The following is a 1,132,374-nucleotide window of genomic DNA, read 5'->3' on the forward strand; positions in this document are numbered from 1 at the left end:
CTGTTTTTTGAAGTTCATATTAGAATTATACAGTATTCTGCTCTCTATTAACTGCTTTTATTTTTGCTCCACATTGACTGCTTTCATTCTATATTGCATTTCAAGATCCATGTCTGTTGTTGCATTTGGTGTGAATTGTGCACATTCTTTGCTGCAGAATGTTCCATTGTTTGCATACACAGCTAATCCATTCCATGGCAGGTGGATATTTGGATTGATTTTAATGTTTTGCCATTACAAATGACACTGTTCTGAACATTCATGTACATATTTTCTTGGTGTTCATGTGCTTGAGTTTCTGTTGAGTTATTGTTTAGTGTTATCTCGTTGTGGTTTTAACTTGCATCTCCTGATTACAAATTAATTGAGCACCTTTACTTACAGTTATTGGTTAATTCCTCTTTTGTGTAGTGCCAACTCAAACCTTTTGCCCATTATTCTATTGTGTTGTTAGAAAATATATATTTTTATACTTTTAATATGAATCTCGTCAGTTCTGTGTGTTGCAGATATCTTTTCCATTCTCTATGACTTGCCTTTCACTGTCTTAATAGTGTCTTTTGATAAAGTATCTAAATTTTAATGTACTCAAATTTACCACTTTTTTATGATTATTAATTTTTGTGCAGTGTCTCAACACATGAAGATATTGTCCTATATTAACTTCTAGAAGTTATAGAATTGTTTTGCCTTTTACACTTGGTTCTACAATTACCTGGAATTGTTTTTTGGTTGCTAGGTGAGGTAGGCTTTAAGTTTCTTCTTTTGTTCTTGGGGATACTTTCTTGTCCCAGTCCCACTCAAGCTGTTTTTTCCTCCACTTCTCTGCCATACCACCTGTGTTATAAATTAAATGTCTGTTTCTATGGGTCTGTTTCTGAGCTTTCTATTCTGTGTGCCTTTGCAACAATAACTCACTGCCTTGTTTATTATCACCTTGTTTTTCTAAGAGACTGTTTTGGCAATTCCTGATTTTTTGCATTTCTATATAAATTTCAAGGTCAGCATGTGAAGTTCAAAGACAAAAGCAGCAAACTATTAGAGAGTTTCCATTTTTCTTAAGGTGAAGAGGACTGGAAAGAGTATCATACCCACCCTTACAACAAGAAAAAGCTATATGGTCTACAAAAGTATAACTTTTTAAAAACTGATCAGAGAACCTAAGTTACAGTGCAGCTAAGTAGCCAGAAACGTAAGGAAAGAAAGACTCCCTCCGGAGAGAGACAGCATGCAAGCATTTCCTCACCTTTGGCAGAACACAGAAGAAATTGGTGTCAGGCTCCCTACAAATCAGGTAAGAAAAATTCAGTGAGTTTTATAAACAAATTTTCAAAAGCTGATTGTGGGGCAACAGAGGAATCTAGAACCCCTGATGATGCTCATAGAAGGGGAATTTGCACCCACTCATAGGCCTTTCTTTATGGGCGGAAGAGAATAACTGAGCATGGGGCAGGGGACTGGAAAAAGCCTTCCTCAGTGGTAGGGCTTGGAAGAGGGAGAGCAGCTGCCTCTGTGACAAAAACACAAAGTCCTGCCTGACCCTCTTTCTCTGCAAGATGAATACCATAAGTCAGCAGGAAGGATAGCAAAACTTGTCCTCAGATGATGACTGGGAAAGAGAAAATAGAAAAACCTGCAACTCCTAAGGGAGGAACAGGAAGCCATCCTGGCCCTAGGCCATTAAAGATATCCTATCCTGGGAGAGGTGAGGGGTGGGACCACTGAGAAAGCCCAGTCACCTTGCTGGAACACAGGGCTTGCCTAAGGCTGAGGCTGGACCAGGACAACAGAACCCTCTACCCCACAGCAAGCTAGCATGCCCTCCAACCAACAGCAGTCTGCTGCTGGAGGAGGGAGCAAGAATATGAATAGAGAAGGTCAAAAGCTAAAGGTGGAATGGGAACTAAGAAAAATATCTTTTGGCCACCCATCCTTCAACTTAAGCATAAGGTAAGACTGGAGGGATTTGAAGCCAGTGTTGCATGAAGGTAACTGTAATCACAATAAAATCTAAACAAGATCAACTCCTGATCAATTTGACTCAATCCTGCACGTTAAGGTGCTAGAAAAAGTAGCAGCATACCCATATTTAGCCATAAATGCTATGGCTACTACCCAACTCACCATAACCAGTATTTAGTTTAAAAGTTATAGGACATAAAAAGCAAGAAAAATCAACCCCTTATCAAGAGACAAGGCATCAAACGAAGCAGATACTGCTACTGTCAGATAAGAAATTTAACATGGCTACAAGTAATATGTTAAGGACCTAATGGAGAAGGTGAACAACATGCTTCATCAGATGAGGAACTTCACAGAGAGACAGAAACTGTAAGGACAAGTAAAATAGAAATGCTAGATTTTTTATTTTTTTTTTAAAAAGAGAAAGATGAAGAATGCCTTTGTGCTCATCAGTATACTTGACGCAGATGAAGCATGAAGCATGGTGAGCATGAAGACAGGTAAACCAGAACTACCCACATTGAAGCAAAAGAAAGTGAAGAATTTAACACACACACAAATGGGCATCTCATAAGGAGAAGAGAGAGACCACTGGGAGAAGCAAAATATTTTAAAAAAATAACTGCTAAGAAGTCTCTAAATAAAACAAAAGATATTAAACCAGGGAATTCACAAAGCTCAGAAAGCCTCAGCAGGGTTTTAAAAACCTAGATATATCATAATAAAACCAATGGAAAAACAAAAATGAGAAAATCTTGAAGGCAGTAAGTGGGGGGAAATCACATTAAATACAGACAACAGAAAGAATATGACTTAAGTACAGAACTACTGTATGACTTACAGACCTGCTATGTGTAAGTCATAAGACATTCAAAGAACTAACACATATATTCCTCAAACTATTCAAAAAAATCTAAGAGGAAGGAATACTTCCAAGTTCTTTTTATGAAGCTAACATTATCTGAATTCCAAAACCAGATAAAGACAATACAAAGAAAGAGAATTACAGGCCAATATCCTTGATAAACATAGATGCTAAAATTCTTAAAAACTAGTAAATCGGATCTAGCAATATAATAAAAAGATCATACACCATGACCACGTGATATTTATTCCAGGGATACAATATTCACAAATCTATAAATGTGATACATCACATACACAAATTGAAAGACAAAAATCACATGATCATATCAATAGAAGCAGAAAAAGCATTCAACAAAATGAGTTTCTGATAAAAACTCTTAGCAAAGTGGCAATAGAGGGCTCATACCTCAACATAATAAAGACCATATATGACAAACCTATAGCCAACACTATACTCAATGGGTAAACACTAAAACCATTTCCCCTGAGAACAAACAAGACAGGGATGTCTGCTTTCACCACTTGTATTCAACATAGTAGTGGAAAGTCTTGGCTACAGCAATCACAAGAAGAAAATATAAAAGGCATTCAAATCGCAAAGGATGTAGTAAAACAGTCATTATTCATGGATGAGATATTGTATGTAGAAAACCTTAAAGATTCCACCCAAAAATGACTAGATTTAATAAATGAATTTAGCAATGTAGCAGGATACATAATTAACACTCAGAAATTGCTTGCATTTTTATACACTAATGTATAAAATAATGAATTCCCAGAAAGAGAAACTAAAAATACAATCTTACCACTGAAACAAAAAAAAATTAAGATACTTGGGAATAAACTTAGCCAAGAATGCATAAGACCTATACTCAGAAAACTGCAGGGCGTTGAAAAAAATAGAAGATATAAACAAGTGGAAAAATATAACATGTTAATGGATTGGTAGAATTAACATAATTAGAATGTCCATACTATCCAAAGTAATCTATAGATGAAATGAAATCCCTATTAAAATACCAATGGCTTATAGCACAGAGCTAGAACAAGTACTCCAAAAATATATATGGGACCAAAAAAGACCTTGAATAGCCACGGCAATCTTGAGAAAGAAGAAAAAAGTTGGAGTGATCACAATACTAGATATCAAATTATACTAAAAAGGTACTATAATCAAAATAGCCTGCTACTGGCATAAGAAAAAGCATATAGATCAATGGAACAGAACAGAGAACCCAGAAATTGACCCAAGCCATTATGCTCAATATTTGACAAAGGAGGCAAGAGCATACAGTGGAGTCAAGACAGTCTATTCAATAAATAGTGTTGGGAAAATTGGACAGGCACATGCAAAAAATTGAAACTAGACCAACAACTTACACTATACACAAGAATAAGCTCAAAATGGATAAAAGACTTAAATGTAAGATGTAACCATAACAATCCTAGAAGAAACCATAGGCAGCAAATTCTCAGTTATCTCTCATAGCAATATGTTTTCCAATACATCTTCTAGGGCAAGGGGAACAAAGGAGAAAATAAACAAATGTGACTACATCAAAATAAAAAGTTCTGCACAGCAAAAGAAACCATCAACAAAATGTAAAGGGAGCTCACTGTATGGGAGAACATATTTGCCAATGATACATCTGATAAGGAATTAATTTCTAAAATATATGTATAAGGAACTCACACAACTTAACAAAAGACAAACAATCCAGTTAAAAATTGGGCAAAGGACCTCAATAGACACTTCTCCAAAGTGGACATACAGCAGAAGGCCAATAGACATATTTAAAAAATGGTCAAGCCCAGCTCTGTCGGCTCAGTGAATTGAGCATTGTTCCATGGACCAGGAGGTCCCAGGTTCAATTCCCAGTCAGGGCACATGCCCTGGTTGCAGGCTTGATCCCCAGTCGGGGGCGTGCAGGAGGCAGCCAATCAATGATTCTCATCATTGATGTTTCTATATCTCTCTCCCTCTCCCTTTCTGAAATCAATAAAAGAATATATTTTTTAAATACTCAATTTGCAGCAGAAAGATGCAAATTAAAACGACAATGAGGTATCACCTCACTCCTTTCAGAATGGCTACCAACAAATCAACAGATGACAAGTGCTGGCGAGGATGTGGAATAAAGGGAACCCTAGTACACTGCTGGTGGGAATGCAGACTGGCGCAGCCACTGTGGGAAACAGTATGGAGTTTCTTCAAAAAATTAAATATGAAACTGCCATTTGATCTAGTGGTCCCACTTCTAGGATTATATCCTAAGAAATGCGAAACACTAATCAGAAAGAATATATGCACCCTTATGTTCATAGCAACACAATTTACAATAACTAAAAACTGGAAACAGCTCAAGTGCCCATCAGTAGATGAGTGGATTAAAAAGCTGTGGTATACTCACACCATGGAATACTATGCAACAGTAAAAAGGGATCTCTCTTACTCTTCAAGACAGCATGGAGGGACATGGAGAGTATTATGCTAAACAAAATAAGCTAGTCAGAGAAAGACACGTATCACATGATCTCACTCATGTGAAATTTAAAGAACAAAATAAATTGATGAACAAAATAGATCCAGAGACATAGAAGTATGGAACAGATTGATGAATCACAGAGGGAAAGCAGAGGTGGGTGGATGGGTGGAAAGAGATTAACTAAAGAACTTGTATGCATATATGCATAACCCATGGACACAGACAATAGTGTGGTGAAGGTCTGGGCTGGGGGGACAGGGTGGTCTAGAAAGGATCAATGGGAACAAAAGGGTACATTGTATTACTTTCAACAATAAAAATAAATTTTTTAAAAGTAAAAGAGACACACAATGTAAAGATTAATCAAAAGAAAGGTAGAGGGCTGCGGTATTAAGCACAATAGACTTCAGAACAAGGAACACTAACTATCAAAACTCACTCAAGAAGAAATAGATAACCTGAATAGTAATAAATCACTTAAGAAATGTAATTTGTAGTTAAGAATCAACAAAGTAAACTCCAGCCCCAGGTGCCATCATGTTGAATTCTAGCCAATATTTAAGGAAGAAATAATGCCAGTTCTGCACAAACTTTTCAAAAAAATAAAAGAGGGAGGAGCACTTACTAACTCATTTTTTAAAGCCAGAATTACCCAAATACTCAAACAGAACAAAGGCAGTACAAGAAGACTACATACCCACATTTCTTATGAGAGCAGATATAAAAACCCTTGACATTTATTGAATTATCCTGGGAATGCAAGTTTGGTTCAAATTTTGAAAATCAGAAAACAGACTGAAGAAGGACAAACTAAGAAAGAAAAACCATTGGTTTATCTTAATAGATGTGGGAAAATATGACAAAATTCAACACGATAAAAATTCTTAGCAAACTAAGAATAAAACAAACATTTTAACCTGGTATAAAGCATCTGCAAAAAACTACAGCTAACATCATAACTAATGGTGAAAGACTGATTGTTTTCCTCCTAAAATTGGGAACAAGGAAGTTTGTCCAAGCTCACCACCTTTATTCAATATCATACTGGAGGTCTTGGTGCAATAGAAAAAGAGAGATGCATACAGATTAGAAAGGAGGAAATAAAACTGTCTCTATTCACATGCAACAGGATTGTTTATGGAGAAAATCCCCCAAAATATATTTTTTAAAGTAACTAGAACTAATAAGTGAACTTAGTAGAGTTGCAGTATGCAAGTCATACAAAAATGAACTTCATTCCGATATGCGAGCATTGAATGATTGAAAATTGAAATGCAAATAATATAATTTCTAACAAAAACATGGAATCTATAATAATAAAAGGGTAATATGCTAATTAGACTGGATGTCCTTTGCAATGTCATTCCGGATGTCCTTCTGGAAGAAGCTGTGGCTGGAGGGAAGCCTGGGTCCTGGGTGCCTGCCGGCGGCCGGAGCAAAGCCCGGGTCCCGGGTGTCAGAGGGAAGCCGGTGCTGGCAGCCAGGGGAAGGAAGGCCTGCTCTTGCATGAATTTTGTGCATCGGACCTCTAGTATCTATACTAATAAAAAGGCATGCTAATTAGACCAGATAGACCAGACGTCTTCTGGACATCATTCCAGACTTCTTTCCTGACAAAGCCAGGGCCCGGGTGGTGCTGCCTGGGTCCCGGGTGCCTGTGGCTGGCCCAGGCAAAGCCAGCCCCGGTCCTGAACACACACACACACACACACACACACACACACACACACCACATATACTCACAGGCATACTTTTGTTTTCAGTTGTTTTCTCCATGTTGGCTTCAATCTTTTCTGTGGGCTGATGTACTATGGTAGTCCCCAGGAAGGAAATAAGCCTGTTCTTTAAACCCCAGCCACTAGTGAGAGGAATTGAATTTGAAAGCCTGGGTCCTAGGTGAGGGGGCTGAGGCAGAGGTGGTTAGGGGCAATCAAGCAGGCAGGCAGAGGTGGTTAGGGGCAATCAGGCAGGCAAGCAAGTGGTTAGGGGCGATCAGGCAGGCAGGCAGGTGAGCTGTTAGGAGCCAGTGGTCCCGGATTGTGAGAGGAATGTCTGACTGCCAGTTAGGCCTGCAGGATCAGGCTTAAACTGGCAGTCGGACATCCCCCGAGGGGTTCCGGATTGCAAAAGGGTGCAGGCAGGGCTGAGGGACCCCCCCCCAATGTGCACAAATTTCATGCACGGGGCCTCTAGTCCTATACAATTAAAGGCTAATATGCAAATAGACCAAATGTCAGAACAACCGAACAACTGGTCATTATGATGTGTGCTGACCACAAGGGGGTGTGCGCAGAACATAGCGGGCGTTGGCCACTGTGGGATGATGGAGCGGGTGAGCAGGGGTGCCAGACCAAGGGGGGGCACCAGTCGCTGTCATCAGGGTGAGCCTCTGGTGGTTACTGAAAATGCTTTGCTCCCATGCGCTGTGGTCCTGCCCAACTCTCATACCCATTGCTGGCGCCGTCAGCAGGTGCAAGTGGCGGCTGCTGGCCTTGATCGACCCTTGGGATTTCTCTACCTCCCTCTTCTCCAGAGGGGCGATCAGGCCGGCAACCGCTGCTCGCACCTGCTGCCAGTGCCAGCCCCGCTCACACCTGCAGCCAGTGCTGGAACCACCACTTTTACCCGGTGCCAGTTCCGATCGCTCAGCACTGTCAGTGGGTGCGAGCAGCGACTGCTGGCCCTGATCGCTCCTGAGGGCTTCTGCACCCCCCCCTGCTCCTGAGGGTCGATTGGGCCAGCAATGGACCCGCTGACAGTGCTGGCCCCGCTTGCACCGCTGCTGGTGCCAGCCCCAATTGCTCCGCTCCATCAGTGGGTGCAAGCAGGGCTGGTGCTGTCAGTGCATGGGAGTGGTGGCGGCGGGAGCAGGGCTGCTGGCAGACGGGAGATAGGGGGCCACAACAGGAGGGGCCAGCACGGTGGTATAGAGGATGGGCCAAGACCCATCGTTCTGCCCACCGCAGTCTTGCGGCCCACAGTTCCTTTCAAGGTGCACAAATTCGTGCACTGGGCCCCTAGTTTAAATATAAATCTAAGAAGATATGCATAAAATCTGTTATGCTGACAAATACAAAACACTAATGAAAAAAATAAAAACTTATACACATGGTGAGAGATACCACGTTCATGGTTTGGAAGACTCGGTATTGTTAAGATATCTGATCTCCCCAAATTAATCTATATCCAATGCAGTCTTGCTAGTTGTTGAAATTGACTACTTGATTCTAAAAATTTATATGGAAATAAAGAGGGTTTAGAATAGCCTAAACAGTTTTGGGGGAAAAAAGATTAAAGTCGAAAGACTTACACTACCTGATTTTAAGACATTATTAAGCTACAGCAATTCAGATAGACATATAGATCCATAGAGCAATAGAGTTCAGAAATAGACATATATGGTAACTTGACTTCAACAACAGTGTAAAAGAATTTCAATGAGGAATAGATTATTTTTTTTAGCAAGTGTACTTGCAGAATTAGATATCTTCTTGCAAAGAAATGAACCTCTCCTTATATCTTACAGGTCTATAAAAATTAAATCAAATGGATCATATGTATAAATGGAAAATCCAAAATTATAAAATTTCAGAAGGAAAACTTAAGATAAAATCATCATTATCTTGAGTTAGGCAAAGATTTCTTAAGTAGGGCACAGAAAAATCACTAAAAAAATATAAAAGATGAAGATAAATTGTACGTAATCAAAATTAAAACAGCTGTTGGGAAAACAGTTAATAATATTAAAAGACAATTAACAGACTGGAGAAAACATTTATAAAACATATCTGATAAAGAATTTGTACCTAAACAATATAAAAGAAATTTACAATCGTTTAATAAGACAAAAACAAAACAAAACAAAACAAAAAAACACCACAATTTAAAAATGAGCCCTGATCAGTTTGGCTCAGTGGATAGAGCATCGGCCTGGGAACTGAAGGGTCCCGGGTTCGATTCCAGTCAAGGGCATGTACCTTGGTTGCCGGCACATCCCCAGTAGCGGGTGTGCAGGAGGCAGCTGATCGATGTTTCTCATCGATGTTTCTGACTCTCTATCCCTCTCCCTTCCTCTCTGTAAAAAATCAATAAAATATATTAAAAAAAATAGATAAATAAAAATGAGCAAAAGATGTTACTAGAGATTTTAAGGAAGAGATACAATTAAAAAATAGCAAGAAAAATGTTAATCTTTAGTCATTAGGGAAATGCAGAAAAACAAAAACAAAAACCCCACAATGAGATACCACTATACAACCACAGAAAGAGCTACAATTAAAGAGACTGACCACACCAAGTGTTGAAGATGTGGAGCCACTGGAACTCTTGTACACTGTTGGTGGGAATATAAAATAGTGCATTTACATTTGGGAGACAGTCTGGCACATTCTAAAAAAGTTAAAGATGCACTCACCATACAGTCAACTCTGTTCCTAGACAGTATGTACCTACGAGAAACAAAACATATCCACATGGAGACTTATGTACAAATATTTCTAGCAGCTTTGTTTATAAAACCTAAAGGCTGGAAACAACTCAAATATCCACTAAAAGGTAAATGGATATGTTATATCTACACAATAGAATACTTCTTAGCAATAAAATGGAATGAATTGACACAAAAATATGTATAAATTTTATAATAATGCTGAATGAAAGAGACAGACAAAATAAGGTGTAACCTATATAACTATTAATATACAATTCTATAAAATGCTTATTTAACTATTTGACACAGTAGATCAGTGGTTGCCTGGAGATGGGTTTTGGAAGAGAAAGGATATGGAAAACGGGACGGATTTAAAGGAAATGAAACTTTTGGAAGTGATAGAAATGTGCATTTACTTGGTTATGGTGAAACTTTCACAGGTATATACATAGATCACATCTCATTAAATTATATACTTTAAATATATGTTTATTGTGCATCAGTGTGTGTGTGTGTGTGTGTGTGTGTATGTATATATATATATATAGTGCAAATTGTCCCTGCGGGAGTTTGACCAGGAGACTGGGAGTTCGATCGCTCGCTATGACATGCACGGACCACCAGGTGGCGGTGTGGAGCGAAGGAAGGTCCCGGTCAGCAGCCAGGGAAGGAAGGCCCTGGCCAGCAGCTGGAAGGCCCCAATTGGCCCTGATAGCTGGCCAGGCTTAGGTACCCTACCTGTGCACGAATTTCATGCACTGGGCCACTAGTACTTCAATAAAGTTATGTAAAAAGAATAATGCATTAATGAATTGCTTTACAATATTAGATTATATTTTTCAGAATAATCCAATATCAAAAAGCAATTTTTATATGACAATCCTTTTTAATGTCTGGAATGTTGCAGTTTCCATATATGGCTGTTTTCAAATCCCTTTTTCAAAGCCTCCTTTATTTTTTATTTATTTATATTTTTAATGTAAATTATTTATTGTTTAAAATATTACATATGTCTCCTTTTTAACCCATTGACCTCTCCCCAGCTGCTCCCACTCCCCAGCACTGCCCTCACCCCCCTACTGCCTGTGTCCATTGATTATGCTTATATGCATGCATACTAGTCCTTTGGTTGATCTCTTACCATCTCCTTTCCCACCCTCTCCTGCCTTCCCTCTGAGATTTGATGGTCTTTTCAATGCTTCTGTGTCTCAGGATCTATTTTTGTTCATCAGTTTACGTTGTTGATTATATTCCACAGATGAGTGAGATCATGCGATATTTATCTTTCTCTGAATGGCTTATTTTGCTTAGTATAATGCTCTCCAGGTCCATCCATGCTATTGTGGATGGTAACAGTTCTTTCTTTTTTACAGCAGCATAGGATTCCATTGTGTAGATGTTCCACAGTTTTTTAATCCACTCATCTGCTGATGGGCACTTAGGCTATTTCTAAATCTTAGCTATTATAAATCATGTTTCTACGAACATAGGGGTGTATGTATCCTTTCTGATTGGTGTTTCTGATTTCTTGGGATATATTCCTAGAAGTGGGATTACTGAATCAAATGGAAGTTCCATTTTTAGTTTTTTGAGGAAACTCCATACTGTTCTCCACAGTGGCTGCACCAGTCTGCATTCCCACCAGCAGTGCACGAGGGTTCCTTTTTCTCCACATCTCCACCAGCACTTATCGTTTGTTGATTTGTTGATGATAGCCATTCTGACAGGTGTGAGATGGTACTCATTGTCATTTTGATTTGCATCTCTTGGATGATTAGTGACTTTGAGCATGTTTTCATATATCTCCTGGCCTTCTGTATGTTCACTTTCAAAAAGTGTCTATTGAGGTCCTTTGCCCACTTTTCAATTTGATGGTTTATCTTCCTTTGGTTAAGTAGTATGAGTTCCTTGTAAATGTTAGAGATTACACCCTTATCAGAGATAACATTGGCAAATATGTTCTCCCATGCAGTGGGCTCTCTCGTTGTTTTCTTGCTGGTTTCTTGTGCAGAAGCTTTTTATTTTGATGTATTCCCATTTGTTTATTTTCTCCTTAGTTTCCATTGTCCAAGGAGCTGTATTGGTAAAGATATTGCTACAACATATGTCTGATATTTTGGTACCTATGGATTCTTCTAAGATTTTTATTGTTTCCCGTCTTATGTTTAAGTCCTTTATCCATTTTGAGTTTATTTTTGTGTATGGTGTAAGTTGGTGACCTAATTTTATTTTTCTGCATTTATCTGTCCAATTTTCCCAACACCATTTATTGAAGAGACTGTCTTGACTCCATTGTATGCTCTTGCCTCCTTTGTCAAATATTAATTGAACATAATGCCTTGGGTCAATTTCTGGGTTCTCTTCATTTATTTATTTTTTAAACTAAAGATACCTATTGAACAACTAGATGATCATTCTCTCTTTCTCATGCTATTTAGAGTGACTACTAATATTTGGAGTTCAGGTTGAAACTTGAAAGATAATCAATTCAGTTATTTGCTTTCTTTTCTTCTGCCACATCCTGTTGTGTGATCTGAAGCAGCAAATTGTTTTCACATTTAAAACTATATATAAATAATTTGGCTTAAAGTTTCCATAAGGTATAATGACAACAGAACTTGGTCATAGATCACTTTCATAATCAGAAACCCTTATTTAAATAATATTTAAATGCAATCTTCAGTTTAAAGTATATCAGTGCTTTGAAAGCCTTGTTGAACTCTATAATTGGATGCCCTATATAAATATTAATCTGTCATATTTTCAACTTATTAATTAAAAATAAGATGACTTTTATTCTTAGGAACATCAGATTTGTAACAACAGATAACTAGGTTAAAACATTAAGGATGTTTAATACAAAAGGATATCCTTTAGTTTAAAAAAAGTTGTGTGTTGAAATTTTTTCATGCTCTTTATTATTTTTAACTAGAGGCCCAGTGCACAAAATTTGTGCACTGAGGGAGGAGGGTGTCCCTCAGCCCAGCCTGCCCCCGCTCCAATCTGGGACCCCTTGGGGGATGTCTGACTGTGGGATCGGACCTAAACTGGAAGTCAGAGATCCCTCTCATAAACTGGAACTTCTGGCTCCCAACCAGTCACCTGCCTGCCTGCCTGATTTCCCCCTAACCACTCCCCTGCCAGCCTAATCAACATCTAACTGCTCCCCTGCCAGCCAATTGCCCCAAACTGCCCTCCACTGCTGGCCCGATTGCCCCCAACTGCCCTACCTGCTGGCCCGATTGCCCCCAACTGCCCTACCTGCTGGCCCAATTGCCCCCAACTGCCCTCCCTGCCAGATTGATTGCCCCCAACTTCCCTCCCCTTCTGGCCCAATCGCCCCTAACTGCCCTCCCCTGCCGGCCTGGTTGTCCCTAACTGCCCTCCCCTGCAGGCCTGGTTGCCCACAACTGCCCTTCCTTACTGGCATGGTCGCCCCTAACTGCCCTCCCCTGCCAGCCTGGTTGCTCCTAACTGCCCTCCCCTGCCAGCCTGGTCCTCCCACCCCAACTGCCCTCCCCTGCTGGCCATCTTGTGGCCACATAGGGGCAGCCATCTTGTGTCCACATGGCAGTGGCCATCTTGTTACCACGTGGCGGTGGCCATCTTGTGCTACAGTCAATTTGCAATTACGCCTTTATTATATAGGATATTTTATAGATATTTCAAAGTTCTATAATTTTAGTTTTTGTTTCAGCTCATACTCTACTCGAGGCCTGGTGCACAAAATTTGTGCACTGGAGGGGGGGTCCCTCAGCCCAGATTGCGAGAGGGCACAGGCCAGGCCGAGGGACCTCACCGGTGCGTGATCAGGGCCAGGGAGGGACTCAAGAGGTTGGCCAGCCAGGGAGAGACCACAGGAAGGCTCCAGGGAGTGTCTGCCCCATATTGCCATGAACCAGGACGTCATGGTTTGATTCCCAGTCCTGATAGGCCAGGCCCCAGCAGCAAGCTAACCTGGTTGGAGCATCTGCCCCCTGGTGGTCAGTGCACGTCATAGCGAGTGGTTGAGTGGCCTTAGCATATCATTAGCATATTATGCTTTGATTGGTTAAATGGCCTACTGGACGACCAGATACTTAGCATATTAGGCTTTTATTATATAGGATGCCTTTGGTAATTATTGTACTGCAGATTGGGGCCTGTATAATAAACATCAATTGTGTTTTACAAATTGAATAATCAAGCAATAATGATTTTTTGTTATTTTAATAGAGACAGAAAATAAAAACAATAAATTATCTTCAACTATAGCTGTTGCAAGCATTAAAAAACATTTTGAAGATTATGGGTGTTACAGCTGTTGAACTGTTGTTTAAACATTATTTCTCACACTGTGCCTAATAGATTTAATTATGGTTCACACATTTATTTCTTTATCCTCTCTTCAGATGGAAAACTATATAAATACATTGTGAGCCACCAATGAGAACATATTATTAGGCTTTCTCTGCTGAGAAAGGTATATTGAAATTTTCGGCTCAGCTGGCATGGCTCAGTGATTGAGCATTCACCCATGAACCATGAGGTCATGGTTTGATTCCCAGTAAGGGCACATGCCTCGGTTGTGGGCTCGATCCCCAGTGTGGGACGTGCCAGAGGCAGCCAATCAGTGATTCTCTCTCATCATTGATGTTTCTCTCTCTCTCTCTCTCTCTCTCTCTCTCTCTCTCTCTCTCTCTCTCTCTCTCTCCTCTCTCCCTCTCCCTCTCCCTCTCTCCCTCCCTCCTCCCTCCCTCCCCCTTCCTCTCTGAAATCAATAAAAATATCTTTGAAAAAATATTTTCTAATTTATATTGTAAAAGTCTCTTGTAAATAAATTCCATTAAGAACTGGCTTTCTTTTGTAGTTCATTAGTCGTAGTTCCTCACTTAGATCAAGTAAATAGAAGGCCAGCACATCCAAGCCAAAAGGCCATACTATGACTGGACCCAAAAGTTGGCAATAGTGATTAGTCTAAAGTCCATTTAGCGTGAATTTTATATTTGTTCAAAAATATTTCTTCAACTCTTTTCCAGCCCATATTTGCCCCCACGGAGCTCATATTTAAATTGAGGACACCAATCGCAAAGTAAATTTTAACACTAATAACAACCAAATTCTGACTTTAAGTACATCAGTAGTTTTAGGGAAGTGGATTAGAGACAGATCTGGAATCAGTTTGAGGAATAGGTGGTTGAAAAGAATGAAATAATATGAGCAAAGAAATATGGGGGCATAAGCGGGCTGAATATGGCTTATATGGAGGAGCTATCAGAAAATTACCCTACTTCCAGGTGTATTTTCATATTTGAGAGTAATAGATAGATAACAGGATAATAGAATGGAAAAAAACTGATCAGATTACAGAGCCTTGAATGACATGAAATGTAATTTGATCATGGTATAGCAGGCAGGCAGTGATAAGATTTTTAAAAATTCTTTTAAAATGTATGGTACATGCCTTCCAGACAAAATTTTAAAGGTACAAAAAGGCATTCCCTGAAAAATAATTCTCCCTTTTAATAGAGTCTAACAAACTGATTTAAAAATTTATATGAAGAGCAAAGATCTAATAATGACTGAAAAACTGAAGAAGAAATACAAACCAGGAGGAGAGAGATGAAGGCAACTTGCAGATATCAAGACTTTCTATAAATTTATAGTAATTAAGACAGTTTAGTGTTCATACAATGATAGAAGATGGACAAAATAGAGAGCCTAGAAATAGTCTGTGCGTAATTGAACACTTGATTTATGACAAAAATGGGTATTGCTGGTCAGTGGGGAGATAGGCTGGGACATTTGGTTCTCTGCATGAAAAAAAAAAAAAATACAGATCCCTGCCTCATGCCATATAAAAAAATCAATTTTAAAGGTCAAATTATAGCCTGGTGTGGCTCACGATTGAGCATCGACCCATGAACCTAGAGGTCACCATTTCAATTCCTGGTCAGGCCACATGCCTGGGTTGCCAGCTCTATCCCTAGTAGGGGGCATGCAGGAGGCAGCTGAACCATGTTTCTCTCATCGATGTTTCTATTTCTCTATCTCTCTCCCTCCCCCTCTCTCTAAAATCAATAAAACATTAAAAAGATAATAATAAAGGTAAAGGTAAAATTATAAAATCTTGAAGGCACTAACCATAAAAGAAAAGATTGATATAGTTACATTAATATTAAGAATGTTTCTTTAAAAGACATCATATAGAAATTGAGGAGATAAACCATAAACTGAGAGAACATATCATAGTACCTATAACTAATTATTCTGAATAATTCAAGAACTCCTACAGATCAATAAGGAAAAAGAAACACACAGATAACTTAATTGGAAACTAAGCAATAGAAACAAAACAGGCATTTCGCAGAAGAGGAAACATGAATGGCCAATAAACATAAGGGGAGAAGCTCAATCCCAGAAGTAAATGAAAATGCAAATCAAAACCAATGAGCTGCCATTTACACTCACTAGATTGTAAAAATTCAGAAGTCTTACAAACCAAGTGTTGGAAGCAATGTGTCTGAGACATTGCTGGTAAAATGCTTAACAACCACTTGGGAGAACACACCCTTATACTATTGCAGTCACGTAACTCACCAGTCTCTTCTGAGTATTTTCTAGAGGACGTCTTGCCCATGTTCACCACAAGACATAAAAGAATGTGCATAGCAGCAAGTAATCCTAATGCCTGGCAACAGAAGAATGGACAAATTCAATGTAGTAGAGTCATACAGGAGAATATTATGCAGCAGGGACAATGAGTGAACTACAGCTACTTAAAAAAAAGGGGGTGAATCTTAGGAGCATCATGTATGAAAATGGCAAGTTACGGAAGACTATTTATAGTACAGAGCCATTTCAGCAATGCCATTGTGAAGACTGTTTATAGAAATACCATTTTAGAAATATCAAAAACAAGCAAAGCCACTGAATCTATGATTAGCTATATAAACATGATAAATTTGTTAAAAACCTATGGGAATAATAAACATTAAAGTCAGGTAAGAGTTACTTCTAGGGTAAGAGATAGGGATAAAGCAGGAAAGGGACAAAAAGGTAAATACAGTGTTGGTAAACTAGTTTGTTTTTTTAAGTTGGGAGGGTGAGGGTCATGGGCATTATTCTGTTTCTTAACTCACTTGTACATATTCTTTTGTGTATATGAAATATAATCTTAATTCAGAGAAATATAACTTCATTTGGAGAAAAAAAGTATTTTCTACTCCTCACTCAACCCCCTCATTTCCCTTCCACAGAGGCTTGTTAAATAAATTGTGGAACATCCACACAGTGAATATTATACAGCTATTAAATGAGAATAAAGCAGCTCCATCTGTTTTCGAATGGACTGATCACTGGATTGCTAAAAGAAAAAGTGGGTGTGGAATGCTACAATTTACATGAAAACACATGCACACACACACATACACACATACACACACATGGGTGTGTGCTAGCTATCTCAGTAAGGTTACTGCTGGCTCTTATAAGTTCTTGACTCTAGAAGTGATTTATGGAAGCCATATTTTTAAAACATTGATCCAGCTGTATGTAGGAAATGGGGTGCTGGCAGTGTTGGGGTGGGGGTGCAAGGCGGGGGGCATTCAAAATCGGAAAACAGGGAGACCAGCTGGAAAACCACTACAGGAATGCAGCCATGAGGGAACCAGGCTAGAGAAGAGTGATGGAAGAGCATAAGGGAGGGAAATATATATTTTGACACTGTAAATGATTAAACAGTTCATTCTGTTTAGTTACTGTTGCCCATACCCAATAGTCTTAAAAATTCATGTACAACTACATTTTTAATCTACTAAATGTAATTGATTTTATTATCCTACTTATGACCTGTTAAATTCAAGATATGGTCGTGAAATGTCACAACACAGATAAATGGTCTTCAAAAGGTTTTGTGGAATCTCCTTTTTTAAAAAGTTTTGATAAGTTGCCTCCCATACGCACCCTGATGGGGGATGGGAGTGGGGGAATCAAACCCACAAACTAGATATGTGCCCAGGAATCGAACCTACAACCTTTTGGTGTATGGGATGATGCTCCAACCAACTGACCCACATGACCAGGGTGGAACCTAATTTTGCATTCAGGCCACAAAGGGAGAAATCTCTACAAAATCTGAAATTCTTCCTGATTTACTCTATATTAACTAATTTTTGCCTTTCACCCTGAGAAGAACTTAATCGGTCTTTGGTGGGATTATAAAAGTATTTGCCTACTGATATGCCCTATGTAGCAATGTCAAAATACCCTCCTCATTGCATATTCTAAGAAAAAGTACTTTTAAGGCAGAAAATAAATATTATAGGACTTATTATCAATAAAATGTAATGAAAATGTTATAAACTTTTTTCTATCAATTAATTATATGAATTTTTGTATATTTATAGTATTGTATCCACAGTTATGAATTATTGATTTTACTTAAATTGTTCCATCAATTATTGGCATGCCCGTATTTTTTACTAATTTTTGGTAGAATCTGCTGTCAAGCCTATCTAATAATGAGGTAATATGCTAGTTGACCCTCACGCTGTCACAAAGATGGTGGCGCCAATAGCCAATAAGGAGGGACTATGCTAATTGACTGCCACGCCCTCAAAGATGGCAGTGCCCACAGCCACAAGATGGCTGGCAGGGGAGGACAGTTGTGGCGACCAGGCCAGCAGGGGAGGACAGTTGGGGGTGACCAGGCCTGCATGGGGAGGGCAGTTAGGAGCGACCAGGCTGGCAGGGGAGGGCAGTTAGGGACTACCGGGTCGGCAGGGGAGTGGTTAGGGGGTGATCAGGCTGGCTGGCAGGCAGGCAGGCTAGCGGTTGGGAGCCAGCAGTCCTGGATTGTGAGAGGGATGTATGACTGCCGGTTTAAACTGGCAGTCATACATCCCCCAAGCATTCCCAGATTGGAGAGGGTGCAGGCTGGGCTGAGGGACACCCCCCCATGCACGAAATTCATGCACCAGGCCTCTAATATATATATATATATATATATATATATAGCTAGCGAGGGGCCATCACATCCGAAACAACCGAATGGACGACTGAACAGGCTGAGTGGGGTGACAAGGCTGGCAGGGGGGTTAGTGAAGGACAACCAAATGACTGAGCAGCAGGCTGCATGGGGTGACCAGGCCAGCAGGGTGGTTAGTGAGGAATGACCAAATGACCGAACAGCAGGCTGTGTGGGGCAACCAGGCCAGCAGGGGGGGGTGGGCAGTGAGGGGCGACTGGGTCAGCAGGGGGGGGCAGTGAGGGGTGACCAGGCTGGCGGGGGGGGCAGTTGGGGGCGATCAGACCAGCAGGGGGGGCAGTAAAGGGTGACCAGGCTGGTGGGGGGAAGGGAAGTTAGGGACAACCATGCTGGTGGTGGGGGCAGTTAGGGGCGACTAGGCTGGCGGAGGGGGGGGGCAGTTATGGGCAACTAGGTTGGCAGGGGCATCAGTTGGGAGAAATCAGGCTGGCAGGGGGGGCAGTTAGGGGCGATCAGGTCAGCAGGCATGTGAGCAGTTAGGAGCCAGTGATCCTGGATTGTGAGAGGGATGTCCCAGATTGGAGAGGGTGCAGGCTGGGCTGAGGGGATGCTCCCACCCCCCACCCCCCACCCCCCGGCACAAATTTCGTGCACTTGGCCTCTAGTCCTATATAATATAAGCCTAATATGCTAAGTGTCCAGTCGTCTGGTCATCTGGTCATCCGGTCAACTAATCAAAGCATACTATGCTAGTGATATGCTAAGGCCACTCAACCGCTCGCTATGATGTGTGCTGACCACCAGGGGGCAGACGCTCAGACTAGTAGGTTAGCTTGCTCTGGGGTCCGGCTGATTGGGACTGAGTGAGATGGACCGGACACACCCTGGAGCCCTTCCATGGTCCCTCCCCAGCTGGTCAACCTCCCGCATCCCTCCCAGGCCCTGATCATGCACCAGTGGGGTCCCTCGGCCTGGCCTACCCCCTCTTGCAATCCAAGACTCCTCAGGGGATGTCAGAGAGCCAGTTTCGGCTCAATCCCGCAGGCCTGGCCGAGGGACCCCACTGGTGCATGAATTTGTACACTGGGCCTCTAGTCTAAAATAAAACAGTTCTATCCACTTTTTCTTCTTGTCTTCTCCCATGCCTTCTTTCTTCCACACTTCTTGCCATCATTACTCTTCTTGCAGTTGCTCTTTTTGCCAAGATGAGGCCAGGAGCTAGCTGTATGCAGACATATCGATTGTAGTGCTGTGCGTGTGACTCTCTGCTGTCCTATTTTCCTAAACTTGGGTTGGAGTCATCACTCCCACCGGTACAAATCAATTACCTCTTGTTGAAGGACCTGAGTCTTTGAACATCTGTTGTCCTTTACGTAATTTATAGGACTCAGAAGAAATCCACTTGATGTTTTTCATCTCATACCACAGGGATTTTCTAAAACTTGTGTTATTTCCTGTGGCCCAAAGATTGTTTCATTTTCCTGCAAAGGGAAGAGAAAAGGGATCTCAATGCTTCCTGTGATTGCACAAAGCTTATTTTAGGAACAAAAATCTGTGCTCTTTTCCCCCTTTTACTCCCTATTTTCCTTGCTGAAGGACTTATTAGTATAGGATGATGTTTACTTCTTTGCACCAAGGAAATGTTTCTTTTACTGATTAGAAAATGTTAAATATTCTGTGACCCTGTTCAAATTCCAGGCTTCATGTGTTTTGTGGAGAGAAAAAGAAGTTACTCTGAATCTGTCTCCTTACTCTTACTGGCTCTCTGACATTGCTTGAAACAGTTGAGATTAATTAAGATCCCTCTACACTCACCTATTTTTATGAATTGCTTACATGAAATCATCAATGAACAAAAAAACTCAAAACCTTTTGTTACTTTGTCTTTTTATGGTGAGGAGAGACAGTTTTTACTGTGTTGAATTAGCAAGTAATTGTTCTCTGTTGAGTCAGGGGGATTTCCTATCTTTTTTTGGGAGGAATTTTTATATAAACAAGCTTTTTGTATCTATCTAAGGCTCCAGTTAATTACATTTTACAACAAATATAAAAAATAAACATTTATAATAACTACTTCCTATTAGCAAAGACTAGGACACAGGAGCTATCTAGTCAAGAGGCTTTAGGAATTGAAGTATTTCAAGGATAGAAAACTATGCCCTCTAAGCGTTTAGACTGGACCTGTGTAATCCACTTTCGTTTGTGAATGCTGTTTAGAATGCGTTACTGTCCTGAGCTTTACAAACAGTATGCATGTGACTTGCTTGCACATGTTCTAAGAGTGTATCTTCCAAATGCAGAATAGGTGCTGCCACTTCAGTTTTGGTTTTACTTCACAGCTTTGTTCAGAAAAATTTTGTTGCAAACTAGTTTTCTTAACAATTCATAGCAACTCTATTATGTTATTACATTTGATCAATACATGAAGGAGTAATCAATTCCCGTGTAAATAAAGCATTGGTCACCATCTCCAAAATTGGTTTGAGGAAAGGGTTGATTTTCTGGTGATATGAGAGACCAAACGATGGCAATCATCTCCTTTTGTGTAGTCACTTTATCTGTGCTGGAAAGTACCTTACCAACACGAATTTCTTTCCCTATATTTTTTCATATATTGCTAAGCCTAAAGTGTGCATTTTCTCAGGTGAAAGAAACACGTTTGGGAGGGTCAATAACTTTGCCTAGGTAAGACTGTCAAAAGAAAATACAGTCACCGCCAGGTGTCCTTGGGGGATCGGTTCTAGGATTCCCGCAGATACCAAGGTTCACAGGTGCTCCTTACAGAAGCTAGTGTAGAACAATGCATACAGTTGGCCTTCTGCATCTACGGATTCCTAACTCTGGATCAAAAACAGTATTTTATTTTTTCAAAATTTATCTTTATTGTTGGAAGTAATACATATATCCCTCTTTTCCCCCATTGACCCCTTCTAGCCCAGCCCCACCCCCTGCCCCAGGCCTTCACCACATTATTGTCTGTGTTCATGGGTTATGCATATATGCATACTAGTTCTTTGGTTTATCTCTTCCCATCCTCCCACCCCCCATCTCCACCCCCTTGCACCTTTCCACCTCCCAACTTCTGACCCCTGACCCCCCCCTTCTCTCTGAGATTCATTTGTCTGTTCCATGTTTCTCAGTCTGTGGATCTGTTTTGTTCATCAGTTTATTTTGTTCAGTGGATTCCACATATGAGTGAGATTATGTAATAGTTGTCTTTCTCTGTCTGGCTTATTTCGCTTAGCATAATACTATTTTCCATCTCAGATGTGAAATCTGTAGATATGTAGGCCCAACTATATACCCAAAGAAACTCGGGAATCATGCTAAGCTTTTATTAACTGGAACAGTCCATAGTATTAAGTGGACGACTGATGTGGGTAAGATTCTATTCACATTGCCCTACATCATCCATCAGAATTTCCTTGCTTTACTCTCTGGAGTCCTTGATAAGAATTTGAAGGGAAATTTGAATCAAATAACTGTACCAAATACATTAGAATAAATGTAAGTGGCATTTTTATTGGATTAAGTATTAATCAAGAATATAATTTTGACTCATTTCTTTTATTCATTTAGTATTACCCTTCTCTGAAAGGTTTATTTTATAGCTTTAAAGAAATATTTGCTTTCTCCCAACTCCATTGCTCTGTGTGTGTTTTTAAAAATAGTGATTGGAGGAAGCACTCAAGAGAGGTCGGCATCTGGAGGAATAAGGAGTTGCCACCGTGGAGGTAGTGGAGAGGAAGTGTGAGTGCCTGGGCCATCTGGTCACCGGGAAAAAGCTGTGTTTTCGATTTCACAGAGAATGAGGACAAGTTTATTAAGGAAGGAGAGCATTTCATGTCAGGAGGCAAGGAATCATGCTACATTTCTGCCACTAAGCCCCAGCCAGCTGACCATTGGTGTCTGCATTACTGGGGGGAACTTGGAGACAGTGTTTGGGAAAATGAGTGAACAAGCAAGGGTAGACCCTTGGAAGGGAGTTACTCTGGTCTCCTAACGTCTCTCCCCACCCCATACAATCTTGATGGAGGAAGAAAGTGAGCCCAAGGGGTGACTTTTTCTCAGACCAAGGAACGAAAGCAGAGCCTCTGGTTCCTTAAAGGTCACTGCCAGAGCCTGTGATCCAGGTATCAGTTGGAAAGCCACACATCAAACAAAATTGATTAACATCCATCCACTCTTCTAATTATTGAGCTACCTCATGCTCTAAAAGTTAAATAAAGCTCATGTTTTATTTACCGCTTTTTAAATAAAGCACTAAGTTCAAGAGAGGCTGTAGGGGGAAAATCAAGAATAGGAAAAGAAATCAATGCAAAAAGCTTATATCTGCACTAAACACTAAAATTGGATATCTGGCCGAGAGAAGGCAATGGACAAGGGTATGCAAAAAAAAAAAGCTTTAAGGTAAATCCACTTGTTGCCACGGGCTGCAGGCTCATTGTCATCTTTGCAAGTAATTAATAGAGTTCTCTATGCGACCTGAATTAAATCTAGGCTCACATCCTGGGCTGTGGTTTACACTGAGCAGCCTACGACTTTTATAGGATTTGCAGAACCTGCTGTTCCACAGAGAAGTGCAGTTTGTTTCAATCAAGGCACAGCTGATCACCGAGTATGGGAGGCCATTTTCCTGACCCTCTAAGAGACTGTTGCCCCAGATGACCTTTGGTTTATTAGAAGTGCTTGTCGAGGTGAGGAGTCTTTTCTTTTCAGTTTCATTTGAAGCTGCCAGTATGGAGAGAGGGATCGGGGAGAAGCGGATTGTCCTTCCAAGAAGGGCAAGGAGAATGGAATGTGCAAAGGCTTGGAGGCCAAGAGTTGAGTCAGCTTCCAGACCATAGCCAGAAAAGTCAGTGTGGCTGGTGCTGGGCTGTGCTGAGGCTGCGCAGGGATGATAAGAAACCATTGGAGAATGTTAGCGGGCAGCCCTCCCTGTCTACTGCCACTCCGGCTCCCAGTCTTCTCTCTCTGCCGCAAGCCCCATGCTCAGGCTGCAGTGTGCATGCGGACAGCCACCAGCACCTGAACTTCAACGCCTTTTTCAGTTTCCACATTCTCAGCCTCCGCCCCGCTGGCCTCGTTCTCATTCAGACCTACCGTACACCTGAAATGTGAAACTCCTCACTCTGAATGGAGCACGTGACCATCCTTCCTGTTTTCACATGCTGCTGCCCTCCCTGAACTTGCTTCTCAGGACTTCTGATGCCTTGATGTCCCTTCACCTAGTGCTTCCCCTTTCCAGACTTACCTGTAGGAGTGTGTGTGGGAGTGTGTGTGTGTGTGTGTGTGTGTGTGTGTGTGTGTGTGTGTAAAGAGAGATGGGGAGAGAGAGAGATTGGCAGAATTCCTTCTCACACAGGGCAGGTCAGTCTTTTGTTCTAGTCAGACCTTCAGCTGATTGGATGGGGCACATTCATATTTGGAGGGCAATCTGCTTTACCGAATGTCACTGATTTAGTGTGACTCTCATCCAAAACACCCTCACAGAAACATCCAGAACAACATTTGACCAATGTCACTCTAGGCACTGCAGGCCAACCAAGTTGACAAATAAAATTAACAGTCACACCTTTCTCTCATAAGCAACTTAGATTTACACAGCAAATGGTTTTGTTTGCTTCTGCCTCACTCCCTTCCGTTGTTGTGTGACCACTATGCCTGCTTTGCTAAAGCCAAGCTTGTATCACTCCTACAGTCTGTTCCTCTCCTCCTCAAACTGCTTAGGAACACTGAAAACCACACACTCAAGTGGAGACCAAATGTGTGGCCTCCAGCCTCAACAGGGCCCTCCAGGCTGCTGGCACTACAGGTGTGTCCCTGGTCAACCCCCCACCCCCACTCCCTGTTCTCACAAAGGCTATGCCAGACCTCAACACATCCCAGGCGCTCTCTCTCTCTCTCTCTCTCTCTCTCTCTCTCTCTCTCTCTCTCGACAATTTACCTATTTGTACATAGTAAAAATCATAAGCGTTGACCATGAACCACCTCAACTTGTTGCTTTTCCTTCCAGTCCAAACCATTTTTAAATTGAAATTAATAGGGTTACATTGATTAATAAAATGATATAGGTTTCAAGTGTACAATTGTATAATATATCATCTGTATATTGTATTGTTCACCACCCCAAGTCAAGTCTCCTTTCATCATCATTTATGCCCCTATACTCTCCTATACCTCCTCCCATCCCCTTCCTCTCTGGTAATCATCATGCTGTGTTCTATGTCTATGAGTTGTGTTTTGTTTTTGTTTTTTTTTTTTTTGCTTAATTCCTTCACCTTTACACCCAGCCCCCCAAAGCCTCTCACCTCTGACAGCTGTCAGTCTGTTTTATCTATGAGTCTGTTGCTATTTTGTTTGTTAGTTTATTTTGTTCATTAGATTCCACATATGAGTGAAATCATATACTTATCTTTCTCTGACTGGCTTATTTTACTTAGTATAATGCTCTCCAGTTCCATCCATACTTACTGCAAACAGTAAGATTTCCTTCTTTTTTATAATCAAGTAGTATTCCATTGTGTAAATGCACCACAGCATTTTTCCCCCTTTATTGAATAAGATATTACAAATGTGTCCTTATCCCCCCAATACCACAGCTTTTTTTTTTTTTTATCTACTCATCTACTAATGGGCACTTGGGCTGTTTTCAGATCTTGGCTATTGTAAATAGTGCTGCAGTGAACATAGAGGTGAATATATTCTTTCAGGTTACTGTTTTGGATTTCTTTGGATAAATTGCCAGAAGTGGAATTACTGCATCATAAGGCAGTTCCACTTTTAATTTTTTGGGGGTGGGGGGCCGGAGGGGGCCGTAACTCCATACTGCTTTCCGCAGTGGCTGCACTAGTCTGCATTCCCACTAACATTGCATGATGGTTCCCTTTTCTCCACATGCTCCCCTGAACTTCTTGTTTGTTGATTTGTTGAAGGTAGCCAGTCTGACAGGTGTGAGGTGTTATCTCGTTGTGGTTTTAATTTGCATGTCTCTGATGATTAATGACATTGAGCATTTTTTCATATGTCTATCGGTTATCTGTACGTGCTCTGCCGAGAAGTGTCTATTCAGGTCCTTTGTCCCTTTTTTATTTGATTGTTTTTGTGTGTGTTGAGTTTTATAAGTTCTTTAAAATTTTGGATATTCACCCATTATCAGATATATCATTGGCGAACATACTCTCTCATTCAGTGGATTGTTTTTCATTTTGTTGATGGTTTCTTTTGCTGTGCAAAACTTTTTAGCTTAATATGGTCCCATTTGTTTATTTTTCTTTTGTTTCCCTCGCCAGAGACGATCTATCAGAAAAAATATTGCTACAAGGAATGTTCGAGATTTCCTGCTATGTTTTCTTCTAGGATTTTTATGGTTTTGAGTCATATTTTGTAAGTAATCCATTTTGAGTTTATTCTTGTGTGTGGTGTAAGAAGATGGTCTAGTTTCATTTTTTTTTTTTTGCATGTATCTGTCCAATTTTCCCAATGCCATTTATTGAATAGACTATCTTTACCCCATTGTATGATTTTACCTCCTTTGTCAAATATTAATTAACCATAAAAGTGTGGGATTATTTCTGGGCTATCTATTCTGTCCCCATTGATCTATATGTCTGTTTTATATGCTAGTACCTTGCTGTTTACTATGGCCTTGTAGTATATTTTGATATCAGTGATTCTTTCAATTTTGTTCTTCTTTCTCAAGATTGCTGTGGCTATTTAGGGTCTTCTTTGGTTCCATATAAATTTTTGGAATATTTGTTCTAGTTCTGTGAAATGCACCATTGGTTCTTGATAGGAATTGCATTGAATTTGTAGATTGCTTTGGGTAGTATGGGCATTTTAATGATGCTAATTCTTCCTATCTATGAACATGGCATATGTTTCACTTATTCGTCTGTCTGAACCATTTGAATGATGTTGGCTTGCCCACATAAAAGAATATTGGGAACAGATAAAGAGCCCAACAGGCATTTACACTTTGTCTTCAGAATTCATTCAGAGCAACTCTGTCTCTTCTCAGTGCTGAATTTCCTGGTGCCTTGATTCCTTACCCCATTTTCCCATGCTCTACTTTCCATTTTCCACCTTGTCTCTTTAACCAGTTTGAACTCAACATGCTGGCTTTGACCTTCACACTCCTCAAGATCACATGTTCTGGTAGCTACCCTGCTCAGGGGGTGGTAGTGGCAGGGGAGGCCTACATTTAATTCCTGTACCTGTGGCTCAGCTAGATAACATGGCTGTTCAGAACTGCAGAGTCCTAAGACTTTGGTGACTCCACATCTAATGTGACACTCTATAGTTTTTACTACTATTCTCTCAGCAGCCAGCAAATGCTTGTAACAGTTACAAATCTCCACGGGGATCTCCTGACACCCTTCGACATACTGGCTTATTGAGAATCTGTACAAAATATATTTCAATAAGTTCTGATCTCTGTGGAGTAGGAGATGCAGTTTGGATTTCCCCCAGACCACATGTTCCAGGCCAAAAATGGTTAACCTACTCTTAGAAGGACAGAAGTCATCACCTCCTACCTCCTGACTTCACCTGCCCCCTTCATCAGAGTCCATTCCATCTTTCAGCTTGCCTCTCTGGCTAAATGCCAACTTGTAACTCCTACATCTGACCCAACAACTCAGGGTGATGTACCCAAGTAGGATTTAGACATGGCAGGACATGATGTCTGGAGGTGGGAGGGCAGATGGCACCAGGCATGGAGAGATGGCAATAGGAAGAGAAGCAGGGTGCTCTAGAAGAGAGGGGATAAGCGTCATGGGCATGCTAAGTCTCAGCTGCCTGTGGAGCGTGCGTAAGCACTGTGACCCTTTGAGGGGTTTGTGTTCGGCCTCAGTCGCACAGCCTGATGCGTTTCCTCTTCTCCAGGCCGTGTGATTTCACTCTTCATTTTATAGAGTACTAAAGCAAAGGGAACCGTGTGATCGGTCACCTAACTGCAGTCATTTATCAATAAGGGATTTATTATGTGTGACTGGAAAGGCCCTGTTACAGCAGGAACACCTTACTCACCTCAGAGATAGGCCCTAGTGCATGTTAGCATCAGCAACCTATCAGTCTCTGTACTGTAACCTCTCACCATCGCTGCCTAACTGGTGATGGTCTTAAGTTCATCCCAAGCAAAGAGACTCAGACATTAGTGAGCTAATAGTGAGGAGAATACACCTTTAACATTACCAACTGCCAGTTTTATTGTTTGGTTTCTTAACTTCTACAAAACTATTTAATACTAGAGGCCTGGTGCATGAAATTCGTGCACTGGGGTGGGGGCATCCCTCAGCCCGGCCTGTACCCTCTTGTAGTCCAGGAGCCCTCAGGGGATGTCTGACTGATGGCTTTGGCCCGCTCCCCATGGAGGCAGGAGAGGCTCCCACTACTGCTGCTGCGCTCACCAACCATGAGCCCAGCTTCTGGCTGAACAGTGCTCCCCCTATGGGAGCACACTGACCACCAAGGGGCAGCTCCTGCGTTGAGCATCTGTCCCCTGGTGGTCAGTGCGTGTCATAGTGACCGGTTGTTCTGCTGTTGCACCAAAACCAGCTCTCCAACATCCCCCAAGGAGTTCCAGATTGCAAGAGGGCGCAGGCCAGGCCGAGAGACCCCACCGGCTCACAATCAGGGCCAGGGAGGGATGCAGAAGATTGGCCAGCTGGGGAGGGACTGTGAGAAGGCTGAAGGGTGTGTCCAGCCTGTCTCGCTCAGTCCCGATCGACCGGACCCCAGCAGCAAGTTAACCTAGTGGTCAGAACGTCTGCCCCCTGGTAGTCAGTGCATGTCATAGTAAGCAGTTGAGCGGCCTTAGCATATCATTAGCTTTGATTAGTTGAATGGCTGACCAGATGACTGGACACTTAGCATATTAGGCTTTTATTATATAGGATGGTTTCTCAAAAAGACTTCTGTCTGTTTATTCATCAGTTAATCTATGCATGTAATATAATTGCTCCTTCACATGCTAGCCAGCAAGGATAGGGGGAGAGGACAGCTCTTAACTGCACTACAGGCATCTGGGAGGGTGTGGAATTGTCAGCTACCATTTGCAACATTGCAGCATAAGAAGAAGGCACGGGAGAAAGCGTGTGCTAAGTCTATCTCTAGACTGAGAACCTGGCTCATTTCCCACACAACGTCCTACTCTTAAAAGGCTATGTCATGAATTCATGATGGCAAATGCCAGGTGTGTGTGTGTCACATGCACACACACTTGAATGCTGAGTCTTTGAAACAAGCCTTGCAGACCGCCGTGCCCTCAGAGTGATAATGTCAGGACGACTCTGTGTCCAGCCTGGAGTGCAGAAAGGAGTGTGGGCTGCAGATGGAGCTGAGAGTCATTGCATGTTGGTGGAGGTGGAAGCAGTTTCTTCTTTCTTATGTAGCTTTTGCATTCTTCAGCTCCTAGATTCCCTAACTTCAGCATTGGAAATTATTTTCTCCTTCACTGCACAAAGATTCAGCAGGCATGTGACTAAGGGTTTCTGTGATTTCCCCCCCCCCCATTATCTCACAGTTGTGAACACCACAGCTATGAGGTATAAATAATCTTTACAGTGGAAAAATAGAGAGAGAACATTGTGAAATTTTAAACGAGGAACAGTTTAAAGTATTTTCATTAATTTCAGAAATATTAAAGGGTGAAGAGAGGTCCTCTAAATGTCTTACAATAATTAAATCCTTGAAGAGTTTTCAGTCACCAAAAAAGAGTCAATAGAATGCATAAAATAATGGACATTGTCATCATTTTAAATTTCTAAAGTACATCTAAAGGTGACAGAATTACAGAGAACTAAAGGAATGAATGAATGAATGAGTCAGTAAGTTCTCCTTGGGAGAGTTAAGCTCTTTGGGAATCCCTTGTCTTCCTCTACTTACTTACAAGTTAATGGATGGTGTTCCTTTAGTGCCTGAGGGTCTCCCGTTACTCCTAGGCCCAAAGTTAAAAAATGATAGGTCCAACATTCCTATTAATTCATAAGTTAACTGCCTTTTTTTTCATCAAGTACCACCAAGGAATTGCTCTCAGTCACCCAGTTTTCCTTTTGTTTTTTTCTAAGGCACAGAACTGCTCCACGTGATACATGCTGTTCATTCATTCTCTGTCACATCTCCAAGAGAGGTGGTTGTCCCTGGGCAGGAGACCAAACTTTCAAGGTTGGTGGCAATAGATCTTACATGAAGAAACCAAGCATGTTTTGCAAAGAATATTGATGAAATCATTTGTTTTTACTGAGCGCCATTTACATTGATAGATGGCTAAATATAAGAAACAAATTAATATGGATGATCCTGGCATTATTGCCTCTGACACTTTTTTTTATTACTTTAATATTTTCTATAGTCTGTAGGTGTGGGTGGGTGCCAAACTGCATTTAATTTTTCTATGCCTCCAGTTGCTGGTTTTATGTACTAATTCTTAAAGGAAAAGATATTTTTCTAGCTGAAGATGTGGTGCTTCAATTTGATAATATGACTGCTGCTTTCTGAATACAATAAACTTCAATTAATGAGAATATGTTTAATCAGATATGCAGATTAACTGAAATACAGAATTATTGAATCTTCCTAAAACAGATTTTTATACTTTCCTTCCTTAATAAATTATATTCAGTATATTTATCTTCCTTTAATTAATCTGGATTTTATTGTGCTTTAGGATATAAACAATCATATATGCTTCTACTACATATGTGTGCATATATAGAGGGAGAATGTAATATCCCTCTTTTTCCAGGATCTAGCCTCAGAATTGCATTTTTTTAAAAAAACTAAAATCCTTTCTGTTTGTTTTCTTGCAGTTGCCTCTTTAACCAAAGGGCTAATTGAGTACTGCCCCAAATTCAGTTTCATTAGGAATTTAGTTAGTTGAGGTTTTAAAATCACCGTTAATCCTTTTTTCCAATTTCAATTGGAAGTCATACATTTTAATGGATATGTTTACGTTGCTGACTAAGCCAAGCAAATGAATGTCCCCTGAGTTTCAGAAAGCAAACATTTAAAAACAAAATCCTAACTTACCTTAGTTGTGAATTTATCTGCTGGTTGAATGCTATAATCATCTCAAACCTTTCTTCTAACTATTCCTTCATTATTCAGACAATGAATATTTATCAAGTGTCTACAATCTGTCAGGCAGGGTGTGAGATGCTAGAGAACACATTGATAACAAACCACATACAAGGATAGTGGGCCATCAGACAGGGATTCTCTCTTCAGCATCACTGGCTGATAGAATTATGGCTAGCTTGTGAGTTCATTGTTCTCAGTCAATAAAAAAGCAAAATTTTAGCAGCCTTCCTGAGAAATTCTAGCTCTCTGCCTATGAAAGTTTACAAGAGGCTTCAATAAGTGATGGTATTAAATTGTGGTTCTCAAACTCTGGTATGCTTGAAATTATTGAAAGGCTTGTTAGAACACAAATTGATGAGTCCTACACCAGAGGTTCTGGTTGGGTAAATTGGGGTTGGAGACTAGAGGGGAGAGGGGCATCTCTTTTTTCTTTTTTTTCTTTATTGATTAAGTTATTACATATGTGTCCTTATTGCCCCATTGGAGAGGGGCATTTCTAAGAAGTCTCAGGTGACCCAGATGTTGCTGATTTGGGAACTACACTTTGAGAACCAGTGGTCTAAAGTATTTTATTTCTTAAATAGAGGCCTGGTGCACAAAATTCATACATGGGTATGGTCCCTAGGCCTGGCCTGCAATCAGGGCCATCTTCCCCAGCTGGCCTCAGCCAGCCCTGCCCCCCGCCACCACCCACCCCCGGTTCCCCATTCACCATCAGGTGATCGGTGCTTGACAGCCAGGGGAAGGGACCAAGAGGTGGTCAGTGTGCCTCATAGTGGCTGGTCCAGCGGTCGTTCTGGTCGCTCTGCCATTAGGGTCAATTTGCATATTACCCTTTTATTATATAGGATAACCCGACTTTTCATGATGATGATGTTAATAATGATGAGAGTAGCTCAAACCAGTGAGCTCTTGTGGATGTCAGGTATTTTTCGCTTTAAGCCATCCTTACATTCCAGCTTCACAACAACTTAATGAAATAGTTGTGATTACTGTCCTCATTCTACAGGTGAGGAAATAAACATATGGAGGTGTTCATTAATTTGTCTAATATTACAGAGCAAATGACAATGGCCAGGATTTGAACTTCAATCTTTCTGACCATGTCTGTGTTCCGCTGCCATGCTCTTCTGCCTCCCTGGATGGTGATGGAACAGTGCAACCCAAGCTCCCAGGAGACGCCCACAGGCGGTGGAACCTGCCTCCACATGGACCTGCACGAGGGGGTTCTGAATGGATGGTACTTCAGGCTCGGGGGGGGGGGGGGGGCAGCAGAACTTCCTTTAGTAATTAGTAATCTATTCTAACGGCCAATAAGCTTTTGATGACAGGAAACTTACTTTTTAATCAGATAAATGTCGCCATTTTATAGATGTTTTAAAGCCATTAACTCGTCAAGAATTTGATAACTGCAGCACAGTGCACCCAGTTGAATAGGCCGCAGCTCTAGATCAGCGAATTTCAACCGGCACATCACAAGAATTTTTAAAACATGCAATACCTGGGATAGCAAGAGGAATCTATTAAATTATCCAAGGTGCCACTGGACCCTGGGACTCCCTGGATGTGAATCTGGTCACCAGAAAGATCCCACTTTCTGACCATGATTCAGGGCTCCTGCTGCCTATGCATTCTAATAGTTTCCTTATCTAATTTCTCATTTCCTTTTGTTGTAATTACTTATTTAATGCTCTGTCTCCCTGGAGATTTTAGAAAGGCACCATCCAATAGAAATACAATTCAAGGCTCAAAAGCCAACCTCTTTTATAACTTAAAAATTTCTCATAGCCATGTTAACAAGAGCAAGTAAAAACAGATGACAATTTTAAACAGCACTTTATTTAACTCAACACCTATATATCTAAAAGGCTAATATGCGAAGTGTCCCCTCAGGAGTTTGATCACTCGCTATGACTTGTGCTGACCACCGGGGGCGGCATGGAATGAAGGAAGGCCCCGGCCGGCAGCCAGCAGCTGGCAGCTGCTAGGGACCCTATCCATGCACAAATTTCGTGCACTGGGCCTCTAGTATTATGATAAAAAATAAAATAAAACATGCAATACCTGAGTATTTCACCAGGGGCACTGACCTCTTTTCCCTTGGATTGTAAAAAAAAAAAAAAAAAAAAAGACAACAGCCAACACAGCAGCAGCTGTCTGATATGAATGAATCAAAAATATATCTACTTTTTCTTTGTCAGTTCAGCAAAATATATAATATTTTTTGGTGTGTCACAGAAGTGTAGTAACTAGTTTATGTGTGCCATGAGATAAGAAAGGCAGAAAATCGCTGCTCCAGATGAAATGAGATTTGATTGTGAGGAACAAGGTCTGCCACTGCTTCTAGAAGGTCATGCCTCTCCTTCCCAATCCTTTCTATTTACAACTGTTTCAAAAGGCGTCTACAAAATTAGTTTGAGCTTCCCTGACCTACCTGAGCTAAAGTACTTTTTAGATATCGCCTGCCATAGGAATAGTAGTCATTCAGTATATTAATTAACAGTTCTCTCAGAAGGATCCACCAATCATGGTGGAAGATGCATGCAAGATGAGGAGAATCAAATAATGTGCTGGGGTTCATCAGCGTCCTGGGAAGGGCCACCCGGCTTCCTAGTTAGATGACATTGTCCATTGGGGAATTGCCCTCCTCTCCTGACCTAGCACCTGCTCTCTCCCTCCCACAGGGCCTGGAGAACCCTTTCAGGTGGGCTGTTATTATAGTAATACTAGAGGCCCAGCACACGAAATCGTGCGAGACCCGGACCTGCTGCGTGGGTGGGACCTCAGACCTGCCCTACATGAGCCGTGAGACCCCAGACCTGCCCTGCACGAACCGCGGGACCCCAGACCCACCCTGTGCGAGCCACAGGCCCCGCCTCCGCCTCTGCCACACAAGCCACAGGCCCCGCCTCCACCGCACGGGCCCCACCAGTCCTGTACGAGCCCCGCCAGCCCCACGTGAGCCCCGCCAACCCCACACGAGCCCCGCCTTGCCACACGAGCCCTGAGTCCTGGCCCGCGAGAGGTGCTCCATGCACCTTCTGGTGACCTGTTGTTTGGTTGTGACGCTGTGACGGCCTTTTATGATATAGACTAGAGGCCCGGTGCATGAAATTTGTGCTGCGGGGGGGTGGCCCTCAGCCCGACCTGCACCCTTTCCAATCCGGGATCCCTCTCACAATCCGAAGCCCCTGGCTCCTAACCGATCACCGGCCTGCCTGCCTTATCCCCCTAACTGCTCCCCTGCTGGCCTGATGGCCCTAACCGCTCTCCCTGCTGGCCTGATCCGCCTAACTGCCTATCTGCTCTCTCTTCCTTTCCACACCGTTTGGACCCCCGGCACAGGTGTGCTAAAAGCTCTCCACCACGGCCCTGCCCCCGTCCTGATTGGTTGTCACGTTACAGTGTCCTGGCCAATTTACATATTCCTCTATTATTAGTATAGATAATATTATTAGAAAATAAAGCACACAAATAGAAACAACACAAACAATTGTATGACTCAATTAATTATTCTGAGTTGAATAATCTTGAAATCACATCCAAGTCAAAAAACAGAACTTTCTTACCCATTGGGATGGTTGATTTTTGTGCCAGTATGACTGGGCTAAGAGATTCCCAGATATTTCTGGGTGTGACTGTGTGGATGCTTCAGAAGAGATAAGCATGTGGATCAGTAGACTGAGTAAAGATCACCCTGATCGTGGTGGGTAAGCAGCATCCAATCCCTTGGAACTGAATAGCACAAAAGGTGGAGGAAGGGCAACCCTGGTCTCTGCTTGAGCTGACATGTTATCTTCTCCTCTGACATCAGTGCTCCTGTTTCTCAGAGTTTTTTTGTTTGTTTTGTTTTGTTTTTAATCTTCACCCGAGGATATTTTTCCATTGATTTTCAGAGAGAGTGGAAGAAAGAGGGAAAGACAGAGAGAAACATCTACGTGATAGAAACACATGGAATGGTTGCCTGCTGCACTCACCCAGACCAGGCCTCAGGTCGGAGAGGAGCCTGCAATCGAGGTATGTGCCCTTGATCGGAATCGAACCCAGGACCCTTTGGTCTGGAGGCCAGTGCTCTATCCACTGAGCCAAGCCTGTTTCTCAGGCTTTTGGACTCAGGACTTGCACCACCGTCCCCTGGTTCCCGGCCTTCGAACTTGGACTGAACTACACCACCGGCTTTCATGGGTCTCCAACTTGCAGATGGCAGATCATGGGGCTTCTCTGCCCCCACAGTCACATGAGCCAGTTCCTGTGGTAAATCTCCTTCTGTGTGATCTGTGGTACCCTGTTGGCTGCCTCTCTGGAGAACCCTGGCCAATACACCCGTCCAGAAGTCCCACCTTCCCCACAAAGTGACCAGATCCTACTTGATCATGATCACTTTGCAGCACTTCACAGTGTTCCCTGCATGTGCACATCCCTAGCACGCTCATTAGTCTTGCTCATTTTTTAAATTTGATATGTCTTTGAGTCTCTTTTCACTTACAGATTCCCTCAACATCCCTTTATTTTTCTTAAAATGTATGTGGAAGAATCCAGGCCATTTGACCTTTAGAGTTTCCCCAAGTCTGGATTTACTGATTGTCGTCTCTTGATGCAGTACAACACATTCCCCTGTGCTCTATATTTTCTGAAAATTGGCAACTGGATACACACTGAGTCAGATTCATGTTTACTCCTTTTGGCAAGATTCTAGGTGGTGTTTGGCAAGATCATAGGAGGCACATATCTGCTTGTCTCTCTTTTTTATGATAGGAGCAGCTTTGATGCTTAATGTCTACATCTATTAACTCATTTAGAGTTGCAAGCTGATGCTATTCTAATTCTGTTATTACTTTTTATTTATTAGTTGGAATAAATTGATCAAGATACTTCATTTACTACTTATTCATCAGTGGTATAATTCACACAGGGAAAGAAGGATAAATGTCTGATTCTTTCCTTTTATTTACTAATCCTAATGAATTACTTCTCTGTCATACTTCAAAGGTGACCAATTCCTTTCATAAAAAGATCATAGAACTCAGGGATTGGAGACATGGAAGCATAGAACAGAGTGCGGAATCTTGGAGGGAAGAAGAGGGAGGGGTGGGAAGACCTGGGCAGAGGGTGAGGACAGACTGGAGCGGGGGGGGAGGGGGAGGTAAAAAAAAAAAAAGGGGACATATGTAATACTTTCAACAATAAAGATTTTTTTAAAAAAGAACTCAGGGATTTATAGGTTTAAATATGTTGCATTTATTATCATTACTAAAACTCTAACTATCATATCTTTGGCCAGTGGGAGCCTCTTCAAAGTGACTCCTAAGTCCCTTTGACATGAACTACGCAGTCTTCAACAGTGTTCTTGCTTGCTGGTATGACAAGGTGTTCCAGGCTTATCTTGTACACTGCATGTGCCATACCTGGAATCTACCATTTCTCTAATAAGCCCCTGATCCTTTTAGTGAGAAGTTATGTTTTAAAAGCATATCTGGTGCTGGGGCTGCGCCTTGCTACTGGATCAGTCTTTGTTTCTAGGTCTTTTCAGTGAACAGATCTAGGAAAGATGCATGTGTGTACAAACATACTAGTACATACATACTTGCATCTGTTTTGCATCTGCTCTTTCTCCACTTTTTAGTAGCTGTACGTTGTCTACATTGTTTCTTAGCCCTTCATTCCACAGTAAAGTATATATTTAATGTCCACCACCAACATTATGACAATGTTGCCCTAGTCATCTTGGTCGTCCAAAGCTCATTCCACAACAAAGGTCCTTGGGAATAGTATTTCTTGAGTACTTGCATTTGATAAGTTTGTCTTTGTACTTGAACATGAGTTTCACTGGATATTAAATCCTTGGTTCATACTTGCTGTGAATTTCTTAAATATGCAAGGTGTGGACAAAAACAGGTTGGTCTAATTTTCTTTTCCTTATAATTCACATGTTCTCTTTCTGGGTGTCCAAATAATTCCTCCTTCTTGTGCCTTCCATTCCTTTCTGAATATGGCCTCACATTGGTCATTCTGGGTTGATATTCTCAGGTACATACTGTTTTTCAATATGTAGTCTCAAATATATGTCTTTCTATTTTAGAAAGTTTTCCTTGAGTTATAGTTTTTAGTATTTGTTCTATTCACTCACTTTGGTTTTTCTTGTATGAAGGCTCTTCAATACATTTGAGCTCCTTTGCAGAACTTTAATATCCCTCATTTTCTCTTGAATTCTTTCTATATTTCTCTGTGGTTTTTAAGATGGATCTCCTTTGCATGTGTTATTTCTCTGAGAACATGTTGTATATATTTGCTCTTATATTACTTCTAGTTCACTCTTCATTTCTAAAATGATTTGTTCTTTATGCATAAGTTGCATGAGTTCTGTCACCTCACTTCTGAGTTTTTCTAATTTTGACTTTCTTAAGTCACCTATCATTTTTTAAATTATTGTTTAATATTATTTTTCCATCTCTTAAACTCTTTTTATTATAGTTTACATTCAATATTATTTTGTACTAGAGGCCCGGTGCATAAAAATTGTGCACCAGGGGCAAGGGGGAGGTCCCTCGGCCTGGCCTGCACCCTCTCGCAATCCGCGACCCCTTGGGGGATGTCTGATTGCCGAGAGGGATTGGGCCTAAACCAGCAGTCAGACATCCCTCTTGCAATCCGGGACCGTTGGCTCCTAACTGCTTGCCTGCTTGCCTGCTTGCCTGCCTGCCTGATTGCCCCTAAATGACTCTGCCTCAGCCCCTGCTGTCATGGCTTCATAGAAGCTCATCCAGAAGGACATCCGTAAGGTCATTCAACTGTCTGGTCTAATTAGCATATTATTCTTTTATTATTATAGACTAGTTTCAGGTGTACAGTACAGTGGTCCAACAATTATACACTTCACAAAGTGCCGCCGCCCCCTGATATTTCCAGTACCCACTTGGCACCATACATAGTTATTACAATATTATTCGCTATATTTCCTATGCTGTACTTTACATTCATATGTCTATTTTATAACTATCAATTTGTACTTCTTAACCCCTTCACATGTTTCACCCAGCTCCCCAACTCTCCTCCTCTCTGGCACCATCAGTTTGTTCTCTGTGTCTATGAATCAGTTTAACTTTATTTGTGTTTTTATTTGTTCTTTGGATTCCACATATAAGTAAAATCATATGGTATTCGTCTTTCTCTGTCTGGCTTATTTCACATAGCACAATAACCTCTAGGCCCATCCATGCTATTGCAAACGGTAAGATTTTATTCTTTTTATGGCTGAGTAATATTCCATTGTGTAAATGTACCACAGCTTTTTTTTTTTTTTTTACCCAGTTGTCTATTGATGGGTGCGCCCACTTCCATATCTTGGCTATTGTGTATAATGCTGTAATGAACATACTGGTGCATATATTCTTTTGCTTTAGTGTTTTGTGTTTCTTCAGATTATACCCAGAAGTGGAATTTCTGGATTATAAGGCCTCTATACTGCTTTCTATAGTGGCTTCACTAATTTGCATTCCCACCAACAATGTACAAGTTTTCCTTTTGCTCCACATCCTTGCTAACACTTGTTATTTTATTTATTCTTATAGGTGTGAGGTAGTACCTCATTGTGGTTTTAACTTGCATTTCTCTGATGATTAGTGACTTCAAGCATCTTTTCATATGTCTACTGACAATCTGTGTGTCCTCTTGGGATAAGTGTCTATTCAGGTCCTTTGCCCATTTTTTAAAAATATATTTTTTTTATTGATTTCAGAGAGGAAGGGAGAGGGGGAGAGAGAGAGAAACATCAATGATGAGAGAGAATCATTGATCATCTGACTCCTGAATGCCCCTTGCTGGGGATCAAGCCTGCAACCTGGGCATGTGCTCTGACCGGGAATGGAACCCTTACCTCCGGATTCATAGGTCGATGCTCAACCACTGAGCCATCCCGGCTGGGCTGCCCATTTTTTTAATTGGATTGCTTTGGTTTTGGTGTTGAGTTGTATTAGTTCTTTATAAATTTTGGGTATTAACACCTTTTCAAATGTATCATTGATGAATATCTTTTCCCATTCAGTAGGTGGTCTTTTCATTTTGTTGATGCTTTCTATTGTTGTGCAAAAACATTTTAGTTTTATGTAGTCCCATTGGTTTGTTTGTTTATGTTTTCCTTGCCCAAGAAGATATATCAGAAAAAACATTGCTATGAAAAATATCCAAAATTTTACTGCCTATGTTAAGTCTTTAATCCATTTTGAGTTTATTCTTGTAAATGTTGTAAGAAGGTGGTCTAGTTTCTTTCTTTTCTTTTTTCTTTTTTTTTTTTTTGCATCTATCTGTCCAATTTTCCCAATACCATTTATTGAATAGACTGTCTTTACCCCAATGTATGGTCTTGCCTTCTTTGTCAAATATTAATGACCAAATAGCCATGGGTTTATTTCTGGGCTCTCTATTGTGTTCTGTTGATCTATATGCTTATTTTTATGCCAGTACCATGCTGCTTGACTACTATGGCCTTGTAGTATCAACACTAATAAAAGAGAAAAATGGTAATTGGCGTACGAGCTACCCTTTTCATTGGCTAATCAGGGCTATATGCAAATTAACTGCCAACTGAGATGGCAGTTAACTGCCAACAAGATGGCGGTTAATTTGCGTATGTAGGCACAATGCAGGGAGGCCAAAGGGAAAGCAGGAAGAAGCCCCCTGCCACTGACAGTGATCGGAAACCCAGGGGGGAGCCATGATCTGAGAATCAGACGCCTTTTCCACCCTGGCCAGTGATAGCAGGAAGTAGGGGTGGAGCCAGTGATGGGAGCTGGGCACGGTCGAAGCTGGCAGTCCCAGGAGCTAGGGGTCCCTTGCCTGGGCCTAAAGCGAAGCCCACGATCGTGGGGCCGCTGCAGCTGCGGGTCCCCGCTGCCTGGGCCAGACGCCTCAGCCAGAGGCGTCAGGCCTGGGCAAGGGGCCGATCCTGCGATTGGAGGGTGATGGGGGTCAACGCCTGAGGGCTCCCAGTATGTGAGAGGGGGCAGGCTGGGCTGAGGGACACTCCCCCCACACACACACCCAGTGCACGGGGATCAGCAGAGCCGCGAGGCCTCCCGGCACCGGCATCAGTGTGACAGGGGGCAGTGCCCAAACCCCCTGAACCCCCTGATCGCCCTGCGGCTCTGTGTGCGACAGGGGGCGGGGCCACAACCTCCCTATCCGCCCTGCTCTGTTCAGGACAGGGGAAGGCGCCCCAACCCCCTGATCAGCCCTGCTCTGTGCCTGATAGGGGGGAGCTGCCCAACCCCCTGATCGCTCTGCGGCTGTGTGTGTGACAGGGTGCGGTGCCCCAACCCCCTGATCGACCCTGCTCTGTGTGTGACAGGGTGTGGTGCCCCAACCCCCTCCCCCCCCCCCCGCCCCCCCCAACGGGTCCTGCTCTGTGTGTGACGGGGTAGAGCCATAACCTCCCATTCGGCCCTGCCCTGAGTGTGAGAGTGGCGGCGCCCCAACCCCTCTGATGGGCTCTGCTCTGTGAGTGACAGGGGCCAGCGCCCCAACCCCCTGATTGGCCCTGCTCTGTGCGTGACAGGGGGTTGCGCCGCAACCACCCCATCGACCCTGCCTTGAGTATGACAGGGGGCGGTGCCCCAACCCCCCAATCGGCCCTACCCTGAGCGTGACTGAGCGTGGCATCACAACCTCCTGATCCTCCCTGCTCTGTGCATGACATGGGGCGGTGCCCCAACTCCCCAAATGGCCCTGCTCTGAGCCCGACCAGGGGCTGCACCTAGGGATTGGGCCTGCCCTCTGCCACCCGGCAGCAGGCCTAAGCCAGCAGGTCGTTATCTCCCGAAGAGTCCCAGACTGGGAGAGGGCACAGGCCGGGCTGAGGGACCCCCCCTCCCTTCCCGAGTGCACAAATTTTTGTGCACCGGGCCTCTAGTAGTTTGATATCAGGAAGCTTGATGCCTCCAACTTTGTTCTTCTTTCTCAAAGTTGCTGTGGCTATTCAGGGTCTTTTTTGGTTCCATATCAATTTTTGGAATATTTGTTCTAGTTCTGTGAAATATGCCATTGATAGTTTGATAGTCATTGCATTGAATCTATAAATTACTTTGCACAGTATGGACATTTTAATGTTAGTTCTTCCTATCCATGAGACAGTATATGCTTCTATTTATTTATATCTTTTTAAATTTCTTTCTTCAGTATCTTATAATTCTCTGAGTACATGTCTTTTACTTCCTTGGTTAAATTTATTTCTAGGTATTTATTTTGATACAATTGTAAATGGGATTGTTTTATTAGTTTCCATTTCTGATACTTCATTATCAGTGTATAAAAATGCAACTGATTTCTAAATATTTATTGTGTATACTGCTATTTTGCCAAATTCATTTACTAGTTTTTTGGTAGAATCTTTAGGGTTCTCTGTGTATGGCATCAGATTATCTGCAAATAATGACAATTTTACTTCTTCATTTTCATTTTGGATGCCTTGTATTTCTTCTTATCTGATGGCTGTGGCCAGGATTTCTGGTATTCTGTTGAATTAGAGTGGTAAAAGTAGACATTCCTGTCTTGTTCTTGATCTTAAGGAAAAACACTTTTAGTTTTTCCCTACTGAGTAGGATAGTAGGATGTGAGCTGTGGGTTTGTCCTACATGGCCTTTATTATGTTGAGGTATGTTCCTTCTATTCCCATTTTGCTGAGAGTTTTTATCATAAATGGGTATTGGATTTTGTCAAATACTCTTTTCTACCTCTACTGATTTGATTATATAATTTTTTTCTTTCATTTTGTTTATGTGATGTATCACAGTAATCAATTTGGGGGTACTATATAAACGTTGCATCCCTGGAATAAATCCCACTTGATCATAGTGTATGATCTTTTTAATGTATTGCTAGATCCAGTTTGCTAATATTTTGTTGGGGATTTTTGCATCTGTGTTTATCAATGATATTGGCCTATCATTTTCTTTCTTTGTATCTTATTTTGGAATTAGGATAATGCTGGCCTCATAAAATGAGCTTGGAAGTCTTTGTTCTTCTTGAATTTTTTTGAATAGTTTGAGAAGTATAGGTGTTAGTTCTTCTTTGAATGTTTGGTTACATTCACTGTGAAGCCTACTAGTCCAGGACTTTTGTTTGTTGGATGTTTGGTTTTTTGTGTGTATTTTTTTTATTACTGCTTTTATTTTTTTAGTTATAATTAATCTGTTCAGATTTTCTGTTTCTTCTTGATTCAGATTTAGAAGATTATGTTTCTAGGAATTTATCCATTTCTTTCACATTGTCCAATTATGTTGGCATTTAATTGTTCATAATGTTTTCTTATAATCCTTTGTATTTCTGTGTCAGTTTTTACTTTTCTTTTATTTCTGACTGTATTTATTCTGTGGTGTTAGTTGTTACTTCTCTTTCATTTTCGATTTTTTTTATTTATTTTTTTCTTGATGAGTCTGATTAAAGATTTATCAATCTTATTTATCTTTTCAAAGAATCAGCTCTTGATTACATTGATCTTTTGTAATGTTTTTCAGATTCTATTTCATTTATTTATGCTCTGATTTTTATTATTTTCTTCCATCTAATTACTTTGGACTTTGTTGTTCTTCTTTATTTTTCCTGTAGGTATCAGGTTAGATTGTTTATTTGAGATATTTCTTGTTTTTTGAGATAGGCCTGTAATGCTATGACTTTCCCTCTTAGGACTGTTTCACTGTGCCCCATAGAATTTGGATAGCTGTGTTTTCATTTTTATTTGTCTCAAGGTGTCTTTTGAGTTCTTCTTTGATCTTATTCTTTTTTTTTATTGCTTAAAGTATTACAAAGAGTATTACATATGTCTCCTTTATTTTTCCCCCCGCCCTTGACAATCCCCTGGCCTCCCTTACTCCCCCCCCCCCCCGCCCGTGTCTTATGTCCATTGGTTATGCTTATATGCATGCATACAAGTCCTTTGGTTGATCTCTTACCCACCCCCCTCCTGCCCTCCGACCCTCCCCGGCCTTCCTGCTGTAGTTTGACAGTATGTTCGAGGCAGCTCTGCCTCTGTATTTGATCTTATTCTTAACCCATTCATTGTTTAGTAACATATTATTTAGCCTCCATGTGTTTGCATGTTTTGCAGGGTTGTTGGTTTTGTTTGTTTGTTTTTGTAATTGATTTCTAGTTTCATACCATTGTGGTTGGAATAGATGCTTTATATGATTTCAATCTTCTTAAGTTTATTGAGACTTGTTTTGTGCCCTAACCTGTGGTCTCTCCTAGAAAATGTTCCATGTGCACTTGCAAAGAATTTATATTTTGCTGCTTTGGAGGGAAATGCTCTGAAAATATCAATTAAATTCATGTGGTCTAAGGCTTCTCTTTCCTTATTGATTTTTTGTCTGGGAGATCTATCCATTGGTGTCAATGCTGTATTAAAATCGCTACTATGACTGTATTACTGTCTATCTCTTACTTTATGTCCATCGAGATTTGCTTTATACATTTAGATGCAACTATGTTGGGTGCATATATGTTTACAAGAGTTACTTCTGCTTGTTGGATTGATCCCATTATCACTAGATAATGTCCTTCTTTGTCTCTTATTGTAGTTTATGCTTTATAGTCTAATTTTGTCTGATGTAAATATTGCTACCGTAGCTTTGTTTTTGTTTCCATTTGCATGAAATATCTTTTTCTATCCTTTTCAATCTTTTTGTGTCTTTCATTCTGAGGTAAGTCTCTTATAGATGGCATATATATGTGTCTTGTTTTCTTATTTTTCAGCTACCTTATGCCTTTTGATTGGAGTATTAATCCATTTATAATTAAAATGATAATTGATAGGTATATATTTCTTGTCATTTTATTTATAATTATGTATCCCCCTTTTTTCTTTCTTCTTAAAGAAATTCCTTTAACATTTCTTGTAATACTAGTTTGGTGATAATAAACTCCTTTAGCTTTTTCTTGTCTGTTAAGCTCTTTATTTCTCCCCAGTTTTAAATGATAGCCTTGCTGGATAGAGTAGTCTTGGTTATAGATCCTTGCTGCTCATCATTTTGAATATTTTGTGCCAGTCTCTTCTGGTCTGAAATGTTTCTATTAAAAAACTAGCTGAATTCTATGGGAATTCCCTTGTAGATAACTATCTTTCTCTTGCTGCTTTTAAGTTTCTTTGTTTGTCTTTAACCTTTGGCATTTTAATTATGATGTGTCTTGGTGTGGGCCTCCTTTAGTTTATCTTGTTTGGGATTCTCTGTGCTTCCTAGATTTGTGTGCTTTTTTTTTTTTTCTTCACTAGGTTAGGGAAGTTTTCAGTCATTATTTCTTCAAATAGGTTCTCAATCCCTTGTTCTCTTCTCCTTCTGGTAGCCCTATGATGGGGTGTTGTTACGCTTCATGTTGTCCCAGAGGCTCCTTATGCTATCATCAATTTTTTAAAATATTTTTTTTTCTTGCTGTTCTGATTGGGTATTTTCTTCTACCTGTCTTCTAAATTGCTGATTCAGTCCTCTGCTTCATCTAATCTGCTGTTAATTGCTTTTAATGGTAGTCTTCCTTTCAGATATTGTACTCTTCATTTCTGACTGGTTCTTTTTTCTATGCATATTTTATTCTTACTATCTCTTTATTTTAGTTCTCACTATATTTATCCATTCTTCCCCTAAGTTCCTCAAGCATCATTATAACCATTGTTTTGAACTCTGTATCTAGCACATTGCTTGCCTCCATTTTATTTAGTTCTTCTTCTGGAGAATTCTCCTGCTCTTTCATTTGGTTCATGTCTCCCCAATTTGGCTGCCTCTCCATATTTGTTTCTGTGTATTAAGTAGATCTGTTATGTTTCCCAATCTTGGTATGGTGTCCTTATGTAGTAGGTGTCCTGTGGTGCAGTCTCCTTGATCACTTGTGCTGGGTGCTCCTTATGTGGGTTATGTGAGCCCTCCTATTGTAGTTGAGTCTATGTTGCTGTTGGCCCATTCATGGGTGGGGTGGACCTTCAGGCTGTCTTACTATGAGGGCTGACTGGACCACAGTGCACGAGCTTCTGTGTGGGGGCTGACACCTGAAATGGAATTTGCCCCAGCAAGGTCTGGTGCTTACCCACACCTTCCTTTGGGTGTGTACTTGTGGAGCTAATCAGGTTGTGCTCTGATGTGGTCTGAATCTCACTACTGGGTTTGTTCTGTGGGCTCTTGGAAGGGATCCAGTGAGACCAATGTCAGGCACTGTCTGTGACTGGGCCTGAGCTATCTATTTGGAGCTACAAAGTAACTCACAGTTTTTGGCTGCCTCTGCTGGTCCTGGGTGTGTGTGGGAGGGGCCAAGCTGTACACCAAGGCCAGCTTCCACCAGCACTGAGGCTGGGGGCAGGTTAGTGACAGGCCCAAGGCTCCCTGAGATCTGCCTTCACCTGCTGGCTGCCTGTGAGCCTCTGGTAGTATGCAGATTGTGTAAGGTAGCTTCTCAGTGACTCACCAGGTAGGGTCGAGTTGTGTTCACCAGGTTGATACCATTCAAACTCGGCACCAGTGGTCGTCTCAGGCTACTCAGCTAAAGTGTCAGTGTACAGCAGAGCCGGCCACCGCCCACCAGACACCTGCAGACCTTTGTGGTGGGGGAGGGGTCTCAGGGAATCGTCAGGGGGAGGCCAGCAGAGTTCAGCAATCTAAAGCAGACCAAGATTTGGCCATGTTGAGTGAAGGCTGTGCACAGGAATCGTGCTGCTGGTGTATGAGGGAAACATGGCCCTTGTCTTAGAACCACACAACTCGGTTTCTGCCACCCCCTGAGTCTGCCTGGACCTTTTTGAAAGCCTTCCAAAAAGGTCTGCATCATGGGCCCAGGCTGAAAGCAGCAAGCTGACTCCTCTGTAGGGCTAGAGCTCAGCAGAGCAGGGCAACAGGAAGTTGGGAGGATGGGGCTAGAGGATCTTCCATGGGCAACACTGGTTGGGCATGAGGGGGGTGGGGGGTAATGGTCTTCTTCCTTGAGTCATATAACTCAGTTTTTCCCTGTTTGGCTGATATCCCGAGTCTTTCCAGAAATTCTGTACTGTGGGCCCAGATTGGCAGCAGCCAGAAGACTCCTCCACAGGGTATGAGCTTGGCAGGGCAGGGTCATAGGGAGTCCAGGGGTGAGGTTAGTGCAGTCCCTTTGGCCAGTGGTTCTCAACCTTCTGGCCCTTTAAATACAGTTCCTCATGTTGTGACCCAACCATAAAATTATTTTCATTGCTACTTCATACCGTAATGTTGCTACTGTTATGAATCGTACTGTAAATATCTGATATGCAGGATGGTCTTAGGCGACCCCTGTGAAAGGGTCGTTCAATCTCCAAAGGGGTAGCGACCCACAGGTTGAGAACCGCTGCCTTAGGCTAATGTTATATGGAGGGGAGTGCTTGACCCAGGAAAGATGGAGTCTCTGTGTGGTGTGAGTGAGAGACTCAGCACAGGGAACTTGGCAGCTGTTTCTTTAGCCTTCTCCATGAAGCCACACAATCCTCTGACCACCTTCGCTCCACCGGAGCCCAGGGTGGGTAAGTGGCTGGGAACGAAATGTTATGTGCTGGCTCTTTAAGAGGGCATCTGGGTTTCTAGCAGACTCCTGTCTGTCCCTGGCAGATAGAATTCCTGCTGATTTTCACAGCTAGATGTTATGTGAGTTCCTCTTCCCGGCTCTGGTGCTCCAGGCTGGGACACCTGACATGGGGTTGAGACCCACACTTCTCAGAGGGGAGCCTTTGCAGCTGAGATATCCCTCCAGATTTTCACGTGGGTGTGGGGCCATCCCTTTCTGGGTCTTTGCCCTTCCTACTAGTCTCAATGTGCTTCTCCCACAAATCTTTGGTTATAAGACTTCTGTTCAGCTAGTCTTCAGTTGGTTAATTGTTCTGCATTTAGTAGTAATTCCGGTTTGGTCCTGGGAGGAGGTGAGTGTAACTTTCACTTGCTCCACTGCCATTTTGGATCCTCCCACTGTCTTCGTAATGTCTTCTATCTCATTTTGAAGTATTAGGTTACAGCTTTGCTCAGTATTGTGGCCATGTCTTTCTGGCATGCCTTCTTTGCTTGTTGGATGTGATTCAGTTCCTGGTTTTATTTTTAATGATAACTTTGTATGGTATCTCTCTTGATATTTTTCTATCGTTCATTTTTGTGAAATTAGTTTTTCTGAACTTTAGAGTGAGGTGGGGGTTCAGTAAAGCATTTCTTACTTCATAGAGTCCCTCTTTCAATGTAGTTAGTATTCAAATATATAGCAGCTTTCTTTCTCAGCTTTCTTGGCTGTACTTCCATCCCTCCCCCTACCCTCCCCACCCCCTTGGTTTGAGCTTTCCCTTTCCTTTGTGTCTATTGTCCCTATTCTGCTCAGTTTTGATTGCACTCCCAGCAGCTTCTCCCCAGTGCAGGCCTCGTCATAGAAGGGAGCCTTGACTTCACAGGGCCCCTCAGTCCCTCTTACTGCAGGCCCCTTGCACCCACTTCCCATGGACAAGGGCAAACCCTCCAGTTTCAGTTGCTGTTCTCAAATTGGTCCCCATATTTTCCAGTGAGACCTGTCAACTGTATTGTGGTTTTTATGTTCTCAGGCCATAAGTCAGAAACCCCATTGCTTCCTCTTCTTCCTCCTGCACAGATGGACTACCATCCAGGTTTTGTGAGTGTTAGTTTGTCTCCACCCATTTATATTGTGGGATTCATCTGGTTTTGTTATAAATGTTTTTCATTGGTTTTTGGTTTCAGTATCTTGTCCTATTTTTATGTGTTGATTTGGAGAGATTGAAAACTATGCTTGCCAAATCGTCTTCCCAGGAGAGCCTAGCCAGTAGGCGCTCTTAACAACTGTTCCCCCAGTTTCCTTCTCACTTAGAGCAGGTAAAAACTATTTTAGCCTTCCTGGAGAAAACACTTAAAAGTGATTTTTTGATGGAGAACTCTCTCTTCTCTCAGCCTGTTCAAGCCCCTCTACCCTCCCCTACTCCCCCAGGCAGGTTCTTAGCAAAATGGAGGGAGAACAGGTTTGCTTTAGGGCAGCGGTTCTCAACCTGGGGGTCGAACGACCCTTTCACAGGGGTCGCCTCACACCATCAGAAAACACATATATAATTACATACTGTTTTTGTGATGAATCACTATGCTTTAATTATGTTCAATTTGTAACAATGAAAATACATCCTGCATATCAGATATTTACATGACAATTCATAACAGTAGCAAAATTACAGTTATGAAGTAGCAACGAAAATAATTTTATGGTTGGGGGTCATCACAACATGAGGAACTGTATTAAAGGGAAGCGGCATTAGGAAGATTGAGAACCACTGCTTTAGAGCGTAACAGTGTGTCCGGATGCTTAGAACATTTTTCCGGTCTTGCTCTCCATAGGACTAAACCAAAGGTGAGTGAGAGCAGAATGTTTCAGAGATGAAAGCTGTTTCCGTTCCAACTGAAACTTCAGTGACTCGCTCTTAGCAGGAGGAACTCATTTAAAATACAGTTGTTCTGGGGCTGACATTACACTTCCAGCTGGAGGCAGGCACCAACCACCCGGGGAAACCAGCACCGGGACCTGAAAAGCATTTGTAATGTTTGTATCCGCGTGGTGAAATGGGAGAGGGCTGGGGCTTTAGCCCCATTCTAAAGACCAGGTCTGTGAATGCAGACATGCGGCCACCCACGGCGGCTTTCCTCTCCATGCGTTCTGCTGGAGGAAGGCGGTCGTAGGGCCGACGCCAGCACTCCTTCGCTCCTGCCTGGCAGGCCTGTGCCCTCCCTGGGTCAGGGAAGGGCTGCCAACTTGCCAGGCTCTCCAGCTCTTCTGTGCAGGTGCGGGGCCCCCTTGGAAATCCGAGCACTGTCCTGCTCGGGGCCCTCACTGACAGCTCAGCCTCCTTCTGAGCTTCAGACCAGGCTGAAGGCCCCTTGGATTGGCATTTTTTTTTTTATTAGCTGGGAGCCTGCAATCAGCCCTTCTGCTGCATGCCAGCTTCTCAGTGTTTGGCCTGAAAGTATCTCTTGGTGACCTTTATTTGCATTGGCCTGCAGAAAATCGTGTTTCCTTAGCAAGGAGGAGGTGGGAGGAGGCGAAGGGCATATGTGAAGCCTAAGTATTAACTGTGAGGACTTAAGTATAGGATGTGCAGCCAGCTCCGGCAACCTCAGTTCCGCTGCCCTTTACAGAGGGGACAATGACTGTATCATTAACCACCCTGGCCGAGCACCACTGCAGAGCACTTACAAGTTCAAACATTTGAAAGATTAAACTTCCACTGTCCTTCAGAAGTACCTAAAACAGGAGGCTACACCAGGTAAGAACAGAAGGGGGGAAACTTTGCCCTATGGGAGCCTGCAGATGAGTTTTCTTTAGACTTCAGAGAGTTAAATATATATATTTTTTAATTCTTTGAATGTTGCCAACATTGAACTATTAGGAGACTTCTTGTTATCTGTTTTGTTTTGTTTTGCTTTAAGGTCAATTTCTGGCTTCTCTTAAGAAATCAGAGACCTGGCAGCAACTGGCTGGAGCTGAGCGGCAGCTGCACCTCATGCATGGGCCTAGGTGCTCCTCGTTGCCTACTCCCCTCTCTCCTCTACCATCATGTTTACTCTTTCTCTTAGATCAGTGTACAAGCCTAATGCACATAAACCTTCTTAAAAGTCGAACTTTTCTTCACTCCACTTCCTTTTCTTGACTCCACTTCCCAAATCTTTCTTCTCACAAGCTTCTCAAAAAGGCCACTCATGCTCGCAATCTCCATGTCTCGGCTCCCCTTCTCTCTGATGTGCTCTGCACAGGCCCCTTGGGCCGCACCACAACACAGCAAGGTCACCAGTGACCCCATTTCTCATATTTCCCCCAAGTTGACCTCTGAGTCCCTGTGAGTCCCTCCTCCCCTCCTCCCTACGCTCACCCTTTGACACCTGCCCTCTAGGTTCCACACTCTGAAGCTTTCCTTCCTGTCTGGCCTCTCAGCTAGGAGATAATTTAGGTCTCTGCCATTGTTCCTAATTTCTGCTCTCAGCTCTTTTGTGATTGCCTTTGGTCTCATGGCTTTAAAAAGCACCCATGTGCTCAGTCTCAAGTGTGTATCCCCACCTCAGGCCTTACTGAACTGCAGTCGTAGATGTAGCTGCCTACCTGAAGTCGCCTCTTGCTGTCTGCAAGACCTTATATCTACACATCCACACTGAGCTCCTGGTCCTTACCTCTCCTCCAGCCATCTTCTATGTATCTCTCCATGTTCACTCTCCACGTCCCCTCTTCTCTCCTGTCCTGTGCCCTGCGAGAGTGACTAGTCTGGGCTGTTTCATTTCTGGCTTCTGGTTGGGTTCTACCAATGCAGATCTACCCAAGAGTGCTAGTAAGGTCAGGGTGTTTATTCCTCGGGCTCCTTTGTTGCAGGGCCACACAGGGCTGGCTGCATCCCTCTATCAAGGTGAGTCAATACAGACATCTCCAGTTGATTCTGTCCCTCGAAGCCTCGGACTGGTCACTGCCCACTATTTACTAGGCTTGGGGAATCCCTCTATCACTGTAGTTTCCTTATGTCCTGCCCACACCTTTGTAAACAGTCCTTTCGTTAAACTCTCCATGAATTATCCTAACATGGATATGCCACATGCTTCCTGCTGTGACTTGGGTTTTACTTTATATCTCTGTCCTTTTTGTATGAAGAGGGTGTTTTTGAGAGTGACCATCGTTTGTGTGAAGACAGAAAGACAGATGCACGTCCATTGTTTCGATGTTGCACTTTGACGGACGCCTTAGGGGAAAGCAGAGCCACAGCGTCATTCCAATAAATATCTGTGCCCAGACCTTCACCCAAGAGCATAGATAATTTGGGAGTAAATGTGAATGAGATAAGAGTGTTTGCTTTAGATAATGACTCTGCTGCATGAGGCAAGCCGCTCACAGACTCGTGTGGTCCACTCCACTGTGGAAACATAAAATTGTGATTCATAGAAACCTCCCCAAAAGGCCACAAGATGTATTTCTACTCATTTCCAACCATTTGCCAAGAAACATGTAGTGGAGAAATATTGCATCTCCTTAATCTGAAGAGCAGGCATTGATTTAGCTGCCAGAGACAGAGGAAGCTAGAATCATTATTAATTTATCCACAGACACTGACTCAAGCCATTCAATAAACAGGGCGTTTGATGCAAGGATTATGTTTCATTGATGCCATTGTTTACTCTTGTTAATGCTACCTATATGCTCAGAAAAAACACACCCTCAATTAAGCAAGATCCTAGCTTGTTAATGCTTCACATTCTTTGTACATCTGATTGAATATAAAAGGAAGAAACATAGTAGTTCTTCTACTGGTAACGATTCGGACAACAGAAGAGACTTCCCTTGATGTGGAATTGTGAGCTAGACAGAGCTTTTATTTCTACTCTCACTTTCATTTCCCGTCTCTTTCCCCTCTCAGAACTCCTTTTACCTCTAACATCTAGGACTTAGATACAGCTCTGTTTTTCTTTCTGCAAGTAAAACAATCTGATAAAGATATTAACATGAAGCCTTTAGAGAAAATATTATGGACTTTTCCAAGGGCATTTTTGTTTTTAAAACGGCAAGAAAAAAAATAGCAAAGATAAAACAGAAATCAAGATGAAATAAGTATCAGTAATATATCATTTGGGGGTCAAAATTATTTTTAAGGGCCCAGATAAAGGAAAAGAAAACCAGGAAGGACAAATAGAGAGACAAAGATTTATGTACAAGAAGGTTTATTCTAAAATTATTTATTCTGGTAGAAGCAACAAAGATATACTACAATAAAGGAATGGTGAGGTAAGGTATAATATAGCCATACAATAGTTAAATAAGTTGTTTTATTCCCATAAGCACCCATCAAACATCATCAATTGCCAAATAATATTTGAACACATAGGAAATCATTCAACATAAAACGTTAGGTGCAAAAAGAAACTATATATTTAGTGTTATTCTCATTTTAATTATATATATGTATGTATATCACATATATACACATCTATATTAATAGATATGATTGGGAGGGTATATCTCATTTTAATTATATACTAGAGGCCCAGTGCACGAAATTTGTGCACTGCGGGGGTGTCCCTCAACCTGGCCTGTGCCCTCTCGCAGTCTGGGACCCCTCGCTCCTTACTGCCTGCCTGCTCGCTGCTCCTTACCTCTCAGCTCGCTGCTCCATAGCACTGCCTTGGAGACGGGAGAGGCTCCCACCATCACCACTGCACTTGCCAGCTGTGAGCCCGGCTTCTGGCTGAGCAGCGCTCTCCCTATGGGAACCCACTGACCACCAGGGGGCAGCTCCTGCGTTGAGCATCTGCCTCCTGGTGGTCAGTGCTCATCATAGTGACCGGTCATTCTGTAACGATTGCTTAGGCTTTTATTATATAGCTATGTATATGTATCACATGTATACACATCTATATTAATACATAAAATTATCTCTACAGAGAGAATCAATGTTAGCAGTGATTATTTCTGGATGGTAGGATTATAGATGATCAGTATTTGGTTCTTTATAAGTTCTGTATTTTATTGATTTTTTTCCTGCAATAAACATGTTAATTTTATAATTAAAATCAAAAAATTACTTTTTCAAAGAGAGTACATTAATTTATAGAAAGAAATGATAGAATTTCAGACAGCAAGGAATGGACATTTTAATATGTGAGAGAGCCTCCTATTATATCATATACCACAGACAACAGTAATTAACATTAAGTTTCATAGAATGATAATAAGGAATCTTTATTGTATACTTACCATTATGCATTAACATACTTTATTTTTAATTATTATTATGTTTTATTATTATTATTATTATTATGTTTTGTTTAATGCTCACTTAAGAATTTTTTTTCCGCCGAAACCGGTTTGGCTCAGTGGATAGAGCGTTGGCCTGCGGACTGAAAGGTCCCAGGTTCAATTCCGGTCAAGGGCATGTACCTGGGTTGCGGGCACATCCCCAGTAGGAGATGTGCAAGAGGCAGCTGATTGATGTTTCTAACTCTCTATCTCTCTCCCTTCCTCTCTGTAAAAAATCAATAAAATATATTAAAAAAAAAAGAATTTTTTTCCCATTGATTTTTAGAGTGAGCAAGAGGGAGGAAGGGAAGGAGGGAGAGAGAGAGAAAAAAAAGATTGATGTGAGAGAGACACATCAATTGGTTACCTCCCACACAGGCCATGACAGGGGCTGGGGATTGAATCTGCAACCCAGGTACAAGCTCTTGACCAGGAATCAAACCTCAACCCTTCAGTGCACAGACCAACACTCTAACCAGGAAGCCACACCAGCCAGGGTGCATTAACATACTTTATATTTGTTCTTTCTCTTTTAATCCTTTTAACAGCCCTTTGAAGGTAGGTACTAGAATTATTCTAAAGAGGCAAGTGAGGGTAGAGAAGTTAAGTACATTGGTTAGGGTAAAACAAGCTGCTATAACACAGACCTGAAATCTCATAGGATTATCAAAAAAGAAGATGATGCTTTAATCATGTAAAGTATTTTTCTTAATCATTGGCAGCACCAGAGTGATGTGGCATTGAGTTTCCACTCCATGCATGAACGGAGGCCCTGCTGTATTCAACACATGGCTTCCTAGGTGTCCCTGGATATTGACGTCAGACCAGCAGCAGGGATGATGGAGATAATGGGGGACTGTGCATTTTTGAGGGCCAGAATTCCCACCCACATCTCAGTGGCTCAATCATGTCATTGCTAACTGCAGGGAGACTAGGAAATAGAGTTCCAGCAGGAAAGGGAACTGAGCTTAGAGAATGGCTCTCTAATTTCTGCCCTGTGAGATAGTTTACTAGAGATCACACACCAAATACGTGGAAGAGCAGGATCTAAATAGTCAATGGTATTCCAAAGCTGACATTTTAACCACAGCGCTAGACCTTCCACTACAGAGGTAAAAAAAAAGTTTAAAAACTGACTCCCTTAGGTGTTGGCTTATAAAGCAGCCATCACTGTCTTTGGAGATGAGATAGATAACCTTTTGTTCTTACTTTTACTTTGTTTTTTAAAAGTTAGATTTAAAATGGAAGGAGAAGCTAAGATATGGCCAAGGCTAAAATACCCAAGAGTGGGCCAGACACCTACTAATTATAGATAGGGTGAGCTGAGATAGGCAAAGAAATGCTTTCAGTGGCAGTAAGGTGGATTTTAATAGTCTGTAATGCAAGACCAGCATGTTTTTTATAAACTGATGACAAAGGAAAAGAAAAATTGCTTAGCACATACTCTATCAAGAATAGTGTTTAAATGAGAAAGAGCAGAACAACATAATTAAGAGGAAATTGGAACTGAGATGCAAAACAACGACCAGTGCGCAGGTCATTGTTCTAGAACATGAATGCTAGAATCACTGTATCATGAAGGTGCACACATTCGCCTTCCATTACTCCAAGGATCCAACCAAAATGAAAGGATAGACGGGGACAGGGGAGAAAACGGGCCCAGGCTTCACAGAAGATTGAGAGACTTCCAAGTTTCTGGCAGGTAGAAAGAGGCTGCAAGGGAGCTGACAGCTGAGAGGCAGGGAAAGGTGACAGCCTCGCACCAGCAGCAGGGACAAGGGAGCCATCTGGGCTTTGGGTGGGGCTTTGGGTTGAGAGTCAGCAGGTCACGTGTGAACAGTGGGACTAAAAATGCAAGAGGATGTGGGAGAGGGGCAGGAGGCATACACATTGCAGATCTATCCATAGAAGTATCTATCAATGTAAAAATCATAATGTATCTGAAGCAAGGTAGAATGTGGAAGAGAGTGGGAAAGGGGAGAGTCAAGTTAGGATGTCAATTTTTATGTAAAATGAATAAGGGTTGAATACTATTTAATGGTGCAATGGTGATTGATAGAAAAACTAAAAAAAACCTCCAACATTTAAATAAAGCATTGAAAAGAGAGTAGAGCTGTGCTCTCAACAGTCAATATTTCCTGCCAAGATTATAGCAGTTCCCTCCTGATGGAGTTCCCCACTGTACTCTCCAGTTGTGCCAATCTATTCTTCACAGTTCTGCAGAGAGCTCTTTTCAGCACACAAATCTGCTTATATTATTTTTTTGCTTACAATTGCCAAATAACTCCTATGAATAAAACTCCAATTGCTTAGCCTGCCTCAAGGCTCTCGGGAACGTGCCCCTGCCTGCCCTTTCTTCACCTCCCAGCATTCCCCTTTGCAAGTCCTAGGCTCTTCTCCGAACACTTCATTCTCTCCCCTCCTTTCTGGCTCTGCTTGGAGTGTCTTTTCCTGGCTCTCTATTTGACTGAATTTTATTCACCTTTTAAGATTTATCCAAGCATTATCTTTAGCCGGGGTTAGATATCTCTCTGATTTGGTTAGGAATTAGTTGCAGCTCAAAATCTATTCAGCTAGCTTTTTAAAAGGCAGGCGGAGGAGGAACAGGTGCTCATACACTATTCGAAGGGCTACAGAGCAGGCCGAGTGTCAAGAGTGACTCCTGATTAACAGTGCAGACCTGGCCCCCAAGGGATTGCTGCCTCTGCTATGGTCAGGAAGCCAGAAAATAAGGGAGGTGCCGCCACAATTCTTAGCTCTGGGTTTACACTGCCTCTGCCAAGGTCCATGTCAGCACGGTGCCCAGGAAGTCGGGGGCTGACACAGGCACTGCTGCCACTGAAAGCTCAAAACAGCCTCCACAGCCGAGCTTGTCAGCATAAACAATGGCAGCAGTAACCAGTGGCCTTTAAGTACCTCAGGTATTTGCACCCAGGTTCCAAGTCTTCCAGTCTCCGCTTCTGTTTGGCAGAGGCGAGTTTCATGGGAAATGGAACTGCACAGGAACTGGGAAATGTAGTCCTTAGCTTTCCAGTCCCTAATGTGCAGAAAGGCATGCCAGAAGGAGGAGGGGATAAGAGTTGAGGAGCCGGCGGGTGTATCTGCCCCTCACGCCTTCATGCTCTCATACCATCATGGAAACTGTTCTGTAGTAACACTTAACTCTCATGTTCTACTTAATTGCCTAATTACTCATCTGTCTCATCTGAATACTGTCACCTTCTCAAAGGCAAAAACAGTTTCTTATTGACTTCTAAATTGTGCCTGGCACATAGTAGGGTTTCAGCAGATGCTTGTTGAATGAATGAATGAATGAATGAATGAACAAGAAATGTTAGCATCATCTTAGAATTCTCCTTTAATCCACAAGCCAGCAGTCCCTATTAATTCTCTGTCCTTCCAACAAGCTCTCATTATCTCACCTATTGTAGCAACCTCATGATGAATTTCTATCACTTTGTTCCATTCTGTGGTTTAAACTCTAAATCACCACTTAACTTTCTAAAATATAGATCTTCTCATATCCAGCCTAAAAGCTTCCATTGGCTTTTCCTTTAGGAAAAGGACACATTCCTGAGCATAGCATTCCAAGTCTTCCTCCCTCTGTCCACAGCCTAGTCTCTAGCGACAATCACAGCCCACTCTCCCTCACTATCAGTTGGCTAATTACCCCTCTGCAGCCCAAACGCCGAGTTCCCTTGCCATTGCTCTAGCTGCACAATCATGTCTACCCTTTACCATTAGCTCAGGTGCCACTTATATTAGGGAGTTTTCCCATTACCTCTCCCCCAACACTCCACACCTGACCAGCAAACAACATTCATCCCTCTCAGAAGTTTGAGGTGTTCACACGGTGTTGCTCAGGGCCCTGGAGCCCCCCAGGCGTGTTTCTAGGGCCTCCGAAAGCAAGAGAGGGAGGCTGAGCAGGGGAGGCTCTGAGCCCCGTTCTCTTGTGAGCCAGAACAGCTCTGCTCAGTCTGATTCGTGTATTATACTTCATGTAGACTATTGAGAAAAAGTTTACATTTGCTATGGGAAAAGAAAAAAAATAATCTTAGAAGGCAGTTGCTAAAGGACTTTGTACTGTGAGTACAGCAGTCATCCGAATGAATGAAGTTTAATTACATATGCGTCTGGTACGGCGTCCTGCTCATTTTTAATCCCTTTGTTTAACCTGGTAGAAGCAGCCAATAAACACTTGCTGAAGAGATAAGGCTTGAAGAAGACATTGGGGTAGACGTCAGCATCATGCAGAGAAGAGGGGAGAGGCTTCTTCTGCTTGACAAAAAGTGAGAACCAGAGGGAATGTTCCAGAGATGGGTGTTTTGGATCCCTATGAACAATTGTCCATTTGACCTAAGCAGTAAGGTCTACCTTGCAAAAGCCTCTGACAGTGGAATTGTCTGCCACGAGTGACACACAAGTGATCTCAGTGTGGGCTGGCCATCCCACTGAAAGGCTCACATCATCTTCTTTTATAATTACAAGTCCCCACTGAGATCCCAGATGGCTTGGTAGCTGGATTTTTCGAGACTGTAATATCAGCAGTATTTTTTTTTTAGTTGGAAATTAATTGGCTTCATGTTTTGTATTATGGGATCGGTTGCTGTCTGTTTCCGACTAAGGCCACTTTAGAAAGGCAGTCCGGGACTGAAGGGGTGTCAGATGGGGGAGCCAACGCTGTTACCCAAGCAATGCTGTTGGCATCTTCTGGTCACAGATTTACTGGGCAGCACATTTAGAGGAAAATTTATAGCCTCTGCTCCTTGGTAGTAAGTGGGCATTCACTTGGCTGAGGTGGTGGATTGTGGGGGATTCTGTAATGGTCTCTATGGGTGGTCAGCAGCCACTTGTCAGCAGCATTGGAAGTCAAGAGTTTACTTTGCTGGCTATTTCACATTATACGTTTATTGCCGTTTGATTGAGTTTCCCCACTTGTAGGTTGGGTAATGGTACATTTTATTCCCAGAACAACTAACTTTTTACTGGAAGACAAGAAGATTAGTTATTATTTCCAGGCCTTAGGATCTTTTGTGTGGTGTGTTTGGGAACATATTGGCAAGCAAAACTAGCAATGACCCCAGGACTGCCAGGGTTCTCGGGGAATTTTGACACCGTATACTTAGAAACATTGAAATAATTTGTTTGCTCGCTTAACTGAACCAAATACCTATCTTTCCAGAAATGTTTTATAAGATGGAAAAGTACTAAATGTAGCCTGATAGTTCTATTTTATTGATATTATTCTAATTAATTCTTGGAGTCCTGGCTAATATCTTCAGGGAAGAATGCTTAGCACAATTAATTAATTTTACTTCTTTTTACCTTTCTATTTCCAGAAATGGTTGTTTAATTAAAGGCTCATGGCATACTATTTTTCTTTAATAGGGAGAAATGTTTAATTTCATAAATTTTATATATCACATAAGGAAACAAACTCAACAAATAAACTTCGAAGAACATAATTTCATATCAAGACATATCCTCCTTGATCGCTTAGCCTTGTGAACAGAAGACTAAACAAAGTATAATTTGTGAATTATATTATAGATAAGAACTGACTTTGACATTCATATTAAATAAAGGGCTGGCCTACAGCACTGAACAACTTTTGATCACGGAATGCTTTTTCTATAGCAAAATCTGCCCTTTATCCCTTAGTCTCTTGTACATATATATGCACATTCCATGTTTGCTTCCTAATTCTGTTACCCTGTTTCCTCTGTTGGTAGTGGGGCAAAGGGGAAATAACAGTATTTAGAATGCTAGCTCCTGGGATGGGTATTCTTTCGCATCTAACCATCGTTCTGTGGCTAATGACTCCCTTTGAAATTCTGGAAGAATCATTAGGTGTCTCATTTTTTTAAAACCTGATGTTACATTAGCAGGATAGTTTAGTTATTCAGCATTTGCAACATGAATAAGAAAGGAATTTATGTAATTGTCCATGGCTTAAACTAACAGGATTAAAAACCCAGATAGTTTGTGTTACATGCATATGGCCCATTTTCAAGACTAATTACTTGAGATATGCAAATGGTGTCACCACCACAGAAGCAGCAGAAGGAAATATAAAAATATGTGATATAATTATATTTCAGAGAAGGAATAACCAATTATATTACACAGGCTCAGCTCTAAAAGAATCAAGAAACTTCTTGTGTGTGGCTAAGGATCAAACAGTGCTTTATTTTATGGGTTTGAACAAATAACTTCAGAAACCAAAGTCCAGGATTAAAAGGGCTGTCAGAAGAGATGCAAAATGCTTAGCACAGACACAATCTTTGATGCAAATGTCACAGTTCTAAAAATCGCCTGATAGTGCTGGACAGCCTTTGAAATTTGGTTCTCATGTTGAGCTTGTCAATTCTGCCAGAGGCTTTTCTGAATTCACTTGGGGAGGGGGGTCAGGGAATGTAAAATTTGCTGCTCATTCATTATACGTACAAGGCAACATCTGTTCCCTGCTCATTTTTCATCTGCCTTTCTGCCTTCAGAGTATGTTAAATAACCATAGAAATGAACTTTGTGATTATGATTTGCTAACCCAAAAGTGAAAACAGATAGATAGGCACATCACCTGGGCTAATGTTCAGCTGAAATGCACCAGCTGTTAAAATACTAAACCCTTTTGTGTTGGTTGGTCAATGGCTACCATCCTGACTCCCAGTGCTATCTGCCCTGGCTGTCCAGCTACCCGTTCCTGGGACTCTAGACTTTTCTATAGCCAGCAACTAAAGAGTCAATGCCTGACTCAGCAGGCCCCCAGGACCTGCTGGGGCAGTATATTACGTATTTTGAACAACAACTCTACATATCACCTAACTCTCTGGACAGCAGATTTCCAATAAAAGACTGGGATGTTTCTGCCCCTCCATAGTGAGCAGTACAGTAGTCGTCCCCCGCCCCCCCACCCCCCAACCTTAACTGCAGAGAATACATCCCAAGACCCCAGTGGATGCCTGCAACTGTGGATAGGATTGAACCCTATATATTCTGTTTTCTCCTGTACGTACATACCTACAATAAAGTTTAATTTGAAAGTAATTTCATGGATTAAAAAATTCGTTCTTACCATAGATTTTAGCAACCTCAGCATATGATTTTTTTTTCTTATTAAGTCAAGAACTTTCACCTTTTCACTTAAAGGAAGCACTTTCTGGCTTCTCTTTGTTATATCTGAATTGCCAGCATCACTACTCTTGTGCTTTGGTGCCATTATTAAGTAAAATAAGGGTCACTTAAACCTAAGCACTGTGATACCGCCACCATCAACCTGATAACTGAGATGGCTATTTAGTGACTAACGGGTGGGTAGTGTACCCAATATGGATACACCGGACAGAGGGATGATTCACGTTCCGGGCACAGGGAGGGGGGCGCAGGGTGCAAGGTTTCTGCATGATATTCAGAATGGTGTGAAATTTAAAACTTATGAATTGTTTATTTCTCAAGTTTTACATTTAATATTTCAAACTACGGTTGAGCACAGGTCACTGAAATCGCAGAAAGCAAAACTGTGGGTAAGGGAAGACTGTTGTATAACATTATCCAGTCAGGGTCCTAGCGGGAAAGAGATGGCACACCTAAATTACGATAACCTGTTGAGAGCCCATTATTTATAAGGCAACTATTTACAAAGATGTGGGTATGAAAGGGGGTGGGTGGGCAATCACAGGGTTAGTGTAGTAACCCAGGGCTAACAGTGGCAAAACTGCCCTCATCGTGGGCCCTGGTGGGTGGAGGAGTGGCCATGATCTAGAGAAGGCTGCCTTGAAAGGAGTGGCCTTACGTCAAGCACATAGTGGGTATGAAGCAGGGATTCTGATAGCCACAGACAACTCAAAATGGGGCCCACGTCCTATGAGTTTCCCATTAGCAAAACCCAGGGTGAACCCAGGAAACTCAGCCAATTGACAAGGTCTGTAAGTTGTGCCTCCTGGGGCAGTGCTCAGAGTGGAGTGGATGGAGAGTGGGGTGAAGGGAAGACAGCCAGCCCACCATCTAATTGTCATCCTTCTATGGAATTTTTCAAAATAGTTCATATCCCACATGAAGTGCTCTTCACAAGGAGAACATGTGAAAGATTTAGCTTGTTTCTTTAAGTTTATTACATTACATTAGGAAATGTACCTCTTTCTGCTTTTTTGACTAATTTCATTCTCCGTGTTTTGATTAGTACTGTATCAAAGCCACAGCTCTCAAATGGATTTTTCACAATCAATCAGGTTTACATTTCAGCAGTAGAATGATTTAAAAAAAAATAGGTGTGCAATTGTTCAGCAAAGCTTCCTGAAAATAAGTGATAGAAACTCCAACATATGTAATTATTCCTGAGGCAGGGCAGTATAATTGTTTATGCTCAGTATGATTCACAATTCAGTAGCATCCTTGTGATGTCTATAAGTGTGAAAATACAGCTCTCTTAGCAACTCAGGAGGTTAAAAAAACCCAAAAAACTATCTATCTCAAGGAGGTCACAGTTATCTCTGACCAAACTGACTCATGTTATCTTCCCATGTAAGAACAGATGCTTATTACCTACAGATTGGAAGATGAAAAGATAGATTACAGGACGAAGCGGAATGGCTCTTTTTGGCCTTTGTTCCTTTCCAGCTCCACCTCTGAAAAGTTGAGCCTACAGTGGCCTTGGTCAGAGTTGGAGTTGTGCTGCCTTCTCCTTGCCTCTGGGTTCCCACAGTTTTCTGTGGCCACATCCACCCCTCGGCAGCTTCAGACTTTGAGGGAACATCGAGATGTCGGAGCATTTGCATGGTTAGCCAACAGTGGGAGAAATGATTTTCAAGATGTGGATAGAAGAAATCTGATCACTCTGATGTAATCAACTTGGGAGTGTTGCCACTACCTACTCTATGAGGGACCCTGGCCACATTAGGATGCCTGAACCAGTTAGTCCCAGGAGTATCATCCTTATCCCCACCGCTGGTGACAGGGAAGAGCTGAGTAATGGATACAACTAGGCAAATTGCTTAGGATGGGGATCATATTTGCCTTCGGAGACTTTTGTAAGGACTCCTCAGCACGGTGGCCGCCTGCCCTGGCTGAGGGACCACTTTCTTTTAGCCAAGGTCCTGGATGACCATGTTTGCTCCTTTGTCAACCATAGCTTTTGTACACGTGATGATGTCAGCCCTCCTTGGCACTGAACTACGGAAATTATAACATCCTCACCTCCTAAGGATATAATCTAATGCAAAGATATACAAACAGCTTTGTGTTTGCAGAAGTGTTCCATCCAAACAGAGAGGAGAGGAAATGAGTTTTTAAATCATTTGAACATTGAGTTGTTGTTTTTTTCTTTTAATTATATGCCTTAAGTGAGTAGCAAGAAACCTGGATAGTGGAAAAATAACAGGTAGTTCCAAGTTTAAAATTTATTAAGGGCATACTGATTGCTGTTCAGGTGTTGAAGCAATAGTAGAATAGGATGTCTACATTGGCCTCATGAAGCCCATGATAAGGATTTGGGAGCACAAGGGGTAGAGAGCAGGGAGTGTTTAGCTGCTGGTGGGAAGGTAGAAACGGGGAAGGTTTCGGAGAAGAGGTGGCACCTGAGCTAGATTCTGAAGGATAAATTCCAAGCAGAGGAAACAACCTAGGCAAAGGCATGGGGTGTGAAAAACAGCCTGGGAGGTCTGGAGGGGGAGCAGAGACTTGTGGAGGGTCTGGTGCTAGGAGCTTGGGCTTCACCCAGTAAGCAGTGAGGAGCCATGGCAGGGCCTTAGTCCCTGCGTGGACATGGTCAGACGGGCATTTTAGAACCATCAGCCTCATGTGGGTACGAGGAATGAACTAAATATTCCTGTCCCAAACATTTGTATTGGACCTTAGCACTTATTAAGTGGCTTTCCAACTTGCTTTAAATTAACAATGAAATTAATGAGATATAAGTCAGAGTCCTACCAAGAGACAGAAACCAACCACGCCAACTGAAACTAATACAAAATAATATTGAATGTAAACTGTAATTGAAAAATAATATTTAAAATGAAGAATTAAGGCTAAAAGAAAGAGAAAGAAACCAACCACATCAGTTATTTTAATAGAGTGTAACTGAAAAGACAGAGCACACTAAGGTGGCATGCTGGTAGTAACTGAAGGAGGCAGCACCCGCCTGAGGACTAGAGGAACAAGGAAGAGGTCAGAATTACTGAAACAAACGTTTTGGGGAGGTGGCGTGGGTGGTGAACATCGGAAGAACAGCAAGCTAGAATCAACTGCTGCGACTGTGCTGTACTGCCGCTGCCAGGGCAAAGACGTGAGGCCGGGGAGGCGCCGATAAATAGGAAGCGAACAGAAAGCACAGGAAAGACAGGCCCCTCTCCCTTCTCCAGCCTGGCTGTCTCCATCCAGCTAACCCCTTCCTGGCAGAGCCTACGAGGAGCAGGAGGCCACAGGGTCCCAGCCCAGAACCACCAGGCAGAGCCTTTCAAGCTTAGTAACTAGCACCTTCGCCCTTCCCACCGTGGGCCAATGGATGGAAAGAAATGGGGCAGACATCCTAGGAGCTAGAAATTTCCTAAAACATTAGCAGGTTATCGATAACCTTTTAGGTGTAATTACCAGTGGGTGCTATTAGCTGTCTTTGTGGCCTCTAATTCACTTTTTTTTTTTTTTTAGTGGCTTGGGACTTACTGCTTTTCCTCTGACACTCCCCCACCCCCACCCCTGGTCTGTTATCCTGCAGACCATGGAACTTTAGGGGAAAGCCATGAATGGGTCCAAAGGTGGGCAGTGCCATTTCGGGCCTACAGCTTCATGGCTATCTTCTTAGTCACCTTGGGTTATCTGAGGTGCATATGTCATTGATAGTAGTCACTTCCCCGAAAGTGCTTTGCTTAGTAGGCATTTGTACTTGTTTGTAGAATTGAGTCAGGAGTCTTGGTCATGTGGATGAAGCATTTGATTATGTACTGCTGGTGTTTGTCTCCAATTGATTTCAATGTGTACGTTGTGCCTCACCACCAGATGACAGTCTTCTTGAGGGCAGATCTGTGTGGTAGGAGAGCATGGATTTGGAGTCAACAGTTTAGTTTCAAATCCCAGCTCTGACACTGAATAAGTTAAGTAAATCTTTCTAAACCTTTGTTGCCTGCAAAACAGAGGCTAATATCTATTTTTTATTTTTTACCAGGTTGTCATAATGAAATGAAATGAAACAACACAGAATCTGGTACTTAATAGGTGCTTAATAAGTTACTTTCCTTTATCTGCTATCTCTTTTAACATATCTCATTATGTTAGAAACACAATAAACAAAAAAGAAAAAAGGGGCACAGTAACACGGGTGACCTGACATATCAAAATAGAGAAGCCATGGAATCCTTTTAGGAGGGAAATCAAAATGTCCTCATATAATTTCCCTCCTCCCCACTTGTCTGGAACATTGGGCACAACAATAACTGTTTTAAAAATACATAATGGCTGGAAGTTATTTCTGAAGAGGAAGGTCGTCTTCAATGTGTGTAGGCAAGAGCGGCCGGATACTGTGTCCGAACAATAGCTATGCATCGTGTCCTTTTCAAAGCTGGCCCTGGCAAGCTAGTATTCCGGTGTCGTTCCCACACAAACAAATCTCAGGCAGAATTTCCATGACCTGGTGGATTGGTGTAAACAACTCACTGCAAGAGCTTTTCCCATCTATCCCCATGTCATTCATTTAAACACCCAGTGCTTTCCGTGGAGTCTTGTAAGCACAGCTTAAGAATTAATGACTTTTTAAAAAACAAACGCTCATCGGCCCCTCCTCTCAGGATTGTGTTTTATTGCTGAGCACATATGGTAAACAGCTCAGTTCCTTCCACCAGAGCTGTGGATGGGAGATTCACAAGTCCTTTAAAGGCACCAAAGCATTAGCAGGCTGGCTGAGGCCTGCGGGCTGCCAGGGGTCCTGCCTCCTGGGCCAAAGGATAATGATAGGCTTTTTATTGTTAAGTAGTAGTTAGCACTTGATGGCACTTAATATTTGCAGTGACCTTTACAGCTATTGTTGTTGGTTATTCCTCCCAGTGGCTCTTTGAGTTATGACAGACCTATTTTTACTCAAGTCCACCAACTCCCTCCCCTTCCACTACAGTCCCCAAAGCAGTGGGTTTGTCTGTTCATGGTTCTGACATTCATTTAGATGTAAGCTTCATTTGTTCATGAGCAGTGACCTCAGTAATAAAGAATATTTTCAAGTAAAAATAATATTAAATACATTGCATTTAATATACTCAGTGTGAGTTAGATCATGTCACTTTTCTGCTTTAAACCCCACAGTAGTTCCCCACCTCACTCAGTGTGAAAGCCAAAGCTTTTACAATGGTCTGCAAGACCTGCCACCCTCCCTCACTGTTGGAACCTCACCTCCTAATCCTCAGCCTCTCTCTACCCTTGCGCCGGCCACACCTGCCTCCTTGCAGCTTCTCCAACACAGAGGGTTTTGTCCCAGGCCTTTGGATTGAATGTCTGCTCTGCCTGAAATGTCTTTTCTCCACATACCAACATGGCTAACTCACTCATTTCCTTCAAGTCTTTACTTAAATGTCACCTTCTCCAAAATATCTGCCCTGTTCGCTGAATTTAAAACCGCAACTGTGATCAAATCCTTAAAGCCTTCTAATGGACCACATAATTTACCTTTTATTTTCTCCCCCTTCTCCCCCCATGAGACTATAAAATCCACAAAGGTAAGCATCTTTTTCACTGCTAGATACCAAGTGCCTAGAACAATGCACATAGAAGGCATGTAATAATATTGCCGAGTGATCAACTACTCTGAAGGTCACTACCACGAAATTCGACCTACAGACTTAGGATGTGTCTTGAGATGTAGCTTATCTTTATATTCCTTAGCAATAGTTCCTATGCCCACTTACAACAAACAATTCATTTTGATAGCAACTCCATAAAGATAAATGAAACACAGATTCTTAAGTTTGCAAAGAAGCATAAAATCTAAGGGTTGCAGCACAGGAAAGGACCTTACAGGTTTTCTAACCAAAACCACCTATTCTGATCCCATCAACAGCATTGCCACGTTGCATCCATCACCTTTTCCATCTTCACAGGGAGGGAGAGTGGGTGCTCAGAGGGTGGTAACTACTCCTGTTATGACCTGGTGTGGTTTGAAGTCCCCTCCCTATTCTGATTTTTCTCCTCTAGTTCATTTAGGTCTTAGGATTGCAATGCCCAGAAAAGTGCATGGTACACCAGGTGGGTTTGACTAAAGCAGAGTGGAAGGGGACAGTCACCTCCCACAGGGAGGGAGGTCCCTCCTAGAAGATCTCTAAATGCTCTCCTGTTACCTGCAGTCAATCCTGTCTTAGTCATTTACGCTGCCTGTAGATATTGAAATTACTGTCAGTCAAATCCTCAACACCTCTTTACTTAGCCTGTTCCTGATCCACCTCACTTGGCCTGTCCTTGTATAATTGATTTCCTCTTTTTCAAAAATGTCCTTTTCTTTTATTTCTGGTTTCTTAAGTGCCACATGTTTGTTGTGGAATCTTTGACAAATGCAGAATTTCACAAAGAAGGAAATTAAAGTCACAATGAATAGCATGATCTAGAAATAGGGATTATTAATATCTAAATCTAGATATCTTTCCAAAATATATGTGTTACTTTTTTATAAAATTAGGATCACACTATTCAAAATATATTCTGAGTCTGCTATTTCTCACCATTTTCTCCCTGCCTAAGCCACCATCATTTCTTTTTTAAAACGCTGCAAAATTATTAATACCCAAAATTGGTTTCCCTATTTCTATTCTAACTCTCCACAGTCTATTCCCCAGTGTGATCTTTTACAATCATAACCGTCCTGTTCACAACTGTCCAATGGCTTCCCAAATCACATGACATAAAACGCGATGCTTCCGCTGGCTGGCAGGGCCGGCGCGCTGAGGCCTCTCCAGCCTCACTCCCTCCTCCTCTCCCCGTTGTGTGTCATGCTCCGGCCTCCTCTGCTTCCTCCAGTCCAAGTCCTTTCCTGCTTTGGGGCCTTGGCTCTTCCCAGCATTTCAGTCCACTGGTCAATACCATCCCTCAGAGACCACCTTCCCCAAGGAGTACCTCTGTCTGCATCACCCCCGCTCCCTACTCTGATTCATATTCTTCATTGCCTTAATTATTCTTCTATAACATGGTTTTGATGGCTGTAATATTCCATCATAGCTATACACTATCAATCCCCTACGGTTTGACTTTTAGGTTGTTTTCCTTATTGGGTATTATAATGTATAGCAAATAATTTATTTTTATAGCTTTCATTGTGTAAGATTCTACCATTTTAGCTTGATAGAGGTGGTGGGGATCCTGATAGCTTCTGCAATCAGTACTGTTCTGAATGTTTTTGTACATACTAATTTAATGTACCTCATCCAGTGAGGTAGATACATGTTTTTGTGGCTTATTGGTAGGTATACAGTTTTTAAATTTTATTTTTAATTACAGTCTACCTTCAGTATTAATTTGTATTAGTTTCAGGTGTACAGCACAGTGGTTAGATAATCATAGCTTTACAAAGTGTTCCCCCCGATACATCAGGTGCTGACCTGGCACCATACACAGTTATTACAGTATTATCGACATATTCCCTATGCTGTACTTTACATCCGGTGACTATTTTTAACTGTCAATTTGTACTTCTTAATCCTTTCTCCTTTTTCACCCCATCCCTCAAACACCCTCCCATCTGGCAACCATTAGTCTGTTCTCTGTGTCTATGAGTACTTTTAAATTTTTTGTTTGTTTTTTCTTCTTTAGATTCCATATATAAGTGAAATCATTTGGTATCAGTCTTTCTCTGACTTATTTTACTTAGTATAATACCCTCTAGGTCCATCCATGCTGTCACAAATGATAAGATTTCATTCTTCTTTTGACGGAGTAACATTCCATTGTATAAATGTGGTACTTTTTTATCCATTCCTCTACTGATGGGCACTTGCTTTGCTTCCATATCTTGGCTATTGTAAATAATGCTACAATGAACATAGGGGTGGATTTATTCTTTTGCATTAGTGTTTTGGGTTTCTTCAGCGGTATTCCCAGAAGTGGAATCACTAGGTCATAAGGCAGTTTCATTATAAATTTTTTGAGGACTCTCCATTCTCTTTTCCACAGTGGCTGCACCAATCTGCATTCCCACCAATAGTGCACAAGGGTTCCCTTTTCTCCAAATCCTCACCAACACTTGCTTTTTGTTGAATTATTAATGATAGTCATTATAACAGGTGTGAGGTAATATCTCATGATTTTAATTTGTATTTCTCTGATGATTAGTGATCTTGAGCATATTTTCATATCTATTGGCCATCTGTATGTTCTCTTAGGAGAAATGTCTTTTCAGGTGCTCTGCCCATTTTTTAATTGGATTATTTGTTATTTTGGTGTTGAGTTGTATGAGTTCTTTATAAATTTTGGATATTAATCCCTTATCAGATGTATCATTGGCAGATATGTTCTCCCATTCAGTGAGTTGTCTCTTTATTTTGTTGATGGTTTCCTTTGTTGTGCAAAAACTTTTTAGTTTGATGTAGTCCCATGTGTTTGTTTTTCCCTTGCCTGAGGAGATATATCAGAAAAAAATATTGCTATGAGAAATGTCCAAGGTTTTATTGCCTCTTTTCTTCTAGGAGTTTTATGGTTCCAACTCTTACATTTAAGTCTTTAACCCATTTTGAGTTGATTCCTGTAAAGGGTGTAAGAGATGGTCTAGTTTCAGTTTTTCTAATACCATTTATTAAATAGATGGTCTTTACCCCATTGTATGTTCTTGCCTTCTTTGTCAAATATTAATGACCATATAGGTGTGGGTTTATTCCTGGGATCGCTATTCTGTTCCATTGATCTATGTGTCTGTTTTTATTCTAGTACCGTGCTGTTTTGATTACTATAGCCTAGTAGTATAGGTAGGTATCAGGTAACATGATACCTCCAACTTTGTTCTTCTTTGTCAAGGTTGCTGTGACTACTTGGGGTCTTTTGTGGTTCCATATAAATTTTTTGGAATTTTTATTTTAGTTCTGTGAAATATGCTATTGGTAGATTGATAGTAATTGCATTGAATCTGTAGATTGCTTTGTGTAGTATGGACATTTTAATGATGTTAATTCTTCTTATCCATGATCATGATATATGCTTCCATTTATTTGTATCTTCTTCAGTTTCTTTCTTCAGTGTCATATAATTTTCCAAGTGCAGGCCTTTTATCAACTCAGTTAAATTTATTCCTAGGTGTGTGTTTTTATGCAATTGTAAATGGGATTGTCTTCTCACTATCCCTTTCTGATAGTTCCCTGTTGGTGTATAAAAACACAACTAATTTCTGAATATTTTGTATCTTGCTACTGTACTGAATTTATTCCTCAGTTCTAGCAGTGTTTTGGTGGAATCTTTAGGGTTTTCTATTTACAGTATCATGTCATCTGCAAATAATGACAGTTTTACTTCTTTAATTTCAATTAGGATGCCCTTTATTTCTTTTTCTTGTCTGATTGCTGTGGCTAGGACTTCCAATACTGTGTTGAATAAGAGTGGTGAAAGTGGACATCCCAATCTTGTTCCTGATCTTAAGGGACACACTTTCAGTTTTTCTCATTGTGTATAATGTTAGCTTTGGGTTTGTCATATCTGACCTTTATTATGTTAAGGTATGCTCCCTCTAATCCCACTTTGCTGAGAGTTTTTGTCATAAGTGGACACTAGATTTTTTCTAATGCTTTTTCTACATCTATTGATCATATGATTTTTATCCTTCATTTTGTCTATGTGGTGTATCATGTTAATTGATCTGTGGATATTGTACCAACCTTGGATCACTGGAATAAATCTCACTTGATCATGGCTTATGATCTTTCTAATGTATTGCTAATATTTTGTTGAAGATTTTTGCATATTTGTTCATCAGGGATATAGGCCTATAATTTTCTTTCTTTGTAGTGTAATTATCTGGTTTTAGAATTAGGATAATGCTGCCACATTAAATGAGCTTGGAAGTCTGTGGTTCTCTTGAAACTTTTGGAATGGTTTGAGAAGGATAGGTGTTAGTTCATCTTTGAATGTTTGCTGAAATTCACCCATGAAGCCATTTGGTCCAGGACTTTTGTTTGTCAAGATTTATTTTCTTACTGCTTTGATTTTGTTAGTATAAATTGGTCTGTTCAGATCTTCTGTTTCTTCTTGATTTAGTTTTGGAAAATTCTATGTTTATAGAAATTTATTAATAATTCCAAGTTGTCCAATTTGTTGGTATATAGTTTTTTGTAATATTTAAAATAATACTTTGTATTTCTTTGGTATTAGTTGTTACTTCTCCTCTTTCTTTCTGATTTTATTTATCTGGGTCCTCTCTCTTCTTTTCTTGATTAATCTGTTTAAAAGTTTATCAATAGTGATTATTTTTTCAAAGAAACAGCTCTTGATTTCATTGATCTTTAGTATTATTTTTTATACTAGAGGCCCAGTGCACGGATTCGCATGCAGTGTGTGTGGGGGTGGGGGGGGGGTGGGGGGGGTGATGAACTCCTTTAGCTTTCTCTTGTTTGGGAAGTTTTTTATGTCTCCTTCAATTTTAAATTATACCTTGCTAGGTAGAATAGTCTTGGTTGTAGGTCATTGCTTTTCATCACTTTGAATATTTCATGCCAATCTCTTCTGGCCTGAAATGTTTCTGTTGAGAAATCAGCTGACAATTTTATGGCAATTCCCTTGTAGGTAACTATCTGTCTTTTTATTGCTGCTTTTAAGATTCTCTCTTTGTCTTTAACCTTTGCCATTTTAATTATGATGTGTTTTGGTATGGGCCTCTTTGGATTCATCGTGTTTGGGACTCTGTATGTCCTGGACTTGTGTGTCTTTTTCCTTCACCAGGTTAGGGAATTTTTTAGTGATTATTTCTTCAAATAGGCTCTCAATCTCTTGCTCTCTTTCTTATCCTTCTGGTACCCCTATGATGTGAATGTTGTCACACTTCATGTTGTCCCAGAGGCTCCTTATACTACCCTAACTTAAATTTTTTTCTACTCTTATGGGGTGTTTTCTGCTACATGGTCTTCTAAATTGCTGATTAGATCCTCTGTTTCATCTAATCTGATGTTGGTTTCTTCTAGTGTATTCTTCTTCATTTTTGATGTTGTAGTCTGCATATCTGACTGATTCTTTTTTATGATTTTTATGTTCTTTTAATGCTTGCTATCTTTTTGTTGAAGTTCTCACTAAGTTCCTTGAGCATGCTTATAACAATTGTTTTCAGCTCTATTTTTTGTTTTTACAAACAAAAAGTAAATGGTATTTTGCTTTTCTCTATTTTATTTAGTTGTTTTTCTGGAGGTTGGGGGGGTGGTTCTGTTCTCTTATTTATGGCATGTTTCTTTGACTCTCAGTTTGGCTACCTCTCTGTATTTGTTTCTGAATATTAAGTAGATCTGCTATGTTTCTAGGTCTTGGTATGATGGCTTGGTAGGTGTCTTGAGGGGCTCAACGGCACAGTCTCCCTGATCTCCTGAGTTAGGTGCTCCATAAATGTCCATTGTGTGAGTTATGTGATCCCTCCTGTTGTAGTTGAGTCTTGGTTGCTATTGGCCCATCTGTGGGTGGAGTTGACCCTCAGGCCTGCTGACTATGAGGACTGATCATGAACACAGTGTACGAGCTGCTGTGCAAGGGCTCACCCATGAAGTGGAATTCACTCTAGCAGGGTCAGATACCTGCTGATATCTCCCTTTGGGTGTGCTGCTTGTAGAGGTAATTGGGTTGTGTTCTGATGTGGTCTGAAGCCTACCATCAGGTGTTTTGGTTCTGTTGCCTCTTGAGAGGGACCCTGGTTCAGGCCAATGTCAGGCATTGCCTGTGACTGGGCCTGAGCTACCTGTTTGGAGCTACAAAGTGCCCACAGGTTTTGGCTGCCTCTGCTAGTTTTGGGTGTGTGAGGGAGGGGCCAAGCTGCACACGAAGGCCAGGTTCCACCAGCACCTAGCCCAGGTGCAGGTCAGCAAAAGGCCCAAGGCACTCTGAGGTCTGCCTCCACTTGCCCACTACTTGTTAGGCTCAGCCACTGAAAGAGCCTCTGGTGGTACACAAGCTGCATGAGGTAGGTTCTCAGTGAGTCATGAGTAGGGGTGAGTGGTGTTCACTAGATTGATATAAATTCAAACTTGGCACCAATGCTGGGGCTGATGCCAGTCAGTAAAAGTCTCAGGTTACACCAAGGCCAACCACCACTTAACAGGTGCCTGCATATCTTCATGGTGAGGTGGGGTTTTGAGTTGCCAGTGGGAGAGTGGGAGGCTAGCAGAGTTCATTGGGACCAAACAGACTGAAATTTGCCTGTGTGAAGGGGGTGGCTCTGCATAGGACCGGTTATACCAGGAGGATGTGTGAGGGATAAAATGGCCCTTGTGCTAGAACCACAAAACTCAGTCTCTCTCAGATTCTGCCCAGACTTCCTAGAGAGCCTTCTAAGAGAGTTTCACTAGGGGGCCAGGCTGGCTGCAGGGCAGGAGCTCAGCAGAATGGGACCAGTGGATTCCCTGGGTGGGTGGGTGGCGGTGCAGGTTAGTGGTGCAGGATGGAAGGGAATAGACCGTGCCCCGGAGGCCCACAACTCAGTCTCTGCCACCCCATGTCTGCCCAGACCTCTTCTTGCTCCCTCCAGGAAAATCTATACCACAGAGCCAAACAGCTGACTCCTTGGCTCAGCAGGGTGGCGCAGCAGGAAGTCAGGAGGGTGGGGCTATTGCATTCCCCCCAGGCTGATCCCATATGGAGAAGAGTGTTTGACTCAGGAAAGACGGCTTTTGTGAGTGGCGTGGGAGAGGGACTCAGCACAGGGACCCTGGCAGCTGTCTCTTCAAGTCTCCCTGGAACCACACAACCCAGACTTTCTTCCCATGACTCCAGTTGGCTTTGAGCCGCCATCCCTCCCCTGGAGCCCAGGATGAGTGGCTGCAAATGAGATTTTGTGTGTGGCCCTTTAAAAGATTCTTGTCTCTCCCTGGTGGACAGAATCCCCACTGATTTTCATAGCTAGATGTTATGTGGGCTTCTCTTCCCAGCTCTGCTGGGAGCCCGGCCTGGGATTGAGACCCCACACTCCTCAGGGGGCAACCTTTGCAGCTGAGTAATCCCTCCAGATTCTCAAGTGGGTGTGGGGCCAGCCCTTTTTGTGTCCCTGCCCTTCTTACGAGTCTTGATGTGGTTTCTTCTGTAAATATTTGGTTATAAGACTTCCGTTATAAGTCTCCCGTTGGTTATTCAAGCTGATTGTTCTATATTTTAGATGTAATTCTAGTTTGGTCATGGAAGGAAGGAAGTGTAACTTCTATCTACCATCTTGGGTCCTGGTAGATACAATTATTATCCCCATTTCTAGATTGGGAAATTGAGTCAAAGAGCATAAATAACTTTAAAATCACACAACTAAAAAGAGGTGGAACTTGGATCCAGACACAGGCTCTCTGCTTCCACAGCAGAGCTCTCAACCCTCCTTCACCCCACCAGTGGCCTCCAGGTCTTTCTCCCAGCAGATGTCAGCAAACTTCCTTTGTTCTGTCAACACCCCTGTCCGTGTAGAGAGGCACTGAAGACTGAGGGCACCGAAGGCATTGGGATCCCTCCACAGACCGATGCTAACCTGTTCTCCAGTCCTCTTTGGGGTTGTAGTTGAACCACTCTGAGTGTTCCTAATTGTACAGTCTTGGAGCCTGTATTTTTCTACCTGGTTCACAAAGAGATTGTGCAGCCTTGTTTCTTACTATTTCCTAACTCTCTAATATCTGTGCAACAAGTTTACCATCTGAAGAATGCAGTGAGAGAGATGAGGTTGGTCTGACCAGCATTCATTTTTCTGGCTCAACACAGTCTTCTAATCTGGGCTAGGATTTTGCTAAAGTCTCTGTTACTAAAATTGAGACATTTGTCCCTCTGCAAGTCTCTGGACGTTCTACCATGCTTCATAAACTCATATGTTATCAGAGTGCCACGCTTCCAGATGTTATCATCATGAATTCGTGTCCTTTAGCGTCCTAGGGCTACTCATTTTGCCGTCCGTGTTGCAGCGAATATTTGGGTGCATGGATAGACAGTGCTGAGATATAATTCATCAGAGCCTCGAGACAAATGCAGCAGCCAGGTGCTCTCCTCCTATCTCTTCACTATCTCAGACTTTAATTTCCTCTTGGCCCTGTTTTTGTTCTCCTTTCTGGCCCACAGATCCTTCTTCTTGATAGAGCAGATGGAAACAAACCAGATGAGTAATTCTGTTTCACTGTGTCATCTCTGAATTAACTGTGTCATCTGCCCGAGCATAGGCCAACCCTCCTCTTGTTCTTTCCTTGTTCTGAACATACTCCAGTGACTCCTATTGTTGTTCTATGTGTGCATTAACCCCAAGCCCAGCCTTCCACTTCCCTGACTGGATTCCTTCACTTATGTCATTCCTTTGTATCTGCTCTTGGCTACAGATTCCTCCCTCCTGCCTTTGTAAGTGTCCTTGTCATATGTGAGCTCACTGGAGACATAGGGATTTCTGTGGATAACAGCCTCTCTTCTTCCTCTCCAGAGTTAGTGTGAGTAGGTAGTCAGAAGTATATTATGTGGAGTCTCTGGTTTTTCTAGAATCTATTTTTATGCTTAGACTGGACCATAATCTAATTAGACTAATTCATCTAATCTAGATGAGAGCCTCCCACCATAGGATCAAAGAGCATCTAGCCTAGTGCCTTACACATAGGAGGCCTGCAGTAATGGTGACAACAACAGTCCATTTTTATTGAGTGTTTACCATGATGGAGGCACTGTGCTAGGGGCTTTTCATACATTATCTCCTTTAATTATCACAGTCAATGTATAAGGTAGGTCCTGTTCTTCATGATTATAGTGAGCAAGTTGAGATACAGGGAGGTGACGTTTGCACAGCTGTGAGGGCAGAGCCAGGGGCCCAACCCAGCCTGTCCAGATTCCGGAGTGTGCACTTTAACCTCCACGTGCTGCTGCCCTCAGAGTTTGTTTAAGACCATGAATCACACCTTCTTTTCCCTGGACTTGTAGAGCTCTATTTTCCCACAGTCCCAGGAACACAAACTGCTATATTCCCTTCTCCAGCTCTTACAAATCATATGATGACAAGGTCCTTTTTCTCTCCAAGAGCCAGTCACCTCCACTCTGTCATCCATCTAATTCTCCGTCATTGGCCAAAAATAGCTCCAAGCAGCAGCTCTCTTCACTGCATTCTTGTCCTTCTGTGACGTGGGATGGTCAGCAGAGCAAGGCTTAAGGGAAATAGCTGATCTGCTTCTGGCAGAGTGTGACTCCTATCAGACCCCTGATGGTTCTTCTATCACCCCTGAGCCTGCAGAGAGCAGGCCTGATGATGGGGTGACAGGTGCGCCCAGTCAGGTGGGCCTGCGGGGAGCTGGCCCTCTGTCTCGTCCCCTCATCACTGAGATTTTCATACTCTGGGAATATTACTTTGACAGTTTTTCTCCAACTATGATTTATATGCCACCTACTGTCAAAAAGAATGTGAAATAATTTATAATAAAACATGTCTAAAACAGGACAGTTAAAACACATTTTAAAGAGAGAGACAGTCCATGAAAATACTCACTAGTACTTCCTCATCTCAGCAAGCCTCAGGGTAAAGCAGCAGAGGAGCAATTGCATGGGTTAAACCTAAATTCGGAGTAGCTAGTCTGCCCATGGGTCATACCCAGAGTAATTCATCATTGTCATCAGCAAAGAACCATAATAAATTTGTCTTTAAACTTTAATACCTAATTCACACGTTACACACACAGAACTCACACTATCCATTTGTCTTTCTGCTATTATTTTTAAGCACAGAATTGGTATAAGTCACAGTGGAACCTTTCAAAATTACCACATTTGCTTCAAGGGAAGCTGATTCTATGGCCTAGCTGCTGAACATGATCTCCAGTAGGGAAAGGCTGATAAGGAATGAATGAATGAGTGTGCACATGGTCCCATAACACCAGTGAATCAGGCCCACACTGGCTGTGCCACAGACAGTTCATTTATTAAGACAAGGTGTGTCTGCTAGCAGCACATCCCATTCTGACGGAGGCTGGCACTGGGGGAGTTCCGAGTCAGACTGATAGCCAGCAACATGACTCAGGACATCATAGGGCAGGGCAAGGAGCACAGTGACTTTGTTAACCCCGTCCAGACAGGCACCTACAACCACCTTGGTAGTTTCACATACGACTATGTCCATTCTACAGCCAGATGGGAAAACAGAGGAGAAACTTTGTCAGTGCAGGGTGGGCTTGTGAATGTCTATGCCATCAGAGGTGTCACAGCACTGAAAGTGGCCAAGTGAATCAGAACAGAGGACTCTGGTGGGCATTTTCCTGGTTCCCTACAATTCTAAAGGGACATTTCTATAGTTCACCGAGTGGAATCAGAGTGCTAAGGCAACCTGGAAACTAATTACTGGCCAGGTTTAGTTTAAAACAAACAGGTGCGCACAGTGAAATGTCAGGCAAGAGATCTCACTAAAACTCTCTTAGTTCTTTCTGTTTCCCTGATGTGTCGTATTTAGGTAGATCTAAGTATGTAGGTATTTATGGGACAAGTAGTAGTTATTTGTTGTGGGCAGTAGAGTCCTGTCTTCATGGTAGATCCATTTACTCCCAGCTCACATGGCTTTAGCGGATCTCCAGCATAAACAGAAGGTACAGCAGTGACAGCTGGCACCCGGGTTCACCTCCGTCTGTGCAGTTACCGTGTATAGGGAGCTACGAACTCAGGGAACGAATCACAACTTAAACCAGGTAGGAGGACCCAGAGCAGGGCTTTGTGGCTTTGGGAGTAGAACATAGTCACACATCTTAATAGACAGCACGAACCAAACTGTAGTAACGTGGAATTTTTAGAGCTCTGCAGAACTTTAGATGTTGTCCAGTCTAAAAATAAATAAATAAAAATAAAAAAGCCCTTATTTTACAGAGCTGGAACCAGACACAGGTTAAATATTAAATTCCTCATCTACGTCACAAAACTAGTTAGTAACAGAAATGGGATAAAGTCCTTATCTCTCGCTGCAAATCCAGGTTTTTTTCGGCCACTGTGGGTTCAGGCTTGGAAAGTTATACTCCAAAGCTAATCTACTCACAAAAACAGCATCTGTAATTCAGTTGCGCTGTTGCTGAATAAAGTTTTCTCATTCCTTAGTTTTGGTCTGAGCAGCTAGGATTCCTACTGGTGTGGGAAACAGAGTCAGGCAAGTAGAGCCTTCTTTTCCATTAAAAAAAATAGAACTGCTTATTAACCACAACAAATGGGAAAGAAATGGGAAGAAGAAACAAATGCTTATTAGGTACCAACTCTGTGGCAGGCACCGTGCTGGCGGGCACTTCACAGCAGCCCCTGAGGCAGGTCTGGCCATCCCTCACGGTGCCAGAGAACAGCTCCAGGATTTGTTCTGTTCCACAGCGTGTGACTGCCACTATTCTACACTGCCTCCCTTAGCATAATTAATAGGTGTTAATATGGCTAAACTAAGTTTATACTGAGGTGTAAAGACACATATATTCTATCTTATTTGTTAACTTTTCTCAATCCATCACCTTTAAAGCAGCACTAGTTCCATCTCCAGGCTAAAATTCACCATCATTAAAGCTCATTTTGAACCTCATTTGGCCAGGAATTTGCCCAGAGTTATGTAACTCTGGGACAGCTTTGCACCAAGAGCGTGGCAGGAAGCTTTCACTTACCGTGTAAGAGAGGAGATTCGCCATCTGCATGAGTCCTCTTCTGCTTAGCACGTCTGGCTTCTTCCTCAGCAGAGACGTGGACCCCCTCTGTGAGTTATTTTCGGTACCATGTCCTGCTCTCATGGTCAGGAATCTGAATACTTAGGTCTGCTGGATATTATTTTGTCTTTCATAAACAGATAAGAGAAAGGCCACAGCGATATACAATGCATCGGTCTAGCGCACTTACATTCTGTCTGTGGAGTTCCCTTTTCTAGGAAGCTAACATTTACTGAGTACTGGTGTCCCAGGCACCAAACTAAGCCTTTTCTCTGGATGGTCCCCCTATAAGCTCAGAGTAACCTTATGTCGCACCTACCTGTTTCACGAGGTGTAAACTCCTTAGGAAGGTTAAACAGCTCAGTCAGGTTCATACAGCCATCAGGAAGCAGGGCCAAACTTCAAACCCAGGCTGTGTGTGCAAGCCCCTGAGCTTTCAAACCCCTGGGCATGCTGCCTCCTGACTCTTTGTTTTTTGTGCATTTCTCTGGTAAGAAGTTTTCCCTCCACCTGACCATTTTTTCCCATAGTTCTTGCTCTTGGAACAGATGATTTCCAAGGTCCCTTCAAATATTGAAATTCCATGACTAATTAAAGTTATAATTTATGCAGTTTGATTAATTTACACTAATGCCTGAATTCATTTGTGACATTAATTCTTTTACTGAAGGTTCCAACAGCTTTTAGTTTACTTATAGATCTCTTAATGCTATAGAAATCATGCTGCTTTCCCCAGAATTTTTAAAATGTAAGGTTTAAAAACTCATCTCAAAAAATTTTACCATGTGCACAACATATCAATTTTCCATATGGGCCAAAATAGTCATTCTAAGCTCCTGTTCTCTTGATTGCCTTTCCCTAGTCTCACAGACACAGTGCTAATTGCTTGCAGCTTCAGGTCCTTTTTAACATGAGGTAACAATTTGAGCGTCTTGCGTTTGACTGCTGCGTTTGTTAGACATGCCAGGCCTGGAACTGGCGTTGGCTCTTCAGGATGCCGTATCCACAGAGAGATCAACTCATCTGAACTTGGGGAAGCTTCTGGAAGAACCTCCCATTGTGCTCCTCTCAGACTTGGTATGACCAGCCGTGTGACAGATCGTTTCCACAACCCTGGCAGCCCGGGCACTGGCCCTTTGGACCAGGTCAGGCACAGAGTCCTGCCAGCGAGCTGTGCGTGTAGAAGAATGGTTCTGGGAGGGGTGTTTATTCACAGACCTCTCCAGTGTCTGAGTGGCTCTTTGCAGCTGAAAACAGACTCCACTGGGGATACATCTGAAGTTCGTTCTGACTGGGTTGAGAGACAAAGAAGACCAAAAAGAAAGGAAATGACAGGATTCTGTAATCTCTGTCCTTAGAGAGCCATGGGCATAACTTTGGAGACTATCTGGACCTTCTTTTGCTCACACCTATTTGTAGTTCTGGGCATTGGAGTCGGGCAAGCCTGGGTTCCAACCGAGCTGCGCTATTAATGGCTCTGTGGTGATGAGAACATCACTTGACCATCCAAACCTCAGTTTCCTCCTCCGTAAATTGGGGTAACAGTACCTCCCTCCTGGTGTGTTTGAGGACATGAGGCACTGCTGCTGAAGCTCCGGGCTGTCTGTGCTCTACCGTGGCTACAGGTGCTGTTTTGACTCCCTCCTTCCCCTCCCGAATCAATACAGGACCCACTCCTCTAGAAGAATAAGGTTCGTGCAAACTAGCATTTTAGGAGCCTTACACAGCTGTGTGCCATGCAGTGCATGTGTGTTTGATGAGTTTTCGGTAAATCTAATTTTAAAATCAGATTTTAAATATACTTTGGGAGAGACAGAAAGGTGTCCCACATCAGGTTGCTTTATAAAGACTACAATACTTTTCTGATTTATTTTAATTTTGGCCTTTTAGAAATTGTATTTTCACAGAATTGGACCTCCCACCCATGACTCCCTAGAGCAGTGGTTCTCAACCTTCCTAATGCCGCGACCCTTTAATACACTTCCTCATGTTGTGGTGACCCCCAACCATAAAATCATTTTCGTTGCTACTTCATAACTGTAATTTTGCTACTGTTATGAATCGTAATGTAAATTTCTGATATGCAGCATGTATTTTCATTGTTACAAATTGAACATAATTAAAGCACAGTGTTTAATCACAAAAACAATATGTAATTATATATGTGTTTTCCGATGGTCTTAGGCAACCCCTGTGAAAGGGTCGTTCGACCCCCAAAGGGGTCGCGACCCACAGGTTGAGAACCGCTGTCCTAGAGGCACAAGAGCAAGGAGCCAACAGCTTGGCTCCTGAGACGCTCGGCCACTCCCCCTGGTGTTTCTAGAGGCTGCTCCTTCGCTGCGGCTGGCGGGTGCTTGCTGCCCTTCCCTGTGACGAGCAGAAGCAGGCCCAGGGCCTAAGCTGGCAAAGACTTACCTAGAATGTTGAAGTTGGAGAGTCAAGATGGGGAGGACAGGGGAGGGGAAGGGGCTGTCTTCCAGGGAGCTGCCTGAGGCCACCTTGCGGGGAGGGTGGTCCTTGCCTCGCCCCAGAAATCATTCCCAGTAAGCCCAGGGGAAGCAGTGGAATTATGCCTGACACGAAGTCAGTGATGCATCTAACCGTCTTTATTACCAGCGTTATTATCATAGTGCTTGTTGCAAGACAGGTTTGACTTGGTTTGTCTTTCCGAAAGGGTCTTCCATCTTCTAGAACTGAGGGGTGGATTTTGGTACCAGCGTTAAACAGCCATCGAAGGAGCAATTTGACAACCTTGGGATTCATTCCACAAGTCATCTCAGACCTTCCGTGTCCTCCTTAATCTCCTAAACAGCCAGGACCAGCTGAATTCTTGCTTGGCTGTTTGTTTACCGGAACTATTGCTGTGTCCTGAGCCCTGCATAGTGGTGAGCACCTTGTGTATTCATCGGATGGGCGGACGGAAATGGGATGCAGCCAGACTACTAAATCCACACTATCCTGCATTTAGGCCTCAGAAATCTGATTCCAAGAATGTGCATCTTGCACTGCAATCTAGATCTCCAGGGGAAAGTTGTGGACAGAATAACCCAGATCCAGGTCTGGGTCATTTAAAGCCTGGGCAAAGTGGGGCAGAAAGAGCCCGGGATATACAGGTCTGAATCCTGGCTGGGAGATGCAGGGTCCACACTCCAAGTGGCTGGTTTACCGCCCTGGTGCCACGGGGCTGTGGGCAGCCCACATGCTCGTTTCCCCCTCTTCTCCTCCTCCTCCTCTTACTGTTCTTCCCCCCCCTCCTCATATTTTCCTTAGCGGGGAGAAACTCAGGAACCTATGGACCCAGGAGATGGGTAATGAGACAGTAAGACCAAGGAATCAGACCTGCTCTGATTGGGACACCGTGAAATGGAAGGGCCCGCCCTGGACTTTGAACACCAGCCCTCCCCTGCCTCTGCCTGGATGTGGCCCTTCTGCCCCGGAAGTCTTGTTCCTCCGAAGAGAGGACAGTGTGAGGCCTGGGGTTGTATCTCCAGGAAGCAGGAAGCCATGGACTCAGACAGAGCCAGTGCTGTTCCTCCCTGCCTCACGCCCGACTCCGCCCCTCTGCCCTGTGTGCCCAGGCTGCCTGCGCGGCTTGGACCAGACCTTGCCAGGGGTTCCTGAGGCTTGCAGCTGGTGGCCCCTCCGGCCAGTATGTCTCTGAACTCGCCTCCCAGGGGAGAAAGCATATGCTCCTCATGGAGGTGCCCACTACGCAATGTGGAATTGCTTTCCCTTCTTGCCAAAGCGTAATGTCACAGGAAGTCCTGAGCCCTCAGCCCAGTCTAGCCTCCAGGACAGAAGAATGTGTGCAGGTGCTGCCCAGAGAAGGGCTTCCCCAGCCCCTTCCCCAACAACTGTGCCTTAAACTAGAGAACTACCGTAGGCAAAAGAAGGGTGTCTTGTGATTGTCATCGCCCTTCCTGCTGCCGGCAGCCAAGTCTGCCTGTGGACAGGGGACACCAGAGGCCAAGAGGGTGGTGACACAGGCACAGATGTGTGTGTGATGTGGGGGGCGGGGCTGATTCTGCTCGTGGGCACCTGCAGAGCCCCAACGTCCTGCCTGTGTACCTGGACCCACCGCAGGCTGCTGCAAGGCTTCCAATGCTGGCCAGCCCCACGGCCTGACCATGCACAGCTGTCCGGTCACGCTTAGGACCTCTTCCCAGGGGTCCTCTTGGGCACAGCCGAGGAGGGTCTTCCATCCAGGAATCTCACACTCACCAAAAGCTTCAAATTTGGATGTTATCTCCAAAGGATAAGACTCAAAGGAGGAAATGATCATCAGCTTTAAACTTCTGCCAGACTTTGGTACCAGGTCCATGAATTTAAAAAATAAATTATGTTATTTTTAAAATGATATTGTCTTAAGTGTGTGTTTTAAATTTTACCCATGTTACAAGTCTTAATTTATTAAATGTAAATTTATAAAATATATCACAATTTTTGAAAGCCTATTCAAACATTTCTTTGTTTTAACATACCTTCAGCCTCAGAGAATGGAGGTGTCCCAGGCCTCTCTTTACCTCCAAGTAGCCCATTGGCTACGCCCCTCTTGGAGGGCTGTGGGAAAAACTGTTCCCTTTCCACATTGTCATTTCAACCCAGAAAATCTAAGCTGCAACTTAATTAATTACAGCCACTCACCTATAATGAAAGAGGCCTTTTGGTGTAGGCATGCACATTTCAACCTCTTTCTCTATTGCAGTGGTTCTCAACCTTGGCTGCACATTAGAATCACCTGGGAATCTAATGGTGGGCCTCATCCTCTGGAAATCAGGATTTTAAAAAGATTCCCAGGCGATTCTAATGTGCAGCCAAGGTTGAGAACCACTGCTCTAGTGTAAGCACTCTTTCTCACACCACAATAAGGCTGCCTTACTTACTTACTTACTTACTTACTTACTTACTTACTTACTTACTTACTTACTTACTGGGCCTGCCCAGCTCTGGGGGAAATGGCTGGCAGATTTTCTTGAGGCCTTTACCCTTAGACAATGGGGCTCAACCATGGAATCAAGGGGTGGAGGGTGGGGTGGTGGGGGAGTGGGGTAAAAAATTGATGCCTGGATCCTACCCCAGATATTCTGATTTACTTGACATGGAGTGTGATCTGGGTATTGGGAGTTCTACAAGCTCCCCTAGTGATTTAATATGTAGCAGTTTCAGCAACAGTGGCCTAGGACAGCGGCTGGCAAACACTAGCCTTCGTCAGAATAACAGAGGGCGGGCTTGTTAAAACTCTGATTGCTGGGCCCCATCCCCACAGTTTCTGAACCAAAGTCTCTGGATGGTGCTCCATAATTAACATTTCTAACAAGCCCCCAGGTGATGCGATGCTGCTGGCCCTGGAACCACTGGCTAAAATAAAGCCAGGGGATACTCTGGTTTCTCTTCAGATCGCATAAATCTTTCGCCTTTTACTAAAATAAAGCCAGGGAGATGGGCTGGGGAGGAAAATGTGAGTGAATGCACAAAGATCCAGCTGTTTCTTATTCTCAAACTCTACTGATGGCTTCAGAGGCACTGACACCCCTAAGTCCCAGAGTCTGGGTCACCATAGCTGATGCTGTGCAGAAATCCCAAATGCAGTTGAGCTGGGTCCAGGCAGCTGGGGCCTCGGTTGGTTGGATAAGGCACGGACCCAAAACAGAGTCTGCGGGTCTAGATCAGCTCCGTCCAGTGAGAATACAATGCAAGCCACAAATGTGAATAAAAATGCAATTTCATATTTCCTAGCCACATTTAAAAAACTAGAAATAGTAATATTGATTTTAACTATACCTATCAACAATTCCAAAATCTTATAACATGTTATCAACATTTTAGAAAAGAAGAAATTTCCAAATAGTGTTTTAAAAATTGTGAATAGAGACTTAAAAATTTTAACCAAATATGGATCATACTATACTTACTGCTCTGCCATTTACATTTTTTATTGTGGGAAATATTCATACCATAAAATTGTCCGTTTTAACCATTTCTAGCTGTACAGTTTAGCAGCATTAAGTACATTCACATTGCTATGCAGCCGTCACCATCATCCATCTCCAGATCATTATCTTCCCAAATGGAAACATCACACCCATTAAACAACAACTCCCCATTGCCCCTACCCCCACCTCTAGCAACCACCATTCTACTTTCTATCTTTATGCATTCCTCATATAAGTGGAATCATACAGCATTTGTCCTTTTCTGACGGGCTTATTTCACTTAGCATATCTTCACGGTTCACCTCTGTTAATAGGACGTGCCAAAATTTCCTTCCATTTTAAAGCTGAATAATATGCCATTATATATATAGACCACATTTGGTTTATCCATTCATCTTGGGTTTCTACCCCCTTTTGGCTTTGTCTGCTATGTTCTTTTAAATAATATATGGTGGACATTTTTCCATGTGAGCTATAGAGCTGTTTTATCCTTCTTAGTGGCTGCCTAATACTCCATTGTATAGATGCGCCCCCTCTGTAACCACACACCAGCTAGTGGGGCTTTGAACCCAGTTCTTTGTGGTTCCAAAGGCTGAACGCTTTTCACCGTCCCAAGAGTCACAAGGGATATGTACAGTTTGAGCCACCACATGGCCAGCAGGGTGTTAGGCAAGTATAGAATAATGTGATACAATTTGATTGGGTCCTGAGAGGATTCTGATCAACGAAGTGATGAGAGTGGTGGCAGATGTAGCCTTGATTGACGAGTCCCCACTCTGTGCCCTCCCATGACACAGTTATTGCCAGTGCTCAGTTACTGCTGACCCAGGCCCCTCTCAGGGTGGCTCTGGATTAACAAATAGTAGCATCGTTAGGCCAGAAGGGACCTTAGAATTCATCTGGCCCAACCCTTTGCTGCAGGAGAAGAGGAAACGGAAGCCTGTGAGATGGGCCTGCCGCATGAGCGTTTCCTCTGCCTCCGCCCCAGGTGTGGCTGCACTGAGCCAGGTGGGAAGATGCTCCCCACTGTCCCATCCCTATTTCATTGACTCAGAGCCACTCTGTTGTTGCTGGAAACTCATTTTCCCAAGGGCATCATTTATTGTTTATTTCTCCTGTATGCATGTTTCTTCCAGCAGCCTGCATGGCCTTATTACAAGATATTTATGATCACTTCTACTTCCTTCTCTTCCTTCCAAGAATGGAAAGTCAACCTGGGTGTCACTAAGAGGATATTCCCGGAAGAAGATTGCAGGTGACAGTGGATTTGTCACCCAACTTACTTTCTTTTACTCCACAATTGAAATTTCTTCCACGGGGCTCGAGGCCCTGTGTTATTGGACTGTCTGTACTCAGGGAGGCCTTTTACCGACTTGCCAAGTTTTTATTCCATTGTCTTGCTGTCATTGGCTGATCTGATCTCTACCCTGATTAATTAGTTCCAAATCCCTTCATATTGATCTAATAAAATTGGCTTGTTTAATTCATGTCGGGAAATTCTGAGGATGTTTCATTTAGACTCTGATGAGGGGCATGGTTTTTAACGTCTCCCTTGGGAGCGAGGTTGTCCTCCCTGCAGTCTTCTGAATTCCTAGAACAAATGCTGAGACCATGGCAGGGTCCTCCTCTGCCAGGCCTGGATGCTCTCACACAAACAGTCTGCCTGCCCACGGGGCAGTTTGTTATGTCCTCTCATCGAAGGCGGCGGAGACTGCTGTCTTTCCACCTCTGGAGTTTGTCTTGTTGGTTCTGAGCATCCAAACCTATCGCGTCAGGGTGGGGCCTGCTCACCATCCATTCCTGCCACTGGGGCCAGGACGGAGCCCGGCACAGGCTGCCTGATTTATAAATGCCTTCTGTTTCCCTGTGACCCCCGAGGGAGAGGTCAGAGCAAAAGTCCCAGAGTCAAATGCTTTCTGTTCTGTCAGAAAGAGAAATGGACGGGCAGATACAAGTGGCCTTCATGGGGAGAAGGGAATTCAGCAAAGCCAACCCCCCTTCGGGATGCAGGGCTGACTCACGGCGCTCAGTGAGATGCCTTTTGGGGTGTGGTTACTCGGTGGCTGGACTTAAAATTCTAACAGTTACTTTTCCAATCAGCAACAGCCAGGATGCAGGGAGCTTGTTTATTTAACACGATCAGACCACCACATCCAACTAATCCCTCCTGGCATACCTCCCCTAAGATAGCTTTCATAAAAATGTGTCAACATGCCCTTGGAACCTCTTAGAATTCCCTTAACGCCCCCGGCAACGCCTGCCCCTCGCCTGGGCTCTCCAGGCAGTGGCCACGGCGCCCCTCGGTGGGTGGGAGGGTTCTCGTACATCTCCATCAGGCCCCGCAAGAGCCACAGCCAGAATGAGCTACCCCAGGAGGCGGCCTCCCGGCGAGGTGGGGCCCAGGAGCTGCTGTGCAGGCTGCCGCATTTGGCTGACTCGTTTGTCTTCATTAATGTTGCTCGTGGCTGAGGCTTTGTCACATATATGATTATGTGAGATGCGATGCTTCTGAACGTGTAAACAGAGCTCCAGACTCTAGAGCAGTGGTTCTCAACCTTCCTAATGCCGCGACCCTTTAATACAGTTCCTCATGTTGTGGTGACCCCCAACCATAAAATTATTTTCGTTGCTACCTCATAACTGTAATGTTGCTACTGTTATGAATCCTAATGTAAATATCTGATATGCAGGATGTATTTTCATTGTTACAAATTGAACGTAATTAAAGTATAGTGATTAATCACAAAAACAATATGTAATTATATATTCAATATGTGTTTTCCGATGGTCTTATGTGACCCCTGTGAAAGGGGTTGCGACCCACAGGTTGAGAACCGCTGCTCTGGAGTCTAGAGCAGCGGTTCTCAACCTTCTGGCCCTTTAAACACAGTTCCTCATGTTCTGGTGACCCCCAACCATAAAATTATTTTCGTTGCTACTTCATAACTGTAATGTTGCTACTGTTATGAATCATAATGTAAATCTCTGATATGCAGGATGGTCTTAGGCGACCCCTGTGAAAGGGTCGTTCGACCACCAAAGGGATCGCGACCCACAGGTTGAGAACCACTGGTCTAGCGGGAGGCTGCAGGCAGCAGCCCAGAGAGGAGCTTTCCTGCTTTGGGACAGCATCTGCTTCCCGTCCCCCCAGGCCTTCCATGTCAGGATGTGGTCCTTGGGATGATCAGGGTTAGGAATGTGGTGGCCTGGTCCTCGGCTCCTGGGGCTCGCCTCTGCCCACGTCACCTCGCTGCGTCTGCCCTGCCCTTTCTCCCTCCCCTCAGCTCCACATTCACCAGCTTAACCACCTTCGTGTCTCTTAACTTGATCCCTCCCCCTCTCCTCCTCCAGGGTCCTCTCTTCGTCTGAGGCCACCATCCTCTCGTGGCTGGATTCCTGCAACAGCCTCTTACGCACACTCCCTACCTCCGGTCTGGTCTCCCTCTAATTCCTCCCCTACCCTGCTGATGTTTTAATCTTTCTGAAAAGCATGCCAATTTGGGCCACTCCCCTTCTGCTTCAGATGGCCTACAGCCCTCAGGACGAGGCCCGAGAACTCTCCCAGGCCTCAGCTCGAGTATGTGCTCATCCCCTTACCTCCACCCCTGCCTTCTCCCCTCTTGGGGGTTATACTTTGTCACAGGGTCCCGGAACAGTTCCGCCTTGTGCCTAACATCGTGGGGTTTTTAGGTCAAGCAACTTTGAAATTGTGAACTCCTTCTGCTATTTCTCAGATTAACACAGGAGAACATGAAGACCTGGGCCAAATAAAATGTGTAATCACTGCTTTACTGAGCGTGATCCTTCTCCAGGGACCGACGTGGCTCTTCTGGGCTGTTATACTCAGGCCACTTTAGATGCAAGAAAGAGAACCATCAGGCTACCAGAGGAGGAGAGCGGGATTTATTAAAGGATATGCATGAGGGAACCCAGAAAAGTGGCTTCAGCAAGGGCAGAAACAGGACAGCTCTAGGGCCCAGCCAGTACCAATCTACCTCTCTCTCTCTCTCTCTCTCTCTCTCTCTCTCTCTCTCTCTCTCTCAGCTTCATCGGCTCTGCCTCTCCCCCTTCTCCGCACTTTCTCTCGACGAGCTTCCTCTGCTTCACCGCCATGTACACAACCCAAAACGGCCGCCACAGACCAGGGTCTCCATGGGCTGCCCACTCAGCATCCGGCACCCACTACAGCTTCCCACGGCCTGCGAGGACCTGCTGGTCCTGCCTCGTCTCTGAGCCAGGCTGCCGTGGTCCTGGGTCCTGGCAAGTCTGGGGTTGGCTGTCCTTGCCCAGAACTCTTTCCCTCATTCTTCCCCATGGCTTTGACCCTCGGGGGTGGGGCTGGGGTTACTGCCTTCTCTGTCAGGGGCTGGGAATGGAGGCAGCTTATCAACGGGAGGCTGTATTATTAGTTTATTAAGTTAACTGTCTAGTAACAAAGTACCATAACAAAGTAACAAAGGAGGCTGTGTTAGTAATAAAGAACCATAAACTGGGTGACTAAAACAACAGGAAGGTACTGTCTCGCCGTTCTGGAGGCTAGGAGTCTGAAACCCAGGTATTGGAAGGATTCGTCCCTTCTCCTCAGAAGGAACTGAGGGAAGGAGCTGTCCGTGCCTTCTCCTAGCGTCTGCCGCCTCCAGCACTTTCTGGGCTTGTCGGTGGCTTTCTCCCTGTGTCTTCAGACCACCTTCCTGCTGTAGGTGTCTGTCTCTGTGTCTGAGTTTCCTTTTTCATAAGGGCACTAGGTGTATTGGATTAGGGCCCACCCTACTGACCTCATCTTAACTTGATCAGGTCACATTCACAGGTCCTTGGGGTTAGAACTTGAACATCTTTGGAGGGAACACAATTCCACCCACAATAGGCTAGGGGGAGAGTCAGCAGGCCTAGGTATGGCTCCTCTCTGGGGCCTCCTCAGGAGCATCCTAGAGAGTGGAGTAGAGACGTTAGGCTCAAATTCAAGGTCCCACTAGACCAGTGGTTCTCAACCTTGGCTTCACCTTAGAATCACCTGGGAATCTTTTTAAAATCTTGATTTCTGAGCCTCATCCTTGGGAAATTCTGTTTCTTTGTTATGGGGTGGGGCCATAATATTAGTAACAAAGAAACAGAATTTCCAGAGGATGATGCCCAGAAATCAGGATTTTAAAAAGATTCCCAGGTGCCCTAACCGGTTTGGCTCGGTGGATAGAGCCTCGGCCTGCAGACTGAAAGGTCCCAGGTTCGATTCTGGTCAAGGGCATGTACCTGGGTTGCGGGCACACCCCCAGTAGGAGGTGTGCAGGAGGCAGCTGATCGATGTTTCTCTCTCATCAATGTTTCTAACTCTCTATCCCTCTCCCTTCTTCTCTGTAAAAAAAAATCAATAAAATTTATAAAAAAAAAAAAAAAAAAAAAAAAGATTCCCAGGTGATTCTAAGGTGCAGCCAAGGTTGAGAACCACTGCACTAGACAGAAAGAACCTTATCAACTCCAATTAAACACATATAATGCCCCACTGCTTCCCTGTCAGGAATGTAGCCTTTTGGTTTTATAAATCCTACTAGAGGCCCGGTGCACAAAAATTTGTGCACTCGGGGGGATGGGATCCCTCAGCCCGGCCTGTGCCCTCTCGCAGTCTGAGACCCCTTGGGGGATGACCACCTGCTGGGTGAGGCCGGCTCCCTGGGGGATTGGGCCTAAGCTGGCAGACATCCTGGGAGGGCAGCCCGGGAGCCCTCGGGGGATGTCCACTTGCCAGCAGGGAGCAGGCCTAAGCTGCAATTGGACATCCTTAGCGCTGCTGAGCAGGCGGGAGAGGCTCCCACCACCACCGCTGTACTGGCAGCCGTCAGCCTGGCTTGTGGCTGAGCAGAGCTCCCGCTATGGGAGCGCATTGACCACCATGGGGCAGCTCCTGCATTGAGCGTCTGCCCCCTGGTGGTCAGTGTGTGTCATAGTGACCAGTCATTCCCAGTCGTTCCGCTGTTAGGGTCAATTTGCATAGTACCCTTTTGTTATATAGGATAGAGGCCTAGTGCATGGGTGGGAGCCAGCTGGTTTGCCCTGAAGGGTGTCCCGGATCAGGGTGGGGGTCCTGCTGGGGTGCCTGGCCAGCCTGGGTGAGAGGGTGAGGGGGTGAGGGCCATTTTCAGGCTGGCCACACCCCCTTCAGGGAGGGGGGTCCTGCTGGAGTGCCTGGCCAGCTTGGGTGAGTGGCCGATGGCTGTTTGCAGGCTGGCCACAGCCCCTTCAGGATGGGGGTCCTTGCTGGGGTGGCTGGCCAGCCTGGGTGAGGGGCTGATAGCCATTTTCAGGCTGGCCATACCCTCCAGCGGGGACCCTCACCCCATGAGGGTGTGGCCAGTCTGGGTGAGGGGCTGATAGCTGTTTGCAGGCTGGCCACAGCCCTCCAGCGGGGACCCTCATCCCATGAGGGTGTGGCCAGCCTGGTGAGGGGCTGACGGCTGTTTGCAGGCTGGCCACGGCCCCCAGCCACCCAAGCTCCCAGTGGAGGCTGGCTGGAAGCAGGTATCTGGAATTTATTTATCTTCTATAATTGAAACTTTGTTGCCTTGAGCGGAGGCCACAGCCTGCCAGGGCAGGTGGGAAGCTTGGCTTCCTCCATTGCTGGGGCAACCAAGCCTCCTGCTTGCTCCAGCTCCATGGCTGCCCCCCACTATCTTGGTTGGGCTAATTTGCATATAGTCGCTCTGATTGGCTGGTTGGCTTGGCTTGGTGTGTAGCAGAGGTGTGGTCAATTTGCATGTTTCTCTTTTATTAGATTAGATAGGGAAAGATTATTTATAACATGGATAGGTCCATGGCTCTGCTATAGTAACTGTCAATGTGGTCAATAACAATTACAAAGTAACGCTAATGATACACCACGTGTGGTGCATTAGAATTGTCAAACGTTTCATAAACATTATTTTATTCCAGGAGTCCTCAAACTTTTTAACAGGGGGCCAGTTCACTGTCCCTCAGACCGTTGGAGGGCCAGACTATAGTTTAAAAAAAAACTATGAACAAATTCCTATGCACACTGCACATATCTTATTTTGAAGTAAAAAAACAAAACGGGAACAAATCAGTATTTGTATTTGCATGTGGCCTGCGGGCCGTAGTTTGAGGACCCCTGCTATTTGATCCTCACAATAACTATGTGAAGTAGGAAAAGCAGATTTTGTTTTATTTTATTATTTGTATTGAGAAATAACTGACATAGAACATTATATTAGTTTTAGGTACACAACATAATGATTTGATAATTGTATATATGGCAAAATGATCACCACAGTAAGTCTAGATAACATTGGTCACCAGAGTTAGTTACAAATTTTTTTTGTTGTAATGAGAATTGTTAAGATCTCTCTTAGCAACTTTCAAATATCCAGTATAGTGAGTGCTATTAACTATAATCACCATGCTGTACATTATATCCCCATGACTTACCCATGTTATGGCTGCAAGTTTGTACCTTTTGACCAGCTTTGTCTATTTCACCCAACCCCCACCTCTGGCAACCACCAATCTGTTATCTAAGAGCTTTTTTTTTTTGTTTTTTTTTTGTTTGTTTAGATTCCACATATAAATGAGATCATACAGTATTTCTCTTTATCTGTCTGACTTATTTCACAGCATGCCCTCAGGGTCCAATCATGTTGTCACAAATGGCAAGATTTCATTCTTTTTTATGGATAAATAATAATCTGTATGCACATATATATACACACATGAAGGATAAATAGAATCCATTTCATCGCTAGACACTTAGATTGCTTCCATGTCTTGGCTATTGTAAATAAGGCTGCAGTGAGCATGGGATGCATATGTCTTTTCGAGTTACTGTTTTTATTTTCTTTGGGTAAATACCAAGAAGTGAAATTGCTGAATCATATGGCAGCTCTGTTTTTAATTTTTTGAGGGAACTTCATACTGTTTTCCTTAGTGGCTGCACCAATTTACATTCCCACCAACCGTGAACAGGGATCCATTTTCTTCACATCCTCGCCACACTTGTTAATTTTTGTCTTTCTAACAGGTATGAGGCGGTATCTCATTGTGATTTCAATTTGGATTTCTCTGATGATTAGTGACATTGAGCATTTTTTCAGGGACCTGTGGAGATTTTTGTAATAGTATCTCTTTGTGCCTCAGTTTTCTCATCTGTGAAATGAAGATTGCAATAGTCACTCAAAGTATTGTCGCAGGGTTAGATGCACTAATAACCTGAGAGCTCTGGTTACCCTGCGAGCGTGATATAATGGATGCTACTTTCATTACTGCCACTCACATTCATAGCACAGAGGGAGGACGGAAATGCAGAGGTTAAGAATCTCAGCCAAGCTCTCAAACTCGCCATAAAACTGGGCTGGGCCTCGTAGCTCAGAGAAAAGAGGATTACAGAGGTATCTCTGTGAACCCAGAAAGGTGATGCCTCCCACTCCCGCCCCCGCATCCTGTCCCATCCTGGAGTTGCTTTGCTGGAGGGTCTTATAATGCCATTTCTTTAAACGGGGTTTTCACTTATTTCCTGTCAAAGCTATTTTGTCATTGCAAAAATTAGGAAAGTATAAAGAAAATAAATTTTAGGATAAAATAACATGCAACTCTTTAGTTATGCCTATCATATCCAAAGGGCACACTTTGGATATGATAGGCATACTTCTTTACCAAAAAGGGGAAAAGTTACACACCTTGTGTGCATGCCCCCATTTCTACTGTTCTCTCTCTCGTTATTAGAAGACATGTGTGATCTGGGAGGTGGTACAAAATGTGTCTTTACGTTTCCCATCAAGCCTCTTTTCAGTTTACATGTCAAGCCCTTCTCCCATCTCCCGCCCACATCTCCTGCCCTGCCCCCTATTGGAGACGGGTTCTACCCCCCCACCACCACCCCCCACTTCTCTGCAGACTCTTGGCTCCATTTAAGGATGTCTTAGGTGGAGATCCCAGAGGCTGCTGCCAAGATGCCAGATCATGTGAAAGTGATTTACTAGGAGGCCTTCCCAGGAACAATTGGTGGGGGGCGGGGAAGTGGGGTCAGGAAGGGAGGTGCAGGAAGGTATCCAGCAAAGTCCCACAGAGTTGCTCTTGGAGAAGAGGAGGTCATACCTCAGAGTAGTCTCCATTAGGAAGGGTTGGGCATGGAGCTGGATAGCTTACCTCCCTGCAATCAACAGTCCTCGGTTGATAAGGCCCACCCCTACCTTCCCCCCTAAAATGCAAATCCCCAGTCACTTCCAACAACATATGTGCAGGCCTGAAGGTGGGCCTTCTCGAGAGAAGCAGGTGCTGGCTGTTGGGAACGAGGCACCCTGAAGCTGGTGTGTGGGAAGGAGAGCTCTTGGGGGAAGGAGCTGCTCCGTCCGGGTGTGATGGAGCCTGCGGTTCGGCTCCTGACTCCACGGCATGAAGTGCGGAGCTGCATGGAGAGGGTGAGGGAGCTTAAGACCCTTCAGAGTGGAGAGGCACAAAACAAACACACATTTCAGTTGCTCACGTGCACAGTCTCTTTAGGCGAAAGGTTGATGTTTTATGCTACACAGGGTTTGGCTTTTTGTTTTACTAAAGTCAGAGAAGTGAAAGAAATGATAAGAGTGAAGGTGGGGAGAAACCAAGATGGCGGCATAGGTTAACGCCGGAGATTGCTGCCCTCGAACAACCACTTCAGAGATATAACTAAAGGACAGAACAGACAGCATCCAGAACCACAGGAAGGCTGGCTGAGTGGAAATTCTACAACTAGGAGGAAAGAGAATATCATACCCAGACTCAGAGGAGGCGCAGTGCTGAAGTGAAATACTCAGGTGCGGAGTGCGCGTGCACGGAGCGGGCTGGCGGCGGAGGGCGCGGTGGTTGTTGTTTTCAATCTGGAGGGAGTTTCAGACTCTGAGCTCCAGATCCGGGCGAGTCTCTAGGGACCCAGACTCAAACGGGAGAAGCGGGACTGTCTGGCTTCGGTCAGAACTCGAAGGCAGCTTTCTCTCCGAGATTTGCAGCGGTTGCTGGGACTCTGTGAGGCAGAGCCCCTAGGGACGGAACTGAGAGCAGCCATAACTGCTCACTCCTGCCCGCCCTGTAGATCCCTGGGGACCCGCCCTGCCCAAGCCCTGTGCAGAACCATTTGCCGGATAGCCTCAGGCAAAGGCTAGATTAGCACCGCCCTAGAGATCCAGCACAGAAGCTCTCCCACTGCAGACACAGCGGACTCTCATAGCCAGTTAGCCCGGAGGTCAAATCACCCCCGGTATTGCCGACATCAATCAAGGCTTAAAGGCAACAAGACTGCGCACAAAGACCACTAGGGGGTGTACCAAGAAAGCATAAAAAAATGCGGAGACAAAGAAACAGGACAAAACTGTCAATGGAGGATATTGAGTTCAGAACCACACTTTTAAGGTCTCTTAAGAACTGTCTAGAAGCCGCCGATAAATGTAGTGAGATCCTCAAGAAATCTAATGAGACCCTCGATGTTGTGATAAAGAACCAACTAGAAATTAAGCATACACTGACTGAAATAAAGAATATTATACAGATACCCAACAGCAGACCAGAGGAGCGCAAGAATCAAGTCAAAGATTCGAAATGCGAAGAAGCAAAAAACACCCAACTGGAAAAGCAAAATGAAAAAAGAATCCGAAAAAACGAAGATAGTGTAAGGAGCCTCTGGGACAGCTTCAAGCGCACCAACATCAGAATTATAGGGGTGCCAGAAGATGAGAGAGAGCAAGATATTGAAAACCTATTTGAAGAAACAATGACAGAAAACTTCCCCCACCTGGTGAAAGAAATAGACTTACAGGTCTAGGAAGCGCAGAGAACCCCAAACAAAAGGAATCCAAAGAGGACCACACCAAGACACATCACAATTAAAATGCCAAGAGCAAAAGACAAAGAGAGAATCTTAAAAGCAGCAAGAGAAAGAAACCCAGTTACCTACAAGGGAATACCCATACGACTGTCAGCTGATTTCTCAACAGAAACTTTGCAGGCCAGAAGGGAATGGCAAGAAATATTCAAAGTGATGAATACCAAGAACCTACAACCAAGATTACTTTATCCAGCAAAGCTATCATTCAGAAAGGAAGGTCAGATAAAGAGCTTCACAGATAAGGAAAAGCTAAAGAAGTTCATCACCACCAAACCAGCATTATATGAAATGCTGAAAGGTATCCTTTAAGAAGAGGAAGAAGAAAAAGGTAAAGATAAAAATTATGAACAACAAATATGCATCTATCAACAAGTGAATCTAAGAATCAAGTGAATAAATAATCTGGTGATCATAATAGAATCAGGGACATAGAAAGGGAATGGACTGACTATTCTTGGGGGGGAAAGGGGTGTGGGAGATGCAAAAAGAGACTGGACAATAATCGTGCACCTATGGATGAGGACAGTGGGTGGGGAGTGAGGGCGGAGGGTGGGGTGGGAGCTGGGAGGATGGGGGGGGAAAAAAAAGAGGAACAAATGTAATAATCTGAACAATAAAGATTCAATTAAAAAAAAAAAAGAGTGAAGGTGGGAGAAAATCCCACTCATCCACAAATATAAACACATTTTAGTTCCATCTTACTGATTTTTAAATGAAACTAATGATTGATGAGACTAATTTTTTTATGCCAATTAAACCGTGTTTTAGGTCCCGGGCCTGGGGTCTCTGCTCTCCTTGGAAGGGTCCTGATTCAGTGTCAGGTGCCTCCACCTCCTAAGGCTCTCACCCCATATCTTTCTCCTCCTTCTTCTTCTCCTCTTCCTCGTCCTCCTCACTTTCTTCTCCTCCTCTTCTTCCCCCTCCTTCTCCCCTTCCTTTCCCCCCTCCTTCTCCTTCCTTCTTCCTTCCCCTTCTCCTTCTCCTTCTCCTTCTCCTTCTCCTTCTCCTTCTCCTTCTCCTTCTTCCCTCTTCCCTCTTCCCTCTTCAGTCCAAAATTGGCCTTGATTTCTTTATTTCCATCTCCTTTTTAATATATATATATATATATATATATATATATATATATATATATACATATATATATATATATATATATATATATATATATATATATATATATAATTGATTTCAGAGACGGAGAGAGAGAGAGAGAGAAACATCAATGATGAGAGACAATCATTGATCTGCTGCCTCCTTGCACCCCCCACACTGGGGATCGAGCCCGCAACCTGGACATGTGCCCTGACTGGGAATCGAATCATGACCTCCTGGTTCATAGGTATATGCTCAACCACTGAGCCATGCCAGCCAGGCCATCTCCTTTTTACTTCTTTGAAAGCCATGGGTAGGAGAGAGATGCTGAGAGAGATGCATGGAACACCCAGTCTGTATCCTTATGGGGTGCAGGATTTTATTTGAGGTGAGAAGAGACTTGGTGAGTTAATCCGCAATGGCAGAAAGAAAAAATTACAGGAGGCAGGCAACAGGGAGGTACAGAAAGAGCATGCTGTCTGGGCTCTGCATATCAGGGGATGGTTTCAGAAAAGGCATATTCTTCCCAAGCGGGGAAAATGGGTTTCTGGCGGACAGGAGACAGAGCGGTGGAAGAAGTGCTTGATGAGGGGAAGCTGCTGGTAGTTGGCACCTGTGGCAGGGAACTGGGCCACACACCTTTCGTGCCTCTTGGCATAAAGGCAAGGTACTTCCTAATGGAGACTGATGAAGTCGGAACTCGAGAGATAATGAACTGAAACAGGATTCTCCTCTGAATTGAAAGTGAGGGCTGGCGATAATGAATGTAGTTGTCTCTGTTGAGCCTAAAAGCTCCACTCTGTACGGAACTTTGTGAAATGAGGCCTTCCTTGTAGAACAACAGCTTATGAAGAGCAGGATCTGTGTTTAAATTGCTGTTAAACTGAGCTAAGCCAAGTCAAGCAAGAGCCTTCCAACTCAACAGATTAATCCTGCAAGCCAGGTGCTCGGGAATCTCTGAGATTCTCGTCTATCAGCAACCTCTGAGGGGAAAAACAAACACAGAAAAACAAGTGCAAAGCTCCTTCTGCCACATAGGCTACCGAATCTCAAGGGCAACCTGCATCTATTGTCCAAGGTTGTTTCTCTGAATGCAGGGAAGTCCTCAGGTCAGAAGCTTGGGCTATTATGGAGTGAACAAAAGAAGACAGGAGCCTCAGGCACAGGCACTTTTGAAATCTAGAGAGATGTTTTTCTGGGATGGGGAATATCAACAAGATATCATAGGCTTTGGGGTACATTAAAAGAAGGGACTGAGGAATGTTTGTGCTATAACAAGGTCAGATAACAAATCTACTGATCCTGAATTCCCAATATAATTCCCAGCACCACCAGGCATTTCTACTGTGCTGAGTAGGAAAAGTGGGGTCTGAATTGGAGAAATTTGCTCTTAAGGTAGGACACTTTATTGATTTTCAAATTGATATTCATGAATAGTGTTATTCAATTTGTGCATTGACATTCACTAAATTTTAACTCATGCCCTTCATGACTGCCAATAGTATGTATGGTCTGATGGAAATGTGTAAGTTGAATTTTTTTAAAACAATCATAATTTTGATGATTTAAGGCAATGATAGCACCATATATCTATAAATCACTTCCATGGCTTACACAGCATTTTAGGATACCAATTTTCACACCTCTTTGTCAAGAGGTGTCATCTTTATTTGCCAGAAAAGGGAATTAAGACTAGTGAGAATCAAGAGATGCACTAAACCTTCTACTGCTTCCTAGCTTATGTTTAGAAGTCAGTTCTACCTGAAAATCTTATAGGTTTTTTTTTTTTTAATTCTGTACTCATTAATTAAATTACTTCCCTCATAGAGTAAATGCTTATTCTTCTAGGTTAATTTTTCTGCCTTATACATATTATAAGATGTCAACAAATATGTATTTTTATTTATCAAATTATTGTAAGGTGGGGTATACCTATAGTGGGCTTACACTGTCAACTAAGACTGAAATAAGTATTATTATCCCCATATCGTGGGTAAGAAAATGAAAGAACAATGAGGTTAATTGAATTTTCTAAAGTCTTGCTAGTATCATTGCTCACTATTCCAAGCCCCTTGATTGGCCCATAAAACAGCCTTATATTTTTGTTTCTCGCTTAGATAGTCTGGTCATTTGCAATACCCATAAGAACACTTCCAGTAGAAGCTAACTGTGAGTTCACACAAGTCCCAAGGGTAGATAGATCCATACATCCGTGCTTCTGGCATAACAATTTTTAGAAAAAAGAATACAAAATTAGTGAAGGACTCTGAGGGTTAAGCTTCATTAGCTCACTGGTACCAATTCCTGGCAGGATTGCGCCAGATGTGCTCTTCCAGACTCCCCACCCCCACTCCACATCCCAGAGTCACACTATCCCCACGGACGGAATGAATGCATTTTTGTCTCCTTTCATCAGTGAGAGGTGGGGTGAAGCCAACTGGACAATGACATTGAGAGCAGCTGACCACTTGAAATGTATTTTAGTCTCTAAGACCAGATACATTACTTTCTCAGGAACCAAAACAATTTAAAGATATGATGGAAGAACAAGTCTTAACAATTTTTGAACAAGTTACCAAGGAATGAATATTACAGATGAGAGGGACAAATTGTTACCTCACATTTTTGAGGTGGACTCTGGAAACTAGAGACTGGTAATATTAACATTAACCACTGGCAAATTTCTAGAATGGGTTATCTGACAAATAGTTTGTTAAAATGTATAAAGGGGAGACATGATTACCAGGTTCTAACCTGAATTCACTAAAAATAAGTCATTTCCATTTATAAAATTGAAATATTAAACCCAAAGATCAGGGGAATACATTTGGGTTTTTGAAAGGTATTTGACAGATTCCTTTTAAAAAATTATTTGTTTGTTTGTTTATGTATTTTAAATTGTTGACAGTATCACAAATATCCCCCATTCCTCCCCTTTTCACCCCTCTCCATCCAGCCCCTGCCCTACCCCAGGCCTTCACCACACTATTGTCTGTATCCATGGGGCATGCATATATATGTATATAAGTTCTTTGGTTAATTTCTTCCTGACTCCCCCACCCTCTCCCCTTTGAAATCTGTCAACCTGTCCAATATATCCATGCCTCAGGACCTATTTTGTTCATCTGTTTATTTTTTTTCAGTAGATGCCACATATAAGTGAGATCATGTGATACTTGTCTTTCTCTTACTGGCTTATTTCCATACTGTCACAAAGGCTAAGAGATCCTTCTTTTTTACAGCTGCATAGTATTCCTTCATTAAATCTTTTCAGACAAGTTGGAGAAATGTGGATTGGACTATGGAATAGTTAAATAGGTTGGTTTGGTTGACTGATAGAGTGAGATGATTTGGTGCTGAAGTGAAAAGTTAGTATTGCCCATTTCTTTTCAGCTCTTGTTTGTCAGGGACAATGGAGATACAAAGATGAATAAGATAGGACTCCTGCCTTCAAGAGTTCAGGGGCGGGGGGGCGGGGGAACAATATATAAACAACTAGCTATGATCATTATAATGGGGGCTGCACCAGATGTATGCAAGGGAAATGAGACTGAAGTAGAACCCCTGGGGTGAGGGATGGGAGATCTTTTTTAAAAATATATATTTGTATTGATTTCGGAGAGGAAGGGAGAGGGAAGAGAGAGATAGAAACATCAATGATGAGAGAGAATCATTGATCGGCTGCCTCCTGCACGCCCCCCACCGGGGACTGAGATGCAACCCAGGCATGTGCCCTTGATTGGAATTGAACCTGAGATCCCTCAGTCCGCAGGCCAATGCTCTATCCACTGAGCCAAACCAGTTAAGGTGGGGTGAGAGGTCTTTATAGCAATTAGTTATGTCCAACTGTTACACAGACTGTCTTATAAAGTAGTGAGGATTTCAAGTAGAAACAAGATGGCCATTGGGTAGGACAGTGGTTCTCAACCTTCTGGCCCTTTAAATACAGTTCCTCATGTTGTGACCCAACCATAAAATTATTTTCGTTGCTACTTCATAACTGTAATGTTGCTACTGTTATGAATTGTAATGTAAATATCTGATATGCAGGATGGTCTTAGGCGACCCCTGTGAAAGGGTCGTTCGACTGCCAAAAGGGTCGCAACCCACAGGTTGAGAACCGCTGGGGTAGGACATTGAACCAAATGACTTTCAGGTTCCCTTCAAGAATTAAGGCCCTGAGTTTGCTTATGGTTGAATCACAACAGCTGGTCTCAGCGCAGCCAACCCTGCCAGACTGGGGGCGGGAGGATGACAGAAATGCTGAGGTGGGTAACAGAGGCAGCTTGGAAACCACACTAGGAGTGAAGGAAGGGGACCAAAGTGTGTTAGCTGTTCAGATTATTGGGATCCTGGGTAAGGGGATGTATTAGGTTATTTAAAAATTACAGCTAGCCATGGCTGGTGTGGCTCCATTAGTTGGGTGTCATCACTGTGCACCTAGGGGTTGCCAGTTTGGTTCCCAGTCAGGGCATCTACCCCGGTTGCGGGCTCAATCCCCAGTGGGGGGCATGCCAGGCGGTTGGTCGGCAGATGGATGCTTTGCTCTGGCATCATTGTTTCTCTCTCTCTCTCCCTCTCCCTTCCTCTCTAAAAATCAATGAAAATATATATATATGTATATATATTTTTTTTAATGACAAGCTAACGGGTCTAGGAATTATAGGAACCTTGTGGTCTCGCAAATGAAAGTAAGCAAAACAGGTGGGAGAACCTCTGTTCAGAGAGATTGTATTTATGTCTAAAGAGAGCTAAACACCTCCATAGTCTCCTCACTTCAAAGCTGTTTCATGCCATTGAAAAGACTGATTCTGCTTTTCTAAAGAACAATGTGGATTATTTATTAACATTTATAAGAAATATTTCTATAATCCTACCTCAGCATTTGAAACCAACCTGGCTGGATAAGGCATATCTAAAGTCTGAAAATCCTAATACTGTCAGCCTTCTTTCTTGTGCGGAGCATGGTTTAAAGTGAAATATTGAGTCATTGGGTCATTTAAGTACCTGGAAACAATTCACAACAGACTGGGAAGAATTTATTACAGAAACACATCACAGTCCCCAGCACAGGAACCCACAGCTCACTGTGCACAATTGGCAGCAGGGGAGTTCCATCGCAGCCTGTCGCTGGCGAGTGTCCTGGCCTAAATCTACATTCTGACTGGGAATCGCCTCCCTAACCCCAAGTCACCGTAACAAGATAACCACACATCCTCAAAATTCTTTATAAATGGTTCTCCCTAGGGGCTCACCCTTTCTCAGATAGACACCCTCCTCCGAGGACAAAAACGGGCATGTGGTGTGAGTGAGCCCTTTCACCAGGCCGGCTCCTAATTGCACACAGCCCTTCTCCAGTGAGCTCAGCGTCAAAGACCAGCAAGGCAATGAACTCGTGTTGCAGGGCTCCGGATAATGCCGGTCATTTAATGAGGTTGAATGTCACAGCCAGGGCCTTCCTGTTTCCAAACCAGTCAAAAGAACTGTGGGGCCTTGAGTGTGTTTCACAGCCTTTTGCCATCCCCTGGAAGACAAAGAAGAGTTGATGTCTGTGCCCTGAATACTGAGCATGAGATGCTGAGGTCGGCTCTTACCCTGCACAGCAACGGAAGGCTGGGGTACTCAGACACGTAGGGGGAGAGCTGTTTGCTAGACAGCACCAGGCCTCTGTGCACACAGGCCCACCCACAGGTAGGGCGGTCTCAATGGGACTGGAAGGATCTCCCATCATAAAATGTTATCTATTCTCCTGCATGAACACACAGTCATCGTGCTTGAATTTAACCATCCATTTTTGTGCCCTGGCGTTTCATGTTTTATTTGTAAAACCACTTGTGTTCTTTAAAAAGGAATGAAACAGTATTAAACAAATAATCCAGGAGTAGCATAATAAAATGCCAGTACATCCAGACTGTGACTCTGGTCTGAGAAATGGGTGATGTTTAAATCTTGCCTTCTTTCTATTCAAGCAACTACCCTGCTATTTTGACCATGTGAAAATCCAGCTGGGATGGACCTTAGTCCTCTGGCTCTCTGTAATAGAAAGGGACTACAGATTTGTACACAGGCAGTCTCTTCATTTTAACCATAATAGGCTGGCAGTCAGATTATTCCCATGCTGCAGTTGAAAAGAAATGCTATAAGTAGCAATGGAGTGCATGGAACCAATGGACTAGAGCAGTGGTCGGCAAACTGTGGCCCGGCAAACTGTGGCTCGCGAGCCACATGCGGCTCTTTGACCCCTTGAGTGTGGCTCTTCCACAAAATACCGACTTCTGCGCATGGGCCACGAAGTTTCAATCGCACTGTACGTGTGCACCCACACGTGGTATTTTGTGGAAGAGCCACATTCAAGGGGCCAAAGAGCCGCATGTGGCTCATGAGTCACAGTTTGCCGACCACTGGACTAGAGTACTCTATGAGAGTCCTAACCCATCCCTCTCTCCTCCCTCTTCCTCCTACCATCCATTTGCAAGCAACACTGTGCCAAACACTGCAGGCACTGAGAATGAAAATCTACAGAGGTGCTACAAAAATTGTATCCTCATGCTTCTACACAGACCACGTCTAGAAAGTACACAAGACTTACATATACTTGGCTAAGAATACATAGATGGCTAATTAATGGATAGATCAATAGGTAATTACATAATGACTTAATAACTATGTATAGCATGGAGGTCCTTTAAGTAAACAGGGAAAACCAGGGTGATATTCTTAGAAATGATCAAGCTACACTAAATCTCTTTCAGTTCTTTTAAAGTACTCGTCTCTATTCTCCCTAGCATCCTTAACCAGCTCACTCAAGGTCTTATTTTCAGAAACATCAACCCTGGGAATTCTGTTATAATCTCTCAAGGTTAGGCTAGCTGCCCTCCTTCGGTACCCCCATAGCATGCTCTTTGTTCCCTATCTGAGCGTCATCGTGCCAGTCTCTGTTGTAATTGCTTGTTTAACTGTCTGTCTTTTCCACTGGTCTATAAATTCCCTGAGGACTCCGCCTGTCTTTTTCACAGTTTGAGCTTCAGCACAGATCATCACACATAGTAGGTACTCAGTACTCAATAGGCATTTGTTGAATGAATGAATGACCTCACTGTAACTCGAGATCACCCTGGACTTTGTAGAAGTAACAAGTAGAAATTGTGACCCTCTTATTGTGAACACCACGCTCTGTCCTCGTTCTCTTGAGGCCACTGAAGGATGCAAGCGGTGGCCCTGCTCTCAAACTTCTTACACAGTAGCTGGACAAATGAGACAGTCAGAAACGCACAAGGGCCATGTTGAGCCACTGGTGTCAGCTGAAATTCAGAGGAACCAGAGATCATGGGGGCCTGAGTAACCCCGCAAGACAAGGGTACAAGAGACTGTGACTGGGCTTGAAGGAGGGGTAGAATTTTATTCGGCACAGAGGGTGGGGAGGGCACTACAGAGGGAGGATAAGAAATGGAGATGGGATGAGTCTGGCATAGACAGAGAACAAGGAAGAACCTAGTGCGAATGAAAAAAGTCCAGATTCCCCATGAGCCATATAAGTTGGAGCTGGATCATGGAGGATTTGGAAAGCCAGCAGAGAAGTCTCGGCTTCAGACACTGCATCACAGGATATCAGCATAAACTGGGAGGAAAGAATTTTATGACGAGAAAGTCATCCTATCTAATAATAAACAAACATGGTAATTGACTGTACCTTCGCTATGCCTCCCATTGGCTAATCAGTACGATATGCAAATTAACTGCCAACAAAGATGGCGGCTAATTTGCATACTGCAGGCAGGGCAGGACAGTGCCATCTCACCTGCCCTGCCACCATCCGGGCCTGCTATCTGCGACCCGGAGCAGCGGGCGTCCATGTGCGACCCAACCCGGGGTGGCCGGGCGGTGCAGCAGCGATCGGCCGGCCCGCCCGGGCATCCCATGTGCAACCCGACACAGGGAGGTGCCCCAACCCCCAGATCGGCCCTGCCATGTGCGAGACCTGGGGAGGCGGGGCAGGCACCTAGGGATCAGCCTGCCATCTGCTACCTGGGGAGTGGGCCTCAGCCAGCAGGTGGTTATCTCCCGAAGGGGTCCCAGACTGTGAGAGTGCACAAGTGGGGCTGAGAGATACCCTCCCCCGCCAGTGCACAAATTTTTGTGCACCGGGCCTCTAGTTTAGGAAGAAAGTCTTAACGATCATGGCAAGGTAGACCCAAGGGGAGAGAGCTGTGCTGAGAAGGCCACATGGTAGCCACTGCAGTTATCCAAGATTGAAATGACCAAGTCTGGGCTGGGGTGATGGTTGAATGAAGAGAGAAACAGGAAAACGTCTGGAGAAAGAAATGGCAGGCTGGCCTCAGCTAGAGATGCCTGATGCTCTATAAAGACCTGAGGAGTCTGATTCCTCTGAAAGTACTGTCGCTGCTCTCTGGGAACCAGTGGCCAGGGACTGGATGGTAGATGAGAAGGGAGGAGATGGCTTTGTAGTTTTCACACTGTCCCGACTCCCCTCGTGTGGGTTTCAGGCCAACCTCCCCTTCCTTAGCGCTCTTCTCCTGTGCGTCTTTTGCTCATTCCCCCAAGGAAAACTTTTCCTCTCCGCACCAGCATCACCGTTTCATATTCCAGGGGCTGGGGTGGGGTTAAGGGTGGTTACCTCCTGCTGCTTTGCAGCACTTTGAGTCCCTCCAGGGCAAAGCACACAGACTGTGCTGAGGGCTCAGCTGGGGGCGGGCTGCACTGCTGGTTGCTGGGGAAGAATTCTTTGTTAAATGTATGCCAGCCTTTGCTGCCTTCTCTGAGGCCTCACGGTCCTGCTTTCATACTTTTCCTCCAGCGGCTCTTCATCATGGTCACCGTCATGTGAACGTGCTACTTTAAAAGAAAAGGTGCTGCTTTTCCAGAATGTCCTGGGAGGGGGGTGGGGGGGGGAAGAGAGCGAGGCACCACGCCCCCTAAGCTCCTGGTCGGGATAACTGGGGGCCTTGTTGCCATGCGTTGTCATTTTGGTGTCATTTCCAGGCAGCATCCTGCTGCCCCAGTTCAGCTTTTCATCATCAGTTTGGGGTTGTTTGCTCGGCCTCCTCTGTTGCTGCGGCAGCTGTACTTTGGATCTGACTCCTGGCAAGCTGTGAGTGTTGCAGAGGCTGTGGGCTTGGCTGAGGGTGCTGCAGAGGCTGACCCAGAGGACAGCAGCCTGGGCCCTGAGGAAGGGCAGGAGGTCGGGAAGGGGTCTGAGACACGCTGTGCTTCTTGAGCCAGGAGAGGGGTCATCAGCACCGGCTTAGGTGCCCTTTGGAGCATTCCCGGTGCTGGGGCCACCATCATGGTTGGGCTCCCACTTCATCTCTCCTTAATTTCAACTCCCCCCTCAGACTTTCGTGTGTTGTTGCCTCCCAACAAAATGATTATAGTTCTCTGCAAATTGTTCTTCATTTGAAATGAGCCCAAAAGCACTCCCGAGGGTGGGGCACAGCTTCCTGCTTCGATTTTGGAGCAAGAGCCCTGGGCTCCCCAGAGTCCACTCAGCCTGCCAAGTTGCTGGGTGCCTTCTTCCCACCACCCCTGCACCCCAACTGAGCCTGTGGGCCAGCTAGACAGCAGAGAGATGGAGAAGAAGAAAGAACTTTGGCCTGGACATCTGGACCCCTGGGTAGGGGTCCAGCCTTGTCTCTAACACTGACTTTTCTCATGTTGCCTACCTTTCAAAGACAAAACCACCAGTCTCTATCTTTGCCGAAGGAGATGGATTTAGCCTTATTGCTCTTGTATTAAGTGTTAAGCTATTTACATACACAGTTAATCATTAGGACAGCCCTTCAAAAGCAATTTCAGAAGCAAGGTGAAGGTGGGGGAGTGGGGGAGGAGAGATTAACTGGGGCATTATATGCATACTAGAGGCTCAGCGCACAAAATTTGTGCACTGGGGGGGGGGGGGCTCAACCTGGCCTGTGCCCTCTCACAATCTGGGCCCCCTCGGGGGATGTCTGCCTGCCAGCTTAGGCCCGATCCCATCTAAGCCAGCAGTCAGACATCCCTCTCCCAATCCAGGATCCCTCACTCCTTACTGCCCACCTACTTGCTCCTTACCGCTCGACTTGCTGCTCTTAGCGCTGCCGTGGAGGCAGGAGAGGCTCCTGCCACCGCTGCTGCGCTCACCAGCCATGAGCCCGGCTTCTGTGGGAGCACACTGACCACTGGGGGGCAGCTCCCACATTGAGTGTCTGCCCCCTGGTGGTCAGTGCGCATCATAGTAGCCAGTCTTTCTGGTTGTTCCGCCATAACAGTTGCTTAGGCTTTTATTATATAAACTAGAGGCCTGGTGCATGAAAATTTGTGCACTGGGGTGGGGGGTCCCTTAGCCTGGGCTGCACCCTCTCACAGTTCAGGACCCCTCAGGGGATGTCCACCTGCCAGCTTAGGCCCGCTCCCTGGAGGATTGGGCCTAAGCTGGCAGTCAGACATCTCTCTGGCATCCCGGGAGCCCTTGGGGGATGTCTAACTGTGGCATAAGCCGCAATCGGACATCCTTAGTGCTGCCGAGGAGGTGGGAGAGGCTCCTGACACCACCGCTGTGCTCGCAGCCGTCAGCCTGGCTTGTGGCTAAGCAGAGCTCCCCCTATGGGAGCACACTGACAATCAAGAGGCAGTTCCTGCATTGAGTGTCTGCCCCGTGGTGATCAGTGCACATCATAGCAACTGGTCATTCCCAGTTGTTCCGCTGTTAGGGTCAATTTGCATATTACCTTTTTATTATATAGGATATGCATAGCCCCTAGACACAGTGTAATTACAGGGTGGGTGCAGGGAGGAGAGGGTCAGTGGGAAAAACAACAACAGCAACAACAACAAAAACACAAAGGGGGCATCTGTAATACTTTCAACAATAAAGCTAAATTTTTAAAAAATAAGTGAATAGTTGTATCCTAAATGTATGGTTGCTCAGAGAGTGAGAATAAGTTCCTACCGCTGCCTGGCTAGGAAGTGCTGAGGTCTTCCTAGCTTCTCTTATTCCACTTGCCTCTGAGAAAGGGTAGACTAGACCATACACTGACTTTTCTGATCCATAATCAAACCTGCATATTAGAAGGATATTGTTGACATCAAAAAAATTGTTACTTATTGAGTCCCTTCACTGTAAGGCAAGAAAATACTTCTAGCTTCTCAGAGAAAAAAAATGCCATAGAAAACTCAAATTCAGTACAAAGTGGCTCTGTCGGCCGGATGAATCAGTGCTGTTCGGTGGGAAGAGTGGTCCTGAACGAGAAGAGCCTGAAGGCTGACCCGGCTGTCTCACTGTGCGCCAGAGACCTGGTCACACAGCCTGTCTGGGTTTCAGGTTCTCCACCTCTGCCCTGCATAGCTATGCTATGAAGATTAGGTGCAAGCATTTCAGGTTGACAAAGAAACTGCTGTCGAACAAAGGCTATACTCCAAGTAATTTTCTGTCTTCACCTCCTGGGAAGGCAGGAAAAGAGAGGGTTGCTGGAATTCAGAAAGGACTCTTTCAGTTCTGCAACAACTCCTTCCTTTCTTGTCCTGTCACCCCCAATGCAGGGGCAGATGCGGTTCACTCCATCTAATTGTGTAATACCAGCATTTTTCATATGGGCAGGGGATTTGGGGGTACAGGCAGCTGTAGCTGAGGCAAATCTCCTGGGCAGACTTGATTGTTCACTGAGCCTGGTGCAGAATTAATTCTGTTTCACTCCTCCAGTGAGCTGACTGCTCCTCTAGACTCAGGCTTTGGGGTAACAGACTTTGCCAGGTCACCTGACTCCTCAGCTTAGCTCCTGGGGCCTCTTGCAAAACAGAACTCTTTCCTGTCTTTGTCTCAGGCCCAGCCCCAGGGCATTCCTGGAGTCAGGCTGAGGCTGTTCTGCACACACCCAATAACCTGCATAGAAGACCTGAGCCAGACCACGGCTCTCAACGCGCATCAGGGCTCTCCCAGGTCTCCTTCTCATCTCCCTCACATGACCTCACTGTCTTCCATGGCCCTGCCCTTTGTATGCTCTAGCTCAGCCATGACGAACGGCTTATATTACCTTATGAACACCAACCATGCAGTCATGACTGCATGAAATAAAGTGTTGACAAGGATTCTACAGTTAAGCCTCAGTTTGGTGGGAAAGACCAGCCTCGACGTGGTCAGCTGTGTCTGCCAGGGGCATGGGAGGACGAAGGTCAGGATGCATGTGGGTTTTTGCTGCCTCTGCAGCAGCAGCAGAACTTCTTTCCCTGGCCTCGCATCCAGCTGTTTGTGTGTTTTTAAAAATCTTCATTCAGCTCACATATCTTCCCATTGGATATGTAGCACCGTTTTCCCCTGATAAGAGAAGCATATTTAAAAGCACGCATTTACATTTTATCATCACTGCCATCTACAATGCAGTAATTTTTGGAGGAAGGGTACTTTTTTTTGCCACTAAATTCTGTTGAAAATCTTACTACTATTACTTGCCATCCTATCTCTTTGGGAAGTTAGGGGGGAAAATGAGAACATACCTATTTTGAGGCAGGTGCTAGACATTTATTCAGTCTCTAATTAAGTCTTTATTTAGCGGTTATTATGTGCCAGACACCGCTAGGCACTGGGATACAAAAATAAACGTGGCATGGGCTCTCCCTGCAAGAAGCTTACATTCTAGCCTGGAAAAGCCACACGTTAGCAACCAAGTACAGACATAGCATGACGCCCCACCGCTGCCCCTAAGGGACACTGCCATGGTGTTCTCACCAGCTTTCATTTTTTTAAAGAGGCCAAGCTGTTGAAGGACTAACCTCCTCCACAGGGTTACCCATCAGTGGCTCTCAGTTGCAATGTTAAAGATCTGCGGTGCCTTTAAAATGCTCTTAGGCAGAAACTGCTGCGCGGGGCGAATAAATCGGACGGAGGTAGCAGCTACTTGGCAAAGTGCTCAGAACCACCCTGTTCGCCCTGTTCGGTCTCCACAGATTCCTGTGTTCAGTACTTGGCGCCCGTCCTGGCTCCCGAACCAACTCCGCCCTGGGCTTCAGACCCTCAGGCTCTGCCCCAATCCCAGTGCACCCTCAGGCCCCTGGGCTGCAGATTTGGGGCTTCACCCTAAAACAGCACTTGGAGCTTCCTCATGGGAATTCCAAGGCTTATACCACTTGCCTTTTCAGACCAAGCCTGACTTCCCATCAGCGGCCTGGCATGCCCCAAGTTCCATTAGAGTCCTTGCACCAGAATGGGTCGCCCATGTGGTTGCTAAATGGAGCTGGAGCATGGGGAAATGCCTGAATTACTCTGGCGACATCCAGGTATTTCACATTTGCTCTTACTGTGATTCTGGGCTGAATTTCAGTGCTCATCAACATGTTTGGCAAGACAGAGGCTCAGCCTTGGCCTGGAGAAGGCTGAAGCCATCTGTTCTTTTAAGTGATAGAAAGGATAAAACTGGATTGGCTCAAACCAGGATAAGTAAAGGAAGGCTTCTGAAGAGCATGACCTGCATGGAAATTTTGCTTTGTGCGCTTATGCAGAGACCTATAAAATTGTTGAATGCAGTGGTCAGAAATCTATGGTCAGATACAGAAAGTAATTTAGTCAGTGGTTGTCAGGGGCTGAGGGATGGGGGATGGGGAGTGATTGCTAATGGGTACAGAGTTTTGCGGGGAGACGATGAAAATGTTCTAAAATTAGGTAATGGTGATAATTGCACAAATCCATGAATATCCTAAAATTCACTATATTGCATACTTTAAAAGGGTAAATTTTGGGGTATGTGAACTATATCTCAATAAAGCTATCATTTAAAAAAATAAATATATGATCTATAGCAAAAAGCAAAAGCAAAAACAAACAAACAAACAAAACACACACACACACACAAAACCCAGCCTGGTATACATTTAACTCGGTCAGCATCTGCTCTGCACAGGCTTTGTCTGAGATATGAGAGGCACTGAGAAATGAGACAGACAAGGAGCTTGTAGCGCCAAGTAACCTGTATATGCAACTGAAACGTGTCCTTGCCCACACGTAGGGCTCACCTGGAATGTTTGTTGGCCTAGATACTCACCCAGCCACCGTGCTCACCTTTGGACTCCCTACCAGGGGAAGACTGCCTCTCTTGGCAACCTTGAAGCCATCTCATCTCCAGGGAGTGTTTCACTGAGGAGCTGCTTATCTCATTCGTTGGTTAGTAATCACAGGAGCAGAATACGTTGCAATGAATCTTTCTCTTTCCCTTTGCTTGTGGGAGTCATCCAGGCCTTTCTCTGAGGTCCATAGTCAGAGGTGTGGTGATGAAAACGCAAAGACAAGCCCTTCTCCTGAGTGGGCAACACTCCTGCAAGGTGGAATTGCCTGGTGGTTTCAAGCTCTGCATGGGCCATAGCACCCAATTTCCATCCTCACCCTGAAGGGCTAAGTCCATGGGAGGGCAGTTGTGTCCTGGAGACAAGTGAGGCCCTTCCCTCCAGCTCGTCTCTGAGACTATCTGCCTTGCCAGGGTCGGTATGTTATGTGGGAGAACTTGTGCTTAGCCATGGTATCCAACCACCCCTCCATTTATGACCCAGTTAGCAGAGCTTGGAAGCGATCTCCCTCTCCTCCACAGGCACCATTTTCCAGTTTCCAGAAATCCCTAACATCTGGCCCTCAATTTTTCCTCCAAACCACAGTAAGGCCGGGCCCTGACTGACCCTACTAACCCCACGGGCCAATACCCCCCTCTCTCCTGTGGAACAAAACCAACTGTAACCAGATGAGAATTTCTATGTGTGTCAGATGGGCTCCCACGCAAGAGAACAAAGGGACAGTGTTGGGAGGATGTCATACAGCATGGAGACAGGTGGGAGTTCACAGCGTGGGAGCCCAACTGGCTATACACCGAGCCTAGGTTCCTGCTCTGAAACACGTGTGCATCCCGGGGGAAAGGCAAGCACAGCCCTACTGGTGTATTTGCAAACTCCAGGAGCAGTGAGGAGGGGGCCGGTGTGAGGGCAGAGGGCTCAGGGCATCAAGAAACCAGACACTTTTCATTTGGAGGCTGTCCGGGGAGCTGGGTGGGGGGGGGAGGGTGCCTTCCATAAAGACTTCGGCGAGGTGGGGAAGCTTGCTGGGCAGAGGCGATAGAAGCAAGACAGTTCATTTTTATTTTTGATGAAGTGAAACTTCAGCTTTAAAAAAGGTGTTGCAGCCGGAGCCCATCTCACAGATATACACAGAAAGGCACTGTTGGCTATTGCCCTCTACTCTCAGGAATGGTGCCAAAATCGCAAGTGGCAGTTTGAAGGTCATAAACAGGTCCTGTCCAGCTGTCTCACAGGAGGAGCAAACCGGCGAGCAGGAGGGGAAGAGTTTAAAATAACAAGGGGTCTCTTTAAATAGAGCCATAAAACCGGGTAGCAAACCTAGTCCAAGGGTTAAAAGCAAGCTTTTCCTCCAAAGTTTCTATGGCAACTAGATAAAATCGACAGCCAGAGTGCAGTTAATGAAATATTTCTTCTAGACCAACAAGTAGCAGTAAGTAATGAAGGCTGACTTTGTGCAAGGATCCAGCACAGGTTACATTTTCAGCTGCTGCTGCTTTTCTCCTGGCAAGAATTGGGCATGGAGTTTGGGGAGACTCCATTTACCCTGTTTTTCTCCTTCTCGCAGCAGGGCCTAGAAAGCTGGGGCAGAAACGCTGGTGTTGATCCAAATCACTTAGGATGGAGAGAAACCATCTCCCTCCCTCTTTCCCCGCCCCCACCAACAGTTTGGAATCATTTGACACACACTTACAGTGTTAATTTGGATATTTGGGATAAATGCTCATGACTAATTTTATCTGTATACAAAGAATAAACACAATCTGGTGAGGTTAGTTGGAAGCTGCTTGAGTTGTGCCTGACTAAGACGCGATGGGAATGCTTGAACTTGGAGGCTTTGAAATGATAGCTTCATCTGGTTCATTCCTGGCCGTGGGACTTAGGGCAAATTATTTAACCATCTGTGTCTCCGTTTCCCATAAAATGGGCATGAAGGCAGTACACATCCAAAACTTGTTTAAGGATTAAAATATGTACATGTGCCTAGCAGTGCCTGGTCTAGCGTAGGTATCCAATAACTGCTTATTAAATCTGATTAGATTTATTCGTCTACAAATCACTTTAGGGTTCCAGGGAAGTTCCACTATGTTTCTCGCCAAGATTGAATTCCAAATCCTTTCTGTTAAGGTGGCTTCCTGGAGAACAATTTTAAAAATATGAGATTATTCTAAATGTGAAACAGAATAATAAAAGTAGCTAACACTTATTGACACATTTTGTTGCGGGCATTGTTTAAAGCACTTTCTGTGTGCTGGTATTTGCTACCGTAGCCACTTGTATTCATGAGCTCTTTGGAGAATGGCAGGAGTGGGTGGGGAAAGAGGCTGGCGTGATTCCACAGAAAGGTTTATCTTATCCACTTGACTATTAAAATTCTGCTTTGCTGAGGTCACCCTTTGGTGAGCATTCACATGGGACACAAATATCTTCCCGTTCTTTGCTCATTCAGAGACGTCTGTTCACATGCCTCCTCCTCAGACTTCCTTGTCCTCAATTTTCCATTCATGTTATTTCCAAGTTCATGCCCATCCGGCCCAACCATTGGCCATAGCACGTGAATCACAATAGAGTCAGACCTCTGACCATTTTTCCTTCCAAGCAAAATGAACAACAAGGTGCACCGCTTGACCTTCTCTGCCTGCTAGGATTTCCCTTCACCACTGTCCTTCAGGGATAGCCCAGAAAGGGGCTGTAGTGTTGCAAATATCCACTTTGGGGTGGGGGATGGGGAGTGATTGCTAATGGGTACCAGCTATAAACCAGGCACAAGTCTTCTCTTTCTCAGTCAGCTTATTGTAGAAAACTGCCGATGAGGCCATAGGTGTGGGCTTGGAGAAAAAGGCCTGGGACCGTGGACATTTGGGCCACTTCTTCCTGTAGCTTACTCGTGCCTTCAGGGCCTACTTGAGCCCAGTGTTGTATAAACCACTTGCATTTGGTAGTGGAGTGCTCCTGTGCATGTCTGACTTTATGGCTCGGTGGGTCAAAAGACAACCAGTTTATGATGGGAAACTCAGAACAATCACATATGGACTGGTGGCTCATAGGAAAACCAGTGTGATGTCTTCTGAAAGAGAAAGGTGATCAAGGACTTTGTTGACTAAACTATGGCATTAGGGCCAGAGAGTTCATATACCCCTTAAGTAAGACAGTGAGGAGTGAGGGTACATTGCTGGCCTCACCTGCTGAAAATAAACTGCTTCTGGTGGTCTTGACTGATGGTCTTTGAAGGAAATGCATATATAATATGCATATATAATATAATAGCTACATATCAGGTACCGGTGAAGTGTTTATTTGCTCAAAACAGTGAAACTACATCTGGAACAGCAGCTGCAATTGGATTCAGCACACAATTACATTTACAATAATAAACTGTCATTCTCTAAGATCCATTTGATTCTTGCACAGGCAAGTTGAATGGAGATGTGAAGGAAATCGCCTCCCCTGCATCCTTTAAGTCCTTGATGGTGGTAATATGTCTTTTTTAAATGTTTAAGAGAACTCACTGTAACAACTACTTGGGTCTCGAGTTTTCTTTGTGGGGAAGTTTTTAATTACAACTTCAATTTCTTTATAGACATAAAGATAGTCAGATTTTTCTCTTCTTGTTTTTGTTTTGGCAATTTGAGTTTTTCAAGGAATTTTTCTAGTACTTCTGAATTGTGAAATTTATTAGCATCAATGTCATAATATTGTCTTATCATCCTTTTTTTAATATATTTTATTGATTTTTTACAGAGAGGAAGGGAGAGAGATAGAGAGTTAGAAACATCGATGAGAGAGAAACATCGATCAGCTGCCTCCTGCACATGTCCTACTGGGGATATGCCCGCAACCCAGGTACATGCCCTTGACCGGAATCGAACCTGGGACCTTTCAGTCCGCAGGCCGACGCTCTATCCACTGAGCCAAACCGGTTTCGGCTGTCTTATCATCCTTTTAATGTCTGTAGTATATCTACAGTGACATACTTGATGTGAGTTATTTGCATTTTCTTTCTTGATCAATTATGGTAAAGTATTACAAACTTTATTAACCTTTTCTAAGAACCAAATTTGGTTTTATTAATTTTCTCTGTTGTTTCTTTATTTTCTATTTTTTCCTGCTATCTTTCTTGTCTCAAATTATTTGGGTTTACTTTAATCATTTTTATTTTCTACTATAATAATATAAAGTTATAAATTTTCTCCTAATCACTGCTTTAGCTGCATCACAAATTTGATATGTTGTATATCACTATCATAGGTTTAAAATATTTTCTAATTTTTCTTGTGATTTCTTTTTTGACCTATGAGTTCTTTAAGATTGTGCTGTTTCATTTCAAAATATTTGGGAATTTTCCAGATATTATTATTTTGTAGTTGTTTAATTTAATTGCAGTCATATTATGTTCTGTAAGATTTCAACCTTTTGAATGTGTTGAGACTTACTTTATGGTCTTTCATAGTGAACATTCCTTGTGCTCTTAAAGAAAATGTGTATTTTCAGGTGTTGAGTGTAGTGTTTTCTAAATGGCAATTGAGTCAAGTTAGTTGATAGTTTTGTTTAAATCTTCCTTATCCATTCTGATTATTTTGTTCTAATTGTATCAATTACTGAGAGAAAGGTGATAAAATCTTCAATTATAATTATCTATTTCTCCCTTTAGTGCTGCCAGTTGTCGGAAGCTCTATGATTAGTGAGTATACATTTAGAAATTTTATGTCCTTCTGATGAATTGACATTTTTTTCTCCTTAAGAAATATCTCTTTTTATCTGTGGTAATAGTCATTACTTTGTCTTATATTAATAAACCACCAAAGTTGTCTTATGTTACTATTGATATGGTATATCTTTTTCGATCCATTCACTTTGTTATATCTGTCTTTACATTTCAATTAGATCTCAATACTTATTTGCATTTCACTTTTCAATCTCTTGCTTTTAATTGGAATATGTAATTCATTTACATGTCATATAATTATTAGTTTAAGTCTATCATATTATTTTTCTCTTGTTGACTCATCTATTTCTTGTTCCTCCTTTTCTGACTTCTTTTGGATGAATGGAATACTTTTTAGTATGTTCGACCACATGATTGTTTCATAGATCACTGAGGTTTATTCACTTAAAAATTTTATTTTTAAATTATAGTTTACATTAAATATAAAATAATATTAGTTTCCGGTGTACAGCATAGCAGTTAGGCAATCATATACTTTACAAAATGATCCTCCCAATATTTCAAGTACACACCTAGTACCATATATAGTTATTGTTTTTTCATTTTAAAAATCTCTCTTATCTCCATATTAGATAATTTCTATTTAAATCTCTTCAAGTTCACTATCCTTTAATCTGCAGTCTCTCTAACCTGTTGCTAAATCCATTCAGTAAAATTTTCATTTCATATATTTTACTTTTCAGTTTTAGATTTTTATTTTATTCTTTTCTATATTTCCATTATTTCTCTGTGGATATTTCCCATCTGTGCACTCATTTTGACCACCTTTTACTTCAAGTCCTTATTGTATCTGTTGTACCTTCTTTAAAGATCCCCCGGATCTTTGGGGATGCTGTTTCTATCTTTTTTTCTTTGTTTCTTTAGTTTGGGTCAAAATTTTCTTTTACTGGCATGCCTAATAAATTTTTATTGTAGCCTGGACATTCTGGATGATACATTATAGAGACTCTGGATTGTGTGTTGAGTGTTGAGTTTCAAGAGTGTTATTGTGTTCTTGTGGGCATTTAAATCACTGGTAGATCCTTTTTAGTTCTATCAGGCTCAGTTTTGTTCTTTGTTACTGCAGGACTATTTTGGTTTTGAGTTTAGTCCCGGGTGTACTCCTTACTCTTTGATGTGGTTCTTACTTTACTTCCGAAAGAGGGACTGTATTCCTATAGCGCCATTTTTCTCGTATCTCAGCTGAATTCTAGAGCAGACCTCCAATGTGTGCAGGGCTGCACGCTCTCTGGCATTATCACTGGTTTCCTCATTCAGCTCTCAGCCCTGCTGGAATCAGCCTCTACTAGGCCTCATGGAGTCTTGCCTGGGAAGTGCAGCCTCGCCCTTGCCAAGGACCCATGGCGAATCCCCACACAGACTTTTGGAACTTTCCATCTGTACAGGCTCTTCTCTAGCATCTGGTCTCACAAAGTCCAACTATTTTAGCAGCCTGAACGTAATCTTTGCCTCATCTGCGTACTCTGCTTTGGCTCTGCCTTCCTATGTCATAATGTAGGAATGTACCCGTGGCAGAAAAACTGGGGCAATTGTGGGACTTATCTCACTCTTCCCTTCTCTTAAGAATTACAGTCCTATGCTTCCTGTTCTTTGCCTCCTATATTGTTCATTGTTATAGTTTATTTAAGTAGAAAGACAAGCCAGGTATCAGCTACTCTGTCATTGTGGGACACTGAAGTCTCTGAATATATCCTCTTAAAAATTTTCGAAATATATAAAGAACAAATGTTTGTATATGATGCCTGGCAATGAGAAGCCCAAGCTCCTATAAAGAAAAATATGGCTATTTAATGAATGTTTAAAAGGTATTTCAATAAAAAATGTAATAGCATTAATTCACTCATCAAATAGCTAAAAAGTGTTTATGTTTTGTACTTGGTGTATACCAAAGAAGGATAACATCAGTTCAACCAGTATTTTTGATATTCCATGCACAAGAGGCAGAAGGAAAATTATGCAGAGCCCAATGTCAAGAAGCTTTTATTATACCAGGATATATAAGTCACACATACGAAGCAAGTTAAATATGAAGGCAAGGCAGAATACAATTACATGCTAAGACTGGTTGGAACAAATAGGTGAGACGAACCTGAATTAACTTCCCCTTCTAGCTGCAGGGGCACTTCTGCATCACATATGATTCCTTCCCCACACCTAAGTTACAGGAGGTGGACCAGAGTTGAACACCTAACCCAAAGAGTACCAATCCATAGCCGAGCTTCGCCATGAGATTTCCCTTTGAGAATTTAAATTAAGAGATTCAGAGACTGCAGTCCGATGGTAATGGATGCTTGGTGAGTATGGTCATAGGGAGTTGGCAGCGGAGTGAGCACTAGGGCCAGCCAAGGTAATGGCCGAGTTGTGGATTTGGAGGAGCAAGAACCATGGCTGAGCAGTCTGCGAAGAGACTAGAATAGATGCAAGAGAGAGAAATAGAAATATTCCAAGGCGGAGAGAAAAATATATTTCTGCTTGACAGTTTTCCAGCTATTGTATATATAATGTATGTAATAGTCCACTGTATCTTTTTATTAACTCCTTTTTTACTTGAGATGGGTTTAGCGGTTATTATTTTTCCCCTTATAATGACATGTACTCTAACTAGGACCATGGTTTAGATGAAAAGTGCTGTAGATGTCCAGCCAAGATAGAGATTACTCTGGGGTATAGCAGTCAAAGAAGGCTCCATGGAGAGGAGGAAACTTAGGGTTCTTCTCAAAGGACAAACTATATCTGAATGAAGTAGAGTAATGGTAACCTTCACATGCCTCACAATTTCCCTTTGTAGTTCATACTACACAATCTTTAAAAATGAATCACTAGATTAAGCATTGCTTTGTGTTTTTATCAGTCATGATGGTTGTTCTTCTATTTGCTTTCTATGTCAATTGATGAACCGTCTAGTTTTTTGTGAAGTCTCAAGGTTTCAATCCCCTGTGTTTAGTCTCCTTTAGTTTTAAATGCTCTACTCCAGGCAAAGAACTACAGGTAAAATTTACAGAGTTGCTATTTAAACTCCATGGAATTATTTTCATTTTCACTCCATCCTGGACTTTTCTTATGTGTTTATTTTGAGCCTCTAAGATGTAAAATCATTTAGGTGAGCACTAGCACTAAGTGAGAATCAGAACACTAGATTTTACTTCCAGCTTAACTAGTTCCCTGCGGCCTCCCAGCACCTTGCCTTATCTGTGTGAATGAGTATTGAAGGTCTTAGTCCTTGTTTCATATCAAAGTATCATTAAAGAGATTAATGAGATCATGTTCATAAGAAGATTTAATATCTTCATTGTGGCAAAACATCGGAAATTGAAAATCCACCCAGCTATTGTTGCCATCATAATTATAGTAAGCAATAGAGAATCTAACGAAAGAAATGGTTGTCTACTTTTTCTGTAATAAGAGGATTGGGAAGTGAAAAGGAGGGGGTAGTTAGCATCCAACTATCTCTTGGAGGTAGGTGGAGATAAGAAGAGTCTTAGAAGGAGTGATTTCCTAGTCCTTTATGCTGCACCACCACAGCCTTCTCACTGTCCCCTTCAAGAAAGTGCCAATGAAAACAACTCTGTGCTTAACGAATGCTTTTCTATTTGTTGGGATAAATGGTGACATTTGGTGTAACGGTAGTGCAGGCCAGGTTGAATAATTGCTTTGCTGTGAAGGGATCCCAGAGTAGAAGGCAGAGCTGAAAGCAACATGAGACAGAAACAGTATTAAAGTTGCAATGTCCAATGAAATGAGAGCCCCATTTTGCATGTTTTGGGGGGTTCATGTTACTGTGTAGGCAACATTCTGACATGCACTGGTAGAAATATCAAGCAAGACTGCATGAGGGATAATGTTCCCCGCAGAGAGAAAAAACTAAGGGCCAGAAGGCAATCAGCTATCATAAAAGTAATTAATTGTTTTACTTTTTAATGGTCTGGCAAAATTGCCTTTGAAAAAATGAATCATACAAATGGGACCATGATGTCAGACACATTGTCCATTGAGACTTAAGAGACTAGTTCCTGCTATAAATTATGATAATGAGTTAGTTTTTAAAATGTTTTATGAGGTTGAAAAGTGCAATGTCAATTTTTTTCCCCCACTCTCTCATTGCTTTGAATGCCTTTCAGAATACGGAGGGTAACATTTCCTTTCGAAAATTCCTTCCAAATTTACTGGCCATTGCTTTCCCAACCAGGTCATTCTCCAGGATGGTTTTAGTGCATGATTTTTTATGACTCAGCTTAAAATGAACAAGACCCCATTGTTGGCTTCCTTGTTTTTTCACCAGAATTATTGACAAGATCTGCATAACTCTTGGAAAAGGTCTGTTGTCTAACCAAGCTACTATGGAAACCTGATCCAGGCCATTTAGAAGCCTAATGCTTTTTCCTCTTGAGTTTGTGAAAAATTCTGAGGCTGGTCAAACTTCGCTCAGAAAATATTCACCAGGGCAGAAGGGTACAGCTTGTTCACTACACTTTGCTTTTCATCTTAAATTAGCTTTGCAAATAAACCACTGGGCCAGGGTGAGGGCAGGCGGCACTGCCTGAGGGGTCATTGTAAAATACATGATTTCTCTTATTTTACTCCTTATATTCTGAGTGGGCAGGAGTAGAGAGAAGAAAGGGGTTGACTTATTATTATTTTTTTAAACATATGCACAAATTGGTAGTTGGGGGGAAAAAATCCTAGATGCCTGTTCTACATCAGTAAATAGCTCCATATTCAAGAGAGTTAAAACTTCACACTTCTAGGCCCTAAAGAGGAGCCCAGAAATGTAGTCTATACTCTGCTGTTCCATGAGAATTTTCCTCCTACCCCTTTCCTTTCGATATCATTGAGCAGTGAAAGACTATTTGGGGAAGGTGAGGCTAGAGTCCATGCGTCACTCTGGGAGCCAACACCAGGAGTGCCCCAGCTGTGGCTGGTCGAGGACTTTCCTCAAAAAATTCCTCTGGCCATTTCCTTTCCTTGTCCATTGCTAAGTATCATGAGGCCTTCTAAGGGTAGAGAGAGGCTTCACTGCCAGTATCTTTAGGTATAAATCTCATCTCTGTGAAACGAGCCTTGCAAAATTTATAATGTGGTTATTCATCATTTATGATTCATATATACTTACACTTTACAATGACTCTGACCACAGTCATCTCGCCTGGAATATGGGCCAGAGGAACAGAGGCTTGGGGACGTTTCCTGTGAACATCGACAAGATTCCTCACTGCGTGGCACCTGCGGACTGGGGGCCGATGAGTAACAGTCTTCTTGGGATTTGATTCGCAGGATGTGCCCTTGGTGTGCTGGGCAGCATACGGAACCCGGGGAGATCGTAGCCTTTTCATATTCTCCTTTCATCCTCCTCAGAGGTGATGATATAATCACACCATTCTCTGGAGTAATTGGGATAACTCAATACACAGACTCTGCCCCCAGTTCTTGCCAGTATTTCAAACTCTTCTCCTGGTAGATCTTTTTCAGCTGGAAAATCTGTGCTATTGAGCTTATGTTTTCCCCCACCCCTTTGCTCAGGTTATGCAGATCTTGTCAATACAAAACAAAGCAAGGGAAGGCAGAAAGCAGAAGAGTGAACAGTCTAGTGCTGGATTATCCATCCCCAGTGAGTTCATTCCTGGCCCAGGGTACAGCTGAAGTTCAAGTGGGTTTGGCTTCCTCAGATTGCACTGGGGAGAGAGCAGTTTTTCCCCATTTCCTTTATAGAATAAAGATACTGGCACAAAAGACATCAAGGAGGTAGTCAGATTCCTGGCACATTCAATTAGAGGTAGATTCTGAGACCAGGGAAAAGACTGTGGGATTATAAAATATTCAATTATTAATTGGTTTATTCAACAAATTTTATTGAGTACATACTCTGGGCCAGGCACTGTTCTAGATGCTTGGAATACATCACTGAACAAAAAAGACAAAAATTCCTGCCCTCAAGGAGCTTACATTCTAGTGGAAATAAAATCAATAGAAATAGAATAAGTTAACAATACTAGTAAAGGTAAGGGGGATTGGGAATGATGAAAGGGTACAGTTGTGATTTTAAACAGTATTAGTTAACCACAGAGGCCAGGATAGATCTTACTGAGAATTGAAACTTGAGGGGAGAGTGAAGGTGAGGGAGTTTACCGTGGGGAAGTCTGGAGGAAGAGCATCCAGGTGAAAGGGAGAAGCTGGATGAAGGCCCTTAGGTAGGAGCATGTGAGGACAAGAAAAGGCCCCGTAGCTAGAGCAGAATGAGCAAGGGAGAGAGGGACAGGAGAGGAGGTCAAAGGTAATGGGGTGGGACAGAGCTAGAGAGTCACAGGCCTTTGTAAGGACTTGGGCTTTTAGTCTGTATGAGATGGGCAGCCACTAGTTTAAGCAGAGGAGTGGCATGATCCGACCATTTAAAAAGATTGCTCTGGCTGCTCTACTAAGAACAGACTGTAGGAGGATGAAGGATGAAGCAGAGAGACCAGTTAGGAGGTAACCGTTGCAATAATCAAGGTGAGAGACGACGGTGGCTCAGCCCAGAGCAGTGGGAATGGCGGAGGGAGGAGAGGGAGAGAAAGGGAGGGTGCTAGATATATGTTAAAGGTAAAGGCAAAAAGATTTCCTAATGGCTAGGTGAACTAGGTAAATGAGCGATCGAGTGAATGAGTGAATGGCCTATAGTTCCGGGAGTAGGTACTATGACAAACCTGAGTAAAAGAAAAAATCTCAGTGCCCGGAAGAGCCACCCTGTGACCTGGTTGGCCCTCAGGGAGCAGGAGCAGCCGTAGAAACAGCAACAACTCAAGTGTGGGCTGGCTCTGCTTGGTCCTGCCCCTCCCGAACTTCTGGTTTGTCGTTTTCATTTCTCTCATTGGCTACACAGCCCCAGACACCATCAGGGAGAAACTCCAAAATAATATTAAATTTACACTCCTCAGTTTATTCATGTATTTAGCACTGGATTTCTTCCAGTCACGGTGCCAGATGCTGAGGATAAGAGACTAGCCTTCCGCTCTACACCTCATTGTATATCTATAAACTTGAAGTCACTTGAAATGGCTTCATAAATGGGGTGAAGGTCTAAATAGCATTAACACGTACCAGAAACAATACACCTTGGAATATTTCTCTAAATCACTTCCATTTTTTTTAATAAAATGCTACTTTTAAAATAAAAAAATTTTAGAGAGGAAGGTGGGGGTAGAGAGAGAAAAAAACATCAATGTGAGAGTGAAACATTGATTGGTTGCCTCCCGCACACACCCAACCAGGGATTGAACCATGACCTTTCGGTCTATAGCAGCGGTTCTCAACCTGTGGGTCGCGACCCCTTTGGGGGTCAAACGACCCTTTCACAGGGGTCGCCTAAGACTATCGGAAAACACATATATAATTACATATTGTTTTTGTGATTAATCACTATGCTTTAATTATGTTCAATTTGTAACCATGAAATTGGGGGTCACCACAACATGAGGACCTGTATTAAAGGGTCGCGGCATTAGGAAGGTTGAGAACCACTGGTCTACAGGATGACACTCCAACCAACTGAACCACACTGGCCAGGGCTTAACTGATGGTCTTAAACTAGGAATTTTCCGTACACAATGTTTCATGTAGATTTCAATCCTCTAATAACCGAGATTTAAAGCTGAGGAAGCTGAGGCCCACAGGGGCTGTTACTTGTTGAGGTCCATTGAGCGGTGGTGGCTGGCCCCAGGTGGGCCAAATGCATTGATAGGCTTCAATAAGGCTCGCTCCCCACCAGCATGGCGGCCTGCTTTCAGTAGAATGCTGAGGACAATGGTCTTCCAGGAGCATCACCAGGGTCCATGCTGGGTCTCAGGCCACTTAGCTTAGGGTTCTTGAGAAAAACCTTGAGACCAGAAAGGAAAACAATGCCTGGGCTTCAGATGAAAGTGAAAGAGGACATGTGAGGGATTAATTACATAGCTTTCAAGCGCCTTTGCTTCCAGCATCTGAGCCAAACAAAATAATTACCTTTGCCAGCCCCTTCACTTTGAATTTAGCCATTTCAGTATACTCTCTCCCAAGCTCAAGCAGTCCTCCTAACTGGTAAGAGAAGCAACCCTCCGGATAGAGCGCTTCTGATCAGTTGTGTGTGAGAGCTTCTCCGCCAGGGAATGGTGCAGCACCCGCCACACCAGCTGCTCTTGTCAGATTCCTCCTAATTCTGCCCATGAGGCCCAAGTCAAAAAAAAATACTTATGTGACTTTTGGGGCCACATTAACCATAAGTCTCTACACTAATACATGCCATAATTTTTAAGGTTTTTTGGGTAAAACTCATTGATTAAAAATTTCAAACAAATAAAAAGGTGCAATGAATCTCCTACTGCCTTTAAAGGGAACTGTAAGCGATAAAAGAGCATTCTTGGAGAAGGAGGAAGATAGTGCTTGGGAGGCCAATAGCCTGGTCCTTTTGGAGGTTGACCCTTGATTGACTTCCGTTGAATGGGGAGCAGATCACATGATGCCTGCATTACATCATAAGTGAGCAGACCTGAGGAGGGCACTGGCTCACCCAGTCAAGAAGCTAGAGACTTAGGTACTATTGTCCTGGCTTGAAAAGACTTTAAAACTTTGTGGGTAAAGAGAGATTGAGACAGCTGAAGGAGGTGCAGCAGTAAACTCCAGGCTGGAGCTGTCACATGGCACGATACAAACTGAAGTTACGTGGAAACCACAAATCAAGGAGAGGAGAAGAGGTGAAGTGTGGCAATGATGCAGTGCTGGAGTCAAGCTCCTCCCAGCCCTGCCATTGATCTCCTGGCGGCTCTCTCCAGTTCTCGCCTACCAACATTCCTATTCTTGGATTTTTGTAAGATTCCTTCTAATTAAGGTAAATCTCCTTTACGTGCGATTTCTTGAATGGGCATCTGTTTTTATCAACCAGAGGAAGGATAACTAAAACACACATTCCTTCATTGGCTCATTCATTCAAGCAATATTTATTTTCAAGCTCTGGGGATTCAGCAATAAACAAGACAAAACCTCTGGTCTTATGGGGCTCACATTCTAATGGGAGGATGAAGACGCTAGACAAATAATCAAGTGAATATATACTATATCAGGTGCGGGTAGGCACAATGGGACAATGTGAGATATGGAGGTGGGAAGAAGAAATGACAGAAGTCCTCACTGACATTTGAGTAGAGACCTTAGGAGATGGGAGAGCTAGTCCCACAAATACATGGGGAAACATTCCAGGCTGAGGGTAAAGGGAGGCACACACTTGGTGTGTCTGGCCATCAGCCAGGGAACCTGTGTGGCTGGGCTCAGCGAGTGAGGGTGAAAGCTGCAGAAGGTGAGTCAGAGAGGCTGCAAGAGGTTTCCATTATTATTATTCATTCAGTATCTGTATTGAACTCTACTATGTGCCAGGTCTCTTGAAAGTCCTGGAATCAGGAATCAGGATACAAGTGTCTTTTGTCTTTAAAGACTTCAAATTTCACTCAGCCATCTGACACCAAAATAACCTGCAGTTTGTATTTTCCACACTCAGAAAATGAAGCCAATGTCGTGGGAGAGGGGAAGCGATTGAGTAATTTGCTTAGGACCGGTATATCACATGGAAAAAGACACAGAGTTGCAGGATTGAAACTAGACTTTAAAGTTTTGCTTATCTACTTTGGCCCCTGCCTCTCTGAGGGAGTTCCCTCAAGTTGTCCCAGAACTTCAGCCCTCTCTCCTGTGCTTTGAGGAGATCCAAATGAGGAATTTCATAGCTCCCTTTGGAAATGCCTTCTCTAAATCCAACCACTGAACTTGTGCAATTCTGCATGAAAACATAAAGGCTTTCCCTAAAGTGTGCTGCTACTACCAAAAATGTCACCAGGTGACCCAATTCCTTCATTCAAATGCTATTTTTAGTGACTGTCAGATGAAGGAAGAGTATCATTATGAAGCAGAGAACAAATCTCCCGTATATGCCTCCTCTTTTCATCTGCACCACCCATGGAGGACAAGAGCGGCACTTGGCCAGTCTCTCTCTCTCAAGAAGATGAAATCTGACTAGATCCCAAAATAGTCATGCTTCAGCCAAGAGATGAATCTGCCTTTTCTCTTCCAGGGAAAATCAAAACTGTCCCCAAATTAAGTTCCTAAAAGCATAATTACTTTGCTAAGTAATGGACTTGAATGTAATTTATCTTTCAGAGACAGAAATAACATTAATAACTATAATTTGGATACAAATGCTCCTCAGATTTACAATCAATTTAAGAGATTGTATTTGTTTCTGTGTCTTCTATGAAAAGTCTGAATGCTGACCCATGATCCCTTCAAGAAAACGCAAGAAAATGAAGTATTATCAAATCTCCCACTCTGCTCTCTTGATTGACAAATCACTGGTCACCCTTGCCTCTGCTGTTCTGCTGTTATTGGCTGTGTGTGTGTGTGTGTGTGTGTGTGTGTGTGTGTGTGTGTAGGATTTGGAGAATCTACATTAGAAATCTGCCTTCTGTGTGTCCCAGTGATTTTTCACTTTCTAGTCTTTCATTCTTACATGCCAAGAAAGGCAAAATGAAAGTTTGCTCAATTGTCAGAAACACAGATTCCTGACATCTGCTTGCTAGGGTACAAAAAAATGAAATTGCTCAGGAGAACACTTAGGATTTGATGAGGGCAGCTGGTTTCTTGGGATGAAGTGCAGTGCTAATGCAACCAGGACACAGGTTCAATCCCTTATGGACCACTTAGAGGTGCACACAGATGAAACCTGGCTTCATAGTCAGTTTTCCACCACTTGAACCTCCACCAGTTGTCCTTTCAGTGTTCAATCTTGGCCACATCTAGGAAGCCACATGAAATGAGTATGGCTCCATGAAAATTACTACAGAGGAAATGGCTCAGAAGGCTGGCCCTGCCAATGGGAAATACCCTCCATATGACATAAGGACTGACAGTATACTGCCAACATTTTCTGCTTATTTAATATAAAGAACTCAACATCTGTACATGGATATTTATTTTTGCAGTATTATTAGCTTCTTTATATACCCAGTAGAGCCTAATTGTTAAGATCTTGAGCTCCAGAGTCAATTTTTAATATAAAATCCTCCTATATCTCTTACTAGCTGTGTTATCTTGTACAAATTAATGAACCTCTGTAAGCCTCAACTTCTTACCTGTTAAATGGAAGTTTAATGGTACCCAGCTCACTATTATGAGGATTCTATGAGATGATGCATATATAGTGCTTGGCATAATATCCCCCATAATAAGCATTCAATCACCGATAGCTGTTGTTATCCAGTATTAATTGCTTCTACAGATAATAATAATGCCTGCTGTATCAGGTTGTTGCAAGCATTAAATGATATAATCCCAGGTACAGAGCTTAGCACAGTGACTAACTCATAGTAAGGGTTCAATAAATGTTAGCCATGATAACAGTATAATTATGACAATAACTAGAGAGGTGAAATAACTATCCCAAATTTGTACAGTTGGCTAGTGGATGAGTGGGGAATAGAAATTGAGTATAATGACAATTCTATACTATGTCTTTATGTTAAAGTATGATATAAGAACTGATAATGAAAATTATCTTCCTGAATCTTAATTTCTTTCACTCGGCACCGGCAGACTTCTTAACATCTGAAAAGGTTACTTTGGAGAATTGAGGTGTTTCTAGAACCACTTATCAAGCAAAAGTCTGTTTTTTGTCCCATCCTTCACATCATAAATTAATCACCTTTTCAATTTTCAATAAATTCATTGGTCATTTTTTATAGAGAGAGTTTATCATTTCTGGAAAGCTATTGAGTACCAAAGCAGTAGAGAACAACAGAGCCAAATTGAAATAGATTCAAAATGACAAATTCCTGTATATTACAGAACTCCAGGATCACTTACAAATAGGAGAGATTGCAGATTATAAATATGCCTGTATGAAATCCTCAGATGCCAAGGGTCTGTCCTCCCCATTCATTTCTCAGGATATGGGTTTTAAAAATATCTTTGGGGAATTTGGAGGAAAGCCTGAAATAATTTCAAAGAACATTAACCTTAAACTGTTTCTTGGTATGCAAGTTTTCTAGAAGTTTAAATGTAATCAAATTCATTTTTTAAAGTTTAAATAAAGAGATATGATAAAGCACAACTATTATTATAGTCAGTGCTAGAGAGTTATTGTTTTAAACTCACTAATGCATCATTGTAGTTGAGTTGTTGGAGATGGGAGAAGCACATTTCTTCAGTGATGTTAAAAGATTGTTTTTCTTTAACAAATGTCATTTGGAGTTTTAGATTTCATCATAATTTCTTATACTTAATTAATTATTACTTTGGATTCACAAGAATTAATTATTACTTTGAATTTAGGACAACAAGCATTTTTCAAAGGCCATTCTACTTATACTAAGTTGGGTCTTATAGAGAGTAATAATAGAATTCATAGGTGCTCATTCCTGGCCTACATGTCCCTGAAATATTATGGGAATAAATATATTTCTCATTTTGTTGCTTCTTTTTCTCTTCTCAGCAGAATCTTTTTATCATATTTCATGATAATGAAAATTATTCAAGGTATTATATAGAATGAGAGAAGAGAATAATGGGAAGGGTTGAAAGAAAACACAAGATGAGCAATATTAGATACCAATGAAGTAGGTACCTGATGGTCATTTCTTATCAGGATTAGATGTCAGCGGAGGCCAAAATGAAACCCATCCTTTTTGTACAGAGTGAACTCCACATCATCCGAACTTTCCTGGAGTTAGGGTAGAGGAGGAAGGAGGGGGTGGCACCCCTGACTCTTGATTCCTGCTTCCAGTGAGATAGTTTATAGATCAACTGGTCACCCCAGGTGTGCAGTCTAGTTTCCTTGGTACTTTCCCACATGTGAAACTCAATGCCTTACACTGCTTACCACAAAGCAGGTAAAGCAACCGTAAATCCTCACTTGAGACCTTTGTGTGTAGAGCAGACTTTATATAAATATGTGGAGATGGAGGATTTTGTAAACCTGAAACATAACTTAAAACTAAATTTAAGGTCCTGGAGGATCGGGGCGCCTGCGCAGTCCCACTTCCTTAGGCAGCGACCATGGCGGGACAAGAGGATCCTGTGCAGCGGGAAATTCACCAGGACTGGGCGAACCGGGAGTACATTGAAATCATCACCAGCAGCATCAAGAAAATCGCGGACTTTCTCAACTCGTTCGTTTTCTCTTCAGGGCTGGAGGGCCACCTGAACCCGAGAATGCACAGATTATAAAGCAGTGATAACATCCTAGCACTAAAGAGAGGAAACCAAGATGGCGGCATAGGTAAACACCGGAAATTGCTGCCTCGCACAACCACTTCAAAAATACAACTAAAAGACAAAACGGACATCATCCAGAACCACAGGAAGGCTGGCTGAGTGGAAATTCTACAACTAGAAGGAAAGAGAAAAGCACACTGAGACTCAGAGGAGGTGTGGAAGTGCAGAGGTACAGAGGCACACATGGAAAGGGCTGGCAACTGAGGACAAGGTTGTCTTTTTCAATCAGGAGGGAGTCTCAAGCTCCCAACTGCTCTGAACTCCAGTTCAGGGCAAGTCTCTGGGGACCCAGACTCATACGGGGAGAAACTGGACTGTCTGGCATCGGTCGGAACTGGAGGGCAGCTTTCTCTCAGAGGTGCTTGCAGCGATTACTGGGACACTGAGACTCGGGACCTCTTAGGGTAGGACTGAGGATCAGCCATAGTTGTTTGCTCCGCCCTGTTGATTCCCTGAGACCCCGCCCCACCCATGCTGTGCACAGAGGCTTTTGCATATGAAAGGCCTGGCCCTTTGCAATCTGAAAATTACCTAACAAACTGCAGCTGGGCCAGACATACCCAGAACTTCCAAAAGAAGGCCCAAGGCCCCACAGCAGCTTGCATTGCTTCACAGCTGGGCCTCATCTGGGCACCTTCAAACCCCAAACAAAGAAGAGGAATCTGCAGATCTCTCCATAGCTCCTGCTGGGTAGCCTCAGGCAGAGGCTAAATTAGCACCTCCTTGCAGATCCAAGAGCCAGTGTTCCCAGTGGTCAGAATGGGACCATCCAGATTACAACTCCTCAGATCCATAAGGGACACACTCAGGGGGCAGACTCAGTGATCACCAAAGCCCCACTGAAGCAAGTCTTGCCCCAGAAGGGTGTCTCCAGCACAGAAGTTCTCCCACTGTAGACACAGCTGATTCTCACAGACAATTGGCCTGGAGGTCAATTCCTCCCAATGATACCTACAACAGTCAAGGCTTAACTACAATAAGACTGTGCACAAAGCCCACAAAGAGGTGCGCCAAGAGTGTCCACCTTAGGTAATTGGGGAGGCTGAGCTACTGGGCCCTATAGGACACCTAGCACAGAAAACCACTCTATCAACACAGGGAAGCATAAAAAAATGTGGAGACAAAGAAACAAGTCACAAATGACAGAAATGGGGGAAAGCAAACTACTGGGTATAGAGTTCAAGACCATGGTTATAAGGTTTTTCGAGAATTTTCTAGAAACCGCCAATAAATTTAGTGAGACCCTCAAGAATATGAAAAAGGACCAACTAGAAATTAAGCATACACTGATTGAAATAAAGAATATTATACAGAGATCCAACAGCAGACTAGAGGATCGCAAGAATCAAGTCAAAGATTTGAAATACGAAGAAGCAAAAAACACTCAACCGGAAAAACAAAAAGAAAAAAGAATCCAAAAATATGAAGATAGTGTAAGGAGCCTCTGGGACAACTTCAAGTGTACCAACATCCGAATTATGGGGGTGCCAGAAGAAGAGAGAGAGCAAGATATTGAAAACCTATTTGAAGAAATAATGACAGAAAACTTCCCCTACCTGGTAAAAGAAATAGACTTAAAAGTTCAGGAAGTGCAGAGAACCCCAAACAAAAGGAATCCAAAGAGGACCACACCAAGACACATCATAATTAAAATGCCAAGAGCAAAAGACAAAGAGAGAATCTTAAAAGCAGCAAGAGAAAAAAACGGTCAGTTACCTACAAGGGAGTACCCATATGACTGTCAGCTGATTTCTCAACAGAAACTATGCAGGCCAGAGGGAGTGGCAAGAAATATTCAAAGTGATGAATAGCAAGAACCTACAACCAACATTACTTTATCCAGCAAAGCTATCATGTAGAATTAAAGGTCAGATAAGAGCTTCACAGATAATAAAAAGCTAAAGGAGTTCATCACCACCAAACCAGTATTATATGAAATGCTGAAAGGTATCCTTTAAGAAGAGGAAGAAGAAGAAAAAGGTAAAGATACAAATTATGAACAACAAATACACATCTACCAACAAGTGAATCTAAAAATCAAGTGAATTAATAATCTGATGAACAGAATAAACTGATGAATATAATAGAATCAGGGGCATAGAAAGGGAGTGGACTGACTATTCTCAGGTTGGGGGGAAAGGGTGTGGGGGGTGCGGAAAGAGACTGGACAAAAATTGTACACCTATGGATGAGGACAGTGAGTTGGGGGATAGGGTAAGGGGTGAGGGTGGGGTGGGAACCGGGTGGAGGGGAGCTAGTAGGGGGGGGGCGGAAAGAGGAACAACTGTAATAATCTGAACAATAAAGATTTAATTTTAAAAAAATCTAAATTTAATATGCCCCCAGCTAAATACTTCTGCTCCTGCCTCCTGAGATATTGTTCAGCCCTCATACTCACCCCTTTCTCTCTACTCTTAAGGGCTAATTTCTTCCATTTTCTTATGCATATCCATTCATTTTCCTTTGCGCTGCCTTGTTCTTCCAGATGCTGGATTTAGTCTATATAAATATGTTTTTTATTTTTTCTCACTGGTACTTATTGAGCACCTACTATGTGCTCACCACTGACCTAGGCACTAGGTATTCAAAGAGAGTAAAAAAGATACATTTCCTATCCTCATGGAACTTAGAAGTCAGTTCTCTTGACAGAAGTAATTCTGGCAGCAACAGTTACGCTAGTAATTCTTTTTAAACCTCATATATTATAAATCGGCACCTGAACTTCCTAGTTCATCATGGCATCTGAAATTCTGTCATGATGATAATAATTTTCAAATGTGTTAAACCCTCCCAAAAATATGGCATTGGGCTATTCATGTCCCAAGTAAGTTTCTGGACTTTAAATCCACACGGGAGAACCAGAGATAGTTAAGATGCTGAGCAATTCCAGAGCAGATTGTTATGAACCTTCCCTGGAGGCCTGGGCACAGGCATAGCTGACCTCAGGGCCATCATGGAGAAAGACCCTGTCATCGCTGCCTGGCCTTCTTCTTTGGAAAAAGTATCAGAGAAGCACCCGGCACGTTCCTAGGAGTGTGGGTCAAAATAAACAGTGCACTGTGAACACATGAAAACAGCACTCTTTAAACATGTTCAGACCTCAAATTAGAGATCCCCAGGACACACAAGAGTGGAACAAGCGCGAGGGGCCAGGAGTTTGAATTAGCACAAAGGGAGCCCTTTCTCTTCTCTTACAAGTGCTGTGCAGGTGCAGGAGAAAAGCATTCAATTGGGGACAGCCAGAGACATGCAAAATAAGAGTCTAAGCCAGGAGACTCTGGTACTTGGGACTGGAAAGAAGGCCAGCAGTCAATGGGCAAATTGTGCTGGCTTCTTATCAGGCCTCGCACGCTAAATAGTGCAGGACTTGTCCAATATGCAGATGGGGAAGGAGCAGATTCCTGTTTTCTACTAATGGCCTCGTAACTACTGTCAAGTGAGAAGCAACAGCAACAGGCAGACAGTGGAGATTTATTTAGAACAAGAGGGTTGGAAGGGCTCATTTCAGTCCAGACATCATGCAACTAGCCCATACAGCAGCGTGTCGGGCGCAGCCTTGTCCAACAGAACCCCAGCGCTGGCCAGCCTCGGGACTCTGATGTGGCAGGTAGACTTTATCAGATGCAGCAGGATGTGCTTCCCAAACGTTCCTGCCCAGTTACCCTACCTGCAGGAGTGAGGAATGCGACCGGCCACCCTCCACCCTCCACCCCCCACCCCTGCCCCAGCAAGCCTGCCATTGGAAGACTACTCGCAGAAGTTGGAAAAGTTGGTTTGTGCTCTCCTCTTTTATGTCAAAAATATAGTAGAGTATTAATACTTTACTCCACAATATATTGTGTGTGTTTTTAATATAAAATTATTTAAGTTATTAGTTAAATTGTTTTGTATGTCCCAACCCCCAAATCTTTGGGGGGAAATGCATATTGCAGGAAGATGGACATGTTTATCCCTTGACTACCAGGCCCAGGCACATGGCTACGTTTTCCCTGGGTGGGGAAGGTGTTCTGGTTTGGGAAATAGAGCATAGTGGGAATGAGTGGTGATGCCAAAAGAAGTGTTGCATATGTTGGAGAGGCTGCGGTTGTTTAATGAGACATCATTTCGGCTCTGCCACCACCACCCCTGTCCCTCCTTTCCATCCTGTGCCCTCGTTTGGCTTCCACTTCCTGCCAATTCTCAGTCATTTAGAATGATAAACAACCACAGAGCCACCTCCTAATAGATTGGAAAGCTGTACATTATTTAAACCCACTTGTCTCGGTCTTTCACAGAATCAACACAGCCCCTGTTCTCTCTGTGTAGACCTATAAGGGATTTCCTGAAACAGATGATCAAAAGTGTTTGAGCATTAACTTCTTCCTCTTTCACTTTGGAGTGGAAATAACAGGCAAAAAAGAAGATGTGTAACGTACATCTTTCCTAAAATAGGATAGAAACTGGGAAGAAAGTGAAATAAAAGAACCAAAATTCTAATCCCTTCCCAACTTCATAATATGACCACCTTGGCACACATATTCCACATGAGAGAGATACGGGAGACTCCATTACATCAAAAAAGACAGGTCTCTAGAGTAAAACAGAATGTGGAGACAAGTATCCAGGGAAAATTCTAGCCTGCTCTGAAATTAACCTGGATGATTCACATACAAGTGGGATTTTGCCTGCATGGCCCAGATAATTCCATAATGTCCCATAGCAACTGAGAGTTAACCCAAATGAAGAATGTGAATACAGCTGTTTGAGACATACCATTGCCAGAAGAATAATTGGCCAATTCCTTGGAAAACTTGGTTGCAGAAGAAAAGAATCATGTATGTGTTTCTCAATCCATTACTCTTCTCCTCTCTCCTTGGGAATGTCACTTGAGCTACTCAGCAAAATCTGGGAGGCATTCCACCCAGAGACCAAGGATATATTTTCATGTGGGAAATGTCCTGGGGAGAATCACAGCACCTGCCAAAGCTGAGGGGAAAGAGCTACTCTTTAACCTAGAGGTTTGCCTGCCCCTGAGTGCTGGGAGACTTGCTCTTCTGTAATGCCGGTGGTCTTAATCCAGCATCTAGAAGGGTTCAGGAATCTGGAGAAGCGCTGTGTGTAAATTAATCAAGAGTCCAGAGATGAAACATAATTTTGGAAGGCATTTGGGGAGTCAGAGAATACTTAGCTAAAGGAACTAAGTTCTTCTCATCTCAGGTTGTCCTAAGGCAAGGTAGATATACACATCAAAGGGTAGGGTTAGGTACAGAATCCATTATCAGATTGGGGAAAACTGCCTATGGCTGTTTAGGTGTTTGGCCAGTAGGAGGCAATAACATGTAGATTGAAATGCCCTCAGCTGTCTGGCAGTAAGCAATCATTTTATGCATCCTTTTCAGGTTTGGGGAAATGCCCTCAGCCATCTCCGGATGACTGAGCCCTGCTGACACGCTGGAATTGGCTTTCAGCACTTCTAAATGAAGCAAGAGATCTCACGGTGCAGGGTGGGATTACTTCAATCCAAAATGCAGACCAACAAGGGCAGATGAATGCTGTCATGGACAGCTGGCTTGCCAAAATCCATTTTAAAAAAAAAAATGAGAACTGGGTAATCAAACTTGAAATCGCTTCTGAAACTCCAGCCTTAAAACCAAGGGAAGAGAGATCACACCCTGTGTTTTGGCAGTTGCCAATGGGACGTGTGTTATCGGGAGCTGGGGTATAAAGGAGGCTGAGTAGAACCTCCTAACACTTAACATGGTAAAGGTAGCTTTACCAGCACTCACCCAAAATGTAGCCAGACAGCTATCAACTTTCCCTTTTCATCTTTTCTTCTTGAACACCAAGCCTTTACTCTCAGAGACAATTGCCATGGTACCAAAGTTGAGATTCTATTGACCTAATTTGACCTTATTCCCAGTAAAGCTCTGGGCTGAAAACCTAGGGCTGTGGGTCAAGATGGCAAGAGACATTGTGAGAGCAGCACTGTTCTGAGTGTGTGTGCAAAAGGCGTGCCAGTGCAGCAGGCCAGTGAGTTGAAACTGCCACTGGCTGCACCAGGGAGAGGACTGGGCTGCCTGCTCCCTCTCCTTGCACAGTTCCAGCTTGCATCCTCTCAGATGGAGCTAGGGCAAACATGTTAAACTCAAAGGCTAACACGGGCCAAATAAATGAGGCATGTGGCCCGTGGGCCGCGAGTTTGACATGCTTGGGCTAGGGCATGGTGCTAATGAAAGAGTCTGCCTGCGCACCTGGACGCTTTTGCAGCCGCCAGCCCAGCTTCCACAGGGAGTAATCTGATGAACAAATTCCCACTGGTTTGTTAATGATTCAGTGTGAGGTTTGTTGCTCTCTCCCAGGAGACAAGGGCAAGGCATCTCTAATGATGGAATTTCACAGATGTTGTTGAGCCTGGGAGGGAGTGTTGGCTGAGAATAAGGCCTTTTCATCTCCTCTCGGTCCCACCACCTTCTTCTGACAGCTTTCATGAGGAGGTCTGCCCACTCAGCTCCACAACCTCTGCTCTGAAGTGGGGTTGGCCATCTGTTTCCCTGACCCCGGAGGAAGCCAGTCTTGCCCGGTGTGATTCTGTCCAGCAGGGGGAAGGAAAGTAGTGCCTTTTCTGGAGCCACTCACCTGTCCTGGGAGACTAGGGTGTCTATGCAAAGGTAAACAGTTACGTAAGGAAAGATAGACTTACTTTAGTCCTGGATCTGGCTGTGTGGGGCCTGCAGTGCCACGTGGGGTGTTAAAAATTAATGTGAGGATTAATGCCATCTCTTCCCTGTTTGTTCTTCTGAGTCATGCTCCAGTTTAAGCAGCAAGGAAGACAGTGACCTTTCTCTTCATGCTAACTTAAAGAGCAGCTGATGCCAATGGAAATTTTTGCAGACACTGATAACCTGCAGGGGAAAGGCACATGTCAGTTTCTCCCCTCATGTAAAAAGAGGTGATCATTCTTGTCCCATAGGAATCTTCTAAAAATGTGTGGAAGATGATGTGGTTAATCTTTGGGTGATATCTGGGCTAAATGCTAAAGAAATGTGCAGTTAATTCCCAATCTGAATTGTTTTATTGTGTGTCCCTTCCCCAGGGCAGGTCCATGATGCTGTGTACTAGGGTGTGTTAGGAAAGGGCAGCAAGACTGGGTCTCGTGATCTATTTAGTTACTTTTTCAAAAGCCTTCCTTGGGGAGAGATGGCTAATGAATGACATAAGAGTAAGGACTATGAAGGAATGTCCTGTACAGAAGACAGGCACTCATTAATCTCTGTTGAGGCTGGAGAAAGAGGGAAAAAGAAATCTGTACTAAAGCAAAAGAGATACAGTTAGGAAGAACTTGCTGATAAAGAGCATTTTAAGGTGCTGAAAAGGGCAAGTAAAACCATAACCTTGGCTTTGGCCAATATAGAAAGCAATGACATGAGCCAAATTTCCTACAAGGAAAGAGTCTATATTATCTGAATTAGTTAGGTTTGCTTTCTGGTATGAACAGGCTTAATTTCCCCAAAACCAACACTCTAACCTGTGCTGGCAATTTTAGGGTCTCTTCCTAGAAAAACTGCTTTTGGAAACTGGAGCCTTTGTCATCACTGTAACAGTGAACTTACTGACCATTCAAGGAAGACAATAGATTTTTTTTTTTTAACTTGGGAGGGGTCCTTCCTTCCTTCTTTCCTTCTGTCTTTCCGTCTTTATTTCATCCTCTTCCTCCCTTTCTTCCCTTCTTCCTTCCTTTGTTTTTTCTTCTAAGCCATGCTCATTGCACCTTCCAGAGCCATGGTTCAAAAAATTAGATTGCTTCTTGAAATTCATATATATAAAAGCCTAAGTGACCTACTGGCTGGTAGCTATGACACCCACTGACGACCAGGGGGCAGACACTCAAGCAGGAGCCAAAACCACAGGCATGGAAACATGGAACGGACTGATAAGTCTCAGAGAGAAGGGGGGAGGGGAGAGGGTGGGGAGAGATCAGCCAAAGATCGTATATGCATACTAGTACCTGATGCACAGATTCATGCACCAGTGGGGGCCCTCGGCCTGGCCTGTGGGGATCAGGATGAAACCAGCTCTCTGACATCCCCTGAGGGGTCCTGGATTACAAAAGGGCACAGGCCAGGTCGAGGGACCCCACCAGTGCATGAATCCGTGCACTGGGCCTCTAGTCTATAATTAAAAAGCTTGGCTGAACATCACTCCTGGGAGGTCCAGGAAAGCCAGAACAGAAGTTCAGATTTATTTGTTCAACAAATATTTATTGAGTAGCTACTAGTACTATGTGTCATTCTCCAGAGTTGAAAACTATTGACAATCTCTAAACTGAGAGATAGTCTTGCACATCTGACCTATAGGCTTAATTGAAGATTAGAGAATGGACTAAAAGACCTTGTGCTAGTCCCAAACCCTGTGTTCATACTCAGTGATTATTGCTACCAAAAAAAAAAAAAAAGTGTAGCCAGAAATATTTTACAAATGTTGCAAACATCCCAGTGGCCTTACTGGTTTGCCTGGGAATGTCACTAGGATTGTGTGTGGTAATTAGTTTCCTGTTTTCCAGCCAAACACCCCTTCAGCATGGCAGGCAGGCTCTGTTAGATTCTTTCTGAGCAACCAGTTTCTAGATCCTTGTAATCAATCGTTCGTATAGGCAAACTTTTCCCAATAATGAGCTCATCATCCTATCAGGTGAAAATACAGCAGCAAATTAATATTTGGAGATGAAAATAAGTTACTGTTTTCTGAATAATAAGCCCTGAGTCCCAGTTAGAGCTGAATACACAGTGCAAGCCCAAAATTTAATTTTTTTCATGAGAACTGACAGACTTTACTTCAAACCAACTGTACTTCATTAAAACTCTGATAAGAGTCTGCAGAGTAACTCAGAAATATTGCAGCTGTGGGCTCTCAGAGGGAAGGAAAGAATCCTCATATTGTTCAAGTATGACACAATGAGTTTGTAATGGAGTCACTCCATCCCAGATATATTCGGATTCAATGCATTAATTCTCCTCGCCGGCCACCGGGTTCACTTAGTGGTGAAAGGGAGGCAGCGACCAATTCTCCTACTTTCTTTAGACTGTACGGGAATTGAGCAGCCCAAGTTGGGGGTTGGGGAAGATGCATAAGAAGGATAAATACCCTCTGAATAAGAGTCTTGTATCAGGACCAACAACAGTTTGGGCAGGTCGTGTCCAAAGGTGGGGGTAGTGACCAACCTTTGTGATTGTGTTAGTGGCCCTGCCTCTGGCCTAGGGAGTGAGGGCCACCCTGCGAGCACCTCCTGCAGGAAGCCTTCTCTGATTCCTCACACTAATTTAGTGACATCTCTGCTCCCAGGTATCTTGTGTGCACTCCCTTATAGTTCTCATCACCTTCTACTGAATTGTCTACTTTTTCACAGCTTCGCACCATGGACTTTAAAGAAAGGTCATTTGGCTCCGTCACTAATTAGCTGTGTGACCTTGGGCAAGTTCATAACCTCTCTGAGATATTAGAGATAATAATGCTTACGAGGGTTGATGTGGAGATTGACATAGTTAATGATGATCACTATCACTATCAATAATATCATCTTTCTCCCTTGATCCGAAGTTTCTCATATACAGGGTTTATATATACTAAGAGCTCAGCAGATAGGATGCTCTCAATAAAAATCTGTTCAATGAATTTCAAAAGAGTAGCTTCCAGCATCTAGTAAGAGGCTAGATGTGCCTCTCATGGGATGGTAATTTAGCCTGGAGAAAGGTCCCTGATAAAAGAGCCCAGCATAATGGGTGTAGAGAATGGAGCTGTGGGAAACTGTACCATTGTCCATCAGCCCTGCCTTTCATGGGCCTTCAGGAGCAGTGGGGGTTCTCAGGCTCCCCAGGCTGTCCACACCGGGCCTGTGTGTGGTGAGCACTCATATGGGGTTTGCTCTTAGTGAGAGTTATTAGAAACTAAAGAGCACTTCCGAGGGAGGAGTGCTCTGTAGGAAGCCAGATTAGTGTGCATCTGAGATGTAAGGGTGTGGCCATGTCTAAGGGGAAGAATATGGACTCAAGCTCCTTTGCAGCACTTTGAGTGCAGGAAACCATTGTTGTTGGTGAGAGAGGGAAAGGGAGAGAGAGGGAGGGAGGGAGAGAGAGAGAGAGAGAGAGAGAGAGAGAGAGAGAGAGAGAGAGATCCGAGGGAGAATAGAGAAAATCATGGCACTTCTAACCAAATAGTTTCCACAATATTGCCTTTCTTGAAATTAGCATAGCTAGTGAAATGAAGATGTGGCTACTGATGTGGAAATATTTCAGACAGCAGTATTTCCACCAGTTCCTCAGAAACATCATTTGAGAAAGAGAATGCCTAAAACCTGGTGATATAAATACTGCTTTCGGCAGCCTTTTGTCAAGGAATGAGACTGGCTCAGCCCTGGCACGGTGGACTTCAGAATTACAGTGGGGGACAGTCGTGTGACATGGTGGGAAAAATACAGCTAAGGAGGCATTCTCATTCGTGAGCAGGGACTAGAGGGGGAGTTAGGAATCTGGGCCCTAGTCCAGGATCTGCTACCAACTAATGCTTGACCTTGGGCAAGTACTTCATTTCCTCAGGCCTCAGTTTTTATATCTGGATCACCTCCGGCTCTAACATTGTAACTGTTTAAAGCACAGGAGTGTATATAAATGAAATAGGAAATAAGACATAGCTATACTCTTTACCTTTCCCTGCATTGCTCCATGTTTATTAATGTCTGGACAAATGTTCAAATGGGTTATAGCTTAATTCTCTTTTTGAAAAGTTTCCTCAATAAAAAATCGCTGTATCATAAAAAATATAGATCCCCAGCTTATGACATTTAATTCAAGTCATCATTTCTACACTGCATTCTTTCATCCACTTACTTAGTGAGCACCTTTGGCACCTGTGTGCCCAGTGCTGTCCAAGGGAGGAGAACAGCAAGACCGCTACGCTTAAGAAGCCACCACAAATGACAGGCCAATGAGACGCCGGCATAGAAAGAACCCTGGACTCTGTCTGAGGCTCTGCCCCGCACGTCCACTGTGAAGTGCACATTCACATGCCCATTTCAGCTCAAGGCAGCTCGTCCCGGGTGTGTCTACCTGCAGCATCACAGAAAATGCTTTCTTCAATACTGTGTCATCCACATTTGTATTGGCTAACCTGACTCATGGCTGGCATAACATTTTATTTCCTTTGTCCAAGGAATAATGCAAACGTAAAGGGCAAGTTCCCACCCGAAGTCTGAAAAGGCAGAGTCTGGCGTCCTGATACCTTCACAGGGGATGATGGGCATCCCCTTGTGTCGGGGTCACCCGCTGAGTTCCATCTCCTGAGCAGGGGTGACGTGGGCGATGACTACAGCCTGGGCACGGAGTGTGTCCACTGCACGTTTTCCTGTGAACACCGCTCTGGGTCCTGAAGCCGCCATCAGGCTTCCTGGTCTCTGCGTGGTGCAGACTTGAGGGCACCAAAACCGAACGAGGACCTGATCGTCAGGGTGAGTGCACGTCCAGGGCTTATAAACATTCAACAGGGGTTTTTAAAAAATGGCTTCCAACTCAAACCTTCAAATCACTAACCTGATTCTGTGTGTGTGCGCGCGCGTGTGTGTGTGTGTGTGTGTGTGTGTGTGTGTGTGTGAGAGAGAGAGAGAGAGAGAGAGAGAGAGAGAGAGATGTTTTCTCTATTCTCCTTTCCTAAGGATTAGGGCGCCCTGCGGTTGGCCCCAGCTGAGGGTCAGATATGATTGGTGGAGACATTTGGCAAATAGCACCCCCAGCATCAGTTGTCCTGGTTTACAAGAGTCCTCAGACACCTCCTGGACTGAGTCCTCTAGAAAACTGGGTAGGGATTTAGAGAAGAGAGATGAATCAAATACTAAATTGCAAGAGCTGTGCAGGCCCCAGGAGAAAATTTTTCCTTAGGGGAAGAAAAATTCTGGCACAGCGATCTGGGCTTGGCAGTAGGACTTCAGGTTCAAAAGGAGTAATGACTCTTGGTTCAGCACAGAGGCTGTGATTTGGAGGCACCCTGGCCCAATTATCCTGGTGCTGTACGCTTGCCTAGAGAGAAGAATAAATACAACTGGAAAAGCAGAGCCACCAAACTCTGCAGTAGCATGGAGCCTAAGCAACTCTACTGCAGGTGAGGCCTCTCCCCAACAAAGCATAACACAAGGAAGAACACCCTTTCCTTTCTGTGTGGCAGGGTGCTGGGTGGCCAGGCACTTGGCAAGGCTCTGCCTCCGGAGCAGGGGTGGGCAAACTTTTTGACTCGAGGGCCACAATGGGGTCTTAAACTGGACCTGAGGGCCGGAACAAAAGCATGGATGGAGTGTTTGTGTGAACTAATATAAATTCAAAGTAAACATCATTACATAAAAGGGTATGGTCCTTTTTTTTTTAGTTTTATTCATTTCAAACGGGCAGGATCCGGCCCGAGGGCCGTAGTTTGCCCACGGCTGCTCTGGAGCATCGCATCAGCCCGGCAGAGCTGTCAGCCTGCGGGGCAGAGGCCGGCGGTGTTGGGGAAAGGACGCACACAGAGACCTCATCTGGGTGAGCATGGGCCCAGAAGGAGTCTCAAACAGCAATACCTCCAGGGCGAAGGGCTGTGGGGAGAGTAAAGCAGATGGGGTCCTGTGGACCAGTAAGGCTCCGAATTAGGAGCAACATTGCCTCGTTGATTCCCATTGCCTGGGGACAGCTGGGTCACATTTCTTTGGAAATGTGCTTTTGAGAGGTGTTTCAAACACTTATGTTCTACTCCAGTTCCTCGGCCTCACCTGTCTTGTGCCGGTGGCTGCGGCAGTCACCAGCTCTGCATGGGGTCCAGAGGACTTCACGCAGGTGCCGCCTGGCACTGTCTAGCCTCATAACCGCACTGCAAGCCTTTCACCTTCCTCCTGGCGCTTTCCTGTTGACACAAAGTCATGTGACCCCCACCAGGTATCCATGCATGAGCAACAACCTGGAAATGCAACAGAGCTAACAATCCCGTGGTTTAATCTTTGACCAGTGGGAAGCAGGGCTCAAAATATGGGCCCCTCGTACCAAGGCTGCTCTGACTACGGGCACTGCCAGAAGCAGAGACTAATATTGATTCCTTGACACGACACCATCCTTTAGTGAGACCAGCCAGCCACTTCATGGCAGGGCAGTTACATTGGTTCTTTCTACCCTGGCGGGCAGCAATTCATCTCTACTGGAATTGAAACCTGCTGTGCATATGGGTTTGTTTTCCCTTCCCATGGTGCCTCCACTAGGCCTTTCAGAATACCTGATACAGGCTGTGGTAACCCTTGCAACATTTCATAAGACCCAGAGATCCAATTTACCACAAAGGCACAAGAGGTGTGCCAGCAGGCACATAGCTCCAGGGTCCACCCTGCGCCCGCCATCCAGAAGCAGCCAGTCTGACAGAATGGCGCACTGGGCTGTTAAAGGGCTAGCTAGGTTTCCACCCTGGGGGGAAATACGCTGCAGAGTTGGAGCACTTTCTCCCAAGTATGCGAATATGCGGTATATGTGTGCAAAGCAGCCAACAGAGGGTGTTATGTCCCCAGTAGGAGAGCTGTTGGGAAGGAGGCATGGCCCCCCTCAGGATCACTCTTAGCAGCTTTCTGCAGTCAAATGCTCTACCACTGAGCAATACCCCCGCGTTAGCAGCTTTCTTATGGCGTTTCCCATCCCCACAAACAGGATTTTTCAGGCTTTGAGGCCCTGATGTTCAGAGGTCACAGAAAGGTTTCCACTGAACCGGAAATTGCAGCTACCACCTGAGTCACTCTGGGCTCCTCACGCTGATGGATCAACAAGCAAAGAAAGAGTTACTGTGCTGGATACCACGAGGAGCCGTGGTGGCTCTGCACAGTGTGAGCAGGGAAGGGTCCGTCTGAAAGCCACAGGATTCGTGAGGAGGTACTTGGGTGCATCCATAGAAAATGGGTAATTATAGAACTCACAAACCAAAGGCAAAGTAAGAAAGACCTCAGACCCTTTGGGATGTAGATGTTGCCCTCCACCACCGGGCAAGCAGTGCAGATGAGAAGGAAAGTGCTGGCCAATGTGATAGAAATTTAAATGGGTGGTGGAGGGAGGGGTTGGTGAATGTCAGTTATGGCCTTGGGACCAGCTGCAACTGTGGACCTGCATCTTATTTCACTAACAATCTTGCCTTAGATCTTTATGGAAATTTCCACTGCCATCACCTTGAGGAAGACTCTGTGACTGGTTAGACTCAGACCTCCTCCTTCAGAGAAAAGTGAGGGCATCTTGTTCTGAGAAAATTAGAGGCTCCCGAGTAGACTAAGTGAGACAGGCACAAGCAGGCTGCTGGATGCAAGGGGTGGGCCATGTTAGACTGTTCTCACCCACCACTTCAGACCTCTCGGCTTCCCTTGTCTCTTGTTCCAGCTGTCACTGCAGCAAGCAGCTTCACAAAGACACACCTGACAGCGCTTTGCCTCATACCCATGCTGTGTGCTGCTCGCCTGTTACTCTGAGAATTCTTTAATAAACAGAAATTTACAGCAACCCTAACACATGTACATCCTGAGTGTGCAGGAGAATTAATCTGTAGAGTGAAACTTTGGCCAATAGAATGTGGGAGCAGGGGATAAATCCTTCCACTTTCCTCCCCAAGACGGGCATTTCTGAGACATGGTTCACATGGGCTCATGGAAGATGCTTCTGTGATATCACACAATCAGTTATGCTCAGTGGTGGCAGCTCAGTACACTTCCTTGTATCGGTTGTACCTTCTTTCCTGTCTCACTTCCCTTGTCCTTCATTCTGGATCCTTGGTGTACCCTCCCCTCTTTAAATAGTACCATATGAACCCTTGTCTCAGGCTCTGTACTCTAAGGAACTCAGGCTAAGAAAAGGGGTATCTCTGAAGACAGAAAAATAGATAAATGGGAAAAAAAATGAAAAATTCCCCTCCACAGAGGAAAGATAAATCAAAGTTTAAGCCTAATCACAGGTGAACAGCCCATGGTACAAAGTGTCCTCTATGGAGATAAGATTTGGGCTTGAGTACTGGGTATCAAGTAGCAAGAACTATGGAAGAGTAGTTCATAGCCTTTTAAATTGCCACAGGACCCGGCGGGGGGGGGGGGGGGGGGGAGAGAGGGCTGCAGGAGACATATGTAATACTCGTTGTAATACTTTAAGCAATAAAAAAAATTGCCACAGGACAGCTCCATTAGAGTTTCAGAAAATTTTATCTACAATTCAAGAGCAGCAAACACTAGTATCAAGATTTGGGTTGGCCCAGGGTAACCTGGTAAGAAGGTGAAGGTAATCTTTAATGCCTTTCCACATAACCTTTCTGTATTTTGTACTCCCCACCCCACCCCCCAAGACATCCAGTACTTAAATCCTCTCTTCCTTCCCTTTTATCCCCACCTTTTTAGCTACACATTATTTGAAAGTGGTCACTTAAGGTTTGCAATTGAGTGTTAATGACTGATTGACTTTAATCTGCTAGTCCTCCAAGAATCCCAGGAGGCTTTTGTAGACTAACCCCTAACTCAACAACCATGCTTCGAGTGGAATTTCTGCCATCAACCGTTGACTGGGAGAGATAGATTTAAGGGTTTTTATTTAAAAATCACATACCCAAGTCTTACATTTCACTTATGTCTAGGACTTAGTCCAAGCTATTTTCTTTCCGTGTCTTTTCAGGAAATGATCTTTAACTATGAGAAGAAAGGGCAAGAAAAAACAGTCACCGGTAGGGGGGTGAGGGCATGTGCTGGTGGAGGGTGGGAGTGGCCGGGGAGAGGTCAATGGGGGGGAAAAGGAGACATACGTAATACTTTAAACAATAAGGAATTTAAATAAATTTTTAAAAAGAAAGAAAAAACAACAATACCTGACTCAGTTTTCCCTCCACCACATTATTATAAAATTTTCAACAATAGTTGAAAGTCCAAATAATTTTACATGAACACCCTTTTACCTACCATCTAGCTTTTTTACTTAATAGTTTACTATACTTTCCTTATCACATAGCTACATATCTCTCCATCCCTCTAGCTACCCAGTAATCCATCTTATTTTTTGATGCATTTCAAAGTAAATTGCAGGTTTCACTACTCTTCCCCCTAAATACTTCCCCGGCTTGATTTTCCTCTCAGATAGTCTGCATGTCAAGACAAGCAAAAATAAAAAATTCAGCAACTGCTGCTTAAAAAATCATTCATTACTTTGGGAATTAAGGCAAAGTTAAACACAAGGATGGAATGAATTTAGTTCCTCCTTCTATTGTCTAGAATGTCAAGGAGATGACTAAAGTTATGAATATTTGCTTCCTGAAAACTAAAGTCCTGACTTGTCATCTTCATAGTAAGAAAGAGCCATCAAACATATTGGTTCTTATGTAGCCACATGTTATAGTAAAACCAGCTCTCAGCTGTTTATTTTAAATACTCAAGTCATTTCGCAGGGCTTTCATGTATATGGGTAAAAGTCTTTGAAGCTATAAATCTTACCTCGAACTAAGTACAAAGTTTGCATCAGACCAACATAAGCTGTCTGATTGCATTCCTGACTCAGAGAAATTGCCCCATCTCCATCCTTTCTAAATTCATATCTCCCTGGCACAGCGCCAGCCACTGGGCTTGTGGCTTCTCCACCAAATGGCCTTGACGATTTCAGCCCCAGGGCTCTCTCATGCCCACCCAACACAGCTCTGTTCACTCTCACACAGTTGAGCACTGAACTGTTTAATTATTTTGTATAAAACAGTGCTGTCACCCTTCTGGAGTCCTTGGAAGGTAAGCCTGTCTTCTGAGTCTTCTACCTTCAGTGGTAGGTACACACCTACAGCTCTACAGATCTTAAACCCTCCACATATATATTTCCTTATTTAAATTTAATGTATAGTAGAAGACTGGTAAATTTGCTCCCCACAAAACTGGCTCTGGCTGCTTTTAAAGTGCTTCTCCCAGGACATGTGATGGCGGCAGTTCCTGTCAGCCAGGGTGCTTCCCAACAAGTCCGCAGGCCTGATCATGAGCAGGGACTTAGAGACAGGGCTTTGCTGTATCAGAGCAGAATTCAGAAACGCTCTGCTTTTCTTGGGTAAAAGAGACCCAGGGCTTTTCTTTCCAATACCCGTTTGCACTGACCTGTTTTCCTAGCTTCTCAGTGAAAGGATTTAGGACTCAGGAAGCCTGGGGTGGGGGACAGGGAATGGCTTGCTTAGCTGGAGAGGGGGCTTAAGCAAGTCTGACACTGAGGGCTACAAAAGCCACGAAGGAGCTTCCATCGCTGTTTCTGGTGGTTCTACAAAGCTAGGTCCTTGTCCGACCCTGGATCATCCCACAGCGAAGTGCTTAGGTGTAGGTGGTAGGTCGGTTATATACACTGAGTCAAACTACTAGTATTCCCTCAGGTGAACAATTCTGGCAGTTAGCAGGACATAGCAGGACATAACCCTAATTACCTAAATTGTTTGTGTCGGCTTCCAGAGGGTTCACTCTTTTCTGAGAATGTCGTTCATGGCTGTGTGCTGATCCTCATATGTGACATCTTGTGGGTGTTTAGCTAAATAATAAATAGACTGATATGCTGTAAAAATGAGGACAGATTCAAGCAATAGATGAATGTGCCTTTCTTTCTTCTAAATTTCCCCAGAGAAACTTCCTTCACATTCTGAATTTTAAAAGAAATCATAAAGAATAATAAAGAATAATAAAGAAATCATCTACAAATGAACCGGAAATATTGAAAACAATTTCATTGAGGTCTGATGATAGGTGACAACAGATGGGTCTCCTGGCCTGTTCCTGACCTGAGCTGGATTTAATTCCAGAACCCTGGTGGGCTACAAACTGACCCTCTCTTCATTAGCCTTATTTTTACTGTGATTTTGTAGTGGTTTCCGTGAAGAACAGACAGGAAGGAATCCTCAGGGGCTTATCATCAAAGTTGGATATAGAAGCAGAGATATAAGGCACCCAGCAAGGAGCCAATTGTCTAGAGATAAGTGAGTCCCAGAGCTTCCAGTTTTGTATTTCTTCCTTCCTCCCTAGTTCTGCAAGATCACTGCCTTCAGTATTCCTCAGAACTGCCTTCCCAGGCGTGCTCTGGGAAACAAAAAAGCATGGAGAACAAATTTAAGTGCGCTTGGGCCTCTTTACAGTGATCTTGGCAATTCGTGCCATCTGACATTCAGGGGCCACTCAGTTCTCCCCTCTACATCCATGCAATGGCCTTGGATTCCCATCAGAGCTCACATACTTTGACGCCTGAAGATTGGAGAGACCCCTGCAGCCACCTCAGACACAGCCTGTGGGCTGCCACGTTGGAACCCCTGTGGCTTATTAAAATGTTTGGATGTAGCCCTAACCGGTTTGGCTCAGTGGATAGAGTGTCAGCCTGTGGACTGAAAGGTCCCAGGTTCGATTCCAGTCAAAGGCATGTACTTTAGTTGCTGTCATATCCCCAGTTGGGGGTGTGCAGGAGTCAGCTGATCGATGTTTCTAACTCTCTATCCCAGTCCCTTCCTCTCTGTGAATAATCAATAAAATATATTTTTTAAAAAAATGTTTGTATGCAGTGCCAGCATGGCCACAAAATGGTAGCATAACTCCAGGCATCATGGCCTCACCAAACCATTTCTAAAGGCAATGAGCAGAAATGCTCATCATGTGCCTTCCATCTTTTATTAATTACTAGAGGCCCAGTGCATGAAATTTGTGCACTGGGTGGGGCAGGGAGGAGTGTCCCTCAGCCCAGCCTGCACCCTCTCCAATCTGGGACCCTTCGGGGGATGTCTGACTGCCCACAGGGATCTGGCCTAAACCAGCAGTCGGACATCCCTCTCACAATCTGGGACTGCTGGCTCCCAACTGCTCGCCTGCCTGCCTGCCTGATTGCCCCCTAACCATTCCCCTGCCAGCCTAATCGCCCCCAACTGCCCTCCCCTGTCAGCCTGGTCCCCCCCAACTGTCCTCCCTCCCTTGCAGGCCTGGTCACCCCCAACTGTCCTCCTCTGCTGGCCTGATTGCCCACAACTGCCCTCCCCTGCCGGCCATCTTGTGGTGGCCATCTTGTGATGACATGGGCATGGCCATCTTGTGACCACATGGGACAGCCATCTTGTGCGAGGGTGTGATGGTCAATTTGCATATCACCTCTTTCTTATATAGGATAATCATCACTAACATATTTTGAGCATTTACTCTATGTCAGGAGTATCATTAGCACTTCATATGTGATAACTCAATTCTACAGCAGCACAGAGAGTGTAATTAACTTTATCAGGGTCATAGACAAGCAATGGCAGAGCTCACTCCGACTCCGGCAGTTTGTCTCCAGAGCCCTTACAGCACCAAACCAGTTCTCAGCCAGGGCAGAAGGGATTTCCTGGAAGCCCCTCAGCAGACTTTCTTCCCCTCACGCTTCACTGTTTAGACCTGGGTCACATGACCACCCTGGCTGTATGGAGGCTAGGAATACAAGTATCTGCCTATTTCAGCCTTTAGGAAGATGGGGGCTGTGAAGGTCAGCTGAGTAGCCAACCAACTGTGTCTGTCACAGGTACCAAAGAAACACTGGCCTTTGTCACAGGGGAACGATCCTGGTGCACTAAGGGCTTGGGTGAGAGTTGGAGGTCACGGGGCCACTGAGGGGAAAAAACAAGCTTCCACTCAAGACCAACCAGAAATAGCAAAAACAAAGCCAGCATCCTGACAGTCTTATCTTTCAACTCATCACTGGAGTGACGGGGCCTACGCAGGTCTTATTAAATTATTCATCCTGATGGAATGGGGAGGAAATCAGATGCAACAGGTGCGGTTCTTCCTGCTTGCGGAATGGCTTTAAAACAAGCGTTCAGCTACTGGTCTCCTCGGCGAAAGCAGCAGCAGAACAAATCAACCATATTTTAAGCTAATTACCAAAATACTACAATGTCTGTCGAATGGGGACATGTTGTTCTAGTGTTGGTGGTCACAGAGTGGGAGTCTGGGAAGGAAAGGAGAGTATTACATAGCAATTTGCTTTACATAGTCTCCAAAAGAGCGTCTCAGACGCAAGACAAAGTCACATTCCAAGCGTTCTTGTAAACTTGAGTAGAATCTCATTTTAATAAGCTTAAAGAGACGTCCACATTGCTACATTATATCCAAACCCCATTTAATTTGAAGCCTATTGCTATGACATACTAAAATATACTGCATTGGCCCTAACCGGTTTGGCTCAGTGGATAGAGCGTCGGCCTGCAGACTGAAAGGTCCCAGGTTCGATTCCGGTCAAGGGCATGTACCTGGGTTGCGGGCACATCCCCAGTAGGGGAGTGCTGGAGGCAGATGATTGATGTTTCTCTCTCATCCATGTTTCTGGCTCTCTGTCCCTCTCCCTTCCTCTAGGTAAAAAAATCAATAAAATATATTTAAAATAAATAAAATATACTGCATTGTTCCCTGGGTTTAAAATTCACTTGCACAAAGCAAATGTTAGGTGTGCAATTCATTTGTAAATGCCTTGGGGGGAGGGGGGACGAGGTCATGCCAAAGGATGGGCTTGTCTTGTGCCAAAGGATTAGAGCCAGAGAAGGTAAGGGCGCTACATCCTTCTGCAGGGACTGTAGCTGAATACAACACAATATCTTAATGAAACATGACATGTTTTTCAAATGTTAGCTACTTGTGTTTTGCAGTTTTATAAATTGCGTGATTGTTGGGTTTGCCCTTTTTTTTTGTCAGGAGTTCATTGTATTAATACTAACAGCTATGGGATACTGTAAAATGAGCGGGGATGTGAGTTGCCATTATCTATTCAGAAAATAATTAAAGGTTTGCTAAAAACAGTCTGTAACTGGCAGATGCTGAGCACTCACAGAGCAAACTACCAGATCTGCTGTTCTGTCTCCCTGGCCTTGGAGAGAGCTGTCATCTGCACTGTCCCTAATCTTTCTGGAGCTTCAGTGTTCACATCTGCAAAATAGAGAACGGGACTCCGTGGTCTCCAGAGGGTTGATGTTTTAAAGGTCTATGATTCTACACACCTTGGGTCAGGATTTTAACAGACTCCCCACATTATAAATGTCAGTAAATCCCAATGCCATGCTTATCCATAGGCCCCTAAGAATATTTAACAAAGTCGACAAAACACTGTATGAAAAGGAAATACCTTTATTCAAAAAATGGCTGATTAAAAAGGTAAATATTTCTAAATGCATTGCATGATTTTTTCTGCTAAACTGTTTCCTGTATCCACAGTGACAAATAATGTTAATATGTGAAGCTTTCTCAAGGCATGGAAATAGCCTTGTTCAGTTGGATGTTAAAATGGCATTCTCCCTACATTATGCTTTATGAATAGAAGGTTAATGAAATTGTGCATGTTTCAGTTTTCACTCTGCACGTTATTTTGTAATAAGGATGAGACTTTAATTTGGTGTCTTATTAAATTAAATGCATTTCAAAGGAGGGCAACTTTACTCCACTATCTGTCTTATGGTCACAAGCAAGGGGGTATGCTAAATGCCTTCTCTTATTGATTCTTTTTCAGGAATCTCTTGTTTTCAATGAATGTGATATAAGCCCACATTTTTCACACAAAAGAAAAAATACTGGATTTCTTTAAATGGGAAATCTTTAAACTGAGGCAGGAGCTTCCTTTTGGATTCCTATGGTTTGCTCTCATCTTATTTAAAAAGAATGAGACTTTAAGATTAATTGTTAAGTCAGCAGTTCTCATCTGAAGCGTTATTGGCATTGGGTGGGACAACATTCAGTTTGCATAACTGTGCTTTGCAAGGTGTTTGGCATTCCAGGGTCTCACTCACTAAATACCAGAAGCACCTTCTCATTGTGACAACCATCCCAGCCCCGCACACATTTCCAAATGCCAACCTTCCTGAAAGGGTCCAAAGCAGAAGTGTGCCCCTGCAGAAAGGAGGTCTGGTAATAACAGATTTGTTTTCAAAGAGGGTCTGTGTCCACATGTGGAGAAATGTGGCTTTAATCACTCCAGCCCATGTCTCAAGTTAATATCCCTTGGTGACGCCACTGCTCCCCAATGATGGACAATTATATGAAGAGAAAATGTTTGAGAATTGAATGACATTCAAAAATCATACGCTTTCCCCCGGTCTTACATAAGAATTGAAGTTTCATCATGCAGCTTTATAGGAAGTGTCTTATTTCTCTTTCATATTCTATAACATAACCCTTGAGAAGTAAAGGTCCTGCTCAATAAGAAGCATACACAGGAGAATGAGTGGATTTCATGGCTATGTTCCAGACTCCTCTGGATGTTGGGTGCTGAGTGAGAGAGATGCTCTCTTGGGCCCGGGGGTGTACAAAATATATAGACATATTCTCTGCTTCTGAGGCTCATGGTTGTGCCTGGGGGACGGACTCTTGGATAAGCGGGATATAAAATAATCACCACCACCACAGAGGTATGTTTCCATGCTATGGGATTCAGCTGCAGGGAGAGCTGAACTCACCCGGACGAAGGGGAGTGATGGCGGGAAGCAGAGGCTGGCCCATCCAGGGAAAGCATCAGAGAGAAGGTATCAAGTGAGTCGGACCCTGGAGGATAAGTAGGTGTTCGGCAGTGATGGTGGGTTAATGAATGGAATTCTTAGTAGAGAAGAACGTGTGCAGAAGTGTGAGAGAGGACGGAGAAAATCTAGGGTGGGAGGGCATCGCTGGGAGAGCGGCGCACGGGGAGGGCAGAAGGCGAGTTGGGGGTGGCAGCACCTAGAGGTCCTTCCGCGCTGGACTAAGAAGTTGGAATTCACCTTCTAAGTAGAAAGGAAGCAACTTGGGTTTTTAATCAGGAAAGTAAAATAATCACATTTATATGGGGACAAGAACTCTGATGGCAATATGGAATATGGGTGAATGGAGACAAACTTCAACCAGGGATATTAAGAGAATTGATTTTAAAACTTCCCTTTTGCCCTGGCCAGTGTGCTCAGTGGTTAGAGTGTTGGGTTGCAGGTTCAATCTCCGGTCCCAATTGCGGTGGGTTGCAGGAGACAACCAATCAATGCATCTCTTTCACATCGATGTTTTGTGTGTTTTTTTCCTCTCCTCCTCCCTCACTTCCACTCTCTCTCTCTCTCTCTCTCTAAAAAAAAAAAAAAAAAAAAAAAAAAAAAAAAAAAAAAAAAAAAATCAATGACAAAAAAAATACTCAGGTGAGGATTAACCAAAACAAAACTTCTAAGCACTCATTCATAAGATTTGAAAACCAAGTTAATTCATAGCAAATTAAAGGCAGATAATAAATTTGGGGGTTTTCACCAGGGAAAATGTTAATGATCTGCCCTGTTCCTGATATTCTGAGTGGCGGCTCCAACCACTGTTCCTCTCTACACAAGGAAACATGAAGCATTCTCTTACACTGTTACCACATCTGTATGTTATATTCCCGCTGCCATAAGCACAGTTGATTGAGTCAACCTTTCTGAAAACAGTTATCGACAGCCTGACGTCTGGCCAGGGACAGGTGCCCTTTATTAGATAAAGGCTACCTACCAGTAATATCCTCTCAGGGTGTCTGAGCACAAGGTACAGGCAGAGAAGTGCAGAAACACAATGGCAAAGAAGCCAAGATAGATGCACAGAGAAATGCTCACAGAAGCTCGAGTAAAAAGAAACCAGGGATGCTGAGAAGATCAGAGAGGCCAGTCAGAAGCAGCAGAAAAGAGAGATGCTAAGCCAGTGAGAGTCTCAGTCCTGCGGGCGGGGCAGCCTGCATCCCTCCTGAGCTTCCAGGACTATTGTCCCCCAGTGACAGCCCTTCTCATCATCTGTGCAAGGGGGAAGCCATGTTTTAATCTTCTAGGGGAAGACTAATTTTTGCCGGTAAAATATGAGCTTTGGTTTTGAGTGTCACCTGTGGACAGAGTGCCTTCGGCTACCAGTAAATGCATATGATGTGAACAAGGCTCCGGAGAATAACAGAGCCACAGCGTGGAAGAGCCCATGTCCCTGAACCCTAACATGGGAGAAAACTGTTGAACTGGAATACCTGTATTGTACTATTACATGAGCAGGAAATAAACGGAAATTTTGGGTCTATTTGTTTTCACACAAATAGTCTAATACAGCTGTGCTGCCTCTCTTTCCTGCGTTGGTGACTGAAAGCAGAACAGTAAGCTTAAAGCTTGGACCTCTGGTGCCCGGTAGGTTGCCCAACATGCTAAAGGATTGCGGTAACTGTCTCAGATTGCACTGTTTTCCCACACCGAGAGTATCTCCCTCTTTTTATTCAGCCTAACAGAAAAACCAGAAGGTGTCATAAACACAAGAGTATGTTTATAAACACATTGTTCTTATGCCTTTTAAAAATCCATGAACACTCGGGAGGGAAAATAAACAACAGCGCTCTGAGCCTAGTAGCGCCTCTCATTTGTTAGAGGCCTCCATTCTAGTCCAACATATTTAGATGTCACTTCTTATTTTACACCTCCACCTGCCAAATCGCAGCCACCTTTGGTGTGAAATCTGGCACCTGTTTAATGGGTGCACAAGAGATGACACAGCTGTTTTCAATAATAAGCAAAAGAGTAACACACCTGGGAAAAGGCAGCGAGCCTGGAAAGGGGAGTGCCTCGGAATCCTGCGAGTTTGCCTACACTGTGACCTAGTTGTGGACCATGACTGATGTGGGCAACTGGGATCAATCCCACAGGGACCCCTAAGGGAGACATACAGGATGCACCTCAGAGTTATCTGCCTGAGGGATAGAAGGGGAACGTGTTCACTCATGATCAACCATCCTCTATTGGTCAAGAGTTGCCTGTAGGATGTTGAGACGCCTGCACTTCCAGGTTGCACTTCCTGAGGGCCGGTTCCAGCAGGTATACCATGTTCTGTGTCAAAGAGGACACCTCGGGGAAGAGAGGACATAAGGAGGGGCACCAGCAGTGTCTGATACAGACCTCAGTGCTAGAAATTCAGGTGGGATTTAAATGCAACACCTTCTGAAGCTGAAGCACAATGTCGCTGCCCACCTGCCACGGGTCACCTGGCCTGGGGGAAGGAGTGTAGGCCTTGAGTGTTGGAGCATTGCCTCTAGTCCTAGAATAGCTGCTGCTGGCTCCTTGAGGTAGGCAGACCATTTACTATCTGGACCTCGGTTTCCTTAGCTCTAAAATAGGGATACTGGACAAGTCCCTTCTTTCCCAAATGATATTTAATTAAATCTTTATTGTTCAGATTATTACATTTGTTCCTCTTTTTCCCCCCCCATAACTCCCCTCCTCCCAGTTCCCTCCCCACCCTCCGCCCTCACTCCCCACCCACTGTCCTCTTCCATAGGTGCACGATTTTTGTCCAGTCTCTTCCCGCATCTCCCACACCCCTTTCCCCCCAAGAATAGTCAGTCCATTCCCTTTCTATGTCCCTGATTTTATTATAATCACCAGTTCATTCTGTTAATCAGATTATTTATTCACTTGATTATTAGATTCACTTGTTGATAGATGCATATTTGTTGTTCATAATTTGTATCTTTACCTTTTTCTTCCTCTTCCTCTTCTTAAAGGATACCTTTCAGCATTTCATATAATCCTGGTTTGGTGGTGATGAACTCCTTTAGCTTTTCCTTATCTGTGAAGCTCTTTATCTGACCTTCAATTCTGAATGATAGCTTTGCTGGATAAAGTAATCTTGGTTGTAGGTTCTTGGTATTCATCACTTTGGATATTTCTTGCCACTCCCTTCTGGCCTGCAAAGTTTCTGTTGAGAAATCAGCTGACAGTCATATGGGTATTCTCTTGTAGGTAACTGAGTTTCTTTCTCTTGCTATTTTTAAGATTCTCTCTTTGTCTTTTGCTCTTGGCATTTTAATTATGATGTGTCTTGGTGTGGTCCTCTTTGGATTCCTTTTGTTTGGGGTTCTCCACACTTCTTGGACCTGTAAGTCCATTTCTTTCACCAGGTGGGGGAAGTTTTCTGTCATTATTTCTTCAAAGAGGTTTTCAATATCTTGCTCTCTCTCATCTTCTGGCACCCCTATAATTCTGATGTTGGTGCGCTTGAAGCTGTCCCAGAGGCTCCTTACACTATCCTCGCATTTTTGGATTCTTTTTTCATTCTGCCTCTCCGGTTGGGTGTTTTTTGCTTCCTCGCATTTCAAACCATTGACTTGATTCTTGCGCTCCTCTGGTCTGCTGTCGGGAGTCTGTATAATATTCGTTGTTTCAGTCCGTGTATGCTTAATTTCTAGTTGGTTCCCCAACATAACATCGAGGGTCTCATTAGTTTTCTTGTAGATCTCATTAAGTTTATCGGCGGCTTCTAAACAGTTCTTGAGAGACCTTAAAAGTGTGGTTCTGAACTCTATATCTTCCATTGACAATTTTGTCCTGTTTCTTTGTCTCTGCATTTTGTTATGCTTTCTTGGTGCACCCCCTAGTGGTCTTTGTTCGCAGTCTTGTAGTTAAGCCTTGATTGTTGAAGCTAATACCAGGGAGGGTTTGACCTCCAGGCCAAGTGGCTATGAGAATCAGCTGTGTCTGCAGTGAGAGAACTTCTGTCCTCTAGGGAGGTGCTAATCTCGCCTTTGCCTGAGGCTGTCTGGCAAATGCCTCTGTGTAGGGCTTGGGTGGGGTGGGATGCACAGGATCAACAAGGTGGGCCAGAGAGAGCAGTTATGGCAGCTCTCAGTCCTGTCCCCAGGGGCTCTGCCTCTCTGAGTCCCAGCAACCGCTGCACACCTCGGAGAGAAAGCTGCACTCGCTCTGACCGAAGCCAGACAGTCCCGCTTCTCCCGTTTGAGTCTGGGTCCCTAAAGACTCGCCCGGATCTGGAGCTCAGAGTCTGCAACTCCCTCCCGATTGAAAACGCCAACCGCGCCCTCCACCGCCAGCCCGCTCGGCACACTCCGCACCTCAGAATTTGACTTCAGCACTGCGCCTCCTCTGAGTGTCCGTATGCGTTTCTCTTTCCTCCTAGTTGTAGGACTTCCACTCAGCCAGTGTTCCTGTGGTTCTCGGTGATGTCCGTTCCGTCTTTTAGTTTCACTTTTGAAGTAGTTGTTCAAGGCAGCAAACTCCGGCGTTAGCCTATGCCGCCATCTTGGTTCTCCCCAAATGATATTTAAATATACAGGCATATTACATAATATTAATTAAGAGGTGTAGCTGGGAATAAAGGTTTTGTGGCCAAATAAGATTGGCAACGGGAGCAAAGTTATCTAACTTTCTTCACGGAAGGATATCTCAGTCTTTATAATGTATGTTATACAAGATTTTTTATTTGAGAAACAGCTCACAGGACTAGGTTTTTATGCTAATATATATTGAGCCCTTACCATTTACCAGGCATCATGCCAAGAACTTCTCATATATTATTTCAGTCAGTCATTCAGTCATTTTTTTTTCAAAAAAGTGTTTGTTGAGCACTTGCTATGTGTACCACATTGTCCGTGCCTCTGGGGATACCTCCATGAACAGGACAAAGTCCCTGATTTTCCCTTGGGGGTGAGGTAGAGAGAAGACAGACAGACAATAAACAGGTAAACAAACACATGAACAAAAAAAATGGCACGTATGATCTCATCTTAGTCTCACAACCAGTGAAACCGAGACTATTTTTGCCATGCCCATCTTTCAAATAATGAGATTGAGGATTAGAGAGGGTAACATTTAAAATGATACAGGTGACAAATATGATTTAAAAATAAAATGATAGAGGTAGAAATGCCAGAGCTAAGACTCTTTCTGTATTAAAGTCTACTTTTAAAATGTTGTTGACATCAGGTCCACAGAATTGGATTAATCAATATCTTAGGTCAATTACATACCTTGACATTGATCCATGTTCAGCTCATGTCCATAACCTCTATGGTCCCAACCACCCTGCTCTATTATCTCCTCCACCATCCTGAACGTCCATGCTTTGCAAAATACCAGCTTGAGAAACAATATACCACATAGTCTGGAGGAGGGATCTTCCAGCCCTAATGTCACAAGCAATAGCAAAAAAATTTGCTCATTCACAAAGGAGAGATTTGGAACTAAAGTGATTTAGAAGTAACAGAATTACAAAGTATTGCATAAAGTCCTGTGAGTTATGCCTCTCAACAATTCTGAATAGACTTACATTATTCTCTTCTTTTCATAATAATTAAATATTTTTCTCTATAAAAAGTAAATGATGTTTGTGGAAGCTCTTGCAACTTTAATAATCTAAGGAGTAACTTGTCATTGGTAAGCTGATTTTAAAAGCATATAGTTTATCTTGACTTCTTCCTTTGAAGGAAATTTAAAATCCTGGGCCCAATTTTAATGATCCTTTGGTCTGTGATATCAGTATCAGAAATAATAAAGTAGAAGAAGGAGAATTATACTTTCTGTGTATGTTCTATTGAAATGGTTAGGATTGTTGAATATTAGAAACAATAAAATATCCTTTGAAGGTTTGAACTATTTGTATGTACATAGCACTCTCTTAAATGCTTTGCTATTTTTACCACTGAAAGATTCCTCTTAATACTCAACCTAGATCTAATCTGACTTTAAAACTTCCCAGCCAAAAGGAACTTGAGAGAATGATCTATAACAATAAAAGCATAATATGCTAGTTAGACCAGATGTCCTTCCGGAAGAAACCAGGGCTTCGAGGGAAGCCCGGGTCTGGGTGCTGGAGGGACGCTGGTGCCGGCAGCTGAGAGAAGGAAGGCCTACTCTTGCACAGATCTTTTTTGTGCATCAGGTCTCTAGTAGTTTATATAAAATCCCCATGGTAGTTGGAAACCTCTCTCTCTCTCTCTCTCTCTCTCTCTCTCTCTCTCTCTCTCTCTCTCTCCCTCTCTCACACACACACACACAAACACACACTCACACACACTATTCTGTTTAAATAACTAATTTATTAGATTTGAAAAATGGGGGGGGGGGATGAAACATTGTTCTTCCTGGATGTTTTTACAGTAAAAGGTCATAAAATAATACAAGGTAATCTTAGAAATATGGGACCCCAATCATCTGAGGCCATTAGAACCACATCCCAACTAGTGTTCAATCTAGGAAAGAATATCAGGAAATTGTAGCAGAATAGTCCCTTCAAATAATGAGATTGAGGATTAGAGAGGGTAACATTTGGATGTAGCAGCATAGTCCCTTCTACCTCCAGTAACTAGGGAAAGGAATAGGAAGTGAAAAGGGACAAAAGAGTCAACATGTTGATCATTCATCATAGACCATGTGTTTGTTAGTTTGTTTTAATGTATCATTTTAGTTAATAGGGTTGAGGCAGGAATAATCTTTGATTTCTGACTGAGACCCAAGTAAAAGTGATTTAGAATGTAATGTGTTGGAGTCTGTACAGGGAGAATGTTGAATGCCCCAACGCTTTTATAACTTGCTACTAACCCCTAAGGCAAGCCACAAAACTAGTCCTTTGCTTCTCTACAAGAAAATATGGTCCCCTGTAAGGAACCTTTTTTGAATAACCAAGGTTTCATCAACTGTGGAGTAACTATTCAATAATCAAGTAGATGATCAAAGGAAATTCATCCCCTGTTCTAAACAGGTCATAACGGAAAACTAATTGCCAATGTTTGCAAAAAAACAAAGGTAAAGTGTTTGAAGAGTGAGACAAAAAAACACACAAACACATTATAAAGCAAAGGCCATCTCATTTGGTCTTTGAAATTACTGCTTCGGGATTCCTGTGACCTGGTTAAGAGGAAGTGAATGTTGAAGCTATAATTCCCATCGTGCACAAGGAGGAGACCGTTTGATACCTCTATGAGAATTCTTGAATAATCGTGCAAAATCAGAAAGAAAAGGAAAAGCCCTTGCAAAGAAAGCATTTGCCATCCTACTAGAATAAAACCAGAATTAGAACTGCTTTCTAGCAATTACTGGGATAGTAACGGTTTGGTGTTCTGATTTAGAGGTGATTCAGTCCAACTAGGCCCCATATGTTTTTGTTCTTTCTAAATCATTGTCATCAAGCTTAGTCCTCCCCAGGGTCCGAACCCTCCTTCTAGTCTGAGACATCCTACTTTTTCATCAGGATGACACAAACAGAATACCTTCCACTCAGGAGTCCAAACATGGTCATTAATAGGAACTATAAGTGATGGGTACAGGCGGCTAATTTTGTTTTCATTGATTCATGACACAGATATTGAGTAATTTCCATGTCTCTACTAGGCCTTAGAAACACCAAAGTGAATGACACCTTGTCTTTGTAGAGCTTTCAATTCAAAGTGATAGATAAATGGGAACACAGAAGATCATGACCTGGGAACACAGATGAGAGATGCTTAAGAAGACTTTGGAGGTGGAGAACCAAGATGGTGGCATAAGGTATAAACCTGTACGTGCTGCCCCCCACAACAACATTAAAACTACAACTATAAGACAAAGCAGCTATCATCCAGAACCATGGGAAAGCTGGCCGAGTGGAAGTTCTACAACTAGAAGGAAATAAAAAAGCGAATTGAGACCGGGTAGGAGGTGCAGAGGCGCCAAGAACAGAGGTACGGGGGCACGCGCGAGGCGTCTGCACCTGGGTGCACGGTTTTTTTCAGTCAGAAGGGGATACAAGCTCTCAAATGCACTGAACTCATTTACAGCGAGACTCTGGGGTCCCAGACTCCTACGGAGAAAAACTGTACTGTCTTTCAGCGGGTCGGAAAGCGAGGGTGGCTTTCTCGAAAAGCTGCTCGCAGGGATCATTGTTGCTGTGGTGGCGTGGGACTCGGGGACACAGAGGGACTCGGGGACGCAGAGACAACTGACGACAGCCATTGCTGTTTGCTCTGCCCTGGTGATTCTCTGAGACCCTGCCCCACTCAAATTACATCCCCACCCAAGCTGTGCCCAGTAGCACAAAGGAATAACTTGCACTTTTGCAGCCTAAGCTAACAAACTGCAGCTGGGTCAGAGAGCTCCAAAACTTCCAAACCTCAAACAAAGAGGAGAAATCTGCTGATATTGCTGTAGCTCCTGCTGGGTGGATTCACACAGTGGTTGACTTGGAGATCCAGGAGCCAGGGTACCCCTGGCCAGATACCAGATTTCAACTACTCACATCCATAAGGGACACACTCAAGAAGCAGACTCAGTGAGCACCAAAGCCCCACTGAAGCAAGTCCTGCCCCATAAGTGTGTCTCCAGCACAGCAGTTCTTCCACTGTAGACACAGTGGGTCCTCGCAGTCAGCCAAAAATGCAGAGACAAAGAAACATGTCACAAATGAAAGAAATGGAGGAAAGCAAACTAATGGAGGACATAGAGTTCAAAACCACAGTTATAAGGCTACTCAAGAATCTTCCACGAACCTCCAAGGAACTAAGTGAGATCTTCAAGGATCTTAATGAAAATGCCAAAAAAATAGAAAAGGACCAGTCAGAAATTAAACATACACTGACTGAAATTAAAAATAATATACAGAGATCCAACAGCAGACTAGAGGATCCCAAGAATCAAGTCAAAGATTTGAAATATGAAGAAGCAAAAAACACCCATCCGGAAAAGCAAAACGAAAAAAGAATCCAAAAATATGAAGATAGTGTAAGGAGCCTCTGGGACAACTTCAAACATACCAACATCCGAATTATAGAGGTGCCAGAAGAAGAGAGAGAGAGCAAGATACTTAAAGCCTATTAGAAGAAATCATGACAGAAAACTTCCCCTACCTGGTGAAAGAAATAGACTTACAAGTCCATAAAGTGCAGAAAACCCCAAATAAGAGGAATCCAAAGAGGACCACACCAAGACACATCATAATTAAAATGCCAAGGGCTAAAGACAAAGAGAGAATCTTAAAAGCAGCAAGAGAAAAACAGTTAGTTACCTACAAGGGAGTACCCATATGACTGTCAGCTGATTTCTCATCAGAAACCATGCAGGCCAGAAGGGAATGGCAAGAAATATTCAAAGTGATGAATAGCAAGAACCTACAACCAAGATTACTCTACCCAGCAAAGCTATCATGTAGAATTGAAGGTCAGATAAAGAGCTTCACAGACAAGAAAAAGCTAAAGGAGTTCATCACCACCAAACCAGGATTATATGAAATGCTGAAGGATATTCTTTAAGAAGAGGAAGGAGAAGGTAAAGATAAAAATTATGAACAACAAAGTGACAACAAATGAATATCAACAAGTGAATCTAAAAATTAAGTCAGAAAAACTGGTGAATATAATAGAATCAGGGGCATAGAAAGGGAGTGGACTGACAATTCTTGGGGGGAAGGTGGTGTGGAGGGTACAGGAAGATACTGGACAAAAATCTTACACCTATGGATGAGGACAGTGGCAGGGGGTAAGGGCATGGGGTGGGGTGGGAACCAGGTGGAGGGGAGCCATAGGGGGAGAAAAGAGGAACATCTGTAATAATCTGAACAATAAAGATTTATTAATTTAAAAAAAGAAGACTTTGGAAAGTCAGTGAATCTTTTCTAGTTTCCAAAACACAATGACTTTGAGTAAAAATTTGTTTATGTATGCTGTTCTTTTTCTGTCTAAGTACTTCTAGAAACCTAAAATATTTTTCCTCTGAATGCTGCCACCCTGTGCTGTGGTAGGTTGAATGATTCTGGCCCCGAAGACCTGTTGAGGGCCTATTAAGGAATGAATGTTTGTTTCCCCCTAAAATTCATATGTTGAAACCATACCCCAGGCTGTGATGGTATTAGGAAGTGGGGTCCTTGAAAGATTATTTGAATTAGGTGATGTCATAAAAATGGAGCCTTCATGAATGAGATTAGTGCCCTTATCAGAGAGAGATTGTTTCTCCTCTCTCTACTCTCTGCCACATGAGGATACCATGAGAAATCAGAAGTCTGCAGCCAGAAAATGACCATGCCTGCACCCTGATCTTGGACTTCCAGCTTCCAGAATTGTGAGAAATACGGTTCTGTTGTTTATAAGGCACCGAGTGTATGGTATTTTGTTATAGTTGTCCAAGCTAAGATATGGCCCCTTGACTACCTTCACTTAGTCTTATTGGTCTTACTATCTTATTATTCTTAGTCTTACTGGTTCCATGCTGTCTGAATTCTTGTCCAGGCTTGGTACAAAGGCAGTGTTGGGCACAGATCCAGTAGAGAAGCTGGCCTTCATCATTGTCTTTAATCAAAGCACAATGTCAGCTTTGTCTCTTTTATTATGCAGATAGCCTGCACTAATCAAATTTAACATTTATGTCCTATTCATTTTCTATAGCTATCATTCCTTTGCTACTTTATTACTTATTTTTTCAGAAGAAATAGTGTTTATCCAAAGTGGCAGGAGTAGAGGTGGAGAAGAAACTGATTGCAAAAGATTTATTTAAGCAAAGATTTGCATAGAATCAATTAATATAATTTCAACAAAAAAATGTGTCTATTATGTACCAAGTATAGGCAACTTAAATGAAAGAATGAATAGATGAGTGAATGGATGGAAAAACAGTCAGTCAAGGCGGTACCTCTGTCCTCTAGAATCTCATAAAAGGAAAACAGTTTACACACCTAGTGGAATATGGGCCATAACCGCAGCTGCCATGTTGTCTAAACCAAGACTGCCAAGTACTGGCATGTTTATGTGGATATTTGAAACTGAGATTGCCAGAGAGCTAGTATTTAAGTTCATTCTACCTATAACACAAGACTAAATAAAATCTTAAAAGAACAAATTAATTCTGACCAGGAAAATAGGGATGTCAACATAAAGGAGTTAATATGTGGGTTGGCTGTGAAGGGCGAGCGGGATTATTCCATCAATCAAACTAGAAGAGAAAAGCCTTGAGACAGAACCCTGTCAGCAAGGGTGCAGACCAAGTAAGCCTGTGATCGGTGGGGCTGGCGGGTTGGGGTTCTGCCCTAAGGTGCTGAGAGAGGACGCTCAAGAGAAGGATTAGGGCTGATGGCGAAGGAGTTTTTGCCCTGTTGAGAATAGGAAGCCATCGATGAAGTGGCGCTTTAAACCCAAAATGGGAAGGAGGGTAAAGAAGTCTGACCACACATGTTGAGCTCCAGAAGGCCAAAAACTATGTCTTCCAGTTCAACTCAATCCCACACGTAACCATAGAGCTTAAAGGGAGGTTAGACGAAATCTCCTGTCCGGCCCAACAGCCCTCATCTCCAGACGGGAAACTTAATGTCTTAAATGGCTCACAGAACTACTCAAGTGCCTCATGTCCTACTTACTAGGAGTGATAAAACCAAATTCCCGCTTTGCTTCCAACTATCTCTGGGTTTAGGCAAATGACTTAACTTTCCTTCTCAGTCAGTTTCCTCATCCATAAAATTGATGGTCATGGAGATGATTCAGTGATAATGTATGTAACATGCCTGATAGGTAGGAAGGACTCAATTAATATTAATAAAAATTATTACCAACAACAAAAATAATAATTACAATATTATCAAAGTTCTCTGATTCTGCTCGATGCATATATATATATATATATATATATATATATATATATATATGCCAATCCTGGCTGATCATCTGAATCACCTGGGGTGTTTTAGACAGTTGTACATATCCTGGCCTACCCCAATGAATATGAATCTTGAGGTGGATGGGGAATCTGAACTTTTGAAAAGCTCCCTAGAGGTTCCTGACAATAAGAACTAAAATTAGAAGCAACTTTCCGTACTTACTGCGGTTCAAGCTTTACACTCCTAGTCTAAGAACTTGGAATCATTTTCCATGGTTCAGTCCTTTATATGTAGGTGTAGGAGTTGGGGCTGGGAGAAGGGTATTGCACATAATGCTGGGATCCCAGGAGGTTAGAAACATCTGTGCTCAAAAGAGAGGAGGGGTTGGATGGCAATATTGGAAATGGGATATTCATCACTGGTGGAAATGATTAATTATGCCCAGTTTTGCACATACATTTTCATGCCTTTTAATATAACATATGCAAATACATCTTTAATAGCATGACTTGTTTGCCAATGTTGAATGCTAAGTGTAAATAATTTCTATTTTTTGTAGTGTTTAGGAAACTTCAATATGGCACTTGCTGGCAGACAGTTGCTGTCTCCTGGAGTTAGCAACATATTAAGTAATCATTACAGAAACATTTTTTCACTTACTACTAACAAAAGAAGTCTAGACAACAATTTGTGGTTGTCTATAGAAACAAAGGATAGGTAAAGCAGGAATAATTTAAATTTATAGAAAAAAATTTAAATATGGCCTATAGTTTCCATTTGGCCTTACTAAGTTTCTGCTAATACAGAGCAAATTGAACCATTAGAAGTTTCACCCTTTCTTTTAGGATTCTAGTTACTTTTTCTGGTGATGTCACCAACAGGCAACATAAGATGGACAATAGAATACATAAGAGAGAGAAAATAATTAGGAGCTCTGGTAGTCAGTACCTTGAAACATTAATCACTGAATAACCACCTGTTGACAGTGATTATTTAATCTTCCTGTCTTCCTCCCTCCCCTAAGCCCCCATGCCATTGTTCTCAATCTGTATAAAAATCATAGTAACTCCTACTTGACCTGCAGATCCATGTGGCCCCACTTCCAGAGTTTTTTATACAGTATATCTAGGGATAGGCCTAGGAATCTGCACTCATAACAATATCCTCCCTCCCCCATCAATCCGTGATTCTGATATGGGTGGTCCTCAGGACATACATTGAAAAACACTGGCCTGGATAATGCAGAGCCTTGAAACTCAGTGTAGTTCCTGAGCCAGTAGCATCAACATCACCTGGAAGTATACTAGAAATGCAGAATCACACCCAGGCCGATGTTCTCAGTGGTTAGCACCCGAACACAGGAGGGTCATGGGTTCGATTCTCAATCAAGGGCATGCACCTGGGTTGCAGGTTCGATCCCTGGACCCAGTCAGGCTTATGCGGCAGGCAACCAATTGATGTTTCTCTCTCACATCTCTCTCTCTCTCTCTCTCTCCCTCTCCCCTCCCTCCCTCCCTCCCTTCCACTCTCTCTAAAAATTCAATGGAAAAAATATCCTCTGGTGAAGATTAAAAAAAAAGGAGAAGAAAGAAATGCAGAATCTCAGTACCAACACCAGGCCTACTCAATCAGAATCTGTGTTTTCACAAATCCCTAGGTGATTCATAGACACATTCAAGTTTAAAAAGCATCTTCCCTCTTTACCTGAATGAACCTATTTGTTTTCCCCACAGCTTTCCCCTCCTAACTTACCTGGGATTGGTGGGTTCTCAGGGTGGGTCCCCAGATCTACTGAGTCAGAAACTCTGGGGGGCGGTCACAGCAGAGTGTGTTCTAACAAGCTCTCCAGGCAGGCGATTCTGATGTAAGCTAACGTTGGAGAACCACTGGCATAGTTGATGTTATTGGCCTGCATTTGAAAATGAGGTTCACCAGAACACCCAGTATCTTTTGTTGTGTGTAACTGATATAGCACAGATCACACATGCTCTTGCTTTGTGTAGTCAATCCCCAGCATCGGTCAATCCTACATTCTCTCCTACCTCCTGTTTAACTAGTGAAGAGGATGCTCTGACTAATGCAGGTGTCAGAGGCAATCATCTCCTGCGGTAATTAATGAAATGCCAGGATTTGAGAGCAACCTGGGCAGCCGTGCTGTGGTTCAGACAGTTGAGTTTCAAATGAAAAATAACTTCCTAATCCAAGTACCTTGGAGGTTACAAATTAGTGTTCTCCATTTTCTGGCGACTGACCTGACTGGAACAGCCTGAGTGAAAATATCAAGGTTAGATAATGCTCAAGAGAGCCCCTGAATGTGAACTGTGCTAGAAAGGTCAGGGGAAATATGACTGTTCCACTGAGCAAGTCAATTTAAGCTGAATATATCCACCTTTGTTTCAGTCTTGTTTAAACTTTTCAATGGATCATTATACTCGCTGCCTAACCTAATACCAACCAGCTCTAAATGAGAGGGTTTGTTTCCCTCTGGGCCCCTCTCTATAGCATCTGTCTTGGGCTCTCTCTGTTCCTCTTTCTTCCCCTGTGTCTTCCTCTCAGCGTATCTCTTCATCACAGTCCATGTTCTTATGTCTCTGACTCTTCCTACCTTCTATCCCACCTCTTTAATGAACAGACTTAGCATATCTCCCAGGTTGGGGAGGGGGGTGGATTGGTACTATTGCTTACTTTTTCTGATATTGGAGAGTTGCATGTTATCCTGATATCTCTGTTTCTCACTCTTCTTTTTCTTCTTCCTTCTTTCTTTTTTTCTTGTAATTTGCAAGTGTTGGGCACACAGTGCAATATACAGATCTTGTAACACAGAAGCCCACACCTGAAACCTATATATTCATATTGACTAATGTCATCCCAATAAATTTAATAAAAATAATAATAATTTGCAAGTGTTTGCCATAGATTATAATCGTGCTATTTCTCAATGGGATTGGAGTACTAGTTTATCAAAATGTCAGGGGGGAAAAAAGTCAAGCAAATTTGCTGCAATAAGGAGAGGCTGTAAATTTACTGTCACTTAAGAATTCCTCTCAAATTCACAGTACAAGCCCAACAGAGAACATTTCTTAATAATTGTGACTGAATGAGTGTGAGGTTAACCCAGTGTGTGTGCACTTTGATCTTGTGCCTTGTTAAATTTCTCAGTTTTAATCATGGGAGCCATTATTTATGCCATGATTCCAGGAGCTATGCTATCAGAGAATGCCTGAAATGTAAAATCAGGTTCATTTGCTAATTTCATTTGTTGAAAGTCACATCTTTCCCCCTTTTATTCTTTTGAATGTTAATGATCACGTTTCCTAGAATAAGACTTTCTTCTTCAAGCTTTAATTATAGTTTGGGTGAAATACTGAACCATTTTAACATTGAAAATATTTGGCAAATAAGCCTGATAAGAGGAATCTTATGAAAGTTCTCATTGAGTCTTGGGTATAAGCACAGAGATGAAGCATGTGGAGAAAGACCTTTATCTCTCTGGAATTTTAAGTCTTTCTGCAATACACAAAACAGTGGATTCACACAGAAGGGAAAAAAATGATTTCCTCAAATCTAATTATCAAAAAGCAATTCATCTTGCTTGAGCATTTCAATCAACGCATCCCTGAAGCCACTTTCTCAATCTGCCTTCCTGTCTGATGTATGGATTTGTGGGTGTGTGTTATCATTTGAAAAAACCTCTTAGCATATGGTGGAAAAAATTGCTGTTTTGCTAATTTTATATTTTACTTCTTAATGACCTACTTCTCTGCAGCAGCTTTAGTGGAATGGTTTAAGCTCAATTTGACTTTTTGAGAGTCCTTTACTATGTGGCAGTGACTCAGCTGGGATGGAGCCAAGATGTTGACGTGATTGGGCTGGGGGTTTGCATCAGCCTCCGCTTTTGCTGCTTTGGCAGAGAGTTTACAAACTGTAGGCACTCGGAATCTAAGTGGCATCATTAGTGGGTGTAAAATGCCCTGAGGGCCTGGGAGTGATTTAAAACTCCAGGATTCAATGAGGAGAGTAGGATAGGGGCTCAGGTGTCTGAGGAAATGGAATCCAGTAGTAGCGCTGAAATGTGACCCTGGGTAAATCACTTGACCTTAATTCTTTACCTACCTTAAAATAAAGTGAATATATGAATTCTCCTTTTATTGAAATGCTGTGAATTGTCAGGGCAGTATTTGCAAAGCACAAGGAAATCTTCTCATTGTAAGATAATTATTTAGATAATGTTTTGCAAAAGATTACTTAACACAAGCAGCTTCAATGTAAGATTTGTGAAAATTGCATGTCATAGCGGACATCAGCTCCTAACTGAAGGGGTCATTGGTAGAATAATTATTTCATTTCCCTAAAAAGGAAAAGACAGTTCGAGCTCTTTGGAAATTTGGTCTTTTGAAACTACAGTTGCAATTGTACACATAATTTAATCAATCAGTGTTTTGTTGCCTAGCTCAAATTATCATGTTTATATTAGTATTTCCGTCTCTTGGTGAATCAATAAAGCAAAACATAAGTACTTAACTGAGTTGGTCTTATGTAATCATTGTACCATGCACTCCTAAGTTTCTAGAACCTTAGCTATTGTCCTTGCCGCCCCCCGACCCCCCCACCCCAACCCCCTCCAACCCCCCCCCCCCCCCCGCCAAAAAAAAGGTTTATATTTTACACCAGCACTCTTCAACAGAGCTCTCTATGGTGATGGAAATGCTCGGTATTGGTCTTATCCAATATAGCTGATATCAGCCACTTAAGGCTATTGAACACTTGAAATGTGGTTAGTATAACTGAGGGACTAAAATTTTTAAATTCATTTAATTTTAATGAATTTAAATTTAAATACTCACATAAAGCTAATGACTACCTTATTGAATGTCCACTTTAATTGAAGACAAAATTAATGCCCATAAAAAGCATAAATGACCATCCACAAGGAGCTATATAAAGAAATGTTGTCTTGGACAGAGGGGAACTTGAACTGAGTCTGGTAGGCTAGGGTAAAACAGAAAGTGGAATAAAGAACAGTGAATGTTCTGGGCTGAGAGAATAAGAAACCAATGACCTAAAGACAAGAAGATCCCAGTGTGATACCTGAAAAGGTAGCAGGCCGCCTTGATGGGAGCTGAAGGTTCCTGCTAGAGCTGAAGGGGAAATAAGATGAGTGTAGGGGAGAGGGGTAGGTGTACCAGGCACTTCACATTTATAATATAATTTAATCCTCACAACCAACCAATAAATAGTTACTGCTATTGTCCTTATCTTATGCTCAGGAAAGTAATTTCCCTCAAGGTCACAAGCTAGAAGCTTTAGAACCCAGGCTGCTTTTCTCGAGATGCTATGCTCCTTAACCACCTCCCTTCATCACAGTGATTGAGAATTTGAACTCTGTAGTCATTGCTCTTCTGAGTCTTCTGAGCTTATGACTATGGGCATCTATAAATTGAGGACAGAAAAGGTATATCATTTAAGGATTATATAAGATAATCCTTTGGAGCACCTAGCAGTGCCTGGCACCTAATAAAGGCTCAAAAAATCTTTGCCTAATCTCATTAGACCAGAAGTAGACTCGGAAGGCAGACAAGAACTTAGGGCTTGCTTGAGTAGGTACTAGGCAACTACTGCAGCTTCTTAAAGTGAGGATCGGCATGTTGAAACTCTCATAAAGAACAAAGGACAGAAAGGAAGGACTACTGGACTCACAGAGGCCTCCAAGAGGCAGCTGCAGCCTTACCTAGGTCTGGAGGCTCACATTCAACAGATGAAAGAAACAAAATTGAGATATATTGATTGGGGATAATTTTTAAATTTCAGAAAAAGACAAAGAAGAAAATTAAAATTACCCATGATAGCATATCTAAGAAATAATTACCATCAGTATTTTGTTACATATCCTTTTTATGTTTGTATTTGTATGTGTTAATTCATGTTTTAAGCTTACCATATTTAACTACAGTAAAATTCACACTGTTGGTGTACTGCTCTAGAGTTTTATTTTTAATATGTATATAGTGGTATATAAAGGTGGTTTTAATTTGAATTTCCCTAATGAATAATGTTGTTGAGTATCTTTAGTTGTGTTTTTTAAAATCTTTAAATAGAGGACATTTATTTCTTCTTTTCTGATCTCTATGCCCCCCTTTTTTTTTCTTGCCTTATTGCATTAGCCAGGACCTTCAGTATGATGTTGAATAGGAGTGATGAGAACATATCTTGCTCCTTTCTTAGTGAATTCTTTCACTGCTGGCTTTGATGTTAGTCTTTGTTTTATTGTAGATGCCCATTATTAGGTTAAAGAATGTCCCTTCATTTCCTAACTTGCTAAAAGTATCATGAATAGATATAGAATTTTTTGAAATGCTTTTGCGTGAATATTGAGATAACCATATGATTACCAGGACCTGGGGAGTCTAAAATCTCTGATGTACAGTAGTAACCTTAAAATATAACAGATCTCTGATGTTTGTAAAGAAATTTTTTTTCTTCCCTTAAAAAATATTTGAAAGGGGACATCTGTAATACTTCCAACAATAAAGATAAATTTAAAAAACTGTTGTGTAGATAGATATAGATGTAGATATATGCATATATATGGGTTCAAAGAGAGAGTATCAACAAACTTTTGATAAATTTTATTCTGAACCATTTTTTAAATTTATTTTGAGATGTTTCATCCCTGGACAAGTAAGTTTTTTCATTAAAAAAATAGAAAGAAATGTGAGTGTTTTCTTCTCTAGAAAAATATTTTCAAGACTGATATGCTATAGACAACCATTTTAGGCTTATTTTTAGAATTTTAAGAATCTGCTGTTTTCTAAGTTTTCTTTTAGAAAATGCAATCTAGTTACTTTTCACATCCTTATAATTAAAATGGCATTGCTTTATTTTTTGTGTGAGAAAGAACTTGAGATAATGGCAAATCTTGCCAAGGCCCTCAAGGATACTAAACATGAACTTTTGGAGGAATAAGGTTTGTTTTAGTGTCTCTTATTCCCAGTCTAGGGTTAAGAAGGGTCTTGGTGTCTCAAAATGTTTGCACGAGAGGATGAACTTCAATGTTTGCATCGTCTCCCCTGTTTTATACTCTCCTCGCATAGACCACAGCTTAGAGTTTTAGAGAAAAGGCGCTTTCGGCAAGTGCAAAGTGGTATTGTCATGTTGCTACTGGAGCTGTCTGTGAGAGCCAAGAAAATAGGACAGGATGAAAAGGAAGTAAAATAAGTCATAGTGAAACCTCCTCTCTCAGAGGAAGGAAAGCAAACATTGAAATATTGCTTTTTCCTGGCTGCTTATTAAAGGGAAAATTTGCCTACTGTGCTGGAAGAGTCTCTTATTCATCGCTCTGTTGATGTGAATGAAGCATCCAGCTTGTTTGTTTTTGTGTGCACTGCCCATTCTGTGTCTTAAGAGGAACTCTGCTGACAGTGAGTATTGAACAGATTCAGCATTTCTTTGATTAGAAAAGATGTCAATTTGTTTTAATCATTCAATAATTTATATTAGACCAATTCCCCAAAACAGTTCAGCTTAAACATGTTTGCTGCAAGGTCCATTCAGATTTCTGAAATGTGTATGGATTCATTATTTTTATGAGAGTGAAAAATCTTGTTTTATTTTTAATATGGATTAGTTTATTTGAGATAATATGCTATTTGGATCTTTTGTGGAACTTACATAATTTTGTCACTTTCAGAAAGAAAAGTGTATAGGGTATTGTAAATTAACATAAAAACCTTGAGTTTATAGGTATAGAATTGTAGTGTCACATCATGCAATTAAATACCACACATTCTATTTTCATAAGTTCAAGGTCATTGGTCTAAATTACAATGATATAATTTCTGTTATGATTGTTGGTGATTGGTATAATTTGACTAATTATTGCCTAAACAATGGAAGTTGGCTGGGACTCAAACTGAAACCAATGCTTTTTTATATGAGAAGAGCAAGGAGACTGAATGCGTTTTCTTTTGTCATTCATTATGATGGGCTGCAAGTGATCATAAATATTGCACTGAGAGGTATAGGAAGCTTTCTTTTCCAGGATCATCTTTCTAGAACAGAATAAAAGGCAACTCTCCAGAGAAAAATAAATGATCATGTTTAGTGAAACATCACATTGGCTGGCTAATTGGAAGGACAGTGGAAAAATCCCACAGGAAATGGTCAGGAGCCTGTGACTTTTATAGTCAATACTCTTCTTAGACAGAGCAAACGTTCCTTTTAATGACATAAAAATCCATCTAAATTGAAGTAACATCTGCCCAACCTCTTATCTGACCACAGGGTCAAGAAAAACCATTGCCAGATAAGGAAACAATTAAATGTTTTGTGAAATATAGGAGGAACTTGTGTGTAAACAATAAGAGAGTGGAAGTTTCATGCCTATGTTAAGTCCCCATGAGCATGTATTAAAACTGATTTTCTCTTGTTTAAAAAACAACAACGATGAATGCTACCTTTTTAAAAGACACTTGTACTTTAAGGCAATTTAATATATTACATCATTTACTAAGACCTTCTTGGCCTTTTCATCTTTTCTAGTAATTTCTTGGTCTATTTTAACCGCAAGCTTTGAATAAATGGATGAAAAGAGAACTTGGTCATTGTCCGTTTCCAAAGGCATAGAGATCAATGTGAGTGCAGATAACCAACCCCACAATGCAGAACAGAAAGGTTAGGGAAGAAAATAGTGTGCACTGTTTAGCTGTGCATCCTAATATGTTAGGAATTGCACAGGGCTCTTGGCATTCCTTTGTATCTCTACTAAGGCTGAGGACCCCACTGGTCCCTAGAGGTAAGGGGTGAGCTGTAAGAGTTCACTTCTGAGGAGGTGCTCCTGGGACATCCCAGGCTCAGAGGTGGCAGCAAGCTTCTTTCAAGAGCCTCAAGGCAGTGATATTTTCCAGCCAAAGCAACAAGAGTGAGAATTCAATCTGTCTTACAGTCACTTCCACAAATTCTAGGTAAAGTTGCCCCATCATTCCCAAGCCCTTGCAAGAAGCTTTATTTAAAAGTGTTCACGGAAACCATAGATCCAGGGCCCTAAATGTTATATCCTTGATGCCCAAGAAGATTTTATAGAAAAGACCAACAGATTGTATAATATGAATATTTGATGCTTCTCACCTTAGAGATTGTCTCACTTCCTTGGCAGTTAATGACAGGTAGGCAGAGACAAGCTGACTGTTGTAGAGCTGGACTTTATGGAAACAAAAGAGCCCTTCTCAAAGGTGGTGTATCATACTGTTTACACATGTCAGATCTGGAACCCTGCTGCCTGGTTAAATTCTGATTCTTCCATTACCAACTATGAATCCTTAAGCAAGTTGCTTAACTTCTTTAGATCTCAGTTTCCACATTTGTGAAATGAAATATATAATTATACCTAACTCAAAGGATTATTGTGGGGTTTAACCAAGATCACTCATACCAAGTACTTGATAATTTTTTAGTTGTCATTATTATTAATTCACTTCATCTACTTTGATATTCCTTTTTTCTGGCCTTTTAGACGCCAGGATTATTCAGAATTATTATTGAGAATTATTTTGCCTATCCAAATTCTGAATGCCTAAACAATAATTCTAGAAAAACTTCTCTTAGCTACTAAATAGACACATTTCCAACAAAGCCTACCTCTCTGTGTTCTCCTCAGCATTGATAGGATATCCTTAGACCATAATTATACCCAAAGTTATTTAAATGGCCCCAGAGCCTCAAAGAAATTAGGTAAATGTAAAATTTGCAGGACAAATTGTGTTCCAATGATTTCTGAAAGTCCTAATGATAGATGTTCCTAGCCCGTGGGCCGCACTCTTCTCATTGGTCTTGGTAGAGCAAGCTCTGTAGTTCCATCAGCCCCTTCCAGTCTCACAGAACTGTTTTTCATTTTAGAAGGTGCAGTAAAATGGGAAAGGAGAAGGTGCTTGAGCACCTACATAGCCTGGTGCCCATCTGGTCTTCGAAAGCTCACCAGTGGTTTGGTTCTGAAGTTCATATTTTGGGTTAATGTATGAATTAGAAGTTATTGGCTAGAATTTTTTAAGCAAGAAAAAAAAGTTACTTTGATTTTTTAGGTCATAGCACTTATGAATGTTATTAAAGATTAGTGTGGAATATAAAAAATTGTTTTCCTCAGAATTCTTGACCTAAAAAAGTAACCTTTTCATTTTAACTTCGGAGCCTACCTTGCAATACAAGTAAATACTGTAGCGATATTATACTCCTGAGCTGCAGCGGAAAACATTTTATCTTTCTTGGATGCTGCAAAATCATAAACTGAAGAAGTCAAAGTCAATTTATGAGCTCTCCAAGATCTTGCTAAGGAAATAGCTAGAAAATACATAGAAAAATATATTTATTTTATGAAACATGCAAAATAATTTCAGAGCACCTCCCTAAGTGAGTCTATTACTATGTTATACAGACTATGTAAGATTATGAATGCATTGAGTTTACTTAATATGATCCTTTTGGGAACATGGTTTAATTGAAAGCTTTGAAGATAAAACTAGCATCGATTGAGTTGAAAAGTTTCTTTTTAAATAAAAGCTGTTAAATTATATTACAAAATGCTGGAGAAAATAATACACACTATCTAAATGTGAAATTAATGTCTCCCTCAACATGGCTCTTAGTGCATCTCAACTTAGTTCTTAATTGTTTCTTTTGTTTCTGATGATTCAGATTTCCCACATCATAATATATCTTTATTTGTCTCTTCCTGTAACCAAATTTCACTAGACTAGGCTGTTTGCACGAGCAAATTAGTGCCTTCCAGGAAGGTGTTAATAAGTCACAGAGCAAAAAGGAATATTTCAAGGGAGGTAAATATACACACAATTTTCTGAAAGTGCAGCAAGTTTGCTTTATTATTTTCCTCATTGAGCTAGAACTATAGCTTTTACCTGTGGTCTTCCTTCTCATTTGTAACTTGCGACTTCATTTGTGTGATTCATTTCACTTGTTAAACTTGCCTCCACTGACACTATCCATTCAATAAGCCGTACTTTAGGCATTTTAAAACAAGATATAAATCAGCAATTCTCAACCTGTGTTTTCAGTTTCCAAGGGTGTGTTGATATAAATCAAAGGCTATCTTTAGTTCTTTAAAAACAAACTGAAAGTAGCTTTGAACTTCAAGATGCTATGGAAAATTAGAATGAATGATTGTGTAACAACATGCTTTCTAAGATTTGAAATACTATATACTTGAAGAATGCTTAGTATAGATGTAACTACCTGGTTGAAGAAATTGGTTGCTAAGCAAACAACTGAATTGAATTGTTTTAAAAATATAACTTAAGTTATATCTGCTTTCATCTTTGGATTCTCATTCCCTTCCCCCAATTCATGGCATTTGGAGGCACTGTGTTAACAAGATACAATTTATGAAGATAGACTCTGCTTCTTACATTTAACCATTGAAATGTTTGGGCTGTATATATCTCATTATCATTCTAAAAAGTGGCTTTCTTTAAAAAAGAAATAAAATCATAGATGTGTGATTTTGTAAACTCTTCATTTTACAAATGAGGAAACAAAGGCCCGCAACATTTAAACAAATTGTTTGAGTTTACCCAACTGATTAGTGGCCTCTCCCCGCCAGTATTTTATTCTATTTTTTCTCCTGCTATACCAGATTGCTATCTTATTGGCATAGCTCCATATACAGTATCTCAGAATAAAGCAGGTGACAAAATAAGGGAATAGTAAATTGAGAATTGGCAATTTGGGTTTAGGTCTACAACATTGTTTTTGAAAGTGTGGTGTGAAGATCACCTATATTACTTACCCAGATGCCTGTTTAAAATGTAGATTCCTGGACCCTACCCCAGACCTACCGAATCTCAATCATCTAGGGGTGGAAGCCAGGAATATGCAATTTAAACAACCTCTGTAGGTAATTTTTCTGTACAATAAGGTTTGTATTCTAGAGGCCAATGATATCCTACATGTTTCACTATGTTATTTAATACGTTTTAAATTACATAATAACATACTATATTCCCATTTGAAAAATGTGTAGTGCTTTGCAGTGGATTCTAAGAAGTGGTGCAGAGGAGACCTGTGGTGAAAGGGCAGGGCACTAAGTTTGGGTTCCAATTCAGGCTCTACCACTTTGCTATGAGGATCTGGGCAAGTTACTTAACTCTCCCAGACTCCAGTTTTTCTCCTTTAAAGAAAAATAATGCTGCCCTTGCAGGATTGCTGAGAGGTAATGGATATAAAATACCTGGCAGGCACTGGGCCTAGCATAGTAGAGGCACGCAACTATTCATTACTGTCATTACTTAAGCTAATATAACTATTATGTTCCATATCTTTTCTCTTACCTTTTGAAATAGAAATACACTGAATTCTGTATTATTTCAGACCTAGCTCCCATTTTGTGGAGTATTTCTGTCTTTTGCTCCTTCTTCTCTCCTCTGTGGCTTCCAGCCTACCTCTTGGCTATTTCACTATTCATTAGTCACCTCCTGCAGGAGGAAAGAGAAAATAAGAAATCAACTCAAAACATCTATTTTCCTTATCCCTTATTACTTTCAGTAAAAGATATGGTTTGAGGGAAAGAGGCTGAATCACTGGCCAAAATAGCATTTTTGTTTCCAGTTTTCTGAGAATTTAGGTAGTTTTTTTAGGTAGTTTCTGCTTCTGCTCTTATAATGGTTAAGTGGCAATCCTCTACTTACATGCTCACATTGGAATCAGTGATTTTAATCAACATTGCATGATGAAAGGATACTTCTAAATGCATCATTTTGAATCTTGTTTCCTTCCTTACTTTTTAGGGAAATTGAGAAGATTTGGTTTAAGAAAACTCATTAAGATCCTACAGAGAAGGAGCCCGATTATGAAGTAGGTCAAATTCCGTCACCCCAGTCACGCCCTGGAGGCATTGCTGACGTGCTTTTCTAGCTTGGCAGAGGTGGGCTGTGTGTGGATGGATTCCTGGATTGCACAGCTCCTGGGTAGGTACAGGTTTGGACTTAATGAGATCAGGAGTCTTGATTTTCATGTACCAGTAAAATACCCTCAGTTTTTTCAGATCTTCAGATTTTTCCTCATGAAAAGCTCCCAGGTACTTGGTGTTTGGGGTCTGCTGCTTGGGACAGAGAGCCACAGCCTCAGCTGCAAGAACTGTGAGACTCGAGAGGTGGTACAACCCAAAGCATCATACAAAAGTGAGTGCAGCAACAGGGAAAATTTTTCTTAACCTGCTGGTGTGTAGTCAGACTCTGGCAGGAGGGCAGGGGTGTGGGTGGGAGTGGAGGGCAGTAGCTATACGAAGGCCTGGTCTTTTCTTCTCCTCACTCTTCACCTATTGCCAGTCCTGAGTCCTGGCAGGGTGTCTGATACAGGCCCTCAGGTGGACTGATGGTCTGGTTGAGATATGTGACATGACCAGTCCACTAGAATGGCATCTCTTGAGGGTAGGTATTATTGTCTACTTTATTCATTGCTCTAACCCCAGCACCTAGAACGAGGTCTGGCATAGAGTACATACTCAATAAATATTTGTTGAATAAATGGATGAATTAATCATCAGGGTTTATAAATGCTTGTTGAAGAAAAAGAAGAAGGAGGGGGGAGGGAAGAGAATGAAAGAGGAAAATATGAGATGATGCTTAGCATGGTTGAGTCAATGTGATTATCTGAAAATGCCCTTTTTGGGTAAAAGGAGATATTTCTTTGGCCAAAGGCATAGATAATTTCTGCTACTGCTAGACCCTTCAAAGAGTTTTAGGGTCTATCTCTGTGAGTACTAATTACAGTGACTGGTTGGATGGAAAAATAATGATTATGGTGAATAACAACAGTAGCAGCACTTACACTATGTGGATTATCTTTACCAATCCATTTGTAAAACTTAATGAATGATAATACAAGTATAATTGTAATTTACCACAGTGATGTAAAATTTGATATAATATAGTCTCACTGCCATTGAGTCACTGGAATGCAATGTTATAAACAAGTCCTGAGGGAAGCAGGCTCGCCTGGTTTCTCTAAAAAGACAATGTGTGTGCGTGTTTGTGCTTGTGTGTGTGAGTGTGTCCATCTAAATGCACAAAGCCTACCCAAAATCATTTTAGTAATAACCTTGATGCCGGCAGTTGGGTTACTAAGTAAAGCTAAGTGTGATTTTTAGCTTAATACCACATCCTTTTCTTCAGATCATAGTTTTCTGGGAAGTTTCCAAAACCACAAATGCAAATGACATGTGCATCTCTAGAAATTTCCCTTTTAGGAGAATGGCAGTATGCCAACAAAGGTGAAGCATAGAGCATACTTTTAAAAAAGAGCCCCTAATTAGGCCTGTATTTTATAGATCTGCTTTTTTTACCCTTATTTTGTCCTCTCTTTTTGCTTCTTTAACACTTTGGCTCTTGTAGACACTTCATTTAAATTCAATGAAGACAAACTGGAATGAGTGGAACTATTAACTGTAGTGTCCTTGAGTGTGTCCTCTGTGAAAGGCCATGGGCTTTGAAGGAAGACATACTTGGGAGGTTTGGGTTCCAGTGATCATCTATATGAACTTTCTTACTGCAAAAGAGAGAAAGAAATAATCTCTAAGGGTTGTTGTGAAAATAATATATATAAAATGAATAATGTATGTAAATAATACATAATGGATAATATATATAATGGATAATATATATAAAAATGCTTAGCACAATAACATGGCATGTATAAGGTGTGTTATGCTTTCTTTGTCTTTCTTCTTTACTTTCACACAGAACACTTCACTTCTGACACTTCTCATCAGCAAATGTGTAGATTTCCTCCCCCCGCCCTCCCTCGCCCCCCCCCCCCCCCCCCCAGCAACAAGCAATTCTCTGTGACATTAGCTGAGTGTTCTACAATTTAACTCATCTGTGGTACCATCTACTTGAAGATAGTGTCAGATACCACAGGCTAAGGGCTCAGGCCCAAAGGACAGCTCCCATCCCTCTTTAGATGCCATCACCAGTAGCAGGTCTCCAGGGAATTCCCAACTACTGTCTGACTTGGCCACAAATCAGAGGTTCCCAGTACCCACTCCTTGGGCTTGATTGCTTTGCTAGAGCAGCGCACAGAACTCACATTTGACCAGTTTATTAAAGGATATGGTAAGGAATGCAGATGAACAGCTAGATGAAGAGATAAGTAAGGTGAGGTCTGGGAGTCCCAAGTGCAGGGCTCTGTCCCCAGGGAGTTGGAGGGTGTCACCTCCTAGTATGGATGTATTTGCCTTCCTGGAAGCTCTCCAAACCCCTAACTATTGGAATTTTATGGAGGCCTTATCGCATAAGCATGATCAGTTATTAACTCCATTTCTAGCCCCTCTCTCCTCTCTAGAAAAGTGGAGTGGGGGTAGGGCTGAAAATACTAAGCTTCTAATCAAGGAGTCATCTGGGAACCCACGGAGTCACCTTTTTAGAATGAAAAATGCTCCTAGTGCTCTTATCACTTAGACATTTATAAGGGTTTTAGGACCCCTGTGTCAGGGACTGGGGACAGGGGTCAAATACTTTTCTTATTATAAATCACATTATCACATAGAGCCTCAGGACAGTCCCTTCGTTCTCTCACAGACTGTTGCAGTTAGAGGTAGAATTGTTCTCCAGCCCACTTTCTGAATTGCCACAAGCATTATCCTACACACACACACACACACACACACACACACACACACACCATCTTTTATTCTACTCCTTTTTTTGTTTTCTGCTGCCCACAGGATAAAAACTAAGCTCCTTGTTGAAGCATGCAAACCTCCCTCATCTAGCTTTAGGTCTGTTGACTCATTTCTTGCTGATCCTGAACTGTTTCTTCAACCTTGACATGCCCTTTTACACTTCTGTGCCTTTGCATATGGTTTTGTTTTTTTCCAGCCTCCAGTGCCCTTCCACTCCTCTCCACCCAGTGTCCATCCACTATTTCTTCTTTCAAGGTGAAGCTCAGTGCTGTCTCCTCTGTAAAGCATCTCCAGACTGCCTGAAACCAAGGCAGTCACTTACACCCTTTACGCCTTTCTGGCTCCCACAGCTCTTTGTTTGTATCTCTATTATAGCTGGCTCATGTAGTAATTAAAATTCAAACACACCTAGTAATGCCACTTTCTGGATGTCTAACCGTGGGCAAGTACTTAACCTCGATTAGCCTTGTCTTCATTTGCTAAATGGAGACAATATTAGAACCTATCTGAGAATTATTTAGGTATTAAATGAGATAATTCATGTAAAACATATAATACAACACCTAGAACATGGTCTCTGTGGGTCTATCTTTGCTAGACTATGAGCTACTTCGTTTTTGTATCCCCAATACCTAGCACAAAGCCTGGAACACGGGAGGTTTTTAATATATGTTTGTTGGAAGAAAAGGAGGAAGCAAGCAAGCTACCTTTCATCTATAGTAACAAAGAAAACAGAAAATGTTAAACTGTATTTATGAGGAAGGCTCATTAACTGTCCTTTCACACTTTAGTTAACACTCTTGGATCTTCAGCTATAAAAATGTCTGCTCCTCTCCTCCCCCCAGAAAAGCTGACAAGAAATAATATGTAAAAATTACACAGCCCTGAGTCCTCTAGGTACTTCTTAGCTACAGAAACTGAACCAACGCTGTCCCCCAAAAAAGGGAAGAAAACTATCTCCTATATTAAGAATGCATATAAACTATGAAATGAAAGACATTTGGTAAAACGGAGATCAGATAACACATTAAATAGCATTTCTAGAGTCCTCTATTTTCTGCATATGGTGTCAATACTTTTGTTTTCAGGAAAGTTCACTTGCCCAATTATCTGTTCTTTTCTCTTCTCGTTAATCCTATATAATAATCCTATATAATAAAGAGGTAATATGCAAATTGACCATCACTCCAACACACAAGATGGCCATCCCCATGTGGACACAAGATGGCCAGCAGGGGAGGGCAGTTGGGGGTGACCAGGCCTGCAGGGGAGAGCAGTTAGGGGCAATTGGGCCAGCAGGGGAGCAGTTAGGCGTTGACCAGGCCAGCAAGGGAATGGTTGGGGGGTGATCAGGCTGGCAGACAGAAGCGGTTAGGGGCAATCAGGCAGGCAGGCAGGGGACGGTTGGGAGCCAACAGTTCTGGATTGTGAGAGGAATGTCCAACTGCTTGTTTAGGCGTTTAGACCCTGTGGGATCAGACCTAAACAGGCAGTTGGACATCCCTCAAGGGGTCACAGATTGGAGAGGGTGCAGGCTGGGCTGAGGGACACACCCCCTCCCATGCACAAATTTTATGCACCGAGCCTCTAGTTGTTAATGACACTGATACTGTTGTCTTCTTATACTTAAAATTCAAAACCAAATTTTTAAAGACAAACACTGTGTTTCACTATAATGAACTATAGCAGCCCATTTCTTTCTGTCTAAAAATGAGCTTTGGCAGTAGGTAGCAAAATTTGGAGGTTCTAGTTCAGGAGCAGTTATTGGCAAGTCAATTAATCCAGCCAACTTTATAATTTTACCACCTCAATAGTACTGCTGATTAGTTCTTAGATGCTTTGAAAATTTTAAGCATTATTTATTTATTTTTTTGCAATTCAAGTTTCTCAGTTGCAAAAAGAGGGTAAAAATACCTAACATTTATATTTAATCTTAGGTATGAAGATCAAATGTGAATGTTCAATGAGTAATGTATATAAAACATCTAACATAGTGCTTTTCATGTAATAGGTACCCAATAAATATTATTTTCTTTCTCATCAGGATTTTGTTTATGACACCATGTTTTAGTCAGATGAACATGTTTACATATGGGTCTACCTCACTGTACTGAAAGCTCATCCAAGGCAGGAATTCTCTCATACTCATCTTTGGATTCCTAACGATCAGTAAACTGCTTGACACAAAACATGTGTTTAATACATAGTTATGGAAGGCAGGAAGAAAGGATGGGAGAGAAAAAAGAAAAAAGAAAGGAAGGAGAAAGGGAAAGACAAAGGGAACGAAATACTAGGTAAAGTTGAGTACCATAGGACAAAAATCTATATAATTACTCCAGTTATTGCATTTTAAATATTTCTTTTACACGTTAATTCTAATAATTATAGGAAATGACTAATATTATAAAATATAGTTGAATACTCCTGCATACTTTTGAAATGAAAACAGAAACAACCCTGACATATGTCTCCTTTTGTTTTATGCCAATATTCATAAACAAGCATTACTGAATGAATATTGCTTGTCAAAAGTGTAACTAATGTGAGATGGGGCTATGATTTTGATGGCATGTGTTATTTATGCCTCAAAATGAGAAGAGGATCACTATGTTTTCAGGCTCTTACGTGGCACTTGGAAAACTCTGTAGTCTGCAATCTACTCATTCTGTGCCCTAGTCAAGGTGACCTATCACAGGGAAAAAGCATATGTTTCATGCTTTTTTAATGACATGCTTGACACATAATACAAAATGACATAATCTGTAGAGTATAAAGTTGGAGTGCATACCAATCAGGCATGTTATACTCTTTGGTTGCATGATTCACTGTTTGAAAATACCTTATCTGATATCAAGAAAAGAACAAGAAGCTGCTACCAATATAGGATTTTTTTTTCAGTCTTCTCAAATAGACTTCCAGTACCCCTCTAACACATGCTATGGCCCTAACTTTCTTTTATCTTGGCTCTTTGTTGCTGTTACTATTCTCTTCTCTTAGTTAACAGTTGATGAATACTGTTTTTTTAATTTTTTAAAACATTTAATCATAAAAATGTAAACAATATGAAATCATAACAAGTAAGAAATTAATCTTTGACATATCCTTACCTACTTTTCTTGCTCTCCATCCACTTTCTTCCATGAGTATGTATCCTTCCAAACCTTTCTCATCTATTAAATGTATAGATAAATGTACAGATACATATATTTTCTAGATAAGTAGGATCCAGTTATGTATATTTTATTAAGCAACATGCTTTTATTTTTTCACTTAATATGTCTTGGAGATATTTTTATGTTTGTAAATATAAATTAATCTTATTCTTTCTAATGGTTGCCTAGTATTCCATACTATGGTTCTAACATAATTGATTTATCCATTCCTCTTTTAATCAGGATAAATTTTTTTTCCTTTTCATACAATATTATAAATAGTACAGCAATGGACATTCTTGTCTATTCACCTTTCCACAGGATAGAATCCTAGAAGTGGAATTTCTGTGTTAATGGGCACACAGTTTTTGAATGCCACAGTCTCTTGCAATATTTAGTAATCATTGCTATTTGGTTATCCTTCCCCATTTTACACAAGGTTGGCTTCTACTCTGGCTTAACTGATTCTTTGAATACATTGAGATGTCAGCATAAAGAAGCTTTAACGTCTTTTTTAATTTTTTATTTATGATTTTTAGAGAGAGAAACATTGATTCGTTATTCCCCTTACTTATGCATTCATTTGTTGATTCTCATATATGCCCTGACTGGGAATCAAACCCAGAATCTTGGCGTATCCTGGTGATGCTCTAACCAACGGAGCTACCTGGCCAGGGCTATAGAAGCTGTAGGTTCTCAAACAGAAAGGGGAAATGAAAGATTGTGCTACTTATCTTAATGTAATCAGAAAATTTTAATGATGTTGTAATATTTTATTTTCACCATAAGATTCATTTTAAAGTTGAATTCAGTTTAAGTTTTATATTTCTTTTATCTTGTACCACATCCAAGGGACGTTTAACTACTGGTATTTAAATGGGTAATCACTTAAAAATTATTCTACAGCCCTGCCCAGTGTGGCTCAGTAGATAGATCATCAGTCGCACACTGAAGGGTCTCAGGTTCCATTCCTGGTCAAGGGCACATACCTGGGTTGCAGGTTCCATCCCAGGCCCCCATTAAGACATGTGCAGGAGGCAACCACTCAATATGTCTTTCTCACATAGATGTTTCTCTCTTTGTGTCTCTCCTTCCTTCCTTTCCACTCCCTAAAAATCAATGGAAAAAATATCCTTGGGTGAGGATTAACAAAAATAAACATAAAATTAAAACAAATTGTCCTACAGAATGAATCTTAGGGGGGTTAGCAAATATGGAATGAAGTGCTTCTCAGTAGATTAGACAATTGCAATCCAGTTCTATTGAAGCCCTACAAAATGATTGCTGAGAAATTGAATGTACGTTCTTTGGGTTTTGGGGGTGAGGGGTTGGGGAAGACAGATGCTTTCATTATTTCCTTTGTATCACTGAAAGGGAAACATCTAAGAATCCTGAATTTTTAAGTGTTAAAAATGAGAGATGTAAGGTACAACTATATGGGTCATGCTTTGAGCTATCTTTTCTAAAAAGATCATAAAGATTTCTAAGAATGAGATATATCACAGCCGCTCAAATGGGAAGTTATAAATAATGTTCAAGGTGGACTGAGGAGCTAGGACCATACAGTTTGGGGAGACTCTCAGATGATGGTTTTTATGGGTTGTTTGGCCATGCCTCCTGGACTCCCTCCTGTATTTTCTCCCAGTACCTCCCCCACCTATCCTGACTGCTTTGGTCGCAAAGAAAGGTAATCTTCTTATCACTTTACTACGAAACTTGTGCCATGGCTTCAAACAAAAATAAAAAATTTTTAAAGTAGAAGAGTCCTTGGAGATCATTGACTCCTTTCTCTTGCCCTGAAGCAATAAAACTGTGAGCTGCATTCTAGTGTAATCACAGGTCATCTGTCTTTCCAAATGGCTTCTACCAAGTTTCTGTCATCTTTTTTTTTTTTAATTAAAAAATGTTTATGACTAAGGAAAACACAATATCAAATCAAACTCCTCCCTCTCCCTGCACATGTGCCCATTCCTTGGCCCTTCCCTACTCTCTTCACTATTGTAGCTCCTTCTCCTTTTTCAGACTCCGGTTGGTCATCAACTCCTTGGTGATGGAAGCCTTCCCTGGTACACCCCCACTTCCAATGAAGAGCATTCTAGCATGCTTATCTATAACTTAAATATTGTTCTCCTGTCTCTCCCATTAAACAGGGAAGATAGGGGATCTGCCTTTATCTTCATATCTCCAGCACCAAGTGCAATATCTAGTACTCAGTCTTTGTATAGGAGAGATAACTACTTACTTTAAAAAGTGACTACTGTATGATTTGGTGTTTGTTAATATGCCAGAAGGCATCATGACACCAAAAGACATTAAGTCCACCCATTATTTGGTAATTTACTTGATTCTTAGCACATGGAAGTGATTAAAGAAGTGTGTTGTAGAGACCTTGGATCAATTGGATTGGACCAAACTGATTTATAAAAATGTGGATTTCTCAAGGGCATTTGTACCAAGAAACATTCCCACATTTGTGTGGGGTTGTATTTAGGTTTGATTGCCTTCTTCTTCTTCTTTTTCAGATGAGGGCAAAAATGATAAGACCTTTATCAGGACAAAATATGATATGAAAACTACTTAATAGTTGCATCTGGGAAATGGTTAAATGTGTGTGCTTTTGTAAAAGTGATTAAACTAAAACAGGATTAGCAAAAATTTAGGGTTCAAGATTAGCATAGAAATTAATTTCTAAACAAGCAGGTTGTCTTGTTTCATTTAATTGCTCCCTGTGTGATTATGTAAAGCTGAAATTAATTTCTGAACTTTTTTAAAGCATTAAAACTATAGTAGTGTTTCTCAAGTTTTTTTTTTAATGTTTTCTTTTTTTCCTATTGATTTCTAGAGATAGTAAAAGGTGAGAGGAGGAGGGTAGAGAGAGAAACATCGACGTAAGAGAGACACATCAATTGATTGCCCCATGTGCCCCAACTGGGAATCAAACCTGTGACCCTTTGGTCTATAGGCCAATGCTCTAACTACTGAGCAAACCAACCAAGGCTCAAGTTTTTATTTTTGTCTTTGTCTAAATTCCCATTTTTTGTCCTCCCATCATGCAGTGCCCAGCCAAGGGCCTATTTATACCCTTGTATATTTCTGACTAGTTGCTTTTGACCCTACTTATCTCATGCAGCACTTTCCAGATTGTATGTGAACCATTCCTTAATCAGAATATTTTTTTAAAAAAGATCTTTACCCCACCAAGAAATCCTGGGAAAGCTTCATCAAGAGACTGCTCAGCAGCCTTGCATTTGCAAGTGCTTAATCAGGGTGCAAAGCTTGCTCCAGCTTGCAGTCAGTTTCCATGAATGCAACTATATCCACACAGATGAGTGACTATGAAGGAGGGCAACTCCTTCTAGGGGCCTGCAATGTGGCTCATCATCCTAATTCCCTCAGGGCTGAGAAGTATAAAAAGAAGGAAAAGTTGAGTTGAGAAAAGTCACAATGCCATAATCCCTGGTTCTATAAAAGTTTTTGGGTTTAATATTTTTATCATTTGGGCTTTAACTTTTCCTTTCCATTGCCAGCTAAATCCCTGCACTTTCATCATTCTTACCTTGACATGACTGCTTAGATTTTTACTCAATATAATTTTTATACCTAGGTGAAATGTAAATATACTAAACCCTTGTTAAACTAGTACCGGTTTATTCTGGACGACAATTCCATTGCTCCAAATTAATAGCTACCCTTCTTCTAAGTACCTTAAATGCTTAATAGCTCTTTAAACATTGGCTATCCCAAGTTTCTTGGAGTAGAACTCTATTTCTAGACTCCCAGTAGTTTAAAACAAAACAAAAATGTTTTCCTGTGACTAGGCTTTAAAATAATGGTACTGTTAATGAAAGTTATTCCTATGGTACTTAAAATACCCACTGAGAGTTCAAAATGATTAAAAAGAAGAAGAAGAAGAAGAAGAAGAAGAAGAAGAAGAAGAAGAAGAAGAAGAAGAAGAAGAAGAAGAAGAAGAGGAGGAGGAGATGTGTGCATGGTGTTTAAGTATTATATAAATGTATTTGTGTAAAAAGTCATATTAGCTTTGTATATAAACTTACTTTTTAAAAATAGTCAAAATATGCCTGGCTAGCGTGGCTCAGTGATTGAGGCTTGACCTAGGAACAAGGAAGTCACGGTGCAATTTCCGGTTGGGCACATGCCTGGGTTGCGGGTTCAACCCCCAGTGTGGGGGATGCAGGAGATAGCTGATTAATGATTCTCTCTCATCATTGATGTTGCTATCTCTCTATCCCTCTTCCTTCCTCTCTGAAATCAATAAAAATATATTTTTTAAAAATTAAAATGTGGCCTTGGCTGGTGTGGCTCAGTTGATGGGCGGAGTCCTGTGCACCAAAGATTGTTGGTTCAATTGCCGGTCAGGGTACATGCCTAGGTTGGGCTTGATCTCTGGTAGGAGGCATGCAGGAGGCAGCCAATCTATGTTTCATTCTCACATTGATGTTTCTCTCTCTCTCATAATTAATTAATTAATTAAAATGCAACTTGATATTTTTAATTAAAAAGTTTTGGGTTTAATAATAATTTATTGAAACTTACTAAGAACAGCACTTCTTAGAATTCCACTAACTCAATCCCTCTCAAAATTTTCCTGCAAATGCTATTTACATAAGCAATAATAATATTAATATTAAATATTTTAAGGTATAGTTCAACTTCAGCATTTAAAAATACACACAAACTCTGGTACAGCAGCATTATAATCTTTTAATCAATTGCAATCAAAATACTGAGTTAATAGTCTTCAATAATTAGGACAGTGATAATTTTAGAGAAGAAAGTCACCTACAGTGATTATTTCAATAACTTACTCATTACTATGAAGAGAGCATAAACAAATTCTTTTAGCATTCTTTGCAGAAATGATCTCCTAATGACAGCTCCATTTTAAACTATTTAATTAACTGACTTTGTGATTCCTTGGACAGACTTCACTGTTTCAATCTATAATATAAGGACAAGTATGTTAAAACCTAATTTTTAAGATCTAAAGGAAATATTAAATATAAAATAGTATTTAATAATAAGCATGCTAGATATTTATATTGGATTAACTAAACATAATTGTATAAAAATATTGATAAATTTTTATAAGACCAACTTCCCTACCATGAAAAACATATTAATATTGCCACATATTGATATTTACAACCACATGTGACATTTAAATCCAATTTTGTATGGTTGCTAAATAAGGACCTAATACAATCAAAGGAGTTTTAGAGCTCAAAGGATTCTTAAAGAGCAGCTAGTCCAACTACCTTATTTCATAGATGAGAAAATTAAGATTCATAAAAGAGAAGACATTTGCTCATGTGTTCAAACAGCTACTGCAGACCCAGATCTCCTCAACTCAGGTTGGTCATTACTTCCCTTAGAGGGCTGACTTTTGTTGGGACCTTTGAATATGCATGCCAAATGTTGTCTGGAAATTTAACATATAGTGTCTCACAGGTACAATTTTCAAATGTACGGAAATGCTACAGGGATTAACAAAATGCACACATTTTTAAATGACAAGAAAATTTATGTAGTTTTTTTGGTTGTCATTTTGTATTTTTCTCATCAATAGACTCACAAAATACTATCACATGGAAACCACTGAAATTTTTTGAGTGAATAGGAAAACTTTGGGAACCATGACACAATATTTCTTCTTCTAACTATTAATTAAAATTCGGAATGATTTAAAATGCCACAAATATTAAAGGGATAATGATTTTTATTAGTTACTTTATTATTATTATTATTATTATTATTCATAGTAGTAGTAGTAGTAGTAGTAGTAGTAGTAGTAGTAGTAGTACTAGTAGTAGCTGTTGGAATAGAGGACCAGGACTCCTGGCGCAAAGATGAGCGGGCTCCGACAAGTAATCCAGTGAGACAAAACAAGACGATAATAACTCTGGTATGTACCCCGTGCCACTGGAGCATTATTTACTCTGTGCTCTCATACCAAGTGAAAGGTAATCTTCTTGTTTTATAGGAGTGTTAAGACACACAGAACATCTTATTTTAATGGCATTTTTTACTTGACAAGAGTAGTATCATAAGAATATGATACTGGTCCTTTATCTTGACTTACCTAGTGGCACTCCTGACTCTGGTTTTTAAATCTCACTAGAGAAGCTGCAAAACCTTACAGTTATCTTATTTTTAAAATCAGCACTGTCAGGTATTCCTTCTTTTTTAACCTTATGGTAGTATCAGCTCATTTCCTTTTGTTCATTTGTCACTGCATCCTTTATATGCTTTAAAATAGTTTTTCTTTTCTCAAGTAAAAGAATCCAAGTTACTTCCGCGCTCATGGAGCATATTTCCCACAAGTTAGTGCACTCAGAAGTATTTGTATTAAATTGTGGTCCGTGAGTAGACCATGTGCAGCACATCACTGGAACAAAACACTCTGCCATGAGTCTGCACAAAGGAAGGGTTCAAGAAAACATTCCAAGGCTCTCCCAGATGAAATGAGGACCTGGAACACAACCCTTATTACAATTCAACAAACCAACTGCTCATTCACAGAATGTTCTCAAAGACTTTCTCAGCTATTATATTCTGTGGATCCCATGCTCGCCTTGATGTACACACCTCATCCGCATTAAGTTTAATGAGTTTTACCCACACATCAAAAGAGGCTGACCCACATATGTGGGGAGCTTCCATATGCTGTCTTTCTCAGGAAACAAGATGCCACAGGAGTAATCTTACATTGGGAATATAGCCAAGGTCTTCCTTAACACCTTTCCATAGCAGAATCTATTCGTTTCTCTTTGCATTTGCAGTGCTTCAAATCCAAATAAACTTTTCCCTTGAAAGAAAAACTAAGATCTTTAGGCTAAAAGTTTGGCAACCCAGAGAAACTTAGTTTTTGTTTAAACAATTGAGAAATAACACACATAGCTGAATTGTAACTATTACTTATATTGTACTAATACATGCACCAAATATATATATATAATCATTTTAATTCTCATCCAAGGATATGTTTTTATTGGAGAGAGAGAGAGAGAGAGAGAGAGAGAGAGGAGCATTGATTGATTGCCTCCTAATTGCGCCTCCTATATGCACCCAACCTGGGATCAAACCTGCAACCTAGGTATGCACTCTGACTGGGATAAGGGAGGACGCTCCAATCAACTGAGCAACTTGGCCGGGGCCCAAATATTGATATTTTTAATTATCGGATTTTTCTAAATTTGTTTAAAAGTGTTTATGTTTTGCATTTAACTATATTATGATTATTATTTTTCCATACTATTATTACTGTTCCTGCTGCTACTAATAATCCACCAATAGGACTTACTGAGCAAGAATTCTGTGTTTGCTTGTCTAAAGCACTTCCCTTTATCACTTTTCTTGGAATGTCCTGCTATTGGAGGAAATAGAAACAGTATATGAAAAAGGGATGGCTTTTATGAAATGGAATTTGTGGAATGCCCTTATTTTGGATGAGTTGCAGACTTCCAAATTCCTCAGAAACCCAAATGAAAACAGTTATGTGCCAGTTAAAACAAGACTTCACTCAGTCTTGGAATGGCCTCTATGTCATTTGGTGGTATGGCACTGCAAAAAAAACAAAGCCACAATACTACAAATATGACAAGACAGGAGGAAAATGAGTTGATTCAAAGTGCCTCCAATATTCAGAATATGAATCTGAAAATACCCTAATCACAAAATTACTTTGAACAAGTTAGTTGGTTAGTTTGATTAAGAAAAAATGATTGTCCATTTAAGTTTGTCATTTCAGACGATTTTATCTATCTCTCTATTTGGTTTACCATGTTTGAAATTAGAAATTGTAAATGATGAAGCTCTTATAGAATAATAGAAATTAAAAGACTTATTTTTTCTTTATTACAAGATGTAATCTATGGGCTTACTTTTCAGTTAAGATTCAATCTCAGGACATGAAAATGAGATAACTTCAGGCATGATCTATGTCTTTCATATTTATATTTCTGATTTGAGCACAGCCTTTGGCACATAGAGGGTACAAATTGATAATTGTTGAATGAGAGAGTATATCAAAATGGTATTCCAAAGAGATGATCTATCTCAGTTTCAAAGCTCTTGTTCATTATATTCTGTCAGTCAGTGTAATTTTAAGGAATGTTGTGAATGAGAAGGTATGACTACTATGTGCAGCATTGAGAAATATCCTCTTTTTTAAACTGTAAGAAAATGTATATGAGAAAGTATATAAGATGAATATGTAAGAAAGTATATATGATAAAAAAAAATTTCAGAAATGTTTTTAAAAAGAAAATTACCCAGGATAGTCACTGTTAATATTTTACATATTTCCTTCCAGGCTATTTAAATATTCATATTTTTTATATCTGAACAAATTTGGGATCATATATATCAAACTCCAAATATTTTTCATATATAAAATAATCCAGAGTAAACAAAAAATATTACTCTATAACCAGCTTACACTTACTATATAACTCTTTAACAATAAGAGCTCTCAACAAAATTAATCTAGAACCTAAAACTGAATATGATTTGGATCAAGGTAATAGGACTCAAGAGATTTCCTAGGTCTCCAGGTTGTCAGCATTTCTAAAGTGTTTCCACTTTGTATGAAGACTTTACCATTTTCAAATGAGGACATTTCATCCTAGCAATGCCTCAGAGTGTTTGTCTTTATGTCTTAGGGGGTTTGATAGGGAAGCATTCCCTCTACTTCAGGTATACATAGTGGCATCTGATCTGGAAAACACCTTTGCAAATACCTATTGTGAGGATTTACCTAAAAATATGTATCTGAATGGTGGGTTGCGGCAGCTGATTACAGCAAGTTAATGATGAGATGATTGGGGAAGATAAAGCGTTTTACTCTCAGGTAAATTTAAAAAATTGTTAGCAGCCAGTCCTAATTCAAAGCAAACATACAGAGCACTGTCAAAGCCAGAGGTCTTTTATTAGAATTAGGATGGCACTTGGAATGCATACCACAGTAACATGAACCCGCAGGCCGCACTGTGGATGTACACAGCGTAAATCAGAACTGAGTATACAAATTGCAATAGCCTCTTTACTTTCTAACCCCTAAATCGGTGTGGCACATGATTTCTTTGGGGCCAAGTAGTTGCCTAGCACTGCAAAATATTAAAAGGCATGGCAGTGTTTCCAGGTATAAAATGAAAAGATCACTTTGAAGTGCTCTAAAATTGTTAAAAGAGTTAACTCACTCTCAAAAATATGAATTAAATGAAAATTAATCAGGGACCAAGAAAGTTAGTTGTAGCCTGGTCGGTGTGGCTCAGTGGTTGAGCGTCGACCTATGAACAAGTAGGTCACAGGAACATGCCCGGGTTGGCTTGATCCCCAGGCAATCAATGATTCTCTCTCATGATTGATCTTTTTATTTCTCACTCCCTCACCCTTCCTCTTTTAAATCAATAAAAATATATATTTTTTTAAAAAAAACAAGCAAACAAAAACCCCAAAGATTAGTTGTAGTTACTTTTGATTGAAATGCCTCAAAAGTCCTGCTCAGAGCTCATGTTATTGAGATAGAGATCCCGATTGCCCTGGATCAGGGAGCACATTGCTCACTATTTAATCATCCTTCACCCAGATGTTCTGATAGAATGAGTATATTATTTCTAACAACAAAAATCAAATAGAAAACTGGCATGAAGCTATTCTGTTTGAAAAAGAGGAAATAGGGAAAGAAAGTCTACATAATGACTTTGCATTGCCAATTAAGTAAACTGCCTGTAAGAATGCCCTAGAAAAGGAAGTATTTCACTTCAGACCCATAGAATGGCTATAATAAAAAAAGATAGACAATAACAAATATTGGCTAGGTTGTGGAGAAACTAGAATCCTCATACATTGCTGATGGGAATGTAAATGGTACAACCACTCTGGAAAATGTTTGGCATTTCTTATAACATTAAACATAAATTTACTGTATGATCTCTCAATTTTACCTAAAGGCATCTATCCAAAAGAAATGGAAACATATATTCATGCAAAAATGTATTTGTTTATAGCACTATTATCCATAATAGCCCAAAAGTGGAAAAAACCTAAATGTCAACTAACTGGTGAATAGATGAAATGTGGTTTATCCATACAATAAAATACTACTCAGTAATGTAAAGGGGAAAATTATTGTGCATGCTAAAATACGGGTGAACCTCAAAAATTTTATGATGAGAAAAAGAAGCCAGATGCACAGACCACATATTGTATGATTCTATTTATATTAATGTTCAGAATAGGCAAATCCTTAGAGATAGAAAGATAGACTGAGGCTGCAGATGGAAAAATGACTGACTAAGTGGGTACAAGGCAGATAAAGACATGGGTGATACCATGAGCAGCCTGAATGGACCACTGAATAGGATTGTGGGAACCCTGGATTGGTTACTTGGATGCTCTGGATTGTACCGTTAGGGATGGGGCTAGGGAAGGGGGCGGTGATGAGTAAATTGTGGAAGTATAAAGCACTGAGGGTTTAGAAACTACAAGGCAACCTTTTGGCAAAGAAACTTCAGAGCAGCTAACCTTATAACAAGGATGGGGCAGGCTTGTTCTGGAAAATCTGGAGGTCCAAACCTAATGAAATAGATTTTAGGGATGGGTTTTGGAGAAATACAAATTAACCTGGTTTCATTGGAATAAAGTGTCTTTCTCCACTCCCACTTGGGGAATGGGGGGAGGATGAAGTAAGGGTCCCAAACAAAATCAACAGGGAAGAGAGTAACAACTTTGTCCTGGGTGTGATGGTATGTATCAGTAGGTGTTAAATTGTGAACCAGGAAAGAGTGAAGCCTGGTCTATGGGCTAACTCTGTAAAATAATTTCAAACCAAATAATGTCAGAGTAACAAAGGAATCATTTTTGTGGATGTGGAAATGTCAGCTCAGAGAGATCCAAAGATTTCTGAAGCTCATACACTAAGCAGAACCTGAGACACAAATTCAGGTCCCTGGAGTCCCAGTTTGGTGGTCTTTCTACCTCAGACTAATTTGTGCCCCAGCATTCCTTTGCACTGTAGTAAGACCATTTCTATCTTTTCTTTAAACTGGTAATTGATTGTACTGTGCTAAGGAAGATACAGTGGAGGAGGAGCACTACAAGACAAATGCCCCAACTTAGAAAAGCAACCCTTAGTTCCCTGGGGTGATGGGAGACATTTAATCATAAACCTTATGGTACAAGAGGAAATACCAGGCCATGTGGAAACATCAGCTCAGGTTTATCAGTATTAAAGAAACTATTTATTGTCTATATTGGGACACTTTTTAAAAGAATCTTAGTGTAGAAAAGTTTAAAAATAGAATCTGTGCCATGAGACCATCAGGAATATAGGTAATATTATAGGTAAAATTATATCATTTAAAATAGTCATTAAATATAATAAAATGTTCTTTGCTTGATTCATTTTGGTCTGTAAGAACTTTAAAAAAAATCAAAGACAATACAAGGTAGCAGTAATATGTTTGCCTGGACCACTTCATTCCATTACATCAGAGGTTGCTGCAGACAGAACCAAGGTGGCCTGTAAAAGGCCCAAGATATAATTAAGAGAAAAAGAAAAGAACAAGAAAAATCAAAAAGAAAAAAGAGAAGAAAAGGAAAAAATAAAAGAGAAAATAAAGGGATATATGTAGCAGACAGTTCAACTGCTTCAAGACAGTTTGCCTCATCCTGCTTTATACAATCTCTCTCAATTTTCAACACCTATAATCCAAATTTTATTGCACAATAAATATATTCACTGCAAAAAAAATTTAAAAAGCCAAAAGAAAATAAACATTTGCTATAATCCCACCATCTAGATTAAATCTTGGTAAACATGTAGGCCATTAATATTGTCATCTTGATTTTAAAATATTTTCTTTTATTTTTAAAAAATATATCTTTATTTATTTCAGAGGGAGAGAGATAGAAACATCAGTGATGAGAGGGAATCATTGATTGATTGCCTCTTGCACACCCAACACCGGGGATTGAGCCTGCAACCCAGGTATATGCCCTGACCAGGAATCGAACTGTGACCTCCTGGTTCATAGGCTGATGCTCAACCACTGAGCTGGCCACGCTAAAACATTTTCTTTCCACAAAAATGGAATCATATACCTTTTATTGCTTTGTAGCCTGATTTTTTTTTCACGTAAAATATTATGGGCATTTTTCTACCTCAATAAATGTATACTTTTAAAATATTTTAAATATTGTTTCCATTCAATTTTATAAGAATTTTATTTAAAGGACACATGTAGCTCTTTATGATTTTCTGCTATTTTACTTATACTCTGTTATCATACTTGTAAAATCTCAGAATTCTTAATGTAAATATTTTTTTTGGGGGGGGGCAATAAAAAACAGTTATTCAATGTCTATTCCTATGGGAACCAAAGCTAGAAATAAAAAAGTATGTGTTATAGCTTGAAGAGAGATGAGAAGCCTATTTGGGAAAAGATGAGTATTATTATTTCTCACTATGTAGTAAATGTGTTGAAAGAAGCTATGCATCCATCAGAAAAATGACATTGTTATTTGAAAGCTTTTTGAAGACAATGCAGAAGCATGATGTGGCAATTCAAACATTTACCACCTACTGCAGCTTATAGTAATAGTGAAAAATGACAAAGCCTTCATTGTGAAGTGATTAGACACCTTATTATTGATTTCAGAAATTCTTATGCTGCACCAGTTCTTTAAAATGTTCCCTGATGTTTTGGATCCACAGTTTTTTGTTGCTAGTGATTCACATTTACCTACTAAAGAGATGTTATGTAGAAAAGTGTGGATTGTACTTGGGGAAGAACATCTAACTCAACTTTCACGGGCTAATTCAGCAATTTTTTTAAAATATATTTTATTGATTTTTCACAGAGAGGAAGGGAGAGAGATAGAAGGTTAGAAACATCGATGAGAGAGAAACATCGATCAGCCGCCTCCTGCACATCTCCCACTGGGGATGTGCCTGCAACCCAAGTACATGCCCCTGACCAGAATCAAATCCAGGACCCTTGAGTCCGCAGGCTGACGCTCTATCCACTGAGCCAAACCGGTTTCTGCTCAGCAATTTTTTTAAAAAATATGTTTTTATTGACTTTAGAAAGAGAGGAAGGGAGAGGGAGAGAGAGAAACATCTATGCAAGAGAGAAACATTGATTGGCTGCCTCCTGCACGGACCCAGACTGAGGATCAAACCCAAAACTGGGTATGTGCCCTGACCAGGAATCAAATTGGTGACCTTTTGGTGAACGGGATGATGCTCAACCAACTGAGCCACACCAGCCAATGCTCAGCAATTTCTTTAAATGATTTGTATTTTCCAAAGTGAGTATCTCAGCTGGTACTTAAAATATATTCAAAAACCTTCTGTTATCAATAAATCCACAGAAATCCATAAAACTTAGTTTTTCATATTAGTTTATTATCAAACATTTATTGAGCTTTCTACTAATAACATTCTAGTTATTGTGTAGGGCCAAACATTAATTTGTGATACCTATCTAAAGGGGCTCACAATCCAAATTTGACCTGAAAAGGGGAGGAATAAGAGATATTCACAACAATTATGTTCTGTGGTTAAGTAGTCAAACAATACACGTTCCTGCTTCCCATTGTAATGATTTACAAACGACACTGGTAACAATCTCAGAGAATTCAGTTAGCAACCTTTGCAATTATTTTTTAGCTTTATGGGGTTAACCTTATTGGGGTTGATTAAATTCAAGCTGCGATCTTTCATAAAAACTCAATGGAGGGTCCAGATGGCCCAACAATACCTCCTTTTGTGAAAGGAAATAACTTGAAGATTTTTGTCTAATTAAACTATTTGAGCTGGTGGGACCTGAATGAATTGTTATTCCTTTAAACGCACTGTGCATTACAAATAATCTTTATAAAATACTAATTATTCAAAAAATAGAGTTCTGCTTTCACGGTTTCAGTTATGCCCTAGCACCAGAGGGGCACGAACATGACATTTTGAAGTTAGTCTCTGATACCATCTTTGGGATTTCAGTCTGGAAATACAGTTCTGGAAAATCAACAGAACAAGGCCCTGTGGAACAAAATGCCAGAAATTTAACTCTTGTCAAAATATTTTCTACAATAACAGCCAAGACATAATTAGCACCTTTTCTTCATGCTGGAAATATCATTGGTAGCCATAAAACCAATTTGGAGAAAATCTTTCAGCACAACTCAGCTACTATGGTTATTAGTGTATCATTATTTGCATACTAGTGAGAATGACATATCTTACCCTGCCTTCTCTCGTCCTGATAGTCCTAACTGTAAGAGATAGGGAGAAAGACAGAGGTCTAGGCAGGTGAAATGGGGTGGGATGGGGTAGAAATTAGTTGTGAAAGTCAATGAATGGGAAATTAGACAATCTTTCAGTGCTTTGGTTATTGCCTTCATTATTTTCCAACTTTGTGTATTTTGTCTGTAATCAAGGTGATATTCTGAAGTAGTTTGTTCCCACAAAGTATGTTTTGTATCAGACAGACAAAACGTAATGGTCAATTTTGTCATGAATGGAAAGTCTCTTTATTTGGCTTTTTATATGTTCTTGGTTGAGGCTATAAAATTCAAAGCAGTTATGATCAAAAATTTCCAGCAGGGGGTGTAGTTGCTTCTGTAGGGTAAATTCTTTTGAGGCTAAATCATGTCAAACATCTGCATCTTGTTGTGTTAACACTGATGGTTCAAAGCTGGAATTTTGATAACATTGTTTTATGGCTTTCATCTCTTTTGATCCTAAAATGGCCATGGATATTAATACTTTAATATAATGTGTTAAAGAACTAGAAATGTGTGAATATTTAAATTAAAAATCTAAAATGTCTGACTAAAATCCTATTCTACCAATTTTTTTCAAAGCAAATGAAGAACAAAGCTTCAAGTGATTTTACTTATCCACTATAGTAGAACAAGTGTTTAAATTTTTTATTTTAGGTAAGATGAATAGTTGATCTAAGAGGGCTGGTAATATTTACTCTATCTCTCCCGTGTGTGTGTGTGTGTGTGTGTGTGTGTGTGTGTGTGTGTTTAGACTAAATTATTTGTCTCAAAATTTCTCCTTTTGGATGGTAGGGAGGGTGTTTAAAGCTATTTCTTTGAAGGCATGGCTTCTATCAATTTTAAAAGATGCCACTTTATCCTTTCATTTTTGTTTTATTTTCTGTTCTTTATTTTCTTTTATTTGTAGACTAGAGGCCCGATGCAAGAAATTCATGCAAGAGTAGGCCTTTGCAGCCCCCTTGTTTGGCCATTCGGTCGACTTGCATATTACACTTTTATTATTATAGATATCTGACCATTTTCAACCATTGAACTTTGGCCCCAATTTCCATTCTCAGATTTTTATTTGTATTGAAAACTATGCTTCATTTTTTTTGAGAAGACCAAGTCTCATAAAAACAATAAAAATTTGTTAGCTTATTTGTACTGGTAAGCAGGTTTAGACTAACAGTATTAATAAGGGAAAAAGTCCTAAAGTTTCGGGTTCCTTGAATCAAAATGAATGATGTAGGCTGACTAAAAATAATGAGTTATGAAAATTATTGCTCAAAAACCATGGCTTTTTTTTTTTTTCTTTTTACAGTTTCTGGTGTCTTAATGAAGAGAAAATGATTTCAAGTCTTTTTTCACCTCTACTATCATGTGCTGATTCTTGGTATCATGTTTGTTTTAGAGAAATATTAATGTATAAAGAAGGTGTAATTTTCACTTTCTTTATATGTTGTTTCCTTTAAAAAGCCCTGACTTATTTGACTTTGCTTTAGGTCAATACATGTCCATGGTTATGAAATTTCTGATCTAGGAAATAATTTTTAAAACATTGTAGGGCAGATAGGCTAGAGTACCTAACATTTCAGAATCAAAGTTACGAGTTTGAATTGGCTTCTTGTATTTTCAAGGACTTTTAGTACAAAGGTCAAGAAATGCATTTAAATGCATGAACTTTCCAATCCATACAAGCAGTATGAGAATTAGTCCTGCCCTTTGAAGTCTCCACTCTCTCTCCCCAATTTCCTCCTCTCTTCTTTTTCTCCTTTCCTCCCCTCGACCTTTACTTTCATTGCAAGTTTTCTTTACCGTCCTCTTCCCTGCCTCTGGCTTGTAATGGAAAGAAGTGCCTGCAGACCTTACTGAACCTATTAGGTACCATTCAGATGCAAGGCAGTGGCTGGAGTACGGAATCTTTGGCATGCCTTTCCGAAATTAGAGAGTAAGAGATGCCGAGAAACTAAACACCTCTCTCCTGCTCTGGTCTATTACGTTTACCTTTAGAGAAATACGGAGAGAAGAGCAGGGTGGGGAACAAACGGACAGAACTTCTGCTGGAATTACGTGACAGATTTACCAACAAATCACTTTCTAACAGATTTTAACCAAAGGCAGTTTTGTTTTCCTTTACTCAAAGACGGTAAAGGGACGTGGTTGGCAGCAGCTGCATCTTTATAACACTAAAAAGAAATCTTGGCTAACTTCACAGTACCTTATGTAACACACGAAATGAAGAATAACCTGAATGTAAAGGACTTTTTAAATGTTTACCGAGGAACTGTTTTCAGTGTAGGAAACGAATCCTTCCTCACAGAGACAATTCCAGCCCGAATTACTTTTTCTTTTAGACTGAATAACGCATCGGCGTAGATTGGTTCTTTTGCTTATTCTTTTATCTGCTGGCAACTGTCTTAAGACCTCTAAATAAAACAGATTCTGATGACCTTGGGGGAAATCACAAGCCTCGGTTTCAATGGTAAAAGGAAAGGCATTTTCCTGCTGTCCTTTCTTTCTCCACCACTCAATGCCAATGCCCAGATGAGAAATACACCGAAAGCCCAGGGTAACCCCCAAACTTGTGAAATCTGAAATATATATATTGAATCTGTGTAAGGCAGTGTAACAAGATCCAGGTTGGGCTGGTGGTGCGAACCCGGGTCTTCGGGGCGACCCCGAAGCCCACCCCAGCCTGGCACTGCGCTCCGTTTCCAGGCTAAACCGAGGGCCCGGGCGCCGGGGACAGGCTTCCCGGCTCCGGGGAGTTTGCTTCTGGGCGAGGACGCCGCCGGGTCCGGGCGGGGAGGTCCGCGGCTGGCGAGCGATCCCCGGGCGGAAAGCCGGCCGCAATCGCAGCAGCGTCCTTGCGAGCGAGTCCCTGCGAAGGAGCGGGGCGCAGGTTTTCCTCCCTCCAACTCTGTGAGGCTCAGAGCCCGAAGGGGGAGGGGGTCTCCAGGACCATTCGGCGCCCCGGCGATGTCTCGCAGCGGCGGGCACAGAGGCGGGCTCCCGGGCAGCCCTGGGCCGGCCCCGGCTCGGCCAGAAGCCGGGACGGAAGGACAGGGAGAGAGCAGGGCAGGCCGGAGACACCCGCGCTCCGGGCCGCACAGCCCGCCGCTGGGAAAGCGTGGAGGATGGGACCGGGGAGGAGCGGAATCCGGAGAAATCGGGAAAAACACTCACGCCAGTGGGTACAAGGGAAAAGGTGAGCAGGAATGGAGTAGGAGAGGGAACCAATGGCTGCGAGGGAACCAATGGAGGGGGGAGGGGGAGGGGCGGAAGCCAATGAGGGAGCCGGGCCGCGAGCGAGGACGCGGCCCCGCGCCCGCTCCCGCCCGCCCGGGCTCCGGAGCTCGCGCCTTTCCCGGCTCCCGGGAGACGAGGGGCGGGGCGGGGCCGGCCCAGCGTGCGGCCGGGGAGGCGTTGCGAGGTGAGGGCGGCGGGGGTGGGGATTTGGGGGGGGAGGGGTTGGGGGCGGGGCGGGGGGGGAGGGGTTGGGGGCGGGGCGGGGGGGGAGAGGGCAGCGCGGGTGCGCGCGCGCGCCCCATCGAGGCCGCGCCGCCGCTCCGCCCCCGCCGGGTGTGTGGCTCCGCGCGCGCGTGCGTTCCGGCGGTGCGCGCCGGGGAGATGCTGAGGTAAAGTTCGGGAGAGAGGGAGAGCGATCCGTCAGCGTGAGGGAGCCCGAGTGGCCGCCATTACTGAGCCCCGCGCGGCGGCCGGCGCCGGGGAAGGGGGGAGGGACGGGGCTGCCGCCGGTGGCGGGGAGGGAGGGAGGGTGGGCGACCCGGCCGCGGGAGCCGTAGGGCGCCAGGTTTCGGGGCGTGTGTGTTGGGGGAGCGCCGGGGAGGTGGCCGGAGGGACGCGGCGCTCGGTGAGCGCGCCGGCGAAGAGAGGCGAGCCGAGAGTGGAGGAGGAGGAGGCGGCGGCGGCGGAGCGCTCCCCAGGAATGTCGCTGCCGCCGCCACCGCCGGGGCCGCTGCGGTTGCGGAGACGGAGGAGACCGACGCTGTTAGGTAGGACCTCGCTACCCCCGCCCCCGCCCCTCCGGGCCTGCCCGCTCGCCCCCTCCCCGCCTGGGACCCCGCCGCCGCCGGCTGTAACCAGTTCAAGGGGCTGGGGCCCCGCGGCCGCGGAGGGAACCGGGCACCGCGCTCCGTCCTCGCAGGCGGCGCGGGAGGGGGACGGTCGGCGTGAAGGGCAGCGAGGCCGGGGGAAGGGGCGCTTTCTCCACAGGTGACGGGCCGGGGTCGGCGGAGGCCTGGCGGTGGCCCGGGCCGCGCCGTCCCCGCCAGCCGTGCCCCGGCCTCGGAGGGCGCGCGGGGGGAAAGGAAGGTTGCGGCGTCCGTGGGCCGGGTGGCCGCGAACGAGTTCCACCTGGAAGCCAGCGGGGGGAGCGGGAGTGGACGCAGATTTCCGCGGAAACACGATCTCCGCGGCAAACTTCAGCGCCTTCCCGGAGACTCGGCCCTTTCACTTTTCCCGGCCCTCGCCGCTCCGTCCGGGGTCCCCTCCACCCGCTTCCCTGCTGCTGCGGGAACTCGGGGCGCGGCGTTTCGCGAAGTTGCACCGCGCAGCCCAAAAACACCGAATCCTGTCGTGGTAGACTCGCCGGTGTGAGGCTTTGATGCTGAGTTTTCGCCCGAAAGAAGCATCTTGAGAATCTCCCCGTTTTCCACTAAAGAAAAGTCTCGGGGTGGGGGTGGGGCGCCGCGCGGGAGCGCGCGCGCACTTACCCACCGAGAAACACTCCCTCCCGCGCCCCCTCCCTCCCTCCCTCCCTCCCTCCGCGCTATTAGAGGTGCGAGCGAGGTGGAGGCTCGGCTCCGGTGCAGCTGGAGCTGCAAGGTGCTCGGGAAGTCTAGGCGAACCACCAGGACGTTTAGCAGAAAATTCGAGAGAAAAGTTGTAAGGGGAGACGGTTATAGCTGTGCCGTCTGACAGACCCAGTGTGGGCCCGTGCTTGATATATGGGGATTTCAGTGTTTTAAAACTAGACCGAAATAGGCGTGCAGATGGTGTGTACGCGCGTTTTAAGTTTAAATTCCCACCGGTAATTGGCTTTTCCCCTTTGTCAGGGATCGTAGCATGAAAAGAATGTCCAGCTGCGAAACGGTGAAATATATACTTGGGTGTATTTACTGATCTTTGCTTACGCTGCTTCCCACAGGTGTTGGGGGCAGGGGGGTGCCTGCTCCACTTAAGTCCAAAACCGATGTTCATTTGGACAGGATGAATAGTAGAGGGTGTGTATTGGCATCGAGGATCTCATTCAGCACAGGGAATATTTCTCTAGGTACCCACTTAAAATGGTTGTTTTAACAAAAATTTGATCTAGATGCAACTATTCGGGAAAACATTTGGATAAGTAAGATATTAGTAAAATGTGTTTGGAGATGTTTCACTGTCAGTTCCAATGTATTTGACTTTAATATGTTAAAACTGTGCTATTTTTAATGTACATACTGACCATATAGGTAAACTAGCTAGACAGTTTCTAGATTAAGGTTTTTGCTTTCATTTTAGATTGCTTTCTCATTTACAGTTTTTTTTCTCTACCTATTCTTTGTAATTGACCCACGTTTCTTGTATCTATAGTACATCAAAGGAAGAGAGGGTAAGTGTAGATGGCCAAAAACTTACATAGGCCTTGGAGTATGCATAGCTAAACATGAGTTATGCCTATGCATGTAACTCAAGAAATAGCACTATTGATCTGTTTGACTTAAGGCAGAAATTAGAATGACACAGATGACACTAGGTAACAATCAATTTGTCATGTGTAAGCTACATTTTTTTAACCCACCTCAGCAGGTCTTATTTTGTCATTCTTTGTACATTATAAGAGCATTGTCACAGAATTATAATTCTTTTATCAGATTTTTAGCACCCCTTCTCCCATTTAAATTATTCTGGCAATTTAAAAAATGTATTGCAAAACTACTATCTTAATTGTGTCACATGGTACTTATCCTAAATGTTTTCCCCAGCCCCTTTGTCCCCCTTCCCCATTTCTGTTTGAAAGGCAGATTTAGTACCCTTACTCTTCTGGAGAAAATAAATTATTTTGACCTGCAAGAATTTTTAAGGAATAACATATTGTATTTGCATTCCTATTTTGGAATTGAAGTTGTGGAACAGGTTACAATAATAGCTTTGTAACTCACTTTTTTTAATTGAAGAAAAAATTATGTCTCATGAAGACCATACTAAATTTACTCTTTCACCATTAGCAGGACTTAAAGTGTTGCCTTTGGTATTCACTTCTTAAATATGAAATGGCATAATAGAGATTTTCTTGGTAGCTACAGAATAAGTTTTAATTGTCACGATTTCAGTTTTCATAGATACTATTTTAAGTCATCTGTTTGGGCTGTAATATCCATGGTTTTTTTCTTTATACACCAAGCAATTATGCAGATACTATAATTGACTGAAGAAGCATTGTGTAGTGTTCTGTTTCACTAATGTCTATTTTCCTAAAAGATGCATGTGAATACATCTAAAGTACACCAGGGGGATTTAGTTTTAAGAGAACTGGGCAGAAACTTTGGTAAAGTAATCCATCATTTGGCGATCTGGGTAATCACACTGTTTAAGTGAAGGTTGTTGTATATAATTTTATCAAGCCAGGAAAAGCCATATTCGAAATTAAGGAAAGTAGTTATAATGGTAAGAATTTTAAAAAATTTTTGTTGTTGTTAATTCTCACCCAAGGATATCTTTCCCTTGATTTTTAGAGAGTGGAAGGAGAGAGGAGGGGGAGAGAGAGAAACATTGATGTGAGAGAGACATCTTCACATTGCTTGGTAGCCTCCTGCATGTACCCCGACTTGCCCTTGACAGGGAATCAAACCTGAGACTCGTAGGTTGAGGGCTGACACTCTTAACCACTGAGCCAAACCAGCTAGGGCTATAATGGTAAGAATTTTAAATTCAACTTTCATTGGTTTTCTGACTGTTCATTGGACCCCTTAGGGATTTTTCCTGGGTGTCTTGAGACTTTCTCTAACAACCCACCCTCCCAGACAAAAGCAGCTTCTATTTTTGTCTGTTAAATGTATGTAATTAAATATAAGATCTCCTTTGAAAAATGAAATCATCTTCATTAAAAAATTTGAAAGCCTCTGATTTGTTATTCATTAATTCAGACTACCTTTATCTAGCACTTACTCTGTGCCTGGCCTTTATAAATTAGAGATGGCTAGCTCAGACTTTAGTTGAAGTGGTAGTTAACTATAATTATAGGAGTAAATAGTTACAAGTACTAAGAGATGCAGAAGAGAATGGAATTTGAATGTTTTAACTGTGGAAGTTTGAATGTACGAGAGACAATCAACAAGGTTGGTCTTCTTTCATTGTATTTTGAAAGTTGACTGTCCACAATACCTACAGCCAAAATAGGCTGTTAATGTTTTGCTCCTTAAATATCACTGGTATGTATCACATGGTTAGATACTTAAGCTTTTTATTATGAAGAATTAGCGGTAAAAAGTGAATTTTCATATTTCTAGTTTCATATTAGATTTAGCCTAGTTTATTATACCCCTGACCAATATTTTAGTAAGAAGCTGGGCACTGTGATACAAGGAAATATTAACTATCACTACCTTAAAAGAGCTTATAGCTTTGTTGGGGAGTTAGACAATTTAGGAATAGTTAGATGCCAGTTCAAGGCAGAGTAAAAAACCATATTTAAGGCAGTACATACTGATTTAAAAATGGTGTTAAGGTATTTAGATAAAGGAGGAAGTTTATTAACTTTATTTCATTTGGAAGTTTCGTAGGATTGGGATAAGTGAGAGAAAAAAGACATGTAAGTAGGTTAGAGACACTGGCCCAGAAACACAGGGAAGTGCAGGATAGATTGGCAGATGAGGCAAAAATATAAGGTTAAAATGTAAGAGCATCACTTTGTGCCTTTATGAGTCAAATTGAGAGATTTGGGGGAAAGTATTAACACAAGGTTAATAGAAGGCATGATCAAGAAATAAATAATGCTTGCATTACTATAGCCACTTTGCTATATTTAGCATTGTTAAATAGCCTAGGAAAAACTACTTTGGCTTATATAGTGTAGTTCATTGTTTTCCTGTTGATCCAAAATTTTATGTTTATTTTTATACTTTTTCAGAGCCAAGATAATACCTTAGTTTACTTATTTATTTTTTATTTTGGTTGACTAGAGACTAGAGGAAAATTAACATTCCAATGATCTGGGGAATTAAAAAGTCCAACTGTTCTTTATTAACTAAGTGTATAACCCTTTGGATGTTTCTTTTGAGTATTAAATCAAATGGTCTCTTAAATAATTTTCTAAAGTTTATGAGCTTCATTTCATTTCTGTATTTTCGTTTGTCTTTAGACATACTGTTAGCTGAAAGTCAAGTGATACCACCATTTATTGCTAAAACCAATGAGTTTTTCATAAAGAAACACTGACTTATTTGTCTTTATTTCTTACATCTAGCAGCTAATCACCAAACTCTCTTTGTCTTGGTTTGCTCGTTTCAGTTAGTTATGTGATAGTTCAGGAGCTTAAAAGTTTTCAGTATTGGTCCATCTCTTGTGTTTTGTGCCCCACCAAATCTAATTTTGCGTTCCACTTCCAATCTTTAAAATGTCTTCTTATTGCTTATTACAAGGTCTATCTAATTCCTTTTTGCTTTGAAGACCCTTCATAGCCAGATCTTCAGAAATTAAAAAACAAACAAACAACACTCTTATTTTTCAAAATGGCAGTTGTGCTCTACTACTCTACCCTAATCACACACCTGGAATGACTTCTGTTTTAAATCCAAATTTTAAAGTATTGTGTATGGCTTTCTTTGCACTATGACTGCAGGTTAGAATAGTTGTAACACACTGTATGGAACACAAAACCTAAAATATTTACTGTCTGGTTGTTAGTCTATACCCCTTCCTGAGATTCTTACTTGACCTCTTAATGTTTCCATCATTAAAAAAATTGTTAAACCTTACCTAATGTAGTTTGTATAATGAAAATAATGGTTTCCCTCCTCTACAGCATTGCAGTACTGAATATCAGATTACATCTTTTCCCCTACTTCTCAGTCCTCCAAAGTAAGGAGAAAGGACTCAGACCCTGGAAGGGAGGTGAGCATATTCATAGCACTGGCTTAGTGGGCTTCTCTATACATACCTTTGTACCCTCAAAACCTCTGACATGAAGCTAAGCAGATAGTGGCTAAGCCCAGTAAATACCTAATGAGTTGTTTACATAGGTTGATAAAAATGAAATGACCTTTGGTTCTTCTGTTTTCACCACAGAATATGGAAATGGTCTAGGAAGAGTTTAGAACAGTGGTTCTCAACCTTGGCTGCACATTAGAATCACCTGGGAATCTTTTTAAAATCCTGATTTCTGGGCCTCATCCTCCGGAAATTCTGTCTCTTTGTTATTAATGTTGTGGCCCCACCCCATAACAAAGAAACAATTTCCGGAGGATGAGGCCCAGAAATCAGAATTTTAAAAAGATTCCTAGGTGATTCTAATGTGCAGCCAAGGTTGAGAACCACTGTGTTAGAAGAAAGTGTTGATTAAATAATAGGGAAGGCAGTTAATGTGTTTGTGAATGGTTTAGGAGGTCATTGGTTTTAAAATATTTTATTAAGGGAAACTTTTCATGTAGTAAATACTTGACATGTCAAAAGATAAAAATGGCCAAAACCGGTTTGGCTCAGTGGATAGATCGTCTGCCTGCGGACTGAAAGGTACCAGGTTCGATTCCGGTCAAGGGCGTGTACCTGGGTTGCGGGCACATCCCCAGTGGGAGATGTGCAGGAGGCAGCTGATCGATGTTTCTCTCTCATCGATGTTTCTAACTCTCTCTCTCTCTCCCTTCCTCTCTGTAAAAAATCAATAAAATATATTAAAAAAAAAAAAGATAAAAATGGTTAAAAGCAGAATTATCTTTGGTGAGTAGGGCTTGTGGAGCTTCCAGAGGACTGCCTATTTGGAACTTCCTATTTGGAAATACTTCCATTGAGCTTCAGGCTTACTATTTATAAACCCATAATTTGTGTTAATGAGTAGCCTATAGTTCTTGGGGGGAAAAAATCTATACTTTTTATAAGAATATTCTGTGGTAAATTTTATAGGCCCATAGCAGTATGTGATTTTTTTTTTTAATTGTGACTATAAATGTGACTTCAAGATTGCCTGGTGGTTTAGGATCTAAGTCTGGAGATTGATTCATTTAATCATCAAATATTTGCGCACTTGCTGTGTGTCAGGCACTGTTCTGGGTGCTAGGAATATGGTTAAAAAACACAACAAACAAAATCTTCCTCCTAACAGTTTAATCCTAAATCCTACCAAGATATGCTTCCAAGTTATTTAGTTACTACATAAATGGGTGAAATTTTTAATAGATTTTCTTTTCAATTCATCTGATTGTAATCTTGTCTAAAGACTAATTCATAGGAATGATGACTTTTTTAGTATTCCTTTCAACCTTAAGATTGTGTGCTTATATGCTTTGAGTCAAGGATATATTACAGAATCTGATTGACTCCTACAGGTATTGCATTGTTTAATTACTTAGCTATCTTATATATGTTAAAATGTTGTTTTTTTCATTTTCTTTTCTAATTTTTCACTGTCAATGAACATTAAGAAAAATAACAGTATAGTGGTATTATACCATATTCATTTTTCAGTACCAGTTGACATTTTTATTCTTAAACTATTCTAGATAAGTTTACCTGAGATTGTGGGACATATGGGTTTGAGTCTTCTCTTTTGAGTATCTGTTTATATAAGGGATATTTTATTTATTTGACTTAAAGAAGATGGAGTGTGTAATTAAAAATTTCTGTGTAATTAGGTCATGAAAATGTAATTTCCTATAATAAAATGTGATTTTAAAAATGTTTGTGGAAAATAAAAATTAGATGGTTGTTCTGGCTGAATACATTGTTACAGATCATAGTCTTCATTCTAGTGGTCTAATTTTTGACTAAACTTTTGGAACCTTAAAATATGTGTATATTCCCTCCACAAATACCTTTAGAAAACCTTTTAGATTGATAAATTACAGCACTTCTTTTGTAAACATACTTTACTTTTTTGTTTGCCAAAGACTTAAAGAACATTTTTTTTTTTAATATTTATTAGGACTCATGCATTTATTGAGTAGTTGCTATGTGAGAGACACTGTCCTAGGCTCTTGGGATATATTGATGAAATAAAGATGTGTGCCTTTATGGATCTTTATTAAACCTGAAGTGGGGTGGGGAAAGGGACAGAGTTTATGAGAAGTAATAAAGAGGTAAGTTGTATAGTATGTTAGGAGATAAGGAGTTAAGCAAGGGGGATTTTGGTGGAGAGTATTGGGAAAAGTAAGTGCAACAGCAGGAACATGCTTAACATGTCAAAGAAGAGTTCAGTGTTTCTTATTGTGACTGGAGCAAAATGAGAGTGGGGCAAATAGAATGAGCGTAGGTCAGAGAGAAAGAGGGTTGGAGAAGGCAGTTGAAAGGACGTGTTTCACTTTTAGGAGCCACTGGAGAGTTTGAGCAGAAGAATGAGAGGCTTTGACATATGGCTGCTCTGATAATGAATAAACTAGGAAAGTGGGTGGGCAGAAACCAGGTAAATTTGTTTAGAAGCCTTGGAATCTAGGACCAGAGATGATGGTCAGAGTAATAGCAGTTAAACGTAGTGAAAAGTGATAGATTCTGGCTATATTTTGGAGAGCCAATAGGAAATTCCTGATACTATGATAACTTCAACATTAAAAATATTTTATGAAATCATACTGTTTATTAATGAATGCAACAGTTTTGTGGAAAGGTACAAACAAAATTTTAGTTTAAACCAAAATTACTAAGAATATTTTTTTTCAGTTCCCTAGATTCCTTGTAGAACTTAAAATTTTTTTTTTATTTTATTTTTTTTTTTTTTTTGCAGAAAGCAACTTCATCTTATTAAAACTCCATTAAAAGAGGCATGTTATGTTTGAATGGCTTAGTAAAAATATCTTGGAAAACTAAGTTTTAGAGGTAGCTTCATTTCAGCAGACAATTGTAGGACAGTTTTACTTAAATTTCTTATTGTCTTAATTTCTGTAAGGATAGTTAATCTTTTCCTTGAAATAAGATTATCTAAAGGCAAAATGAGAAACTGCATTGCAAAATATTAAAAGCTTAATAACTGTTCTAATGCTTAAAGTAAAGATTGGTCATCAAGAGACTGCTACTTTTGTCTTGGTTTCTTCAAGAGTAAAAATAAGCAATGATGCTAGAAGTTACAAGAAAATGAGAACAAGTTATGTTAAAGTTACATTAAATGTAGAAGGATATGAATAGATCGACATAAATATTACTATTAGATATATTTGAAAGGAATTTTCAAAATAAACATCCAGCATGTAGACATTGGCCATTAGTTTATTAGTGGAGAGCACAAAAAACAATGGATTCTTTCTTAAGCACAGAAGAAAAACTACCTTGGCTCGTCAGTGGAGGGCAATTTTGACTTGGATGTTGAAGGCCAGGGGATAATTCATGTATTTATAATTCAGGTGTTTGAAATTAAATACCCTTATAACCTATTAGAGCCAACCTCATGAAAGCTTTCTTTCTCTCATGAGGTGGTAATAACATAACATACTCACCTAAACAAATGGCAAAATATTCTTGAGGGCAGGGTGATGGCAATTTTTTTTCTAGTCGAGGGTTTTTCAAACATTTTTTAAAACCTGAAAACACTTTTTTAAACTAAAGCTTCTGAGTTAAGTAAACCTGTAAACCAGATTTAAAAAAAGCAAAAAAAAAAAAAAAAAAAAAAAAAAAAAAGCACTACTCTGTTGAGAGATTTGAAAAGAGAACAACTCTATTTGCCCAGTATCATTATTTCCTCCCTCTAGGTGAAAGAATTTTTCTACCACAATTTGAAAATCACTATATGGTGATAGATGACATAAGCTTTGAAGCTAACTTCATAGCAGGTAGCCTGCCCAATAGCATTGTTAGAAAGAAGGACATAGATGTTACTTGCTGTATCTATTTGGTAGTTTGTTGTGAATTTGCTATGAAAACCATAAATGTCACACAAGCCTAACATTTCTAATTTAAACTGTACTATTCATGATTCAGAGACTACTACTATCAAATTAATTGCAGTGTGTTAAAGCTTCAGTATTAAAATTTATCCTCAATATATAGAGTTTTATTTCTCTATTATATAAAAAACCTTCCAGTTTTCAGTAATCAATGACAGGGTGATGACTTCATGACTCCACTTATCTTCATTTAATTTTAAGGCCCTTTTATTTCTGAGTATTTAAAAATACATTTTGTGATAGTGTTTTGTTTCTGCCCTCATACTCTGTAACTTGAGATACTAAAGTATCTCAGTATTTTGAGAATTATTTTATAGGAGAGCAGAAATGAAGTTTAATGGGTTTGGATAAACATGAGAAATATTAATAAAGGTATGACTGGCAAGGATTTGATTTATAGTTGAAAATTTGATTTATAGTTGAAAATGTCCATATGACATTGCATTCTTAACTTCTCTGTTAATAACTTTATCTCAAACTGTGGAAGGCAGGGGACTGTCTGAATTGCTCTTCATTTTCAGAATAGATATTTGTTTAATAAAGGACTTATGTAGTTCTAGTGTTTGTACTATTTAACATAAAAATTTGAAGTAATCACTAGATGTTTTCTTTTGATGTACATTTTAAAGTATGTTGTCTGCATTTTTTTGTTCTAAATAAGGAAAAACACACCTCATATCCTACCTTTTTATTTTTTCCCCCTTGATTGATTGTTAGCTATAGAATCACAAACTAATTTTCCTTTTTATCATAGGTTAAGATTTTTAAACGATTTTTTAAAAATATATTTTATTGATTTTTTTACAGAGAGGAAGGAGAGAGAGTTAGAAACATTGATGGGAGAGAAACAATGATCAGCCGCCTCCTGCACATCGCCTACTGGGGATGTGCCCACAACCCAGGTACATGCCCTTGACCGGAATCGAACCTGGGACCTTTCAGTCCGCAGGCTGATGCTCTATCCACTGAGCCAAACCGGTTTCAGCGAAATTTTTAAACAATTTTAACTAAAACCAAAAAACAAGTTAATGGGATTGGATGGTTCTGTCCTAATCTCTTTTACTTACAGTTATTGTGTAATCTGCTGCCAGATAAATATTTCTAAGTCACAAGTCTAATCACATCATTTTTATAAATCTTCAACAGTCTCTCAGGTTCTAAGAATCAAATTAGGAAACCGAACTAATATTTAGTAAGCACCATTTGTTTGCTAGGCACTTAATATTTGAGAAAAATTTTTTTCTTAAATTTATATAGATAATGTGGCCCCATTTTATAGATGGGGGAGCCATGTCTCAAGAGGGTTAGGGCTTAACTGTTATAAACTAGGAAGTAATAGTCCTACTAGAAATCAGTTCTACTTGTTGTTTCCTACTTCTTTTGTTACTCCTTCAACATAGTCATATTTTTTTTTTTTTTACAAAAGTGAACCTAATAAACATTTTGTTTGAATATCACATGGCTGATGCTTTTAAAATTAATATTTAGTTGAGGCTAATAGGATAAACTTTTAAACACAAGAATAAGACTGACATTTTATTTTTAAATATTTTGCCTGAAATGTTAGTCAAAAATTTAAATTATAAGGACAGTTTCTCTTTACCATTAGTTGCTAGCATAGCAAATAGTATAATCTGAATAGATGTTTACTTGAAATTGAGGTCATTGGAGAAGCCAGCTACTGGGAGCCAGGTGGTAGTTTTTTCCTTACCTTAATTTTTTTCTTCATCTTCTTTATATTCTTTAGTTTACTAGGGTTATTCTGTATGTTAGTGGGCATAACTGAATATTTTCCCTATCTTGTAAAATTCTGATGTGGTGGAAATGATATATTGCTTTTATTTTTAAATATATTTCTACCGATTTCAGAGAGGAAGGGAGAGAAATACAGAAACATTAGTGATGAGAGAGAATCATTGATTGGCTGCCTATTGCACGCCCCACACTGGGGCTTGAGCCTGCACACCCGGCATATGGCCTGACAGGGAATCGAACTGTGACCTCCTGATCCATAGGTCAATGCTCAATCACTGAACCATGCTGGCCAGTCTATATTGCCTTTTTTTTCTTTTTTAATAAATTTTTATTGATTTCAGAGAGGAAAGGGGGCGGGAAGAGAGAGAGAGAAACATCAGTGATGAGAGAGAATCATTGATTGGCTGCCTCCTGCACACCCCACACCGGGCATCGAGCCTGAAACCTGGGCATGTTCCCTGACCGGGAATCGAACTGTGACCTCCAGGTTCATAGGTCGAAGCTCAACCATTGAGCCACGCCTGGCCTGTATTGCTTTTAATTCAATCTCAAAAGAATGTGAAGAATCTCCAAATAAAATTTATAAGAGACTGATTGATTGCTTCCACATAAGTAACCTAAGTTAAATTCCATGGAATTTTTCAAAGTTATTTAATGTTGCTGTATATAAGATACTTCTTTTTATGTTTTTATTGATTTCAGAAGGGAAGGGAGAACATCAGTGATGAGAGAGAATCATTGATCAGCTGCCTCCTGCACACCTCCTACTGGGGATCCAGCCAGCAACCTGGGCATGTGCCCCTGACCGGAATCTAACCCAGGATCCTTCAGTCCACAGGCCGACGCTCTATCCACTGAGCCAAACCAGCTAGTGCTATATTTCTAAAAGATTGTCTTGAATATATAATCTTAAAATTCTTTAGCTTGATGCTGCTCAAAATGTGGTGCACTTCGTAACTCCTCTGAGAGGAAATATATGCAGAAATCAAGAACATTTTGAAACAATTTGACAATTTTATGTCTCTTGAATCTAATAAGAAATTGGGGCTTAGACTTTAAAAAATTTTTATTTTACAAAAGTGGGCTTGTAGATATGGAATAAAAATTAGTTCTTCACCTTAGATAATTTGAGAAACATGTATCTAGTTAAATAATGTTATTATTTGCACTAATTGTCCATTTATTTCCATTTCCCCTTTTACGTATTTGAATATCTTAATTGTCTTTGGGCATAATATTTTATAGATTTCACAGTGTGCTAAAACTTAAATTTTTTTCATTCTAAAATCTTACTAATAAATTCATATGAAATTTCATTTTAAGGAACAAGATTAGAAAGCAGGTTGTTTGTAAAGTTTGTGAGGGAGTTTTTAAAGCAGCTAGTATAATTTATTTATCACAAAACATAGCCTCCAGTCATAGAAGGCAGGAAAATTGAGGGGAAGGGAAAGGACTGGTTGTTTCCTTAAACTCATAGAAAAGAGTAGAGACAGAATGATCATTTGGTTAATAAGGGCTTATTTAAAAATTTGTGAGATAATAAATTTTGTATTAGTTTAAATGTTAGTTGTTAGAATTGCCTTAAATTTTGAAGTCATTTCACATTTATAACAATAAATCATAGACATTTTATGGTGATATTTTTAAAATACATGTAACATTGTTAACTTGTGTGGTGCTTTGTTCTGAATATTTTTAATATGTATATAATTTAATGTATAATTCACGATTAAGATTTGTTCTTTTTCTCCTCTTTCTAGGCAGATGATCCATTTGATGATCTTGAAGACCTTTGCACAAAAATGAGGGAAATACAAAGAACCAAATATAGTTCTGAAATTCAGGATCTATATTTTGAGATGATTTTTTATTTTCGGAATGAGAAGTATATCTGGTTATCTTTATGAATGTAGAGACATGAGAAGAGAGTTATGATGGCAAAAAACAAAGAGCCGCGCCCCCCATCCTATACTATCAGTGTAGTTGGACTCTCTGGGACTGAAAAAGACAAAGGTAACTGTGGAGTTGGAAAGTCTTGTTTGTGCAATAGATTTGTACGCTCAAAAGCAGATGAATATTATCCAGAGCATACTTCTGTGCTCAGCACCATTGACTTTGGAGGACGAGTAGTAAATAATGATCACTTTTTGTATTGGGGTGACATAACACTAAATGGTGAAGATGGAGTAGAATGCAAAATTCATGTCATTGAACAAACAGAATTCATTGATGACCAGACTTTCTTGCCTCATCGGAGTACAAATTTACAACCGTATATAAAACGTGCAGCTGCTTCTAAATTGCAGTCAGCAGAAAAACTAATGTACATTTGCACTGATCAACTAGGCTTGGAGCAAGACTTTGAACAGAAGCAAATGCCTGAAGGGAAGCTCAATGTAGATGGATTTTTATTGTGCATCGATGTAAGTCAGGGATGTAATAGAAAGTTTGATGATCAACTTAAATTTGTGAATAACCTTTTTGTCCAACTATCAAAATCAAAAAAACCTGTAATAATAGCAGCAACTAAATGTGATGAATGCGTGGATCACTATCTTAGAGAAGTTCAGGCATTTGCTTCAAACAAAAAGAACCTTCTTGTAGTGGAAACATCAGCACGATTGAATGTCAACATTGAAACATGTTTCACTGCACTGGTACAAATGTTGGATAAAACTCGTGGCAAACCTAAAATTATTCCCTATCTGGATGCTTTTAAAACACAGAGACAACTTGTTGTCACAGCAACAGATAAGTTTGAAAAACTTGTGCAGACTGTGAGAGATTATCATGCAACTTGGAAAACTGTTAGTAATAAATTAAAAAATCATCCTGATTATGAAGAATACATCAATTTAGAGGGAACAAAAAAGGCCCGAAATACTTTCTCAAAACATATAGAACAACTTAAACAGGAACATATAAGAAAAAGGAGAGAAGAATATATAAATACCTTACCAAGAGCTTTTAACACTCTTTTGCCAAATCTAGAAGAGATTGAACATTTGAATTGGTCAGAAGCTTTGAAGTTAATGGAAAAGAGAGCAGATTTTCAGTTATGTTTTGTGGTGCTAGAAAAAACACCTTGGGATGAAACTGACCATATAGACAAAATTAATGATAGGCGAATCCCATTTGACCTCCTGAGCACTTTAGAAGCTGAAAAAGTCTATCAGAACCATGTACAACATCTAATATCAGAGAAAAGGAGGGTAGAAATGAAGGAAAAATTCAAAAAGACTTTGGAAAAAATTCAGTTTATTTCACCTGGACAGCCATGGGAGGAAGTCATGTGCTTTGTTATGGAGGATGAAGCCTTCAAGTATATTACAGAGGCTGACAGCAAAGAGGTGTATAGTAGGCATCAGCGAGAAATAGTTGAAAAAGCCAAAGAAGAGTTTCAGGAAATGCTTTTTGAGCATTCGGAACTTTTTTATGATTTAGATCTTAATGCAACACCTAGTTCAGATAAAATGAGTGAAATTCATACAGTTTTGAGTGAAGAACCTAGATACAAAGCTTTACAGAAACTTGCACCTGATAGGGAGTCTCTTCTACTTAAGCATATAGGTTTTGTTTATCATCCTACTAAAGAAACATGTCTTAGTGGCCAAAATTGTATGGACATTAAAGTAGAGCAGTTACTTGCCAGTAGTCTTTTGCAGTTAGATCATGGTCGCTTAAGATTGTATCATGATAGTACCAATATAGATAAAGTTAACCTTTTTATTTTAGGGAAGGATGGCCTTGCCCAAGAACTAGCAAATGAGATAAGGATGCAATCCACTGATGATGAGTATGCCTTAGATGGAAAAATTTATGAACTTGATCTTCGACCAGTTGATGCCAATTCGCCTTACTTTTTAAGTCAGTTATGGACTGCCGCCTTTAAACCACATGGGTGCTTCTGTGTATTTAATTCCATCGAGTCACTGAATTTTATTGGGGAATTTATTGGAAAAATAAGAACTGAAGCTTCTCAGATCAGAAAAGATAAATATATGGCTAATCTTCCATTTACGTTAATTCTGGCTAATCAGAAAGATTCTATTAGTAAGAATCTACCAATTCTTAGGCATCAAGGGCAACAGTTGGCAAACAAGTTACAATGTCCTTTTGTAGATGTACCTGTGGGTGCATATCCTCGGAAGTTTAATGAAACCCAAATAAAACAAGCTCTAAGAGGAGTATTAGAATCAATTAAACACAATTTAGATGTGGTGAGCCCAGTACCCACCAATAAGGATGTATCCGAAGCTGACTTGAGAATTGTCATGTGTGCCATGTGTGGTGATCCATTTAGTGTGGATCTTATTCTTTCACCCTTCCTTGATTCTCATTCTTGCAGCGCTGCTCAAGCTGGACAGAATAATTCCCTAATGCTTGATAAAATCATTGGTGAAAAAAGGAGGCGAATACAGATCACAATATTATCATATCATTCCTCAATTGGAGTAAGGAAAGATGAACTTGTTCATGGATATATATTAGTTTATTCTGCCAAACGGAAAGCATCAATGGGAATGCTTCGAGCATTTCTATCAGAAGTTCAGGACACCATTCCTGTACAACTGGTGGCAGTTACTGACAGCCAAGCAGATTTTTTTGAAAATGAGGCCATCAAGGAGTTAATGACTGAAGGAGAACACATTGCAACTGAGATCACTGCTAAATTTACAGCATTGTATTCTTTATCTCAGTATCATCGGCAAACTGAGGTCTTTACTCTGTTTTTCAGTGATGTCCTAGAGAAAAAAAATATGATAGAAAATTCCTATTTATCTGATAATACAAGAGAATCAACCCATCAAAGTGAGGATGTTTTTCTACCATCTCCCAGAGATTTTCCCTATAACTACCCTGATTCAGATGATGATACAGAAGCACCGCCTCCTTATAGTCCAATTGGGGATGATGTACAGTTGCTTCCAACACCTAGTGACCGTTCCAGATATAGATTAGATTTGGAAGGAAATGAATATCCTATTCATAGCACCCCCAACTGTCATGACCATGAACGCAACCATAAAGTGCCTCCACCTATTAAACCTAAACCAGTTGTACCTAAGACTAATGTGAAAAAACTGGATCCAAACCTCTTAAAAACAATAGAAGCTGGTATTGGTAAAAATCCAAGAAAACAGACTTCCCGGGTGCCTTTGGCACATCCTGAAGATATGGATCCTTCAGATAACTATGCGGAACCCATTGATACAATTTTCAAACAGAAGGGCTGTTCTGATGAGATATATGTTGTCCCAGATGATAGCCAGAATCGTATTAAAATTCGGAATTCATTTGTAAATAACACCCAAGGAGATGAAGAAAATGGATTTTCTGATAGAACCTCAAAAAGTCATGGGGAACGAAGGCCTTCAAAATACAAATATAAATCTAAAACCCTGTTTAGTAAAGCCAAATCATACTATCGACGCACACATTCAGATGCAAGTGATGATGAGGCTTTCACTACTTCTAAAACAAAAAGAAAAGGAAGACATCGTGGAAGTGAAGAAGATCCACTTCTTTCTCCTGTTGAAACTTGGAAAGGTGGTATTGATAATCCTGCAATCACTTCAGACCAGGAATTAGATGATAAGAAAATGAAGAAGAAAATCCACAAAGTAAAAGAAGATAAAAAGGTAAATTTAATTTATCACCACTAATGTTTATAAAGATGCTTGTTTTTACCTTTAACACAAATTTTTTTTTATTGGTTTAATGGATTTGACATCAGTGAGAACGTAAGCTACCTTATGTCATTCAATACATAAAATGACCAGCTTTTTAAAATTTTCAGAATATTTTGTGAGGGCAATATTTTTTTTTAGTGATTGCATTCAATTTCACTTATTTGTGCTTTATCTTCTTTGGATAATTTTATTTCATATTCAGCATGGAAATTCTGGGTGAATATATTCTCTATAAAAACCCAGATATAAAGTGACTTTGTGTTTTGTTTTGTTTTTCTGTTTTGTAAGCATCCCATTTGTCTGGTTTTTCCTTCTGAGCTATCAGTTTTCCAGTATTAATTTGATATACCTATCTCACTCAAGCATATTAACAGTACAGTAAAACTAATTTGTAGTCTTTTAAATTTATTAACTTTTCAGGCAACTTTTTTGTGGGTAGTGGTATACTGCCTATAGACTTGCAGAAAGATTTCTTAAATATGAATTGTAGAATTCTGTTCAAATAGCAAGTTTTTGTCTATTATATTTTAAACTAGAGGCCCGGTGCACAAAAATTTGTGCACTCGGAGGGGTCCCTCAGCCCGGCCTGTGCCCTCTCGCAGTCTGGGACCCCTCAGGGGATGACCACCTGCTGGCTTAGGCCCACTCCCTGGGGAATTGGGCCTAAGCTGGCAGTCAGACATCCCTCTGCAGCCCGGGAGCCCTCAGGAGATGTCCACTTGCCAGCAGGGAGCAGGCCTAAGCTGTAGTCGGACATCCTTAGCGCTGCTGAGGAGTCGGGAGAGGCTCCCACCACCACTGCTGTACTGGCAGCCGTCAGCCTGGCTTGTGGCTGAGCCGAGCTCCCCCTGTGGGAGTGCACTGACCACCAGGGGGCAGCTCCTGCATTGAGCGTCTGGCCCCTGGTGGTCAGTGTGTGTCATAGTGACCAGTCATTCCCAGTTGTTCTGCTGTTAGGGTCAGTTTGCATATTACCCTTTTATTGTATAGGATAGAGGCCTGGTGTATGGGTGAGGGCCGGCTGGTTTGCCCTGAAGGGTGTCCCGGATCAGGGTGGGGGTCCAGCTCGGGTGAGGGGCTGATGGGTGTTTGCAGGCTCGTCACACCCCCTCCAGGGTGGGGGTCCTGCTTGGGGTGCCTGGCCAGCCTGGGTGAGGGGCTGATGGCTGTTTTCAGGCTGGCCACACCCCCTTTAGGATGGGGGGTCCCCACTGGGGTGCCTGGCCAGTCTGGGTGAGGGGCTGAAGGCCATTTTCAGGCTGGCCAAGCCCCCCCCCCCACCCCCCACCCCCAGTGATGCAAGCTCCCAGCCTCTCCTTTTTTTCTTTTTCCTTTTTATTCTGGGATTTATTTACCTTCTATAATTGAAACTTTATAGCCTGGAATGGAGCTCAGAACCGGCCAGGGTGGGCGGGAGGGAAGCTTGGCTTTCTCCATCACCAGGGGCAACCCAAGGATCCAGCTCCATGGCCACGGCCAGCTGAAAGCAGGTTTCGGGGGTTTATTTATCTTCTATAATTGAAACTTTCTTGCTTTGAGTGGAGCTCAGAGCCAGCTGCGGCAGGCGGGAAGCTTGGCTTCCTCCATCATTGGGGCAACCAAGCCTCCTGCTTGCTCAAGCTCCATGGCTGCCGGCCGCCATCTTGGTTGGGTTAATTTGCATATAGTTGCTCTGATTGGCTGGTGGGCGTCGCTTGTGGTGTAGCGAAGGTACAGTCAATTTGCATGTTTGTCTTTTATTAGTGTAGATAGTTACTAATTTATCTGATGGTATTAAGTTTATTAGAAACCTAAATATGTATACTATTAAAGTTGTATTTAATAATTTCTATTTTTATTAGATTTTTCACAGTAGTATTTAAGCACCGTTATTTCTAATGCTATTTGACATGAGTGTTCATAAACTTTTATTCAAGGTTTTTATGGTTTTCAGATAGTATTCAATAGGTTTTTATACTGCATATTGGTAATTTCTTCATCCAGTAAATCCATAGTCTTAATATTTAATTTACTGCAGCCAACTACTATTTATTAATCCCAATTAAAGATAACAGATATTTTGAGTAACCTTATTCTAGATCAGTGGTTCTCAACCTTCCTAATGCCGCGACCCTTTAATACAGTTCCTCATGTTGTGGTGACCCCAACCATAAAATTATTTTCATTACTACTTCATAACTGTAATTTTGCTACTGTTATGAATTGTAAATATTTGATATGCAGGATGTATTTTCATTGTTACAAATTGGAGATAATTAAAGCATAGTGATTAATCACAAAAACAATATGTAATTATATATGTGTTTTCTGATGGTCTTAGGCGACCCCTGTGAAAGGGTCGTTGGACCCCCAGGTTGAGAACCACTGTTCTAGATAGATTACCTATATATAGTAATTGCTTCCCTATAGTTGGTAACCTCCATTTTATTTTCTAAGTTTAAGCTGCAATATTTTAAAATTTATTATTGTTTTTCAGATTAGACATGTAAACAGTAAGGCTCATCTAGATCTATAACAGACTCAACTCACAACACACTACTAACTAAATACCTCTGGCATCTTTTCACAGTCACCCTATTATCACTAGTCCTCACTACATATTTTATCACTGCCAAAAGACTTCAGTATTTTCCTTTTAATTTACTTGTTATTAAAACTACTGAATGCTTATTAACAAAAATAAGCATACACAGTCTTTCCATTTCAAATTGTTTATATTTTTGTGTTATTTTTCCTTTTATTTTTATTTTTTTAAATCCTCACCTCAGGATATTTTTTTCCATTGAAATTTTTTGTTTGAGAGCGAAGTGGGAGAGAGAGAGAAACATTAATGTGAGAGAGACACCTTGATTGTTTGCCTCCTGCACTCACCCTGTCTGGGGCTGGGGATCGAACCCTCAACCCTTTTTTCTGCAGTCTTATTTATACTCTAACCACCAAGCAAACCAGCCAGGGCTATTTTACTATTTTTTATCACAAGTCTGCTTAATTGTTTTACTAACTTTTTATTATTTTAATATTCTTTTTTATTCATTCCACACTTTATTTTTACTTAAAAATTTTAATGTTGACATTATTGCTGGTGTTCCCCTTTTTCCCTGGAATCCTTTGCCCACCTCCACTCACCTCCTTCTCCCCCTTCCTTGGCCTTCACCAAACTATTGTTTGTGCCCATAGGGTATGCATATATGTTCTTTAGCTAATCCCTTCACCTTTGTCCAGGTACCCCCACTTCTCACTCCTCAGGTACTGGCCAGTCTGTTCTGTGTATCCATTGCCTCTAGTTCCATTTTGTTTATCAGTTTCTTTTGTTTATTAGATTCCACATATGAGAATATATATATATGGTATTTGTCTTTCTTTAACTGGCTTATTTCACTTAGCATAATACTCTCCAGATCCATCCATGCTATTGCAAAGGGTAAAAGTTCCTCTTTTTTTACAGTGGCATAATATTCCATTGTGAAAATATACCATAGCTTTTTTATCCATTTACCTGCTGATGGGCACTTGGGCTGTTTCCAGATCTTGGATATTTGTAAACTAGAGGCCCGATGCATGGATTCGTGCACTGGTGGGGTCCCTCAGCCTGACCTACACCCTCTCACAGTTTGGGACCCCTTGGGGGATGTCAGAGAGCCTGTTTAGGCCTGATCCCTGCAGGCCAGGCAGAGGGACCCCACTGGTTCATGAATCCATGCACCAGGCCTCTAGTATGCATATAAGATTTTTGGTAATCTCTTCCCGCCCTCCCCGCTTCCCCCTTCCCTCTGAGATTCATCAGTCTGTTCCATGTTTCCATGCCTGTGGTTTCTGCTCCTGCATTGAGCGTCTGCCCCCTGGTGGTCAGTGCGCATCATAGCTTCTGGATGTTCGGCCAGTCGGCCGGTCACTTAGGCTTTTATATATATAGACTAGGAGACCAGCATGCAAATTCGCGTGGTGCCTCCCACCCTCGAGTTGCCTCGGGCTGGTCCTGCCTTCTCCCGCCTCCCTGCTTCCCTGCTCCTGCCTCCCCACTTCCACCCCGTCTCCCGCTTCCCTGCTCCTGCCCCCCCCTCTTCGGCCTGTCTCTCATCTCCAGAGCGATGCCCGAGGCACGTGCAGGCAGCCTCCTGATGATAGAAGCTAATAAAGAGTTAATATGCTAATGGTCCGGTCGTGACACATTGTGGCATCCTGGCTGATGTGCATATTACCTCTTTATGTGTATAGATAATGCTGCTGTGAACAAAGGGGTACATACATTGTTTCGAGATTCTTAGGATGTATTCCCAGAAATGGGATCGTTGGGTCAAAGGCAGTTCCATTTTAAATTTTTTGAGGAAACTCCATACTGTTTTTCACAGTGGCTGTTTCGGTCTGCATTCCCACCAATAATGCACAAGGGTTCTCTTCTCCATATCCTCCCCAGCACTTGTTGTTTGTTGTTTTATTGTTAGTATCCATTCTAACAGGTATGAGGTGATACCTCATTGTAGTTTTTATTTGCATCTCTCTGATGATTAGTGACCTTGAACATTTTTTCAGATGTCTATTGGCCATCCGTATGTCGTCTTTGGAGAAGTGTCTATTCAGGTCCTTTGCCCATTTTTTATTTATTTATTTATTTTTTTAAAATATATTTTATTGATTTTTTACAGAGAGGAAGGGAGAGAGACAGAGAGTCAGAAACATCGATGAGAGAGAAACATCGACCAGCCGCCTCCTGCAAATCCCCCACCGGGGATGTGCCCGCGACCCAGGCACATGCCCTTGACCGGAATCGAACCTGCGACCTTTCAGTCCGCAGGCCGATACTCTACCCACCGAGCCAAACCGGTTTCGGCCCATTTTTTAATTGGATTGTTTGTCTTCCTGGTATTCAGTTGTATTTTAAGTTGTGTTTCATGACTTAAATACTAAAATTTTATCCTTTTTTAGTTCTGTCTTGTGTATGGTGTAAGTTGGTGGTCTAGTTTCATTTTTTTTTTTTTTTTGCATGTGCCTGTCCTATTTTCCCAATACCACTTATTGAAGAGGCTATCTTTACTCCATTGTATGCTCTTGCCTCCTTTATCAAATATTAATTGGCCATAGAGGGATGGGTTAATTTCTGGGATCTCTGTTGTGTTCCATTTGTCTATATACCTGTTCTTATGCTAGTAGCAGGCTGTTTTAAAAGGGGTTTGTAGTATAGTTTGATATCCTGTATTGTGATACTTTCAACTTTGTTGTTCTTTCTTCAAGATTGCTGAAGCTATTTGGGGTCAATTTTTGGTTCCATGTAAATTTTTGGAATATTTTTTCTAGTTCTGTGAAATATGCCATTGGTGTTTTAATAGGAATTGCTTTGAATCTACAGATTGCTTTAGGTAGTATGGACATTTTAATGATATTAATTCTTCCAAACCATGAACAACGGTATATGCTTCCATTTATTTGTATCTTCCTTAATTTCTTCCTTTAATATCATGTAGTTCTCCAAGTTACAGGTTTTATCTCCTTTGTTAAGTTTGTTCCTAGGTACCTTATTTGTTGTTGTTGGCAGTAGTAAATGGGATTGTTTCCTTAGTTTCTGTTTCTGGTAGTTCATTATTAGTTTGTAAAAACGCCATTGATTTCTGGTTGTTAATTTTATATCCTGCAACTTTGCTGAATTCATTTATTACATCTACTAGTTTCTCGGTGGTCTTTAGGGTTTTCTGTATACAATATGTCATCTGCAAACAATGACAGTTATATTTCCTCCTTCCCAATTTGGATGCTTTTTATTTCTTCTTGTCTGATTGCTATGGCTATAACTTCCAGTACTAGGTGGAATAAGAGTGGTGAAAGCGGACATCCCTGTCTTGTTCCTGATCTTAAGGAAAACACTTTTAGTTTTTGCTCATTGAATATGTTGTTGGCTGTAGGTTTTTCATATATGGCCTTTGTTATGTTGAGGTATGATCCCTCTATTCCCACTTTGCTGAGGGTTTATCATAAATGGATGCTGAATTTCATTGAATGCTTTTTCTGCATCAGTTGCTAAGATCATGTGATTTTTATCTTTCATTTTGTTTATGTGATTAATGTCACATTTTTTGATTTGCGAATATTGTACCATCCTTGCATCCCAGGAATAAATCCCACTTGATCATAGTGTATGATTTTTAAAAATTTGTTGCTTGATCCAATTTGCTAATAATCTGTTGAGGATTTTAGCATCTAGGTTCATTACGGATATTGGCCTATAATTTTTTCTTTCTTGAGTCTTTTTCTGATTTTGGTGTTAGGATAATGTTGGCCTCATAATAAGGGTTTGGAAGTCTCCCCTCCTATTGAATTTATATTTTGAGGAGGATGGGTGTTAGTTCTTTGAATGTTTGGTAAAATTTGCCTGTGAAGCCTTCTGGTCCAGGACTTTTGTTTGCTTGGAAGTATTTTTTATTATTTCTTCAATTTCATTAATTGTTATTGATGTATTCAGGTATCCTGCTTCTTCTTGATTCCATTTTGGAAGATTATCTTTTTCTAGGAATTTTTCCATTTTGCCCAGATTGTTTACTTTGTTAGCATAATGGTTTCTAATATTTTCTTACAATCATTTGTATTTCTATGATGTCTGTTGTTATCACTCTTCTTTCATTTCTGGTTATACTTATTTAGGTCTGCTCTCTTTATTTCTTGATGTGTCTGGTTAAAGGTTCATCAATCTTGTTTTTCTTTTCAAAGAAGAACCAACTTTTGATTTCATTGATCTTTTGTATTTGTTTCTTTGTTGTTATTGTTTTTTGTTTTTATTTCTGCTCTAATCTTATTATTTCCTTCCATTTACTTACTCTGGCCTTTTCCTGCTGTTCTATTTTCAATTCTTTTAGGTATTGAGTTAGATTATTTACTAGAGATCTTTTTTGCCTTTTGAGGTAGGCCTGTAATGCTATGAACTTCCCTCTCAGTACTGTTTTGGCTTTGTCCCATAGATTTTGGGTGGTTGTGTATTCATGTTTGTTTGTTTCCAAGTAATCTTTTATTTCTTCTTTGATCTAATTGGTAATTCATTCCTTGTATAATAACATGCTATTTAGCCTCCATGTGTTTGAATATTTTTTTGAGTTTTTTATCATGGTTGATTTCTGATTTCATGTCATTGTGGTCAGAGAAGATGTTTGATATGATTTTAATCTTCTTAAATTTTTATTGAGACTTTTTTTGTGTCCTAACATGTGGGCTGTTTTTGAGAATGTTCCGCTTGCACTTGATAATGCATATTTTGCTTCTTTGGGATGAAATGTTCTATAGATATCAATCAAATCCATCTGACCTAGTGTGTTGTTTAAGATCGCTGTTTCCTTGTTGATATTTTGTCTGGAAGGTTTATTCATTAATGACATTGAGGTATTAAAGTCCCCTACTATGACTGTTTTGCTGTTGATTTCTCCCTTAAAGTCCCCCCCCCAAAATTTTTTAATACCGTATATAAGGTGCTCCTATATTGGATGCATATATAAATGTATACACACACTTTGAATACTTAAAGGCAGTATTTATTAAAAGGCATCTCATTTTCAAAATTGAGCTGTCAGCTTTTTTTACATGGAATATTTTTTCCATCCCTTCACTTTCAGACTGTGTGTATCTTTCTTCTGAGATGGGTCTCTTGTAGACAGCATGTATTGGGTTGTGTTTTCTTATCCATTCGACTACCCTATGTCTTTTGATTGGAGCATTTAATCCATTTACATTTAAGGTTATTATTGATAGGTACTTACTTATTGTCATTTTTAAAATGCTATGTTCCTCTCTTTCTTTTTCTTAAAGCAATTCTTGTAACATTTCATGCAATGCTGGTTTGGTGATAATGGAACTCCTTTTGTCTTCTTTTGTCTGGGAGGCTCTTTACTTCACATTTAATTTTAAATGATAGCCTTGCTGGATAGAGCAGTTTTGGTTGCAGATTCTTGCTTTTCATTACTTTCAGTACTTGAGGCCAATGCCTCTGGCCTGAGTGTTTCTGTTGAGATCAGCTAGAGCCTTATGGGAACTCCCTTGTAAGTATCTGGCTGTTTCTCTCCTTCGGCCTTTAAGATTCTCTTATTTTTAATCTTGGCCTTTTTAATTATAATGTGCCTTGGTGTGAATCTCTTTGTATTTATCTTGTTTGGAACTCTCTATGCTTCCTGAATTATGCTAGTCAGCACCTAATTTAAAACTTATGAATGGTTTATTTCTGGAGTTTTCCATTTTATATTTCTGGACCAAGATTTATGAAGGTAATTGAAACTGAGGAGGGGGGGAAGTACTATATTATTTAACCTACAATCTATGTTCTTTTTATCTTCTTTCCAGTATAACTAATTTTTATTTAGCTGGAATCAGTGTACACACATATTTTTTTACTTAGTCATATTTTTCCATATTGCTCCTTAGTCTTTCAAATTATACTTTTTGCTATTATATAGTTTTCTATTTAGAAAATTGTACCAAAGCTAAATAAGTTGGCTTCCAAGTTTTAAATTTTGCTTTTATTGCAGTGGCTAGTTAATTTGCTTTTGGATTATTTCTTTGGGATAAATGTACAAAAGGCTTTAATATTTCAGTGGCTTGATATTACTATAGCTCTTTCAGTGTTAATTTCTTAACTCTGAGCATTGTGAGGGAAAGGAATGTGTGCCAAATACTCTGAAATTTTAGCATGGTCCCTAATTTCAGTTAGTTTATTAATGATAATGTTCCTTGAATTGAATTAAATCTCTTCACATCTGATTTGCCCTACCTAATTATTTAACTATATTTTATTGATTCCAAAATACTTTTCTTTTTTTAACTTTTAAAATCTGTTAAATCTGCATGTGTCTAACAATTGATGGCATGTCATAATTTAAGTAACACAAGGTTGTTTTGGTGTTTTCTTTTTTAGAAGTACATCGAATCATGGTGCTGTTTTTAGTCATTGGCACCTTAAGTTCATTTATTGTAGTAATTTGTCTTTAATTTTTATTCTTAGCCACAGATACAAATGGGAATTAATATCAGACCTAGATTCTTTCTCCACACTTGCAAATGGTTCATATATTTGATTCAGTGCTTTATATAATATATCCCTTTTCATTCGGTATCAGCCAGTGTTTTTCCTTACTTGTATTGAAATGATGAGTTAGCTTTGAGTTCTACTTATAATCTGTTTTCTGTTGATTTTACTCACAGTAATCTTGGCTCTCTTAACTTTTAGAGCTGTTATAGAATTTCCTTGCACTTTTATTTTTATTTTATGTTAATCCTCACCCAAAATTATTTTTCCATTGACTTTTAGGGAGAGGGAGAGAGAGAGGGAAAGACAGAGAAACATCAGTGTGAGAGAAACACATTGGTTGGTTGCCTCCTGCATGAGCCCTGACCAGGGCCTGGGCCAGGGAGGAGCCTGTAACCAAGATATGTGTCCTTGACCAGAATCGAACCCAGGACCCTTCAGTCCACAGGCCGATGCTCTATCCACTGAGACAAACAGGCTAGGGCTCCTTACACTTTTATAATAACTCTATGGGCCTAGTGCACAAATTCATGCACCTTGAAAGGAACTGTGGGTTGTGAGGCTGTGGTAGGCACAGGGGTGGGTCTCAGCCCATCCTCCGTGCCCCCCAGTTTCCTGTCTGCCAGCAGCCCCGCTCCCATGTGCTGACAGCGCTGGTCCCACTTATACCTGCTGACGGCACGGAGCAGTTGGGACCGGCACCAGCAGCGGGTGCTAGCAGGGCCAGCGCTGGCAGTGGGTGTGAGTGGGGCCAGCGCCAGCAGCAGGTGTGAGCACCGGGCAGGACTGCGGCATGCGGGAGCAAAGAATTTTCAGTATCCACCAGAGGCTCACCCTGATGACGATGACTGGCACCCCACCTTGGTCTGGTGCCCCTGCTCACCTGCTCCACCATCCTGCCACAGCCGACGCCGCCATGTTCCACGCACACCCCCTCATGATCAACACACGTCATAGCAACTGGTTGTTCGGTTGTTCCAGTTGTTTTGCTGTTCAGTCTATGTGCACGTTAGTCTTATATTATATAGGATTGTTTTAATTTTTAGATTCATGTGTTATGATATTGGAACTCCTAAGAAAATTGGAGAAATTATATTTTAGAAACTTTTAGATCTATAGGTAATTTTAAAAATCTGGTGTCACTTTAATGTTTTCTGGACCTATGGTCTTAAAAAGATAAACATACCGGTATATTACAAAGCAACTTCATAGACACATTTTTGTGCCATGGTTATATTTTAGGGCTTTGTATTTATATATGCACAGTGAAATGCCTTGTATCTCTCTATGGCTAACAATTATTCATGATATATATTTTAAAGCATTACAGAAAGGCTAGAACACTTTAGTGCAGCTTAGTTTGCCTAAAAATTATTTTCGTAGTATAAGTTGGACTTGAGTAATTAAAGATGTTTTATGTTTCAGTTCAATAAGCATTCACTAAAAACATGCTTAAATCTGTAAAAAAGCTGTTGATGGGTATAAAAAGTTAAAAGAGCTTAAATGTTAGTTTGAGAGACAATACCCTGTGGTTGGGACAGGGTTAGGAAGTACTACTAGAACAATTTTAGGAAGCATAATATAATAGTTAAGAGCACATGTTCTAGAGCCAGATTTTGGGAACTTACTAGTTGTGCAAGTTTGTAACTTTTTTGTACTTTCATCTAGAAAAACCAAGACAATCCTACTTAGAGCTGTTATGAGAAGTAAGTTCATATTGATTTAGTGTATTTGGTACATGGTATATATGTTAAGTAAAAAAGTATGTATACGATTTGGTGGTAGTATTGTTGAAATATAAGTATTAATGGAATACAGAGTGAGAAAACCATAGAGTGGTTAGTTTCACAAAATTGGAGTTTCACAAAATTTCAAGAAGTGTGTCAATTGCCTTTTAAGAAGGAGAAAATATATTTTAGATGGGAAAAATCACTTGTACAGGGCATAAAATTATGACTAAGCAAGGTGAGATATGATAGGTCACCATCCTAAGGCAAGGTATGGTGAAATAGCATTGCATTTATGAGTCTGCTAAACTGAAGAGCTAGATTAAATCCAAAAGCAGTATAGTAAAACAGGTCCTGAACAGTAAGGGAAGTTGGGTTGGACTTCAGGTTGCAAGGTGGGAAGAGATTGTCAAAGGCTGGTTTACTCATTCAGTTTTAAAGTGATAGGGATACAGAGACCAAATGAGAAATCAGTAAAGCTAGAAGTTGATTCTTTAAGAAGACTAGAAAAAACAGACAAATGTCTGGCAAGACTGATCAGAAAAAGAAAAGAAAAGGCATACATAAACATTGAGAATGAAAAGGAGAACATAATTACAGATAGGTCAGATTAAAAAGATAATACTATCAACAATTTTATGTCAACAAATTTGAAAGTTTAAAAAACAAACTTGTAGAAAAACATAATTTACCTTGATTAGAAAGCTTTGAATAATCCTGTAACTATTAAGTAAATTGTGAAGCATTAGTTAAATTTTGTCATAAGAACACCAGGCCCAGATAATTTTACAGGAGAATTTTCAAGGAACAAATCATTTCAGTGTTCTACAAACTGTTTTAGAAAATAGAATGCAGAAAATACATTCCTTAATTTATTCTCTGAAGTCATCTATCCTTCTAGAACAGAAATGGATGGTATTAGAAAGGAAAACGATAGTTCCATTTTAATTATGAGTATACATGCAATAATCATAATTTATGGGTCCATAGACTATTAACTGCAATTTTGATGTCCAGTAACCTGAAAATCAAAAGTTTTTTCAGAAATTGGCAGCACAACCTGATTTGACCTGTTCTTGTTGGCAAAACCCGATTTGAACTAATGTGAGACTACTTAAAATCATTGTTTATCTTGTTTAGATTGAATATCCATACAGTTCACTGCAGAACTAACTATTCATGTATTTGAGTAGGGTACTGATCCTCAATTTGCTGAGGTTGTTATATAAGATATTTTTTGTACTGTACATGCTGGCTAACAACTAGAAATTTCTGAATTCTAAAACATATCTTGACCCAAGGGTTTTAGATAAGGGATTTTGAACATATAATAGCAAAAACATCTAACAGTATTTAAAAAGGCACTTGACAAAATTTAAATTCATGTGAAAGCTGTTATGAACAGATGAGAACTTTCTTAACTTCAGATAAGGTATCTACAAATTCACAAACAAGTGAAATCCACAATAAATGTCATCGTAAATGAGGAAATGGATTCCCCTTTCAATCAGGAACAATACAAAATACACTGTCACCGCTTCTGTTCAGTATTATATCTAGATCTTAGTCAAAGCAGTAAGAAAAAAAAAGTTAAAAGTATGAGTATCGGATGGAGGAAACAAAAATGGTCATATTGGCTGATATGATTGTGTAAAAGCCATAAAGGATCTACAGATAAATTATTAGTATTGGTAAAAGAGTTAACAAAATAGCCCGGCTGGTGTGCCTAAGCTAGTTGAGCATCATTCCATGCACCAACAGGTCACTAGTTCGATTCCTGGTAAGGGCACGTGCCCAGGTTGCTGGCTCAATCCCCACTAGAAGGCAGCTGATCGATGTTTCTCTCTCCTTGATGTTCCCATTTCTCTCCCTCTCCCTTACTCTCTCTGAAATCAATAAAAACATATATTATAAGAAAAGTTAACAAAATATCTCCATATAAGACCCGTAATCAAAAGTTGGTTATATTGCTATGCATCAGCAGTAAGCAACTTGATACCATTTACAAAAGCAAGGCAAATTATCAAGTGCCTGGGAGTAATTACAACATCATGTTCCTCCGTGGAAAAGAATAAAACTTAAAAAATAAATAAATAAAAACAAGAAAAAATAAAATAAAAAAAGAAAAGTATAAAACTTTATTGAAAGACATTAATGAAGACATACCGATTGGCAGCCGCTGGTTTAAAGTATCAAGGGTTTTCAAGAAATTTCACTCACTGATTGTAATCCATATATGGAAGAGCAAAGAACCTAGAATAGCCAGGAGACTTATGAATAAGAAAGCCAGAGATGGTATGGTAATGAAGTGTGTATGCTTATTCTATCAGATAAAAAATTTAGTATTTAAGAGAATCTGGGATAGGCACTGACCAAAAAAATAGAGAGCTGCCAAACTACAGACCTCTGGCTTGAAGCTATCCTTCCACATGGTGGCCACATGAGGCCATTGAACACTTGAAATGTGGCTGGTATGAATTGAGATGTGCTGGTCTAGAGGATGAGAAAAGTCTTCCCTGGGAAGTGTCATTTTAAGTTAGATCTGATAGGGGACTAGTTGGGTGGCTGGAAGAATATATAATGCTGAATAAATAGAATGTTTTTGTGGTAAGAGGGAACATGATACGTGTTCTTAAAGGAGGTCACTGCAGCTGGTCATTGATCTAAGGCAGTGTTGGCATACTTTCTGTAAAGAGCCAAATAATAAATATTTTAGGCTTTGAGGGTAATACAGCCTTTATAACTAGTAAACTCTGCTGTTGCAGTATAAATGTGCCATAAAAAATATGTAAATGGGTGAATTATGGCTATTTTCAAATACAGGCAGCAGGCTGGATTGAGCCCCCAGGCCATAGTTTTGCTGACCCATGATCTATGGGAGAGAATAGAACAAGGAAAGACTTGAAGGAGTGGGGAGTAGACTGGGACCTTTTAAGCAATATTAGGAATTTTTGTTATTTAGCCTAAGAGTAATTTGAAATTAGACAGTGAGTGGATTTGAGATCACATGGTTTTAGTGTGGAGAATGGGTTGAGTAAGATGGAAAACCAGATGGCATATTATAATACTCTAAATCAGGGGTCCTCAAACTACGGCCCGCGGGCCACATGCAAATACAAATATTGTATTTATTCCCGTTTTGTTTTTTTACTTCAAAATAAGATATGTGCAGTGTGCATAGGAATTTGTTCATAGTTTTTTTTTTAAACTATAGTCCGGCCCTCCAACGGTCTGAGGGACAGTGAGCTGGCCCCCTGTTTAAAAAGTTTGAGTACCCCTGCTCTAAATGAACCGTGATAAAAACTTTGAGTAGTTGGAATGGGGAAGGAGAATGGTGGCAATGAATAGAATCGATTTGAGATACTTAAAATCCGTAAGATTTGGTGATGTTTTGTATATATGGGGGAAGGGTGGTGATGATGAACAAAATAGGAAATATAGCTCATTGATTTCTAGCTTGTGCAACTTCATCAGTTGATGTTGTTCTTCCTGTAGAACATTGGAATTTACCTGGTTTGGAGTTGGGGTGTGGAAATTGTAATTTTGGTTTTAGAGTTCAAGTAGAGATGTCAATTGGGCAATTATGAGTTCTCAGAGGAGAGGTCTGAGTTAGAGATACATATTTAGGAGACAGTGAAGTAGTGGTGGCAATAGGTAAAATGACCCTAGGGAGTAAATACAAAGCAGTGCCTATCAGAGCCTTGAGGAACTGCCAATGTTGAATGGCCAGATAGGAGAGATGATTCTTAAGAAAGATAGGTAGAGAATAACAGAATAAACCAGTTACCCTTTCTTAGCTGGTTCCTTCACCTGTAAAATAGGAATAACAGATTGTCCCAGACTTATAATGGTTCAACTTGTGGTTGTTTTTTTTTACTTTATGAAACCGTACACATTCAGTGGAAACTATACTTTGAATTTTGATCATTTCCCAGGATAGCAATAAGCAGTACAGTATTCTCTTATGATGCTGGGCAGGGGCAGTGAGCCACTACTCCCATTCAGGCATGCCATCATAAGGTTGATACTCTGCAGTGTACTATACTTCCAGCATGTTATAGATACTGTGTTCTGAGCATGTTTAAGGTAGGCTGGGCTAAACTATGATGTTCAGTAGATTATTGCATGATATTTTCAACTCATGATAGGCTTATTTGGACATACCTCATAAGTTGAGGAGCATCTGTGTAATACTTCTCTTAGAATTGTGCTAGAAATTGGAACTATGTGTTTCAAGTGCCTGGCATACAGCAGTGCTCAGTAAATACTATTATGGTGTGCATCAAGCCTGAAATATTCCAGTATACTCTGTATTTCAGAACAGCCCTTTGTCCTATTAGCTGGATTCGTTTCCAGACTTGTTTTTAAATTGAATAATCCTATGTATGATTTCTGATCCTGAGTTTATGCACTTGTCAGTTTCTTAGCATTTTTTTTTCTCCTCTAAGAAAAAAGTTCATTATGTTTACCTTCATTCTTAGATTCTAAGATAGGAGCCATAGTCTAGGAATCTTTTCACAGATGTAGGAAATCATAACTTTTGGGCATTAGTGACATCTAAGGAAGGCTCAGAGATCTATTTCTTTTAAACTGAGCTTAGTTGTCAGCTTTATGCTTGATTGTCTTTGATTCTATACCCCCAAATGAGTTTAGTTTTAATTATGGGAAGAAGCCCTCTAAGACATTTCTTTAAAAAATATATTTGTATTGATTTCAGAGAGGAAGGGAGAGGGAAAGACAGTTAGAAACATTGGTGATGAGAGAAAATCATAGATGGGCTGCCTCCTGCACACCCCCCACTAGGATTCTAAATCTAGCCCGTAATCCAGGCATGTGCCCTCACTCGGAATCAACCCATGAGCTCCTGGTTCATAGGTTGACACTCAACCACTGAGCCATCCCATCTGGCTTTTTTTGTTTTAAGAGTTGTTTTTTGTTTGTTTTTATTGATCTTCTTAGTGAGGAAAGAGGAGAGAGAGACACACACACACACACAGACAGACACACATTTATGTGAGAGTGAAACATCCATCAGCTGAGAGAGAGAGAGAGAGAGAGAGAGAGAGAGAGAGAGAGAGAGAGAGAGAGAGAGAGAGAGAGAGAAAAGAGAAACAAACATTTATGTGAGAGTGAAACATCCATCAGCTGTCTCCTGCACAGACACACCCTAACAGGGATTGAGCCCACAACCTGGTCATGTGCCCTGACTAGTAATCAAACCCACAACCCTTCGTTCAGTGCCTTGGATGACGCCCAACTGAGCCACACCGGCTAGAGCTTACTGTTCCCTTCTCACTAAACTCCACTATTGGATAGTGTCTTAGATTCTGCTGCTTTAGCCATTGTAATAGCGTTTGGAGAATGTTTGGTGAAGAACACCAAAATAGGTATGTTTTCTTTAAAAAACTGGATAGATATCAACATGTGTGAAGCTGCGACTGGCATGGCTAGGGTTCAAGGTCTGTAGAAGGGGCTGACGCACAAATGGATATACTAGACAAATATAAATTTAGAAGGCATGGGGGGAGCCAGGCGGATTCCCCAAATGGACCCATTAGCTTTTTATTTACTAGAATACACATTTCCCCTTTAGCAAAGCAAACAGACATATCAGTGGTAAGGTTTGGTAAACAATAAAGGATTATCATGTTAGGGCAGTGGTCGGCAAACTGCGGCTCACCAGCCACATGCGGCTCTTTGGCCCCGTGGGTGTGGCTCTTCCACAAAATACCAACTTCTGCGCATGGGCCACGAAGTTTCAATCGCACTGTTCCGTGCACGCCCGCACGTGGTATTTTGTGGAAGAGCCACACACTAGGGGCCAAAGAGCTACATCAGCCGCAGTTTGCCGACCACTGGGTTAGGGGATTGCCTTCAGCCATTCACCCAGCAGCAGAGTAATACACTGCTGATTTTCAGCCCTGCTGAATATCGAAGTCAATTAGCCTTCTAAGGACTTCTTCATTTATATGTTAACTACCGCTAGTCTTTGCCTCCAGGAAACATGTATATATTGAGTCACAGATATTAATTTACTTAATGTTAGTAAATAGTGAATTGATACCAGATTTTCTTTTTTTACTTATTTTTGGGGAATTACCTTGGTTAGATTCTTTTGGCAGTTGATATAGGATTTCCATTATAATCCATTATTACCTGCAGACATTTCCTTCAGGGGTTGTGGGAGAGTGAGGGTTACTTTTTGTAAAGGAAGTATGTTCAGAGGAATGAGAAAGCTGCTTTCCCAGACCCCTCAACTAGCATCTTTTGCCTTGAGTTGGGTCCTGTATCCATCCATTCCTAACCAGTAAATTCTGACCAGAGGAATAGAATTACCCTATTGACTGTAGGCCCAAGCATTTATTCCTAGGGCTCTGTGTGAACTTGGCTTTCCCCCAAATTGGGATTAATTTTCTAAAGGATGAAAATCGCAGTATCTACTACAAGCAAGGTATATATATCTTGTTCATAATTGATAGCCATAGCCTAGCACAGTATATTGTATTGTAATCAGTTGAAGTCAGTATATGGTTTTGTGTTTGTAGTTGTAATAAGAGTGGTTTTTGTATTTGTTTTAGTAATTAGAATTTATTTTGATTCAAGGAAACTCAATTCGTCAAACATCTTACTGAATGCCCACTATATCGAATCACTGTCTGAAGCTAAGGTTACAGGGATGACTTAGTTATTTATGCATTCTGCTCTCAAGAAATTCAGTCTAGTAAAATTGATTTTACTGAAAATTAAACATTTTTTTATATTTTTATTAAAGTTAGCTAAACTTCTAGTTCTTTCACATCTCTCATCTCATTTGGAAAGCATTTAGTGAGGTGTTTTTAAAGTAACCATTTCCATTGCTTTTTTACTGGCTAATTGGCTAAACTGGTCTACCTCTGATTGAATAGTTCTGTGTTGTTTCCAAAATTTCTCATCAACTTAAAGTTGATTTCTTCAGTAGCATTTCTAGTGCTGGATACATCAATTTATAGTATTATATAAGTATGGATATATAATGTGAGTATTTCTGCCCATATTTTGCTATTTGCTATGTCTTCTGTGCTGTCCGTTTGACATGATTTATTACTTTTCAAATTCAGATTGAAATGTAAGTAGGTGGTCAGTTTTTAAGTACATTTCTGATTCATGTGTTCCATTGAGACTTAATATAAATGATTGTGTTAGTGGTATGCTTGTTTTTACTAATTTAAAAGCAAATGTAGATTTTTTAAGTGTGACTTTCTATTCAAACTTAATTTTTTTCTTAGCTTTCATAGCATTGAATGTTTGGCAAAAACGGCATGGCGCAAATTATTGAAATTACTCTTATTTCTACAATATATTAATTATAATTCTTAGAATATTTTCACATATCAAGGAGGCATATACTCCTATAACATAGAGCAGCAATTTTCAACTGGTGTGCCACAAGAATTTTTAAAACATGCAGTGCCTGACTAGTTAGTTAGGGGCACTGACCCTCCTCCCTTAGATCAAGCATGTCAAATTCACAGCCCATGGGCCACATGTGGCTCACAACGAATATTTTTGTGGCCCAGGCAATATAACAGTATGTAAAAAGCTTTTTAATAAAAATTTTGTAACTTAATTTTTACAATATTCTGTTAGACATAAGTATTAATAGCGAACTATAACGTTCACTAATGACTAATTACTATAATCGTATTGCATTCATTTTCCTTATGTGCCTTAAGCACAGGCGCACCATCAGTGAATATTTTAGCAGCTGATTGCCATGTCATTAGTTTTGGACTGACTTGTTTGGTGTACGTACCAGGAAATACTTCGCTTTCGGAGAACAAGAACAATAGGTTTATTTGCATTACGCTTATTAATTTATGCAGTTACTCGGTGTCTGGTAAGTTAATGTTTCAGAAAAATATTAATTTTTATTAAAACATTCTATTGTTTTATGTTAATGATTACTCATTTATTTCAGCCTTTTGTATTCAGCATGTCTCTATCAAAATAAAATAAATTTTTCTATGAAAATTGAAGCTTTTGTTTTTTTTTTGCGACCCATATAAACTTAAACCTTGTTTATTTGGCCTGTGTTAGCCTTTGAGTTTGACATGCTTGCCTTAGATTGTCAAAAAAGTGACAGCCAACAAACAATAGCTATCTGATGTGAATAAATAAAAATTAATGGCTTTTCTTTGTCAGATTAGCAAAGAATATATTTTTTGGTGTGCTGCAGAATTTTAGTAATATAATTTTATATCAATGGACAATTTTTATTGCAAGACTTATAGGAAAGTGTATAGGGTTGTCAATTTTATGTGCTACAATATTTGGTATAGTACATATTTTCCCACTCAATCCAAGAAGATTTATTTTTATAAGTTGGTAATAATTAAAATAAGTTTTATAGTTAGCTTTATGATTTCTAGCTCTGTAATGTTTTCTTTTCATTTCAGCTAATATTGTGAAAGAGTCCTCAAGTAAATAGGGCTTAATCTATGAATGTATAAAGAGAAACTACAGTAGAAGGAGAATTGCTTTTTAAAGCAGTAATTTTTAATATTTCCATTTTTTTTTAAATAAATTTTTATTGATTTCAGAGAGGAAGGGAGACGGAGAGAGAGATAGAAATATCAGTGATGAGAGAGAATCATTGATTGGCTGCCTCCTGCACGCCCCCTTCTGGAGGTTGAGCCCGTAACCTGTGCTCTTGATCGGAATTGAACCTGGGAACCCTTCAGTCTGCAGGCCGATGCTCTATCCACTGAACTAAACCAGAGAGGGCATATTTCCAATTCTTAAAGCAAAACAAAAGGGTATGACCAAAGTGGTCTTGTGATTTATCTAACTTTGTTCAAATATTAAGTATACTTTGCATACTTTGTATAGAGTGTTTGTTTTGATCTTTTTTGAAATTGTTCTTAGCCTTTAAAAATCTCAGCACAGGTTTCGGTATTTTCCCTGGAAAAATGCATGTGCACAAATTTTTATTGGCATTTTAAGGGTTTCATATATTTGCTAAAGCTGTGGACTCCAACATAAGAAGAACCTCTGTTGATGTTAGAGAGAAGGAAGACACACTGAAATTTTTCTTCATTCTTCACTGATGCTCTGATTGCCAGCCATTAGAGTAACAGAAAGTACCTAAAAGATAAGTTGGGAAGCAAAGGGAGAAACAATAGTTTTTAAGAGTGAAATGCTGGGTATAACATAAAACTTACTTTAATTTGAATACACTTTTAAAATATATATTTAGGAATGTTGGGAAGAATTCCACCCATTATTCACTTGAATAGCTAGGTGTTTTGCTAGGTGATTCCAGGTGCACTTTTTGTTTGTAGAGTTGTTAATGGCAGTAATAAAATACCTACCAGATGGTATGTGTTGAAATGCTTAATAGGAACATGCTGTCTTAGAGATGAGTTAATGCTAGAACTAGTTCGTGTGTTAGTATATACTAGTTTGTGTGTTAGTATATACATTTATTTAGCCACAGTTATTTCCTCTTCACTTTTTTCACCTAGTGTTAGCTTAAAGCAAGCATGTCAAACTCTAAGGCTAACATAGACCAAATAAACAAGGTTTAAGTTTATGAGGGCCACAAAAAAAAAACACAAAAGCTTCAATTTTCATAGAAACGTCGGTTTATTTTGATAGAGACATGCTGAATACAAAAGGCTGAAATAAATGAGTAATCGTTAACATAAAACAACAGAACGTTTTAATAAAAAATATTTTTTCTTGAACATTAACTTACCAGACACTGAATAACTGCACAAATTAATAATCATAACTCCAATAAACCTATTTTTCTTGTTCTCTGAAAGCAAAATATTTCCTGTTGCGCACACCAAACAAGTCAGTTCAAGACTAATGATGTAGCAATGGGCTTCTAAAATATTTGCTCCTAGTATTAGTGGAGAGAAATGGTGAGCCTGTGCGTAAGGCACGTAAGGGAAATGAATGCAACACGGTTATAGTAATCAGTCATTAATGAACGTTGTAGTTCGTTATTAATAATCTACATATATATAAAAGCCTAAGTGACCAGGCAACCGTTCGACCGTCCGGTAGCTGTGATGCGCACTGACCACCAGGGGGGCAGATGCTCAACGCAGGAGCAGAAACCACAGGCATGGAATCATAGAACAGATGGATGAATCTGGGGGGAGGGGGGGGCGCGGAGAGTAACCAAAGATCTTTTTTTAAAAAATTTATTTTTTTATTATTAGTTAAGGTATTACAAATGTGTCCTCATCCCCCCCAACCCCCCCCCCCCAAAGATCTTATATGCATACTAGTGGCCTGATGCACGGTGGGGTCCCTCAGCCTGGCCTTTGGGGATCGGGTCGAAACCAGACCAGTGCACGGAAACGGGCTCTCCCACATCCCCTGAAGAGTCCCGGATTGCAAGAGGGCACAGACCAGGCCAAGGGACCCCACTGGTGCCCTGCACCCGTCCTCTAGTTATGTATAATAGGATATTGTAAAAATTTAGTTACGAAATTTTTATTAGCACGTTTCTTACATGCGTTATATTGGCTGGGCCACAAGTTCGACATGCTTGGCTTAAAGGGTGTGAAAGAGCCTTCACAACCACCCTGATTTTCAAAGTGTGTTTGGATTTCCATCTAGCACCTACAGCTTTTATAGGCTTTTTAAAAAGGGATTAGCTAGCCTGGCCTATTTGTTCAGTGTTTACAGTGTTGTCCTGTGGACCAAAGGGCTCCAGGTTCAATTCCCGGTCAATGGTATGTACCTTGGTTGCAAGTTCCCCAGCCCCAGTAAGGGCAGGAAGCCACCAAACAATGTGTTTCTCTCACATGTATATTTCTCTCTTCCCCCCTCCTCCTTCTCTTTCACCCTCTCTAGAAATCAATGGAAAAAATATCCTCCTATGAGGATTAAAAAGGTGGGGGGAGTTTAAGTAAACCTTTATGGAGCCCTGGTTCCCACTAAATGCCTCTTTCTTATACTAGCGTGTTATGCTGTAGTGTAATAACTTTTTCCTCCCACCTAAAGTAATTGCTATATTGTAGTTTTATCGTTTTATACTTTAAATAGAGGCCCGGTGCATGAATTCGTGTATGGGTGGGGTCCCTTGGGGTGGCCTTCAGGGGTCGGGCCCCAGCTCGCGCCCCCAGCCTCACAGCCCCGCAGCCCCGCCTGGCACCCCACCTTGGCCTGGCGCTGCTGCTTCACCTGCTCCACTATCCTGCCTGTGGGGAGATCAATCAGGGCTGGCCTGGGAACTGGGTGGTGTGTCTCCCCCCCCCCCCCCAACCCCCCACCGCTGCTGCTGGTAACCATATGTGGGGCAATTGGGCCCCCTTTCGCACCCGCCTTGGTCTGGTGCCATCCACTCACCTGCTCTGCTATCCTGCCGTGGTCCCACTCTTGTCGGGGCCCACAGCACCTCCTGTGCTGCCAGTGCCGTGTCACCAACGCCTGCCATGTTTTGCGCCACCCCCTGGTGGTCAGCGCATGTCATAGTGAGCGGTCGAACAACTGCCTGAGGGGACAGTTTGCACGTTAGGCTTTTATTATATAGGACTAGAGGCCCGGAGCACAAAAATTTGTGCACTCGGGGGGAGAGGGGGGGGTCCCTCAGCCTGGCCTGTGCCCTCTCGCAGTCTGGGACCCCTCGGGAGATAACGCCCTGCTGGCTTAGGCCTGCTCCCGGGTGGCAGAGGGCAGGCCTAATCCCTAGGTGCAGCCCCTGGTCGGGTTCAGAGCAGGGCCAATTGGGGGGTTGAGGCACAGCCCCCTGTCATGCACAGAGGAGGGCGGATTGGGAGGTTGCGATGCCACCCTCAGTCACGCTCAGGGTAGGGCCAGTTCGGGGGTTGGGGCGCCGCCCTCTATCACCCACAGAGCAGGGCCGATCAGGGGGTTCGGGCGCCGCCACTCTCACACTCAGGGCAGGGCCGATGGGGATGTTATGGCTCTACCCTGTCACACACAGAGCAGGGCCCGTCGGGGGGGGGGGGGGGTGGTGGTTGGGGCGCCGCATCCCGTCACACACAGAGCAGGGCCCGTGGGGTGGGGGGTTGGGGCGCCCCACCCTGTCACACACAGAGACGCAGGGTGATCAGGGGGTTGGGAAGCTCCCCCCTATCAGGCACAGAGCAGGACCGACCAGGGGGTTGGGGAGCTCCCCCCTATCAGGCACAGAGCAGGGCTGATCAGGGGGTTGGGGCGCTTTCCCCTGTCACGAACAGAGCAGGGCTGATAGGGAGGTTGTGGCCCCACCTCCTGTCACACACAGAGCCTCAGGGCGATCAGGGGGTTTGGGCGCTGCCCCCTGTCACGCTGATCCCAGTGCCTGGAGGCCTCGAGGCTCCGCTGATCCCGGTGCTGGGAGGCATATTACCCTTTTACTATATAGAATAGAGGCCTGGTGCACGGGTGGGGGCTGGCTGGTTTGCCCTGAAGGGTGTCCTGGATCAGGGTGGGGGTCCCCACTGGGGTGCCTGGCCAGCCTGGATGAGGGGATGATGGCTGTTTGCAGCTGGTCACACACCCTTCAGGTGAGGGTCCCCACTGGGGTGCCTGGCCAGCCTGGATGAGGGGATGATGGCTGTTTGCAGCTGGTCACACACCCTTCAGGTGGGGGTCCCCACTGGGGTTCCTGGCCAGTCTGGGTGAGGGGCTGAGAGCTGTTTTCAAGCTGGTGGGTGACGGAAGCTCCCAACTGCTCCTTTTTTTCTTTTTTTTTTAAATTCTGGGCCAGCTTTAGCTCTGGCTCCAGCTCTGAGGCCTCTGCTGCTGAAAGAAGGTATCTGGTTTGTTTTAGGTTCTAAAATCGAAACTCTGTATCAACTCCAGGTCTGAGATCCCAGGTTGCTGAAAGCTGGTTTCTGGGGTTTTGTTTAGCTTCTATATTTGTTACAATGTTTCTTAAACTGCAGGCTCAGAGGCCAGCAAGGCAGGCGGGGAACGTTGGAGTCCTCCGTCACTGAAGCAAGCAAGCCTCATGTTAGTTTCAAGCTGCCTGGCTGCCGGCCGCCATCTTGGCTGGCAGTTAATTTGCATATCACCCTGATTAGCCAATGGGAAGGGTAGCGGTCGTACGCCAATTACCATGTTTCTCTTTTATTAGATAGGATGTTTTGTTTTTCTTACTATATTGTAAGCTTTTGGGAGGCAGTTATGATTATCATTCATCTTCGTGTACCCTACAGTAGTGTTTCTCAATCTTGAGTTCAGTATTGATCTATTTTTAAAGTTAAAATTTTGAGTTTTCCAAAATATGTCTGTGGCCATCTCCCAAACTTGAGTTTTTGGTCAGTCTTGTTTTTATTAGCCTAGACGAGCTGTTGGCAAACTACGGCCCGCAGGCCGGATCCGGCCCGTTTGAAACGAATAAAACTAAAAAAAAAAAGACCGTACCCTTTTATGTAATGATGTTTACTTTGAATTTATATTAGTTCACACAAACACTCCATCCATGCTTTTGTTCCGGCCCTCCGGTCCAGTTTAAGAACCCATTGTGGCCCTCGAGTCAAAAAGTTTGCCCACCCCTGGCCTAGACAGTGGCTGGCAAACTGCGGCTCACAAGCCACGTGCAGCTCTTTGGTCCCTTGAGTGTGGCTCTTCCACAAAATACCACGTGTGGGCACGCACGTACAGTGCAATTGAAACTTCGTGGCCCATGTGCATGCAGAAGTCGGTATTTTGTGGAAGAGCCACACTCAAGGGGCCAAAGAGCTGCATGTGGTTCACAAGCTGCAGTTTGCCGACCACTGGCCTAGCATAATTGTTCTCAACTAGGTCAGTTTTGCCCTCCAGGGATCATCTGGCAATGTCTGGAGACAATTTTGGCTATTACAACTGGGATGGGGAATTGCTACTGTATTTATTGGGTAGAGTCAAGCAATGCTGCTAAACCTCCTGCAATAAGTGATGCTCCACAACAAAAGACTATACAATCCAAAGTGTCAATAATCCTATCTAATAAAAGAGAAACATGGTAATTGGCGTACGACCGCTACCCTTCCCATTGGCTAATCAGGGCGATATGCAAATTAACTGCCAGCCAAGATGGCGGCCGGCAGCCAGGCAGCTTGAAACTTAACATGAGGCTTGCTTGCTTCAGTGACGGAGGAAACCAACATTCCCCGCCTGCCTTGCTGGCATCTGAGCCTGCAGTTTGAAACATTGTAACAAATATGGAAGCTAAACAAAACCCCAGAAACCTACTTTCAGCAAGCCAGGATCTCAAAGCTGGAGTTACACATTGTTTCGATTATAGAACCGAAACAAACCAGATACCTGCTTTCAGCAGCGGAGGCCTAAGAGCTGGAGCCTCAGAACTAAAGCTGGCCCAGAATAAAAAAAAAGAAAAGAAAAGAAAAAAGGAGCGGTTGGGAGCTTCCGTCACCCACCAGCCTGAAAACAGCCCTCAGCCCCTCACCCAGACTGGCCAGGAACCCCAGTGGGGACCCCCACCTGAAGGGTGTGTGACCAGCTGCAAACAGCCATCATCCCCTCATTCAGGCTGGCCAGGCACCCCAGTGGGGACCCCCACCCTGATCCAGGACACCCTTCAGGGCAAACCAGCCAGCCCCCACCCATGCACCAGGCCTCTATTCTATATAGTAAAAGGGTAATATGCCTCCCAGCACCGGGATCAGCGGAGCCGCGAGGCCTCCAGGCACTGGGATCAGCGTGACAGGAGGCGGGGCCACAACCTCCTTATCCGCCCTACTCTGTGTGTGACAGGGTAGAGCCATAACCTCCCCATCGGCCCTGCCCTGAGTGTGAGAGTGGCGGTGCCCCACCCCCCTGATCCGCCCTGCTCTGTGTGTGACGGGGTGGTGCCTCAACTCCCCTATCGGCCCTACTCTGTGACAGGGGGGAGCTCCCCAGCCCCCTGATGGGCCCTGCTTTGTGCGTGACAGGGTAAGGAGCCCCAATCCCCCTGATGGGCCCTGCTCTGTGTGTGACAGGGGGCAGCGCCCCAACCCCCCAATTGGCCCTACCCTGAGCGTGACTGAGGGTGGCATCGCAACCTTCCAATCCCCCCTGCTCTGTGCATGACAGGGGGCGGCGCCCCAACTCCCCAATCGGCCCTGCTCTGAGCCCGACCAGGGGCTGCACCTAGGGATTGGGCCTGCCCTCTGCCACCCGGGAACAGGCCTAAGCCAGCAGGGCGTTATCTCCCGAGGGGTCCCAGACTGCAAGAGGGCACAGACCAGGTTGAGGGACCCCCCCCCCCCGAGTGCACAAATTTTTGTGCACCGGGCCTCTAGTAATATATATAAGAATGTGGTCTGTAAGGAAATTCCTGTGAGATTCTAGAAGTCATTCATACAAATGATGTTTGTACCTGCTCATTAGGAAAGGCAGGTTTTTCCTCATAGGTGGTAGATTTTACTTCCCTATCTTCATCATGATTGGGTAAAATTTATTTTGAAGAAGGAGCTACTGTGGGACAAAGCCACATGCTATTGCTATGTGTCCCACTTCGCTCATCTTTATTCTGCTGTAAAATATGTTTTCATTTCCTTGTCACAGTCTTACTTGAGATTGCCATAACTTCTTATTTAGATGATTGTAATGACCTTTCTTAAAAAATCATTTAAATTTGAGATAATTGCAGGTTAACATACCATTGTAAGGTAATGCAGAGATCCCATGCATCCTTTGCCCAGTTTCCCACAAAAATAACATCTTCTAAAAGTATAGAGTAATATTACAACAAGGGTGTTGATATTAATGTGATCCACAGATCTTATTTAGATTTCCCCAGTTTTACTTATACTCATTTGTGTGTTTGTATTTCATTCTATGCAATTTTCACATGTGGATTTCTGTATCTGTCACTAACATATCTTTCCTGTTGTCCTTTTATAACCATACCTTCCCTTCTAATTCCCCTCCATACATAACCCATCCCTAGCAATCCAACCACTGATTGCCAGTTCCAGGATGTTATATAAATGGGATCATAGAGCATGTAGCTTTCTGGGACTGATTTTTTTTTTTTTTTACAGATAGGAAGGGAGAGGTATAGTTAGAAATATTGATGAGAGAGAAACATAGGTCAGCTGCCTCCTGCACACCTCCTACTGGAAAAGTGCCTGCAACCAAGGTACATGCCCTTGACCAGAATCGAACCTGGGACCTTTTAGTCCACAGGCTGACGCTCTATCCACTGAGCCAAACCAGTCAGGGCTGGGACTGATTTTTAAAAAATTCAGTATAATTCCCTTGAGATTCAGATAAGTTGTTGCATAAATCAATAGTTTGTCTCTTTTTATTGCTGAGTAATATTCCATGTATGTATATAGCACAGCTTTTTAACCTGTTGTAGGACATCTGTATTATTTCTAGCTTTGGGCTATTATGAATAAAATTGCTATGAACAATCAAGTACAGATTTTTATATAAATATAAATTTTCATTTCTCCGGGATAAATCCCCACGAGTGCAGTTTCTGGGTCGTATGGTAATTTTATATTTATTTTTACAAGAAACTTTTCTAGAGTGGGTGTACTATTTTAAATTCCCACCAGCAATGTATAATGGATACTGTTTCTCCATATTCTCACCAGCATTGTGGGTTCAGTAACTTTTTTTTTATTAAATTTTTAAGGAGAGGGAGAGACACATGACATGAGAGAGAACTGGCTGCCTCCTGCACACCCCCTACCGGGGATCAAGTCCACAACCCAGGCATGAGCTCTAACCAGGAATCAAACCAGCAACCTTTCAGTGCACAGGATGACACCCAACCTACCAAGCTACAGTGGATGTTGCTTCTCGGCGATACTGTTAATAAACATGCCTAATCTCTCTCCCTGCAAAATAAATGTATGCAGCCTCTATATAAAATTCAGATTCTTTACTTAGGCACGAAAACTATTTGCAGTGTGGCCCTTGCCTACCTTCATTATTAATTCCTATACATACTTTTTAGTTCCAGGTGTGTTGAAATAGTAGCTATCTCTTGTAATGATTAGATTATACATATAATATTACCAAATACCTGATACACAGGGTGGGGCAAAAGTAGGTTTACAGTTGTTTGTATGGAAAAATAATACAATAATTAATAAATAATAATACCAGAATAAACTCTGTGTTTTGAGTATTCACAACACTGTAAACCTACTTTTACTCCACTGTGTATACCAAGCAATAAAAAAATGGCAGTTTCTAGTAATTTCTGAGAGCTTATGTTGGCATATGGTATGTTTAGAAGAGTGAATGAACTATAGGTAGACTAGATTCTTTCTAAATCCTGAAATGTCCCCAACCTCATCTCTACCTTTATAAGTTCTATCTTTTAAAGTCTGGGTTTAAGCCTATGTCTGATTATTTTGACACATAATCATACACTGTTTTGTACGTGTTACTAATTAAATGACGGATAGTGAGGTGTTTTTTCTTCATAATTATCTGTTTGGTGAGGGCATTTAACTGTACTCCCATTCATTTTATTTTTTAATCCTCACCTGAGGATATACATATTTTTTTTAAGTTCTTTATTGTTTAATGTATTACACAAGTCTCCTTTTTCCCCCATTGACCTCTCCCTGACTGACCCCAATCCCCAGCACTTGCCCTCACTCCTCCTCTCCCTGCCACCCATCTGTGTCCATTGGTTATGCTCATATGCATGCATAAAAGTCCTTTTGTTGACCTTTTACCCCTCTTCCCTCCACCCCCCCCCCCACCCCGCCTTCCCTCATAGGTTGGACAGTCTAATCCAGGGGTGGGCAAACTTTTTGACTCGAGGGCCACAATGGGTTCTTAAACTGGACCGGAGGGCTGGAACAAAAGCATGGATGGAGTATTTGTGTGAACTAATATAAATTCAAAGTAAACATCATTACATAAAAGGGTACGGTCTTTTTTTTCTTTTTTTTTTTTTTTAGTTTAATTCATTTCAAACGGGCCGGATTAGTTTGCCCACTGCTGGTCTAATCAATGCTTCTATGGCTCTGGTTCTGTTTTTGTTCATCAGTTTATGTTCATTATATTTCACAAATGAGTGAGATCATGTGATATTTATCTATCTGACTGGTTTATTTCGCTTAGCATAATGCTCTCCAGTTCCATCCATGCTGTTGCAAATGGTAAGAATTACTTCTTTTTTTACAGCAGTATAGTATTCCATTGTGTAGATATACCACAGTTTTCTAATCCACTCATCTGCTGATGGGCACTTAGGCTGTTTCCAAATCTTAACTATTGTAAATTGTGCTGTTATGAACATAGGAGTGCATATATCCTTTCTGATTGGTGTTTCTGATTTCTTGGGATATATTCCTAGAAGTGGGATTACTGAGTCAAATGGGAGCAGCTAGTAGTTTGCAGGCTAGAAAGTACCTTAGTGCTCCTGAGAGAGGACTCAGTCAATGTATTCCTCTCTCAGCTTTGAAATTATAGTCTGTTCATTTCTACTACCTTCCACATTGTACTCTTTTGGTGGTGGTGGAAATGGAAGGGTCATTTAAGGAGTAAGGGTCCACATACTATATTGATTTGGTGGGTTAGTTCTAGAGCCAGAGCAAACATGCCAATGCTTTGATGACAACATTCCAGACATGTAATTATATTACATGTAATCTGTATCACCAAAGAGTGATAGTATATGAGGATTTAGAAGTGGGATTTTATGAGCTCTGGAGGTTTGCTAGGTGGAGCAACCTGAAATTGAAAGTTAGAAAGGACTTAGTTCATTTTCCCAAGATATCCAGAGACTTAGAAGAATACATTGGGAGATACATCCAAAGGAGAGACTCTTCCAGAAAGAATTGGAAATTAAGATGAGAATTGTTGCTTTAGGCCAGTAATGGCGAACCTTTTGAGCTCGGCGTGTCAGCATTTTGAAAAACCCTAACTTAATTCTGGTGCCGTGTCACATATAGAAATTTTTTGATATTTGCAACCATAGTAAAACAAAGATTTATATTTTTGATATGTATTATATATATATATATATATATATATTTATATGCCATTTAACAAAGAAAAATCAACCAAAAAAATGAGTTCACGTGTCACCTCTGACACGCATGTCATAGGTTCACCATCACTGCTCTAGGCATTGAAAGTGTTACCTGTGCTCCCTCCCCCACCCACCCACACTTTTCTGATTAGAAATTATGTGGGGGGTTTTTTTGGTTTTTCTGTTTTGTTTTTTATTATAGAAATATCAGTTTAATCTTTTACTGTAAGAATATGAACGTTTTAAGAGGATCTTTGCTATTATTTATACAAACAGTATAATTAATTGATAAAGGTCTCTGGGTTTCTTTTAACTTCATGGTCTCAAATGTTGCTGTGGAGGATTCACATCCTGAGATGCATATTGGGGGTCCTCTGGGTTAAGTGACTAGTAGCAGTAATCAAAGCCGAATGCCACAACCTTCTCCTGGGTGTCGCCAAAGCCATCTGGTCGACTGTCCACCTTTAAATTCCTAATTGTTGCCACTTTGCCATCAATTTCCACAATAATTCTTCCTCCTCCTTTGGTCTCCCTCTTGCTGAGGGACCGCACCCTCACGGCCACCAGCACGTTTGCCATCCTTCGGCCTCCGCCCAAGTCTGGCAAGCCGGCCCAGCTGCAGCATCACCAACCCCAGCCCCAAACTTAGCCGCAGCCCCGGCCCAGCCCCTCCACCCCACGCGCCCCCTGGGGTGGGCCGGCCTGGGGCAAGAAATTATATGTTTTTATCCTGTTCATAAATCAGTAATGATGTTTTTGACAAATATGAATAGGTTGGTTATTTATACCAGAAAAAATAAAAATTTGTAGATAAAATTAGACTAAAAAGCAATAATGACTGTCATAAAGGTGCTCTAATATGTATAAGTTACTGAAAACTTCCTCTTCTTTCTATATTTTAGAGATTCTCAATTGGGAGTGCATAATAGAATCATCTGTGGAGATGGTTACTATACCCTGCTCCAAAAAGACTGACTCAATTTCCTCAGTGGTGGAATTCCAGACAATACTTCCTTAAGTTTTTGAGATGTTCTCTCCCTGGGTTAAAACCTACTTTCTCCCAATGCTAGATTGAAGTTAAAACTCTGTAACTTCCTTAATTTTTTGTATTGTGAAAATGCCTTGTTTATTGTGCAAATTATCTTTAAAAAATAGAATCAGACCCTGACTCTATTTCTTGGCTCAGTTGGTTGAACATCATCCTATGCACAAAGGTTGCTTGGGGCACATGCCTAGGTGGTGGGTTCAATCCCCAGTAAGGCGTGTGCAGGAGGCAGCTGATCATGTTTTTCTCCCTCTCCCTTCCTCTCTAAAATCAGTCAAAACATATTTTAAAAATATAAAGAAACTAGAGGCCTGTTGCATGAAAAGATTCACGCAATAGGCCTGGGTCCCGGGTGCCGGAGGAAAACCGATGCCGCTCCGGCCGGAGCCACCTTCAAAGCCCTCGCTGCTCCGGCTGGAGCCGCCTTCAAGCGAGAGCCGCCTTCAGTCTTCTCGCCTACATATGCAAATTTACCGCCATCTTTGTTGGCGGTTAATTTGCATATCGCTCTGATTAGCTAGTGATGGGCGTAGCAAAGGTATGGTCAATTTGGTGGATCTTTGTCTGTTATTAGATAGGATAGCCCTGCTAGTGTGGCTTAGTGGTTGAGCATTGACCTATGAACCAGGAGGTTGTGGTTCGATTTTTGGTTGGGGCAAATGGGAAAAGAAGGGGGGAAAAATTTATGGAGTTACATAGGCTCACTGTATAATTGGTAATTAAAGTTACATTCTTACAAATACAGCCATGCCCGAAACCTCACATGACATGTAAAGACCAAATAAAATTAACAGACCACCCCTAAACTGAATTGAGCATTGCTTAATCCTAGTTTCTCCTTTGTGTTGGCATTGAAAAATGATTTTTTCTAATCTCCCTACCTATCCAGTTTTCCATTATTTTCAAAGGAAAATTTTTTTTCCTACTCACCTATTTTTTCTGTTTACTTTTATCTCACCATTGCTTAAGTTGCTGCTTTTAGCAGAATTTATTTAATGAGTACCATTTTGATGGGCATGGTTGGATGTGGCTTTAATTTATTCATTTATTTTTCACTGCTTTTATTTTGTTGTTGTTAATCCTCGCCTGAGGATATTTCCATGGATTGTTAGAAAGAGTGGAAGGGACAGGGAGAAACACAGAAACATGGATGTGAGAGAATCACATCAATTGGTTGCCTCCCACACGTGTTCCCACCAGCCTTGACCTGAATCGAAGCCGGGACCCTTCAAATATCTGAGGGCTGAAGCTCTCTATCCACTGAGCCAAACTGGCTAGGGCTGGATGTGGCTTTTAAATATTTCTTTTGATACAAAATGTGTATTTACATTGCTTAATACTAATGTTATTCTAAAGGAAATCTTAATAGTTTTAACTTGAATATGTTTTCTTACAGCAGAAGAAGAAAACTAAGAACTTCAATCCACCAACACGTAGAAATTGGGAAAGTAATTACTTTGGGATGCCCCTCCAGGATCTGGTCACAGCTGAGAAGCCCATACCACTGTTTGTTGAAAAATGTGTGGAATTCATTGAAGATACAGGTAGGATATAAATATCATTGAAAGAGGGTTTTTTTTGTTTTGTTTTATTTATTTATTTTTTTAAAATCTTTAAATTCTTTATTAGTTAAGGACTTACAAATGTGTCCTCATTCCCCCCATCATTGAAAGAGGTTTGATTTAAATTTTCACTTTTGCTGCACCAACAGTTTTTTAAAATGCTCATGATTCATTAAAGCTAAGTTTTGAAAGAGGTATATAGTTCTCATTATTAGGATTGTCTTGAGTATTAACTCTAGATATAACCATCTGACATCTGAAAGAAGTTTTGTTATTGGCCAGTAATGTTTTTGTTGGACTTCTCTTTAATAAATGGCTAAGTCAAATGCTAAAATGTTAATAAACTCACCTTATTCTGGAATTTAGAATAACTTGATTGTTAAATCGTGCTATTTATTCATAGGTAGTTATGATTTAAATCTATAATTTGAAAGTTTTTAATATTTTAAAGTAACACTTGATTTTTCTTATTTTACACATGAATTATTCCGTTAAAAATTAATAATAATTAAGAATGTTTGATCAGTGTTCTGCTCTCACATTGATGTTTATCTCTCTCTCTCTCCCTTTTCCTTCTCTCTTTAAAAATCAATTTAAAAAGTCCTAAACAAAAAACCCCCACAAAACTGGATACCCATATTCTATCTAAAAAAAATCAAGCTTACTGGCCAGTGTGGCTCGCAGGTTGTCTGTACACAGAAAAGTGATGGGTTCAGTTCCTGGTCAGGGCACATACCCAGGTTGTGGATTTGATACCCAGTTGCTAGTCAATGTTTTTCTCTCACATCAATGTTCATTTTGCTCTTCCTCTCTCTCTAAAACATATGAAAACACATTCTTGGGTGAGGATAAAAATATAGAGTCTTGGTCAAGTCATATAGCCTTACTGATTTTCTTGTTGACTTTTTTAATTACTTAAATAGTATTACTGAAATCTGAAGTCATGATTGTAAATTTGTTCCTCCTTTAAATTCTGTTAAGTTTTGCTTCATGTGTTTCGAAATTGTTTTAGTTGCACATGCATTTATGATTATGTCTTCTTTATGAACTGACCTATTTTTATGAAGCATTCTCTTTATGCTTTGTAATATTCTTTGTTCTGGAGTCTACTTTGTCTAATATTAAAATAGTCAATGGTATTTTCTTTTTAGTAGTATTTATTGGTATATCTTTTCTATCCTTCTACTTTCAACCTTTCTGTATCTTTATATTTAATGTAGTTTCTTGTAAACAACTAGAAGCCCTGTGCACAAAAATGTGTGCACTGGTGGGGGTCCCTCAGCCCAACCTGTGCCCTCTCACAGTCTGGGACCCCTCGGGAGATAACCACCTGCTGGCTTAGGCCCGCTCCCCTGGTGGCAGATGGCATGCCCAATCCGCGGTGTCTGCCCCGTCTCCCCAGGTCGCAGATGGCAGGCCTGGAGCCCACGCTGGGGCGGGCGGCGGCTCGGGATTGCACTGAGGTCCCTGTGGATGTTCAGGCTCCGAAAGCGTAGGTTTTCTTTCTTGGTTTTGTTTTCACTTCTTGAAATTGAAATGTGTTAAAAAAAAAATTTTTTTTTTTCTACACCTTTTTGGGTCCCAGGGACCCCACCATGCACCAGCTGTCCTTTCCCAGCTTGGTGCTCCTCCGAGCTTTTCACGGAGGGGCAACCTTTTAGGTTGTGGGGTGCGTTGAGAGAAGCCTGGCTTTCTGAAAGTGAGTGATTTGGGGATTTGTGGTCTGGCTGAGGAGCTCCAGGGCCCACTTAGAACAGTGGGGGCAGCTACAGTGAGTGACCAAAGAAACCAGAGAAAAGTTAGGAGACAATAAATGGTTAGATTTCTAATTCCGCACGTTGCGTGAGCGAGTTGCATGTGTGTCCACTGCCCCTCACACTGCCGGCCCTGCGCCCCAGGAGCCCAACTTGGCTGAAAAGAATAGCTCAAGCACCCAGTGAGGCCTTAAAGCCTGGGGTGCTTGCTTGTGTTGTCCGAGCCTAAGCTCGCGGCACTGGAGCGCCCCCAGGAGACGGGACCCCGGCGCGGCTGTCTCCTTCCCACAAACCTGCTGCCGGGTGCCCCGCTGTCCTCCTCCACTTTTCGTCCGGACTTGCCGCTCACTCCTGGTCTCTGTTCGCCTCTGGCTGATGTGGGGGGCCGTGTTTCTTCCTGAGGAGCCGTCCTGGTCCTGGCCCTGGCCCTGGGCCTCCACTTCCTCAGACCCACCCCCACCCCCGCGCGGCCCCCCTCACAGCTGAGTCTCCCGCCCTCCCCTGTGCTCACAGCTTTCCTGACGCTCCTTTTTGCTTCCAGAGCCACCGGTCTTGCTGTGTCCCTCACCCTTTTGCTCTTCCGTGGAGATGCCCGACCTTTCTTTCCTTTGGGTACTTCCGGGGCTTTCTTCAGGTTTCCTTTCTGAGCTGTTTTTCTGATTTTGGACCTGGGAGCCAGGCCTCCTGTACCCGCAAGCTGCTGCGCTTCCTCTAAAATCATTTCTCCCTTAGGCCCCAGCCCCTCAAACCGCCCTGGAAAGCACTGGTTGCTTCCTGTGCCCGTGTGCTTCCTGCTCCCGGCATTTCAGGTAAATGGAGTCAGACAGCCGGGCCTTTGCACCGGCTGCTTCCCTCAGCTCCGTGTTCGTCCTCGCCGCCCGCAGCGTGTCAGCCCTGTGCTCCTCTTGGCTGTCACCCACTCCCGGTGGGGACATAGTTCTGGGGTCGACACCTATTTTCTTCTTTGTTGTTTGTTTTAAAATAACTTCTCTAATGTATTGGTGCCTAGTTCCAATAAGCATAAGCCTAATGCTCAAGTAGGCAGGTTCGGGTCTCCTGGCTGTTCACCTGGGGCTCGCAGCTCCGGTGTCACTTCTGAGGAGCTGCCTGCGCTGGGGCTCCTACCCCCATGGGGGGGGCCGGGACTGCCAGCCTCTCCCTGTCATGGGGTGGGTGGCTGCTCAGGATCACGCTGCCGCCCACCCCGCCCCGCCCACAGCAGGCCTGGATCTTGCGCTGGGGTGGGTGGCCACTCGGGATCACGCTGCCGCCAGCCCTGCCCCCCACATGGCAGGCCAGGATCTCGGCTGGGGCGGCCAGCGGCTGGGGGTTGCACTGCCTCCAGCCCCAGGCGGTCCTGCAGCGGGATCTGCTTGCAGTATGCAAATTAGCCTCCATCTTTGTTGGTGGTTAATTTGTATATCGCCCTGATTAGCCAATGGGAAGCGTAGCAAAGGTGCAGTCAATTACCCTTTTTGTCTTTTATTAGATAGGATACTTAATTGGTCTGACAAACAACTTGTTTTTATTGGAGTGTTTATTATGTCATTCATTAGTTTTTAATGTAGTTATCAGTATAATTGATTTTAAATCTCCCGTCTTGTTTTTTTCTATTTGTCCCATGTGTTCATTCCCTTTTTCTTTTTTTCCTGCCTTCTTTTGGATTAATTGAATATCTTTAATTCTATTTTAACTCCAATATCAGATTATTATTATCTATCTCAGATTTTTAGTGCCACTCTTAAGGGTTTTTTGTTTTTGTTTTTTTTTAAATATGTTTTTATTGATTTTTTACAGAGAGGAACGGAGAGAGATAAGAGAGTTAGAAACATCGATGAGAGAGAAACATCGATCAGCTGCCTCCTGCACACCTCCCACTGGGGATGTGCCCGCAACCCAGGTATATGCCCTTGACCAGAATCGAACCTGGGACCTTTCAGTCCGCAGGCCGACGCTCTATCCACTGAGCCAAACTGGTTTCGGCATACTCTTAAGTTTTGAAATATATTCAGTCACAGTTCATCTACACTAATCTAATAAAAGAGAAACATGCAAATTGGTGTCACTCTGCTACACCCAGCAGCCAATCAGAGCTACTATGCAGATTAACCCAACAAAGATGGTGGTTGATTTGCATACGCAGGCACGGCTCGAAGACTAAAGGCTCCGGCCGGAGTGAAGACTGATGAGGCTTGGCTCCTCTGCTGTGGCTGCCACAGAGAAGCCAAGTCTCACTGCAGCCGTACCAAAGGCTTAGGTCCCGGGTGCCAGAGGAAAATTGGTGCCCGCGGCCAGGGGAAGGAAGGCCTATTGCGTGAATCTTCATGCAACGGGCTTCTAGTCTTCAAATAATATGACATTACCATAATGTGTAGTTTAAGAACATTGTAACAGTATATTTAACCCTCCTATCTCGTTTTATTGTTATACATTTTAATTAATTCTACAACGTTTTAAACATCACAGTACATGCATGTTTATAATTTTTGCTTTAAATAGCTAATTATCCTCATTTTTGAAAGATAGTTTCTTAGGTTATAAGTCTTTGTAACAACTTTATTGAACATAATTCACATACTCTACAATTCATCTGTTTAGCAGAGTTGGGGAACGCCCGGCCCTTGGGCCATATAAGGCCCAAGAAATCCTTTGGTCTGGCCCTGCCAAGGCATTAGGGGTGGGTTAATTAAATGTTTGACTAAAGATAGCAGGCTAATTTTTAAGTTGATAATTTTTGTAAGGCCTACTGATGATGTTATAAATATCCAAATGGAAGAAAACGGTTCCCCAGCCCTGACTTAAAGTGTACAGTCCAGTGGTGTATTCACAGTTATGTAGCCATCAGCACAATCAATTTTAGAACATTTTTATCATCCCAAAAAGAAACCCCATACCCATTAAGTAATCACTCTCTATTCCTCACACCCACCAATCCACCCTTAACTTTCTGACTCTATAGATTTACCTGTTCTGATCTTTTGTGACTGCCTTCTTTCAGTTAACATGTTTTCAAGGTTCATCCGTATTATAGCATCTATCAGTATTTCATTTTTATTGCTAACAATTTTTTCATTAATGGACATTTGGGGTTGTTTCCATTTTCTGGCTATTGATAATAGTGCTGCTGTGAATAGTCCTATACAAGTTTTTGAATGGATGTGTTTTTTACTTCTCTTGAGTAAATCATATGGTAACTCTTTATTTAACCTTTTGAGGAGGACCAGTCTGTCTTACAAAGTGGCTGCATTATTTACATTCCCACCAACAGTATTCAAGATGTCCAGTTTCTTCATATCTTCACTTAAACTTATTTTCCTCTTTTTAGATTATAGCCATTCTGAGCAGGTGTGAAGTGGGATCTCATATCATTTTGATTTGCATTTCCCCTGATGACAAATGATACGAGCATATTTTCAGGTGCTTATTAGCTATTGTATATTTTCTTTGGAGAAATACCTATTCAGATCCTTCACCTATTTTTAAATTGAGCTGTTTGTCTTCCTGTTTAGTTTGCAAAATTTTTCCCATCTGTGGATTGTCTTTCAAAATTCCTTGATGGTATTGTTTCAAGCACAAAAGTTGTAAATTTTGACACTCAGTTAATTTTTAAAAAATTTTGACACTGTGCATGATAACATATCTAAGAAGGTTTGCCACTGATTCGTGCACCAGTGGGGTCCCTCGGCCTGGCCTACGGGGATTAGGCCGAAATGGGCTCTCCAATATCCCCTGAGGGATCCCGGATTGAGAGAGGGTGCAGGCCAGGCTGGGGAGGGACCGCAGGAGGGCTCCAGGGTGTGTCCGGCCCATCTCGCCCAGCCCCGATCTGCCGGCCCCCAGCAGCAAGCTAACCTACCCTCTGGAGTATCTGTCCCCTGGTGGTCAGTGCACGTCATAGCGACTGGTCTAAGGGTCAGACACTTGGCATATTAGGTTTTTATTATATAGGATATTCTTCTAAGTTTTATGTTAGCTTTTATGATGAGATCTATTTATCCATTTTGAGTTAATTTTTTATAGGTGGTTCAGGGAAGGTTTTCAGCTTGATTCTTTTGCATGTAGGTATACATTGTCCAAGTACCTTATTTAATTTTAATTCCCTTGGCATTCTTTTTGAAAATCGGTTGACCATGATCATGAATGCGTCTGGACTTACATTTAATTGATCTGTATGCCTATCCATTTATGCTGGTAGCACTCTATAGCATTACTGTAGCTTTGTAGTAAGTTTTGAAATCAAGAAGTATTGAGTCTTCCAACTTTATTCTTCTGGGAATATAGTTCTATGCTGATGAATTTTTAAAACTGTGTGTTTTTTCCATTCAGCTTTGTAAAGACTCTTGTCTTCTGCGTGATATCTAACAAGTAGTCTGCTTGTTAGTCTTATTTGTGATTCTGTATGTGATATGTTCTCCTTTCTCCCTCAATTCCCAGCTACTCTTAATATTATTCTCTTTGGTTTTCAGCAATTTTAGTTAAAAAATAACAATGCATGCTATTCAAAACAAACAAACAAACAAAAAACTTCTGCTTGAGGTTTCTGGAGTTTCTTAGATCTCTTGGTTTATAATTTTCAAATTTGGATTCTTCACTGTTCTTTTTCCCATACCTCTGCTTCTGGACTTCAATTACATGTGTTTTAGACATCTTGAAATTGTCCCACGCTCACTGAGGCTGTGTTCATTGTGTTTATTTTTTTTCTATTTCTTTTTTTTTAATCCTCACCCAAAGATATGTTTACTGATTTGTGAGAGAGAGACAGAGAGAGAGATCGAGATTTATTGCCTCTTATATGCATCCCAACCAGGAATCAAAGCTGCAACCTTTTTGGTGTACGGGACAATGCTCCAACCAACTGAGCCACCCAGCCAGGGCTCATTGGTCATTTTGATTAAGCTATATATCTATTCGTATATGTTGTAGTTCACTGACTTTTTTTTTTTTTGGTTCAAATTTAGATGTTTCATTTAAGTTTCTTTTTATGTGTTTCATTTTTCTACCCATTGTGTTGATATTTTCCTTTACATCTTTGAGTATACTAAAACAATTTATAATAGCTGTTTTAAGATCCTGTGTTACTAATTCTGTCATATTTCATTTCTGGGTCTGTTTCAAGTATTGGGTTTGTTTTGTCATGTGTTAAATATTATGTGAAGCAATTTGATCCTTTCTAGGCTTGCTAGCTTTTCAGGGGGTGGATCCAGAGCAACTTTTAGTCTAATATTTATTTAGACCTACAATGTGGCATGAAGACTTGACCCAATGTGCTCTGCATATTAAAAAATCTTTTGAGAATAGAACTTGAACTATTCTTAATCCCTGGCCTAAAGAAGTTTTCTTTCGTACATGTGCAGTATTCAACCAAATGCTCTGGGGACTTTTCTGAACATCTCTGAGGTTCTTTCTCCATATATCTCTTCCTCTTTTTTAGTACTGTACCCTTCAAATTCTAGTCTTATTATTTCTGAACTCCTTTTTACATCTTCTCAACTCTGATAGACCATTCTACCTCTGGTGGGATTCTACCTCTCTGCACTACTATCAAAAAATTGTCTCCAGACATTAATTTGGGACATTCAGACAGTTTAACTTATTTAATTCTTTTTCCTCACTGATCACAGTTTTGAGCTGCCTATTGTCTGAAAGCTGTTTCATACAATTTTCTAGGTTTTAGTTTTTTTCTATAGTAGGGCAATTGCCATAGCAGCAGTTAATCCTTAATGATAGAGTCAGATCTATAGCAGTTTTTATAATAGGTATTATATAATAAGTTGTGTTAAGTTATTCCTGTTGGGAAATAGCCCTGGAAATATTATTATAAATTCAAAGTAGGCAAAAGGGGTAGTGCAGAGGAGAGAGACTGAAAAGCATAAGAACAAAAGGCTTCTCTCAAGAATTAGGATGATAAACCTGATAGATAGGGGTTAAAAGAGGACTCAAAAATGCCTCTCAGATTGCTATATTAGGGTGAACAGTCTGGTCCAAATTAATTGACAGGATTCAATGTTGAAGTTATCTATCTCACTAGACCTCAGCTCGATGTTGGACCTGCTCCTAGCGCCTGGTCTGTTGAGTCAGCCTCCACATTGGACCGAAAAGGGTTAAGATGCACCAGTTGCTATAACATGCACTGACCACCAGAGGGCAGAAGCTCCGACCAGTAGGTTAGCTTGCTGCTGGGGTCCAGCTGATTGGGACTGAGTGAGAAGGGCCAGACATGCCCTGGAGCCCTCCTGTGGTCCCTCCCCAGCTGGCCAATCTCCCGCATCCCTCCACAGCCCCAATCGTGCACCAGTGCAGTCCCTTGGCCTGGCCTGAGCCCTCTCTCAATCCGGGACCCGTCAGGGGATATCGGAGAGCCGGTTTTGATCCAATCCTGCAGGCCAGGCCAAGGGACCCCACTGGTGCATGAATTTGTGCACTGGGCCTCTGATTTTTAATAAGAAAGAAGCATGTTATCAGCTTTGAATATATACAGGTCAGGTGACTTAAAATGATGCTTTTTTTACATTTTATTGAGGCATAATCATCTATACTAATAATAGCCTAGGGCAGTGGTCAGCAAACTCATTAGTCAACAGAGCCAAATATCAACAGTACAACAATTGAAATTTATTTTGAGAGCCAAATTTTTTAAACTTAAACTATATAGGTAGGTACATTGTTATGAATTTAATTAGGGTACTCCTAAGGCTAAGGAAGAGCCACACTGAAGGGGCCAAAGAGCCGCATGTGGCTCGCGAGCCGCAGTTTGCCGACCACTGGTCTAGGGCATCATGACCTAAATGACCAGACGGACAACCAAAAGAGAGAGGCAGGGCCTGATCAGCAGCCACCTTGGCTGCTGGCGAGGCCTGGCGGTGGGGGAGCGGGGGGGCCTGATCCACAGCTGCTGCGGAGGCTGTTAATCAGGCCCTCAGATAGGTCTGGAAAGAGAGACAGCTGTCAGCGGGCCATTCTGGATTTCCCAGAAGAGCCCATGGCTGCCTAGGAGGTGGAGCTTTTGACGCTGACTGGCATAGAAACTGACCGATCAAAAACAAATCTGGGTGAACTGCAAGGAGCCAATGGCTGCCTAGGAGGTGGAGCTTTTGACGCTGACTGGCATAGAAACCGACCAAGCAGAACCTAATCTGGGTGAACTGTGAAGGCAGAACCTAAGCTGGGGGCTGAGGAGGGGTTTTAAGGGCAACAGCTGTTTGGTGTAAGGTGTAAGAAAGTGGTTCAATTTTTTAATAACTGGTTTGGCAGTATAGTGCATATGGCTGGCTATCAGTCCAGATATAGGGATTATGTATTTTTGTCTGCAAAGTGCATCTCCTCCTGCTGAAAAAGGCTCCCCCTACCCCATTTAAGCAATTCTATCCTATATAATCTATCTATACTAATAAAAGGGAAATATGCTAATTAGACCGGGTCAACCGGCCATCTTCTGGATGTCCGACTTCCTTCTGGACAAAGCCATGGTGGTGGAGGCCGAGGCAGAGGCAGTTAGGGGCATTTAGGCCAGCAGGAGAGGGCAGTTGGGGGCAACCATGCCGGCAGGGGAAAACAGGGGCGACCAGGCCAGCAGGTGGGGGGCCATTGGGGGTGATCAAGCTGGCAGGGGAGGGCAGTTAGGAGCGATCAGGCCAGCAGGGGAGAGCAGTTAGGGGCGACCAGGCCAGTGGGGCAGTTGTGGGCGACCTTCGGGGGGGGGGGGGTAGTTAGGAGCAACCAGGCTAGCAGGGGAAAGCAGTTGGGGGCGATAAGGCTGGCAGGGAGAGCAGTTGGGGGTGATCAGGCTGGCAGGGGAGCAGTTAGCGGCAATCAGGCAGGCAGGCAAGTGAGCGGTTAGGTCCCAGATTGCGAGAGGGATGTCCGACTGCCGGTTTAGGCCCGATCCCTGAGGGGTCCCCTATTGGAGAGGGTGCAGGCTGGGCTGAGGGAACCCCTGCCATGCGTGAATTTTGTGCAGCGGGCCTCTAGTGTGTGTGTGTGTATGTATATGTATATGTATGTATGTATGTGTATGTATGTATATATATATATATATATATATATATATATATATATATATATATATATATATATATAATGCCAGCAACCAGAACGCCATAACAACCAGAATGACCGGTTGCTATGATGCCCACTGTGGCCAGAGAACCAGCCCATCCGCGGGTGGGACTGGCTGGCCAACCTCCCACAGCCCCTCCCCCCACCAGCTCTGCTCCCAGTCACCCCCCTCCACACTCTGATCAGGGGCAGGGCCAGCCAGCCAACCACCCATGGCCCCTCCCCCAGGCCACTAGCCCCCCGATCGGACCCCCCCCCCACCCCATTCTGGGACGGGGCCAGCCGGCCCACAGCCCCTCCCCACAGCCGCCCTGCCCCCAATTGGCTCCCCTACCCCAATCGCCCACAATCCCTTCTCCCAGTCGGCCTGGCCCTGATTGGGCCCCAATTGGGGCAGTCAGCCAGCCAACCTCCTGCCGTCTCCTTCTCCCGACAGGCCCATCCCCAATCTGCCCTGATTAGGTCCAGGGCAGCTGGACCTTACCTATGCACGAATTCATGCACTGGGTTTCTAGTATGACATAAAAGTAACTATTTTAAAATATACAACAGTTAACTGGTGTGTAGTGCATGTACAGTATTGTACAACTACCACATCTAATTCCAGAGATTTTCATCACCCCAAATAAAACTCTGTACCCATTGTGCAGTTACTCTTCTCTAGTCCCCTCTTGCCCTAGTCTCTTCTACCCACCAACCTGCTTTATGTTTCTATGGTTTTACTTATTCTAGATATTTCATATAAATGGAATCATACCATATGTGACCTTTTGTCTGGCTTCTGTCATTTCACATGTTTTTGAGATTCATTTATCTTGTAGCATGTGTCATGGTGTGGACATATACCACTTGTTATGTATTCATTATCAGTGGGTAGACATTTAGTTTGTTTCCACCTTTTGGCTATTGTGAAAAATGCTGCTATGAAGTTCATGTACAAATATTTGAGTACCTGTTGTTGTTTTTTTCTTTATTGATTAAGGTATTACACATGTGATCTTATCCCTCCATTGTCCTCCTACCCCCCTGCTCGTGCCCTCACCTTCCCTAGTGTCTGTCCATTGGTTATGCTTATATGCATGCATACAAGTCCTTTGGTTGATCTCTCCCCCTCCCCCACCACCCTCCCCTGCCTTCCCTCTGAGGTTTGATGGTCTGATCAATGCTTCTCTGTCTCTGGATCTGTTTTTGTTCATCAGTTTACCTGGAGAGCATTATGCTGAGCTAAATAAATCAGTTTGAGTACTTGTTTTCAATTCTTTTAGGTACATAACCTAGGAGTGGAATGGTGGGTCACATAGTAACTCTATGTTTAACTTGTTGAGGCACTGTCAAATTGTTTCCTACAGTGGATGCACCATTTTACATTTCTATCAGCAATGTACAAGAATTCATATTTGTCCACATTCTTTTTTTTTTTTTGTCCACATTCTTGCCAACACTTGTTATATTCTGTGTGATTGTGTGATTTAATTTTAGCCATCCTATCTCTTTTGATAGAGATTATTGGTAATATTGCCATCTTAACAGTATTAAGCCTTCCAGTTCATGACCACTGGAGGCCTTTCCATTTATTTAGGTATACTTTAGTTTTTCTCATTACTGTTTTATAGTTCTCATTGTACAAGTCTTGCATCTCCTTGGTTAAGTTTTCCCTAGGTATTTAGTATTCTTTTGAATTATGTTGTAAACAGAAATTTTTTCTTTTTTTTAGGTTTTTTATTATTAATTAAATTTATTGAGGTGACATTGGTTAATATGACCATATACGGTTCAGGTGTGGGTTTCCATGTCAGAAGATCTGTAAATTGCACTGTGTGCCCACCACTCAAAGTCAAATCTCCTGTTACCATATAAATTTTTTTTCTTAATTTCATTTTTGCAATTTTTGTTGCTGGCGTATAGAACTAATTTTTGTGTTAAGATCTTTTAGCCTGCAACTTGGTTAAAAGTTTTTAAAGCTCTATTTTGTGTGTGTGTGTGTGTGTGTGTGTGTGTGTGTGTGTGTGTGTATTCTTTGGGATTTAAGGTCATGTCCTCTATGAAGAGAGATAGTATTACTTCTTCCTTTTATTTCTTTTTCTTGCCTAATTGCTCTAACACTTTTGCAATTTTTACTGCAGCAATAGCTATAGTAAAAGCAGGCATTCTTAGCTTAGTCTTTTCAGGGGTCCTCAAACTACGGCCCGCAGGCCACATGCAAATGCAAATATTGTATTTGTTCCCATTTTGTTTTTTTACTTCAAAATAAGATATGTGCAGTGTGCATAGGAATTTGTTCATAGTTTTTTTTTTAAACTATAGTCCGGCCCTCCAACGGTCTGAGGGACAGTGAACTGGCCCCCTGTTTAAAAAGTTTGAGGACCCCTGATCTTTATTTTAGAGGAAAGCTTTGATTCTTTCACCATATAATGTTACCTATGAGTTTTTCATAGATATTCTTTAGTATGTTGAAGAAATTCCCTTCTGTATTAGTTTCCTGGGGCTGCCATAACAAAGTCCCACAAACTGAGAAGCTTAAACCAACCAAAATTTATTCACTTACAGTCTGGAGGCTAGAAGTGTGAAATCAAGGTGCCAGCTGAGTCACCCTTTCTTGGAGACTGGTAGAATCCTTCCTTGCCTCTTCCTTGCTTCTGTCAGCTGTGATACTCCAATCTCTGCCTCTTAGGCTCTGCTCTTCCTGTGTGTCTCTGTCTTTTAAGTATACCAGTCATTGAGTTAAGAACTCACCTTACACCTGTATGACGTCATCTTAGCTTAACTAATTATATCGAAGTGGCCCTGTTTCCAAAATAAGTCAACTTCTAGTTTGTTGAGTATTTTTTATTATGAAGGGGTGTTGGATTCTGTTAAATGATTTTTCTGTGTCAACTGAAATGATAATGTGATTTTTTTTTCTTTCATTCTGTAATGTGTTACATTGATTTTTTTTTTTCTTATGTTGAACCACCCTTGCATTCCTGGGATAAATCCCACTTGATCATGGTGTATAATTCTATTAATATGCTATTGGATTCAGTTTGTTAGTATTTTGTTGAAGATTTTTGCATCTGCATTCATATGGGATATAGGTCTATAGTTTTCTTTTGGTGTCTTTCTTTTGGGCCATAGTATCAGGGTAATACCTCATAGAAAGAGTTTGGAAGCGTTTCTTCCTTTAGAGTAGTATTTTAATGAGAGTTTTCTCTGGTTCTAAAAGTGTGCTAACTTCAGAATCCATTTAGGTATTGCTATGTTAGAGACTTTCTAAATTTTTTTCTTCATTTTATACTTTTTCAATTTTGGGCTTTTTGTCACTGTATCTCCTGCTGACAATATTATTTTTGCTTTTCCAACTTGTAACTTCTAATCTGCTGCAATTCAGGAAAACATGGCAGAATTCCCTTAAGTTGTGCATTTGATTAGATTAAATGGAATCTGGAAAAAAACGGGAAGTGGTGCTCCTATAAATGAAATAATAATTTAGTGCAAGGGCTTTGTGACATCTTTTTGGCTACTTTTTAACCTTTTTATTTCTCTTAAATCCCCCCCCCCCCACACACACACACACACTGTTATGTTAGATTAGGTGATCAGATGACCAAGTTCCAGATACGTGAGGAATTTTTTTTTCACCTGTTTTCCACAATTTATATTTGCATGTAAATATAGTTAATCTGGAATGCCCCCACTATTGCAAATGAATTATAAAGAAATATAGACTGTCTCTAAAGCTTTCAGGTTATATTTCTTATAAAACTGAGTTAGGGAAAATGCCAATGAGGTTTTTAAATATAGGTCTAAAAATTGTGTGTTGCTCCAACACCAATGATGATGAAATAATTGAGGTGAGCTGAATGAATGAATCTTGGTGTTATTACTAAAGTAAATATATGTTTTTAAAGAAATAAAGCCTGTTCATCTAAACTTTATCACTTCCACTTGATGTTTTGAAGAATTGGCTATATTTCTAAATCCATTTTTATGTTCACTCCTTTGCATACCTCTTCAACCCTTACCATGCTTTTCATTTGGCAAAACTTCAACTTTGGTTAAACTAACTCCCTGCCTACTCTGTGGTTGAACCAAAAAGTGGATCATGGCTGTAGAAAAACAAAAACTGTGTATTTCACTTTAAATATATGACCACAAATCTGAAATAATCATCCCATAATTCCCTAGTCAATTTATTTTCTTGCTTTTATAAAGGATTATTTCTTTTTTAAAATAACCTTTTTTTTTCTCTTAAATTTGGAAAAAGTTTTGAACTTTCAGAAATGTTGTAAGAACAATATGGTTATGCATCCATATATAATTTTCACCTAGATTCACTAGTTATTTACTTGTTGCCACATTTCTTCAACTTTTTTTTCTCAGTTTGGGAGTAAATTATAGATAACATGACACTTCACTTCTAAATCTTTTAGCTTATATTACCCAAGAGCAAGGACATTTTCTCCACATCACAATGTAAATATCACCTTCAGGAAATTTAACTTTGATAAAATTGCATTATCTAATACTAGAGGCCCGGTGCACAAAATTCGTGCATGGGTAGGGTCCCTAGGCCTGGCTGGCGATCAGGACTTATCTATAGGGCAACCGGTGGGATGGTCAGGGGCCCCTGCTGGCACCTACCTTGGCTGGCCTGGGGCCTGTGGGCCTGTGGGCTGGGGGCAGCTCCTGCATTGAGCATCTGCCTTCTGGTGGTCAGTGTGCATCATAGCGACCAGTCGTTCCACCTGTTGTTCCACTGTTCAGTCAATTTGCATGTTAGGCTTTTATTATATAAGATTCTGTGTATATTCAAATTCCCTCCATTGTCCCAATAATAATCTCTTCTTAAAACTTTCATTTTTTTTCAGTTTAGGATCCAGTCAAGGATCATTAATTATGTTACTTGTTATGTCTCTCTGGTTTTCTTTAATTTAGAATAGTTTCCTAACTTTTTGTTTGTGTTTTCATGATATATCTTTAGAAGATTTTAAGCCCCTTTTCCCCCCCCCTGAACATTTCTAAATTTATTGTCTAATTCCTAGTCAGACGCTAGTAAAACATTTTTCTCTGGAATCCTACATAGGACAGGACTAATGTATCCTTCTTATTACATCATAGGATGTATTAGGAGACAAATGATGTCATTTCCTAAAGGACTTTTTATGTTGCTTTTGAAATTCTGGGCTTTTAATAACCTTAACAGTGTCATTCAGATATGTGCTAAAAGTTGATATCATTGACATCTGAATGTAATGATTCAATTATGACCTGTTTATTCTTGATCTAACAATGAGGAATTATATATTAGCCCTTAAAGCATTGTTTAGATAGTGCCTATGTCTGGCAAAAATTCCATAAAGTTTTCTGGTATATTAATAATACCTTTTATGGTTTCTGGAAGCTTTTTGAAGTATGTTTTTATTTGTTAGCAAGAACATTGTCTTCTTTTTCAATATTTGTTGTTGTTGATAGTATTACAGATATAGCTCCCACTTTACTCCCCATTACCCCCCTCTTTCTAGCCCCTATCCCCCCCCCCACACACACACCCCCAGGTCAAAACATTGCCTTCTTGAAGTTGCTGGTCATTGGGCTTTAGCTTAAAAACTTTTTTTTTTTACACCACAGCCTTTAGATCATAATCTCCGTAAGAGTAGACACCCCTTGCTTCTAAAACAGTATTATTAAATTCTTACTTAATACATTTTTTAAAAAGGTGCTCCAAATTTTTTTTGAGAACCATGGGTCTTTGTTCTTGTGATATTAGTTATACATTAGTAATATTTAAGTCTTTATAATCCAAACTAGAATTAACATTTTTTTCTTACAAATACAAAGAATGCGTGATCATTGATTGCTAAAGATGAGAAAATAACAGCATTTATGCTACAGTAAGAGTTTTCAAATTTTATATACCAACTGGATAATTTGGATTATGCTGAGCCACTAAGTTGTAATATAAGTATATGGATTTTGTATTATAATAATGGATGATGAAAGTGATATACAGCATGCAAGATTCTCTATGGTTATGACAAGGAAACAAAAACTATTCTTAAGTAAAAGCTGTCTTAAATGCTTTGTTTCTTAAATTAAATTAAAACCTGTTATATTGTAATTTTTGTGGTTGGCAACCAGATGATGTATGCCAAAAAATGAATGTTGTGCAAGACTGAAGAAACACTTTGCCTTTTTTTATTTCTTGGGTGAAATAGTTACTTTCATAATATAATAATCATCTTTTACTGCATGTTTACTATAAATAAGAATATTATTTATTCATTTAATTTTTAGATCTCTATGGCGTGTATGTGGGAGTTACCATTTCCATTTTTTAGAGGAAGAAACTGAGACCCAGAGAAATTAAGTAACTTGTGTGAGATCACACAATTATAATTTTGCTTAGACTCCACTTACCATTACTACTTACACTTGATTTTTTTATAACCAAGGTTGTTGTTTCTCTTTTAGGAAAGGGAGCTATATCATATAGCAGGAAACACACACACACACACACACACAGATATAGGTCCATTAAGGAAAAGAACGAAAAATCCCCTGAGATTTCTTGAACAAAAGATAAGTTTTCTTTTTCCATATATTTATACCACATACAATACACATATAGCTTTTTCAAAAGGGGAACATTAACATGGTCTTTGAAATATTTTTAATACATGAATATCTTCATTTCATAAGATAAGATACTTACCTTTGGAATTACTTTTTATGATTTATCTATTATATTGTAACATACTGGTAATCATAATTTTTTAGTAGTCTCATAGTTCTGAACCTAAGTCATCTATATATGCTTATATTTTTATTTCCTAGGAGAAATAGTGTCTACAACTGGAAATTGCCATACCCAACCCCAATGATAGAAAGCATGCACCGAGAGAAAACCACTCATTATAAAACAAATGGGGAGGCATTTAAAAAATACATTTCTTGCCCAGTTGTAGTAGCTCAGTGGTTGAGCGTCCACCTATCCACCCGGAGGTCACGGTTTGATACTCGGTCAGGGTATATGCCCGAGTTGTGGGCTTGATCCCCAGTGTGGGGTGTACAGAGGAGGTAGCCGATCAGTGGTTGTCTCTCATTATTGATGTTTCTATCTCTCTTTTTCCTTCCTCTCTGAAATCAATAAAAATATATTAAAATATACTAGAGTCCTGGTGCACGAAATTTGTGCACAGGGGGTGGTGTCCCTCAGCCCTGCCTGCACCCTCTTGCAATCCGGGACCCCTCAGGGGATAACCGGAAGTCGGACATCCCTCTCACAATCTGGGACTGCTGGCTCTTAACCGCTTGCCTGCCTGATCGCCCTTAATTGCCTATGCCTGATTGCCCCTAACAACTCTGCCTGATGCCCCTAACTGCTCACCTGCCTACCTGATCGCCCTTAACCATTTTGCCTAATCGCCCCTAACTGCTTGCCTGCCTGCCTGATTCCCCTAACCGCCTATGCCTTGGCCCCTGCTGCTGCGGGTTCGTCTGGAAGGACGTCCTGAATGACATCTGGAAGGTTATTCAGTTGTCTGGTCTAATTAGCGTATTACAGTGGGGCCTTGGCTTAGGAGTTTAATTCGTTTCGTGACGGAGCTCGTAACTCAAATTACTCGTATGTCAAATCTTAAAGTGAACGAGTGAGACACATGATGCTGGGCTGATGTTGTGGCGTTCACTGTGACGTTCACTGCGCCAACTAGCGGTGGGGTATCTGAAGCTGGCTCGTAACCCGAATTTTAGCTCACAACTCAAAGCAAAAAATCGGCTGAGAGATGGCTCATATCTCGAAAACGTGTTAGTCGGGACACTCGTAAGTCAAGGCCCCACTGTATGCTTTTATTATAGACTAGAGGCCCGGTGCACAAAAATTTGTGCACTGGGGGAGGGGGTGGGGTCCCTCAGCCCGGCCTGTGCCCACTCACAGTCTGGGACCCCTCGGGGGATGACCATCTGCTGGCTGAGGCCTGCTCCCCAGTGGATTGGACCTAAGCTGGCAATCAGACATTCCTCTGGCAGCCCAGCAGCCCTCGGGGGATGTCTACTTGCCAGCGGGGAGCAGACCTAAGCCGCAGTCGGACATCCTTAGCGCTGCTGAGGAGGCAGGAGAGGCTCCCACCACCACCGCTGTACTGGCTTGTGGCTGAGCAGAGTTCCCCATGTGAGAGCGCAATGACCACCAGAGGGCAGCTCCTGCATTGAGCATCTACCCCCTGGTGGTCAGTGTGTGTCATAGTGACCAGTCATTCCCAGTCTTTCTGCTGTTAGGGTCAGTTTGCATATTACCCTTTTGCTATATAGGATAGAGGCCTGGTGCACGGGTGAGGCCGGCTGGTTTGTCCTGGATGGTGTCCCAGATCAGGGTGGGGGTCCCGCTTGGGTTCCTGGCCAGCCTGGGTGAGGGGCTGATGGCTGTTTTCAGGCTGCCTGCACCCCTTTTAAGGGTGGGGGTCCCCACTCGGGTGCCTGGCCAGCCTGGATGAGGGGCTGAGGGCTGTTTTCAGGCTGCCTGCACCTCCTTCAAGGTGGGGGTCCCCACTCGGGTGCCTGGCCAGCCTGGATGAGGGGCTGAGGGCTGTTTTCAGGCTGCCCGCACCCCCTTCAGGTTGGGGGTCCCCACTCCTGGCTGCCTGAAGCCCACCCTGGGAAAGTTCCCGCCCTGCTCCCAGCGGCCTGGCGCCCCTCTCCTGGCTGCATACTGAATTACTAACATCTTGAGGATGTAGCTCTGTCTTATCCTGCTTCAACTTCAGTGCCTGGCCTGGTGCCAGGGACCTGAGAGGGTTTGCTGAGTGAGTGAATGAATGAGCGAGTGAATGAGTGAATGAATGAGCAAGTAAGTGAATGAGCAAGCAGCTACCGGACGGGATAGTTCACATTCCGCTCTGGGCTGCCTGACACAAACCCCGGGCAGTTCCCGCCCTTCTCCCAATGGCCCCACTCCCCTCTCCCAGCTGCATAGTTCGCGCAGGGCAAAAGCGGCCTGGGTGTGCGTGTTGGTAGATCGGTGCATTAGCACCCGCCAGCCTCGGATCCCCAGGGAGGACCACTTGTGGGCGTGGCCGGTGGCAGATTGGTGCATTAGCACCCGCCAACCCGGGATCCCCGCAGGAGGGCCGTTGTGGGCGTGGCCGGTGGCAGATCGGTGCATTAGCACCCACCAACCCGGGATCTCCGCGGGAGGGCCGTTTGTGGGCGTGGCTGGTGGCAGATTGCTGTGGTCACACCCACCAGCCCTGGGTCGGGTCCCATGCGTGCCGTCTGCTGTCCGGGTCACAGATAGCAGGCCCGGATGGCAGCGGGGCAGGCGGGATGGTGCTGTCCCGCCCTGCCTGCAGTATGCAAATTAGCCGCCATCTTGGTTGGCAGTTAATTTGCATATCGTCCTGATTAGCCAATGGGAAGCATATTGGAGGTACGGTTAATTACCCTATTTGTCTTTCATTAGATAGGATTTTTTTTTTGCATCTATTGATATGATTGTGTGATTTTTCTTTTTTAGTCTAATGATGTGATGGATTACAGTAATTGATTTCCACATATTAAACCAGCCCTGCATACATGGGATGAGTCTTACTTGATCATAGTGTATAGTTCCTTTTATGCCTTTTTGATTCAATCTGCTAATACCTTGAGCATTTTTCCATCTATGTTCATGAGAGATGCAGGTCTATAGTTTTTCAGTAATATCTTTCTCAAGACTTAGAGCTTTTGTTTTTAGCATGTGAAAAATCTCATTTCATCCAGTTTGAGATTTGTGAACATGTTCTACATCAACCTTTTTTTTAAGACTCTAAATAGCTGACTTACTAAACTGTATAAACTATGTTATATCACCTAGCCAGTTTGCTCAGTGGATAGAGTATTGGCCTATGGACTGAAGGGTCCCAGGTTCATTTCTGGTCAGGATCAAGTGCAGGAGGCAACCAATTGATGTGTTTCTCTCACATTGACATTTTTCTCTGTCTTTCCCTCTCTGTACCACTCTCTCTAAAAATTAGTGGGAAAATATCCTCGGATGAGGATTAAAAAATATAATAAACTATGTTATATCAAGGACAATATATTGCCTTCTATCACACATGCAAATTCTAATATGTAGCACATAGGCATTTTATTAAGAAACATACCTTGTTTCAAATCAAAACACATCGTAATAATCTCCATCTGTTCATATATCTTTTGCACCAAGTGCACCTTTAATTAATTTCAGCATGTTAGAGCCATCTCATTTAGTGTTGACTTCATTCATGCATACTTTTTTTTTTTTAATGCTAGAGGCCCAGTGCATGAAATTTGTGCACTCAGGGGGAGGGGTCCCAAACCAGGCCTGCACCCTCTTGCAGTCTGGGAGCCCTCAGGGACTATCCAATTGCCATGAGCCCAGCTTCTGGCTGAGCGGCACTCACCCTGTGGGAGCACATTGACCACCAGGGGGCAGCTCCTGCATTGATCGTCTGCCCCCTGGTGGCCAGTGCGTGTCATAGCAACTGGTCGTTCCACCATTCAGTTGATTTGCATATTAGCCTTTTATTATGTAGACTAGGGGCCCAGTGCACGAAATTCGTGCACTGTGTGTGTGTGTGGGGGGAGTGTCCCTCAGCCCAGCCTGCCCCCTCTCACATACTGGGAGCCCTCAGGCGTTGACCCCCATCACCCTCCAATCGCAGGATCGGCCCCTTGCCCAGGCCTCATGCCTCGGCCAGAGGCGTAGACCCCCATCACCCTCCGATGATTGCCTGATCGGCCCATTGTCCAGGCCTGACGCCTCCACCAGAGGTGTCAGGCTTGGACAGGGGACCCCCATCTCCCTCCGATCACTGACTCTGGGCCCCGCTCAAGCCTGAGGCCTCTGGCCCAGGAATCATGCCTGGGCAGGCGACCCCCATCTCCCTCTGATCGCTTGCTCCACCCCCCGCCCAAGCCTGACACCTCTGACCCAGGCCTGATGCCTCGGCCAGAGGAGTTGACCCTCATCACCCTCCGATCACCAATCACCGGATCAGCCCCTTGACCAGGCCTGAGGCCTCTGGCAGAGGTGTCAGGCCTGGGCAGGGGACCCCCAGCTCCCCGCGGTTGCAGGCTCCGCCCCTGCCCAGGCCTAACGCCTCTGGCCTAAGCGTCCGGCCCGGGCAGCGGGGACCCACAGCTGCAGCGGCCCCGCGATCGTGGGCTCCGCTTTAGGCCCAGGCAAGGGACCCCTAGCTCCCGGGACTGCCAGCTTCGACCGTGCCCAGCTCCCATCGCTGGCTCCACCCCTACTTCCTGCTATCACTGGCCAGGGCGGCAAAGGCGCCTGATTCTCCGATCATGGCTGGGGGGCAGGGCAAAGGCGGCCCCAGGGCCGCCTTTGCCCTGCCCCCCAGCTCTTAGCTCCCCCCTGGGTTTCCGATCACTGTCAGTGGCAGGGGGCTTCTTCCTGCTTTCCCTTTGGCCTCCCTGCATTGTGCCTACATATGCAAATTAACCGCCATCTTGTTGGCAGTTAACTGCCATCCCAGTTGGCAGTTAATTTGCATATAGCCCTGATTAGCCAATGAAAAGGGTAGCTCGTACGCCAATTACCATTTTTCTCTTTTATTAGATAGGATATTAGCCTTTTATTATGTAGTATATTTTTATTGAATTCAGAGAGGAAGGGAGAGGTGCAGAGAGATAGAAACATCATTGAGAGAGAATCACTGATGGCTGCCTCCTGCACACTACCTATTGGAGATCAAGTCAGCAACTCAGGCATGTGCTCTGACCGGGATTCAAACCGTGATCTCCTGGTTCCAGAGGTCGATCCTCAACCATGGAGCAACACCAGCTATGAGAATGACTCCCAGTTTTTTTTTTACCACACCCCAATGTTTTCTTATATTTCTGACTGCCTATTGAATATTTGGATGTCTTATCTTGGGCTTAAGATTAAAATTTGATTCATCTTCCCCCAAGCCACTTCATTTTCTTGATTTTTTTCCCTAATAATGCCAGTGTCCTTATTCCAGTTATGTGAGCAAAGGTATTTCATTAATATGACTTTTCTTTTATCCATTGTGCTCATATACCATTAATTGATAAGTTTTGCCCTTTCTTAGCAATATTTTTTCTCTAACATCTGTTTTTCAGTGTCATTACCATATTAGGATCTATTAATATCACATTTCTCCTGTTGCTGCTTTTGATATAGTTGTCTTTCTACTCCCAGATGTCTCTCATACTTAAAAATAATTGAGTGCTTAGGGGAAAAAGTAAATCAAAATTTCATAGTGTAAAAATTAAGGCTTTTTGAATCTAAATTATTTTGGTTGCAAGAAATAAAATGCAAAAAAATAAATACTTAATTGGAATCAAGGGTATCTTATCAAAACCAAGAGCATCTAATACCAGGGGACTAGCACCCAAGTGTATTGTCATCTCTGTTTTTCTTTGTTGTTCTACTCATCTGTTCACAGAACCTAGATTTTTATGTCTCAGTTTTAACCATATCCTGAGCTTAACCAGATGATTTTGACTCCCAATTCCAAATTTCCAGAGAGAATTTAGTTCATCATTTAACATTACAAATAAATAATCAAATTATTTAATTTTTTGATAACTAGTTAATGTGAGATGTTTTGGTGTGTTTAAATGCATATTGTATTATACAGTTTCTTGAAATACGGTTTTTATCTTACTACCACCTCCAGTGGTCCTTAAATTTATATCAAGCAATAAGAATGCACATTTAATTTTGTAGCAGCTAACCTGAATAAGCTTATATAATACCAGTGCTTGATATCTTATTTCCCACTTGTGCTTTTACCTTTTTTGTTGGGATAAAAATCATATAATATATAGTTAATCATTTGTAAGTGTAAAATTCAGTGGCATTTAGTACATTCACAATGTTGTGTAATCATCACCTCTTTTTAGTACTAACATATTTTATCACTCCAAAAAGAAATCATGTACTCATTAAGCACTCACTCCTCATTCACCTTTCCTACACCCTCTGGCAACCACCAGTGTGTTTCCGGGGTCTACAGATTTGCCTGTTCTGATTATTTCATATAAGTGAAATTAAATATGACCTTTTATGTCTAGTTCTTTCATTATCAGCACTTCATTCCTCTTTTTGAGTAATCCATTTTATGAATGTACCACATTTTTATTTATTTATTCATCCATTGGTGGATATTTGGCTTATTTACACCTTTTGTTTGGCTGTTGTGATGTAAATAGTGCTTCTATGAACATTCATGTATATGTATTTCTTTGAGTACCTGTTATGAGTTCTATAACTTATATGCCTAGAAGAATGTTTAACTTTTTGAGGAAGAGGCTATACCACTTTAGATTTCTACCAGCAATGTGTGAGAATTATTTCTCCACAGCCTCACCAACACTTGTTTTCCTTTTTAAAAAAATGTATTATTATAGTCATCATTAGTGAGAGTAGAGTGAAATACCTCATTGTAGTTTTTGCTTGCATTTCCCTAATGACTAATGACTTTGAGCATCTTGTATATTTTTGGAGAAATGTCTTCTCAAGTCTTTTGACTATTTTACATTGGGTTGTTTGTCTTTTTCATGTTTGGTTTTTTGTTGTTGTTGTTTTTTTTTTATTGCTTACAGTATTACAAAGGGTATTACCTATGTGTCCCTTTTTTTCCCCCGCCCTTGACAGTCCCCTGGCCTCCCCCACCCCCCAGTGTCTTATGTCCATTGGTTATGCTTATATGCATGCATACAAGTCCTTCGGTTGATCTCTTACCCCCCCTCCCTCCTGTCCCCCAACTGCCGGGAGCCAGTCCATGCTTGCTGTTTCAAGGGACCTGGCATATATGGCATACTGTTCTTAATATGTTTGCTCACCTTCTTGGCACTATGTGTTTTAACCAAGGTCACCTCTCCGAGAAAGGTTGTTTCCCCAGGTAGGGATTTTCCCCTGAAGTTAGGGAGGGAATAAAACCCCTTAAGTGAGTGCCAGGCGGGTAATTAATCACTTTAACTACGAACAATCGTGCTTAAGCTACATAATCCTTACTCCCTGGAATAGAGATAAGAAACGCCCTAACCTTTGTAATAGAGATTGATAGGATTGAATCAACTGGTATAAATAACAGATGTAACAAGACAGGAAGACAGAACTTAGGCACAGAACCTACACAGAACGTTCTCTAGAGACAGAAGAACTTCACTGGAGAGAACATGGCAAAAGATCCTAGACAGAAACTGGCCTCAGAACCTAGAGACAGAACCTAGCAAGAGAACATGGCAAAAGATCCAGGACTGAACCTGACTACAGAAATTGGCAAGAGAACCTGACTAGAACCTGGATAGAACCTGGCTGGAGAACCTAGCGAGGGAACCTGGCTGGAGAACCTGGACAGAACCTGGCTGGAGATCCAGACCAGAACCTCTCTGGAGATCCAGACCAGAACTTGGCTGGAGATCCTGGCTAGGCTGCTGATCAACTGAACGCTGTCTCCGTGTCATTCCTTCTTCGCCGACTCCATCTACGCCTTTGGGAACCCCTGGACCTGCTGGGGTTGGACCCCGGCACCCAACCCTCCCCGGCCTTCCCGCTGCAGTTTGACAATCTGTTTGAGGCTGCTCTGCCTCTGTATCTATTATTGTTCGAAAGTTTATAATGGTCTCTATTATCCATGAATGAGTGAGATCATGTGGTATTTTTCCTTCATTGACTGGCTTATTTCACTTAGCATAATGCTCTCCAGTTCCATCCATGCATGTTTGGTTTTGAGAGTTCATTATATATTCTGGATACTAGACTTTTATCAGATAAATTATTTGCAAATATTTTCTTACATTTTATAGGTTTTCTTTTTTTATAATGTTCTTTAATGTGCTAAAGTTTTAAATTTTGGTGAAATCCAGTTTACTTTTTATTTTCCTCACTTATTGGTGCCATATCTAAGAATCCATTGCCAAACCCAAGGTCATGAAAATTTTACTCCAGTGTTTGTTTCCTTCTAAGAGTTAGATCAACAATTTAGGGATAGTTATACTTCATTCCTTTACATTTTGGATATTTATACTTCATTCCTTGTAGAGCATGTTACATTTCTAGCTAGAACTTCAGTACAGTGTTTATCTAGAAATGACAAAAGCAAGCATTTTTTTGTGGTGGTTCTGTTTTTCTATTTTCTATTTTTTTTATATTCATTTTAATTTTTTCCTTTGTTCTGCTAGCTTTGAGTTTAGTTTGCTCTTTTTTTTTCTATTTCCTTAAGAAATAACCTAACCTTCAAGTTGAAATTTTCTTCTATTTTAATGTATACATTTACAGCTACAGATTTCCTTCTAATCACTGTTTTTGCTGAATTCCTTAGATTTTTGTATTTCTTTTTTATCTCAAAGTAATTGTTGATTTTACTTGTAGTTTCCCCTTTAATGGTCCAAGGGCTATTTTAAGAATACGTTGTTTAGCAACAGCCAGTTTGTGCGGACCAAAGGTTCAAGTCCATCAAGGCCGTTTACCTTGGTTGCAGGCTTCTCCCTTGCCCAGGTCCTGGTTGGGGCTCCTGCCGCAGGCATCCAATCTCCCATATCGATGTTTCTCTTTGTCTTTCCCTGTCTCTTCCACTCTCCCTAAAAATCAATGGAAAAATGTCCTTAGGTCAGGATTGACCAAAAAAAAAAAAAATTTGTTTAATTTCAACATATTTGTGAATTTTCTTTTTTTTACCTACTTCTAGTTTCATTTTTTGTGTGTGTGTGGTCAAAACATATTGGTATCGTTTTAAAACCTTTATATTTATTATTGTGTTGTGATCTAACATCTAGTCTGTCCTGGAGAATATTCCATGTATATTTGAGAGGTATGCATAGTGTGTTGTTACTGAGTAGGAGTGCAATGTTTATTTGGTTTAGTTGGTTTACTATATTAAGTTTTCTATTGGTGATCTTCTGTTTAATTGTTCTATTCATTATTGAAAGTACAGTATTAAAGTCTCTAACTTTTATAGTTGAACTATTTCTCCCTTCAATTTTGTCAATTTTTGCTTCACATATTTTAGGACTCACACTATTATCAATGTTTTATGTCCTTGAGTGTCTCCTATAACAATTCTTGTCATAGTTTATCTTTTCTGAAATTAGGGTAGCCACCCAGTTATTTGGTTATTATTTGCATTGAATGTATTTTCCCATTCTTTTACATTCAACATATTTGTTTCATTGGTTCATAGTGTCTTGTAGAGTTCATATACTTGGGTTATTTTGTTGTTTAATCCATTTTAAAAGTAATTTCTGAGAACTTAATTCTACCATTGTCCTATTTGTTTTATGTGTTAGAACTGCTATCTTTTGTGATTTTTTTTTCTAATGTGCCCTTCTGATCCCCTTCTTGTTTCTTTTCTATATATTTTAAAATTATTTTCGTAGTCATTATCCTGGGAATTACTATTAACATCTTCATTTTATAGCAATCGGATTTTAATTAAAAACAACTTTGCTTCAATAGTATATAAACTCTGCTTCTTTACAACTGTCTCCTACCGCTTTGTATTGCTATAGTCACAAATTGCATTTTTATACATATACCTATAACATAGATGTATAATTATTTTATGCATTTCTTTTAAGTCATATAGGAACAACAGATGTTACAAATCAAAAATAGAGTACTTATATACTTACCTATGTAACAACTTTTATCTTTGTTATTTAGCTTTTGTGTGTCTTCAGGTTACTGTGTGATGCACTTTCATTTCAACCTGGAGGACCCCCATTAGCATTCCTTGTAGAGCATGTCCACTAGTGATGAACGCCTTCAACTTTTATTTAAGAATATCTTAATTTTTCCTTCATTTTTGAATGATAGTTTTGCCAGATACATAATTCATGGTTGATAGTTCTTACCCACCCACCCCCCCCCCCCTCTTTTTCTGAAGAGAATTTTTATTGTGGATTCCTAGGATGTGATGACTCACTTTCTCCCTTTCCCTCTCCCTCTCTCCCTCTCTCTCTCTTCAGTGTAGCTCTCTTTTGAGTTCATTCTGCTTGGAGTTTCAGCTTCTTAATGTGTAGATTTGTGGATTTCTTTGCAATATTTAGGTTGTTTTTCAGCCATTATTTCTTCACATATTTTCCTTTTTATCTAGGAAAGCCTTTGTATTTATATGTTGGTATGCTTGATGGTGTCCCAGAAATCTCTTTGGCGCTTTTCATTTTTCTTCATTATTTTCTGGTTTTGCTCACTGACTGGATAATCTCAGTTAAACAATCTTTAAGTTCACTGATTGTTTCTTCAGCCTGCAAATCTGCTGTTAAATCTCTCTAGTGAATTTTTTATTTTGGTTATTATACTTTTCAGATCTATAATTTCTTTTATTTCTATACTTTCTGTGTACTTATTGATAATTGTTATTTAACTTACCCTTCTTGTCCATGTTTTTCTTTAATTGTGCATTTTAAAACTGTTGATTTAGAGTCTTTAGTAAGTACAGTAACTGTTTCCTCATGGACAGTTTGTATTAATTTTTTTTTTGTCTTTGAATGTACCATCCTGTTTTGTTTCTTTCCATGCCTTTTAATTTTTTGTTGAAAATAACAGGTTTTAGCTCTAGCCAGTTTAGCTCAGTGGATAGAGCATTGGCCCACAGAGTGAAGGGTTCCAGGTTCGTTCTGGTCAAGGGAACATACCGTGGTTGCAGGCTTGATCCTCAGCCCCTGTTAGGGCGCATGCGGGAGGCAACCAGTCAATGTGTCTCTCTTATATCGATGTTTCTCTCTTTGTGTCTCTCCCCCTCCCTTCTACTCTCTCTAAAAAATCAATGGAAAAATATCCTTGGGTGAGGATAAATAATTAAATAAAAATAAGTGTAAGGGGAAAAAAAAGAAAATAATAGGTCTTACATATTATAATATAGCATATCTGAAAATCAGATTGTTCCCCATCACCAGGGTTTGCTGTTGCTGTTTATTGGCTATGTTTGCTTGTTCTATGACTTTTCTAAATGATATATATATAAATTTTAAATATATTCTTATTTCAGAGCAGAATGGAGAGAGAGAGATAGAAACATCTATGATGACAGAGAATCATTTGATCGGCTGCCTACTGCATGCCCCCTACTGGGGATTGAGCCTGCAAACCGGGCATGTGCCCTGATGGGAATTGAAGCGGTGACCTCTTGGTTCATGGGTTGACAGGCAACGTCTGCGCCACACTAGACAGGCCAAGACAACAATTCTTTGACAATAAGATCTGTATTGCCCCCTCTGATACTTGCAGCCTGCACCCAGAGTTGCTAGTCTAAGGTGTGGTGGGACGGTAGGTGGGCAATTTAAAGCTTCTTTCTTCACCAAACCTTGTCCTGATAGTTGTGACTTCGTTTTTTTTGTTTTGTTTTGTTACTAGATTCTAGAGTTCTGCAAAAGTTGATTCTGACACTTTTTGATAGCTAATTTGTGGCTTTTATGAAGGAACCAAACCGTGAAATTGCCATTTCCATTTCTTTTGCTGATGCCATTCCCCATGGACATATTTAATTTATGGACTATCTACATACCTTACTTCTTTGCCCTTTTTATTTTATGACATAATTATTTCAACCTGAAGGTATAGAGAAACAAAGGTGAAACCCTTGAATTGTATATGTTAGCAACTCAAAAGAACTCAGGACCATTTTAGAACTTTAGCTATCAAGAATTCTGTGTGGTGCAATGGTTAGTTACCTACTAAAGGAAAAAAAGATGGTGATACATGGTTAAAAGTTACCATTTTAAATTTCTAAATTTTTATTTTTAATTCTGGAATGTTGGGATAGATTTCTAATGCCTTTGTTGTTTGTAGGCCCTGAATAGAATCTTTGGGATTTAAGTGATTGAAGTCTAAGTAAAAGTTGGATAATTTACATTTAGGTAATTGAGTTAATGTTTTTGTTAAATTTTTTCACATCATTCAATTATTAGTGAATAGAAGGCAAGATTTTTGGCATAGATTAAGGACCTTATAATTTTCACTTAGCAAATAATACTAAAAGCTTATCACTATGTCAGGATTTCCTAGCCTCAGTACTGTTGACATTTGGGGCTATTTAATTGTATTAGCAGGGCAGTCCTTGATCTGATCTAAGTGTATTGCATTTAGTGATCATGTGTTTTCCAACACCTTTAATTTGGAAGAGTTTCTCAACTTCTCTTTCTTGACATTGAGACTGTCATCATACTTTCAGCTGTAAGTTTTAGTCTCCGTTAATGATTTTTTTTTAAATCTCTACTACTTTCCCTCTGTTTATTGGTTGGCATTTTACTGTATAGATGAACTTTTCTTTCTACCTCAATTTGAGTTTGTCCCATGTTTCCTTATTATTGGATTGGAATTACGCATTTTTGTTACAAATACTGCCAGTGATATTCTATTCTTAGACATGCGTCATATTTACTGAGATAGGATGTCAGTTTGTCTTAATATAGGTGATATTAATTTCACCAAATGATCATGTCTGCCATATTTCTTTATTGGAGTTAAACTATGGATTTAATAATTTACTGTTTATTTATATGGTATGGTCTCATGTGTTCTAATTATACTCAGTGGGTTACACATATCCTTTTAAGATCTGTCCCCAGAATTCTTTAAGTACTTCTTTACTATCTGTCACAAGATGTACCAGGCTTGGCTTATACTTTCCCGATCCAGCCTTGGAATCAACCTTTTCTTCAAAGAGCTCTGACTTGGGATATTATGCTATGAGTATTTGGATCGTATTTAAATATTCTATTTTAGCCCTGACCAGTTTGGCTCAGTGGCTAGAGCATCGGCTGTAGGCTGAAGGAGTCCCAGGTTCAATTCCGGTCAAGGGCATGTACCTTGGTTGCGGGCACATCCCCAGTAGGGGGTGTGCAGGAGGCAGCTGATCGATGTTTCTCTCTCATCGATGTTTCTAACTCTCTTTCCCTCTCCCTTCCTCTCTGTAAAAAATCAATAAAATATATTTTAAATATTCTAGTTTAGCTGGCCTCTTCTGGCCCTGCATCGTCAGGGAAGAAAGGCTGCCTTGCTACTGCAAAGTGGGGTAGAAGTCCAGACTCAGCTTGGTCTCTGCTAACCTCTGTTGACACTATACAGTGAGGAGGACCCCCTTAACTTGAAGGAGGGTGGAAATTTAGGCTATCTTCTCAGCCCCTTCTGACACTCGAGGGGTGTTAGGAAGCACCTTAGTTAATGTTCGGTAGAGGTGGAATTCTAATTTCCTTACTTAGTCACCAGTGATATATGTGAGGAGTGATGGGATCAGGGCACTTGACTGGAGTTAGGATGATTAAAATAAAAAAATATTTGTTTTTAATTCCTATGCTGTACCTTTTCTAATTTGTTCACCAGAGAGAGCAGGCTTTTGTTGCTGTTGGTTTTCTGTGTGTTGTTTTGTTTTTATTTTTTGCCTGTGCTCATTGGAGTTTCTGGGTTGCAGGTTCCTCTATTGCCAGGTCCAGGATATATAAGAGGCAAAAATAAAACCCAGGGAACTCATTGTCATGTTGTTCTTCAAGATCCAGGGTCATTAGCCAGCACACCTTCATCTTTCCACCATTCAGAGGCTTTTGATATTTGTTTTTTATATATTGGATTCAGGGGTTGTGTTTAGTGGAAGGAATAGGGAGAAATGTGTCTTTTCATTTGTGTGGAATTGGATATCCTAAATAGTTTAAAATAAAAGGAAGTCTATTAACAACTTTAAGTGAAATACTCAAAAAATACTTATTCTTTAAAATATCTTTGTAAGTAGCTAAGATGTACATAAGGTTATGTATATCTCTTTATTTTTTTAGGGTTATGTACTGAAGGACTCTACCGTGTTAGTGGGAACAAAACTGATCAAGACAATATTCAAAAGCAGTTTGATCAAGGTAAGATAATAATTACATAAAATAAAATTGTTTCCTTTTCCTTATTAAAATGTCATGGTGGGAAGATTGATTTTCAGATGAAAACCTTCTAAGGACATAGATGTTGAAGGGAAAGAACTTTGAAGTGGAATTAGAAATATCTATATATATAAAAGGCTAATATGCTAAGTGTCCGTCTGGGTAATGATGTCACATAGCAACGCCACCCAGCTTCCTCTCCCTAGCGACGAGCCTCCTTGCATTTTCTTCAGCCCAGGAACACGACTTGCTTGATAGCCAGGTGGAACCATTTTACACTTCAACCAAATGTCTGTGAAGCGTTTTCCTGTGCCTCAATTCATTTGATCCTCACAGAAGTCCTGTAGTAGGTAGATAGGAGACTCAGTGGAATCCTATTTTCTTTCCATTAGCTGGAAAACAGAGATTTAGAAAGCTTAGAAACTTGACAAGACTGAGAAGAAATGAGAAGTGGTGGACCTTGAAAATGACTTCAGGCCTGACCAGCATGCTCAGTGGTTATGCATCAATCTATGAACTAGGAGGTCACAGTTCAGTTTGATCCTGGTCAGGGCACATGCCTGGATTGTGGGCTCAATCCCAAGTGAGGGGTGTGCAGGAGGCAGCCAATAGATGATTCTCTCTCATCATTGATGTTTCTCTCTCGTTCTCTCTCCCTCTCCCTTCCTCTCTGAAATCAATACAAATATTTTTTTTAAAAAAAAGAAAACGACTTCAGGTTTTTTCACTGTGCAGAAGATAGTCAAACACTGCTACAGTTAAATATTTTACCCTTTGTTCTCCCTGCATGATCTATAATAATAATCTGCTTCGTATTGATATTTACTGCTGTGTTGCTGACAATTACCTGAAAAAGCAATTGAAGTGCTTCACTGGGCTGGAAAAAGTTTAGCTAAATCAGAAAGCCCTAATTAAGCAAGTTTATTCTGTATATATATATGTAAAAGGCTAAGTTGACTCACGTATGCGCGATACGAATAAAGACAGTCCTCAGGTTACGTTGGACTCAATGTACGTCATTTCATGGTTACGTCACCATATCCCATTTATTTATAAAAAAAAAAGTTCCGTCATTTCGATGTATGTACATATGTGCTTTATGTTTTTTATTTATTTACCACAAGTAAAGGTCAGGAATTATCTTTCTTTTAATTTTTTTTTACTGTTTCACTTTATTACTGCTGTGTATGTGCTCCATGTGAGTGACGTAGGTGCTTATGTATGTGGGTTCCAACTTATGGCGAAAATCATGTATGTCACACCGTAGGAACGGATCTCCGACATAACCTGAGGACCTACTATAAAGCTCTCTGGCACCAGTTGCACATGTGTGTGTGTTTCCATCTGTCATTGTCGATTGTGAATTTGGTTGGCACTTCTATTATAGAGAAAGGGCAAATAGCGACATTAAAATATTTCGTCTAATTAATTTCCTTTCAGTGTGCACGAATTCATGCACCAGGCCACTAGTTTAATAGAAGAGACCACAGAGGCAAGAAACAGGAGAGCTATAAATCTATCACCAAAATTGGAAAAATAGTAAATTGATTTATGACACATTGGCATCTTTGTATATCACAGATAGTACTTACTTAAAAATGCAATCTAAAAAAATTTTCCTTGATATCGGGCCAACTAATTATTAGTAATAAAAACAGAGCTGAGAGAACTTGTTTGAAGAACCTAGCTAGAGAACCTGGCGAGAGGACCTGGCTGGAGAACCTAGCGAGAGAACATGGCTAGAGAACCTGGACAGAACCTGGCTGGAGACCCTGACTAGATAACCTGGCTAGGCTGCTGATCAACTGAATGCTGCCTCCGTGTCATTCCTTCTTCACCGACTCCGTCCACACCTTTGGGGAACCCCTGGACCTGTTGAGGCTGGACCCCAACAAGAAATCATAGGCACCAGTATCTCAGACATCTCTCATAGTAATATGTTTACCGATACATCTCCTAGGGCAGTGGTTCTCAACCTTGGCTGCACATTGGAATCACCTGGGAATCTTTTTAAAATCCTGATTTCTGGGCCTCATCCTCCGGAAATCTGTTTCTCTGTTATTCGGTGGGGCCATAACATTAGTAACAAGGAGGCAGAGTTTCCGGAGAATGAGGCCCAGAAATCAGGATTTTATTTTTTTTTAATATATTTTATTGATTTTTTACAGAGAAGAAGGGAGAGGGATAGAGAGTCAGAAACATCGATGAGAGAGAAACATGATGAGAGAGAAACATCGATCAGCTACCTCAGGCAACCAAGATACATGCCGTTGACCGGAATCGAACCTGTGACCCTTGAGTCTGCAGGCTGATGCTCTATCCACTGAACAAAACTGGTTAGGGCAGAAATCAGGATTTTAAAAGGATTCCCAGGTGATTCTGATGTGCAGTCAAGGTTGAGAACCACTGTCCTAGGGCAAAGGAAACTAAGGAGAAAATAAACCAATGGGACTACATCAAAATAAAAAGCTTCTGCACAGCAAAAGAAAATGAAAAGGGACCCAACTATATGGGAGAACAGATTTGGCAATGATATATCTGATAAAGGGTTAATATTCAAAATATATAAGGAACTCCTACAACTTAACAACCTGACTGGGAGTTGCACCTGGGACTTGGGAGCACACTTGGAAATGTGGCCCATCCTCCCCATCTGGGAGCTGCCTATTATCATGGAAAGATTAAGAACCTTGTTTCAGAAAACAGAGCCGCCAGCCCTTTGAAGACCCCCCCCCCCAGCCTTTGCACACCCGCAGGCCTAAGCAGATCTGCAGCCTGCATTACCTATAAACTGCCCATTTGGCATGCCCTTTTGCTTACTTCCCCTTGTAATCTTTGTCGTGCTACCCAATACAAGCAGTTGGCTTGGGGGAGGGGGGGGGGAGCGTAGAGCAGATTTTTGTGGGTGACCTGCTGCTCTCCCGTACTGCCAGCAGTAGTGGAATAAACGCTCATATATGATTCAAAAAAAAACAACAGCTGAATTCTCTACTCATATTAAAGTAAATTCCATATGAGATCAAAGGTTTAAATGTAAAAAAATGAAAACTTTACTAGGAAGAAAAATGAGTAAAAGTTTCATGCTATATTTTTAAAAGTTATAGTCTTGGAGTAGAGAAAGGACTAAACTTGATATCAAATCGGGAAAATATGAGCAAGATGATGAACTGGACTACCTAAAAATGTAAAAATTCTGTATGAGACAGTGGATTAAACGTAAAATTAGGAGACACTATAAATTTGGGGAAGATATGGAATATCTGTGTTAAGATTAAGGAATTCATATCAGAAGAAAGTAGTCAATATATATATGAAAATGGGCTGCTTCTATAAGTTACATAGAAATAAAAATTAAAACAACAAGATTGTATTTGTTTGTTTTATTGTCAGAGTGAAAAAGATTGTTGGTAAAGTGTAGACAAGCCAGAATTTTGTATACTGTTCGTTGCAGGTGCCTTTTGAATATCTATTAAAATTCAGGTATCTTTGCTAGAGAAAGTCAGCTTGTAAATACTTGTTAGCAATAATCTTTGTGTAGACATAGCACTACTTAACAAGGACATACATTGCAGCCTTTTTGTAATTTTTTTAAAAAGGAAGGGGAACCTTGGCTGGTATGGTTCAGTTGGTTTGGCAGCGTCCTGTGCATCGAAAGTTTGCCAATTCAATTCACCGTCAGGACACATTGCCTGGGTTGTGGGCTGGATACCTGGTCAGGGGGTATGTGGGAGGCAGCTGATGATTTGTTCTCATATCAATGTTTCTTTCTCTCTCTTCCTTTCTTTCTAAAAGTCAATTTAAAAAATATTTTTAAAAATTCTGTGCCTGTTTAACTACATGCACCCATTGATATAAGAATGTCAACTAAAAAAAGAAAAAGAATGCCACCTAAATTTAAAAAAAATAAAATAAAATGAAGGGGAACTTCCCATGTGTTTACATGTTTATAAGTAAAATACTAGATATCCATATAAAATCATATTTATGTGTGTTGAAATGGTAAAATTCCTGTTATTGAGTGGTATGTGTTTGCCTTGTTTTGAAAGAGTATTGTGGATAGTATGTTATTTCATTGTTAAAGAACATTTTGTTAGAAAATCTGTTTAACCTTTATAATATTGGTAGAGTTTTGCTTCCAATAATAAAGGAAGGATAGCCCTAGCTGGTTTGGCTCAGTGGATAGAGCGTCGGCCTGCAGACTGAAGGGTCCCAGGTTCAATTCCGGTCAAGGGCATGTACCTTGGTTACGGGCACATCCCCAGTAGTTGGTATGCAGAAGGCAGCTGATCAATATTTCTCTCTCATCAATGTTTCTAACTCTCTATCCCTCTCCCTTCCTCTCTGTAAAAAATCAATAAACTATATTAAAAAATAAATAAATAAAATGAAGGGTAGTAGTCAATACCAGGACCTCTTGAATTAGACTTCCTGGTTTTGTTTTCTGGTTCTTTCACTTAACTGTCTTAGTGCCCTAGGGAAGTTAATCTTTCTATATCGCAACTTTTTCATATCTAGTATGGGAATGATAAGAATAATTATGAGGAATAATGAGATGGTGCATATGAAGAGTTCGTTGTGCCAGGCGCCGTATTAAATGTTTGCTGGGTAGCTGTTATTGCAAGGAATATAACCTTAAGGAAATAATCTTTAGTACTTATCATAGCATCTTTATGTTTTTAAATGAAATAAATTGAAATGTTCAGTGATAGAATATTATGTAAATTATTAAAACTGGGGAATATTGTGTAGCCATTAAAATTATTTATGTTGGGCAAAATATTAATGATTAGTGATTATTCATTAAGGATCTGTGTGAGTCCTTAGTACTATTCTTGCAAATTATCTGCAAGTTTGAAATTACAATTAAATGTTACCCAGATCCCAAAACAGTTTTGGAAAGTTGCTTGTGAAATTTTAATAACTTTGGACAGTGCATTAAAGATGAAATCAGTTAGGAAATACACATCTGTTTTGTTTTTGTCTTGTCTTTTGAATTATTAATGATCAGAAAGGGGCTGAAAAGAAACATTAAAATATAAACAGTGATTGTCTCTGTGTGATGGAATAATTTTTTTCCTTTTTGTGGTCTATATTTGTATATTTTCTATCATAAGTATTCATTATATTTCAATAACCTTATGATACATTTAGTACGTTCCATTCTTGTGTTGTGGTGGGGTTTTTTTTAATATATTTTTATTTCAGAGAGGAAGGGAGAGGGAGGGAGAGTTAGAAACATTAATGATCAGAGAGAATCATTGATTGGCTGCCTCCTACACACCCCCACTGGGGATTGAGCCCGCAACCCGGGCATGTGCCCCTGACCAGAATCGAACCCAGGACCCTTCAGTCTGTAGGCCGACACTCTATCCACTGAGTCAAACAGGCTAGGGCCAGTCTTGTTTTTTTTTAAGTCAGAATTCCACTGTGTTTAAATGTAAAATTTTATATAAAAACTAGAGGCCCAGTGCACAAATTCATGCATGGGTGGAGTCCGGCTGGCCTGCCTAGATGGGGGCCAATCGGGCCAGGCCAAGGGGCTGCCCCCCCCCCCCAATCAGGCCGGTTGGCTGACCAGGTGTATGTCATAGCAACCGGTTGTTCAGGTTGTTTGGGCGTTCCAGTCACTTGGCTTTTTTATATATACTAAGGGCCCAGTGCATGAATTTGTGCACCTTGAAAAGAACTGTGGGCTGCAAGACTGCTGTAGGCACTGGGCTTGGTCTCAGCCCATCCTCCACACCCCCACCCGGTCCCTTTCACCGCAGCCCCTGGTCACCTGTCTGTCGGCCGATGCCGCTCCCATGCGCTGAGAGCAATTGGGGCTGACACCATTAGCGCGTGCAAGTGGCAGCTGCTGACCTGATTGCCTCTCAGGAGCAGGGGAAGGTGGAGAAGCCCTCAGAGGCAATTGGGGCCTGCAGCGGGTGCAAGCGCTGTGCTGGACCGTGGTGTACAGGAGCAAAGAATTTTCAGTAACCACCGGAGGCTCGCCCCGATGACAGCGACCTGCATCCTGCCTTGGTCTAGCGCCCCCGCTCACCTGCTCCACCAACCCGCCATGGCCAACACCCGCCATGTTCCGCACTCACCCCTGATGGTCAGCGCACATCATAGCAACCGGTTGTTCCAGTTGTTCAGCCATTTGGTCTATTTGCATATTAGCCTTTTATTATATAGGATAAAGTTTTAAGTATTATTGAAAAGGTGTAAATTTGAATTTGTATTCATAATTTCTGTTGTTTTTATGTTCCCTTATGGTCTCTTTTAAATAGCTTATATAAACAAAATATTTTAAATGTAGATACTAGTAAAAGCTAATGTTCTTTAGTATACTAATAAATCTTGCTTGATTCTGTTCCCTTATCCTTATAGTTTATCTATGTTAACACAATGAAGGAGAGATGAATCAGCTTGTAAAGAAAGGTGGCAAATGAGAATGCTTAAGTACTTCTATAATAACTTAAATTTATTACATAAATTATAAATTAATATTTTAATTTTTGTCTTCTAGATCATAATATCAGCCTAGTATCAATGGAAGTAACAGTAAATGCTGTAGCTGGAGCTCTTAAAGCTTTCTTTGCAGATCTGCCAGATCCTTTAATTCCATATTCTCTTCATCCAGAGTTATTGGAAGCAGCAAGTAAGTACAAGCCTCCTCTTTCTTTCTTTTCTTTCTTTTCTTTCCTTTTCTTTCTGAGGGATGATGGGTTTTTGTATATTGATTGCTATGTGTTTAAATCAGCCATGCACTGGAATGTGTAACTAATATAGATAAAACATCAAGATCCCTGGAGTTGGTCCCCAGAAATATTTAGGTTTTGTTAGTCTACCAGGTGACTGGATGCTCCTAGAAGTTTGAAGTTCATTGTACTAGAACTTTGAGAGTTACGTTTTTAATTCAAACTCACAGGCATTGTAGGAAAATTAAATAAACTTTTCAATTGAATGTATGTATAATGTACTTCAGTAAAACATTAACTGGTACACATGTGTATTTAAATTTTTTTTAAGTCAAATTAACTTTGGCCTCATGTCTAAAGTCATTTTATTTAAAAGAAGGCAGGAAGAAAGAATACTTATTCAGTATTTATTCCTGCTTTGGCATCATTCATCCTGCTATTTCTATTAAACAAATATTCATTTGTTGCCTGAAAAAATGACATTGAAGATCTATTCAAGTATTGGGTAACTTAGTGCTTACTCCACATTTTCTCCTCAAAATAATGAGTGTTTTAAGTATTTTTATTTCCTTTTGTTTACAAATGTTAAGGCTCTTTAAAGTGAAACTACTTTCTTATAATTTTGATTATGTTAAAGTTCTTGGTTAAAAAAAACTTTTCATTAAAAATCACTATAAAAAACACAATATATGGTATAGTTGCCTTACACAGACTTTCATATGTAAATTGGAAAATGGTTCGCTTGATAGCTTACATTTTCTCAATAAACAGCAGCCTCAGAATTTTCCTACTTAGGAAATTTTTGACTACTGATTTAGAAGTAATCTGTGGCAAATCAGATTGTTAGTACTTGGTTACACTACCTATTTGTGAGTTGGTATGCAGATTGGTCTCCAGAAGAACCCGTTGTTACTTTTTGGAAGAATCAAATGAATGAGGAAGAGCAGTAAAGCACTCCCTTATCTCTTACTTCCTGCAGAACCACATTTCTATTATCCTGTTTCATAATTTGCATAAATTTGGAGAGTAACTGAGCTAAATGTTTGTGCTGCTTGTGAAGAAAGATTTTCAGTAAGCAAAGTAGATTATAAATAAGTATAGGGTGATGCTTTTAAATCAGGTATTGGCAAACTATGACCTACAGGCCAAATTCAGCTTGCCATCAAATTTTTATAGGTGCTTGCAAGCTGAGAATGGTTAAACAAAATGAAAAGGAAAAGGAATTTGGTGACATTTAAGAGCCTAATGGCTTCATAAGTAATTAATTGATTCTAAATTAATATAAATTGCTGTACTCTTTCCCATTTTACCATCTTGAGTCAACTTTGCTCTATAGTGATTAGCTTTACTTGCAAAAAGGCTAATGCAATAGGTGATAATGTGTTTTTAGCAGTTTCTTGAGAACATTTTCTTTGTTTTTGTTTACCTATCCTAAAATGATTCAAACACATTCCTTAATGTTTCTTTACAATAAGCATAGTAGGAAGCTTTATCAGATATTTTTAAATGTATGAGTTTCACACAAATTCCTTACTGCTTTAACTTTACAGAAATCCCAGATAAAACAGAACGTCTTCATGCATTGAAAGAAATTGTTAAGAAGTTTCATCCTGTAAACTATGATGTATTCAGATATGTAATAACACATCTAAACAGGTATTTTTGTTTGTTTGTTTTTTTGCAAATAAAGTGCAGAACAAATTTCAAACATGTAACTATAAATTGGTAATTTTAAAGTAGAAAAAGAGACACCAACTTATTTAAGCCTACAGTTCAATTTTAGTTTCTAAATTATTTTTTATGGATTATTAAAATAGATTTTTCATCAACTTGTTTAAAGAAAGGTGTATGACTCTTAATACATGTAATGATTATTTAAATAGAAAGTGTGGTAAGGTACTTGTACTTTATTGTCACTTTTATTCTTTGGCAGTTCTCTTTTGTAGAATCTTAGAATTTTAAGTATAAAATGATAGATAATTAACCAAATCAACCTATTTGAAGTCGGAAAAATTGAGGTTTAAAGAAGGAAATATCACATAATTAATAAATGACACATGACCAGAATCCAAGTCTTTTAAGAGTCCATTTGCTTTCTCTGTCACATTGTGTTGCTTTTTTGTATTAAGCTTGTTTTGTTGGAATATTTGACACAATGAAGTTTTATCAGAAACTTGAATTCATGTTACTTATGACTAGTACTTAAAATGCAGGACATTAATCCTATTATTAACAACCCTAAATATACTAAACTTCAAGCTTATACTTTTGTTGAAAGATACTCCTCCCAATGCCATACATTAAGTGAAAAGACAGTATTATATAACAGCTTAAATCTCAGACTGTGGAATCAAGCAGGCTTGGTTTTGAAACATACCTAGTTCTATGACCTTATGCAAATTACCCTCACTAAGTCGTGATTTTTCTCACCTATGAGAAGAATGAGATTCACAAAGTTGTGGTACTGAATAGAATTATCTACATTTGTATTAATTTTTTTAATAATCTACTCATAATATTTTCTACTAACATTTTTATGAACTGAAGTTTGTTTTTTTTAGCTAATAATGTCAATGCTCAAACCAGGTCAATTTCAGCCTCTACCTCTTAGAAGAGAATATTAACCAATGTTTAAGTTATTGCTATCATTATAGAATAAAATTATAATAGCATTTCTAGTATCTATTCTCTGAAATCTCCTTCCCTGAGAAAATACCAGTATACACAGTATTGCAGTATAATTAGTGGAATTTCCTTTTTTGAAAATTACCATACAAGCCCTAATCGGTTTGGCTCAGTGAATAGAGCGTCGGCCTGCAGACTCAAGGGTCCCAGGTTCGATTCCGGTCAAGAGCATGTACGTTGGCTGCGGGCACATCCCCAGTAGGGGGCGTGCAGGAGACAGCTGATTGATGTTTCTCGCTCATCGATGTTTCTAACTCTCTATCCCTCTCCCTTCCTCTCTGTAAAAAATCAATAAAATATATTTTTTTAAAAATTACCATACAAGTGGTTTGTGGTAAAACAGATGTGCACAGGGTACTATGGGGTACTATAACGAATATAGGGATGGTTTGTGACCATATTATTGTCTGGCCTGATGGAAGTGCTGAAATAAGAATTGTACTTCATTAAAGAGTATAGGGAAAAGGGCCAGAGGGAAGAGCATGTTCATAGAATGACAGTGCTAGTCCACCACCAGTCTTATTTTACACACTTACTGTGTTTGGCTCTAGTGATATAACTACACAGACGGAAGTGTACGTGGTTTGTTGAGGAACAGCAAAGAGGCCTATGTGATTTAAGCAGAGTGAAGGAAGGACAGAGTAAGATAAGGTAAAAAAGGGAAGAAGGACAGTGGCAGATTATATAGGGCAGTAATACAACTAACTAGCTTTAGTCCTCACAATGTTTTAGTGACAAAATAAGAAGGATGCTTCATGTATGTATGTCACTAGGCACACTGTGGAGTTCAACTGACATTTATTGGGAGGAGGGACCAAACTTTCTCAATGAAAATGGCATTGCATGTTGTTATTTTGAAAGGTTATGGGATGAACAAAAATAGATCCAGAGACAGAAGCATCAAACAGTCCATCAAACCTCAGGGAGAAGGCGGGAGAGGGGGCAGGGGCGGGCTAAAAAATCAACCAAAGGACTTGTATGCATGCATATAAGCATAACTAATGGACACGGACACTAGGGGGGTGAGGGCATGTGCTAGGGGGTGGGGTGGCCAGGAGAGGTCAATGGGGGGAAAAGGAGACATATGTAATACTATATGTAATACTTTAAACAATAAAGAATTTTTTTAAAAAAGAAAGGTTATGGGGAGCCACTGGAGAGTAGAACAGAGAAATAACATCAGACTTAAATTTTTTTTTTAATCTTCACCCAAGGATATGTTTAGAGAGAGAAAGGGAGAGAGAGAAACATCCATCCGTTGCCCTCCATACACGATCCAACTAGGAATCGAGCCTGCAACCTAGGTATGTGCACTGGCACACAGGATTACGCTCCAACCAACTGAGCCACCTGGCTAGGGTCCAGACGACTTTAAAAGGAATACTCACCTAGATTATAATGGCTGCTGTTTGTGCCCAGGCGGCCAGATACTCTCATAAGTGCTATGGATGGTGTAGCAGTGAATAAAGCAGTCACCTATTTCATGGAACTTATATTCTGGTATAAGAAAGAAATCCTATATAATAAAAGGCTAATATGCAAATTGTCCCCTCAGGAGTTCGATTGCTCACTATGACGTGCGCTGACCACCAGGGGGGCAGCGCGGAACATGGCAGGGGACCAGCGGGCAGCGGCGGGGCGCTGAGGGAGCAAAGAAAGGAGGAGGCAGGGAGGCCGGGAGCCTCATCAGCCCTGATAGCCAGGCCTAGGGACCCTACCTGTGCACAAATTTCGTGCACCGGGCCTCTAGTAATAAATAAATATACAATGGATGATTGACAAATTACAAAAATTAATCCATGAGGTGATTTGATTATATTCTCTCACCCTCAATATTAGTGAGTTATTACTTGAAGTCAGTTGTTTTCTCCTAATTATTTTTCCTTTTTGTTCCTTTCCACTGCTTTAGTTTAGGTTATCATTTCTCGTTTAGGGAACTCATTTCTTTGTAATTGAACTCTCTCCCAAGTAAATGCCACTGTTTTAAACCAAAAAGTATCAATTTTTGGCTGTCCTTATAACATCTTAACATCACTTCAGTCTTTCTCAAAACACAGTCTTCAAAGCAGCAGCACTACCTGGGAACTTGTTAGGAATACAAATGATCAGGCCCCACCTCATGCATAGCCTTCACTTCCTGTTTCAACCAGCCCTCCAGAAGGTACCCATACACACAGTTTTTACTAAATTACTCTTTCTACCATTATAAGGATCATCACCCTGGACTCAACTCAAACATTACCTCTTCAAGGAAGCCTTCCTTGGCCACCCTCATCTCTGATTTGATACCTTTTCTTTCTACTTTTTTTTTTAAAAAAATGTTTTTATTAATTTTTGAGAAAGAGGAAGAGAGAGAAACTTGGATCATCAGCTACCTCCTCCATGCCCCCCACTGGGGATTGAGCTCCAACTCAGGCATATGCCCTGACCTGGAATCAAACTGACGATCATTTGATGCATGGGACAATACTCAACCAACTAAGCCACACCAGCCAGGGCTCTGTACTTTTTGATTCACAATTATACCTGATGCCTGTACTCTTATGTTTTTCAACTTTATAGATATTTTCAGAATCTACAATTGCCTGCTGCATAAAAACACCTGACTGAGCCCACTATATTTATTCTGAATATTGTAGTTCAGTATCTTAACAAAGAGCAATAACTTTTACCACAGCACACATGTTTTTCGGGCACATATTTACCTTAGATGAGCAACTCCTATGTTGGGGGTTTCCTTTGGTTTTAACTTTTTTTTGTCGTGTAAATTTAAGTATAACATTTTCCTACTACCTTGCATACTGGATTATTTTGGGTTTTTAAATATATTTTATTGATTTTACATAAAGAGTTAGAAACATCGATCAGCTGCCTCCTCCACACCCCTGACCGGAATCGAACCCGGGACCCCTCAGTCTGCAGGCTGATGCTCTTTCCACTGAGCCAAACAAGTTAGGGCTGGATTGTTTCTTTATGTGTAAAATGAGAGGGTTGGATAAATACCCACGATTCCATCTCAGTTTAATAATTTTGAGTTACAATTCAGGATTTGCTTCATATTTCTTATTTGTTATAGATGATGGTAGAAGTGCTTGTCTACATAGTCAAAGAACTGAATGCAAATTAATAATGTTTATTTATACTTTTATATTAATACTAGAGGCCCAGTGCCCGAATTTGTGCACAGGTGGGGTCCCTCGGCCTGGCTGGCAATCGAGGCCGATCAGGGCTGTCTCACCCAGTCTTGATTGAGGCCAATGGTGGCCAGCCCACTGGGGAGGGACCATAGGATGGCTCCAGGGTGTGTCCAGCCCTCTCACCTAGTCCTGATGGGCTGGGGCCCCAGCAGCAAGCTAACCTATGGGTCAGAGTGTCTCCCTCTGGTGGTCAGTGCATGTCATGGCAACTGATCGAGCGGTTGGCCAACCAGCTGATCAGTTGGACACTTAGCATATTACGCTTTTATTATATAGGATGTGTTAATTTTAAGGTGGAATATGTTTCTATGAACAGTACTAGCTTTAAAATTAAGTTTGTAGCAATGTACAAGATATTTAATGATTGAAAATACTGATTTTTTTTTAATTACTGGAAACTAATTTTTTTTAGAAGTTGAAAATCTAGGTTGGAAGATAATTTCTCCAAAGTTCAAAGTTTTATTTTTCAAGGTTCAAAGAGATGGCATATTATGGTTTGTCCTTTCATCTCACAATAGTCAGGAAATTTGGATATGCATTTTCTATTTCTGTTGCTAGAAACTCATTGAAATTTGTCACCTGTCCTTACCCCGAGAAAAAGTTTTTTCACATAAATAAGGTGGCTTCTATAAGTAAATTATAAAACCCTAAGCCACAACATTTTTAAAAGGCTATCTTTGATTCCTTTTTAAGGAATGGATTTTACTAGTGTCTCCTGTTATAAAAATGTAGTTGAACATAGAATGCACAAAAAATTATTTTAAATGTCAAGTTAAGAGGTAAAACTAGCCCTGACTGGTTTGGCTCAGTGGATAGAGCATCAGCCTGCGGACTGAAAGGTCCCACGTTCAATTCCGGTCAAGGGCATGTACCTTGGTTGCGGGTACATCCCCAGTGTTGGGTGTGCAGGAGGCAGCTGATCAATGTTTCTCTCTCATCGATGTTTCTAACTCTCTATCCCTCTCCCTTTCTCTCTGTAAAAAATCAATAAAATATATTGTTTTTAAAAGGTAAAACTAAATATCTGACATCAATTCCAGATCCAGGATTTTTTTGTCATGAATTTTAATTGGTTTTCTAATTGTTTTTTCCTATTATAATTTCAGGGTTAGTCAACAAAATAAAATCAACCTAATGACAGCAGACAACTTATCCATCTGTTTTTGGCCAACCTTGATGAGACCTGATTTTGAAAAACGAGAATTTCTGTCTACCACTAAGATCCATCAGTCTGTTGTAGAAACATTCATTCAACAGTGTCAGTTTTTCTTTTACAATGGAGAAATTGTAGAAATTGTGAATACTGTTGCTCCTCCACCACCTTCAAATCCAGGACAGTTGGTTGAACCAATGGTACCGCTTCAGTTACCACCACCACTGCAACCTCAGCTAATACAACCACAGTTACAGACTGATCCTCTTGGAATTATATGAGTAGGAAGTGATTGCAGACAGCCTGAAAATGGACAGAAAGCAAACCTAGACATGCATGTTTCAGGGTTCAGTAGTATACTTCATGTTTCTTACAGATTCAAAATGATGAGACATTTTCTCTTTGAACTATATGGTATTCTTTATTCATTTACATTACAAATTTAAGACCATGTGCTAAGCATGACTGGAGAGGTTTAATTTTTATAAACAAAAATAGCTATAAAATACAAAAACTGCTGTTGCATGCAACCTCATTGCAATCAGTGTATCATTCCTGTGGCATTTTCTGTCACATTATATTGTGAATAAAATTTTTCTATAGAAATTAAATGATTTAAAAGCTCACATATATGAAACATTTAATGCTTTTCAGCCTACTTTATGGCTGGTTTTGTTATTTGATGTGCTAATTTGGGCAACCTAATTTACTTTACATTTTAGCAGTCAGTATAGATAATTAAAAGCCCAGTTAAGTATTTTTTAATTTCAGGCTACTTATGCCATGCTTGGGATGTTGTTTGAAAGAAAGAAGAATACACTTAACATTTTTCTGCACCTTCATCTTTACTGCTAAGTAAACCTGTGGATGATACGATGAGGGGTAAAATGAGCATATTTCTTGTACACACATACCAAGGACACACTTGTGGCTAAAGTGAGTTGATAACGTGCAAAGGATAGTTGTCACCAACTCATTTCTTTATGGTACATATAAAATAAACATCTTGTATACTGTTAATTCTATAAACAGATGCATGTTTAAAAGATCTATGATGGTCTTGTAATCTTAATCTAATATATTTTAGATATTTTAATTTTTTCCCTCTTGGGAAATACATTTAGTATAGTGTAGAAAATACTTCATGACATTTTCATATAAGGTTATATAACTTTTCATACATAAACATGAAATTTGTTGTAGAAAATTCATTAAACCAAACATTTTAATCTAGGACTTCAATTTAATCTGTTTCTTGAATCTATTTTTATGTGGCCCTTAAAAACATCCAAAAATCCATTGCTAATATAGCAATAAAAATACTTTGGGTACTGACAGCCTCTTTGAAGTGTGTATATGTATAATTGCAACCTTGTATTCATATTATTTTCTGAGGTATGTTGTACTAAAACCTAAAGTGTCTTTTGCACCATTTTTTAACCATTTTTTTTCCTTTAATGTTGGTACCAGATTTGCTATAAGTGACTGCTGCTTCTGGGGTTAAATATTTTGTTAGTGAAGATACACCAGAACACTAATTATGGATAAAATTTTTAGCATAGGTGGCATAGGTAAATTTTGTTAGGCTTTATTCAAAATTTGTTCATTATCATACCATGCCATTTTTTTTTCTGGAAAGGAAGAAATCGTTTGTTTTTCATTGTTTTATATACTAAAGAGAAAATTCTTTGGTCCATGCTGTAATCTTTATTCATACTACAATTTTAAGGTTGTCTTATGTGTATTATAGTAAACAGACAGTTTTGAGATTCCAGGCTCCTAAGAGTTTGATTTGCTCCATTTTTTCCTAAAATAAATATTGTCTTTCCCAACTGTTATGTCCTAGGTATGTACTTCTAATTTCAACTTCAGAATCGATGTCGACATGAACCAGGCTGCTGTTAAAGTACATGTATATTATAAATTATTTGTGTTATACTCTTACATGTTATTATCTTTTCTAAGAAAACAAAGTCCCTATTATTCCTATTGCAGAGCACACAGGAAATAAGAAAGTACAGTAATTTTTAAAAAGAAAAATCCGGTAAATGTAGTATTCTTAACTTGTTATATATTACTTATACCTGTTGTCTATATAGCTTTAATTTATAGCTGTCAGTTTAACATTGGCATGTTTGGCAAAGAAAAGTAAACTTTAAGAGTTTTATAAACTGTTTCTAGGTTGCTAAAAAATTTATTTTTCTACTATATATGGTATAGACAAAGCTCAAAACTATGTACAGGAAAAAAGCCTGACCATTTCTTTGGAAGTAGGCTGAACAGAGAATTTTCAGAACTGTTTGTGTCTTCAGTTCACTTTCTCATAACTTGGCTGTTGTTAATATGTGAATCCCAGTTTATTTAAGCTATTCTCTTTTATACTGTGTTAATTTAACTTTCATGTTTATTTAGAATCATCTTTGTTATTAAAACTATCATTTATCATTTTCTACATTAACTACCTTATACCTTCCCTAAAACTTATCTCCACTTTTCTATGCATACTCTAATTGATTTGAAAATCTTCAGGGTGAGTCATTTGAAAGTATACATTTGGTTCAACCAATCAGAAGATTACAGTTAATTGAAAATTAAAGTACAGTTTAAACCTCAGTCTGTTACACTGAATTGATTGTGTTTGTTTTACCAAGGGTTTAGAAAATGTTTTTAAATATTAGAAAAATAATTTTAAGAACAGAATAATATAATTAAACTTTTTTCTGGTAAGTTACTGGAAGGTTTCATCATTTAGGAACATATATATGAGACTTTTTAAAGGATGGAAAGACTATTAGTCTCATAATTATGGGTAAACATTAAGGCATTTTACAATTTTAAATAAAATTCCATCTACACCCATGTTGCCATTGTTTCATTTAAGCTTGTAGTTATTACAATATTGTACTTAATAGTATCTATATTAGTAATAGTGGTACTCTTTCCAATTTTCAGATTTATTGGAAGTCAAATGCTGTTCAACAAACAATTAGAGTATATAATTAAATTTAGAACAAAATTTCAGGCACAAAATATTTCTATTTGAAATGGAATTTGCTAGTAGTGCTTCTCCCTCCCCCCTCCCAACATTTGCAATGTAAAAACTGTAGGTAATAGCAGTCTAACCTGAATAGCAGCTTTTATTTTCCATACTGTTTGTAAATAATGTAGACATTTTATTTGAGGTACTGGAATTTAATTTCTAATATTTCTTAGATATAAATGAAAGGAGAAAATTAGAATAACAACTTAGGCCTTAGCTTTACATGGTGATTTTTAGGTTTTTTTTATACAGTAATTGTGATGCTTTTTGTCAACAATATAAATATATATGTATATAATTTCTAAAAAGTCAAAAGTGCTTTGTTTTCTGTTTATAATTAATATCATTTTGTGCTTTACCCACAGGATGCTTTAGTATCAGTGAAGCTTCTGTATAAAGAATGCTGTGAATAAAATATTAAGAAGCTGTGTGATTTTAAGCTCTAGTTGCTTCTGATTTTACCAGTTCCCATTGGTAAAATCAACTAATTTTTTGTGAATAAAATAGGAAAAAATAAATTGATGTCAATATGATGCAAGTTTTATTAGGAAAGTGTAGTACTGAGCTTTTACTCTGTACCATGAGAGGAGTTTAAAAATTCATTCTGGATATATACATACAGGTGAAAATTCATTTTTATAAAGTATTCAGGTAAACAAAATTACACAGATTTCTAAGACTCAGAATAAAATTGCTTTCACCGTATTTTTTGTATTCATAAGGATCATTTAAAGTAATCCCTTCAATGATTTATGAATATTAAGCTAAATTTCATGAATGTATGTTAGATTCTATGGATCTAGTGAGGTCTCTTTGACTTGGGTCTTTTTGTGTGTGCTTGTCTTGAATTTAATCATTTTAACCAAATACCTTAATTCTTAGGTTGAACAATTTCTGACTTGTTTCAATACTTATGGGACATGTTTAATTTTTTATTGTATTTAAACTGAAGTTCTCGGTAGCCTTTTCAATTTACCAATCTCTGAAAATAAAATTTTCTAAGATTTAATAAGGGAAGGAACTACTCATAAAAATTAATTTGTTATGGTAAGTAACATCTGTGAGTAGTTGTGAAGACTGTAAGCATTATTAGTTCATACCCAATATTGTTACTGGATAATGATATTGGATATGAGATATTGATATGATCTTATAATGTGATAATGGATTATTAATTTTGATCCAAGTACCATGATTCAGTTATTACCACATTTAATATAAAATTATAAGCCTTGGAATTGCTGCAGTGCTGGCAGTGCTGGTTTTTGTCATTGTTACCATAGTAAGGAATACTAAGTCTTGCAGTGTATGAACTCTGAGTCATTGTCAAGGAATTTGTATTTAGAAACAGCTTGCTTATTCCCACAGTGGAGATTTTCTATCAGTTTTATTTGTCTTAAGTGGTAAAAATTATTATGAACAAATTAATACTCCTAATAGTTTGCCCAATTTTTAGTTAAGAATTTCTTTGTAGCCCTGACCGGTTTGGCTCAGTGGATAGAGCGTCAGCCTGCGGACTGAAAGGTCCAAGGTTCAATTCCAGTCAAGGGCATGTACCTTGTTTGCGGGCACATCCCCAGTAGGGGGTGTGCAGGAGGCAGCCTATCGATGTTTCTCTCTCATCAATGTTTCTAACTATCCCTCTCCCTTCCTCTCTGTAAAAAATCAATAAAATATATTTTTAAAAAAAAGAATTTCTTTGTATTATAGCCTATTTTTTCACATTTCTATTTTGCCTTGTCCTTTTTTTTTCCCCCTCAGAAAAGAAGGGAGAAGGAGAGACATCAATGATGAGAGAGTGCCAGAAGCCGGTCCATCCTTGCTGCTTGACACAGTCGCTGCAGGGAAGAAACATCTGCACAGCATATGTTTCAAGGGACCTGGTGTATATGGCATACTGTTCTTAATATGTTTGCTCCCCTTCTTAGCACTATGTGTTCTAACCAGGGTTACCTCCCCGAGAAAGGTTGTTTCCCCAGGTGGGATTTTTCCCTGGAGTTAGGGATTAATAGGACTAAGGAAGGGAATAAATCAGTAAAACCCCTTAACTAAGTGCCAGGTGGGTAGTTAATCACTTTAACTACAATCACCCTTAAGCTACATAATCTTTACTTAGGATAATCTTCAGTTACTTCCTTGTAGCTTAATAGAACAATAGAGTAATCTTGGAATGGAGATAAGAAACGCACTAACCTTTGGAACAGAATGGATAGGATTAAAATCAACTGGTACAAATATAGATGTAACAGGACAATAAAGACAAACTGGCTATGATGATCAACTGAACACTGCCTCCTTGTCATTCTTCGCCGACTCCGTCCACACCTTTGGGAACCTCTGGACCTTCTGGGGTAGGACCCCCGACAAGAGAGAATCATTGATCGGCTGTCTCCACCCTGTGGATTGAGCCTGCAACCCTGGCATGTGCTCTTGACTGGGTTTGAACCTGTGACCCTTCAGTCTACAAGCAGATGCTCTATCTACTGAGCCAAACCAGCTAGGGCTGTCTGTCTTCCTTCCTTCCTTCCTTCCTTCCTTCCTTCCTTCCTTCCTTCCTTCCTTCCTTCCTTCCTTCCTTCCTTCCTTCCTCCCTCCCTCCCTCCCTCCCTCCCTCCCTCCCTCCCTCCCTATTTTACAAGATGTTTATTAAAACTGGGGAAGTGAAACAGGAAAGGGCTGGGAACATCAGCCTAGTAGACTGTGCTGTTTTGGCTCACTAAGAAGCCTGAGTACAGGGATCCTGGGGTACAGGTTCAGGGAGTTTGCCTGGGATGAACTGCCAATGCCCATAGGTGCCCTGGTTGCAAGCCTTGTGGGGTCTTAACAGAGTTTAGGAGATGCCTGCCTTTGAGGAAAGATGGGGAGGAGGGTGGTGCAGGCATGCTCGTGGGAGGGAGAGTATATCTGCATTAATTCTTAACTCCAGTATAAGTGATGTAGGTTTAGCAATTAACCTATTTAATCACCACTTTACTAATTCAAATTAGTTTTTATTTTGTATTTGTGTTCACATTTTCTTGTGACCTTGACCTTAACCAGTTTTAGATTTGGAGCTCTTAGTTTCCCTTTTCTCTAAATTCTTTGTATTTCATTTTATTCAAATGTCTTTGTAGGTGCTCAATGACACCAACGTATATTTAACATCCTAAAATGATAAGTAAAATTTGAAGCAATGTACGTTATCCTCACTGTTACTATTTTTGTGGGACTTGGTTTATTTTAAATGTGTCAAAAAGATTTTTTTTTTTTTTAAATCTAGCTATCCGAGGGAATGTAGTATTTAGATACCCCCTAGCCGAACCAGTTTTGCTCAGTGGATAGAGCGTCGGCCTGCAAACTGAAGGGTCCCAGGTTCGATTCCGGTCAAGGGCATGTACCTTCGTTGTGGGCACATCCCCAGTAGATACCCCCTAGATTTACTTCTTGGAAATTTCATTTCCAGGTTTTTCATCTTTGTTGGCACTTGGTATATATAGAGAAAACATTACCAGCAATGTACTTTTCAAATAAAAACTAAAATCAATCCAATTCTTTAATTACAAAATAGTTGACTGATCCCTGGCTTAGGGTGTTAGTAAAAAATTAAATCTTATAAGTTTTATCCATTTGGAATAATTTATGAAAGATTAAGTCAAAATAAGATATGTAAGAAATCTTACAAAGGATGATGATAGTTGTTCGCTATTTTTACCATCTTTTTCCCCAAAGGTAATGAGTAAATGCATAGAGCTATGTAGAATAGCTGATAGTTTTAAAATACAAGAAATTAATAAAACATTCAGAAGATAGGACTGGGATATATCAGAATGGAATTGCTTTCCATCTTAATTTGTGTTCTTAAGAATCATTTAAAGTAGTGTGGGGTTTTTTTTGAGGGCCTTGATTACATCTCCGCACAGAGGTTAATCATGATCACTATAGGTAATAGATCAATAAATTGTGACAGATTAATGAAGTAATGTTTCTAAACTAATCCAGAAATATCAAAATCAAGTCCATAATGGATCTAGAAGAATGGAACCGATCATTATTTAATGGATGGTCTCTTCAAAGTGTAGGTTTCTGCTTTTGAAATCTTTTTGGCTATTTTGAGACTATATTTAAGTGCTATATGAGGCAAATCCTAACTGATTCAGATTTAAGTTTAAACAAGTTCCTTCAGCTAAGAATAACCTTAGAAGTTTTGATGTGTAGGCTTTTGAGTGTTTTTCTGTTTAAAGCAGTGGTGTCCAAACATCAGAATCACTTGTGGGAAAGATCAAGCTATCCAGAAGGCACCCAACTACAATATATAAATCTCTGAGGTGCAAGAACAAGATAATTTATTTCCAGTTACATGCTTAATAAATTGTATCTGGGGAGGACATGAGTTTTTGAGAGAAATAGCTTGTATGGTAAGGGCAATCAATTTTAAACTCATATCAATATGTAGTCTTGATAGTTACTAAGCAATTTTATAATAAACTAGAGGTCCACTGCACGATTTTGTGCACCTGTGGGGTCCCTCAGCCTGGCCTGCAGGATCGGGCCGAAACCAGTTCTCCAACATCCCCCGAGGAGTCCCAGATTAGGAAAGGGCACAGGCCAGGCCAAGGAACCCCATTGGTGCATGATTTGGGCCAGGGAGGGACACGGGGGGTTAGCCAGCTGGGGAGGGCTGCAGGGCATGTCCGGCCCTTATCGCTCAGGCCCAACCTGCCGGACCCCAGTAGCAAGCTAACCTACCAGTTAGAGCGTCTGCCCCCTGGTGGTCAATGCACATTATAGCAAGCGGTTGAGTGGCCTGTGCATATCAGCATATTACGCTGTGATTGAATGGATGACTGGACACTTAACATACAATGCTTTTATTATATAGGACTAGAAGCCCCGTGCATGAAATTCATGCATGGGTGGAGTTCCTAGGCCTGGCCGGTGATCAAGGCTGATCAGGGCTGGGCCAGAAAGGAGGCAACGGTCGCTGGACTGGCTGTGGAAGAAATGGACACCAGACTGACACCACCATCATTGGCACTCTGCCACCGTGCGGTTCCTTGCCTCCCCCCTCCTCCTCCCATTGCCACTGCGCTGCCACCGCAGCAGGCCAATTGGGGCCTGCAGGCCAGGGGAAGGGACAGCATGAGAGGTTGGCTGCCGGCCCCTAGGAGGGAGCCAGCCCTTGGCCCCCAGGAAAAGGGTCGCATCTACCACCACCCACCCTGTTCCCTGTCCCAGCCTGAGGGTCAGCAGTGAGACCACAGGAGGTTGACCAGCGGGAGGGAGGGACCGTGGAAGGTTGGCCAACCAGGGGAGGTTGGCTGTGGAAGCACACTGACCACCAGGGGGCAGCCCCTGCATTGAGCGTCTGCCCCCTGGTGGTCAGTGTGCATCATAGCAACCGGTTGTTTCCTTCAGTTAGGTTTTTATATAGAGAGATTGTAGTATACTTAAAAACTAAGTTTTCATAGCAGAGAACTAGGGCATATTAGTAAGGAAGTTTGGGGTTTTTTTGTTTTTAATCCTCACCCGAGGATATTTTTCCATTGGTTTTAGAGAGAGGGAAAGACAAAGAAACAATGTGAGAGGAACATATTGGTTGGTTGCCTCCTGGGCCGGGGAGGAGCCTGCAACCCAGGTAAGTGCCCATGGCCAGAATCGAACCCAAGACCCTTTGGTCCACAGGCTGACACTCTATTCACTGAGCCAAACCAGCTAAGGCAGTAAGGAATTTTTTAATGTTATTTCCTAAGAAGCTCAACTGTTTAAAATTCTCTCTCCCCCTTACTGATTAAAAGGGTTCTACCAAAGAAGTAGAAAGAGAGGAGGGGGAAATAGTGATAAAAGAAATAGGGCAAGGAATTGGAGGAGGAGAGTAATTTGCATGGCAAAATGTTTTTAGCATCCTATCTAATATTAGACAAACATGGTAATTGACCATACCTTCGCTACTCCTCCCATTGGCTAATCAGTGAGATAAGCACATTAACCGCCAACAAAGATCCTATCTAATAATAGACACATGGTAATTGACCATACCTTCGCTATGCCTCCCATTGGCTAATTGGTGAGTTATGCAAATTAATGGCCAACAAAGATGGCGGCTAATTTGCATACGGCAGGCAGGGCAGGACAGCGCGAGCCGCCATTCAGGCCCCCATCGGCAACCCCAGAAGCCACCTGCCTGCCGCCCGTAATCGGATCCGGTCCTGGCCCACAGGCCGGCCCCAGAAGCCCCAGAAGCCACCTGATATGGCAGTAACTCTATCAGTAAGCACTCTGAAAGTCGGTGGCATAAATGCACCAATTAAAAGACAGATTATGAGGGTGAATCAAAAACAAAACCCACTTTAAATATAAAGACACATATAGATTAAAAGTAAATGAATTAAGCTGCAGCCTGTTTTGCTCAGTGGATAGAGCATTAGCCCATGGACTGAAGGGTCCCAGGTTCGATTCCAGTCAAGGGCATGTACCTCAGTTGCTGGCTTGATCCCCAGTCCCTATCAGAGCATGTGAAGGAGGCAACCAATCAATGTGTCTCTCCCTCTCCCTTCACTCTCTCTAAAATGCAATGGAAAAATATCCTTGGGTGATGATTAACATAAACAAAGTAAATGGATTAAGTAACATTAAAGAGATTATAAGAAAAATATATTCCAAATTTTGTTAGTTGTATAATGGTTATGTTTAAATTATTAACACGTAAGAAATTGGGTGATGGGTACATATAATATGCTGTAGTATTTCCTAGTTTTTTTACATGTATGAGATTATTTCAAATTAAAAAATTAAAAATTAATAAAATATTAATTGAAATGTATCTGCATTACATGAAAAATCTAATTGCTTCTAGCATAATTTATTAAATTGTGCTAAAATTTACAAGGGTTCAATTAAAAAATATCTTAATTCTTTTTTTTTTAATTAAATCTTTATTGTTCAGATTATTACATTTGTTCCTTTTTTTTTCCCCCCCCCATAACTCCCCTCCTCCCAGTTCCCGCCCCACCCTCCGCCCTCACTCCCCACCCACTGTCCTCATCCATAGGTGCACGATTTTTATCCAGTCTCTTCCCACATCTCCCACACCCCTTTCCCCCCCAAGAATAGTCAGTCCATTCCCTTTCTATGTCCCTGATTCTATTATAATCAACAGTTCATTCTGTTCATCAGATTATGTATTCACTTGATTCTTAGATTCACTTGTTGATAGATGCATATTTGTTGTTCATAATTTGTATCTTTACCTTTTTCTTCCTCTTCCTCTTCTTAAAGGATACCTTTCAGCATTTCATATAATCCTGGTTTGGTGGTGATGAACTCCTTTAGCTTTTCCTTATCTGTGAAGCTCTTTATCTGACCTTCAATTCTGAATGATAGCTTTGCTGGATAAAGTAATCTTGGTTGTAGGTTCTTGGTATTCATCACTTTGAATATTTCTTGCCACTCCCTTCTGGCCTGCAAAGTTTCTGTTGAGAAATCAGCTGACAGTCGTATGGGTATTCCCTTGTAGGTAACTGAGTTTCTTTCTCTTGCTGTTTTTAAGATTCTCTCTTTATCTTTTGCTCTTGGCATTTTAATTATGATGTGTCTTGGTGTGGTCCTCTTTGGATTCCTTTTGTTTGGGGTTCTCCGCGCTTCTTGGACCTGTAAGTCCATTTCTTTCACCAGGTGGGGGAAGTTTTCTGTCATTATTTCTTCAAATAGGTTTTCAATATCTTGCTCTCTCTCATCTTCTGGCACCCCTATAATTCTGATGTTGGTACGCTTGAAGCTGTCCCAGAGGCTCCTTACACTATCCTCGCATTTTTGGATTCTTTTTTCATTTTGCTTTTCCGGTTGGATGTTTTTTGCTTCCTCGCATTTCAAATCATTGACTTGATTCTTGCGCTCCTCTGGTCTGCTGTCGGGCGTCTGTATAATATTCGTTATTTCAGTCTGTGTGTGCTTAATTTCTAGTTGGTTCCCCAATATAAGATCGAGGGTCTTATTAGTTTTCGTGTAGATCTCATTAAGTTTATCGGCAGCTTCTAAACAGTTCTTGAGAGACCTTAAAAGTGTGGTTCTGAACTCTATATCTTCCATTGACAATTTTGTTCTGTTTCTTTGTCTCCGCATTTTCTTATGCTTCCTTGGTGCACCCCCTAGTGGTCTTTGTTCGCAGTCTTATAGATAAATCTTGATTGTTGTAGCTAATTCCAGGGAGGGTTTGACCTCCAGGCCAAGTGGCTATGAGAATCAGCTGTGTCAGCAGTGAGAGAACTTCTGTCCTCTAGGGAGGTGCTAATCTAGCCTTTGCCTGAGGCTATCCGGCAAATGCCTTTGCCTGAGGCTATCCGGCAAATGCCTCTGTGCAGGGCTTGGGCGGGGCAGGTCGCACAGGATCAACAGGGTGGGCCGGAGAGAGCAGTTATGGCGGCTCTCAGTCCTGTCCCCAGGGGCTCTGCCTCTCTGAGTCCCAGCACCCGCTGCAAAGCTCGGAGAGAAAGCTGCACTCGCTCTGACCGAAGCCAGACAGTCCCGCTTCTCCCGTTTGAGTCTGGGTCCCTAAAAACTCGCCTGTATCTGGAGCTCAGAGTCTGCGACTCCCTCCCGATTGAAAACAACAACCGCGCCCTCCGCCGCCAGCCCGCTCCGCGCACTCCGCACCTCAGAATTTGACTTCAGCACTGCGCCTCCTCTGAGTGTCCGTATGCGTTTCTCCTTCCTCCCAGTTGTAGGACTTCCACTCAGCCAGCGCTCCTGTGGCTCTGGGTGATGTCCCTTCCGTTTTTTGGTTTCACTTTTGAAGTAGTTGTTCAAAGCAGCAAACTCCGGCGTTAACCTATGCCGCCATCTTGGTTCTCTCCAAAAAATATCTTAATTCTAAATAATATAATACAAAATATATAATAGTGCAGTTATAAGCACTTATCTGAAAATAAAAATTTAAAGAAGTGAATTTAAAGAAGGGGTTAGCCAAAGAAAATATATGCATAACCCATGGACACAGACAACAGTATGGTGATGGCCAGAGAGAAGTGGGGGGTAAGAGGTGGGTAGAGGGCGCAAAAGGAAGAAATAGGGACATCCTATATAATCCTATCTAATAAAAGAGAAAAATGGTAATTGGCGTACAACGATACCCTTTTCATTGGCTAATCAGGGCTATATGCAAATTAACTGCCAACTATGATTGGCAGTTAACTGCCAACTATGATTGGTAGTTAACTGCCAACTAAGATTGGCAGTTAACTGCCAACAAGATGGCGGTTAATTTGCATATGTAGGCACAATGCAGGGAGGCGAAAGGGAAAGCAGGAAGAAGCCCCCTGCCACTGACAGTGATCAGAAACCCAGGGGGGAGCTAAGAGCTGGGGGGCAGGGCAAAGGCGGCCCAAGGGCCGCCTTTGCCCTGCCCCCCAGCCATGATCAGAGAATCAGGCGCCTTTGCCGCCCTGGCCAGTGATAGCAGGAAGTAGGGGTGGAGCCAGCGATGGGAGCTGGGCACGGTCGAAGCTGGCAGTCCCGGGAGCTAGGGGTCCCTTGCCTGGGCCTAAAGCGGAGCCCACGATCGCGGGGCCGCTGCAGCTGCGGGTCCCCGCTGCCTGGGCCGGACGCCTAGGCCAGAGGCATCCTGCAGGGGCAGGGGCGGAGCCCGTGTGATCGCGGCGCCCCCCGCTGCCACTGCAGGTCCCCGCTGCCGGGGCCAGACGCCTAGGCCAGAGGCATTAGGCCTGGGCAAGGGCGGAGCCTGCAACCGCGGGGAGCTGGGGGTCCCCTGCCCAGGCCTGACACCTCTGCCAGAGGCCTCAGGCCTGGTCAAGGGGCCGATCCGGTGATTGATGATCGGAGGGTGATGAGGGTCAACTCCTCTGGCCGAGGCATCAGGCCTGGGCAAGGGGCCGATCCTGCGATTGGAGGGTGATGGGGGTCAACGCCTGAGGGCTCCCAGTATGTGAGAGGGGGCAGGCTGGGCTGAGGGACACTCCCCTCCCCACACACACCCAGTGCACGAATTTCGTGCACCGGGCCCCTAGTAATAATAATAAAAGGCTAATAGGCAAATTGACTGAACAGCAGAATGACCGGTTGCTATGATGCGCACTGGCCACCAGGGGGCAGACACTCAATGCAGGAGCTGCCCCCTGGTGGTCAGTGCACTTCCATATGGGGAGTGCCACTCAGCCAGAAGCTGGCTCATGGCTGGCCATCGCAGAGGTGGTGGCAAGAGCCTCTCCCACCTCCGTGGCAGCTTTAAGAATGTCCAACTAACAGTTTAGGCCCGATCCCTTGGGGGCCTAAGCCTTTAGTGGGACATCCCTTGAGGGCTCCCTGGCTGCCAGAAGGATGTCTGACTGCAAGCTTAGGCCTGATCCCCCAGGGAGTGGGCCTAAGTCAACAGGTGGACATCCCCCAAGGCGTCCTGGACTGCAATGGGTGCAGGCCAGGTTGAGGGGCACCCCCTGAGTGCACAAATTTTTGTGCACCGAGCCTCTAGTTCTAATATAATTGTGCATCCTGAATTTTCCAGTTACCATTTTTATTTTTTTCTGCACTTTAATATTTGCTTTAAAAACATTATAGAGGTTCAGTTTTCCTATGAAATGTAGGTCACACCATGTAACTATAGAAAAGCAGTATAACTTTCAAAAGCTGTATTTTTAAAGGCATCAATATGATGTGGAAATAAAGTCTAAAATAGATTCGGTCTCACAGAGGGTAGAACTATTCAAAGGTTAGTGGAAGATCAGAAACCTTTTTCTCCCTCCAATTTCCTTTGCAGAATCTCAGCTCGATTTGGGGAATCTGGATTTGGTCCAGGCAGAGAACCATGTTAAGGGAAAGAAATCAACCTTTGTTTTTAATGATTAGGGTCAGAGTGATACATTTGGAGTTTCGAAAGTCTGAAAGAATAACCAGTCTCTGTCAAGATATTTGTCAAATGTTGAAGCTTCGTGAAGCTGAAAAACTAAGCTGAACATTTCTGAGAGGCAGAGCTGAATCCCTTGTAGTCTTTCATACCTGAGGAGACAAAAGCCCAGGTTAACTGGAAATTTTCTAGGTCCATACCCTAGGAACAGGGGGGCTGAATTGGGCTAAATCTTACCAAAATCTTAACAGATTGCACCAGAAACCAAGATTAGTGAATTGGAAAACAAGATTATCAATAGGTAATAATAATAAGAGGATAGGTTCAAAATGTCTTCACATGTATTTGGAGTCTTGGAGAAGAGAGAGAGAGAATGGGGCAGGAACAATGAGACTATGGCTAACAACTTTCCAAAATGGAAAGAAACTACACGTAGGTACCCATGGGGAAAATGCTGGAAAAGACAGGAGAAAAGACACAATACCTTCAGTTGAGCACCAATAAGACTGAATTGATACCTTAATAGAAATTATCAAGAACAGAAGTCAATGATGGAGTGACACCCTCAAAGTTCTGAGGGGACAGTGCGGGGAGATATCAATGAAAGGTCTTGGTGGGATAAAGACGGTCCAGACAAAAGATACTTCAACACAGGAGGCCTTCAGTAACTGCACACTAAGGAAAGCGGAAGAGGTCCTCAATTTACTGTTGTCACTGAGAGTTCCAATAGTTTCATTCCTGAGGGAATCTGAGCATTAAATCATTTTAGTTCCCTCTAAAACCCACCAGGTTTGGAGTTTTGGGTATCAGGTAAAAACACCAAGTAGACCCTTTGAGATCCTTGAGGCTAGCCTGCCTCTTTCAGAAGCTCTGAAATTTCAAGACAGCCCAACCATAGGCTACTATGGAAAGTGGAGTTGAGAACATAATGGCTAAGGTGGATAAAGTAGGAAAGACTTTGCTTACCAGTCAGTATTCAAGTCCCTGTGAAGAATTCATGAACAGGCCTTCGTTCAGAAAGACACATTTGGATATCAGAAAATTCATACTGGAGAGAATATAGTAACTGGAAAATTCAAGTAACACTTCAGTGAATGTCTCCAAACAGTCAGGAGAGAAATCTTACACATGCATTAAATATGGGAAGGCATTCATGAAAAGATCACTTATCTCCGTACACTGTAGCGCTCACACTGGAGAGGGGCCTATAGATGTATTGAATTTGAGAAGCCTTTCACCTGTAAGTCAGTTTTGATTGAAGTTCAGAAGGTTCACACTGGCAAGAAGTCATTTGAATGCAGTGCTGCTCATGGGAAAACCTTCACCCACAAGTCACAACTCAGTACCCCAGAATTTCATACTGGAGAGGCCATCAACCACAAGTCAGATGTGCTTCTTGAATGGCAGCCAGCCTCCAAGATGGCCCCCACTGTATTGGCTCATGGTATTCCCACTTTTGCATGGTATCCTACTTCATTTTCACCTCACCAAGACTGATCTTCTGTGATGAATAGCAAATTGCAGAAGTGATGGTGTGTTAGGTCCAAGATCTGATTATAAAAGACTGGTTTTCCTTCTTGGGCATCCACTATATCTATGATCTCTCTTTCTGAGGGAAGGAAATTGTCATATTGTTAGTGGCCCTATGGAAAGTCTCACATGGTGAGGAACTGAGGTCTGGTTAACAACTAGAGAAACTAAGGTCTACCAATAATTTGAATGAGCATGGAAGCTGATTCTCCTTCCCCTACTGACGGTTTGAATGATATATCATCGGAGAACCTGAGCAGACCTACCTTCCTAGCTAAGGCATTCCAAGATTCCTTTCCTTCAGAAATGTGATGAGTGTTGTTTTGAACTGCTGAGTTTGGGGGTATTTTATGCAGCAATAGATAACTAGTACAATTGTACATCAAAGTTCATATTGGGGAGGTAGCTACTTTGTGAATGTGATGATTGTACATTTCCTTCACTTCCAAATCACAACTCCCAAGTGTATCAGAAAATTCACAGTGAAACTGAAACCATACATATGTACTGAGTGGGAAAACACTTAAGTGCTAGGTTAAATCTCCATATACATATCAGAAAACTCTATTTAGTGAAAAACTAAAATAAGAGTGGATCTTCATGGATAAACCTGTTTTAAATGTATATCAGAGAACTTATACTAGAGAGAAACCTTATGAATGTACTGACTGTGTAATTACTTTAGGAAAGACCACAGCAGCAGCAGCAGTTTCAAAAAGGAGAAAAGCTCTGTGTATGTATGTGTAGGAAAGCCCTTGGAATATAACCAGAGTAGTCATACTTGGGTCACCATTAATACACTGACTGTGCGAAAAGCCTTTGAATCAGTTCCCAGTATATATCAGAGAATTCATGAAGAAAATCTGTTTCTTCAAAGTGAGAAAGCTGCTCACAGAATCATGAAATTGCACATTACAGACTTTATATAGCCATGAAAATATATGAATATACATAAATAAAACACTATCAGAACCCTCATTCCTTCTGTACCTTCAATAGTCTATGTCTATGAGCTCAGAGCTAAAACTTAAAAAAAAGTTTAAAAAATGTTTCTAAGAATTTAAAAGTAGTTTCAGATAATCTTCAGATAATCTTGTTGCAATTTCAGCAATATTAGATTATATATTTATTGCTGATTTCAATTATACTGTTACTCTAATGTCATGTTGAAATAATAATACAGCTTTACAGAGTCATCAGGTATTCAAGGATTGCTCACTGGCAGAGTGTTAAATATGAGGCCTGATTTTACTAAACTACAGATTTTATACTCTTTTTCCCATTTAATGGGTGCTGTGTCCTGATTTCAAAAATGTTAACTTTGGGAGAAACCAAGATGGCGACATAGGTAAACACCTGAAATTGCTGCCTCGCACCATCACTTCAAAAATACAACTAAAGACAAAACAGACATCATCCAGAACCACAGGAAGGCTGGCTGAGTGGAAAGTCTACAACCAGAAGGAAAGAGAAAAGCACACTGAGACTGAGGAGGTGCGGAAGTAAAGTGCAGAGATACGGAGGTGCTTGCGGAAAGGGCTGGCAACGGAGGACACCGGCAACGGAGGACGCCGGTGTCTTTTTCAATCGGGAGTGAGTCTCAAGCTCCCGATGGCTCTGAACTCCAGTGCCGGGCGAGTCTCTGGGGGCCCAGACTCATACGGGGAGAAACTGGACTGTCTGGCAGCGGGCAGAACTCGAGGGCAGCTTTCTCTCAGAGGTGCTTGCAGTGATTACTGGGACACTGAGATGCGGGGCCTCTTAGAATAGGACTGAGGGTCAACCATAGCTGTTTGCTCTGCCCTGTTGGTTCCCTGAGACCCCCCTCCACCCAAGCTGCTAGCAGTGGCTTTTGCATATGAATGGGCTGGCCCTTTGAGATCTAAAATTACCTAAAAAACTGCAGCTGGGTTAGAGAGACACAGAACATCCAAAAGAAGGCTCAAGGCCCCACAGCAGCTTGTATTGCTTCAGAGCTGGGCCTCATCTGGGCACCTCCAAACCCCAAAAAGGAAGAGGAATCTGCAGATCTCTCTGTAGCTCCTGCTGGCTAGCCTCAGGCAGAGGCTAAATTAGTACCTCCTTAGAGATCCAAGAACTGGTGTACCCAGTGGTCAGAGTGGGACCATCCAGATTACAACTCCTCAGATCCATAAGGGACACACTCAGGGGGCAGACTCAGTGAGCACCAAAGCCCCACTGAAGCAAGTCTTGCCCCATAAGGGTGTCTTCAGCACAAAAGTTCTCCCACTGCAGACACAGCTGATTCTCACAGCCAATTGGCCGGGAGGTCAATTCCTCCCATTAATACCAACAACAATCAAGGCTTAATTACAACAAGACTGTGCACAAAGCCCACAAAGGGGTGCACCAAGAGTGTCCACCTCAGATAATTGGGGAGGCTGAGCCACTGGGCCTTATAGGACACCTAGCACAGAAAGCCACTCTATCAACACAGGGAAGCAGCCAAAATGCGGAGACAAAGAAACAGATCACAAATGACAGAAATGGAGGAAAGCAAACGACTAGATATAGAGTTTAAAACCACAGTTATAAGGTTTTTCAAGAATTTTCTAGAAACCGCCGATAAATTTAGTGAGACCCTCGAGGATATGAAAAAGGACCAACTAGAAATTAAACATACATTGACTGAAATAAGGAATAATATACGGAGATCCAACAGCAGACGAGAGGATCCCAAGAATCAAGTCAAAGGTTTGAAATACGAAGAAGCAAAAAATACCCAACCGGAAAAGCAAAAAGAAAAAAGAATCCAAAAATATCAAGATAGCGTAAGGAGCCTCTGGGACAACTTCAAGCGCACCAACATCTGAATTATAGAGGTGCCAGAAGAAGAGAGAGAGAGCAAGATATTGAAAACCTATTTGAAGAAATAATGACAGAAAACTTTCCCTACCTGGTGAAAGAAATAAACTTACAAGTCCAGGAAGCGCAGAGAACCCCAAACAAAAGGAATCCAAAGAGGACCACACCAAGACACATCATATTAAAATGCCAAGAGCAAAAGACAAAGAGAGAATCTTAAAAGCAGCAAGAGAAAAACAGTTAGTTACCTACAAGGGAATACCCATACGACTGTCCGCTGATTTCTCAACAGAAAGTATGCAGGCCAGAAGGGAGTAGCAAGAAATATTCAAAGTGATGAATAGCAAGAACCTACAACCAACATTACTTTATCTAGCAAAGCAATCATTCAGAATTGAAGGTCAGATAAAGAGCTTCACAGATAAGAAAAAGCTAAAGGAGTTCATCACCACCAATCCAGTATTATATGAAATGCTGAAAGGTATCCTTTAAGAAGAGGAAGAAGAAGAAAAAGGGAAAGATACAAATTATGAATAACAATTACATATCTATCAACAAGTGAATCTGAAAATCAAGTGAATAAAAAATATGATGAACAGAGTAAACTGGTGAATATAATAGAATCAGGGGGATAGAAAGGGAGTGGACTGACAATTCTCAGGAGGGAAAGGAGTGTGGGGGGTGTGGGAAGAGACTGGACAAAAATTGTACACCTATGGATGAGGACAGTTGGGGGGAGGATAAGGGCAGAGGGTGGGGTGGGAACTGGGTGGAGGGGAGCTATGGGGGGAAAAAAGAGGGGGGGAAAAAGAAGAACAACTGTAATAATCTGAACAATAAAGATTTATTAAAAAAATAAAAAAAATGTTAAGTTTGAAAAAATTTATGTTCAAGTACTTATGTAAACAAAGGTTCAGTTTTTTCAGAACCTACTTACATGAATTGGTAGTCCTCTCTGCATTAGTCAAAACACAGAAGCAGATTAACTATAGAACTGAACTTGAGGCTACATCTTTCAAATATCAAACCCAACAAAGGACCTGGCTGGTGGGCATGGCTCAGTCGTTGAGTGTTGACCTATGAAGCAGGTCATGGTTAGATTCCTGGGTTGCAGGCTTGATTCCTAGTAGGGGGCAGAGGCAGCCGATCAATGATTCTCTCTCTTCATCATTGATCTCTCTCTCTCTCTCTCTCTCTCTCTCTCTCTCTCTCTCTCTCTCCCTCTCTCTCTCTTCCTCTGAAATCAATGGAAAACAAAAACAAAAAATAAATGGTGATTTAGTTTTAGCCAAACACATCATGAACTGCAATAAATTATGTGATGTTAATTTGAAATGTATTGAAAATGTAGTTCGTTTGCAACACAAATCAATAGAACACAAAGCTAATGTAGTTAACTTGTTTTTAGTTTATAACAGCTATAAGAATAAGTTTATACACAGTTTTATGTTTATACATATTTAAGTAACAACATAATAGAAGCCATTATAGGACTACTGGAGGTCGAGAGAATTTATTGTTTTAAAAGGAGTCACAAATGAATTACCTGTGAGAAATTCTGCTGTAGCTCTTTAACAGCACAATGTGCAGTGCGCCAATGGCTCTGAAAGTGTGCTTTTCTGCTATCCTGCTGTACATATCTGATAATTTAGAGGCATCAGAAAGGTCCCATACCTCCGCCTCCCGCCAAGGATTTGATCTGTCATCGACCTTTTTGTTTTCCCTTTTTTCTGTATGTGGTCAACATTTTCTGGTTTTCAGGATATAAAGAGTTTAAACGTGGTCATCCAGGAGTGCAGCTTGACAAGGGGTAGAGGAATCAAGTTCCTGACCCTGGAGCTCTGACATCCTTCCAACGATCTAGACTCCTCTAACCTTGTACCCTTTTATAAACGGTTTGGTTGTAACGTTCCTAAAGGAAACATGAAAGGTCTTTTTATATATATTTCTTCAAATCATAAAATTGAACATCAATTTTACTACTTCTTCATAGCTTTGAAGTCAGTAATGGCTTACTAGAACAACAGGCCATTAGAAGAAATACATCAAAGCAGACTGTAATTTGACAATTTACTCAATAGATATTGACATTTTTGCAGAATTTTTTATTTTGGGTGGGGGAGAATACAGTGTTTTTATTACCTTTTCAAAGTTTCGAAAGAGAATTAAAACCATAAACAGGTTTAGCAATAAGTCCCGCAGATTTTCTGTTCCTTTTCTATTTTTGTCTCTGCAATACCAGAAACTCATATAGTTTCACACTATTTTCTTTTTGTACATCATAAAATTGTGTACAAATTTAAAAATTCAAAATTGTCTTTCGCAGGTTTTTATTTCAAAATATTGTGTCAGTTTTGGAGAGAGGTAGGACGACCAAATGAAGGAGAAAAAAAGCAAAACTCCACTTATTCTATAAATATACTGTATTCCTTACTAAGGTGCCAGCATAACGCAGGCAAACCTATGCTTTCCACTTTACTTCCCATACATGGAGCGGGGCAACCACCTCAATACTTGACCCTCATTTCTTTCACCTTTGGGCCTCATCTCGCAACGTGCAAGGCTGTTACTTGAGCAATATGGTTTTTGCAATAAAATCAGAATCGTGAGCACTAACTGCGGTATTTCCTTCAAGTCGGTCGGTTCTGCATGTGTATCTAACAGGGCTAGGGGCAGAGCGCGGGAAGTATACGAACTACAAGAGCGACTCCCCAGTTCCACCCTAACCGTGTAATTCCTCGAATCCACCTCTCAGGCCAAATATGTGGGCTTCAGTGTGCTTGCTCTTCAGAGTTCCGGCCGGTCGGGAACCTGGCTTCTAGGTCTCCCAGAAGACACACCTGGAGAGGCGTGGCCATCCTTCCGGGCTCTCCCATCCCCCGGCCGGGCCGGGCTGACTGGCCTGAGGCCCGAGACACCGGAGCGAAAGTTCGCCGAGCCCGCGGAACCCAGCGAGTGCGCCGACCGTCCAGAACTGAGCGGGCGAGGACTTGGGAGGAAGTTCACGGAGGGCTGGACGCCGGGCTCCTTTCAACAATGCCTTTTGCAATCGGCACAAGGTCCCTGTGCCACGGGTGAAATATCCATCGCACCTTCCATTTTTCACTGAGAGGACCCGTGCTCCACCCCGACGCCTAGCTACCCAGCAGGCAGGCCGCCTGCTCCAGGCTGGACGCTGGGGCCGCCTCGATCACGCCAACTCGGGTGCCTACTCGCCCCGGACCTCGGGAGCACCGCGCGCAGAGCCGTGGGCGGTGCCCGCCGCTGCCCGCCTGCTCCGCCCACCCAGCGCCACGGCCTGACGACTCTCAGCCCCGCCTCGCGCTCATTACCCAAGATGCCCCGGGCGCTCATTTGCATGTCCCGCGCGACAGGTGAACCCCGCGGCTCAGTCGCAGCCTAGCTGTCACCGCGACCAACACGCGAGCCTCGGGAGGGGTCCCGTGGCATCAAGTTCCCCTCACCGTTCCGAGGTCACCGCCAAAGGACGCGACCCAGTCACCGTAACCTGTAAGGAGTGAGCGCGCTCCGCCTTAAATACCTGGCGGACGGGGGTGCTGTCGTGCTCGCTTCGGCAGCACATATACTAAAATTGGAACGATACAGAGAAGATTAGCATGGCCCCTGCGCAAGGATGACACGCAAATTCGTGAAGCGTTCCATATTTTGCACCCGGTCGCTCTGCAGGACTGCGGGGATTTGGGCTTTGGAGACCTGCTCCGGGCCTGCGCCCAGGCCTTCCAGGACTTCCACCTAATCTTTTCCTCTTTGAGGGGCTAGCATTCCTTAACCGCCTTCTGCCATCTTCAGCCACCAAGATACATTTTAATTACCAAATGATCCTGGTACTTGCTTCTGAGTCCTTGTTTGGGCAGTGAACTTTCTGATCAAATTTTCCATCACAGAATCCGTCCGTTTTAGGCAAACCGGCATTTCTGAGAGCTCCTTTAAAGGCCAGTGAAAACAGGCCCACAAAACCGGTCTTAGAAATACTTGAGAAAGCAGATCCAAATGGGCTTGCTGCTTCCAGCCAGTTTCCAATTGTCCTGAAACACTAGGGTCCAGGGGCACCGGCCAGCATTGCTCTCACCCGCTGTAACCACCCTTTGACAGCAGCCTCAGCCTTTGCACAGCCCGCAGTCTGAGACAGGGCGTAGGATTCAGGCCTTAACGCGGCTGAACAATGTCAAACTAGACACAACAAATGAGCACTGATGTTGCTTGCTTCTTTTAGTAAGGATTCATTTTTTTAGCAATAATTTAGTAACTCAATAATTCAGAAATGATTTGATAAGAAATCACCGAACAACTTAGGTGAATTCTTACATTCTAGAGGACAACTACCAACCTACCTGGGCCTCTGGAGTTTGTGTTGTGGAGGGAGACAAACCATAAATAAATAGACTTCATAAAGTCTGAGGTTTATGAAGGAAACGCAAGTTAACATATCCGCACAAATACCCCACTGCGAACACTTTAGCATAGCTCTCATTTCAGAGAGTGCCTTACACGGATATCTTTTTTGCGCAAAAGTAACGATTTCTTTGAGTGCCAGATGATGATTGTGCTTTGACTCATATCTTTTCCCAGCCCAGCAGAGCGGGGTGCAAAATATGGAACGCTTCACGAATTTGCGTGTCATCCTTGCGCAGGGGCCATGCTAATCTTCTCTGTATCGTTCCAATTTTAGTATATGTGCTGCCGAAGCGAGCACGACAGCACCCCCGTCCGCCAGGTATTTAAGGCGGAGCGCGCTCACTCCTTACAGGTTACGGTGACTGGGTCGCGTCCTTTGGCGGTGACCTCGGAACGGTGAGGGGAACTTGATGCCACGGGACCCCTCCCGAGGCTCGCGTGTTGGTCGCGGTGACAGCTAGGCTGCGACTGAGCCGCGGGGTTCACCTGTCGCGCGGGACATGCAAATGAGCGCCCGGGGCATCTTGGGTAATGAGCGCGAGGCGGGGCTGAGAGTCGTCAGGCCGTGGCGCTGGGTGGGCGGAGCAGGCGGGCAGCGGCGGGCACCGCCCACGGCTCTGCGCGCGGTGCTCCCGAGGTCCGGGGCGAGTAGGCACCCGAGTTGGCGTGATCGAGGCGGCCCCAGCGTCCAGCCTGGAGCAGGCGGCCTGCCTGCTGGGTAGCTAGGCGTCGGGGTGGAGCACGGGTCCTCTCAGTGAAAAATGGAAGGTGCGATGGATATTTCACCCGTGGCACAGGGACCTTGTGCCGATTGCAAAAGGCATTGTTGAAAGGAGCCCGGCGTCCAGCCCTCCGTGAACTTCCTCCCAAGTCCTCGCCCGCTCAGTTCTGGACGGTCGGCGCACTCGCTGGGTTCCGCGGGCTCGGCGAACTTTCGCTCCGGTGTCTCGGGCCTGAGGCCAGTCAGCCCGGCCCGGCCGGGGGATGGGAGAGCCCGGAAGGATGGCCACGCCTCTCCAGGTGTGTCTTCTGGGAGACCTAGAAGCCAGGTTCCCGACCGGCCGGAACTCTGAAGAGCAAGCACACTGAAGCCCACATATTTGGCCTGAGAGGTGGATTCGAGGAATTACACGGTTAGGGTGGAACTGGGGAGTCGCTCTTGTAGTCCGTATACTTCCCGCGCTCTGCCCCTAGCCCTGTTAGATACACATGCAGAACCGACCGACTTGAAGGAAATACCGCAGTTAGTGCTCACGATTCTGATTTTATTGCAAAAACCATATTGCTCAAGTAACAGCCTTGCACGTTGCGAGATGAGGCCCAAAGGTGAAAGAAATGAGGGTCAAGTATTGAGGTGGTTGCCCCGCTCCATGTATGGGAAGTAAAGTGGAAAGCATAGGTTTGCCTGCGTTATGCTGGCACCTTAGTAAGGAATACAGTATATTTATAGAATAAGTGGAGTTTTGCTTTTTTTCTCCTTCATTTGGTCGTCCTACCTCTCTCCAAAACTGACACAATAGTTTGAAATAAAAACCTGCGAAAGACAATTTTGAATTTTTAAATTTGTACACAATTTTATGATGTACAAAAAGAAAATAGTGTGAAACTATATGAGTTTCTGGTATTGCAGAGACAAAAATAGAAAAGGAACAGAAAATCTGCGGGACTTATTGCTAAACCTGTTTATGGTTTTAATTCTCTTTCGAAACTTTGAAAAGGTAATAAAAACACTGTATTCTCCCCCACCCAAAATAAAAAATTCTGCAAAAATGTCAATATCTATTGAGTAAATTGTCAAATTACAGTCTGCTTTGATGTATTTCTTCTAATGGCCTGTTGTTCTAATAAGCCATTACTGACTTCAAAGCTATGAAGAAGTAGTAAAATTGATGTTCAATTTTATGATTTGAAGAAATATATATAAAAAGACCTTTCATGTTTCCTTTAGGAACGTTACAACCAAACAGTTTATAAAAGGGTACAAGGTTAGAGGAGTCTAGATCGTTGGAAGGATGTCAGAGCTCCAGGGTCAGGAACTTGATTCCTCTACCCCTTGTCAAGCTGCACTCCTGGATGACCACGTTTAAACTCTTTATATCCTGAAAACCAGAAAATGTTGACCACATACAGAAAAAAGGGAAAACAAAAAGGTCGATGACAGATCAAATCCTTGGCGGGAGGCGGAGGTATGGGACCTTTCTGATGCCTCTAAATTATCAGATATGTACAGCAGGATAGCAGAAAAGCACACTTTCAGAGCCATTGGCTCACTGAACATTGTGCTGTTAAAGAGCTACAGCAGAATTTCTCACAGGTAATTCATTTGTGACTCCTTTTAAAACAGTAAATTCTCTCGACCTCCAGTAGTCCTATAATGGCTTCTATTATGTTGTTACTTAAGTATGTATAAACATAAAACCGTGTATAAACTTATTCTTATAGCTGTTATAAACTAAAAACAAATTAACTACATTAGCTTTGTGTTCTATTGATTTGTGTTGCAAAAGAACTACATTTTCAATACAATTCAAATTAACATCACATAATTTATTGCAGTTCATGATGTGTTTGGCTAAAACTAGGTTAACTTGCTACTGGGGTTCGGCAAGTTGGGCCTGAGCAATACTGGCTGGACATGCCCTGCAGCCCTCCTGCTGTCCCTCCCCAGCTGGCTAACCCCCCATGTCCCTCCCTGGCCCCAATCATGCACCAATGGGGTTCCTTGGCCTGGCCTGTGCCCTTTCCTAATCTGGGACTCCTCGGGGGATGTTGGAGAACTGGTTTCGGCCCGATCCTGCAGGCCAGGCTGAGGGAACCCACAGGTGCACAAAATCGTGCAGTGGATCTCTAGTTTATTATAAAATTGCTTAGTAACTATCAAGACTACATATTGATATGAGTTTAAAATTGATTGCCCTTACCATACAAGCTATTTCTCTCAAAAACTCATGTCCTCCCCAGATACAATTTATAAGCATGTAACTGGAAATAAATATCTTATTCTTGCACCTCAGAGATTTATATATTGTAGTTGGGTGCCTTCTGGATAGCTTGATCTTTCCCACAAGTGATTCTGATGTTTGGAAACCACTGCTTTAAACAGAAAAACACTCAAAATCCTACACATCAAAACTTCTAAGGTTATTCTTAGCTGAAGGAACTTGTTTAAACTTAAATCTGAATCAGTTAGGATTTGCCTCATATAGCACTTAAATATAGTCTCAAAATAGCCAAAAAGATTTCAAAAGCAGAAACCTACACTTTGAAGAGACCATCCATTAAATAATGATCGGTTCCATTCTTCTAGATCCATTATGGACTTGATTTTGATATTTCTGGATTAGTTTAGAAACATTACTTCATTAATCTGTCACAATTTATTGATCTATTACCTATAGTGATCATGATTAACCTCTGTGCGGAGATGTAATCAAGGCCCTCAAAAAAAACCCCACACTACTTTAAATGATCCTTAAGAACACAAATTAAGATGGAAAGCAATTCCATTCTGATATATCCCAGTCCTATCTTCTGAATGTTTTATTAATTTTTTGTATTTTAAAACTATCAACTATTTTACATAGCTCTATGCATTTACTCATTACCTTTGGGGAAAAAGATGGTAAAAATAGAGAACAACTATCAACACCTTTGTAAGATTTTTTACATATCTTATTTTGACTTAATCTATCATAAATTATTCCAAATGGATAAAACTTATAAGATTTAATTTTACTAACACCCTAAGCCAGGGATCAGTCAACTATTTTGTAATTAAAGAATTGGATTGATTTTAGTTTTTATTTGAAAAGTACATTGCTGGTAATGTTTTCTCTATATATACCAAGTGCCAACAAAGATGAAAAATCTGGAAATGAAATTTCCAAGAAGTAAATCTAGGGGGTATCTAAATACTACATTCTCTCGGGTAGCTAGATTTTTTTTTAAAAAAAATCTTTGACATTTAAAATAAACCAAGTCCAACAAAAATAGTAACAGTGAGGATAACGTGCATTGCTTCAAATTTTACTTATTATTTTAGGATGTTAAATATACGTTGGTGTCATTGAACACCTACAAAGACATTTGAATAAAATGAAATACAAAGAATTTAGAGAAAAGGGAAACTAAGAGCTCCAAATCTGAAAATGGTTAAGATATTTAAAAAACTGTCAAGTACCTAAAAATACTAAAGAATTAGGACAAAATATTCATTTCAAGGTCACAAGAAAATGATGTGAACACAAATACAAAATTAAAACTAATTTGAATAAATTAGTAAAGTGGTGATTAAATAGGTTAATTGCTAAACCTACATCACTTATACTGGAATAAGAATTAATGCAGATATACTCTCCCTCCCACGAGCATGCCTGCACCACCCTTCTCCCCATCTTTCCTCAAAGGCAGGCATCTCCTAAACTCTGTTAAGTTCCCACAAGGCTTGCAACCAGGGCAGCTATGGGCATTGGCAGTTCATCCCAGGCAAACTCCCTAAACCTGTACCCCAGGATCCCTGTACTCAGACTTCTTAGTGAGCCAAAACAGCACAGTCTACTAGGCTCATGTTCCCAGCCCTTTCCTGTTTCACTTCCCCAGTTTTAATAAACATCGTCTAAAATTAAAAAAAAAAAAGAATTAAAAAAGAAGAAACGAAAGAAAAAGACATCCCTAGCTGGTTTGGCTCAGTAGATAGAGCGTCTGCCTGTAGACTGAAGGGTCACAGGTTCGAACCCAGTCAAGGGCACATGTCAGGGTTGCAGGCTCGATCCCCAGGGTGGAGACAGCGGATCAATAATTCTCTCTCATCATTGATGTTTCTCTCTCTCTCTCTCTCTCTCTCTCTCTCTCGTCTTTTAGGGAAAAAAAAAAAAGGACAAAGCAAAACAGAAATATGAAAAAACTAGAGGCCCGGTGCACAAAAATTTGTGCACTCGGGGAGGGAAGGGGGGGGTCCCTCAGCCCGGCCTGTGCCCTCTCCCAGTCTGGGACCCCTTGGGAGATAAAGACCTGCTGGCTTAGACCTGCTGCTGGGTGGCAGAGGGCAGGCCCAATCCCTAGGTGCAGCCCCTGGTCGGGCTCAGAGCAGGGCCATTTGGGGAGTTGGGGCACTGCCCCATGTCATGCACAGAGCAGGGAGGATCAGGAGGTTGCAATGCCACCCTCAGTCATGCTCAGGGTAGGGCCGATTGGGGGGTTGGGGCAACGCCCCCTGTCACACTCAAGGCAGGGTTGATGGGGAGGTTGCGGCGCAACCCCCTGTCACACACAGAGCAGGGCCAATCAGGGGGTTGGGGCGCTGGCCCCTGTCACTCACAGAGCAGAGCCCATCAGAGGGGTTGGGGCGCCGCCACTCTCACACTCAGGGCAGGGCCGAAGGGGAGGTTATGGCTCTACCCCGTCACACACAGAGCAGGACCCGTTGGGGGGGGCGGGGGGGGGTTGGGGCACCACACCCTGTCACACACAGAGCAGGGCCGATCAGGGGTTTGGGGCACTGCACCCTGTCACACACAGAGCCGCAGAGCGATCAGGGGGTTGGGGAGCTCCCCCCTATCAGGCACAGAGCAGGGCTGATCAGGGGGTTGGGGCGCCTTCCCCTGTCCCGAACAGAGCAGGGCGGATAGGGAGGTTGTGGCCCCGCCCCCTGTCGCACACAGAGCCGCAGGGCGATCAGGGGGTTCAGGGGGTTTGGGCACTGCCCCCTGTCACACTGATGCCGGTGCCGGGAGGCCTCGCGGCTCCGCTGATCCCTGTGCACTGGGTGTGTGTGTGGGGGGAGTGTCCCTCAGCCCAGCCTGCCCCCTCTCACATACTGGGAGCCCTCAGGCGTTGACCCCCATCACCCTCCAATCGCAGGATCGGCCCCTTGCCCAGGCCTGATGCCTCTGGCCTAGGCATTCGGCCCGGGCAGCAGGGACCCGCAGCTGCAGCGGCCCCACGATCGTGGGCTTCGCTTTAGGCCCAGGCAAGGGACCCCTAGCTCCTGGGACTGCCAGCTTCGACCGTGCCCAGCTCACATCACTGGCTCCACCTCTACTTCCTGCTATCACTGGCCAGGGCGGAAAAGGCACCTGATTCTCTGATCATGGCTGGGGGGCAGGGCAAAGGCAGCCCCGGGGCCGCCTTTGTCCTGCCCCCCAGCTCTTAGCTCCCCCCTGGGTTTCCGATCACTGTCAGTGGCAGGGGGCTTCTTCCTGCTTTCCCTTTGGCCTCCCTGCATTGTGCCTACATATGCAAATTAACCGCCATCTTGTTGGCAGTTAACTGCCATCTCAGTTGGCAGTTAATTTGCATATAGCCCTGATTAGCCAATGAAAAGGGTAGCTCGTACGCCAATTACCATTTTTCTCTTTTATTAGTGTTGATAGGCTATAATACAAAGAAATTCTTAACTAAAAATTGGGCAAACTATTAGGAGAGCCATTATTAATTTGTTCATAATAATTTTTACCACTTAAGACAAATAAAACTGATAGAAAATCTCCACTGTGGGAATAAATAAGCTGTTTCTAAATACAAATTCCTTGACAACTACTCCAAGTTCATACACTGCAAGACTTAGTATTCCTTAACTGTGGTAACAATGACAAGAACCAGCACTGCCAGCAATGGCAGCACTGCAGTAATTCCAAGGCTTATAATTTTATATTAAATGTGGTAATAACTGAATCATGGTACTTGGATCAAAATTAATAATCCATTATCAATTATAAGATCATATCAATATCTCATATCCAGGGGAGAACCAAGATGGCGGCATAGGTTAACGCCGGAGTTTGCTGCTTTGAACAACTACTTCAAAAGTGAAACCAAAAAACGAAAGGGACATCACCCAGAACCACAGGAACGCTGGCTGAGTGGAAGTCCTACAACTAGGAGGAAAGAGAAACGCACACGGACACTCAGAGGAGGCGCAGTGCTGAAGTCAAATTCTGAGGTGCGGAGTGCGCGGAGTGCGCGGAGCGGGCTGGCGGCGGAGGGCGCGGTTGTTGTTTTCAATCGGGAGGGAGTCGCAGACTCTGAGCACCAGATCCGGGCGAGTCTTTAGGGACCCAGACTCAAACGGGAGAAGCGGGACTGTCTGGCTTCGGTCAGAGCGAGTGCAGCTTTCTCTCCGAGCTTTGCAGCGGGTGCTGGGACTCAGAGAGGCAGAGCCCCTGGGGACAGGACTGAGAGCCGCCATAACTGCTCTCTCCGGCCCACCCTGTTGATCCTGTGCGACCCGCCCCGCCCAAGCCCTGCACAGAGGCATTTGCCGGATAGCCTCAGGCAAAGGCTAGATTAGCACCTCCCTAGAGGACAGAAGTTCTCTCACTGCTGACACAGCTGATTCTCATAGCCACTTGGCCTGGAGGTCAAACCCTCCCTGGAATTAGCTACAACAATCAAGATTTAACTATAAGACTGCGAACAAAGACCACTAGGGGGTGCACCAAGGAAGCATAACAAAATGCGGAGACAAAGAAACAGGACAAAATTGTCAAAGGAAGATATAGAGTTCAGAACCACACTTTTAAGGTCTCTCAAGAACTGTTTAGAAGCTGCCGATAAACTTAATGAGATCTACACGAAAACTAATAAGACCCTTGATCTTATATTGGGGAACCAACTAGAAACTAAGCATACACGGACTGAAATAACGAATATTATACAGACGCCCGACAGCAGACCAGAGGAGCGCAAGAATCAAGTCAATGATTTGAAATGCGAGGAAGCAAAAAACATCCAACCGGAAAAGCAAAATGAAAAAAGAATCCAAAAATGCGAGGATAGTGTAAGGAGCCTCTGGGACAGCTTCAAGCGTACCAACATCCGAATTATAGGGGTGCCAGAAGATGAGAGAGAGCAAGATATTGAAAACCTATTTGAAGAAATAATGACAGAAAACTTCCCCCACCTGGTGAAAGAAATGGACTTACAGGTCCAAGAAGCGCGGAGAACCCCAAACAAAAGGAATCCAAAGAGGACCACACCAAGACACATCATAATTAAAATGCCAAGAGCAAAAGATAAAGAGAGAATCTTAAAAACAGCAAGAGAAAGAAACTCAGTTACCTACAAGGGAATACCCATACGACTGTCAGCTGATTTCTCAACAGAAACTTTGCAGGCCAGAAGGGAGTGGCAAGAAATATTCAAAGTGATGAATAGCAAGAACCTACAACCAAGATTACTTTATCCAGCAAAGCTATCATTCAGAATTGAAGGTCAGATAAAGAGCTTCACAGATAAGGAAAAGCTAAAGGAGTTCATCACCACCAAACCAGGATTATATGAAATGCTGAAAGGTATCCTTTAAGAAGAGGAAGAGGAAGAAAAAGGTAAAGATACAAATTATGAACAACAAATATGCATCTATCAACAAGTGAATCTAAGAATCAAGTGAATAAATAATCTGATGAACAGAATGAACTGTTGATTATAATAGAATCAGGGACATAGAAAGGGAATGGACTGACTATTCTTGGGGGGGGAAAGGGGTGTGGGAGATGTGGGAAGAGACTGGACAAAAATCGTGCACCTATGGATGAGGACAGTGGGTGGGGAGTGAGGGCGGAGGGTGGGGCGGGAACTGGGAGGAGGGGAGTTATGGGGGGGGGAAAAAAAGAGGAACAAATGTAATAATGTGAACAATAAAGATTTAATTTAAAAAAAATCAAAAAAAAATCAACTGGTATAAATACAGATGTAACAAGACAATAAAAGACAGAACTTGGCTGGAGAACCTGGACACAGAACCTGGCTATGATGATCACCTGAAAAAAAAAAAAAAAAATCTCATATCCAATATCATTATCCAGTAACAATTTTGGGTATGAACTAATAATGCTTACAGTCTTCACAACTACTCACAGATGGTACTTACCATAAGAAATTAATTTTTATGAGTAGTTCCTTCCCTTATTAAATCTTAGAAAATTTTATTTTCAGAGATTGGTAAATTGAAAAGGCTACCGAGAACTTCAGTTTATTTATTTATTTATTTTTTTTTTTCAAGCAAAAATATTTATTTATTTATTTATTTATTTTTTTTCACATTTTTTTTTATTTTTTTTTTTATTGCTTAAAGTATTACAAAGGGTATTACATATGTATCCATTTTATCCCCCCGCCCTAGACAGTCCCCTAGCCTCCCCTATCACCCAGTGTCTTATGTCCATTGGTTATGCTTATATGCATGCATACAAGTCCTTTAGTTGATCTCTTACCCCCCTACCTCCTGCCCCCCAACCCTCCCCGACCTTCCCGCTGCAGTTTGACAATCTGTTTGAGGCAGCTCTGCCTCTGTATCTATTATTGTTCAAGAGAACTTCAGTTTAAATACAATAAAAAATTAAACATGTCCCATAAGTATTGAAACAAGTCAGAAATTGTTCAACCTAAGAATTAAGGTATTTGGTTAAAATGGTTAAATTCAAGACAAGCACACACAAAAAGACCCAAGTTCCACCAGAGCAGGGTGCAAAATATGGAACGCTTCACGAATTTGCGTGTCATCCTTGCGCAGGGGCCATGCTAATCTTCTCTGTATCGTTCCAATTTTAGTATATGTGCTGCCGAAGCGAGCACGACAGAGCCCCCGTCCGCCAGTTATTTAAGGCGGAGCGCGCTCACTCCTTACAGGTTACGGTGACTGGGTCGCGTCCTTTGGCGGTGACCTCGGAACGGTGAGGGGCACTTGATGCCACGGGACCCCTCCCGAGGCTCGCGTGTTGGTCGCGGTGATAGCTTGGCTGCGATTGAGCCGCGGGGTTCACCTGTCGCGCGGGACATGCAAATGAGCGCCCGGGGCATCTTGGGTAATGAGCGCGAGGCGGGGCTGAGAGTCGTCAGGCCGTGGCGCTGGTCCGCGGAGCAGGCCGGCCTCTGCGCGCGGGGCGCTTTCGAGGGCCCATGGAGCGTGAGAGGCTCGGTCCTGGCGGCGTCCGCGGTGCGGGAGGGCTGGGCCAGGACAACGCAGTACTTCCAAAGCAAGTTGTTTCCCACTTAAATGTCCTCTGATGAGTATAAAAAAGAAGTAATTACTCAGCCATTATCACACCTTGAAAAGTTAAGGTAATTCCTGAATATCACCTAATATTCACTGTACGTTCAAATTTCTTTGTTTCAAAGATGGCTTTTATTGTTGGTTTGCCAAGGATCCAAGCGCAGTCCCGTTTACCGCATTGTATGTGGTTACGTCGTCCTTTAGGTCTCTCTTTCTCCGACGGCACCCTCCCCATCTCTTTTCCTGCCCTAGGGGGGAAACGGAATATTTGCCTCGTGTGGCGTCACAGATCTTGCATTTTGGAGCGTCACAATTCTTGCATTTGGAGCGTCACAATTCTTGCATTTGTGGTTACAGATCTTGCATTTGGAGCGTCACAATTCTTGCATTTGGAGCGTCACAATTCTTGCATTTGGAGCGTCACAATTCTTGCATTTGTGGTTACAGATCTTGCATTTGGAGCGTCACAATTCTTGCATTTGGAGCGTCACAATTCTTGCATTTGGAGCGTCACAATTCTTGCATTTGTGGTTACAGATCTTGCATTTGGAGCGTCACAATTCTTGCATTTGGAGCGTCACAGTTCTTGCATTTGGCCCGTTTCTTACTGATAATGTCTATCTCTCTATCTTACCTGTTCCGTGGGAAGTCATAGGTCTAAGTGCCCAGCGAGAGCCTGGGTGAGTGTTGTCGGCCTGCGGTTCATTGCTGGGGCGCGTCCCAGCGTGACGCTGGCGATGTCCGGCTGAACCGGGGGGATCAGGGGAGGTCCCCCGCTTGACCCCTCCGTTACAAAGCTTCTCATCAGTGTTTCACTTAATGAGTTTAGAATGCAAGGATGGACGGTGCAGGTAGAGCTGGTTGACTTTTAACGCTTGGCTCCTGCGCTTTAACGATGCAAACTAGAGGCACCTGGTGTCCGAGTTCTGTGTCCGGAGGAAGAAAACCAAGAAAACAAAACCAGGAAAAGAAATGAGGGAAGAGTGCTGATGCGGTTTGAGTCTCTGGAGCATTCGTTCCAGTCCACAGTTTGGTCGCAGGAGCTAACATCTGTCTCCTTCCTGTAAGAGGTTCTTATGCAGCCACTGCATGTTGGCCCTGAGTGCTGGCTCTCCACCACCCCTCTCACGGGGGCTACCCTTCAGCTGCATTTATTTGTGTCGAATCAAATTGGGTAAGAAGTAGCTCCACCTGCCCTCATCTCCGAATGTAGGCTGGTGTTTCTTTTCCGGGTATTTTCTGAATGTTGTCTTGCTGGGCCAGCCATGTATTGAAAGCCCCATCTAGGACAATGTGCTAGAGACATTAAAATTTAACATCTTGGATTTCCTTATTCTGTTCTCTTCTTGCTATTGCACAGTCGTCTTTTCCTCCTGTTTCTTCTTCTCCCAGTCTGCACATCCCCCCATGTACGTGGCATACTTCACTAACTGAGCACATCTACCCAGCTCACTTTATGCCTCTGCCACTAAGCTCATGCCTTCCCACCGCACATTTGCATCATTAAAACACTATTGACTTCTGCTAACCTCAACAATATTTAGGATTACATACTTGCACTTTGACAAAAACAATTCTTGGTCTTATCACTGCTTAGTTATATGTAAATCTCCAGTCATTTTTTAGAGGGCGATAGTGTATGAATCCATTTGGAAGTCATGTGCAAAAGTTATGTTAGTTGGCTTTTCAATTAATCTTTTGTATTCTGAGTTAAGATTGGACTCAAATGAGAAGAGTCTTAATAGGCAATGTTAACAATTGACTGTAGGTGAGATTGATTTAAAGGATTTTTCTTAGCTTATCTGATTTTTTAACAAAATTTTTTTTTAATATTCTGGAACATTTGGACTCTATTACCAATAAATGTTGTCATAATAATTCCAACTATTTACATTGGCAGTGGAATAATACAGTTATCTGTTTTTTCTTAGTAGTATAAAAAACTGTGGTGCATCTTACAATCAGTGACATTTTAGATCCAAAGAGGTTGTAGTACCTCATTTTTCAGAGAAGGGAACTGAGGCGAAGTGTAGGTAATTTTCCAGGGCAGGGCTGGCACGGGTCCTACCATCTTTGGGGACCAAATGCATTGCTCGTTACACTGTACCTTGTAGTATTACTAGGTCATACTGTTTGCACTATGTTACAAGGAAAAGAAGGAGACGTCAAGCCTGCCATTTTACAACATTTCTGAGTTCTCATTGGACTGCAGCAACAGAAGAGCACGCACTGAGAAGTGGAAAGTCTACCTTACTATTATTATTATTGTTATTTTTAATTCACATAAAGGGAACATTCAGTGATATGACTCAAGTGAAACAGGCAAAAGCCACAAGTCATTTCCTCTTCAGGAATTTTGCTCTAATTAAAAAGAAGAAGAAACAACCCACATTTCCACATCCTCTCGAACAGGGAACAGATGAGTCACTAGAACCACAGCATCAATGACCCAGCTTTACCTGGCATGAAAGTGGTGAACTCCAGCTGGGGAACAGAGGTTACAACTGGGCTTCAGGTTGTAATCTCCTGGGAAGCTTTTAACAGTACCAGTGTCCAGGCCCACCCAGAATGAACGTTCTGACATAATTGTTTTTCTGTCTTTCTCTGCTGTGAGCTCAGTCTTCATAAATCTGCTTCAGGATTGTCAACAGCCTTCCTTCTTCCCTCTTGGCCCCTGTTTTTTCCCATGGGACACGCTGTCCATTAGATGAAGCTGATCTAAATTCCCCATGAGGCTCCTTCCTTTGCTGTTCCCTTCCTTTTAATAAATTTTATTGATTTTTTACAGAGAGGAAGGGAGAGAGAGTTAGAAACACCGACATCGATGAGAGAGAAACATGGATCAGCTGCCTCCTGCATACTCCCTACTGGGTATGTGCCCCCAACCAAGGCACATGCCCTTGACTGGAATCGAACCTGGGACCCTTGAGTCCCCATGCCGAGGCTCTATCCACTGAGCCAAACCAGTTAGGGCTATTCCTTTCCTTTTATAGCCAGAACCCCTTCCCTCACGTTGCACCCATTGACTCCCCAGGACTTCTAAATGTCCCACATAGAAACAACTCCAAAGATCTTACAAAACTCACCAGTGCTGGGTTTTACTTCTTCAAGCCCTGCTAGGTAACCTTATAAACTAAAATGTGCTAGAGCACTATTTTCTAAATTTGCGTAGTTGATTTCCCTCTATCACTGTGGAAGAAGTTAGTTTTGCTTCCATTTACACATTCATTTCAACATTCCTTTACTTCATATAAGTTTGTGATTTTCGATTTCTCCTTGGAGCTGATTACAACATCTACCTTGCCCCTTCATTGATTCAAACAGTCAGTAATATCTTTAAAACATGCGTGTTTTTTGTCTGTATGAGAGAGACATGATTTTTAATTTTGTAGTTGTCTTTTAATAGTTTGGGAGTTCACCTAAGAAAACCAGGTATACTTTTTACCGGAGAGGTGCAGCTCATTGGCTGCATCAAGCCCAGACACATCTGTTTTGGGCTCAAAATGACAATAGAGCTTTGCTGACTATCTGCTTTACTAATTTTAATATTGTTCCCTATTTATTTTGTGGTTTGTCTTTGTTTTGTTCACAGCAATAGTCATTGCCCACTGTTGGTAGCAATAACTGGATATATGGTATTAAGGTGTGACCATTTGATGAGCTCTGTGAATGGATTAATGATTTGTAGAGATCTAGTCTTCCATGAGAGACAACAGAGAAACTAGTTTGTTTGTCTTGCTTGTTTGCCTATTCATCTATTTTGGTTCAAATCAATTAAGAATATCATGTACCACTAAGAAGGAGAACAGCTCTTTTGATATCTGAACCAGTAAATTTTTTATACTTCTCTGTTTGACTGATGACTGGAATTTTAGAATTGAAGCTATAAATTCCATGTCTATATGTATGTAATTCAGAACGTGTTTACCTCTCATTTTATGAATGTGTAATGATTTCCTAAATCCAGATGGCATTAAGAAATTAGATTGTAAAACCTACTAAATTAAAGGAGCCCTGTTCTATTTTATGAGATATCTAAGTGCTTATCCTATATAATAAAAGCCTAATATGCAAATTGTTTGACCAGGAGTTTGACCTGGGAGTTCGACCGCTTGCTACTATGTGCACTGACCACCAGGGGGCGACGCAGAACACAGCAGGTGTCAGCAACGTTGCGCTGGCAGTGGGCAGCAGTGGAGGCGCTGCTGGCCCTGATGGGCCCCAACAAGAGCAGGACCAAGGCGGGATGGTGGAGCAGGTGAGTGGGCGGTGCCAGGCCAAGGTGGGTGTGAGCAGGGGCCTGATCAACCCACGAATCACCCCGCAGATGGCGACCAGCACTGAGGGATCCGGGCGGGGGGGCTTGGCCCCCATCGATCACCCTGCAGATCACGAAGGGTGGCCAGCAAGTCCTGATCACCCGATTGGGGCTGGGCCCCAGGCTGGGATAGGGAACTGGGGGTGGGTGACAGCGACCAACCTCCCGTGACGCCTGGGCAGGGGGCTGCAACCTCTCACCAGCTACCTGGGGGTGGGATGATGGGGACGGAGGTGTGGTGAGACTGCAGGGTGTCCGCCAAGCTTGCTCTCACCCCCTGCTACCCTCCCCCGGGATGTCAGGGCTCACGCACTGGGGAAGCCCCTGCGCTCAGGTTCTGGGCAACCGCGAGGAGCCTGCCCTGCAGCTGCTGGGACCTCAGGGGCCGGTTGGGCTCCCCGTGGATTTGTGTAGGAGCAGCTGGTCTGCGAGGCCAGCTGGGAGAGAGTGCGCTGCCTGCCTGGCTTCCATGCGGTGCCTCTGGGCAGCCCAGAGGCTTACACTGTGCCCTGGGTCATGTCGTCTAGCTGTGCTCACTGCATCTCTGCATGGGGACTCGGCCACCATGACTCAGGCAGAGGGGACCTGGGGGCCCAGGTGCCCAGGCCCAGAGGTCAGCTGGGACCTGCCCTTGCACGCCAGACGCTTGTGCTTTGATTGCCGGCCAGGCCTAGGGACTGCATCTGTGCACACATTTTGTGCACCGGGCCTCTAGCATAAATATAACATTTCTATAATTCTCAGAAAATGAAGAATTGGAACTTCGAAGATATAAAATGTGCTAGATTTAAAAAGCATTTAAAAAGAAACCAGCCCAGAAACATTTTAAGAATTTAAGTTCACATAATTTAGACAAATCTTTGGCAAACTAGACTCATTTCATTATTTGGTTTAATGAAAACAGCTCTGACTTCTCTGAATTACCAATGTTATATAGAAAACAAGTGTACATTTTTACTATACTTGTGTATGTTTTTCTAAACTTATACAGTTTTACTGATCAAATAAGCTAGCATCACTTCTACTTAATGCTTGCTTATGACATATTTACATTTGTCTTTAATCAAATTGCATCCTTATTCTGATGAAATTTATTTCCTTAGTAATTATGTTCTGTAGTATGTCTTGTATTTGTCTTAAAGTAGGTTAATTAATGTAAAAAAATCATTGGATACCTAGATCATTTCTAAGTAAGATCTAATACTAAAATATTAATTATTAAGTACACTGTTGACTTTGTATACCTTTGCTTCTTCTGTATACTGTAGAAAGACTATATCTTTAGGTCTGGTTAATGAGCATGTACATTTTCACCATTTGGAGAAGTTGTATATGGGATATTAGCAACTGTAGAAAGTTGTGCTATATGAATGTCTGCATTCTTATTTATCTACCCCTGCCCCCGTTTTCTCTGAAAAATAAAAGTTACTTTGGTTAAAAGTTGTAATTATTATAAATGATTGAGACTAGATTGAGAAGCATTAGTTTTAGAGACGTAACTGTGTATATACTTTTTTTTTTTTTCCAGGTAAGAGATTAGTTTTGTCCTAAAGCAGCAGCATGAAGTTTTTCATAATAATACCTTATTTTTTTTTTTAATCTTCCTTGTCTCTGTAATTAGTTCTCCTCTTTCATTCCTGATGTTGGTAATTTGTGTTTCTTTTATTTTCTTGAACTCTCTGACTAGAATTTGATCAATTTTATTCTATTTTGCAAAAAAAAACCCCAAAACAGTTTTGGTTTCCTTTTCCCCCCCTATTGTTTGTTTATTCCTATGTCATTGATTTATTATTTCCTTCCTTCTATTTACTTTAGTGTAATTTGTTCTTCTTTCTCTAGTATCTTGTAGTGTAAATCTAGATTATTAATTTTAGAGCTTTTTTCTTAAATTTTAATGAGTTTTTTTTTAAATATATTTTATTGATTTTCCACAGAGAGGAAGGGAGAGAGACAGAGAGCTAGAAACATAGATGAGAGAGAAACATCAATCAGCTGCCTCCCGCACATCTCCTACTGGGGATGTGCCCGCAACCCAGGTACATGCCCTTGACCGGAATAGAACCTGGGACCCTTCAGTCCGCAGGCCGAGGCTCTATCCACTGAGCCAAACCGGTTTCGGCTTTAATGGTGTTTTTTTTTTATCTTTAAATTCTTTATTAGTTAAAGGAATTACAAATGTGTCCTCATTCCCCCCCATTAACCCCTATTCTCCCCCCAACTCATGCTCTCATTTTAATGAGTTTTAATAATAGTAATACTCTGAACATTATATATATATTTTTTTAAAATATATTTTATTGATTTTTTTACAGAGAGGAAGGGAGAGAGATAGAGAGTTAGAAACATCGATGAGAGAGAAACATCGATCAGCTGCCTCCTGCATATCTCCCACTGGGGATGTGCCTGCAACCAACGTACATGCCCTTGACCGGAATCGAACCTGGGACCTTTCAGTCCGCAGGCCGACGCTCTATCCACTGAGCCAAACCGGTTTCAGCTGAACATTATATTTTAATTTAGTAACTTTTCATTGTCCAGAAGTATTAATATATTTTAGTCAGAGGGAAGATAATTCAGGTTTTAAAAACACTCTGTTTATAATAATATTCTCACAATTTTATCCTGTTGGCATGCAAAATTATTCTATATTAAAGGGGAAAAGAAGAGGTTACAAATATAATTATATTCCTTATGCCCAGATCAATTTTTAAAAATTTATTTTCTTGTATATTTATTTGTTTTTACTAAACATATCAAATTCATAAAGTTTTACTCTTTTTCTGAGTTCTTGCTGGTGGTTCCATTTAGTGAATTTGACTTATTGAGTACCATGCCTATATGCTCCATTTAACATCAAATTCAACTTCCTCTGACTTTTTGTGTAACCCCAGATGACATCAAAATGATAATCAAATAATTTAACTAATACATATATTATAAATTAATTCTGTTTACCATGTTAATGAAGAGCTAATGAAGAGGACTTGATGAGTACTCTACAGTGTCAAGCATTTGATTAAGAAGACCAGTTGGTATACAGTCTGATTAGAGGATTTTAAGATAAATATCATTCTACACAGGCTTATCACAATGCCTGGACATCTCCCATTAAACATGTATTATTTATTTCCATTTAGAAATAGTTAGATTTATTATATACTGGTTAATATACTCACATACATTCCTGCAAATTAGTCACGGGAGTCGAGTAATAGGACACCCCAGTAAGCTCTGTTCAGGGTCAGGGACACCTCACAAAAGGTAGCAGACTACTTAAGCAGCTGTACCTATGGAGGCTATGAAGATTGCTAGCCCCCACCTGATACTTTGTCTTGGCTAGAAGGCACTGTGGTTCATATTCCAGCTTCCTTTTCTGGATTCTGGCATGCGACCCTACTTTCTGGAGAGAGAGAGAGAGAGAGAGAGAGAGAGGGAGAGAGAGAGAGAGAGAGAGAGAGAGAGAGAGAGAGAGAGAGAGAGAGAAATTTGTGATGGGACCTGGAATATATATATATTCCACATATATTTTGTGTGCCACCTATGTGTGTGAAATTGGGTGGATGTGTGCGGATGAGTTTAAATGCAAAAATGTAAACAAAATACCAGAAGTACAAAGGTGGACTTTTGCTAGCACAGCTCAGGAACCAAATCACTCCTTTTTTTTTTTTTTTGATCCTCACCCGAGGATATTTTTTCCATTGATTTTTTAAGAGAGAGTGGGAGAGAGAGAGAGAGAGAGAGAGAGAGAGAGAGAGAGAGATTGGTTGCCTCCCACTCATGCCCAAACTAGGGCTGGGGATCAAACCTGCAACTGAGGTACATGCCCTTGCAGGAATCGAACCCATGATCTTTCTGTCTGCAGGCTGACACTCAAACCACGGAGCGAACCAGCCAGGGCACAAAACAAATCACTCTTAAAGTCTGCCTTAAGAAAATAATTTAAACTGGCTAGTGTAGAAGATTTTGCTTGGCTCTTTGCACTATTGACAAAAACCAAAACTACTGTTTTTATTCCCTACCCATCTGTCCCATCGGATGGGTTGTACATACAGTTATACAATGTTTTCTCCTTCTAAACCTGCAGGAACAATGTTCATGCTAACTATACTCTAGTTGATATCTAATTTCATTCCACTGTGGTCTGAGAAGATGCTTGATATGATTTCAATCTTCTTGAACTTGTAGAGACTTGTTTTGTGTCCTAACATGTGGTCTATCTTTGTGAATGATCCATGTGCACTTGAGTAGAATGTATATTCTGCTGCATTGGGGTGAAATCTATTATAATAAAAGCATAATATGCAAACCGACCAAATGGCTAAACAGTGGGCCAGAGCCAGGGCTGTAGCCACAGAGGCTGCGAGGGCCTTGGCTGCAAAGGCCTACTCTTGCATGAATTTTGTACATTGGGCCTCTAGTGTTCTATAAATGTCAATTAAATCCATCTGATCCAGTGTGTCCTTTAGAGTCTCTGTTTCCTTGTTAAGTTTTTGTCTGGAAGATCTATCCAGTGAAGTCAGAAGGGTGTTAAATACTATTACTGTATTGTTGTCGATCTCTCTGTTAAAGTCCTCTAGAAGTTTTTTTTATAATATATTTAGGTGCTTCTATATTGGGTGCATATATGTTTATCAGGTTTATATCCTCTTGTTGAATTGATTCCTTTAGTATTATGTAGTGACCTTTGTTGTCTCTTGTGATGGCCTTTATTTTAAAGCCTATTTTGTCAGATGTAAGTATTGCTACCCCAGATTTTTTTTTTGTAAATATATATTTTATTGATTTTTTTATAGACAGGAAGGGAGAGGGATAGAGAGCTAGAAACATCGATGAGAGAGAAGCATCGATCAGCTGCTTCCTGCACACCTCCTACTGAGGATGTGCCTGCAACCAAGGTACATGCCCTGACTGGAATTGAACCTGGGACCCTTCAGTCCGCAGGCCGACACTCTATCCACTGAGCCAAACTGGCAAGGGCCTGGGTTTTTTTTCTTTTCCATTTGCATGGAAAATTTTTTCCAACTCTCCACTCTTATCCTGTGTGTGTCTTTTGTTTTGAGGTGGGTTTCTTGAAGACAGCATATAGTTGGGTCGTTCAGCTACCGTATGCCTTTTGATTGGAGCATTTAATCCATTCACATTTAGGATTATTATTGAGAGGTACTTATTTATAGCCATTTTAATTCTGTATGCCTAGGTTTCTCTCTGTTTCTTCTTCTTCTCATTACCCCAATCCCTTTAGCATTTCTTGTAATGCTGACTTGGTGGTGATGTACTCCTTTAGCCTTTTTTTGGGGGGAGGGGAGGGCGGGTCTGGGAAGCTCTTTATTTGACCATGTATTTTGAATGATAGCCTTGCTGGATATAGTAATTTTGCTCTCAGATCTTTGCTTTCCATTACCTTGAATACTTCCTGCCATTCCCTTCTGGCCTGTAGAGTTTCTGATGAGAAATCAGGTGTCAGCCTTATGGGAACTCCTTTGTAGGTAATAGCTTTCTTTTCTCTTGCTGCCTTTAAGATTCTCTCTTTGTCTTTAATTTTTGGTATTTTAATTCTGATGTGTCTGGGCCTGTTTGGGTTCTTCTTGTTTGGGGTTCTCTGTGTCTCCTTCACTTGTGTGATGTTTTCCTTTACCAGGTTAGGGAAGTTTTCTGCCATTATTTCTTCAAACACCTTCTCTATGCCTTTCTCCCTTTCTGCCTCTTCTGGCACACCTGCTATTCTAACATTGTTACGTTTCACATTGTCCCACAGCTCCCTTAAGCTGTCCTCCTGTTTTTTAATTGTTTTTTCTTTTTGGTTCTCTGATTGAGTGATATTTTCAATCCTGTTTTCTAATTCACTAATTTGATCCTCAGCTTCCCCTAATCTGCTATGTATTCCTTCCAATGTTTCCTTTGTTTGTGTTATATTATTCTTTATCTCAGACTGTTCTTTTTTTCATAGTTACTGTATCTTTTTTCATGCTGTTGAGCATTTTTATCATCATTATTCTGAACTCTGATTTAGATAAATTTATTATCTCTGCTAATGGAGAATTATTTAGTTCTTTCATTTGGGGATGGTTTCTTTGTCTTCTCATTTTGGCTTTCTGTTTGGGTTTGTGACTATGTGTTAGGTAGATCCTCTACACCTCTCAATTTCTAGTGCAGGACAGTGTTAAAGGCTGTTTCTGACTAATTAGATCAGGCATAGATTCAAAGCTTCCAGAAACCACCTCTGCCTACAGACTGATAGGATTCTGACTTGAATTGCCCCCAGGCAATCATCTTCAGGTGTGGCAAGAGTTTTTTCAACAGAGTGGGGCAGTTGCTTCTGCGTGGGGGCTAATTGTTATTTTCAATCTCTTAAGTGGCCTCAGGGCAAGGTGTTTTCCAATAGGGTGTGTCAGCTGTCTTCCCCCAGTCTCTATGTGGTCTCCACTTTGGGTCCTCGGGTATCAGGGTTCTCTCCTGTGAATTTTCCATTGATTATTCAGAGCTTTCTTTTTTTTTTTTCTAATAGGAGCATATAAAGCCATAAATTTGCCTCTAGGTAATTTTAGCTACCCCACAAATTTTAATGTCCTATATTTATATTTAGTTAAAAATATTTACTTTCCTTTTTATTTGTCACATGGATTATTTAGGTGCTTACACTATTTAGTTTCCAAATATTTGGAGAATTTTCTAGGTATATTTGTATTCTTTCTAATTTAATTACCTTGTGGTATGATTTCAATTATTTTATTTTAAAATTTATTTTAATTTTATCTTTATTGTTGGAAAGTATTACAGATGTCCCCTTCCCCCACCATTCACTGACCCCCCCCCTTCACCTTGCACCCGCACCCTGATTTCAATTATTTTAAATTTATTGAGACTTATTTTATAGCCAGATGTGGTGTGGCTAGTGAATGTTCCATGTGTACAGAAAAAGAATGTGCATTTGTTGGCTGGAATGTTCTATAAATGTTAATTGGTCAAGTTAGTTGATAATGTTGTTCAAATCATGTATATCCTTGCTGAATTTTTGTACTTCTTTAATCCATTTGTGAGAGATGATTGTTGAAATCTCTACCTGTAATTATGGAGTTCTATTTGGCCTCTCAGTTCCAAGTTTATGCTTTATGTAATTGATGCTCTGTTGTTAGATACATACACATTTAGGATTGTTATGAATTGACCCCATTATCATTATGAAATGTTTTTCAACTCTCACAACTACTAAATTAATCAAATGGACTTTGGATGATTTACAAAATTATTTAAAATAGAAACACACCTTGTGTTTTGCCAAAGCCACATCCTTTAGTCCCGCTTCACTTTTTTTCCTATAGCAACTATCTCCACCACATAATTTTTTGTTTGTTTGTTTGAATAAAACTTACACAGAATAAGACTTCCTCTGTTTTTTCACTGCTATATCCCAACTACCTGTCACAAAGTCTGACCTCAGTAAATACTTCCTGAATGAACTAATGTATAACAATGCTGCAAGAATTGTAAGACCATACTATTTCCATTACTTTCCCCCATTTATACCGTGGTAAGATGGCCTCTGCTTACACTGGGGCTGTTCTAGAAATAACTTCTACATCTCAATGTGCTTTCATGTAGCCCGTTAGCACAACTAGTGCTACAGTGTTGCCACGGCTTCTCAGGTTCTCAAGAAGATATTAGTAAGATAATGAGATTATTTATTGGTTGAGTTTAGAGAGGAAGGAGGTGGGGAGAGAGAGAGAATCCTTTGTTTTAACTTGCTCTTTGTATTTCAGCCACTTCTATTCTAGCTAGGATTTAGTACTGAATCATTCCAGAAAGTGAGTTTGAGTGACAGTCACTAACACCCTGGCCCCTCACCATGGCCCCTATAATTTGAATTGCACGCCTTCAGGAAACCTTTCAGGCCCTCGTATAAAATGGACTCTTTGGGCCAGCCTCACTGCTTCTAGGGATGGCTCTATATATTTCTGGACTGTAAGGTAAGTAGGAGTTAGGTTCTTATACCAAGGCTCAGACCCAGTTTCATAAAGTGTTCATATTTAACATCTCCTTATCCACACTGCAGTTTCACTTCCTCCACCAACTCTCTTCATTCACATAGCTGAAGGTGTTTGTTTTCCCAGGAAATTTAACTGCAAGTTCACCAGAAAAACTGAGGCTATCCTATTGAAATATTGTATAATGTATACTGCAAGTAAAACATTTATCAATCAAATCTTCCTCTCAGATTTATTTCTGAAGGGAGAAAACATCTTTTTTAAAAAAATTAATCATGTGTTTTGGGTGTCCTGGGTAGATCCCTAGGGTCTTATGGTCAGAATTCAAATCCCAGCTCCACCTCTTGGACAATCCACACCCTCTTGTGAAATAGGGATAATATTAATAACTAGAGGCCCGGTGCATGAAACTTGTGTACTGGGGGGGGGGGGGGTTGGTGTCTCTCAGCCTGGCTTGTGCCCTCTTGCAGTCTGGGAGCCCCACGATCGATTGCCCTAAGGAGGTAGGCCCTGCCCACCTGGCTGGGGCTCCACGATTGATTGCCCCACAGAGGGAGGCCCTGCCCACTCGCCACAGCGCCCCCGGCCGGATAGCCTGGACCTCCCTCTTTGGGGCAATCGATTACGGAGCCCCCCGATCGATCACCCTGCCAGCCGGTGGCCTATGTGTATCATAGCATGGTTGTCCGGACAGTCATTCTGCTGTTTGGCCGTTCGGTTGATTTGCATATTTGCATATTACGCTTTTTTATTATAGATGTCTTCCCTGCTCGCTTTTGCGGGTTGACAGAAGGATCTATGAGAAATGCTTGGGAAAGTACCTTGTGCATTGCAGAGCTCTGCAGGTGTGTAGGTAGCTGTTGCCATGAGACACTTTTTAGCTTTAAGTTTTGCAGCGATTGAATATTTTTACTCATTAATTCAAGAAGAGCATTTGGGTTTTTGCATCAGAGGCCTTCACTACATCCTGAAGAGCATCTGCCTATGACTCTTAAATTGGGAAGAATACAACTCAGTATCCATTGGCTGTTACCTTGGAAACTAGGAGCATTTAAAAACACTGGAAAGGAAATAATGTAACTGGGAGGAAAAGCACACTTAGGGCCAATCACCTTCCCTGTCCTTCCCCCTCCCCCAAAGGCTTAAATATCAGGCACCTACCTGTTTAAATATTTCCTAGTCATTTCCCCCCTGAAATCCCAAAGATATGTACATTAGGGTCATCCTTATTAAATACACGATAAAAAGGAGAGAGATAAGATCTGTTGTCACTTTGGGGAAGTTAAGACTTACAAGTCATACTACTTGTATCTACAGTGGGGCCTTGACTTGCGAGTTTAATTCGTTCTGAGACCGAGCTCGTTAAGGAGCTCGTTAACTCAAATTACTCTGTCAACTCAATGCAAAAAAATCCGCTGAGATATAGCTGGTATCTCAAAAAACTCGTTAGTCAGGACACTCGTAAGTCAAGGCCCCATTGTACTTTGTACCCACTATTGGCCTATTGGTTTTGTCTAGGATGCTTCAGCAGCCATTAAGAGTCCCAATGTAATTATCCAGGACTTCAGAGGGTTAAAAACAGAAAAAAAAGAAAAATCCAAGCAACCAATAGTATTTTCACCAGAAACTTCCTCATCCTTGTTATAATATATAATTCTGGTTCATGCTAAGCTCACAAACTACATTTTTTTCTGTATCCTACGTTGACTCCTCTTTGTCTATGATCCATAACTGTTGAACGACCCCCCAACCCCCACCATCCTCTTGCCTGTCCCCCCCAATACCCTCTCACCTGCCCCACTCCCACCCCCACCCCACAGCCTTAGTGCTTGGATCCTGCTTTCCTCTTCAGTAACTTTGGGTAAATTCTACCACTTGGGGTTTGTTCTTCGAGTGTGCACATCTTACCTCTTTGGTTCAGTGGAGAACACACTTCAATGTGCTCAGTACTTACCTCCCCTGAACTCATTTAATCCAGATTCCCGGGATTGTGATTTTGTGATTTAGTGGTTTCGGAGAGGGAATTTTGATACATTGACTACATTATTATTAATCCCTTTCCACAAGCAAGGGCTAGAGAGGAAACCAAATGGATGGATGGACTGATTGGCTGAGGACTTACATTCTTCTATTTTATCAGAGTTAAACTATCAGGTGGTTTTCTTATATTACATTGGGATTCTTTTATTCAATGAACTTTGACCTTGAACTTTTACTTACTTATTTTTTGACCTTGAACTTTTAGAGGGAGTACCTTTTAATTTGTTTATTGGTAAAATTTTTCTAAAGACGGACAGCCAAAATTTAAAGTCAATATAAAAAAAATATTTCCTGTCCATGCTGGTGTTTCTCAGTAGTTAGAACGTCAACCTGTGCACTGAAGGGTCATGAGTTCAATTCCTGGTCAAGGGCACATACCTGGGCTGCAGGTGCATCCCTGGCCCCAGTTGGGGTGCATTCAGGAGGCAACCAATCAATCTCTCTCTCTTTCTCTTTCTCCTCCCTCCCTTCTACTTTCTCTAAAAAAATCAATGGAAAAAAGATCCTCTGGTGAGGATTAGCAACAACAACAAAAATATCTCCTGTCCTGAGCAGTTGTATACTTAGTTAAACTGAATCTACTAAGACAAAGCGCAGACATGTTTTGAAAATTAAGAAACTATTATCCAGAAATTCAGGAAAGATAGCTGATAACAATCATAGCAGCTCTTTTGTTCTTATTCCAGTTCTTCGATGTCTTTGGTAGCTAAGGAGATGTTCTTGTTGGAAATGGCTTAAGTACTTGGTAAATTAACATGTTTCTTTTCAGAGCACTTATCATTGAGGTTGACCACTGTCTACCACTTTGAGAAAGACAATTCTCAGCCTCTTTTCACCACAGCATAACCCCTCTAAGGGGTACCCTCTTTCTGACAATAACAGAGGTGTACTAAATTGGTTCTCGAAGGATTTCTCCCTTTTCTCCTCTCTGGGTAAGATGGGCAGTGTATGTGTTATTTGAAAAAGTTCCTGAGGTGGTTCTGAAATGCCCAGCCATTTTCCACTGGGAGTCATAGCTTTCATATCTCCTAATTTGCTCCTTTTAAAATAGAATTAAAATTTATTGCTTTGATTTATCAGGTCCTGAAAGATTTGTGATAAAATGTACCTTTGTATTTTTAGTTCTGCAAAAGTTTTCATTGTAATTCTATTAGTTATCTGTCGATATTCTTTCTCTTTCCCTCTCTTTGCACTCATCCTTCTTTGATGGTGGTCTCTACCTCGATCCCCCAGGAACCCTGTTTGGAACTAGGTATTACATGGGTGGTGGGAGAGTCCTATCCTGGGTGCTATGGAGTAGGTCACTGGCCTGGTCTCTGCATTCATTCCTGGGCGGCCTTGCTCAGGTCCTCCTTCAGGTCAGCTTGACTTCAGACTGTGCCGGTGTCCTTCTCTCTCCCTAGATTTGCGGCCTCCCAGAAGGCTGAACCTCAGGCAGCAGCTGCAGTAGTTGTCCCCTCTTGGGTAGGGTGGGCGGGGGACACTGGTCCAGCCCTGATTTCTCACAGTGAGCCTGGCTCAGGGCACCTGCCATGTGTGAGCATCCCGAGTCACCATGAACCCCTAAGAGCTGAAATCAATTGGGTACAAGGAGGTCATTATTTGGCTTTAGAGCTCACCTTTAAATATCTCCTTTTTATATTTTGTCTATTACTTTATGTTTAGAGCAGTGGTTAGAGGGGTGTGGCCCAATCCTCTTTTATTAGGAACCAATCCCCCTATTCCTTGTGATTCCTTCATTGGTGACCATACTGCTCAGCCAATTTTTCACACTTCCAATCACTGTTGGATCCCCAGATGCACTCAGAGCAAGAGAGCATGAATTGTTCTTGATGATTTTCCTCAGAGACAGATAGTGGTGTGAGCCTGATGACAGGAGTGGGTTGGATTTCAGTAAGCTGTGTCAAGTGAGGTTAGGACATGGCTGGCTTGAGTGTGAGTCCTGACATCACGTTCCCTCTACCTTTGCTCCTCCTATCGCTTCTGTCCTCGGCTAGTCTGGCGCAGACTGATGCCCCAGCACACAGCAGAGGGTGAGAATGTTGCCTTTGGTTTGGGCTGATCCAGATGTGACGCCTGCTGTCATTTCTGACACTCTTCCTTGAGCCTAATTATTTCCAGCCTCTGGACTGTGGAAGGGGCAGCTCTGCGTGGCTGTGAGTTGCGCACTGTTCCTGAGGGCAGGAAGCAGCGGGGACAGAAATCATGCCAGTGTTCCGCCCACGCTGTGTATCCACAGGGCTGTGTGAGGGCCCAGAGTGAGGCCCTTCTACACACAAAGATGTGAGTTAGACTGTGGTGGCCAGACAAGGATGCCTCTTTCTAGGTTTCTCATCACCTATAAACCCCTCTTTTCTTTTTTTTTAAGCATAAAACTTTTATTTTTTTAGTTCATTTTTGGAGAGAGAGGAGGAAGAGGGGAGAGAGAGAGAGAAAAAGAGAGAGAAACATCGATCGGTTGCCTCCTGCATGAACCCCAACCAGGGGTCGAACCCACAGCCTGTGTATGCGCCTTGGCTGGAAATCGAACCCACCACCTTTTGGTGTACCAGATGACCCTCCAACCAACTGAGCCACACCCGTCAGGGTTACACCCCCTTTTAGTCACCCTTATAGACAGAGTGCTGCTGAACTCCCTATTGGGAATGCTTGCCTACTTGGGGGTGGTGAAGGCAGGGTCAGGGCCGGCTGCCAGGTGGTTGTGCCACCCAACGAGCTGCTGGGAGAAGCTCTGGAGACTGGGCTTCTTCCTTCCCCATTTCAGTGTAGAGCTGGCAGACAGGGCTCCAACTTACCCTTTTATCCGGCTTAGACCTCAAACATTTTCTGCAACTAGTGATACCCTCAAATTGCCAAGTAGCCAGAGCAGTTCTGGGTCTTTATTCCTTCCAGAGACCAACTTTCTGTGTACAGTGACACCTTGGGCCTGGATTGATTCCTGCCTCATCTCCCAGCGGGATAGCAATTTCTGGCCATAAAACCATTAAAAATTGGCCACAGGGAAGCAGTTGCTGGAAATCTAGCCCTTAGTACACAGGAAAGTCATGGTAAATATCACCTTTCAGTGCTGCCAAGATACTCAATATAAAGTAATATCATAGCCTGACTTCTCTAGGGACCCGTTTGCACCAGTGCCCAAGACAGCATAGAAACATGTGGTGTCCAGACCAAACGCATGCTTCCTTTGTTGTTGTTGTTTGACTGGTTTTCAGCAGCCTTGATACTTTTTATATACCCAGAACTCGCCAGGATTCCTTCAGGGAGATTTAGGAGATGAACAGAAAGAAAGATAAGCTCATTGGTAATAGGAAAAGCAATACTTATAAAAAAGACAGAGGATGCTAGAGAAAGAAAATCAAGGAAAAGAGACTGGGAACAAATCCAATCTGAGGGTTTCACGTTGTGGTTGGTAGAAAATTGTTGGAAGTCTCATTCTCAAGCATGTCATGTGCCAGCCACTGTACCTGAACCCAATTAGTAGTGACAAGGAAATGAGACTCAGGGACAATGAGGAATCTGTGTCACATACAGCCAGGTGTAGGAATGGGGGAGTCAGCCTAACCTAATATTTAGATTATGGAGGCTTTTTTTAAATTGTCTAAAGTTTTACATATGTCTCATTTTTCCTCATTGACAACCCACTCTCCAGCCATTCCCACCCCTGAGTGCAAGCCCCCACTGCCCCAGTGTCTGTGTCCATTGGTTATGCTAATATGCATGCATACAAGTCCTCTGGTTGACCTCTAACCCCCCTTCCCCTCCCCCGCTCCGCCTCACCACCACCTCCCGTGCCATTTGTATCTGGTATTGTGATCCCGCCAACTTTGTTCTTTTTAGGATATGGAGGCTTTTGATGAACTTATCTTCTAGGAAGCATTTTACTAGGCCAGACAGAGTTTACCAGTGCAGGGGGTGGGAGGGCAGCATTGATGTTTGGAGCAGGAACTTTCTTCCTCATGTGGGAAGCTACTTTCAGTTAGGCAGTGAACGCATTTAGAAGTCTATATATGCCTTCCGTGGTTACTGTAAAGAAAATGTCAACCATGGGCCCTGGGACACAATAGGGCAGTGGTAGATAAAATTCCTAGAGAATTGAATGGCCATGGAATTATCAAATTACCTGTAAAACAGTATGTCAGGTGGCTGTTAACATTCAGATCAAAGAAATCAAAAGTAGAATTTTGAATGTCGTTGGTCCCATGGAGGAGATGTAGGTATCACCCATAAGAACTAGGGAGCAGAGAGTGTGTTCTTATGATTGCAGCCTTCAGGGAGCAGGAAGGGAAGTTTGTAGGTGGATTATAGAGTCTGTAATGGGGATGGAACTTGAGACGCACCAGAAAAACTGGTTTCCATGAATGTGGCCATTTGGGATGCTGAGAAGCCAGAGTCCAGGAGAGCTTTCCCACATTCTGCTCATGGTTTATTCCATGTCTGTTTCACTTTTCTGTCTACTGCCCATCTGTTCCTTCTCCTCTGCCCCCACCATTTAACACTTACAGTCATCCTTTCCAACCTTCTCACAGTGCTCTGTTATGAAGACAATAGGTTTCTGTAACATGCTAGGCTTTGTGTACTTCATATGCATCATCTCATGTCATGGTCCCACAGTTCCAGCAAGTAGTTACGAGGGAACTTTCAGGAAATCTCCAAATGAGGTTTAAGATCCCTGGGCCTGACTATGTAAAGGTGTTTTCATCTCATAGGAACAGAAAGTACTAGTGAATTGTGATCGCTGCTTTTTTTTTTTTCTTTAAGATTTGTTTTTTTCCTTTAATTTATTGATTTTTAGAGAGAGAGGAAGAGAAAGGGAGAGAGAAACATGATGTGCGATGCCGGGAGCCGGTCCATCCTTGCTGTTTCAAGGGACCTGGCATATATGGCATACTGTTCTTAATATGTTTGCTCACCTTCTTGGCACTATGTGTTTTAACCAAGGTTACCTCTCTGAGAAAGGTTGTTTCCCCAGGTAGGGATTTTCCCCTGAAGTTAGGGAGGGAATAAAACCCCTTAACTAAGTGCCAGGAGGGTAATTAATCACTTTAACTACAAACAATCATGCTTAAGCTACATAATCTTTACTCCCTGGAATGGAGATAAGAAACGCCCTAACCTTTGGAATAGAGATTGATAGGATTGGAATCAACTGGTATAAATACAGATGTAACAAGACAACAGGATACAGAACCTAGACACAGAACCTAGAGACAGAACATGGCAAAAGATCCTGGACAGAAACTGGCAACAGAACCTAAAGACAGAACCTAGCGAGAGAACCTGGCTGAAGATCCTAGAGACAGAACCTGGCTATAGAACCTGGCTAAAACATGGCAAGAGAACCTGACTAGAACCTGGTGACTGAACCTGGCTGGAGAACCTGGACAGAACCTGGCTGGAGAACTGGCTACAGAACCTGGCTGGAGACCCTGACAAGAGGACCCAGCTATGATGATCACCTGAACGCTGCCTCTGTGTCATTCCTTCTTCGCCGACTCCGTCCACACCTTTTGGGACCCCTGGACCTGCTGGGGCTGGACCCCAGCAGTGCGATCATGTCCATTGGCTGCCTCCTTCACCCCCACCTCCCCAACCAGGCGCAACCCAGGCATGTGCCCTGACCAGTAATTAAACCAGCAACATTTTAGTGCATGGGACGATGCCCAAGCAACTGAGCCACACCGGCCAGTGTGTGACCACTATTTTTAAACCAGACTAACAAGGGTTGCTACAAGAAGATCCTGCAAAATCTTCTCTAATGAAGGGAAAATGAATAATACATGCTTTGCTTAGGCTCTTTTTAATAATCAAACATGTCTGGGAGTCGGGTTTGAATTAGTGAGTGTCAATATTTAGTCAGGGAATGTTGAAATGTTGGTACCTTTCTGGGGGCGGGGGGGGGGGGCGGGGGGGGGCGGGGAATGAAAAAACATACCTTTCCAAGGAGGAGTAGGGGTTGAAATTGTATTGTTGTGACCACTGAACATACACTGGTTCAGGAGGGACATGGGAGGCTGAGCAATTGCTTTCTCGGTGGTGGGCCTGAGCGGGCTAATTTGTAGCAAACTTGGTTATTCTCACCCTGTTCTCCACTAGAGTAGATGGACCTTTTGATCTGAGATGTTTTGCTCTGCTCAGAGAGCTCATAGCTAAAGCATAGCTGGGCACTGTGAACAGAGGCAGTTTTCTTTAACAGAAGCCACCCTGATGAAGTTATGTCAGCAGAATGTCTGACTGAGGGAAAAATGGGGGCAGTGAGGGAGCATAGAGACCCAGAGGCTTCTGTTAGTCTTTAGAAGCTAACTAGTGGGATGTGGGAGTAGGAGATGGAGTGAGCATTTGGTGCCCTTCACATGGGGCTGATGGGAGAAAGAAATTCTCCCTGCCACAATCATCAAGTCATAGATTCATAGAGCTTGAGTGATGGGTAGGGTAGGGCAGGGCTTAAGCAAACATGCCTCTCATTGTGCAAATAAGAGACTGGCCCCCAAGAGATTTATACAAGGCCACACATTAAGGAACTGCTAGAATGAGATTCCAATCCATGTCTTCAGACTTTAGCTTTATTTACAACACACTACATGGCATATAAATTATATTTTGAGGTTTCTAATTTAGTCCTGTACTTGATATGGCCAAATAAGTCTCTTGTTTCCTTTTATGAAGACAGAGACTACAGATTTGCAATTATTTCCTTATTAACAACAATGCCAGAAGCTCATAAGAATTTTACATAGCAGATAATAAACTCCTACTCATAGTCTGAGAGAAAGATGGAAAAATTTTACATTAAAAACGTCAAAATCCCAAACACATTCATGGATCCAATTCTTACTAACATTCCTTTTCCCTTCTACTTCTTTTTATTTTTGTGATGGTTTGGGGCTACCTGGAGTGAATGATAATTTATCTTGCACAAAATAGAATTTGTTCTTGCATCCTGCTGGTGAAAATGCTGAGCTAAATAAATGGAAATAGATATATAAGTCCCAGGAATAAATTGGCCTCCTTGCTTAGAAATCAAGCATATACTTCAGTTCTTTCTTTCTGGTAGGTAAGAAAAATCCACAGGGCTAAAAAATCCATCTCCTTCCCCATATGTAGGACCTCACTCAAGCTCTGTTCGTTTATAGCATGATGGGGTTTGCTTGCTTCCTTTCCTTCTCTTCATTATCACTCATTCTTGGGAGGAGTCTTTCGCAAGACAGAAAAAAAAGAGGGACTTTGTCAGCATAAGAGTATATTGAAGTTGTGCGATGAAAGGTGGTCAATATTAGCAAGGAAAAGTGTTAAAAGTGATGTCCCTCCTAGGCTCTGAAGGACTTAAAATAATCAGACTCACAGGACACGGAGAAGCTGATTCACAGTCCCCTCCCCAGGGGTAGAGTCAGGACCCTGAGGGAAAGACAGGGATGGAAGAAATAACAAAGACATGGAGGAAGAGATAAAAAGGGAGATCAGAGAGAAAAGGGCCTCACAAAGTTTGCCAAAAACAGGCTCTGTGAGGACTGAGGAGTTACCTGATGGAAAAAGTAAAGGGCCCCGTGTATATTTGAGATCATCTAAACAGTGAGACCATTTATTTTGGTGATAGACTATATACCTAAGGAAAAATAGAATTTGCTGTCCAAACTGGTACCTCTCTTTAAGTGAAAGGCGGCATTACTGAATATACTGATACAATAGATACAAACTGGTATCGTCAGGCAAATCTGGACATATGGTCACAGACTAGCTGTACCCCTTCTAGATCTCACAGACATAACTAAGCAGTTAGAGTTACATTCATTCAAAGCATAGTTATTGAGCACCGATGTACCTGGCATTGTGCTTGCTCCTAAACATTCAAAGCTGAGCTCTTCTGTTCTGTACCAGATGAGCGTCCTTTCTATGGCTGAGGCTTTCATGGCATAAAAGAGCAAGGCAAAACCTTCACAGGCCAGTTCAAAAGTTACGCTGCTGCTTAGCAGGGCTTGTGTATATGGCGGCTTCCACCTGCTCTACCTGCACAGTGGTGGCTGCATAGCCAAAAGCATGCTGAGTCAGAGTGGTGTGATTTAGTTCTGCCTCTGACCTGCATATGCTGATTTTAATCAAATGAACACCTAATCCTGTAGTGAATCTTATTAAGCCCTTTGCCCATCCACAGTCCATCTGTTACATGTCTCATTCTCTATCCTCCAAATAGAATAAGCTTTGCTTTTTCTCAGACTCTTTTTTTCTTTTTTCTTTTTGTGTTTGATGTCTTTCAGAAATAGGCCTGGCGTCAAGAAATACAGTCCAGCTGGAGTGGGTGCCACTGAGAGTTCTCAGTGTCCTGAGTTACCTTCTCTAACGCTCCACTTCTCTTATCAGCAAAGCCTCCACTTTTGATGGCGTTTAGTGCCGTGTGCGGTGGGGCTCTGCAGTTGGTTTTACAGACTTTCCTGCTAGGACTGCAATTACTGGCTCCCGAGAGTGTACAAGACCCTTGGGGCTCACAGTTATGGCGTCTTCTGCTAGAATCAGTATGTCTGTGTCCCAGCCCCGCTGCGGAGCCCAAATACCTTCTGGTGGGTGGATCATAATTTTGCTTCAGTGGGCCTTCCTACTCCTTTTGATCCGTTTGATTATTTTATTATCTTACGACCAAATCATTCATACACATCAAAACCAACTCAACCTGAAAAGAGGCCTCAGGGTCTCTATCCCAGAATAGCAAAAGGGCACAGACAAATCTTCCCGAGCAGTGTATTTCTGTTTATTGGAGTTTCTCTCCTGGCAGGTACGATAGGCTTTACTCTGGAGGAATGGAAAAAATGTAAAAGGTGTGGGTGGTATGGCAAGTTCCAAATTTGGTTCTCTTTCAGCAAGCACAACCCCAGTCACCTGGGCTCTGCCCCTCTTTTGTATTATTTACTTCATGCCTGTGTCAGTTTCCTCCATTTTTAAGGTCCTGTGAGGGGAGGTTTCTTGTGTTTCTCATCTTTCAAACCCTCCCTTACCCTACCCTACTCCACCCCAGTGTTAAATCTATTGTTTTCCACAGAGAAGGTAATTGATACACGGTTTTCAAACTCATAAATCTTTTTTTTTCATTTTTTAAAATTGTATTTATTGGGGTGACACTGGTTAACAAAATTAAATAGGTTTTGGCCTAGAAATAAGTGATTTGCTTATTTGCTACTTCCTGTACATGGAAAGACTCACGGAAAGGTTCTTAGATGGAATGCAGGCATTAATGTTCTTTGAATAATAAGGCCATGCCAAAGATGTGGAAAATATGAAAGTCACTCTGTGTGCAGTCCTATGGGGAGGTTTTGCTACCTCAGATGCAGAATCTTCAAGTCCCTAGCAATGCAGGTGAAATGTAGGGTTCATGCCACGTTCGATCTTTTGATTCTTCTCTTATTGCTGTTGCTGTCTGACATACCAACATATTTTGCCATAGATGGAAGAAAAGGTGTCTTTCACCTAAGAACACTAACTAACCCAAGGCCCAGGGCCTGCCTTAAAAGGAGCACCTGGAATTCTTGGTTCGCTCCCAAACCAAGTAGGCTAGCTAGTATGTGCCCCACCGGAACTAGCCAGGAATCAGTCCAGCCTTAAAAAAATAACTGCAAAGGGAATAAGACATTGGGCAAGTGACCACTTGATTCTCTACATTCTATTCCTATTTATTTAGTGTTTCAACTCAGCTGTAGCATACATGCACGCTCCCATATTTGACCCTTTCATGTTGCTTCTCTCTATTAATAGTCATTTGGCTTCTGGTTAGCCAGAGATGATTATGCTTCATTACCACCTCTGGTTAACACTCTAGTTGCCAGGAATTCTATTTGTGTTGTATTTGAGAACAATCCGAATTTCTGCCTCACTGAGTGCAGCAGTGTGTGTGTGTGTGTGTGTGTGTGTGTGTGTGTGTGTGTGTGTGTGTATTGGCCCTATGAACAGATGATGGAAGTTCAAGGCATTAGGAAACTTCCCATGAATTTTCAAGTAGAAAATAAAAATGCAAAATATAGTAATTTTCTTTGTTTAGAAACTAGACCCCCTCAGGGCTGGGAAGTGAGAAACCTGAGATACTATCTCCTGTCTTCTCTATGCCCAGAGGGGGATGCTTTTCTGCAATTCTTGTAACACTACACCCTTTAGTCATCTACCTACCAAGAAGAAGGAAAACTATCACCAAGACCATGTCTTTGTCATCAAACAACATTCCTAATCCAGCGAAGACATACAGGGTGTCCCAAAATTCACGCAAGAAGTAATTTTGATAGAAAACACAGGTTTATAATTAAAAATTGTAAATTTTTTATTGATTCATAAAGTATACAGTATAGGGTTATGTATGGAATAGCATGTCGGGTAAATGGCCTCCGCGGCTTTGCTGGCACATATGCACTCTTTAGTTATTGCCTGAGCAGCCGCATTTTCGAAGAAGAATGGTCCGATGATGCCTCCAGCCCCAAATCCGCACCAAACAGTGACACGTTGTGGATGCATTTGTTTCTCAGCAATCACTTGTGGATTTTCTGAACCCCAAATGCAACAATTTTGTCGATTAACCAAGCCATCAAGATGAAGATGAGCCTCATTGAAATTCAGCCACATTTACGCAAAACGGTCATGGAAAATTTCAACAAAAGAGTGCGTATGTGCCAGCAAAGACGTGGAGGCAATTTACCCGCTATGCTTTTCCATACATAACCCTATACTGTATATTTTATGAATCAATACAAAATTTATAATTTTTTTAAAAAATTATGTTTTATTGATTTTTTACAGAGAGGAAGGGAGAGAGATAGAGAGTCAGAAACATCGATGAGAGAGAAACATCGATCAGCTGCCTCCTGCACATCTCCCACTGGGGATAGGCCTGCAACCCAGGTACATGCCCTTGACAGGAATCGAACCTGGGACCTTTCAGTCCGCAGGCCGACGCTCTATCCACTGAGCCAAACCGGTTTCAGCCAAAATTTACAATTTTTAATTATAAACCTGTGTTTTCTATCAAAATTACTTCTTGCGTGAATTTTGGGACACCCTTTAGAAGATAGTCTTTTGGTTCTAGATAGGCCTTCTTTGCCAAGCTCCATCATTTTGCTATGTGTGTGAACAGGCTATTAAATTCTTTAGGATGGCTCTTCCTTCTACCCTTTTCCTCAGTTCCACTATTTTAAACTTAAAGATTCTACCCAGCACTGACTGATGCAACACTACACACAGTTACTAAATGCGGGGCTTTTGGCTCCTGGGAATCCTTGGGGATCAATACCAATTGGAATGCCTTAAGCAATAGCTGAGAAAGCCAATAGAAACTTAAAGTTTTCTAATCTAGGCATAAATAGCCAGTTGGGGCTTCGTTGAAATCTATAATTTGGGAGAAAATATGTGGGCCCTGGACTGGTAGAGAAGGCAGTGAAATATTCTGGTAAAAGTGAACATAGGCAAAGCCAGTTGTGTCAGGGACAGATAGTTTCTTAGTTTGGCTAGAACGTAAGTTTCATGAAAGGAACTTGAATTTTTATACACAGAATTAAGAGAAGCAATGAAATTGCAAATTTAATAAACATGGATATGTCTTTTTAGGTGTCAGTTCAACTGCTAAAGTGGTGCCCTTGGTGGGTACTCAATAAACATTCAATGAATTGGATTGAAAGGTCTGATTTGGGAGTTTTTTTGAGTCCCTTTTCTCTCTGCAGTTCTATGATTCTAAGAAGGCCAGGAGGCAAGAGAGAAAGTAGCAGGCTTGAAAATCTGAAAAGGATTTAGTATGGCTGGACCACGAAATGCAAAGGAATTCTGATGAGAGATGAGGCTGGAGAATATGTGGAGGCCAAGTTATACAGGGACTCTTCAGTGGGTTAAGACATTAAAAGCAGAGGAACTAGAGAAGGACTTTTAGCGAGGGTTATGACAAACTTAGATATACATGTTAGAAAGATCATTGGGTGCAACATAAAGAATAGATTGGAAGAGCTCAAGTAGGGACAGGAGAACCAGTTGGGAGACATCTCACAGTTGAGAAATGATGATTTTTACCCGAACTAGGCTAATGGCAGTGAGAGTGGAGAAAAGTGAATGGATTATAGAGAAGGAATTTACAGTCCTTGACATTGATTGGATGTGAGGGAACTTGGTTGAATTGGAGCAGAGTGGAGGATGACTCCCAGGTCTCTAATTTGGGCAATGATAAAAGGTGGTGCCATTGACAAAATAGAGAACAGAAAGAGATATGGGTTATGCAGTGGTTCTCAACCTATGGGTCGCGACCCCTTTGGGGGTCGAATGACCCTTTCATAGGGGTCTCCTAAGACCATCAGAAAACACATATATGATTACATATTTTTTTGTGATTAATCACTATGCTTTAATTATGTTTAATTTGTAACAATGAAAATACATCCTGCATAGCAGATATTTACATTATGATTCATAGCAGTAGCAAAATTACAGTTATGAAGTAGCAACGAAAATAATTTTATGGTTGGGGGTCACCACAACATGAGGAACTGTATTAAAGGGTCGCGGCATCAGGAAGGTTGAGAACCACTGGGTTATGGGGAAGTGGTAGAGAGAGAAGATGATGAATTAAATTTTCTACATGTTGAGTTTGAGGAGCTTGTGTGGTTGGCAACTGGATTAGTGGGTCTGGAGTTCTGAAGAGAGATATCAGTTAAAGTACCGATTTGGGACTATATGATGTAGACATGGGAGTAGATGAGTTTTTGCAGGAAATACTAACATTTAAGGGCTTGGAAGAGGGAGAGGGGAGCATAATGAAACCTAACCATGAGTGGTTAGAAAGGTAGAAGGCAAACAGAGAAGTGTGCATAAGGGAATAGAGAATTTAAGGAACAAGGGAATGGTCCAACCTCCTCATATTTAAGTCATCCAATTTCTAGGTTGCCAAATATTTCAAATTACCTTTGGTTAATAAATCCTAGATTAGGAAAAAAAAGGCATATCCAACCACTACTCTGTGAACGATATGACCCAAGGTCATTGGTCTATTTTATTGAAACATATCTAGGTTCTGCTCCCTCTGAGGATTTTACCTAGTGCTAAATAGAATGAGAAGAAATCCTATTTATACATTGTACATCTACAGTTAAAGTAGCCAGCAGGGAAATTGACCTATAAATACTCTGACCACATTAAGGTAAGTACATTTTAAAAAAATGTATGTCTTTTGGCTGTGGTCTAATGTGATGATTGGTGGAAATGGAACTGAATAGTGACAGGAAATATTAATGGGAAGTAATACAGTATTTGGCCTTAGAAAGAGCAATGCTTTATATCTGTCCCCAGAGGGACAATTTGATGAGTAATGATCTTGATATACATTTTAACATTCCGACAATGATGTGATAGTGCTGCTTTTATCTTTGGACACCAGGTTCTCCATTGCTGGGTATTGGTCTACTACTTCAGGTCTGTTTAGAGGGCCACCTAAGGGTACAATGGCACAACACCTGTATTTCTGTTCTAGGACGTGGGTGCTGTAAGAGGCATGCTGTAAGAGGCCGTAAGTGGGTGCTATAACACCAGGGCCTGCTTTCCCTGCCGAGGAAAGAGAGTAAACTCAAGGTCTCAAGAAGGCATACTTTCCCCAAACTTCCAACTCCCCAGGGTGTTGATTAAAAGCTGATGATTTACAATTAGATGCCCCTCTACTCCAGTCCCCTCCTGACAACAATAAAATCTGAGTCAAGCTTGAACCTTGCTAAGAAAACAGATTTGCTCTTTTTAGTCTTAGCAACACTGGAATCTAAAGACAGACTCTGTGGGAAGGCAGATCCCTAGTTACCTCCTCCCAAGCTGTTGCAGGAATTTGAGACCTCTGCTTGCCAAAGCACTTTTATGAGGCTCAGATTTTTATTTATTTATTTTTTGGTGGGGTGAGGGGATGCCTTCAGTGACTCACTTTCCTCTCCTCTTGGGCATCAGTATTTTCCTCTTAACAGACGGGTCTGGGTCAGGGGACCCTTAAAGTCCCCAGGCCTAGCCTGTGTCACCACAAGCTGGCCTTTCCAGCAGAGAGCTTGTCCTCAGCCGGGCCCTTCCCTGGTGAGAGGACTGCTCTCTATTTGGACAAGACAAGTCACGATATGTCAGTGTGCAGAGAGGGAGCTTGTTTGGAGTGGGAGCTCCACAGGAGAAACTTCTAAGCTGAAATGCTCATACCCCTCTGGAGGGTGGGAGGAAGACAAAGAGCCCTGCTGCTCTAAGAGGTCTAGAAATCAGAAAGATTAGATCCTGCCTGGCGCTGCCTGTGTTTTGCTGGTTCTTTGGCCTCCTCACTTTGTGTTCACTTGTGTAAAGAGAGAGACCCCTTGTTTAGAGAAAGGGTGTCAGAGCCAGACAAACCTGGCTCTGTTCCTCCTGCACCTCATTTTCTTTATCTGTTGAATGAGGATGCCTGTAGGCCTGTGAGGACTAAATGAGATTACACATATAAAACAGCAGTGCAGAGTTGGCATGGGGGTTTATCTTCCTCCATACCCAGTTTTTATCTTTACTTTTACCTTTGTTCACATATTTCCCCTACCTAGACCATTCTCTCCACCTCTCTACATTCAGCCAACTTTCAGGACTCAATGAGGTCCTCCTGCCTGTCCCAATGCAGGAGTCTTCCTGCTGCCCAAGCATGCATTACCTGGCTTCATAGTATAGTAACTTTTCTTCCCTCCCTCCCTCCCTCCCTCCCTCCCTCCCTCCCTCCCTCCCTCCCTCCCTCCCTCCCTCCCTCCCTTTCTCTCTTTCTGTCTTTTTTCAAATATATGTTTATTGATTTCAGAGAGGAAGGGAAAGGAAGAGAGAGATAGAGACATCAATGATAAGAGAATATCATTGATCAGCTGTCTCCTGCATCCCCCACATTGGGGATCAAGACTGTAACCGGGCATGTGCCCTGACTTGCAATCAAATCACGACCTCCTGGTTCATAAGTTGACGTTCAACCACTAAGCCATGCTGGCCAGGCTGCTTTTTTTTCTTAAATATTGTTTTGTTAATTTTGCTTATCTAGAGTGCTGCTCTCTAAGGGAAGGAATCCATCAAATACTGGTATTTTCCTATAATACCTAGGAAGATGTTAGGTACATAGAGGGGACCTAAACAATATTTGAATGAATGAGTACAGAAAAAACTAAGTGAGGGAGAATTGGGAGCAGTGTGTGCAGTGGTTTAGGCCTGGATGATAGAACTAGCTTTCCTGAGTTGGAATCCTGGTATTATCAAATGAGCTATGCTACTTTAAGAGTTGTTGAATCTCTGTCCCCCAGTTTTCTCATCTGCATGATGGCAGTGGTAAAAATAATGTCTCTCTTTTAGGGTTGTTGTGAAGATTAAATAAGTTAGATTTGAAGAGTGTTTAGATTGGTGCCTGACACGTGGTGCTGTATAAGAGCCCACCATTATTATTTTAAAGAATATGAGTTTAGGATAGACACACGTGAATTAAAGCCTGCTCTACTGCTTAATAATTATGTGACTTTATACAGAAGTTATTTAACTTCTCTGTGCTCCAATTTTCTTATCTGTAAAATAGGGATTATATGACTGTACTAGAGGCCCAGTGCACAAATCTGTGCATGGGTGGGGTCCCAGCCTGCCCCCATAGGGGCCAGGCCATCTGGGGGAGGGGCCGCAGGAGGTTGGGGGAGGCCGATTGGGGCCTGATCAGGTTGGTTGGCTGCTGCAGGGTGCATCATAGCAACCAGTCATTCCTGTCGTTCTGGTCGTTCCGTCGTTCTGGTCACTTGGCTTTTATATATATAGATTATAAATTGTCTTGATGACCAATTTGAGATTAGCGCCTAGAACACAGTGTGTGCTTAATGAATGGTGGCTATTAGAAGCCTGCTTCAGTAATCCAGAAGCAAAAATTTTAGGTGACTGCATGAAGAACCACTGTGGTGACCCTAGTCCTGTTTAGGAAACTGAAAACCCAGGGCTTGCTCTGACTAGGAAGGGTTGAGAAAAGAGTCAAAACAGGGCTTGTGGGTACATTGCAGGAAGGGACAGGGAATTTACTTTGTGCTGGTTGCTAAGCTGTATCACCAAAATCCTGACCAAATTAGGTCATTAAAAATATATTTGGAAGGAGTTAGAAACTTTTGCCTGTGTGAAATTCCAACACAGGTCCATGCATGTCACCTTACTGCATATCTTTGATTATGTAAGGTGTTTCATGGTGATGCTGTAGGTGTGGGTTAGTGGAGATGTGCCATCTTCTGCTGGCCAAGCGGGTCTATGATTCTTGTGTTTTCTGAGAAATTGACATTTGCTAGTTCAGAGCTCATGTATATGAGGGGTGCTACTTGGCCTCTTCTTAAGCCAAGTTGGGGCTCAGCTAGTTCTAATTTCTATTGTTCAGTCTATTGATTCTTACTCCCCAGGTCTGATTTGGTGCTCAGTGATGTGGGGGTCTGTGTCCCTTTAACCTCTGTCAGCACGAGGGGCTGACTACTCTCTACTGCTCAGGGCAGAGGGGATCTGAATGGCAAGGAGATGTGAGAGGGGGTGGAAAGCAAAGGAGAGGCATGCACTGATTTCTTCTTCCCCAGGTGACTTTGTTATGTTCGTACCACAGGACCAGGGATTTGGATCTCTCTTTCACTATCAACCGGATCTGAGTTTAGAGTTTTCATGATGTAAGCTTCTCACATTCCTTTCTTTGCTCTGTCTTTCTACTGCATCTTTATTTGAACTTAATGCTAAATTCTGTAATACAGTAAATTCTTTGGCGAGAGATATAAAACATAGAAGTGTATAGATTACAGATTTGCTACATATTTGCTATCTCACCTCACCATCTCGTCAACATCTTGTGGCTTCACTGTTAGCAGTGCCAACAATTGGTTTCAAATATCAAGATAAAAGTACCCACTTCCCACTTTCCCCTCATTATCTCAAAGATTTTTTTTTTTTATGAATATAGTCTTATTTCCACTATATTCAGCTGGGAGGTCTCTTGATTAACGTTATTTTGCAGCATGAAATTCAGATATGGGGAAGTTCAAAGAAGGCAGTTAGTGATGTTCAGAGGGGGGGCCTGGAAACACCAGTCAGTGGTACTCAAACCTGGCTGTATACCTGAGGAGTTTCAACAGTATGATGCCTAGATCCCACCCAATTCAATTAAAAATGACAGTCCATTGGAGTGGTGTCAAGGCAAGGATATTTTAATCTTTTCAGGTGAAAATACTGGGTAAACATGGTTGATATCACTGCTGACTTTACTAAGGAGGCAAGACTTCATTTTCACTGTTTGGATTAGGAAATCACAGGAATGACTGTAAAAAATATTTTAAAAATGTAGCTCATAATGTTTAATCAAAGCTTGTTACTGCTATTACTTTTCAAACCAGTTGCTATTGCATTTTACATGTGAAGGTTTTGGATAGTAACAGGTCCAAGGCTTTATCTTTTTGTTTTTCATTTTAAAGACTGACACTTCAGGGTGTTAGGACTAGGAAGGCTCACTCACTATCAATACCTTAAATCATGAAATATTGGTGTTACCTACCTGTGTATTGTCTTTGGCATAATACCATGTGACCTTAGTGATTTCCAACGAGGTTGAGCAGAGTGCCTCTGGGGAGGTGGGGGGGAGCTTTTCAGAGTTGCATTTTCTTTTCTTTTCTTTTTTTTTTTTTAAAATATGGGAACGCTTCACGAATTTGAGTGTCATCCTTGCGCAGGGACCATGCTAATATTCTCTGTATCGTTCCAATTTTAGTATATGTGCTGCCGAAGCGAGCACCAGAGTTGCATTTTCAAACTACACCCCACATCACATCCTCCAATGTCCTCTTTCTGATCAGCTCCCTTGGGGCCCCAATTAAGTCATGCCGCTGTAGTCAGTCAGCCTTGGTAACTGATGGGAGTGTATCTTTTAGGTATGTGAGGGCAGAAATTAGGTTAACAACCACTTTCAAAAAGTTTACCCAGCACTCTATTAAGTATGGTATATGTGGAAATGTCAAGCTAGTTGTTGCAACAAAGCTGGGACTGGAAATTCCTTGCATTTTATCTGAAAGTTTGATGTACTATAATTGAGATTCTGTCCCTTTTATTGATGGGAGTTAGAGCAAAATGGAAACCATTCTGTGTAAAATGTCCCCTCACATGGCACCTCCGGCTGGCTGAGTCCCTCTTGAACCATTTGGAATTCTTCAAGTTTCTAGCTTGGCTGGGTGGCTTTTGAAGCCGAAGAGAATCCTAATCATTAGCATTAGTGAGTTGCTGCTCATTAGCATTTGTGTGGAGTACCCGGATCACACTGACAAAGGGCCTGACACCCGAGCTTGTGGTGGGGCGGAGGGCCAGCGGCATTGTTTCTACTTGGATTAATACCAGTGTTATTTCCCTTGGTGCAGATCCATTCTTCTGGGTGTGGGAATGTTAAATGTTCATACTGTTAAGTGAGCGTTTCATTCAGAGAACTTTTTAAAAAATACACATTTTTCTCAATTTATCTTTAAAAAGCCCACAAACCCAACAAAATCCTTTCTTTGTCATGACTTGTTTAGAAATTTGAAAAGGCCTTCTGCTGCATGAGAGCTTTTCCTGAGTTCAGGTCCACCAGTCATTCAAGGAAAGAGTTAACAGAGGCCTGGGAGGCCTCTCTGGCAGCCTGCAAGCTTTGTGCAGTCCAGGCTGGAGGCTGAGAGAGGCTGATATTCATTTGTTTGTGTATGAAGCTTTCATTCCCAAAGTCTTAGACATCACATACCAGGAAAGATGATTATGAAAAGCAGGGTCTAACTCAAGTGTTTCCCGGCTGTTCTGGTTGCTTTTGATTCATCTAGTTTTGCCCAACAGTGTTTGCCACTTGGTTGTCTAAACAGAATTTTTCTTTTCCGGTGGTGAGTGGAGATTAATTATCATGTCCAGCAGTCGTCATAAGTACTATTATGTAAGCCTGTGGACCTAAAAGAGTCTTACAATAGGAGTTCACCAGCCCTCCCTTTTTATTGCATCGTGTGTAAGCTTCACCTTGGAATTGTGCAGCTCGATGAGATGAGGTGTGATGGTCTTTGATTCTGAGAATCGGCAGAGGCCAGCGAGAAAAGTCTTCCAGGGCCCTGAAAGCTACCACTTCCCTTTTCTCTGTGTCACTAAACTCCTTGGGTCTCGATATAACAACAGCACCCCCTAGTGTGTAAGAAGGCGAGGATGGGCTCCTCGCGGTCTCAGTACGGAGAGGTGTTCTGTCTTCCCAGAATGAGGTGTGGGAAATGCCCAGGCTGGCATTTATTGAACAGTGCAGCTGAATGTAAATGCACAACAGCAGCCTGTCTTCTAGGTTTTGACACCCGAGAAAGGAAAATAGAGATAGCAAGAAGATAGATAGGGTTTTAGATTATTTTGCAAAGATGTGAAAGCTGAGGAGAGCCACAGGAAGGAGTCAGGAGGTCACTGGGGAAAGGGGTTGTTCCTATGAATAATTTGCCATTCTTCCAAATAATTTAAAGCTTGGGCATTCACTTGGAGAGGAAGATGGGCAGGGCTTGGCCACAGGGCCTTCCATTGTTGACTGAGACTGGGCCAGCAAAGCTTTTTCTTAAAGAGATAAAAGAGAAATTTCAAACACTCCACGCAGTGGCTTACAGGCTACTAAAATAAATGATTGATAGGTATTACCTAAAAACAGACGATTGATTAAAGGAACTCGACTTTACTACAGCAGGGAGCAAAAAGAGGGGAGAGATGGACTATAAAGAGAAGGGAAGAGGGATACTTCCTTCATTTTGTTCATCTAACAGATATTTATTGTTGAACTGTGATCAGTGCCAGCTTCAAAAAGCTGGGATATAGAGGTGAATAAAACAGAGACCCTGCTCTCATGGGGCTTACGTTCTTTATAGTTGCCAAGGGCAGGTCACCACAGCTCAGTCCTCCACGTTTATGTTTTCGAAGAGTAGTTTATTTATAGGCAGAATGTGATTTGAGGACATGGAAAGTACCCACTGCTCAAAATTGTGTCTGCTCCAACCAGTCTTTTCTGAAATTTCTAAACCCAAACCCCTTGTTCATTAAAGATCCATTTTCTGAGAGAAGTAATAATGAAGTCAGGTACTTTGGCCCCACACTTATCGTCTGGTGAAAATGAACAGTCTGACAAGACCTAGAGCAGTGGTTCTCAACCTGTGGGTCGCGACCCCTTTGGCGGTCGAATGACCCTTTCACAGGGGTCGCCTAAGACCATCCTTTATATCAGATATTTACATTACGATTCATAACAGTAGCAACATTACAGTTATGAAGTAGCAACGAAAATAATTTTATGGTCACAACATGAGGAACTGTATTTAAAGGGCCAGAAGGTTGAGAACCACTGACCTAGAGGGATGAGGATACTAGGGGTAGAGTCATAACTCTGGCACTGTCAGGTTGTGGCCACGGAGAGTTTATTTTTCAGAACCCAGGTTTCCTCATCTGTAGAAGAAGCTGTATTAAATCCTCTGTCAGTCCCTTTCTTGCTCTAACATTCTATGTTGTATGGCAGATAGCATCCAGGAAAGCACAGAACATGAGGCATCCTTGGAGGCACTGGATAATTGTTTGGGGGTCGGGTCAGGACCAGATTAACAAAAAAAGAAAAAGAGGGGAGCCTGGAGAAGGAGCATGATTTGACAATAAAATTTGGGTTACTGAAAAAATGTTTCTAGGGCATTTATTCCTGGATCCCATTTATGAGTGGAAATTGCCTAGAAGGGAGGGTGTTCATGTGGATATGGTTGTTGCAGATTTCTTGGGAAGCCCAATTACTTATACTTTTGCAGGTCAAACGAGTCTTGAAAATTGTCTGTAAAATTCATGACCATAGATTTGATCTGTGAGCTGCAGCTGCAGCTGCTGCTGAAAAGGGCTTTGTGGTGTGGACTTTGTTGTTGTGTGGAGTGTTTTCCCTTTAACTTTCCTGTTCAAGATAAAAACGGAGCACCGCATGCCAATATTCTTTGAATCCTAGAAAGCACATGACCTACTTACTTACTTACTATTGTGCCTGAAATATTCAATCAGAGTATGTTTTGGAAAATACTTTTTCAGCTTGAAACATGATTTTTCCTTTGTGAAAACACACTCCAGTAGAGAGGCACCTGATTGGTTTTCTTGGTTGTTCTTCTGATCCACTCTGTAACGTTGGGTATTATGTGACTTCTCTCCTTGGAAAGAGGCAAGTAAAATCCATGAGCTTCTTTAGAAAGGGCAATCCATGATTATACCTTTCAATGTGCATGTGATGAAGATTAATGAAAGCTTTGATTTGGTTTAGAAATCGAAAAAAAATGCATGAGTTATTTGCTAGGGTCTCTAACAGCTAGAAGATGTTGATTCTGTTCTTTGCAGTTTATTGTTCAGGATTTCTTTACTTTGTGGTCCTCTTTGCAAAGAATTTCATCCTCTCCATGAAGACCAAAGTACTGTGTAAACAGGACTCGAGGATGGAATGTGGGTGGCGATTTTTATTTGCAAAATTTATTTTTACACATGGCTGACTTTTAAAGAAAGAACACAAAGGACCAAAAGAGAAGCAGAAACCTTGGGTGACTTTGGAGTTTTCAATGTGTGTGTTCTGCCATCTGCTGGAAAAGGATCACCAAGCTTGGAAAGCTGACCGGCTGCGTGGAGGAGTGTGTACTCCTGGCCCCACCGTCCCTCTTGCCAAGCTGGGCAGAGTACCGCAAAGCTCATAAAATGTCATGATGCACTTGGTTTTCTGTCGGATCACCTTAATTTACTACTAGAGTTATCCCACAGGAAATTACCCAATTTACTCAGTCTGCTAAGCTCAGGGCTAGCCACCTCAGGCCCAGGTTGCTTTGAGAGCCTGCATCACATCCTCTGGTCTCATTCCTGAACCCAGTATGTTGACAGGAATTGCCTTGAAGTACTTTTCACTGGTTTAAAGTGGAACAAACAAAAACACATTAAATCCAAAGTAGGAGGCAGGGTGGCTGCCTTTGTTGTGATGTCAGTTTAAGAGGGCCAACTGACCTATTCAGGAAAGGAATGCCCTTCTTTTCTGAGGTTATAATCTTCCTACTTTTTGGCGTTAAACTGCCCTTTTACAAAATGATGTTACTAGGTGAGAGTTATCACTTTAAGCATATATTCACTTAGCAAAAGGAAAAATTCGCAACTGTCAGTTTCCTAATTCTTTAAAAATATTTTCTTGTCTGTGAAATTCCAAAATCTGGGCAGAAGTGGTTTTCTACTCTCTGAGGTTCCACCTTTCTCTTCATATGACAGCGTGAGTGGAAAAGTGGGGCCAACATCCTCAATTGTAACTTCCACATTTTCCCTGGCAAATTCTCTGTGGATATTTCTTGCTGTGACCCACATAGAAACACAAAGATAATAGTGTGGTAGAATAAGGACAATAACTCTTCACTAACTGGGTCGCTGCTTTATAGATGAATTTTGGTTTGTAGTAAATGCTTGGCCTGGTTTCACACCCCTGTGGATCGTTTTCTTCCTGTGGAGTCTGATGGAATGTGACCTTCCTTGGCTGCATGTGCATGTGGCCCTCCCATGGGGAAGCCTTAGATTTTTGGCAGTCAGAGCCTCAAGGCAACTGGGACAGGATATGGAGGTCTAGCCTCCCTGTTTCTTCTTTAAATTTTCTCAGAGGCATACAGTTCTACTGAAAGATTTTAAAATGGGACTATAACATTATTTCTAGTAACTGAAATAATGACATTGACTTCTTTATTTATGATTATAATTACTGAAGAGTATGATCCCTCTCATGTTTAAAAGTCTAATTCAAATAAAATTATAAAGATTAAAGAAAAATAAAAGTGGAGCTACTCTGATTGAGGCAGGTTTGACACCTGGGTCTATGGAATGTGAGTTGAAAATTGCTAATGTAGAAAAACTAAATTAAAATTGATTTTGGGAAGCTATTTTGTTAAGAGGGCAGATAGTTGAGATATGAGTAGGTGGAGGCTGGGAAAATAAGTTTGTAACTGAAGCCAGAACACATGGTCTCTTCATTGGAAATAGATGTTCCCAGAGAATAAACATTTTTTTTGTATATTTATCTGTTGGTAACAACTGCTTCTGAACTGAACAAGGACAGTCAGGATTGCAGGGTATGAGTTTCATATGGACACACACAGAGGCTTGTGACCTAAAGGTCATGTGAAGAAAGTGGAAAAATCCTCCCCAGTTACATTTTCATCGGCTAGATTATTAGAAATATATCCAATAAGTGATTTCATAAAACTTTTGAAATTTGGCTGGAAACCCTGGCAGATCTGAATCATCTGGTAAATATTTAGGAGTTTGTGTATATTATTTTCAAGGAAAGGCAAAACTGTAGAAAAAAATTTTCAACAAAAACAAAACATTGCAGGATTGTTAGCCTTTGAATCAGAATTTTGGTAAAAGAATGATCCACCCCTGGGGTGGGGGTGGAGGGGCGGTGGGAAGAACTATTATTTTACATAGAATTAGGTCAATTTTAAATTGTCTTTCATTGCAGGTGACTGGATCAAAGTTTGCTATGATTTGCTAATTAACTCAGCAAAGTCTGGACATATGGTAGCAGCTTCATTTTTCATCACCTGGTAGTTTTAAAAAAAATTTTCTTGCTTGAAAGAGTTTGAGATTTCACTCTTACCTGCATCTTGAAACTTTAGTGTGTAACTCAATGGCAATTGAAATGTGAATTCTCCTATGTCTTAGGAGAATTGTAAAGCAGAAAGGAGGAGTTCGGAAATAATACTCCCAAGAGTGAGCCATCAAAAGTCAAGGCCATGTCGTGGTTTCCTCAGGTCATAGCCTTCTATTAATGACGGTCTTATATTTCTTTCCCAATTAGCTTCACATCTGTCATCTCATTTGTCTTTCAAATATCCATTAAGGTAAATGGGTATAGTAATTATGCACCTATTATACAGCTTGGGAAACAGTCACAGGTGAAGAATTACTTTCCTGTCTCTCTTTACTCAATTCATTGTTCTATCTAATAAAGAGGGAATATGCTAATTGACTGCCCCACCCTCAAAGATGGCGGCGCCCACAGCCACAAGATGGCCGGCAGGGGAGGGCAGTTGTGGGCGACCAGGCTGGCAGGGGAGGGCAGTTGGGGTGACCGGGCTGGCAGGGGAGGGCGGAGGGTAGTTGGGGGCGATTGGGCTGGCAGGGGAGCAGTTAGGCGTTGACCAGGCTGGTAGGGGAGTGGTTAGAGGGTGATTAGGCTGGCAGGCAGAAGTGGTTAGGGGCAATCAGGCAGGCAGGCAGGCGAGCTGTTAGGAGCCAGCAGTCCCGGATTGTGAGAGGGATGTCCCACTGCCGGTTTAGGCCTGATCCCTGTGGGTGGTCAGACATCCCCCGAAGGGTCCCAGATTGGAGAGGGTGCAGGCTGGGCTGAGGGACACCCCCCTCCAGTGCACGAATTTCGTGCACTGGGCCTCTAGTTGGTCATAAAGATAACACAGATGTCAACTAGTACTTCTATATGCCAAGCACTTTACATGCATTATCTCATATTTTTGTGTGTGTGTGTGTGAGTAGGTATATTCCCACTTTTTTTCAGATTAGGAAACAGTAGTTTATAGAGATTTAAAAAACTTGCCAGAATTTACACAGCTAGTAAGTGGTAGAACTGGGAACTGAACCAACTGTGATTTCATGACCCATGTTTGAAACCATTACACCATACTGCCTCTTCAGTATTATGCTACAGAGAAAGCGACTTCCACAGGCCAGTTGAACCCAGCTATCTATTACTGGGCTCCCAGCCCAGTTACCCTCCTCCATGTCCAGCATCCAGAGAAGCAGAGAGTTGATTTAGACCTCCCGGGAAAGGGTTCTGGAGAGACAACAGGGTCCTGCTCTCTAGCTTAGCGTCAGATGTCACATGTAAGACTCCCTCCAAGATGTTTTAAACAGCATGACAGAGACATAGCAAGTAAATATACACTCTACAAAAGGCTCAGTAAACAGTAGCTCAGTAATTTCCCAAGGCTTAAGCAGCCAAGCAGGAAACCTCAAACTGGGCATGCTCACTCAGAGTGTAGGCAGGAAACATATTACAGGTTTTATTCCATCCCGGCCTCTTCCCTTGTCTGTTGACTTGGGCAGAGTCCCAACTTTTCCTTGCAAAAGATCAAAAGTAAGACTTCTTGGCTGCTCACATCATATCATCACAGAGGTTTGGCCATCTCTCAGAAAAGATAGGCTGCGTTGCACTAAACTTTCCTCCATTGGCATTCCAGGAAACTCAGACTCCACAGAAAGACCTTAAAACCAAGTGTCTCCTTCATGCCATAGTATAATTTTGACTGAAAAACTGAATGTACCTGATATCAAGTAAATAGCAACTCTGGGGATACTGTCTGGACTCCCCAGTCTTTAATCCATTTAGCTTTAGAAACCCAACCCTTCTCTTTCAGACCCTAGGCCTGTACAAATGAAATTCTATTTGGGTATAAAGTTTATTCTAAAGAGAGGATGCTTATTGGACTGCCACTGCGTTTGAATCCTAATAGCTGTCTTTGTTAGTTGGTTGATTATGCATTTTCTAGAGGGAATAATTTTGTAGAACTCATATTCTGGACCATGTTTTGTATAAATTTCACTTTAAGGGAAGGTGCCTTAAATGCCTAATTTCTAACCTGTCATTCATTACAGCAAAAATGCATTATGTTAAATTTCTGGTCTCAGGTATTCTTACAATATGGTTTCCTCTTCTGCTTTCAAAGAGGGAGGCAGTGCCACATCTGGCAAATGGGAGAGTGTTAAATAGATAAACTGTGACTCACCAACCAACTCAGCCCTGGCCCCAGGCAGCAGGTGGTTCTTCCGATCTCTTACTAAACTGGGACTTTTACTAGAAATAGCCCTTGAGGAAGGTGGTTGAAGTAATTTGTCAGTTTTGTAAGCAGCATACACATGAACCAGAGGATAATCCTTTCGTGCCTCAATCATTTTATAAAATAATGGTGGAAGCAGATGTACAGGGGACCCCAAACCTGCAATTTCTGCAGTGCACGCACTGTCTAGTCATGAGTCCTAAAAGTATTGTTGGCGATGTCTTGCCTATGTCTTAAATTCCAAACTGAAGAGAATGAGGAACTCTGCATTTAGTTACATATGACTTCAGAGAAAGCTGTGTCCCTTGGAAGAGTGCACCTCCTTTGGGGAACAGGACCTCTCACTCTGAGGAGACAAGAGTAATAGGGATAGGAGACACAAACCACCCCCATGGGTCATCGGGGGCCACTCCTTCCTCCTCTTGGTTCGCAGATGCATGAATTCTTCCTATGGGAGCATAGCACCTATAGGTTCAATACCTAGCAGATGGCATCCTAGCTGGTATTGCTTCTTAGCTGGTATTTCAGTTGTACCTTCAATAGGACATTCCAGTGCTCTATCAGGCCAGTGGCTTCTGGATGGTGTAGCATATGACATGAGTCATGTCCATTGTGAAGTGGGTTTCCTGAACACATGCTGTGTTTTGTGGGATTCCATGTCTGTGGAATAGGCACACTGTTATCCCTGCATAGTGATGCTGCTTGAGGCTCTGCAGAGAGCAAAGGCAAACCCACACTCCGAATAAGTGTCTACTCCTATGATCATGAATCATTGGCCCTTGAAGGTGTATAGTGTCAACTTGCCACCAAGTGTTTATGTTTCCTCAAGGAATAGTGCCATATAGGATGCTCAACATGGATCTCTGAGTTTGGAAATTCAGAGATGGCAGTAGGTAGATTGGCCTTGGTGAGTGAGAATCATGCTCTTGGGTCCAGGTACAGCCTTCATCTCTGCTACTGTGCCCATCTTGTTAGTTCAGGGTGGTTGATGACAAACACTGACTCATGTCAACTGACCAAATCATTTTGGGTGTTTAATTGTTCAAAGTCTGTTCCATGGTGGATGCTTTTTGATGGGCATTAACATGTGATACAAAAATCTTCATACTTCATGGTTACAACGATATGTCCATTTACATGGATCTTTTTGTCTCTGATCTTCTGATGTCTTTTCCTTTTAGGTCTCTTGACCAGCCCGCTGCCCCTCTAACCTTGCTAGTCTTTGGAGCAATTTTGTTCTCTTGGTTTCTCTGCTGCCATCTGGCCTCTATTGCTTTGGGGCCCCATCAAGCCAAGATTTGTGATTGACTTTCCTACCATAGTCTCTGGCCTACAAAGGAAAGCCACCACTGAAGTTTTTGTAAAGAAGCTGGTTCCCCTCACACTAGCAAACTCCTGACGGCCTTGGTAAATGAGGTGTCCTCTCGCCTCTCCTATGAAATATATCCCTCTGTGGGCCAAATGTGACACAGCAGTGGCCCACTGCCTCTTGCACATTCCCCAGGCAGGAAGACACCCCAGAGGCCTCCCTCCCACCTGCAGGAGTGGTGCTGCTTCCGTCCAGTATACCAACTTCCCTTAGCCTCTCTCCCTTCTTCTGCCTCTTGTTGTGGCAACTCAAACATTTTCCTTTTCCTTAGCATGTTTTCTCCAGGCTTCTAGATGCCACCCTAAAAGTTTGCTCCTGGCCCAGGGGTCCCTGCCAAGGTGTTACATTCCATGTCCCAAGAGAATGCCCCCCAAGTAAATTTATTCTTGCTTGTATCCTCCCACCATGATCAAGCACCCCCCAAATCCAGCCACTGAGGTCTGCCTGTGGGCTCGCGGGACATGCTAATTCTTACAGCTCCTTTGGGGTGTAATCTTTTTCCTCTTGCGTTAGCCCTAGCATGTCACCACAGATTATGCTGGACTTTATAATTATTATTTTGGCATCCAGGGGACAAGGTGGGGTCAGTACTGAAGGTGGCATGTGCTTACTGTGGCACAAAGGCCTCTGTAGTGTCTTCCTGCCTAGGGGTAGGGGATGTGTTAGCTCCTGACAAGGAGTGGTGGGCCACTTCTGCAGGCTCTGAGGTTTTAAGGGAGTCTGTAGAGCAGAAATTCTCAGGAGCTTTAACGCAGATGCTCCCATATTGGCCCTAGGTTTTTCCAATGAGGAGTTTTGCATAATAGACCTGCCTTGGCAAAGCATTTAAATGGTTCTGGAGCTTTGCAACTATTCAGCTCTGGGTTTGCTCCTCACTTGTGTCTACTCTCCTACTATGGAGGATAACTGCCTCTTTGTAAACTACCAAAGATTTGTGATTGTTATACTTAGTCTTTAAGTGTTTACTATCCCCCTGCAGGGCAATGCAAGTTAGTAATAACCAACGGACTCAACTATCCTTTTATACATTGTTCCCCCCTTATCTTTCAAATGCCCAAATCTTACTGGCAAGGGCATTCCCCTCCAATGGGATGTGTTCCCACTTCACTGACTAGTAAAATCTTCATCAACTGGCCCACCACCTGGTGCAAGGACTATTCATGCCCCACAAATCACTTGGGATGTGCTCTTTTGGCCAGATGAGGATGGATAGTCCAGCCCCCAAATTCTATCTTACTGCCTGCTTTCTCAGCCCACCCTGCTACTGATAGTGTCAGTTCATGTTCTCTGGATATAGATGCCAAGATAGAGTTAGAAGTGCAAGGGATTTATAAGAGGAGACACCTGTGAAGGGTAAAGCGTAGTGAGAGCAGGAGTAGAAATACCTTTGTATGGCCCTGTCAATCTGAAACCTGTGAAAGGAGAGGGGAAAATGGAGGAAAGGGTAGGCAGAGCCAGAGACTCAATGCAGCTCTGAGAAAAAAATCTTAGCAGCCAGATAAAGAACCAGACCAGATTGCCCTGAAAGGCATGCTACCCTGGCGGGAACAGCCCTGCTCTAATACAGCTGCTGTGTAGTCACTGGCTGAGAATGGCTGTGAGTTTGACATGCTTGGTAGGGAGTCTGTGGCCTTGATCTGAATGTTGCCTCAAAGCCTCTAGGTGAGTCTGCTGGAGACTGGCAGCTAATTATGCTGTAGAACAACAGAGAAATTTGAATGATGCACCTCCATCCCCATTTCCCTGTCTGTAGTCTTCCCTATTTTGTCTGACCTCATTTTTCCTTGCTCACCCTGCTCTAGCTGCCTGCCTTTAGTCTCCAAGCAGTCCAGGCTCTCTCCCACATAAGGGCCTTTGTAAAGAGGATTCCTTTGACTGCTTCTTCCCCAAATACCCACATGGCTCATTCTCTCACTTCTCAGATGTCATCTTCTTAAGAAAGCTCATCCTGACCACCCTGCTTAAAATCAAGGTCACTCACCTCTGCACCCCTGATCCTCTTTAACCTGCTCTATTTTGTCCTTTTCCCATAACACTTATTACCTAGCATAAGATATAGATTATTATAGTTATTTATTATCTTTCTCCTTCCACTAGAATATACTAGTAAGGCTATGAGGGAAAGGAATTTTTGTTTTATTCTGCTGTTTCCCAAGAAATATAGCAGTGCCTGGTTTCCAGAAGATGCTTAATATTTGCTGGGCAAAGGAATGGGCTTTACAGGATAAGAAACAGAATAGAACATTAAACTCTGAAGCCTGGTAACATAATGAATCCCTCCATAGTTTATAGCTGGTCTGACTCTTGTACCCAGAACTAACCACTCTTCACTCATCTGTGATATATCAAAAGCATCCTGTGTCAGGTACAGGATCAAAGGAATCAGGTTTGGTTTGTGCCTTCAAGGACTCAGAGTCCTATAGCTGGAGGCAGGTAAATGTATGCCACAGATGATCTTTTTGTCATCCTGTTCTGTTTTTGTGGTTTCTAAATATAGAAAGCAAGGGGTTCCTGGAGATGATGATAAGGCCAGGTAGGTTTATCTTGCGTTGTTTAATTCAAGCAGGCTTTCTTTGATGGGAAGTTGAACCCTATTTCAGGTATCACACATAGAATTAAAATTGCCTCTTCCCTGCCTTGTATCTAACCAAACAGTGTATATTTCACATAAAAATATGTCATTATCTGGAATACTAGAGGCCCGGTGCACAAAAATTTGTGCACTCAGGGGGGTCCCTCAGCCTGGCCTATGCCCTCTTGCAGTCTGGGACCTCTCGGAGGATGTCCACCTGCTGGCTTAGGCCTGCTCCCTGGGGGATAAGGCCCAAGCTGGCAGTCAGCCATCCCTCTGGCAGCCCAGAAGCCCTTGGGGGATGTCTACTTGCCAGCGGGGAGCAGGCCTAAGCTGCAGTTGGACATCCTTAGTGCTGCTGAGGAGGCGGGAGAGGCTCCCACCACCACCACTGTGCTGGAAGCTGTCAGCCTGGCTTGTGGTGAGCAGAGCTCCCCCGATGGGAGCACACTGACCACCAGGGGGCAGCTCCTGCATTGAGCATCTGCCCCCTGGTGGTCGTTGTGTGTCATAGTGACCAGTCATTCCCAGTCGTTCTGCTGTTAGGGTCAGTTTGCATATTATCCTTTAATTATATAGGATAGAGGCCTGGTGCATGGGTGGAGGCCAGCTGGTTTGCCCTGAAGGGTGTCCTGGATCAGGGTGGGAGTCCCACTAGGGTGCCTGGCCAGCCTGGGTGAGGGGCTGATGGGTGTTTGCAGGCTGGTCACACCCCTTCAGGGTGGGGGTCCCCACTGGGGTGCCTGGCCAGCCTGGGTGAGGGGCTGATGGCTGTTTTCAGGCTGGTCAAGCCTCCCCCACTCCCCCCCCAGTAGGGACCCTCACCCCATGGAAGTTTGGCCAGCCTGGGTGAGGGGCCGATGGCTGTTTTCAGGCTGGCCAAGCCCCCCGGTGACGGAAGCTCCCAGCCTCTCCTTTTTTCTTTTCTTTTTTATTCTGGGATTTATTTACCTTCTATAATTGAAACTTTGTAGCCTGGAGTGGAGCTCAGAGCCAGCCAGGGCGGGCAGGAGGGAAGCCTCCTGCTCGCTCCAGCTCTTTGGCCACGGCCAGCTGAAAGCAGGTACTTGGGGTTTATTTACCTTCTATAATTGAAACTTTGTTGCTTTGAGTGGAGCTCAGAGCCACAGTGGCAAGCGGGAAGCCTGGCTACCTCATCATTGGTGCAACCAAGCCTCCTGCTTGCTCCAGCTCTGTGGCTGCCGGCCGCCATCTTGGTTGGGTTAATTTGCATATAATTGCTCTGATTGGCTGGTGGGCGTGGCTTAAGGAGTAGCAAAGGTATGGTCAATTTGCATGTTTGTCTTTTATTAGTGTAAACTAGCGGCCCGGTGCACAAAAATTTGTGCACTCAGGGGTGGGGGTCCCTCAGCACGGCCTGTGCCCTCTTACAGTCTGGGACCCCTCGGGGGATGACCACCTGCTGGCTTAGGCCTGCTCCCCGAGGGATTGAGCCTAAGATGTCAATCAGACATCCCTCTGGCAGCTTGGCAGCCCTCGGGGGATGTCCACTTGCCAGCGGGGAGCAGGCCTAAGCTGCAGTCGGACATTCTTAGCACTGCAGGAGAGGCTCCCACCACATTAGGAGGCAGGAGAGGCTCCCACCACCACCGCTGTACTGGCAGCCATCAGCCTGGCTTGTGGCTGAGCAGAGCTCCCCCTGTGGGAGTGCACTGACCACCAGTGGGCAGCTCCTGTATTGAGCGTCTGCCCCCTGGTGGTCAGTGTGTGTCATACTGACCAGTCATTCCCAGTCTTTCTGCTGTTAGGGTCAGTTTGCATATTACCCTTTTACTATATAGGATAGAGGCCTGGTGCACAGGTGGGGGCCGGCTGGTTTGCCCTGAAGGGTATCCCAGATCAGGTTGGGGGTCCCGCTGGGGTGCCTGGCCAGCCTGGGTGATGGGCTTATGGCTGTTTGCAGCTGGTCACACCCTCTTCAGGGTGGGGGTCCCCACTGGGGTGCCTGGCCAGTCTGGGTGATTGGCTGAGGGCCATTTCCAGGCTGGCCAGCGACTGAAGCTCCCAGCCTCTCCTTTTTTTCTTTTTTTTTATTCTGAGATTTATTTACCTTCTATAATTGAAACATTGTTGCTGTCACTGGTGCTCCCAGCTCTGAGGCCGCGGCCGGCTGAAAGCAGGTATCTGGGGTTTGTTTAGCTTCTATAATTGAAACATTGTTCCTTTTGGGCTCAGAGCCGGGCCGCAGCAGGCCAGGAACCTTGGCTTCCTCCATCACTGGAGCAAGCAAGCCTCATGTTCAATTCAGCTGCCTGGCTGCCGGCCGCCATCTTTGTTGGCAGTTAATTTGCATATCGCCCTGATTAGCCAATGGGAAGCGTAGCGGAGGTACGGTTAATTACCCTTTTTTGTCTTTTATTAGATAGGATAATGATTAACCTATTTAAAAATGCAGGGACATTTCTGTTAATGAATCATTATGGTCATTATGCAAGTTTCTGACTAAGCTGAATGACCTCCAGGCCAGTTTCATGAAAACTTGTAAATAGAAAGTACTGCTGGCTATGTTATGCAGAAAGGAAATTTTAAACGGAATTCGGCTGAGGTTGGTGAACATAATGAAAGATAATAAATTAGGTAGAAACATAGTTATAGTCTTTGGTAGGAAATAGGTATTTATAGTCCTATTCAAGATTTCAATTATCTGAAATTTCTTTTCATGATCTGTCAAAAGACAACACATTTAAAAAGTGGATCTATGTCTGAGAAGCTTTGCATTTTGTTTAGTTTATTTTGATTTAGTTGATTCTTTTTAAAAAGATTTTTATCGACTTTATTGCATTTTCATTGTTTAATAAAATTATATAGGTTTCAAGTGTATAATTCCATAATACATCACCTATATATTTTATTGTGTGTCCCCAACCCACATTCTAGTCTCCTTCTGTTACCATTTATCCCCCATGTACCTCTTCTACTTCCTCCCACTCCCCTTTCCCTTCTGCAATCACCATACCGATTTGTGTCTATGAGTTTTGTTTTGTTTTTTTTGCTTAATTACTTTACCTATTTCACCCAGCCACCTTTCCCCACAACATCTGTCTGATTATTCTCTATATCTATGAGTCTGTTTCTTTTGGTTGTGTTTTTGTTCAATAGATTTCACATATAAGTGAAATCATATGGTATTTGTCTTTCTCTGACTAGATTATTTCACTTAACATAATACCCTCTAGAACAGGGGTGGGCAAACTTTTTGACTCAAGGGCCACAATGGGTTCTTAAACTGGAGCGGAGGGCCGGAACAAAAGCATGGATGGAGTGTTTGTGTGAACTAATATAAATTCAAAGTAAACATCATTACATAAAAGGGTACGGTCTTTTTTTTTTTTTAGTTTTATTCATTTCAAATGGGCCGGATCCGGCCCGTGGGCCGTAGTTTGCCCACAGCTGCTCTAGAATCTAGAGATCCATCCATCCTGTTGAAAAAGGTAAGATTTCCTTTTTTTTTTTTTTTACAGCTGAATAGTATTCCATTATGTAAATGTACCATAGCTTTTATATCCGCTCATCTAGTGATGGGCACCTGGGCTGTTCTAAATCCTGGCTATTGTAAATAGTGCTGCAATGAACAAAGGGGTGCATGTATTATTTTAAATTATTGTTTTGAATTTCTTTGGATATATTCCCAGAAGTGGAATCATTGGGTAATCAGTTCCATTTTTAATTTTTTGAGGTAACTCCATATTGTTTTCCACAGTGGCTGCACCAATCTGCATTCCTACCAACAGTGCAGGAGGATTCCCTTTTCTCCATATCCTTCCTAACATTTGTTGTTTGTTGATTTATTGTATTTATTTATTTTTTGAAATATATTTTTATTGATTTCAGAGCGGAAGGGAGAGGGAGAGAGAGATAGAAACATCAATGATGAGAGAGAATTATTGATCGGCTGCCTCCTGCATGCCCCACACTAGGGATGCAACCTGGGCATGTGCCCTGATGGGGAATTGAACCATGACCTTCTGGTTCATAGATCAACCACTGAGCCAAGCTGGCAAGGCCTGTTTGTTGATTTATTAATGCTAATCATCCTGACAGTTGTGAGATGATTGTGGTTTTAATTTGCATCTCTCTGATGATTAGTGACTTCAGACATCTTTTTATATGTCTACTGGCCATCTTTATGTCCTCTTTGGAGAGGTGTCTATTCAGGTCCTTTGCCCATTTTTTAATTGAATTGTTTGTGTTTACTTTTGGTGTTGAGTTCTTTATAAGTTTGAATATTAATCCCTTATTAGATGTATCATTGGCAAATATGTTCTCCCATTCTGTGGGTTGTCTTTTCATTTTGTTGATGGTTTCATTTGCTGTGTAAATATTTTTTAGTTTAATGTAGTCCCATTTTTAAATTTTTTTCTTTTGTTTCCCTTGACCAAGGAGATATATCAGAAAAAAATATTGCTATGAGAAATGTTTGAGATTTTACTGCCTATGTTTTCTTCCAGGATTTTTATGGTTCTACATCTTCCATTTAAGCCTTTAATCCATTTGAGTTTATTTTTGTGTATGGTGTAATAAGGTAGTCTAATTTCTTTTTTTTGCATGTATTTATTCAATAAATGGTGCTGAAAAAATTGAACAGACTGTCTTTACCCCATTGTATGTTCTTGCCTGTTTTGTCAAATATTAATTGACCATAAAGGCATGAGTTTATTTTTGGGCTCTCTATTCTGTTCCATTGGTCTATATGTCTGTTTGTATGCCAGAATTATGGTGTTTTGATTACTATGGCCTTGTAGTATAGTTTGATATTAGATAGTGATACATCTACTTTGTTCTTCTTTCTCAAGATGGTTGAGGTTATTTGGGGTCTTTTGTGGTCCTATATAAATTTTTAAAAAATATATTTTATTGATTTTTTACAGAGAGGAAGGGAGAGGGATAAAGAGTTAGAAACATTGATGAGAGAGAAACATCAATCAGCTACCTCCTGCACACCCCCCACCAGGGATGTGCCCACAACCAAGATACATGTCCTTGACCGGAATTGAATCCGGGATCCTTCAGTCTGCAGGCCGACGCTCTACCCACTGAGCAACACCGGTCAGGGCTACTTTCTTCTTTAATGTGATATTCATTGGTGTTCTTTCCCTCTCTTCTTCAAGATTATTTCTTAGAATGTTTTCTTCATATATAAGACATTTCCGTCTCTTATCATTTTTTGTTATTTCTATACTTAGTTTCTATTTTATAACTAGCTTTATAAAAGCCCTAAAAGCTCATTTAAACATTTCTTTGATTAAATCAAGTTATTCTCAGATTATTTCCCTACTCCCTTGCCCCTTCTTTCTTTTCTTCTTTGGCTTTCTCTTCTGAGACATCATCCCATTTTCATGTTCCTTTCTTCTTTCTGAAATACAGTTAACCTACATTTTTTGAAATATTTGGTTTCATTGATTTTTTGTATTTGAGAAATCCTTCAATAGATTTCAAAGAGTTGTCCAGTTCAAATTATATTTCTAAGAAAGATATTCTTTACTATGAAAACTTTTTTCTTTCACTTTTCTGGATGTTTCCTTTCTTCCAGTTCCCTTTTGTTCTCCTTTCACTTTTTTATCTTCTTCAGAAGACACAACAACTTCCTCTTTCTGCATTATCTTTGGTTTATTGGTAGAATGATTCCAAGACAAAATGTCAGAGATCTTTCCTTTTATTCTAGAAAGATGCTCCCAACATCTCTTCTTCTCTCCGCATCGGTAGGTTCATTTTCATAAATTCTATTTTCTAGTTTTTCTTTAAGAGTATGTAAACAGTGATTTCCAAAGTTTGCCAGTTTTTTGGGGGGGTGAGGGTGGGGGGTAGGGAGCACCAGATGACTTACTCTATCTTCTTATATTAGACAGGCTTACTTATTTAAGTGCCATATTCAAAATGCCAAAAGCAGGTGGTTTGGGGTTGTTTACTTGTGTTTCATTAATTTATCTGAATTGGATAACTTACCTTCTTTCAGTTAAACTCAATCTGTTAGGCTTCCCCAAATGTTTAATTAAAAATTTCTCTCCAGATCCTGTTCCAACTTTAAGCACACCAAGGCATTACAATGATGTTTTTGGAATTCTCTTGTTTAGCCAAGTTGAGGATGCAGTGGTGTCTCCTTTTCACGAAAGGCTAGTCCAGTCTCAGACACTTCAGTTTCAACTTTTTAATACAAATTTTTTCAAAACGCAAATGCTAACTCCCTTCCTCCTTCTTTTTGTTGATTAAATTCAGGAGTTGTTTGCTCATTTTGATACAATTTGTTTGACAAACCAGTTATTGGGAATAAAAGTTTTTATCCAACATGATTCTTAGGTATCAAAATATAACTGCCCTATTTTCTCATGCTCTTTACCTTTATTTTAAAATCTTCATCCAAAGACATGCTTAGAGAGAGAAAGGGAGAGAGAAAAACATCAATTGGCTGCACCTACCAACCGGGAATGGAACCTGCAACCCAGGTATGTGCCCTGACCAGGACTCAAATAGGCAACCTTTTTGGTGCACAGGATGACGCTCAACCAACTGAGCCACTCCAGCCAGTCTACCTTTTATTTCTTAATAGAATTTATCCTTAATTCTGCTTTTTATTCTTGAAAAAATGCACTCATCTTACTGGTTTTTTCGAAGTGTAAAACAATTTTTCCTCATTTCAAAAGAATCCTCTCTCCTCATTTTGAGCAAAAAAGGTTCATGGAAAATGATTTCTCTGATAAAAGTCAATAGCACAATGAGATATTATTTCATACCCCTGGGATGGCTGGAATAAAAGACAGATAATAGCAGGTGTTGATGAAGCTCTGGAGAAATTGTAATTTTACACTCTGCTGGTAGGAATGTAAAATGGCGTAGCTACTTAGAAAAACAGTTTATTAGTTCCTCAGAAGTTTAAATGCAGAGTTAGCATACGATCCAGCAATTCAACACCTAGGCATGTACCCAGGAGAAGTGAAAACATATGTCCACATAGGTGTGCATAGCAGCACTATTTATACCAAAAGGTAGAATCAGCCCCAATGCCTATCAACTGATGAGCAGGTAAATAAAATATGGTATACTGATAAGTGGAATATTATTTGGCTATGAAAAAGTGTGAAGTACTGATATGCAGCAACATGGATGAATCTTGAAAAAATTATGCTAACTGAAAGAAACCAGACACAAAAGAACACATTGGTTATGATTCTATTTATGTTAAATTGGTAAATCCAGAATACATGAAGCAAATTAGTGATTGCTTAGGGCTGGGCTGGTGGTAGGGGGCTGCACCAGGATGGGTAATAACTTCTAATGGGAATAGGGCTTATTTTGGGGGTGATTAAAGTGTCCTAAAACTGTGGTGATAGTTGTACATATTTGAATATGCTAAAAACCATTGATTTATATATTTTAGATGGGTTAATTATAGGTATGTGAATTATATCTTAGTAAAGCTTTTTAAAAATGAAATAAAAATAATTTTTAAAATACATTTACTTTCCAATGACTGTTTGAAATGTTTATTTCCTCATGAAATGTTTATTTATGAGCAATGTTCTTGTATCTTCTTGATGTAAATTTTTTCCCTTTACCTCTGAAGTCAGGCTCATTCCTCTGATTAATAATTGCATCTTGTTCCGATAGACTATGTTCTGCTTCCTTTAAGTTCCAAAATACATCCAGATTGTGCTGCTTCTTTATGAGGGATAAGGCTAAGCCTTTACCTTTTTGAAACAGTAAACATTGTAAGTTTAGGGGGCATAAATTTTATAGTGCTTGGTTAAATTTATGATTTTGAGCTACGTATTTCAAATATATGTAAAATTATATGTTTAATGAAGCCCTGTTTACCTATTACCCAGCTTTAATAATTACCAGCTCATGTGCTATCTTGTTTCATCTAGACTCTACCTACTTTCTTTCCTGTCCCCCAACAGTTTTATGAAGCAAATCTTAGATCAGTGATGGCAAACCTTTTGAGCTCGGCATGTCAGCATTTTAAAAAACCCTAACTTAACTCTGGTGCCGTGTCACATATAGAAATTTTTTGATATTTGCAACCATAGTAAAACAAAGACTTATATTTTTGATGTTTATTTCATATATTTAAATGCCATTTAACAAAGAAAAATCAACCAAAAAAATGTGTTCGTGTGTCACCTCTGACACACGTGTCATAAGTTCGCCATCAATGTCTTAGATATTCCTTTCATCTGTAAAGATTTCCATATTAAAAGATAAGCTTTATATTTTGTAAAAATAACCACACCATGATCATACCTAAAAATTAATGTTACAATAATCTACACTAATAAAAGACAAACATGCAAATTGATCATACCTTCGCTATGCCGTAAGCCACGCCCACCAGCCAATCAGAGCGACTATATGCAAATTAACCCAACCAAGATGACGGCCGGCAGCCACGGAGCTGGAGCAGAGAGGAGGCTTGGTTGCCCCAATGATGGAGGAAGCCAAACTTCCTGCCTGCCGTGGCGGGCTCTGAGCTCCACTCAAAGCAACAAAGTTTCAATTGTAGAAGGTAAATAAACCCCATATACCTGCTTTCAGCCAGCTGTGGCCATGGAGCTGGAGTGAGCAGGAGGCCCGTCCTGGCTGGCTCTGAGCTCCACTCCAGGCTACAAAGTTTCAATTATAGAAGGTAAATAAATCCCAGAATAAAAAAGAAAAAGAAAAAAAGGAGAGGCTGGGAACTTCCATCACCGGGGGGGCTTCGCCAGCCTGAAAACGGCCCTCAGCCCCTCACCCTGACTGGCCAGGCACCCCAGTGGGGATTCCCCACCCTAAAGGGGGTGTGGCCAGCCTGAAAACAGCCATCAGCCCCTCACCCAGGCTGGCCAAACCTCCATGGGGTGAGGGTCCCCACGGGGGCGGGGGGGCTTGACCAACCTGCAAACAGACATCAGCCTCTCACCCAGGCTGACCAGGCACCCCAGTGGGGACCCCCACCCTGAAGGGGTGTGACCAGCCTGCAAACAGCCATCAGCCCCTCACCCAGGCTGGCCAGGCACCCAAGCTGGACCCCCACCCTGATCCGGGACACCCTTCAGGGCAAACCAGTCGGCCCCCACCCGTGCATCAGGCCTCTATCCTATATAATAAAAGGGTAATATGCAAATTGACCCTAATAGCAGAATGACTGGGAATGACTGGTCACTAGGACACACACTGACCACCAGGGGCCAGACGCTCAATGCAGGAGCTGCCCCCTGGTGGTCAGTGTGCTCCCACAGGGGGAGCTCTGCTCAGCCACAAGCCAGGCTGATGGCTGCCAGTACAGCAGTGGTGGTGGGAGCCTCTCCCGCCTCCTCAGCAGCACTAAGGATGTCTGACTGCAGCTTAGGCCTGCTCCCCGCTGGCAAGTGGACATCCCTCGAGGACTTCCAGGCTGCCAGAGGGATGTGTGACCGCCAGCTTAGGCCCAATCACCCGGGGAGCGGGCCTAAGCCAGCAGTTGGTCATCCCCTGAAGGGTCCCAGACTGGGAGAGGGCACAGGCCAGGCTGAGGACCCCCCCCCCCCGCCAGTGCACAAATTTTTGTGCGCCGGGCCTCTAGTTCAGGGGTCCTCAAACTTTTTAAACCAGGGCCAGTTCACTGTCCCTCAGACCGTTGAAGGGCCGGACTATAGTTAAAAAAAAACTATGAACAAATGCCTATGCACACTGCACATATCTTATTTTGAAGTAAAAAAAACAAAACGGGAACAAATACAATATTTGTATTTGCATGTGGCCCGTGGGCCGTAGTTTGAGGACCCCTGCTCTAGTTAAACAATAAAACTGACAGTAGTATTAAATATTATCTAATATCTAAATTTCATGCATTTTGGGTCCAGCCAGGTGGCTCAGTTGGTTGGAGCATTGTTCTGTACACCAAAACGTTTAGTGGTTCAATTGTTGGTCAGAGCACTTACCTAGGGTGTGGGTTTGATCACTGATTGGGGTGTCTACAGGAGGCAGCCCATCAATGTTTCTCACATCAATGTTTCTCTTTCTCCCTCTCTCTCACAAATAAACATACCCTCAGGGGAGTATTAAAAATAAATAAATAAATACATTTTGTCCATTTCCTTGATGATTGATTATAATAGCACTTTGTTAGGGTGCAAGTAAGGTTTAATCATTGAGACTGCATTTCTTATCTTTTAATCTGTGGTTTCACTTCCTTTTCTTTTCTCCCCCTTTAAATCTATTTTTTGCTTTTGAAATAATTAGGAGGTTTCCACACAGTCTGTATTTTGCTGATTGCCTCTTCATGGTGTTGATGAATATGCTTCTCTGCACCCTGTTTTTCCTATAAATTAGTGGTTAAATTTAGTGGTTGATCAGATTAAATACTTCATAGGTTGTTGTGTTGGGTGCTCTACCCAGAGGTACATAAATGTCTGGTATTCTCCTTTTCGGGGATGTTAGCAACCACTGGTGACTATTTTCTAGATCCATTAATTCACAAGGCATTCCAAAGTGTGGCATTCTGTTTTTAATTTTTCTTTATTAGCTGGAATACTGTCATCTTACAGAAAGCCTTCCCCTCAACAACCATTAAGGTTCTCTGAGGTCCAGTTCATAAAGGAAAGGCAAGAAAGGTGCCTGCTTCTTTCTCTTCATTGGTCAGCTTTAAAAACATGAAGTTATTTAAACACATGAGACATATTCTAATAGATTGCAAGTATTATCCTTATTGGTGCCTAAATTTTTCCATATTTCGCCAGCAGGAACATTCAAGTTGGTTCCTGGGTCCTCTAGATTCAACTCTAGTAGTGTTTGATGACTTCTTTACTTTAATGTAACCAGTTGTTATGGGCTCATCTTTTTTTTTATACTCACCCAAAAAGATGTATTTATTGATTTTTTTTGAGGGAGAGGGAGGGAGGGAGAACAAGAGAGAGAGAGAAAGAGAGAGAGAGAGAGAGAGAGAGAGAGAGAGAGAGAGAGAGAGATCATTGTGAAAGAGAAACATCGATTGGTTGCCTCCTATAAGTGCCCTGACCAGAATCAAACCCGCAACCCTTTTTGGTGTATGGGGCCATGCTCCAACCAATTGAGCCACCCAGTCAGGGTAGGGATCGTCTTTTACATTTCCTGCTCCACACCTGAATTTGTCATCATTCCAAGAAGCCCTGAGATTTTGTTTGTTTGTTTTCTGAGACTACTATGTGGATGCTATGGCTGCTTATTGTTTCTGGTTTGGTCATTATTTCTAGGTATTTTCAGTGGACAGGTATAGGAAATATTTTTTTAAGTTAAATTATGAATTCATACTTTTAATTCAAAAATAGGACTTTAACTTAATTTAATTGATCTTACATCCATGTCTCCTTCTTCTATATCAAAATCTCTGTTCTTAACATCAGTATAACTCATTTTCTTTATCCCACACTACACATAGTAGTCCAAGAGGAGCATTACTAATGCTACTCTCAACAATGAAAAGTTTAAAAGTGTTTGCATTGCTTTTTATAATAAGGGTATATACCCAATAGAATGGCCAGACTCATTATTATGCGTTGAAGTTTCTGGTGGGTTATACTACCAATTGGACATATATTTAGTTTCTTAGATTAAAAAAACCCTTTAAAAATTAAGGTATAATTTACATACTGTAAAATTCATCCCTTTAAATGTATAGTTCTTTTGGTTTTGACAAAAGCATAAAATCATGTACTCTGCACTAAAACCAAGATCTGGAACAGTTCCATCCCCCCCAAAATTGCCCAAACCCCTTCGTAGTCAACTCCCACTCTAGTTCCTAGCAGTCACAATCTGTTTTCTGTCATTGTAGTTTTGCTTTTATCCAGAATGTCACATAAATGGAATCATTCAATATATAGGTTTTTTAGTATGGACTCAGCATAAAAGGATTGCTTTTTAAAATTTAATTTTGTTAAATAATGATATAAAATATTTATGATTTCACAGTCAAATCAACAAAGGTTTATGCAAAAAATGTAGCTTGTATTCTTGTCCTTTCTACTTTATTCCCTTCCTCCCTGTATAGATAGCCATTTTCTATATTTTGATATTTATCTTTATATATCTGTCTGACTACCAATTGCATATCTCCCTCTCCCTTCTTAAACAGTTAACATACACACTTTTCTCGGGTGGTACATTTTACTTTAAATTACTTTCAAGGACTCAGCATTAAAAAGGCTTAAGGATACTAACATATTTGACTAATCTCTAGTATTAAATAGAAATTTTGGGTTTGATAAAAAGAATAAATACATCACCATCTTTCCTTTATTATTCCCAAATGTTGTTGAGTCATTGCTGGACATGAGTCCCCTGCTGTGGACGTGGGCATTGGTGATGCCTGTGCTGCAGTTTAGAATTGGCTAGGATTTCTTGAGTCCTCAGTGTCAAAGTGTACCTAGTGCAAGCTAATGCTACAAAGAATAGCAATTATTGAGTATCTACCTGTGCCAGACACATGCAAGATAGGGGTGAAAAGGCTGGGACAAGTCAAATACTTTCTCTGATCTCGCAATTGTACAGTTCCCTCAGAAAAGGGTGAGGAATGTTTGCCATATGTAAAAGATGGGAGAAGCTGAGATTTCCTATTTTCTGGTGTGGCAGCCAGATCCTGCCATAGGAGTAGCCATATTAGGTAGCACTTCTCTTAAGGCCCCCCCTTGACTTTAGAATATCTCCCTCCTATGTCTGATTTGGGGACTGAAGTTTCCATTTCTGCCAAAGTCATTCTTTGGTCTATCATCTTCATAAACACTTGTTTAAATGTACCTAGAAGTAGCAGCTCATTAATATATTAGATCTTGTTTCATTTTTATCCAAGGCATTTAATAGGTTTCTAGAAGATGGAAGGGCCCAGAGGAATATTAATAAGGAAGGTATGGGGAGGACAGCAGGGTCAGATTGTAGCTATAATGAAACTCAGGTAGCTGTCGTACAGAATGACAGATAATTCAAATGATCTCCATAGGCTGGGAAGATGGGCCTAGTTTCAACAGGATAAAATACTACATGGATAAAGATAACATTTAGAATTCTTCATCAAAGAGCTAAACACACACACCTGGCCCAGGAGTTGGAGACGCTGAAAGAAGATCCAAGTGAAAGTACAACAGGTTGCAGGCCCAGCTGCTGCCTCATGACAATGAGATGAGCCAGCAGAGACAAGTAGCAACCTGTGTGAGTTACAAATTGCTGCTTCATCATTTTTGCTTATCAAACCTCCCACAGGAATCTTTCTTATAGCCAGCCCTCATCTGAAATATACAAGATAGGGAATTCTGGGAAATACAGTTTAACTTAGACACATTAAAAAGCAACCACAGGTGTGTATTCTTTTAAAATAATTTATTGTTGAAAGTATTACATATGTCCCCCTTTTCCCCCATTGTCCTCTCCTAGCCTGCCCCATACCCCAGCCTAGGCCTTCACTCCACTATTGTCTGTGTCCAATGGTTATGCTTATATGCACACACGTTCTTTGATTGACCTCTTACCTGCTTACATGCACACATGTTCTTTGATTGACCTCTTACCTGCTTATATGCACACATGTTCTTTGGTTGATCCTCCCCTGCCTTCCCTCAGAGGTTTGACAGTCTATGTCTTTGGATCTATTTTAGTTCATCAGTGTATGTTGATTATATTCCACAAAGAGTGAGATCATGTGATATTTATCTTTCTCTGACTGGCTTATGTCACTTATCATGATGCTCTCCAGATCTATCCATACTACTGCAAATGGTAAGAGTTCTTTCTCTTTTATAGCAGCATAGTTTTCCATGGTGTAGATGTACTACTGTTTTTTAATCCAGTCATCTGCTGATGGGCACTCAGGCTGTTTCCAAATCTTTTTTTTAAAAAAATAAATCTTTATTGTTCAGATTATTACAGTTGTTTCCCCCCCCCAATAGCTCCCCTCCATCCAGTTCCCACCCCACCCTCTGCCCTTACCCCCCCCCCCCCCCCCACACACACACTGTCCTCATCTGTAGGTGTACGATTTTTGTCGCCGGGTTAAAGGTCATACACATGGAAACTGTAGCTATTTCCATCCACAACGTATCTCTATGCTCGGAAAGGTCTCTCACAACTTGTTCACGCTCTACTCAGAAAGGGTGCAGAGCCACGTTACAGTTTTTTAAAATAATGAATCCTCTTATGTTTAAAATGAGGATTTCACTACCAAAACTGAGGAGAAAGCAACACTACAGCTGCTCTTGCCACTCTTGCCCTTCAGGTGATAGTTGTGCGTAGGGCTGTGAGCTGGTTCGCGGGCCTTCGACGAAGCCATTTGGGCGGCTCGCGCGGTTCTGCCGGCTTCCCAGGGGCCGTTGTAGCCTCACAGGGGCTGTCGCAGCCTCACGCAGCCTCACGCAGCCTCACAGGGGCTGTCGCAGCCTTGCAGGGGCGATCGCAGCCTCACGCAGCCTCACAGGGGGCGTTGGAGCCTCGCAGGGGGTGTCGCAGTCTGGCAGGGGCCATGGCAGCCTCACGCAGCCTCACATGGGGCGTTGCAGCCTCGCAGGGGATATTGCAGCCTCACGCAGCCTCACAGGGGGCGCCACATCCCACGTTGGCGGTGAAGGTGTGAGACAGAAGCTCCTCTCGCTGTCTCTCCTGCTGCTCCCTTGCGTATAGCCGATGCTGGAAGTTTCTGAGAGCAGTCTGCAGGTGCTGGACATCATACTTTAACTGGTCAACATGAAGTTTGGCATTCTGTCTTTTGTTGGGAGGTTCCTTGCTGGACAAAATCTCCAGGCGTTCTAGCTGGCTGAATATCTGGTATGCTTGCTTGGATTTAGTTTTCTACTAAGTGCACAGACTGCTTGTCTGCCGTCTCCCGGCGTCCCATGTGAGACTGGATCTGGTGGATCTGCTTGTGCGTTTGCTGGTACAGCGGTTCCATGTCGCTGGCCCAGCTGGGTCCGGCTCCGGCTTCCTCCAAACCTGAGTCTGCTTCTTGAGTGTGTCCCTTATGGATGCGAGGAGTTGAAATCTGCAGTTTGTTGGGTTAGGCTGCAAAAGCGCAGGTGGTTCCTTTTGTGCCACTGGCACAGCTTGGGTGGGAATGTAAATTGAGTAGGGCGGGGTCTCAGAGAATCACCAGGGTGGAGCAAACAGCAATGGTTGTTGTCAGCATCTCTGCGACTCCTCCCCTCTCCACGACTCCGCTTCCCCGAGTGCCGCGTCCCTGCAGCAACAATGATCCCTGTGAGCAGCTCCGGGAGAAAGCCACCCTCACTCTCCGACCCGCTGCAAGACAGTCCAGCCTCTCCCTGTAGGAGTCTGGGACCTCAGAATCCCGCCCCAAACAGACTCAGTGGGTTTGAGAGCTTATATCCCCTTCCGATTGAAAAAAACCATGCATCCAGTTGCAGCCTGCCTGGCACGTGCCTCCGTACCTCTGTTCTTGGCACCTCAGCACCTCCTACTCAGTCTCAATGTGTTTCTTTCTTTCCTTCCAGTTGTAGAACTTCCACTGGGCCATCTTTCTCGTGGTTCTGGATGATAGCTGCTTTGTCTTATAGTTGGTAGTTTTAATGTTGTTGGAGGCAGCACGCACAGGTCTATACCGTATGCCACCACCTTGGTTCCCCCAAATCTTAGTTATTGTAAATTGTGCTGCTATGAACATAGGGGTGCATATATTCTTTCTAATTGGTGTTTTTGATTTGTTGGGATATATTCCTAGAAGTGGGATCACTGCGTCAAATGGGAGTTCCATTTTTAATTTTTTTGAGGAAACTCCATATGGTTTTCCACAGTGTTTGCACCAGTCTGTATTCCCACCAGCAGTGCAAGAGAGTTCCTTTTTATCCGCATTCTTACAGCACTTGTCTTTTGTTGATTTGATGATGATAGCCATTCTGACAGGTGTGAGATGGTACCTCATTGTCGTTTTGATTTGCATCTCTCAGATGTTTAGTGACTTTGAGCATGTTTTCATGTCTCTTGGCTTTCTGTATGTCTTCTTTTGAAAAGTGTCTATGTAGGACCTTTGCCCATTTTTTTGATTGGATTGTTTATCTTCCTTTTGTTAAATTGTATGAGTTCCCTGTAAATTTTGGCGATTAAACCCTTATCGGGGATAACATTGGCAAATACGTTCTCCCATGCAGTGGGCTTTCTTGTTATTTTGTTGATGGTTTCTTTTGCTGTGCAGAAGCTTTTTATTTTGATGTAGTCCCATTTGTTTATTTTCTCCTAAGTTTCCTTTGTCCTAGGAGACATATCAGTAAACATGTTGCTACGAAATATATCTGATATTTTGCTGCCTATGGATTCTTCTAAGATTTTTATGGTTTCCCATCTTTTGTTTCAGTCTTTTATCCATTTTGAGTTTATTTTTATGTATGGTGTAAATTGGTGGTCTAGTTTCATTTTTTTGCATGTATCTGTCCAATTTTCCAAACACCATTTGTTGAAGAGACTGTCTTGACTTCATGATATGCTCTTGCCTCCTAGTCAAATATTAATTGAGAGTAGGGCTTGGGTTGATTTCTGGGTTCTCTGTTCTGTTCCATTGGTCTATATGTCTGTTGTCATATAGCTTGATATCTGGTATTGGGACCCCCCCCCAACTTTGTTCTTCTTTCTCAGGATTGCTGTGGCTATTTGGGTTCTTTTTTTATTCCATATATTTAGAGAGTTTGTTCTAGGTCTGTGAACTATGCCATTGGTATTTTAACGGGGATTGTGTTGAATCTATAGATTGCCTTGGGTAGTATGGACATTTTAATGATGTTGATTCTACCAATCCATGAACACGATATATTCTTTCACTTGTTTATATCTTCCTCTATCTCTTTTTTCAACGTCCTGTAGTTCTCCAAGAACAGGTCTTTTATCTCCTTAGTTAAGTTTATTCCTAGGTATCTTAAGTTTTTTTGTTCCAATGGTAAATGGGATTTTTTTTAGTTTCTCTTTCTGTGAGTTCATTATCTATATATATAAAAGGCATGCAAAGTGTCCCCTTGGGAGTTTGACCAGCAGACCTGGGAATTCAATCGCTCGCTATGATGTGCACTGACCACCAAGGGGAGGTGTGGAATGAAGGAAGGCCCTGGTCGACAGTCTGAAGGCCCCAATTGGCCCTGATCACTGGCCAGGCCTAGGGACCTTACTCGTGCACCAATTTCATGCACCGGGCCTCTAGTTGGTGTATAAAAATGCCATAGATTTCTGGATATTGATTTTGTATCCTGCTACTCTGCCGAATTCATTTATTAAATCTAGTAGTTTTTTGATGGAGTCTTTAGGGTTTTCTATGTGCAATATCATGTCATCTGCAAATAATGAGTTTTACTTCTTCTTTTCCAATTTGGATGCCTTTTATTTCTTCTTCTTGTCTGATCGCTATGGCTAACACTTCCAGTACTATGTTGAACAGGAGTGTTGAAAGTGGGCATCACTGTCTTGTTCTCATTCTTAGGGGAAATGGTTTTAGTATTTACCCATTGAGTATTGTTGTGGCTGTAGGTTTGTAATATATGGCTTTTATTATGTTGATGTATGATCCTTCTGTTCCTACTTTGCTGAGAGTTTTTATCAAAAAATGGTGCTGGATTTTGTTGAATGCTTTTTCTACATCTAGTGATATGATCATGTGGTTTTATCTTTTAATTTGTTTATGTGATGTATTACATTTTTTGATTTGTGAAAATTGTACCAACCTTATATCCCTGGAATAAATCCCACTTGGCCATGGTGTTTTATCTTTTTAATATATTGCCGGGTCTGATTTGCTGATATTTTATTGAGGATTTTAGCATCTGTGTTCATCAGGGATATTAGCCTGTAATTCTCATTCTTTGTAGTGTCTTTATCTGGTTTTGGGGTTAGGGTAATGCTGGCTTCATATAAGGAACTTGGAAGTGTTCCTTCGTCTTGAATTTTTTTGAGTAGTCTGAGGAGGGTAGGTTTTAGTTCTTTAAATGTTTGGTAAAAATCCCTTTTGAAGCCATCCGGACCAGGGCTTTTGTTTGCTGGAAGTTTTTTTGATGACTACTTCAGTTTCATCAGTAGTTATTGGCCTATTCAGGTTTTCTGATTCTTCCTGATTGAGTTTTAGAAGATTGTATTTTTCTAGGAATATGTTCATTTCGTCTAGGTTGTCCAGTTTGTTGGAATATAGTTGTTCGTAGTATTTTTTTTTTTTTTTTACAATCCTTTGTATTTCTGTGGGGTCGGTTGTTACTTCACTTCATTTCTGATTTTGTTAACTTGGGTCCTCTCTCTTTGCTTCTTGGTGAGCCTGGTTAGAGGTTCATCAATCTTGTTTATCCTTTCAAAGAACCAGCTCTTGGTTTTGTTGATCTTTTGTATTGTGTTTTTTTTTTTAATTTATTTATCTCTATGTCATTTATTTCCACTCTGATCTTTATTATTTTCTTCCTTCTACTTACTCTGGGCTTTTCTTGTTGCCCTCTTTCTAGTTCGTTAAGTTGTATGGTTAGATAACTTATTACCAGTTTTCCTTGTTTTTTTGAGGTAGGCCTATAGTGCTATGAACTTCCCTCTTAAGACTGCTTTCACTGTGTCCTATAGATTTTGGATTGTTGTGTTTTCATTGTCATTTGTTTCCAGGATATTTCTGATTTCTTCTTTGATCTCTTTTGTAACCCAATCATTGTTTAATAGCATGCTGTTTAGCCTCCAAGTGTTTGTTTGTTTTTATTGTAGTTGATTTCTAATTTTATGCCAATGTGATCTGAGAAGATACTTGATATGATTTCAATCTTGAATTTGTGGAGAATTAGTTTGTGTCCTAATATGTGGTCTACCTTCAAAAATGTCCCATGTACATTTGAGAAAAATGTATATTCTGTGGCTTTGGGGTGAAATGTTCTGGAGATGTCAATTGGTTCCATCTGATCTAGTGAGTCATTTAGGATTGTTGTTTCTATGTTGATTTTTTTGTCTAGAAAATTTGTCCAGTGATGTAAATGGGCTATTAAAGTCCCCTACTATGATAGTATTGCTGTCAATCTCTCCCTTGATATCTTCCAGAAGTTTTTTTTTTAATGTATTTGGGTGCTCCTATATTGGGTGTATATATTTTTACCAGCATTATAGCCTCTTATTATATTGATCCCTTTAGTATTATGAAGTGACCTTCCTTATCTCTTGTTATAGCCTTTATTTTGAGGTCTATTTTGTTAGATATAACTATTGTTACCCCAGCTTTTTTTTTTTTTTCTTTTTCATTTGCCTGAAAATTTTTTCCCATCCCTTTACTTTCAGTCTGTGTGAGTCGTTTGTTCTGAGGTGGGTCTCTTGTAGACAGCATATATATGGGTCATGCTTTCTTATCCATTCAGCCACCCTATGTCTTTTGATTAGAGCATTTAATCCATTTATGTTTAAGGTTATTATTGACTAGGGGCCCGGTGCACGAAATTCGTGCACTGGGTGTGTGTGTGTGTGTGTGTGTGTGTGGGGGGGGGGGAGTGTCCCTCAGCCCAGCCTACCCCCTCTCACATACTGGGAGCCCTCAGGCGTTGACCCCATCACCCTCCAATCGCAGGATCGGCCCCTTGCTCAGGCCTGACGTCTCTGGCCTAGGCGTCCGGCCCGGGCAGCGGGGACCTGCAGTGGCAGTGGGGGGCGCCGCGATCGTGCGGGCTCCGCCCCTGCCCCTGCAGGACGCCTCTGGCTGAGGCGTCCCGCCCGGGCAGCGGGGACCCGCAGCTGCAGCGGCCCCACGATCGTGGGCTTCGCTTTAGGCCCAGGCAATGGACCCCTAGCTCCTGGGACTGCCAGCTTCGACTGTGCCCAGCTCCCATTGCTGGCTCCACCCCTACTTCCTGCTATCACTGGCCAGGGCAGAAAAGGCACCTGATTCTCCGATCATGGCTGGGGGGCAGGGCAAAGGCAGCCCCAGGGCCGCCTTTGCCCTGCCCCCCAGCTCTTAGCTCCCCCCTGGGTTTCCAATCACTGTCAGTGGCAGGGGGCTTCTTCCTGCTTTCCCTTTCGCCTCCCTGCATTGTGCCTACATATGCAAATTAACCGCCATCTTGTTGGCAGTTAACTGCCAATCTTAGTTGGCAGTTAACTGCCAATCTTAGTTGGCAGTTAATTTGCATATAGCCCTGATTAGCCAATGGAAAGGGTAGCTCGTATGCCAATTACCATTTTTCTCTTTTATTAGTGTTGATAGGTACTTGTTTGTTGCCATTTTTATCCTTTATATATGTGTTTCTCCTTCTTTTTATATTCCTATTTCTTACACCAGTCCCTTTAGGATTTCTTGTATTGCTGGTTTGGTGGTAATAAATGCCCTTAGCCTATTTTTGTCTGTGAAGCTACTGATTTCACCTTCAATTTTGAATGATAGCCTTGCTGGATAGAGTATTCTTGGATTCAGTCCCTTGCTTTTCATTACTTTGTATATTTAATTCCATTCCCTTCTGGCCTGATGTGATTCTATTGAGAAATCATTTTATAGACTAATGGATCTCTTGTAGGTAACTTTTTGTTACCTACAGCTCTTGTAGCTTTTAAGATTCTTTCTTTTTTGTTAATGTTTGCCATTGTATTTATTATGTTTCTTGGTGTGGTCTTTTTGGGTTCATTTTGTTTGGGACTCTCTGTGCTTGTGTGACCCCCAAGTCAGGGAAGTCTTCTGTCATTATTTCTTTTTTTTTCTTTTTCTTTTTTATTGCTTAAAGTATTACAAAGGGTATTACATATGTGTCCATTTTTCCCCCCGCCCTAGACAGTCCCCTAGCCTCCCCTATCCCCCGGTGTCTTATGTCCATTGGTTATGCTTATATGCATGCATACAAGTCCTTTGGTTGATCTCTTACCCCCCTACCTCCTGCACCCACCCTCCCCAGCCTTCCCGCTTCTGTCATTATTTCTTCAAATAGGTTTTCCATTTCTTGCTCAGCTTACACTCCTTCTAGCACCTCTATAATGGAGATGTTGCTTTGTTCCTTGTTGCCCCAAAGCTCCCTTAAACTCTCCTACTGTTTTTTTTTTTAAATTTTTTTCCAATTGCTATTCATATTGGGTGTTTTTTCTACCCTGTCTTCTAACTCACTGATTTGGTCCTCAGCTTGTTCTAGTCTACTGTTAAAACCTTCCATTGTGTTCTGTATTGAAGCAATGCCATTCTTCATTTCCTCTTGATTCTTACACATGTTGGTGAATTTCTCATCCAGATGTTTGAGCATCCTTATCACCAATACTCTGAATTCTTACTCTGACAAATTGCTTGCCTCCATTTCATATAGTTCCCTTTCTGACGATGCCTCCTTTTCTTTCCTTTGGGGATTGTTTCTTTGTCTCTCCATTTTTGCTGTCCCTTTGTATTTGTTTCTATGTAATGTGAGTTGCTGTCACTTTTTGGCCCTGGACAACCTGCTTGAGTTCGAATAAGTTGAAGCCCCTAGTGGTTCAATGGTCTGGGACTCCTTAGGCCAGAGGCTGGGTATGTCTTTGAGTCTCACGCCTTTATTGTCTCTGCTCTGAGTTGTAGTTTCTTCCTCCATGCATCTGGTCCCTCAATTGCCTGTTGTAGGTGCTGGAGTTGATGGGGGCACATGCACACTTCCTCTGGGGTGCAACTCCCTGTGAGGTCCCAGAGCTCTCTGGCATGCAATTCACTGTGCGGCCCTAGCACTCACAACAGGGTGGTGCCCTAGGACCCTCTGGCTTGCCCCGTCAACCTGGTCCTGGGGGCTGGGTGGGGTGCCGGGCTTGGTGTCCCTGGCTCACAGTTGGTGCGGTCCGGGGATCTGGGCAGTGAGGGGTACAGGGTCCCTCTGGCTTGCACTCACAGCCAGGGTCTGGGAGTGCAGGGTCTGGGAAGCTGGGTGGGTAGATGCAGAGTGGGAGGTCTCTCTGGCCTGCGGTCACTGTAGACATCTTGGAGCTGGTGGCAAGGTGGGCTGCCACTCACTGCAGGGGCACGGCAGTGGTGCCTTGCGAGTTATGGCTGGCGAGTAGCTCACTGCTCAGGTTCGAGGTGGCGTTTGAGAGCAGTCCGGGTGTTGGTAGGTGGCGTCTGAGAGCAGTCCGGGTGTTGGTAGGTGGCATCTGAGAGCAGTCTGGGTGTTGGTAGGTGGTGTCTGAGAGCAGTCCGGGTGTTGGTAGGTGGCGTCTGAGAGCAGTCCGGGTGTTGGTAGGTGGCGTCTGAGAGCAGTCCGGGTGTTGGTAGGTGGCGTCTGAGAGCAGTCCGGGTGTTGGTAGGTGGCGTCTGAGAGCAGTCCGGGTGTTGGTAGGTGGCGTCTGAGAGCAGTCCGGGTGTTGGTAGGTGGCGTCTGAGAGCAGTCCGGGTGTTGGTAGGTGGCGTCTGAGAGCAGTCCGGGTGTTGGTAGGTGGCGTCTGAGAGCAGTCCGGGTGTTGGTAGGTGGCGTCTGAGAGCAGTCCGGGTGTTGGTAGGTGGCGTCTGAGAGCAGTCCGGGTGTTGGTAGGTGGCGTCTGAGAGCAGTCCGGGTGTTGGTAGGTGGCGTCTGAGAGCAGTCCGGGTGTTGGTAGGTGGCGTCTGAGAGCAGTCCGGGTGTTGGTAGGTGGCGTCTGAGAGCAGTCCGGGTGTTGGTAGGTGGCGTCTGAGAGCAGTCCGGGTGTTGGTAGGTGGTGTCTGAGAGCAGTCCGGGTGTTGGTAGGTGGCGTCTGAGAGCAGTCTGGGTGTTAGTAGGTGGCGTCTGAGAGCAGTCCGGGTGTTGGTAGGTGGCGTCTGAGAGCAGTCCGGGTGTTGGTAGGTGGCGTCTGAGAGCAGTCTGGGTGTTAGTAGGTGGCGTCTGAGAGCAGTCTGGGTGTTGGTGTGGCTGTGCTCCTGGACTCTACTGCTACCCTTTCAAGATGGTGTGGGCTCCGCGCAGGATGCCTGCCCAGCCTGGGCGTGCCTGTGGCTTCAGGACCAAGACCTCTACTATCAGGAAAGCAGACAGTTAAGGAGAGTTCACTTAGTGAGTTTCTAGATATTATTCATCAGCCAAATGTTCTAAAATTTGTTAGAAAGCTGTGACACCACAGGAGATGCCTATACTTCCCTGTGGTTCTGAGTAGTGCATTGTGTCCTTGTTGTGTCCTTGTTTTCCCACTTCCTGTTCTTTTTCCTCTTCCTCCTTCCAGTGCTCAGAGCTCTGATGCCCCAGTCCCTCTAGGACTAAGAAAGCTCTTAATGTAAGACCTTACTATCTTCACTCTGAACTAGAACTGTCTTTTTAAAAGAGAGAAGAAAGGGCAATGTAGTATTTAATCTAAGGGAATTAAAGGTAATGCCTAGACCAGTGATGGCAAACTTATGTCAGAGGTGACACGTGAACTCATTTTTTTGGTTGATTTTTCCTTGGCATTTAAATATATAAAATAAATATCAAAAATATAAGTCTTTGTTTTACTATGGTTGCAAATATCAAAAAATTTCTATATGTGACATGGCACCAGAGTTAGGTTAGGGTTTTTCAAAATGCTGACACGCCGAGCTCAAAAGGTTCGCCATCACTGGCCTAGACCAAAAACAGCAACAAAACCCAATCAACCAACTAACCAAATCTCAAAAGCCTTTGTGGTAAGTAACTATTTGTTTAGGTTCTAAGTCCGATAAATTCTGGATTTTGGAGAAACCAAAAGATCAAAGTAAGCATGAAGACTGAGCCAGCCAAGAAATAAGCATTGTCATTGGGATAGCCCAGATGGTAGTCTTGAAAAGGGTCCTAACATTTGGGCAAATACAAAGATACTATTCAACCTCATCACCACCAAATACTCTTTGTTAAGCAATCCTTTGTTTTGTCTTTACTGAAGGATTGCTTGGAATGATGAATAGATAGAAACAATGTTACCACTGGTGAAACCACCTGAGGAATAAACAAAATAAATCCTGTTGTTCTCTGTAAATTATGAAAAGACCTAGGGAGAGAAGAAGCAATTGTATTGCCTGGATACTATACTTGTTGGTGATAATTGCGCTAATAGTGTTGCCAGGCCTGCTTCTAAAGTCCAGAAATGCCTATCAAAGCATCACCATAATAGATAAGCTCTGAAGTAGATGAATTAGCAGTCTGTGACCTGTGTCTCTAAGCCCATCTCATTCAATCATTGAACAAATAATTAGTGAATGCCTACTATATGATAGGCACTGTGCTACTCTCTAAACTCTTATTTAAAAAAATAAATCAATAAAGCCTTAGATTTAGAAGAGAATTGATACCCTCTCTTTCTAGGAATGTCTTCCAGGGACATCAAGTGCTTTATGTTCAAAGGCAGCACCCTCCAACAATGGTCATCCTCTGAGTGATCAAAAGCTCTTCCACATGTTGTGATGAAACTTGATTCCTTTGTTTCTACCGTGGATTCTAATCTGTCCCATTAAAACACATCTCATTCCTACTTACACACAACAGCCTCATAAGGTTTGCTGGTGTTACTACCTTTCAAGTCCCCTCCATGGTGAACATCCTCTTGGCTGTTCCTGCAGTATCACATGAGCAGTCCAGTTGCAAGTGTACCTCTTCAACATGATGTCCAGAACTGGACACAGCAATCTATTAAGTGCAGAGTTTAGTAGGAGTGTTACACTGGGAAGTTAATGTGGTCTACATTTGCTTTAATTTGAACATACTGAGTTTGGGTAAACTAGGACTCCAGGGTGGAGCAAGATCTCTCCTACCCTCTTCTCCTACCATTGATTTCTTGAATTCAGTATATCAGCATTATTGTCAGAAAGGGCTACATTATTTTCTTATTGCTGCTGAAACAAATTAGTATAAATTTTGTGACTTAAAACAACACACATTTATTACCTTATAGTTCTAGAGGTCAGATGTCCCACGTGAATCTCCCTTGACTGAAATCAAGATGTCAGCAGATGTATTCCCTTCTGGAGGCTCCAGGGAGAATCCATTTCCCTGGATTACTAGCAGCTATCGGCTGCCCACATTTCTTGGCTGGTGCCCCCATTCCTCCCTCTTCAAAGCCAGCAACATTGCATCTCTCTGTGCCCTTTCTTCCGTAACTACATCGCCCTCTGATGTACCTCTTCTGCCTCACTCTTTCATTTTTAAGGACTCTACATTGGGCCCATCTGGATAAACCAGGTTACTCTCTCTAAGATCAGCTGATTAGCAATCTTAACTCCTCTGCAAACTTAATTCCCCCGCACCATGTAACCTAACATTTGTACAGGTTGTGAGGGTCAGTATGTGGACATCTTTGGGGGTCATTATTCTGCCTATCATAGGGCCACAGCAGCTCCAGATACCATCTCCTCATGCAACAACTTCTAAAGGCTGGGAAGGGGACCACATCTGCTTCCTTGCTCCCAGCACACTTCCCTAATCATCTTACTGGCTAAAATCATGTCATATGCCCATTCCCAACCCGATCACTGGGGAGGAAAATAAATGACCATGATTGGCTTAGTCTAACCATAATGTATTTTCTAAGGGTGAGGAAGGCACAGCCTTCCAGGAGGCAAGTAGGCCTCTGACACCTGGATTAAATTGAGTTTCTGGTAGCAAGAAAGACATGGAAAATTGCTTTTGGAAATACTTTATTCCATAATGTCACCATGAAAATGGCTTCTAGTTATGACCTAATAACTTAAAGGAGAGAGGTATTTTAAAATTACTTTTGCCTTTTCCCTTTCTGTGTTGAAGAGAGCAAAGAGATTTGGTATACCTAGAGAAAAGAAAGAAAAATATCAATACATTTTTGTTGTTGTTAATCTTCACCTGAAGATATTTTTTCCATTGATTTTTAGATACAGTGGAAGGGAGGGGGAGAGACAGAGAAACATTGATATGAGAGAGACATACCACACATGCGATCAGGGACAGGCATTGAGCCTGCAACCAGGTACATGCCCTTGACCAGAATCCAAACCCAGGACCCTCCAGTCCGCAGGCCGACTCTCTGTCCACTGAGCCAAACCTGCCAGGGCTCAATACATTTTAAGTATATGGGTGTTGTATCAGTCAGGGCTCAATTAGAGAAATATATATATATTTATATATTAGAGAAATATATTTATATATTAGAGAAATATATTTATATATTAGAGAAATATATTTATATATTATATATCTATATATATTATATATATCTATATCTATCTATCTATCTATCTATCTATCTATCTATCTATCTATCTATCTATCTATCTATATATACACACACACACACACACACACACACACAAATCCTACAATTATATAAGGTCACATTCCTGTAACAGATCCCTTCGTGTGTGTGTGTGTGTGTGTGTGTGTGTGCATTTACATGCACATATACAATATATATTAAGAGATTTGTTTCAGGGATGTGACCTTACTAATTGTGGGAGCTGGTCCAGCCGTCTCTGGAAGGCTGCCTTCACATCTGCTGCTGGAGCTGCGGCCACAGCAGGCAGGGAAGGGAAGAAGGCTATGAATTGCGAAGCACAGGAGAGCAAGAATCAGCTGGCACCACGGCACAAGCAAGACCCCACAGGACGGGCTGAACATGTGGGAATTTTTGTTGCCTCTGGCCTTTCTTTAAAGTTGATTGAGTCTTATTTGGATTCCAGTATTTAATCTACTCAGGATGTATTGCTATTCCTGGCTTTTCTTCCCTGCATTAGAGCTTTTTTTCCATTTAGGAACCCTGGCAAATTTAAATATTAGAATTGACAATGTGCATTGGCCTGTAACTTAAGGGCTTCATTTTCTGGCAGCAGAATAGGGAAAAGGGTTAGTTTAACAATTTATATCAGGTGTTAGGTTAGGTGGCCCCTTTATTCACCTTTATTTTCCTGTGCTATCTAAGGCTTGTGAGTGAAACTAGACCACCACCTTACATCACACAAGAATAAACTCAAAATGGATAAAAGACTCAAATGTAAGTTGTGAAACTATAAAAATTCTAGAAGAAACCATAGGCAGCAAAATCTCAGACATCTCTTGTGGGAATATATTTACAGATACATCTCCTAGGGCAGTGGTCGGCAAACTGCGACTTGCTAACCACATGCAGCTCTTTGGCCCCTTGAGTGTGGCCACGAAGTTACAATCGCACTGTATGTGCGTGCCCGCACGTGGTATTTTGTGGAAGAGCCACATTCAAGGTGTCGCAGTTTGCTGACCACTGTCCTAGGGCAAGGGAAACAAAGAAAATAAACAAATGGGACTACATCAAAATAAAATACTTCTGCACAGCAAAAGAAACAGTCAACAAAATGAAAAGGGAACCCACTTTATGGGAGAACATATTTGCCAATGATACATCTGATAAGGGGTTAATATTAAAAATATATAAAGAACTCATATACCTTTAAAGGAAGACAAACAATCTAATTAAAAATGGGCAAAGGACCTAAATAGACACTTCTCCAAAGTGGACATACAGATGGCCAAGAGACATATGAAAAAATGTTCAAAGTCACTGATCATTAGAGAGATGCAAATAAAAACTACAATGAGGTATCACCTCATACCTGTCAGAATGGCTACCATCAACAGATCAACAAATGACAAGTGCTGGCAAGGTTGTGACAAAAAGGGACCCTAGTGCACTGCTGATGGGAATGCAGACTGGTGCAGCCATTATGAAAAACAGTATGGAGTTTCCTCAATTAAAAATGGAACTCCCATTTGGCCCAGTGATCCCTCTTCTAGGAATATATCCTAAGAAATCCAAAACACCAATCAGAAAGAATATATGCACCCTTATGTTCATAGCAGCACAATTTACAATAGCTAAGGTATAGAAATAGCCCAAGTGTCCATCAGTATATGAGTGGATAAAAAGAGCTGTGGTACATTTATGTCATGGAATACTATGCAGCAGTGAAAAAGGAGGATCTCGTACCCTTTGCGACTGCATGGAGGGACCTGGAGAGCATTATGCTAAGCGAATTAACCAGTCAGAGAAAGTTAAGTATCACATGATCTCACTCATATGTGGAATATAAAGAACAAAATAAACTGATGAATAAAATAGATCCAGAGACATGGAACAGATGTTGAATCTCAGAGAGAAGGTGGGGATGGTTGGGTGGGCAGGACGAGATTAACCAAAGAATTTATATGCATATATACTAACCCAGGGGTGGGCAAACTTTTTGACTCAAGGGCCACAATGGGCTCTTAAACTGGACCGGAGGGCCGGAACAAAAGCATGGATGGAGTGTTTGTGTGAACTAATATAAATTCAAAGTAAACATCATTACATAAAAGGGTACGGTCTTTTTTTTTTTTTTAGTTTTATTCATTTCAAATGGGCCGGATCCCGCCCGCGGGCCATAGTTTGCCCACGGCTGTACTAACCCAAGCACACACACTTGTCTGTTAGGGAGAGGGATTATCTAGTCTATCTCCATGTTAAAAATAATAACTCTACATGAAAAAGGCATGGTAGTAAAACAGTGTTTTATCCTTTTTTTTTTTTTAAAAAAGGGAATTATTTATAAGGTGTATGCTTATATATATAAACTATAGTATTATATGCTAATATTGATATCTATTGGTGGCATTCAACATACCCTTTTCTTTATTCATCTCCATATTAAACTTGACTATGGCAACAAACCATGATTATCAGCATCCTCATATAATTCATTTTTAAATTTTTGTATTTTATCTTTTTTATTATTGAAAGTAATACAGATGTACCCTTCCCCCCATTGACACCTTCTAGCCCACCCCTGCTTCTCTCATATAATTCTATATCAACTCCAAGAAGTTACTTAACTCTTTGCATCATATTTCTAACTTGAAAATGAACAAAGGAACTGACTACCAAATCATTTTATTCAAAACCAGACTATCCATTTTTTGAAGTTTTCTTTACCTTTCCTTCTCTTTGGATTTTTGTACTATTATTTTCAATTCACACTGAGCTTTAATACAATTAGTAGCCATTACTGTCGAACCACGCTTTACAAATTTTAACTTGTGAATAGAAGTAAATATTTAAGGCCACATGAATTCATATTGCTATTTCCCAAATGTGTCCATAAAACATATTACCTTATAATGCTTCCCTCTTATTCAAACACCAGCTAGCACTTTTTATGGCCCATGAACACTGAAACAGTGTGGGTGAGAATGGACAAGCCCATTTCTTCTTTCATGTTACACTTGGCTCCAGTGATGTCAAAAGCTGCCGTGCCAATCTCTACTAGTCACACACGCTAATTTGGGATTGGATCCAGGCTACGGTGTATTGGGGAGTAGAGCTCAACAGTCACTTAGGAAAGTAAAGATACAGACCTGCCCCATTGCTTATGGAGTGAGGAAAGTTGGGTAGGCAAAAAGTGCTGAGTTTTGTGGAAGTTGCAGAATTGTGGCTCAAGAAGCGACAATTTGAGGCTAGCTTCTTTGGTTTATCCTCTTCATATATCATTTGCAAAGATGGAGGCACTGCGGACACCCGCCCAGGTCCAGTGCCTAGGGCAGGGGGCATCTAGCATCTGCATCAGAGACGTGTTTGTCAGGCTGGGGACCCTCCTCCTTCCTACCCCTTCATGTCACACGGACTGGGCGCTGGATATTAGCTTCTTTCCTTATAGATCCTGTTCCATTTCTAGCTTCCAAGCAACCCAGGACTGAATATAGAAACGTGGAGAGGCAGAATTTTTACGTTAAAAGAAGTTAACATCTTGCAACTGTGAATAATTTCCAGGATCATAAATTGAATGTAATTGTGCAAATAATTTGTTTATTCATGGCTTTGTCTATTTTGGATGGATTCTTTGCTTATTATGGTCATGCCAACTATTTCTATAGCCACATGCCTAGATTTTCTAAGCAGGGACTTCTCTGGTGGGCCAAATAATTCAAATAACTTACCCTAAATTTGTTTTGGAAGCATATTTATAATGAACAAGACATAAAAAAGGATTAAAATTGGAAATGCCTATTAAAATAGAATCTTTTTATATTCTCTTTGTATACATTCTAATATAAACATATATCCTTTTATCTAGGAATCCCTTTCTCAGGAATTTATTCTACTAAAAACTCTGAAGAGTATGCAGTGATACTAGTCTGTAAAAGACTGGTTAAATAAAAACTTAAATGGAACACTATTCAGCTGTTAAAGTGAATGAGATTGATGTATAAGTAATTACAATAACTGGAAAAAGCAATTAGCAAAAGAGTATATTATGATCAAATTTTTGTCTTAAATATCTACATAAATGTAAATAACACACTCAGGCACCTTTGTATGCCTATAAAACAAGCTCAACAAAAATACTGAATTATTATCTCTGGGAAGGTAGGTCTATGAGACACATTTTCTATTATGTGTTTCAAAATGTTTCAATTTTTAATAATTACCACATGTCCCTTTTCAAATAAAAAACATACTTTAAAAGTACCCTATTTCTTTCTTCTTTGCTCCTTCAAAACAAGTCAGGAGGCCCAATCAGGGGAAGTACTGTGTCTGAGACCCTGAGGGATCTGATGAATTAAGCCTTGGACATCCCTGTTCAGTATATTTTATCTAAAACGTCTTACCCTGACCAAACCATCTGGCCAAATTAAAAATGGAAAATTCATAGAAGGAGAGGCCTCCCTGCACACCCCATGGGAGCCATTCTTCCCTGGCTCCCTCTGGATTCTTCCAGCTCATTAGCTAAGAAGCAGTTAGAGGAAATGTCTCCGGCCACAGCTGCTGCCTTCTCAAGTATAGCTCTGATCTGGTCAGCAAAGCCCCTGATGGAAAGCAGCAGGCTCTGAGCGGCCTGCCAGCCCAGCCCGCTGTCTGCCTCCAAAGCAGGTCTGCTGGCTGGGCCCACCCTCCCTCAGTCTTCCTCCTCCTCCCTCTCCAAGCCAAGTGCTATGCAAACATGGGGATTGAGGGGCGTTATCCTTCAGGGCGGATATTCCAGGAGTGAGGCATATCTCAGCCCTGAGGGTTTAGAAATGACCAGAGCCAATGGCCTTTCGGTGAGAAACACCATGTCCCCCCTGGCAGTTGTACTCTATGCTCCAGTGGTGTTTCGGTTTATGAAAGAGAACTGCTCTTTGCCGCTCTTCCCTGTGACTCTGAGGTTCCCTTTGTGAGGATGCCCTGCCCATGAGAAGCACAAAGAGGGACACAAGACTGAGAACAAGGATCTTATCAGTTTGCCCATGGCAGGGCAGGATGAGTTGCACAGCAATTAATCACATAAGGAATCCCTGGATGGGGTGTGGTATGGTGGTAGCCCACCTGGCCGTGGAAGTGGAGGAGAAATTGGGAGAGTCCAGCAAGAAGATAGGAAGTTCTGCTAAAAGGGGCCTTTTCTGCTCCTTAACTCCAGAACTGTGCTCCCACAACCATGTTTCATCACAGTGAAAAAAATCACAGTTGGAACCAAGATGGCGGCATAGGGAGTAGACCTGTGCGTGCTGCCTCCCACAACATCATTGAAACTACCAACTATAAGACAAACAACCACCATTCAGAACCATGGGAAGTTGGCCCAGTGGGAGCTCTACAACTGAAAGGAGAGAAAGAAGTGCAGTGAGACTGAGTAGGAGCTACAGAGGCGCCAAAAACAGAGGTACACAGTCACGCGCCAGGCGGGCTGCAACTGGATGCGTGGTTTTTTTTCATTCGGAAGCGGTTACAAACCCTCGAATCCTCTGGGCATGCTCGAGGTGGATCTCTGAGGCCCCAGACCCCACAGGGAGAGGCGGCACAGCCCTGCAGCGGTCAGAAAGCGAGAAAGCGAGGGAGGCTATGGCGCGCAGCTGCTCGCCGGCACTGGGGGATGCGAAGTCCTGGTGTCCCGGAGAGGCGAGGAGCCGCCGCCACTGCTATTTGCCCCGCCATGGGGACTCCCTGAGACCCCGCCCTACTCAATTTACATCCCCATCCAGGCTGTGCCAGGGGCACAAGAGGAGACGCCTGCGCTTTTACAAACTCTCGAATCCACTGAGCTGATTTGGGCGGGATCATGAGGCACCAGACCCTACGGGGAGAGGTGGCATGGCCTGGCAGCCGTCAGAAAGCAAGGGAGGCTCTGGTGCACAGCTGCTCACTGGCATGGGGACACGAAGCCCCAGGGTCACCGAGAGGCGAGGGGCCGTGGAGACGCTGCCATTGCTATTTGCTCCGCCCTGGCGACTCCCTGAGACCCAGTCCTAATCAATTTACATCCCCATCCAAGCTGTGCCAGGGGCACAAAAAGACCCACCTGCGCTTTTGCAGCCTAACCCAACAAATTGCAGACTTCAACTCCTCGCACCCATGGGAGACACACTCAAGAAGCAGACCCAGGAGAACCAAGATGGCGGCGTAAGGAAGAGACCTGTGCGTGCTGCCTCCCACAACAACATCGAAACTACCAACTATAGGACAAACAGCTATCATACGGAACCATGGGAAAGCTGGCCCAGTGGAGGCTCTACAACTGGAAGGAAAGAAAGAAGAGCATTGAGACTGAGTAGGATGTGCAGAGGCACCAAGTACAGAGCCCAACCCAGCAGGCTGCAGATTTTGGCTCCTCGCATCCGGGAGAGACACACTCGGGGGGCAGAGTCGGGTTTGGGGCAGGCCGGGGCCGGGCCTGGCTGGGCCGGCGATGTGGAACCGCTGTACCAGCAGGTGCACAAGCATGCCCACCGGTTCCAGTCTCGCGTGGGACGCTGGGGGACAGCAGATGGGCAGTCTGTGCACTTGGTGGAGGGTGAAGTCTGAGCAGGCGTGCTGGATGTTCAGCCACCAGGAATGCCTGGAGATTCTGTCTGGTGGGGAGCCGCCCGGCAGGGGACAGAGTGCCAAACTTCGTGTTTCCCCGGTGAGGCTGGGACAGCCCCGGTGAGGTCAGGATGGCCCCGGTGAGGTTGAAACGGCCCCGGTGAGGCAGGGACGACCCCGGTGAGGTTGAAACGGCCCCGGTGAGGTCGGGACGGCCTTGGTGAGGTTGAAACGGCCCCGGTGAGGTCGGGACGGCCTTGGTGAGGTTGAAACGGTCCTGGTGAGGCAGGGACGACCCCGGTGAGGTTGAAACGGCCCCGGTGAGGTCGGGACAGGCCCAGTGATGCCAAGAGGGCCCCGGTGAGGATGGGACGGCCCCGGTGAGGTTGAAACAGCCCCGGTGAGGACGAGATGGCCCCGATGAGGTTGGGACAGCTCCACTGAGGGTGGGATAGACAATGGGGACCAGTGTAGACTGATGAACAGGGGTAGATGCAGAGGCAGAGCAGCATTGAACAGACTGTCAAACTACAGTGGGAAGCCTGGGGAGGGTTTGGGGCAGGGGGCTTAAGAGATCAACCGAAGGACTTATATGCATGCATAGAAGAATAACCAATGGACACAAGACACTAGGGGGTAGGGGCCGGGGGAATGTCAAGGGGGGGTGGGGAAAGGAGACATATGTAATTCTCTTTGTAATACTTCAAGAAATAAAAATTATTTTAAAAAAAATCACAGTTTACTTTGGTCATTTCCCGATCACTACACTAGAGTTTCTATAGCCCTTTCTCCCCCCCCACTCATTCTGCTGATCCTATATAATAAAAGGCTAATATGCAAATTGTCCCCACGGGCGGGGGTTCGACCGACCAGGAGTTAGATGTGCGCTGACCACCAGGGGGTGGCGTGGGACATGGCAGGCATTGGCAATGCGGTGCTGTCAGTGGGCAGCAGTGGAGGTGCTGCCAGCCCTGATGGGCCCGGAAGAGAGTGGGACCGTGGCAGGATGGTGGAGTGGGTAAGCGGGTGGCGCCAGGCCAAGGTGGGTGTGAAGGGAGGCCCCGGCAGGCAGCCAGCAACCACCAGGGACCCTACCTGTGCATGAATTTTGTGCACTGGGCCTCTAGTATGATTATATTGACATCAAAACAGATGGCACAGGCAAAACCAAACTAGTTCTGTGAAGATAGCCCCTTTCTCCATTCAAGGCCTAATCATTCAACTTTACTTATATCCTAGTAAACTTTTTGCTTTCATTATTTAATAAGAAATAAATATTGCATATCTTGATTACTTAGATAATTTTAGTGCTTTTATTGTGTCATTGTAAGCTGAAGTAATCTTTATTTTTTTGTTAATCCTCACCTGAGGATATTTTTTTTCCTTTGGCTTTTAGAGAGAATGGAAGGGAGGGGGGAAGAGAGAGAAACATCTATGTGATAGAGACACATCGATTGGTTGCCTCCTGCACACAGGGATCCGACCTGCAACACAAGTATTTGACTGGAATAGAACCCACAACCCTTTGGTGCTCAGGCAGATGCTCTAACCACTGAGCACTGGTCAGGGCAAAATGGAGTGTTTTTCAAAACATCTGTGTATAGATAATTCAAGTAGGACAGCCTCTATATTTAGGTAGATATAAAATATACTAAATAACAAAAATCTGAGATTATAGAGATACATTACACTGAAGAAATTAATCTCAGGTGTCTTTTTCTTCTTTCTTTCAAATCAAGGAATTTGCTGCTTGCGATACAGCCCACTTGAACTCACTAATATCTGCATTTTTTTCCTTCTGAGAACAAACCTAGGTCTCATTTTTCAGCCTCTCTTGCTGCTCTGTGTGGCCTTGCCTGAGTTTTGTCAGTGGAGTATGAGTGAACGTGACGTGCTCCTCTGCTGGACCTGACTCATAACAATCTCCTGTGGGGAAATCCCACCCTATTTCTCGGTTGAATGGAGAAATTCAAAGACTTGAAAGAGATCAGAGTTATAAGGAGGAGGAACCCGAGTGCTGAATAATTTTGTGGAGCAGAGCCCATCTAATGATCCTCATTGGACTGTGATCTGAACAAGAAGTAAACTTTTAATGTTCTAAGCTACTGAGATTTGGGGGTTCTTAGCTACAGCAGTGAGTCCTAATTTAAAAGAGCGATTTTTTAAAATATATTTTTTATTGATTAAGATATTACATATGTGTCCTTATCCCCACGTTACACCCTACCACCCCCACCCCCGCTCATGCCCTCCCCCCTCCCCCCCTGTTGTCCGTGTCCATTGGCTAGGCCTATATGCTTGCATATAAGTCCTTTGGTTGATCTTTACCCCTTATCCCCACCCTCCCCTACCTTCCCTCCAAGGCCCAACAGTCCAATCAATGCCTCTCCGTCTCTGGATCAGTCCTTGTTCATCAGTTTATGTTGTTCATTATATTCGACAAATGAGTGAGATCATGTGGTGTTTATCCTTCTCTGACTGGCTTATTTCACTTAGCATAATGCTTTCCAGTTCCATCCATGCTGTGGTAAATGGTAAGAGTTCCTTTTTCTTCTTCCTCTTCTTAAAGAATACCTTTCAGCATTTCATATAATGCTGGTTTGGTGGTGATGAACTCCTTTAGCTTTTTCTTATCCATGAAGCTCTTTATCTAACCTTCTATTCTGAATGATAGCTTTGCTGGATAAAGTAATCTTGGTTGTAGGTTCTTGCTGTTCATCACTTTGAATATTTCTTGACACTCTCTTCTGGCCTGCATGGTTTCTGTTGAGAAATCAGCTGACAGTCGTATGGGTACTCCCTTGTAGGTAACTGACTGTCTTTCTCTTGCTGCTTTTAAGATTCTCTCTTTGTCTTTTGCTCTTGGCATTTTAATTATGATGTGTCTTGGTGTGGTCCTCTTTGGATTCCTTTTGTTTGGGGTTCTCTGCGCTTCCTGGACTTGTAAGTCTATTTCTTTCACCAGGTGGGGGAAGTTTTCTGTCATTATTTCTTCAAATAGGTTTTCAATATCTTGCCCTCTCTCTTCTTCTGGTACCCCTATAATTCTGCTGTTGGTACGCTTGAAGTTGTCCCAGAGGCTCCTTACACTATCTTCATATTTTTGGATTCTTTTTTCTTTTTTCTTTTTCGGTTGTGTATTTTTTGCTTCTTCGTATTTCAAACCTTTGACTTGATTCTTGGGATCCTCTTGTCTGCTGTTGGATCTCTGTATATTATTCTTTATTTCAGTCAGTGTATGTTTAATTTCTAGTTGGTCTTTTTTCATATCCTCCAGGGTCTCAATAAATTTATCGGCGGTTTCCATAAAATTCTTGAAAAACCTTATAAACGTGGTCTTGAACTCTATATCCAGTCGTTTGCTTTCCTCCATTTCTGTCATTTGTGACCTGTTTCTTTGTCTCCGCATTTTTTATGCTTCCCTGTGTTGATAGAGTGGCTTTCTGTGCTAGGTGTCCTATAGGGCCCAGTGGCTCAGCCTCCCCAGTAACCTGAGGTGGACACTCTTGGTGCACCTCCTTGTGGGCTTTGTGCACAGTGTTGTTGTAGTTATGCCTTGATTGTTGTAGGATCACTGGGAGGAATTGACCTTCAGGCCAATTGGCAGTGAGAATCAGCTGTGTCTGCAGTGGGAGAACGTCTGTGCTGAAGACACCCTTCTGGGGCAAGACTTGCTTCAGTGGGGCTTTGGTGCTCACTGAGTTTGCCCCCTGAGTGTGTCCCTTATGGATCTGAGGAGTTGTAATCTGGATGGTCCCACTCTGACCACTGGGTACACTGGCTCTTGGATCTAAGGAGGTGCTAATTTAGCCTCTGCCTGAGGTTACCCAGCAGGAGATAAGAAGAGAATTACAGATTCCCCTTCCTTTTTTGGAGTTTGGAGGTGCCCAGATGAGGCCCAGCTGTGAAGCAATGCAAGCTGATGTGGGGCCTTGGGCCTTCTCTTGGAAGTTCTGGGTCTGTCTGGCCCAGCTGCAATTTGTTAGGTAATTTTCAGGTTGCAAAGGGCCAGGGTATTCATATGCAAAAGCCTCTGCTGCAGCCTGGGTGGGGCGGGGTCTCAGGGAATCAAAGGGCGGAGCAAGGAACTATGGTGGATTCTCAGCCCTGCCCTAAGGGGCCGCGCGCGTCTCAGTGTCCTGATAATTTAATTGCTGCAAGCACCTCTGAGGGAAAGCCACCCTCAAGTTCTGAGTTCTGCCTGCTGCCAGACAGTCCAGTTTCTCCCTGTATGAGTCCTGGGTCCCCAGAGACTTCCCGGCACCAGGAGTTCAGAGCAGTCGGGAGCTTATGACTCCCTCCTGATTCAAAAAGACAGCCTCATCCTCAGGTGCCTGCCCCTTTCTGCGCTCGCTCGAGCCTCCGTACCTCTGCACTTTACTTCCGCAGCTCCTCTGAGTCTACGTGTGCTTTTCTTTTTCCTTCTAGTTGTAGAATTTCCACTCAGCCAGCCTTCCTGTAGTTCTGGATGATGTCCGTTTTGTCTTTTCGTTGTATTTTTGAAGTTGTTGTGGGAGGCAGCAATTTCTGGTTTTTACCTATGCCGCCATCTTGGTTTCTCTAAAAGAGCGATTTTAAATTGGAGTTCAGAAGTGCTTTCTTTCTATTTTAACTAATTTTATTGATAGGATATACTGTAAAAATATTGATATACTATATGTTAGATCTTTATTCAGAGGAGGAGCTAGTTCATGACATCAATAACTCTCTAAGGCAAATTTGTGTTTTTCTTTTTTTTTTTTTAAAATATAATTTTATTGATTTTAGAGAAGAAGGGAGAGTGAGAGAGAGAGAGAAACATCAATGATGAGAGAGAATAATTGATTGGCTGCCTCCTGTGTGCCTCCTAATGGGGATTGAGTCTGCAACCTGGGCACATGCCCTGACCTGGAATTAAACCATGATCTCCTGGTTCATAGGTCGAAACTCAGCTACATTGGCCGGGTTTGTGTTTTTTTTAATAGCAATATTCTGTGGAATACTTATGGGCAAGCTGTCAGAGGCTATTTACACTAGAGTGTTGTTATTATCAAGGACAAAAAAATTTGACTTTCTATGTAATAAGACTAAACACGAAATATCCAGTTTCTTTAATTGCAACATAATGGTCAGGGGTAAAAGGGCATTATCATTAGAACATTTCTAAGATGCCTTCCAGATAAAATGTTCTGATCCTCTGAGTATGCTTATAACCAAAACTGACTGACTAAATTTTATTGGGAGAGAGAGGAGAGAGAGAGAGAGAGAGAGAGAGAGAGAGAGAGAGAGAGAGAGAGAGAGAGAGAGAGAGAGAGAAGAAATTGAATAGATTTGTGCAAGCTCACACAGTAACAGAAAATAAGATCTCACAAGTATAGAAGCCATGGAACTCAGAGGAGCTCATGGAAAGTCTCTTTAGTTGCCATCAGAATGACTCAGCTCCACTATGTTCCATCCGTTCCTTGATTTCCCAACATTTCATTTCTTAGGGGAGAGGGTCAGACGTAGATTGTTTACATGCCTATCTTTTGGCCATGATAGGGTGTCCAGGCTGAGAGACCCAGGAGTACTACAAGGAGGGTGAAAGAAGAACTCCCCAAAAGAAAGGCGGAATTCTCAAACAAGAAACACAAAAGGGGGTGGCAGAAAAAACAGAAGCAAAATTAGATGGCTGTCACCTTCTTTTCTTCATGTGTTTTATGATGTGTCCTTTTTCTTGTCTAATAAATATCTGAAAAGATGATGCCAGGTCAATACATAGAACTTTTATAACTAAAGGCATCATTTATAACTAAGTGATTGAATGACCAATCATTAGACTAATAGTAAGCATTCTCACCAAAAGCTTAAAATATTTTACTATGTTTACTTTCTTATAATATGAATGAGATTCCTGGGTAAACATTCCAAAGAGGTAAGGTACAATCATTGTAAACATGTGGCATTGTAGGTAATTGCAGTTTTTAATACTGTGCTTTAAATTAGCAACATTAACAGGTTTAGCTGGGAAAAACCTTCAGATTGATAGCAATTTTTAAAGTAATTACTTTATTTTAGTAAGAAGCAATGTTTGGGCTTATTAGCATCTGAGGTCAAAAGGATAGTGTGCAAATCATTTGAAGCCTGTTTATTGATCCTTGAGTCACTGGGTTCTTAATCCACAGTATCACCAGCTCCTTGTCTGGGTTGCATGTACCCTGTGAAATACAGTTACATTCACTTTTTAAAACTCTAATTTTTAAATATATTTTTATTGATTTCAGAGAGGAAGGGAGAGGGAGAGAGAGATAGAAACATCAACGATGAGAGTCACTGATCAGCTGCCTCCTGCATGTCCCCTACTGGGGATCGAGCCCGCAACCCAGGCATGTAACTTTGACTAGAATTGAACCCGGGACCTTTCAGTCCACAGGCCGATGCTCTATCCACTGAGCCAAACCGGCTAGGGCTATTTTGAAATAACTTTAGACTTATGGAACTATGAGTTGCAAAGATAGTACAGAGAGTTCCCATATACTCCTACACCTAGCTTCCTCTAATGTTAACATCCTATGTATCCATAGTTACCGTCATTTTTTAGTGGTTGAACATGAACAGTCTTTAGACCTGAGAGAGACAGATTGATGCATTGGAAAACATGGGGTTTTGGATTCTGACAAATTTGGATTAGGTAACATATCATACTACCTATAAAAATTGTCAAATTACTTCTTGGTAGAAATGGTGTACTCTCTCTCTTCCAGGGTCCTTGTGGGCATTATACATTCCATAAAAATGGAATCATCTGGTAAAGTTTTGACACACGATAAATGGTTAATAAATATTCATTTTTTCCTTCCCCCTCCTTCTCTCACCACTCTCTTAGTGCCTCCTCTATCCCTTCCTCTCCTTTCTCTCTTCAAGTTATTGGATAATGCCACTTTGATTCTGAATTTTGGTTTCTGCTTTTGTGTCTGTCCCCAGCCAGATTGCCTTCTAAGCCCTTCAGTTCTGGCATTTTCTGATGTTGAAGGAAGAGATGACCTTTTGGACCTTAGTAATGTCCAGCCTCTTGCTGAATTAGCCTTAATATTTACCAACCTGAATTTGAAGAGCAGAGTGTTCCCACATCAATAGCAAGAACTTGGAAAAATTCTGAGGAAGAAAATGAAACCAACTGTAGACTGTAGAATGAGTGGTGTGTGCGTGTGTGTAGGGCAGTAACCAGACAAGGATATAAACCCTGAAAAACAACTCAAATCCCTCTGTACTTTAACACTGGGAAGGATTCCTAGTACATGAAGTTCAAGACCCCAGATCCAAATAATCCATTTTGGCCAAGTGGGACTCAAATCCTTGATGGGCTAATCTACTCTCGTCATTTACTCTGATAAATGTCCACAGGGAAGGGAAACAATACAATACTGGCACTGTTTCACCTCTCAGCAAAAATCTGCTTAAAACCAGATGCCTGGTAGCCATATGACAGACGCTCCACCCTGAGGAGGGGTCCCCTGAGGGACCCAGGAGAGGCACTGGTGATTATGCTGCGTGCTTGCTTCTGAGCCTAATGGGCAGGCTGGGAGGGAAGAGATGGAGTCCTGAACATCTTGGACGTGACACCCTCTGGGCCGTAAGTGCTCCAAATAGAATCTTGCCTCAGCTCAGCAGCTGTCCCATGGCAGCAGCCCTTTTTGCCATATGGGGGAGCCATATTTGTCATTGAATTGGGATCTGCAGACTAGTAGAAACCCCATCATCCGTGTGAGAGTGGGGGTCAGAGGCCTAATGTGAGAGTGAAGAGGCACTGTCAATCTCTAATTGCCTCTAAAAAAATTTAATGCAAGGACTCTTATTCTGGTCTCCAAGCTACCTTAGGAGAGGGGAGGGAGTGTTAGTTTGTCACCGTGAGGAAGTATAATAAGGGAAAAACAGTAATCAGGGTTGGGCTGGCCAGGAGTTCCACCAAGAGGAAATGCTTGCCCGTGGTGGGGCTGGGTTTGTTAGGAAGTGCAGCGAGGGCCATTGGGAGGGTCACAGAGTGAAAACATGCCCACTGGGGAAGAAAGTGTGAGCCACCCGTGAGGAAAGCGGCATTTCCCTAACAGCTGCACACCCAGGTCTGTAGCAAGGCAGGAAGCATGGGGCTGAGCCTGGCCGTGCCCTTGCCTGTGGTGGCTGTGGCTGGCTCCCAGGACCAGAGGGCGCCTTCTTTTCCGGAGCGATACGGGAAAGGTGGGCAAAGGGATGATCAGGGACCTGGTTTATTATGGTTAAAGATGGAGTCATTAGCATGAACATATATTAGATATCTGAGGTTTGCAGAGGTGGCAGAAATAGAATCAGTGTTAGGAATATTCAAGTTTGTGAAAATAAGATATGTAGTCTTTTATTTTAGAATAGAAACACTAATGTGTCATATCAGTACAACTACAGGGTATCCCCCCAGAATGTATACAAGCTTTAATAACTGGTAGTTCAATTTTGAAAATGAAATGTATTTTAATAAACACTGACTTGAAAATTATTCAGTTTTTTGGGGGGGCTCTCTATATATGGCCCAGCAGAAAAATGGTTGAGAAACAAAAAACCTGATTTATAGTCTAAATTCTTTGGCTGATTTGCCTCAGTTAAATTTTTATGTATTTTTTTATTCCTTTAGGATATATTCCTAACAGAGGAATTGCTGGGTCAACGGGGTGACTTTTTGGTTTTGTTTTGTTTTGTTAATCCTCACCCGAGGATATTTTTCCATTGATATTTAGAGAGAATGGAAGGGAGGGAGAGAGACAGAGAAAGAGAAACATCCATGTGAGAGAGACACATCAACGAGCTGCCTCTTGCATGTGCCCTGACCGGGGCCAGGGGTCAAGCCTGCAACTGAGGTACGTGCCCTTGACTGGAATTGAACCCGAGACCCCTCAGTCTGCGGGCCAACGCTCTATCTACGGAGCCAAACCGGCTAGGGTGCCTCAGTTTCTTTATATACTCAGGGGAATGATAATAATAGCTGACACCTCATTATGATCAGCCATGGGCCAGGCACTTTCTTTGTATAGGTAATATTATCATTCTCTTCATTTTATAATGAAGGAGCTGAATTGCTGAATGTCATACAGCTGGTATATGAACATTTGTCTCCGGGTCCCAGGTCACCTGATCCAGAGCATACATATTCAACTCCCACCACACTATCAACCATATTTACCTCGAAGGGTGTGGCAAAGATAAAATTAGGTAACAGAAAGGGAGAGACTAGTTTTGAAATGGCTGCTAGAATAAAAGCCTACCTTTTGAAGCCTAATAAAGGTGGATTTGAACCCTACAGTGATAACCTGTTTAACTAAGCTATAAATTATTTTATCTTATAATTTTTGGTTTTGTCATTTTAAATGGGAATTGTAATGCCTATTTTTCTGGTTTTTGGAAGATTAGAAATTGTATTATATGCTCCTGTTTATTAATCTGCTCAGGCTGCCATAGCAAAATACCATAGACTAGGTGGCTTAACCAACAGAAATGTATTTTCTCACAGTCCTGGAGTCCAGAAGTCGAAGATCAATGTTCTGGTGAGAACTCTCTTCCTGGTTTGCAGTTTTCTTCTTGTTGTGTCGGGGTCGGGTGGGGGGAGATAGGGGAGAGCTCCGATGTCTTTCGTCTTTTATAAGGACACTAGTACCATCAGATTAGGACCCACTCTATGGCCTCACTTAACCTTTGTTACCTCTTTATGGCCCAAACAGTGTCTTATTGGGGATTAGGGCTTTGACATGTGAATTTTGGCAGACACCATTCAGTCTCCAGCATCCAATGACCATAGGGGTGTGATTGGGTGCTAGAGATTTGTGATGGAGAACCAAAGGGAAGAGCCATAGCCACTTAATCTTGGGCTGCAGGGCAGTGTGAAAAGAGTCAAAACTTGCCCTCTGCCTTCAGGGGCTGTGCTGCTTGTCTATATAATCCTGCCTCATTTCAGCCCCCGAGGTTCCCCTTCCTTGGTTTTGAGAAGCTGTGATACTGACAAGGTGAGGCAGGAAAGGGAGACAGCTGAAATCTGTTATTGCATCAATAACTCGGCGCTTCAAGCCCAGGGATTCCCCCATCTATCTCCTGTTGGGCATTTTGCCTTCCTGCCGTAGGAAACAGATGCAGGGAGGACAGGTTGTAAGCTGGAGCCCTGAATCATAAGGGCCAAGGGAGCTCTCCCAGGACCTTCAGTGCTGGCAGAATGACTGTGGAGACCTGCCAGAGAAACCCCAGCAGTCCTTGCAGAGAGGCTTCAGTTAGGGAGACCCACTGCTCCTGTGTCCCAGCCTGCTTCAGCCCAGAAGGGAGTGAGGACAGGGCAACCAAGCCCCGTGTCCATTAGGATTCTCTAGATTGCAAGGGCCAGAAAACCCAACGTAAAGTACCTTAGGTAAGATTGGAATGTGTTGGTTCACATGAAGTCCCCAGGCATGCTGAGCTTCCAGTGTGGATTGGTCTAATGCTCACGTATTATCACTGGGATCGCTGTCTAAGCTGGCTTCATCTAGGTTTCAGCGTTACAGGCCTGCTTGGTGTCTTCATATCATCGCACTGCCAATTCCAGAGGAAGACTAAATATGTTTCCTTGGCTCTGGCCGGTTTACGTGCCATTCTGAAACTGATCAGTGTCGCCACAAGGATGGGATATGTTATCTTACAGCCAACTGGGTTTCCCCTGTAGCTGGGGTTGGAGTCAATTCCACGGAAACCACGTGACTAGAGAATAGCGGAAGGTGGTTTCCCAAAGGAAATTTTGCATCTTCTTTTCCAAAGTAAACTTTGGATCTCTCTAAAAGTCTTGGAAGTAGCTATTGGACAGAAGCAATATGTATTTATAATAGAGCATTTCTGACATGGTCCCCAAAACAAATCTCCAGTCAATGTCACTGGGATGACCCTGAAAATTGTAACAAGGCGTCACTTTCTTTTTGTACTCTGTTGTAGCAACTTTATGTTTTTCTATGCTGAAGTATAAGACTATAGTCGCCTCATACTATCTCTCATTTATAGCTGAGATTTCCCCCACGGTCTTATAATTTGTGCCCATCCATTAAAAAAATACTTATTGAGCATTACTACATGCGAAGGGATGCTAGATGCTGGGGATGTTGTAGTCTCGTCTCCTCATCAAGCTGCCATTCTTGTGCTTGTCCATGATGCCGCATGACTCAGAAACCTCTGATCTCCTTCAGGCTATGGCTGCCTCCATTACCACCCTGGCTTTGCCCTGGTTTCTTATTATGCTGTGCCACACAGAGAGTAAGAGCTCCCTTTAATGCTGCCCAGCATGGCAGAGGCTGTATGTGCTCTCATATATGCAGGATAGTACTCGTCACAATTTTCATGAATTATCTATATATTTATTGGCTTAATATCTTTCTCTTTAGACTATTCATATAGGTAGCGACTATATCTATCTTATTTGTTATTGTTTTCCCTTGCGTAGCACAGTGTCTGGAGCATACTAGGCATTAAAATTGTTTTTAAATGATATCTCAATGTATGTATTATGATATGTGTTCTTTTGTGACAGGTATACTTATGCATATTCTAGATTTAATTTCATTTTGTGTGTATAATCCTTTTCAAAAGACTTCCAGGAAGCAATAATATTTTGTATTATGGTAGAATGTTTTTGTAATAAGTACATTGATAGGATGTTTACTCCAGCAGCAAAATTAGTAAATTTAAAAGTAAAATGATGTCACTGAGAGGGAAAGATTGGTGTTATGTGCAAAAATTCATTCTCACCCATGTTTTTAAGTTTATGTATGTGTGTACATATACACATATTTATGACGGGTGGTTTGGGAGTTTTTGATTGTATGTCTTTAGCTGGCCAAGGAGAATGGGAGGAAGAATTAAGTCTCTGAGATTGATAAACTCAGGTAAAGAAACATTTACTGGGCAATGTGCGGAACAGTGTTTGTTACACAACCTATCCTGCTTTGGAAGACTAGTCTTTTCCCTGAGGAAGCTTGAAGCCCTGGTCAGGTAGCTCAGTTTGTTAGAGCATTATCCCGATATGCCAAGGTTGTAGCTTAGATCTCTAAACAGGGCACATATAAGAAACAACCAATGAGTACATAAATAAGTGGAAGAACAAATCAGTATTTCTCTCTCCCTCCCCTTTCCTCTCTCTCAAATCAATAAATTTAAAAAAGCTTAAAGATATTTTCATAACAGACATGCATTCAGTTAATCTATACAAATAAAAGGATAATATGCTAATTAGACTGGACATCTTCCGGACATCCTTCCAGATGTCCTTCTGGACAAAGCCACGATGGTGGGGAGGCAGTTAGGGGCGATCAGGCCAGCAGGGGAGAGCAGTTAGGGCAGTTAGGGGGATCAGGGTGTCAGGCAGAGGCAGTTAGGGGCGATCAGGCAGGCAGGGTTCTCGGATTGGAGAGAGTGCAGGCCACCCCCACTGTGCATGAATTTCGTGCACCAGACGAAATTTATATTCCTCTAGTGGAATATAAAGCAGGCCAATGTAAAGACTCAGGTAGAGTTAAAATAAAACATGCTTATAACAGATTGCAGGATTTTAGCTCTCCCATTTGTTTCATGGCATCCTAGCAACTAAAGATTACTTCACTAATGGTATGTAACTCTGTGCTTTATATAGAACTGACTTTTAAGAATGTATTTATTACATTGGATTAATTACTAAAATATCTTTGTACCCATAAACAAATCTTTTATTATAGCTTCTTTGACTTTGTTATAGTAAACTTTTTAATGTATTATTTATTGAAGGAATTTTACATAAGAAAATAAGATATAATTTGTTTATAAATGAGGGTTAGTGCCAAAACCGGTTTGGCTCAGTGAATAGAGTGTCGGCCTGCGGACTGAAAGGTCCCAGGTTCGATTCCGGTCGAGGGCATGTACCTTGGTTGCGGGCACATCCCCAGTAGGAGATGTGCAGGAGGCAGCTGATCAAAGTTATTCTCTCATCGATGTTTCTAACTCTCTATCTCTCTCCCTTCCTGTCTGTAAAAAATCAATAAAATATATTAAAAAAAATGAGGGTTAGTTATTTTATTAATAATTTTTCTCTAATAAGGGGAGGGGTCTAATTTAAATGATGGTGTGAATTGAAAATGCTATTAGTTATAAGACTCAGTTGTAAATAATTTAAAAACAGACATCCTGACCACTACTCCCTCTATCTCCGATGACACATAGAAGGTATTTGCTTACTTACTTGCTTTATCATTTTTGGTCAAAGGGAGGTATAAATATTTACACATATAAGCCTTAGTTAAATCTTATAACATTTAAAACTCTGGGGTGATAAGAAGAAAGCTGCTAGGAAATTTGACTGGAATGGAACCAATGTTACTTAAAAAGAAAGAATTTAAGAGGGGTTTATTAAAGAATTACTTATGCCTAGGAGTGTGCTAAAGATTAGAGGGAAATCAAAAGTAGCACAAGACATAGTTAGTACCCTAAAGCATTATCTACTTGAGTAGAAAAGATTAAGACCTATGAAAAAGAAATACTAAAACAGTATGCTCAATTAATATTTGACAAAGGAAGCAAGAGCATACAATGGAGTCAAGACAGTCTCTTCAATAAATGGTGTTGGGAAAATTGGTCAGATACATACAAAACAATGAAACTAGACCACCAACTTACATCATACATAAAAATAAACTCAAAATGGTTAAAAGACTTAAACATAAGATGGGAAACCATAAAAATCTTAGAAGAATTCATAGGTAGCAAAATATTAGACATATATCATAGCAATATCTTTACTGATACAACTCCTAGGGCAATGGAAACCAAGGAGAAAAAAAACAAATGGGACTACATCAAAATAAAAAGCTTCTGCACAGCAAAAGAAACCATCAACAAAACAACAAGAAAGCCCACTGCATGGGAGAACATATTTGCCAATGTTATTTTTGATAAGGGTTTAATCTCCAAAATTTACAGGGAACTCATACAACTTAACAAAAGGAAGATAAATAATCCAATAAAAAATGGGCAAAGGACCTAAATAGACACTTTCGAAAGAGGACATACAGAAGGCCAAGAGACATATGAAAACATGTTCAAAGTCACTAATCATCTGAGAGATGCAAATCAAAATGACAATGAGGTACCATCTCACACCTGTCAGAATGGCTATCATCAACAAATCAACAAACGACAAGTGCTGGCGAGAATGTGGAGAAAAAGGAACCCTCCTGCACTGCTGGTGGGAATGCAGACTGGTGCAGCCACTGTGGAGAACAGTATGGCGTTTCCTCAAAAAGTTAAAAATGGAACTCCTATTTGACCCAGTAATCCCACTTCTAGGAATATATCTCAACAAATCAGAAACATCAATCAGAAAGGATATATGCACCCCTATGTTCATAGCAGCACAATTTACAATAGCTAAGATTTGGAAACAGCCTAAGTGCCCATCAGCAGATGAATGGATTAAAAAAGAGTGGTACATCTACACAATGGAATACTATCCTGCTGTAAAAAAAAAAGGAACTTTTACCATTTGCAATAGCATGGATGGGCCTGGAGAGCATTTTGCTAAGCAAAATAAACCAGTTGGAGAAAGATAAATATCACATGATCTCACTCATTTGTGGAATATAATGAACAGCATAAACTGATGAACAAAAATAGACCCAGAGACACAGAAACACTGAACAGACTGTCAAACCTCAAAGGGAAGGCAGGGGAGGGGGGTGGGTAAGAGATCAACCAAAAAACTGGTATGCATGCATATTAGCATAACCAATGGACATGGACACTGGGGTGGCGGGGGCTTGTCCTGGGAGGTGGGAGTGGCTGGATAGAGGTTGATGGGAGAAAAAGGATACATATGTAATACTTTAAACAAACAAACAAAAAAATTCACCTGGAAGAATAAATAAGTGAAAATTCACACACACACACACACACACACACACACACACACACACACACACTACTAAAACAGAAAAGCCACAGAAATACTAGTGTGGAGCTTAAACAGCTCATAACCCCTGCTTCCTATATTGGTCCTGAGTGTTTTCCTCTCCTATATAAGGCAGCACAACTGTGCTTCCACCAACATGTTGAAGTCACTTGGGTGCGTGTCAAATGTTTGTGTTTGGAGTTAAATCTAAGTGAAGCAGCAAAAAGAAATTAATTCTATGAAATCAGTCAAGAGGAAAACCTCAAATTCAGAAGGATGGCAGGAAAATTGCTGAACTGGTTGGGGCCAGTTTCTGTGGAAAAATCACCCTAATGTCTGTTTCAGGCTCCAAATCTAGATTGTCATTCAAGATATAATCCACCCTCCCTGGTCTTTTTGAGGCTTTTGGTCTTTGCTGATGTGAATTTTGTCTGTGAAAGGACAAAGGATTAGGTCTCAGGCTGATTAGGGGATAAGGTCATTGTCATAAATCCAGGAATGTCCAGGAAAAATGATGGATAATGCCTTGCCTCTTCTTTGTGAGGAGGGTTTGCTAGTTCTGGCTTTTTGAGGGATCTCATTGCTGAGGATCATGAACTTCCAGAACCCAAGCTTTCCTTTTCCCTTCCTAGGAAGTTGCATACTATTGGTGACAACTTACACATTACCCAATTTCTCTGATGGCTTTGTGGATCACTTAAGTCTCTGTTTGCTGTGATGGAAATTCCAAAACACACAGGCTTAAAAAAAGGGACTTTTTGGCTCTTATAACCGTTAGAACCAGAGTAGAGTTGATTTTTGGCTCAAGCAGTGTCACCAGAACTCAGTTTCCTGTCTCTCAACACAGCTCTGCTTTCCTCCTTATTGGCTTTATTCTTAGATAGGTTCTTCACTCAATAATGCAAAATGGTATGAACAACTATATGCCAACAAACTGGACAACCTTGGCAAAATGGAAAAATTCCTGGGAAAGGGGTGTGGGGGGTACGGGAAGAGACTGGACAAAGATCATATACCTATGGATGAGGACAGTGGTGGTGGGGGGTGAGGGCAGAGGGTGGGATGGGAACCGAGTGGAGGGGAGCTATGGGGGAAAAAGAGGAACAACTGTAATAATCTGAACAATAAAGATTTTAAAAAAAAATTCCTAGAAACACAATCTTCCAAAAATCAATCAGGAAGAATCAGAAAACCTGAGTAGGCCAGTAACAACTGATGAAATTGAAGCAGTAATTAAAAAACTCCCAGCAAACAAAAGTCCTGGATCGGATGGGTGTACAGGTGAATTTCACCAAACATTCAAAGGAGAAATAATACCTATGCTCCTCGAACTATTCCAAAAAAATTTAAGAGGAAGGAACACTTCCAGGTTCTTTTTATGAAGCCAGTATTATCCTAATTCCAAAACTAGATAAAGACATTAAAAAGAAAGAGAAATACAGGCCAATATCCCTGATGAACACAGATGCCAAAATCCTCAATAAAATATTAGCAAATCGGATCCAGCAATTTATTAAAAAAGACCATACACTATGATCAAGTGGGATTTATTTGGGGGATGCAAGGCTGGTACAATATTCACAAATCAATAAATGTGACACATCACATAAATTAAAAGATAAAAACCATATGATCATATCACTAGAGGCAGAAAAAGCATTTGAAAAAAATCTAGCACAATTTTTTGATAAAAACTCTCAAAGTGGGAATAGAGGGATCATACCTCAACATAATAAAGGCCATATATGACAAACCTATAGCCAATATCATACTCAATGGGGAAAAACTAAAAGTGTTTTTTGTTTTTTTTTTAAGAACAGGAACAAGACAACGATGCCCACTTTCACTACTCTTATTCAACATAGTATTAGAAGTCCTAGCTACAGCAATCAGACAAGAAGAAGAGTGAAAGGGCATTAAAATTGGAAAGGAGGAAGTAAAACTGTCATTCTCAGATGACATGACATTGTACATAGAAAACCCTAAAAACTTCACCAGCAAACTACTAGACTTAATAAATGAATTTGGCAAGGTAGCAGGATACTAAAATCAACATCCAGAAATCAATGGCATTTTTATATACCAACTAGAGGCCCAGTGCATGACATTCATGCACTGGGTGAAAGGGTGTCCCTCAACCCAGCCTGCGCCCTCTTGCAATCTGGGACCCCTTGGACGATGTCTGCCTGCTGGCAATCAGACATCCCTCTCACAGTTCGGGGCTCTCGCAGTCCAGGACTCCTTGCTCCTTACCACCTACCTGCAGCCGCTGCTGTGCTCACTAGCCATGAGCCCGGCTTCTGACTGAGAAGCACTCTCCCTGTGGGAGCACACTGACCACCGGGGGCAGCTCCTACATTGAGTGTCTGCCCCCCGGTGATCAGTGTGCATCATAGCAACCGGTCATTCTGCCATTTGGTTGATTTGCATATCAGGCTTTTATTATATAGGATAATGAGCTCTCAGAAAGAGATACTAAAAAAGCAATCCTATTTACCATTACAACAGTAACAACAACAAAAGATACCTAGAAATAAACTTAACCAAGGAGGTAAAAGACCTATACTTAGAAATCTATTGGACATTGAATAAAGAAATAGAGGAATACACAAACAAATAGAAGTGTATACCATGTTCATGGATTGGTAGAATTAACATGATTAAAATGTCTATACTACCAAAAGCAATCTATAGATTCAACACAATCCCTATTAAAATGCCAATGGGATACTTCACAGAGCTAGAAAATAAACTCCAAAAATTTATATGGAACCATAAAAGACCCTGAATAGCTACAGCAATCTTGAGAAAGAAGAACAAAGTAGGAGAGATCATAATTTATACTACAAAGCCATTATAACCAAAACAACCTGGTACTGGCACACGAACAGGCATATAGACCAATGGATCAGAACAGAGACCCCAGAAATTGACCCACACCATTATGGTCAATTAATATTTGACAAAGGAGGCAAGAACATACAAAGGAATAAAGACAGTCTCTTCAACAAATTGTGCTGAGAAAATTGGACAGACACATGCAAAATGATGAAACTAGACCACCAATTTATACCATACACAAGAAAAAACTCAAGATGGATAAAAGACTTAAATGTAAGGCATGAAACCATAAAAATCTTACAGGAGAACATAGTAAAATCTCAGACATCTCACGTAGCAATATATTTACAGATAGATCTCCTCGGGCAAAAGAAACTAAGGAGAAAATAAACAAATGGGACTACATCAAAATAAAATGCTTCTGCACAGCCAAAGAAACCACCATCAAAAAGAAAAGGGAACCTACTGTATTGGAGAACGTATTTGCCAATGATACATTTGATAGGGGGCTAATATCCAAAATATATAAAGTACTCTTGCAATTCAAAAAACGAAGACAAATGATCCAATTAAAAAATGAGCAGAAGACCTGAATAGGCATTTCTCCAAAGAGGACATACAAATGGCCAAGAGACACATGAAAAAAATGCTCAAAGTCACTAAGCATCAGAGAAATGCAAATTAAAACCACAATGAGATATCACCTCACACCTGTCAGAATGGCTATTATAAAAAAGTCAACAAACAACAAGTACTGGCAAGGATGTGGAGAAAAGGCAACACTAGTTGACTGCTGGTGGGAATGCAGACTGGTGCAGCCATTATGGAAAACAGTATGGAGTTTCCTCAAAAAATTAAAAATGGAATTTCCATTTGACCCAGTGATCCCACTTCTGGAAATATATCCTAAAACCCCCAAAACACCAATCAGAAAGAATATATGCACCCCTATGTTCATAGTAGCATTATTTACAATAGCTAAGATTTGGAAATAGCCCAAGAGCCCATCAGTAGACGAGTGGATATAAAAACCTGTGAGACATTTATACTATGAATACTATGCAGCTAAAAAATGAGGAATCTTTTATCCTTTGGGACAGCCTGGAGGAACCTGGAAAATATAATGCTAAGTTAAATAAGCCAATCTGAGAAAGAAAAATATCACATGATCTCACTTATTTGTAGAATCTAACAAACAAAATGAATTGACCAACAAAATAAAACCTGAAGCATGGAGGCATGGAACAGACTGACATACCTCAATGTGGGAATGAGAAGAGATAAAACAAAAAACTTATACACTTACTAGAGGCCTAGTGCACGAATTTGTGCACAGGTGGGGTCCCATGGCCTGGCCGGTGATTGGGGCCGAGGGGAGGGCCCGCAGGAGGTTGTCTGGCGGGGGGGGGGGGGGGGGGGGCAGGACCACGGGAGTTTGGCTGGCCAGGGGGAGGGACCATGGGAGGTTGGCTGTGGGAGCGCACTGACCACCAGGAGGCAGCTCCTGTGTTGAGCATCTGCCCCCTGGTGGTCAGTGCGTGTCATAGCAACCAGTCGACTGGTCGGCCAGTCATTTGGTTGCTTAGACTTTTATATATATAGCTATGCATAGTCCATGGACATGGGCAATAGAGTAGTGAAGACCTGGGGGGGGGGTGGGTAGATAGAGGAAGGGGGGGAAAGGAGGAAAATGGGAGATATCTGTAATACTATAAAAAAAGAATGCAAAATGGGTGAGCAGGTTCAGATTTGACATTCTTTTACATTTGAAATCAGGAGGCAACACTGATTTCCATGAAAATGTCTCATTGCATCTTATTGGCTTTAGTGGGACCCCATACCCATTTCTGAACTAATTTCTGTAGGTCAGAGGAATGTAACAAGCTGATTGGCTTAAAACTGAGCCATATGTTTTATTCCTTTAGTTGGAGTCTCACCCAAAGCATATATGTTAGACTGTAGAAGGCCAATAACAACTGATGAAATTGTCTGAGAGAGAATAATAAATCCACACATCAGGTAACACCAATAATAATTGAGGCTATATATCATTATTATGGCTGCAAGTTCTATTCTGGTCGCCAATGATTAATAATTTTTAGGCAATAATTTCCACTTTGTATGGTTAGCTAAAGAAAGTGTAAGGGATGCTGAGCATTCAACAACAATAAGAGCCACAAATGTCCACTTTAGTTTGGTGTCCAAATAGTTTTGGCTTCCAAATATTCTCAGAAAGTATATAAAGTGTACCAATTTAAGCAGCATTCACAGTATGTAGTCATATAGGCATGTGGTTGAAATTTTTGAATACTTTGTAAACAAAGGTCAATTCTGAAGTCAGAATTGGGCATTGTTGGTAGAGGATTAACTAAAGCCTTTCTCCTTCTGCATGAGAGTCTGTCCTTTGGTTAACCTTGTAGATCTGTCCCCCTGGAAACCTGAAAATAATAAAATGTCAACAATGCAAGGCAACATTGCATAGGGTAAAACTTACCATTGGCTAATAAAAATGGCTACCTGGAAGTCGAGGAATTTTTCTGGTCTGGCCTTGACTCAGCTCTCCAAGAGGAGCTGTTTGCCCATTCTGCCCATGGGCCTGGCTCTAGGGGACCCCATAGAGATCTATCCATTTTATTCTCTGGGCACATCTGAAGTGGGTGATGAGGGGTAAGCCTTGTTGTTCTGGATTGAGATAACTATAAATCTTAAGAAGAAGCCATAATTTGGGCTTCTCTGAGTGCAGTCACTATTGTAACAGGGCATATCTTTTGTGGGGACTCTGGAAGCTATGCCTATGAAATTGTTACAAGATATTGGCTCCGTATGGAACAATGCTTTTAAGACTGTGCTCTTGAACTTGCTTAATGTGTTCTCATTGCTTTTGAGCTGTCACGTAGGGGGCAGATAGAGTAGCTCCTGGACACTGTGGATTGCTGCGGGACTGCTGCACAAGGTAGAGCTTGCTGTTGCCCTGCTGGCAGATGCTTTGAGCAGATGAGTGCCAAATGTTGGCTGTGACAGTCTAGTGTGTCTGAATGTTCAGCTGAGATTAAGAGGGCCCACTGGTGGTGTTGCAGACACATATGTAAAATGCAGCCTGAAACAAGGCTCAGATTCCTGATCTCATGAAGTGGCAGAGACTGGATAATTGTGCATTACACCTGTTGTTTTTTTCTTCCTCGGAACAAAGCTAGACTTCATTTCCCAGCCCCTTGAAATATTGGTGGCCATTTGACTGAGTTCTAACTGTGGGAAGTGGGTGGAAGTAGAGTACTTCTCAATCTGGCCCATAAAAACCTTCCCCTTGCCTTCTCTAATTGTTCAATGAATGCCAGCGACTCTAGGGCTCTAGAGCAGCGGTTCTCAACCTGTGGGTCGCGACCCCTTTGGCGGTTGAACGACCCTTTCACAGGGGTCACCTAAGACCATCCTGCATATCAGAGATTTACATTACGATTCATAACAGTAGCAACATTACAGTTATGAAGTAGCAACGAAAATAATTTTATGGTTGAGTCACAACATGAGGAACTGTATTTAAAGGGCCAGAAGGTTGAGAACCACTGCTCTAGAGGAAGATGAAACCTCAAGATAGAGTCCCTGAATGACCACATATAAGGTCACTTGCACTTGGGAACATCATTTAGACTTCTAGTGGACAGAAATACATAATTATAGTATTTAGTCAGGATAATTTGGAGGCTTACCTGTGAAATCAGCTAGTATTTCTCCAACAGTTGTTAACTAACAACAAACATTATTTAGACTTAGACATTTTCACATGGTATGCTAAGGGATGCAAGCCTGCCACATTTCCAGAAATGGCTTTCAGATTTTAAACTCCTAAAATATAAATGCAAGATCATATATATATATATATATATATATATATATATATATATATATACACACACACACACACACACACACACACATATATATACCACAAGCTGTTGATTTGGAAACAAAACTCATTTGCTGCTGAAATGTTAAGGATTTGGGTCACAACTCCTAATTGTAATTGGGAAAACATAATAACATCACCAAATTTCTGCCTTGCCAGTTCAGGATGCAGAGAAAGATTGGAGGCAGACTGGGTTGTACTGGCAATGTACACTTTTTCCTCTCTTCTAGCCTCCAGGCTGCATCAGGAGCTGGGGGAGGGGGAGAGGAGGGAGTGGTTCTAATACATTATTGTTTGCAGTCATGTTTCCCATACTGTTAGTCTACAGCCAATGGAACATTAGTCCATGAAAGAAAGGATTTTGTGATTAAAGAAATTAGGAAAGTACTGTATACTATATTTTACCCATGGGAGAGTCTCAATGCATATCAACATATCAGTCACTGAAAAAGTCTGTAATAAGGGAACCTATTTGTAAAATCGTCAGTTTATAACAAATAGTAATCCTATCTAATAAGGAGGGAATGTGCTAGTTGACTGCCCTGCCCTCAGAGATGGCGTCGCCCACAGCCACAAGGTGGCCGGCAGGGGAGCAGTTAGGCGTCGATCAGGCTGGCAGGCAAGTGGTTAGAGGGTGATCAGGCTGGCAGGCAGAAGCGCTTAGGGGCAATCAGGCAGGCAGGCAGGTGAGCAGTTGGAAGCCAGCAGTCCCGGATTGTGAGAGGGATGTCCGACTGCCGGTTTAGGCCTGATCCCACAGGGGTCCCAGATTGGAGAGGGTGCAGGCTGGGCTGAGGGACCCCCCCCCCACCCCCCCAGTGCATGAATTTTGTGTGCCGGGCCTCTAGTAAATAATATTATAAATTTATTGTATTATTATATTTTATTAAATATATTTTATAAATTATTACTATAATTTATAAATAGATAATTATCTGTAATAAACTACCCCAACATCTCAGCAGCTTAATACAGTACAGGTTTATTTTTCACTCATTGCAGTGTTCTGTGGTTCAGTGAGTAGTTGGGAGAGAATAGCTGTGCCTCATGTGGTCATTTAGGAACCCAGGCTCCATTCACAGCATGGGGCCATTATCTTCCAGGGCTTGAGTTCTCCACTAGATATATTTTTTTAAATTAATTCTCACCCGAGGATATGATTTTTAAAATTGACTTTTAAAGAGAGAGGAAGTAAAGAGAGAGGAAGGAGGAGAGAGAGAGAGAGAGAGAGAGAGAGAGAGAGAGATGAAAGACATTGATCAGTGGCCTCCCATATGTGCCCTGACCAGGGATCAAACCTTTTGGTGTACGGGGTGATACTCCAACCAACTGAGCCACCCAGCCAGGGCTCCATTAGATTTTTAAAAAAATATATATTTTATTGATTTTTTTTTTTACAGAGAGGAAGGGAGAGGGATAGAGAGTTAGAAACGTCGATGAGAGAGAAACATCAATCAGCTGCCTCCTGCACACTCCCTACTGGGGATGTGCCTGCAACCAAGGTACATGCCCTTGACCGGAATCGAACCTGGGACCTTGAGTCCACAGGCTGACACCCTATCCACTGAGCCAAACCGGTTAGGGCTCCATTAGATTTTTTTCATCCAACTAGCAGGGGAGGAAATATGGAGAAAGCACACATGTTCCTAACAACTTTTGGGGGTGTCACTATCCACTTTCAGTCACATTCCATTGGTGAGAACCGGTCCCAAGGTCCACTGAGAGATAAGGACACAGGGAATGTGCCTAGGAGAAAAAGGAGAACATGGATATTGGTGAGCAATCCCAGTAGCTGTCACAAGTTTCCTGCTGTCCCCCAAAGATCTTTTTGCTCCCTTCCCCCTTACAGCATACATATTCCTATGCCAGGGGAGCTTCTCGAAGTCCCATGTCAGCTCCACATTCAGCTGAAAGGCCAGGATTTGTTGGTGATGCAGAGTGGTCTCCATCAGAGGCCAAATGGGAGATGCAAGGGCTCTGAACCCCAGCGATTTTCTGAAGTCCTACTACAGGCATTTCCCGTTGGTTCAGTTCCAGACCACTGCAATAAAATGATTTTTTACATCATTTGTAAAACACATAACATCTGTGAAGCGCAATAAAGCAAGGTATACCTGCAGTCATTGAGGTCTGAATCTCTCTGCCTCAGTTCATTCATCTGCACGCGATTCTGCACATGATCCAGGAGAAACGTATTTGTTCATTGTTGCCATGGCCCTGGCCAGCGGTTCTCAATCTGTAGGTCGCGACCCCTTTTGGGGTCGAACGACCCTTTCACAGGGGTCGCCTAAATACATCCTGCATATCAGATATTTACATTATGATTCATAACAGTAGCAAAATTACAGTTATGAAGTAGCAACGAAAATAATTTTATGGTTGGAAGTCACCACAACGTGAGGAACTGTATTAAAGGGTCGCGGCATTAAGAAGGTTGAGAACCACTGGCCCTGGCCCTGGCCCTGTGCTCTGAGAAGATCGAGAAGATCCCCTGTTCATTCCCTGAACATATCTGAAGTGAGGGGCGAGGAGTAAGGCCTCCTTGGTAGCTGTGCAGACTTTGCAAGCCACTTCCTAACCATCTTATTTCAGAGTCCAGAATCTGGCTGGAGCTACAGGTGAGAGCTAAAGAACCTCCACTGATTGGGGTGAGTGGGTTACTAAGAACAATATTACAAGGTTTGACATTTCTATGATGTACTGGTTTTAAAATGCTTTTATATACATTATTGTATGCTCAAAACAACCTCATGAGGTAGGGATGTGAGGACAGGAAGGACAGTGAGAAAGACCACTGCAAAGTCCGCAGTGCATTACGATAGGCCCATTCACAAGGCAAGACAACACTTCATGACTTGCTTCTACTTTATGGGTCTCCTTTTTCACCCAATCTGGGCCATTCAGGCAGTTCAGGTTGTTAGAAGTCTGACCAGGCCTCACATTTGTTGAGTCATCCATCTCTTCCTACCAAATGACTTGCTTCGGCAAAGGAGGCTGAGAAGATTCCTCTCATTCGGAGAAGCCAAATCAAGTCTGGAACACCTGGTCCCACCCTGCTCTCTCCTCTCTACAGAACCATGGAACTTCAGCTCTGAAAAGGCTGATGATATTGTTCTGGACCCATGACTTTCACTCCATCGTCTCTAGAGGCTGAGTGTTCGTCAGAGGTGCCTTCAGGGTGGATAAGGTAGGGGTTGGGGTTGAGAAGGATTCATTATTCTTCGCTCATGGGTTCTTCTCCCCCCTCAATCAGGGCAGAACAAAAAGCCATTGAAAACCATGGCTAATAACTAAATCCATCATCTCTGCAGATGAAAAGCTGGAGGCGCAGAGAGGTTAATTGATTGGCTGGATGTCACACAGGTGCTCACCGGAGGAACTGGCATTAACACGTGGGTTTTCTGAATCCCAAACAAATGCTTTTTGCACTGGAGTGGCTCTTTGTTACTTCCCTGGGTGTGGCATGTGGTCTAAGATAGAGGGCAGGAGTCTGGGTCTGACCATGACTGAAAGCATGGGTGACTTGGGCAGGAAGCTTCACTTCTTGCTCTTGGTCCCCCAATTCCTCTTTAAGTGAAGCAGGAACAATCCTGGCTTCTCATCCAGGGCAGAGCTGCTCTGTGCGTGGCTGATGGTGCACCCTGCTAGGATCTTGGCACCTCTCATGCATTTTATCAGCCCCTATTTGACAGAGGCACTGCCTGAGTTCCTTCTGCCATTCCATTCCCCACCCCCCATGCAGTTGGCGACCAGAACAGTGCCATTTAAAAATCTCCAGTAGGAGGGAACAGCATAATCATCTCATTAGACTTTTGGCTTTTAGAATGTCATCCTTACCCAGATGTGAAGATGGAGTGGATGGAGGTCAGCTTGATTCTGTCTGTCCATGTTCTGAGAGTATTAAATATGCAAAAGATGGTTGATCTGTCCATGTCTCCTTTCCCCCTAGTTCTCACCACTTAAAATTTGTTTTTGCTCAGAACTGAAAAGGCGTGATTGCTTTAGATTTGCTTTTCTTTTACCAACTGGAGAAATATCTCACTGTGTCCTGTTTAAATGTGGCTTTTCACACAGTTCCAGCTTTTGTGGGGGAAGGGGCATGAGTAATTTCCTCCTGGGTGTCTTATTGCCCCAAAGAGAGGAAAACAGAGCCCCAATGTTTGGAATGTCAGTGATCTAGGAAGTTTCTAGCAGGTCTGCCGCTTGTTCTAACCATGAGGTTTGGTCCCAGAAAAGACACATCCATTTAGGCTGTAGTGGGAAGGGTTCTGCTGGCCAAGGAAAGGGGCCCTACAAGTTAAGGGTGGTGTGCTATATACCCCTGGATTCTAAACTCCTTTCACATGCCTATTTGATGCTAAGGGAGTGCTGGGGCTATTCTGCATGAGAAGGTCCTGTGGATTGGTGTCTAATTTACTTTACTATTAGAATCACTTTCTCAGCTGTTTATATTCTATTTTTAATTCTTTTACTTTTCTTTTGCTCCCTGCTGTGTGTGTGTATGGTTGTCTTTGGCAAATGAGCAAAAATTCTTTTGATAACTTCTAAAAAGGTATTGTAATGTTGTCCAGAGAAGAAAAAGTAATCAAATTGCCTAAGAGAGAAACACTGTCTATCTGAGTTTATATTTGCTCAGTACTAAATCTGTATTTCCCCTTATATTTTCTAAATGTATTACAACAAAGTAGGAGGTAATTTTTATTTTTTCCAAAGTGCCTTCAGGGAAATCCATTTTAAATCTATGGGTTTTAGTCCAATGAGGGATCCTCTTCCTTTGGTCTAAATTTTGCATATCGTCTGTTTCTTACAGGGCTTCCGTATTGTCTCAGGCGCCACTGGAAATGCAGCAAGGATTCCTGGCACATCCCAGTTGCCATAGCAACAGCAGCCTTTCCCATAATGAGCTGCATCATCTGAACTGATGTCACAGCATCATGCAGCAGGTCAAACAAGGCATCTCCTAGTATTGCAACCTACAGATGTGCTGTAAACATCAAAAGAAGACGGTGGGAGCAGGAGATGGTGAGCATTAAGTGTGTGGGCATTAATTGCATGGCTGTTTTGTTGGTTAGTCTGTGTCTGCTAAGGCGGAGATGGGGGGGATGTTGTCTGCTTAAAATGGACTAGGGAAAGGAGAGCTGTTTTGCCTAAATCTGTTTTTCAAGCTGCTGGGTTAATAAGACAAAGGCTGTAAGACTCCTAAAGGAATCAAAATACATAAAATTATTCTTGCTTCATCCCTGCCTGTTATTTTTAGTGTTCTGATGGAATTTTTAATAAATATATGATAATTTGGGGCAAAACCCCAAATAGGCTCTAAAATGAGCAGCTCATGGTCTTTCAATATTGTAAAGGTATATATTTCTTTTTTATGGGGCAGAGCTAATTGGTCCCCTATTTGCTCTTGTGATTTATGAAATATTTAGTGATTTGCAGTATGAAATTCCATATTTACCTCGGTTTGGTTTCAGTTTCTTCATGGCAAGGAATGACTGCTGAATAAGCATTTGACATAACCCTGCTGTGAAAGGGGAGCTCTCGCATGTTCAAGAGAGAATTTTATTAAAAACATGAGGACCCCAAACAAATAAAATTACTAGAGCCTTTTGATTGATCTGCTGATCCTTCAGCTCATGTCCTTCATAGTTAGTGGGAGGACTGCCACGATGTTTTCCATCAGTAGCTGGTCTCTAAAATAGCTGGAATTGTTTGCAGGCTGACTTGTTACAAGTCTCCTCTCTGCGGCAGTTGCAACGAAGGGTAACCCTGAGGAGAGCCCCTGGAAGTGGCCGTGGCGCTACTCTTGTTTAACTTTATCCAGAATCTGGTAAGATGCAAAAACAGCAGGCTCCTCAGCGATTGTGGTGAATACAGATCTCCGGCTCCGTTATATCCTCAACTCAATTCTCAAACTCCAGATAAGCATGCCTCGTCTTCATTTCAACTCCTCGCTCTCTCTCTTTGGGCATCTTCATTGTATTCTTTCCCCCCTAAAAAACGTGGTCTGACAGTGTCAGATAAGGAGCAGTCTGTTGCCTTTTGTTTTGGGAAATGAAATTGATTTCCCTGGTGCAGCTGATTGCTACGAAGGGAGAGAAAGGAGGAGGCACATGTCAGTTCAATTGATCAATATGTCCACTTGGAATCAGGGAGTGGTCTTTTGGCTCAGTGCTGTGAGTTGATAGTTTTTATTTGAAAAGTCTCACAGGAAAGAATAGCAACCCTGAGTTCCTCCTCTTTTAGGCTGCTTGCTGAGCCTGAAAGAGATGTATCATAGGAAGCAGGAAGGGCAATAACTCTAGCCAGCTTGGAGTGATAAAAAATATATATTTTATTTATTTATTAATTTTGCCTAGAGTCAAGTGTATTGGTCCCATTAGGCACTAGCTGGAATGAAAGAGCTCAGATTTTAATTAGTTTGTTTATACCCATCACACACATGCTACTCTCGGTCCTTTAAGCTTATGTGGCTGACATGCAGCTGCTGGGATGGGAGAGGTCAGATCAGCCTGGCTTTATGGCAAGCACTTAGGAGCATGGATTGTTCACTGCCTGCTTTTTTTGTCATGTAATGTGAACAGAAAGCTCTGCTGGGACTGCTGGGTGTGAACACAGCTAAGGCAGAAGCTCTAAGGTGACAGGGAGGAGTGCTAGATGGTGATGGGGGAAGGGAAAGTGTGTTTGGTGACTGGATTATGAGTCTGGAGAGAATCACTCAGTGCCCATTAAAATTAGTTTAAAGTATTACTTCCAAGGAAAAGCAGTGGAGAAAGACTTGTTTGGGAACATGGATTGCTAGGAGTAAACATGACCAAAAGCAGCATTTTAATGAGGTTTTTATTTGCTTAATTTTTATTTCTTTTGTCTAACAGTGCTCTCAGCTGCTTCATCATGGGTGATTTGTACAATTACTGGAAGTCTCAAAGCCAGATTCCTTAAGGGCAGTGTTAGAAAAAGTGGAGTCATGCTTTGAGAGTAGAGAAGGCGCTGGTGGGTGTGGGCTGCCGCAGTTATCTGTGGAATATGCTTCTAACTCAGAGGCGCCTGCAATCTCCCCCTGCCCCAGCAAATGCTGAAAAGGCAGTTACCGTTCCCCAACTTTATGCTTTTTGTGTTCTTTTTGCTCCCGGAGAACAAAGCCCTGGTAATCGGAGCTGTCATCTTGGTGTTAGTTTCTTCGCAGAGAGCCACAGCCTTGCTGCTCTTTGATTAGCTGGTGTGTCTTAATTACTGGCTTAGGCTATTTCAGTTGCCTTAGTTTTATTTTTAATGTATCCCCAAGGGGTGGATGGGACAAGTGGGTATGGGGGAAGGGAGAGATTGCTGTATGGCTGCATTGAGTGGCGTTTCACCGGAACTTCCTAGAATTTAAAGAATTTTGTTTCACACTGATGAGTGAAAGGTCAGCATGACCATATTGACTATGTGGCCACAATTAAGATGATGGAAACCTCACAAGGAGCTAACCACCTCCTTGCTTTTGGTCATGACTTTTTAGTTTTACTTTTTTTTTTTTTTTTACTGAATTATACAGTTACAGAGAAGTTACTTCTTTATAGTTAACTAGGCCATGGTGGGAATCTAAAAATAATAATTATAAGAACCACAGCTTTCCTTTATTCATTTCTTATTATGTATCAGACACTGGACTAAGCATTGCATGTATCTTATCTAATTCTTAAATGGCATCATGAGGTAGAGAGTTAACCATGTTACTTTATAGGATTAGGTACTATTATTCACATTTCTTAGCCAGGTTAACAGAGTTGGCTAAGGGCACATAGTTAAACATTTATTGGTCCAGGATTTCAAACCAATGTGATTTGACTAGGGCATCCTCATGCTTACCCAGTCATCTTGGTTTTATAACATCTTAAGTGTGTACACTATGCAGATCAATCATCTTTACTCTACCACACTCACCCCACTCCTTCTCAGTCTAATTGGAAAATCAGATTTCACATGTAGAATGAAATCCCATTTACAACAGTAAGATCAGTTTTACTGCAGGGATGAGCTTGACTCTTGGTCATATCCTAATTTGATCCCAGAGATTTAAATAACGCAGAATTGATGCTCAGATTTTTTGCCACTACCCTTGCTTGACATATTTTTCTAGCAGAACTTGCATATGGGAAAAGCTACACAAATGAGCGTGGGCATAATAGAGTTGCACTAAAAGCAGGTCTTACCTGAGTCAGTAATGATTCAAATTTGTTTCACCTGTCTACCTGTTTTATCAACTTCAGGCGTCATGACATTTGCATTCCTTGGCAACACTAGGCAAGGACAGAAGAGAAAACTTATCTCACAGCCAGGAAGGTGTACTCTGAACCCACCTCTTGGGTCAAGAAGATAAGAGAGTTATTTTGCTGAGTGTATCAGTGGCTAAATCCAGACGCTGCCTATCTCTGACAAAATACAAGAATGACAGTCTTGTGTAACATCCTGGAAGCCTTGTGTTTAAGCAGAGCTGATACCGTCATCTGTGCATCATCTTGCCCATCCCCAGCTACCCACGCCCAGCATCATTATTGGGCTCTAAGGGGTGTTCTTTGTTTGACTGTGGGGCTAATGCACGCACTGATGGCATATTGATATTGATTCCAGTGTGGTGAATACTTAGAAATAGTATTCCACAGAGCTCAGTCGCCTTTTCTAGGTTCTGGGAAGAAGTTCACCTTTGTCCTAGCCTGCTCCAAGGAGGCCCCAGCTCTTGTCTGCATGAGCTACAGGAATGAGAAGCTGATCAGAAAGCAACAGAGTTATGAAGTGCAGTGACTATGGGAATTAGGTTCCAATTAGGGAGTAAAAAAGCAAGTGGACGTTAAGGAAGTTGGTTGTCCTGCTACATGTCTCATTTCCTTCTCTTTCCAACCCTAGAATTAGTGAATAATAACTTGTTTTGATCCTATAGATTCAATTCAGTTCCTGAAGTATTTATTACTATGTTCCAGGAGTAACAGCGAATAAGGCTGATGTAAATCTCTTCCCCCACCACATTCTAGAGGGGGAGACAAAAATAAACAGCTATATTTGTAGTGGAATAATTTATTCTCTCTGATACTGTAATATTATTTCTATTTACTTCTATGTGCTAATAAATAAACCCATTATCTCTGCACATATCTCTGCAGATGCATATATGGCCCATATATCCTGGTAAAATCACAGCATTAACTAATAGTTTTTTTTAAAAAAAAATGTTTTTATTGATTTTTTTAAAGTGAGAGGAAGGGAGAGGATAGAAAAATAGAAACATCCATGAGAGAGAAACATCATCGATCAGTTGCCTCTTGCACGCCCCCTACTGGGCATTGAGCCTGCAAACCAAGCATGCAACCTAACTAGGAATTGAACTGTGACCTCCTGGTTCCTGGATGGATGCTCAACTGCTGAGCCACACCAGCTGGGCCAGCTTTGTGTTTTTTTCCTGATTGTGTTTGGATTAGAATATTTCTGGGTGTGGACAAAGCCAATATGGCATTAGCATTTTGTTGGCATAAGCTATCCTAAACACTATAACTGTAATCAACTGTAAAAAAGTACATGTCTATTTCAGTTGACATAAGTAAATATGAAAGTTTGTGACAGATTAGTTAAAGAGATATTTTTTATTTTTATAAAAGATATTTCTCAGCTTTAAAAACTGTTTGTCCAGGTGGTTGTTACAGAATAGTCATAGAGGTATAACGTACAGCATAGGGAATATAGTCAATAATATTGTAATAACTATGCATGGCATTGAATGAGTGCAGGATTTATATGGGTGATCACTATAATCACTGGAGTGTATACCTGGAGCCAATATAATGATGTATGTCAACTGTAATTGGAAATAAAAATGATTAAAACAAAACAAAACAGCAAAACAAAAAAACTATTTGTCCAGACAGCCCTATAAAACTAAAGTTCTAGCCAGCATGCCAGTGAGGGTATGTGCCACATTGGGGTAAGTGTACCAGTCACCTCCCGCCATGAGCAGCCTGTCCATTCACCCTGGTGTGCCTTACAAATATCACTTTAAATGGGAAGCATTTCTCTACATTATCATATTAACGAATGTATTGAAAACTATCATTGTACTTTCATGAAACTTTTCAGGTGCTCATTCACTCGTGTACAGGGTATGTTTGACTTGTGACAGTCACTTACAGATTGACTATTCCTCTTTTATGGCAATTGCACACACCCAACTCTATAAATGGGATGTGGGTGGGAAGGCTTTTCAGGGGAATATAACTTTTCATAGGACAATATGCTACAGACTTTTTAGGTATTTTGAATTAATAAGGTAGATTTCTTCCCCTGGTTGGTTTTAAGACTTGCAGTGGACAAATGAGAGACTTCGTTTCCTTTGTGAGCCACCCGCCATGTTTTATTCTGTTCTTCCGAACTCATGCTCCAAACTCCTCCCGTCATCTTGCAGCTGCTTTGAGTCACAGGGGAAATGAGGAGGGAATGTGGAACCTCTAGAACAGGCTCATGAGCTGAACCTGGCCTGCAGCTTGTTTTGTGTGGCTCCTGGACAGGCTTCTTAGGGCCCTGTGCGTAGCAGGATGCACACTTGGTTTAATGCTTCTTGAAATTCTTAATAATTTTTGAGCCCGGAATTCTGCATTTTCATTTTACACTGGATCCATGTAGCTAGTCCCATATGATACTTTTGATATAAAAATAAATGACACAAACAAATCTGAGTTTTAGGCTTATCCTTAAGATTAGATGATGTGGCTCACTTGGCAAGACTTGACTGCCTTAAATGGAGCAGTATTCTCCCAATCTTAGTGGTCTCCACAACCTCATTCATTTATCCCACTGCTGCTGCTTGGGTCCTGGAACAATTCTAATAGAAATTGTGGCGCTTAAAAAACTAAAGGACCATTGTCAAAACAATCCAGAGCAAAGGCCCCGTGCCTGGTAATTTAGAGGCACCCATGGCAATCAGCGCCACGCACAGTAATTCAATGGCACTTCTTTTATAGGCAGTGGGGGACATACTACATTACACTTGAAGATATTTGGTAAGTCAGGCTTATTTGTCACCACCATTGCTTTCAGGGGAGAAATTAAATCTTCTTTGCAAAGCAAGCTAATTAACCATCCTGATGGTTCATTGTTTATATTATTTCTCCTGCCCTTTGTTTTACTACTTGATTACTTTTATCACCTTCTTTGTTTAACTCTCATTTAAATTACACAACATTTTTATGCAGGCTGGCTGGGTATTTTTGCCTTTTTAGTATTATCCTTTTATTTTATTCCCTTTCCTGGAGCCTGGGGGCCTATAATTGGAGGTTATAATATTACAGGAGGAGTTCACATTTTTTTTTAATTAAAAAGGGAATTACAGTCAATATTTATAATGAACCCTCTCCAGTAGGGCAGTTCTAGCCATGCTGATGTTGGTAAGTCCAGATCTGCCGTTACTGCTTATACTAATGAGAAGCTGGAGACAGACTCCTGGACCTTATAGTAGTGAAGCATTCTCACCCATCATGTCACAATGAGAAGTGGCTATATTAATTTACAGATGTGCAGAAAATTGTTAGAGAATTAATATGAATGACTGCACTTGCCATACAGGAAAAAGGACATTTTTAAAAATATATATATTTTTATTGATTTCAGAGATGGAAGGGAGAGGGAGAGAGAGAGATAGAAACATCAATGATGAAAGAGAATCATTGACCAGCCACCTCCTGCATGCCCCCCACTGGGGACCGGGCTCACAACCCAGGCATGTGTTCTTGACCGGAATTGAACCCAGGATGCTTCAGTTCACAGGGCAATGCTCTATCCACTGAGCCAAACCAGCCAGGGCAAAAGGACATTTTTTGGGGGGGCGGGGAGGGGTTGAATGTAAACAAGGACCTAAAAAAACTAAAAGGGTCTCTTGTTATCTCTTAGAAGGCAGGTGGAATAGAACTCACAGGGTACTCTGTACCCTGAAATAATCCTAATGGCCACCATATTCACCATTGTATAAGCTGTAGAACCAGCTGTTTCAGATAACTACACCAGTAGTCAACAGTCAACAAATGTGTGAAATGTCTACCATGTCCAAGATCATGTGCTGAAGGAACATACACTTTCAAATTAGGATGACCAAAGAAAGGTATGCACATGTATGTTACTTGGACAGCTTGTCACAGATTTAACACCAGGTTGCTTGGGATCCACTGTGGAAGGACCTGATTAGCTTTTCCCTTGTTCTGCAGGCATCGAGGTGGAGCTCCAGGCACATTCAGGGCTACCCTCTCGTCTTCTGTTATTTTCATTCAGTTGCTTGATTTAAATGTTTTTTTTCTTTAATAACTCATTACTTTTTCTGGCCCACTCAAAATTATTGCCCTCTCCCACCTCAGCTTTTTCAATTCATAGTGCTCATTGCTTCTACCCCACCAGTCTCCATCACTGTCACCTGGGATAGCTCTGAACCCAGCATCACCCTTCCCATCAGCAGTCCCCCTGGCCTCCTTCTCTCCTGCCACTGTTAATTCCCATTACATCAGCATAAACATAGCCCATCCAAAACCAAATAACTGCAGCTTGTAAGTAATCGGTTCACATTTAGCTTTTAATAGTTAATTCAAATTTTACACTGTATTTAAACTGTTTGTTGTTTTTGTGTGAATTAAAAGGGACTGACTCTTTAAAACTCAAATTTGCCACTCTTGTAAGTAGTCTGTGTGGAACATCAACTAGAAATAACTAAAACAGCAGCCTTATTGCTAGGAGACTATATGTAGACATGAAAATAGGTGTGCAAATGTAGTTTTATAATAATTTGTCCTTTTGTGTTATTACATTGCATTTTCAATTAAAAATAAATAAAAATGAGGGGAAGGGGTGTTGGAAAGTGGGCAGCACGCAAGGTACCCGAGAGATGCACATTTCTTCAGCTTTGGCTAGGAGTGGCATGCAGCTTCTAGAACACTATCAGGAAATACCTGTCTCAGAAAAGCAGCTGCGTGAAGAGAAAGAACAGTTCTGGAAATAAAGGTAAAAATAAAAACAACCACAAAAGCAGGCATGATTGCTTAGAGAACTAATCATCAAAGTGGTGAATTAAGGTATTATTGTTTTCACTAATTTAGTAATAAATAATTTGTAACATGATTTTCAAACATTTGAATTTTGACTAACCAAACTGAAAAGGTGTTTAGGTTTAGGGCATCAGGAGAGGGAGTGAGTAAGAAGGGAAACATGGCCATTGCTCTCCCGGGACCACCTCTCTTGCCACTAATCTCCTGCAGAGAGAATATCAGTCAATAAACATATATATGTGTAAATTGCTGGATTTTTGGATTCAAAAATCTAAAATAGAAACTTATGATTTGGGGCAAGCTATTGTAAAAAACAAAACAAAACAACAAAACAACAACACTTCAGGTTTGGTAATGTGACCTTTCCATCGCCATTTGAGGTTCTACAGTATCTTTGAAAAGGATCATTTGTTTTTATTTCCAGCTGGTAGACAGTGCTCATTTTGCTCACCTTTATAGACAATTAACCTAATAATATAAACCAGAGCAAAGAACAAAAAGAAAAACCCTCTAAGAAGTTAAAAATAATATGGAGAAATATGTCTCTTCTTCAGCTGGCTATGTTGCCTTTTCCTTGGTCCTCTGCCTCTTAGCCCAGTAGGTGGGTTTTGGAGTTAGGTGCATTTACCTTTGAATCTTTGCTCTAACAGAAAATTATTAGATTGGTGACCTTGAGTTTCTTAAAGTGTCATTTTCCCCATGTATAAAATGGGGAAAATATTCATTTTACAGGATGAAATGAAGTATTTTTACATAAAGTTATTTGCACAAAGGTAGTATTTGATAAATACAAGTTATCATTTCACTACTCAGAAGTAGTGAGATAAAATTATTACTCCCCCCCAAAGAAATGTAATTTTTCCTCAACTCCAATCCCAAAACCAAGAAAATAATTTTTAGAGCTTTTGTTAATGGCAAGAAAACCCCTTTAATAAATTTTAAATGCTTATGCTGTGTTAGTCACATATATTATATTACTTAATTTCATTTCCTTGCTTAATTTTTCTCCATAACACTTATAACCATCTGCAAACTACACAATTCACTTATGTATTGTTTGTCACCCTGAAGTATAAAGCATGTTACATGAAGGCAGAGATTTTAGTCTATTTTATTCATTGATGTTTCCTTAGCTCTTAGAATAGTGCCAGGCACATGGTAGGTGCTCATAGATATTTGTTCCAAGAGTGAATGAATTCACATAGCCCTGTGAGGAAGGAAGCATGATTGCATTCCATATGTAGAAAATGAATTCTCTTTTGCAGTGATGCTTTCCAAGATTCTAAACACCCTTGAATGATTCTTGCTATTTCATATAGCATGCCCAGAAACTCTTGTGGCTGATGGTTAAAGCATCATGCACCGCCCAATTTTTCTACATTCTTCCACTGAAAGTAGGGATGTTGCCTCGGCAGTTCTGATGGGCTCCTCTTCTCTACGAGGTTTCTATGACCTGGGGTTTCACAGGTCATTTGAAAAATACATTGGTTCTTCTAGCTGTCTCTTTCTTTGCATTTCTTTGGTGTAGTTGAGTCTCCTTCAGGAACAATTATTTATTCTCCTTTAAATCATGAATCTTAGCTGTAAATCTCAGATTGATTGATGAATTGGTGGATTTTTGAAAGAATCGTCAAGAAAAGCACCAGATAGGGAGAATGATATGTTATAACAGTCAACCATTCTTGCTATTAAAATGCTCTAATGAGAAATAAAGCAAAGCACAGGCACACACAATACAGTTGTTTGGCCAGAAGAACATACAGCCTCACAAGTGAAGGAAATAATTAAGAAAGCTGATCTAAAAGTAGGATGCAGTCAAAATGGTTTGATTTTCAAGAAAAAATTTCATACCTGCTCACTGAGAAATACTCAATTCAAAAGCAAGACGTATTTTAAATGTCATACTTTTGAACTATTTTTCAGTGAGCAGGTGTGAGATATTTTTCCTTGAAATTCAAACCATTTTGACAGTATCCTATTTTTAGAATGCCTTCCTCTTTAAAAGGGTATAACAATATCCAACAATTTCTCATGGCAGGCCCTTACACCCAATATCCAAAAGCAATTAGAAAAACATCCTGGGAGAAGGCAGTGTTCTGGTTATACCATAATAATAACAGGCTGAATAAAAAAAGTAATGCTGTTAAAATTAAAAACTCATAGTGTTTTTACTTTATGGTTATGAAACATACTTAATACATTTACTTTGAGCAACTTCATCATACTACAAGATAAAAATTATGCCTCATGAAAATTTTCTTACACCTGCAATGCATCCCATGGCTGTTATAATACACAAGGACATTATTGTGTTTAAATAGCATGTTATTCTGATATTTTAAAGAACTCTGAACTGGAAGTAAGGAACCTGAATTTTAGTATCTGCTGTCATGATCTTCCTGAACTTTAATTTCTTTCACAATAAAACAAGAAGGTTAAATTGAAATGATTTTTTGTTTCCTTTTAGCTCTAGTATTTTGTGGCTCACTTATAAGGATCTCTGTATTTCTCTGAACTCTCTGACTGGAGTACAGCCTTATCTTCAATCCCATCCTTCAGGGTAGAGACTGGGTGTCATCCTCAGCCTTCTAGTCCATCTCTCCCCTCACCCAAGTCCTGCTGAGCCACCAAGTCCTGTAGAGTTTCTAACTCTCTGGGATTTGGTGAAAATGTGCTTAGAATCACCCCAAATAATTTTTTGTTGTGTAATATAGATCCAGGGCATGCTCTTCACCTCCGGGCTTCCCCTTTTCTAAACCATAGACCTGATATTATTAGAGATTTTCTCACGGCAGGCCCTTACATCCTCACGACCTTTCTAGCTGTGCTCTGAACCTTTTCGAGCTCTGTTCAAGCCTGTGTCCAGGGCAACGTCAGGTATCCAGTGTGGCTGGTGTACTGTGGTGAGGAGGGGAGAAAATGCGGGGTGAGCACTGAACTGGGGGCTGTAACGAACAAGAGATGTGTTATCCTAGATGAAAAGAGTTTGTTATTTTTTTCACTTTGAAGTAAAAGTTTATCTGATCAGAGGGTTCCAAAGTTGCTATATAAAGTTACTACATCCTGACTCAAGAGGATTACATACTGCTGATTTCAGCACCAGAATGTATTTCTTTTTTGTAGGCATGATTCTCATTTGTCTTTTGAATTAATTCCAATGGACAGGAGCCAGTTTTAACTCTGTGGCCCACAACAGTGGCATTGTTCACAGTAATGTTCACAAGAGAGCAACGCAGCAGCCTTTTTTTCTCCTTGAAGGAGTAAGACGACGGGTTCCCATGAAGAAGGCAGGTGGTATGTTTTTGAGCTGGGCTTGGGGTCCACTAGATCTTCTGAGTTCAAATCCCAGTCGCACACCAGCTCTATGCCTAGGGAAAGCTGCCTCACCTTTCTGGGCGCTGCTTTTCTTCACCGTACCTGCCCTGCTAAGCGTTGTGTAGTTTAGACACAATGTGTGTAAAGCACCTAGCACAGCTCCTGGGATACAGGAAATGAATTCTCAGGAGTGGTCAGTGGAGGCTGGGGCTATTCATCATGTAAAAGGAGGACTACCTGGGGCCAGCTTCACTGCCTGGCCTTGTTGTAGGAGAATTTCTGTTCCACTCCCAGACCTGTGGGATTTCAGTGGTCACTTTAGTTTGTACCAGCATCTTGTCCAACAATGTGATTGTTCCCTAAATTGGACAGGAACAGTCACATCACACGATCAACATCTATACTAATAAAAGCCTAGGTGGTCCTTGTGCCCTCGCGTGTGATGTTGTCACAAGATGGTCACAACAAAGATGGCCACCACAAGATAGGTGCGTGCATGGAGGTGATCAGGCCGGCAGGGGAGGGCAGTTGGGGGCGATCAGGCTAGCAGGGGAGGGCAGTTGGGGGTGATTGGGCCGGCAGGGGAGCGGTTAGGGGGTGATCAGGCTGGCAGGCAGAAGCGGTTAGGGGCAATCAGGCAGGCAGGCAGGCGAATGGTTAGGAGCCAGCGGTCCCGGATTGTGAGAGGGATGTCCGACTGCCGGTTTAGGCCTGATCCATCCCCTGAGGGGTCCCAGATTGGAGATGGTTCAGGCCGGGCTGAGGGACCCCCCCCCACACACACACACAAATTTTGTGCACCGGGCCTCTAGTTTATATATAATATTTTATCTTTCTTAAGCTTCTTTTCTAATTTGGGGAAAAGTTTCCATAGAAAATTATTTTGAGCTCAGTGAATAATAACTTACTGTCAAAACTCATAATCTTGTAAAGGGGAATTCCACATTTTAAAATGTGCATTTACTTCTTTAAACAGATTTAATTCACATGATGTGATGAACACCCAGGAATTAAAATGCTCTATACAGTTAACTTCATATTTTCCCCACAGGTGTTGAATATGTAAGCAGACACAGGGGTTATGCATCCATGCTCAGGGGACAAAATTGTCTAGAGGGGTTTTCCCAGTACAGGTAAAGTTTTGCCTTGGAAATGATTATGTGATTTAGCAATGAAAGGTTACTATTCCTTACTCTGTCAGCTGTGGTGTAGTCTGGTGCCTCTCAGCTTGAATCGCCTTCCTCACTGAGCTCCAGACATGTCTAAGCACATCTACTGAACATCTGCCCTGTGTCTGTGATGAGTTGATGGTCTGCCCCATCAATGGCACCAGAATCAGAAGACATTTCTGGAGAGAACTCATCCTAAGAGAGGCGGAGTGATTCTGAGCCCAGTATGCTGTGGATCACAAGGAGGCATTCTCTCTTGGTCATTCCCTGGAGTCAGGACCGAGTCCTATAAAAGGAAGGGGCCAGTGGACTGTACATGTGAGCTCCTCCACTAAGGAATCTGTACCTCATTTGAGCACAAGAGCACTGCTTTAGCAGCCTTCAGCAGAGTGTATTGTACAAGAGGGAGAAAGGCATGTTTCCCTCTATCCACAGGTGTGGTAATCAGAGGTTTCCAAATTCCTTTTTTTTAAAATGTTTTTACTGATATTTAGAGAGGAAGAGAAAAGGATAAAGAGATAGAAACATTGATGAGATGAAAGAGAAACATCATTGATTGGTTGCCTCCTGCATGCCCCCTACTTGGGATCGAGCCTGTAATCCGGGCATGTGCCCTGACCAGAATCAAACCAGTGACCTTTTGGTTCCTGGGTCGACACTGGTCAGGACCAAATTCTCCTGATTGGTATCCTAATCTGTTAAAAAATGTCTAAATTCTCTCTTGTATTAATATATTATATATTTTATTAAACATACACAAAAGTAAAAATTAAAAAGGATAAAACAAAAATTAAACAGAAACTCAAATATTTACCTCACACTCTCCAGGGTTTGCCTGACATCTCCCATGGAGTGAGTCCCAACCCTGCAGACCACTGCTCTAGAGCATGAGTGGGAGGTGCCTGCTGGTAGCAGGAAATAGCAGCTCTTCCTGGCAAATGCTGTAGTGAGTGTGGGCAGCTCTTCCTGCCTACACTGTCATGAGTGTGTGCACACATGAGACCCATGCTGAAACTTCATGAAATTCTACCGAGGGCCCTCTTTTAGGTAGCTGACTTTGGTGAGGTAGGTAATAGAGGAGAAAAGGTTAAGAAACAGAAAACTATAATATATTACCAATAATGTCACTTCATTTGTACTTCCAGAGTGGTGAGCCCTGAGAAAACTTGGGTAATACAAATAAAAAAATATTTCTGAGATAGTATGTTTGTACTGGACTCTAGAGTTTACCATTGGCTCTTGTGTGTAACCCCTTAACAACTCTATAGGGTATAAAAATTGAGAATTCCTCTAAGCCAATTTCTTTTTTTTTTTTAAATATATTTTATTGATTTTTTACAGAGAGGAAGGGAGAGAGATAGACAGTTAGAAACATCGATGAGAGAGAAACGTCGATCAGCTGCCTCCTGCACATCCCCTACCAGGGATGTGTCCGCAACCCAGGTACATGCCCTTGACCGGAATCGAACCTGGGACCTTTCAGTCCGCAGGCCGACGCTCTATCCACTGAGCCAAACCGGTTCCGACCTCTAAGCCAATTTCATCACACCCAGTTCTCAGGTTCTTTTTGATGTCATACTAGCCACCCAGGAAGTTTGAGATGATGACATTTCTGTCATCCACAAGCTGCTCTTCCACAAACTGATTATCAAGTTGTAATAAAAGCAAGCCTCAGACCAACATTTACCATACATTGAGATATTTATTAGACTAACATTCATTAGTAAAGTTGGCACAACATATTTCATACAATCTGTAGGTTTGATAGAGGCTCAGCTCTATTTCATTTTAGGTGCTCCAACTATATATTGAGTAAAAGTTTTGCTGGAGGTAGGATTCCGCATCATTTAGTAAGCATTATGCAATTAGGAATTCTTCTACGTCAGTGATCGCAGACCAGGACATAGTAGGGATCAAGCTTTAGATATCATTACTAAGGAGTACATCTCCTCTGAGGATTCTTATCCTTTCTTCTTGAAAGTGTTTCTATAATTTTTTTTAGCTAACTCACATGCTGTGAATACCTTTAATATCTCCAAGGAAAATCCATTCCTAACTTTAAGCTTGCTAAGTGGTATGGTAAAGCAATGGTTATTGATAAAGTAAGAGTGAGGACATCTCATTTCTGATATAATACTGGCTGGCACGTACCTCCCCACCCCCACTGGACTGTATATCACTTTAGCTGACTATGTCTAGAAATGGAGTTTAAATTAATTGTAATACATATCACAGATTAAAGTATTTTAAAGTAAATTACAGATCTTGCAATATTGCATTACCATTTTATGTTAAAATTTATGATCTGTGATTTGCAAAGTGTATTAGTTGGTGAGGAATGAATAAAATATGAACCTAGGCATAAATGACTCTCAATCCCATGCTTCCTTTGTAAAACCAATGCACCTGGTTATATGAACTTCTGGTCCTGGCCTCCAGGTTTGAATCCCTCTGCCCATTGACCACCTTTTAATAAAGTCTAAAGTTTAGTTAATAAGAATATTTCGATGTTATAAAGTAAAGAATCTGCTTATTCTGCTGACTTGGGCCCTCCTGTACCTCTTCCTGAGGAGAGGAAAGACAGTCCCCATCAGAATTATGAGACTTTTCTTAAATACTCAAAAGGTGGCTTTGATTACTTTGTTCCTTATAACTTTTTTTCCTTAAGGAAATTGGGATTGTATTCCAGGGCCTGGGGGATATTTTTGTAAAGCCACATGACCCCTGAAGGGCCATCAGTAAAGGCCAGGGACTGTTCTGGACAGTGAGATAGAGATGAAGGTCTATGCAGGTGAAGGATCTAGAGGAGAGAGCTGGGTGGGATCATGCTGGGAGCAAAAGCAAAAAAGTTCAAGGTGGGCTAGACCAGAAATATGTTATACAGGTGCCAGGAGATTTTAGAAGTTGCAGCCCATAGTAGGGATCAACTGGCTTTGCCCAGATGAATGCAGGACTGGGACAAAGGAAGAATAACCAAAAATAAAATCAGTACATTATGAAACACCAAGAGCAAAATGCAGTTATTCAAAAACAAATACAAACCCAGAGTGTTTGGTAAGAAGAATGTGGATACTGAGAAATGCAGAAGAGTTTTGTCAGATTGGGGAACTTCTCTCCCTGTCATCTCTTAGCATTCCTCCTGTAGTGCTTTTTATTTTTTAATTCATCACTCGAGGATATGTTTTTATTGAGAGAGAGAGAGAGATGAGAGCTACATCAATCAGTTGCCTTCTGTAACTTGGGTATGTGCCCTGACCAGGAATTGAAATCATGACCTTTCAGTGCTGGTGCTCCAACCCACTGACAGCACTGCCCAGGGCCTCCTGCAGCACTTTTACCCTGTACCCTCAACAGTGCTCCTCACCCAACATCTCTGTAGGGCTCAAGTAATGCCCTGAAAGGTGTGAATGGCCCTATACCTCGTACTCATTCCTGTTCTGGTGTCCTGAGCCTATCCATTGGTCCCAGGGTCCTTTTTAGAACCACCCAGCACACATCTCTAATTCTCATGCCCAGAGGATTCCTGGTGGTCACTCTAACTGGCGAGAGTACTTGAGGAAGAGGACCCCTTTAAGTCACTTACTAGGACCCTTGCTATTGGTTATCTGATTCATAAAATGGACTCTCTAGTATCTTATCTAATAAAAGGGTAATATGCAAATTAACCATCACTCTGTCACAAAGATGGCAGCACCCATAGCCACAAGATGGATTGGTATCCACATTCTTCTTACCAATCCTCTCAGCACTGCCAGAGTCCCCCAGTCCGGGGGGGAGGGGTGGGCGGCCACTGAGAGTGGGCAGCATGAGCAGCCTGATGGAATGCTTGCTTCATTGCTGCGGCAACAAGGCAAGCATTCCACCCCAGCTGTAGAGGGCCTCTGGGCACTGGGCACGGAGTGGCTGGGTGCTGGGGGAAGGCTTGCATCATTGAGGCAAGCATTCCGTGCCCGGCTGCGGAGGGCCTCTGGCCAGGTGGGGCATGGAATGCTTGTGTCGTTGCAGGCCGGGCTGAGGGATCCCCCCAAACCCCCGTGCATGAATTTCGTGCACCAGGCCTCTGGTTACTCAGTAAGAACCATGGCATTGAAGTTTGACAGAACAGGAATTGTTTGAAGGGACTTTTACAGATCTATTGGACAATTGCCATTCCCATACTGATGACATTGCAGTATTTCAAAACAACAGCTATTTTAGGCAGAAATTCAAAACTGCACTTTATAGATCCAAAGTGACTTTGGTATATGAGATTATTTTTAAATGCCCTTCAAATATTTCATTTAAACTTAAAAAATTGAAAATCAAGGGACATCTTTTCCCACAGAAGTGCTTTGATTTTATGTTTTTTTGTAGATGCTAAGAAAGGAGAAAAAGTATTTAGTGGCTGGAGAATACAGAATGCTGGGTCAGAGGTGGAAGAACAATTATTTATTGGCCTTATATGGTTCTGAGCCTCAGAAATATAGAAAGATTCATGGGCCTATTAGGGCTGGATATAATGACTAAGAATTTTGGTTTAGGATTTAGAAGTTCCAAATTTACTAAAAATATGCATAATACTAACAATGACAACAACAGTAATGGCTTTCTTCCATTTATTGAGTGCTTACTATATGTCAGGCTCTATGTTAAGAAGTGCTTCACACACACTAATTAAATCTTAAACAATTGTATTCAAAAGTAGTTGAAGGGACACACTCAATGTTCTGATCTTGGTTTCTGAACAGTATTCTTCAATAAAAAGAATAAGGACTCTTTGGAGAAATGGCTAGTTGTAGGACTAGGGTAGGGAAAAATTTAGATGAGTATGAGCATCAGTATAGTGTGAAAAATTAAGGAAACAAAAAGGTGGGGCATGACGAGTGACACAGGAGCCAAGCAGAAAGAGCTCATAATGCCAAATTGGAAACAATTTGAGCAATTAATAAATATACATGAGTGCATATTAATATAAATAAATGATTGAATATATAAACGGGGGAGAGGAGACAAATCTTTTTTATAGAAGAATTCCAAAAAATGCATATAAATACTACTTTCTCTAGGAGTAAGAGCTTAACCCACCTCTCCGTCCCCTGGAGTGTGGGTTACACATAGTGACTTACTTCCAAGGAACAGAGTATGGAAAGGGAAAAATAACAAACTTACAGTGGAGCAATCTGGCAAATACCTACTACTTTAGCCAAGTGATGATGGTTAGCATCATCAGTGATATCATGCTGATATGTACCCCTGATGTGATATGATGATATCATCTCTATAGCGTTCTTTCCAAAAAACAATCCCATTCTATTCATGAGGAAATATCAGACAAACCCAGATTCGGGAACATTTTACGGAATGGCTGGCCTGTCTTTCTCAAGACTGTCAAGGTCATGAGAAACAAGGAAAGCCCAAGAAACTGTTACAGACCAGAGACCAAGGAGACATGACAGCTAAATGCAATATGGTGCTCTAGACTGGGCTCTGGAACAAAAGGGGACATTAATGGAAGAACTGGATTTTAATTAATAGTGATGTACCAAGTTCAGCTTTATAGATGTTAACAATGGAGGAAATAGGGTGGGGGTGTCACGGGAACTCTCTGTACTGTCTTTGCAACTTTTCTGTAAATCTAAAATTATTCCAAAATAAAAAGTTTATTAAAACAGATATATGAATAAATAAATACACAAATAAATAAATAAAATAGTTGAAAGTTAAAAAAGAAGTATCGCCCTAACTGATTTGGCTCAGTGGATAGAGCGTCGGCCTGAGGACTGAAGGGTCCCGGGTTTGATTCCGGTCAAGGGCATGTACCTTGGTTGTGGGCACATCCTCAGTGGGAGATGTGCAGGAGGCAGCTGATGTTTCTCTCTCATCGATGTTTCTAATGCTCTATCCCTCTCCCTTCCTCTCTGTAAAAAATCAATAAAATATATTTTAAAAAAAAAAGATGAGAAGGAAACATGAAGTAATGACCTTTAAAACAATAATAAAAAAGAAGTATCACAGGCTTACTTTAAAAAAAACAGAGTATTGTAGAAAAGGAAAAATAAAAATTCCCCTTTTCTCTGAGTAGGAACTTCAAGCCCATCCCATCCAATCCCAGAGGTAAATATAATTTAACATTTGGTATAAATTTTCTCAGATATTTGCTATGATCTATATGTACATACTTTAAAAATGTAACTAGAATCTTGCTTATTTTTTTGTCCTATGACTTCTTTTTTTCTCTACTAAACACTAAACTATGGACTTGGTTTCAAGACAGAATGTAATAATTTTTCAGGTGATTTTTAAATGTCAGAGAGTATTGCTTTCACAGAGAACTATCAAGTCTACTTAATTTTTAAGCCTTTTAGAAATACTTTTTACAGGTATTTCTTAGGCATTTCAAATTTTTGTCATATTATTCAAGAGGCCTGTTGCATGAAATTCATGCACTCAGGGGGTCCCTCAGCCTGGCCTGCACCTTGTTGCAGTCCAGGAGCCCTCAGGGAATGTCTGGTTGATGGGCCTAAGTCAGCAGTCGGACATCCTTAGCGCTGCTGTGGAGGCAGGAGAGGCTCCCGCCACCACAACTACACTTGCCAGCCGTGAGCCTGGCTTCTGGTTGAGTGGTGCTCCCCATGTGGGAGTGCACTGACCACTAGGGGGCAGATCCTGTGTTGAGCGTTTGCCCCCTGGTGGTCAGTGCATGTCATAGCGACTGGTTGTTCTGCTGTTTGGTCAATTTGCATATTAACCTCTTATTATATAGGATTTTTACCTGCTGTGCTCTAAAAATAGTATTTGGTAATCATGGCTTTAAATTTTTTTTCTTTTAGAAAGAGAGAGGAAGGGTGGAGAAAGAGAAAAAGAGAGAGAGAGATAGAGGTTGATTTGTTGTACCACTTATTTGTGCATTCATTGGTTGATTCTTGTGTGTGCCTTGATTGGTTATCAAACCCACAACCTTGGCATATTAGGATGACACTCTAACCAACTGAACTATCTAGCCAGGGATATAATCATGGAATTTTAAGAAACAAAGATTAAGAAAATAAAGTTACTAATCATTAAAAAATATAGAAGTAGAAAAGGTGTTGCTAGTTGATTACATTTAGGTCATAACTTTGTAGATAGATGCTAATTGAAGTTGTTATTGATAGAAATTTTTCCTGACACTAAGATAAGACTAGTAACCTCTGATTATCTGAGTTCAGACCCAGAAAAATTACTAATATGAATAAGATTTTCTTTATATTCACCCCTCCTGTAACACAGCAGAGCTGGGACTTGAGCGTAGGCCTGTCTTAAGTATTATGCTGCACTGCCTTTTATTCCCACTGGGTAGCCCTAAAGTAGAAGTCATAGAACAATATGGCGGAGAGCACTTATTCCTCTGCAGTATCAGGGACTGTGTGTGTGTGTCTTCAGCGTGCTCCTCAGATCATTTCTCCTATCACCGCCAGTCCTCTCCCATTCCCAGTCACATTGTGACAGTCTTTCAGTGGTCAGCCTCACTGTATCATCCCCAACCTCCCATTTCTCAATCAATGTGTGAAAACAGTGGAGCAAATGATAGAAATCTCACCCATATCCTACCTCCCTGATACAAATCTGTAAGTTGTTACTCCCTCTTTTCCTACTTTCTCTGAGTTTTAAAGAAAGAGGCAAAATCTTGTTAAAAGAATCGAGTTTGGTGTCAAGAACAAATGTATCTGTTCCCCCACTCTGCCATTTTGGCTGTGTGACCTAGGGCAATTACTCAAAACTTTCTAATACTCAATTTTCCATTTTGTGAAATGGACATAACTATAATAACTACTTGGTATTATCCTATATAATAAAGAGGTAATATGCAAATTAACCCTCACACCCTCACAAGATGGCTGCCTACGACCAGGCTGGCAGGGGGGTTAGTGAAGGATGACCAAATGACTGAACAAGCAGGCTGCGTGGGGCAACCAGGCCAGTAGGGGGGGCATGAGGGGTGACCAGGCCAGCAGGGGGGGGGCAGTTGGGGGTGACCAGACTGGCAGGCAGGTGAGCGATTAGGAGCCAGCGGTCCAGGATTGTGAGAGGGATGTCCAACTGCCAGGATCAGGCCTAAACCAGCAGTTGGACATCCCCCGAGGGGTCCCGGATTGAAGAGGATGCAAGCTGGGCTGAGGGGACCGCCTTCCCCCCCCAGCATGAATTTCATGCGCCGGGCCTCTAGTTAGAAGATAATGCAGGTGAAGTCTGTGCATGGTGTCTCATACAATAAGTGCCTCGCATGGCAAGTGGCATCAGTAACTTCTTTCTGTTAAGATTAAATTTCTCCTATTGCTCTGGCTAGTTCCTCTACCCATAAATATGCTCAAATAATCCAAAACCCTCCCTAGATCCCACCTTTATTCCTACTGTTGTTCCATTTCTCTTTTCTCACAGTCAAGCTTCTAAACAGAGTAGATCCCCTGCTTTAATTTATGTCAGCTGTTAACCTAAAGCAATCTGGATTCCAAGCCCCTTACTTGGAAACTGCTCTCGCTCAGGTTGCCAGTAAGACTCCCTGAGGTGGACATCTGCTTTTGCTTGCCTCACATCCTTCCCCCACTGGTACCAGTGTGCCATCTTGGGAGCTGCCTCTGGATGTTGGGTTAAGTGTCAGGTCAGGTGCCCCGCTCCCTCCCAGCCCAAGGGGTGGACACCAGACTACAAGACAGACCAAGTAGACAAGCAATTAAGGGCAATGATGGATGGTGGCATTTCCTTCCCGCTACCCTGATCGCCCTGGGCACTCTCTTTTCCTGTGTTTTCTGTGGATGAATCTTCAGTTTTTCCTTGGAGTCAGTGACCTGCTCCGTTTTGTTTTTTTTGCTTACATTAGATAGTTGACTCTATTGCTTAGCACAACAACAAAAAATCACCAGGTGACGCAAATTCTCTGAAGCTTCTTCCATGCCTCCCCTCCTTTTTTAATCCTTGAACCTAGCATATGTCTCTAGTAAAGTTCATTTTACTTTGCTAGTTCAGAATATATGAATTACAATCATGTTTTCATATATTACCCTTTTCCACTAAAATTCTTGAGGAAAAGGACCATATTTTATTCATTTCCAGCTCCTAGCATGGTAGGTAGGAGCTCTTGCCCTATAGTTATTGTTCCCAACAAATATTTGTTGACATATTCAGTGTTATTAAAAATCACTATTATGTTATTCATACAGAGAGTAGTTTTGGTTTTTTTTTTGGGGGGGGGGGAGATGAAAGCAAATGAATTAGTCTCTTTCTTTATAAATTTAGGTCAAAATTTTAACCTCATGGTGCAACATAATTGGACCTCTCCAATGGAGAAACTAGGTCAAGGAACTATTCTAGTGCAGGGAAAACACAATTGTAGACATTTTAAAATCTGGTATGAGTTGCTGTACTTAAAAGCTCAGCCAGATATGTCTGTTTTAAGGTACTGTTTTAACGAGGTATTATTTTGTCTAAAATTATTTTTCCCCATATTTATAAATGTTTATCTGAGTTGAGGTTAGATTTACTGCAAGTGGTAATTTAGAGAAATAGACGAAAAGTCATGATTGTTTGTGGGCTCTTACTGTGGACTGATGTTTAAGAATTCAGTGGCAGAATTATGGAGTGGAAAGCATTCTTACAACATGCAATAACAACATGGCTGCCGCTAGCCCATAGGACCCTTCACATAAATTAGCAACAGGCATCCCTCCTCAAAACACTTTACATCCACCTTTAGGATATTGTCATCATAGACTGTTTTGTTAGAACAGTGTGCTTTCCTGACATCTGGAAAGCCACACTAAGTATGTAAACCTGTGATATCTATGATGTGAAGTCCAGAAAGAGAGCCCTTGTGTAAGGTACAGCTTGCACTGTGACATGTATGGCTGCCTTTGCTATGGGATTGTATTTAATGCTCTCTCCTTGTATGTGGTTTTGCTATCAATTACTTGCTGTTTAAAAGAGGGTGAATGGGGGACAGGGACAGGCTAGAAGGGGCCAGTAGGCGGGGAAAAGGGGACATATGTAATACTTTCAACAATAAAGGTTTAATTAAAAATGTGCTCTATAAAAAAATAAAAGAGGGTGAAAGTTTGCAGAGGAAACATAAAACTGTCGGCTGCACTTTACTGAACGGGAGAAGAAGCTAACTTTGGGTACATCCAAGTGACTCTCAGGCCACATCCAGACCATTGTCTCCCACACAATTGAGACAGGGGACCAAAAAGCACTGTCTAGGCTGTTGCTTACCTACCTTAAGAAGTACAGCTTTCAAGGGTTCTGAAACACTTGCAGTAGCTCTGACTCCAAAAAGATACCCCTTCATTTCCAAACTTCTCATTCTAGAACTCCGGGACAGATTTCCAAGTACAGATTTCAGGTTTATTGTAAAACACCAAAAGTTGAGGTTGGCATATGATCTTTGCCAGTTCTTAAACTTTGTTGGTCCAGAATTTGGAATCTCTATTCCTTCTGCCCCTCCTCCCCCTCCTCCTCCCCCTCCTCCCCCTACTCTTTCTCCTTCTCCTCCTCCTCCTCCTCCTCTTCCTCTTCTTCATCCTCCTCCTCCTCTTCCTCCTCCTTCTTCTTAAAAAACATTTTTAAAATGAATTTTGAGAGAGAGAGAGAGAGAGAGAGAGAGAGAGAGAGAGAGAGAGAGAGAAAAAAAAAAAAAAAAACTAACTTGATGTGAGAGTGGAACAGTGGCTGCCTGCCTCCTACATGCCCTCTACTGCGGATCAAGCCTGCAACCTGGGCATATGCCCTGACCAGGAATGGAACCAGCCACCGTTCAGATGCACGGGGACGACACTCAACCAACTGAGCCACACTGGCCAGGGCTGGATTCCTTGTTCTTGTGCAAATCCTGTGGTTTATGCTCAACATAAGAAACCAGGAAACTCTTTGTTCCCCAAATAAAAAGAAATCATTGCTTATTTTCTCATAAAGAATGAAATTTTGGAGCTAATACATTTGGATATACCTTGTTCCTCTTGTTTTCCCCTCTGGGTTTGGTGTCTAACCTGTGTGTTGGGTGAAGGGCCATGTATGCAGTGAGCCACAGCAATTTACTCTAGGTGTATTCTGGTTTTTAACCTCTCAACAGGAGCATCATAGCAAGAGAGCCATGATCCTAATAAAGCTGGTCTATGTCTGTAATATTCTGAGGGTGGGTATAGGTTGTAGGTGGGCTTACTTTGGAGCTGGGGTGGTGGGTGGGGATAGTGCAAAGCGAGAAAAGTTGTGGTATGTGGGCCAGATAGGAAGATGTCTGGATCAGTACAAGAAGCCCTCTGATAAGGATCAATGGTCACACAGGCTCTATTTTCCATGGTGACCAGGAGTGGTAGAGATGTGAATTGTCACAGGACTAATTGGCCTCAGAGCTCTAATATAAAGTTGCATCAGAGCAGACACCTGCTGAGACCCCAGGTGCATATGAGGCCTGGAGAAACAGCAGCTGGCAGGCTGGTCTCCAAGCTCGGGTTGGCTCAGGGACTGGTCTTGGATGGATGGGGGCTTCCTTCCATGACAATAGCTCAGCTGACACTCATTGGATGGCAGATCCCGGGTGGGATTAAAGAGCCCTTGCTTCAGTAGAGCTGCCAAAAAGAGAGACACAGAAAAACCGAAGGTAAAGCGGATGAACAGTGCGCTGCAGCAGAGTTTCTGAACAGACAAAATCCGGAGGGAGCAGCACAAGGAGCCATTCACCCTCTTTTTTTTTTTTTTTTTTTTAAAATATATTTTATTGATTTTTTACAGAGAGGAAGGGAAAGAGACAGAGAGCCAGAAACATCGATGAGAGAGAAACATCGATCAGCCGCCTCCTGCACACCTCCCACTGGGGATATGCCCGCAACCCAGGCACATGCCCCTGACCGGAACCGAACCTGGGACCCTTCAGTCTGCAGGCCAACGCTCTATCCACTGAGCCAAACCGGTTTCGGCCATTCACCCTCTTGAAAGGGGGCTTTCTCCAAGGTGGTCTCTAAATATGAACATTTGTTCCTGATTTTTCAAGGAAATAAGCTCATTTTAGAAAAATGAAGTACATTATACATATAAGAAGCAGAAAAAGAAAAGAAATACTTTTTAAAGCTATTTATTTTGAAACAGTTTTAGACTTATGAGTTGCAAAGATAACAGTGAATGTCCCCATATATCCCCTTTTTAACCAGCTTTCTCCCATGTTATCATCTGAAATAACCATGATGTATTTATCAACATTAACCCCTAGAGTGCCGGGGAGCGCGATCAAGCTCCTCCTGACTTTCGCCAGTTTATGACAATTTCTTTGTTGTTCCTTGCTTTTCATAACTTTGATACCTTTGAAGACTAGTCAGGTATTTTTTCAAATATCCCTCAACTTGAGTATGTCTGGTATTTTCTCCTGCATAAACTGAGATTATGGATTTTGTGGAGAATACCATATAAGTGATATGCCCTTTTCATCACATCATATCAGAGGGCTCGTGATATCCACACACTGATTGCTGGTGAGTTTAACAGTAATCACATGGTTAAGGTAGAGCTGCCAGTGAAGCTACCATTTTTCCCTTCGCATGCTCTATTTCTGAATCCATACACACTCAGAAGGGGACTGAGCTTTACCTGTTGGAGGGAAGTCTGTTAAAGAATCTGTGTACATATGGTAAAAGCACCCTAGTCATTAGCAAATTTGAGGGAGGTATTCTGAGGCTCTGCAAATATCCTATTTCTCCTGAACATACACAGTATCCCAAAATTATATACACACTTTAACAGCTGATAGCTCAATTTTGAAAATGAAACGTATTTTAATAAACACTGCCTTTATAACTATTCGAAGTGTGCATATAGATTTTTTTTGGGATATCCTATATTTGTCACTGGTTATGGCATTCATCAATGGATCTTTCCTGTAGCAATTATTACTGTAGTGTTGTAATGCGACTTTCTATTTTCCTCATTCCTCTACATTTATTTATTTATTAAATTTACCCTTAATGTTGAAAGTATTGCAGATGTTTCCCTATGCTTATTTATTACATTGCTCAAGTTGCTTCACCTTTGGCTATTGAATATATATTTTGAGAAGCTGGGGAAGGTCATCATAGGCTGAGAACACCGTGTGAGCAATGAACTGGTCGAGGAGGAGTTTGGTGGGATCAGGGAATTGAGGTTGGGCTCTATCGTAAATGTTAGAGGATGAAAGGAATAGGGGTGGCAAACACCAGCCAGGAGGCCAGTGAGGCCAGCACTGGAAAGGAGGCAACAAACATCCCAATTGGCAGCTGTTTCAAAGCGCAGTAGCTAATGAATCACTGGACCGTTTAAAGGGATACCATCTAGAGTTTTGTTTTGGATTCTGCTGAGTGAAGCGTGATGTCGGGGACTAATTAGGGTTTTCTTCATTGCCTCTGAAATCTTTCTCCTTCCTGCAGGAGATATTTCCAACTGCAGTTGCAATAAAGATTGGATTTTTATTGGTTTATATTAAGCTCAATCTCAACAGAGACCAGAACTCACTTAGACTACAGGAAAATTAGTTTGATTTCTGTTTGTTCATTTATTATCCGTTGATTGCTGTTTCCCAGTCATTAAGGTCAGTAGGGTGCTGCTGTGCTTCAGTGTTTAAAGAAGGCTCACTTCCGGTTGTGTAGTCAGTAGGGGGCTCCGCTGACAGCCGGCTGCAGGAACTTGGGCAAGTCTTTTCTCTTTTCTGAACTTCTCTTTCTTGAGCACTGAAAAGGAAAGAATTTGCCTATCTCATAGGTCTGTTGTGAAAAATGAGTAAGATGATTGAGTTTTAAAAATCACCTAGTACAGAGCTTGGCCCATTGTAGGTACTCAATACTTAGGAGAATCAGATTGGAACCAAGAGTGTCTTTGAGGGAAGACTACTCCCTTGACTTTAAGAAACTATTGACATAAGATGAGCACTCACCAGCTTCTGTGGCCAGGCATGCTTATTGCCATGCAATTTGCACTCACCATTTCCTCCTTTCTCAGGGGAGAGGTGTCTTAGTCCTATCTGCTGTTAGCCACCCCTCTCCCCTTCTTGGGGCCCTTGCCCACTGTGGTCTATTGGACAGCTACTCTCTACTCTCTGTATCTTCAAATCTTTGTCTTCATTGACCCTTCCCCTTCTGATATAAATACCCTCAAAATCTCTCCCATTAAAATAACCAAACATATAAATAAACCCACCCACATCAAACAGCCATCCATTGGCCCATCTTCCCCCATTCCACTCTTCCTTGTTCGTCCCCTTCCATGAAGAGCCACCGCTGCTCAGGCCTCATGCCATCGCTCCCCATCCATATGTAGTGAACTGATGCCTAATCAACAGACTACATTTTTTTTTTTAACTTGGTAAAAGTTCTCCTTCACTTAGGACTCAACACTTGAACTAAACTTGATTCCAGGAATCCCCAGAGTTAATTCTTTGTGGGGCGGTTCCTTCTGGGGTCAAAGTCCCCTCTGGTTGGATTGTCAGACTGTGAGCTGATAGCTTATCTCCTGTACCACCCAGTGGCCAGAAGTGACCGTGAGTAGGAAGAGGGGATGACTGAGATCCTAGGCAGATACTTTCTGACTTCAGTCCAAGGTCTTCAGAAAACTACTGTGAGAGCAAGACCATCCGTCCTGAAAATCAAGCCCTCTAAATTTTAGAATGTTGACTTTAACTGGCATTGCATGTTTTATCTCTTGCTGTGTTTCCTTTCTAAGTAGAATGTGAAATCTTTCTCTCTTTAATTTGTATTAGAAAGTGCTGTGTGTGTGTGTGTGTGTGTGTGTGCGTGCTGGGGAATAGCAATGGAAAGTGGTTGTGTTCATTAAAAGTGTAATAAGAATTTCCATTTATGTTTAGTCTGTTTAGTCAAAATGCTATGAAAATTGTGGTGTTCACATCTCAAATTTGTCCTCTAGGAGAAAGAAAGGTTTGTGCAAGGTCCTAGTGCAACTCAGAGGAGACTGGGGGAAAGAAGTTCCAAGAAACCCACCAGGGTACTTTACGAACCATCCTGACCTCCCTCTTCATGAAACTCTAGAATAGGTTCTTGAAAGGAGCTGTATCATAGCCACACATGCAGGCGGTATACCATTTCCTATGGTGGGTTGCTTCACCTAAAACTGAATTACCAAGAAGATCTTTTGGAAGCCTTCCTGGGAACAGCTGAGACAGGCTCTTTTGAATGAGTCCCAGCCACTTCCTTACACCTGTAGCCAGTAATTTAGTTCCTGCTCCACTAAGTCCACAAAACAATAGGGCCTCCAAAATATAGATCAGTGCCATCAGTTTGTCACCCGCAGTCTCATATCAGAGCCCAATATGACATGTACTTCTACACCAGTGACTAGAAGGGTGGGTTAAGCATATGAAGTGGTCAGAAGTGATTATGCTCCTGGAATGAAGTGGTTGAAGAGTCCGTTTCCTTGCTTGTTTGTTTTTCAAAATTATTAATTGCTCAGGAGCTAAGATTATGAACATAAATGTTATTAGATATCATTTATTATGAAAAAAATCAGATCTTTCTCTTCATCTTGAATTAAAGCGAAGAGATAGTTTTCTCTGTTTTCATTAAAAGTTGACTACCATTTCCCATATGTATTTTTAAATTTTTATTGTATTTTAAAACAGGAATGGCATATCATCAACCCTATTTTTATGATTTTAATTTTGTCCTCAGTGACTGTATCACCTTTAGGATCCTATTTATTAAACCTTATTTCTTGTGCTACTTGATTAAGACTAATTTTCTTCACAGGAATGTGAAATGGGGATAGGGATGAATTCCCAGCTAGGTCAGTGAGGTATGTGTAGGTGCAGTTTTTGTACTTCCCGTCTAATCTGACCAAGCTGCTCAACTACTTCAATCTCTACTACTTTTCTTTGCTACTTATTACTAAAAATAATCTAGTCCAACCTTACATTCCCACCAACTCACCATTAGGCCTACCATGAATGCCTCTGGAGACAGGAAACTCAATGCTTTATAGACAACACATTTATTTTCAGGTAGCTTTGACTACTAAAAAGTCCAAACCTGTTGCCCTCAATTTCCTTCCATTGATCCCACCAAGACCATATGAAACATGTTTAATCTTCTTCTAGAAATTTTAAGGCAGTTCTCATGTTCTTTATTTCTTCCTTCCTTCCCTGCCACCCTTCTTTTCTCTCTTTTCTAAGCTAAACTATTTCAGTTTCTGTTTTGTAGTCCGTTAACCCTCCTGATTGCTTTTCTCTGAGAAGGTTGGGCTGTTTTCATTAACATATAGAACTCAGGATTAAACATAATCCATTTCAGAGTAAGGCAGACTGTCATACCATTTCTTCTTTATGTTGTACCTTTAAGATCATATGAGTTTATTTTCATTTATTCAACAGTAATTTATTAATTGCCTACCACGATAGACATTGTAGTAGGTATCTGGGTGCTAGGAATATGTAAAAGTGCTATTAGAGAGCAAACAAACCAGGAGAGGGAAATGGAGAGGGGAGGATGCATATAGTTAACTGGAAAGTACAATGAACATTAGCCTAGGAGAAGCACAGTGGTGTAGGCATAAATAAATAGTGGGGGGACATTTCCTAACTGGAGGGTAGGGGAAGACCTTCCAGAGGAGATGACTTTAAAGCTGGCCCCTAAAGGAATTACGAAATTAGGGAAATAAGAGAGTTAGAGGTTCAGGGAGGAGGAGAATGTATCAAGCAGGAGGAAGAACATATGCAAAGGCCTAGAGGAGAGAAAGGAGCTGAGCATAGCACAGTCTGACTGAGGATTGGGCTGTGAAGAAGAGAAGGCAGAGCTGAAGTAGGAATTGTGGGCAGTGCCCAAACTGTGGGCCCCTTAAAAGCTAATCATTCGAAACATGTTTGAACACCCATTAATGTGCCAGGTGCCATTTCGGGATCTGGGGTTATGGCAGTTAACAAAACAGACCCCCCCAAAAAATCCAAAGCAGAAAACATTCTGCCCTCATGATATTTATAATTTAGTGGATATTCAGAAATAAAAAAAGCCTTGTCAAAGAAGTTTGGGCTTTGCTCTAAGGGCAGGAGAAAGCCACCGAAGAGTTCCGTGGGGGAGTGATGTGGTTAGAATCGTGCTGTTTAAAGTTAGGCATATAATTCCACCCACAAGGGGAAACTTTTGAGAATGAAAGTAATTATTAATAAAAATTACTACTATGAATTATTAATCATCATCATCAGCTTGGCACAATAGGCATAGACTTGGCAATGCAGCAAAGATGGGCACCCTTTTAAACTGTGGAAAAAAGACTGAATGGAAGCAAGACTGGAGGAAGAGACTGGCCATTGAAGAAACCCAGGGGAAAGATAGCCATCTGGGACAAGATGTGCAGTGAAGGGGAAGGAAGTGGATGGGCGTGAGAATCACTTCTAGGGAGAGACCTATTGGGACAGTGAATGCAGCGTAGCACAAAGACCTTCTTCCAGACTGGTAGGGAGCCAATAATCAGTAACAGTTAGATAAGGTCGTTAGCTCTGTTATTTATTTCCTGTTGTCCTATCTTGTCCACATCATGGTTGATTTAGTAAAAAATTTTGATGCGATTTAGGTAGATACTAGTATACACATCTATTACATTTTCTGAACTGTTTGTCCAGAATCTGTTTAAAAACAGAGAAGTAGGGGGGAGGTTAGCCTGACAGGACTTATGCAGAGTGAACATCCTTTTGATCCTGATATTGTTGCTTCCTTTCCTTTCAGGTGTTGTCTTATGGTTAGTGCACTATATTAGTCAGGGTTCTCCAGAGAAACAGAACCAACAGGGTATATAAATACAGTTGACCATTGAATAATATGGGGGTGAAGCATAATGATTTTTGACTCCCCTAAAACTTCAGTTGTCCCTTGGTATTCACATGGGGGATTGGCTCCAGGACTCCCTGCAGAAACAAAATCCATGGATGCTCAGATTCATTTAAAAAAAAAAAAGGTATAAAACAATGCTATACAATTGAACTTTCATGGATTCCCAGCCACGGGTTGAAAATTTTTTTTTGATCAGCAGTTGGTTGAATTTACAGATGCAAAACCCAGAAATACAGAGAACTGCTGTATATTTATTGAAAACAAATCTGCATGTAAGCAGACCTGTGCTGTTCAAACCCATGTTGTTCAAGGGCCAACTGTGTATTTGAGGAGGTTTATTATAGGAATTGGCTCATGCAGTTATGGAAGCCAGGAAGTCCCACAATCTGTTGTCTGCAAGCTGGAGGACCAGGAAACTGGTGGTATAGTGCAGTCCAAGTCTGAAGGCCTGAGAATCAGGGAGCCAAAGGTTTAAGTGCCAATTTGAGTCCAAATGTCCTTGATCCAGGAGCACTGATGTCCATTCGTGGGAGATGAATGTCCTGCTCGAGTAGAGAGAGTGAATTTGCCCTTTCTCCACTTTTTTGTTCTATTCAGACTCTCCATGGACTGGATTATGCCCTCCCACATTGGGGAGGGTGATCTTTACTCTGTCCGCTAATTTAAACGCTGATATCTTCCAGAGACACCCTCGCAGATACACTGAGAAATAATTTTTTCTCAGCTATTTGGGCATCCCTTAGGCCAGTCAAGTTGACACATAAAATTAACCATCACATGCACAATATATTTACTAGTATTATATTGAATTAAAGAATCTTCCCCAGCAGGTGAGGGAGAGAACTATCCACTTTAAACACTGAGTTTATCCCTTAAGTGGTTGACCTTTTCCAATAATGTAAATAACAAATCTCACTGTTCTCAATGCTTTTCTTCTTTTTCTTTAAGTGTGTACATTCCCTGTAAAGGGGTGGGCAAACTTTTTGACTCGAGGGCCACAATGGGTTCTTAAACTGGACCGGAGGGCCGGAACAAAAGCATGGATGGAGTGTTTGTGTGAACTAATAAAAATTCAAAGTAAACATCATTACATAAAAGGGTACGGTCTTTTTTTTTTTTTTTTTAGTTTTATTCATTTCCAACGGGCCGGCGTAGTTTGCCCACGGCTGCTCTAAATCATAATCCCCTAGAGCAGCTTACCACGGGCCGTACATGCCCATTATTTGTAAGCCAGCTTGTTGTGTTGCACTTTGGCCACAGAGTGTATGATGCATGGCATTTTCAGGACAGGGTCAGAGGTTCTGAAACATCTGCCATCTGTCAGGAGGAGGCCTAGTAAGATGAAAACACTGTGGACAAATGAGCACAAATCAGAAACCACAGTTGGAAAAGCGACTTGGTGCCGGCCCCCAGGGGAGGAGAATCACCTTCACACAGAAGGGAGAGGACTCCTTGGTCCCTGGCCACCATCATTCTGAATCTCATAGAGAAGATACTATCAATCTGTTATTCTAGGTTCTTCTGAGGGAGGCTTATAAAAATTGTTGTTGAACATGCTAGATATGCTTAATTATTTAAATGCTTAATTACCAGAAGTGCACTCAAATAACGACTGTTTGGTTCCTGCGGACTAGAACTGTTCCCGATGCAGGGCCATTAGCAGAGTTCTGCTGTGTTTCTGATTGCACAGTCCTGAGGCTTAGCCATACATCCATTACTTATTGATCAAGGAGGAACACAGTGGCTCAGTCAGTGCTGGAGAAATGGAAGAAGGACCGAGTAACCTGCATAAAATAAATCTTTTACTTCACTGCTAAATGATGGGGAGAAGAGAAGACAGCTCCTTAAAGCTAAAATAGATTTATACAAGCTGTATAAAAGTAAACAAATGAGTAAGCAGGTAAGGATCTGTTTGGGGTTTATATTTTCTAGGTTTACTGGCAAGTAGAGATGGGCAGGTTTGGGTTCTGGAGGGACCTGCCTCGTCGTTCTTTGTGTAATCTATCCATAATTGGGCCCTCCTTCCTTGTGTAAGAGGAAGAGGAGTGACTCATGATGACTCCTGGTTTTAGTTTCAGTTGGTTCCTGAAGGTGCAAAACTGAGTCAACAAATCATCTTATTTAAACTCACTCTGGTTGATATCTTTATATCTTTAAAGGGAAGCAATTTTGTAATTTAAGCAATAATACTGAGAATTCAAAGATTATCTATTAAACCATGGAAAGAGGACTCTAGCAACATGAAAATTAACTGTTAAATGCTGATCTTGTTTTCTCTGACCTAAAAGATGTCATAATTAAGACAGATGAACCATATCCTCTATCTCTCCTCCCTCCCTCCCTCCCTCCCTCCCTCCCTCCCTCCCTCCCTCCCTCCCTCCCTTCCTTCCTTCCTTCCTTCCTTCCTTCCTTCCTTCCTTCCTTCCTTCCTTCCTTCCTTCCTTCCTTCCTTCCTTCCTTCAAGTTTACTGAGTACCTACTTTACTCCTGGTATTGTACTATGTTCTGTGAATATAGACTTCCCCTATCCCTTATAGAAGAGATGAACAATCAAATTGCCATACCAAAGGACACAAGTACATCTGAGGAGGCCAACATACTGAGGGAATGGCTAGTAGGTTGGGAGTAAGGAAAGGCTTGTCATGCAAATCAAAATGATAACCACTTTGTAAATGCTGTTTATTAATTTAACAATTTACGTTTACTTTTATGGGCCCTTTGTAGAGTTTTGTGCTGTAGAAGATTTCTGAATCACCATCAGAGATTTTTGTAAAGAAAACAAAACCATTAGCAGGCAGAGGAGGGGATGTATTAGTTTAATGAACCTTGGACTGATGCAAATTTATTGTATCAAATGTAGTGTTTGTAATTGGATAAGAAATACTAGTCATCCAAATCAAATGCCATCGCAAAGAACCCAGAAACAGTCACGTTTTTTTTTTACTAGAGAAAACTTCTTTACAATAAATAAAAACACATTTTTGACTTTTGGACACTGGAGACAAAGTAGAGAGAATGGCAAGACTTAGATTTTGGAACCAAGCATTGACTAACTAACTGACAAGAATTTTTCTGAATATGGTATGAGCAGGGATTAGGAACTCCAAAAGCAAGATTTTGGTAGTTTTGGAGGATGCTTCTCATGAGAACACACATGATTAGAAGGAAGTGAAGTGAGAGGTGGAAGTGTTACTGCTAATTGTTACCTATGAAGTTTTAGGGAAAGATGGGAAGGTTAGATGTAAACTTTGATAAAAATTTCTAGGGACATTTTAGTGTTTCAGAGTCTAATGGTTCTTCTTCTTTATAATATAAAATTTCATTTTAAAACTTACTTTTTAATAAAAAGTCATTTTTAGCCCTTCCAGAAATAGACCAAGTGCCAGCTAGTCTTAAATGAGTTTCTTCTCTTTTATATGTTGATGTAAAAGTCTTTTAGGGGAAAAAAACCCTTACTACATAATTACAGAAAACAAACTTGAAATGCGTGCAACCCATTTGGATTAACACATAACAGCTGTACATCCTGATGTCACAGTTATCCCTGGTTAAAGATGAGGGTAATGGAAAAACTCCTCATGAGGAACAGAGGACAGGCAGATTGCTATAGAGTGAAGTAAAAGGGAGACCAACTTACAACTTTGTACAAGAAATAGCCCACTTAGTCTGGTGTTCAGTTTAATTCACAGACAAGATTTGAGGGCCTAGAATGTGTCGGGACTGTGCTGGATATTTTGTATGCAGAGATTGAGAGACATAGTTCATCAAGGAGCTCCTAGTGCAACTGGGAAAAACACATACATAAGCACCAACTATAGCTCAACAATAACTGATATATCAATCAGTTAATTTTGTCCAGGAAATCGTCTCAGAGGAGATGCTACTATTAAGAACAATTAGATAAGTGCCAGATAGGGAAATAATGGAAGGGTCTTCTAAGCAAAGAGAAAGGATGACAAAGCCTGAACAATAGAAGAGTATATAAGACATTACTAGGGGATGTTGACTCATTCCATTTGGCTAACATAGGGTGCAAATTGGGAGGAGCTAATGGGAGTCTGGAGTGGTAGATTGAAGCCAAATTGCGAAAGACTCACCTAAGATGTTTGGATGCTATTCTCTAGATAACGAGGAGCCTTCATAGTCCTCCCTCCACCAACATTTTATTATGAACAGTTTTTAAACATATAGCAAAGCTGAAAGAATTCTCCAATGAGCACTTGTGTAGCTGTCATTGAGATAGTACTGTTAACATTTTACTATACTTGTTTAATCACCTGTCTATCCATTTATTAATCCCTTTATACTCTATCAATCCATGTTTATGCATTTCAAAACAAATTACAGATTTCAGTACATGTCTCTCTAAATACTTCACCATGAATATCATTAATCAGAGTTCACTGTTTAAGATATTTTATATAAAACTAGAAGCCTAGTCACAAAATTCGTGCACTGGTAGGGTCTTTAGCAGCTGCCAGCTGCTGGGCGGGCACTCCCTCCCTTCGCCTGGGGCCTCCCACCCTTCCCCCCAGCCAGCCCCACCCACTGGTTGAACTCCTGGATGACCTCCTGGTTGAGGGGACAATTTGCATACTATACTTTTATTATATAGGATTAAAATCTTTATAGGTTATAAAGTATGAGAATAAGATTATCAATTTTATTTATTTAGTTATTTTTTAATTTCAGAGAGGAAGGGAGAGGAAGAGAGAGAAACATCAATAATAAGAGGGAATCATTGATTGGCTGCCTCCTGCACACCTCCCACTGGAGATGGAGCCTGCAACCTAGGCATGTGCCCTGACTGGGAATTGAACCATGATCTTCTGGTTCATAGATCGATGTTCAACCACTGAGCCACGCTGTTCAGGCAATGATTAATTTTATATTTAGGAAATATGATAGTGTGGAGGATCAGTTGGGAGAGGAAAACAAATTAGAAACCAGTTTCTTCAGTCTAAATGAGAGAGGTAAGAATGTGATGAGAGCTTGTGGTAGGAATGGAGAGGTACCAATTAATTCAAGAGATAATCCAGAAGTGGACTTAATGGATCAGTTCACCAATGTAGGGAGGGAAAAGTAGTGGAGGGCATAGGCAGGGTTAGGGAAGTATAAAAAGTGAAAAATTGATTTTCAAGCCTGGACAACTGGGTGTTTGATGATGGTAAATGGAATACAGGGGCTAAAAGAGGTTTGGAAGTAGAACGGAAGATATAGTAAATACAATTAAGGGCATGTTGAGCTCAAGGTAGTTGTAGGACATTTCAGATGGTATGTTCAGGTGGTATTTGGAGCTGTTCTCAGGAGTTATGGAGGAATATCAGAGCTTGGATTGTAGATATGGGATGCTGGTAAGTTGAAGCCATCTCTCAAGGAGAACATTTAGGAAAAAGGGGGTCAAAGGGAAAACTCTGGGGAAAGCCAATATTTAAGGAACAAGAAGAAAATGCTGACATAATAAAGGAGATAGAGAAGAACAGTTGGAAGGCTAAAAAGGAAACCAACCGATAGATAGATAGATAGATGGATAGATAGATAGATATTATGTGTTTGCTAGGTATCATAAGTGGTTTATATTCATGGACTTGTTGAGCCAACTCTATTTTATTGATAAGGAAATAAGGAAACTCAGGGACAGAAAAATCATGTATTGGCCGAAGGTTTTGTAGTTAGTAAGTGGCAGAACCAGTTTTTAGATTGAAGTTATTCAGATTTACTTTATCATGGTGGCCGAGGAAAAAGGGGATTTCCAGGAAAGAGTAGTCAGCAGGTTATAGTCCTTCCATGATTTAACCCTAACCTACCTTTCCAGCGTTGTCTTCTAATTACTTGGTATTGGTCAATTTGAAGTGCTCCAAGTCTTTACATAAGCTCAAACTCTATTAAGAGTGTTTTGTGGGTCACTAGTTACATGAGATGTGCTGTGAAAAAAAGTGTGCTGCAGTCAAGTAAGTTTGAGAAATGCTTCCAACTCTCTTTTCCTTGGAAACTTGCAAGTTAAATGTGTATGCCCATCAAAGGTATTGGGAAACCCTGCAGTAAAGAACCTATTCTAACTCTGTCTACCAAGTGTTCACTAAACTAATTTAAACTTATTTGACCTTGGGACACATCTCTTTTCCCTCATAGAAAATAAACTTCTCTCAAAACGAGGGTTCTGAACACTCCAAGTGAAACATGACTTTATTTTTCCTCAGGTGGTTTTAAGTGAGACAGATATGGCTTTATCTGCCTCTCACTCTTCATGGCTGTAGAATACATTCTTCTGTGATATTGTTATTTGTGCTACGTACCATTGCTCCTGTGCTCCAGGAGAATGGATCATGTCTATTTCATTTGGTGTCTTACATAGGCCTAGCACAGTGCCTCTCATATACATAATATTTCATCAGAGTCTATTTGTGGGTAAATAAAATGCACAAACACAGAGGAAATGAGTGCTTTTCCTCTCAAATAAGTGTTCTCTATTAAAAGGGCTTATCTAGTTAAAAATGTGAATAAAAATTTAGACCCAAACCAGGCTTTTATTTGATAATAAGGATAACCTATGTTTTCAGGTGTTTTTCCCCCCCATTTGAACTGTTTGTTTTTGGGTTCAGCTGAAGAGTAAACTGAGGAAGAAAATTAACATTTTGGTAATTTCTGTCCTAACTGCATATAGGATATACTGTAAAGTCTTGGAAACATCACTTTTATTGAGCAGTGTCTGGTATCAACACTAATAAAAGAGAAAAATGGTAATTGGTGTACGAGCTACCCTTTTCATTGGCTAATCAGGGCTATATGCAAATTAACTGCCAACTAAGATTGGCAGTTAACTGCCAACTAAGATTGGCAGTTAACTGCCAACTAAGATTGGCAGTTAACTGCCAACAAGATGGCGGTTAATTTGCATATGTAGGCACAATGCAGGGAGGCGAAAGGGAAAGCAGGAAGAAGCCCCCTGCCACTGACAGTGATCGGAAACCCAGGGGGGAGCTAAGAGCTGGGGGGCAGGGCAAAGGCGGCCCTGGGGCCGCCTTTGCCCTGCCCCCCAGCCATGATGGGAGAATCAGGTGCCTTTTCCACCCTGGCCAGTGATAGCAGGAAGTAGGGGTGGAGCCAGCGATGGGAGCTGGGCACGGTCGAAGCTGGCAGTCTCAGGAGCTAGGGGTCCCTTGCCTGGGCCTAAAGCAAAGCCCATGATCGCGGGGCCGCTGCAGCTGCGGGTCCCCGCTGCCCGGGCCGGACGCCTAGGCCAGAGGCGTCAGGCCTGGGCAAGGGGCCGATCCTGCGATTGGAGGGTGATGGGGGTCAACGCCTGAGGGCTCCCAGTATGTGAGAGGGTCAGGCTGGGCTGAGGGACACTCCCCCCCCCCCCCCCCCCACACACACCCAGTAAGTCAGACTTGATTTTTTTTTTTTGCCAAATCAGTTCATGTCTATAGCTTTTGAATGTTTCTTACTGGTTTGATGCAATTATTTCTCATGTTCATTCTGACTTACTGTTGTCAGTAGTCCCTTTGGTTTTATTATTTCATTTGTGAATCCTTATGTGTAATTTAATCAAATGTAATGCTGTGTCTGATCTTTCAATCCTTTAAACTGTATAACACATTCAACTATGTCATCCTCTGTTTTCCCTCTGGGGTTAGGCGAGATGTTTCTCTGACTCCACATTCTTTTCTGCTTCATGTGACTCTTAACTCCCACATATGGATAAGTCATATAGAAGTGTGTGTGTGTGTGTGTGTGTGTGTGTGTATAGCCAGTGTGAGTCATGCTGAGGAAGACAGGCTAGTCCTAAGTACCACAGTCACAGGAGCTGGGAGATCCCCAGGAAAGCCCTGAGTATTTGGGCAAAAGGGCTGTTTTCCTCCTACACAGTAACCGCACCTGCAGTTCAGCTTTTATTTGTTATCTGGATGTCCCACCTCTAGAGCAGAACACCAGAACCCTTGCGAGTTTAGAGAGCTTTATAGGAGTTTTATTAGCTCACAATATTATTTAATCATAATTATTGTTTTAGAAAGAGTGTTTTTTTTTTATGAAAAAGGAGAATCCTACTTGGGATATATATATATATATATATTTATTTATTTATTTTCATTTTCAGAGTCTCTTCAATGCCATGAAGAGTGAGCTATTCGAATTTGCATATGTTATGTGGTAATTGTACATTGATAATTCATTCAGAGAGGCAACAATCACAGTGGCCACTTCTACTGAAAGTTCCAGACTTATATTAAACTGGAGGCACAGTGCACGAAATTCGTGCACTGGTAGGGTCCCTAGCGGCTGCCAGCTACCGCCTGGGCACTCCCTCCTTTCCCCTGGCTGCCTACTCCCCCACCTGCTGCCACTGGTTACAGTCTGCAGGGCCCAATCGCCCTGTTGATTGCCCCACTGCCGCCGCCTAGCTCCCAGGCACTGAGGGAGCCAGGCAGTGGCCCTGCCCCCTGGTGCCACCACTGGTCGCCCTGCAATTGGATAGGCTGGGCGATCAGCCCCCTGCCCGGTGACCAGTGGCTCGCACCTGCCTTGGCCTGGCGCTGCCCGCTCACCTGCTCCACCATCCCGTTTCAATCCTGTTCTCATCGGGGCCCATTGGGGCCTGCAGTGCCTCCACTGCTGCCCACTGCCAGTGACGTGTCACTAACACCTGCCATGTTCTGTGCCACACCCTGGTGGTTAGTGTACATCATAGCAAGTGGTCGAACTCCCGGTCGAGGGGACAATTTGCATATTAGGCTTTTGTTATATAGGATGATTTGCGGTTTGGGAGAGGAAGAAAGTCCTGAGCATCAGATCTGGCTGTGTAAAATAAAAGAACATTATACTATCATATACTATCAAGAATAATTTTGGTGGGCTCTCCCTCTGTGGGTCAGGCCTGCACCTTTCCCTCCCCCCTGGCCTTCCCTCCAGGCCTATTCCCTTTACCTTTCTCTCTCCAGAGCTCCAAGGGCCCTTCTGCCTCTGTAACTTGTTTCCTGAGTCTGCGCAGCCCCTCCCTGCTGGCTCACTTCTACTTCTGTAACTTTCTAAATAAACTTTCTCTTATAATTTGAAAAAAAGAGTAATTCTTATAGTTTTTCCATAGTGACATTATAGCATGCAATTAAAATGGCAATATTCTGTATGGTGTGACAAAATTGTATTGTTATGGCCACTACATAAATAAGGAGAAAAGTAACATTTAGTACCAATGTAATAATACTGAAATATCTTAAGCATTTTATATATATACTAGAAGCCCGTTGCACGAAGATTTGTGCAATAGGCCTTCCTTCCCCTGGCTGCTGGCACCGGTTTTCCTCCAGCACCCGGGACCCAGACCTTTGGTCTGGCCACAGCAGAGAAGCCAAGCCCCTTCAGTCTTCAGTCTTCAGTCTTCAGTCTTCAGTCTTCAGTCTTCACTGTCGCTGGAGCCTTCAGTCTTGGGTCCCGCGCCTGTGTATGCAAATTAACTGCCATCTTTGTTGAGTTAATTTGCATAGTCACTCTGATTGGCTGGTGGGTGTAGTGGAGTGACACCAATTTGCATATTTCTCTTTTATTAATGTAGATATTTTTAGTATGAACAACTATTATGATGTCATCAAAATGGAAAGTGTTGCAAAGGGAAGAAAACACACTTTTGGCTGAGTACACAGGGAATGCTGATGGTATTCATTAAGCATGAAATAATAAGAGGAACAAAATTTCCATCCGTCCCCTCCCCTACGAAATATCTTCTGTGTTTTTAGCATTCCCTTTGAAGTCAATATATGATCTTTGCTTTAATCCATTTTTAAAGTGTCCTTTGAAGTCATGGGAGCTTGTGCCTGGAAAAGAGGAAAGTGGTTGGAGATTGGGTGCCTGCTAGGGAAGAGGGACCAGCCTAATCATCACCAGAAAATAGCATTTATTGATTATCCTCATGTGCATGGTCTATTAGGCTTCACATCAAAGTGACTTTCAAATTGGTCTCATTCATTTCCTAGTATTATAAAGCTATTAAAATGACCCAAACTGGTTACTTCTTTTTAGGACACTGTTTTCATGTCAAATGACTAGAAAAAAATGAATATTTATAAATGGAAATAATTCTTTTATCTTGACCCCAATTCTCAGAAATGCTATGTTTTACCTAAGTGAATTTTCCAGATAACTGAAACTAATAATTATCTAATAAAGTAATTTCTTCTAGGGCAATTGAAGGGTATAGCATTATTTTCTCATAAATTACTTCAAACTGCTTAGATCTTTAAAAATTTTTTATTAAATACTTTGTAGAAAGGTAGCAAGTAAATTATTTCTCATTCTTCCTGCCTCTTCCTAGCCTGCTGCCAGTTGTCCTCTGTGATTGTTGAGCTCTTATTTTATACTGTTGCCTAAAGAGGAGTGGGAAGCCCTGAGGTAGCTTTATGCCTTTCCCCGTAGGGTAGGGTATAAAGACTGTCCTTTCTCTCATTTCCTTTTCCTCTTCTCTCATCTTGTCCTATTTCTCACTTCCTGTTCCTTCTCTCCTTGGATGACCCATGTCTTTTCCTTTTCACTGTGGTTCACTCCCACGATGTCAGCCCCTCCTATGAGCAGAGGGGTCTCCATTATGTCTGGCTCATGGATTTTGGTTGCAGGCTTGAGCTCTGCATCTCTGATCGATCTTGACCTGGATGGTTCTCAGGGTCTCACACTCAACACTTCAGTGCTGAGCTTAGCAGCTCCTGCCAAAATCTTTATTTTAATCTACGAGTGGCATCATCTTCTATCTAGCCTGAAAATCTGTGAATTGCCCTTGATAGCACTTCCTCCTATCTTTCTACCTCTAATCATTTAACAAATCCTGTCATGTTCACATGGGAAATCCATGATATGCCCATCTCTTCATCCCTCCCTGTCCTGGTCTGATCTGATCCTGGATCACATCTTGCTGATGACCACAGCTATCTCCTCTCTGATCACTTCCTTGTACAGACTTGTCTTCACACGGTTGCTCATTTTCTTCCTAAAATTTGATGCTAACCATGTCATTCTCAGACTGATTGCTTCAGTTGAGCCTCTAAAGCAATTTATAATTTCCAGAACTTCTCTATGCCATAAACCCATTGCTCCCACTTCTAAAAAAGCTGCTTAATTCACTTGGCAAATGTCAGTGTAGCTTTCAAACTTGATGGAATGATTTCTTTGAAGCCTTCCCCAGTGCCCTTAGGCGGTCACCTGCTCCTTCCGGGCTCCCGCCCTCTGTTCTTTCCTCACTTGCAGTACGTGGTGAGGTGATCTGAGATGAGCTGTTCTTTGTATGTCTCCTGGAGAGTGCAGTTAATAGTCTATTTTTCTCTTAATCTCCATTCCATTGCCTACCTCACATCCGCTACAAATCAATAAAGTTTGATGAATTAATTAATGGAGATCTTGAGAGGTATTTTTCACTTACATTTGGGCTTGAAGTTGTATTTTATGTTATTAAAGATTGTGGCTTAGTCCTGACCAGTTTGTCTCAGTGGATAGTGTTGGCCTGCAGGCTGAAGGGTCCTGGGTTTGATACTGGTCAAGGGCACATGCCCGGGATGTGGGCTTCATCCCCAGTGTGAGGCATGCAGGAGGCAGCCGATCAATTATTCTCTCTCATCATTGATGTTTCTCTCTCTCCCTCTCCCTTCCTCTCTGATATAAATAGATATATTAAAAAAAGATGGTGGCTCAGACACTAAAATAATAAAATATTTCCATAGATTCTCCCTTCAAGAGGCATATAGAAAAGGTATAATATTTTTTATCTTTTTAAGGGAAAACAGTGCCCACACACTGAGCGTGGCCCAGCAGGGGGACAGAACGTTTTGCTCCTTAGCTCTGCCACAAACCCTTGCACCACCTTCAGAATCATCTGCTGTTAGCATCCTGATCAAACGAGAAGAGTAACACCTATCATAAAGCCACTTTGATTTGAGTACAGAGGCCATCATCTGCTTCCAAGCTTCTACTTCTCAAGATTTCTGAGAGGATTTCAGCTAAGAGCCTCTTACAAAGAGTTTTTTCCTTTAGTGTTTTAGCAGGGCCTATACACCAAACATACAAATCCCTAACGTCTTATTTTTAAAAATGATAATACTGTTAGAGAAACACACAGCCAAAGCACTGATCTATGATAAGAATGCAAGCCTTTAAAAAAAAAGAAATGTAGAAAGTATCAATAAGATCCCATTATTTATGAAGAGGTTTTAATTTCAGTGATGTTTCTGGGCCATAGAAAAAAACAGAAAATGAACTGCTTAGAGCATTTAAAAATTGAGTAAGAGCATCTCACTTTATTCAACAAATAGATGAAAGATGCTTCAGCTTCATTGTTTGGGAAATTAAAGTAGAGAAAGAAAATACAAGACAGATCTGGAGGCAGAGCAGTGGGACAAGTAGGAGGCAGAGCGAAGTTTGTGTTAGAGGGAAGGCTGGGAGGGGAGAGCAAGCCCAGGAGAAGAGGAAGTTATTCCCTTAGTTCCTCCCACTGCTCCAGAACCTTCTCTTTGAGGTCTGTGCTTCATTGTCCCTCCCTCCTTTCTAACTTACCTAATCTGGCCCCAAACCATCCTTCAGTGGCATGTCTACCTTACGCACTTCAGGTTCATCCCTTGGTGTCCAATGGTCTCTCTCCTCAGCCTCTGCCCCTAGACCTTCATCTGCCTAGGGTCCCACTCGCTATGGATCTCATCTCCTCCTCTCATTTCCGAGATGAATGGAATTTCTGTCTGCTCATCCCCAGTTCAGTGCATGTCTAACTTACCTTTGGTGTATTATTGAACCCTCTGAGGCTCAGTATTCCTATCTGTGAAAAGAGAATGAGTCGTACATACCTCACAAGACTGAGTCAACTGGCAGGTCCTCAGCAAACGTTCCTCCTTCTGCTGTTTTCTGCTGTTCCTATTGCCTCACTTTCGCTCTGTTGATACCATGTTCTCTATCTCTCTCACCAGCTAAGCCAGCGGCTGGGAATTTGCCTCTGGAATTCTGCCTGGAGTTTGCCCTGTGTGTCTGAGAGTAGGGTTTCCCAGAAGGTTCTGAAGTGAGGACACCTTGAACCAGCTTCAGAGTCAGACATCACAGTTCATGTCCTGGTCCACCATGTACTGACTGTGGGAGCTTTGAGCAGATTCTGTAAGCTGTTGTTGACTCAGTTTCCTCATCTATAATTTGGGTATAATATTTATTTCTACTTAAAGTGTTAATGCAGTGTGTAGCACATTGTAAGTGCTCAATAAATGTTATAGGTACCTGAATTTAGAAAATTTGCTAAGTGTCTTATGACCAATGGAACTATGTTCTCAGTGCCCCAGTATCATTATCTCTCAGAAAGAAAGTTTGTCAGGATTCAGGAGCCAGTTACAGGGGTGTTTCCAGAGCAGGCCCTTGATAGAAACTTGCTGGGTTCCCTGCCTGTGGTGGGAGGGGAGTGTGGAAGGGTGCACCACGTTTATTTTATGTGGAAAGGAAGCTGTGCCAACAGGGAAGGATGCAGTGACTTGGATGTGGTTGTCTGGGACAGGAGAGGTAGGGTAGCTGAGCTAAGGAGAGGGGACCAACAGTGGGTGCTGCTGCCATCACCTGACCATTTTTTGGTATCTGCATTGGCCTCTCAAATTCAACTCAGAAGTTCCATAATAATACTAGAGCCCTACAACCCCTGCTTAAAATAAAAAATCACACAAGAAAATATGCTTTAGAAAGATCATGGTCCACAGATTTAGGATTCCCAAGGAGTCTGGTACGTATGTGTTATAACATGAGAGAGACAAAGGTCCCAAACTGGAACCATGGGGGAGTCGAGTATGGCCTCTGGTCTTGCATTTCCATGGGGTAAGATGGACCATCCTTTCCTAGTCGACTGAAACATGTGTGTTTCTTACTTTGGGTTCTATCATTTAGTTAGAGAAGCAGTTCCTGACCTGTAGATACAGCTTTATTTATTTTTAGAGAATATTAAAGGCTCTATATTTGCCATTCTTAGAAAGTAAAGGAAAAAGGCCCTGGTCTCTGAAAAATTGTGGGGTGAAACAGATTGTACATGTAAAAAATGAAGTGTCTGCTAAATAGCATCATTCATTACAGAGTAGATCCTGGTGCAAGTCAGGCCACCTTGGTTTCCTTTCCAGGGGCCGTGGTTACCACAAGTTAGGAGTTGACTTCAGGAATTAATAACTACTTTCAAGGATCAGCAAAATATTTAAGTGTGAAAAGAAAAAGAAAGAAAAGAAAAAAAAAGAAATGTCTTAAAGCAACTTGAAAAGAATATCTATTACTTAATTGTTTGTCAAAAATAGTATTATTTTACATCTGGCCATAGAAATAGATCTTTTAAAAAGGAAACAAGATAGGTCTGTGTATGTATATACATAAAGGCACTATGTCATTTCTTACTCTAGTCAGAAAAGGCAGATGAATTATCTTTCAAGGGTTTGTATTATTTTCTGGAATGACTATGGTTTCTGAAACCTGTAATTTATCACATATGCTGCAGCTGAGACAGAATATCTGAATTTGGCTAGTCCCAGGAAGTCCAGTGTGCTTGCCTGTTGACAGTGAAGTTACATCTGTGTTATGTACAGGGTGGGACAAAAGTAGGTTTACAGCTGTGAGTATGCTAAACAGAGTATATTCTTGTATTATTATTTATTAAATATTGTATTATTTTCCATACAAACAACTGTAAACCTACTTTTGCCCCACCCTGTAGTTATATGATGAAGTTATATCATGTGACATTTAACGCATGCAAATTCACCAGGGTATCATTTGGAGAAAAATTGATAGATTGTGAGTCATTCTCCTTGCTGATTCACTCAGTAAGCCTAGGCCTTCCCTGAGAGCTCCCTTAGGATGGGAGATTGTCTTTGCTTTGCTCCTCAGTCATCTCAGCTCCCTCAGGCTTTCCAGAGTGGAGCATCTTCCTGAGCTGAGGGTGGTTCTGGTGTTTACACGTAGCTCTGAGCACAAGCAAACTTGTTTTCTCTTGTTTAACTGAAGAAAGAGTCATCAATACAAAAAACCATAGTATTACAGAGGAGCCAAGTATCAATTTCCAATGTGGTGCTTTCCTAGTGTATTTTCAAGGTTGATTTTCAAAAGGAACATCTTTGGCCATATGTGCTTCCGAGATAATTTATGCCCTGGTGAAATGTACCTCCTCACTTCACCGTTAGTTGCCTCTCTTATATGACATTTCATTCTCCCTCCCTGGATTCATGTTCTCTTCCTTTGTCATTGTGCATACACGGGACCAGGGGTAGACTATAGAAGTGCTGGTTCATGACCAGTAAGCAGCCACAAGTAGTGGGGTGCTCAGTGCTGAGATTAGGAACAACTGATTAGGAGTTACCACCCTGAAAAATAAAGGCTTGGGTTTGGGGAAACACTGTGAAGGAGTAAAATCCCTTAACTTGTAAAGCCAGGTTCTAGCCCAAGAGGAATCTGGTCATTGTGTTTCTGTCTTGTTAGAACAATGGGAGGAGGGCTTTCTTTCTAGACGAGGTTAATTCTCACAATGACAGGGCAATAGGTAGAGTATGCTGCGTATAGATTCTGTTTTGCATTGCCCTATTCTGCAGAGTTTTCAGGATGTTTTTAATACCACCTGACAAATTCTCATGGGGGAGTGTGAGGTAAAACTGGGAAATTCTAGGATTGTCACCTCATGTTTTGTTACTGTTGCTTAGTGATGTTGGGGAAGAGAGAAGCTACAGGAAGTCTTAGAATCAGAATTTTGGCGATGGAGGGGACCTCAAAACTACTTCCTGAGGTGTAGGGGGGTAAAATGATTTAAGGTCAAATATGTGGCAGAGCTAGGAGCAGAACTTCAGTTTCCGGGCCTCAGGCTGGTGTTCCTTAGGCTGTTTCAATGTCTCTGATGAACTGGTTTAATAGGAACTGGTTTGGCCTGTTTTGTGGTAGTACAGCTCCACCCTTCAGTGAGCTCCCAGAAAAGGGGAGAACAAAGTCCACGTTATTCTTACTTGTTTTGGTTTTAGGGGTATGATTGTTACTGGCAAAGTTCCAAGTATGCCTAAACTCTGAAAATGTTTCATGTTTGTATGTGCTGGGAGTGGGGAGGGATTAGAATGGAGTGGGTTGGGATGGGTGAAGGGTTATAGGAGATAATGAAAGCCACAATTGCAAAAATTGATTCCACTTATGATAATAGATGCTTATAGAATTGATGGGTGTTTTATGAATATTCCTTGCTTTGATCTGTTTGGCATTAAGCAGATCTGCAAGGAGTACATTTAAAATGAGAAAAAGTTTTAGACTACTTTCTTGGTATTTCACCTGTCATGGTGCCTGTGATGGGTCTTGCTTTGACTTCACCTTCAATAAGAAGCTTTCTTTAGCCCTGGCCCATGTAGCTCAGTTGGTTGAGTGTCATCCTATGCATCAAAAGGGTTTCTGGCTTGATCCCCAATAGGGGGCATACAGGAGGCAGCAGATCAATGTTTCTTTCTCTTTCTCAAGACACCCTGAAAAGAAGGGTGGGCCTAAGAAACCAAAAGGTACTTTTTTTAAGGGGCAGCTGGCAAGTGTCCACATAGCGCTGATGGGAGTAATTTGATGGGGATGGGGATAGCTCTTAACTCATTTCTGGGTGAGCTAAATCAACATAAATTAGTACTCATGCACAAATGACTGTCATGAGTCGTAAACCCAAATGCAGCTCAGCAAGTTTACTAACTTTCTGATTGTCAGCTAGGCTGCCTTATGCTGTCTGAGAGTGAGCAGAGAGGGGCGGGAAGGAGAGGCAGAAAGAAGGATAAGCAGACTGGTATGGGGGCGCAGAAGAAGGGCAAGGGGATGGGAGGTAAGAGACTGGGAAAGAGAGAGGGAGAGAATCTCTTTTTGAAGGTCGGAAAAAGACACAGAAGGAGGCTTCACCTTCTGTTGGACTGTGTTAATCTGTGATTTGGAAATTGGTCCCGTTTATCAACAGTGTCCCCGAAAATGAGGATGATATGCATGCTAGACTTTCAGATATACCATAGGAGGAATTTGGCTCTATTCCAGAATGTCATTAAAGAGCAGAAAGTATCTCTGAATTCTGGCATGAGAGTTGGAAAAGATCTCAATTTAGCTTTTCATTTCCCAGAATAAGTGTTGCTGACTTTGCCAGAGATCACCAGCTGGTCAGAGGCAGAGCAGGGACTAGACACAATTCTGAGTTGTAGTCTGTGGGCTTTCTATTGCACCCCGGACACATATGCCAGAGAACTGACAATATCTGACAGACTCCAGGAGGAAAAAAAGAATTGGTTGGAATTGAGTTTGAGGCAAATGCAGGAGAGGCAGATCTGATCTGCAGGAAGAATAAGGCAGAGGTAAAGATTTCGAGTGAGGGGGCCTCCTCCGTTAGCCTGTGATGGAGCAGGGTGGGGTCTTCCTGGAAGAGGAACCTGGTGATAAGTGATGCTGTCTTCTGCAGGGAATAGACCTGTAGGCTAGCCTTTAGCTTGTGGTGACCAAAGGAATGATAAGTGTACATGGCTGATATACTTCATATCTTGACTCATTGACTAAGAGGAGAGAGAGGACTGGAGAGCACAAGGCATCTTGATGAGGCTGGTTGAGAAGGAGCTACAGGGAAAGGAAATGTTAGAGGTGCCTAAGATTTGTTATTTATGTTGACTCTCAAGTCTTATCTAGTGTTGGTTCTTTGCCTGCCACCTGTATATAGGTAAGTAGATTTTTGGGCAAATATGTTTTAGGGCAGAAGCTCCCACACAAAGATCTTACTGGGAGTACTGTCATTGATTGAAATCAACAAAAGTGTGATTTAAAAAGTAAAATTCAACCATGTTTCAGTCCTGAGAACGACCCAGGTAAATATTTGGGGAACTTCCTTCCTGGTATCTGTCTATGTCTATTTACATGTTTATACACACACTTATTTTTATGCAAATGTGATCACACTATTATACATCTTGTTTTATAGTATTCTTTATTTAAATTTTAAGTCACTGTTATTAAATCCAAGACTCAAAGAAGCAGATGACAACTTAACCCTCCCTCCAACTTAAGCTTTAGTTTTATTTTTTAAAGTCAATTTTATTAATGCATAATTTATATAAATATAATATATTGATTTTACTTTTATTTTCTTTTTTATATACTATGATACTGGAATAGTTCTAGGGAATTAGCAGGTAACAACTCTCCATCCTCAACCCTGGATTAAATTAAATCCAGTGTTTTATAAGTTTTGTGTTTTTATAGGCTATGCTTTCAGTCAATATTAAGAGGAAACAAAAAATTATGGATCCATAAGCATCCATGCTTGGTTTCCATATTATGGAAGGGCCAGTCTAGTGCTAATACTTTCATCTCTTTATAGCTGGTATTCTTTCTCTATTCCTAAATTTTTAATGGTTAGCCTCATTTTCCCAGAATATCAGAGGCTTTGAATGACATCTGTTTCACTGCTTCAAAGCTAAGGTCACTTGAAGTTTAGATCAGAATTCTTAGCACTTGGTGACAGTGCAATAGTATGTGGGTAGGGCTTGAATGAAGAGCCACTATAATTCAGTTTCTCTCCCTTCATCCTATTCTACACCAGATGACATTCATCCTTTAGGTCAGGCCTGATCATACCACTACACAAATATTTTCCCTGGTTTCCCAATGTCTACTGAATAGAGTGTATATACCCCAAGGGGCATGCAAACTTCCATTTGTTGTGGAAAGAAAATGTCAGAACCTCTATGCCTAGTTATTATTTTTCTAAATAAGGAGAAAACAAAGCTTTATTAGTATTCTATGTATAGATTGACACAGATTCCCTTACTCAGTTTTTATGTTGGAAAAATCCCTCATCACATGCATTATGTTCAGATTAAGCTGAAGGAAGAAAGGGAATTCCACTATGGGGCAAGGTTGGCAATGGAGCTTTGAATTATCTTTTCTCATTGCAACTTACTGCTATTTACATGGCCACATGGATTGTATTTATGGGTTATATTATTATATGCTTTTTATTATTAAGTATTTCATTTCTTCAACCCTCCTCCCCCTGCCTCTGACAGCCACCAGTCTGTTCTCTGTATCTATGAACTTTTTTTTTTTTTGCTATTGTTAGATTCCACATATAAGAGAGATCATATGGTATTCGTCTTTGCCTGACTTACTTCACTTAGCATATGCCCTTGAGGTCCATCCATGTTGTAGCAAATGGAAAATTCCATTATTTTTTGGCTGAATAATAATATTCCTGTGTGTGTGTGTGTGTGTGTGTGTGTGTGTGTGTGTGTGTGTACGCCACAATTTTTTAATCTGTTCATCCACTGACAGACATTTAGGTTGTTTTCCTATTTTGACTATTGAAAATAATGCTGTGATGAACATGGGGGTGCATATATCTTTTTTCCATTTAATTTATCTTTATTGTTGAAAATATTACAGATGTCCCCTCTTTTCCCCCCAATGACCCCCTTCCTCCCCACTCTCTTCCCCTCCTCAGGCCTTCACTCCACTATTATCTGTGTTCATCGGCACAAAATAGATCCAGAGACATGGAAGATTATATGCATATATCTTTTTGAGTTAGTGTTTTTGTTTTCTTTGGATAAACATCTGAAATACCCTTATTTTAAATGTACAATTCAATGAGTTTTGACAAACATAAAGAGTTGGATGGACCTAGAAGTTATTATGCTAAGTGAAATAATTCAGACAGAGAAAGACAAACACCATATGATTTCACTTATATGTGAACTCTTAACACATTGAAGGCAGATAATGAGCATTCTCGTGTTTTCATATTACACAGTGTTTTACATAAATGGTAAAGACATGCCTTAAAATTAAATACCCATTGCATTTTGAAGTTATTTATTACATTCTTATAAGCTAATATCTTTTAAAAGTATGATGCTCATTCAATAGAAACTTATCTGGCCACTGGGTAAAGCTAGCAATAAAACTACTGGTGCGCAATGTGTTAAAAACAAAGTAAACAAATTAAATAGAAACAGACTCATAGAAATAGAGAACAGACTGATTAAAGGGAGGGGGTTTAAGGGGCTGAGTGAAAAAGGTGAAGGAATTAAAAATAACAAATTGGTAGTTACAGAATAGTCACAGAGATGTGGATTATAGTATAGGGAAGATAGCCAATCCATATATATAAAAGCCTAAGCGACCATTATAGCAGAACAACCGGAACGACTGGTCGCTATGATGTGCACTGAGTAGGCAGGCAGGCAAATGGTTAGGAGCGAGCAGGCAGGCAAGGCAGGTGAGCAGTTAGGGGTGAGCAGGCAGGCAGGCGAGTGGTTAGGGGCAAGTGATCCAGATTGGGAGAGGGATTCCCGCATTGCGAGAGGGATGCCTGACTGCCGGATGTCCAACTGCAGGGATCGGACCTAAACCAGCAGTTGGACATCCCCCGAGGGGTCCTGAATTGTGAGAGGGCACAGGCTGGCTGAGGGACCCCCCGCCCCCCGCCCCTGCACCACATGTACAAATTTCATGCACCGGGCCTCTAGTAATATCATAATGACTATATGGGGTCAGGTGGGTGCTTGAAATATAAAGGGGACCACTCTGTACATGATTGGCTAACACTATGCTATACATCTGAAACTAATACAGAATAATATTGAATGTAAACTATAATTGAAAAATAAGAAAATAAATCCTAAAGTTTATCTTTAAAAAAAGAGACTCATGCAATTAAATAAAACAAATGACCCAATAAAATGGGCACAAGATTTGAATAGATAGCTTGCAATAGAAGATATTTTTCCATTTGGTTCCATCAATTTTTGCTTCTTGTACTTTGAAACTCTATTGAATGAGTTTGAAACTTGATAGGATTGTTATATCCTCTTGATGAATTGACCTCTATATCATTATCATATGTCCCTTTTGCTCCTTGGTATTATTCCTTGTTTTGAAGTCTACTTTGATTTTGAAATAGAATTTCTAGATTTCTTATGGTATATCTTTGTTTTCCATTTTTTTACTTTTAAACTATTTATCTCCATATTTAAACTGAGTTTTTTACATATAGCATGTAGTTGGGTCTTGTTTTATAATTCCAGACTTTTAAATTGAAATATTTAGTTCAAAATATATTTAATATAATTATTAATGTGTTTGAATTTAAACCTACTAGCTTCCTGTTTGCTTTCTATTTGTTCTATCTAGTCTTTGTTACCTTTTTCCTACTTTTCTGCCTTCTTCTGGGTGGGGTATTTATTTTAGTATTATTATTTAGTACTAGAGGCCCGATGCATGAAATTTGTGCAAGGGACTCAGCCCTCGCAGCTGTGGTGGCTTGCCTTGGCCCTTGCAGCCCAGACTTTGTCTGAAAGGTTGTCCGGGAGGACGTCCAGAAGGTCGTTCGGCTGTCCAGTCTAATTAGCATATTACGCTTTTATTATTATATTTTATTTAGTAGTGAATGTTTATTATTTTGTTATCTATATTTTTATACTGCTTTATTGATATAAAGTTTGCAATATGCAGCTTTATCATCACAGTTTATCTTCAAATAATATTTTATTACTTTATGTATAATGTAAGAATCCAACAACCTTTAATTTCTCCCCTCCTGGCCTTTGTGCTATTATTGTCATATATTTATTTCCATATATACTGTGAATCCCACAATACATTGTTATTAATTTGATTTAAATAGTTATGTCTTAAAGACATTTTAAATAAGAAAATGTTTTATATGTAGTTATATATTCACATAATTGCCATTTTTAATGCTCTTCATTTCTTTGTGTAGTTCTAGATTTCTATTGTGTTATTTACCTTTCCATAAAGAACTTCCTTTAACATTCTTTATAGTACAAGGTTGCTGGTGATAGATTTTTTCAGCTATTTTTTTTTTTTGTCTAAGAAAAAATTTATTTTTGAAAGATATTTTCATTGGTGATAGAGTTTTAGATTGACAGTGTTTTTCTTTTAGCACACTACAATTGTTATGTAGTTGTCTTTTGCCTTGCATAGTTTCTGACAGGAAGCCTAAGATCATTTTTTATTTGTTTCTCGTTACATAAAGTGTCTATCTTTCCTCTGATTGCTTTTAAGATTATTCTTAACACAGATTTTGAGCAATTTGATTATAGTGTACCTTTGTGTGATTTTCTTTGTGTTTATCCTTCTTGGAGTTCATTAAATAGCTGGGATTTGTGGGTATGTATTTTCCACAAGAGAGAACATTTTCTGTCACATTTTCGATAGGATACCAGCCATTGTGAATTTTACACTGTGTGTGCTGGATTTTGTTGTATTTTTTTTTTTAAAAAGAGAGTTGAATATCTTGTAGCAAAAGGTAGATATCTTGCAAACTATTTGAACATGTTAGAGTTTTATTCATAAACTATTATAGAACAGCTTTTACTCTAAAAAGAATTTAGTCCTACTACTTGGGTCTGACTATTCTGGAGTCTCTACTGAATACCCTATATATTCAAGGAAGTTTCTCTACTCTAACTAGTAGGAGTTAGGATTCCCAGTTTTGTATGAGCTTTGGGAATTGTTCAGCTTACATCTCTCTTTAATTGCTATTTCCTAGGAAGTTTTGTGGCCTTGAAATATTTCATTTTGTGTATGCACAGATTGTATTCAGCCAAAAACTCAAGGAGGCTAAGCTACTACTTATATTTCTTTAGCTTTTCCTCTGTCTAGCTTCCTCCTCTCTGCAATTCTGCCCTATCAATTTAAGCTTCCATACCTTCTTCAAACTCCAATTTCTCTCTCCTTAATTCATCAAGACTACTAGCTCTCTTTGCATCCCTTGCCCTGCGGTATCTACCATAGGACTGATCTCATTTCCCTCGCTTTTTCCAGGAGTCAGAGTTATGTTGCTGTCTGTGGTTCACTGGCTAAAACCCAGGGCTGAGGCTAGGGTGAGGAGAGGTACAAGAGTACAAAATTTAAGAAGGCTGAACTCAGTCTCAGGGTCATGCAAGTGCAGATCAGCCTTAAAAAAGGAGTGCATTCTTAACTTTTATACCCTAAGCACCTTTCTTGCTTGCCTCACCCTAGTCCCAGCCCTGATGAAAATAGTTGTTTTATATATTTTATCCATATTCTTGTTTATGGTGTGAGGAAAATTCTGGACTTTGCTAATCACCCTCATTGCCCAAAGTGCAAGTCCCCTGTTATCTGCATGTTTAACTCAACAATATGTTATAGACATCATTCTAAATCAGAGAATTTAGCTATTCACCACGTTTTAAAATGATTGCCCCATATTCACTTGTGTGGATTGATCTGAGAAATTATTGAATGTAAAACTCATTTCTTAAAAAGTCTCCTCATTCTCAGATGTGACATTAATGTATCACTGAAAATAAAATATGTGAGCATATATTAAAAATTTCATTTAGAAATATGCTTTGCATTGAATATATTAATTAAGATGCAAAAATAGATGGCTTTTCTGTATGCTTCTTGATTTGTTACCTGGATGTGTTTGTTAATCTGGAAGAGTGGCCTGGAAATTAAACCTGTCACTGTGGCAGTGTTCGGCATTACATTCTAAAGCTTGAGATACCCTTTATAATGAAGCAAAACCAGAGTTTTAAAAGACTGGCAAAATAAAAAAATTACTATTTTTAGGATTTTATTCAGCTATTTTTCCTCATTAAATAATTTTAGGACAGAGATAAAAATGAAATAAAATTAATAAGGTTAAGGTCTATTTATGATTTAAAGCAAATATAAATGGAGAATAGACTGTCTGACATATATTGTCTTCTTTTTAGTTTACCTACAAACTAGGTATCCAAAAAGCTTACTGGTTTAATAACATTTTATACTACCTAAATATTATTCTCTTTTAACTATCATTTAGAACTTAAAAATTTTTTTTTATTGATTTCAGAGAGGAAGGGAGAGGGAGAGAGAGATAGAAACATCAATGATGAGAAAGAATCATTGATCAGCTGTCTCCTGCATGCCCCACACTGGGGATCGAGCCACCAATTGAGGCATATGCCCTGATCAGGAATCGAACCATGATCTACTGGTTCATAGATTGACGCTCAACCCCTGAGCCACGCCAACTCTGTCATTTGGAACTTTTATGGTGCCTTTTTAAAAAAAATATATATTTTATTGATTTTTTACAGAGAGGAAGGGAGAGGGATAGAGAGCTAGAAACATCTATCAGCTACCTCCTGTACACCTCCTGCTGGGGATGTGTCCGAAACCAAGGTACATGCCCTTGACCAGAATCGAACCTGGGACCCTTCAGTCCGCAGGCCAACACTCTATCCACTGAGCCAAACCGGCTAGGGCTATGGTGCCTTTTTCATTTCTGAACCTGATATATAAATTCTGTCATTTTATTATTAGACTAGAGGCCCGGTGCACAAAAATTTGTGCACTCGGGGGGGAGGGGGGTCCCTCAGCCCGGCCTGTGCCCTCTCGCAGTCTGGGACCCCTCGGGAGATAATGACCTGCTGGCTTAGGCCTGCTCCCGGATTGCAGAGGGCAGGCCCAATCCCTAGGTGCAGCCCCTGGTCGGGCTCAGAGCAGGGCCGATTGGGGAGTTGGGGCACTGCCCCCTGTCATACACAGAGCAGGGCGATTGGGAGGTTGTGATTCCACCCTCAGTCATGCTCAGGGTAGGGCCGATTGGGGGGTTGGGGCACCATCCCCTGTCACACTCAAGGCAGGGTCGATGGGGAGGTTGCGGCGCCACCCCCTATCATGCACAGGACAGGACCAATCGGGGTTGGGGCATTTCCCCTTGTCACTCACAGAGCAGGGCCCATCAGGGGGGTTGGGGCTCTGTACCCTGTCACGCACAGAGCAGGGCCAATCGGGGTTGGGGCGCAGCCCCCTGTCACGCACAGAGCAGGGCCCATCAGGGGGTTGGGGTGCCGCCCTCTATCACCCACAGAGCAGGGCCGATCAGGGGGTTGGGGTGCTGCCACTCTCACACTCAGGGCAGGGCCAATGGGGAGGTTATGGCTCTACCCCGTCACACACAGAGCAGGGCCCGTGGGGGGGGGGTGGTTGGGGCGCCGCACCTGTCACACACAGAGCAGGGCCGATCAGGGGGTTGGGGCGCCGCACCGTCACACACAGAGCCGCAGGGCGATCAGGGGGTTTGGGCGCTGCCCCCTGTCATGCTGATCCCGGTGCCGGGAGGCCTCGCGGCTCCGCTGATCCCGGTGCTGGGAGGCATATTACCCTTTTACTATATAGGGTAGAGGCCTGGTGCATGGGTGGGTGCCGGCTGGTTTGCCCTGAAGGGTGTCCTGGATCAGGGTGGGGGTCCCCACTGGGGTGCCTGGCCAGCCTGGGTGAGGGGATGATGACTGTTTGCAGCTGGTCACACCCCCTTCAGGGTGGGGATCCCCACTGGGGTGCCTGGCCAGTCTGGGTGAGGAGCTGAGGGCTGTTTTCAGGCTGGGGGTGACTGAAGCTCCCAACTGCTCCTTTTTTTCTTTTTTTTAATTTTATTCTGGGCCAGCTTTAGCTTTGAGGCTTGGCTCCAGCTCTTAGGCCTTCTCTGCTGAAAGTAGGTTTCTGGCCTTTGTTTACAATATTGAGATCCTGCTGGCTGAAGCCCAGCAGGTTTCTGGGGTTTTGTTTAGCTTCTATGTTTGTTACATAGTTGCTTGCAGCTCAGAGGCCTGCAGCGGCAGGCGGGGAAGTTGGAGTCCTCTGTCACTGAAGCAAGCAAGCCTCATGTTAGTTTCAAGCTGCCTGGCTGCCGGCTGCCATCTTGGCTGGCAGTTAATTTGCATATTGCCCTGATTAGCCAATGGGAAGGGTAGCGGTCGTACTCCTATTACCATGTTTCTCTTTTATTAGATAGGATGTTAGGTAAAAGCAATAAAAATACCAGAAGGATATACAGGAAAATGATAAAACATTGATTTGTATAAGTGATAGGATTTGCGGTAGTATTTCTCTATCCCCCCATTTTAACCATTGTTTTTAAATGTAGTTATCACACTTTTAGACTAGAAAAGTGCTTTTCTATATTAAAAATTCAACATATTAACAAAATATAAGCAAATAAAATCTAACAATGTCTGAAAGAACTATACACCATGACCAAATGGGATTTATCCCAGGTATGCAAGGCTGGTTCAGCATTAGTAGATCAATTAATGTAATCCATCATATCTACAGGCTAAAGAAGAAAAATCACACGATCATATTAGATGCAAAAAAGTATTTGGCAAAATTCAACACTCATTCACACACACACACACACACACACACACACACACACACCTCTTAGAAAACTAGGGATAGGAACTTCCTCAATTTGATAAAGAACATCTGCAAAAAAATCTATATCTGCAACATACTTATGGTGATGAACTGGAAGCTTTCCTGCTAAGACCAGGAAGAAAACAATGATGTCTTCTCTCATGACTCCTTTTCAACATTGTACTAAAAGTCCTAGCTAATGAGTAAGACAAGAATAGGATATAAGAGATATGCTGCCCTGGCTGGTTGGCTCAGTTGGTTGGAGCATCATCCTGTACACCAAAAAGGTGGTGGGTTTGATCCCTATTCAGGGTGCATACGGGAAGCAATCTCTCTCTCTCTCTCTCTCTCTCTCCCTCTTCATCCCCCTTTCTCTCTAAAATCATAAACATATTCCCTGGTAGGGATTAAAAAAGATATATGCTAATTCGGAAGAAAGAAATAAAACTGTCTTTGTTTATGATGACACGATTGTCTATGTAGAAAATCTGAAATCATTGGATTTAATAAGTGGTTATAGCAAGGTTGTAGAATACAAGGTTATTTAAGAGTCAATAATTTTCCTATAAATTAGTAATGAACAAGTGGAATTTGAAATTAAAAACATGGTACTGTTTACGTTAAGCATCACAAATATAAAATACTTGCTTACATAACAAAATATGTGTATGATCTATAGGGGAAAAAAGCACAAAACACTGATGAAAGAAACCAAAGAAGAATTCAATAAATGGAGAGGTATTCCATGTTCATAGATAGGAAGACCCAATATTGTCAAGATGACAGTTCTTCTAAACTTGATCTATAGATTCAACATAATCCCAAACAAAATCCCAGCAAGTTATTTTGTAGATATTGACAAACTGATTCTAAAGTTCAAACAATATCAAAGGAGAAACGCAAAGTTAGAGGACTGACACTATGCTAGTTCAAGAGTTATTTTAACGCTTCAGTAATCAAGACAGTGTGGTAATTGGTGAAAGAATAGACAAATAGGATCAGTGGAGTGAAATAAAAATAGACACACACAAATGTAGTTAACTGATCTTTGACAAAGGAGCAAATATAATACAGCAGAGCAAAAATAATCTCTTCAACAAGTAGTACTGAAAAAACTGGACATCCACTTGCAAAAAATATGAATTTAGACATAGACCTTACACTCTTCATGAAAATTAACTCAAAATGGATAATAGATCTAAATGTAAAATTCAAAACTATAAAACTCCCAGAAAATGATATAGGAGAACATGTAGATGATCTTGGATATAGTGATGAATTTTTAGATACAACACAAAAGATGCAACAACAGTTCATGAAAGAGGGAATTGGTAAGCTGAATTTTATTAAAATTAAAAACATTTGTTCTGCAGAAGACATTGCCAACAGAATAAGATAAGCCACAGACTAGGAGAAATATTTGCAAAACACATATCTGATAAAGGACTTATATCCAAAATGTACAAAGAACTCTTAAAACTCAGCAATAAGAAAATGAACCACCCAATTAAAAAATGGACAAAATACTTAGTGACAGATGGCAAATAAGCATATGAAAAGATGCCCAAATCATATGTAACTATGGAATTACAAAAAACAACAATGAGGTATCGCTATACATATATTAGAATGGCCAAAATCCCGAATACTGACAACACTAAATGCTGGCAAGGATGTAGAGCAACAGAAACACTCATTCATTGGTGGTGGGAATGCAAAGAGGTACAGCACTTTGGGAGATAGTTTGGAAGTTTGTTATAAAACTAAATTTACTCCTAACATATGATCCAGCAAATTGCACTCCTTAGTGTTTACTCAAGTAAGCTGAGAACTTATGTCCATACAAAAACCTGCACATGAATGAATATAACAACTCTATTCATAACTGCCAAAGCTTGGAAGCAACAGAGATGTGCTTCAGTAGGTGAATGGATAAATAAACTGATACATCCAGATGTACCAAAAAGAAATGAGCTATCAAACCATGAAAAGCCATGAGGAAACTTAAATTACAAAGTGAAAGAAGTCAATCTGAAAAGACTCATACTGTATGATTTCATATATATGACATTCTGGACAAGACAAAACTATGGAGACAGTAAAGGGATCAGTGGTTATCAAGGGTTAGGAGTGGGAGAGGGATACATCAGTGGAGCACAGGGGATTTTTAGGGCAGTGAAACTATATGATAGATACTATAATGATGGATACATGTCATTATACAGTTGTCAAAGCCCAAAGAATGTACACCATCAAAAGTGAACCCTAATGTAAATTATGGATGTTGGGTGATAATGTGGCAATGTAGATTCATTGATTGTAGTAAATGTGCCACTCTGATGCAAGATTTTGATAGTGGGGAGATTGTGCACATGTGGGGGCAGGGAGTACACAGGAAATCTCTATACCTTTAGCTCTATAAAACTATGAACCTAAAAGCTCTAAAATAAAGTCTATTAAAAATCAATGCAACACTGCATATTTAATATTGTAAGGCCAAGTTAAGAGTCTTTGATTAGTTTTTCTAGAAAGCAGAGCCCAAGGCAAGAATTCAGATGCTTTGCTTGAAGATGCAAATCTAAATGGTAAGGATTTAGAATAAAAGGGAAATGAAGCAAGGAAAAATACCAAGATATGTGTTGTAAAGCATTATTGTATTTGCTAGCACTTAACAATGAGAAACAGTTCACTCAGTAGGCAGGTGTCCTTGAAGACCCCTCTGAAAGAGTTGCAAAAAAGGTCCCCACCTTCAGGTATTCCACAGAATCAGAAAGTGGAGGAGCAACCCAGTGCCAGTAGGACACTAACCAAGAGAAAGTAAAAGGGAGGTGGTTAAGGGAAAGGAAGACATGCAGATTTTGTGTTCCAGTGCATCAGGAAAGAAAGAGTGAGGCAAATGTAGGAAGACATGGCAGTAGCATCAAAAGTCAGAAAGGGCCCGACCAGTCTGGCTCAGAGGTTGAATATCGACCTATGAACCGGGAGGTCATGGTTCAATTCACGGTCAGAGCACATGCTCGGGTTGTAGGCTCGATCCCCAGAAGGGGATGTGCAGGAGGCAGCCAGTCATTGATGTTTCTCTCTCTCTCTCTCTCTCTCTCTCTCTCTCTCTCTCTCTCTCTCTCTCCTTCTCCCTCTCTGAAATCAATTTAAAAAGGAAAAGTCAGGAAGGGCACTAGCCGACTGTGTTAAGATCCTGAATCTGCCCTAATGGGTTTGGCTTAGTGGATAGAGTGTAGTCCTGCGGTCAAGGGCATGTACCTTGGTTGCGGGCACATCCCCAGTGGGAGGTATGCAGGAGGCAGCTGATCGATGTTTCTCTCTCATTGATGTTTCTAACTCTCTATCCCTCTCCTTTCCTCTCTGTAAAAAATCAAATATATATATATATATCTATATATATATATATATAGATATATATATATATATCCTGAATCCATGATAGAACAAGGACATTAATTTTAGAGTTAGAGCTGGGTCGAAATGCATGTTCTATAATGTAGTAGGTGTCATCCTGGGGGAAGTTAAATCACCTTTCTAAGCCATATTTTCCCCAACTCTGAAAATGAAATGAAATATCACTTCCATAGTGTGGTTTTGAGAAATAAATGTATTAACTTAATGAAATTCTTGGCGCTCAATGTACATTTCTTTCCTCTATTCTAATTCTGTTATCTTATTTTAATTTCGTAAAAGCCTATCATGCCAGTTCTTCCAAATTGGGACATTCGAGAGGGAAAGACTCATTGTTGTCCCCTAACTTTATTGGGAAATGAGCCAATAAATTTAAATTCCCCATAGCATCATCTGTACTCAGCATGGCTAGAAGGGGAAATTTCTTCATTTTTGCCATTTTATAGAATTAAAAAAGACCAACGTGTCTTATTTTGAAAAACAGGTCATTCATTCTCAGATTGCAGACAGTCCTTGGGTTACTTTGGACTCGATGTACGTTGTTTCGTGGTTACGTCATCATCTCCCATTTAGTTATAAAAAAAAAGTCCCGTCATTTCGACGTATGTACATATGTGCTTTATATTTTTTATTATTTATTTACCACAAGTAAAGGTCCGGAATTGTTATCTTTCTTTAATTTTTTTTTTTTACTGTTTCACTTCATTACTGCTGTGTATGTGCTCCATGTGAGTGATGTAGGTGCTTATGTAGGTGGGTTCCAACACAGATCTCCGACATAACCCAAGGACCTACTGTACTTTCTTTAGGTCCACTTTCACAATCTCTGATGATATTTTTGCCTTTTATCAAAAAGGTGACTTCATTAGCTACAGGTAAGGCCATGAGTAACAGACTGGCTGAGTATGACTCAGTGCTATAGCATTTGGTGTTTTACTGCCCTTGGAAAGTGCAACTTTGGTTTTATCATCACTGAAGATACTTTTCCTTATCAATTGAGCATGAGGTTCAGGATTGTCAAAGACAGATAACTTTACTAGGTAGCCATTTCCAACTGCTGTGGAGTCTTTTTTTTAAAATTTTTTTAATTGAATCTTTATTGTTCAGATTATTACATTTGTTCCTCTTTTTTTCCCCCCCCCCATCCTCCCAGCTCCCACCCCACCCTCCGCCCTCACTCCCCACCCATTGTCCTCATCCATAGGTGCACGATTATTGTCCAGTCTCTTTTCGCATCTCCCACACCCCTTTCCCCCCCAAGAATAGTCAGTCCATTCCCTTTCTATGTCCCTGATTCTATTATGATCACCAGATTATTTATTCACTTGATTCTTAGATTCACTTGTTGATAGATGCATGTTTGTTGTTCATAATTTGTATCTTTACCTTTTTCTTCTTCTTCCTCTTCTTAAAGGATACCTTTCAGCATTTCATATAATGCTGGTTTGGTGGTGATGAACTCCTTTAGCTTTTCCTTATCTGTGAAGCTCTTTATCTGACCTTCCGTTCTGAATGATAGCTTTGCTGGATAAAGTAATCTTGGTTGTAGGTTCTTGGTATTCATCACTTTCAATATTTCTTGCCATTCCCTTCTGGCCTGCAAAGTTTCTGTTGAGAAATCAGCTGACAGTCATATGGGTATTCCCTTGTAGGTAACTGGGTTTCTTTCTCTTGCTGCTTTTAAGATTCTCTCTTTGTCTTTTGCTCTTGGCATTTTAATTATGATGTGTCTTGGTGTGGTCCTCTTTGGATTCCTTTTGTTTGGGGTTCTCTGCGCTTCCTGGACCTGTAGGCCTATTTCTTTCACCAGGTGGGGGAAGTTTTCTGTCATTATTTCTTCAAACAGGTTTTCAATATCTTGCTCTCTCTCATCTTCTGGCACCCCTATAATTCTGATGTTGGTGCGCTTGAAGCTGTCCCAGAGGCTCCTTACACTATCTTCGTATTTTCAGATTCTTTTTTCATTTTGGTTTTCCGGTTGGGTGTTTTTTGCTTCTTCGCATTTCGAATCTTTGATTTGATTCTTGTGCTCCTCTGGTCTGCTGTTGGGTGTCTGTATAATATTCTTTATTTCAGTCAGTGTATGCTTAATTTCTAGTTGGTTCTTTATCACAACATCGAGGGTCTCATTAGATTTCTTGAGGATCTCACTACATTTATCGGCAGCTTCTAGACAGTTCTTAAGAGACCTTAAAAGTGTGGTTCTGAACTCAATATCCTCCATTGACAGTTTTGTCCTGTTTCTTTGTCTCCGCATTTTTTATGCTTTCTTGGTACACCCCCAAGTGGTCTTTGTGCGCAGTCTTGTTGCCTTTAAGCCTTGATTGATGTCGGCAATACCGGGGGTGATTTGACCTCCAGGCTAACTGGCTATGAGAGTCAGCTGTGTCTGCAGTGGGAGAGCTTCTGTGCTGGATCTCTAGGGTGGTGCTAATCTAGCGTTTGCCTGAGGCTATCTGGCAAATGGTTCTGTGCCGGGCTTGGGCGGGGCAGGTCCCCGGGGATCTACAGGGCGGGCGGAGCGAGCAGTTATGGCTGCTCTCAGTTCCTTCCCCAGGGGCTCTGCCTCTCAGAGTCCCAGCAATGGCTGCAAACCTCGGAGAGAAAGCTGCCTTCGAGTTCCAACCGAAGCCAGACAGTCCCACTTCTCCCGTTTGAATCTGGGTCCCCAGAGACTCGCCTGGATCTGGAGCTGAGAGTCTGAAACTCCCTCCCGATTGAAAACAACAACCACGCCCTCCGCCGCCAGCCCGCTCCGCGCGCGCACTCTGCACCTCAGTATTTCACTTCAGCACTGCGCCTCCTCTGAGTCTGGGTATGATATTCTCTTTCCTCCTAGTTGTAGAATTTCCACTCAGCCAGCCTTCCTGTGGTTCTGGATGCTGTCTGTTCTGTCCTTTAGTTATATCTCTGAAGTGGTTGTTAGAGGGCAGCAATCTCCGGCGTTAACCTATGCCGCCATCTTGGTTTCTCCTGTGGAGTCTTATTAATGCATAAAATCTGTTTTCATTTATCCTTGATTTATATTTGCATTATATAGTATTTCTTTTTTTGTTATTGATAATAGTTTTTCTTTTTTTATTACAGTTTCTAGTCAATATTATTTTGTATTAGTTTCAGGTGTGTAGCATAGTGATTAGACAATCATATACTTTACAAAGTATTCCCCCCAATATTGCCGGTACCCTCATGGCACAATATGTAGTTATTACAAAGCTAGAGGCCTGGTGCATGAATTCATGCACAGGCAGGGTCCAGCAGGCCACCCTAAGGGAGGCTGACTGGAGCCAGGCCCGAGAGGGGGAGGGGACGTGGGAGGTTGTGGGGGGAGGTGATTGGGGCCCTAATTGGGCTGGTTGGCCGCCGCAGTGCACATCATAGCTACCATTCATTCCAGTTGTTTTGTCATTCTGGTCGCTTGGGTTATATATACTAGTATATAGATTTCTCTATGCTATATTTTATATCTCTGTGACTATTTTGTAGCTACCAATTTGTATCTCTTAATCTCTTCACCTTTTCACCAAGCCCCTGACACCCTCCCCTCTGGCAAATCTGGCAACCATAGTCTTTTCTTTGTGTCTATTAGTCGGTTTTATTTGTTTTTCTTCTTCTTTAGATTCCCATTTATTTAGAAATCATATGTATTTTTCTTTTTCTGACTTATTTCACATAGCATAACACCCTCTAGGTTCATCCATGCTATTGCAAATGGTAAGATTTCATTCTTTTTTATGGCTGAGTAGTATTCCATTGTGTAAATGTACCACAGCTTTATTTTTTAAATCCTCACTTGAGGACATTTTTCCCATTGCTTTTCAGAGAGAGTAGAAGGGAAGGAGGGTGGGAGGGTGGGGAAGAAGGGGGTGGGGGGAGAGACATCGATGTGAGAGAGATACATTGACTGGTTGCCTCCCGCACATGCTTCGACCTGGGGCAAGGAGTGAACCCGTAACAGAGGTACATGCCCTTGATCGGGAATTGAACCTGTGACCCTTCAGTGCACAGGCCGACACTCTAACCACTGAGAAACAGGCCAGGGATATACCACAGTTTTTTTTATCAACTGTCTATTGATGATCACTTGTTTTGCTTCCAGATCTTGTAAATAACACTGCAGTGAACATAGGGGTGTATATATGTTCTTTGAATTAGTGTCTTAATTTTCAATGGTTAGCTATTTTCTTTCCTTCACTTTTTTTTTATGTGTTGCTCAGTATTTTGGTACTCATTTTATTATTCCTGTCTTTTCATTTTCATTTTGGAGATGGAAGACTTTTAAATAGGAAAATGGCATCTGGAGAATATTGAGCCTATGTTCTGAACAGAGATAGTATCACCCTACTCTCCAGAGGGTAGAAATTGGTTCTTGAAGGATTAAAAAAAAATCCTACTCTTAATATAGAGTGCACAGATATACATATAGTAGTTGTATAGTATATCTGTGGTAGTAAAATTTTATGAGGGGTGATTACAAAAAAAAGAATCTAAAATAGCATCTGAAGGGTGTGGTGTGATAATGAAAAAAAGTTGAGAAACATTGTTGGTTCTTGTGGCTATTTTTCATTGTTTTCCAGTGACAATCTATATATATATATAAAAGCTTAATCCACCTGAACGCTGAAACAACCAGAAAGACCAGTTGCTATGATGCGCACTGACCACCTGGGGGCAGATGCTTAATGCAGGAACTTCCCTCTGGTGGTCAGAGTGCTCCCACAGCCAACCTCCCACAGCTGGCCAACCTCCCCTGGTCCTTCCCCATGGCTGGCCAACCTCCCACAGTCCCCCCTCACCCCCCCAGGCCGGCAGTCCCTGGCCAGCAGTTGGAAGGCCCCGATCATCCCTGATTGCCCCACCCATGCATGAATTTCATGCACCGAGCCTCTAGTTTAATTATATATTAACAGGATCAGAGTCGGGGTCCATTGAGTGGTTGGAGTAAAGTTTGGAGTTTATAATTATGCATTGTTTTACACTCTACCACAAATGAATGCTTTCTCCTTTTAGCTTATTTCTTGAGTCCATAATATGTCATTAGTTTAAAAACAGAACAAAACATAAAAACCAGAACCATTGGTTAAGTAATATCAGTAACAAACACACATTTTCTAGTGTCCTTAACTATTCTCTCGTACAGTACTCTCTCTTTTGAATTTCCAGGGCACTTTTTACACCACTTTCCTGGCAGATATCTTGGCTTTATAATCTTTTCCTTAGTTCTCCTTTATAGTAGTTCTTATTTTTCCAGCTGCAGAGAGTTCTAATCTATAGTTACTGGCATTCAGAAGGTGCACAATAAATATTTATTAATACTTTATTAATTTATCAGATAGTTAAAATATAGTTTCAAAAAGAGATACCGGAAATGATAAAGTTAATTTAAAGTCTATATGGATTTTTTTCTAGATGAGATACTTTATTGCAGATGAGTGAGGAGCTGTTTTATGCAATAAAAGGAGGCACCCTGCCAGGTTTAGGCATAATTATTTGTGCAATGGGTATTTTAAGAGACATTTTCCTCTAGGAAATATTAGTTCAATTACTCTAGAATTTGAACGAGCTGTCATATCATTTTCCTCCATTCTTCTGAAGAAAATGTCATCCTCACAACAAAAGACAAAGATGAACTATAATATCTATGAGCTGATATAGAGTGGTTTCTCTGACATAATAAGAGAAAAAGGCAAGGTGTAAATGACTATCTGTAATATTATACCTTTCATATAAGAAAGACAAGCAAATGGTAAAATATTTATTTATGAAAAAGAAATACTGTTTGGATAAACCAGAAACAAATGAGATGGTTACATAGAGAGGGTGGGAGGGAAAAAGATGTGTGTGGTTGGGGAGAGAATGAAAATGAAATAGAAGAAATAAAGGGGAGTGACTCTTCTCTGAATATGCCTTTTTGTATAGTTCTGTCTTTTGGAACCATGTTAATGTTTCACTTACTCAAAAAAACAAAAAACATCCAAAATAGGATACCAATAGTAACAACTGAACCTATCTATTACACATGAATAACATAAACCAGATGAAGGAATGGGCCTGACTGGTCATCCCATCCTTCCTGCCAGTAATTGGGTCAGGAATGAATTTGTGCTGCAACTTGGACGATGATAAGAGAGTAAAGATGTGCTAGATATTTCTGTGAAAATTTTCCCTCACTCTTTTGGGAGATTTCCCAGAAGTGAGCCCTCTTTCTTCCACTAGAGGCCTTTGTGTGCTGATGTGAGGCTGAACTTCTGTTGCCATCTCACCAGCAGCCTGAGGGTGAAGTTACCCTTCATCTGAGGGCAGAATTAATAGGATTATTGAGAATCCCAGCCAGGGCGGGTGGGTTAGGTCAACCATGGAACTTACGCTTATGCTAGTTTTCCAGTCACATGAGCCAATACGTTTTCTCATTGTTTCAGCTAGTTTGATAAGTGTCTGCTGTGACTTGCAGCCCAAAGTGTCATGACTCATTAACAAAACAACAAAATCTTCTTTAGTTTTGAATAGGTGGAAAGTGGAAACAATACAAGATCGTTGGCAGGTAGGAGAGCTTTACAAAAGCGGATTTTAAGGCCAGTGCTTCTCAAACTTGAGCATCTATATTATAAAAGGCCTGTGGCCCTAATGTCGTAATGACCAAAGACTGGCGTGGGTGGGCGGGGCACCGGCGGGTGGTCGAGGGGTGCGGAGGGTGGGTGAGGCCGCATGATTTTGCATGCTGGGCTTCTAGTATATTATAATGGCCTGAAGAAATTGTTAAAACACAAATTGCTGAGCCTGAGTCCCAGATCTTCTGATTGTATAGCCTTGGGAGAGTCTGAAAATTTGCTTTTCTAGCAAGTTCCACAATGATTCTGATGCTGCTGGTCCAGGGACTACCTCTGGAAAACCACTACCTTCGACTTACAGCTATTCTGCCTTTTCTGCCAGGCTGGCCAAGGGTGTGGGGCAGGGCCATGGTGCCAAGAAAGGCTGTTCCTGAAGGAGCCATCAAGCACCTCAAAGCAGGTGGGGCAGGTAAACGACATAATAGAACAAGGTAGCAAAACCAAATAGGTAATTACAAAATAGTCACAGGGATGCAAAGTACAGCAGAGGGAATACAGTCAATAACATTGTAATAACTCTGTATGGGGCCAGGTGGGTACTGGAAATATCAGGGGGACCACTTTGTAAAGCATATGATTATCTAACCACTATGCTGCACACCTGAAACTAATACAAAATAATATTGAATGTAAACTATAATTGAAAACACACACAATTTTGTTCTTAAATGGACCATATACTTGATGACGAGAGCATTTATGACTTGAAATCTTTGTTCCTCTTAGGACTGAACACACATCTCTAAGCACACTATAGGCACTCAATAATACCTGGTTAATTTACTGGAAGGATAAAGTTATTTGCCAACTTTTTTGTCGTTAGATGTTTTAAGATAAGGGTGGGTACAATACAAGGAAGGCTAAAACTGACTCAGGATGACGATTATGTACTTAAGAGCTCACCTAGTTGCAAAGAAACGTCGGCAACTTGTCCTTTAGGGAAATGGCAGCACTAAAGTTTCCTCTTTGAATCCTTTGGCTTCTGAATAGGAAAGCTAATCACCCCTCACTTTCTACTTTTCATGCCAACCACAGAGTAAATCTCTGATACTGCTGTACTAATTTGGCAATGTTGCTTTTGCCTTTAAGTATTTACTCCCTCTATAGACACATGAACTCCAAATCCTATCTAATAAAAGAGTAATATGCAAATTAGCCATCACTCTGCAACAAAGATGGTGGCAGCCACAGCCAATAAGGAAGGAATATGCAAACTGACTGTCACTCCTTGACAAAGATGGCAGCGGCTGGGCCAGGACGCTTACGTGTCACCATGGCGACAACGCAGGTGCTCTGCCCCAACCTGCCCAAGGAGGGCCTCTGGGCCTGCTTCATCGCCACTGCCACCGGGGCTGGAGGAGCAGAGACACAAACCTTCAAGGGGCCCAGCACCCAGCAGCCCCAAGTCCCACGGCCGTGGTGGCACTGGGGCCACTGGGGCCGCAGCGGAGATACAAACCCGTAGGAAACCTGCGGAAAGGGAGATAAACTATCATAACTTTATCTCCCTTTCCACAAGATGAGAAAACTGACCCTGATTTATTTAGTGATATGGCCCACACCTTTCTACAAGCACAGGGTATGTTATGACCACTCCCAGGAAGGTCTATCAGAATACTGTCTCCAGGGAATAAGGCTACTATGGCAAGTCATCTAAGAGAGGAAACAAGCTTTTGTTGGGTTTATTCTGAAGGTCAGAGAACAGGCCACCCCAACAGATGCCATGTTGTTATGTTGATGATCTTGAGCTGCAGATGCTTGAAAAACAGCAAATGCAAGGAGAGGATTTCACTGAAGTCTCCTGATCTGCTTAAAATCGAACCCCCCGCCCCCCCAAAGAGCTTAAATGTCATAGGTCCCCTCAATGGGAAAAGTGTCATCAGCCAGCGAAGACTCACTCCTATCACAAGACAGGAGACTAGAAGTTGACATCACACCCAAACTTTGTTACAAACTATCTCCCCCCCAACCCCCATTCATCTTTCCTAAAAATCATTTACTCTCCTCTAAGAGGCCTACATCTCCCATCCCCTCTCCCTAGGAAGAAGGTATTTAAATCTGGATTCTAAGCCACCTTGGGGAGTTATTCATTTTTCCCTGGGATCTCCCACATATACACGAGGTACACATGTTAATGAACTTTGGTTTTTCCTCTTGGTAATCTGTCTTTCATTACAAGGGCCTCCGCTAAGAACTCAGAAGGGTAGAGGAAAACTATTTTTCCTCCTCCATAATTCTATCTCAGGAAATCAAGTCCTGAGCTGAACAGTGAAGTTGGCTCAAGTGCCAAGCAGTCCTGGCTGAGGGGAGGGAAGCTTCTAGGGGGAAATCAATGATATTGGCATCAAAGTAGGACAGAGGGCACACGCATGGTTGCTGGTGGGAGTTTAAAGTGGTTCAACATTTTTGGAGGATGATTTGGCAAAATCGATAGAAATGTTCAAGGTACATCCAAGAGTCTTCTTCTAGGAATCTCATCTGCTGAGATAAAGCACGAGTGCATAAGCCCTGGTCAGAACCCTGGATTCTACTGCGGGCTCTCCTTCCATGATAGGAAAACCTGCTAACAACCTGCATTTTCAGGACAAGGTGACGTCTATACCAGTGGTCGGCAAACTGTGGCTCAGCAAACTGCGGCTTGTGAGCCACATGTGGCTCTTTGGCCCCTGAGTGTGGCTCTTCCACAAAATATCACGTGCAGGCGTGCACATACAGTGTGATTGAAACTTCATGGCCCGTGAGCAGAAGTCGGTATGTTGTGGAAGAGCCACACTCAAGGGGCCAAAGAGCCACATGTGGCTCGTGAGCCACAGTTTGCTGACCACTGGTCTATACTAATAAAAGGCTAATATGCTAATTAGACTAAACATCTTCTGGGTGACCTTCCGGACATCCTTCCAGACAAAACCATGGTGGCGGGGCTGAGGCAGAGGTGGTTAGAGGAGATCAGGCAGGCAGGGGAGAGCAGTTAGGAGGATTAGGCCAGCAGGGGAGAGCAGTTAGGGCAGCGGTTCTCAACCTGTGGGTCGCGACCCCTTTGGGGGTTGAATGACCCTTTTACAGGGGTTGCCTAAGACCATCAGAAAACACATATATAATACATATTGTTTTGTGATTAATCACTATGCTTTAATTATGTTCAATTTGTAACAATGAAATTGGGGTCACCACAATGTGAGGAACTGTATTAAAGGGTCACGGCATTAGGAAGGTTGAGAACCACTGAGTTAGGGGGATCAGGCCAGTAGGCAGGTGAGCAGTTAGGAGCCAGCAGTCCCGAGGGGTCCCGGATTGCAGAGGGTGCAGGCTGGGCTGAGGGACCCCCTCCTCCCGTGCATGAATTTCGTGCACCGGGCCTCTAGTTTATACTAAAGGAGACCTTTGTGTTATGGGTAGATAAACTCTCACTCTCTAAGACAGGGGTCCTCTCCTCAAACTTTTTAAACAGGGGGCCAGTTCACTGTCCCTCAGACCGTTGGAGGGCCGGACTATAGTTTTTAAAAAAACTATGAACAGATTCCTATGCACACTGCACATATCTTATTTTGAAGTAAAAAAACAAAACGGGAACAAATACAATATTTGTATTTGCATGTGGCCCGTGGGCCGTAGTTTGAGGACCCCTGCTCTAAGAGAAAACCACCTTCTTGCCTGTATGTAGCTTTCATTCAGACAAATGACAACTATTTCATAAGGAAGGAAGATAATTGCTGTTTGTACCAGGGTCGGAAGTGCTTCCACACTTTCTTCCCAAGCAGCAAATGGTGGTTCCAAATGCAGAGAGGCTCTGTCTCTGATCTGTGATGGAAGGAAGTTGGCAGCTGGCAGATGTAAGGACTTCCCCTGGCATGGAGTCACGGCTTCCTCCAAACTTCTGTTTAAACCAGGTGTTTGTTCACCCTGAGGCAGGGTCAGGCAAGGGCTTCTTGGCGTTAAGTCACGCTTTGCATTTCTTTTGGTGTCAGGTTTGGCCAAGTGATTCACCCAGGCTGGAAACACAGCGAGGAGCCTGAAGGAGCAGCCTTTCTCTTAACCAAGAAGGATTATTCAGAAACAACAAATTCGACACAATCCCTGTGCTTTTCAGCCATCCACATGATGTATTCAGGCTCTGCTAGCTTTAGCCAGCAGAAGAGGCGGGGCAGTCTCTGTCAATAAGTAAATTTATGATGATTACTAAACTGTAGGCCTTCACAGCGGCTTTTCTCCAACATGAGAATTGCATTTTTGTTTTAAAGATTGTTTTAATTGATTGTTTTAGAGAGAGAGAAACATGGGCCGGCTGCCTCCGGCACATCCCATGCCTGGGATGGAGCCTGTAACAGAGGCATGTGCCCTGACTGGTAATCAAACTGGCAACATTTTTGTTCATGGGGTGACTCCCAACTAATTTAGCCACACCGGTCAGGATGAGAATTCAATTTTTATTTGGTGAAAAATGATGACACTCTGCACCTTGCATTTTTCCTTTTATATTTCTACCAGTTATTAGAAATAAATCTTCAAGGAAACACTCTTCACTTAGGGAGTCAGAGCAAAAAAGCTATAAGTATGATAAACAAGACGTAGATAATCAGAGGTTTGAGTTTAATGTGGTAAGTTCTGAACTGTTGGCCTTTATTGTGAAATACTGTAAAATATAAATATTTAGCTGAAAGGTGAAACTTGATAAAGAGGTTCTGCAGAGCAAGACATTTCACAAAACTTTTCATGAAATGTTCCCCCCATAAAATACCCAAAATACCATCACCAGTCAGTTAACCTGTCCAGGTTTCACTGTGTTACAGCAGGGGAGAGGGGCAAATCTCTCCATGTCGGGGTAGGGGTGGACATTGGATACCATTGAAAGCAGGGCATTTGGGGATTCCCTGCTTAGACACACAAATTACAAAATGCTTTATGGAGCAATTATATTAATCTTGCATTTCCCTAGCTTCTCTGACAACTTTTGTTCCAGCCCAGGCTGATTTCTCATGGAGGTCATACATTTCTTGTTGAGAAAGATAGAAGTTTAAATGTTCCCTTCTGTATGTCTTTTAAAAATCTGCATGGTTTTTAAATAGTATTTTGTTTCTTTCTCATATTTTAAATTCCTTTATTTAAATTTTAAAAAATAATATAAAGCCGGCTTTCCTGATAATTCTGTTGGGTAGAATTCATATTTGTCATGTGTGCTGACTTTGGCCATGATGAGACATGTTCTTCAGGATTTGTTATTTATCTGTGAGAAGCCTGTGTTGAGTTGAGGATGCATCTTTACAAAGAGGCTTTCTGTTTTCTTCAGCCAGGGCCTCAGGGGCAGTGACAATCTGGGAACCAACTTTTATGTTAATTTCTGTTTGGAATTTACCTGCCCTTGCAGGTAGTATAAATCCATATCTCAAATCCACACAAGGCAAGCCTGTGGTTACACTTTATCAGGGGAGATACTTTTTTCCTTAGAGTTCTGCCTTAGATAGAGAAGGTTCCTTGTTGCCTTCCTCTGTATGTAGAATTTTTTTCTAGTTCACCTGTGATCACAGAGTGTAGCCTTTCTAGGATCCTGCCTGGCTCAACAAAAAAATCTCAGTTCTGTTGCCCTAGTGTGTGGCTCCCCTATATGTCATTTACATACAAGCCCCTTTGTTATTCAGAATGGCAATAACCACCAGACTGTCAGAAACTTGAGTAGCAGTTTTTCAGATTTCTCTGTGTTTTCGGTCTATAGGGGTTTCTCTGCCATCCCTGAAAGGAAAAGAAGTCTCCGTGTATTTCTGGGCTATCTCTTGAAATCTGGCTAACTCCAGACTCTACGAAGCCATTGAGAACCCTCAGGGAGGTCTCAGAACCTGGAATTCCTTAGAATTCCAGAACCCAAGACAGACTGTGGACTTGAGGCTATTTTTCTGGTTAGTTTCCATTTAAATGTGAATACCAAGGAGTGTAGAGCCTCCACAGAATATAGAGGTATGGGCGAAGGCAGACTATGCCCTTTAGCTCTGGCATAATAGAATGAAAACGAGATTTAGAATCAGAACATCTAAGTTCAAACCTTGACTTTGCTATGTAAAATTGGGTGTGTTAACTTAAATAGTCTGAGCTTCCATTTCCTCATCTGTAAAATGGAGACAGTAACACCTGCCAGAGTTGCTATGAAAAGTTAAAGGGTACAGTGAAGTTAAAAAAAAAAAAGTTGGAACAGAGCAAGCATTCAAAAATACTAGTGAATATAACTCCTGGTCACCTTAATAGTTGTGTTCTGCCTCAATTGCTGATTCCTTGACCAGTGTCCTGGTCACTGTGGTTGCAAATCCAACACCCATTCCACTCAGGTCTAAACCAGTGGTTCACAAACTTAAGTGCATCCAAATCACCTGGAATTCTTGTTAAAACACAAGTTACTATGAACATAGGGGTGCCAAATTCTTTCTGATTAGTGTTTCAGGATTATTAGGATACTAGAGGCCCAATGCCTGAAATTTGTGCAAGCGTAGGCCCTTGCAGCCCCAGCTACCTTGTGGCCCCGCGGCCCCGCTCCCCACCCACTGGTCGTTCTGGAAGGTTGTTCTGGAAGGTCATTCTGGAAGGTGGTTCCACCAGCTGGTCTAATTATCATATTAGCTCTTTATTACCAGTATATAGGATATTCCTAGAAATGGGATCACTGGATCAAAAGGCAGTTCCATTTTTAACTTTTTGAGGAAACTCCATACTGTTTTCCATAGTGGCGGCACCAGTCTGCATTCCCACCAGCAGTGCACGAGGGTACCCTTTTCTCCACATTCTCGCCAGCACTTGTCAATCGTTGATTTGTTGATAGTGGCCATTCTGGCAGGTGTGAGGTGCTAAACACATTGTTGTTTTAATTTGCATATCTCTGATGATCAATGACTTTGATCATTTTTTTTTTTTTTCATATGTCTCTTGGCCATCTGTATGTCCTCTTTAGAGAAGTGTCTATTTAGGTCCTTTGCTCATTTTTAAATTGGTTTTTAACAGTCCAAGTGCCTATCAGTAGATGAGTAGATAAAAAAGATCTGGTAGCCCTAGCCTGTTTGGCTCAGTTGATAGAGAGTCAGCCTGCGGACCAAAGGGTCCCGGGTTTGATTCTGGTCAAGGGCACGTACCTCAGTTGCAGGTTTCTTCCCGGTCCGGGCCCTGGTCAAGGCTCATGCAGGAGGCAATCAATCAATGTGCTTCTCTCACATCGATGTTTCTCTCTCTTTCCCTCTCTCTTCTACTCTCTCTAAAAATCAATGGAAAAATATTCTTGGGTGAGGATTAAAAAAAAAAAAGAAGAAAATAATTTAAAAAAACACCTTTGGTACATTTACACAATAGAATACTACACAGATGTAGAAAAGAAGAATCTCTCACCCTTTGAGACAGCATGGAGGATCTGGAGAATATTTTGCTAAGCAAAATAAGCCAGTCAGAGAATGACAAGTATCACATCATCTCACTTTTATGTGGAATCTAATTAATAAAATAAGCTGATAAACAAAATAGATCCAGAGATATCAAAGCATGGAACAGACTAACAGATCTCAGAGGGAAAGGGGGAGGGTGAGCAGGAGGAGATAAACCAAAGAACTTAAATACATAGCCCATGGATATAGACAATTGTGTGGTGAAGGCCTGGGGAACAGACCGGAAAGGAGTGGAAGGGGTCAGTGGGGGGAAAGGTACATCTATAATACTTTCAACAATAAAGATAAAAATAAATAAATAAACAAACAAATTCTGGAGATTCTGGTCAGTAAGTCTGGAACTGGTCCCAGTAGTCTGCATTGTCCCCCAAGTACTGCTGATAATCTAGGGGCCACACTTTGACAAGCACTTATGATAATCCTATTCTTCCCATTGGTGATTGATTTAGGAAGGGGCATGTGATCTGAATCTGCCAGAAGAGATGGAAGAAGAAGTCTGCTGAGAGCTTCCAAGAAAGGTTACCTCAGTCCTGAGAAAGAAACAGGAAAAACTGGTCCTGTTTTTCTTCTGGACATGGTGTCAGGACATGATGCCTTAGAACTGTCATAGGCATCTTGCCTTCATCCTGAGGGTGAAGCTGGTCTAAGGTAGAGTGCGTGACTATGTACTACCCTATTTAATTATGTGAGCTATTGTGTAAGCAAAAAATTAATACAAATTTTAAATACAGTTTGAGTCAGAGTTGTCTGGTTTACAGCCTTAAATATTCTAAGTGATGAAGCCATTGTATTGATATGTTAAATCTTATTCTCTGCAACCCTAAGCTATAGAGTGGGAAAGAAGTTGAGTTCATTTAAAATTGTGCTTTCATGTCTTTTTTTAAACTAGTCATTTTCTTTGATACTTTCTTCTCCATTTACCACCCCCACTCCCACATCTCACCCAGTCCTCTGGGGATATGCTATAACTCTATAACTCTGTCAACATTGAAAGGAGGTAACTGCTCCAAACCTGCATCTCATTTACACATGTGGGGCTGTAGGATGCATTTCTGGTTGAATGCATGATTACAGTTTTACTGGATGTCTTCTTGCTCTTATGTTCTGTTTCTATGCATTATTATTTTCTTGCAACCTTAGCTAATTAGTAACTTAATCTGTCTCCTTTCAGACTTTAATTTCAAATTCTAGAATTTCCCAATCAAGTCAACATTAATTCTACCATAATTTCAAATGTACCCAGGCCTTCTGTGTTGAATTTTTGCTGAAAAGAACTGCAGCAACAATTTAGGCTGCATGATGCAAATTCCTGAATCCCAAATCATGACTCGGATTGCTAAATAAATAAATAAGTCAGTCAGTCAATAAATAAGGAGCTCTCTAGGGAGCTGAGCCAGCTCAGCACCTCCACATGGAGTCTGAGGAAGCGGGCAGTGATCCCCTCTCCCCCTTTCTTTTAATCTTAGTTTGGACAGCTTCTTTATTCAAAACATCAAGGACTGTTGACAGTTGAATAAAAAGAGTAGAGGCTCATGGGATTGCTAATGAGATACACAGTGACCTTGGAATCAAGATAAATTTCTGTCTGTTGGCTCCCCGGACCATGGGGAAATGAGTTAAGAGCCTCAAGCCAATTTCTACTGACAGGTATTCTTATCATGGTTAGCAGTGCGGCACATGTTCTCCTTGGCTTCTGAGAGGGAAGGCCACGGGCCTCCAGTTGTGTGCTGTCCTCCTATCAGGGAGCTGGGATGAAGTGAGCAGATTGGTACTGATGTAGCATGAAGCACACTATCTGGTAGGAAAATACAGATCTTAGTAATTACAGTGGGGCCTTGACTTACGAGTTTAATTCGTTCTGAGACCGAGCTTGTTAAGGACCTCATTAACTCAAATTACTCTATCAACTCAATGCAAAAAAATCAGCCGAGAGACAGCTGGTATCTCAAAAAACTCGTTAGTCGGGACACTCGTAAGTCAAGGCCCCACTGTATAGCTAACATTTATCACAAAATTAAAATTTTCAGCGCAAAAATTCAGGCAAGTACTAAAATGAAGATTTTTTTCTGTCTTACATGGAAATATATAATAGATAAGACAACATAGTAGGTTTAAAGCTTTACAGTCATAACTCAGGTGTACAGAAATGATTCTTTATATTTCTATTACTGAACTTAGCTCAAGCCTCTATTTGCTTAGTGGGCTGAGAAGTGTTACTCTTACCATAACATGAAGAATTCTATTATTTCCTGATATTAAATGCATTTTCTCACTCCCTCTCCAGTCCTAATCATTTTTCTAGACCAGGTCATATTCTAAGTCTTCTTTTGAAGTCTTGCCTGATAATTCAAGCTAGAAGTCCTCTGAGTCCCTGGAGATGTTAATGACCCTTATCTTATCCTGTCTTATTTTGCAAACTTGACAATGCAGCTCTTGGAAGGCAGGACTATAGAATATCTTTTCTTATACTCTCCATACAGGATTCAACACAGTATGCTTTTGCATGTAGTAGTCACTCAATAAATAGTAGTTCATGGGTTGATTCTTTTTTTAAATAAAGTATACAGCACTGTAGACTCAGAAATAATCTACGAAGAGAGATTTCACTCATAGGGCCTAAGAATGGGCATCAGGGCTTTTGCAAACTCCCTGAAATTGAATGCAAAGTAAACATTTTATGGGGAGAAGGACCATAGCTGTCAACAAATTCACAAAGGAGCTCTTGATTACTTCCTAAATGGTAAGAATTACTGAACAAATTTATTCATTTTCTTTTCTTCCTGACAAAACTAGGTCATAACACCATGTCCATGCTCTCTCAAATGGGTTGGTAGTGAGAGTTCTCTTGGGATGCCTCAGTTCCAATTTTTAAGTTGTTTCTAAAAGAGACACTGAGATTACAGGGAATTCATGTACAGTGCTAAGCTGATTGTATTTTTTAATTACACACTATTCAAAGGACTGTGTCTCCAAGTTCCAACAGAGATGGTGTATCTTGGTGATTAGAGATGTGTGCTCGAAGCCAGATGACCTGCACTTTAATCACAGTTCTGTCACTTACTAGTGTTAACCTAAAAATAAAAATCCAAAATGAGAGGCAACAAACATTTTTTTGAGATAAAAAATAATTGTAATCCTGGGTTTAGATTCAGGCACAAAACCAAATTATGGGGTTAAGGCAAGGAATTTTATGAGAAAGGGAAGGGAAATCATTTCATGAATAGAAGAAAGGAATTTATATTAGTGTTAACCAGTTACCTTTAAGCTATACATGGCTAGTTACTGATTCTAAAGACTGTCCATAATCATCAGTTCAGGTGGTCAGGATTTCTGCTTTCTGTTAGCTTTATCAACAACTATTTTTATGAAAAGGTTGGTTTGGTCTAGTCCAGTGGTCGGCAAACTCATTAGTCAACAGAGCCAAATATCAACAGTACAAGATTGAAATTTCTTTTGAGAGCCAAATTTTTTAAACTTAAACTATATAGGTAGGTACATTGTTATTAACTTAATTAGGGTACTCCTAAGGTTTAGGAAGAGCCACACTCAAGGGGCCAAAGAGCCACATGTGGCTCGTGAACCGCAGTTTGCCAACCACGGGCTAGTCCAAAGGTTATTTTGCCTAGTTCAAACATTACAAAGTTCCAAGGGGTAAGACGTGCAAGGCAGTTCCTCTGGAACGGCTGGTCTAGCTCTGTTTTGAAATGGCTCCACTAATGTCAGCTTTTCACACTAGCTGTCTGATGTTCAACAAATTACTCAAAATCTCTGAATCTATTTCTTCATCTGTAAGTGGGAATAGTAATAGCGATTAATTCCTGGGATTTCTCAGAGGGTTAAATGAGTTAATGCATGTAAAGCACTTAAAATAGTGCCACGCAAACATTAATTAGAAGAAGAGTCAAGATGGTGGTGTAGGTAAGTGCAGTACTTGCCTTCTCACACAACCACATTAAAATTACAACTAAACTATCATTCAGAACTGCCTGAAGTCTGGCTGAATGGAAGTCCTACAATTAGAGAATTAAAGAAGAAGCCACATTGAGACTGGTAGGAGGGCAGAAGTGCAGAATAGGCTGGTCTGACACCCACGTATGGCATTTTTTTTTTTTTAATCAGGAGGGACATATTGGCTACAAAGGTCCCCTATGAGGAACAAGGAGTCCCAGGCCCACACCAGACCCCTTAGCCCAGGGATCCAGTGACAGGAAGAGAAGTCCCTGTAACTTTGGGCTATAAAAACCAGCAGGGATTGTAGCTGAGTGACATGGAGGGTTGCTGGAGTCCCAGGAACATGGACTTACTCAGAATTACTCCCTCACTGAGCTCCAGCACTGGGGCAGCAGCTTGAAAGGATCCAGAGACATATGATGGGGAAGTAAATTGTCTGGCAGCTTTCTCCTAGACAAAAGTGCTGGAAGAGGTCATTGTTCCTATGCTGAGACTTTCCCACCACAGTGCTGATAGGCAGTTGCCATATTTGAGTCTCCATCAACCTGGCTCACACTGTTTGCTCTTCCCTGGTGATTCCCTGAAGTCCTGCCACATCCAAACTGCAGCAGCTCTTCCATATGAATGTCCTGTTCTGGCTCAGGCTTCAGATTTTCCTAAAATCTCTCAAACATGAAGCAGTTGGCCTCAGCATGCCCCATACCTCTCAATAAGTGGCCCCAGGCTCAGCAGCCTGCCAAGGTTCACAGATTGGCCTCTCCTGGGCACATCCAAGCCCAACACAAGTAGCAGCCATCTGCAGATTGCTGTGTAGCTTGTGCTTGGTGGTCCTAGGCAGGTCACAAGCAGTAACTGCATTCACACCTCCCAGGAGGCCCCAGAACCAGTGTACCTGGTGGTCAGCTTCAGAACACACCAGATTACAACCTTACCAAATCCATGAGTGACACACTGAAGAGGCAGACTTGGTGAGCAACAAAGCCCCACTGAAGTAAGTCCTGCTCCAGAGGTTGTCTCCTGCATAGCAGTTCTTCTGCTGTGGTCACAGATTGTTTGCACAGTCAATTGGCCTGGGGTTCAATCCCTCCCAGTGACGCCAACAGCAATCAAGGCTCAACTACAATAGGATAATGTACACAATCCACACAGGGCTGTACCTAGAGTGCCAGGGGAGGCTGAGCCACTGGGTCCTACAGGACACCTACTACACAAGGCCACTTTACCAATTCCAGCAGACATAGCAGCTCTATCTAATACATAGAAACAAACAAAGTAAAACAGACAAAAAACCATGTTGCAAATGAAAGAACAGAAGACATCTCCAGAAAAAGAACTAAATAAAATGTAAACTAGAAAGCAGGAAGAGAGTCTAAGGGAGCTTTGGGACAAGATGAAATGAAGTAACATGTGGATAATAAGGTGCCAGAAGGACAAGAAAAGGAGCAAGAATTAGAAAACCTATTTGAAGAAATAATGACAGAAAACTTCCCTGATTTGGGGAAGAAAAAGTCACACAATCACAGAGAGTCCCAAACAATATGAACTCAAAAGACCCACATCATAATTACAGAGGCAAACATTAACAACAAAGAGAGAATCTTAAAGGCTGCAAGAGAGAGACAGAGAGTTACTTACAAAAGATCTCCCATCATTATCAAATGATTTCTCAACAGAAATACATTAGGCCAGAAGGGAATGGAATGAAGTATACAAAGTGAGGCAAAGCAAGGGACTGGAGCCAAGAATACTCTATCATTGAAATGCAAACTACCAGATAGAGTTCAAAACAATGGTTATGAGGACGCTCAAGGAACTTAATGAGAACTTCAAGGAACTTAGTGAGAACTTCAAGGAACCTAGTGAGAACATAAAAAGGACCAGTCAGCAATAAAGGATACACTAATTGAAATGAAGAATAATTTACAGGAAATCAACAATAGAGTAGAAGATGTCAAGAATCAAATCAGTAGTTTGGATTAGGAGGAAGCAAAACACACCCAACCAGAACAGCAAAAAAATCCAAAAATATGATAGTGTAAGGATTCTCTGGACAACTTCACATGTACCAACATTTGCATCATGGGGTTGCTGGAAGAAGAGAGGGAGCAAGAAATTGAAACCTATTTAAAAAATAATGACAGAAACTTCCCCTACCTGGTGAAGTAAATAGACTTACAAATCCAGGAAGCACAGAGAGTCCCAAACATGACCCAAAGAGGCCCACACCAAGACACATCATATTTAAAATGCCAAAGGTTAAAAACAAAGAGAGAATCTTAAAAGCAGCAAGAGAAAAGCAGTTATCTGCAAGGGAGCTCCCATATGACTGTCAGCTAATTTACCAACAGAAATTTTACAGGCCAGAAGGAAGTGGCAAGAAATATTCCAAGTGATGAAAAGCAAGAACCTATACCCAAGATTACTCTATCCATCAAAGCTGTCATTTAGAATTGAAGATCAGATAAAGAGCTTCACAGACAAGAAAAAGCTAAAGGAGTTCACCACCACCAAAGCTATATTACATGAAACGTTAAAGGGTATTCTTTAAGAAGAAGAAAAAAAAGATAAAAATACGAACAATAAAATGGTAATAAATACATATCTATCAAAAATTGAATCTAAAATTCAAAATAAATGAATAAGAAATCTAATGAACAAAATAAACTGATGAATAAAATAGAACCAAAGGCATGAAACATGGAACAGACTGATGAATCTCACAGGGAGGGGGGAGAGAGAGATTAACCAGAGAACTTATATGCATATATGCATTACCCATGGACACAGACAGTAGTGTGGTCACGGCCTGAGTCAGGGAAGGATCTGGGTGGAGGGGAGCAATGGGGAGAAAAAAAGGGGGACATCTGTAATACTCTCAACAATAAACATTTAAAAATAAGATAATGCTTCGCACATATCATAAGCACAATATGTTAGCTATTATTATTGTTTTTGTTGTTAAACTCTACCTCTTATTTTCACTAATACAGATTAGTCACAGTAAGTGCATCCTCAGTGGCCCTTTTCACCATCATATTCTTTCCTGGGTAATCACATTAAGGTCAGATCAGAGTGATTAATTGATTAGCAGAAATTATGCAGTTTTACTCTTTATTAGATACTAGAGGCCTAGTGTATGGATTCATGCACTGGTGGGGGTCCCTCGGCCTGGTCTGTGCCCTCCCGCAATTTGGGACCTTTTGGGGAGTGTTGGATAGCTGGTTTTGGCCCAATCCCCACAGACCTGATCCAAACAGGAGGGAACCCGATACCTGCAGGCCCAATGCAGACCAGAGGGAACTCGATCTTGTGCATTGAGCATCTGTCCCCTAGTGGTCAGTGCGCATCATAGCAACCAGTCGTTCAGTTGTTAGGTTGCTTAGGCTTTTATATATATAGATAATTCTGTGTTATTGCTTGAGTTTACTTGGTACTCTGAGGTAAAGTTCTCACACTATGGGACTATTTCAATCATTTTACAAGGGCAGAGAATCAAGATATTTTGAATTTCAATGAATGTGTCTTTTGTTCCTAGAAAATATTTTTTTGAAAAGTATTAACAAAAATATTCTTTATTCTAAGAAAAAACTTAGTAGATTATTTTTAGTAGTTGCTGTTAACTTAGAAGGATGAAATGAATTGCAGAGGATGTGCACAGATTAAAACCAGTACCACCTTGAATTAATTCTTTCCATTAGCTTTACGATTAGCCCTTTTAAAATGATGAAAATCTTTGATTAATCTCAGAATGTATAAATTTAATTTGCAGAGATTATATGACCAGTGAGTATTTAGTTCCCACTTTTGAGATAAGAAGAAAAATAATGAAGGGTTTTTTGGTGGAGGGAAGGATTGTGCCAAATGAGGCAATTTGTCCACTATTACATTTATGAGGTGACTGGCAAACATTGAGAAGGCTGATAATGTATTGAGACTGTGCTGCAGAGATTCCTCAGCTAAGTGCACATTCCCCCTGAATACTGAATCTGCAATTACAATTAATACCAACTACTCCATTCCTAGGAGCCTAAGAATCCATGGAATTAGAATATATATTTAAGGTAGAGAAAATTTTCCATTTGAGTCTAGGATAATGAAGAGTTGTGATAGAAATTGGGGTTACAAGGAAGTAAGAATACATATTAGTCAATGTCTTAGCAGAAAATAGTTGATACATAAAAATTGGGTAATTTTCAGAGAGTTTAAATAAAGCTAAATTTATAAAGGTGCTGGCAGAGTATAGAGAAATGACAAGGATAGTGCAATATTCTTAGTCTCCTAAGGGAAAGGATGGTGCCTGACCATCCCTGGGTCTGAACTAGTGAGAGGAGCTACCAATAATCATAAACCAGGAACAGAGAGAAGTGAGAGGATGTTGAGAATCAGCTCTGTGGAGACGGTCTCTGCTAGGAACTCTGAACACTGGCTAAAGTCACAGGATGGTGGGAATGTAAACTGCTACAGCCATTGTGGAAAACAGTATATAGATTCCTAAAAAAAAACACCCGCATAAAACAAAAAATAGAATTACCATATGATCTGGCAATCCCATTTTGTGTATATATCCAAAGGAGCTCACATCACTATCCTGTAGAGATATCTGCACCCCCATGTTCATTGCATTAGTCACAATAGCAAAGATATGGAAACAATCTAAATGTCTGCCTACAGATGAAAGGATAAAAAAATGTAGTATATCAGAATGGAATATCATGTAATGGAATATTATTCAGCCATAAGAAAGGAAATCTTGTCATTTGTGATAACATGCATGATCCTGGAGGACATTATGCTAAGTGAAATAAGCCAGACAAAGGCAAATATTATTTGATATCATTTATATGTAAATAGCTAAAAAACCTAAGTCAGAAAAAGAGAGCAGAACAGTTTCCAAGGGCAGAGAGGTGGGGGAAATTGGGAGATATTAGTCAGAGGGTACAAAGTTTCAGCTGTGCAAGATGAATACATTTTTAAGATCTAATGGACGGCATGGTGACTATAGTTATTAATACCATATTATGTACTCAAAAGTTGGTAAGAGAATAGATCTTAAGTGTTCTCACCACACACACAAACAAAAGGAAAATATATGTGATAGATAGATTAATTGGCTGACTGGAAGAATCATTTCACAATGTATATCTAAATGAAAACATCAGGTCCTGATGTGCACCTTAAATATATACAATGTTTATTCATGCACCTTACATATATACATGCTTATTTCTGTGCCTTAACACATTGTTTGCGGGTAGTTTTTATCGCGCGCTAACAGGTGGTGCGGGCCATTTTTGCAGTTGAATAGATTGATTACTGTTATACCTGGAAGTACATACATAATTCACCATTGTATGTGTTAGAGACCCAAATTTTATCCTTTGGAATTCGTATATCTGCATGTTAGCATCCCTTTAGAGCAATAAAAAAGTATAAAAATAAACTTATTTATACGTTACCCGCATTCTACTGCTAGTCTATAAAAAACGTATTAATACGTGTCCCACACTCTACTACCAGTCAACGTAAAACGTATAAATACATTTCCCGCATACAATGTGTTAAATATATAGAATGAGAGTTCCAGTGCATGAATTCGTGCATGGGTGGGGTCCCTCTGGGTGGCCTGCGGGGATCGGCCCGAAACCTGCAGTCCAACATTGCCTGCAGTTCCTACCTGCCGCTCCTGCTCACCTCGGCCCCACTGCTTGTGCCACGGGCTTGCACCCAATTAGTTCCCATCGGGTGAGTCTCATGCTGCTCCAGCAGTGTTCGCCAGCTGTGAGCCCTGTGTCTGACGCCCTCCCGAGGGGAGTGGCCTTCGAGATTGGGCCAAAACTGGCTCTCCGATATCCCCCTAGGGGTCCTGGATTGCAAGAGGGCGCAGGCCAGGCCGAAGGACCCCACCAGTGCATGATCAGGTCTGTGGAGGGACCTCGGGAGGGCTCCAGGGTGTGTCTAGTCCATCTCGCTCAGTCCCAATTGGCTGGACCCCAGCATCAAGCTAACCTACCAGTCGGAGCATCTACCCCTTGGTGGTCAGTGCACGTCATAACGACCAGTGGTTCTGCTGTTTGGTTGATTTGCATATTAGCCTTTTATTATATAGGGTAATGAAATATTTGAAAGAGAAAATAAGAAAACAATGCCATTTGCAATTGCATCAAAAAGAATAAAATACTTGGAATAAACTGAACCAAGGAAGTAAAAGACCTGTACTTGGAAAACTATAACACATTGAGGAAAGAAATTGAAGAAGGCACAAATAAAGGGGTCATATTCTGTGCTCATTAGTAAGAACAATTAACATCATTAAAATGTTGATATTATCTACAGATTCAATGCAAACTCTATTAAAATACCAATGGAATTGTTTTTACAGAACTAGAATAAATAACCCTAAAATATTTATGGAACCACAAAAGACCCTGAATAGCAAAAGCAATTTTGAGAAGGAAGAACAAAGTTGGAGGTATCACACTACCTTATATCAAACTATACTACAAGGTGATAGTAATCAAAATACCATGGTATTGATATAAAAAAAAGACACAGATTAATGGAATAGAATAAAGAGCCAAAAAATAAACCCAAACCTATTTGGTCAATTAATCTATGACAAAAGAGGTAAAGATAGTCTAATCAATAAACTGGAATGATGCATGCAGATAAAATGGAATTAGACCACTTTCTTACACCATATATAAAATAAAATCATAATGAATTACAGATTTAAATGTGAGACCTGATATAATAAAGCTCCAAGAAGAAAATATAGGTAGTAAACTCTTTGACATTGCTCAGGTAAGGGAAACAAAAGAAAAAATAAACAAATGGGACTACATCAAACTCAAAGTGTTGGCACAGCAAAAAGAACCATCAACAAAACAGAAAGACAATCCACTGAATGAGAGAACATATTCACTAATGATACATCAATAAGGGGTTAATATCCAAAATATACAAGGAACTCATACAACTCAACACCAAAGGAAACAAACAATGCAATTAAAAATGGGTAAAGAACCTGAATAGACACTTCTCCAAAGAGGATACACAGATGGCCAATAGACTTATGAAAAGATGCTCAACAACTCTAATCATCAGAGAAATGTAATTAAAACCACAATGAGTTATCAACTCACACCTGTCAGATGGCTATCTATACTAATAAAAGAGAAACATGCAAATTGGTGTCACTCCGCTATGCCCACCAGCCAATCAGGATGAGTATGCAAATTAACCCAACAAAAATGGCGGTTAATATTTGCATATGCAGGCAAGGAGTGAAGACTGAAGACAGCCTACAGTGGTTCTCAACCTTACTAATGCCGTGACCCTTTAATACAGTTCCTCATGTTATGGTGACCCCCAATTTCATTGTTACAAATTGAACATAATTAAAGCATAGTGATTAATCACAGAAACAATATGTAATTATGTATGTGTTTTCCGGTGGTCTTAGGCGACACCTGTGAAAGGGTCGTTTGACCTCCAAAGGGGTTGCGACCCACTGGTTGAGAACCACTGGCCTAGAAGGAAGCCAAGCACTGCAGAAGGGAGTGAAGTAGCGGAGAAGGAAGGGAGCTGAGGCAGCGGACACAGGAGCGGAGCCAAGGCAGCGGAGACAGGAGGGAGCGAGGCAGTGGAGAAGGGAGTGTAGCCTGCTGAAGTGGGCTTTGCTACCTTCTCTGCTTCGCTCCGGCCACAGGAAGCCCTATTCTTGCAGGAATAGGCCCAAGGAAGCCCTATTCTTGCAGAAATCTTCCTGTAACAGGCCTCTAGTGAATAAATAATGAATCAATAAACAAGTGTTGGCAAGGATGTGGAAGAGAAGTCTGCATTATTGGGATTATAAATTGACACAGCCACTATGGAAACCAGTATGGAGGTTCCTAAAAAAAAAATAAAAATAGTACTACCATATGACCCAGCAATTCTAATTCTGTGTATTTATCTGAAGAAATCCAAAACACTAATTTGAAAAAATATATGCACCCTCTCTCCCCTCCCCCATGTTCATTGCAGTGATATTTACAATAGCTGAGATCTGGAGGCAACCTAAGTATCCATCGATAGATGAATAGATAAGGAAGTGATACATGTATACAGTGGCATATTACTCAGCCATGAAAAAGAATGAAGTCTTCCCACAACAGCATGATGAGCCTAGAGGAAATTATGCTAAGTGAAATAAGTCAGACAGAGAATGACAAATACCGTATTATTTTACTTTTATGTGGAATCTAAAACAAAATAAATGAACAAACAAAATAGAAACAAACTCATAGATACAGAGAACAAATTAATGGTTGCCAGATGAGAGGGGGATGGGTGAAAACGGTGAAGGATTAAGAAGCATAAATTGCCAGTTGTAAAGAGTCATGGGGGTATAAAGTACAGCATAGGGAACATAGTTAATGATATTGTGATAACTGTGTATGGTGTCAGACGGATACTAGACGGGTGATCACTTCATAAAATATATGAATGTCTAATCACTATGTTGTACACCTGAAACTAATATAAGATTGCATATCAAGTGTAATTGAAAAATAAATCAATGTACCCCCTCCAAAAAAAACAACAACTCAACAATGATGCATTAATAAAAAGTGCATTTAAATGCACAGACATGGCATGAAATTTGCACAAAATTTCTTGATTGGGCAACCCAAGTTAATGCATCAGTAATCTTCAATGTGATAAAATTTGGTATGTGTCCATTAAAAAAAATGCTCCCTAGAGCTTTCAGGAAATGCCATCTGGGATCATTTTGTAGCATCCTATACACATATTCTCCTCCTCTGGAGTCCACACCCCTCACCTAGGTGTTTCCTGTTTATCTGCCTTCCACTTCTATAAGTTCCCAGGACATGCTGCTTCCTTTTGTCCTCTTGGCCTTCTCACCCCCTTCTTGGCTCCATCTGTTTTTTTTTTCTTTTGTCTTCACTGGACTAGACATACATTTCTTCTGGGAACTTTTACTCATCTATGGAAAAAGTTGTTAAAGGCTTTATGTCAGATGTTCAGTTGCTTGGTAACTCAAAGAATGTACTGCCAGGTTTATGTTCAGAGAATTAGACAAAATATCCAGTCCCCATTGTTTTCAGTCCTGGATAGTATCAGTTCCCCAGCTCAACTATGTCTGAGGAGATGCCCACACAGGAGAGAGAGGAGGCTTGGCCTCCACAGAGCATCGAGGGTGGGGCAGAGGCTGCCCACCTCGCCAGGCCTGAGGAGGCACCTGGGGACACTGACTTGCTCAGAGGTGCAGGCACTTTTTCAGAGCAACATTAACTGAGTAATCACTGCATGTTGGTGAAATGGTTGGAAGTTTCTCTATTTCTTCCTTTGTTCTACCTTATGATCTCTCTCTCATTCTCACTTCTTTTCCTAATAGGTTTCAGGAAACCCATTGTCTTGGACTCAGACTCTAAAACATGGTGCCAGGTAACCTCAGAGCAATGGCATAGAACTCACTCTTGTTAAGCACCACAAACACACAAGAACCAACCAAACGAGATCTCTTCAGATTCTGGGTTGGAAGATACCAACCTGGAGGAAACAAGGCTTCCATATTGATGGCAGGATGAGTCTGGGTAAAATATTTGGTTTTAATGCCTGTTAGAAGCTGGAGCTCCAGAAACACCCCAAGGTCCTGCAAAGAGTTCCTTGCTGGACTGCAGATGGCATGTACTGCCTGGTGACGTACAGAAAAGTGCCATGAAAGTAGGCTCCCTCCGGGCAGTGTCAGATCCTCTCTTACCTGCCCAACTCGTCAGCCTTGTAACTCCCCCAACCTGTAACACAGGGGAGATGGAAAAGCTTCTAAGAGCAGAGGAGCTGCCACAGCATGAATAAAAATTAGTGTTTGGAACACCAAGCTGGGGGTGGAAAGGATTCGGGGACCAGGATCTTCTTCAAGACTATCTGTCTGGGAGCCAGGATTATTTAAGTGGAAATGAACAGGGAAGGAGAGGAAAAGAACAAAGGTCTATTGAAGGGCATAATAAACATTTTAAAGGGTCTTCAATTGTTGCATTATCTGGTAAAATTAGTCCTTGAATAATTTGCAAATTCAACTTTGAAATGATTGACTTGAATCGGGCTAGAATCTTAAAAACGATTACAATAAAGGAAAAGATACCAATATTTATATTAAAATGTATTCAGTGTTCAGAGTAACAGACAGGATTTTTTTTTGGTGATGGTTTTAGCTGTCAGGAGTGCAGTTGATTTTCACTTGGATGGATGAGGACTCTTTTTTCTGAAGATAATAATGAAAACTCAGGTATCTGTTGCAGGGTTTTCCTTAAGAATACAAGTAAATTGCATGTGACTTGATTTTAGCCTCTTTTCATAATCAGGACTATTAATTATACTCTGTTGTAGTTTTAAATTATCTCCTAGTGGGTATAAGTAAGAGAGGAAGATGGTCTTTGTGCCTCTACTCTCCTGGCCTTGGAGTAGAAATGAGGATCGCTGCTGGGTGGGCGGATATTGGTGAAGGGTGAGGCTCATATCCATGGAGAGGGTGATGCTGGTGACAGACTGCATGTGTGGGATGATTAGTTGATGTAGCCAATTAAGATCAGTTCATAAACCGATCTTGTACAAAGATTTTCTTTCCTTTTGAAAATGCTAACTGCCTAATGTGTTTGAACGGAGTTGGGTGCAGGTGGGAGGGATTTTGGTGGCACGGATGCCTTGTCAGTTGTCCCCGGAAGCTTATTCTGCTTCCTCATTTCCTAATGGTGCTAAGCCTTAGGCCTGTTTGGGGGCTGCTAAATGACATGGTTGAGGGAGGGCCCCAGAACTCTTGAACTGAAACTGATAGATTTGAAAGAAAAAAATTTTTTTCTTTATAGGCTAGCGGGGGTGGGCAAACTTTTTGACTCGAGGGCCATAATGGGTTCTTAAACTGGACCGGAGGGCCGGAACAAAAGCATGGATGGAGTGTTTGTGTGAACTAATATAAATTCAAAGTAAACATCATTACATAAAAGGGTACGGTCTTTTTTTTTTTTTTTTTTTTTTTAGTTTTATTCATTTCAAACGGGCCGGATCCGGCCCGCGGGCCGTAGTTTGCCCACGGCTGGGCTAGAGTCTAGCGCCCATGGTCGGCAAACGGTGACTTTCGAGCCACATGTGGCTCTTTGGCCCCTTGAGTGTGGCTCTTCCTAAGCCTTAGGAGTACCCTAATTAAGTTAATAACAATGTACCTACCTATATAGTTTAAGTTTAAAAAATTTGGCTCTCAAAAGAAATTTCAATCATTGTACTGTTGATATTTGGCTCTGTTGACTAATGAGTTTGCCGACCACTGGACTAGACCAATGGATAAAAGTTATAAAAGCAGATTTGGCTAGCTTTCTACTTGATTCACAACAGATCCATTTTATTTAAAAAAAATAGCAGCCCTTTATCCTTGAACATGTTATGGGATCATGCTTGCAGCGGTGATTTCTTCCTGGGATGGGCAGTTGACAGATGGCTCTTGAGATTCCTTTATACTCCGAAATTGTGTGGTTCCCATAAAAGGGTTTTTCTTATTTGCAAAATGTACTTCACATGTTGATACAGCATTAGCAAAGGTTTTCTTCCTACTCTAATTTGAAACTGACATTAAAACTAGTAAACAGAGTGAAAGGTGATAAAATTTCACATGTTCAAACTGTAGATGCTCATCTCTTAAAAGCCAAAACCTCAGAGATAGCCTCAGGAGCATCCACCTGGCTTACCTATTTCTCTTGATCATGTTTGATGAGATTTTTTAAAAGATGATGATGATACATCTTCCTTGAGTGAAAAACAGCAAACTATTTAGAACTTTATAAAGAAAGCCCAAATTTATTTCAAATAGGTAGACAATGTTAATAGTTTTAAAAAAATATTTGTAATTCTTTTGGAATTTTTAAGCTTTAGATGGTGTTTTTAGGAAGTTTTTTTAAGTTTAGATTTTATAAAGTATAAAATAATTTTAAATGAGAAGAACTAAACCATATATGATTTGTAAATGATTAATTCAAGCATAACTTGAAAGTGTATCTATATTCACCCTCGTTTTAAAAAATTGATTTATTGTTTTTTTTAGAGAGGAGAAAGAGGGAGGGCGAGAAGGAGAAAAAAGGAGGAAGGGAGAGAGAGAGAGAGAGAGAGAGAGAGAGAGAGAGAGAGATGAGTTTGTTGTTACACGTATTTACGTATTCATTAGTTGATTTTTACATGTCCCCTGACCGGGGATCGAATCTGCAACCTTGGTGTATCAAGAATATGCTTTAACCAACTAAGCTACCCAGCCAGGGTGTCACCCATAGATTTCAATTAATATCCAAGATGTTGATTTGAAGCTCTGAGTATGTGGGAGAGGCATGTCAACTGTGATTTTCACCAGGAGTGATTTTTTGCTCCCAAGGGACATTTGACAATACCTAAAGACATTTCTGATTGTCATGACGGGAAAGGTGGGAGGACTACTGGCATTTGGAGGGTAAAAACCACAAATGCTGCCAAATACCCTGTAATGCACGGGGCAGATCCTCACAACGAATGATCTGGCCTAAGACGTCAATAGTGTCAAGGTTGAGACCTCCTGCTGTAGAGTGATATGGGCAGTTTTCTGATGGAATATCCCCCCCAACAGTATCTTTAGGTCTTTCCTTTAGGTCTGATCAGATTCTAACCTCCTGACTAGAGGGTTAAAGTTATGCTGATAACATTTTTTTTTTTTTTTATCTAAGTGGAAGAAGAGATGAAATCTAAACATTCGATAGTTATATTTGACCTAGTTTCCCAGTTTAGGGTAAAGCGCCCTTGCCTTCAATTGTGTTTGGTATTTTCTAGTCCAGAGACTCTCCATTTCTCTCTCTAGAGAGGCAAACTCCCAGAAGGGGAATCTGGGCTTCTAGAAGCTTTGTACATGGACTTTCAGGCAATTATCCTATTTTTAGGCCTGCCTCACCCCACTTCCAGGGGCATTTGGGGTGCTCCATACTTAAACTGAGTTAGTCCGTAGTTTTCCCACTGCCAGGTTTAGCTTTCTCAGATCTGCTAAATCAGTTATTTTTTGCCCATTTGTATTTGTATTTTGGTTTCCCAAATTCTCTTGCCATTATTATCTCTCTTACTCTGTGTTTTTTTTATTTATTTATAATTTTTAGTGATATTTATGTGGGATTTTGAGAGGGAGCAGAGGCTAATGAGGGCATTTGATTTTCTATCTTCACCAGAAATATAAAATAAATTTTGCTTCTCCAGTGTGTTTTTGTAATAATGGTTGCTCCATTTGCCTGCTAATATCAGGAAATGGCTTTTCTTTTAATTGTTAAGGGGATGGATTTATTGGGAATCTTGTTTTTTGTGAGATAAGGCCCAGATTGAGTGTTACCTCCAAGGTTTCCATTGTTACTAAAAACAAAAAAAAAATAAAACATTTCCCAGTATTGCTTTTAACCTCTCTGTATTTTTTTTTCTTTAACTATTTCATAGCCACTTATTTAAAAGTAGCATACAATTGTCTACCAGCTTATCCATATAAGCCTTATTTCCTCACTAATTGAATCATTCATGTATTCACACTCTCACTCATTCCCTGACTCATTAACATATTCAATACATGTTAATCCATGCTATGCATAAGGGTCTGTGTGAGACTTATAGGATATGAATTTGTCACATAATTCCTGCTTTTAAATAGTTTGCAATCTTTTTTGAACCTTTTGGAAGTAAATTAAATTGCATGACATATATCCATGATAATGTGACATACATATCATAATCTGCATATCTATAGTTAATCCTCACCCAAGGATATTTGTTCCATTGATTTTTAGAGAAAGTGGGAAGGATGGAGGGAGGGAGAGAGAGAGAAAGAGAGAGGGGGGGGAGGGAGAGAGAGAGAGAGAGAGGGAGAGAGAGAGAGAGATGCTATAGCCAAAGGAAAATTACTGCTTACTTCCCTTTGTGGCTGTATTGAATCCTTAGGCGGTGAAGCTAAAAACTCATTGCTAAAGACCACAAAAGAGCTTCTAGTGGTCATGCTCTTCAAGTCACCAGGAAATGATTTCTCTAAAATGAATCAGCATATGCCAATGTGTCCATATGCACAGTAGATCTTCAGTGATACATGGCAGGGATGAAGGTGTCAGCAACCTGCCTTGGTCTAGTCTTATATTTCTTAAGAAATACAAATGCCTTTGGTTAAAGGAAAAAGATGGTAGGAAGGACTGAGGGTAGGTGCAGACAATGCACTTTTGTGTATCTTAATCTTACACTTGGAGATTTTCATTGTAAACAAGGCAATCAATCCTACACTTGCCATTCTGTATACATTGTCTCTAGATTTCTACTGTGAAGGCTATCCAGGTCCTTATGAGTGAACTGCTTTGAATTGTCTGTCTGTCGTTTTAATAGCTTGTCCTGATCACCCAAAGCTAATATATAAGAACTAAAGGCCCAGTGCACGAAAACTCGTGCACTGGGGGGGGTGTCCCTCATCCAGGAGCCCTCAGGAGATGTCCCACTGATGGCTTAGGCCTGCTCCCCACAGTCTGGCCTCCCTCTGTGGGAGGCGACCAGGTCAGCTGATCAGGGGACGCCGCCACCCTCATCGCCCCTCTGCTGCTGGTCACTGCCACCTCTGTCCCCCCCCCCCCCCCCATCACCGTCCCCTTCCTCTGGCCGCTGGCATGTGCCTTGGCTGGCCTGGTGCCTCCTGCTTGCTGGCCTCGTCCCCCGCTGACTGGTTGTTCCACCATTCGATCGATTTGCATATTACGCTTTCATTATGCAGGATAGTATTGAACACGTAAGGGATAGTCATAAGGACTAAAGCAAAAGTTTTTAGGACAAGCCATTCTTAATACATCTATGGGATAGGGGAACCTCACAATTAGTGAACCGCAAATTTCTCCATTGCTTTCTACTCCAACTTATCCCCAAAATAATAACTCAGAGTGAAGGTCCCTGCCAGAATGCTTTCCATTGAATTCACCACAGCTTTTAGCACAATGTCTCCATGAGAGAAGAAGCACCTCAGGCATTTCTTCACTGACTGATGGATGAATCCAAGCTGCAAGGAACATTGTTGGATTTCTAGGTCTCCATGGAAGAAGGATGAACCCAATGTAGAGACCTAAATTGACAGGTCTATGCAGAACATCAAAGGGAAAACCTAGACATTGAGCACCAACAATGCCAGTGTCAGAAATTAGTCAGAGATTTGGGTAGCCAATATCTAGAAGACTAGATGAAGGGTCCCAGTCTGAAACTAAGAAAATCTTGAAAGGGGCCCTTGTGAGGAAGCAGTTGTTTAGAATTTCGTCCCAATACGCCAAGATTGTGGGTTTGCTCTCTGATTAGGGCACACACAAGAAGCAACCAATGTATGCCTAAATTAGTGGAACAACAAATTGATCTCTCTCTCTCTTTCTCTCCCTCTCTCTCTCTCCCCCCCTCTCTCCCTTCTTCTTTCTCTCAAATCAATAAATTTAAAAAAGGAAAATATTGAAAGGGTCATAAGCTTATCAAAAGCAGAATGAGAAAAACAGATTTAAAATTAAAAGTTAGTCCTAACCAGTTTGGCTCAGTGGATAGAGCGTCGGCCTGCGGACTCAAGGGTCCCAGGTTCGGTTCCTGTCAAGGGCATGTACCTTGGTTGCGGGCACATTCCCAGTGGGGAGTGTGCAGGAGGCAGCTGATCAGTGTTTCTCTCTCATCAGTGTTTCTAACTCTCTATCCCTCTCCCTTCCTCTCTGTAAAAATTCAATAAAATATATTAAAAAAATAAATTTAAAATAAAAGGTAAATTAAAGTGGGAAAATAGGCATGACTTGCAGTCTTTTCTCCTTTTAATGCTGGTAGATTGAGGTTGGGTGGCCTGGGCACTGCTGAAGTCAAAGAGCCAGGAGGCAGGGTAGGAAAGGCTTCTTGCTTTGGGCTATGTGAGGTCTGGAATCCACACTCCTTTTATATACAAAGAATACCTGGAGTTTTCTAGAGCAGTGTTCCCCAAAGTGTCTCAGGGAGCACTAGTTCTGTTACTGCAGAAAAATATTTGGAAAATGTTGGATTAAATAAAATTAAAAATTTCTTTCTGAAGACTCCTAGGGGGCAATGTGCGTTGTGTGTAAGGACGTCATAGGACCAGCATGTTGTGGGCCACATTTTGGGAAATGATGCTCTGGCTACTATCTATGCTCATGTAGAATCTCCATATCTTCTGCTATGAACATTTTGTTCTGCTGGCTGACACAGATCACCTTGTGAAGTTTTTCAGCTGAATGAATACACTGATATATTTTATCAATATTCTCTAGGCATAGTTCATTAAGATGACACAAAGCGATGAGAAAAAATTTGAAGTTCTTTCACTTTATAGACAAGTTACAAGGAGAGAGTGACCACAGTGAAATTTTGGGGCTGTTCAGATCTCTGTTTAGTTTTGCCCTAGGGAGCAAATGATCTCAAATAGTTCACCAGACTAATCCATTCACTGAGTTAAACTCATCTTTGTTCAGATAACTAAAATTGGATGTATGTTTAGTTTGAAGTAGAAGTAAATACTTTATTTCTTTTTAAACCCCTTAGCCCAGTTCAGTTTTAAATAGAATTGATCCAATTACAATCTAATAATGAGATTTTTATCTTTAAATATTTCATGGACACAGAAATAAGTGGTGATAAGTAAGAGACAACAAAAAGAAGGGGTTACGGGTGAGGAAGACCCTCTTTAGCTATTGGATGTCATCCTGCATGTGATGCCTATGCATTTCCCAAGGTTATTAGTGTAGTGATTTCTGTGTGAACTGTGTGTACCCCACTGTGTGTACCCCAGAGCCTTAACTAAACAAATGCTCAGTAGGTATTTAATAATTGCCTTTGTTATTTTAAGACTTTTGATTACTTTTTGAATAATAAAAATATTGTTTAATTCAAGTGACTGCTTCATATTCTGAACCCAAGATGCTATTTTAAAATGTTCTTTCCTCATGAAGATAGATAGTTTAAATGTTCTTTCCTCATAAAGATATTTTCTTGTCTGCGTCCCTTGAGATCCTGAGAGAGACTCATACTAGGCATTAGCCCAGTGGTTCTCAACCGTGGCTGCACATTAGAATCACCTGGGAATCCTTTTAAAATCCCGATTTCTGGGCCTCATCCTCCGGAAATTCTGTTTCTTTGTTACTAATGTTGTGGTCCCACCCCATAACAAAGGAACAGAATTTCCAGAGGATGAGGCCCAGAAATGAAGATTTTAAAAAGATTCCCATGTGATTCTAATGTGCAGCCACGGTTGAGAACCACTGCATTAACCCCTTGCCAGCCACAGTCCATGAGCAGGCCAGTTGGCACAGGGGGTAGGCAGGAGAAACTCTCACTGCATCCCTGGAGTCCCTGAAAGGACTGTATGTGTGGCTCCAGCTTCTTCACAGCCACCGCCTGTCAGCCTGCCAGCAGTTCTGAGGGTCCAGGGTCCCAGTGGGAGACACTCCCATGTGTGTGCTGGGGGATCTTGAAAGGGCTCTGAACCCGTCCCCTCATACCCTCAGTCGGCCAGCAGGTCTGCTGGCACAGAGACCAAGCGGCAGACTCTCTTGTCTGTACCCCTGAAGATCCCCAAAGGGCGCTTTAGTTGGCTCTAGCTCCTCTAGTCGCAGTCAGGGGCCCGTCCAGCCTGCTCAGGCACCTGGCAGGAGACATGCTTATCCATGGCCCCAGGGCCAGGTGGCAGACTTCAGTCTTGGTTGTGGAGCCTGAAATAGCCATGTTCCAGGGCCAGACCTTCCCACCCAGGAACCCATCCAGTAATCAGGGTCCCAGGGTCCTGGTGGGAGCTACACCTGCTGCACGTCTGGTAATAGGCCCACTGTCTGAGGACACAACTGTAGACCCTGAAGTGGATACTTGTTCCAGCACCACTTTACTGAACAAGGTACTTGAGGCAGCCTTATCCACGTAGTGACATCCACATGAGGCCTTGGTAACAAGACTGCCAACCACCGATCTCACTGCATCCCCTGCCGCAGCCTCATAATCAGCTCCAATCCAGCACAACCATGGTTCTGGAGGTCATCCTATCAACCAAGGAATAGAGAGGAGGTTTTTACTTGAAATGACTGGAGGAGGTGTTTGCTCCTACAAATGCACAGACAAAAGTGCAAGGCTGCATGGATCATGAAGAATCAGGCAAATGTGACAATACTAAGGAAACTAATATAGCTCCAGGAACCAGTCTCATAGAAGTAGAGATCTATAATTTGCCTGACAAAGAATTCAAAATAATCTTCATAAAGACAGTGAATGAAGTGCAAGCAAACACAGACAACTAAACAAAATCAGGAAAACAAGGCATGAACAAAATGAGTTTAATAAAGAAATAGAAATCATAAGAACCAATCAGAAATATGCCTTAAAGGCAAAACTGTCCTTCAGAAATGAAGGAGATAAAGATATTCCCAGACAAACAAAAGCTAAGGTAGTTCATTACCACTAGCCCTGCCTTACAAGAAATTCCAGAAAGTCCTTCAAGTTCAAATGAAAGAACACTAACTGCATGAAAACAAAACTCACTGGTAAAGGTAAATATATAGCCAAATTTAGAATCCTAATAATGTGATGGTGGTGTGTAAATCACTTTTATTTTTAGTATAAAAGCTGAAAGAATAATATTAAAAATAACTATTGCTACAATAATTTGATAATGGATGCACAATATAAAAAAGATAAAGTGTGACATCAATAGCATAAAATGTGGCGAGAAGAGGAAAACATGGAGTTTTTTAAAATGATGTTGAAATTAAGTTATTATCAGCTTAAAATAGACTTCTGAACCTTGTAAACATCTATAAAATGTTTTATTAAGCCTCATAGTAACCACAATAAAAAAACTTTTAGTAGTTACACTGAAAATATAAATCATGAAGAAAGACAATAAGAGCCCTAATGGGTTTGGCTCAGTGGATAGAGCGTCAGCCTGCGGACTGAAGGGTCCCAGGATTGATTCTGGTCAAGGGCATGTACCTTGGTTGTGGGCACATCCCTAGTTGGAGGAGGCAGGAGGCAGTTGATTGATGTTTCTCTCTCATCAATGTTTCTAACTCTCTATCCCTCTCCCTTCCTATCTGTAAAAAAATAAATAAATCAATAAAATATATTTTTTAAAAAAGAAAGACAATAAGAGAGGAAGAAGGCAACAAAGGAACTAAAATAACAGTCAAAAAACAACAAAATAGCAATAGCAAGTCTTTACATACCAGTAATTACTTTAAACATAAATAGATTAAATTCTCTGATCAAAAGATGCAAAGTAGCTAACTGGATTAAAAACACAAGATCTAACAATATGCTACATGTAAGAGGCCCATTTTAGCTTTAAGGACACATATAGGTGGAAAGTGAAGGGATGAAAAAAGATACTCCATGCAAATGGTAACCAAAAGAGAGCAGGAGTAATATATTCCTCTTCCTTATAAATCTGTCTTCTTTTAAAGTTTCATGTTATTTCACACATTTTGGTGGAAGCAGAGAAAAAAATCATATTCTCTCAGCTATTTGTGTTTTATATTATGTTAAAAAATGAAATAAAACAAAACTCTCTCCTTATAAACTCTAGCTTAATTAAAGGTCATTCAGAATGCACTTACTCTAAAAACTGAGTCAGCTGTACATGAATGCAATATTCTGGATTGTTCATTTTCAGGCACAGGAAGTAACATTTCTTGTTGAGGAAACTCATTCAAAGGTCCTTCCAAATTAATGTTTGAATCAGACAGTACTGTTAACAATGATGATGGATCAGGGCAAAGGGCACAATGGATAGAAGCTCTGAAAGCAGAATTTGTCTGAGATTCATTGTATTTGGCTGCAATGACTAAGTAAGACCAAAATAGTTATGTCATATGATTGTGAAGCATTAATTGAAAAATTATAAATGGGTGACTTTTAGAGCCTGTTGGAGAAGAACCAATTGTGTCTGAGTGTCACATCAATTGCAACTATTGCTAACAAAGCAAGATATAAAAATTAAAAAGCTTTCAAAGATCTGACGGACTTTTGGATGACAGCCACTCTTGGATAATGTTCATATGCTTGGATGATGACCACAGCTTGGTTAGTGGTAAGTGATAAGACCAAATGTCTAGGGAGTTTCAACTTAGGCTTTCGTACTCTATGGCAGAGGGGAGAGTGTATGGACTGGCCTGTTATAGTGGTCAGTATCTTTTGTCCTTTATACTTCTGTGACTTAAAGGGGCCCCTAAATTTTTTTAAATCTGTTTTTCCATCTTTGCTGAAAGGAAAATCTGGCAAAACATTTTGTAATATTTAATCTAATTTTTTAAAGGTTTATTTTAAAGGCTTTTATGTCATTAACTCTGACTCAGCAGTTTCTATTATTGCTGTTTATTTCATTAAGCAAGATAATAAATAATTTATTGAGAAAAAGACAAAAATTCAATGACGATGAAGATGAAGTTATGCTAAGATGATTTATGCCTTATGCTTTTATTGTCTACCAGCATACACAGAACAAAATATTTATGGGCTTGTACTATCTACCTACTTTTCACTAGAAAAAATATATTTTATTTTTCTTTGAAGGTTCATGATATTTAACTTTTATTCTAGGAATTACTTTTTAAAACACCAATTCATGTCAGAACAAGTCATACTTTATCAGACACTTGCCTTCAACTTAGATGGCTGACTAGGCAGAAGTGCTTGAACAGTATTTAATAAACTTGACGCATTTTAGCAAAATTGTTGTGAAATATTTGAAACAAATAGATTCTACCATGCTGAAATTATTTCTTTAAAAAGCAGACATAATACCAGATCTTCAATTATTTTTTCTGTAATAAACAACATTCAGAGGGAGGATCTCTGATCACATCAGACCTTTGATAGTTAAGAGCCTTTGCTGTCTCCCATGAGTATTTGCAATCTCATATCAGAATCTACTAAAGAAAATCCCTTTTACATGTCTGGGATGTTGGGCTGACTAGGAAATAATAGTGAGTAGGAAATAATGCTTTTGAAAATCCTGGTCTTTATGAGAGTGTATCCCCCATAAAATGCCTGCTGTTTATGTGAGAACAGCAGTGTGCTAGTTATTTGATGTGTTCTCATGTTGCAGCATCAAAAGCAAAATCGGCTGTAAGGTTAGTTGAAAGATTTGGCTTAAGTTCATGATTTGTTTCAGCCTGACTTCGTTGTCTTCAAAAATAAAAGTTATTCAATCCAGAGTATATCTATTTGTGGGATAAATAATGAAATAGCCTGACCTTCAACTTGATCACTTAATCACCTCTGGCTTTCTTAATGAGATCAGATTTAGTTCATAGGAAGCAGTTCTTTCTTAAAGGGATTATTTGAGTGAAACAAACATTGAATTAAGTAACAGTGAACATTTTATATTAAAAAATGTGTTTTAGGAAGATTGTAGGTACATTTTTTGAACTTAACATTTTACCCAAGTGTACCCACTCAGTTTTCTGCAATACTTTACCAAAACAAATAAAAATAATCATTTTCATTAAGTTTGAGAACTAATGTACCTTATGTTCCTATTTCTTATTTTGAGATATTCAGTGTACCTGAGAGTATTAAAGCCCTGTCCTAAAATTAAGAAGCTCTTTCATTTTTAATATAGTCAATTTTAATTTTTGTTTGTACACAAAATATTAAGAATCAAGTAGTTCTGAAGTTTAGAAACCAGCAGTCCCCACACCCTCTTCTTTTACATTTCCTATTCTTTAGAGGCAACTAAATTTCATCTTTTAGGTGATTCTTTTGGTAACTACCTTCATTTTGAAACAATACAATATATGCTTCTACCTTCAACTCAAAGATAATTTTTTTCTTAATATGATCAAACTCAGGGGCTACTTCCTCAGTATTTTTTCTCTTATCTTTATTTATTGACTTCTCATTATGAAAGATGAGTATTTAGCTTGTTTCCCCACCACATTTCTCTCTTACACACACACACAATCCCCTTCCCCCAAATCCTCCTGTAAAATCTCTCTCACACTATCTCTCACAAGGGTCCATTGTGTACACATGTGCACATGCACACAATCCCTCACCCCATTCTTCCTGTAAAAGTATGTGAGATTTGGATTATATCAACATTTATCATTTATTATTAAGAATAAGTAACTGCAATTTTAGCTAAATCACATTTTTTTTCTGTTCTATTTTTGTAAAACTTTGTATTTTTTCCTGGAGCTTACAATTATTATTTGCTCAGTTTTCTATGTATTTATCTCTAACTTAACTCCCTAATTCTCCACCAGTTGAATAAAACACTTCTAGGTAGATATGTTTATTCACATCAGGTTTTCTCTCTCAAAGTTGTCTGACACAGTTTTTATGAGAGCCTTGTGACCTGTTCCAATTTGGACTGAATGCTTTCCTTACTTGGTACACAGTTTCCACCCCGAATTTTCGCATTTATTTATTGTTGAAAATATTACGTATGTCTCCTTTTTCTTCCATTGACCTCTCCCTGCTGCTACCCCCCTTGCCCCCCAGCACATGTCCCCACCCCCCTACTGTCTGTGTCCTGTGGTTATGCTTATATGCATGCATACAAGTCCTTTTGTTGATCACTTACCGCCCCCCTCACTTCCCACCCTCCCCTGCCTTTTGTATGAGGCTAGCCGCTAGACAGTCTGTTTGATGCTTCTATGTCTCTGGATCTATTTTAGTTCATCAGTTTATGTTCATTATATTCCACAAATGAGTGAGATCATGTGATATTTATCTTTCTCCTACTGGCATATTTTGCTTAGCATAATGCTTTCCAGTCCATCCATGCTGTTGCAAATGGTAAGAGTTCTTTCTTTTTTAAGCAGCATAGTATTCCACTGTGTAGATGTACCAGTTTTCTAATCCACTCATCTGCTGATGGGCACTTAGACTGTTTCCAAATCTTAGCTATTGTAAATTGTGCTGCTATGAACATAGGGGTGCATATATTCTTTCTGATGGGTGTTTCTGAGTTCTTGCGATATATTCCTAGAAGTGGGATTACTGGGTCAAATGGTCAAGTTCCATTTTTAGTTTTTTTAGGAAACTCCATACTGTTCTCCACAGTGGCTGCACCAGTCTGCATTCCCACCAGCAGTGCACGAGGGTTCCTTTTTCTCCACATCCTCGACAGCACTTGTTTGTTGATTTGTTGATGATAGCTTTTCTGATGGGTGTGAGATGGTACCTAATTGTTGTTTTGAGTTGCATCTCTCAGATGATTAGTGACTTTGAGCATGTTTTCATATGTCTCTTGCCCTTCTGTATGTCCTCTTTCGAAAAGTGTCTATTTAGGTCCTTTGCCCATTTTTTGATTGGATTGTTTATCTTTCTTTTGTTAAGCTGTATGAGCTCCCTATAAATTTTGGAGATTAAACCCTTATCAGATGTAACATTGGCAAGTATGTTTTCTCATACAGTGGGTTCTCTTGTTGTTTTGTTGATGGTTTCTTTTGCGTTGCAAATGTTTTTTATTTTGATATAGTCCCATTTGTTCATTTTCTCCTTAGTTTCCATTGTCCTAGGAGATGTATTGTTAAACATATTGCTAAGAGATACTTCTGATATTTTGCTGCCTATGGATTCTTCTAAGATTTTTATGGTTTCCTGGTTTATATTTAAATCCTTTATACATTTTGAGTTTATTTTTCTGTATGATATAAGTTGGTGCTCTAATTTATTTTTTTGTACGTATCTGTCCAATTTTCCCAACACCATTTATTGAAGAGACTGTCTTGACTCCATTGTATGCTCTTGCCTCCGTTGTCAAATATTAATTGAGTATAATGTCTTGGGTCGATTTCTGGGTTCTCTGTGCTGTTCCATTGGTCTATATGTCTGTTCTTGTGCCAGTACCAGGTAGTTTTGAGAACAGTGGCTTTGTAATATAGGTTGATATCTGGTATTGTGATCCCTCTAACTTTGTTCTCCTTTCTCAGGATTGCTGCGGCTATTTTGGGATCTTTTTTTAATCCCATATGAATTTTTGGAGAGTTTGTTCTAGGTCTGTGAAATATGCCGTTGGTATTTTAATGGGGATTGCATTGAATCTATAGATTGCTTTGGATAGTATGGACATTTTAACAACGAACATAATATATTCTTCCACTTGTTTATATCTTTCGCTATCTCTTTTTAAAATATCCTGTAGTTTTCTGAGTACAGTCTTTTGCCTCCTTAGTTAAATTTATTCCTATGTATCTTAATTTTTTTGTTGCAATGGTAAATGGGGTTGTTTTTTAAATTTCTCTTTCTGTGAGTTCATTATTGGTGTATAAAAACAACCTAGACTTCTGGGTGTTAATTTTGTACCCTGCTACATTGCCAAATTCATTTATTATATCTAGTAGTTTTTTAATGATTTTCTATGTGCAATATCATATCATCTGGAAATAATGACAGTTTCACTGTTTCTTTTCCAATTTGGATACTTTTTATTTCTTCTTATTGTCTGATTGCTATGGCTAGCACTTCCAATACTATGTCGAATAGGAGTGGTGAAAGTGAGCATCCCTGCCTTGTTTCTGTTCTTATGGGAAATGGTTTTAGTATTTTCCCATTGAGTATGATGTTGGGTATAGGTTTTTCATACAAGACTTTTATTACGTTGAGGTATGACCCCTCTATTCCCATGCTGCTGAGAGTTTTTATCAAAAAAGGGTGGTGGATTTTGTCAAATAATTTTTCTGCATCAATTGATATGATCATGTGGTTTTTGTCTTTCAGTTTGTTTATGTGATGTATCCAGTTAATTGATTTGTGGATATTGTATCATCCTTGCACCCCCAGAATAAATCCCACTTGGTCATGTTATATGATCTTTTTGATGTACTGCTGAATGAGATTTGCTGAGATTTTGTTGAGGATTTTAGCATCTATGTCAGAGGGATATTGGCCTGTAATTCTCTTTCATTGTGTTGTCTTTACCTGGTTTTGGTATTAGGGTGATGCTGGCTTCATAGAATGAGCTGGGAAGTGTTCCTTCCTCTTGGATTTTTTGGGATAGTCTGAGGGGGGTCGGTGTTAGTTCTTCTTTGGATGTTTGGTAAAACTCCCCTGTGAAGCCGTTCAGACCAGGGCTTTTGTTTGCTGGAAGTTTTCTTTTTTTTAAATACTGCTTCAGTTTAATTGGTAGCTATTGGCCTATTCAGATTTTCTGATTCTTCCTGATTGAGTTTTGGAAAATTGTATTTTTCTAGGGATATGTCCATTTCATCGCGGTTGTCCAGTTTGTTGGAGTAGAGTTGTTCATAGTATTTTTGAATTACTTCACCTTTTTCATTTCTGATTTTGTTTACTTGGGTCCTCTTTCTTTGTTTCATGGTGAGCCTGGCTAGAGGCTCATCAATCTTGTTAATCCTTTCAAAGATCTAGCTCTTGGTTCTATTGATCTTTTATAAATTTTTTTTTTTATCTCTATGTCATTTATTTCCACTCTGATCTTTATTTTTTCCTTCCTTACTCTGGGCGAGTTTCCCCTTTTTTTTATCACCCGGGGGTGTTAGGTCTTCTGCTTTCTACATACCATGTCTCTTTTTCTTCTTCTCTCTCTCAATATCTCTTTCTCTTTTTTTGGGAGAGTATCTAGAGAGATTCTGGTATCTCATGAAAAAGTGTGTGTGATTTTTCTTTTTGTGAGCTTAAATATCTGAAAATACCTTTATTCTGTCCTAACATTTGATTATCCTATATAATAAAAGGGTAATATGCAAATTGATCAAATAGCAGAATGACCAGTCACTATGACGCACACTGACCACCAGGGGGCAGGTGTTCAACGCAGGAGCTGCCCCCTGGTGGTCAGTGTGTTCTCACTGGGGGAGTGCCGCTCAGCCACGGGCTGATGGCTGGCGAGCACTCTCCTGCCTCTGTGGCAGTGCTAAGGATGGGAGCGGGCCTAAGCCGCAGTTGGACATTCCCTGAGGGCTCCCAGACTGCGAGAGGGCACAGGCTGGGTTGAGGGCCACCCCCCCCCCCCCAGTGCATGAATGTTGTGCACCAGGCCTCTAGTAATTCTATATTATTCTTGGTTTACAATTCTATGCTAGGTTTCTTTTTCCTTCCTAAAGGATACAATTGTTTTCTAGCCTCCAGTGTTGCCATTTTGGAAAAAGACACTCCCCTGTGTCTCCTTTGCTCTCAATACTACACCTCTGGCACTTCAGATCGCCAAGTGAGTGGTAGTTTTCCCCACAACTCTCTGATAGTGGATGGTTGTCCTATAATTTAACTCAATTCTGACACTATCCACCTGAAGACAGTGTCAAATCCCCCAGTGTAAGTGCTTAGTCACACAAGACTGTTTCCCTCCCTCATTTTACTTCAGATGCCAATGGCCAGTCCACGTGGTTACCCGTGGGTCTGATTGACTGGCTGCAAATTGGACCCTCCTCAGGTTCCCACGACCCCTCCTCAGCTTGGATTAACTTGCAGAACCACTCATAGAAGGCAGAAAAACAGTTTACTCACTAGACCACCACTTATTACAAAGAATATTAGGGTACAAATGAACATCCATCTGAAGAGATACATCTGGTGAGGCCTGGAAGGGTCCTGAGCACAGGACTTCCATCCCCATGGAGTTTGGGGTGTACCACCTCCCAGCATGTGGATGCATTTTTGTTCACCAGCCAGGAGGCTCTCTGAACCCTGTGCTTTGAGTTTTTATGGAGGCTTTATTACATAGGCATGATTGATTAGATCATTGGCCACTGGCAATTGATTGAACCTCCAGCCTTTCTCTTCTCCAGAGGTTGGGGGTCTCTCACTCTCTCATTTATGTGAGTTTCCCACACATATGTGTGTATTAAATTTGTGTTAATAGCATTGACAAAAGCAACAACTGCATCTATTATGTTTTAGAGTTTTACAGATCCGTTTCTTCTCAAGAGGCTGCCTAATGCTCAAAGGTGATTGTTAGCAAGTTGGGGTGGGGGTGAGAAATAGGAACACTCATTAGTGTTCACTGAGTCCAGGTCCACATACTCATGACCATGGGCACTGTTCGCAGCTGACTGGCTGATGCAGCCAAATGAATCTGAGTGACAGGAACTGGCTGCTGTAATGAGGGAAAGAAAACACAGGCGGTATGACGACTTGCTGAGTCAACCTGGGGGTCCCTGCCACAGGAGAAGGACCTGAATAATTGGGGTGGTGGGTTGGGGGCACGGGGGTAGGTGGAGGGTTTAAACAAGGAAGATGATTGATGAGGTGTGTTATGGCTGACAGAAGACTCTGTGCTCTGGGCATGAAATTAGTGGTGATTGAGGGGGACCTGGGAGAGAGTCCTGGGCTCTGTGTGATTAGGAGGATGTGGTCAGCACCCACCTGGGGGCACAGTGCACACAAAAGACATTAAAGGGGGAAAGGGAGAGAAATGAGAGAAAGGTAACATCAGTGATATCACTGAAAAGATCTTTTAAATTGTAGAAATGTCTGGGCCCCCGTGTTCACTATTTTCATGCTGTCTCCTCTCACTTAGAGCTTAAAGTCCTTCTCACTGATATCCACTTGCATGCTGTGGGAGGATTAGAAAGTGAGACTGATCTGGGGTTTCCTCAGGGATCTCACTAGCCCGTGTTACTACAGCTGAGTTCTAGAGGGTGTGGGGTGGGGAGAAGACGAGGGCCAGGGAGAAGGAGGAAACAGACTGTGTTTGTGCAAATGTCTTTAGGAGCATCTTACAAAAGCCACTCTCCTTTTTACCCCCTAAGTACAAATTTAACTTAATATCTGGCAGGAGGTCTTTGGCCCTCTTCTTTAAGAGCTTAACATTTCCTAACTCTCAGCCTTACAAGAGACCAGGAAGGTAGGTATACAGTGAAACATAAAATTAGGTGATGAGTTAGGGCCTCATTCATCTAGGTAAACCAGGACATTTAATTAAGTGATTTACTGAATGTGTTTTTGTGTTATCTTCGCAGAACCCGATTCTAGACTCCTGGAATCAGATATAGGATGCATGTCTCAAGCTCATTTCTTTTTCCTTATTGCAGTCAACATGAGCACTAACCTCAGACAAAAATAAAAACATTCCAGTGTAACTCGTTTTTTCTTTCAAAATTCAGTGTCTCTATGAATAGCTTCTGTGAAGTATGATTGCGAGCATAGGAAAGCAAAAATGAAGAGGGAGAAAAATGGAGACTTAGCGATGCCTAACAGTTCTCTCCACCTCGGTTTTACAGCATGTGCTTTAGAGAAAGCAGGTTTGTTCATTTTGGCTAGAATTGTGCTTTCATTTCTCACTTGCTTTCGAAGAAGTAAGCAGAGCACGGAAAGACTACATGTAGGCTTGGGTTTGATTTGCTTAATGATAAGACTGCCTCTCAAACTATACACACGATGATGCTCTTGCTTGACAAGAACGATTTCTTCTTAAGAAAAGAGAGAGAGCTTGAAGCTGTTTAACGCAGATTGGCTTTGTCAGCTGGCTATGTTAATATAGCACTATTAATTTATATCCAGAGTTACTTATCCTGTGTTAGGATTGTTCAGTTTTGGGGGTATACAGTCTTGATTCTTCTAAACCAGCGGTTCTCAACCTGTGGGTCGCGACCCCTTTGGGGGTCGAACGACCCTTTCACAGGGGTCACCTAAGACCATCGGAAAACATATATAATTACATATTGTTTTTGTGATTAATCACTGTGCTTTAATTATGTTCAATTTGTAACAATGAAAATATATCCTGCATATCAGATATTTACATTACAATTCATAACAGTAGCAACATTACAGTTATGAAGTAGCAACGAAAATAATTTTATGGTTGGGAGTCACCACAACATGAGGAACTGCATTAAAGGGTCGCGACATTAGGAAGGCTGAGAACCACTGTTCTAAACAGTGACTGGATGTGCTCCGTCCACCCATTCTTTTCCGTAGTGATCCTTGTTTTGGCAACTGTCTCCTTTTCCTCGGCTCACTTATCACTGCTTGTTCACAAAAGCCTGCCTGTAACTGCACAGGCCTGGAGCTTATACATTCGCTTCCAAAAAGGGACAGCGTAGCAGCCCTCTCTTTGTAAGCGATTTAGGCCGCTGAGGGTGTTTGAGGCTGCAGACCTACAGACCTGCGCTGGGCTCTAGCTTGTTTGGCCACCAGAGGAGAACCCGAGGGGGGAGAGAAGGAGGAGGAGCCAGGCGTTTAATCCTGAAGGACTTTTAGGGACAAAAGCGTTTACAGTGAGTACAGTCGGCAGATTCCCGGCTTTCCTGTTCTTTTATTTAAGAGAGAAAACCACAAGAGAAGGGAGAAAGGGTGGGCAGCTCTGATGGCAGTGTAGCTGCAGTTTCTGCCTGCTAGTTTGGTAGAGGAACATTCTCCTGATTTAAACGTGTTGTGTTCAAATAGAATGTATTCAGCTAATGTCAGGTTTCGACTCACCACCTGTGGACTGTCAGGGAGCTAGCAGAACCAGTCCTTGTTAGGAAGCAATCCATGGTATGTTTCTTCTGTTTCTATAAGATAATAGAGTGTGATTGGAAAACCTTTTCCATAGAGTAAAACAAAATAATACTCTTTAAAACCTTTACTGCTTTCAGCTTTTACACTTTAAATGTTGAATCTTCTTTGGATTTGTGGAAATGAAAGAATCTGATCTATGTTATTTTTAACAGTAGCTGGGATAAAGGTGGTATTATCTCTAATGCTGGAAAGGTGGCCACAGATAAACATTTGATGAGGGGGGCAGAGGTCACGGGTGCTGGTTGATCTGTCCTCTCACGGCTCTGGAGTCAGAGTTGTAACTGGATGGGTACCTGTAAGCACCGAATCAGTGCTTTCATTTGCACCTTCAGGAGTTGTCTACTGACCTTTTCTTCTTTTTTAATTTCTCTGTGACTAGCAAGGAATCTTATTGCAAGATGCCTGGTAAAGGAAGAATACAAAATATATAGTACTTAGAAGAACACATAGACTTGTGCTGAATTTCCTACTATTTATTTGCATTCAATTGGGAGAATTAATTTGATAGGAAAGCAAGCTTGAATAGTTGTGAGAAGGGCAGGGAAAATATACACAAAGATATTACTGTAAGTCTTCAAAATGTGAAACAGTTTTCCTTTAAATTATAAACTTTACCTTTTAAATCAGATGTGACTTTGTAAAAATCAGAAATAAAGTTTGTTTACCTGAGGGTGGTCATTTAAATGTGAACTACTAGAAATAATAATTAAATGTTTATAGTAATTATTTTCCATGAAAATTGGTAGCTAATCAAATTTATGCCACTTCCCATGTTTGCTATGCTATTATGACACATATGATATTTCTTTTTCAGTGGCAAAGTTATATGTTATGGAAAGTAAATAGACAGAAGTTAAAATAAAACTTGAGTAAAGTGCTTTAGTTCTCTGGGTTAAGGAGATTTTCTTGTTTACAGTTTGATGAGTTAAATATAGAAACATCACATTCAGGTTGAAATTTTTTAATGCAGAAAAATTTTGTTTTGGCAGCTTGAATGTAAGGTTTATTTGTCATTTACTCATTTGTGATGCACACAGCTATGGTTTTATTTAACATTATTTTTATTGTTATCTATATAACCACATATGTTTGTGTTGTCAGTCTTAAATTGTAAGCTCTCAGAGGGGATAATCTCCCATATTTGCTCCTCCGGAAAGAATTAGCAACACATAATGTGTAAATAATGATTTACAAAATGTGTTTGCACGGTGATAATTTCTTTCTTCCCATTAAGTAGGACAATTCTATTGGTGCTGTTTGTGTGCTTTGGTAAAATGGAAGGCCATTGCTAGTAGCTACACAGCTCTCAGTACAGGCAGGATACTTCTAGTAGTTTTGTTATTTCTGGATAAATAGGTAATCACAGATTTTTAGTGACAGATGGGATCTTACAGATCATGGAGGCCAAGTTTGTCATTTTACAAACAAGGAAACAGGGACCCAGAAATGTGGAGCGTCTTACCCTAAATCGCACAAACTGCACTGTGCTTGCTTGGTGCACAGCCTGATGGTATTTATAGAAATGTATGTTGGGACATAAATTGCACTGAGCCAATTCTTTGGCATGTTCTTTAGTTTACAGTATGATGTATATTCCAGAGAAGGCACAGCCTTGATTTAGGAGTTTCAGAGAAAACACAGTGAGCAGGCATCATTTATCAGCAACGCAGGGCTCTTGGGCAGGCGTCTAGGGGCGAGTGGGTGTGGGTGCAACTTAAAGAGTTCATTGTACACCGCCCTGCCATTTAGTTTTCTCGTTTGGATGTGTCTGGTTTCTTGGAAAAGGGAACCACTGTGACACCAGTGTCCCCGCTACTTACCCCCAGTTCTGTGACCTTGCACTAGAAACCGTTATTAACCTTCGTGTATCAGGTTCCTTCTCTGGGATTGTGATTCTAAGCAGATCCCCCAGAGGGCAGGAATTGATTAAAAATTAAAAATTGCTTTTGGGAATCAGAATCTGTCTTAGGCTAGGGTATAGCTTTTTAAGAAGTAGTGTGGTAGCTTATTCTTCCTGAAGTTTTATCCCTCCCAGTGAAATTTTGATATCTTCTAATTAAAAATAGTCAGGTATGGTAGTATTGTTATTTTAGAAAGGCATTTAAAAAGGTAGGGTGTAGGTTCTTCCTCTTATACTCAGGCAGAGGAAGCTGTTGAATTGAAGCCTAAAAGGCAGGTACCATTCTCAAAGGCAGGTACCAAAGCGATAAACCTACTTTATGACGTAATATTTTACTTTTAGCAAATAACTTTGCTTTCAAAATTTTATCTGTAAACCCCCTTATCATTTAACTTAAAAATGTGATGCTCAGTAAGTTGGGTAGGGGCAGCATGGTGTAGCATTGGAATGTTTCGGAAACACGTCATAGGAATAACTTATTTTTTATTTTAAAAATATTTTTTATTGATTTTAGAGAGAGAAACATCAATGTGAGAGAGAAACATCAATTGGATGCCTCCTGCATACCCCAATGATCAAACCTGCAACCCAGGCCTGTGCCCTGACTGGGAATCGAACCAGCATCCTTCTGGTGCACAGGACGATGATCAACCAACTCAGCCACACTGGCCAGGGCAGGAGTAACTTATTTTTAAGACTTTTGTTAATTCAACAAGTCTTTTAATTACCTGTGCCCATTCCTGTATGGAAAGTTACATGTTCCTAGTCAAATTGGGATCTTTCTTTACCTCCTTCCCCCATTTTTGTAGGTAAAATATTTTATAAAGAGTGTTTATTGATTTTTAAATCGAGAGGAAGGGAGAGTGGGGAGAGAGTAAAAGTGAGAGAGGGAGAAAGAGAGAGAGAGAGAGAAACATCGATGTGAGAAAAACATTTATCCGCTTACCCAGGAACGAGTCTGCAACCTGGGCATGTGCCCTCACCCAGAATTGAACTGGCAACCCCTTCATGCCCAGGACAATGCCCAACCAACTGAGCCACACCAGCCAGAGCTGTTAAAGAATTTTTTGTTGATGCTAAGTGAATATTCAGAATCTAAAGACATATGGGCTACTTTCTGATAATCACATTTAATTTTATATTTCATCTTTAGATGAAAGGAGCTATAAAGTGACTTGAATGTGTAGAACAAGAAAAAGTCTTTTAAAAGGATATGAAACCCATTGCCTTGGGTAAAAGAAGCTCCTAAAATTAAAAATAATGTCTATTTAAGATGTTTAGTGTACAAAGCCAAAAAGTTATTTTATAATACACTAGTAATTTATCTTTTACATAGCTAGATAATTTATCTTATCAACTTTATCTTAAAAAGTAACCTTACCTTATTATGACCTACACTTATATCATTTTTCATGTATTTGATTAACATTTTAATGTTATGTGTTTAAGAGCAATTTATTACTCTTGAAATTCCAGAGCCTCAAAATTTCAGCATGACCAAATACTAATTTCATTTAGGTTGAGAGTTAATTAATTCTAGATATATTCTATATAGGCCATGATTTATACTTTTCAGGAAAGTAAAGGTTTGGAATTACTACATGATATCTATTTATCTAACAAATCATAGAAAGGAACAGCCTTCCCTGAATTCAGCACACTGTTTTCACCAGCTCAAACATGTTCCCTTTCTTGTTATCCCATGTATTGAGTATATTGGTTTCAGTAATCAAAATGATGCTTGGATGCTTGTAGAAAAGCCCCACACACTCGTGTGGCTTAAACAAGACAGAAGTTTGTCTTTCTCACAATAAAAAAAGTCCAGGGCAGCAGTCCAGTAGTTGCTCGTTATTGTGTGGGATCCATGTTCCTACCACTTTGCTCTACCATCCTCTGTCTGACATACTCAGGGGCATCTTCTGGTCTGAGACGGCAACTGGAAGTCCACGTTACAGGCTAGGAGAAGGGGGAAAGCAGAAGGGCAAAAAGGGGGCCCCTCATAATTGAATCAACTCTCTTTAAGCAGCTTTCCCAGACTTTCTACACAGGAGTAGTACTTACATCTCATTGGTCAGAACTTAGCCACTTGGCCACACCTAGCTATGATGGAGATAGGGAATGCACTTTTAAATTCTTGGCAGGAATAGGCACAGCTGAAAATCAGGATGTTGTTACTAAGGAGTGAGGAGAGAATCGATGTTGGGGTAGGCAATACTACATGGTTTTGTGTTCCTATTACATGCTGGGTCTTGGGGCTACTATGTAGAAACTTAAAACACCTCTTTCTGTTTTTGCTACGAGCTATGGTTTCTTAATTTAGAAATCTGGCTTAATTTAGAAATCCTGTTTCTTCTGTGAAGTATCATTTCTTTATTTGGCAATCTTGTCTGACTCTTGCTTTCTTCTTTCCTCTTGCCTTTCAGCTGTTTTGGAAAGAAGTAAGGCTTAGACTTCTCCATGTTAACCATGAGTGTGACACTTTCCCCCCTGAGGTCACAGGACCTGAATCCCATGGCTACTGACGCTTCACCCATGGCCATCAACTTGACACCCACCGTGGAGCAGGGTGAGGGAGAAGAGGCGGTGAAGGATATGGATTCTGACCAGCAGTATGAAAAGCCGCCCCCATTGCATACAGGGGCCGACTGGAAGATTGTCCTTCACTTACCTGAAATTGAGACCTGGCTCCGGATGACCTCCGAGAGAGTCCGGGACCTAACCCACTCAGTCCAGCAGGATTCAGACAGCAAGCATGTGGATGTGCATCTAGTTCAACTAAAGGTAAGGAAGGTTTCTGGGCTCAGGTCCATTCCAGACGGAAGACTGAAAAGGCTGTGGCACGTAGAGCCTGAGTTCTGTCATTCTCAGTGAGAAAAGTCTCAGAAAGAAACTAGAATAACCGGTGTGGAAACATTATCTTTGTAGATGAACATGGACAGAACTCTCTCCTGATTTTACTTCATGGGCTGAGTGTCTAGAATAAAACTGACCTTAGGGGATAATGCAGAAAAGTGGGGAGAATAAAGTATCAAAAAAGTTTTAATAAATAGACTCTCATAGGTAAAACCTCAAACTGAGCTGTGGCTGTGTGTATGTATGTGTCTGTGATTATCTCCTGTAGCATGGATGCTACCGCTATGGCACACAGTGGGTCCTGGTGCAATAGGGAAGGGCATTGCTCTCTTTTTGGAATGAGTCATTTCATCCAGGCACAGTTCATCGTGTAGGGCAAGAGTTCCTTTTTAACAACTAATCTAAAGTTCAGACACTGAAAAATGTCTGGGGTGTTTAGAGGCCTTAACAAGCCTGACTGTTGATAATAATGAAATGAAGGTGCTAGTAAAGAGTGCTATAATAGAGATTTTGACCTAGGGACCCCAAAATACAGTGACTCTTGCCCTGCCATAGCCATTCCTCTATTCCAGGTTCCTGAGAAAAATGCATGTTCAGGTCAATGACTAGCAAAGCAAGGCAGGTTTATAACTAATCAGGGCAATGGACCCAAACCCCAGTGTACATTTCTAGTCAGTTACATGAGGTCTTAAGGAGAATTCTTTTACCTAAGACAGTTAATCCTAAATAATTTTGAAATCAAAGACCAGCTGGCCAGCATGGCTCAGTGGTTGAGCCTTGACCTATGAACGAGGGGGCCACAGTTCAGTTCCCAGTCAGGGCACATGCCTGGGTTGTGGGCTCGATCCCCAGTGTGGGGCATGCAGGAGGCAGCGGATCAGAGATTATCTCTCATCATTGATGTTTCTACCTCTCTTTCCCTCTCCTTTCCTCTCTGAAATCAATAAAAATATATTTAAAAGAGAAATCCGAAGACCAAACAGATTCTTGACTCTTAACACTCAAATGTCTTATGCAGCCATCAGGGTGAGAGGAAAGATGCGCAGTTAAGAGAAAAGCAAGCAGAGCTGGCTCTGCTTTCTCAGGCTGGTTCAGGGGATTCGGGACCCCGCTGCCACAGGAATGAGTGTCCAAGAGAGGAAAGGAGGGGCTGAGGAGAAAGAGAAAACAAAAAAGCCCGAATGCCAAGCTGACTGGGCTCTCACCGGTTCTTGAAAAAGAGACAGCACTAAAGGGTAACAGAAATGGCTAGGAACCAGCTTCAGTGGAATGCAGGCCTGGCTGGTTTCCCGCTCTGGCAGCAGGGAAGAATGTGTCTCAGCCCCGGAACACAGCTCCTTTAGTTAAAGGGGCAGCTCTGCGGCAACGTGGGGTGGAGTGAAATGGAGGTCAGGGGCTCCACTTCACCCCTCTCCTCTGTTTCCTCTAATGCTACCCTTCCATGTAGCTCCCATAAGTAAATACAGGGTTGGGTTTTTAAGAAAAGTTGACTGTTGCTCTCCAAAGTCTTTCAGATTTACACAGAAAAAGTGGTAAATGATAAAGGAGAATGGGGAGAAAATGGAAATCTCTTTAAAAGACTCCACTAAAGATGCTGTTAAGGGCTCCTAGAAACATTAATGTGTCGCTCTACTTCATTTAATTACTTCAATAACACTGAAGTGAAGATGAAAACTTTTATTCCAAGTAGGAATGTAAAGTCTTTGTAAAATCAACCAAGGTTATGTTCAGTGTTTGAGAAATCACCTCTAAGGTGATTTGCTTATCTTTCCACATTGGAATTACCTATCATCTTCCTGCCTCAGTAGAAAGCATCTTACACCTGCCTCTATCCAGCTCTGTCCCACAGTATACCTGTCTCCTCTGCTGAGAAAAAAGCCCAGCAATGTAGGAGGTCAAGACAACAATCGCATAGTGGTAGTTAATCAATGACTTAAAGGGATGAATTGAAATCATTTAATGTTAATTTAATTCTAGAGTTTCTATTAATACTTTTTTATGTTTATTTCATCAAGTGATTTTTACAACCATCATTCTCTTATAATGTTCTCAAATATTCTGTAATGATAGAGTACAAAGTCATCAACTCTGGTCACTGAGTTGTGGCCACCTCTAAACTAGGCTTTAGTTTTGGCCTTCTAATCTGCTTAACGTTTCCCCTTTATTTGTGTGATATTTCCTTATTCAACCAAATAAGCACTGCGATGCATTTTTAAAAAAACGTATTTTTATTGATTTCAGAGAGGAAGGGAGAGGGAGAGACAGAGAGAAACATGGATGAGAAAGAAAAATGATTGATCAGCTGCCTCATGCATGCCCCCTACTGGGGATTGAGCAGCAACCTGGGCATGTGCCCTGAAGGGGAATCAAATTGTGACTTCCTGGCTCATAGGCAAAGCAGAGGGGCAGGCCCAACTTGGCTCCTTCTGCCTTCGTGAATTACTCAATTTACTAATCCTATATAATAATCCATATAATAAAGAGGTAATATGCAAATTGACCATCACACCCTTGCACAAGATGGCCACCCCCATGTGGTCACAAGATGGCCACCACAAGATGGCCAGCAGGGGAGGGCAGTTGGGGACGACCAGGCCAGCAGGGGAGGGCAGTTAGGGGTGACCAGGCCAGCAGGGGAAGGCAGTTGGGGGCAATCGAGCTGGCAGGGGAGCAGTTAGGCATCGATCAGGCTGGCAGGGGAGTGGTTAGGGGGTGATCAGGCTGGCAGGCAGAAGCAGTTAGGGGCAATCAGGCAGGCAGGCAGGCAGACGAGCGGTTGGGAGCCAGCAGTCCTGGCTTGTGAGGGATGTCCAACTGCCGGTTTAGGCCCGATACCTGTGGGCAGTCAGACATCCCCTGAAGGGTCCCAGATTGGAGAGGGTGCAGGCTGGGCTGAGGGACAGCCCCCCCTCCCAGTGCACGAATTTTGTGCACCTGGCCTTTGGTTTACAATAAAAAACAACTGTCACAGGGATGGAAATATCATGATTTTAAGGGTCCATTTAGGTGCAGATAATTTCTGAATGTGTAGATTCACTCTGGTATTTTCCCATGAGCCCCACCCAACTGCCTAATTGATATTTCTGCTTATGTCTCTAGTGAGCATCTCAAACCTGATATGCCCATCAACAAGCTCTTAATCTCCCCTCCCCATGCCTCCCCCCTCCCCCAGTCTTCCCAATTTCAGTAAAAGTTACCACTCTTTGCATGATTCCCACCGCACCCCCCCCCCCCATGTATATGTATATGTCTATTAACAAGTTCTGGGTATCCATCTCCAAAACGTGCCCTGAAGCCATTCCTTCTCCCCAGCACTACTGCTGCTGCTCCTGCCTTCTCTTCTGAGAAACCCGTCTCCCCCCAGAAAGGTCACTGCTGCTCGGGCTTCTTCTGGAGCCCCTCTGCTACCCTGCGTTCATTCTCCACACAGTAGCCCATGGATCTATTAAAGATGTAAATCAGGTCATGTTAGGCCCTTGCTTCCTATTAGCTTACAATAAAACAAAAATCTCATTCTGTGGCTCTGCCTCTGCCAGCTTCTCTAGCCATGTTTCCTGTTACTTTCCAATTATTCATAAAGCTCCAGGCATATTAGAAATTCCAAAGAAATGTTAGGCTTCTTCTTGCCTCATAGCTTTTCCTGTTCCCTCTGCCTAGACACTCTCTTCCTCTGTCTTTGCCTGGCAGATTCTGGATCCTCATCAAACAGTCAGCCAGAGGTGCAGACAAGTTCTAACATGTAGAGACACAAGCCTCGGAGAAGTTTAGGAGGAAGGTGGGGCCTTTGCTGTGTTTGGTGAAGAGCAAGAACAAAAAAACCCTACCTCTACCTAATTTGTCTACATTCCTCACACGCCCTTTCACATTGCTTGCTCTAAATCATTATAGTCTTCTCTACCATTGTGTTGATGTATAACGTTAAAAAAATTACTTGAAAAATGCTGTTAAAAAGACCCCCAAAGTTCAACTGAGTAAATTTAAAGATCTATTTGCCTTTATTCAATAATTCATGAATCAAGCAGCATCCCATCGAAAAAGGGTCTAACCAAGTGGATTACCTCACTAGTGCTGATCAGGAAATTCCAGACTGACTGACTAAGATTACATTCCTGAGAAGCTACAACTGCAGTTAGGTTAGGTCTCAGTTTGGTGACATGGGACTTAGCACAAATGACTCCATTTGGGCCAGTTGTATCTTTTTTGTTGAACAATGCTTTTGGAAAATGCTTAGAGTAGAGTCAGCCTCTGGTTTTATATTAAACTAGAGGTCCGGTGCACAAAAATTTGTGCACTCAGGGAGGGGGGGGTCCCCCAGCCCGGCCTGTGTCCTCTCACAGTCTGGGACCCCTCGGGGGATGTCCACCTGCTGGCTTAGGCCCGCTCCACGGGAGGATTGGGCCTAAGCTGGCAGTCAGACATCCCTCTGGAAGCCTGGGAGCCCTTAGGGGATGTCCACTTGCCAGAGGGGAGCAGGCCTAAGCTGCAGTTGTACATCCTTAGCGCTGCTGATGAGACGGGAGGGGCTCCTGCCACCACTGCTGTACTGGCAGACATCAGCCTGGCTTGTGGCTGAGCAGAGCTCCCCTTGTGGGAGCACACTGACCACCAGGGGGCAGCTCCTGCATTGAGCATCTGGCCCCTGGTGGTCAGTGTCTGTCATAGTGACCAGTCATTCCCAGTCGTTCAGCTGTCAGGGCCAATTTGCATATTATCCTTTTATTATATAGGACTAGGGGCCCGGTGCACGAAATTCGTGCACTGGGTGTGTGTGTGTGGGGGGTGTCCCTCAGCCCAGCCTGCCCCCTCTCACATACTGGGAGCCCTCAGGCGTTGACCCCCATCACCCTCCAATTGCAGGATCGGCCCCTTGCCCAGGCCTGACGCCTCTGACAGAGGTGTCAGGCCTGGGCAGGGGACCCTCATTTCCCCCCATCACTGGTTCTGCCCCCAGCCCAGTCCTGATGCCTCTGGCCCAGGCATCAGGCCTGGGCAGGGGACCCCCAGACCCCTCCGATTGCTGGCTCTGCCCCTTGCCCAGGCCTGATGCCTCAGCCAGAGGCGTAGACCCCCATCACCCTCTGATCACCTGATCGGCCCCTTGCCCAGGCCTGACGCCTCCACCAGAGGTGTCAGGCTTGGACAGGGGACCCCCATCTCCCCCTGATCACTGGCTCTGGCCCCTGCCCAGGCCTGAGCCCTCTGGCCCAGGAATCATGCCTGGGCAGGGGACCCCCATCTCCCTCTGATCGCTTGCTCCACCCCCCGCCCAAGCCTGACGCCTCTGACCCAGGCTTCAGGCCTGGGCAAGGGGACCATCATATCCCCCCAATCCCCGGCTCAGCCCCCCGCCCAGGCCTGATGCCTCGGCCAGAGGAGTTGACCCTCATCACCCTCCGATCACCAATCACCGGATCGGCCCCTTGACCAGGCCTGAGGCCTCCGGCAGAGGTGTCAGGCCTGAGCAGGGGACCCCCAGCTCCCCGTGGTTGCAGGCTCTGCCCCTGCCCAGGCCTAACGCCTCTGGCTGAGGCGTCCAGCTCGGGCAGCGGGGACCCACAGCTGCAGCGGCCCCGCAATCGTGGGCTCCGCTTTAGGCCCAGGCAAGGGACCCCTAGCTCCTGGGACTGCCAGCTTCGACCGTGTCCAGCTCCCATCGCTGGCTCCACCCCTACTTCCTGCTATCACTGGCCAGGGCGGCAAAGGCGCCTGATTCTCTGATCATGGCTGGGGGGCAGGGCAAAGGCGGCCCCAGGGCCGCCTTTGCCCTGCCCCCTAGCTCTTAGCTCCCCCCTGGGTTTCGGATCACTGTCAGTGGCAGGGGGCTTCTTCCTGCTTTCCCTTTCGCCTCCCTGCATTGTGCCTACATATGCAAAGTAACCGCCATCTTGTTGGCAGTTAACTGCCAATCATAGTTGGCAGTTAATTTGCATATAGCCCTGATTAGCCAATGAAAAGGGTATCGTCGTACGCCAATTACCATTTTTCTCTTTTATTAGTGTAGATAGAGGCCTTGTGCATGGGTGGGGACCAGCTGGTTTGCCCTGAAGGGTGTCCTGGATCAGGGTGGGGGTCCCACTGGGGTGCCTGGCCAGCTTGGGTATGGGGCTGAGGGCTGTTTTCAGGCTGGCCACACCCCCTCCAGGATGGGGGTCCCCACTGGGGTGCCTGGCCAGCCTGGGTGAGGGGCTGATGGCTGTTTGCAGGCTGGCTACACCCCCTCCAGGATGGGGGTCCCCACTGGGGTGCCTGGCCAGCCTGAGTGAGGGGCTGATGGCTGTTTGCAGGCTGGCCACGCCCCCCAGCAACCCAAGCTCCTAGCCTCTCCTTTTTTTCTTTTTTTCTTTTTTCAACGCCTCCTTGAGCGGAGGCCAAGGCGGGCTGGAAGCAGGTATCTGGGTTTTATTTATCTTCTATAATTGAAACTTTGTAGCCTTGAGCAGAGCCCAGATCCAAAGGCAACCCAGGCTCCTAGCCCCTCCTTGAGTGGAGGCCACAGCCGGCTGGAAGCAAGTATCTGGGATTTATTTATCTTCTATAATTGAAACTTTGTAGCCTTGAGCGGAGCCCAAGGCTGGCCAGGGCAGGCTGGAAGCTTGGCTTCCTCCATTGCCAGGGGCAACCCAAGCAAGCCTCCTGCTCACTCCAGCTCCATGGCCGCTGCCATCTTAGTTGGGTTAATTTGCATAGTTGCTCCTGATTGGCTGGTGGGCGTGTAGCGGAGTGGCAGAGTGATAGTTAATTTACATCTTTCTCTTTTATTAGTGTAGATGTTTTATATCTCAATGTAGCTATTCCTGATACCTCTTCTTAAAACATGCATCCCCCTTTCATGCAATTATCTAGCCCATTTTTCAGCTTATTTTGTATGACGGTTCGTATCACTAGCTGCAGTTCTCTTGCTTGCTTATCTGTGTTAGCCCCAAGGACCTCAAATGTTTAATTCTCCACTGTATCTCTGTTGCTTAGGACAAGGACCTTACTTGGTGTGGGCTCAGTTCACCTGTTGGATAGACGAGTACAAGTTTGTATGGTCAGTGCCTTCTCTCCCATATACAGGCTTGCACCTGATGTCACATGGGGAAGGCTGCTTGGTGCGGACTGAATTAGGACAAAGGCATTGGATGAATTAAAACCCAAGTGCTTGGGAGCATTACTGTCCATCTGGGAGTGTCTGTTTCAGAAGTCTTGGAGAGCTTGCCTGGGGAGTCTGCCTGGGAGAATCTGTTCTTCTTTCTGTAGGTGGCTGTGCCTGGTTCTTCTCCCCGCTCTCCCCATTTCTGTGTGACTCCTTCTTTAGCAAGGGTTGCAGTCAGTAAGTGTACTCTTAGGTCTTCTAGACCTGGAGCCACTCTTTGTCTTTAAAGGTAACTTTATCTTCTTGGTCATTGTGCTGATCTTAACATTTATTTATCAGAGACTGCTCTTATCAGCCTTATTTCCAGGTTCTTAGGGGAAGTTTTATTGTAACCCCCAGGATGAACTACAAACCACTATTATAATATTCCCATGTTAGGGGAGGAGCGGAGTGATTGTTCTAGAGAGTGAATAAAAACATCTAACCTTAAGATTAAAATGTGGGAACAATGCAATATATTATACTATGTCATTTTTTCCATTTTTTAAAACTGAAAATGTAATCCACATACTTTGCTTATGCTTCCAGATATTCTTTAGTAAGAAGTACGAGAAGCCAGCTGAGCCATTTTAGAAACTCTGCCTCTCCTCCTCCCTGTCCTCCTTCGGATTCAGACACTGTGCTGGGCGGGAAGGTCAGACCAGGACCCTTAAAAGATTAACTGAGACTTCTGATCTGGATGAATGTATTTAGGTTTTAAATAAGCAAATTAGGCACCTTGGCTTACTGATTAAAGGTCTTCTTGGAGAAAATATTATCTGTATCCTAGAAACATGATAGCAAGAAAGAGGCGATGTGTAGGCTAGTTGCATAAGCGAAATGATGTGGCTGGCTGGCAAAGAGAAGTGAGTTAGCTGGAATCAGCTCCCCAAACAATCTCCTTTAGATACATTTTATTCTCAGCCGCCTCCAGGTGAAATTTGTGTCGGTTCTTTGATTTTGGCCTGATTCTCAAAATTAGAACCCAGTGGCTCACATGGGGTCTGGATGGTTTGCTGGAAAAAGGCTTGAATTCTCTCCACAGCTGGGGTTGGCACTTCAGAGGTGCCTGCCGGACTGAAGATGGTGGAAGTCTTGGGATGATGGAGCTCTTAGGAGAGGATTCACCCTCACCTTGCGGCGAGGAGTCTGCCCCTGCTCAGGAGGGAGGAGAGGGCGTGGTGGTTTGTGGTACAGTGTTCCCAGCCCTGGAGCCCATCCTGAGCAGCGTGGGAATGCAGTGAGGGGAGAGGGCTGTGGGTGTGACTGGGAGGACCTGTCTCAGCTGACTCTCCACTGAGCTTCTCCCCTCCCCTTGTTCAGCGGGTGTAGGGAAGTGTACTCTGCTCCCACTGTCGCAGTGTTATAGCTGAGCTCTGCCTGAGGCGGCAGAGATGCTACCGAAGCGACAGCCATGGAGCCCAGCGTCTGCTGGCTGTGACAGTGCACAAGTCAGGGCTGATTCTTGGGCACATCTACAATGCCCTAGGAATCTCAGAAATTCTTGATAAGGGGAATTCTTAGTGGAACTAGACTCCTAACATCAGTAGTTTGGGGAGTGGAGAATTCTGAGCCTGAAACATTCAGTATCTACTATTTTTGAGTGGTTTCTTAGCTTAGCATCTTAAGCTAAGTAAGCACCAGTTTAAGTTTGAAGACAAAATATCTTTGTTTGGGGGGAAGTACGTAAATATTTTTCTTTCTACCCTTTAGACAATATTCATTGTGTAAAATTTATGCCTTTCTTTGAGTCAAGGCCAGAATACAGAATAGTTAGATAGTTACTGCTTTAGACCACTCTCAACTTTCCTCAACATTTTTGATATGTACTTAAACTTTGGAAAATATTATGGAAGTAAATGTAGCCTGGTGCATCATTGCTTTTTGTTTATTTCATCACAAGTAGGAATGCAAGGGTTTTGAAGAGGGGATATGAATGAAATCTGGGGTCCTTTTGAGTAGAGGTATTAATAGCTACCCTAAACTGGGGAGAGAACTTTATTTTTTCTGTCTCTTCATTATTTGCTGCTACTTTGTCTAGTCTCCCCCTTCAAAATTTTACATCTCAAAAGAGGGAAAACGCGATATAATTAAAGTGAAATGGCACTGATGTGTGAATTACTAGTATCCCAACATGGAAGTGGGTAGAGCAAGAGATGAACAACTTTAATGAAGAAATGTTAACAAATAACTGATTTCTAGATATGGTATGCATATAGCGACAGTTGTGGTACTAAAATCTCCTGGGAAGCTTTAAAAAACCCATTTCCCAGGCCATGTGCCAGACTAGCTACAACAGAATCTGGGCTTGGACCTAAAGCATCAGGACTTTTAAAGGCTCCTCACGTGATTCCAATGCAGTTAGAGCTGACAACCCCGGGTGGAGATGTTTTTGAGCAGGGGGCGTTTGGATACATCTTGCTTGTTCCATGTATTCTCCCTTATCTCCAAAAAGACAGTCATGGATTTCTTTATTTAGGAGTAAAGACTCCTCCATGATTCTGAACTCTTCAGTTTCTCAAGTGACTCATAAAGTCAGTAAAAACAATGGGAGGGAGGGAGGTAAGTCCATGCCAGTCACTAGATCATACATTTTAATGTACTACCTTATGTTGTTCTCTTAAAATTTTTTATACACAAAAGAAAAACCAAATCCAGATAGAGTAAATGTTTCTGTCTCACTTAATTCTCACAACGTTTTGAATTGGAAATTATTTGACAGAGGGGTCCAGGCACAGGGCTGCCTCCCTGTAGTGGTTGTATATGAATAGCCCCTCTTGAGGTTGTGCAGTGCACCACCTGCACAGCTCTCTAAGGCCGCCTGCCCAGGCGGGGAGAGAGCCTGAGAGAGAGTGCTTTGAGTATGAAAGACAGAGGGCCTCTTTCCCTGGAGCCCAGGAATGATGAATGACATTATCACTGAGCTTAGTGGAGACGTTTTGAAGGACCATAAATACTTTGAATGCCTCAGAGGAGTCTGGGCTTGATCCAGTGATCATAAAGACATCTGCAAACAAAGAAACACATGGTAAAAACCCGTGTCTGGGGATGAGTTTGCAGGCATGTGCACGTGACCTGGGAAAGGGAGGGAGTGAGACAGTAATGAGGATGGATGGTCAATAAATGGAATGGAGTGTCTGGGCTTTGGTGGTGGATGTGGGAAGAAAGGAAAAGCCCATCAGACCAAGGAACTGATGCAACCCCAGAGAGGCAGCAGGGAAGTCGGAGCCCACTGGTTGGTTCTCTGTGGCTTCATTTGCTGTCATCAGGCTCAAGCTGACCTGATATGTCTATTGTCACTCGGTGTGAGGACTGAGGGCTATAGTTTTTCTTTTTTATTAATGTGAATAGAATAAAAAGGAACAGAATAGAAATTGCTGCTGTGCTCATTTTAGCAGCGTGGCTTTTCCGTGTAAGCTGCTTCTGTTGTTCTGTGACCCCATAATGCACAAATTTTCCTCATTATTCGAATGAGGCAAATACGCCAAACGCATCACTAAATGGAAAAGGAACGTGTGAGATGAACATGGGAAGTGATCTGCTCCTTTCCCGAAGAAGAGGGAAGGGGGGAGGGTCCGCTGGAGAATCGGTTCACATGGAGGGACACTGGCCTTCGGAGGCAAATTAGGAAGAAAGTCTTCAGTGTTTCTTGCAGTTTTCCCTCTTTCCAGAAACCTAATTTCTATCAAAAGACCCGATAAAGTAATTCAGAAAATAGTTGTAACAATGGCTGTAGCTCAAACTTTGCCTCTGCGGGGAATTAATGTTATCACACCGATCATCTCTGTATTTGAGGGAGTCATGCATTAGTAAGAAGGTGGGGAGAGCCCTAGCCAGTTTGGCTCAGTGGATAGAACGTCAGCCTGCGGGCTGAAGGGTCCCAGGTTCGATTCTGGCCAAGGGCACATGCCTGGGTTGCGGGTTCAATCCCCAGTAGGGGTTGTGCAGGAGGCAGCCAATCAATGATTCTCTCTCATCATTGATGTTTCTATCTCTCTCTCCTTCTCCCTTCCTCTCTGAAATCATTAAAGAAATATATTTTCAAAAAAGTTTCAAAAAAAAAAGATGGGGAGAGAGTCCTGCAAATACCTGTATAGAAAGCTGCCTCCTTTATGCATAGGTATATGTCTCATCCTGGAAATCTCTGTAATTGTGGGAGTCAGACATTAGTAACAAGATGGGGAGTAAATCCTTCAAATAACCACATAAAAAGATACTTCCTTTATGTGTAGGTCTATGCCCCATCCTGGAAATAACTAGGAGTGAAATGTTGTTTTAAAAAACATTTTAACTCAGTGTTTACCTCCTGTAGCTTCCAGCTGCCCGCCCAGATAAAGTCTAAATGCCTGGGCACAGCCTGCAATTACCTTCACAATCTGGACCCAGCTGGCTTATTGTTTCTCCTGACATTTCCTTTCCTGTACCTCTAAATAGTAGGTCCTTTCAGAAATCCATTTCTTGGAACATAGTTTCCCTCTCCCTGGGAAATCACCTCACTCCTTACCCCAAACTTCTCTCTCAGAAAATTGCTACGCATCCCTGAATCATAGCAAAAAATGTCACCTACCTGGTGAAACCATCTTTAAGACCAATCTGATTGATCCTTCTATGGGTTCACCCCTTACTGTAGCATGGTGGTGGAAACAGCGTCCAATCTGAGTTATTATTTCTCTAGCTATAATGAGGAATCTTGTTGTTGTTTTTTCTATCCCATAACTGTGTATCTCTATTGATACATTTGTATGATTTCAAAATCAGGACAGAAGAAAACAATCAGCATACAAAACATCTCCTCTGATTATTTTGTTGGACAGATACAAGCCTCTATACCTAGACCTGTGAATAATTAGCAGGCCTTCCCTAGGTGATGTTAGTTCCCACCCCTCTGCTGGAATCTGAGGGCGTGCGTTTTTTCACTTTGTTCGACCTTTGGCAAGACATCCTGGATACTTTGCACTTTAGAGATATGACTTGGGCGGATCCTCACCTCAAAACTCTGCAGTTTCAAAAATAATGCACTAATGAACATTCAGAGGTAAATCATATTGATAATGAAAACTTGATGTCATTAAAGAATTGTTATTGCAAGGAGATATATTCACAGATGATGAAGTATTTTAATTTACTTATTTGAGTTTTTATGTACTATATTTTATAGATAAATGTAGGATTCGTATAAGAGGATATATAGATAACTCATTATTGTTGCAAAAACTATTTATTAAACACCCATGTGGGACTTGATGATTTGCTGGGTTCTATTTAAATGTATTGTTAACTCTAGTAGTTCTCCCTAGAGTTTATATATATTTTTGGATTCTGGTCTTGTACATTGAGTAATGAGCTCGATAAATCAAAATTAATCTAAACTCTGCATGGATTAGTACAGTAGCTGCATTATTTTTTGTGCTTATGATGATATACTTTCCATTTTTTATCTTTTCTGTTTATGATCTATATGTAACTCTTCTTAATTAGTTATAAACCTGAGGTATCTGTTTTTAAAATATTTCTTTTTAAACTTTCATAAATAAAGTTTTAGATGTGTAAAAATATATTATGTTAGAAAAATGGTAAATTTTCTTAGGTTTTAAAAATTGTTGGGATTAGCGTTCCCTATAATCTATCAGCAATTATTTTTTCTGTCACAGGATCATAAATAAGAATAAATATTTCATGACTGTTTAATGTGGTTATCCTAAAATTCAGTACATCCTTTACAATGCAGCTCCATAAATGTGTTGCAGGTTTCCAGAACAAATTTATTAGAGCTCACGGCACAAGGCGTTCTAAAGAATATGCACTTATTTAATAGAATGTTATGGTCTCTGCTTTTATCTTAAAAAGAAAATGTAGTATATTGTATTCCTTATAAAAATTAGGTTCTTTTGTTTATTTTACTTTGGTCTTTTATTGATATTTTTGTATACTTATTAGTCAAAGATAATGAACAAAAGTCTTATTCCAAATTGAAGCTATTTAAGATGATGATGTTTTTCTTCCATTATGACCCCAGCTAGACATTACAGCACAAATCCTAGACTCACTACTCTTCTCGTCCACATCTAACTTAACGCTATTAACCAAGGCTCAGCACACAGCTCGCTCCTCTCTCTGCTGCAGAGCCGTCCTGGATGCTCCTCCCCACACTCTGAGATAGCACCCACTCTCCTGACCCATAATTTAGCACCAGTGTTTGCTATCTTGCATTCTTCTTTGCTTTTTCATATGTTGTTTTCTTAATTCCTCAAAGAAGTCTAAAAGCTTTTTAAGGGAAATTTTTCCCACTTCTTTTTTTACAAAACATTTTTGGTCAGCTGATTGACTGAATCCTCACATTGCCATTTTAAACTTTTCCTTCTGCTCTAAGTGGCATTAGCATGCCAGGGAAACCATAACTTCCCAAGGATATTTCAGTGAAATAATAAAATGTACTTACAAGCATTTTTAAAATTAATATAATTGTTCACAGAAGTTTGGTGTTAGGGCTTGGCCAAAACAAGCAGAATTTTGCTGGAATTAACTCAGAGCGAAATTTGACATTTTCCTAATAAGAATGAGGTGATGAGTAACCTTAATGAAGTTGCTTTTAAGACAACAGACTCCAGTTAATATAACAAAAAGTTTGGGCCAAATGAAATCTCTAAGTTCTATGAACTTTTTAAAATCACTTAAATTCTTCTAAATTGTTAGTGTAACACATATTTATGTTTGAGAGAAGTGGAATTATGAATCCAACTCCATCTTGGACTACTTGGCGGCTTAATATCAATTTACATCCATTCTCTGCCCGAGTGAGAGCTGGTATGGAAATGTGCTTGCCCATGACATTCTAACAGCTTCTCTGGTAGGAGTCTTGATTTCAAAGGTTAAAACAGGTACACCAATATATTTAAGTAAGTCATAAATCCATCCATGCACACTGCCTTTTCTGTGGTAGGAGAGCACAGGGGAGGAATCAGAAATGAAATACACTCACATTTTGATTAATGATGCTTGGGACCGAAGGCCCTCTTGCAAGGGAGGAAAAAACATCTATAAATCAGGCAAAGCTGAGCTTTTTCTCTGTAGTTGGTTAACAACAGTACCTCAGTGGCAGCTTCTCTTTGTTCTTAACTGCTTGGATTGGGACCAAAATCCGGTGTCCAAGTTCTGTCATTAACCTTATGATGTGGCAACACCTCCCTTTTCTGGGTCTCAGCTTTCTCATTTGTAAAATGAGGGACCTACAGGTCCAGCCCTAACATTTTGTGAATTTAACCAGGCACACCCTAAGCAAACTGTAAATTCTGCCAAGTGGGTGGCTCTTTCTGCATCTGGATGAGGACCTTTCCTTCCTCTTAAAGCTCAAGTCTGTACTCTGCTAATAATAATACTAACCAGCTACCTAGTATTTCTGCTAGCTTTCCTCTGAGTGGTTCGCATGCATTATCCCAGTTAATCTATACCTAGACATCTGTTGAGGGACTTGAGTCACGGAGAGGTTAATTGACTTGATTATGGACACATAGCTAGAAAGCGGTGGAGCTAGGAGAAAAACTAGGTCTTTCTAATCCTCAAGTCTGTGCTAACCTTTTTTAGATTATACATTTCTTTGAGAATATGATGAAAACTGTAAACCATCTTCTCAAGGTATACACATACCCATGATATTTTGCATACTGTTTCAAGAGATCCTTTGAAACCCATTCTCTGAGATTCCAAGTTAACTCTTGTAGTATACCCTATATTATACTGCTTTTTCAGGTTTGTTTTTTTGCTGATTTCAAAATGGGAAAATCCTAAGAGAGAGAGAGAGAGAGAGAGAGAGAGAGAGAGAGAGAGAGAGAGAGAGAGATTGGAAATGCATACCTTATTCCACAGTCTTATGTTTAGTAGAAAATAGTTACCTGGATTCTAGTTTGTGTTTGGTTTCTTCACATTCATGAATGTCCGAGGTTTTGGGGAGCTTCCCAGTCCCAGGTAGATGGTGGGATTGCAGGAGAGATCTTCGCCTTGAAAAATTAACTTTCCAGTCTGCTCTTTAATACCTGAATTTCTCTCTGCTCCACAAGGGTTTTCTTTCTATAATTAGAGATAAAGCATTACAGAAACACGTCATTGGGAGAAGTAATGCATGGGCTTACATTCCCATCAAGAATCCCAGAGGCTTTCTTACAAAAGGGTTTCTGATGGAAGAGAGGGCTCTGGGCCCATGAAAGGTAGAGGGAAGGGAAAGGCTTCAGAAAGAGGCCCTGCCCATAAACCCCAGTGTTTTACCTCAAGGCTGAGGAATGCTGATCTAATTCAAGCAGAAGAAACTAGATTCTAAAACAGCACGTTGGTCATAACTGCTAAAACACTTAAAGGTATTCTTAAAACTGACTCCTAGAGTTTATAGGGCATATGGGAATGTCCCAGTCCCTTTATTTTTTTAAAAGAAGTATTGACAATCATTTATAAATTAGAACATAAAATCCTTTAACAGATTTGGGCAAAAACTAGTCTTGTAACGTAGGAGTGGTTTGCTTATTCATCTTTGACAAACAAAAAGAACATGGCATTATTTACATGAGGTACAAATAAAATCCATTGTAAGTGAGATTGGATATTACATGAGGAAAGAAAAAGTAAAAAGCATGTGAGTACAGGAGTACCAGCTATTGAACTTATCTTCATTATTGAAAAGTTCTTTTAAAGAAAATAATATTCCTGCAACAAAGCATAGATAATCCTTTAGAATTAAAAAAAAAAGATTGACAACTTGTTTTAAAGGGTTGATAATACTACAATTTCATGGAAATCATGCTTTTAACCTGGTAATGAAAAATGTTTATTGGTGAAGAATCTCTCTCCTCTTGGCCAATGAAAATAAATAACCTGACCAATATTTGGCGAGCACGTTCACTATGGAATGCATTGTAAAGAAAGGGAAGCTGCATTTTCAAAAGTTGCGTTTTCAATCACCTCTTTTTTGATGGTGGCTCATTTAGTGCCTCAGATTTCAGAAGCACGTTGGGAATAATGAAAGATTGATGCTTCATTAGTATCAGCCAGCGTATAATGCTGGCATGGGAGTTCTTCAAATCAGTGACAGTCAGTTGTCATCCTGTTCCTCTGCCTCCTCCTCTCCCCCCCCCCCCCCCCCACATTCCTGCTGGCCCAGTGCCAGCAGTGAGGCAAAGTGGAAAGCCCCCAGGATGTGAAGACAGCCGGCCTGGTTCTGATCCTGTCTCTTACTAGAAGTTAGACACCAAGCAAAATGCAGTAATTTCTACAAGTCTTACTCTCCTTAGCTGAAATATTTACATCTAAAGGCTGTTGCAAAAATAAAGTCAGATCATTCTTTATAAAAACTCTAAATCTCTCAGGTGCTACATAAATGTTTGTAGTTCTGCTTTTGATTATAAGTTCTCAGTCCACACACTGCGTGCTACTTTTGTGACTATGGCAGAGTGAGTTGCCAAGTGTGTGTATGTATATGTGTTAGATTTGTGGCAACTGTATATACTGCCAATCATAATACACTCTTCTATGATTTGCTTTTGGCCATTAAAACACAATAAAATATAGCCTTAATTGACGAGGCCTGCAAGGAGTAGGATATTTTTACTTAAAAGAATGGAATAAACAAATTTGATTTTATATCATGCAAAAAATATTCTACTGTGTGTTACTATACTTTCTCCCCATTTCAAGTGCTTGGCATTGAACATACCTAAATCTTTCTTGGATTAAGGGTACTGCAGCTGTTGACATCATCACTTAAAACGTTTTCACAAAATAGAGCAATGTAGATTTAGATGTCCTAAGAGAATTATGTTCAAGTTTCCTCTTTCTTAAATACCCTTTTTTGGGATTTGTTTTTCTCCTAAAAAGTGGAGTAAGGGGAGGATCCAGTTAATTGATGATCTTGGTTAATTATAGTTTTACGGTGAAGAGCGCTCCAGTTTGGGCCAGTTCTGTCTTTAAGAAGGCCTCTTTAGATCCCAAATATAGAAACAAGTCTTTTATATGAATTTGTTTATTATATCTTGTTTAAAATAGCAAAATATTAAGAAGAACACAAATGGGAAAGTGGCTTCATTATTATATTTCATCTGTCTAATAATCTGGTAGTGGAAAAAGTTACTTGACTTGGGGAAAATGTTTTTTTTAGATTTGCAAATAGATTGGAGTTTGGAAATACCTGTGAACCAAAATCCCTTCTGCTTTGTGCAGGTCTAAAAGTCAAATTAGCCTTTTGCTAATTTGCCTGATTCCCTAAGCCTAAATTTTATACTGGCTGTATATAAGAAAATAAGATATTTTGTAGCTTCAGTGTATGTTGATATAATCAAAACTTTTAAGTAGAAAATATGAGCTTCCTAATCTCTTACAAATCCATTCAGTGAGCTGAGTAACTTATCCTTTCAAAAAATCTGGCCCTGCTTTCAATACTCCAGCTTCTATTTTCTGCTTCCTTCCATTTATCAGTTTCTTTCTGGTCGATTCTGCGGAACTAGCACAAAGGATATAGCTTTCTTGGCATAAAGCTATTTATTTGCTAGTGTGTAAACCAGCATTTAGGAAACTTGTGAAATTAGCATGATCATGCCCAGGTAAGGAAACCAGGCTGTAGGCATAGCAGCTCCTTAGAGAAACCTATTTTTGACTAATTTATTCCTGTATCTTCTGGTTGTCTCCTAAGCACAAGAGGGTTGATTTTCTGTTGTGTTGATATTTAAACAAAACATTCAATACTTTTTATGATGACAGAGTAACACACGGACATAAAATAAATATTGATGTCTATTGTGTTGTCCAATATGGTACCCACTGGCCACATATAGATATTTATGGATTAAGTTAATTAAAATTAAATAAAACTAAAAAAGTTCAGTTCCTTAGTTTCACTAGTCACATTTTAAGTGTAGTTAGTGGCAACTGTATTTGACAGCACAGAAGAACACTTCTATAACTGCAGAAGATTGTTGTTTTAGCCTGTACATCCTCCACCCCTCTTCTTATATCTATATTTCCAGTAAATTAACTATAGTTCTGAGTAATCCACCACCTGAATGTGCCTTAATTTATTTGCCTAGTCAGTCTGCTAATGATGGACATATAGGTTGCTTCTATTTTTTTTTTTCTATTATAAAAAGTACGAATCCATGCACTGGTAGGGTCCCTCTACCTGGCCTGCGGGAATTGGGCTGAAACCATCTCTCTGATATCCCCCAAGGGGTCCTGGATTGCGAGAGGGTGCAGGCCAGGCCGAGGGACCCCACCAGTGCACAAATCCATGCACCAGGCCTCTAGTATGCATATGAGATCTTTGGTTAATCTCTTCCTGCCTTCCCCTGTTTCCCTCTGAGATTCATCAGTCTGTTCCATGTTTCCATGCCTGTGGTTTCCACTCTTGCATTGAGCATCTGCCCCCTGGTGGTCATTGCGTGTCATAGCTATCAGATGGTTGGCTGGTCGGCTGGTCACTTAGGCTTTTATATATATACTAGAGGCCCGGTGCACAAAAATTTGTGCACTCGGGGGGAAGGGGGGGGTCCCTCAGCCCGGCCTGTGCCCTCTCACAGTCTGGGACCCCTCAGGAGATAACGCCCTGCTGGCTTAGGCCTGCTCCCGGGTGGCAGAGGGCAGGCCCAATCCCTAGGTGCAGCCCCTGGTCGGGCTCAGAGCAGGGCTGATTGGGGAGTTGGGGCGCCACCCCCTGTCATGCACAGAGCAGGGCAGATCGGGAGGTTGTGATGCCACCCTCAGTCACGCTCAGGGTAGGGCCGATTGGGGGGTTGGGGCACCGCCCCCTGTCACACTCAAGGCAGGGTCGATGGGGAGGTTGTGGCGCCACCCCCTATCACACACAGAGCAGGGCCAATCCGGGGGTTGGGGCGCTGCCCCCTGTCACACACAGAGCAGGGCCCATCAGGGGGGTGGGAGCTCTGTACCCTGTCACGCACAGAGCAAGGCCAATAAGGGGGTTGGGGCACTGCCCCCTGTCACGCACAGAGCAGGGCCAATCCGGGGGTTGGGGCGCTGCCCCCTGTCACACACAGAGCAGGGCCCATCAGGGGGGTGGGGGCTCTGTACCCTGTCACGCACAGAGCAAGGCCAAAAAGGGGGTTGGGGCGCTGCCCCCTGTCATGCACAGAGCAGGGCCCATCAAGGGGGTTGGGGCTCCATACCCTGTCACGCACACAGCAGGGCCCATCAGGGGGTTGGGGAGATCCCCCCTGTCACGCACAGAGCAGGGCCCATCAGGGGGGTTGGGGAGCTCCCCCCTGTCACTCACAGAGTAGGGCCAATAGGGGAGTTGGGGCACTGCTCCCTGTCACACACAGAGCAGGGCGGATCAGGGGGTTGGGGCGCCGCCCTTTATCACCCACAGAGCAGGGCCGATCAGGGGGTTGGGGCGCCGCCACTGTCACACTCAGGGCAGGGCCGATGGGGAGGTTATGGCTCTAAACTGTCACACACAGAGCAGGGCCCGTGGGGGGAGGGGGGGTTGGGGTGCCACACCCTGTCACACACAGAGCTGGGCCGATTGAGGTTGGGGCGTCGCACCCTGTCACACACAGAGCAGCAGGGTGATCAGGGGGTTAGGGAGCTCCCCCGTATCAGGCACAGAGCAGGGCTTATCAGGAGGTTGGGGCGCCTTCCCCTGTCACGAACAGAGCAGGGTGGATAGGGAGGTTGTGGCCCCGCCCCCTGTCACACATAGAGCCGCAGGGCGATCAGGGGGTTTGGGCGCTGCCCCCTGTCACACTGATCCCGGTGCCGGGAGGCCTCTTGGCTCCGCTGATCCCGGTGCTGGGAGGCATATTACCCTTTTACTATATAGGATAGAGGCCTGGTGCACGGGTGGGGGCCAGCTGGTTTGCCCTGAAGGGTGTCCTGGATCAGGGTGGGGGTGCCCACTGGGGTGCCTGGCCAGCCTGGGTGAGGGGATGATGGCTGTTTGCAGCTGGTCACACCCCCTTCAGGGTGGGGGTCCCCACTGGGGTGCCTGGCCAGTCTGGATGAGGGGCTGAGGGATGAAGCTCCCAACTGCTCCTTTTTTTCTTTTTTTTTTTATTCTGGGCCAGCTTTAGCTCTGAGGCTTGGCTCCAGCTCTGAGGCCTCTGCTGCTGAAAGCAGGTATCTGGTTTGTTTGGGTTCTATAATCGAAACAATGTATAACTCCAGCTCTGAGATCCCGGCTCGCTGAAAGCTGGTTCTGGGGTTTTGTTTAGCTTCTATATTTGTTACAATGTTTCAAACTGCAAGCTCAGAGGCCGGCAAGGCAGGCGGGGAACGTTGGTTTCCTCCGTCACTGAAGCAAGCAAGCCTCATGTTCGCTTCAAGCTGCCTGGCTGCCGGCCGCCATCTTGGCTCGCAGTTAATTTGCATATCGCCCTGATTAGCCAATGGGAAGGGTAGCGGTCGTATGCTAATTACCATGTTTCTCTTTTATTAGATAGGATAGATGGTTATTATTACCTTTGAGCATATATATATATTTTTGTTCTTGTCTAAATTATTTAATATTGGAATTGTTTGGTCCAAGGCTATGTATGTCTTACATTTTGGTACATATTTCAGAGCTGCCTTCCAGATACTGTGTCAATAACATTTCCTTGGTTGATTGTGAAAGGGCATTCATATCTGGAGCCTCTTTAATTCTCATTTAATTTTTCTATTCAATATAGTAATAATAATACTACTTACCTTATTGAGTAGTTATTAGAAATTAAGTAATAGCTGTGAATACTTTAAACAAATAAAAGGAAAGTTGCTGCTGTCATGTGTGATATTCATATTAAACTACCTGTTGGTTGTAAGGATAGATGTCAGAGACCGTTAATCCTCTGTGATTTAGTTTAACACCCAAAATAAGGAATAATGGTGGTGGTAGTTGTGAAAAGAACATGACTTTGAAGATTTCATCATGGGAAAGGAACCCCTGGCTTCAGAAACATCATTTATTGTTGTAGGTATAAATAAACCAATATAAAGATAGGATTTTTTATACAAGGACATTTAGAGAAGTGGGATAATTTTGTTTTAAAATTAGAATGGAGTGAAACCTGAGAGCTCATCCAGCCCCACCCTTACTCTACAAATGAGAAAGCAGAGGGCCAGAGAAGTTAAACGAGTTCTCAGATGCACATACCTAACAGGGCTGGACCCCAGCCTTCTGATCGCCATCCAGCATCCTTTCCTCTACATCCCACAGCTCTAAGCGATACAATCAGGATGTGGCAGGATCTGTGCTGTCCCTCAGGTAGAGTTCAAGCCAGTGTCGCAATTCGGTTTGATAACTAGTATTTATCTAGAAGTTTATTCTTGAAATAAATGGTTGTATAGGCTAGCTGAGCCATTTGAAAAGCAAGATGTCAAATGCTTATTAGCTGTTTGAACTTCCTCTAGTGATAATAGAATTTTTCAAACTGACTCTTTAAGCCAAATTAAAAATCACATTTGTTTTTCATGCATGGCATCCAAATTAGACGGTATTCCTTAGAAATGAATTGTTTGTTGAAGCTCTCAGTTTCTGTCTTTAGCTCATTTCTGAAACTTGAACTTGATACCCTAATTTACTGTTTGACTTTACGTAAGAAACCAACCTTTTCTTCAAGTTTTCCAGGACAGCTTCAAGTTTTCCAGAAGATTGTAATCAGCCTGCAAAACCAACCTGGTGGCCACTTCTTCCCTGTTCCGTCTGAACATGCCTTCAAAGCGCTTTCTCTCTGTATCTGTGCCGTCGCCTCCCTCAAGATCTCTCTTTTTACTGGCATTTTTGAGTGTTTAATAGCTGCTGGCAATAAGTAACTTAGGGAAATTATGGTTGATGGCCCTCCTCCTATTGGCATCTGGGTGTTCTAAGAAACTATAAGAACTCTTAACGTTAGAAAGGACAGACCCCTTTCCACAGAGTCATGTGCTAGATTGCAGCACAATGAAAATGCTTGTCCTGCAGGAACCAAAGCCCCACAAGATTTCTAGCAAAACACAGCTTCTTGCGTGGCCATGCCAGATCCCTGTTACAGGGCTCTCCAACATGGCAACACCTGATCTTGCACCGGCTGATACAAAGCAGTAGAGAGTGAGGTGACAATGTAAGGACCAGTGGTTTGTTGGAGCAGACCAATAGGGAGATAAATTATAGTGAAAACTTAATTTTTACATGAGATGAAAAGATGTGGGTATTATACATTTTTAGGTGTTTAAAGAATTATTTTTTATTTCACATTTCTCTTTTGCTATATATGTAGTTTAAAAAATGCATATAATTATACATTTTGAACAGATAGGTTTATTTTTCCCAACATTAATGCTTCCTTATGTTGACTCATTTTCTTTTTTTTATTCATTTAAAAATGAGTTTGTATGTATTTATTGAATATATAACAATTGAGTAGTGTGTTTTTCTTGAACATGTAGCAATTGAATGTTGGGGATATGAGAATTATCCATTGGAATAACGTCTCCGTGTATTTGCCAAGTTGTTATGAAGCATGGTTTACTCAAAAATCCCAAGAAGTTCTTCCTTGAAAATAAATTTGCTTGCCTTTCCCTTTTTATTGAAGCAAAATTGTTTTTTTCCAAAACTTGCCTTTGTGATGGTGATGCTAGCGGGGAAATGGTGAGCCTGATAGTCCCTACCCCCTTATCTCCTTCAGAGCAACTGGTCTGTTTTTATCAGTGCTGTCTTATTTTTTAATATATAACATTTGTAACTGCCTGAAACCTACTTTGGAAATACATGAAGGAAGTATAAATCCCAAATAAATGACTGACTATCCATCTGCTTAGATAAAATGAGGTGGTGTGGGAAGATGATTGATTGGTCAATGTTGTGGAGTGGCCACTTCAATGACAGTGAGGGACAATAAAGGGATTTTGTTGTAATCTTTACCTCATTTATTTTAAGGGCTAAAGTCGGTCCTTCGTTTTGTTTGTTTGTGTAGTATGGTATTGCTTCTGCTTTTTTAGTGGTGGAGAAGCAGATGTAGAAAAGAACAGATATACATACATTTCAAATATAAAAGTGACTAAGAATTAACATTTCAAGATGTGATAAATGCCAGAGAATATTTTATTAAAAAGTATGTACAGTAATAGTGCTAAGGCTGAAAGGATATGGAAATTGGTCTAAACATTATCACAATACCTTATATGAAAAGGAACATTCATCATAGTTTCATTTTAATGCTGAGCAGTCTTTGACTGTCATACAGTGCCATTGTATTTAATGTAGTAAATCTTTCCAAATGAAGAAAAGAGTAGAAATATTGTCTTTACTTCATAGAAATGAAGATCAATTTTGACTTCAAAAAGAACAAAAAGTAGAGATAAAATTTCTTTTTACAAACCCAAAATACAGAGTTAAAAGCTATAATACTATGTAAATAAATCACCAAATACAATTGTTTTCAGAAGTAAACATGCAAGATTTTTTTTTATTATAATATAACAAAAATATGTAGCTGATACCAAGCCTTATAAAAATAACTATGCTTTCAAATTGAAAAAAAACCCACAATTTTGGTGAATGTGAAATCTAAATGAATGAAACTTAGGTTATGGTTTTATAATGGTTTGTCAAATGGTTGGGTCAAAATATCTGTTTCAAAATAGGTACCTTAAATTATCATGTATCTGTGGGTGGCAGGCAGGGCTGGTCATTACCGGAGTCAGAGAACTGGATCATTTCCATGGGCCTCAAATACAACTCTAGTAGACTTGGTACTTCTTTAGGGCTAATAATTATGTGCATTTTAATCAAAGAAAGATATTATCTTACCCAAGAGGAGGGAAAAATACATATTAAGAGATATAATTTAATATGAAAAAAAAATCAATGGTCTTCAACTTATGATATCCAAAAAAATGATAGTCTTCAAACTACTTTGGAAATTTCAAAAAGCCTAATAGAAAATATTTATCTATGATATGTTTTCACAGACTGACATTTTTTATTGCCTTCTGTCTGAAATTCTATCAAGCCCATGAGGTAACTAACAGCTATTATCTCATATTGGTTAGGGAACTCTGAGAAGCAGTTGTGTTGTCATTGAGTAAATGGGAAAATAGAAAAATAATCATTTCCAAATAAATTTAGCTTGTTCAACAGCACAGTCTTTCAAAACATGGGGCTTATAGTAAGAAAGGGTTGGATATAGTGAGAGAGCTAACAAAAGAGGTTTCTTGGAGAAGGCAAGGTTGAAGAACCACTGAATTAATACACTGAATAGGGCTTTATCACCTACTAATAGAGCCTGAGGAAATTCAATATAAAAAAGGGATGTTTTGATCCAGTGGGGAGGGGAAGGGCCTGAAGTCTCCCTGGGAATGGGCGTGTTTAGCAATATCAGGTGAGGTCATGATGATTTTATCAGTGTCACAGTTTGGCCTTCAAATGACCCTGGAGTCATTTGACCCTGGCGGCTCAAAATTAGAAACTTGCCTTGGCTGAGAGTTCTGTAATACAGCAAGTATGGTAAGAGGACCTGCTCCCCCTCCTTCTCAGCACTGGGTGGGGCAGGCAAAACTCTGAAATCCCAAGCTTCTTGTTAATCTAGGATTAACTTTAGGGCTTTAACACAGAGCTAGACCAGAGAAGCCAAACAGAAAGACACTTGTGTTGTGACTACATGAAAATGTGTCCTTGTGTGCTGCTGGGGCTGACATCCTGATAACATTCAGGCGCCAGTGAAGCTGCACAGATGGGGCCCAGTCTCTGGACCACATGCTTCTCATCTATGGCATAAGCATGACATTTGTGAATTATTCCTGTTGGCATTTATCTCTGTTCACAGGCCATAAACCTTACTTCTACAATTGAGACCCAAGTTATGCCAAAATAGAAAATTTAAACATTTCTGCTCACTTGCCTGAAAGCTCCCTCCCCCAATTTGGAAGACTGACTTGGTCCTCATTTTAGCAACTCACAATAATTTGCTGTGCTATTCAGGGATTCCATCAGTTTTGCTACAGATATTCACATCTTATTCAATCTGCTTACTTGATAGCAAGTTATTGTGAATGAAAAGTTTTGGCAAATACATGTAAGTAAAAGAAAGAAAGTTAACTGTTCAAGATGGCAAGTCTTTTAGTACACTAAGGCTGTTAGTAGTTAAAGGTATATCAGATTTACTTTTATTTTCTAAAAGGAATTCAAAGCAGAGAAAAATCTATTTAGAAAACATGATTCTTCAGGTTAGGATAATGAATCTTTATTCCAATTATGTACATCTTTATATGTGATCTGATAACTAGGACCTTAGAGTTATAATATTTCTCTACTGTTAACTTGAAGCTTTTAAATTTCAGTTGTATAAGTTTCTTCATCAGTTAAGTAAGGATTAATATTGACTTCATAAAATTCATGGAAAGTAATAATGTTACCTGCTTCCCCCAGATATTAGAAGCTGTATACTTATGCTACTGATGCTATACTTAGTTTTGCATTCGTTTCTTAGGAAGTTTTCCCATATTATATGTAATTGAAAATGCCCTTAAAAGGGTTATTAGTAACCATAATAAAAATAAAGAAAATGAGCAAATAAAAAGTTAATCACCATACAAAATTACCATAAAAAAAGTATAAGGAGCAGAATAACATCTTTACAGACAATGAAAACATGCCAGAAAGATATTAAACATATTTCTAAATGAGCCCAAAGCAATGAAGAAAATGATAGAAATTCTGAAATAAAAACACGAATCAGAATTAGAAAAACTCACAAGCATGATGATTGAAGAGAAGGAAGATTTTAAGAGAGGTGAAAAACTCAGGAAAGAATTGGAAATAAAAGGAAAAATAATGTCAGGAATGAAGACTTTAAAAAAAATCTTTATTGTTGAGATTATTGCAGATATCTCCCCCCCCCCCCCCCCCACACACACACATAGCTTCCCACTACCTGGTTCCCACTCCACTCCAGGCCCTTGACACCCTATTGTCTGTGACCACAGGTACTGCATACATGCATATAAGATCTTTGTCTACTAGGAATCCCTTCCCACACCCCCCCCCACAGCTCCTTCCCTCTGAGAATCGTCAGACTGTTCCATTTCCATGCCCCTGATTCTATTCCATTCATCAGTTTGATCTGTTCATCAGATTTTTTATTCATTTGATTTTTAGATTCACGTGTTGATAGATATGTATCTGTTGTCACTTTGTTTGTAATTTTTTATCTTTACCTTTTTCTTCCTTTTCTTAGAGAATACCCTTCAGCATTTCATATAATACTGGTTTGGTGGTGATGAACTCCTTTAGCTTTTTCTTGTCTGTGAAGCTCTTTATCTGACCTTCAATTCTAAGTGAGAGCTTTGCTGGATAAAGAAATCTTGGTTGTAGGTTCTTGCTATTCATCACTTTGAATATTTCTTGCCACTCCCCTTCTGGCCTGCAAAGTTTCTGTTGAGAAATCAGCTGACTGTCGTATCGGTACTCCCTTGTAGGTAACTAACTGTTTTTTTTCTTGCTGCTTTTAAGATTCTCTCTTTGTCTTTAGCCCTTGGCATTTTAATTATAATGTGCCTTGGTGTGGTCCTCTTTGGATTCCTTTTGTTTGGGGTTCTCTGCGCTTCCTGGACCTGTAAGTCTATTTCTTTCACAAGGCAGGGGAAGTTTTCTGTCATTTCTTCTTCAAATAGGTTTTCAACATCTTGCTCTCTCTCTTCTTCTGGCACCCCCATAATTCGGATGTTGGTATGCTTGAAGTTGAAACCAGAGCAGTTGTTCTCAACCTTGGCTGCACATTAGAATCACCTGGGAATCTTTTTAAAATCCTGATTTCTGGGCCTCATCCTCCGGAAATTCTGTTTCTTTGTTACTAATGTTGTGGCTCCACTCCATAACAAAGAAGGTTGAGAACTGGTATCTAGTAGTTTGCTTTCTTCCATTTCTTTCATTTGTGACATGTTTCTTTGTCCGCATTTTGGCTGCGTCCATGTGTTTGTTTCTATGTATTTGGTAGCTGCTAAGCCTCCTTGAGTTGATAGAGTGGCCTTATGTAGTAGGTGTTCTATAGGGACCAGTGGCCCAGCCTTCCCAATCACCTGAGGTGGACACTCTTGGTGCACCCCTTTGTGGGCTGTGTGCATAGTCTTGTTGTAGTTGAGCCTTGATTGCTGTTGGTATCACTGGGAGGATTTGACCTCCAGGCCAATTGGCTGTGACTACAATGGGAGAGCTGCTGTGCAGGAGACACCCGTATAGAGTAGGACTTGCTTCAGTGGGGCTTTGGTGCTTACTGAGTCTGCCCCTTGACTGTGTCACTTATGGATGTGAAGAGTTGTAATCTGGTATGGTCTGACACTGACCACTGGGTACACTGGCTCTTGGATCTCCAAGGAGGTGCAAAGTCAGCCACTGCCTGCAGCCACCCCACAGGAGCTACAGAGAGATCTTAAGATTCCTTCTCTTTGTATCAGGTTTGGAAGTGCCCAGATGAGACCCAGCTCTGAAGCAAGGCAGGCTGGTGTTGGTGCCAGCTTTGGGCCTTTTATTGATAGCTTTGGGGCTCCCTGACCCAGCTGCAGCTTGTTTGACAGGTTTTAGGCTGAGAAAGGACAGGGCATTCATATACAAAAGCCTCTGTGCATAGCTTGGGTGGGGTTGTAAATTGGTTGAGGCGGGGTCTCAGGGAATCTCCATGGCAGAGGGAACAGAAATGTCTGCCAGTCAGCCCTACACTGGGGAGGTCCTAGCACAGGAACAATGACTGCTGTGAGCACCTCCATCTGGAAGAAAGCCTCCCCCGAGTTCCTGCCCTGATACCAGACAGTCCAGTTTCTCCCCCTATTTGTCTGGGACCCCCAGAGCAGTGGTTCTCAACCTTCTGGCCCTTTAAATACAGTTCTTCATGTTGTGATCCAACCATAAAATTATTTTTGTTGCTACTTCATAACTGTAATGTTGCTACTGTTATGAATCGTAATGTAAATATCTGATATGCAGGATGGTCTTAGGCAACCCCTGTGAAAGGGTCGTTTGACCGCCAAAGGGGTCGCGACCCACAGGTTGAGAACCGCTGGCCCAGAGCCTCGCCCAACACTAGGCTCAGAGTAAGCAGGAGCTTGTACATTCAGTTCATAGTGCTGGCCTTTAAGAGGAGCAACTGGGTCTCTAGCAGCCTGTGTGCCACTCAGCTTTAATCTGCACTGGTTTTTACAGTCTGTAGTTCTTACGGCCTATAGGGACTTATTTCCCCAGCTCTGGAACCCTGGGCAGGGGGGTCTTGTGTGGGGCTGGGACTCCTTGCTCCTCCAGGCAGCCTCCAAAGAGGCGATCTCCTTCCCAATTAAAAAATCGGTACACCTGGGTGCCAGACCAGCCCGTTCTGCGCCTCCACACCTCCTGCTAGTCTCAATGCACTTTATTCTTTACCTCTCTAGTTGTAGTACTTTCACTCAGTCAGCTTTCCCATGGTTCTAGATGATAGTTGTTCTGTTTTAGTTGTAATTTTGATGTGGTTGTGGGAGGCAGCAAGTACAGGAGTTTACCTATGCTGCTATCTTGGTTTCTCTCCTCAGGAATGAAGGCTTTAAGGAAGGGAAACCAAGGCAAATAAACATAACAGCTAATACCTTAAGAAATATAAAATGTGAAAAAGAGGAATCATTCATAATAGCCCTCAAATGAAAACAGCCAAATATCCATTAACTGGTGAATAGATAAAGAAATTTTCATTTATCCCGAAATTAACACTGCTTACCAATAAAAAGACTGAACTAATTGTACATGCATCAACATGAATAAATCCCAAAAACATTATGCTACATGAAATGTCAGACACAAAAAGTGCTATATGCTTTGTGATTCCATTTAAATTATATTCTTGAAAAGGAAAATATAGGATCAGTTAATGGATCATTGATTTGTTAGAGGCTGAGAGTATATGTATGTGGGGAAGGGGCAGGCAATTAACTGCAAAGAGTCATGAGAAAACTTTTTGGGTTAATGGAAATGTTCTTTATCTTGGTTACACTCCTGCCTCCATTTGCCAAAGCTTACCAAACTGTATACTTTAAAAGAATTAATTTTATTGTTTGTAAATTATACTTCAGTAAAAATAAAGAAGTAAAAAAATAAAATAAAAGGGATTTAAGAAAAGTAGATGCAAGTAGATTTCGAAGAAGATTAAACATCTATATATATAAAAGGCTAATATGCACAGTGTCCCCTCAGGAGTTTGACCATGAGACCAGGAGTTCAATTGCTCGCTATGACATGCGCTGACCTCCAGGGGGTGGCATGGAACATGGCAGGCGACCAGCAGTGGCAGCGGGGCACTGAGGGAGCTAGGGAAGGAGGAGGTGGGGATGCGGGGAACCTGATTGGCCCTGATCACTGGCCAGGCCTAGGGACCCTACACATGCAGGAATTTTGTGCACTGGGCCTCTAGCATATACATAATAGGAATCCCCAAGAAAGAAAACTAAAACAGTGGAATACAATCAATATTAACATCCATACTTCATGAGAACTATCTTGAAATAAATTTTTAAATGTTTTAAAATTATATATTGGAAAGGAATTATAAATATGAGGCAAAGAAAATCTACCAAGAAAACTAAAAACGATTAAACTATAAAAAGAAGAAAAAATATTCTATAGTCATCTAGGCTAAACAACCAAATCATTAATAAGAGAAAGAATATGAGCTTGTCACTAGATTTCTGTCAGCTGATTAAAAGTATTTATTTTTGCCAGAACAAACGGGAGTAACATATTTAAGAAACTTGAGGAAAGAAAATGGGAGTTAAGGATTTTGCCAAATAGTACTTCAAGTGTAAAGTTCACAGGCAAACTTGCAAGAAATCTGGGAATGTTGTGTCCTGAGCTGTTGCTAAGGAATGCCTGAATATGTGTTAGGTAGAATGACTGGAGACATGTCTAGGAAGGACTGCTGGCAGTGATTTCATTGGCTGATAAAAACCACACAAAGAAAGACAACCATATGCAACTCTTTTTTTTTTTAATATATTTTATTGATTTTTTACAGAGAGGAAGGGAGAGAAATAGAGAGTTAGAAACATCGATGAGAGAGAAACATCGATCAGCTGCCTCCTGCACATCTCCCACTGGGGATGTGCCCGCAACCCAGGTACATGCCCTTGACCGGAATCGAACCCGGGACCTTTCAGTCTGCAGGCCGACGCTCTATCCACTGAGCCAAACCGGTTTCAACCATATGCAACTCTTGACAAAACTGTACAAGACAGTTATGAACTAGTCTTGACAAAAAAAAAAAGAAAGAAAGAAAAGAAAGAAAGGAAAAAGTAAACAGAAACCTGAATACAATCAAGCCTTTAGATCAGTTTCCAGGAAACATAGGGGAATGGGGTATGTTAAGTAATACCACCGGGTTGCAATCAGCAAAACCCAGTCTGTGTGAAATGTGAAACTACAGGATAGGCCATCTTACTTCTTCAACAAAATTTCCAAGACAGAGAGGGAGAGAGAAAGAAAGCCTAAAGATCAATGGTTTTCAACCTTCTGGCCCTTTAAATACAGTTCCTCATGTTGTGACACAACCATAAAATTATTTTCGTTGCTACTTCATAACTGTAATGTTGCTACTGTTATGAATTGTAATGTAAATATCTGATATGCAGGATGGTCTTAGGCGACCCCTGTGAAAGGGTCGCTCGACCGCCAAAGGGGTCGCGACCCACAGGTTGAGAACCACTGCTATAGATTAATAGGGATCTAAGAATCAAATGAACTAACCAGTATATGGACCTTGTTGAGGAACTGACACTGATTTATTTAATAATACTAAGGAATTAATTTTTGAAGGGTTATAATAATGGTATTATGGCTGTTTAAAAAGAGGAGTCCGTGTCCTTCAGTAATACATACTGAAATATTTAAATTAAATGACAGTATGTCTAGGATTTGCTTCAAAATAATTTGAAGTTGGTGGGAATGGATGGGACCATAGATGAAGCAGGACTGGTCAAGATGGATAACTGCTACTGCTGGGTGATAGGGGTTCACTATCCTGTCCTCGCTGATTTTGTTTTCTAGGAAATTTACATAAAAGATTTAAAAATAGAATGACTGACTTTATTGATTTTTAAAAAATATATCTTTATTGATTTCAGAGAGAAAGGGAGAGGGAAAGAGAGATAGAAACATCAATGATGAGAGAGAATTATTGATTGGCTGCCTCCTGCACGTCCCCTACTGGGGATCAAGCCTGCAACCCAGGCATGTGCCCTTGACCAGAATCAAACCTGGGACCCTTCAGTCGCAGGCTGACGCTCTATTCACTGAGCCAAACCAGTTAGGGCGAATGACTGACTTTTTATATAATATTTTTCACTAACCTGAAGTGAGACCATTATTCTCCAGGACCTGAGAGGTGATCATTTGCCCTAAGACATGTGAGTAGCGTTTAAATTACACATCCAATCCTGGTCCTCTGAGGCTATCTGGCCAAGGACTGTCTAAGCCTTGCTGTCTTAAAAGCAGAGGTGGCTCTTTTCTTTGGTTGTTTGGGTAAGTCTTCCTAGCGGTCTGACCTTCGGTGCTGACTGTGATTCCTGCAGCAGCACACACTTCTCACTCTTCAATGACAAGCTCATAGTTTGTTCCTCCCGCCTACCTTTCAGGAATGACCTCTTTGTGCCAGGCTCAACTTTCTCTTTCTCTTTCTTTCTCACTACATGTTAACTCTTCCCTGTTTTATTTGCTTTTAATTTCTATTTTCTCCTCCCTTCTGCCCCCTTCTGTGGTCTCCTTTTCCCCCTAGTCTTTCTCCATCTATCAAGTGACTTTTCAACTGGTTATGGCCCTTCTGTTCCCAGCTATGCTGTAGATATTCCTTCTTCCTCATTCTCGCCCTGATGACCACCTCTCTTTCAAAGACTTGGCTTCAGGTGAGTTTGAGAAACAGAACCAGCAAAGAGAGCTCTCATGAGGCAGCTCACATGGAAAGGAACCCAAATAATAGTAATCCGAATCTAGGAAGGCTTGTGATTTTTTTAGTTAAACATTGGTATGAGAGGAACCCTGGCACCTTGAACAAAATAGGTATTCCATTAATATTTACGAATGATATCAATGAACAGGAAATGAAACGATGTACTCAGAAGAGCTCATTTCATAACAAAAATATTTCTTTCTCTATGCCTTTTGAAGTGTTGGAGTCAGTTTTCATTCCTATAAGCCTTGCTTTCTATACCCAGGAAATGAATATACCATAGACATGTGAGATAAGGCCTTGCTCTTTCATGGAGTGCAGTCGGCCCACCTGGTCAGTGTAGCACAGAAACACTAGATTGGGAGTTTCTTGATGGCAGGACCTTGTTGATTCAAGTTTAAACCTCTGTGCTTAGGCACTGTGTAATTTTGGGCTATTGCAGCATGTCGTCTCTCTTGCTCAGATCAAATGTTAGGGTCTCTGCTAGGTCACACACCTCTGCTACTACTACTTAAGGCAAACTGCAAAGCAGGACTTTTGTTCCGGGAGTATTTTGTTGTCTTCCCACCTCCCACCTTTGTCTCTCTCTGCTCTCTTCCAAGTACTCTACACCCTCATGTTTTCCCCTGACGAAAGCGCCCCCATCACACAACCTCTAAAGACTTGCCAATCCCCAAATGTCCTGCATTCTAATTGGATTGGCTTCCTTTGCACTAACAATCCTACACCACCTTTACCAACATTGTTATTTCTAAGTTACTGATCTAAGATGGAGCATTTGTTTAAAGTGAGTCTTTATAAAATATGAATAATAGGCAGGCTTTGTCCAAATTAATTTCTGGTTAGTGGAATGTGTAAAGAGATTGTCCTAAATTCTATAATGGGACTCCCTATTGGAAGAGGTATTAATTAGGCATCCCACTAGAAAGTATGTTGATCCCTCCTCTGCTTTGTCACTCCTCCCTGACTCATGGAGCTTACTGTGAGGCTGACCTAGCTTTGGGGAAGTACTTTGCTCTCCTGCCACGAGCCCATGTGCCAGGAAATAATTTCTAGGCTTTGTCTGGTAAAGTTCATCAACTTGCTTTGAAGGAGTCTTATAGGAAGAATCCAGGAAATCAATAGAGGGTTTTGTGTTGCCCTTAAGCATCTCCAAGGGAAGAGATTTTCACCACCTCCTTGGTATGCCCGTGTATCACAGACTTTATGACCATTACGATTCTGCGGTGTAATTTGAAGAGAATTAAAAAATGCAGATGCACACAAATGTTCATGCATTAAAGAAAATGTTATGTGACTTTAAACTGTCAGATTTCTATAGTGTTTTCTGGAAGTAGAAAACTTTTAAGACAGATCCAGTCATATTTAAACCCAAGATAAGTTTTGATATTGACCTGTAAGGAAGTAGGCGAGATTTAGTGATAAATTAGATCATAAGAATTGATCCCTAACAAGGGAAGGCATTTGCTGTACATTTACTGTTTACTTGTTTTGTAGCACCACCTAGTGTTGATAGAGAAATGAGTTCTCCACAGCTTTCCTAGCTTTCTTACCTCCCAACTGAGAGATACCTAAAGTATACTGGTACTCTTGGCCTGTCAGCCAAAACAGTGCTGCTCAAAAATGTTTCTAAGTTATAAAATTCAGATAAATGAAGTATTATGCCTTCAATTAGGTAATGATTAGAATGTACGTATTTATTGACATGCATATATGATATTTTAAAAAATGTATTTTTACTGATTTTAGAGAGGAAGGGAGAGGGAGAGAGAGATGGAAACAACAATGATGAGAGAGAATCATTGATTGGCTGCCTCCTGCATGCCCCATCCTGGGGATCGAGCCCACAACTTGGGCATATGCCCTTGCTGGGAATTGAACCCTGGACCCTTTTGTCTGCAGGCCGATGCTCTGTCTACTGAGCCAAACCAGCTAGGGCCATATATGACATATTTTATCGTTTTTAGGTCTAATGTCTTTTTATTTCCTAAAAAAAAAAAAAAAAACAACCTGTAGGGGCTGGGAAATTACTGATGATTTTTAACTTAAGTTGCTCTTTCAACAAATAAATCTTTAAATGGTGAAACATCAATTCCTCTGCTGCTACCATATTAGGTCCATGGTTATTACTTTTGCTCCAACTCCCTTCCTGCCACTCCTGACAGAGAACATCAGCTGGGGTATTGACTTTTAGAAGTTCACTATCAGCAGTGATGGCGAACCTTTTGAGCTCGGCGTGTCAGCATTTTGAAAAACCCTAACTTAATTCTGGTGCCGCGTCACATATAGAAATTTTTTGATATTTGCAACCATAGTAAAACAAAGACTTATATTTTTGATATTTATTTTATATATTTAAATGCCATTTAACAAAGAAAAATCAACCAAAAAAAATGAGTTCGCGTGTCACCTCTGACACGCGTGTCATAGGTTCGCCATCACTGATCTAAAGTATGGCCCAAGGACTGGAAGCTTAGGCAACACCTGGAAACCTATTAGGAATGCAGAATGTCTGCCCCTCCCCCACATCTACTGAATCAGAGCCTGAACTTTAGTAAGATCCCCAGGTGCCTGAAATGCCCATTAAAATTTGATAAGCTCTGTTTTAGAGACTTATTCTCACCCCTCCCCTACCAAAGACTGAACATCAATCAAACCAAGACTAAAGACTAATTATAATTTTGGATTTTCATTTTATTCTTGGAAAACGTTACATAAATTTTGTCTAACTCCTGACTTATTTTATATAAATTGTATCGCTGCTACTGTTAGGACTTACATCAGCAAACAAAGAAGTCACAGTCCTTTTCTACTGGGTCTGTCAGCTTCATCTCTTGGGAGACATAGTCAGAGAGCCAATTAAAGATGCTGAGAGGAGAGTCCCCAACTCTGAAGTTTTAGAGCATGCAGACGCTAACAAAATATTTAGGTTTGCTGTGATAAACTCAGTTTGAACAGAGTGTAGAAATTGAGGCCTAACTAATTCCTGACAATTGAGATAGGAAGGAACACTTAGAAACTGTATTATTATTATAGTTGGAAATTTTAAAGATTGAATTTTTTAAAGCCTTAATTTTATCTCCTTCTTCTATGTATACATCTAGTAAGTTTAATATAAGAATAAGAGCAGTTACTGCCTTTTGTTTTTTGGTTAATCTACATTGGCTCCTAAGTTTTAACAAATTAATATCATTCACAAATACATTTCCTAAAACATTTTAACCTACATAATGACCTCAAACATCTTAGACGAATAATAGGATAAACGTAAAAGGTGTTCTTTCTACGCACTTAGATAAATTAGAAAATGTAATAAACCAAACTCATAAGTATGATAAACTAGATGTTTTAACATTAAAAGTAATACAGTTCTTTTATTTAAAAAGAACCATAGCTTATATCAATTAAGCACTTCAAATTAAAACTTGAAGGCACTATTATATTTCAGATTCTTTAGAACATCTCAAAAGTTAAGTAATTAACACAGATTATCTGCACAATTACAAAACTGACTGCTAAATTCAGAACAAAGTACCATGGCTTAGATTACAGTTTTTTACTTATTTCTGCGTTTGCCGAGTGTTTCATAGTCTCATATACAACTAAAGGAAGCAGAAGTTATTTGATCCATGACCAGTGTTTCAGTCCCTTGGGGGGCAGGTATATAGTAAAAGGTACTGTGGACCAGAATGCCAGACCTGGGCAGTATTTCCAAAAATGATTACCAGGCGGAACCTTCTTATATATGTTTTTAAGTCTTCCCTGCCAATGGGCAGTCCCAGTCCATGGCTTTCATGTGGGACTTAGCTACACAACCCAATGCCTCTCTTGTCCCCTGGGTGTATTCTACATTTATTCCGTTTTAATTGGAAACTCTCTTAATGTTCTCTCCCTCAATTTGGGTAGATGGAATTCTGTACCCTCCACCAGGGCTGCATCTTAATTAGCATTAATGGAAACCTATAGCCCCATCCAGGATATAAACGGTCTTTGTAGTTTATTACCTGTTTCATCTGCCTCCATTTTATTGTCATTCCATTGACACTGCCTTTTACCTGGAGTTTGGCCATGAATGAAACTGTGCATGGTGTTACCAGACACCCCCCCCTCCCCAGTAAGCAGAGATATTGCAGTGTGTAAAGCATTGTGGGTTATGACTTTTGTGCTGGCACAATTATTGTGAGTAAATCCAGAACAATAGTCTCTATGAGACTTCTTGCAGACTTCAATATATGGAAGCCGAGTAGCTTGTTATTTAAAAGAAACTAGAAGTTTGAGGGTGCACTTGTCATAGATTGGGTTCCTAGGCAGCAGATGCTGAGGTTCTGAGATTTGCATGCTAGAGGCTTATTGGGACGAGCCATTGGGAACACACCTGTGAGAAGTGAGTGATGTCAAATCAAGTAGGAGGAGGAATTGAATTCCAGTGCAGCTGCCATAGAGGTCTCAGTCATTCCTACAGGGAGCTCCATGGAGTTGTGCTCCTCCCCCTCTTCCCCCCCCCCCGCCCCCCTGCAATTGAGCGGGCATTGGATATGGAAAGCCCCCAGGGAAGGCTGTGACCGTGGGTGAGGCAGCTGAGGGCAATTCCCAGAGAGGGTCTCCGATGAGAAAGTTGCCAATACTCCTGCCAGCTTGGGGGCTGAGGAGTGGGTGGGTGGAGGGGGGGTGGTGGTGGTAAGGACATAAGTGTGTCAATCAGAAGTGGTAGGGAGTATAAATGCTTCCCATAGCATTCACTAGTGTTTTCTCTCTTGGCCTGGAGAAGATCGTGGCCTTTAGCCATGGGACTTAATCTAGGAGAGGCGATGTAACAGCAGACTGATCCCCTTAATGCAAATGAAAATGCCTCCCTTTGCTGAGAGGCGTTGCAGAGAATGCATGAAGACATGGCAGTGATGTTGGCAGGGAGATGGCAATGAGGTTCTCCAACCAACTGTCTCCTGCAGCTGTGAAAAGACACACAGCCTGGCTGCCAACTGTTGGGCTCATTGTGCTCTGGCTGAATTTAGTTCCCTCTTATGTCAACTTGGAATTCTATGTGGAAGAAGATCGGTCTGGTCTGCCACCACCTCCATCTCTTAGCAACTGAGAGAGATTGAAACAACAGCTGGGTAATTTGATATTGGGAATTTAAAGGTTGTGAAAATAGAATATAATAGCTGTTTGTATTAAAGAAAAATCAAAGAGAAAAAGATGTAACTCTAATGCTTAGAACTGTGTAGAATGCTACATGGGTTACAAAGAGTAAAAATCTGATTTAAACTGGGTGGACTCTTCCTCTCTCAGAACGATTCAAGTTGAATCCAGAAGCACTCCCAAACACATACATTTGCCTAAATATAAATTCCTGTGGAATGGTTAAACTGCAGTGTGAAAATAATTTCTGTATTCTGCATTTATTTTCTCTAAGATTGACCTACTGCTTTCTTACCACAGTTTTGAAACAATAATTCTCATATAACATAGGTGAACGTTTAGCATATGGTTTATTTTGCTTTGGGTGTGCCATAGGGAAGGGGACCAGAGTTGGAGATCGGAGAAAATGAGGGGTTGTCCTCAGAGACAGTGATACGCTGGAAGCCTGCTTCCTAGGCTGCCCGCACTGTCCCCTGGGTGCACGTCCAACTGGTAATAATGGAATTGCATGTTGGAAACTAGAAAAGGAAAAGCCAAGTGGAATTGTTGATAACAAGTTGTTTTCCCTCTTCCCTGGAACCAGCGAAGAGGCTATCTGGTTTGCAAATGAGAAAATCCAGAAAACAAGAGTGTTTGCTTTCAGAATGAATCAAATGTCATACTCTAATGAACATTCCAAAGCAGAAAGAGAAAAGGCAAGAAAGAGGGAACGGGGAAGAAGAGCTTTAAATGTTTTATTAGTGGGGCAGGCTGCCTGCTGCTTGCATTCCTGTAGACTCATAATCTAAGCATTTTGCAATTGTGTAGTAAACCTGCCTAGACAAAGTTCGTTTGAAGGGATATGGATTACAGGGAGGGGACTAAAAATCTAGAGTTTTACATGGTAGGTGACTGCCTGGTCTTGTTTCTCAGAAGAACTTTTCATCCACCATGCATGCAGCCTTTGTCCCAGCACAGTGGGCCATTGTTTTCTTTGCTTGGTTAGTGGCTCACTTCTTGCCACTTCTCATACTGTTGGCTCACGGGTCTACTACTACTGTCAACATGAGCATCCCTTCCTTTTACCATCAATGCTAAGAGAATGCCAAACCTTCCAATTCCTCAACCAACGCTTTTATGACACACTGAAGTGGTGAAGGAAAAATTGATTGAGAACTATAATTCTTCTTATCCATCCACTTCCTTACCTCCCAACTCCCATAAGACCACATCCATCCAATTTTCAACAAATGAAACGGAACCATATGAAATTGCTTTCATGGCAGTTAAATATAAGGTAATTTCACATGGTTCAACTTCTACACATACAAACAAGTTCTCTGATAAAAACAAAATAAAACTGAGTGACAAAGGGGACAATCTTTAGAATTCTCTAAGGAAAGGAAAAAATACTTCAAGTAAACAGACTGACAAACTTATTTGTAACCAAACTAAATTCCAGATGGCTGGCTTATAGTTCATAGGCAGAAAAAAAATTGCATCTTGCAGGAAACTAGCATTTCTCCCTAAGGAGATGAGGATTTAAGTTCCCTTTATGGGACACGTTTCCAGTTCACTTGGTCTTGCATTTATCTTGCAAATTCTTTTTGATGTTTTCACTTCATTCATTTTCCAACATTTGTTCTGATTACAGAACTCTGTATTACATTTGTATAAATTTGTTGATGTTTTCTTTGCTTTGAAAGATAGAAAGTGTATAAACTCCTTTTAGATGAAAACTACCTTTCCACTCATTTGGGAAAGAAAAGTGCATTTGTTCACTTCCATAGCTCTAGAACATTTGTTCTCAATTTTTATACTTTTATTTGAGAAACAGGAAGTATATTTGCTTAAACTTACTCTCTGGAAATGAATCCAGAGTTACAGTCTGATGAACATTATACAGTGGAATGGAATGGTTTATGGATATATAATAATCATAGTGAATGTGAATTCAACACTTACGATATGTCAGGTACTATCACATACTATGCGCATACTATCACATTTAATTCTTATCCTATGACGTGGGTCTGGTCCTAACTCACTTAGCAAGAGAGCACAAAGGTTAAGTTTCTCTCCCAAGGAATCCGAGTTGCAAGGTGCAGTGCTAAGACTGACATGCAGGCTCCCGCCAGGCCTGCTCTCTCCATTCACTGTGACATTTTGCCTTCATGCTGACTGCAGCTAATTCAGACATCTCCCAATTCAGTATTTTTAGTGATGATTTTAGTTATTTTGAAGGTGACATTTGGGCAAGGTGTCTTGAAGGACTGATGGTGAGTGTATATTGACTGTTCTATGAAGAGCAAAGCTTCAAAAGAGGTGTCTTGATGAATTTTCTCAGCGTGGAGATTCAAGCAGACCAGCTTCTCTTTGCAGCACTAGCATACAAACAGTCCACACCCCTGAACCCTTACCTCTTAATCTGAGCCCAGGCTGCAACCAAAAATCATTTTCAGCTCTAATGACCTATAAAAATGTCTTAAGCCCACTTTTAATTACACAATATTGTAATTATTATCTACCTAGTGTCTTAACATTTTACTATTTTCATGCTGAAACAAAAATTCAATATATTGTTCCTTAACATATTTATCTGCTTGTTTTCTAGTATCTTATATTTATAATTTCAACAAATCTTTATTGAGAGCCCACCACATGTCAGACATTCTTCTTAAAATAGCAATGAACAAAACTGACAAAAATTCTGACCTTGAGCACTTCTCATTCTCAGAGTGATTAATTTTTAAAAGAGTTGCCAACAGAAAGCCAGAAAGGAAGAGTGGATCTCTTAAAAGCAACTTCTAGATAGGATTAAGAGGCCTGAGGAAAAATGCATGGTGCCTTCTTAATTCAGGAGCCCCCAAGCCAGCTCAGAATCTACTCAGACAAGAGCAAATAGCAAAATGGGGTTGGTAGAGGTTTACTTGTAATTTGAGCTTCCCTTGTGTGAATTACATTAAAAATGCATTGAATTAAGATATTTATATAGCTAAGTCTCCTACTGTATTTTAGCCTTATTTTCAATACATAGAATTTTATGTTGCCATGTTCTAATTGTGTCAGATAAAGATGAAAACCCTCAGACATCGGGCCCCAAGTTGAGGATCTTTCTGGATCACGGAGTTAAAAATAAGAGAAGAGTTCGGTAAGTAGAAGCAGCTGAAGAGGGAAGCTGAGGATAAGGTTCATGGTTCCCCCAAGGAGTGGCTGAGACTGGCTGGTGGAGACTCGGCTCTGAGGCACTTGGCTTCCATATGTGTGTGAGTGTCTGTCTGGACAAACTAATTTAGTGCCATAATGTCAAGACCAGTGTGTGCCACAGACTTTAGGAAATGCCTTGCGGTGTATTTGCTACTTTGGTTCCCAAAATCATTTTAGCCAGCTTTTCTTACTGATGAAGAATTTTTATTTCTAGAAATTTTGCTACAAATGAGAGGCAATAAGGGAGTTAATTCTTAGAGTCCAACTATCTGGCTTCAAATTTCAGCCCTGCCTCTTATATGGCTACACAAGGCAGCTCATTGGGCCTCATTTTCCTTCTCTGTAAAATGATGGTTGTAATAATAGCCTCTACCTCATGAGATTGTAATGAGCATTACATTAAGTGGTGTCTGTGAAATGCTCAGAATGATGCCTGGCCATACAAAGCACTGTATACCCTAGTAAATGTAGCTAGTATGAGAGTCTTAGATTCTCCTGTCAGTGGGTACTGCCTGGCTGGGCTTTATCATCCACAATGAATCTTTCACATAGCTTGATAGGCCTGGTGGGCATCACCGTAAATGCCAAAGGCAAACTCTAAGACTCAGAGCAAAGGCCAGTGCTGAGCATGGCCACATGTGGAGTTCTGAGTTTTCATATGCAGCGAGGCGGTTAAGAGCCAATATCAGTGAATGTGATTGCCCAGAAGCATCATGCACTCAAGCAGGCACACACACATGCACACGCACACGCACACATGCATGCCCGCAGGCCAAGTCCCTGTGCGATTGCCATCAAATGTGTCGGGAAGACACCATGCTCAGATCTATGAAACCAAGGGAGAGATGTCAGGGACCTGAGGGTCCTTCTGCTAAACAGATGACCAAGTGATTAAGTAAGTGAACAGTGAGGAGGAAAATTCTGCCCCAACTGGAGTCAAGATGTGAAGCAGCAGCAGCTGAGCCAGCAGCCCGGGTGACAAGGTTACAGGTGGACTGCATGGCCTCAGGGGGGAAGCCAAATGAGGTAGAAGGCTCATCAGAGGAAACCTCACAATCAGAAAACACAAAAGTGTGACTTGGTGTCAGAAAGAGATAACTAGTATGTGGAGAAACTCGATTTGGCCTGAAATATAGGGTGTTCCAAAAACGTATACACACTTTGATAATTGTAAAGGCAGTGTTTACTTGTATTAAAATACATTTCATTTTCAAAATGTAATAGACTCCATAAACATTGTGTGTATACATTTTTTGTCTGTTCAAGGTACAGGTCAGGGAAAGAAGGTGAATACCAGGGAAGACTTTATGGGGAGCTCCCAGAACACACAAGCTACATTGTGATGAGTGTATATGAAGAAAGATGAGGATGGCTCTTTTAGGCAGGAGATGAGGATGTATAGAGCCTGGCTGCATGGAGAGGGAGAGAGAATGGTTGGATTAATATAGGGTCTGGATGATATGCATAAATAGGCTCCTTGGTATAATGGAATTTCATTCACCATGACAACTCCTGATTTCTACTACATTGACTGTTTTGGCTCAGAATACAATTAGTATCCAAGGGAAGGAGCTAGTCTCAAGTTAGAAGGCTTTGAGAAAAAATATATTGGGAGGAGAGGATAGACTTGTCCAGTCTTTTTTCTATGAAAAGTTGACATGTTAAAGGACCCACAGGGATTTGGGAAGAATGCTTTCTGAAAAAGTATTCCATGCCCTAACTTGTTTGGCTCAGTGGATGGAGCGTCGGCCTGCGGACTGAAAGGTCCCAGGTTCGATTCTGGTCAAGGGCATGTACCTTGGTTGCGGGCACATCCTCAGTAGGGGGTGTGCAGGAGGCAGCTGATCGATGTTTCTCTCTCATTGATGTTTCTAACTCTCTATCCCTCTACCCTCCTCTCTAAAAAAATCAATAAAATTTATTTTAAAAAAAAGTATTCCATTGGGTTAGACTTAGGAGCATGTGGCTTATATTAAGATAATATCGCCCTAACTGGTTTGGCTCAGTATATAGTGTCAGCCTGCAGACTGAAGGGTCCCAGGTTTGATTCTGGTCAAGGGCATGTACCTTGGTTGTGGGCACATCCCTAGTAGGGGGCATGCAGAGGCAGCTGATCGATGTTTCTCTCTCATCGATGTTTCTAACTCGCTATCCCTTTCCCTTCCTCTCTGTAAAAAATCAATAAAATATATTAAAAAAAAGAACATCATAATTAAAATGCCAAGAGCAAAAGACAAAGAGAGAATCTTAAAAGCAACAAGAGAAAGACAGTCAGTTACCTACAAGGGAGTACCCATACGACTGTCAGCTGATTTCTCAACAGAAACCATGCAAGCCAGAAGAGAGTGGCAAGAAATATTCAAAGTGATGAATGCCAAGAACCTACAACCAAGATTACTTTATCCAGCAAAGCTATCATTCAGAATAGAAGGTCAGATAAAGAGCTTCACAGATAAGAAAAAGCTAAAGGAGTTCATCACCACCAAACCAGCATTATATGGAATGTTGAAAGGTATTCTTTAAGAAGAGGAAGAAGAAAAAGGAACTCTTACCAGTGCCACAGCATGGATGGAACTGCAGTGCGGATAAATACCACATGATCTCACTCATTTGTGGAATATAATGAACAACTTAAACTGATGAACAAGGACTGATCCAGAGACGGAGAGGCATTGATTGGACTGTCAGGCCTTGGAGGGAAGGTAGGGGAGGGTGGGGGTAAGGGGGAAAGATCAACCAAAGGACTTATATGCAAGCATATAGGCCTAACCAATGGACATGGACAACGGGGGGGGGGGGGGGGCGAGGGCATGAGCGGGGGCATGGGGGGGTAGAGGGTAACGTGGGGATAAGGACACATATGTAATATCTTAATCAATAAAAAATATATTAAAAAAATAAAAAAGATAATATCTACTTCTTTGATCAATTTTTAGCATTGCATACAATTGCTTTTAAAAATCACTTCTATTATTTCCCCCTAATTGTATGTATAATACATCCTATAAAATAGAAGGGTAATATGCAAACTGACCCTAATGGCAGAATGACCACTCAACCAGTCACTATTAGGTGCACTAACCACCTCTTGGTCTCTTTCCCCCGGTTGGCAGGCTCTCATTGCCTGATGGTGAACAGGGAACCAGGGGTGGGTGGTGGCGGGGGGAAGAGCCAGCTGCTGGCAGCCGGGGAAGATGGCCCTGATTGCAGGCCAGGCATGACCAGACCGTACCCATGCACAAATTTTGTGCGCCGGACCTCTAGTATTCTTACAAAAATGAGGAGAAAAATAAAAATCATCTATGGCTCACTACAGATACTCACTATTACTCAGTTACCCATCCCAGGAAATGAGTTGACCGTGCTCAGCTTCTCTGTTTCCTAACCCACCATGTCCAACTAGTTACCAACTCATGCTTATTATAGCTCCCTATCGTTTCTAAAATGTGTTCACTCTTTTCTTTTCCATCCCCACAGCCTCTGCTTAGGTCCAAAGATCATCCTTTGTTGAGTTATTGAAAAGACCCCAATACTCATTTCCTCTCAAAACAAGGAATGATCCTTATAAAAATAAATCTCACCCAAGCTTTCACTACTGTACTTAAAATCCAACAATGAGCTTTTATAAATCATAGGATAAAATTATATATATTTTATACTAGAGGTCCTATGCACGAAATTTGTGCAAGAATAGGCCTTCGCAGCCCTGGCTGCCTTGGCCCTCACAGCCCTGGCTTCATGAGGAAGGTTGTCCAGAAGGTCGTCCAGAAGGATGTCCGGAGGGTCGTTCTGCTGTTTGGCCTTTTGGTCAATTTGCATATTATGCTTTTATTATTATAGATTACCTCTGTCCCCCTGCAAATATTGAAGGCAGGCACTGTGTGCTGTAACATATACAGATACTCTGTCCTTGTAGGGGCTGCCCCTTCCTGGCATGTGACTGGAGCAAATGACAACCTCTTTGGGCTCTGGTTTTCTCCTCCACAATAAGAGGAAATTGAATTAGAAGATTTCCTACTCTGATGACTTTGTGATTCTGAATCATTGCCTTTAAAAATGAAGCTTATGTTTATAGTTAAACCCAGATCTAGGTTGTAAGTTCTGTATAGAGAGTAATATTAAACATCAACATGTAATTTTAACATATCAACCATTGATTTTATCTGTGCTGATTCATGAGTCAAATGAGAAACGAAATCTTAATCGAATTGTTTTAATGGAAGTGCTCCCCCACTAGAGGCCCGCAGTAGTCCCATAGGATCGAGGTGTACTGTAAGCTGTGGTCCTAGACATGCCCTCCTCTGGGCTGACCTGAGGTGTGAGGAATTATTTTATTCTCTGGTTCCATCTCTTGACTCTCTGCTCACTCCCACCCTTGCATGCTGGGCTCTTCTCATACTATGTAAGCTACAATGTGATGACTTGATACACATATACACTGTGAAAGGCATCAATGAACATATTGCAGGATGCTTTTTCTTCCTCAGTGCTTTCCTCCAAATACAAGTCTGGGGCTCTTCCTTGTCTTTTAGAACTTGGCTTCATCTCATGTCCTGTCATTGACTTCTCTGTCTTATCCTGAGTTAGGTGCCCCCTCCTTCCTATCCTCATCATTCCTGCTGCAGATACTAACACTGCGCTTCTCCAACTGCATCATAGTTATTTCCTTACCTGTCTATCCTTTTAGTGCCAAAGGTTCTTGAGGATGGGCTCATGTTCTTTTCATTTTTAAAATTCTGAGAGCTGAGCACAGAGCTTACTATATAATGGATAATGGATAAATAATTTATATTTAAATGAATAAATTATTTTACAATGAGAGCCATTAAATGCATTTTCCTCATAGGAGTATTAGAAGGATCCCTCTTGCAGCTAACTCTGTCAGATACCTTTATTTGGATGATACACACACACACACACACACACACACACACACACACAAAATAAACTTTTGGTATGCCGCTGACTTATGGAAAATTATATTTGGATGCTTCTAAAATTTTCAGAGGAATATGTAAATTCTCAAATAAGCATAGCTTTTGAGATTGATGTTACTACTTGGCTCTGGTCACCTTCTTTTGTGCTGGCAAGAGCTGACAGCTATTTAAATGAGAATTAAAAATAGGAGTCAGTGAAGTACATGTTCCTTTTTTTTCCCCTGCCAGGATATAACTGACCACAGAACTAGGGTTATAGCTCTCTCTCTTTAAAAAGATGTCAGAGGCTATGCTATTAATTTTTCAGAGAGGAAGGGAGAGGGAGAGAGAGATAGAAACATCAATGCTGAGAGAGAGAGTATGCTATCAAATTTTAGATAAAAACCAGTGATGAAAAAATAACTCTAATGAGATATTCCAGTAGTCCAAATACTTTTACCACTGCTCATAGAAAATATGTTTTTTTCTTAATGTTGAAAGATATTCAAAGAATTTGAAGGTTAACATTCCACTAGCTTGTAGCCACTATAGTCTGTGATTCATCCGCGTAGTGAGTTGGCTGTGACTGCTGCATATGTCTTTCCTGTCGGTATTTTCATCACAAATGGAAGAACCCCAGCTGTGGGAAGTGGGGGCTGGTGTGTTGGGGACATGGGGAAATTGCATGCTAGAGAGGGATCTGTGTGAAAGCCTTTTGGCTTTGGGAAGGCAGATTCAAATTTATCATTGGACCGACTGACTGGAGCAGGCCTGGCTGAAGATTTGAGCTGGCAATGGGCTCTAAGTATCCTCTTACTAAAGAGTGCACATGAGGTACTCATTTGTTTGTGCTTTCAACAGATAGTCATGTTCGATAATGAACTTTATATATGGCATCCATAGTGCCACCTCAGAGCTGCTGGTCACCCTGCTCTAAGTGTCTCAGGAGTGGGAATAGGGTGGGAGGAGCTGGAACCCAGGAGCAGACCATGTGTGCTCTGGTGATTCTATAACATCCCAGACTTAATTTATTCAGCAAACATTTGTTGACATGTGCTAAGGGCCCAGTGCTGTTCTAAACCAGCTCTGCAAAGATGAACCTGACACAGCAACTGCTGCGAGAGTCCCCATGTGGGGAGTGAGGGAGGAGGTAACAGCCATTGAGAAAGACATCAGGCTGTGGGCAGAGCTGGGAGCCAGGAGCTGACTGTCAGGAAGCTTGGGAACGGCAGCCAAGGAAAGAGGAGAGACTCTCAGACTTCACCCACTTCGGTGCTTTCTCTTTAAGGAGATCGTGGCCAACCATTCCTAACAGAGTCATCAGCACTTGTATTTAAACTTCTCTCAGAACAAAGTTTGCCTAATTCTTTCCACAAGCAGGTTCTCGGCAAATCCCCAACCCAGGAAATTCTTCCTTATATCTAATTTATTCCCACCCCCTCCTGGGAATTCATGATTTCTCCCTGAGCTCTGACTTTTCTAGAAACCATGAGAAAGGGTGTTGATGTGGAAGTTGAAAGGTTTGTGGATTTATCCTCCGTTGCCTCCGGGAGTCAGAATGCTCAGTGCTGCATGGAGGTGCTCACGGGTAAGGAGGCACACCAATCCCTGTCTGCGGTTTCTTTTTAGGTTATTTCTCTCATGACATGACGGCATGTCTACAAAGCAGCCATATTAGCCAGTAGGTGGAGTGCTTCAGTAGAAACAGCGGGCCTCAGTAGACTTGAAGCAGTTTATAGAGGGGAACTAACATTCATAACTATGAAAAGCGTTTAGAGCATTTTTGTGTTTATAGCTTTCTTTATAAGAACCTGGAAGGGAATGAATAATCTTGACAAGAACCTGGGAAATTCCTTTGTTTTTACTAGGGGAGCAATACACTAGTATACATTGAGTACCGCCAGTCAGAACTTAGAATTGTTTTATAAAACAGCTGTCCAAGTCACTTGCATGCTTCTGTTGAATTATTATTCACGATGGGTCTAAGCTCTCTGTGATTATTAAAAGATAGGTGTATAATGTCAATGTTTCTCCTCAGCTAAAGTAAAATGCAGTGGGTAAGGAAATGCTGTACACAGATTATAAGCTTCTCGAATGAGCTTTCTATTGTAACCAAGCAACTGACACATTAGACACCTCTTTGCCATCAGCTTACATTCTCTGAGAACTTAGGTCAGTGCCGAAAATAACCCTGCTAATTGTGAGGGGCACATGTGGACTGAAATTCCAGTTAGCAATCTGGGGAGCCAGGGACTGAGGATCTGAAACCTTACTATAGTTACAGTTCTTAACAAGCTGCTAGGCAGTTAGACCCGAAGCCGTAAGTGTTTAGGTATGGGAAGAAAGTTGCATGTTGTGTTTTATAGTCTCTATTTGTAAAGCTGGCTAACCAGTGACAGCTGGTAAAAACAAATGTACTTGGGTCACAAGGTCTGGGCTGTCTGTGCCCTGCTTCAACCTGTTGGTCGATAGCAGAGTAACAGACAGAAGCGGATGACTTGGCTGAGGGACACGAAACTTCGGCAGCCTGTGTAGGACCCCACAGTACTTTGGACTTCTTCTTGCTTCACACTTCAGGTAGGATGTTGTTTACATGACATTCTTTATAAGATGGGCAACGATCGTAAAACTGTTCAATTCGAGGGTTGGACATGAGAGTCTCAAGTGTCTCTCCTGCACACAGCATGCCTGTATCGGTGGGCACTGTCTCTCCGCCCCCTTCCCCTTGACATTAGACTAAATGAAGTCTTCATGCTCTTGCTCAAGTGCACTAAAATTCTAGGGCATCAGGGGGACGATGGAGTTGACACGGAGTGGGATTTATCTGCATGTGGTGAGATGCCTCTTTAAAATGGACCTTCCTCTTTTCTGTTTTATTTCCCTTATTCTAGCTCCAAAAGGCAGACTTTCGTACTTGTGGGAAACAATAGGGAAGATACTAAACCTCATAGTGTAGTATTCATATATTTTAAAATCATGTAATAGGGTCTGGGCTTTATCTTTAGACTAAAATGGAAATCAACATACTTTTTCCAAATAACCTCACTTAACCTTATGTTTATGCCCCATATCAGTGTAATTAACATAAAATGCTGCAGTGTTATTGTTTTTCTTATTCCTGTGTTGACCTACATTATAAAGTATCATATTTAGTTTTGCCTTCTATGTATCTGGCACATAATGAAAGTATGTAAATGCTATAAATGGGCCTTTGGAATTTCCGCCTGAGGGTGTTATTTAATCCAGCATTTATTCAAATTTATACATATACTTCATATTACAAGCACATTTCTGAAACACACATGCAAACTGGGTTTTGTAATTGAAATTATTTAAAAGTTATTTTGAAAGTTGACCACTTTTAAGGAACCTATGTGTAAAAGGAATGGGAAGTCATGACTTAAATTATGCTTTGATGGTTCTTCTTTACATATCAGTTTCTTAAATAGAAACACACCAATGTTGCATAACCTTGGATAAATTTCTCAGGAGAAATTTAATTAAAAGCAACATACATGTATATGTACGTGATCACATGAAGCCTTTTGGGTGTCCCTAGAAGGATGTCTGTGTGGAGGAGTTGGGGGTGGCCAATTGGATATTAAATTGTGCCTTTGGTGAGAAAAAATTTTCCGGAGGAAGAGTCATGATCTGAGACTTAAAAAATTAAAAAATAAAAGTTAAAAAGAATATTGTCCTATTCTTTGTGTATTATGTCAATTTAATAAACCTGAAAAGCTTCCAAATTATTGCTCCTCTAACATTTATATCTATTGCAGTATCAGGAATCATTACTTTGAACAATATGAAATTGCCAATATTTGATAATTTGGGACCTATAAGAATGACAATTTTGTATGACTCCTTATAATTGTTTACTAAATATTAACTCATTTTAATAAAAGTTTAGCCTTATACCCCCAACAAAAGTAGCAAGAGTCAAATATCCTCATAAAGTATGAGATAACTCATTAAACATATGATCATCAAGTGTTACTACCTGTGAATAAATACAGCTTGAATGTGTCCTTCTTTCAATTATTAACTTCTTTGGCCTTTTAAGAAGAACTTACTGTTTCTGCCAAGTGCTTCCTACAGTGTATCTGGTGAGCAGGCATTCATCCTCAATAGTTAAGATTGCTATTTAGCAGGGTCTTTGAGAAGGTTCATCTCTGGATCACTTACTAATGACCAAATGTATATTATACTTTTAGGGTTTCTCTGTGTAGCCTATCTTAGTGCTATTCTTTTTCTGTTCCCTACAGTGGATTCAGATGTCATTGATTTGAGAAATTTTTTTCATTTTTAATAGAAGGGTTTGATGCTATAAATTTTCTCCTAAAGTACTACTTTAGCAGAGGCAAATTTTTTTGGTCTTGTATATTTATTCATTTAAAATGCTTTCTAATTTACCTTTTTATTTCTCTTTGAATTATTTAGAAGTGTATTATTTATTTTTCAAATATTTGGGGACTTTTCAGAGGTCTTTTTGTTATTTTTTTTATTCTAATTTAATTTCATAGTAGCCAAAGAGCGTATTTTTTATGACTTGAATTTTTTAAAAGTTTTTGAGACTTGCTTTATAATTATGACATATCATGGTAGATGTTCCATGGGCACTAGAAAATAATGAATATTCTGTTGTTTGAGAGATAATTCTTAGGCCATATTCATTACTAATGTTCAAATTTCCTCTCTTTATCCATTTTTATTGATTGTATGTCTATTTGTTCTATCGATTATTGAGAGAGGGGTATTTAAATAGCCAATAATAACTGAATTTGTTTATTTCTCCTTGCAGTTCTATTGGTTTTTGCTTTATGTATTTTGAAGCTCTCTCATTAGATGCATTTAGGATTGTTATGTCCCCTTGATAAACTTTTCCTCTTATCATTATGAATTGATTCTCTTTATTCCGGGTAATATTTTTTTTTGCTTTGAAATTTACTTTTTCTGATAGTAATATAGTTACTCCAGCTTTCTTATAAAGGCTTTCTTTTTTAGGGAGTTTCTATCTAAAGTGTTTTTACAAAAATAAACTGTATAGTTAAGGTATAAATAGAATTCACTGATCATTTTCAGATTTCTTTCCACAATTCAATTTTAACAGTAAAAATTTCCTCTATTGTTATGTGATTGTCATTTTATAGTAAGTATTCTTCTTTCTACATAATGCATGATACTCCTTTATTTAACACTTGGCATGAAGTAAGCACTGGCCAGTTAGAATGGGTGCCAGCTCTAAATAACAGGGGTGGCCTCCCTGTGGCATGCTAGCTGAATATCTGTCCTGCATGTAACAATGGACGACTCCTTAGTTAGGTGCGGGAAGCATTATTTCAGTTATGCCTACAATGCTCCACCTTCTGTAGATACTATTTATTTATTCAGTCTTCACACAAGGACATGTTTTATTTTGTTGTTGTTTTTTTTTAAAAAAATTATTTTAGAGAGAGAGGAAGAGAGAAAGGGAGAGAGAGAGAGAGAGAGAGAGAGAGAGAGAGAGAGAGAGAAGCCAATTTATTGCCTCCTATACACACCCCAATCGGAACTGAACTTGAAACCCAGGTATGTGACAGGACCAGGTATCAAACCCGCAACCTTTTGGTGTAGAGGACAACACTTCCACCAATTGTGCCGTCCAGCCAGCGCACTTTTTATTTTTTTTTAAAGGATGTATCTTCTTAGAATCCCTAGAGCACTTCAATAATCAAATTAACATGTATATCAAGATATTAAGGCGTGGCTTCTTTCTATTATGGGAAAATTCCACAGGACACTTATTTTTAACCTTTATTTTAGATTTTGGTTGAAATTTCAGGTAGCAAACGTTTGTTCGTTAATTCACCAGTGATTTGTTTACACCAGCATATGTCAGTCATTGGGAATTCCAAGATGAATGACACCACCCGGTCTCACCCTTAGGAAGCCACTGTAGTCAGGAAGAGAGGCCTGTTGTGGTTCTAGCACATGGGTGAGGTATGGGTGTGTTAGCAGTGGAGTTAAAGAGGGTATCTCTGGCCTTACAGAATCTTTCAGGATGTAAGAGTCCCAAATAACTTAATTCAGCAGTTCTCAACCTGTGGGTCACGACCCCTTTGGTGGTCGAACGATCCTTTCACAGGGGTCGCCTAAGACCATCCTGCATACCAGATATCTACATTACGATTCATAACAGTAGCAACATTACAGTTATGAAGTAACAACGAAAATAATTTTTTGGTTGGGTCACAACATGAGGAACTGTATTTAAAGGGCCAGAAGGTTAAGAACCACTGACTTAATTGTTCTATTTCAAAAAGGCAGCAACTATCCTATCTAATAAAAGACAAAAAGGGTAATTGACCGTACCTTCACTACGCTTCCCATTGGCTAATCAGGGAGATATGCAAATTAACTGCCAAGAAAGATGGCGGTTAATTTTCATATGTAGGTGCCAAGCGACGGAGCAAAGCCAGCTGGCCCCGGGCAGGAGCAGCGAGCGAAGGCCTCGTGGCGAGCGAAGAGCAAAGAGGGGGGCCCGCAGCGCGTGGCGAGCTGGAGGCTTAGCTAAGGCTTAGCGCATACTCCTCCGGGGCCCCACAGCAGGGCATCCTGGCAGCCTCCTGACAGGCCGGCGGCGGGGAGAGCTGAGTGGGGCAGGGGCTGCAGGGAGCCATGGAGGGGTAGGACAGCTGGAGCCAAGTTCCCGGGGGTCTGAGGAGAGTGCTTGACAGGAGAACGGACTGCAAAGAAGGAAGAGGAAGCGGCCACGGGGAGCTCTTCCAATCCCCCTGCACGGACACCCTACCGCAGCCCCCGGACCCCTGGGGGGACGGGGAGGCTGACCAGACAGGGGAAGACCCAGCATTGGGGTAGCTGCAGCCTGTATCTCCAACTCTCAATCTCTTCCCCTGCCACCCCCGCCAGGGGCGCCCACAACAATAGCACGCCTGCGACAACCCGTCAGCGCCCCCAAGGCACCTGATGCCCGTGGCCTGCCACTGCTGGGCCCCCTCTGCTGGGGCCAGGCACGCCTCTCCTCCCTACAACTCCAGACCTGGGTGGAGGCAGGCCTAAGCGGCCCCTCAGGGTCAGACTCATCCCCCCCAACACTCCCTCCCCGACAGCAGTGGCGCCTTCTCCGCAGCAGAAGTGCACTAAACCTTGCCGGGGGTGCGGCTAAACCCGCCCTCCTAGCCCGCCTGGCCCCACCCTGGCCCGGCCCCTGCCCTGCTCCAGGAGATTGGAGCCCTGCCCCAAGCACATACAGCTGCGAAAAAGCCATGTACAATTTAAAGAATGGTGCCAAGTGGGGAGGTTTGACAGTTACATCCCCTTCAGCCTTGCCACCCCTCTAGTGCCCCCCTAGCACTCCCCGCTCCCCCTAGCCAGTGCCACCGGGGGACGACCACCGCTACAGGGCTGCTGGCCAGAGCCCGCCCCTCCGAGGCCTGTGGCACCCTCTGCAAAGCTTCCATAGCTACAGTCCCAGGAAACAATCAGGCCCTCCTCCCCTAAGCAGCACCTGCTACCTGCGAGGGTACCTGTGGGCTTAAAATAACAATCCCTTCCCATTTAGACATCACTTACTTGATGAAACATTTCTAGGTTTATTAGCTCAGAACCTCCTCATGACAACCCAGTGAGATAGGCGAAGAGATTACAGTTCCCATGGTATATGCGTATGCAGAAATGAGGCTCAGGGAGGAAAAGTGTCAAGCACAGTGGTTCCCAAGGTGCAGCACATGCCCCACGGGGGGGCGGGGGCAATTTGATTTTAAGTGTGGACAATTCCAGAATGAGTTAACAGTGAATTTTTTGCATTTCTTATGGTTCGAAGGGGCCTCATCTACAGCGTATCCTATATAATGAAAGGCTAATATGTAAATGACCGAATGGTGGAATGACCAGTCACTATGCTGTGCGCTGACCGCCAGGGGGCAGACACTTAATGCAGGAGCTGCCCTCTGCTGGTCAGTGCGCTCCCACAGGGGGAGAGCTGCTCAGCCAGAAGCCAGGCTCACAGCTGGCGAGCACAGCAGCAGTGGTGGGAGCCTCTCCCGCCTCCGTGGCAATGCTAAGGATGTTCAACTGACGGCTTAGGCACACTAAGCCGTCAGTTGGACATCCCCCCAGGGCTCCCAGACTGTGAGAGGGCACAGGCCACACTGAGGGACCCCCCTCCCAGTGCACAATTTTTGTGCACTGGGCCTCTAGTTTATATATAAAGGGCTAATATGCAAAGTGTCCCTTTGGGAGTTTGACTGGGAGAACGGGAGTTTGCTCGCTCACTATGACATGTGCTGACCACCAGAGGGAGGCACAGAACATGGCAGGAGACCAGTGGCGACCAGAGGCATAGAACATGGCAGGCTCTGAGGGAGCGAGGGAAGGAGGAGGCAGGGAGGCAGGGAGGCGGGGAAGTGGGGGGAACCACATGGTGGCAGCACGCTTGTGGCAAGGGAAGGAGAAAGTGGGGAAGCGGAGAGGCAGGGAACCTGATCTTCCCTGATCACCGGCCATGCCTAGGGACCCTACCTGTGCACAAATTTCATGCACCGGGCCTCTAGTTTTATCATATAAATCCTGTTTCATTCTTTGAGAGATTTTTACCATTTACCTTTGTCCATGTCTGGGGTTTTACTAGACCTCTCACTCTGCTTACCCAAGCTTCATGGAGCATATATTATCTCATGGGGTGCCTTACATTCTTGAAGCTCAACAAATATTTATTGAATGAATGAATAAATATTTGCCTCTATGCCAGAAATTGCAGCTTTTGTTCAGCCCTGTCATGAGCTGGATAATACCCAAAGGAGGTGACTAATGCCAGAAAATACTCCGTGGCAGCACTCTGGGAAGGCATCTTCAGGGATTAGGAATGAGCTGCTCATAATGTGCTATAGAAACTAAATCAGAGCAACAAAATAAGTGTGTATGGAGAGCCGTCTGCATGCTGAGAACAGCGTGCAGAGAGAAACAGCTTAAAGCACTTTAGGCCCAGGTGGGAGTTACATGCCTCTATTCCTCTGATGCAGTGTAATCTCAGTGGCTTGGCCATGGGAATAAATTTGTGTCAGTCACCATCTAGACCAGGGCAGCTCCAAGGGAGTGGGGTTAGGAGATCAGGCTGGTTTGACTGCACAGTGGCAAAGATGTTTAGAGGATCTGAACTACCAAGTTAACTAGTTGTTAGTTAACTAGTTCTATGCATCTTTCCCCATTTTAAAATAGTTTGGAAACTGTTAGGAACAGTTTGGAAACCCAGATTACAAGTGAGGGAAGCGTCTAGAGCTGGATGATGGGTTACATGAGTGTTTATTATTATGCTTTATACTACTTTACACACAAATTAAACATTCTGTATATTAGAACATTTCTTATGATAGAAAACACACAGGATAAGAGAATATTGTTAGGTTAAACATTGTTAAATATTGTTATTCAGTCATTTGTTAGTTTAAAGAGGCAAGACAAAAGAATATACTAGTATACTTTTAAAGTGTTTTTTAAAAGAGAATATATACTGTCTGAATCCATTTATATGAAGTTCAGAAACTGGGAAAACAAAATGAGATGCATACTAAGGAAGTAAAATGATAAAAAAAGAAACAAAGCAATAGGCTTGATCATTCTAGGCAAAAGGGCAAATGGAAGTATCTTGGCTGTCAGCAATGTTCAATTCTTCAACACTGTGGTGGTTACACTCATACACTTTATGATTATTTAAGATGTAAATTTATGATGTATAAACTTTTATCTACGCAAACCTTATTTTACAACACAAAAGTTTAAAACACATGAGAAAAATAAAAGTAGTGGGGGGGAAAGAAAGAAAGAGAGAGAGAGGGAGGGATTGGTTTTCATTTTTATGCACTTGTTTAAGGCTGTCCTATTTTTATTCAACAAATATTTATTGAGTTTCTGATGCATATAAAGCACTGTTACAGGTGCTGTAGATTCAGTGGTGACTAGAACAAAGTCCCTGACCTCATGACTCAAGGAGAAGAATAAGAAATTCTATTTTCATATGTATAGAATATACATATATATTTGACACAGTAGTAGTAATTTAAACCAGTATCATTATTAATATACTAGAGGCCCGGTGCACAAAAATTTGTGCATTCGGGGGGGTCCCTCAGCCCGGCCTGTGCCCTCTCGCAGTCTGAGACCCCTCGGGGGATGTCCACCTGCTGGCTTAGGCCTGCTCCCTGGGGAATTGGTCTTAAGCTGGCAGCCAAACATCCCTCTGGCAGCCCGGGAGCCCTCGGGGGATGTCTGCTTGCCAGCGGGGAGCAGGCCTAAGCTACAGTCGGACATCCTTAGTGCTGCTGAGGAGGCAGGAGAGGCTCCCGCCTCCACCGCTGTACTGGCAGCCATCAGCCTGGCTTGTGGCTGAGCAGAGCTCCCCCTGTGGGAGTGCACTGACCACCAGGGGGCAGCTCCTGCATTGAGCGTCTGCCCCCTGGTGATCAGTGTGTGTCATAGTGACCAGTCATTCCCAGTTGTTCTGCTGTTAGGGTCAATTTGCATATTACCCTTTTATTATATAGGATGACGTCTGAGATTTTGTATAATATTATCAATATATCATTATTGTATATTGGATATTATTACATAGTTATTATCAAACAAAAAATGACGAGTATTGCATATTTCACATTTTAATTGTTTTCAATCATTAATCACTTAAAAAGGAAGTGAAACAGAGAGACTAGACACAATATTCATTTGTTACAAGTTTCTTAAAAAAATCACAATTACAGTTGATTAATTCTTATTTATAATATATATCTATTATTAAAAGTAGAGCTTATGGCATAAGTACATATGTACCTGATAAAAATTCAATCTTTTTCAGTAAGAATTTGCATTTGTGTGAACCAAAACAGTATATTTTGCTCTTATCTAAAGAAGTTTAACTGTAATCAATATGTCTAAGAAATACCTAAGGCTCAGACTTTGCTTCTTTTCTTTAGTACCTTTGTGATCAACTCTCTTAGACAAGATCTTTGCTTTCAAGAAAAAAGAGGTGAGAAAGAGGGAAGGAAAACTTCTTAACATGTTTTATTAGCTTGATCCATGGAATTATCAACAGAAAATATGAACAGATTATTCTTAGCAATGATCTCGCTTACAGAGGACTTGAGTGAGCTTTGTGGAGAAGTAGGTACCCACATGCATCCTATGACCTGATCATTTGGCAGGTTTATACACAAATGAATATTGTGATAAGATTACTTATTGATATTGTATGAAAATGAATATTGCAATGTGCCTGAAGGATTCTTATTACAAAGAAAGAAGGAAAACACACTATCCAACCAATTGCCTTTTCCTAAACTTGTGACAATTAACATACTCTGTGACACTAAAAATACTTCTCCCAAGTCTCTGTTTGGACGCAGGGCACTCTTACCATTCAGGATGCACAGGTGCCTGCTGTTTAAATTGTTTTGATTAGAGTATCTACCCAGAGTTGTATGATGTTGTGAGTGTGGTGCCAGTACTAGTTATGATAGTGAAGCTTTGGGTGGGCAGATAGAACTGAGCAATTCCATACTTAAATGCTAATCACTACCTGTGGTGAGAAGTCTTTACCAGTATATCCTCTAACTTTATCCTCTTCTCTGTCAGTTTTGCCAAATGTTTCTGGAGTCTAAAGTGATGATGGTCATAGCCAAGATCATGTTATACTTTTCCCTTACCTCCTTTACCCTCGGTGTGCACAGATCTCTTTTTCTTGATCTCACCTAGGTGCACACGCGGGGGCTGTAGAATGGCCGCCTGCAGGAACAGGGTTGAGCTCTGCAGTTTCCCCTGGCCAGTGTGCTGTGGAATGGGGACAGCATGGCATTGCAGCAGGGCAGTTCTGCCCTATGCAGCCACTCAGGCATCAAGCCTTCTCCCGCCTCAAGTAGCTCTGTCCAATAAAACCTAATATGAGCCATGGGTGTGAATCACGTAAGTTTTAGTAGCCACATTGAAAAAGGTAAACAGGTCCAATAAATTTTAATAATATATTTCATTTAACCCATTTTTTCCATTTTATCATTTTAACATGCAAGTAATATAAACATTAATAAACTTTAAAAAATATTTTCTTCAAACCGAGTCTTTGAAATCCGGTGTGCATTTTCCACTTACAGCATAGCTCAATATAGACTAGCCGCATTTCAGGTGCTACCATACTGAACACAGCAGAGCCACCTTTCCAAAACCTCAGATTCTTCCACTGGATCTTCTAAATCCAGCCGGCAGACAAGGAAGAGAGAGTGAATAGAGGATCCCAAAGTAGGCTTTAGGGGTCCTGGCAGTGAGGTATCACTTCCATCCACATTTCATTGGCCAATGTGCAGTCAGATCACCCCACCTAACTTCCTGGTATACCTGGGAAATGTAGTTTAAACCTCTGCCCAGGAAGAAAAGGAAATGGATTTGGTGAGTACATAGCAGAGTCTCTACCATAGCAGATAAGGTATTATTATCCACATTTTATAAATCAGGAAACGGATGCCCAAGCCAATTAAATGATGGGCTAATTAATGGGAAAATGTAAGTAGAATTCAGGTCTTCGCTCTCGAGGGTGATGTTTCTTCCCTTAGACTGTCCTGTCTCTTCCTCTTTATTTGTCCCTCAGCCTCCCCTTTAATTCTGTCCATGTAGATACAATAGTTGCAAAAAACCTGTTGTCTTCAATATTTTATCTCATCAGCTCTTCTAGGATGCTCTATGACTAATGACAGAATCCTTTTACTGCTGTTCTGGATTGACAGGCAGCCCAATATAATGAAGCAAATATGCCTTATTACTGAATGGTTCAACTAATAGTACTATTCTGAGCATTGTATTATCATTGAGTGGGCTTTTTCCTTCCAAACACACTGAAGCTCCTCTTTCAAAGCAAAGGATTATTAAGGTCCTCATCAAGCCATTTCAATCAATGTATAAATTGCATTTTATCTTATAATGAGCAGTCTGTTCAATTGAAGTTTTCAGCTTTTTAAAAGTGCTTAGAAGAATAGTAACAGGAGTGCTCTTAATGGTGAAATTATTGAGTTGAAGTGCTTGGATAAGCTGCTTTATTTCGTAGACGGAAAGGGATATTTTATATGGAGAAATAAGATAATATTCTTCAAAGCAGACTAGTGGTAAAGAATGATGGCTCTCCATGAACCACTGATTATAACACAAGGGTCTATAAGGGCAGGTTTCATTGAAGACAATATAATTGACACACGGCCCTATAGCTTTGTATTACCCACAGCAGCCTGGTCTGGGGTTTTGTTATTTAAAATATTTGAATATGAAATAGATTCACAGAGTTCAAAAATGTAAAAATACTAAAGAATATACAGTGCAAGGTGCCCCTTCCATCTTCCGGTGCAGAGAGTTAACCCTTCTGCTTGGCTTCTTCCTTCCTTACCCCAACTAGATAGGTACTTAATCTTACTTGTTTCTTTATGATCTTTCTCGAGTTTGCATTCATATTTGTAAGTAAATATGAATTTGCTCATTTTTCCTCCCATGCTATTCTATATACATGGTTCCACACTTTGCCTTTTAAACTTAATGAGGATCTTACTATGTCAGAATATAGAGAGCATTTTTAATGATCCTCATTTGTTTTTTATAACCATGAAGTATTCTGAGGGTGCCATAATTTACTTAACTAGGCCCTCATTGATGGACATCAAGTCTGTTTCCAATCTTTGGATGTTACAAATTGCAACAAATAGGCTTGGACATAAGTAATGTCACAGAAACTGTAAATATCTTGGAGATATAAATTCTCAGAAGTAGGATTGCAATCAATGTGTATGTGCATTTGGAATTTGATAGAAATGGCCAAGTTGCTCTCCCAGGGGTTGTACTAATTTACCCTCTGACTAGAAATTCGTAAGTGTGCCTGTTTACTACACTTTTGCCAATAGTTTGTGTTATCAAATTTTTGAATTTATAACTTCAAGACGATATTTTGGTATAATTTAAATTTATATTTATCTTACTATGAGCAAGGTTGAGCAGCTTTTAACTTGTTTAAGGACCATTTGTATTATTTTTCTGTGAACTGTATTAATTTCCTTTGCTTATTTTTCTGTTGTGTTGTTGGTCTTTTCTATATTGATTTGTAGGAGCTTTGTGTTGATTAGGAGGTTAGCCCCAGGAATTAACTGCAATATATATACTTTTTTCCTGGGTGGTCAGTTGTCTTTTGACTTTGTTTAAGGTGTATATTTTTTCTTCACTAATCAGTTTTCTTTTCTTTCCATTTTTTTCTATTGTAGTCAAGGTTGTGTGTGTGTGTGTGTGTGTGTGTGTGTGTTTGTGTGTGTTTATGGCTCTGGATGTAGAATCCAGAATGTATTCCCACTATGGGGTTTAAATAAAAAATTTACCTATTTTTATAGTAAATTTTATATTTTCTTTTTTTGCATTTAAGTCTTTGATCCATTTGGGATTTATCCAGGTACACAGTGGATTCAACTTATTTTTCCCCCCAGATATTTATCTAGTTATTATCTTTCCCCTCTGCTGATTTGAGATGCATCATTTATCACATGCTCAAATACCCATGTGTCTTTATTTTTTTAAAATATATTTTATTGATTTTTTACAGAGAGGAAGGGACAGGGATAGAGAGTTAGAAACACGATGAGAGAGAAACATCGATCAGCTGCCTCCTGCACACTCCCCACTGGGTATGTGCCCACAACCAAGGTACATGCCTGTCGTGTTTCCCTTCACGTCCTGCGTGGTTCTGGGTTCAGGTCTGGAAGAGGAGCTGCACACAAATGAAAGCGAAAAGACACGAGATAATTTGGGAATATTGAGGGCCAGGTGGGCAATTCCAACTCAAGGAGAAGGACTTCCACTGTGCTCAGGCCTCACCAAGCCTTTTATAGTGAGAGGTAAACAAGGTAGTGGTTACCATAGTTACACAGTTCTTGTGAGTTTCACTTGTTTTGACCATGGTTACACTTCCTGCACTTCCTCAGCCCATTAGCTTCCCAGATAATATCTAGGGAGTGTTATAAGGTCAAGCCTAATTATGCTAAGAGGACTGTGCCCTCTAAGCTGGGACTTGTTTGTGACTTTGCCAACAGGTCAGTCCTAGGCTTAACCCTATATCAGTTTCCCACACATGCCCTTGACAGGAATCAAACCCAGGACCCTTGAGTCCGTAGGCCGATGCTCTGTTTACTGAGCCAAACCGGGCAGGGCCCCATGTGTCTTTAAATATACTTCTGGACTTATTATTTTCAATTGTCTGTCTGCATTTATGTTTCAGTATTGCACAGTTTTTTGTCTGTTTGTTTGTTTTTTAAATATATTTTATTGAATTTTTTACAGAGAGGAAGGGAGAGAGATAGAGACTTAGAAACATCGATGAGAGAGAAACATTGATCAGCTGCCTCCTGCACATCTCCACTGGGGATGTGCCCGCAACCCAGGTACATGCCCCTGACCGGAATCAAACCTGGGACCTTTCAGTCCACAGGCTGACGCTCTATCCACTGAGCCAAACCAGTTTCGGCTCAGTATTGCACAGTTTTAATGACTGAAACTTTATATTTTAATATTTGCCAGACTAGTCTTGTTTGTCCATTTTATATTAGAATGAGACTATTTTTGTCCCCATCCTTCAACCCCTAACCCCAATAAAAACCTGTTGTTATTTGTATTAGGAATCACATTACATTTACAAAATAACTTAGGGAGGGCTGCTCTTTTAATGATGTGTACTCTTTCTATCTAAGAAAATCTTTTGTTAATCCATTTTTAAAAAATATATATTTTATTGAGTTTTTACAGAGAGGAAGGGAGAAGGATAGAGAGTTAGAAACATCAGTGGGAGAGAAGCATCGATCAGCTGCTTCCTGCACATCTCCCACTGGGGATGTGCCCGCAACCCAGGTACATGCCCTTGACCGGAATCGAACCTGGGACCTTTCAGTCCGCAGGCCGACGCTCTATCCACTGAGCCAAACCGGTTTCGGCTATTCCATTTTTTTTTTAAATTTAAAAAAATCCTCGGTAGTGTTTTAAATTTTTCTTCCACATTTCTTTTAAGTTTATTATAAGGTATTTTATCTTTGTTGATGCTATATCATTAACAAAATCTTCAATTATAGTTCCCAAGAGCTTATTATTTGTACTCATGATAACTATTGATAATAAATTTTTACTTCACTATCTGATTAATTTTTTTTTCTTTGTTAGAGTTTTCCACGTACACAGTCATATCATCTTCAGATTGTAGGCTTACCTTCTCTTTCCCAATCGTCACTCCTCTGGTTTGGTTTGCTTTCACTGTTCTTTTTTTGGCAACAAACAATTCCTAGATATTTGTGACCTACAACAACAAGGCATATTTATTGTCAGTTGTTATGAAATCATAGCATAGCAAACTCTCAATTTGGGCATTTGTAGAATTGCTTATAGAAAAGTAATCAGACTTGTTCCAAAATTTGTAGTCTTGTGAATACTAAAACAAATAAGGCACAATCCTTCCCCTGAGAGGCCTTACAACCAGTGTCTCAGCGTGTAAAAAAATAGTCTTGCTTTTTAGGTGTAAGTCTTTATGATTAGCAAACCAGAAACTTCGGCCTCAAATTGAGTTCTACTAGTATGTTAAAAATAAGGGAGGGTAAAATGGAACATTAAGACACAATGCTGGGGAGCTGTGCTTATTAAGTGCTGTGTTCCAGTATCGGAATGTATTTAGCTGGCTCAGCACATGTAGTGGTGTGTGTGTGTGTGTGTGTGTGTGTGTGTGTGTGTGTCTTTTTCCCCATTTCCACCCCCCTTTTTTTTCCTTCTTAGACATGCAGCAAGCTACTGCACTCAGCTGTGAAATATTTACCATTGCAAGGCAACATATAATTAAGTGCGGGAATGATATGGCAGGCGAGTGCTGCCAGAGATCAGCGGACAAAGCATTCAGTTGGGTTTGGGAGAGGCATTGTAGAGGAGGAAGGGCTTAAAGAGGACCTTGAAAAGGAATTGATTGAGTACAGAAGGACAGTGTAGGCAGCACTAAGGCTGTGAGCAAATGGCAAGAGTCCAATGAGTCAGACTTATTTCAGGGACGGTGTGGGAACTGTCTCTGAATCTGGGTAGGAGATGAAGCTGGTAAGGTAGACTGGGAGGCAGCCGGTATGACCTGAAGGAACAAGCCTTGGCCTGCAGGCCAGACCTGGGTTCTGCCACTCGCCACTCAGGTGTCCTTGGCAAGTCATTGAATCTTCTAAGCTTCAATTACTCAGATGTGAAATGATAGTTTCAGACTGAAAATCTCTAAAGTAGCTTCCTATTTTAAGGGATTCTGTGATTCTTTTATTGTGGTCTTTGACGCGTTAGAATAAAGACTTGAATTTCTCTTAACGTTGTGGAGCCTTTAGGTTCTGAGCAAGGGAATAACTTAAGAAAAGGGGGATTCATCACATAAGTAAAGAGGCATTTATGGGCATTAAATTCAGTGAAGGTGATTGACATATTGAGGAAGAAAACTAACGTGGAGGCTATGCCAGGAGTTCAGAAGAAGCAGAAGCAGTGTGGTTGAAGTAGAAATCAAAAGAAGGAAACAGACAAGAGTGGTTGTTTATTCAATTTTTATTGATCATAAGAAACTGTAATAAGGTCTGGGGACCCAGTAATAAGACAGAAAGTGTCTCCATTCTCATAGAACTTAAATTCTAACAAAAGGAAAAACTAGCAGAATGTTGATTAACCAACACGGTATTTGTGTCTTTAAGAGAATGACACTCCAAGGCCAAACATCCAGCTACAAAGTCTTGTTAAAATATTGTAAAAAGAAGGAACTCTTACCATTTGCAATGGCATGGATGGAACTGGAGAGCATTATGCTAAGTGAAATAAGCCAGTCAATGAAGGAAAAATACCACATGATCTCACTCATTCACGGTTAATGAAGACCATTATAAACTTATGAACAAAAATAGATACAGAGGCAGAGCTGCCTCAAACAGACTGTCAAACTGCAGCGGGAAGGCCGGGGAGGGTTGGGGGGCAGGAGGGAGGGGGTAAGAGATCAACCGAAGGACTTGCATGCATGCATATAAGCATAACCAATGGACATAAGACACTGGGGGGTAGGGGAGACTAGGGGATTGTCAAGGGCAGGGGAAAAAAAAGGTCACATATGTAATACCCTTTATAATACTTTAAGCAATAAAAAAAAATAATTTGATTTATAATATAGTAAAAAAAAATATTGTACTTTAAAAAAATGGAATACTGTGTGGCCATAAAGAATTATGAGACATTTATTGGCATAAAAGGATATTCATGATATTTAAGTGAATGAAAAACAATACAAAATAAAAAATTATGCACCACTTTATATGAAGAGTAGGATTATTGGTGATTTACTTAATGATTCATCATTCAGAGATTATTTATTGAGTGCTTACTATGTGCCAGGCATTGTTTTGAACTCCAAGGATAAGTGGTAAATAAGGAAGACATGGTCCCTGATTAATTTTTTGTCTTATGTTTTCTAATTACTTTTGTAATGAACTCACTACTTTCTGTGAAAAATAATTTTAAAAATATATTTTTATTGATTTCAGAAAGAAGGGAGAGGGAGAAATAGAAACTCCAATGTGAATCATTGATTGGCTGCCTCCTGCATGCCCCCTAGTGGGGATTGAGCCCACCACCTGGGCCTGTGCCCTGCCAGGCAATCAAACTGTGACCTCCTGGTTCATAGGTCGATGCTCAACCACTGAGCCATACTGGCTGGGCAAAAAAATATTTTTTAAAAACCCAACTTTTAAAAAAATCCTCCCACTGGCATGGTGAATAAGTATGTTTTACAAGGTGTGTAAGTATGTTTTATGACTCTTTGTACAAGTGAAGCAGAGAATGCACTGTTATAATGACGCTCTCCTGGCCTGTCTAGTCCTGGTGCTTATGCAAGAGAGGAGGTGGCTCCAGGACACCAGCTTCCTGCTTGGGGTGGGTCAGGGCACTGCCTGCTCTTTGGCAGCCAGAATAGTCAGAACTCCCAGACTCCTCTGGCCCCAAGGCAAATAGAGTTCCGCTGATTAGACATGCGACTCTGCTGGCTTTTTATAGTCCTTCTGAGGGTTGGTTATTCCAGCCTTGGCTGTTTGTTACTTGACACTCCTTTATTGAAGTTGCCTCTCCCGGAAATCTCTGTCATTCCATAAACCCTGGCAACTGCCCTGCAGTGCAGCTGACCTCCCACAGTTTGGAAAACAAAACGTATTCTGGCTGCATTTAAAGGAAGTTTGGGGTGAGTTTGTGGGTAAGGATTTGGCTGTGATACCTTTGTGGGCAGAGCACCTACGGAGGGATCTGGCGCTGGTGACTGCCTAGATTCCAGGGCCCTTACACAAAAGCCTTTGTTTTATTGTTCCCGTCTCTGCCCAGCTCTTCTATGACTACTACTGACCAAACCTTTCTGTTTCAACATTGCCTCCAATTTTTAAAAGGCAGGAGCCTTGCCCTAACCGGTTTGGCTCAATGGATAGAGCGTTAGCCTGCGGACTCAAGGGTCCCAGGTTCGATTCCGGTCGGGGGCATGTACCTTGGTTGCAGGCACATACCCAGTGGGGAGTGTGCAGGAGGCAGCTGATCGATGTTTCTCTCTCATCAATGTTTCTGACTCTCTATCCTTCTCCCTTCCTCTCTGTAAAAAATCAATAAAATATATTTTTTTAAAAAGGCAGGAGCTTTGTGTATGTGCTGAAGAACAAATAAGCAAGCAAAACCCAACAAATTATTTTTTGAAAACGTATTTCATATTTCTTAGAATAAATTATAATATGTAAATAAGCATTCAGGAACATACATGAGGAAAAAAATTACCCACAATCCTATTCTTCAGAAATGTGTTGGTGTATTTTATTTATGTGCTTTACTTTCTACGCACACAGTTGTTTTCAGCTTGTGTTCTGCCACTGGTAGCCTAATCATAGGTCTTAAGCTGTGTCTGTACCAATAGTTTCCTCTAAGATAGGCCTAGTCTTTCTATAACGAACAAATGCTGTTATAATTAGGTGCTGAGCTGCTTTTTCCAATATCAAGAATGGTCTCTTGGCTGTGAACATTAATGACAGAATGTTATTTCAAAGCAGCACCCACTTATTCTTTCATGTCCACTCCAGCTGAGGGAAATCACTGGAGTCAAGCTAGCCAATCAAATCCTTATTCTTTGTTGCTCTTTGATGAAACCCTAGGGGCCTTTTTAATACAGAGGGCTCCTCAGGGTCACTGATGGTCTTGACTTTTCCACCAACCTAAAGGAGAAGGGAGGAAGGCAGTCCTTCTGGACCATATCATCCTACACATACCTTCTACTCTCTGCTTGGAGTGTGAGAATCTTCCAGACCTTTGTGTGGCCCATCCTGGAACACAAAACCTCCATATAGAATAAATGGACAAGCAACCTGGACAAAGTTTAATTATAGAATTCACTTTTTGCTGGTTCCAGAGATACATTTTCTTTAGGAATTTCCCTGTTGTCTACCTTTTTTTTTTTTTTTTTAAAATTTGAATTCAGCTCTTTCCAAAGTAGGCCTCTCTGTATCTGTTTCTTTCAGCTGAACCTTGCTTCTGCCTTCCACTCAGAGTCTGAATTATTTTTACAAAGATGTTAAGCAATTCTAAAGAAACAAGATCTTCCTGTTTGGGTGTACCAGGTTTTTAGTTTGTTCTACTCAGAAATCATCTACTGCTATCCTCTTGTATTAACTATTGATAATTCCATGTGTCTCTAATTTCCTAAAACAGGTCTTTTCCTTCAGCCATTTATTTCTGGCCACATATTTTCTCCTTCTATAGTGGTAAACTGAGTGCTTGAGTGCAGCAACTATCTCATTTTAAGTCTCTTATTCATCATTTTTCCGTCTGTCATTTTTTTAAAAACTCTTAATAGTATACTATTTAAAAACCACCTTCAAATCCTACCCCCTCACCCCTTTTGGAAAGTAGATAAGGTGTAAATTATCTACACTAATAAAAGACAAAGACGCTAATTGACGGTACCTTTGCTAAGCCCCAAGCCACACCCACCAGCCAATCAGAGCAACTATATGCAAATTAACCCAACCAAGATGGCAGCCAGCAGCCACAGAGCTGGAGCAAGCAGGAGGCTTGGTTCCCCCGGCAATGGAGGAAGCCAAGCTTCCCGCCAGCGGCTGTGTGTTCTGCTAAAGGCAACAAAATTTCAATTATAGAAGACAATAAATCCCAGATACCTGCTTCCAGCCAGCCTCCACTGGGAGCTTGGGTGGCTGGGGGCCATGGCCAGCCTGCAAACAGCCATCAGCCCCTCACCCAGGCTGGCCAGGCACCCCAGCAGGACCCCCACCCTGAAGGGGGTTTGGCCAGCCTGAAAACGGCCCTCAGCCCCTCACCCAGGCTGGCCAGGCACCCCAGTGGGGACCCCCAGCCTGAAGGGGCTGTGGCCAGCCTGCAAACAGCCATCAGCCCCTCACCCAGGCTGGCCAGGCATTCCAGCGGGGACCCCCACCCTGAAGGGTGTGTGGCCAGTCTGAAAATGGCCCTCAGCCCCTCACCCAGGCTGGCCAGGCACCCCAGTGGGACCCCCACCCTGATCTGGGACACCCTTCAGGGCAAACCAGCGGGCCACCACCCATGCACCAGGCCTCTATCCTATATAATAAAAGGGTAATATGCAAATTGACCCTAACAGCAGAATGACTGGGAATGACTGGTCACTTTGACACACACTGACCACCAGGGAGCAGACACAGTAGCTGCCCCTCTGGTGGTCAGTGCGCTCCCACAGGGGGAGCTCTGCTCAGCCACAAGCCAGGCTGTTGGCTGCCAGCACAGTGGTGGTGGTGGGAGCCTCTCCCGCCTCCTCAGCAGTGCTAAGGATGTCCAACTGCACCTTAGACCTGCTCCCTGCTGGCAAGTGGACATCCCCTGAGGGCTCCTGGGCTGCCAGAGGGATGTCTGACTGCCAGCTTAGGCCCAATCCCCCGAGGAGTGGGCCTAAGCCAGCAGGTGGTCATCCCCCGAGGGGTCCTAGACTGCGAGAGGGCACAGGCCAGGCTGAGGGACCCCGCCAAGTGCACAAAGACCGTTAGGCGGAACTACCAGACAATCAGAACAACCAGTCGCTATGACGCACACTGACCACCGGGGGGCAGACGCTCAATGTAGGAGCTGCCCCCTAGTGGTCAGTGCATTCCCACAGTGGGAGCGCTGCTCAGCCAGAAGCAGGGCTCATGGCTGGCGAGTGCAGTGGCGGGAGCCTCTCAGTGCTAAGAAGCAGCGAGCCAAGAAGTAAGGAGCGAGCAGGCGAGCAGTTAAGAGCGAGGGGTCCCAGATTGTGAGAGGGATATCCGGTTGCCAGAGGGATGTCGGACATCCTCGGAGGGGTCCTGGATTGTGAGAGGGCGCAGGCCAGGCTGAGAGACACCAATCCCCTCCCACACCACCCATGCACAGGACTCTAGTAGAGATATAATATGCTGTGCTATCCTTGTAAATTTTTCTTGCAGTATTTTCTTACTCTTATTTTCTTCATATCCAGCTCATTCACCCCTTTCACTGTTTCTTTAATTTTATTAGTCATTATTAATTTACTTGTACATGTCTGAATTTTCACTAGAAATTTACAAGGTATTTTCTGTCTGAGGTTAAATTGGGCACAGAGGCATAAGACTTAGGATACTGTCAGATGGAGCTTATTAGTCACAGATTAAATATTGAAAGGAATGACCTGAGGCTCAGTTGATATTTGGGCTTGCTCAGAGCTCATTTATTGGTTCTGCTTTTCCTTTTGTGATCTTTCTGAAATCCTTCTCATTATTTGAGATGAATGGAATTCTGTGTGTGTAATCAGAGCAAAAAAGTTCTTCCTCGCTAAGTTTATAGTCAATCTAAGTAAGCAATAAGGTTAAAAATGATTTTATAGGTAAAATTAATCTGGAGGTTTGAAAAGTGCATTGAAATTGAATTTCTTTCTTAGCTGGTTGCTGATTTCAAAAGTAAAGTACCATGTTCTTTAAAGAGCCGAATCAGTGTTACAGAAACTGTTTGAATGGATCCTTCATCCTCCATTGTGGTGTGTCATTGGGGCATTAATAATGGATGGTCGCTGCACTTGGTAGTCAGATACATTACTTTGATCTATTTTTATTTCCCAAAGGGGCCTCTGGAAAAGGGCAATGAGGGTAGATTTAAAGCCACATTATTGGAATTCAATAACTTTCGCCGTGCTCTGTATGCGTCGTGCTTGCTGAAGAGTAGTTCTAATATGGAGAGTCAGTCAAGCATGGAGGAGGCAAAATACCAAAATGGATTTTTATAACTAAGATATAAGCTGAATTCTATGTTTTAATTTAGGCCCTGTTGCTCAGCATTAACATGTTAGATGTATGCATTTTGCTCTTTTTGATTCTGAAGATGAAGAGATGAAGAGATGAGCACAAAAATAAAACAAATTCACCAGTATAAAGTATTTGGTTGATGGAAGCAAACAAAAAAGTTCATATAAGTCAATTAGCAAAAGTTATATGTTTCAGTAATTCCTAAGCAGTTGTGAAGGACTGAAATTTTAGTTGTGTAAAGTATATCCCCAAGGGAACACTGAGTCCTCTTTATTTTTTATTTTATTTTTAATATATTTTTATTGATTTCAGAGAGGAAGGGAGATGGAGAGTTAGGAACTCAGTGAGAGAGAAATATTGATTGGCTGCCTCCTGCACACCCCATACTGGAGATTAAACCTGCAACCTGGGCATGTGCCTTGACTGGGAATCGAAGGCGACCTCCTGGTATATGGGATGACACTCAACCAATTAAGGCATACTGGCGGGGCTGAGTCCTTTTTAGATGTCTTCACTTCTCTGGTAATTACATAAAGGCCATAGCAGCTTGAAAGTGGAAGATTCTAAATCCTAGGGTATTGAGGTCACTCCCAGAGATGAACAATGTCTTATTTTTTCAAGACATTGAATCTGCCCTGAGAAACACCCCCTCCCTTTTGGGTTTGTGTAAAAATGTAGAAGGGTATTGATGATCTAGTCAGTCATTCTCTTGGACAAATCAATCAATCACATTAAAAAGGAGAGAAGACAAGTGATATTTACATTTCTATTCATTTCAGTTGTTTAATATCTTTTCCTTACCTATGTCTTTATTTCAAGTGTGATAAACTTAAAAAATGAAAGCAAAGCAGAGTTAAATGTCTTAATACCCAGCTGATAATGATACATTATTCATCTATTAGTACCTGGTTAATAGCACCTGGCCACCTGATAGAGCCGTAAGAAAATGATGATAGTATGGCTGTGAATGAAGTGACCAGTCTCTCCCTACACAGAAAGAATGCTGGGAGTCTGAGGATCATGTTGTTTTGACAGTGATAATCAATCACCTTGATATTGTACTGTGCATAGTTTGACCTACATTCCTTGACTGTCGTTTCACCATGGGAAATAACTTTATTTTTTTGTTATTGTTTAACTTTTACATTTTTCACAAAAGAAAATTTCTAGTGGAAAAAATATAAAACAATGCAAACAGTACATTAAAAATCACTGTACCCTAGCTGGTTTGACTCAGTTGATAGAACATCGCTTGCAGGCTGAAGGGTCCTGGGTTTGATTCTGGTCAAAGGCACATATCTTGGTTGCAGGCTCCATCTCTAGCCCTGGTTGTGGCATGTGCGGGAGGCTAACAATTGATGGGACCCTCTCACATTGATGTTTCTATTCTTTCTGTCTCTCCTCCTCCCTTCCACTCTCTAAAAATCAGTGGAAAATATCCTTGGGTGAGGATTTAATTTTTTTAAAAAGTCACTTGTAATCTGCAATCTAGAGAAAATACTATGAACAGCTTTGACATATTTTTTAGTTCTTTCTGTAATTTTTAATATACTAGTAACTCTTTAACTTACTTTTTCTCAATTAACAATATGTCTTGAATATCCAATGCCATTCATTATATTATGCAACATCATTTTTATCATCTGTGTAATTTTCATTACCACATCCTGTTAAACCAATCTCTTCTTTTTTGATCTTTTGGTTATTAAAAACTTTCATCATTATATACACTCTGTGATAGCATTTCAATAGATAAATCCACTATTGCCTCATTAGATATTATTAGGAGTGAAATTATTGGGTCACTGGAAGGCAACAGGAGCTTTCTAGAAGGTTAACTGATGACATGCATCCCCATCTGCCTTACGTGAAAGGGGAGCATTGGCTTCAGAATCTGGATTTGTTATGATCTCATTTACAGTGTCTTAACCATAGCCTCTGAAATTAGTTCTTCACAGGCCTTGATCCTTTGAGGTCCCATTTCCTTTTCTGGACTCTTGGATGTGAGACTAAAAGCTTGTGTCTATAATGTAAGCTTCCCACAAGCATGTTGTAGGTGTTTAAATACAAATCAACAGCCAAGCCACTGTTGGTATTTATGTGGGGGAGGAAGACATAGAAACATATCCTTAGAAGCTGTGTCATGGTCTTAGTGATCTAAATATATGAAAAGTACATCTAAGAAAGAGGTTGACCTTTCCAAGGTCACACCATGAGTCAGCAATGAAATCCAAAATAGAGCTTTCATTTTTAAAAGTTTTTTCCCCCAATATAATACGTATTTATGAATAGGTCAAGAGAAAACATTTTTAAATGAGCTCCTAAGATTATTTATAATTTGAAATGCTCCAAAAAATTTCAAGAGAGTTACTGGAAAATTTTCCTCTCCCAGAAATAAATCTAAATTGCTAAAAGGTATTTTATAATATTTTAGAAAATAAAATCTTAAATAACTGAAATGAAGAGAGAGTAGTGAGTGGTATAGGCAGATGAAAATGAGCCTCATAGGAGAGAGAGAGAGAGAGAGAGAGAGAGAGAGAGAGAGAGAGAGAGAGAGAGATTTTGCCAGCAGCTGGGAAATAAGAGTAATGGGTTGACTCTACCATGGTTACTAAGGAAAACACCACCAAAGGGGCTCCTCAGGCATTATTCCTGCGGTGGGAGGCGGGGGTCTTGGCCCTCATTTGCAATGATCTTCCCTTTTCAGTCTGTTGATGTGGATCTATGCTGTTATTTTAGATCTTTTGGCAGGGTCACTTGCAGGAGCCAGAGAGATACTTTCAATATCCCCAGGACTGGTCTCAGGCCTCCTAATTCACAATCTAGTACTCATTCGACTACAGGTCGGAAATAACAGTCATATTACAAGGATTTTCAGAGACACATAAAAGCTTCTGGGTAACTGAGGCTCTGGGTATGCATTATATAAAGGTTATACAAAATAAAAGAGGAAAGGACACCAAAAAATCTTAGCACTTGAGAATAGAGATCATTCATCCAGCACTGTCTTTGTAGATGAGGAAACAGGTTTGGTGATCTATTGGGAGTGATAACCAGTACCCACCAGGGCCAAGAACTCAGACTTTCTGACACTCAGCCTGGTGCAGATTAATCTAGATACATCTTGTGATTCATTTATTCTTTCTCATGATCATCTTCAAACTTCTATTTTCATGATTTGTGAATTCAGTATTACCAAACTCAGCGTGTATTAATACTCTATGAAGCAACATCTAAAAATGCAGTGCTTGCCAGACAGGAATTTCCTAAGGCAGACAGACCACAGAGAAGTAGACAGAAATGACAGGTAGGCCACTGAACAAACAAAGCAAATATGTAAATTGTATAACTTTTCCATATGAGATGGCAAATGAAGAGATCATCACTTTCCATTTCTTTAAAAGAGAAAAGCCATGTTCATCATGGGACAGCCCTAAGCTAATAGGTAATAGGAGTCATCCTATCCCCTTAGTTGCCGTATTGGAAAGAAAATGAGTGCTTTACCTGGCACACTCAGCACTCACGTCCACGGTGCAGTTTTGTTGGTATATTGTTGGTAGCACTTTCATTGGATTTTGTTCTTCTGCATGTTCTGCGAGGTCTGCAAAGACTAGGAGGAGCTGCTGAGGCAGGAAGCCTCAGGGCATGCCTTCAAAAACCGAAGGGCTTTCCCTCCCTCGAAGAAAACGAGTGGTCATGTGGTTCACAGCCCTATTTTCCTTGAGGCTTCTGTTTGATGTCCTTCTCGAAGGACTTTGCAGATGATAAATGAACTTACAACACCCCCAAGTGTTTAAATTGTCATATGAACTGTAGTAAATGGGAGACTATGGTATAAGTTCTGTTCTCTCCAAAACCACTTAAAGACAAACCAAAGGTAACCTTGCTCTCTTCTGTGGTAATAAAAGGCACCTCGAGCAGGTATCTTATAAAGGCCTGTTCCTAGTCATTTGCTTCAGGGACAGTATTAGTAGTAGTTTTAGGGTAGGTAGTATTAGTATTATTACGATAAAAGCATCATATGTATAATGTGAGATAAAACAAATGAGTTGCTATGGGGTCTTCTAATTCTATCACCCTCTGTGTTCTTGGGAACCAGGATTCTGGCACAGAAGAAAGGGGCTACAGATATTGTATAGAAGGACGTTAGGTGAAAACCTTACAGTCATGAATTTGAGTTGGAAATATCAGTTATGAATTCATAAGGTGTTTCATTTTTAAATATGCATACTTCCTAGCTCTGTTAATTATAAAATCATAGAAATAATGACTAACCCAGTAGTAATGAGCATCCCTACTTCCCAGATGGTAGTTTGGAAATTTTTTTCCATTAAAGGGAACCAAACTTCTTAGAAAAGTGGCTGATTTCAGGCTTGACAATGTGTAAGATGGCAAAGAAGCTTTCAAAGGCTACTAGGCTAGCCAGCCTGGTCAGGTTGAAGGCCATCGCTGACCAAAGGTGGACAGTTTGGACTTCAATAAGGTTAAGAATTGCAGTGGATCAAAACCCATCAAGTATGTTTAAATCTATGAGTACACATTGATATTAAGTAAACCAGCTGGCTGGTTACCTTCTGAATGTGACAGAGAACCAAGTCATTATCTTGAACACTGTGTAAAGAAAAGAATTTGTTGTGATTTTCCTTTATGAATTATATCACTGTAACGAATAGTTGATAAAGCAAAGCCTCTTCTGATAAAGTTATTCCAGCTTATGAATGAAAGCAAAATGATGGAATGAGTGTATCATCACTTTGTAACCCCCGTATATTTATTAACAGTTTTTAGGCACAGAGCAGCAACTACCACACTAGTTGATAGCAGCTTTCAAGAAGGAGCAAAAACCAAAGCTAAACGCCTCTTGATAAAAGAACATACTGCTGCCTGGCCGGTGTGGCTCAGTGGCTGAACATCAGCACATGCACTAAGAGGTCACCCATTCGGGTTGCAGGCTCGATCCCCGGTAGGGGGTATGATCAATGTTTCTATTTCTCTCTCCCTCTCCCTTCCTCTCTCTAAAATAAATAAAGACATATTTAAAAATAAGATAAAGTATCAAAAAAAACAACACAGTGCTACTTATAGTTTTGTCAAAGAAATTGAACCTGAGACAAATCAGGCCTCAGGATCTGGCTGCCAATTTGAAGAAAGTAAAGAGATCTGAGGAACCAGCACACTGACTGCTTCATGTAGCTGCAACGAACACATCCAAATCGTGGGAAACTCTGCAGGTCTAATGCCCCAGGATCTTTAATGGATAAATTATACTAAAAAGAAAGGAATAGAGATGGAATCTGTAGATTAAAAAAGACTTAAAAGACATATTGAGTGAAAAACTGGCCAAAGGGAAATTATAGTATCCAGGCATGCTTACTTGGGTGATGAAACAATAGAGACACAAGAAAGTGATTGCTCTGCAGGTCAGGATGGCGGTCACTTTTGGAGGGATGGAGGGTCTGTGAAGGGGAGGGGCTCATGGAGACACTGCGGGGGTGGCTGGCCAAGTTCTAGTTTTTGACATGGGTAGCTGCTGCAAGGCTGCTTACCTTATCCATAATTGACTAAGCCGTGGGTTTTTGTGTGATATTTTGTATCTGTTTCATTCTATAATAAAAGCGTAAAAAAAAAAAAAAAAAACCACACAAGAAAGAAGAAAGCCCATTAGAGAAACTCACAGAGCGGATGCTGCCTAGAGCTGACCCCAGCACTGTCAGCGGTGCGGTGGGCAAATGAAGTTGTGGGACATTGTGTTCTGGGTACAAAGAATGTAATAGTAAGTCCACCTGCAAAGACATCTGCGCACTGTTGGCAGCGGGCTCCCTTTCAGGTTGCTGGGCAGCTCTGTTCTTACAGCTGTGTAGCAGCAGGCTTGCGTGGAGCTCCGTTTCAGGTAGAGTCAGGCTAGATGGCCCATTTCTGGCTCAGCGTGCTCTAATGTGTGGTGTCCAGAACACCAGCCTCGTGGTGACGCAGGTTTCAGAAAATGCAAATTCCTTGGTCCCCTCTCTTCGAAAGGAGCAGCCCTGGGCTCTGCATGACTAGCAGGCACACTGTGGCGTGAGAGGCATCATGACTTCTCTGCCTGTTTCTACACAAAGTCAGTTTTATGACGATATCTGAGGGGAATTACAGCTCAGAGGAATTTCAGAGAGTTGGTGCCATCGGTGTGATTTTCACCAGTGAATGAACTTGTTTGGCCTTGTTGTCAGGTAGGACACGAAACGTGACTGTGACTAGGCAACAGCTCAATTAGAGAAACATTTTCTCCAGTGCACAATAGCAATTGTCAGATTTTCTCTCATCTTTTTGCTCAGGGTTCTTCCCCTCGCACAGCAAAGCCTGGGATTAGGAATTTAAAGTGATATCTCGGCCAGTGAATCATCTGAAGCTTTTAAAATGACAATTCTTTACTAACAAATTCAAATCATGGAAAACAGAACAATCCAGATTTGGTTGTGGCCAGGCATGGCCAGACAGAATTTGGACTCACTCCTTTCTTTCAGAGTGTGAAAGCAGATGTGTGAGGCCTGCCACGTCTGTAGTCAGCATTTTCATCCTCCTCTTTCTACCATCGTCACTCTCCCAAATCCACATGCTTTTCGGCACCAATCCTAATTAAAACAGATGATACGATTTCAGTAACTTTTGCTGATTGAGTGCTGATTAGCGAGGATACACGTGGGAAACTAAACTAGGACTTGCAGTTTTAGGCATTTCACTTTGACTTGTGAAATATAATATTTTATCTGATTGACTCTAATTCCAAAAACATCATCTGGACACGGCCCACATGCACGGTAGTGTCCCAGCAGAGTGACATGATTTTCTGCTTCCGGAAAGCTACTCTTTCATCAGGGAGATGGGCAGGTAATCACTAATGGTATCAGCAAAGTCATTTCCACGTAAATAATGTCATTTCAGCTCTCAGCTCACACTTTCAGAGTTTTAGCAATTTGAAAGGATAACTGCTGTTTACAACCACAGAATTATTGATACTTTGAAGAGAAGTAATGTGATGGTCTTAAACAGTCTCAGCCTCCTCCCACCACCCTTCACCCTGTCATTCTCAGTATGACAAGCAAGAAACTAGGACCATTAGAAAGTGCACTAGTATTTGCTAGAGCAGCGACTTTCAACTGGCACGCCACAAGAATTTTTTAAAACATGCAATACCAGACTATTTAGTCAGGGGCACTGACCTCTTTTCCCTTAGGTGGAAAAAAAAAAAAAAAAAAAAAAGGACAACAGCCCATACAACATTAGCTGTCTGGTATGAATGAATAAAAATTATAGCTATTTTTTGCCAGATCTGCAAAAAATATAGCATATATTTTGGTGTGCCATCGAATTTTAGTAAATAGTTTATGTGTGTCATGAGATGGAAAACGTTGAAAATCACTGTGTTAGAGGAAGGGAAAGAAGGGGGCAGACTACTTTTGGGAAAATAAAAATACTGTCATAGGAACATCCATCAGTCTGTCTTTCGGAGAAAGTACAGTTTTGATAACCAACTGAAGATGACATTAATAGTCTGCAATAGGATGCTTTTGTATAAAGTTGCAAGTTTCAGTTCAAAAGGTTCATTTATTAGGTGTTTTGTTTTTAACAAGTGACTGCTGTTCCCTTGATCTGTATTTTAAAATATAAAGTACATATTAGGTAAGACTCCTTTCAGCTTTTTCTAATGAATACACACACATATGGTGAGCATATGGACGGGCAAAGACACTTTTCTTTATTCATTTCTATAATTGAAGGGTGTCAGGATGGCCAAGTGGTCTAAGGCGCCAGACTCAAGGGACTCCCTTACCTATAATTGCCAGTAAATAAAATGAGCAGTCATGATGACATGGCATTTTTCAGTGAGACTTAAATATGTACGCGAAATACATCTTACATTTACTTCTCTTTTGCTTAGTATCTTTAGAGCATGAAAACTTTTCATTCTCAATGTAGTGGTATGCTTTGGATAGGGGTTCAAGATTTCTGAAACTATGATGGGAAAAAGATGGAAGTGAAAAAAAGGAGCGAGGCGACCTAGCTTTTAAAAGTAGGCCTTACTTTGTGTGTGTGTGTGTGTGTGTGTGTGTGTGTGTGTGTGTTTTGGAATACCATCTGAATGTGTCCTGCAGTAAGACAAATGTTAAGGCAAGAGTGTTTTGAGACAGTGTACCTATTTTTGTGGGTAGAGATAGAAAAAAAGGGTTGTAGATGAATGAAGAAATGCCAAGCAATTACTGTTTGTGCCTGTGGAGAGTCAGGTTGTAGGGGTTGGGGGGATTTGCTATGTTTTCTCATTTGGGGATGCATGTTGGGAAGGAAGAAGAGGAGAGAAGTGGTTGGGGCTGCATTTGTGGGAGTTCATGAAATTGGAATGCCACGCGTTGCTTCAGTACCTGGTGAGGAAGTTGCTGGAAGGGCAGGTTTCCTTCCAAATGCACAAGGGGCCTTAGAGATGGGTAGTTTTACAGAATGTCAAGCCACAGACACAGAATTTCACGAGGAAATCTTCAAGATGTTTTGAAAAATAAATTGTTGGAAATAGGCACGGCAGCCTCATGATGAGGCAGCAACCAGATCTCCTCCCAGGGACAATTAACAGAGCCGAGGAGGTCACAGTTAGCATTAGTACGGTAGGCGGTTAGAGAAATCACAGGAAGGGCATCCTCATTTCTCTCCTGTGTAAGTGACAACTGGACATTCTGGTTAAATACATAACAGTTATCTTAACCGCCTTATCTTTCTGAAAGAAACGATACAACTACAAAATATACAACAATCTTACCAAAAAAAGGCACCTCTCCCACATAAATATCGAACTATAAAGGAAAATACTGACTCATCCGACTGGAGTTTATTTGTAAACAGCCTCAGGTCAAGTCAGTGTTGTGTCAACTACTTCAGAAACCACTGAAGATTCCCGTTTCAGTGACAGGCAGCAGCAGCTGCAGTTGAGACCACAACATATCTAGAAGTTTGAGTGAAGCGGGCAGTTGGCAACATAATGTCTTCATGAATTTATGGTGTGAGTCATTCTGAAGGCTATAGGACAGTAGTTCTCAACCTTCCTAATGCCACGACCCTTGAATACAGTTCCTCATGTTGTGGTGACCCCCAATTTCATTATTACAAATTGAACATAATTAAAGCACAGTGATTAATCACAAAAACAATATGTAATTATATATGTGTTTTCCGATGGTCTTAGGCGACCCCTGTGAAAGGGGTCAAGAACCATAGGTTGAGAACCGCTGCTATAGGAGCTACTGTGGAGTATGAGAATTAAACAAGAAAATGGAGAGTCTAACTTACCCACATTACAGTAATATCCATGGGAAAAAAATCTTACTCAACTTTGAAGGTAGATGGTTTGAGATGGGCTCCAGTTTAACCTTGTTTCCTTTTGTCTGAAAATCCTGTGGAAGCTATGGAATTCGGGCTGATGACTGTAGTGCCATGACCTGCAGAGCTGTGCTCCTTATAATTTCCAACAACCTGAAGGGAGTGTGGGACCCAAAACAAGTATTTATATGCATTTAATAAGGGACTATAAATTGGTTTTCTTTTCTGTTGTTATTTTAAAATTTATGAAACAGACAGATTAACTTTCTTCTTTGGTGTACCTGCCTACAAATTTAACTCATGTGTAGATTTGTGTAACTATCTCCACACTCAGTATGCAGAACAGTGCCATCACCTCAAAAACTCCCTCAAGCTGTCAACCTGTATTCATGCTCCCCCCACCTCCACCCCTGGCAGCCACTCAGCTATTCTTCATCGACACCATTTGTCTCTTGAGAATGTCATATAAGTGGAAATATACACTGTGTCACCTTTTGAGACTGTGTAGTGTATAGATGTTCCATAGTTTGTTTATCCATTTTCCCACTGCAGGTCATTTTGGTTTCAGTGTTTATGAGTAGACCTTCCTTTCATTTTTGTGTATACCTAAGCTTTCATTTTTTTAGTATAAACCCCCAGGCATGAAATTGCTGGGTCATATTGTAAGTGCATCTCCAACTTCATAAGAAACTGCTAAACTGTTTTCCACAGTGACTGTCATTTTGCATTCCCACCAGCAGTGCAGCAAAGTTCCAGCTGCTCTGGAACTCCTCAGCACTTGGTAATTGTTTGTTCTAGTCATTCCACTAGGTGTACACCTATTGGACCACAGTGGTATCTCATTGTGGTTTTAATTTGCATTTCTGTAATGGTTAGTGAGGATGAACATTTTTTATGTGCTTATTTGCCATCATTATATCCACTTAAAAATTTTTGTTCAAGTCTTTTGCCTATTTGATAATTGGGTTGGTTGTTTTCTTATTGTTGTTTTGAGAGTTCTTTATATATTCTAGATATAAATCCTTTGATATATATATATATATATATATATATATATATATATATATGATTTGCAAATAGGTTTTCCTGGTCTTAGCTTATATTTTCCTTTTCTTAAAAAATATCTTTTGCACAGCAAGAATTTTAAATGTTGATGAAGTCAAATGTTTTTCTTTTATGGATTCTGTGTAATATACTGTATGTAGGAAGTTGGTACCAAATTCTAGGTCTGTAGTTATGGAGACCTCTCTGATACTGGCTACTCCCGAGAATGCTCTTCTCATCCCCTTGGTTGTCTCCTTCAAGACCCAAACATTACTTCCTTAGAAGAGAGTTCTTGCCCCTTCCTCTTTGCACCCCTGGGCACAATTATTTCCTTCTCTGTGTGCCCTCTGTGAACACTTACCTTCCTGGCTGTAATTTTTATTTCCATCCCCACCTCCTACCAACCAGGGAACTCTAGGGAGCAGGCTCTGGAACTATAACCTTTGTGTGCACATGTGTCCCATGTGTCCCAGCACATGGATTAGTACATAGCAGGTACTTAAGGCATTTGCTGAAAAAAACCCCAGAAACAATTATCCTTCTATCCTTTATAATTATGGGATAGGCTAAGGACAATTAGAGTATCTGTAAAAATGTTATTGCTGGAAGGGCATTTAAAAATTATCTTCAGTTTGTAATTATAGGTTTCTTAGTCTTTGAGACATCTCTTGATTTAGTCATCTGAATGAGCTTGCTGGAGAACATTTTTTTCTCAGAAGAAAAACTATAAGACAATGAATGACATCTATGTAGAATTATGGGAAATTTTAAGTAGTTAAAGCTTTAGTAGACTGTAGGCACCTACTAGAGAAGAAGGGAGCTAGTATGAGGGCAAAAGAGTAATGATGAGAAAGTGGCAAAGAAGCTCTGAGGCCTGTCCTTCCCCATCAGCCCTACCCCTCCATCTCTCGGGTGAGGCCTGGGCTAATAGGTAGCATCCCTTGGGAGGACAACAGGGAAGCAAGGCCCTTGGGCAGAGTCAGGGTTTGGTAAGACCAGGAGGTAGATAATACAATTATTCACATAATTCTTCTGGGAAGAGGTAAAGGAGTGTTTTTACCAGGGGATGGGGTTATTAGCCAGAAAAGTACAGAGAATTTGGAAGTGGTCAGCAGTGGGTGGAAGGGAGTTTTCCAAGGCAGCACAATACTGAGCATCCTAAGAGGGCAAAGGAAGCAGGGCCTGTGCTTTGAGGTGGTTGAGGTATCAGGAATAGGAGGTGTGAGGGATAAATGGAGTAGGTGCTCAAAACAAGCATTAGCTGAGACCCCAGGCAGTATGGGATATCTGATGATAGCAGTTAGAGGCCTGCTTTCTTATGCTGAAAGCAGCAGAGATAGCTAATATGCGTATGATTGGTTCCCAGGTGCTGGTTAATAGGGTCATGTCGTTTGTGCCTCAAGCCCTTTCGGACTGCACGTGCTCATGGGCCACATTTGTAAGAACTTCACTTAATTAGGACTCCAAAGTCTATTCAGTTTAAACTTTTCATCTCTTTCAAGTTGTTATTGTCACCAGTTTGTATCATTGTCATCAACTGGTTGTTGGGTTTCAAGAACTAATATTGGAGCATTTATTGGAGTTGCACAGTACTTAATATTCAAAATTCAGAACAACTCTCTATCATTCTTCAGTAGATTTTTTTTGGCCTATTTTTACACATTGTTAAATAAGGTTACATTTTAGTTTTCCTTTAAAAACAAGTAATTGGATTACGTGGAATCAGCAGGCTATGTTTCCAGCATAGCATGACTGTTTTGACACTCATGATAGGGCTTCAGAACTCAAATGCTATCTTAAAATGTTAGCCTTACCCCAAATCATCCATTTAAAAAACAAACACTGATCATCACTAAAAATGGGTAACTGAGCAGGTTCAGCTGACATCCATATCATTTTAATGCTTAATTGTCTCAAATGCTCACATAAATATCACTATTGATGCTGCTCATTCCATGTAGCTGCCTCTGATGGCACAATGGAGTTTGGCAACTTGTAAGGGCAAGTGCCATATCAGACACCAAATCTGCATGCCTAATAGTATGTGTGGGAGAGATTGAAACCTTGAGTTAGTAATGTTTCTATTTATATTGTCTCTGTCTTACAGAACAAACTATTTTGTCTTTCTTCATCCTTGGGGTTTCTCTGGCTTTCCTTCTTAAGAGTGATTCTGCTTGCAAAGTGTGGGATGAAATTTAGATATCCATCATGAATTTAGGGATTAACATTCCCTGTGGGAATGTGACAATTGTTCTTTACATTGAAGACTCCGTGGTTCTTTGACAATAGGTCAGCCGTGGGCAAACTATGGCCCGCGGGCAGGATCCAGCCCGTTAAAATGAATAAAACTAAAAAAAAAAAAAGACCGTACCCTTTTATGTAATGACTAGGGGCCCGGTGCACGAAATTCGTGCACTGGGTGTGTGTGTGTGTGTGTCGGGGGGGAGTGTCCCTCAGCCCAGCCTGCCCCCTCTCACATACTGGGAACCCTCAGGCGTTGACCCCCATCACCCTCCAATCGCAGGGTCGGCCCCTTGCCCAGGCCTGACGACTCTGACAGAGGCGTCAGGCCTGGGCAAGGGACCCTCATTTACCCCCATCACTGGTTCTGCCCCCAGCCCAGGCCTGATGCCTCGGCCAGAGGCGTAGACGCCCAACACCCTCCGATCGCCTGATCGGCCCCTTGCCCAGGCCTGACGCCTACGCCAGAGGTGTCAGGCTTGGACAGGGGACCCCCATCTCCCCCCGATCACTGGCTCTGGCCCCCGCCCAGGCCTGAGGCCTCTGGCCCAGGAATCATGCCTGGGCAGGGGACCCCCATCTCCCTCTGATCGCTTGCTCCACCCCCCGCCCAAGCCTGACGCCTCTGACCCAGGCTTCAGGCCTGGGCAAGGGGACCATCATATCCCCCCAATCCCCAGCTCCGCTCCCCACCCAGGCCTGATGCCTCGGCCAGAGGAGTTGACCCTCATCACCCTCCGATCACCAATCACCGGATCGGCCCCTTGACCAGGCCTGAGGCCTCTGGCAGAGGTGTCAGGCCTGGGCAGGGGACCCCCAGCTCCCCGCGGTTGCAGGCTCTGCCCCTGCCCAGGCCTAACACCTCTGGCCTAGGCGTCCGGCCCGGGCAGCGGGGACCCGCAGCTGCAGTGGCCCCACGATCGCGGGCTCCGCTTTAGGCCCAGGCAAGGGACCCCTAGCTCCCGGGACTGCCAGCTTCGACCGTGCCCAGCTCCCATCGCTGGCTCCACCCCTACTTCCTGCTATCACTGGCCAGGGCGGCAAAGGCGCCTGATTCTCCAATCATGGCTGGGGGGCAGGGCAAAGGCGGCCCCGCATTTGCCCTGCCCCCCAGCTCTTAGCTCCCCCCTGGGTTTCCGATCACTGTCAGTGGCAGGGGGCTTCTTCCTGCTTTCCCTTTCGCCTCCCTGCATTGTGCCTACATATGCAAATTAACCGCCATCTTGTTGGCAGTTAACTGCCAATCTTAGTTGGCAGTTAATTTGCATATAGCCCTGATTAGCCAATGAAAAGGGTATCGTCGTACGCCAATTACCATTTTTCTCTTTTATTAGATAGGATGTTTACTTTGAATTTATATTAGTTCACACAAACACTCCATCCATGCTTTTGTTCCGGCCCTCGGTGCAGTTTAAGAACCCATTGTGGCCCTTGAGTCAAAAAGTTTGCCCACCCCTGCAATAGGTGGTAATTCCTATGGAACACAGATTCTAGCCCATCTTTCTTCATGCTTGGTGTCTGGATGAAGCCTCGTCCTGAAACATTGTGTGTTCCATGGAGCTCACCACCAGCAAAAAGAATAGCTGTTGGCTCACTTGCCAGAATCACAAACTGTAAATAAAGAGAACAGAGAGTGGATTTGTGAGGTGACCTCTCAGCTTGGCACCTGAAAGGATTTTGGTATCTGAAAGAATAAGAATTTTTGTGGGTTAGGAAAAGATCAACTTACCTGTATGCGCAAAAGGCCCGGTGCCCAGGAACATGGCCTGCAACTAACAAAGGCCCACTCTCTAACATGTGCTCACCTGACCTGTTGGCCCTGATGATTGGTGTCAGGTGAAGAAGTGACCTTTTGGCAAAGAAGTCATCCTATCTTTGCTTTTTTTTTTTTTTCCCCACTGCAGGACATTTGCGAAGATATTTCTGATCATGTTGAGCAAATCCATGCCCTCCTTGAGACTGAGTTCTCCCTGAAGCTGCTGTCCTACTCTGTCAATGTGATTGTGGACATCCACGCGGTGCAGCTCCTCTGGCACCAGCTCCGGGTCTCGGTGCTGGTTCTGCGGGAGCGCATCCTGCAAGGTCTGCAGGACGCCAATGGCAACTACACCAGGCAGACGGACATTCTGCAAGCTTTCTCCGAGGAGACAGCTGAGGTGGGTATTTTTTTGAAGCCATATCATGTGTTGTCAAGTGTGACCTTTTGAGAATGTTTTCATCACAGAGCTGTGGGGTAGGAATTCTTTGTAGGTAGGTAAGCAGATCCTGAGCTGGGCTTTGAACCGAGGTATAGTGACAGAAGCTCGGGCACTTTTAATGTGAATGAAGCTTTAGATCAGAATTAACTCACACCTACCTGATAGTTTGCCCAGAAACCACCCATGCTTGTATTAATTTGGCTCCTTGTTCCCTATTTAATTTATACTTATTGAGCACTTACTATGGGCCAAGCATTAGGTGCTAAGAATATAATAGTGAACAAAACATAGTCTTTGCTTTCGAGCAGTTTAGAGCCTAGCGGGGGATGTAGGCACATGAACAGACATTAAGGCCATACGGTGATAGGTCTATCTGATGCACTGGAGGACAGAGAAGGAGCACCTAATTCAGACAGGAAGCCTTCCCAGGAGTGAGTCTAATCTGAGACCTACAGGAGAATCGGGATCAAACTGGTGAACTGAGGGGGAAAATGTCTAGACAGAGGGAACGTCAGGTTCAAAGGTGCAGATGTAAGACAGAGAATGACAGGCTCAAGGAGCTACAGATAAAAATGGAGCAAAAAAAGGGACCAGGAAACAGCTTTAAACTAATAGGTAAGGGAAGGTCAGATTGTGAAGTTAAAAAGCCATATTAAAAAGCCATACTGAGAGAACTGGACTTTAGTTTTAAGACAGTTTGTTCAGGGAATAGACATGATTAAATTCATGCTTTAGAAAAATCATTCTTGATGTAGTGAATCAATGAACTTTAGAATTTTATACAATCAACATATTTAAATTTTTTGTAGTCATATTAAGTACACTTTAACGAATTTGTTGTTATTCTTGATGCATGGCTTAAGAATGAATACTGTAAATTTGAACCCAAACAAATTCTTTTATTCCCCAATAAAATGGACACATATTACAGAGCAAAGCATTGTGATAGCTAATTAAGCAGGGGCTGTGTGTGTAGGGAGATAAATAAGTAGGTAGGTAGATAGATACATACATACACACATATATACCATATATAGATACATAGAGTGTGTATGTATGTATATAGTCTCTTGTCTCTCAACACACAGTTGAGAGCTCCACTGTTGGTTTTGTGGAAGATATGTATTATACAAGTTTATTAGGAACTTATATGAATATATAAGATTAAAAGGCCTTAAAAAGAGTGTTGCATAGTTCATTAATTTATTAATGTTTTACTGGCTCCAACATTACCAATAAGCAAAACAGATCTGTGTCTAGTCTCATAAATAATTTATACTTGTTGATTATCTATATGTATAAAACCCTAATATGCAAATAGACTGAACGGCAAAACAACCAAACAACTGGTTGTTATGATGTGTGCAGAGCATGGTGGGCGTTGGCCGCAGTGGGATGGTGGAGCAGGTGAGCGGGGGCACCAGACCAAGGCGGGGTGCTGGTCACTGTCATCTAGGGGAGCCTCTGGTGGTTACTGAAAATTCTTTGCTTCTTTACGCTGGCCCAGCTCGCACCTGCTGCCAGTACCAGAGCCGCTGCTTGCACCCGGCTCTGGCCCTGACCACTCAGCACCATCAGCAAGTGCGAGCAGCGGTTGCTGGCCCCGATTGTGCCTCAGGGCTTTTCCACCTCCCCCTGCTCCTGAGGGGCAATCAGGGCAAGCAGCCACCTCTCACACTCACTGCTCATACCTGCAGCCGGTGCCTGGAGCTGCCACTCTCACCCGCTGCCAGCACCCAGCGCCAGTCCCAATCACTTGGTGCCATCAATGGATGCAAGTGGTGGCTGCCAGGCCTGATCACCCCTGAGGGCTTCTCCACCTCCCCCTGCTCCTGAGAAGCGATTGGGGCAGCAGCCATTGCTCATACACGCTGCTGGCGCTGGCTCCAATCGCTCCGCGCCATCAGCGGGTGCAAGTGGGGCAGGCGCCATCAGCTTGGAGCGGGGCTGCTGGCAGACAGGGGGCTGGGGGCTACGGCAGGAAAGGCTGGGCGGGGGCACAGAGGATGGGCCGAGACCCACCCCTGTGCCCACTGCAGCCTTGAGGCCCACAGTTCCTTTCAAGGTGCATGAATTTGCACACTGTGCCCCTAGTTATTTTCATAAAAGTGATGATCTTTCTGTGGCAAAGATCCTGAAAGTTAATGGGAATCAAAATCTATTAGGCTCACTTCTAGCATTAAGTCATGACCTTCATTTTCATTTAGCTTTCCCTTTTATTGTGACAGTGACTAGGTGATACTGACTTTGGCAGAGTGCTTGTGTATTCATATTCATACTACAGGCCCAGTGCATGAATTCGTGCATGGGTGGTCCGGCCGGCCTGGCCCCAATGGCGGATTGGGGCTGGGTCTGTTGGGAGGAGGAGATGGAGGGAGGTTGGCTGGCCAGGGCCGGGCTGGCTGGGGGGAGGAGCCACAGGCGATTGGCAGGTGGGCTTCTCCCCCAGTTGAGGTGGGGAGCCGATTAGGGGTGGGGCCAGCCATGGGGAGGGGCTTTGGGCGGTGGGCCAGCAAGCCCTGCCCCCGAATGAGGTGGGGGGGGGTGATCAGGGGTCAGTGTCTTGGGGAGGGGCCATGGGAGGTTGGCCAGCTAGCCCCACCCCCGATTGGTGAGGCGGGGTGATCAGGGGCAGAGCTGGCTGGGGGGAGGGGCTGTGGGCTGGTCAGGGTGGTGGGGGCTGATCAGGGGTGGGGCCGGCCATGGGGAGGGCTGCAGGCAGTTGGCCAGCCGGCCCTGCCCCTGATTGGGGTGGGGGGCCGATCTGGGGTGGGGCCAGGTGGGGGGGTTGGCCGGTGGCCCCACCCTCGATTGGGGTAGGAGAGGCTGATTAGGAGCAGGGCCAACTGGGAGGAGGGTGGTGGGAGGTTCGCTGGCCACAGTGGACGTCATGGTGACTGGTCGTTCTGGTCGTTACGACGTTCTGGTCGCTGGCTTTTTATATATATAGATGGGGTGTCAGTCCCCAGATGCCATCCCTCTGAAGTAGGTACTCTTGTGCTTATGGGAGACCATGAAGAATTCCTACTGGCCCACTCTGCCCTAAATCTGGTACCTATGAGATGAATGATAATGAGGTGAAGATAATAGATGGGAAAGGTTTGTCTAAATGCTGAAGAGATCTTTCCTTAGATATCTACCTGGCATCCCTGACCTATGCATTCTTTTTTTGTTCCTCCCATGTGCTCTGCTGGCTCTGCACAGCATCCATTGAACAGTCCTCAGATCTACCCACTATCTACTACTAGAGGGACATTAGAAATCACTGAGTCAAACCAGTTCATGTTACATATTTGTTTATTCATTTAATAACCATTTACTGATTGCCAACCCTTGTTGTGGAGCTGTGGATATATTGTTATATTGTTGTTAGTTTTGTGGAATACATTTACCATGCATATATTTGAATGCATATCATTAGTGAAGTAGTATTCCAAGAATGATGAAAAGCAATTGAGGTACAGGTACAAGCTGCTATTTTCACAGTTATGTTACAAGTAAGTAGTATTAAGGTTTTCACAATGTGAGCTCTGCAATTTTTTACAGCTTTAATTGGAAGCAATTTCATACATTGGCATGTTTAAAGTCAGTGTTTAGTCTTGTAACAATATGCTATATGAGGGATAACGGAACAGTGAATTCTTAGCCATCTGCTTTGTGGATATTTTTCTATGAATTAAAACACTGTCTCCATTGTCATCTTTCCCGAAGCTGTGGATTCCTGATCCTATTTGTGTTTTTAGTGTGACTCCATGATAACATTTCAAAGACTGCTTAGTTTTATTTGTTTCTGTCAGCATACTGGAATTGTGGGAAACTGGAAGGGAATTAGAATAAATTCTTGAATTTATCAGAATAAATTCAGCTGTGAAAGATTTATAGAATGAAGAGGGAAATGGCATAAAACATGCTGATAAACTAGAATAGTAGATGTCCTTCCAATAAAGGTGAATGCATTTGCCCTTCTTGGAAATTGGTTGAGTTTCAAACGACATTAAAGAGTAAATTTGAAAGTTGAGAAGAAAGTGGCAAGTTCTCTCTCTTCCTGTCCTGGCTAAAACAAAATATATGATTTTTTAACTTAAATATAGAGCAGACCATATCTTGTAAAGCAAATTGACAAACACCTTACCAAAACAAAACCAGCCAAACAAATGAAAAACACTTTAGGGTAAAAATCACCTTCCTATATAATAAAGAAATCTGTAGCAATACTTTTGAAAAATGCTCTTTAATAACCAACTGGGTTAAAAATATATAGGTAGATGGTTGTCACTTGGTCTTTAGGATATGAAATAGATATGCCATGTGCTGTTTTTTTGTTTTGTTTTTCAGGGAGGGATTTTTTTCACATTAAAAATGCAGTCTGAATTAAAAAGAGTTACCCATGAGTGACGATCCACCACGCACAGAAGTAGTTGGCCTGGGCGGGAACAGGATGGGAGAGGGTTTACCGTGGAGCATTAAGGGTTTTTGAGCGCAGTATTTTGTTTTCCAAACAAAGGAGTGGGTAGGGAAGGGGTCTTCGGGGGAAGACCTAGGAAAAGGGAGCCATACCCTATTCTCTGATATGTAGTCTCACGAGTGCCTCTTATTTTCTAGCTAGACAGGATGCCTGATCTTTAGGTTCTTTGACCGTGAAAATGGGAACCAAAGCTTTCCCAGGGCTACTGTGTCCCAAGCCTGTCCAGAAACAGGTGGCTGACACTTTCAGTGTCTAAAAGTTTTACCCGAACTCTCAAATTCCTATTTCTCTACCCATCATAGAAACACTTTTTCTTAATGCTTCTCTAACCTCGCTCAAGTAGCCACAGTGCTGCGCCTTATGAGAAATCGGGTAGAAAATAATGCAAATTTCAATTAGTTAGTAATTTAAGTATAAACTAATGGGATAGCTTGGAACTTACCCATCACTTATAATACACTTTTAAAAATATATTTTTATTGATTTCAGAGAGGAGGGGAGAGGGAGATAGACAGAAACATCAATGAGAGAGGATCATTGATCAGCTGCCTCCTGCATGCCCCACACTGGGGATCGAGCTCGCAACTCAGGCATGTGCCCTGACCGGGAATCAAACCATGACCTCCTGGTTCATGGGTCGATGCTCAACCACTGAGCCATGCCGTCCATCTCGGCTATAATACATTTTCAAAAAGGAGTAATTTCTGAATACTAAGCCACTAAATTAAAAAAATAAAAACACAACCTGCCTTTAAATTGGAATCCCCAACATTACCGTATTTTTTCATGTACAAGATGTTATTTTTTTTTTCTAAAATCATTAGATTGAAAATCGAGGGGCCTCTTATACACAGAAGTCAGCCAAGGAGGGAGCCTGGTGGGTTCATAGCTGCCCTTACCTGTCAAATAGTCTTCCTCCAACCATGAGCCTTATTGTTACTGACGTCAGCTGATGCCATAATTGGAGGTGGAGATAGAGAGTGTACAGATGCAACAGGGACCAGAGCATTCTGAGCCCGTAAAGATGTCAAAAAATAAAAAGATATATACTGGTAAGCGATTGTCTTACTCTGCAAAATTCAAACTGAATGTAACCAGCTATGCAAAAGAGCATGGAAATAGAGCTGCAGAGAGACAATGTGGACCTCCTCCCACTGAGTGTATGATCAGACAGTGGAGAAAACAGGAAGAACAACTCCTTAAGATGCCACAAAAGAAGAAGACCTTAAGAGGAAAACCAGAAAAATGTTTAAAATATTGATTTCTTAATTTGGGGTTGGAAAAGTGGGGGGCGTCTTATACATGGAAAAATACGGTACTTTCTTTAAAAATTGTATAAAGTGTGACTTTATTTGGCTGTCTCATTCCTTGGTGATTTTTGGCTTCTGACTTTGTTATTTAATGATCCTGGTCCAGGTATGTAGCATTAAAGCCACACAATTCCATTTAGGTCATTTTGGCAGTTAATACTGTTTTCTCACTTTGTGCAGTATAATTGCCAAAAGGATATCTCTCATTTTGATAAAAGTTTCTTCCTAAATATACTTGAATAGTAAAATAATAATATGAGTGAACATTCATTAAATACCTATCCATGTGTCAGACTTGTGTTTTACATATATTACCTCTTTTGACTCTCACAACAGCGCTATGACATGGCTTATCATTATTCCTTTTTTTTACAGATGAAGGAAATGAGGCTTAGCAACATCAAGTTACTGGGTCATGGTCACATGACTAACTAATGATAGAGGTAGAATTTGACTCTGAAGATTGGGCTTGTCATCACTGGAGTCAACTGAAACTACATAATCAGAGGAAGAAGTTACATTCCTCTGAGATACATTCCAAAATGTCATCATTCATTCATGTATTGCAGGGGTGGGGAACATCCGGCCTCCAGGCCTTAGAAGGCCCGCAAAATCATTTGGTTTGGCCCTGCCAAGGCGTTAGCAGTGAGTTAATTAAATGTTTGACTAAATATAGCAGGCTAATTTTTAAGTTGATAATTTGGTATGGCCCTTGAATGATGTTATAAATATCCAAATGGCCCTTGGCAGAAAAAAGATTCCCCACCCTGAAATTTTATTCAACAGATATGTCTTGAGTGCTTGTTCAATGCAGATCACTATGCTAAGTGTTGCAGGTATCCTGGTGAGTCAGCCATTTTCTATGTGATTTATACTGTTGTGGTGCATACACACTAGTGGGAGAAACAAGGTAATGAAATAACCACAGAGTATTTATTTAAAGATTGAGACAAATTCTTAAAGGAAAAACAACATAGTTTTACAAGAGTCTCTAAGGAAAGATTCTGACTTAGGTGAGGGTTTGGAATTTTGAAGAAATACAACTTAATCTGAGGTCTGAGGGGGTAAGAATTCATAAGTTACAGGGTATTATAGGTGGGAAACTTTCCTGACAGAGGAAATAGCATGTGCAAAGGCTCGAGGCAGGCAGACACTGTGGTCCAGTGAAGCCATGTTTGTTCTTGGAAGGGTTTGGGTTTACTTAGCAGGACACTAATAAAGAACTTTAAGCAGAGAATTAACCGTAACAGATTTGTAAAGCTTACTCCAGTGGCAATGTGGAGAACAAACTGGAGTAGAGGATATGTCCATTTAAAAAATATCTAATGAACCACAGAAAATTATGGTACCAAGGTCAGAGTATGGACATTTGCTAGTTATGTACCTTCTTTTGGCTCAGGCTCTGGTTATATAAAACAATAATATAGACCCAACACCAGAAGAAAGTTGTTGGGGGATTTAAATGAAAAAGAAATAGTAGTAATTAACCATCCCCATTTATAGAGGAGGAAACTGAGGTTTAGAAAGGTGAAATGAGGCCTTTCATCATTATTATTTATCTGGATGAGGGGAGTGAGGGGAGTAGGAGATAAAGGTAAGTTAAAGGTCTGAAGGAAGAAAACATTGCCAAAACACAGCAAGCAAATGAACAGAAAAACCTATAGAGAGGTCAGAACTCGGGGTATCCTGGTTGAAGGGACACAGGGTGCAGCAGCTACATGAGGTCCAGCTTCAGTTTGCTCACCTGGTTTCTCCTTCAGGAGAATGGAGATCTGTGGATGTAACAGTTCCGTTTCCATCCATCCTTCGTCTCCTAAGGGACTAGATAAGACCAGGCTGTCCTTCAGCCTGGGTCACATAATGGGATTCCTTTCATCCCGAACAAATCATCAGTGAAAAATTGTTGGCTGTGTGATGCCAGAAACCGCGTTAGTAATGAGACAAAAACCTTAATTGCATAATTAAAGATGAAAAAACTTAAAATACTTGCTTGTACTACTATTTTTTAGCATAGAGAAATTTCAAACTGGCCTACCCCAAATTATAAATAACAGTGGAGGTGGCATCTAATATAAACAAATGGGAGCAGGGGTGGGGGTGAGGAGGTGAGGGGAGAAATGCATGCAGAGTGATGGGAACTAAGATGATAGAGTTTTGATACTGAATAATTTTCTCCAGGAGTTTGGGTGTTTACCTTAGAAAGGGTGGGGAGAAATAGAAGCTAGTCTTGAACTGCTTTTGTTATGTGCAAATTCATGTTTCACCTTCCTGGGATTTGTGAATATATATTTAACGTGACAGACTTAGTACACTTTAGAAATACTTATTGAGCATCTACTATGAGTTAGCCAGTTGTGGTAGGTGATGGAGTGATAGCAATAAGCAAAAGAGACACTCATGGGGACGTTATTCCTACATTGATTTGTTCCCAGAAATTTTATTACATCATTTAAAAAATGTTTATTAACTGAACAATGCATTATTTTAAGATAGAACATTAAGGCAAGAATGGATATTTTGGGGTTGACCTTGACCATTTCTATCGAGGCTTTATTCTCTAGATTAAAGAAAAATCTTTGAATATTTAAGAACAGGATATTATATAAAGTAATGTGATAATTGATCAATATGCCATTCTGTATGTCAAACCAGAAGCAACGGAGACTGATGCATTTTGACCTTCTTAGCGGCCTCTGCTGAGATTTCATTTGAACAGCAGCTGAGTGTAATTGATGTTCCATTTACTGAAACCACTGCCATTGTCTGTTTCAGGGCCGGCTCGATTCTCTAACGGAAGTGGATGACTCAGGACAGCTAACTATCAAATGCTCTCAAAATTACTTGTCTCTGGATTGTGGAATTACTGCGTTTGAACTGTCTGACTATAGTCCAAGTGAGGATTTGCTCGGTGGCCTGGGTGACATGAGCCAGGTCAAAAGCAAACCCTTTGACGCTTGGAGCTACGGTGAGATGGAGAAGGAGTTCCCTGAGCTTATCCGAAGTGTTGGGTTACTGACAGTGGCCACTGACCCCATCGCTTCCAACTGCAGCGAAGCAGTGAGTGAGGGGGCATCTCAAGGTTCTCGCTCAGCAGATGATAAAGGTGGGTGTGAGGAAAACAAGGCTCCCGCAGTCGAGGAGCAACCAGGCTCAAAGCAGGGCATGTCATCTCCAGTGGAAGCTCTGACAAATACTGTCCAGTGCTTTTCTAAGACCTCGAAGCAAGAACCCAATTCTCCCTCCCAACCTGGAGCAAAGAACCAACAGCCTCTTCCCTGTGAGAACACAACCCCCAAGCGATCCATCAGAGACTGCTTTAATTATAACGAGGACTCCCCCACACAGCCCACGCTGCCAAAAAGAGGGCTTTTCCTTAAAGAGGACGCTTTGAAGAATAACCTGAGAGGTGCTGACGGAAAGAGGCAGATGGTTGATCTCAAGCCCGAGATGAGCAGAAGCACCCCTTCCCTGGTGGATCCTCCTGACAGATCCAAGCTCTGCCTGGTGTTGCAGGCGTCCTACCCCAGCAGCCCTTCGGCCGCCAGTCAGTCCTACGAGTGTCTGCACAAGATGGGGGGCGGGAATCTTGAAAACACAGTCAAAAGTCACATGAAAGAAATCTCCTCCAGCCTGGGAAGGCTCAACAACTGCCACAAAGAGAAACCTCGACTTAAAAAGCCACATAAGAGCCCAGAAGAGGTGCCTCCGTGCCAAACCCCTAAAGCGGGAACTGGTTCGGGCCAGCAAACCGAAATCACCAGGAGCTCCAGAGTGCCGAACGGAATTCCCTCTTGTACTTCCAAGGCCGTGGAGGGGCCAGAAACCGATTCTGCTTCTACATCCTCCCTTGAGCAGTATCCTCAGAGCAGTTGGGATGCCAAATTACCAGCGCAGTTAGAAACATCCAGTTCCCCACCGTTTACTCAAAGCAGCGGATCTCCTGTTGGCTCGGACAGTGTCATGTCTCCGGTACCCCTTCTTTCAAAACACAAAAGCAAAAAAAGTTACTCCTCCTCCCCAAGCCACGTCTCAAGGAATGGGCAGGTTGTGGAGGCCTGGTATGGCTCCGATGAGTACCTGGCACTGCCCTCTCACCTTAAGCAGACAGAAGTATTAGCTTTGAAGTTGGAAAACTTAACGAAGCTTTTGCCTCCAAAACCCAGAGGAGAAACCATTCAGAATATCGATGACTGGGAACTGTCTGAAATGAATTCAGATTCTGAGATCTATCCAACGTACCATGTCAAGAAGAAGCGTACAAGGCTAGGCAGGGTGTCTCCCAGTTCATCCAGTGACATAGCCTCTTCGCTGGGGGAGAGCATTGAGTCTGGGCCCCTGAGTGACATTCTTTCTGACGAGGAGCTGTGTATGCCTCTCTCTGGCATGAAAAAATACATGGATGAGAAGTCAGAGAGAGCGTCATCTTCTGAGAAAAATGAGAGCCATGCTGCCAAAAAATCTGCTTTAATTCAGAAACTTATGCAAGATATTCAACACCAAGACAACTATGAAGCCATATGGGAAAAAATAGAGGTAAGTTAGTCTAATTAATCAGAGTGATTTCTTACCTTACCTGATTTTTGGAAGTCATGCTGGAAAAAGTTCAACTCTCTCCACTCATATAAAATGTGTTGCTATTTTTGGTAAACATACCTGATTCCCCAAAGGCAGAAAAAGCTCATGATCACTGCACTGTGACAGAGTATGTGTCCTTGAGAACAGTCCTTGTCAATGTATTAGCTTGATGTACCCCTGCCTGGTATAGAATTCTTGTTTGTAGTGCCCAAACCTAACACAGCGCCTGACGAGAGGTGGGACCCTGTGGGTGGAATACAGAGTAAAGCAGAGCAGTAGCTGTGCAAACACCCATGTCTCAGGAATATGTGAATAGAATATTCCAGTTGCCCTCAGTGCTTTTTCACTTGTTTGTTCTAACTCCAGAATAGCTTCCACAACTCCACTGTTAACTTCCTGTAGAAATAGGCCAGATATTTTTTGGAAACTTTGTTTTGCTTCAGTCTTTCTCCTCTCTGAGGCCCTTGGCTAATAACCGTGCTACCTATACTCTGTACCACCCATGGGCTCTGAGATGGGGACTTGATATTTTCGGTAAATCTGTACTTTTAGAATGAATTATTAGGTGTGGTGAAATCTTTGAGGATAGACATCAAAATCCTCAGGACTGAGCTTTATACCATAGGATGTGATTTAAGACTGGATAGAGTAATTCCCCTTATCCACAGGGGTTCTGTTCCAAGACCCATAGTGGATGCATGGAACCAGAGACAGTACTGAACCTATCTATATACTACATTTTCCCCTACACATACATACCTATGATAAAGTTTAATTTATAATGTAGGCACAGTAAACAATAACTAACAATAAAATAGAAAAAGTATAACAGTATACTGTTCTAAAAGTTATATGAATTTGGTCTTTCTCTCTTAAACTATCTTATTATAACTATCTCTTACTTGCAGTAAATGGCTTAGTGTCACTCATATTAGGGGACTTCTTGCTGGAGTGTTGATATAGGCTCAACGTTTTCTACTACAACACATTGCTGTCAGTTGGAAAATGCTTTTTGTGCATATCTCCCACCCACAGATTTCATATTTTTTTTCCATCTTAACCAAGCACTTATCACACACTGGAGCCATAACTTTTGCAGTTGGAGGTGCAACAGCAAAACAAGCATGGGTTTCTTTTTCCTTCTTCACAATCTCATGGGTAGAAGATGTGTTCTTACTATAAATTTTAGTAACCCAGCATATAATTTTTCTACCTTTATTATTAAGTAGAGAACTTTTACCTAAAAAAAGAAATTTAGGGTTTCTCTTTGGCATATCTGAATTTCCAGCATCACTACTCTTGTGCTTTGGGGCCATTATTAAGTAAAACAGGGGTCACTGTGATACCATGACGGTCAATTTGATGACCTAGACAGCTACTAAGTGACTAATGGACGAGTAGCGTATTACAATGTAGATACACTGGACAAAGGGATGATTCACCTCCTGGGCAGGATGGAGTGAGATTCCATCATGCTACTCAGAACAGTATGCAATTTAAAGCTTATGAATTGTTTATTTCTGGAATTTTCCATTTAATATTTTGGGACTACATTTGACTGTGGATAACTGAAACCATGGACAGTAACATTGTGGGTAAGGGGGGACTGCTGTAGTACATATGGACAGAATAACCTGTAGAAAGAAAATGAAGGTACATTAAGAAAAGAGGGGAAGTTAATAGCAATATATAATAATAGCATATTAATAATTGTTTTTACAAAGTATTTATTTGTCAAATCCTCACAACAACCCTAATATTAACACCATTTTATGGGTGAGAGATCAGGCGGTCTGCTCTGGAACCCATGGTATAATTAAATGCTTCCATGCCCTCCTTAAGGAAGCGATCAATACGTGCTGCATATACATACTACAGTATTGTAGAGAAGAAGTAATATCAGTGGAGCTGGGAAGTTAGAGAGAAGGAAGGTGGGCATTTCATGTAGGAGGAGCATAAACTGAAACATAGGTAAGGATTGGCAATGAGCATGATATGGGGGAACATAGCGAGCTGTTTTGACTGGAAGGCTGTGATCAGAAAGCAATGGAAGTTTCCATCCATTTGATAGACCCGGTTGCTGCAAGGCCCCAGTGGCCAGACTCAGGCAATTAGAATTTGTTCAGTGGATGGGCATCCATGGCAACTTCTTTGAAAGGCACTGAGAGTAGTAATATAACCCACAAATAACTAATGCTTCTTGGACTCTTATTTTGTGCTTGAATCTGTGCTAAGAGCTTTATATGTCATATGCTACTTAAGTCCTGGGAGCTAGGCATTTTCCAGACAAAGAAGCTAAGGCAGAACATAGTTAGGAAACCTGCTGATGGCCTCACAGCTAGTAAGAGCAGAGCCTGGATTTGAACCCAGAGCCAGCATACTTCAAGCAGCATAGGCCATGGCCTGCCATAGCCTGTCTGATTAGCTTAACTGCCAATCACAGGAAAGCTGGTCAAAGCAGCTCTGGTGGTGACCAGCCCAGAGATGGCAGCCAATCTGAGGGACTGCTGTCATGTGGGTGGGGGGATGGAGGGAGGGGGAGCGGGCTGTTGGTTGGAGAAAGGTTTCAGGAAACTGGTTCTGGGCCATGCTCAGTCATATGGAGTGGCCCATAGCTAGTTATGCTGCATCTGGGCCTCAGTTCTTTTGTAAACAGAGATGTTTTTTAAGCAGATAATGGCCACAATACCAACTTCCAATGACAGCATCCTTTTATTTCATAATTCTACAAAGATGAAGCTGTCTTCAACCTGTAGGACTGGCATAACTTTAATAGAAGGAAACACTTATTTTATTATTATTATTTTTTAATCCTCACCAGAGGAGGTTTTTCCATTGATTTTAGAGTGAGTGAAGAGAGGAAAAGACAGAGAGAAATATCAGTGTGAGAGAAACACATTGATTGGTTGCCTCCTGCATGCCCCCAACCACAGCCCAGGCTGGGGAGGAGCCTGCAACCGAGGTACCTGCCCTTGACCGGAATCAAACCTGGGACCCTTCTGTCCACAGACTGACGCTCTCTAGCCATTGAGCCAAACTGGCTAGGGCGAAGGAAACGTTTAGATTGGTAACTGGCTTGAAATGGAGGTAAGGTAAATTTTAAAAATAAATATTCATTGATATTGAGTATGTGATGAAACGTTTAAGGGAAGTGTTTTGTCAGAAGTTGGAAATACTGTCCTCAAGTTGGGATGTGAGGTGAAGGCTGAAAGGAGATTAAGCTCCTTTCTCAGCCTAACCTCCTTTCATGACTTCCAATGAGGGCAGCTTCCAATTCCCAGGTCAGCTGACCTTTAATATCATACTCTAGCTTTGAGCTCCTTCATATTATCTATTCTACTTGAAAAATATAACATAATAAAAGAGTGTATTATTTAACATCTTCCTTGTACCAGGCATCTACTAGGCACTTTAACTGCAGTTATTTTCTCATAAGATTCTACAAGGTGGGTTTTACTATCTTAGATTGGCCACCTCTCTTCCTCTCTAGAGCTCTCACTCTGGTACTAGCCACCACCACCTCCTGCCTGAATTACCGACAGAGCCTCCTAGCTGGCCTCTCTGCTCCATCCAGCTCCCAACACAGTCTCTTCCCAGCACAGCAGCCATAGTGATCCTTTAAAACATAAATCCGATCGTGTCTCCTTGCACCAGCTCCCGTCACATTCAGAGGTCCTACATGGACTGGCTTCCTGATTTCCTCTCTGGTCTTCCCTGTACTCACTTCTCTCCATTCCCACTGGCCTCTTTGGTGTTCCTAGAACAAGCAGAGCCTGCCCTGGCCCTTAGGATCCTTGTCAGTTCCCTCTGCCCGCACCCTCTCCAGCAGGCACCCTCATTTCCAACTCCTTCACCTCCTCTGGGTCTTTGCTCATAATAATTTCTCAGGGAAGCCTACCTTGAACACCTTTAAATGATGTAATCTGACATTTAATTTTTTTTCTATAGCTCTCATCATATTCTGTTATTTTATATAATTATCTTATTTAGTATGTTTATTATTTTTGTTTGTCTCCCTGCTAGAATAGGAGCTCTGTGTGGGCAGGAATATTTATCTGTTTCATTTGCTAATAAATCACATGTACCTAGAACAGTGCCTGATACATAGTAGATGCTCAATAAAAAACTGTTGAATGAATTACTGAATCCCCATTTTAGAGCAGAGGAAACTGAATTCAGGTATTTGAAATCACTTATCCTAAACTGCATAGCTACTAAGTCATAGAGCCAGGCTTCAGGCCCCATCTGCTTTGCTCTTGCCATCAGGTAAAATCTTGAGAACAGATGAATTTCCTGAGAAAATGAGAATAGATGAAGAAGAGAAGAGGGGTGGCAACTGAATTTTAAGTTGAGGCAGGAATAAAGAAAAGGCCCGGTTGTGAGGATTAGGAAGGGACTGAAAGATTTTTGGGTGCTTTGTAAATAAAAGGAGAAAAGATGTTTAGTAAGACGGATATTAGCTTCATTATTTGAAAAAGGGAGATCAAGATGAATAAGGGCAATGAAGAAACCAACCTTAAGATTTGTCTTAAAGCGTGAATGAGGACTTCAGAGAAAAAGGACTTAATGAAAGAGTGGAGGTAGAAACTGGACTATAGATTATTAAGAAGTGAGAGAAAATCATTCCTAATAGCTCAAGAAATTGGATTGTGAAAGCAATATGAGACAAAGGACTACAGTTGAAAGTAAACAAAAGTTTTGTTTCTTTTTAACTAAAGCTTATTTGAAGGCAGAAATAACAGACTCAGGAGCCAGAGGTCTTGAGGTGGCTAGAAAGACTGTATAAATGGGCCACACCCTGAGATAAGAGGGAGGGCACATGGAGCTCTGTGAGAAGAATTCTGGCTTGATACTAAAAGTTATAAAACACGGAAGAATACGTCCTGCTTCTGATTCCACCTTTACCAAATGAAGAGTAATGTTTCCTCCTCCTGTCATGTCCCAAGGTCCCTCTCTCTCCTCTCTGAGCCACACAGAGCACACGACAGAGGCCCGAAGTCCACTGATAGGTGAGGGACTCCCATGGCTGTGATAGGATCTCTGGGCTAGCATCCGAGTGGCAAGTGTCTTAGATGCCTTTTTGGTTCCTTCACTCTCTACTCCTCAGATGTGTGTCTTTATTTTAGTAGGCTTGTTTTATGAATGTGAAAATTTTATTTTTAATGTGTATTTTTATTTAGAAAAATTAATTTCTTTTTATAGATAATATACTCACATGATTTAAGAACATATGTTTAAAGATATCCAATAAAAATTCTCTCTCATCATTATCCCCCATCTTGAGTTCCCACTTCACAATGGTGATCACTGTTGCTTTTAGTTCTTATGTTCTTTAAGAAGTGCTTTATACATACAAGCAAATTCAAACATATTTATGAAGCAATATTTTAAAACCTGGTAAATAAGTTGCAACCCTGTCTTTCTAATCAAATACAAGTGCCTCAGTTAACTCTGTGAGTTCTTAAATGATGGTTCCTTTCCCAGTCTCTCACTGGGGGTTGAGAATTTGGTGAATATGGCTGGTTTCCTCAGAATCTCCCGTGTGGACAAGGTAATGGAGCCTCTCAGGTCTGAGTGCTCACCTTCTGTAGGAGCTTCTCAAGGCCTAAAATTAAAAGTGAAAACCCAAACAAGCCATTGAACTAGACTCAGTTGTTCTGATATATTCAGAGGATACATACGACCCACTGACTCCATTTCTAGGTGTTTATCTGAAAAACCAAAACACTGATTTGACAAGATATATGCACTCCTATGTTCATTACAGCATTATTTTCAATAACCAAAATGTGGAAGCAACCTAAGTGTCCATTGATAGGTGAATGAATAAAGAAGATGTAGTACATATATACAATGGAGTATTACTCAGCTGTAAAAAGAATGAACTATTGTCATTTGCAACAACATGGATGGACCTAGTGGGTATGATGCAAAGTGAAATTAAGTCAGACAGAAAAACAAATATCATATGATTTCACTTATATGTGGAAACTAAAGAAACAAACAAACAAACAAACAAAACAGAAATGGACTCATAGATACTGAGACTATTTTGATGGTTGTCCAATGGGAGGGGGTTTGGGAGCTGGATGAAAAGGTGAAGGGATTAAGAAGTACCAATTGCCAGTTACAAAAAATCACAGGGATGTCACAGCATAGGGAATCCTATATAATGAAAGACTAATAGGCTAAGTGTCCAGTCATCTGTTCAACCAATCAAAGTGTAATATGCTAATGATATGCTAAGACCGCTCAACCACTTGCTATGACATGCGCTGACCACCAGGCAGAGAGCAGATAGTCGACCTGTTGACTAGTCACTATGATGTGCACTGACCTCCAGGGAAAAATGCTCTATGACACATGCCTCTATGATACCCATCCTCTTTGACACCCAGCCTCTATGACACCCCTGCATTATGACACTATTGCTCTATGACAACCCTCCTCTATGACACCCTCCTCAATGACACACCTCCACTATGACACCCTCCTCTATGATACCATGCTCTATGACACCCTTCTTCTATAACAACCCTGCTCTATGATATCCTCCTCTATGACACCCTCCTCTATGACACCCTCCTCTATGACACCGCTCTTCAATGACACCCTCCACTATGACACCCTCCTCTATGACAGCCTCATTTATGACACTACTCCACTATAACATCCTTCCTCTATAACGTGCTCTATGACACCCTCCTCTATGACACTCCTCTATGTCAGCCTTCCTCTATAACAACCCTGCTCTATGACAGCGTCCTCTAAGACACCATCCTCTTTGACACCTTCTTGTATGACACTCTTCCTCTAAGACACCCTCCGGGATGAAACCGTCCTATAACACCCACCTCTATAACACTCCTCCCTGACATCCTCCTCTATGACACTGTCCTTTGACACCATCCTCTATGAAACCCTCTTTTATGACACCCTCCTCCATGCAGCCTCCTCTATGACACTCGTCTATGACACCCTCCTCTGTAACAACCCTTCTCTATGACACCCCCCTCTGACACCCTTCCTCTATGACAACCCTGCTCTATGACATCCTCCTCTATGATACCCTCCTCTATGACACTCCTCTACTATCACACCAATCCCCTATAACAACCCTGCTCTATGAAATTCTTCTCTATGACACCAATCCTCTTTGACACTCTCCTCTAAGACACTGCTCCTCTATGACACCCTCCTCTATAACACCCCTTCTCTATGTCACCCTCCTCTGTCACCCTCCTCCATGACAATCCTCCTCTATGACACCATTCCTCTATAACCCTGCTCTGTGACATCCTCCTCTATGCCACACTCCTCTATGACACCCTTCTCTATTACACCGTCCTCTATGATACCCTTTTCTATGACACCCCCCTGTATGACACCCTCCTCTTGACACTCCTCCTCTATGACACCTCCTCTATACCCTGCTCTATGGCACCCACCTCTATAACACCCTTCCTCTATGATACCCTTTATAACAACCCTGTTCTATGACACCCTCCTCTATGACACTCTCCTGTATGACACCCTCCTCTATGACACCCTCTTCTATGACACCCTTCCTATATGACACCATCCTCTATGACACCCTCCTTTATGACACTCCTATAACATCCTTCCTCTATAACGTGCTCTATGACACCCTCCTCTATGACACTCCTCTATGACAGCCTTCATCTATAACAACCCTGCTCTATCACACCCTCCTCTATGACACCCTCCTCTATGACACCCTCCTCTCTAACAACCTTGTCTATGACATCCTCCTCTTCGACACACCTCTCTATGAAACCCCTCCTCTATGACATCCTCCTTTATGACAACCTCTTCTATGACACCATCCTCTATGACACCCTCCTTTATGACACACTACTCCATAAGATCCTTCCTCTCTAACATGCTCTATGACACCCTCCTCTATGACACTCCTCTATGACAGCCTTCCTCTATAACCCTGCTCTATGACAGCCTCCTCTATGACACCCTCCTCTATGAAACCCTCCTCTCTGACACCGTCTTCTATGACACTCCTCCCATTCTATGACACTCCTCCCATTCTATGACACTCCTCCTGTATGACACCCTCCTAACAACCCTATGACATCCACCTCTAAGACACCCGCCTCTATGACACTCCTTCTCTATTCCACCCTGCTCTATGACACCCTCCTCTATGACACCCTCCTTTATGACACTTCTCCTCTATGACACCCTTCCTCTGTAACAACCCTCTTCTATGACATCCCCCCCTGTATCTCCCTCCTCTATGACACTGTCCTTTTGACACTCCTCCATGATAACCTCCTATATAACAATCCTGCTCTATGACATCCTCCTCTATGACACCCTCCTCTTTGACTCCCTCCTCTTTAACTCCTTCCTCTATAACTCCCTCCTCTATGACACCCTCCTCTATGACACTTCACCTCCATGTCACCATTCCTCTATAAAAACATTTTTCTATGACACCCTCCTCTATAACACCCTCTATAACAACCTTGGTCTATGACTCTCCTCCTCTAGGACACTCTCCTCTATGATGCCCTCCTGTATGACTCCTCTATTACCCTTCCTCTACAACAAAACTACTCTAGGACACTCTCCTCTATGAAACCATCCTCTATGACACTCCTCTATTACACCCGTCCTCTACAACAAAACTGCTCTATGACACTCCTCTATGAAACCATCCTCTATGACACTCCTTCTCTATGACACCCTCCTCTATAACAACCCTGCTCTATGACATCCTACTTTATGACACCCTCTATGACACCCTCCTCTATGACACTCCTCTATGACACCCTCCTCTATGATGACCTCCTCTATGACACTCCTCCTCTATGACACTCGTCTATGACACTCGTCTATGACACTCCTCCTCTATGACACCCTTCCTCTATAACAACCGTGTTCTATGACACCATCCTCGGACACCCTCCTCTATGACACTCCTCCTCTATGACACCTTTCCTCTCTAACAGACCTGCTCTATGACACCATCCTCTAAGACACCCTCCTCTATGACACTTTCCTTTATGACACCCTCCTCTGTGACACCCTCGTCTATGACACCTACCTCAATGGCACTCCTCCTCTATGACACCCTCCTCTCTGATGCCCTCCTCTATGACACTCCTCCTCTCTGACACCCTCCTCTATAATAACCCGGCTCTATGAGATCCTCCTTTATGACAACCTCCTCTATGAAACCTTCCTCTATGACACTCCTCGTCTATGACATTACTCTTCTATGACACCCTCTATAACCATCCTGATCTGACACTCTCCTGTATGACTCCCTCCTTTATGACAGTCCTCCTCTATGTCACCATTTTTTATAACAACCCTGCTCTATGGCACCCACCTCTATGACACCCTCCTCCATGACACTCCACCTCTATAACAACCCTGCTCTATGACATCCTCCTCTATGACACCCCTCCTCTGTGACACTCCTCTATGATATCCTTCCTCTAAAACAACCCTGCTCTATGACATCCTCCTCTATGACACCCTGCTCTATGAAACCTCTCCTCTGTGATACCGTCCTCTATGACACTCCTCCTCTATGACACCCTCCTCTATAAGAACCCTGTTCTATGACACCCTCCTCTTTGACACCCTCCTCTATGACACTCTTCCTCTATGACACCCTACCTCTATAACCCTGGTCTATGACATCCTCTATTACAACCTCCTCTATGACACCCTCTATAACAACCCTGCTCTGATACTCCTCCTCTATGACACTCTATGACACTCTCTTCTATGACAACTCTATGAAACCCTTCATCTATTAAACCCTGCTCTATGACATCCTCCTCTATGACACACTCCTCTATGATGCCCTCCTCTATGACGCCCTCCTCTATGATGCCCTCCTCTATGACACTCCTCCTCTATGACACCCTTCCTCTATAACAACTGTGTTCTATGACACCATCCTCTATGTCACCCTCGTCTATAACACTCCTCCTCTATGACACCCTCTATAACAACCCTGCTCTTTGACACCATCCTCTAAGACTCCCTCCTCTATGGCACCCTCCTGTATGACACTTTCCTTTATGACACCCTCCATTGTGACACCCTCCTCTTTGACACTGTCCTCTATAACACTCCTCCTCTATAACAACCCTGCTCTATGACATCCTCATGACCCCCTCTCCTATGACACGCTCATCTGTAACAACCCTTCTCTATGCCACCCTCCTCTCTGATGCCCTCCTTCATGACACCCCTCCTCTGTGACACCCTTCCTCTATAACAACCCTGCTCTGACACTCTCATGTATGACACCCTCCTCTATGACAGTCCTACTCTATGTCACCATTCCTTTATAACAACCCTGCTCTATGACACCCACCTCTATGACACTCCTCCATGACACTCCTCTATGACACCCTTCCTATATAACCATGCTCTATGACATCCTCCTTTATGACATCCTACTCTATGACGCCCTTTTCTAATACACCATCCTCTATGATACCCTTTTCTATGACACCCTCCTCTATGACACCCTCTTCTACGACACTCCTTCTGTATGACACCATTCCTCTATAATAATCCTGCTCTATGTCACCCACCTCTATGACACTCTCCTCTATGACACATCTCTATGACCCCTTCCTCTAAAACAAACTTGCTCTGACATCCTCTTCTATGACACCCTCCTCTATGATGCACTCCTCTATGAAACCCCTCCTCTATTACACCCTCCTGTATGACACGATTCCTCTATGATACCCTTTCTCTATACCAACCCTGTTCTATGACACCCTCCTCTATGACACCCTTCCTCTATACAACCCTGCTCTATGACACCCTACTATAGGACACCGTCCTCTATGACACCGTCCTCTGTGACACCCTCTTCTATGACACCCTCCTCTATGACACCCTCTTCTATGACACCCTTCCTATATGACACCATCCTCTATGACACCCTCCTTTATGACACTCCTCCTCTATAACATCCTTCCTCTATAACGTGCTCTATGACACCCTTCTCTATCACACTCCTCCTCTATGACAGCCTTCCTCTATAACAACCCTGCTCTATGACAGCATCTTTTATGACACTGTCCTCTATGACACCGTCCTATATGACACTCCTCCTCTATGACACCCTCCTCTATAAGAACCCTGTTCTATGACGCCCTCCTCTTTGACACCCTCCCCTATGACACTCTTCCTCTTTGACACCCTGCCTCTATAATCGTGCTCTATGACATCCTCTATTACAACCTCCTCAATGACACCCACCTCTAGGACACCCCTCCTCTGTGACACTCCTCTATGACACCCTTCCTGTATAACAACCCTGCTCTATGACACCCACCTTTATGACACCCTCCTCTATGACACCCTCCTCTATGACACTCCTCTATGACACCCTCCTCTATGACACCCTTCCTCTATAACAACCCTGCTCTATGACACCCTCCCCTATGACACCCTCCTCTGTAACAACCCTTCTCTATGACACCCTCCTCTGACACCTACCTTCATGACACTCCTCTGAGACACCCTTCCTCTATGACAACCCTGCTTTATGAAATCCTCCATGATACCCTCCTCTATGACACTCCTCTACTATGACACCCATCCCCTATAACAACCCTGCTCTATGACATCCTTCTCTATGACACATCTCTTTGACAACCGCCTCTAAGACACTGCTCCTCTATAACATCATCCTCTATAACAACCCTGCTCTGACAATCCTCCTCTATGACACTCTCCTCTATGACACTCACTTCTATGACAACTCTATGAAACCCTTCCTCTATTAAACCCTGCTCTATGACATCCTCCTCTATGACACCCTCTTGTATAACACCCTCCTCTATGACACCATCCTCTATGACACCATCCTCTATACCCTGCTCTATGACACCCACCTCTATGACACCCTTCCTCTATGATACCCTTTATAACAACCCTGTTCTATGACACCCTCCTCTATGAACCCTCCTGTATGACACCCTTCCTCTAAGACACTCTCCTGGAAGAAACCGTCCTATAACACCCGCATCTATGACACTCCTCCCTGACACCCTCCTCTATGACACCCTTCTCTAACAACCCTGCTCTATGACAACCTCCTCTTTGACACCTTCCTCCATGACACTCTATGACACCTTTCCTCTATAACAACCCTGCTCTATGACACCCTCCTCAATGACACCCTCCTCTATAACAACCCTGCTCTATGACATCCTCCTTTATGACACCCTCCTCTATGACACCCTCCTCTATAATAACCCTGCTCTATGACATCCTCTTCCATGACACCCTCCTCTATGATGCCCTCCTCTATGACACTCCTCCTCTGACACTCCTCTATGACACCCTTCCTCTATAACAACCGTGTTCTGACACCGTCCTCTTTGTCACCCTCCTCTATGACACTCCTCTATGATACCCTGCTCTATAACAACCCTGCTCTATGACATCCTCCTTTATGACTCCCTCCCCTTTGACACCCTCCTCTGTAACAACCCTTCCCTATGCCACCCTCCTCTCTGATGCCCTCCTCTATGACACTACTCTGTGACACCCTTCCTCTATAACAACCCTGCTCTGACACACTCATGTATGACATCCTCCTCTATGACAGTCCTCCTCTATGTCACCATTCCTTTATAACAACCCTGCTCTATGACATCCTCCTCTATTACACCCTCCTATATGACACCCGCCTCTATGACACCCCTCTGTGACACTCCTCCTCTATGACACCCTTCCTCTATAACAATCCTCCTCTATTACACCCTCCTCTATGACACCCTCCTCTATGTCACCTTTATGACACCCCTCCTTTGTGACACCCTCCTCTATAAATCTGTCTTCTATGACACTCCTCCTCTCTGAAACCCTCCTTTGTAATAACCCTGCTCTATTACATCCTCATTTATGACACCCTCCTCTATGACACCTTCCTCTATGACACTCCTAGACACTACTCTTCTATGTCACCCTTCCTCTATAACCATTCTGATCTGACTGTCCTGTATGACACCCTCCTCTATGACAGTCCTCCTCTATGTCACCATTTTTTTATAACAACCTTGCTCTATGACATCCTCCGCTATGACACCCTCCTCTATGACACCCTCCTCTATTACACCCTCCTCTATGACACCCTCCTGTATGACACCCTTCCTCTATGACACCCTCCTGGATGAAACCGTCCTTCTAGAACCCCCGCATCTATGACACTACTCCCTGACATCCTCTGTGACACCCTACTCTATGACACTCTCCTGTATGACACTCCTGTATGACACCCTTTCTCTAACAACCCTGCTCTATGACACCCTCCTCTATGACCCCCTCCTCTTTGACACCTTCCTCCATGACACTCTTCCTCTATGACACCCTGCCTCTATAACAACACTGCTCTATAACCTCCTCTATGACACCCTCCCCTATGACAGCTTCCTCTATGACACTCCTCTATGACACCCTTCCTCTATAACCATCCTGATCTGACACTCCTGTATGACACCCTCCTTTATGATAGTCCTCCTCTATGTCACCATTTTTTTATAACCCTGCTCTATGACATCCTCCTCTATGACACCCCTCCTCTGTGACACTCCTCTATGATATCCTTCCTCTATAACAACCCTGATCTATGACAACCCTCCTCTATGATAGCCTCCTCTATGACACCGCTCCTCTACAACACCCTCCTCCATGACCATCCACCTCTATGACACCCTTCCTCTATAACCCTGCTCTATGACATCCTCCTTTATGACACCCTACTCTATGATGCCCTTCTCTATTACACCATCCTCTATGATACCCTTTTCTATGACACCCTCCTCTATGACACCCTCTTCTATGAACCCCTCCTCTATGATGCCCTTCTCTAAGATGCCCTCCTCTATGACACCTCCTCTATGACACCTTTCCTCTATAGAACCATGCTCTATGACACCCTACTATAGGACACCTTCTTCTATGACACCGTCCTCTGTGACACCCTCTTCTATGACACCCTCCTCTATGACACCTCTTCTATGACACCCTTCCTCTATGACACCATCCTCTATGACACCCTCTTTATGACACTCCTCTATAACATCCTTCCTCTATAACATGCTCTATGATACCCTTCTCTATCACACTCCTCTATGACAACCTTCCTCTATAACAACCCTGCTCTATGACAGCGTCTTCTATGACACCGTCCTCTATGACACCATCCTCTATGACACTCCTCCTCTATGACACCCTCCTCTATAAGAACGCTGTTCTATGACACCCTCCTCTTTGACACTCTCCTGTATGACACTTTTCCTCTAAGACACCCTCGGGATGAAAGCGTCCCTCTATAACACCCACCTCTATGATACTCCTCCCTGACAACCTCCTCTATGACACTGTCCTTTATGACACTCTCCTCTATGAAACTGTCTTTTATGACACCCTCTTCTGTGACACCCTCCTCTATGACACTCTTCCGCTATCACACCCTACCTCTATAACAACCCTGCTCAATGACATCCTCCTCTATGACATCCTCCTCTATGACACTCTTCTATGACACCCTCTTGTATAACACCCTGCTCCGTGACACCCTTCTCTATGACACTCCCCCTCTATGACACCATCCTCTATAACTACCCTGCTCTATCACACCCACCTCTATGACACCCTTTCTCTATGATACCCTTTCTCTATAACAACCCTGTTCTATGACACCCTCCTCTATGACACCCTCCTCTATGACACCCTTCCTCTACGACACCCTCCTGGATGAAACCGTCCTTCTATAACCCCCACATCTATGACACTACTCCCTGACATCCTCCTCAATGACACCCTCCTCAATGACACCCTCCTCTCTGACACCCTCCTCTATGACACGCCTCCTCTATGACACCCTTTCTCTAACAACCCTGCTCTATGACACCCTCCTCTATGACACCCTCCTCTTTGACATCTTCCTCCATGACACTCATCCTCTATGACACCCTGCCTCTATAACAACCCTGCTCTATAACATCCTCCTCTATGACACCCTCCTCTTTGATACCTTCCTCCATGACACTCTTCCTCTATGACAACACTCCTCTATGACACCCATCCTCTTGACGCCCATGCTCTATGACACTGCTCCTCTATGACAGTCCTCTTTTTTACCCCTCCTCTTCTCATACCCCACCTCAAAATATCTTCTTTCCCTATTTTACTTGCTGCATAATCCTTGGTCACTTTCTCACAAAACAATTATTTTTAATATGAAAGATCTAGGAAATATTGTACCTATGGGCTTGTGGGAATTTCCAGAAGAAGGACAGGCTACCACCCCATATTGCGGCGTCCATTGCAAAGGACCTGGTAGGTCCTCTGAGTGCATATCACTGTAAATATGAAATCACAGCAGACTTGACTGTTATGTTGGAAAAAAAATTATAAGCTAAAGAGAAGCAGAAGGAAGAAATTAATGAAAATAAAATGGATATAGTGAGTTATAAAATAGTAGAATAAAAAGAACTAAATGCTTTTTTTGGGGGGAAAAGGATTAATTGCTAACTAACTTAATCTAGGAAAAGGGAGGAAATTGTAAAAATATAAGTAAGAAATATTATAAGTAAATAACTACCAAATATAAGCAAACTAAAAGAACCATAAAAGACTACTTTGCTAAACTCAAACAAATGCATTTGAAAACGTAGATTAATGGACTATTTTTGAGGAAAGTATACCTAAATTATATATAATTTAAAATAAATATACCAAGACCCCAGCAAAAGAGAAATGTAAACAGACCAAGTTCTACAGGAGAAAAATGAGGAAAGTTGACAAAGAGCTTCATCTCCTAAAAAGTACCAGGTCCTACTGGTTTTCCATATAGGATTTCCACCGAATTTCAAAGAACAGAAAATCCCAATGTAATGTAAGCTATGCCAGAATGTCAAAATAGAATGAAATCTTCCAAACTTTCTGATGTGTGCAATAACAAATACAACCAAGACTTCAAAACTAAAGTCATAGACCATCACTTATGAACATTGAAGTAAAAATCCTAAATTAAATCCTAATAGACTGTTGAGAGTTTAGCTAAACTACTCCATGGTATGATTGTCTTGGAATCCCTTTGTTTGGCCTAGTGGCCTTCAGCGATTTTAAATGGACACTAGCCTCTTCATGGAAGCTCATGCCCTAGATACAAGATAGCCTCAGGGTCACATGCAAAGGGAAGTTTCTGATATAAGGCCCCCAACAGCCCTTGTGATTAGCAGTCTCTTCTGCCTCCCAGCACCTGTGTGCCTTATGCTTTAGGTAAAACCCCATTGGTAAAACCCTACTCTTTGGTTTGAATTGATCAATCAGGCCACAGCTTGGGAACCAGAAAGCACTCCACCCATGGACCCTAAAGAAGGCATATGCCCAGGTTCTGCCTCTCACGGTCTGTACTCTGCCTTCAAGTCCCCATGTGGCCCCTTGAGGTATGTTGTGTCCTTCCTCCAGGACCTCTGAATTACAAACATCTCTATCTCACTTCCTCTTGTGGTCTCTTGTTGAACTGTGGCTCATCATCTAGCATCTGTGCTCCACTTAACAAAAGTTAATTTCATGAATTCATAACATACACAGAACCCAAGACATCAAAAAACAATGCATCCAAATCACATGGAGTTTATGCTAGGAATAGAGACAGTTCAACATGAGGAGACACATGAATATAATTTACCATATTAATAAATTTAAGAAGAGAAATCATAATGCAACATCCATTCTTGATAAAAAAAATATTCAGTGATAGCTCTCGCTGGTTTTGCTCAGTGGATAGAGCATCGACCTGTGGATTGAAGGGTCTGGGGTTTGATTCCAGTCAAGGGCACATGCCAGGGTTGCAGGTTCAATCCCCAGTTGGGGGTGTGCAGGAGGCAGCCGATCAATGATTCTCTTTCATCATTGATATTTCTATCTCTCTATCCCTCTTCTTTCCTCTCTGAAATCAATTAAGAATATATTTTTAAAAATTCAGTGATATAAGAATACTTCCTTCACATATAACAGTTGACCTACCCTTTCCTAGAGTTTGCATCATGCTGAAGAGAGAAATAAGTACAAGTAGCATCTTCAGTTGTCAAGAACAAGACAAAAATACAAAGATTTAACTCTTATTTAACTTTGAACTAGAAGTAGTAGCCTATATAATTAGATTAGAAAAAGAAACTAGTACTAAAAATACTTGTAGATGATATGGTACATACTCAAAAGGAAAAATAATTAAAAATTACTGAAATAATGAATTTAGAAGATAAAGTAGAAAAATTATACAGACTTCAGTAACTCAAATTTACAAATAGCCAGATTGAAGATATAATGGAAAAACATATCCCATTTACAATAGCAATAAAAATAATAAAATAAACACTAATCAATTTAAGAAATGTGAAAGTCACTTATAAAACTCTTTAAAATGTTTCCAAAGTCCCCTAAAGAAAACCTGAGCAGATGAAAAGGCATACTGTGTTCTTGAATTGTATATATTTAACATGATCTTAATATAAGTATTAACAGTTTTTCCCTCTTAGAATGAGACAGATATCTACATCCAAGATTCTGTGCTGGGCTTTAGGAAGACTGCAAACATAAGTCAAACAGAACTTGCCCTAGACCATGTTGCTTGGGCCCTCATGATCTGGTTGATAATTTGTGTTTACTATTAAAATACTCCAAAAAAATCTATGTATACTGGGACTCGGAAAAGGCAACTGTATTTAGCAACAAAGACGTTACTACTGATCTTTGAGAAAGCAGTTTCCATAGAGTAGGGAGGCTAAAAACTGGTCTGCATATCTTAACAAAGCCACTCATTTCAGTGCCAAAAGAAAGCAACAGAATTTCTTGTTTAATTACAGGAAGCTGAACTGATACAAAAATTCATCTCCTGCTCCAAACACATAGATAAATTAGATAAAAAACATGTACACACACACACACACACACACACACACACACACACACACACACAAAATCCCACATAGCCAAATTCAGAACAAGGAAAGGAAATCCTGAGGCATCATAAAGAGGAAATGTAAGGTCAGAATGTTGTGTTGGCATAACGCTGAATTTCTTAAAGAGGTACCAGTCCCTAATAAATCCTGCTGGGGTGAGATCTGAATGCAATTTTAATACAGTCTACAATTGAGACTATAGCCAGCCCATCCCCAGCTGAAAGGGAGCTGGACCTGAGGAGCTACTCAATTGGTGGTGTCTTAAAAAACTGAGATGTTAACATAAAATGTAGTCAAACACTGGGGAAATCTGTAGGATCCCAAAAAGGCAAATTCACAATTTTCCCCTAAGTACTTTTGAACCCAAGTGGGTCTCTCCAATGAAAGAACTCCTGCTAAACTAACTCGCACTCCAAAATTGCAAAGCGTGGGAGAAATGCCTCACCTTTAGCCAGTGTCAGCACTCACACCAAAGGAGTTCACACCCAAAACATCAGCTAAGAGGCCAATCTGAAACAGACTTTCAAAAACGATTCCTAAAATGTTTACAAAGATACAGGAAAGAGTGTGTGTGTGTTGGGGGGCGGGGGGGAGAAATAAAAACAAAACCAGAAAAGAAACTGGGCATCAGGGAGACAGACGGCTGGTTCCCATGAAGGTTTCTGTAAGATGTGAGTCACACCTGCATGCCCTAGGCCAGGGGTGGGCAAACTTTTTGACTCGAGGGCCACAATGGGTTCTTAAACTGGACCGGAGGGCCGGAACAAAAGCATGGATGGAGTGTTTGTGTGAACTAATATAAATTCAAAGTAAACATCATTACATAAAAGGGTACGGTCTTTTTTTTTTTTTTTTTAGTTTTATTCATTTCAAATGGGCCAGATCCGGCCCGCGGGCCGTAGTTTGCCCACAGCTGCCCTAGGCCAAAATGGAAAAACAATAAATAGTTGGGAAAATGAACACTTATTAGGAGCTAATTATGAACCAGGGACTATTCTAAAATGTAACTTTCACATACAGTTCCCACAACAACTGCCCTGTGGAGTAAGCTCCTTATTCCCATTTTTTAACGACCTCAGAGGATTTAACTTTTCCAAAGTCACACAACTGGAATTGGAACCCCAAATTAGGAAAGAGGGGGACACTCACTATAGCTTCTAAAGAAAATGTGTAAAATTGAGGGGCTAATATCGCCCAAGAAGGGAGAATTAAAGAAAGTTGATTTTAAAAGAAGATAGATACCACCTGAGCTCGCACTCTGAGAAAAAGAAATATTTTGAGATGAAGCAGGAAAGGAAAAAATGATCTGACTTCAATTTATTTAGCATGTGCTTTCTAAAAAAGGATATTTGCCACAAGTAATTACTGTGAAAGCTGAGCTTTCCTGTTTCAAAGGTTTTTAATCATGAAGTGGTATTTAACAATGTAATTATTTCGACAGGCTGGAAAACAAATTTGTCACCGAACTATACTAGTAACTGGATTCGATCACAAAGAAAATGGTATGCATTGCTGATACACGTGGTCACTAATTTTATTGGAATAACACCAACATATATATTAATAATGATGTGACATTCTATGAGAGGCACTGAAACCTAAAGTAGGAAACACAATTTTATGCTCACTTTTGTTCTCAGAGGTGGGTGACCTTGGACCTGGGCTGTGGTCTCCCCTTCACAAAAGGTGGGGAAAGAAGTCTTGGATCTTGGTGCACTTCTGAGTCCAAATTCCACTTTACTCAAGCCTCCTTCTGCTCACAAGGCTGGTCACCCCAAATGTTCTGGAGGCAGTGATGAGCTCAATTTTCTCTTAATGATCTCAACACATTTTAAAGATGAATTTGCAATAAGTTCCTCTTCTACTACTATACCACAATAATTTTGAGCCAAAAATAGTCAATGATGGTGAACAGTAATTCTACCCAGGGAGGAAAATGAATCACAGAAAAATTCCTTAGAGCAGCAGTTCTCAACCTGTGGGCCGCGACCCCTTTGGTGGTTGAACAATCCTTTCACAGGGGTCGCCTAAGACCATCCTGCATATCAGATATTTACATTATGATTCATAACAGTAGCAACATTACAGTTATGAAGTAGCAATGAAAATAATTTTGTGGTTGGGTCACAACATGAGGAACTGTATTTAAAGGACCAGAAGGTTGAGAACCACTGCCTTAGAGGGTTTCTAGTTCAACTTCGTCAGCTTAGGGATAAGGATCTGAGGTGCAGGGATGGACAGTAATATGGACAGTAATATGGGCACTGACACCCTCCTCTATGACATCCTCCTCTATGACACTCTTCCTCTATGACACCCATCCTCTATAACAACCCTGCTCTATGACATCCTCCTGTATGTAAAACCTTGGCCTAGAACCCATGTAACTGGTCAAATCCAGTTACTAGTATAGTTCTGACAAGTTTGTTTTCTAGCCTGTGGAAATAATTACATTGTCAAATACCACTTCATGATTAAAAATCTTTGAAACCAGGAAAACTCCCCTTTCACAGTAATTACTTGTGGCAAATATCCTTTTTTAGAAAGGACAAACCTTGGCCTAGAACCCATGTATTCCAGTTCCTCAGCTAGGCAAGGCTCCATACCATGCTGATGAGAATCAGGCCAGCTTAATAATGGCAGAAATATATATATATATATGGACAGTAATATGGACAGTAATATGGGCACTGACACCCTCCTCTATGTGTATATATATATACACACACACACACACACACATAGGTTGAGTGAATGGTGCCTAGAAAAATACATTTGCATTAATGAGGACTGCAGAAGTGCAGTGGTGGTTACCCGTCAAACACCCCTCCTCAGCCCTTCCCTCTTTCTTCCAAAACCTGGAAACACTAGCTTCTAGAGCAGCTGGGGAAAGAGTGAAGAAACAGCATATCTGAGACACAATTTCGTTTAAACATTTGTGAAAGTCACCAAGCTAGTCAGCACAGTCAGAAGAAAGCAGAGGACCCTGGCCAGAGGTCTGTTTCCTAGAAGATGGGAAATCTTAAATAAATTCAACCACAATAAATATTTTACCAGTCAGGACCAAACCTTGTCAGAAACCCATGACCGCCTTTAAAATGGAATGCTTAACTGTCTTGGAAGAGAATCTTGGACTCCAGGTTGTACTCCATCACAGGTCTCCCTCTATCATGAATTCCCTGTAGCATCATGGGTAAGTCACTTCACATCTCCAAGCCTCAGTTTCCTCACCTATAAAATTGGGGCCAAAAAACTCTCAGTTCAACCAACCTCTGAGTTGGGAATATAATAAAAGCCTAATATGCTAAGTATCCGGTCGTCTGGTCGTCTGTTCAACCAATCAAAGTGTAATATGCTAATGATATGCTAAGGCCGCTCAACTGCTCGCTATGACATGCACTTACCACCAGGAAGCAGACAGTAGACCACTTGCTATGACGTGCACTGACCACCAGGGAGCAGACGCTCCAAACGGTAGGTTAGCTTGCTGCTGGGGTCTGGCCAATCGGGACTGAGTGAGACGGGCTGAACACACCTTAGAGCCCTCCCTCGATCCCTGCCTGGCTGGCCAACCTCCCACGTCCCTCCCCAGCCCTGATCATGTACCAGTGGGGTCCCTCAGCCTGGCCTGTGCCCTCTCACAATACAGGCTGAGGGACACTCCCACCCCCTGAGTGCACAAATTTCATGCACCGGGCCTCCAGTATAGTCAATAATATTGTAATAACTATGTAGTATGGTTCAGATGGGCGCTAGCTGTATCAGGGTGATCACTTCATAAGTTCTATAAATGTCTAATCATTATGTTGTATCCTGAAACTAACATAATATTCTATGTCAACTGTAATGGAAAAATAAAATAAATCATAACAAATAAAATAAAAGCAATGAAAAGAAAGGGAAATACATTTGGATCAGATAGAATTAAACAGAATAATGAAAAATTCAGTTAGGGTGATATCTGGATACACGTGATATATGTAATGGGCTGGCAAACTATAGATTAGGGCTGAATCTGGCCCAGATGTCTAATTTCTTAAATAATGTTTTATTGGAACACAGCTGTGCTCATCACCTATGGCTGCTTTTGTGCTGCAATGACAAAGTTGAGTGGTTGAGACAGAGACCAATGACTTGCAAAGCCCAATATATTTACTGTCTGGTCCTTTATAGAACAAATTTGCTGATCTCGCTCTAGGGTGAGGAGGAAGGAAGGGAAATAATTTCTGCTCAGCATATACTATGTACCAAGTTCTGAAGTAGGTTCTTGCATCCAATTTATATGACAACCCTATGGAAGAGCTACTACTGGTCCTGTTTTACAGAAGTTGAATCTAAGGCTCCAATGCTAATGACTTGCCCAGGGTCACTCTGGGCTAAACATGAGAGCTGGAATTCCACCTGGGATGTCAGAGCTGACTTGGTTGTCTCCTAGAGATATAGCCAAATGTCAGGGAATTTAGATATTAATCCCATATGTAGACAAAGTCTATTTAGAAAACCCAGAAACCAGTGCTAGATTAGTAGATGAACAGTCAACTTCTTCCTCATGACCTGACACAGACATAAGCTGCCTGGAAAGTAGCCACTTGTCTGAGGTGGGTAATTATTGATGACAAGTTGACAGCTGTATGATTCCTAAAGGGGGCCGGCAGAGTGCAGTGCAGTACGGTGCCACCTCAGTGAAGCATTTCAAGAGATCTGTCCTTTGAGATATAGTGCAAGGTTTATTTCTCATATCATGGGCTTCCTGCTGACACTAAGTTCTGAAAATTCATCCTGAAAGACATGACTCCCTCAGGCTGGACTCATTGGTACCCAGTTGATGGATGCATGACACAGCTGATCCCTTTTCTCCCCCGTGATATAAATCTCTTTAAATGCCAGATTATGGCATTTCAATTTATAGTTCAATGACTCAGCTGTTGTTAGAATTTCATCTCAGAGACATCTATAACCCAATTTTAAAAACTTCTTTGGAGCCAGCAAAGGATGTCCTGTCACATGAGTTATTTCAGATTCAGTGCAGCAAATGCTTAGCTAATTGCTTGTCCTTTGTAAGAAGGCTATATGAAATTCCATTCAAATCTGTGGTGACAGCCCAAAGGCAGCCACATCGCTGCTACCTCGCGGTGGAGCTGGGAAGTGGTTGTAACACTAGGGCAACATGCATGCAGCAGAGGTGTGGTCTGGGATTAATTTAGCACTGATTTCTGTACTTCTTTTCCAGGCAGGACCCATTCTATCTTTTGCCCTCATGTTGACACTTCAATAATACCACACTGATGGTGGCAGTCATTAAAGAAATACCATGTTGTCCTGAGTTCTCTTTTCTTTTCATTTTTTCATTGTGGTAACAAACAAACATGTAACATGAAATTTGCCATTTTAACCATTTTAAAGCATACAGTTTAGTAATGTTAACTATATTCACATCACTGTGAAGCTGTTCTCTAGAACATTTTCATCTTGCAAATCTGAAACTCTATACCCATTAAACACAACTGCTCTCCCCTCCTCTGCCCCACCCGTGGAAACCATTCTACGTTCTGTTTAACTGCTTCACATGCCTCAAATGGGTGGAATCATGTAGTATTTGTCTTTTTGTGACTGGCTTATTTTACTTAGCATATCATGGCTTATCCATGTTTTAGCATATGACAAGATTGCCTTTCTCTTTAAGGCTGAATAATATTCCACTGTATGTGTATGCCACATTTTGTTTATCCATTCATCTGTGGATGAATATTTGGCTTGCATCCCTCTTGGCTATTGTAAATACTGCTACTCCGAACATGGATGTGCAAATATCTCTTTAAGACCCTGTTTTAAATTATTTTGGCTATATACTTAGAAATGGGATTGCTGGATCCCGTGGTAGTTTTCTTTTTAATTGTTTGAGGACTCTCCATACTGTTTTCCATGGTGGTTCTTCCATTTACAACCCCATCAAGAGAGTATAAACATTCCGATTTCTCCACATCCTTACCAACATTTATTTTCTGTTTGGGGTTCTTTCTTTCTTTTCGATAGTAGCCATCCTAATGAGTGATAGAGATCTCATTGTGGTTTTCATTTGAATTTCACTGATAACCGTGATTAGTGATGTGGAGCATCTTTTTATATGCTTATTGGCCATTTGATATCATCTTTGGATAAATGACTATTCAAGTTATTTTAAAATTGGGTTATTTGAGTTTTTATTGTTGAGTTGTAGGAGTTTTTATATCTGTATATTAACTATATATATATGATTTGCAAATATTTTTTCCCATCCCACAGGTTACCTTTTCATTCTGTTTATTGTGTCTTTTGATGCACAAAAATTTTAAAGCATGATCTAGTACCATTTGCCTATTTTTGCTTTTGTTACCTGTGATTTTGGTGTCATGTCCAAAGTCATGGAGCATCTCCTCTGTGTTTTCTTCTAGGAGTTTTATAGTTTTAGGTCTTTAAATTACATTTTATTTTATCTCAGGGTGATTACCTTTTATGTTTTAAAGATCTCCCTCCAGGTTTTTTGTAGGATAGGATGCAGCTTTATAGAATTTGTCTCTTAAAACAAACAAACAAACAAACAAAAAACACTTGGCAATTCTTTACTTGATTTGTGATTTGAATAAGTCCCATTGAAACACAGCTGTATCTTTTTTTAATTCACCCCAAACTAACTTACAATCAAGGTCTCTTTTCATTCAATTCTCACTTGCCTTTGATATTTCTTTTCTACCAACCATGTGCCAATCTTTCTAGTGTTGGTGGAGTGGTAGTCTGCATCTCGGCGTTGATAATGATCTCTTAAGAGCATCCAATCAGATAGGAAGCATTTTAAGGTTATTAGATTCCACTGTTCTCACTGGCATTTCATTTTGTACGTGCTTTTGCCTTAGGCTTACCTTTTCTTTCACAGTTGTAACTTCCCCTTATCTCTGACTTCTCTTTTTTACATTTTCTCTCCCATTCATTTTCCTTTACTTTTCTTCTGGACTATATAGTTTTCACTCTATTTTCTTTTTAAAATATCCTTCCCCAAGAGTATCTTCCACTTTCTCCCTCTAATGTTGTCCTAGAGAGTCTCAGATTCCAAATATGAGAACACCATAAGTTGGCTCTCCATCTCCATTCAAACTTTAACTATTGATCTTTTAGTGCATTTCTTAAGCTTAGAAATATGTATTCAGAGAGTTGAGGAATTGTTTAGAAGTAAGAATAAAGAAAACAAGAATTTAGTTTAAATATATAGGAAAAACAGATTCTTAAAGAATTGGGCAAGCTTAACTTTGTAATTAAAAGTCAAAGATCCAGTCCTAAAGGATCACACATTGAGCATGAGTTGATAGTACAGATGATTATTCAAGAAGAGATATAATAGCAGAATGCTGTAGGAACTCAGAATACTTTATTTATGCTATGTACAATCTAGAACTTAAGAAAGAGATAACAACACAATTCTAGGCTCTGTGCTTACTAAATAATATTCTGTAAGTGCCCAGTGGGAAGTCATACAGTGGGAGAACAGAGGAAGGAAGAGAATAACAAATGTAGCTAGACCAAGCACCCCAGAGGAGGGACTATTTGAGCTGAGCCTTTAAGGAGAATTTAGATAGCAGAGATGAGGGAGTAGACTGTTAACAACAGAAGCTTTAGCATGAGCTAAGGTTGAGGGCAAGAATATTCAAGGTATATTTGGGAAATAGTAAAGAGATGCTGGGCATTTGGCATATAGGCTAAACCTGTATAAACAAAAAAACCTCAAAATACCATAAGATAGAAGACTTTTTCTCTCTCACATAACAAGGGCTAGGCAGACAGCCTGGGGAAGCTGGAGGCCATCTAGGGATCCAGGTACCTTCTGTCTGTTGCTCTTACAGTGTGGCTCACCAATACTCGTCTTTGTTCCAGCTCACCCAGAGAGGGAAGAGGGAGTACCCAGCTTTCTCCTTAAAGATAGGGCTTGGACATTGTCCACAGCACTCCTGCTTGTATCCCGTTGGCCCAGGCTTTGTCATATGGCATCACCTCATGGTAAAAGGAGTTTGGGAAATGAGCCCCTAGGCATGAACATTGGGAGGGAAATGTCTCTTAAACCACCTGGTAGTTAGAATGGAGTTTGTTGAAGGGAAGGGGCATATAAACTTAGAAAGAAAGAATAGGGCCAAAATATGATGGCTATTGAATTTCAAGTATTTGCATAACACAAACACAAAATAAATACCTATCTAATGAATGCATGAATAAATGAATGAGTGAAATGTTATCATCCAGTTTGAACTTTATCCCCTAGACCAGTGGTCGGCAAACTGCAGCTCGGCAAACCGTGGCTCGCGAGCCACATGCGGCTCTTTGGCCCCTTGAGTGTGGCCCTTCCACAAAATACCGGCTCTTCCACAAAATACCGACTTCTGTGCATGGACCACAAAGTTTCAATCGCACTGTACGTACGTGCCCGCACGTGGTATTTTGTGGGTCTAGGGCTGTGGTCGGCAAACAGTGGCTCGTGAGCCACATGCGGCTCTTTGGCCCCTTGAATGTGGCTCTTCCTAAGCCTTAGGAGTACCCTATTAAGTTAATAACAATGTACCTACCTATTAGTTTAAGTTTAAAAAATGTGGCTCTCAAAAGAAATTTCAATCATTGTACTGTTGATATTTGGCTCTGTTGACTAATGAGTTTGCCGACCACTGCCCTAGACTAAGAGTTACAAACTAAAATGACTCTAAGAGGGTCCGACAGGTAATATAAGTGTCATATGGTACAGCCAGGTGTAAGTGGGGAGTGGGAGGGGCTGAACAACTGGAGAGTAAGTGCCACATCTAACAGCCACTATTCAGCGCCAGGTGACTGCTGCACAGAATGTGGGCCCTGTGTGGCAAGATCTTGCAGCTTTTAAAAAGAAGTAGGAAGTCTTGGTTTTATGTGACATTTCCCAGATCTTTAATGTTTGGTTTGAATAATTTTGAAAAACCGGCCAAATAAAACACAGCTGTAAGGTAGATTTGGCCTCCAGGTCACTAAGTTGCAATCTTAGCGAACCTGAGAAACGACTTAAAATCTTGGCCCAGAGAGCTGGTCGTTGAAAGGAGGTTAATCTGGCTATGCTGTGCTGGATGCACCTCCAGCTGAGTGGTTCTGGATGGTGGCTGCACATTATAATCACGGGGAGGATTTGAAAAATCCTCACCTCGGGCTCCACTGCAGACCAGTTCAGTCCGGCTCTAGACAGGCGCGTATTTTATAAAGCTGCTCAAGCAATTCTGATGTGCTGTCAAGGTTGGGAGCTAATGCTCTGAGGCTAATTTTGAAGGTTATTGCAATGCCTGCACATGTGGTAAAAGGGTCTCAACTGTGGTTTTAGAAGTGGACTGAGCAAAGAAAGAGACAGAGGTGAAAGACTTTTTAAAGACAAATTGATGAAAAGTTGTGGCTTTTTAAAAATCAGAGTGGAAGAAAGGTGTCAAAAGAGTTGAGATTTCAAGCTGAGATTTGGGGGCTGGAAAATGTAAGGAATTTAATATGATGATGAACAGGGGAAAAATAAATGTTATCTTATATGCAAATGCTGTGGCCAAATCCAAGTTGAGAATTTTAAAGCCACATAACATTAAAAAAAAAATAAGGCTACACAATTATTTTAAAAGGATAATCTTTTGTGTATATTTTATTTGTTGCAAGCCAGGAAAAAACCTGTGGATTAACATTGCTAATAGATTTGTTTATACAGCGCGACAGGTCATTGCTCAGGGTTGAGGGAGAAGAACCATAGGAATCCAAAGCAAATTCCTTCCTGGTTAACACGCTAGGAATGTCTGTCCTGCATCAGATTGGTCTGTAGTCTCAGCTGGGTCTTGAGACTTTATCAATGATGATTTGCCACCACCTTGAGGCTGCGTCCTGTTACTGCATCCAGTTTTTGGCTTAAATATATAGATAGGGAAGCTGCATTCTTTAGTTGGCAGGTTTAAACATTAAGATGAAAATAGTTGTTATTTTATTTTATTGGGATGGAAGGGCTATACAAATAAATAATGTTTTGTTGCATCAGGATGATGATTGTGCCTAACCACATATGACAGCAAATATTTCTGTAATGAAAATCAAAAGAGGAATCAACTCAGTGTTGCATTTTCAAATTTAATTAAAAAATAATTTTTAGGTCATTAGTGAATTCTTCTTTATACTTAACTTTAAAGTAATGACTTTGCATTAGTGGTAGGATATTTTGAAAAGATAACAATTAACAAAACAAAACTTTGACATTTATTGCTCATTTTTAAGTATATGTTAATAAGCAAGATGCTAAGAAGTTTCTTTACTTAACACATCATCACATTTAATTATCAAGAAAAAAATTCCTCTTTGATTCAGACACTCTTATTTTATCCCCATTTTACCATTGAGGACAAAGATTCATAGGGCAGTTAGTAATTTATTCAAGAGTACAGGACTTGAAGACAGGAACTTTGGGCTCAGTTCACAATCCCCCATTTTTTAGTTATGAAAACTTGAATAAGTCCCTCAAAGGTTACTGTTTAAATCTCCCAGTCTTTAAATGGAATGGTAATTATGTTTGTCATGCCAATGCAGAGATTGTTGTATGAAATTACACAGAACAAAAGACTATGTAAGTACTAGTTTTTTGGTGACTTTTTCTATGAATCCAGGGTCTTAGTGTCAACAATAGTAGAAACAACTAGAATAAGAATGTTAAATCTGCCTCTAGGTAGCATTGTGACCTTGGAAACTTAACTTCCCAAACCTATGCTTTTAAAAAGAAAAATTAATGAAGAAACTGAATTGGATGACCTCTAAGATACTTTTCAGTTCTGAAATTTTCTAAGAGACTTTGTGGCATAGCTAAGAAAAGAACCATTTTTTTCTATAAAATATTCACTGGAATATGTCACTTCAATGTGGTTGGCTTTCTGTCCTATGGAATTCTGGGTGAATTCCTCTTAGAAGATCCTAACGGTGAGTGTGAAGCTGACATCAGTGAGCCTGCAGGTATGAAACGATTCGTGCTGCATTGTAGCACTGTAACATGGAGAGCCAGGCATCCTGGAGGAGTGTGCAGCCTGGCTGGTGTTTGTCAGATGCCAGGAGACCAAAGATAATGGCGACAGTAAACAAATGAGTCGCCAAGTAAGAATTATATATGGTTTAGGCTGGATTTACAGCAAATATGGCCTGCTCAATGAAGCTGATCCGAAGCATTCTTGTTGGCAGATTTGCCATTGTGATGCCTTGAAATTACCTGTCAGCGCTGCTGTTTGTGCTCTGTTCAGATAGCAGGGCCAAAGTCATTCCAAGAGAGGAGGTTCTGCATCAAGGGCACTCATGATGTCAGACCGTGTCTGAGGCTGTGGATCTTACCATAGAACGATCATCGGCCTGGGGTCTGCCTGGTGAATAAGCAACTTTACCAGGAAAGGTGCTGCCTGTGATCTGAGGCCCAGTGCTTTCCATCTTTCAGGTAGATGAGGCGTCAAGCCTTACTTTTTAGGAAGCGGATGGCTCTATCATTTGTCTTCCTTAGTTATCTAGGAGTAAAGGAAGTTATTTTCTTTTTTAATGCTTTTGAGGTAATCAAACTGGAAAGGTGTCACTTGTAGGTGGTGCTCTGATATTTCTGGATTTGTCTATAGACTATTCAATACTACTCACTTGAGAAAGGTGTGTGTGTGTGTGTGAGAGAGAGAGAGAGAGAGAGAGAGAGAGAGAGAGAGAGAGCAGGAGGAGAGAAAGGTGCAGTCACAATTGACAATCTAGTACTCTTCTTATTTTGTGCTACCTGAGCCCATTACCTTATACAAATAAATCTGATAAGTTGCATTAATAAAAATATTTTTGTCTTATTTTTTATAGCATAGAGAAGACTATTTGTACCCTTCCTAAATAAAGTTTCTTTGCATACTTCTTCCTTATCCTATCTTTATTGCATCTCTGGTTCTGTTGCTTGATGCATGCCATTGTGTTTAAGAGACTACAGTTGACCCCTGAACAATACAGGTTTGAAATACATGGGCACACTTACATGCAGATTTGTTGTTGTTAATCCTCACCAAAGGAGTTTTTTTCCATTGCTTTTCAGAGAGGGTGGAAGGGGAGAGGGAGAGTAGGAAGGGGGAAGAGAGAGAGAGAGAGAGAGAGAGAGAGAGAGAGAGAGAGAGAGAGAGAGAGAGGCATTGATGTGAAAGAGACACATTGACTGGTTGCCTCCCAGGTGGGAATCAAACCTACAACCCTTTGGTGTGCCAGCTGACGCTCTAACCACTGAGCACATGGCCATGGCCAGATATTTTTTCTATGAACATATAGTCAGCCCTCTGTACCCCAGGCTTTGTGTCTTAAGATTCAACAAACTGTGGATTGAAAACAGTATTTTTGATCTGTGGTTGCAAATCTGTGGATGTGGGTGTGGATTTTTGACTGCATGGAGGTCAGCACCCCTCCCCCTCACATTGCTCAAGGGTCAACTGTATTAACTGGTCTCCTTAATGGGATACAGGGTCCATGAAAAGTCATATGGTGCCCACTCTTGTCTCCAGACACACTTTTATATGAGGGGAATGCGGCCAGAAAGAACTCTAAGACTAGCTTTGTTCAAGGCACCAAAAATAGGAATATTCAGAAAAGCAGTTGATGGAACTCTACCACAAAGGAAAAGGTACAAATGACAGGAAAAGATTTTTGGAGACAATTGTATTAATGGGTGAGGGGCTGAATGGTGGTGGAGCATGCAGCTTTCCAAGCCATATTGCCTAAGCCCTAGTGCCCTTCACCAATTATCATTATGTTATCTTGAGCAAGTGACTCAACCTCTGTGTGCCCCAGTTTCCTCCCCTGCCAAATAGGGTTAAAAGTGTATCTCCCACATTGAGTTGTTGTGATGATTAAATGTGTTAAAACATGTAAAGAGCTTAGAATAGTACCTGGCATGTGGTAAGCATTTAGTAAAGGTTTGTTCAAGGTACCAAATCGTTAGCTCCAGTTATCATTGTTGGCATTATTACTAACCTGGGAGCAGAGGGGTTAGGCCATAGCAGCTCCTTATATCTGTATACATGACTCTGGCATTTTGGAATCAAATGCCATCACCCTGTTTTCTCCTCCCACCTTCAGCCACCTTGGTCAGTACGAAGCCTCAACCTCCTCCATGACCCACAAGAGTTAAGATCACCTTTCCCATTTCATGGGCCCTGTGGTGGTTGCCCTGCATTCCTGCATCCTCTTCTCCGTGAGACTCTGGGCCTCCTGCCCTGACTGATGATTCTAATGTTGGTTTAGAGATAATTCTCTAATTGGCCCAATAGTTTAGTTAAGGCACTTCTTTGACATTTAGAAAGTATTTATATAAGGGAATTTAGGCTATAAATGTCTGTTCAAAAAAAAATACAAGCAATCTTCAAGTTTATAATATTGTCATACAACAACCTTAAAAATAATATGTACTTATTTATAATTTGTATTTACTTATATTATTATATTTATAATTATCCTATATAATAAAAGGCTAATATGCAAATGAATGGCAGAATGACCGGTCGCTATGATGCACACTGACCACCAGGGGGCAGATGGTCAACACAGGAGCTGCCCCCTGGTGGTCAGTGCACTCCCACAGGGTGAGCACAGCTCAGCCAGAAGCCCTGAGCTGGCTCATGGCTGGCAAGTGCAGCAGTGGTGGTGGGAGCCTCTCCCACCTCTGCAGTCGGACATCCCCTGAGGGGTCCCAGACTGCGAGAGGGTGCAGGCCAGGCTGAGGGACGCCCCCCCCCCCCGAGTGTACGAATTTCGTGCACCAGGCCTCTAGTGTACTTATAAATAATAATCCCACAGCACTCTTTAACCAGAGTGAAGGTCATTTTGAAGTATTCTGGGAAGTAAAAGGAAGGGTCTCCTATAAGTTTAGAATTGTCCTTCAAACCCCTGACTGCTAAAGATGGAAACATTTAAAAAGTGGGTTAGAAAGGCAGCACATTGGGGGTTGGGTGATCTGTTGGGAGGGAAGTATACAGTTGATTTGCATGCAGCTAAAAGAACGTCAGTTTTTTCACTATTTTTAAAAAAATAATTATTTTTATAATATTGTGTGATATGTTAAGATTTAATAGATTATTACTGTTATATATAAATACATATTTTTTAAATTGCTAAAATGAGTATTCATAGTTATAATTCATAGGAACAAAAGTTCTGTGGGGCCCTTAATAATTCTTAATAGTCTATAGGAATCTTCACACACGTTTTGAGAACATTAATAACATGTCACAGTTTGATGATATCACCATGCTCTGAACTCTGTAAATGAAGAATTTAGGTCATTTATATGTGAGTTCCAGGCCTTAATAGAATATCTGATACGTAGCAAGCTCTCAATAAATAATTTATGAATAAAGGACCTAATATACATGTGTGCATATGTGTACACCCATGGAGTTTGAACAAAAAAGACAATTTAATCTTTACTTCAGCTAGCCTAATGCTATCCAACCTAGGTAGTATATATAATTAACTAAACTAATAGTACTCTTAAATTTTATATTGCTCTTAAAAACTATATCTTTTTGAATTATAGAAATTTTGTCCAAAGGATGCCCAAGAGTACTTTAAAGTGAACATTTAGAGCTCTATACTTGAGGACAAAACACCTGAGATCTTTTGGCTCAGCTGCCTATTGGTTTTGTTTTATCTGTGAAGTAGTCTTTCTGAGCCTCAGTTTCCTTATCTGTAAAATGGGGGGCATTGAACGAGATAGGATCTAAGGGCCTTCTAATCTGCATGGGAACTCTTCTTCTTTTCTCTTTTCCAAGCAGATGTATTTCAATACCATTTCCTGTCTTCTTGGCTCTAATGATAGGGCAGCAGCTGTGTTGTTCTTGCCCTTTACTGACTCATTGCCCTGAAGTACTCTGGTAGAAAGCTGGCTATTTTATTGCTCATTCAGCATGATAAACTCTCTACATGGAATTCCAATTTTAACTTGGTATTACTAAGAAACTATATGGTCCCTAGAAAAAATGTAGAATGTTTAGATAAACAACTCAGCAATCCCAGATAACCTTTTTAATAACCTTAGCATTCTACAAACAATCCCATCTAACCACATGCGTTCTTGTTTCAGGTATTTGATTTACAAGGAGGTCTTACTAACCAGGGAAGTATTTAGATGTAATCTAAACACAAGACTCTAACAACATTTCAGCTCTGCCCTTCAGTGTTAAGGAGTCAGTGTTATGGGCATGTTGGGAAATGTTTATTAAAAGTGATTGTTATCCCCAACAAGGTTGGAGGAGACTCAGCTCAATTTATCCATTCTATATGATACTGAGTTCAGAAAAGAATTTCCCTCCTGGTCAGCTTTAGATAATACCATCCTCTGCCCTTTTTGCTTTCTCTTTCCAACTGACAGCCTTTATTCTGGAACAATTATTTATTTATTTATTTATTTATTTATTTATTTATTTATTTATTTATTTATTATTAAATTGATTGGTGTGACATTGGTCAACATGAACATATAGGTTTCAGGTGTGTGTTCCTATGTTACAAGTTCTATATATTGCACAGTGTGCCCACCACCCAAAGTCAAATCTTCTCCTGCTACCTTATATATTTTTATATTCTAAAGACATCCCATTCAACTTTTAGAAAAGAGCTAAGTATTTCATAAAACATTTTAGTGTTTTTTGAGTTTTCTTGTGGAATCAGAATTAAAACTGTTTTTAAAACATTTCATTTTCTCTTCAGTCTTTATTCAAAATTTCTTACCACCTCACACATGTCCATATCCTTTCTTCTGTTAGTTGTATTGTATTGGACTTTGTCTGTAGGAATGTCAGTAAATGTGTGAGGTGGTAGAGGCCCCAGCATCTGGGTTTTGGTGGCACATGAAGCACATAGATATGTGGTCAGGAAATGTAGAGTGCCTTAGGGAGCTATTGTGTAAAACTCCAGATGGATCATTCTGTATAGGAACTCTGTGCCTAAGAATTAAGCAAAAGCAGGAGATTAAATATATGTTGGTATATCTATAATAATAAAAGGGTAATATGATATTTAGACCAGATGTCTTTTCAGATGTTATTCCAGACAAAGCTGGGGCCGGAGGGAAGTCCAGGTCCCGGGTGCCAGAGGGAAGCCGGTGCCAGCAGCTGGGGAAAGGAAGGCCTACTCTTGCATGAATTTTCGTGCATCAAGCCTCTAGTAAATATATATAACCTGAATACATAATTTTGCTTCTAAATGGAGTTCTTTTTTATCTTTTAATTAATTTTTTTCTTAATTTTATTGTTTCCACTATTACAGATATCCCCTTCCCAACCATTCACCCATACATGCACACACCTTTGCCCACCTCCACCCAGCCCCTGCCTCCTCCTTTTCCTCTGTCCATCACCACACTGCTATTTGTATCTGTGGGTTATGCATATATGTTCTTTGGCTAATCTCTTCACCTTCTTTCACCCAGTTCTCTGACAGTTATCTGTCTGTTCTCTGTATCCATGCCTCTGTTTCTGTTTTGTTTGTCAGTTTATTCTGTTCATTAGATTCACATATAAGTGAGATCATATGGTATTTTTATGTCTTTCTCTGACTGGCTTATTTCACTTAGCATAGTCCTATCCTGGTCCATCCATGCTGTCACAAAAGATCTGATTTCCTTCTTTTTTACAGCCACAGCATATTCCATTGTGCAAATGTACCACAGTCACTTTATCCACTCATCTACCGATGGGCAATTGGGCTGCTTCCAGATCTTGACTATTGTAAATAATGCTGCTATGAACACAGGGGTGCATATATTCTTTTGAATGGGTGTTTCTGGAATTCTTAGGAAATATTCCCAGAAGTGGGATCACTGGGTCATAGTGCAGCTCCATTTTTAATTTTTTGAGGAAACTCCATACTGTTTTCCACAGTGGCAGCTCCAGCCTGCACTCCCACCAGCAGTGCCTAGGGGTTCCCTTTTCCCTGAGCAAGCACTTGTGTGTTGATTTACGGATGGAAGCACAATGCTGAAAGAGTAGTGAATAATCAAAATGTTTTATTTATTTTTAATTGACTTTACTGGGATGATTTTGGTTACTAAAATTATCTAGATTTCAAGTGTACAGTTCTATAATACATCATCTGTATATTGTATTGTGTGTTCACCACCCCAATTCAAGTCTTCTTTCATTACCACTTAGCTCCCCTTTACCCTCTTCTACCCCCCTCACCGCACTTTCCCTCTGGTAATCACCATACTGTTACCTGTGTCTATGAGTTTTTATTTTGTTTTGTTTAATCCCTTCATTTTTTTCACCCAGCCCCCCAACCTCCCTCTCCTCTGACAGCTATCAATCTGTTCTTTGTATCTATGAGTCTATTTCTATTTTGTTTGTTAGTTTATTTTGTTCATTAGATTCCACATATAAGTGAGATCATATGGTACTTGTCTTTTTCTGATTTCTGCTTGGCTTATTTCACTTAGCATAATACTCTCCAGGTCCATCCATGCTGTTGCAAAGGGTTAGAGTTCATATATATATATATATATATATATATATATATATATATATATGTATATATATATACCTTTTATTGATTTCAGTGAGAAAGGGGGAGGGAGAGAGATAGAAACATCAATGATGAGAGAGAATCATTGATCTGCTGCCTCCTGCACACCTTCTACTGGGGATTGAGCACACAACCTGGGCATGTGCCCCGACCAGGAATTGAAGCATGACCTCCTGGTTTATATGTTACTGCTCAATCACTGAGCAACACCGGCTGGGCTAGAGTTCTTTCTTTTTATGGCCAAGTAGTATTCCATTGTGTGAATGTACCACAGCTTAAGTGAATTAAATAAAAGATCAAATTGGAATTTGTTGATTGGGAATGGCTTTTTAAAATCACTTATCAAACCTTGGCTTTATACCAGGCCTTAAAGTATATTTTCTCTTGAAATGCTCATAAAACCCAAGATGAATATTGCTGACCCTCTCTTACAGGTGAAGAAACTGAGGTTCAGAGACATTAAGTACGTCACGTAGCTTACACTGTTAGTAAGAGAGTGATGAATCCTGGAATCAAATTCAGTTTTGTCTGGTTGTAGCAATGGTTCTCTTCACATTATTCACACGGGTTCACAATTAACATTTCTTTTTCTTTTCATATACCCTCTCCAGCTCCTCACAAATCACTCATTTAAATTTTTTCAACTTCTAATTTCTTCCAGGGACTTAAACAAATTGTTAGATCAAATGGCCTTTCATGATTTCATATGGTGGCAGTGGTGCTCGCTAGATTCAGGATTGAGTCCACCACCTTCTAGTAGTAAGGCATTGGGTAGATCTCCTCACCTCTCAGGGCCTCAGTTTTATAATCTATAACATGGGGATGATGGTAGCACTAACCTCAAAGGGTCTTTATGAGACCCACATGATCTATTGTTTGTAAAATTCACTGAAAGGTCCTGGAACATAATGAATACTGTATGAAGATTACTTACTATTTCAGCTGGAATTGTTCAGATGAGATAACTCACAGACTCCTTTAATCTTGGAACACTAAGAAAGGAGTAAATACTTTTTATGGTTTAAAAGATTCAACAGCAGAGGCTGACCAATTTTCTTCATAAATATAGTGAAAATAGTTCACTTTTTGATGCTTTTCAGCAGGTTCCTGTCTGAAGGCAGGTAACTTGATCTAGACTAGGTCAGACATCATCGCTCTATCTACTGAGAAGTATGAATCCTTTTGAGGGGTGAAAACACACACACACACACACACACACACACACACACACACACACATCCAGACAGCAAACATCAAAATATATTAGCAGTTCAGGTGATTGGGTGAACTACTTTCTGAGAACCAAGGGCCATCTCTGTGATTAAACTGAGCCAAACTCATCTATAATTGAGAATCGTTCAAGCATGTAACGGCCTTAAATTTTTGGTTTACATTTTCTGTAAATTAGAAAAGAAGTTTGCAGTGAATTTTGCTTGCTAAAAAGAAATTGCTCTCCTCTTACCCTTACCCTAAGTATATGTTTCTTGTCAAGCATCTAGCCTGATCACAAATCCCTTTTCAGAAAAATTAACAGAAAATAGTGAATGTGAAGGAGGAAGAACTCAGAGCATAGATCATTGTAACCTCAGTGTCAAAACTGTGGGACTAGAGGAAATGTTGCTTCTCCTTCATCTGGGCGGGATAATGTGTCTCCAGGAGCACTGTTCCTGCTGTGAGAGGAACAGATTTTGGAGTGAGATACGGTTCAAGTCCCAACTCTGCCACTAGGGCAAATCACTCACATTCTTTGACCCTCAGTTTCCTCATCTGTAAAAGGACCATAGTCAGTACCACTTCACAGACTTGTGGTGGCAACACAGTGTCTACTTCCTGTTTATGTGTCCCCATTCCCCTGTTAGAGAAATAGTATTTAATTTCAGTTTGGCCTGAAAATTATGTAATTCTATAAAAAACTATGCCTAGGCTTTCAACTGTATAAGTCAGAGATCAGATCTCCTTCTGTATTATATCGTTGTTACCTGGTCTTCTATCTGGTGCAAGAAGGCTCTTCTTTTATTCCTGCTACACATGACCGCCTTGCCAGCCCTCAGCTGGTTAACATACATTTGAGGATTAGATTATATTAAATTTACATCCGAGTCTTGGAAATAGCCACACTCTCATGGCAGATTAAGAATAGGAATCTCCCCACGATCTATATTTATTCACAGCATTGTTGTAGGAGAGAACTAGGTAGGAAAATAAGTGAAATAATGGGTATTCTTGTTTTGTTTTGTTTTATTAATCCTCACCCAGGATATTTTTCCATTGATTTTTAGAAAGAGTGGAATAGAGGGAGGGGGAAAAAGAGAGAGAGAAACATCAATGCCAGAGAGACACATCAATTGGTTGCCTCCCACAAACAGGGCCCGCAACCCAGGTACCTGCCTCTGGCTGGGAATTTAAACTGCAACCTTCCAGTACACAGGCAGACACTCTACCACTGAGCCATACTGGCCAGGACAAAATAATGGGTATTCTTAACCTGCTGTGAGAGTGTGGCTATTTCCAAGACTCAGATGTAAATTTAATATAATCTAATCCTCAAATGTATGTCAACCAGCTGAGGGCTCTAGCAAATTATTTTTCGCAAACCTCCAAGTGTACATTTGCATGCACTTTGACTGTGCTGCTTGGTCTTTAATAGATTGATGCTTTAACAAGTGTAAAAGTAAGATCTTCTTAAAGCACCTCAATAGGGAACTTCCAAAATGCAAGTGGGAAGTGTACTGCCAAATGGTGGTAGCAGGGCTAAAAGCTGTTCCATTTTCTCCCACGTTGGATAACCTGGGTGTCTTTAGGGGTTGAATCCTGGTTTGGCTCCAATCAAGAGTTTACAGACTCTTGGGATATGTATCAAATAAGAATATGGCAAGGGACCCATGAGAAGGAAACAATTAAGGGGATGGCCTGCAAGGACTGGGGCCTGTGGACTGGGTCACCCTCAGTGTACCCCTGGAGAGCCTGGCACGGAGACAGACAACGGCAATGGAAGAGGGGAGAGGGCACATAGCAAGCGGGTGGTAGGACATGTCAGGGGAGAGCCAGAGGGAAGAGGATGCATCAGCAGGGGTTTGAACAATGAAGGCTAAAATCCGGCCTTTCAGAGGTGTGTGATTCAGCCCACAGCAATGAGTTGAATGTGCATAAAATGTGCTTTCTGTGTAGTGTGATGGCAGCATTGGATTGTGTCCTGAAGGACATTAATTTTGTAATCATTTTTGACTCTCTGGGTAACCCAGAACATTGGAGAAACAAACACAGATAGGTCAAATACTAAGAATAAACAAAATTGGGTACAGACAGAATTCTGATACAGACAGAATACATTTCATAAGAAAATCCAATGTCCCAACTCTTTATTTATTGTAAAAAATTTTCTCAAAATGATTAAAATCACTTGAATTCAGTAGGGGAGTACTTAGATATGCTTTATGTTCTGCGGAGATTTTTTTTTGCTGCAGTGCTTTAGACAGAGTAGGCACTTAAAAGAATGAATGAGTAACCAATGCTTGTTGTATTAGGATTTGCTCTGTATTACAGAATGAAACTTTGTACTTTTCCCCGTTTTCCTATGTGGTTACGTACACCAGCCTCATTTTCTTTCATTCACACCACAAAGACTAGCAGAGCTTCTGAAAATGAGCATCATCTATTCTCTGTATGTGCCCAAGTGTGAATTCTCCTGCACATCATGTGGCTTGGTGTATGGAGTGGTACTTACTTGGTCTTTCTACGAAGAGCATCTCATGACATGAGGATAGTAGACAGTGCACTGTTCACTACACAGAGCATGAGTGTTGGTACACACATTCAGGGTCTGGGAGGGGTGGAGAAATAGCAGTGGCAAAGGTATCCAGAATCAGATGGACTCCAATTTCCTTTGCTTTCATAATTTCTGCATATATTCTTGTGGTCACACATATAAGCAGGAGAGGAGGTGGAAAGCTAAGATTTCTTTAAGAGGTGGGGTGTGTAGCTTCACATTGCAAGTTAAGAACAGGGATTTCTCAGTTTTATTGTGATTGATGGAACTCTCTAGCACTGGCAAGAACAGAGTTGAGAAAATGTGCAACAAGTGAAGTGATGAGGATGGGATATAATTCAGAGGAAACGCAGAGTGAGACCTTCAAAGGGCCTCTGTTTCTCTCTATCAGACAGCCTTGGTTTTGTGTCTGGCCAGGCTATGCAGAGAGGTCATCCAGAAAGGTTCGCCTGGATCCCATGGCTTTTGCCTAATCTACATCTCACAGATTTCAGCTATTTAATCATAATTCTGTTAGGAAATCTGAAACCCATTGTTTAATACTCTTTGGCTAAGACTAACTTTTGATGAGGTACCCATGTACTCACGTACACACACGTTATTTTGTTTGCTTATTTTTTTTTTGTTTTTTTTTTTTGAGGAAGAGAAGCTATGAATAGTTATATTTCAAATAACATCTTTGACTATTTGTCTTTTTGGGATTTAACCAGTTGTTTCCAAAATAATTTACTTCCTGACTTAATTTCCCCCCAAACCAATTTATATATACAGATATAACAACTCAAGGCTAAATTCAATAGTAAATGCTATTTAATACTATAAAAAACTATTTTCAACTCACAATTATCAACCATCTAGACTCTGATATTCTGATTTCTTTTTTTCACTTTTAAATACTTTTATTTTTAAATTACAGTTGACACACATTATTATATTAGTTTCAGATGTATAGCCCAGTGATTAGACATTATATAACTTACTGAGTGATAAATCTCATACCTATCTGACAACATACATAATTATTATTAACTATATTCCCTATGCATATATTCCATCCCTTGACTATTCTGTAATAAGCAATTTGTGCTTCTTAATCCCTTCAACTTATTCACCCATCCCTGCAATGCCCCTCCCATCTGGCAACCTTCAAAATGTTCTCTGTATCTATGAATCTGTTATTGTCTTGCCTGTTTGTTTATTTGTTTTTTTTTGGATTCAGTTGATAGATATGTATTTATAGCCATTTTATTATTTATATTTGCTGCTGCTGTTGTTGTTATTGTTGTTGTTCTTCTTCTTCTCCTTCTTCTCCTCCTCCTCCTCCTCCTCCTCCTCCTCCTCCTCCTCCTTCTCCTCCTCCTCCTTCTCCTCCTCCTCCTCCTTCTCCTCCTCCTCCTCCTTCTCCTTCTCCTTCTCCTTCTCCTTCTCCTTCTCCTTTCTTCTTCCAGAAGATCCTTTCATATTTCATGTAATACTGGTTTGGTGGGGATGAACTCCTTTAGCTTTTTCTTGTCTGGGAAACTCTTTATCTGTCCTTTGGTTCTAAATGGTAGCTTTGGTGGGTAGAGTAATCTTGGTTGTAAGTCTTTGTTTTTAATCACTTTGAATATTTCTTGTTAATCCCTTCTGGCCTGCAAAGTTTCTGTTGAGAAATCAGCTGACAGTCTTATGAGAGCTTTTTTGTAGGTAGCTAACTGCTTTTCTCTTGGTGCTTTTAAGATTCTCTTTGTCTTTAACCTTTGTCATTTTTATTATGATGTGTCTTGGTGTGAGTCTCTTTGGGTTCACCTTATTTGGGACTCTCTGTACTTCCTGGACTTATATGTCTATTTTCTTCATCAGGCTAGGGAAGTTTTCTGTCATTATTTTTTCAAATAGGTTTTCAATTTCTTGCTCTCTATCTTCTCCTTCCACACCTACCTGATGCAAATGCTTGAAGTTGTCCCAGAGGCTCTTTATACTATACTGTACTCATTTTTAAAAAATTATTTTTTCTTTCTGGTTGGCTATATTTTGCCTCCTTATATTCCAAATCACTGATTTGATTCTTGGTTTTATCCATCTACCGTTGATTCTTTGTAAATTATTATTTTTGAAATATTTATTGTTGAAAGTATTACATATATCCCCCTCCTCCTCCCCCATTGACCTCTTGTAGCCTGCCCCACCCACTGTCCCAGGCCTTCATCACCCTATTGTCTGTGTCCATGAGTTATGCATATAGACATACAAGTTCTTTGGTTGATCTCTTCCCACCCACCCACTTACCCCCACCATCTGTAAAATAGTCTTTATTTCAGTTATTGTAGCCTTTATTTCTGACTGTTTTTTTTATAGTGTTGAGGTTCTCACTAAGTTCATTGAGTATCCTTATAACCAGTATCTTGAACTTTGCATGTAGTAGATTGCTTAACTCCATTTTCTTTCATTCTTTGTCTGGAGTTTTGTTCTGTTCTTTCATTTGGAACATGTTTCTTTGTCTCCTCATTTTGGCAGCTTCCTTATGTTAATTTCTTTTGGGTAGGATGCTATGTCTCACAGGATTGGTAGAGTGGCCTAATGTAGTAGGTGTTCTGTAGCATCCAGTAGCATAGTCTCCCTGATCACCCAAGCCGGGCACTCAAGGCACCCCCCCTGCCATGTAGACTGTGTATACCCTCCTTTTGTAGTTGAACCTTGATTGCTGTTGTCACATCAATGATAGGGATTTACCCTCAGGCAGATCAGCTGTGACTACCAACCTCAGACCTCCAACCACTGTGGAGGATCAGCTGTGCAGGGTCCCACCCTACAGAGCAGGACCTACTTCAGTGTAGCTCTGGTGCCTGAGTCCACCCCTTGAGTGTGCCACTAATGGAGATGATTTGATGTGATCTGAAGCTGTCCACTAGGTGTGCTGGCTCTGGGTCCTCCTGTGAAGTACAAGACAAGGTGAATCATGACCTGTTTCTCCCCGGGACCACCTGGCATGAGCTACAAAGCAAAGCAATCTGTTGATGGCTGCTACTTGTGCTGGACTTGGAGGTGCCAGGAGAGGCTAAGCTGTGAACCAAGGCTGGCTGTTGCTAGTGCCAGGCCTGTGTCCACTCAGCGAGAGGTATGAGGCACACTGAGACCAGATGCTGCTTGCTTGAGAGATTTTAGGAAAATCTTGCAGATGATATTGCTATAAGTCCATTTGGCCAGCAAAGGCGATCTTAATTTTTATCAGAATTTAATTATGAGAGTATCAATAATTAGGACTTAATTTTTAACAAACTAAGTATATGAGAAAGGGAAAAACTAATTACTTGGCATAAATTTTTAGCACTTAGAACAAGTTGCAATATGAGAAAATTAGAGATTTATTAAAAGGATGGGTGTGATTGTCCTGTGACACTTGGAAAACTTTGGATAGCATTTAGGATCATGGGAAAACACATGGTACACTACCACATGGAATGATGGACTTAACAGGCTGACAACACAACACACCACACCAGAGAGTGGCTGGACAGTCAGATCTGACTCCCTGGGCCACCATGTCCACATCTCTGCTGTGTCCCCTTTTGACAGACTGGGATGTGTTTCTGAGTGTTATTAGTCTACCTTTCTCTTTACTACTCTTCTCAATGCTATTTGCTCTTTTCTAACAATTACTTTGAGGCCAATCGATTGTTTGAATTAAAGGGTTGTGAGCCTTAAACTATATCTAGAAACCTTAGTTACAAAATGTGGCTTCTGAGAACTGTGATAAAAAAAAGTGAATCTTTAACTATTACTTCAGTATCAGGATATCCTGTTAAGCATTAAAAATATTATTCAAAATTAATCAAAAGGAAATACTGAAAAAAAAAACACCACAGAAAAACACAGAAAAGCAGGTTAAGTTTAATAGGGAAGTAAACATCCCAAACCATTTCCATGAGCACAAATGTCAAAACCTGTCTTTGCTCTTTTACACCTCCAGGTGGTGCTGTTTACTTAGACATGGGAAGCAGGCACCCAACCTCATTTCCTTGCCTTAGGTTCATGGCTGGGCTTTCAAAATAATTTCCATTTCTACAGATGTGTTCTTTTAAATGGTCAATAAATTTTTATAACCACTCTTTTAAAAATTGCAAGATTATTGTGATTTGTGCTGTCTGGGACACACCCAGAGCAGCTGTTTACATTTGTTCATTGGTCCCTCCTTTTCTACTCTTCCTCGTTTCTTAGAACTCAGACTCAGTCACAGACATTTGGGCTGTCATTAGAGCTCATCCAAGTCCCTTAAAACACCGCTGTGACTTAAAAATAGATTTCTAATTCAGTTAAGGTAACTCAACTCTATAGGCTTCTGAGTAAAGAATGCCATCTTCACAGAAATGTTTTTATCTCCCAAAGCCCATGAGTGTTCCTAGCAGTCGTGACTTACTTTTTGGTGAGGGGAGCTTGTCGGACACCAGAAATGTTTTGATAATTTTAGCTCATCTTTACAATGACATCCTGGAGACCAATTCAAATTTCTCAGAAAAGTTTTCCTAGGAAAAAACTGAGAGGGAGTAACGGACACCTTCTTTCCATTTTGGTAGATTTTAGTGCTAGATTACTGGAAAATCTGTTCTACAGTGTGGAACTAGGATGGAAATGCAGTGTTATCAATTTTACCATCCGTAAGGTTTGGAATTTTTAAGATTGGCTTTAAAAAAATAACGAACTAATGCTTTTCTTGTTCTTTCCTTTTTTCTTTCTTTTTTTCTCTTTTGTCACAAGGGGTTTGTAGACAAGCTGGATGAATTCATTCAGTGGTTAAATGAAGCCATGGAAACCACTGAGAATTGGACACCCCCTAAAGCAGAGACGGACGGCCTTAAACTGTACCTGGAGACACACCTGGTAGGCAAGATTGTGTTGCTTTGCTGCTAGTAATGAAAGGATTTTGAGGCACTGCTTGTTTGTTTATGGAGGATATCAGTTTTATTTATCAGAAGTCATTATATGCTAATGAAACCAAGTTTTAATGGGGTAAACTGCAGCAACTGAAAATTGATAGGCATTTCAAATAAACCTATAAAATCTAAACCCTCCATATTTCAAGCTATTTAAAAAAAAACATTTTCCAGAAAGATAAGTAATTACTTTAAAAATACCTTAGAAAATTTTATTAGGCCCTCACTCCCTAAAGCAACGATTGAAGGTTTTCCCCTTCTTAAAAAAATATAAATGAAAGAGATAATTTTGATGACCATTCTAAGCTTTCTAGAATTCTTGTAAAATTAATGAACCTCTCATTATCAAGAGGGTCTACTTTATCTGTTCTACACTGGGTTATTTTAATAAAATATTTAAAACGATGATCTCCATCATTTTTGCTGCTATGTGGGTTTTCAGCATATAATTAATACAACTGTCATTACACTCGTCCCTGTGCAGAGGGAAAAGCATGGAGGGGAAGTGGGAAACACTTGGATGAATATGCTTCTGAATATGTTAGGAGCAAGAATTATAGACTGGGGGACGTTTGAAGAACCTCATGAGGCTTTCACTGAATGCTTCGAATGGCCGATATCAATTATGAAGGGGTGGCTACCAAGTACTGGAGTGTGATAAAGCATGAAGAAAAAGCACGTTGTCATAGGAAATGAAAATTCAAGCTTTAAGGATCTCATCTTTATTCCTTTCACCGATAGCATAAAATTGACAAAGGCAATGAACACAAATCCTTGGGTACCCAACTGTGGGGTAGATTTTCTGCCCCTCTTACACACTCAGAATATGGATTGAATAAGCATTGTGTGAGAGTCCTATATGTGTGACAGGTCGCAGGGTTTCAGGACTGCTCCATGTGTTAGTGAGAGAATGAGAAAGAAGGAGAAGAAGAGAGAGAGAGAGAGAGAGAGAGAGAGAGAATGCTTTAGGTTTTTGGTGCTTGCATTTTGTAGTGTTTTATATCATTGCAAGAAAAACAAGTCTCAAAATCCTATTGCTGCATGCAGACAGTATTGTGGATGATAAAGAAAGACAAGGCTGTGTGATAGAGGTTGAGTGTATTGTTTCCCTTTTTAGAGACCTGGGTTGATGGCATGTAAAAATGCCAGTAACCTGTCCATCAGTAGATGAGTGGATAACACAGCCATGGTACATTTATACAATGAAATACTACTTGTCCATAAAAAGGAAGAAACTTTTACCCTTTGCGACAGCATGGATGGACCTGGAGATTATTATGCTCAGTGAAATAAGCCAGTTAGAGAAAGACAAGTACCATATGATTTCACTCATTTGGAATTTAATGAACAAACTGAACTAACAAGCTAAATAGAGACAGACTCATAGATAGAGAACAGGCAGATAGCACTGGTGGGGGAGGGGATGTTGAGGTGTGTGGAGGGATTGAGCAAAAAAGAAAAAAAGAAAAAGAAAAAAATGCCAGTAACCTTAAACACCTCTCTTGTACATGGATTTTAAAATACTGCCCTTAATACTCAATTCCCTGTTGAGATGAGCATTGATTTTTTTTTTTAAAGAGGGCATTTCATAATAGCAAGATAAAGATATTCAGTGCTTTATAATGTAAATTATATTAATTAGAATGTCAACTTTTCACTGGCATTGTTCTGACAGAAATTCTAATCTGTGTTTAAACAGGAGTATATGAACTTTATTTCACATTAAGTGTGCTGTCTTAATTTCTCTTGACTTAATATTTTATGGGAAACACAGGTTTAGTTTTTGAGGTCCCAGAGGGCATGGGGACATAAAGAGTGCCTCAACTCTTTTCATTGAAAGCCAGGTTAAGAGGGTGGGAACCAAGCTCTCCCTTCTCTTTAGGAATTGAGTGACATGGCCTTTTTATAACCAATGTTCTGTTCTCAAGTCTGTATTACAAATTTCTATTCCTACTTGGCATCCCTGTGTTGGCCTCTGCCTCATTCCAGCCCAACACTATCTATCCCCTAGAACTTTCTGCAGTGATAGATATTTTATATTGCATTGTTCAATATGGGAGCCACTACCCACATTTATCTCCTGAGCACATGAAATGTGGCTACAGCAACTGGGGAAATGAATTATTAATTCTAATTAACTTACATTTAAATTTCTACACGTGGCTTGTAACTACCGTATTCTAGTCCTATAAATAGCAGCACTCTTTACAGCTGCCCATAATGGCTTGCAGACATGCTTCCTGGCCTCATAGTGATATTCTCATCCAAAGTATGGAAACCATTATCCTCTGTGCTCTGGATCTCTCCATTAGGTTCACAGCAAAGAGTGCTTCTTAAACTGTCTGTCTCTTAAAGAATAAACTTGTTTCTGCCTTAAGATCAATACTTTCTTGAGCCAGTTTTCTCCATGGTCATGTCTGATTGTACTGGTTTGACTGTAGACAACATAGAAACAGCTGCTCTATCTTCACTGTGCAAATAGTGAGGGAGTATGGTGTCCAGGTCTGTGCACCAAGGTTGGCCATAGTCTTGAATTTCACTTCTGAAGTTATGAATGATGCTAACAGTTACTGAAGACCTAGTGGGCGTGGATTGCCACTGAGCAATACTTAAGAACAATGACTGAATCATTGCTATGCTGCATGCTGTGTCCGTTACTCGAGATACAGCCTGTGGTTTAAACATCTTTAGACTCCGAGTTACTCTGTGTCCCTACATTGTCTTCTGATTAATATTGTCATTTATATTTTTTATTGTATTTCCTTACTAAGTTGCTGAGTTAATATTAAGTTATCCTTCTCAAAGGAAGATAAAAAGAGTACCTACATTACCATAAAGAAAGTATGTATAGAACTAAGCCTACGTATTTATATTCCTTACTTCATCCTGCATAAGTCATTACTGCTCCTTAATGAGTGGGGAAGGGGTATTTGCAAGAGTATACAGCATTCACAGATAGCTACATGAGTTTCTTTCAACATCTCTATAGATTCTATAATTTACATTAAACCAAAACATGTACCAGCCCCTGAGTTGAGCATTTTCTTTGGCTTAGTAATGTGTTAGAATAGTTGGCACCCTGCAATGTTCATTATAAAGAAAAATAAAAACAATACCAAAAGTTGTACATTTATATTTTGATACTTAATTCAATTATTTTCCATGACAGTAACCAAGGGTTTTTACCAATACAAATCAATTAAAGCTTCACAATACCTGTATGAGAGATGTGAAGGAGTTTTATTTTAACTGTAAGAAGTACTGTGAAATTGCGATGATACATCAATGATTTTCCATGATAATTAATCATCTGCCCGCAACCTGGCTGCTCCTTTCAAAGATACAATTCTTATCTTCCTAGAAAATGACATTTTCAGGAAAATGTCATTCTAGAAAGGTATTTTGTGAGTATTGAACTTATTGAACATTCCTCTTCTTTGAAAACCACTTTTCAAATAGCATTGTGTATATATGTTCTTATGGACTCCCTTCTTCCTCACCTCTGTCCACCTTTTAAAAATAGCTATATTAAGGTATAATTTAAAGTATACCATTTTACATATTCCCACAAACTGACAAATGTATAGCCCCACAAAACCATCACCACAATCAAGACCGTGAACATGTCCATCACCTCCAAAAACTTCCCATGGTCCTTTGAAATTCTTCCCTCCCTCCCTGCTGGCCTTTCTCCCATCCCTGAGCAATCAGATCTGCTTTCTGTTACTATTATATTCGTTTGTACTTTCTAGGACTTTACACAAATGGAACCAAACAATATGTACTCTCTATTTTTTTTTTTGGGGGGGGGGCTTTGGGGGGAGTCTGGTTTCTTTCACTCAGCACACTTATTGCATGTTTTAATTAATTCATTTTTACTGCTGAGTAATATTCCATTGCATAGATATACCACAATATGTTTATCCACTTACCTGTTGATAGAAATTTTAATTGTTTCCCTCACACTTGTTTTTACTGGCTAAAGAGGCAAAAGTCAGCAAGAACTGAATTTGAGTAGAAGCATCATAAGTAGTTCTTGGCAGACTATTTAGATATTATTTCCCTTTAAGAGGATTTATAGTCTTCAGAGTTAGAGGACTTAAGAGCTCGTTTGGAGGTTCTAGCAGGGGAGTGCAGCTACTCATGTACCCTTGACCAAAGACCAGTCTTCTTTTCTGGGGAGAAGGTTGTCTTCTTCAATCAGGGCACAGCTTTGGGAGGGGTGCACATGGCACATGGATCGGTGAGGGAGGAGGGGGACACCTGCCTACCCAGCCAGATCAGCTGAATCAACCCTGGTGATCAATGGGGTGATATCATATCCAGATCGTCCTCACATCCCAGCAGAGCAGGACAGCAACTTCTCCCAGTTGAGATTTCAGTTCATGTCCCTTTGCTCCTGAGAAGATAACTCTGATTTTCCAAATAGTTCTTATGAATGTTCAATCCACCAAATGGGCACCACATCATATGCAGTCAATTGTAGGAAAACAAGCCAAAAGGGTTTTCTTAAATCTATAGCTAATGAAAGTATCCGGTAGGAGAAACCAAAGCCAAATGGACACCAGAGAGCTATGCAAGTATTAGGAAAAGGAACCAACCACAGTGCTGGCCTTAAACGTTGGGAGAGAAATCTGCATAGGCCATGTTGGGCAACCATTAACCAAACACATAGAAATAGCCTTGGTGAAACAACATTCTTAATTCAATTTGATAAATGAGAATATGTGGGGGAAATGGTGACAATGAGTCCATGTATATTAAGCACCCATGAGTTATTTCGGTGCTAGGAGTACATGATGAATGAGTTAGGTTTCTATCTTCCAAGGATTTCCGATCTAGGAAAGATGACCATAAATTAAATGTATTTATCTATAGACACATAAATGATTAATGTAATGCAATTTTGAGCAGTAAACTTTTTGTAGGATAAACAAAGTACTGTTCAGAGCATAGAGAAAAAAGTTTTATTGGTTCTTCTTGGAGGGTAGGGAAGGCTCAGAGAGGTAATTTGATGTACACCTCACAGGCCATATATGATGTGTTGGATAGACAGGGAAGGAGAGGAGATGGAAGGAAATTGTATGAGCAAGTGAGGGAGGTGTGGAGAGCCATCTGGTGTGGCTGAGACTGAGTTGGAGTTTGGCAGGTTGGGACTGGGTGGTAAAGGAGATTGTTTTTGTAATGAACTGAACTGTTCCCTGGGGGCAATGGAAACTCACTGAAGGTTTGATTTGATTTTAAAACAGGGGAGTGACATGAATCAGTCACCAATTCCACGAGGTTCGGGTCAACTCAGCATAGATTCACTAGATGAAGTCCATGAGAGAATAACTATGGACACAATGGAAAATGGGCTGAGTATGGCATTGGAAGGATATGAGTTTCTTTAAATGTATTTTTTTACTAGCTATTATTTTCTAACTATAACACAAAATTTTAAAGGTAAATAAGGAGAGTATAAAAAGGTAGAAAGTCAAAAGTAAGCCTTCCACCTTTATCCCCTCAGTTACAAATTCTCCTCTCTGCAGGCAACCACTGTTCCTTGTTTTTTTATATCCTTTCAGAGCTATTTTGAGTATTTAAAAACAAATGCATATTGTACTTAACTTTGTTTCCTCAATTTACATTATCAGTAATTCAGAATCAGTGTAGAACTGCATCATTCTCTTGAGTGGCTGCAGAGTGTTCTGTTTATGCATATGCCATAACGTATTTAACCAGTCCTCTATTGAGAAAAACTTAGGTTGTTTGTGACTTTTTCAATTGCAAACAGTGTTCCAGTGAATATCCTTGGATATTCACCATCTTGCATAGTAGAATTATATCCTTAGAATAAATACCTTACATATGAAGGTTATGGGTGAAAGATTATACACATTTAATATTTCCATGTATTGCCAAATTGTCCTTAAGAGGGATTGTACCAGTTTATACTCAGCATGCACAAGAATGCGATTACTGTACATTCTTGCCATTGGAGATTGTTATCACACTGATTGAGATTTGTTCTCATGATAGTTACAAATGGCATCTCATTGTAGTTTAGTTTGTATTTTGTGTGTTTTAAGGGGAGTTGAACACCTCTTCATATTTTTAGGAGTCATTTGTATTTTCTGAGAACCACCTGCTCATATTCTTAGCCTATTTTTCTGTTGGGTTGTTGGCATTTTGCTTCAGGATTTATCGGAGCTTTTTTTTTTATATATATTAAGGAAATGACTTCCTTGTCTATGGTGTGAATAAAAAATGCTTTTAAGAGAAACTATTTTGGGGATTTGGTTCCAAAATAACATGAATATCTTAGTGCTTTGAGGAATCTAGCATTAGGCAGACCTGAAGGCCAGGCTGAGAAGCATGTAACAGGTCTCTGCCCCTGGCAAAAGCATGCCTGGATTCCAGTACTGCAAAGACCAGGATGTTCTCGGGAGTTTGCTTACTTATCAGGGGTGCCACAAACCTAAGATTGGGGAAACTATTATTGAATGAGTGGATTTGATGTCCGAGCAGTGAAAGAAATGGAGAGGGTGTGTGTCACAGGTAGGTGGGCGGGAGATAATAACAGAGTAGAGGAAATAGCTGAGATAGAGAGGCATAGATTGGAGAGACATAGCAACAGGTCTCCCTTTTTAAATTTATCTTTATTGTTGAAAGTATTACAGATATCCCCCTTTTTTCTCCATTAACTTCCTTCCCCGCTCCCCAGGTTTTCATCAGACTATTGTTTTTGTCCATGGGCTATGCATATATGCATACAAGTTCTTTGGTTAGTTCTCTTTTTTTTTAAAAAAAATATATTTCATTGATTTTTTACAGAGAAGAAGGGAGAGGGATAGAGAGCTAGAAACATCAATGAGCGAGAAACATCAATCAGCCACCTCCTACACACCTCCTACTGGGGATGTGCCCACAACCAAGGTACATGCCCTTGACTGGAATTGAACCTGGGGCCCTTCATTCCACAGGCCAACGCTCTATCCGCTGAGCCAATCCGGTTAGGGCTAGTTCTCTTTCTGATGCACTACCAACTTCCATTTCTCCTCCCCGGCTTCCACCGAGGCTACTAATGTCCTTGAGAACAGCACACGAAGACCTGCTGTCCCATAGCTGGCAGATCTGACCAAGACCTGAATGTATCCGAGGGCGTAGAAATGGGCTGGAAGCTTCTCTGCCTGTGTGTGGAGTGGGACTGATGCTCCAGGGCCCTTCTAGGGGTGTGTGAAACCAGGGAATGGGAACCATGCAAGCAGCATTTACATAAAAAAGAGGCAGCAGATGCTACAAGAGCTTAGTGACCATGGGGGCTTGTGCTGAAGGTAGAGCAAACTTAACACAACTGCTTCTGTAATTATGGGACTTAGTTAAAGAAAAACATAAAATTTTTTCACTGGAAAAAATTCAAACTGTATAAAAGAGCATAAAATTCGAAGTGAAAAGCGTACCCTCCCTTGTGTAACCAACATAAACCAGTTGTTCTATATCCTTTTGGATCTTTTTATGTAAAAGTGCATAAATTTAAGGATTTTTAAATTCATATTATATATACTTTTCAATGACTTGTCTTCATATCTAAACATATCTCAGATATCCTTCTGTTAGTACACTATGATCTGCTCATTTTAGCCCAGGGGTGGGCAAACTTTTTGACTTGAGGGCCACAATGGGGTTTTAAACTGGACCAGAGGGCCGGAACAAAAGCATGGATGGAGTGTTTGTGTGAACTAATATAAATTCAAAGTAAACATCATTACATAAAAGGGTACGGTCTTTTTTGTTTGTTTGTTTTATTCATTTCAAACGGGCCGGATCCGGCCCGCGGGCCGTAGTTTGCCCACAGCTGTTTTAGCATCTTCTTAATATTTTATCATGTGGATGTGCCTTAGCTTATGTAGTCGTTCCCATGATGATGGCCATTTAAGCTGCCTCCTTATTTACGCTTTTGTAAACAATACTGCAGTGAGCATCCAGGTTATTTTAACACTAGCTTAGTGAAAGTCTTTTCTTGGGCCCAATTGTGTCTTGTCTACAGCAGCAACTCAAAGCTCACATGTAATGTCATACTTTAGGGACAGCTTTTGCTGTCCTAGAAAGCGATTTAAGGTCCGTGTGTGTGTGTGTGTGTGTGTGTGTGTGTGTGTGTGTGTGTGTGTGTGTGTGTGTTTATACAGAGTTTTGAGTTTGTGTTTATCAGGGCAACTTTTAAGCCCATCTTCCAGAATTTTGTTGTTCATTTTGGGATTGGCACCTGCAATTTGAGGTGGGTAGCACAAGGTGGCGGGAAGCACCAAAATCCTGCAGACAGTGCTTGAAAATTCCCCCCTATTTTCATTTTCATGACCCTACGTACTTACAAAAGAAGATTGGGTTAAACTGATAATGTGCCTAGTTAACAAAATCTCAGGACAGAAATTTTCATGCATTTAGATCTTCATGTTATATCATATTTTTTATTAAGTAGCTTTCTTTTGTATGAAAAGAAAAACACTATACTTCTCACAGTATTTAGCCATACAAGTAAGGTTCCTTAAATACATGCATCTGTTTTTATTTTGCTTGCCCTCCTATCTCCAACTCTGCCCCATTTTTCATTCCTTGGAGTTAAAACAGGCTTTCCTTTCTCCTACGTCCTGCTACCCGCCTCTTCCTGCCTCTCTTTCTCTGCTGAGATGATAGGCAAGTCTGGCCCGAGCAGGTTGTCTCACAAGACCAGCAGCTGCCATGAGGCTGTACCACTCTGCGAAAGGGAGGCCCTCGTCAGACTTCAAAAGCCTGAGCTGTAAAAGGCGAAAGATTTATAAGGTCTGGCCAAAACCGGTTTGGCTCAGTGGATAGAGCATTGGCCTGTGGACTGGAGGGTCCCGGGTTTGATTCCGGTCAAGGGCATGTACCTTGGTTGCAGGCACATCCCCAGTGGGAGATGTGCAGGAGGCAGCTGGTCGATGTTTCTCTCTCATCAATGTTTCTAGCTCTCTATCTCTCTCCCTTCCTCTCTGTAAAAAAATCAATAAAATATATATATATATATATATATATATATAAAGATTTATAAGGTCTGAAGAGAAACCAGAGCATTATGCTAAGCGAAATAAGCCAGTCAGAGAAAGATAAATATTACATGATCTCACTCATTTGTGGAATATAGTGAACAACATAAACTGAGGAACCAAAATAGAACCAGAGTCATAGAAGCATCGAACAGACTGTCCAACCTATGAGGGAAGGCGGGGGTGAGGGGGTAAGAGATCAACCAAAGGACTTGTATGCATGCATATGAGCATAGCCAATGGACACTCCAGTGGTGGTGAGGTCACATGCTGAGGGGTGGGGGTGGCTGGGGGGAAGTCAATGGGGGAAAAAGGAGACTCATGTAATACTTTAAACAGTGAAGATTTTAAATTAAAAAAAAAAAACAAACCTGAGCTGTTTGAGCCTGGCTGCGGCCTCCCCAGCCTCACTAAGCAGGGTGGGACCTCGGGGCTGTGAGGTTCCCTTTGCTTGTCCCTCTTAGTTCCCATTAATTTAAGGGAAGTAGCTGAGAGTTCAGTAGGAAGCATTACTTCCCTTTGGGGGATTAGAAATACTCAGCTCCTAGCCTTGCCTCACCCCCTTTGGTGGCTTGGGAATGGAAAGTCTGTTGGGAATCTTAAGCAGGCAGGCGTTTGGGAGGTGGCTGTGTGGGGAAGGAGGCTTGTTCTGTGTATGTGAGAAGTCCTGGACCAGATTTCTCACTCATAGAGCTCTACTTCTGTGTCTCTAGGAGGCGCATAGTGTAGTCTTCCCTTTTCAGGTTACAAGGATCCCTGAACTATTCAAAGCACCTGGGAATATGCTTTTGGCCTGATTCAGTTTATGGACTCCTAGGCCATAATATTCAGCAGGTCTGATCATTTTGAAAATTGTTGGTGCCAATTTATTATTTTGGACTAACTTATCACACTTTATTTAGTATTCTTTTTAGGATGTAATGAATGTTTTAAATTAGAATGCCAGGGAAACACTGCATTTATTAAATACTTCCCATTGAGGGCTGTGCTATGCTAAGCACTGAGAGAGTTTGCAGACTGGCCTTGCCCTCTGAGGGTCCATGCTCAGGCTAAAGTGCACTCACATGAGCCAGGGGCTGTCACCTACCAACTCTCTCCCTGTGTGAACCCCAGTGCAGATCTCACTTATCCACAGTGTTACATGGAATTTTGGAATCTTGAAACAATTTATCTGATATAAATGATATTAAAGTAAAAGTGTTAGGCCTGAAACAGATCTTTACATTAGCCAGAAAGATGCCTGTCATATCTACTGAAGGTTGTTGTGAAGATCAAAGAAACACATTATATGTGAGGGTGGTTTGTTCATTTGCGGGGAGTCATACACATCTTCCTTTGAGACCTAAGAACATGTGGTATAAGAAGCTCAGGTGTTCCTAGAGATGTTGAATTTCTCCCCATCCACCTTTCACTGAACAATTCCCCTGTGACTGTCACCTACTTTGAGTCCCTTGGGTGTCTCCTATGATACTCAGCCTTGTTCATGACAGCAGTTACTACAGATATCTGCTAAATGAACAAATGCATCTGTAAAAGCAGTGTTACAACCATTACAGACAGCAAATTATATTAAAACTCATTAAACAGTAACTGAGAATGTCTGCAAATTAAATTATTTCCTCTAGCCCAGGCAGTGTGGCCTGGTTGAGCATCGACCCAGGAACCAATTCTTGGTCAGGGCACATGCCCGGGTTGCAGGCTCCATCCCCAGTAGGGGTGCATGTGGAAGGCAGATGATTGATGATGTTCCTCTCTCATCGATATTTCTATCTCTCTATCCCTTTCCTTTTTTCTCTCTCTAAAAATCAATAAAAACTTATTTTTAAAAATTATTTCCTTTCCTATTTCAAACCAAAATGGACTCTGGTCACAGAGCTTTCTGAGTCTTGTATGGTATGTTTGTAACAAGAAAAAAACCTATAGAGGGGACAGAAAGAAATGCTTTCTTCTGTTGGCAGGAAGTAATTCATCTCCTATGGCCAAAACACAGGGAAAATAAAAATGCTAACTCAGATATTAGAAAGGTTAAAAAAATTCCACAGGTTAACATTACCATTTCAAATATGAAGACTATATGACTAGACAGGATGTTAATGACTTGATATTTGAAAATTTATTAAATTTACTTTAAAAGCAGTTTGGTTCCTCCTTTCAAATGCATGAAGCATGTGAGTTGGAATAGATCTGCCCCAGGCTGCCAAACAAATTTTTAATGGGAGTCCTTCTGGGATTGTCCTAAATCCACATAATATTCTTAAGTCCTGGTTTATGCACTGGGACCTTTAGATTAGCAGATGTACATGTGAATAATATGCTTGTATTCATCCATCACCTTGGTGACTCCGCCTCTGTAGGGGCTGTTGCACATCAATTATCCCACCACAGGGGTCCAGGGAGATTCTGGCCAGCACTGACCTCCTTTCAATCAGGCCTCAGGGCAGTGTGTTCTGGAAGTCGAATGGTCCCTTTAGACAAAACCCCTGAGAATCCATTGGGCCCGATGTGGCCATGCAGGGAAGTCAATGTGATTACCTGTGCCAGGTGTGGGGGCAGCATTCAGAAAAACAAATGAAAATTTGCTCACTAAGGGGCACCATCAACATTCAGTATCTCTCCCATCTATCTAATTATTTCATAAAATATTAGCAAAGTCAAGTTTAGTAGCATACATTTACCTTCCTTACAAAAAAGCTCATTTGTTTGAAAGAAATTATGGTTTGTTGAAAGATTTAGATTCACTTTCAAATACTTGGAAATGTTTCTATTATTTGAGGTTTCAGAAAGAAAGTCTACTCAGAAGAATGGAAATTTTTGTCTTTTTATCTTAATACCTCCCCCCCCCCCAAGAAAACAAAGTTTTTATAATGCTTATCTTTTCTTCTCCTTTTTTATTAAATTTTATTGTTGAGATTATTACAGATGTCCCCCCCGCCCATAGGTCCCCTCCACCCGGTTCCCACCCCTCCCCAGGCTCTCACCACCCTATTGTCTTTGTCCATAGGTAATGCATACATGCATATAAGATCTTTGTCTAATCTCTTCCCATACCCCCCAAAGCCCCTTCCCTCTGAGAACTGTCAGACTGTTCTATTTCCATGCCACTGATTCTATTCCATACACCAGTTTATTCTGTTCATCAGGTTTTGAATTCGCTTGAATTTTAGATTCAATTGTTGATAGATATGTATTTGTTGCCACTTTGTTGTTCATATTTTTAATCTTTACCTTTCTCTTCGTCTTCCTCTTCTGAAAGAATACCCTTCAGCATTTCATATAATACTGGTTTGGTGGTGATGAACTCCTTTAGTTTTTTCTTGTCTGTGAAGCTCTTTATCTAACTTTCAATTCTAAATGATAGCTTTGCTGAGTAGAGTAATCTTGGTTGTAGGTTCTTGTTATTCATCACTTTGAATATTTCTTGCCACTCCCTTCTGGCCTGCATAGTTTCTGTTGAAAAATCAGCTGACAGTTGTATGGGTACTCCCTTGTAGGTAACTAACTGCTTTTCTCTTGCTGCTTTAAGATTCTCTCTTTGTCTTTTGCTCTTGGCATTTTAATGATGATGTGTCTTGGTGTGGTCCTCTTTGGACCAGGCTGGTGCTGGTGCTGGATCTTGGGGCTTTTATTGATAGGTTTGGGGCTCCCTGACCCAGCTGCAGCTTGTTTGACAGGTTTTTAGCCTGAGAAAGGACAGGCCATTCATATGCAAAAGCCACTGTATACAGTTTGGGTGGGGTTGTAAATCGGGTAGGGCAGGGTCTCAGGAAATCACCAGGGTGGAGCAGACAGAAATGGCTGCCAGTCAGCCCTGCAATGGGGCGGTCCCAGCACGGGAACAATGACCACTGTGAGCACCTCCATCTGGAAGAAAGCTGTCCCTGAGTTCCTACCCAGATGCCAGACAGTTCAGTTTCCCTTTGTATGTGTCTGGGTCCCCCAGAGCCTCGCCCAGAGCCTGAAGCTTAGAGGAAGTGAGAGTTTGTAAGTTCAGGTCATGGTGCTGGCCTTTTAAGAGGAACAACTAGGTCTCCAGCAGCCTGTGTGTCACTCAGCCCCCATCTGCACTGGTTTTTACAGCCTGTAGTTCTTATTGCCCATAGGGACTTCTTTTCCCAGCTCTGGAACCCTGGGCTGGGGGTCTGGTGTGGGATTGGTTCCCCTCACTCCTCCAGGAGGCCTCTGCAGAGGCAATCTCCCTCCTGATTAAAAAAGCGGCACACATGTGGGTGCCAGACCAGGCTGTTCTGCGCCTCTGCACCTCCTGCCAGTCTCAGTGTGCTTTCTTCTTTACTTCTCTAGTTGTAGGACTTCCATTCAGGCAGCTTTCCACTGGTTCTGGATGATGGTTCTTCTGTATTTCAGTTGTAATTTTGATGTGATTGTGGGAGGCAATGAGTACAGGCATTTGCCTACACAGCCATCTTGATTCTCTTAACGCTTATCTTTTTTTTTTTTTTTAAAAAAAAGAATGTTTTTATTGATTTTATAGAGAGAAGAATGAATGAGAGAGAGAGAAACATCCGTCAGTTGCCCCCGTACCCATCCTGACCAGGGATGAAACCCACAACCTGGTATGTGTCCTGGCCAGGAATCGAACTTGTGACCTTTTGGTGCATGGAATAATGCTCAACCAACTAAGCTGCACTGGCCAGGGCTAGTGCTTATCCTGTCTAATAAAAGAGAAACATGGTAATTAGCTGTACATCCGCTACCCTTCCCATTGGCTAATCAGGGTGATATGCAAATTAACTGCCAGCCAAGATGGCGGCTGGCAGCCAGGCTTGCTTGCTTCAGTGACGGAGGAATCCAACGTTCCCCGCCTGCCTTGCCAGACTCTGAGCTTGCAGTTTGAAACATTGTTACAAATATAGAAGCTAAACAAAACCCCAGAAACCTGCTTTCAGCTGGCCAGGATCTCAGAGCTGGAGTTGATACAGTGTTTCGATTATAGAACCCAAACAAACCAGATACCTGCTTTCAGGAGCAGAGTCTTCAGATCTGGAGCCAGAGCTAAAGCTGGCCCAGAATAAAAAAGAAAAAGAAAAAAAGGAGCAGTTGGGAGCTTCAGTCACCCGCCAGCCTGAAAACAGCCCTCAGCCCCTCACCCAGACTGGCCAGGCACCCCAGTGGGGACCCCCACCCTGAAGGGGGTGTGACCAGCTGCAAACAGCCATCATCCCCTCATCCAGGCTGGCCAGGCACCCCAGTGGGGACCCCCACCCTGATCCAGGACACCCTTCAGGGCAAACCAGCCGCCCCCCCCCCCCCCCCCCATGCACCAGGCCTCTATTCTATATAGTAAAAGGGTAATATGCCTTCCAGCACTGGGATCAATGGAGCCGCGAGGTCTCCCGGCACTGGGATCAGCATGACTGGGGGCAGAGCCCAAACCCCCTGATCACCCTGAGGCTCTGTGTGTGACAGGGGGCGGGGCCACAACCTCCCTATCGGCCCTGCTCTGTTCCTGACAGGGGAAGGTGCCCCAACCCCCTGATCGGTCCTGCTCTGTACCTGATAGGGGGGAGCTCCCCAACCTCCTGATCACCCTGCGGTTCTGTGTGTGACAGGGTGTGGCGCCCCAACCCCCCCACCCCACGGGCCCTGCTCTGTGTGTGACGGGGTAGAGCCATAACCTCCCCATCGGCCCTGCCCTGAGTGTGAGAGTGGCGGTGCCCCAACCCCCTGATCGGCCCTGCTCTGTGGGTGATAGAGGGTGGTGCCCCACCCCCCTGATCCGCCCTGCTCTGTGTGTGACGGGGGGTGGTGCCCCAACTCCCCTATCGGCCCTACTCTGTACGTGACAGGGGGGAGCTCCCCAACCCCCTGATTGACCTTGCTCTGTGCGTGACAGAGTACGGAGCCCCAACCCCCCTGATGGCCCTGCTCTGTGCGTGACAGGGGGTGGCGCTGCAACCTCCCCATTGACCCTGCCTTGAGTGTGACAGGGGGCAGTGCCCCAACCCCCCAATCGGCCCTATCCTGAGCGTGACTGAGGGTGGCATCGCAACCTCCCAATTCACCCTGCTCTGTGGATGACAGGGGGTGGCGCCCCAACTCCCCAATCAGCCCTGCTCTGAGCCCGACCAGGGGCTGCACCTAGGGATTGGGCCTGCCCTCTGCCACCTGGGAGCAGGCCTAAGCCAGCAGGTCGTTATCTCCCAAGGGGTTCCAGACTGTGAGAGGGCATAGGCTGGGCTGAGGGAACCCCTCTACCCACCGAGTGCACCAATTTTTGTGCACCGGGCCTCTAGTGTTTTTATAATAAACTTGGAACTTCTTTCTCAAGAGTACACAGTACTTTTAATTTTTTAAGCTATACCCAGAGGTGTATTTTGTATTGTCATAATTAATAAATCAATGACAAATGTAGCCACTTCATCTTGTTGTGGAGATACAAAATTGTGATGGTGGCTGACCATTTATTTAATTATGTGGTAAGTACCATATGAGAGAATAAAGTTAAATTGATGATTTGGGCTATCTCAGCCAGGGTACAGTTTATATGGCAATTATACCAGGATCATCTAAGTGTAATTGGCAGGTAATTTTGTAAGTGAAGGAACATGACAGCTCATTTACATGGTGTTCACTGAGTAAAATTTGGGGACATTTATCAACTACCTCCAAGTGAACAGTGATTGCACCATGGGCAGTTTGAAAGCTCCATGAAAGGTTTTGGGAATGAATCACTGTTCATTTGTTCCCTAAATGTTTGTTAGGTGTGTGCTGTGCACCAAGGACTGTCCAAGGCACTAAGAATACAATAATGAGTGAATAGTTCTACTCTCAAGGAACCCATGGATGGCATGCAGACACATCATCAATAGTGACACAACAGTGTAGAAGGTAGAGGTGTGAGCTCTATGAGGTATTGTGGATGCTGAGGAGGGGAAACTTGGATGATGGAAGATGGTCAGGGAAAACCTGCTAGAGTGGCTGACACCTGAGATGAATTTTAAAGAACAAAGCAGGGCTGCCCTGGCTGGGTGGCTCAGTTGGTTGGAGCTTCGTCCCATACACCAAAAGGTGGCAGGTTTGATTCCCGGCCAGGGCACATACCTACTTTGCAGGTTTGATCCCTAGTTGGGGCGCATATAAGAGACAAGTAATTTATGTTTCTCACATCTATGTTTCTCTTTCTCTCTCTCTCTCTCTCTCTCTCTCTCTCTCTCTCTCTCTCTCTCTCTCTCCCCCTTGCTGTCTCTTTAAAAATCAAGAAAAACATACCCTCAGGTGAGGATAAAAAAAAGAAAGAAAGAGAAAAAGTAGGGCTAAGCCAGGGGTAGGGGAGAAGGGCTTTCAGGCAGAGGTGCTGGCGGAACAGAATCTTGGAGGAGCAGGATGGCTGGTGTGAGCCAGAAACTTGAAGCAGTTCAGACACACTTCAAGGCAGACATGGGGCCTGAGGAGCAGACTTGGCTGGGGTCATAGCGGGCCCTATAGGTCATGCTAGAGGCTGGACCTTCATCCTTGGGAAGCCCTGGGAGACTTTAAGAAGAGGAGCACCCTTTTCAGAGTTGTTCTATAGACAGACCATTCTGTGTACTGTCTTTATTGGGCTATTACGATATGGCAGGCTCTGTTCTACAAATATCAAGGCATTTCATCCTCACAGCAGCCCTATGAAGCTGATACTAGCATTTCCTCCTTTTATAGAGGAAAAAACTGAATATTCAGCAGTTTCTCAAAGTTGCACGATGGGTGATGGAGGAGCCAGGATTTGCATCCAGGCTATCCATCTCCAGAGCCCATGCTTGTCACCATCGCCCTGCACCATGCCGTAGCCCCTTGACACAGTCCACTGGAACTCCCTGTTTATAAAATGAACACCCCTCACCTACCCATTGGACTGTGAGTCCTGTGAGGTCAGGGACTGTATTTATCATGTTCATGCTACATTCTGCCAACCAAGGACAATATCTGTACTGTCATAGGCTTGTCACAAATAAGGAGAAAATGTAGTTTGAGGGGTCATGACTGGAGGCTGCCAAAGTCAACCTGGCAAGGGATGAGGTCCTAAATCTGTGGCAATGTTAGTCAGTATGGAGGGGTGAGAATGGAGAGATACATTGGCAGGGCTTGGTGATTGATTGATCAGATGTGTGGATTTTATTGGCATAGTCTTACACTGTTTCTGACTTCCAACTCCTACGCTGGAGAGATGACTTGGCAAAAGAATCAGAAGCAGAGGGAAGCTCATACCGCTCTTCACAGAGCTCTTACATTCCTGAGAAGAAATGTTGTGGATTTAGGATGAGAAGTCAGAAAACACTTATGTGGAGATAGTTAAAAATAGAATGAACACATCTGCCTGGGATTGTTGAGAGACAGAGCTGCCCTGGGGTAGATGAACGGTGAGATGGCCTTTGGGATTCTTCTGCCTTTGAAAATTTTCTGGTTCAGAATAAATAAAAATTCTCCCAAGCCACCTATCCTTAATTGCCTGGCTTAAGAGAAAATCAAAGCATTCAAGGACTGCTAAAGATTGAGTCCAAATGCCTGGGTTGTAGGTGAGGAAACAGAAGCCTAGAAAGGCTAGAGGATGAGTCCAGGGCACACACTTAAAGCAAAAGGAAGATCCCAATCATCAGCATCCCAGTCTGTGCTGCCTCTCCCCTAAATCTCTGATAATAGCTTCCATGTTTTGGTGCCTCCTGTGGGCAGGCCCGGGGACGGGCAGTGCCACAGAGCCAAAGAGGACCTGGTATCCGCGTTGGGGAGTTCAGGGAGCCTCCACCATAAGTGCCACTTGTCACCTAAAAATGCCATGTAGTCCCGTTTACTACATAGAACATTTGGAAAATGGAGAAAATGAATTGAAAAGTTCGTAATGATTTTTGTTTAGGCCAACTCATTGCCAGGCTCTGCTTCAATGTTTTACAATCATTGGCTCTAATTCTTACAACAACCTGGGAGGTAGACAGTTTCAGAAAGTTAAAGCACTGAGAACTCACTCCATTAGACAAGACTTTGTTAACTCCACGTCTACCATGCACAATTAAAGTTAACATTTTGTTGTATTTCCCTACAGTCTTCTTTTTTTACACACTGGGGCCATTCATTTGCATAGCTATAATTTTATCAGAGATACAACTGAGACTTCATATTTTTGACTTTTAATATATTCTATGTATTTCTCATGTGCTTTTATAGTCTGCATTTTAATGGCTATAAGTCTTATCAAGTCTTAGTAAACAAAGAAATCTTTACTAATAAAAATCTTTCAATTCCTGGCACATATGGCATTTGTAAGGTGGCATTTTATATTTTGAGTACCCTCTGACCATCCTCTACAGATGGCCTTGGGGAGAGGAGGGAGAGACTGCCAGGCGTGGCACGGGGACCTGGGTTCATGACTTCCGTTCCCATCCGGAGCCCCTGGGATTCAGGAGGGTGCAGGGCACAGCTCAGAGGGGAGCCTCCGCGGGGGTGGCCTGAGACAGGCAGCAGGTGACTTCAATCCTGTGCTTTTCTGATCAAACATACATTCTTCCTCCCCCCATGTAAAAAAGCAAGTTTTCATTTTCCTGGGGTAGTAAAAATCTTTTGTGCGAAGAAGTGTCATCAAGTGCCTTATTCATCAGCATATATACTGTCTCTGTAAAATGACAGTGGGAGTAAAAGTTCATCAGTTCAATATGTCTTTCACTTTTGGAGACTCCTGACTAATAACCTCTGGTATTTATCATCAGAACAGCCAAAGAGCTAAGATCTGGCACATGCTGCTCTCGTGCACTGAAGAAAGCTTAAAAAGACAAAAGATTGTCTCCATTTTTCCTTCTTCCATTCATTTAGAAGAGAAAGCATATCTTTTTTTAATTAAAAAAAATATGAGCGTGCAGAAACATCTGGCCTATATTACCAGAGCACTCTCCTAACCGGCCTCCTTGTCCCCAGCCTGCCTTTTAAAATCAACTCTACACGGAGAGATTTTTCTAGAATACAGACCTGCATCAGTCACTCACCCATACTGCTGTATCTTCCTTCATGGCTCTTTGAGCTGAGTAGCCGCAGCTCCACCTGCCCCGCTTGCACCTGCCCCAGTCGCACCGAGCTGCTGGTGGCCCCTGACTCCTGCCACAGCGAAGGCCGCCTCCGGGCCTGCATGCCAATGGGCTCCCACAGCACCTGCCCAGCACTTACCACACTCACATGTAGCCCACAGTCTTGTTTTGACTTGGCCAGCATCATACTTTAATTTAAAAAAAAATTAAATCTCATTAGGCAGAGCATATCATTGTTCAGTTTGCTTAAGGCCCCACCACTCTCTATTATACACCAAACCCTAAGGACACATTTGCTCTTTGCTGGGTCCTATGAGGCTACTTGCTCTCTTATTTTACCCAACAGACTGCAGGCTGCATGTACCAAGGTTTTGTATTAACTTTGTATCTATAGGCCTGGTAGAGACTGCTCAAAAAATAGCTATGGTATTAATCCATGCTTTTTTTAAAAAAAGCTTAAAAAGCCTCAATAACTCTTTTTAGCCTTTCTGTTCACAAACATTATAAAGCACAGGGACCTCAATGGAGCCAGCAGATACTAGCAGTGTTCCATAGGAATGGCTGACAGTCTGTGTTTGTGATATGACGCTGCTAAGACTGGACCACTTTGCATCTTTAAGCCTCTGAATGTGATTATGCTCATCCCCACTACTTCCTGTGCCAGGATATCTGTATCTGTTATGATCCCTTATGAGAATTATTCTTCACATTTGTCATAGTTTTGTCCATCGAGGCATACATGTCCTTGGTTTCATTTCATCTCCACATGACCTCCACCCTTCCATCAAACTGGGCTCTGCAGAAATTTGAATGGAATAGGATTTATCTGCTTTGTAAGGTTTGGTCATGATCCAAGCACAATCAGTAAGCTTACCACATTTGGATCCTGCCAAGGAGTAAGTAGCCAGATCTGGACAAGCTGGCGAGGCTAGGCTGCAGTAATGGAAATATCCATTGGTCAACCACAGATGGGCCATCTTGTTGATAATCTAGACCTTTGTCTCAGTCACTGTATTTTCCATCTCCTTATCTTTCTCTTGTAGACATTCACTTACATGCTGCTGTAAAGATACCAAAAAAGATGTGGTGTCCCACAGGACCCAGTTTACTCATATTTATGGAATTTCACATCATCAGTGACATAGGTCTGTGGTTTCTGTCTATGGCAATGTTGTCGCTGTAAATTAAATCTCCAGAAAATGGCCTGCGTTCTCAGGGAGTGCTATGGGTGTTTCAGAGGGACTATATGCCATGAGGCATCGATGAGGAAATGTGTTAGAAGCACAAGAATGGAAATATGTCCAAGTGTCAAGTTCAAGGCAAATAAAAAGAAAACCCTTTTGTCTAAGCTTCTTTCCCTAGGGAAGAGGTGGGGGTAGAATAGGGAGAGCTTATTATAGAATCCTTTAGCTGCCAGAAATTTCATTGACAATTTTGTTAATGTGCCTGCTTGGCTGCCTTCTCAGAGGCCCATTGTGAATTCCTTAGCTGATAACATTAATAGTTAATGGGTGCACCTGAAAATCAAGCAATATTGTCCCATTTGGGTAATAGTTATATTAAATGGTTCTTTTCTACAGCATCAAGCTTATCAGCTTATCTTTTTCTAATAATGAATACCTCATCTTTTCCAATTTCTTAATCAAGCACTTCCATATCATCTTGAGGCAGAATCAGATCCAGCTGCAAATAGTCTTTACTCTTGGCCTGGATTATGTCAAATTATCCAACGATCTCACAGGTCCTTATGTTCTGTTCTCCCCTGAGACAAGGGCCTGACACACCCCTTCCCAAGCTCATGATCACCAGCACGAGCTAACTTTACAGTCATGAGGAAAATCTAGAATAGGTTTCTTCCTAGATTTTGGCACTATGGAGTGGGTCTCCAGGGTTTTTCTTTTTCCTGTCCCTTCTCCCTGAGATGCACGTGTACCTCATTCTGCATGGCCTTACATCAGAGTTGGGTCTTTCCACCGCAGGGGCAAAAAGTAAATGCAGTCATGCTTTAGTGATAAAACAATAGATACTTAATTTTCCATAGGTATTATATGCTATGGATTGACCAGAAGCATCAGGCTTCCCATACATTGCCATACTTTATTTTCTTCAACCAAGTACCTGTAACAGAAAGAGGAAAATACAAGAAATAGTGAACAACCCTTGGGGAAACCCAATACTATCTCTTTCTGTCATATTTGTCTGAAACTTTGCTATTTCTGATGCCTCTAGTTAGATGAATTTTTGAGTCAGTTTTTTTTAGCCAAAATTTGTATTTTTATACTTCAAGGCCTGATCTACCTAGCCCTATCTCCTTCATTTGCAACTTCTTTTGATTTTTTTAAAAAATATATTTTATTGATTTTACAGAGAGGAAGGGAGAGGGATAAAGAGTTAGAAACATCGATGAGAGAGAAACATCGATCAGCTGCCTCTTGCACCCCCCCCCCCCACCACTGGGGATGTGCCTGCAACCAAGGTACATGCCCTTGACCAGAATCGAATCTGGGACCCTTCAGTCCGCAGGACGACGCTCTATCCACTGAGCCAAACCGGTTAGGGCTGATTTTTGATGCTCTTTTTCTTCTGAGCTTTAAAAAGACCCTCTTTTCCCACTAAAAACAGGAGAGCCCAGATTCACCACTACACATCCTTCTCCTGTAATACGGCAGGTGCCCTTTGATGCCAGAGGCCATGTTTTGTATCTGCTCAATTGCTATTACCCGCCACGATATATAGAATGGGAGCAAAACATAGTTTATAAATGAATGAATACCCAATTTCACAATTTAGGGTTGTTTAACCTCTTTTGTCCAAATTTTATTCCAACTGGGACTGTACCATCTTGAACTTTTGCAAATATTCTTAATACTAAGTGTAGTGCAATGCACACAGCTATGGCTCAGTGTTTAGTGAGAGCAAAATATGTTGTATATTTTGGAGCCCTATCACAGAGAAGCCAGAATTTGGCATGCAATATTTCAGAATCCCTGCTCATTCCAATTAGTCAAGTGAAGGAGTACATTTTTATCCTGAAGACTAACCATTGGTTGAACAGATTGGTTACTATAATTACTTTCTATTGGACCTCCTGTGGTTGGAACCTCATAACATTCCAGAGATGGAAAAATATTTGGAAAACCATCTGTGTTTCTTGAAATATTGAAATTGAAACCTTCACCTTCACAGAGTGCTACTCACACAGTTCAGCAGAGATCCATTATTCCCGCAAACATTTATCAAACATTTCATATGTGACGTGGGTTGGAGATAAATATGAAACTGGCAAGTCTTTCAAATTGCTTATAATTTGGTAGCCAAGTACAGAAATTAAAGAGAATACAGTCTGATAAAGTCTACAACAGAAGCAGGTATAAAGAGCAGAGGTAACAGAGAGAGGGGGTAATTATCTCCGTGTAAGGGTTAGGGAAGGCTGCCTGAACGAAGTGGCTCTGAGTTGGAATTCAGCCATGACATCAGGTTTTCTTGTTTGGATGACTATCACGCCCCTGATATGCCTGATTTATTCATTTATAAAGCAGTATCACATTGTAAGAAATAAACATTTAAAAATCAAAGATATGAAAAGCGTTCACCTCCTCACTATAGCACCCAAACCCACCCCCATACTCTATGGTTTGCATGATATCTGAGAAACAGAGCTGAATATCTACTGTATTAATGGAGTTATATATGTGCACAGAAAGCTAATAAATTTATGCTGCCAAATTTTTATGGTTTCATAAGTAGTGCTATTACTAACATTTTTAATAAGTGAAAAAAGGAATTCATATGTGCTGGTAGCAATTCAGTGTATTTTGTAGACTACTGCCACCCTTGTTATAGCCTATATGGGACGTGACTTTTTGTAAAGACCCAATGAACTTCTAGATTTGTCAGCTGTTTCCAAACAGATGCACTCTGCTAATCTAATGGAAACAGTCTGAGCCCATATCCCAAATATCAATAGCTTTTAGTATTGCAAATTAGTTTGTCTATTGAGTAACTTGGACTCTGTAGTTGCTGATAAAAAGCAGCAAGTCATTTTGTAGGGATGTTTTATGTAAACTGCCCTGCCAGGATCTGATGCTCATCTCTGTCCTTACAGAGCTTTAAGTTGAATGTGGACAGTCATTGTGCTCTCAAGGAAGCTGTGGAGGAGGAAGGACACCAGCTTCTCGAGCTCATTGCATCTCACAAAGCAGGTAAATCCTCCTGAAATATGGCAAGTCTTTATGTCTCCGCACTATTAAGAATGAAGAAGCATTGCTGTAAATTACTGCATATATTCACCTCCTTATGTATTATTAATATTTACATTATCAGATTGACCTTCAGGATTTATAAATGTTTCATATACTGCACACAATGCGGTGATACTTACAAGATGAAATACTGCCTCCAAATGGTCTGTTCATTGTATTTTGGGCTCGCTGTTCGCCTGAGTTTCAGTTGAAATCACATTCCTGAAAACTTCACATTGACATGCTTTTTGATGTAGGTGCTCTGGAAATAACTTTAAGATAATGAATGAGAATTGTGCATTTAGTTATGATGCATGTGCATTGAGATACTCATAGATATCATTACAGATACAAAGCTGGCAGGCTAGAGATATCTGATTATTTCCCTGCCAATTCACACACAGGAACGTCTTGCATGTTCCTTGTTGGTCATTGTATTAGCAGAGTTTTGGCCTTATACCAATTCTTACCCCGGTTTTAATGTATTCATGAGGAACAGATTATAAATAAAAAATAGTTTTGTCATTTGGTTGTACTTATCCTGGTAGTAAAAGACCGTAAGACAGGATGAATTACAATTTGGCTCTGGCTTTGAGCTTACCACAGCTAAATAAGAAAAGAGCAGCATTAATCGGATGTACTAATGCTAAAGACTGCTTTCTTAATTCTGGCCCATTTACTGTATTTCTCATCGAATTAACTTTACCTATGTCCATACATCTTTCTGATCATTATTACATCTCCACACAGATACACTCAGGACCTTTTATTAGGAATGTGAAGCTATAATTAATAATTGTTATATATTGTGATCTTTGTTCCACATGCAATTTTTTAGTCCATGTACTGAATCCCAGTCAATCCCAAACAATATTGTATTACAATTTTTGTGTCCTTATGCCTTATGTCAAGTCAAAAATTCCCAGTCTCTATTCCAAGTGACAAATGCTAATATGGCAGGTGAGGGTAATGGTCATTAAAAATGATGTTTATTGTTAAACCCCCTAATTTACTAAATAAAGAATAATAGGGTACAAGTGCAGGCAAGTCCGTGACTTGTGCTCTCCCCTTCCTTTGGAGAAGGACTAAAGGACATGCTGCGGATGATTGCGAGTCAGTGGAAGGAGCTGCAGAGGCAAATCAAACGGCAGCACAGCTGGATTCTCAGGGCTCTGGATACCATCAAAGCGGAGATTCTGGCCACTGATGTGTCTGTGGAGGGTGCGGAAGGGACTGGAAGCCCCAAGGTAAGTAGCTTGAAGTTTGCCTTATTTCCTCTTATTTCTGTCTTCTTTTGAACGAGGCACCACTGAAGTTTTCTCTCCAGCCCTAAGGCTTTTCTTTCCTATTGTGTACACTTTATATATCTATATAGAGAGAGCGATGTATGTAAACAAGATGAAATGGCTTTAAACAGTCAAAAAAGCCCACAACTTCCAGGTTTTCTAGGAGCAGGTCTTTTTGTGGAAAGTGCCAGGGTAGGAGGGAGACAGCACTTTAGGGGTAGGAGGAAGGGGGACATAAAACATTTAGTAAACAAAACATAAAGCATCTTAAACATGAATAATCAGAACGGTTTTAAATTGTTTTGTTGCAACTATAAATCACTATAATCAGTGCAATCACTCAGCTCTGACATCCATTAGCCGCTTGGTTACAGCAAATTAACAAAGAAGAGAGAAAGTGATTCATTATCTCATTCCTGTTAATGACTATCAGATGCATTGCCTAATTAGGGGATGGTCATTGTAGTGGGAAGAAGGTCATATGCTTTGCTACAAATCTTTCTGCTCTGAGTGTAAGTTCTCCATAATGGCACATGCACCGAATACAACAAGTACTTTAAAATCGAGTATCGACATGTTTTGGTTATCCATTTCAGAATTACAAAATAACTCTTCAAGCATATGCAATTAAACTTTATTTTGTTTTATTTTTATGAGGCACCTTTTAATACCATGTTCGAAAGGTATTTTTGACTCTTGATGTAGAAAGTAATTTTATTAATTTGACATTTTCATGTAATTTCTCTCTTCTTTTGTATTTGTTCTTTTGTGAAAGTAAATGCAGAAAACCAGTTTCATAACAGACTCAGCATCAGAACATATTGTAACACAGGGGAAACAGATTTAAGGGCTCAGGGTTTTATTCCTGGCATGGACAAAGTCATTAATTAAATCGTCATCCAATCATTTACTCAGCATCCATGCCGGTTGGCCCTGTGCTAAATGTGTGCCGGGCGAGTTAAACAAACCCTTTGCCCTCTTAGACTCTCATTCTTAAGTGCAGGCAGAGGAGAAACCCAGCCTGCCCTGAGACGGTGAGACCATTTGTCCAGTGGAAAGTTCAGACAATTTATAGCTTTGGAACCTCAAACAACAACCTTTAACTTATTTGTTGGAAACAGATAGAATGATGAGCTCAGTTCCTCTTGAAGAAAGTTCCCCGGAGGAGGTCACATTTCAGGAAATACCTGAAGAAGGAAGAGGGGTGCTGTGGCTCACGAGCAGACATTTCTAGGAAGTGATGTGATGAAAGCATCGAAGCTGGAGCTACTCATGCAGCAGGGAGAGCGGAGTCTGCGGACCTCTCGGGCAGAAGGGGAGGAGCCCCTTAAGGGCACAGGCTGCAGGGAGAACTCTCCACTGGACGGATGCTTCCACTGGGCAGTGGTGAGGAGACAGGGCACAATGAAAAACTCCATTATGTTTTTAATATATTTTTATTGATTTCAGAGAGGAAGGGACAGGGAGAGAGATAGAAACATCAATGATGAGAGAGAATCATTGATTGGCTGCCTTCTGCACACCCCCTACTGGGGATCAAGCCCACAACCCGGGCATGTGCCCTTGACTGGCATCGAACTGGCACCCTTCAGTCCACAGGCCAACGCTCTATTCCACTGAGCCAAACCATCTAGGTCAAAACTCTATGTTTTACTTATTTAACAAAAATATACTGAGTGCTTACTTTTTAAAAGCCTTCTGCATGCCAAACACTGTCCTATAGCACTTCTGTACATTCTCTCGTTTAATTCTCACACAAGCCTCTAAGGTAGACCTTTTATGGAGAAAACAGAGGCCCAGAGAAGTTGAGTAACCTGCCTAAGGTCACACAGGTGCTAAGTAGCAGGGCTGGGATTTGGGTCGGAAGGCTTTGGCCGCAGAGTCCGTTTCCATCGCCTCCTGGAGCACTGCCTCTCGCGGGCAATGCACAGGGCAGGGCAGGGTGATGGGCTGCCTCAGTGCCGGTCTGGTGGGGCTGAGGGCGAAGCGGCGATACAGACTTAAATCTAATAACCCTGCCTTATTAGACTGTGATGTGCTGTGAGGGAAAAGGGAGCACCCAGACCTTGGGCTGGGAGCAGTGATTTTGATGAGGACACCCGGGAAGGCCACTGTCAGAGAGACAGCCCAGTGTGAGCAGGCCAGTGTGATTAGGAGAGGGAGGAGGTGCAGGGTCTGCAGTGGGCAAGGGCTTTTGGGGGGAATGATGTCACTGATTTCCAGCATAAAAAAATGTGTTCTTGGCTGTGGTGTAGAGTGCAGCGAGGGGGCGCTGAAGTGGAACTGCTGACGGAGGTGGTGCGAGCACCTACATTTGTAAAGGACCCGGGTTGAAATGAATAGCTCTGTCCACCAGGGCCAATTTGAATCTGACACTTTAAAATTAGCTCCTTTTGGAGGGAAGTACTGAGATGGAATAAAGACGATAACCCAATGAGGAGAAAGTATGTATTATCAACAGCGAGACAATACCAGCATTTCTCAGAAAGAGGACCGCCTGCCCGGGCCCTGCCTCAGGTGGGCCAGCACCTCCTGGGCGGGGCCCCAGAATCACCTTCCAAGGCTCCTGGGAACCACCGTCTCCAAAGACCTGTTCCTGCAGGGGTGCCTGGTTCTCCCACAACCCGGATTTTCACACAACACGAAAGAGGTAACAATTTAAACATTAAGAGGAAAAATAAACACATCCAGTTCCTAATGATTTGGGTGCTAAACAAACAACAATGAAAACCTTCTCTATCTGAAATGTCCCCAGAGTGAAAGTGTCTTCCTCAAGTCAGGTCAGTTTATAAAGAATGACTCGTGTTTTTCTTTTTAATGGTATTTCTATTCCGAAGCATCTCATGTCACACTGTGTACACAGTACATCTCAAAGCAGCTATGGGGAGCGGCTGTTGTAGGTGTCATGGATGCAGGACCTGAGGGAGGTGCTGAGGACTTAAGACATGGACACGGCAGAGCCAGCAAACCCCAGGCCTGCTCCCTCCCAACTGTTTTTTTCGTCCCCAGTCTGCGCAGAGTTTTCTCTGGACAAGTGAACTCATCCACAGTCCAGGGAGAAGGTGAAATCAATTTTAAGACAAAGAAAATGTGTTTCTAAATTTAAGCTTAGAAAACTATGGAGAAATCAGAATGATCACTCTTTTTATTTGCTTAATGTTTATGAACCACCTCCCTTAGTCCCTTAGGCAAACACAAAGAATAATAGGAGAAGCTCAGACTCTGAAGTCAGGCTGCCTGAGTTCAACCTCCCACGCTCACTAGCTATGTGTCTGTGGGAAAATGACTTACTTCCTGGTGCCTCAGTTTCCTCATTTGTAAAGTGGAGGTAATGCTAATGTCTACCTCAAAGGGTTGTGATGTACATGAAAGAGCTGACATATCTAAAGTGCTTAGAACAGTGCCCAGCACACAGCCAGTCTGGGGTAAATACAAGCCTTCATATTTAGTTGTGGAGACAACAGACAAATAATTATAATATAATCTGATCAGTGCTCTACTAGAGGTAGGTACAAAGCTTTATGAGTACACAGAGAAGGAAATAACCAACCTGACTTGGGGGTATCAAGGATTTGCACGAGAGTTATGTTTTAAATGGTGGCAGCCGGGGCGGGGGGAGGGGGTGCGAAGGGCCAAAGTGAAATGCAAGGACCGAGGTGTAAAAAAACGTGATGTGGCTAGAACCCGGGATCCTGTGGGCTATGTTTAGGCTGCCTTTCGACAATCACCAAGGCTCACAGTGTGACAAAAAATGACCCTTAATGATCAGTGATTTGAGCAATAATTCCTCCTGTATCTCTAAATGACACTAGCCAAGTCAGAGTGAGATCCCTGTACAAAATACATCAAATAGGTACTGTTTAAACAGAAATGTTTTTGCCATTCTGCACTAAATACTAGTAGAGCAAGCTTAAATAGGTTACCCTGAAGTCCTCCCAGACTGAAAGCTGGATTCCACTTGTCATCTATCATGTCAGTCCTTTTTCCATGACTGACCTTGCACAGGTCATGTATGAATTGTGCCATGAAATGCATCCTCAAGCATAGCAGTTATGATCCTCTATTTCATCTTAGACCTTAAAGAGGAACTAAAATTAAAACACAATAAAAAATAACTCCAGATTCATCTTAGGTTTACTTTAGAAGCTACTGGGAACTTGAGAAGCATAATAGAAAATCTAAGGAATATATCTAGGGGGTATTTTTCTTTTTTACCTTGTTTGAGAGACTGTAGTAAAGGACTTGGTCTTAGAAATCTTGTAAAGAAGGAAGATAGGAGGAAATTCAAAGACTCTGGGAAACTTCTCCCCCAGGAATCGGCAGCATACCTTATTTGTTGTATTTCATTTTTTTAAAAAAGTGTTTCCCCAAGACTATTAGATCTTTTATACATGGAAATAGAGAACAGAACTCACCAATTCTAGAAATAGAGCTTCAGCACTCTATCCAAGAATTGAAAATGTGCTTGTAATTGTACATTTCACTTTATATTGATGAAAGTTTATCACCTTAAACTAGGTTTTCAGTATGTTAGATTTTAAATACATATTGACAAAGGGATTTTAAAAATCAGCGAATAACTCCTACCAAAGCCTACATGCTCTTTGTGACCTTCCAAGGAAAAAAACAAAAATCCTGAAAGCAAGAAGCTTTCTTAGATTTTGCACATTGGTTCTTTATATTGTTCTTTCCTTTCTATCTTTACTTTTCACCTGTGCAGCACACCTCATTACAGATACCTTAGAATCGAGGCCGGGATTTCCCCACATGACATCACTGAAAGCACAGGGCAGTGGTACCTTTGTCCTCTTTAAAGGAACAGATGCATTTCCAAAACAAAGACTATTTGAAAATTTTATTGTAAATTCAGAGAACTTTACAGTTACTAGAGGGTAACATAGCCTAGGTTCCAATCAACATCTTCAGTGAACAGAGACAGAGGGTTAGCTGGTGTGAACTCTAGAGTTGTGTTTATTTTATCTGCCTTCTTTGAGATTCTTAGATTGAAGTTCTCACCCCTTTGGAAATGGACATCAGACTCTGAAGGTCATCAGCGTTATCTGTTCAACAATAGAACAAGAGCAAGTTTAAGGACATTTCTTAAACGTGTTTGCTCAGCCCTACCAAGGGATGCATGCATGTCCTCCAACTTGGGTATGTTGCTGACCACCTGGCCTCTGTTGAGATGTCAGGACAGGGCCAGTCTAATGTTAAGGTACATTTTTAAAAAATATATATTTTATTGATTTTTTACAGAGAGGAAGGAAGAGGGATAGACGAGTTAGAAACATCGATCAGCTGCCTCCTGCATGCCCCCTACTGGTGATGTGCCCGCAACCAAGGTACATGCCCTTGACCAGAATCAAACCTGGGACCCTTGAGTCCACAGGCCGATGCTCTATCCACTGAGCCAAACTGGTTAGGGCTTAAGGTACATTTTTGTTAAGCAGACAGCTAAGCCATGGGTTACTAGTTTTTATGCTAAAGAATTACAAGTAGCCTGGCCAGAATGGCTCAGTGGTAGAACATCGACTTATGAACCAGAAGGTCATGGCTTGATTCCTGGTCAGGGCATATGCCTGGGTTGCAGGCTCAACCCCAGTGTGGGGTGTGTAGGAGGCAGCCAATTAATGATTCTGTCCCATCATTGATCTCTCTCTCTTTCTCTCCCTTTCTCTCTGAAATCAATGAAATTACATATCTATATATATATATAAAAGCCTAAGCAACCCTTATGACCAGACAACTGGATGACCAGCCTGTAGCTATGACATGCACTCACTACCAGGGGGCAGATACTCAATGCAGGAGCTGCCCCTGGTGGTCGGTGTGCTCCCACAGCCGACCTCCCACTGCCAGCCAATCTCCCTTGGTCCCTCTCTCCGATTGGCCCCGATCACTGACCAGGCTGAGGGACCCCAACCATGCACAAATTTGTGCACTGGGCCTCTAGTATATATAGGAAGAATTACAGGCAGCTTTCTTTAACTGAAGGGAGAGAAAGAAGCCGATTTGGGGAGCAGCTTTGTAAGGTATTTTATCTGTTTTATATAGTGCCTCTTGTATGATAGTACAGCTGGATATTATTATCCTGCAATGGAATTTGATTCTGATTCTTCCAAAACTCTGGTGAGACAAGGCACTGTCTCAGCATTCTTTGCTTTACTGGTTTAAAAGCTAATATAGTTTGCATATTCTTTAATATAGGATCTTCAGAAATAGCATTAAGGTGAATAGGAATCATACCTATGTGTTCTTAGTCTCACATACATAGACCCATATATGTATAAAGAAATATTTTACTTTATTCTCTTTCTCATGTAAAAAAAAATAGAGCACAGGTATATGTTGTCAAAGAAACCAGAAATGATATAGTAAGATTAAATCATGCCTAAAGTCGTAGGAAGAAAGACAACAGGCAATGGCCTGGCCATTATTTATCGAGTGCTGACAGAGAGCTCAGCTCAGCGCTGGGTCAGACATGAGGGAAGACATGCTTTTCTGCTCAGTGGTCTTATCATCTCGGTGTAAGCACACAGTGTAACATCTTGTCTAATGTAGATTGGGCTATCTTAGATCTGGAATAATAGATCACGTAAGATTCTGATCATCTTAATTAGGATGTTGGCAGATTGAAATGGAATGGGGTTCTTGATGCAAGCAAATGAGTAGTAAATGCATTACCAATTCCACCTCTTCTGTGCAGAATTCTAACGGAAAGGCAATATTCGACCCAGTTCCATTCCTGTTGAACTATATAAACATAGTCCTGAGATGCAGTACCTAGGGAGAGCCCTTTCTTCAACTGTGGGTTCTTTTTTTTTTGTTATCAGAAGGGCAACTTTTCTTCAAAAGTGTTTTTGAAAGAAGAAACAAAAATGAGTTATTTCTCTGAAGATCAGTTGTGGTTACGAAATTCATGATAGGATGGAATAAAAAATAGTTTCTCTACTCTCCTTGAGGCACTTAAATTTGCATATTATCAGATATATGGGTGAATCCAAGATGAGGAATCATTTTAATAGTCTGACACTCTAATGAAGTGACTGAAAAAGTGATTGAGATGATAAAAATATTATTAGGTCAAAGGACACTTAATGGTTAGCCCTTTCGTGGTTTATATGATGTATAAGATCAGAGCTTATCTTGAGTTTTCACACTGTTCTTCCATTGCTGGTGGCCTTGAGGGAAGGTAGAAATATTTGGCTCAGCAAGAATCTGGCAGTGAAACTCTTTGGTGTCTCTAATCAACACAGAAACGGCATTGACCTTAATAGGTATGTAGCTTATTTTTTTCCCTTATTTAGTCAAAGAGTGCCTGACCTCTGAATCTATAATGCCTAGAGTTGCAAAGATGCACTGTTTTGGGTACAAAGGTACATTCTCTTTTATTAGAATTCACATTTTAAACTCACACCTATTTTAAAGACGATATATCGTTAACACATTAGAGGGACTTTTTGATATGTAGTGGAAGTCAACATTAAAAAAATGTCTGTAAGTGTTTACAAAACAGAAGGCAAGGTACAGAACTGCTTCTTAAAAACACTCTGAATTTAATAAGTAAAATTTTTGAAAGTGTGAAACAATTACCTCAGTGTGTGATTTACACATTTTCCCTGGAATGTGTTGTTTCTGGCAGGAGAATGGGCCAAGCTAGGGACAGCCCTGCTAAAGGGATTACTTTGCTCTGGCTCTCGTGTTTATTGAGTCACCTAGGACTTCTCATAAAGCAGCAGCTTTCAAATGTACACACACCTGCACTCGACACCCTGAATACTCCCAATGCTTGTTTAACTGTTCTCATACCCTTAGTATCTCTCCCTCCAGTGAGGTAAAAAAGCATTGAGATGTCCACATTCTGCTTTTTCCTTTTTAATTGGCATATAGCCATTTAGGTGGTTCTGATGCTAACAGAGATGGAGTTATTTTTTAATGAACTGTAGTGCTCTTGGCCACCAGGACTCACAGAACATTGTCAATATTGCCTTGTACTGTGCCTCAGTGAGGCTAATGCCTCTCGGGAAACATCAGATTGGAGGCCCTGCTGGGCCAGAGCCCAGGGACAGGACGTGCCTCACTGCATCTTGCAGGCCATTTTGCATTGGGTTGGGGTGTTGGCTTCTCATTGTTATACAGCTGACCCTTGAACAACATGGGTTTGAACTGTGTCGGTTCACATACATGCAGATTTTTACTAAAGTACACTGCTATAAATGTATTTTCTCTTCCTTATGGTTTTCTTTCTTTTTTAAAGAATAGTTTGTTGTTGTTTTTTTTGAGAGAGAGAGAAGGAGAGGGAGAAAGTGAGGAAGGGAGAGAGAGAGAGAGAGAGAGAGAGAGAGAGAGAGAGAGAGAGAGAGATGAGAGCTCAACTCCAATTGGCTGCCTCCTGCACACACCACACTCCCCCTACCTGGGATTGAGCCCACAACCAAGGCATGTGCCCTTTACCAGAATCAAACCGGCAACCTCCTGGTGCACCAGACAATGCCCAACCAACTGAACCACGCTGGCTAGGGCTTCCTGATGATTTTCTTATTACCATATTCTTTCCTCTAGCTTACTTTATTATAAGAATACAGTATGTAATACTTATAACATACAAAATATAGTATGCTAATTGACTGTTGATGTTATCAGTAAGGCTTCTGGTCAAAGTAGACTATTATTAGTTAAGTAGGAGACAAAGTTACACATGGATTTTTCACTGTGCAGGGGTGGAGCGGTGTCCATGCCCCTGAGTTGTTCAAGGGCCAATTGATCTTACTAGCAGTCATAGCTCCTGTTATTATTTTCACTTTACCGATTGCAAAACTTGGGCTTCAAACACATGGTGGATACTCAGGCTTATTCAGAGTCTTATTAAAAACCTCACTTAACAGGGTAAATGCTGAACTCCTTACTCTATCATATGACTCCACCTGCTTAGTCAAGATTCATGTCACTGTTTCATTTCATAAATGTTCCAATTAATTCATCATCTTCCAAAGGCATTTTCTCCTTGCTTTTCTCTTTGCTGTTGCTCTGGATTTTCCCATTCTATTTATCTATACTGGTCTTATCTATCCTAAAATCAACAAATATTGAATATGTAAGTACACTGATTCCATAGCTCTGGAGAGAACACTGTATCTCTCCTTGCTCATTGCCCAGGAGGGACACAGATATACATACTCAATCCTAAATTAAGGCAGACTGTGTGAGAACTACTATAATAACGTACATCAGACACAGGGATCTTGAGGGAGGGGGCATTCTTTCAATCTGATGGAATCTGGGAAGGCTCCGCCTCCCTGCCCCAAGAGTAGATGGATTTTGTGGAGGTCTCTAATGTTCTGATAGATTGTAGGAAGATATGAGAGGAAGAGCATTCCAGGCAGAGGAAATAACATGGTTAGAAATATGGAAAAGGGAAACTAGGAGACACATCTAGAAAATGGTGAACAGTGAATACTTGGTATCTTTTGATCATGGAGTGTTCATGAGTTTGTGGGAAAGGTGAGGACCTATTGAAAAATAAAGCCTGAAAAGCTTTGAGCTATATACTGGAGAGCTTTGAATATCAGCTGAAGCGTTTATGTTTGACTAGTGTGCCGTGAGTGTTTTTAACTATTGGATTTAGCCATAGAAAGCAGATGGAAAAGTGGGATGAGAGTGGAAGAACTGACAATGAATTGGGAAACTAGTACAATAACTAAAGGCAACTAAAGTAAAGCAGTGGCTGTAATAATAATAATAATAATATATATATATATATATTATATTATGGAAGAGGATATATTGGGATTTGGTATCTAGGGAATGGAGGGACGAGAGAAGAGTTAATGCCAACTCAAAAGAATTGAACATGAGCAGTTAGGTGAATGGTGTTACCATTGATTGAGGTTGGACACATTTTGATAAAGAGCAGTTTTAAAAGTGGAGTACAGTGACCTTGATGTCCAATTAATGCAGATATCTTCTTTAAAAAAATATATTTTATTGATTTTTTCACAGAGAAGAAGGGAGAGGGACAGAGAGCTAGAAACATCGATGAGAGAGATCGATCAGCTGCCTCCTGCACGCCCCCCAACTGGGGATGTGCCCGCAACCAAGGTACATGCCCTTGACCGGAATCGAACCTGGGACCCTTGAGTCCACAGGCCGATGCTCTATCCATTGAGCCAAACCGGTTTCGCAATGCAGATATCTTGGTGGGTAACCTGGGGATAGCTATTTCTGCAACCTCTGCAGGTCATTCTATAGTGTAGGCAAATTTGAAAACGATGCTTTAGGAATAGAAAAAGCCTGAAAATCATCTATGTATTTATGTGCAATACTCAGATGCAAATGCAGGTCTGAAGCTTCTTGCAGTGGGGATCAATGCTAAGGATATAGGTTTGTCAGTCCAAATAGAAATAATAGCTGTAGCCTTGGAAGTTGATATTCACAAGAAAGGACTATTGTGTGAGAACGAAGAAGAGGTTTGATAGAACCTTGAGGAATGCCTAGAGTAACTAAGGGCAAGGATGCCACATTACAACTGGGCATTAAGTGAGAATCCACACTCAACAGTGAAGCTCCCAGCCCCTGCCTCCCAGGATGCTGGCAGCCAGCAGATAGTAGGGATGTAGGTCAAAGGAGCTTTTCATGGCATAGGGCTAACCTGAGCATGTTCATAGGATAAAGATAGTTAAAAAGGGACCATTGAAGAATATAGTTCCAAGAAGGATGAGAAAAAAGAGATGAATTAGCACAATGATGAAGAAGAGGGGCAGGGAATGAGTCAGGTGGAGCTCTGAGTTTCAGGAAGGGAGGATGTATCTTGTGAGACAAAGAAAAAGAACGAATATTGGGAGGTAAGCAATAGTAAAGAGGGAGGAAAGCCAAAGGATTTAGAATGAAGGGAAATTCACTGGAATTAGTCTGTGGGGCAATTATTTGAAATACAGTGGTTGGCAAACTCACCAGTCAACAGAGCCAAATATCAACAGTACAACGATTGAAATTTCTTTTGAGAGCCAAATTTTTTAAACTTAAACTATATAGGTAGGTACATTGTTATTAACTTAATTAGGGTACTCCTAAGGCTTAGGAAGAGCCACACTCAAGGGGCCAAAGAGCCGAATATGGCTCGCGAGTCGCCGTTTGCTGACCACGGGACTAGGAGGAGGGTTGAGGGTGAGGAGGGACTAGAGAACAAGAGTAGGATTCAAATCCCACCCTCTCAATAAACGTTTCCTACAATTCCCAGCCCTAAGTGACTGCCAGTCCGTGTAAACTACACTGCATTTATGATTTGTACCACACATTTGGTGATTACGCCCACACAGCCTTGTGAAACCACTTCTGTTGTTATCTCGGACATCCATTTATATCTTCTATAGTTAACATTGAAGGTGATTACAATCCATGGCCCAGAGCAGCAACTACATCCTAAACATTTTTGTTTCACGGGTTTTAAACATTGAGCTGAAAAATAGGTTTTATTTAATTTTATAATTAAATTGACATATAATATTGATGGTTGATTTATATTATTATTAAAGCTAAAGGCAGAGCTTCACTTTATCTTCCCATCTTTCATGATGCTTTATCGTAGCTGTATAAATAATGGCATAATCTTCTTACCATCTGCTCTTTCTTTCTACCATTCTCTCTCCTTTGCCGCACAATCTTTCAAAGAGCCATTTCAACTATTTCCCCCAAATAGCTAGCAATTTATACTATAAAAAGGGAAAATGTGATTTTATTATTATTTTTGTACTTTCTCGAGTCAGGTCAGTTGGTCAATTATTTTAATAGGTTGTAAGTTTTTTTCAAAAGTCTTTATTTAAACGGATTTACTGAAATAATATACTGAGTTGCTCCTTTGGAAAAGAGTGGAATCATCTAATATGACTGAGCAGCTGACTAGCACACTGGTTGATGAGATTCCTAGTCTTTGCTCCAAAGCTCTCTAACAAGATTAGGTGAGATTGAACCTGAGAAAGTAAAGGTCTCTAAATTGACATAAACTCATTGGGCAGAACTGAATCATACCGCTGTTTGAATCTCTAACCAAGTCTAATCTCTGTGACATATTATATTTGGTGCACTATAATCTGCGTACAAGCACACATCCTTCTAGTAAATGATGGATGCGGTTTAGTTAATACAATATAGTTTACAATACTAGATCTTTGTAGGAAATATAGCTCTGCTCTGTAAAACGACCCAGAGCATCACTTCTCTGGAACAGAGTCTGTCTCCATACAACACACACTCATGTGTTTTCCCAAACCAGCTTGGTCAAATTAGATAAACGAATTTCACCAGATAGTTTCATTTGTCTAACACCAGAAAAACCAATAATTTTTGTTAGGAATTCTGGCCTAATTGTGAGACCAGAAATAAATTAGTAAATTTTCATCAACATATTTAGACTTCAGTACTAATCTGAACCTTTTATAGGTTTTTCATAATCTGAGAGCTGTGCATTTTGAATTAGGAGGAATTTTGAAAAACTTCTTTTGTCTCAGCTCTTTTCTGCTTTTCAGTCCCTCATGGCCAAAGTTTTTATTTCTTTCCTAGTAGAAAGTAAGCAAACAGCTGCATGATATAAACCCATGGTGCTGATGCTAAGCGGACTCAGTAGTATCGGTGACCTTGACTATTGCAGGACGATGCCCACCAGCTTAGTGTGTTAGCACTTTCCCACTACTCAAGGCTTAGGAGGGCCCAGAGCCTGGACTGCTTACACCGGCCTCCTTTTCTGATCACACATTGTTTCTCCTCTTCACAAACTCTCCTAAGAATTACATATTTATAAAATAGCATCTTTCTGGGCCCCACTGCCATGCTTATTAATGAAGTTCTGTGTCACGATGTTTTTTTCTCTCTCAAATAAATTAGACTAATATGACTCAACAGAACACAGAATGTGTTTTTTCAGAGTTATCATGAAATTGTGCTATTTATTTTCATTGCATTTTAGATGAAGTGAAATTATCTCATTTCCTAATAAGTGAAAACTTTGATACTATTACTATTAACCAGTAATTGAAAATTCCTCCCCCTTTACTTTTGGTCAAAATCTAAGAATTATTAACTGTATATTATAGGACAAAAGCAAGAGTGTTGTGAACAAAGATATCACTGGATAAAGGTAAAGTTGGTGTTTGGAGTGTTTTTCTTCCTTTGTAATTACTTTTGTATTTTTTTCCAATTGTATTGTAGTTTTGAGTTGTATTTCTGCTTCCGGCCTTTAACAAATAGCATTTTCTATCACTATCTGCAGATTCTTGTAGTCTCAGTTGTACACAAAAAGCTTAATGACTGTTCTTCATTGACTAATACCCAAAAAGGAAATTGGTAAAAGAGTTTGAAGATAGAATCTTTGAAAATCCTGCATTTTAAGCAGATGTTGTTTCACAATAGCTTCTTTCAATGAATACCTCAAAATAGAAACTCCCGTCGTGTGTACTTTTCCTAGGCAATCAATAGTTTTATTTCTTTCCATAAATGGTAAAATTGGATATTAGAAAGTATAGACACACTTTTCCCCATAAAAGAGAAATGGATTGGAGATGTTGCACTAATGATATAATCATCAACAGCAGCATCAAACAGTGGTTATTAAGCTTAATGCAGGCTTGTGGTCTGCCTAACCAATAGCCATTTTCCTCCTCCTTTTTCTTTTTTCTAACATAATAACCTATTTTGTCCACAGAACTACCAGCTTTCATACCACGTAGTTCAGGTGAGATAGACCTGATTCCCCAGCCCATGCAGTGAATCGCAACCACCTGGGCCCCCCCTTACTATGTTAATGATTGGTGTAGGCACAGCCGATTGATGCACTTCTGACCAGTGAGCTATGAAAGAAGTCTCTTGCAGGGCTTTGGATAAGGTTTCCTTTCTTATAGAGAGAGACAAACATGAGGGAAGGTTCCCTGTCAAATCCTGGGTGCTTTCACGGGAGGTGAAGCTGAACTGCTAGAGCTGTTTCATGACTGTGAATAGAGCTAGGTTGAAGAAAAAGCTTCTATGCCAAAGATGATAGAAGGCAAAGATACATTCTTTATATTATTGGACAGTTGAGTTAACTAATCCTTCAGTATTTGAAATAATTTCCCTCTTTGTTTAGCCTTATTCTATTAGTGAAGTTGGATTTTTTGTTATAGGGGACACAAGCATCTATGCAACAAATTCACTGTTTTAGTGAATTATTGTAGACTGCTAGGTATTATATAATTTTAATCTTTCTCTACCTGTCACATCACAAACACCTTCTTTTACTCCCCCCACCTCCAATGCTGAACTGTCATTTTTTTCCTCTTACTTTTCAGTTTATTGCTACATGGTACCTTTGGCCACAGTCACTCTATTGAAATTATTCTCATCAGTGTTTTCTCATGACCTCTTGGTTACCAAATCAAACAGTCTCTGAGCCTCACATCCTTAATCTATAAATAAGACATTTGATCCTTATTGGTGGTTTTAATTTAAAAATTACTAAAATTATTTAACAATAATTGTTTTCATACAAAATGTTACATGTAGCCCTGATATGTAAAACAAACCAAAGTAGAATTTCTTGGTTGACTCAGAACCTGGAGGCTTTGTCCCCTGCGTACTGCCACCCGGGCCGTCTGTAGCACTCCCTGCCCCAGCCTGTGCGGAGTTTGCAGGTTCCACAGGACATAGTTAAAAGACTAGCCTCCTAATTTGACATTCTTGTCAGTGCCTCTCCTGCCTCTTTCATTTGCACTGTAACTACCCAGAATGCTTTAGTCATTTTCCATCGCCTTCCGATAAAGTTCCTTTCTTTTGCGCTTTGTTCCTTTGAGTCTCTTTTGTCTTCCTTTGCTACAGCCACATGGGGCTACTTCTAGTCTCCAGAACTGACCAATTTGTCCTTTTTTTGTTTGCTCTTCTCATTTTGCTTTTTATTTCTTTGCCCATCTTCACCTGTTCAAGCCTTTCAGTTCCCACCCAGTACCCATCAAATTACTCGCAATTTTCTCAATGTTCCTATAATATTTGTACCTTAATTATAGCACACATCACATTCTCTCTTTGAATTTTGTATTAAAGATATTCTTCAGGCTGCATGCTCTCTGAAGGTGGGGAACTATTTCTTGTTAGTTGTTCTGTACCCAGCAGAGCTCAGCATTTGTTCCTCAAATACTACTGTCAAATAATGCTTGTTAATGAACAACAAATTTACAACAGAAATAAAAATTCTTAAATTATATAGGTATCCTTTAGGTTATTTATTTCTATTAGTTTTTAAATATTTGTGTCAGTTTTTATTTATTATTATTATTTATTTTTTAAAATAATTTTTATTGATTTCAGAGAGGAAGGGAGAGAAAGATAGAAACAGCAATGATGAGAGAGAATCATTGATTGGCTGCCTCTTGCTGGGGATCAAGCCTGCAACCTGGGCATGTGCCCTTGACCGGAATCGAACCTGGGAGCCTTGAGGCCACAGGCCGATGCTCTATCCACTGAGCCAAACCGGCTAGGGTTATGTCAGTTTTTAAATTGATCTATACTCTCTGAGGTTATGGAGTTTAAATTGATTTAATTAATTAAATTTAATTGATATGATAGAATCTAGGTCAGTTATATAAAACTAAGATAAAGTATTTTAATGAAAATGTTTTATAGCTTTTCACTTTTATAATTAAAAAGAAAAGAAAAACAAAGCAATGTATTATTGTCCTTATTTGGAAATTTGGCCTTCTTGACATTTTAAACAAAGTTATTTATGAGTTAGTTAGCTCACTGACATCATAGATATGCCACTTGTGAATTAATAAGTGTGACAGCTGGGTTAATACTAAAATTTTAAAACATTTAACAACTTAACAGTTGTTATTGAGTTCCCAAACAGGACAATCAAATGTGTAATTTTAAGAAAATACATAATTTTTGTATTTGTTTTCCCATTTCCTATAATTGCTATAAGATTATAATTCCTAATATAATGTGTTTGGCAATTCTACTAAGTTTAATCAAAGTTATAAAAGTTGGTGAAGGAAAGAATGTACCACTGTACTACTATTTAGTTTCTACGATTTCATTTTAGTTGCTTAGTGCTTCATTTTATGAATATATTTAAATAGTTTTGATGGTAAAGAAAAGGTATATTGATTTGGTAAAGTTAATATTTCAAATAAATGGTAATAAGAATATATCATATGACATAGTAGTGATAGTATAGTGCTTGACATGATTTGAAAGGAAAAAACATACAAATAAGTTTAGTAAGTTTTTTTCCAAGACTAAATGTTATTAATTATTTTCATAACTGGAGAGGAACTGACTTTGAGACAGTAATAATGATGCAGACAAATAATATATATTCCAGAATTAGATAACTGAGCTTAAAATAAGCCCACATATCCATAGCCATGGGCAAACATTAGGTACTGTCTCTAGGGATCAGTAGGTCTTAGAATTCCTTCCCTACACCTGCCTGGTCACCTGCAAAGGAGGAATGATAATGCTACCTCCCTCCTTCACAGGGTTGTTGAAGAGAGTAGATGATGTCCATGGAGTATATCAGAGTTGGATGGTTATAAATTCGTATGTGGTTACCAAGAAGACCAGAGATAGATAGTTCATACATTCCTAAACTCCTGTAGTTGCTGCCAGAGTAGGAATTTGACTCCCTGTTCCCGTGTAAGAGTGGTTGGGGCGGCTGGGCCCATGGTCCGGTCCACAGTGAGGATCTTTGGGACATTGAATGAAGGAGAATCACTGCACCCAAGGAGAAGGAGGGCACGAGAAGCCAGACACAGTCTGAAGCAGGGACTGAGTCTACAACTGGAGGCAGAGGGAATGGGTGTGAAAAGGAAAACAGGAAGTCGAACCTGAAAAGAGCCACTTTGAGGCACCAATACACAGACCCAGATGCTTCACAATAGGGACCTTGGGTGGTACTGAAATGGTGGTGGTGGGAGCTGTTAAAGTGCCGGAAAAAATAGAATCAGTCCCAGCTTAGGCCATGCCTTCTACACACCACCTGTGATTCCCGGGGTTCCTCTTCCCGTGCAAAAATACCTGCCCTATGCACCCCATAGATTCAGGGTATGACATCTTCATATGTTTGAGCTCTAGCATTCTCCCCTAGGTGATTAGATCCAGATATTTAGCAGATATAGGATCTGAATTATTAAATTATGATTTTAATACTTGAAATTGTTATTGGAAATAGTTATTATAATACCTTTTCAAGGGCCTTGTATGTTAAGATTTTATTAACATTTATCTAGAGATGCATAGTAAATTGCTTCTATGACTGTGCATTCATTATTTACTCTTGGTAGGTCTGGTATTCATGGGGTAACATTTAAAATTTGTCAATTGGCTGGTGATTGAACACTAAGCTGCTGATTCCTTTCCACTTCCCATATTTCCCTCTCCTTGCCCGTTAATTTTGTAGGACTCAGTTTAAGTTAGGAAAGGAAAATGGGTTGCTTAACATGAGCATGGTCAAGGAAAGGCTCTGCCTCTTACGGCCTTACCCATAGGAGCCTTAGTAAATTCCTTTCTCAAAGAATTTGACACTTGCTACTTAACTACCAAGGATGCCTAGAGGTAAGAGGTCTGTGCCACAGTTGCCAACAGAGAAGACTCAAATGATGAAAAAACAGGAAACTTTTTCCAAATAGCTTTTCAGCACATGTGGCCTCGTCTTGAAACTCCCAGCCCATAAAGCAGTATTTCCCGCCCTGATAATTTCCATATCTTGGTCTCCTAACAAGCATTGAGCACTAAGTGGGCTCCGCTGTCTGTTGCATCTGACTGCTCTGTGTTAATCATCCTAGGCTCACAGAGGGGTAGAAACCCTGGGGATTAGTGTATAACAGAGTCAGTAAAGTGGTTGGTTTGTGCGAAAGTTTGGGAGAAGAGCGTAGAGTGGTAAAGTGAGTTGACACTGGCAACATGAGTAAAAGTGGTGGTGAAAAGGCAGAGGGACAGCCTTTCCTATCTAATTGTGCTGTGATTTTGAACAATCAAAGAGATCTTTGTCCCGTACAAGCTTATTTTAGTTATTTTCAGTGACAGTCAGAAGCTGTTCATCTGGTGCCAATGAAAAGCAAGTTTTTGGGTTTATGAACCCAGGGCTCCACACAGTTGGGAGAGTATCGGAAGATAGTGGTGTTAGGCGGCCGTAAATTACGACAGCATGCTGGACTAATAGGACAGATAAAAAATGCTGTTCAAGAAAAATAGTCTCCTTTTAATAAAACACATGAAATTCCTGCATCCTGCATCTGCCATGATATAATGACCCTATTAACAGAAAAGAAATGAAAAATAAGGAGTCAGCACGGTTGTTACCTAAGCCTGTCATAACAGTTTAAATTGCTTAAAGTTGCAGTTTCCTAAAAAGATGTTACAGTTGTTGAGTGGCCCTTTTGGCTACTTGGCAAGATCCGTAATTCAGGATTTCAATCTTAAGGAATTTTGCTTCACTTTTCCTTTGTAAAAGGGTCATGGCATTTTATATAGTACAGAAAACTCTGAAATGATTAAGGCCAGAAAAAAATAGGCAGGGAAAAATAAGAAAACATACCTCTTTCCCTGTTTCATAAAACTGTGAGTACTAAGTAAGACAAACAACTTTATAATTAGAAAGAAAATTATGAGAAGTTATTTTTATTCTAAAAATCACATTAGTGGCTTTGTCTGCTGCACAGTTATTACCAATCGCCATTAACTTGTTGGCACAAACAAGCTTAAAATTTATTTCAAATTCTCTCGTCCTAATAATTTTTTTTGAAAAAGTGTGGCATTCAAATGGCATAATTAAAACAAGTAGAATAATAAACATATATTTATGAAGGGTTGTGAATATATTTGTTTTAAGTTGAACAAATAACTTCTAGTGATTTTGTAAGTCGAACAGTAAATAATTAAAATAAATTTAAATTCAAATATTAACATTTCAATTTCCAGTTTGGTGAACATAAGCAAATTATTATAAGTTTGTTTTCAATTCCTGCAAAGCATATTAAAATTAACTTTTCCTCCATTTAAGTAATGTGTATGACTAAACTTCCTTCCTACTGTGAAACGGTTTCATTTATTGCTATTTGTAAACTGCCTGGGATAGATGCAGAGTGGATTGGGCTCAAAACTCCTTGAACAATTTCTTTTGAAATAACACTACATACGTTAAGCTCAATTACACATCCAAACAGCCACAGCTCACTTTTGGTAATTTATTCATTGATTTAACATAGTACCCAGAAGAGCCATGCCTGCTGTCATTTCTGTAATATATTATGTTTTAAATATACTCATGCTCACCCATGCACACCATTAAGGTGTGCATAAACCTGTGTTTTTCTCTCTTGACAGCTATAAATGTTTGTTATTATTACACAAAACATATGTTCATGTTGTTTTTGTCTAAATTATTCTATCTGGGGCTATAAAGTTTTAATGTTATTAGTTGCCCTTAGAATTTTAATGTTTCACTGCTATAACCTTCTTAGGATTTCTGTGCAATTAAATAGAAACTATTTCACTGCAGCCTGGAAGAACAATATATTTTATACAAATAAAAAAAAATCTTGCTCCATTTTATTTCATTGTAGTAAAAGTGTTGGCTTGACAATTTTTCTTTTTGGTCTATGGAAGTGTCACCTGTGGTCATACCTGAGCACCAGCTGCATGCAGAACATTGCTCTTCCCGTTCCTGGCATCTGCTGGAAAGACATGAGTTAAGCACCCTTTTAACCAAAAGGATGATTTTTTACCAGCCATTCGGGATCATTCCAGATGCTATTTAGTTGACTCCACTTGGGCCTGGCTTTGGTCTAATGTGGACAGAGACCAACAGGGATCCAATGAGAAGTCCATTGTTATTACAAACATGTTTCTACCTAGTTTGTTTTCCCACCTTGGGTCAAAGATGATTTTATTCATAAATCAGTGGAAACTATCATTTGGTAAGCTGTGGGCATGCTTTTCTGTTATGGCTCCTCTCCTTTCTATACACAGTCACTGAACTTGGTCTGGACCTCGCTGTTCTAACCAGAGCGTGTTGTAGACTAATCTTGAAATCTAATTTCTCATGGATAAAATCTGTAAGTTGCAAATAATTTGTATTTCACAGTTGAAGTTCTAAGGGTATCTTGACTTGTCTGCCTGTAATCCTATAGGCAATGTTGGCAGTGCCCACTCCACTCCAACTCTTTCTCTATAAAGTGCCAGGGCCGAGTAATTGAGTCTTAACTTCCATTTTACCTCTGTATACCAATCACACTACGTCTATTGTCATGTTCCTAAAATACATGTTGAATCACATCAAACTCTAGCGCAAAAGCTTTGCCACAAATAAACGCGAGCTCCTTAATAAGGTGTTCAAATACAGGTTTCAAATGTACAACTCAACAAAACATTCCCTGCACACTGCACTGCGTGCCCATTGCCCCAGTTCAGTCTCTTTCCGTCCCATTTACGTCTGCTACATTTCTACAAAACTTGCTCCTGTGTGATTTCTTACGTGTTTCATTTTGTCTTGTTCACTATAATAAGCTCCTTGAGGGCAGGAACTATACCTCTTTCATCTTTGTTTTCTTACCAATGCCTTGCACAGTATGCAATAGGTACTGCTTTACTGATGATTGAATGAACAGTATTTATTTTTCCTTTTTTTAACCTTGAAATACTTGGGAATCACTCACTATTAGGCTGACATCAACAGAGTTTTATCTAATCTCCCTGCTTTTGTTCAGGTTTTATGTATAGGAATAGAGACCTAAAGCACATCTGACACACGTACACGAAAAGAGGTTATACATCTCCTCAGAGCAACATGTTGTTAGTGGAAAATAACCTTGTTAATAATTTTTTGTTTGTTTATATCTGAAAGTACCATCAAATGCTCAGTCCCTTTTGTGCCTGTCCTCTGAGGAATCAAAGATGATCTGGCCTTCATTCTTGGAATAATCTCCTACTGAAGTAAAACCTCAATGTGAAAATTAGAGAAACAAAATAAATGAATTTTGAGCTAGGAGTACTGCATATGCCAGCACTGCGTAACCTCAGTTGACAGCCCTATTTGACTTGTGAGAAAATTAGCTATTTATTAATCAGTATTTGGTATTCTTTTGTTTTTCCAAATTATGATTTGAGTCGCCACTAATACTGAAATTTATTTTCTACCAACTTGATCCATTCTTAATTAAGACATAAAATGTCAGAGCATTATAAGGGCTTTATTCTTTTTCCTTAAATGATGCCCCTTAAGTAACATATTATGGAGTGTGAATTTCCCAGTCTCTCAGAGCTGAGCCTACTAGGATGTTATTTTAACAGAAATCGGGTAATGTCCCTTCTCTTTCTTCTCTGGTGCTACTCCAGGTTGATGGTGGTCTCCAAGAAAGGAAAACAGGAAATGAAGTTCTTAAAGGATTTGTGGAAGTCTCTCCTCTTCAAATCATCTTATTGAACTTTTCTTCTTTTTAGCTCCCACACTTCCCAGTTGAATAGCAATATGCAAAGCCCAGTTGGAAATAGACTTAGAAAGCCACATTTAACTCACTTTTAAGCCTTTACTTATATATATTTCTTCTTAGAGTGGTCTGAAATGGTGGAGATTAAGGTTTTTACAGGCAGCAGTTACTGCTTACGAATAGATCTCCTCAAATTTACACCATTTTAATTATACTTGAATTTTTTTATTTTATTTCTTACCAATTATATGGTCAACATCTTTGTGCAAGGCAAAAGGAGATGGTGGGGGAGTAGGGGCAATGGAGGGAAGTTGGTGTGGCGTCTGAGCAGCTTTCTCTTTTAAAATAGAAAAGCCTCTAATGGAAAAATGCAATATTTGTTGAAAGGTGGAGATAACAGAAAATAGTAAGTCAAGATGCTTGGTCACAAAATAGTCTTCCATAGAGTGCTCATTACTGCTAAGTAATTGACTGTGTTACAAGAAGTTTTCTCAGTCAGGAAAGGGTCAAGGAGGTCAGTTATCTGGTGGTAATGACCATAGTGGTCATTAGAGGGTATCAATATTATTAAGAACAGAAATTTAACTTTCTATTGAAGTTTTTATTTAAATGATATTAACTTCAGTTCAACTTTTAATTGAGGTGCAACCATCCACATTCTAGAGCTGGGCACCGAGAAGTACTGAACGTGAAATTGCATGTTCTCCTGATAGGTTGATGAGTCTTCGTTAGAATTTCAGGGCCTCCACAGAGCTGTCATTAGGCACCAAGTGCCCTGACGTCTCTATTTGAATTACAACTGGGTGGATGATTCAGGAAAAGATTTCAACCTGAAAAAGATAAAAAAGGAGGGAATAATAAAAACAACGTTTTTGTTTCCTTTTTGCCTTTTTGTTTTTTAAGGTGAAAAGGCCCATTTATATGGCCAGTGTTTGATCCATTTGCCAGGCCTTTAAAACACAATATATGTTTCCATTCTTTCCTTCCTTCTTTTTTCCTTTTTATCTCCAACTAAAGGGGAATTGAAAAAAAATCCCCCCAAAAGAAGGTTTTTCTTTCTTTCTAAGTTTTAAGGAAGCTCATCCTCTGAATAATTCCACACAACTGTGTGTCACTGATTCGATCAGGAGAGTAGTACCTATGAGAAGAAGAATAAACTAAACACTTCATTAAAATATTTAAGTTTAGTGAGTCAATGCCACAACTTTGCCAGCCATGATTTATAAATAAGCTGTTTTCTAAATAAAAACATGCAACCATGTGCAGTTCAGATCCCATGGGAGGGATATGCATTGGGAGGGGATCTTCTGTTCCTCCTTCTCTGGGAACAAAAGAGAGATGAGGCAATTTCAAGGTTTGTAATTTTACCTCTTTGAGCCAAGAAGGAAAGAGCTATGGGTAGTGAACAATTTCATAAGCAAAATCATTCCATACCTAAAACCCTTTGTTTCATCGAAATCATACACTTAGTGAAGATTTGGTGTTAAGTTGGTTGTCTGCCATTTTACAGAGAAGAAATCTGCTAAAGGAAATGCTAATGGCCTTTTTTCCTTTGGAAAAGGATTTAACCTACTTTACATTTTTGGTAGATAGCCAGCATTTTGTCATTTAGACATGTCACATTACTATGAAAACATTATGCATCAAAACACAGCATAACTATGTGACTTGCTGAAGACTAGTTTCTTGAAAAAAAGGGGAGAGGAAAAAAATGAAGAAAGGTAGGCTTTTTTTTTTCCAGTGTAAAAGCCATTAAGCATATTCCCTCCCTCCTCTCCCCCAGCTAGAAGAACTAGCCCACGTCTCTGGATGCCAGCATGGGCTTCTGTAAATGGGAGAGATCAACCTCAAGCTTTGTTTCTAGTCAGAGAACGTGCATACTTGGTGATGACATGTTCCAGTGCAGCTAGTTGCATGTGAACATTCCTTTATCAAGAAACTGGAAGACCTAGATTCCAGATTTTTAAACACAAAGTTCTTTCAGAGATTTTGACATATATTTTGTAAGAATTATAATACTCTGCTAGATTATATTGGCTAAGCAAAATATTAGTTTGGAATAATGTTGATGTGAGATAAAAAGAAAACTGATTTCCAAAAGCTAGGAGAACATGACCATTTCTGTGTGATAACTGGAAATTTTTATTCCATTATGTAGAATTCTCTTCTGTGTGCAAACCGAGACTGCAATGCTCAAGTGCCTCTTCCTGTCCCCATTAAACAATTTAACATGTAAATTTTTTAATTGAAGATCTCATTTTAAACTTGGATTTTGAGAAGATCTTGTTTTATAGGCTGGTTTAATTTACTTCAAACCATTTTTAAATTGCAATTAGAAATAAGGTCCAAGATGAGACTATAAGCGAGCAGCCAGTTCAACATTTAGTAAATGAAGGATTTTTTCCAAGTATAAAAGAGTATAATTGAAATTGCCTCATGTTGCAATTATGGAAAAGCAAAGCAATATAATGCATTACTTGCAGACTTTAATGAAAAACCTGTTAGTGCAATGGAGTTGGGTATCAGCATTGATTTTATTTTCCAAGACATTTAAGAAATACATATTTTTAATGATTTTAGAGAGAGAGGAAGGTAGAGAGAGCGAGAAACATCAATGGGAGAGAGAAACATCAATTGTTTTCCTCTCTTACGCATCCCGACTGGGGATTGAGCTTGCAACCAGGTTATATGCCCTGGCCAGGACTTGAACTTGCAACCTTTTGGTGCACTGGACTACACACAACCAACTGAGACACACTGGCTAGGGCTCCAAGACATTTTTGTAATAGTTTTTACAATTGTTCAGGGGAAAAGGCAAGAGATGCTTAGGACCAGAGAGAAAATATTTCTTTCAAAGCTAATGTCACTTGCTAGGATGTAGATGCAAGCAATAACCCCAGGAGGAGTGAAATTATAACCTGATAATGTGAGCCGCCAATGTTCTTTTAAATTTGAGGTAAAATGTAAGACATGAAATTTGCTTACTAGTGTAACCCTTTTCAGATACAAAGGGGTTAGTTCTTTCATAATTTAAATGATTCATTATTCCTTCTAATATTAATAGTAATAGATGTTTATTGAAAATAACCTGGAAATTGCAGAAAATGATAAAAATAAATCACAACTACTAGTATATCACCACTGAATGGTAAGGATGGCTAACATTCTTATGTATATTTCTTTCTAGTCTCTTTTCTACTGCCAATAATTTTTGTGAATTAAAAAATCCACACATTATAGAGATTTAAAGTAGATCAAGATACTTTATACTTTATATTTTTTATTAAGAAATATGCTTTCCATGCCTCATTTTCCACAAGTAGGATTTCATTTTGTTTGGGAGTTTTGTTCTCATATTTATTCTACTAAAGTCTTACATTGTATTTTAAATACCCCATTTATTGTTTACCATGTTATTTTTAGAAAATTATTCTTTGAGCACCCTATGTTTGTGTATAAGATTAAGATTAGCACCACTTCTGTGCTTATGCAAATAAACTCATGATGTTATAATGACAGGTTTTATATTTACCAATTTTCCACTTTTCAGAATGCCTTCTTGGATAGTTTATGATTTCATGATTGGATTTCATGATTGAATAGTTTATGATTTTTTAAGATTGAGATTGGTTAGATTTTAAATAGGTTTTACAAATGTAGCAAAACAGAGTTGGTAAACACTATATATTACAGTTGTGCAGTTGTACAAAACTTGGAGAAATACATTTATTGATCTCATGAGAGCAGTAATTGCAGCATGCAGAGATGGGGTTCTGTTCACAGTCTGTCAGTGCTTCAGCGTCGTTGCTGTGATTGAACCCAGCACTCCAGCATCCCCAATAAGATAGAGCTCATCAGACTATTTAAGCTGCTCTATTGAAAGTAGTCTTAGAATAAGCTGCTAAAGTTGCCACATAAGTGAGATGTTTAAGATTATTTTAAAAATTTACAGCAGCATTTTGATTGTCAATTTAGATAAAGTTTTTTAGAAAGCAAATACAATATTGTCTAGATATGGTTATGCTGTGAGTTGTCAGTGTTCCTTTATAAACGTGGTTACATGAGTAGAACATTATAATACAAAAGAAGCCTTCTTAGACCTTAATGGCATACTAATAACATCCTGTAATATTTATGGAAATGGCATTGTAGAGGATGGGGAGTGAGATAACTTTCTCCTCCTAATGTTAGAATTTTCAGCATTATATTTATTCCTTTCCCCCAGGGCTTAAAAACATTTGTGGGTTTTTGTTTGTTTGTTTGTTTTGTTGTTGTTGTTGTTTTTAAATGGAGGATGCTTTGAGGTGGGAAGTGATATGACTGGACGTCTATTTTGCTGTAAACCATTAACCATACTTTTTCCTCCTTGCTCAGGTAAACGAAAACAAATATTTCTTGAGCATCTTATGTAGAAAATATATTGAATTCTCTTTAAACACCTTTAGGTAAATGTTTAGGAGCTTTTGTGTTATAGAAGGGACTTAATTACTAGAATGATCAGTCAGTTCATTTATTAAGTACTTAATAAATATTCTCCAAATATTTATTATTAAGTACTTAACATCTACCACACATTCCATTATGTTTTCTTCCCCAGACTTTGCAGTTTTGTGTTCTGGGGAAACTTGGGCTTCCCCTAGAAGATATGGTAGGATTGCATGAAAGAGAGACAGACCATTTTTAATTGAATGTCAGGCAGAATTTATCTTTAATGGGAATGTTCTGGTATCAGCAAACTGTGCTCTTATGAAGTGGTAAATGTGCAGAGATATGCATCTACAGTATGTCTAAGAATCCAAATGGGAGAGCTGGATGGGGAGTTGGGAAGGGGATCAAAGAATCAGGCTTTGAACCAGAGAAACAATGACCTTTTGGAAAGACCTTGGGAGCTCTAAATGACCAGTAAGAATAAGAGACTTGAGCAAGAAAAAGACAGTGCAAAATAAGGTTCAGACTTTAGCTTTATAGGTTTAACCATTCCAATTACAGGCTTGCAAGTAACTCATTCTAAGAAAACCATTATATCACTTTTATTTGATGTAATGATGTGCATATTTGGGAGTGACTTGTTTAGCACCAAATGTATTTAGACTCATTTATTCTTAACTATCAGTTATTGTTTCACATATATATTGTATGTGACTGGGATATTTTATTAGGTTGGTGGCGACAAAGATTCAACAAAATCACTTTAATTATAATTACATCTAGAATAGAAAATAAAGTATGGACACATGTTAACTGGGTCCTTTCTCTGTTTACTTTTCTAATTTTATTTTATTTTAATTGTAATGAAACAGAGTATAAAAATTTATATTTACCCCATCAATTCATAAAACTGTCTTTGACTCACTTTTTAGACAGATTTTAGGCACAGGATAATAAAATCAGACAGCATAGGTCTTTACAGAAGAAAATACGGAAGTAGAACAGCAGTTATTCTCCTTAGGACAGAGCCCTCTATCAGGGAGAACAAGAGATTGTACCCCTTCTATGAAGTTCACTCATTTCAGTCTGTTGCTTTCATATATAGTGACAGCATCTGCAAAAAGCATGGCTTCCTCTGGTAGACTGCATTATTGTTCCCACAATTCACTCCCCTTTCCTGTAAAAGGATTACACACCCCTGCCTACCACCATGTGACTTGCAGGCCTCCTGTGGAGGAGGATGTACTGCTGCCCCATCAGCGTTGAGCTAGAACTTGGCTGTGTAACTTGCTGTTGACAATGGTAAATGAGCAGATGTTTTAAGAGCCATTGCGTGTCTCTGTCAGCTCTCTGGCTCTTGCCTCTGCCACAAGAATAGCATGTCCAAATAGGGGCTGCGCCTTAAGCTTGGATCCAGGAATGAAGAAGACAGATGGAGAAAACTCCCAACTCACTCACAGCCATCCTTAGCGGACGTGTAATGTAAGTGAGAAGCAAACATTCATTTTTTAAGCCTCTAACATTTGGGGGTTGTAACTGCAGCAAAGCTTACCCAATACAATTACCAAAGGCCTGACCAGGTATTTTCCCATCCTCATCAAACCAGTCTGCACTCCGCATATCTCCTCAATTCTGTCTCCCTCCAGTACTACTTTCTTGCTCACAAACCTTCCATGGTTCCTTATTGCAAATTCAAACCTTTTCTATTTCTAAGGCAGCCTACAGTTTAATTCTCATGTTAAACTTATTCTTACTTTTTACTCCATACAGCCTCTGTCACTAATTGGCCCAGTTTCCTCATTGTCCTCCAAGCTCCACACATATCAGTCATTAGAGTATAGTAGTCAAGTGTGGTTTCTGGATTCAGACAGCCTAGGAGTGAACCCCGCTCCCATCACCAACTAGCTGGGTGACCTTGAACAAGTTCCTGAGGCCATATCAGCTTCAATTTCCTTATCTGCAAAGTGGAGGTAATAAAAGTTCCCAACTCACAGAGCTGTAATACTAGCTAATGTTAAGTTCAGTGTGGACCTGCCACATAGTAAATACTCAATAAGCATTAACTAGCATTATGTTGTTGCCTTCACCTGGAATGCTTCTCTTCCTTCTCATTTATATCCATTCTAACCAAACTTCAGGTTTGAGTTTAAAACCCACTTTTTCTGTGAAGTCTTCCCTTACAATTTTTGAGTACTGCCTTTACTTGCTCTTTATGGTTTCCTCCTTGCTTTAAGCTTTTTGAAAACAGTGATGACTTAAAGCTACTCTGTATCCTTCTATAGGTTGAGGATATCATGGCTGTCTAGCCTAATTGATTGTAATTTTCTTTTTCTTTTATTAACTTCTTTTTTTAAATTAAATCTTTATTTTTCAGATTATTACAGTTGTTCCTCTCTTTTCCCCCCATAGCTGCCTTCCACCCAGTTCCCACCCCCCCTCTGCCCTTACCCCCCCCTCACACTGTCCTCATCCATAGGTGTACGATTTTTCTCTAGTCTCTTCCCACACCCCCACACCCCTTTCCCCCTGAGAATAGTCAGTCCACTCCCTTTCTATGCTCCTGATTCTATTATATTCACCAGTTTATTCTGTTCATCAGATTATTTATTCACTTGATTTTTAGATTCACTTGTTGATAGATGTGTATTTGTTGTTCCTAATTTGTATCTTTACCTTTTTCTTCTTCTTCCTCTTCTTAAAGGATACCTTTCAGCATTTCATAAAATACTGGTTTGGTGGTGATGAACTCCTTTAGCTTTTCCTTATCTGTGAAGCTCTTTATCTGACCTTCAATTCTGAATGATAGCTTTGCTGGGTAAAGTAATCTTGGTTATAGGTTCTTGCTATTCATCACTTTGAATATTTCTTGCCACTCCCTTCTGGCCTGCAAAGTTTCTGTTGAGAAATCAGCTGACAGTAATATGGGTACTCCCTTGTAGGTAACTGACTGTTTTTCTCTTGCTGCTTTTAAGATTCTCTTTGTCTTTTGTTCTTGGCATTTTAATTATGATGTGTCTTGGTGTGGTCCTTTTTGGATTCCTTTTGTTTGGGGTTCTCTGTGCTTCCTGGACTTGTAAGTCTATTTCTTTCACCAGGTAGGGGAAGTTTTCTGTCATTATTTCTTCAAATAGGTTTTCAATATCTTGCTCTCTCTCTTCTTCTGGCACCCCTATAATTCTGATGTTGGTATGCTTGAAGTTGTCCCCGAGGCTCCTTACACTATCTTCGTATTTTTGGATTCTTTTTTCATTTTGCTTTTCCAGTTGGGTGTTTTTTGCTTCTTCGTATTTCAAATCTTTGACTTGATTCTTGAGATCCTTTAGTCTGCTGTTGGGAGGCTGTATAATATTCTTTATTTCAGTCAGTGTATGCTTAATTTCTAGTTGGTCCTTTTTCATATCCTCGAGGGTCTCACGGGATTTATTGAGGGTGTCACTAAATTTATTGGTGGTTTCTAGAAAATTCTTGGAAAACCTTATAAGTGTCGTTTTGAACTCTATATCCAGTAGTTTGCTTTCCTCCATTTCTGTCATTTGTGACCTATTTCTTTGTCTCTGCATTTTTTATGCTTCCCTGTGTTGATAAAGCGGCTTTCTGTGCTAGGTATCCTATAGGGCCCAGTGGCTCAGCCTCCCCAGTTACCTGAGGTGGACACTCTTGGTGCACCCCTTTGTGGACTTTGTGCACAGTCTTGTTTTAGTTAAGCCTTGATTGTTGTAGGTATCACTGGGAGGAATTGACCTCCAGGCCAATTGGCTGTGAGAATCAGCTGTGTCTGCAGTGGGAGAACTTCTGTGCTGGAGACACCCTTCTGGGGCAAGATGTGCTTCAGTGGGGCTTTGGTGCTCACTGAGTCTGCCCCCTGAGTGTGTCCCTTATGGATCTGAGGAGTTGTAATCTGGATGGTCCCACTCTGACCACTGGGTACACTGCCTCTTGGATCTCTAAGGCAGTGCTAATTTAGCCTCTGCCTGAGGCTACCCAGCAGGAGCTATGGAGAGATCTGCAGATTCCTATTCTTTGTGTGGGGTTTGGAGGTGCCCAGATGAGGCCCAGCTGTGAAGCAATGCAAACTGCTGTGGGGCCTTGGGCCTTCTTTTGGATGTTCTGGGACTCTCTGACTCAGCTGCAGTTTGTTAGGTAATTGTGCATTGCAAAGGGCCAGGTCATTCATATGCAAAAGCCTCTGAGCAAAGCTTGGGTGGGGCGGGGTCTCAGGAAATCAACAGGGTGGAGCAAACAGCTGTGGCTGATCCTCAGCCCAGCCCTAAGAGGCCCGTGGTCTCAATGTCCGGCAATAATCGCTGAGAGAAAGCCGCCCTCGAGTTCCGCCTGCTGCCAGAAAGTCCAGTTTCTCCCTGTGTGAGTCTGGGTCCCCAGAGACTCGCCCGGAACTGGAGTTCAGAGCAGTCGGAAGCTTGAGACTCCCTCCTGATTGAAAAAAACAACCATGTCCTCAGTTGCCAGCCCTTTCCGCGTGCGCCTCCATACCTCTGCACTTTACTTCCGCACCTCCTCTGAGTCTCTGTGTGCTTTTTTCTTTCCTTCTAGTTGTAGAGTTTCCACTCAGCCAGCCTTCCTGTGGTTCTGGATGATGTCTGTTTGGTCTTTTAGTTGTATTTTTGAAGTGGTTGTGCGAGGCAGCAATTTCTGGTGTTTACCTATGCCGCCATCTTGGTTTTTTTTCTGATTGTAATTTTCTTGTTGAAGTTATTCATTTTTTAGCTAGTTATTTTGTGGGGAGAGAGAGATAGAGTCACTGCAGTAATGGCTACCGTTTTAGCAGACTACTACTTTCAGCCACTCTGAACAGGATTGACATCTGGCATGTCATCGCCCTTTCTTCCTAAATGCACCTGAAACTTAGAAGAACCATGTAGCCATAATAATGGAGTTTGTGTTAAAATGAAAACAAGAATTCAAAGCTAAAGCAAGTGAGGCCCTGACACTAGGGTTGGTGTTCAGTGTAGAGTTCCAAAGTGACCTTAGTGTTACTCAGTTTCTTGGGGGATTTTGAAAAAGAAGGTCATCCCTATCTCAATAAAGTGAATGTTCTACAAAGGTCAAGTTGTCTTATGCTGTTTGGGACTCACTGTTAAGTACTTCATCAGTTATTTTCAAATTGGAAAATAAAGTTACAGCCTTTCTAGGAAACTTTGGGAGCTAGTTTATTTTAGTAAGGAAATGGGGGCATGGAAAAAGCAGCTTGCCAGTTCTATACAACAGTGAAGAGCAGGAACTGTGGAAAGCTAGATGTGTGAGTCATTGGTAAGAGTAAAAATCTTTGCTTCGAGGCTTAACATGTATGTAGGTTATGTACAAAATAAGTAACTGGGGCTCTATGTTTTAATGTTTTGTTGTCCATTTTAGTTTGCATCCTTCACTAAAAAAAGAATCACATGAAGCAAACACGTCACAGATTCATCTGTAATTATTAAATTGAAAGTAATTTTAGAAAGTACTACCCTCAACAGAGAACTTTTTTATTAATTTAGCTGTGGCGAAGATGCTGGCTTAGAGCTGGGAGCTAGTGTTGCAACTTATGTTAGATAAATGAATTAAAACAAAATCTGATTGAAGAACATTGGTAGAAATAGACAATGGTTACATTCAAGGTATTGATAATTATAGGAGGGGAAAAGAATTTCAAATATTTTTATGGGAAAATGATTGTGTTTCACTGGACATGGGTTACTAAACACATAAATAATGTTGAAAATGAGTGATTACCTTACCTAATTTTAAAAAAGTATGAACACATATGTGAAAATTGTAGGTATATGTATATTAATGGAAACAATGGTAGATGAGGAGATTACTTCAAAGGACAGGGTGTTATAAAGCTATGCTTATTAGCTTTGTGATAACAATGTGGCACTATTGAATTTATTCCTTGTTATATGTTAGAAAGTTCTCAAGACCCAGAAATCCACCATTAAGCTTACTGATTGACATGCAAATAATAGTGTTGCTCAGTATTTGTAAGAACTTACAAATATAGACTGGTATTTGTAAGGGCTTAATATTTTGTCCAAAAATGTGCACTCACTTAAAAAAATTGTTTAAAATAAAAGTGTCCCAGTATCTGTCAGACATTTTAAACTCCAAATCTATATACCTTTAAAAATAACAGACTTTGAAATGCAGTAAGTGGTACACATATAACATAATTGCTGGCAATCAAATGACGCCCATCAAAACAAGCAAATGGTGTCTGTTTACTTTAAATTCATGGGTGCTATCTTCATTAGGAGTGTTAACTTATCAAAACATCATTGTTGCTCTAGGAAAATCATAATAAAATTTCCCTAGGTGTATGAGAGATTTTGAAAAACGTACTTCTGATGAGTTAGTTCAAATCAGTACAGCTAAATTAGAAAGAAGTGATTGAGAAGTAAACATCTGAGTTCTATATTGACAGGCACTATGAGTAGAACTGGGGTTCAAAGCTGAGAGAACCACAGTACTACTAGTCCTACAGGAGATCATGGTAGAGTGTGAGAGTGGCACTTAGCTTTGTCCTGTGAGTACAATGCAGTAATCACAGTGGTTAGAGAAGGGCACCTACACCAGCCATAATAAGGTGTTTTGGATGGACTACACTGGAACTGATTTTTATTATTTTTAATCCTCACCCAAGGATATCTTTATTGATTTGAGAGAAAGAGAAACATCCATGTGAGAGAGAAACATTGGTTGGTTGCCTCCTGTAGGCACCCGACTGGGGGTCAAACCTGAAACCTAGGTATGTGCCTTGACTGGGAATTAAACCTACAACCTTTTGGTGTACAGGATGATGCTCCAATGCCAACTGAGCCACCCAGTTATGGTGGGAACTGATTTTTAAAGAATGAATAAAAATTAGTTGTATGAAAGTATACTTCAGGCCTTGGTCACAGAAAAAGTAGCATGAGTTGAGGCCAGGGAGGCAGGCAAGGGGCAGACTGTGAACAGATTTGTGCTATAAGTATGACCATTGAGCTTTAGTCTGATAGTTGAGAGGAACCTGTGCAAGTGTTTTAGCAAGAGGGTGACATGATCAACTGTGAAATTTAGAGGGTCCTTAACAGCAATGGAGAGCATGAATGGATACATAAAATGAATCCAGGGAAAGCAGTGAGGAGGGAAACCTCTTGATGAGCTGGTACAGGCAGGAGAGGAGGCACAAGCTGGTACAGGAAAAGAGAGGAGAGGATGGCTCCAAGAGATGTTAAGGAGGCAGTAGGATTTCCAGTTTTACTTTCCATGTCTATAAAATGAGAATGATACTAATACTAGACTAGTGTACTCCAGAGGATTGTTGAGAGGATTAAACGGAAAGCACTTAGCACAGGGCCTGACACAGCAGAAGTTCAGTGAATGTGAGCTTATGATACAGTTACCTGCGATGTTGGCTCTCCTTTATTGAATTTGGCAAAGAATTCAGAGCCAAGAACTCTAGCACAAGAGAAAGTTTATTTAGCACGTAAAGCAAAAGTATACTCAAAGAGAAGATTTGAGTGGGCTGCTCAGAGAGCTGCCTTGGCCTTTTAGAAAGAAAATCACAGAAGCAGAAGTGAGCCAGCTGGACTGCGTGGACTCAGGAAACGAGTTACAGAGGCAAAACAAGGGCCTCTGGAGACAGGTTCAGGGAGTTAGCCTGGGATGAGCTGCCACTACCAGATGCTCCCCTGGTTGCAAGTCTCTGGGGACCCTTAGAGCTTAAGAGAATGAAAACAAAGATACACATTTGAAGAAAGAAGGCATAGACATGCTCTAGAGCAGTGGTTCTCAACTTCCTAATGCCGCGGCCCTTTAATACAGGTCCTCATGTTGTGGTGACCCCCAATTTCATTGTTACAAATTGAACATAATTAAAGCATAGTGATTAATCACAAAAACAATATAATTATATATGTGTTTTCCGATGGTCTTAGGCGACCCCTGTGAAAGGATCGTTCGACCCCCAAAGGGGTCACGACCTGCAGGTTGAGAACCGCTGCTCTAGAGAGAGAGTACACAGGCACTGGGACCATTGTCTTAAGGGTTTTTGTATGTTTTCTAAAGGCAGGAATTTTAGGGGAGGTCTCAGGGGAGGATCTCAATAGAATATTCATCAGCTTTCCAGGTATGTTCTTTAATATGCTTGTTCATCAAAATGAGCATACAGGGTCAGGGTTGTGATGTCTACTGATTGGTTGGTGTAAGGTAGGGGGTCACTGGTCATTGTTTCTTGTCCTGATGTCAGCCATGGTGTCACTTCATCTGATTTTGTTGCTCCTCTGCATCTGGAGCTGAAACACAACTGAAGTCTAGATATTATCTCTAGTTAGAGCACACTCTGTCTCTGTGATCAAGAGACCAGAGGCTTTGTTTCTAAGATTGTTTGATGCTGATCAGAACCTCACTGTCCTGAGGGCTTCATGCTTAAGGGAGTGGTCCTGCAAGGGAGAAGGAGGCAGGTGAGTCAGGGTGCTGGATGAGGCCAGTTTGAATCAGCTGTCTCAGTTTGCCCATTCCACTTGCCAAGAAATTTTCTTGGCTTCTTACTATCCTGCCTCAATATATCAGCCTAACTCGGTAGCTGATGGGAAGTAAGGGGGAATGTAAGCAACTCCTGGCTTTCCATGATACAAGGGGTGAATAGCGGTATATTCCAAGACAGTTACTCACGGAAGAGGGGCGCATTCTAGAGGACAGTAGCCAGATTGCAGTTGGTTTAAGACCACAAAGAGTGAATTATAGAAATGATTCACACTTTAACAAGATATTTGACTGTGAATGAAAGGAGAAAAACAAGATCATAGCAAAAGAGAGGTGATATATCGTTAAAGGTGTTTTTTTTTGGGTCTTTATTTTGGGTTGTCTGTAACATAGTTTAATTGAGTTGAGAGTCAGGAAATAGTGGCAAGGGAATAATTGGTATAATGAACCCTGAGATCAGGTTGAAGAAAAAAAAACAAAACAAAAAAGAGAAGACAGAAGAGAGCTGATATATGTGCAGGGATTAGAATTAGTCAAGTTGCCTCTGGAAAGAGTAAATGTATTAACAATGAGAGGGTGGTGGTGGTAAGGAAAGGAGTGGGTGGTAAGAAGAAAGGAGAGGATGGGTAAGGAGGGGAGAGAGAGAGGAAGAGGAGGGAAGGGAAGGGGAAGGAAGGAAACGGAAGGGAAGAGAAAAAGTGCTGGGAGAATCAGAGAGGTTGTGGTCAGAGAGTGCGGCATTGGAATTTATGTTCACATCCTAGATATGGCAAGAATATGGTTATAGGATGGGTTACAGAATGGTTAAGTTATTAGAATTGCAGAAGTCAAGGAACTATGAGAAGAGTAACCCATTGGAATTGTCCAAAGAAGCTGGGGATGGGGTGGAGACAAAGATCTTGAAGCAGGTGCCATCATTCTTAACAAATAAATGGGGGAAATCCAGTAGTAATGAGCCACACAGAGAGGTTCAGAATGAATTTCAAGGACACATTTTTAAATCAGGGTAAAGGAGCAATGGTTTAGAAAAGGCTGACTCTCTTGTGTATATTATGGTCAGCAAAGAGGGGCAAAATGAGCCCTTCCCTACTCCTGAGGAAAGAGCTGGTGGGGATGACAAGAGGGAGATGAGCTGGGGCAGGACTTGGTATGAGAGCAAGTGAAAGGACAGAAAAGGGGCCTGTCTTTGGAGGAGTGGTAAAGAATGACAAAGATGAGAAGCATGGTAGGGTCCACTGGTCCCCAACTTCCATTCTGATGGAGGCGGAGGCCTTCGAGGGGGCAGCAGCCCGTGGCCTAATAGGCAATATAATCCACACTGTGCATTATATGCCCCTGCTTAGTTTATTTTTCTCTTTTGGATCTAAGATTTTGACTATTTCACTATTAGCATTTTGGCCAGACAATTGAGGGAGAGAGATAGCAGAAATGAGAATCTAATCAGAAGATGATTGCATAATATAATACAATCTTAAAAATTGTTGAGTTTTTGTGAAATAATTTCTGAAAATAGTTGATGTTATCTCAGGGCCTGATCCAAGCAAAATGGTATCATCATTGGCAAGACCACATTTTGTATCTATCTTCTTTTTTCTTTCTTCTTCCTTCCCTCTCTTTATTTTTTCTCTCCTCCTTTCTATTTAAACTGTATATATGTGTAGTGTTTTTTAACTATCAAAGTACTGTGCTTCGCTGTTGGTGAGATAACGTGTTGGAGGTAACTAGGTTCCTACTCTTAAGGTCATAAGTAAATGACAGAATACATAGTTACAACTGTAAAACCAGCAAAAAAAAAAAAACAAAACAAAAAAACAAAACAAAACACACACACACACACACACACACACACACACACAAAAAACAACCAGAAAAAACAACCCATGGACTAAAACCAGGGAATAAGTGATATTGTATGAAAGTATAGAGGAAGGAGCAACTAAAGAATAAGAAATACTTTGTGAATTTATATGCCTCAGTGGAAATTTTGGTCCTGATATGCCAATAACACTTTTTAAATTTCAAAATCTAGATGGCTTCATATATGTAGGATTTATTTTGGCTCTACCATCAGCATGGATAACTGACATACATACAATCCATAACATTTAAATGCTATTACTATTGAACAGTTCAAAGTATACCAAGTTTATGATCCATTGACACTTATGAATAAAACCGGAAGAAGCTTAAAGGAACTACAGATGGCCCAGAAATATCTAAGGTGTTTTTGCATGAGTGTACATGGACTAATGGTTTGTGGCTAATCATTGATGTACTCGGTGAATAGAGATATTTACTCTTGGAGAAAATGTTTAACTTAAGCTTATATAAAATTTTTACAGAGAAAATGAGGCAGCTATCTTCATATATCTCAAAATTAGAACTAAATTAACTATCTATACAACACCAGTCATTTCAATAAAAATGAAAATCATTCATTTGTTCATTCATCCTTTCAGTTGTCAAACGTTCACCGAGGAACCTCTATGTGCTAGGATCCGCCCTCAACTTCGGGGAAATAACAGTGAGCAAAACCAGATAGGCTTTGTTCCCTCAGGAGACGGAGGAAGATGGAATCTAATAAAATTTTTGCATAGATGGAAGTAAAATTACACCTGTGAAAAATACCACAAGGTAGAAATCCAGGGTGTTAGGAGAACTTAATAGTTGATTTAATCTGGTCAGGGAGGTTGGGCAGATGTTCACTAAGGAGGTAAAATGGAGTGGAGCTCTAATGACGAGGTGTTACATAGGCAGAGGGGTGGGGAGTGAGGCACTGAGAATCTTTTCTAGCTGAGAGGGTGTTGGTGATTATGCTCCTGGTGGTGGGCGCAGAGAGCACGAGGAGGGCCATGGTGTGGGGCAAGATTTGGGAGGAAGCAGCAGCCAGACTGCTTGGGGCCTTATCATTCTTCTTTACTGTGAAGGCAAAATATAGAGCAGGTAAATTCAATTTTTATTCATATCTTTTACTTTAATATAGATACATCTCAAGGCAAATGTCTTCTCCAAGAATAAAGTGGAGAAGACATTATTGTCATGATAGAATATCTTAATGAAATGTAAAAATTGTAACATTCTTCATTTTTCTTTCCAGTAATGGCAAGATAGCAAATCTGTTCTTCAACCCACGAAATAAATATATAAATAAGAGGAAAAATAAGATCTCTAGCTCCTCTCTTGTTTATCCTAATCAGGATTAGCTTTATCCTAATCAACAATCTTATATTCAACCTTAATGATATTTCATTAGCTTCTCAGAACCACCTTTCCTGTCTAGGTCTAATTATATCTAATGTAATGTATCTCAACTCACTATATTAAATCATTTTTTAAATAACATTTTAAAAACATTTTAAAATCACTCCAGAGCTCTGACTTAGGCTTTAGAGAGGAGTGAGCCTTTCCATTTCTTTTTGGGGTCCATGACCTCCCAGTTTCTCCTCAACATTTCTTCCCTATTCTCCTCCTATCTAATCTAGGCAGATGAAAAACAATTTTTCTTTTGTAACGGTTTATAAATATCTACATAAATAAAATGCAAACATAAACATCTGTTTTAATCATCCTTAAAATAAGTCAGTTATTCAATATGCTTCACACTGTGAATCAAGACAACTCTTACCTTACCTGTGCTCACATTAGCCCTGACAGGTAACCCTCAATTGATTAAGAATCTTAGGCACAGCCCTGGCCAAGTGGTTCCGTTGGTTGGAGTTTTGTTCTGTGCACCAGAAAGGTTGCAGGTTTGATTCCTAGTTAGGTCACATACCTAGGTTGTGGGTTCGATCCCCAGTTGTGTGCATACAGGAGGGAACCAATGTTTTGTTTTCTCTCTCTCCCTCTCTCTAAAAATTAATAAACATATCCTTGAAGATTAAAAACAAATCTTAAGCATATGTCGTGGTATATTTTAACATCCTATTACCCCCAAAGAAATAAAGATTTTAAACCTTAGAAATGCTGAGTTTCAAAGAATGTGATTTAGAAACAACACAGAAATACTACCTCAGAGAATCTATGTAGTAACGGCATGGTACTCTTTTTACTGAAATATACAAACAGGATGTACAAACAAACATCCAAAGACATGAAACTGTAAGGAACCAATCGCTGCTGCTATTGTCTTTGAAGACCTTTTGCTGGGTGTTTTCATAAACTCCCCTGGATGGGGCACCTGGAAAATCCCCGGATTTCCGCCAAGTCCCATTGTGGATACCATTTTTAGTGGGGATGCAGGAGCAATAGATGACTGCTCTTCTACTCTCTGAGAGGTTCTTTGAATTTTTCTTTCACTAAAAATGTTTGGAGAGGGGAGGAGGGTTGAGGGACAGGATGAAAAAGGTAAAGAGACTTAGAAATACAGATTGGCAGTGACAAAATAGTCATGAGGATGTAAAGTACAGCATAGGAAATGTAGTCAATAATATTGTAATAGCTATGTATAGTGCCAGGTGGGTCCTGGAAATATCAGGGGAAACACTTCGTAAAGTATCTGATTTTCTATCAACTATGCTGTACACCTGAAACTAATACAAAATAATAGTGTATGTAAACTGTAATAGAAAATTAAAAAAATAAACTGCACATGAATAAAATGTAAAAAACTGTTTGGGACTAATAAAGAAAAATATGCCCTTCTCCTCTCCGTGATGGTAATGAGTAATCAGGTGTGCACTTGATTAAATCTGGCACGCTCAGTGTACAGAAGGACTGATCTGGACACAGGAGAAGAATACAAATTATATAAATGGAAGAAGTGGAAAATACAATGATATGCAGTACAATAAAGAAAATTAAAAGTCAGGACCTTTCAGGCAAAGAGAAAGAGAACTTATTTCTGTCTTCCAGGTGAAAAACTGAAGGAATTATGTTAACTAAACCTATTGGACTTGAACTTTGGGGTTATTTCTAAGATTAATGGGAAAAAACAATGGCCTCTAGAGGACAACTTTTAAAGATTACTGATGGAGATCGGCTGAATTCAGTATGATCCCCAACTTCCATTCCGTGAGAAATAACAGAGAGCTACAATGAATAATTGAATAAATGGGAGTTATTTTATGAGACTAAAAATGGTGCAATCTATAGGTACATCCTTGATAAAATTGTGAATAACTGGGCTCATGAATTCCATTAAAGAAAGTGGGGAACATTTTGTTTTTAGGCTATTATGTTCTAACCTGGCGAGAGAGAGTAAGAGAAAAAAAAGCCAACCTTTTTATGCTAGAGGTTGTTTTTGAAAATGTTCTTAATAGTTGGAGACTTGGAAATGGCAAATGAGCAAATAAATGAAGGTATCTTTAAGGAAAAAGGCTGTTAACATTATTTTTCCAGAAATGCAATATCATTTACTTGGAGGAACAGAAATGATTAATATAATCTTTTTGTTCAGGGAAGCTATTCCACAAGATAAAAGGCTAGTAATCTAATAACTAGCATATCAGTATTATTTTATTTGCTTTTTCCTGTTTGCAAAATAGCTTCAGTGCTATCTTGTTATTGTTGTTATACTTGGCTAGTTATACATCTATGATAAGAGAACATAATTAATGTGAAAAATTATACTGAAATGGTTGTGTTTATGTTGTGTCACTTTAGCAATGCCCCTTCAGGAGTGCTGTTCTTATTTTCCACTTGCATTCAATAATAGGCTTGCAGCCAGTGGCATTGTATTTACACAGTTTTGGTCAAAACAATTTTATCTCTAATAGATTTTTATCTACATCGACTGAAAACTTCTGTTTCTGTTTAAAAATTTAATGTAATTTCTTGCATCTCTATTTCAGACAATTGGAAAACTTTTGAACTTATATATACTTGGCAGCTGCATACTTTTTTCTTTTACAAAGTTGATTTCTTTTTTTAAAAATGATGGAAATGTCTTTAAAATTAGGCATCTTGTTTTTAAAAGGGCTTTGAGGAAAGCAACAAATCTCAACAGTCTATTCCATTCTTTCACTACAGAAAGGAGCATTTAAAAAACACTCCAAACGCTGTGACCTTCAGATAATTAGAATTGGTAACAAGTATAAATGAAACCCCCACAAACATTAAATGAACCCTCAAGAAACCTTATTTGAGAATATGTAGAGGTATATTTTCATTGTGATGCATAAGGATTCCATGTGCAGCTGCCTATTAGCTTTACTCAGGTAATCCCATTAAAAAATGCATATGCCTCTGTGTGTATAAATTTATACATGAAGCACAGTTAAAGTATATCAGTGTTAATACTGTGCCGTGGGAATACAATATGATGAAAAAATTGGCAATACAATTAAAGTTCACCTAGTATTAGAGTTTTTTTAATTAGGATAAAATAAGTTTTCATGACAATGTAAGAGGATAAATCGAGACTTACTAGTACAGCTAGAACAAATGTGTACATTTTTGTATAGCTCTTGTGAAGCAAATATAATATGGGAGATTAATGCTGTGGATCTCTTGAAAGGAACTCTCTAACCATTGTGTTGTCCTAACAAGTGTTTGAAATCTTCTGGCCCTGAAAGTAGAAAGTAGGAGTCAGTGGTAAAACACATCTTCAAGGAAGGATATTATATTGAAAAGGGTGTTCCTGCTTGCCTCTCTATCTTCTGTTCTTTGTCTTTCCTTTTGCATTTTCTTTATACATTCTCTTCCTATCTCCTGCTTTTCTCCTTTCTCCCTCCCTTCCTCCTGATTCATGGGCATGTTATTTTAAAAACATTCGTGCTGTTGAAAAGGTTTACAGTGTTGCCTTCTGCCAACTAAGCATCATCAAGGGGAACATAGAGACAAGAGACCTGTCTTTACATAAATGGACTTTTGAGCTATAATGAACTTGATATGTAGTCTTGATTCTCTTCCCAGATCAAAGCAATCTGAAATAGAAATGAAAAATGTATGGTTCTTCTTTTTTAGTTAGAATTCAATCTGTAGGCTTACGTATACTCATAATGCTGATTTTGGTTATTTACCTCTTTCCCCTATTTCTTGTAGATTTATTCACCTGACATACTTAAATATTAATGAATCCTACATTAGTAGATGATTATGTATGTACACACACACACACACACACACACACAGAGAGAGAGAGAGAGAGAGAGAGAGAGAGAGAGAGAGAGAGAGAGGCATAATACTGACTTACGAAAGCCACTCAGTTGCAGACCCCAGAGTATGAAGCATGAATTGGAGTAGACCATTTCCAACAGGTCATTTGATGTTAAGTGGTATGATTTAATCTGGTGATCTTCTATTTGCCACAGAATGATACAGAGGCATTGTAAGCCAACATCCACATGGGTCTCACTCTAGTGTGAGTTGGGATTTCACTTTAGGAATCTGAAGAGGTGGTAGGGTTGGGGCATTGCTACCTTCCAAAGGCTGTCACATAATGTCCAGGGAGGTGGTTCTTCCTATGAAGGTCACTTCTCCCTCCTGCCAGTGTTTCCAGGCCAGCATAGAGAGGAAAGCTGTCAGTAATTTCCAACCCCCTGGGTTTTATCTGGTGACCTCACAGCAAAGAAACTCCAACAGAGTGCTGGTCTTGAGACATTCATTTGATCTCTCTGTAAATACTGCCGAAGGGGTTTTGTTTCTAGGATGTTGCTGAGCGTTCCACTGGCCTAAGAAGTAAAAAGGGTTTTAAGTACTTGGAATTTCTCTTCTAGTTTGCTTTAAAATGGCACAGAGTCTACGTAACAAGGCCATAGATTGCTTTAGTTAGCTGTTGTATGCGGGGGATCAAGATTTTTTTTTTTAATTTCATAGCTTTGTTTCTCTATGTCTCTGTTTTCTTTTCTCCATTCGTTCTATTCACCAACTCTCCCTGAAACATTCATATTTACCTAACTATTTAAATAATTTTTTATTCTTCTTACCTAATTTCCCTGATTTCTTACACAAAGAGCTCAAAAGTTCTTCATATGATTACCCAAGAGAGGCCTCGTTTTTTCTAAAAAGCTGCCATGCTATGAAGCTTCTGGTATTTGACAGACTAACAGGTGTGTTTACTGTAATTAATGGATCATTCAAGCACAGAAGGTACAAGCCAATCACCTCTCCATTATGGATTCACTTCTGTAACAAACCTAAATCTTTTGTTACCATCTTCACTGTAAAAAATTCCTCAGTACCTGGAATATTGCTTAGAATGGTGCTATTATTCAGCTAAAGAACAAGAATATTTACTTTTGACCATGACCTAATCTTGAAAGGTTAGACACTACTTAAATACTAACTCTGTGCACAGGAAAATTAGGTCATTAAATAAAAACCCAATTATTTATTTGTATACACAGAATGAAGGCAAGCTATTTCATCCTACAGGGTGCACAATGAGCGAGGTAGCACTGAGGAAATTTTCAACCTTGAATATTTTATTTAAACGCCATTACGCTTTCAGTAATATTTGCTGCACGTCCTTTACCACCATTGCTGAATGCCAGTATGTTTATGGGAAAACAACAATCTCTGTTATAACTGGCCTCCTACCTGTGCGCTTCTTGATGGGACTGTGTGGCGTGGGGGGCAGAGGCGCTCTCTCCTTGTCCTTGAGCCCCTCCCATGCCCCAGGCAGGGCTGTGCTGTATTCAGGGGCATCTGGAAGAGGAGCAGGCAGGTGGTAGGGGAGGCAGACCCTGTTTAAAACATGATTCTTGGGAACCTGGAGGAGGATCAGAACACAGCAGAGAGAAGGAGTCTTCAAAAAATATACACAGGGCTGAACAGCACTTTTTAATAGGAAATTCTTGTTTTGACTCCAATTTTATGCTTAGATGCTTTTAATTTGATCCACATTTAATTTGCCATTCCTTGGAGAAGGCATTGATTATATGAAAAACTATTTGCTCCATTGCTAGCAGCACAGGACTCGTTTCAGGGAACTGCTGTGGTGGCATCATATTTTAGCAGTGCCCACCTGGAAACCAGGGAGCACACACCTCTGGAATCAGCTCCATCACTTCTAGACCATTCTTCTGGTTGTTATTGCCTAAAAGCCTCATTAAAGTCATAGTGCTGAAGAAAAATGGGTCAAGATTGGGTCTTAAAAAAACAGGGGAAAAGACAAGTTTAGATATTAGAGTTTTAAAGTATTGTAAAGGTTTATTGGAATAGCTAAGTGGCAGTTGTCCCTCTAAGAACACAGAGTAGTAGATAATAGATATATTTACATATATTTGGATTTCCCAAAACTCAATCACTTTGACATTGGAATGAAAAATAATGGCACTCAACACTAGTGTGACAAATTTAGAGAGACATAAATAGAGATTCTGAGTTGAGGCTAAGCACCTGCACGATAACAATTATTTTAAAAATCTGAAGCTGCATTCAGGACCTGTCACAAAAATCCAAGTCTTCTATGTTTTAAAAATTAGGCTGCCGTTATTTCTGAAATTCTAATGGCTGAACTAGCAACAATAAAGATGTCCAGGTTTCGATGAAATATATTTCATAAATTAGCTTATCATTGCACTGATTTAGCATGCCTAGCAGGTGAGAGACAAAAACATGTGTTATCTTCCCTAGGGAACCTTCAGCGAATGTCATTCTGGCTTCATATGTCTTTCTTCTCTCCCCTTCTTGAACTGATATAAAATTGTAATGTGTGCCCTCTAGTTCCATCTTCATTGAAATCTAGCAAAACCGCTGAAGGTAAGATAGTGGCAATGGTGCATGAAAAAACGGGAAAAGGAATACAGTGATTCATAGCATACTTGAAGAAAGTTGCAATTGTTAACAGCACTACTTTTGTGTGTAGACAGGTTAAAATATGTCATGTATCAGTGATAAAAATAAAGTTATTCATCTTGGCTAGTTTCTTAAAGTTCATGGGAAAGGCACTAAAACTATATTGGTAACTCGAAAATATTTCCATATGTCTCTAAAGGTATACTAATTCACTGTCTCCCAAAACAATAGGCAAGAATGTAGGACTATCGGTAATCCTGACAAGTGGTTGTTGTTTAAATACCAGAAATGGTAGGTATTATGAAAAACCCTGCTCCTATTATTATGAAAATGAAATGTGACATTTTTCAAGTACAGTAGTTCAGACCAACTTCCCTTATCTCTGTGTCTTTGTTCTATGCAAATTTGAACCACTGATGCAAATATCATTTTGCAAATGGTGTTTATCAGTCTTTACATCCAGAGATGTCAGCGCTTTTGGAAAGGAATGATCCTTCTCCATAGGCATTATTCCCATTTGCTATATGAGAAAACTGAGGTATATGACCAAATATGTTTCCTTGTATTGGTTAAAAAAAAAAAATTGGCTCTTGAAATTCTGCTCACTTTCACTTTTTCTGGTCCTTTATTATTATTATTTTTTTTTTGCCAATAAAAATGTATAGCCTGTTTTCCTTACCTTTCGCTTAGGAAGCCTTAGTAGACTTTAAGTGGTATCTTCACTTTTTGAATGAAGTTGTCTAGTAAAACCTTCAGCCAAGATTTTCTTCTGATAATAAGACAGGATAAAGATGTATCAATGATTGATAGCAATCTTCGGGAAAATCCACTCAGTTGAAATTAGACTGCTAAAATCTAGTCAATGGATGTTGGCACAGTAATGTAATTTAGAAATATGAGTGCTAAGAGTTTTTATTATTTTTAGCAATTGAAGCTCAGAACTGCATGTCTGTGGAGCATTGGGCCACCATGAATTCACTGCTTAGCTCTATGAAATACGCCTTTTATTAAGAGCACAAACATATTCAAAAGTACTTCTGGAATTAACTGAAGAATTCAAAGAATTATATTATATGCATGACTTTTTAGTTGCCTTTCTCTATCAGTAGAGTAAGTATGTAAGTGTTCCTTGAAAAGGTATACCTTTAAGCTATAAAATTAAGTAAATAAATAAAACACCCAAATTGTGATATATGGAAGTGCACCAACATAGGAATTTATGTCGAGTCTTTAGATCAGTACTTCTGCTGTTGTTATCTTTCAATTTAAAAATAAGGCAAGACAAGCAACTCAATTAAAAGTGGACAGAGGAGCCCTAACCGGTTTGGCTCAGTGGATAGATCATCGGCCTGTGGACTGAAAGGTCCCAGGTTCGATTCCGGTCAAGGGCATGTGCCTTGGTTGCGGGCACATCCCCAGTAGGGGGTGTGCAGGAGGCAGCTGATCAATGTTTCTCTCTCATCGATGCTTCTAACTTTCTATCCCTCTCCCTTCCTCTCTGTGGAATATCAATAAAATATATTTTTTTAAAAAGTGGACAGAGGACCTGAATAGACACTTCTCCAAAGAGGACATACAGATGGCCAATAAACATGAAAATATACTCAATGTCACTAAACATCAGATAAATGCAAAATTAAAACTACAATGAGGTATCACCTTACACCTGTCAGAATGGCTATCATCAATAAATAACAAACAAGTGCTGGTGAGGATGTGGAGAAAAAGGAACCCTTGTGCACTGTTGGTAGGAATGTAGACTGTTGCAGCCAACTGTGGGAAATGGTATGGAGCTTCCTCAAAAAATTAAGCCCAACAATTCTACTTCTGAGAATATATCCAAAGAAACACAAAACACTAATTCAAAAGAATTTATACACCCTTATGTTCATAGCAGCGCTATTTACAATAGCAAAGATCTGGAAGCAGCCCAAGTGCCCATCAGTAGATGAGTGGATAAAAAAACTGTGGTACATTTAAACAATGGAATACTACTCAGCCATAAACAAACAAACAAACAAAAAACAACAAAAGGAAATTGTACCTTTTGTGACAGCATGGATAGACCTGGAGATTATGATGCTAAGTGAAACAAGCCAGTCAGACAAAACAAATACATGACTCACTATATGTGGAATCTAATGAACAAAATAGCAAGAGGCATGGATACATGGAACAGACTGACAACTGGGGAGGGGGTTTGGGGAACTGGATGAACGAAGGTGAAGGGATTAAGCAAAAAAAAAAATAAAATAAAATAACACATAGACAAGATGTGGTGCTAGCCAGTGAGAAAAGCAGGTGGGGATAGATGGAGGTGGGCAAAAGGGGAGGAAGTGGAGATGGGAAGAGAGTTTTCTTGGTGCAATGGATGCGCAATGCAGTGTGCAGATGATGTTTTATTGAGTTGTACACTTGAACCTGTATGGTTTTGTGAACCAATGTCACCCCAATAAGTTCAATAGAAAAATAATAAAGAAATAAAATAATGTAAATGGCCACCATCAGTTCCTGCAGCATCAGTAGTCTTAGACTTGGAATTGCATCTGTTCCCATTTCTGTGACTCCAGTAATTCAACTATGCATTAAGCCTCAAACTTTGCTGGAGGAGAATTTAGGGAGTTGTTGAAAAAGCAGACCTTTTAGAAAATATGTTGATTTGAGGTGATTTGGATTAAAGCCTACAATAAGATGTCTCATTCTTGAATAAGATTTGGTTTCCATTAACCACCTCTCAGGTTGTGGTTTTCTTATGAATCATTGTTCGCCTGTACAGAAATTAGTTTTTTAGCACTGTTTCATAAATAACACTGGCAATCATTTAGAATTTCATTTTTGAGAAGCGTATATGTACATTCCTTTTTGGTCAAGTGCCTTAAGCAAGAAGGATTGGATCTTCCTGTTTATTCCACATTCCACTCTGTCATGATCAGGTCCGATGTTTAGCAAAGCGGTCTCCGGTTGCCTGGATGTGCTGTGACAGAGCTGAGGGAAGAAACTGTATCTTCACTTCCTTGAATCAGGGCTGTGGAAAAGCACCCAGGCATGCTGGAGACAGCTTTTATGAGGTACATTCTGTCAGTGTAAACACTATGAAATCCAACACATTTGGAAAGTATACTCTGTATTTGTTAGGATAAATGAATCACTAATGGATTAAGGAGCACAGCAAGTAAACCTAGACTAGTCATAAGCATATGTGGCCTAATATTCAAATGTAGGAAATTCAATTAAGCTCCAGCTCTCCTTAGTTTTTCATTCATGAGGCAGTAGCTCTACTGAAAAAGCAAATAAGGAAAAAGTTTTGTTTGTGTTTTTTTTTTTAACCAAAAATACAGCATTGCATTTTTAAAATATAAGTTTGAAGTTAGTCTTCCACAGATAGCCAATTTAATTATGCTAAAAATGACATTTTTAATTAAACACCAAGGTAAGCATAAATGGATTTCAAAATAATTAATCAAACATCAAAAAATTGAAACCTTTTTCTGCTTGAGCAGCAGAAATGAAAGAACCAGTCTTCGGGTCTCATAGAGATTCAATCTAATTTAATTCTCTGTCTTCTCTAAATAAACATTCCTAAAACCTTTTTTTCATCTGGGGGAATAAGGATGAGAGGGGTAATCAATATTTCTAGCATTTTAATTAAAACCGTTAGTGGAATAAATCCATTTAATTATCAGTTAATGAAATACAAGGTCATTTACCTGACAGGAACTTTGAGGGTGGATTACTAGCTGGAATAAAGCAGAAGAACCCAATGTCACAGCCATTTAACTTCTGTCAAATTTAAGGTTAAAATCCTGTTAGACTGTTTAACCTATTCTCTACCATTTTCTATTATGCATGCCAACCGGTAGAAGAAATGCATGTTAAAACTTATTTTACATTTAATTGTGCTGCAAACTTTTCATTAAACTTCTACAACTATCATTTTATTTCTAAGGCATAAACTGAGAGGCTACAAGAGAGTCCAGTGTATTTTCCTTTTTATCTAGCACTTACCACTTATAAAGTGAGGGAGACATTTTGTTTTTTTTTTCTTACTGAAAGTCAAATGCCTTATTTTTTTATAAATGTGAATTAATTAAATATAAGTTTTAGCAATCTGAAAATTTAAGATGCAAATACAGAACAAATACATAATAGTAAGCAACCCATTTAAAATAATTTATGGTTAATTTTATATAAACTCCTTTGAAGTGACCTGCATTTTATAAGAATAATATAAAAAATTAAGGGCTGGTTGGTTACTAAGCTAGCTTTGCAAATTGGTTTGATAAATGGCTTTAAGTAAGTTTAACAAATGGAGAGAAGGCAGGGAGTGTGTGGTAGTGAAAAGTTCCTTGTCTTTGATGGAAACACTATGAAATCCAACACATTTGGAAAGTATACTCGGTATTTGTTAGGATTTCTCTATACAGCACACTGTTCACATTTTATCTAGATCACTTTTTAAAATAGAGCCTAAGAAGAGCTCCTTTTTTTTCTTTCTTTAGCATAGATGTTATGATTAATTAACCAGGGTTTGGGATTTTATTTTAATTTTGTAGATTTGAGTTTGCCTTATGTTCATAAATTTCAAAATTAAAAAAGGTAACTTGCTATTGGGATCTCACTCGGTTTTTCTAGAATGAAACTCCCTAAATGTTAAGTCCTACACAATACAAACAAGTCTAGTCATGTGTTAAAGTTGCAGGAGCTGGTCCAGGACCCCATAGATAGCAAAATCTGCAGATGTTCAAGTCCCTTACATAAAATGGTTTTCATATAACCTACCCACATCCTCCTGTGTACTTTAAATCACCGTGAGATGATTTATAGTAGTGCAAATGGTACGTAAATAGTTGTATATTGCACTGTTTAGGGAATAATGACAAGGAAAAAAGTTTGTACGTGTTCAGTACAGACACATCATTGTATGTTTTACTAGTAGTACATGACAGCAACAATGTAACAATTTTTTTCTGAATATTTTTGATCTGGTGGTTGGAGGAACTTGTGGATGTGGAACCCACAGATGGTGGAGGTCCAACTATATATGAAGTTCCTCTGCGGTATTTCATCCTGAGGCGTCTGTGCTGTGTCCAGTGTAAGAAGCTCAAGTACTTTGCAGTAGTTTGCCTTTGAAAGACATACTGGTGATCCATTCTAACTTCTAAATACTAAGTACAATTAATTTAGAAAAACCCATATCACCCCAAAAATAAAACTGAAACAGTTAATTGCCCAAATATATTTTAATCACACTGAGGTTCCCCATGAAGATTTTTAAAAAGTGAAAGCAGCATTATTATGCTCTGCTTAGCATTCACCTAGAGTGTGCGTGGCTTTTTAATACTTTGAGAAAATAAAACTATTAGGAAGACTGGTTTAGGTTGAATAGTTCCAAGAGCTCTCTGTCTCTGTTTTATATTTCTTAAAATGTAATCCTTGTGACTTGCCAAAGAGGATTGTAAAATTGGCTTGTTCTAAGCTATAAGGTGAGGCATATAAAGGAAAACATTATTTATGACACCTATGAGGACACAGAGGGCCTTGACACTTGTATAGGTTTTCTGATGCTCTTCGTATTGACTAGTCATAGGAATTGGCCCAGTAACCTCTCTTTGCCCTTCAACATATTTTAATGGCTCCCACTGTAGATGCCCACCCAGTGCCCATATTTATAAACTATACTAGAGGCCCAGTGCATGAATTTGTGCACCTTAAAAGGAACTGTGGGCCGTGAGGCTACCATGGGCACAGGGGTGGGTCTCGGCCCATCCTCCATGCCCCTGCCTGGCGCCTCCTGCTGCGGCGCCTGGTCCCTTGTCTGCTGGCAGCTCTGCTCCCACCACTGTTGCTCCCATGCACTGCCAGCGCTGGCCTGGTTCACACCCGGTGACAGCGCAGAACGATTGGAGCCAGCGCCGGCAGTGGGTGGGAGCGGCAGCTCCAGTGATGGCTGCAGGTGCAAGTGGGGCCTGCTCTGGCAGTGGGTGTGAGCGGTGGCTCCGGTACCAGCAGCAGGTGCGAGCACCCGGCAGGACTGTATTGCACGGGAGCAAAGAATTTTCAGTAACCACCAGAGGCTCACCCCGATGACAGCAACCGGCACCCCGCCTTGGTCTGGCACCCGCTCTCACCTGCTCCACCATCCGCCAGTGGCCAATGCCCACCATGTTCCATGCTCTGCCACCTGCTGCCGATGCCCACCATGTTTTACGAGCACCCCCTGGAGGTCAGTGCATGTCATAGTGACTGGTTGTTTGGTTGTTCTGCTGTTCGGGCTATTTGCATATTAGGGTTTTAGATATATAGACTAGAGGCCTGGTGCACATAATTCATGCACTGGGGGGGGGGGGTGTCCTTCAGCCCAGCCTGTGCCCTCTCACAATCTGGGACCCCTTAGGGAATCTCCGACTACTGGTTTAGGCCCGATCCCAGCCTGGCCTGTGGGGATTGGGCCTAAACTGGCAGTTGGACATCCCCTGAGGGATGAAGCAATGGACCAAGCGGCAGGCAGCCAGGGAGCTGGTGCTGGACATGGTGCCGCTCGTGCTCATCCCAGCCCACTGCGCCTGCTGCCGCCACTCAGTAGTGCTGCCGCAGAGTCAGGAGAGGCTCCCGCTGCCACAGCTGCACTCGTCAGCCGTGAGCCCAGCTTCTGGCTGAGCAGTACTCCCCCTGTGGGAGCACACTGACCACCAGGGGGCAGCTCCTCCTTGAGTGTCTGCCCCCTGGTGGTCAGTGTGCATCATAGCAACTGGTCGACTGGTCATTCAATTGTTCCGGTCATTCCAGTAGCTTAGGCTTTTATATACATAGATAGTGTCTGCCTTGTCCATTCTTGCACGTTAGCAACCACTTTCTCTTCTTTAGGCAACGTGTCCATGTCCATTGTGTGCATTATAGCAGCCAAGGATCTTGGGCTTAAGAGAGTCATCACACCTTTTACTGTTAGAATGGTTCCTTGTCATCATGGTGGTGGTATGGTCTAACTGTTGCAGATAGGCTGGTCAGTGCTCCATGGGGTCAGTTGTAGTTCTGTGAACTGCATGTGGCAGATCTTCCTGTAGAGATTAACAACAAATCACTGTAATTTCCTTTTGTTCGCTTACATCTTAGATTTTTTCTTATTGACTACTCTTTTTCCTCTCACCCTTTGACTGTCTTCAAAGTCCATTTTAGATCTTTTCTCTATATAAATATTTTCTTAGAAATATTATCATTTAGGATGATTTAACACTACCATAAGCAGTGGTGCTCAGACCTACATCTTCACTTCAGTCTCTGCCTACTTTGCATCCTGTTTCATCTTCAATATGTGGTTGACACTGAAAACTTTCCATAATAACTCAATAAATCACTTTCCTGTCGTTACCCTGATGGTACTTGCCAGGCTCCTCAGCAATAGACACCAGAAGTCATTTTCACTGTTCTCTCCTCTATTTCCCAATGGGAACCATGGGAACCACCAGCCACCATGTCCTGCTCAGTCTTCCCTGACAAGGCCTCTTGGAATCATGTGTTTCTATTTCCCCAGGAGCCTGAGCCTAAATCTGTTTATGTCTAGATTACTCCATGGGCCCCTTACCCAATTGTCTTTTCTTCTCATAGAGACCCAGAACATCATGGAGCTGGATTAATTTTAAGTATTCTTTTGCCTTCTGATCCTTATAAAACACTTTTTTTTCCTAAAAAAAAATTCCATGCATTATAATCATTCTCTGTTGGATCAGATCCAAGGTATTTGCCTTTTCTTTAACGATACTTCCAGCCATTACACCAAATTAATTTTTCATTTGACTTGAAGGAAACTGCTCTCCATTCAAGGTACAACTCTACTGCTCTCCTCTGAGCTGGTTCACCTTTCTCCTCAGTTGATATGTTCTCCTCATTCCTCTCACTGCATGCATACCTCTCAAACTTTTAAGTCCATTCCTGATTTATTCCCAAACAACTTTAGGTGTCCTAACATTTAAAGTGCAAAAGAGTCACTCTATTTATTGGTACATGTTTGGCCTCACTTTAGATATTCTACCACTGAAAGTTATAATTTCCTCCTCTTTTTCTTTTATTAATGTACAAGTAAGGATTGTGTATCAATTTCCTTATCTATAAAATGTGGACGATATTATTTATTTTGAAGAACTTACTGAACTTGTTAAAGAAAGTAAGTAACAAGTTTGTAGTTGTTCATTTGCCTTCTCTTGTCTCTGTCATAGTAAAACTAGAGCAAACAGAAGATTGCCTCATTTTTGTCTATGGTCATGAATTGATATGCTCAACAGAAAAATACGATAATTTATTTCTATCATTCCCATTCATGAAAATTGCACGGGTGGCAGTTTTTAGGTTTCTTGGGCCATTTGGGTTCTTCTGCCATGTGCACAAGTCTAATTTGAAACCATTGTACCTTAAACTCTTACTAATTGCTGTAACTTAAAGTCATTATTTCAGATCATTATTAAAAAATCAGAACTTGCCCTATAAAATGCCCATAATTTTAGCAACTATATATCTGCTATGTAATTTCCTCTTTCAAAAAAGGCCATGCTCAATTTAATACTGGTATGTCATTTACAAGTGGCTAGGGGACTTTGTGAGGCCATTGCAAACTGTGGTTTCATGAGGTAGACTCTGAGGTCTGCACCACCAACATTCTGGGGCTGTTTTCCTAACACAGTCCATAGCATATTTTTCATAGCCTGAGGGCTCCCCTAGGGGATGTTCTGTCATTGAATGAAATGGCATGGATTAAAATGAGAATTTTCTTTTCTGTGAGAAAGTGGATTGAGAAGAACCCAATCACAAATGCAACTAACGAATTAAATGAAAACAAAACACACAATTCTATGTGCTTATTAGTTAAAAGTGAGATATACCACATTGATAATCTTTTAGGGAGATACATTGTATACAATTAGAAATTTTTTTTAAGTGGGTATTTTTACAAAATATATAAAGGATACAAAATAATTATGTTCTGACTTTATAAATACATAAAATAATGAATTTATATTGCATTCACAAGAGGCCCGGTGCACAAAATTTGTGCACTCGGGCAGGGAGGTCCCAGGGCACTTGCATCTACAGTGGGAGCCATTAAAATATGTTAAAGGGCAAAAAAAAACCCCATGAGCCTCTGGTGGTTACTGAAAATTCTTTGCTCCCGTGCACTACTGCCGGGGTCCAGCCCCAGCGGGTCCAGGGGTCCCCAAAGGCGTGGACGGAGTCGGCGAAGAAGGAATGACACGGAGACAGCGTTCAGTTGATCAGCAGCCTAGCCAGGATCTCCAGCCAAGTTCTGGTCTCAATCTCCAGAGAGGTTCTGCTTAGGATCTCCAGCCAGGTTCTGTCCAGGTTCTCCAGGCAGGTCCAGTCACCAGGTTCTAGTCAGGCGCTCCTGCCAAACTCCGCAGTCAGGTTCAGTCCAAGATCCCCTGCCATGCTCTCTCGCCAGGCTTTGCCTCCAAGCTCTGAGGCCAGCCCCTGTCCAGGATCCTCCGGCATGCTCTCTCCAGCGAAGTTCTTCTGTCTCTAGAGAACATTCTGTGTAGGTTCTGTGCCTAGGCTCTGTCTCTCTTGGTCCTGTCTTCCAAGCCCTGTGTTCTCAGTTCTGTCTGTTGTTGTCTTGTTGCATCTGTATTTATACCAGTTGATTCTAATCCTGTCAATTTCTATTACAAAGGTTAGGGCGTTTCTTATCTCCATTCCAGGGAGTAAAGATTATGTAGCTTAAGCATGATTGTTTGTAGTTAAATTGATTAACTACCCGCCTGGCACTTAGTTAAGGAGTTTCATCCCCTCCCTAACTTCAGGGGAAAATCCCTACCTGGGGATTCAACCTTTCTCGGAGAGGTGACCTTGGTTAAAACACAGCGCCAAGAAGGTGAGCAAACATATTAAGAACCATATGCCATATATGCCAGGTCCCTTGAAACAGCAAGGATGGACCGGCTCCCGGCACACTACAGTCCCGCCGGGTGCTCGCACCTGCTGAGTTTGTAGAATTTGCAAACTCAATCTTGTTTAGTACTGAACTTTTGGTTATAAATTACTTTGATGAGGAATATACAAACTGAGGAGTTGAATTTAAAAAAATTATCAATAGAAATACTGTAGCAATGGGTAGAATTGACTATTGAAATAGATATAACTCTCAAGAAAAGCATGAATATGCAGCAGATTAAAAAAAACAGTTGACTGTCAAAGATTACTATCTCACCAGAAAAAATGAGTTTTATTTGAAAAATTAGTTTGAATTCAGATATAAGTGCTCTTTTGTAAAAAAAAAAAAAATAGTTCATGAATTGGTAAACAGAAATCACTATGTTTTACCATAAACCTTACTATTTAATGTTCTATTAAGAACAGAGTTCAACTTTCAGTTTATTTCATCCATTATAAAACACTCACCTGTGGTTCTTCTTAATTTTTAGAAGATTCCTACAAATTCTTTGAAGGAACAAAGTATCCCACTGATTCTGCCATGTTTTGCCACAGGATCACATACTCTATTTGAGTAATGTTAGATTCAGCATCTTAGGGAAGATAGTAGGAGAGAGGGAGATGGGGGAGAAAGGGAGTGAGAGAGCACGTGTGAGAGCATGTGAATGGTTGTAATTGGGGGAAATATTTTATTATCATCCTTTATTTTCCTATTAATTACTTTATATGATGACTAGAGGCACGGATTCGTGCACTGGTGGGTCCTGCTGCCTGGCCTGCAGAGATCTGGTCGAAACTGGCTCTCTGACATCCCCTGAGGGGTCCCAGATTGCAAGAGGTTGATTATTAGATGACACACCCTGGAATCAAGCTTCCTCCTATCTGGTTCCAGGTGTGTCACCCAAGAACCACAGCTGCCAAATCACCGCAGCTCAGCAGCTCCTGCATTGAGAATCTGCCCCCTGGTGGTCAGTGTGCACCATAGCTACCGGTCGGATGGTCAACCAGTCTAACGGTTGTTTAGGCTTTTATATATGGACTAGAGGTCCCGTAAATGAATTCATGCACCAGTGGGGTCCCTTGGCCTGGCCTGTGGGATCAGGCCAAAACTGGCTCTCCAACATCCCCCAAGGGGTCCCGAATTGTAAGAGGGTGCAGGCCAGGCCAAGGGACCCCACCGGTGCACAATTGGGGCTGGAGAGGGACACAGGAGGTTGGCCAGCCGGGGAGGGACCACAGGAGTGCTCAAGGGTGTGTCCGACCCATCTTGCTCAGTTCTGATTGGCTGGACCCCAGCAGCAAGCTAACCTACTGGTCAGAGTATCTGCCCCCTGGTGGTCACTGCACATCATAGCGACTGGTTGACAGATTGACTGTCTGCCCCATGGTGGTCTGTGCACGTCATAACGAGCAGTTGAGCAGCCTTAGCATATCATTAGAATATTACACTTTGATTGGTGAACAGACAACTGGGCAACTGGACACTTAGCATATTAGGCTTTTATTATATAGGACTAGAGGCCTGGTGCACAAAACTCATGCATTCCGGGAGGTCCCTTGGCCTGGGAGCCCTCAAGGGATGTCTGACTGACAGCTTAGGCCCGCTCCCTGTGGGGAGCCTAAGCTGGCAGTCAGACACCCTTAGCGCTGCCGCAGCTGCCACGGCCGCTGTTCTCATCAGCTGTGAGCCCAGCTTCTGGCTGAGCGGCACTCCCCCTGTGGGAGAGCATTGACCACCAGGGGGCATCTCCTGCATTGAGCGTCTGCTTTTGGTGGTCAGTGTGTGTCATAGCTACTGGTTGTTCCGCTGTTCAGTTGATTTGCATATTAGCCTTTTATTAATAGGATCATACTAGTCAATTAAACAGGTATCACTTTTTCATTAATTTCTTTTAGAGGAAAGAGAAAAGATAGAAGAGAAGGAAACACAGAAAAACAGGCAATAAAAGTAAAACTTGTTTTCCTGGCCAGTGTGGCTGTGGCTCCATGTTTAGAGCTTTGGCCTGTGCAGTTGGGCTGTAGGTTCCATCCCAGGCACCTTTCAGGGCATGTTCGATGTGTCTCTCTCTCATCGGTGTTTCTCTCCGCCCACACCCCCCTTCCACTCTCTTTAGAAATCAAAGGAGAAATATCCTTTGGTGAGGATTAACAAAAAAAAAGTAAAAATCAATCATTCTGAAATGTGTGGGAGATAAAAACAAGGTGATACATAGTTTTAAAATCCAGGGTGCTGCAGCTACATTACTTTATGCCACCTGGATGTGTATATGTGTGAAATAATCACATTTTTTATTTGTACCCTTTCCTGTTTGTCTTTAAGTTATTTCTAGTTTACTAGAGTATATTGGTATTTCTTGGTTACTTTTGAAGGGTGGTAAAGAGAGTTGACACTCTGAGGACTGTATACATTGTACATGTGTATACCGTTTTACCCAATAAGGTACTACAGACTGCAACTGAGGGGGAGCAGTGTATGCCACCCCAAAATGTGTTACTTTGGCATGTGGATTATTTTGAGCAGAAGGCAATTAAGACCCAGAAGATCTTTAGGAAAAGTGGTTGGCCTCTCCATTAACTTTAAAAAAGAATTTAGATAGAAGCCTATACCAGAGAGAGAGAGAGCTATTACCAGAGACCTCTCCTCATGGCATGGCGAACATTTGTGTACCAAACATTTGCTCTTCTCACTTTCCTGTGAATTGCCTTCTTCCCCTTTGAAGCCCCACTTCCTTAACCCCTTCTCCTTAGCTCAGGGTGGTATATAAGCCTCAATTAACCGATTGCCTTTGAGACTCATGGCTTTGTGGGGCTCTTGTATGTGTGTAATTAATCTGTGGGTTTTTTTTCGTTAATCTGTTTTATGTCAATTTATTCATTTGGTTCTTTCATTCTTTATGGTCAGTCTATTAGCTGTTTGGCTTAGTGTATTGAAATCAAGTATTGTTTGGGATATTTTTTCTCTCTTGTTCTTGTAAGTGAAACAAATCCAGTTAGTATTCTTTTGGCCTTTGTATTATTGTATGTTAATTTAATTTTTAGACCAGCCAAAGAACCTAGAAGAAGGGAAAAATTTTCCTCCTCAACACAACAAAAGTTTCCTTACTACTTAGAGTTAGGGGTAGATAGTAAAATGCTTTTAAATTTTTGTGCAGTTTTCCTTAATAGTGACTATTATCCAAATTTCTTTTCAGAAATTGAATATTAACTAAAAATTGAAGTCAACTCTAACTGTGCCAGTTTATAATTCTGCTAATTGAACTCCTTTTACCTTCAATACTTACCTAGTCACTAACACTCCATTCCCCTTCTGCCTTCTTGACATCTGTGAAATATATGAACCTATATCTGATTCTCAGGCTGGATTATAGGTGAAAGATGTTAACTGTAACTCAAGCTAAGGACTAAAGCCTATAGTATATTTGAATAATTTATTATTGAACCATTAAGTAAATTCATCTGTTTGATTTTTTAAGCTATTATTTCTTTTTTTCAGTTTTATTGAGACATAATTGACATATCATTGTCTAAGTTTAAGGAATACAACATAATGATTTGATATATGTATGCATTGAAAAATGATTACCACAGTAAGATTACTTAACATTGCATCACCTTTTAAGACTACTTCTTTAGCAACTTTCAAATATATAGTAGAATATTGTTAACTATAGTCATCATGCTGTACATTACCTTACCAGGACTTATTTATCTTATAATTGGAATTTGTACCTTTTGAGCACCTCCACTCAATCACCTCACAACCCTCCCCGTACCTGCAGTAAAATCTATAAACTGGCAGTATCAACTTTTCAAGTTACTCCAATGTGTGAGGCAAGGTTCTAAATACTTTGGGAGATTCCTCTATTATAAGGAGTTCATGATTTAGTTAGAAAGATAAGTCTTAAATACCTGAGCAGATAGATCTTACCAGTGCACGGTGGTCAATAACACGCAGTGGAAGAATAGAGGTGTAAGTGTCGGAATTGGGGAGATGAAAGAGGTGTTTGTCTTGGCCCCTAGCGGCCTTTTTGGTTTTATCTAAGTTAGAGAAAGTGTTTTATGCACGAGAAATGTTGCTTGCAAAGACTCAGGGATAGGAATTGCTTCTATTTAGGAGCCAGCAAGGAGTAAGACAAACAGCCTGGGAAGAAGGTGGTGTGGAAAGTAAAGGGAGACAAGATTGAAAAGGGAGATTGGGTCAGACTGGGGGAAACCTTTTGCCAGTCTAACCTTTTTATCTAGGTAAGTGAGTTGAACCATATTTTTTCAGATTGCTAGTGATCATGTCATATGGAATGTAATCACAAATGTAAAGAAAGTCTGTGTATGTTACATCTGTCTCCCCTAAGATAAATCTGTTTCTCTGAAGGTAAGTTTCTCTCTTGTAGTTATTTCAGTTAAAATCACAAGGAGTTGGTTGATGTGAAACATAATAAAGATTCAGCTATCTATGGTGAAAACAGGTAATGATAGTAGAGCAATCTATCAGCGGAGCTAACTTTTTTTTAAAAAAGAAATGTGTTTGAGGCTCTGGCAGGGTAGCTTAGTTGGTTAGAGCAATATAATAAAAGCCTAATATGGTAAGTGTCCAGTTGTCAGGTCGGCCATTCAACCAATCAAAGCATAATATGCTAATGATATGCTAAGGCTGCTCAACCACTCACTATGATGTGCACTGACCACTGGGGGCAGAGAGTTGACTGGTCAACCAGTCACTATGACATGCACCAATCACCAGGGGGCACTGGTAGGTTAGCTTGCTGCTGAGGACTGAGTGAGACAAGCAGGACATGCCCTGGAGCCCTCCCGCATCCCTCCCCAGGTGGCCAACCTCCTGCATCCCTCCCTGGCCCTGATCATGCACTGGTGGGGTCCCTCGGCCTGCTCTGTGCCCTCTTGCAATCTGGGCTGAGGGAGCTCCCTGCCCTAGTGCATGGATTTCGTGCACCAGGCCTCTAGTGAATGCATAAAAAAGTAGAACAACAGATCAATATTCTCTCTCTCTCTCCCTCTCTCTCTCTTTCTCTAAAATAGAGTTTTAAAAAATTAAATGTGTTTGAAAACTCCAAGCTTAAAATGCATTTTGAAGCAATATTTATAGCAGGGATAACTATAAAAATATATTCAAAGTACACATAAATCTTTCTATTTTTATGTGAGTTTTATCTGCCCATCAAATTTTAATTATCAAAAGAGACTCTATTTTAATAAATCTTTCTCCCTCCCCAAACTGTTTTTTTCTCCAATATTACTCTACATGGAAGTTAGGAGGTTAGGTGTGGAATATTTTGCTTATTTTTATGACTGTTTCTTGTAATATAAATAGGAGGTTGTGGTTTCTTTCCCTCAGAGGTTCTCCAGATTTACTCTGAGTGAGCATCGTCTGAAATTGCTGGTCAAAACTGACCGACCTCCAGAAACTAGGATTCATTTGGTTCTAGCTGGGCCTTGGAATCTGAATTTTAGTACCCCTGACCCAGGCTGATTTTGAAGCAGGTGGTCCGAGAAATATTACTGTAGCATGAAGGGAAATAAATCAGGTTAGTAGAGAACAAACTCTCACTCTAAGGCATTTATCTTAAATATTTATATGCAGTTAAGCAAATGGCTCAGTACTTGGTGTTGTGGGTCTACCTTTGCGTCCTTGAAAGACTTTTCTAAGGAAGAGCCTTGGGACTTAAACCTGGAAGGATGTCTGTGAGGGTAGGTGCCGCATTTCTACATCGAGGTTCCTTGCTTCTCTCTTGCTTATATCTTTCCTGAATGAAAACCCAAGTGAATTTAATGGGCAGAGCATGGGTAATACTGAGATATGGCAACCCTATATAAGAAATTTAGTCATAATATGGAGTCTAGGCTAGAGATAAATTTGATAAATGCTCCTCACATTCACTTAAACAGAATTGAGACATGCCCTTGCACCTGTTTCAGGGCACTGACCTCAGCCCTGATCCAGGAAGAATGCCTGGCGCCCCCCTGGTCTCCTGGGAGGCCAGGCCCTGATTTGCCATAGGAGAAAGGGCCAAGGAGTTCACTGCAACGGCTTGGAGAATGGCTTTGCAAACCCAAGGAACACTCATGTCCCAATTTTTCAGCCTAATTTTTCAGACAGTGAAGGGTAAAATTACTGACTCATGCTGACCGTGGATAGGCTGTAGTCAAGTGGCCAATGGGTGGTGAGAACCGGAGAGAAGCCAGCTCTCTTTGAAGTCACTGGGAACAAGCAGCTTCAATGTTGGTAACTGCTTAAGACAGCAAATGAGCCTACAAATCTGAGTGCAGCCCGCTAGCTCTTTTTCTAGCATTGCACCAATATTTACCACAATGGCTGCGATTTCTGTGATTTTCAGTTTCAGATTTGAGGAACACTTTTTGTCATGGTCACGTGGGCTTCTCTGTCTAAAATGCTGCCTTACATATAGTAGGGGATCAGTAGGGACTTAGTTGTTTTAATTTTGTGAAATATTATCAATGCTTTCAATAACTATATTTTTATTGATTTTAAAGAAAGAGGAAGAGATACAAACATCGATGAGAGAGAAGCATTGATCGGTTGCCTCCTGCACGTTCCTACTGGGGATCGAGCCCACAACCCAGGCCAGGCAAGTGCCCCAACCCAGCATTGAACCCCACCACATTTCAGTGCACAGGACAATGCCCAACCAACTGAGCCACACCAGTCAGGGCTATGAATGTTTTTAATGCTTAATAAGGATATGATCACTTTTTCTGTAAATGTGTGTTTTAAAAGGTTTGCAATATTGTTTACTATAATTTTAGCATGTCTTGGGAAAAAAGAATTCAAAGGTATGCTACATGGGTACCATTTATTCCACATAATAATAAAACTGTTTTCATTAAAATGATTAAAAATAAGCAATTTACAGAATATTAATGACACTTGAAAATTGGCACATCAAATTGATCATAGTAAGGAAAGAACATGAAAGTCAATTTTGTTTTTAACAAAAATGAGTCCTTAGTAATTAATTGTTGGTAGACCAGCCACATGGTAGGTTGACAATAGAGAACTATTCTAACACATTTAAATCCTTAAGATAAAACAAGACAACATAGACAATTTTTAAAATGAAGTTTCTGCTAGTTTGAGACCTCAGGTATTAAATGGCATTGCGACTGATGCTTTCTTTGGTCCCTTGGAAAGGATAAGATGAGGTTGGGAGGTGGGTAGTCATTCTGATAATGCTAACTCAATTATAGTCATTTGTTTATTATGTATTAGGAAGGTGATAGTCTATGGTGATTTTTCCAAAGTTTTTTGCCCTCCAAAAGATCATTGAAAGATTATAGTGTTTAATATCTGAAGATGGTTAGCTCTGTACTTTCTAAAGAATATTCTTTTTTATTTTGATGGGGTTTTTCACTCATATTGTATATATCTCCCTGTTTAATATTTTACATATGGTGTGTACTTCAAAAGTGATGGCTGTTTTGTGATTTACAACCTTGGAGAAAAATAACATAGTAGTCATAACTTTGCAGTTTTTTGTGATGCATGAAGATCAGATTTTTTAATGTTGGTTAATGCTTTGCTAATTAAAGTGTGCATGTTAATTAAAGCAGAGGCTAATGTTAATTACCTATATTAATGGAATCTCATGTAGCACCTGCCTGAAGCAATGGGTTCAATTTTCAAAATATCTCAATTAAGGCTGAAACTTTTGATTTGCATCTAGTAGGGTTTCAATTAACTGCATTGAAAACTTAAATAACACTCTCAAGGGTGCAAAATATCAGTGATTATATGAAGTATGGTAGAGTTTGGTAGGTTCATTTATAGACACTTTTTTCAGCCTAACTGTATTTATTTCTTGTCTACTGGTCAAAATTGTGTTCACCCATCAAGACCCCTCTTCTGTGAAGTATTTTCCAGTTCCCAAGGGACTGTCAGCGCCTGTTTGTTGCTTCTCTTACACCGCTCTGCCTTATGTTATAACTCCTTGTTACTTCTGCGTCCCTTGCTAAATAGAAGCTCCTGAAAGGCCTTGGCTTCGTCCCTTACAAGGACCAGCACACCTGATCAAAGGCTAGCAGGTTTTGTAGCTGAAAACACTAAGTGTTTGCAAAACAACTAAATACATTTACTGACTAAAGTGGAGATGAGTGAACTTTTCCCTTTTAGTGCATGACAGTTGCACTGTCGCTCCCTTTATGACTGCTCCACGTAAAGTGTGAAGTAACTGCTTGGGATCTTACAGCTTTGTCCAATAAAAGATAGATATTTTTGTTAATTTCAGTTAAAAATGAGCTGGAATGGGCAAGAGGCTGCTTGTTCAAGATAAAACAGTCCGTGTTATGAGAGCAGAGGATGCGTTTATGCTGGCAGGGATGATGTTAATATCCTATTTCAGTCCCAGGCTTATAAGTTTACCATTCTGCACGCAGATCCGGCTTGTGACCATAAGTGCACATACTTTAAATCAGCTACTCACTGAAGAGAGCCATAGAAAGCTTGCTTTATCTTGGAAGATAGCACATGGGGTTATCATATGGTGGGCTAGAATCTTAATATAATGAATTAGAGATATCAGTACCTGTCTGGAGACATGTATTGTCATTAGTATGCATAACCACTCTCCTGAATTCACTGTCATATTTGCTGAAGTCCCAATAACACCTTTTCCCTTTGGATCTTCGGGAAGGATTAGGAGCTAATGGCGCTAACCTTTTTGACATCTAGTAAAATCACGGTTTCAGAAAAATAGTTCCATTACTCTACACAATTGAAGGGAGAGGTAATCTCGATAAGCATACACAACTAGGTCACAGACTGACTTACAGCCCCTGGAAATCAGCACCGGTTACTGCTTTTCCTTGCCAGACTTCGACTCCGTTGACTGTTCATCTCAGAGGACCAGCTTTGTCTTCATTCAGCTGTAAAGAGTATCAGATGAACATAACATTTCCATGTGCAAGGTGTGGTCATCAAGGTGACGCAAAAGGCACATACTTGCATACTGTGCTGATGTGGTACTGGCATACTGGTTTTAAAAAGTTAAGGTAAAAAGGGATAGTATTGATTGAGCAAGAAGATGTCAGGTGACATCGATAACAGGAGGTATGATTGTGGAAATGAGATGTGAGTGTGTCCATTAACCAAGGGCCATGTAGGCTTAGATGTGATAGTGAGAGCTCACATTCTTTATGTCACAGTTGGCTCAATGCTGATTAGTTAGTAGGTGGAATAAGTGCAACAACTAGTTGTAGAAATGTGACAGATGTGCAGATTGGACTTTCCCCAGATGAGGCAATGGTCCAGGTTTTACAACTCGAGAGCAAAGTCACCAAAGCATCCGTTCCCCACTGTGGCACCATTAAGGCGGCAGATGGCAGAGCATTAACAGAAAGACATTGGGAACAGCTGGAAAACATCTGCTAGGAAGTGACAACCTAATGGGTGTTCTGGGCCTTTTCTAATTGTGGGGGAATCGCTCAAAAGGCCTGGAAAGAAACTTTGATGTTTTGGTGCTGCGAGGAAGGAGTCGATGGAGCACTACATTCTAGTTGAGACATTTGAGGGACTTCTGAAAATAAGTGGCTTTGAAGCGTGGGAAATATTCTAGGAAAAAAAATATACAAAGTTAAATTGCTTTTCCCCAAGTGCTAAATAAGAATAAACTTTTAAAAGGTGTCTGTGAGGTTTACGTGGACCTGGAACCCACTTTAGGAACATCTTTGGTTCATCACTAAATCATGAGTGATATTTAAACAGAGTAGAGAGTTTTGATTGAGTCCAAGAATCGCAGGACAAGGAACATTGAGCCTTGCAGAAAGCGACTGATGTGAGTACCTTCCACAGGGACTTCGTGCCACACCCCGACTCTTGCAGTTGCCTTAGTCAGTGACTGGCTAGGGACTGGACGACATGGCTGCCGGACCGCTGGCCAGAGAGGTTACCCGGGATGGTTAGTAGAAGCACTGGACCTGGCTCTCCCTCTCATTAGCTATGTGACTTTGGATAAACCAATTTATTTGATCTCTGGCTTCTGCATCTGTTCAGAGGGGATAATAATACCTCATTTACCTGAGCACAACTCAAGGTTGTTCTAATGATCAAATGAGAAAATGTATGTGAAATCACACAAGCCATAAAAGTATAAATGCAATTTATTATTAAATTATCAATATCTTACTATCAAGTGATTCCTGATCAAGCAGAACGTTATTCTCAATGATGATGTAGGCATTTATCCAGGTACCCAGTGAATAGTGAGCTGATTTAGGTGAGAGATAGTGAAACTAGGATTATCACATCCAATTAATCTGTTAATTTGCAAACTGGTTCAAATAACAGGACTAAATCAATACTAGTTTCATAGGAGAATAGATTATTTGGGATGGAACTATAAAATATAAACATCTAATTATGTAAAATATGAAATCTTATAGTTCTTTTAAAATGTCCAATTAAACAATAGAGAGTTTCATTTTGGACATAGATTCTGACTAAAAAGCAAGTTGTTTATCATATTTTAAAAATACAGTTATTTTTCCCAGCTGGTGTGGCTCAGTGGTTGAGAGTCGACCCAGGAACCAAGACATCTTGGTTTCATTCCTGATTCCCTGTCAGAGAACATGCCTGGGTTGCAGGATGGATCCCCAGAAGGGGGCATGCACATGCACAAGGCAGCCAATCTATGATGTTTCTCTTTCTATCCCTCTCCCTACCTCTCCCTCTAAAAATCAATAGAAACATGAAAAATTATATACAGTTATGTCTTAGGGCTGATTCTCAAGATGTGAAGCAGCATATTGAAGACAGCAGTGCATTTAATGCTAATACAAAATTACTTCCTCACTGTCATCCTTTATTCTGACTCTTTCTTTCTACCTCAGAACTTCACTCAAACTGAGATCCCAACTCTAGCCGGCTTGGCTCAGTGGATAGAGCATCAGCATGTAGACTCAAGGGTCCCAGGTTCAATTCCAGTCAATGGCATGTACTTCCGTTGCAGGCTCCTCCCCGGCCCAGGCCTTGGTCGGGGCGCATGCAGGAAACAACCAATCGATGTGTTTCTCTCACATCAATATTTCTCTCTGTCTTCCCCTTTCTCTTCCACTCTCTCTAAGAATCAATGGAAAAATATCCGCAGGTGAGAATTAAAAAGAAGAAAAAAAACCCCCTGAGGTCCCAGCAACCTTTAATTACCATTAGAAGAAACAGGTGAATTGTCACGTGAAATGTCTTACATTCCAGATTTGTCTGTTTCTTCGTGGTGTTCTGTAACTTTTCCCTCTATCCGCTATTTCCTATAATCTGGAAATTTGGTCTAGAGGCCTGCTTGCCTACAGGCTAAACATTGTTGGCGTGTGTGTTTCATGAGGTATCTTATCGTGTCAGGTTGTCTGCTGTTTGGGATGCTAAAGTGGTGACAGCCAGATGCCTTCTCCATAGAGATAAGATTTCCCTTATAATTAGCAGGACATCTGTGGGGCAATTCTTTGACATGTTAATATTTAGTTCTCCGTTAAAGGTTTGCTTAATGGTTTTAGACTCCATTGATGATTTTTGCTGGAATCATTTATTTTTGGAGAGGCTGTAAAGTGGTAGTTTTCTAATTCTATTTTTTCTTTCACATTTTTTAACTGGCATATATTTTTTTTCTATAAAGCTTCCTGCTGTCCAGTTCATATGAACTACAGTTTCTTTTTAAAACCACAAGTGAAATACATACCTAGGTTTTCCTCTTTACTTCCCAATATTTGGGGTAAGGAGTTAGTGTAATAGTCACCTTCCATAGTGATGTTTTTTTCTTTCTCTCTTTTAAGTATACTACAGTTTGGTTGGTTACTATTTATTCAAAATGCTACAATCAACTACAATAATTCTTCTTTTTGCTGCTTAGATTGTCCCAAATTTGCCAAAAGGGAGCCTCTTCATGATGATTCCTGTGGAATTTACATTTTAGTGGGCTGCGGATCAGAAAAAGCAAATAAGCAAAACATACACACATTCAAATAAACATGTAAATAAGCAAAAGAATCATTCAATCAAGCAAATATAATTGTAAGATATAGTAAATATTAGGAAGAAAATAAATAAGACCTGAGAGAGAGAATAATAGGAGGTATGTATCTTAGGTAAGATGACCAAGTAAGGAAAATTTATTTATTTATTTATTTATTTATTTATATTAAATAGATTGAGGTAACATTGGTTAATGAAATTATATAGGTTTCAAGTATACAATCCTGATACATTATTTGTACATTGAATTGTGTGCCCACCACCCAAAATCAAATCTTCTTCCATCACCATATATCTGACTTCCTTTGCCACCCCCCACCCTACTTCCCTCTGGTAACCACCATACGTTGTGTCAATGAGTTTTTGTTTGTTTTTCTTGTTTGTTCATTTGTTGTTGCTTTCAGTTTTATATCTCACATATGAGTGAAAGCATATGGTGCTTGACTTTTTCTTTCTGACTTATTTCGCTTAGCCTGATATTTTCATGACCTATCCATGTTGTCACAAATGGCAGTATTTCATCTTTCTTTATGACTGAATGGTATTCCATTGTATATATGCACCACATCTTCTTTATCCTATCATCTATTGAATGACACTTAAGTTGTTTCCATGCCTTGGCCACTGTGAATAATGCTATAGTGAACACAGGGGTTCATATATCTTTGTGAATAAATGTTTTCAAATTTTTGGGGTATGAGACCTAAAGGCTATGAAGGTGATAACCATGTGAAGAAGGAAGGAGAAATATACCAAGCAGATGGGACAGCATGCCCATGGTGGGAAGGAGCTAGGCTCATTCAAGGAATTGAGAAAGCCTAGCATAGTTAGAATGTGTGTGGAAGAGTGAGAGCAACTCAGGAGTAGTGTTGGACAATGAAGGCCAGATAAGGCAGGCCCCGGAAGACTCTGGTGCCCAAGGGGAGATATGTTACAATATACACTGGTTGAAGCTGAAGTCAGACATTTCCTTTAAGGAGATTGTGAGCATAGTATCCAATACCTTCCATTGTGTTGTCAAGAAGGGAGCCTATAGAATACTGGAAATATAGAATAATAATGGAGCAATCTGTTAAAATTTGTTTGCTTTAGACAGTGATGTTTAGGGATTCTTTTATAATTAATCTTTTGACTTAGGAGATAAACTAGTTCACTTTTTCATTCTGCTACTAAAATATAGAATAGGAAAATATATAACTGAGGTAAACAGAAGTGAGGAAGAAGCAGGAGGATATAATTGTGTTTAACCTATCACTTACTTTGAATAGCAGTATGCCTGATGGGCAGGAGTGAAGCCATCAAAGAGGAAAACGAATGTGTATTTGTATTTTTTTAAAGTCTCCTCCAGATATAATAGCAGTGAGCTACTAAACGTTTTCAGGAACAAACTAAGCCATAAGCCAAACTTTGTAAGCTCTAAGCAGCCCTGGCCAGTGTAGCTCAGTTGTTAGAGTGTTAGCCCTCCCACCAAAGAGTCCCAGATTTGATTCCTGGTCAAGCGCATGTACCTGGCTTGCAGGTTTGATCCAGCTCCAGTTGGGGCACAGGCAGGAGGCAACTGATCAATGTGTCTCTGTCATATAGGATATAGGTCTCTCTCTCTCTCTCTCTCTCTCTCTCTCTCTCTCTCTCTCTCTCTCTCCCCCCTCTCTCTCCTTCCCCTCCCCCCCTCTCTTCCACTCTCTCTAAAAAAAAAATCAATGGGAAAAATATCCTCAAGTGAGTATTAACAAAAAATAAAAATAAAATAACAAGCCCTAGCCGGTTTGGCTCAGTGGATAGAGCGTCAGCCTGTGGACTCAAGGGCCCCAGGTTTGATTCCGGTCAAGAGCATGTACCTTGGTTGTGGGCACATCCCCAGTAGATTTTCACCCATAACCTTTCTTAAACTTAATATTGCAGATTCATGCATTTCAATATTTAAGTGAAGAATAATGAAATTCATGAACTTGAAGATGGGCATCATGTTAACGTGTCAATGCCTGTGAATATTTGGTATGAATTAGTATATCAGGTATCTTTCTATTTCGATAGTTAGCAAGAGTGGGGATGAGCGAGGATGCACAAAGGTAGTGGGAGCTTTTGTGTGGAGGCTATTACATATGGCATTGAGATTTACTGGAATATTCTTACCTAACATCAGGGGTCCTTCCCTTACTCATAGCAAGTATCCTCCACTAACATTAGAACTTTCCAATTAAACATAATTTTCACCTTTACATTTTCATTGACTTTAGTAAATTGATAATCACCAATATGTTGAAAACCAAAGGGTTTTTCCTTAAAAAAAGTATTTTGATATTTCCTACAAATATAAAATGACTTTTGATTTTCTTTCTGTTTTCATCTTTAAATATTTCTTATTTATCAGTGAATCACCTCTCAGTATAATATCTAGATAAAATATATTTCCCTCCTTTTAAATACTTTTATATTCCCATCTGTTTTTATGGCATGTTACTGCATGTCTCCAGAGGCACACAGCATTTTTATTTTCAAGTAAATTTATATTAGTTACAGTCTCCAGCTGTTTTAGATATAGGATCATTTCCTGTCGGTGCTGTTTCCAGGACAATTCTTTTTTCCTTCACAAAAATGAAAAATGTAATTTAACAAAGACATCCTATAATTGCCTTCATATCTAGCAAGGTATCTAGTGATCTAAATACTTATTTTATTTAAAACATCTGTCTACATAATATTTAGTGATTGTCCAGGGCTATATCATCTTTGGGAAAGGCAGCTGCTGCCATTTTTATTTAATTTATAAGGAAACAACAAAAATTTCTCCTTCATATTGAATCTCCTGCCACTATGTCTTATGTGAGATTTTATTGTATTTTTTAAATGAGAATAGCTTACCTCTTTGGTGCTTGCAATTAGTTTAGTTTTTTTCAAATTGGGAAAGACCATTCTTTAAAATCACAATGGAAGCATTTTGTAAGAATAATACTCTTGTTCTGTTCTCTCTCTCTTTCTCGACAGATAGATAGATAGATAGATAGATAGATAGATATCAAAGTATCATAATAGAGATGATGGCATGCTGCTTTACTCATGTAACTAGCCTTACACAGGAATCACATTTCAATTTCCAAGTTCTTTTAGAGTTGTCTGTAGTGCATTTTCTTTTAATTTATAATAAAAAATCTCGTCTTTTATATTATAAAGTTGTTCTGTTGATTAGAGCAGCTAGTTGATATTTTCTTGTTTTTTGTTTGTTTTTTTACAAAAACTGCATGAAGAATGATGGCACTTCTATAAAAGCTCTTTGCCTTGGGGGTGACACTCAATGCTGCTTGTAGAGGACTCCATATGGAAACATTTATTTATTTATTTATTTATTTATTTATTTATTTATTTATTTTTGTGCACTACCCTTAGAGCCAAAGATAAAGTGTTTAACTTTTAATAGATCATATCACTTTAGGCTCAGCCGAATGCCAAAAACAATAGGCTCCCAGGCTTACAGTAGTGTGTCTAAATGAGGAAGTTTACTTTTTCCTGGGAAGTAATCAAAATATTCCTTTTTGGAACACTGAGAGTATGAAAGGGAAATGATTAGGGTTCCCTACTGACACACTGTTATGATTGACAGGAAAAACCCACATTTATGCCACCTGAGACATCTTGTTCCGGAACTTTCTGGAGGGTAGTAAATTGGTGTTGGCACAAACACAAAAAAATAAAATGACTTGATTCAGCACTTTTCAATTCTAAATCCCCTAACACTAAAGCAAGAAGTAAATATTCATCAAATGATCAAAATTTATATTGATTTTTATTCTACATTAGCAGCTCAAAGTCGAGATTCTTGACAGGATGGATGTCGGTTTGAATGATTCTCTTTGAAATGAGGATATAGCACTGGGCTGAGTGCTGCTGTGCATTCCTGAACCAGGGGCCATGATTATTAGAACCCTAGGAGGCTAAGTTTTTAAAAGAACAGTATAAAGACACACTTGTTCAGTTCTGTTTTGATAACTAAATTGTTATTATTAGTATGTAAAATAATTCTTGTTGTTTCTATTTCATTCCTTCCTTTCTATCGCCATCTAAGGACCAGTATTCTATAGAATTTCAAAGGAGCTGGAGTGCATGGTATAGTCAGATAGAGTTAATAGCTGCATTTGCCAGCATAATTGTACGTGGGAAGGAACCTCCAGTCCTGCAGGGCAAGAGAAGCTAAGATTGTATCTTCACGTTATACATCTTTAATTTTTTTGTTTCTGCCCGAAAGTAAATAAGGATTTGCTATAGTGAAATTTGGAAGATGGGAATAAGAACGCAGTCATAGAATATAAACACAGACTTGATGCCTGTGTCATTGTACAGAAATCTGCTAAGGAAACAGTAATGGAGAAACATTGGAATTCTAATCATCCCCTCCAGTCGGCACAGCGTAATCATCCTCTCTTCCCACCCTGGCTCATGACATAAAATGCTGAATTTTTAATGACTCTAACTACTTGCATGACAAAGACGAGGAGGACAGTGGTGGATGAGGCTTTCCACAGATGCACTTGTGTGATGTATTTGTTCTTTATATTAGTTAGGTGGATGTATTGCTGTTAATAAATATCTCCTCTATCATTAAAATGGAAGAGGACATTTTTCTTTAACACAAATAAATGCAGAAGAAATAATGAAAATAACGTTGATGTTAATTTTTCTGATTTGTGTAAAGATGCTTACTTACTATTTAACAAATATATTGAAGGACCTACTTTTAAAATTGAATTTTCTAAACATTATAGTGAATGTTCTTAATGGTTTGTAAGTAGCATCAAGTCAATAGAAATAAAGATTGCTTTTTAAAGATATAAATACAATATTTTTTACTTAAATCAGTTATCTTTTGCATTTGTCCTGAGTTAGTTATCCATGAATATAAATATAAAAAAACCTTGAGAACCTAAGGTAGTTTTTCTGGGGCTGCCAATATGTTTGTGGAAATTTTGTATCCTAATGTACAGAGATTAGTATCTACAGTAGTCTTTGTTGAGTGTAATATTGAAATAGCTTTGAGATTCTTGTGAAAATTTTTATATATATTTAATTTTAATAATGGGAAAATATTTATATTTTTAAATACTTTTACGACTCTCTTATCCAATGGTAAAAAGAACATTCCAACAAACGAATTGTTTCTTTGGCAACATTTTTGAAGTATAATATTTGAATGCATATTTTAGCTCCTATTATTCAGTATAATTTTTCTATAATTCTAGGTTATATGTTCCCTGAGGGCAGGCACCATGTCTGACCCAGATGTGTATCTTACTGAACATTTGACACGTAAGAGATTCTCAGGACAAACTTGTTAAATGAATAAATGGAGGCTTTTAATCAACTTTACTGCAAAGAAATACAGGGCTAAAGAACAGTATGCCACTCAGTCATGCACGAGGGACTCAAGAACAACGTGAGAGTCTCATCCGTTGTAATACCAAATGTTATTTGTATTTAACCAGAATGTAGCTGATCATAAGTATGTGAAAAAAATGTCTTAGAGGGTTCATTTCTGGACAAAAGAAATCCACTTTGAATTCAATCCCTAAGATGAGTTATCTCGGGAAATTATGAATCACCAGCAATGATGACAAAGGCAAAAATATACAAAACCAGAGGCCTGATGCATGAAATTCCTGACAGGGTAGGCCCTCGCAGCCCCAGCCGCCTTGGCCCTCGCAGCCGCCCTGGCTGCTGCCTTGGCCCTCGCAGCCCTGGCTTCCTCCGAAAGGTCGTCAGGACGGTCATTCTGCTGTTTGGCCATTTGGTCAATTTGCATATTACGATTTTATTATTACACCAACACTGTAAAGGTGACAACTCTATATCCTAGAATGAGTATGGGGAACTCTGATAAGTAAAAGAATGGAGATTTCCAAGTGAGGATTCTAATCAACCCTGAAAGAGCTTGTTAAGGCCTTGAGGCCTGAAAGTGTTTTGAGAAGGAAGCTATCTGGGCCAGTTGCAAGAGGGATACTTTGGGGAGGAAAGAAAGAAAGCATCCTATATAATAAAGCCTAATATGCAAATCTACTGAACAGCGGAACAACTGGCGGACCAACTGGTCGCTATGATGTGCACTGACCACCAGGGGGAAGATGCTCAATGCAGGAGCTGCCCCAGCCCACAGGCCCAGACCAGCAGCAGCAGCATGGGTGGGTCGGGGCGGGGGTAGGGGGGGCCATGAGCAGGTGGCATGAGGCCAGCCGAGGTGGGTGCCAGCAGGGGCCCCCTGATTAGCCCGCCAGTCATCCCAAAGATCAGCCCTGATCACTGGCCAGGCCTAGGGACCCTACCCATGCACGAATTTTGTGCACTGGGCCTCTAGTATTAAATATTTGTACAAGGAAGAAGAGAAAAAGGCATGTGCTTAGTGATACTACATCAAAGGTTAAAAAAAACAAAACTGTGTAGTAAAAGTAGGAAATTATTCCCCAATGACAAATGATTGCCAGAACAAGTGTAGTTCTCACCTATTGTATTGAAGGATCCTGTGATTGTCCTGAGTTAGTGTGGATTGTTTCAAATAACTTGTATTAAAATATTTCCTAAAGTGCAAATATCTTTAACTTTTAAATAAATCCTTCTTTCTGGGTTCAATTTCCTAATTAAACACACACACACACACACACACACACACACACACACACACAAACACACACACACACACAAAACCTGTGGCATTGTTAATGTCTTTTCCAAAAGTTCAAATGACTATTTTTTTAAAATGGAAAATCAGATTTTATGAAGCTAAAACAAGCCCCTGCCCTGAAGACTTAAAACTGTGTTTTGAAATGGATTGTGAAGGTTGCCACACGGGACAATAGCTGAAGTTTCATTCCGTATGTATGTGATCACCGTGGTTAGTTTCTAATATAATGTTCAGTATCTAAGATCACTTTGTTAGCAGAACAACACATTACCAAATGATTCTTCAATTAAATAAGCTTTTCTTTTCTCCCTTCTTCTTTTTTTTCCTAGAGGAAAGTATATATTTTAATATATACCCTAGGAAAAAAATATATCTTTTTAAATAATTTTTATTTGTGTCAAAAATAATCTTCTTTCTGAAGGAGAATGAAGCCAATGATTTTAAAAAGCAAGCTGAGGCTACAAACTCCAACTCTGTTTTATTTCTTTGTACATTTTAAACCACTTCAGATTTTTTAACTCGGTAAAATTTATTCAGACAATTTGTTGAGTGGCTGTCACATACCATGTGCTGTGCTCAGTGCTGGAGATATAGCAATGAACACATAGATACAAGTTGCTGCCCTCATGGGGCTTCCAATCCATGGGGGTTGGGGAAGGTGGACAATGCAAAGTAAATTTTGGCTAGAGCTAGATGTGGTGAATAAGTATGAAGGAGGATAGGGGTTGCTGCAGGTAGGGGTGAGTTAAAGTCTTATGTGAAGATCTGAATGAGAAGATGACATTTCAGCAAAGACCTGAGAGAGATGAGGGACTGAGCTGTCTGCAAACAAGACCAAATGCCCCTAGAAAGTGTCTACCACCCCTGCTGGAGCTGACTGCTGGCATGGGAGATGTGGACTGAACGCTCGCATGGGGGATGTGGACAAAAGCTTGATTGGAGTGTGTTCAAGAAAAAATAGGAGAGGAATTAGACATATTGAGTATAGATAAAGCCAGAGGAAGGTTGATGTCAATTGCCATCTAGAGATTATTTTTTCTTTTTTTTTTCTTACATGGGAAAGACATTTTGTAAGGAGTTGGGGCGGGGGTGGGGAGGGGGGGGCTAATGTACTAATGTGACTAATACAGTAGAGCAGAAAATGATTTAGGAGAGAGGAGCAATTTGCTGTGGGAGGAATCATCTTTGTGTAGTTAAGAGGGGTCTGGTGCACAAGTGCAGGGGACTGGTCTTTGAAGTCTGGACGATTTCCACTGGAACAGGAGGGGAGGCAGAGAACATGGGCCCAGATGCAAGCAGGAGGGGAGATGTGGTTGGAAGCTATGAAGTACAGTCTGTGTATAAGTGACCAGGCAAACCTACAGAGGCATGAGTTAAGAAAGTAAAATTAACTTTAATATTATTGGGACACTTAACAAAGGATGCTGGGATGTGCAGTTATAATGAAACTAGGCCCAATGTATGAAATTCGTGCAAGAGTAGGCCTTCCTTCCCTCGGCTGCCGGCACAGCTTCCCTCTGGTACCCGGGACCCAGGCTTCCCTTCAGCCGCCAGCAGGCACCTCACAGCCCCAGCTTCATCCAGAAGGTCATCTGGAAGGACGTCTGGTCTAATTAGCATATTACACTTTTATTATTATAGATAATTGATATTTCTTAACTAAATTAGTGCTTTTTAGGGTAAGGGTAAAGCATATATCTGTATGTGCTTATAAAAGTGATTATGTGTTGAATCCTTAAAGATTATTAGAATGACTAAAATTTACTCCCCAAAATTTATCATGGGCTAGCTACTTTGTTATTAGACACAATATTAGAGGGAAGTAGACAGTTGGATAATTATTCAGGCTCCAAAGATCATTGAATTTGGATCACCACACACCAAGCCAAATTTAAATAAAATATTTTAGAACACTGTGTCTTGTGTTCTGACTAAATTATTAATTTGTAATCTAAATTTGAAGAGGTATATCTCTAGTGATTTGGGCTCCAGGTGCATACAAAATAAAGGGGAAGACATGCTACTAATGATAAGCAGCAAAGCAATTGTATTAAACATCAGATGAAACAGCAGTGTTTCCAACTTTACTATATGGATTAGCCTGCTAGCGTGGCAATAACAAAATACTGTAGATGGGTGACTTAAACAACAGAAATTGATTTCTCACGGTTCTGGAAGCTGGAAGTCCAAGATATAGATGTTGTCAGGTTTGGTTTCTGTCTTGTAAGTGACCACCTTCTTACTGTGTCTTAGAGGACCCTTTCTTTATGTGTCCTACTCTTCATCTTCATAGGACACCATTCCTATTAGATTAGGGCCAAACCCTTGTTACTTCATTTAACCTTAATTACCTCCTTAACGACCCTGTCTCCAAATACAGTCATTTGGGGTTTATGGCTTGAACATACAAAGGGGTGGGGTGGGGGCACAGTTGAATCCATACATTATGTTAAAGGTTTGGCAATATTTGGAACATATAGGGGCTCTGCAAATAACTGGGACTATAAAATGGCAAAGGAGACATGGAGAACAAAGTTCCTTTGTAGAGCGTGGAGTCTTGAGACAGAGACAGAAAAAGTTGAGACAAACACAAACATTTAAGCTGTGATATGTGCTGTTAAGGAAATTACCACGGTTCCAAAATAGAGAAAGATAAAGTGGATCTACTTTTGATAGGGTGGTCGGGGAAGGCCTTTCTGAGAAGTAACATGTCAGCTGAGAGCTGAAGGATGAGAAGACATTAGCAAAAGAATGTTCTAGAGAAGGGCAACAGTATGTGCAAAGGTCCTGAGACAGGAAAGAGCAGAAAGAAGGCAAGGATGACAGGGGCATGGTGATCAAGAGTGAGGTAAGTAGTTCTGAGAGGGAGACATGAGGTCTGAGGTAGGCAGGAATCAAAACTTATGGGTCATGGGAGAAGTGTGTTCTTTAGGCCTAATTGCAGTATGAAACCAACTGGTATTTTATGAAGACCACTCTAGCCACTGTAAGGGAAGAGACCAGGCAGCAGTGGGTGAGGGGAAATACATGTTAGGAGATAATTGCTGTTTGCAGGGGAGAGGTGCTGCAGGCTTGCATCAGGCTGGCAGCATTGCAGACTGGAAAACAGACTGGAGAGACATTTTGGAAGAGGATTCAACCGATTTGAGGAAGTACCTGGCTGTGGTAAATGAAGACAAGGAGGAGTCCTGGATTACTTTTAGGTTCCTGACCTGGGCAACAGATAGGCCAGGTCTCTAAAAGGAAAGGACTAAGTAGGGAATGTCTTGGGGGAAGAGGCGAGGATGAGAATTGAGAGTTCTGTTTTGAACAGTTATACCTAAAGTAAATCCAAGTAGCGATGTCAGGTGGTTGGTTAGGTATATAGTGTGGAGCTCAGAGGAGAGGCTTGGAAGCCATTACTATACTGATGGCATTGGAAGCCATAGAAGAGAGTATAATAAAGAAAAGATGTCCAGAATTAAGCCATTCAACAAGCAGTAATCCCAGATGTGATGCAAAAATTTAGTAAATGAACCATCTATAACGTGGGTTTGGGGATGGGGAAGAAGGATGGAGGGAGAGCGATTGAGAATCCATCTCATTAGGTCAGCCAAGCTGTAATGCAGGCTTACACCAGAGTAAATGAGAACTGATCCTTTTTCTCGTCCTATCATATCTTCTCTTCCAGGGCACTCTGATTTCATCTCCCAATGCCGACTGTTGCCTCTAGGTTTATATTTCAGTCTTAACATTTTTACTTGCTTGCTAAATACCCCACTTTGGGTTTCCCTCAGTACCTCAAACAAAATACTTGGTCAAATCCAGCTTATTTGTTCCATCTACCATAGCATTGCTCTTTTGATACTCCTACTCCCAGGAAATGTGAGGTGGGACTTCTTGTTTCTTCTTATTTTCCTTAATGAGTAAGTTGCCAAATCTTGTTGGTTACACATCAGTAATATTATTTAATCAGGCTAAGTTTTCATTTGTAAAATATATTAACTTTAAAAAGTATCCACTATTATCATAAATGCTAATAAATAATTTTTTTTAATCAAAGATTCAATGTTATTTTTGTAAGAACTGCATTTTCTTCAAATCTTCCACCTAAAAATTTACCTTTGGACTAAGATATAGTATGAAGAAGAGTGAAGCCAGCTTACAGAGATATTTAGACTGCAAAGGTATTCAACCTTAGCAGAAGCAGCCAGTTTGGTTCTATCTTTATCATCATGTTTAGGAATGAATCACTGAAAACAGAGATAGAAATAGAGATGGATAGGAAAGTCTTGGGCCATCTAATTCATCTCCTTGTGCCGGGAAGGTTTTTTTTTTTTTTTATGTCAAATGCCAGTGAGATATTGTGCAATAAAAGCCTTAGATTGCAACATTTCAATCATTTTTGTTGGGCGACTAATTATCTTTCAAGTTGCTTTCAGCATTGTTCTCTGAAGTCCTTTTCATGTATCCCTGTTATATGAGAGATGTTTCCCTTTCTATACAGAAATGGCCTGGGACCTAAAAGGGATAAACTCCAATTATTTTTTCATAACAGTGATGAGTCTGCATTAAGTCAACATCCCTCCTTACGATCCTTTTTGTGACCAGTAACTCACATTTGTGAGATCATTACCCAGAACAAGCTTGTTTGTTACCAGAGGATGGTTAAAAACGAACAGGAACCTCCTCTCAGAATCAAACATGCCCCTTGGCACCTTATGGTGCAGAAGCATTATTCTCATGGGGTTCCCAATAGAATTCTTGGTGTGGGATGACCTCCTCATTATCCCTATAGCTTTGATGAGGGGAGGAATGGAGTGAGGATGGCATTTGGGAAAATTATTGTTTTTAAGCTCTTTGGCTATTGTTCAACATCGCTCAGTTATCTCACATTGATTTAATCACATAATATGGTGTGTGCTCTTTTGAGAGCTATGTTTTATTGTTTTATTCCTAATTATTGACTTCCTATATTCAATTTTATACCTTCCCCCCTTTAAAAACCATTCTTAGGTCTCTAGGTATTATTCCTCCAAGTTCTATGATATCTGCATGTCACTGGATTGAGACTTGTCTGTAATGCCATTAACATGCTCCATTCCTCCTATTTGTCATCCTTAATAAAGGTGCTAAATTCCTTTGTGTCTTCTCACCAGCCACACCCTTCTCCCCCAAACTGAATATGCTCCATAGAACATTATCTTTCCTTTCTAGTGTTTGACATAATTCTTAATCCAGTTGAGTCTACTCTTACTCAAGCCAATTAGTTTGGGCAAGTTCACATAACCTTTTTAACTGATTTCTGAAACTTCAATTATGAGACTAAAGTAATTTTAGTATTTTTCAAAAGCTCTTCCTTGGCAGTGCAGAGCAGTAATGATGAGCTGCTTGTGGAAAGCAATAACGTAGGAACTCTAGAACGGATTGATATCTTAGATTTCATATGCTCCGCATTTCCTTTACTGAGTCCTGACTTGCACTTTTAAGAAGGTGACACTTTATAATAACATTCCCCTCTACTCTCAGGTTGAGTCTATAAAACTAGAGACTAGGCAAAAGGCCACAGTTGGCTCTGGATACAAAGAGTAAAAGGTTGTGTCTGACTTGACCTTTCTTACATATTATAGAATTCTGGCAACTACCCAGAAGTGCTTTTCTAGGAGAATATGTAATCTATATATATAAAAGCCTCAGTGACCAAACGACCCAATGACCCAACAACTGGTTGACCAGTCACTATGATATCCACTGACCACCAGGGGGCAGATGCTCAACACAGGAGCTGCCCCCTGGTGGTCAGTGCAATCCCACAGCCAACCTCCACGATCACTCCTCCCAGCTGGCCAACCTCCCCTAGTCACTCCCCACCGCTAGCCAACCTCCAGTGGTCCTTCCCGCCGGTTGGCCGGCCCTGATCATCCCAACAGGGACTGGGCAAGATGACCCCATTGGTCCTGATCGCTGGCCAGGCTGGGGGAGCCCACCCATGCATGAATTTATGCACCAGGCCTCTAGTCCTAGCTAATAAAAGAGAAAAATGGTAATTGGCATACGACGATACCCTTTTCATTGGCTAATCAGGGCTATATGCAAATTAACTGCCAACTATGATTGGCAGTTAACTGCCAACTAAGATTGGCAGTTAACTGTCAACTAAGATTGGCAGTTAGCTGCCAACTAAGATTGGCAGTTAACTGCCAACAAGATGGCGGTTAATTTGCATATGTAGGCACAATGCAGGGAGGTGAAAGGGAAAGCAGGAAGAAGCCCCCTGCCACTGACAGTGATCGGAAACCCAGGGGGGAGCTAAGAGCTGGGGGGCAGGGCAAAGGCGGCCCTCCCAGCCATGATCGGAGAATCAGGCGCCTTTGCCGCCCTGGCCAGTGATAGCAGGAAGTAGGGGTGGAGCCAGCGATGGGAGCTGGACACAGTCGAAGCTGGCAGTCCCAGGAGCTAGGGGTCCCTTGCCTGGGCCTAAAGTGGAGCCCACGATCGCGGGGCCGCTGCAGCTGCGGGTCCCCGCTGCTCGGGCCGGACGCCTCAGCCAGAGGCGTTAGGCCTGGGCAGGGGCGGAGCCTGCAACCGCGGGGAGCTGGGGGTCCCTTGCTCAGGCCTGACACCTCTGCTGGAGGCCTCAGGCCTGGTCAAGGGGCCGATCCGGTGATTGGTGATCGGAGGATGATGAGGGTCAACTCCTCTGGCCGAGGCATCAGGCCTGGGCAGGGGGCTGAGCCAGGGATTGGGGGGATATGATGGTCCCCTTACCCAGGCCTGAAGCCTGGGTCAGAGGCGTCAGGCTTGGGTGGGGGGTGGAGCAAGCGATCAGAGGGAGATGGGGGTCCCCTGCCCAGGCATGATTCCTGGGCCAGAGGCCTCAGGCCTGGGGGGGGGCCAGAGCCAGTGATCGGGGGGAGATGGGGGTCCCCTGTCCAAGCCTGACACCTCTGGCGGAGGTGTCAGGCCTGGGCAAGGGGCAGAGCCAGCAATCAGAGGGGTCTGGGGGTCCCCTGCCCAGGCCTGATGCCTGGGCCAGAGGCATCAGGCCTGGGCTGGGGGCAGAACCAGTGATGGGGGGAAATGAAGGTCCCCTGCCCAGGCCTGACACCTCTGTCAGAGGCGTCAGGCCTGAGCAAGGGGCCGATCCTGCGATTGGAGGGTGATTGGGGTCAACGCCTGAGGGCTCCCAGTATGTGAGAGGGGGCAGGCTGGGCTGAGGGACACTCCCCCCCCCCCACACCCAGTGCATGAATTTCGTGCACCGGGCCCCTAGTTAAAATATAAAGAAGTAGCAGTTTTAAGGCTTATCAGAAATGTCAATGGATGTTCTTGGATTTAGTAAAGTGTGTCAAAAGAAAATAAGAGTTCCACTGGTCTGTAGAGCACATGAACTCAGCATTGCCTCCCCCTTTTGCCATGCATGCATGCAGGGGCAAGCATGCCACCGAGAACACTTCATTCCTGGTCTCATCTGGTGTACTAGGGAACCCTGCAGCCACAGAGATCACAACAGCTGTAATAAATAAAGCATCTATTTAATACATTTTCATGCCAAATATTATTCAGCATTCTTTGTCCTCAGTTTGATAGAAAACAGCATGGTGAACTTACTACCTCTCCTTACTGCAGTGAGCCCACATAACTATGAAAGTTTTAACAGTTCAAACCTGCACATAGGCAAAACCACCATTCCCTCTATTTTAAAATTATTAAGACAATAATACAGAGAACAAAAAATGTAATAAAGGAAGTCTGTTATCATTATTGAAGAGGTATTAGAATTAGTGCTAGGCTTTTTTATTCTCCTCAGGAAAGATAATGAGAAGCATTCAGAATATGTGTCCATGCAAATGTATGGGTTAGAGGGGGGGTCTTTAAAAAATAAATGTTACATATGTGGCAATATGAGGAAGAATATTCTTAAGGAATTTCACAGAATTTTTATGTAAAGTCTCATCACACAGTATTATGATCTCAGGGATATTTTGTGATATTTACCAAGTCTTCTGAGAGTTCATTTATTCAGGCTCTACTTTAAGGAGGAACTTATAAGATTCAGAGCTAAAATATAATTCTGGCATATGCCCAGCTGATCCCATTAAATCCAACCTGAAAAGGAGCAGTATAATGATACGAACAATTCGCATTCTTTGAGCTGTTGCACCTCACTTGAAATGCATTCCTTCTGGATTAAAACAGCGATGCCCCTTTGTTTCCCTCTCTAGGCCGAGGTTCAGCTATGCCACCTGGAAGCACAAAGAGATGCTGTTGAGCAGATGTCCCTCAAGCTGTACAGCGAGCAGTACACCAGCGGCAGCAAGAGAAAGGAAGAGTTTGCTGATATGTCCAAAGTTCATGCGGTGGGAGGCACAGGGTAGGGAACTCCGCTTTGTGTTGTTTTATCCTCACTAATCTCCACTTTTTCGGTGATTTTGCACTGGCAGGCGTGAGGCAGGCATTTCCTCCCTAGGTAACAGATAAGAAGCAGCTCGCTAGAATAGGTAGGCATTTATGTTCTTTTTCATCCGTGCCTTGAGAGATGTTTCCCTTTCTATACAGAAATAGCCTGGGATCTAAAAGGGATAAACTCCAGTTATTTTTTTCATAATAGTGACGAATCTGCATTAAGTCAACATCCATAGAATTGAAGACTGTAGATTTTACCAGCCTCTGTCACCTAACGCAGAACTTCCTCACTTTGTTAGGATTTATTGAAAAACAGCCTTGTGATTTTACCAGTCTTTGTGTGACTATATCGTGCCTATAGTATTGGTGTTTTTTCTTTATAAATTTATTTTTCAGTGTATTTCCCCCTTATTAGGAGTAAACATTCTTTTAAAGTTTGTCTATGTATCTTTTAAACACCAGAACCTTTGTAGGACATAATTTTCCTGAAAAATGTAGATATTTAATAATTGTTTAGAGACCATGGCTGATCGGTTTGCTTCATATAAAGTCAACTGGTATAATAGACTAGCATCTGAATTGTCTAGGGCAGTGGTTGGCAAACTCATTAGTCAACAGAGCCAAATATCAACAGTACAACAATTGAAATTATTTTTGAGAGCCAAATTTTTAAAACTTAAAGTATATAGGTAGGTACATTGTTATTAACTTAATTAGGGTACTCCTCAGGCTTAGGAAGAGCCACACTCCAGGGGCCAAAGAGCCGCATGTGGCTCACGAGCCGCAGTTTGCCAATCACGGGTCTAGGGTGAGTGAAAGGACCCAGCAACATCAGTAACCCATGGGCCGTTTTATTTGGCCTGAGACATATGGCTGTATTTACATTATATTATCTACCCATTTTCTAAATAATTATCATGCATTCAGATATTTCCAATGGCTCTAAAGTTATGCAAACACTGTGTATATATATTTTTTCTTTTTTGTCTCTCCTAGCTTAATGCTAATATTTAGTAAGTAAAAATTAAACAGTAAAAGAGTAGTAATGAAATTTAATTATTTCATAGTTTTAATGACTTGATAATAATTATACACATAAAAATGGAAGCAGTAACCTATTTTACTTTTATACTTGAGCCGGACAACTAAGGAGCGGTACTGTTCCCCCAAGTCTGTTACATATTAAGAGCATCTTATTACCCTATGAGGTGTAACTCTAGCTAAAATATTTCCTGAAAGGCAGGTGGAAAAGAAATCTTTTTAGGTACTTGTTTGCAGCTATCTCTTAAGTACTTATAGTTTTTATTGGACTTTACATCCCCACATAAATTTTTGGGATAAATTAAGTATGCTGACTACAGATTCTGTCTTGTGCTATGATCCAGGATCTAAGAATACAGGAAAAGGATCAGAGTCATAATTCTGTTTAAGAACTGAGAAATACATTTTTAAATTTACTTTTCTATATATTTTGTTGCTCTGTCAGGATTTCTTTTATCCATAGACATGTTACATATATATATTTGATTACTCATTTAATTCAGTAGACATTTATTCTCAAGAAGAAAAGCATAGAAGCAAATAAGAAAGAAAAGGTTAAAACTTGGAGCATAAACAATAAGCTGTTTTGAGGCCTCAATGTGCTTTAATTTCCCTAAATGCCTAAGTGATCTCTGGTGTACACGCAAGCACAAACTTTAGGTCACAATTTCATGTTTTCTAAAGCCCTGGAGACTGAACGGGCACCACGTGCTTCTGACCTCAGATTCCAAGGACCCAACCTGAGTACTTACTCTGGGCTCCACAAATCATAACTCTGCCCTGGGAATTGCTTAGTTAACAACAAGCATTGTTCAGGGACATGGGAGTAGGTGAACTTGCCTGATATCTTTTGTTTATGCTCCTTGGGGTACTGAAGGCTGTGCATTGTGCAGAAATTTAAGAGTGTGCTGAAGAAAAAGCAGCTATTTAATACTAAGGACAAAAGCCATATACTATTTTCTACTTTCTGTTTACACACAGAAAAGCATTGTGTGAGAAATGCATGTGGGTGAGGTTATCTGGGTTGTTCTGCCCTCAAGACTCTTTGCTCCCACAGTCAAATCCTTAATTCTGAAACCTTAAGAACATTGCCTTGTAAAATGATCTGCTCCTTGACACACAAACTTCATTAACTTTTTCTTTTGTTGCATAGACTGATCATTGTTTCCGATAAGCAATTGTGGGAATAGTGTGGGCTTTCTAGGGTCTTCATTCCATATGCAGATCTCCAATCTACTGAAGAGAAAATGAAGTTGGTGGTACAATTCATATATTTTTTTATTTTCTTTCCTTGTCCACACCCATGATAAAAAGAGTATATAGCTGGAAAATGTACTAGACTACCCAATGGAGGACTCAGATTCTACATAGAATAATGATCTTAAATTTCTAAGAATTTTACAAAACCAAAATATCATTTAGAAATGAATTTACCACTCTGGCTTGACAGACAGGTGTGTACCAAGGGGCACAACTATGAACGTGTGCTTAGCAGCCATGAATAGGTTTGGCTGGAAGATTTCCCCGAATGCTTGTGAGGCCATGTAAGCTTTAGTCACAGAGTGTGTTTGCCTGTGGGGGACATTTGGCACTGGCTCCAGCATTGCAAAGTGGGAAACTGTGACTTCCTGGGGGATATGCAATGTCTCAGTCACCCAACAACTTTTCCTCTGAGAGCAGGTTGGTGCTTTTTGATTCCCACCAATTTAAATGAAAGCATTTATAGATGGGTTGGTTTCTTTCATTTCATAAATATTCATTGAAGACCTACTATGTTCATGGCATGATGCCCTGAGCAGAGTTTGTTAAGAACACCTACGTTTTATAGATTTTGTAAAGTATAACCCTCTTTTTTCCCAACACCTCTTTCTACTGCAAAAAATTCATTTTTTACATGAATTTCAAAGATTCTGTTGAATTCATTAATTGGCATCCTACTTGCTGGCAAGACTTAGATTACAAACCATGTCTTTTATTCAGCTTATAAATGATGGAACTGGGAGGCAAAATGGCTGGGGAGACTGGCTTGTCCAGGATGATAGTGTAGGATGGAGCTAAGACCTCAACTCAGAAACCTGGGTCAGAATGCAGTGGGCAATCCATAAGTCATGCTTTGCTCTCTCTCTGAAGGATTTTATTCCAACCATTGATAAACATTTTCCCCTTAAATTCCATGTTGTGCATATTCCATACTTTATGAAATTTAAATTATAGTCTCTTCTACTATGGAGAACTGCAAAGAATATTAAGAATATTTTATTAAAGCCACAAAGAAGTTTGGGCAAAACTTAGCAAAGTAGGCTTCAGTGAAAACAAAATTGACTTCATCATTGATTTGGCAAATAGTATTATATGTACCTGCTATATGAAGTACAGAAATTAAAAGGCAAAATAAAATGGTCCCTGACTTTGAGAGGCCCAGAGTTTGGTAGGAGGAGCCAGATCTGTAAACAATATGGAATAAAAGATCACAAATGCTGAGTTAAAATCTGCATGAGGTTAAGGGTGGGGCTCATCGAAGGCAGAGCTGTTCTGACTGGTGGGAGTGAGTCAGAGCAGGTCAGGAAAGACATCACAGACAGAGGACTCTGGAGATGAATTTTGAAAGAGGGCAAGGTCAGGGGCAGAGCTTTTCAGTTTAATATGAGTAAACGTTTATTGAGCATCTACAAAGACCGCAGCCTCTGCTTTCATGAAATTTACAGTCTAGCAAGACAGTGCAGTTCATGTTAAGCCAGTATTTGTCTGTGCAATAAGAGAGAAGGGAAAGCAATGAGAGAGATGGGGAGCTCAGAGCAATGGGGTGGGCTTCATGAGATAGAGCTGTGTCTTTTGTGTTTACCACACTGCTCTGAATCTGGAGCAGTGCCTGGCAAATGCTGGGGCTCACTGAATGAATAGATGCATGAATGAATAACTAAAACTAATCCTGGGCTCAGAGAGAGAGAGAGCAGAGGTCTGGAATCATCAGACCGCCTGCTTTTCCATATGACTGGAGAGCAGGGTTGAGAGTTGGAAGGGTGTGAAAAGTAAGGCTTGGGAAGAAGGGGAAGCCCAGATCCTGGAGTTAATCATTGAGTTCATGGTTCTTAACCAGGATAGTGCACCAGGGTCACCTGTGGAGCTTTCAAGCTGAAAAAAAAAATGCCCGTCTACCCCAACCCAATGAAAATTCGGATTCAGTAGGTAGAGTGGGCCAAGATATGATTATGTCCTAATGCTTACTTCCAGCTGTGAGCCATCGCTCTAGTGGTTTTCAAAATATAGTTTCTGGACCAGCAGCATCAATATCTTCTGTGAATTTGTTGGAAGTGCCAATTCTGGGCCCCACTCCAGATCTACTAAATTGGAATGTATGGTGTCCAACGTCATTTAACAAGTCATTCAGGTGATTCAGATGCAGTTTGAGAAACACTGCTTTCGTCTTAAAGATTTTAGGTTGGAAATGAATGGAGAAGGATACAGATAGTCATGGAGGGGATATAAAGTATGGCATAGGGAATATAGTCAATAATATTGTAACAACTATGGATGGTGTTATATTTATCGAGGTAATTAATTAATACATTATATAATGTCCAATCACTGGGTTATATACCTGAAACTAATAATATATGCCAATTGTAGTTGAAAAGTAAGAAAATTTTTACAATAAATTAATGGAGAATGTGGAGACTGAATTAGAAACTAAAGCCTGAAAAAAATCAATAAACATTGGATGAGGGGAATGATACTGCATTTTCTGGTTCACAAAGGAGAAAGAATAGAGGAGGCTTTGGATTCAACTGTCTTTGGTGTCATTCAACATCTAATATTTATTGATTTCTACTATTAAGTGCTGGCTGAAGTAGGCATTGTGATGTAGAGACAATGGGAGACAGAGGGTGACAGATGTATGTAAATCAGGAAAGCCTTCCAGGAAAAGTCTCACTGAGACTGGCTCAGGGTCAGAAGTGACAATAAGAATATTTCTCACAGAGGAGGCAGGGTGTACAAACAGCTGGAACCACTAAAGGATACCCAGCATGACTAGATTGGCAGTTTTTAAACAATATTCTGGCAGCAGTGTGGAGAATAGCTTGGCAAGGACAAGACTACACAGTGCTTCTTTAATAGGCTATTCTAGTCATCCAAGTGAGAAATAGGACCTGAGCTAAGATAGCAGCAATGGAAACGGGAAGAAGGAAGTTGAACTGATAAGACTTGGTCACCAGTATTTAAGAATGTTTCAGGCTCATGCACTCTGGCAGATGGACTTGTCACTCACTGAGATGAGGAATTCAGGCGAGGAGCTGAAGGGGGAAAGAAGCTACTTGTAGCTCTTTTAATGGTCTGTGGAACATCTGAGTGGAAATGCCCAGGAAGCAGCTCTCCAATGTTTTGGGCTTCTCAACCAGCAACAAGGGCAGTATGGTGACTATGGGTAGCAGAGGCTCAGAGAGGTAGGAGCTTACCTTTTGGTAGTCTCTTCACCCCTCTCAAGTGGACATAAAATTATCTTTAAGAATGTTTAAAGAAAAGTAGAAGATCTGAACAGATCGATTACTAGTAAGGATATTGAATCAGTAATCAAAAACCTTCCAACAAATAAGTCTAGGACCAGATAGCTTCACTAGTGAATTCTACCAGTGAAGAATTAATACCAGCCCTTCTCAAGCTCTTCCAAAAAATAGGACAGGAGGGAATTCTTTCAAAGTTATTTTATGAAGCCAGCATTACCCTGATAATGCTGTTTTGGTAAACTAGACAAGGATGCTAAAAGAAGAGAAAAGTATAGGCTAATATCCCTAATGAACATACATGCAAAATCTTCAACAAAATCCTATATAATAAAAGCTTAATATGCAAATCAACCAAATGGCAGAACGACCAGTTGCTATGACATTCAGTGACCACCAGGGGGCAGACGCTTAATGCAGGAGCTGCCCCCTGGTGGTCAGTGCGCTCCCACAGTGGGATCGCTGATCAGCCAGAAGCTGGGCTCATGGCTGGCGAGCGCAACAGCACTAAGGAACAGCAAGCTGAGTGGTAAGGAGCAGCAAGCAGGCAGGTGGTAAGGAGTGAGGGCTCCTCAACTCTGAGAGGGATGTCCACCTGCTGGCTTAGGGGAGTGGGCCTAGCAGACAGATGGACATCCCCCAAGGGGTCCCAGACTGCAAGAGGGTGCAGGCTGGCTGAGGGCCCCCCCTCCAGAGCATGAATTTTGTGCACCAGGCCTCTAGTATCTATATATATAAAAGCCTAAGTGACCTTTGACCATTCGACCAGTAGCTATGATGTGCACTGACCACCAGGAGGCAGATACTCAACGCACAGGCATGCAAACATGGAACAGACTGATGAATCTCAGAAGGAAAGGGAGAAGGGGAGGACAGGGAGAGATTAACCAAAGAACTTATATGCATACTAGAGGCCTGGTGCATGGATTCATGCTCTGGTGGGGTCCCTCGGCCTGGCCTAATGGGATCGGGATGAAAATAGCAGTCCAACATTTGCCAAGGGGTCCCGGATTGCAAGAGAGTGCAGGCCAGGCTGAGGGAACCCACCGGTGTATGAATTCGTGCACCAGGCCTCTAGTTAGCAAATAAAATTCCATAATCTATAATAATAAAAGCATAATATGCTAATTGGACTGGATGACCTTCTGGATGAAGCCAGGGCTGCGAGAGCCAAGGCAAGCCACTGCAGCTGCGAGGGCCAAGCCCCTTGCATGAATTTCATGCAACGGGCGTCTAGTATATTAAAAGATTCATATACCATGATCGAGTGGGATTTATTTCAGGGATGTAAGGATGGTTCAACATTCATAAATCAGTCAATTTGATGCACAATGTTAACAAGATGAAGGATAGAAATTATATGATAATATCAATAGATGCAGAAAAAGCATTTGAAAAACTTCAAAATCCATTTATGATAAAAAGTTTCAACAAGTGGTTGCAGAGGGAACATCCTTCAACATAATAATTGCCATATATGATAAGCCCATAGCTAACATCACACTCAATTTTGAAAGGCTAAAAGCTTTTTCTCCAACATCAGGAACAAGACAAGATGCTCACTCTTGCCACTTCTATTCAATACAGTACAGAAACTTCTAGCCAAGCAGTTGGCGAAGAAAAAGAAGTAAAAGGCATCTAAATTGGAAAAGAAAAAATAAAACTGGCACTATTTTCAGAAGACATGATATTATATATAGAAAACCCTAAAGGCTTCATTAAAAAAAAACTTTTAGAACTAATAAGCAAATTCACTGATGTTGCAAAATACAAAATAAATAGACAAAAAATGTGTTTTTATACACTATCAGTGAGCTATCAGAAAAAAATAAAGAAAATAATCTCATTAACAATTGCATCATAAAGAATAAAATAACTAGGAATAAATTTACCCAAAGAAGTGAAAGACCTGTATATTGAAAACTAAAAGGCATTAATGAAATAAATTGAAGAAATCACAAATACATGGAAAGTATTCCATACTCATGGATTAGAAGGATTAATATTGTTAAAATGTTCATATTATCCAAAGAAATCTATAGGTTCAATGAAATTGCTATCAAAATTATAATGATATTTTTTTCAAAGAAATAGGACAAATAATCCTAAAAGTCTAATCCTAGACTTCACAGATGGCACGCCACCCCCTCACCCCGACCTTTCCATGTGTTTCCTGGGGACGAGGGGGTCACCTGCACTGAGAATAGGCAATTTGACACAAAATAAAATCAAAGTCTTTTTGAACAACAACCACAACAAAAAAAATCCACAAGGTACTCTGTGGATATCCCCTTGGACAAAACTGTTGTCAACAAGGACGTTTTCAGAGACCCCGCTCTAAAATGCAAGGCCCTGCGGGAGGCCAAAGTCAAGTTTGAAGAGAGATGCAAGACCGGCAAGAACAAATGGTTCTTCCAGAAGCTGCGGTTTTAGATATATATTTTGTTTCTGTCATTAAAAATCCAAAAAAAACAAAAAAAAAATCACGTGTGTGTGCTGAGGTGAAATGTTCCCTCTGTTTGTAAGGCAGCATTTCAGCAAGTCCCATGTGGTTTTACAGGTTTTTATCATTTCCTCGCTGGTGTAAATGTATTATATTTCAAAAAGTTATATGGGGTTTTACATAGAAGACTGCTTCAACCTTGTAAAGTTGAATCATAATCACTGAATTTCAGGAAAGATGAAATGGCTAAGCTTATATAAAGTACTCGGTTTAAATAAACTTTACATTAGCCAACAACAACAACAACAAAAAAAGTCGTCTCAGTCAGCTGACCAGTTTGTGCCTAGGCAAAGGGTGCCCATCCCTTCATGAGAGGCTTTGTGTAGAGAAACACAAAAACCTGAATGGCCAAGATAGTCTTGTAAAAAAAAAAAAGAACAAATTTGGAGGTATTACTCTTCCTGATTTTAAGCTGTATTACAAAGTTATAGTAATTAAAATAGTATGGCATAAATACAGAAACATAAGTCAATGGAACAGAATAGAGAGACCAGAAATAAACCCATGCATATATGGTCAATTAATTTATGACAAAGGAGCCAAGAATATACAGTGGGAAAGGATAGTCTCTTCAATAACTGGTGTTGGAAAATTGGACAAATACATGTGAAACAATAAAACTTGATGACTCTCTTATACCATAAAAAGATCAACTCAAAATTGATTAAAGAATTGAACAGAAGGCTTGAAACTGTAAAATTCTAGAATAAAACATAGGCAGTAAGCTCCTCGACATAGGTTTTGGTGATGATTTTTTGAAACTAACACCAAAAACAAAAGCAAAAAAAACCAAAAGTAATTAAGTAGGACTTCATTATACTAAATGCTTCTGCATAGCAAAAAATACCATCAAGAAAATGAAAAAACAACCTACTAGATGAAAGAAAATATGTGCAAATCATATATCTGATAAGGAGCTAATATCCAAAATATCTAAAGAATTTATATAGCAGAAAAACAAATGTTTCCACTTGAAAATGTGCAGAAGATCTAAATAGAGATTTTTCCAAAGAAGACATACATAGAGCCAATAGGTACATGAAAAGATGCTCAGTGTCACAGATCATCAGGGAGATGCAAATCAAAACCACAAGGAAATATCACTTCACACCTGTTAGAATACTTATTATCAAAAGGACTAGAAATAACAAGTGTTGGTGAGGATGTAGAGGAAAGGAAACCGTGTCCAGTGTTGGTGGGGATATAAATTCATGCAGCCACTATAGAAAACAGTATAGAGGTTCCTCAAAAAATTTAAAAAAGAACTGCCATTTGATCCAGCAATTTCACATTGGGGTATTTATCTGAAGGAAACAAAAACACTAACTTGAAATGATATATGCCCCCCCCCATGTTCATTGCAACATTATTTATAATAGCCAAATGTAGACACAACCCAAATTTTCATTGATAGATAAATAAAGAAATTGTCATATATAAATTAAATGGAGTATTATTCAGCTATAACAAAGAATGAAATCTTGCCATTTATGACAATGTAAATGGAACTTGAGTACATTTTGCTAAGTGATATACGTAAATCAGAGAAAGACAAATACTGTATGACCTCCCTTAAATGTGGAATCTAAAACAAAAAATAAACTGATAAATACACAGAAACAGATTGATGGTTGCCAGAGGTGGGGGTTGGAGGGGTGAAGAAATGGGTGAAGGTAAAAAGAAGAAAGTGCAGTTGATGTAAAAGAGGCATATAAATTTTGAATAAAAATATTTAAAAATAAAGAAGTAAAGAATGTTAGTTTGTTTTTAAAAGTCTGGCTAATCAGAACTTTTTTTTATTTCAGTTAGATTCTTTCCTGAAGTATTACATAAGTCTTCCAAAATAAAACACTGCATCATTGAGAATCTCAGGTGGTATCTTGACTGGCAGGACTTGAGGACTACAGTTGACTATTATTTGCTATCTTAAAGCTGCAGATAAATGCTTCTGATCCCTAATAAATGATATTAGGTCTGCCCAGATTGCCTCCAACTACAAAAATAACATTTATCTTTAGGGATAGTCATGCACTCACTGTAGTCTAACTTCTTAAAGGAGGAGAGAGATTAAAAATTAAAGACTGGAAATGAAGTTGGCACTCTGCTACTTGTTAGCTGTGTAATTGGAACACTTAACCTCCCCAATGTGCAATGTTTCAGTCTGTAAAATGGGAATAGCTACCCCTGTCTTCTTCATATATTTCATGTACATTGAGCCACAACTATGTTGCAGGGAGTGCTATGAAATGCTAGAAATGAAAATGATACATAAGACAAACTTTACAGTCCTCATTCTAGAGATGGAGAAAGATTCAGATGTATCCTATGAAACAATGGACAAAATTTAAGATAAAGAGTTTATGGGTGTACCTAGGAGGCCTGCCTAATCTAGCCTGGCTCGAGGGAGTCAGGGAGATTTACCATACAGTGGTTCTCAACCTTCCTAATGCCGCGACCCTTTAATACAGTTCCTCATGTTGTGGTGTCCCCCAATTTCATTGTTACAAATTGAACATAATTAAAGCATAGTGATTAATCACAAAAACAATATGTAATTATATATGTGTTTTCCGATGGTCTTAGGTGACCCCTGTGGAAGGGTTGTTCGACCCCCAAAGGGGTCACGACCCACAGGTTGAGAACCGCTGATTTAGAAGGCGAGAACATCTGAGCTCTCTTAAAAGATGCATAGATATTAGCCATTAGAGAAAGATTGGTTACAGGGAGGTTGAAGATTTCAGCCACAAGACAGCAACTATGCCGGGGGTGTGCGTGTCTGTGTGTGTGCGTGTCTGTGTGTATTGAGGGTTACTATAAATAATAATTTGATGTTGTTCAAAAAGAAGGGCATGGAGATGTTTCCTGATTGTTCTTGGGAATCCCACGGGAGTTCTTAGGGACTTCTGTGCGTGTGGTGAAGTTCTAGAAGGTACCCCAGTCTCATTAGCCATTTGCCAGGCTTCCTCTGGCTTTGAGTGACTTTGGACAATGTCTACAGGTGGAGATGTAGTCAAGGTGTATGCCCTCTATCTAAGAACTTAGGAGTAATTCACCCCTCATCAGGCAAGGTTTCACTGTAAGTTTTACTCATCAATCCAAACAATATATGTAGGTTATTCCCAAACACGACAGGCTGAACTAAATGAACTTTAAATAGACAAAAGTTTACAAGTTTGGCAAGAAAGATGAATCCTTTTTTGTTTAGGGAAAAAAAAGCATCTCTGGCCAGTGTGAAAACACATACACACAAATATATATAACCTCCCTCCCCAAGATCAATAATATTGATAAATGAAAACAAATAGCAGTGCAATTGACAATAGCTAAGATCTGGAAACAGCCCAAGTGCCCATCAGTAGATGAGTGGATAAAAAAACTGTGGTACATTTACAGCATGGAATACTATGTAGCAGTGAAAAAGAAGGATCTCTTACCCTTTATAAATAATATATATTTTTATTGATTTCAGAGAGGAAGGGAGAGGAAGAGAAAGACAGAAACATCAATGATGAGAGAGAATCATTGATAGGCTGCCTCCTACACATGCCACACCAGGCATCGAGCTCACAACCCAGGCATGTGCCCTGACCAGGAATGGAACTGTGACCTTCTGGTTCATAGGTCGATGCTTAACCACTGAGATACACAGGCTGGGCAGGATCTCTTACCCTTTGAGACAGCACGGAGGAACCTGGAGAATATTATGCTAAGCAAAATAAACCAGCCAGAGAAAGACAAGTATCACATGATCTCACTTATATGTAGAATTGAATGAGTAAAGTAAACTGATGAACAAAATAGATCCAGAGACATAGAAGCTTGGAACAGACTATCACATATCAGAGGGAAGGTGGAGGTGGGTGGGTGGATGGGAAGAGATCAACCAAAGAACTTGCATGTATACATGCATAGCCCATGGACACAGACAATAGGGTGGTGAAGGCCTGGGGTGGGTGGCTGGGCAGGCTAGAAGAGATCAATGGGAGGAAAAAAGAGGACATTTGTAATACAACAATACAGATTTTTAAAAATAAAAAATAATCATACTTAATAAAATATTGCTTTATTAAAAATCAAATTTGATTCTCTAAATTAAGCATTAAGATACACTGACTTCAGCCACCTGGGAAAGGATAGAATCATTCTGAGTTTTGCTGCTGCAGGGTGATATTTTTGGTTTTCTGTTGAGCAACAGGTCAAAGTAGTATCTACATGCAGTTGAATGAACATTCATGATTACTCATGTTCTCTCTGACACATGCACACAAAATGACTTCTTTTCAATGGAACATTGCTATGTAAAATTTTTTCTTTTTGGTATACACCAGCCATGAAATGAAGTACTATCTACACTAATAAAAGAGAAACATGGTAATTGGCATACGACCGCTACCCTTTTCATTGGCTAATCAGCGAGACATGCAAATTAACTGTCAGCCAAGATGGCGGCCGGCAGCCAGGCAGCTTGAAACTAACATGAGGCTTGCTTGCCTCAGTGACGGAGGATCATTGGAGGAAACCAACGTTCCCGGCCTGCGGCTGCAGGCCTCTGAGCGGGCAGTTTAAGAAACATTGTAACAAATACCGCCGGACTTCAGCCAGCAGATTCGCAACATTGTAAGCAAAGGCCAGAAACCTACTTTCATCTGCGGAGGCATAAGAGCTGGAGCCAAGCCTCAAGGTAAAGCTGGCCCAGAATAAAAAAAAAAAAAAAAGAAAAAAAGGAGCGGTTGGGAACTTCAGTCACTCCCAGCCTGAAAACAGCCCTCAGCCCCTCACCCAGACTGGCCAGGCACCCCAGTGGGGACCCTCACCCTGATCCAGGACACCCTTCAGGGCAAACCAGCCGGCCCACCCATGCACCAGGCCTCTACCCTATATAGTAAAAGGGTAATATGCCTCCTGGCACCGGGATCAGCATGACGGGGGCAGTGCCCAAACCCCCTGATCGCCCTGCGGCTCTGTGTATGACAGGGGGCGGGGCCCCAACCCCCTGAGCAGCCTTGCTCTGTGCCTGATAGGGGGGAGCTCCCCAACCCCCCCCCCCACGGGCCCTGTTCTGTGTGTGATGGGGTAGAGCCATAACCTCCCCATCGACCCTGCCTTGAGTGTGACAGAGGACGGTGCCCCAACCCCCCAATCGGCCCTACCCTGAGCATGACTGAGGGTGGCATCGCAACCTCCCAATCTGCCCTGCTCTGTGCATGACGGGGCGGCGCCCCCAACTCCTCAATCGGCCCTGCTCTGAGCCCGACCAGGGGCTGCACCTAGGGATTGGGCCTGCCCTCTGCCACCCGGGAGCAGGCCTAAGCCAGCAGGTCATTATCTCCCAAGGGGTCCCAGACTGGGAGAGGGCACAGGCCGGGTTGAGGGACCCTCCCTCCCCTCCGAGTGCACAAATTTTTGTGCACCGGGCCTCTAGTCTCTTATATGTGCCAATGTTGAGAACATTCTTACAAATAAATCACTAGACAACCCAAAGAAATATTATTTCCATCATGCATTTCTACTTTCTTCCCCAGATACTTGATCTATCCTATCTCAATCTAATTAATAGCTGATCAATGTTCAATTCAGGTTTTTGCCACTTTTCTTATACTGTGTTGTTATTATTAAATAGTATGGTTACAATGCAGCATGCAGTTAAAAGGAGCAAAAATTGCCTGGGTACCTCCAGGATAACTGCTATTCTGGGCACTATGTGATATTAATGCAGGTCTTTCTGGGTAAAAGAAAAAAATCTCACCCATTGAAATGTATTAATTTGGGGTCATAATAGTATACCCCTTTAGCATGCAAATACATTAAACTAATTTTAGACCTAGACAGTCTTACACTTTCGCGATCTAATGCTATTCATGCCAGTAGCCAACAAGGGCAAACCAGAGAAGTGGTGATATGCTTTCTGGGAAAATACTACTTTAAAGTTATATATATCTTCCTCCTTAACAATACTCAATTTCTGTAGTGTTTTTCAGAGCATTGCTAGAGCTCGTTGAAGTGGGAGAGAGGTACTAACTGGAACAATGGGGGGGTACCCAAGACAAATCTAATCTACCTCATTTTAATGTACAGAGCTTACTTTTCTTTAAAATCTATTTATTTATTAATTTCCCCATCTCATTTGCAAAGGATTTGAATCAAATTATAAAAATCCTATCTATTAATAGACAAACATGGTAATTGACCATACCTTCACTATGCCCCCCCATTGGCTAATCAGTATGATATGCAAATTAACCGCCAACAAAGATGGTGGCTAATTTGCATACTGTAGGCAGATCCTGCTGCGCCGCCTCCCCTGGGGCTGGTGGCAGTGCGATCCCGAGCCGCTGGCCACCCCAGAGCGAGATCCTGGCCTGCCGTGTGTGGGGCGGGGTGGGCGGGGTGAATCCGGGCCTGCTGTGTGCAGGGCGGGGTGGGCAGGGCGGGCAGCAGCACGATCCGAGCGGCCACCCGACCCAGCGCGGGATGCGGGCCTGCCATCTGTGACCCAGGGAGACGGGGCAGACACCGCGGGATTGGGTGTGCCATCTGCCACCAGGGGAGCGGGCCTAAGCCAGCAGGTGGTTATCTCCCTAGGGGTCCCAGACTGTGAGAGGGCACAGGTTGGGCGCTCCCCCCACCCCCCGCCGCCAGTGCACAAATTTTTGTGCACTGGGCTTCTAGTGTTTATAATAAAGTGAAATAAATTATGACTGAAGTTAGGTAAGAGTAAAATATATGTAAGAAAGCAACCCATATTCATTCTATACATATCCTCAAGAACACTACCTTTGGCTCTACACTTTCCACACCCAAGATGAAAGTAATACATATTGGTGGGAGGTCAGCTTCTAATGCCATTGAGTCCGGAGAGGAATTTCTCTTGTAGTTCTTTAAAGAGAAGACCGGCATTTGTGATAGCATATCCCTACAAGACAAACCCAATTCCCAAGGCATTATTTTATGTAGGCTGCAGAAGGGATGTTAAAACATAATCAGTAAGAGCATTTCTACAAGTAATAAAACCTTAGGGTTTGAGCAATGTGCTCTCTGGGCACGGTCAGCATGGATGGATGAAACAGACAAAGTCATCTTGGGGGAGAGGTCTCCATATTAATTCTGTTACCAGGATTTTGTTAGGGGTTGGGCAGCAGGAATTATTTCCAGGTTATTTACCTTCTGTCCTAACCCTGAGGGTAAAGATTCCCTATGGCCTATTAAATCATTGAAAACCAGTGGGACTTAGGTGGGTAGTCCTTTTACAAAGGGTGAGCTGCCCAACCTGCACTAGTACATCAACAGCAAGTCTGGACCCAGTCACCTTGAACACTTACAATGACATAGGAGGGTTTATCTTTTGTTTTCAAACATAGCTCTTGTTTGTCTTTTGAAGTACAGTTTCTCCATTTGTATTAGAATCACTGCCTATTTTCAGTTCTTCAGAAGGTTTCCAGCTCTTTGGCTAGAGCTTAATCCAGCTTTTTAGCTGAAAATTTAGACAAGGGTTTGACTCCCGACAGCCTAACAGAATCCTCTAAATACATTCAGGAATCAACATTGCTATTTCTAATTTTATGGATAGTCTTGGACGTTAGAATTTTTTTGATTCATGACTTTTATTTCAATAACAAATGTTTATGAACAGATGGTCCACGGGTTCATTAGAAAGTGGGGCCAGTCATTAACACATTTGTAGGGTTGATTTGATTTTTCTTAGACATTTTCACGTGTATGTGGGTATAGATGAGAACTGACAAAATTACTGCTAGAGAGAACTCCATATTCCTTTTTATTTATTAATGGCAAAGGCAGCCTGTTTTTCTCATGAGGAAGTCACTCATGAATTTTCATTCAAAATAATAAATTAGTGTCCACACTTTAATATGTTTAGAGTGGAAAGGGATTTTACATGCAACTGTGCATATCCGAGTCTACGTCTGGAAAGCTAAATTTTATTCTTTAATGATATGATGATTGAGCAAGGTGCCACTATTGTATCTCCCTTCTGTGCTTTCATGCCACATGGAGTAGAGAATGATGGGAAATTCTGATCTATTATTCGTATTTCACTTCAATAAAATTATTAAACTATATTTTTACAAGATTTTGTTACCACTTCCTTTAGTGTCATTTTTGAAAACCAGAGGCAAACTTCCTTGAGCAAATACTGTGAACAGTGACTACTTAGTGAATATTTGAGGAAAGAATCAATATGCTAAAGAAGCTAGGAAAATTGGATCATTTGATAGAAGTCCCAGTATAGACAAGCTGGTATTTCAGGAACCGGTCTTGTGTTTTTGGATGTGTTGGTGTGAAATGAACCAGTAAGCATACAAAAGACGCATCCTTAAATGTTCCAAAATATGTATTACTGGGCTTTAGGTTTAAAAAAAAAAAACCTGCCAGGACTTTTTAGTATTATCCCTTCCTTAACCAATAATTGCTCTATTTTGATTATTTCTTTATTTGATTGTCTGCTTTAGTGAAAATTCCTTGGTGGGCCAAGCTGAAACCTCATATATTCACACACATCTCCCATTGATTTCACTTGGGTGAAACTTTATCTTTTAAGCAAAGTTTAAGTTGAAATGTTCAGTTAATGATGCTCACTTTAAATACCAAAGGCTGAATGCATTTATGTATTCAAATACTTAGGTAGTCACACATAGCTCCCATTGGGGTTTAGATAAAGGATTATTTCTTAAACTATACCAGCCTCACAAATAATATATTGCTATCCAATATGCAGAAAAATGATACTAAATAAGCTTGTTAATATTTTATTTCTGTGGTGAAAGGACCTAGAATTTTTTTTAACCTTGAAAAGGTAGAGAAAATGGTAGACAAGATGTTGGGAAATACTTTTGGCAATTCCCCATAGTAGTTGACCCATCCTTAGAAATGAACATGAGAAAATTTACACACTGATTTCCATAGCCTTGTCCTAGTCTCTATTAGATTCTCAGACGATGGAATAAATACATTATAATTTTATGTTTGTCTAACAGAAACTGACTTTGAGTTAAAGTATTCTTTCCTCATTAAGCTTTTAAAACTTCTAAAATGGGAATATTATACCCACAAGAGTATGTCCAGCTCTTTTATTGTGAGCCCTTCAGGTACATGGCAATTTAAAGGAAAAGTATGCAAAAGGATACATTTTTTTTTGTGATGTGTCTGCTTTATAACACTTTCATACAGTAAAGATGAGTTTGCTTTGTACAATTTTGTAGAGAACATAACATATTCATAGAGTACTGAAAGGTATGTTTTGAGACATTTTAACATGAAGAAGATTATATATTTGAGTGAATGAGTTGACATAAACCCAAGCACAATTACAAAGAAATTTTATGAGGAAAATCCCTCCAAAAGATTAGTTCCCATTGTCATATCCCTTACAAGGTTCTGAGCTATTGCCACAATTTCAATCTCCTCTTTCTCCCTTCTTAAAAGAGATCCTAGAGTCACCAGAAATTCAAGAAAAGAACCTAGTTGGAATTCAGCTGGTAGAATCGGCATATTCTTCAAAGGGATATACAGTAGAACTGTTAACTAGTTTCATGATACCCTTGATACATTCACTCATCTATGATATTTTTGCTGCTTTTTATAGTAGCTGTCACTTTTCCTGGAAGACATTGTCTTTTATAAAGTCACTTGAGAAACACTTAGCATACCTTTGCAGGTAATGTAAACATAAGAAAGCAAATCATTCTTATGTAAGAATTTTCCTGATATAATTAGCACATGAAGTTGTAGTCATTTCAGAAAGTTTCAAAAGAACCAACAAAGAAATTCTAGTAATTAATTGCTGATTTTCTATAAAGTTATATATTTTATTCCACTACATTTGAAAAACTGTCAGGTCTTTTCTAAGCTGTGAATGAATGCATGGCCAAGAATCTGAAATCAGGCACAAATGCTTTAAAAAATGTTCTTGTCTTTTGTATTTGGACCTTATGAGAATTTGTTGTTTGGAAAACACCGGTGCTGATTCTACTCTAGTGAAACAAAATCATGGAACCAAAGCATTTACTGTATCCAACAAACTCAAGCCTACATATTCTCAGCTAGGATGAAGATAGACTCAAGTGGAAAAGAATGAGGACAGGAGCTGTGTTTCGCTTATTCCCCATTTGCAGGTCTCCAGTGTAGACTATCTGAGGAGGAGCCTGAAGTGCATTTAATTGGAAGAAATGGCTTTTGTTCTGTAAGGAGAGTAATAGTAGGGAACAGCTAAATGGATATATAAGACATGGCAAAGAGACAGTGAACAATTCTCTATTGTTCTGAACATTTTATCATCCTGTGTATATTTTTCATTTAAAATCTATTTTGTTTAAAATCTATTTTTAAATCTTCTTTAATTTTCACTAGAAAAAAGAGGAGGATGTGAAAGGAATGGGAAGGCAACTCAGACTAACTGAGAATCTATTGCATCTAACCATTCTAAGTAAGCAAATGTGCCGTTATCATACACTGAAGGCGAAATCTCACCTTCAGAACGAGTGAAGGAGCCTGTCACTTGTCAACAAGTGATGGTGCACTTGTTGCTTTGGTATTGGCATTTGGGAATGAGATACTATCATCTCTTTCACATACTGGCTCCTCTAAAGTCATTCTTGCCCTACTAAAGGATTTTGGTTTCATTATCTATGTTCAGTCATCATTTTTCTCCAGGTACTATGGTAAGCACTAGGGATGGAAAAATAAATTCATCCTTTGCCCTTGAATTGTTTAGTCATAATCAAAATTTCTTTTTTATCATCCACATGTGGAAAATGAACCAGGCTTTTAAAAAAATTGTTGATGGTATTACAGATGTCTCTCATTTTCTCCCTTTTTGTCCCCCTCCACCCAACCCCAACCCCCACCCCACCCTAGGCCTTCCCCATACTATTTGTCTGTGTCCATGAACAATGCATATATGCATATATGTTCTTTCGTTAATCTCTTCCTGTCCCCTTTCACCCCCCCCGCCCCCACCCCCCCCACCCCCCCGCACCACACACACACTGAAATCTGTCATTCTGTTCCATGCATCCATACCTCTGGACCTGTTTTGTTTGTCAGTTTATTTTGTTCATTAGATTCCACGTATAAGTGAGACCATGTGACATTTGTCTTTCTCTAACTGGCTTATTTCACTTAGCGTAATAATCTCCAGGTCCTTATTTTCTCTTACTGGCTGATAATTTTTATAAGACGCATGCTTTTCTGGTAAAGCAAGAAAATAAAAAAAAGCTTGCTTTAAGATTAGTGTTCAGGCTCTTAAACCCAGTGCTTGTTATATTCTCCCCTAATAAATTAACATTCTCTTTAAAGAAAAACTCTTAGGATAAATGCTGTTTTTCAGATTTTCTATCATATTATAAAAAACAAAGAAAAAATAGGAGGCTTATATGACCTTGTGATTCTGGGATGAAATAAGGTCCCCTGTCTTAATGTGGTCCATGGTGCAGGCTGGCTGGACTTATGGAAATGGGTCCTGCCCTGGACATTATGAGGTTGCATCCCACATAATGCTGCGTTATCTCTTGGCTTGGTCAGGAGGTATTTCCTGACTAAAGCCTCATCTCTACCCTCACTGGTTCTAACAACTCTCTAAGGTCTCGCTCCAAAATTCCTCCCTCTTCCCCCTCCTTGGAGGTCATTGTGTAATGCCTCTGCCAAGTTCACCAGCTGAGCTCCCAGAAATCTCATGGTGGGGGGTGGGGGTTAGGCAGAGAGGGATGAGAGAACGGGTAGCAAAGGGTGTCCTGACCAAAGATCTCTCTCTGACTGCAACATTCCCACCCCAGGCTATTGTGAGGACACTGATTAAGGTGATCTCTTCCCAGACTTCCTAGTGGAAATGGTGCTGACATCCTTACACTTTTGGCTTTCCCTTCAACCTGTCTCATAGGCCTTTTCAGTAGGTCTTAGTCCAAGGGATGTGAGTAGACACATCTGAGCCCATACTCCTCTGGCCTTTATTTCCTTCTTATTCCCAAAGTCCACTGAGATGGAAGGGTTGAGCTATAGCCTTCCTTTCCCCTTTCCTTTTAATATTCCCCTGAATCATAATCTCCCAATTTGGGGGGGGGGTGGCATTCCATCTTTCCCTTGTTTTTATGGTTAAAATATGGGAGGGTACAAGGAGAAAGAAATGATGACCATAATTCAGGAGGAATTTCTAAATTATTGTACCTGTCATATGAACAAATGCTTATTAGCCATTCTGTATTAGTCACTCACAAAGCTAAAGAAGAGGGCGTGATGGTTTTTTGGTATTTTGAAATGTATATTTGCAGATTTCACATTTATGCTGCAAGTCCTTGCTATTCAAAGTGAGGTCCATGACCAGCAGTGTTGCCAGTTGCCAACATTTGTTAGAAATGCAGACTCTCAGGCCCCGCCCTGGAACTACTGTATCAGTACCAGCATTTCAACAAGCTCTTCAGCGATGCCATATGCACATTAAAATTTGAGAAGCACTGCTCTAGGCCACCTTAGCCTTACTGAAGATTTTGGCTACATCAGCTGTACCCATCATCAGCATTAAGTAAACATTTATTGGTCAGTTCTGCGTGTTAGCTAATAATAGGTGATTCCTGCCCTTGGGTACTTACAGTCCTAATCAAGGATCTATATAATTATGGTAAAGTAATTAAAATAAAATAGGCAACTCTAAGTCTACTCCTCCATCACCAAACAAACCTTAATTTTTGTCAGACCTCTTAAGATTAAGTTGTAAGTTATGAAAAGTGGATGTGTATTTTCTTGGAAAGGAGTCGTTTAATATATAGAGACAGGAACAGGTAGTAATAAGATACTCACTAGATAAATGCAGATTCATACCTGAAGCTGCTACTTGACTAGTAAAGATAGGTGTGTGTTTTTTCTTTTCAATTAATTATTTTATTATTATTTTCTTCTATTTTTTAATTGCAGGTGACATATCAGAGCATATTTGTTTCAGGTGTTCAACCCAGTGATGAGACATTCTATAACTTACTAAGTGATCATCCGGATAACTCTCATACCCGCCTGACACCATACATAGTATTATAATATTATTGATTATATATCCTATGCTGTATTTTACATCCCCATGATTATTCTGTAACTGCCAATTTGTACTTCTTAATCCCTTCACCTTTTTCACCTAGTCCCCAAATGCCTCCTCCCGTCTGGCGACCATCAATTTTTTTTCTGTATCTATGAGTCTATTTCTGTTCTGTTCATTTATTTTGTTTTTTAGATTCAGTTGTTCATAGATATATATTTATTGCCTTTTATTATTCATATTTTTATCTGTTTTCTTCCTCAAAAAGAAGACATTTTAACATTTCATGTAATACCCAGTTTGGTGATGATGAAAACCTTTAGCACTTTTTTTTTGGTCTGGGGAGCTCTTTATATGTCCTTTAATTCTAAATAATAGGTTTTCTGGGTAAAGTAATCTTGGTTGTAGGGTTCTTGTTTTTCATCACTTTGAATATTTCTTGCCAATCCCTCTGGCCTGCAAAATTTCTGTTGAGAAATCAGCTGGCAGTCTTATGGAAGTTCCCTTATAGGTAACTACCTGCTTTTTTCTTGCTGCTTTTAAGATTCTCTTTGTTTTTCACCTTTGGCATTTTGATTATGATGTGTCTTGGGCGTGGGCCTTTTGGGTTCCTCTTGTTTGGAGTCTCTGTGCTCCCTGGACTTGTATGTCTACTTCTTTCAGAGGTTAAGAAAGTTTTCTGTCATTATTTATTCAAATAAGTTTTAAATTCCTTTTTCTCTCTCTTCTCCTTCAGACATCCCCATGATGAGAATGTTGATACACTTGAAGTTGTCCTAGAGGTTTTTTATTTTTCCTCATTTTTTAAAAATTCTTTTTTCTATTTGCTATTCTGATCAGGTGTTTTCTGCTTCCTTATCATCCAAATCTCTGATTTGATCCACTGCTTTATGTACTCTACTGTTGATTTCCTGTAATACATTATTCTTATCTGACTGATTCTTTTTTCTGTTTCCTAAGTCCATTTTTATGTTTCCTATTTCTTTGTTCAAGTTCTCACTAAGTTCATTACCCTTCCCCTAAGTTCACTGAGCATCCTTACAAACAGTGTTTTAAACTCTGATTTAGTAGATTGCTTGTCTCTATTTTGTTTAGTTCTTTTTCTAGAGTTTTGTTCTCTTCTTTCATTTGGGACATGTTTTTTTGTCTTCTTATTTTGGTGGCCTGCCTGGGTTTGTTCCTATATATTAGGTGGAGCTGCTATGTCTCCCAGGCTTGGTAGAGTGGCCTTATGTATTAGGTGTCCTGTAGGGCCCAATGGCACAGCCCCCCCCAGCCCCCCGCCCAAGCTGGAAGATCAAAGCACAGCCTCTTGGGGGCTCTATACACCTTCCTTTTGTTGTTGAGCCTCTATAGCTATTGGTATGTCAATGGGAGGGCTTTATCCCCAGGCCAAATGGCAGCAAGGGCTGGCTGCACCTCCATGAAAGATCAGCTGTGCAGAGGCTGACCCCATGGAGCAGGATTTACTTCAGTGGGACTCTGGTGCCCTTGAGTGTGTCATTTGTGGAAGTGGTTGCATGGTGCTTCAACATGGTCTGAAGCTGTTCAGTGGGCGCGCTAGCTCTGAGGCCTAGGGGAGTTACAGGCAAAGGTCAGCAGCTGCCTGTGTTCTACCCCAGGTCACCAGGCATGAGCTAAAAAATGATCTGCAAATGTTTGCTACTTGTGCTGGGCTTGGAGATGCCCAGAAGAGGCCAAGCTGTGAAGCAAGGCCAGCTGCCACTAGTTCCTGGTCGGGGGCCTCTTAGAGAGAGGTATGGGGCACATGGAGGCCAGATGCTGCTTGTTTGAGAGATTTTAGGAAAGTCTGAGGCATGAGCCACGACAGGCCATTAATATGGAAAAGCCACTGAAAACAGTTTAGGTGGGCCCACAAGTTGGTGGGTTTGAGTCTCAAGGAATCACCAGGGTAGGGCAAAACAGTGTGAGCCAGGTGGATGGGGACTCAGATATGGCACCACCTGCTGGCTCTGTGGAGGAAGAGCTCTGAAGAGGAACCATGGCCTCTCTCAGCACTTCTGTCTGGAAGAAAGCTGCCCCTTCATCTCTTGCCCTGGTGCCTAACAATTCAATCCTTCCCCATATGTCTCTGGTGCTTTTTGAGCTACTGCCCCAGAGCTGAATCTCAGAAAAATGATTTTGAGTACGTCTGTGCACAGGCCTTTAAAGAGGAACTCCTGGGATTCCAGCAGCCTCTGTTTCACCCATCCATAATCACCACTGGTTTTTACAGCCAGAAGTTATGAGGACCTCTCTTCTTGGCACTAGAACCTTGAGCTGGAGGGCCTGATGTGAGGCTGACACCCCTGGCTCCTCATCAGGGACCTCTGCAGCTGAGATATCCTTCCCAATTTTTATCCACCACATGTGGGTGTGGGACCAGTCTATTCCACGCCTCTGCCCCTCATCCCAGTTTCAATGTGGCTTCTTCTTTATATCCTTAGTTGTAGGACTTCTGTTCAGGAGGATTTCAGGCAGTTCTGAATGATGGTTGTCCTGTAGTTTAGTTGTAATTTTGATGTGGCTATGGGAGGACGTGAGTACCACATTTACCTACACCACCATCTTGACCAGAAGCCCAGATAAGGTTTTGTTCAGTTACAGTTTGACAAGACTCTAGGATTTCTTTCAGGGGGATGATTTTTTTTGGGAAAGACAAAGTGATAGTTTTTCATCTGCACTTTCATTTTCTGATCACAGTGTTTTAGAAGAATCTGGGCTTTACTTATTCACCGGGCTTTCAATAGAGAATCACATTAATCCTTTTAAGCTCCTTATTCTAATGATTTATTTTGTTGAAAACCATAGTGATCCTCCTTTGAATTTTAATGATTGCTGCCTATTCAAAGATTCATTGTTTTGACTTCCTGTCCTTACCTTTGTTTCCTACATGTCTGTGGGGAACACCTGTCTAATACTGGATCTGCCCCTGGTTCTCACTGGCTTACCAGAGTCACTCAAGCCTAACTCTGAGTGTTAAGCTGAAATGCTGGCTACTCATCCATGACACTAAATGTAGGATATATGTTTGCAGAGATGGACAGATAGACAGCAGAGGGACAGATAAATGATTGAGCCACTTCCCAGTGAACATTATGTTTTGGATATGATAGTGAATTATGATTATTATAGAGAAATTCATTAAATTAGTGTTCTTAATCATAAATCTATTGGGATGTAGTATCCATGGAAAATCTAGTAGATGAGAAAGGGGTTTGAATTTTGAGGGTACTGCTCTTAACCAAAATTCTGGACCATGTAACCTTCAAATGGCACTGGCCCAACATTCCTGAGTCTGTTAAATATGCTGGTGCTCTTTTTCAAGGTAGTAGTCATTTCGTTCAAGTGCTGAAAATCTTCAGGAAGGGTGAGCAAATGGAAATCGCCATGATAATATGTCTCAGGTATGAACATCGAAATTACATGTTTCAAAATCTAAGAAGTGGCTATGTCACAAGCTTGAGTTCCTCTTTTACCCACTGTGTAACCACAGAGAGAATTCTTTCCTGCTCTTTTTATAGGTATCACCCAGGAACATCATGGATTTTCAAGAGTATATTATTCTAATACAAGATTTTAACAATTACTCTGTATTTATGCATAATACATGTTGTGTCTTATCTTCAGGCTCCTGGACTTTGATTCAGAATATCAGGAGCTCTGGGATTGGCTGATTGACATGGAGTCCCTCGTGATGGACAGCCACGACCTGATGATGTCAGAGGAGCAGCAGCAGCACCTTTACAAGGTTAGCGCTCTCTTCTTGCTTTTACCTTGCTGGGGAAGATCTGATTAGCCTGACAAGTCTCTCTCTCTTAGGATATCTTTGCGTTCATTGTATGTATCATGGTGTCTATTAGAATTCTCTTCCCTGTCCCCAAACTCATTTCCATCCCTTGTGTGCTGACAGGCTGCACCGACATCATAATTGCAGGAAAGTTCCCTTTATCACATTCTATTTGGTGAAATTCTATAGAAGGACAAAGATTTATCTTCAGGATGAATAACAATAAATGAAACTGCATTAATAAATAGACTGAAACAAAATGAAGGGTAAATGGACTGCTCACATTTAACAAAATGTGTTTTGATTGGAGCACTCAGGTAGATTCTATCCACCCCTCAGATCTTCCCAGAGGGAAAAAAAAAATGTGCCTTTAGTTTGGCTTGCTGCTTTCAGGGTGCAGGGCATGTCCAATTTAATGTTTGTTAGTGATACATAGAGCAGACATTGTCATATTAAGTCAATACATTTGCGTGTGATTTAAGAAAACTGGCTTGGAACTCACATATTGATTGCGGCAATCCATCTAATAACTATCTATATTGTTTTCCATGTCTGCTAATTCACCCTTAGCCTAGTGTGTTTTACCAATTTCACTTAAATGGTCTTTGTCGTTCTTACAAAACAACCCTGTGATTTTGACTGAAGAAATGGTTGCAAGATTCACGGTGTCTGAAAAGCTGTTGGGGAGGTAGAGGGACTTTCCACGGAAATATCAGACTGTAGTAAATCTTCCTCATTTAGGCAATTTTTATTGGAGTAATTCTGACAGTTGTCATCCTTGAATTGCTTTGAGCATATGGCATATTTCAAAGAGCAGATTGTGAATCATAAAAAATAAAATTAATAACTAACCACAGAATCAGCAACAGTATAATGACAAGAAACAACTACCCTCTAGCTTTTTAAAATTTCTTATAGAATAAGAAGTACATTCAAGGTCAAATAAAAGTTGTCTTCTTTCTTCTTCAGTCTTTATCATTTGAAATTACCTTTATTTAATATATTATTTTAACTTTTCCCTCTTCTAAAGATAAATATTTATTTGTATTTTTTGAGGGTCTGGCCCACTTTAATTAACGTCCCCTGGGAATCATTTTGGTTAAGAGAAGATATAGCTTCTCAGGGACTGAGCAAATGATGATATTTTACTCCCTGAAGAATTCTGTCCAACATTAATAGAGTTTGTAGACTATCAGCTATTTCCTGTATGGATAGCTGTCCACATTAACAACAAAACTACCCAATATATCTTCTGGCATAACATATTATTAAGTTAACAATCTTGACCTAGTAGCCAAAGCTAGATGATTTTATATTTTATGTCAAGATCAAGAATTACATATGAAAAATGCCTATAAACCTATGTTAATTTGTGATGCAAAAAGATTTGTTTTATTCCTAAGGCTTAAGATTAAAAATCGAGTCAAACAGGAAAAGATAATATAAAAGTTACCTAACCGTAAGCTGTTATCTCATATTTTATTATACTCATGCTGCCAAATAACATTTTCTTTCTTCCTGATGCATTTTGTATTTTGCACATAAACCACTATTTATTTCAGAAACAGTGCTATTCTTTGTCAAAATCACATCCATATAATTTACATCACAATTAATAGGAAATCACTGAACAAAAAGTGCAGTCTTCTTTTTCTTGTGGTTTCCTTCTAAGTGTTCTGCCTGAGAATTCTCATTTTGGCATATTGAAGGCCATTGTTCCACCCACTCAGTATTTCTGGGTTGTAGTATTTTTCCAAACGTTTTCCTACTGGGGTTCTTTATTTGTGACTTAAGTCTTGTCATAAATTTTTTTTTTTTTTTTGCATTTTAGGTGTTCAATGTATCTAAGTTTATGAGGCTAGCACTAACTTTGCATTTGGCTTATAAGCAATATTAAAGGTTGAATTGGAAACCAAGGGCAAATGATACAGGTTTGTGGAGTTTCTCTGTATAGATCCCAAAGGTTTGGAAACTTGCAAAGCAATCCTGAGGATATTGACTAAGGACTAATTTAGAACTTGGGGTGGCTTCTGCATTAGAAAAACTGATGAAGGAGAATTAATTTCAGGTCTTTGCCAAGAATTCCCATTTCAATGTCCCATCCCTCTGTTCTGTCTGCTTTTTCGGGAATCAACTGAACTGAAGCCTCAGGGGAGGGAGATGGAGCCTGTTGCTCAGAGAGACTCCTGAAAGCGCAAGGCTTTCAATTGGTCCCCAGGGCTTTCGAGGCTTTCAGTACTGTTGAGACTACCATAGTCATTTTAATCTTTGGATTTGTTGGCCCTGAAAGATGCCAATCTTTTGTTATTATTTCTCATCAAGGGAACCACTGGCATTTGGGACAAAACAAGTTTTTGTTAGTTTGTGGGATTATCTCTTTTGCTATTAGACATTTACTCTATTTCCCCATCATTGTGGCAACTCAACAGGCCACCCAACCCATTTCACAGCGTTTCCCATCCATCTCAAACCTATCTACATCATCTTCATTTCTTAAAACAATGGTGTAACACCAAGAACAATGCCTTGCACTTGTATTCTCTATGTTGTTAAGTAAAGCACCTTATACAGTTATTGAGCTAACGGTATTGAGTTAATAAATTAAGGTTGGGAATGAAGTTTATGACTCCTGATATTATATTATGGCAAAGAATGAGGGTGAAACTTTTAAGGGAGACCTTCAGCTGAGTGTTGGTAGAATCCAGAAACTAAGATTAGGCAGAATCATTATTTCTTTTATCATAGAATTTGAAACTTTGTTTTCCTCTCTCTAAGGGGCTTTCTATATTTCATCACTCAGCTCCTTACCTGGCAAAGATAGTCATGCCCAAACACAATTTATGCATTGTACCATCCAGGTTGATCCCCAAAGTCCACATTTAGAAATGTTGGGTTTGAGAAAATATCATAAGATGGTGCTCAGTGAAAGTGAAGATTTTTAGGCACTACCTTCTTAACTTTAGGTACTAACTTTCTGGCTTGACCTACTTGTTTTATATTCTGGTCTCTGCTGGAAAGCCATCTGACCTTAACTCCTAGACATGAAACTGCAAATAAATACCCTGACTATTCATTCAGCAGACCTCCTGAGTGGGGCACCTGCAATGACATCTTGGTTACCCCAAACAAGCAAACTATCCAAGGAATTCTTGCAGGAAAAGAATTAGGTGTAACCAGCAAAGATCACAGTCATATAACCTGACATAATTTAGAACCTTAATATCACAATGGGCTCTAAAGTGGATTTTTTGTTTAAACCATTTTTGTTAGTTTCAGATTGTGAGAAATTTAAGACCCTTTTCTTTCTAATTAATTTTAAACTGCAGGGTCCTAAGAGCAACCTGGTTCTTATTAAAAATTAGTCACTCTTAAATACACTTTCCTTTTCAGAGATAGTGAGCCATACTCCCAGTATCTTTCCTTCCCCTTTTCTATCTTGTCCAACCTCTGAATTGGGACCTTCTGGGCCTATTTTTAATAAACATTGGCAGTATCGTCAGCCTGGGAAACACAAGTGTAGTTTTTTTCTCCTTTTTTTTCCTTCCTTGATATGAAAATCATCTCCAAGGAGAATTTGCTCCCGCTCCCTCGCTTTCCTTCTCTTCATTCCTCCTACCTTTTTAAGTAGGACAATTTAATTTGTCAAAAGTAACCACCGTGATTTTGAAAGTTCAGCTCCTATTTGTACTAGAGTTACGAAGCCAGAATTCATAATCACAGGGAGCTGTCACTCTACTGGTCTTTATGTGCATTAACTATTAATGGAGCAATATTTAAAACCCACTTGCAAAAGAAAAGCTCCGTGTGGGTTTTTTTTTTTCATTTCTACAGATCAAAGGTGGCATTATTCTTGGGCTCAGGGAAGCTCAAGACACTTCCTCCCCGTCCTGTACATGTCATAGGCAGAGGGGCCTGGAAGCATTTCCTTAGGCTGCTGCTGCCACGCTGCCCTCCTGGCCGACACGCAGACTCTGGCGTGCTGGGAAGGCTGCCCTGTCAGGGCTCCTCACCTGCCACAAAGCACTGCCCGTCTCTGTCACCTACCAGCATAGAGGACAATGCCCCTAGCCATCTGGGTGGGTGTGGGGTTCCAGAGTCCAAGAATTAATTTCAAGGGCCAAATTTAGAAGTTGCAGTCTGCTGGTTATTGTTCTAAATGAACAAGAGCTGTTTTCAGACAGTATGAAGCTCACTGACATAGCATATTTATGGATTTGTTTCTTGAGTGAATGGTTTAGCTCTTCCTCATGAATGAAATATAGGATTATAGGATTTTTAAGGGGTTAAAAAGGGCACTTTAGCTTAAAAATAATTTAAAATTAGTAGCCACCTTAACTAATAATACCTGTATACTTTCAAGGAACTTATACTGAGGATTTTATATTTAATTTTGAGAGTTAGTTATTCATATAATTCTGTTTTCATGGGGAAAATGCACATATCCTTTATCTTTCTCCATTGATATCAGTATTATACAAATATTTCTTGTGTATAAAAGGAAAAGAACTACTCATTTCGCATAATACAGTGCTCTCTATAGATTACTTACATATTTACACTGCTGTGAATTTGAGGTTGTTTATGAGAATTCACAGGAAAATAATACAAATACTTTAAAGTGTAAATATAAATTAAAACTGGGGAAAATACACAGAGGTTAGAGTCTGTTTCTGTGAGAAGAGTTAATATGTAGGCACATACACTGTACGGCTCTACATAGATACTAAAGAGAACCTCAGCATTGTATTCTGGCTTTTCCAGTAGTGAAAACAAAGAGGGAAATGTGCTTAATTGCAAAATTTTCATTTTCCACAAGGAAAAGTCACACGCCTCTGAAGAAATTGAGTTGATTTTGATACTTAGATACAAAACCATTTTCTTTTAGGATTTTTTAATAAGGGGTTAGGATGGTATGGTAGAGAAATGTCTAACCACAGTATTTCTTTCTTTTTTTTATTTTGAGAAAGAGCTCGCTTTAGTACAAGTAAATTTTAAACATAATGTTTCTAACAAATGAATAATTATTTTTCTCTGACTGTGTTGCCAGGTACGTTTAAAGACTTGGAGCACGGCTCTCACCCAAGGGTGGCTCCTCTTCATGATAGCTTGGCCAGCGGGGATAATAAGAGAGGATCCCAGTATTACATATTGGGAAAGAGGAGGATATTAGGAAAGTGAGAGAGAATTATAAGCATAAGAGAGAAAGGAAGCTGTTGAAATTAGTTAATCCAAAGGTAACCAAACAAAAAAAGGGTAAAGGAGTAAGTGAAAATCATGGATAGGTAGATGAATGAATAGATAAGAAAACACTAAAACACAAACAAATAAAAAGAAAGTAAACAATGAAAGAATTGTTTCAGAAAAAATAAACAAGAGAAAGGCATAAGTTTTAAAGGAGAAAATGGTACTTTGGAGAATTTGGGTGTGTATTTAAAGACAAGCATTATGACTTTTAAAAGAAACATATGCATGGGATAGGATTAGAAATTCTGGGGAATAAGAAATGTAGTGTAAGAGAAGAAAAATGTGATCTAGTCGACTTGTTATTTTATAACCATTGATGCCAAAATAATGTTGTCACAGTTATGAACCAATCATAGAAAACAGATTAATCGTGCTATCCCTATATTTTATAAATTTGCAAATTTCAACCCTCTATAATAGTTCCTTGCATTTTGTTCGGGACAGTTTCTAAGTAGTTTCAGATGTGGCTTGTTACCTTTATGATTGAACTTGCACCCCTAAAAGTGTAAAGCTAGGCTCGCTCATAGTCCAGGTTACAGTAGCTAGGCTTGAAATAGAAGGAAATCCACTAACTTAAAAAAATAATTTCACATGTTGGTATCTAGAGTAGAAGTAGTATACATCAAACAATTAAATTCTGTTAATTAGGCCTTATGTTTCAGTACCAAAATTTCCTACCTTAATTGTTCAGAATGAAACAAAATACTAGCTATGGAACCAGTCAAGGTAAAAATACTACAGATATATCAGGCACAAGAACCTAATGATAATTTTTTACCTCTTTCCCAGTAGATTAATTGTAGAGCCTAATTGTATGTTAGATTAAAACTCCATTAAGATAAGAAGAATATGCTTAAAATCATTGTATTTCAAATAACATTATCTAGTCATTTTTAAAGGATCAGAATGGAAAAACCTAGGCTGTCTCCACTGCTATCTAGAAATAAATTTGTTGTTCCATTTTTATTAAAGTTCAAAAAGTCCTTAGATTAGCCGTCATATTAATCTGAGCTTTGATGAATCAGTGTTTGCTATGAATATTTGAATATATATTTTTTTCTTTTCTTTTTTTTTTTTTTTTGAAAGAGATGGCAAAACTTACCTTGAAAATGTTTAGGGCAAGAAAAAGTATATGGATATGGCTTCTGAACAATATATGAGCCATTGTTCATGCTGGAGCTTATAATTTCTATTTGAATCACTTAAAAAATCGGAGGGGTGAGGGTGTGCTGTAAAGAGAATAGTACACCCAGTAATAGTTGGCTGTGTGTGCAGAGGGGCAAGGAAGGGAAGCCCCGCCAGCAGTTTTTGTCCCTGACGGGCAAGCTACTGTCCGGAAGGTGCGTTGGCTCTTGGGGCAGCCTCTGCTGTATTCTTGCTTCTCCCTCTCCCTGGCAGGCAGCTCTGGCCTAGAGTGGATCAAACAAGCCTGGGGAAAGTTCCCCTCATTTGCATCACTTCTAGACAGCCCTGTCGTACTCTTCGCTGACAGGAAATCACTGTCTTTGTCACCTTTTCTCAGGGCTCTCCTTTTGGCAGCGATGGGCCATGTGACCACATTTCCTCACAACAGGCCGGCTGGACTCAATGACATGTTTTCCTCAGCACTGAACGGGGTAGAAGAGTCAGGGGGAAATGACTACATTCATTTCAGAGTGAAAAGATAATTAACACTTGAAGGACTAATGCTACAACCTATGGAATTATTATTCAAATTGAAGTTAATTTATCAAAAACGTGTGAAAACGATCACCCCCAATGCAACTGTTTAAAAAAATAAAAACCTTGAACAGTAAGAGTTGGGAGAAGGAAGAAGGCAAGAGAGCGGGGCTTTGGATGAGAGGGCCAGAGAAAGGCAGAGGGAAATCGTAGCAAGCATTAACTGTGTTTGAAAAAGCAACTTTAAATAGGCTAAAACTTCAACATTTGGGACGCTGGAGCATGTAAACCGCTTACTTAGATGATATGAATAGGACACTGGCAAACAAAAGCGGCAGTGTGCTCCTAGAAAACTGTGCTTAGAGGAGTTTCCTTGGCAACAGAAATGCAGTTCCAAAAGTAGACAGAACTTTCCTCAGAAAACATACTATTAATAACAACCTTCCGGAACAACTTGGAACAATTTGACGACTTGGCAATAATGATGCCAAGTGTTCTGCAAATTAATCTAACACATAATAGTTATGTTTCCCTTGCCCGTAATTCTGCTGGACCCGACCTAGAACTCACTGCTTTTCAGTGGCACAAATGCGAAAATATTTCTCAATGTTGTCATGGAAAAAGAAAACCAAAAGAAATGCTAGTGGCTAACAGTGAACCAATGATTGCATTCAGCCCTTTGGAATCTACAAAAGAACTTACTTTAACGAGATGAGTTTATTCCAATGAAAGCTGCTACATTTACTATCTTATCCCAAATAAGATGCTTTCACAGACAAAACTTGGTAAAGAGTTAAGAGCCTGAGACTTGCTGAGATGTGAGCACATCTTGAGGCCATTGGTTACATAAATATAACACTTCACCTAATGCGTGCTGGGTGTTATTTTTAAAAGCATCATCATTTCTTGTCAGCCAAGAGAATAAACTAATCTTGGATCTATCTGACCAATGGGGATCATTTGAATTCTCCTGAAGGCTATATGTTTACCGGACAAGGAAGAGCGCTCCCCTCCTGTGACCTTTCTTGAATCCTTGGATCTAAAGGTTAAAAGTAATCAATATCTCATTGGGCTGCTTGGTTTCAGGGTAATAAGTAATAACCATCATGTTAAAATCCAAATGATTACAGATAGCACTGCAATGAGTTGACCTGTTTGGGAGCTTTTATTAATTGCAATCAGGATAATCATTAGAGTTTGCTAATAAAATTTTGGATTAAATTGCAAAAATTTCAACCTTTAACTTTTAAAAAATGACTTTTACTTAATTAGATGTGAATATGCAGTGTTTCCTCCTGTGTTGAGCTAAGAGATTTGGCTTTAACCCCACATTATTGTAAATTTCTTTCTGGCTTTATAAGATAAATTAGAGGAACATTTAAATTCCTTGTAAGAAAGGGTGCTTGGTTCACTACCACCTTTGGCTCCTGAACTGCTCAAACTATGTATGTGTTTCAGGTCAGTGAGTTAATGGAAATGTCCCTCACCTACTTCTTAGCATTTCATAGTTTTAAATTACTTATCTTTAGTGGTTATATTCATATTTGGAATAATCTGGTTTGAAACTAAAAAAAAAAATTATATGATATGTGATTAAACTTTACAGACAACCATGATATAAACTGAGGTTTATTTGTTTTGTCGTTGTTGTTTTAAAGCAGCAAAACTTAAAGGTGAAAACCAAGTATTATCACTGACAAAGAGGTCTTAATGTAAAAAGGATAAATGCTAGGTTTAATGTTCCATGCAATTACATCAGGAAGGCATTGGTTATTATAGCAGTAACCATGAGGAAGTGTATAAGATACATATGCAACTGAATCCAAATATTTTGTCTTTATTAATCATTCCAGTTTTATTAGCACTTCATGCATATATTTCTAAAGCAGAAAGGTAGGGCTAGAAGGGCACCTAGAAAATGTTGTAGTAATTTCAAAAGAAGTCCTGGCGCCTGTTCAGAATAGGCTGTTGAGCCCTGGGGTAGGGGTTGGAGGGTGGAGCTCAACTATGGTGCTTTCACAGATAAACTCTAACCTCCTTCCTTCTTGTCCTTATCTCACTACCATGTGTCTAACTTTGGAGGGAGGTAGATTTGTTTTTGTCCAAGGGACATCATTTTTGAAGTATTAGGAATTCCCCAACTCAACTATCCTTACTGGTAAATGTTCATACTGCCTTAAACCCTATCCTTAGGATTTATTTCTTTGGGGGTAAAAAAAGAATACATACACTATACCAGATGCAGATATTCTATAGGGGGTAGGAGTAAATGCCAATTTTAATATCTAATTTAAATAGAAGGGCACTGGGAAGGGAAGATGGAGTGAATAGAAGAAACAAATCCAGATAAGGAACCAAGAACACATGTTATCTAATGCATTGTTTTATAAAAAGAGAAGTGTGTGCGTGTGTGTGTGTTATGAGATAGAAATAGGATAGAGGGGGGTGGAAATGAACATTGGCCAGATCTGACTATTTGACTCTGTCCATGCCCCATGCACATTATCTTATTTAATGTTCACAATAATCAAGCATTATTTTCCCCATTTCACCAGGCTCTTAGCCGGAAACACTCAGGTGACTAGCCTAAACGACACAGAACTAGCTTCTCAGTCAGGTTAGGCTAGATTTTACTGATATAACCACCCCAAATCTCAAAGGTTTAAAGCTACAAATGTTTACTTATCATACATACGGATTGGCTGTGGGCTCTCTGCTTGGCATGTTCTTTCTCCAGAACTCAGACTACTGGACCAGCCACCCTCTTCAATATGGCAAAAATAAAAGAGACTTCTGGAGGGTCTCCCTCTGGACATTAAACCATCTACCTGAAAGATACACATGCCACTGTCTCTCAAGATCCTTGGCCAGAACTGATCACATGGCGCTACTCTACCCTAGCCAGGATGGGGAAATGCACCGCCACTATATGTCTGAAAGGAAGAAAGCTAGAAATATTTCTTGAGCTCTGCCAGTAACTACCACAAGAAATGAGTAAATAAATCAGGCTTTGAATCCAATCTGTTTGTCTCTCATACCCAGTCATTCTTTTACATGTTGCTGCCTACTCACTGTTACCTCATATCCTTTGCCTACAATAGGCAAAATTCTTGCAAGAACACGATTTCCCTCCTCTACGTGAGCTTTTGATGCTAAGGTAGAAAAAAAGATCCTACTTTTAGACAGTACATCTGCAGAGAAACCATGATGAACTTGGGTTAGCTCTTTAGCTAATCGTCAGGCTATTCTGTAAAAGCTCCCAGACTGTCTTAAGCACTTCAGCACCTTGGGGAAGGTTGCCATCTTGAGCCTCACAGGACCCTCCTATATACTGTCAGATTCAGGGAAGCTACGAGTGAAAATATTTTTGTTTTGGGGGGAGATGCACTAAAGGCAGCATTGCCCTGGGAGAATTCAACCTCATGGACCTGCTATTGCCAAAGGGAGTTTACTGAAGAAAGGTCCCATGGAGAGATGCTCTAGAGCAGTGGTTCTCAACCTTGGCTGCACATTAGAATCACCTGGGAATCTTTTTAAAATCCTGATTTCTGGGCCTCAGCCTCCAGAAATTCTGTTTCTTTGTTATGGGGTGGGGCCACAACATTAGTAACAAAGAAAAAGAATTTCCGGAGGATGAGGCCCAGAAATCAGGATTTTAAAAAGATTCCCAGGTGATTCTAATGTGAAGCCAAGGTTGAGAACCACTGCTCTAGAGGAATATCATTTGCAGAAAAACCACTTTTCAGTCCTCTCAAGCAAATACAGTTCTCAGAATTAAGGGCATCCCCAAGCACATGCTGAATAATGTGGACATTTGTGAAGCTTATATATTCTTAAACTAGGCACCTCTGCTACACCGTGTCCCTAATGAGGCACACTGGGGTAAGCTAAGAGGGAAGTAGTGGTCTTCCTGCTGAACCCTGATTCATTTACATAAGACACACACACACACACACACACACACACACACACACACACACACACTTTTCTAAAGCTAGAGAAGAGCCAACCAGATTCATACCCTTATTACTTTTATGGCTGATTTTAATTTTTCTTTCAAATTTTCTCTGACCAGAGAGCTACAGCCTTTCTCCAGAAGGATATCTATACATCCCGGAAAGTCATCTGCACGTACTATTTCAGCTGCTTTCCTAAGTAGTTGATTCCATATGCTCATAGACATTTGCATAAAGAAAATTGGTGATTTGTGATATTCCCGCTGCCATCTCATTTTAGCCATGAAAACTAGGACGTTTGTGGAAGAGGTACACTTAAACGTAGTCGTGCACACACATTTATATGTTTACACATATACACACATGTATGCAAAGTATTGACTTGTTTAATTTTTTTAAAAATCTATCATCAGGATTGAATTTGAATGAAAGATTCCTTGGACCAGATACACTTGTAGTCCCAAGACATTTAAATCATGCATATATAAATAGCTATGTAAACTCCCTTCTATATGCCAAGTTTCAGTCTGGAGCTCATTTCTATGTTATAAATCTCAGCATATTGGGTTTTGTTGCCTTCATTACAACAGCACTATCCCTTTTGATACTCACAGGTGCCTCTCTGAGAGGGCCCTCCTGGAGAGTAATTTAGCCGTGAGTTCTTTCTTATTAATTAAACGCATACATATTTTAGTGATGAAAGGTTTGGACTTTGTGGACCAAATCTGAGAATGAATGAGTGTGATTTTTGTTAGGCTTCACACTCCAGGAGGGAAGGGTCATATCTGTCTTGTTCATTATATATCCCCAGTGCCAAGCACAGTACCTGCCACAGGATAGAAACTCAGTATATGTTGAGAAACATTTTTTCCAATAAGGCTTATTCAATGATCTATTAATTAAATCTTATTAATCAGGACTGTGCTATCAATTCATTACTTTTTCAAGAAAACAGTCCTATTTTCATGCTGTGGTTATTGAGTCAATAATCACCAAAATTTACAACTAGTCTCAAACCATGGTATTCACTGATATATTCTTGACTTTGTAGACAATTCCAATATAATTATTTATACATCCGAGGATAACGTGTGCCATTCAAGTGTGATACCTAAAAACAGAAAATAGCTGTAGGTAAATACCAACAATCATTAGGAAGGGTAAGGATATCAGCATAATTTGTTCTTGTATCATAGTTAACAGGACAGTTTATTGACACATTTGTTGTAGGGAATTAGGTTTGAGTTCAGATAAACATGTACATCTAAAAATGCAATAACGAAGGGGGGGACTCTAAAAGACTGACTAATTTTTCCAAAGCTATAGCTATAGTTCAGAATATAAAAATGTAAATATTAAATTTCATGTCTATAATATCGAGGGAAGGTTAAAATTTTGAAGCTTTCTCCCACTTTCATTAAACAACATTTTACTCTTTATAACTTAAAAAATAATGCTCATATGTGATTATTTAAACTTAGAGATTAATAGTAATTGTTAATGATTTTAAGCAATTAAGAAAAGGTTAAAAGATGTACCATTTAAAATTAGAATTTGATAAAGATTTGTGATGAACTCACTTCTTGCCCCAATTTGATATCCTTTGGGTTTATGCCTTCCCATTGAACTTTATCCTTCCTCCTCAGCATTCCTTCATTGGGCATGCTGAGATTTGAAAATATGCATAAAGAACTATCCTCTCTGGATAATTTTTTCTCTTCTTTTCCTCACTCTCTTCTGCCTGGTGATGCTAAAGCCTGATTCTGTGAATCAGTGATTTTCTTATAAGCCACGAACAAAAATCCTCATGTTTCTTAAAACTTAAGTATAAATGAATCTCTAGAGTTGAGCTCATGGAATTCTTTTTCTGCACCATGCGAGTATAGCAAAAGAACTCAAATTTGGCTAGAATTTTGTAATCCATGTTTTGATGATAGTTTAAGAGGCTCTGCCCGTCCAAATTTGGGTTAGAAAAAGAAATAAAGTATGAAAACACTGCCCGAAGTCTTTTTATTTGCAAAAATTTCCAGGGATACCATGAGTATTGCCAGAAATCTCACGTGACAGCCAGTTCTTGTGGCATTTTTTAGCTCACCAATTTCAGGAAATAGTTCCAGGAAGCTGATTGGAGCTCAAAGATTTTTTAAAAAATTAACTTAAATGAATAATTGTGTTCCCTACCCATTGTCCAGACTACTGCTCAGACCCATGCCCCACTGGGGTGGACAATCTTTCCAGGGCCGGTAATATTTAGCACTCAATAAATAATTTGTGAATTGAATTACTTGTTTAATGAGTGTTTTCTCTTGAATCATAAAAGTAAGTCTCTTAGAGATTTTGTACAGTTATTTATTTCCACGGGAAGTGAGAATTTTACCTGGAGTTTCCGGACTGCAGGTCACCTAGAAAGAAACTTTATTTCATTTACTCTCTTTCAAGGCTTGTTTTTTGTACTTTCTGGAGAGGAGAGACTTTGTTTTCCATTGAAGAACTTTCCAGAGGGTATTCACAACCACCCATTAAAACGTTTAGCAACTCCCACTGCCCTGCAAGTCTTCTTATATGTGGTGTAAATCCCTTCTGTTGTTAGATTTAACTGCCAGATCCACCAAAACCCATGCTCTATAATAATTAGACCTCTTCTGTTTTCTATATAGTCTTATTTCTCAAGCTTTTGCAGTTTTCTTTTCAAGTTAAAAATCTTTTTAAAATCCTTTATTTCAGTTTTGTCTACACTCCATCTAACTGAAACCACGTCCATCTTCTTTTGTAGGAGAAAATATGCTAATATTGAAAGACTGCTGGTAAATCTATATAGTTGAAGGGCTTTCACAAGCACATGGATTTCCCCATCAGGTTTTTCAACTCTCTTTTATTAAAAGTTAATAACATAGTTCATGGATGGTTTAGTAGAGGAATGTGGCCTGTCTAAAATGGTATGACTTACACTGTATACCTAGGGAAAACAAAGTTTAAAAAGAAAAAGGAAATGACATAAAAATGGACCAAAAAATCTTCTTCCCATTTAGGCGCTGAACTGCTTTTTCTCCCTTTGGATGCATAATATATTATTTATGTAAGAATGAGCAGTATGCTTTTGGCTCACATTCCACTTGGAACATATACAGTATGACAGCTTCCTTGGCTTATTGTTGTATATATGGCTATCTATTTTTAATACATTGCTTTTGTCCTTTTTCATGCTTGCTTCCATCTGTTGTTATGAAAACTGACATAAAGTTTTTAAACACAAAAGAAGTGATGGAGAAAGTGATGGTAAGGGACACTATTTCAGAGGAATGTGAGGTGGAGAAACAGGAGCAAAGTCTCTGTGGAAGGAAACCAAAAGCAGCTTCTGCAGGCAAAGGGTCTACAGTCACAGAGGGAAAACCCCTACGGCTGCATAAAGCATTTCTACGTTAGAAGGAGTTTAGCACATTGTCCACCAAATATTTAAACTTTTTAAGCTGGAGTTTTCACCAAAAGTTGGTGGAATTCAGTGAGGTGCTGTATGTAAGGGGTTCAGTCCCGTGTTTGGCAAAGACTATGAGCTAAATATGTTATACAGAACCAGAGGTTGACAAATGATAGCCTGTTGTTTTTTTTAAATAAAGTTTTATTGGAACACAGCCAGCAGCATTCATTTGTGTATTGACTATGGTTGTTTTATACTATAACTAGAGACTTGGTGCACAAAAATTCGTGCACTGGAGGAGGTGTCCCTCAGCTCAACCTGTGCCCTTTTACAGTCCGGGAGCCCTAGGTGGATGTCGGACTGACGGCTTAGGCCCGCTCCCTAGTGGGCCTAAGCCGTCAGTCGGACATCCTTAGCACTGCCACGGAGGTGGGAGAGGCTCCCGCCACCTCTGCGCTCGCCAGCCGTGAATCCGGCTTCTGGCTGAGTGGCACTCCCATTTGGGAGTGCACCGACCATCAGGGGGAAGTTCCTCCATTGAGCATCTGCCCCCTGGTGGTCAGTGCATGTCAGAGTGACCAGTCGTTCTGCCATTTGGTTGATTTGCATACTAGCCTTTTATTATATAGGATAGCAGAGGTTAGTGCTTTCAACAGTGGCCATATGAGCTACATGCCTAAACTATTTACTAGCTGGTTCTTCGAGAAAATGTTTGCTAGTCCCTGGTATTAATAATTACTATTATGGCAACACTTTAGGAATATGTATTATTCTACAGAATTGAGTGATTTTCCAATTCAGTTTTATGTCTGTTGTATTATCATAATACCCGTTGACTATCATTCTTTTTCCCAAGGCTCTCCGGGTTTTTTGTTGTTGTTTTGTTTGTTTGTTTGTTTGTTTGTTTGTTTGTTGTAATAACCCAAAGTCGGCCTGCTTGCTTACTTTCCAGGGCAGCATAAATGCTTAATAGGTTCATCTCACCACCAGGTGGCCTCCTATCCTCTATTGTGCTTGTGGGACCCAAAGGGAAGCAGAAAATGGATCTAATTCACTTCTTTCAACTTTGGCTGTTATTCTGCTCTGAGCACTGCTCTGCTGGCTTGTCTGCTCTGAAATCAGGCTATGAACCCTGCATTTTGTGTTTGGCTTTGAAACATGAATTCACAGTGACCCTCTTAGAAAATAAATTGTAAAATCAGAAAAGCAGTTAAAGCAGTAAAAACAAAATTAAAATATTTAAATGCATACACATACATATCAAAGTAGATTTTTAAAAAAAAGAAGCTTGACTATCACTCTTAGAGCTTTTCCATGACTCAGCCCCACTCTCACAGGTGTACCAGCAGGATTAACTGACCCGGAAGCTTCCTCGGGAAAAGACAAAGGCCACTGCCACTCACATCTCCACATGTTAATTTCTCTTGAAAAGCACGGATGGACTTCACCTCAGGGCCCCAGCGTCTTTATGTTATTTTATTCTCTAGATCCCCTTTTGAGTTTTCTTTTATCTTATTTTTAAGCTTCCTACAGACCCGAGTTAGGAAAGAGATGGGAATCCTGTGACAAAGCCCTGGATGAGGCTGCCATCCTTCTGGGCAGTGTCACTTTCTGCATCTGTAGAGTGAGGGGGATGCACCGAGTGGCTCAGGCCCATTCCACTTCAGGCTTCTCTCTTTGGTGAAAAAGAAAAGATTGTTCTTATTAGTAATTGAGTTTGCAATCTGGCAAAATCAGAATTTTAGGAATTCAATTTCAAAGCCTAAAGAAACAAACTTATGAGTTTGGAAAACTGCCATAAAAAGTAGGTAATTTCTAAATGCCACATTGTTTTTGGTTCATTTTAGGTAGTAGTTCTAAATATGTATTTGGTGAGCCCTTTTAAACCCTTTCTTTTCCGTTTTACTTTGATTCAGAGGTAGATGACTATTCATTTGAATTCTCAACAGTGTCTTTTGCTGAATCTGTCAGGGGAGTTCAGCTTTCTCTGCAACGTCTTATTTCCCACACATTTTAATTTTCCTGCCTTTTTTTCTTTGGGCAGAATTGCCAAATGCTCCTCACATTTCTTTACAGCATCGAACAGATATAGTCACTTACACTTCCATCAAAAAGCAGTCATTTCATATCATATGGACAACCTGTGCTTACCTTCTGCTTGTGTTGCAGTACTTATACCTCACTGGCTTCTATTTGAATTGTCACATTGGATGTCATGGCAAATACGGCTAAAGGCCTTTAGCCGTCTAGGAGGAAAAGACCATAAAGGTCTCTCGGGTATTTTGGTGAGGAACAGGCTTACCTTTGAATTCAAAGTCTACCCTGGGAGACCGATGACAGGCAATCACACTGATTCCCAGTTCCCTCTGGGGCTGCTTCTCTGGGAGCTATCTGGTTAAAGGCAGATTCATATATGTCTGGGGAAATTGACTACAAGCTTTTTCCACTTCGCAAACTGCACTAATTACGATCAAACCCAACTAATAATGTATAAAATTCTCATCACTTCCTGTGTGCCTAAACACAGGGACATTCCCTACCTTAGTTCTCTTTTCTCACCTATTTTTTTTTTTAAATTATGTGTGTCCATCTGCCCTGACACATATATCAGGAATTAACCAGTTAACTGCCACGTGTCCAAAGATGCTTTTATCTTGCTTGCGTCTATAGATGCTTATGGCGTACACAGGGTTAATGGCCTAATGATTCAATCTTTGCTTCAGAAGTAAGAAAGAGTAAGGAATGATTTTGTCCGGCATTAGTGACTATGAAGATGAGACAATGAGCATTGTTAGGTATTACTATAAGTTTTAGAGAACAAAATAAAAGGAAGGTTATCTTTTTCCTTAAGTAACATAATTCATTTAGAAAAAAACAAAACATGAAAGGATAGCAATGATCACATTGTGTAGTACAAGACAATAACTGCTGGTCTTCTTAGAACATCTTCATAGAAGAAATGAGATTTTAATTGGGTCTTGCTACATAGAATATAAATAAGTAGAATGGAAATAGAATTGCAAAAGAATGCAATATGGGGGAAAACCCTCAGATCTGGGAATTAGTTCGACATGCTCCTAGGAGTTTACCAAGGAAGACGCACTGGGGGAAGAGTAGAAAAGCAATGGCAAATCCTAATGGCTTTCATCCATGTGTTCAGTGAAAGAAGTCTTACTGTGATCCCCAGATGAGCAATTAAGGCACAGAGAATTGTGCAGCTAAGTAAACAATGCAAGCAAATTTTTAAAATTGGCAAGCTAATTCCGGGCATGTATTTTCAATTTCATTTTTTTAATTTTTATTTATTTAGTTAGTTAGTTTGTTAGTTATTTTGCCAATCTCATCGGTTCACAGATTACAATGTTTAGAACGAATCTTTTTCTGTCATCATGTTTATAAAACTTAGTGATTAAATGGTTATGTGTATATAAGTTTTGAGATATAATTATTAGTATTACCAGGTAATACCAATATGTTCCTTTCTCCCTTTATTAAGGGTGGAGAAAATAGCACCTACTTGATAAATTTTCTAAAAGATGGAAAAATATACGTGTATATAATATGTATTATATATATGTCTACTGTTTTCTTCTCTGTAGAACTTTGTTTTTTTACATTTATCTTTATTGTTGAAAGAATTACAGATGTCCCCTTTGTTTTTGTTTTTTCCATTGACCCCCTCTACCCACACCTGCCCCTCCTAGGCCTCCACCACACTATTGTCTGTGTCCATGGCTACACATATACTCTTTACCTTTCTAGTGGCTCCACTCAGCTGTGATTTATTTTACTCGGTTACAATACCTTATTTCTAAGATAGATAATAAAAACAAAGGGGAAATTTCCAGGCTTACTTGCAAATGAATAAAAGACCAAAATATTTTATTATGAAAGTCAAATGTTTTAAAATTGAAGATATTTTTTAAAAAATAATGGTGCATTTATATAGAGATCAGAAACCTTGTACATACATGATCTAATTACTTATTAAAATACTAGGGGCCAGTGCACTAATTCATGCACCTTGAAAGGAACTGAGGGCTGCAAGGCTGCTGTGGACACAGGGGTGGGTCTCGGCCCAGCCTCCACACCCCTGACTGGCCCCTCCCTTTGTGGCCCCCAGTCTGCCAGCAGCCCCACTCCCACTGCCACCGCTCCCACTCGCTGATGGTGTGCAGCAATTGGGGCTGGCGCCAGCAGCGGGTGCAAGTGGGGCCAGCACAGTCAGCAGGTGCGAGCAGCAGCTGCTGCCCTGATTGCCCCCCAGGAGCAAGGGGAGGTGGAGAAGCCCTCAGGGTGATCGGGACCAGTGCCAGGCGCAGGCAGCAGGTGTGAGCAGCAGCTCTGGTGCCGGCAATGGGTGCAAGCATGGTCAGCGCCAGCAGCAGCTGCAAGTGCCCAGCAGGACCATGGCGCATGGGAGCAAAGAATTTTCAGTAACCACCAGAGGCTTGCTCCAATGACAGTGACCAACACCCTGCTTTGGTGTGGCACCCCCTGCTCCACCATACCACCACAGCTAATGCCTGCCATGTTCTGTGCTCTGCCGCTTGCTGCAGATGCTCACCATGCTCCAAGTGCGCCCCCTGGTAGTCAGTGCATGACATAGCAACTGGTTGTTTGGTTGTTCGGTTGTTTCACTATTCGGTCTATTTGCGTATTAGGATTTTATATATATATAGTTCTGTGGTGGATGAGTGGTGAGTATATCATTGTCACTATGTTATGGATCAGATGACCACAGAAATATGAAATGACTTCTCTTAGATCTTGAGCAGGCCACCCACAGAGGAGAGGCAGAGGTAGCGGTCAAAGGGAAGGTGGTGCACAATGAAGGGCTCCCTATCAGTGATGCTCAGGGAAAATCTAGGAAGTCAAAGTATTAGTACCTATTTTTGTTGTTTTTGCTGTAAGCTATGCTAAATGGCCACATCATGGTTCTTCTGCCTCTTTTCATTCCTCTTAGTAAATTTTTGCAACCCTGATGCAAATTTTTAAGTCATCATTATGATATTCTCTCATTTCATTATTTCAGGAATGTCATTAACTGAAGACCTCTATAGGTGTGATTTCCTTCCTCTTCTTCAATATTTTTTATTTTTACATAATTCTTGTGATTTATTTTCTGTAGACTAGATATGGTTTCCCATATCTGGTTAAAACCTTGCAATTTCATTTATTTACTTACTAGAGGCCCAGTGCACAAAAATTTGTGCACTCGGGGGCTGGGGAGGGGTTCCCTCAGCCCAACCTGTGCCCTCTCACAGTCTGGGACCCCTCAGGGAATGTCTACCTGCTGGCTGAGACCTGCTCCCCAGGGGATTGGGCCTAAGCTGGCAGTCAGACATCACTCTGGCAGCCCGGGAGCCCTTAGGGGGTGTCTACTTGCCAGCAGGGAGCAGGCCTAAGCTGCAGTCGGACATCCTTAGTGCTGCTGAGGAGGCAGAGAGGCTCCCGCCACCACCCTTGTGCTTGCAGCCATCAGCCTGGCTTGTGGCTGAGTAGGGCTCCCCCTGTGGGAGTGCACTGACCACCAGAGGGCAGCTCCTGCATTGAGCGTCTGCCCCCTGGTGGCCAGTGTGTATCATAGTGACCAGTCATTCCCAGTCGTTTTGCTGTTAGGGTCAATTTGCATATTACCCTTTTATTATATAGGATTACTTTCTCTCCATCTCTCTATGCATTCCCTTCATTTTGTTATCTACATTTTCACTTCTTCCTCTTCCTTATTTTGGAAACACACAACACACACACACGTTCCTCTTTAATGAAGCTCTTCTCATACACTTTCTTGAATGATTATAGCAAACTCCCTTACATCGCTTGAAAAGTGTGCTCAAAAGCAGTTATCATAACTCAGACTTGCTCTTTATAGTCTTAGTTAATACTAATATATTTTCACCTTAACCCTAAAGCTTCTTTAAACTGTGGGCTATTGTTCTTCTGGATGACAGGTATCACTATGAGTGAGAACTCTTCTATTAGCTCTTTTAGCCTCAACCTCAAGCTATTAAAAATCTACTGAAGTTTGGAGGATGAGTATACACCGCTGAAGCCACAGAGTGGGGTTTTTTAAGAGTGTTTTGACCACTCCAGAGTCATTTTGAATGGCACTCTTGATCTTATTTATTATACTCCCAGAGGCCACCGATTTCCTCAGACTTCTGTACTGATATCTAAAGATTTTTTTTTTTTTAGAACGCCAGCATGGCCTAGCAAACTAAACTGAAATTCCTCCCGAAAAGTTCATTTCTGGGTTTTAGTACTATCTTACTGACCTTGGGCAAGTCACTTAGTTTCTATGTATCAATTTTTAATCTGTGAGACAGAAATGATAATACTAACTTTCCCTATGGGCTTGCCGTAGGAGAACAAAAAAGAGAACAATCCATTGAAATGACAGGCTTTCTGAGGTTGGAGCAACAAACAGTGCTTAAAGCCTGAAACCTCTAAAATTTATTTTCTTAAAATCTTTCTCTAGTAAATATGAACATGTACCCCAAAGGGGAAAGAAAAAAGAGAGGCTGGAACAGAAAGGTTTTAAAGTCCATAGCAGACTGGTGTTGGAGTTGGAAATTGGACCCAGCTTCTTGCATTCTGATCCAATGTTATTGCTGTGAGAAAACACTGAACTCATAAAAGGTGTCCTGAAATATTTAAAGAGCTGCTGTCACCTTCCTCTTTTCTTTGATACATTTTATAGAAGCTTTTCTTATGTTAACCATTTCTGGCCATGGAAAACAATTAACTTTGTTCATTCTTTCTATGTAAAAATTGAGAGTAATACTTCTGTATTGATATTTTCATCAACTGAGAATAAAATTCAAAGATAAAGAAGGCAGTCGCATACTACTCATTTCTGTGTACTAAAACTATTCCCGGCATATAGTTCTATAGCTGATACACACTCCTCTGGTCTTTCTTTTGGGAGAATTCAAATGAATAAATATTTCCCAACTACCTTCTAAGTCTAAGCCATAATGCTATGTTAAAGTGGATGAAGGGTGAACAGCACATGGCCCCTGACCTTAAGCACTCCGTTGTAGGAGCATACCATTAATCTAATTCTGAAACCACATTCATCCTCATCTGATGTGAAGACACCAGAATACCCTCAAAAAATGGCCTACGGTATCAAGCACTTTTCTAGACAGGGATTTGGGTAGTCACCAAGAAAAACTCATGGAATAATGAATCTATTAAGGTTGTAGATGTGAAAACCTTTTGAAAATTTAAAAACACCCTACAAATGCATAAATGTATGATGGCATTTCCATTGTGTTTTGGGAGCAGACAACCGTGGGTATGCTTTGATTGGCTCTGTCTTAACACCTACTATCACATGTTGAGTTCTGATATCCTTCTCAGTGCTGAAGTCCACAGTCCCCAAGGAATGACCATTTGCACGAAACCTGAAAAGGTAGTTTTTGATGATGACAATAGGGGGGCTAGTGCTTCCAGCTGTCATTGAATCCACTGATTCTCAGGTTTCCACAGTGACCATGTTCTGCAGCAATATCTTTTTGATAAACTGCAATGGCTACAGTGCTCTACCTCTCATTTTTCTTGTCATCCTCAAAGAGAAAGCAAAATATTCTCTTTGAAGAAACATTACCAACAGAATTAACTTAAGAAATATATAGTCTCTTCCTTACGAAATTAATTTGGCATTATTTTTGAGGTGCGCAACATCTTGGCAACTGCTTTGATTTAAAACTCTATGTGATTTGGGAAAAGCACGTTTCAGAATGTTTAATTCAGCGATACAAAAGGCACTAATGAAATATGCATGTATGAATTTTATATCATATTAGTTCCTTCTTTCTTGAAATCTGAATAAAAGCCAAACATCTGGATTACATTTGAAAAGCCTGAATTTTCAATTTTCAGAGAGATTCAATCTATTTTGACATTGCACACTTAGCCTTAACATTTACAGTGTGCTATTAACATTACTTGCAATTGTAAAAAAAAGTCTAGATTTAAACAAACTTGGTGCCTCCTAATGCTAAAAATATATCTGTATTTGAGATGGCTGCTGCTGCACAATCATATACACCCATAGTTTAGGCTTCATCAGCATCTCTATTATAAATACTTGCATTGAACATTTCTGTAATTCAGCTATAGAGATATGGGTAAGCTTTTATGTACAAATTCTCCTATGATTGTATATTAAAACAGAAAATAGCAATCCCTGTATCACTTAGTTTGAGAAGCTCTTCATTGACTTAGTGTTTTATGAAGACCTCAAATATCCAACCTACTCCATGGTGACCAAAAAAAAAAGGCATAGCCCTCATCCTTTGAAAGCCTTTTCTTCAAATTTATGACAAATAACAAGATTTCTATTTTTATAGATATTTGGCTATATTTTGGCAGCTAGACTAAAGGCAAGTGAATATTTATGGTCATAATTTAGGGAAGTGAATATGGTATTATGCTTTATCTCAGTGACTTTCAACCCTTTTCATCTCACTGCATGCATAAACTAATTGCTAAAATTGTGTGGCACACAAAAAAATATATTGTTTGCCGATATGACAAAAATAAAGATATAATTTTGATTCATTCTCACCAGGTAGCTATTGTGTTGGCTGTTGTTATTATTTTATTTGACTATCTAGGGGAAAAGAGGTCAGTGCCCCTGACTAAATAGTCATGTTTTAAAAATTCTCCTGGCACACTAGTTGAAAATCACTGCTTTATCTCATTATCATAGTTTGTTTATTTAAGATACAGCTTGATCAATAGAGTTTTAGGGGGCGAGCCAAGAAGTTCTATGGTTACACAAGAGATTAAAGAAAATAGAAGAATGTGACATTGTATTTGAAGTTTACATAAGTTTACAGTGGAGTTTAATTTACTACACTTAAGTTTTTACTGGATTTCTTGTAGCATATATTAGGTCAGTGGTTCTCAACATTCCTAATGCCGCTACCCTTTAATACAGTTCCTCATTTTGTGGTGACCCCCAATTTCATTGTTACAAATTGAACATAATTAAAGCATAGTGATTAACCACAAAAACAATATGTAATTATATATGTGTTTTCCGATGGTCTTAGGCGACCTCTGTGAAAGGGTCATTTGACCCCCAAAGGGGTCGCGACCCACAGATTGAGAACCGCTGGATTTGGTGAATCTCCTTTTGTGGCATGGAGAACAGCTGAAGTCAGAGATTTCCCTTTTTTTCTTATTTTTCTTTATTCTCAAAAATCCATTAAATTATATAGTAATATTCAAATAAACAAAAATAAATGTTTTCGGAGGCATTTGTTTATCTTGGGAGATGGAAAACAAGAGAAGTGATAGTACTTTTAAACAGGAAACTTTTTAAAGGAGAAAACTGAGTTTTGTTACATTAATTGCTGCTTCTCATGTCTTTTTTTCCATTCTACATTGCATACTCTAACAGATATCATATAATTGCATAACTATTCTTACTATGTGCTGACATGACATTACAACAGCTCAGATATGGTGCATCATAATGAAATCGTAATTAGAACAGTCATGATATATTATGGCAATGATGCACATCGTCACTGAAGTGCATTGGAATGCACAGAAAAACCATTGAGATGTGCAGATTTTGACATAATACAGCACAACCATGGAGTCTCATAGCATGAAGAAATTGCCATTATGCCCACACTGCTGGCAGGAAGGGTTATAACACATTTCTTAGATATCTGGGAGCAAAAGTTCTATGTTGATGGCAGAAAAATTTTGAGAGTAGCATTTGTGAAGCTTACATCTTAAAAAAAAAATCTACATGAAGTATCATGTTGAAATATAGACTGAACTACATGAATTCTAAATTGGAAGTTTCCTATAAAGTATTTATCAAAAAAAGAATCCAAAAGGTTTCATTTAATACCCCAAATTCAATGAAATATCTATCTAAAGTAGGACAGATTAAAGATGATTTGAGGACTTTCAGTTAACCTTGGCTTTTCTTTTCATTCTCTGTGTCCTATCTTGAGTTTAGATTATATAGCTTACATTTTACATGGTTGTGTCTTTGCTCCATTGTTGTTCTCTTAGGTTTCTCTGCATGAGAATCTTATATCTGAGTCTCTTCTTCCAGCAAGAGACAGCTTCTCCTTAACTTTGTGTGTGTGTTTTTTGGCATTTATTTCACACATAATAATGTGTTTATTATGGTGAATGTGGGCCCCAAAAAGCTCAACTCTCTGAAGCAGAGAACTTTAGACCCTTTCCCAGTGGTCGGCAAACTGCGGCAGCGCAAGCCACATGTGGCTCTTTGGCCCCTTGAGTGTGGCTCTTACACAAAATACCAACTTCTGCGCACGGGCCACGAAGTTTCAATCGCACTGTACGTGCGCACCCGCACGTGGTATTTTGTGGAAGAGCCACACTCAAGGGGCCAAAGAACCGCATGTGGCTTGTGAGCCACAGTTTGCCAACCAGGGTTCTAGACCAATCCTAATTCAATGCCTCATAAACCCGTAAAATACCCAACCAGGTTGACTTCTGGTTTCTGCCTAAATACTGCTGGTGAATGGGAATTCACTGTTGCCCAAGCTACATTCCTCTATTCAGTTGTTGATCCTATGCCTGACCTCTGAGGTCAGATAAAACAGGTTAATATTTTCTGTGTAAAAGTCCTCTACACATTTAAAGTCTGCTAACATAGCCTTTCTTTTCTTCTCTCATCTTCAACTCATATTTACCCCTTTGCTGACTACCTCAGCTTCCTTCACAGCTTGCTCCTCGGAGAGGTGTTGAATCTCCTCCCTCCCATGAGTGCTCTCCTTTGTACATTTGATCCATGGTCTAGCTCCCCCTTGGAAAATGGAACCCAACCAGGACTGCAGGTTTGGGTCTAGTAAACCATAGCCAAGCTGATCTACCTGTTACTGTTCTTATTTTTGACCCTATTATGTTTGTCTCATTCAAGCTCCCAATCATATTTCTTTTTTTTTTTTTTTTACATTTACCTTTCACTGTCTGTTCATTGAACCTAAAGATAATTGAAGCCATTCTTTATGCAGTTTTTGTATTTTTTTAGGGGGGGGCGGTGGGAGGGTGAGGAGGGAACAGTCATTGTCTCTGTTCATAACTGTTTCCAGCTCTAGTCAGCAGAGCTAGTGGTTGCCCCATTTAGATGAAAATTGAGTTTTCTTATCCTCAACAGTCCATACTTCTTCCGCTTATTTCCCCTTCATTGGGATCAAATGTTGGTAATCATTACATTTATTTATTTTTTTAGTAGAAAAAATAGTTGTCTTTTTCCATGACACTAGCAATAGTTTGAAGATAAAAGATTGAAGACATCATATCTATGCTCTGTTCAACTACTTTACATTAGCCTCTAGGTAGTGGGGTGCTGGAGCTGGCTAATACTTGCTTTTAAGAGCTGATTACTAAATATTCAAGAACTTTGCCAGTAGTAGCAACTATTGGTAGCTTGGAATCTTGGTAACTTGGAACCTGCCATGGTGGGAGTATTTCCACCTGGGAAATTAGCAAACACTACAAACCAGGGCTCCTCCCACCCCCCAGCCAGTTTACTGGTATACTGCTTACCGTAGATCTTTGAGCTTATGATCTCTGAGCTAAATTATTATTCTTTATTGATCAGTGACTTTAGTATGATCTGGCATTCTGATCAACATGCTGTATTCATATTTTACTTATGTATGTCACTAATAAAAATATTGATTAAGACTACACCAGAGAGAAGCCCTTGGCATAACATAGCCATTAAGCAGTGATCTTTACATTTGTTCAACAGGTTCTCAGCAGAACTCCGTGTACTTCTGTGCTTCTAAATGATTGAGTATTTCTACTCACTTTAGGCTTATGAAAATCTAATAGAAACACATATACCGGGTCCAGAAATTCACATCTTTGCTGTAGGGATTTAAGTCATTAGATTTTGGGTGTATGTTCTAAGCAATTTAATTATGTTTAAAATCTGGTTAGTAGTGTAGTAAATAACTGGCATTGCTACAAAATTGCATTGAGAAGGTAATAGGATTGAATTTTTACACAAGTTGACACTCAATTAAAATTTCCATATATCCAATGAGTTAGCCAGTTCTTGGCCAGGGAGTTACAATGAATGCCTACCCCCTAAGCTGATCACTTCAAAACATGCAAAATTTATAATGAAGCCAAATCAAGACTCAGTGCATCAACTGAAATTTGAGTTTGGCTTAGCAAATACAGATCAAAAGCAAGAACTAGACTAGAGAGCACCCTTGATATTTCCTGCTTAAATTCCTCTATTTTTTATTGACCCTGGAGGAAAAATAACACATTAAAACCTCCTTACTGAATTACTGTCCTAAACCAACAGATCCATGGGACTTGTTCAGCTAAAAGCCACACAGACTTTGTAATGCAATGATGTAATCTTGGCTTTGTGTCATTTATATTCAACCTAAAAAAACCCAACAATTTTCCTGAATAGACAGGCTGACAATAATATTGTTCGGTGTGGGTTTTTATTTGGATTCTTTCCAAATGGTTCACATGCCTTCACAGTAACACATCATGCCTGCTTACATTTTTGCCTGAATTCAAAGTTTTCCCCTTTTACTAGCTTTCTGTTTTTCTTTTAAGGTCTCAGTTATGTTTGTAAAACTAACCAGCTCCACCACAAAATTAGGATGTATCTTGCAGAGTGCATTCATTTTACTTTTTGCATATTTTTCCTGAGGTCATGTCAAGGTTAGTTTGAATTCCATCCTACATTAAGACTTCTTTCACAGCTATTTAGCTCGGCAGCCTACTCCCCGCTGGGGTCTGCCCCTTGGGCACGTCAAAGCTTCAGACCTGACAAATCACACACAGATGAAGCTGTACAGTTTTTTAAACAGTTTCATCAGTAACTTTTTTTTCTTTTTCACTATCTCCCTTCGAGTTGAGATTTTTTTCCCTCTGAATTACCATTTCAGGGATGTTGATTTCTATTTGAGACAGTTTGTTTTTACATCAGAGTTGCAAACTAGAAATATCATCTATTTTATAGTAAATCATATCAATAGCATATAGTCAGTCACCAGGATTACAGACCAAGATACCTACCATTCCTGACTAGTATACCTGTAATTCTGTTATTAAAGTCTATTTGTAGCAGAAAGCTTATATTTGAAAAGGTAGCTACATCACAGAGTTTACCGGAATAAATTTTAAAAGTCATCATAAAAATGCATCAAGTTTATCATATATAATACCTTAAGCCTGGAAATGTTTCTCAAATGGTTAGTAATATGCTCTTATCAGTGTTTTAGCAAATTGTGAAACTAATGGTGCAACTCCATTTCCTGTTTAATTGATGAAGTGAAAATGGTTGGTTGCTAATGAGTGTATTAGCAAACAATGTCCCCTTTACAAGGCTTAAGTAGATCAGGATTTTTTTAAGCAGCTTACTATCCTTATTTTTATATAATGAAAAATATCATCTGCCCCCAATTGCTAGAACAACTGAAGTAATGATGTAATTATTGCTGTGCCATTATTTTGGCAATGGTGAACTATAGTTTTTAGTTCTTGCACTAGAAAATAGTTATTTTCTTTAACAAACATAAGCTTTTCATTACAATACCTGAAGATCTTAACTACAGACTAACAGAAAACTTAGAAGTGAGGGGAGAAATAATATGTGGATGATTCTTCTTTCCTCAGTTCAGTATGCGAGTATCCAGCAAAGAGTTCTCTAAAAGGTTGCTTGTTTGAAACTAATTAAAGACAGGTCTAAAAAGAAAAGAAGAGGGGATCAAAAGAATTACATTAGGTGTCAGGATGTTGTTTGGGGAAGTTTTATTTAGATTTTTGTAATTCTATTCCAGGAAAAAGCTAAATTCTAAAAATACCCATTTTGTACCATAATTTCGTATTTGCGTTATTTTTGCAATAAGACATGTGTCAACAGCAAGCATCTTGAAGAAATCATCTCTGCATTGGCGTATTAGCACATTATGGTGAAAAGAGGGGCTTGTGCTTTTCACGCAGTGCATTTCAGTCTTCAATTAATGTGAAAGCACTACAATGCCTATGCAACTTCTCTTGCCTAGTGGTGCACCATTTATCATTGCAGTTTTACATTGACCTTGACACCCACTTCATTAGAATAAAGATTGTCTACCATTTAGGTTACATTGTTCCTCTGCACAGAGACCCCATGCAAATTTCTGTTCAGATAGAAGAGCTGTGAGGCTGTCAGAGGTCATCTGCATTAAATGATTGCAGCTATTTTCCAACTGCTTCTTTTCATTCTCCTCAATTCAGGCTAGGAGGATCAATCAAGTCTTCTGCCTGAAACAGTGGGACTGCTGGGAATATAACTGTTTTTGGTAGTAGTGGGTATGCTCTAAACAGTATTAAATATTTAATATAAACTCATTAAAGGCCATGCAAAGGCTTCAGAAATATCTCAAATTTATAGAAAAAATCAAAGGAACCAGAGAACCTTTTAAAACATAAATAGGAGAATAATAATCAATTGTATAATTTTAAAGAGTATAATTACAATAGTTCTTAAACTTAGTAAATCCCCTGTTTAGGACATTTTTTTCTTGCTCTTGACTTGGGTACAGAAGGGACAAGACAGGAAAGCTTTGGTGTTTTATGCAGTATTTTGCACAAAGTCAGCATGAGAAGTTTGCAGTTATTGGTGTTTTTATTTTTGTTCTATAACAATGAATTCTGTGCTGGGTATTTATTTTAAAAGCGTTGGGTATTTGTTATGTAAAATAAATGATTGGAGAAATAAGTTGCCAGGTTTCCTACTTAAGTTTTCTGAGTGATATAATTGGAATTAAATTATTAATGGGAGATACTTTTAGAAAGATTGTTTTATGATCTTCTATTAGGGAATTTGCAATTCATTTTAATATTTGTAGTTTGATTTATATTAAAGATAATGCAATCTATGTCCAATTAACAATACATGGCCAATGTAATGTGATTTCCAGATCATGCAAATGGAATAAGCTAGAAGAGGGGGGAAAACTCAATTCTTAACCTCAGATGTAATTTGCTGTGCGAGTTCTGGCAATTTTAAATGACATTGCACTTTTTAATTTTTCCAAAGGCTCAGCAGCAAATTTATCCCAATCAAGAAAGCCTATTATTAATTTACAAGGACAATTGTAGGAGTCTCTATAATTTCTCTCTGCAATTATTCGCCCTAAATCGCTAATGGTGAAACACAAGGAGTTTGTAAGAAATAAGGACAATTATTTGTCTTGGGCTTGAACCCTCTTCTTCAGGCTTGAACACCTTCCCGAAGTGTTGGGGAGGTGAGCTCCCGCGAAGCAGCACTTGCAGGGTAAGCGCAGGACTGTGTTCTGAAAAAGGGGGCAGCACAGGAGCTGCTGCAAAGCAGATCCCGCACTCGGCATTACAGCTGAGCTGTGGGTCTGGACTTTCATATAAAAAGACTCTTTGTTCACCACTGAATGGCATTAGGCATGGACTTGCTGAGGGGCCACCATGAAGCCTCACATGAGGAGGGCAAACACTAGCCAGAAAACACAATATCAGAGTCATAGACAGGGACATCTCTGCATTTTGTGCAAAAATGCATATTTTTTGACGCATAATTTTGCCAGTAGTTTGGTGTTTTGGTGTGTTCCTAGCATATGCTTTCTAGCTGATAGACCAAAATACATTTTATTTTCTCAGTGTATTTTCTCTGTCTGTCTGCCTATCTATCTATCCATTGTGTGCTTATGGGATTACGTTGAATATATAGGTGTTTGTGGCATTATTTTGTACTGGGAAAGATATTCAAGTATCTTTATTATTATATCTGTCACTGTAATAACTAGATCACTTTCTTTGCTTTAACGCTTCCTGATATAAAGTCACATAAAGCCCAGTTAAAATATACTATATGATGTAAATACTAAAATCCGGAAGACACCGAATCTGACAGCCCTGTTCTAATAATGGAGAAAATTCTTTGGTTTAATTCTTGTGTTTCTTGTAGCCAAAACTTCACTCTCCACTCAGCAATGTCTGGTCTCTTTTCAGCATAACCAACAGAAGCACCATACAAAAGTCTTACAATGGATGTCTTAATCTCTCTGTGTGCTTTTAGAGCATTATTTTGAATTCCATCATGCTGCCTTTTTTCTTTCCTCTTCTGAAGTTTTATTACAACAGTAGAATTCCCAGGGAGCTTTGGGGGCAAGGTTCACATAATATAGCCCTGAAGTTTTGCTTAGGTGGAATCTATCCCCCAATCTTGGCCATCTTTTGATGATCTTTCTATTTCAAAAAGATTCACTGGGTAGCATCTTACAGCATTAGCTGGATGCAGTTTATTTTTTATTTTTTTATTTACTAGACAGTGAGCATCTATAACCCTTTCATGATGCTTTCTTTCTCTGACCTCACAGTGACAAGGCATCTTGTTCTTTAACATTGAGGGAGGCAGGAAAATGCTTGAGTTGCTCAATGTGTGCCTTCTATACCAGTTTCAAAATGGCTTATTCTTCTGGTTTCCATGGTGACAATTAACACTGTTTCAAGGCATTGTTCCAGTCTCCATTTGGGCAGAATTTGCGATGTGATTTTTAACAAAAAAAAAAAAAAAAAAAAAAAAGGGTTTTAAGAGGGAAAAAAGCCTTTAGCAGAACTGTCAAAAAAGTTATCTCAATCAAGTCTTCATGCATTTCTAATTATATTTACTTCAGAAATCCCCATTTTTGCTGGCTTTGTTTTATAATTTAATTTTGGCATTCGTGCTTTTAAAAAGTAAGTATGGAGTACAAATTTTCTAAAAACTTCTTTAGTACTTAGTTAAAACAGCAGTCTAGTGTTTGTGGTTATTTGGAACTGTTTTTTAAAGTTTTCTTTATATATCCTGTATACACACAGAAGTGGCATTTGGAATGGGAGTGGCCTGTGTCTTTAATTTAGATCATTCACATATCTATTAGGAGGCTTCGGCAGTCAAAATTAAATTGGCCAAGCAAATACGCTTAATAATGTAAATATGCCCTTTCAATAGAGTATATTTTATTTTTGACTAGACAGAGAAGCCCAGCACAGGTGCTGTGGGGAAATTAAATACTGGCTGCTTATTTACCTTAGCACTCAAGAAAAGCCATCTAACTTTAACTTTGCTGCTCATTTTTGGCTATTGAAGGGTAGTCTAGATCACAACATCCACAGACTACAGGACACAGTGGGGCAGCCTTGACTCACTTACTGCTGTGGGTGAAATTAATATGAAGATTAAATGATCTTCTCACCACAAGAGAAAGTAGCCCTACTTGATAGGATGACCAAGAACTGAGAGAGCTGGTGGTTGATTCTCCCTGTCTAATGCTTCTGAAGAGACGGAGAAGAGCAAAGCCATACCAACATCAACACAAATGTAACCCTTCTGGCATCATTACATATACAGCTTAAGGCCCTAAATCATATCTGCTTCAGCTTTCAGAGTGCTTCAGATAGTAAGCATTTTCACTTTAAATTACAGGACATTCTAGTACCTTTCATGCCCATTTACCCATACATCTAACAATTAGCTGGATTCTCCTAGTTTTTATAGTTTGAAGGCTTTGTCCATCAATCACATCTTTCATCAGGCTGTTTATACAGTAGGTTACACGGTGACAAAGACAGAGAGCATACATAAGACACTTGTTTGTCTTTTAAATGTAATAACCTTCTATAATAGCTGTTGCAGTGACTACTTGTACTACATTTCACAGAGAAAATTATTTTATGTCTAAAATGAAATTAATTGCTTTTTGTAGTTTTATTATTACAAGACTGTCATGTTTATGGGACACATCTAAACTGTTTTCTTTCTTGATTGATCTGCTGTGCAGGAGCTGTTCCAAGTTAGGGTAAAGCTGGGGGGCGAGCTTGTCATAGGTGAATGTGATAACTAGTCCAGGCCACTCCCGGGAGACACAGCCGGAGCACTCCCTCTGCCAGTTAGTGCACGTGGCATAAGCTAAAGATCTGAGTAGGATTCTTCTGCCTGCCTGGAATGCTGGTTCCCCGTATTATTATGTAAATCTTTGTTAGCAGCATCATCTTTGGATGGGTATCTGACTACAGAAAGCAGATTGCCCTCTCCTCCAATCGTTGCTCTAACAAATAAAACACTATGTAGCTTTCTAGAATACTTGTTCAGTGTTGGGTCCAGCATGCTCGAGTGGACGTTGGTTTTTCTAAGTGTTGAAGTAACGTGCTCCTGGTAATTGTCTGCTGTTAGAAAGCACAATCAGAATTTCCCAGGTATCACAGGCCAAATGATGAAAGCGCTCTAAAGCAAACCTTAATTTTTTTCATCATGCATATTCATGTAATTTTGGATACTCTGACACCCTGATCAACATTCGTTAATACTATGAAATGCTTCCAATCACATTATTTAAAATATTTTGTTCTGTGCGCCACAAATGACTAACATTTGGAGAAGTTTACATAATACAAATAATGTGCATGCTTAGTGCAAATGAAAGATTAAAATATGAACCAGAAAATATGCAAACATTTGCATGCAAATGCTGAGGATCTATTAACCGAAACGAGGATTTCACACCTTCTTTTTCTTTAAGCTGTTTCCAATTGTATTTAATTTGGGATCTGACACAATATCATGTTTTCAAGGTAAATAAAATCAACCAACTGCTTGGGCAAGTTTTGAACTTGCTGATTTGCTACTTTGCTCAGACAAATGCTTTTCTTATTAGATCTGATAAAGCCTCATCTCAGCTCAGTCAGGGCAATGGAGCAACACTGTCAGTGGCCTGACTTTATGCCTCAATGAAATAAATTTTGGGATTACCATTATATTTTTGAAATGTGCTAAAATTGTGGAATTTGTTTACTATTTTAACCAGAATTTAGTTTTTCCTCTTAGAGATGTCATTATGTATATATTTAGCAACGACAGCCATGGTCATTTATACCTGTTCATCATATAGGACTTTCTCACTATGAAGTTATCCAAGTAGTTATTTGAAGAGAATCACCATGGTAACTGTCATATTAAGTAGCACCTACGTTATCTGTAGCAAACATCTTTTAGGAGAGACTCACTTGGCAGTGTGGTGGACTACAAGGTTGGGGGAGAGTGTTCTGTAGTCAGTTGGGATGCCTGAGAACATTTTCCAGTATCCAATAAGGAAGCATCGATTTGTTGCCATTCTTAAATCACTGGTTTTCTTTTTCCTCTCTAGTTGTACCCCATCTCCAAGCCGACACAGAGTTTTTAAGTAAAAGAAAAATGAAAACAAAAATCTTAACTGCGAATTCAGAGAACTTATAGGATAAGGAGGACGTCACACAATCTTGAGGGATCATTTTATTTGTACCTTTGGGGGCACAGATGACAGATGGGCAGCACCCTGGAGCCAAATGTTGACCAAAATTAACTGAATATTAGCTCCCCTGACTTAGACCATGTATTTTCCTATTCAGAATATTTTAAATTGGAGATCAAATGTGTGTGTGAACTTTAGTTTACTGTCTAAGGCGGGGGGGGGGGGGAATGGACACATATGTAATACCCTTTGTAATACTTTAAGCAATAAAAATAAATAAATAAAAAGACATAAATCTTAGTCAACTACATGGAATGAATAACTTGGATGTTCGTGTATGTGTGAGTAATATATATATATTTGTAACTATCTTCAGCAATGTTCCTCTACTACTCAAGTTATTTAGGTTTAGTCTCCTCACAAATATTCTTGGAAACAAAAACGTTTAACCTCCATGAGCATCGCTAGTGCTGTGCTCAGACTATCTAAGACCCTCTCTCTTCTTGTTGTAGCGATACAGCGTGGAAATGTCCATCCGGAGCCTGAAAAAGACAGAGCTGCTGAGTAAGGTGGAAGCTTTGAAGAAAGGTGGCGTTTTACTACCAAATGATCTCCTTGAAAAAGTGGATTCAATTAATGAAAAATGGGAACTGCTTGGGGTATTTGCATTTTTATTACTGTTTGTAGGCTATGTGTACATTTTTTGTGTAGTAAAGTACTCTATCTGTCTGATTTCTAATTTGAGGCACAAATATCTCTCTCTTTCAATTCACTACCTACATTTCAAACAAGCTATCATGCTATTATGGCTGAAAAACACTGCTTTTCCTCTTCTGTTGATTTTTTTTTTTTACTCTCAGCTTGTCTCCTCTCAGATTTTAATAATTTTGGTTCTTTAATACATAAAGAAGTAAGTAAAATATGCCGTGTATTATGGGTATGCACCAAGTCAATGATAATACAGTATATCTGATATACACTGCCTGTCATGCTTGAATGCACGTTAATAGAATTTATTCTGAAGGTACATGTTAGAGACATCACTGTTTAACTCTTTCCTGGACCCTTCCAGTGGAAAGTGCAGTTGTCACTACAACCTTCAAGTCACGTGAAAGCCACTAAAACAAAGATGCAAATTTGACCCAGATCTGAATTGCAGAATTAAATTGGTCTCTGTTTTGTGCCTCAATTTCCAGCTCCCTTTTAACAAAAGCCAAAAAAAAAGTTTCATGTAATTCATTTCACGCAATGATGGGCTGGGTCTCAGCCAAAGACTGAGATGCAAGAATCTGGCAAAAAGGCAATATAGAGGCTCGGTTAGCCAGAGGCCAGGATGGCTGTGCAGGAGGCAGTGCTGTCCTTTTGTGGAAGACAGCTGAGAGAGAGAGGTTAAACAGTATTTTTTCATCAACTTCTCTCCTAAATTGCCTTCACTTCAAATCAAGGGTAAGCTAAATTTGTCAATTACTTAAATGATTAATTATAATAGCTAAGTATGGGTGGTGTCAGTTATGGAGCCTAATTTTGCATGCCTTCCATTTCCTGTCTTTTTTTTTTTTAATTTTTAAAGAAATAATGCTCCAAAAATATTTTGAATTAAAAGCTCTCCGTGTACCTTGATGACTTGGAGGAGTGCCAATGCTCAGTTTCTGCTGAGCTTAATCTAGGTGATTAAAAAGCTGAGAGTTTAATCCCCGCTTTCTCATCTAAATTCACTACACTCTGCGAGTGTGCAAAGTAACTTAAAATGTTAAAAGTTTTTACTCTGACCTATCGTTACATTACTTTTTAATAGTAATTAATGGCTTTCACATTGTCATATGGTGATTTAAATCAGAACCTTCTAAATTCTACAGAATTCCTTGATCTCCTACAGGAGAAATATGGGACATTTTAAAACATTGTTTCCTAAATAAGGACAGCAACTTTAGGTGCCTGATAGATAAAGAAATAGTTTGGTTATATAGAAATAGAACTATATCTTTTTCTAATTTGATCAATAACTAACAATAATCTTTCTTTGAAAATTGTTTAAAGTATGTCATGTATATTGCTTTCTCGACAAAAATTTAAATCAACATAACATTGAAAACAGAATATTTAGTTATTCTTTATGAGTCAGAGACCTTAAAAATGGTTGCCATTTTGACAATAACACCATTTGAATACAATATGCAGAGTTGTGTAATGATTTAGGGAGCGAGAAGGGTGGAGGGAAGGTTTGAATAAAACCTGTGCCACACTAACACCAGCAGGCCTGCCACTCTAATTGGCATGATTACATTTTAATTGGCATGAAAAAAAATTTAAAGACAAGGATTTTAACTTCTAACAATAGTAAAATAGAGGGATATGGTTTTTAATATTACTTTCATCTAAGGTGAACAGTGTGGAATGGAAATACATTAGAATGAAATGTCAGTGGTGCGTACAGTTTAATCTGTGAAATTTTGTCCCCTGTGCTGCATATTACTCTGTCTCAATTGCATATTAAACAACCCTATCAAGGCAGGCATTGGCATCTGCTGTGCTGACACAAATTGTGAATTAAATGAAATTGATGTCCTCTGTCGTATATTTATGAAGACGGACCATTCTCTGAAGTATTCTGTTTATGAAGAATTTATGATTGCAAACTGTTCCAGAACAAAAAAGTGGCAATAAATTCTTTTTTGTGACCCTACCCTCCAAGGGCATTGATTTCACCTCCTGCTGCTACTTTTGTTACAGCATAAAAACAATAGCTAAATCTGGATTCTACTGAGGGTCTTCAAATTATCAATATTTGCACCATGAAAATATAAGCGTGTTGGCAAGAAAGGTTATTTTTCTGTTATGATCTCCTAAAGATGCTATTTACAGAACACTACACAGCAGTTGAATGTTTGTTGACTTAATTTTATTTGTGTTTTAAAGGTTATTTTTTAGGTTTAATTCGTCAATATAGATTAACTCCTACTGATTCTCCAAAGAGAGTGTTTTCCACAAAAACAACACAAAAAAGCCCTCCCTGACTCCACCTTCATGACGGAGTCGTTAATCGAAGAAGGCACTGGCATCGTGGATTGGGACTGATTTTAATACATATGTTGGAAAGTCTAGCACCCACAAATTCAAAGTGGGGGAAATTGTGGGGCCGTACAATTTCCAAGTCAGCTAAAATGAGCAACAGCGCCAAGGAGTCTGCCCCTTCTTAAAGCCCTCCATCAGATGATCTGGTGAATTGCACTAAACAAAACCAAAACAAGGAATTCAATTCCTCATGCACAATCCTCTCTTGGCCTCTGTAGTACACTGGTTAAACTCAGACTTCTATCTCCTGAAAATTTTATGCAGAGAATTTTTTACTACAAACTTGCATTATGAGAATTCAAATGAATTTTTATCAGTGACCATGGTGAACTTTTGGGTCAAATCTCCTTTCTGTTAAAGGAAACTATAAGTGAATGAGGTCTTCTTAAGCCACTAGTGGTAGTCAGAACAACACACATTCCGCAAGAATTCAAATCCTAAATGGAACAGTGAGCTAATCTGAATGAATGTTAGTGGTGAGGTGGCAGGTGTGGCTGGACACTCTCCAGGGGTTTGTGTCACCAGCCAAACTGTGATACGGTTTTGGTACCCAAGCTAATCTGTGTTTTTACTTTTGTTGGTGTTTTTTATTTTTGTGTTTGTTTATAATTTGATGCATTAGAAAACCCTGGGAGAGAAGATCCAGGATACAATGGCAGGGCCCCGTGGGTCGGGGCCACGTGACCTGCTCTCTCCTGAAAGCGGAAGCCTGGTAAGGCAGCTGGAGGTCAGGATCAAAGAGCTGAAAGGGTGGCTGAGAGATACAGAGCTTTTCATCTTCAATTCCTGTCTGAGACAAGAAAAGGAAGGAACAATGAGTGCTGAGAAACAACTGCAATACTTTCAGGTAATAAAAAAACAATCAGAGTTGATAAAAAGCTTTCTTTATGGTAGGGATGAAATATTTATCAAGTACATAAAGTATTATACCCATGTATCTATGTATCACTGTGCACTTAAATGTTTCCTTGAATTTATAGACACCCTCCACATTTCTTATATGCCAGCGCCTGTGTGTATAAAGATGAACGTTAAGCGTATCAAATACTCATTGGATGGGGGGAGCTCCGCTGCTGCTGGTGTGTTTTGTGCAGTGCTTGCGGAGGGGCGGCTTTGATAAATTAAAAGCAGACCGACAAACACTAAACATGATAATTTTGAAAGGCAGACCTAAATGTTCTATAAATAATGTGGCTAAAATACTTCTGTTCATTGATACGATAAAAGCATATGATTTAACTGATGACCATTAATGCTAAGAAAAGGAAACTTACTTTTTACAAATGAAAGCATCAACTACTCATGGAGGGAAGAAATCAAGTAAAAGAGATTCCTACATGATAGGCATATTCCATCGTAGACAAATGCCAACCCTAGTAATGCAGCTGTGTGTGTGTGCACTGTATGGATGTTCATGAAGAAGAGCGTGTCCCCCTGTTTGTTTCCGTGGCCTACACAATAATTTTCCAAAAACAGTTTAAAATTCAGATGTTTTCCCTTGCTGCCCATGCTGGCCTGGACTGCTTGAACCCTCTCATAAGGCAGTCATTACCTGGGCTCTTGGTGGTGTCAGCCTGAAGCTTTGGGATTGTAGAATATGAGTTTGGTAGCAAGAAACCTTGTGACATGGAAGTTCTTAAAGAGGAGGAAGGGGAAAACTAAGAAAGAAAGAACCTCTTGGGACCAAGCAACTGTTTCTTCACAAGGCCTTCCAGGACTAGGTTTTATTCATTTCACACCCTGTGCCCTGCAGTCTTCCAGCAATCTATTAGGGAATTTAGTCATAGTCGCATTGGCTCACCTTCCCTCTGCCAGACAGGCAGGGCCACCTTGCTCACCAGCATAGTTCAAGAGAAAGCACCCTCAAAGGTGAGACCACAGTGCTTCCCACCAAACTGCCTGTAGTACACACCTACAGCTTATTTTGGTTGAAAACCTCCTCTTCCGCCATTGAATTGGCAAGACCAAACTGGCAGTTAAAAGAAAGCCTTTTGCCAAGTCAGATGGGTTTTACTGTCTAAAATCCAATATCCAGATGATTTGTTATTTCATCTCTACTTGTCTCACCCTAACTAACTCCTGTTACAGGGAGGTGGAATCTTCAGCTATTTCCCTCTGTGTTGTTTGAACTTAACATGTACCTTATAAAGCATCCTGGTCATTAGTAGGCAGGATGTTGTGAAATAACATTATTTTCTGTATGGTATCTATATTGTAGCTTTAGTGAACTGGTTAATGGCCCCAGCCAGTTGTGTAATCTTGGCCATGTTTCTTGTGTGATCTCTTGGTGCATCAGTTTCTTCATCTATAAAATGGGATGCTGCTAGTATTTATCTCACAGGATAATGAGTTTACATATGTAAACTATTATTTCTACTTTTGTAATGGTGCATTTGCAAGGGGTCAAAATATCTTAACATAAGCTCAAAAATGTCACATAATAATTAGAAACAGTAACAGGACGTTTGTTATTATAGATATTTCTATATCTACCTTTCTACCCACATATCTCATACATTGATAGTTGAAATCAACTTTTTTTTTTTTATATTTGCTATTATTATAAAGTAGAGGTCTGGTGCATGGATTTGTGCACTGGTGGGAGGCATAGATGGTCAACCAAAAGGCTGTGGACCCGCCCTCTGAGTGACTGCTCCTGCAGCAGCTGCTTATCCTGGTCAGCCAAGCAGCGCTCCTACTGTGGGGGGCACACTGACCACCAGGGGGAAGCTCCTGCTTTGAGCATCTGCCCCCTGGGGGTCAGTGCGCATCATAGCGACTGGTCAACCAGTCATTCCAGTCATTCCACTGTTCGGTCACTGGGCTTTTATATATATAGATGAAAACATAAGCAGTTCTGCATTAATTTAGCTGATGCTTCCAAAGAACATTAGCTTTATGCTTTAGCTTTGTATAGTGTCATCGACATCATTCTCGGCTAGGTCCTAGTAAGAAATGTGAAAGTGTTTAAAAGACAGAAAGAGAGACAGAGGGAAGCCATGCTAGACTTCCAGATCATTAGATAGCTCCTAGGAGTCCTAATGATTTGCTAACACTTTCTAACCATAAGGGGAATATTCTCTACACCTAATTCATTATTTACCATGTGCTTCTTAGTGCCTGAAAATAATCATAGAATTTTAATTTCACAAGTACCAGAGACTATCACATGCTTTTTGCTATTTTACTTCTTTTCTTCAAAAATATTTTTCCTTAGAGCATTTTTATGTTGCTAGTGTCACTATTTATTAAACTAACTGCTTTTATACCCCACGCTTATTTATTTAGCTATTTAAAATATAATATAATAAATTCAGAGACTTTCCTACCCCAAACAAAAGGTAAGACCATGATGGTAAGGTTACTGGCAAGATGCTAAGTCCTGGGTACTTATCTCCTTGAAGGAAAGATTTCAGTCAAGAGGCAAAGGGCAGCAAAGGAAACAAGAATTTATTGCCTGCAGCAAAACTATAGTCAGGACAGTGAAACAAGCAAGGGTTTAGAAAAAGCAACAGGAGAGCCTAGGTGGGGCTGCTGTCGCTCACTGAGAAGTCAGAGAACGGGGGCCTTGGAGACAGGTTCAGGGGGTTAGCTCAGGAGGAGCTGCCACTGCCCACTGCTCCCCTGGGTGCAAGTCTCCTGGGGTCCCTTCGAGTTTAGGGTATATAATGTCTGTGGGGGAAGAAGAAGAGGAAGGGAATGGCAGGAGTGTGCCCCCTGGGAGAGAAATCGAGCTGGGTCCTTGGTGTTGAGGGTATTTATCTCTCTCTTGCCGGTGAGAATCTTAGGGAAGTCTCAGGAGAGGTCTCAATGGGATAAGCATCAGCTTTCCAGGTGTGCTCTTTCAGGGCCGTGGTCTCCACTGATTGGTCGGCTCTAGAGCAGGAAGTCATTAGTTAATGCAGCTGTTCCTGAGGCAGCCAAGGTGTCACTTGTCTGGTTTTGCTGCTTTTCTGGGCCTGGAGCTGAAATACAAATGAGGCCTTGATGTTATCTCTAGGGAGGAAAAGGTCAGGGTGTCTATGCCTTATGACCAGAGATATGCTAGGATAGGAAAGGTCCCACTAGGGCAGTGATGGCGAACCTATGACACACGTGTCAGAGGTGACACGAGAACTCATTTTTTTGGTTGATTTTTCTGTGTTAAATGGCATTTAAATATATAAAAGAAATATCAAAAATATAAGTCTTTGTTTTACTATGGTTGCAAATATCAAAAATGTTGTGCCCAGATTTCAAAGTTCCCAAGACCCCCAGGGAGCCCGTCAGTCCAATGCAAAAGCAAAGAGTCATTCATTTCAAACCCGGGTTTGGCTCCCCTGCCACACTCACCGATGCAACGGTAAGCTCCAGTGGCCGAGAGAGAGAACTCTGTGTGGAGAGAGGCTTTATAGGGGGCAGGGGCAAGGGGAGGAGAAAGGACTGTGGGCCCTGCCGATTGGCCAGGCGCCAATCGGTGTCTCATTACACAGGATGTGGTCATAGTGATGGCGTGCACTTCCCTTAACTATCATTGGCCAGTCCAGAGAAATCCTGGGCGTGGCCAGCAGTGGCTTGGCTGTGGGGAAGAAGCCTTGCTGAGCACATGGCCAAGGTAAGATGGAGGGCATAGCCCTTACCCTGGGGCAAGGTGGAGGGCGTAGTCCTCGCCCTTTCAAAAAAATTTCTACATGTGACACGGCACCAGAGTTAAGTTAGGGTTTTCAAAATGCTGACACACCGAGCTCAAAAGGTTCGCCATCACTGCACTAGGGACAAGGTTCTTGTTTTCCCAGCTTTGCCCCTTACTAGGCACACAGGGCTTTCTGCCCTGCTGACCTGAACCTGGCCCATGGTCCTTGCCCTGCTCATGCCTATCTAACTGCCTATGGCTGTAAGGGACGCCTCACCGTATGGTTTCCCAATCCAAGTCCATCCTCTGCTCTTCTCACCTAAGGTAATCATGTTCCTGGACCCATAGTCTTGATTTCACTTGCTTTCCTTTGGCAGGGAATGATGTTTTAATTTTAGTTGTTTTTCACTTTATTAAAAGATATCAATCATGCTGTGTTACTTTTAGGATTTCCTTTTTAATTTAATATTGTAATGCCAATATTTATTTATGTCCCCAAGTATGGCTATTATTCACTTAATTTGACAATTGTATAATATTCCATTGTGAGTAAATACATGCATCTCACCTAAGGCTCATAGCAACCTCTGAAGTCGGTATGAGGATCCTGATTTTACAGATATGGAAAGAGGCACATGGACGGACTTTAAGTTTCCAAGGTCACTTATAGTGAGTGACAGAATTAGGTTTCAAATTCAGGGCCGTCTGACTCTACAGCTCAGTCTCTGAACTACTATGCAAAACTGATATTTACTGAATGCCCTTCCATGCACGGTGACTCAAAAAGAAGAACAGGACACAATTAAATGTCATTGTTTCTTTCTGGGAGGTTTATCAGTCATAGTCTTCGGCAATTTAGCCAGAATTGTAAATAGCTTTAGCTACTGACAATTCGGGGAGTTGAAAAGATTTGTGTTTTGTTTTACATTTTTGTACTAGGTCAGTGTAAATTTTCTTGCCATATGTCACTTTTAAAAATTGAAACTTTGCAATCTTTCTTTGAGATTAGAGCTCTGACAATTTTTCTTTGTGGCCAGAAACTCTAGTCCCTTCTAACATATTGACCTTGAAACATTTGATCAGATAAGCTAAGTGGATCTAACATGATAACACTTCTTTTAAAGAAAGCTTTATGCACGTCTGTTGGAATAAATGTCTTTCCTACCCAGCATTTTAAATATTTCTGAGCTGTTTACCCTTTAGCACTTAGTGTGATTAATCAGGTGTTTTGTATATTACCACTTCATTGGAAGAATGAAACCAAATGTTTGTAACACAATCATAATGTAATGTTTATAAACTCTCAAAATTGTAATTGGCAAGCTTATGTAGAATAAAAACTTTTTGCTTACTACAAATTCAAAGAACAGATACCCTCTGCCTTTCTAAGTGACAAAGCCACTCAGGTAGGAGAGCCATTAAAGAATGTTCATGTGTGGGGAAATGTTTGCCATGTTCTGCCTATTCTTTCTTTTTTTGTTAAAATATATTTTATTGATTTTTTCACAGAGAGGAAGGGAGAGGGATAGAGAGTTAGAAACATCGATGAGAGGGAAAGATCGATCAGCTACCTCCTGCACACCCCCCACTGGGTATTTGCCCGCAACCAAGGTACATGCCCTTGACCAGAATCGAACCTGGGACCCTTGAGTCCACAGGCTGATGCTCTTTCCACTGAGCCAAACCGGTCAGCCTCTGCCTATCCTTGAGAGTTCCTAAATGTTCCTGCCATTATAGGTCACACAGAAGACAGGCTTTATCTACCAGGTTCAGCTTTATGATTCTCCATTCTCTAAAATCTCAGACTCTTAACAGAATCAATTCCTTTATATATCACCCAGAGTCATGATAGATAAGCCACAGTGCACTGCCCAGGAGAGCCGGGGGAGGGTGCTGCATATAAACAGGAAGACCTGTCGCCCTGTAGATACAGTTTCCATCTCAGAGCTTGGTTTGGGATGAGAGAAAGGATCTGGGTCTTGAGTTTTCTGACAAAGAGAAAAGACAATTGTGGAACGTATTTTTCTTGAAGGCAGTAAGTGTGATAAATGTGGAATTAGTCACAAGGCAAAAGTTTACCCAGGACTGGGAACATCAAAGCCCAGCACTGGGAGAGACATGAAGACGGAAACCCAAGAGCCCGGGGACAAAAATGCAAAATTGTCAAGGGGTGAGCGCCCCCTGACATCAAAGTGCAGAGAGCACATGGGAGGGTGACCCAGGTGGCTGGCAAGGCCCTGAGAGTTGTGTGTGTGCACGTTCGGTGCCATTGGCTGGAAAGAACCATTTTTTACCGGTGACCAGTCAGAGAGAAAAGGGAATACATAATTACTTAGTTATATATTCTTTGTATCCCATAACCAATTTCATTATTTTAAAAACTCAAATCAGGAGACACGATCCATTACCAGCTACAGGAGTTGCCACACTGGCCCGGACCCAGAACCCCCTGGGAAGGGCAGGTTAGACCCAGAAACCTTCTCATCAGGAGGTGGCTGGGAGGAAAGGTTCGGTAACCTCGTCAATATTAATACCCCAAATTTGCTAAGCAATTTAAATTTGACCACGAACTTTTATGCATGTCACTATACTTAAACCCTAACACTAATTATGTAAGTTGAAAATTGTGCACCCTCCTTATGTGTATTTTTACTTATTTTTACGATAGAGAACTTGAGGTGTGGAAAGTTAATGCAACTTGTTTGAAGCCCACAGAAACCAGCAGCAGAGACAGAGCAAAAGCAACAGCCTCTGGGTTCAAGTTCTAATATTCTGCCCTCCCACCATTCACTGACCTTCAAAAATAAACACGGAAAAGTCATTTTACTCTAAATCAAGCATTGGCAGACATATTCTGTAAAAGGCCAGATAATACAGTCTCTGTTGCAACACTCAATTCTGCTGCTGTGGTGTAAAAGCAGCCACAGACAATATGCAAATGAATCAATGCAGGGTGTTTAATAAAACTAACTTACGAAACTCTTTACAGAAGCGGGCAGTGGGCAGGATTAGGTCCATGGGCCTTAGTTTCCTGACCCTACTCAAGATTACAAAGATTACCCTAAACACGCACTTCCTTAAGGAAAGGAGGCTGTACAAGAATTGCAAAATATTCTTTTCATAATTTTAACAATGACAACCGATAGTTATTCACCATTCACAGCACCTGAGTCACCGTTTCTAAAGGTTTTACCTGCACTTGCTTCTTTAATCCTCATCATTGTCCTGAAGCAGGGGGTTTGTTATCCCCGCCGTAAAAATGAGAAACGGAGGCAGGGAAAATTTGAAGTAAGTTACTCAAGGCCACACAGTTAGTGATTGAGCCAATAGTCAGACCTAGAAAGTCTGTTCCTTAATCTGCCACTACTTTGTAGACTCAACGTCCCCAGGGCAAAGATCTCTTTCTCAAAAGGGAAAGGCACATTGCCGTAGTCCTCCCTTATCCACTGTTTTGCTTTCTGCAGTTTTAGTTACCCACCAAAAACATTAAATGGGAAATTTATGTTTTAAACAATTCATACATTTTAAACTACGCACTGTTTTGAGTATCGGATGAGATCTCCTGCCACCCCCCTCTGTCCTGCCTGGGACGGAGTCACCCCTTTGTCCAGTGTATCCACACTGGTAAGCTACCAGCCCGTCAGTCACTAAGCAGCCCTCTGGGTTATCGGATTCGTGGTCGGGGTATCACAGTGCTTGTAACCCTTACTTTACGTAATAAAAGCCTCAAAGTGCAAGAGTGATGGTGCTGGCAATTTAGATATGCCAAAGGGAAGCACTTTAAGTAAAAAGGTGAATACAGTTCAATAAGATATTTTGAGAGAGCCCACATTCACGTAACTTTTATTACAGTATATTGTTATAATTGTTCTATTTTATTATTAGTTATTGTTGTTAATCTCTTTCTGTGCCTGGTTTATAAATTAAGCTTTATCACAGGTATGTATGTATAGGAAACCACAGGGTATATAGGGTTTGAGACATCCACTGGGGGCTTGGAACATATCCCCCTGCAGATAAGGGGGGGCTACTGTAACTGGGAGCTTACTCGGTTGTTTCTCACCCCATTTCTAAAATTTTACAGCTGGAAGAAATAGGCAAGTCTCTGTTTTAAGTTTTGGCAATTAAAAATTTTAGAGTAGGGTCTTTAAAAGGGTTTCAAATTAACTATGAAACCTGGAACATTGCTAATTACTCTGAAAAGGAACATCACTAATGAACTTTTACAAAATAAAGACATAAATAAAAGAGCTAAACACAGTGCATGTGTTCTAATAAATATTTTCCAAATGTGTAATTTCCAGGAACAAAAATAGGACCAATCTAGTCAAAACATTTTGAGGGCATTCCCCATGTCCACTATAACCAATCTCAAATGGCATTGTACATAATCACATTTTCTGTATCTCCCAAAACCCACATTTTAAGGAGATTAGGCTGAAAGACAGGAGGAAACATTTTGGAAGTTTGGAGATGCAAGAAAGGAGGCCATGGTTTCCACAGGTCTGAGGCCATTCCTGCGGCCCCATCCCAGAGTCATTACAAAGTTCACAATGAAGCTACTGGCAAAGCAGCAAGCAAAGAATTACAGTAATTCAATCTGCCTGTAACAAAAGCATGCAAAATGCTTTAAAATCATCAGACGTCACACAGGATGTAATCCTTTCTATATGTCCTGGATACATTTTTAAAAACACTATTGTATTAATCATACATGTTCATCAAAAGAACATACCAAATTCAGCTTTTATCACATATTTTTCCCTACTATATATATATATATATATATATCATCTAACACTTCTTTGGAAGTAATTTAAGGAATTGGACACAATCCAGAACTGCCTTGAAAAAATAATTGGCTGGGTTAAGGTTGAAATTCAAAGATAGATTTAAATAAATGTTATTCACACTACCATCTGGGGGTGGGGGAGACCCACAAGAAATGTTTATAGGCTGTCCCAGTGTAGACTTCTAAAGTAAAAGAAAATTGAACAACAAAGCCATAATTCTTCCTGAGTACACCTTTTACTAGAATAAGACGCTGAATGATTCCTGTCAAGTGAGGGCTTCTGCCCCTGAGTTGAGGATGCAAAGATACAGCCATGTGCTCCTTTCACGTGTGTTGTTTGTATTACTGCTCTCAGGTAACCAGACTCATGGAAGGTAGAGAGTGCAGTGCTGGTCTAGAGAAGATCTCACCCATCCTGCCTAGAAAACCAGATGGAACTGCATGACACTCTGAAACCACTGTGACAAGGGTTTCTATTCTTAGCTGATTTGTTAACATTACTTAAATGTTTTCACTGTTAATAAACTCAAGTTAGGAAGAAACGGGAGAACAGAATTGCAAAGGAGTTTCCATTTAGGTAAATGTAGAATATGATCCACCACAGTGTAGAGGCATAAGCTTCTTGCTTCAAGATGCTTGGGGTTATCCTGGCTCTACCTATATGTAATCCATGGTTTCCTTAGTGCTTCAGGTTTCTCATCTTAAAAATGGAGATAATAACGGCACTAACCTCAGAGAGTGGCTATGAGTGTTAAATGAGATAATGTATACAACAGCTACTTAAAATAGAGCCTGCCTACTAAGAACTCTATATATTTTAACTAGCATTGTAATTACTACTAGAGGTCCGGTGCACAGATTTGCGCACCGATGGGGTCCCTTGGCCTGGCCCGTGCCATCTTGCAATCCAGGACCTCTCGGGGGATGTCAGACTGCCAATTTCGGCCTGATCCCTACAGGCCAGGCCGAGGGACCCCATCAGTGCACAGATCTGTGCACCAGGCCTCTAGTAAACATATATGGTCTTTGGTTAATCTCTTCCCGCCCTTCCCTTTCCCCTCTTCCCTCTGAGATTCATCAGTCTGTTCCATGTTTCCATGCCTGTGCATTGAGTGTCTGCCCCCTGGTGGCCAGTGCACATCATAGCTACCAGTCAAACGGTCAAATGGTTGAATGGTCAAACGGTCGCTTAGGCTTTTATGTATACAGACCAGTGACCCGGTGCACAGATTCATACACATTGAAAGGAAATTAACTAGAAGGTGGCCGACGGGGCGGGGCTGGGTGAAACTAGCCAGACACACCCTGGAGCCAACCTCCCACGGTCTTCCCTGGCATCTGCAGAGTGAGCGGGGTCCCTCCAGCAGGTAGGGTCCCTCAACCTGGCCTGTGGGGATCAGGCTGAAATCGGCTCTCCAACATCCCCCCAGGGGTCCTGCAGTACGAGAGGGCACTCTGCAAAGTTGCTGTCATACAGGGTGTGGAACGCAAACACAAGTGTGCAATAAACCATATTTGGGGCCAACAGTGCCCCAGCAACAACATAACTCATGGCCAAGGGTGGAATTGTGTGGCCCCGTGAGGAATCAGGTTCCCTCCTCTCTGGTTTCGAGGTGCATCACCTGAGAACTGCTGCTGCCAAGTCACTGCAGCTTGGCAGCTCCTGCATTGAGCGTTTACCCCATGGTGGTCAGTGCACATCATAGAGACCAGTCGAACACACACAGGGACACTTAGCATATTAGCCTTTTATATATATAGATAGCATAAGCCTGTTCTTTTTAAGCATTTATTTTTAATACAGCAGGGTAAATAGATAAAGTAAGTAGGTAAATAGTAAATAGATAAAGAAAATCCATGGGATTTCAATGATTTCAGATGAGTTGTATATTCTGTAAGAAGTGAATTATCTGTGTGTTGTATAATTAACCTATTACCATCTAGGTAAAACCACAAGACAATTGTTTTCCTCTCAAAACTAGAATAAAATAAGTTAGTCATACACTTCTCACATTTGCCCTCTCACCTGTAGAAAAGGAGTTGCAGAAAACCAGGTCCCAGGTTATCAAAGGAGATGTCTCCACATTAAGTTACTTTGCAGTTTTGACCAAGATGGCAGAGTCCATTTTCTTACTCACATTCTGTTTTTCTACCTTTTTTTGTAAACACTACTTCTGTATCTTCATCACATTTATCCCAGATTAGTGTGCGCACACACACACACACACACACCACACATAATTAGACCTTCATGTAAGGAGATACACAAAATTGATTTTTTTAGTGTTCATATTGAATTGTCAGTCATCTGCTGTAGCTTTGCTACCACATCATTCTTTTATAATTTACTAATTGATCATATTTATTGAGTACCCTTGGTAGGTTGTTAATTGGCAACATTATGATCTACAATTTTCAATTGTGCAAACTCTATAAATAATTTATCTTTGCCTGATATTTTTTATTTGTAAATTTAGGTTTTGGGATTGTAAGGATTCCCTTCAACTTTAGCATTTTGTGATTCTGTAATAGCCATCTTTTTCCATAGGTAATTCTATTCAATTATAGGTACCATTTAAATCCTCTAAACACCATTTTCAATTTGGCACAGAACTCCTGGTTATGTAGCCAACTCTGTGTACCAGGATTCAGGTTTCATCGTTGAAAAGGATACTTGAAAAGGACAAAGGAATTCTTGGAACCAAAGTTGCAATGCTATGGCCTTTGGCACCATGGTAGCCAACTATCTCTTTCTACCCGTATCTTTAAATTTTAACTAGGGGCCCGGTGCACGAAATTCATGCACTGGGTGTGTGTGTGTGTGGGGGGGGAGTGTCCCTCAGCCCAGCCTGCCCCCTCTCACATACTGGGAGCCCTCAGGCATTGACCCCCATGACCCTCCAATCGCAGGATCGGCCCCTTGCCCAGGCCTGATGCCTCTGGCCCAGGCATCAGGCCTGGGCAGGGGACCCCCAGACCCCTCCGATTGCTGGCTCTGCCCCTTGCCCATGCCTGATGCCTCGGCCAGAGGCGTAGACCCCCATCACCCTCCGATCGCCTGATCGGCCCCTTGCCCAGGCCTGACGCCTCCGCCAGAGGTGTCAGGCTTGGACAGGGGACCGCCATCTCCCCCCGATCACTGGCTCTGGCCCCCACCCAGGCCTGAGGCCTCTGGCCCAGGAATCATGCCTGGGCAGGGGACCCCCATCTCCCTCTGATCGCTTGCTCCACCCCCCGCCCAAGGCCTGGGCAAGGGGACCATCATATCCCCCCAATCCCCGGCTCCGCCCCCCACCCAGGCCTGATGCCTCGGCCAGAGGAGTTGACCCTCATCACCCTCCGATCACCAATCACCGGATCGGCCCCTTGACCAGGCCTGAGGCCTCCGGCAGAGGTGTCAGGCCTTGGCAGGGGACCCCCAGCTCCCCGGGTTGCAGACTCCGCCCCTGCCCAGGCCTAACGCCTCTGGCCTAGGCGTCCGGCCTGGGCAGCGGGGACCCACAGCTGCAGCGGCCCCACGATCGTGGGCTTCGCTTTAGGCCCAGGCAAGGGACCCCTAGCTCCCAGGACTGCCAGCTTCGACCGTGCCCAGCTCCCATCGCTGGCTCCACCCCTACTTCCTGCTATCACTGGCCAGGGCGGAGAAGATGCCTGATTCTCCGATCATGGCTGGGGAGCAGGGCAAAGGCGGCCCCAGGGCCGCCTTTGCCCTGCCCCCCAGCTCTTAGCTCCCCCCTGGATTTCTGATCAATGTCAGTGGCAGGGGGCTTCTTCCTGCTTTCCCTTTCGCCTCCCTGCATTGTGCCTACATATGCAAATTAACCGCCATCTTGTTGGCAGTTAACTGCCAATCTTAATTGGCAGTTAATTTGCATATAGCCCTGATTAGCCAATGAAAAGGGTATCGTCGTACGCCAATTACCATTTTTCTCTTTTATTAGTATAGATAGAGATGCTGATCTAAAATGGGAAAAAAAAGATGTTTTCTAGTTATGAATTTCAGTGAGAATGATGGCAAAGGTAACATAAATTATATATATTTTGACTTTATAAATCATCAAGATTTGGTTGATTCAAAAGTAAGAAAAAAATATATACCAATAAAATCCTGGTGCAGTAATGACAATCAAATATACAGGTCTATAAGAAATGAAAGATGGATAACGTTGGGTAGAAATTCATAACCAAACCAAGTTGCAAAGGTGGAGGATTTGAATTAAGCATAACTAAACAGAAACCCTGTAATAAAAGGCCTAAACTTATTCCTTTCTCATCTCTTAGGTACCTTGAAGTCCTTCACACTGTATCTAAAGGCTTACTATAACCTCGCCTGTCCTTTTGTTATCAATTTTTAGCAATTATTTTAAGTGACTTATAAATTGCATTCTAATCTAATCAGAAAAGTCTATCTTTTAATAAGAACATTAAGCCAATTCACATTTATTTTCTTTACATATTTTTTAAATTAAATTTATTGGGGTGACATTGGTTAATAAGATTATATAGGTTTCAAGTATACAATTCTATGATACATCATCTGTATATTGCATTGTGTGCCCACCACCCAAAGTCAAATTTTTTCCATCACCCTATATTTGACCCCCTTTACCACCCTCCACCCTACTTCCCTCTGGTAACCACAGTACTATTGTCTGTGTCAGTGAGTTTTTGTTTATTTTTCTTGTTTGTTCATTTATTGCTTTCAGTTTTATATCTCACATGTGAATGAAAGCATATGGTTCATGCCTTTTTCTGTCTGATTTATTTTGCTTAGCATGATATTCTCAAGATCCATCCATGTTGTCACAAATGGCAGTTCTTCATCTTTTCTTATAGCTGAGTAATATTCCATTGTATATATGTACTACATCTTATCTCCACACTTCAGTTTTTTCCATGTCTTAGCCACGGTGAACGACGCTGCAATGAACATAGGAGTGCATATGTCTTTACAAGTAAATGTTTTCAAATTTTTTGGGTAGATACCCAAACTAGAGGCTGCTGGGTCATATAGTGATTCTATTCTTACTTTTTTGAGGAACCTTTATTTACTGTTTTCCTAGTGGCTGTTCCAGTTTATATTCCCACCAGCAGTGAATGAGGGGCTATACATTTATCTTCTTGATTAAGATTGCTGAACTTTAATCTCATCACATTCATTCACTTGTGGTCTTGTTTAAGTATTTTGTTATAAGGCATGTTGTTTTGTTCATTTTTATTCTAGTAAGTTGGAAAGTTTTTTTTAACAATCTCTTCTTTACCTTTAATATCAAATATAAATCAGCCTCTCATTGATGCCACTTTTAAAATGAGAATTGACTTATTTTTTTCTGTATTCTCCACCCAATTTCTGCATTTTTGTTGATATCTGAATTTAATTATTAGTTAATATTATTATTTTACTAACATAATTACATTTTCCTCATACTTTCAATAATGTCTTTTGACATTTTCATTATATTTTAAAAGAATATGAAAAATGATTCAGAATCCTTTATAATACTCATGTTGTTGCTCAAAAATTGGTATTTTTAATGTACTATGTTTTTTCTCTTTTTAAAAAATAATTATTCTTATATTGACTACTGGACTGTCTTCTAATAGTTCTTATAGGAAAAATATATTCCTTGTATATTTCACAAACCTTTTCATGGCTGAAATGTGTTTTCCTTGACTTTACATATGAACAGTAGCTAGGCCGAATATAAATTTTTGCTCAGGGGAGTATAATCTTTTGCCATCAAAACAGCTTTTGGCATTTATAGTCATAAAGGAGAAGTCTGATTTTTGTTCCCACAGTAACTTCGTTTTTCACTTTCATGTGACTGAGTGTTGGCCTCTTTTCATTTCTTTTGCTGGTAACTTAGTGTGTCCTAATTGATTTTGGAAATTTAAATCCTGCTTTAGATTAGAAAGTTTTACCTACCTTTTGACTATTGCGAGTTCTCATATGTTTAGTTCCCTCCTTTTGGAGGTCCTATCCTGTGCACATTGAATCCCCTGGATGTTTCTTTCACTTAAAGAAATCAATTCTTATTTTCATGTCTTTATGATTCTAGGGACTTCTGGTAGAATTCCCAAGGTGGCTTTATTTTTCTGCAGGACCTAAGTTTGCAGTTTATTGTCTTCACTGCCATTTTTAATTCAACAAAAGTTGAATATGATCAGACATATGCTGAAGCAATTTCTTCACCGATACCGCTCCTAGGGTAATGGAAACTAAAGAGATATTTGTAATTCATTCAACACTATTCTCTTAAGCAAATATGTCAAGTGCTGTGCTGGGCACTGGGGATCCTGTGGTGAGTCATCCATTGTCCTCTTCCAAGGAACACGCAGTCTAAAGGGAGATAAGGTGGAGTGTGCTTTGATAGTGAGCTATGGAAGGATATGGGGCCTTCCTGGGAGGGCAGGGTCTTGTGTGCAGAGGCAAGGATGTTCCTAGAGCGAATGATTCTAAATTGAGATCTGAAGTGAAGGAGGAAGAAGCCTGGGAATAAGTGATCAAAGAAATTTCTGTGTTGTTTTACGTGCTTATTTAAATTTTATTTAAATGTGAATGTGTATGAATCCATGTCTCTTGTTAACAAGCTATCATGTAAACTTTTTAAAAAAAATTAATTTTTTGGAGCCGTTTTAGGTTCTAAACAGCACAATTGAGGGGAAGATTTCTCACACACTCCCTGCTCCCACACATACATATTGTCTGCCCCCCATTATCAACATCCTCCCCAGAGTGGTACATTTGTTACAATTGCTGAACCTACACTGACACATTATAATTGCACAAAGTCCATAGTTTATACTATGGTACATTCTATGAGTCTAGAGACAAATGTATAATGACATGTATCCACCATTATGGCATCATACCGAGTATTTTCACTGCCCTAAAAATCCTCTGTGTTCCACTTATTCATTCCTCTTCCCACACCCCTGCACCAACCCCTGACATCCGCAACTAATCTTTTTACTCTCCATAGTTTTGCCTTTTTTAAAATGTTGTCTGGTTGGGACCATTCAGTATTTAGCCTTTTCAGATTGGTTTCTTTCACTTAGTAATATGCATTTAAGGTTCCTCCATGTCTTTTTATGACTTGACAGCTTATTTCTTTTTAGCACTAAATAATATTCCATTTTCTAGATGTAGCATGGCTTATTAAACCATTCACTTATTAAAGGACAACTTGATTGCTTCCAAGTTTTGGGAGTTACGAATGAAGCTGCTATAAACATTCATGTCCAGATTCTTGTGTGAACATAAGTGCTCAGCCTCCTTAGGCAAGTACCGAGGATCACGTTTGCTGGATCTTACCATAGAGTATGTTTATTTTATAAGAAACTAACAAGCTTCCAAAGTGCCAGCACTATTTTGCATTCCCACTAGCAATGAATGAGAGGTTCTGTTTTTCCACATCCTTGCTAGCATTTGGTATTGTCAGTATTCCAAATTTTGGCCATTCTAATAGCTATGTGGTGGTATTTCATTGTTGTTTTAAGAGTATAAAACATCTTAAAGTAGGAGCTATCTTGAAGTTGCATTTGTTTTGCATGCTCTTCATTGAATGGTAGTCACTATACTCATGAAATACTTAGCAGGTTATAAAATGTCATCATGAGGTGAGATCTGAGATCATTTAGCCAGCTCAACCTCCTATTCTAAAGGAGAGAAAACCACGTCTCTGGTAAATTAAATGACCCACCCAGGACAGAACCAGAGCCTGAGCCAGATGGCAGCCCACATCCACTGAATCCTAATCCAGGCTCAGTCCAGTAACTCTGAACCAGTGATTTCATGTGAGTCGTCATTGATGTCTTTGCAATTTTCACATCTCAATTTTTCTTATGTAAAAAGAGATAATAGCCTATCTCATTAGATGAATAGAAATAAAAAATGATTATCATAAGGGACTTTTTGATTAATTAGAAATGTAGAAATGCTTATTAATACTATGAAGTACTATTATAAACAGTATTAAAAATACATATAACAATAAGGCAAGGTTCCTGTGGCCTTGAAACTCAGAGACTTGTCTGCAACAACTTCTCATTTCCAAGGATTTTACTCTCGGGAGTTCAACTCAGTATAGAGTTTGCTATCATTTTTCACCTTGTATTTATGTTGCACCTCCATATGAGGAGCTTAAAGAGCTTTACAGACATTAGCTTCTTAATCCTCCCAAAACCTCTCTAAGACAGGGCAGAAGCATAAATCATTATTCCCATCTGGAAAAAAAATAGCCTAACTCATCTCTCTTAATTTCACTGATGCTCTAAACTGTTGATTAAATCCTAATTTATACCCTGTACATTTAGAATATCAAATGCTCTTCCCCAAGGATATTTTTCTTTCTTTTTGAATTTATTGTCATCAGGATAAGTGTAAAAATAGATTGACAGGTCTGATGTTAGAAGCTTCTTTGGGAAACATAGGAGAGAGAGTAACCGGTTCCTCTCATGCTCTTCTCCTTTTATCAAAATGTTTTTTTATTGCCTTTCAGTCATTACAGGAGAAATGACTTTTAGAAATTAAAGGGATGTTTCAAGACTCATTCATTCCTTTATCTGTTAGCCAAGACCAACCAGTAAGAGAACCAATGGCTATTCATTCAATCATTCTATCCTAATTTTCAATAAAACACTGGTGCAACAAACTTCTAAGTTTTATGAAAACAACAATGGAAGTTAAATTTTCAACCTCATGTGTTTTGGTTAGGCATGTGGCTCTCACTATAAAAATATTTGGAATTAGACTTTCAAGATGTTAGAATATGACCAAGACATGAGCAGAATCTGAGACCAAGTGAGATTGATTCATGCAAATAATAGCAACAACACACTTGTTCAATTAAAGCAGTTGCCAACAGTTCCAGTTAGGAAAATAAATAAAAATGATAAAGACAAAATAAAATTAATATTCCATCATCCCTGGAAGTTCATCAGAGGAGATGAGAGTCCACTTAAAACTGAGAGATGTTCAAGGTTGTGTTTTATTATTTTTTGAAAAGTCTATCTCAGACCAACATATGATATTTTTCCTGTCTCATAATAGAATTGGGTTATGTAATAATCTGATGCCAGGTGATGGTAAAGGCTAAAGGAGCATTGCTTTTCAGAGAAAGGGTTTGGAGGACATATAAAAGTTACATAATTTACTTGAGATCACACAACTAGTTATTCAAACTAGCGGAAGACTAAACTATGATTTTTCATTCAGTCTAAATTGCTTCTCAAATGTTTAACTAAAACACCTTTGTGCTCAGATGACTTCTCTCCTGCCTTGCCGCCATAATATTAGATGGGACGAATGAGAGGACTACCACCTCCATGCCACGTGTTCATTATTCTTTGGGGGAGCAGGCGGGAGAAAGATGTGGTGTCTCTTCTCAGAAAAAAAAAATATATACTCCTCTAAAAGAAAAATTAGCTTTATTCAAGAAAATGTTCTCAAAAAAATTCTCCCGGACCTCCATTTTGATTTAGCTATGGGGGTGTTTAAAGAAAGAAGTTCTTATTACATTTCCTTTTCACAAGGGTCCAGAATATTGCTTTGAGCTAAATAATCATTATAGCAATTTACCAGTTAGCTAATATTTAGCGTCTCTCTGCTACTTAATATAAGAGTTGAAAAGTGCTTGGCCTTTACATATTAGTTAAACTTCTAACTGACCCCGAGAGTGTGGTTAGCATTACCGCACGTCTGGGAATACTGACAACTGGCAGGAAAGAGCTGGGTTTCCCTGGGCTTCCACCACAAACACAAAGGGAAGAGCTAAGATGCAAATTCCCAGTAGTCCAAGCTCATAGGAAAATATCCTATTTCTTTTATATGCTATGAAAATAAAATCAGAAAAATGAGGTTTATAGAGCTGTCTATACCTCAGCTTCTTCTAGGTTAGGGAGGAGTATATGAATGAACAGAAGGGTCTTTCTAATATTGACTTTTTGCCCCTCATACCATTTTCTGCCTTTTTAAGTGGTGCTATACCCCATAGCCCTGACTCTCTCCTGCATTCTAACTGTGTCCCTAGCGTTCTTGAATTCATTTATCTTCCATCTGTAGGATTGTGGAATTACAGGAATACTTCCCCACAGTACCAATTCCCAACTGTTATCCTTGAAGTAACACTCTGAGCTTTGTGATAAGTTCCAGGAATGGCTTCATAGGAAATAAGAAGCAAGTTAGCCTGAGATAGGTCTGGAAAAAATAGGGTTTGTTTGTTTGTTTGTTTAGAAGAGAAGGGTGAAGAGTAGCTAACTGTGTATGGATGAGAGAGCTAGAGAAATACCATGCATCAGAGTTGAGTGAGTCATAAAACTAATTATGCTAAGACTCTGTCCTCTCCTGGGTGTTTCACATTATCCCTGGGAATTCCTCGTGGGTCATCCTCGCTCCTGTGTCCTCTTGCTTTCCTTCCTAATAGTCTTTCATTCTCCAGGTGTGGTCTTTATTCTGATCCTTTTCTCATATTTAGCCTCCAGGGTGTATGGCGCTGCACCTTGTCATAAAGAATTCTTTTCCTCCTCTCCTCAGGACTGCACTGGCTCTTCCTTTGGCCTGGCCAGTAAATGCGCAAAACCCATTAAGCACAGATGAGTTTAGGTACCAGGATGGACAGGTTACTTAGAGAAGAAAATCACCTTCATCCGGTCCCCAGAATTTTTTTGAAATGGTTCCCATGGAATCAATACGAGATAAAAAGTACAATAGTGTAAATAGATTTCAAAATATAATAATGAAAATAAATGGCAATTAATGCCTTATCTGCTCAGGAAAGGAGTGATGGTAGGATTTTAAGAAAAGGTATTTTGTGGTAGAATGGCTAAGTTGCTTTTATATCCAGCAGCCTTTCCCCTTTATTGCTAAAAGTACCTTTCTATAATTGCAAACTGGTTTAGCATCTTTACAATAATGGACATGTTTTTAAAAGATTATTGCCAAAAGTGCATTCTTTATTCCAGGGAGACTCTGTAATAGATACCAGCATTTTAGTAATGATACAAGCAATCTGTAAGCTATTACAGTTTTCTTCAGAGTAACTTAATCTTCATATTGTTTTGTATGTCTGGAATTTTAATAGTGTTTTTAATTTAGAAAAGGAAATATATAACATATTACTAATTGCATGTGAATATGAACTAAGCACAGGACCACTGAGCTTGATTCTTAAAAACAAAGATATTTAAAAGTACTTAACCTAGTATAGGGAAAGTCACAGAGAAATTAAAGAATGCCACACAGGGATATCAATAGCTTCCATGGAATACCACATGAGGGTCTGCATTTTTAGAATGGTTATTATATTTTGGTTCATAGCTAAAAAAAATATAGCTGAGGGAACTAGAAATACTCCTTTCCAAATATAATTAATATTTTTTCAATACATAAAGGTACAAACAAAACAAAAAACAAAAAAGTATTTATAAAAGAATAATGACCTTTTTTTCCTTGATGACACCATTCAGTATTAATGAATAGTCCTGGTACTTAATGATTCAACTTAATTGGTGAGGATACTATATTGCAAGAAAAAGTAAGATTTTTTCTAGGTCAAAGGTCAGGCTAATTAGGCCACAGAGGCAAAGGGGACTGACCTTTGGACCTCACTGCTGCCTAGATGAACAGAGGGGAGATGATTTTTCTTACATATGAAAGTATTCACTGAAAATTTTATTTTAAGTGGTTATAAGAAATCATTTAGTGTTGGAATCTAGACCTGTATTATCATGTACAATTTTAAAATTATTTTGGCACAAATCCTAGATCCTCTTCAAGGAGCCAATAGAGATGTGCTTGGCGAACCAATTCAGGAGCTTTAATACTATTTTTAAAATCTAGTTTTTACATTAAATAAGGCAGTTTGTTATTTTGATAGAAGTTATAATCTACTTAAAACTGTCATTCTCTGTTTCTGACTTGCAATTAGATGGTATTTCCAAAATGTCAGACCTAGATTCTGCTTCTATCATCATCATAATAAAATGTGACAGCCAAGATATTATATCAATACCTTTTCCATAATTAGCAATAAGGATCCTGACAAGGGTTAACTAGAAAAGTTTCATAAACATTTTTCTGCAAATGGTCCTGACGGCAGTACTACGCTTTTAAAATCTGCTAACGTAGCAAAGACTCATGACAACCAGGAGACAAATCTATGAGCAAAACTGTTTGGAGAGAATAGTTTTGTAGTGTATGATATATGTTATGTAAATGAGCTTATTAGGACTCTCATCTATTTTATTATTGGTGACCAATTTAATAGAGGCATTTAAAAAACAATATTTCTGCCTGACTTCTAGAAATGAAGAAGATACATTGATATAATTGAGAGCAAATGATTGCATGTCGTGCCATTTAATCATGTCATTTTTCAATTGCTATTTTTTGCACTTCAGTGCATGCTTATAGAATATTTAGTTTCAATATAGATTAAGTCCCAGGGTTTGCAATGGAGCTGAGCTTCTGTATTGTCTGACATTTTCTTTTAAGTTTGGAATCAGTTAAAACACATAGATGTCATTTGCCCACATTTTCTTTAAAATATGCAAGACATCATTCACACTTCACTTAGGTATTTTAATTCTTGGCTGTCTTGAAGGATTACTCCTTTACAATTTCAGGATGGAAATTTTTATTTGCAACTTACTAGGCATTAAGTTAAGCAGATAATTGGTTCAAGAATGAAGCTATAAGGACCAAAAGATCTGCTGACCCCTTGTTGGAAACTTTGATAATCATTTGTCTAATGAATGTTTCCTACTTTTGTTCAGTCTCTTCTTTATTTTTTATATAAATTATAGCTTTCTCAGAAAAGAGATTATCTCCTACTGTCTGCTATAATATGAGGTTCTTGAGGGCAGAAAGTTTTGTCTATTTTGTTCACTGATGTATCTCAAACACTCAGAAGAGTGCCTGTTATAGTCGATGTTTAATAAATATTTGTTTAATCAACTGATTAGTATTTTTTACATTTCTGCTATCATAACCACCTTTACGAGTTGCATAGATTACTAATTATTAACATATTTGCAGGATGATGAATGGGTAGAAGATAGAACCTGAATGGTGTACAAAAGTTGTTGGCTCTCTTAACAACAACTTTATTTATGGCTGTTGCCGCTTCTGCTTAGGAGTCAGGGGCAGAGATAGTCTGATAATGTGGAAATTTTATAAGCTTTTCAGCTCTCTTATGAAAGGCAGTGTAGCATAGTGTTTTTGTGAATTGGCTCTGAATTCATGTTGCACGGTTTACAATTCTGCTTTTGGTGTTGTTAGCTGTGTTATCTCTGATCAGATACTTAACCTCTCTGTGTCTCCATTTCTTCACTTATAAAATAGTAGATGACAGCAATATATATTTCATAGTACTGTTGTGAGGATTAAATGAGTCAATACATATAATATACTTAAAAATTCACAGCATACAGAAATACAAAAATGTTTGTCATTGGTTTAAGAGATTAGTGAACATAGCTAATAAAATAGCTAAGAATAGTGCTGTCACAATTAATAAGACAATGATTGTTGGTTATTACTTTACATTGAAGTAAATCTTGATTAAAAATTTAAAGAAAACATAACATTATTTTTATTTTGTACTGTTTCAGGTATATGTGGTCAACTCAGAATGATCTTTGGTAAAGTATATGATGTATATTTGATATGTCAGATCTCTCATATACTTTGTACTGGCACCAACAACACAATAGATTAAAATGTATATGACTATATATGAAACTCATCACTGGAATAATTAGACATCACTAACATTTTTAACTTTCACATTTTCTTCAGCTTCTTTTCCAGATCCATGGTCTACTTTTCTGTTTTTGTTTTATGCTATTTCTAGAAGTATGATAGCTATATTTTAAAAAGGTACTGCATTATTTTTATTATATAGAAGAATGTCTTATCTGAGATTTATAGGTTTGTGGTTATGACTCTATTCCAGGAAACTATATAGCCATTACTTTTTTTAAAAAAAATAAAAGCTCTAAGTTTGCCTTTGTGAATGTGTTAGTCTGTGTATCGACCCAGGGTTGCAAAACCATGATGACTGGATGGTATTAATAATATTATAGGGTCTGTTGTTATGACACATTCTGAAAGAATGGTAAATTCTCTGGTTATATAATCAGGTATGTGGTTGATAATATATACCTGGACTTACCAAGTGATTTTTAAAAATAACATCTTTACTGAAATTTAATTCGCATACCATAACATCTAATTTCAGAATGTTTTCATCACCCCCAAAAGAAACCCCCTACACATTAGCACTCCCTTTTCCCCCTGGACTGCAGCTCCTGGTAACCACTAATATACTTTCTGTTTCTGTACGTTTGCCTACTCTGGGCATTTTATATAAAATAGAATCATACAATATGTGGTCTTTTGTGACTGGTTTCTTTCACTTAGCATAATGTTTTCAAGGTTCATCCATGTTGTAGTATGTATTGGTATGTATTAGGACTTCATTCATTTTTATTGCCAAATAATATTTTGTTGTATGGATGCACATTTATTATCCATTCATCCATTGATGGGTATTTGTGTTTTTCCACTTTTTGGCTATTATGAATAATGCAGCTATGCATAGTTGTCTACAGGTTTTTGTGTGTTTTTCATGTTTTCAATTTTGGAGGCATATACCTAGGAGAGAAATTGTTGGATCATATGGTCATCCTATGTTTAACTATTTAAGGAAATATAATATGAATTTCTCTACATCCCCACCAACATTATTCCTGGGTTAGTTTGTGTGTGTTTTTCTGGCGAGGGCATCCTAGTAGGGGTGAAGTAGTATCTAATATTGTGATTTAGATTCACATTGCCTTGATGACTGAATGTCTTTTCATATATTTATTGGCCACTTGTATGTCTTCTTTGTAGAAATGTCCATTCAAATATTCTGCCCATTTTAAAAATTGAGTTACTTGTCTTTATATTGTTGAGTTTTAAGAGTTCTTTATATATTCTGGATACAAGTCCTTTATCAAACACATAATTTTCATATATTTTCTCCCATTCTGTGGCTTATCTTTTTACTCTCTTTTTTTTTTAATCTTCACCTGAGGATATTTTCCATTGATTTTTAGAGAAAGTGGAAGAGAGAGGGAAAGACAGAGAGAAATGACGATGTAAGAGAAACACATCGATTGGTTGCCTCCTGCACGAGCCCCAACCAGGGCCCTTGACGGAAATCAAACCTGGGGTCCTGTGGTCTGTAGGTTGACATTCTATCCACTGAGTCAAACTGGTTAGGGCTTTTTTTACTTTTTTATGGTGTCATTTAAAGACCAATAGTTTTTACTTTTGGACAACTTAATTTTGATTAATTTAATCAAAATTAAGTTGTCCAAAAGTCACTTGCACTTTTGGTGTGTTATCTAAAAAAAAAATTGCCTAGCCCAAGGTCATAAGGATTTACACCTATGTTTTCTTTTAAGATTGTTTTAGTTGTAGCACTTATATTTAGGTCCAAGATCTACTTTGAGTTACTTTTGCATATGGTGTGAGGTGGGAGTCCAATTCATTCTTTTGCATGTGGATATCCAATTGTCCCAGCACCACTTGTTGAAAAGACTATTTTTTCCTGACTTAAATGTACCAAGAGCTTTTTAAATTCCATTTATTTTTTAGTAAGCATTCAATATTTAATAATTAATACTCTATACTTAGCATAAACAAGCCTTTATAGCATAAATTACCCTTGATTTTATAAATATTACCTTATCTAAATTATTACATGTTATATTTTGTTTGTACATCTGAACTTGATATTATGTGATGTCAATCTAAAGTACTCCCCCAACCACCACCACTTTCTATCATATCACCCATTTTATTTTATAGCTGCTATCACTATCTGATGTTTTCTTGTATATTTGTTTTATTTCCAACTTCTCACCACATCTTCATAACCACCACAAATTTGAATGTAAGTTCTATGAAAGCAGAAATCTTGTTGCTCCCTGTTATATCCCCACCACTGAAAATAGTGCCTGGAACCCAAGAGGCACTCAATAAGTACATTTGGGTGGATTGATGGATAATGGAATTATGACTTTCATGATATTTCACTTGAACTTCCATTCTGTTTTAAAATGTTACAAAGGTTATGGTTTCTGGACCTTTCCTTATGTGAATCCTGCAAATGTAATGCCTGTCCTCCCTTCTCCTCCTTCACCTTTTTGATTTTCAGCTACTTTCACAGCCTTCTTCTAATGCATGAATATCAGTCTGTCTCCTCCAGCTAGTAATGCTCTTCCTCATCCCCCAAGTCAATGCCCATCACTTAGCATGTATGTCCATTCCACAGTACATTTGGGTCACATCCTCAGTATTCACCAAGCACATCCACCTCCCTTGCCTCATTCAAAGCCTACAACAACCTGATGGGTTAGGTCATATCAAAAACCTTTGCTCTGCTTTGATTTCTCTCACTTTGAAGAGCCAATGCCTTCTCTTCATAGCCAAATTATAAGCACTTAGGAACAGATACCACATCTTATTATATGCCTCTTACCCATCAATGACAATCCTATAATGAAAAGTATGGTGTTTGGCACATAATTGATACCAATAAATGTTTATTGCTATAAGAAATATTCTTAATATGATCTTTGCTAACCTTGTTCCAAAATAATAATCCCAGACCCACCAAAAGCATCTTCTGAAAAATTATAGAGGTACCAATATAGCCTCTTGCATTTCCAACCCACTGTACATTTTTATTACACTGTGGCTGTAGGTATTAACATTATCCATATATGATGCCTTATACCTTTCAAATAATCCTTGTGGCTTTGTTTTACTATGTAAGCTTTCTGAGAGCAAAGTTTCTATGTAATTTAGCACAGTGCTGTATGTGTTAGAGTTGTTCATTACTAAATGATTTATTTGACAACATGACTAAAAGACAAATATCCCAAAATATGGTATTCAAACAACCTAACATATCAGCATTCTTTTTTTAAAAATATATTTTATTGATTTTTTACACAGAGGAAGAGAGAGGGATAGAGAGTTAGAAACATCGATGCGAGAGAAACATTGATCAGCTGCCTCCTGCACACCCCCCACTAGGGGTGTGCCCGCAACCAACGTACAGTTATCCACCTCGTGAAATTAAAATGGTAAAATATAGAAAATGCAAAATTGAAAAAAAGAAGAAAGAGTGTAAGTTACCCTTGCAGCAGGGGGATAGGACTAACCACCTGACACTGCGAACTAGAAGACTTCACTTGTCCTTTTTCCCTTTTCCTTTCTCTCTCCACATATTTCCGCACTCCACCCAGATCGAAGGCAGCATGTGTCATATGTGATGATCTAATCTTCTTTGTTGTTTTTGCCACACAGAAGGCATACTCAGTAAATATCATTAAACAATTGATCAATCTAGAGGGTAAAGCCATGTTTGACTTTATAAATGGAATTGCTTCATAAATAGTTTTTTTTTTCTATTTGACAGATCAGCCAGAGTCTCACCACTTTAATACCTAATGATGTTACAATAACCTGCCGAATAAAATTATGTAAGAAATATGGGGACAAATTGCTTTGTAGTTTCTCAGCTAGATTTATTTATTTTTCTCTCTGTTTTTAACATGTACTTGGTTTTGGTATTTTTTAAGGTATTATTTTCCTTCTCATATCTCATTTCTCTATTTGGCTCTTACATTTAACTTATTGCACATTTTGGTCCTCAGTCTAATTATAGTTTTTATTTTATTTTAAGCTTACTTATAAGCTTTTGTAAGAGATGACACTATTGTTTAATGTCATTTATATGACTATACAAGCAACTATACTCATTCTATGCAATATGTGTACCTTCTACATATATTTAATATATAATGAAAATAAAATACTGATATTGGCTGTCTTACCTTTAATGGTATTAAACTAAAGTCAATGTCAAGAGTGATGTTACATCACCTTTGGCTTGATAATATGGATGATTTAAACAGTCAAAAAAGTTGACAGAGGAAGACCAGAGAGGGAAAAAAACAATTAACCAAAAACATCCCTTTGCACCATCATTGGTGAATTGAAAATCAGATTGACAGTCTGTAAGTGTAAAACAAAAACCTTTGGCCTGTTGGTAACTCTCTTGTTAACATGTCCCAAAAGATGTGTGGTGCAAACATGTCAAACTCGCGGCTGGTGGGTTTGACGTGCTTGAGGGTTGGAGATACGATCATTGTAAAGGAAAAAGCAATTTATAAATTTTTATTTTTACTATTTTACACTTCTCATTTTTTTTACAGCAAATCTGCCTGTTTAGTAATATTAGGAAACTAACTAGAAATGTAAAAATAAGTGAATAAAGTAGGTTGTCAGAAATTTAAAAGTAGCACACCAACCTATAGTCCAACAATTGGATTCTGAGATGACACTAAGCTAGTTACCTTCATACTAACTGAGATAGCCTTGTAAGAGAAAATTGCCTAAATATTACCAAATAATAAGAATAACAAAATACAAAAGCATCTGGAATCTCTTTCTTATGCATATTAATAATTAATTGTTTTTGTTTTTAAATTTTCTTTCCCTCTTTTGTCTTTGAACTTTTCTGGGAAGGCAATAAAACTGTGTTTGGTAACCAACATAATTTAATTAGATGTCAAGGAAAATGCTTCAAAATTGGCAATGAACAGCATTCCAAAATTTTATGTTCCTTACTTCCTTTTCCAGTTAGCCCCGGCTCCCAACACACTAGGTTACTCTCACTGCCCCAGGCCACTTGCTTCTAATCTAGAGAGTCTATTATTTATTTATTTATTTATTTTTCTTATATATATTTTTTCTTTTTAAATGTATTTTTTATTATTGATAGTGTTACAGATATCTTCCATTACCCCCCCCCTTTTCCCCCTCCCCTTAGTACCTACCCACCCCCCAGGTCTTCACTACCCTCGGACCTTCTATCCTTATAACCACCACCATCCAACTTGGACCACACTGTTTCCTTGACAATTTCACCAACTCTTCAAACAGCAACTTGCATAAACTCCTGTCAGCACTTCCCTTTCTGCATTGTTCTGGCTTTGATCTTTTTTAATTTTTAAAATTTCTTTATTGATTAAGGTATTACATATGTGTCCTTATCCTCCCATTACCCCCCACCACCACCACCACCACTCATGCCCTCACCTCCCTGTTGTCTGTGTCCATTAGTTAGGCATATATGCTTGCATACAAGTCCTTTGGTTGATCTCTCCCTCTTACCCCCAACCTCCCCTACCTTCCCTCTGAGGTTTGATGTTCTGATCGATGATTCTCTGTCTCTGGATCTGTTTTTGTACATCAGTTTATGTTGTTCATTATATTCCATAAATGAGTGAGATCATGTGATATTTATCTTTCTCTGACTGGCTTATTTCACTTAGCATGATGCTCTCCAGTTCCATCCATGCTGTTGCAAATGGTAAGAACTTCTTTTTTACCACAGCATAGTATTCCATTGTGTAGATGTACCACTGTTTTCTAATCCACTCATCTGCTGATGGGCACTTGGGCTGTTTCCAAATCTTAGCTATGGTGAATTGTGCTGCTATGAACATAGGGGTGCATATATCCTTTCTGATTGGTGTTTCTACTTTCTTAGGGTATATTCCTAGAAGTGGGATCACTGGGTCAAATGGGAGTTCCATTTTGAGTTTTTTGAGGAAACTTTATACTGTTCACAGTGGTTGGACCAGTCTGCATTCCAACCAGCAGTGCACGAGGGTTCCTTTTTCTCCACATCCTCTCCAGCACTTGTTGTTTGTTGATTTGTTGATGATAGCCATTCCAACAGGTGTGAGATGGTACCACATTGTCCTTTTGATTTGCATCTCTTGGATGATTAGTAACTTTGAGCATGTTTTCATATGTCTCTTGGCCTTCCTTCTGTCTTCTTTCAAAAAGTATCTATTTAGGTCCATTGCCTATTTTTTTTTATTGGATTGTTTATCTTCTTTTTGTTAAGTTGTATGAGTTCCCTGTAAATGTTGGAGATTAGACCTTTATCAGTGATAACATTAGAAAATATGTTCTCCCATGCAGTGGGCTTTCTTGTTGTTTTGTTGATGGTTTCTTTTGCTGTGCAAAAGCTTTTTATTGTGGTACCAATTGTTTATTTTCTCTTTAGTTTCTATTGCCCTAGGAGCATTATCAGTGAAGAAATTGCTTCAGCATCTGTCTGAGATTTTGCTGCCTATGGATTCCCCTAGTATTTTTATGGTTTCCCGTCTTCGGTTTAAGTCCTTTATCTATTTTGAGTTTATTTTTGTGTATGGTATAAGTTGATGGTCTAGTTTCATTTTTTTTGCATTTATTTGGTCAATTTTCCCAACACCATTTATTGAAGAGACTGTCTTGACTCCATTGTATGTTCATGCCTCCTTTGTCTAATATTAATTGAGCATAGTGGTTTGGGTCAATTCCTGGGTTCTCTATTGTATTCCATTGATCTATATATCTGTTCTTGTGCCAGTATCAGGCAGTTTTGAGAACAATGGCTTTGTAATGCAGCTTGATATCTGGTATTGAGATCCCACCTACTTTGTTCTTCTTTCTCAGGATTGCTGCATCTATTCAGGGTCTTTTTTTTATTCCAGATGAATTTTTGGAAAGTTTGTTCTAGGTCTGTGAAATATGCCATTCGTATTTTAATGGGGATTTGCATTGAATCAATAGATTGCTTTGGGTAGTATGAACATTTTGATGATGTTGATTCTACCAATCCATGAACACGGTATGTTCTTCCATCTGTTTATGTCTTCCTCTATCTCTTTTTTCAGTGTCCTGTAGTTTTCCGCATATAGGTCTTTTACCTCCTTAGTTAAGTTTATTCCTAGGTATCTTAATTTTTTTTGATGTGATGGAAAATGGGATTGCTTTTTTAGTCTCTCTTTCTGTAAGTTCATTATTGGTGTATAGAAATGCCATAGATTTCTTGGCGTTAATTTTGTATCCTGCTACATTGCCAAATTCATTTATTAAGTCTAATAATTTTTTGATGGAGTCTTTAGGGTTTTCTATGTATAGTATTATGTCATCTGCAAATAAGAACAGTTTTACTTCTTCTTTTCCAATTTGGATGCCTTTTATTTCTTCTTCTTGTCTGATCACAATGGCTAGTACTTCCAGTACTATGTCGAACAGGAGTGGTGAAAGTGGACATCCCTGTCTTGTTCCTGTTCTTAGGGGAAATGATTTTAGTTTTTATGATGTTGTCTGTGAGTTTTTCATATATGGCTTTTATTATGTTGAGGTATGATCCTTCTATTCCCACCTTGCTGAGAGTTTTTATCAAGAAAGGGTGTTGGATTTTGTCAAATGCTTTTTCTGCATCAATTGATATGACTCTGTGATTTTTTATCTCTCAATTTGTTTATGTGATATATCACATTTATTGATTTGCTGGTATTGTACCATCCTTGCATCCCTGGGATAAATCCTACTTGGTCATGGTGTATGATCTTTCTGATGTACTGCTGGATCCTATTTGCTAGGATTTTGTTGAGGATTTTGGAATCTATCTTCATGAGGCATATTGACCTGTAATTCTCTTTCATTGTATTGTCTTTATCTGGTTTTGGTATTAGGGTGATGCTGGCTTCATAGAATGAGCTTGGAAGTGGTCCTTCCTCTTGAATTTTTTGGAATAGTATGAAGAGGATAGATTTTACAATCATAGTAGGGGACTTTAATATACCATTGACATCACTGGATAAATCCTCTAGACAAAAAATCAGCAAAAAAACAGCAATCCTAAATGACTCACTAGATCAGATGAACTTAATTGACATCTTCAGAGCATTTCACCCCAAAGAACATACGTTCTTCTCAAGTGCACATGGGACATTTTCAAAAATAGTCCACATAATTGGTCACAAGCAAACTCTCCCCAAATTCAAGAAGATTTAATTCATATCAAGCATTTTCTCAGACAACAATGGCATAATATTAGAAATAAACTACAATAAAAACAATCCAAAAGATTCGAACACTTGGAAGCTGAATAGCATGCTATTAAACAATGATTGGGTTACTAAAAGGATCAAAGAAGAAATTAAAAATATCATGAAAACTAATGACAATAAAAGCACAATAATCCAAAATCTATGAGACACAATGAAAGCAGTCCTGAGAGGGAAGTTTATAGCTCTACAGGCCTACCTAAAAAAAAACACAAAACAAACAAAAAAACAAACAAACAACAAAAAAAACACAAGAAAAAATGGCAATAAATCATCTAACTCTACAACTCAAATAATTAGAAATAGAACAACAAGAAAAGCCCAGAGTGAGCAGAAGGAAGGAGATAATAAAGATCAGAGCAGAAATGAATGACATAAAGACCAAAAAAAAAAAAAAAAAACACAATAAAAAGTATCAATGAAACCAAGAGCTGGTTCTTTGAAAGGATAAACAAGATTGGTGAACCTCTAAACAAAATCAGAAATGAAAGAGGTGAAATAACACCAGACCCCACAGAAATACAAAGGATTGTTAAAAAAAAATACTATAAACAACTCTATTCCAACAAACTAGACAACCTGGAGGAAATGGACATATTTCTAGAAAAATACAACCTTCCAAACTCAATCAGGAAGATTCTAAAAATCTCAATAGGCCAATAACTAAGGAAGAAATTGAAGCAGTCATAAAAAAGCTTCCAGCTATTGTTCTTATTTGTATAGTCCACCTCCAGTAGACTCTCAGCTCCTGGAGAGAAGGAGCAGTAACCTGCTCCTTTTGTAAGCCTGTGTGCTTGAAACAGTGCCTAGTTGATGAAAGGTGCAATATACATTTGAGGAGGTCTGGGAGACAGGGATACTAGTACATTTGTCTTATTTCTGTGCTTTAACTAGATTTCTTAGTTTGGGTTTCTGTTTAAAAGTACATTTCCCTGAAAATGGAAGACAAAAAGGATTATAATCATTTGTTCCTATGTAGTTATATTTCACATTTCTCTATGCATAGTTTATCATGGAAAGAATATACACTACAGAGTCTAAGAAACACTGCTAGAAAATTCACTGATTTCATTTAGTATGTGTTTGTGATTATAAATGAATATGTATATTTTAATGGTTGTCACGGTAACCCATTTATGTAGAAAAATATATTTTATCAATTATATCTTCTAGATATAAAAAGCAATGAAAAATACATTGGTCGAGTAAAATTCCCAATTTACCCCTCCTTTTTAAAGTACTATGACTCCCCAAGTGTGCATATAAGATAAATTTTTTATTTAGAATACAGGCTGAGTTCTTCGGATATTTAAAGAAAAAATTTACAATTGTGAAGACCCAAAAATAAAATATTGAATATGAACAGTTTTTTAAAACAGTTGAGAGAGAGATAGAGAAAGAGAGAGAGAGAATATGTGTGGGGGTGGGACAATTAGCAGGATTGGAGCTATGGAAGCAATGCCTGTTGCTTTAATAGACCTCAGGTTTATGTTGAATGTCTGGGGGTTTCTCCTCATTCAGCACTGAGCTAATGAATAGCATCAGTAAAAAAATTTGTCAGACCCTGTGGTTACTATCAGGAGTTATATAGAAAAATAGTAATGAACCCTAGGAAAAGAAATAAGGGTAGGTTCAGGAAACATAACTAAAAATGCCACATTGGTATAAATTGAATAATAAAATTCCTGGTCATATTTTGCCATAAATAGAGGTTTGAGAAATTGTCACTCACCTCATTTAAAATTCAGAAATATTAAGGGTACTGGGTTCTCTCATTATAGAAATAATAGAATTCCAGCTATTACTGAGTTAGGGTCATTTAAATGGCTATAGCATGTACTATACCAATAAGTGGAACATCTGTATGAAATGTCCACCTGCTGATCTACTACCACTCTATGCACATTTCAATGAACCGCACTGAATCATTTTAGGACTTCTAATGAAGCCTTATCTAGATTAACATTTTAAGCACAAATACTTTCAGGCATTAAAAGTCTCACACTAAATGAAATTGCATTGTCTTGTTTACCCTTGTTGATTAATAAGCAATCTGTTAACTATTAGAACAGTCCGATTGTGGCAGTAGCAGGAGATTAGTAATGCAGCGATGTTTGATATAATCATCATTTCTCCTAAAGGCTTTGAATTAGAATATCACTTATATACTATCCGTAGGCAACAAAAAGATATAATATTTTTAGACATGTGTGCACTATTTTGCTTGAATCGTTCAGCTTAGGGTCACTACAGCAATACAAATGCTTCTGGGGGCAAAATGCTATTTTGATGCATGCATATCCTTCTTAAATAGTGTGAATATTTATTAAAAGGAAACAGAGCCAACAAATAGTGCAGTAATAATCCAGGATTCTAATTTCTGTTTTCAGAACATTACTGCTTTGTTAGTCAAGCTTCTGGAGAGCAATGTTGCTTATCTTCTTTTGTCAAATAATAGATGTTATATATAAAAATTCTTTACAATCTTATTTAACTTACACCCAGCCAGCAGGAAACTAAACGTTTGGCCCCAAAAATATGAGAGTAAATTTGGAAAAATTTTTCTATTTGGAGAACTTCTGTCTTTTGTGTTTCCTGGGACTTTGAATCAAAGCATTTAATCTGTTTGGCATTCATCTAAACCAATGATTTATTTTATTAAATTATAAATCACCTAGCTGTTAAGGTGGGACCCAACATTTTAGATGAAGAAATCAGTGAAAAAGGGAAGAGGATTGGGATGCAGCTAAATTGCTTGGCATTAGTTGGCTGTCTATAAGAGACCTCCATCTAAAAGCGACTCCAGAGCCCTCCTTGTTCACTTGTTCATAGCTGAGCGTATCACTACAATGATGGTGGAAGAGTGGGTTTCATGTCTTAGAAGACTCTGCCCTGTGAACACTCATGGCTCGGCCCCCTCTGTGTTGCAGTCGCTCTGTGGTGAAATCAAGCAGCGGCGGCGTGGAGTGGCCTCCATCCTGCGGTTATGCCAGCACCTTCTGGATGGTGGGGAGACCTGCAACCTGAGCGCGGACCACCAGCCCATGCAGCTGATCATCGTGAATCTTGAGAGGAGGTGGGAAGCCATTGTCATGCAAGCCGTCCAGTGGCAAACACGGCTACAAAAGAAGATGGGAACGGAGTCGGTGAGTGAATTTTTTTTTTTAAGTATAATGATCTCTCATTTTTCTCAGACAATATTCTTTCAGGGCTTAGAATATGTGTTCATTTTGCTAATTAAAGGGAAAGCTATCTCCAACCACTAAATTAAACTCCATTTATCATAACACAGATTTATTCACCTAATACGATGCATTTTAGTGTATCTTGTGGTATTTTTTTAAAAATCACATGGATGTTTTGCTTAACCTTAGCAAACAAAGCCATCAAATCTTTTCATCATTTCCTCACCAACAATATTACTTAACTAGAGGCCCGGTGCACAAATTCGTGCACCAGTGGGTTCTCTCAGCCTGGCCTGCGGGTTCAGGCCAAAACCAGCTCTCCAACATCCTCTGAGGGATCCCTGATTGTGAGAGGGTTCAGGCCAGACCGAGGGACCCCACCAGTGCACAATCGGGGCCAGGTAGGGACCATGGGAGTGCTCCAGGGCATGTCCAGCCCATCTCGCTCAGTCCGAATGAGCCGGACCCCAGTAGCAAGCTAATCTACCAGTCGGAGAGTCTGGCCCCTGGTGGTCAGTGCACATCATAGTGAGTGGTTGAGTGACCTTAGCATATCATTACCATATTATGCTTTGATTGGTTGAACAGACGACTGGACAACCGGACACTTAACATATTAGGCTTTTATTATATAGGATCATAAAATACACATGAAAATTTTCCTCAAAGGTGGCTTACCATTCTCAGAGCATGTGGAGCAATGTGTATGTTCCACAGATAAGGCCATGTAATAATGTGTACTGTCTACCTTTTTGTTATATGATATGTTAATATTTGTACAACAATCTCCATTGTTCCTGCTTGGAGCTTCTCCTGATAGAATTGTATTGCTGAGAGGTAGCATGTTTCCTCTTAAGAGTTTAATGCAGTGCTTACGGTAAGGAAAATTTTAAGAATTTTCCAAATTTGCTATGATTCAAGCTGTTGCTAGATGAAGAAAATATATATAACTAGAATTGTTTTATTATAATATAGAATATGTACTAGTCCAGAAAACCTTTATATCCTTAAGGTAAAGGGTTTTGTGATAAAAAGATTGCATTCCCCAAATGACTTTGAAGTCAATATCTATTATTTGAAGGCCCAATTGTTATGTTTGGCCTATGTACATGAAATACAAATATACATGCATACATAAATGATAGAATGGAAAGTGTTTCTTGAATGTTTATATCATCAGTTCTATGTGTTTGGAAAGTTCAGTATTCAAAATTGAAAATCAAATGTAATAATCTTTTCTGAAAAACAGGCCTCTCCTATGAATTATAATTTCAACAAAGCCTTAATTTGTAGTCTGATGTCTCTGGCATTGGGGACTGGGAACAGAAGAGACAATGAATCAGTAAGCCTTCTTGCTCTTTAAAGAAAAAAAAAATATTTATAAAGTACTAGAGGCCCAGTGCACAAAAATTTGTGCACTCGGGGTCCCTCAGCCCGGCCTGTACCCTCTTGCAGTCCAGGACCCCTCGGGGGATGTCCACCTGCTGGCTTAGGCCTGCTCCCCAGGGGATTGGGCCTAAGCTGGCAGACAGACATCCCTCTGGCAGCCCAGGAGCCCTTGGGGGATGTCCACTTGCCAGCGGGGAGCAGGCCTAAGTTTCAGTCGGACATCCTTAGCGCTGCTGAGGAGGCGGGAGAGGCTCCTGCCACCACTGCTGTGCTGGCAGCTGGCAGCCTGGCTTGTGGCTGAGCAGAGCTCCCCTTGTGGGAGCACACTGACCACCAGGAGGCATCTCCTGCATTGAGCGTCTGCCCCCTGGTGGTCAGTGTGTGTCATAGTGACCAGTCATTCCCAGTTGTTATGCTGTTAGGGTCAATTTGCATATTACCCTTTTATTATATAGGATAGAGGCCTGGTGCACGGGTGGGGGCCGGCTGGTTTGCCCTGAAGGGTGTCCTGGATCAGGGTGGGGTCCCACTGGGGTTCGTGGCCAGCCTGGGTGAGGGCCTTAGGGCCATTTTCAGGCTGGTCAAGCCTCCCAGTGGAGACCCTCACCCCATGGGGGTGTGGCCAGCCTGGGTGAGGGGCTGAGGGCCATTTTAAGGCTGGCCATACTCCCTTCAGGGTGGGGGTCCCCACTGGGGTGCCTGGCCAGCCTGGGTGAGGGGCTGATGGCTGTTTGCAGGCTGGTCACACCTCCTTCAGGGTAGGGGTCCCCACTGGGGTGCCTGGTCAGCCTGGGTGAGGGGCTGATGGCTGTTTTCAGGCTGGCCATGCCTATGAGCTGGAAGTAGGTATCTGGGATTTATTTATCTTCTATAATTGAAACTTTGTAGCCTTGAGCGGAGCTCAGGTCAGCCAGAGCAGGCGGGAAGCTTGGCTTCCTCCTTTGCCAGGGCAACTCACACCTCCTGCTCACTCCAGCTCCGTGGCTGCCACCATCTTTCTGATGGAGTGACGGAGTGATGGTTAATTTGCATATTACCCTTTTTTTTTAGATAGGATATTTCAGAAAGAAGGGAGAAGGACAGGGAGATAGAAACATCAATGATGACAGAGAATCACTGATTGGCCACCTCCTGCATGCCCCCCACCAGGAATCGAACTGTGACTTCGTAGTTCATAGGTCCACACTCAACCACTGAGCCATGCTGGCTGGGCGAGCCTTCTCACTCTTTTTGCATTTATAGCTATGTTGAGTCTAGGGGATGATTTTATCAACAGTTCAGTTTAATTGTTTTAAGCTGAAGTTGTTAAATTTCTTGAGACTTCCAAGTTATTACCAGTAATTAGAATCCATATAATTGGATGCCTTTTATTTTTAAATGATCTGTTTGTTGTGAAGCTATTTACCTGGAATCTTTTCTTCTTTATGTGTTTGGAAGCGCAGAAGAGGTTATTTTTTATGCTATAGTTTGAAGCCTCTAAGCATGGTAGTGGCCTTAATAAAACTTACACAAAAACCTACTGCACCTTGAGAAACTGACATTTTGGAAGCATTACAACTACTTTGAGGAGAACAAAAAGTGGGTTTCTTTGGGGATTTACTTGAAATCAGATGATCAGGGATGCTGGACTAGATTTCTTCAGACTAGATGCAGAGATTTTCATCCTACTTCTTTTGCTTTGAAACCCTGGCTGCTTCTTAGAGGTTCAAGCTATTGCATAGGAGTAGATGTAAATTGCAGATAGATAAAAGTCTCCCCATTCTTTGCATTGGCGGCTGAATGTGTAGATTGTTTGAAAAGATGAAGATAGCAAATGAGGTCCACTGTAAACAGTGTTGAAAAAGGAATCATTGTCAAGAAATAAATAGAAGAGTAGAGAGTGGCACTAATGCAATAATACAATGAGCATAGTGTACCTCATTAATTTGGAAATATTTCTTGCTTGCTTCTGATCTCTGTTGGTTGTCTAATGAGTCTAAGTTGCTTTGATGGGCAGACACATATTTCACCAATATGGGAGGCTGCCTTTGCAGAAAAACAGGTGCTTCTAAGTGGTCTTTCGTTTTTTCATCATATGTCCCACCTCTATGTCATCCCCTTTTGTGCACAAGGATTTGCACTGCTATATTTCTAGGGTGTGGGGCGTACTTACACGTAATGGATATTTGATAGATATTTGCTAAATGAATGAGTACTTGCTTTCATTTAATATATTTTGTTTCAATCTGGTATTTGATTTGAGTTACTATATCTACATTAATTCTCAATGTTTATATTCTCACAAAATGGCTTTCAGTGTTATGTTTCTATAAGACTATTTTACTTTCATGAGACCACCACGAAGATGCCTTTTAACCTTTCTTTTCTGATAGGGACACTGTTCCAAGTTCTAAAATATGGTGTAAAGTATCCCATGGTATACTCTCTGTTCTCAAAAGTAATTTCTGAAGGAAATTCTGTATGAGGTATTAGATAAGGTGGTTCTAAAAATGTGGGTTAGGTTAGAGTAGAGGCTCTGGTTCTCACTATGTTATAGGATTCTTTTCATTACAACCTTCATTATTACTCCTAACTGGGTAACTAATGAATATATTTATCTTGTCTCTAAAAATTGCAAGAAAGCAAGAGGTCTTGTATTAAATTCTGGAGATCAAAACAGACAAAGCCCAAAAGCATCTTTCTCCTTTATCATCAAGATTTGAAATTGCATAATTGACACTATGCTTTGTTCTTCCAACACTCGATCTCTTTGCTCAGATTTACTTTTATTTTGTTTAGAATTGATCTTTGTCTATACTTTTTAAGCTTTAATTCTAATTTTCATTTGACTCATGTTTGTTTGTTTGATTGTTTTAATTTCTAGTCTCCTTTCTTATTTCTTTGTGAGCAAATAAGCTTGAACTTTGTTCCTTTGATTTCTTTCTCTGAAACAAATTATCAGTTACACAAACAAGAGACAAACATCCCTAGAGATTCTGTGAATATTTAAAGGAAATATTATGAATAATAAAGATCAGAACAGAAATTATTCAAATTGAAAACAGAAAAATCAATTAAATAAAAGCTGTTTTTTGTAGATCAATGAAATTGATATGCCTCTAGCAAGACTGTTCAGAAAACTACAGACCAGTATCCCTCATGAATATAGATAAAAATATTCTTAACAAATTTTATCAAATTAAATTAGCAACATATCATATATATATATATATATATACTAGAGGCCCGATGCACGAAGATTCGTGCAAGAATAGGCCTTCCTTCCCCTGGCTGCCGGCACCACCTTCACTCTGGCCAGAGCCGCCTTCTGCCTCTCACCTTGTCACGTCAATTTGCATATTCCCTCCTCATTGGCTGTGAGCGCCTCCATCTTTATCGTGAAGTGATGGTTAATTTGCATATTACTCTTTTATTAGATAGGATATATATTATAGCATATGAGGTTTTTCTAAAAAATTCAAAGTTAGTTTAACATTTGAAACACAAGGTCAGTGCAATTAATTGACCATAATTACAGGAAAGGAAAACTATATGATTATCCCAGTGGTTTTAGAAAACACATTTGTCAAAATCCAACACCTTTCCTGATAAAAACTCAGAAACTTAGGGATAAAATAAAAACTTCCTCAACTTAATTAAAGGCACATACAAATAATCCACAGCTAACATTACACGTATTATTAAAGATTCATTGTTTTTCTCCTAATATCAGAAAGAAGGCAAAGATGTCTCTTTGCCATTTCTATTAACATTGCACTGAAAGTTTTAACCAGTGCAGTAAAGCAAGAAAAAGGAATGAAAGACATGACACTTGGAAGTTAAGAAAAAAAAATTACCTTTACTCATAGACTCCATGATCGTCTATGTAGAAAATGCTATATAATCTTCAAAGAGGATCCTATAACTAAAAAATGGAATTTAACAAGGCTATAGGATACAAGATCAATATACAGACACCAATTGTGTTTTTATGTACTATCAATGAACAATCAGAAATTGAAATAAAAATTAAAATCATTTATAATAGTGGCAAAGACATGAAATGCTTAGGGATATATTTAACAAAAATGTGTATGACCTATGCTCTGAAAACTATAAAATATTGCTGAGAGAAACTAAATAACTAAATGAGTGATAAACTATATTGTGTTCATAGATCAGAAGATACAGTATTGTTAAGATATCAATTCTTCCCAGATTTATCTATAGAGTTCATGTAATCCAAATGAAAATCCCAGTAATGTTTTTATTACAAATTTATAAGCTGATTTTAAATAAAATTCATATGGAAATGCAAAGGAGCTAGAATAGCCAAAATAATTTTTAAAAGATGAATAAAGTTGGAGGACTTACAGCTACTGATTTTAAGACTTATAATGAAGGTATAGATATCAAGAGAATCTGACATTAGTATGAAGGCCAAAAATATATCAATAGAATAAGATAGCTATTTCAGAAATAGAGCTACACATAAATGGCCCATTGATTTTGACAAAAGTGCAAAGGCAATACCAAGGATAGTCTTTCAACAAATGATCCTAGAACAAATGAATATCCATATGCACAAATATGAAATTGAGGTATATATTGCAGGATATACAAAAAGGAGTCAAAATGGATCATAGACCTAAATGTAAAATGTAAAAACCATTTAGAAAAGATGTATAGGGTAAAATCTTTGTGACCCTCAGAGGGATTATAAAGGGTAAGGAGGAAGCTTTTTGGGGATCTATACATATATATATTAGAGGCCTAGTGCATGGAAATTTGTGCACTGGGGGGGGGGGGGGCGGTTCCTTCAGCCTGGTCTGTCCCCTCTCACAGTCCGGGAGCTTTCAGGAGATGTCCTATTGACAGCTTAAGCCTGCTCCCTATGGGGAGCGGGCCTAAGCTGCAGTCTGGCTTCCCTCTGTGGGAGTTGATCAGGCCAATCAGGGGAAGGCACTGGCCCCATCACCCCACCACTGCTGGTGCTACCAGCCGTTGCGGCTGCCTGCCCTTGGCCCTTGTAGCCACTGTGGCTTTGTCGTAAAGGATGTCCGGAGGGCCATTTGGCTGTCTGGTCTAATTAGCATATTATGCTTTTATTATTATAGATTAATTATCTTGATTATAGTGATGTTTTTGTGAGTGTATTCATATGTCAAAGCACCTAAAATTGTACATTTTAAGTTGTGAAATTTATTTTATGCCAATTATATATCAGTAAAACTGTTTTAAAAAAACATGAACATATACAGAATTTTACTTAATTTTAAATGGGTTGATAGATTACACTGAAGCCTGTCAGTGAGTAACCTTGCCTTGGGATAAAAATGGGCTTTCCTTTGTGAAGGAAATACTACTACCACTACTACTAGTAGTAATAGCTAACACATAACACTAACATGTTTCAGGCACTGTCCTAAGTGATTTGCATGTTAAGTCATGCAAGATTTCTAACAACTACATGGTATATGTAGTATTCTCCTCTCAATTTTAAGAAGAAAAAAATTGAAGCAAAGAAAAGTTTCAACAACTTGTCCAAAGTTACCCAGTTAGTTTGTAACTGATCTGCCATTCACACCTAAGCAAGTCATCTCCAGAGTCAGTGTCCTGAATCAATATCCTAAGTTGTCTAAGATGAAACCTTCTTTAATGATAATAATGGTGCATCTGCAACCACTTTTTTAAAAACTGGGTAGATTAACAGGACTTTTGTAAATGCAAATTAAGTCTGTTGGATATTGAAAATAGGTAATCTCATTTTCCAGTTATTTTAGAAAATTATGGATTAAATATTTCATTATCACAGGTGACATATTAATTGCCCCATATTAGCCATACCTAAGTGGGCTAGGAAAAGCAGTAACTGTGTATGAGAACCTTAACAAAGAGGGGTAAGCAAGCATTTTCCCTTTTAAAGCATTAGAAAAAGTAGAGAAGAGAGAAGTGGGGCTGCCATGGGAATTGGTTGACCACTGATAGCTTATTGACAGGTAAGGATTTTCTGTAAATACTTGGGGCTTCTTACTAAAATTACACATGCTTCACAGAAAACCCTGACTTTAATGGAATTTGTACTAAGAAGACAAGTTTTCCAGTAGTGATTTGTGTATATCACAAATTAGAATTTTTCAAATGCCATCTCAAAAAACCTCTTTACTGGACTGGTTCAGGCTAAGTAAGACCAGTTCCCTCAGGTGAATCCACGAAGATCCTAACACAAGATTTGTCATACGTTGTGAGAAAATGTATTTCAGTTTATTTTATTTTCTAGTGTTAATTTTGTTTGTTTGACTGTCTGGCAAAGATCCCTATAAAGAGCCAAGTGGTATAAGTGTGAATCATAAGAGGATGGGGCAGTTGGGTTACTTGCTAGCAGTATTGAACATGTACTATTTCTTAAGTTACTGAGTTACTATTTTTTATGCATCATCTCAGTTAATCTTCACAAAAACTATAGATCAAGAAATTAAATTTTTTTAAAGATTAAGTAAATGATACAAGATCATAGAGCTAGTAAGTAGAGGAAGATCTGGATCCATGCATATCTACTCCAGGACTTTAAGCTCTTTCAGTGATTAAAGGGTTTATTGATGTAATTCCTTGCCTTTTTTCCCCTCCAAGACTACTTTGATTGGTTATCAGATTCTGTATTAATGATTTATACTCTTATTTTTCCTTTTAATTGGAAATTGCCTGAAATTCCTTTTTGAATTGAATGGGAGAAGTATCATAAAAACAGCTGACAACACAGTGATTTCTGCTAATACACTATTTTATATAAGTTGATCAGCCCTAAGAATGTTTGCATGTTAAGATTAAAGACTCTGCCCTAACTGGTTTTGCTCAATGGATAGGGCATCAGCCTGTGGACTCAAGGGTCCCGGGTTCGATTCCGGTCAAGGGCATGTACCTTGGTTGCGGGCACATCCCCCGTAGAGGGTGTGCAGGAGGCAGCTGATCAATATTTCTCTCTCATCGAGGTTTCTAACTCTTTATCCCTCTCCCTTCCTCTCTGTAAAAAATCAATAAAATATATATGTTTAAAAAAGATTAAAGACTCAAGCTAATTTGGATTTAGTTAGAGAATTCCATCTGGAACTAAACCCGATGCTTCCCTCCACTCTCATCTGTTGGCTCTTATGTGAATAAAGAGTTGGAATCATTGGGATAAATATGTGGATGGAATTAAGTATTGGACTTATTTGGGAAAAAAATAAACACACCAAACAATGAGCAATCACTGAATAAAAACAAAACAAAACTTGAGCGAATAAAAAGTTTCTTTTGAGAAATTGAAAAGTTTGAATAATAAGTGAACGTTTAGATTTTAGCATGTATTCTTATGAATGAATGAAATGCTTTGGATAAGATCATCATATATCATAACTCAATAGTTTTTACTTCAAAAGTATTTCTAAAGTGATGAGTTCTATATAAAACTTGTTTGACAAAAATAAAGGAAAAAAAATGACCTGCCAGTTAATGTATCTGTGAAGCTTAGATGGAAAGGTACTTTCAAAGTGTTGCAAATATAAGGTTCTTTGGGTATTGATTTCAACCTAAAGTCTAGGATTCTACTACAAATATCCCTGCTCGGCTAGCCTTAAAAATATCTTTGTACATTACAACTTCTCCTTTCTTTCACAACTTTCCCAATTCAGTTTCGTCTGTCATCTGCAACACATGAACAAATGCTGTGCCTATTTGGAAATACCCAAACTAAATCAAGATATAAACACATAAGTAAAAGGACAGAAAAATTTTTATAGTTTTCCAAAATATGCAAATGTGGTTTTTTAAAAAAGAAAGAAAACCCGGTGAAGACACAGGGGTCATACTCAGAAAATAAAACTGGTTTGACAAAGTGTCTTATACTTATTCATGATGTCCCCAAATACTGTCCTACTTCACCCCTAGATTTTGTGTGTGTGTGGAGAAATGTCCAGAAGCCATTCATAATGACTGAGGACACCTCTAACATTGAACGGACAGGTGTGGGGAGACGACAGAAGTGCAGAGAACAATCTATGGCTTGTTTCCCACAAACACCCATCATGTCCCCATCGGGAAACACTGTATGCTGTACCCATTTTGTTCCTATCTTCACACTGATGCTGGGGACAGATCTCTAGAAAAACTATCATGCTCATAAATACAGTTGGTGAAATACTTGGTGCAGCTTTGGTTAGCCCTTTCCAAACCCAAATCTTTACCTAAAGGGGAAGACAACTTTTGTCTTTCCCATCTCAGTTTCCTCTCCTGTCTAACTTGTCACACTGAACAGTACTTGCTTTTCAAACAAATGTTTTAAACATGAATGATCTGGATTCTTTTGAAATGCCTTTATTTCAGCAAGTGTGCCTTTGAATCCTTAGCAGATTTAGAATTCTAAGTTTCTATTCTTCACAAGAATATACATTTTTCCTTTAGCCACTTTGGAGCTATAGCATTGAAAACAGATCCTTGTGTTCAGAAAATCCCTGAACATTTATTGGCCTTGAAAGTATGCAACACATCTAGCCACATAATTGAAAATAATAAGGCCACGATAAATGGGATGGCCCCAGGGTAAAACACCCAAGGGATTCAATTGGTGTCACTTTGCATCAATGTCCATGCATCATGGTAATTGAGGTAACATAACCAATTACCACATTTTAATTAGAGTTCTAAGAACTTGAGAAAATTTGCAGTGATGAGACAGCTCACTTTTTAAAAGAAAAAAAGAAAAAGAAAGGTAGAAAGAATGAAAGAAAAGGGTGAAAAAAACCCCACACATTACGTTACCCAACCTTGTTTCTCACAACCAGAGGTTACATAAAATATGTTTTGTGAATCTTTATTTTTCTACCTCTCGATCTTATTATCTGGTGATGCATTTTGAGAAAACAAGTATATTTAAAATGCTGGTTTGTTACGAGAGCAATAGCATTCTCATCCTGATATGACTGATGACTTTAGAAATTTATAACTAAAAAATTTTCTAGATCGTAGCCTTGGCTTATAATTTCATTTCCCATCTAAGTGTTTCTCACCATCATAACTCGGGGATTCATTCTAAGTTTTCAGTCAGTGTCTGAACACAGTGACACATTATTAAATTACTTATTACTCTGCCTCTGGTTGCTAAACAAAAATAGACCTAGATTCCACCCCCCTAAAAAAATTAAAAGCAGAAAGAATTACTGCATTTAGAAAATAATTTTGACTTGTGGCAATTATTTTTATAAGGTTCGAGTTTAAGTGAAAAACCTCCTGTAAAATTTTACTGCTGCTACATAATCAAGTAATTATGTAATTACTTGTACTTAATTACTTACAAGAGAGATGGTTGTTAAAAAATCTTTATACGTGTCAAGAACAGATTTCTTCTTTAGAGTATTTCTAGCCAAGCTTCAAATAGAAAAAAAAAAAAGCTCTTTTAAAAGTAATTTCTGATAAATTTATTTTTCTTTTATAAATCTGTTACAATTTTTCTTCAAATATATGAAAGTGCATTATACACAGGTCTTCATGCCTTACCTACTGTTTCCAAAGAAGAAAGGAAGGAAAGAAGGAAGGGAAGGAGGAAGGCAGGAAGGGAGGGAGAAAGAAAGAAATGATTTTAAATTACAGTGGAAGGGCTTTATTTTATTTTATCATTGTTATTTTTTTAATCCTCACCTGAGGATATTTTCCATTGATTTTTATAGAGAGTGGAAGAGAGAGGGAAAGACAGAGAGAAATAGCGATGTGAGAGAAACACATCGATTGGTTGCCTCCTGCACACACCCTGCGGGCCTGGGCCAAGGAGGAGCCTGCAACCGAGGTATGTGCCCTGTACCAGAACCAGAATCCAGGACCCTTTGGCCAGCAGGCCAACGCTCCATCCATTGAACCAAACTGCCTAGGGCGAAGGGCTTGATTTTAAATATGACATGTGTTCTTAATGTGAAGATTTCCAGGAGACAGAGTAGATTTTCAAGGGAAGTTGAGGAATATCCTTTCCTTGAGTGTTAGAATAGAATGTGGTGACTAAGAGTTTGGGCCAGACTGCGCGACTTAGTAGCCATGTGATTGTGGCAAATTATTTAATTCTTCTATGCCTCGGTTTCTTCATCTGTAAGATGGAGATAACAATAATACCTACCTCAGGTTATGTGAGGCTTAAATGAAAAGTTCTTTGAACAGTTGCTGCTACAGAATGAGTAAACCTTAACTGCTATTATTTATGTTATTGCAGGGACCAAGTCTTATTTGTTTTGTTAATTATCTAGAAATTAATGCATTGCCTGGCATACGAAGCCATTAATATATTTTTACTTAATAAACACATGAACAAATGATAGAGAAGTTAGTCATTGAGGAAATCCTGTCCTAAGTGATAGGTTCCATGGTGGACATAACCACGCATCCTTACATCTTCCTTTCCAACCGGAATTGGTGAAAACTGAATCAGCTAAATGAACTCTAGAAACAACCCTCTCAGTACGGGTGGATTTTATTCATCTTCTACTAGTATTTTAAATTTTATTGATTTTGATTCTATTTTTATTATTTGTTTTCTTCTGCTTATTTTAGGCTTAAATTGCTTCTTTTTTTATCAGTTTCCTAACGTAAGAGTTGAGGATTTTGTAGATCTCTCTTTGTTTCTAATATACACATTTTGTGCTGTAAGTTTCCCTAAGCACTACTCTTGCTGCATCAAATAAATCTCAATGAATTGTATTTTCATTTTTAATTAGTTTCAAATATTTTAAATTTTCTGTTGATTTTTTCTTTAACCTACGTATTACTTAGAAATATGCTATTTTATCTCCAAATATTTTGGTATTTTTCAGCTATCTTTGTGTGAATGGTTTCTAATATAATTCCATAGTGGTCTGAGAGCATACATTATATAATTTCTATTATTTTAAATATTTTAAGGTGTGTTTTGTGGCTCAGAAGGTGGTCTCATCTTTTTAAAAAATATGTATTTTTATTGATTTCAGAGAGGAAGGGAGAGAGAGATAGAAACATCAATGATGAGAAAGAATCATTGATTGGCTGACTCCTGCACACACCCCACCAGGGATCGAGCCCACAACCTGGGCATGTGACCAGGGAATCTGATTGGGAATCGAACCGTGACCTCCTGGTTCATAGGTAAAAGCTCAACCACTGAGCTACTCTGGCTGGGCAAAGGTGATTTTATCTTGGTGAATGTTCCATATGAGTTTGAGAAGAATATGTATTCTGCTGTTGTTGAATGAAATATTTTATAAATGTCAATTAGATCCAGCTGATTGACAGTGCTGTTCAGGTCAATTTATTCTTAGTAGGTTTCTGCCTGATTGATATATCAATTACTGACAGAATAGAGCTAAAACCAGAAGTCCTCAGCAAAGGTTGAAATCCAACTATAATAATTGATTTTTGTATTCCTTCTTGTAGTTCTATTCATTTTTGCTTCACTATTTTGATGCCCACTTGTTAGATCAATACACATTTGGGATTGTTAAATCTCCTTGGCGATTTGATCCCATTTTATTAATGCCCCTCTTTATTCCTGATAATTTTCCTTGTTTTTGAGTCTGCTTTGTCTGAAATTTACACAGCTACTCCCTTTTTCTTTAACTTGAGTCTTTGTATTTAAAGTGGGGTTCTGACAACATGTAGTTGGTTTTGCTCTATTTTCTATTCTGGAAATATCTACTCTTAACTGCAGTAATTAGACCAACCATCCACACTTAAAGTGATTACTAATATAGTTGGAATAGTATCTGTTATGTTTGTGACTATTTTCTATTTATTGCATTTATTTTTACCTATTAACAATCACTTCATTTATTTTTAAATTGTTGACAGTATTACAGATGTGCCCCATCCCACAACCCCTTGGCCCACTGCCACCCAGCCTGTATCCATCCCACCCCAAGCCTTCAGCACATTATTGTTTGTGTCCATGGGCTATGCATCTACTTATATAAAAAGCCAGCAACCATAACAGCCATAACAACCATAACGACCCGGGTCGCTATGATGCCCACTGTGGCCAGCGAACTGGTCCGATCAGGGGTTAGGCCAGGCCAGCCAACCTCATGGCCCCTCTTCCCTGCCGGCCCGCCCCTGATCAGATTCTCCCACCCCTATTAAGAGCTGACCACCAGCCAAATGCCCCCAATCAGCCCGCCCCACCACTATAGGCCCACAGCCCCTCCCCCTAGGCCAACCCTCCCCAGATCACACCCCTCCACCCCAATATGGGGTGGGGCTGGGCGGCCAACCTCCTGCAGCCCCTCACCCCACCTGGCCCCACCCCATATTGGCTCCCCCACCCTATCAGGGGCAGGGCCAGCTGTCCAACCACCCTTGGCCCCTCCCTCAGGCCTCTGGCCCCCTATCAGAACCCTACACCCCATTTGGGGGTGGGGCCAGCCGGCCCACTGCCCACAGCCCTCCCTATGGCCAGCCCTGCCCCAAATCAGCCCCCCAACCCCAATTGGGGGTGGCGCCCACCAGGCAAGTGCCCATGGCCCCTTTCCCCAGCCGGCCCGGCCCTGATCGGCCCCAATCGGGCTGGGCCAGCAGGCCAACCTCCTGCCATCTCCTCCTCCTGACAGGCCCATCCCTGATCCATCCTGATTGGGGATGGGCCAGCCAGACCTCACCCATACATGAATTTGTGCACTGCGCCTCCAGTATCTTACCTAATAATAGACAAACATGTAAATTGGCCATCCCTCTGCTATGCTCACCAGCCAATCAGGAGAGTATGCAAATTAACCCAACAAAGATGGTGGTTAATTTGCATATCCAGGCATGGAGCAAAGACTGAAGGCTCTGGCCGGAGCAGCGAAAACTGAAGGCTTAAAGAGGCTTTGCTTCTCTGCTGAGGCCAGAGTGAAGGCCTGGGTCCCTGGTGCCAGAGGAAAACCAGTGCCGGCAGCCAGGGGAAGGAAGGCCTATTGCATGAATCTCTTTGTGCACTGGCCTCTAGTATACTATGTAATAAAAGCCTAATATGCTAAGTGTCCAGTTGTCTGTTCAGCCATTCAACCAATCACAGCATAATATGCTACTGATATGCTAAGGCCACTCAACCGCTCCCTGTGATGTTCACTGACCACCAGGGGGCAGACAGTTAATTGGTAGACCAGTTTCTATGATGTGCACTGACCACCAGGGGGCAGACGCTCCAACTGGTAGGTTAGCTTGCTCCTGAGATCCGGCCAATCAGGATTGAGCAAGACAGGCCAGACATGCCCTGAAGCTCTCCTGTGGTCCCTCCCCAGCTGGTCAACCTCCCACATCCCTCCCTGGCCCCAATCGTGCACCAGTGGGATCCCTAGGCCTGGCCTGTGCCCTCTTGCAATCTGGGATCCCTTGGGGGATGTCAAGGAGCCAGTTTTGGCCCAATTCTGCAGGCCAGGCCGAGGGACCCCACCGGTGCATGAATTCGTGCACCGGGCCTCTAATATGTATGTATTTTCTTTGCTTAATTTCTTCCAGTTTCTCCCCCTCTCCCCCCGCCCCCTGAGATCTGTCAGTCTGTTCCATGTATCCATGCCTCTGGATCTATTTTGTTCAGCAGTATATTTTCTTCATTAGATTTCACATATAAGTGAGATCATATGGTTTGTCTGTCTCTGTCTGACTTATTTTGCTTAGCTTAATAATCTCTAGGCACATCCATGCTATCCTAAAAGGTAAGAGTTCCTTCTTTTTTACAGCTGGGTAATATTACATTGTGTAAATTCCACAGCTTTTTTATCAACTCATCTCCTGATGGGCACTTGGGTGTTTCCAGATCTTGGTTATTATTAACAACACTGCTATAAACATAGGGATGCATATATTTTTTTCTGATTGGTGTTTTGGGATTCTTAGGATATATTCCCAGAAGTGGGTTCTTTGGTTCAAAAGGAAGTTCCATTTTTAATTTTTTGAGGAAACTCCATACTGTTTTCTACACCATTCTGCATTCTCACCAACAGTATATGAGGGCTCCCTTTCCTCCACATCCTCACCAGCAGTTGTTGTTTGTTGATTTGTTGGTGGTAGCCATTCTGACAGGTGTCAGGTGATACCTCATTATAGTTTTAATTTACTGATAATTAGTAACTTTGAGCATTTTTTCATATGTCTATTGGCCATTTTTATGTACTCTTTAGAGAAATGTCTATTCAGGTCCTTTGCCCATTTTTAAATTGGATTGTTTGTCTTCCTTATATAAGTTATAAGTTCTTTATATATTTTGGAAATTAACCTTTATCATATGTATTATTGGTGAATATGTTCTCCCATTCAGTGAGTTCCCCTTTCATTTTGTTGATGGTTTATTTGGCTGTGTTTCTAGGAATTTTTCAATTTTTCCCAGGTTGTCTAGTTTGTCAGCATGTAGTTGTTCATAGTATTTTCTTACAATCATTTGTATTTCTGTGATATCAATTTGTACTTGCCCTTTTTCATTTCTGATTTTATTAATTTGGGTCCACTCTTTTTGTTTCCTGGTGAGTCTTGTTAAATTTTATCAATCTTGTTTTTCTTTTCAGAGAACCAATCTTTGTTTCATTGATCTTTGTTAGTTGTTTTTTTTCTATATGTCATTTATTTCTATTCTTATCTTCATTATTTCCTTCTTTCTCCTTACTCTAGGCTTTTCTTGTTGTTCTCTTCCTAATTCTTTTAGTTGTAGGGTTAGATTGTTATTTGAGCCTTTCCTTGTTTCTTGAGTTAGGCCCATAATGCTATGAACTTCCCCCTCAGGACTGTTTTTCCTGTGTCCCATTGATTTTTGGTTGTTTTGTGTTCATTTACATTTGTTTTCAGGACGAATTTGATATTTTTCCTTCATCTCATTGGTATCCTATTGATTGTTTAATAACATATGATTTAGCCTCCATGTGTTTGAATGTTTTTGAGTGTTTGTATTATAGTCAATTTCTAGTTTCATGCCATTATGATCCAAGAAGATGCTTGCTATAATTTCAAGTTTATTGAATTTCTTAAGATTTATTTTGTGTTCCAACATGTTGTCTATCTTTGAGAATGTCCCATGTGCACTTGAGAAGAATGTATATTCTAAAGCTTTGAGATGAAATGTTCTGTAAATATCAATTAAATCCATCTGATCTATTATATTGTTTAAGGTCACTGTTTCCTTGTTGATTTTTTTGGGTGTGGGAGGAGGGGGGTTAGACAATCTATCCAGTGGTCAGTGGGGTGTTAAAGTCTCCTACTATCACTGTATTGCTGTCGACCTCTCCTCCAAGACTTTTTAAAAAAATACATTTAGATGCTTTTATATTGGGTGCATATATGTTTATCAAGGCTATATCCTCTTGTTGGATTGATCTCTTTATTATTATATAGTAACTTTGTTTATCTATTGTTATGGCCTTTTCTTTGAAGTCTATTTTGTCAGATATGAGTATTGCTACCCCAGCTTTATTTTGTTTTCATTTGCATGGAAAATTCTTTTTCATCCCTTCACTTTCATCCTGTATGAGTCTGATAGTCAGCATATATATGGGTTATGTTTTCTGATCCATTCAGCTACCCTATATCTTTTGATTGGAGCATTGAATCCATTTACATATAAGGATATTGATAGGTAATTATTTATTACCATTTTTATTCTTTGTGCTTATGTTCCTCTCTCTATATATTTCATCTTCATACAGCAGTTACTTTAACATTTCTTGCAATGCTGGTTTGGTGGTAATACTTTTCATTAATTTGAAAACTTCATGCCATTTCCTTCTGGCCTATAGGGTTTCTGTTGTGAAATCAGCTGACAGCTCTATGGAAACTCAGTTAGATAATTGACTATCTCTCTGTTGCTGCCTTAAAGATTCTCTCTTTGACATTAACATTTGCCATTTTAATTATGATGTGGTTTGGTGTGGGCCACTTTGGGTTTATCTTGATTGGGACTCTCTGTGCTTCCTGAACTTGTGTGACTTTTTCCTACACCAGGTTAGGGAAGTTTTTGTCATTGTTTCCTCAAATAGGTTCTCTATCCTTTGCTCACTTTCTTCTCCTTTTAGTACTCCTTATGATGTGGATATTGTTACATGTTGTACCAGTGTTCCCTAAACCAGCAGTAGCCAACCAGTGGTCCGCGGACCACTGGTGGTCTGTGAGTTTCAAAAGGTTGGTGACCACTGCCCTAAACTATCCTCATGCTTTTTAAAAACAAAACAAAACATATTTTTATTGATTTCAAAGAGAAAGGGAGAGGGAGAGGGAGAGGGAGAGGGAAGTAGAAACATCAATGTTGAGAGAGAATCATTGATAGGGCATATGCAGATGTAGAATTTGTTGGTGTTTATGCTGCTTCCTGGCTCAGAGACTTTGTGTCTGTCATTACTTTTAGAATATTCTCAGTCATTCCACTTTAAATATTTCTTGTCCTCAATTCTCTCTTCCCTTTCTGGTATTCCAATTGCACATATATTGTACCCTTTGATATTATCTCAGTGTTCCTGGATGTTTCCTTCTTGTTTATCACCACCTTTTTTCTATCTGCATTTTAGTTTGAAAATTTTATTGACCTATCTTTAAGCTGATCAATTATTTCCTTGGCCATTTCCAGCCTATTGCTAAATACAGCAAAGGCATTCTTCACTTATTTTATAGATTTTAAAATTTTCTAACATTTCCTTTTGAATCATTCTTAGAGTCATCATCTCTCTGCTTACATTACCCATCTATTCTTACATGTTATTTACTTTTTTCACTAGAGCCCCTAATATATTAATTATAGTTACTTAAAATTTCTGTCTGTTAATCCCCAAACTTGTGTTATATCTGAGTCTGATTCTTGCTTGTTTGTTTCTTCAAACTGTGTTTCTCTTACATTTTAGCATGCCTTGCATTTTTTGTTGTTGTTGAAAGCTAGACATGATGTATTAGGTAATCAGAATTGAGGTAAATAGGACATTAGTGTGAAATTTTTATGTTAATCTATCCAGGAGTTGAATTGTATTTAATGTTTGCCATTACTGTAATTCTTTTATGCTGAACTTCAAATTCCTTTAGTGTCCTTGTTTTTGTCTCTTCCGTTACCTTTGCAATTTCCTAAGAATTCTTCCTCAGATACCTGCAAGTTATCTTTTAGCTTTAATACACTGTTATTATACTGGAACTCTATTAGTATAGTGGTAATAAGTAAGGGAGGATAAATACCTGATATTTTAAGATTGACTCTCAGTTTTAGTGGGCCTTTGCCCTTGGGCTGTGACCTTCAGAAATGTTTCTTAGTTATTCCAGCCCCTTAGATGTGATAAGAAGTCTAGAGGGTGTGAAGTCAGAGAAATACCCTTCTCCCAGGTGGGGTAGGCTCTCAAGAAATGTTTTTCCCTAAAAAGTAGGTTTTTGTTATGGAGACTGTTTGTGTATATTTCACAGTGGTTACACTTTCCCTCCCACTATCAGAATCACAGGGAATATTTCTTAGTATTTTACTGTGAGAACCTGCTGGTATCCTGGGTAGTAAAATCCAGGAAAATGTGGGGTCTCCCTAAGACTATGGTCCCTAGAAGTTTTTCACTCTCAAGCTGTCCACACGCAGCCTTCAGCAATTTATTAAATTTACTATTTAAGAGTTGGTACCAGTTTATGGCTCCAGTGGCTTCTGCTACAGGTAAGTAGATCTCATCTGCGATTATCTGGACTGACTTATGACTACAGATTTCAGTTTGCCCTGCAGCCTTAGTTCTCCCATGTGTCCAAGAAAAGTCATAGATACTCAGTATGGTTAGCTTTTTCTTCTTTTGTAAACAGGAACAGCAACTTCCAAAGTGCTTTACATGTCAGAGCTAAAATCAGAAGTTCTCAGCACTGGTTGAAATGAAGGACTGTAACCCAAGTTAGGGCTCCAGCGCTTAGTACAAGGTGCAGAAGAGGGCACACCTCATCCAAGACTGTAGGATATAAATCCAGGAAAAATCAAAGATGTAGGACCAGGGTCAAGCAGGGATAAGAACCCAATTTTTAGGAAGCATCAAATCAAAAGGGCCTGGGCAATAGGTTGAAACCCAGACTGAACCAGAAGGGCTGGACCAGACTGATTCCTGAAAAAGTTAAGTCCTTTTAAATAGAGAATTTGAAGAAATGGGACTGTTAATGATACAAGTGGATTGGGGCTGAAATATAGCTTCCCATTTCCGTTAGTAATTTTTGTGTGAAAAATTAATGAAAAGTCACACTCTCCTCTTTCTGTTCTCACTATCCTGATTCTAGTCTACTCCTATTGCCACAGACTGATAGCTAGAGTAGACTTCTTGCTAGTGTGCTTATTTCCAAGTAGCCCCTCCAGTCTACCCAGCATGCCACTCCCTGTTGGGCTTTAATGACTGAAATATTGTTTTAACGATATTATCCCACTGAACAAGGATATATTGTAGCTCCCTTTTGCTTATAAATCAAAGCTAATAACTCTCCAAGCCTCCATAGGCTGGCTCCATATGTCAACCTAAATGAGGTAAACGGAGGCAAGCTCAAATGACAGAAATTGAGTTCATTTTGGAATAGCAGAGGAATTGCAATTTGGAAATGCATGCTCCAACAAGCTACACATGAGTTTGTTGAGGGTTTGGAATGGATTATATTTATGAGCAAGGATTGCAAAGAGGGAGAAGTCCACTCAGAGTCCAAGTAGTAAGTTCATTTTCTTGAGGATGGGGAGAGATTCTTAGCAAATGTTCATTGGTCAGGAGATAAGTCCTGGTCTTCTGTAAATCAGGCATTTATAAGAAATCAGTGTTTCAGTTCTTAAGCTCTCTACTGAGGGAGCATGATTCTCAATTTCATATCTTTTTTAGTTTTATTTTTGATTGAAATTCTTTCACACTACCTAAACCTTTTGCCTCAATAGTTGTTTATCCAGTTCTAAATATCCATAAAATAGGCAAAGGATGTAATCAAGTGATTTACAAAGTAATACATACAAACAGTTATGAAACTTATGAATAAATGTCCAATCTAGCTAGTAATGCAAGAAATGTAAAGTAACAGTTTGTCGGTTGCTATTTTTTTTACCTATCAATAAGAGAGAAAACTAGCAACAAATCCAAGTGTTAGAAAGGTGAGACTGTGTTGCAAACTGTCATAATTTTAGCTATTTCTCAATAACTTAAAAAAATGTTCACACCCTCTGGCCCAGTAGTTATCCTCCAATTTACTCTCAGAAAATATTCTCAGCTATTTATATGAAGATGTTGGTCATGTTTTAGTTATAAAACCAAATATAATTGGAAACAGTAGGAATTTCTAATATTTAGTTTAAGTAAACATTTAAATAAAATGATGAAACATTTAAAACCATTATAAAAACCATATTTTTGGGGAGGAGGTCAATTGGGGAAAAAGGAGGCAGATGTAAAACTTTAGACAATTTTAAAAAATCATGTTTTTCAGATCCTATTGGTTTTACTTTCTAAATAACTCTAAAGTTCATTCAGTTTTCCATAACTGTACACCATCCAAATCTAACCTATCAGCATCTTTCATAAAGTGTTTAGGATATTACCCGGCACAGAGAAAGTGTTTAATAAATATTTGCTGTTATTATTCTTATTCTTATCTGCTTCAGTAGCCTCTAACATTGCCTTCCCACATCAACTTTTGCTCCTTTCCCAGTACATTCTCTACCCCGTAGCCTGTGTAATCTTTTAAAATCACTAATCTGATTATGTGATCTTGCCTGCTTCTCCAGCCGTATTTCCATCACATGTCCTCCTTCTGCAGGCCAGATGCACTGCCTGCTGCCAGGCCCTCACCTGCAGCACACTCCATCCTGCCTAAGGACCTGTTCCTTCTGCCTTCCCTACTCGCCCATACCTTGAGTTCCTGCCCCCAAATTCTAATCCTTCAGAAATCAACTCAAGAGCTACTTCCTCAGACAAGCTTTTCTTGACCTTCTAGAGTAGATCAAGTTTACCTCTTATATCTTACTAGAGGCCTGGTGCACGAAAATTTGTGCACTCTGGGAGGTCCCTAAGCCTGGCCGGTACCCTCTTGCAGTGTGGGACCCCTCAGGGATGTCTGACTGATGGCTTAGGCCTGCTCCCCAGGGGATTGGGCCTAAGCTGGCAGTCAGACATCCCTCTGGCAGCCCAGGAGCCCTTGGGGGATGTCCACCTGCTGGCTTAGGCCCACTCTGTTAGTTGAACATCCTTAGTGCTGCCACAGAGGCTGGAGAGGCTCCCACCACTGCCGTTGCACTGGCCAGCCATGAGCCGGCTTCTGGCTGAGCGGCGCTACGCCTGTGGAAGCGCATTGACCATCAGGGGGCAGCTCCTGCATGGAGCGTCTGTCCCCTTGTGGTCAGTGTGTGTCATAGCGACTGGTCATTCCCTGTTGTTCCACTGTTAGGGTCAATTTGCATATTACCCTTTTATTATATAGGATTATACAGGTAGTAATCTCACCTGCCAGGTTCGAAAACTAAATGTTGTCTGTCTCATTCAGTAAATATGTGTTGAATAAATTTGCTGAATACATAATTAAATAATTAATTAATTAATGAGGTTGTCTGAAAAGCTTATAGCTACTTACTTTTTGTCTGCTCATTTATTTTTCTTTTTATATCAGAATGGCATGAATGCAATCTTCATTGACTCACTTTTCTATCTTTTCATATGTTCATGGTTTTCACAACCACAGAAACCTCGTTACATTCATGTTGTGTATAGCTGACCAGCCAGGAACTCTGAATCAGTTAGAGGTGAATTGAAATATTAAAAACCCTTATCCCTCGTGGAGTCTGTCAGGGGAGGGGAGGAAGGGGAATGCAGGGCAGGGCCTGTGAGGAGTCCAGGCCTTTGCCTCTGCAGTGAGTAACCTCCTCCTTCCTTCCCAGTATGCAAGTCTATATTAGCATTTTCTGTATGTCACTTGAAAATGTTTGGGAAGCACTGGTCTAGAAATACCAGTAATATTAAACCTCTGATCATAAAACAATAGTTACATTTAATTTTGATTGAAGGGAAAATATTTAAGTGGAAATGCCAATGAGGTCAAATAATTTTCTTATCTTTAGGAAGATGACATTAACTCTAATTTTCTTTGTCATTCAGGTCTAATATTTTAGGTTTATTTTTTTTTAACTTGAATTGTATTTGTGATTTTTTTTAAACATATAAGGGACTAAGTTTGCTGGATGTCAAAGAAAATATTCTATGTTTAGTCATACAAGGGGTTAAAATTGAAATACCAATATTGTAAAAGCTAATTTTTTACATGAAGGAGTATAGGTCTAAAGTCTGATAAAGTAAATGTATTTTTTTGTTTGTTTGTTAATGCTCACCCAAGGTTATTTTTCCATTGATTTTCAGAGAGAGAGTGGAAGGAAGGGGAAGAGACAAAGAGAGAGAAACATTGATGTGAGAGACACACATCGATTGGTTGCCTCCTGCTCTGCAGGGACCTGGGCGAGCCTGCAACTGACGTATATGTGCCTTTGACCAGAAATGTACCTGAGACCCTTCAGTCTTCAGACTGATGCTCTATCCACTGACCCAAACCAACTAGGGTTAAATCTATTTTAACTTAGCTTAAATATGCTTCCCATAGCCATAATACTATCCGTGTATTACTGTTAATTGTAGAAGTACTGGGTTCTGCATAGTTAACCTATTTGCGAAGACAGTGTGTTGTCTGATTTCAACGGGTCATGGAATTGGAAGGAACTGAGCACCCCTGTGCCCCTGCTGTATGGACAGCATTGCTCTGAGGTTGGTCTACACAGAGGTAGTGCAGAACATGATCTTCACTCTCAAAGGATTTGCAAACTGTATGGAGTGACAGTAAGAGAATATTGACATAGAGGAGACAATAATTACTCCAAACGATGTGTGGGCTGAAAATGACAGCACCAATGACAAAACTAAATAAAAAGCTGCAAGAGAGTTGAGAGGTGAGTCTGTGCACAATTTACCTTTATGTCTGACCAAGTCCTTGGCAGAATGATGTAGTAAATAAGGAATGAATGAATTAATGAACTAATCAGTCAACAAATGTAAATACTACATTGTGTAGTTCTATCACTATTGTAAGAATCAAATGAGAGGGAAATCACTGAGGGCTATTTATTCAGAGAAATATTTATAGAGGAATTTTAGATAGAATTTTGAGAGTTTTGGTGAAGTCAATAGACACCAAATGCATTTATTCATTCAAAAAATATTTATTGAGCCTTGGCCAGTTGGCTCAATTGGTTGAACATAATCCTATATACCCAAAGGTTGCTGGTTCAATCCCCAGTCAGGACACATCCCCAGGTATAGGCTCGATCCCTGGTAGGGAGCATGCAGGATGAAGCCGATCAAGGTTCTCTCTCTCTCTCTCTCTCTCTCTCTCTCTCTCTCTCTCTCTCTCTCGCTCTCGCTCTCACTCTCTCACTCTCTCTCTCCCCACCATCCTAAAAATAAAAAAATCATATGTATGTATATATATATACACATACACATACACATATTTCCTGCTGTGAACAGAGGCATGGTGACCTCAGTGAGCAGGAAATATTCATGAAGCAGTTACTATAGTGAAGGTCAGCTTTGGGGAGCATTCAATTACATTTCTGTCATTTTTATGTTACTAGATTATAGAATGCCTTAAAAGTCAGAAAACTTTAGAAGAGAAAATAGCCACTGAAAGTTGCTTTTATTGTTTGTTTTGTTTAATGAGAGGAATAATACAATGAAAGGATTTATTTTAGGAAGCTTGGTTTAATAGTGGTGTGTAGGATTATCCTGAACACACTGTCCCCTTTGTTTTTAAAAAAGTCTAGGGATAGATTTTTTATAAACTTTCATGGGGGTCTATGAGAATGTTTAGTTGCCCTTTTAATAACAAAGATTTCTAGTGTATCTCATCTACTTGTCTTGCTGCACTGTAATTTCATTTTTTGAGTTTGAAGTTGTGGAAACAGAGAACTCTTTCATTATCCTAGTCATCATAACTTTACAAATGCTATAGAAAATAAGTCCCTATATAGACTTCTCCTCACCTGGTAAAATAACTCCAACTCCCTTGATCTTTTGCAAATAGTTTTTTTTCTTCATTGTAAAGGAACATGCCTTTACTATTAAACTTTAATGATATCGAACTAACTAGATTCTCCCATATGGCCTTGATTTCTTCCTTTGTTTTTATACTTATGCAAGAGTAGGTATAATGACAATTATAAAAATTAAGTGCTAGAAGCTCCCAAGATAATTCCATTTATAGAACCTTAAAGTTGTTGGCACACACACAAAATCAAATTTAAAAGTCCTTAAATTATTTTATTTTATTTTGGTTTTAAATAGATACAGAGTCAGGATGGGCTACAGTGTCTGGAGTTGAGGGCAGAGGTGTTAGAACAATTGAAGAGTTTCCTATAGATTCTGTGGCCCCCACAGTCCCTCCACTCCTCTTCTCCTTCCAAAACTGGTGCTAGAGGATAAGAAAGGTGGTGAATAGCACCTTCTGAGAAGAACAGGCACCCAATGTCAACAGCCACTTTACTGTGGAACTTGGTTTCTTCAGGCTACTATCTAGCATGTCCTGTGCTGGTTTCCTTACCCACAGCCTCTCTCGGACCTGCCCTCTCTGTGGTTACAAATGATTCTTCTTGCTAATTCAGTGGCTTTCCCTCACCTCTCTTCTTCTTATCTTCTCTGACTATGACACTCTTAACCACACACTACTTAAAAGTTTCCTTCTCTCAGCTTCTAGAATATTATGCCAGTAGTTCTACCTGGGTTTTCCTCTGTTACCTTTGCTGGTTGCTCAGCCCTCCTTTGAAGGCACCCACATTGCTCTATCCCATTGACCATTGCTCCATACCAATCAACTACTTATTTTTGCATGTAAAGAAAAGCCAAACTTGTCCAAGGCAGAATAAATAATTTTTGATTTGGTGGAAGATAAAATATCTTGCAGTCTCTCCTATCACCATCATCATTTGTTAAGTGTTACTTTCTTAACTTTTCATATAGCTCTTGTCATCCCCAAAGACTAGAAAAGGAGTTACAGCAATAAATACCCAGAAAGATATCCGATTCTCCCCAAGATACCATTGCATCTACCTTTGGACAAGAAAGGTCAATCGATTTTTGGCAATTAGCATGTGCAGGAATAAGGAAAGAGGATAAGTGAGCTAAGGACTCTAGGCAAGCTCTGCCACTAGGTGCTGTTTCCTGATGGAGCTTTAATGGGGTCAGATGGCCTGCTGGACTTCCGTTATAAGGATCCCATTCATGGTAAGTTCTCAGCTGAAATTATCAATGAGTTAGGAAGGGGTAATTAGGAATTCAGGTGTCTTGTATATTAGTTATTTCTGTGAGATCACTAACTCACCTCATCAACGTTGATGCCCATTAAAATTAGTTTAATTCACTAGACAAAAGCACAGAATATTAGATGACCCAAAAATAGCCTGCGCCATTTTGCTCTTCTTTTCTTGTTTTACATTCTGAAAGAACGCACTTCACACAAGCAATTCCAATTTTCAAAAAGCAATTCCTCGCTTCTTCTTCCTTTGTGAGTGGCACTCATACGGTAGCCGTGGCAAAATCAACAACGATGTGTTGGATTTTGTTTCTCTTTGTCTATATGACATTTGTGTCATCGCCGTAGCTCTAATCCATATTCAGGTCTTCATGTTTGGCGCGCAGTAATATGTAAATCGCCCCTCCAGCTGCACGGAGCAGTGTTTGTTTGTTCTGTTTCCTTTGGCACTGCACAGAGCTGAATTTCTGCCAAAAAGGGGCTGCTTCAGGGAGCACTCCTGCTCCAGGAGGAAGTTTTGAAAGGAAGTGCACATCGTAAGTCTTCACTCTGTGAAGCAGCAAAATCAAAACAAACTTTCTGTTTACTAAAATATCGGTATTATGAATGCAAAAGAATGTTTGTTAAAATATAATGAGCAGGCTGCCCATCCCCAGGATGCTGGGTGTACTAGGGTGTTGGAAATGAGGACACAATCCTGAGAAAGCTGATGCATTTTTTTTCCCTTGCAAAGGAAGTAGGTGAAATGAAAGACATAATCTAGAAGTTTAAGAGGAACAGAAATATTTTAACATGCATATTAATCTCTGGAAACACATGGCATTTACATGTATTTAAATGTGGACAGCTGTGGCGTTTAAGTGTTAAAAAATTTCATTAATGATGCATAGAGCTATCTACTTCTGTTGGCAGGCCTTTCAGTCTTCAATCTGACACTTCCTTTTTTATCCAGCAAGCTAATTTCCCCTCTTTTGTGAGGAGTAACTGTTTTCACACTGCTGCTTACCCAGCAAGCCTCCTTATTGTTTCATGGTTAATTATCTTCTCCAGCCTCACCTTCCCAGCGAGGGGAGGGACCCTTCCTCCCCAGCACTAATGAAAGCTGAGTTTTATGGGTGCGCTGTGTCAATAAACACAAGTCTGATCAGTCAACATAATAAATGAGTTCCTAAAGTTTATGGAGTCACAGCTCATCTAGTGATTTTACTGAATAATGAGGAAAAATGATTAATCTGGTGGGAGGGGGGACTTTAATTTTGAAGAAAAAAAAAATGAAGGCTTTGTTGCCTGGGTATGGAACCTCTCTGCAGACAAGCATAAGGGATCTCTATTTACCCAAGTATTCCTCACGCTCCCGAACAGCAGCGGGGATGGAGAATGTGGCACAAGGAGTGGGCTTGAAAAATACTGTTGATTGGTAGGAGGTGAGGTCACTTGGCATTTTATTTCCCGGATTATTGCTGTTTGTTAAGAAAAAGAAGCAGCCAAGCTGTATGTAATCACACTATGCTACACTCTGCACTGACTGTAAGAAAAGCCGAAGTGAGTCACACGCTGCTAGTCACTAGTGCCAGGCGTAGGAAATTCAGCAGGTTTGGCCCAGGTTACTAGCTCTGCTGGCCAGGCAATGTCCTGCTTCCCTGGACTATAAACAGCATATTCTCTTAGTTGCCGGCACACGGACCCATATCTAAGTAGTTTGGCGCTCCTAGTTATTTTTTGGTTAGTTTAATTTGCAAAAGAATTTTAAAGGATTAGGTGATTCTCAGGTTCTAATATTGCTTTTTAAAATTTAAGACGAATTCACATTTTGAGCTCAAAATCTTCTAGAATGTACTTTCCATTTCTTTGATTTGGGAACCTTAGATTGTTTTAAGGTCCTGACATTTAAAACAATCAAGAGGCTCCTTCATGAGGGCCCAGGACTACAGAGCTTCTATTCCAGTCAAGACCGAGTTGCTAAATTTAATGGGATCTCAGGATCCTTCGCGTTTTCCCTTGAGATCTCATAAAGAACATCACCCCCCACTCAGGGATTCTACATTTTTAACATGTCTAAGGAGTCTAGGAATCAGAAGTATAAAATCTCTTGGAAACTTACTTCAAAGACATTTGTTGCCTTCTAGGAAATAATCCTGAAATTTCAAGTAACTTTCCAGCAAGTATATTTGCCAGTTATTTTTATGGAGACAAGCAGTGACAGCTCAAGGGAGATGTGATCAAAATTTTGAGACTTACCAGTCCTCCCTAAGTCTAAAAGTAGTTATCGTTTAAAGAAGGCTATTAAGACAAAAATGCAAATCAAACTAAATAAAATCAGATGTAGAAACAGGGACTAAGTCGTTTTAAGAAAACAAATCATAGCTGACCTCCCTGCTAATCATCTTAAACCTTGTGTCAATCAGAGGATAAACTGAGAAAATCGAGACAAGTTTGTTTGAGTGGCATAGATAAGATGGAAAAGAGATTAAAGTGATACCTGCAATTTTTGGTGATTCTTAATTTGCTTACCCAAGTTGGCCAATACCTATTTATTTATTTATTTTTTTGTTGGAATGGTAAGTTATAATCAGATTCTTAGAATTAAAAACCAAAATCCCCTTTATCTGAGAGGACCAAACAAATAAGAACACAATGTTGGCTTTTAATGTGTACCTTGTTGGAAGTGAAAAGATGCACAATTCTCCCAAATAACAAGTACTGTGTGAAGGGCGTGGGTCCAGAATGTGGTGAAGTCTGTCATGGGATGCTGGGCCTGGCAGGCAGACCTCAGCTTGCTGGCAAAGCTCCGCTTGGGCATGAGGCTACCTCAGGATCATGCCACAAATCTCGTGTTCATAAAATTCGGTCTGAAAATTGGGAACCCATGTCTATGTCACAGAAAAGCCCATGTGTTAGTAAACTTCACTTGTTTATGGGACTGTTCACCTCCTCTATACTGTGTAGGTTTTAAAATTATAGGTTTTTATTAATGGAAGAGTCTTATCGCAAAGCAGGGACAGTAGTGTACTTTTCCCCCTGGCAAAGATGAGGCAAAAATTACATCCTGAGGCACAAAATTCAAATGTTATGTCAACTCCTGACAGTCAAAAGGCAAACACCAAACAGCTAGAATAATGCCAGAAAATGGGGCCAGCTGTTATCATTAGGGGGAAAATTATTTATGTAACTCGGCATATGGGTCTGTTAATGTCATCTAAATAGGTTTACCATGTGGTAGAATGCAGAAAATGCCACCATTTTATTTCCCTTGGGCTTTTACATCTTTATTGAGGTTATTTTTTGTACTTTTTTTTGTTTCAGTTCTACAAAATAATGAAGAGGTCAGATAAAGAAATTCCGTTTGTTTAAAGTCTCTTCCAAAGTTTTATTTTTAATAATTCATTTTAAACAATACTAAAGTTAGGTATTTCGAATCTATGAGGGAAAATTTCAGGGAAACAGAATGGTGACTAAGATGAGAAAAACAAACCAATTTTCCTATTCGGTCTATTCTGAATATAATACAAATTTCAATATGTTTGCATATAAAGCAGTGGTCAAGATAAAATAATTTGTTCACTAATGGAAGTAGAGTATTTTTCTAGTTACTTCTAGTAAAACATTCAGAGTTGGGTGAGAAAGTAACTTTTCCCATGGTGGATGCTTAAGAAAGACTAATAATGATGTGTATAATAATTAACTTGTTTAAGGAAAACATAGCTTGACAGGAGGCATTCATCTGTTGCCACCTAGCTTTAATACTGCCAGCAAGGAGGTGAATACACCTAAGAGTTACTTAGAAATTATGACAGGATCTAAATGTATTCAATTTATTGTCCCAAACATATTAGCTCTGAATCAAAATATCTGACTTCTTTGGGTCAGAACTTCTAGTGAAACTGAAATTATAGTAAGGGGAGAAAGAAGGGCTTATACTGTATGTATCCTTTCTTCTACAGAATTCCTTCTTACAGTTTCACAATCAACCTCTTTATAGAGCCTTAAAGTTGTTGGTCTACACACAAAATCAATTTTAAAAGTACTAAAAATTGTTTTATTTTGTTTTTAAATAGATACAGAGTCAGGATGGGCTGCAGTGTCTGCAGTTGAGGGCAGAGGTGTTAGAACAATTGAAGAGTTTCCTATAGATTCTGTGGACCCCACAATCCCTCCACTCCTGTTCTCCTTCCAAAACTGGTGCTAGAGGATAAGAAAGGTGGTGAATAGCACCTGAGAGGAACAGGCACCCAATGTCAACAGCCACTTTACTGTGGAACTTGGTTTCTTCAGGCTACTCTCTAGCATGTCCTGTGCTGGTTTCCTTACCCACCAGCCTCTCTAGGACTGCCCTCTCTATGGTTACAAATGATGATTCTTGCTAATTCAGTGGCTTTCCCTCACCTCTCATTCTTCTTATCTTCTCTGACTACAACACTCTTAACCACCAACCACTTAAAGGTTTCCTTCTCTCAGCTTCCAGAATATTATACCACTAGTTCTACCTGGGTTTTCCTCTTACCTTTGCTGGTTCCTCAGCCCTCCTTGGAAGGCACTCACAAGGCTCTATCCCATTGACCATTGCTTTTTACTGTTCCCTCTTTTTGCAATGTTCCCCTTCCCAAACACTTTCTCTGAATTTCTTTCTTCCCTCTGTGTTGCCTACATACCCTTGAAAATAATAGACAATTAGACCTCATGTGGCTAAACTCAGGGCAGGAAAGTCTGTAGGATGAGAAGAGGCAAAGCAAAACTGTGGGACATCCTGTCACTTAACAGTCAGCTGAAATGGATCCCATAAGGAGGCTTGGACTCAAGGTAATCAAAGTCAGAGAAAATGTCAAGAAAAATGGACTCAAATGCTACAGATGAGTCAAGTAAAATAAGACCAAAGTAGACCTAGTTGGTTTGGCTCAATGGATAGAGTGTTGGCCTACAGACTGAAGGGTCCTGGGTTTGATTCTTGTCAAGGGCACATACCTTGGTTTCAGGCTTAGTTCCTAGCCCTTGTCCGGCTTTTATGGGAGGCAACCAATCGATATGTCTCACTCACATCGATGTTTCCCTCTGTGTCTCTCCATCTCCCTTACACTTTCTCTAAAACGTCAAGGGAAAAAATATCCTCAGGTGAGGGTTAACAACTAAAAAAACCAAAATAGACTCAGTTGGATTGGGCTATCAGAAAATCACAATGGTGATCCAATCAGAGGGTTCAGCAAAAAGGGTTCTATTAATCACACTCCTTGTTTCTCCTTAGAAGAGACTATTGCATCAAAATGTATGAAATTGAACTAAGAGAAGAAATATGCTTTTCTTTAGCATTTCTGAGAATGTGAGCATGTATTCAGACCAAATAAGCCAGTAATGAAAAAATTATCTTTATTGATAATATATGCAAAATAATATAAATAAATTTAGAAATATTATCTGTTGTAATAATTTTATTAAGCAAGGTTTTCAATAGATGTTTGATGGTGTTATAGGCTCTGAAACTCAGCAGGACTAAGGACTCCTGTTAACCTGGTGTATTCTTTTTTAATTGATATGAAATTAACATAACATAAAATTAATCATTTTAAAGTGAGCAATTTAATAGCATTTAGTACATTTATAATGTTGTAAAACTATCACTTCTATATAGTTTGAAAACAATTTTATCACTCCAAAAGGAAACTCCACACCTATGAAGCAATTTTTTCCTACTCTCCCTTCCCCAAGCCCCTGTGACCACCAATTTTCATTCTGTCTCTGTGAATTTATCTAGTCTGGATATTTTATAAAAATGGAACCATACAATAAGGTTGACTCTTAAATACACATATTTGAACTGCATGGGTCTACCTATACATGGATTTTTTTCAGTAAATACTATAAATGTATTTTTCCTTTCTTATAATTTCTTAATAACATTTTCTTTTCTCTAGCTTACTTTATTTTAAGAATACAGTAATATATATATATAGTGTTAATTCACTCTATATGTTATCATTAAGGCCTCCTATCAATAGTAGGTTATTAGTAAAGTTTGGGGGGAGTAAATGTTATATGATTTTTGGCTGTTCTAAGGTCAACTGTATATGATTTTTTTGTGTCTGGCTTCTTTCACTGAGTGATGTTTCTGAGGCTACTATCTGTTATAATTGAGAGGTAGCACCAGCTAGAAAGTCAGAAATTCTCTGGGTGGCTTTGCCATGGCAGAGTTTAACCTCCAGGCCTTCCCCAGATTTCTCCAACAGCTCACAAGACCATGAACGGTCTGTATTTCTTCAATTTACCCAGTTCAGATTTGTTGAGAACATTCTTTCTGCCAGACACTATTTTAGGTGCTGAACTCTAGTGGAGATAGGACAGAAAGGGCCCCGTGGAGTATAGATCTGGGAGGAAAACCCCTACTTCCCAATATGACTCTCTTTTGTCTCTGGTCCCTGTTGAGAACTAAGGCAATTTTTGCTATTGTAAGACTTACTTTTAAAATTGTCATAGAAGTTACCAGATGGCAGGAAGAAAAAAAAAAAAAAGCCAGGCACTCGGAAGATCAGGGAATGCACTTTAATTGCAGGGGCACCAGTGCTATGACTCAGGGGAATCAGTTTCCCAAATCTGAGCACTGAATGCAGGGGTGGGGGGGCGGAGTTTCCCTTTTATCCCCTTAGTTTCTTTGTCTTCCAAATATGGACCAGGATTCTGTACTTTTCAGGAGCTTTTGCAGCCCTTGTAATGGAAGTAAGGGGGGAAGTGAGACAGCGACCAAGACCCCATCTGGCGCTGGCAGTCAAACCCAGTTGTTGGGCTGTGTATGGTTTATGGCTCCTGTTAAGATAAGCATCCAGGGAAACAGGGTTTGCAAGGCTAGCTAGGACACAAGCCGAAAGGGGGTTGGGGCTAGCAGGCATATGCGTCAGAATGCAGGTTGGGGAGGACGGGGGGCGGGGGTTGGGGGTGTTCAAGCTGCCTTCACAAAACATCTAATGGATTTTTTATTTTTGACTATTTCAGAAATATCTGTGTAATCAAGACTAGGAAATATGTCCTCACTGGTAATCATTTTAGTGATATTTGTAAGATAACTTGGGAATTAGTCTGTTTTGAGTTTCTGGTCAGCTTCATTATTGAAAAAGAGCATTCATTGGAAGAATTTTTGATCATTGATGTGAGATAGACTTTTGAAGGGTTTTCTGGGCTGAGACAAGTAATTTTAACATTATTGTCAATCTGATAGATAGTGAGCAGCATTTTCTGTAATGAGTCAGTTGTGATAGATTTTCACAGATAATAGACTTGCCTTTAAAAATAAAAGATTATTTTCAGGAAATAGAAAGGCCTTGTGCCATGGGCCTTACTGAGGACTGGGCAGGTGTCCTTTCTCACCTGGTTATTCCTGAGGGATAAGCCTAGTCAAAACAGGCAAAGACAAACCTACACCCCACTTATAGTACAATGGGAGAAAGTAAGGGTACGAAAGAGATTAGTCAACCAACCACCAGTTGTAATGCAAACATCGTTACGGTTATTTAACTGTTAGCCATACTATTGTACCATAGTCCTCTCACTTCAGCACAGGAAATATATGCTGATAGCTGCCAACCATCATACCCCTGCTGGGTGCTAGGCCCTCCCCACAGGACTTTACAAACATTTTCTAATTTAAAGCTTCCAACAGTCTCTAAGGTAGACACAATGTCTTATGATTAGATGGAAATGAAACATATACCAGTAGTTGGTAAATAACTTGTCCAGGATCACAGAGCTAGTATGTGAGAGGGGGGATCCAGGATTCAAACCCAGATCTGTTTGCGTTTTTGGCCCAAATCCCCAAATAGGTGATAGTGATCATTGCTCTTTACCCTATTTATTTTTTAACCTATATATTTTTTTTCTTGCTAAATCTGAGTCAATTCTTTGCTCAACAAGAGGCAGAGTAATACAAACTCAAAGTTTTCATAAAAGTTATATTTCCATTTTCTGAAAACTAGCTGGTTGTTATGGTTGTTGATGGGTTGTTTGGTTTTTTAAATTTCTACGTAAGTCTAATTTAGGGAAGTAAGTATGCATCTAATATTCAGGCACTTTGGTTTTAGGTTTGGAGGTGGGTGCTAGGGAAAATATTGCATCAAAAACTTAGAATGAATATACGAAGGTTGGAATCTCCCCTCATTCCCATTGATTCCCTGACTTTGACATATACATGATTTTCTCCCTCCTGCTCCTCGCCCCCTCAAACTGTGGGTCTGCTTTATTCCTTAGGGTAACTATACATATCTTTACTCAATTACAATTCAAACTGTTTATGTTTTTATTATTATTATTTGTTTTTGTTGTATTCTGCTTTTCTACAGATAAATCTCTTCTCCCAGAGCTTTGTAAGTGATATTACTCAATAAACTCCTGGATTTAGAATAAATGGGAATGCAAATTGCAAGTCTTCCTATGGTTCTTTCATTCTGAGCACCAAACATTTGAGTGGAGTCACAAAAAGAACATCCTGCTCATTTTGCGATTCTTTAGATTTTCAAAAGATGCAACTTTTTAAAGAAAATTAAAGGAATCTGGATGTAGTTGTATCAAATCACAGTTGAGTTGTTTTATAGAATGCCAGCTTCCTTCATCTCCACTGTTTAGTTGCCAATGTATGTCTTATCTCTTATAAAAGCTCACCTCTTAACCTAAAATTTTAAGAAAATACTAGAAATGCAATCCTGGGAGACCTAACTCAATTAAAAACATACAAGTACAGAAGGAAGTTAATTTGGATATGTATTACTTGCTGCAGTTGAAATCTTGATTCTTTCCTCCTTGTCCTCCTCCTCCTCTTCTTCTTCATCATCATCATCATTTCTCCAGCCACTTTTAGTTACTTTCTTTAGTATATATTGTGCTAATATAAATAACCTGCTTCCAAGAATAATTCTAGTCATTTCTTGAGCAGATCTGTGAGTGAGTGAGAGAGAGAGTGTGTGTGTGTGTGTGTGTGTGTGTGTGTAATTACTTATATAAAGCCCTTGGGCAAGGCCAAAATTCTGCACCAGTGAAACAAGGTTATGAATGAAAGACCCTTGCACAAATTAATTTAATTCAGAATTACCTCTGGAATTGCAGACTCTATATTGAAACTGCATGTACTACTTACTTACCTTACCAGTCTTTTGGATTCAGTCAGATATTCTCAGATTTTGTCTACATCCATATCCATTTTTTTTCTATGTGGGGATAAGAAAAGGGAGGTGAGTTACCCTCACTCCACCCCCATTCCTTGGGAACCCAGGCAGCCTGACCGCACAGCTCCCCAGCTCATCCAATTTTGATTTATCACTTTACCAAGATAGGAACACACGTGTGTGTGTGTGTGTGTGTGTGTGTGTGTGTGTGTGTGTTTAAGTATCAGAAAATTCCTCTAGAAAAATAACAACAAAAATGCTTAATTAACTTGAACATTATTGACTGTGTTTGGGCTAGCTTCAAAGAGAACATTCAACTAAATAATTTTCCTACCAGTTATATTACTCGAGTCATATGTCCCTTTTTCAAATACAACTTTTTAGTTATATAAATATTCTAATATCTTTCCTCTTGGAAACATTCCCCATGGTTTTGCCCCCCGGGTATGTTTTATGTTTGAGGATTAAATCTTGAGGAAATGGAGATCTTTATTGAAAATGTTGACATAATTTAATCCACAAGAGGAAAGAATGAATGAGAGCAAAGTGAGTAGTGCTTTTTTAATATGGAAAGTTTAAAGTCTAAAGTGAACGATTTATGAACAGAGCTTGTCAGGTATCATTGGAATTGACATACAAAAAAAATCAGAAATTATAGTAAATTTATGAGATTTATAGAAGAGATTTAAGAACGGGAAAAGAAAATATTATATCCAAAAGTTCAATTATTTTCTGTGAAAATTTTCCACTCCAATCAATTTATTGAACAAAGGACTTGTTCTTTTAGGCACTGCTGTAAGTTTTATACTTTCTTAGGTTTGCATTTGTAAAGCCGATAAGGCAGCATTTGTCAGAAAATGACTGTGTCATGGAAGATGAGTCCGAGTCTCTGGCACCACTTGGGCTGAGCTCCTGGCACGCATCCAGGTGGCACAATTCCTGCAGCCGTGTGAGCCCCCTGGGTGTGGGACTCGCATGGAAAATCTGTGCTGCTAAATGTTCCTTCGAGTCAACCAGAGACTTACAAGGAGAGCTCCTTTGAAAGACTAGTTCAGTTATTTATTAGCACTCTCAGAGTATAGTGTCAGCCAAGATAGTATTTGAAATTAATATACTATTTGATTAGACTGATTGATTGTTCCTGTAGCTGAAGATTTTAACATTCATTAGCCATCCTAGCCAGTCATTAGTATTGCCGTTATCAGCAAGCGAAGAATAAACAGAAATTCTAATAAAAATTCATCACAGCGAATGGACTCCATACCTAAGTGAGTGTGATGAGTGCGGTGGGCTAGATTAACTGCTGTAGCATTGGCAGCGGGAAAGATTTCTGTAATAAAATTTAAAAATATCCCTTAATTAATGTTTACTTTGTAACTGGACTCTCTTAAACTTAAGTAGGCTATACAGATAATCTCTTACATATCCAGTATAATAAAGTGCTAATGGGTGTTTTATACTTCATGTGTCTGTGTGATATCCCCTAACTATTAGTTTCAGGAGGACTGAGGACTTAGGAAAGTTCTGCTAATGTTTTGCTGTGAGGCCTTTTCCCCACTCTGAGGAGCAGAGCACTAGGCCCATTTTTTTCAACAAGGTTGGTAGAGTAAATCTGAATTGTAATGCAAATGTGCTGACCTGTTACACATTGTGACACCTCCCTTTACCTACCCTGTCATGAATCCCCAGTGGTTTTAAGAGCAAATGGAAAGGAGCATGAGGAGGAGAGGGGGAGGTAGGCAGGGAGAACCCTTTATGAATTGACTCAAGGCCACTCCAGAGCAAGTGTGTGCGCACTGAGAATTATAACTACCTGTACTGACTGCCCCCTCAGCCCTTCACATGCAGTAGCTCATTTAGTGCTCAGAATTATATCTTGAAAGATAGTGCCAGCCCCCTTTAAAAAGTGATGTGAGGAGACTGGTGCTCAGATAATAGGTTAGCAACCTGCCCACGGCCATGCAGATCTGCAACAAAATCAGCACTTCGCCTCTCCGCACAGTGCCAGGGCCATGCTCACCTGCCTGGCTACCTGCGCAAGCACAAGCTGAACTGCCAAGCTCTGTTTGAGTTTCTGTCTGTCATTGAACCTGTCAGGGCCTGCAGCACCTGTCTCACCTCCCTTGGCTCTGGCATGAATCCAGATAGCTGGACAGAAAGTGAGGATGGTGAAGGCTTCAGGACAGAGTCTAAGAGTCAGTTCAGTGACTCCTGTGTCCCAGAATGTGTCAAGCTCTACCTAAACAGGGTTAAAACCAGGAAGTCCAAGCCAAGATGCGGGGTCCAGCTGTGCAGGCAGAGAGCAGCATAAGAGAATCTGGGCGACTGCATCCTTGGGAGTCAGGAAAGTCTCCCAGGTGGTTGTTATTCTAGGGCTGGAGGAGGGCTAGAGGGGAGATTCCTGCCTGTAAGAAATAGGAACGGGACTGAACATAGGGAAAAAAGTCAACAAGCAGAATCTCTACCAGAGAGAGAGACGGGGAAGAGAGGACTGAGAGAACTGTGATTAAGGCACTGCCCTGGATTCCTGGTGCCCGAGACTCAGGATCCAGGAAGATGGGGGTGAGGAAACCAGCCTAGTGTTGTCCATCTTGGGTCTGATTGGGAGCAGGGCCAAATTCTAAAGAGGTGTTGCCCTGAAAGGGACGGAAGACACGCCAGAGCATCTGGAACATGAATGGCTCCTCAGGTTGCTACGACTTGATTCTATTTCCCAGGCAAAACCTGCTTCCAGGGGAGAACCCAGGTACAGAGGCCAGAGGGCTGCACCCTGTGTAGCTGCAGAGAAGCCTGCAGATGGACTGCAGAACTGAGACAGCATCAGAGCAAGCGCGCCTCCTGAGGACATGTCAGAGGCTCTACTCCTTTTAACCTTCGTTTACCCAACAGTTTTATCCTCACACAAGCTAAGGTTAAAAATGTAGAAGAATCAATAGGGAATGGTTAATTCCATAAATTACAACTTGACTATAATAATCTTACATTTTAATCTATGTTATTGCCTCTGGTGACAAATTACTATTGATAGAACAGCCTATTTCAATAATTTTGGATGTTATTCCAGAGAGGAATAGAGCTGATAATTATGCTATCTTTCAAATCTATGCTTGGAGCAAATTTCTTTCTTGACTCTTCTAAGAGATTTTGAATGGATAAAATGTTCGTGTTTATGTTTCCTAATTCTTCTTCCTTTCCTCTCCCTACACAGGAGACTCTGAATGTGATTGATCCTGGCTTGATGGACCTAACTGGGACCAGCGAGGATGCCCTGGAGTGGGATGAAACTGATATAAGCAACAAGTTAATTAGTTTGAATGAAGACTCAAATGACCTCAATCAAGAACCCCAACCTGTCATGCCTTCCTCAAAACCTGAAGAGACAGGTAGTGAGGACCCTGGCTATGAAGAAGAGGCAGGTGACCGTGGGGGATCTCAGTATGCCTCAAGTATTACTGCCCCCTCTAGTCCCCACATTTACCAAGTATACAGTCTCCACAATGTGGAACTCTATGATGACAACCACATGCCATTCCTGAAAAACAATCCAATGCTCACCAGCATGACACAGCCTAGTGTTTTGACTAAGAGTCTTAGTAAAGACTCCTCATTCTCATCCACCAAATCTTTGCCAGATCTTCTAGGGGGTTCCAATTTGGTGAATCCCTTCCCGTGCCACGGAGGAGACATGAGCCAGAATTCAGGCAGTGAGAGTGGAATAGTCAGTGAAGGAGACACTGACACCACTACCAACTCTGAAATGTGTTTGCTCAATATGGTAGATGGGTCCCCTAGTAACCCTGAACCTGAACATCTGGAACCACAAATGGGAGATGCCATTAACATGTTAAAGCAAAAATTTAAAGATGAGGAGGAAGCCATTAAGCTTCCAAATAGCTCTCAGTCATCCATTTTACCAGTGGGTTGTGTAAATGGAAAAGCTGGAGATTTAAACAGTGTTACCAAACATACCCCTGATTGTTTGGGAGAAGAATTACAAGGAAAGCATGATGTGTTTACATTTTATGATTACTCATACCTCCAAGGCTCAAAACTCAAATTACCAATGATAATGAAACAGTCACAAAGTGAAAAGGCATATGTAGAGGATCCCCTGCTCCATGGCTTTTATTTTGATAAAAAGTCCTGCAAATCTAAACATCAAGCTACAGAGTTACAACCGGATGCACCTCCCCATGAAAGGATTTTGGCAAGTGCATCCCATGAAATGGATCACAATTCATATAAAAGCAGTGATATGGAGAAGACACTCACTGGCATGCAGAATGCCAAACAGCTCTCCCTTCTATCTCGTAGTTCATCTGTTGAGTCCCTTTCTCCAGTGGGTGATTTATTTGGACTGGGTATCTTTAAAAATGGCAGTGACAGCCTCCAGCGAAGCACTTCTCTAGAAAGTTGGTTGACATCCTATAAAAGCAATGAAGATCTTTTTAGCTGTCACAGCTCTGGGGACATAAGTGTGAGCAGTGGCTCAGTTGGAGAATTGAGTAAAAGGACATTAGATCTTCTGAATCGTTTGGAGAATATCCAGAGTCCCTCAGAGCAAAAGATAAAGCGGAGTGTTTCCGATATCACTCTTCAAAGCAGTTCCCAAAAGATGTCTTTTACTGGCCAGCTGTCACTGGACATAGCATCTTCCATCAATGAAGACTCGCCAGCATCTCTTACAGAGCTTAGCAGCAGTGATGAGCTCTCTCTTTGCTCAGAGGATATTGTGTTACACAAGAACAAGATCCCAGAATCAAATGCATCATTCAGGAAGCGCCTGACTCATTCAGTGGCTGATGAAAGCGACGTCAATGTCAGCATGATCGTTAATGTCTCTTGCACCTCTGCTTGCACTGATGATGAAGATGACAGTGACCTCCTCTCCAGCTCTACCCTCACCTTGACAGAAGAAGAGCTGTGCCTCAAAGATGAGGATGATGACTCCAGTATTGCAACAGACGATGAAATTTATGAAGAGTGCAACTTGATGTCAGGGCTGGACTATATAAAGAATGAGCTGCATACCTGGATTAGGCCAAAGCTTTCCTTGACTAGAGATAAGAGAAGGTGTCATCCCAGTGAAGAAATAAGGGGCGGTAAGGATATAAGTAGTACTGAGATGACCAATTCCTCTGATACCCTCAGCATTAAGGCCCTTCTAAATGGCTCCATAAAACATCTCTCTGAAAATAATGGAAACAGTAAGAATTTACCCCACACCCATGAGTTAGGAACACAGGGTGAAAATAAGAAAAATATTTTCAAAGTCACTAAAGATCCATATGTGGCTGATGTGGAAAATGGCAATGTCGAAAGTACTCCAGAGAGACAGAAGGACAAACTTACTGAGATTTCACAGGAACCGGAGAATATTGGTTCAGCCAGGAAGAGGATTTCAGAGAGGGAGCATGGTAAGTGCGAAGCAGCTGTGGATAGCTCAGATGATTCAAACATTGCTGGAAGAGAATCTGTCTCCCAGACCGTTAGACATCTTCCAAAGAAATGTCAAAACCACCACCATTTTGAAAATCAAATGGCTGCCTCTACCCCCTCTGAGAAGTCTTGCCCAGAACTGCTTCCAGAAACCAGAGTCACCAACAGACAGGACTCTGACGCACTGCAATCTTCATGTGATGATGCACTAAGTCTGGCTGGGAAATCTGCTGGTTGCTGCCTAGAACTTGAACAAAATGAAACAGAGGAAAATGCCTCTGTTGGTGACAACATTTCCTGTTGTGGCTGTGAGTCAGGTGTTTTCCATCCGAAAGATGCCGAAGATTGCTCAGTACATGACTTTGTTAAGGAAATCATTGGCATGGCTTCCACTGCCCTAAAAAGTAAATCTCAACCTGAAACTGAGGCAGCCGCTCCTACTTCATTAACTCAAATCAAGGAGAAAGTGTTAGAACATTCTCACCGGCCCATCCAGCTGAGAAAAGGGGACTTTTATTCCTACTTATCTCTCTCATCGCATGACAGTGATTGTGGGGAGGTCACCAATTACATAGAAGAGAAGAGCAACACTCCTTTGCCTCTGGACATGACTGACTCTGGCCTGGAAGACAGGGAAGACATTGAGTGCTTCTTTGAGGCCTGTGCTGAGGATGACGCTGATGGAGATGAGCCCTGTGCCTCCAGCCCTCCTCCAGATGAGCCTGCAGGTCACAGGGAGGCTGCCGTGCCATCACAAGCAGCGGTGGGCTCTCCTAGGCGCAGTGACATTTCTCTCTCAGCCGACGATGCAGACCTGGTGGCTCCTGCATGTCCTCCCCCGCAGAAAGGATCTGACATTGGAAAGGAAGTGGATGGTTTACCTCAAGCTTCCAATGTCTGTGGGGAAAGCTCACAGTCAGCTACTCCTCCAAGGCTGGGCGGTGAAAAAGAAGGTTCAGAAAACCCAGGCGAGTCTGGGATGCCAGAGGAACATAAGGCTGCTTCAGCCGACTCGAGAGTCCCAGGGCTCTCCTCAAAGGCACAGCAGCCCAAAGACAAGGCTGCGTTGCTTCCCAACCCCAAAACTTTAACCTGTGAAGATCTCCTAAACCTTGATGAAGAACGACATAGAAATATGCATAGGTAGAATGTAACCTTCTCCAAGCATGAAAATCATCTCATTGAAAGGTACGTATAGTTCTCATGTTTTTAATGCATATTTAATATATTTTAGCAAATATATATATATGATGAGTTTGAGTCATCAAACCCATGATAGGAGAAAATACGAGTTAGAATGGTCATGGCAGATATTTATCTGAAGAGGACATTTAGGTGGAAGAAATACTCCCCACAATACAAGCAACTGTGAAGCAAAAGAGGGGGAAAAAGTCACAAATGACATTTTTATTTTTATTTATTTTTTAAAATATTTTTATTGATTTTTTACAGAGAGGAAGGGAGAGGGATAGAGAGTTAGAAACATCGATGAGAGAGAGACATCGATTAGCTGCCTCCTGCACACCTCCTACTGGGTATGTCCCCGCAACCAAGGTACATGCCCTTGACCGGAATCGAACCTGGGACCCTTCAGTCTGCAGGCTGACGCTCTATCCGCTGACCCAAACCGGTTAGGGCACAAATGACATTTTTAGTGACATTAACTTGTTACATCATTCTGTCAAGAAGAATACAAAATTTGAGGAAGTAGCTGAATAATTTGGGGCCTTGAATTCTTCCATTGAGGGAGGAATAATGGTTCTCCAAATTGCAATTACACCCTCTGACCCAAACCCAGTGACCACTCCCCCTCTCAGGTTCCTGCACCAGAGCTGCCAGCTTCCTTCAGGGCCTGAAGATGAGCCATGATTAGGCTAAAGGCTGTGTCTCCTGGTCTGGGCCTTCCTTTTATGCTTCTGTCTAAAGTAACTGTCATCACATTTGCTTCCCCCAGGGAAGGCTGTGCTGTCACAGCTCCTACTCACAGCCAAGTCTGAGGACTCACACAGGCGGGGAAGGTTGATGTTAAAGAAGTGGCTTTTATTTGTCCACACAGACTGAGAACAGGCCCAGGAAGCAAATGCAGAAAGAATAAGCAACAAGTTAATGGTGTTTTGATAAAAAACAGAATTTTTGAATTTTGCCTGAAGGTGACAGACTAGTTTCCATCAAATTTTTAAAGTCATTCCACTCTTTATGTTTAATAAGACAGCTATTGATTGATAATTCTGAGATGGTGACACAGTTCCAAAAGTAACACAAAAACACTGTCGTTTCCCATTTCTAAGCCCCAGTGATGAATATACTATCTCAGTCAAGTTTCAAGAAAATTTGAGCTTTTGAATATGGGAGTTGTGTTTTACCAATGTGAGGTGCCAAGTGCCATCGCCACCCCCACCTGCAGCTTAATGTCGTAACCTAAACTTGTGCTATAGGAAATGAATTACAGAAGCAATCTACCCTAATTTGTTAACTTATTCAAATAACAGTTATTATACTTAACTATGCTAAAGATTATCTTTTTTGTGGCAGATTGTTTATTTTTTGATGAGCCTAATTACTGATTTTCTAAAAGTAATTTACATTTATTACAAATACATCTTTTAAAATGTGACAGATAAATGTTGTTCCCATAATGTATTATGAAAAAAGTTACTATTTAAAAACACATTATTTAATTTGAAAGATGAATGGCAAACATCATTATTTTTTTTCCTGCAACACCTGTGCCCTAGGCTCATTAAAATGTGTGATTCTGTGGAGAGCTGCTGGAAATGAGGAGTGCGAGGGGGAATCTATACCATATATACACCCTAAAAATAAACTCGGTATGCAAAATTGGAGAAAGGCATCCTACTTACTAATATAGCTCAACTAATTTTCCATGTTTCAGACTCTTTACAATTGGCTGCAAATGAGAACAAAAGTGGGAGCGAGAGAGATAAATGTATTTCTGTGGAAGAGGTTCACCCCATAATCACATTCTCCATCGGTGTGCACCACACTGACCCTGCCGGAGAGTAACCGCAATGCCATCAGCTCCTGCCAAACAAGTGCTGTGAGAATTAGCTGTACTGCTGACTCAGCCAACCTCCGCAGAAGGGCTGGTAGAGCCTGGCTGACTTTTATTCTCCGAGAGGGCATAAGAGCTGGGAAGCAACACCCCTTTGAGTCTGACATCATGTGACTGTGACCCTCAAGTCCCCAGTCATGCTGATCCAGAGCGGGAGGAGCGCTGGCACTGGAGAAACTCCAGGATGCATCCTCCCTTTTGACTCCCTGACCTGGACACAGAATTGACATGAAATGTGAATGATAAGCAGCTCCATCTTTAGACCCGGGGAAGTGAATGTGCTGATGGGTCTGTGTGACCGGCACATTCTACAGGCTGGGACCGTGTAAAACAATCAGCCAGCCCGCCTGCCAGTCAACAATATTTTGTTGAGCCCAGCGACGCGCTGCCTGGCCCTTTCCCAAGAAATGCGGAAGCAGCCACATCTCCAGAACTCACATCACCCCCCCAAGTGACTCGTTATCAGCCTAGGGCCATTCAAATGGCCATATTTACAAGTCCTATGCAGTTTTTTCAGAAGCACGTACACAGAACATCTGGATACCTACATTTTTCACTAGTCATTAGCATGTGTACCTGGGTATAAAGATTTACTTATTGTTAGAATACTACCAACCAGGACAAGTTAATCTCAAAAATCTTGACATGATTTCAGTGTTCAATGTCAGGAATGAATAGTAAAATTATTTGGTAAACATGGGGTTTCATGCCTATAAAAGCTTAACTGTTGTCATTGTTCTTCCTACAAGATTCAAAAGAGCAAAAGAAAAAGCTCTACTTTTTAAGCCATTTGAACACTATCAGTTGAACATTATCAGGATACTCAAATTTAACTTATGGTTGTTTTTTTAAGAAATAAGTTCTCAGATGATGAAATTATTATGGCATCTGGAAGAACTATAAGTGAGAATAATAGCAATACAATTTGCAACTGTAACATTTCTTTCCAAATATTTTTGAAGAGTTTTTTCATTTACTGTGCTCTAATTAAAACCCACTGAAACTATGGGAGAAGTTTGAACATGATCTAACACAGTAGGCATTTGCACCAATTTTCAGGCGCACTGCTGTGCTTTTCACTATTTTCATTTGTATGTCATGTTTCTATAAAAATAGATAAGTAAGTTATAACAAATAAAAAGAAAGGTAACTGAATAGATCCAGATATTTCTGTCTAATTTGGAGAAAGAAATACTGTATGTGTGGCGTGCCTCCCAGGACCTGCCTGAGGGTTGTACTTTGCACTAATCTTTTTGCTGCATTCTGACAGTTATTTCTTCATAATCCTCATTATAAGCCTCTGATATTTGGTGAGTGATTTAAACCTAAACTTTATGCAGGATAAATCCTGTGGTATAAAATTTTAAACCATCACATGCAGCCAGTATGCTCAAGTGTGCACATGTGCAGTAAAAAGTGCTGCTGCCCAGTTTTTACAAACTGAGGAAGCTGTAAGAGCAAACTTTTCTCATGTATGCACCACACATTTTCATTCTATTAATCGGATTGACAGAAATGTTTAATGTGATCTGAAGCTGGCCAAGCAGGTTTAAGAGACTACTCTTGGTGACAGTACATTCATTTTTCACTAAACAGTACAGGGGTAATCTTATCAAATTTACCTTGGGCATCACTTCAATAAATCAAGGTTCTGGTGTATGTGAAGTATTTTTTAAAATTATCCAAAAAAGGAGACATATGTACTACTATTTGTAATTCTTTAAACAATAAAAAAAGGTAAAAATTATCCAGTACTTCTGAATAACTAGGTTTGTCACGATAAATAATGAAGATTTTATTGGGCATCACCCATCACACACACACACACACACACACACACACACACACACACACACACACACACACCAGATCTGTGTCTCAGCCAATTTGGCCTGTCCCTTTCTAAGCAGGCCAAGTTAAAAGAATTGATTATCCAGAGAGAATTTAAATACCAGCACTTATGGTAGTATGATCAGATTTGCCTCACCTAAGGATTCACTACTCAGTGACCAGATTTCAAATGACTCATGTCCTCCGCATTTGAACAATGCACTATGCTCTTTCTTGAGTCACTGCATTATTTTACTCTACCAAATTTCATCCCATCTGTTCTTGTCTGTCTCTCCCTGTTCTTAAACTTGCCTACTCTCCCAGATTTCCTGTGGCTCCAGCCAAACTATATTAGCTAGAGCTTTTCTGGCTCTAAAACAGGTTGTAAGGTTTTCGAGAAAGAGCAAGACAAAGAAAGAGAATGTGTAGTTCTAGAAGGACAATAAAGCAACCTGACATCAGAATTCAGAACTCAAACCCAGACAAGCAAAAGCCTGCTTTATTTGATCCGGCGACCTTAAGTAATTACATCCTGCATTGCCTAAACCTGGAATTTATTTGTTCCTCACATTCGATAGGTTGCTTTGAGCCACTTAAAAATAGGCAGAACCAATTGAGTTTGAAAGTGTATCAGAGCCATGAGATGCACAGAAATAATCGAGTCATTCTCATTTGTACAGTGCTGTCTGCACCTTAAATGAAATGCATTCGTATTTGAACTAGAAGCCCTCCTTATATCCTTTCCTCATAGGAAGGGGCTGAAACATTTGGAATTATCACAATGTTATGAATATTTCACCACTACATAATAGTGGAATTGTTCAAATCCATTGTCACACATACAGTCTCACTGGAGGAAGGATGAATGACTGTCAATACTCTGCTGGTTCACTTGGCATTGGCAGCCTCAGATTTTCGTGGAGAGTTGAGGCTCCCTGGAGTGTTTGAAACCAAGTTCACAAGAAAAGAGTAGATGAGATCCAGCAGAAAAGTCAAACTTGATTTTTCTTTAAAACCATGTCTTAAAAAAAATCAATGTATTTTTCACATTGATTCCGAAACATTTTTATCAGTAATGTGATACGGGGGTTATTAAAATCACTTTAATTTATGTATCCTTTTATTTCAGAGCATTAACAGTCCCCAAATGGCAGCCTTCAATGATTCCTCGAAGGTCTGGGTTTTACAGATGAAGCAGACATTTCTGAAACCTGTTTTTGTTTCTTGTAGATAAGCCCGGCTGCAACTCAGGGGTGGCCTCACACTCCCACCCCGGACGGGTCTCCGTTCCATCCCATCACTGCCGTCTGTGACACTGACCTCTCCCCAGACGATGCTTCCTTCCGAGTGCGGTTTGTCCACATGGCCTTGTGACCCTGACGCGTGCGCTGGCTCTCTTTAGGCGACTCTCCGAAGCTCAGCGAGCTGCTTGTTCTCCCATGGATTCCTGTCCCAAGCTACCTCTGCCACCCCCGTCTCCAGCAAGACTTTGGTTTGCCTTGTCCCCTCCCCATCTGCTCTTTAAAGCTCTGCAGCTCACCAATTTGATGGTCCATTAAATTCACCTGTCTGGAATGAGCCCCTGCCAGTACTTGACCAAGTTCATGTTTCCATAGGAAATTTCTTTGTAATGGTACGATGCCTATGTTTATTGAAGAATTTTACCTAAAGGGGCAACATTTGATTTGATTGCAGCAGAGAGAAGAAACGCTGGCTTTTCTTTCAAAATTAAGCAATTGTTAAAAGCTCCATTTTATTTATTTTATTTTTAAAATAATAATCTATGCAGCACTTCAAGAAACAACTAAATAGTGTTGTATATCATAGACTGGTGACATTCTATTAAATTATGTACAACATTTTTGCTTTTCTTAATGCTTCCTGAGGTGGTAATGAGAAAAAAAGTTTTGAAAAAAGTGTGCCTTGCTGTATTTCTTATACCATTTATTAGAAAGCTGCTTTCACAGTAAAATTAGGTTGTTTTAAAAGGAGGAAATAGCAAGGTAAAGATGTGTGAATAATTTCTGTACATATGTATACCCAAATACAAACATTGATGTATAATGACAGTATAAAATGCTTTCATGTTTGTGATGTCTAGTGATGTGGAAAATATAAGCCTTAAATCTATTAGATTGCATGGTAATTAAAATTGGCATAATAAACATAGATTATTAGGGAAAAAGGAAAAATTAGTGATCTCTTCTACCTGTGTTCTTTACCAAATTATTGCATCTGGTTCTGGAACAAATATTACATATAGCAGCTTCCAAAATATCTATATTGCATAAGAGGCTTAAAATTATTTAAACTAAACTAGAAGCTACACAATGAAGCCATCACAATTTTCAAGATTCTTCTGATTACTATAAAGTTCTTGGAACACTAATGATTTACTTCCAGTTCCCCTAAACCAGTAAAAATATATATCCTAGATTTTTTTTTATTTCTACTTATCATTAATGGTTTTAATGTCGGATTTCAGAATACTTAGTACATCTTATATTTATTTTATATAATTTTTTGAATGGGTTTGATAGAAAGATAGTAGAAAAGTATAGAAAATTTGACTATTCTTTTTATTTAAATTATAGATTTCAAGTGTATTTATTTTGTGTAAAAGAAGTTAGCTAAAAATATTGTTTGGACTTTACTGCTCTTGTGAAAGGCAGTTTCTAGTTTTATTCTAACACCTACTCAAGTGCCTGACACAGTAGGTATTCAATAAAAGTTTGTTGAATTGAAATATTGAATTAGGTAATATGATGACACTTATCTTTTCATTTTGAGAGAGGCCCACTAGAACATGTGAGCTAGAAAGATATCTAATGCAGTTAGAAAATCACATGTAATATATGGTTCATGTACATCACATTTCAAAAAGAAATAATGCGTGGATTCACATAGTCAAAGAAATGACAATCATTCATTCAATTGGTAGTTTGTTAACACTGTTTATCTGCAAGGCACTATTCTAGGTGCAGGGGATGCAATGCTAACTGAACAAAGGCTCTGCCCTCGGGAGGCCTACCTACATATGGATGAAGTGAGCACACAAACTAGATTCAGTAGTGGTCCTGCAGGTGAGGAAAAGAGCAAAGTGATGAAGAGGTACAAAGACGGAAGCAGCAATGGACAAGGAGGAAGAAAAGGGCTAGAAGAGAGCAGAAAGTCAGTAGAAAATTAGTGAAGCTTATTGCAGGGTAGTAGGAGAAAAGGTAAGTTGGGAGACTTTTAAAAAGTTATGATGGACCTTTGTATGTGCTATGCTAGGCAGTAAGGAAATTTTGTTGTCTTTGTTTTGCACCTGATATTGCTTATCATTAAAACTTTATTAGTAGCACACCAAGAACATTTAAAAATAGTAACCTATAATTCTAACACTTTAATAACTACTTGTATTTTTATGCCCCTTCTAATCTTTTCCATGCATATTTCTAAAGTGATGAATCATTCTAGACTTTTGAATGGATAGTAATTCATTCACAAGGGGTTTTAGGCAGACATTTAGTTGCAGAGTTCAAGATGGTTACAGGGGAAGATATTAGAGATAAGTGTCTCATTAGGAGGTAGCTATAGAAAATAAGCTAGTCTTGAGAGGATAACAGAAGATCACAGGGAGAGTGGCCTGGAATGTAGAGAAAATAGTCCTAGTGTTCGAAATCCCTAAGAGCATTCTGGATTTCCCTTGAGGTGTGCTATAATTTTACACACTGAGACAACCTAAATTTTCCTTGGGCACTAACTATTGCCAAGTCTGCATCTCTTAGTAAAACATTCAAAGAACAAACAGGCCACGATGTTTTACTTACCTATGATATGCTTATTGAAGACATTGAGGTATTGAAAATATTTATTTATTAATAACCTGTTTAGGGTTAACACTGGATATGTAGAATGACTTTCAGGTTTATGGTACAATGCTTTTTCAGGTTGGAAAGGACGGAATAGCCTCAATTTCTTGCTCTATTTAGGTGCTACCTTCTTAGTTACCCTTGAATGGTCACACCAGCTCTGCCTACGCACTTCCAGTGGTTTATCATCTGCTAAGGCAAGCGTGTGTCTCTATAAAGAAGCTATTTCTTGGGTTTCTAAAATCTGCATAGTGACCCCCCAACCCACCTTCAATTTTGTTCACTGGTCTTAATTCTTTCCTGCTAAGCTGCCCTAGAATTTCTACCCTTTATTTTTCATGGTAACCCTGGAGATAATTGAGACCAGTTACTCATCCTCTCCCAGCTGCTATGATTTCTGTTCTATAATTCCCTCAACAGACCTTCATATGCCATGATTTTCATCTATTTCAACCTAATGTTAACAGACAGAATCCTTGAAACTGAGGAACTGTCTTCATCATCATACATGTAGAAAAGTATCTGAACATTTTAAGTGGTAAGTTTTCTCTAAAAATATATTAAGATATGTTTATTCTATTATTGTAAAATAAATAAATAAATAAATAAGCAAATAAATAAGAATCCATTACTTCCTTCAGTGGCCCAGTCAAGTGCCAGAGTTATCTTGAATGCTTACCTTACATCAAATCCAAACCTAACCTGTTTCCTTATAAAGCAGGGTCTCCTTTCCATTTATTCATTTATTCATTCAGTCATTCAACAAACATTCATTGAGTGGCTACTTGTGTGAGGCACTGTGTTTGGCATTAGAGAGACAAAGGCTCCTGAAACGCGGTCGCTGCCTACAAAGGTTTACAGTTTTTCTTGTGAAAGTGCCTTTTATGTCCTCGAATAGAGTGATTTCTCCAAATTAAATGATGGCCCATTAATTTTGTTTCCTATCTAGTTTCTCTACATTTTAAAAACTCTAGTGAGCAAAATGGTATGCAGAGTTATGTGGCTCTGACTGCTAGAAGTAGTGTTTTTGTATATGAAAGTTTGAATAACAGAAAAATACTTCAGGTTTCTGGTCACTTAATAAATATGTCTTATGCAACAACAGAACAATCTAAATTCAGTGCTTTTGGGACGTTAAGTTTGGTGATTTTGTTGTGTTTGGTTTGTCTAGCTTAGAAGTTTTACCCATACTATAATTCCAGGAAATAAATTAACTGAAAATTAGAAAACAGACTGAAATGATTTGGCTATTTTTTATAAGTCAAATTATTTTCATTTCCAAAGAAATTGGTATTATTTTAGAATTTTCCTGAATAGTCTATAATTTTTATATTTCAAATTTATTTTAACTTAAACCAACTAAATTTACAACTGTGTCTTTTTCCCCATATATACTTTTCCATTTTTTATTTTGAATAATTTTAGACCTATACAAAGGTTGAATGAGTAGTAAAATGATATTTGCATACTCATCAGTCATTTATTGCTACTGTTTTACCACGTTTGCTTCATCTCTATACACACACACTCTCACATACACACTTTTTTATGTGATTGAACTATTTGAAATTATATTGCAAATCAGAACACTTCATCTGTAAGTACTTCAGCATATGTCATCTAAGAACAATGGCACTATTCTGTTACGTCCACAGTACCATCCTCATGGCCAAGAAATGTAACTTTGGCATAATAACATTTGATAATTCTTATTCAGATACCTTAGTAATACCCTTTTAAAGTTGTTTTGTTTTAATCTATGCTTCAAGCAAAGACCACACATTGCGTTTAGGTTTTGTCTTTTTATTCCTGAACAGTTTCCCTGCACTTTAATTTTTTTTTTTGTCCTTCATAACTGACATTTCTGAAGCGTCCAGGTCAGGTTTATAGAATGACCAACAATCAGGCCGTGTCTAGTTGTTTTCTCATTATTCAACTCAGGGTATAAACTTTTTTGTCAAGTATAGCACATAAGTGATATTGTGTTCAATAGCTACTCTTTAATGAAGAGTGAATGACTCATTGACATTCTTGATGTGTCTTGAGGTTCACAACTTACTCTTATAGCTAATGCTTCATCAATCGAAGGCAGGGTCAGCAAACTACAGTTTGTCATTCAAATCTAGCCTACTGCTTATTTTTGTTTGGGCTCTGAGCTAAGAACGGTTTTTACATTTTTAAATCATTGAAAAAAATCAAAGGAATATTTCATAACATAAAAATTATGTAATATTCAAATTTCAGTGTCATTAATAAAGTTTTATTGGAACATAGCCACACCTATTTGTTTACATATTGTCTATGGCTGCTTTGCACTGTAACTGCAGAGTTAAATAATTGTGACAGAGACCATATAGCCTGCAAAGCCTAAAATATTTCTATTTTGCCCGTGACAAAAAGAGTTTCCCATATCTGGTTTATGGTATTCTAAATGCTGACACCGTTTTTTAGAGGTAGATGGGTTTCCATTTGCAAAATCAATGTAACATATTAGCACCTGTAATAACTATATTTTGCTTTCTATATATGAGTTGGCAATTTCTGTTTCATGTTACCTTAGTAAAATAAAGTGTGCTTTGTTTGATAAACTTAAAGATTGTTCCCCAACCACAATTGGTTTAAGGATCTAAATTTAGTTTACTTAGTACAGCATGGCTTTGATTGATTTTGAGGGTTAGTCCATTACAGACTAAGTCATTTGTTCAATCAAAACCATCAGGAAAATTGACACAACCTAAATTCACTTCAATTCACCAATAAACTGGAATCCTTTCTCTAAATGTTTTTCTAAAGCAGTCCAATGAAATTTAAATTCAGGCCACTTCAAAGCCAGTTTTTCAAATGTATTTTTCAACCCAAACAAAGGCAAAACCTTGATCAAAGATTGTTTAAGATACACTTTCATTTTGTAAGTCTTTGTCACAAATAATCTGAATTTGCCAAAGAAATCAGTAATTCTCACAGACTCTGCTGTGGCCACAGGTGGGCCCTCTTACTGAGTAGATGTTCAGAAGGTAACAGGCTTCTACCTTTTTCCATAGTTTATCTTTGACAGCACTAGCACTCCCCCCCGCCCCACGCCACATGCCTAGAGAGGGGACACTCCAAGAAGGCATTTAGCCACTTCCACCTCCTTAAAGAGCAACAGCACACCTTCCATATAACAATGCCTATTAATATGAGACTTTTCATGTATTTGCGCTTTCAGAGTAAAATAACAAAATGATGTGTGCAAGTCATCCCCACAATACTGAGGTTTCGGTGGGAAAGGCGTTTTGCCAGCGTCTTGAGATCATTCTGCCAGTGCCCTTGATTAATGGGCCCTCACCAAGGGAGACAATATGCAGAGTATTCGTATCTGTGTCTTAAAGTGAATCTGGGCCTGCATAAAGCAACCTTTCTGTCTCTTTTCTGTTTCAACGCAAGCAACTTGGAAGATGTTCACATGTGTGAGACATTGCCAAGCTTTTGCCAGACATCAATAACAATTTCTAGTGAAGGAAGACTCATGGAGGGGATCTTAATGCACCGGATGGAGTGGCATTGCTCAATGGGTAACTTTGATGCCAATCTAATTCATACTTAAACAAAAAATCTTTCCTGAAGACTGGCACTTTATTATTGGTTACACATCACTTGTGACATCATATTTTAGAACCACAATAAACCCTCGATTTTGCAGACCTTGATTTAACGGACTTTGGATTTAATGGACAAGATTTCCAGGTCATATGCCATATGTGAAAATTAACACCCTGTTAACTTTAAAATGCTTTAAACCAAGATTTTCTGATAGTTAAAGTAACAGATTATTCTCTGTTTTGTTATTTAACTCACTGCTATTTTTAACAAATTTTAGCAAATAGGCCATATGTTGGAAAAAATATTGTAGTAATTTCCCCAACATTAATAAATATCTACTACTAGAGTCTACGTATTTAAATCCAAGAATCACCACTTGTAAACAATGTTCGGCGCATGATTAGCACATGATCACATCCCAGTGCAAGGTAATTAGTTCTGTTGTCACAAGGCATGGCTTTCTGCAGCAGTTTTAACCTGTGCCAGCAATTTTCCCAGGACACGTGCTAACCCCGCCCCAGCCGTGTGCATTTGTCTACTCACCATGACTGGTGAGTGCATGCATTTACTAAGCGTATTCGGTATAAATTTAAAATTACAGTAATACATGTAGAAAACTTTTCTATGAAATTAAATTTTTATACATATTTTAAATTACACAAACATGTCTACATAAGTACAAACAGGTAAATTAACTAATTTAAAGTACACATTCAGAAAACCTACTTTATAATATAATGGACTTTCATCTTTAACACACACCCTCGCCTGTATTAGTCTGTTATGTCGAGGTTTTACGGCACCGACATTGAGGCTTGTAGTGAATTGAAGTGCCCCGAACCTGGAAAGCTCTTCCAGAGAACAGGAGAACCAACAGCCCTGGGCATGGAGGGACAGCCCAGATGTTCCACAACCAGGAAGAGCTCCGTCTTTCTGGTGAGTACATTCTTCCGAAAAAATAGTAAACTTAAGGGAAGCCAATGTAAAATTCAGCAGAACTTGGCCTCACATTAAGAGTGGAGGAAAGGCTGATTCTGATGATCTGGCCCAGGTGGCTTCACCCACTGCTGACCAAAGAGGCATAATGTATGGACCATCAGATTTTCCCAAATGGATGCAGAGCCTTCTTGCGTCTCTCTGCCAGGTACTGTGGCACTGCTCTTTCCCCCTTCTGCATTTATTTATGGGGAATCTGGACTAGGGTTACCAGATGTGAAATTTGGTATTTTTTTTCACACCATCAAGATGTAATAATATGTTTATTAATTTTTATATTTAATTTTTTAAAAATTAAATATTCAATTTGATAAGAAATGACACTAAAATTATTAAAACATTTCTTTGTCCTCACACTTAACCTACCATTAAAAAAACCCACCAACTCCCTTTAAACAAGTGGGCCATTACAGGCATAAAACCAGTATTATTCGGCAAATTTTATTCAAGGACTAAAATGATTGAAGGAATATAAAAATGCAAATATTTTCTAATCACTGGTTTATAAAAAATTCTCTAAGATTTATAGAATTAGTCTGGCTCTATTAGTTGATCAAGTTACTTACACTTCAATTCAAAACAAATAATTCCTTCTGTGTGTGCATGTTTGCTCGCTTACAAATAGGTTTCATTTATTTTAAAGTGTCTTTTTATATAAAAAATCCAACTTACTGAAATTTATCTTGTCATTAAAATAGTGTGAAAATCACATCAGTCTTCATATTGGTGCTCTTATCCCTGCTGATCTCAAGTGACTGATGATGCTTACAACAAGGTTTTGTAAAATGAAAATTCCTTAACCGTTCAGGAAGCAATTTTTGTACATGGACAGATTTGCCTCTCTTCTAAATATTTTTTTATTAGTGTTTTAAGTTCAGGCTTATTCTCTTACCAACGATGTCTTTCCATGCAAACTATATATAAAAATAATTTTTTAGAAAGTAAAATTACTGATTATTTACAGGTTAAGAGGTATTTTTATAGGAATGAGATAATATTTAATGGGTAATTGTTTTTTAAATGAAAAGAACAAACTCTCATTGGTTCAGAATGATTGAATACCAGAATATTCTTGTTCCCCTAAGAATCTCATTATTTAAGTCACCTGTGACTTAATGGCAACTCAAACATTTTTAAACAAAATTGAATCTTTGATGATGTGGCCTCACTATAGTAATTACCAATTATTGTATGATAAATAAGTACGTTATAGGAAATCAGGCTAAATTAGTAAACACACTTTGGATATTATTTTAAAAATCAATATAAATACTAAAATGAATCATGGTTCAATACTCTATAATTGGTGATACCCATTTTACCAATGGGCTAGAGAGGTAGCTGGTTATTAATTGCTTCCTTTTCATAAAAGCAGAGTGTGGAGGAATAAAAGCTGTTTCAGAAACTCATTTTCTATCTAGATAAATAAGGATTATTTTAGTGTTCACATATGTTGCTAAATTCCCTATCGGAACATTTAAATCATGCCAAAACTGAAGAAAGGACTTTAATTTTTAAAAGTATTTCTCATAGTAATTCTATAGGGAAAAAATGATAGCTAAATTAGCACTTGAAAAAGGCCAGAGAAAATTATATACTGTATATAATTATGTCTCATTATGACCTCTGCACATTTTCCAGAGAAGTTAGGCATTAAAAATACACACAGCAGGAACACCTTAAAGGTCAGAGTCTGATGAAAGAAAAATGCAATAGTTAATTATGAAAGACAAGATTAATGCCCTAATAGAAACATATTTGGTTGTTTTTGTTTTTTTGTATTTTAAAATTTTATTTTTGATAGCACTTTTCCATACTTGTTTGAAAGAACTATGTAGAGTTTTAAAAAATGCCTAATATGGGAAATTATAAGAAAAAGTAAAACCCAATATTAGTAACAAAATATAAAATAGTGCACATGCATACTATATATTCTCTAACACTTGCACATGCATATTATTATTCTTTTTCGCAAAACAATACTTTCTATGATATATTTATTTAATTTATTTTTCAATTATAGTTTACATTAATATTATTTTGTACTAGTGACCTGGTGCATGAATTTGTGCACATTGAAAGGAAATTAATTAGAAGAAATATTTTAATATCACTATTCACCCTTTCTCTATATTAGAAGTGTCAACCAAATTCACGATCGACAATGACAGATCGAAACACATGTGTATGATTGGCACCAGCAAGAGCTTTATATGTATTGCACATGCGTGAGTCAACTTAGCCTTTGTACATATATAGAATAAACTTGCTCAATTAGACCTGCTTTCTGATTTAGCTAAACTTTTTCCAGCCCAGTGAAGCACCCCAATATCTCTTTCAGGTAATTGTCAGCAACACAGCAGTAAATATCAACATGAAGCAGATTATTATTGTTGTAGATCATGCAGGGTTTTTCAACTCTACCACTCTCTCCATGTTTCCCAGTTGGTCCTTGCTATTCTGCTTCAAGTAAGATCTCTCCCTTCTCACTTTCTTATTAGTCTGTTTGTCATAAGTATAAATTTCTTTCCCCAAATTATTTAAAATTCATTACTGTACTTTAATTATTTTAGTGCTTACATTGTCCCAGATTTGTCTAGTGAGAGTCTCTTGTATTCTTATGACATCTTTTAAGCAATACCTTACTTTGTGGTATGACAAGGAGTTTCAGACTTATTTTTTAACTATCTGCCCTGACCCTTGAATCAGCCATTTCTCTGGAGAGTCTTGGCTCTTTTTAGTAGGGATTGGCATGAAAGATCAAGATCTGAGTGCAAGGGGTGCTTGTAGCAAGTGGGGTATCTTTGCTTCTTGATCCAATCTTTTCAGCCAACAAAGCTAGAAAATACATGAATATGTTCATGCATACATGTATATATACATACAATTATATATGCAGAAAGACATTCATACATACCTGTGTGTGAATATGCACGTATGTACACATAAACATGCACTTGTTTTAGAAATCAAGAGTTCACACAGTTTCCTCCAATTTAACCCAACCCACGAGATTCTTTCTTGACTTCTATGATTCCATATTTGTATTTCCCTCCTTCCACCATAAGAACCCTGGATACCAACAACATCAATACAATTATTCATTTGCTGAATAATACATTTAAAATTGTTTCAGAATTGATTCCCCTTCCCATACACTCCACCCTGCTCAGATTGTGGGGGTGTGATCAAATACTCTTTCAAAGTTCTAAGTTACTTTCTTACTAAGCTATTGGCTCCTTTCTCCTCCTCTCCCCTCCCTACCTCCTTCCCTTCCTTTTTGATTTTCCTGTGGCAATTATCCCTATTCACCTGTCTCTTCATTACACTCGATGCCATCCTCATCTCTACCAACAACTGGAAACTTCTGGATCTAAAATCTTGCTTAAATATCAGCTGTCATAAAAAACAAACAAAAAAACCTTTCTCTTAAGAGTGTTGCCTCAGTACACTGTACAGAGACTCCCAACTAGAGGGGCCAGTCAGGATGAAATCCATCTAATATTTTACTGGCCAAGTCATGGAATTATATGAATGGAAATATGTCTACCCAGAGCAAGGGTCATATTTTCAAAAAGGCACTTAGAGTATAGAAGCAGCCCTTCCTCAGTCCTTCATTCCTACCATGTTACCATAATACCTCTCCATTCTACACCAAATGCATGTATCTTTTTAAATTAGTGGGGTTTTGTGTGTGTGTGTGTGTGTGTGTGTGTGTGTGTGTTTTGCATATATACCCAGAAATGGAATTGCTAGTTCATATGGTAGTTCTATTTTTAATTTTTTTTAATGAAACGCCATAATATTTTCCATAATGGCTGTAGCAATTTACATTCCCACCAAAGTGGACATGGGTTCCATTTTCTTCACATCCTCACCAACACTTACTATTTCTAGTCTTTTTTTATAATAGCCATCCTAATAGGTGTGAGGTGATATCTCATTGTGGTTTTGATTTGTATTTCCCTGATGATTAGTAACAGTGAGCATTGTGTCATGTAATTCTAGGTTATCTGTATGTCTTCTTTGAAAAAATGTTTTTTTCCCATTTTTAATTGGATGGATTTTTTTTATTGCTATTGGGTTATATGAGTTTTTTAATATATTTTGGATACTAGCCCCTTATCAGATAATATTATTTGCAAATATTTTTCTCCCATTCAGTAGGTTTCCTTTCATTTTGTTGATGGTTTCCTTTGCTGTGCAGAAGCTTTTTAGTATGATGTAGTCCTACTTGTTTATTTTGCTTTGGTTGCTTCTTTTGCTTTTAGAGTCAGATTTTAAAAAATCATTGCCAAGACCTATGTCAAGGAACTTACTATGTTTTCTTCTAGAAGTTTTATGGTTTCAGGTCTTAGGTTCAAACATTTAATCCATTTTGAGTAATTTTTGTATATGGTTTAAGATAGTGGTCCAGTTTAATTCTTTTGCATTTGGTTATCCAATTTTTTCAGTACCATTTATTGAAGAGATTGTCTTTTCTTCATTGTGTATTTTTGGCTCCTTTGTCATAAATTAATTGACCAAATATGTGAGAGTTTGTGTCTGGACTCTCTATTCTGTTCCATTGTCCCATGTGTCTGTTTTTATGCCAACAACATATTTTTTTTTCTACTATAGAGTTGTAATATAGTTTCAAATCAGAAAGTGTGCTGCCTTTAAATTTGTTTTTCTTTCTCAAGATTGCTTTGGCTATTTGGGGTCTTTTGTAGTTCCATAAAAATGTTAGGATTGTTTGTTCTATTTCTTTGAAAATTGCCATTGGAATTTTGGTAGGGATTGCATTTGAATCTGGTGATTGCGTTAGGTAATAAGAACATTTAAACAGTATTAATTCTTCCAATTCATTGCACAGGGTATCTTTCCTTTTATTTATATCTTCTTTCATTTCTTTCTTCATTGTCTTATAGTTTTTAATATACAGGTGTTTCCCTTCTTGGTTACATTTATTCCTAGGCATTTTATTATTTTTATGCTATTGTAACTGAAATTATTTTATTAATTTCTCTTTTGATACCTCATTATTAGTGTATATAAATGTAACATTTTTGTATTAATTTTGTATCCTATAATTATTCTGAATTCATTTACTCTAACAGATTTTTATAGTCTTTAAGGTTTTCTATGTAAAATATCATGTCATTTGTAAATACTGACAATTTTACTTTTTTTCTTTCCAATATGGATGCCTTTTATTTATTTTATTGATTAATTGCTTGGCTGGGACTTTCTATATTATGTTGAATAGAAGTGGCCAGAGTGGGCATTCTTGTCTTATTTCTGATCTTGGAGAAAAAGCTTTTACCTTTTCATCACTGAGTGTGATGTGAGCTCTGGGCTTGTCTTATATGGCCTTCATTATGTTGAGGGATGTTCCCTCTATATCCACTTTGTTGAGACTTTTTATCATAAGTGGATGTTGAAGTTTGTTAAGTGTTTTCCTGCATCTGTTGAGATGATCATGTGATTTTTATTCTTCATTTTGTTAATATTGTGTATCACATTGACTGAATTCAGACTTTAAACCATCCTTGCATCCCTGGATTAATGTATTGTTAAATTTGGCTTGCTAATGTTTTGTTGAGATTTTTACATCTATATTCACCAGAGATATTGACCTGAGATTATCTTTTCTTGCAGTATCTTTGTTTGGTTTTGATATTAGGGTAATACTGGCCTCATAAAATGTTTGGAAGATTCCCTCCTTTTCTGTTTTTGGGAAGAGTTTGAGAAGGATTCGTGTTAATTCTTTGAATGTTTAGTTGAATTCACCAGTTGAGGCATCTGGTCCTGGACTTTTGTTGGTTGGAGGTTTTTGATTACTGAATCAATCTCCTTATTAGCATTCAGTTTGCTAAGATTTTCTATTTTGCTATGATTCAGTCTCAAATGTTGTATATTTCTAGGAAGTAACATCAATTTTTTATATTGTTCAATTTGTTGGCATATATAGCACATCTTCAAATAATGTTATTTCATTCAACGTTATTTTGTTATAATGTTAATGAGATGCTTTAGGAATTTAACTTATGTTTATATAAATTTGCCTATGGTAAAATTGGTTTCATTATTCATTGATTTGCTTAAAGTTACAGAAACTATTGATGCTGCTATCTATACTAATATTAGGGTAATATGCTAATTTGACCAGGTAGACCATACGTCTTCTGGATGTCATTACGGACATCCTTCCTGACAAAGTCAGGACCTGGGCAAAGCCGCCTGGGTCCCAGGTGCCTGTGGCTGGCCGGAGGAGGGAAGTCTGGGTCCCAGGTGCCAGAGGAAAGCCAGTGCCGGCAGCCAGGGGAAGGAAGGCCTACTCTTGCACTAATTGTCATGCATTGGGCCTCTAGTTTAGGAATAATTGATCATAGTAGTTTCATATATACTTTGGTATTTCTGTGGTATCAATTGTAATATCTTTTTCATTTCTTATTTATTTGTGTTCTCTCTCTTTTTTCTTAGTAAAAAAAAAAAAAAGTCCATTTTGTTTATCTTTTCAAAGAACCAGCTCTTACTTTTATTGATCTTTTCTACTGTCTTTTTGGGCTCTATTTTATTTATTTCTGTTCTAATCTTTTTTATTGCTTTCCTTCTACTAAATTTGGGCTTCATTTTCTTTTTCTAGTTACTTGAAGTGTAAAGTTAGACTGTTTATTTGAGACTTTTCTTGTTTCTTAAGGTAGGCATTTATTGCTATGAGTTTCCCTTTTAGAACTGCTTTTGCTGCATTCCATATATTTTGGTATGTCACATTTTCATTTTCATTTGTCTCCTGGTATTTTTCATTTTCTTTTTATGTCTTCTATGATTAATTGGTTGTTCAATGGCATATTGTTTAATCTCCACATATTTTCGAAATTTCCAGTTTTCTTCATGTAATTAATTTTTAGTTTTATATCATTGTAGGAAAAGATGCTTGATATGACTTCAATCTTCTTAAATTTATTAAGACTTGTTTTGTGTACTAATATATAATCTAATTTAGAAAATATTTCATGTACACTTGAGAAGAATGTGTTTTCTTTTGCTTTTGGACGAAATGTTTTATAAATATCAGTTAAGTCCATCTGGGCTGAAGTGTCATTTAAGGTCAGTATGTCCTTATTGATTTTCTGTCTGGATGATCTATTCATTGATGTAAGTGGGGTACTAAATCCCATACTATTATTATAACACTTTTATTTCTACCTTTAGATCTGTTAATATTTGCTTTTTATATTTTGGTGCTCCTGTGTTTGGTGCATAAATATTATAAATGTTACATCTTCTTGTTGGATTGACTCCTTTATTATATAACTCCCTTCTTGTCCCTTATTACAGTCTTTGTTTTAGAGTCTATTTTGTCTGACACAGCTACTCCAGCTTTAATCTGAGTTCCATTTGCATATAGATTGGTTTGGTTGTTTTTTAAAAATTTTTAATCCATTCAATGACTCTATACCTTTTGATTGGAGAATTTTGTTCATTTAAATTTAAAGTAATTATTGATAGGGATGTTGCTATTTTGTTAATTGCTTTAGGGCTGTTTTCATAGTTTCTCTCTGTTTCTTTCTTTTTCTATTGCTCTCTTTCTTTGTGATTTGATGACTTTCTCTAGTAGTATGCTTGTATTCCTTTCTCTTTATGTATTTACTGTAAGCTTTTGCTTTGTGATTTCTAGGAGACTTACATATAATATGCTATTTTTATAACAATCTATTTTAAGTTGATAACAACTTAAGTTTGATCTCATTATCAAACTCAGCATTATTCCTCTCTCCCCATGTTTTATATTTTTGATGTCATAATTTACATATTTTTATCTTGTGTATCTCTTAACTATTGTAACCACTGTTATTTTTACTACTTTTGCCTTTTAACCTTATATGAACTTTATAAATGATTAAGCAACTACCTTTACTATGTCTTTACCTTTTCAGTGAGATTTGTTATTTTATGTGTTCCGCTTACTTAGTGCCCTCTTTCTGTTCAGCTTACATAAGTCCCTTTAACATTTTTTGTAAGACCAAATTAGTGGCAATGACCTTCTTTAGCTTATGCTTGTCTGGAAAACTCTTCATCTCCCTTTGGCAGCTGAATAATTTTACTTGGTACAATATTCTTGGTTGGAAGTTGTTGTTTTTCACCACATTGAATGTATTTTGCTACTCCCTTTAGACCTATAAACTTTCTGCTGAAAAATCTACTGATTGTCTTATGGAGTTCCCTTTTATGTAACAAGTTTTTTTTTTTTTTTCCCCTGTTGCTTTTCATATTCTCTCCTTGTCTTTGACTTTTGAAAATTTAATTATAATATGATTTGTTGTGGCTCTCTTTGGGTTCCTATTATTTGAAACTCCCTGGGCTTCCTGGATCTGGATGACTGTTTTCTTCCTCAAATTATGCAAGTTTTCAGTCATAACATCTTCAAATAAAAAGTTATAATAGTTTCAATAATACCTAAAGCTGTTCAAATGTTAACAAAGGTTTTGAAAAAAATTATCTAATTTAAGTTCTTAAAGAACTTTGCATAGAGTTACTTCTTAGAATAAGCTTAGATGAAAACGAGGCACTTTGGAGAATTTTAAAAATGAATGATTGGAGGATCCCTTCAATATACCCTTCTTGTATCAATAGTCTTGGCCAGGCTTTTAGCAGGAGATGAACACTAGACTATTCAAAATTGAGCTTTCTATCCAGTTCCACTCACAGATATTCCACATTTTTTTACTGAAGAAAAGATCTGCTGTGTAGATGACAAAGATGTTGTTTCGTTGTAAAATAAGAGGACTTTTCTAATATTTTTACCTTAATGAATAGTCACTTTACCTGTGTACAACAGTGAACTAAGTGAGCAGTTTTAATAAACATATCAAGAGCAATTCTCAGAAAGCAATTCAGTGTTGGCACAAATTGATGGAAATGCCAGAACTCAGTTCCATAAGGCAAAAAGGGCATACCTATTATCAAAGGTTATGAGGATAAGAGGTACCAAAGGTGTCTGTTAACCACAGAAGATCCTTATCATGATCCCTGTAAAGTTCAATTTTGAGATCATCTGCCTATTAAGGGTTAATTAGGTAAATCACAAATTGTGACCCTAAGGAACCAAATATGGCAATCAGTTAAGCAGACTAGTTTAATGTTATACATTTAGATGTCAAAGTGTGCCTGCCAAAATTGATCATTTTGGTTTTAGGAAAATTAATCTTTAGTAGCTTTTCTTGACATAAATTGATCAATAGGTTGAATTGCTTGTCAAAGCCACTTATACGACCTTATAGAAGGCATGTCATCAACACATGAGAGGTGCTTGTCTTGCTGTGGCTAGGTCATCTAAAGACAACCAGTTTGTTCAGTTATAAAATTAAAAGGAGATCACTTGGGATATAGCCCTGTTTCATGCCATTTAAAATAGATATTTCATCTGTCAAAAAGAAGGCCTTTCTTATCCACGTTAATTTGTGCCATATTGTCTAGCAGTAATGGCTCTGAGAGAGAATTGTAAGCCTTGAATCTATGTTGAGGTCATACACTTAGGCCTCTTTATGGATTCAATGACCAATGATAAATCAATAAGTTTCATGAAAAGTCTAAAAACACTCCTAAGTGATTGAAAGATGCAGTTCATCTCCAGAAATATATGCTGCATGCTGATTTCTCATCTCTCTTTTACTTGTCCAAACCCATTTTCCCAATCTACTCTCATTTCTCTTTTTCTGTATTATCTTATAGTTATTTTAACATATGTCTTATAGCCTAAATAAGCTTTCTGCTTTATTGGATCAACCAAATCTTACATTCTGTAAATATATGAGTGTTCTAAAGATTTGCTAAATAAAATTGTTAATGAATGGTGGGTAAATGAATAAATGGATTAAGTATTTTCTACTTTGGTTATGATCAAATATAGTTTCTAACCATTCAGTTTAGAGACATAGAAAGAAAAAAAAAACTAAAAGTAAAAGAACATGAGTGTGATCTGTGCCCTTTAGCTTAAGAGGATGTTTTGGATTTTTGTAAAGAAAAGTTAGGACCATAATCACTCCAGATTTTCTAGGTGCAGATGGTTAAAAATGAATGGGCTTCATCAGCACTTGTCATAAAGTTTCTGACCTTGTCACCGTGGCCAAGCCATTTTAATGTTTCAGTTTGGTTCCTCTAATATTCTCTTCCTGCAGAATAGCCAAAGAACACCTAGACCATGAATACTAAAGGCCATGAATTCCTTAATTTTCTAATTTCTGTCCTGGTTCCAATGTGTGTATCTAGGTGTTTATTTAGCTTCAGAAGGTTTTCAGTTAACTAATAATGTATTATATTTAGATGCCAGCTCTCTTTCAGTACATTACACAGCCAAGTCAACATTTTCTACCTCATGGCATACATACAGAGTGATGATGTCATACTCTGAAAAAAAAATGGAGAAAGCTATTTATGTTTATGGGCTATATGAGCCACCTTGGGGGCTGAAAGCAGTCCAACCTCAGCACAGTGGTAACACTGCATTCTGGGATCTGACAGAAAGAAGTTGGGGAAGCTCTAGTCTTTAGTATACACAATAAAATTTTGAACTAGAAAAGTAGTTATCAGGTCCAGTTTTTCATTCCCAGGAATTAGATTTAAATACTCTAAACATCCCAAACAGTGGTTGTTTAACCTATGTCCTGTGGTAGAAACACTATGTCCAGAAATCCTTTGTCATCCACCTTGCTCTCCACTGTTTATATTCAGCTCCTTTATCCTATCTAATAAAAGAGAAACATGGTAATTGGCGTACGACCGCTACCCTTCCCATTGGCTAATCAGGGAGATATGCAAATTAACTGTCAGCCAAGATGGCGGCCGGCAGCCAGGCAGCTTAAACTGAACATGAGGCTTGCTTGCTTCAGTGACAGAGGAAACCAACGTTCCCCGCCTGCCTTGCAGGCCTCTGAGCCTGCAGTTTGAAACATTTTAATAAATATAGAAGCTAAAAAAAACCCCAGAAACCAGCTTTCAGCGAGCTGGGATCTCAGAGCTGAAGTCACAGCTAGAGTTATACATTGTTTCGATTTTAGAACCCAAACAAACCAGATACCTACTTTCAGCAGTGGAGGCCTGAGAGCTGGAGCCAGAGCGAAAGCTGGCCCAGAATTAAAAAAGAAAAAAGAAAAAAAGGAGCGGTTGGGAGCTTCCATCACCCACCAGCCTGAAAACAGCCCTCAGCCCCTCACCCAGACTGGCCAGGCACCCCAGTGGGGACCCCAACCCTGAAGGGTGTGTGACCAGCTGCAAACAGCCCTCAGCCCCTCACCCAGGCTGGCCAAGCACCCCAGTGGGGACCCCCACCCTGAAGGGTGTGTGACCAGCTGCAAACAGCCATCATCCCCTCACCCAGGCTGGCCAAGCACCTCCGTGGGGACCCCACCCTGATCCAGGACACCCTTCAGGGCAAACCAGCCGGCCCCAACCTGTGCACCTGGCCTCTATCCTATATAGTAAAAGGGTAATATGCCTCCCAGCACCGGGATCAGCGGAGCCGAGAGGCCTCCCGGCACCGGGATCAGTGTGATCGCCCTGCAGCTCTGTGTGTGACAGGGGGTGGGACCACAACCTCCCTATCCGCCCTGCTCTGTTCGTGACAGGGGAAGGTGCCCCAACCTCCTGATCAGCCCTACTCTGTGCCTGATAGGGGGGAGCTCCCCAACCTCTGATCGCCCTGTGGCTCTGTGTGTGACAGGGTGCGGCGCCCCAACCCCCCCCCCCCCTCAACAGGCCCTGCTCTGTGTGTGACAAGGTAGAGCCATAACCTCCCCTTCGGCCCTGCCCTGAATGTGAGAGAGGCAGCGCCCCAACCCCCTGATCAGCCCTGCTCTGTGCATGACAGGGGGTGGTGCCTCAACTCCCCAATCGGCCCTGCTCTGAGCCCGACCAGGGGCTGCACCTAGGGATTGGGCCTGCCCTCTGCCACCCGGGAGCAGGCCTAAGCCAGCAGGGTGTTATCTCCCGAGGGGTCCCAGACTGCGAGAGGGCACAGGCCAGGCTGAGGGACCCCCCTTCCCCCCGAGTGCACAAATTTTTGTGCACCGGGCCTCTAGTCTTAAATAAAAATCAACGTTCTTATAAAAACGATCCTTCAAACTTTGAGTAAGTCACTTTCCAGTCTATTTTCATGTAAATAAAGCCAATCCTTTCTACCATTTTTCTCAGGGCTGGTTTCTTATTTTGCCAATATTTTATTTTATCTTACTCATTTTATTTTGGGTACTTTACTGTAATTCCTCCACATATTCTTTTAAATGCAGAAATCAAAACTTCACAAATTAATCCATAGAAATCTAGCCATCACACTATATGTTCATATGGGCTTACTTACCTCTTACTGTTGTCTACCAACATTCACAAGTATTATTCCATTGTAAATGTAGTTGATTGATATCATTTACACTTATTCTTAATGGATGAGAAAATGTGAATGAGGAACTCAAATAATAAAACTATAAATATTAATAACAATCATAGCTGTCATTGAATAAAACATTGCATTTAATTGGGCTTGACACATTTTCTCATTTGATCCTCACAACACCTAACAGGTAGATATATATTATTAGTATTCCCACTTTATAGATGAGGAAACTGTGACCCAAGGGCATTAGGTTACCTGTACAGGGCTGGTCTTGGATTTAAGCAGATTAGTTCTCTGACCACTATCCCTTACTCTCTCTTAGAATAGTAGTTCAGAATAATGGCCAGACCAATTTGCACTGTATATTATTCTGGTTCTTTTACTACTTACCCTGATGTAGAAGCAAAATCATCTTAAAAGGTGATGTTTACCTCAAATTTTGTCCATTACCTCCTTAAGAGGACCAGTACCTCCTTAAGAGGATCAGTATAACTCCAAAAGAGTTAATGCTCCTCAAAATATGCTTCTAAACATATTTTTCCTTAATCAATTACAGTCATTTTTAATTGAGTTATACTTGACATATAACATTATTTTGATTTTGAGTGTACAACATAATGGCTCAATATCTATAATAATAAAAGCATAAGATGCTAATTAGACCAGACATCCTTCTGGACGTCCTTCAGGATGACCTTCTGGATGAAGCCGCAGTGGCAGGGCCTGAGGCAGAGGCTCCTAGTCACCGCACTGAGGCAGAGGTAGCCACTGCAGCGGCGGGAGCTAAACCCCTTGCACGAATTTCGTGTATCGGGCCTCTAGTTTGTATATATTGCAAAATGATCACCATAATAAGCCTAGTTAATATGTACCACCGCACATAGTTACGATTTCCAACCTGTGATGAGAACTTTTAATATCTTCTCTCTTTGCAGGTTTCAAATATGCAATACAATATTATTAACTATAGCTACCATGCTGTAGATCCCCCCCCCCCATTGCCTCCCTCCACCCAGTTCCTGCCCCATCCCAGGCCTTCAACCTTCTATTGTCTGTGACCAGAGCTAATGCATATATGCATATAAGTTATTTGGTTTCTCTCTCCTCTCCCCCTCCTACTGCCTTCCCTCTGAGTTTCAGCGGTCTGTTCCATGTTTCCGTGCTTCTGGTTCTATTTTATTTATCAGTTTATTTTGCTCATTAGATTATTTGTTCATTTATTTTGGTTCTTAGATTCAGTTGTTGATGGATATGTATTTATTGCCATTTTATTATTCATATTTTTTATTTTTCCTCCTTCTCTTCCTCCTCCTCTTCCTCCTCCTCTTCCTCATTTTCCTCCTCCTCCTTCTTCTTCATATTCTTCCTTTTCTTAAAGAATACCCTTCAACATTTCATGTAATACTGGTTTGGTGGTGATAAACTCCTTTAACTTTTTCTTATTGGTGAAGCTCTTTATCTGATCCTCAATTCTAAATGAGAGCTTTGCTGGGTAAAGTAATCTTGGTTGTAGGTCCTTGCTCCACATCATTTTGAATATTTCTTGCCACTCCCTTCTAACCTGCAAAGTTTCTGTTGAGAAATCAGACAGTCATATGGGCGCTCCCCTGTAGGTAATAAACTGCTTTTGTCTTGCTGCTTTTAAGATTCTCTTTCTGTCTTTAACCCTTTTTTTTATTTTGAGGGTGTTTTTTTAAAATTCCACATCTAAATGAGATGACACGGTATGTATTTGTCTTTCTTTGTCTATTTCACTTAACATAATGCCCTCAAAGTCCATCTATGTTGTCACAAATAGCAATATTTCATTTTTTACTGGCTGAATAATGTTTTATTGTATATATGTGCCATATTTCTTTATCCATTTATCCACTATGGACACTTAGGTTGCTTCCACACTCCGGCTATTGTAAATAGTGATGCCATGAGCATGGGGTGCAGATATCTTTTGAGTTCATGTTTTCATTTTCCTCAGATAAATACATAGATGTAGAATTGCTGAATCATATATAGCTCTACTTTTCCATTTTTTTTGAGGAATCTCCATTCTGTATCCCATAGTGGCTGCATCAATTTACATTCCCACCAATTACCCTCACAGTGCATGAGCATTCTCTTTTCTCTAGATCCTCACCAATATTTACTGGTATATATTGTCTTTTTCATAATAGCCATTCTAGCAGTTAGGAGGTAATATATGGACATCTTACTTCTAGAACAAATCTTATTTATTAAATAAATGTTCACATAACATTCACTATGTGTCCAAATACTCATCTAGGTGCTTTTAAAATATAACATATATAAGCCTCTAAAGTAGGCACTACTTTCAAAATGTGGAGAAACTGAGGTCAAATAAGTTAAATAATTGCCCAAAGTCCCAGAAATAGTATGGAAGTAAGGCTGAGACCTGAACCTGAGACCAAGCCCTTAACCACTCTACAGTCCTCCATTGCTTGCTGAGCAATGTGTTATTTATAAAATGTAGGATGACTATTTAAACTCTGTTATTGAATTTAAAACTGTAAACTGTGTGTTTGTTGGCAGGTGTGTGTAGGTGTGTATAGGTAGACATATGCCTTTATACGCCTTTTAAAAATTTAAATGGAAATGAAAACACACCCTCTAACTTAGAGATGGCTTATTCCTCTACATTAATAAAAGAGAAAAATGCAAATTGACTGTACCTTTGTGACACCCACCAGCTAATCAGGAGTGAGTGTGCAAATTAGCAGGACAAGATGGCAGCAGCCACAGAGCCAGCCAGAGCAAGCGGGAAGCTTGGGTCACCCCTGGCAACAGAGGAAGCCAAGCTTCCCACCTGCCCAGGCCAGCTGCCAAAGGAGGGGCCTGTGAGCTGAGGGCACGGAGCCAGCCTGGGTGCGCAGGAGGCTTGGGTCACCGTTGCCCAGGCTGGCCGCTGAGGGAGGGGCCTGAAAATGGCCATCAGTCCCTCACCCAGGCTAGCCAAGCACCCAAGTGGGGACCCCCACCCTGAAGTGGGTGTGGACAGCCTGAAAACTGCCCTTAGTCCCTTACCCAGGCTGGTCATGGCCCCATGGGGTGAGGGTCCCTGCTGGGGGGGCATGGCCAGCCTACAAACAGCCCTCAATCCCTCACCCAGGCTGGCCACGCTCCATCAGCAGGGACCCTCACCCCATGGGGGTGTCGCTGGCCTTGTGCCCCAGCCCCTTGCCCAGGCCAGCACCGTCCCCAGTGTGGACCCCCATTCCAATAGGGGCATGGCTGGCCTGAAAACCACCACAGGCCCCTTATCCAGGCTGCCCCGTCCCCCAAGGGAGCCCCCACCCTGATTCAGGACACCCTTCAGGGCAAACCAGCCAGCCCCCACGCATGCACCAGGCCTCTATCTATACTAATAAAAGGGGAATATGCTAATTAGATTGGGAGACCTTCCAGGAGACCTTCCAGTTGTTCTTCTGGACAAAGCCATGGTGGCGGGGCCAAGGTAGAGGCAGTTAGGGGCCAAGGGGGGAGGGCAGTGTGGGTGATCAGTCCAGGATGGGACAGCAGTTGTGGGTGATCAGGTCGGTTGGGGGGGGTGGCAGTTGGGGGTGAGCAGGCCAGCAGGCAGAGTGGTTAGGGGAAATCAGACAGGCAGGCAAATGAGTGGTTAGGAGCCAGCAATCCCAGATTGTGAGAGGGATCCCAGATTGGAGAGGGTGCAGGCCGGGCTGAGGGACACTCCTCCACACCCTGTGCATGAGTTTCATGCACCAAGCCACTCATAGTAACACATCATCTGCCTCTGCCTTCATCACTGGAGAGGATATTATTCAGCTACGACATATTTGTCATTTTTTATGGCAACTGCGTAAACACATCACCATTACTTTACATTCTCAACTGTTGGTCATGGCATCTCTCATGAAAAGGCTGTTCAGTTCAATTTAAACAAAGAATTTTATCCATGACAGACACCCTCTACCTGATTAACTTTAAATAATGTAATTTGAAAGATATTTGGAAGTTCCTTCCTATCTAATTTCCCTAAAAGTGGCCCGGACATTTTGACCTTTGCTGAAATCAGAATATATTTCAATTTGGGGAAAGAAAAGGAGTGTTCCTTCTTTCAGCTTCTGAAAGCACCTAAAACAAGGCACTCCCGTCAGATGCCAAGTGTAATTTTAAAGGTACTACATGTAAATGCAGGTATGCCTGGGGAAGCACAGGCAACACTGCTAAGAACGGGGACTTGGTGTGTTTTGGACACACACCCACCACAGTCGAGGAAGAGCTCTGGGCATCCGAGTCACAGGGCCTCGGTTCAAATCCCAGCTCTGCCGCCTGCGATCTGTATTACTTATCCCTTCAGAGCCTCAGGTCCCTCTGTTGGATAATGGAGAGGCAAATAATTGGCAAGGTTGCTTTAAATATGAGATATAGCAAAGCAATTAGCCTGGCTCTTTGTAAGTACATATATTAAAATGCTATTTCTTATTATGAAGGTCCATGTTCCTATTTACAATGTTGTGGTGGGAAGTTAAAGAGAAAAAGGAAATGCTTTGGCATCTTCAAGAAAAGGCTCTGGCGCCCATTCTGTGCTCGGAAGCTGGAGCCTAATGTTGGGTGACCAAATGTACTAACCCAACACACTACAGGCAATAATGCCGGGTCACGTGTTGGCTATAACGCCCTGGTTCAGTGTGAAGTGTTTTATTTGAAACAAAAACAAGACACGCAACTTCAGGTACTACCTGCGCTTCCAGGATGCAGAAAGCTTATCCAAAGTGGGATCATGGCGCTGTGCAAGGTGTCGTAGGAGCATGTATAGTCTGTGCACCTTCCCAGATGTAGCAGACTGTGATTAATTATATCTCAACAAAAATTGCTCTTATTTAAAGCAAGCTTGGAAACAATATCTCTAACCCTTCTTTAATCATATCTTCTGATGGGAGAACGTTCTTATGCACATCAGCTCAGCTCACTTCCTTCCAGAAGGACTGACATCTTAAACTGCACTAAACAATGAATCACCTTGTCAAATAAAGTGCAAAATGGAAAACCTGTTACCAAACTCATCTGATATAATGACATTTACAACAACATGTTTGAGGTGATAAACCGACAATAATAATTATATTTCCTTTAGACTTTGATTTTACTTGGAAAGTTCGATGCAATCATACTTTCTTCCTTCAAGAAAATTTTACACCCCGACATTTAATTTCTGAAACTTCAAACCTTCTATGAATGTGCAAATCACAGTTGGCATTAAAAGAAGCGTGCCCGGAGCCTGGAATAATGATGGAAGCATTTGAATTCAGAAATGACAAATAGAGCACTTTTCTCTCGCTAACAACAAGGTTTTGCTGGTGGACTCTCTTGCAGAGAATAAAAGCAGAATCAAGGTCATGTAAAACACCAGATTACAGCTGCATGCGTAGCACTTTTGTACATCGTAAGCACTGAATTATTCTGAAATGAATAACCCTTTCTGGGAATTTTCCATGTAACATTCTGAGCATTTGGAAGACTGGGTGGGGTCGTAACCCTCACAGCGCAGGCAGGGATTTTCCGGGCCTGAGTTTCCAGGCCCTGCAGACAGCCCTGCTCCTGCTCTGCCCTGCAGTCCTGCTTGCGACCAGGAGCCCTCACCGCTCCTGGCCAAGGCCTGGCGTCCCTGTGGGCAGCCCAGCATTGGATCCTCCCTCACCTTCCCACACTCGCGTGGCCCCAGCAGTTGTATTCACAGCCTGTGGCTTGTACTTACTAGCCTCCTACATCCACTTTGCTACTTGTCAGGAGCTCTGGCTAAAAGTTCAGCAGAGGAAACATTTTAAACTTTTGATGAACATGAGATTTGATCTGTTATTTGCTGGTTCCAGTTATCCATGCTCTGTCTCAGAACTCCCCAGAGATGCCAGCATGGGCTTTATCTCTTTCCAGAATATTCGTGATGACAAAAACCTCCTTATGACCCAACCAGTTTAGAGATTAAGAGACAACATAAAAACTAAGTCTCATGTAAAAATGGGGCCTTTATTTCTAGATGTAACTGAGCAGATAATTGTTTATTTTGTATGTCTAGGAAGATGTAAACTTACATAAGCGAAGGACATACAGCTTTTTCTCTATGATCCCTCCAATCTTATATGCCCTCTCAGGATGGAAATGATAAACTACCAGGTGTACCGGTTAATAATGCAGATTTTGCAATCAAAGAAAACAGGATAATTTCAAGAGAAACATCAAAAGTGCTTTATTTAAAGTAATGTCCATCACTAGCTGCACATTTCCCCCATCTTTCAGGTAATTTGTGGATACCGTCCCAATAGAACTTTTCTTGTTTTGAGGCAAACCATTCAGAAACCCAATTTTCCACTTCTTCGTACATTTTGAAGTGTTGCTCAGAAAGTGCACGTGCCATGGATCGGTACAAGTGTTAATCTGAAGGAGCAAGGTCTGGTGAATATGGCGGGTGGGTTAATACTTCCCAGGCAAGATCTTTTAACGTGTCTTTAACTGGTTTTGAAGTGTGTGATGGTGCGTCATCATGAAGCAAAATCACTTTGCCGTGTCTTCTGGCACATTCTGGTCGTGTCATGATCAAAGCGTGGTTCAAATTGATTCTTTGTGTCGGTAGCGATCAGTATTAACGGTTTCACCTGGTTTTAGAAGCTCATAATGCACCACACCTTCCTGATCCCACCAAACGCAGAGCATTGTCTTCTTTCCGAAGCGATTTGGCCTTGCAGTTGATGTTGATGGTTGACCTGGATCAACCCATGATTTTGTGGGTTTGGGATTCTCAAAATAAATCGACTTTTCATCGCCAGTCACAATTCAATGCAAAAAAAGACTTCCTTTCGTGCCATTGAAGCAACATTTTACTGATGACTTTTCAGTTTGTCATTTGTCTTTTTGTTCAGTTGATGTGGCACCCATTTTCCTTCCTTTAAAATCCTTCCCATTGCTTGTAAATGATTAGAAATTGTTTGCTGAACAAAGTTTAATCTTTCTGCAAGTTGTTTCTGAGTTTGACATGCATCTTCATCCAATAATGCTTGTAATTGTTGGTCTTCAAACTTTTTCGGTTGACCTGGATGTTCTTTGTCTTTCACATCGAAATCATCACTTTTAAAGTTTTTAAACCAGAGTTCACAAGTATCTTGAGATGGTGCATGTTCACCATAAGCTTCCTGAAGTATCCGATAATTTTTTCTTCAAAATAAAGTAATGAATTAAAACTTCCCGTAAATGCTCTTTTTTGGCACGAAATTTGACATTTTTAAGCGTAAAAATATCTATGATGTTAACACCTTCAGAAAATTTGAAGTTTTGAAGCTTGCTGTCAATACAACAAAATAGCATACATATCAAATCGCATATATATCAACATATGTGTAACTCCATCTATTGAAAAAAATCTGCATTGCTAACTGGTACATCGACAGCTCAGTTGGTTAGAGTGTCATCCAGACACAACAAGGTTGCAGGCTCGTCGTCTGGTCAGGGCACATACAAGAAGCAACCAATGAATGCACAAATAAGTGGAACAACAAATCAATGTTCTCTCTCTTCCTTTCTCTAAAATCAATCAATAAAAAAATAAACCATAATACTTTAGACCTAAGTTGTGAAAAGTGTTTATTAAATTGTTTGTTTGAAATACTTTGCCTACAACGGCATCAGCTATCAGATTCCAAATTCCTAGTGATCTGTATTTTGTTCTTCTAATGCTAACACCATATTTTCCAAAATAGTAGTGTTCAACAAACTGGTTGATGTTAAAATGAATATAAATATTTAAATAAAGGATATAAATAAGATAGGGTCCCTATGGAGTAGCATTCTAAAGAAAGAATATAGATAATTTTAAAAATCAGGAAAATCCGCTAGTAATTAGTATACCTCTACTAACCGTCAGACTTCGTAAGGCAAAGTAGATAAATGCCTACTTCGAGGTCATTTTTTCATCCCTAAACTTGCTAATAATTAATGATTGGGTAATCATATAGGTTTCCAGCATTCCTAGTCAAAGTAACATTAGTGATACAAACAAAATATATTATTAAAATTTACTGTTAATATCTAAGTATTCATTTTCAACTATAGCAGCGGTCTTAACCTGTGGGTCATGACCCCCTTGGCAATCGAACGACACTTTAACAGGGGTCGCCTAAGACCATCCTGCATATCATATATTTACATTACAATTCATAACAGTAGCAACATTACAGTTATGAAGTAGCAATGAAAATAATTTTATGGTTGGGTCACAACATGAGGAACTGTATTTAAAGGGCCAGAAGGTTGAGAACCACTGAACTATAGCTAAGGATTCTAGATGTAATTTGGCATAAAAATCTACTTTATGCTTTAAATTCTACAGTCAGTTAAAATAAAAAAATATATCATCACAAGAATAACTGCTACAGTATCTGATAAGTATGAAAGCTGTTCATCTTATTATGTATAAATGCCACTGTGAAGAACTCTCAACTATTTAAATAAGTAAGGATTGGCAGGTAAACAAACAAAAAAAGCCTTTAGAATGTGTATTTAAATTTTAGTTAAACCCTATTTAGGTTATAATTTTGAGAAAATATTCTCTTTTTGAATTGTTTGTATCGTGTCAAGATGAATTGAAAGGAAAAAGCCAAATTTCATACCTTGAAATTTCTAATGAGGCAAAACTTCAAAAGGCATGATTAATAACAGCCACGATAAGCCACCTTTGGTCCGATCCTACCACAGCCTACAAAGAGCATGGAGACAAGGAGAGGCTACGGGAGAGAAAGCAGGAGAGCCGGCCCGTCTCGCTCCTGTGCTGAGGGAAGCAGCCTTGCCATCACGGCGGGGCTGTCTAGTGGCCGGCTGGGCTGCAAAATTGTTTCTTTACTGTGGTTTCAAACTTCCCAAAGCAGCTACTAAAATTTTCCATGACAAAACAGTAGACATAATTAAACTGACTTATTCAAATATTAGATTTACTTTTTTAATGCAGATGTTCTTTTTATAATGAACTAAATACTAAATTTAACAATTCAGCACTGATCCAGAGAAGGCATTAGGGATGCACCTAGCAGTAAGCAAGAGAGGCCTCTCTGAGAAGGTGGCTTCAAGCTGAGACCTGAAATAAAGAACGGGCCTCTCAGGCAGTGGTCCCGGGAGGAGCGTCCGGCACACGGGGAGACAGGGCAGAGGCCCGCAGAGAGCAGCCAGCGGACCACATTGGAAAGGGAGACAGATGTGGCTGCAGCACAGGAGGCAAAGGGAAAGGATCTCTGATGAGGACTGAGAGAGAGGTGGAGCCAGATGCTAGGTCTCCTCGCCCATTCTCCTGACCTTCCTCTACCATCCCGCCTCCCTGGCCCCCTTCATTCCACCCTCCGCACCCTGCACAATGGTCTCTTTACAGTGAAATTTCATGTTATCACTTCCCTGCTTAACATCTTTCCATGGTTTCCTTAGCACAGAATGCCACCCAAACTACTTGCCATGACGCAGAGGCCTGCCCCCCATCCCCCCCCCCCACCCGGCCTCCCGACTTACCTGGACCGTCTCCCCTTCAGGACTCTCTCCCCTCCACTGACTAATGTCCAGCCTCTTCTCTGTTCACTCACACACAAGCTCTGTGCATCTGGACTGTTACCCATGCTGTTCCCTCTGCTAGGACCCCTTCCCTTCAGCTCTTTGCATGATGCCCAACTCTTTTCTCCGGGTTCAACCTCACCCTTTAGGGCCTTCTCTGGTAATTACCAAAATGAAATCTCCCTCCCCCTACCCCATGCTAATATCCCTTATCAGCTATTTTCCCCCTTGAATTTCTTACTTTTAAGATTTCTTTTTTTGTTTTGTTTTGTTTTGTTGTTTTTTAATTTAAGTGCCTTATTGTTTAAAATGTTACATGAGTCTCCTTTTCTTCCCATTGACCCCTCCCCAACCACTCCTATTTCCCAGCACATGCCCTCACTCCTCTACTGTCTGTGTCCATTGGTTATGCTCATATGCATGCATACAAGTCTTTTGGTTGATCTCTTATCCCCTTACCCCCTGCCTTCCCTCATAGGTTGGGCAATCTGTTCGATGCTTCTATGTCTCTGGTTCTAGTTTTGTTCATTAGTTTAGGTTGTTCATTATATTCTACAGATGAGTGAGATCATGTGATATTTATCTTTCTCCAACTGGCTTATTTCACTTAGCATAATGCTCTCCAGTTCCATCCATACTGTAAAAATTCCTTCTTTTTTACAGCAGTGTAGTATTCCATTGTGTAGATGTACCACAGTTTTTTAATCCACTCATCTGGTGATGGGCACTTAGGCTGTTTCCAAATCTTAGCTACGGTGAATTGTGCTGCTATGAACATAGGGGTGCATATATCCTTTCTGATTGGTGTTTCTGATTTCTTGGGATATATTCCTAGAAGTGGGATCACTGGGTCAAATGGGAGTTCCATTTTTAATTTTTTGAGGGAACTCCATACTGTTCTCCACGGTGGCTGCACCAGTCTGCATTCCCACCAGCAATGCACAAGGGTTCCTTTTTCTCCGCATCCTCACCAGCACTTGTCGTTTGTTGATTTGTTCTTTTCTTGTTTATTAACTATCTTCCCCATCAGATTGACAGCTACCTGAAGGCTGCTGCCAAATTCATTTTCTTTACCATTAATAGCCTCAACACCCAGCAAGATGCCTGGCAATGGTGGGCCTTCAATAAATATCCATTGAATAGGAAATAGAAAAATAAAAACAACAGTAATCCTTTAACTTAAAACCCAGTAGGGGAATAAACAAATAAATCATATAATAGTAACACATGAAATGAATAGCTCCCACTACTAACTATTCACTATATGCCATACAGTGTGCTCAATGGTTTATTTCATTTATTGCCCATAACACATCTATAGGAAAGACATTACTCTCCCAGTGTATTTCTTAAACAACTAAGAAACTGGAAGCTTTCCCCTAACTGGTTTGGCTCAGTGGATAAAGCATCAGCCTGCAGACTGAAAGGTCCCAGGTTCTATTCTGGTCAAGGGCATGTACCTTGGTTGCAGGCACATTCCCAGTGAGAGGTGTGCAGGAGGCAGCTGATCGATGTTTCTCTCTCATCGATGTTTCTGTCTATCCCTCTCCCTTCTTCTCTGTAAAAAATCAATAAAATATATTTTTAAAAAAAGAAAATAGAAGCTTAGACAGAAGAGGTACCTTGACCAAAGTTGTACTTGATAAGTGGTAGAATCAAGGGAAGGACTTGAATTCCATACTCAAAATGAAGACTTCCTTCCCTCCCTCCCTCCCTTCCTTCCTTCCTTCCTTCCTTCCTTCCTTCCTTCCTTCCTTCCTTCCTTCCTTCCTTCATCCCTGGCTCCCTTCCTCTCTCCCTCCCTCTCCTTTACTCCCTCCCCATCTCCCCCACTGCCTCCTTTCCTTCCTTTCTTTCTAATGCTCACCTGAGGATATGTTTTTATTGCTTTTTTAGAGAGAGAGAGAGAGAAGCAGCAATGTGAGAGAGAAACATCAAACGGTTACCTACCGTACCCACCCTGAACCCACAACCTGGGTATGTGCCCTGATTGGAAATTGAGTCCACAAGCTTTTGGTGTAAGGGATGATGCTCAGACCAACTGAGCCACCCAGTCAGGGCTCCAATCCTTTATTTAGTTGACCTCTGGGAGGCACTAAAGATGCTTTGAGAAAAGTAAAATGATTCTTAAAATATTTTATTGGTAGAGTATTCATTCCAGGAATTATAATAGATCATTTGTAATTTTAACTCTGTGAAACTTAAATGGAGCTGATAGTCAATTTCCCTCCCAGACAGCTTGCCCGAGGACTCCATTTCCGATCCCATTCCCTCAATTAGAGAGAACTGGTTAGCTCTAAAATGCGAAATGCTCCTCTGACACACAAATACCCACAAGGACAATTAACATGATAAAATCTTAGACTAAATGTGAAATAAAGGAAAATATAATTTCTTCTGAATGTATATAATTATATTTAGACATAAAATCATGCACTGTGCAAAAATTCATGAACTTTAATTTTCAGGAGAGAAAATAGCACAATCACCAAAGCCCCGCCTAAATGTGTTTTTATACACATCATTATTTATACCACATTTTTAATATGAAATATTTTCAGTGTGCCTGGTTTGGTTCAATCCTGTTAAACAAACAAACAAAAGCCCTCCAAAATGCATTTCTCCATGTGGCTGGGTAGAATTCCAGGTTGTGAGGAAACTGATTATGTACTTCTGCTCTTCCTTCTTCTCAATTATGAATATAAAGTCTGGGACAAAAAAAATGTATCCTTGGGCACCACAATAATTTGCAGTTAAATAAGCATTTTGCCAAGACTTAAAAAAATAACAGAGCATGCAAACACAAAGGAAATTAAATTTCACGCTGTAAGGGCTGATTTGAAAATTTTAGAGAGGTGCAATTCATATACAGTTATGTGACTCTTTTCTCTTAAAAGTCTATTCTGATCATTTTTATATGCCATTAAATAGTCTTCACATTTTGTATAATAACTGTATAATTCTTCAACATGAGGCTATGTCATTATTTCTTTAACAAAGCTTCCTTTTGTGTAACAAAACTTTTTTTCAAGATTTTTTAAGTTTTTCGGTTTTCATAATGTAAAAATATCCCACTGGGATGAAAATCTTTTTCATAATCAGCTTTATTAAGGTGCAATTGACTTACAATGAAATACACCCATTTTAAGTTTATATTTCAAGGAGTTTTGAAAACATATATATCCATGCAACCATTGTTACAATTAAGATATAGAATATTTAATCAGAAGGCATATGCCTCCCGCTCTCATGGCCAAGGCAGCCATTGACCTGTCACTCTAGATACGTTGTGCCTGTTCTAGACTTTCACATGAATAGACTCCACAGGATGCATGCTTTTTGATCTGGCTTTTTTCACTCAGCATAATGTTTTTGCTATTCATCCATGTTGTTATGTGTGACAGAAATTCATGGCGTTTTATTGCTGAGGAGTAGTGAAGTGTATGGATGTATTATAGTTTATTTATTCTTTCTCCCATTGAGGTATTGTGGTGGCTTTAGTTTGGGCTACTTTGGAGAAAACTGCTATGAACATTTGTGTACAAGTGTTCCTGGGAAGATGCTTTCATTTCTGTTGGGCAAGTACTGCTCAGGAGGGGGATTTCTGGGTTATATGGTATGTAAATGCTTAACTTTTAAAGAAAGCACCAAACTGGTTTTCCAAACTGGTATCCCAGTGAATGTTCTTACCAACAGGGTATCAGAGTTTCATTTGCTTCAAATCCTTACCAACACTTGGCATGGCCAATCCATGCTAATGTACTGCTATATGTAGTAGCATCTCACTCTGGTTTTGGATTTGCATTTCCTTAGTGGCTCATGATGTTGATTTTTTTTCATATGCTCATTTGCCATCTGTATTTCTCCTTCAGTGAACAGACTCTTCCAACCTTTAGCCTGTTTGTTTTTTAAAAAAATTCATTTTTTAAATGAATTGTTTGTATTCTTCTTAATGTGTTTTGAAACTTCTTTATATACCCTGGATAAAAGTCACTTTAACAGGTATATTTAATGCAAATATTTTCTTCTAATCTGTAATTTGTCTTTTCATTTCTTAATAGTATATTTTGAACATCAAAAGTTTCAAATTTGATGAAGTTTAATTTATAACATTTTTCTTTTATGATGCACACTTTTTGTGTGTTCTCCAATAAGTTTTATTACCAACATCATTTCAATAAATTTTGCTATTTATTAAGTAAAAATGAATAATATCTTGGTATTTTTCTGAAATTAAAATATATTCAGACTCTATTGCTTCATAGGGCTGAAGTGAGGATTGAGATCCAGGGAAAGCAATTATTCTGGTGATTGGACATTCACTGTTCACTACATGCCAACTTTTATGACTGTGTTTATCAGAAACATATTTATTCTTTTATAAATTCCTTTACATACAAAATTTTACGAACTTTATAATCAGGAAACAAACTATTTTTCTCCATTTTTCATTGCCAAGTTATTACCCTATAATAGCTTTTTACCTTATTAATTTTTCTCTTTATATTCCCACTGTGATTTCCCCTCATGGGTTTGCAGTTTTGTAAAGTCCTTCCTCATCCAAAATCTGCTCTATAATAAGAGTGTCGCATATGATACCGTTGGTTCCAAACAATGATGGGAAACAGAAATCGATAAATTATTTGGGGACTAACTACAAGCAATTTTAAACTTTAGAATCTTATTTTACATCATATTTCAAAATAAGTTTTAGGTTAATGAAAGATCTAAATTTAACAATGGAGCAAAAGTGACATGAACAGGGCCATAGCATCCCATTACCTGTGCTAGGTTCTGTTGGTTAGGACAAGTCCACACTCAGAGGCAGGGGATTTAAAATGCTGTGGCTCAGCAGAGGAGGTCACGTTAGGGTGTGTCCACCTGATACAACATAGATGAATCCCAAGGTCATTGTGCGAAAAAGTATAGACAAAGGAGAACACATGCTTTGATATCATTTACATAAATGATAGAAAATGCAAATTAACCTATAGTGATGTGTCTCTCCCCAAGCACAACCCGAACATTCAAGGGAGTTAACACCTTGGGGGGAGGGACTTTGGCCAGCAGGCGATAGAACACTGGATAAATGTACCTCCTTTAGCAGTATCATTCCACTCATCCCTCACCTCTGCTCCCAGGACTACATTCCTTATTTTTTTTTTTTTTTAGAGAGAGAGAGGAAGGGAGAGAAGGTGAAGGTTTATCTATAGATCGGTTGCTCCATAAACTGGCATTTGTGCTCATTTCTCATATACTGAGCATTTTTAATCCTCAAATGTAACTCCCTACATTCTCTCTTCTTGCAATCCCCATGCCTATTAAAAAGTTAAGAGAGGAAATAAAGGAAACAGATATTAGGCCTCATCTTCCTGTTTTCTCCTTGGAGTATTTATTACAAATTATCTGGAGTTTCTAAGAAGAAAACTGACACATAAGGAGCCTGGCTTACCCCGGCTATGATCAGGTAGAGCGATGGAGAGATAGAAACATCAATGAGGAGAGAGAAACATCGATTGGCTGCCTCCTGCGCACCCTCACCAAAGATCAAGCCCACAACCCGGGCATGTGCCCTGACCTGGAATCGAACCATGACCCCCTGGTTCATGGTCCAATGCTCAACCACTGAGCCACGCTCGCCAAGCATGACTGCATTTCTTAATAAAGGAATTTCACGGAGGCTTTCTGCCTGGGGCTCTGCTTTCTGGGGGACCCTAAGACACTATGAGAAAGAAAATGTTTTCATATTATTATCCACATAAAAACATTCTTAAACTGCTCTTTGACCTCTTGTAGATGTTAATAAGCTAGAACGTTGCATACTCTTTAGTCACCCCTTTCTGGCTACATGGAGAAGTGATGGGAAATAAGTGGAAGATAGCACGAAGGGAAGTAAGATCTGTCGCTGGCATATCTTAGCTGGCATAACCTTCCAGGTGTGGCCAACACTATGTGGGGGGGATATTTTTTTCTTCCTTTCTTCTTTCTTATCCCCTTCTCATAAAACAAACAAAAACTAAGCTAAAACTAACATGCTTTCATCAGACACAGCGGGATCTTCCTCAGTGTCCCTGCACATTTCAAGTCCTCAGATAGCCATATTTGGCCTTCTCTCGTGCGGATGCCTAAAGGACATGGAAAATATTTGAGGATTTAAAATGCTCAGCCATGAAATCATCCAAGAGATGCAAATCAAAACGACCATGAGGTACCATCTCACACCTGTCAGAATGGCTATCATCAACAAATCAACAAACGACAGGTACTGGCGAGGATGCAGAGAACAAGAAACCCTCATGCACTGCTGGTGGGAATGCAGACTGGTGCAGCACTGTGGAGAATAGTATGGAGTTTCCCCCAAAACTAAAAATGGAACTCCCATTTGACCCAGTAACCCCACTTCTAGGAATATATCCCAAGAAACCAGAATCACCAATCAGAAAGGATATGTGCACCCCTACGTTCATAGTAGCACAATTTACAATTTGGAAACAGCCTAAGTGCCCATCAGCAGATGAATGGATTAGGAAACTGTGGTACATCTACACAATGGAATACTATGTTGCTCTAAAAAAGAAGGAATTCTTACCATTTGCAACAGCATGGATGGACCTGGAGAGCATTTTGCTAAGTGAAATAAGCCAGTCAGAGAAAGATAAATATCACATGATCTCACTCATTTATGGAATATAATGAACAAAAATAGAACCAGAGACATAGAAGCATTGAACAGACTGTCCAACCTGTGAGAGTAGGCAGGGAGTGAGGGGGTAAGAGATCAAACAAAGGACTTGTATGCATCATATGAGTATAGCCAATGGACACAGACAATAGGGGAATGGGGGAATGTGCTGTGGGGTGGGAGAGGCCAGGGGAAGTCAATGGGGGGAAAAGGAGACTCATGTAATACTTTAAAAATAAAGAATTTAAATTAAAATAAAAATGCTCAGCCACCTTCATATACAAGAAATGAGCACAAATGCCAGTTTATGAAGCAGCCAATCTAATGGTGTGGTGTCACGCCAAGTTTATAGATAAACCTTCATCTTCCCTGAGTCAGGCCAGAGGAAAACTCAGAGAATGGCTTGTAATTCAGCACCCACATCCTACAACTGTTGGAAGCTTCCTGCGTGTTGTGACTAGAGTTGCTCAAAATCTGTCTGTCCTCCAAAATCTAGTTCATTGGCTTGCTAACTTAAAATTCTTTGGAGTTGTTTCTTCAGTTTACGCTAGATCAGCCAGCAGACATTGTTAAATTGTAATATGTTATCAAACTGTAATCCAGACCCACTTGTCGAGGCACTAGAATAGATTTGTTTGCCAGTTTATGAGGAAATAGTACATAGGAAAGGAAAATGTTCTGGGAAAAAGATTTGATAGATTCCAGAAAGGGTCTGGAAACGGCAGGCACTGAGTAGGTTAGAATAGACGAGGTTGGTGTAACAAACAGACCCCTACCCCCAAGCTTAGTGGCATCAGAACAAAGGTCATTTCTCGCTCACAAAACTGTCCCCATTGCTCCACACCGTCTCCAGGGACCTGGGCTGACAGCGGCAATGCCATGTTCAACAAATGCCACCCACAAGGTTGCATGCCAGTCAGGCAGAAAGGGAACATAGCACATTTGGGAGGCTGTATGGGCCAGGTTTTAAGTTACACCACACTCCATTGGCCAGAACTGATCACATGGCCCCCTCCCCTCCCCAGGGGCTGGACAATGTCATCTAGCTGTGTGCTCTGAGAGTGGGGGGAATAGGTTTTGGTAAACAATGAGCAATCCACAAGGAGACAAGGCCTGAGCGGGGCTTGGTTCCCAAGGTTAGGTATTTTTGAGGCAACATGAGTAAACTGGAGAAATCAGATGGAAAGAATGGAAGGTGAAGTTCAGTATTAGTATCTATTGTTCTGAAACAAATTACTACAAAACTTAATGACTTGAAACAACAGTAAAATTGGTTTATTGTTTCTGAGGATCGGGAATTCTGGGGCACCTTGGCTGAGCAGTTCTGCTCTGGGTCCTCTGAAGGCTTGACTGAGGTTGGAGGATTCACTTCGAAGCTGGCCCACTCACACGGCTGATAAGTTGGTGCTGGCTGTTGGTGGGAGGTCTGTTCACACGGGCCCCACCTTGGGCCCCTTGAGTGCATCTTCATGACATTGTCATGGGCTTCTTCCAGAAGGAGTGGCCTGAGAGAACAAGGGGGTAACATCACCGCCCTTTATGACCTGGTCTGGAAATCACCTCTGCCATGCTCTATTGGTCTCACAGGCCAGCTGCTATTGAGTGTGGGAGGATGCAACATAGAGGCCTGAACACTAGGAGGCAAACATCACAGGGGGCATCTTAGAGGCTGGCAATCAAAGGTTTCAAAGGTCCACTTGAACTAATCCACAATTAACTGTTCTATCTATTAATTAGCACCTCATTAGTGAACTGTATAAATTAGCTGTACACACTGAACTCAGACTAAGCCAATCTGATTCAGAGCCTATATGTCCACCTTTCCTGGTCATGAATCGACATCTGAAACAAATCACTGAACGATCTTTGAAGTGAGCACCAGGAAAGCCCTCCCTGCTCTCTGTTTTAAGTTCTCATTCTCACTATGCAATGAGCTCACTCCATCACCACTCCCCCACCTGTCCCTGACCACCTGCTCAAGAACACACTTAGATTTTAATCTGAAAGCCTCATATTTGTAACTCCTGGCATGCTCTCTTCTTGCAATCACCGTGCCTATTAAAAAGTTAAAATAAGAAATAAAGGAAATAGATATCAGGCCTCATCTTCCTGTTTTCTCCCTGGAGTTTTTATTATAAATTATCTGGAGTTTCTAAGAAGAAAATGAGCCTGGCTTACCCTGTCTGAGATCAGCTGCTAGACTCACTAACATGGCTATTGCTGTGTATTGTGTTTGTTATTCCTCTTGCATATAGAATGATTAGCTAGGAATAGGAAAGATCCAACATTGTCAGGGTGCCCACTGGCAGTAACTCTGAATTTAGTACCACATAGAATATATCTAGTTGCAAGCAAACTCAAACACAGTCTGAAAAAAAAACTTTATACATCTCAAAATACTAATTTATAGCTGACTAGAGGCCCGGTGCATGAAATTGGTGCACTCGGGGTGGGGGTGGGGGTCCCTCAGCCTGTCCTACACCCTCTTGCAGTCTGGGAGCCCTCAGGGGATGTCGGACATCCTTAGCACTGCCAAAGAAGCGGGAGAGGCTCCCACCACCGCTACTGCACTGGCCAGCCATGAGCTCAGCTTCTGGCTGAGCAGCGCTCCCCCTGTGGGAGCATACAGACCACCAGGGGTCAGCTCCTGCATTGAGCGCCTGCCCCCTGGTGGTCAGTGCACATCATAGAGACTGGTCATTTCACCATTTGGTAGATTTGTATATTAGCCTTTTATTATATAGAATAATCTGAACTTTCTGAAATTTTGGATGCTTTGAAACATTTTTTTTATCCTGAAATACTTTTACAGCTTGACTTATATCTGGGAGGGGTGCTATAAAACCAGCAGTGCCCAGACACTTGAATGAAGCAGGAAGACTTTTTATCTTCCTTTTACCAATTATTCTACTTTACCTTAGCAGTATAGTATCCCCCAGAATTCAGTAAAATGAAGCTATGAAAGTGTAATTCTGTGAAAAAGTAATGCTTGGCAAACAGAGACTGGACAGAGGGAGGAACCACTGTATCAGCACACCTGTCAGGGGCAGCCACTGCACAGGCCACTGAGGCCTGGAAGCTGGCCTTGCTGCTCCTTTCTGAACATGGACTTGGACTTGACTGTCTTTGGGTGGCATCTCTCGAGAGCCATTCTGACATTTAGTGGGGACACATTATTATCATTGCCATGTTCACAGCAGATAATACTACAAGTGCTATTTACATTGCTTGAGTAGGAAGAAAAGAGGATATTTGAAACTGTGAGTGATAACCAGGCGACGCGACAGTGATGAATGGACAGCGTGGGAAGGGGCGCTTCTCTCAGAGGCTCTGCGCCCGAGCCTCAGAAAGGGAAGCTGCCTAATGGGAAACTCAGTGTCTTTTTTCTTTCTTTTTCTCTTTTTTCTTTCTTTTCTTTTTTTTCTGACAAGAAGAAAAATATTCATCAAATTAAAGGTGTTGCTTCTTCAAGGAAAATACTGAATGAAAATACTTAGGTTTCCCTTTTGAATTTGGGTTTTTGTTGAGCAGAATGTCTTCCTCACAGCCTTCCCTCCACAGATAGGAATGGTGTTTTCTAAAGGCCCCAGGCTTTTTCTTTTCTGCTTGCCTCCAGCATGATTTACTTTTCTGGCCATTTCTAAATGAATATAACTCAAGCCCATATTTCTTCAAAATTTCCTAGCATTGTTCATACATAAGTATATATACATTTATATTTGTATGCTCTCTAAAATGTACTTAGCAGATAGTAACAAATGCCAAACTTTAAGATATTAGATTCCTCCTCAAATTGAAGATTAAGACATATGCCCTGGACTAACTGTACTATAGCAATGTTTAACTGTTACTTTGCATAATTTCTGTAATTTCTCTAGAAGTACATTTGGAAAATGGCAGGGTAAACAGCAGTAAATGCAGATTTAATACCCTCCTTTGAAAGCTTTTTTTAAAAAACCCTAACATTTAGCCACCGATATTCTGTAAATTGGTTTAAAAAACTCCACATTTTCTGAAATAATTCCATATTGCAAGGTGTCTGATTCCTTCTGGTCCTTGGCAATTAGGACAAGAGGGTGGGAGGAGTTTCCTTGATGATCTCAGGACAAAATGCCAAAACAAAGGACAGCAGAATCTGCCAGAAGCAATTTGCTTCTTACCTCTGTGGGCGGGAAAAGGTGCCTAAACCAGACTTTACACAGAAAGAACCCCTGTGCTTCTCAAAACGTGCCACGCTGTCTCACAACTTTCTAATCTTCTCCTTTGCATGAGTAACTCTTCCTTTGCCTAGAGCCGTGGTCGGCAAACCACGGCTCGCGAGCCACATGCGGCTCTTTGGCCCTTTCAGTGTGGCTCTTCCACAAAATACCATGTGCGGGCGCACACGTACAGTGCGATTGAAACCTCGTGGCCCATGTGCAGAAGTCAGTATTTTCTGGAAGAGCCCGTATTTTGTGGAAGAACCACACTGAAGGGGCTCGCGAGCCACGGTTTGCCGAGCCGCAGTTTGCCGACCACTGGCCTAGAGCACAGAGCCCTGCTGTTTCTGTGGTAAGCTGCTGCTCATCCCATCAGACTAGATGTCACCCCTAAGGACTGTGTAGGAAGTCTTACATCGCACACCACTCAGCATATGTCTCCATTAGAGCAGTTATGCTCGGGGTGTTACTTGTGCATGATGATCTTCCCTACTGGACTGTAAGGTCACTGGGGGCAGGAACTGTCAGACTGGCCTTTGAGTGCTCACGCTCAACTCAGCCCAGCACACGGCATGTGCTCAAATAACTGATGGAAAACAGACAGACTTCATACTCTCCAACTGCGCTTCATATACTTTATGAAGTTCCCTCTGTTCAAGATAAAACACTTACTTTGGAATTTTATAAAAGTTTATTTATACACTTCTATGGGAAATTTTTGTGTGTGTGCAAATTTGGATATCCTAACCTGTTTTCCAAGAAAATTTCAAATTATATTATGTTAAACTTGTAATATAAAGTGCAATCAGCAACCTAAAATGTTTACGCATCAATGCATATTTCCATTTAACTACTTGGTGCACAAATATGCCACATAGTTATATATACACATTGGTAAATACTATTCCCCATTTTAAGATGGGGGGTGTCCATGTCTCCACTCAAACATGAGCGGGCTTATAACTGCTTCAAAAAAAGAAAAGAATCTTAACTTGAAATGAACCACAGAACCAAATGTAAGTGCTAACTATAAAACATCTAGAAGAAAAATACTATTGACTTTTGCTTATGCAAAGATTTTTTAAATAAAAAAATAAAGTGCAGGAACTATAAAAGGAAAAAATCGATAAAATGAACTTCATCAAAATTAAAAACCTTTACTCTTCCAAAGATAGCTAAGAAAATTAAAAGTTAGTCATAGACTGACTGTTTGTGGGCAGTTAAGATTAACAAAACGAATTCAAGCTGATAAATACCTAAAGCAGGCCCTCGTGGGGTTGAGAATTGACTGGTAAGAGTCCTGTGGAAGAGCCGAGCCTCTGAATGACTCTTCTGGTGGCCCTGGGCGGTGCTGTCCCTTCAGGAAAGGCCTGATGTCCAAGGCCACTCCCTTCCGGGGGTGCCTGCATCCAATCAAAACCAAGGTGAAAGACCTGGCCCTTGTGGCCCAACATGAAACTGCGTTGGGCCATCCCAGCTTCATAACTCCCCGTGGGACGAGCTGAGGCTGTTGGGCCTGTTTTGCAGCAGCAAAATGGTGTAACACTATTCCAATATTTGTGGAAAAGAATTGTTTCCCCATTAAATTGTCTGGATATGCTGTCAAAAATCAATTGACTAGCCCTTGCCTGTTTGGCTCAGTGGATAGAGTGTCGTCCTGAGGACTGAAGATTTTCGGGTTCAATTCTGGTCAAGGGCACATGCGGGTTGCGGTCTCGATCCCTCGTAGGGGATGTGCAGGAGGCAGCCTATCAATTATTCTCTCTCATCATTGATGTTTTTATCTCGCTCTCTCCTTCTCCCTTCCTCTCTGAGATCAATAAAGATATATTTTTTAAAAAATCAATTGATCATAAACATAAGAGTTCATTTCTGGACTCTCAATTCCACCCCATTGAGCTATATATCTATCTTTATGCCAGTGCTATTCTGTTTTGATTATGGTAGTTTTGTAGTAAGGTTTCAATCAGCGTGATCTTTTAACTTGTTTTCCCCCCAAAAGATTGTTTTTGGTTAGTAGTCCCTTGCATTTTTATATGAATGTTAATATCATTGGCAGTGTCTCAAAAATAATAAAGGCAGCTGAATTTAGATAGGAATTACACTGAATCTGTAAATGAATTCTGGGAATATTGCTAAAATATTTCATAGTTTTCAATATATACATCTTGCACTTCTTCTATTAAATTTATTCCTAAGTATTTTAACCTTTTTGGTGCTATTGTAAATTGAATTATTTTATTATTTAATTTAAAAATTTTTCATTGAAAATACATATAAATATTGATTTTTATATAATGATCTTGTATTCTGCAACATTGTTGAACTCTTTTATTAGTTCCAATAGTGTGTGTGTGTGTGTGTGTGTGTGCATGCATTCCTTAGGATTTTCTATATATCATGATGTCATCTCTGAATAGAGATTGTTTTACCTCTTCCTTTTTCAATATAGATGATCTTCCTTCCTCCCTCCCTCCCTTTCTTCCTCCTCCTACCTCTCTCCTTCTCTCTCTCTCTCCTTTTCTTCCTCCTTCTACCTCTCTCCTTCTCTCTCTCTCTCTCCTTCTCTCTCCTTCTCTCTCTCTCTCTCTCTCTCTCTCTCTCTCTCTCTCTCTCTCTCTCTCTCTCTCTCTCTTCCTTGACTAATTGTCCTGGCTGAAACCTCCAGTATAATGTTGACTAGAAGTTGGAAAGGGTAAATATCCTTGCCTTGCTTCTTATCTTGGGAAAATACTCAGTCTTTTTCCATTAAGTATGATGTTATCTGTGGATTTTTTTCATAAATGTCGTTTCTCAGGCTGAGGAAGTTCTCTTTTTTATTCCCAGTTTGTTGAATTTCTTATCAGGAAAAGGAGCTGGATTTTGTCAAATGCCTATTCTGAGTTTGTTGAGATGATCATATAGTTTTTGCCCTGGATTCTATTAATATAATTTATTATATCCATTGGTTTTTATACATTAAACCAATCTTGCACTTCTAAGATAAATCTACTTGATCATGGTTTATAACCCTTTTTATATGCTGCTGGGTTGAGTTTGATAGTATTTTGTTGAGGATTTTTGTGTATATATATAAAGTATACTGGTCTACAGTTTTCTTTTCTTATGATGTCTTTATCTCGGTTTGATGTCAGGGTAATGCTGCCTCTTAAAGTCTTGAAATCTTCAGGATACTGGTTTCCTCTGGGAAAATAAGAAGAAGAATGGGTGATTCAAATGCAAGAAGCTTAGGTCTTGAAAAAGACACTTATAACATTTGTTAAATAGAAGTGATAAATAAGATAAAATTATCTTATTCTCTCTACCTTTATGTATTTTAGACATATTTTACGATTACTTTTAAAACCAGATCATGTTACTCCTTTGCTTAAAACTATTCAGTGCCATCCTGGTACACTTAATAAAATTCAGATTCCCCACCTCAGGCCCTGCATGATCTGACTCTAACTGCCAAAGCCACACCTTATGTTGTTCTCCTCTTTGCTGGCCATAGTTTTCCAACTCAGTTTCCTCAGTCCCCCTCTCTCCTGGACACTTCTGGCTCCTCAGCTTTCAGTGGAAATGCTATCTTAGTGCAGCCATCTCCAATCTCGATATCAGTAATGTCCTCACACTTTCATCGTCCCTGCAAGTGTCTTTTTAGTGTGTCTCTTTCCAGAATGACTTTAATTTTATGTCTCTTTGTCTTCCTCACTGTGCTTTGAGCTCTAGCTAGGGACACTGATGTATTTCTAGTCTCTAAGACAGTGATTCTCAACCTTCTGGCCCTTTAAATACAGTTCCTCCTGTTGTGACCCAACCATAAAATTATTTTTGTTGCTACTTCATAGCTGTAATGTTGCTACTGTTATGAATCGTAATGTAAATATCCGATATGCTTGGAGACCCCTGTGAAAGGATCGTTAGAACCGCTGCTCTAAGACAATGACTGTCATATACTGTACTCACTTATATGGTCCAATCCTAGATAATAAAAGCCTAATATGCAAATTGTCCCCTTGGGCGGTTGATCCCCTGGGAGTTCGACCACTCGCTGTGACATGCGCTGACCACCAGGGAGTGGTGCAGAACATGGTGGGTGTCCGTGACGCGATGCTGGCAGTGGGCGGCAGTGGAGGCACTGCCAGTCCCCATGGGCCCCAATGAGAGCGGGACCATAGTGGGATGGTAGAGCAGGTGAGTGGGCAGTGCCAGGTTAAGGCAGGTGCAAGTGGGGGCCCAATCGCCCTGCCGATAGCCTTACAGATGGCGACCAGCAGTGGCGGCAGGGTGGGGTGGGGCTGCCTCCTGTCTCCTAGGCACTGAGGGAGCCAGGCAGGGGGTAGGGGGAGCCCAGTCTTGATCGATCGCCCTGCAGGCAGGATGGTGGAGCAGGTATGGGGGTAGCACCAGGCCAAGGCAGTGTGCCAGGCAGAGCTGCGGGGCTGAGAGGCTGTGGGTACGAGCTGGGTCTGTGAGGCTAGGAGCACGAGCAGGGGCTCAATTCCCACAGGCCACCCCGAGGGACCTCACCTGTGCACGAATTTGTGCACCGAGCCTCTAGTGTAATATAAGGATTGTGAATCTACAACCGTAACATTCGTATCTTAGATATGTCACATATCTTCATTTTCTTTAAATCAAATTACACTCAGCCTAAAGCCCAAACCCAGTGTGATGGTGGGAAATGCAATGTTAATTCACACTAATAGTTGAAATAGGGGAGGGTGTGCTCCCCAACTCCTCACCATCCCTCAAAACCCTCAGCTTGGGACCCTAAATCACCACTTGTGACCCCAATCCACTCGCACAAAGTCTTCTATGTCCTCTGGCCCCATCCAATGATGGTCTTGGCAGTCACTGCCATCTTCTCCCTTCTACTCTAAGTCACCTCAAATAATTTCGTCAGTGATGAGAAACTTTGCTGAAGACTGTAAGAGCTTTACCTCAGATTCCTCCCCAAGGCTAGGGAGGAACCTAATGGAGAGAGAAAAGTAGGAGGAAAAAGCACAAATCTTAATAGACATCTCAAAAACGAGTTTTTTCCCACAGGGGGAGAAAAACGACTAAATGAATGAGTGAATGTATTCAGGTGACTGAAGCTAATAATTTGCCATTATTGTGGCCCTTGGTGATCTAAGCCCAGGCTTTTTCTCCAGCCACACGCTCTCTAACTCGGGACAATATTTCTGGATTTGGGCTATGCATTAAAATCTCCTGGGTAACTTTAAATACCATACAGATCTCATCCCAAAATGAGTCTGAGTCTCTGGCATTCCTTCAAAATCTCCAGCTACACTGGTCATTTTTCTACAGACTGAAAAGTAGAATGATTTTTCTCAATATTTTAAACTAGGTCATCAGACTGGCTTTCACTTCTAGCTGTTTCCATAATGAATAACTGGCCTGTAATCTTCATCCTTCAATCCAGCTATTCTCCTTAGGGAAGTCTTCCCTGAGCCACCAACCCTGGTCAGGGCACATCTTCTATGCTTCATGGCACTCAATACATGCTCTTTAGAGCACCTGTCATAGTTTGTAATTATTCTCTTGTGTTACTTTTTAAAAACTGTATGTCTCTCATATTAGATTGTAAGGCCCATGAGGACAGGGAATATTGTGGAAATTGTTCATAATTATATTCAGAGCTTACATTATTAAAGGAAAATAACAATAATTTGTGGAATGGATACTTGAATGAATGAATGCATACATGTGGTAGCCTGTGAACATTATACTGGGAATATATAATATATGATAAAGATAAGAAATGATACTCTTTTTTATTGATTTCAGAGAGAGGAAAGGAGAGGGAGACACAGAGAGAGAGAAACATCAATGACAGAGAAACATAAATCATCCGCCTCCTGCACAACCCCTACTGGGGATGGAGCCCGCAGCTCAGCATGTGCCCTGACCAGGAATCAAACCAGCGACCTCCTGGTGCATGGGATGATGATCAACCACTGAGCAACACCAGCCAGGCGATACTCTTTTTGTTTAATGAAGTTTGGAAAGACCTTGAAAATCTTTCATAGATGGTATGTTAACAGCCTAGTTTTAAAATATTTTGTTTGTGATTCTAAATCTACATCCAACAGCATTAGTAAATAGTGTTAGAGTTTCTGAGAAATATTTGAGAATTTAATTTTCCAAGTTGAATAAAGAAAACTGAGTCTTGGCATATCACTGAATGAACAAACAACTTTGAAAGTTTTACAAACTACAACATTTGTACCGAGGTGCAAAAGTCATCCTACAAGCACCAAATGCGTGTCAAAACAAAAGTAGAGTATCCTTTCCAGGAATTCTTTAGGAGATAGAAGCAGATTCTGGGTTCTATCAGACAGCGTTTGATCATTTATTTATTAAAAAAAAAAAAAAAGCTCAGATGCACTATGGATTTTCAGTGAAGTCTGCTTAATTTGAAGCACTGTATTTCTTTTAGAAATTCATAGACTTGTCCAAAAATATTTCTTTACTGAAAAAATTATAAAGTTTTTACTACAATATTTTTTCTTCTTTAAAAATTGTATGATTGCCAAAACTGGTTTGGCTTAGTGGATAGAGCGTCGGCCTGCGGACTGAGGGGTCCCAGGTTCGATTCCGGTCAAGGGCATGTACCTTGGTTGCGGGCATATCCCCAGTGGGAGATGTGCAGCAGGCGGCTGATTGATGTTTCTCTCTCATCGATGTTTCTAACTCTCTTTCTCTCTCCCTTCCTCTCTGTGAAAAATCAATAAAATATATTTAAAAAAAATCGTATGATTAAAGGACTACAGTTTATCATTTAAACTCTAAGTATGAAAAATACTTAGCTCTATTTCTCAACAGCTCAATTTTTGTTTTGTAATTGTTGTGTTTTTTTTTTTTAAAAAAAGCCTAGATGATGAAATTACAATTTATAGGCTGAGTAGTTAGTTCTTGGGGTGCTTTTAAAAAATAATTAGCCATATAATTGCCTTCATATGTGACTTCTCTAACTGGAATGCCTATGGTAGATTAGAATATATAACATACTAATTTTGTTTCTTTTAGAGATCATGTCTGGGTATCTGTTCTCTGCGTTGCAGATACCAGTTCCATGACGCTGTTTCACATTTAAGGATGAGTGATATTTACAAAGCCCTTAGACAGCTGCCGCGAATGTTCTGCTCTGTGGATTGTGCTGCTGAGTGGCACGTGGCCGGGCAGTTTGGAGGGAGGCAGCCAGGCTTTCTCTGGGCTCAGGAACACTTGCCTCAGTCAAGGAAGCTCACTGATAGCATTGCTTCAACGATTCCGGTGGCTTTTTCTCCCCTCAGTTGACCTTTGAAACTTGCATTTTTAGAGGGCATTTTAAGGAATACTTACAAAGCAAATATCATTGAGGATCTATTGTGTGAGAGACACCGGGTGGAGCCCTGGAAAAACAAAGGTAAATGCATTCGATATTTTCAGAAAAGTTATTTGCATCACTTACTTGTTGGATTGTTTGTGTCCAACAAAGGAGTTGCTCTTTACCTACGGGACACCTTTTTAGTAGGAGGCAGGTGATGACGTTGGCTGGTTACCTTTTAAGTGCCAGGGGTTTCATGCACGTTAACCACTCCAATTCTATGCCTCATGTCCCTCTGGGATAAGTTATTTGAGTTTCATTTTGCAGATGGGAAGACTGAGGCTCAGGGGGCTGAATCACTTGCCCAGGAGCGAGTGGCAGAATGTCACCCTGATGTCTGGGAGGAAAAAAAAAAGTCTCTGGAAACTAAGAACTCAGAAGAAATGGTAGGAGATGGGTCCATGTCTCTCCTGCTGAAAGATTGTTCTTTGGAAGATCAAAGCAAAATATCACTGAGAATATTAGAGGGAGGGAGGTCGCAGCAGCGGCGTGAGGGGAGAAATAGATGCTTTTGCGAACGGCAGGGGTGAGCTTGAAAGGGAGCTCGCCCTGCCCGGTGTTCCACCTTGGCAAATTGCTCAGCACGTTTCCCTGGGAGCCTGTGAGTGTTAACACAAGCAGTTCTTTTGTATTACAAGCATGACACCCATTCTTCTCGTACTTGTATGGAGTCACTTAACAGCAAAATGATGCAAATATTTGTCTCCCGGGCACTAGGCACACTGTATTTCAATCTAAGGCCTGCGAGTAGTAGCTTATGAGCCACCTGTAATGGTACTGAGCATCTTTCCTCAATCTACATTCACATCAGTTCCACTTTCAAATTAGTCAAATGGGAAGCTGAAGTTAGCCAGTCAGAGCTTAACACCTCTGATTTATGGTCAGAAGTATCTTAATAGGATCATTCATTTTCCTTCGCTCGTTCAGAACATCTGATGTTACAAGTTTCTAGAAATGTTCGTGCATCCTCTGGTTCTGCAAAAATATAATCTTTATCTCCCAAAGTGACCTTCAGATGAGCAGGAAATGAAAGCTGGCCGGCCTTTCTCAGTCACCTTGCCTTGCTTTATTGATGTGTCATAATGGAAATCTTGAGAGCCAGGAATCTCAGAATTATTATGATATTCTAATCTTTTTAGGTTAAGTGTAAATGTGAAGGTGTAGGGCAGAAAGCATTAGTTTAGGCCTGGCTCTATGAAGCATCTCTTTCTTGCCCTTTTCTCCTTGTTCAATTGCTATAGAGAGGACGTCTCTTCTGCAAATGCACAATTTCTGGGCTCTTGTGAACTTGGTCTTATACTTCTGATTCCTTCACAAGTGACTTGACTTTTAAAATTGGTTGGAACAACTCTAAGGTCCCAACCCCCAGGCCTCTACTCACCACTGTCGCCCTCCCCACCTGAGCACCCAGCACGAGGTCCTTTGTTTCTACTACACATTTTGAAAATATTTGCAGACAAACGCATCTAACAACAGTCTGGTTACTAGTCTCCATCCTCACAGGAAACACGTCTGTTTAAACACGTGCTCTGTGCAGCTTGAGACAGCACATGGCAAGGCACAGAGCGGCCTGTGCCCGGAGCATTTCAACGTTTTGAGCAGCATAGGCTTGCCAGTGACCCTGCTCAAACGCTAACATCTGGTGGATAGTCTACTGCTTGAGCATGAGCTCTCAATTCCACACCATCGGAGTATGTCCTTTTATGACATGGGCCCCTAAGTTCGTACTCTACAATATTCTTTTGCTGGAATGAACTCTTAGTAATGGATCGGTGGCTTATCTCAGGTAATCATCCATTCTCCTGAGGCAGAAATAATTGCTGAATATTTGATTCTAAGTGCTTCTCAGGGGCAATAAAAAATAAGGATGAATTAGTGAATTTACAGAGCCACTCTAGTAAATATAAACATAATCCTCCCAACATCCTGATTTCTGTTTTAGCCACAAGATCATTCTAAAATATTTGGTTTTAACTGTGCATGGAACTTGCCCAAGACTGCCAGATGTTCTCAATGTCTCCTATCACTTCATACATACTTTAGGAAAAACGGTATTGGCGTTATTTTTAGTTGCTAAATTAATAAATTCTCACTGTAAAGAACAACCAAGTACCATAATGTACAAAATGAAAAGTAAAAGCTGCTTCTCCCTTAGCCGGTTAGGCTCAGTGGATAGAGCATCAGCCTGAGGATCAGAGGGTCCCAAGTTCGATTCTGGTCAAGGGCACGTACCTCGGTTGCAGGCTTCTCCCCAGCTTGGGCCCTTGTCAGGGTTTGTGCAGGAAGCAACCAATCGATGTGTTTCTCTCACATGGCTATTTCTCTCTGATTTTCCCTCTCTCTTCCACTCTCTCTCTCTAAAAATCAATGGAAAAATATCCTCGGGTGAGGATTAAAAAAAGAAGAAAAAATCTGCTTCTTACCAAACGCAGTCTCCATAGATAACCACTTAAGAGTTTAATTTGTGTAATTCCATGTCTTTCATAGAAAAGTAGATGTATAGATATGATGTTCAAATACATTTAATAAATATATTATGGCAGTGTATTTCTATCCTAATATTTGTAATATGTCCTCAGTTTTATAGTTCCTATCTTTTTTCGGAGGGCTGTAGACTGTGGCAGTAATCTCAGAAGGACCGTCTTGAAATTGGTGGCTGTCATCTCAGCTCTACAATTGGGCCATGCCGAAAGGATTGAACATCTGACACATTACATTTTAAGGTCTCAAGGAGATACTTTATGATAAGATTTAACAGACTACATACTCTTTCCTTTAGGGAGGCCATAAAATTCCCAGATTATAGGAGCAGGTCTTGTGCTCAAGTATTCAATTCTTTATTTGAAAGCTTGATTTTTTTTTTCTTTTATCAAGATCTGCCAATGGTACTTTGGTTAAGTTCCCTCTTGTGGCCAAAGACTCCTTTCCTACATATTTGTTTTTATAATCATGTGGCTTTAAGAAGTTGAATTTCCTGTCTATGAGACTATACTAAGGAGCATTCTTTTGTTGCTGAAGAGATCTGGCTCAGTTAATGAGATTGTTAATATAAACTGATGAGGCCCAAAGATTGGTGATAGCTCAAAAAAAAAAAAAATCATAAAGCTAACAGGAAGTTTCCACAGTGCAGGAAAGTGCCTCTTCTACCTGATAATAAATGGAAAAGAGAAGAATCTGCTTCAGTCTTTTATTGACAAAGAGGGGAAGATGGTAGGGAGTGGGATCCCGCATCCATACATCAATATGGCATAAAAGTTAGGTCCAAGTAGAAAAAAACCTAGATCCTGGTTTTTTCCTTCAGATAAATTTTATCCACTGAAAGACAAGTCATGGGTGAAAGAATGCTTTCTTTTCTACTGGTAGCCACTTTAGGTTAGATACTATGTCCTACAAAGTAGGATTTCTAAGTCTTTGTTCCCATGTGTATACAATTGTCCTCTCCAGCTAACTCCACCAGTCCCCTTCCATGGCTAGAAAACTTCAGTGCGAAACAGCCATGCTGCAGCACTTTTTTAATCGTCTTCTCCCCGTTTTCTTTCTATTGACTATAATCTTAAGACATCAGAATCAGTCGCTTGCCTTCCCACTGGTAATGGCCACTAGGATGGGACAAGTTTCTCACTTTCCCATAAATAGGGACATAACAACAGGAGTCCGTCTAGTTTCGCTTTCTCTTTTCTCTCTTCAAAATCAAAGTCAATAGTCAGCAGTTGGTGCCAACATAAATCTTGTTATTGTTTATACCAACTCACCCTTTCTAATGCTATTAGAACCACGGCGGACAGAGACCCCAGAGATTTGCTCATCTTAAAGCTCTAAAACGGCACCACTTTTATGACAACAGTAAAGCCTTGGGCTGTCACTTTACCCCTCAGACTGTTACTCACTGTGATTACTGGCGTTTCTTTCTTGCTCGTTCCCTTCTACTCCCATCCCCCATTTGATTGTAAGAAAAAATATTTGGAACAAATAAGGAAAAGCACGAACGATGAGCAATGCTTAGCTGAGATCTATAAAACTCTGCGGGGCCTAGAAAGTCTGCATTCCGTCTGCTTCCTCAGGACTCCCCCCATTATTCTGGTGGGTTTTATAGGAGCTCTGAGAACAAGAAGGGAGAAGGAAAAGCAGGGCCTTCTCCTCCCGGACCGGATGAGGACCCGGCTTGGTCCCCCAGGCCCCTGCAGGGCTGCATGGCAGCCTGACCCGCAGGCCCAGGCCCAGGCTGAACGCTCTGCTTCCAGGCTGCGGGGTTCAGGCAAGACACTGGCTTCTCCATTCTCCAGGCTCCTCACTGGAAGCCTCACATCTGCCCCCCCAGCGCTGCTGCGAGGAGCAGATGAAATGATGTGTGTGGAAGGGTGTCCTAAACTTGGATCGCACAATAAATACTCAAACTTAAAAAGCGAGTTGCTTGAAAGGAAGGGGGAAAAGGCTTGGCTATGCAAAAGCGCTAGCACTCACCTACTCGGGCATTTAAGTCACAAAGGGCCCCGTGATCTCTTAATTTAAAGAGAGATGTTTTAGAGCAGCGGTTCTCAACCTGTGGGTCGCGACCCCTTTGGCAGTTGAATGACCCTTTCACGGGGTCGCCTAAGACCATCCTGCATATCAGATATTTACATTACGATTCATAACAGTAGGAACATTACAGTTATGAAGTAGCAACGAAAATAATTTTATGGTTGGGTCACAACATGAGGAACTGTATTTAAAGGGCCAGAAGGTTGAGAACTACTGTTTTAGAGCGTATCTCTACACAATGGAAACTTTAAATTTTTTTTTTTTTTTAGTTTTCAAAGTGTTGTAGAATAAGAAGGTGTTGTCTTTTACAAACGAGGACAATGGCATAAAAAAGTATGTCACTTGCCCAGGCCTCGTGTTACTTGGAGCCAAAAGCTTTCCAGTTTTGACGGCCTGGATTGCCTCAGCCTCCATTAGAAGGAGGGGTTTGTGTGGGAAACTCATCAGGGAAAGGGTGAATGTTCTCTAATGAGACTCACTTTGCATTAACACTCTGCGCCAGCCCAGAATTGTATTAACTTTACCTTAATTTTGTTCTGTTTCCCGATTGAAATAAATCTGCTTTTAAAAATCTCATTGTAAAGATGCAGTTAGAAGCAGGGTTAATAAATAGAGAAAATGGGGCAGAGAAACTTCCCAAGTGCTTACGTCAGCCGTACATCTTCAAGTTGAAAGCTTCCTGTTTCCATTTTCTCCTTCTGTACTCCACACGTGTAAAATGTGTAAGCTATAGGCCTTTAATGAGGTTCATACAAACACTGTGATGGTGAGCTGATCATTGCCATGGAGTCACGGGAGAATTGAGAGTGAAATCTATTGTCTTTCCTACCCACAAGGATTTCAAAAAAATATTCACAGTAAAATCTTCACTTGGAACAATGCTCTGCTTCATTTTCTGACAAGTGGGTTTATGTCTGAACAAAATAACAATGCACAGGGTGAATGAGATGAAAATCGGCGGAGTAGATGTGTCTTGGAATTTCTAGTTATTTCGGTCTCTGAACCTTTTCAGGAAGTTGCTTAGCCTAACTTCAGTTTCTCAGCCAATAAGGCAAATAACTGACCTTGGGAGAATAATCCTAGAAGCTCTCAACGTATGAATGGGTTAGTATATAAGCCAATTGTCTGAAATTTGAAATTTACTTTTTCCCTGGCAGTAATTTTAGAAATGCAATTTGGCTCCTCAAGCAGTCTGCAAAATCCTTCCCCACAGACAATCAGGATCTAATGCGATTCAAGCAGCAACAAGCACTCTGGCTCCCCACACACCTCTCCGCCCCGGCGCATCAGCCTTGGAGGGAAAAGATTCAGAGGACGATGGCTCCTTCCAAGAGCAGGTGGAAGGGTATTTTCCAGGTCCAGTGACTTATCTCCTACGGTTCGTTAGACACAGTATTTCTCTAACATACTCCCCATAAGTGACTGGGGAACAAAGGGTTTAGGGTTTGCTTCCTCCAATAACTTCTCCTGCGTGTACATTGTTCTTTAGCCAAGCGTTCATTACTTGGGAGCTCACTGTTGGAATGATGCCTTAGCCCCACACACTCAGGGCAGGGTTAGCAAGTGAATGAATGAATGCATTGGAAGACTAATCTGCCCAAAGCCGGGGTTCTAGAGATTTAGTGCCAAAGGAACAATTGTTGTTTTCAAAACCAAAATAATGTCTTAGGACTTGAAAATGACCATTAAAAATATGTAAGCTATGCAACCTAAAAAGCACCAGATTTGAGTTGGGAAATGAACGGTAATCTTTCATTTTGAATAGAAAAAGTATATCACTTAGCATCTTCTAGAAACTTCTTTGTGTAACCTACATGCTAAGAAGATTTACTTTTAACAGATGGTTCCTAAAAGAGGACAAATTAAAATTTAATGGTCTCCAAATGTAAAGGAAAATATTGGTTTCATGTAATCTTTTGGTAATAAATAAATATACTTTGAGGATTAGCTCAAATATGTACGTGAAAATAAAGCCTTACATATACCCCAACACCCTCTCTTTATAAAAAACCATGGATATGATATTCTAAACTAAAAAGGAAATTAATTCTGATGGCAATAATAGCAGAATAAGTAAATCTTATTAATAGATGACTACTCCGTGCCAGATCTGGACTATACGCCAGTATACCTACGTTATCGTCCCTCTTAGCCTGCCGGCACGTGCGAGCTGGGTTCTGTTTCTGGGATGACTCCCAGGGGCGGGGGAGGTAGGGCACATGGCCACATATGAAGCGGTCGTATCCCAACATTCGGATCTTTGTGTTTCAGAGTATTAACCAGATTACAGGCCATAATCTGTAAAAGCTCTCCTGCTAGTGCCCTGCTTGACTTCTTTCCAGATGAAATCTCTTCAAACAAATCCTGGATCACAAAGATACTCTGTTTTGTGTCTGGAGCCAAAAAGAAAAAAAAAAATATGCATATAGAAAGACAAGTATCCGCCAAGGGTAAAGAGCTAGATTGATGAGGTTCTGCGTTTATCACCTCTGGGAAAAAAATGTTCCTGTAAGAGAAGCCAATTGCAACATTTAGGATGAAGTAATTCATCTAGTGATTCTTCTTCCATTTGAACTTTTCATTTCCTTGTGCTTTTTTATGGATGCCCAGTTTGAATGTGTCTAGATAAGGACATGACTTATTTATTGGCACTAAGAGCTTTTTATAATATTCATATAATTTATGGATTTTTAATAATCCCTCTAATTGTTTCTTTACATGAGTTACCACTTTTTTTAAAAGCCAAATTTCATTTGCTTTATGACAGCAAATGAATGGAAGAGAAAATTACGGTTTAAATAAACAGTTATCCTACTTGGCAGCCCAAACCCATCCTTTGGCTCATAAAACACTCCTGATGGGGGCACCCTATTACTTTTAAGGGGTTCATGAAATGAACAGAATTCAATTGTTCTCTTCTCTTCTTTCAGCATGCAGACAGGATATTTATGGAAAAGCACTCTGAAGGGGGAAAAAAGCAAACCTTTCATTCCCATTGGGAAGGTCTGGGGTAAAGCTGCCATAATCCAGCTTGCTTGCTAAATGCCCTCAATTTTTCACACATATTTTCCCCCAGAGGAGAACTTTTTAACTCAATGGCTATTTACTAGTGTCCTTTAGTTTTTCACATGTGAGTGGTTTAGAACTTTTTTCTAGGGCAAATAACCTGGAGACATCTTTAAAATCATTTTTCAGAAGACTGGCCTGCAACACAAGGTCATTGGTCTCTGGACAAACTAGCGTGGGAGGTGTCCTCGTCCTTCCCTTCACGCAGCTGTGCACCACAGGTGCCACACTGGACTTTGTGTGCTGCTCTCGCCCACCACAGCTCTTCCTGCCCAGGCTGCCACTGTGGCTACGTTCCTCTCAGTGAGCTCATTCAAAGGTCTCCTCCTCCCAAAGTCACCCTTAGGTAGAGCTTTGAGCCTCCTGTGTCTCTGAGGATGGGCGGCATTGAAGCCAACTAGCAACATAAACAAGAGCACATGAGGAAGCTGCCACTGGGAAATAAGAGGTTCTTTCTCCTGCCATCAGACCACCAACCCCCCCCCCGCCCCCCTTCTGCGGGACATGCCTGCCTCTCCAGACCACACCCCCTGAACTGTTCTTTGGGCCTACCACCGCGGCTCTGAGAAAACCTGTTCCTACCCACAGCGAGTTCACTTTTAAACAGAAGTTGGCAATTATATACATCATGTAGCCTCTGGCACAAGCAAGATATAGGACAACTCCATCACCCTAAGGAGGTTCTCTTGTGCCTCTTTGTGGCAGATACCTTCTGGTTCCAGCCCTAGCGAATCACTGGTCTACATTCTCTCATTCTAACTGTCTTTCCTAGAATTTCATAAAAGAATCATACAATATGCAATCTATGTATGCAATCTACTTGAACTATTCCACTTAGCCTGTTTTTTTTTAGAATAATCAGTATAGTTACATGTGTTAATATTTCCATTTTTTTAATTTTGCTAAGAATATACCACAATATGTTTATTGACTAATTGACAGATTCATATTGATTTTGCTCCCACATCTTCAGGCCCCTTTGACACTGATTTGGAAGTGAATTCCTTGAGTTTCAAGGTTTCTGCTCTAAAAACGGACCCTAATGAAACACATGCACATTTGAATGTAATAAAAAGATCCAGAAATGCAGAGGGACCAATAGGGTCCTCACAAATGAAGATAATTTCATTGTACCAATGCTCTCTGGGAAATGAGGAATTGTTCAAGTGTAGGAAATTAGTGCCCCATTGGAGAAGTATAAAGTTACTAGTAATTCAACATCTAAAAGAACGAAGACACTGAATAGTCATGTTCCTGCTGTGGTCTGCCTTGATTCCTGCACTTCTTCAAGGCAACGTGACTTAATGTCGGCCTTTACTTCTGACCTTTTGGTTTCTTTTAATGGCCACTTAGATTACAGGTAAAATGTGATAAGGAATTTCTGAAGTTATTTAAACATGTAAGTCCCATGACCGTTCCTTCACATGTACCCTTACGTAGTTACCTTTTTCTACCGACATCAATACTGGCATTTTAAAATCTGATGACCAATTTTTTAAAAATAATTGCTATTTACTGAACTCCCCAGTTAATCTGATAAAAACTGGTTGATCTGAGTTGATATCTATAGTTACTACTAATGTGCATAAAATCACCAGAGGTAGCTGACAAGCATGAGGTTCCTAAGTCTCGCTTTTATAGTTCTGATGAAGAAGTTTGAGGCACAATCTAAGAATCTGAATTTTTTTAAGCATTCCATCTGATTCTAAAGCAAGTGGTATGTAGATCTCATTTTGACAAGTGCAGGAATGCAACAGATCAGATACCAAAGGCTGGTCAAACTGGTTGTTCAGCAAACTACATACATTAGTAGAGACTCTCAGTTGTGACAGGAACACAAACCAGGCTGGTTTACACAAAACAAACAACAACAACAAAAAAAAAAATATATATATATATATATATATATATATATATATAGAGAGAGAGAGAGAGAGAGTCATATAATTGGAAGGTATGGGAGTAGAACTGGCTTTAGTAGAGATCTGACCCTCTCTGGCTGTCAGGGGATGTCAACGTGACTTGATTTCTCACTCCATCTTTTGGATTTGTTTTCCTTTATGTTGATTTCTTCAGGAAAACTCTTTGTAAGAATTGGCAAGATGGCCACCAATAGTAGTTCTAAATTTTTATGCCATCTTCTCAACAACTTCATTAGCAAGACAAAAGTCTCATGATTGAGTCTTGTTGTACTGAGTTTTATCACATTCCCATCCCCAAAACATTGGGAATGTGCTGAGTGACCAGGCCAGATTTGGGTGCCCACTTACCCCTCCAGAGTGAGTGAGTATAAACATAAGTTCATGTATGTTGAAAAATGGAGGGCAGGGATCAGCTCCAATTAAACCCTATGAGTTGACCATGGGGACAGGGATGATTTTCTCCTTCCCCATCATCAACAACAAAATAACATGTTAGTAATGGAAGCAGCCTGAGTCTATGACATTACACCCTCACATAAATAGATGCTAGTAAAATACTATATTTTCCTCTGACTACCTGTACAAATGGATAATCTTATATTTCAAACTCCTAATGACAGAGTACTAACACTAACTTAGTAAGTGCCTGTCATTACATGCTTAATAACTATATTTTAATCTTGATCATTAGCATTGCTATGACCTAGTAAACAGTTTCAGTGGATTAAAATATTTTGGATGATTTGTATTATTTTTTTAATTGTACATTGAAATACATAACTTAAACTGCCATCACTAACTATGATGATGGGGTAAGGAAGTGTGTTTAAGGAAAAAATGTCTGCTAAAACTACATCATCATTGAGAGGTGAGAGGTAAACTGGAGGAATTAAAAAACAAATAGCAGAAATAATTGAATGAGCTTGGATAAAGATGATGAATTCTAAAAACTGTGAGTACAAACTAAGCCGTGATTCTGAGAGGGAATGATTCTGATGGGCACAAATGTGGGTGGGCACAGGAGAGGCGATTGCTCTGTGTTCAGAAAGACCAGACCCAGAACTGATATGGACAGAGACCAAGAAATGTACAGAGTTTTACCAGTAACATTATACTGTGAAAGAATTTCATGTAGGATTGTGAACAAATCTAAGACTAGGGTGAGCAGTACATGAAAGGGAAAATAAAACAACACAGTGGCATAAAAAAAAAAAAAAAAAAAAAAAACCCCAGCAGGAATTAGGGAGCCCATGACCTGAAAGATCTCTTTTGATCTCAGTTTTCTATGATTCAAAACAAATGTGTCTCCTTTGTGAATTTTTTTCTAAGCAATAACAATTTGAGCTTCAGTTGAATGTTAAACATGTCGGCCCCTGTCCCAGGCTGTCTGACTTGGGTCTGGGGAGTCTTAATGACTTATGACTCAGCAGGTTCAGGAAGTAGCAACAGGTGTCTTTTCTCTGTTTGTTAAAACTCATGACCAATACTTCTTATAATCTAAAATTTTAAACCAAATGGCATAAAAATGTCTATATATCTAAAATTAGAAGCCAAATGTCTAAAAATGACTAAGATTGAGCTCAGAATAAATTCAAAACATTTTATGATTTACTGCATCAAATTTCAAAAGTTCAAGTGATGTGGCAAAGTTTGGTAGTAATTGCAAAAATTTCTTCAGGATCTAGTAATCTGTCAGAATTGTGTACTTTAAAAATATATAACTATATACATATATACTTTTAAAACTTTCCCCAGTGGACACTGCATGATATTATGTATATATGTGGCTTATTTCTTGCCATTTTCTCTTAGATGAATTGACCATGTATCCTACTTAGGGTAAAGGAAGTTCAATGAAACTATAGTAAATTAGATACCAAGAAAAAGACAAAAGACATAAATGTAAATTGAAGTGACTTTAAGGGCTGGATATAGGATGACATCAGCGTGTTGGCAAGAACTCGAGATACACAGCGAGGCTAGACTGTCTGATGTTCTGTTCAGGGTGGAACAAATGAAGATGAAGGCAAATGCAAAGCTATAGCAATAAATACAACTGTCGAAATGTGCCCTTCATAGTTATTAGTATATTTATTTTCTAGTGTAGAGGATATTATTTAACATATACAATTGACATTTCACCTTCCTCTTTTTTTCTCCCATGCCTTTGTCTCTATCAGCCCTGCTGTAGCTCTGACCTGCCACCGACTCCAAGAAGGTTCTTTTGAAACCTGTGTTCTGTAATAATCTCCCCCTTTGTCTTTCAGGACTCCTTCCTCCTCAAGCTAACTGAAACTGGACTTTTACTGACCATAAAACCTTCCTATTGCTCACTTAACAGCTCTACTTACAGATAAAGGTCTCAGTTTTCTCTAATAAAGTAGGTCGCAACAAGGACTTGCATTCAGTTAGTACATTTTAAAAACTGACTCTATAGAGGAAGGAGAGAGAGGGAGAGAGAGAGAGAGAGAGAGAGAGAGAGAGAGAGAGAGAGAGAGAGATTAGTTGGCGCCAGACTGGGGATCAAACCTACAACCTAACTGGGAATCAATCCTGCCCCCTTTTGGTGTATGGGATAACACTCCTACCAACTGAGCCACACCAGCCAGGGCCAGTTAGTATTTTTAAAAGCAATCATAGGGAACAGGCTGGGGGGAAGTGGAAGAGTAAATCCAGGAAGCCGGAAAAGCCAGTTTAAAGATGTGTTTCAAATTAATCACTGCCTGTGACAATGGGAGATCAATCCATCCATGGCACTCTGAGTACCAGGGGATAGAAGAGGGGAGCATGTACTACCAGCTATGTGTTGGTGAAGTTTTGTCCTAATTAGTGTTAACTCCCTCCATTTTCAGATTGCACACAAGTGATCACCACATTTTAGTGTAAGAAAGGCCACAGGGCAGAAAGCAGGAACTGAGAAGCAGAGCTGAGCTGAGATGCTGTCAGGTTACATCTGTGGGAAGCTGATTGGGGCAGCAATTCCTGAAGTGAGCCATGGCCCAGGGAATGATGGGAGGTACGTGACGTGTTCCATTCAAGGGGTAGCTAGTTCTTCATCTCTGCTGCATCTAGTCCATTGTTTCCTGACTTCAACCTGGCTTCTGGAATCCATGGCATCTCCCTCACTTCAACTTCCAGCCCGAAGATGCTCTTCTAGTCTCCTCAGTGATGGTGGCACTGGAACCTCCATCTTCCTCTATGGCCTGTGTCTGTCTCCATTTTCCATGGTGTCAGTAAACATGGTGATGGCGCTTTAACTCCCTGGCCCCAAAACTCATCTTCAGGTATCACTCAACCTCACTTACCCCAGCACAGCCTCACCTGTGGCTGCACGGTCACCCAGGCCTTCCACACCCATACATCCTGAAAACAGGAATTTCCCCCCAATTCATAACCAATTGGCTTCCTCATCCTCTGCTCTCCTCTTTATTCCCTGTGTGCCTTCTAATGCTTCCCTGCTTCCCAACCCATATCCAAGCAATTCTGGAGCGTGTGCTTCCTTACTTAGACTGGATTTCTTGAAATGAATAATGTCAATAATATGTGAGATACCACCTTTTGCCTACTGTCTACTTTCTTGATCTATATCCTTCGTTCTTACCAAAGGTTACTGGAGAAAATTCTGAAAGCCATGATACCAGTACAACTACAAATCCACACTATTTCATCTCTGCTTAAATAGTAATCTTGTTTTATTTATGTATTTTGAACCCCTAAACTAGTGCATTCCTTACATGCCTTTTCTACATCACCCATCTTCCACTCCTAATCTTATGTACTTACTCTCAGTAGGTGTCCTTGCTTCCTACTTCACTGAAAATGTTTAAAAGGGACATTACAACTCAAACCCCCACAATTTTTCTTATTTCCACGAGTGTGCTAGAAGCCCTCCGAATTTTAAATGGCATTTCTCTTTGATTTGTCACCATTCTGCTATGCCAATCCGCAGCCAACTGCAATGCAATCATCTTTTGAAACCAACCATTTTCCTACGGTTGCCTCCTGGAGGAGTCCTCTCCACCCCACACCTGGATCAGAGCACTAGTTTCCTGGTCAGGCTTCGGGATGTTTTCATTGATTACTAATAGGAGGATTAGGTTCCAGCCCGAAATGGTGTTCAGAGCCTCTATGATCCACTTCTCACATGCCCACACATGATTCACACTTCTCCCTCATGTAGTAGATCTTTTCCCGTTCTTTGTACTATTCATGTTCTAGTCATTCTCCAACAAAAGATAAAAGATGTGAATACTTACTTGTTGGCCTAAAAAGGGTTTTCTGGGTCACTTTCTCATAGCTGTAGACTTTTCCCTTAAATGTGTATCATACATAAAAAACATTCTGTTATTTAGTGACCAGTGGGCGGGGGAGGGGGGTGTATTTTTAGCAACTTGGATTTATGGGGACCCGGACATGGATTTATATTTAACTTTGAAGAAAACCTTCAGTGGCCTGCTTCTAACTGGTCTCTAATTTCTCACTTGATGAGGACATTCCAGTGCTATTTCTGCTCCTCCCATTTGTCTTCCTCTGTCCCTTCTCCAGCCTTTTTATTCCCACCAGTCAGAGGCCTTCAGGAGCATGTTCATACCAAGACTTTATTTCACAACAGCTCCACTGAAGCAGGGTTCTCAAAATAGGTAACGCCCATGACCAGCCCCCTACAATTGTCTGACAAGAAAGAAATCAATTAAAAGAAGAAACAAGGTTAATGTAAAAATTACAGCTTTTAGGAAAACGAGCACTAATATTTTATTTTAGTAAAAACACGGGCTTCGGGATGTTTTCATTGATTACTAATGGGAGCATTAGGTGCCAGCCTGAAGTGGTGTTCAGGGCCTCTATGATCCACTTCTCACATGCAGGGTCCGGGGATGCAAATCTTGGTGAATAGGAAATTGCAGTGTGACTCAAGAAAATGAATAGCAGTTTAAAGTTGCAAGTCAAATACCCACCAGTACAGGAAAGTAATGGCAAAAAAAGGTTAAAAAAAGAGGTGACAGATCTGCTGTTTAAAAACGATCTTAAAAATGAGTTTCCTTTGAACATTAAATGGAAAAATCTAGAGTTTGGAATTCCAACTATTTACAAAGAAAAGATGATTCAGAAGAGCTACGTGACTTAAGCAATAACATCTTTCGGATTCTTCTGGGAAGATTGGTAGATAATGTGAAATTTAAACTAACATTTGGACTTTGTCCATTTTGTGCACAGTGAAGACAGTTTTGGCATGCTATTTAAAATATTTTCATATCAGTTTATCTCTCAAAATAGAGTAAAAACATACACATTTGCAGCTGCACCCTGTGGTAAAAGAAAAAAAAAATGAAAGGGCTGAGGCCACTTTACCTTATATAAAAATAAAGATCAATTCCCTGTATCCATTTTGCACTTATTTTCACCCTTGAATGTAAGTAAGATACAATCTCAAGGAATTCTTTGTAAGAACAAAATTGTCGCGAAAATTTAGGCAAGTTGCTTATCCCTCACTGCGCTTCAGTTTCCCAATCTAAACATCCAAAGACAACAACACAGCCTACTCCCCAGCTTATTGTGAGGATCTAATAAATGCTCCCTAAAAACTACTTAGGAGAGTGTACGAATGTGGTACCGAAAATAAAGAGAAAAAAATAAGGCAGTGAGGTAATACTTACCATTTATTAAGTCACCAGCAATTACAACATTTATAACTGCTAGAAAAACAATTAAAAGAATATGTGAGATTATTTTTTTCTTTTTGCTCTTCTGATTGGTCCAAATCATTGATTTGAATCTTGAAATCCTCTACTGTTGAATCCTGGAAAACTATTCTTTATTTCAATTAGTGTATGCTTAATTTCTGACTGGTCCTTTTTCATGTCTTTGATGTTCTGACTGAGGTTGTTAAAATTCTCACTAAGATCCTTGAAAATCTCACTAAGTTTCTGGAAGCTCTTATTAAGATCCTTGAGCAACCTATAACTATTGTTTAAAACTCTGTATCAAGTAGTTTGCTTTCTTCCATTTCATTTAGTGTTGTGTTTTTTTTCCTGGAGATTTCTTCTTTTCTTTCATTGTGAGATTTTTTTTTGTGTCCTGTTTCCTTGTGTTTGTTTCTACATATTAGGTAGAGCTGCTATGTCACCTGGAATTGGTAGAGTGGCCTTGTGTAGTAGGGGTCCTATAGGGCCCAGTGGTTCAGCCTCCTCAGTTACCTGAACTGGGCACTCTAGGTGCGCCCTGTGTGGGCTGTGGGCACAGTCTTGTTAATAGCTGAGCCTTGAATGCTCTTGGCATCACTGGGAGAAATTTATCTCTAGGCCAATTGGCTGTGAGGACCAGCTGCAACTACAGTGGAAGAGCTGCTTCAGTGGGGCTTTGGTGCTCACTGAGTCTGCCCTTGAGTGTGTCACTTTTGGATGTGTAGAGTTGTAACCTGGTATGGTCTGAAGCTGTCTACTGGGTGCACTGGCTCTGTGGCTTCCCAGGAGTTGCAAAGTCAGCCACTGCCTGGGGCTACTGGCAGGAGCTACAGAACAATCTGCAATAGGTGTTACTTGTATTGGGCTTGGAAATGCCCAGGCAAGGACCAGCTGTGAAGCAAGGCAGGCTAGTGCTAGTGCTGGGTCTTGGGCCTTTTACTGATAGGTATGGGGCATACTGACACCAGCTGCTGCTTGTTTGAGAAATTTTAGCAAAATCTAAAGCCTGAGCCAGGACAGGCTACTCATATGAAAAAGCAGCTGCAAACAGCTTGGGTGGGGCTGAAAATTGGATGGGGTTGGGTCTCAGGGTTAAGCAAACCTGAGTGGAGCAAACAGTGTGAGCCAGGTTGATGAAAACTACCAGTCAGCTCTGCAATGGGGAGGTCTCAGCACAAGAACAATGACCCCTGTGAGCACCCCTGTCTGGGAGAAAGCCATCCCCAACTTCTTGCTCTGATGCCAGACAATCCAAGTCCTCCCATATGTCCCTGGATTCTCCCCTCACCATTTCCCCAGCACTGGAGCTCAGAGGGATCGAGTCTGAGTAAGTCTATATGCTGGCCCTTTAAGGGAAACTACCTGGGCTTCCAGAAACCTCTATGTCACTCAGCCACAATCCCTGCTGGTTTTTACAGCCTGAAGTTATAGGGACTTCTCTTCCCAGCTCTGGAACACTGGGCTTTGGGGTCTATGTTGGACTGGGACCCCTTTTCCTCAAAGGAGTCTCTGCAGCCAAGATATCCCTCCTGATTAAAAACAAACAAACACACCACACTTGGGTTCCTGACCAGCCTGTTTCCTACCTTCACCCCTCCAACCAGCCTCAATGTACTTTCTTTTTACTTCTCTAGTTGTAGGACTTCTATTCAGCCATAATTCAGGTGGTTCTGAATGATGGTTCTTCTGTATTTTAGCTGTAATTTTGATGTTGTTGTGGAGGGTGGCAAGATGGCATTTACTTATGCAGCCATCTTGATTCTGGGACAATTTCAAGTATACCAACATTCGCATTATGGGGGTGCCAGAAGGAGAAGAGAGAGAGCAAGATATTGAAAACCTATTCGAAGAAATAATGACATAAAACTTCCCCTATCTGGTGAAAGAAATAGACTTATAAGTCCAGGAATCACAGAGAGTGCCAAGCAAGAGGAACCCAAAGAGGCCCACACCAAGACACATCGTGATTAAAATGCCAAGGACTGAAGACAAAGAGAGAATCTTAAAAGCAGCAAGACAAACGCAGTTAGTTACCTATAAGGGAGTGCCCATATGACTGTCAGCTGATTTCTCAACAGAAACTTTGCAGGCCCGAAGGGAGTGGCAAGAAATCTTCAAAGTGATGAGGAGCAAGGACCAACAACCAAGATTACTCTACCCAGCAAAGCTATCATTTAGAATTGAAGGTCAGATAAAGAGCTTCACAGACAAGAAAAAGCTAAAGGAGTTCATCATCACCAGGCCAGTATTACATGAAATGTTGAAGGGTATTCTTTAAGAAAAGGAAGATGGAGAAGGAGGAAAGATAAAGAAATATGAATAATAAAATGACAATAAATGAATAGCTATCAATAAGTAAATCTAAAAACCAAAATAAATGAACAAGGAATCTAATGAACAAAATAAACTAATAAATAAAATAGAACCAGAGACATAGAAACATGGAACAGACTGATGAATCTCAGAGAGAGAAATGGGGCAGGAAGAGATTAAACAAAGAGCTTATATGCATATATGCATTACCTATGGACACAGACAATAGAGTGGTGAAAGCCTGGGATGGGGCGGTAACCGGGTGGAGGGGAGCAATGGGGGAAAAAGTGGGACGTCTGAAATACTCTCAACAATAAAGATTAAAAAGAAAAGAATATGTGAGTAAGACCATATATGGCCTACAAATCATAAAAATATTTACTATCTAGTCCTTTAGAAAAGTATTTGGAAATCTCTGTTCTAACAGATAATCTTAACTACGATAGATATGTTTAGCAAGTGTAAGTGAATAATATATGTGGATTGTCAGAGATATTTAGATTTTCCCTGCGGTTATATAGCATTTACTAAGATTAAAATGTTATTATATAACCAAATTATAATTTCTTATATAAATTGAAATGTTACTAAAATATATATAAATGAGGTATATCTGATATCTGATGCCAGCAAATTGTTAATTGGGATTTTTTGCTTTTGTTTTTAAGCCTGGCCTAAGAGGATGATCACCAGGACCAAGCATCCATACACAGATGCCTCAAGTATGTTATTGCCAAACTAACCTCATTCAGGGCCTGGCAGATGCACAACTTTGGGGAACACCAGCCACATTGGGCTCTATGAGTATGAGTTAGGCTGTGGAGTTGCCTTTTGAGCAAAAGACAGTAGGAATGAAGCCCCCTGCATTATGCAGCATATGATGGCTCTGACTCAAGTTCCTTTTTAAGTGGAATTTAAGTTGGTAAATAAGAAAAATAACTTACACAATGTATTTTTATTTTGACAGACTATTTGACAAACTTCCCCCTGGTATTTTCTTGTGAAGAAAGAGAAATATATTTTAGATGGTAACAGAATTTGTAAAGGTTGAGTATTTTTTCCAAGGATTACACATCATAGACTGATTGCTGCCAGTGGGTTGGGGGGCCAGAGCAGTAGGACTAGCGACTTACCATGAGGCAGTTATCTTAGTCCAGAAAAGCTCTACCTAGTTTTAATTTATGATCAAAATGAGAACATGGATGCTATGCTTATCAAATTTGCTTATGACATAAAGTTGGAAGGCCTAGAGGATATTTGGCATAGTTTCCAAATAAAAAATTTTAACAACGGACAAAAACTAAGCAAAACAATCATAATAGAAATCAGTCTTTTGCATTAAGGAACCCTCATGACTCTCTTAATATTGATACTTGTATTTGATTCTTGGACAGAATGTATTTTGGGTGAGAAAGACTCAAGGAATTTCAAAAAGACTGGGATAAGTATGGAGAACAGTAGTTATTCTTAAATAATCTACTTATTTTTTTCTTTTTTAAAGTAGAAGAGTGTAGGTTCAATACACTCTTTTCCTTATTTTTTTTTCTTTTTTAAAGTAGAAGAGTGTAGGTTTAATACACTCTTTTCCAGAGGTAAAAATGCAAGGCAGGCCCTAGCCGGTTTGGCTCAGTATATAGAAGGACTCAAGGGTCACGGGTTGGATTCCAATCAAGGGCACATGCCTGGGTTATGAGCTCAGTCCTCAGTAGGGAGCATGCAGGAGGCAGCCAATCAATGATTCCCTCTCATCACTGATGTTTCTATCTCTCTCTTCCTCTCCCTTCCTCTCTGAAATCAATAAAAATATATTTTTAAAAAATGTAAGGAGGGATTTAACTCAGAAGTTAAAACAAACAAATGGTCTCAAGCCAGGTTTGTTTGTTTTATTTACCACCCTCTTCCAGTGTGCTTTATCTAACCTTTTGGATTAGTTGCTCACATTGAAAAGACACAAGATTTAACATAAATATCTGGATCATCAGCTTCTCTTGAATCACAGGATCTTCTGGCTTCATGCAGTCCCCACCGTCCCCACCACCCCCTATTGTGTCACACCTAGCCTGCTGTATTCACTGTATGTAGGTGCCTGGCCCTTGGTATCTCAATCTGTGTGATTCCTGTGAAAGAAAGTGATGAAGAAATTCTGAAAAAATGGACTCTGTCTCCAAAAGTAGGAGGTGTGCCTTAAGAAATGTTGAGCTTCCTTCCTATCAGGGAAGGCAGCACGGCTGAAGCATGACTGTTCCAGAGAAGGTTCTTGCATGACACTGGAAGTGAGGGTAGGTTGATGTTTATAAATTTCTTTCTTTTTTTTAAGAGATTGCAGTGCTGTTTGCTTAACTTATTTTTATTCTAATGGCTCTTAAACATCCATGAAAATCATGCTTACTAGTTAAACTCTTATGTTTTACCTCTGATTTGTATAAATTCCAAAGATATTATAAAATTAAATACTAAACTTATTGCTGCCAACATCTCCATAAAAACTTTTAAAAAACAATCAAATCTTTGTTTTTATATTGTCATATTTTGAGTGTTTATGATGTGAAGACACAGGCTATATTTATATCTCATCAGCTACATAGTTTTGGATCAACACTTAGCATTGTGCTTAGTTGGAACTCTAAATTTAGGGATGATTCCCTTGGTCCAAGATTCCCATGAAACTAGGTCATTCACAACCAACATTTAAAGAAAAACAAGGATATGATCCTAATTGTGCCAATTCATTCCAATTATGAATTTTGAAGAGCTGGTATATACTATTTGAGATTCAGGTACATACATGTAGGTTCTTCTTTCAAATGGAAAGCTCTGACTCATAAATGAAGTCAACGGGTATTTGTACAAAGTGCTTAATGAGTGGCCACCATTGTCTGACAAAAGATGTATAAGATCAAGTCCTTGGGAGCATAGTCCCTCATAAAGACAAGTTCTAAACAGTAGAAATAATTAAAAGTGATAAAAATAGTGTATAACCACATATACTACAGACTGTAGGTACAATAGACATTTGGAGAAGGGAAAGGCTAACTATGGAGCTTTGTCACCATCAATTGTCTGCTTTTAAAATATGTATTGTAGCTAAACTGTTTATCTTTAACAAGAACCTTAAAAAATACTTCTGAGGAAGCTTCCCCTCACCTAGAGATGGTTTATAAATATAAAGCAATGTAAGGAAATAAGTCATATGGAATTTCAAATCTAAATCCTTATTTACTTTAATTTGGACAAAGAAAATGGGCTAGGGAGTTAGATTTAGATGCTATTATATCCAATCTACAAATCTTGTTTCATTGAACACTTCCTAAGCATTTGGTCAAGCTTGACATATTATAGTTCCAATCTGAATTCTCTAATTTTACACAAACAACAGTTGAAAGAAAAAATGTCAAATATCTCTGAAATTTTCCGTTAAAAACCTGGGTTTTTAAATGCTATTGCAGATATCCAGTATTTGAAACACAATTGTCTCAACTTTTATTCTCCTAGTTTCTATGCCTTTAAACCTCTGAAAGTGTTAGCATTTAAAAATTATCTCATTCTACATATTGGTTTTCGTGCCTCAATGTTCTTGTTTGTTTGTTTGGTTTGATTTTTGTTGGTTTTTTACTGGCAATAAATCACCTTCAACCCCAAATACCCAAGACACTGGTTGAAGGGTAATTTTTATTACTTTTATGTACAGAAAACTCAACAGTGCACACTTAGCCCAGCTTAGGGCCTGCTGCCTCCCCAGTGGCATTGGATCTCATTGCATCTGTCCTTGTAATTGGTCCCGATGCCTCCACCAGCTTAGCCAGAGCTCCCTCTTCCCAGATAACCTGTGTGAAGGCCACGGTGGTGCAGGTCTTCCTGTGAATGAGCCGCCCCAGCCTGGCCTTCCCCTGCTAATGTGGTGGGGGACCCCATTTTCTGGTACAGGGAGAGCAGGAAGACCCCCAGCCCGATGGGGATCACGCTGTGTGCTATCACCACCAGCTGGCCATGTGTTCTCTACCAGGGTGCTGATCCTGAGAACCCTACTCCAAGGACAGGGGGCTCTGGGTGGGGACATCCCCTTGGCCAGCAGCTGTTTTCGCAGCCCAGGCCAACCACCTCTGCTTCTCTTGCTTTGCCTCAGGGCTGTCCTTGTGGGGCAGCTTCAGCAGTTGCATAGCCCTTTGGGGTCCAAGGCCTGGGCAAACTGGTTAATGCATGAGGCACTTTCAGGCGCTTGTAGAGAACAGCCCTTTGTCGCTGCAGCCAAATGTAGCAGGGCCATTTGGCAACATGGGTGAAGTCCCTCTTGGGCTGGAAGTCCTGTCCGCAGGTGAGGTCCCTCTTGGGCTGGAAGTCCTGTCTGCAGGTGAGGTCCCTCTTGGGCTGGAAGTCCTGTCCGCAGGTGAGGTCCCTCTTGGGCTGGAAGTCCTGTCCGCAGGTGAGGTCCTTCTTGGGCTGGAAGTCCTGTCCGCAGGTGAGGTCCCTCTTGGGCTGGAAGTCCTGTCCGCAGGTGAGGTCCCTCTTGGGCTGGAAGTCCTGTCCGCAGGTGAGGTCCCTCTTGGGCTGGAAGTCCTGTCCGCAGGTGAGGTCCCTCTTGGGCTGGAAGTCCTGTCCGCAGGTGAGGTCCCTCTTGGGCTGGAAGTCCTGTCCGCAGGTGAGGTCCCTCTTGGGCTGGAAGTCCTGTCCAAAATTCTTGGGCCTTTTCTCAAACAGGGGGTTGACCACCTCCTTGTCACCTGCTTCTTCACGACAGCAGGGGCCGGGGCCACCTTCTTCCCCTGAGGCTGTCTTCCCTTCAGCATCTTGGGTTGGGGGAGGAGAGAACCCTGCCTCAGTGTTTTAATTTATAAAACTACTAGAGGCCCGGTGCATGAAAATTCATGCACTGGAGGGGGCGTCCTTCAGCCCGGCCTGCTCCCTCTCAGAGTCCAGGAGCCCTCAGGGGCGGGAGGCAACCCGGCAATCAGGCAACTGCTGGCAGCGCAAGCCTCAGCCGGTCCTGGTTACCTGAGCCTCGGGCGGCTCTGGGAGGCTGGGCAGCCGCCATCTGAGGCTTGCCTGCACCTCAGGCTGGCTGGGGGACTGAGGGGACTGGGTGCCGCCATCTTGTGGCTGTGGGCACCACCCTCTTTGAGGGCAGGGCAGTCAATTAGCATATTCCCTCCTTATTGGCTGTGAGCGCCTCCATCTTTGCGATGGCGTGAGGGTCAATTAGCATATTCACTCTTTATTAGATAAGATGTGCTATTTTTAGCATGGTAATCTAATCAACAGGGCATACTTCTACCAGGTTATAATAATTATAAAGCATCTTTTATAGTAGAATCAACATTAATTTTTTATAATGTAATAAATCATGATAAAAATGGAATAGAGTATATACAAGGAGATCAAAGCATGGGATGCTTTTATATGGTGCCTTAAAATCAGCACTTAAAAAGTGATTTACTTGCCAATTCATTCAAGAATTTATTGATATGGTTTTTATGTTGTGATGTTCTCTTAGCTGGTCTTTATCAAGCAAGTTCCACATGCAAGACCCTGAGCCAAGTGTGTTTGAATAGTTCACAGGAAATGGAGTATGGAGTTCGGCAGATGCCCACTAGGCAACACTGCCAGTCACAGCCAGTGGGGGAAGCCTGGATGCCTTTCCACACGGTGACAACCATTTCTTGTGCAGAAAGGACTGACCTAATCAGGAAGACACACTCCTACAGAGAGGTGGGTGGATATTTACAAGGTAAGCACATAGGTCTATCTAGAAACAAATATTTACGTGTAGAGAATGCTAGTAATTGTTAGATACTGGGAAGTTTTATTGAAGTATAATATATGTGCAAAAATTGTAGGTGTAGCACTCCATGAATTTTTAAAAACTACTTATATAATCATCGCCAGTTCAAGAAAACAGAATCTTATCAGCACTCCTAAAGCTACTTCTTCCACCTTGAGGGTAAGTCCCCTTTCTATGGTCTAACAGCATGGCGTAGCTCTGCCTGTTTCGGAACTTTGCATAAATCGAAACATTCTGTGTGTACCATTTTTTGTCACTTACCATTTCGTTGGTGAGATTTAGCCACGTTGTAGTTAGTTGTAGTTCTTTCATTGTCATTTGGTCTTTAATATGCTTTGATTTATGTATGCATTCTGTTGTTTGGGGAAAATTTCTAGTTTGGGATTCATACAATAGTGTCGTGTGAACATTCTTGTGCATGTTTTTAGGTTAATAGATGTACGTGTTTCTGTTGGCTCCTTCCTGAAAGGAGGAGATGCTGGCTCAAAGGCACACTTGTTCAGATTTTACTGGACGGTGCCAGTTTTCAGCGTGGCTGGACCAGTCTTCATTCACTGGCCGAACTGAGAGCTGGTCCACATAGCTGCGGGCACTTGGTCCTTTCTGTCTTTTGCATTTTAGCCATTCCAGAGGATATATAGTAGCTTCTCATTGTTTTAATTTGCATTTTCCTGATGACCACTGTGATGAATGTGAAAGCACTACCACAATTGTCAGATCCTCATAATAATTTATATCGATGAGGACACTGGGCTTTAGTGGATTTGCAATTTACTCAAATTCACTCAGATTGGACATGGTAAGCCAGCATTAGAAATGATAGGCTTTTCTCATTAATGGGGCACATAATAATAGAATTTTAGAGTCAGAGGGTAGTTTTGAGATCATGCCATCCAAAAGCTTCCCACAGATGAAGCTGAGACCCAGAGAATTGGCTGTGTTAATCACAGCAGGCACTAGGTCACATTTCTTTTGGTTTTGTCTGGTGGAATATACTGGCCTAGACATCTGGATTTGATTCTGGTTTCTACCGCCTACCAGCTGTGTGGTTGAGTCAAGTCACCTGCTTTCTCTGGGCATCTATTCTTTAATGACAGCTATTATCTACTAAAAATATTTTCTTATGTGTTTATAACCACCCAGAAAACAATTATGATAAAAAGTGCAACTTTCTGTGGCTTATAGCTGACACAGACTTGAGTGGTCTCCAACTGCCTGTCCTCCCTCTGTGCCAGGAAGGCTGGTCTCCAGCGAGGCTCAGCAGCTGGACCCTGTTCTCATTTTATGACTCATAATTCATTGATCTACTGGGTAATTAGCTCCACCTGGAAACCCATAGCACCACAACTTTACATGACCCAAACCCACATCTTTCCACCTCACCAATTCTTGATCCCAGTCCTACTTGTAAACCTGTTTCTCTTCTTTCCTAAACTTAGTTAATATCCCCTGCATTTATGTCTTCTTTACTCCACTCATTACTCTATACATCATTGCATCATTAATCATCACCATGCCACCTTCTACGGGAAGTTTTTTCTAACAGGGTCCATGCTCCAGTCTCTTTCCCCACTAATCTATCCTCGGCTATCTTGAAGTCTTTATCTTTCTATGTTCTGATATGACCATGCCATAATCTTGCTAAAAGATTAGACATATTTCTCTTAGACATAGAAAAGGACATATTTGATGACTGTCTGTGGATACTGAGATGAAATCCAAATTCCAGAGCTTGGCATTCAAGGTCTTTAGAATCTGGGTTTAATTTCCTGATGGTCATTTTGCTTTGCTGCTTCCCCTCCCTGTCCCCTACAGACCCTGTCTGCTCCCTAACCATGCTCCATTCCCTGCATGAAACATACGTGCTCCCATTCACCTCAGAAGCTGCAGATCCGGAAATCCCTTTCCATCTACACCTGTTAAATTCCTACTGATTTCCTCATCCATGAAAGCCTTCTCTTATCCTCCCTTCCATTGGCCCAGGTCATCTCTGTCATCTCATCTCTGCTTTCACATCATCCTCGCACAGTTCTACTGCAGCATTTCTCAGGTGGGACCCTAGTCACCTGTTTGTACATCTGTCTTCTCTGCTTCAAGCTCCTCAAGCATCAGGACTGGGTCCATCCACTGCTCTATCTTCTGTGTTGAATGAACACAGATGCTCAGTGACTATTTCTTAAATGTATACATGAATTTATTAAATTTGAAGAGGTAAAAAAAAAGGCTTTTTTACTAGTGAAATACCGAGATGCTACCTTCCTCCTTTGTTACTAATATGCTTGTTTTATTTCTTTGCTTTCTTATCATCAATATTTCTTAACTAGGTGTTTGCGATAATGGCATTTTTGTATACACTTTGTGTCATCTATTTGCAATTATGATATAAAAAATCTGAAGTTCGTGTGAAACTCCTTAAAACTTTAAATTGGCTATTATAGATTAATATCCTGAAACCTAATTTATCTTAAAAAAACAAAGGCCTAGAGAGTAGCCAGGGTAGTGTCTATAACCCAGGATAGTGTACTCTCCTCATTGCCCTCTTCAATCATGGTCTGCACCTCTTTCCATTTTGCAGTGTGTAAACTGATCCATTCAACTAATTATGTAATGATGAGCACGTGACTGATCATACTGTTGCTTTTAGAAAAATCTGGAAAATACCCCCAAATCTGGCATAGGAAACCAAATACCTGTTAAAATTAGAAATAATATATGCCTAGGCAAAACAAACCAAAACCCACAAGTAAACCTTCTCTGAAATATAAAGCCCCAGATGGTTGTTAACCATTTTTCTAGAAAATAAAAAAAATTATAAAAGACTCAATTAGTCACAAATGTATATATGCTTCACCCTTTCCTTAAAGTATTTTATGTGGACACAGTCATCATGTAAAAAAAAATAGCTTTTAAAGTAACCTTTAAAACTTGAGATTGCTGATTTTTAAATACGGTGCTATACAAATACATTACAAAAACTAGGTGGTGGCACTCTCAAGAGAGAAGAGTCTTTTTTTTTTCCAAATCCTCACCAAAGGATAAGTTTTCATTGATTTTTAGAAATAGAGAAGAGAGAGAGAGAGAGAGAGAGAGAGAGAGAGAGAGAGAGAGAGAGAGAGAGATCAATCAGTTGCCTTCTGTATGTGCCTCCACCGGGGACTGAACCAAAAACCTAGGCATGGGCCCTGACCAGGAATTGAAGGCACAAGCTTTTGGTGTATGGGATGATACTCCAACCAACTGAGCCACCCAGCCAGGGCAAGAAAAAAGAATCTTGACGATCTTTACAATAATTAGGTGAACAACAATGCACTAGAAAAAGTTCACTGAAATTTTCCAAAATGGTTTTTCTCTTCCAATATTCCAGATTTTACAAATCAGTTCTAAAGAATAGTCATCTACAGAACAAAGAAAAGGAACATTTTGAGGCACATCACAAAAGGAAAAATTAACAAGGATTAAACATTTTTTACACTTGGTTCAAAAGTCCTCACTTAAGTAATGCTAAATTATTGTATGAAGCCCACATTGGTACCGACTTTCCATAGCCACATTATCCAGGATTATTGGCATTAAATTCTAAATTAGCATTAGCTGACTGTTACTGTTTATAAATTAAATTTTTTCTGTTCCTGTGAGTTCCATGGATTAAATTGAGTAATCTCCCTTCTCCTGCGGGATGGGGGTTGGGTGTTACAGTGAAATTAACTGTGGCCTAGAAACTGAAGACTTTAGGAACAAAATGTGATTTGCCAGGAAGTGGCTATGACCTTAGGTGAGTCACTCAACTTCTGCTGACCCTCCTTTAAAGGAGATGGAACTAGGTGATGTGTGAGTCTTTTCTAATTCTAACAGTAGTTGATTTCTTGGGCCCCTATGAACGAGGATTATGCCTTATAGCATGCCACTGTTGCAGACCTAGTCCTTTCTCTACCATTTTTGCATTAAGATTCTTCTAGTTAACAGTGACTGAATGTATCTCAAACAGCCTGAAACCCAATAGATACTTTATTGATCACAAACCTGAAAAGTCTAGGAGTGTATCTAGGTGTCAAAGTCTGGGGGGTCCAAGTGCCCCTAATGTGTCATTGAAATCCAGTTTCTGACGGTGTTTTTCTCAGCACTTGGACCTGGCTTCACTCTGAGGCAGGATCTCTTCAAGAGGTATTCTCTGGTGGTTCCAGACTTGTCACCTTTACAAGCAACACCAGTGTGGGGAGAGGGGGCAAGCATATTTCCAACCCAAATCCTGAGCCCCCCTGGGGCTGAAGCGCATGAGTGAGGTGGGGCATTTCCACCTGCGTACAGAGAGGTGGTTCCCCAAGTTGGAGTTAGAGTTTGCATAACAAGGGAAATGGATGCTAAGCAGACAAATGTCAACAAATGTCCCCTGCCACTATGCAATTTGGGTGGCTTCTTTATGTTTTTTGCCTTTGCACACTGCCAGCCCCTCCGATAGCAAGAACTGTGTTTATTCATGCTGTGTTCCCACTCAGAGCTATCACTGTTTGAGGTGAGGCAAAGTAGATATTGCAGCCAGCTGTCAGCTGCAGGGACTGCAGGATCCACCATAACATTTGAGCCCAGGCCAGACTCTTCCCTGGCTGGCCTTTGCCAATGACTGTGTACAGCAGGGCTTTAGGGCCTGGCTGTTTCTGCCCAACACTGTCCTCCCCTAAGGGGCAGTTTTTGATTGGAAGCTTCCCCTTGGGTTGGCCAACACTCTATTAGACATGCATGGAGTCTAAGGCTCTCCCAATCTGCTTCCTCCCACCTTCCCTTCATACTTCCAGGTCTGCATCTTATCTGAAAGCTTTCCCTGTCCAAGTCCAGTTCTGCTTCCTGCCCCTTACCTAGGACAGTGTTGCAGTGGAGGGGAACACCCTGATGGCCGGTCATTCAGGTCTTCAAGAAGTCATTCAGGACTTCGAAGTGCTGAGTGGGAGATGGGCACAAGGATAATGCATTTATATATTTGTTGTAATTAGATTGCATTGTGACATTAGAGAAAAATAATGAAAGACCAAGGGCAATTAACAAACTGAAACCTGAGAAGTCCACAGGACCTCTTGGGCAGCTTAAAAAGGCAGTCTTCATTTTCTTCAGTGGGAAAGCAAAAAAAGCCCCAAACCAAACTCCGGACTTGAAATCACTGAATGTTCAGCAGAGGCAGGTCCAACAATCAGGTGCTAGTTAGGAAGGTCTGGGTAGAAGAGATGGGGCATAGAGTAGATATCCCCAAATATGTGGCTCTCCATACTTCTTCAAATCTTCAGAGCCTGTGCAGGGGGCTGCTCATCCCCATTAAGAGCTAGAACTCTCCCCAGGTGGGAAGACACTGCTTCTACCACATCTGACTGCCAGGTTGATAACTAGGATCAAATCTCAGCATAGCCCAACTAGACATGTACTGAGTTTGATAATAGAGAAAGCAATCACACCCTAATTTTGCTACAAAAAGTACCCAGCATATCCAACAGAATCTGGGGGAGTACCCTTGGGATTAGATTTTCAGGGTGCTTAAAGGGGGCCAGAACATAAGACTCGAAGAAGATTTGTTGACTTGGGATACTCTCTTGGAATATAGGATTTCACCTTGGCAAGGTTACATGCAGCCTTTGATTTGGCAAAATATACATTCATAGTTTTGCCCCAGGGCTATGTAAATTCTATCATAATATAGCCCTAAGAGATCTGGACCATCCAGAATCCTTCAGATACCACATTAATTCATTTCTTTTTTTAAAAATATATGTTATTGATTTTTTACAGAGAGGAAGGGAGAGAGATAGAGAGTTAGAAACATCGATGAGAGAGAAACATCGATCAGCTGCCTCCTGCACATCTCCTACTGGAGATGTACCCGCAACCCAGGTACATGCCCTTGACCAGAATCGAACCCGGGACCATTCAGTCCGCAGGCCGACGCTCTATCCACTGAGCCAAACCGGTTTCGGCACCACATTTATTCATTTCGTTGAATACTACATGGCTCAGGCATGTTGAGTAAGAAGTGACTAGCATACTGCAAGCCTTGTTAAGACACGTAGACCAGAGGATGGGAAACAACCCATATGAAGATCCAGGAGCCTGTCACATAAGTAAAGTTTTAGGGACCCAACAGTCAGAGACCCACTGTGACATCCCCTCCAAAGTGAAACAAAAGCAAATTGCTACATCCTGTACACTCTACAACAAAGAAAGAAACGCAAAGCCTGGTAAGCTTCTATGGATTCTGGAGGCAACACATTCGTACCTAGAAATGCTGCTTTGGCCCAAACACCAAAATAGGGCTTTGCAGTCTAGACTGCATTTGCAAGCAGTCCTGCTGCTCGGACCATATGATCAGGTAGGCTCTATGATTTTGAAGATGTCAGTGGTGGACAAGATATAGTGGAGCTTATGCAAACCCCAGTTGGAAAATCTCAGTGCAGGTCCCTGGGGTTCTGAAAGAAGTCCAAGCCATCTGCAGCAGAGAAACATACACTTTGATGAACCGTCAAGACCAGTGGAGGTGAGGACTGAGGGCCAGGGGAATGTGGAGTGGAGAGTAGAGAAGGGAACGATAAATAGCAGCTGCAAGGAAGACTATTTTTCGTTTTAGGAAGAAAGACCCACTGGTGTCCTGGAGGACTGCTCGATCGCCCTTCAGCTGTGAGGAACGCGGAGAGCTGAGAGCCTGTGGTGGTAGTGCCTTCAGAGTGTGTCACAGGTTTGAACCAAGGCCACACCCTTCCCTGGTGGTCCTCAAAAAATAACTAAGCATGGTGCGGCCACCAGGACTGAACACTTCTGCCCAGTGTGGATCCCTCTAACACACAAATCTAACACCCCGCCAGACTCCAACCCATGTGTTTCACAGTCTGAATCCTCTCCCTGCTTAATTTGGCTTCCTTTCACTCTCCATTCACAAATCCCAGATTTATATCCTGGTCTAAAGCCCTTCCTTGCCCAATCCTGCTTCCTCTCTTTATCTTTCCCAGGCATGACCATCTCTCCCCATCCCACACCACCCCAAACCCTTTTCACTCCCATCTTAGCATGTAATTCCCAGTCATAATAACCAAGTAGTTTGATACAAATTCTGATTTGAGCCCTGGATGGGTAGTTCTGTCAGTTAGAGCACAGTCCCAGTACACCAAGGTCATGGGTTTGATCTTTGGTCAGGGCACAATGAATGCATAAGTAAGTTGAACAACAAATCAATGTTCTCTCTCTCTCTCTCTCTCTCTCTCTCTCTCTCTCTCTCTCTCTCTCTCTCAATAAATAACCTCTGGTTTTGGCTAACGTCCACATGGCCCACCTGCTTCCAGAGCCCTTGAACTTTCCTCCAGCTTGATGTAGGGAAATGGCTCACCAGTGGCCCCTTTCAGTAACACCAGAAGTTTGCTGCAATGACTCTCAGTTTAGCCTCATTTCTGGAAACTACAGTGGGAGCCATAGCTCTGTGTGAAAATAAAGCTTGGTGTCCTTGCTCCCTTCCTGTTTTATCAAAACTGGTCTCTGTCAAAGGAGTTTCTGAGTAAGTGGTGAAAAGGGCATCTGGCACACAGAAGGGCGTGCACCTGAGGAGTATGGCTACACTGAACGCTAAGCATAGATTTGCATCCTTCGATCATGTGTCCCCGTGTTATTCTGAAGTTAAAGTTTCCAAATATTATTTCAAATAATATGTTAGTCTCTTCCTCTGTCTCAACGGTACCTCGGTTAGAACTTCAAAGATTTGTTCTCACTGATATTGAAGGAACCCTGATTTCAAGAGAGGGATCTGGTTTCCTTTTTCTTCCCTCCCTCTTTATTTTTCTACTAGTTTTAGCCTTTTCCTTAACTTTGATTAAGCCATCTGTGAGTTCGGAAAGCTGAGAGAATTTTTCTTTTAAAAAAGAAAGCTTGCCTACCAGCCAGTTTTCTCTTTCCCCCCAAGCACTCAACAGTCTAATCTTTTTCCCATTTAAAATGAGAAAGAGTTTGGTAAGAAATTGACTTGATGTTAGGACAGGAGCTTCAGGAAGCTCTAATCTCAGTGACAGCTTTAACAACCCACCGGCCCCGGCCGCCTCCGCACTGGACAGGACCTGCCTCTGGCCCTGCAGCAGGAACGAGCCTCTGAAGCAGTGTGTGTGCACGCCTGCTTTCGGTTTCTCTTCTGTACTTTCCGGATCTTGAGTCTTTGTAATGTAGTCTCTACTCTTTTTAGAAGAAGAACTTAGAAAGGGAATCTAACTTTGGTTGCCTTTGAAATATTTGATTTGGCTTTACCATCGGCGCAGCACCCACATTGGTATATATCAAAATGCTTTGAAATTTTGAGTCTTTAAAAAAATATCTTGTTTTTTTCTTTTCATAGGGAGAAATCAATAACATAACTTTTTTAGACTAATCAGGGGAGATTCTTGCCTCAGAAAAAAAAATAGAATTATAATGATCTATGACATTGTTGGTTACCAGTGCCCCTCCCACTTTAGGGTCCCTCATGATCCCCTGAAGAGCATGTTGAAACTCAGCTTTCCCGGCTGCACTCTGTTATTTATTCAGTGGTGGGGTGAGGACTCTGCACTTCTAACAGGTTTCCACGTTGGTGATGGTGCTGGTCTGGGGACTAATATGCTCTGAGAACCATTGAGCGATACTGTTACTATCACTACCCAATGGAATTTTTTTAAAAAAAATCTAAAATTTCTATGAGCATTTCTAATTGAAGTAGAGTGTCATGGACATTTATATAATAACTTAATTAATTTAAGAGGGAAAATAAAAAAGCCTGATGTATTTTAGGACAAATAATTAAGATATGAGAACTGTCATTTATCTTCACAAGCTGATTGGTGGCAATACATTCCTTTGTTTCTTACAGGAAAAATACACACAGCCACCTATTTATAAAACAGTAACTGGCAACTACAAATATAAGCTGTTTTAGTTGTCTTCATTTTTCTTTAGTTGTCTCAAATATGTACTCGAGACTGTGTAATTTATAAAGTTTTTCCATCTGTAAAAATGTGGCTAATCACATGTACTTTATAGGGTTATTATGAGGGTTAAAAGAGTATGTACAGAACACCTAACATAGTGCCTGACTAGTAGCAGATTATCAGAAATACTAATTTTTTATTTTCATTTCTTTACCCATGTTTATGCCATTAATTCTTTGTGGGTATTCTTAAATAATAGGGTGTTCAAAAATGTATTCACAAACTTTGAATAATTGTAAAGGTAATGTTTATAAAAATATATTTCATTATCAAAATTGAGATATCAGCTGTTAAAGTGTGTGTACATTTTTGGGGAAATATAAATTGCATGCTGAAAAATAAAAGAAACAAGAGAGGGAGGGAGGTACAAATTATATTTTAAGATGTGATTATTTTCCATTAGATATTAAGGAAATGGGGATTTTTTTTTTACAAAATAAGAATACTTTCACCAATAAAGAAAATTTTATAAAAATTATTAAAAAGTAGAAATAATACCTTCAATGCAGACTAGGCATGCTATTTTAGACTATTATTGTCAACTCAAATTTTTTTATTCATACTATTCCTAGATCCATGTAATAGCATCCGTAATAGATTCTACCTGGAGGTGTGTTTGCATGTTAGGCACTAGGATGAATATTTTGTTGTTTACCTTATTTCATTCCTATAACGACCTTGCGAGTTGTCTTTTCTGATTTTTGCAGACATTTGTTTGATCCTGTTTCTTCTTATCTGTGACGAAAACTCCATGTGAGCAGCATCTTTGTTTCTATCCTGCTGTAGCCCCATGGCTTACAAAAACAATGTTTGGCATAAAGTAGTTGCTCAAGGAGTATTTTTTGAAATAAATTCATGCACCAATGAAAGGAAATAAATGAAATGAATTCTTCCCTGAAAGGTTAAGTACTTTGCCTCGAGTCCTGTCCAGGTTAAAATCTAGGGGCACTGACTCGTTTTCCCTCTCCTGACCCCTAACATGCTCTGCAGAAATGGGCCTTTCGAAACTATTATTAGAATATCTGAGTTTCTTTCTAACTTCCAAATGGTAACAGTGGTATATGACATTGAAATGTGCTGGAAAGAAACCTGGAGTTCAGATAGAAGTTTAAAATAAGTTAAAATTGAAGGTTGAGGGTCTTTGGTAGAAAATGGTTGGAGGGAGCAAGTTATTTTATGGGTATATCTTGTCTTTGTGCAGAATCAGGTGGTAAATGGAAAGACAACTGAGGTCACCAATAGGAGGTTCTCTTCATTCTCAAACTGTTGAATACCTGCAGTCATTCCCTCAGTGAAAGGTGTGTTGAGGCTTCCTAGAGTCCATGTTAATTCTATATCCCACAAAGTATAAACATAGTGATGGGATCACCTTAATCCTTAATCTCCCTCCCTCATATTCTGAATATGGGCCAAAGGAACAATAGTTGACCACATTACTATTAATAAATAATATCTTCATCTTTGCCTGGGTTTAATTTTTCTGTCATTAGTCAAATGAATATTACACTTCTCAATACAAAAATTCTTATACTGAAATTCTTAAAAAAATATCATCTTCCTTTTAACAAAAGGAAAAATGTCATCACATTTTACTCCTATTTCTCTTTCCTTTTGTCTTTAATGGCAATCAGAAAGGCATCTTTACCAGATTCAATGGTGCATACTTCAGAATATGGTTATTATATTTCAAATATATACTGTTGGAAGCTAATCCTCATTAACTTCAATGAGGAGTTACTACTAATATTTTAGTTTCAGATTAAGTGGATTAATTTTTGTCTCTTAATTTCAAGTGGATTTTGAATTGAACTGTCCCCTTCTTCTATAATAATAGAACTCCTGATTTTTATCTGGCCACATAACTCTTTGAAATGTGGACTTCATTAGCCAGATTATCTTGCAGCCATTCATGGCTCAGTAACTAAGTTTTGCTAAATGAGATGTGAGGGTAGTATGTGCTACTTCCCAAACATATGCTTAAGGGGATGACCATGCCCTCCTCTGTCACTCCTGGTACTTTATCTCGATGCCGATAGTACAAATGTGGTAGCTTATCATCTCTGACTATATTAGTTCAACACCCTTGGCATGGTGGAGCATCACGGTAGAAGGAGTCCAGGTCTATGCATGATAATATAGAGTACATTTGCCTTAGACCATCTACTCTGAAACATTTACATGAGAAATAAATGAACTTCTATATTATAAAAGCAATTACTAATTTGTTTTTGTTAAAGCCTAAGTGACTTCATAAACAGTGCATTTTAGTTCTATAATGTTCAATACTTCTGTTTAGAAAAGTTAAAAATGAGGAAGTCATCATAAGCCAAGATCTTTGGCAACAAGGAAATTTCCAAGTGAAAATATTTTGTGTCATTCCACAAAATAAGAGTGACAAAACATTGACATTTGAACAATTGATTTAAATGTTTTCCCTTGCGTATAAGTTATAATTCTTCCTCACATTTATAGCTTGCTTTGACTGTGACCACACAGATTTTTTTTTTTTTTTTTTTTTTTTAGGAGAAGTCATTTCTCTGTCAAAATAAATAAGATCAAAAGTCATGTTGGTGTCTTAGCATTGTGAAATGGTACCCAGATAACATTTATCAGATGTATATACTTTCTTTATTCCCCTTAGATACAAACACTACAAGGTTGTCCCTGTAAATAAGTCAGCCAAGAAGCTGCTGCTTCTAGGAATTTCATCAAAATGTGCCTGACAGTTGGAAAAGATTATTTTAAGTTTTATTTTACATGATTAATTCTTCAGTAGTTTGAAATCTCTCTGAGATATGCCTCTGATTGTGAGTCACTAATAACAATTATCAAACTGCAAAAGGTTGAGTTACTCCTCCTATTTGGTCCATATCTTGAGCAGCTGTCCAAGGTACTTAAATAAAATTAATTACTCAATATACTTATATTCCCTTTTTCTTTTGGATTCTAGGTTTGGGGAAAGTGATGATGCTTTGCACAATAACTCAGTTTGTATTTTTTTTGAATAAGGCTTTGAAATCCTCCAGCATGAGAAGAATCATTATAAAGAAAATATCTGTGGTAAGCCATGTTAGAAAGGTTGTGCAACACTTTGAAAACAGTGTTATGATGTTTTGCTGATGGAATAATAGGAGTGAAATTATGTCTATATAAATTATGAACTTGAAGGATATTGACTCCAACAGACCCCTAGTGAAAACTTTATTCATGTGAATTCCTAGAAGGTGTCATCTTGTTCTGCTAAATTATGTCTCAAGCAAGGGAGGCTCAGCACATTTAGGGGTTCATTCTTCAGGTTCTTCTTCCTGCTACTGAACTCAGTCTAGCTCCCTGTGTGTCTCATTGTTCCATCCTTCTGGAGTATCACTCTGATTTTTATATTCTCATCACTTTTTTTTTGGAGTACAGAAGGAAAATTGAGTTCCTGGGCCCAGACCTTCAACATTAAGTATTTACATGCTTTTGCTCAAAATTATACACACTTCTTGGATGGCAGTATAAGAAAACACAGTACCTATTTCTGTGTTCTCATGAGATCAAAATCCTAAGTACACCATTAGTAATAATTAATAATTTAATAGTAAGCAACACAAAATTGCAAAGTACTTCTTTAGTTTTCAAAATAATGCAGCAAAAGGAAGGTTTAAACTTTTCCTTTTCCTAATTGGTCATACTGACAACTTGATAGCCACACACTATTAAGACAAGGGTTCTCAAAGTGTGGGCTGACAACATTTTCAGAGTGTTCATAAGGTCAAAACTATTTTATAATAAGATTATTTTACTTTTTCATTGTGGATGGTTGAAACTGATTATGTAAAAGCAATGGTGAGTGAAACTGCTCAGACATTAGGGTGGATCAAGGCAGTGGCACCAAACTGTACTAGAAGTCATTGTGTTTGCCCCTGCCACATTCATGTTAAAAAGCTGCCAGTTTCATTTCAGAATGTCCTTAATGAAACCGTAAACATTTTTAACATTATTAAATCTGGACCACATGTCTTTTAAATTTTCTTTCTGATAACATGAGAAATACATATACATCACTTTTGTTACTTAGCTATAACTATCTAAAAAAGCACACAAAAAATTGTGCCATTATTGAAGTTGTAAGCTGAACTACGCTGAGTCCACATTATAGCCAACTTTAAGAAATTACTTCTTGTTGAATGTTGATGTAATAGTGAAAAAGAATACCTACAATTAAATAACTTGCCCTTGACCACTCAGTCAGTGTGCTGCCAAGTCAGGATCTGAATCTAGAGCTCCCATCTGAACCCTTTATCATGAACACTGCGGCTCTCAAATATGGTGTCTGGGCCAACTGTGTCAGTATTAACCAGGAATTTGTTCAGAATGGAATCCTGTGAAAGTAAGGCCCAGAAATCTGTGTTTTAATTAGCCCTTTTTATGATTCAGATGTACACTAAAGTTTGAAAATCCCTTCTCTAGCTGAAGAGACATAATAGTTCAATAATAAAAAAAAAATGGTCGACTCAGCATGTAGGGTAATAAAACCATTTGTTTGATTTGCTGAGTGATTATCCCATCCTACTGAAAATGAAAAATTCAAGTAAAAACTCATCTAATATGGTTGATTTCATTTTGGGGGGAAAAATCAGTTCAAAGCAATTAGTCACTCCTTCAATCAACCAGGCCCTGAATTAATAATTTACAATTGGTAAGAAAATTGAGTGAAGAAAAGAGTCCATTGGCCATATAAGTATGCCTACCTGGAGGAACCAAGTCAAACAAATAAAACTTCCACTTAGCACCGGGTATAATTTTCATTGAAACAATAAGTAGTATGGCTGCTGGACCTGAGGTGCAGGCAAGTGCCTACTCACACGTCAGTGACTCTGTGGGAGCTCTGAGTATGCTGACAGTAACAGAAGAAGCGAACTAGAGCCAACATCTGGGACTCCTTCATAATCACAGGTAGATTTAAAATCGTCTCCTAAAAATAAGAAATATTTCAACTCCAAAATTAAATCCACCATCATGAAAAAAAATAAGCAAAAGCAATTTCAAGATTGATGTTTAAAGACAAACTAGTGTTTTGAATATGTTGAGAGTATTAGTTATTTTGCATTCAAGTCTAAGATGAGCTTTAGTTAGATTCTATTGATTTGCACATATTTTGGAATAATTATGTGTTGTGATGTGTGAATATTTTAACTAAAAATAAAACCATGGATTTCAGCCCCTTTCCCACTCACCAATTTTTTTTTTTACAAAATAATTTCTCCTCCCCTACTGCCTACTGCTGACTTAAAAAATAGCTAAGGATTCTCCTCTCTTTGAACTAAACCTCTTCTCTTTCTAGATATATTTGTAAAGTTATCTGAGAATTAGTTTAGCATAATAGCTTGAGATGGTCAGTCTTTGATATAGGTAGTATTAATATGAAAAAAAATCCTCAGTAGTCTCCTTATGCATTATAAATGGGCATAAATATTATAAATAGTTATTTATTAGATAGTCTCTCTTAATTTCTTAGTTTCTCTTCTTGAATATCAAGAAAGACTTTAATGCTAAGTTTATGTTATTTTTTTCTCTTCTGATATTATTGTTTTTCTTTCGAATGGACTAGAGGACATATTAATAGCATGGCAAATTTAGCAGTAAGAGCTTGAATTCAATTTGGATTTAGGAACAAAGATGGAAATTGTTTAAATCAAATATTTAACCCCTCTACACAAGGGAAAATCTCCGTCCCAGGATATGGAGAGACCTTAATCTTAGCTCATGGCTCTTTTTACAATAAAGACTCATCTCTCATTGTTGTAAATTATCACATGGAATAATTTCTACTAAAAAAAATCTCTTATTGTAGCGTGATCACTTCAATAACATTTCAGAGTAAAGCATTTCTTACCTTATAATATATACAGATAGATAGATAGATAGATAGATAGATAGATAGATAGATATAGATATAGGTATAGATAGATAGATAGCATTTTCATTCTATTCATTTTGTTTTGATTTAACTTATCTTGATCTCCACATACTATTTTATTTTTCTTTAAATATCTGATCAAAGCAAAGCAAAAATTAGTATAATCATATTTTAGCTCCTCTCTCCTACCTGTATTGGCAGCTTCTGACAGCCAATTGTGAAAATTCAAAGTCAAGCCATTTAACTCGTAAATAGATGGAAATACATTTTTACAGAATAGGTAATTTTGTCATATAAACAAAAGACACAGTTGTACACTGACACAAGGATGGAGATGTAAATATGTGATTGTGATAGCTGTTTATATATCAGATATATGTAATCAAGGTTAAAACATCATAAAATATCTATATCTTTACATACTATGTACACTGATACATAGATTTTAGAGGTGGGGACAATACAAAATGAGAAAGTTAAATGCTAACTGCAGCCCTTTTGGTTGGATGAGTGCCAAAGCAACTTTCAAAATATTTCAAAACAGCTGCCAGCATGTAAAGATTTTAACTGAAGGAGCAGAATAATGAAATCTGAATTACTAATGAGCGAATAAACTCATATTTTGCTTAAGGTCTGTAATGACATGGAGCTAAGCAGATCCAATAAAGAATTTGTCTCATACATGCAGACCAAAATTCCAAAATTATCCATGTAAGGGCAAAATTCTGAAACAGACTTACATGCATTCTAAGGTAGCCTACTGTGCAAGTCTTCTTTGAGTATTCTGTGTATTTTTATTATACAGAAGGAAGTTTCTGGAGGGCAGGAGACATAGTAATTCCCAAATATGGGTAGTTGAAAGCTTGGAACTTTGAAGTTGAGTGCGTTCATTAAACTGTATTTTAATGTTATATAGTATAATTGAAGTAGCTTCAGCGTATCTACTTTTAAATGTCTAGCAACAGATCTCACTATTCTTTCAACTGGGACAGTTCTGCTCTTTGGGCTTCCAAGAAAACATTGCCTTCCAAAAGGAAGGGAAGCAGGACCACATATTTCTATACCAACTATTCAATAAAATAAGTAGTTAATAAAATTTCATCATTTTAATCCATAGAATCAGTACTGAGACAATGAACAAATAATGGCGATATTATCCATAAATGATGTACCATCATTGTTGATGGTACAGAAGGCCTTTACCAGGGAAAGTAATTTATAAAAAAAATCTGCTCTTTTGGCCAAAGAGGGTTTCCCACCCCTTGGCTTCAGTTGGCACATGGGGACTGCCTCAGGGTCAACAGGATGGAACTTGGGATGTGTAGTGCACTGGAGTCCAAGGGCACCTGGAAGCAGGAGCCACTTGCTCCAAGCCTCCATCAACTGGTTGGCCAAGGCACAGTAGCACTCCACAATGGACCAATAGTTCTGACAAATGCTATTATATGGAAAGCCACTGCCTGCGTCTGTGTTCATCTTCAGTCGGTTTACTAGCCTTCCTTTGGCCTACAGTATGCCATTCTTGACCTGTGCAGTCAGAGGAGAACTTTTCCCCACCCCTAAAATAGTCCTGGTCTCTCTAGAATTGGCATGAACTTTCAACAGGAAAGCCTGCGCAGAGCCAAGGGATAGCTGAGATCTCCTCTTCCATTCCCGCCCTGTGGGTGAGGGGAAGAGAGCAGAGAGGCAAGTTAACCGGCATCACCTGGCCCCTGTCCTCCGAGTGGGAAGAGGACCCACATCTGTGACCGGATCCTCACAGGGTGGCTTTCCACCTACCCAGGCCCTCCAGCCCTTTCACCCCTCCCTCATTCAAAGCCTTGTGCTAGGCCAATGAAATGCCTTCAGTTAGAAAATAACCCCATCCCAGGAAGAAGGGCGTCAGGACCTCGGTTAGGTCTAACTAGCGGGGTCCCTAGCGCAGGCCACAGATGCTCATTAGGATTCTCTTTACGTGCAACACGTGGGGGACGAAGTAGTGTCACATCTCCTGATATTATCTGCCGTCCACAGCCTTTTCATTGAGAGGAGAATGGAAACGCGGCTGCGCCCTGGGCCCCGCCAGCCAGAGCTGGGGCTCCCTCCCTCTGTCTCCCGCCGCTGCTGCCGGGCGGAGGCTCCTAGGAACTGAACCCCATCAGGGGAGCGCAGAGGTGGCCCGGGCCAGAGCGGGCCGCGGGCCGGGCCGCAGACGGGCCTTTGTGCGGGTTGGCTGTTTTCCGAGAGCCACGAGGATGGAAGGGGACTCCCAGGTCTGTGGCTAGTGCAGGCGTCTGGCCCCTGGCCCCTGCGCGGGGCTGCTGGGCTGGTCGGTCCCTGCCGCTCTTGGCCTTGGCAACTTCTGGCCAATGGGTCCTGCCGGCACCGCCCAGGTTCAAGGGGTTGAGCAGGTGCCCCGCCCGGACAGGCGCTGTTGCCGGAGGTCGGGGGCTGCAGGACCCGCGGCCACCTCGCTCCACCAGCCCAACTTGGGCTCGCGCGGCGGGCGCGGCGGCCACTTGTCCCCCGGCTGCCGGTCCAGCGCCTCGGACAGGGGTGAACGAGATGGAGAAACCAGCAGCCGCACCAGCAAAGTGGGGCCGGGGTGAGGGAGCGCTAGAGGAGGGGAGCCCCAGCCCCGATTCGCGCCGAGACGGCACCCTGTGACTGTACCGCCGGTCCGGCCGGAGAGCCTAGGATAGGAGCAGGAGGTGGGAAGACATGGGGTCCGGGCAAGGGTGGAGGAACCATTCTCAGCGCCCCCACCCAGTCAGCCAGCCGAGAAGTGCAAGTTATCACTTAAAAGGCGCGCCCACACCAAGCACCGCTCCTCGCCCCCCAAGGAAACAGCGATGTGACGATCTGGAGAACTAACTGGGAGACCCGAGGAAATAAACGCACGTGTTCTCTCTTTTTGTTTCCCTGGTGGTTGGAATTTGCAGAGTTCTCTTCAGTTGTGGCTTCTAAGTTATTGGTTCCATCGTTCGAAAGGGGCTTTAGAGGTGGATGGGATGTGTGTGTGGGGGGGCACACCCGACCCCTCAGACCTATAGTCCCCATCTCGCAAGTTTGTCCAAGACCAACCCGCCCTCCCACGAGGAGCGAGAGAGTCCCTTCTTCTAAAGGGAACAAACTCTCCATTGCACAAAAGCGGCTTTCCCTCCCCTCCTCCTTTGCACACTACCGCTCCTCCACAAGCATCAAGTTCTCCAGCAGTCCAACTCCAAGTTGGCAGCCCCAGCGCTGCCTGGTGTGCAGAAGACGGACCGAGAGGGGTCCGGGCGGGGAGGGGAAGCTCTGCGGGGGCCCCCTGTTCCTGCACACGCAGGCTGGAGTCCAGGTTGCTGGAAGCCACGGGAGGCTCGAGCCTGCCTGGATTGTGGAGGGTGTTTCTCTAGAGAAAAGAGGGAATAGAGAGCGCTTGTCCTGCACTTTGGGTCGGAAGTGCGCTGTGTGTGTGTGTGTGTGTGTGTGTGTGTGTGTGTGTGTGTGTGTGTGTGTGTGTAGGGGCGGGAAAGAAAAGCACCCTCCGCTGCCCGTCATTCCCTTGCACCGGCCAAGTCCTCGCCAAGCCTCCCGGTGCATCCTTCCTCCGCACCCCCTCCCCTTCTTCCCTCAGCTGGGCTCGCGCGGCGCAGCCGGAGCAGCCAGTGAGAGCAACATCCTGGAAAGAGGGGGGGAGCACCGCCGCCCCCCAAAAGGGAAAAAAGGCCCCACCCTGACACGTTTTGCTGTTTGCAAGTCCCTCGCACCCCGCCACCCCCGCACCTCCTCCTCGCGCTCGCGGCCCCCCCAGCCCGCTGCGCGCACATCAAAGCTCCTCTCCGCCGCGCACAGTGGCCGCGGCTCACTAATGGGATTGCAGGCTGGTGCCTGGCTCCGCTGCTGCCGCCGCCGCTGCTCGCGCCGCTGCTGCTGCCGCCGCCGCCGGAGCCCCAGCCCGAGCCCCCGCCAGCCGGAGCCCAGAGCCGCCGCACCCGGGGGCCGAAGCCGCGGCGATGATCCGAATCTTTCCGGATTTCAGCGTGCAGGTGACGGCCGCGGCGGCTGGCGGGGCGGCCGCGGGGGTGCCGGCGGGCGCCGGCATGGGGAGGGCCAGCGCCGCGGCCAACGGCACCCCGCAGAACGTCCAGGGCATCACCTCCTATCAGCAGCGGTGAGTAGTCCCGCCCGGGCTGGGAGCGTGCCCCCGTCCCGGGGTGCCGGGGTGGGACGCACTTTACCTCCTGTTTTCTGTGTCACGACACATGCACATCGCTAGAGCGCACTTTGCTCGCCCCTCGTTCTACGGAGGAGAAAGAAAAGAGTAATTCACAATTCGGATCGAAAGGCACTCCGATGTGCTGACAAAGTGAAATCACCGTTTGCCCTCTGCCTGGCCCCGAAGCCAGAGCTAGCCAAAGAGTTGCAGAGAAGTCTGAGACACCGCACAAGGTGCTTTGGCAAAGTTTGGGTCCCCGTCCCCTTCGGCGGTGCTCTCTCAGTGCCTCCGCCGGGTGCCGACTCTCGCTGACGGGCAGCCAGGGCGGCAATTGATCACCCGAGGCTGATTGATCATTTGTTTCCAAACAGAATAGGAACGATTTTCACGTGTAGCTGTAGACTTGCAATTCTACATAATAGTGTTATCGTGTCACCTGTTACTACAGGGAAATACAGCATGAAATCCGAGTCTCCCAGGCGCTGTTAAGTATTCATCTTAAACGCATTATAATGCAAATGCCTCAGATTCAGAGATGCGAGTTAGGAAGCAAATTTTACAAAGTTAGTCGAGGTGGTGAGAAAGAAGCAAGTTTTAAAGTATGACTTGTTTGCATTTTCTCCCAGATATTTATAAATTTAAAAAATATGACTGTGACGTTGAAATAGAAAACGTTCTTTGAATCAGTAAGGAAAGAAAGGGGAAAAATCACCACCACCAATGCCCTAGAACCCTAAAGTTTTTCCTTAGGGACAACTTGTGATGTCCCAAGATTTTATGGAAAATGTAATCCACAAAGATGTGCTGAGGAAAACTAACAATGTAGTACAAAAGGTAAGCCCCCCCCCCCATTTGTGGGGCTCAGTTCTTTTAGAAGATGGAGAGAAAACAAGAACACATGAAAATGTGAAATTAAATATTTGTGTTTCCCAGATTGCACACGATTAAACATCTGAGAGATTTGCCAATGGCATTTAACTTAAAATATACACAATGCATAATTCAAACAACAGTTCCTATTTTTACCTTGTATTTCAAACTTCATTGATTTGAGAACCTTTGATTTGAACCAACAGTGTTTAAACTGAAAAGGTTAAGATAATCTATCACTGCCATATTTTGTGCCTTCTAACCAATGGCTCAGCGGCCAGAGCAGACTTTGCATAACACACTGAATGTTTTCCAAGTTGATGCGCATTGCTGCAAATATTCTGTGGAAGACTTCATTATATGCTTTGAGTACTGTTGGAAGTTTTCAAAAAAGTCTTGAAAATAACTCAAAAAGAGGCTGTTCCTTGTCACAGAGATTTTTTTTGTTGTTGTTTAAGTTATTCTAGTCTTGTTTTACTTCAGTGATTACAAGAACCTTTAATACAAAAGATCTGGGAATCTTTCAAACATAAAGGACTTAGAAAAGAATTCGATTTAGAAAAGAATTAGATTTTTTTTCATGGTTCAGGTATGGTTTTTTGTCACTTATAAAACATTTAAATGACAATAGACTCAGGCGGTCACTTTAACCAGGAAGTGGAAGCCATTGTCACAATAGTATGGTCTGTGAAGTAGGGACCAAGGGTCAGAGATGTCAGACAGCTTTTGGACCATTTCGGGGAATTCTGGGCAACTTCAACTAGCCCATAAGATATAAATTGGGCGTAAAGGGAGGTGGTGGATTCAGCCTGTAGATTTTTTTCTCAGAGTGTTGGTGTCTTTTACCAAGAAGATATTCCCACGTCCAATTTTCCTGTAAGTCAGGAGCATCCCGGGGTAACTCTCCATGGTCCCCCACTCCAACACTGACAGCTCAATGATGCCTTCCACAGTCACCTTTGCAATCAGGCCACTTCATCAAGTCACATAATCCCACCACTTGTTCTAAAGACTAAAGCTCTGAAAACAATCAACTCTAAAATTTAGCCTTTGGGAGGTATTATTCCCTTCCTCTCTTTTTACGTCCTGTCATATTGACAGAGAAGAGGTGTTAGCTATGAAAAATGTAGCCGCCTTTGGTTTCTTTACTCCGATTTGATGACACCTGTTACTCCTTTGAGTTTCAGTGAATTTGGAGACAGGAGAGTGAGTCATGTGGGGCAAGATTATTGGCAGGTGTTTAAGGGAGGGTCTGAGTCAGCAGTTAAATCCTCCGTCCTCTGGCACTTCATCAGGAATGTAGGCCACCAACATGTTAGGCTTTAGGGGCTATGAGGGGCAGACTTATTTTCCACCTCAAGACCTGGATATGATCTCTAAAGCAAAAAAAAAAAAAAAAGAAAGAAAGAAAAAGTTTTTCATTAAAATCTTTTGGGGAGTCTGATGAGGGAGTGACTTGGGTGGTGGTGATGTGGGTGTGGAGGGGTTCATGCAGAGAGTGGCCTGTTGGGAGAACACAAGCTTTTCTCGTTCGTCATCTTTGGGCAGAAACACCCTCGGCTGGCTGCCCTGGAGTTGTCCAACTGGCAACTTTCCCTCCTCTCTCCCAGCCCATATATCTTGGACTCAACACTCTTAAGTTCATTTTTCAATCATTCTCATCTTCTCCTACCTGTCGAGTGTACTCCAAAGAGAATTCGAACACCATCATGCAGATTAAACACCTCTGCGATGAAAAACATATGTTTTCAGTTTCCAACTCTCAATCTCACTTTACTGGAATAGAAGGGTAGGACTGAATAGGACCCCTTTGCAGGTCTATTTTTTCTTAAATTTAAAGAACAGTGCAAAGCTTCACATAGGACCGTTTTCCTCCTGGCTTTTTCGTTTATTCAAGTGCTTTGGGAGCCCCTTCCACTTTCTCGGTTGACACCGGACTGACCCAAGTCTCTGCCCCCAAAGCTGCCCACACCCAGCAGAGTGCTTCAGTGGAGAGAACGCTCTGAGCCGGGTCTACCCAGGTAACAGGATTCCAGCACTGGCCCTGCACTGAGCGGAGCTTTCCTTAGGCCTCGTTGGGCTGCAAAATGGGGAGGCAGCTAGGCTAGACAGAACCAGAGGCCCGTAGTTTGGTCCGGTCCTGTCCCAGGTACCGGGAGCCCAGCCGTGAGCGGCGTTTGTGCATGACTGCGTTTGAAGTCCTGGGGGTTCGCCTGTGCAGACGCTGCGGCTGGGGGAACCCGGCTGAGAGCACCAGGACCACGAGGTGCCAGTGCAGCTGCCGGGCCCGCCCACAGGGCTCTGGGCCGCTGGCTTGGCCGGCGCCCTCCCCACCCGCCTATTTCCTTCTGCCCCCGAAGGCGCGCGGGACGGTGTCCTGCCCGAGCCGGCTCCCGGGGCCTCCCGGTTCCCCGGTTCCTTCCCCGCTGGCTGTGATTCTCTAGAGAAGGGAAGTGTTCAAAACTGCAACTGAGTGGCGTTGTTGCGCCAGCAGCCGAGCATCCCAGTCCCCCAAGGAAAGAGAGGGAGAGAGGGAGAGAAGGATGGGGGTGGGGGGCTGAGGGGAGAAGGGGTATAGGGGGGTGTGTGTTTGCCTGCGAGGGAGCGCTTTGGAGCAAAGTAGCTGGAAAATGCCCAGAAATACTTTCACAGCGGTCAAGCGGGGAAGCCCCCCGGAGTCCTCCTCCCCCGCCCCTCGGGGCCTCGGCCCCGACCGCCCCCCGCGGGGAGGGTGTGCGCCCACCTGCCACCCGCGGCTCCGGGGGGCGGCGGAGGGGGGTGTGGCGGCGCGCGCGGTGAGAACCCGGAGGCGGCGGGGCCCTGTGCCCGGCTGCCCGCGGGCCGTGCGGCAGCCTCCCCCCGCCGTCGCCGCCTCCCCCTCCTCCCCGCCGCCGGTCGCCTGTCTCCGCCGGGCATGTCTCGGGAGCCGGAGCGGCCCGGGCCGCGGGGGCTCTGCGGCGCATGGACGGCGGCGGCGCCCGGCGAGCAGGGGGAGGAGAAGGCGCAGGCGGCGGAGGAGGCGGCGACCTGCAGCGAGAGGCACCGGCGGCGCGAGGGGCCGGCCGGCCGCCGGCGAGGCTCCAGCGCCACTACTTTTCCGTAGCCTCCCCGCCTCGGCAGCGCGGCCGCCGCCGCCAGCACGGCCACGGCCACGGCCACGGCCACGACCGCTGCCCGCTGGCCCCGCCGAGCGCCGCGCACGCCCGCACTCACTCCCGCCACCCCGCGCACACGCACACCCCCCGCCCTCCCACACCCCCACCCGGGGAGGGGGGAGAGAGGCAAAAAGTAAGAGAGGAAAAAAAATAGCAGGAAGATGGCGCCCACCAAGCCCAGCTTTCAGCAGGATCCTTCCAGGCGAGAACGGTAACACTTTTCTGTTTATTGAACCTGCCGCCAGGGCGGTTGCTCCAACGCCGCCGCCGCCGCCGAGGCGCTGGGCCGGCTCCCAGCCCGCCTCCTGGGCCGCGAGCCCGCGGGACCCCGGCTGCCGGTGCGGGCGGCGCGCCCGCCGCTCCCCGCGCATTGTCCCCCCGCGGCTGCGGCGAGCGGGCTCCCGCGGCGGCCGCGCCGGGCTCTCCGAGCAGTCGCACCAGCTGGGCTCGGCGAATAGAGTGACTCGCTGCCAGAGGAAAAAAAAAAAAAAAAGGAAAAAAAGGAAAAGAAAAAGAAAAAAAAGAAAGAAAAGAAAAACAAACACAAAAGAGAAGGGGCTGCTGCGGGAGGGGAGCAGCGGGAGGTGGGGCCGGCCTCCCCGGGGCGCCGCAGGTCCCCTGGCAGCTGCTCTCTAGGAAGGAATGAGGCTGGGGAGGGGGGCGGCGGGCGGGAGGAGGAGGAGGAGGCGGAGGAGGCGGCCGGGGGCGGGGAGCGAGCTCGCGCCGGGCCGGGCTGAGTCGGAGCCGCCGTGTCCGAGGAGCTGCTAGGCCGGGCGAGGAGCGGAGCCCAGCGGGCGCACGGCCGCCGCCTCCCGCCCGGGCTGTGCCCTCGGCCACGGCAACTTGTGGGTCTCTCTTGCTTTGCCCTCCGCTCTCCCTTTCCCTCCTCTCCACCCCCCAACCTCCGCAGAAAGAGAAAAAAAGATAAACGGGGAAACCCCACATTTTAAAGAAGCCACCAAACAGCGAGATGTGAAATGTGCCAACAGTTGGAGCATCTATGCCCCGTTAGTTACTGTTCCGGGACCTGTGTTATAAAAAGTTCCTGGTGAGAATTGCATATCCAGGCTGGGGCTCAGCGGAGCATGTCTGTTTGAAGTTAGTTAAACTAAAGCCAGAGGGAAAGGGAATTTGTATTCAAATATCCTTCACCGTCCTTCCTAACGTGAATGGCATTGTTAGGTTTCAGCGTAACTACCCCCCCTTCTCCGCCCCCTCCACACCCCCCAGTGGTTTTCCCTCCTGCTGTCCACACAGCCTACTTTGTTTGGAATCTTTTTTTGCTATTAATTGGCAGTGTCAATGACATTGATTGCATATAGCATATTTGTTTGAGCAAAGTGACTATCTCTTTCTGTCTCTGAAGAGGAAATGCTCCATAGGAAGTATGAAATGTTACCCATTGATTCCTGAGGAAAACAAATGGAGTGAGATGTAGGCAGCCCCCCCCCCCACCCCGCCCCCAGCAGAGATGTTTACTTTCTTCAAATGTTTAACTGATCTTGAAGATGAGGGGAGTCCTTAGCTGCAAAATTTAATTATTATTACATGGGCGGTTTAATTTTTGATACAACATAGCATTTAACATATAGCTTATAGCCAGAGAAAGCAGAGAGGCATTTAGACAAGCTATTCGTTTAAAAAGCTTCAGTTGCATTGTTCCTTGTCTCCTTCATACAATAAGGACCTCAGGATTAATTTTGTTGAGTAGATACATACTAATTCCAAACTCTAGGTAGTTTCTATATAAGTCACATTCCTGAGAGTAAACCAGTTCTTAGAGATGTTAAATGTGTATAGAATTTACTATCTGGTAACTCATATAGCTAAAATGAATATTTAGTATTAGTGTTTTATGAAGAATTCACATATTAACTATTTTACCTTTTCAGATAGAAAAATTGTATCAACATGGTGATGAACACTTTTGAAATCAGAAGATTATAATTTCCTTCCTCCCTTCCTTCTTCCCCCCTTTTCCCAGGTTCTATGGGGTAGTAAATGTATTTACTGGGATGGCCCCAGTAATCTCTCTAGCAGAGGCCTATTTGTGTGCCATTTTGGGAATTTCTCTGAGATAGGAATCTTGAAGATAGAATTAATTTGTGGAGGAAACTTCATAGCCTGTGCATGAGCGCTTTCTTTATCACCTGTCTCCATTTGGCATTCGGAGAAGGTAAATCAAAGTGCGCGATTTGTTATTCTGCTCCACTTGAGAGCTGAACTAAATAACACTTGGTCTGAAATTCTGATTGAAGTTGTAGGAGGATATACTGTATTTAATTTAATGCCCTTTAATAGCATCTTCTTGTTCAGCTCGGATGCTGTCATTTTAAAGGTTGGATCTGAGAAGGTTTAACCTGTAGGGAGAAGGAGGAGTAATAAGGAGGCAGGGGCCGGAGGAGCGATGTAGAGGAAGGGATGGAGGAGTTATAAACCAAATGTTTCAAACAATAATAACTGCAAACTTGTCTCTGGTATCCAAACAGTTGTTTTACACACTGAGGGTTAACTTTGTTTGTAGGGTTTTAAATGCTCGTAACACTTTAAGTGTAAACATTACACATGCCAGTTGTTTTGGTTTTGTAGTGGGAAATGGGAAGTAGGGTGGTTGATTGAGGAGGGGGTTTTCATAGTTACTTGCTAAGTAGAGTCATTTCACCTTGATGTTCACTTTGTGCCTGGAACTTGTTGGTTAGTAGTATTATTTCTTAGTAATGGTTGAACACAAGTAGGTTTATAAAAGGTGACTTTCTGTGGACATGCTTTAAGACTGTGATTTTCAAACTTCTTCCTCTCATGGCACACATTAACTATTAAAATTCTAAGACATGTCTCAGAGTATTTTTTGCTGCTCTAACAATAAAATAGGTATGATTTTGATTCATTCACACCAGACAGCTATTGTTGTGTTGACTGTTGTCATTTTTTTTATTTGACAATCTAAGGGAAAAGAGGTCAGTGCCCCTGACTAAATAGTCAGGTATTGCATGTTTTAAAAATTCTTGTGGCACACCAGTGTGCCATGGCACACCTGTTGAAAATTGCTGCTTTAAGTGATATCTTTTCAATTAATTTCAAATAATTAATATCATAAAGACATTTATGGACACTATTCTTTACTGCTTTTCAAATACACCAGTAATCAAAAACACATAGAAAAAGTATATTTATATTTGGTGGGATATTTGTGGATGACTCTTTGGAGTCATCCTTTTGCTTATTTATGAAATACCTGACCTGCATATAATAGTAAAGTAAACATTCATTTCCTTCTAATTTTGTTTATAGAGTAAATTTTGGAAAAAAATAAGGTGTTTCTTGATAATGTCTTTAATTACTACTTAGTATTCTTTAAATTTCTCTGGATCATATACAGAGAAAATGCCTCTTTAGAGCCTTAAAAATACAGTTGAAAACCTTATATATTTAAACGTGTTTGATTTCTCTTTAAACTCCAGTAGGCTGCAAATTATGTAGCATGACTGCAGAGTTTTTCCACTATGTGGATGTATAACCAGGAAAATTAGACTGACAGAAGTGTCAAGCATGTGATCTGCTCATGCTGGTCTGCAAAGCACATTCCTGTAGTCTAGGGCTTTTGGTTCAAAAAGTAAAGGTGGTGGTAGTGACTTTTGGGGAGGTATTTCTTGCTACAGTGTAAGCTTAAACACAGAGTGATAAATGATGATATGCGTTGTCTAGCACTTGCTTATATATAAATAGCTCCACAAGATTGCTTAAATGATAATCGAAAATATGAAATAGGATGGCCTTCATATCACAAGGCCAAGGGTCTACAAATGGAAAAACTGAAATAATGAAATATTTCCAAGGCAACAGACTGTCAACAAGAACCGTAATGCATGGGCATATCATAGAACCACCGAGAGGATATTAGATCGTATAACTCCAGAGCCAGGAGTTATAATGACCTTAGTTATGTAGCACCCTCCCACATTACAACATCCTTCCATATTCCCAGTTTCTAATTTCTGAATGGAAAGACGTATAGCTACTCCAAACCTGTAACGTGCCAATTACTAGGTTTGATTTGTTATAATGAGCAAACTTGACTGTAACATTATTTGATGCTTTTTTGAGTGGGGGACGGGGGAAGTTACGTGAAGTATTTTCAGCACCTAGTGGTGTCATGAGTAACATTTTGGTCCCTCTGTCTTCACATTCTTGAAAATATAACTTTTATATTTACTTAAAGGTAGGAGAAAAAAATCTCTCAGCAATGAATTGATAAGAATTACATTGCAGCTTATATAGGATCTACAGACTGGAACAGCTTGATATTATTAGTTACATGAAGTTTTTATTTCCCCTGAAATTCTTCTACATGATGATTGCTCTACCATAGAGCTATTTTATAGGAATGCCAGAATTTTCATGAACCCCTCGCCCCTTTTGCTCTGTCCCAGATCTTAGTTTGCAATCCACTGGCTTGTTCAGATTGTATATGTTTAAAACAGGACCTGAAGTTCAGAATCCCCTGCTCTATGGTGAAGTTTTCTACAACAGTGTGTGTGATTGTATGTATGTATGTATATGTAAATGTATATGTATATGTATATGTATATGTGTGTGTATATATATATGCATATATGTATATACAAGCTTTTGTAAAGCAGCACTTTGTGTGTGTGTAGGCAGTGCAGCTTTTATTTAGTTCTTTATCAAGCTGTAGAGCTTTATATTTGGTAGGCTATTTATGGAACATATGTCATGAAGATTAGTAACAATGACCCCAATGTAAACCTTAGTCTATTTATGTTTTCTTATTTTTCCTGCAGTTCTTGTGACCCTTTTTCCTATGGAGAATGCCATCTCTAAATTTAAAGAAAATTCAGCACACAGGAGAGGAAGTAGCCTCTCCCTTGGTGGATACCTGGCCACTTGTTCTACATTGTAGCATTTCATACTTGAAATAATTTTAAAAACACTTGCATTGCCATTGGCTTAGAATCTAACTTCAGGTGTTTTATAGACATTCCTTAATTGTTTACCCTGGGTAATGCTGAAACCTAGTGGAAGAGTTTGTGTGTTGAACATTTATTTTAATTGATTAAAATACTGATTTTAAAATTTAAATGCTATCAAAGTTGCACATAACAGATTGTGTAAAACTTTAACTATTTAAATCTGTATTATGATTAAGTAAGAACTACCAAAATTTATGGGAAAATATACTTATGTTTGCTTTGCATGAAATAATGTTAGTATTTTCACAGTAAATAGTGCCCTCCCCCCCCCCCCCCCTTATTGGGCATTGTAATAAACCAACTGTAACCAAATGTTATTTTTCCTGTGCTGGGCCCCATTAGTGTGAATAGGTAGGATGTTTGCACTATTAAGTTTGATAGAACCTTACATAGTTAGGATAATTTGTAGTAATATTAATAATACTACAGGGTACAAGTAGGATATGGCTTGGTAAGAGGAAAGTGATCACTACTATATTTGAAATGACTAGTGTAGTGACAAAATTAAACAACACTTGAAGTTATTGTCTGTATATATTGCTAACGCGTAATGTTTTGGTGAATTAATTGGAATAGTTGTGGCCTTTTGCACAACATCATGAGATGCAAAATGAAAATCCCGTATTACTGTGGCCGAAAGTGCTTGTGGCCCTTGCTGCTCATTATTGACTGGTTCGCACACTCAGCTTTGTTTATTGAACCTCTCCTATGGACCATGGGTTAGTAGTGAATAATATATCCCGTAAGAGCAGTTGTTCTGGTCGTAGATTAATCCCTGTTTTGGACATGCAAAATATTACAGAGATCCAGAAAACACCTTTTCTGAAAGAGGAAGAGGTGCAGAATTCATGGAAGTATACATAAGGCTCTCTATTGCTTTTGACTTCTGTTAGCTTAGTATTCTGGGGGACAGACATTCAGCTTGTGAAATATTGGAATTAATGATTATGAAATGATTAGTTCTAGGTAAACAAGAAGAAAAGATGCTATATAAATATACATTATTGGAAATTTTAAAGAAGATGTCTGATGTTATGTAAAAATAAAAATAGACCCTGGTTGATTTGGCTCAGTGGATAGAGCACCGGCTTGTGGACTGAAAGGTCCCAGTTAGATTCTGGTCAAGGGCACATGCCTGAGTTGTGGGCTTGATCCCCAGTGGAGGGTGTGCAGGAGGCAGCTGATCGATGATTCTCTCTCATCATTTATGTTTCTCTCTCTCCCTCTTCCTTCCTCTCTGAAATCAATAAAAATATATTAAAATAAATAAGTAAGTAAGTAAGTAAATAAATAAATAAATAAATAAATAAGAGATCACATATGAGGATAAACATTATTGGACACTGCTATGTTTCAGGTCCTGTACTGAATATTTCACAGTAATTTTCTCATTAGTTTCCCCATTGCCATATGAGGGAAGTGCTAATATCCCATTAATGGATGAGCAAATAGAGGCTTCTCTGTTCTCAAGGAGGGTGGTAGAGTTAGAGATTGAATTCAGGTTTGGGCCGAAGTGTGGAAGGACCTGCAATTTTTGATTTTTGAAGTCAGGGATTTCTGAAGAGACGCTGGAGAGAGTTCTGACGACAGAAAGACCAAGCACTTTATGGACAGTGATCAAGATCTCAGCTTCTTGGTCCTTCATCAGATGTTTGGAGAATTTCAGAAATATAGCGTTTATGAAGTTAGAGGAAGAATCAATGTTCAAATTATTTTCACTCTATTGTTTAACATTTGAGTAGTTTTGTGAGCAAACTCCATGACTACATATGTTTCAGGGCAGATCTTTTTACTGATGGTTAGAGGAGAATCATTTTGCCACGTACGTAAGCCTATTTGGCCGTAGCCTTGCAAGTACACCAGGACCTCCTCTGATCCTGAGCCTTTGCCTCAGTTTGTCTAAGTTTACAGTTAAGGAATTTCAATTTTGTGATAGTTTTGCCACCAAATGGTTAGAAACAGCCTCGTAGAGCTTTCTGAGTAACACACTTTAGTGTCTAACTGTATTTCTAGATATTGGGCTATTGCAGGATAAGGACTTGTACAAGTTGGCCTCTTGCCAACTTATCTGGCATATTAATAATGGCAGCAAGCATTTCTATAGCACTAGGTGCCAGGTACTTTTCGAAGGGTTTTGTATATAGTATAGGCCTTATTTAATTAAAAACATAACATGTTAAAAATGGATCACAATAAATACATAAATTGTTATCATTATTTAGTGCCCCTCCTCCCACCCCCTGCATTTTGAAGAACAGAAAGTCTTTGGTAATATTTTTATTTCTTTAATGCCAGGAATGAAAGGGGTTGGTTTGGTATAGCAATTTCTTGACAAAACTATACTTTAGGAAACTTTGTAGCATTTGACTCCATCTCTGCTCATTGTAGCATGTACACTAGATCTGAGGTAGAAGAGAAGCATGCCATATTTAGCTTAACGTTTTTGGATGCAATACTGTTAACCAAATAGCTTCTTTAAAAATGTGCATAGTAGACATTTCAGAGTTTGAAAGGACGAGATAAGCAGTGCTTGAATATTTGTGGTTGGATGAGCTGAGTATTTTGCTGTGTATCTCAATTACTCACTTTTATATTCATAAATTTTTTGTTTACATAAAGAATAGGTTGCTATATAAAATGTTGGGAATGGCTCATTTAAAGGGTTGGTCTGCTAAGATATTGAAGATAAAAAGCAGCAGTCAGTAGAAAGTATAAGTAAAAAATGGGCTGCAAAATTTATAACAGCATTCAGAAAATCTTAAAAGAAATCACAGCTGATTACAGTATTTTATATACTATGCTAATACAGAATTAAAGGTCTCTGACTTGGGTGTCTAGGTTGTAACTTACCAAATCTTTATCACATCTTTTGGAAAGTAGTGCAGCGTAGCATTTTAAAACTACTTTATGGAATCATAGGTCATTTCAGTAATATCTCATGCTGGTAGACTGGGGACATTTTATTTGTAAGATTTATAAAAATATTTTATTATGAAAAAATTAATATTGGATTGAGGGCCATTTTTATGAGAACATAACTAAAATTAACACCCTCCCCCAATCTGTGAATTTTCCTTTCTGCTATTGTAACACTGCAGAAAATGATATTAGCTCTAAACTTCATTCAGAAGAACTTTACTTAGAAAGATTGCAGTATTATGGTAGGGGCAAATGAAAATATTGAAACTTTGTAAAGCCTATCTCTGTCTCTTGTTCTAGAAAATGGAGATATCAATGAAAAGAGATATTTTAGTAATTAATATGTATTGCACTTATGAAGGAACATTTTTTTCCTATAAAAACAATTTATTCCTCAGGATCTATTACTGAAAAACATACCTTCTATTCATATATATGAATGGGATGGTTTGATTTACTGCACACAATTTCTGTATATGATATACATGGCTTATATATAAGATCATATATATATATGTATATGTATATGTATATGTGTATATATATATATATATATGTGTGTGTGTGTGTGTGTGTGTATTTGTATAAACCAGATATACCATGTTTGTGCATATCTACCTAAAATGGGAAAATATTACAAAAATGTCTTGAACAGGTTATAAATGTCTTATTTTAGAGCAAGTTAAATTTAAATATAGGCTGTGGATTGGTGACTTTTTTGTTTTCCTAATGCTGTAAAGAAAAGTAGGCTCATCATTTTTTTTGCACATTTTTATTGTTCTGTGTAAATGTAATTTGTTAATCCTGTGAAATTTGTCATAGATAAATTTGCTTGGATTATCTTGTCACCACCGTATCTGCATTCTTTTGTTCATTGCTTATTCATAATTTAACAGTCTGGCAGTGAGCCTTTTTGGGATGCTCACAAAAGATATACGACCTCTTCCAGCTGCTACTATAACCTGCAGAATGCACAGCAAGACATTAGAAACGTGAGGATTCCTCTACTGATTAAAGTGCTCTTCATTTAAACAGTATGTTCATAAGAATCTCAGGAATCTTTGGCTACCAGCAGTTTTGATTTTTTTTTTCTTCCTAACAGAATTAGTGCTAACAATTGAATCTTCATCTGGTATGAATTTTTCAGATTATCCAACGAAGTTAATTCCTTGAATGCTGTTTCTTCTTTATAACTAAATACTTAACATTTTTGTATTTGGGGGTGTTAAAGTTATTCAGAAATGTGTTTTTTTGGACAAGGAAGACTGGAGGGTGGAGGAATGATCACATCCTAATCTTAGAAGAAATGGTTGGTTTAATCCTACTTGAATCCAAGCACTTTACAGTTTATACTCTAAACACCCTATATTATGTTATATGGCATATATTAAAAATAGAATGTTAGTTGAAGTATAACCACATCTTTATAGGTTTTCGTTATTCTGAATTAGTTTAGCATATAAATTTATTCTCATTTCCTCTCTCTCTCTCTCTCTCTCTCTCTCTCTCTCTCTCTTGTTCTCGCTCTCTCTCTCTCTCAATCAGCAGATCAGTTTATGAGTAATGGCTAGTTTTTGCCTCTCTTCTGTGCAGGCATATGATTACGGTTCAAAATAATTCATTGCTAATCCATGCAGTATTGGTCCATCTCCATCACTCTGTACTGTGATTAGCGCCTCAGGCCTGCTGCCTCGCTTTCCGCCCTGATTTCCTTTAACTGCAGCCCTTGTTTTAATATAGTTCTGTAGTCACCACTCTCCCGCTAGCCCCCTCCATCTTCATATATATCAATTGCACTAGATTAATATTTATTTGAAGCTATTTTTCAGACTTTGTGAAAAATGTATTCATTTCTTACTGTGACTCTTCATCTAAAGGAAGGGGAGAGGGACAATAAGGGACTCAGGTGTGCAACTCTTCTCACAGAGAAAAGCTATAACATTTCCCACCTGCATTCGTTACTATGGTCAAGGTTTGTTCTTTATACACAGATCAGGTAGTGTAGTTCCCTTTTAGACAGGCTAAGCTACAATGTTAACAGTTGAACTCTTGTTCATAGCAGTTCTAAAATGGCTCTCTGTATTTTTCAAGTACATACTGTAGTCTGTGCAACCACCATAATATACATTGATCAGTTTACATTGAATATTTCCAGACAGGGAGATGAAGGTATCGTTTTCCTTAACATCCAAATTTGCCAATTTTACCAGGAGGTCACCTAACAGATTTTTAAAAGACTTTGGTGCAGATCTCAGTAGTCCTGTGATCCTTTTAATAATTACTTTGGTCTCATTGTAGCCGTGTGTTTGAAAGTGTAGGTCAATGAGGATGATTGCATTCAGAATTTCATGATCTGTGTAGTGGAACAAATTGAAAGCAAAGCCTGTATCAATCACTGTGAAGGGAGGGTTAATTGTTACCGCTTCTCAAGCCTCTGGACAGATAAACCAGTAATGAAATACTTATTGCTCTGATATGTGAGTGCTAACGGATGAAACAATGGAAACAGAAGCAGTCATAAGAGATAACAAAAAAGGTAAAGAAAAAATAATAAACTGGATGAAAGTATGGAACATTGTATTGCATTAACTCTCTTAAAAGTAATATTGTTTTTAGCCTCCTACCCATCTTTTTTCTGGCAGGTTAGGGCAGTATCATATATCAGGTTGCTACAGCCAAATAAGAATATAAATGGAAAACTCTCCTTCTGTAAAAAAAAAATAAAAAATCTATAAAAAAGTGCAGCCCTATGCTTTATAGGAACTCTGTATATTTTATAAAGTAATGTTTGAGTTACTATTTAAGTGTTTCTCTTTTAAGACTATGGATGCTACCTATGTTAAATAATTATAAATGCACAGATGGCTTAAATTCCAGAATGCTTGAAAGGATTGTTTTGTTATGTTTGGATAGATTTTGGAATCGTTGGTCCACTATAGACCAAAGCATCGACAAAATTGTGAAATACATAAATAAATAATAAGAATAATAAATAAATAAGATTTAGTGTTGCAAAGAAATCTTGAGATCAGAGTAAACACATTTAACCATTTCTTCCATATGAACTTAACATTTAAACATTTGTTAGCTACTTATACGTTGAAATATATGCAAAAATATTTAGCCAAATTGAAGTCTTAGGCCCATGACAATCATCTCAACACAGTGGGTAGTTCTGAAAATTAATGAGAATGATAATACTGTAAAGACTGTTCCAGAGTTTGCCCAAATTCATTATCTAAGATTCTTGTTAAGAACATCTCAAAGAATTTTAACCAGGAAAATATATTAATGGTTAAAAAGCATTTTCAAAATCCTGAATTATAAAAGTATAATGGAATTATATATGCAAGAGTTATAGATAGTAATACAGCTAGCAGAAGACATTATGAGAGCACATTTTTCCATAACCTGTATCGTTCTTGCATGTGGTTTCATCCATCAAGTTTAATCACATAGATTATTTTTTGTATTTTGGATTAGAAAATCAAGATCATTTAAAAAATACAATGGGTTTCTTTCCATTAATGTGGCGAAGCTTATAGCTATAAAAAGTTAGCTATGCCTCTTAGCAGTCATTTTAGATTTGATACAAATAACTACTAACAAGGTAGAACATTCTTAGCAAAAAGAAAGAACTGTTCCACGTCTTTGTATTAGTCTTTAGAAAGCCAAGAATTTCCAAAGGCCTGTTTCCATGCAGAATTATGTGGCGGCATAACATTTTAAACAAATGATTGGGGCGTGCCCTTTTTATGACAGTAGCACCATCCTCTAATGTGGTTTTGCATATTGTAAAAGATAATTGTAATAGAAATGTTGTAATGCCCCTGGATCAGGGGATATTTAAAGAGCTACTAAAATACACTAGGGTGTTAGTCAGTAGAGAGCCCTAAAAGGCAAGCTGTACCAAAGGGTGTCAATTTTTGTGTACAACAAAGGGCAAGCAAGAAGCAAGAAGTGTCCATTACTCAGTAATAGATGTGTCCTTAAGATAGTGGTCCTTGGGTATGGAGATTATCAGGGCAGTACATTATGAATTACCACCGGGGACTTGCTCTTTGATTCCTTGTAGAACAGTAGGTAATGGCATGAATCCTGGTCACCTCTGTGAGTCTTCCATTATCTTCATAGGAAGGTGTACTCTACACTGGTCTTTTAACCATTTAGAGCCCGTTTCTTCATTTGTATAGTATTGAATTGCTAACATTTTTCCCAGCTATAAAAATTTATGACTGCATGGTGATGTGGTTATATGATATGAAATAATGAATTAAAATATATGATGGATTTTTTTATGTAATGGTATTGGCATTTACAAACATTCTTTATTAGAAAACTACTAAATAAACTAAGTTTTTAGATCAAGTGTGATGCTTGCCATGCAAATTTCAATCAATAAAATACAGGATATTAAAATATTTTTCTCCTATGAAAACATCTTCGGAAGGAAACTTCTTATTGCAAGAATGCCCAGAGGGACATTGCAGTGGAAGCAATAGACTGGATTAAGTTATTTTTTTAAAGTGACATATTATGCACATGATTCAATGTAACACTAAAGAACAACACTAAAAGTGTTTAGTGGTAAATACATTTGTTGGTTAAATTCAATTGAGACAGTAGAACAACTCTGGAAATATTTGAAAATTAGATGATATACCATAAAGAAGGAAGCTAACAGTGTAATATTTGATGGACAGGCGAGAGCTTAGGGGAATAAATAATCTCTGAAAAATTTGTGTGTTTCTAAAACATTTATAACGGAATAAATTTCTACAGTGAGACATTTGCCCAAACTACAATGCTTATTTTTTTTAACTTTGTTTTTCCAAAGGAGCTTTCTTCTACTTTCTCTCCCTTACTTGTAAAGGTGAACTGATTCAGTGTTTGTAGTATAGACAGATTTACATATTTATGATTGGGTAAGATTTCTTGCTTCTAAAAATTTAATAACTTTTAAAATAGATGTATCATTTAGTCAGTTGTTGTTATAATTTAGTCACTTTTTATTGTTTTAGGATATTTACAATTAATGATATTAACAGATAATGCAAGTATATTACTATGAGATAATTAATTTTTTGCTTAATTTCTATATATTTAGATTATTTATACCTATATTCCATGTATTTCCTGTAGATTAAGAATATTTTATCCCCTATATCTGTATTTTATGCTTAATTATCAGTGACAGTTTAATACCACTAATAAACATATTTTTCCCTAATAAACTCTGTTCCTCAGAAAGGTAATTTTCCATTTTTCTACTATGAAGACACTCAGGAAAAAATTTAAAAGCACGGTATAGTGGATTTCTGTAGCTCCTTTCTTTCCCTCTTCACTCATCAGAACCCTATTTTCTCAAAGCTAATTTGGGGTGGGTGTTAGAAGATAATCTCATTAGAACATTTTATAGTTAGGAGAGCAGCTTATTTTAATGTTATAAAAGGAGCCAATGATAACAAACCAAATTTCAGTCAATAGAACATGGAGGATCCTCAGTGTGCCCTTGCCTGTCTCCTCACGGCCCACATGTATACCCTCCCCAGAGTCACGCTAGTCCGGGCTTTGACATAGCTCTGCTGAAAAGTCAACATCTCACAGTGACATAGTTTTAGAAATATGCTAACTTTCGCACATTATTGTATAAAACGGGGACATAGCATCAGTTTGGTTAAATCCATGTGTTGTACATATTTTCATTGGTGAGCATGTTTTTTTTTTTTTCTTCCTATTTAGTTAAAAGCCTCTCTCTGTGGTAAAGAGCTACCATCAATGAGGAGATTTATAATTGGGTGGTATGTTGTGACACCAAGGTGGCTGTGTTTACTCAGTGCTGAAATGGGATTTAAACGTGGACTTTATAGGTGGCTGTAGCGTTCTCTGTAGAAAGGGATCACGGCAGATGTTTAGACTTGGGTTGGACCAAACTGCAGTAGGCTTCACAGTAGCCTTCAGTCTGGCCCCTCTCCCACTTCTGCAGTCAGGTTTACTTACCAGGTCTTGTTCCAGGGGCAGGCTCTGCCATCTAGCTACATTTTGCTGTTATTTGTCAGTTGTACTGGTTCCATACCGGCCACAGAGCCTTTTGATAGGTCCTGATTAAGTGTGGCCTCTTTTGACTTAAACAGGGATTTTTAACCCAGGGTCTATAATTGTTATAGCAGTTGGTGAATAGGCTTTAGGGGATCTGAGAATATCCTGACATGACATATTCATACTTTTTTTTTTATCAATTACTCAAGGGGATATATATTCCCCCCAAATCTGTGTCAAGCGTTGTGAAGAGCCTGACATTTTACCTTACTTGCAAGCTAGTGAATTAGCCTCTAGAAGTTTATTGGATGCTGGTAGAGGATGCAAAACCCTTGGGTCAGAGGTAAAGAAAAGTTTAATATGGCATTAGCAGTAGCCAGAGTAGCAGTATTTAAGGCAATTCTCTGAGCCCCAGTTCCTACAGGTGATGCAAAGAGGGCCAGATGGCACTTCCACATGCAGTTGGCCGTGTACAGAGGATTCTGAGCTTAGGGAACCTGAATCTGTTAGAATGGGTAGTAAATATGTCTTCCCTTTCTGCTGGAAGGAGAAACACTAGCTCTGTCCTTCCAAGGCTGTTCTCTTCACAGATAAACTGGGATATATAGTCCAGAACAAAGGGCAGTTATTGCCTTACATGCAAGATGTGCAGAAATGCAAGACTCATACAGACTTGTCTCTCAATAGTCTGAACCACTGTTGTGGAGATTATTATAAAAGGGATGAGAGGAGCTAGTGGTGAAATCGTCCTGTAGTTTAGAACTTTATTGAGCTTTTTGCAACATGAAATCAACTATTAAAAGAGAAAATAACAGAGGTTTTGAATATGTAATTTTTCCAAAATTGTATGTGATACGTAGTTTTAGCTGACTCAGTAGTGGGTGAGTCCTTATGATATTAATATATTCATATTCTCATGATTTATGTTTTATCAGAGTAGATGTTTTTCCTATTTTGTAAGTGAATTCTCTTTCTGGTTTGCTCTTTTTATCCATAAATTTTGTATTGTTGAGAGTTCACTTTGTGTCTTTGCATTATATCATTTAAGTTTCTCCATAACTCAGGAAGATAGTTCTGTCAATATCCCCACTTTACTAGTATAGATAAAGGCACAGTTATTAAGGATTTGAAATTGGGCTCAAGCCTTGGTCTGTTTTGACTTATCATAGGAAAGAGGATATTAGCTTCCTTCTGGATCTTGTAGATTTTATTTTTTTCTTTTAATTGTATAACTTTTATTTTAAGTTATATTTTTACTTGTCAGTTACAGTTACATTCAGTTACTGTATATTAATTTCAGGTGAACAGCCCAGTGATTAGACATTACATAACTTATTAAGTGATTACCCTGATAAACCTTGCACCCATCTGACACCATACATAGTTATTAGTATATTATTGACTATATTCCCTATGCTGAACTTTATATCCCCATGACTATTCTGTAAGTACCAATTTGTACTTCTTAATCCCTTCACCCTTTTCACCTGTCCCTCCAACTCCCTCTCCTAGATGGCAAACAACAAAATATTTTGTGAATCTGAGTCTTTTTCTGTTCTGCTTGTTTGTTTATTTTGGTTTTTGGATTCAGTTGTTGGTAGATATGTAATTATTGCCATTTTATTGTTCATATTGTTGATCTTTTTTTTCTTCTTAAAAAGACCCTTTAGCTTTTTCAGGGTCTGGGAAGCTCTTTATCTGTCCTTTGATTATGAATTATAGCTTTTCTGGGTAGAGTAATCTTGGATGTAGGTCCCCACTTTCATCACTTTGAATATTTCTTGCCAATCCCTTCTGGCCTGCAAAGTTTCAGTTGAGAAATCAGCTGATAATTTTGTGGGAGCTTCCCTGTAGGTAACTGACTGCTTTTCTCTTGCACTTTTGAGTCTCTCTTTGTCTTTAATCTTTTGCATTTTAGTTTTGATGTGGGTCTCTTTGGGTCTGTCTTGTTTGGAACTCTCTGTGCTTCCTGGACTTGTGTGTATATTTCCTTCATCAAATTTCTGTCACTAGTTTTTTCAAATAGGTTCTCAATTTCTTGCTCACTCTCTTCTCCTTCCACCACCCCCATGATGCAAATGTTGGTACACTTGAAGTTGTCTCAGAGGCTATAGACTTATTTTATATTTCATTCTTCTGGGGCTTCTCCATTTTCCCACATCACCTTCCTACATCATAATGTTTTTCTTTTCCCATTCTCTGCTCCTCACCCCATATGGGCCTAGCTGATGCTATAGGTTCTTTCATATATATTACCTTACTAGAGGCTAGGTGCACAAAAATTTGTGCACTTGGCGGGTGGGGTGGGGGTGGTTCCTCAACCTGGCCTGTGCCCTCTTGCAGTCTGGGACCCCTCTGGGATATCTACCTGCTGGTGTAGGCCCGCTCCCCGGGGGATCAGGCCTAAGCTGGCAGTCAGACATCCCTCTGGCAGCCCGGGAGCCCTTGGGGGATGTCCACTTGCCAGCAGGGAGCAGGCCTAAGCTGCAGTCGGACATCCTTAGCTCTGCTGAGGAGGCAGGAGAGGCTCCTGCCACCACCGCTGTGCTGGCAGCTGGCAGCCTGGCTTGTGGCTGAGCAGAGCTCCCCCTGTGGGAGCGCAATGACCACCAGGGGGCAGCTCCTGCATCAATTGTCTGCCCCCTGGTGGTCAGTGTGTGTCATAGTGACCAATCATTCACAGTCGTTCTGCTGTTAGGGTCAATTTGCATATTACCCTTTTATTATATAGGACAGGGGTCCTCAAACTTTTTAAACAGGGGGCCAGTTCACTGTCCTTCAGACTGTTGCAGGGCCGGACTATAGTTTAAAAAAAAACTATGAACAAATTCCTGTGCACACTGCACATATCTTATTTTGAAGTAAAAAACAAAATGGGAACAAATACAATATTTAAAATGAAGAACAAGTAAAGTTAAATCAACAAACTTACCAGTATTTCAATGGGAACTATGGGCCTGCTTTTGGCTAATGAGATGGTCAATGTCCGGTTCCATATTTGTCACTGCTAGTCGTAACAAGCGATGCAAGTGTGCATCAGTTAGTCTAGATCTGGTTGGAGATTTCAGATGTTTCATTCTGGAAAAAGGCTCTTCTAACTTCAAAAAAAGTCTCTCCTAACTTAAAAAAAACGGCCCTATGAACTGCAAAATAAAAAAAAAAAATAGACCTCCTAACTTAAAAAAAAACAAAACCCTAACTTGTTCTTACCTCGGTCCTCAGGCAGCAGCAGGCTCTGCACAGGCAAGCTCGTGACTCGTCTGATCACACCCGAGACTGAGAGGAGGAGTGGAGAGACAGAGAGAAGGAGGGGAGTTGGAGAGTGTGGCGCACATTCCGCACATGCGCACTGCGGCCCAGGACGAGTCAGCTGCTAAGGAACAGGCAGCAGCGGCAAAAACACTCCGCAGTCCTGATAAATGTTTTCGATGGGCCACATGTGGCCCGCAGGCCGTAGTTTGAAGAACCCTGATATAGGATGATTTTGTTTAGAGAGTCATACACACTGTAGTTCTACTTCCTACATAGTTTTTATAACATTTAACTGTGAATAGATTTACATTTTGTCAGTTATGGTGGCATGGGTCATAATATGTTCCTGCCTTTTGCATAGCATTTCATTTTTGTATATATCATAATTTGTATGATGTAGCTCATTTAAAAGGCTTGGTTAAAATAACCCATGGTCCATTCAGATCCTATTATGATTAGGCATTCACCTCCAATCACTGACCAATGATTTGGTACTTTGCTTTCTCCTTTTCCAGTCTTTTAGCCCAATTTTTATTCCAGTAAGACTTAAGAATACCATATTGATATAATTTAATACAAATTAATTATCAAAACATCATTTAATAACAAATAAGACCACTCAGAACCAAATATTCTTTATTGGATATATTTTATAATTATTCTATGTAATGGTAATATTTATGTAAATGTCAATCAAATATCTGGAGGTCATGCTAAAATATCAAGTTAGAAGATGCTCTTGAGGAGGTAATGGTGGCTTGTAGAAATCTTTCTGTTGAAAAGCAGATCATAGTTCATCATCAGAACCTATTGTTAAAATTCTAAATATTTATAACAGTATAAAAGAACCTAACCAAAGTGATGGATGATGAAGAAATAATTTATAGTTTTTTGTACTTGTCTTTCTAGATAGATGTGACATCTTTGGAAGGGAAGAAATCAGTTTCCTTCACTTTGCATGCTCAGTGGTGAAACACATTCTGGAACAGAGTTGTTGAATCAAGAAATGCATGAATTCTAGTCCTAATTATGCCTATTACATATTTATGTTTCATCCCACGATTCTCTACATCTATTAAAAACGTATCACCACCTTTTGCATACCTCAGGACTCTGATCTACAACATAAATTAATAGGGGGAAAAAGCATTTTCTAATTGAAAATATAGGGTGACCCCAAAAATGTATACACAAAAACTGGTAGCTCAATTGATGTTTCTTTCTTTTCACATTTAACATATTGGAATTAATAATTATTCAAAGTGTCTATACATTTTTGGGGACACCCTATATTTTTACCCATGCTTAGAAATTTCTAGTGTATCCCGGGTTTCAAAGCATAATTATTTACATGGTCTGTCCTGGATTCCCTGGAGATTATACTCCTGTAATTCTATAGAGAATAGTTTTAGGTTCAAGATGTGTCACAATTCTCTATTAGGCAAGGAACCAATTAGAACCAAATATACCATTGATAGTTTCGTTACCTTGAAATGATACTACCAAATAGATTAACTGGAACAATGGAACATTTCCAATTAGAATTATATTTAACTCATGTTGTACTCAACTGTAATTACATAAAATTTGAATTTCACTAATTTTGTATTTCACAAAATTGTACCCATATCATTTAAGTTGACTAGACCAAAATTTTTAAAAAAATTATGTAAAGTAGAACAGGTTACAAAGAGGGCTGACATTTTTCTAGGGATCTCCCCTCTGGTAGCATGGTACAGCCATCACATGGCCTTGTGTACACATCTTTGCACAGAAAATCTCATGTAACCATGAATTAACCATGGTTAATTTAGCTCTTTTTTACAAGTGATTAAAAGTGGTGAAAATTGTTATTTTCATACAAACCAGAAGCAGGATAAAACTTGATATACTTGCTTGAACTAAATATATATAAAGAAACGAAATAATTGATAACTCTAGGGAAAGAATAGATCAGTAGTTCAAATATACTTATTCCTTTCTCTCTTTTCTTAGAAATTTTGAAAGGTGTAAAAATTTTAGGTTTGTTTAACTGAGTCACTCACTTATTGTTTGTGCTGACATCAGTCTCTCAGTTTGGGAAATGTTCACTTCTTAATCCCAAATACAGTGATACGAGCAGGATAAGCATTATAGGCTTAGGGAGTTCTGGTTTTATCTGAGTTTTATTAGTCAGAGCATTTTGTAGCCTAAATGTAGAAACTAGCTTTTGGATCACTGTAGTTCCATTTGCTGCTCCCCAGCCCAACTCAGTACAGGGACCCCTCAGGTTAGATTTCACCTCAGTTCTGGCCTCTCTTCTTTGCTACGTTCCTTTATCTCAGACTTCCTTAAATACATATACTTCATCAGTTCCCTTAAAGTTGGGGATTTCCATTTTGAAGTGCAAACTAAAGGTTTCTCTTTTTGAAAAACAATCTGTGACCCTTATTTTCTACTTTTATTTTTTATTATCTTATACATTCTTTAAAACAGTTCTCTTTCCCTAAAGTAACACAAAGCTTCCAGAAGTGTTAATGCCCTCTACCTCACCCTGTGAATCTAGCAGTATCTTCAGCTTTCCTTCGCCAACTATATTCAGATTCCTTGTCTACCTCCAAACCTGAGGTGACCTGCTGCTACCAGGAGACACTTTCATTTTTTATCTGCATAATCTTTTGGTGGCATTTGACACTATTGATCACTCCTTGTTTTAAGGACACTCTGTTCCCTTGACTTCTGGGGTGCCATGCCTTTCTGGTATTCCTCCCAGCTCTCTGTTCATTGATCAGCATTCTAGACTGGTTTTCTACTCTTTCCTTCTCTACTCCCTACAGGAATCTGCTATTCCATTCCCATGGCTTTATAAAAGGAAATAGTAAAGATGCTGACAATACCACAGTTGTCCATTTAGAGATCTCTCCTATTTCCAAATCTGTGTAGACAGTTGTGTATTGGCCACAGCCAGACAGATATCCCTTGGGCACCTCAACTCAAAAGGACCCAAAACTTGTATATAGTGCGTGGCACATAAAAGATGCTTAGTATATTGTATGTCAAATGCGTGAGTGGTAAATAAGTAAATAACTGGGCATGAAGTGTAGCCTCAGTGCAGGTTCACGCCAACCTATTGATGGTAATAGTTATTCCTCTGCCAAACTAGTGATACATACTAGTATACTCTTTTCTGCTTTGACCTTTGAACTTTGTCCTGTCTTTCTTATCTCTCTTTTGACTTCTTGGTTTCCAGATGCATTACTTATTTTGACTGATTCTTGAACTTCTGTACTTGTGCCTTAATTCTTTTGTTCCTAAAGTTTACTTTGCTTCTTATGCCCCATAAACCACAAATCCTTTATTCCCAGACATGGCCTGCTTTATGACAGGTGATGCCTCGTATTTAGTAGGGGGTATATGCATGTGTGTGTGTGTGTGTATGTGTGTGTGTATGTACACATGCTTTAACTGTAGTTAAAATAAAGACTCCAAGGATGAGTAATGACCTTGAGTCTAGCAAAGTTAAGGTGGACAGCTGAAATAAGCTTAACCCTTCAGAAAGCCATGTTTACATTTACATGAGTAAATGCTTCATGTACTTTGATTCTGTTGTCATTTCAGACTTCTTTTCTTTCATGGAATCTGCAATTTGCATGAATGTGTACAGGTTTCTGGTAGACACAGACTTAATTATGACTATGGTAGTGAAGAAGTGAACCCTTCCAGTGTGAGCCCATGAATATGCACGCAATGCTGGTTTTAGAAGCGTTGGACACAGCAACACCATGGTGTATCAAAATTCCTGGGTATTTTCAGGTTTACTGAGGAGAAAACCCTATTTTCTGAAGTTGTCGAGTTGTGAGTATGAATTTAGTGCTATAAGCTGGGTTTTTCTAAGCTCAAATATACTCCACAAAGGGGATATACTGACTGAATCAGATATCTTCTGTAAACTATCAGAACATTTTAGGAACATTACATATGAGGCACATCATGTCTTAATGTGTCATGTGAGTTTCCATTTAGGTTTTTTTGTGTGTGTGTGAATGATGATTAATTGTTGAATTAGGCAGACTCTGTAGCTCTTTCTGTCCTTCCAAGTATGTATCAGGGAACTTTGGCATGAAAGGGGATATATTGGTTATACAGAAGTAATCAAACACATGTAAGAACTTTAAAAGGGAGATTATCCAAGAGGGTTGCCTTACTTTTATGTTTTCTTTTAATTTATATAGTTTTTTCTCATTGACTTAAGTTTCTTTACAGTCATGACCAAATTCATTACATGGGTTTGTAAGAGACACAGGAAAGATCATATTTGTTATAGAAGCATGCCATATTAGGAGGAGTTATTTTATACCTTAAATTATAATGTATTCAGTCATACATAATGAAAATGGACTTTCCTCATTACTCTGTCAGTCAAATGTAGTCATACTTATTTTTTACTTTTAACAAACTTTTGAATTGTTTATTTATTTATCTTATATATTTTATTTTTTAATATATTTTATATATTTATTATATATTTTTAAAAAATTGTTTATTTTTATATATTTTATTTATTTATTTATTATATATATTATATATATAGTTTTATATTTTATTTCCCCCATCACCATTTATTCTCCCATACTCTATTCCACCTCCAAACTCCTCCCTCTCAATCATAAAATCTTTTCTTATCTATGAGTCTTATTCATACCATATGTAAACTTATGTGTTTAATGTGGAATTAGAAAAAGCAAAGAACACATATAAAACTTAGTGATCATTTAATAAATAGCAGGAGATGAAAAGCTTCAGTAAGACAGTTCCATTGAGTCATGAGAACCCAAACAGCAGTGTCTTATGTTTCAGTTTGTTGTGTTTTCCCCAGCGTGTGTGCTTCAGCGTGCCTCCCAACCGCTGGAAGTATTTAGAGAAATGTTTGTGCTGCTTAATTCCCCACATAAATGGCAATTTCATGGCAGTTCTTGAAATAAACATTTTTAAACTTGAAAATACTTTGTGACTATTTCCATTACAGAAGCAAATATTTAAAACTCAAAGTAATATTTTACTAGTAATTTGAAACCTAATAACATTTCTCTGAAAAATACGAATTCATATCTGATTGTAGTGCTGCCGTCTTATATTGGTTCTGCTCTCTTTCACACTTAATCTGAATACCATGTTGTGATAAATTACTCCCTCTCTCAAACTGAGGATGCCTCTTGGTTATTCATGGTGTGAGTATTGTCTGATATCCAATATGGCCACAGGCTCCATCTTCATCATCACCCTCATGATGAAGGCAACAGGGGTTGAACTCTCTCTGTGTCTCAGGCAGTGTGCTAAAAGCTTTACACACATTGTCACATCTAATTCCAACAGAAAGCCTATGAGGAAGAGCTTATATGCCCATCTTATGGGTGAGGAACTAAGTCTCCTCTGTTAATCAGTGTGGTCTTATTTAAATTCTTTGAGAAAGCTATTTTTTAGGGGTAAATAAAAAGTAAAAGAGTAAATGGAGTGGCTTAGATGTTCACATGCAGAGTAGCATATGACAGTTACCTAAGTGTGACATAAGTTAAAATCCTCTGAGGTCAGGAACCAAACACAAATATAAAATCCCTCAAACAATTTTCATTCAAAGTTACAGAGTCGAAAGAAGCAATTAGGGGAAATAAAGGATGCTTTCACACACAAATTTGTACAGGGTGTGTTGCTTCTTGATGTCAGCGAGAAACTGTGTCCCCTCTGGATGTAGGGCTTAGTGTGTTAAAGGAGGCCAGGACATGCTGCTGCTCAGATGCTTTGAAGAACTGCCTCCTACCTGTGGAGGAGGAGACCAGCCAAAAATGAGTTGGTTGACTCATATTCATTTGAATTGAAAAATATAGAGACTGGATTTTTAATCTTTAAGTTATTAAAAATGAAATTTGAAACTATTAAGCACTACTGATTTATGTCAAACTGCAAGTAATAGCATCAGCATAAAGGTCAAACTAGATAAAGCATTCAATAAATCATTAATAAATAGTGAAAAATGTTATCTTAGTATAAGAGTTTTTGCTTCTAAATGGAACTGTTTTAAGTGAAAACATTAACAAGATAGATTACTAATATTATATGAAATCTAAGAGTGTACTAAATTGAGGAATTTTGTCACAATTTTAAAGTATATATTTCCTTCTAATTCCAGATCCATTCATCTCCTTCCCCTCTGAAAGAGATTTATTGTTTAAATGGGTACTATTGAGTGGCTTTTTTCATCGTTAGTGGAGATAGGTGATGTTCCGGAAGAAAGTCTAGATAAACTTGAGTGATAGAAATTATACTTTCTGGGGCTAAAGAAAGTACTTTAAAAATGCAAGCAGTTCTGAATGCAAATAAGTAGTGGTGATAGAGGTTTTTTCTGTGTTTTGCGGCAATAAGTCCCAAATTAGCTATCTTTCACAATTTAAATACAGAGTAACATTTGATAAGAGGAGATTTGCCAAGTGGAAAGAAAACAGCAGATAAGAACATTAAATTGAAATAATGAGCTGCTAAAAAAGATAATGGATCAGGCTGTTCCAAAGCAATTTGTAGGGGGCAGGGAGAGAAGAAACTTTGAAACTGGGTCCTCCAGCTTTTTCAAAGAATGGTCTCCTCTTACCTCAGTGAAGTGCTGGCTGCAAGGGGAGGGTGCGGGTGGGCCTGGCTTGCACAGTTGCCACTGAGGAGGGTGTGCTGAATCTTTACACACTCTTACTGATCTAGTGGCTTGCAACTTCCAGTCCACCCCTCTCCTCCTTCCCCTGGAAGAATCATTCAAGAGACAGAAGCGGTCATTAGTGCTATGATTAACTTTAACATTAGAGTTGGGCTTCCCATTTTAATGTTTACATTAATTTCACATTTGGAATTAATATTCAGTATCCAACTAGAACTAGTGGATGATTCAGTGAGATAATGCATGGGAAAGTGCCTTATTGATTCTGAAGTTCTCTATAAATACTAAGTAATATGACAATTGCATGGCATAAATAAAGTGGACGTTCAGTAGTTAGGACTTTTGTTATTGTGGCAAAAAAAGAAAAATAGACTGGGGAGAAGCTATAGTTTGGGAGGTCAGAGATGCCATTAATTAATGAAAGATTCAGTTGTTCATGGCTTGTTCTTCCCTGATATACCTGAAAACTGTAATCAAAGAATAATCATTTTACCTTCACTAAAATGTAAGTTCCAAAGTAATCACACTTAATAAAAATAATGATCAAATATGGACAGAGTGACTGATACTATCCAAAACAATGTTGTCCGCCACTGGGGAGTATTCTGTAGCTTTTTGTTTTATGTTTTACTACACTAAAAAGTGAAAAACATTCATTGATTTAGTGCTTGCTGTATGCTAAACTCCGTGCTAAGAATGTTCCACGTATTAGTCATTTTCCCTTCAACCCTAGGGGATAGGTGTGACTGTGGCCATTTTGTCAATGAGGATGCAGCAGGACAGAGAGGTTAAGTAAATTGCCTGAGGTCACACAGCTGGTAAATTTCATAGCCAGGGTTCCAGCTCCGGTCTCCTGGACTTTAGATCCCAGATTCCTACTTGAAATACCGCATATTCAGCAAATGTGCTGGAATCCCTCCCTTGTTTTGACCATTTCTTTTATTTATTTATTTATTTATTTATTTATTTATTTACTTATTTATTTATTTATTTTTATTAATTAAATCTTTATTGTTCAGATTATTACATTTGTTCCTCTTTTTCCCCCCCATAACTCCCCTCCTCCCAGTTCCCGCCCCACCCTCCGCCCTCACTCCCCACCTACTGTCCTCATCCATAGGTGCACGGTTTTTGTCCAGTCTCTTCCCACATCTCCCACACCCCTTCCCCCCCCAAGAATAGTCAGTCCATTCCCTTTCTATGTCCCTGATTCTATTATGATCACCAGATTATTTATTCACTTGATTCTTAGATTCACTTGTTGATAGATGCATGTTTGTTGTTCATAATTTGTATCTTTACCTTTTTCTTCTTCTTCCTCTTCTTAAAGGATACCTTTCAGCATTTCATTTAATACTGGTTTGGTGGTGATGAACTCCTTTAGCTTTTCCTTATCTGTGAAGCTCTTTATCTGACCTTCAGTTCTGAATGATAGCTTTGCTGGCTAAAGTAATCTTGGTTGTAGGTTCTTGGTATTCATCACTTTGAATATTTCTTGCCATTCCCTTCTGGCCTGCAAAGTTTCTGTTGAGAAATCAGCTGACAGTCGTATGGGTATTCCCTTGTAGGTAACTGAGTTTCTTTCTCTTGCTGCTTTTAAGATTCTCTCTTTGTCTTTTGCTCTTGGCATTTTAATTATGATGTGTCTTGGTGTGGTCCTCTTTGGATTCCTTTTGTTTGGGGTTCTCTGCGCTTCCTGGACCTGTAAGTCTATTTCTTTCACCAGGTGGGGGAAGTTTTCTGTCATTATTTCTTCAAATAGGTTTTCAACATCTTGCTCTCTCTCATCTTCTGGCACCCCTATAATTCTGATGTTGGTACGCTTGAAGCTGTCCCAGAGGCTCCTTACACTATCTTCGTATTTTTGGATTCTTTTTTCATTTTGCTTTTCCAGTTGGGTGTTTTTTGCTTCTTCTTATTTCAAATCTTTAACTTGATTCTTGCACTCTGGTCTGCTGTTGGGTGTCTGTATAATATTCTTTATTTCAGTCAGTGTATGCTTAATTTTTAGTTGGTTCTTTATCACAACATCGAGGGTCTCATTTGATTTCTTGTAGATCTCATTAAGTTTATCGGCAGTTTCTAGAAAATTATTGAAAGACCTTAAAAGTGCGGTTTTGAGCTCTATATCCTCCATTTCTGTCATGTTTCTTTGTCTCTGCATTTTTTTATGCTTTCTTGGTGCACCCCCTTGTGGTCTTTGTGCGCAGTCTTGTTGTAGTTAAGCCTTGATTGTTGTCGGTAATACTGGGGGTGATTTGACCTCCAGGCCAACTGGCTTTGAGAATCAGCTGTGTCTGCAGTGGGAGAACTTCTGTGCTGGATCTCTAGGGAGGTGCTAATCTAGCCTTTGCCTGAGGCTATCCGGCAAATGCCTCTGTGCAGGGCTTGGGCAGGGCGGGTCCCAGGGGATCAAGAGGGTGGGCGGAACGAGCAGTTATGGCTGCTCTCAGTTTTGTCCCTAGGGGCTCTACCTCACAGAGTCCCAGCAACCGCTGCAAACCTCGGAGAGAAAGCTGCCTTCGAGTTCCTACTGAAGCCAGACAGTCCCGCTTCTCCCGTTTGAGTCTGGGTCCCTAGAGACTCGCCCGGATCTGGAGCTCAGCGTCTGAGACTCCCTACCGATTGAAAACAACAACCGCGCCCTCCGCCGCAAGCCCACTCCGCGCGCACTCCGCACCTGAGTATTTCACTTCAGCACTGTGCCTCCTCTGAGTCTGGGTATGATATTCTCTTTGCTCCTAGTTGTAGAATTTCCACTCAGTCAGCCTTCCTGTGGTTCTGGATGATGTCCATTCCGTCTTTTAGATGTATTTTTGATTGGTTTTTCGAGGCAGCAATCTCCGGCGTTAACCTATGCCGCCATCTTGGTTTCTCCTTGACCATTTCTTTAAGTTTTTTTTAAAACATCTTATTGTTACATATGTACATACAGTATACTATAAATAGGAGGTGAAGAAGTATCTTAAGACATTTACAATCCATATGAGTAGAGAAAATTCTGAAGATTTAATGGAAGCATCTACACTAATAAAAGACAAACATGCAAATTGACTGTACCTTCGCCACACCTTAAACCACACCCACCAGCAATCAGAGCAACTATATGCAAATTAACCCAACCAAGATGGTGGCCGACAGCCATGGAGCTGGAGCAAGCAGGAGGCTTGGTTGCCCCAGTGATGGAGGAAGCCAAACTTCCTGCCTGCTGCGGCCAGCTCTGAGCTCCACTCAAAGCAACAAAGTTTCAATTATAGAAGGTAAATAAACCCCAGATACCTGCTTTCAGCAGGCCGTGGCCACGGAGCTGGAGCGAGCAGGAGGCTTGGGTTGCCCCTGGCGATGGAGGAAGCCAAGCTTCCCTCCCGCCCGCCCTGGCTGGCTCTGAGCTCCTCTCAAGGCTACAAAGGTTCAATTATAGAAGGTAAATAAATCCCAGAATAAAAAAAAAAAAAGAAGAAGAAGAAAAGGAGAGGCTGGGAGCTACTGTCACTCGGGGGCTTAGCCAGCCTGAAAATAGCCGTCAGCCCTTCACCCAGACTGGCCAGGCACCCCATTGGGGACCCCCTCACCCTAACGAGGGTGTGGCCAGCCTGCAAACAGCCCTCAGCCCCTCACCCAGGCTGGCCAGGCCTCCCAGTGGGGACCCCCACCCTGAAGAGGGTGTGACCATCTGCAAACTGCCATCAGCCCCTCACCCATGCTGGCCATGCACCCCAGCGGGACCCCCACCCTGATCCGGGACACCCTTCAGGGCAAACCAGCTGGCTCCCACCTGTGCACCAGGCCTCTATCCTATATAATAAAAGGGTAATATGCAAATTGACCCTAACAGCAGAATTATTGGTCACTATGACACACACTGACCACCAGGGGCCAGACGCTCAATGCAGGAGCTGTCCCCTGGTGGTTAGTGCGCTCCTACAGGGGGAGCTCTGCTCAGCCACAAGCCAGGCTGATGGCTGCCAGTACAGAGGTGGTGGCAGGAGCTTCTCCTGCCTCCTTAGCAGCACTAAGGATGTCTGACTGCAGCTTAGGCCTGCTCCCTGCTGGCAAGTGAACATCCCCTGAGTGCTCCCGGGCTGCCAGAGGGATGTCTGATTGCCATCTTAGGCCCAATCCCCTGGGAAGCAGGCCTAAGCCAGCAAGTGGTCACCACCGAGGGTTCCCAGACTGTGAGAGGGCACAGGCTGGGCTGAGGGACCCCCCTGAGTGCACAAATTTTTGTGCACTGGGCCTCTAGTCTATTATAAATCAGGTAGCCTATTTATTCTGTCAGAGAGATTGCATATTTTAAGAGGTGAAACTAGAGAAGCATAAAGAAATGGAAGTTGTGAAAGTCTAAAAAAGCAGAGTATTAACAAAGTTCTTAATATATGTGCCATATTATACATAAAATATTTTGGTTTGAACCATTAGTATTAAAAATCCAAGGTGATCCAGTTTGGTTTCTCATATATGTAGTTGTCAGCCCTGGGATCAGTAACCACAGAAGTCCCAGCTCCTGAAAGCTGCCTGGATCTGGGTAGTGAAGGTTCCAGGAGTGAAGCTGCAATAGCAGTGGCTCCAATGGGAGCAGCAAACTTGAGCACAGTTGTTGGCTGGCATTCCTGGACGATAGGGCACTGACCTCAGCAGGGTTTTCAATGTCAACAGTGGCACAAGCTGCCAGATTCTCTTCAGATTGATGATGTAGATGCCATCACTCTTCCTTTTGTAGATGGACTGTTCCATTTGGAAGTCAAGGTTGGTGCCACTTAGTAGGTTCCTCCCGCAAGGAATTTGAAGACATCCACCTCCTTCATTTGCAGAACATTAAGGGCTCCGGACATTGTGAAAGTTTCCCTTTATGTTACATGGAAATGGGGAACAACACCACAGGGACACGTCTCTGGGTAGCATGGAAAGGCAAAAGCTCAGCTTTCTTATCTGTAAAGTAAGATTAATATTAGCCTGTAGAACTGCATATTCTACTTATAATAACTTTAATCAGGTGTTGAAAAATAAATGGTAGGTAGTAGAATTAGTAGATGAGTAGACAAAACATGTTAATATTCAGAAATATCTTTAAAGAAAAGATACATTAAACATTAATTAATTTTTAGTGCTATGCCATAATTTAGAAAAGAATGACAGGTGGGATTGCTTCTTATAATGAAACTAGACGCCCAGTGAATGAAATTCATGCATGGGTGGGGTTCCTAGGCCTGGCTGGCAATCAGGGCCAATCAGGTTCCCTGCCTCCCCACCTCCCCGGTTTCTCCTTCCCTTGCTGCCCACGTGGTCCTCACCATCCCCACTTCCCTGCCTCCCCCCCTCCTCCTTCCCTCGCTGCCCGAATCCACCACCACCCACCCCTGGTTCCCCGTCCCAAGTCCCAACTCAGGGCCTGGCCCTGATCAGGCGATTGGGACCTGCTGGCCAGGGGAGGGACTGGGAGGTTGGCCAGCAGGCCCTGATCAGGCGATTGGGGCCTGCCAGCTGGGGGGAGAAGCCAAGGGCCACTGCGGCGGGCGGGCCATAGACTGATCAGGGCTTGCCGGCCACGGGGAGGGACAAAGGGGAGGGACCCAAGAGGTTGGCCAATGGCCCCAAGGAGGGAGCCGACCCTCAGCCCCCCGGGAAAGGGGCCGCATCTGCTGCCACCCACCCCTGGTTTCCTGTCCCAGCCCGGGGCCCAGCCCCAATTGGGCGACCAGGGCCTGATGGCCAGGGGGAGGGACTGGGAGGTTGGCCAGCAGGCCCCATTGGGCCTGTGGGCTGGGGGCACCTCCTGCGTTGAGTGTCTGCCCCCTGGTGGTCAGTGCGCATCATAGCGACCGGTTGTTCTGGTCATTCCGGTTGTTCAGGTCATTCTGTTGTAACAGTCGCTTAGGCTTTTATATACACTGAGTGGCCAGATTATTATGACCACCCCATCAGTACTTCCTTGGGCCACCTTTTGCTTTCAATACTGTGGCGATTCTTTTTGGCATTGACTCCACGAGATGTTGAAAGGTGATGCAAGGAATCTGACACCATGCCTGATGAATAGCACTGTCCAGTTCTGTGAGATTTGATGGTTGTGGAACCAGCTGCCTGATCACTCTTTTAACTTCGTCCCACAAATGCTCAATTGGATTAAGATCTGGTGATTGTGGGGGCCACCTAAGCAAGGTAAAGTCTCCCTCATGTTCTTGAAACCACTCCTGCACAATACGAGCACCGTGACATGGCGCATTGTCTTGTTGGGAAAAGCCATCTCCATTGGGATACGCCATCAACATGATAGGATGAACCTGATCAGCAATGATTCTTAGGTATGTTGTGCTATTCAGACGTTGTTCCACACAAATTAAACGGCCCAAATCATACCAGGAAAACATTCCCCAAACCATAACACTGCCCCCACCAGCTTGAAGGGTTGTACTCATGCATGTGGGGTGCATGCTTTCATGCTGTTTCCACCAAATTCTCACTCTGCTATCTGCGTGATGCAACTGGAAATGTGATTCATTGGACCACATGACTTTTTTCCAATGCTCGACTCTCCAATCCTTGTGTTCCTGTGCAAATTGGAGACGTTTTATCTTGTAACTGCAGACAGCAAAGGTGTTCAAACAGGCCTTCGGCTGTTTTGCTACTTGCTCCATGGCCCCGAGCGCCAACAATTATCCCATGTTCAAAGGCTGTTAAATCGCGTTGTTTACCCATATCTTCAGAAAAAAATCACTTCTACTGTCGTGGTAAACAACCTGCTTCCCTATTTATAATGGTCTGGCCCTCTAGCAACTTTATTGCAAAATTATAGCTAATTTGCCTACAAACGTCAGGTGGTCATAATAATCTGGCCACTCAGTGTATATAGACTAGAGGCCTGGTGCGCGAATTCATACACAGGTGGGTTCCCTTGGCCTGGCCTGCAATCGGGGGCAATCGGGGGCAGTTGGGGCCATCTCACCCAGTCCCGATGAGGGCCAATAAGGGCCAGCCAGCAGGGGAGAGAGATCTCAGGAGGTTGGCCGGCCATGGGAGATTGGCTGTGGGAGCACACTGACCACCAGGGGGCAGTCCCTGCATTGACCATCTGCCCCCTGGTGTTCAGTGTGTGTCATAGTGACCAGTCGACCTGTTGTTCAGTTGACCAGTTGAAACAGTTGCTTAGGCTTTTATATATATAGATAAGTAAAAAGAAACCCATGTTACTAACAATATAATGAGGCTTATTCAGCATGTAGGCTGAAAGAGAAGAATTTAAAACTTATTTTCAATAGTGGAGACTAAAAATTTAAAACATATTCAGATACCTGGCCATTAATAAAAATGATTTTATAAACCCGGGGAGAAGGTTTCAAAACATGGGATAAAATCAAAAGTCATTAATGGTAAATAAACTGAACTTGATTTTTTTTCTATTAATTTATCCTAAGTTAGAAATAGGCTAAATTGACATCTAAAAATTCTCAGATTTTGAGGAAAGGTGAAGTGCTGGGTGTCACAGTTTTGTGGTTGCTATATCCAGTTGCTTCTATTACCCTCAAACTATGTGACTTCATTGATTTTCCAACCTAGAGACTTACTTTAATATGTCCATTTTGATTCTTGTGCAGAGGTTCATGGTTTTTTCTTACCTCTGCAAAAGGAATGGGTTTTCTTTTACTTTTTATTGTTAATTAGAACACATATTCAGAAAGTCCACACAACATATACATGCAGTTTAAAAATAGTTATAAAAAATAATTACCCACTATAATCATTTCCTAGGTTTTAGGGCTGTGTAACAAAGTACCACAAACTGAATGGCTTAAACAACAGAGTTTTTTGTTTTGTTTTGTTTTTTTATTAGTTAAGGTATTACAAATGTGTCCTCCTCCCCCCCATTAACCCCCAACCTCCCCCCCGCCCCGCACACTCATGCTCCCATCCCCCTGTTGTCCATGTCCATTGGTTTCGCTTATATACATGTATACAAGTCCTTCGATTGATCTCTTCCCCTTACCCCCGCCCTCCCCTACTTTCCTTCTGGGGATAAACAACAGTGTTTTATTGTGTCACCATTTCAGAGGATGGAAGTCCAAGATAAGGTGTCGGCGAGGTTGGTTCATTCTGCTGTGAGGGAGAATCTGTTCCTCCTCTCTCCTGGCCTCTGCTTGTTTTCTAGAAATCGTGGGCATTCCTTGGCTTGTTAATGGATCACCCAAGTCTCTGCCTTCATCTTCATAGGCTCTTCTCCCAATTTTTTTCCTTTTCATAAGTATACTGGTCATACTGGATTAGGGCCAACCCTAATGCAATTATATGCCATGTTTAATATCATCAATTCTCTGGGGGCCATGTTTGTTAAAAATGCCATCTTTGAAGGGTAAAAGTGAACAACCTAGAGATAATACTTACAACTTTTAGTGGACAAAATAAAGGTAATAGTATATGAGTTCCATTTCATATCACCTTTTCTTTTTTTAAATACAGACTGCCTCTTTCATTGATGACTGATATCTATGTAAGCTTTTCTCAATCATCTTTTATTTCCCCAATTTGTTCATATTATGATGAAATTCATGATCATGGTTTCCAAATTTTTCATTAGTAAAGACTCAAGTTATGTTCTTTCTGAACCAACTTTGAAATATTTTAATCTTGTGAACAGCACTTATGAAGATATATTCAGGTCTTGCCATTCTTTATTTGTTAGTGATACTTCTCCCAGTGGGACACTTGGTCTGCCTGAGATATCCCATTCAGTAAAAAAACTACTAGTATACCAGTAGTTCAAACCAAAGGAACTTAATGTTTTAGTTATCTTGTTAAGCCTTATTTAGGAACAAATGTAAGACTTTTCTTAGCTTTTTTAAAAATGTTAAGAGTAGTTTATGGTCATCATTACCTCGGAAGACTCCTAAAGATCAAAGTTTCAGTGAAGTGCGTGCGCGCACACACACGCACATATACTCGTGTGCACACGCCTGCATGCATGCATAGCCTTTGCTGAAGTCTACAGCATGAAGGAACAGTTCAATGAAATCCCTTGTAATCACATTTTTTTTGTTTTAATTAAAGTCTTCAATCCCATAAGTACAGATGGTTGCCAAATTTCAAATGACCCATAATAAATCCAGCAGGTTGCCCCTGTTCACCCATTGCTCTCTTCCTTTATTAAAATCTCTGCTGTGCCAACTGTAGGAAAAGGGATAAAAAGCAGTGCTTTGCCATATAGTATATCCTTCATATTTTTTTGTTGTTGAGCAGAATGCATTTTTAAATAATGTATTTTATTGATTTTTTACAGAGAGGAAGGGAGAGGGATAGAGAGTTAGAAACATCCATGAGAGAGAAACATTGATCAGCTGCCTCCTGCACACCTCCTATTGGGGATCGAGCCTGCAACCAAGGTACATGCCCCTGACCGGAATCGAACCTGGGATCCTTCAGTCCGCAGGCCGACGCTCTATCCACTGAGCCAAACCGGTTAGGGCCAGAATGCATTTTTAGAAGGATCTTTAAGACCTGTGATTTTAGGAACGGGTAATGTTAAACAAAGTGATAGAAGGATTAGGGTAGGGTAGCTTATCCCCCAAATCAACTTATTTCAAACCTGTTTGCTCACAAGAGAGCCTCCTCAATACAATAGAAAACTGGGGTTCTCCTTACCTAGAAATACTCACTCCACGTTGGTGGGACTGGAGCTCCACAGTTAGATACATTAGGTTAGCACACGGTCTCTTTATTAGGTAGATGGTCCCAGAAAGCACCCTTGCAAATTTCTCTGACCACATTCCCTTCTGTCTTATATCTGAAGTAAAAAGCATTTTGCTTGGGGTGTTCAGGTGGGAAGAGAAATGGTTTCGGTGGTGGGGGCGCCCTTCTGTGCTATAGGAATGAGAGTGGTTGTCAAGGTTTGAATCAAGGCGTTTTCAACCTAGTATCTAGGAAAAAGTGAAGAAATAAAAGATGCTAAGAGCACATCCATCTGTTTTGAAGTTTTTGCCTTGAGCTAACTCCAAACTCAAGCAAGAAGTGGAATAGAGTGGGGTTGATGTCTCTTTCTAAAATTTAAAATTTCCTTTTCACTGACTTATTGTTGATGCTGGGACTGTTTGGTCCATAATTTTGCCACCTTAAGGTTAAGTAGACATCTGGGGCTGATCAGACAGCTAACTGCGATCTAAAAAGTTACTTGTTGTTTGATAAAACAATGTTCTTAGTTTCTTATACATATATACTTTAGAATTTAGTTTGTTCATTAGTTTGTAATTGCTTGTAAATGAAAATCTGTTTATAGCCCTGCAAGTATATTTGAATTTTGAATCTCATTTCTATAGCAGGACTACCTAGATTAAGTAACCCTTTGACGTACTGTCATCTGAAATAGGCTATAGGACATAGGTGAGTATATTTTTAGTTCCTACAATAAATTACTTTATTTGAAGTCTAGAACTTTACCAAATGGATTTCTACTGCTTTGGCACATAGTATATTGCTTTATACATAGATTAATGTTGAAGAATGAATGAGTGAATGGTTATATAGAGACAAAACGTGTAACTAGAATGTACACAGGAGCCATTTGCATGAGGAGATGTGTGAGTTTGATTATTGTCGTCTAAGTGACACGGGAGGTTATCCTTTATTACCAATGAATTTATTCAGTAAGTATTAAACTGAACACTTAGGGTTGCTAGTCACTGTGCTAAGTGCATTGAGGGAAGCCAAGATGAATGAAACAGGACCTCTGCCCTCAAGGAGTTTACTTTCCAGTGGGGAAATAGTCATACTAACAGCACATGGAAACATGATGAGAGCCTCAACTAAAACACAGAGAATGTGTGGGAGGAGCTTGGGAGAGTAAGAAGAATTCAGATGTTTGGTGAAATTTGAATTCAAATTTGCAGGTGTGATGAAGAGGAAGAAGGTAAATATCAGATATGTTTTCCATTGCGGACAACAGAAAAATGGACGAACAGTGGCTTGAACAAAGATTCACTTAAAACAGTAATGAGAAGTACAGAGGTAGTGGCCATTGCCACGGTGGGCGTAACAAGTAAAGACAGGGCTGGTGCCTCCCATGGCCTCCTGGCTTCCGCTGCATGGTGAGAACGCAGCTGCTCCCACCCTCCCGTCTGCTCTTCAGGCAAGAGGGTGGGGCAGGTGCAGGTACGGCCACTTCCATTCTCTGTCAGAACAGCACAAGTGTTTCCAGAATCCCACGCTGACTTCTGCTTACATCTGATGGGTTAGGTCACTACTACATGGCCACCCTTAATTATCGTGGACTCATCCAGACTGTACCAGAACACTATTTAAAAAGGTCAAAAACAAACCAAAACAAGGAAGGTGAACACAGAAGAGAACCTTATTCAGTGTTTCTAATGAGAATGAATATAGAAAGATGCCTGATCAGTAAGGTAACCTGTCAGAATTTAGTACGTAATCAATCATGATCTCAGGATTCTTTTATGGTTAGAGGATGATATTGGTAGAATAGTTTTCTGTTATATCGTAGTAGCAAAAACTTGACATACTATTCTGCAATAAGCATTTGAATAATTAAAGACTTCTAATAGGTGGAATAATGTTGTTGTTTTTAACATTGTTTCATACTATTGTTGACGAGGAAAGATATTTTATTCTGGCCAGGGTCACTGTCTGTGTCCTGCCACATCCCAAAATGTGCACAACAGGTGAATTGGTGTGTCTAGATTGTCCAAGTCTGAGTGAGTGTGGGTGTGTGAGTGAGTGTGGGTGTGTGAGTGAGTGGCCCTGTGATGGGAGGGTGTTCAGTGCAGGGTGGGTGCCTGGGTGGGTGCCTGCCTAGCACCCTGCAGCTGCTGAAACAGGCTCCAGCCACCCGTGGCCCTGAACTGGAATAAGCAGTTTGGAAAAGAATTATCTTACTTATTTTTATTCATCTTTCGTAAGTGTATATATAGCTCACATTTATTTCAATGTTAAATACTAGAAGTATTTGGATTTTATTGAGAAGTTTTATGTTTTGTGACCACAACTATACCACAAGAACTTAACTCTTGTTTATATCAGTTTATATCAATTAGCCTATAGTAAAGTTGGTTTCATTATTTAACTTAAAGTGGCCGTTTTCAAGAACCTCAATGATGTGAAGATTTAGTGTATTTGAATAAAGAACCTTTTGCCATCAGACTGCCTCTTAATACCAGCAGCTTAGAGAACTTGTATTAACAGTTGGGTGATTCCTTGCCTTTGAGAAAATATGTTTTTTTCCCTTTTGTTTCTAGAAGGGACTTGTTTTCATTAATTCTTTCAAATGGCCATCTTTGCTGATATTATTGACAGAAGAGGATTATAATGAAGCATCTTTGCTGTCTTTAAAACACTGGAACCAGGTGATGAAGCAAAAGGTGTTCACCATTTCTTATTATACTGATATATCAGCGTCTGCTTTTTTAATTTTTAAATACATTTTTTAGTAGAGGAATGTGAAGTCCTTTGTAGGGAAGGAAGGCTAAAAATGCAACAGCTCATGGAGGAAGACAGCTCCTCTAGCTAATAGAGCAAAACAGCAACACCCGGGCCTCATTTTTAGCAGCATCTACACCACTTAAAAGTGATTTTCTTTTCTGGAAGATTTTTGTTGCTGTAGTTGAGGTTGTGGTGTTGGTGGTGGTATGTGAACTCCAGGTGATGTGCAGGAAGACTTGTTTTGATTCAGGAAAGAAATAAGGAAACTCCCATTTATATTCATTTTTAAAAATATATGTTTTTATTGATTTTAGAGAGAGAGAGGAAAGGAGAGGGAGAGAGAGAGATAGAAACATCGATGAGAGAGAAACATCAACATAGATTGGCTGCCTCCTGCATGCTCCCTGCTAGGAATCGAGTGGGAAACCAGGGCATGTACCCTGACCAAGAATCAAACTGGTGACCTCCTGGTATATTGGTCAGCATTTAACCACTGAACCACACTGGCTGGGCTATATTCATTTTTTAATTTTGCCTTTTAAAATTTTTGTTTTGTAATATACATGCTATATCAGTAGAGTTGTGTGCATATTTATAATTTAGAAATAGATAGGTACATGCATTTTAAAGACCTATTCTAGAAAATGTTTTACTAATAGAGGTGCATAACCAAAGAAGTTGAGAGATTGCTGCTTAAAAGATTTACAAGACCAAAATGCGCACATCTTTTCTGCTTTTTGCAAGATTTCTTAATTGTTTTTTATTTAAATACCAACATTAGTCAGTGGTTCTTTTATTAGTATATACATACTAGAGGCCCAATGCATGAAATTTGTGCAAGAGTAGGCCTTCCTTCCCCCAGTTGCCAGCACCGGCTTCCCTCCGGCACCCAGGACCTGGCTTCGTCCAGAAGGACACCTGGTATAATTAGCATGTTAAGCTTTTATTATTATACATACAGAGAGTGTAGCTAAAGATTGAGAGGAGGAAAGGACTTTGCACCTTATGTCAGGTAGAAATATCTGTGCACTAAGGTTAATCATCTGACCTGACACCTTTATTTAAGCAGACCTCTACTGAGGAATCAGAAGATCCAAGGTAACCTTAGTCCATCAGGTTATGGCCATCACTTCCCCCATTTGCAGACTTGCTGGCTCTCCATAGACACTCAGAGACCAAGAAGAGTGTGAATGTTAATTTGGATTTTTTACAGATTCAACTCATTCTTTATCTTTAACTTTGAGTTAGCCACTTCTCTTCTGTTCTCAGAGGACTCTTTCCTATCATGTATGTCTCTTTGAGGTTGAAAAAAGGCATTGTTTCACTGCATAAAATTATATGTTAAATATATTTTTAGATTAAAATATTAAACCTACCTATTGTCACCATTATTATGAATATAGTACATTAGGCAAACTTTTCATTTCCTTATCTGGAACTGGCATCAAGATTTTGCCTCGTCATATTTTCTATGCTTTAAACAGACTGTGGATCCCAAGATGCCATGATTTCCTATCCCAGGTTCCTCTAGTGGGTATTTCTAGACATAAGATCATTATTACTTTCTTATAAGTTTCTCTCTCTCTCTCTCTCTCTCTCTCTCTCTCTCTCTCTCTCTCTCTCTCCCTCCCTCCCTCCCTCCCTCTTTCTCTCTCCATACACACTGACCTAATATATTTATTCAATTCAATTGTCAATAGGGGACGAAAAACACATAAAATTCCTGGCTTGAAAAATTTGAGCAGTTTGTCAATATTGTCATTCTTTTAATAGTCACACAGCACAGGCAGTGTCGAAAGATCAGAAATCTACTTTGGAGTCTCATTTAAAAATTATTTCTTCTAAAAAAAATTATTTCTTCTTTTGTTGCTATTTTTCCCTGATATTTCTCAGAATTATTATTGGATGGGTCTGGGTAAATTGGAGAGGAATGGCAAAATTAGAGTTAAAATGATAATAAATATAACTCACCACTAATGGTATTTATTGAGCCCACATGTGCCAGACACTATGCTAGATACTTTATGATTTCATTTAATCTTTACAATAACACATGATTTGGGCACTATTGTTATTATTTCATTTACAGATGAGGAGATGGAGATTTGGGGAGGTGATAAAACTTGCCAGGAGTCAATTGAAAGCGAGGCTAGATTCCAGATGTGCAAGGCTCTGTTCTTTAGCAGGATGTGTATGTTCTGCTTTACTCTTTTGGAAGATTGAGAATTGGGAGTTAGGATAGGAACAGACCACTTTGGGGGAAAACAAACATCCTACTCTGCCCCAAAGGAAAATCCCAAATACACAGCCTTGCACAACTCACAGAACACGATTTCCCTTATGTCTGAATGAATGGTGCCCCCTAAAGTTGTGCAGGAGCTCTGTCTGAGGCCCAGGAAGTTGGGAGCGGGTGATGGAGTTCGTGTGTATATAAACCTGAACAGTGTGTGTAGGATGCTGGGGGAAGGAGGGCCTTCCATGCTCTGAGGAGGAGACTGGGCTTCTAGTACGGAAGGGGCTCACGAGTTGTCTAGGTTCCAATCTCTCAGATACATTCTGTTTTCACTTTTCAAACCGGTTTTTAATCCACAGATTGAAGACTTGATATTTCTGTATTTCAGTTGCCTCCTCTGTGAAATGGAAATGATATTGTTTGCATATTGGGGAAATGTTGGATGGATCGGTGAGAAAAGATCTTCAAGTGGTTGGTGGTTATTTTGTCCCCCAAACACAAAGTGTCAGGTAATGACTATGTTTTGGTTTAGATTGTTATTCTTCTCGGTCTCTAAGGTGACAACCTTTAAGATTGTTTAGGTGTGATTTTTGTAAAGTTGAGAGGTCAGGATTCTTGTCTGTCCTGTTGTGCTTTTATTCTTCATACCTGGATCATCAAAAGAACTCAATAAATAATTGCTGAGTGAGTTAAAATGTCTCAACTACTCTGAGCCTCAGTTTTCCTTATCTATAAAGTAGGGACAATAGTGTGAATCACATAAGGTGCTGAAGAAGATTATTACATTGGATAACATCTTTAAGAGTTTGGTAGTCCCTGCCACATGGCAGGCAGGCACATAACAAATGTTTATTGTTACTATTATTATTGTCCTGCTTATTGCTGCTCATCTCTAAAACATCACCCCTGGCTCTGCCACATAAAACCCGTGTGCCTGGGAACAAACTAGTTGAGCTGAGTCCCAGTTTCTCATTCTGTAAAATGGGGATCCTAATGCCCATTTCACTGATTTTTGTGAAGGTTAAATAAGACCTAGAACTAACAGTTATTTAGTGCATGTTATCTGCATCCCTGAATTAGATACATGTTCTTGTTTAATCCTTGCAAAAGTCTCTGGAGGCAGGCACCATTGTTTTCATTTTGCAATCCAGCACTGGCGTTCAGAGAGTACAGGTTGCAGTGGAAGGTCACATAAGTTGTAAGTAGCCAGTGTCTGTCTGATGCCACTGTCCTGTGGTTAACAATCCTTAGGGTCATTGAAAAGGGTCGTAACCATTTGTGGAGCATTATTTGTGACATCTCTCTCGGTGGGCCTAAGGGCTGTAATGGAACAAGGCACCCTCACATAAGTTGCTCTGTTTAGATATTTACCAAAGGCATCATGGTGGAATGAACAGTTGAGGAAGTTACCTTTTTTTCCAGATTTCTCTTTGATTTTAAAATTTTTAGACTTTTTTTTTCCAGTCTAAAAATACAGTCTCCTGGATTTCTCAGGTTAATAAAGAGTAAAGCTAGATAACCAAATTTGGAATGAGGTCTTTTTGTGGGTTTTGAAGTGGTTATTAAGTAAAAACAGCTTGTTAGCCTAGGAGGTCAGTTTAGTTTTAGAATTGTGCCCATTGACTTGCCAGAAACTTTCTAAAGAAAAGAAATGACATAATATTGTGTCAGTTATAAGTGTTAAAATTTTGCTGGAGGATCATGATTTTGAACTTATCACATATCCAGAGACCTAGAAGCTAAAACTAACTACTTTATCTCTATGTTGTTCTCTGGGTGCATTAAGTAAAAGTTAGTTTGAGAAACAAGAAAAATCCATTCCTAGCTTGAAATATTGTTTCTCTGACCCATCTTTCCTTGCTGGAAGTCATTCCAAGGTTGTTTGGGGTGTCAGGTTTGGAGTTAATTGAGTTTGCCTACTTAGTGAGAAGAAGTAGTTCTTTTATTTCTGTCTATGGTCCCCATTGTTGTGAAAAAGATTCGGGAAGGCTTGACTCAGAAACCAGGAGATACCAACAGAAGCACCGTATTTTTTGACTTAGTATTGATTGACAGGACTCTATTCAAAGTAAACAGCTTGAAGGGAGAGCTGCTGCTACTGAAATGGAATTTGCATTTAACAACATTCTCCTGTATGACATAATGATTAAGTTTCACATTAGTCAAAATAACCAAAAGGGGGATATTGAATTTCCTAGTGTTGAGTTGTAAATGAGAATACTGAATTGGAAATAATTAAATTGCATTTTTGTTTCGGCTTTCCTCTCTGGATGCTACCATTTCCAAAGAGCACAGTTCATGCGAAAGTCTGAATAAAATTCACGGAGTAGCATCAAGGACCTCTGAGCTCAGGAAACTGAGTTTGGCAGTGCTAATTTGTATTAAAGTTGTTGTTGCATGACAGCCGGAAAAAGATTTAATGCTTGCCACCTGAATCAAGGCACGGAACATTGGTTTCTATAACTGCCATGAATTTGAATCGAGGCCAGTATCTCTAAATTTGAAATAAACTGATACTCTGTCTTGAAAGAAGATACAGGCCACTTAGGTTGTGGAAGGTATTTAGAAAAAAAAAAGTATTTCAATTTAATTTTTTAGCAACGCGCACACGCGCACACACACACACACACACGCACACATATCTTTCAGAGTGTTGGCCTCCTCAGCATCGTGGCCTGTAGTGGCTCTTGCTGTTCGAGGCTCACACAGGAGAACTAAGAAATGCCTGCAGCCATTTATTATCCACTTTCAGCCTGGAGTTAGCAGTGAGTTTTCACCAGGTTCCAGGTTTGGTGTTTCTCCTCTTACCACAGAGGAGCTGCTCACTTCATCAGAAAGTCATTATCCCTCTTGGATGTCACTATGGTTCAAAGTATTACAGTATTGCTTTAGGAATTTAGATTCTAACCCAGCCACCCTGCTGTGGTAAAACCATAGAGTCACCAGATGCAAAATCCATTCACATGCCTAGCACAATAAAAATGATGATGATGACAATAATTCATATTTTGCATTTGCAAAAACATCTTTCATCTGAAGAGCTTTTGTAAACGGAACATGCATCTTGAGACTACTTTCTAAAAAGTGATCTTTTGAGTCCAGTATGGAAATGAATCCGCCTCTGAAGTGAAATATGGCAGCCATTTAATTACTTTTAACAGGGTACATACTAAGCACTGTTATGTCTCTATGCAGTAAGTGTTTTGCTGAGAAACTATATAACTTATATGTCACATTAAAAATTTCAAGCTATTTTTATTTTTACTAAAAAAAACATGTTCTTTTGATTAGGAAAATACTCAGAAGTTGACTATTTAAACATAAATTTCTGTTGAGATATTTTTTCCAAGCCATAAATGGTTCCCTTAAGGTATCAACAAATGTTTCTCAGGTTTTCTTACAGTATCACGTGTCTTTTTAAAAAATATATATTTTTATTGATTTCAGAGAGGAAGGGAGAGAAAAATCAATGATGAGTATCATTGATCGGCTGCTTCCTGCTTGCCCCCTACTGGGGATCAAACCCACAACCCAGGCATGTGCCCTTGACCAGAATTGAATCCAGGACCCTTCAGTCAGCAGGTCGATGCTCTATCCATTGAGCCAAACCAGCTAGGGCAGTAGCATGTGTCTTATTGCACCATCTTCCTTGGGGAAGTAGTAAGAGCTCCATCCATATGCTGTCTCGATGGGCACAACCAAAGCACACTCGACTCTTAATTGCACAGATGCAAATAATCCCAGGCCAGTTTATCTTCTGTTCATGTTTTCTCCCTGTGACCTCATCCATGCTCCAGGCTGTCACATAGCCGCTCTGTGCTCAGGCCCGTTGCACTTTATCTCTGCTTCCTATGCCTTGCCTCAGCTTCTGCTTTATTTTCCCAACTCTCTCCTCTCTCAAGGAATCAACCCAGCAGCTCAAATAACAAAGTAGGATATCCCTTAAAGTAATGCCTTGGCTCTATCGGTATGCACTCCTTGAGTAGTTAACCTTCCACCTCATGCCTTTACTCTTATATATGTTCAAGACTTGGAAGTTTTTAAGACAAATCCAATTAGTTCCTAAATCCTGTACACTTTCCTTTTGCATGGTCCCTTACATCTGTCCACTCCATTGTATGATCCAGTCATTGGGCATTTTAATTCTAACTGAAGGGTTAAAATAAAAAGTGAAACCAAAATCAATCAGTTTCTCACCCACTAATATCAAACAGATGGTGGAGGCAGAGTTAAAACTATTGGCTAAGATAAAGCTTGTGGGTAACTTGCAGCTTTCATTTATTTTTCTGTAGTGACAGGAACAATTTAACATTTTGAGACTCTACTAGAAATAATGTATGTCTAGTTTGGCTATTTGTAATAGTTTGTAGCATGGTATGTAATTATAAGTTATTTTAAGTAAATATGAAAGGACACTTTTTTAAAGGTGTAATTAAAGAAGAACAACAAATTTCAACATACAGAATGGTAGATGCTTGAATAGCATATTGTTATGACGAAGGTATTGGATAACACTGTTGTTGTCCTTAACTAGTAATTATAGTGAATTTATTTTCTATCAAAAACAAAGAAATTCCTCAAGTTCTGTTGTTTTAAGAATATTTTGAATGGTGAACATATATAAAAATCTTTTGCTTGTGAAATTTTGTATTTTTCTTTAGACAATGGAAATTCTCTCACTTCCTATTTCACTAATATTGTGTGGGTGTGTTGTATGTGTGTATGTGTTGTGTGTGTGGATGCTTTATGTTGACGGAATGATTAATTAGAATAAATTATATGTTTACATTTCCAGTGTTCAAGGGGTAGGACATTCATTTATATTGAATCATTCATTTTGGAGATGAACATTTTCATCTGGCATTGTAGGTTTTCACTTAATTTTATTCTTCCAACAATAATCCTAAATACAAAATTTCCCATTATAAATGAAAAAATAACATACACCAGTAATCGTTCCAAAAATCTTTGCCAAACGCTGTAAATTTAAATATTTGGTTGAAACTATATATCTTGGGTTTCCTTCTTTGCCAGTAATGACTATAAATTAGTGATATTGTGCTATATTTATGTAATTTAGCAAAGCTTATTGAACTAAATAGAATTAAGTATTATCCAGAAAATCTCATCCCAAAGAAAAATTGTTTAACATAATATGGTTTAAAATGAAGCCTAACTGACCAGATTCAGTAGATGTAACATGTATGTTGTCCCATGTGCTGAGAGTGAGTTGCTTGTTGTTTATATGTAACCCTGACCTGGGTTTTAATGGCTTAGTTGGGTTTGGTTTTAATCCCTGCTCTATCTTAGAGTTTTGTATGGAGTTTGAAGCAGAAGGAGGACCTTTATCATACTGCTCTTCAGAGACCTTCCACTTAAACTGGAATAAGGCCTTTATATAATATGCCACTTTTTTAGTGCTTATATAAGGCAAAAATGCTCAGTTAAGTAGATGCAAAAACGAAAGAGATGAATAATAACAGAGATCTGGTGTTCTTTTATCAGTATTTGGTTTTCATCCATTAGAGATGTGGCCATATACGTTCAGTAACTACCTAAATACTTACATTTCAGTCCTCTTTAAACCCTCCTTGTGCTGCATTTTGCACATAAGTAATATTTAAAGCAGTTTTAAATGCTCTTCTAGTATTTACAGAATTTCCTCCAAAGACGTTATCAGCCAAACTGGATAGCACTGAGGTAGCTGGAATACTGTTGTGCTTGCATGTATTTCTTAGAGATGGAAACTGCTTAAAAACAAGCACACATGGTGGAATCAAAATAATGTCTTTATTGTTCATTCTTAACAGAAGCTCTGTTTCCTTTTGTAGAGTGGAAATGGCTGACGTTAGTTATCCTTAGTCATGTGAATATTTTGTGAATTTTTGCCCTATCTTCTAAACCAGTTTCTGGAGGAATGGCCACCAAGTCTTCAGATCCAATTTAGTCATCTCAGTCTTCTAAAAGCACAGCGTCTGATTACACTGATGTGTACCTTGTCAACCAATTAAGTCCTGGTGTAATGTGCATAAAGATGTAAAAGAATTTGAGGGCCAAATGATATCTATTTTCTCATAAAGGGAGTTTCTTAAATGATGATAATGATTATTACTTGATAGTTAATGAGGGCCATCTGGGTATGACATGCCAGAACACTGTGTCAGCAAGATATGCTTATAGTCAGACTTAGACTAACAAGCAAAGAATATATATTGATAAAGAAAATGGGAAATAAATCCTGTAGATGGGCCTGATAATGTGGTTTTTATATATGCCAGTGTCCAATTTTTACTTAGTGTAGGAAGGGCTTCAGTGAGATGTCTTGGCTGAGAGAGGAACATCTATGCCAGTGATGGTGAACCTGTGACACGCGTGTCAGAGGTGACACGTGAACTCATTTTTTTGGTTGATTTTTCTTTGTTAAATGGCATTTAAATATATAAGATAAATATAAAAATATAAATCTTTGTTTTACTATGGTTGCAAATATAAAAAAATTTCTATATGTGACACGGCACCAGAGTTAAGTTAGGGTTTTTCAAAATGCTGACACGCTGAGCTCAGAAGGTTCACCATCACTGATCTATGCAGTCTAGAGGCCACTGAAATTTTTTGAAAAGAAAAGAATCTACAGTACACAAATAACACAGTGGGGAGTATTTGGTTATTAGAAGAGTCTACCTTGCTGATATTAGGCTGTTCCTTTATAAATTTGGACTTTTAGTGTTTCAAGAATTAATATTTATACTTTTTTAAGCACACATATGATTATTTTAATATAACCTTAATGGTCCAACAGATCTTCCAAATGGAAGGAAGTACAGCATGAGGTGCCCTAACTGGAATCAAACCAGTGACCCCTGGTGCATGGGATGACCCTCAGACACTGAGCCACACTGGGCAGGCTATACTTTTTCTTTTTAATAAAGAGTTATCCAAACCCCTAAATATCTTTTATATTTAATAAAGGAATTGAATATCTTTTAGAATTCTCAGTGTACACTTTCTGGGGAAGATGTCTTCCCCCCTCCCCCATGTGTGTCAATTAGGGATCGTTGGAAAAACAAACAGAACAAAACACAGACTCATAAGAAAGGACACATCATGGAATGGAATAGAAGGCAGAAAAAAGATCCCAGGCTTAGAGTAGTATGCATAGTTGATTTCTGTGAGCATTCCACAAGGATGTTTAGAATTCAGATTCTGAACATGGATGGCAACAGCTGGCTTCTCCATAATGCACAGGCATAGGCTGGAAGAAGCTATAAAGTTCTAGCATGTCATGGGTTGGTGAGTGAGGATGGGTTTACAAGATCAAGGATATAAATGGCTTTGAGTGAGTCGTTAGTCATAAGGTCCAGGATTCTTCATAATTGACATGGCTTTCCCCTGTCATCAGACAGACATCATGAGGACATGCTGTTGTCGCAGCAGCCCTGAGGGCCCATGTGGACGCCGCGGCCAGGACTGCACTGTGCAGGAGCGCGCTGCCTGCCTCTGGGACAGTCTGTGTGCAGCTGTGGTTTGGGAATGTCTTGCATCATTTGAAAAGGCATGGCTGGAGCACCAGCTTTACATCACCCGGCTCATTTGCAGGACTTAGAGAGGAGCACATGAGCAATGGTTTTCTTCCCCCAAGTGCGAATATATACCTGGGTTTTGAAATGTTCTCATGCAATTCCTATGGTTAAGCCTTAAAAGGCATATTCTAAAGAGGAGGCAGGAAAGTGTACTCTCTTCAACATAAAACATTTTGGATAGACTACCAGCCTACCTTCCAAGGATTCATGGATTCATGGATATTTGACACTCTCTGAAAAGATTTGGATGCAGCTGATTTCCTGTGACCATCAGGGAAAGTGTGGAGAAAGGGAAAACTGTGCACCAGTTTATGTGTGTTGATGTCAGTGGGAAGGGTGAGGTTTTGGTTTTATTACTATATGTCAAAGTATATTTTTAAAATGTGACCTAAACCTAAAGAAAGGCAATGCTAGCAGGCATCAAAGACTTGATCATTAAAATTTAGTTATTTTTTTCGTATCTTTTGGGGCATTTTTAATAGTGGCACAAGCTGTAAAAATTATTTTGAAAGTTAATGGTAGTTTAAAAAGTTAGCAGTTACCAGTGCGTAAGATTCAGTAAGAGCAGCTTTGACTGAGCGGGCTGTAGGCACACAGGTCTTTAGCAGAGGGTGGGTATGATTTTACGTTATTATTTTTTTTTGAGGTGGAGAAATGAATGAGGCATGCATTCATGTTTTTCACCTACGCCAAATGGAAGACTTTTCAGTGATGTAACGCGTTCGGTTGGAGAAGCTTTTCTGTGGCGCTGCCCCGCGGTGCTGAGAATAAGTTATGAATGCCGCACTGTTTCAGCGCGCAGGGCCTTGCCGGGAAGAGAGCGTGTGCCTGGGCCCCAGCTATTGAGAAGATGCCAGTCAGGGATGAAAACGCCTTTCATGAAACTATAGCTAACTTCCCTGAGACGCATTACCATAAAGCAGAGAGTATTTTTAAAACCAATAGTGTGAAAATAAGCACAATAACTCATAAAAGTCAGAGGGCCTTCTTTTAAAGTACGCATGCATGTTGAGTGACTGAAGAAATACAGGTTTGTGTCAGAATTTTTTTTAGTGAATTTGTCTAAGCAGTTTTCCTTCTCTCCCCCTCCTCTCCCTGTTCACAGCTCTGATTTCTTTTGCCTTTTGGTTACCAGTACAAAAGATGTCTTCTGAGACAAATGCTGGTGCATGACACCAGGACGAAGGAATGCTTCGCCCAGTCCAGCATGTTTAAAAGCATCAGCTGCTTGAAAAGATGTTACATTTTTCAGGACGGATTAAATGTTATGATGATCCATGAGAGAGGAGACTAAAGTGTAGACTTTTACAGACATTATTATTCCCAGTGATCAGAGACATAGTAAAATTGGACTTAGATTTTGAACATTTGTAATATAGTGTTTTTCCTCAAACAGAAGACGCCCCATAGTCTTTATAAAACAAGTAATAACAATAATAATAGGACAGGGCATGTTTTACATTTTGTAAAAATGTCAAATTTAAAATTGTAAATTTTAAGTACCAAATCATTGCTTTTTTAGTTTTATGAATTTATGACTAATTATCAAATGATTATATTACAAATAATTTTAATTTCTTCTTGTTCTTCTTAGGTTTTACCATGACTTAATTTGGAATAATTTCATGAAATTTCCTATAGTTGGGTAAAGTGCATATTAATTGAAGTAAAAGCTAAACATTTTGTCATGGTTTAACATACAAAAGAAATGTTTCATTTTTTTGAAATTATCAATATCCTTATAGAAAAAGGAAATTATTGTTATTAATTTCCACTCTTGGATCCATCTACATCAGTAGAAGAAATGAAAGTTCTGGAAAAATTTTCAACAAGTACTATTTCAATAAAATATATCAAAATGCCAATGTGTAAAATATTCAAATCAGATTGAAGAAGTTATTAGTTTGGTGATTTATTGCCTGTATATTCAAGAATTATAATCTTTAAGTATTGGAGTTATGGCTTAAATTATTAATCATGTTAAAAGGTAAAGTGAATCACATTCAAATTTTCAAGAATTTATTTGGACACACATTGATTCTAATTGGTCAGTGCCACTAGGGGTGGACAGGGTCCTCCTCACAGGGAGGAGGACCTAATATAGAAAAGACACTGAAACAAGGATATTATTTGATTGGCTGTAGCTTAACCAGTTGCCTTATTTGGGAAGGCCTGTTTATAATTGGTTGTCCTGAAGTTTCATTTCCTGGGATTCAAGTGCATTGACTCTGGCTTAGGTTTAGGTTTGCTTAAGTAGCTACCAAGGCATTAGAGCCACCCCAGGCTAATGGTCTCCTTGCTTAATTCCTTTAACAATCATTATGTAAAATATGCTAAAGCTGTTTACACAAGAAAAGTATTCAGGGATCAAATGATTTCTATTTCACAGAAAGGATTAAAACAAACATTAGGGAAAGGAAAAATTGAGGAGGGAGATGACTGGGTCCTGTAGGCTTACCATGGCCAGCCAGGCCGGTGAGTGCCTGGACCATCCAATGGCAGTTCAAATGTGTGTGCCTCTTGAGCAGAAAACGGGGGTTTGTGGGAAGGGAGAGTTTGCTCACTTAGCTAGGCCTTGAGGTCTTAGAGTGGACTGAGGCTGACAAAAGGCAACTTCTGTCTACTTTCTATATGTGCTTTCTTAGAAGTTGAGCCATTAGAAATGACAAGAAAATAATGGGGCCAGACAGCCCTTTCACTTAGTACTCCACTTCTTGGCCTCATCCTCAATAATGGCTTTTTCCGGGGGTAAGAACATAGCTACCTTCATATTTAAAAAAAAGTGGGGGAAGCTTATACACATAGAAGAGAAAGCAAATATTTCTGGATATTTTTTTCCAATTAAACTATGGATTGAACACATTTACTCCTTAATAGTTGCTGCATCTTTGACTTTCCTTCTTCTAATAGATTTTTCTGGTAATTTCCCTATAATACATATGTACATGTAATTTTTATAGGTACATTATAAAGCATTTGGGGATTTCATAGCCATTTATAGCATTCAGGATACTTTGGGAACAACAGAAAAATTTTTCAGTTGAGCATTTGTTATAGTTAATTTGGTGAGCATTTAATTGAAGAGAAAAAAAAATACCCACGATTTTATTCTATAAGACTGACTTTTCTGCATGCTCATAGTAAACTTTTGTCAAGGAAAATAGAGTTTTCTTTAATCTTTCATGTTCATTTATAAAAGGTAATTCCTTATGGTTTGTGTCATGGTATAGAAATACACACATCCCCTATGTTAACCATGATTCATTAAGATATGATGACTAACAACCTGAATCCTCCATAAACATGTTCAGGTTTCAAGCTTTTAAGTGATCTATTATTGTATGTGAAGAATGATAAGATCTTGTATTTATGTAAAATCATTCATGTGAGAACCCTGGAGGCTGAATTTGGTTTTATATCACTGGTGCGGTGTATCCTCTTTGGGGATCTCACCAAGTACAACAGCACCACCAACAACTAAGTGGATGGGACACATGTCCCTTTGGTTATCTTCATTGTTGGACCAGTGATGTTACTTGGCTTGTATTCTCACAGTTCTCTAGGGTTCTTTTAACTTGTCAAATATCTAATTAGTACCCTTTAAGAAAACCTTTCAGTTCATATTTTCTTCTAGATTAATTTTTTTATATTTCTAATTGTGGAATCCATGGCACAACAATAGAAAATTGTCCCATCTGGTCACTCAGCACTTATTTATCAAGCGTCTACTATATAACTGCTCCTGAGCGCTAGAGAACACAGATGATAGTACTCTTGGTACCTACCTTGTAGGATCCCAGTCTGTGTGTGGAGAGAAGCAGGAGTGGAGCCAGACATATGTGCAGAGCAACTGTTGCAACTAGGGGGACGTATGCTGTGGAAGAGGCAGGTGCAGAATGTTCTGGTGCCATAGAGTTGCGACACCAGACTCATTGTGGGGGCTCAGGAGTGAATGTTAAGAGCACTGGAACCCTTTAAATCTTGGACTATGAGAAAGAACTGGGCAGGTTAATGAAGTGGGGAAGGACATTCTAGGCACAGAGGCAGAAAAGCCACCAGGAAATCCATATAGGCTGCTGTGATTGAGCACGTGTAGTTATATGCCAGGAAACAGACTGGAAAGCTATGATTTGGGAAATCATTAAAACTTGTAATTTGTGCAATGGATTTTGAACTTTATTTTATACTTCCTATCACAGTGCCTGAAAGAGCTGCAAAGGCTCAGTTTGGGAGTGAGCTGGCAAACTCTGGTAGAGAGAGGTGGGAGGGAGCTCAGAGGAAGGAGATGCCAATGTGAGGCTGTACGGTACTCTCAGCAAGAGATGGCATTCTGATCCAAAGCAGTGGAATAAAGCAGGGCTTGATGAGTGATAGGAGGCAAAGTTTACAGAAATTAGTAACTGAATGGCTGTGAGGGGGAAGGAGAGTAATGATAAGCAAGCAAAGGTTTGTGGCTCAGTGGACTGTGTTTTTATTCTCAGAATAGGAAATAGGAGAAGGAGCATATTTTGCCAGAAGATGAGGAGGCTCCTATTGGATATTTGAGACTGAGGACTTCCATTAGAAAGTGAAATGGCAGCCCTGACCGGTTTGGCTCAGTGGATAGAGCGTCGGCCTGCGGACTGAAGGGTCCCAGGTTCGATTCCAGTCAAGGGCATGTATCTTGGTTGCGGGCACATCCCCAGTGGGGGGTGTGCAGGAGGCAGCTGATCGATGTTTCTCTCTCATTGATGTTTCTAACTCTCTATCCTTCTCCCTTCCTCTCTGTAAAAAATCAATAAAATATATTTTTTTTAAAAAGAAAGTGAAATGGCAGAAACTCAAAATGTGTAGACTAATTCAAGTATGAAAATAATTGGATGTATGCGTTAAGTAAATGCTTGTGGAATGACTGAATAGATGTGTAGATTAGCCATTTATCCATTACATTTTAAATGACTGTTATTGACTTGCTGTAATTATTTTAAAACCTCCTAGCACAATGGAAAGCACTCTAATCATTATAAAAGCAAAAGAATAAGTAGCAGAAACAAATCTTTGCACTGTGTAAAAATTTCCAAAGAGGATAAAATGGCTATCTGTAACCTGAACTTGAAGTTGGTTACTCTGAGTGCTACCATTTCCCTTTCACTGATTGCCCATTTTTGGAATTTTTTAAAATCACAATGGAAGGCTACTAGTAGGCAGATTCAGTAAGAAGAGGAATATACTTCAAAAGAAGTGACCTATAAAAAACTCAACAACTAGGAGTGAGGATTATTTTTAAAAAGTTAGTGGAAGATTAATCCATTTGGATTCTTGGTGAGATTTATTACAGGAGGCTTGTCAGAACCAATGAGATAGGTTCAGGATGGCTATAAATGGCCCTATTGATTTGTGATTATTTTGTGATAAGGATTGATATTCTTCATGTTCCCTTTGGAAAGCCAACCTTGTTAATGGGGCTATAATTCCAGGAGAATCAAATCCCATATAAGATGTCATCTCAACAGGAGGGGCAATATCCCCTTCTGGACTTCTGGGGCCGTCTTCCCTCTGGCAGAATGAAGATAAGCAGGTTGAGGGATACCTGGCTTTTGGCAAAACATAGACTTGGTTCCTAGCTTTCTGTCCATCTGCCATAGTTTCCCAACAATCTTAATAGCATCTTCCTTTGGAGCTGTACAAGGTGCTGGTTTATATCCTTGCAAGGGCAGTGGGGACTGATTGCAGGTAGAATTCTTTCCTCTGGCCCTTAAACGCTATTAAAATAACACACATCATTTATTTAACGACTAGACGACAAAAAACTTCAATGATATTTACTTACCTTAGATTGCATCATGCAGCTCCTAACGCATGACTAGTTCGTTCAAAGCAATTTACGTGAATTGTAAATGCTATCCCCTATATACAACATTACAAGATATCATTCAGGGTTAGTTAAAAAATACTATTGCATCCCTCTTTGGACTTCACAGTCAGGCCTTCTGTGCCTTGTTTATTTGACTGTGTCTGGGACGAGCCTGTCACTCAGCTTCGTCAACTTGGAGTCTGATGTTGTCAGCATTCAGAGGGCACATCCACCTCAGATGGACTCACATTAACCATGAAGCTAATAAAACCAGATTGACAAATTGTTTATTTGCACTGAGAAATAGTCACACCGATGGAATGCTTGTCTTAGGAAGACAACGTTCTTTTCTGACATGGAGAGTAGATCATACTCAGATGGGGCCTGTGAGCATGGAATCAGAATGGAGGAGGAGGAGGAGGATCGGGCTTAGAGCTCGGTGCCGCCATGTGCAGGTGGACTGTGGACTCAGTGGGACAGGACTCCTCCGAGTCTGTTAACCGAGGTTACACCTCCGTGTACAGTGCGTAGAAGGGCACATCCAGCATTTCTCTGTGTGGTTAAAGAACCCCTTTCTGAGTGTCATATTCTTTCTTTAGGTCATCAGGTAATAATTAAATCTTGATGTTGCACAAAATTATTCTGTCTCTTTATGATGACATTGTTTTTTCTTTACTCATTTATTAGTTATCGTTATAGTGGAAATTTCACAGGTCAGTTTCACTTCCAGGTGTTGGGAGGCTGTTACCATTCAGCCCCCAGGCACAGGCAGTGTCTAGAGAGGAGGTAGTGGGAGATGACCAGCTGGGCTGCATGCCTCCCTGGGCCTGGTCTTAGAACCACACCTATCATAGAGCCTGCCAGGAAGCTGCCCAGAAAGTAAGTTTCTGTAGCTATTGAGGTTTTAGAGGTAGAGCAGAAAATATGGAGACGGGGAGTGAAGTGACCACATTTTTCTGGCCCAATATCAAGGTACATGGGCCATTTTATGCTTTCATATGAAGGCACTAAACATTAATGAACTTTTATTGTTGAATTATATGAAATATACATAATATCATGATTGCAGGAAGAAAGAAGGAATGGAATCAAAGATAACTTTGGAATTTTGCATGACTAGAAGAAGAATGATGATAATAATCAAGAGAGGAAGATTGAGCTATGGAGTGGTTTGGCAAATAATTCTGGTGGTCCTATGCTGTGTGTGAATTGATGCAGTATTAAACTGAAAATACCCCCTGGCCCTTAAAAAAGGCTTGTGTGAGAGGATAGAGATGCAGCTGTAGGTTTGTGAGGGACAGTTTTGGAGGTTTGAGAGTAGGAAGAACAAAGACACTCCAAAGGGGGGAAAAAAAAACAACTTTCAAGAAGGTTGCTGAAGAGTAGAACAAGGACTTGAGAAATTCTAGAGGGAAATGTAATTGAATGTAATCAAACTCTCTGCTTGATGGGATCTAGGAGGTGATAAATTAGGAGGAAATTATAAGCACATGCACAAAGGGGAAAGGAGATTTTAGACCTAGAAAGGGCCACTGAATTTGATAACAATGTCATATATAACAAAAGATCTACTTATTAGCCATTTTGTATTTTTTTATTAGTTCAACTGTAGGTTATTTTCTATTTGCCAGGCAGAAGTGCTGGAATTCACTGACAGATTGTGGCCTTTATTTCCCACTGCAAATTCATCATTCTCTCTAATTAATTTTCAATTAACTTGATTTAAATTTTGAATGGAGATGAAGTTAGTAAAAAAAGAAATAAAAGCATTAGAAAATAAGAATATTGTTATCTTTTTAAGGACTGATGTATCTTCATAGTTTCATAGACATAGTCAAATTAAAAAAAAATTTTAGTTAATCCTCACTTGAGGATACTTTTTTTCACTCACTGATTTTTAGAGAGAGTAAAGGGGTAGAGACACAGAGAAAGAAACATAGATGTGAAAGAGTCATATCCAGTAGTTGACTCCTGCACATGCCCCAACAGGAGCCAGGGATCGAGCCTGCAACCTAGATATGTGCCCTTGACAGGAATCAAACCTGTGACCCTTCAGTCCCTGGGCCTACTCTCTAACTGCTTAGCCAAACTGGCTAGGGCTGGTCAAATTTTGATTATTAAAATGGTGGTATGAGAATCTTTCTAGTTTTGATATTATCAGGTACTCTGTTTAATTAAGCACTTTTGTTTACATAAACAGGATCTCAGCTTATCGTAGCCCAGATGGAGTTTGAAGAGGAGGATTTTTAAGTCAAATTAATTACATTCTGCCTTGGGGAAAGAGAACCAGCAAGTTTGCAGAGATATCATCCTTTGAATTTTCCAAGTTAAAGAGGAGATACAGAGGATAGGTGCTCCATGGGGGAGAGAGAAAAGAGGTATGGATGATGGACTAAGATAGCTCATATTATTTTATTTGAAACATGATATTATGAGTTCCATGAATACCATAAATTTGCAAGTACTTATATTTGTACTTAAATATAAACTTCTGAGGAAAAATTTAAAGACTTTTGGGATTCCATGATACCTCATTCTTCTACTTGTTAGAACAGATACTTGCAAACTGACTCTTTGGATATTAAATTAATACCTGATTATCCAAGAGTAAAGAGAGGCTAATACTGCCCATACCTCTCTTTCAGCAAATACAAAAAATAATGCATTAAAACTGCAAATTGTAGAGTACAGCACAGAATATTTTCTCCTTGAAGAATATTAAGTATAACAATGATTTCATAAAAAGAGAAGATAATCTTTGATGAAGTTTGTAAGATAATTATTTGCTATTAGGGCCTTAAATTTAAAAAAAATTTTGGATAGCCATTCTAGTATTTATGTTTTGGATATTTAAGAACTTTGAGTTTCTTGAATCAAGATTATCTACTTGGAACAATTATCACTCACTAAAGAAGCAAATAGTCCTTGGGAAAATTATAAAGAAGACAGAAAATAAAGAAAACTATTTTAATAGGAAACTGAAGCAGAGGCAGCAGAAGGAATACAAGTTCAAATCCTGATTCTGACACTAGCTTTGTGGTTTTGGATAAATTATTTCACTCATCCAAGCTTCAGGTTATCATTTGCAAACTTAAAATAATAGCCATACAGGGCTTCTTTAGAAAAACAAAATGATATACATAAATATGCCAGATATGGGAGGCATTCAGTATATGATGATTCTGCATATGAGGAGCTACGCTGAGCATTTTTGCTCATGGAATTAGGACCAAGCTTTCTGGAAGAGATACCAATGAGGAACTTTTTTTTTTTTTCTGTGTCTGCTTTCTTTACACTCCCATGGTCTTGGCTCACCTTGTATTCAAATGTGAGCATTTTTCCAAACTGCTTTCCTGGGCACTCTTCTCTTCTTGTTCTAAATTTCTCCTTGAGCGCCTTTGTCCTGTGTGTCTCCTTCAACTATCCTCTGTGTCTTAATCACAATGAAACTCAACTGCATTCCTTGACCAGAATTCCTGATGACAATTATACATATTTGGTCGATGTTCAACTCTTCTAAATCAGCCCTTCTAGTTCTTTCCCTTTGCTAAGGGCTTTCTTCTTGTTGTCCTGTAATTTAGTTAATATTTGTACTATCCCTCCAGTTACTCAACTTAGAAACCTCTGAGTCATAGCTGTGCCTTCCTCCCGTGGTATTTCTACCTCCCCTTTGCAGTTCATTCTCCCAGATTCTTCTGTTTCCCATCACTGCTCAGGCACTGCCATTTTTCAGCCAGACAACTGGAATAGCCTCTTAACTGCCTTCATTCTTTCCATGTCGTGACCTATCTAAAACTCTCACTGATGTATCAGCCTCTGTGGAAAACAGGTTGGTTTTTCATCACAAAGTTACCCGGCAGTTCCATTCCTAGGTGCCTACCTGAAATATTTCCCAATGAGTCCTCAAACAATTACAGTTATGTTCATGTTCACAGCAGCACTATTCACAATCGTCAAAAGATGGAAACAGCCCAAATGCCCATCAACAGGTGAATGGATAAGGAAATTGTGGTATACACGCACACAATGGAATATTATTCAGCCATTAAAAGGAATGAGGTGGTGATATATGTATAAATGTGGATAAATCTCATAAATGTTGGGCTAAGTGAAAGAATCCAGACACAAAAGATCACAGATTGTACGACTTCATGTATATGAAGAGGTAAATTCATAAAGACAGAACACAGATTGATAGTTTCCAGGGCAAAGGGGAATTAGAGAATGGGGAGCAACTATGTAATGGGTGAGAAAAATAATTTGGAACTAGACAGAGGGGCTGGTTGCAAGTCTCATTCCGTAAATGCCATCGAATGATTAAATATCTATTATGTGCATTTCCCCTCAATTTAGAAAACCCCCACAAACTTTCACTGGCTCCCCCTTGTGTCCAGAATGAAGCTCGCATTCCCACCCATCAGGGAACAGGTGCTGTTCCCTAAATACTTCATATTCTTTTGTCGTGTTCTACCTTGGCTTATGCTGTTCTCCCTGTCTCCTTTCTTGGTAAAGTCCAACTGCATACTTTGAGGAAGAACAGAACTATCAGAAAGTCCTCTCTCTAATACTCCCTACTCTTGCCACCTATTCAGGTGATAGTAATTCTTCCTCCCTGTTCCTGTTCTCATAGGACCCTCTCACACCCTGCACCATGCTGGATTGAGGTTAGCAGTGTTCCTGTCTCTTTCCATCACTAGACGGTCGGTCCATCATTGGGCTGGCACTGCATAAGGTTCAAGTCTGTATTCCCCCTTCCCAGTATAGTGTGAGGGACACAGTGAGTACTCAAAGTTGGCTTTTAAGTTTTATTATTAAAGAGTAATTTTTGCTTCTTTGATTTGAGTTATTGACTGTGGTAAAAAATTCCAGTTGAAGTTCCCCCCTCTTGATTTATCATAGTAATACTGTCAGGAATTAGATGGGGATCATTACAAATGTTATATTACTTGTTAAACACAGTTGCATTTTGTGAATGATTATCCAGTGTATATTTCCATCCTGAAATATTTTAAAACAATTTTTATTGATTTTTTTTTAAGAGAGAGGACGGGATCCTGGCTGGTGTTGCTCAGTGGTTGAGTGTCAACTTATGAACCAGGAGGTCACAGTTTCATCCCCAGTCAGGGCACTTGCCCAGATTGCAGGCTCAGTCATCAGTGGGGGCATGTAGGAGGTGGATGATCAATGATTCTCTCTCATCATTGATGTTTCTATCTCTCCCTTTCCCTTCCTCTCTGAAATCAATAAGAATATATATATATTAAAGAGAAAGGAAGGGAGAGGGAGAGAGAGAAACATTGATATGAGAGGGACACATCGATCAGCTTCCTCCTGCACGCCTCCTACCTGGGATCGAGCCTGCAACCCAGGCATGTGTCCTGACCAGGAATAGAACCAGCAACCTCTTGGTGCATGGATGATGCTCAACCAACTGAACTACACTGTCCAGGGCCATCCTGAAGTATTTTTATTTCATTTCCATTAATTATAGGTACATTAAAATTTTTCTCTTCTATTTTAGAGAAGAAACAATTTTAACATGTTTCTTACCTTTGGTAAAGATCTTCCCCCACTCTTCCCAATACTTGGGGAAAAATTATGTTAATGATATATTTTTCTAAGCCAAGTTATCCTGCTGTTACTTGGTTTCTTTTCTCTTTTTTCTTTGAATTTGTTTAGATCTGTGGGCTTTTTTGCTTGTAAAAATATCCTGAATAAGGTCACTTAGTTTGCTACAAGTGCTATCTGGACTCTGGAGACTTTGACCAGGAGTAAGATTCAGTCCTTTATCCCAAGTGATTGCAGTGGGTTGGGGTGAAACAGACAGGAAAGCCCACAGTCACCACCCAGTGTGATGAATGCTGTCATTGGCATTTATACTAAAAGACCTGGTATCTCCAAGGAGGGAGCCCCACCCTCTTCTGCAGAGAACAGAGGAGGCGGCACAGGTGCAGGGTCATGAGCTGGTGGCAACCGGGTCAGATGTGTCTGGAGAGTGTCAACAGCCTGACAAACTATACTTACCAGTTGTTGCCAGGTCAGACATGTGTGAACCAATTTTGATCAATTTGAACTTATTTGCTACCAATGTCTAGTTAGACCTATCTTAATGACTGTTGCCAAAATGTGATTTACTAGAGAGCTTTTCAGCTCAGATGCCAGCAAATGTGCTATGCTGTTTTGCCTCTGTGTTCCTCCATGCTGCATGATAATTGGTTGCCAGGATTAACTCTGTGGGCCAGCTCATTCCCTGATGATGCCTGATAAACCAGGGTGCCACTGCAAGGCAGTGTGTGTGTGTGTGTGTGTGTGTGTGTGTGTGTGTGTACGCATTTATGTCATACATGCAGATTTTGTGAGTTGTTTCACATCTGGTGCAAGTATGTGAGTAGAAGTTCGACCTTCAATTAGTTGAGTTTATGAAGCACTGACAGTGTAGGGCAATATATGAGGCATGTAGGAAATTACAAAGGAAATAGGAAGCACAATCTTTGTTCATATTGAGTTTATAATCTAATGGAACAAATATAAATGGAGATACATGATAACAGATAAAATAAACATAAAAACATAGTCATAACCAGTTACAGATGGATAGAGATATTTGCACAGTGCTGTGGGGTTGGGTAAATGATTGCAGTGACTGCTGTCAGCTAGAGGAGTCAGGAATTGTTTTAATACAGGATGTGAAACTTAGGCACATATTTTAAGGACAGGAAGGACAAGAATTAGTGTGGGGGATAATATCCTAGGAAGTACAAACGAAAATGAATAAAATGGATGAAAACACAGAGAGTTCATGGGCTATTTGTAGATGGTGGAAAGGTTTGAACAGCTGAGGTTTTGTAGCACATGGATTTATTTTGGAAAACCTTAGAGTAAGCTCACTGCTATATAATAAACAGTTCAGAATATCAGTGATTTAATACAATCAGAGGCTACATTTTATTTTGTTTAAAAATATTTTTTATTGATTTCAGAGAGGAAGGGAGAGGGAAAGATAGAAACATCAATGATAAGAGAGAATCATTGATCGACTGCCTCCTGCATGCCTCACACAGGGGATTGAGCCCGCAACCTGGGCATGTGCCCCGACCGGGAATGGAACTGTGACCTCCTGGTTCATAGGTTGAAGCTCAACCACTGAACCATGCCAGCGGGGCCAGAGGCTACATTTTCTATCAGACCAATGGGAATCTGTGTTAGTGGGGGTCTCTGTTCTGTGTAGTTATTCAGGGTCCCAGGCTCCCTCCAGCTAACCTCTAGGTTCTAAGAGCCTTTCATTCAGCTGGTGGAAGGGACAGAAAATGCTAGTCAAAGGCTAGTCAAAGGGAAGGCTATGAGGGCCCAGCTTGTAGTAACCCTGCATGCATTCCACTGAACAGAACTCAGAGCACCTCATGCACGAGGCTGGGAAAGTGCCCAGGAGGAAAATGGCATGAGTTTTGGGAAACACATAGTAGCCTCTTGCTATCACCTTTATGCTAGTATCTCCTGAATCTAGATGACATCCTTATTTTTCACCTGAAATTTACTAGTAGTTTGTTCTGTCCAATTTGCCTAGTAAGTTTAGCTGCCTCAAACTCACCACCCCTCCTATCCTAGCTTCATTACTTTTTATCAACAATTTCTTCATTCTTTTATCGCCTTAGCATACTTCAGAGTCACTGTTAACCTCTTCCTCTCCTTTGCTTCATATATTTGACAATGTTCCTTCAGAATGCCTGTTCAGTCTGTTCTTTTTTCTTTTCCTTTGTCTACTTCTGGACACTTGTCTGTGGCCTCATCTCCCAGTGATTGGCTGGTATCACAATTTCCCACCTAGAATCACACCTGGATATTGCTACTAGACAAATCCTTTCATCTTGCTACATCTCAGTCAGTGATGCTTTTACTCTGACTATGAATTCCAAATTCCTCAGTTACACTGATGACTGTTATCCTGTCTCCACCCGCATCCAGCTTCCTTCCTGCCTACTGAGGGCTGAAGGCCCCACTTCTGCGCCAGGCAGGCTGGTCACATGGGTCTCTGTATTGCCAGGGTGCTGATCCCCATGCTGCCGACATGGGATTCCCCTGGAGAAGGTGCTCTCCCACATCTCTTTGGAGCAAGCCCCAGCGCATGTCATGTGTCCCACACAAACACAGTGCCTCCTGGTAATCTTTGTGTTGCATGTTCCACTCACTCTTGTGGGGACTCAGTTATGGACAGCATCATTTTGTTATAAAAATGCTTTATGTGTGCATGTTTTGCCTCTCTACATTGATTGGTAAGATCCATAAGGGTAGGGATTATGTCCTATCTATATAATAAAGCGGTAATTGCTAATTTGTCCATTACGGTGTCCCAGTCACAACCAGTCTGTGGACAGGGCCTGGGCCGGGACTTCCGCCCCCAGCGCTAAAGTCACGCTGCCTGCGTGCGTCCCTGTTCAGCACTGGTATGATCCTGGCGGGGGGGGGGGGCTGGGCTTGACGGGGGACCTAAGGCTGTGCCCCCCACTGGCACGACTTGATGGGAGACCTCAGGTCACACCCTCTGCCCAGCAGGTCTTGACTGGGGACCTTAGGCCATGCCCCTCGCCCAGCAGGGCTTGATGGGGGACCCCCACCCTGGCTCCCGGCCGGGAGACCTCACACTGCACTCTCGGCTTCAGCCCTGGGCCAGGAGACCTCAGACTGCGCCCCCCGACCCAGCTCCAGGCGGGGGAGACCTCAGACTGCGCCCTCCGCCCCAGCGCTGGGCCAAGAGACCTTAGACTGTGCCCCCCCACCCCCCGCCCCAGCTCCAGGGCGGGAGACCTCAGACTGAGCGCCCCCCCCCCACCCCCAGCGCCGGGCTGGGGGACCTCAGGCTGTGCCCCCACCCAGAGGGGCTTGACGGGGGTGGGGCGGCTGAGTCTAGGTATCACCAAATGGGGGTGGAGACAGCCGGGTCTGGGTCTCCTGCGTTTTCCAAGCCCGAGAGGGTGGTGGGCGGGGACTTGACTCCAGGTCCTGCGGTGCACCCCAGACTCTGACAGGAAGATTTTGTATACATTTTACTAATTTTCTTTCATTTCTGACACTTCTATTATAGAGAATGGGAAAATAGCAATATTAAAATACTTTTTCTCATTAAGTCTCTTTTAATGTGCACGAATTTCGTGCACCAGGCCACTAGTATCTTACAATTTCCCACAGAGCCTACCTTACAACTAGACACAAAGTGATTACTCAACAACTGCTTGCTGAATGAATGAGTTGAATGGAGATGAAGGCACTTAGGTGTGAAGATAATCATTTGGATAGGACTTTTCATGTGATTCAAGAGGCAGTTGGGAGCCATTGAAGGCTTCTGAGAACAGGAATCAAAAATTACTCATGGAAGAGGATTCTTATAGTTGTATGTAAGGTCCTGTCAAGTTGAAAATAGACAAATACAAAATATTAGAGATGGAATTAAACCAAAGTGTCTGCTTTGTTCATGCAAGCAATGTAGGAGCCCTGGAAAAGGGGAAATCTGAAGCAAGAGTGTATTCCTGGTAAGCTTTCTAATTGTGAAACACAAGACATAAAAGTAAATGATAGGACTTACTGACACCGAGAGCAAAGGAGGGAGATGGCTCCCAGGAACCGGATAGGAATGCAATCTTGAGGATAACAACTTGGGAATGAGTGTTGATGTGAATGAATGTGATGTGTTGATTTGATGCAAGGTTGGTTTCAGGTTGCAGCAAGACTCTCAGATACAGATATTCTACAGACATTAGCAGCACCAGATGTTTGAAAGAGCTTTGATTGCAGAGGTAGGAGACCAATGATCTAGTCCTAGCTTTGTTGTCTTTGGGGTTTGTGACCTTGTGCAATCATTCAGACTTTTTGTAATATTACTAGTGGGTTAGGTGAGAGCATTTTCATGGGGTAGATCCTTACAAAAGAATTTAATAATAAATAACTTTTAGAAATGCTGTATATTTTTCAACATTTTAAATAAACACTTCAAATATACAGAATATTTGAATGACTTTTACAGTAAACACTCAGACACCCATCACTTAGATTCACCAATGAACATGTTACTATGCTTACTTTATTATATATCTGTCTACCTGGCTACTTCTTTATCCATTCATCATTTTGTTTCTTCCTCCTCATATTCATCATTATTATATATAATTCTGGTCAAGAAGAGAAAGCATCGTAGTAATGAAATGTAGGGTTACAGAAGTGCTTACATCTGAATCTTTACAGTTATCTTTAAACATTGTCTTATATCCCACATCTAGTCCATCAGCTTCATTCTTCAATCATCTATTTGATACTCTACATTTAGTTCATCTCTTCAGCTCCACTTTCAAAATATATTCCCAAACTGTTTATTTCTCATCACCTTCTCTGTTACCCTGTGCCAAGCCACCATTCCCACTAATGGATACCTGGATCCCCTACTTCCACTTTTGGCTTTTACCCATTTGTGTTCATCTGTGAAGAAGAAGGTGGTATGGGCAAGCCTTCTTCAAGTGAGATGGAAAGTCACATGCTGGTGAGAGCTGATACGAAGTGAGCTGATGCTCAAGTGTAGAAGTTGAGAAACACAGTAAGAGGAGGGTTAACATTTGGGAGAAAAAAACAAACACGTAGTTTCTTTTTTTTTGTAATTGGACATATTATTTTTTTATTTATGTACTCATTTTAAAATCTTTATTGTTGAAAGTATTACATTTGTCCCCTTCCCCCCCCCCCCCCCCCCCGCCCCCATTGACCCCTTCTAGCCTGCCCCCACCCCCCACTGCAGGCCTTTACCACCCTATTGTCTGTGTCCATGGGTTATGCATATATGCATATAAGTTCTTTGGTTGATCTCTTCCCTCCCCCCTCCCAACCCCCACCTTTCCTTTGAGATTCTACAGTATATTTTCATTTTCTTTTTTTTTTCCAAATTATAAGAGAAAGTTTATTTAGAACGTCACAGAGATAGTAGAAGTGAGCCAGGAAACAAGTTATAGAGGCCAAAGAAGGGCCCTTGGAGCTTAGCAGAGAGAAAGGTAAAGGGAATAGGCCTGGAGGGAAGACGAGGGGGAAGGGAAAGGCACCAGAGAGGGAGAGCCCCAAAACCTTATTTTTCTAAGCCAGTAATTGACAATTTGAGTCCCAAGTAGTCTTAGCATGTTTTTTTTTAAGAGAAGCCCTTTGCATTCAGGTATTGACTTTATTGAGCATAGATGCAAGAATTCTCCTGTACAGGCATGTATCATAGTAATGTGGGGATTCTAATTAAAATATTAACTTTATTCATAAATTTTGTTTTACTTCTTTGCTCAATTTAATACATAAAAATTTCCTTCCTGTTTTTGCTATAAATATATTTCAGTATTAGCCCCTTTTAATCCCTTTCACCATTTAACCACATCCACAGAATAAATACTTATCAGTTACTGAGAAATTGGAATGTAAGCTCAATTATGTTAAAAACTAATGGATAACACTAACACATAGTAACAGCTTCTTTTGCAATATTTATTCTCTTGGTGATAAAAAATATATATATATAAGCCCAATAGCCTATAGCTGCAGAAAGAATTTAGCTACAAGTTTATCAATTTGAGCAGGCCAACTGCACAACTAAATGCATGTGAAACTTAACAAATCCCTCGGGGAAGCTGACTGTAAGAATTTTCTAGTCTGTGTCAAGTTACTGAGGTGCGACATGGTGGATTGGACTTAATGCCTTAGGCAAGCACAATCAAATAGAGACAGTTTAAGATTTTTCTGTGTCCATGAAGGGATCTCTGGTAGGTATCTAAATGAAGCTTTCAGAGAGGAATATAACACCATCATGAACTCTCTTTCCTGAATATGTTGGTGAGCTATTTTGATTTAGAAGGAATTCAAGTAAGATTTACACAGGGTAAGCTTTGTAACAGTTGAAAAATTTAAGATTATGATTTGCTTCATAGGAATATGGGAAAATACAAAGCACTTTTTTCCTTAGATTTTAATTTAAATTTCAAGAAGAAAATTCAAGGATAGTGTATGTATTTTTTTGGAAGTACTTTGGGTTATGGCAATTTGATTTTGTGGTCGCTTAACATTGACGATCCCACCGGCCCCAGAATTTCAGAACATTTTGGTGTAAGAAAGCTACTGTAGTAAAGTGGTTGGGTAGTTTGGATCTAGAGCCCGGTGACCTTGGTTTGAATCCCAGGTACACCACCTATTAACATATCCATCAGGGCAAATTAATCCACCTCACTTTTTTAATTTGTAAAATGGGAATAATATAATCAGTTTTGGGTTGTTTGAAGATTAAATGAATTAATCAATATGAAGGACTTAGGATAGTTCTTGACTCATAGCACTCAGTAAGTGCCACCTATCTAACATCAATGACTATAATAATACTTTTGGGTATTATTCTTCTGTGATCACTCCGAAAATATGTTGCAGTTTCTCGGGAGCAGGAGTCATGCAGTGTCCCAGTCCTTTAGCTGCCCAGGACTCAGCCCATGATGGTCAATAGAGGGTGGGGCAAAAGTAGGTTTACAGTTGTGAGTACACAAAACACAGAGTTTATTCTTATATTATTATTTACTAGTAGCCCTGCACACAAATCCATGTGCCAGTAGCTCACTGCTGCCTTCCTTTAGCTCTCCGCTCGCTGCCCCGCCCTCCTGTAGCTCCCCTTGCCCCCCTCCCCCCATACACCCCCTCATAGCTTGCTGCCCTGCCCACTCCTGTAGCTCTCCACCGCCCACTTGTAGCTCGCTGCCTCACCTTCCTGCTGATCCGTGATCCAGTCATTATGTGGTTGGTCGTTATGTAATGACCATTTGCATATTACATCTTTATTATATAGGATTAGTTACTAGAGTACTGGTACACAAATTTGTGCACCAGTGAGCTCCCTTGACCTGGCCTGCGAGATTGGGCGGAAACCTGCTCTCCAGTATCCCCTGAGGGGTCCCAGACTGTGAGAGGGTGCAGGACAGGCCGAAGGACCCCACCGGTGCATGATCGGGCCAGGGAGGGACTGCAGGAGGGCTCTAGGGTGTGTTCGGCCCTTCTTGCTCAGTCCTGATCGTCTGGATCCCAGCAGCAAGGTAACCTACTGGTTGGAGCATCTGCTCCCTGGTAGTCAGTGTACATCATAGTGACTGGTTGACATGTCAACTGTTTTCCCCCTAGTGGCCAGTGCATGTCATAGCAAGTGGTTGAGCGGCCTTAGCATATTAGCATATTACGCTTTGATTGGTTGAATGGACGACCGGACACTTAGCATATGAGGCTTTTATTATATAGGATTGTGTTATTTTTCTTATGAACAACTGTAAACCTGCTTTGCCCCACCCTGTATGAGAGGTAGGTTTGAGAGTTCAGTCACCAGTCCCTGAAAGAGTTGGAACCCCTACCCGACATTGTTTCCCACCTGGTGAAGGCACTCCTAAGAGGAAACTCACTCTGAAATAATCTCTGTCAGAAACTAGAACCTGTAATCTAGATGGGAGGAACAGCAGACTAGAGTTGAAGGGGGAAATTAATTGTTTTAGCTTTTAAGTCTTTGGGAATCTTCTCAAAATTATTAAAGCAACTGATCCTTGGATTGGATTTTGGATTGGCTATTGGATTTTGGATTTTTAGGATTCAGAGAGTTTTGCACCAGTTTTTCACAGTCAAGTCAGTCATTTGAAAAAGTCCTTTCAATTTATTCCTGTAATCTGCCTCATGGTACTGAGCTATATCCCTAATAACAGTCTTCCCACAGAAACCCTGCCCCACCCTAACCTTGGAAGCATGCAGTTCCTTCCCCCTGACCTGGCTGACTGACCTGAAGGCGGGGAGCCACGGATCTTGACCTCAGACTTCTCCCTTGACTCTGTGTCGTTGACCACTTTCCACATCTCCTCTTTCCCTCTGGCTTTCAGGAGCCCTGCTTGTCTGCAACTCTTCCCATTGCTGTTTCCTGTGCTTCCTCTTTCTTCCTTCAGAACTTTCCTAATCAGAACTCAAAAAAAGACCCTTGGGCAGGAAAGGATGAGAGAGAAAGCTGGGTCTAAAGAGGGCAGCCACATAATTTATGTTTCAACCTGGGGCATTTTGAGGAAAAAGTAGGGCTACTAATCATTACACTAGAGAGATCTGATATAAACCTGCATGTCCTGAAAAACTGGGTTCAGGGTCTACCTTGGGCCCAAGGCTGTAGGGAAAAGCAATTATTTCACTATCCCTTTTCCTTGTTTTTCCCCCATAATAGCACCACCAACAACTTAAAGCCTAAAATAATTACTGGGGGAGGATCAACTGTGACTTACTACAACCTGGTCATCTTAGAGGCTTAGCAGCGAAGCCTCCAGGTCTCTCAAATGTCTGCCAATGATCAATCAGCAAATCATGACGCAATTATTATTACTGTTAGAGGCCTGGTGCACAAAATTCATGCACAGGTAGGGTCCCTAGGCCTGGCCGGCGATCAGGGCCAATCAGGGCCTCCTGGCTGCTGGCCAGGGCCTTCCTTCCAGCTGCTGGCCGGGGCCTTCCTTCAGTCTGCGCTGCCCCCTGGTGGTCAGCTCACATCATAGTGAGCAATAGGTCTCCCAGGTCGGACTCCCATGGGGACACTTTGCATATTAGCCTTTTATATATATAGATTATTTCTGATTAAATGAAACCAGTAGACTTCTTTCTTCATTTTTTTCTCTTAGTAGGGGAGAACAGCATGGGAATTCAGTCATTTGTACAATTGTTGCCCCTCTTTATAGCTTCTATAAAGTTTCATAATGAGCAATGCTGAAAAAACCTTTAATGTTTACCAATATAGGACAATGGTTGGAAGCACAGTTCCCTCTCTCCACAACTGTGACATAACCTGGAAAGTTGAGGGGAAATTAATGAAAACATTTATATTTCTAGTAAGAGCAGATTCATCTGTGCATGCTATGAGACTCCCCATATTATTTAAATAAGTGATAGAGTCTATTAGCAATGAACTCCGTAAACACCAGTTCATTGTGCGTGAGCATAAAGTAAATAAACTAAACTCAAATTATGACTTTTTTTGTTATCCATTAAGACCTATTTTCCAATATTCACAGTCAGCAACAACATAAAATAATAGTGTGTGTCAGTGAATGTTGTAGTAATTTTAAGTATATACTAATTTAAATAAATGGAGTTCCTAGTATGAGTACCTCCTTTTAAGAGTGCCTGCTATAGAGGCCTCAGAATGTGAAAACTGGGAAGGATCTTAGACAGTAACTAGTGCCAGAGGGTGCAGGGAGTCCAGAAGCCTGTGTCATGTGGCTTGAATCCCTACTTGCCTCATTCTATAATCTTGTCTGTATCTCAAAATTTAGTAAATACTATTATGCTACAGTAGGTAAAATAGATAATTTTAAAATGTTGTATTTTGCTTCAAAATGGAAACCTACATCACCAGTCATGCTTATGAGCAACCTGCTTTTTTTAGTGGAATCCCTAATTGAATTAATTCATTTAATATCTTCAAAAGTTATGAAGGACCTGAAGTAGATATGTTTTTTTAAAAATATTTTTATTGATTTCAGAGAGGAAGGGAGAGGGAGAGAGAGAGAGAAACATCAATGATGAGCGAGAATCATTGATCGGCTGCCTTCTGCATGACCCCTACTGGGGTTCGAGCCTGCAACCCAGGCATGTGCCGTTGATCAGAATCGAACCCGGGAGCCTTCAGTCCCCAGGCCAATGCTCTATCCACTGAGTCAAACTGGCTAGAGCTAGATATGGTTTTATATAGCATATTTTCAGTTGTGGAATTCAAGAGGTTGTTTCATTCAGCAGACATGGCCCTTTTCTTTCTTTCTTTTCTTTTTTTTTTTTTGGTAGCAGGTACCACTAGAAATATTGTATACTTAAAACATAATGATACTGACCCTTTCACTTTCACTTTGTATAAATAGAAAAAGCTTCCCAGAGGAAGGATATTTGATATTCCAGAGTAGAGGTCAACAAACTTTTTTGGTGAAAGGACAGATAGTAGATATTTCTGGCTTTTGGGGCCATGTGGTCTCTATGACTACCCAGTTGTCATAGAGCATGAGCCATTATAGACAGTGTGTAAAAGAGTGAGCAGGCCGTGCTCCACTCAAACTGAATTTACAAAAACAGGCCGTGAATGGGAATGTTCTGTGGGCCATAGCTTGCCGACTCCTTTTATTTTGTGATGATAGGTCCCTAAACTTAATATTAACAGAGATGAAAACTATATTGCAAATTAATTCGAGTTACATAGTAAAGAAGAAACCATGTATCTTAACATTTATTGAAGAATTATATATGGTTAGGATGACTGCTTAATTGAAATAATTTCTCATAAATGTCATACAGAGCAAAAGAGAAGCACTGGCAGAGATTATTACCGCAACATTATTTGTAATAACAAAAAAGAGAAACAACCTAAATGCTCACACAGAAAGAACTGGTTCAACAGAAATCTGCACAGTTAAAAAGATTGAGCTACAAGTGTTTTTACTGACAAGGAAATTTCTCCCTAACACCATTATCTTGAGATCAAAAAAAGCAAGTTATAGAATGATATATACACTATGACACCATTTATGCTTAACAAACAAGTCACAAAAGAATGCTGCATATTCTCTGTGGATACAGATGCATGTTCATGAATTTATAGAAACAAGGCTCTAATCTGGTGACAGTGGGGATAACACAGGGAGAACTGGGTTTAGGGGTGAGAATGCGAAACCACAAAAGACATTAGATGATGAAATGCAAAAAATGCTGGACAGGTTGCTTATGTTTTGAAACAGTATAAAGAATGAGGGCTGTAATTTTTAAGTTTATAATTATAGGCATGACATGTTTAGTCTTTATAATTTTGAGGGCTCTCTGGGAAATGAATGTTAGGTAAGACTTTTACTTCCAGTAGAATGGCCATATCATTTATTTATTACGTTTGGCCTTGGATTACAGAAGATCTTTGAACATTATGAAATTTGAGAAACTCAATAACTTTGCAGAAGTGGTCAGCAGTTTATGAGCTGTGTGTCAATGTTATGGTCAGTCTGGCATTAGGAATTTACACCCGTGCTGGTGCCACACTTGGATAGGGAATCTTATTTTGCAGCATGCTACCTTCTCAAGTGAAATCTGTGTGGTTTTGATGCCAATGTACCTCACTTTAGTGCAGTCACATTGCTCTAAAATGTGGCTGTTACCAACTAATATTGTATGTGAGTCCAGACTTAGGATGGATGATATAAAGCAAAAAGATGCTTATTTATTGTTGAGAAGAGGCTGTATTTTCACTCTGGCAAGTGTGTGTTGTAGACCTACTGTGAACTCTTCACTGTATTGGAAAAGTAGGTGATATAAAAAAATGTAAATGGTGGCCTATTTCTTATTGGGGAATAAGAAGAAATTAGGTAATATCAAAAGACATCACATTTTAAATGCCAACTTGAGAATCCAGTAACACGTATAGTAGATCAGGGGACCGATGTGGGCTGAAAGAGTTGAGGGTCAGTTTAAGAGAACTGTGTCTTGCTTTAGGCCTCAGTGTAAAGTTCGGACAGACAGAGGAAATGGAAAGGCAGGTTCTAAGGAGGAAGCTTGTGAGAAATGACTGAGTCAGAGCAACTTGCGGCATCGCTTCTGAAAAGAGAATGAGGTGTAATGATGACCATGGCGGCATCAGTGCCACCGATGCTGCTCACGGCAGTGTCAGTAGGAGCATCAATAGCAGTAATAATACGAGGTTATATTTTGACCAAGGGTTTTATGCTAGATAAGGTCATAAGTGTTTCACTTTTTCAATTCCTCACTAAGCCCCATAGTACAACTATTTCCCCCATCACACAGGCAAGGAGTTGAGGGTTAGAGAGAGAATGCAACTTCCCCGAGAACATTTAGCTGTGAGAGCCAGAGTCAATATGTAAATACTGGCTGCCTGACTCCCAAGCCCTGAACCGCCCAAGGCCAAACTGACCCAGAAGATAACCATACTCTACTGTTGGCTCTCACACCAAGTGACCCCATACTCATTTCCCCCAGCATAAAATTAAGGCACCGGGTAGCACAATCTCTAAGACTTATAATGCTCACCCTGTGGTTAGTTACCTCATCAGAAAATGGGGCTAATAACTGCAGTGTACAGATTAGATAAGACAATGAGAGAATACATGGTACAGTGTCAGGCAAATAGTAGACACTCAATAAAAAGTTAGAGTCCAATAAGTAAACATTGTTATCATCCTCTGATCGTCAACAGTTAGTCAAGATAACTGCTTCATCATTTGTTTTACTGGATATGTCCTAACCTGTGGATGAGAGAGATGTAGCAGGGTTAGTATGAACCTCTCTCTCCGTATTTACATTAAGAGGGAGAACTGCCCTGAAGATGTGGGTAATAACCAGGGAGAGAGCTTGTGAGAGAGCCTCTTAACTTTATTGAAATCTAATTGCATATAGTGTATTTGGCGAAGTGGAAGTGGTTTTCTAAAAGTAAAAACATCTGTGGATTTTCAGGAGCCCGACGTGAACAGGCCAATTGATGTAAGAAGGTGTAAGTTTATAAATGACAACAAACCAGACTTCTGCTTTTCCTACTTCTTCCAGTAGCTTTTAACCTTTGTATCTTACTTATGCATGGGAAATCACTAAATTGTAAACCGGTTGTGCTCTTCTTCGCTTTCTCTTTCTGTTTTTGGTGTCTTTTCTTCAGTTTACTGTTAGTTTTACTGTAGGCTGTGACAGCGAGGCAGCCTGCCCAGAGTGCATTCCTGGTTTGTGGCAGGGATGAATCAAGAATACAGGTTTCTCAATTAGAACGGCCTGGGGTCATGTGCTTCCCCCCCCCCCCCCCGCTTCAAATATTCAACATTTTTTTCATTTTTTCCTCTCTCCTTTTTCCTCTAAGCAGTAGTCTGACTTCTCCAAATTAACTTTTATTCGGGACCCCGCTATGTACATCAGACAGGAGTGGCCCTGCTAAGGCTGAGTGGGGCCTGGGCCATGCCTGCATTTCCCTACCTTTTCCTCTCCATCCCTTGGTCCTCCATCCACCATCAAAGTTTCTACACAGGACAATTATATTGAACATTGTCCTGTCCCTTACAATTTCATTGATGACACAGGGGCACTGTGCATTTTAAGACTTGGTATAGGGCTTAATATTTTTATCTTCTCAGTAGTAGCTTCAGTAGGGGTATAGAATGGAAGAGAATTGAGATATCTTCTTACGCAAAACAAATCTTTAATTGCTATCCACTCTTAATATTTAATTTCTAATATTGCATCACTACTTCAGTACTGACTGGCATGTTCTATTCCTAGTAGATAACTGAAGTTTAATGAGAAGTAATAACTCACTAAATATAATGAATCATGCTTCTTAGAACAATGATGGTGAACCTTTTGAGCTCGGCGTGTCAGCATTTTGAAAAACCTAACTTAACTCTGGTGCCATGTCACATATAGAAATTTTTTGATATTTGCAACCATAGTAAAACAAAGATTTATATTTTTGGTATTTATTTTATATATTTAAATGCCATTTAACAAAGAAAAATCAACCAAAGAATGAGTTCGTGTGTCACCTCTGACACGCGTGTCATAGGTTTGCCATCACTGTCTTAGAAGATCATAAAATCTGTCTTTTAAGTGAGAGTTTCACTTTTCAGATTCAGACCCTATGAGAACCTTCAAACTCTATCAGGAAAAAATGTATGATAGAGTTAAAGCCATATCTTTTCATCAACATGTTTATATAAAGACAGTGGCAAATCATGACATAACTCAGAGTCCGAATTTGTTGATTAGTATCATCAGTGATAGTATCCATCTTAGTTTTCTGGAGACTGAGAAAGCCGTGGGGATGAATGGGCTATGACTGAAACTGTTCATTTAATACCCTTGAGAGGTAGCAAATTCTAACGGTCTACTTCATTGGATTTCTGTTCCCTTGCTGATAAGATACACTACACTGATTAAATGAGGAAAAGAAGTCAGAAAAACCATCATATTCTTCAGTCAAATTCTGCATATCTAAAGAATACATGGAGATTAGATTGTTGATTTCTTCCTACAACTAATGAAATTGTTTACTGTTATAATATAAATACTTTATTCCTCAAGATTGTCTTGCATATTTCTCTAGATATTAAATATTTACTGTAGGTTACCAACAAATGTTTTGTTAGCCAGACTTGACATTCTTATAGAAAAAAGTATCTGAAATGGAATTCAGAATCATGAGTTTTGGCTCATATAACTAGTCTAGATTTAAATTAATGAGTTTAAAAGTAAAATTTATATTCTAGGTAGTTTTATTGTATTCCTTTTGTTGTTATAAATGTAAAACGTGCTTATTGTATGTGATACAATGTACAGGCATATAAAGACAAAGTTAGCCCTGGCCAGGAGGCTCAGTTGGTTGAGTGTCATCCTGTAAACCAAAAAGGTTTCAGGTTTGATTCCTAGTCATACCTAGCTTGTGGGCTTGCTCTCTGGTTGGGTGCATATAGGAGGCAACTGGTCAATATTTCTCTCTTTGGCTTTCCTCCCCTCCCCTCCCCTCCCTACCTTTCCCCTCTCCCCTCCCTTCCTCTCCCCACCCCTGCCCTCTGTTCTCTATGAAATCAATAAACATATCCTTGAGTGAGAATAAAATAAATAAATAAAGACAAAGTTACCTGTGATCCCACCTTAAAGAAATATAACCATTTAAAAATTTTTGGCGATAGTCTTGTAGACTTCTATTGTATTTATATGTATATAGTCTAAAAATGTATTTTACTGTTACATATTGATCTTACTACTCTTAAAATTAACATATTGTAAGATAATATAACTATAGGTACACAGTATTTAGTTGCATAGTATTTCATGTAAACAGTTTCTTATTAATGGGTATTTAAACAGATTTCAATATTTTGTTTTTATAAACAATTCTGTGGATATCTTTGTGCATTTGTGTGTGTTTGTTCAATTACTAGATTGCTTAGCATAAATTCAAATAAATAAATTTTGATAAATATTTTTAAGCTGTCCTCCAGATGTTTTTTTCATTTTTTTATGTTAGTAATAACATGGAAATATCAAAATAAGCTGAAAATAGAAATTAAATAATTTTCACTTTTGTAAATACTTTCAAGTGAAGAACACACACAAAATCCATCTGAAGCCTCTCAGTGCGGGATCAGTAGGGTTGATCTTACTGCTAACTTCCTGAAAGCCATTACTCAAGTCAGAAAAGCAAATGTTGAACAAAGTTCCCTCATAATTTTGTTTAGGATAGCCAAAGATAGGCAAATGGTAGTTTTGGATAATATTAAGATGTACTCTGTCGTGTTATTTTGGGGAGGATGTGACTATACATTTTATGGTAGAGGGAGAGGTAAGGGGCAGAGTAGATTATTCATTTAAGGACTATATTTTATGGCATCATGATTTTAGTATTAAAAATATAGGAATAATAGTTATAGAGAAAAATAAATTTGCTTTTTGTTCCTGTCAAAGTAGATAGGTTTGAAATTAGTGTCCTCAATTTAAAATACAATATTCAAATACCAAAATTGGAACCCAATGTTCTATACCATTCTTTTGCACTAATAAATTATTTTTTGCTCAAGGAAAACTGAATGGAACAGATATTCAGAGAAGCAAACATGAGAGGGAAATACTAAACCAATATCAAGAGGTTGGTGAGTGTAGGAACTTGATTCCACCTGGAGAGAGAAGAGGTGGTTCTGCCACACTGGCGCTGAGCAGCAGATCTGAGATACTCCCCTGGGGCGTGAGGCTGGGGCGTCCAAGGAAGCTCCATCCTGTGCTTGGCTGGACTGAGAGCAGTGTTCATAGAGGAATCTCATACACTGACTCCAGAGCCTGCAGTAGTCTCCCTTGAGAAGTGGAAGGAGGCTGTATGTAGACCTGAAGTGGTTTCCTGGGAGATACACTGCATTCTTGGAGTGAGGAGATTAGAATTGATGGCTGGTGTGTTGAATCTCATTAAACCCAGCGGCTGTGTTAAATGCATTAAAACCAGTGCATTTAGAGCAGTGGTTCTCAACCTTGGCTGCAGATTAGAATCACCTGGGAATCTTTTTAAAATCCTGATTCTTGGGCCTCATCCTCCGGAAATTCTGTTTCTTTGTTACTAATGTTGTGGCCCCACCCCATAACAAAGAAAGGTCTGGATGGAAACTTATAAGGCCTGAAATACAGGTAATATCTTCATGTATTTTTCCAGTTTTCAGGACTGGGAAGACTGGGTTTGATAAGGGTCTCATTAGTAGAGCCAGGAGAGTTTTACATTGAAATTTGGGGCTGGTAAAGGAAAGAAGGAAATAAAAAAAATAAGCAAAACATAGAATTAATATTTGACTAATGAGGAAGAGTGATTGAAGACCCTGGAAATACCCTAGAAACCATAGCAAGGCATAATAATGGGGAGGGGTTCAATAGGGTCAGATATCTGTATGACAGGTATAAAGTGTAGCTTTTAAGGAGAAGATTTAATTATGATGTAAGGGATCTAAGCAAATTAGCCCTAAGACTAACAGTGGAACAACTGCAATGAAAGGGCTTTCTCCAAGAAACAGATTTTAAAAAATACAGATAGAACTCCTGTATATTATATAGGCATATAGGCATACACATACAGCGCATACACACACACTCAAACACACACACACACACACACACACACACATACACACACAAGATATATATGCATACATAGACATATACTCAGGAAAGAAATACACCAACATATTACAGAAATTTCCTCTGGGTAGTAAGATTGAATAATTGTTTTGTTTTTCTGGTTTTCTATGTTTTCAAATGTTTCAACAGTAAACTTCTATTACTTAGATAATTAAAATGAAGTTAAATAATACTTATAAATAACAGAAATACCAAAACACACATTTGAGTAGAAAGCATTTGAGTGTGGATAAAATAATTAGACATAAATAATTGTTGGACACCTTTTGACATGGATGAGAGGGATTAAACTTTCATTTTTGAGACTATAAAACTGTCATTGAGGTGGGCATGGGAATGCTGAGGAGTTTTATCTCTATAGATTGTCTTCTAGGATGCTGAAAATTTATGATTTGTCTTAAAAAAAATCTCAAATAACTGAGGAAACAATGGAGTAATTGGAAACTCTCAATTTAATTCTAAATTAAAGGATAATTTGTTGCTCGAGTAAAGATTGTACATAGTTAGGGTTGTAACTTGCAGCTTTAGGAAGCAGATTTTGAAATCCCAAATAAAAAAGAGTTTAGGTTCTTAAATTCAGGGACAGTGTCCCTACAATATTTGGCCCATAATAGATAATCTAAAAATTTTATAGGTGTGATTCAATGACTTGTGGCTGGAAAAGAATGCCTGGTATTTAGTAGACACAGTAATATTTGTGAAATAAAGTAATGATTGGAAAGAAAGGCATTTGAGCAAAGGTGGATCATTGATGCAAGAGGCTCTAATAATAAAATTCTCACAATAATAGATGACCCGAGCAAAGAAGAGTGGTTATCCAAAAACATTTATGTTTTCAAAGTACACTGGTAAAATATAGAAATAGGAAAGTAGATTTAAAGTTATGTTTGGAACCGTAAAAAGAAGGAAAATAAAAGCTCTAGCTCATTTTTTAAAATTTTGTTTTATTGCTTAAAGTATTACAAAGAGTATTACATATGTCTCCTTCCCCCCCCCCACTTGACATTCCCCCGGCCTCCCCTACCCCCCAGTGTCTTGTGTCCATTGGTTATGCTTATATGCATGCATACAAGTCCTTCGGTTGATCTCTTACCTCCTCCCCCACAACTCTCCCTGGCCTTCCCACTGTAGTTTGACAGTCTATTCGATGCTGTTCTGCCTCTGTATCTATTTTTGTTCATCAGTTTATAATGGTTCACGCGATCTCACTCATTTATGGATAATAAAGACCATTATAAACTGATGAACAAAAATAGATACAGAAGCTCTAGCTCATTTTTTAAAAAATTTTGTTTTATTGCTTAAAGTATTACAAAGAGTATTACATATGTCTCCTTTTTTTCCCTCTTGACATTCCCCCGGCCTCCCCTATCCCCCAGTGTCTTGTGTCCATCACTCTTCTAGGGGATTCTGTAGCAACTTGTTTGTTCTCCTATATGTTCAGTTCTCTTCTGCATCACACTTGACCATTTCTGTCTCTGACTCTCTTCAGATTGTAATCACAGTTGTGGTTACATCTCTGTCATTTTTTGTGTTCCCTTCATCCTCATAAAAAATAGGGGAGGATGGGGGTAAGGGGGAGAGATCAACCAAAGGACTTGTATGTACACATATACTAGTAAGCATAACCAATGGACACAGACACCAAGGGCTGAGGACATGATTGGGGGTAAACGGGGGGGTAAGGACACATATGTAATACCTTAATCAATCAATAAAGAAAAAAATAGCCATGTGATTAGAAAAAATATCCTTGGGATTAAAAAAACATACTTGCACATTCTAGCTGTTTCATAAATATTTGCTGATTAGCATTGTTTAGAACAGATGGTATAATGTTAAAAGATGACTAAAGAGTAGAAACAATACTAAATTCTCTACAAAGGATAAAGATTTTTCAAATTGTAAAGGGCAACACAACCATAGCTAAAAGAACCTGAAAACCACAAGTAGGTGTAGAGACCCTGTATTAGCTCATAGTCACTTTAAATTGGTACAGATTTAGACATTGCACTAAAAGACTTTTCAGTTGGGAGCATGGAACCACTTTTTCCAAATCTTTGGAAAAGCTAGGAAAAGGAGAGAAGAGCTTATATCCTGAGTACAGTGGATGCCTGAACTTAGACCTGTCCTGGGATGGGAACTATTAAATGGATCAATGAATTGGCAGCACTTTGGAAGATAATAGTCATTAGATAACAGCCAGGGTGCCAAGTTAGCTTCATTTCTTTTTCAAAAAATATGACTACTGAGTCTGTAGGTTAGAGAAATTCTCAAGGCACAGTGTACATGAATTTGTGCAAGTATTTGAGAAAGTAACTTATGTTACAGTTGTGGGCTTTTTGTGGATATACACATTGTGTGATGAGGAAGTCATGGGATTTAGAAAATGGTCCCCAAAAGATAATTAAACCAGAGGCTAATCTTTTAAGAGACACTGTTTTAATTGGGTTCTGTTCAACAATTTTCACCATAGGCCCATTTATTAATGTTCTGCAAGTTAGAAAATTAAGAAGAACCATCATTGATAGTGTGGTGGTTAAGGGTGGCCTAAACTCAAACCCTGGCCCTGTCACTGGCTGATTGTGCCTTAGTTTTTTCATCTGTGAAATGGATATAATAGTGTTTACTTGTATGGGTTGCACACAGGGCCCTTAGCAGTATGCCTGGCACTTGACAAATATTTCATAAATGGTGGCTAGTGCCTGCTTAGAATGTATTGTGCTAAAGCATTTTATACACAAGGAAACTAAGGCTTAGAGAAATTAAATAGCATCAAATGGACAGGAATAAATTTCCTCAAGGTTAATAATAGATTAAGAAAATGAAATCCAAGAGCAATAAATGTAAAGTTCATAAAATTTTTACTTTTCTTAAAATAATTTAAATAAAATTGATCTAGAGGTTTTAGTTGGCTATGGATATGATTCATTGTTATGGCTTTAGAAACAGAAAAAAAAAATGGTCCTACTACACATGGGTAATTTGACCACATCTGGAATAAGTTTTTTTTCCACCTAAGCATTTGCTAAAAGGAACAGATTGTGGATGATGAACACAAGGACCAGCTGCAAGACCCAGAGTTAATAAGTTTGAAAAGCGGGAACTTTGAAGGAAGCATGATGGCTGTCTTAAAATATTTGGAAGAAATAATTTGGAAGAAGGATTGGTTTATTCTGTGATACTCCAGAATGGGTTTCCAGGGCAGAAGTTATGGGGAGGCCACTTTGACCTTTAGATTTTGCTGACCTTCAGAACTATTCAGAAGTGGGATGGTCTGTCTGCCTTTCAGTGCAGTAAACATCATCTTCTTTAAGTTGTGGCACAGGCAGCCTTCTCTGAGATGGAGGAAGATGACTTTTCAATTTTCTTTTAAATTTAAGAATTTATCATTTTGTAAGAAACTGAATCTATTGAAATAATGCATTTTCTAATGATGAATGCTACTGGTTTAAGGCACCTATTCTTTAACTTTATGGATTTAATTGATTTTTTTAGATCATAAACAAGTTGAAAATGTAAGAAATATCTGTTTCATTTTGGAAAACGATGACTATTTCACTGTTATTGAGAAAACCATAATTTCAGTTAGTAAAATTCAAAGCACTGAATTCATTACATTACCAGAAAGACAATTTCCTCATCATGATTAATTGTAAGACCTTTCTTCCGTCATTGAAGAGAAATCATTTGTGTTTAAAGAACATTTATGTTGAGTTAAAAAATGACATTTCTTTGATGCTGTGTGTACATAAGGGTAGCTTGTAGAAAGATTTAAGAACACAAGAGTGCAAACTCATAAAAAATAACTTTTCCACATGAAAAGCCATTTGATATGTATCAAATAAACTTAATAAGGTTATTCATTTTGGAACCTATATTTTCTTCCTTTCTTTAAAAAAAATCTCTTAAGATTACTGGCTATGGTATTATCTTGCCCAGATTCATAACATTATGCTAGAATTTTGCTGATAAAAATGAGTCTGACTTCAGTGGCAAACTGTGCTTGGTTAACCCCCTTCCCTCCCACCCAGGTGTCAGGCCAGCCAAGCTGTTCAGCACAATGAAAGTTCTTGTTTGACCATAACTGCACATCTCACTCCACAGGCAATCAGCATTTTAATTAGTGACTCAAAGGAAAGTCATTGTCATCTAGTTGCTTTATCATAATTGCCAAATAATTTACCATTGAATAAATAAATAATGTAAAGGAGAAACCTCCCCTCATAATGCTGCCATTAATGCTTCATTTTTTTCACCCCCTCATTTGTATTTGTATTAACACACAGCCCACTTGAAAAGCAGTAATTTGTAGCCTATCCTTTTAAAAACTGGAGATGGTTTCCTTTTCTATCACCACTTTGTACTGCATGGCTTACTTTAAGGTTTAGATAAAGGAAGCTCATGGTGGCTGGTGTCTCTTCAAAGGTGTGTGAAAGTGAATGATTGATTTGCTGTGTGCATCATTGGGACTAGGTAACTTGCATTATGACTCTGATGTACTGTGTAATTGATGCAAGTCCTTTCATAGCCTTCTGAGATTGAAATCAATATTCATTTGGAGTGCAACAACTGTAATAAACTGCATTGCTTTTGTAAGCAGTGGTCTAAGGCTTTGTAAAGGATCAGTTCGGAGTGACAGATTATGGTTGGGCTGGGGTCTATTTGAATAGATAAGAACATTGTCTGCAAAACAACCCTGTTTAAAACAGCTGGTTTCATGAAATTAACTTTTTGATGTTGCTGTATAGAAGCTTCTTTTCTTTTATATGCGTCTGTCTTCTATCTGATTACAAACCTGGACCCCATGGGAAGAAGGAGTAATTATTTTAATAAATAAGTTGATTTTCATGATTAACAGCATAGATGTTTTATATACCTTGACAGGTTTATGAAATCTCCTTTTGTTAGTGTTATCCCTTTCAAAGTATTGATGATTGACAATTGGATTTGCATTCTTGGTTAAAAATGGATATGCCTGATGATATCTAGTACAGAGTAAAACTTCAGATACCAAGGAGATGCATTTTGGAGAATAAAGAAATCAATATCAATTAATTCTTACACTCAGATAGCACATTATGTGATAGCTGGCATAGTCTAGAGGCCATGAGTGCTGGTTCAGGGGTCAGAAACATCTGAGTGAAAATCCCGACCCCACTGTTGACCTTGAGCAAGTGGTGTAAACTTTAGCCTGGGCTTACTCTTTTTCAAAATGCAAATGATGCTTGTTACTCCCCCAGAGTAATGCTGGGAAAATTAAATGAAATAATTAGATATGAGCCCTAGCTAGTTTTTCTCAGTGGATAGAGCGTCGACCTGCGGACCAAAGGGTCCCGGTTTCAATTCTGATCAAAAGCATGTACCTTGGCTGCAGGCTCCTTCCTGGCCCAGACCCTGGATGGGGCGTGTGCAGGAGGCAACCAGCTGATGTGTTTCTTTTACATCGATGTTTCTCTCTGTCTGTCCCCTCTCTCTTCCACTGTCTCTAAACAATAAAATAAATCAATAGAAAAATATCCTCGGGTGAGGATTAACAAAAAATAAATGAATAAACAAACAAACAAACAAATAAATAAAAAGAAATAATTAGACATGAAAAACACAGCACGTTACTTGGCACACTCTAAGTAACTGACGATAATCAAGCCCATTTTGGGGAGTGGGATCAGAATTCCTTTCTTTCTACTCCGTTTCTACCACCTTGAAAGTGTCTCCAGCCTCTCACTGCCTAGAAAAGGAGAATCTCAGTGCCCATTTTGCTTCCCTGCCTGAAACTGTTCAGCATGGTTACTTTTACTATAACAAGTCCAACATTTTTTTTAATTCATCACTATCCAACCCACCATTTTCAATATGTTGCCCTGTAGGTTGCAGGGTTATTGTGAGGAGTAGATGATGTCCTGAAAGAAAACTATATCACCAGGGCCTGTACAGCATCATCATCTTCATCATTTATTTATTTTATTTTTTGTTCATCCTTACCCTAGGATATTTTTTCCATTGATTATTTAGAGAGAATGGAAGGGAGAGAGGGAGGGAGGGAAGGAAGGACAGAGGGAGGGAGACAGTAACATTGATTTGAAAGAGACACATGGTGGATTGGTTGCCTCCTATATGTGTCCCGATTAGGGCTGGGAATTGAACCTGCAACCCAGGCATGTGCCCTTGACTGGTAATTGAACCGTGGCCCGAGGCTCTGTCCACTTAGCCACACTAGCCAGGGCTTACCATCATTTAAATCAAAGCCAATGTTTGGGTTCTTACTAGTCAGAGGCAATGTTCCATGTGCTTTCCTGAACTGAGAACTGTTATCCCCATTTTACAGAGAGGAAACCAAGACATAGCGGGTAACTGGCACATAGTAGTTGCTCAGAAAGTGGTGGTTATTTTTGCTATTACCTTGAATTAAGTGTCTGAAAAGTCTCCAGTTTTCTCCAAATATGTACATTTCAGGAGTGACAAATTATACCCCAAGGGGTAAAACCAGCTTCCAGACATAGATACAGGGCTTTAGGGACATAAAAATAAAAATGTCATTTAAAAATGCCCCCACGCATGTTCCCACCTTCTCACCCTTCTAATCTTCCCAAATTCTACCTATGTTTTAAAAGTCAAGACCTTTTTCACTGAAGTCATCCCTAATTATTTGCATCCTAGTGTTATATTTTCTCCTCTGAGCTCCTTCAGTACTGTTAGTCTTTACATACAATTTAACATTAAATTATGTAAATATACAACATGTAATATTTTGTGATAAAGACTATGTCACATGCTTTATCCACTAGTTCTTATAGTGAGGGTTGATATTCTAATTAGAGTAGGAGTGGTAGTACACAAATTTGTTACTACTTAGTGAGTACACATGTTTTCCACATACAAAGGCTGTCCATGAAACCACGTGCCAAGGGAGGTATCATCATCCCCCGTGCACTGGTGCGGACAGCATGATGACTCACAGAGGCAGGTAATGTGTCCAACGCTACAAAAGCCTGGACTAACGTGCAAACGAGGGGGTCTGTCAGACACGAACCCCATATTTTTTTCTATCTTACTACCACAATCCCTCTTTTTTTTTTTTTTAATAGCCTCCTGATCCCTTACTAAATTTTTAGTCAGAGGAAATCACATGTTTGGCCTTTAAATAGGCATATTTACATTACAATATACAAGGTATAAACTTTGAAATGTCTATATAAATGTTGATAATAGAGATTATGAATCAATCCAAAATAACTTGATACATTGGAACATATGCTTTGAGGGTGAAACAAAATTATATACTTCTACAAGCCACTTAAATATCATCTATAAGGATTACACATTGCCTCTAAAGGTGTTAGAAAGTACACATTTTCAGAGATTTAAAAATATTGGTTTGCATAAGAAACCCTACTAATATCTATAAGATTTGCAGTGATTTCCTAACCCTAGTTAATTACAAATTTTTAAAGATGTAAAGAATAAATTTTACTATTATTAATATTCATCAAAGACATATGATCACTTATTTTATTTGTCAGTGTTGTGTTCAGCATCGTTTGTTCTGTGCTTGCTTTGCAGCGAGCTAACCATGTTTTGATCAAAAGTTGGGGTATGTGACTTTGCCTTTCTCAGTGCTGACAGAATCCATTGCCTTTACATTTTTAATCCAAGACTGTTAACAGTTTTTTGAAAAGAAACAACTCTATCTGAGGAGGGCCGTCAATGACATGTATACTCTCCCAGGCAGACATAACAAAATTAGTGGCAAACGCAAGTTTAAAAAAAGAGGCCACACTGCAAAGCCTTCCCAGCTCTGTCTTCTGGTTGGCACCATCCAGTATGGCTGCCCATTTCACATCTCTGACACAGATGGTTTGACAAGATGCAATCTGAAGGCTTTCAGAAAGAAATTCGTCTGTGGTAGTTTGTGTGTGATATAAATATTACAAGGCCAAATTCATTTTTTTCCAGTGAGGCAAAATGTTAACCTTACACATGGATTCAAAGCTGACCCATGACATCACTTTTGGAATGAATATATCTTTTCATTGGAAGGTGTGACCTAATCTCCATATTTTTTCTATGTATCTTATTTCCTAATTTGACTTTGAGTCAGAATCACCTTTTTCATACATGTGTTGATGCTTTCTGCCGCTGGAAATAGATCTCTATGCTGTTAACAATTATTCTCATTCCTAATACATTCTAAAAATGCATTATGAGGGTGGATTGATTCTGTAGTTGTATAATAGCCCGAATATGGCACTGGGAAAGGGGATGGAAGAATATTCAGAATATGCCCTTTTTACATTAGACATTTAAATCCTTTGGTAGGTTTGAGGTTGTAGGGAAACATCCTTTCCTGGTTGTGATATAAAATGTTGGCAAATATGAGCTTTTGTCTTGACTACTATTTTTATTTATTCATAGTACTTATCTGAAAGTTGGGAGGTTAGATTTGTTCATTTATTATAAGTATATTTATGGAGTACGTCTCAGACAGACATGCATTCAGATCAGATCAGCAAGCATTTAGCAGGGGTGAAAAGATGAATAAGACACTGGTTTTGCTCTTAGATGTTCACAATGTGAGTAAGTTTCAGGGAAAACACGATATTTTAACATATTTTTGGAAGAGAGTAGCCTGGTACGTCTTTTGGACAGGACAATATAGTAACACACATTCTTATATTTTAAGTAGTTACTTATTGGACAGCACAAATCAATAGGATAAATATACCTTTCATTCATTGGAAGTCTTGTTATTGGATACTATGGAAAATACCATAGTGTCAAATTTTAAAAAAGGAGGTTATAAAATATTCACAATTTTGGTTTTAGTTAAAAAATACATACACATATATTGATACACATACATAGGAATATAGAAATATATCAAAATGGACTAATTCTGAATGTTGAGATTGATCTTTGTTTATATTTATCTGTAGTTCTCAAACTTCACAATAAGCATATATTACTTTTATAAGCAGCAAACACCCAACATCGAGAAAATTAATTCAATTTTATAGAACACAATACCCTTATAAAACTTTTTCAAATCTAAATTGTAAATCAGATATAGTTTTACCATTGAAATACACCTTATGTGGTGTTTGCCAGAAGGGAGGATGGTTTAGGGGACTGGGTGAACGATGTGATGGGATTAAGAAGTACAAACTGGTAGTTACAAGATAGCCATTGGGATGTAAAGTACAGCATAGGGAATATAGTTAATAATATTGTGATAACTGTACTATGCCTGGTGGGCATGAAAATATTGGGGGGAAACACATTTTAAGCATATGATTGTCTAACTATTAAGTTGTGCACCTGAGACCAATACAAAATAATATTGAATATAAACTGCAATTGAAAAATAAAATTTAAAGATTAAAATATATATATATATATACACCCTATAGCTATGCTCACAACACCATTTTATTCTTAACTTATTGGTGCACTTCTGAATTTGCTCAGGCACACTTGAAATGGGCCTTCATGCCCACTAACAAAAAGGCATGTCTCCATAGAGGAGGCTGCTACCTCTGCAGTGATCACTGAGATTTTGGAAGGTAGAGGGCAGCTAGCTTCATTGGTTTTGTGCATAGACTGTGGGGATCAGACAAACCTGGTTTTGGATTTTGGCTTTGCCAGTTTTGCCTATGAGACCTGGAGTGAAGCACTTTAAGTTTCTGCGTCTTATTTTCTCATCTGAAAAATGAGGATATCAAGATGTACCTTGTTGGGTTGCTGCCAGATTTCAACATATAATAACTGTAACACACCAGGAATGACGCACACAGAGGGTGATCAATAGATGTTAGTTGTTCTGTCTAACCCCCTCCACCCCAACCATAGATCCAGTCCAGGCATTGGCAAGAAAAGTTGGTAATTTCAAGTCTGCCGGGCAAGGAGGCATGAATGAACCCTTTCAGACTCTCTGAGTTTTCAAGTGGGTTCCGCTGGGAAGTGACAAAATACTAGAAAAAAAATTCTCAACCCTTAATCCTGTCCTCATTGTAGGCTTTATCTGCTAATATCAGACTAGACTTTTGTCCACTCCAGAAGTAACAACATTCCAGATCAAGTCTTGACTTTAGATAAGAAGTTGTATTTGTCAAATAGAAATAAGTTCATTTATATCAGATGACTCTTATTTTAAGGTAACACAGAACACTTCCACCTTACTCATCGTCTGGCTGGTTCCTATTCAATTGCCAGATCTCAGTCTAGATCAGTGATGGCGAACCTTTTGAGCTTGGCGTGTCAGCATTTTGAAAAACTCTAACTTAACTCTGGTGCCGTGTCACATATAGAAATTTTTTGATATTTGCAACCATAGTAAAACAAAGATTTATATTTTTGATATTTATTTTATATATTTAAATGCTATTTAAGAAAGAAAAATCAACCAAAAAAATGAGTTCGTGTGTCACCTCTGACACGCGTGTCATAGGTTCGCCATCACTGGTCTAGATGATACTTTCCAGTACCTCAAGTTTGACTGTGACCCTTCCATGTGCCTCTTATCTTGCTTAGTTGTAAGTATATGTTAATTACCCGTCTCCCTTCCCCACTAGCATGTAAGCTTTCAGAGGGCAAGCACTCTGTGTGGGTCCTTTTTCTATCTGCAGTCTTGAACACAGTTTTAACTCCTAGTAGCTATTCTGTTAACAAATTTTTAAAAAATATGTTTTTATTGATTTTTAGAAACAGAGGGGAAGGGAGAAGTAGAGAGAAACACCCATGAGAGAACCATCAATCGGCTGCCTCCTGCACGCCTCCTGCTGGGGAATGAGCCCACAACTGTGGCCCGTGCCCTAACCTGGAATGGAACCGGCCATCTCTTGGTGCCTGGGACAATGCTCAACCAATTGAGCTACATCATCCAGGGCCAGTTAACATCTTTTTATGTGCTTTGTTTGGGCAGAATTCACTTGTATCTTAATACAGCCTACATACCAGCAATGGTATAAATGTTTTCCTTCTTGTTGCCTCCTTTCTGCTTGCTGTGCTCTTCTTGCTGTTGTTTTTTCCCCCCCGACATTTTTCTGAAGAGCTGGTAGGACTCTAATCTATAACCTTAATCTGTCCCCATCTTAGCTCTTCCTCATTGTGGGTTCACTATTTTTATACTCTCGCTTCCAGTTCACTCACTTCTACTTTGCAATCTTCTTAGCTGTAGTGTACCAGTTCATCAGACAGCTAGTTCAAATATATTTTCAGTCTCTCTCTCATATCATTTTGATTGATTTTGCTCATACTTCATGTAAATAAAAATAGATTTTGGCTTCTTGATTCCAGACCTCAGAGTTCCTTACCCCTCCCCTGTGCCTCTCTTCCTCTTTCCCCTCTGTACCACTGAAGCTGCTCCTCTATTCACAGAGTCTAGCAAGGCTAAATTCCAGGGACTCCCCAGGACCCGCCAGCTCAGGGAAGGGGGAGGTGTTAAATGCGATGTACTTCATGCCTGTTAAGTGTATCATTTTCTCCGTGTGACCCAGGGAAGGAAGGTTACTAAAATGCTTCTAATTCCTAGGTCAGATCATAGCCTCCAGCCTGGACCACCGACGTTGGCAGCGGGGGTTGGGGATTGGGTCACAGCCAGACACTTGGAGATACGCACAAGGCTCTGTTTTTCTTGGGCTGAATTGAGTAGTCTTCCTGCTCCCTCCTCTTCTAGGAGTTTACATAGATGGAAAATAAGTTTGCTCTTTTGGCAAAATGGCAAGGCATTTTAGGGAAAGACGTGTTTGGGCACTGAGTCAGGAGGAATAGGAATCATTGGAAAAGCTGTCGTCTATTCATTTCCCCCCTGATTTTCCAGCGGCCCTCCCTCCCCACGTAAGCTTCTTTCTCTTTCTGGAGATATATATTGGTGCAATGAATTTCAGGATTGTTAAAAAGAATTTTACTTTTAAACTTGCAAATGCTTAACACATGGTTAACTACTTATTCAGATTAGGTTGAGTTGGTTTTTCTCTAACTCATTCTCTCTATTTTTTTTTTATTTCTTTGTCTTTAATATTACATAGCCCAGCTTCCACTTAATTTTGGCAGGTTGGAGATCCCATTTTATTTTATTCATGTTCATTGAGGAGAGGTAAAATATATGCCCCCACCCTCCAGGCCATCCACATTTGTTTTCTGTATTCTATGATTTAGTGCTTAGCTATAAATGACTCTATTACAGATTCCTTTCCCTTCTATGCTACCCTTTAATATGTGGATTTACAAGGGGCAGTAGATCTCCCAGAAGCAATATACATATTTTTAACAGTATGTAGGGAGGCTGAACTAACTTGTACTGAGAGTAATGGACTGGATATGAAGGAAATGGGGATCGTCGCAAATAGCTGACCTCAGTTACAACCTTTTTCTGAACCTTCTCTTTTATGCCACCTGGCACTATGTCCAAACTATAGTCAAACCTATAAAATAGAAAAGATCACATATATGTTAGTGAGTTTTCAGTTTAGTATGACTAGGCCACTTTCACTCAATGTGTAGTTGCTAATAAAATGCACTTGTTCTTTTACAAATTTAAGGCGTTTATTGGGGGTGAAGGTCATTGGCTAATGCCTCCGGCCATCGTGAAGGTCACATAGCAGTCTCTATAGTGAATCTTAGTTGTGCTGTTTTGTGAACAGTTAGTCTTTACCTCCAAGGGCAAAATCCATTTATATCTCACAAATGTGAGGAGAACATACAGTTTTGAAAAAAATTGTGATATTTTCTGAAGTTTACCTCAAATGCATTGACATTTTTACCTTGTCATTTATGGGATGTGTTTTGTGACTAAACTCCAGCTACTGCCTGTTTTTAAACTGGGATGGAGGGATTTTGGTAATTCTACTTTACAAGGGGAAAACTTTCACAGTGGTGGGAATGATACAATAAAAAAGAACAAGTGAGTAAACTTAATACTAGAAACACCATTCTTCTACTGCTTTCTTCTTTTCATGCTAGGGTCTTAGTGTAAGATAACTTTTGTCATTTAGGATATATCTGGCATCTGGAACTGTATTTCTCCCCATTAGAACCTAGCATCTATGATAGTGAACATAGGCAGATAAAGAAATAACTAAAATAGCCATTTATTTTGGCTTAGAGTTGTATGCAGATCCTGTGGGAACACCAGGGAAAGAATAAATACATTTAGATGGGAAAATCACAGAAGACATCACAGATGAGGTGATGGGGGAGATACTTTGAAGAAATAAGAGCTTGACTAGGTGGAAGTAATCAGAAAATCATCTAGCCAGGGAGTACACCACCTGTGGAAAGACCAAACTGGGGAAGGGTCTTAGTGTTGGAAGAACAGGGATCGCTTGGTGGGGCTAGAATTGCTTAGGACTGAGGGGCAGACATGAGTTTCGCAAAGCATAACTTGAGATGCTGGTATGCCAGGTGAAGTGAGTGGGACTTTCTTTGATAAGCAATGGGGAACATATTATGATGGAGTCAGTTTCTGAGTCAGTTACAGAGTAACATTGATTTTAATATTTAAAAAGGAATTGAAAGATAAGGAGAGTTTTAAAGTAAAAATGAAGGGAGACCTTAATCAAACTGAAGGAGCTCATCTAATATTCTGGAGAAAACTATTTGTTATATAGGTCCAGTTTCTTAGGAGAACTCTTGAATGTCCAAAAAACAATTTTTGTCAGCCCAGTATTTGCATTAATGGTTTTCTTTTTATCAAGGGACTTCTATTGAGAAGGAGTTAAAAATATGACACATTATTCACTATTTATCACACTATGTAAAATATGAGTTGAAAGGGCAGAATTTCTGGCTTTTTGTCCAGACCCTCTGACACTGTGGCCTGGGGAGGAATTGAGGACAACTGAACGTCTTGCTGGAATGGAACTGGGTCCATTCATTTCTGCAGCTGGGAAAGCCCACTCCGAATTGTGAGGGAGTGTTACTAGGGATGATCATGGTATGGAAATACTGATGCCAAAACCCAAAGGAGAACCGCGTGCTGCCCAGATGATTAATTGTGCTGAACAAAAATGATATTTTTTAAATATTTGCCCTCCAAATGGATTATGCCAATTTATACATTATGTATTTGTTGATATTGTCAGTATAATGGTGGTGAAATTACAACTTTGAATCAGACTTACCCAATTAAACTGATGATTCAAGTGGTCTTAACTGTATCAGTGAGTTCTGCCTCCCTTTGGCAATGCTTAATAAATGCAAATCTAAAATGCCGCATGGTAGCTTTAAAAATATGCATATTTTCTAGCTGTTGAGAAATGGAGAAAGTAAACCTGAATGCTTGGATTTCAACCATTGAAGCAAAGACAGAAAGATGATTGAATTTAGTCTTAAATTTTATAGAACTAAATTTAATGGTGAGCACAGTCGCACTCTGTGGTGATTGTTTTCAGTGCTGCTTTATTAAGTTATGTAATGGCAGGAGTTCAAATTCAGTGATTGTCGAAATGGTAAATTTAAGGATTATTTGAGATTGCCTGCCAATATGCAAGTACAAGGGGTTTCAGAGTGCAGAAAATATTATTTCCACCTCCCCATTTCTGTGGCTTATTATCCTTATTCAAACAGTTTTTAGGGATTCTATTTAATACACTGCCTTAGAAATGTTTAAAATCTCATTTTATTCCCCAAAGATTTGTTTTTTGCTGTTGCGATTAGATGATGACAGCTAGCTGGCTTTTAAAATTGATCAGGAAGTATTCTGGCAGTCATTCAGTGTTGTAATAGCACTTTAATGGATATGAGCTATTCACCCAGATCAGACTCAATGTCAAAACAGGCGAAAATACAGCTGTCACTCTGGACAACAAGATACTCATATGCAAGCAGCTGCTTAATACACTGTGGAAAGACAGCCTTTTAGTAACATTTAGAAGGTGTGTCAATGCCAGTGTATGAGTGTGCTATAAAGTTGGGATGTGCCATTTAGAAAAGAGGAGGATGAGGACATGCATGTATTTTATCTGCACACTTATTCAAGCATATCCTATGAGAATCATCTATGTATGTACCATATAGATAAGCAAAAGAGCCTTAAACATTTCTTCTTTCTTTTAATAGACCTTTTGTTTATTGGGTACCTACAAAAATACTTATACATGCACACACACAAATGCCTCTTTGCCTCTGTTGGTTAAGCTTGAGGTCAGAGTCCTTCAATTAGTCTTCATGTGAGGCTGGTTAACCCTGTTCCGAACTAAATTCAAATGCTCATCCCTCTCCTGAGCTATTCAACTCATTTATAGGCACTGGTTTTAAGGATAGCTGAAGTTGAGGCAAACGTAATTATTGGTAAAACTACACACAGCATCACAGCAATAGATTGAGCTCATCTCCCTCATACCTCACTATGATAACACCAATAACTTGTGATGTTCTGTTACTATAAAATTCAAAGCAACTTCATTGACATTAGTTTATTTAATTCTTGAGTTAGTTGTGTGTAATGTATAGCAGAGGCTTTTGATTTCCCAGTTTTATGGGTGAAGCAACTGAGATGCAGAATGATTAAATGAATGTCACATGCCTCGTTATGACTGCAGCTTAGATGTCAGACTGCAAGTTCAGTTCCCTTTTTATGATGCACTGGCATCTTCCTACATTCATAGTTTCAACTCAACACATATTTTGTAAGCATCTGTTGCAAGCCAAGCATTGTTCTAGATATGGTAGGTGATACAAGTGAGTAAAATAAAGATTTTGACCTCATGGAGCTGAGACTATAGAAGAAGAGTAAAGGCAATTTATGTTGTATGCAAATAGCCATAATTCAAGCCCAATAAATGCCAGAGTCGACAAGGAAATCAGATGTCGTGAAAGCACAGAAGGGAACATGTGTAAGGAAAGTGCACAGGAAGGACATTCATCTCCTCAGATGACTGTAGGCACCTCTTGAAATAGGCCAATAAAATCTAGATTTTCCCAGGTAAAGAGTAAGATGAGAGCAAGGACAAAAGTATATTCAGATGATTAGAGACTGCTCACAGTGACCAGAATACAAGATAAGTGCAGGAGAATAGTGCATTATATGACTGTAAAAGGACAGACTTAATTCTGGAGAAAAAGGGGAACCTTGGGAGGGTCTTAGCAATGCCATGACAGATTAGAACCATGCTTTAGGAATTCACTTGGCAGTGGTGCTGGAGAGATTGAAATGGAGACAGAAGACCAGTTAGAAGATGCTTACCATATTCCAGGGAGAAGAAAATGAAGGCCTCCACTAGGGTGGCAGCACATCTGTGGCCTTCTATGTGGAGCTTCTGAGTGCATTAGAACACCATGGCACATGAGACCAGTGCCCAGGACTTGGCTTCAACTGCCAGTATCCTTGTCCCCTGGTAGAGGTGGCATCTATAGATATAAAACCCTAATATGCAAGTAGACTGAATGGCGGAACAACTGGGCGCTATAATGTGCGCTGACCACCAGGGGATATGCGTGTAACATGGCAGGCATTGGCCATGGCAGGATGGTGGAGCAGGTGAGCGGGGGTACCAGACCAAGGCGGGGTGCAGGTTGCTGTCATCAGGGCGAGCCTCTGATGGTTACTGAAAATTCTTTGCTCTCATGCGCCATGGTCCTGCCCGGCTGTCGCACCTGCTGCTGGCACTGGCCCTGCTCACACCCACTGCTGGCACCCAGCACCAGCCCCGATCGCTTGGCGCCATCAGCAGGTGCAAGCAGCGGCTGCCAGCCCCGATCACCCCTCAGGGCTTCTCTACTTCCCCCTGCTCCAGAGGGGTGATCAGGGCTGGCAGCTGCCACTCGCACCCACTGCTGGTGATGGCCCTGCTCACACCTGCTACTGGTGCTGGAGCCTCCACTTGCACCCACTGCCGGTGCCAGCCCTGCTCACACCCACTGCCGGCACCTGGCATGGTTCCCGATCGCTTGGCAACATCAGTGGGTGCGAGTGGCGGCTGCCAGCCCCAATCACCCCTGAGAGCATCTCCACCTCTCCCTGCTCCTGAGGGGCAATCGGGGCAGCAGCTGCTGCTTGCACCTACTGCTGGCGCTGGCCCCAATCACTCTGCATCTTTAGCAGGTGCGAGTGGGGCCAGTGCCATCAGTGCATGGGGTGGGAGCGGTGGCAGAATGAGAGGGGCTGCCTGCAGACACGGGACCAGGGGCCACGGCAGGAGGGGCCAGGCAGGGGTTGGAGGATGGGCTGAGACCCCCCCCCCCCCCCGTGCCCCACCACAGCCTCACGGCCCACAGTTTCTTTCAAGGTGCATGAATTTGTGCACTGGGCCCCTATTATGAGTATAATCAGCTTCTCTGTCCCTCAAATGGTATAATCCTGAGGTACAATTTACATGGCTCTCCGAGTTTCTATGTGCAATCAAGATCCAGTGGCCCATAGTGGTCTTTGTCCTTAATGACCGCTTTCCTTTTTCTCTGTGACTTCTCTTTAACCCTTCCAATATGTCCTTTCCCTTCAACCAAATTTTTCACACTCAAATCTCTACCTCATGGTCTGCTTCTGGGGATCCTAAACAAATATAAACCTAAGTCCCCATTTTATCTTATGAGTATGTATATATTCTGAGCTAGAAACTTTCAATGGCATTAAATTCAAACTTTGATTCCTACTAGAAATTATAATTTGTTTCATTCATGATCCAAAAATAGTTTCAGTGTATCTGTAATCTCTTGATACCTAAGTCAGGTTATCAGATTAAAAGGAGCTGTAAGCAGTGACTTAATCCAATCTCTTTGTGGAGCCACACAAATGTAGATTTGAAAACATTTCAATGGCAAGTAGAAATAAAATTAAGCCTTCAATTGTGGTATATTAATACCTTCATTTCATTCAAATAAATATGTAGAGCTATATGTACATGTATATGTACTCCATATTGTATATGTCCTCATTAAAATCTTTGAACCAGTTAATATCCATCGCCTGTTAGAAAATTAGTAGATCATGCTCATGGTATCACATCTATTCTCTGCCCAACGGTTCATTTGCTTAACTGATGACCACTCTTTCCCATTAAGAGCTATCATGTATCATATAGTAATGATACCTTCTATATTTGCAGTCCACAGCTACACCAGTTACCTCCAATCACATTCTAGTACAGGGCAAATGTCAAGCCTTGCTTATATTTACTCCTTTGTCTCCATGGTTGGTATATTGACATTCCATTCATGTGTTAAGAATATGTAGTAAACTGTTAAATTAAAACCAAATTACCATTGTAAGAACAATTATTCACTGGCCCTTAACCTTTGAACCTTATGCATACTGTACAACTACATTTATTTAATGATATTTAGGGACCTTATATAAAAAGCAAAATAGCACAAATAATTTATTATAAATTGACGTAATGATGATTATGCAAATTGGATAATCAGCTACTCAGGATAAAGAAATATAATGTTTTTTAATTGCTGCATTTTTTGTTCTAGGTAAAGGGAAGTTTTCCTTCTAATTTGAATGAAAATGTTCAGGCTTATTTTTTATTTACTTTTTTTACTTGAAGTATATCATTATAGAATTTAGTTATGAAAATGTGCATTATTACATGAAATCAGAAGCCAAATTATAATAGTGTTTCTAAAGTAGGATTAATAGTTTGAATTTTAAAAACATTTTATCTTAAAATATTGCAAAAAAGTTATGTAATATTATAAATAAAACCTTGAGTCTTTTATGCTTATTCTGTTAAAATGTGATTAACTTCATCTATAAGTGCTGGTATACTTGGTGTATATATTCAGCTAGAAAATTATAAAAAGTAATTATATTTAATTTGATAATTCCAGATACTCCTTTCCTGGAGCAATTGCAGAATATTGGGCCCTCAGAAGACCTCTTGCTCAGTGATCTCATTTCATGAATGAGGACCATGGTTTGACTAAAGAGGCACAGGACTGGTGATAGACTACACCTTGGGACACTTTGCTCACTGTCTTCTAACCCTAGTACAGCCCTTCTGATTCCTGGGGAAAGTGTTGTTAAGACATAGTTACTTTTCTCAAGATCATCTGTCAGTTTATAAGAAGCCAATTTTATAGAAAAGTGAAAAAAAATCCGTCAGGCCGGCTGCCTTGTTAATCAATGCCAATCACATTGAGCGGGGTGATTTCTTTTACTTAATGACTGAACTGATCAGTTATTTTGATGGTTTGCAGACACCTAATGAAAGAGCATCATTTAAAAAGTTAGTCTTATTTTCTGAATGTATTTAGTGGATTTTGCATATAAATTAAGCCTAACAAAGTATTTCATACATACATAACATTTGCTAAATGGCCAAGCAAAAATCAAGGGTTTTTTAGAGGACATTTTCTAAACTGGCAGTGATCTCTTTGACTTATTTCCATCTGCGTTATTATTCCTGGAAGGCAGATTATTTTTTCTTTTGTGTGTGTGTGTGGGGCTAGCTAGGACTTGCTGAAGGAGAATAACAGTCTCACACCCTGACATGGAAACACTTGCTGGTATTTTTTGACATTTCAAGTATTTTCATGTTGTGTTAGAGCTTAACCTCTACTGTGCACATGTCTGATCTTCCCAACTAAATTGTAAGCTCAGTCTTCTTATACATCTTCAAATCCCCTGAAGTCACAGCAGAGTGGCTCGGAGTTGCTACTCAATAAATATCTGTTGTTTATTTTAGAGCTAGTTTTAATCTTTGTTGTCAATCAGGGGTTTGAAAATATATAACAGATATTAGGCAGAAACTTGAAATGCTTTTTATCAGTTGGTGCAGCATTTTCCAACTACTTTGCAAAAGAGACGCCAAGGGACATCTTAGAATTGTCTGGGCTACCACGACGGCTTTGCGAATAAACAGACTTCATTGACATGAGCTCTTCTCTTTGCACCAGTTGTGTTTTAACCCTTCTTAGCATCCCTACACTCCCTGGCCTCAGGTAAAGGGTGGCACTTTTACCTCTATGGAAGTCCCCCAGGGATCTTTGATTATTTCCTAGTAGACGTGGTTTTCATACAATTGCCAGATGGGAGGCTAATTTCATTGTGTGAAGGAAGAAGGGAGGCAAAGGATAACAAAATCAAAAGCACCATGTGCTTTCCTAATTAATTTTGAAACTGCCCTGGGAGCCACTTCCTTTTTCATCTGTGGAGTTTATGCACAACCTATAGCCCTTTGGTTGGAAAGGAAAGGATGTTGTGCCACATCCTCCTTCTTCTTCTTCTTTTCTCAAGCCTGCTTCTAAGGCAACCGCTCTGGAAAGCAGAGCTCCGAGAATTTGCGAGTGAGTGTGAGGGTGGGAAGGGCAGGGGGCTATAATCCTTATTTGAGTTTCTAGCCATGGCTTCAGTGATGATAGGGAGCCCAGGGGCCACAAGCTCTGGGCCAGTTCTCTGAAGAGGGGGGTTTACATTATTAAAGTATTTAATAACTGGTGACAGCTCGGTAAGAACAAGGCGCTCACGGGGAGCAGTGATCAAGGTGATGGAGGAGGCCCCCCAGAAGGGGAAGGTCAGTATTCCTGCTTGGGCCAACACAGGGTTGATACTATAAAGATCTTTGGCCAAAAACAGGGCACTGGATGCCTAAAGGGGACATAAGGGGGGAAAGCCAACAGGGTAGTACAGGAAGCGAAATTCCTGGACTCTGTAATTTTCCCAGGCTCGAATAAAGCATGTGACAATGTGGTGGCATAGCATCTAGTGCTGTGGTACATAATACCTGAAGTAGATAGTTTTCTTGAAGGTAACCTGAAGATTTGTAAAGTGAAATAAAGCTTTCTGTATAGCAAATACACTCCGAGGATTAATTGTCATGTAGCATGGAATGAAATCATTTTGTCTACTCCCAGATTAAAAGCACAAACAAACAAGCCTTTACTGAGAAACCAGAAGAGATTCTCAAAAGGATGTAGAAAGAATGGATGTTTTCGGGTAACTGAGTTGAACAAATTACGTGGGAATATGCTATTAACTGGCTCTGTTTCAGACCCATCAAGGGCTTGGTTACCTGCACACACATCTAGGCATCTTACTCAAGGCATCATTATGATTAGGTAGCAGAAAAGCCATAGATATCTTATGAATGGAGATGCAACTTAATGCTGTACTTCTGACTAAGACCATCTTTTTTTAGCTTTGGAGGTTCTTGTGTGGAGATTGAACTGCTGTGCTTTTGCTTAGATCGCACTTCCATACCATGCCTCTTGATTGAGAGTGTGCATAGAGTGGGGAGACTGTCAAGACAGAACCCAAGAATGATTATTCAGGAATGAATATGAGAACTAGGTGCCTTAATTAGGTTTAAAAATGTTATCAAATACAGCAGGTCCTCAAGTAACATTGTTATATACAACATCATTTTGTTTATAACATTGATGAGGTACCATAGAAACTTAACTTGTTTATATCAATTAGCCTGTGGTAAAATTGGTTTTGTTATATGTTGCTTTGCTTAAAGTCACAGAATCTATCAATGACATTAAGAGAGAACTTACTGTCTTTGTGAGTTTGAATTTATTAATCCTTAATAAATTCATTAATCCTTTCTAAATTCATATTGCATATTAAGATAGGTGGTTGGGACTTTGCCAAACTTTTGAAAATTACCAAAGTATTTGTTGAAGAAATGTATATATTTAAGATCCTCAAAAGACATATTTCTAACAACAAAAGTTTTTGTGAAATGCCTAGAGAAGTTGGTTTGATGCCTTGAAACCATTCAAAGGAATGGTGACATGCCAGCCAAACATAATTGCATAAACAGTCTAACAGGAAGTTTCTATGTAACTCTTTACTTCAGTTATTTTACTGTGTTAAACTGATTGTCCAGGATGACTATTAGATTGATGATCCTTACTGATTCCTGTGGATGTTTAGACTTCTTTGATACTTTGGATTCAAATTAGAGGCAGTTAGGTCCAGAGCATCGTGACTTCTATCAAACATTCCTCTACACTGTGCAGTTTCTTCTTTATTAGCTTCACTTGTGTGGAAAAACCCCTCAACTATTCATTTGTTCCTTTTATCTATTTTAGTATTTCTCCAGATCTGAGCTTTTTAGTTTTCCTTTGTAGGATGAAGAGAAAATGTGCCAATTCCCTCTTAGTTTTTAAACTCCTTAGGGAAGAAGGCTTGGGAAGGAATGAAATGTTTAAACAAAAAAATCTATCAAGATGTATGCCTTAATTGTCATATCTTTATTTCTGTGGCAGATAGCATATTTCTCCTCAATTATAAAATAACAAACAAGAGGCATGCAGGAAGGACAATAGAAAGGCCTACATGGATGTCTGGGATCAATTTAACAGAATAATGATTAACTGGAGAAATGATATAAATACATTGAGGATGTCCTTGTGCTCTTCTTAATATAATCTTGGTTCCATGAAAAGAAAAAATACTTAGGTTTCTAAACAGAAAAAAAACCCCAAATGTTTCCTAAATAATGTTTGCACACACACCACACACACTGTGTGGAGTGGAATTAGTATGTTTTATAAGGGATACTGATATTAACATTACAAGCAAATTATTTTCCACACTAGCTGGGTGGTGTTTGGGGTTAGTTGTACTATTTGTTGAATTCACATGGGATAAATCAGTTTTCTCCTAAAGAAGACAGGTAACAAGCCTGCCTTGTTCCCAATTGTTTTGAGTCATAAACATTCCCAGCGGCTATTTCATTTACCTAAGCTTACCCAACTGATCGAAATATGAAGTTAGAAAAATGCTGACAGTCATAGTCAAGGCAGTATTTGAGGTTGTTGTAAATTAATAGCATTTATTGGAAACAAACATGAGAGTTAACTAGTTATCCAAGGGCAACTTGAGGCAGAATGAAGTTTGGTATAAATTGATTCCTAGTTTTACTGAGTATGAATGGCCTTTCAGACATGAGGAAGAAGAGTGCATGTGCACCATGGGAAAACAAAATGACATTTTTGGGTTTCATCAGTATCCCATCTGTAATTTCAAAGATTTACCCATGAGGACATGACCGAGAATTCTTTCTGAGAGGTTTATTTCTATAAATCGACTTTCTTCATTGGGTTATCTGTAGCATCATTTTGATTACATAAATGCTGCTCATTGTGATGTCACTTTTCAGAGCGTGTCATTTGCATACCTTTTATACATATATATTCATGTTTGCTTTTATTGCCTTTAATAAGTGGAGGAAATGTACTTCCCACAACAAGGTTACCTTTATTAAGGTACATTTTTGCTACCAATGGGAGTCTAATTTCTATTATATTCACTCTGCTACAGAACTACTTTATGCCAGGAAGAAGGTATTTACTGGAATCCATGAGTCCAGAATTCATCATGATTCAGTGTGAAATCCACTGCCCTTTGCTCCCCACCCCCTCTCGGACTGGAATGAAATGTGCCTTAAACTGAAGTGAAATACATCACATGCAGCAACAGTGGGCCCTCCTTTGCCTCTATTCCTGGTGTGAAATCGATACACTATCTTTCCTCCTGACCTGTTCTGTGACCTCCATTGCAGCTTTCATGCTGAACAGCAATTGCTTTGAACAGTCTGGGTCTGCCACAGCTCACAAATGATTCTCAGCTTCTGTCTAAAACTGGTGCTGATAACAAAGGCTTGATTTTAAATAATGCACTTGTAGTCGTCTTCTAATTATGAATTACATGAAAGTGCAAGCTCCTCTATTAAATACTTTCAATGGTAGGCACAGTACATGTGTAGGCGACATGCAGGGCCCTGGGGCCTGGGCAGCAAGCCTTTACATTTCGGTGGCTAAGTTTGGATTTATAGAGAAGGAAGGAGAGAAACAAAGTATATTTACACATTTTGGTCATTTTCTTGGTAGAACTCTGGTGACACATTAATTTTTTTTCTATATGAGGCTTTACTTAAAAAAAGATTTTTGAATACAGATATAAGAAATTACTAGTTGACAAATATTTGCTTTTTGATAAAGTGGATTTTACTAATGAAATTTCAGAGTTAAGCAGTTAAGATTCCAACAGATGGGAAAGAGTAGCAGTAACTTGCAGGGAGATTTCTCCTTTTGATTATTTTATAATTTTATTGGAGGAAGGAGAAGTATCTTATGTTGGCATTGTAGCCATTTTCAGGAGGCTCTTGAATGGAGGAATTTATTGTATCAAGGAAATAACAAAAATTGTCATGTGTACTAGGAAAATGAATGTGTAATTAATAGAATTGCTTGGCTTGGTTTTGCCAAACTAGAAATTCGGTGGATGAGCGAAGCTCTGGGTGGGAGTGGAGTTTTTCCAAAAATCATAGTATGAAATAGAAAAGATTTGGGCGATTCTTCTGAAACAGTTGTATATAAAACTAGTCATTCTTATGTGTATTTGGTTAGTGCTATTGAAATGATTTTTGTTTAATAATGAAGGGCCATATACTCTCCACCGAATATTGTAGAGTATAATGTCAATTGCATTTTCAATGATACTGTAACAACACGCATGCGCGCGCGCACACACACACACCTATGCATACATGATTTTGTTTGTTACTTTATCCCATGAGTTGAGTGGAATCATGGAAAGAACATTAGAATTCTAAGGCGGTGTTCTACACAAAGCTGCTTTACCTAAGTCTTCTAACCTCTTGTCATTTTGGTTTCCTCACCTGCCAAAGTGGTTAGTGAATGAGGTTATCTTTAACACCCTTTCCACTAGCAGACTTTGGTAATTATAACAGTTATAATAACCCTTCAGCTTTGCATAAAACTGTTTGTTTTCCAGTGACTTCCCCCCATGCTTTTGAGCTTCTCGAGCATCCTGTCAGACAGCCAAGGCTTGTTACTGTTCCCAGTTTCTTGGACTAGAAACCAAGACACAAAATAGTTTGAGTTTGCCAAGGCTGCACTGGTAGTAAGTGGCAGAAATAAAATTGGAATCACCAGATGAATGCTAGTCAAGAGCTTCTTGGAGTAGGAGAAGGGGTATCTTTTATTAATATCAGGACTTGAAAGGTAGAGTCTTGCTATCACAGATACTCCATATTTTTAAATTGTTCAAATGAAGTAATTCCTTTGAAATTAGTACTTATTAATCAGGCAATCTCTAGTGATTTGTTCACTGCTTTAACTGAATATCTCATGATAATAGTGTGCTGTCTTGGACAGCTCTATGTTTGTTATTTATAATACTAACTAGAGGCCCGGTGCACAAAAAATTTGTGCACTTGGGGGGGAAAGGGGGGTTCTTCAGCCTGGCCTGTGCCCTCTCGCAGTCTGGGACCCCTCGGGAGATAACAACCTGCTAGCTTAGGCCTGCTCCCGGGTGGTAGAGGGCAGGCCCAATCCCTAGGTGCAGCCCCTGGTCTGGCTCAGAGCAGGGCCGATTGGGGAGTTGGGGCGCCGCCCCCTGTCATGCACGGAGCAGGGCGGATTGGGAGGTTGCTATGCCACCCTCAGTCACGCTCAGGGTAGGGCCGATTGGGGGGTTGGGACACCGCCCCCTGTCACACTCAAGATAGGGTCGATGGGGAGGTTGTGGCGCCACCCCCGTCACGCACAGAGCAGGGCCAATCAGGGGGCTGGGGAGCTCCCCCCTGTCACGCACAGAGCAGGGTCAATCAGGGGTTGGGGAGCTCCCCCCTGTCACGCACAGAGCAGGGCCCATCAGGGGGTTGAAGAGCTCCTGCCTGTCACTCACAGAGTAGGGCCAATAGGGGAGTTGGGGCACTGCCCCCTGTCATACACAGAGCAGGGTGGATCAGGGGGTTGGGGCGACGCCCTCTATCACCCACAGAGCAGGGCCAATCAGAGGGTTGGGGCGCCTCACCCTGTCACACACAGAGCCGCAGGGCGATCAGGGGGTTGGGGAGCTCCCCCCCCCCCCCCGTATCAGGCACAGAGCAGGGCTGATCAGGAGGTTGGGGCGCCTTCCCCTGTCACGAACAGAGCAGGGCGGATAGGGAGGTTGTGGCTCTGCCCCCTATCATACACAGAGCTGCAGGGCTATCTGGGGGTTTGGGCGCTGCCCCCTGTCACGCTAATCCTGGTGTCGGGAGGCCTCTTGGCTCCGCTGATCCCGGTGCTGGGAAGCCTCGCGGCTCCGCTGATCCTGGTGCTGGGAGGCATATTACCCTTTTACTATATAGGATAGAGGCCTGGTACATGGTTGGGGCTGGCTGGTTTGCCCTGAAGGGTGTCCTGGATCAGGGTGGGGGTCCCCACTGGGGTGCCTGGCTAACCTGGGTGAGGGGATGATGGCTGTTTGCAGCTGGTCACACACCCTTCAAGGCGGGGTTCCCCACTGGGGTGCCTGGCCAGTCTGGGTGAGGGGCTGAGGGCTGTTTTCAAGCTCCCAACTGCTCCTTTTTTTCTTTTTCTTTTTTTTTTTTATTCTGGGCCAGCTTTAGCTCTGGCTCCAGCTCTGAGGCCTCTGCTGCTGAAAGCAGGTATCTGGTTTGTTTGGGTTCTATAATCGAAACAATGTATAACTCCAGCTCTGAGATCCCGGCTCGCTGAAAGCAGGTTTCTGGGGTTTTGTTTAGCTTCTATATTTGTTACAATGTTTCATACTGCAGGCTCAGAGGCCAGCAAGGCAGGCAGGGAATGTTGGTTTCCTCCATCACTGAAGCAAGCAAGCCTCATGTTAGTTTCAAGCTGCCTGGCTGCTGGCCGCCATCTTGGCTGGCAGTTAATTTGCATATTGCCCTGATTAGCCAATGGGAAGGGTAGCGGTCGTACGCTAATTACCATGTTTCTCTTTTATTAGATAGGACTAGAGGCCCTATGCATGAAATTCCCGCAAGGGGCTCGGCCCTCACAGCTGCAGCAGCTTGCCTCGGCCCTTGCAGCCTTGGCTTCGTCGGGGAGGTCGTCCAGTCTAATTAGCATATTATGCTTTTATTATTATAGATTATTTATGCAGGAACATATATATTTAAATGCACCAGTACTGAACACAGGAAGATATTTATTTTTAAATGTTAAATCATTTTTATTTTTCAATTATAGTTATAATTGACATACAATATTATATTAGTTTCAGGTGTACACCCCAGTGATTAGATATTACATAACTTACTAAGTGACCATCCTGATAAATTTAATACCCACTTGACACCATACATAGTTATTAGAATATTATGAAGTACTACAGGCCCGTTGCACGAATATTTGTGCAATAGGCCTTCCTTAACCTGGCTGCCAGCACTGATTTTCCTCCGGCACCCTGGACCCAGGCCTTCGCTCTGTCTGCCACCTTCCGTCTTTGCTCCGGCCAGAGTCTTTGCTGTGGCCAGAGCCTTCACTGCAGGTGGAGCCTTCAGTCTTCGCTGCGGCCTGAGCCTTCAGTCTTCGCTCCAGCCAGAGCGCTGCTCCTGTAGCTCCCTCCGCCCCCCGCCCTCCCTCTCATAGCAGGCGTCCCGCCCTGCCTGGCCACTCTGCACCTGCATGCATGCTGCCCAGAGGCCCAGAGCGGTTGGGTGGTGGGGCCACTGCCATATTCGTCAGGTCAATTTGCATAGTCACTCCCGATTGACTGCTGGGCATCACAGAGGTATGGTCAATTTGCATCTTTCTCTTTTATTAGTATAGATATTTCCCATGCTGTAGTTCATGCCCAGTTTGTACTCCTTAATCCCTTCACCTTTTTCACCCATTCCTCCAACTATCCTTCCCATCTGGTAGCCATCAAAATGTTCTCTGTATTTATGAGTCTGTTTCTGTTCTGCTTGTTTATTTATTTTGTTTTTTACATTCAATTGTTGATAGATATGTATTTATTGCTATTTTATTGTTCATAGTTTTTTTTCCTTCTTCTTAAAGAAGACCCTTCAACATTTCATGTAATACTGGCTTAGTGGTGATAAACTCCTTTGACTTTTTCTTGTCTGGGAAGCTCTTTATCTGTCCTTTGATTCTAAATGACAGATTTGCTAGGTAGAGTAATTTTGGTTTTATAGGTCCTTGCTTTTAATCACTTTGCGTATTTCTTCTCAATCCATCTGTCCTGCACAGTTCCTATTGAGAAATCTGCTGACAGTCTTAAGGAAGCTCCCTTGTAGGTAACTAACTGATTTTTTCTTGCTGCTTTTAAGATTCTCTCTTTGTCCTTAACCTTTTGCATTTTAACCTTTTGGTTTCACCTTGTTTGGGACCCACTGCACATCTTCAACTTGTGTGTCTATTTTCTTCACCAAGTTAGGGAAATTTTCTGTCATTTTTTCAATTAGATTTCCAATTTCTTGCTCTTTCTACTCTCATTTCAGGCACCCCCATGATATGAATGTTGGTACCTTTGAAGTTGTCCAGAGGCTCCTTACACTATCCTCATTTGGGGGGATTATTTTTTTTTAGACTGTTTAATTGGTTGTTTTTTACTTCATGTTATTCTAAATTACTGATTTGATTCTGGGCTTCATTTACTCTACTGTTGATTCCTTGTAAATTATTCTTCATTTCAATTAGTGTTTCCTTCATTTCTGACTGGTTCTCTTTTCCATGTCTTATTTTTTATGCTGTTGAAGTTCTCTCTAAGTTTATCTACTCTTCCTCTACATTTATTGAGCATCCTTGTAACCAGTATTTTGAACCCTGCATGTAGAAGATTGCTTGACTCCATTTTGTTTAGTTCTTTTTCTGGAGTTTTGTTCTATTCTTTCCCTTGGGCATATTTCTTTGTCTCCACATTTTGGCAGCCTCCTTGTGTTTTTTTCTATGTATCAGATAGAGCTGCTACGTCTCCCAGGCTTGGTAGAATGGCCTAATGCAGTGGGTGTTCTGAAGGGTATAGTGGCACAGCCTCTCCATTCATCCAAGTCGGGCACTAAGGGTGGCCACTGAACCCCTATGGGCTGTGTACACTCTCCCCTTGTAGTTGAGCCTTGATTGCTGTTGACACCTCAGTGGGAGGGGTTTACCCCCAGGCTGATCAGCTGCAACGGGTGGTTGCAACTACTGTGGAGGATCAGCTGCACAGGGGCCCACCTCACAAAGCAGGACTTACTTCAGTGGAGCTCTGGTGTCTACTAGCCACCCATTGAGAGTGTCACTTGTAGATGTGGTTGAGTTGTGCTTTGATGTGGCCTGAAGCTGTCCACTGGGTGTGCTGGATCTGGGGCCTTCTGGGAGATATAGGTTCAAGTTAGCTGCCACCTGTATTCTGCCCAGGGCCACCCAGCATAAGCAACGAAGCAATCTGCAGATGGCTTCTACTTGTGCTGGGCTTGGAGATGCCTAGGAGAGGCCAGTAGTATGGGGTATGCAGAGGCTAGATGCTGCTTGTTTGAGAGAATTTAGGAAAATATGGAGCTTAAACCAAGACAGGGCATTAGTATGGAAAAGACACTGGAAGCAGCTTGGGCAGGGTTGCAAATTGCAGGGTGGGGAGGGGGGAGTGTTTATCTCAGGGAATAACCAGGGTGGGTCAAACAGTGATAGCCAGGTTGATAGAGACTCAGATATGGTGCCCACCTGCTGGCTCGGTGGGGAGAGGGATCAGAAAAGCACTTCTGTGTGGAAGAAAGCTGCCCCTCAGCTCTCACCCTGATGCCCCACAATACAGTGCCTCCCTTTATGTCCCTGGTGCCTTTAGAGCTGCTGCCCCAGTACTGGAGCTCAGAAGGAGTGTGTCTGAGTAAATCTATGTGCAGGCCCTTTGAGAGGAACAGCTGGGACTCCAGCAGCCCACCTTCTCACTTAGCCACAATTCCCACTGGTTTTTATATCTAAAAGTTATGGGGACTTCTCTTCCCGTTACTAGAACCCTGAGCTGGGGGTCTTGGTGTGGGATGGGATCCCTGATTCCTCAGGAGGAACCTCCACTTCTCCGCCACATGTGGGTGTGGGACTAGCACGTTCTGCATCTCTGCCCTTCCTACCAGTCTCGATGTGGCTTTGTCTTTATATCCTTAGTTGTAGGACTGTTGTTCAGCTAGGTTTTAGGTGATTTTGAATGATGATTGTTCTGTAGTTTAGTTGTAATTTTGATGTGGTAGTGGGAGGATGTGAGTACCCCTTTTACCTACGCTGCCAAGCTCTCCCTATTCAGAGAGATATTTATGAACATAGAGATGTACAATCAAAACATGGGTACGAAAAACAAAACAAAACAAAACAAACAAACAAAAAACACAAAAAAAAGCACATGGGTACGAATCTTCTAAGACCCCATGATTTTGTGATGATGATTACTTCTTCACACGGAATATAACTTGGATCATTGAAATTAGCAAATTGAAAGTCATCAACAACTTCTCATGATTACTTTCCGAACATGTCACATTTTCTTCTTGTGGGTACATAAAAAGCCCTGCTCTTTAAAAGAGTAAATAAAAACGGCAGGGTACTGAGTCTATATATCAGCCAAAGAGAAAGAAATGCCAATCATAGAAAAGGTCCTATCATATTTCCACATCTTCAAAAGGAAAAGTTTGGGTCCTGTGTCCTGGGCCACCTTTGACTATGTTAGCATACCACTATTCCTCCACGCAGGACAATTACTCTTATTCTAGGCCTGTACATGGCACCTGTGGGGACATTCCTACTACGTGGATTGCCGAAGTAATTAGAAATCACACATAGTGAGGAGAAGAGAGTAGTGCTAAAATGGATGCTTGTATCCTGGATGTAGAATTCTCTATTTCGAAGCACCCATGCATACATGGATATATTACATCATGAGAAAGACAAATGTGTTCAACAAGGACTTGCACATCCACCATTCATATCCTTATATATTTCCAGGTCATTTGTAAAAATCTTACTAACATAAAACTATTCAAAGTGATGTGGAAAATCCCTGCCAAAATAAAACCACCATTTGCCAAAATATTAATAGAATTGAGATAAATTTTTGTTCTCCCCCATCCTATTTAATGATATGCATTATTTTCTTTACTTTTCAACATGCCACTTCACTCAACCATTGTGAACCACATCTCAGCATTAATATTATCCTTGATCACACTTGAGCATTTCATTTATAAAGTTCTGATTGGAAAGCCTGCTATTTCTATTAAGAGTTTTTCCACGAAAAGAGCAAATGTTGGCCAGAATTCTGTGGTAATTCAGTTTAACCAAGTTAAGAAAAGGCTTTTATTCACAGTGGTTATTTTGAGCACAGAAATGAGGGTTCTAGAGACAGAAAGACACAAACTTTTATACAGAGCCATTTTTTTCCTTTAAAGAAGACAGTGCTAATAAATCTTGTTGAATCAAGACCTTGAAAGAAACTGAAAAATATGTACAGATCTCAAATATACCCAAGAAAAGTACTTTATATTACCTTGCTGCTGCTGCTTCATAATGTAGTTTTAGTTGAATGTAATCTCCTCCACTCAAATTTATATTTGAGAAGTTGCCACACTGAAAGTTGAAATCATTTTTGTCATTCAAAAGAAGTAGAAGATCAATACTGAAGCTCTACTATTAGTTCATACAGTCTATGTTACTGTTAGAAGATTTATGGTAAGAACATATTTCTAAATATATATTACATACCAGTGGTATAGTAAAACCTCAAAATAAAACCTTTTCCTTTTTTTTTTTTCAGGAAAAGGAGGTGGTCTATTTATTATTGAAATGCTACACTGAACTATAATTCAGTGATATTTTATTCCAATTAAATTCTCCTTAGTACTAATCCTTTTTTATGATAAGAAAAACTGAACAATACAGGGTATGTTCCCTCCAATGAATTGTTGTGTAACAAGACTTGATGGTAATTCTACCTTTTCCAAAATCTGATATCAGGCAATTTATCTTCTAAATAATACTCCTGAGTACTAAAGCTGAAATGTTTTGGCTTCAACCCAAATCAAACTTGAGGAAGCAGATTCTCTAGAGCATTTCTCTAACTCGGTAAATTTAATTGTTATAATGAATAGAATACATGTGTCAAGATTACTTGCGATTTTACCTGTTTACTTCTCTTCCTAAGACAAAACTAGCAACATGACAAAGGCTGTTAACTCTTATTGGAGTTTAAAAAAATAAAAAAAGCACTGAGCACAACACATGATAATGAAACATAAGCTAATTTTAAAGGTCCAATTCTAGTTAATTTCAGAACAGTTCAAATTTTTAAAAATCTATTTTTATATCACAATAAAATAGATGGATGGAAAAAAAAGAACTCCACCAGTATTTATCTACAGGGTTCAAAATAATCAGATAAAAATATTTATATATGCAAAGAAATGTCTTCTAATTCTTGACTTCATAGTATTTAGTCATATTGCTTCATCTTCAGTTTCCTCTCTTTCTGTAATGTCTGAAACATATTTTTCTTATATTTGACTTTTGTGCAGTATTTTTTATAGATAATGAAATCCAGTGTGGTACTTGGATCAAACCAATATTGGTATCAGTGGCATTCATGCAAGAAGTCAGACAGAGGTAAAGTTCATATTACTTCTTTTTGCCACTTATTTAAAAAAAACTGAAAAGGGAATTGATTGGGAAGGAGGCCAAAGCTACTCTAACTTTTTACCATGGATAATCATATTAATTTAAGATAAAAATTATCAATCTTAAATAACTGTTGCTAATGTAGATGAACTTATCAAAGGTTATTTTTTGCTATTTCTTTCCTCCATTTAATTATAGTTATTTTATTATCTTCATTACTCATCTATATTTGAACCATGGTTTCTAGATAAGGCAACCAATATATTTTTACTCATATTTATATTAGAGAGAAAGGCCATTTGCCTTGGAAGATTTAAATATTTCTTGTAACACTTAGCAGCATTGTTACTGTTGAGGGTGAACAGACAAATGTGTATATTAACAACTCATCTTTACTTTCAGTCAATCTAGGAAAGTCTCTGTGGTTCCCAGCTTGATTTATTCATGTAGGGTTCTTTAAGGCACAAACTTGTGCCCAGCATTATGCAAAACAGAACATATAATAAATTCTTGCCTTTAGAATTCTGAGTTGTTTAGGGGAGGCAATAGGGTAAACAAACCATTGAAATGAACTGTGATGGGAACTGTCATAGAAACAAGGACAGAGGACTTTGGTGACTCAGGAGAGAGGTAGATATGCTATGAATGGCAGAGAGACTCCACAGATGAGCTAGTTCTTGAAGGATGAGGAGAAGTGGAAAAAAGTGAATAGGTATTATTATTGGTTAAATAAAAGCTAAGCAATTGTAGCAAAGAGACTATAAAATACAGTAGCTAGAAGAACGTTGAAGATTAACCTCTTTCGTTTACTAGCCCAAGGTGAGTGGCCCAGTTGAAAAGGTAGCTCTGCTCCACAGGCTCTTTCATGGTCTCGGCCCTTCGCTTTCGTTCCTCTACCATCAGCATTATTCTTGTCTGCATGGTCAAAGTTGGATTATCGTTACTTCATTCCAGCTTGAGGGAAGTAAAGGATATGGAAAAGCACATGCCTACTATCTTAGGGCCAGGCTTGGAAGTGGTGCTCATTCCCTCCTCTCCCATTTCTTTGGTGAGAATATAGTCATATGGCCATACCAAGCTGCAAGGGAGGCTGGGTATCTAGTTACAACTATATTACTATGGTCATTAGTAGATAGAAGCCAGACCACCAAGGGCCCCATATGTCAGCCTAAACTAAGAAAAGAACTTTGTAAGTTGCCTTTTTCCATGTGAATCTTTACTATTTACATTTGCTGGAGAAATCTTAGTATTTTGCAGCCTCTCTCCACCTTTTAAATTTTAAACTCTAAGTTGCAGCAGTGAAGAAAGTTGTTAAGCTGAGTTCGGTTGGGCAAGAGGGCTACAAGCAGGGTCCAATGGCCAGTTCTTATGGGATCTGATGGATTTTTTCAGCTAAAAATAGTTTGGGGTAAGGCTTAACAAAGAGTCTCCAAGATCTTAAGGCTGTGTAGAAAAAGAGTAACTGCCTTTTAAAGAAGAAACATTTATTTCTAAAGCCTTTAGACCAGTGATGGCGAACCTTTTGAGCTCAGCGTGTCAGCATTTTGAAAAACCCTAACTTAACTCTGGTGCCATGTCACATATAGATATTTTTATAGTTGCAACCATAGTAAAACAAAGATGTATATTTTTGATATTTATTTTCTATATTTAAATGCCATTTAACAAAGAAAAATCAACCAAAAAAATGAGTTCGCGTGTCATAGGTTCGCCATCACTGCTTTAGACTATGCAAGAGGGAAACTGGGCTGAGTTGGTTGAACCAGCCTCATGTATACTAGATGTCAACAAAACCTGCAGATATGGTATATATCCTACCATAAGCAGGAACATTTGTTTGGTATGGATATTCACAGCCTATAGATATGGTTGGTCTTCATCCTCTTATGAGTCTTTCCTGAGGTGTAGATAGAGAGGACCTGACTATCAGGATACTAACACAGAACCACTGCCCTGTCCACACTCATTGGCTTTTGGCTTTACAATAGTTTTTAGAATTAGAATTCTAAAATGTAAAACATATTCTTAATTAGAGGTCACAATTCAACAATAAAAAAATCAAGAACAAAGCTTTACTAGAAGAAATTTTATAGTAGATGCAAGATGTGCTCTGTTTTCGATGCTGGTCAAATGAAAGGCAAGAACTAGGTAAGTCTGGAAAAATACACACAAGTCAGCCAGGGAAGAAGCAAGGCCATTGGAAGAGAGAAAACAGCCCATGAGAAGGCATGTAGGCACATGCAGAGTGTGGAAGCCACAAGTGGTGTAGGCAGTGGTAAGCAAAGGATTGATATGGGAGAATGGCTGTGGGTAAAGCTGCAGAGGTAGGCAGGACCAGATGCAGATACACTTTGTATGCCAAGCTGTGATGCTGGAGAAACTTTTCAGGACAGTGAGCGACCTACTAGTAATCACACTTGCATTTAGAAAGCCCATTTCTGACAGTGTGATTGATGGAGTGAAGGACGGTGAGTCTAAGCCAGGAGAACTTGGAAGAGGAGATTGCAGTGATTCATATGAGGTAACCTACCTAAACTAAAAATAGGGCACAGTGAAAGGAGAAGTGACTTTGCACCAATGTACAGGAGACCAATGCAAAGGGGCCTTTTGACTGTTTGTTTGCAAATGGAGGATGGAGAAGGGAAGAATAAAGGACCGGTTCTGGATGTGGACCTGGGATAAGGTGTGGGGCTGAGATCTGAGGTAAGTCCAGAAGGGAATCTAAGAGCCAGTTAGTGAGGAAAGGTAATGGCTTAAATTTTAAAAAGATCAAGTAGAAGCTCCAAGTAGAAATGTCTAGTAGACAGATGAATATACAGACCTTAGGTTTGAGATTGAGATGAAAGCCAAGGACAGAGATTTGGGAGTCATTAGCATATAGGTGAAAGTTGAAGTTAAATAAACTTAGCCTGAGAAATGGTGAAGTGGTTATTAGTTAAAATAATTCCTGTCACTCTTACAATGTATTATCTTTCTACTGATACTTTAATAATTCTAATAAGTCAAAAACTTCTGTTGTCTAAACTGTTTCTTGAATGTGCAAGGTTAATCAGTAACAGTAAATTGCTTGGTAATCAGTAAAACACTTGAAATGTGACAGTCACCCCCTAAAACTCATATCCCCGTTGGGCATGTTGCTGGCCTTCTACCCAGGACAAGAGCTGTAAGAAATCAGATGGAAGCCAGAGGCCCTAATATCAGGGAATAGAATTTGGGTGAATCTTAGCTTATGCATTTGGAACTGTTTAGTGATTTACACCTATAGGGTGGGACAAAAGTAGGTTTACAGTTGTGAGTACACAAAACACAGAGTTTATTCTTGTATTATTATTTATTAATTGTTGTATTATTTTTCCTTACAAACAGCTGTAAACCTACTTTTGCCCCACTCTGTGTTTCTAATGAGCCTTAGACACATGACTGTTTTCAAAATAAGATGAAAAGATTAAATAAAGCATTGTTAGGTGGTAATGTAAGTTTCCAACCATTTCAAAACAGATTCTGAAGAATGCAAATGGGCCCCATTAAGGGTGATTGGGAAACCCTCCCTACATGAATGCTGAAGTCTTTTTTTTTTCTAATACATTTTATTGATTTTTTACAGAGAGGAAGGAAGAGGGATAGAGAGTTAGAAACATCGATGAGAGAGAAACATCGATCAGCTGCCTCCTGCACACCCCCTACTGGGGATGTGCCCGCAACCAAGGTACATGCCCTTGACCGGAATCGAACTTGGGACCCTTTAGTCCGCAGGCCAACGCTCTGTCCACTGAGCCAAACTGGCTAGGGCTGAATGCTGAAGTTTTTAAACTCAGAAAAGTGTTTTGTTGTCCTTGGAGGCTGTTTGGCAGTGTCATCAAATGTAAGAAATTTTGCCTTGGAAATCATTCAGTATCTGAGTCATTATCCAACTCTGTTATTACTGCTCTGGGCACACCTGGCATATCTTTTGACCTTTCTGAGCCTCAGTTCCCTCACTGGAAAGGAAGGTATCTGCTAACTGTTTCTTCTAGCTCTGGAAGCTGTCCATCTGGGATTCATTGTATAGAGTACGCTTCTTTAATGAAAGAGATAAAGGTTATGAAATCTGAATAGATCGTTAAGAGATAATAATTTTATACAGGGGACTTGAGCATCCACATATATTGGTATTCATGGGAGTCCTGGAACCAGTCCCCTGTGGATACCAAGAGACAACTAAGTTTTGGGTGAGTCAAAAGTTATATGTGGATTTTCAGCTGTGTGTGAGGCGGGCACTCCTAACCCCTGTGCTGTTCAAGGGTCAGCTGTATATAAATGTTAAAGTTATTCTTGCTCAAAGAAAACTGGTCATTCTAACCTAATGCATACATAATTCTTTTGCCATTGGAGACTGGTTACTGGAAGTGGACTCCTAGTGGGCCCGCATTGCAGGACCACACCATGACGCAGCCCTTAAGGACAAATAGCAAGCATGCATCATTACAAATTGCTCTGTCCTTCTCTTTAGATCCCTGAAGTCAGGCCATGACTTCAGGCATAGCTTTCCCGCTCCAACCATTAAAGCAGCCTCTGGAGCTGCCTTAACCTTGGGAGGACACCCCCCCCCCAACTCCAATCCCTAATTTCCTGCTAATCTCTACCTACCCTTTCACCACCATCAATAAGACAGTGCCTTAAGCCCTGTACAACATGCATTTTAATGTCTTTTGTTTCTTTGTCTAGTCCAGGTATGGTACTGGCATAATTTTCTCAGCCATTATGGTTCAGAACTATGTATTAGAACCCCAAATTAGTGTAGAAAGAAAGGGCATAAAAAAGAACCAACACACCACTCTGCTGACATACTCACCTCCGAAAAGGACTGAGGACCCTCAGTGGCTAAGAGGTTGTGCAGTGCGGTGTTCCAGTCACAGGCTAGTAGCAGCCTTGCTCTTATTGCCAAGAGGGTACAGAGCACTCAGTGTGAAGGAAGATGATGTGTATATATGTATGTGGGGGGGGGAGGCCTTAGATGGAGGGATTCCAGCTCCTTTCAAGGCGCTGATCTAAAAAATATAGAGCGAAGCTGGCGTAGAGGTCACTTTCATGTGACTGCCTATCTCTTGGATCCACTGAAGTTACTATTTATGGTCCCAGTTAGCAGCAGTGTCTGTGGGCTTCTTGGGCATCACACTCCTGTGGAGCTTAGATAGCACCTCTTGATACACTTGCACAGTGACTGCCAGGTAACGCTCAGTAAGTGCTTGTTGAATGAGAGGAGTCATAGTAATGTGGTTACTTCCCTTTTTTTCCAAGAACTGCTTTATATCACCATCTCTAATACTCATGAGATAGAATTTATCTTCATTGCAAGTGAGGGAAGTGAGGCTCAGAGAGGCAATGCTCCTTTCTCAGAGTCACATAGCTGGTGTGTGGCAGAGCTCACGTTTCCATTCAGGTCTGTTTGGTTCCCAAGCTTGGGCTCCTAAACACTACTGAGACATGTCTCCCAACATATGGACAAATGTGAGAGTCCTCCAACATCAGGGAGGTAAGAGGAAGAGGAATAGAGAGACCCATCTGATTACTGCCCTTGTGTCTGATTCACCGGAGTATAATTGTACCAGATGTTGAAATACAGTTACCCTCTTAGATTTTTTTTTTTTACTTTTACCTTAGGGTAAAAGATTGTTAGCTTTGCAGAATTAATAGGGACTGCAGGAATACTTCAGTTAGTGCTAAGAGAGTTCTGAAGGCATC

General features: G+C 40.8%; 3 protein-coding genes, 4 non-coding genes and 1 pseudogene across 16 annotated transcripts in view; 4 read left to right on the top strand and 4 right to left on the bottom strand.

The window, feature by feature from the left end:
• Positions 1-198,229: 198,229 nt before the first annotated feature.
• ARHGAP5 (Rho GTPase activating protein 5) lies at positions 198,230-295,650 on the top strand. 6 transcript variants are annotated; one of them, XM_059710193.1, is made up of 8 exons: positions 198,615-198,739; positions 203,752-203,840; positions 211,327-215,208; positions 247,360-247,507; positions 278,089-278,166; positions 284,699-284,830; positions 286,421-286,526; positions 291,859-295,650. In XM_059710193.1, the coding sequence occupies exons 3-8, from the start codon at positions 211,498-211,500 to the stop codon at positions 292,184-292,186; spliced, it is 4,503 nt and encodes a 1,500-aa protein (XP_059566176.1). In that variant the 5' UTR covers positions 198,615-198,739; positions 203,752-203,840; positions 211,327-211,497; the 3' UTR covers positions 292,187-295,650. The 6 variants fall into 6 exon arrangements, with proteins under 6 accessions (XP_059566186.1, XP_059566167.1, XP_059566196.1 ...); XM_059710203.1 differs by lacking the exons at positions 198,615-198,739; positions 203,752-203,840 and adding an exon at positions 198,230-198,361; XM_059710184.1 differs by lacking the exon at positions 203,752-203,840 and having other exon boundaries at positions 198,600-198,739.
• An 18,044-nt stretch (positions 295,651-313,694) lies between these two features.
• Positions 313,695-313,801, top strand: LOC132223416 (U6 spliceosomal RNA). Its single transcript, XR_009450472.1, has one exon. It is a non-coding gene; the product is annotated as a U6 spliceosomal RNA (small nuclear RNA).
• Positions 313,802-314,739: 938 nt separating this feature from the next.
• LOC132223423 (U6 spliceosomal RNA) lies at positions 314,740-314,846 on the bottom strand. The gene has a single exon (XR_009450473.1). It is a non-coding gene; the product is annotated as a U6 spliceosomal RNA (small nuclear RNA).
• A 9,168-nt stretch (positions 314,847-324,014) lies between these two features.
• Positions 324,015-324,121, bottom strand: LOC132223431 (U6 spliceosomal RNA). Its single transcript, XR_009450474.1, has one exon. It is a non-coding gene; the product is annotated as a U6 spliceosomal RNA (small nuclear RNA).
• A 32,400-nt stretch (positions 324,122-356,521) lies between these two features.
• LOC132223600 (U6 spliceosomal RNA) lies at positions 356,522-356,628 on the bottom strand. The gene has a single exon (XR_009450496.1). It is a non-coding gene; the product is annotated as a U6 spliceosomal RNA (small nuclear RNA).
• Positions 356,629-427,721: 71,093 nt separating this feature from the next.
• AKAP6 (A-kinase anchoring protein 6) lies at positions 427,722-929,836 on the top strand. 2 transcript variants are annotated; one of them, XM_059710250.1, is made up of 14 exons: positions 427,722-427,901; positions 539,605-539,962; positions 623,162-623,413; positions 632,003-633,763; positions 677,864-677,986; positions 701,193-701,289; positions 702,409-702,575; positions 783,423-783,571; positions 808,313-808,433; positions 842,530-842,676; positions 845,712-845,936; positions 879,399-879,614; positions 917,616-921,034; positions 925,980-929,836. In XM_059710250.1, the coding sequence occupies exons 2-13, from the start codon at positions 539,639-539,641 to the stop codon at positions 920,991-920,993; spliced, it is 6,960 nt and encodes a 2,319-aa protein (XP_059566233.1). In that variant the 5' UTR covers positions 427,722-427,901; positions 539,605-539,638; the 3' UTR covers positions 920,994-921,034; positions 925,980-929,836. The 2 variants fall into 2 exon arrangements, with proteins under 2 accessions (XP_059566233.1, XP_059566242.1); XM_059710259.1 differs by having other exon boundaries at positions 702,412-702,575.
• A 64,734-nt stretch (positions 929,837-994,570) lies between these two features.
• On the bottom strand, positions 994,571-995,637 carry LOC132229864 (large ribosomal subunit protein eL8-like; annotated as a pseudogene).
• A 19,658-nt stretch (positions 995,638-1,015,295) lies between these two features.
• The window catches only part of NPAS3 (neuronal PAS domain protein 3), an 898,961-nt gene continuing 781,882 nt past the window's right edge, over positions 1,015,296-1,132,374 (top strand). For 3 of the 4 annotated variants that reach the window (XM_059710285.1, XM_059710294.1, XM_059710300.1), the window contains exon 1: positions 1,019,470-1,019,916. In XM_059710285.1, coding sequence (XP_059566268.1) covers positions 1,019,867-1,019,916 — 50 coding nt within the window. In that variant the 5' untranslated portion in view covers positions 1,019,470-1,019,866. Of the gene's footprint in view, positions 1,015,636-1,019,469; positions 1,019,917-1,132,374 lie in introns of those variants that run through there. The other variant, XM_059710311.1, reaches the window with a different exon arrangement.

This window comes from Myotis daubentonii, chromosome 1 (genome assembly GCF_963259705.1).
Source record: "Myotis daubentonii chromosome 1, mMyoDau2.1, whole genome shotgun sequence".
NCBI classification, from domain to species: Eukaryota; Metazoa; Chordata; class Mammalia; order Chiroptera; family Vespertilionidae; genus Myotis; species Myotis daubentonii.

Excerpts from the sequence above, each read along its gene's own strand:
- ARHGAP5 (XM_059710203.1), top strand. The coding sequence starts at position 211,498 with ATGATGGCAAAAAACAAAGAGCCGCGCCCCCCATCCTATACTATCAGT. Across the intron at positions 215,209-247,359 it reads AAGTAAAAGAAGATAAAAAG|CAGAAGAAGAAAACTAAGAA; the intron begins GTAAATTTAATT and ends GTTTTCTTACAG. Across the intron at positions 278,167-284,698 it reads TCAAAAGCAGTTTGATCAAG|ATCATAATATCAGCCTAGTA; the intron begins GTAAGATAATAA and ends TTTGTCTTCTAG.
- AKAP6 (XM_059710250.1), top strand. The coding sequence starts at position 539,639 with ATGTTAACCATGAGTGTGACACTTTCCCCCCTGAGGTCACAGGACCTG. Across the intron at positions 701,290-702,408 it reads CATTGCATCTCACAAAGCAG|AAGGACTAAAGGACATGCTG; the intron begins GTAAATCCTCCT and ends CTTCCTTTGGAG. Across the intron at positions 808,434-842,529 it reads AGCAGCAGCACCTTTACAAG|CGATACAGCGTGGAAATGTC; the intron begins GTTAGCGCTCTC and ends TTCTTGTTGTAG.